At 46.9% G+C, this 1,148,508-nt stretch overlaps 11 protein-coding genes, 2 long non-coding RNA genes, 3 other non-coding genes and 1 pseudogene across 60 annotated transcripts in view; 8 read left to right on the top strand and 9 right to left on the bottom strand.

Moving 5' to 3' along the window:
• Plekhg5 (pleckstrin homology and RhoGEF domain containing G5) overlaps positions 1 to 46,642 on the bottom strand; it is a 50,348-nt gene extending 3,706 nt beyond the window's left edge. For 2 of the 9 annotated variants that reach the window (XM_074081492.1, XM_074081493.1), the window contains exons 1-17: positions 35,984 to 36,446; positions 23,521 to 23,597; positions 7,525 to 7,654; positions 6,154 to 6,256; positions 5,717 to 5,777; positions 5,256 to 5,347; positions 4,717 to 4,853; positions 4,278 to 4,423; positions 3,502 to 3,711; positions 3,242 to 3,445; positions 2,811 to 2,906; positions 2,102 to 2,152; positions 1,787 to 1,936; positions 1,300 to 1,410; positions 1,054 to 1,203; positions 825 to 962; positions 546 to 665 (exon numbers count right to left, since the gene is read on the bottom strand). In XM_074081492.1, the coding sequence (XP_073937593.1) occupies positions 546 to 665; positions 825 to 962; positions 1,054 to 1,203; positions 1,300 to 1,410; positions 1,787 to 1,936; positions 2,102 to 2,152; positions 2,811 to 2,906; positions 3,242 to 3,445; positions 3,502 to 3,711; positions 4,278 to 4,423; positions 4,717 to 4,853; positions 5,256 to 5,347; positions 5,717 to 5,777; positions 6,154 to 6,256; positions 7,525 to 7,654; positions 23,521 to 23,597; positions 35,984 to 36,431 (2,424 nt within the window). In that variant the 5' untranslated portion in view covers positions 36,432 to 36,446. Of the gene's footprint in view, positions 1 to 545; positions 666 to 824; positions 963 to 1,053; positions 1,204 to 1,299; positions 1,411 to 1,786; positions 1,937 to 2,101; positions 2,153 to 2,810; positions 2,907 to 3,241; positions 3,446 to 3,501; positions 3,712 to 4,277; positions 4,424 to 4,716; positions 4,854 to 5,255; positions 5,348 to 5,716; positions 5,778 to 6,153; positions 6,257 to 7,524; positions 7,655 to 14,707; positions 14,865 to 23,520; positions 23,598 to 24,360; positions 24,478 to 35,983; positions 36,447 to 45,351 lie in introns of those variants that run through there. The other 7 variants (XM_074081494.1, XM_074081495.1, XM_074081498.1 and 4 more) reach the window with 6 other exon arrangements.
• Positions 46,643 to 50,409: 3,767 nt separating this feature from the next.
• On the bottom strand, positions 50,410 to 72,823 carry Nol9 (nucleolar protein 9). Of its 2 annotated transcripts, XM_020161908.2 has the most exons (12): positions 72,444 to 72,819; positions 71,045 to 71,264; positions 70,532 to 70,659; positions 67,271 to 67,406; positions 67,059 to 67,155; positions 66,522 to 66,619; positions 61,651 to 61,812; positions 59,522 to 59,819; positions 58,630 to 58,741; positions 53,183 to 53,360; positions 51,317 to 51,450; positions 50,410 to 50,685 (listed from the first exon to the last, which is right to left on the bottom strand). In XM_020161908.2, the coding sequence occupies exons 1-12, from the start codon at positions 72,789 to 72,791 to the stop codon at positions 50,536 to 50,538; spliced, it is 2,061 nt and encodes a 686-aa protein (XP_020017497.1). In that variant the 5' UTR covers positions 72,792 to 72,819; the 3' UTR covers positions 50,410 to 50,535. The 2 variants fall into 2 exon arrangements, 1 of the variants encoding a protein (XP_020017497.1); XR_012450143.1 differs by lacking the exons at positions 50,410 to 50,685; positions 51,317 to 51,450 and adding an exon at positions 53,657 to 53,777 and having other exon boundaries at positions 53,230 to 53,360; positions 72,444 to 72,823.
• An 867-nt stretch (positions 72,824 to 73,690) lies between these two features.
• On the top strand, positions 73,691 to 81,727 carry Tas1r1 (taste 1 receptor member 1). Its single transcript, XM_020161903.2, has 6 exons — positions 73,691 to 74,018; positions 76,014 to 76,320; positions 77,855 to 78,616; positions 79,023 to 79,235; positions 79,535 to 79,655; positions 80,631 to 81,727. Exons 1-6 carry the CDS (start codon positions 73,828 to 73,830, stop codon positions 81,560 to 81,562), a joined length of 2,526 nt encoding a protein of 841 aa, XP_020017492.2. The 5' UTR covers positions 73,691 to 73,827; the 3' UTR covers positions 81,563 to 81,727.
• A 304-nt stretch (positions 81,728 to 82,031) lies between these two features.
• On the top strand, positions 82,032 to 89,604 carry Zbtb48 (zinc finger and BTB domain containing 48). Its single transcript, XM_020161917.2, has 11 exons — positions 82,032 to 82,182; positions 82,659 to 83,348; positions 83,779 to 84,020; positions 86,266 to 86,377; positions 86,997 to 87,089; positions 87,645 to 87,731; positions 87,846 to 88,000; positions 88,390 to 88,526; positions 88,598 to 88,762; positions 89,100 to 89,188; positions 89,259 to 89,604. Exons 2-11 carry the CDS (start codon positions 82,662 to 82,664, stop codon positions 89,553 to 89,555), a joined length of 2,064 nt encoding a protein of 687 aa, XP_020017506.2. The 5' UTR covers positions 82,032 to 82,182; positions 82,659 to 82,661; the 3' UTR covers positions 89,556 to 89,604.
• Positions 89,605 to 91,380: 1,776 nt separating this feature from the next.
• Klhl21 (kelch like family member 21) lies at positions 91,381 to 102,195 on the bottom strand. Its single transcript, XM_020161916.2, has 4 exons — positions 101,064 to 102,195; positions 97,877 to 98,282; positions 95,090 to 95,162; positions 91,381 to 94,115 (listed from the first exon to the last, which is right to left on the bottom strand). The coding sequence occupies exons 1-4, from the start codon at positions 102,082 to 102,084 to the stop codon at positions 93,822 to 93,824; spliced, it is 1,794 nt and encodes a 597-aa protein (XP_020017505.1). The 5' UTR covers positions 102,085 to 102,195; the 3' UTR covers positions 91,381 to 93,821.
• An 8,221-nt stretch (positions 102,196 to 110,416) lies between these two features.
• Phf13 (PHD finger protein 13) lies at positions 110,417 to 118,034 on the top strand. Its single transcript, XM_020161905.2, has 4 exons — positions 110,417 to 110,793; positions 112,825 to 112,926; positions 114,125 to 114,659; positions 115,482 to 118,034. The coding sequence occupies exons 1-4, from the start codon at positions 110,755 to 110,757 to the stop codon at positions 115,706 to 115,708; spliced, it is 903 nt and encodes a 300-aa protein (XP_020017494.1). The 5' UTR covers positions 110,417 to 110,754; the 3' UTR covers positions 115,709 to 118,034.
• Positions 118,035 to 118,750: 716 nt separating this feature from the next.
• On the top strand, positions 118,751 to 125,614 carry Thap3 (THAP domain containing 3). 3 transcript variants are annotated; one of them, XM_074081479.1, is made up of 5 exons: positions 118,751 to 118,872; positions 121,176 to 121,368; positions 123,807 to 123,866; positions 124,228 to 124,332; positions 125,345 to 125,614. In XM_074081479.1, exons 1-5 carry the CDS (start codon positions 118,799 to 118,801, stop codon positions 125,411 to 125,413), a joined length of 501 nt encoding a protein of 166 aa, XP_073937580.1. In that variant the 5' UTR covers positions 118,751 to 118,798; the 3' UTR covers positions 125,414 to 125,614. The 3 variants fall into 3 exon arrangements, with proteins under 3 accessions (XP_073937580.1, XP_020017503.1, XP_073937579.1); XM_020161914.2 differs by lacking the exon at positions 125,345 to 125,614 and adding an exon at positions 124,629 to 125,341; XM_074081478.1 differs by lacking the exons at positions 124,228 to 124,332; positions 125,345 to 125,614 and adding an exon at positions 124,629 to 125,341.
• Positions 125,615 to 125,646: 32 nt separating this feature from the next.
• Positions 125,647 to 180,017, bottom strand: Dnajc11 (DnaJ heat shock protein family (Hsp40) member C11). Of its 2 annotated transcripts, XM_074081477.1 has the most exons (17): positions 179,874 to 179,959; positions 172,660 to 172,770; positions 162,972 to 163,101; positions 160,494 to 160,567; positions 157,054 to 157,155; positions 143,131 to 143,259; positions 141,935 to 142,057; positions 141,032 to 141,105; positions 138,385 to 138,574; positions 137,562 to 137,647; positions 137,101 to 137,217; positions 130,291 to 130,446; positions 129,328 to 129,397; positions 128,410 to 128,467; positions 128,158 to 128,300; positions 127,390 to 127,519; positions 125,647 to 127,084 (listed from the first exon to the last, which is right to left on the bottom strand). In XM_074081477.1, exons 3-17 carry the CDS (start codon positions 163,057 to 163,059, stop codon positions 127,059 to 127,061), a joined length of 1,566 nt encoding a protein of 521 aa, XP_073937578.1. In that variant the 5' UTR covers positions 163,060 to 163,101; positions 172,660 to 172,770; positions 179,874 to 179,959; the 3' UTR covers positions 125,647 to 127,058. The 2 variants fall into 2 exon arrangements, with proteins under 2 accessions (XP_073937578.1, XP_020017502.1); XM_020161913.2 differs by lacking the exon at positions 172,660 to 172,770 and having other exon boundaries at positions 179,874 to 180,017.
• Positions 180,018 to 186,091: 6,074 nt separating this feature from the next.
• Positions 186,092 to 186,705, bottom strand: LOC109685169 (high mobility group protein B3 pseudogene; annotated as a pseudogene).
• Positions 186,706 to 229,629: 42,924 nt separating this feature from the next.
• On the top strand, positions 229,630 to 235,089 carry LOC141425048 (uncharacterized). Its single transcript, XR_012450141.1, has 3 exons — positions 229,630 to 231,951; positions 232,051 to 232,094; positions 234,963 to 235,089. It is a non-coding gene; the product is annotated as an uncharacterized lncRNA (long non-coding RNA).
• Positions 235,090 to 245,632: 10,543 nt separating this feature from the next.
• Positions 245,633 to 1,072,115, top strand: Camta1 (calmodulin binding transcription activator 1). 29 transcript variants are annotated; one of them, XM_074081455.1, is made up of 25 exons: positions 245,741 to 245,762; positions 279,239 to 279,357; positions 331,253 to 331,336; positions 333,469 to 333,746; positions 519,783 to 519,850; positions 664,242 to 664,377; positions 829,660 to 829,731; positions 965,068 to 965,221; positions 982,346 to 982,486; positions 983,946 to 985,789; positions 990,823 to 990,949; positions 996,965 to 997,099; positions 1,041,052 to 1,041,203; positions 1,043,865 to 1,044,061; positions 1,044,430 to 1,044,508; positions 1,044,822 to 1,045,137; positions 1,045,502 to 1,046,025; positions 1,051,587 to 1,051,771; positions 1,052,338 to 1,052,584; positions 1,053,424 to 1,053,495; positions 1,054,781 to 1,054,801; positions 1,056,147 to 1,056,340; positions 1,057,477 to 1,057,551; positions 1,060,209 to 1,060,239; positions 1,068,913 to 1,072,115. In XM_074081455.1, exons 4-25 carry the CDS (start codon positions 333,744 to 333,746, stop codon positions 1,068,943 to 1,068,945), a joined length of 4,806 nt encoding a protein of 1,601 aa, XP_073937556.1. In that variant the 5' UTR covers positions 245,741 to 245,762; positions 279,239 to 279,357; positions 331,253 to 331,336; positions 333,469 to 333,743; the 3' UTR covers positions 1,068,946 to 1,072,115. The 29 variants fall into 29 exon arrangements, 25 of the variants coding, with proteins under 25 accessions (XP_073937561.1, XP_073937550.1, XP_073937554.1 ...); XM_074081460.1 differs by lacking the exons at positions 331,253 to 331,336; positions 333,469 to 333,746 and adding an exon at positions 274,427 to 274,496 and having other exon boundaries at positions 245,633 to 245,762; positions 1,045,841 to 1,046,025; XM_074081449.1 differs by lacking the exons at positions 331,253 to 331,336; positions 333,469 to 333,746 and adding an exon at positions 274,427 to 274,496 and having other exon boundaries at positions 245,633 to 245,762.
• LOC141425135 (U6 spliceosomal RNA) lies at positions 290,025 to 290,131 on the bottom strand. The gene has a single exon (XR_012450227.1). It is a non-coding gene; the product is annotated as a U6 spliceosomal RNA (small nuclear RNA).
• On the bottom strand, positions 298,809 to 298,939 carry LOC141425326 (small nucleolar RNA SNORA61). The gene has a single exon (XR_012450390.1). It is a non-coding gene; the product is annotated as a small nucleolar RNA SNORA61 (small nucleolar RNA).
• LOC141425130 (U6 spliceosomal RNA) lies at positions 310,477 to 310,583 on the bottom strand. The gene has a single exon (XR_012450222.1). It is a non-coding gene; the product is annotated as a U6 spliceosomal RNA (small nuclear RNA).
• Positions 534,408 to 552,715, bottom strand: LOC141424712 (uncharacterized). The gene is made up of 3 exons (XR_012449561.1): positions 552,621 to 552,715; positions 550,292 to 550,502; positions 534,408 to 534,721 (listed from the first exon to the last, which is right to left on the bottom strand). It is a non-coding gene; the product is annotated as an uncharacterized lncRNA (long non-coding RNA).
• Vamp3 (vesicle associated membrane protein 3) lies at positions 1,071,923 to 1,083,575 on the top strand. Its single transcript, XM_020184097.2, has 6 exons — positions 1,071,923 to 1,071,935; positions 1,073,155 to 1,073,380; positions 1,075,692 to 1,075,773; positions 1,079,556 to 1,079,714; positions 1,080,415 to 1,080,466; positions 1,081,912 to 1,083,575. The coding sequence occupies exons 1-6, from the start codon at positions 1,071,923 to 1,071,925 to the stop codon at positions 1,081,929 to 1,081,931; spliced, it is 552 nt and encodes a 183-aa protein (XP_020039686.2). The 3' UTR covers positions 1,081,932 to 1,083,575.
• Positions 1,083,576 to 1,085,938: 2,363 nt separating this feature from the next.
• Positions 1,085,939 to 1,127,611, top strand: Per3 (period circadian regulator 3). Of its 5 annotated transcripts, none has more exons than XM_074081447.1 (22): positions 1,085,940 to 1,086,172; positions 1,086,272 to 1,086,620; positions 1,086,984 to 1,087,129; positions 1,088,146 to 1,088,261; positions 1,089,457 to 1,089,658; positions 1,092,352 to 1,092,400; positions 1,095,966 to 1,096,108; positions 1,099,451 to 1,099,529; positions 1,101,986 to 1,102,092; positions 1,102,316 to 1,102,472; positions 1,106,409 to 1,106,514; positions 1,107,971 to 1,108,099; positions 1,108,768 to 1,108,897; positions 1,110,937 to 1,111,069; positions 1,111,441 to 1,111,565; positions 1,111,940 to 1,112,113; positions 1,116,916 to 1,117,143; positions 1,117,855 to 1,118,540; positions 1,120,051 to 1,120,156; positions 1,120,917 to 1,121,097; positions 1,121,593 to 1,121,743; positions 1,125,326 to 1,127,611. In XM_074081447.1, the coding sequence occupies exons 2-22, from the start codon at positions 1,086,472 to 1,086,474 to the stop codon at positions 1,125,407 to 1,125,409; spliced, it is 3,381 nt and encodes a 1,126-aa protein (XP_073937548.1). In that variant the 5' UTR covers positions 1,085,940 to 1,086,172; positions 1,086,272 to 1,086,471; the 3' UTR covers positions 1,125,410 to 1,127,611. The 5 variants fall into 5 exon arrangements, 4 of the variants coding, with proteins under 4 accessions (XP_073937548.1, XP_073937546.1, XP_020039688.2 ...); XM_074081445.1 differs by having other exon boundaries at positions 1,116,913 to 1,117,143; XM_020184099.2 differs by having other exon boundaries at positions 1,085,940 to 1,086,620; positions 1,116,913 to 1,117,143.
• Positions 1,127,612 to 1,148,508: the final 20,897 nt, after the last annotated feature.

The raw sequence follows: 1,148,508 nt of genomic DNA, 5'->3' as shown, positions 1-1,148,508 counted from the left end.
TGGAAGGACTGCGGTTCTAGACCAACCTGGGCAAAAAGTTTCTGAGACCCCCATCTCAACAGAAAAAAGCTGAGTGTGGTGACAGGTGCCTGTCATCCCAGTGATGGCAGGAAGCATAAAATAGGAGGATCACAGTCCAGGTCAGCCTGGGCAAAAAGTGAGACCTTATCTCCAAAATAAATAGAGCACAAAGGGCTGAAGGCGTGGCTGAAGTGGTAGAGCTCCTGCCCTCAAATATCAAAATAAAAAGAAACAAAAAGTGAAGTGACTTAAAGATCATGGTTTGCAGGCTTTTGGCTACCAGGTGCCAGCAGGGTTAACACACAGCAGCAAGGCTCTGGAACATGCCCCTCCCTGCCACTGCCACCTCCATGGGTTATGATCCTGTTGCTGTATTTGTAAACTACAGGCAGGTAACACCCCTCCCTATGACCACAGTCACTAGCTCTTGGGTCATCACTTAACTGACTAGGTAGCTAAGAACCACTGACTGAGGTTCAAGAGGCTCCCAGGAAGGATAGTCCATCCTATAAAGCAAGAGTCACCTTGCTGTCCTTCCCCTCCTTCATCCTCAGGCTCCCCTCCAGCAGCAGCTGTCGTGTCTCCTCTGGGGAGGCACCAGGGATGGGGGCCATCAAGTCCAGATGCAGAAATTCCTTCAAGAGCTGAGGGTGGGTTGCAGATATAGGGGAGGTCAGGGCCTGATTCCCCATTTCAGCTAGGAGGCCTCAAGTGAGACTCCCAGCATCACTCCTGTCTGTCATTTTGGCCCTTCCTCCCTCCCAGCCGGGCTGAGGACCCTCCTCATGGACACACATGCCCACCTTGTCCACCTCGTCGTTGCTGCCCTCTACTACCTCATAGGCGTCAATTCGGCTCACCACGGCGGCCAGCCGCTGCCGCTCCTGTCGCTGCCGCATGCATGCGTTCACATGGTGAATGAAGCGTTCCACCGAGTTGATCTGGGGACAGGGGCCTTTAGATCCAGGGTCAGAGAGCTACAGAGAACCGTGGGCGGGCGGGGGGGGGTACTCCGCCTACTGTTCGTGTTACCATGGTGACCACGGCCTCCTTGGCACGCGGCTCGTCAGTCTTTCTCAGCACAGACTTGAGCAGTAGCGGGTATTTGGTGAGCCGCTGATGGGGCTTGGCCAGCATGTCGCTCAACTTCAGCCTCTGGCATTGCTGGTGCTTCTCCGCCCACTGCAGCGGGGAGGCGGGGCTCAGGTCAGGCCACGCCCACGCAGCTGGGGCCAGGATCCCGCGTCCCTCGCCCCGCTGCGCCCCAGCAGCCCTCACCGTGACATAGGCGCGGAACAGGTCGTTGTCGCGCAGCAGGCCGCGCATGTACTCCATGCAGCCCTCCTCCTCCATGCAGTACCGCACGTAGGGCTTGAAGAGGGAGCCGAACTGACCCAAGGCAGAACAACCACAGCAGCGGTTACCCAGCGCTTCTAGCCGGCCGGCCCACGCCAGGCGCTACAGAAGCGCTTTCTCACTGCGCTCCCGCGACCACCCCGAGGGGAAGGCAAGCTAATATTCCTGTTTCCAGGTGAAGAAACTGAGCCTCAGCGGGCGTTGACCACCCATAGCCAGGTGGCAACGGTAAATGGCCAAGTGGGGTTTCACACCTAGGCGACAGACATGTACGTAATTCTCGCCTTTGGTCATAGGGGTCACCTGGGGTTAGGGTTAGGGAGAGTTAAGGGTGATGGGCAGACGGGATCCGGTTACAGGGCCTTTTCAGCGCTCCGGTCCTGTCTCAGTGGCCCTGCCTGCGCCGTACCATTTTGAAGCATCTGAGGAAGTCCCCGGGCTGCAGCAGCGCCCGCGTGCGCCGGGCCTTCTCCAGCACCGGCGCCATCACGCTGCCCCACAGCCCGCGGTGCAGCCGCGCGATCTCGGGGATGTTGCTGAACAGGCGCTCCGCCTCCACCTGGGCGGGACGGGAGGTGCCGTCGGCCCCGCCCATCTCCCCACCCACTCCGCCTGGCTAGCCCCGCCCCGCCCCTCTTGGCCTGTGCCCCGCCCCATCCCCTTGACAGACCCCATCCCTCCTTTCTAGCCACCTCCCCCGCCGCTGCCCCAGGCCAGACCGCACCTCGCACAGTAGCCCCGACTCTTGCAGGTTGAGGAGGCAGCACAGGAACAGCTGTGGGAGCAGGGGACATTTCGGCCCTGAAGCTCCATCCAGACTCTTACCCTTCCCCTACCCCTGGGAAACCCTGAAGCAGCCAGGGATAAAGAGGGTGGCTTCACACCTAGGAATTCCAGCCCCCCTCCCCCAAGCATGTCACCCTGCCTGGCTCCACAGGGAAGGAAGCTGGTGAGACAGCCACACCTGCAATTTTGTCCCCCACCTCTGTCCTGATTCAGCCTAAGGAGTTTCCCTCAGAGGTACATTCTTCCTCCAGGAAGCCTGACTTCCTTGAGCCACCACGCCCAGGACAGGAGCTCCCCTCCCAGAGTTGAAATCCCTACTTATCCTGTGCTTACTTATCTTGTCCCACCTAGGGTGTGGGCTCCTGGGCACCAGGCACATAGCAGGTGTTCAGAAATAACCATTGAACAAATGAAAGAATAAGGGCTCACCTGTATTAATTCAGCTTAACCTGGCCAACTAGCCTGAAGTTTCCTCCCAGGTGCCTATGGGAATAACCTAACTGGGGCAGGCCTTCTCTGACTCCTGCCCCACTCCATCATTCTTGGGTACCCACTCCTTCTACAAAGGCCCAGACTCAGCTGAGGGACTGACCAGAAAGAGACACTGGGGCAGGTATGTGGGGTGGCTGATGGGACCCCACACTTACATTGGTGATCACCCCAAGTTTCCTGATGTAGGAGGCCTCTGTGTGCAGGAGCTCCCATACCGCCTCCTGCTGGTGGCACTGCCGCCGGGTCAGCTTCTAGAGAGAGGGAGAGTAGAGTAGGCCTTCCCTATAGGGAAAGGGGAGGGTGGGCAACCCTGAATACAACTTCCTCGTTTTCCTGATGGGGCCACAGAGGTTCTTGAGAAAGCAGGCCACAATCATGTGGACTGTCATAATCAAGACACCCAAGATCTGGGGCCCTCCTCTGCCACTAAAACAGCCAAACAGCACACCATTTTCGTCTAGCCTCAGTTTCCCCAAAGTGGGAACAGCCTCTCGGGGATGTGCCATTGAATATCCTGTCACTGAGTCCTCACAAGATCCCTCTTTCACACATGAGCAGGAAGAGGAAGGGATACAGCTGTGCCCACCTCATGACCATCAATGAGCTCCCGCCAACTGTCCTCCAGCTTCAGGTAGCCGGTGTCCTCATCCTCATCTTCATCCTCTTCTTCCTCCTCCCAGGAGTCGTGGTCAAAGCGTAGCCTCCGGGGCAGCCGGGGCAGCCCAAAGAGACTGTAGACATGTAGCTTGCCCTCCAGCTGCTCCATCTTGTCTACCTCCTGGAAGGAGACCTAGGATCAGGGTCAGGATCAAGGCCAGCTAGCTACCCTGCCCATGGGCCACATACCCGGCCAAAGGCATTGGTGCTGGGGCTTGAGCTGAAGAAGCCACTGAAGCGACTGGCTGCCCGATTCTTCCAGCTGTCGTTGCCTCCACTGCTGGTACCACCACTGTTACCACTGGGCAGAGAGCAGCTGGAAGGTGTGGGGGGCTCCTGCCCCGGGATGCTCGCCTCCCCCAGGAACTCTGACATGTTCTTTCGTCGGCGGCCAGGGGCCTGGTCAGGGAAGGGTGATCAAGGCCAGCCCTTCACCAACTTCCACATCCCTACCCACAAGGGTTTCCAGGACCTCAGGCCAGCCTGGGATGTAGGAAGGTCTCTGTACTCCTGTTCTGAAGTCCCACCTCTACTGACACCCAGATGTGCTCTGCGGGGCTGGCTAGTGCAGACACAGAGTCCCGGGCACTATTGTCCCAGCCACCCAGCCAGAAGATGGGAAGAAACACAGTTGCAGACACAATCAGAGGCGCCTACAAGCATGGCTTCAAATGGTTTCCAGGACTCACTCCTCAACACAAATACATTCTCTCTCTCTCTCCTCTCTCTTACACACACATACACACACACTCTCCAACCCCCTGAGCACTAAAAGACTCCCATCATCTTGGGGCTATGGTGAGATCCACAGAGGGTTCTTATACTCACAGACAGCCCCATCTTTTTGGGACTTATAGTCCCAAAAGGGGGCAGTGAGGGATCCAGGGTGACTTTCCCCTGAGTAAGGAAGGGCCATGAGTCTCACCTGGGCTCCACCCCTAGCCCTGAAAGCCCCTCCTCCTCACCAAGATGTCGAGACTCTCCCGGCGGCACTGAGGGTCCACACGCTCCAACACAGGGGGCCCAGCCCCAGCTGGCCGCAGGATTGGCAAACTCAGGCACTTAGAGTCCTTCACTCCCAGCTCCACTTTGCCTTCGTCCCCTGGCTTGGCTGGGGTGGCATGTGGGGGTAACAAGAGGTCCTAAGCACCCAGGTCTGGGGACAAGGGGCCCCAGTCCTCTCTCCCTGCAGGATCCAAGCTCAGGCCTGGTTGCCTTCCCCCAGAGCTCCACCCTGCCAGCACCTGCCACCAGCACCCAGCAGAGACACCTGTATGGTAATGAGCCTGCTCAGAGCCATAGCCAATGGGAACCTGAGCCCAGGAAGAGTTCTCATCTCCATGAGGATCTACCAGGCTCCAGCCACCTCACCCAGCCAGGTGGCCTGAGGAGCCTCCTGCTCACCTTTGACCCGCAGGTAGTGTCCTCCGAACCTGTAGGCCTCAAAGGTGAGAGACAGGGGTGTGTTGGACTGGTCCAGGTAGATATCCACCTTGCTCAGTGAGATGCCCTTCCTTTCAAACACAGGCAGCAGCACCTCCCTGCCCCAGGAGGAAGGTGTGCACATTAGGACAATCACGCCAGCCCCTGTCCCATCCACAGCCCCAGATCCACTGGTCCACACACACACAAAAGGAAGGCACACAGAGGGTCACACACAGGTACACAGACACCTGCCCCCAGAGCTCACACAGGCATAGCTGCACACAGGGCCAAGGCCCTGCATACAGGTTTAGGATGCACAAGTGTACAGATCCTGTCCTGTTCATTTGTATGGGTATGCAGATCCATGTGCCTACCCACAGGTGAGGATGTGCGCACGTCACGCACACACACACACACACACACACACACACACGCAGAGGACTAGAGCCTCTGACCTGGGAGGCCACACCTGTCCCTAGCCCTACCCCACTTCTGCCCTCAGTTCCACCAAGCTCTACCCCAGTGATTTCTTCTTCATGGCTGGTACAATCTCTGTCTCAATGTCCACATTCAGGTCAAATTTCAAGGTGAAGCACTCCTTGCTTGGGTCCTGAGAGGACATGAGTCTGTTAGCCTCTCCACTGCTACACCTTGTCCCCTACCTCCTCCACCTTATGGTCCAGGATGAGAAGCCCAACAAGGAAGTGAAGGCCAGGGATCTCCCCAGATCTTCACCATCTCAGTGAGGCCCCCCAATGTACCCCCTGCACAAGGAGCTCCTGGAGCCCCAGCCCAACCTGGCTAGGTGGGTAGTGCTGGGCTGCAGGGCAGGGAGGCAGGGGAGGGACATGCTTACTCCAGACCCCATCCCTGATCTTGGAGTTCAGAGCAGAGAAGCCCAGCCTCAGAAAAAGGCAAGGGTCTGGGAGGTGTGGGGCTGTCTGTGAGCCCCCATCTGCCAGCACTGGGGCCTCCTTACATCGGTGTGTCTCCTCCTTGCTTTCTTCTTGGAGAGTTTCAGGCCTGTACTCTTCCGGTCCCTGCAGGGAAGCAATTAGGGCAGACACTAGAGGTGTAGTTTGGCCCTCACCTGGGTGGACTGTGAGTGGGGGCCTTGATGGTCTCTCCCACCCCTTGCTCATTCCAGGTGACAAGTAATTTGGATGCTTGCACATGCAAGCCAGGCCCACATATGATTGTGTGCCCTCTGGTGGCCAACACGGGAGCCACACACAATGGTACCCAGTAAGGTAGGAGTGCATCCCAGCCACCCTACAGGTTGATGGGGCTGTCTCAGCCACTTCTAGGAATCAGAGCAACTACAGGGGCAGGAAAGGGGTCTGCCATCAGCCCTTCTGGTCTGGTCCCTGGGTCTCTCCCTGTGGTGGCTTCCCCACCCACTTATTCCCCACCTACCCTTTGCCATCCACACAGCTTTCCTCCTCCTCTTCCAGGTCCACTGCAGGGCTGGTACGAGGGGGACACGACCGGGTGGACACATTCCGGGCCAGAACAGACCCTTTGAGGACAGAGGGAGGGGGTTGTGGTTGCTCTCTCCCTGGCCTCTCCTTAGCCCTTGAATATGGTCACCTCCAGAGGGATACAGACCAGGACCCCTAGGACTGTCACCAATACCAATTAGCTAGAGCCGTTCAGTTCTGCCAGGAGAGGGACCAGTCATTGTTATCCATGCCCCCAGACCCAAAAGGATGAAAAGACCCTGGGATGACACCCCAAGTGATGCCCCACCCCAAATACAAACCCACCTATGGCCTCAGTTTACCCTTCCATAACAAGGGTAATGAAGTCCTGCTTCTGTGATTGCTGCAGGCAGGGACCAAAGTCCAGGGCTCTCCTTTCAGGCCTCCCCTCCCCCACTGCTGTGATCACCTGAAGTCCTGGGGGCCCTGGCAGAGGGGGAGAGTCCTTTTGTCCCTCTGGGAAAGGAGACAAGAGGTGGCATTTCTCTCCAGGCCTGGGTACCTTACAGCCAGTTGGCAGTGGGCCGGGCCAGCCCTATTCAGCAGGAGGGGTTTCTTATTTCCTGCTACAAGTTCCTTCTGACCTGCTGTCCCACCAGCCTCTGCGAGGCTGACAGCGTGGCATGGAGGATCTGCCAGATATCCCCAGCCCTGAGGACAGCCAGGGCCAGGAAGAAAGGGACCTTCACTATGATGGCCCCCACCAGGGGCAGAGGCAGTTGTGGGAGGCAAGAGCCAGGGAGAATAATACAGCCTGAAAGAGACATCTGCCCTAGAGACAGGGCCCAGTCCCCAGATTGTTTTGCCACAAAAAACTTGTGAAAACAAAGGAATCATCACATGTCTTGTTTTTTCTTTTTTTTCTTTTTTTTTTTTGCGGTACTAGGTTTGAACTCAGGGCTTACACCTTAAGCCACTACACCAGCCCATTGTTGTGATGGTTTTTTTTCCATATAGGGTCTCACGAACTATTTGCCCGGACTGGCTTTGAACATCGATCCTCCTGATCTCTGCCTCCTGAGTAGCAAGGATTACAGGTGTGAGCCACTGGCACCCAGCTAAACTTTACTTTTTTTTCTTTTTTTCAGTACTGGAGTTTGCACTCAGGGCCTCATGGTTTCTAGGCAGGCACTCTACCACTTGAACTACTCTACCAGTCTCTGGGTTTATTATCTACAGATGACTCTTGTGCTTTCCATGGCCCTAACAAGGATCAAATGGTTAGTAGAACACTGTCCCTCTCCATACGGAGGTTCCAAGCTGCCCTGGGAGTCCTAGGGCCAGGATGGGCCCCTCCAGTGCTCACCTTGGGGGGGCAAGTCAAAGCGAATGTGCCCGTCATAATATGCAGTGCTGTGGAACTTGCTGTCACAGGCCTCACAGAGGTTGAGGGGCCCCCGACGGTGCAGCTGCTGGCAGTCAGCGTGATGACATACCTGTGGGTGAAGGATGGGAGGTGGGTCGAGCTGGACCTCACAAACAGACGCACCTGCTGCCTGGATCACTGCCAGGCACTGATGGGACTGCCTCTGGTCATCCAGCCATCTTCCCCAGTGGGGTGCCTTATGCTGGGGTTCATTCATTTGGATAATCTTTCCTAGGGCTGCAGAGAAAAACACAACCTGCTCTGAAGACTTCAAAGGAATAGCAATGAAGTAAGGACTCCCAAGGCCTTTTCCTGGGCTGGTGGAGTGGCTCAAGCAGTGAGAGTGCTTGTCTAGCAAGTGTGAGGCCCTGAGTTCAAACCCCAGTGCTGCCAAAAAAACAAAAACAACAACAAAAACCAAGGCCTCTTGTCTTAGAGGATATTTGTAGAAACTAATGTCTTTAAGGAATTTTTCTTTAAATACAATAATTTCTGGTATCGTTGAAAGCTGCTGTTCAGTAGATGAAAGCTAACAAATTCATATACTGAGAAAAAAAAAAAACAAAAAAAACCAAGGCCTCTCCCTGGTGCACAAGCAGGAAAGACCCCCCGAAAATGAAGCCTGGAAGCTGGGTATTGTGGTACACCACCTGTAATCCCTGCACTTGAGAAACTGAGGCAGGAGTTCCAGGCCAGCCTGAGCTACATAGATATCCTGTCTCAAACAAACAAAAAAATGAAGCTGAGGGCTGTTCTTTAGTTGTGTCACTCAGTGTTGGCACCAGAATGCCCTGAGTTCTGGCAGGCCCCCCGACCCCTGTTGCCCACCCAGGCCCTCACCCTTCGGTCATATCTTCTCTGCCCTCCAACCTCTGATGGACCAGCCCTATGCACTCCCTGCAGGTATGTTGCATCAGGGGTTTCCAGAAAAACAGAAGCCAGCAGAAGGAGGCCCACGGGCTCCCACCTCCATGTCCGGCCACCTGCCCAAGGCTGCGGGACTTGCCGTGATTGGCCCCTTTCCAATCTGAGGCAAGTCCTTCCTAGGTCTGCCCTCTGGCTGGGTGCAGGACAGCCCCTAGATTCTCCCAAGTCCTCCACGGTCAAGGTTCCTCTGCACTGGATCACTCCCATTGCCATTCAGCACGCTGTTCCTCTGCCTTATAAACAGAGTCTTGACCCCCACTTCCCCCTCCAGCATCTGCTCCTTCCTGTTGCAGTGAAGCTGTACAGAGGTCTCTGTACTCATAACTTCCCAGTCTCTCCCCTGTCTCTTCACTTTTCCCAGTTTTTGTTTTAAAATATTTCACACCTATAGAAAGTTGAAAGAATGCCTTCTTGATTCCATCACATCTGCCTTCCCTCGTTCTCTTTCTCATCACCCCACTCCTCTTTTTTTCCCGCCTTTGTGATGGGGTCTCACTGTGTTGCCCAGTCTGGTCTCCAGTTCCTGGGCTTAAACAATTCTGTTCCAGACTGCACTGCACCTGGCAAGGACATTTTCCTACAGAGTCCCACAGAATGGCTGCACTTGGAAAACAACTTTTACGTCCATCTGTATTCTGTGTTCACATTTGCCAGCTGAGTGAGTCATGGTTCCAGTCAAGGTTCCCATAGGACTAATTTGTTCTTCATTTGTTTTTTTGCTCTTTTTGATACTGACATTTTGGAAGCATCAAATCACCTCCACGTGGTTTCCTCTGGAGACCCTCAAGCAATTTCAGCCTGAGTATCTAGGCTGAGACACCACAGAGCTGACTGTTCTCTTCTGCTCCCCCATGATGCCAGATCATTTGGGGATCTCATTGCACCTTACAAAGTCCCTTTTTCTCCGCATTATTAGTGAGGAATGTGTGGGTAACACTTTGTCTTGTTCCCTGGTAACCTCAGTTACCAAAAGGAACGGCTTTCGAGTACACCGACAGTTCTTGCCTGAATCAATCAGGCAAGGGGGATTTTCTAATTCTCCATTCTCTCTCACCCCCTCACCCCTGCACCAGGCTCAAGTCACCAAAGGCACTCTTCTCCTGTCACCAACATCTCCCACTTGCTCAGTGGACTGATCCATTCCCATGTGACTGAGTACTGGACACAGGTGGCCTCTGGAAACACCTTCTTCCTCAGTCCCCTGGGCCCCCTCCCACTTGTCAGTCTCCCAGCTGCTTCCTGCTCCCCTCCCCTCTGGTACCTATTCCTATTTCTTCCACTTTTGTCCCAAGGGGCTCATCCAGTCTCATGACTTCCAACTGCACCTTGGGCTTGGGCTGAGGGCATGGCTCAAGTGACAGAGTACTTGCCTAGCAAACATAAGCCCCTAAGCGCAAACCAAAAAGTACCACAAAAACAAAAACATAAACAAAAAACTGGTCAGCCTGGAGCTCCTGACTGACTTTAGAGCCACTTTCTCAACTGTCCTCTTGGGTTCTTTTGGTTGTTTTGTTTTAAGACAGATTCTGATTGTGTTGTACAGGTTGGCCCTGAACTTACGATCCTCCTGCCTCAGCCTCCAGATGTTGGGATTACAGGTGTGCACCACCACTCCTAGATTCTAACTAGCATCTCAAACTCACCATCTACCTCTCTACCCCTCCCGCACTCCTGACTTCTCCCTGCAGTTCCCTTCATCTTAATTTAATACCTGCAAGTCCTACATTTTGAATTTTGTGTCCCTTTCAAGAGATACATCAGGCCCTAATGTCCAACACCTCTGAATGTGATCTTAACTGGAAATAGAGCCAATGCAAGTAAAATGAGTTAAGATTGAGCATAGGGGAGCTGGATGTGTGGCTCAAGTGGTAGAACACCTGTCTAGCAAGCTCAAAGCCCTGGGTTCAAACCCTAGTACCATAAAAAGAAAAAAAAGATTTGGCCATAGTGGAGATGGAGTTACATATGACTGGTATAAGAAGGATGTCTGTCCAGTGGCTAATCCTGGCACCGGGGAGGCTGAGGCAGGAGGATCTCAAGTTCAAGGCCAGCCTGAGCTACATAGTAGGACTCTTGAGAGGCAGAGAAAGGAGAGGAAAGAAGGGAAGGGAGGAGAGGAGAAGAGAGGAGAGGAGAGGAAGAGCGAAGAGACAGGACACACACATGACATGAGGAGAACACCTGTGTGACAACAGAGGCAGAGAGGGAGTGGTGCATCTACAAACCAAAGAATATGGCGGGGGTGGGGGGTGGTCATCAGAAGTTGAAGAAACAAGGAAGGATACATGGGGCTTCAGTGTAAGGCCCTGAGTTCAAACCCCAGTATCTCCAAAAACAAAACAAGAAGGATCCTCTTCTCCAGCCTTCAGAGAGAGCACAGCCCTGTGACATCAGATTCAGACTATGAGCATCAGAACTGGGAGAGAATAAAATTTTCTAACGCTGGGCACGGTGGCACATGACAGTAGTCCCAGCTACTGGGGAGGCTGACGTGGGAGGATGACTTGAGCTGAGGCATTTGGGGTCAGCCTAGACAACATGGAAGGACAGCTCAAAAAACAAAAAGGAAGCTGGATGCTGGTGGCTCTCGCCTATTGCTCTAGTTACTTGGGAGCCTGAGATCAGGAGGATAGAGACTCAAGGCCCACTGGGCAAATAGTTCTTGAGACCCCGCCATCTCCAAAATAAGCAGAGCAAAATGAACTGGAGGGGTGGCTAAAGCAGTAGAGTGCCTGCTTTGCAAGCAGGAAGCCCTGAGTTCATGTTCCAGTCTCACCCAACAAAACAAAACAAAAAACCCAAAACTCAACAACAAAACAAAAGAATGAATTTCTCTTATCCTAAGCCAATTGTGTTAACTTGTTTGAGCAGCCCCAGGAGATGAACATATTAGGCCCAAACCTTTGGGGTCAGTCTTGGCTCTTTGTTACGCCCTATGCAGTCGATCTGAAAAGACACTGGCTCCACCTTTAGGACCAGTAACTTCAACTCCCACCACTGCCCTCATCGTCACTTCTCAGCTAGATGCTACCAATGGCCTCCTAGCTGGTCTCCTTAGCCCCTATCCTGTCAGTTCTCCAGTCAGACTGGACCCTGTTCAAAGAGAAGTCACATTAAGCCAGGCGCTGGTGGCTCACACCTGTAGTCTTAGCTATTCAGGAGGCAGAGATCAAGAGGATCGAGGTTCGAAGGCAGCCCAGACAAACAGTGCGTCTAGCTCAAAAAAAAAAAAAAAAAAAAAAAAAAAATCACGAGAAAGGGCCGGTGGAGTGGCTCAAGTTGTAGGCTCTAAGTTCAAACCCCAGTAAGCACAAAAAAAAAAAAAAAAAAAAAGAGGAGTCATAATAAGTCCTCTGAAAACTCTGCCATGGCCCCCACCTCACTCCAAGAACTGCCAAAAGTCCCCACATGGAGCTCTGGCTCACTGTGCTGCACACTCTGGTTCCTGGAGGGTCTCCAAGACACTCCAGTTCCTCTGAGCCTTGGCATCTGCTAGCCCCTGGCCTGAGATTCTAGTCCCTCAGATGGCAAGGTGCCTACCCCCTGCCTCCCCACTCCTCCTCCAAAGTCACCTTCTTGCCCTTCTGTCCCCAGTGTTCCTTGCTCTCTCTCTTGGGCACTTCCCACTGTCTGACAGCCTGAATATTTTACTGTTAACACCTAGTCAGCCTGGCAAGGACAGAAATTTTCGTTTATCTGATTCCAGTCCTAGCCGCTCAACAAATACTTGTTTAATTTATTAATTAGGTAAGTGGAGAGGCACTGAAGAACTTTTGGCTGGGAGGAGCCTAATCAGAGATTTCCAAGATGGCAGGCAGGGATGGCCTGGACAGAGTGACCTAAGGAAGGGTAGGGGGGCTGGAATGTAGCTCGGTGGTACAGCGCTTGCCTAGCATGCGTGAGGCCCTGGGTTCGATCCCAGCACCAAAAAAAAAAAAGACAAAAAGAAAACCTCTCCCCTAAGGAAGGGTAGGGGAAGGGAGGAGGCAGGGCAAAGTCTGAGCTCCACTGATAATGAGAGGAGGGATGTATTGAAGACTTCACATGTGTAATTGCCTCTCACCCTATGTGGCAGGGAACCTTATTGTCCCCTCTTTACACAAGAGGTTAAATAACTCACCTACAGTTACACAACCAGTGGAGCCAGAGTGTGACACAAATTCCAGATCTTAAACACAGTCATACCATCTCAGGGAGAGAAGAGTGGAAGAGGCTGGATATATGTCATTCTGGGGGTTAGGGGGCTATGGGGACAGGAGGAAGTCAATTCCAGTTTGATGCTTGCTATTTTGGTAATTGTCCCTTCACTCCTCCATCAGCCTAACCACAGAAAGAGCAGTTGGTGGGCTGCCCACTTGTTAAGAGGGCCTGAGTTTTGTGGAGTTGGGTCCTGGGCAGACAGCAGTGGACATTATAACCTGTAGGCAGCTAAAACGCCAGATGGCCCCCACTTCTATGCCCTTCACGAATGGTTGTGGGGGCTTGAAATGGTTTCTGGTTCCTGTCCTTACTTAATCTCCTGCTAAAAAAAGAAAAGTTTGAAGCCTAGCATCGATAGGGCACGTCTATAATCCTAGCTACGCAGGAGGCAGGTCAGGAGGTTCAAAACTAGCCTGGGCAAATAGTTTGAGAGACCCTATCTTGAAAATACCCAACATAAAAAACAAGGGACTGGGGCAGAATGGCTCAAGTGGTAGAATGCCTGCCTAGCAAGTGTGAAGCCCTGAGTTCAAACACCAAAAATAAGTTTAAAAAAAAAAAAGAATGAGAACCACAGCACAGCCGTGCTTCTGCCTGCAGCCCACCCTGGCAACTCAGGGCCATGCACAGAGAAAAGCCCAGCTTCCAGGTGATCTAGACAGTGATCTGGGAAAGGTGCCTGCCCCCCTTCAGTCCCTCTTTCTAGCAGCCCACCAGTCTGTCAGCCTAACAGCCCCTGCTCTACATCCAGCCAGGGCAGCCAGCCTGGCACAGCTCCTCCTGCTGACCTCCTCCTAACCCGGACAGCTTCAGTTATCCAGTGCCAAGAGGGATTGCAGATCAACCAGTTACCCAGGCCCTGTCTTCAGTGGGTGGGGGGTGATGTGGCAGGCAGAAGCCATGCCAGGCTGTAGAGTTCTGAGGAGGGTCGCTGGAACCCTTCCAGTTCCAGTCTCTGGTTCTGTGCTACAATCTTTTTTTTTTAATCAACCCAATATATACAAAGGATTTCACACAGAGATTCACTCCTCCGGTAGATTCAGTATTTAACAAGTATTTATTGAACACCTATGTGCTCCACCCTGTGGAAACTCTGGGTGCCTTTGGGGGCCTGTAGACTCATTTCCTGCCCTGGGATGGGCTTTGGTGAGCAATACCACCATGGCTGCAACTCCTACAACCACGGACAAACCTCATCTGCCTCCACCCTGCCAGCAGTCCCGGGTTCAGGGACAGCAGGGACACCAATGAAGACTAGGCCCAGGAACTGAACCCAGCCTCTGGTTGAGGATGAAGCTCGAGAACTCCCAGGAAAAACCATGCCCAGCTGAGAGGCTGAGGCTAGGGTGGGCAGAGCCCTTCCAGCTTCCTAACATCCCATCCCCAAACCACAAGGTCTCCCCAGCTCCTCCTCTGGCAGGGGTCTCCCTAGCACTAAAGTAGGGTGGCTCCTTCCCAAAGCCACTCTTGGGTCCCTTCTCTCAGACCCAGATGTCTCCTCCCCAGCCTTCCTGCCTGCCCACCAAGCCACACCGGTGCCAGTAGGATGAGGGATAGTTTCCTACCCAATGGAACAGGCAGGCCACAAGCACTTTGAAAAACAGTGCCTTACAAATAACTGAGATGTCCTTTGGAGAGCACAGCTAAACCCCACTGTGTGCTGGCTTCCCTCTTGCACAAGAACTGAGGCCTGAGGCAGAAGAAGCAGAGGCCTGTGTGGAGAGGAGGGAGTGGCAGGGCTGTGGGCAGAGGAAGGAAGGGGAGGTCGCCTGGGCCCCACAGGTGTGTCCGGAGGCCAGGAGAGGTCGGGCGCCTGGGCCATCCATCCCCTAACCCCGGGAGCGGGGGGACACACCTCGAGCCCCGGCCCCCAAATGGTGTGCAGCCCAGGCAGGGGATTCGGTGGCCCTGGGCCCCAACCCTCCTTGGGGACCGCGCCAAGGAGCCGAGGCACAGAAATCGCGCGCGCCCCGCCCACCCTCCCCGCCCCCGGTACCTGGCCTTCGCCGCGGGAGCGACCCCCGGCCCAGCAGGGCTCGGAGTCTGGGGAGGGCAGCCCGGGGCCGAGTCTGGACGCCGCTCGGCGCCCGGAGACGCCGGGTCCGGTCCCCATGGCGGCCGGAGGAAGCGGCGGTCTGCGCCGCCCGCCTGCCGGACAAAGCGCGGAGCCCCGCTTCCTGCCATTGTGCGGCCGCGCCCGCCCCCGGCCGAGCGAGAGGGACACCATCGGGGGGAGGGTGGCCGTGACACCCCGCTGAGCCGGCGGAACCCCGCCCGGGATACCCGACCCTCTGCCAGCTCAAGGGCACCCCGCCTCCCCAGACCGCGCCTCCGCCCTTCTCACGTCCCCAGGGGGCTCCCCGAGTGCCGGGCACTAAAGGGGCCAGGCCGGGGCAGGGCCGCGTTCCCTTCGGGGTCCTCGGACCCTGCTCTGCGTCCAGCCCGGGGACACCCTCTCTGCTGGAACTGCACGCTGTCGCAGCCACCATCCTGCGCTCAGAGCCCTCCCCAGGGTCATCCGAGGCCCGCGCACCGTCCTGGGGACCTCCCCACGCAGTGGCGTGGCACAGAGCCGAGGGCGCCAGTGTCCTCTGGGGGCCGCGGGCGGAATGCGGCCTTGTCTCTAAGGTCCAAGAGGCCGGGAGGGTGCTCTGGTCTCTCCCCGCACCCCCCGCCCCTCCGGACTGGGTGAGGAGCGGGGAGGGTAACAAGGAAAACCTGGCAGCCCAGCTCGGCTTTGCCGGAGGTCCCCGCAGCGACAGCTCGGGATACCGCTAGGGGGCACTCAGCAGAGCCCAACGGGACGCCCGGCCTCCGATTGAGGTGCAGGGGTCCCGACTGTGTGGTTGTCAAAGCGCTTTTTCACTCATTCCCAAGAAAGCAGGTACTACTATCCGCACTTATCACCTGGGGGATAGTGACATAAAGAGACATAAAAGTGCACAGAAACCCAGACTGCTGACTTGGGTCTAGAATGGCCTCGGTGGAACAGTCCTCAGTACCAGTAAGCCATCTGCAATCTCAGCCCACCCACACCTTAACAGCTCCTCCTCCATCTGACTCCACAGGGCAGAAAAGGGGCCACGGGTCTCCGAGATGGCTTTCAGGGGCAGCAGCTTGGGGTTGGGAGGTTTCAGAGGCCAATTGCACTTCCAAAAGCCAGGTCATACACTACCCATACCACAGGGATAGTTTTTAGAAACGATTACTTCCTATCTTGCTTAGAATAAAATCTACCATGGCCTGGCTCCCACCTCTACTCGTAGGCGGTCCTATTTGGTGGTCCACCTGCTGGCTGGCCATACAACTCATCAGTCTCAGGACCTTGACCTCTGCATTGCTCCCCATTGGGGCTGCACTCGCTCCAGACTTTGACTGGCAGCTCTCAAAATAAATACCCAATCACCCTCCTTCTCACAAGTCCCTGAAGTTGAACTAATTCCTTCTTCACATTTATTACCACCTGAGAACATTTTATTTCCTTGTTCTTGTCTTTATCATTCTTTCCTGCTAAGATGTCTCTGACAGGCCTTAGCTGTCTGGCTCTGCTGTGTTCTTAGCCTTCACGATGGTTGTGACACAACTATGGTATGTTCCATGTAGATCACTAAGTAGATGAATGAAGGCAGAAGGTCTTCAGCTACAGAGGAACTTTGAGGACAGGGACAGTCTTAGCCAGGATTTTACTTACTTACTTTTTGTTTTTGGAACTGGGGTTTAAACTCAGGGCCTATACGTTGAGCCCCTCCACAAGCCCTATTTTTGTGATGGGTTTTTTTGAGATAGAGTCTCATGAACTATGTGCCTGGGCTGGCTTCGAACTGCAATCCTGCTCTGCCTCCTGAGTAGCTAGGATTACAGGTGTGAGTCACTGGCAAACCAGCTTCAGAATATTCATTTCTGTGGAGGCTCTCAACAGAGCCTTCCCCGCTGCTGGACCAAAGGATCTCTCTCTCTTCCTAGGATCCATGTGTGACCTTGGGCCTGCTGACCCAGAGCAAGTGAGTTTCCACTCAAATCCTGGTGACCTTTCTCTAGCTCCTTGTCCCTGCCCCAAAGGAAGACAGCTACCTACCTTTCAGTGAGCATGGCCCCAAGTGTCACGACTGTCCCAGGAGTTTGGGGCAGCAAATCCCATTCACTCTTCTCAGAGTCTCTCAAAGGAGATACTGCCACTACTCCAACTTAACAGGAAAAAACTAAAGCCTTGAGTGGTTACAGAACATGCCCCCAAGGTGAATAGTGAAAGTGGAAAAACAAGATGCCTAGTTTGGGACAGATGCCCCTATGCCTTAGATCCAGGACAGGGCTGGGGCCTAGGGACCAGCTAAGTGATGGTCTGCGAGCAGGTTCTTGAAGACCACCCTTTTGAGGAGAGAATCACACTGGTGTGGGATAACCAGGTCACAGCATATGGAGATGGTCAGGGTAGGTTGTCCACTGGAGGTCACCTGAGTGACTGGGCCCTAGTCATCTGATTCATGCTGCCACTTGGGTGCTCCAGCGTGGACTCTGCTCATTAGAGAGCAAGGGTCCTGCTGCCCCAGGACCAGAATGCAGAAGAAGTGGCAGAGCAAGAAGAGGAAAGGAGCCCCTAGCTCCTGTGCCAGGAGAGGCAAAGGGCCTCACAGCTCTTGGATTTTCGACTCCTCTCTGCAGCAGGGAACTCGCCTGAGGTCCTGGCCCCAAGCCCCCTGGGGAGCTCCCCCACCCCAGCCCAGCCCAGTTCCAGACCTGTGAGTCAGGGCTGGCTTGTTGAAACTGATACCCAGAAACTAGATGCTGAAGCTGATGAATAATGGAGTCTCTGAGGCACCCGCCTCCTAGGCATTCACCCCCAGCAAAGCAGAAGACACCCCAGGGATCTTGTGGGCATCCCTGTCCCTCAATGTCTTGGAACCTCAGCCTTGGATTGGGGGGGAGAAGGAGTATGTGTTCAGGAGAGTCCACAGATCTGGGGTAAGGTCCAGGGCCGGCTCCACCCTCTGCCCACAGCAGACTAGTCTGGAGTTGGGGCTCCCTGGCTGGAGGAATGCCCCTTCCCTGGGGTTCCCCAATGGGGCTAGTCTCCCCTGGTAGACTTGGCTCCAAGGCCCCACCTACCACCCTGCCACTTTGGAAATCCAAGGGTGGAGCCTGCATGTGTGGGCAGGCCAGCCAGGGTGGGGCAGCTCTGCCAGGCAGCACTCTGCACCATGGGCGACTCATCCAGCTCCTCCCTTCCCCCTGCCTGGGCCTCACCCTTTGTCCCTTAGGTCCTAAGGCCCACTTGGTGGCAGAACCTATCCTAAGGCAGATGGCAGAGGCCCAGAAGCCCTCTCTGCAGGCTAGACCTACAGCACAGACCCTTCTTCTCAGAGCAGGGGTAGGGACCCAGAGCTAAGGGGAAAGGAAAGGGATGAAGTCTGTACACTTCACTTCCTGCCAGACTCTGAGGCACTGATGCCTGCTTTGTGACTCTGGGCAACCCCTTCCCAAGAGGTTCTGGGGCCCACCTACTCCTACCCTTCCTCCACTGGGCAGCAATCTCCCCACCTGTACATAGATAATCCTAGACCTTGAATGTACTACATAAGGACAGCTGCTAATCCTAGTGTGTGTTCAGACCCTGGCCAAGGGGCAGACAATAATAAACACCCCAGGGGACTCCCACCCCAAGTCTAAGGAAGGCTACCGATGAATTGGTAGAGCCCAGGAAGGGACCCCCTCCCCCTGGGCCCCCCTCTTCCACCAAAGTAGGCCAGGGCCAAGGCAGGCCAGAGCCTCTTCAGGCTTCACTGACTCTTCCTCTACTGGAGACAGTCTGAGCAGAGCCTCTTGCACCCCCTGCTGGCCTCAAGAAGACTTCCCAGTTTGCAACAGTATTGGGGACTCCTAGATGGGATGGTACCGGGCTCCCATACTATCCATCACACTGGGTTGCTCCAAGAGCCTCCCACCAGCCAAAAGCCCCCACACTGGGGCTACAGTCCCATGGACTCCTCATGGTCACATACCCAGGCTGACCCCTAGGGGGCGGGGCCAGCACTTGCGCCCATTCTACCCTTACGTAAATGGAGATAGAGTTAGGTGGGACCCTCAATACCCACCTACAGGACTAGGACGTTGTAGAACACCCAACTCAGGACTCTGACTATTAATTCAAGGGGTCATGGCACCCACCCCCTCCCCATCCAGAGCCTAGCCCTCATTTTCTTGCTTAGGGACATGGTTCTTATCCTATGGCTGGGGCTAGGGTCAAGACTGCCAAGCTGGGTGCCCGTGGCCCACGCCTGTAACCTTAGCTACTCAGGAGGCAGAGATATAGAGAACTGTTTTTTTTTTTGAAGCCTCCCTGGGCAAATAGTTTGCAAGACCCTATCTGAAAAAACCCATCACAAAAAAAAAGGATGGTGGAGTGGCTCAAGGTGTAGCCCTGAGCTCAAACCCTAGTACTGCAATAAATAAATAAAGACTGCCAAATGCCATGGAGTGCACAGAATTAGGGGCACTGGACATAGGGAAATTATGGTAAGCGCATGGGTGCTACCACCTGGACGCTGGAACCTACCATCTGCTCTCAGGCAGGGCTTTGGAGCCAATTACCTTGGCCCAAGGGGGTGGCACGAGGTTTAGCTGTAGGGACCCAGGGGAGTGGGTTAGAGGACATCACTGTCCCAAGGAGGCCAGCACTTTATAGATCTCTGGAAAATTCAAAATCCCTGGTCATTAACCTGGGCTTGAAGACAAGCACTGACCAGTTCTAGGGCAACAAGGGTCTACAACAAGAGGCTGCCCTTGGGGAGTGGGGGAAGAGACTCAAAGGCCCAGCCCACTGGGAATTGCCCTAAGCCAGGCTTGCTTCTGCTCCACTATACATAGATGGATTTTGAACTGGGTACCCCAGAAATCTCCCTCCGTTCTCTGGGCCCCTCCTTTGTAACTGGCCCATGCCTGGCATGGCTGAAGAAGAGGTCAACCAGCCCTTTGGTGGTTCCCAGGTCCCCTCGCCCAGCAGCCAGGGTTTAGAACAACTGCTTCTCAATGAGAAGGCAGACACCCCCACTTGCCTTACCCCTCCTGATCCCAGACAGGAGTGGGGCTGGGTCCAGGCCCACCAGCAGCTTCCTGACCTGAGAGGCTACACACCACCTTCCTGCAGGCATCCCCAGTTCAGGACCTCAGATGGCCAGTGCCCCCCTAGCAGGAGTTGCCCATCTCACTGCAATGACTCTTTAGGCCTGCCCACCCCCACCCCCTCCAGGCAGCATCTCTGTGCCCCTCTTTGCTGGGCCAGGTGCCCCAAGCCTTTTCTTTCTCCCTCCCAAAATTACCTAGCAAAGCCCAGGTGTTCTGCCTGCATTGCTCTCTGGTCCTGCCCCTGTCTTCAGCTGCACACAGGACCACTGCCTGTCTAGAGCTGACCAGCATCTAAAGCAGCCAGACACCTCTAAAAACCCTCAAACGGGGCCATTGTCAAGGGCACCTCCCGTCTTTTACTCCCAAAGCACTGCCCAGGAAAACAGGCCAACCCTGTCCCATTGTTCGGGGCATCCTGCCCATCCCCACACCAGGGATCTCACACCCATCCCTCCTTCATCTGGACTGCCCCCCAACCCCCAAACCATCCCAGCTACCTCAGTCCACTGTTTCACTGGAAGGGAACTCTGAGGTCACCAAACCCAACCTCCACTCCACACTGAGATCCCTTCTACAGATCCCTTTCTGTCTATTTGAATATGCCCAGCGATGGGTGGCTCACTATTTCCAGATGCTGGAAAGTCTAACCTACATTGGATCAAAACCAGGCCTTTGAAGCCAAGCAGAAACAGTCACCTTCCTTTCCTCCTGCTGGCTCCTTGGGAATGGGAGTTCTGAGGGCAGGTGGACCTGGCTAGAGCCCCCTTCTTACCCTGGCAGGTCACCTCATTTCCTGCTCTAGCTCTAGTGTTCTAGGTTATAACATGGAGATGGAGTAGTCCCTGCTGGCCAGGGCGGGTGCAGGCCTGGAGGGGCTCCTGCTGTGAGCACTTAGCAGGGCCAGGCACCTGGTACCCCGATAAGTGAGGCTACCGGTGCTCAGGATTGTGGCCACAGTTCCCACCTGCAGGATCAACAACCCCAAGTCTGTTGTCCCCTCAAACGTGGTGACTCAGTGTCCTGCAGCCCAGTGTCAGTCCTGTCCCATGTCCCCATGTGATCCGGGGTGCCCTGGGCACTCTTTGACCAGAGTGCCCTGCACAAGGGAGTCCAGCAAGGAGCTGGGGAGTCCAGAAATTGTACTACGGCTGCTTTGCAGGACGGCAGGGACACCCATGACACCGTCACCTGTCTGGGTCTCATCCCAGCCTCCTGGGATTGTCCCACACTTGGAGCTCCACTTGTCCTGGGGACTGATGGGTGGGCAGTAAACACTGTGTGGGGACTGGGCTGGAGTCCTGGGAGGTCTTGGCTCTCAGGGAGTGTGAAAAGCCTGCCTAAGGTTTAGGGGCAACCTGGTTTTCTTCCCCACAGCTAGCATCCCCTGAACACCTATGTCATACCATTGCATACAGTCCAGATCAGGTGCTCCTCGTCCAGCCTCTCCCCTCTCTAGTTCCCCCCTCTTTTCACACCCCTTGACTTGCTCTCTCCCTATAGCCCCTAGTATCCCTCTCCTGCTCACTTTCCTCCCTTTCCATACCTCCTCATTCCAGGACTCCAGCCACCTCCACTAGGAAGTCCATCCTGGTTAAAACCCCACCCACCATGGCAGAAAACTAGAAGCCCCAGCACCCAGGAGAGGCTCAACAGTACCTTCTAGTCGCAGAAGCAGAGGGTCCAGCCCTGTTTACAGATGTCCCTCCTATTAGCCACTCTGGGTGTTAGGAACAGAGCTGGTGACCAGACAAGCCTCACTCTAGGACAAGCTAGACCTGATGTGCTGTGTGCTGTGGGCAAGTTCCTTCAGCAATCAGAGCCTTAGTTTCCTTACATGACATGTGATAGTAAGGGCAACCCTGAGGGCTCCTGACACAAGGACAACACCCTAACCCTGTCCAGTACATAAATATGCCCAGCTAGTAATGGCTGTCACCACTGACAGCTGCTCTTTCTCACCAAACCTGAGTGTCTCTCATCTGCACTTCTGCCTATGTTGGCTCCCTTCCTTCAGCCACCTCTGCCTTCCTTCCTCTATACCTACCTGTGTTTCCATTTCCATCAGGGCCACCTCCTCTAGGATGTCCTCCCTGACTGGTCCTCCTCTGATCACTTAGTCATCTCTATTCTTGCAATGAGTCTGTGCCACTTGTCCCAAGAGGATCTTAGTGGTGACAAGGTCCAGACTCCCCCATTGCAGATTTGGTGACCCCATGGCTATTGATGCCTGTGCCAGGGTGTGTTAAGTCCCAGGCAGGCCAGGGCAGGGTCCAAGCTGGGTCTGGAGGCTGCAGAGGACCAGTGCCACTGTGACCAGCTCTGACCTTACCTCTGTACAGTTTGGGGCCCTCCCATTCCCACCCCTGTCACCAGCAGCTTGAGGCCCTGCCTGGGAGCAGGGGCCCAGGGAGGGTCTGGAACAGTGTGCCTTGCCCCATTATCACCCCTTCAGGTTAGATAGAGGATTCAGGGCTTTGCGGAACCCCAGCAGGATGTGTGCTGGGGGGAGCTGAGGCCCGCTTGCTGCCAGGAGCCCCCATCTGGGGGAAAGGCAGCCAGCCAAGACCAGAGCCCAATGCCAGGCACCATCCGTGCCAGCAGATTGTATCTGACATCACAGCCGCCCCCTTGCCTGGTGACCACGGCAACTGGAGGCCACCCCCTCCTCTTCCCACCCCCAGAACAGTCCTCCACGTTCCTTCTAACCATGGCCCTCCTGTGCAAGATGAATGTGCATGTGTCTGAGGGGAGTTGCGGAGCTGGGGGGTGGGTGGGAGGCATTTAGATTTCCTGCAGCTGGCAGGGCTGAGCCACACGGTGGTTAGGAACACGGGCTCTGGTTTCACAGAACTGGGTTCAAATCCCACTCTCCCACTTCCTAGCCACATGTACTTGGTGGGTGAGCCACTTCACCCCTCTGATTTCCCTGTCTGTAAATGGGAATACAGACAGGACCTAGGGAGGAGTCAGTGAGTCCTTGGTGCCTGGGCCTGACACAGTAGGCTCCAGACTTACTATTATTATCACTCATAGGTGTGCTGGGGACACGTAAGTGTGGCTTTGAACCCTGGCTTCATCTCTCACGAGTGGTGGGCCTCAGCCAAGTCACATGACCTCTCTGAACCTTGGTATCTTCATCTGGAAAACGGGGTGACAATACCTTCCTTGCAGAGCTGCTACACAGTGTGTAAGACACAGAAGGCAAGTGGCACAGAGCCCAGCATGTCATGGGCAGAAGCGCACAGAAGATGTTTTTGTTACCTTTCTTCCTGGCCCTTCCCCCTGACTTATGTTCCATGCACTCCTTAGCCCTCAAATCCCAAGACGTTTGCCCTTTCTTCTTCCTTCACCATTCCACAGCCACAGTAATGCTCATCAGTGTCCCAGGCCCATTCCCATCCCAAATAGTGGCCACGTGCCAACTGGTCACTTCCCCTTCTAAGCCTAAGCTTCCTCATCTGAGACATGGGACTGCAGCTCCCCTTGCCTCAGGGCCACTGCAGGACCCCAATGAACGGTGTCCACCCTATTTGGCTGTTTCTGAGCCAGAGGCAGCCCCTCTGCTTCCTAACCAGCCCTACCCATGTCTGATCCCAGAGGACACTGGTGCCTGGCCAACTATCCACAGAGGGGGCAGTGAGAACTCTGTCCCTGCTTCCAGACCCCTGCACCCCAGATGCCCATCTGTACCTTGGCAGCCCGCCCCTTGTCCATGCAGGCTGGGTTCTGGCAGCGCAGTCCCTTCTCCTCTGCCTGGCTCTGGTCGTCTATGGAGGAAGGGAAGAGGGTATCAGTGGGGCAGGGGTACTCACGGTTCCCTGGGCCCCAGTGGCCTCCCAACCAGGGTACGGGTGGGGCGGTCTCCCCAATGCTTCCTTCAAAGGCAGTCAGTGTCCTTTTCTCTTTTAAGTGCCAACTTATCTGCAGGGATCTGCTTGCCGAGCCCTTTTGCTGCAGTTCCCGGGGGAAATTGTCCAGATTCCACGGGGAGAACTGTCTTTGGAAATAAGCTGTTCCCTCCCTCTGTCCCTCTAGTGGGAGGTGGGGGAGCCCAGACTTTCTGAGGGATCCCACAGGGCTGCTTGGAAGGGGAGGGGGGACTCCAGGATACCCTCCTAGTCCTGCCCCCCAAATCACTTCCTTTGGGGACAGACATCCCCTCAAAGGCCTTGGGGTGGGTGACCCCACTTTCTGACCCTGACTTTGGCCCCTCTCTTCCTGGAAGCTGGGGCCCCGCAGCGAGGGGGCAGTGGGGGGAGGGGAAGGGGGGCGGCCGGGCTGCGGGTCACAGGCGGCTGGATGCAAGGAGGGGGAAGGGACACTGCTGCGGCCGGCCCCGGGACGCAGAGTTGGGGCCCCGCGGCCCTGCACCCAGGCCGGCATCCGCCCCCCTCGGGCAGGCCTTCCGCAGGACCGGGGCGGCCGATCCCGCCCGCGGGGGAAGCAACGGCCAGGCCCCGGCCCCGGCCCCGACCCCGCGCGGCGCCCTCCCGAGCTGCGAGGCGGCCCGCCGGCCTGCGCCGCACTCACCCATGGAGCCGCGCCGGCCGCGGACGCGCGCGCGGGGATCGGGAGCTGGGGCTCGGAGGCCGGGAGGCCGGGAGGCCGGGAGCCGGGGTCGGGAGCCGGGAGCCGGGAGCCGGGAGCCGGGAGCCGGGAGCCGGGAGGCCGAGGCGCCGCGGGCGCCGGCCCTGGCGAGGGAGGCGGGGCGGGGCAGGTGGGAGGCGGGAGGAGCGCGGGAGAGGGTGGGGGGGACCCAGACGGCGCCTCCCCAAATGACGGGGTGTGTCCCAGGTGGGGTCCCTCCCACTCCAGACTCCAGGCCCCCGGGTTCCCCAAAGGAGGGGGCCAGGCGGGCGTTTGATGTGGCCGAGACCTCGGGGTTGGGCGGGGGTGGGGGGCCCTGCACCGTGGGCTTGAGGGCGGTGGGAAGCGGAGCTGCTGCCCCGGGCCCGGAAGTGCCTTCCGAGTGTCAGGGAGCCCAGCGATGCAAGTCGGGGACCCCTTCACCCCTCCCGAGTCCCTGCCCATTCAGTATGATTGTCCCCCACCCATAGTTACAGAGTTTAAATGACATCGTAGAGGTTGGTGGATCAAGGGTATGGGCTCCTTAAACCGGAGTGGTTGCCGCTGCGGTTTTGTTATTCTCATCTCTGTTGGTTTGCATTTTAAAAACTTGGTTGGAGGATAGATAGATGCACAGAGAAAAGTGCGCCTCAACGCCTCCCACTAAGCATATTTTCACAAAATAGCCAGCACCCAGGCCAGGCAGCAGAGTATCCCAGAGCCCCCAGCAGGCCAGGCACTTCCCAGGTGCCGCTGCCTGACGGCTAACAACATCACAACATCAGTTTTGCCTGGTTTTGTGGTTTATGGAAGTGGAATTACTGACGCTTGGATGGCATCTTCCTGGTCACAAAACCCTTTGCATGACAGAAATGGACTCTTGGGATGTCCGAAACCACGCCAAGAAACTGGGTGAAGTTTCTTGTACATGAAAGTTTGTAATCCCAGCTGCTCCTGAGGCAGAGGCAAGAGGATCCAGAGTTCAAGGCTAGCCTGGGCAAAGTTAGTGAGACTCTATCTCAAAAAAACAAAATAAAAACAAAAGGGCTGGGACCATGGTTGAAGTGGTAGAGCACTTGCCTGGCATGCAAGAGGCCCTGGGTTCAATCCCCACTACTGCAAAATCTATAAATAATAAAGGGCACATCCTTCTAGACGCCATCCCAACCCTGCTCTTTGTGGGGGGGACTCAGGGCCAACAAAACCTAGGTAATAGAAGAGCCAGTTTCTGGGAGGACCCAGTCCCTCTTTCTAAAGCAGAGTGGGCTCCCTGGCCCCTTCCCCAGAGGACTCTCTGCTGGAGTAGGGTGTCTGCATGAATCCCTTACACGGGCTGGGCCCTGGGACTCACAGGTGCTCAGAACCCTGTCCCTGTCCCAACACTCTTGGTAAAGGGAGCTGTGGTAGGTTCCAAGCCTCTGGGCTCCCCGGATTCATTCAGCAAATACCCAAGGGTTCTCAAAGGCTCCATGTGCCAAGCCTTGGGTTGGGTGTAAGGGACCCACTGGAGACCCTGACAAGCCTTAGGGATCTCACAGGGGGCCTGGCTGTCCTTTGGGGACAGCATGTCTGCCCTGCAGTGAGGAGGTGGCTGGAGGGAAGAGGCTGTGTTTGGGAACCTCCGCACCAAAGGCTAACGAGGGAGGGTGTCTTAAGGCTTCTAGGCTGAGAGGGAAGCAATGCCTGGCCTCCCTCAACCTGCTTATTGTGCGGCTGTTTTCCTGTGTGAGACTGGAAGTCCTGAGAAGAAACCCACACCTGCCCACGGAAAGTGGACTCTGTGGCCTGGTCCATCCTCACCCCCACATACGGCTAACCTCCCTCTAAGAATCTCTGCCTTTTCAGCTGTCCAGTGGGACCAAGACCTCCTGTCCTGGCAGACAGGTGGAAGCAGGGACAGACAGCCAAGGTGGGAGATGGTCCTTGGAGGACCCTGAGCAGGTCAATACCATCAGTGGTCCTGCTGACCCTGGCCCTAGAAGGTGATTGACTCATGAGCAGATTGGTGTCAGGACTTGTGTCCGTCACAACTCCAGCAACCTCTTCCCTGCCATCTGAGTTCCCGTGGGGGGCCTGGAGCCCTCAGACAGCTTTGGGGGAGTGTCCCATGCACTTGGCTCCAGGGAAGGTTCCAGGTCCTTGAATTTTGAAAACTCAGGTTCTAGTGCCCTCTACCTCAAGACCTCAGAGTTCTAGCTCTTCATTCTGTGAAACTCGGGTTATTGCTCCACCACGGGGGTTCACTGACTTGGCAGCCACACTTGCTGTAGGCTATTGTCACAAGGCCAGATGGCCTGTGGCAACCACAGGGCCAGGACACAGGCTCTGGATTGCTTTGTCCCAGTGCTTCCAGGCACTGTTTTCTACCTCTGGCCGCTGACTCCTCAGCTTTGACTCACTCATGTCCAAGACATGCTCACATGCTGTACTGCTCTGTCCTAGCTCCCTGGAGGGAGCTCTCTCCCAGCTCTACTTCAAGCCTGGGCTTCTGGGGTCTCATGGGAGAGCCTCTCTCAGAGACTGCAAACCCAGAAAAATCAATCGGGATCAGAGAGGGACTTGGGGGTGAAAGGTCAGGCATGGAGAGAGGTAATCCCCACCACAGGGAAGACACGAGCTCTCCTCCAGCCCATCTGCCTCACTTCAGACTTTACAGAAAGGGTAAGCCTTATAAGGAGGATATGTCATTCCATGGAATGTCATACCCTGGACATGACTGATGGGGTCAAAGGTGGCTACCCAACCTAGCTCAGCCAATCAGATTTGTTCTCCTGAGAGTTTGAAGTAGGCCACACCTATTGGGCCTGAGGTGTTGGAAAGTCAGTCTGAGTGGATAGGAAGCCTCAAGATTGTTGAGGAGCAGGGACAAGGGAACCTGCAGGAGAACCCTAGATGAGGAGGCCACGGGGTGGCTTTGTGACAGTGAGGCAGTTCCCACAAGACTGCCTCCACTGCCTGCCCTTTCTTCCCCCAGGGCCTTTCCCTGCTGTTCCTCCACCTTAACTAGGCCCCAGGCAGACCTGGAACCAAGAACATGCCCTTCCTCTACCCCCACCCGGTGCCAGAGGTTGTCTGCCTGGGTCTGAAACAGCCCAGCTGGCCTCCTGACTCCTCTGGCTCCCACCATCCTCCGGAAAGCCAGGGCCCCTCAGTCGGCAGACGAGCCCACTCAGCAGTCGTCCCACAACCCTGTCTTAGTCACAGGACGCCACTTGAGCTTCTCCCCCAACATGATCTCTACCAGAACCAGGCAGAAGCCGGCCGGCAGACATGTTTTGTTTGGCTGAGCACAGTGTTTCGAAAGAATTTGAATTGGTTGCCAACTTTGAAAAGTCAGGAGATTTTACATAAAATTTCAGATTTCTGGCTTCTCTTGACAAACCAGTGGAGCCTGGCTGCTCTGGACCTATATTCCAGAAGGCTCCAGTTGTGTCTGCCTTAGACTAGCACAAACCCTGCCACCACCCACAGTCCTCACCACTCCCTGTGGCTCACACCCACCCCCTCACTGGTCACCCCTGGAGCAATGAGCTTCGACCCTGCCCCAGCATTTCCTGCTTCTGTCTTTTTGCCCTCCTTGCAGTGCCTTCCCCACTGCTGGCTGCCCTCTTTTCAGAGCCCTAGTCGAATGCTGCTTCTTCCTAGAAGGCCTCCCTGTTATATCATATCTAATTTCCAGGTAGATCTCCCTACCTGATGCCCACTGTTCAGGGCCAGGCCTTTGAAATGACCTATCATTTTCTGCCTATCTTCCCAGATGGGTCCAGACAGCTGATAACCACAGGTCTCACTTGCTGAACACCTGCTGGGAACTCTGCTTCCCACAGAGGCGCTCATTTCACTGTCTAACCCCAGATGGTAGTCACTGGCCACTGCAGGTACAAAGCCCCCCAAAAGTGACCAGTCCACATGTAAAACACACATGAAATGTTGAAGACTTAGTGTGGCAGGGGGTGGAGGGCAGGTAAAATATCTCACTGATATTTTTTTTATACTGGTAATGTACTGAAATGGGAATGTGTAAGATATTGGGTGAATCAAAATACATTATTAAGATTGATTTTGGGCTGGCAGAGTGCATCAAGCAGTAAGAGCACTTGCCTAGCAAGCAAGAGGCCCTGAGTTCAAACCCCAGTGCCACCAAAAAAAGAAAAAATCCAAGACTGATTTCACTGGACATCACAGTGCATCACGAGGTACACTCAGGAGGCAGAGAAAGCCTCCTGGGTTTCAGGCCAGCCTGGGCTACGTCGCAAGTTCAAGGCCAGCCTATGCTATATGGTGAGACCTCCCAAAAAAAAAAAAAAAAGGATACATAAATAAATATAAATATAAAAACTCATTTCATCTGCTTGTTTTTAGATTTCAGTTTGTTTAATGTTGCCACTAGATAAGTGCAAAGAACAAAAGGTATATTGGACAGAACTGTTCTAAACAACAAACAGAGGAAGCATGACTGCCTCCCATCTTACAAATGAGAAAACTGAGGCTCAGAGGATAAGACCTTCTTGTTTTTTTTTTTATTTTTGGCAGTACTAAGGTTTGAATTCAGTGCCTCATGCTTGCTTGGCAGGTACTCTCCTCTTGAGTCACCTTGCCAGCCCTTTTTTGTGTTGGGTATGTATTTTGAGACAGGGTTTTACTTTATTTTGCCCAGGCTGGTCTTGAATCAAGATCCTCTTGATCTATGCCTCCTGAATATCTAGGATTACAGGTGTGAGCCACTGGCACCTTGCTTCAGAGAACAGACTTCCTTAAAGTCAGGCAGACTGTGAATGACAAGGCTGGAGCCAAGGTCCATAAGACTCCAAGGCTTTGCCCCTTACCTGTGAGGATACTGTGGCATAATTGGGTGTTAGACAAAATAGTCATCCCCCATCATGATATAAGCGCTTCCTTCCCTGCAGGCTTCAGACTGATACAAGTGCACAGGAAACCGCCAAGTGTCACATTCTCCAGAAAGACCCTCACTTGTGATCCCTCACACAAGAAGATAGAGCCTCACTGCCCACTCTCTCCCAACCCCAGTCCTGGCCATAAAAAGACTGCCCCTCCCAGGAAGCAGCTGTGGCCTTGAATGCCCCCTCCCACGCTGAGCCTAGCCCTCCTGGAAGCCTGTCCACACTTGGGCAGCTGCCCCAGGCTTCACTGGGGCTGGATCCCACTTCAGCAGGGTGGCCTGGAGAAGGCAAGATTTGGCCCAGTCCTGGCCAAAAGCCAGAGGGGTGTGTTCTGGGCAAATATCTGTGGGTCCTAGGATATCTGCCCTACCCTACACCAGGCTGGTCAGGGCATCCTGGATGCCTGGGAAAGAGCCCCTTCCCAAAGTGCTGTGGGGCATTTGGGATAGGCAGGTAAGTGCAGACCCAGCCGGAGGAAGGGATATGGTCCATGGCCCCTGATGCTGTTGCTGTCTGCAGCTAGAACCATCACTGGCATTGTCCCCAGGGGCCTGGATATCCTAACCGTGGCCCTGCACACCCACACCCCTCAGTCTCAGTAAGAAGAGGTGGGAGGACACTTTCAGAATTCCTTCCTGGGCCAGAGAAACTGTACGCACAGGCACAGTTCCTGCACACAGGCCTGTGGCCAGCCAGCCACTTCCTCTGGCCAAGGCTGCAGCAGGCGCCTGCCCATCTGTCCATCTGCCCACTATGGCTTCCTCCCAAGACTCCTTGGAGGAACTGAGAGTGGTCAAGGGAGGAATCGGAGTTGGGCTGCAGAAATGCGATTGATTCTGATTCTGGACAGTCACGTTCCATGCAGGAGCCCTGCCCCCACTATGGGACTGGCACCACGGGGCTGGGCTGGTGCCTTGACCCAACAGCCGCCCTGCATGGACTGAGTCCAGGGGCTGGCTGGTGGCATAGGACTGAGCCCACACAGATAGTTGTGTGCCCTGGTTCACCCACCCTGCCGCCTAAGCACCTCCCAGGATTTGCTCACGTGCTGTTACCCAGGGGCTGTGTGACATTCCTCCTGCCTCTGCCAGCCCTGTAGAGAGCTGGGCCTGGGCACATGTGGATGGACAGATCCTCGGTCCTGGAGTTCAGGCTGAGGACATAGCTAAGTGCCGTAAGTCACAACCTCGCTGATGTCTTCCAGAATAAAGGGAATACCAAGAACAGCCCTGCCTCAGGGGGCAGGCATGAAGACCCCAGGACCAGGGCTTAAAGAACACTCCAAATGTTAGCTGTGGGACCTCTGGGTCCCAGGGAACCAGAGCTGGAGGTGGCTGGTCATTGTGGACTCCCAGAGGCAGGAGGGACAGGGAGCTTCACAGAAACCTGAGTGGTGAGGACAGTTCAGGCAGAAAATAAATAGGAAAGCCCTGGGAAGGGTGAGGCTCCAGGGTTCTGCAAACTGTAACTGCTATGCCCCTGCCCAGGGGGGACACAGGGTGGGACACCCTCCCAACTGAGCCTCCCAGGCTTGCAGCTGGGACTGGCTATATGACCTGAGGTCCTGATAAGACCCCTGACTCCAGCTGGTTCCCTGGCTGAGGGAGGAGGAGCTTTGCCTACCACCACGTGATGATAAAGGGGAGCCTCTTTCCTCTCCCATTCACGCCCTACATGGCTCCGTGTTCAAGGAAGCAGGGGTGTCTCCTAACCTGCTCCTGCCCTCAACCTCCAGAACACACCTCTGACAGAGCCCAGAATTCTGGGGCCCAAGGGAGCCTGTGCCTCCCCTATAAGCACCTTACCCCCGACCCTGGCCACCACAACCAGGGGCTCCTCCAACACAGGGCCACCTGTTGCTCCTGCCATACAGGAATCGGTTCTCCCTTCTGGGAGCATTTCCTAACTACCCCTGTGGTGTGGATTCCCTCCCAGTTTCCACAGCAAACCCCAGGCCTAACCAACCATCTGCAGCCCCACTGACACAGGACAGGTTTGGGAAGGGCCCAAGCCAGGCTGGGGAAGCTCTGTCCCTGTAGAGGCTCCCATCCCCTAGCCTTGTGGCCTAGGGAGGCCAGAGCTGAGCATCATTCCACAGTAACCCACTGGAGTCAGACCCACAGCACTGACCCAGTACAGATGACTGAACCAGGACTGGCACTGCTAGCGCCTACAGCCCAGCCCTTCCTTTCTGTCCAGTCACCCCTGCAATGACACCAGAGACATTTCATCTGGACTGAAATTAACCACAAGCTTAGCAGCCCCCAAGTCCTTGTCTTGCTTTATTAAGGGGCTCAACCTCATTGTGCTTCCGTTTCATTATCTGTAAAACGGGCCTAAGTAGGAGAAGTGACCCACAACCCAAGAGTGGAACACGAACATTCTAGAAGGGCTCAGCCCAACACAGCCCCAAGAGAGCCCTGTGGCCTGGTCTTAGAGGACAGGGAAGGGCAGAGGCAGAGCCTAGACCCAAACCCAGAGGTGGCCAGTGCTCCTGCTGGCCTCCAGCTGGGGCTGCAAACCCAAGCCAGGGCCCTTGTGCCCAGCTGGTCACTATGAGGAAGGACAGCTCCTTGGGCTCCTTGCCGCCCCCTAGTCTTAATGCTTGAGCCTCTTTCTCTCCTGCAGCAGCTCTCAGGAGGGGCTCAGGCTCCAACCCTATCATGGGCAAGTGACCCCCCAGAAACGTGCGTGGCAAGCAGGCTTGCAGGCTCTGGCCAGGTGGAGGTGACCAAGCAGACCAGGTGTCAGCACCTGGTCCCACCTACCCCTGAGGTCTTCAATGATGTCCAGGGTGGAACTCCAGGAGAAACGCTCCACGGCCCCCAGTTCCAGCTCAGCCAGGTCACCTGGCAGGGCCTCCAGCTCATAGGTGCCCCGCTTCCTCCAGTAGAGAAACATGGTAAGGCCTGGGGGACCTCTGCCTGGCCTGTGCCCGCAGAGGCTGGGTGGCCCCAGGGTTCCTGAAGGCTGGATGCAGTGGTGCTGGGGCTCAGAAGGGCCACAGGGATCACTGGGCCTGGCCTTGGGCTGGCAAGCTCAGCCCTCTCCAGGGAGGGGAGCATTCTGGGAACGGCTGGGGGCCTCGAAGCTGACCAATGGCCAGGGCTCCGGCCCTATACAAAGCTCCTTTCTTCCCCTCCTACGGACATTTTACAAATTTCGCCTTCCCAGCCCCCTCGGAGCCCCCACCGAGGAGATGGGCTGGCCGTCTGGGGACGCAGAGGCCTGGAAAAGAGTGCAATTGTTTCGTGGTCACTTTGCTAAGATAAGTTTTCAGAGGAGAAAAATGTGCTGCCCCAGGAGCAATTCCAGCTCTCCATCCTGACCTCTGACCCTGGCCAGCCCCTGCTGGCCCTGCAGGTTCTCAGTAAGGGATGGAGGCACCTGTGGGGATGCCCCTGGAGTGGTTCCCAGCTCCTCCCCAGGAAGCTCAGGCGTTTCCCCAGCTCTGCTGAGTTAAGGAGGCCTCTAGAGGTCAGAGGGCCAGAGCTTCTGGCCAGGTCTTGCCCTTAGACTGCCTATGAGGCCTGGCTCTGTTCTCTGGGCTCTCCTGTTCATGGGTTGGCCACCCTTCATGGGATGCTTACCTCCCTCTTCTGACTGTCACCCATACCAATGGTAGTGTAGTGGGTGAGCTTGGGCAAAGGGCCTCCAGCATGGCCAGGGAACCTCATGCCCACTGCAGGGTGGGCACAAGGGCAGAACCTGAAGGTCACAGGACTGGGAGTACAGAGCTGCCCACAAAAAGAACCATGGGAGGAAGGGCTGGGGATGTATTTAGTGGTAGAACACTTGACTAACTCACGCATACATGGGGCCCTGGGTTTGCTCCCAGCACTGGAAAAACACCAGGAGAGGAATAAAAAAAAAAAAAACAGTGAGATAAAATGGAAAATAGAAAGTCACTAGTCAGTTTATTCCAGAACCTTGTAAAAGTTGCAAATTTCCCAAGCTAGAATAAACAACTACTGCAGGATACAAGCGGCTCAATCCCAGCTACACAGGAGACAGAGATCTGAAGGACTTAGGTTGGAGGTCAGTCCAGGTAAAAAAAGGTATTGAGTCCCCATCTCAACAAGTAACCTGGGCATGGTGGTGCATGCTCGTGACCCTATGTGCACAGAAGGCCATAGGTAAAAGGATGGTGGTCCAAGGCTGGCCCCTGCAAAAGCTCAAGACCCTAATCTAAAGACAACTGAAGTGAAAAAAGGGGTTGGGGGCATGGCTCAAGAGGTAAAACACTTGCCTAGTAAGCACAAGACCCTGAGTTCAAGGCCCAGTACTGCCAGAAAAAGAAAAAAGAAGACAGAAAATAACAACTAGCACTAAGGGGGTGGAGTCAGGAGCATCAAGAGTTTGAGGCCAGCCTGGGCTACACAGGAAGACATGGTCTCAAAAACCTGGCTGGGGTGTTGCTCAGTGGTAGAGTACTTGCCTAGCATGTCCAAGGCTCTCAGTTTGATCCCCAGAACCACAAAAATCTCTGTGCTGAGCATGATGATGCACACCTGTAAGCCCAGCACTTGGGCCTCAAACAAGAGTTTGAGGACAGCCTGGACTACATAGCAAGACCCAGTCTCAAAAAGCAGAAGCAAAAGACAAGAACCACTATTGTGGCGAGACCTCTGTTATCTATCGTCTATTCAAATGATATTTGTCCCTGCCTAATCACAGTGGCTTTCTCTGTGCAGGTGGGTACTGTCTCCACAGCACAGAAGAGGAAACTGAAGTTCAACTGCAATAGAATTTGGGTTTGAACCCCAGGACTATCTGGCTTCAAAGCCAACTTGAGAAACTGGGTGCCAGTGGCTTACACCTGTAATCCTAGCTACTTGGAAGGCTGAGATCAGGAGGATAGCAGTTCAAGGCCAGACCAAGCAAAAAGTTCCTGAGACTCCATCTCTAAAATAATCAGAGCAGAATGGACTGGAGGTGTGGCTCAAATGGTAGAGGATCTATTTTGTAAATAGAAAGCTCTGAGTTCAAACCCCAGTCCCACCAAAAAAATTAAAAAAAAAAAAAAGCCCACTTGAGGACCTGGAAGAATTCTGATTGAGGGCCCTTTGGAAATCCAGACTTCAATGGGGCCAAAGGTCCCCTACACTGGGGCTCCAAGCCAGGCTCTGCAACATTGCCAGGCCCCCTCTGTATGACCCTGCTAGTGCCTCCCAGCCTGTCAGGTGAGGTAGAGCCAGCTCCTATCAGACCAGACACCTGGCAGCAGAGAGACACAGGCCTGGCAAAGGGGGCTGGCAGCAGAAGGCTCTGCTTTCCTGGGGGTGGTGGAGGGGTCACTCCAGGATGTATTAGGGGGCTGGGGATGGTAGGAGTAGCCATCCAGGCAGCCTGTACACCCCCAGCTGAGGGCTAAGGTGCCAAGAAGCAGCTGGAGTAATTCAAACCATATGTCTGTCTGCCTGCCTGCCCCCACCTCCAGTAGCACAGGCCCCTGGACCTTGATTCTGGGCACCTATACAGCCTAGGCCTGAGCCCACAGGATGTTGGGGGCATCCTGATTGTATTCAGTGTGAGACTCAGGCTTGGGAATAAGATCATCCAACACCCACCAGCCATCACCTACCCTGCACCTACCCCGGCAGAAGGCGGTGCCGAAAGGTTATCCAGCCCTGGCCCCTCTTCATCTGGGCCTGGTGGGAACCATACTTGGTTGTGATTTCAGGATAGCCAACCCCAGAGCAGCCCCACTGGGTGGAACGAAGATTTCTTCCTACCCCTCCTCAGCTTCAGGCTGAACAAAAGGACCCCCTTCAGCCCAGAGTACACCACCTGAGGAGGACCTGTTCCCAGGGGCCCATTTGGGGCCTGCAGGCTAGAGTCTCCCAGGTTGAGGGAGTGCAGGCTCTGTGCATCCCTACATGATATGGAGAGAGGGTGGCTATCCATTCCCAACCCTCTAGGTTCCAGCAGAGCACATATCTTGCCTCACCCCTGCGTTCACTCAGCCCCAACCGTGCCTCTTGCTGCCCACCTCCCCCTGCTTCCTCATATCCACCCCCTGCCTGAATGTCCTCCTCCGTCTCCCACACTCCTTCCATCCATGGGAAGGGCACCCCATCCTGGTCTTGCTTCCCTGTGCAGGAAGGATGCGGGAGGCAGCCTGACTCACGGGGCTAGCTCCCCCAGGCTGAAGAACAGCTTCACAGGGCTCGAGGGCACAGCCTCAGCTGCCCTCACTGGAGGTAGCAGTGGTCAGAGGCAGGTGGACACCCAGGCCTTATGCTGGGGTCTGGGACATGCTGCTCGCAGACATAGGGTACCTCTGCATCCCTCTGACAGTTGGGGTAGGGGCTTGTCTGCCTCCCTCCTGCTGTCCCCAGGGTAATAACAACTGCACATGCCAGGGCCAGAAACCAGGCTGAGTGCTATTCATGACCTCCTTTAGTTCTCACCTTATCCCCAGGACAAAGACGGAGAAAAAGGGAAGGGGGTGGCACCATGGATAACTTGCCCAAGGCCACACAGTGCTAAAGAAGGGGGAGACAAAGCCAAAACCCAGAGCCGTGCTTTTACTGATCAGCTACATTGCCTGTCACACTCCAGGGCTGACTCCCATCACCCACACTGAAGTGCAGCCTCCTCTGGGTACAGACCAGGAACTGGAAACCAGAGAGAGGCAGGCAGCCCTGACCTGGAAGTCCCATCTCCCACAGCCCCAGGCCTACCTCTTGGACTCAGTCCTCTGTGGACCTCAGTCTCCAGATGGCAAGTTCCGAGGGGAGCAAAAACACCAGTAGGCTTGTTGTGCTTCCGCTTGGGTCCTCTTGGGGCTGGGACCCTTGGTCCCTGGCAGGGAGACCCCAGAGGTTTGCCACTTGTCCTTCTGAGCTTCAGTGACCATCTGCTGACCCAGGGGCCTGGGACAGGACAGACAGAGGGACAGGGAGTTGAAGAAAAGGGGCTGCTTCGACCAGCGCCTGGCAACAGCCTTGGATATGGGGAGGGAGGAAGGGGGTTGATTCTTCTGCCAACTACAGCTATTTCCTTGAGAGCGGAAGCACCTCGTGAGGGCCTGAGCAGGGGCCCCCTGCAGGGTCTCGCTGAGTAAGGGGCCAAAAGAGGAAGAGAAGCAGGTGGCAAGAGTTGGTCAATGGCCCCCACCCCTACCACCATGCTGCTGCCTCACAGGAAGCTGTGGCTGACAGAGACCTTGGCTCTGGGCTACCTTTCCTGCATGAGCTCACAGGCAGGGCTTGGGGGGTGTTCCTTGGACCCCCTTGACATACATTTTCCCCTCAGCCATCCTGATGACTCCTCTCCCACTGTGCTGGCCCTGGGCTCCCTGAAGGAGGTCCCCACAGGGTAGCTGAGGGGTCTGGGCATGAAGCTTGTTGATCCACATCTGTAAATGGGTTGAGAGAGCTCCCCCCAACTCCATGTGTGTCAGTTCTGCAGACCTTACACTCACAGAGCTTTGCAGGAAACCTGGTAGAGAGCAAGTGTTCACCCAAGGGGATGAGGAAGCCTGTCTGGACCCCAGGTCAGCTGGGCAGAGCCAGCTGTATGTAAGTGGAGGGTGACGATACCAGTGCCAGCTGCCCAGCTCACACAAGAAGCAGCCTCAGCAGGCCACACTGTGGTAAGACTCCCAGGTTGGGCCACAGAACCTATTAGAAATTAAGTCTAGCCAGAGCCTTGTTATATGATCTGTCAAGCACAGGTACTAGCCACCCCCCAGCTCTCTGACTCTCCTGCCTCTGTCCCTTGGGTCAGGCCTCCACAGACCCCCCAATCAGACATCTAGCTCCATGTAAACAGAAGAAACCACCCCAACCCTCCAGAAGCATGTGCCAGGGACACTCCAGGACAAGTACTTTGCTGGAGACCCCTGGCAGGGGCCTGGGTTGGTTGGAGGCTAAACCCCTAGCCAATAGATAGTTTGCCTGGCACTGGCACTTGCAGAGCCCAGTGTGGGTGGCACAGGCCCCTTCCCTCAAAATTAATTCTAAGGCCAGATGTGTGGGCCTGAGGCCTCAGCCCATTTGTGGGCTCATGGATTCGGTAGATGCTGATGGAAAACTGGCCACAACCACTTGGTCATGAGTGGCCCATTCCCTCAGCCTCAGTCAGCCCTTTGCCTCCAACACTCTGCTCTCAGTCTCTGACAGGCCCTTGGATGGTGCTGTTGAAGGTGGACGGACTGGAGGGAGCTAAGTGCCACCACTGAAGGTCACTGACTCCTCAAGCCTCAGTTTCCTCCTGTGTAAAATGGGGACAGTCCCTGACTAGGGCAATGAAATGTGACCATCTGTACTGAAGGACTCAGAAAGGAGTAAAACAAGCCTGAGAACAAATGTCCAAATGCCCATTGCTCCCCACTGCTAGGAGCGTCTAAGAGGGTCCCCCACTCCTGTGCTGCCCAAATACAGGACTAGGACTGAGGCAGGTGAGGTGGAATCCAAGGACAGCAGACCAGGAAGGAGGCTAGCAGATCAGAGCAGTGCCGTCTCCTGATCGCCAGAGTGGGCACCACAACTAGGCTGCCCCAGCGCTGCACCACAGCCCAGAGAGAGAAGGGGCACGGGTCCTGCTGGCAGGTAGCCTGGTGCGAGGCAAATGGAGGACACCCATCAGCAAGGCTGAGAGCCTGGGCTGTGAGCTTCTGTGCTGTGCTACACAGTCCCATGTGTTTCCTCAGAAGCAGGGGTTCCTAGGTGGCCAGGGACCCTATCTACCTCTTTTCATCTGCCACAAACCAGGGACAATAACATTTGCCAAGTCCTCCTGTGGACCAGGTCCTGGACTGAGACTCTATGTGGGTCGTTTCCTTTAATCTACCTAATGATCCTTAATTTTATTTATTTATTTTTGCAGTACTGGGGTTTGAACTCAGGGCCTACACCTTGAGCCACTCCACCAGCCCTTTTTTTGGTGGTGGGTTTTTCAAGATAGGGTCTCATGAAGTGTTTTCCCAGGCTGGCTTTGAACCTCGATCCTCCCGATCTCTGCCTCCTGAGTAGCTAAGATTACAGGTGTGAGCCACTGGACCCTGGATGATAATAATTCTATTATTCATTGCCTCATGTCACAGAGGTGAAGCTGGGGTTCAGAGGGGCTGAGAGACCTGTGCAGATAAACTTAGAAGTGGGGGTAGGGAAACTGGGAACACACAGTGGGGACTGCCATCAGTTTGCTCCTGGGGCCAAGATATTCAGGTTCTGCATGCCTGCAGTCTCTCTATCCCAGACTTGATCAGCTGCCTTTCCTGCCTCTCCCTGCTCAGCACTCTGAGCCAAGAGGCTAGAACTCTGGCCCCACAGGGGCTCAGGTAGTCTTCCCCCTTCCCTGGATGCAACCCTGCCTTAGACTCTGGGAGCCCTCCTAGCTTCAAGAAACCTTCCTGACCTTTGAGTCCACTGGCCGTGAGCCTCAAGAAAGGTGGGGCCCTCTCTGGATCTCCTGAGTATAGGGGTGAGGCAGCCAGACCATGGGCTCCTCAGAGTCAGGAGGCTCCCTGGGGTCAGTAGGGGGGAAGGTCTAGTCACTGTCTAGCAGCTGGCATAACCATCATCACCCACCCATCCACCCACCACAGCCTGGGGACAAGTGCACCCTGGGGCGGGCTGGCCTTGCACCAGCTGCCCACACCATTCTAAGCTCTGCTTCCAGAATGTCTCAGGCCCTACCCTGCTCTGGTCCATGCGAGGGCCACCACTGCCCTGCCCAGGCCCTGGCCTCACCCTTGCCTTCACCATGGCAGCCTCCAGAACCAGCCAGGCTGTCTAGGTTCCCCAGCTCCTGCTGGCTATGTCACCTTGGGAAAGTTGCCAAACCTCTCTGGGTCTCTGTCCTCATCTCTACAGTGGGGAATCACAGCCCTGCCTCACAGGATAGCTCTGGGGATTAAGTGAGCTAATCCAGAAGAGTAACTTTCACACTCAGGGCTACAAGTTGCAGAGGCTCTGGAGAAATGGCCAATAATTACAAGGGTAGAAGGCAATTCTGAAAATGTCACTGTTCTGGTTAAACTGCCCCTCACCAGCTGCAGATGTGGCCACATTCACAGCACAGCCACACTGACCCTGGGACCTGACCCCCATTCCTGGTGGAATTGACTCCTCCCACCAACTGTGCGGTGGCCCTTGCGTCCTGCCTGCTTCAGGTGACAGCATGGTGGAGATGGTCACATTTGCTCTATCTGTATTGGGGGCCTCCCTGAAGGCTGTCCATGGCTTCATTCTCCTTTAGCTGCATGGCCCAGGTCTAGCCTGGCCAAGAGCAGATGGCAGGGATGGCCTCATCAACTTGACCTTGAATCACTTCACAATTAACCGTCTCTAGCTTGGGAAGGACTTTCAATCCCCTCCAGGCTTTTTCCTGGGCTCTGCCTCACTTTTGTGAGTAGAAGTGGCAGGGCAACCTTACCTCCAGGGGAGATCCTGGCCAGAGGACAGCCCAGTGGACTGGACACTAAGCCTGGACTCAGGCTTGGCAACTTCCTTTGGAGGAGCTATCCTCTGCCTCTGGTGTCCTGCCAGATGGGGTGCCAGGGACTTCTCAGCTTGGGGTCAGGGACAGCAGGAAATGCAAGCCTAGGCTTCCAGGCTGCCTGTGGCTGAGGCAGGATGACCACATTCCTGTCTCGCTGCCAGCTGCTGGCCATGCAGACTTCCAAACCTGGCCAGACAGACTGAGAGGCTGGGCCCTCTGGAGGCTAAGTGGGTCCAAGGAACAAAGGCTTCTAGGCCAGGCTCCTGACCACAAAAAGACAGGTCAGACTTCCAGAACAGCTGGGATTTCAAAACATCTAGCCCATTGTTGGAGCACCCATCCTGTTGGTTGGAAAGTACTGTTGTCTCTGGACATGGCTAGTGGGGACCCAGGCTGCCTCAGACAGGCCTTGCTTTCCTGTTCGCCACAGAGGCCAAGGGCCGCTCCTTGCTGAGCCTAGGACCCAGGCTGCAGAGGCAGCTTCTGGGCCAGGCAGCTGCTGGGCCTTGGCCTATCTTGACATTCTAGTGGGTGTTGATTCCTGGGAGAACCCCCAGAAAACTCTGGACCTTGTTCATTTATATCTCAGGTGACAGGGACAGACAGCGTGCATGTGTGCGTGTGTGTGTGCACACATGTGCGTGCATGCGTGTGCATGCGTGTACATGCGTGTGTGTTTAGATCTACCTTTTCTCAGAAAAGTGACTTTGAGCAGAATGGTGTAGAGATGAATCTCAGTGTGAGAAAAACAGCAAGGGCAAAGGCCCTGAGGCAGGGACATATCTTGTGTTTGAGGTAAGGTGACCCACTGGTTCCAGTTTGCCCCACACTGAAAAGATTCTCAGGACACAGGCCTTTCAGTTTAAAAACTAGGAGGACTTGGCTGGAGGAGTGGCTCAGGTGGTAGAGCGCCTGCCTAGCAAGCCTGAGGCCCTGAGTTCAAACCCCAGGACCACAACAAAACAGAACTAGGAGGACTTGGTCACCCTACTGAGGAACCTCACAGAGGTCCATGTAACTGAAGCAGGGTGAGCAAGGAGGTGACAGGATATCAGGTCTGTACAGGCCTCTGAGGACTTCGGCCTTCATTTGAGTGAAGCATGGCAGTTAACAGAGGAGGAACATGTTCTGGCTTACAGTTTAAGTGCTTTTTTCTTTCTTGGCACTGGAGATGGCACCCAGGGCCTTGCACATGCTAGATAAGCACACTGCCACTGATCTGTATCTCCAACTCTCTTTCTTAGGTTTTTTGTTTGTTTGCTTTTTTAAGACAGGGTCTCACTATGTAGCCTCAAACTTGTGACCCTCCTGAGTGCTGGGATTACAAGTGTGCATCACATGCCAGCTGAGTTTTCCTTTTAGAGGGCTTATGAAACTAGGGGAACAAAGCCCAAAGTCCAGGGAACCGCAGGTTTGAATTTGGACTAAGGTCATCACAGATTAGTAGTGTTTTAGGCATCCGGCACAAGCACATGAAAATTCCCTATCATCCTAGGCATCTAATTTTTCTTGCAAATAAAATTTAAAATATAATATGACACACGATCAAAAATAACTAGGCACATAAGCAAATAAGACCCCATGACTGAAAACCAACTGAAACAATGACAACAGAAACAGGCCCACAAAAGCTTGAGGTAACTAAAGACACAGACGAAAACCTCATATCTCAAAGCCACAATAACCCTGGACAGCAGGGTTATTTACTTAAAGATAATGAAATTGGAGCACACAAAGCAAAAATGATTAGCCTGGGTTACCACAGGTAATAAGTAGGGGAGCTGTGATTGCACACAAGTCTATTCCCTGTGTAATTTGAGGCTATTAAAAATCGACCACATCAGGGGTCTTTAGAAGTGGAAAACTAGGGCTGGGCCATGGCTCAAGTGGTACAGCATCTGCCTAGCAAGCATCAGTCCCTGAGTTCAAACCCCAGTCCTGCCAAAAAAAAAAAAAGAATGGTAAGAGTTATGCCTGGTCACCTCCTCTGGCCTCCACCCTCGGAAGTTCTAGAGCTTGATGTTAGACCCCGCGGCAGCTGCCCACACCCCTCTGGCAAGAGCCACAGCACTTCAGCTAACGGGGATGGATGAAGAGTGGTGCCCAGCCACTAGCCCTCACTTGCCAGGGACATGCCCATGATGGTAATGACCAGACCTAGAGAGGCTGTCAAATGCAAAATGCGCACCCTCCTCCTCCCAGCAACTCCACTGTCCAGCAAGGAACGCACAGGGCCCCTTCACAGGTGTGCAGAGCTATGTCCACAGTGGCATCGTTTACGAGAGCAAAATGGCAGAAACACCCAGACGTCAGCCACAGAAGGCCAGTCTGGAAGGGAAGGTCTATCCACACGTATCATGAAGCCATAAAAAGAATGAGGTGGGGGCAGAGGTGTAGCTCAGTGGTGGAGAATGTGCTTAGCATTCATGAGGCCCTGGCACCAAAATAAATTGATAAATAATAGAATGAGGTACCAGGTTGGCCTTGAACTCCTGGATTCAAGGGATCCACATACCTCAGCCTTCCAAGCAGGCTGGATTACAGGCATGTACTACTGTACTCAGCTATTGACTTTTTTTTTTTTTTCCCCAATGCTGGGCTCAAACCTAGGCGAGTGCTCTACTACTGAGCTACATCCCTGATCCTTCTGGTCTGTTTGTTTCAATACAGAGTTTTACTATGTAGCCCAGGTTGGCCTAGGTACTCACAATCTTTCTGCCTCAGCCTCCTGAGTTCTGGGATCACAGTTGTGAGCTCTCACACCTGGTGGCATTTTTTTCAAATGTTGAAAATACAGTGTTAACTGAGAAAAGCAGTTGTATAACTGTACATTTCCTACTGTTTCACGGTGGAGGTGTGATAAAGGAGAATGATAGAGGGGTTGAATCTACCTGAACTGTCACAATGTACCCCCAGTACAACAATAACACGATAATAAAAAATAAAAACAGATAAAAAGTAAAAAATGTACGTATACATACATGTAACAGACTGAGAAGAATATCATTACTTACAGTGAAAATGTATTGCTCTCATAAGCATTCGTATTCATCTGCTAATTTGAAGGGCTTAAAGGTTGTTCTCACTCCAGAGGCCACCTGCTTTCAGTCTATTAAAAGTGTATTCCTTTTCTAATAAACTTAATGTTACTTTTACTAAACGTAAAAGAAAGGAGCATACACAGGGAGAGTAGGTAGTCATCCTCTGCTTTTCATGGGGCGGGGATGACCTGGGGACACTCCCAAAGCCTGTAACCCTACTTTTCACCCCTAGCTGGACATGATTTCCCTTCAGGGAGACAAGCAGAAATACATCCTGAAATGGCTGGACACCAGTCATGGGGCTCACCTCTGAATGTAAAGATTACACACCTTGATTGACATTTCCTTCCACAGAGCCCTACCTGGACAGGTGAGCTCTGTTTGTGGATGAAACAAAGGAAGGAAGAGGGAGGGCTAGCTCTTTGATGAGGGGTCCACGTGGAGCGGGACTCCTCCAGCTACTTCTCAATCTGTCTTGGGCCAGCCAGGGGGCAGGTAAAGGTGGATGGATGCCCTGATTTGGGCACAACCAGAGGGTCCCTCTGTAGTGGTGGGATGCTATTGGATGCTATGAATCTTACTTCTGACCCCTACTCCCAAAATGCATCACGGCATATGTTAAAAGTAAACCTGAGTGTTTGCAGCCACGCCTCACTCGCTCTCTCGCTCCAGGAGAAAGGGTGAGGTCTGTGAATCCACCCGGCTTAAGCGCTCGCCAGAGTGCGCCCTCTGTCGGAGGGTGAAGGAACCTCATCGTTCCAGGCCTGGCACAGAGGCTCTTGGTCCACCCAACTTCCAGAGTCTGGTGCGAGAAATTGCTCAGGACTACTTCCAGAGCGCAGCTACTGGTGCTTTGCAGGAGGCTGGTGAGGCCTATCTGGTTGGCATTTTTGAAGACACCAACCTGTGTGCTAGCCATGCCAATGTGACACAATTATGCCGAAAGACATCCTGCTAGGACCCTGCACACGTGGAGAGCGTGCTTAAGAACCCAACAGGCTGGGAAACATTTCAGTTCTTTAAACAAATTTTCTTTTCTTCCTGTTATCGGTAGTTCTGAATGTTAGATATTTTTCCCCCTATGGAGTCAAAAGATACCTAAGCATATGATTGCAAGTGGGAAAACAGGGGACAGAAATCAGGTACTGGCAGCTTCTCCATTTTCATTTGTGTGTGGATTTTTAACATAAATGTGGGGACATGAAGCATCAATGCAAATGAAATGTTTCAGTGAACAAGCTTCAGCAGTTCAACTTTATAACAATTATAAATAAACCTATTAAATTTTTCTGGACGATGGCAGCATTTTGATTTTTTTTTAAATAAGCAAATTTCTTATTGATGGAAAGAAACTAAACTGTGTTTGTAGCATTTTTATCCTAAACCCCTTCACTATACTTTTGTGAATTGTCCTACATTCAATGTTTTAAATGTTGTCTGTCTTCTGTGCTGTTCCTGTAAGTTTGCTATTAAATACATTAAACTAAAACAAAGAAGTAAACTTGAGCTGGGCAAGGTGACCCAAGTCTGCAATCCTAGCTACTTGGAAGGTGGAGATCAGGAGGATTGTGATTTGAAGCCAGCTAGAGCAAAAAGGTATCAAGAGCCCACCTCAACCAGTAAAAGTTGGACACTGTGGCACATGCCTGTCATCTCAGCTACATTTGAAGCATAAATAGGATTGTAGTCCAGACCAGCCCAGGCTTGGAGCCCAAAGCAGCAGAGCACAGCTGGCTCACACCTGTCATCCTAGCTACTCAGGAGGCAGAGATCAGGAGGATCAGTTAGAAACCAGCCCAGGGAAAACAGCTCGAGAGACCCTATATTGAAAAAACCCTGGTAAAGTGGCTCAAGTGGTAAGAGTACCTGCTTAGCTAGCATGAGGCCCTGAGTTTAAAGCACAGTACCACCAAAAATAAATAAATAATCAAAGCAAAAAAGTGGTAGAGTGCCTGCTTTGCAAGCATGAAGCCCGAAGTTCAAACCCAATTCCACCAAAATAAATATATTTAAAAAAAACAGCCAAAGCAAGAAAGGGCTAGGGGTATGGCTCAAGTGGTAGAGTGTCTGTTGGGCAAGCAAGAGGTCAAGTTCACCCCTCAGTACTGCCCAAAAAAAAAAAAAAAAAAAAAAAGAGGGGGCAGGGCTCAGTGAGAGTGTTTGCTTAGCATGTGTGAGGCTCTGAGATCCATCACCAGCACCACAAAACAAAAATAATTGAGTTTCGTGGCCCCTTCTGAGCAAGCTATGAAGGTACATTTGGAAACCTATTTCAGCCTGTGTGAGCACAGCAGAGAACGAGCTGGAGACCTTAGGTAACTTTCATGGTCTACCTTCCAAATAGGAGCTGATGGCTGAAACTTCTAGGCTCGAGGCCTTTGACTTCTGAGCCTTACCTCGTTAAGTCACCAATTAATGAGGACAAAATTATCAGTCTGCAGAGTAGTTCTGAAGGGGTATAGACTAACTCAGCAAGCACGGGGTCTTGGTGGCCCCTGCACCTGCAAAGCCTCCCCTTTTCACCTTCTTTTTTCTAGACGAAAGAGAAGCAACGTACTCACCAGTTCCTGAACCAAGATTGAGCCAGCTTTGAGGTGGAGACCCGAATTTTGTCAGGACTGAATTCATGCCTGACTTCTGGAGTGGTGGTGCCTTGCCCAACCCTCCAGCCACGTGCACATCACAGGCCTCTCCAATCACACGTGGTCTCTGTCCCTCTGCCAGTTGCAGGCCCAGCACTGACTGGCCTCTCCAAGCCTCAGTTCCAATCTCAGTTGCTCCAGCTGAATCTGCACGGAAAACCTCAGTGCTCTCAGTCCCTGCCAGTGTGCTGTCCCCCAACCATGGTCTCCAGGGAGCTGTATGTTTTAACCTATGGACAGAGCTAGCACTGTTTCCCTGTGGTGGTTTTCCCCCTTGGATTTTTCAGTCCCATGTACCCATTTGCTCCAAGGACTAGGGTTTTCATGCAGCCGGCTGACTCCAAGGTGCCTTTCCCTCCTTTCCCGAAAGCAATGCCAGGGGGACTTTGGTTTCTGTAATCCCACTGGCCAGCTGCAGCCTCTTTGCTGGGCTCCTGGTGAGGAGGCAGCTCCTGAAAGTTGGGTGGCTTCCTCCTGCCAGGGAGAGAAAGACACAACCGGGAGACCAAGCAAATTCCAAAGCATTAGAAAAAGTCAAGCCAGTCTGCTGAGTGCCACAGCAGAAGCAGAGCTGGTTACCATGGCAACCCTGGGCTTCCCTAGCCCAGCCCCTCATCTGCCCAGCTCAGCTCTGTTTGCTGATTTCCAAGGATTCACTTACTCAGCTCCTGGCATTTGCAGTTTGGACCCTCAGCCCCATGCCTCGGTGCACCTCCTTTTAGCTTGCAACCCTGCCTGCCCTCCAGCCCAACTCTTTTCCTGGCAGTACCCTAGGAGTATTTAACTTAGTAAGGCCTTTCTGAAGAGGCCCTGTAGGTCACATGGGCTTTCCTCTCCTCTGCACAGATGGCCCCCTTATTTATTTTAGCCACTGTTAGGGCCGGGTTTGTCAGCCAAGCCTCATTCTGTCTGCCAGGCCCAACTTAGGAAGGAAGATCGTTGAGCTGGGCTCTCACTTGCTGAGGCTGTTACCAGCACAGACCCCAGGCTCTGGATTTTGTTGTTTGCTTTTCCAAAAACATTTCAACTCTTCTGGTGCAAATCCCCATTTTTCTTCCAACTACCCTCTCAAAGGCAGTCCAGATGGGATGTAGCAGTCTCTTAAATTACACAAGGGCCCAGACAGGAAGATTAAACAAACTCCCCCTGCAAGCAGTACTGATACGGAAACAAAACACAGTCGTTTGCTGGGCCTTCCTAAGCATTTCACCCTCCAGCACCCCCAACTCATTAACCTGCTTTCAGTGTAATTTTCATTCCAGTGCTTTTTGGCATGTTTTCTCCTAAGTGTTCAAGTAATTCTCTGGAATAAAATGATCTAGCTACACACTAAAGCCATACAATTCAGGTTCTCAAAAATCTTTAATGACACAGAAGTCCACATATAAATGGAAAGAGCTGAATAAAAACCATACACATAGCAGGACACGGTTGGGTAGAACACACACATAGGCATGTGTACATATAAGGAAAAACAACAGACATGACAGCCTCACAGGGCTCAGCGACCATCTATGAAGTGAGATTTAAGGATCATTTTCTACACGTGCAAACTATAAAAATTTAAAAGCAGTAATTGGGGCTTTGTGAAAACTTCCAGGAATGGCTCATCAAAGGTGGTCACAGAACCTGCTTCCCCAGAGCCCTCTGAGCCACAAGTAGCTCAAGGTGAACTGATCCAGCACACAGCAGGGAAGCAGGCATGGATTCAGACACTTCAATGTCTGCATCACACTTCTACAGGAACGCGGTTCTGGTGCTGCCTTTCAGGAGCTCACCATTTGATTAAGCAGGCCATAGCACACTAAGAGCTAGGACCAGGTCTTTTATAGACATGCTCTCACTTGCTCCTCACCTGCATGGTGGAAGAACAATGGCCCTATCCTCAAAGAAAACAAACTTGGGTTAAACACTGGTAATGGCAAAGCTGGAATTCAAACTCAGAGCTCTAGCATCAAAGTTAACCACTATATTGCCATCCAAATCTAAAAAAAAAAAAAACCCAAGACCTGCTGATTAGACAATTTAAGAATATCACCACATGATGCCTGGCACACCTCCAGCAGAGCACTTGCTTCGTATACCCCAGTAGGGGGAAAAAAAAAAAATCTGCTGTAACAAGAGGGACTCCTAACCCACATCATTTGGTCCTCATATCCTGTCTGGTAGGCAGAACCCCGAGTGTCTAACAGGTAAAGTAAATGCTTGTCAAAGGGGTCCAAGTGGGAGATGCAGCCTGGGGCCTCCTTTGCTTTGCCACACCACTTCCCATGGTACTACACCAATGCTGCCCCACAGCCACCTGACCAAACTAGGGCTCCCTCTAGTAGTGACACCTCTTTACTGATGGAGCCTGACAAAGGAAAACACATAAGCTATCCAAGGCACTGCTGCCTGCTCAGTAGATCTCTCCACGTTCCAGTCTTCAACTTCCAGTGATGGCGGCAGAGGAGACAGTGATCTCTTGCTTCCAAGAAAGCCTAACCTAGGACAGATGGGGCCTCTGAAATGCTTTCATTTAAAGAACTCCTAGAATCAGAATCTTCTCATTTAACTTCATACCTGAATGGATCTTTAAAAATAAACTAATTTCAAACAATCACAAAAACTGGTAAGTAAGGGTTTTGACTTTTTGCCCTCTATTTCTATAATACCCCTAACAAAGGCACGTGCTACTTCAGAGTCACATACTCAAACAATGACAAGTTTTGGTAAAGACTCCAACAGAAAAGTCCTCACTGTCCACTCTCAACCACAACAGATGGTCCAAACAGAAATGACACACACCTGTGAAGGACGATGTGTTTGAGGCCATGGGTTACATAGCAAGACCCTGTCTCAACAACAAGACACCCCAACAGAGAGTCCAATCTTGGGGGACAGGCCACTGACACTGACAGTCACACTGACACCTAAGGGAGTTGGTACTGTGGCTGGTCTGACCAGGCTAGCCCTGGAGCTAAGCAGAGCCAGGTCTCCACGAGCTCCAAGCCCGGCTGTCTAGTCACTACACCAATGCTGCCCCACAGCTACCTGACCAACACTGAGGGCGCTCTCTGGCGATGACACCCCTTTACTGATGAAGCCTGACAAAGGTCAACATTGAAAAGCTAAAGGCAAACCTGGATTTAATGAAAGTGCAAATTACAGGACACCACTTCCATTCTTCCAGAGACTTGTACTAAAGACCAATGTACCAACCTATCTTGGTAAGACACAAAGGAACTGGGAAAGAGGCAAAAAACTGATAGTGCCAGACTATCTTAAAATTCTTTGCAAAAGACAGACATCAGTGGCTTATACCTATGATCCTAGCAGAGATTAGGAGGATCATGGTTCAAGGCCAGCCAAGCATAGTTCTCAAGACCTTATCACAAAAATACCCAACATGAGGACAGTGTAACCAATGGTTTAAATGACCGTTAAGTGTTAAACTCCACAGACTAGGAACAGGTTTTGGTTGTGGCAGTGCTGGAGTCTGAACTCAGCACTTTGCACTTGCTAGGCAGGGGCTTTTCCCTTGAGCCACACCCAGCTCTTGCTCTGACAAGACAGGGTCTCACTTTATGCCCAGGCTGGTATGGACCACAATTCTGTTTACACTTCCTATTGTAGCTGGGATATTGGGCACCTGTCATCATGTCCAGCTCTTTCTCTGGGGATGGGGTCTTCGGAACTTTTCTGTCTGGGCTGGCCTGGAACTGTGATCCTACCGATCTCAGGATCCCACATAACTGGAATAACAGGTGCACACCACCATACTCAAGTCACTGGTTAAGAAGGGATCTTGTGAATTTTGCTCAGGCTGGTCTCAAACTGCAGTCCTTGTGATCTCAGCATCTCAAGTAGCTATAGGCATGAGCCACAATGCCTGGCTTGCTTTAGTTATTTTTCAGGTAGAGTCTTCTGTTTTTGCCCAGGGTTGGTCTTGAAACTCAATTCTCCTGATCTCTGCCTCCTGAGTAGCTGGGATTATAGCCATGAGACACCATGCTCGGCTAGGAACAGTCTTTTGACACAATTATGCTGGGAAGGTGAAATTCCAACAATAGCAGTCACAATGCAGTTTAAAATGTCTCACTGCTCAAATGCAGAAATGATGACCAGGCCAGTCACCTCTGGTTACTAAAAGCCACTTCCAACCATCAGGAAGAACAGCAGTGGCAGCAGCCTCCTGTTCCTCAGGAGAAAGCCCTGAACACTGTGCACCAAGTTCAGGTCCAGCGGCCCATTGCGTGAATGGGCTGTTCACAGAGCTGGCTGACCAGAGATCCAAATGGCCAGTTTTCCACTTTAGCACCGCCTGTGGTGCCAGGTCAGAAGCCAATCAGGACAAATCTGGATTTAAAGAGCCCTGGGGAGGCTCTCCAATTTGAGAACAGCTTCTTCAGCATAAAAACACAGGTTAAAAAAAAAAAGAATTAAATGAGTTCTTGACTCCACACTTTTATCTATTAAACCTCCACAGATATAAAGACCAAATGCAATCTTCTAGCACTTGACTCACATGATTGGGAGGCCAGATGGCATCAGATGAACAGAGCATAAGATAACCTTGCCATTCAAGCCCAGCACCATGCCGCCCCAGTCTGCATGCGTCCTCACATTCGACAGTCTGTGGGTCGGCCTGCCTTCACCATTCTTGGTGCAGCTTTGTGGCCTCAATTTCCCTATTTTTATCCTGATTCCAATAACCTCATCCTTGAACTTTTTGAGGAACCAGCTGCATTTTAATGGCATACAAACTTTCCCCCATGGCTTAAAATTTCTTTAGAAAAGACACTGTATAGCAAGTCTGATGAACCATACAGAAGACCAAGCAAAGATCAGAACTATTAAGTATACAACCCATTCATGATTCATACAAAAACACTACATCAGAGCACCATCCACAGCCATAAAACCCCATGTCTTCTGAGGTCAGGCCAGGAGACAAAGCTTTTAGGTAGAAAAAGAAAGTCTCTTTCTCTCTCTCTCTCTCTTTTTTTTTTTTTTTTTGCAGTGCTGGGATTTGAACTCAGGGCGTTGTACTTGCTAAGCCGGTGATCCACCACTTGAGCCAAATCCTCAGCTAGAAAAGAAAGTCTCTCGCCTTGTTGATATTCACTTTACTTTCCGATAGAGCTTGGGTTTGGGGTGTATCTTCTTTACAGGAGCTTCTTTAGCTATTCTTACTCCAATTTTCTCTGATGCTCCAGGAAGTTTAAAATTGTAATCTGTTGTGACGTAGGGAATCGTACCTTCAGGCCCATGCTGAAACAGAAACAAAGAAAACACATGGAAGCCTGTCCGGACCCGCCTTGAGGAGCAGGCTGTGTTCTCGCTCACCTGGGAGCCAGTGTGAAGGTGAGGCTGGCACTCTGGTCTTTCCAGCTTGAGGGACTTGGTTCCTTCCCTCAAAGGAACTCCTGGGGCAACCAGCCAGCCAAAGTGTGCCTGTACCTCCTCTCTGTCCCATCCAACTTCACAAACACCAAACACCATAAAAGATGGTGGGAGTGCTATGTTTTTCTCTCAACACAGATAAGCACAGAGGAACATCCAGGCCTCCCACTCCCTTTTCCCCTCACAACTGTGGCATCTGCATGGGTGCTCCTGAATACTGTCTATAGGATATATCTTATGGAGGTCCTTCTACTCTCCCCACCAACACCTTCTAGGGTAATGGCTCTACTCTGGGACTCTTGACCTTGTATGACAGGACTCATGGCCTTGAACTCATGGCCTTAGGCCTTTGAGACCACCACAATACTCATTTCAGGCTCTACAACAAAGTTCACATTTCCCAAAGGACTTGCTGCTGTGACTCTCACCCCAACTTCAGCTCCTCACTCCACACCTGGACAAGTAGGCTCCCCGTGAGGCTATCTCTGGGTGAGCTCACCTGGCTCTTGAAGATGCACTGTGGAATGGAAACAGCCCCGACAAGCAGACAATTGACAGTTCTTAGCTCTTCTGGGGGCATGGGGGTGAGTATGTGGTACAGCCGCTTGTCCATGTCAATTCCTCGACAGATCCCTTCAAGACACATCCACAATACAGATATCAACCTTTCTGGAGACACCAAACCTTCCCACCATGAAAATTTGCAGAGCGGCCTTGAAAATAAGTGTTTCAATTTCAAGTCTGTTTTGATTTGAGAATACAAAGTACAAGACTTTTTTTTTTTGGGTACTGGGGCTTGAACTCAGGTCTGCACCTTGAGCCATTTTACCAGCCCTATTTTTGTAAAGGGTTTTTCCAGATAGGGTCTCTTGGAACTATTTGCCCAGGCTAGCTTCCTGATCTCTGCCTCCTGAGTAGCTAGGATGAAAGGCATGAGCCACCGGTACCTGGGTGAGACTGGAACATGAACTCAGGGCTTCCTGCTTGCAAAGCAAGCACTCTACTGCTTGAGCCACACCTCCAGTCCACTTTGCTCTGCTTATTTTGAAGATGGGTCTCACAAACTATTTTTCTGAACTGGCCTCAAACCATGATCCTCCAGATCTCAGCCTCCCAACTAGCTAGAATTACAGGCATGAACCACCAGCGCCAGGCCTGGCTACAAAGACTTTTTTTTTTTTAGTTTTTTGGGCAATACTGGGGTTTGGGCTTCACACTGTTAGGCAGGTGCTGTACCACTTGAGCCACTTTGCCAATTACAAGTACTATTCATACCTTCTACTGTTAGCTGATGCAAAGGCCGATTTGTTGTAACTAACGCCAAAGCACCACTTCTGAGGAGCACACAATGACTCAGTCTTTCCTACCGCCCATTCCTTCTCTACAGTCTGTACCACAATTTCTGAAATGCTTCTGAGACGTTCAGTCTTGGATAAATCTGAAATGTGCATTTAACTGTTTAGATTTTGCCAACTTGGTGGGCGCTGATGGCTCACGCCTGTAATCCTAGCTACTCAGGAGGCAGAAATCGGGAGGATCACGATTTGAAGCCAGTCTCAGGGAAGTAGTTTTTGAGACCTAGCTTGGAAAAACCCATCACAAAAAAAAGGACTGGTGGAGTGGATCAAGCAGTAATAGCACCTGACTAGCAAGCAGGAGGCCCTGAGTTCAAACCCCAATGCCACCAGAAAACAAAACAAAACAAAACAAAAAACCATTTTGCTAATTTGGGGTTACTTAGTTTTAGCAACCTACCAACTCTACACTAACATCATTGACCGTGCAGAAAGCTGAGGATCCCTGGGAAGCAGGGCCCTACGAGCCAAGTCCAAATCCCACACCTGTGCCAATGGCAGATCTGTGACTGCAAAGATGGGCTTAAGGAGGAGTAACAGACCAGTCAGGAAGCTTTTCCTATAGTTCCATGCAGAAATGACAGTGGCTGGTTGGCATGGGGAGAAGAGATGCAGAAACCCAACATACTTTGAAAATAGGAGCTACCAAACCTGCCAATGGGTTGGATGTGACAAATGCAACAAACAGGATTTGGCCCTGAGTATCAAAGCCCAGTCCTGGGGAAAGGAGGAGGTGCGCAGGGCCAGACCTATCAGTGGACAGAAGACCCCACGTGCAGGTGACCACCAATAAGATGGGCTTGCAAGACAGGATGGTCTCAGGAAAAGGCAGAGAGAAAAGAGGGCCAAGTCAAGACTTACACTCAGAGGAGCTGGCAGGAACAGAAACAGAGCAGCTTTGGTCCTAATTTCATCCTGCTGAGCAACAGCTACAAGGTCAGGACCAGTCATGTGCAGTGGAAATAGATGTGCTGTAGCAGGTTTAGAGACAGGATTTACTCTCAACTCACCAAACCCCAAACAGTCACATATCGGTGTCTGGGCCAGCAGGATGGGCCCCCTGGTGTATCCTCTGACGTCATCCAGGATCTTGCAAAGGCCAATCCAGCTGGCATTCACAGCATACAGTATGTGGGTGGGGGCGACATCAGCATGAGTAATCCGTAGCGCAACTGCACTGAAAGGGACCTGGAAAATAAATAATAAATGTGCATCTCGTTCGATTCATTTCTACTTTGAAAGACTTTTTTTTTTTTTTTTTTGACAGCAGCTCCCTATTGAGTCATGCTGCCTCAAACACAAGATCCTCCTGACTTAGCTTCCCAAGTACTGAGATTACAGACATGAGTAACCACACCTGGCTTGAAAGTCTATTTTTAATTAATACCAATTGACTCAGTCAGCTATCTATAGCAAGGTCTGCCAAACCACCCTTTTGGTATTACAGGTACCCAAAAGTATCTATAATGAATAAAAACACTCACCAGGGTCAGGTGCCTGTGGCTCATTCCTGCAATCCTAGCTACTTGGGAGGCAGAGATCAGGAGGATCTTGGCTCGAAGCCAGCACCAGCAAATGGTTCGACAGACCCTATCTTGAAAATACCTAATAGAAAAAAAGGACTGGTGCAGTGGCTCAAGTGGTAGATCGCCTGTCTAGCCAGCATGAGGCCCTGAGTTCAAACCCCAGTACTACAAAAACAAACAACAACAAAAAACACTAACCAGGGCTTGGTTAGGGATGCACTGCTTTACAGAGAGACCCTAGCAAAGGCACACGCAGTTCTTACACAGCAGCAGTACTTGACAGAAATCTAGACAGAATGCGGGGCACTTCTTGTCTATAGACACAGATGACTCAAGTGTGGAGAGGGGTAAGTTAAAGTAGAGGGAACTTCCAGTCAAATACTTGTGAAACCTTGTTCACTGAGTTATCTAACGTCACAAAGTCAGAACCATTTCACTGAGAAAAGGCCTCCATTTCCTAATGTGATGTGAGAAATTAAGAAAGATGGACTAGGATGGAGATGCAGCTCAGTGGGAGTAGCAACCTACAACAACAAAACCCAAAGGAACAGAAAAGAAGGCCGACCACATTTTGGAGCATTAGCTAAACGACCAACATGTAGCTTTCTGGGTATTTCCAACTTTTTTTTTTTTTTTTTGCAGTACTAGGGTTTGAACTCAGGGCCTGTACCTTGACCCATTCCACCAGCCCTTTTTTGTGATGGGTGTTTTTGAGACAGAGTCTCTCCAACTATTTGCACAGGCTGGCTTCAAACCATAATCCTCCTGTTCTCTGCCTCCTGCGTAACTAGGATTATAGGCATGAGCCATGACAATTCCAAATTTCTAAAGTAGAAAAGTATTCTGTTATACTTATTGTTTGATTTCAGAAGTAAGTGTATAACAAAAGGTTGAAAAAATCACTGGCAGACGTGACCTAAGTTCAGTTATAAAGTATCTCCAAGCAAATAAATGACCCCACAAACTGAAATTCCATTAGCAGACCGCCTGATCCTCAGGTGAAGAATTCTCAGAAGCCAGGAAACCATGCCACCATCAGTGCAGAGACGCATCTTGGCCATCTGGGTCCACTGCTGCCACCTGTGTGACCTCGGATAGCTTCTGAAGCTGTGTGCCTAGCTTCCAGAGATCCAAATGGGGATTCCAAGAGCATCTCCCTCTCAGGACTGCCACAGAGTCACAGAGCCATTCCACATGAGGTGCCTAATAGAGGGACTAGCTTAGAGTAGCTGCTTCAAAGTGCACTGGCCAGAGAGCAGGGTGGAATTTGGGCTCTATAGGTAGGAAGTCTGGGCTCAAGGTCCAGCTCAGATTTATACCAGGCCACTGTGGATAGGCTGCCTCAAAGTATCTGGTCTTACCATCAGCAAAGCGGGACAGTAACAGGAGTTAACACAGGATAGGGCCAGCTGGGTACCAGTGGCTCATGCCTATAATCCTAGCTACTCAGGAGACAGAGACCAAAAGGATCACAGTTTGAAGCTAACCAGAGCAAACAGTGAAATCCTATCTTGAAAATACCTAACACAAAACAGAGCTGGTAGATGGTGCAAGTGCTTACCAAAGAAGGGCAACCTGAGCTTGGCGCCAGTGACTCATGCCTGTAATCCTAACTACCTGGGAGGCTGAGATTGGGAGGATTGAGGGTTGAGGTCAGCCAGGCAAACAGTTCAAGAGACCCTGTCTCCAAAATAACCAGAGCAAAATGGACTGGAAGTATGGCTCAAAAGCACTGCTTTAACAGCACCTGCTTTCCAAGTGCAAACCTCTGAATTCAAACTGGAATCCCACCAAAAGATTAAAAAAAAAAAAAAAAAAAAAAAAGAAGGGCCATTTGGGGCCTTGCTGTGCCCTGTGCCCTTAAGTTGAGTCCTTCATAGGCCCTGGGCGGGCCCACTGCCTCTTCTGCACTTTTCTTGGCTTTGATGCACTGGTCCTTCTTTTGGCCTCTGTCGCCAAAGGGCATCCTATTCAAAATGCAAACTAAGAATCAAATGTCCAGAGACATGGATCAGTCATAAGCCAGATTTTATTAGAACTACAAAAGTTAAGAGTGGCTTTGAACTCAAGAAAGAAATCAAGAAAATGACAAGCCCAACTGGAGATATGGCTCAATTGGTAGAGAGCCTCCCTAGCAAGCATAAGGCCCTGAGTTCAAGCCCCAGTACCATCCCCCCAAAAAGAAAATGCTAAGCTAAGCTGATACAGAAGGGACAGGAAAAATGAACTTTGGTGGCTTTTAACTGTGGTAATTCAGAAAATGTCAGAAAGATACAAAAGAACTCCTGAAAGCTTAGATCTGAAGCAGGTGGCCAAAGACGTGAGAAGTTGACAGAGGAGGAGCTGCAGGAAATGTTCAATAAAGATGTCATGAAAAAGACCAGCCTCACCAGGTGTGGTGGTTTATGCCTCCGATTCCAGGACTTGGGAAGTTGAGGCAGGAGAATCAAGAGTTTGAGGCCTGAGCCAGGTACTGGTGGCTCATGCCTGTAATCCTAGCTACTCAGGAAGCAGAGATCAGGACGATTTCGGTTCAAAGCCAGCCTCTGCACATACTTGGAGAGACTCTATCTCAAAAATACCTATCACAAAAAAGGGATGGTGGAGTGGCTCAAGGTGTAAGTCCTAAGTTCAAATCCCAGTACCACAAAAAAAAGAGTTTGAGGCCTGAGCTTAAATGGTAGAGCACCTGCAGGACAGTGTAAGGCCCTGAATTACACCTCCAATCCATTTTGCTCTGGTTATTTTGAAGATGGAGTCTCATGAACTATTTGCCTGGCTGGCCTCAAACCTCAATTCTCCCAAACGCAGCCTACCAAGTAGCTAGGATAATAGGTGTGAGCTACCAGTACCTGGCTAAGCAGTGACCTTAGACTTCTTTAAGTGTTCTTTGATATTAAAGTTATTTATAAAATGATCACTTTAATCCTGAAGGCGTATTAGTGTAGAAAATGGGGCTTCAAAGTTGCCACCTGCCATCTCACTCTGCACTGTTTTATTCATGCATTTCCACATAGACAAAAGTACAGAACAACTTCTTTAACACATGTACCCAAGTAACCACAAATAGTGCTTGCTCTTTAATGGTTTCCTATGTGTGCCTGTGTGTTAGTGACGACTGAACTCAAGACCTTACTACTTGAGCCACACCCCCAGTCCTCTGCTCTGTTTTCTGTTCATTTTGGCAGTACTGGGCTTTGAACTCAGTGCTTCACTTGCTAGGTAGATGTTCCACCACTTGAGCCATGGCCTCAGAAAGGCCTCAGCCCTTTTGCTCTGGTTATTTTTGATAGGGTCTTTCTCTTCGCCCATCCTGGACCACAGTGCTCCTATCTTACACTTCTCACTGTTGAAGGAATGATAGCAGTGCACCACCGTGCCCAAACCTTTTTTATTGAGATGGGGGTCTCAAGAACTTTTTTTGCCCAGGCTGCCCTGGAACTGGGACCTCCCAATCTCAGCCTCCCCCAAGCAGCTATGATTACAGATGTGAGCCAGAGGTGACCAGCTCTCTCTGGTTTTTAATTGACACCTTAGTATAGTTTTTTTCTTTTATAAAACCCAGAGAACTCTTGCTCTAGATGTGTGCTACTATTTTATCTTAAAAAGAAAACCTTTCTGCCAGGTGTCAGTGGCTCAGGCTTATAATCCTAGCAACTCAGGAGGCAGAGATCAGGAGAATTGTGGTTCGAAGTCAGCCTGGGCAAACATTTCACGAGACCCTATCTGGAAAATAACCAACACAAAAAAGGGCTGGTGCAGTGGCTCAAGTAATAGAAGACCTGCCTAGCAAGTTTGAGTCCCTTAGTTCAAACCCCAGTACCACCAAAAAGATTTTTAAAAATAAATAAACAGAACCTTTCTTAGTTTGCAAAAAAAGTGCTACCCTGGAGCTGGGAGTGCACCTCAGTGATAGAGCACATGATTATAAGCACCAAAAAAAAAAAAAAAAAAAAAAAAAGGGTGTTGTGGTACACTCCTATACTCCCAGCTACTTGGTACTTGGAAGGAAGAGGCAGGAGTACCACAAGTTTAGGCCAGCCTGGATAAAGTGAGCAAGACCTTATCTCAAAAATAAATGCATAAATAAATAAATAAATAAATAGGGTGGGCTGGAGATGTGGTTCAAATGGCAGAGGCTATACCAAAAGCGTGAGGCCCTGAGTTTAAAAAAAAAAAAAAAAAAAAGCTGGGAATTACTGGACAGATGCCTGGGAGGAAACCAAATGAATAAACAGGTATTGTGGAAAAAAAAGAAAGACTGGGACAGGGCTAAAGTGGTAAGAGTGCTTTGCCTAGCAAGCATGAGGCCAGGGAATCAATCCCCAGTACCACAAAAAAACAAACAAACAAAAAAACCCAAAAAACAGCAACTAAATTAAAAAAAGCAAAAGTACCTGTCACTATTTTGATTCTTTCATCATCCTAAATCCTAACACTGCACTAGTTTCCTGTAAAGCAATTTTCAGCAGCCTAGATTCCTAGCTGCAAATACTCTGGTGCTGCAATTTTCCAAGCGTTAACAGGGAATACTTTAGATAGATCACACTCTGGGTGCAGGACCTGCAGGAAGGCACACTCAACATTGCAACCACTCTACAGGATCTGCCACTACCCCATGCTATGGAGGACAAATGAAGTCACACACAGTTGACAAATACAGGTGCTGGAGCTGCCACTGGATCAGAACAGTCACAACCACACCTGTGCCAGATAGAACTGGCCTGCCAAGGTCCAAATGCCAGCTCTGCCATTTCTGCCTCTCTGCAATTTAGTTTCTCCATCCATGAAATGGGATAACTACAGCATGTCCCAGGGGTGTTGTGAGGATTAAGCAGGAAAAACAGGGTACAAGAATGCCCAGCACATAGGAAGCCACAGAACTGTCTCTTCAGTGAACGAAATAAAGACATTCTCCAAGTTCCACTTACCTGATAGGGTGTCAGACCATGCAAAGGACCTAGTGGTTTTGGCACTGGAGGCATCAGCTGGCCGAGGTAACCTAAGACTGCCAGATCTCTAAGAATTCTGTTATGTGACTCCCTGAAAAGTAAATCAGAAGGATGTAAGTAGAGACTTCTATTACATACTCGCCTCCTGCTCAGAAGCTGAAGTACCTGTCACCACACAGATGACATCAAGACAGCACACTGGACTTTGCTCCTCCAAGATGTTCTTCCTGAGGCAAGGAGTGTGGCCCAGCACATGCCAAAAACAAAACCAAACAAACCCCGCACACCTGCAAGGCCATATTCCTGCTAATCACACAAGGCTTGAAGACACCTCAAGTCAAAGCTCCTGGCAGCCACCGCTAGAGTCACTTCTGGATGTTTCCATTGGGAAGAATTTTTTTTTTTTGGTATGGTACTGGGGTTTGAACTCAGGGCCTATGCCAGCCTTTTGTGATAGGGTTTTTCGAGATAGGGTCTCAAGAACTATTTGCCCAGGCGGCTTTGAACTGTGATCCTCCTGATCTCTGCCTCCTGAGCAGCTAGGATTACAGGCATGAGCCACCTGTGCCTGCCTGAGAAAACATTTTTTTCTCCTCCTGAAATGCATAACTGTGATAGATCTGAAAATTTTTAGAGTACTTTTCTTTTTGCTCACACAGTGTCTCACTATATAGCCCAGGCTAGCCTGGAGCTTGGTAAGCAGACCAGGCTGCTTCAGACTCATGACTCTCCTGCCTCAGCCTCCTGCATGCTGGGATTACAGACATGTACCACTACAACCAGCCCGAGGACTTACTCTTTCTAAGGAAGTGAAAACAGAATGACTTGTTCAATTGAACATGACACTTCAGCCAAATGATGCCTTACTTACCTATTTCTTGGAGTTTTAGTGACTGGGAACTCCGAACGCACACATATCAGCTTATGTCCAGTAAAGGGAACTGGACTGTCTTTCTCTTCATCTGCAAATTCCAAGCTGTCTGCAAACTCTGGCAGCACAAAACATCGATTTCTGCTTTTGGACTTGCTTTTCGTATACAGGCCGTCCATGTCATCCACGTACTCTGGGGTGAGGTTGGGCATGTATTTACTCTGGGGAGAACTGAGCTGAATGACGTGGCTGGGAGACAGCAGCCGGATGAGGTCAATGAGGAGCAGAAGTCCTTCATCTGTGAAGAAGGAGAACAATGTAGGCATAGTGAGCATTCTAACAAAGACACAAGCTCCAGTGAGAAACTAGCACATTCACTCTAAGAGAAGAAATTATCTGGTCAGAAGACTGTTCAAAAAGCTGTCCTTATTATCCAGAGTATTCGAGGAACCCAAACAGCTCAAGAGTAAAAAGCACCACATAATTTGATTGAAAAAGGTTAGGCACATTGGTTCACACCTTCCATCCCAGACACTTGAGATGTAGGAAAGAGGATTGAGCTCCAAGTCCAGCCCAGGAAAAAGGCATAAGACCTTGTCTGAAAACTAACTAAAACAAAAAGGCCTGGGGACATTGCTCAAGTGGTAGAGCACCTGCCTGACAATGCCAAAGCTCTGAGTTCAAAGCCCAATACCGACAAAAACAAAAAAAGTATGGGGGAGGAGGCAATCACTAGTCATCAGAGCAATGCAAGTCAAAAACCACAACAGGATTATTTTCTCACTCCAGTTAGAATGGGTAATGTCAACACAACAAAAGATAACAAGCGCTGATGATGATGTGGAGGAACAGGAACTTAGACACCATTAATGGGAACATAAATTAGTACAGCCATTATGGAAAAGTGTGGCGGCACCTCAAAACATTAAGAACAGACTGTATGGTGGTACACACCTATTATCCCAGCATTCAGGAAGCTGAAACAGGAGGATCACCAGTTCAAGGGTACTCTGAGCTAAATAGAGAGGTTGAGGCCAGATAGGGCTAGCAAGTGAGACTCTGACTAAAAACAAACAAACCGAAAATCAAAAATGGAAAAATAAAAATAGAATTAAATTGCCCAGCAATTCCATTTCTGGGCATATACCCGAAGGAGATGGAATCAGTGCCAGAGACTCCTGTACTCCATGGTCACTGCAGCACTATTCACAACAGGCAAGACACAGGATCAACCCCGAGTGCCCACCAACAGGTGAAATCCTATCATTTGTGACAACATGGACAAAACGGGATGCTGTTATGTTCACTAAAATAAACCAGGAACACTGCATGTGGATCCTGAAGAAGCTGACAGTAGAATGGGGGTAAGCAGGAGAGGGGAAGGAAGGACAGGGAAAGATTGCTTAATAGGTACTAAGTTAGACAGCAGAAATACTTTCTGATGTTCTGCTGCATGACAGGGTGACTGTAAATAACAATGTACTGCGTATTTCAAAAAAGCTAGAATATAACCAATGTTTTCAGCACAAAGAAATGATAAAAGATTGGGGCCCAGTAGTTCACGCCTGGAATCCCAGCTACTCAGGAGGCAGAGAATGGGAGGACTGCAGTTTGAGGCCAGGCTGGGCTAAAAGTTAGCAAGATCCCATTTCAACCAACAAGTCCAGATTGGTGGCACAAGCCTGTCATCCCAGCTACTGAGCAGTATAGGTAGGAGGATCAAAGTCTGAGGCTGGCCCCAAGCAAAAATGCAAAAATGTGTGGCTTCAGAGCCTAGCATGAGTAAAGCCTTGAGTTCAAAACTCAGTACTGCCAAAAGTAAGTAAAGAAAAAAAAGTAATGAATGAGCTAGGCATGGGGGCACATGCTTGTAATTCCAGCAGCTGGGAGACAAAAGCAGGAGGACTGAGCGTTCAAGGCCAGCATAGGTTACACAGCAAGTTCCAGGTCAGCTTGGGCAACACGGTGAGACCTTGTCTTAAAAAATGGCACACTTTCGAGAAGACAGGTATATATGTCCCTTCACCCGAACATTATGCACTGTGACATGCATTGAAATACTGCACGGTGCCCCATCCATGTGCACCGCTCACACTGGCTGCTCTCCTGCAGCATGCATGTGGCCTCACCTGACACCCAGCCCATAGTATTGATGATAAGTGGCGACTCTCTCCTGTAAGAGCTGAACACGTACTTTATTATCTCAACATAATTCTCATAGTTGTTTTTACAGGAAGGTTTTCCGTAATACACCATCTTCTGTGGCGTCCTCTGGTGGGTGAAAGGTGGTCCTAGGAAGATAAAAGTAAGAGTAACTAAGCCAGGCTGGGGATGCAGCTCAGTGCTAGCTTGCTTCAGAGCTCACATTCTAAACCATGACACAGCACGAGCAATGGTTATCCCTACTGGTCAGTAACAAGGAGTAAAGTGGTTCAATGAGGCTAGTGACCAGCATGGGCAAGAGGATGGTGACCAGGACTGTGTGCTGTTAACAGGGTCAGCAGGGCAAGGGCCTTCATCTCTGTGGTAGCTGGAAGGCTACCCAGGACAGAGATTGGTGGTGTGATCACCATAACTGGAGTTGAACGCTCAGCTAGTAAAGCTCCCCTCAAAGTCAGGGTCAGTGAGGGCAAAGATTCAGCCTTGCTCCCAGATGAGGGTGGGTCTAAGTGGTCAGGAGTTAGAAGAAATACAGAGGGGCTGAGCAAATATACAAACATATTAAGAATAAAAGTTGCTGGCAGAGGGGCTCAAGTGGTAAGAGTACCTGCCTAGCAAGCATGAAGCTGAGTTCAAATCCCAGTGCCACCAAAAAAAAAGAATCATCATAAACTGAGCACCAGTGGCTCACGTCTGTAATCCTAGCTACTTGGGAAGCAAAGATCAGGAGGATCACAGTTTGAAGCCAGCCCAGTTCAAGAGACCCTATCTTGAAAAAAAATAATCACAAAAAAAGGGCTGATGGAGTGGCTCAAAATGTAGGTCGTGAGTTCAAGCCCCAGTACCAAAACACTAAAAAATAAAAAAAATTAAAAAAAAGAGGTACAGATGCAATACACATGCACGTATCTACACATCAAGTGTGTGGTTCTCAGCAAACATGTATACCCTAGCTCCATTCGCTGACAGCATCTAGGCACAATGGCCCCCAAAGGCAAGCCCAGTACCAAGAGTTGGGTTTTAAAATCTCACTCTCCATTAAAATGAACCAGGGCTCCCAGTGTTATTTGGGAAAGCAGCTCATTTCAAGACTAGGGAAGAGAAAGTGAAAGATGACCCTCAAGACTAGGGGTGAGATTTAGGGGTATAGCATTTGCCTAGAATGCACACTGCCCTGGGTTTGAGCCTCAGTACAAGGGAAAAAAGATGATTCTTGAGCATCTTGTTTTGCAAAAGCAGCAAGGAAGTGCTCAAAAAAGGACAGGGCCATGGAATGGCCAGGTGTGGGACCAGGGACGCAGTCAGTCCCCAGGAGGTTGGTGGGGGCTAAGCAGTAGATGGGTCCAAGGAAGTAGCCAACAGAGATGGGAGGGTATGTAGCTAGGTATGGTGGTGCCCACCTATAATCCCAACCCTTGGGAAACTGATGTAGGAGAACAGAGTTCGAGATCAGCCTGGCCTACATGGGGGACTTTCTATCAAAAAAAAAAAAAAGAAAAAAAAGCAAAGAGAAATGTGTCTATACTTAATATGAACAGACTTTAACACAAACAAACAAACAAACTAACACAGCTGGGAACATGGTTTTATATATAGGGATAGTACGCAAATACATTAATGCATCAAGACCAGATTTTAATTCTATCTTTATACACAAACTGAATCTGAAAGACTCAGACTTAAGACGATGAGTTAACAGTAAGAGTGACATCAAACACAAGTGTAGTTTGAAAATTTAAAATTTAGAACTTTTGGATGCTATAAACTTCAAAATGGTATGTTAATTACTTAAGAAAGTATTGGGACAGGGCACCAGTGGCTCACGCCTGTAATCCCAACTACACAGGAGACAGAGATCAGGAGGACAGCGGTTTGAAGCCAACCCTAGTCAAAGAGTTTAAGAGACCCTATCTCGAAAAAAACCCAACACAAAATAGGACTGGCAGATGGACTCAAGCAGTAAGAGCACCTGCCTAACAAGTGTGAGGCCTTGAATTCAAACCCTAGTGCTGCCAAAAAAAAAAATCAATAAAGTACTGGTGTATTATTAATGCATCTTATTTAGGGATAAGAAAAGTCAAGTAATAGAGAAGAAAATAAAGCTAGACTTAGAAAAAAAGGGCTTCAGAAAGGTATGGAAATGTGGGCTGGGAGAGTAATTCAAGTGGTAGAGTGCCTGTTTGCCAAGCATGAAGCCCAGTAACACCAAAAAAACAAAACAAAAACAGAATAATGAGAATCAGGTTCCTCACTATTGGAAAAGAATTTACAAACGCAGCCGGGCAGGTGGCTCACACCTGTAACCTAGCTACTCGAAGGCAGAAATCAGGAAGATTTCTATTCGAAGTCAGCCCAGCCCAGGCAAATAGTTCGAGAACCTATCTCAAAAAACACATCACAAAAAAAAAAGGCTGGTGGAATGACTCAAGTTGTAGGGCCTGACTTCAAGCCCCAGAACCACAAAAACAAAACAAAAAAAAAAATAGAAAGAAGGAAGACCAGAATGAACCCTATTGTATTGGAAAGCAACTGGGGATATTGTAGGAACTGTGATGTTTATCTATGTACAGACAACAGACAACCAGTTATAGAATTAAACAAAGATGTGTAATACATACATACAATCTGCATGTGTGTATACATTTACCTATCTTCTAGCTGTTTACTGAGGGGACCTAAAACAATGCCACCCTAGAAGAAAACAGCACTCCTAATACCTGGATCTTGGTTTTTCTTTTTTGTGGGGAGAGATGGGACTAAGGTTTGAACTCAGGGCTTTATACTTACAAAGCAGTAGCTCCACTACTGGAGCCACACTTTCAGTTGATTTTGCTCTGATTGTTTTGGAGATGGGTTCTTGGGAACTTCTTTTTGCCTGGGCTGGTCTCAAACTGTGATCCTTGTGATCTCAATCTCCCAAGTAGCCACGATTATAGGTGTGAGCCACAAGTGTCTAGCTCTAGATCTTGGTTTTCTTTTTGTTTTTTGTTTTTTTCAGTACTGGGGTTTGAACTCAGGGTCTTACTCTCGAAAATACCCAACACAAAAAAAAAGGGCTAGTGGAGTGGTTCAAGAGGTAGAGCGCCTGCCTAGCAAGCATGAGGCCCTGAGTTCAAACCCCAGTACCACAAAAAAAAAACATAAAATAAAAAAGGGCAATACTCAAGGATTTGAATAGAAATTTCTTCCAAGATATACAAATGGCTAATAAGCACATGAAGAGACAAATAAATGCTCAATAAAGGCATACTCAATATCTTTAGTAATTACAGAAATGCAAATCAAAACCAAAATGAAACATTGCTTTACATCTACTAGAGTGGCTATAAGCAAAACAGTTTAAGTATTGGCAACAATGTGGAGAAATTAGAATACTTGTGCGCTGCTGATAGGAATGTGTAAAAATGGTACAGCTACTATGAGAAGTCTGGCAGTTTCTTAAAAAGCAAAACTGTCCTATGACCCCGCAACCTCACTCCTAGGTATGTAACTGAAAGAAACGAAAGCAGGGACTTAAATAGGTACTGGTACACTCACAGTCACAGCAGTACTATGCACAACAGCTGTAACATGAAAACAACAAATGTCATCAGGCGAATGACATTTTCTATAACATGGATGAACCTTGAAAACATGCTAAGTGCAAGAAGCCAGACACAATTCATAGAAGAAACCAGGAGCTAAGATGGGAGAAGGGGGAGTTAATCTTCAATGAGTACAACATTTCATTCTAGGATAATAAAATACCTTTGGATATAGATAGTGAATGATGGATTGAATCCCTGTGAATTACACACTGAAGAATGACTAGAATGGGGGGAGAGAGGGAAGGAAGAAAGATGGAGGGGGTGACTCTAATTAAGATATATTATAACCACTTACGTAAATATCACAATGTATCCCCCCCCAGCAACTATAAACTACTAATAAAAAAATTTTTAAGTATGTTTAAAAAAAGTGGCTAAACTGATGAATATGTTTGGTATATTTTATCATTAAAAAAAAGCCACAAGACAAAAACAAAAACAAAAACCAACAAATAAACAAAAAAGTCAGTCAGGTGCTAGTGGCTCACTAATTACGTGGGAGGCTGAGGTCAGGTGATTGTCATTAAAGGCAAATACTTCTGATGGACTGGAGGCCATTGCAAAAAAAAAGATGGACTGAAGGTGTGCTCAAGGGGTAGAGCGTCTGCTTTTTAAGCATGAAGCCCTGGCTTCAAATCCCAGTACCATCAAAAAAAAGGAGCAATGCAGTTGGATTCTAAACCAGAAAAAGGATACTAATGAAGACAACTGGTGAGTTTTGAATGAAATCTGTAGACTAGTTAACAATATTTCAACAGTATTAATTTCTTAGTTTTAATAGTTAGAGAAGGTGCCAGGCGCCAGTGGCTCCCACCTATAATCCTAGTTCCTTATGAGGAAAGATCAGAATAGTGGTTCAAAGCCAGTCCAGGGAAATAGTCTTCGAGACCCTACCTCAAAAATACCCATCACAAAAAAGCACTGGCAGAGTGGCTCAAGCAGTAAGAGTGCTCGCCTAGCAAGTGTGAGGCCCTGAGTTCTGAGTGCTACCAAAAAATAAATTAATCAATTAACTAAATAGAGAAGATTACAAAAGATGTTAACATTAGGGCAAAGTGTGTCTAATTTACATAAAGCAAAAAAACAGTTCCATATCCTAAAATGGAAACATCTTGTTTTCTGGAGGCCAGTGATGCAGTTATGCAATAGCCATGAGTTTGGTAGCAGCACAACCACTGTTCATATTTTATATAGAGTATCATTGCTTTTGAATTTCATAAAGTCAAGACATTTAAGAAATATGTAATACATACCCAGAACTGGTTCTGTAATATTAAGTAAAGAAATGCACCCAGGAGGAGTGAATTCTGTCTGTCCCAGATCACATTCCAAATAGTCAACACAGGAAATACTGAAATTTTTTTAAGAAAGAAAGAAAATCTTAAGAAGCTTTATTCTGTAGGGAGGAGAAATCAGATGGCAATGGCTTTACACAATACCCCACATATCCACACTGTGCAGCCTTTCAGGTAGATGGCTTCAAAAGATGACCCTCACAATGCAGGCAGTGTCCATTCATGAAATGCATACAACCTGGTCTCTCCTTACAGCTTTATTTTAAACACAACAGAACTTATGCCTACTCTCAATCTCTGGCGTTAGAAATGTTATCTGGATAAACAGATTCTGAGATGCCTCTCCTAAGGCAGGGTGGTTACTGTGTCCCCAGCACACTTCTTTGTAAACAACGTCTGCCCAGTCTGGATGCATCCCCATGTTTCTCCAATCGAAATTCTCATTTATGCCAAAAATCAAGCGATACACCAAAATCCAAATGAAAGCATTCTTACCTATTTAACAACTGGTTAATCAGGTATCTGTTGAATGTTGACTTTCCAATGTCCTGAGTTCCACAAACCAGGATGACAGCGCAGCCATCTATTTCCTCTGGAGGCAGAGCAAACAATGACCCCAGAATTAGCACTTTCTTTAGGATTCTATTAGCCACAATTCTCTGAGGCTTTGGTGGATACACTTAAACTTATCCAAATACATTACTTACCACAAGACACGCTAACTAACTCTTCCAGTGCGGAACGAGCACTCTCAGTTAAAGCAAGGCCTTTTTTCCTTTTCTGTTTTCTGATGCCAACAGACCTCAAAGCTAAATATTCAGGATTAATCTGGAAAACAGGACTCTGAAATATATAAGAATTAAAATTTTCAGAAAAGGTGGAAAATGCAGATTTCTTTGTTTCTAAATTAGTAAGCCTCAAACATAAGTTCAGTCCCACCCTTTCCTTTACCATCCCAAAATCCAACCTGTCAGCAAATTGTCAACTCTATTCCTGAAACTATCCGTGTCTGTTTTCATAACCCATGCTTACTCCCAAGGTGCCATAATAGCCTCTGCAGAAGGTTCCAGAAAAAAAAGAAAAGGCACAGAAATTTAAAAATGATTTTCACTGACCAAGCACGGGGGCTCACACCTGTAATCCCAGCACTGGAGAGGCTGAGGAAAGAATGAAAATGACCTTGTCTTGAAATAGAAAGATTGCATAAGAAAAATTTAATAGAGGTACCGCAGCTATGGAACAGGTTGGTGATCTGAAACAAAGTCAAGGCAAGCTCCAAAAACATAAAGCAAAAAACAAAGATATATGCAAATAGAGTTAAAGGGATGTGGAAGACAAGTATGTCAAATCCACTGCTGTCCTAACAGACACAGGAGGAAATCAAAGAATGCAGGCATGAGCTAGTGCAAGCAAGTGTGGTTCAGATGGAAGATGCCGATGGAAAAAGAGGATGAAGGATGGGACCCACCCACAAACATATCCTCCTGCAATTCACCAGCATAAAGGGTATGTCTGAGCCATGCCTTTAATCCCAGCACTTGAGAGGCTGGGCCTGGGCTACACAGTAAGACTCTGTCTCAAGAAAACAAAACAAATAAATGAACAAAAAGAATGCATCTGAGCCAGGTGCCAGTGGCTCATGCCTGTAATCCTAGCTACTCAGGAGACAGAGATCAGGAAGATCACGGTTTGAAGCCAGCCCAGGCAAACAGTTCACAAGACCCTATTTCAAAAAAACCCATCACAAAAAAACAAAACAAAAAAAACCATCAAAAAAACCCATCACAAAAAAGGGCTGGTGAAGTGACTCAAGGTGTAGGCCCTGAGTTCAAGCCCCAGTACAAAAAAAAAAAAGAAAGAAAAAAACCCACATATGGGGGGAGTGGAATTATATTGGAGAAGGTGAACTTGTTCAAGGTACATTGTACATGTAATATGAAATCCCTTCATATTAATAAATGTACATTATATATACCTGTAATATATAATATTAATATAATTCAAAAATAAAATAATTTAAAAAAAATGCATCTGATGCATGGCATTTGGAACATTCACTTTCTTTTTTTCTTTTTAATTTTTATTTTGTTCATATGTGCATACAATGTTTGGGTCATTCCCGCCCCCGCCCCCCCACTCCCTCCCTGGAACATCACTTTCAAGTGGCAAAGGCTTAAGACAGAATTCCCTTTCCCAGGGTGATGGGGAACAATCTAAAGAGATCTTCCACTTGTCTCTGGCTCTCTCTGGACATATCTTCCCACCACTATAAATGAACTGCCTGTTTCTCCCAAGGCCACAGTTGGATGAGTTGAGCAGAAGAACCCAACTCATCTCTCATGATGAACTTGATGACAGCTCCAGCCATCCTCTACCTCCATGGGAGAGGATGGTTCCAGCACCATCACTTCTCTCTCTCTCTCTCCTCTGGCTCATTCCCATCTGCTGTGTTGAAGCATGGTGGTTTGTTTTGTTTTGTTTTTTTGCAGAGCTGGGAATTGAACCCAGGGCCTTGTGCTCACTAGGCAAATGCTCTACTACTTAAGCTATGCCCTCAGCCCTTTTGAGTTTGTTGTGTTTTTACAACAGGATCTACCCACTACCATTGCCTGGACTGTCCCGGAACCCAAGATCCTCTTGCCTATACCTGAGTAGCTGTGATTACAAGCATGCTTAGCTATGGTCTTTCTTAACTTCATCTCAACAAAAAACAAAACTCTTGATTACAATTATCCCTCGAACCACTGCTTCATTTCTTTCCTTCCCTTTGTAACAAAATCCTTTATCATTAAACCCTTAGGCTTCCTCTTTCCCCTCAGGCTCTCGACCCCATTCCTGTAGGCTGCCCTACAGCAATCTACTAAAACCATTCTTGTCCAGACCTTTATTCTCTGCCTTAGATCACCTTTTACCATCTGCAGCTCACTATCTCCTTCAAAGTCCTATGACCCCAGGGTTCTCTATCATGGTGCCAGCTCCTTCTCAAGTTCCTCTGCTGTTCCCTCAGCTTTGTCTAGACCTCTTTCAGAGTGCTACAGTCCAGATGTGGAGCTCTCTCTTTCCTATCTAGATCAACTCCCTCCTTGATTTTTACCCATGTCCTATTCTCAGATATCCTCTCTGCTGCAGGCTCCCAAATTCCTCCAAACTCCTTCCCTGAAGTCCAGACTCACACACTTGACTGCCTAGCTGGCCTCTTCAAGTACAAGTCTAACAGTCTATAATGTCTAACAGGCACTGCTCCTGCCAGTGTCCCATCGCAATTAATGGCAACTCCATGCACCCAAATGGTAAGGTGAAAAGCCTGCTGTTACTCTGTGATTCTTTTTTTTTTTTTTTTCTTCCCAGCACTGGGGCTTGAACTCAGGGCCTACATCTTGAGCCATTCCACCAGCCCTTTTTCTGTGAAGGATTTTTTCAAGATAGGGTCTCACCAACTATTTGCCCGGTCTGGCCTCGAATCTCAATCTTTCTGATGTCTGCCTCCTGAATAGCTAGGATTACAGGTGTGAGCCACAGGCGTCCACTAGGAATGGAACTTGACTTTAGAAAATGCAGCAACTTAGAGTCGAGGAAAGAGAAAGCTGGAAGTCTCAGTATATTTAAATTATTCATTCACTGTTTAGAGAAAATAAAAATAACCATTAGCCACCTACAATATGAAATGGTATTTTCTTTTGAGACAGGGTCTTGCTAAGTAGTCTTGGTTGGCCTCAAACTTGTGACCCTCCCACCTCTGCTATTATAGGTGTGATCACCATGCCTGATCAAAATGGTGGGTTTTGCTGGGGAATGAAAGTGAGAAAAGCAGATAATGCTACAGAGACAACGGGAGACACGGGTGACACTCTGCAGCACCAATTCCACTGACAGGACAGACTGATCTCCCAAAACCTATCCTACAAGGCCACTGGATTTGACTGCTTTGATAAAAGTAATTAGTGAAACTGAATGAAAACTGCTTTTACCTCTTGCACGAAAACATAAGATAAACCTGGATAGCTGGTTATGAAGTTTATGGTGGAGGTTTTTAGCTGTTCTAGCATCACAATGGAACACAGAGGAGAAAAGTTCTCTATTGACCAAGATCTGTCCTCTGCAAAGAGAAAAATGAATCATTTCAGATGCAGTAACTCCATCAAAGTACATGTATTTTAGGGCTGCTATCTTCTCTACTAACGTTTTGAGAGTAGGAATTATGCTTGAGAGTGTTTTTCAGGTGGCAAATCACATAGTAAGATCAATTTCCAACATCTGTGGCGAGAAATCAGTCCAGGCTTGCCCCATACCACCTTCATGGCCTTGGAAATTTTTTATTGTATGCAAAATGGTGAAAGTCACAGTACTTTAACACGTAGGACCCTTGTGAGAGTTTAAGCAGATACAACCAAGTGCACAATGTCTAGATCACAATAAGAGTCTAAAAATCATTAATCTTATTATAGTAGGCCCTTAGCAAAGTACACACTTCTTTTTCTTACCCAGGTTAAGATGAGATTTGAGTAGAGCCCGGACCTCCCTTCTGATCTCTTTCTCACTTTTCTCAGCTGTAGAGTAAGGAACTGCATTAAGAGTCAGGTAAGCGTGGGTATAGGCAGAGTAGACATCTTGGGCAGGCTGGCCTTGGCTAATGGTATAACCAAACACTTCCACCTGGCCATACAGGCAAGTCACACGACAGATACCACCAAAAGTAAAACCCTAGCAGGGAAAGAAAACAGGAAAAAAAATCACATTTTATGGACCCTGTTGCTAGAACTGGAAAATTCTAAAATCTTGCTATTCACTTATTAAAAGAACATCAATTTCTGGGCTGGCAGAGTGGCTCCAATAGGAGTCTAGCAAGAGTGAGGCCCTGAGTTCAAACCACAATACCGCCAAAAAATTAGATTTGCAAAAAAAAATGTTTTAAGGCAATCAATTTCTTCCTTTTTTTCCCATGGAACTGGTATTTGAACTCAGAACCTCATGCTTGCAGGCGCTGTACCACTTAAGCCACACCTCCAGTCCCTAAGGCAATCAATTTCTAAGAGCAGATTACACTGGACTAGGTGACCCACACATACTTTGTATTTTTAACCTGAGGTCATCCCCCAGAGCAGCTCCAGAGTCAGTCTGTGAAAACATGAAGAACAAGGGGACCCCGACCCGCCTATGTGGTCCTCATGGTTCAGACACTCTACCACGCCATCCTCACAAAGGTGCAAAGCTTGCAAGACCTCTCCGCTTTCCCAGCATCCGAGGAATCATCTCCCAGACCAGAGTGCTGTCAGCCTGCTTCAGTGTATGACTCCTGGCTCTGCCTGGCTACTGTATAACTTCCGGCAGGACCTAATTTATTTCTTGCTCTGTAAACAGAGAGATGGCAGCAATACTCCAGAGACAGCAGGGAGCGCTGTTGGCACACCTGAAGCACTTGCAACACCTCGGCATTTATATCTAAGCGCCCAGAATATGCGACCTGTTAATTTTTGCTGGCATGAAAGTCCCTGCCAGCCCAGGCAGCAGTGGCTCACGCCTGTAATCTTAGCTACTTGAGAGGCTGAGATGGGGAGGAAAGCGGTTCGAGACCAACCCCGGACAAATACTTGGCGAGACCCCCCCCCCAACCTCCAAAATAATCCGAGCAAAGTGAACTCCAGGTGCTTTGCAAGTGCGAAGTCCTGAGTTCAAACCCCAGTCCCGCCAAAGAAGTCAGTCCCTGCCAACTGGGAAGACCTAGAGACCCCTTAGGCAGGCCTTATGACCGCCGCCATGAGGACGGACCGGAATGCGACCTGCAGCCGGAGATCAGGCGTCCGGGACCTCGGCCCTCTATTCCGGCAGCTCCCGGGGCTGCGTCTCGGTGCTCAGGCCGCGAACACCGCGGGCGTGACCCACCTCCTCGGCCGGCAGCAGCAGCAACGCGCGGCCCGGGCCCACCTGGCGCACGAGTGGGACGGGGACGGCGGCGCGGACGCTGCGGGCGGGAGACGGGGCCGCAGCCTTGGGCTTTCGGGCCGCCTCCGCGCGCGAGCCCTGGCCGGTGCCCTCCCGATAGTCCGCGCCCGCCGCCTGGGCCTGCAGTAGCCGCCGCCGCCGCCGCAGGCGTCGCCGCTCGCCTCGGCGCTGGGTCCCGAGCCGGCGGCGGGCCCGGCGGCTGAGGATGAGCTTGGGCCGGGTTTTGCGGGCCTTCGACAACGCAAAGCGGCACGGAACCCGCCGCAACCGCAGCTCCGAATCCGCCATGCTGCGCGGGCAGCGTTGGCCGCGCGAGAGTCTCGCGAGACTCCGTTCTTGCCCTGCGGCCTCGCCGGCTGCGGACGGGAGAGGCCTTGAAGCGGCTGCCGCCCTCTGCCGGTGACCTCCGGTACTACATTAAGGATTCCACCGGCCCCTCGGAGGCTCGCCAGTCCAGGGAGCTCTCGTGGTCCCACCGAGGGTTACATTTACATTATGCAAAAGCCCCACCCCGGGCGGCTGGAGAGAGAAAGCCAAAAACACCGGGTTCAGCCACAGGGCCACCTCTCCGGAAATCCACCTGGGATTTTTTTTTTCCTGCAGAAAAAGCTCCAGGATTGGCATTTTAAACAAAATTGGTTCATTTGCATATGTTCAGTTTGCATACATTTGTCTTTGGGCTGACGGGAGCAATCCTGGGTAACAAGCCTGAACTGTGATGATTCGCTCACACTTTCACTGGGGACTGCGGCTTGGAGTGTCAACTCAAATCCGTATCTCATTGAGTAAACTGATGCCCAGGTACAGGGTTCTGAAACCTGCAGTTTGACAGGCGTGGTGGCACAGTTTGTAGTCCCAGCTACTCAGGAGGTTGAAGCAGGAGGATCACTTGAGCTCAGGAGTTTGAGGTCAGCCTGGGCAACAGAGCCAAGCCCACCTCAAATGAAACAAAAACAAAACGCTTACCTTCCTGAAGACAACCCTCCACCTCTGCCTCACTGCACCAGGAAAGCTGTGTCCCAGCCTCCCCACCCCTGGAAATGCCAGGGCTCCCTTCCTGAGCCAGGTGAAGCCAAGGGCACCAGAGCAAGGATGGAACCCACAACCGTCCAGAGGAGGGGTTTGCATCCATGCCCTGGGCCTGCCCAGTTCCTGAGGGGGGCCACGGGTCCGGAAGGCCAAGAGAAACAGCCTGGTTGCTACATCTGGGCTCCAGTCCCACCCCTCTCGGGCATCTGAGTGGCTACTGTCTACTGTACTTAAGCAGCTGGCTTTGTGAGAGGGTGCTGCTTGGCCATGCTAGGCACAGTGGCGTCTGGCCAGCATGATCCTCAGGGTGGCTTATCTGGTGGGCCTCCAGCTTTCCATTGTCTGCTGCTGGGCTTTCAGCTGCCACAAGACAGAGTTCTCTCCTGACTTCAGTCTCCCAGGGGATTACCTTCTTGCAGGCTTGTTCTCTCTCCACGCTGACTATCTGCAGATGAGACACAGACCCCAGGTAACCCTCTGTGACAGGTGAGTGAGGAGCCAGCACAACTGTCACTTAGTGGCAGCTGTAGCCATAGGGCCTCTCTGCCTACCTTTGGGCTATCCCTGGAGTTACCACCTCCAACCCACAGTTGGCACTGTCAAGTACTGCCTGGACCCTTCCAACTTCTGCTAGGTTCCACTTTTTTTTTTTTTTTGGTGGGACTAGAGTTTGAACTCAGAGCTTTATGCTTGGGAAGCAGGCGCTGTACTACTTGGGCCACACCTCCAGTCCATTTTGCTCTGGTTATTTTGGAGATGGGGTTGTCTCGAACTATTTTGCCCTGGCTGGCCTTGAACCATGATCATCCCAATTTCAGTCTCCCAAGTAGCTAGGATTACAGGCGTGAGCCACCAGCGCCTGGATCAGTTTCTCCTTTTGATTATTTTGTCCTTGCTGTTAGAAGTGTTGTTTTGCAACTCCATATTAGTAATTTCCTGGCTTTTCTCCCAGCTGACAAGAGTGATGAGTAAGGGAGACACATGGCACAAGATGCCTTAGGAGTTCAGCAAAGATGCATAACATAGATGCCTTCGTGGAGTCAGCAACCTAAGTAGAGAAAAACCTATGACTTTTTGCGTGTGTGTGTGTGTGGGGGGCAGTACTGGGGTTTAACTCAGGGCTTACATTTTGAGCCACTCCACCAGCCCTTTTTGTGTGTGTGTGTGTGATGGTTTTTTGTTTTTTGAGATAGGGTTTCCCGAACTATTTTGCCCAGGTTGGCTTCAAACCTTGATTCTCCTGATCTCTGCCTCCTGAGTAGCTAGGATTACAGGGATGAGCTACCAGCACCTGGCTAATCTATGACTTTCCTTTCAAAGAAGATGGCAGCTTGTGGACTACGCAAGTAAATCACATCTAGGGGCTAAAGATAAAGATATGTCAGGCTTGGCTGCAGGGTGCCCGACTTTTACCCTAGGAGGAAGGTTCTGGAAACGCTAACATATGAGCTCCAAACAGAGCTACAGATGGGAGGCTGGAGAAAGGAAACTTGGGCTGGAAAGAGAGATTGCAGGGACGACACTGGAAAACTGGAGGGCTCTACATGCAAGAGACACTGAGCCTCCTTTGAGTGATGTAGGGAACAGAGGTGATAGAAGCCATGCAGGAACCTTCGACCAGGTACAGAGGCTAGGGAGCAGAATAGGCTAACAGGCTCCTTAAGCAGAACTGAATCACGTCCCCACCTGTGATAGCAGTTCCCAAGTGTAGCAGTTCCACAGGCTCTCAGCACATTCATATGGTTCCCAGCGAGTAGTGCTAGTTGAAGCAGGTGAGGCAGGCATGGTGTTTAATTTTACATGTCAGTTTGTCCAGGTGATGGTGCCCAGAGGTGTTTGGTCAACCAGTCTAGATGTTGCCATGAAGGTATTTTTTAAATGTGATTTTTTTATGTTTTGGTAGTATTGGGGTGGGGTTTGAACTCAGTATCTCATGCTTGCTAGGCAGGCGCTCTACCACTTGAGCCACTCCACCAGCCCTTTTTTGTGTTGGTTATTTTGGAGATAGGGTCTTGAAAAGTATTACCCAGAATGGCCTCAAACTTCCTGATCTCTGCCTCCCAAGTAGCTAGTTAAAAGACTGAGGTCCCAGAAAAGAAGGGAATTCTGCCTTTGGATTCTGAACTACAACATCAACTCTTACCACCTCCCCATTTACATCCTGTCGACTCTGTTTCTCTAGAGAACACTAAATATAGCACTTTTCTCTGTTATAGGACTTCGGAGCCTTTCAATGCTGATATGCTTATCTGAAGGGTATCTGGTACACATCAGTTCTCCAGTTTGTGCCCCACCTCTCCCTAGGCCTGTTTACATCTCCTGGAGGTGTATGTACTTCAGGGTGCATGCTGAGGTCACAGTTGTCTAGGCCTGGACCAATGACCTCAGAGGTTCCTTCTGCCCCAAATTCTGGGATGCTAGGAGGGTGGAGGACTTCAGGGGGCTTTGACTTTTTAACTCTTGCTGGGCCTTCCCTCACAGGCCTGGCAGCTTCAACGGCCACGGCTACCACCTCTTCCAGGCCATGAGGTTTGGCATTGAGGAGATAAACAACTCTACATCACTGCTGCCTAACGTCACCCTGGGGTATGAGCTCTACGATGTGTGCTCGCAGTCTGCCAATGTGTATGCCGTACTGAGCGCGCTCTCCCTGAGGGGAACACAGCACATAGAGATCCAAGAAAACCTGTCCCACTATACCCCCAAGGTGATGGCAATCATTGGACCTGACTACACTGACCACGCTGTCACCACTGCTGCCTTGCTGAGCCCCTTCCTGGTGCCCCTGGTAAGCTGGAGCTTCAGTGGTTTGCCATCTTTATCTGGCAAGTCCAGCATGGGCTGGGGGGCTGGGCGGGAGCTGTGGTATGAGGCTAGACTGCCCCCCTGGATCTTTGGGTAGTCCCTGGTCTTTAATCACATTGTAGAGGTCCTTGTCCGTCATGGACCCTGCCCCTACTTTCCTTCCTCTCTCTCCAAAGGCTGCTTCCAGATTTCCTGCCTCAGTGCTCATTGGAAACCTATTCTTCTTTGGAACTCATGCTGTCACCTGCTGGTCCTCTGCCCTCCACACCCCTCTCTCCACCCAAAGTCTCCATTACCCTGTTAACCACAGAACCCCCTTCACGTCCCACCCGCTCAACTTCACATCTCCCCTGCCTCACCTGCCTGCCCTTCTTTCTTCCCTCCAGACTCAGAGGTGGGGGCATCCCTCACCTTGAGGCCAGCCTGTCCCTGTTGCAGTCCCATCCTGTCCCTTGGCACTTGTTTGCTGTGAGCCAGAGAACCTCCTAGATCTCTGGCCAATGACAGTTTCCAGTCCTTTATCTTATGGCACATCTTTGTGACATTTTTGGCCCATGCCATATGACACTCTCCTTGGCATTTATGCCCCTCACCATTCCCTACTCCCTGTCCTCTTAGTCTCCTGGAGAGAATCCTCCAGTCTCCCTCCCCTGACGAGGCTGGTGATGTCCCTTGTTCTCCTGTCCTCTTCCTTTCTCAACAGGCAATGGACGCCATGCTTGACCTCCTATTCTCTCAGTGCACTGAATTCTGACTTCTGAGCACACTCCACACACCCACACACACCTGACATCCCTACTTCGTGTAGCAGCAGGCTCTGTGCTGAAAACCCCTGCCTCCCCACTCCTGCCTCCCCCCGGAGCTTCTTTTCCTCCTGTAGTCCAGCTGGCAGCTGCAGCAGTTGCCTCTCCCCAGGCCACAAACCCAGCAGTCCTGTCTGCCTTCACTCTTCTTCCCTAGGTGTACTCCCTTCCCTCAGCACAGAGCCCACTCATCCTTCCTTTTCAACACTGCCATATGAGAAGGGGGTGGGTCCATCCCCCTTCTCCACTGCCACAGCTTTCATCGAGACCATCACCCTTACTAGATGACTCCATCAGGCTCCTGATGGCCCCCCAACTCATCTTGAGCCTTTTTTGCATGTTCCTCACTAAAATTAGAGATACAGTCATCAAACACAAGTCTGAACATGTCACTTCTTGGGGAGAACCTTTGGGGCTCTCCAAAGTCCACAGGCTGAAGTCCAGATTCCTTAGCTTGACAGCTCCTTCCCTGCCCAACTTGTGCAAAAGACCTGGCCAAGTGAAAGCCCCTGTGGCTCTTCAAACACACCATATGATCTCACTCCCTGGAAGCAGGTTGTGTTCCTTGTGCTCAGAATACATAAACCCTCTCAGCATCCTCCCCAGTGCAGCCATTCTCCATCCTCCCTGTACCCACATCCAGCACAGGGCTGGGCACTGGGAGGCCTTCAATTGAGGTGACATCACTAATCTCACTCATCCTCCCTCACACAGATCAGCTATGAGGCCAGCAGCACGACACTCAGTGAAAAGCGACTGTACCCCTCTTTTCTGCGTACCATCCCCAGTGACAAGTACCAGGTGGAGGTCCTTGTGCTGCTGCTGCAGAAGTTTGGGTGGGTCTGGATCTCACTGATTGGCAGCTATGGTGACTATGGAGAGCTAGGGATTCAGGCACTGGAGGACCTGGCCACACAGCGGGGTATGTGCATTGCCTTCAAGGGAATTGTGCCCTTCGCTGCTCAAACAGGGGATAAAAGGATGCAGGACATGATTTGCCTCCTGGCCCAAGCCAAGACCACTGTGGTGGTGGTTTTCTCCAACCGAAAGCTGGCTGGAGTATTCTTTGAATCTGTGGTGCTGGCCAACCTGACTGGCAAGGTGTGGGTAGCCTCAGAAGACTGGGCCATCTCCACACACATCACCAGCGTGCCTGGAATCCAGGGCATTGGGACGGTGCTGGGTGTGACCATCAAGCAGAGGCTTGTCCCTGGCCTGAAGGAGTTTGAAGAGGCTTATGCCCAGGCAGACAAGGGTGCCCCCAGGATTTGCCCCACAGGCTCCTGGTGCAGCACCAACCAACTCTGCAGAGATTGCCAAGCGTTCACGGCACATAGGATGCCAGGCCTCGGAGCCTTTTCCATGAGTGCTGCCTACAATGCATACCAGGCAGTATATGCTGTGGCCCATGGCCTCCACCAGCTCCTCGGCTGTTCCTCTGGAGCCTGTTCCAGGGATCCAGTGTACCCTTGGCAGGTAAGAGAACCCAGTCCCAGGCCCCCTGTATCAGGGAGAACAACCAATCCTGAGATAAGCAGAATGGGCACTCTCTGGCCACCCTAACAGCCACTGACTTGAAGGCTGGTCTTCTCTTAGACTAATCTTTTTCTTCTCTGAACCTTGCTTTCTCCCACCCACCATGTCCCAGACACATCAAGGGCTAAAATTCTTGGCAAAGGAATCCTTTGTTAGAGGCCTCCTCTCAGGAGACTGGTTGAGAGGGGAAAGGGGCTTCATAGGAGGGGAGGGGTCTCTGGAGAAGAAACTACACCTTCTAGCTGGGCTGAAACCACTCAGGATGAAACCCCATGAAGACGCCAGCTTCCTGGGCCATCTGGGTCTGTGTGCTCTATGGTAGCTTCATGATGTCTGTTTGTCCCAGCTCCTGGAGCAGATCTATAAAGTGAATTTCCTTCTGCATGAGGACATGGTGACATTTGATGACAATGGGGACCTCCTTAGTGACTATAACATCATCGCTTGGGACTGGAGTGGGCCCACGTGGACCTTTAGGATCATTGGCTCCTCCACGTGGTCTCCAGTTGGTTTGAACATAAATAAGACGAAAATCCAGTGGCACGGAGAGAACAACCAGGTAATGGGGATATGGTTACTCATCAGGTCGCTGACTTATGGCATCGAGGGCCCGAGAGTGATGGTTACCCAGAGCAGGAAGGGCACCACAGGTGTCAGACTGCCATCACTCTGCTCATCCCTGCCAGGGAAGCTAGCTCCACTGCTAGCAGACACCAATTGGATGTTCTCTCACATGAGCAGAGGCTCTGCACTGGGAGTGTGCCCAGAGGGCAGAAGCATGAAGATTCTGTTTTCTGTTCCATGTGTGAGCTGTCCCTTGACTTGGGCACCTCCGTATGGTTGCCATGCTTCTTACAGGTGCCTACATCCGTGTGTACCAAGGACTGTCTTGAAGGGCACCATCGAGTGGTTGTGGGTTCCCACCATTGTTGCTTCGAGTGTGTGCTCTGTGAGGCTGGAACCTTTCTCAACAAGAGTGGTGAGTGAACAGTGAGTGTGTGAGTGACCCAAAATCCCAGGGTCTACACTGCAAGTAGAAAGACCTGTCAGGTGTGTACAGACCTGGCCCCAGAACCAGGGCTTGCCAGTTAGGTACAAGTTGGAGGACACCTGCTAGCAGACTGAATTCTGATCAAGTAGAAACAACCAATTGAAAGCTTGATACCAAGACATGTCTTTTATTAGAGAGCTCCAATCACAGCTCCTACAGATGGAGCTTATCCTGAATACAACCTCTTTATCCAAATGGATGTAGCCATTGCTCCTTTGTATTCTCCCATCCTATTTATATGAAGTTCCTTCTTTTGCCAGTGCCAAAGACACCAGCACCTGACTGCCTTGGCTTGAATGCAGATACTTGCATGTCTTCAGCCAAAAAAAAAAAAAAGCCAGAATGTCCCACCTAGAAATGCAAGGTGGAGAGCAGAGAGCAAATTAGGTAGCGAAGGCTCTGCCCAGAGCTGGACTATAGGGGCCGTATTTACTATCTTTGTGGAGATGACAATGAGTGCTGTTAGTTCTTAGAGAGTCAAGACTCCGAAATCACAGAGCAGAAGCTCAGGAAGGCAGATTGAGTTAGTAGAAGTGTTGGACGAGATGACAATACTTTTCCTTTCCTTTTGAGCTAGCTTCTCCCTCTGCAACATAGTCTCATTGGCATATGGGATGAGTTACCAGTGTCAGGCCCCTTTTGTTTACAAACTCCTCTTGGGACTGTGAGCCATACAGAATTTATCCATGAATCCTCAGAGTTTGTTATTAACACAGACCTTCTGAGGAACTACTTGGCCTTGACCCAACTCCAGGTTTCCACCCTCTCACTATGCCTCCAGAGCCTAGCTGATTGTGGATGTGTTACAATTCTCCCAGCATCTTGCAGGCCTCCAGCACCTTCCTTTTCCCTTCTAATCTGCTCACCCTGGCCCTCAGGAATATTTTTTTGCTTTGTTTGCAGACCTCAACAGCTGCCAGCCTTGTGGGAAAGAAGAGTGGGCACCTGAGGGAAGCCAGACCTGCTTCCCACGCACTGTGGTGTTTTTGACTTGGCATGAGCCCATATCTTGGATGCTATTGGCAGCTAATACACTGCTGTTGTTGCTGCTGGTTGGGACTGCTGTTCTGCTTGCTTGGCACCTAGACACACCTGTTGTAAGGTCAGCTGGGGGCAGGCTATGCTTCCTCATGCTGGGCTCCCTGGCAGCGGGTAGCTGCAGCCTCTATGGTTTCTTTGGGGAGCCCACAGTGCCCACTTGCTTGCTGCGCCAGGCCCTCTTTTCCTTCGGTTTCGCCATCTTTCTGTCTTGCTTGACAATCCGCTCTTTCCAACTGGTTATCATCTTCAAGTTTTCCACCAAGGTACCCACATTCTACCATGCCTGGGTCCAAAACCATGGTGCTGGCCTGTTTGTGATAGTCAGCTCAATGGCCCAGCTGCTCATCTGTTTAACTTGGCTTGCAGTGTGGACCCCACTGCCCACCAGAGAATACCAGCGCTTCCCCCAGTTGGTGATGCTTGAGTGTACAGAGGCCAACTCTCTGGGCTTCCTATTGGCGTTCACCTACAAATGTCTCCTCTCCGTCAGTGCCTTTGCCTGCAGTTACATGGGCAAGGAGCTGCCAGAGAACTATAACGAGGCCAAATGCGTCACTTTCAGCTTGCTCCTTAATTTCGTATCCTGGATCACCTTCTTCACCATGGCTAGCATCTACCAGGGAAAGTACCTGCCGGTAGTTAACGTGCTGGCTGGGCTGATCAGCCTGAGCGGCGGCTTCAGCGGTTATTTCCTTCCGAAGTGCTATGTGATCCTCTTCCGACCAGACCTCAACAACACAGAGCACTTCCAGGCCTCCATCCAAGACTACACGAGGCGCTGCGGCTCCACCTGATCAACGGGTCAGGCAGGGCCATGCCACGACCGGGAGGACTACAAGCCTTCCTACCAAGACGGCTGAAGGTGGAGCCGGGCGGCGGGCTTGGGGAGATGTGTAAGGGAACGGGAGCCCAGCCCAGGCTCTGCGCTGTAAATAAAGAGAAATGTGGGCTGGTGGAGTAGCTCAAGTGGTAGAGCGCTGAGCTCAAACCACAGTCCCGCAAAAAAAAAAAAAAAAAAAAAAAAAAAGTGTGTTTGCGTCTTCCGGTCTGCGGGTGTGGGCTGGGTCTCACCTTTCGCAGTCTGCACTTGAAGATCAGTGAAGGGCCCTCGACCAGCTTGGTGTTGCTAGGCAACTCCGGAAGTCGAACCCAGCGCCTCCATAGGCGGGTCTGGCCACTCCCCATTCACATCCATTGGTCATTCTCCGGGGTCCCGCCTCCAAGGGCGGGATTTAGAAAACTCCGCCTCCGCGGCGCCCCGCCCCCGGCCGGCGCGCCCTGACGTCACGTCCGGCACGGCGACGGCGGCGTCTCTGGACTTGGGCTGGGCACGTTGGGTCCGGGCAGTTGGTCTGTGGGTTGTGGAAGCTACATTGCCGGGCCCAGTGCCTCCCGCGCAGGGAGGAAGACCCGGGTGAGGAAGACGCGGGCCGCGGGAAGGAGGGCTGTGGGCCGCTGTGGCCGCCTTGCGCCGGCCGTTCGGAACCTGTGGGTGCGGCGTGGGCTCAGATCACCTGTTCGCGGCCGCCTCCCTTCCCCGCTCAGAGTCTTCTGGGTGTGCACGGCCGATCAGTTCACGTTCATCCCCCGTTTTCTATACTCAGACTTTGACTTCTCTCATCGGCACCCCTTCAAGACCCTGGTCTGTCTCCCGCCATGCCCCTTCACCCGCACCATCTTCTCTGGCCAATCCAGTGTAGCCCCCGCCCCCTGGAGGCTGTCAGTCGGTTCCTGGCCTCTGCGTACACCCTCTAATCTTGACCCAAGCCCTTGTCCTGATAAGAGTGATCGTTTGGGTAGAAGCCACTTCCCTTTCTCGTTTAGGGGCTTTCTCTTGCTTCCTTTTATTTAGGCTGGTCAGGTCGTCACTTCTTCCTTCCTTTCCTCCAGACCATGGACGGCTCCTTCGTTCAGCACAGTGTGAGGGTTCTGCAGGAGCTCAACAAGCAGCGGGAGAAGGGCCAGTACTGCGACGCCACCCTGGACGTGGGGGGCCTGGTGTTCAAGGCGCACTGGAGTGTCCTTGCCTGCTGCAGCCATTTCTTCCAGAGCCTCTACGGGGACGGGTCAGGGGGCAGTGTTGTCCTCCCTGCTGGCTTTGCTGAGATCTTTGGACTTCTCCTGGACTTTTTCTACACGGGTCACCTCGCTCTCACATCAGGGAACCGTGATCAAGTGCTCCTGGCAGCCAGGGAGTTGCGAGTACCAGAGGTTGTGGAGCTGTGCCAGAGCTTCCAGCCCAAATCCTCTGTGGGACAGGCACCAAGTGGCCAGAGTGGACTGGGGAAACCTGCCTCACAGGATGTGAAAAGCCACCGTAAGGAACGGACAGACTTGGAAGAAGAGGAAGTTTCAAGAACTCTGGGCCTGGTCCCTAAGGATCAGGAGCTCAGGAACAGTCACAGCCCCCAAAGGTCCCAGCTCAGTCCCACTGCTCAGAGTAGCCCCTCCTTTCTCTGTGGGAAACTGAAGCAGGCTCTTAAGCCTTGTCCTTCAGAGGACAAAGAGCCTGAGGACTGCAAAGTGCTCCCAAGGCCCTTCGAGACTGAAGGTGTTCCACTGCAGCGTGACAGTAATGAGGTACTGTGCCCTGGGGGCCGGAAGTGGGGAGGCAAGAGTAGAGGGGAAAGATGGACTCTTTTCTGGGGTGATCTGGACCTCAAAGTAGAATCTCTGTGACGTGTAGTGCACTTTCTCAAGCATAGGAAGCCAGTAGCCTCACCTGACCTTTGAGTCACAACTGTCCATGGTTGCCAACTTCCTTGGGGGTAGAGTGGGTGGCATCAAGGTTACAGGTGTTTTCCTAGAGTAGTGAAACATAGCCTGGCTTTCAGTTCCTCACAGATAGAGCCATTTTTCCCCCAAAATCCAAGATTAAGATGTTGTCTGCCGTGGGCCCCAACGGGACTTACCTGGGTTGGGGCGTGGGATGCAACTAAAGCTGGCTCTCCACAGACCCTGCAGATTAATTTGGTGACCCCACCCCCTCCTGATGCCTCTTCTGCTCTAGTGGGAAGTGGTGGTTCAAGTTGATGACGACGGGGATGGCGATTACGTTTCTGAGCCTGAGACTATGCTGACCAGGAGGAAGTCAAAAGTAATCAGAAAGCCCTGTGCTGCCGAGCCAGCCCTGGGTACAGGTTCCCTAGCAGACGAGCCCGCTGAGAACAGAAAAGGTACAGCGGTGCCGGTTGAATGCCCCACATGTCATAAAAAGTTCCTCAGCAAATATTATCTAAAAGTCCACAACAGGTAAACGCTCTGATTTTCTATTTTCTTTTCTCATCTGCCATTCCCATGTTGGGGGGGGGGTCCTTTATTCCCCTATTCTGGGCTCTGTAGGGGCTCGGGGTTGTATCTCAGACCACACAGTGCCCTGGGGCTAACATGGCACTGATCATCAGGGAGTGGGAAGCTCCCTTTAGGTCAGATTCTTCCCTCCCTACTGTGAATCTTTTGGTTGGAGATGGGCTTGTGGACCCCTTATCAACTGGCTGTACCCACTGTGGACTTTGACTGCCAGCTTGCTTCTGCAAAAGGGGATTAGAGAAGCCTGTAGCTCCCAGGCCTAACCTTAGGAAATTCTAAAGCCTGGCAATGTGGGCTTGGGCCAAGATGCTGATCTTTAGGATTAGTGCTACCTCTGTTTCTAAGGATATTAGCTCTGGGTGTGAATGGAGCATAAAAGATCATTTGACTAAAGCTGCAGTGTCCAGTAAGGTAACCAGGAGTCCTATGGGAGCCGTTTCAACTTAAAATTAAATTCAGTTCCTTAGACACTCTAGTCATATCTCATGTGCTCAGGAGCCATGTGGCCTCTAGCTACCAAATTGGATGTGCAGACAGAGCATTTCCACCATCATGGGAGATCTCTTGGACAGCACTGCTCCAGAGTCCCATGCAAGACCTCTGGGGCCAGCAATTAGGTGACACGTCTTCAGTCACCAAGCCAAATTGTGCAACACACCTATTCTCCGATGACACTGGGAGACCACTAGTGATTGTCTAGAGTTGAGACCAGTTTGCTCTACCTGTATTTGGACTTGGCGCAGCTGCCACTAGTGGAGTCTTTCCATAATCCCAGTTTAGGGGGAACCCTGGGGGTTTTTCAGCTCTGCCCAGATGCTTCAGGCACGCTGCCAGCAAAAGACAGGTGCAGAGCATTGTCTCCATCAATCCCTACCTTGAGCTATGGGTTGCTGAATGGTTTTGAGAACTAGGAGGGGAGTGATGGCTTCATGAGGGCATTACAGTGGCAGGGGACAAGGACAGTGATGTAGCAGCAGAGGATAAGAGAAGCAGTTGGCTTCTGGTAGCTTTTGAGAGCTCTTCCAATGCCATCCATGGGCTCTGAACTACTAGATAGCTGAAAAGACTTGTGGGCAGTCAGGATACATCAATGAACAAGACAAAGGTCTTTATGGAGTGTACCTTCTGGTAGAGCAATGCAGGTGAAAGCATAAAAGCATAACAAGTTAGTGCAGTGTGCTAGGAAATGAGCAGTGTATTAGAAACAAAAGGAGGGTGGGGCCCAGGAGTTGGGGGTGGTTCAGGCTGGGACTAAGTTGTGCTTCTAAATAACTGGCCTGTGGAGACTTAGTAAGAAGGCTAGACTTAAACAAAGATAAAGGAAGTCATCCAGTGGGGAGAGCATTCTGGCCAGTGACAAGAGCCAGCATGAAGGCCCTGGGCTAGGAGGGAGCCTGGCAGGTTGGCGAACAGTGAGGAGATGAGGGACAGACTGCAGGACCAGGCAGGGTTCTCAGAGCAAGGCCAGCAAAGTGAGGGGTAGGCCGGCTGAGGCACATCTATGTCCTTGTTGGCCTCCTGGGCTTTTCTCATATTGAAGGAGGAAGCACTGGTCAGTTGTGAGTCAAGAGATGATGAGGGCTGCCTTATCTTCAAAGGGCCCCTATGACTTCTGAATTTAATCCAGCCTATTGGGAGGTTTGTGTGGTGCCAGGAGAACAGGTTAGCTTATTGCCTCGCCAGGAGATGCTGCTACTGCACTTTCTAGTTGTGGTGAGGTGATGTGGGCAGATTCTGGTCACCATTTGGAAGGTAGAGCCCACAGAGGCTCTGGGAAGACAGTTGTTTCTACAGGTAGTCGACCTGTGATCACTTATGCCAACCAGGTCTCCCAGTCAGCCTCTGTGCCAGTCCACTCCAAAATAGCCATTTAGGGAGGCTGGTAGAGGTGGGGCTTGTAAGGTTGGCTCTTGGCTCCCAGCTGGCTCCTCTAGCACAGAGCGATTTAGACTTGTGACCACAGCACCCTCCCTTGCTGAGAGCTGTGCGGAAGGGGATTTCTGGGTTTGTCCTGGCATGTTCCTCTGGGGGTCTCACCAAGCACACCTGGTGAGCTGTGGCTGGCCTCAGGACACATTTGCCTGCTGTGCAGCACAGCATGGGTTAATGGTGGGAGCCAGAGAGGGTCCTGTAAGGGACAGCTGGGAAACCCTCTCAGCCCCCACACTCCTGTGGCTTCTCCTGGCAGGAAACACACTGGGGAGAAACCTTTTGAGTGTCCCAAATGTGGGAAGTGTTACTTTCGGAAGGAGAATCTCTTGGAACATGAAGCCCGGAATTGCATGAACCGCTCAGAACAGGTACTTGGGAGTTGGCCCAGGTACTTGTGGGCAGGGGCACCATACTGCCCTGTCTTCATGGCACCTGGGAAGGGCCCCTAGGAGACCACCTCCAATGGGAACTGTAAAACTTGAGACCTACAGGGTCTTTGGATGTCATTGAGTCCATACCCAATGGTATAAGTGGGGACAAACTGTGGGAAGCATTTTGGGTTGGCCTGGCCCAGGCTCCTGGCTCATCTCCACCTTGGGCTTTGGAGCAGGGGAGCCTCAGTGGGGGATGACTGCTGGTAAGGGCCTTCTGGCTACCTCCCACCCCACTGCTGCCCCATGCGGGTAGGGTCTGGCTAAATCCCACCCTTTTGCCAGAACCTGTCAGTGGCAGCTGGGGCCAAGGACTGTGGGTAAAGCTGCTTGGTTCCTGTCCCCAGCCTGTCTGGGCCTGAGAAGGGCCTGGCATATGATAGTTAGAAGCACTCTGATAATCAGGGCAGGTGGGTTACATGTTGCCCTCTCCCACCCTAGCATCCCCCGCCCCAGGCAGACTCTTCCCAGCAGCGAGTGGAAACCCCAGCAGAGGCTGCTGTTGCAGGCAGAGGCCCCCCCTGATGCTGGCCCTGCTTGCCCCTCACACTGCCAGGTCTTCACGTGCTCTTTGTGCCAGGAGACCTTTCGCCGGAGAATGGAGCTGCGGGTGCACATGGTGTCCCACACAGGGGAGATGCCCTACAAGGTCAGGCTCGGCCTGTCCCCAGGACTGTGGGCTGGGGTATGGGGTTGGGGGTAGTCCCTGTATCCCTCCTGTGGAGCCCTTTGCCTGGGGTAGTGTCAGGTCCCTCTCTCTTAATGGTTGTCAAGAAGCTTGCCTATCTTGCTCATCTCCAGTGACCTTACATTGTGTGGGGCCACTGGCCACAACCTCACTTCCAGAGCCCTTTTAGGCCTTTTTTCTTCCTTCCTTCCTCCCTCCCTCCCTTCTCCTTCCCTCTTTTCTTTTTTTTTTTTAAATCTTCCAGCACTGAGATTTGAACTCAGGGCCTTGAGCTTGCTAGATAGGCACTCTACCACTTGAGCCATGCCCCCACCCTAGACCTGTCTTTCCATGAAGAGCATGCTCAGCACTCCTGAGCAGGGCATGGGCAGCTGAGCACTGCTCTGCCCAGAGCCAGCCCTTGTACCAGATCAGGCACCCTCTGCACTTCGCTGGGCCCTGCTCGCTCGGTCACGTACCATGGCAGGGTTCTGTAGTGCAGGCTACTCTGGAGGTGACTCTGGGTCTCTTTTTCAGTGCTCCTCCTGCTCTCAGCAGTTCATGCAGAAGAAGGATTTGCAGAGCCATATGATCAAGTTGCACGGAGCCCCCAAACCCCATGCAGTAAGTGCCAGCCAAGGCCGGGGCAGGCAGGAGTTAGGTAGCTGTGGCTCCTGTGCAGCCCCACCCTGTCCTTACCTGGTCCTGGTTTCTTTTCCTGTCCTGCCTGTGTGGTAGTGCCCCACCTGTGCCAAGTGCTTCCTGTCTCGGACAGAGCTGCAGCTGCATGAGGCTTTCAAGCACCGTGGGGAGAAGCTGTTTGTGTGCGAAGAATGTGGGCACCGGGCCTCGAGCCGCAATGGGCTGCAGATGCACATCAAGGCCAAGCACAGGTGTGGCTCTTTCCTCTCCCTGGGCTGGCCCTGCTGTCAGCAGCAGGCCAGGAAGGCAGCATTTGCTTAAATGCACACGGATGCGTGTGCCTCCATCCTGAATCTAGCACCTCCAGCCTTTCTGGGGTGGGGGACCTGAGGGGCAGCAAGCGCATGCTAGGTTGGGAAGAGGCTTCCGGGCTGAGACAAGGCTTTGTACCTCTGGGGCAAACTCATGTTTCCTTAGTTACTGTGACTCCCTGCTCCAGATTTCTTGTCTGTAACTTGGAGGTGGTATTCTTTTCCTGGCATCACCCAAGCCCTCCTGCTGGGGATGCCCCCAGCTATAACAGGGTGAAAGGGGGCCACTTCTGTCAGTGACAGCCTTTGCTGTGTCCTCACCTGAACAGGAATGAGAGGCCGTACGTGTGTGAGTTCTGCAGTCATGCCTTCACCCAGAAAGCCAATCTCAACATGCACCTGCGCACACACACGGGCGAGAAGCCTTTCCAGTGCCACCTCTGTGGCAAGACCTTCCGCACCCAAGGTAAGGCAGGCCCATTCCCTCCTCGCCCTGGGGCTGAGGCCAGTGGCTGAGCTCCCACCTTGTCCCCACAGCCAGCCTGGATAAGCACAACCGCACCCACACTGGTGAGAGACCCTTCAGCTGTGAGTTCTGTGAGCAGCGCTTCACTGAGAAGGGGCCCCTCCTGAGGCATGTAGCCAGCCGCCACCAGGAGGGCCGGCCCCACTTCTGCCAGATCTGTGGCAAGACCTTCAAAGGTACCCTGGCAGGCCATGGGGGTAGCTAGGGCTGGGCCATCTTCATTTCCTGCTGACCTGAGTTGGAGGATCTCCACAGAGAGGTCAAGGGGCAGCAGTGGCTTCCAAATGCTCCTTTAAAGCAGCAGAACTTACCTGCCAGCAAACTGGAACTGCTGTGACAGTGGAGATGGGGTCAGGGGCTGCCCAGGCCCTGCACAGCAGTGGCTTCAGGGTGGCGCTGGAGAGCCCTGGCCACGGGCTCCTACTGGGCCTGGGCTTTTGGCCTCCATTTCAGAGCAGAGCTGCTGCCATGCTCCCACCTACCCTAATGATGATGGCCTTGTGTCCCCTGCAGCTGTGGAGCAGTTACGTGTGCATGTCAGACGACACAAGGGGGTGAGGAAATTCGAGTGCACTGAATGTGGCTACAAGTTCACTCGGCAGGTAGGTCAGGCCTCAGGGTCACCCGCCCCTGGGCTCTGCTCCCCAGCACTGAGCGATCCCTCCCCTGCAGGCCCACTTGCGGAGGCACATGGAAATCCACGACAGGGTGGAGAATTACAACCCCCGGCAGCGCAAGCTCCGCAACCTGGTCATTGAAGATGAGAAAATGGTGGTGGTGGCCCTGCAGCCACCTGCAGAGATGGAGATGGGCTCGGCCGAGGTGATCGTGGAGTCCCTGGCACAGGGTGGTCTGGCCTCCCAGCTCCCTGGCCAGAGACTGTGTGCGGAGGAGAGCTTTGCTGGCCCCGGTGTCCTGGAGCCCCCACTCATCATCACAGCTGCTGTCCCTGAGGACTGTGACACATAGCCCTGTTGGCCCCAGCCCCCAATAAACCATGTGGCTTTGGACTCACTTACATGATGGTCTGTTGTCTGGTATGCTGAAGTTGCCAGCCCAGACTCCAGTGAAGTGCTTTTGTCTACAAAAAGAGGAGGAGCACTACCCTCCTCTGGACCTCAGAGCTCAGCCAGCAGACCCCCAGCTCCTCGGAAGACCTCAGCTGAGCAAGACATTGGTAGGGCACCAAGCCTCTGGGTTTGGATACTTTCTACTTCTGCCTTCTGTCCCTCATCCATTCATTCTTTCTTTTTTTGCATTACTGGGGTTTGAACTGAGGGCCTTCACCTTGAGCCACTCCACCAGCCCTTTTTGTGTTAGGTATTATTGAAACAGGGTCTTGCAAACTGTTTGCCTGGGCTGACTTCAAACTGTGATCCTCCTGATCTCTGCCTGATGAGTAGCGAGGATTACAGGCGTGAGCCACTGGCATCTGACTCATCTCTGCCTTTTAATGGAATTAGCAGCATGCTCTGTGCATGCTTCACAAAGGATTAAATGAGAAAGCTCAGTGGGTCATAAACTACTACAAAATTAGGGCCTAGGGATCTGTTCTCAGGATGACTTACTCACATGCCGGGCAAGCTTGTTTGGGGTGGGTTGTTGGAGCTTCTTCACAGCATGGTGGCTGAATTCCAAAAGTAAATATCCTGAAGGCCCAAGCTACAAGGGCTTTTTATGACCTCCCCCTGGAAGTCACGTGGCTTTACCTCTGCCTATCCTGTTGGTTGAGATTGTCACACGCCACTCCCCAGGTTAAGAGGGATGTCAAAGAACCTTCGGACAGTTTGAAACTGCCCCACAAAGAGTAGGTTCGATCAGTGCTAATGCTAGTCACAACCCCACTGGCTTCAGAGTTAGGTCCTGCTTAAAATCTTATCCTAGAGGGATCCCTGCAAGGCTATGCTGCCTTGCCACCAGTGCTAAATTCCTTCTAGGGTTGGAGGCCAGGAAAATGTTTTAGACTCAGATCCATCTACCCATCTTTCCTTTTATTCCTTGACCATTGGGAGCTCAGAAGTAAAGATGGTATTCAAGTACAGTAATTGCCACCCCAGGTTTGACTTACTTTCCTAATAGGTAATGAGCAGTTTCAGGTGTTTTGGAAAGGAAATTAAAAAGGGAGACTGCCAGGCATCAGTGGCTCACGCCTGCAATCCTAGCTACTCAGGAGGCAGAGATTAGGAGGATTGAGTTTTGAAGCCAGCCTGGGCAAATAGTTTGCAAAACCTGCTGTCGAGAAAACCTATCACAAAAAAAGGCTTTCGGGGTGGCTCAAGAGGTTAGAGTAGTGCCTAGCAAGCTTGAGGCCCTGAGTTCAAACCCCAGTACCACCAAAAAGTAAAAGGGAAACTCAAGTTGGAGTGTGACTCAGTGGTAGAGCGCTCACTTAGCATTTATGTGAGGCCATGGGTTCTACCCCCCAGGACTGCAAAACCACTACCCAAAAGTTAGCCTGTTTTCCCCCGTCTAGCCCAGGAACCAGCCTCTCCTCAGGTTGACAGGTTCTGCAGGTGTGAGAAATAGTCCGAGCTTGATTGCTCATGGGAACTTATGGCCTGTTTGGGGATCCGCCTTTATCTGAAAGGCCCTACCTCCCCAGGTCCAAGATCCAACCCACAGCAGACAGCAATTTACCACTCTGCCTTTGTAAAACACCAGCCCCCTCAGACCCTAGGCTCAAACCTGTCCACACCACGACTCCCCGCTCTGCTCCTGTTACCCAAAAAATGCTGGCCTCCGCACAAAGATTCCCAGAAGACAGCAGCAGAAGGATAGGGGCAATGACACTAAATGCATAGGAAGTATTTTTATTTCAAAAAGTATTGAAGGCATCTTAAAACTTAAGACAGGATTCTGGACATGTAAGCCTACAGAATAGACAAAAATCCCAAACCTGCCCCACCCTGTGGTATGACTAGATGCTAGACATGGGAGGGAGGTGCCCTTCATACACAGTCTCTGCAGTCATAAATATAGAGTACCTTATAGACCGGCATTAAATACTATTTACTGAATCTTCATAACTTAATTGTCCTGACAGGTAAGAGTTCTGTACAGGTGCCACGTAGAGTGTCCTATCCCCAAGTGGCCTGGCATCTGTTCTCTGTTCCAGAGTCACCATAGAGACCTCTGTAAGTGGTGGGGATGATGCAGCTCAGAATCCATGGCAAAGAGGAGGCCAGAACAGAGTGGCTTCATCCTAGAATCCCAGCTGTGTCTACAGGCCGGAGGGACCTGCTGTGGTTGAGGCTAGCCTCTGCTCCTCTCTATCCTTAGTCTTTTAAACCCAAAGATGGGGTCCTAGGGGTGGAGGCCTGGATAGCTCTGGAGCACACATGCAGAGGAATGCAAACACAAGCCCATCTCTCCTGCACAGGCCCCCATGTGAGTGGCCACCACGATAGTGGGGTAACCTAGCTGCAGGTTACAGTGAAGCAGTAGAGAGCAGGAATCCAGAACTACTTCTGGGAGATCTCCAGCCTGCCTCAGGGACGACCTGACATGTCCCTAAGCAGACTAGATAGGGTATTTTCTCTGGCCCCGAGTTCAGAGTCCCACCCCACTAAGCCCCAACTGCTGGTGAGAGACAAGCCATCCTATAGTGCACTGATACCTTCCTTTCCCACCATGGCCTCAGCAGCGCTCCATAAAGTTAGGTGACAGTGTGGGAGGCACTTTTCTAGGGGCAGGGGAGCTCCCTGAGGGAGTTCACGTGGCCAAGGAAAGGAAGGGTGAGGGGAGGACTGGGCTGTCTGTACCTGGAGACAGGCCTGGGTACAAAGTAAGCTGCGGTGTCTGGGGCATCAATGCACACGCTCACCCCAGGAGACCAAAGCAGATGGTGCCCCTTCACCCCCAGCCTTTCCCCAGCGCCTGGCACCAGCTGTGTTCTAGAACAGTTTTCTAATGTGATGACATCTGCAGTGCCTGACACTGAACAAAGGCACAGGCAAGCAAGGCTGTCTGCCTGGCAAATTAAGGCAACAACCCCTGCCATCTAGCCAAGAGGGTTTTAGATACAACTTAAGTGATGGCGTAGAGACCGTTATGTTCCTGGTGAGAACTCAGCCTGTGCTAGTTGGCTTACTAGGACAAGGCAACTCCAAACATTTGCTTTCATTTTACCTGAGCAAGCAAACAACAGTCCTAATGCCCTCTTCCTGAAAAGGGAGAGGATGATAAATTCGGAGAGGCCACTTAGGGTACCTTGAAGGACCTGAACCCCCAACCTGTGAAAAGCTCATGCTTCTGTGAGAAAACCAGGCACTCCCCACACTGCAAATTCCACCTCATCAGGTCTGAGCTCCTTGGGTCCAGGTCAGCCCCACTGGGCTCTGAAAGTCAGGCAAAGCCCACCTGTCTCACACCCCAGGCCCCTTACCCCGTCTTTTAAAGGTCAGACTGCAAGCATTTCCAACATGGAACCAACCTGCAGTCATGGCCACCAGGCCTTCCTTTAGAAGAATCCTTCACTCCAGGCCCAGCAGCTGTCTGCCTGGCAGGGCGCCACTGAGACTCCCAGCAAGGAACTGGAACCTTGCTCTGCAGTTGTTGCCCTCTCCTCCGCCCACTTGGAACAAGGTCCTAGGGAAGGTCTCCTTGCTGGGTGAGGACATACTGGCTTGGTAGAATGGAGAGATCCAGCATTTGCCATGGCCATGTCCTCTGGAAACACAAAACTCACTGGGACCTTGGGATCCCTCCTACCTGACACTCAGCTTGTCCCAGCACTGTCTGGCAAGACCCCAGCAGAGACAAGAAGCTAGGCAAGCAGACACCCCACACTGGATGGACATGGGGTTTAGGACTCCACTACAGCCATTGTCTGCTTGGTCCCTGATGCTCCAGGCCACTCAGACTCTCACAGGAGGACCCTTACCCTCTGCTCCCATGGTGGGAGTGAACAGGTATAGGTGGTAGCAGCAGGAAGGTGTGCTGCCTGGGCGAGCTGGTGCCACAAGTTGAGGGTGACCTCTGGAAGCCAGAGGCACATGCTGGCAGGGAAACAGCTCTTCTTTGACCAGGAGAGGGGCACTTACAACCAGCTTTGGCTCCAGAAGTTGTGGTTTGGCTTGAATTGTACAGAAACCTTCCACATGACAGATCCTGGGTCTCACTCAGCACCCCAGAGCTCTGCCTGTCACCCCACATGTCCTGGACATGAAGGAGGGGGTCACTCCCCCGCAGGTGCTGGGTTCCCGGCACCAAGGCCCTCCCTGGGCCAGGCCGGGGCTAGTGCAGCTCGTCAGGGTTCTGTGGTGGCCGGTGTCGGCCTGCGTCCACATCATTGCTGCCCCTGTCCAGCTCAAAGCCACGCCCGCCCACAGCAGTCTGTGGCATGAACTGTCGGAAGATGCTGACGCTGCCATGCCAGAAGGTGGGCTCTGGGAGCCTCCCTACCACACTCCAAGCCCGGGTCTCGGGGTCATAGGCCTCCACCACGTCCGAAAGTTCAAACGTATTGTCATATCCTCCTGACACGTACAGCTTCCCTCCTAGGACAGCCAGGCTGCCCCCTACATGCACCTGGGGAGCCAAAGGGAGAGATGAGTGAAGGTCAGCAGTTGGAGCTGCTTCCTGCTGTTCTCTGTGGAGATGCTGGAAATCCCAACCCCTCCAGAGGGCAGCTTTGGCACTTCCTGGATGTAGTACTGGGAGTCATACTCAAGCCAACTTCTCAGAAGTATGTGCAAGACAGCCCAACACCCTTCCTGCACCCCAACTAGGAAAAGGGGACCCCTAGGTCACAAGCCTACCCGGGTCTCGCGGGGGATCCTTCCCCATGGCAGTCAGGACGGCTGCCGCAGCACCCTGTGCAGGCCACACTCAGTGCTCCCCTACGTTGTCTCACTACTCCTGCACTGGCTCTTTTTAGGGTAGGACTGTCTGTTCTCTCAGTCTTACAGTTGGGGAAACTGAGGTTTATATGGCTGACAGTGGCAGAGCTGGGCCTTCCCAGGACTATCCAAATGTCAGGCTCAGTGCTCCCCTTCTCAACAAGCAAACACCCGGACCAGCACTGTGTGTGGGTGTCCTGTTAAGAGCACACAGCAGGTATTCAATAAACGTATTCCCAAGGCCTATTCTTCAGCAGTCAGCTGAGTGGGCTCAGTCTTCAGAGACCTACCATCTGATCTCATCCTCTCCAGCCACACTAAGCTTCTGGTGCCCTACAAACAAACCTGGCATACCTATCCGAGGGCCTTTGCACTTGCTGCCCCTCTATGAAACCCTTCTGCTTTCTGGCTCACAGCAACTGCTCAATAAATAAAATAGATGACCTCCAACCACAGCACTGGAGTCTTATTTAACATCTGGGGCTCAGCAAGTCTCAAGTGCAAAATGAAGATAACACCAGCCTTCTATTCACTGAGAGAGAATACCCGGGGAGGGCTCAACTCAGCCCCCACCCACCACGACTGTGTCCAAATACTCATCATCATGACACTTTGGTTGCAAAAGCAGAATCAGCCTGTGCTTACACACATCTGCAAATTTACCTGATTCATCGCTGGGATCTTGTCCCATTCATTCTTTGTGGGGTTATACACGTCCACCTCCGCAGAGTCGTCCCTGTGGAGGCAAGGAGGGGGAGGACAGCTGGTTAGAGTGAGGAGGAAGCACCTTGGGTGTGAGGGCCTGTTGACTCCTCCAGTGAGCGGAAGGTTTTTTGGCATAGGATCTCACTGTGTAGCCCATGCTGGCCAGAAACTCGTGATCCTCCTGTCTCAGCCTCCTGAATGCTGGGATTACAGATGTGTGCACCACATCTGGTGACCTGGAGCTTTCTGATGCCATATGGCAGCTCCCTTGCTGGGTGGGACCCCATCCCTTGGGGTTCAGGGGCTAATTCCAGGTTCCAAGGCTAGAACCCAGCTTTGCTCCCCAAACCCAAGGATCACACCCTTGGGGGGGTGCCCCTGTGTGGCTCCTGTTGCCCAGACGTGGCCATGGTGACTGCCTTCAGTACTGGAAGGTTTTACATTCCTTCTTGCCCTGGGTTCCTCCTTTTCCTCCCAGTTTTGACTTGTGCCACCCTTTTGAGAAAGCCTTCCTGGCTGGCCAGGCTAGGCCTCTCACCCCATGTGCGCTGAACCTTACTTACCACTGCCCTCAACATCATCCTGCACCCCCAACTCTGTCCTGTTCACTGCTGGGTCTCAGTGTCCAGCAAGACAAATGCAATCCAGTAATAGGAAGGAAGACACCAGCAATGCACTTCACCTTGGTGTCACGATCCTTTGACCTTGTGGGATTATCCTCCCCAACCCCACAAAAGGCTTGGGGGCATAGCATTGGGGAGCAAGGACATGTAAGTCAAAAAGCAGCAGTATGCTGGGTGCCAGGGGCTCACATCTGTAATCCTAGCTACTCCAGAGGCAGAGATCAGGAGGATCATGGTTCAAGGCCAGCCTGGGTAAATGGTTTCCAAGACCCCCATCTCCAGAATAACCAGAGAAAAATGGACTGGAGGTGTGGCTTAAGTGGTAGAGCACCTGCCTAGCAAGAGTGACACCCTGCCAGGTGCCAGTGGCTCAAGCTTGTAATTCTAGCTACTCAGGAGGCAGAGATCAGGAGCACTGTGCTTCGAGCCGGCCGGGTAAATAGTCTGAGGCTCTATCTTGAAACTACCCATCATAAAAAAGGGCTGGCGGAGTGGCTCAGGATGAATCCCTGAGTTCAAGCCCCAGCACCACAAAAAAAAAAGCCTGGGCTGGCTTCCAACTGTGATTCTCCTGGCCTCTGCCTCCTGAGTAGCTAGGATTACAGGCGTGAGCCACTGTACCTGGCCAATATTGTGAACTGTCTCTCTTGTCTTGAGACCCTCCTCAATGATTCCAAAATGTCAAACCACTCTTAAGTTTGTGGGTGGTATGATGATGGTCATTAAATCCTGAGACCTGCTAGCCTGTCCTCACCTATCACCCCCTTTTTCAGCAGACACAGAAGCCACAGCTAGAAGGGCTTGGGCAAGGCAAGGTTCCCCAGGTCCTCCTCTGCCAGGCTGCAGCATCCCATCCAGGAGCTGTCTTTTCCCAGAACTAAGACAGGACCATTGCTGGGGAGAGGCAATGGTCAGCAGACCCTTTCACTGGTCACTGATGATGCTGTGGGACTGTGGCTTATATACAGAAATGGTTACCTCCCTGGGGACAGTACATCCTGGACAGACACTGTCCAGAGATAGGTGGCATTCTAGGTCAGGGGATATATGGCACAGGAAGAGCCACGGTGCATGGAACAGGCTGGCAGTGGGAACACTTCCGGGCTCTGGCAGCAAGCCTTGCCCATACTCCCAGGATTACCTCTTTCAGTTCCAGCAGCATTCACGCAGTCTGAGGCCCGCCCCCATTCCTCCCTGCAGGCCACACTGGTAAGACAGCTCTGCCTTCCTTTTCCACACATTCAAGTGGATTCAGGTGGGACTGAAACCACCTCCTTCCTCTGCCTGCCCAGATGGCATGAACAAACCGCCCGCAGGGGTAACGCCCTCCTGCTGCTGCTTCCTCCCAGAGAGGTTTGGCAGCTGACATGTGATTCCTACCAGGAAGGGAAAAGCAGGTAGGTGTCAGGACCCAGAGCAGCCCTTGGGCACATCTTGCTCTAGGACCACAGGACAAGGAGGACATTCTGGAAGGTGGCCTGCTGCCACCACAGAGGGGCTGAAGTAAAGGCCTGGCACTTGGAGAAGTTATATTTATAGCCACTCCATCCCCCTTCCTTGAAGACACCTGGGGGAGGGGAAGCTGGTGGAAGGGCCAGGCAGTTTTATAATGACCAGTGCTGGCTGAAGTCCAGGGACCTCTTCAGAGCAGATGGTGATGCCAGGCCTCTCAGCCACGTACAAGTAATGACACCTCTGTTCCCTTAGGAGTTTACCCTGAGAAGAAGCCTCCTGTCTTGGGTAGGCGCTGCTCAGATGGTGAGACAGGTTGTGGTCCCAGACACAAAGGTCACATACCTTCTCGGGGAGGGGGGGGATACCAATTCAAAGTCCAAGACCAAAAGGGGACAGTGGAGACTGTCACTCATAACCCCTCCTCCCTTCTGGTTCCACAGCTTCAGGCAGGCTGTAGGCTAGGGAGGGGACAGTAGGATATGTACACATGCCCAGGCATGTACACACAGCAACAGGGACCCTCTCACATGCCGACGTGTGGCTATGACCAGACAGGCCACATGGCTACCCACTGGCTTTGCCTGGCTCTCAGGGATGGGGTGCCTATTAACACAAGGCCTGCTAAGAAATGCCAAACACACAGCACACTGGGCACCTGGGGACTCACCTGACAAAGTACATGAGTCCATTCAGAGTCACAGTCTTGGGTGCAAAGGACCAGGGGGGGAGCTGGCCACAGTCCACCAGCGACCACAGGTCTGTGTCTGGGTGGTAACACTGCATCACCATGGTCTCCTTGCCGGCCAGCGAGCCGATGGCATACAGCCGGCCGCGGCAGGCAGTGGTGGAGCAATTGTCCATGGGGTAAGTCATAGGCTGCAGGGCCTCCCAGGAGTCGGTGGTGTGGTCATAGCGTTCTGTGCTGTCAGCAGCTACCACATAGAGCAGTCCATCCAGCACAGAGGAGCTGTGGTACTCTCGGGCCTTCAGCATGGGTGCCACCTCTGTCCACTCGTTCACACTTGAGTTGTACCTCCACACACAGTCATAGAGCCGGGAGCCATCAGACCCGCCTGCCAGGACACACAATGGGCAGATGATCAGCCCACTTGGGGTGAGTCACCTACCTGTGCCTCCTGCAACTTCCGTGAGGGCCTCTCCCTGTAAAGGAATTAACCTCACGGGGCCCAAAACACACATCCTCTCTTCCCAAAGCCCAGGCCAGAAGCTCCACACCATGGGTGAGGCAACGCACATACCAGCCTCTGCCCTGCAGAACCACCATCAAACCAGCACTGTGAAACCAGGGCCTGGGGTGCAGTTCTAAATTAACACACAGCCCCTGTCAGGACGCTGCACATAAACTGACCTTCAAACACCTGGGCTCACCCAAGAGCATCAGGCCCGAGGTCAGCTCCAGGGCAGTCACAAGGCACTGGTCTTGGCCAACAAATCTAGGCACCCGCTTATGAAGGTGTTACCCAAACGTGGTGCCAGGACGAGATGACAGGAATGCGCCCTGTCAGCAAGAGACCTAACACAGGAAGTCAAGCACTCAGGCATCCCTGGGGGGACTAGCCTTGACTTTGGGATAGGTTTACAGAGGTGGGTTTCATTTAAAAACAAAAAAAAAAGAAAAAAAATTTTTTTTTTTTTGGTGGTTCTGGGGTTTGAATTCAGCGCCTTGTGCAAGCTGAGCCACTTTACCACCTGAGCCACGTCCCCTGGACCGTTTTGCTTTAGATAGAATCCTTTTTGTTTTTCAGATAGAATCTTGCATTTTTGCCCAGTACCTCCAACATTGGTCCTTCAACCTATGCCTCCCATATAGCTTAGATTACATGTGTGCATTCCTGGCTTTTTTTTTGGGGGGGGGTGGGGACTGGGGTTTGAACTCAAGGCTTCACATTTGCAAAGCAGGTGCTTTACTGCTTGAGTCACACCTCCAGTCCATTTTGCTTTGGTTAGTTTGGAGATGGGGGTCTCTATTTGCCTGGGCTGGCCTTTGAACCACGATCCTTCTGATCTCAGCCTCCCAAGTAGCTAGGGTTATAGGAGTGAGCCACCAGCTTGATTTTTTCCCCCCTTTATCAGATTATAGTTGTACTGGGGGTCCATTATGACATTTACAAAAGTTTTTTTCTTTACAAAAGTTCTTAGTATATATCATAGTTGAATTCAGCCTCTCCAGCTTGTTTTTGAGAGGGTCTCAGTAACTTTTTTGCCCTGGCTGGCCTCCAACAGTGACTCTCTCATCTCCACCTTCCAAGTAGCTAGGATTACAGGTGCACACCATCACCTGTCTACATTTTTTTGTCAATGAAAGGCTAAAAAAAAAAAAAAAAAGGGTTGGGGGCATGGCTCAAGTGGTAGTGTCTGCCTAGCAAGCGCAAAGCCCTGAGTTCAAACCCCAGTACCACCAAACAAACACAAACAAACCCCCAAACACCCAGTGCCACCAAAAAAGAAGAGCTGATTATCATAAATTAAACCAGGTCTACTAAGGGACTCCAGGAATCCTGAGGGCTGCACCCCCTGACTGTCTTACTACCCTGAGCTTTGGGAGGGAGGAGGCAAAAGTCTTGAAGAGCTGTGGCAAAGGCAGCTGAAGTGGGCTTCCTTGACCCCAGGAAATTCCCTAGCAGCAGCTGAATGGAAAGACCCAGCCACCTGCCTAAACCTAAAAGATTAGCTGCTCAGCTGTGACATTTATGAAAGGGTGTTCAGAAGCCCAGGCAAGTATGGCCAGTTTGGGAGGGAGTTCTCTGCTGGAAGCCCCCACCAGATTTCAGAGGGGTTGATGGGTAGGGTGGCAGGGCAGGGGGACAGTCTCCCAACAACCTAACGCAGGACCAACCTCAGATTGGAAAGAGGATGGATTCCAGCAGAGGATTGAAGGCGGGGCTGCAGGCCAAAGTTTCAACAGTCAAGAGTGGAGGATGTCCCTGAGGTGGGTTCCTCCCCCTTATCAGCTCAGAGCCCCACCAGCACCAGAGAGCACAGCTCAGAGTGGGCTTTCAGCTGAACGTGCCAGGGGCACAGCGACAGGGATGACCCTGCTCCTCGATGGCCTGATAGCGAGCCAGAGGCCCGACCAAGTTGGTTCTTTCCTTATATAGCAGTCACAGAGACCGCCCCTGCTCACGCGGTGGAAGGAGGTGGGGTGGCTTGCCTGTTTGAACCAGGATTCATCCTTGGTGAAAAATGTGGGAGAAGCCCAGCACTGGGGCAGTCTGGGGCCCGCCTACCATGACTCGGCAGTGTTTTGGGGTTTGGGCCAAGTAACTGGAAGAAAACCTCTTAACATGTGACCGTGTTTACAGTCGCGGAGGAGCTCAGCCTAAACACCCATGTGACCCACAGCGCAGGGACTAGGTGCAAGCCCCAAAAAACCTTGTCGCTGGTGACAAAGCCTGTGAGTCAGGAGGTCCTTGCGGCTAGGCAGGGACAGGGAATGTACCAGCTGGGGGAGAAGGATGGCTCAGCAGGCGTCAGCCTCCAGCCTGTCCCCGCATTCCTTGGGGAGTAAAAAGCACTCATTGTGCGGGATGAATGCCCGTCTCTACCAACCAAAAACGGGGAGGAACCTCCCGGGCCGGGAGGTGGCTCAGCCAGGCAGGCCATACCACACAGGGAAGAGACCCACAAGCTGCTACTTGTCCCTGCTCACACAAGGGGCTCTTCTTCCAGGTTCAAAGTAACCGGAGCAACAAACATAGTTGCCTTGGCTCGGACTCAGCTCGGCCCTCGGATCCAAGTTCAGTGGGTTTCTCCCAGAAAGGTGGTTGGCTCCCTCAAAGATGGGGGTGGGGGGCGAACCCAGGGCCAGCCTGAGCGCCTTCCAACGCACTCACCCGTCACGTAGATGTCATTGCCCAGCGCCACGATGCTGTAGCCCCCTCCCAGGTGGTCAGGGAACTCGGCCAGGTAGCGCCACTGGCCCGTCTGCGGGTTGTAGCAGTCGACGGTGACCAGCTCGTCGCAGTCCTGATCACAGCCGCCCACGAGCACGAGGATCTCGGCGAGGCCGGTGGAGGGGCGCGGGCGCATGCGGGGGCAGGGCCCGCGGTCGTGGCGGTCGTAGCGCGCTGCCTGGAAGTCGCGCGCCTCGCGCAGCAGGCGCAGGCAGGGCGGGCAGCGCGCCACCAGCGGCTCGGCCTCGACGTGGGCCAGCAGGTAGAAGCGGCGCACGAAGGGCAGGCGCACGGCCTCCAGCAGCTGCGGCCAGTGCGCGGCGCGGCGCGGCGGGTCTGCGCGCACCCAGCGCAGCGCCAGCTGGTAGGCGGCCTCCTCCTTGGGCACGCACAGCCCGTCGTCGCGCAGGTAGCGCAGCAGGCGCGCCAGTGGCAGCCGCTCCAGCTGATCGGCGCCCAGCTCGCCCACGTGGCGCAGGATGAAGCGCTGCGCCGCGCTCGCCAGCCCTGCGCAGCTAAAGGCCTCGGCGAAGTCCTGCATGTCCAGGCAGTTGGCCAGGTCCAGCTGCTGCTGCAAGAAGGCGCCGCACGCCTCCTTCACGGCCGGAAACTGCAGCAGGTCAGCGGCTCGCAGCAGAGGCTCGGCGTTGTCGCCGCTCACCGCCACACGGCCCGTGTAGCTGAAGTCCAGCAACAGCTGCAGCATGTCAGGCGGCACGCCATGCAGGCGCACCCGCTCGGCTCGGCTCTCGCGCAGCTGCCCAGCGAACATGGCGCGGAAATAGGGGCTGGCGGCTGCCAGCACGGCGCGGTGCGCCGGGAAGTCGCGCCCGCCCGCCGCCTCCAGGGTCACGTCCAGGAACTTGCGCTCTGCGCGGAGCTGGCTCAGGCCACGCAGCAGGCTCAGGGCGTGCGCAGGGTCCGAAAAAGGAAGCACAGCCAGGGGCGCCGGCCGCTCCATGGCGCTTCGCTTAGAGACTTCGGGACGCCGCGGCCGGGGCCTGCGGAGAGACGCTGCCTATCCGGCACCAGTGCTATAAATACAGCCAGGCGCCGCGGCCTCCCGGGGGCGGGCTCTGGGTGGGCGGGGCGTCTCTGGACACGCCCACTTAACCCTTTCGGCCCGGGCCTGCAGCCCGCCCTCCTCCCGCCGAAGCGCGAACTGGCCGCCCCCGCCCCCGCCCCGCCCCCGCCCGCCCACCTCGACGCCCGCCCCCGACCCTCCGGGCTGAGTCACCACCTCCCTCGCCCGGTCCCTTTCCGCCTTTCCGGGACTTCCTGCCGCCTGCCGCGGATGCCAAGCCGAGGACGGCTAGTGACAAGTGCGGCGGCCCTTTGCGTGGGGATCAGGATCTCCCGGGCCTGTACGTGATCCACATCGCCCAACTACGGAGCAAAATCGGGGGAGGCGAGTTCGGCCCCCCGAATCCGAGGCTACCCTTACGCCCGGGTTCCTTACTGCGCGGCCTGCTGAGTGCAGTGGCTTTCTCTCTCTCTCTCTCTCTCTCTCTCTCTCTTTTTTGGTTCTACTGTTTCCAGGGTTGCTGGTTAATCCATCAAGGGACAGATTTCAAACGTCTGGATTTGTACTGTTCAGGGCCAAAGCATGAACAAGGCTAAGGGTTTTCGTTGACGTTTTTCCTGGCGCGTTTGTGAGTGACGCGGGGCCAGATTCCAGGAATGCGCTCCACTGTGTTCCTGCCTGAGTTTCAAACTCAGCAGTTAATAACTGGTCAGCTTCGAGGCGTAGTTTTACTTTCCCAGTCTGACTCCTTCAGGCTTCAGAGCCTCCGTTCCAATGGGCAGACCTGCTGTGGGGCCCTCAGGCCTCCTGCCCATGAGGGTGGCCCAAGAGTCCAGAGGGAACTCAAGGTCAGACGAGGGAGTGCCTTAAAAACCAGGAGATAGGGCCGTTCTGCCAAGTCAGTCACTTGAGCAGTGATGGTGTATAAGGAACCTCCCTTATTTCAGTTCCTGTAGTTAGGGTGCCACTTTGAACACAGCTATAGTGAAAAAAGACCCCTCACTTGGAAGGCATTTTTCTTTAGTTTAAGGTCCTCTTTGCTCAGTTTCAGGGACGACCCCTATTTCACCCAGTACTACCATTTTTCCATTTTGTAGAGGAAGCTTGGGATTCTGCTGTCTGCCCGCTCCCCGCCTGCCACCCCCTCCCTGACCTTCAGGAACGCATTCCTGCTGAAGGTGCCCGCCCACTGCACCACGGAGTGGGGTAGGGTTCCTGGGGAGGACTAGACACCAGAAGTGGGTTGTCATCCCCGAGTTCCAATTTAGGTCTGTACAGCCATGGGGAGGAGACATTTTGTTTTTATTCCATATCTGAACTGAGACCTACCTGTAAACATTCTCTTCTACTCACTCGGGACCCTCATCGCGTCTAAATTTCAGGGTCAGCACGGGAGCACAGGCCTGAAGTAGGAAAACATGCAGGTACCCAGGCGGGTGCTTGTTGCCCATAGAAGGACTGTTCACACAGCTCTTAAGAGAAGCGCAGCACAGCATTCCTGGGCCCAGGAGCCTGGCCAATAGCTAACTTGCACAGGCTTTGTGACAAAGTGGGAACAGCCAGGAAGTGGGATGTTTGTAGGGAAAAGTACTACAATCCGTTTGGTCAGCTCCTCCACCTTGCATAGAGTAAATCAGTACAGTAATGTTTCTGTAGTTGAGAATGAATTCGGCTATTTCTTTTTTTTTTTTTGGTGGTGGTGGTGGTGGTGTTGGGATTTGAACTCAGGGCCTCCTGCTTACGGTATTCTACCACTGAGGCCCCACCCTCAGCCATCAGAGAGCTTTTGGAACTTCATGTGTCAACCTGATTATGCAGCCTTAAAGAATAAAGATGTAGATATTTATTGAAACGAAAAATGTTCAGCGAAAAATCAGATTACTCACAGTGGGATCTAATTTGTTGTTATGTGTTCATGTGCCTGGAAAAAAAAAATCAATCGTGGACTTCTTTTCTCAAGGTACTTAGGTCTATTCTGGTTTTGCTTGCCTGCTTTCTGTACCAAATGTATACAATCTGTGTATTAAAGAAAGAATACAATTCAAAATAAAACTAGAAACTCAGGGCTGGGGATGTAGCTCAGTGGTAGAGCACTTGCCTTGCATGTACAAGGCCCTGGGTTCAATTAATAAAGGAAAGAAAAAAAATCGGCTCTTGAGGAAAAAAAGCATTATTATCGATGCCCCATACCTAACAAGCAGGCATTTGAAACCATGTGTATAGGCTGTCAGTGAAGGGATGTGATGAGAACAGAAAGACCCAGGTTTAGAACTGGCAGCTGTGTTGGGAATTTTGACTAGCCTACCAACCCGGGCATGCTGTCTAGTTCCTCTTTTTCCTCCTCAGTCTGATAAGTTCAAAATGGGAATGTGAAAAATTTATTCATTGCAGTGTGACAGTGCCATTGATATAGTCGAATGTATTAGAGAAAATTGCAAGCACACCATATAAAGGCACGTAAGCCTCCTTAGAGATCATCCAGAATGGAATTCTATTGCTGGTGAGCAAGATGCCACACTCCCAAACAAGCAGTAGTTTGTGGGGAAATGTTTGCATTTATAAACTTCTAGCTCAAAAGGGGGAGAAATGACCCAAACATTGTATGCACATATGAATAAAAATAAATAAATAAATAAACTTCTAGCTCACCTTTTCTGAAATCATGCCTAAGTACTGTTTATGATGTGATTTAATATATAAGGTAATTAAAAAATAATAGCGCTAGCTGGGCACTAGTGGTTTACACCTGTAATTCCAGCTACTCAGGAGGCAGAGATCAGAAGGATGAGGTTTGATACCAGCCTGGGCAAATAATTCTTGAGACACTATCTCAAAAAATACCCAGCACAAAAAAAAAGACTGTTAGAGTGGCTCAAGGTGTAGGCTCTGAGTTCAAACTCCAGTACCGCAAATAATAATAATAATGGCACTATTAAAATTTAAAAACTGTGCTGGGCATGGTGGTATACCCTTACTTTTACAGGGTGCCAGTGGCTCATGCCTGTAATCCCAGCTACTCAGGAGGCAGAGATCAGGAGGATCGAGGTTCAAGGCCAGCCCAGGCAAGTAGTTTGTGAGACCCTATCTTGAAAATAAGCAACAAAAAAAGGGCTGGCAGAGTGGCTCAAGAGCCTAGCAGGTGTGAAACCCTGAGTTCAAGCCCCAGTATTACCAAGAAAAAAAAAAAAACCTGTTTGTTTTTCCGTCATTTTAAAATTTTTATTTTTTTTGTTAATTTTACCCAAGACATGTATTTTAACAACCAGATTTGGAATGTTGAAGAGGAAGTATCCAGAACTTATTCTTTTCCTTGAAGAATCGGAAAAATTATCAAATTGTGCTTGGTTGTTTAACCAAGAGAAAAACTGAAGTTCTCCAATGTCAAGTCATGTAATGTACATACATGAAAATGTCACAGCAAAGTCCATTATTTTGTACAATTAATGTATGAAGATTTAAAAAGTGCATAAAATTCTTTTGTTTTTGTCAGACACCAATGGCTCACACCTGTAATCCTAGCTACTGAGGAGGCAGAGATCAGAAGAATGCAGGTTCAAAGCCAGCCCAGGGAAATAATTTTCAAGACCCTATGTCAGAAAAACCCATCACAAAAAAGGGCTGGTGGAGTGGCTCAAGGTGTAGGCCCTGAGTTCAAGTCCTAGTCAGTACCACAAAAAATATTTTTTGGGGGTAAACTTTATTAAAATAGAAACAAGTTTTTTTTTTTTTTGGTGGGAATGGGTCAGGAACTCAGGGCTTCACACTTGCAAAGCAGGTGCTCTACCACCTACCTGAGCCCCATCTCCAGCCCCAAAATAGAGACACTTTCAGAGGTGAAAGTGGGTGGTCTCTGAAAGAACAGTCAAAAACAACAGAAAGGTTGGTGGAGTGGGTCAAGAGAAAGAAAACATTTAGAACACAGAGTTTAGCAATTGTAGAGTCAGAACCAATTGTGCCTTTTTTTGGTATTATATATCCTCATTTTTTTCTGACTATCAACCTCCTGGGGTGTGGTTTGTAATACACTTATTGTATATCACCTGTTTAAGGACTGTTACAGTGTTCTCTATTAACTGCATTTACATACATAAACAAGATAATGTAAGTAAAAGTATTTAATCTGTATTTGCTATTATCTTTATCTTCTATCAGTATGAACTGTGACACAGAAATTCACTAGATTCCTCTATATGTAACAGGTTATATTCCTCTTTATGCAAAAGCTGACAATGCAGTCTAGAAATTATTAATTTCAAAATATTCACATAGGAATCATCCTGCAATAAAGGCACTAGAAGTTGAAAGCAGCATGGTTTTGAGGATTTTTCACTCCCCTCCCCCCATCTCCTGGCAATGGAGTGAGCAAGGAGAGTAAAAGATATTATAAGAATATACCATTTTAGCTGAACAATCAAGAACTATTCTGGGAAAAATAAACCTTTGGTTATGCCCACGCCCACACTTAAGCACAGTTAAAAGGGGAAGCAGAAAGCTTTCTTGAATGTTCCCCAAAATAAAGGTAGCAAAGCCAGTGAGATTTAGGAAGGTGAATCTATATTTGGTAACTTAATTAAAGTAACTACATTCTCAAGTTACTTTCTAGGAAACCATGGTATTCTTAGTATTTTTAACTTGTCACAACCTGTGCTAATGTTGCCTTTTTTTCCCCCTTTCTCTTTCCTAAGCAACTACAATCATCTGAGAATTAGCATTCAGCAGCAGTATAACTTTTTAAAGCAGAAAACAAAGAATCACAGATTCCAGTGATCTGGCTACTTTAGCTAATACTCTTGAACTACTCAAGGAATTCTAGATTTGCCCCCTGGCGCCCAAGAGTAGTACAGTACACCTGAGAAGCAAAGTTAGGTACAGAACAAAGTGAAGCCTGTCACCGGAGAAAATCAGCCTCATTACCCCGAGACTATACAGTATGCAAGTAAGTTTGAGTCAGTTACTGCTGTTGAGGCAGGTTAGATTAGGGAAAACTAATGGGAAACAGCAGTCAGGAATTCAGAGATTCATAAATACCTTGTATTAATAGCTTGATTAAAAGCACACAGGTTGCCAGGTGCTGGTGTCTCATGTCTGAAATCCAAGCTACTCAGGAGGCAGAGATCAGGAGGATTGCCATTCTAAGCCAGCCCTGGGCAAATAGTTCCCAAAACCCTATCTCAAAAAAAACCCATCACAACAAAGGGCTGGTGGAGTGGCTCAAGGTGAAGGGCCTGAGTTCAAACCCCAGCACTGGAAAAAAACCCAAAAAAACAAAAACAAGCACACAGGTATTATTTTCTTTGCTAGAAGTCTTACACCTCAATGAGCTTTTCTTCCCCTTTTTATTTTTAGTAAAAAGAAAAAAAAGAACAGCTCTCTCCCCCTGATCTTGCCCAATTGTCCAAATAATTAGTGTGCTCTGGGAACTGAGCAAGGATATCTTAGAGAAAGACAATTCTCCCAGAAAAAAACGTGGAAAAATGACTCCTCAGGGAACAAGAAGTGTTTACAAAGGGAAATACTTGTGGCAAAGATGGACACCTGTTTTGATGGGAGCGTCTGGCAAGATCCATCCTTTGTTTAAAAGGATGTTCAGACATCCATGTCACTATGCCCCAAGATTTAGTGAACAGGCCAACCTTAAAAATCTCTGGGCCCAATTGATAAGGTAGATTGGCTGTAAGAATGGTGGAATATACCAGGTGTCCAAAACAAAGGTGAACACTTAGCACAGATTAAATTAAGGTCAAACCCCCAAGTTACTTTTTTATCATAAATACTCACTGCACCTGTTATCAGACATGTCCACACCCATGTCTGGGCTGTGTACTGTGTTTCTATCTTTACTAATACATTTTTTGGTCTGTTCCTTCATGTGTCCTAAAATTGATTTTTTGTGACATCACAAATTTGGTATTTAAGGACCAGGTGGAGGCCTCCTTGCCTCCTCCCTCTTGCAGACCTCCTTCCTGGAGACTTGCCCATTCTGGTAACAGTGTTATAGTCTTTTTTTTTTGAGTCTAGGGTAAATATTAATACTAAACTTTTTCCTAAGTGTTAAATTTCTAAGGAAAATTGAAGACCATGCATACATACAACACACACACAGGATGGGGCCTGGGAGACAAACATAGTACACTATGTAGTTACATCTGAATGGTAAAAATTGCTGTTTGCTGATATTCAAGAAATATCTCCCCTCTCTGAGCAAGGTATCACTAGGATCTGGGATTGTCCTTCCTTAGTGTGACTGAGTGGTCCTATGCTGGTTGGTCCTCCAATTCTAGGCTGTTTTGTCAAGAAGACCAATATTATTCTGAGTGAGTCCTTTAATTTATTTCAAGTTTGAGAACCAGTTTTCATTCGTTTAAAAATTTTATTTATTGTTTCTCTGGGTTTGAACTCGGCCTTGCAGATGGAGGCAGGTGCTCTACTTGAGACACTCACCCTTTATTCATTTTTTTAAAGTGGTGCTTTTTAGGGCCTCCTGTATTCTAGGGTACCACTGAGCTACACCCTCAGCCCCTGTTGCTTTATCTGTGTGGGAGGACTTACTGCTTATTAAGAGTTTACAGTGCAGAATAAGATCGGGTATAAGATTCCTCATCTATCCTTTGAATTTCATCTGTAGTAACTATGGTTTTTAGTTTGTATCCCCCCCTTTTTTTTGTTGGTGGTACTAGGGTTTGAACTCAGGTCTTCATGCTTGCTAGTTAAGTGCTCTACCACTTGATATGCAAACTTTTTATTTATTTATTTAGTTTTAGTAACAAGGTCTGGCATCCAAGGGTGGTGCTGGATCCTTCGGGCTCAGGCTTCCCGGTGCCACCAAACCCAGGCGAATCCCTTTTTTTACTCAGGAAAAAACCAAGTTAGTCTTAGTCAATCTGACCCTGGGCAACACTGGCTGAACAGAAATCAGTGACCACAGAAATCAGATAACATTTTAAATCTGTGGTTAATCATTTGCATTTGACAACTCTGGAAAGAGTTGTTAATGAAGGCTCACAGGCAAAGTCCACAGTCTTTAGTAATTTAGCTGTGTATTATCTCCTATCTATCACCTCTGGGAGTCTTCTAATGGGCTTCAATATTGCAGAAATCACAAAACAACAACAGTAACAGTAAGCTAGCATTTATTGAGCCAGGGACTCTAAATTTTATGACTTAGGAAAGAGGCTTGGAGAACTCTAGGACAAAGCTAGTCTTCGGGTCACCGGATGCTTCCGTCAGGACTGTCTTAACGATGAAAAGAGCAACAGCCACTCCTGCAGCAATCTCGGCCTCTCCAACGACCCCACCTTCCCCGCATGTCTTGAATTCAAGGTTTGTGTCGCTCGTGTTCGTCTTGGAAGTTACGCATTGTGACACTGATCATCTGCACTTGCACACAGGTATTTTTCCTTCCGAATGATTACTAATGTTACAAACACCAGGCCTCCCTTTTGGAAACTTCATCCCGGCACTCATCTACGCGCTCCGAGTCCCTCTGCAACGACTCTGCGGAGCAGTCCGAGTCCCACGCTGGCCGCTCCCGGTTAACCGTCAGAGGCTCAGTAGGCGGAAAGGGCGGACTACGCACCGCGCCCTCCGCGCGGGGTCCCGGGAGGAGCGCGCTCCGGGCCCGCGCGGCCCGCGGCCGGGCGAAGAGCAGACAAAAAGTGAACGGAAGCGAGCGTCTGGAAGGCGAGGACGGCGCGGCCCCGAGCTCCGGTGGGCTCTCCCCGCGGCTCCTGCACACGGTCCAGCCAGTCTGACCCGACGGTTGCCGCGGACACGGAGGCCGCGAGTCGCAGGCAGAAAACCCGCGGCCGCGAAAACAAGCGCGCTCCGCCCTCAGGGACGTCAGCACCTCGTCTCCACTCCCGCCTGAGCCGCGGGGACCCTCCCCGCCCCACAAAGGGCGAACCCCAGGCCCCAGAGGAGAAAGGGGAGGAGTCGCCGCCCCCGCCCTCCGGGACCCGCCCCGCCAGGCGATCCCCGCCCCCGCTCGCGCGGAGGCTAAGGCTGCCGCTCGCGCCGCCCCTCCCCCACCGCCGAGCCGGCGCGAGCCCCCGCAGCTCCCCCGCTCGGGCACCCTCGACTCCTGGAAGCACCGCCTCCTCACCCGGCAGCCACCGCAGAGCCCCCTGGGGCTTAGAGTCCTGTCGAGGCCGCTTAGCGTCCCGGCAGTGCGGCAGGGGACTGCAACTCCCACAATACCCAGCGCCGCATAGGCCACGCCCCCAGCGACGTCTAGGGACCCTGGACTACACTTCCCTACGGCCCTCGCGGCACTCCCGCCCTCCCTCCCGAGACACGAGCCGAACTGGGCGTCAGGTCGGGGAGCCGGTCGGGTTCCCGCTCGCCGCCGCCGCCCCCCGCAGAGCCTCTCCCGCCTCTCCGCCGCGAAAGCTGCATCGCCCACTCTGCTCGCTGTGGAGTCGCCAGTCCGGGAACACCGAGCCTGAGACGCGACACGCTGAGTCCCCCGTCTCCTCCAACCGGGGCGACCCCTCCCGGGACCGCCTTCGCTCTGCGAGTCCGCCGGAGCCCCTAACCCCGAACGCTCCGCGGCCCCGCGCCCGCAACCCGGTTCCTGCACTCCCGCAGCCTCCGCCCCCCGCCCGGAACATGGACTCCGACTCCTGCGCCGCCGCCTTCCACCCGGAGGTGAGTGGGAGCTGCGCCCTCATCGTCCCCCCCCCACCCCCATGGCCTCCCTTTGCCGATCCTACGCCCCCATGGGAAGCCGCTCCCCCGGGAAGCCACCCGAGCCGCCCTCCCCTCCCCCAGCATTCCCTCTTAGCTTCTGGGGGCCCAGCCCCCGCCCCCCGCTAGGGCCCGCGCCGGGTCTCCCCGCCGCCCCTGCCCCGGCCCGCGTCCTCTCCGCGCCCGGTCCCTAGGGCGCCGCGCCCACCTCACGCCCGGAGGACGCCCCTCTCCCGCCTCGCGGAGCCCGGGACCGGCCTGCGCTCCCGCCCCTCCCCGCCGGCCTGCTTACTCCTCCCCGCCCCCGGGACGCGGCCCGGTTATCGTCGCCGGCTCCCGCCCCTCTCGGAAGGGGTCCCCTTCCCCTCCCCCCCCCGTCGGCTCGGGTCCCTCAGAACGGCTTGGCGTCGCGCGGCCCCGCCGCCCCCTCCCCCGGCCCGGGCCGCGCCCCGCCCCCTGCTCCGCGCGCGGCCGCGGCTCCCGCCCCCACCGGCGCGGGGGGCCGTGTAGTCCCGGGGGCTCCCCGGTTCGGGAGCCTGTGCCTTGTCCCCCGCCCCCGCTAGCTCGCCCCCAGCCCCCACGCTTCGGCCCCGCTCGCCCCGCCCCCGCGCCCTCCTCCTTCCGGGGATCGGCCTTGAGTTCTTCGCGTCGCCCCCCGCGCGGCCCCACCTCGGCGGGGATCGGGGTGCGGGGCTGGTGGCCGAAAGCGGCCGTGGGGGAGGAGAAGGGAGGAATGGAGGGAGGGTAGGAGGCTCCGGCGCTTTTCGGTCTCCTTGCCGCCCCGGTAGGCCCGTGGGGGGTTGCGCCGCGACCCCCAAATCCTGCCCGCCGTCCTGCACCCACGGATGGGCCCCGCACCTTCCGGGTCCGGCGCCGGTGGGGGGCGGCCTGTCCGGCGAGTGGCGCGCGCCATCAGCCTCCCCGGAGGGAGGGCGGTTCCCCAGCTCGTTCGGCGCCGCCCCGCACTCGCGTCCGGGTTCCTGACCACTTGTGCGTGATACCCCGCGAAGTTAAAAGTTGTCCCCGAGTTTGGGGCCTCGGCTGTGTTCCTCGCCGAGTCGAGAGGCGGCGGGGACTTGCGGACGGGTGTCCGGCTTGTTGTTGCCCGCCGCGGCCTGGCGTCCGAAGGGCGGGAGCGAGTGGCTTCCCAGAGTGAGTTGCCAACACTTAGAAGTGGAGTTTTCGGGAGAAACGCCGGGCCGCTCGCCTGCGCCTCGCAGCTCTCCCTGCCCCCGGCGGGAGGGACCACCCGCGTCCCTGTCCCCCCAGCCGGGCTGAGGCCCTGGACAGAACACCTAGGGGTGGCGATTTGGGGCGCAGTAAATACTCCCTTGGAAGGGGCACCACAGCCCCTTGTTGGGGTGGATGCTCCCGCCAGTGGGTGTGGGACTCGAAGCCAGAAGCTCTAGTATTGTTAGTCTTCAGTGTTCGCCCGACAGAGCAGGAACGTTCCGAGGCAAGAAACTGAAACATTTGCATGCTGGCATCCCGACTCCATGAGGTCTCGATGCTCTCGCCACCGGCCCCCCCCCCCCCCCCCCACCAAACAGGATCCTCGCTGCCTTGGTGCATGGGGGTCAGGCATGGAAGGGAAGAAAGAATAATTTTCGAAATGATTGGAAATGCTTTAGCTTCAGCTGCAGCAGGAGTTTCTTTTCCCAATGGAAAATCTGTAGCAAAAACGGTGTTATTAGAGATACTGATAGGCCTGTAGGGACTAATAGATAAGGTCAGAAAATGCCATATGAGCACCAAGAGGTAGAATTTTATACAAATTCTTATCTCCTAGCCAGTTTCCCAGTGTTCTTGGCACAAACTCTTAATACTCCTCTTTTACTTTTCTTTGAAAACTGTTGTTTCCTGAACCGAACTTACTTTATCTTGTTTCTAGACCATGAATCCAGCAGTGTGTTTTCTGAGTGGTTGACAGTAAAAGCTCCAGTTTGTTTTCTTGTTTCTTCTCATACTCTCATCTCTTTTTTCTGTTAACAGGAGTACTCCCCCAGTTACAAGAGGCGCAGGACTGTGGAAGACTTCAACAAATTCTGCACCTTTGTCTTGGCCTATGCTGGCTATATCCCATACCCGAAGGAGGTAATCTGCAGGCTTTTGAGAGGTGGCTCTGAAGGGGTTGCTGGTGACTACCTCAGATACTAGTCTGGCAGGACTCTGTTCCTTGGGAACTTGGGAGAGGTTCCTAAGGCTCTGATAGAAAACCTAACCTGGTCTAGAAATGATTCAACAGTCTCAAAAGTTTATTCCCAAGTAACAAGTGTAGTGTCTGCCTGCCTTAAGAATGGCTACTACTTACTGTGGCCACACACTGTTGTTGGCCCTTAGGATGATAGGATGTAGGTTCTGGTTTTTATCCCCCATTAAAGATGAGTTCAATGGCGGTAGGGAGAGGGAACTGCCTTGCCCGGGGTGGGAAGTAGGTGTCTGTACCCTGCCTCTCAGGTGCTGTGAACACCGTGTATCCTAGTCTTCTGACATAATGTCATGTACGTGGGGGAGTTCCCTCTTGCTGAGAAAATGGAAGGACTGTGGCCAGAACTTCTGTGAGCTCAACCTTCAGGGGCCTTGTTTGCATCCTACTAAGCTGATAAAAGAACCCTGTAGTGTAGGAGCTAGAATTGTGGCATTGGCTTACTCTTTCCACTTGCTGTATTGGTGGGTGATTTGTGCTTTCTGCCACATAGAATGTTGCCACTGTTGGCAAATATTACACTTGAATGATAGGAAGAACCATAGAGTTAGCTTGCCGCTGGAGGTAGTGCTTACCTACTTTAATTTTGCAAAGCTTTTGGATGTTTCTAGGTTTTTTGTTTTGCTTTTTTTTAATTCTTAAAACTGGTTGAATTCACTTGATTAAAAATATCGTCTGGGAGGGTAAATAACGGACTTTACATTCAGGGACAAACAAGAGGGTGTGAATATGGGAGTAAGTCTGTATCAGCTTTCTCTGGATTGGTGCCCCTCCTACATGCTAGGCCTGCTTGCCCCCTGCTGAGCCATAACTCACCCTTTCTCCAGTATGGATTTTGCATCCTCCCAGCCCTGGCTCTGGTATAGGGGCTGAGGGTTTGGCAAAGGGAGGCTGGTTCCTTCCTGGGAGCACATTAAGCTGCTGATGAGGCTGGTCCTCCAGGTGATGCTGTTGAGAGCCCAGGCTCAACCCTGTGCTAGAACAGTACTGGAGGTCATACCTGGTAGGGATGGCACAGGGAAGCTCTGCCAGGGTGTCTCTTGTCAATAGGGACTGGTCAAAGTAACACTGTCTCTGTCCTTTCAGGAGCTCCCTCTGAGGAGCAGCCCCAGCCCTGCCAACAGCACTGCTGGCACCATTGACAGTGATGGCTGGGATGCTGGTTTTTCCGACATTGCATCCTCGGTGCCCTTACCTGTGTCTGACCACTGTTTTGGCCACCTGCAGCCCACCCTCTTGCAGCGAGCCAAGCCCAGTAACTACCTGCTAGACCGAAAGAAAACTGACAAGCTGAAGAAGAAGAAGAAGAGGAAGCGAAGGGATAGCGATGTGCCTGTGAAGGAGGGGTACAGGGGGGGCTTGCTAAAGCTGGAAGCTGCTGATCCATATGTGGAGACCCCCACAAGTCCCACCCTGCAGGAAATCCCCCAGGTCCCCAGCGACCCCTGCTCAGGCTGGGACTCCGACACTCCCTCAAGTGGATCTTGTGCCACTGTTTCACCTGATCAGGTCAAAGAAATAAAAACTGAAGGCAAACGGACTATTGTCCGGCAGGGAAAGCAGGTGGTGTTCCGAGATGAGGATAGCACTGGCAACGATGAGGACATAATGGTGGATTCAGGTGAGTGTCCCAGAAGAATGGTTGGCTGATGGTAGAAGAGGGGTTGTTTGAGCAGTTACCTCCTTTGAGCAGAGGGTCCAGGCCTTCCTTTGGGGTTTGATCTCAGTGTGCGCCCCACCATCCTGAGAGAGAAGTGCAGGGAGTAGTCCCTAGGGAAGGGTGGATGGCTGCTAGAAACAGCCTAGCTGACAAACCTCAAAATGTAAAAATGCTGTAGCTCCTAAGTGCACAGCTCATGGGTAATACCTGGTCCGCACATCTCAGTGCCGTCATGGTGCACTTACTGCACGTCAGCGTTGTGTGAAAGTTGGAATTGGCCTTTTGATTTTTTTGGGTGGTACTGGAGGTTGAACTCAGGGCCTTGTGCTTGCCACTATTTAGGTGTTTTTTGTATGGAGTATAGGTTTTAGGTCTGTACGTCCTGGACTGTGGTCCTCCTCTTTGTAGCTCCCTTGCTGCTGGGATGACAGACTTGTGCTACCATGCATGGGTCCGATGGTTTGCCCAGGCTGCTCTCGAATTGTAATCCTTCCATCTCCAGCTCCTGAGTAGCTAGGATATAGGCGTAAGCCACTGCTTCCAGCCTGGAATTACTGTTTTTTGTTTCTTTTTTTGTGGAACTGGAGTCTGAACTCAGGACTTCATGTTTGCAAAGCAGGCGCTCTACTGCTTGAGCCACATCTCCAGTCCTGGAATTACTTTTATCAGTGGGGAACAGATTTTAGCTATATGCAACTGCTCTGCCTATTGGACAAGTAATTCTCCATGTGGGAGGGGCTCTCTAAAGTTTTTCTACTTCTCTAATCTGTTTCATTCCTTCAGATGATGATTCGTGGGACCTTGTCACCTGCTTCTGTATGAAGCCATTTGCTGGCCGTCCCATGATAGAGTGTAATGAGTGCCACACCTGGATTCACCTGTCCTGTGCGAAAATCCGGAAGTCCAATGTTCCAGAAGTGTTTGTTTGCCAAAAGTGCCGGGACTCCAAGTTTGACATCCGCCGTTCCAACCGTTCCCGAATGGGCTCTCGGAAGTTATTTCTGGACTGACTGCACTGGCGAGGAGACTACAGGCGAGGGACCAGAAGAGATGGGGGCTCTGTGTCCCTTCCTTAGTTGAGCACAGAACTCCCAGCTCTGGTGTGGGCAGATCCTGCCATTCAGGTGCCTAAGTAAAAGGACAGGCTGTCCGAGGTAGAAACTGTATATAGCCAGCGCTCGAATAAAATCCTCGTTGGCCAAAGCTGCTGCCAGAGCTATGTTCTCTGCAGTGGAGGTGGACTGAACACCCAAGTGCGGTGGGTTTGGTTAAGCTGAAAGTGAGGGTACATGGTGGTTGTGAAGTTTTGCTGTCATTGTTAACAAATTCCTGCCGTTTGGAACAAGTGCTTATGTTATCCCTGCTTCCACTGTGGTAGGGAGAGAGACACTTGGTTTCCCTGCCTGTCAATGAACAGCCATATGTGTGAGTTTCTTCCTCAGTGTCTGTGTTACCATAAGTGTCTGTACAGCAGCTGTCTAAGTTGGCCCCTGCTTTTTGTGGTCAGCATACTCCCTTTCTGCCTTGGCTGCACTTCTTGGCCGGGAGCTGCTGCTTGAGCTCTCTGCTGTCACTGGGAGGAGCCCTGGGGTGGTGGACAAGCTGGTGATTCTTTGGTTTTCCCTGTTTGTTAAAAGGGATAGTCTGTGGCCACTTCTCTATGGAAAGGGGGTTGTCTGGGGAGTTGAGGTGGCCTGTGTTCATAACTCCTGTTTGCACGATGTAAAAAAAAAAAAAACAAAAAAAACCTGTCTTTTTTGCACGATACATCCAAAAGTATTGGCCGGTGTCTTGCTGGGGGCCCTTTCTCTTTGGTAGGTGTCTGAGGTCTCAGGGGGCCCCTGGAAACTGTTCTGGGTTCTCTTGTTTCTTCCCTCTCTTGTTCCACTAGAACCCTCTAGATTAGGCAGCCCTTGGGCTGGGATGTGAGCGCTGTTCCTTCAGATAATGGGTAAGAACAATTGGGAGGGAGCTCTCTGGTGAATCTTACTGTGCCCTTGATACAGGCTGGCCTGCTGGTTCCTCTGGGCAAGGTTAGGACTAGAATCCTCCTTTTGGTTTGAATTCGTGAGTGAATGGCAATGGGAACGTTAGCTGTTGAACTGTGCAGAGGTCTAAATTAGGATCCTGGACTGGGGAGGGTCCTAGGAGGGCCAGCTCTGGAGAGACCAGGGAGTTTACACCTGATCCCCCCCCCACAGAACTCTGCTCAAGCGTGGTGGCTGGGGAGAGAAGGCCTCTCCAATAGTGAAGTTACTTTTCGGCAGTTAAATACTTGTTCTTAATGTTTTGTGAAGTGATGGGTATGGTTCATGAGGATTGTTTCTTGTTAGGCATGAAAAGGGAAGAATGCCTAAGTTGGTCATATTTATTTGCATATTATTTGCAGCTGGATTGGCCTCACAGCTTCCTGCTGGGGCTTCCCCTCTGTGTGGTACCTTTGCCAGGCCCACAAGGCATTATCCCAGGTTCTCTGACTGAAGCACCTGCGGAGAGGGGGTCTGAACTGTAATTTGGTAATGAGAGCCCATTGTTTTGTCCTAGTAGCTTTCATACTTGTCCTGTCAACTGTCTTAGTTTTTAAAAATCCTGTTGCTTATATTAAAGTACGAAAGTAGAAATAGTTTCTGAAACTCATTTTATTGTAAAGATCCCAAGGGAGAATTCTGCTGTAGTGAAAAATAGTGAGCTGTTTTAGAAACAACCTTGTCCCCAGGCTGTTGTCTGGCACTGACTGGGGCAAACACCCAGGACAAGTTGGGGAAGAATTTGCCAAAGATCTGCCCCATGACAATGCCTGTCCAGTGTCTTCACCATGAGAATAACCAAAGTTTCAAAGTGTGTTTCTTTTCTTTTCTTTTTTTTTTTTTTTTAAAGCTTCCTAAGATTTTAAAGTGCATTTAAGAATCCATGTGATTTTAGAGTGGAACTGCCAGCCCTGGCAATTGTTGTTAGGTGTGCTAGGTTTGATGCCTTTGGAATGTATTTGACACTCATCTCAATTTCTGTTTCTTTGACTTCATTTCTGTTCTTGTAACACATCTGCCCCCCTGTGGGTGGTGTCACCTTGGTTTTGGGGTTAGATTGAGCTGGGCAGCTGCAATCAGCATTTTTATGCAAATTAGGCATGACCCATCTGGGGGCTCCTGGTTGGTGGCTAATGAAGTGAGGGGAGGGAATGCTGTCAGCCCAGAGTAGGCCCCTCCGGTTGGCTTTGGCCAGGCCAGACACTTAACATCGTTTACATGGTTCTGTGTAATTATAAAGTTAATGTGTATAAAGCGAGCTGTTTCTGTGAAACTGTATATTTTGTAAATAAAGATATTGCTACTTTGAGGTCGGTGTCTGGCTTCAGGTGTTGGGGTTCTGTGCTGAAGGACACTAGTGGTCACCCCTCATCGCCTCCCCAAACTACGATTGCATGAAGGCTCTGGCGAGTTCAAGCTGAAGTTGCCCCATGGCAGGATCAAAGTGCCCACAGCCCTGACAGCTTTCTAGTGAATTCTTCAGATATGAAGAGCTTTCAGGATTTCTTGGTCATGTGTGGCTTAGTTTAAATCCAGCGAGGCCGACCTGCTGTGTAGAAGCTGCAGCGTTGTGTGGTTGCTCTGGATAGGAACCTGCCTTAGGTGCTCATTTTGCCCTTAACCCTTCGGTCTCCCCCAATGCCAAACCTTCTCTGTCCATCAGACGAGTAGTGGCCAGCTGGCTCCTCCCCCAGTGACGTCAGATAAATAACCTATCACCTCTGGGAACCTCGCTGGCCGAGTTGGGGCTTGGGTTTTTCTCTGTTCAGTTTTGCAGGGCTGTCAGTGGGGGTGAGCGTCGGGGTGGCCTCAAAGCAAGGAGGCCCAGGGCTTTAGCAAACGGGTGGCGCTAGCGTAGGCCTGAGGTGGCGGGTTGGGGTTTCAGGCCTGACGTGGCACCCCCGGCCTGCCCACCCCGGGGCGACGCGGTCGCGAGGGGCCCCCGCCAGAAGAGCGCGGCCTGGAGCCCAGCCAGTCCCGCCTCCCGAGGCCCCGCCCACCGAGGCCCCGCCCCCCGCTCCCGGACGCGCCGCCGCCGCCATCTTTGTTAGGGGCAGCGGCCCGGGCTCCGCGATGCCGAAGTCTTGCGCGGCCCGGCAGTGCTGCAACCGCTACAGCAACCGCAGGAAGCAGCTCACTTTCCACCGGTGAGAAGCGGGGCCCGCGGAGCGCGTAGGCCTCAGCGCCGGGCGGGTCGTGCAGGGGTGGCGGGAGAGGCCCGCGCGCCGCGTTCGCCCACCCCGCCTGGAGCGCGGGAGGGCGCGGGGCCGAGCCCGCCGGTCCACCTAGGCGGGCAGCGCGGAGCAGTGCGAGCCCCACAGGGTGGCAGGGACCTCGCGGTCGTGGGACACTAAAGTCGGCCCTGCAGCCTCAGGACCCCCCTTTCCCAGCATGCCCAGGGCAACACAGCCCCAAAGCGCGCGCGTTCTGTGAACACCGCTCCCCGCTCCCGTTACACTGCGTTTCAGGGTTACAGCACGCAGAAAGCATGCAGCCTGGGGTGGCCCCAGGAGCCCCCCGCCCAACCCCCAACCCGCTTCCAATCCCTCTTCCCCGTGGGGACAGATCCTGTCAGATTGGATTGCTTTGGCTGATTTTGAACTTTACATAAATGGAATCACACCATGTATGTTTGTACGTCTCTGAGAGTCATTTTTGCCACATGCAGCTGCTGAGTTCGTTCCTTTTCATGGCTGCATAGTGTTCCATGGAATGCATACACCAGAAATTAGCTGTTGTGCAATTGAAGGGCTCCTGGGTGGCTCCATTTCCTCCATTTTCTTTTTCTTTTTCTTTTTGGCCACAATATGTACTCTGGTCTAGATAGTTTGCAAGGGACTTACCTCCCAGCGCATGTATCCTTATGCTTCCCTTGATCGCTGCCTGAGGATAGAGTCTCCTCCATTCTCTCTTGAATCCATTCCCACCACACCACAAAAGAGCTCCACCACCACCCGGTGACCCTCATAATGCCAAACCTTGAGGTTTCATCTCATCTTTCTTTTTTTGCAGTGCTAAGGGATCGAACCTGATTTCTTGCATATGCTAGGCAAGACCTCCACTAGCATTCAATTCCTAATTTTCTCTAGTATGGATAAACTTATTTTTTTTCAGTGCTGGAGATTGTGCCCGAGGCCTTACACATGGTAGGCCAGTGCTCTACGCTGAGCCTCACCCTGAACCTCATCCCTCGCCACCTCCCTTACTGGGGTTTGAACTCAGAGACCTCACTTGCTAAGCAGGCGCTCTACCACTTAAGCCATGCCGCCAGTCCTGCTGACTTACCTTAATTGACCTCTATAGCATTTGACTCAGCAGCTCACTTTTTCCACATGGCTTCTAGGACACATTCTGGCTCTCTGCCTTTGTCCCTTCTGTGACTCCTCCTCGTTTCCAACACTGAGCATTGAAGAGCTCAGTGGGGACCATTGCCCGGTGACTTGTCACCATCCACGCTGGCTCCCGAGCACTGCTCTTACACAGCCGGTGGTTCTGCAGGGATATCCTTAGTTGAGTATGCCACTCCAGCACATGGTGACATGTGGAGCACCTTGAATTTAAGCCCTGAATACAAAACAAGCTTCTGGTCGCCAGCCTGTCCCTACTCTGTCCTCTATGGCAAGCTTGGGACTCTTTCCTTCCCTGTTTCACCATCCACAGGCAAACCTTCCTGCCAGGCTTTCAAAATACACTGGATCCACCCTCTCTTCTCCACCTCCTACTAATGCCTGCTGCAAGCTACCTGGTGCCTCTCACAGCAGCCAGGGTGGACTTAGGTACCATCTTGTTTGTGCCCAGAGCCTCCAGGGAGCCCCTCATTTACCTGAGGTCATGGGCCATATGGGCCCTACCCCCTGAAGCCCTACCCCCCTCTTCCACCTCCCTGCTGTCCCTTTTGAAGGTCACATGGATCCTGTCCCACCTGCTGTAATGTCACCTGACCACCCAGTGCTTCCTCCACTCAGTCCAAATTTGCTTGGTTTGTTGTCTGTCCTCCTGGAGGGCAGACATTCCAACGTCTTGAGGACTGAGTGCAGGGTGCGGCATGTGGCAGGCTCTTTGACACGTTCGTTGCCTTGAGTTTCCTATTGAGGCTGCCATTAACAGAAGCTTCCAGAAATTAGATGTGATCTAATTTCTTACTTCTGTAATCCCAGCCAGCCTGGACAACAGTTAGCAAGACCTCCCCACCAAACAATAGCTGGTTGTGGTGGCATGGCCCTGTCACCCCAGCTCCACAGGAGGTGTAATGAGAGGATCAGAGTCCAGGCTGCCCCTTGGCAAAAGCGGGAGACCCTGTGCCCAGAATAACGAAGGCAAAAATGAGATGCTGAGTTCAACCTCTAGTACGGCCACAAAGACGAAAGAAATGAGATGGGATTGAAAACGTGAGGTCCGTGAGGTCCCAAAGCTGCCCATAAATCGCTCCGCTCACCTCGCCTCACTGCAGGTTCCCGTTCAGCCGCCCCGAGCTGCTGAAGGAGTGGGTTCTGAACCTGGGCCGCGCCAACTTCAAGCCCAAGCAGCACACGGTCATCTGCTCCGAGCACTTCAGACCCGAGTGCTTCAGCGCCTTTGGGAACCGCAAGAACCTGAAGCACAATGCTGTGCCCACGGTGTTCGCCTTGCAGGCCCCAGCGCAGGTAGGATGACGCCCGGGCACGTGCACAGCAGGAGGGGGCGGGGGGAACAGCCGGAGCCATCGCAAGAGGGAGCTTCCGGCCTCCAGGGTGCACAGTCTGCTGGCCCTAACAGCTGGCCTTCCCCTTAGGAGAAGTTGTGAATTAAATCATGGGGGGCTGGCGGAGTGGCTCAAGTGGTAGAGAGCACCTGCTTAGCAAGTGTGAGGCCCTGACTTTGAACCCCAGTGTCACCAAGAGAAAAAAAAATTACACCTACTGAAACCTGTTTTTTTTAGCCGGGCACCTGTGGCTCACACCTGTAATCCTAGCTACTCAGGAGGTAGCGATCAGGAGGATCGCAGTTCGAAGCCAGCCCTGGCAAATAGTTTGCGAGACCCCATTTCGGAAAAAAAAGCAATCACCTAAAAGGGCTGGTGGAGTGGCTCAAGATGTAGGCTCTGAGTTCAAGCCCCTGTACCAAGAAAAATCAGGGCATGGCTCAAGTGGCAGAGCGCTTGCATAGCAAGTGCAAGTCCCTGAGTTCAAACCCCAGTGCCACAAACTCAGTCAACCCATCAGTCAGTCATGAGCACAGTGATGTGTACCTGTAGTTCCAGCTCCTTGGGAGGCTGAGGCAAGGAGATTGCTTGAGCCCAGGAGTTCGAAGCTAACCTGGACAACACAGCAGGACCCTGTCTCTTTCCAAAAAAAAAGTTGGCTGGCTGAGTGGAGCACCTGCCTAGCAAGTGCAAGGCTGAGTTCAAATCCCAGTATCAACAACAACAAAAAAACCCAGGCATATGTGTTCCACAAAAGAACGAATGCTCTGTAAGAAACCGACTGGCGAGTGTGAGGATCTTGGTTCTGAAGTTCACTCTGGCTGTGTCTCAGGTGGGCTGGAGGCCAAGAAGTGAGACCTTTCCTCCCGAGAGGCAGCGGGCTCGGTGTGGCATTCAGGCCTAGGAATCTTTGTCCTCCTGACCAGCCAGGGCTGGACAGTGTGCTGCTGGGCCTGCGCACATGGTGAAGGGGAACAGCTGGGTGGGGAGAGCCAGGAAGGGGGCTGGGGCTGGTGGTGGAGAGAGGCTGGGAGGGATTCGGGTAGGTTCAGGCTGCTTGGAGGATCATGAGGAACTGGAGAGCTGAGTAGGGCCTGGTGAGGAGAGGCATGGGCAGCACTTGGGGTTTTAGGGAGTCTGTTCTAATAGTCCCTAGGCTGGATGGATTAAAAGACAAGCCTTTATCTCTCAGGGAACTGGAGGTCTGAGAGGAGGTGCCCACATGGTCTGGTCCCAGTGAGGTCTTCTGGGGCCGGCATGGCTATTTGTTTTGGCTGTACTGGGAGTTTGAACTTGATCTTAAAGCTTGCTAAACAGATGCTCTATCACTTGAGTCATATCCCCAGCTCTTTTTTACTTTAGTTTTCAGGTAAGGTCTTGCTTTTTGCCTCAGACTGCCGTCTACCTACCTATGCTGGCCACATAGCTGGGACAGCGCCACTATGCTCAGCTTGTTTGTTGAGATGGGGTCTTGATAACTGCCCCCCCCTTTCCTCCCAGGTTAGCCTCAAACTTCCATCCTCCCCATCTCCCTCCCAAGTAGCTGGAAACAATTATAGGCGCGAGCCCTGTGCCTGGCTTCCTGTCTTCTTACAAGGGCACTCATGCCATCTCGAGGCCCCACCCACATTACCTAGTTCACCCAAGTGCTTCCAAATACAGTCCCACGGGGGCAGGGCTTCCACATATGGCTTTCTGTGGAAGCAAGCACGCAGGCTGCAGCAGTGGGAGAGGTGTGTCTTTGGGAGGCTCCCCCTGGCCGCAGGTGGAGTGGTTTGGGAGGAAGACAATGCTCTTGCACTCCTTGCTCTTGCACTCCCTAGTGCCCACCCCATGGGCAGCCATGCTTCGCATTTCCTTGTACCATCCTCCTCCTTTACTGAAAGCCCCAGGGCACTGCTGGCCAAGTGGACCACTTGCACCCATTTGTTAATGGTGCCCTGAAGTAAGAAGCAGCTGGGGCTGGGGCATGCCACTTTGCAGGTCTCATTGCTCCCAAGCTAGGGTGGTGGTGGCAGGAAGCTGCTTCTGGCCCCTGCAGGCACAGCCACCAGGCAGCAGGGACTGCAGATTCTTTCTGAGGAGCCTGGAGCAGAGATAGATAGGGTTTCACTGTGCGTAAACACGTCACCATGGGCAAACTTGTTGAGGCAGGATGCCAGGCCTTGGGGTGACAGGTATGAATTAGGTCTCTGGTTGTTTATGGACCTGTTGAGGGGCCACTGGCCTTGACTCAGAAGGCCCATGGAGAAAGAGGAGCAGTGACAGGGAGCCCACTGGCTGGGCTAGGTCATGTTAGATGTGCTCCGCATCGGGTAAGCAGTGGGGACATGGGTGCCTGAGGCTGGTACTTGGCTCTGGTGACCCTGGGGATGCAGAAGCTCTGTGTGTCTGTTGCAGTTGGCGAGGGAGAACGCGGGCCCTGCCAGTGAGAGAGATGCCGATTTGCAGAAAGAGAAGGTGAGTGCCATGGTTGCCCTGGTCCACTGCACATGCTTGGGGTTGCCGTGGGCAGCAGCTTCCTGGGAAGGCTGGTCTGAAAGCTGCTCCCATTTGCTCACAAGCTAGTTTGGGATACTGTTTGCTGGAGAAGGAAAGCCCAGCCTCAGGCTTCTCCCTTTAGTGTCGGGCCTCAGTGACAATAGGCTGGTGCCTCAAGGTTTGCGTCCTTGCTTGTGGTAGGAGGAGGTGGGTTGTTGCTATTGCAAGGCCTTGTGGCTTGGGCCTGGGCGCAGCTGCTTGTGTAGGGATCACTCTGGGATAGACAGTGGCAGCTGTGTGAGGATTAGTTGGCCAGCCGTACTCCACCTGCTGTTCCCAGGTCCACTCTGAGGTAGGGGCCGGGGAGGACAGCCCAGGGAGGAACATGGACGCTGCACTTGAAGAGCTCCAGTTGCCCCCAAACATTGAAGGCCCTGTGAGACAGGTAAGACCTGGGGTCCAAGCACGAAGGCAGCTTGTTGTTGGTTGGTCTCAGCCGGAGATGATTTTGCTACAAAATGAAGAAGTTCCATGGCCACAGAATGGGAGGAGCAGGGTAAGTGGCCTTGAGTTGCAGCTGCCCAGTAAGCTAACCACCAGGACTTGGAGACATTTGGACTTCAGGAGAGCAGTGAAGTGGGTCCTGTGGCCCCACTTAGATGTTTTCCTGCTGGGGACACAGGGTCATCTGGGCTTCTCGCCTTTGGGTAGCTCTTAGCCGTTGCTCACCTCTGTCCTTAGGTCTTGCCACAGAGACAAGATGAAACAGAGGCTCCTGGCTGGCCAGCCAGCCCTGCTCGATTAAGGCCCCTTCCCAAGCAGCCATCTGACCACAGCTACGCCCTTTTGGACTTAGATGCCCTGAAAACCAAACTCTTCCTCACGCTGAGGGAGAACGAAAAGCTCCGGAAGCGCTTAAAAGCCCAGAGGCTGGTGATGCACAAGATGTCCCGCCAGCTCCGGGCCCGTGAAGAGGGCCAGCGGGGATCCCAGGCCAGACAGCAGCCAGAGCAGCAGAGCTGAGCCTGGACGGGCTCTGGGACACGGGGATGGCAGCAATCCCCAGGCAGAATGGGTTGCGTGCTCTGCTGTGGACACTTCTGTCTGCGGCTGGGAAAGTGGCAGAGACTAGCAGATGAGGAACCCATGTGTCCTCTGCTTGTGGAGTTAAGAGCCTCAGGCAAGGAGAGCGGGCCACAAGCAGAAGCTTAGTCCTGGTACCAGAAGCCAGGCTGAGGGGAGCTTTTGCACTCCTGTCCCTGTAGCACACTGGGCAAGGGTCAGTACCTTGGCACCAGGAGCTGTCTTGGCCCAGTGTCAGAGACCTGGAAGGAGAGGCCACTCTCCTTTGTGCCTTCTCCAGGTGTAGCCGTACCTTGTGGGGTCCCTCCCACCCCAAGCACAAAGAGACTCCTCTCCGTTTGAACACAGGAATAAAGTGTCTTTCTACCCTGCAGGCTTTTTTCCTTCATTTAGTCTTGCTGCTGCTAAGACTGATGTCCTGTTTCGTGTTAAAAAACAGGTAAAATGTGACTACCTTTCACTACAAAAAAATTGTGACTTTAATTAAGAGAAGCCCCAAGCCCTAGCCTGATTTCCTGGTGTGCGCTTCTACTTCTCAGGCAGATGTTTAACATAGAAAAAATGGTGTAAAACTGAAGAATCGAAGATGGGGACAAGGGCTCTGGGAAGCGGTCACTTGGGTGTTTTGCTCACTCCTAAAGATGCACACATAGACCAAGTTAAGCAGGACCCTTGGTGTGTTCAGGACAGGTTTATTGTGGGCAGAGTGCCGCATACAGTCAGCTTCAGACAGGAGGAGTGGCAGTGCCCAGAAAATCCTGGGCAGCAGCTCATGCAACACAGTGCAGGTTGCATGTCAGTCCATGGGGCAGTCAGAAACTTTTTTAAAAATGGAGAAGAAATACAGAACTGGGCAATCCGAACTGCTTTTAAAAATGCGGAAAGGGGTTATTTATTAAGAATACTAGGGTATTAGTGTCACGGGAAAAGTCTGGCTTTAGCACTTGCTGCAGGGGAGCTGGAAGCCAAACTGGCCTCTGCCTCTAGGGCCCATGGTCCCAACCACTGTCTGTGCAGCACCTGCTTGGAGGGAGCAACAGCAATTGACCACTGCCTACTTTATGACCCAGGCCTCTGCCCATGAGGCAGCTACCAGCCAGAGCTGTTCAGGGGTAACCCAGCAAGTGGGCAAGAAAAGGGGCCTGGGAACTGAGACACCATGGAAGCCCATGAGGAAGGGTTGGGTCTAGCCTGGCCTGGAAAGCAGTAGCGCCAGTGCCACCTGCTGGGCACGCACAAGAGGCTCCTGGGCCAGCCCGGGGTTAATGTCCGTCTGGCATGTGTCTGAGCCTTCTTACTCTGCCTTTGCTTGTAAAGCTCCCCTGGTCCAACACTAGGCTGTAGTGGCGGTTGGGCACGGGCAGGCCAGGTTGCTCTGCAGGGGGAGGGACACAAGTTAACCTGTGTCCACAGGCAGCAGGACTTCTCATAGGTACGTGGGCAGTGTCCCATGACAGGGACGGTGCCCTGGGAATGACAAGGATGGTGCCCTAGGAGTGCTTTGCGAAGCTCTGGGGTGGGGAAAAAAGAGACTAGTTTCCAGACCTGTTTGTTCTCAGATAAAAAGCAGTTTTATAAACCCACAGTCCTCTCCAGGATCACCTCTTAATATTTCAGCAGAGAAAGGCGGTTTGAGGGAAGTCAACTGAGCATCTGCCCCTGCTCTGGAGGCCTGGGCATGTGACACGCCTTCCTTCTCCTCCATGTTTCCCATGTTCAGTGGGCTTCAGGAAAAGCAGTCCTGATGGTCCATAAATACCTCCCGACGGACTAAGAACTCACTCCAGGCAGCACGTGTGCTGAGGACCTGGGGGGACCCGAAGAGTGGCCCAGGACCCTCCAGGAACGAGATCCCTGGGGAAGAAAGACGTGAGCATGCTGCGGTCTGGCAGGGTGGGGCTCCTCAGTCCTACCCACAGCACCCGTGAGCTGGGCGTCTGTGTGTCCCTTCACATAATTGATACGGTGCCACCTTCCCGAGGGAGAAAATAAAAACATCTGATGTCTGGGTTTTCCCTGCTTCCAAATTGGTAGACTCCCTGGAAAAGATTTTTGTCTGCAGCCTCTTTAATCAGTTTCTCAAGCAGTTTATCCATCTGTATCGATCCTGTGAGCTAGAAAGGAAAAGACGAAATCAGGCTTCACAGGTGTTACTGCATCCCCTTCCCTCTTGGGCTCAGCAATCTGCCTGGGCAACCCCTAAGCAGAGCTCATGCTCCCGAGAACCACCTGCTCCTGGAACATGGAGGTCACACCCAGCCACCCACACCAGCCACAAGCACACTCTTGAGCTTCATCTGTGACAGGGTGGGTGCCACTTTCTGGGATTCTCAGCAAGTCCACGAACCACTGTTTCACTGCACCTGGTGGACCGTAGTGGGAGAAGGCAGCCATCACCTATATGCACCCTGCCACTCACACTGCTTGGGTATCCTCAGGGCCTCGCTGTCAGGCACCATCACCTGGTGCAGCACGCCTCGGAACTGGTAAAGCACACGCAGGTTCTTCTCCTCTCCTACACATGGGTCATAGAACCCTGGCAGCCCAGCCTGCAACAAACGGAGGATTGGTCAGTTGAGCCCACATGGCTTCTCTCTGCTACCCGCAGTGCTCATCCAGTGCCACCCAGGCATGGTGTGGATGGAGATGCACACTTTGGAACTTGAAGAAATGAGAACTCTGAAGAGTTGTCTAGGTAGCACTAGACCTGCCTCTCAATACTGGCCCCTTCCCTGCTGTGCCTTTATGGAAGCCCTCCCAAACACAGCACCTGCCAGCTTCTTTGGGCACCAGGAATGCTTTGACCTAACTAATCTATCTAATTCTTCTGAGAGTTCACACCTAGGTTCCAGAGTTGAGGTTCACGTGTTCCCCTAGTGGCCTCCCCTCTTTCTGGAACATGGACATGCCAGTGTGTTGATTGCTACTATGGAAGGAGCTCAAGAAATACTTGCTGAGTGAATGGATTCTGGAAGGAAGAAGGAAGAGCTCCAGTGTGGGTTATTACTTGGGAGCCAGGCAGTGGCTCCCATATCCCATGCTGCAGATGGGATATGAAGGATGCCACTGCAAGGAAATGGCCCCTGTGAGGGACAGGGTGACCCTGTTAGACAGAACCAATGCTCCAAACTGCCTTTCTCTATGGACCCTGTAAAGCATACTGTCCAAGGCGGCTGGCGCACTGTACCTTAGAGGCCTCTGTGAGGATGAGCTTGGAATCCTTCACCAGGCACTGCAGGGGCACAGTCACATCTATCACCTTCACCTTTTCATTCTTCTTGCTCTTGTCATTGACAAACTTCCCGTACCAGGCATTCACAATGATGAGCCCTGGGGACCGACCAGTCAGGGCAGAGATAGGCCTCCTCTGGACACTTCCCTCTGAAGCTTTGAGACCCCCTTCGTCCACCCCAGCCCAACAGGACACAGGCCTTCTCACCCATTCTGGACTCCTCTGCTTCAATTATTCTTCGGACAGATTCCTGCATCAGCCGAACCTGCCAGAGAAGGAGCCAACTATGTCAGGGCCCACTAGGATTGCTCCATCTCTTTGTTCAGAGTCCACAGCCTGTGTCTAGGCCAAGACACCTACACAGGAGGGAGCGGATGCCCTGGGGCTCAGCTCCGCTGTGGCGAGGTTTGAAGTCCTTAGACCTAGAGCAGGCAGGCACTTGAAATGGCATGACTTCCACCGTGACTGCCAGTGGGAGGGAAAACACCTCAGCTTTATTCCTAGGGATCTTGCATGGGTGGGAAGACTTTAGTAATCCAATGAGAAATCACTGAACAGCCTGTCAGCATTTGAAAATAAAGATACCAGCCTGGGATGGCCACAGGTCTCGTGGCACCAATCAGCTGGGCAGGGCTATGCTGCCTCTTGAATGTGCTTGCCCTGCTGCTTGTGTGACCCAGGCATGCTCCAGGCTGGTGCCTGGGTGCTGTACACACCTGTGCCTTTTGGCTCTTCCTCTCTGACCAAGAGGAACTGCATGGTATCCCTGGACTATTTATCCAGGATGCCTTTGTGCTCTTGTGTCCTATTAAGGGAGTACTTAAAGGGAAGAAAGAGAGGACAATACTCACCACTTAAAAAAACAAAAGCCCAAAAAACACCTTGTTAATGCCTTTGGAGGGACAGGGACTCAGGGCTCTAGAATTGAGTCCCACGGGCAATGTAAAGGTTAAATGGTGAATGAAGCTGCTGGGAAAGAAAAGCCTGAGGCCTGTTTTCCTACACAGCCCGAGGTTGAGAGGGGCGGCTAGAGAAAGAGCGTGCTTGTGTTCTGGGATCTGCCCACAGTAGGAAGCACGTTCAGAGAGAGGACCAAAGGGCTCCAGTGATGCGAGGGGCACTTACAGCAGCTTCTGCCTCTTGCTTCTTCTGCAGGATGTCATTGGCAGTGCTCTCCCTTTGCTTTTCCAACTCCCTTTCGTAAGACAAGCACAAGCCACACATGAGCATGGCGTCACCCGCAGTGAGTCAACAGGGCCCCTTGTTGGATATGAGCCCAGCAAGCAGTCTGTAGTCTTACTGGACTTCTAGTTTTGGAACTTAAAAAAAAATTTCCAAAATATCTCAGGCAAGCCTGTGAGTCACAGGCCTGTGCAGCCTTCCTTAGTTCCCAGATGGCTCTCCCCGCCCACCTCCTCCCCGGAACTTTGGGAAACCCACTGTCACCCTCCTTGGAAGTAACACCCCACCTGACAAGAATCACGGGTGAGTCCACCAACCTTCTGGAATTCTTAAAGAATACTTTTGGTAAGAACTAATAGTAGGCTGGGAGCTGGTTCACACTTACAATCCTAGCTTCTCAGGAGGCAGAGATCAGGAGGATTGCAGTTTGAAGCCAACCCCAGGCACACAGTTCATGAGACTCCGTCTCAAAAAAACCCATCACAAAAAGGGGCTGGTGGAGTGGTTCAAGGTGTAGGCCCTGAGTTCAAGCCCCAGTTCCACAAAAACAAAAAACAAAAACAAAAAAAACCTATAGTTAGTGCCTGTCCCTTTCAAAAGAGCAGAGCCCATTTCTCTTAAACTCTATGCTAGGAAAAGGGATGGTCAGGATGAGAAAAAGGACTTTTTATTTCTTGTGATCCTGCTTCAGTACTTTCTGAAAGCAGGAATGATTAAGTGAGGGTTAACAGTTCTTGCTGCCCATCCACATTTTCTAAGGCTTCATCAGGTCTGGTGCCAGGCTAACACTGCCTGCGCTAGCACCTTCAATCTCCCTTGCTAGGTTCTGTTGCCTTTGGTTTAAAGGCGAGGAGATCGAGGCCCAGGGTTGTTCAGTGACATCCCATGGCCAGTGTTTGGACTCACTTCTCTTTTTGAGCCCTGAGGTATGGTTTGATGATCAGACGGTGCATAGCAAAGTAGACCACGAGAGGCCCCACAGTGGCATAGAATACAGCGCTGGGAAGAAGCTGGTCCGTCAGATGAATAGGGAAGAAGTAGGTCTGACTGGCCCTGTTGAGCCTGGGGAAAAACACAAAGACAAAGCACTCAAGATGAATCAGGGGTCCAGTGATTGGCTGTGAGGATCTCACACCAGGAAGACAACTCCTGGACAGAAGAACACACCAGTTTGCCAAGGTTACAGTCCTTCTCAGGTTCCCCATTCCCCACTGCATGTTGACTTCAAGGGCACAGCAATAGCTAATACTTATCCAGAGTAAATGTCCCCTACAGCTGTGCTGTCAAAGGCTTTAGGGGAGAGGTGTCCTGGAGGGAGTTGCATTTTAGTTCTTAACCCATGTGTTCCAAAGACTACGGGGATTTCAAAAGCTAGCAAATAAAGGAAAACAAAGGAAGCACTGCTTTCAGTGATGGCCGAGCAGCTTCTGCTGATCAGTGTTCTCACAGAGAGCAACTGTAAACTTGACCACATATAAAACAAGGATTTATTCACTGAGATGGGGTCTTTTGTTTTTTTTGTGTGTTTTTGGTGGCACAGGGGTTTGAACTCAGGTCCTCAAGCTTGCAAAACAGGCACTCTTATCACTTGAGCCACTCCACCTGCCTGAGATGGGGTCTTGCTATGTTGCCCAGGCTGGCCTCCAAGTCCTGTGCTCAAGCCATCCGTCTGCCTCAGCCAGGGTGTGCCACCATGCCAGCCTGTGGTCAGTATTTATTTGTCTTTATTTTGTTTTAAACCAAAGACTTTTAGCCAGACACGGCAGCTCACACCTATAATCCTAGCTACTTGGGAGGCTGAGATCCAGAAAATCACAGTTTGAGGCCAGCCAGGGCAAACAGTTTGAGAGACCATATCTCAAAAATAACCAGAGCAAAATGGACTGGAGGTGTGGCTCAAGTGGTAGAGCGCCTATTTTGCAAGCGTGACATCTTAAGTTCAAACCCCACCAAAACAAAACCAAAAAGAACTCCCAACCCCAAAGATTTTCAAGTACTGAATAGCAACTAACAGCAGGTACACACTGAAGGAAGGCTGAGACTTACAGGAGCTCAAACTCAGGGCCTTGACATGCTAAGCATGTGCTGTATCGCTGGTTCATTTTTCCCCCCCTTTCTTTTATCCCTGGTTCATTTTTTAAAGCAGTTTTTAGCCTGGGAGAGTCTCAGCCTGAACCACATTGGCTAACTAACACCTGCAAAGAACCTTGTAGTCATGTCAGATCCAAAAACTAGGGCTCAGAGTTTGGAAAAACTGTAGCAGCTAGAAGTGCAGAAGCCAGGTAAGGAGGCTTACAAAGAAAACCCCAGGCTGGGACACATGTGCTGTGGGAATGTGGCACAAAGCTAGCTGACCCTGGTCACTCAGTAGTCTGGCTGAGGCTAAAGAACTGCCCTAGATCTGGCTGCTGCCACCACATAACCAAGTTACTTGCCTCTAAAATGAAAACTCAGGGTGGGAGGAGCAGCTCAAGTGGTTGGTAGAGTGCCCGAAAGTTCAAATCCCAGTACCACAAAAAAAAAACTAAAAAAACAAAAACAAAAAGTACATTTTTTTCTGAGAAACAAAATATAATCACTACTTCGTCTTATTCATAATACTCAAGATACAATGACTAAAGACCAACTTAGATGGTGTAACTAGCAAGTTAGGATTGCAAAGCTAGCTTGTTTTAATCATGTCTCAAAGACAGAAGAGAATCAAAAGGATGGGCTGGGGATGCAGCACAGTAGTAGTGTCTGCATGAGGCCCTGTGTTCTCCAGCATGTCAAGGTGGGGGTGCACAGAAGAGCTATGAAATCTCTTCTGAGAAACAGATATTAGAAAGAAGGGTCCAACAGATACAGTAGAGCTGCAGGATTAGCATCCCCCTTGCAGTCGGCAGGACCCTCCACCTCATCAGGAAAGCCACGGACATTGTGACCGCTGCTGTCAGCCATCTTGCTCTGACTTATGGTGTGGTGCTTATGGAACACCACACCAACAACTGCAGAACACACACTCATTTCAACCACACGTGGGTGTTCACCAACATCAGACACATGCTGGGGCATAAAACAGTCTCAACAGGTTTAAGAATATGACCGCTGACCAAAATGAAATTAAATTAGAAATTAAAAAATCAGCTATGTAGGAAAAACAATCAAATAGCTAGAAATTAAGCAATGTATTTCTAAAAGTGAAGTAGCACCCAAAGTGAAATTTATAGTGTTAAAATGTTTTTTTTTTAGAAAAGCAAGGTCTCGAGTAACCTAAGTTTTGATCTTATAAAGCTAAAAACAAGAGAAAGTAAAATCAAAATCAGTACAAAGATAGAAAGAATAAAGATCAGAAATCAGTAAAATACAAAACAGGAGAATGAGAGAAAAAAGTTAACTAAGTTCTCTGCAGGGCTGGCAGAGTGGCTCAAGTGGTAGAGCACTTGGCTAGCAAGCATGAGGCCCTGAGTTCAAACCCTGATCCTGTCCCCACCCTCCAAAAAAAAGTTCTTTGCAAAGATAGAGAAGGAGGGAAAGGACGACAATAATAGGGATAAAAAGAGTTGGCCTTAGATAACTGTAGACAGACTGAGGACAGGGGGTAAGAGCAAATTTCTGCCAACAAGTTGAGTGTGGTGTTCATGCCTATAATCCCAGCAGTCAAGAGGCAGAGGCAGGAGGGCTACATAGAGAGACCATGCCTCCAAAAAAAAAAAAAAAATTATGCTAACAAATTTAACACTTAGACAAAAGAGAAATTCCTTGAGAAAGGCAAAATAACAAAGTTGACATAAGCTGAAATACAAAATCTGAAAAGCCCTATATTTATGAAACAAATGAATCCATTATCAAGAATTTTCCTACAAAGAAAATTCAGGCTCAGAAGATCTTACTGGTGAATTCTGCCACAATGAAGGAAGAAGTAACACATCTGTCAGAAGGCCAAGAAGGAAGGGGTTATTTCCTAACTTACTTTACAAGGCTGGCTCAGCTCATCCCAAACGTAAGAAATATATAATAAAAATGACAAGTTGTAGACCAGCACCCTTTACAAACATACACACACAAGTCTCTGCTAAGATATTAGCAAAGCAAATCAAGTAATATAGAAAAAGACTGATGTCATGATCAGTGGAACTTCCCCCAGGAATGTAATTTTGGTTTAAGATTATACAAGTAGGAAACCAGGTGCCCTCTGGCTCACACCACTTGGGAGGCTGAGATCAGGAGGATCAAAGTTTGAGGCCAATCCGGATAGTTTGTGAGACCCCAGCTCCAAAATAACCACAGCAAAATGGACTGGAGGTATAGCTCAAGCAGCAGGACACCTTCTTCGCAAGCCCAAAGCCCTGAGTTCAAGTTCTGGTCCCACAAAATCAAACAAACAAAAACACAAAAAGGGGCTGGAAGAGTGGCTCAAGTGGTAGAGCACCTGCCTACCCTGTGTGGGGCCTTGAGTTCAAAACCCAGTATTAGCTGGGTGCTGGTGGCTCACACCTGTAATCCTAGCTATTCAGGAGGTAGAGATTAGGCGGATAGAGGTTCAAAGCCAGCACGGGCAAACAGGTGGTGAGACCCTAATCTTGAAAAAAAATCACAAAAAAGGGCTTGTGAAATGGCTCAAGGTGTAGGTACTGAATTCGAGCTCCAATACCGCAAAAACCAAACCAAACCAAAACAAAAAATAAAGAGTATAAGAGCACAGTTAACCAGGTCAGACTGCCTGTTTTGCGGAAGCTCCAGCACTTCTGCCAGAACTTCAGTTATATAGGGGAATCTCCCTAATAAAAATCTGAAATGCCACAAAGCCCAGAACTTTCTGAGAATCAACACGGTGCCACAAGTAGAACATTCCATCCTTGACTTGGCTTGACTAGTCATAGTCAAAACCATGCACACTAACAATACTGTATGGATTTATCTTCAGGCTATGTGTATATGGTATACATGAAATGTGAATTTCATGTTTAGACTCGACTCTCACCCCCACATTATCTCATCATGCACATGCAAATATTTCAAAATCTGAAAAACACGAAATCCAAAACACTTATTACGGTCACAAGTGTTTTGAATAAGGGGTATTGAGCCAGTATACCAATTCAGTTTGGACAATTTAGTCCTATTACCATAGAAATGAAAATGTGTTTTTTTTCCAATGAGATATAGAGTGACATCCCAGGGGTGAGGATCCATTTTGCATCTGCACAGGAGAAGGGCTGAAAACAAGCTTAGTGACGTACCTTACCAGTGGTCCCAGTTCAGATTAAAAAGCAGGGGTTAGAATGCAGAAGATGTGACAGCTCTGTCTGCCCTTTATTAATCTCAGGTGTCCCCAAACCTTGTCTGAGAGGAATGGCTGAAGCTGGCTTTGATCCTGGTAAGCAGCTTTGGCCCTATTTGGCAAGGCTGAGGTGTATGATTGCTTTGAGGCACACAGAAAGCTTCGCTCTAGTGCAAAGCTAGAGTAAAATGGACTAGTCAAAGAGGTCATGTCTGATGGGCAAGGAAAGGGCTGGCCTGGGGCTCGGGGAGGGGTTACTGTTTTACCTGTGGGGATGAGGTGACATCAGCAGAGACAGAGGCAAATGTACCACTCTGGTGCTGAAAGGCCAACAAGTAGCTGGTGGGGAGCAGGACGAGGTGTGGATGGTGAGCCTTGGGAAAAGCTGGAGGCCAGGGCAGCTGGAATGAGTGAGTGTGGGGGAGTGAGGCAGTCAGGACAGTGAGGGGCTCATCATGGAGGTCCCTATGAGCTCCAGAGTCCTTGAAGGATGTTCTGGGTGCTGGGGATGTAACTCAGGGATTCTCATATGCCAGGTCAGCATTCTACCACTGAGCCGTACCTCTGCCCTGTCACTGAGGTTTTGAGCAAAGTGACATGGGCTGACTGTCACAGAAAGAACTATTCTGCCTGTGTAGAGGACAGACTGAGGGATCAGGTAGGAGGACACTGTGGTAAGTGAGCAAGACCTAGGCAGGAGAGAGGCTGTGAGAACTGGTTAGACTCAAGCATGCTTTCCAAGTAGATGCCAGGCCATTGTGAGATACGTCAAGTTCAGAGTGTGGGAAAGAGTGATCAAGGGCAATACCAGGGTGTCTGGACAGAGCAAGTGCAAAGCTGGACCTCTTACCTACTGAGGCAGGAAGACAGGCAGAGCACATTTGGAAGGGTATGTATCTGAAGGCAGGGGAAGGGGACTCAGGGTCCTGTTTGGATGTGTGACATTTAACCTATTGTTAAGATTTCCAAGCAGAGATCTGGAAGAGGAAGTGGACATATTGTTGTCGTCCCTCAGAGCATTGGTTCGAGGACCAAAATCTTCAGATGCTTAAGTCCCTTGTATAAAATGGTGTAGGATTTGCATAGACCCTACACATATCCTCCTGTATACTTTAAGTCATCCTTTGATTCCTTACAATATCCAATGTAGCATCAATGCTAGGTAAAGGGTTGTCATCCTGTATTATTTAAGGAACAATGATGAGAAAACTCTATACACATGTTCAGCACACATGCATTTTTTCCAAATATTCTTTCTTTTCTTTATTTTGAGACAGGGTCTTACTATGTGGTCCAGAGTAGACTTGAACTTTTTTTTTTTTTTGGTGGTACTGGGGTTTGAACTCAGGGCTTCTCGCTTGCTAGGCAGGCCCTCTGCCATTTGAGCTGCTCCAGCAGTCTTTTTCATGTTTGGTATCTTTGAGACAGGATCTTACAAACTATTTGCCTAGACTGGCTTTCAACCATGATTCTCCTGATCCTCCTGATCTCTGTTTTCTGAGCAGCTAGGATTACAGGTGTGAGCCACTGTTGCTAGAGTGGACTTGTACTCTTGATCCTACTGCCTTAGTCTCCTGAGTTCTGGGATTACAGGTCTGAAACACTGTGCTTGGCTGCATTTCCAAATATGTCAATCTGAAATTGCTTGAATCCACAGAGATAGATCCCACACTACAGAGAGGGCTGACTGTGTGGAAGAGCTGGAGATTTAGGAAGTGGTCCAAATAGGGGTTCTCAAGGTGAGAGTCCACAGTCATGAAGGTACTAAAAGCCATGGGGCTGAATTGTACTACTTGGGTGTGAGCCCAGGCAGAGCAGGACAGTGCCTCATGGTAGTGCCTTCAGGTAGAAGTCTGGGAAGCTGGGAGAACCAGACAAGAAGAAAAACAAAAGTGCAGTGTCCTGGAATCCTAGCTCAGGGAGCTGTAAGGCAGGATGGAATAGCCACCAGGGCAGAAGCTGCTAAGATCAAGTGGGATGAGGATACAGAGCTGCTCCATGTGTGAGAGGGAGGATGCCCAGCTGATGGATGAGAGAGGCTGTTTTTAGAGAGGTCTGGGGATTTAGAGGGCTTCAGAGTAAGTGAGCAAACTCAGTTGGTGTTTCTGAAGAGCAAGGGGGCAGGGTGGAGAAAGGTGTGCCTATGAGAGAACCACCTGGCCAGAGGGTAAGCTGACACTGCAGGTGCCTGTGGTGGTGCAGGAACCACCTGGCAGCATTGGTGAGGAGGCCTCAGGTGCCTGGTGGTCACCCAACACCATCAGGGAGGCTGGACAGACTTGGACCTCATTAACTTACTGATGGATGTCCCTGCTTCTTGACCTCTGCTCATGCAACTAAGACAGAAACAATCAAAACTACAAAGCAAAGGCCACTTTGCCCTTAACTTTGGAAAGTTCAGCAAGTGAAGATGCCAGGCATTCCCTGGCTAGAGGGAGCAGTATTCAACTTACTTGACTTTAAGAGAAACGCCCTGTGGGACTCCAATGCTGACAGCCGCACCCAGGACACTGTGTCTGGAGATCTTCCTCTCAGCCCCGTACTCCACTACTGTCCCAAAGAAGCCTGCCCTGCAGGGAGTAGAGCTCAGCTGTCAGTGCCTGTGTCCCTTCTACCTACCACCCCACAGCCAGCCCTCATTTGAAAACAGAGCCTGGGTCTTATCCCTCCCACTTCTGTACCAGCCATCACCCACGGGGGCAGTCAGGACTTACATTCCATGGGGTAGTAAAGCAGCACTGGGGCATCCTGGACATTGTCCAGCAGCCAGAGCTCAAGGCTGGGTCACAGAGCAGCAAACTCCTGCTCCCAAGCAGGAGGCACTCAGGGGGCATTAGGGGCCACACATGCAGGCGACCTCCTTTGAGAGCCCTCCACAGAGCCAGTGGTGCTCTATTACCAAGGCTGGACTTACTTGAGGGATCCTTTCACACGTGTCTGGTCATCGTCTTGGAACTTGTGCTGATAGCTGATCAGTGCAAAGGAGTGAGGGATCCCCAACTGTGGAGACAAAAGGTAAAGGATGTGGGGCTGATTCTTGCCACTCTGGGAAGGCAATGTCTGCCCTCAGAGCAGCTGGGTGCCCACTGTGCACAGGCCTGAACCAGGGGCCACCACCTGGCAGCTGCACAGGTGTGTGAACATTTACGAGCAGCCAGTGCAGCCATAAGTTGTGTGAGAGCTGAGCAATGTTAAGGAATCTGTCACTCCGTAGGCTGACTACGCCATGCATCACTGGCAGAAATGTTAGTAGCCCATGACTCTAAAAACTGGGGTTCACATAAAAATTCAGTTTTCTAGTTTCTCATGAAAAATAAAAACTTCTGGAAAGGTGAGCCTGTATTACTGGGTGGTGGTGGGAGGGGGCTGAGGAGCAGCTACTCTGAGAGCCTTTCCCCAAACCTTCTTCCCCCACTGCCTGGCCACAGTGCATCTGACAGCATCCTTCTGTCTTGGGGCTCAGCTGCCAACCATGGCTCCCACTCTGATTCTGTGGGTTTCTCCTACCAAGGATGTTACAATGCCATTTTGCTTTAGGACGATCCAAACATGGCCACCTGGGCACCTGTAGCACTGGAAGCACCTGCAGACAACGGCTGCGTGTCCACACGATTCACTGTGCCCCAGAGCAATGGGCTCCAGGGTTATCAGGAAGCAGGGTTTAAAGGCATGACGATGCTCGAGAGAACGGTCCTTGTGGAGCTGCATCCTCAGCAGATCTTGGCTCCCTGGCTCACCTGCAGGGCCACAGTGAAGTGGCCGGTCTTAGTGTCCCGGACAATGCTAGTGTTCATGGCTGACTGGATACCCCATCGCCACTGCAGGTAGCCCACGGTGTTCTTGTCCAGGTTCCGAGCTAGGACAGTGGTAAGGCCAGGACGGATTCCACGGGATGAAAACTGCAGAGCACAGTTTGTTGTCACAAAGCTGGGGGGACACAGATAGAAAGGATCTGGATGACACCTGGTCTTAGCTGTTGTCCATCACTTCCTCTCTGCCAGACTAAGATCTTGCTCACCATTACTCCCATGAATCCCTGGGCCAGCTCTCAGCAAGAAAAGGCAGGAGACCAAGGAGCAAGGGAGAGAAACCTGGTAAATTCCTTCCAGAACCCTTCCTGATGATCTGCATTCCCCCATCCTCCTTAACTTCAGAGGCACCTGAATGCTGTGCCAACTGACAGCAATCCCTCTGGTTAGTCACATGGAAGGCCTTAAACAAAGGGGCCCAGGATAGTGCTCCCCAACTGTGCTACATACCTGAAGTCACCTGGCTGATCTAAACCACTGACGGTGGGCTCCTGTGCCAGGTGTCCTGATTGCCCCAGCATACGTTTGGAGTGGGAGAAAACCCTCCCAGATCATGTGAACACATGACAGTGTCAGAACCACTCACTTTGAGCTCATCAGAATTAAGTCAGAATTTCTGGGTGGGGCCCAGGCATCAGCCTATTTTTTTTTTCATCAGCGTATTTAAAAAAATGTCTAAATGGGGGCTAGGGGCGTAGCTCAAGTGGTATAGCGCCTGCCTGGCAAGCACCAGGCCCTGAGTTCAAACCCCAGTAACTACCAAAAAACCAAAAAACTTCATCCTTGTGATTCTGATGTACATCCACAGGGTGAGTCACTGACAGAAAGTATGGGATAAACCACTTTCTGTGAACGGCTCTGAAGTCTGCCTTCTAAGGGATTACAGCCCCATCTTCTGGCCAAAAGGGGTATTTCACCCCACTAATAGAATTCACAGCAGTACACACTAAAGGAGCCTAGAACAGGCAGGTGGTTTCTGTAGCAAACAGCCCAGCACTAACTGCATTGCCTAGCTCAGTTTCCTTCTCAGCTCTGGAGGTAACACTTTTGTCATTAAAATAATAACATGTATGGTAACGCTCATCAGTACCAATCCCTAACTCACTTCCAGTCTGTCTTCTGTCTCAACTAAAGCCTTGCTGAAGGGCTATGTTTTTCTGCTTTCCCTACACTGGGCTTATGGCAGCAAGCAGAGAGAAGAAAGTCACCCGTAGAATTTCAAGAGAATGCTGCAGAGTAAAATTTAAAAGAATTATGTATGATTCAGTAGGTGGTGTGGCTCAAGTGGTAAAGCCTGCCTGGCAAGTGTGAGGCCCTAAATTCAAATCCCAGTGCTGAAAAAAAAAATTAAGAATCAAAGAATGAGATTCCTATTCTATCACAGAGGCAGCATTTGTATCCAACACTGTCCTAGGAGGAGAGACCAGCAAAATAAACACTGAACAGGGAGGTAAGAACCATCCACAAGGCTGTCCACTCCACTTTTCTTGGAACTGATTCCACAAGCAAACTCTTTTCTTTTTAAGATAGGGGTTGTAGCCCAGGCTGGCCTCAAACTCACAATCTTCCTGCCTCACTCTCCAGAGCAGCTGGGATTACAGATGTGCATCACTGCACCTGGCTTTATAAAAGCCTCGACTCACAACTTGATCCATGGGCTAGGAAACCCAGAATAGCAGACACAACTAATCTGCTTGCTGCACATGAATAAACTAGCATCTCTGTTTACAAACCACTTCTTTGTTCATCAGTTTGGATTCCAATAAACTCTGGGTATTACAACAAAACTCAATTTCTGGACCTGTAAAAGCTGATGAGCCTTGGTTGCCAATGGATGGACAGTTTGATGCTCAATCAGAATGAAATGGTGAAAAGACTTCCCTCACGAAGTATCTCCTAAACCTGTTTGATCTTAAGAGCCTCTAGCTCCTGTGTTCACTCCTTAAGCCAGCAAGGCCCTTGGACCTTCCTAGCATCCTACTCACAGTTCTGCACTGAAGGACTAGCCTGGCAGGTACATAGACACATGCTCACTGCAAGTAAAACAGCTTTCTATCAACACAGATTCCACTAGGACTGCTTCAGTTACATCTTTTCCCAGAGAAAGAGGTGTGATTTGCTTTCCGCTCAATTCTTTGATCTGAGCTCACAGAGAACCTCACCCCACCCTCCTTACCCCCCACAAAGGGAACAGAGGACACCGGTGTTATAGGAAGGACAGTGATGCACAGAACTAGCATGGCCGAGTTCATCTGATAACTAGGTGACTGGCATTTTCTGGGACAGAGAACAGTGCAGACATCGTAAGCCCTCCAGACTGCTGACCAAACACCCTGTAAGGCATATCCCTCCACTGTCTCAAGGTCCTCCAGGCCCCAAGTGGGGAAGTTTCTCAGCACAGATGTGAGGCCCACATGCTGTCCAGGTTATGTGTCAGTGCCCTGGCATTTGCCCCACTGAGCTTTGTAACTTTGTAGGACACACATGATAACTCCAAATGGCCTTGATCACAAGAAAACACAGGCGCTAGTCTCCTAAGTTGACATGGACCACCAAAGAGTTCTCTCATATTTACCATCTTGGTGTGAGATTACGGAACAGCTTGAGACCAAACAAAGGCCCCTGGAGATCTCCAGCTCCAAATTCCAACTGTTGGAAAAAGAAAAGGAGAAAGTATCAATGACCTTTTTACCTCACAGCACCAACCCAAGTCTCAGGTGTGCACCTTGGATCAGAATTCCTTGTTGGCTTCAATGCTCTTGTTAGGGCTCTAAACGGAGCCCTACCTCTCAGCTTCACCCTTCTCCCTGGAGGTAGCCACTGCCCCAGGTTTACAGGAGGCCTGGGTTGCAGAAAGGAGCTCCTCCAAAGAGGACACTGCACCCGGATCTTCACCTCCCTGGCTCAGGTCACTACTCCCTGCGGCAATGCCACCATCTGTAGAGCCCCATTTGCCTGCTATGGTGAGCTGTGTGTCCCTCCTCCCCTGCAATGCTGACTCCCCTGCATTTTCATTCTGCTCAGATCTCACAGGTGATAGAAGATGGACCTCAGGAGTCTGATGTTGAAGTCCATCAGCAGTTCCACACTCTCCTGGCCCTGGAGTTGCAACCATTCTGGCTGCCTCATTTACTAGCCTGGGTGACTTTCAAGGCAACTTTTCAGTGTTAATTTGATGCAGCTCCATTTGCTCAGCAGAGCTGGCTGTTTCCTGACCATCAACTAGTCAGTGAGGGCACTGAGACAGACACTGTCTTTGGCCTGTGCGTAAGGGGTCAGCTCGTGGACTCACCGGACTCATCAGACATGAGACATTTTTCCTTTGGGATTAGTCAAAGTCTGGAAGTTTGACATTAGGTACCCTGTTACACAACCACGTGGCCACCCCTGGTCACTGTGAGGTAAGCTTTTAGAGTGCAAATGTTCAGAAGTAAGGCTTTGTATAGGCCAGACAATCCAGCTCACTGGACAGTCTTACCTCTCCCCATCCCTTCGCGGAAGTGACTCTTCGGAGCGCGAAGTTAATGGAACCCCCTCCATTACCATTCTGGGTGGAGAGACTTCCGGAGAGGATGGCCGTGTCTGTGGCTGTCAAGGGTGCCTAGGAAAAGAGATGTGCTGGTAACAGAGAGTCACGGCAATGGGAAGCGCCTTGATGGGCAGTCACCTCAGTGGCTTTGCTGCCCTCTCTATTAGAACTGCATGTGGTCATTAGAGTAACATGTTTCAGAAAAAATTCAATGGGAAAATTTCCAAACACCAGGGGGAAACAGAGGGTGAAATGCTGGGTTCTTGGTGTGCCAATTGCAGGGAATTGCAAAGTAACTCTACCATGTACTTTCCCACCACAGGATGTCTGGGTGTCTCCAGCATGCCAGCTGGAGCTTGCCACCAGGGTTCCGAAAGGGACAAAGACCTTCCTGTGGCCATATTAACTGACTCTGGTAGCTCTAAGAGGGGGGCAAGTTTCTAATGTTCACTGAGTTAACTCCATGTTGCAGGCTGATGCACTTAAGAAGAAATGAACGTGGGCTGGTAGAGTGGCTCAAATTGTAGAGCCCAGTAAGTGTGAGGCCCTGAGTTCAAATCTCAGTACTGCCAAAAAACGACACGAAACAAAAACCAAAAAAACTCCATGAAGAATACATGAATAAAATGAATAAGCTAAGGAGTTAGAGACATTCTATAGTCTTCAGTAGAATGGGCTGATCTTGCTGTATTCAAACAGTACACAGGTGGCATTTTAGGACTCCAGGGTTCAGGAGGCAAAGCTGTCACAGCCTTCCAGCACATAATGGAATATGGCTTAGAACTAAAACAGGTTTTTAGAATGATCTGTGGAGTTCTGCCTTCTTTCCCCAAATCACCATGACCTCTCAGACTCTCAGAAGTCTTGTGACTTCTCTCAGACTTTTAATGCTTTCTGACTGGCAGGACCTTGGGAGCTGAGCATCCCGGCCCTGGCAGTCCTGCTGGCTCACTCACAAATGGGCAAAGCCGTAAAAACATGGCTGTGACTGGAGTGCACTCTCTCTATTTTTTAAGTGGCTGATTGCATCCTTTATAAATAAAGATGAGGAAACACCCTGAGCAGACTTTCATTCCAGCTGCTCGGTGCTGCGCCTCATTAACTTGAGCCCCCGCTGTACTAGTGGAGGTGTTTGTGTGCTTTACCTCAATGGACTGGGATATGTGCATCTTATTAATTTCAATCTGTGGAAAGCCACTTCCAGATACATCTTCATACTCCTCATCATAGCGATCAAAAAGGTCAGTAGCATCTACTCCGACACTGATGGTTCCCTGGGGCAGAAAACAAGTAGTCAGCACAAGGTGGCACTTGTGGAATGAAAGGCAATGCAGCACTGAAGCAGTGAGCTCAGTCTACTGAACCAGGCATCTGACTTCACGGTTCTGTGCTTAGGCAGGACACTCCACTATGAGGCCCATGCAGCATGAATGTCACAGTTCAAACCAGAGTTGCAGGATGCCACAGATTTTCACAGCTAGAAAGCAGCAATTTGACCAGAAGAACCAGCCAGCACTTCTGCAGATGAATTACACACCAAAGACAAGTGTGAATGGAAGTGAGGGTGACACAATTCGATCTTCAGGGACCAAATGCAACCCCCAAGTGCATGAGACCAGCTAGAAGCTAGCCACACGGACTAAACATTCCTCTGTAAACACTCTTACATCACAAAACTACCTTAAAATGCTTTAAAACATAAAAACACCTTCAGAGACAAAGCACAGACAAAATAAACCATGGAGGTTGCTCTGCTTTCTAAAATTAATTTGAAAATTAAGTTATAAGAAACAGAAGACCATACTCTCTAAAGAAATGCTAAGGTAAAATTGTGCTGACTGATAAAAATGCTCCTTACTCAGAAAATCCACGTCTGTATTCCTTCACAGTTTTAAGACTTTTCACATGGGCACGTACCATGACCCGATGCATAAAAACATGACCATACACATTTTTACTAAATTCTCCGCAAGTCATTTTAAAAAACTTTACTGAGGTTAACGTACACATAATATTAAGCTGTACCTACTTGACATGCATAATTTCAATGAGTTTTGATACATGATTACATTCTTGAAACCACCTCCAAAATCAAGACACAGAACATTTCTATCACTCCAAAAAGTAGCTTGAGAGGGTATTGTTTTCATTTTAAATGGTCAAGAAAGGTCTCTAAAAAGGGGATGTTTGAACAAAGACTTGTGACAGAAATGAGGGATGGTGTCCTGAGTATCTAGTGGGAAAGGCAGGAAACTGCTGGGGCTGGAGCGAAAAAAGGAGGGCCAAGGAATGCTACAGTTCAGATCTGGAATGCCCCCCAAAGTCCCACATGTTAAAGGCTTGAACCAGGTATGGTGGTGCACACCTGTAGTCCCAGCTACTCAGGAGACTTGTAGTCCCAGCTACTCAGAAAGCTAAGGTAGGAAGATTGAGTGAGTTGCAGGAATTTGAGGCCAGCATGGGCAACATAGCAAGACTCCCTCCCACTCCCCCCAAAAAGGCTCAGCCTCCTTCTTCACACTGTAAGAAGTGGGGCCTAGAGGAGAATTTGGGTTATTAAGTTCAAAAGGTGACTGTCGACCCTGTCTTCTTTTTCTTATCCTGGCTATGAGGTGAGCACTTTTTCTCTACCATGATGGCCTACCACAGGCCCAATGCAACTGGGCCAACCAACCATGGACTGAAACTTCCCAAACTGTGGGCCTTTGCAAGTTGATGAAGTCATGTATTTGTTACAGTAATGGCAAGCTGGTGGACACTAGAAGCAAGGTATGTGTAAGTGGTCTCCCAGAGTGTAAAGGTGGGGTTCACTGAGATCACACCAGCATAACCCTGGTGTTTCTGCAGGCTTAGCAGTTAGCCCAGGTTTTCATTTCTTCATCAGTATTGCCAATAGCTGCCTTAAACCAAGATGCCTGAGTAGATTTGACAGATCACACCCCCCTCTGTACTTTGAGCATCTGCCATGTGCCATCCATCTAATGGTGTGTGAGATGCATGGAGACTTGAGATGCCCAGCCATGCCCCACCCCTCTTCTCCTGCCTCTTTCCAGATGAAATGCAGCAGCGTGTTCCTTTCTAGGATCTGTGCCCAGTGCTCACTGACAGGACAGCTCAGTTGGTAGTGGGAGCTATCTTGGTGGTGTATCTGGCAGGTGGCCAGTGCCTTGGCCTGGCAGTGCAGGAAGCTGTCAAGCTACTGTAGCTGCCATCACACGAAATGGCATAAAGGAAACAGAGGTTGGCCTGGTCTACAATGGGACCTATTAAGAGTGTTTTGAGTACCTTTGCCACATTGTCGTTGTTATCTGCTCAACATAGATCAGGAGTTGATACTTGCTCTGTGAAGGGCCAGAGTACATATTCTGGTGCTGTGTGCCATATGGTCTCTGTCCCAATTATTCAACTCTGTTATCATAGGAAAGCAACAGCTAACAGCAAGGGACAGGGTGTGGCTGTGCTCCAAGAGAACTTTGTTCATAACCCTGAAATCTGAACTGTAGATCTTTACATATCACTCTTTTGATGTTTTCCTGACAGTTTCTTTTTTTCTGGTGGGACCAGGGCTTGAACTCCAGGCTTTGTGCTTGCAAGCAGGCAGTCTACCACTTTGAGCCACACCTCTAGCCCCTCCTGACAGTTTCTTAGCTCACAGGCCATACAGAAAGACACCAACTTGGATTTGGTATCTACAGGTTTTTGTTATATAATTCCTTCCTTCCTTCCTCCCTCCCTCCTTCTCTCCCTTCCCTTTCCCTTCTTTCTTCTCTTCCTCTCTTCTTTTCCTCCCTCTCTTCCTTCCTTCCTCCCTCCCTCCCCCACCCCCCTTTGGCGGTATTGCGGTTAGAACTCAGGACCTTGCACTTGCTAGGCAGGCACTCTACCACTTGAGCCACGCCCCCACCCCTTTCTGATTTAGTTATTTTTTCGGATAGTGTTTTGTTAACTTTTTGCTGGTGCCATTCTCAAACCTCAATCTTCTCAATCTTGGCCTCTCAAGTAGCTGGGATTATAGGCATGAGCCACCACACCTGGGCAATGCTTTCTTTTTGGAAAAACTCTGAGGTAGTGATGAGATTAAACATAGCATATGTTTAATGAAAACAATGTATTAACTTTCATTTTCTCAGAAAGCTGAGCTTATAAGTTGTATAAAATACATGTCCTTTTACCACGCAAAAGGGTAAAAGTCTCATCTGCTAGAGCAGCACCACAAAATAGACAAAAAATAACAAAAAAACCCCCAAACAACAACAAAAAAAAACCAAGCTGTTGCACTCTTATCTATGGAAAATGAAGATGCAGTTGTCAAAATTTAGAAATATTTTTGTGTATTTACAGGATAATAACTAATGCTTTTGTGATGACTTTAATTTTGAATAAAAACTCCCCCCAGAAGTAAGGCAGTATAGGAACAGTTGTGTAGATGGCATATTTAAGCCTTTGCAGACTCCTTTATTATTTTTTTATATTTGTTTATTTATTTATCTTTGCAGTACTCGGATTTGAACTCAGGGCCTACAACTTGAGCCACTCCACCAGCCCTTTTTTTGAGATAGGGTCTCGTGAACTGTTTACCTGGGTTGGCTTTGAACTTCGATCCTCCTGATGTCTGCTTCCTGTGTGATGTTAGTCACTGGCGCCCGGCTAAATGACATTTTCTTTTTTTCCTTTGGTGGCATTGGGGTTTGAATTCAGGGCCTCATGCTTTCTAGGCAGGTGCTCTACCACTTGAACCACCCTGCCAGTCCTTATTTTTAATTATTACTATTTTTTGACCTAGGGTTTTACTATGTTACTCAGATTGGCCTTGAGCTCCTGGGTTCAAGCAATCCTCCTGCCTCAGCCTCTTGAGTACCTGGCACTATAGGCACAAGTTATCTTTCTTGGTTGAGAGTATTTTGTAAGTTATGAATAGTATGATACACAAAGAAGAATCAACTAAATGTGTCAAAAATTTCCAACTTACTAAATATAAATGTAACTTTCATGATGACAATAAATAATGCTGTGGAAGGAAAAGAAAAAAAGCAACAAAATCAGACTTTGGAAACAAATTCTTCAGAAAAGCAGTGGTGTCAGGGCATGGAGAGACTCTAGACAAGGCCGACTTCTATGCACGCCCCTATATAGAGGCCTCTTTTTGACTGTGAAGCAGCCCAGAGACTTGCTTTAGTTCAACTGAACGGAATGTGTAGGTGCGATGGTGTTGGGTTGTGACTAGGTCACAAGAAGCCTTGCAGCTTGGCCTGGGTTTCTGGAGTACCTGTTAGCTGTGCATATCAAGGAAACCCCCAGAGACTGCTGTGTGAGGAAGCCCAAGAAGCCAAGAGGAGAGCTGTGCTGAGAGAGATGCCAGGCTATCCCACCGTGCCAGGCACCCCAGCTAAGCTATAAGACTACCCGAGCTACACCCCAGCCTCTGCTTATGCTTATAATGTTCACATAATTGATGTAATTAATTTTTTTTTTGAGACAGAATTTTGCTATGTATTCCAGGCTGGCCTCAAACTTGCAATCCTGCCTCAGCCTCCTGTTTGAGTGTTGGGATTACAGGCATGCATCATCATGCTTTTCAAATGGTAAGTATTCATATTCACTCCACACTGACCATCAACTAATTCACCAGAGAATGAAGTAGCTGTTACAAGTTTAAAATATTGTCCAATCACCACTTTTTCAGCCACTCTTGTTTCTTTAAACAAGGTCACAATAATTGAAAACTCTAGTGAGCTGGTGACTTTAGGCTCAACAGCCTTGGTACTGACTCAAATCTACAGAAAACGACTAAATCAGAACAGTAACAGTGAGCTGAGGCAAATGTTAGGCCCAAGTGCGAACTTGTCTGATGAAACTGACTGTCGGGAAAAATGACTGATGAGGCACTTTTGAGCTGACAAGAATATTCCTCTATTAGTGAGTGGCCTGGATACCACTTCTGCTCTTCTTCCTCTTCAGGGAAATAACCTTTTGAAAATAGGCTGGTCACAGCACCAGAATAGATGGATTTCTTTCAAGACAATGTGCTTTTTTACTGGTGGGGCTGGGGTTTGAGCTCAGGGCTTTGTGCTCACAAAGCAGGCACTCTACTGCTTGAGCCACACGTCAGTCCAAGACAATATGCTTTCATATAATGAAAATCCACAAGTCTGAGAGGAATGAAAGTAAGGTATGAATTTTGGCAGAATCAAAAATACAAAGCAAAAGACAAACGGCAATCTACCACTGGACAGATCAGAGGCTACAGAATTTCCAACAACTCCTAATTCAACATATTCAGGTTCATGTACACTTAACTGCTGTTAAACAGAACTTTTTCACATCAAATACTATTTTATTTTATCAATATGGAGCACTGAGTTGCCAAAATTTGTGAATAAAGAGTAAGACGACTAGCATATGTAGATAATAGAAGTATTATAAAGCAACTAACTTAAAGTATCTGTAAATTTCCCAGCTAACTCCGTGTTGTTCTCTGAGCATTATATAGGTTTTTTAAATGCTCTCAGTTGGGCAAATAACACATATACTAATATTTTTATGAGCACAGAATATTTCTGAAGTCACAATGATCACCTCTGGGTAGAAGGTAAGAGATTTATATGAGTACTGTTAGAGGGTCATTTTCATTGTGTGTGTGTGCACGTGTGTGTGTATGACTAGGGTTTGAACTCAGGGCCTCATACTTGCTAGGTAGGCTCTCTACCACTACAGCCACTCTGCCAGCCCTTTTTTGGTTGGGTATTTTTCAAGATAGTGTCTTGAGAACTATTTGCCCAGGCTGGCTTTGAATCATGATCCTCCTGATCTGCCTCTTAGTAGTTAGGATTATAGGCAGTGGCCACCAGTGCCTGGTTTACATATGCTTATTTTTAAAGAAGATGTTGCGAATATAAATCACACTTTTTAAGTGTCAACAGTAGTTTTTTGTCTTTTGTCTGTTTGTCAGTACGGGGTGGGGGAGGGGCGGGTATTGAACTCAGGACTTCTGACTTAACAGGCAGGTGCTCTACAACTTGAGCTATACTTCCAACCCTAAATCACATTTTTTTCAGGTGGTTCTGGGGTTTGAACTCAGGACTTCATACCTGCCAGGCAGGTACTCTGTCACTTGACTATACCTCCATACCCTAAATCACACTTTTTAAATAAAGAGTTCACAAGCCTGGCTCAGGTGGTTCATACTTGAGGCACAGGTTATATGGAATGCCTGATTACTGCTTGCTCCAACAAAACTTTATTTACAGGCATTGAAACTTGAGTTTCATATATTTTTTATGTGTCACGAAAGAAATATCATTTCTTCTTTTGAATTTTACAAAACTCAAAATGTTAAAGCCATAGCTCATGGGCTGTGTAACAAGTAGCAGCCACAGTGTGCTGACTCCTATTTTGAGCACTTACTGGTGCTGTCAGTGCGTCAGAATGACTACAGAAATGTAAGTTAGGTACAGTCCCTTACACAGAAGCTGCTGAACACAGATCAGCATTGGGACACCTGACAAGCTACAAATTCTTTTTAATTTAATTAATTTCTTTATTTAGTGGTGCTGTAGGTGCTCTATTACTTGTGCCAAGCCCCCAGCCTGCAAGCTAAAAACTCTTGAGTGAGACCAATGTTTTTTTTCCTGAGCTAAATGATTCAATTTATAGCATGGAGGTTTTGTTCCCTGCCCCTCACTGCCCTCAGTATTGGCACCAACTAGACTCCACCCCACTGCTTCCTAGTTATCCAACCCATCAGTCAGAGTAGTACTTTAACACAAGCTGTCAAAACATGATTGACTTTCTCAAGTTTTGAGCTACCCAATAAAGAAGCACAAACTAGTAAGGTCCACAGGTACTTCCCCACACCAGAGAAGGACCTGAAGAGATCACCTGAGTCTCTATTGCAGCTCATAACTTACAGCCCCCACCTACGCATTACCATTTTCCTGGAGCACCAAATGCTCTACTTATAAGCCAACTCTTTTTTTCTTACACCATTTGAGAAAAGTGAGCACCTTAAGAAAGGTACCTGCTGATTATCTCCCCTCTGGATCACTCCATTAGTTCTCAAATTTGGCGGCCCATCTCAACCCCCTGGAGAGCTCTTTGACTGACAGCCCCCATTCCACCGTCCTGAGCCAGGACCTGACACTCTGCACGCTCCCTCAAGTAAAACTGCTGTGATACAGCTGTGTGAACTGACCCGCTTTAGGTGCCTCGGACTAGTTGACAGTCTTTTCTTTGAAATTTTTATAGGCTCATATGCAGCTGTAAGAAATAATAAGAGGTCCTGTGCGCCTTTATCCATTCTTCTCCAAAGGCAACACTGTAAAACTGCAGTACGACAGCACAGTCAGGATGCTGACATGTATGCTATATAACCACCTGTTTGACTTTTCCTTGTTTGTGTGAGCGGTGTGTCTATAAACTCTTACCATACAAGGGTTTGGGTATTCACCCCCTCAGTCAAGGCAGAGAACATTTCCATCACAAGGATCCCTTGAGTCTGTTCATGGCACGCCATCCCCTCTTTTCCCTCCCCTTCTACCTCTGGCCACCATTCATCTGTCCTTCTCTGAGAAGTCTTGCTGATGAGGAAACTGCAGCTCACAGAATTGTAGTTACTTACTCTCTTTTATCATTAATGATTATGGATAAAGAGCAATTTTTTTTTTTTTTTTTAAGACAGGGTCTAACTATGAAGCCAGGCTGGCCTTGATTTCTCTATCTTCCCACCTCTGCCTCATGAGTTCTGGGGTTACAGGCGTGCACCACTACACCAGGCTAACACAATGTTTTCTAATGTAATTGCCTTCAGTACAGAGATTCAGATTTTTTTGTTCAGCCAATGGAACTGAACATCTCTTCCTGAGACACTCCTCTCCTAAATGAACACCACCGGTTAACAGAAGCACATTCTCATGAGGACAAAACAAGGGGACAGGTGAAAGTAGCAGAAAAGAGATTTTTAGAATCTGGCAGAGGATGGAGAGATGGTCAGTGGTTCAGCAGAGAAAGCTGCAACCCAGTGTCCATAAGCCCAAGAACTCAGGAACCAGGTACCTCAGGAATCATGCTTAGGGCAAAAAAGGACTGAATTCCTGTACCTCCATACGAGGAACCAAGAGATAGAGGCCTGGTCTTTGGAAAAATCATGTGAGGGTGTTCCAGGCACAGAGGGAGGAGTGGACAAGTGCTGGAAAAGGGACAAGGTGAACTACTGCATGCTGAATAGGTACTTCCCCAACTCCTGCCTCAGCAAGGCTGCCAGCAATATGGTGGAGTTTCCTTTCAAGAGAAAAAAACACCTGTTAATTAGACAAGGCCTTTGGACACTAGCCTTGCGGGAGACTCCACGCAAACACCCCCAGTTAACCCATTAGTTGACAAGTCCACCAGTTTGTTGCTTAACTCTGTATAAGCAGGGCCAAGAACTCCCTGACATTTGAGGAAAACCTCTAACAAAGAGTTCAAAACCAATTAACATTAAAAAGAGCCAGGAAGAAACCAAGAATAAAAACCCCAAAGAAAATGTCAGCAAATACATATGTTAAGTATATACTTAGAAAAATAACAGTTACTGTACTACTAATAAAAAATAACATCTATGAATGCTTACTATGTGCCAGGAACACTTTTAACTATTTGTCATGTATTATTCCCTTTAATCCTTTCATCAACAGTAGGAAGTCACTTCTATTATCTCCATTTCACTGATGGAAAACTGAGGAATGTGAGGGGAGTGCCTTGCCAAGGTTATACAGCTGTGAGTGGCAGAGAGACAGCCCAAGCACCACAGCCTTATCTGTACCTTTGTGCGACAGAAAAGCAGCAAAGGACGGAGTAAGAAAATTGTTGGAGGGCTGGCGTATGGCTCAAATAGTAGAGCATTTGCCTAGCATGCTTGTGGACCTGGGTTTGAGCCCCAGCAATGCAAAATGAAACAAACAAAAAATGATAGCAAAAAAACTTTAAACCAATATAAAGACTGCAAAGTAACCTCGGTGGGTGGGTGGGGACCCCTCAAAAAAAGAGAACTAAATGAAAATGTGCAAAATGGGGAGAAAAAGTTAGATGATCAGTCCAAAAGGAATAAAAAATAATTGAGACAGAAAGAAAAGGAGGCAAAAAAAGAAAAAGAGAATAGAAAGAAACTTTTTAGGCTGAAGAATTCAAATTCCAGGTGGAAAGGGTGCATTAACCCACGTGCAAGGAATTAGGACTCAGTACCTGTCTCCTCTGTAACAATTCTGGACAAGGGGAAAGGGTTTTTAAATTGGAATGTGAAATGCAGTCAGCTTCTCACATTCCAGTTGAATTATATAAAGTCATTACCTTTTTAGGTCTAAAAAAGATAAAATCCAGAAAGTTTTATTATTAACTACACCTAATGTTAAGTTAAAGATACACTTTATAAAAATGTGTTTGTTTTTCTACACACACAAACTTATACTTATCATTAAGTATAAAGATATAATCAAGACATTTAAGTCATGTAAAGTCAACGTTTTACCTTTGGACAACAATCTTATAACATCTTTCACAGATGAACATTTGAAAACTTCATGCCCCAGCAACCTGACATACAGGTGTGTGGTGTTTGGGTAGATGTACATGTACACAAATAGCTACACTTGAACCCCAGAGAGTCTTGTACAAGGAGATAAGAGAGGGAGTGTTTATAGCAACCACATTCAGAATAGCAAACCCTGGAAACAATATAAATATCTAGGGTGTATCTAGGGGAGAAGGTAATCTGTGGTATACTCACACGGCGACTACAGCAAGGAGAACGAATGAGTCACAGCTTCATGAAACACAGAATTTTGGAAGAGTACAAGTAGGGAGCCAGTGATGATAAGCTGTTCACCTGAGCTCAAGGGAAAATGCACTTCTTCGATTTCAGCCCTCCCCATTTCCTCCAGCAGTGTCCCAGACACATCGAACCCTGCTGTTTTAGCTTTGTTCTTTGACGTGGGGTCTCACTATGTAATATAGGCTGGTCTCAAATTCTAATCCTTTTGTCTCAGCCATTTATGCTGGGATTACAGATATGTGACACCACACCTGGCCTCTGGTCTCTGCTCTTCTTGACACAGTCCCATGACCCCTCTGGCCTTTGTACTGGCTCCCCCCTAGCATCACCTTCTTGTCTTTGTTCCAGTGTTATTTTCTTAGTAAGACCTGACTATTCTATTTAAAATTGCAGTCATACCCTTACCTTGTTCTATTTCCCACATAGTTTTATTATTATTATTATTTTTGGCAGAGCTGCTGTTTGAATTCAGGGCCTCACACTTGCTAGGCAGGTGTTCTACCATTTGACCCACAGAAAAAAAACTCTTTTTCTGTGGTGGGTCTCATGAACTGTTGTCCAGGGTTGGCTTCCAACCACCATCTTCCTGATCTCTGCCTCCTGAGTAGTTAGGATTACAGGCGTGAGCCACTGCTACCCGGCCCCATAGCATTTAAAATGTAATTTATGTGTATGTTTATCGCATATTATCTACCCCTCACCTGGAATGCTAAGCTTCCAGAGGGCTGGGTTTTATCTGTTTTATTCTGTGCTGTGTTCATGTTTCAAATAGTGCCTGGTAGGCTATAGGCACCCAATTTAAATTACTTCGTGAGTAAGTCACCCCTCTTACCCATCACAACCCACAAAACATACTGATTTGATGTTAATATGAAGCCAGAGAGTCAAAGACTACCATTCTCTTCCACCCACGTTTTTCTAGGCTAGCACATTTACCCACATTAAATTTTATTTATATGTTTTTATTTATTTTAATTAATTAATTTGGTGGAACTGGGGTTTAAACTCAGGGCTTTGCGCTTGCAAAGCAGGTACTCTACTGCTTGAGTCACACCTCCAGTCCATTTTGCTCTGGTTATTTTGGAGATGGGGAATCTCTCCAGCTATTTGCCCAGGCGGGCCTCAAACCATGATCCTCCCAATTGCAGCCTCCCAAGTGGCTAGGATGACTGTCGCCCAGGTTTAAATTTTATTTTGTAGTTTTTTGGATGTTGGTTTTGTCCTTCTGCCTGGGGGTCACCTGTGGATGTAATAAGCACCTCACTAACAGAGCTTGCTCCATGAGTAGTCTTCCTCCCACAGGCAGGAAGTCAATCTCTGAGCAGTCAGTTGTTCATCCAGCCAGGAATGAACCACTCCAACTTCCACACTGTGCATCACACTCAAACTCATTAATGCATCCGAATTATTTTTATGTTTGTATTTCTGTATCTGGCCATAAGGATAGCATGAGAAATTTCTGACAAATGCAAAATCAACAGTAACTGAAAATTCCCCCAAAAGAGGCAACAAGAGGCATAGTGAAATTTGCCATTTTGTCACTGATGAACTCAGGATGGCTGTGGGGATGACAGCTTTCACAGTATCTTTTACCTGAGATGAAAGTCAGAACCTGTACTTTCCAATCCCATGGAGGCTCAAACTCAAACCAAATTCAAGAACTGCCTGGCCCACCCGCACGGCCTGCCCTGCCAGCCCCACAGCACTGGTCTTGAATTCTGAAATCTGGTGGGTAGGTGATCATGCAGACACGGTGGGTGGAGCAGCCCCCCAACTGATACTTAAGGACAAGCAGCTTTTTATCTGTCCTTCATTACAGCAGTTCCAGACTGATCAGCCAGGCCCAGTCCCCTCTCCTATATGACAGCATCCCCACTTTAGTAGCATCCTATTTCTGCATATGGTAAATTGCCCTTTCCTGCCACGAGCACAACAAACATATGGGTTCAAATGGCTTTTCTCCTGCAGCCAAGTGGAGCCAGTTTTATGATATCAGAATCACTTTCACAGAACAGACTGAAGTCATAACCACAGGCTCATTCAGATGGGTGTAATCATTACCCATGGCAACCAAAAACAATCTAAAAAAATTCTTTAAAAACAAGTGAGCAATGTACTCATCTATCTTTATGAGAACACGTTGGGATTTTAAAATATTTTTATGGTTATATATCTTCCTTGATGTACTATTAGAATTTTTTTTCTGATAAAGCTGAGTTATGTTTCTAAGCTATTTTGTGAACCGCACTGATAATAGAGCCTTTCTAAAATCAGAAAGGAATTCATATCAACCTGTGTAATATGGAAAGAATGGAATGCGCCAGGAAACAATGTAACAATCTCCATGAAACAATTTTGTCACAGGGTCAAAAAGAGGCACCAGTTAAGGCCTCCAAGCACTCCTAACTGAACCTTCTGCTGCACAAGGATCCAAACAAGTCCATGACCAAGGCAGCAGTCAGAAGAGTTGCCGGAGCCTGGTCTTCTAAAGAAGCTTGAGATGGCTGCTGTCCACAGAGAGATTTATGGGCATTAAAAAAAGAAGGAATCAAAGTAAACAATATGAAGTAAACACAGCACATGTGCCCAGCTCCACTGTGTGGCATATGATCTCAGTCTCTAAAAGGTGAGTAATGTGGATGGGTTCTACAAATAAAACAAAGAGTCAAACATGGAGGGAGGATGGGGAGGTGGTCAGTCAGATTCCAGCATTAGCAGTCCTGTTCAACAAACCCATGGCCTGTCCAGCTACCAATTCCTTCCCCCACACAAGCTCACTGTGGAGGGCCTGGAGGCACTGGGACCCCAGCAGCAACTGGGTTTGGTGTTTTCCAACAGGAAATACAGACATAGAACTTTCATTTCCACAGGGCAAAGTAAAGGCAGAAAACAAGAGACAGTGAGAACTAGGTACTGTGTGGCCCAAAGACTTAACTCTGCATGGTGGGCCTCTGGAAAATCTCCCGTATCACATGGGAGAAAGTGGGCTGAGGCCGGAGGAGCAAGCTGACCAAACAGACTGGAAGGCAGAATATGAATCCAGATCTTGAGATCTTAGAGCCACGGTGCTCTAAGGGTCTTCTAAAAACTTCTAGAATACGGGGTGCAGGTGCCTCACGCCTGTAATCCTAGCTACTTAGATGGCAGAGATCAGGACAATCAAGGTTTGAAGCCAGCCTGGGCAAATAAGTTCAAGAGAACCTATCTCAAAAATATCCAACACAAAAAAGGACTGGTGGAATGGCTTAAGGGCTAAGTCCCAAGTTTAAACCCTAGTATTGCAAAACAAACAAAAAAACCATAAAACCTTTTAGAATGAATTTGATCAGAGGTTCTTATGTTATCAGAGGTTCATGCTCAGTGTAAACTGGGCATTGTTCTTTTTAGAAGATTTAAAGAAAAATAATGATGCATATTACTTTACATGGCTTTCTCTCTTCTTCCAACAACACTGCTGAATTGACACAGATTATGGGAACCTTTGAGAAGAGGTAATGAAAGGGCTGGGGAGGCTACTAGCTCCTATCACGACAGATACAGGCTGTCTGCTGGGCCATCCTGGCCACACTGATAGGGCCCAGCTGTTGAGTCCTCTTATTCAACACAGTTGGCCACAATCAATTAGCCATCCTGGATGACTGGCATCTCAAACTTACTAAGATACTTGCCACCTGGCTGGGGCACACATTCAGAACAATCTCCCCAGCAAATGGATGGAAAAGATATTGGACAAGGGACTGAAAAGTAACTCTGACTCTGTAGTGTCACTGGGTTAAACAATTCAAATTGTACTAAGGACTTAGGTCACCTTAGATAACCTGGTAACTGGTGGTCATGACACTGATGTTCTGGGGCAAAGAATGCAGAAGCCCCTGCTCAACGAATTTTGGAAATGATCCTCACATCCTACCTAATATACAAGAAACTTTGACTAAATACCTAGGGATTTAGGAGGCATAGTTGGAAGAGAAGGCCTTAGGAGCTAGCCTGAGTTTCTGCTTGGGAAATCCCGGCTTCTGGGAAAACCTGGGGATTGATCTTGTCTTCCTTCCTGTGAGCTGAAATGCTTGCCTCCAGGTCACCAGCAGCAGCTCTGCTGATAGCTACCTTCCAAAAAGGTGTCACTTTGAGATAAAATAAGTGAGGTTTTGATTCGCCCAATTTTGTATGTTATTACTTTAAAAATGTCCCCCATTTAATCATTTTTGAACTGGCTTTAGCAGTAAAACTTTCAACTGGTCCTCCCTAAAACGGCGCTGGCTACCTTGGGGTTGGTTCGCTGCTGCAGTCTCCTCTCTTCCCGTTCTCTCTGCAGTCGCTCAAACTCTTCTCTGATCTCAGCTGGAGTTCTCCTTCTCTCCACAACCTGCAGGTAAGAGTCAAGAGAAACACCTGAGGACCTGGAAGTAAGGAAGACACATGAAGAGCTGAACACGCTCATCTGGTGTGCACAAGTTGCCTGGCGGGTGGACTTGCCTTGCTCCTTGGACCCCAGCAGATGTTGAGGGATTGCAAACTGCAGCTGACCCAGACCAAAGGATGCAACTCCAAATGTAATCTAACATCTGAAAGTACTATTTGCAGGTGAGCTGAGTTATGTGGTTTCTACTCCACTTGACTGCCATTACCATAGTCAATGCTGCTCACAGTTCAAAAGCATTCACAATTCAAGCTGGGCGCTGGTGGCTCACACTTGTAACCCTAGCTACTCAGGAGGCAAAGATCAGGAGGATCGTAGTTCGAAGCCAGCTGTGGACAAATAGTTCATGAAACCCTATCTTGAAAAAACCCCATCACAAAAAAGGGCTGATGGAGTGGCTCAAGGTGTAGGCCCTGAGTTCAAATCCTAGCACTGTAAAACACAAAAAAAGCATTCACAGTTCAAAGTCAGATTCTCTCCTTTCTGAAGAAAAGATGAATTTTGTTTTCAAGGAAGGTATTTGCAGGAACACTGCTAACCAACTCCAAGAACTAACATGGGTGAATTTACAAGTTGGGAATGATTACATCCCATTCTTCTGAATCCTACCAGAGAATGACAGTCTCATGAAGGTTTTAAAGAAAATGACCAAAAACAAGGCCAATGTTTTATGCAAGTTAAAAAAGCTCCAATTTTACCCCCAGCATCCACCATTAAATGGAAGTGACACTACAACTGGGGCTGAATGATTTCTACTTCTGCAGAGTGCTTTGAGATCTTTGGATTAAAGGTGTTTCAGACAGTCAGGACACCAATGATGCCCTGCATCCTTCACCAGCCCGTACGCTCAGCATAATAAATAGGTGGTAAATGGACACCCTTCAGCAACTAGCAAATCCTAATAGTCTGCAAACACGAACAACACAATGAAACGAACAGGGCATCCTCCCTGGAGTGAAGGCTATAAAACAAACCATCCAGCTATAGCAGTTCCTGAAGGAACACGCTAGAGTTCAGGGAGTCTCCTCCTTTCTGAACGGAGGATGAGCGACACTTTCCTACTGTACTTGTTAAGCACTGTAAATATCTGCGCTGGTGTCTTCACTTAGTCTTCCTGGAAGGCATTTTTATATGATACTAAGTGAAGGCTTAGTATCAGTTTGAAAAAAAGTCAATTCTACCCCATGAGAACTTTGTTTCCAAAAATAGTTCATTAACAATATGAATATAAAGTCTGTCCATATATCACCTATGGCTGCCTGTGCACTTTTACTATCACTGCTGTGTGTGTGCTTTGTCTACATTTGAAATGGGGAAAGAATTGGAATAATGTTACTGGGAACTAAAACCCTAGACCGTGAAGGAGGACTATGGAACAGGGGCCCACAGCTTTCAGTGACACTGACGGCAGCCTTGAAAACATGTAGCCAACCCTGCTTAAACAAACAGGAGAGAGGGGATGAGAGAGAATGATGGAGGGGGTAAATCTAATCAAGATACATTGTAAGCACATATGTAAATGTCGTAATGAAAGACCCCTGTACAACTAATGTATGTTAATAAAAACTGTAGATAAAAACAAAACCACAACCAAATAGAAAACAAGGGAACTTTAAAGTGATGGATAAAATGTGATGAAAAATTTAATAAATACAATAGGATTCTAATTTTTTTTTTGATAAAAAACGCTAAGCTATTAGATTTATTACTGAGTTACATGAACTAATGTGGGCATGAGCCACTACTACTTCCATCAAACCACAGGCCATAAACCAACAGCCTACTGGAGGCAGGCAGGGCCTGTAGAGGAGTGGAGGGACTGACAAAACACAATAGGGAGTGGCGGGGACTGAGACAAAGGGCACAGCTCAGTCTAAAGGGTATAGCTCTCCTAGGACTTAACAGATTATTGCCTCCTGGGGGAGTTCAGGTTCAGTGTCATTAATCATCTGGTGCTTTAAGAGAGGACAGAAGACTGGTTATTGACACAAAACCTCTTGTGCTTTAAATGTGTTAGCAACCATAATTCACTGTTTGGGACAATCAAAACATGGCTACAGGTGGAATGTGGCACACAGGCCACCAACATCAAGCAGGAGGAAAAGGAGACTTAAACCTATTTTGCTTCTCTTCCACTCTACATCCTTAGGCCTTTAGGCGTCCATGCTAAAATCAGAAGAGACAGGCACATGTGCTTGAGATTAAACACTAAAAGAACTTGAAGGGAAATCTAACTCAAGAGTCAATTTGATGTTATTAACTAACAACAGCCTTTTAAAATTTTGTGGACATTAGAATCAAGTTTTTTCTTTTCTTTTTTTTTTTTTGTGGGATTGGGGTTTGGACTTGCAAAGCAGGCTCTCTACCACTTAGGCCATGTCTCTAGTCCATTTTGCTCTGGTTATTTTGGAGATGGGGTATCATGATCTATTTGCCTGGGCTGGTCTCAAAACACGATATTCCCAATCTCAGCCTCCTAAGTAGCTAGGATTACAGGTGTGAGCCACCTGTGCCCATCTAGAACCAAGTTTCTTTAATGAAATTAAGTAATAGCAATTTCAAGTTTTACAACTAACTTTCGTGCTCCTTTTTCTACTTGATTCTCACATCTTTATTTTTCAGGTAACATGGAAGCACAAAGCAACCAAATAATTTGCTTACAGCTCTGCTACCAGAATCAGGCATGTGAACTTTAGTGACTGTTCTCACACAGTTGCCTAGGGTAACCTGCTTCATAGATGTTTGTATATAGTTAGTTTTGCTCCCTAATATTGACAAAATTCTAGTATCATGGTGCATTACAACTGGATTATAAACAATGTGATCTAGTACTCATTTTTTTTTTCTGCTTCCATTTTGTTCATAGCAGAAACATTTCCTAAATGCAGTATTCTTAATGAAGGTGAAGAGAGAGGCACAGATGGTGAAGGGAGGGAGGGAGAAAAAAAGGGACAATGTGTAGCAGAACTGCCTCCTTGAGGCAGTCATCTCCCATCAGCTCTCTGCCCACTGGGCTAAACATCACTGGTACTGTCACTCTTCTTCCTCTTCTTTCCACAGGTTACAAAGCCAAAGACAAGCCAGACTATGGACTTGCCCAAGTTCCAGAGTTCAAAGCGACAAGGCCAGCTCTAGAATTCAACCTCCGAAACTCAAATAAAAGGCAAGGAAGGGGCCTCTAGTGTCAAACATTTTACCGCAGGTCATAGGGTTGTGTATTTTGGGGGGGTGTTCTGTAGTTGTGTTAATGGCTTTTTAGGGACATTAAATGCAGTTTCTCTTACCTCCCATCCTTCCATTTCCAGTCCTCTCTTCCCATATATATCATAGATGGCTCTGGTTTGGGGGTCGCTAAGCACTGCAATTAAAAATCAAACAGGTTCACAAAGTATGAAGTCCGCCTGTCATCAGTTCTTTCTAAAAACATTGGCAACAATGTCATTGGGTAAGTCCATCTCCTAGAGACCATTTTCACTTCCCTCATGTCTTTCCTCCTAATTACTTTTCCCATCCAACCTAGGATATGTTTAAAGGAGGTTACAGATGAGAAAAGTTGGATTTTCCCAGAGCCTGAGCTTCTCTTAACGGTAGGGGCAAAGTATACAAGGTGAACCACGAAGCAGGCTGTCACCAATGGACGGCTGTTTTTAAAACAATTTGGTCTTTTTCTGCCTTGGTGTATACAGTATACTGGATTGACAGAGTTGATTTCTGTTTCTGATGAGAAATGTGATTTATTATTTACTCTAGAGAGTGTTACTAACCTCTAAGACAGTCTACATTGTTTTGGTGCACTGGTCCTCTTTATTTCTAATGTTTTTTACTTATTCATTTGTTTTTTTGTGAATGGACAAACCGAAACATCCACATTTCTTAAGCTGTTTGTGTTTTAAAGAAAGGTGCAGCAAATCCAGATTCACAGTACAAGGTCATCTGAACCAGTAACTGCCACTTGTTTTCACTGAAAATGGAAAATTCAGTCTGGTGGAGTAGTTCAAGTGGCAGAGCGCCTACCCAGCAAGTGTAAGGCCCTGAGTTCAAACTTCAGTACCACCAAAAAAACCCAAACTAAAACAAAAGAATTATTAGATATGTAAGTTAATCAACAATAACAAAATAGCAAATTCTCCCCAGGGTCCTCTTGATAGGAATTCTGATAGACCACAGAGGTCGTGACCCTCTGGATGCTCTGCTAGAACCTCTGTCAAAGGTGCAGAGATGGAAGGTGGAGAAAATGGACACACTACACCAATTCCTCCTTGTCTCATAACCTTTTTCCCTCATGCATTGTAAACCACTTAAAAAGACCTCAGTGTTGTTGGCCACATCACCTAAAGGACATCAGAATCAGATTCCTCAGCAAAGGTGAGAGCTATTCAAAGGCTACTCAAACTAAGCTTGAACATTAGTGAAGCTGACAGTTGTTACTCCCTCCTTTCCTATGCCACGTTCTGCTTGGGATCTCTGCATCTTTTCTCCCCTGAGAATTCCCATATATTTTTAGGCCTAATTAAAAAAAAAAACAACTATGTAAATTTGAGTCTATTCATAGGCAAATCTAATGGGGAAGAAAGAAAAACTGACCAGTAGAAAGCATGGGAGCCCAGATTTCTTGAGCTAATCTCTAGGACTTAATAAGGAAGTATCTATTCACTATTTTACTCTCATCTCCCTGTAGGCCAAACATAGGATCCAGGTGTGCTGCAGCATTTTCACAAGCACTGGTAGGTTTTTCTGTTAGCTCGTCACCCAGTCTCCCAAACAATACAAGCAAGCTCATGGATAATTGAGGCAGCAGTATGAAAACAAGACAGGTTTTGGGTCACAACCATCATGTATAGAGTCCAAAGTGTCCACTGCTCACATTTATCACACACCACAGCCTGATTTTTACTCGTCATTAGAACTTAACTTCTTGGTAAAACTATAAATTGAAATACACCATATGCTATTGTGTGAAGTCTTTGTTATTTTGTACAGAAACACATTATCTATTTTTTTGGTCTCTAATTAGGGAGCAGATAACTAAAGGGTTCTGGAATAACTTATTTTACTTGATATATATTAAGGAATGATTTAATATAATTTTAGTTTTTATTTTTTAAATTGTGGTAAAATATAGGTAACATAAAATTTACCATTTTAAAGCATCTGACTTAGTAGCATCAGGTACGCTCACAATGTTGTGTGGCCATCACCACTATCTATTTCCAGTTTCATCATCTCAGAGAAACACTGTTCCCATTATATCACAAATTTTTCTTTCTGTTATACATAAGATACAAAATTCTGAATTACTCGGTTCTATTTCTCATTAGCCTTCTTAACATCATTTTCTCTCTTTTGTTAGAACCTTTCTTTAACTGAATGCCACAGAACCAATAAAATCACTTTCAGATGAAAAAAAATGCCCTGTAGCAGAAAAGAGAACAAAGAAGGTTTCCTGGCACCAATCAGCCTCTTCCCTCCACAAGTTCCCTTTAGAAAATGGTAAAGGATTTAGAACTTGAGTAGTTCCCTGCAATTCAGACCCTGCTGCATTATTACTTCACCTGGACCCTCATTTTCTACTTACTAGACACATATTGATTTTCAAAGCAGAATACCACCCTTTCAAAGGACCCTGTCAGTAAAAAGTACTGAACTAACTACCTCTTTTATACTCCTCTAAGGACTCTTTCTCCATCCTCTACAAACCAGGGCTCTTAAAAATCGACTATGTGGGCTGAGGGTGGTCCAGTGAAGCCGAGGCCTGCACCGACCTTCATAAGCCTGGTGAACAAGGTTAAACTGTCGTTCCGCTTGTGATTTGAGCTCTGGGTCTCTGTGCTTGTCTGGGTGGTAAAGCATACACAACCTCCGGTAGGCAGCTTTCAGCTCTTCAGAAGAGGCCTAAAAAGAAAAAAAATTCAATTAGAGAACAATCAATTGTGCTTAAACATTATCATTTCCAGAATCAGCCTTGAGATGGGTCAGCCACATTTCAACATGTTTGCTCTCTGTGTACAGGGTACAATGAGGTTATATGCCTTCTTACCTTAATAAGGCTTCTTTTCCACAGTTAAATAAAGTGATCAATTATTACAGCAAGAGTGACTGTGTTTGGCTGGGAACGCTGCTATCAGATGGAATGAAAGCTCCTGCCTACCCTGGCATACCACACTCTGAGATGAAACTCAAGTGCCTCAGAGACCTGCTTACTCCTTAATCCAAGTTATTTGAAGGAAATCACAACAGAGAATATGTTTGGAAAGAAAACATGCCATTAGACAGAAATGACATCCATTTAGGGAGCTTACTTATGTACGTATTTATTTATTTATAATCCTTATTTTTGTGTGTGTGTGGTGATCCTGAGGTTTGAACTCAGGGGCCTTGCACCTGTTAGGCAGATGCTCCACCACTTGAGCCACACCTCAAGCCCTTAATCAGCTTTTGACAAAGAAGGTTTAATACATAATTCTTGAAACCAAAGACAAAACTGTAAAACTAATATACACTTCTAATTCAGCCTCTAATTCTACAAGTGGCAGACATGCTTTCCTAACCTTCAATAACTCAGATGTTAATAAAGTCCCTCAACCCAGAGGGCTCCTTCCTAGGACCACTCTCAATTCTCCTGGGAGGATACTCTGAGGGCCCTGCACTAACAGCACAGATGACACAAAGAGCACAACCTACTCAGGGTGTTTCAGCCATGCAGAGTGGGGACAGCAAGGGTCATGACGACAATCTTTCTCTTTGGCCTCCTCACAGTCACAGAGAAGCTCTCATCCAGAGTCCCAAAGAAGCCCTAAGAATGCTGTCCAGTCTATCTGGCTAGCCCCTGGGTCTGTCTGTGGGAAGTTGTTTCTGATTCTAGTGCTGGCCTTGTTGGTCAAACCTGGAGAGAAGAGGCTGTGCCCTCCTCACCTCCCAAGCAGGGGCTAGGAGGCTGACCTCCGAGAGCCTTCCAGCTCCAGCCTGACATGGTTCTGTTATTCAGAAAACCATCAGCTAGACCTGAGCCATGCAGCTGGCCCTGCACACCAGGATGCAGAGAGCTCCACCGCCTGCTAGATAGAGGCACATCTGCCCAGAATGCTGCCTTAAATCAGGAGCCTCTTGAAGCTTTCCATTAACTGCTCCATCCGAACAGGGTCAAGGATCCTAAGACTGAGCGTCCCTCTGCCTCCTAGAATTAGATGGACTTCTGCCCCCTGCCACCCCTAATCTCTGTTCCATCTTTTTTTTGGGGAAGCCATTGGGAATAACACTATCAAGCAATTTTTTTTTTCATTTTTCTTTTATTATTCATATGTGCATACAAGGCTTGGTTCATTTCTCCCCCCTGCCCCCACCCCCTCCCTTACCACCCACTCCGCCCCCTCCCGCTCCCCCCCTCAATACCCAGCAGAAACTATTTTGCCCTTATCTCTAATTTTGTTGTAGAGAGAGTATAAGCAATAATAGGAAGGAACAAGGGGTTTTGCTGGTTGAGATAAGGATAGCTATACAGGGCATTGACTCACATTGATTTCCTGTGCGTGGGTGTTACCTTCTAGGTTAATTCTTTTTGATCTAACCTTTTCTCTAGTACCTGTTCCCCTTCTCCTATTGGCCTCAGTTGCTTTAAGGTATCTGCTTTAGTTTCTCTGCGTTAAGGGCAACAAATGCTAGCTAGTTTTTTAGGTGTCTTACCTATCCTCACCCCTCCCTTGTGTGCTCTCGCTTTTATCATGACTATCAAGCAATTTTTAGCTGACTGCCTTTCCCTTCCCTCTCCTGGTTATCGGTGTGATTTACTCTGTGACTATACACCAACCTTCCATTTTAGTGGTTGAAAACACAGGCTCTGGAGTCAAATGGCCTGTGTTTGTATGCCAGGTCTGTTACTTCCAAACTTTGTGACTCTGGGCAATTGAGTTTTCTGGTCCAGACATTTACTGAGCTCTGAGCTTAGGGTACTTTTCTTATGCATATTCTATTTCATTAGCTATGCCAGGTTCCCTAGAAAAGATGGGCCTCAATGTTTCCAGCTCTTTGTTTTCTCCTTGGTCTTCTTCCCAGTAGGCCTGTTCCCTGACCACACAAATGATGCAAGGCACTTCTCGCCACACCTACCAACATGGCACCAGACCGCACTGCAGGTTTAAAAGCACACAAACAGTGAATGGGAGAATAAATTTGTCTTCTCCTGATAGTTCAACTCAAGCAATGATATAAGGGGCTTGTTCTTTCCTAAGCAACAATTACAAATTTGTTTTCTTCTTATAAATTTTAGAGGCTTTTTCTTGTATCTTACAAAAGTTCTAAGTACAGGATTAGATGGATTTGACTGACTCTAGGTTACAATGCTATTTCCTGGTTACTAAAATTAAACTAGATGTCTGGGGAACAGAATCTAGTTTGCGAGACCTCCTTTCATCACAGCAATAAATGGCTTAGTGTGTTATTGACTAAGAAATGGAAATGAGAAGTTCCATTTTTAATAGATGTCACATTCAGTAAAAGGTTAGAGTGGGCCTTTCATCACAGCTGAACAGCCAAGGCCACAGGTTCGATACTTCATACATGATAACCTCTTTTACTATCATAAAAATACTGATATCATTTGAAAATGTAATGAGCTATCATTAAGAAGGATGCCTAAAGTTACATACTTGTTTCTAAATTTCTACAAGAAAATTAGAAGCTGTTTCATACTGTAGGTCTAAGTCTTATCAGCTTAGTCATCTGGCTGCAATCTCACTGGACAGACGGTGTTAGGTCTCAGTAGGTCTTAAAAGACAACATCATACAAAATACTATGCTTACTGCACAGCAGGATGTTAGGAATTGATTAGAGCAGACCAGAAAACCCAGAGATTTGCGGAAATTAAACAGCACACTCGTAAACAATCAATGGATCAAAGAAGAAATCACAAGGGGAACTAGAAAATACTTTGAGACAAATGAAGACCAAAACTTCAGTGTTAAAGCAGATGTTTATAGCTATAAAAAAAACAAAAACAAAAACAAAAAAACCAAAACAAGAGTGCTGAGGATGCAGCTCAGTGTCACACAGTATGCTTAGCATGCATGGCCTTGGTTTTCATCTCTAGCACCACAGAACAGCAGCAGCAGCAAGAAAGACATCAAATCAACAGCCCAATTTTACAACTTAAGAAACACTATAGTTTGGATATGGTTTAGGTGTGTCTGTGGGGGGATTCTTTATGTTACTGGACTATGTCCTCAGAAGACATTAAACAGCTCCCATAGCACCCCAGTGTGCTCTAACTCCCCATGATCTCCCTCTGCACATGCTCCAGTTACTGTGATCCATTCACCATAAGGCTTTCACCAGACTCATGTGGAAGCTGGTACCATGTTGTTAAGCCTTTCAAACCTCTTTTCTTTATAAATTACCTAGCCTCAAGCATTTTGCTATATTAACAGAAAACAGATTAACACAAGGAATTAGAAAAAGAACAAAGTACTTCCCAAGAGGAAATCAGAAAGAAACAGGAAATCCAAATAGCTTATAAGGAGATTGAATTAGAAATCAAAATTTTCTGACAAAGAAAACCCTTGACTTTTTGACTTCACTAGTGATTTTGCCAAGTATTTAAAAAAGAACTAATACCAATCCTTCTCAAACTTTTCCAAACATTGAAGAGAAGAGAATACTCATTCTATGAGGTAGGTCAATATTACCCCGGTGCCTGAGCCAAAGACATCGCAAGAGATAAATACCTGTCATGAATGATAATGCAAAAATCCTCAAGAAAATGCTAGCAAACAAAATTCAGCAGCATAATAAAAGTATTACACAACATGACCACATGGGATTATTCTTGAAATGCAATGACAGGTCAACACAGGAAAATAAATCAGTGTAATACATCATGTTAACAGAGTGAAATTTAAAACCCATGTGATCATACTAATTGATGCAGGAAAAGCACACGTTCAAGTATGCAGTCCTTCATGATTAAAAACATGCAAGAAACTAGTAAATAAAGGAAATTATCTCAACACAATTTTTTCATTTGTGAACAATTTGCAGTCAATATCATTCTCAGTGAAAGACTAAAATCTCTGAAATGAGGAACAAGGCATGGATGCCTGGTTTTGCCATTTCTATTCAATATAGTACTGTAAGTCCTAGCCAGACCAATTAGGCAATTAAAAAAAAAAAGAAAAGCAAAGAAAGCCTAGTAGGGCACCAGTGGCTCCCGCCTATAATCCTAGCTACTCAGGAGGCAGAGATCAGGAGGAACACAGATCAAAGCCAGCCTGGGTAAATAGTTCTTGAGACCCTATCTCGAAAAAACCCATCACAAAAAAGGGATGGTGGAGTGGCTCAAGGTACAGGCCCTGAATTTAAACCCCATTACTGAAAAAAAAAAAAAAAGAAAGAAAGTCATCCAAATTGGAAAGGAAGATATAGAAATAAAAGAAGTAAAACCACCTACGTTCTAGATAATATTTACTCATGCATAGTATACTCTAACGATAATATACAGAAACACAAAAAATCCTGCCAGGACAAAGTTTTTTTGTTCTGTGTCAGAACAAAAAAACCTGCAAATTTTGGAAAGTAGACACAAAGTTAATCTACAAAAATCACTTGCATGTTTGTATGTTAAGTGAATCACTGGAAAAAGAAAGTGGGATAAGTAAATAGTAAACTATCCCACGTTCATGGACTGCAAGGCCTAAAATGCTTCAATTACACAGAGCAATGTGTAGATTCATCACGATCTCCCAATGGTGTTTTTTGCAAAACTGGAAAAGCCAGGATTTTTTTTTTGTGGGACTGGGGTTTGAGCTCAGAGTTTTGTGCTTGTAAAGCAAGCACTTTACTGCTTGAGCCACACCTCTAGTCCATTTTCTCTGGTTATTCTGGAGATGGGGTCTTGTGAACTATTTGTCTGGACTGGCCTCAAACCATGATCCTCTTGATCTAACCTCCTAAGGAGCTAGGATTATGGGTGTGACACAGAAGTACCTTTGAACTCATAAGGAATTATAAGGAGACTCCAAAGGGCCAAAACAATCTTGAAGAAGAACTAATCTAAGCCAGGTGCCGTGGCTTACAACTATAATCCTCGCTACTTGGGAGGCAAAGATCTGGAGGATCACAGTTTGAGGCCAGTCCTGGCAAAAAGTCAACGAGACCCATGTGCTTGCCATCCCAACTATGCAGGAAGCATAAACAAGAGGATCATGGCCCAGGCCAGCCTGGACATGAGAGGCCTTATTTGAAAAATAACCAAAATAAAAAGGGCTGAGGGATGTGGCTCAAGTGGTAGAGCACCTGCCTAGAAAGCACAAGGTTCTGAGTTCAAATCCCAGTATCATACAAAAAGAACAAAGTTGGATGACCCACACTTCCTTATTTCAAATCTTAATACAAAGCTATCATAATTAAAAGAGTGTGGCACTAGCATAAAGACAGACATAAATCAGTGGAGTACAGAGTCCAGAAATAAATCCTTATATATATGGTCAAACGAATTTTGACAAGAATAACAAAATCATTCAATGGAGGGAAAGACAAGTCCTTTCAACAAATGTGAAAGGGGTGGGTGGACTTTTACCTGGCATCATATATGAAAATTAACTTAAAATGGGTCAAAGATCTAAACATCAGAGCTAAAACTATAAAATGCTTAGAAGGAAACACAGGGAAGAGCTTTATAACATTGGATCTGGCCATGACTTCTTGTGTATAACACCAACAACACAGGAAAAGGAAAAAAGCAGACAAATTAGAACTGACAAAAATTAAAATGTTTGCATCTCAAAGGACACTATCAACAGTAAAAAGGCAACCCACAGACTGGGAGAAAATACTTGCAAATCATGTATTTGACAAGACATTAATATTCAATCACCCAATTAAAAAATGGGCAAAGGCCTTAAACAAAGATGTATAGACACCCAAAGTACATGAAAAGATATCCAGCATCATGAGCCCTGAGGGAAATACAAACCAAAACCACGAGCTATCACTTTATCTTCATTAGCATGGTTACTACCAAAAAGAATGGAAAATAACAAGTGTTGGCCAGGATGCTGACAATATGGAACCTACATTTCTATACTCAGGCAACCATTTATCAATACAAAGGCAGAATATAAGAATATTTTGAGGCATGCAAAGTTAAAAATATTTTTCCTCCTAACCAACCAAGTGTTGGGACTATAGGAGCACACCTCTCTGCCTGGCACTATATTTGTCTTTTTTACAATACTTTATTGATTATTCAGTTATAATTCTGAATTGGCTATTCAAAGCTAAATGCCACAGAAAATAGAAGCTCTTTGGAATCCTTAATAATTTAAAAATGCAAAAGGCATCCTGCCACCAAAACGCTTGTGAAGTGCTGGGCCAGATGATACTGCAGTAACAAACGTAAAAATTCCAAAGGTGGGTGTCTTCCTGACTTCCCATGTCCCCCTCAGGTCTGCTAGGACCCTGCCTGGCAATGTCCTTATCTGGGTTGACAGAGCAGCCACCCTTTGGAACGACTGCCCTTATCAAGGCAGAGGGAAGACAATGAGAACCTGGGCTCACACTGGCAAAAATACATGTGCCTGAAGTGACACACATCATGCACCCCCATGTCACTAGCTGGATCTAGTCGCATAGTTTCATTCAACCACAGGGGGTCCAGGGAGTGCAGGCCTACCACATGCCAGGGAAGCGCAGAGCCAATGTGCACTTAGGACTACCATAGTTAACCTACTTGGTTCCATACTTTGGAGACTGATGAAATCACACGAGCAAAACCCAACAGGACCTCAAACCTCCCCTCGCTGTCACAGTGGGAGAACTACTGGGTATTTTGTGTTGTTGAAGCCTCTGATTTCGAGTTCAAACTTCCAGGCTCTATCTCTATTGCTGAATTTCAGCAAGTCTTCACAAACTGTGTTCTACTGGATTTTGGGAAGTTTGCCTAATTACCACAACTGAGGATTCATTACTGTCCATATGTTCCACAATTGACTGAAATAAACTGCATCAGCTAATAAAAATCTGTACTTTATAAAAAATGATACTTGGTAGTCACATATGTTAAAGGAAATAGCAGATTTTGGAGCTCATTAACACCAAGCCAGCCTGGAAGCTTTGTGCTGAGTAAGAGCTGTGTCATGGAAAGAAAGGTGCTGAGTATTATCCAGTGTCGTTTCAGTAGACTGATTACAGCAAGAGACTTAAGCCAGCGCTCATCATGCACTAAACAGCAACCCCAAAACTGGACCTGGTAAAACATTTCCTGCTTCATTTTGAAAAAGCTCCAACTTTACACAGCCTGAGGGTTTACACAACAAAACTCCTCTCCTACACAACCCCACCATATTCTGATGCCATTTTTCCTGCTCAACACAGCCCCTTCCTCTCTTCATTTACATGTGAAAGTTATTTGGAGGACCTGGGAATAAGTTCCCTTGGAAGAGATTCCTCCTCAACAGGTAACAGACTCCAACAGCGCATGTGCAATCATCCTGCAACAGCAAACAGTGCAATGAACTAACTCATTCTGCTTGGCTGATCTGGGATGGAACACTTCCTAGGGTAGGACACTAACCTACATCTACTGTGGTCTACTGTTTGTCAGCTCTGTTTAAGCCACAAAAGAAAACAACTGTACAAAAACATATCTGACGATCGGAAACTTGTTTTCTTTTACAAACATCATTACCAGTGCTAGTGCAAAAGAGATAAACAGGCAACCTTTCCCCACTGCAGTATAGAAACCTAAGAGGAAGACAGTAGCTGTGGATGGAAAAGAACAGCCCAGCGAGGGAAGTCACTGCTTCATCTTCTAGCACGATACTCACAGAACTGCACGGAGACTTCCCAGGCCTCACTACTCTGATGCCCAAGCATCAGGGAGTGTATCTGAATTTGCTCTTTTCCTGGTGTACCTCATGTCAAACAATTTTCATAAAAGAAAATTTAGAGTCACCAAACTGAAAACAGGAATTCCTTCCAATAATAGTTCCTACAGAATGACCTGATTGCTATATGCACTTCTCAAGGACACAGGCATCTCACAAAGTAAAGTGCAAAGTGAGCAGGGTGCCAGCAAGAGCTACTACCTCAGTTGGCAAGTTCACTGAATGTCAGCCATGCTCTAGGCACCACCAGAAGTACAAAAGAAACACAAGCTGGTCCCTGCCCTCAAGGAGATTATAAACTGCATGTGGTTCTCCCTAAAAGCCCATACACACACAGATTTAACTAAGCAATTTAACACAGAAATGCTAACATGAATGGTACAGAAATAATTTCAGGGCAGTGAGAATGCAAAGAAAAGAGATCAAAAGGGGAACACAAAAGGTGAGTTCTAATTTGCTTTGGGTACAGAGAAGGGCTGAGGCATTTCAGGGGAAAAAATACCCAGAGGAAACAGGCTCATGTTGAGGACAGAAAGACAGAACACTGAGCATACTGGCAAGAGTAAAGGAGTGTAAGTAGGCAGGAAATTAATTTGGACATCCATCCATCTGCTCATTCATCAACAAACATTTGTTAAGTACAGTCACATTCTGCTTAAAACAGGGATATGTTTTGAGAAGCATGCTATTAAGGCGATTATATCATGCAAACATCACAAACTAAGATAGCTGATAGAATCTTATGGGACCACCATCTTACATGCTGTGTGGCTGACCAACACATTCAGCAGCCATGACTGGACTTAACTGTGTGTGGCACTGTGCAGGAGATACAATGGTGAAGAGACAGGAGACAGAAAACATGAAACACCTGATTTTATGAGGGGCTTTAAAAATGGAGCCAAAGTTTGACCCTTCCTCAAAAAACAAGAGAAACCATGATCAGTTTCTGGGTACAGAAAGAACCCAGGGCTAGTGGAAGAGCGTGTGCCTAGCATACACAAGACCCTGGGTTCAATCCTCAGCACCACAATGTCCCTAGTACTATTTGTTAGTATTAATTTGATATGGCTTTAGTCAAAAACTGAAGTTGGAGAAACCTAAAGGAAACAGCAGGAGGAATTCAAAGTTGAGGATATGGGGGCCAAGGGTGACCAAGAAGCTGAACAGAAATGAAGGAATTGGAGTCGGCTGAAGTCCTGAGAGGACTCCTGAATATAAGGAATGGGTGAAAGAGGTACAATTACTGAACACTGGGAGAAGAAAAGAAAGATTATTCCAGGTTTTAGGGCTCAAGTGTATGGGTTAGGGAAGGTGGTCAGGCTTGTGGGAAAGTGAACTTGAGGACCTAGGCAAACATCCAGGAGGCAGAAAGAGATGCAGGGCTAAAGCAGACTTAAAACAGAGCCAAGGATGTGAGGATGAGCCCCAGAAAAGGACTTATCTGAGGACAGAGAATACACAACTAGCAAGGTAGAAAAGGAGGACAGTGTCACAGAAGCAAGGGAGGTTTGTAGATGGTGAAAGGTGTCACAAATTCATGTGTACAGATTCTAGCTAATAAAATAACCTCACCGATATTCCCTTCCAGGCTGGCCTGGAACTGAAGATCTTCCTGTCCCAGCTTCCTGAGTGTTGGAATTACAGATGTGCACACCACATCCAGCTCCTTACTAACTTGTATACCTGCAATACCAATAAACATGCACTGGTATTTACAGTAACAATATGGCTGTTGTTATAGTAAGCATTTACACACATTCTCACTTACTTTACTGCCTGTGGACAATAAAACTACCTGGACTTTATGGCTGAAGGGACAGGTTCAGAGAGGTGAAGTTAGTCACCTGCCCCGATGAGGCTGCCACAAGGTCAAATCCAGCCCTGACTCCAGAGGCTATGTTTTGTTTTCACACGGACCCTTCTGAAATTCTGCCATGGTCTCTGTTGAATTATCATCAACAAATGTTCAGAGGTGATCTAGGTGACAGCATTTTCAAATGTCCTCTTAAATTCCTGAGATCTGGCTGTCCATTTTGCTGAGGCCAGGGGTCAGGTGGCACACTACATTTCACATGATTTTGGAAATCTGCCTCCTGCAGCCATTTTAGGACTCCTCAAATGGGAAAGGAGAGTTTAGCAGAGAAGCAATCTGACCTGAGTCAGGAAATGAGTCAGAAAAGCTGAACAGGAGACTGATTAAACAACTCTAAGTTTCTGCACCTAGAAACAACCTTTGACACTTAAGCAAGCTCTAGTTAACCTTGACTGCTACTTTAGAGTTAAGAAAAAAACTTGCAAAACTCACATAATGCAACAACCCAAGATGGCAATACAAATGTTAAAAACAGGATTAGGCAATCAGCAATGACAGAATTCTAGGCAAACAAACAAACAGGCAAGATACATGTGACTTTAAGGTTTATGGGGCAGGGTGGAATCCTGTCCAGAGGCACAGACCTCTGCTGATAGAGCACGAAATTCTGGTTCCCCATTAGAGGTCATTCCAAGGACTTAGGAAATATTTTCCTATCACATTACAACTTTGTTTTCATTCATCTTCCTGGTCATGTTCACATATTTATATGGTGCCCTTGAAACACAATAGTAAACAAAAAGGATAGTCTCTTTTCTTTTTTTTGGCTGGGACTGGGGTTTAAACTCAAGGCTTTGCACATACAAAGCAAGCACTCTACTACTTGAGCTGTGGCTACACTGGAGATGGGGGTCTCATAAACTACTTGCATAGGCTGGCCTCAAGCCACAATCCTCCCCTCCCAACCTCCCTAAAGTAGCTAGGATTATAGGTGTAAGCCCCTGATGACCAGCAGCCATGGACTCTTCAATCAAGCTCCAGTGCTCCTTTTGAGCTTTTGAGTTCCATCAAAATGCATGGTTCAGATCCTGTCTTCACAAAACAGTTTGGCTTATTTTCCCCTAAAAACCTGACCTTGTATTTTCCCTCCTCCATGTACATATGTTACACCCTGCCCACTTGGACAGACTTCTTGTAGCTGATCTCTACTGGCTTGGCATTTTATTGCAGAACAATTTCTGTCTCCTGCAAATGAGGGAGGGTTCACTGTACACTTGTGACATACAGAGTGGTTCCCATAGACTGTGGCCACCCAGCTACCCGCCCTTGTGGGATCAGGGTGTGTGTGACATAATAGGGGCAATAAAGCAGCATTACTCCCAATTGTGGTCTTTTACAAATGTGTGCCCCCTTTTAAAAATATATGCTATTTTATTTATTCATCTGTTAGTTGTCTTAAATCCTTACTTGAACAAGGTAGATATACATAAAATAAGTAAGTAAAATTAAAACGAAGGTTTAATAAAAGTATACACCCCGGCTCCACAGCCAATCAAGACATGTTGTTTGCATATCCCATGTTTTCTTCTGTATTGTTTTAGTACTGAACTCAAAGCAAACAGAAAAGCTTTCAATTGTACTGTCTTTAAGAGAGAAAAAAAAAAGCATAAAGATCTCAAGAAGCAATTATTTGAAGTGTCCAAAGCAAGAAGGTAGTAACTGCTCTAGGGGTTCACTACAAGAAGATTTTTGAGTTTAACCTCATTTGCTAATTACACCAATTTGACATTGAACTGCTGGGCAGTTCTTGCTAGAGGCAAGACTACCCACCACCACCACCCCATGCTTCTCTCCTTTTCTCTTGGCCTGGCCCCTTCACAGTGGCAGCTTCTAACTCTCTGTGGGAGCCACTCACTCTTTACCTCATATATCGTTTCCTGGATTATCCTTAAACTTGCAAACTCCTCCCATGCTTAGCCCACCACCAAGTAGGTTCTGCAGGAAGCACAGTTCAGAAAGACAGTTCCATCTTTAAAAAACACTCAGCATTTTGAACAAACAGAGTAAAGGTAGTTTTGGAAACTCATAACTTAATTCTTAGCATAAATTCTGGCACGATGTTTTTTTCTTTTCTCCTTGTGGTTCCTGGGATGGAATCCAAGGGCCTTGCACCTACTAAGTAAGGATTCTACACTGAGCTGGTCCCCAGGCCAAGGAGTGTATTAACTGAATACCTATTGGTATCAGGCATAGATGTACATCCTTATCATATAGCAACACATATCCAGCGCATGCCAACCCAGAATACAGTAAGTGCTTAATTCATTATTATTACTTATGGCAGAAAGGTTAAACTCTTAGCATGGAGGCCTGACCTTCCATCAGAGTAAAAATGGGGTCGGAACACAGAACTGCCTTGCCTCTCTCTACCAGCTTGATGACTTAAGCATAGTCCTCTTACCTCTGAGAGCTTACATGACTTGTTCAAGATTACCCACACAGTAAATTTCTGCATGGGCTGAGATTCTTGCTCCTCAGTCTCTTATTGTACAAGATATCTAGGAACTCATCACGTGGGTAATTCTAGTTGTAGACAACCAGGCTTATCCCTACATGCCCAATGCACATTAACCAGGGTCACTGTTGTAAATACCAAATTTTGAACATAAGGCAGTAGATGGGAAACTCAGAGAATCTGGCCTTCTGACTCATCTGTCCTATCATTTAGACCAGATTAAGTTGAGTGTGGTGGTTCATGCCTGTAGTCCCAACACTAAGTAGGATCAAGAATTCAAGGCTACCCTCGAGATCCTGTCTGACCACCGCCCTCCTCACTAGATTAATGCCCACCGTGAGGTTAAATAGCAATGAGCGACTACTCATGCCACCTCAGCCCTCCATGGACCTGAGTATACACCCGGTTCATCTACATCTCAGTGTCTGGAGGTGGCTCAGTTGTCCTGGGGGGTGGGTATTGTCTTGCTGCCTCCTCTTCTGAAGGGCACTCAGTGACCAGAGTACCTTTCTCTGAGCTCTAGCCCTCTCGTCCCACTTGCAATACAAACTTAAATGCTTAGCTTAACTCTGTGGCTGTGACCTGAGTACCTGTACCAAAGGAAGAGATTTAGGAGGTTGGGGAATTTTTTTTTTTTGTAGTGCTGGGGCTTGCAATCAGGGCTTGCTAGCCAGGGACTCCACTGCTTGAACCACACCTCCAGCTCTTTTCTCCCCTCCCTTTTCTCAACAGGGCCGTGCTTTTTGCCCCAGGCAACCTAGTCAGAGATCCTTTTTTTACACCTTCCCTTGTAGCTTGGATGACAGACACACACCACCACACCAAGCCATTTGTTCAGATGGGGTTTTGAGAACTTTTTTTTGCCAGCTGGCCTGGAACCATGATCCTCCCAATCTCAGTCTCCTGTATAGCTGGGATGACAGGCGTGAGGCTGAAGAAACCTTTTTTGGTATGTGATACTTGTGTACTTCTGGTCATTCTGGAAGGATGAAGACCCCAGAACCCTCCAAACATGGGTCGCAAGAGAAGACTTTTTACCTAATAATAGCTTTATCTTTTACTTAAGAACTGTAGCGTCTGTGTGTGTCTGCATGTGTGTACGTGTGTGTGCTTTAAGGGCAGAGAAAGAGATTTTATCATGCGGCATGGGCATGCCACGGGAAGAAAGCACTTCAGCCCATCTTCCAACAACTATGTTTTTTTCAAAAGTGTTTAGAACTTGAAAAAAGAGTTTGGCTCAAGGCTAAATCAACTGGGACTAGAGATCTTAAAACAGGCTACAAACATGGCCAAATGACACTATAAAAATGAAATTCTTTCAAAGATAACACTGATAAGGACTCAGACAATATTTAGCATTAAATTATGTTAATTATAAATTCTATAAAAAGTTTAAGGACTTACTCACTGCCTTAACTGTTTTTTCCTTTTCTTTTTTGCTGTGCTGAGCATTGAACCCAGGGCCTTACACATGCTAAGCAAGTACTGTACAACCCTGGTTCCTCACTGAATTACTGTTTTTTTGTGTGTGTGCCAGAGAGGTTTGAACTCCTGATTCACTGTTAAGGAATTTTCTCCAAATAAATTTTGGAAAAGCATCCCAAAAATCTCAGATGAGTTAGATTTTAGGGCCCTGATCATGCATCTAAGAACACTAAACCAAAAAGCCAATCTGGTTTTGGTGTGTCCAGTTAATGATATATTGCTCCCTCCCCTCATATAAGGCAGGCAGAAGATGGTTCCACTGTGCAAACAGGAAATCTAGAACTCTAGAGAATTATTACATATCATGAGTCTTGTTTATAGCAGAATTTGGTGGCCCTGTCTGGCTGCCTCCTTCACTCTCTGAACTACAAACTTAGAGGGATACTGTGAAGCTTAAGGCCTGGAAAGGGAGTTACTTACAGTGATTTCTGACATCCTTCATTACTTCAATTGTGTAATTCTATTATGCTTATTATTTTAAAACAGAATTCCCTGGTTTTGTCTAGGCTTGCTTCCACTTGAGATTTCTATGGAAAAGTCTGGGATCTCTATGGAACACTGAGTTCTAAAGATGGTCTTGTGAGGGTGTTGTGAAGTCCGGATGAGAAGAGGGGTCTTACTTCCTGTATTACTTTAGACAGCATCAAGCTCTGGAACTGAGAGCAAATTCAGAGGTGTTGTTAGTCTTTCAACACACATGTAAGAACTACGATTACTTTTTTTTCTCCAACTAAATCATATTATTTCAACTTCAGGTTTGATTTTGGAAAAAAATTCTAGTAAATGTCAGTATCACCCTCAGAGCAAGCTTCTCTTCTAGTGGAAACTGAAGTCAGAAAATCAGCACACCAACCTGATGGCATTCAATACTGAATCTGTGGACAAATACAACACTAGAAATTATGTCATAAGGACTTTACCTATACCCATAAATGTGGAAAATGCCTTCACCCAAAAAAAAAAAACTTTTTTTTTTTTTTTTAACTAGTACTGGAATTTGAACCTAGGGCCCCATGCTTGCTAGACAAGCTTTCTACCACTGGAGCCAGCCTTTTTTCTTTTGCAGTACTGGGGTTTGAATTCAAGGCCTACACCTTGAGCCACTCCACCAGCCTTTTGTGATTTTTTTTGAGATAGGGTCTCGTGAACTATTTGCCTGGGCTGGCTTTGAACCGAGATTCTCCTGATCTCTGCCTCTTGAGTAACTAGGATTACAGGCGTAAGCCACCGGTGCCCTTGAGCCAGCCTTTAATTTCTTTTTCTCCCATCCATCAGGAGACAGGCCCTAAAATTACAGCAGTGTCATGTTATACCTATGACAAACGTCTTTTGGGTCACCTGCAGCTACAGAGGTTCAGTAAGCCTGGAAAACAGGCAAATGGCTGCTCCCTTACTGATAACACAGACCAGATATGAGTAAGTGCTAAGAAAGGCTGGTCTCAGAAAGGCTGGCTTCATCTACTGCATTGCTCCCAAGAACTGGAAAAAACCTAACCTACTAGCCAGACAACTTCATTCAACTGGAAACAAAGAGGTGATTTAGCTAAAGCCTTAGTGTTAATTAGTTACAAACTCAGAACAAGAATTCCTAGGTACCACACAGGACCTTAACCAGATCTGATATTCTCCAAAACATTTCATCGGGAGCTTTTGTAGTAAATGTAGTTAATCCATTGAGGGATGCTTATGCAGGGGTGCCCAGAGCCACCCTCAGGACCAGCAGCTTTGTGGTCTGGGACTGGTAAATGGAGGTGGCTGCAGGGAATAGAGGTTAAGGCTTGGGTGTCCTGAGTCTGATGCCCAGGGTTGAATTACACTTTCTAGTAGTGTGACTGCATGAGTTACTCCATCCCCTTCTGCCTCAGTCTCCTTAATTATAAATCAAGGACTGTCATATTTAAATGAGATAACATAATGCCAAGTGTTCATCCAGCAGGCTGGTCCAACACAAAGCAAACACTCAGAAAACGTTAGCTTTTAATACCACCAATACAGTCCAAGGTTACTGATAATGCACTGAACCAGCATTGCTTATTGGGACAGTCAAACTTGGCTAATTTTTGATCACCACTAGAAGACCTGAGAGATGGAATTAGGGAGGGCTGAAAAGTCTAGACCCTGAAGCGTGGACATGACTGGTGAGCCCTGTGACCTGACCTCGGAAGCCTTTCCACTCTTCATGCCAGATCTCAACTGCAGAGACCTGCAGACGAGTCATTGCGAAAGGAAATGGAGCGGAAACGCACAGGTGCCGGACAGTGGGAGACTCTAGCACTCGTTTTTATTCCGCGGGGATCCAGGGTGAAAGCCCTTGGCCTGGACGCTGAAACCGTGGTCAGCAGGGCGCCACTTCTTCCTCCTCTGCGGCCCTGCGGTCCAGGTCCGGGAGGCAATGCCTGCCACTTGTGGACAGCCACTCAGGGGAATGGAAGCGGGCACGAGATGCTTGCCTTTGAGGCTGTACGTCCCCGTGGGAGACTCGGGGGAACCGGACGGAGCCTCGGGGAAGCTGCCCGACGGCCTTGACCTTGGTGTCCGAGACTCAGTTTGCCATCTTTGCTGGCTCGGGGCGATGACACTGCCTCTTGGCCAGGGCAGGTATGTGGGCCGGGTGGGATGCAGGGTCCCGGGGGCTTGGGGACCCAACTTCAAGTAGCCCCACCCCGGGACCTCGGCAGGTGCGGGGCCTCTGGTCCTAAGGGGCCACCGCGCACGCGGCGCACCGGTCCCCCCGGGCTGGGGCAGAGGCCGACCCCGGCACCCCGGCTTCCCCGCACCCCGGCACCGGGGCGGGAGGCTCGGCCGGTGGGGACAGCTCCGACTGCCCGCAGGCACGCACGTCGGCGGGGTCACGCGGCCTCCGCGCCGGGCCGTGGCCGACAGGGACAGGGCGGAGCGGGGGTCGGCCACTCCGAACGTCCCGAACGACCCGGCTGGGCCTCAGCCCCGACGGCACCCCGCTGCAGGCCTCACCTCCCTGCGCACGTTCAGCAACGAGTAATAGTCTTCATTATCCAGCTCCTCCTCGCTCAAGGCCGTCGCCATCTTCGCAACCTTTCACCCCGCCAAACCGGTAAGGCCGTGCTCAAGAGGGCCCGCCGACCCCGGGCGCTGACGGCGCGGGGCCCCGGCTGCGCCACAGCGGCCCCTGGCGGCACGGAGCCGCACGCCCGCACGCTCGTCTGCCCGCGGGACCGCGCCTGCGCATTGCGCCCCCGCGCGGCCGAGGGCGGAACCCCAGATCCTCCACGTGCAGCCCGCAGGCTCCCAGCACCCGTTGACCAACCAGGCCCCTCTAAGGCTTTTCGCGGATGGCTCAAGGCTTTAATCCTAACTACTTGGGAGGCTGAGATCAGGAGGCACAGGGTTCGAGGCCAACCTGCACAAATAGGTCAGAGACACCCCCCCCACCACCAAAATAACCAGATCAAAATGGACTGGAAACTGGCACAAAAGTGCCAGCTTTGTAAGCATGAAACCCTGAGTTCTAACCCTGGTTCCACCAAAAAAAAAAAAAAAAAAGGAAAAGTTTAAAGTCCTACTTGTAGGGAGACATGCAACACCACCCGTGTCCCCAACCCTAAGGAAGGAGCACAAGACATCCCTTGTGCAGGGTCACCCCCTCCCTGATATCCCCACCCCTGGAGAGTACATCCTGGAGAAAGGCTCCCAGTGGCCTCAGTTGCTGACTTGTGTTTGCACAGGAACCCTCCAAAATGAGAATTATACCACTTCCTTGCCTTTTCTCTTGGCCACCCAGAAACCTTCCTGTCCAGAGAATAGCCCTCCACATTTATGTTTTGTTTTTTTTAAATTATTGTTCTATATTTAGAAACACCTGGCTATCTTTTCTGCTGTGTAAATGAGGAGGCAGTACTCATCAGGTTCTTCCCATAATTGCCTCTGGCATGCATACATACCAACAGTTCCTACCCCAGAGCTGTAAACTTCTCCCTTATAATTTAGCAGTGGAGTCTAATTGATTTCAACCTGCTGCCTGCTGTTTGGTGCATTATTAAAGATGTCTTGGTTACAATAATCTAAATAATTTAAGTGTCTTCAAAAATGATGCCCTTAAGAAGAGAAGGTGGGCAGCAGCTCCTACTCTTGCCACCTGTTTGGTTCCCACTGACCTGTACTAATTCTTCATCCTTTCTCAGAAAGCTTTGTTGTTCTTAACTAACCAGTTCACCACCCCCCAGGGGCTGGGGGAGGTGCTCTTCATGAGCAGTCTCGGGGGAAGCCCCAACACCTGTCTGTGGATTTGAAAAGTTGATTTCTTTCTCTTCCTAATTTTTGGACAGATGTGCACCATCTGGGCCTGTGTATCATCCCTTCCAAGTTGCCTGGTTCTCTTAGGATCTTTTGGCATGAGACACTGAGGAGTGCTGAGACAGGTCGTTCAGGAGCATCAAGCCAGGCTGTCAGCCCCGGTTGTAAATTAAGAACTAGTTCTTTAGCTATTTGAAGCTTCCTTGCAATGGCCCCCACAGTTGCTCATGCTCCATCAGCTATCTACCAATTTTTATGGGCTTTTCTTTTTTCTCCTTTGCAGAGCTCGGTTACGGCTAAACTGCATACTGACATTTGCTGGTCTTTGAGAATTTCATACAGAGAGACTGGGAAAAAACCTACAATGTAGAAAGGTTCTTTTTTCCTTAGTTTTGTAGACATTAACTCAGCTGTGATGCTCACTTGGGTAGAAGAGTTCTTTGCCATCCTTCCTTTGCTTGGAAAGCACAGCCTCTAGAAATTACATAAATGGAACATAACATATGTTTCACTACACCCAGGTCTGTGTTTCTGTGATTGAGAGTGACCTGGTTTTTATCACTACTCAGACAAAATAAATAATGACTCAGGGATGCTCTGTGTCTGTCCTCTCTCAGGCCCACGATATTTTGTGTTGTGGTCCCTTGGAAAGTGGTTGTGATAAATGAAAAGCTAGCTTCGATACACCACAGACCTGGGGAACATATTTATTTCAGAGGTTGACTCTTTTGTTTCTCCCTTCCAAAAACCTAAATCTGCAATGGGCAAAATAATGGAAACCAGGGGCCATACAAATTTATAAGTTAAAAACACACATCCAACACTCCACTCAAGCCAGAGCATCTGACAAAATCCTGCAACTTAAACTCAGGGCCTTGCACTTTCTGTGTACTTCAGCTGTAAAGCAAAACCTAATATACTTGTGTCATATATCTATGTAACTACAGATGCATAATTCAGAGGTGCATGTATCTATCTGTGTGTAGATACTCGTGTACCTATGGTTGGCAATAGATACTTGTGTCTGTACAATTGTTGAATTTGCTTATTTTTAAACAGTATGTATAAGGAGGGCTTTTAGCTCTACCATCATTCATATTCAGAATGAACCCCACACATTTTGGCTCCTCTGTGTAGACACTCAGGAAGTCCCTTCTGTTTGGTGGCTCAGCCCAGTGCCGGGTCCTCCCTGCTAACAGGCACACTGGAGACACAGTTACCAGATTAAATACAGGATGTCCTGTTAAATTTGAATTTCAGATAAACGAATAATTTTGTAGTACAAGTGTACTAATATGACGTGGTGGGATATACTTGTACTAAGTCGTTGTTGTTGATCTGAAATTCGAGTTCAGCAGGGTGCTATAGTTTGGATTGGGACTGTCCCACGCCCATGCATTAAAAACTCGCTCCCCAGTGTGTGGAGCAGTGGAAACTTTGAGGTGTGGCCTTGAAGGAAGTCTTAGCTCATTTGGAGGGGGGGTGCCCTCAAAGAGTGTGGGACCCTGGTCTCTTCTGTCTTTTACTTCTTGACTGCTCTGAGGTCATCAGGCTCCTCTGCCACACACTCATGATGTCCCCACACAGGCCCAAAAGCAATGGAGCCAACCCACCTCGGACTAACTTTCGAACTTTTTGCCTGAGCTGGCCTTGAACAACAATCCTCCTAATTTCTGCCTCCTTAGTAGCTGGGATTACAGGTGTGAGCCATCACACCTGGCCCTTTCATGTTTTTATTATTCCTTTGTCACTGATTCCAGGATGGGATTTAGTGCTTGTTTGCCATTTTTTCCCCTTCTTCAAATCCCTCAGGAGTGCTGATAACCCTGCTAATGGAGATAGAAAGAAAAAAATCCTTAGCTAAAGGGAAGAAGATAGAATTTGCAGGCACTCAAGAATTAAATTCTCTTGATGCCATCTGACCCCCTGAGCATTCAGTGACTTCTCACTGACATCTTTAACCATGGTGTTAATTACAGAATGGTCACCCAGGAGAAGAGCCACATCTGTCTCAGCCCAGAGAGGCTGAGTTGGTTGGTTGAGAGCCTAACCCCAGAGGTGGCCTCAGGTGGCAGTGGAGATGTGGAAGCTGGGCAGGGATAACTAGATGTTTCTGGGAATCGCCAGTTATAGACCTTACCACCCTACAAAACATGCACCTCCACGATCTCCAGTTCAAAGCTTCTGCCTTCGGAACTCCGCATCTTACCTGCAGTGTCACTCATCCATTGTGTCTGCAGGACTGATTTGCCCTGCTGCTCGTGTGGGACTTTCGGTCCTTTTTCCAATGGGCCCTTCTGGAAGCTCAGTGACGGTAGTACTTTGATCTTTGGCCCTGCCCACTCCATCCATTCCCTGTTTGGTCTGCCTCTGTCATCTCCATTTCTCACTCCCCAGGCTGTCACCATGTGGCAAGTACCAAGTTCATGCTATCTGACATCTTCTGGTCCCCAATGTTACTTGGCAATTCATTTAATTTCACCTCTCTCTTTTTTTCCCCCCAGTACTGGAGTTTGAACTTAGGGCCAGGCAGGCACTTTAACACTTGAGTCACTCTGCCAGCCATGTTCACCTCCTTTTAACATCCTGTAAAATCGCCCAGTGTCTGCTTCACTTATCTCTTAAGTTTAAAGTGGATAAAGGAATAGGTGTTGGAGTTTTATCAATTCACAAGCAATTGTGAATTAACACTCCTGTATGTGTGTGCGCGCACACACACGTTCAGATGGCAGGCAATAAGGAAGAGATACTCAGTGATGCGGTCCTGACACATCTCAGATGGAGCAATATCAGTGGTGATGGCTGGCCAGGGAAGAGCTAGCTGAGGAGGGGATTTTGAACTGAATGATGGGAAAGACCGGCTCTGCAAGATGTGAAGGAAGATGCTTGCAGTGCAGAGGCTCTGAGACAGATGGAATTTGCCGAGCTGCAGGGCCAGGGAGAGAACCAGTGAGCTGGTGAGCATGCAGCTGATGAAGGTGGCAATAGTCAGAAAAGTTGTTGGAGAAGTCAAACTAGGGTACATCACACAGGGCCTCATTAAAGGCAGTGGCCAGGAATTTAAATTTTAGTCTGAGTGCAGTGGGGAAGCGTTGAAAGATTTTGGATTGGGAAGTGATAGAGTCTGACTCTCCCTACGAGATCACTCCAGGAGATCGCAGTAGAGGGACCAAGCCTGGGAGCGTTCCTCACCCCTGCTCCGTTAGAAGTTATTGCAGTGTTGAGGAGAGAGATGATGGTGGCTGCGGACCAAGGCAGGAACATGGGATGGTTAGGTATAGACTACTGATTTGCTATGATTTGGATGTGGTTTGTCTCCCAAGATTCAGGAGTTGGAAGTTTGGCCCCCAGTGTGGAAGCACCGGAACTGGTGTGGGACCTTTAAGAGGTGGGACCTAGTGACTGGGGAAGCGATGAGGTCATTGGGGCGCTCATCATTGTCATGAAGTGAGCCTGGCCCCTCCCCTGCCGTGGCATGTGATCTCTCTTCTCTCACAAGAGCTTCTACCATGATGCCATCTGCCATGATGTGATCGACCAAGGAGACCCTCACCAGAGTCAGCACAATGCTGTTTAGACTTTCAGCTTCCAAAACTGTACACTAAGCTGGGTGCTGGTGGCTCATGCCTGCAATCCTAGTAACTTGGGAGGCTGAGATTGGGAGGATCAAGGTTTGAGGCCAGCCTGGGCAAATAGTTTGCAAGAGCCCATCTCCAAAGTAACCAAGGCAAAATGGACTGGAGGTGTGACTTAAGCAGTAGAGTGCCTGCTTTGCAAGTGTGAAGCCCTGAGTTCAAACCCCAGTCCCACCAAAAAAACAAAACACCCTGTGGAATTTCTTTGAGGGATGAGTCTGTTCTTGGAGTACTCTCTCAGATTTTGCTTATCTGAAAATGTCTATCTCTCTCTCTTTTTTCTTTTTTGCAGTACCAGGGTTTGAACTCAGGACCTTCACCTTGAGCCACTTCACCAGCCCTTTTTTTGTGATGGGGTTTTTGGAGAACTATTTGCCCAGGCCGGCCTTGAACCGAGATCCTCCTGATCTCTGCCTCCTGAGTAGCTAGGATTACAGATGTGAGCCACTGGCTTCTGGTGAAAATGCCTGTCTTGCTTTTATTTTTATTTATTTATTTATTTATTTAAAAACCCATAATACTATTTATTTAACTTCAAAAACATTTCAGCATTCTAAACATACAAAAAATAACAAGAGGTTGCAAATTGGGTTTAAGTACAGAGGTTCCTGAACTTTCATTTTTGCAGTGGTTCTTTGCTTTGCTGACAATGAAGAATTTTACAGTTTAAAAACAGTTTAAAATCTACCATATTTAACTAAAGAAATAAATGCAAGCACTTCTCATGCCAGCTGAACTCCCTTTTCCACAGCTAAGAATGGCAGCAAATGCTATGTCACTATATACAAAAACAAGACAACCTGAAGCTAAATGGATGTCCACTGCAGCGTCAACAGGTCCAGCCTCACAGTGCACGCCCTGAGCTACGGCCCCTCCAAAAGGCATCTTTCCCCACAGTTTCAATGCCAAGCAAGGAGCATCAAGAGTCTCTCTCGGTTGTTCTGTTCTTTTTACAAACTATAGATATGTACAGTTGGTAACTCAGGATTTCTAGCCAAAAACCTAGAATTAACACCGCCTTACAAATTGACGATAAAATGCCAGAAACATCTTCAAATGCCTTGACACACCAACAGCAAAGTGCACAGAGTGAGGAGAACACGAGAGTGCCTTTTCATTTTAAAAACATTTGGAAATATGTACAGCTTTGATACAGTTTTGGGGTGCTCCAGACGGGATACCCATGGCCACTTCCTGTAAACCACTGACAATCTCTAGAGCACTTTGAGAGAATACAGTATGATCGTGATCGAATTTTGTAATTAAACCTAATTAGGGCAACAATCACACCTCAAATACAAGTTGTATCAACCACGCGCTCCCTACTCTTAGGTATTCATAAGGAGACAGATAAGCAGTGTCTTCTTCATCTTCCTTCACCTTTTCCCAGGCAACTTTAGTGGGACCCTTTGTGCCATCATACTTTCCTTTCGACTCATAGTCAGCAATGTCCTTCTCATCCTTCTTCAGCTTCGTCGCCTTGGTGATGGATGGCTGCTTCTTCCTGTCACTTAACTTACTCCACTTCTCACCCAGCTTTTGCGCCACGTCTCCAACAGACATGCCAAGGTCTGTGGATTTGGTCTTGGGAAGAATCCAGACGGAGGTCTTTTGGGGGCATTGGGGTCCTTTTTCTTCTGGCCTCCCTTAGCAGGCCCATAATCCTTCATTTCTCGATCACAGCGGACTTCATCTGCCTTTGCCATTTCACTGAATTTAGATTTCTCTTTCCCAGACATGGTCTTCCACCTCTCAGAGCCCTCCTTAGAAAATTCTGCAACATTGACAGGGACCTCAGGGTTTTTCTTCTTATGTTCTTCCCAGCATGTCTGCACCAAGAAGGCATAAGCAGACATCTTGCCCTTTGGTTTCTTGGGGTCACCTTTAGCCATCTTGACTGTATTGTTCACTAGTCTCTGTCTGTTGTTTTTAATAATAAAGAATACGAAAGAGTGGAGAGATTTATTTTGGCTTATTTTGTTTTCCACACTTTGACAATATTATTTCATTCCCTTAGGCTTTTATCCTGTCTATTGTGAAGTGACCCTCTTATTTTGGTGGTGGTGGGGGGACTCCTTTTATTCTCTCATGTATCTTCAGTCCTCTTTTTTCTAAAAATCTCTATAGGTTCTTTGTGGAGAGTTCCCTCTGACCAATCTTCTCCTCATTAATTCTCTTCTTTTCTTTTTACTGCTTTATTGGAATATAGTTAAAGTACAATAAAATGTATACCTTTATTTGTTTATTTTGGTGGTACTGGGGTTTGAACTCAGGGCCTTGAGCTTGCTAGGCAGGTGCTCTACCACTTGAGCCATTCTGCCAGGCCTTTTGGCTTTCATTATTTTTGAATAGAGTCTCACATTTCTGCCCTGACTGGCTTGGACTGTGATTCTCCTATTTATGCTTCCCATGTTTCTTGCATGGCTGGGATGACAGGTGCATACCACCACACCAAGCTTTGGTTAAGTTGGAGGTCTCAAAAACTTTAGGTTAAGTCTGGCCTTAAACCTCAATCCTCCAGATTTCTACCTCTAGAGTAGTTAAGATCACAATTGTGAGCCACCACACCTATCCTCCTATTCTATTGTTTTAATGGATTAAATCTTCCCACGGTTTTTGAGAACTTGGATGCCCTCACTCTACTTTTCAGTGTGTTAGATAAGTCATTTGAGGAGTAGATAATTTGGCTGGTTATAAGAGTGGAGGCTATAATTTTTTTTCCTCAGAATAGTATATACATATATATACTATATATGGTTTTTTTTTTTTTTTCAGTACAGGGGCTTGATCTCAGCGTCTATACCTTGAGCCACTCCACCAGCCTTTTTTTTTTTTTTTTTTTTTTTTTTGTGAAAGGTTTTTCAAGATGAGGTCCGGGCTGGCTTTGAACTGTGATCTCCTGATCTCTGCCTCCTGAATAGCTAGGATTATAGGTGTGAGCCACCAGAGCCTGGCTTAAGTTTTATTCCACTCCCTCACTGTTTTTATGTCTAAAAACAATCTACTTTTCCCCCATCCACTTATTTATTTTTGGTGGAGAATTCCTTTAAAGCTCTGGTGATCCTTTGCTGTCCATTCATGTGAACTCCGAGTGCATGTGTTCACCAGAACTATCCTTCTGGTGAGCCTCTCAGAAGGTCATCAGCTAGGGTCCCCAGGTGGAAGATCTGTAGGATTTTCTTCCTCCTGGGAGGACTGGTTTTCCACACGAGTCTTCTTTTCTCCTTCCTGGGTCAGGTAAAAGTCCTGGCAGGAAAAAGGGCTGGGAGTAGCACCTTGGTCCCAGACCTTCTGAGAGGCTCACCAGAAGGATAGTTCTGGTGAACACATGCACTCGGAGTTCACATGAATGGACAGCAAAGGATCCAGACTTCATGAAATTCCCATTTTTGGTACGATATCTGCTAGCTAGTGTGGCTCTTCTATCTAGACTCCATCTTTCTATGGAGTGTCACCAGTTAATAAACCCCCTGTAGGGCTGGGGGTGGTGTAGTTGTTTGGCTGAGTAGACTGGGGAAGGAGAGCTGGTGTTCTTAACTATTCTTTTTTTGTTTGTTTGCTTTGAGACAGGGTCTCACCATATACTTCGGACAATCCTCATATTTACTGTGTAACCCAGACTGGCCTCAAACTCACAATCCTCCTGTCACACCATCCTGAGTAGTAGGATTCAGATGTGCACCAGCATGTCTGACTTAACTCTTCTTTTTCTTCTTTTTTTCTTTCTTTTTTAGTGGTACTGGGGTTTAGAACTCAGAGCTTCAAGTGCTCTACCACTTGAGGCATGCCCCCAGCTTTTCCCTTTCATCATTTTTGGAACAGTCTCTAGTGTTTTTGTCGAGGCAAGCCACCAACATCCTCCTATTTATGCCTCCCACATAGTGGGGATGACAATTGTGCACTGCCCCCACCAGCCCCCCCAACCCTCGGCTAGCCTGGACTTGAGATCCTCCCAATCTCCACCTCCTGAGTAGTTGGGATCACAGGCTGTGAGTCATCGTTCTTTATATGGCCTATGAACATTCTGCCCAGCCTCTGGTTCCTTAGCCACTCCTGGTCCTACTGCACAAGTCCCCCAACTCTCCAGGGACACAGGTCCCTCCATTTTGTATCTTCCAAAGTTTGTTGATATCTTTTGTCTGGTGTCATCTCTCCTATTCATTTTGTTTTACACATTCATACCCATCTATTCCTTTCTTATAATTTTATTGGGATTTCTGGGGAAGCGAGATTAGCTCCTGCATGTGTTTCACCAGGTAGGATGAAAGTGCCTTTGCATAGCACAACACTAGGCTATATACCCATCTGTATCACTTCTGTTCCACTTATAAATATCCTGTATCAGACTGTAAGCCCCTTGAGGCAAGGGCTTGAAATGTTTCTTTGTATTTCTAGTGGCATTGTGCGTCTGACATACAGTAAGTGCTTCAAACCCATGTGTGGGTTTAATGTTTGCTGAAACTGGGAAGAGAGAAAGCCTGAAATGAAAGGTGATGGAGTGGGGAAGCTGGGAAATGTCATCCACTGATAGAGGAACACGGTTCAGGCGTGAGTACCAGGGACTTCCAGGAGCAAAGTGTGCCCAAGGAAAGCCCTAAATCCTCCTGGATTGGTACATCAGTCCAGGGTCCAGTAGCACTGATCTCAGGAAGCACATGGCTCTACATGTTGGCAAGCTCCCTCAGTCCATTTAGGCTGCTAGAATAAATGCTGAAGCAACAGAAATTATCTCACAGTTCTGGAAACTGGAAGTTTATGATCAAGGTACTGTAGATTTTATGTGATGAGTGTCCACTTCCTTGTTTGTTGCCTCTGTCGTCTTCTACTTCTTCTTCTTCTCCTCCTTCTTCTTCTTCTACCGAAATCCTCCTGAGCTCTGCCTCCTGAGCAGCTAGGATTACAGGTGTGAACTACCTGTGCCCCAGCTTGCCTTTCTTCTTGCTGTGTTCTTACATGGTGGATGGGTGAGGGACCTCTCTGGGGTCTCTTGTGAGGACACTAATCCCATTCAGGAAGGCTCCACCCTAATGACCTCATCACCTTTTGAAGGCCCATCTCCTAATACCATCACCTTGGGTTAGGATTTCAACCCATGACTAGGAGGAGTGGTACATTCAGACTACAGCACTATCTCCTGTCTCTACCCAGTGTAAGTCCCGAGAAGAGACAGTGGAGGTGGCTTTGTTACTAAGGATGCCATCTTGTCCACAAAGTCAGGTCATAATTGAAGAAATGGATTTTTCCTTTTAAATTAAGTGCCATCTTGAAAAAGAAAACTTCTGAGTCTTTTTTTTTTTTTTTTCCTTTGGCAGCACTGGAGTTTGAACTCAGGGCTTCATGCTTGCTATGCAGGCACTCTACACTTGAGCCACTCTGCCAGCCCAGAAAACTTCTGTTTTTGTTTTTTTTTATTGTTGTTGTTGGTTTGTGTTTTGTTTTTATGTATTTTATCTTATAAAAATATTGGGAGTCCTTGAGGTGAGAGGACAGTGGAGGAGTTGTTTAATGGGTATAGAGTTTAGGTTTGCAAGATGAAAAGAATTCTGGACATGGATGCACACATTGTATTTAACACTACTGAGCTGTACACTTAAGATGGTAAATGTTATGTTACATATACTTCATTGTAATTAAAAAATTTTAAATGTTTTCAGAGCCTTGACTTTTTTTTTGGTGATACTGGAGTTTGAACTCAGGGCTTCACACTTGGTAGGCAGGTGCTCTACCATTCCACCAGCCTGTTGAGTATTTTTGAGATAGGGACTCTGATTTATTTGCCCAGGCTGGCTTTGAACTGTAATCCTCCTGATCTCTGCTTCCTGAGTAGCTAGGATTACAGGCGTGAGGCATCAGCACCTGGCTGAACCTTGACTTTTTAATTGTGGTAGTGTTTGTTTTTGTTTTTGTTTTTGTTTTCTTTTGGAGATAGAATCTCACTGTGTAGCCCAGGCTGGCCTCAAACTCGAGATCCTCCTGCTGGCTAGTATTATAGGTATGATTACCATGCCTGGCCAACTCAGGGAGCTTTTGAATCCTGCAATCTTATTCTTGTCCTTTTTGTCATCTAGAAAGCCAAGCTATAAGCAGAAAAGCTACTGACCAGCCAGGGATAGAAATTGCCAGAACTTAGCTGCATTGTCATGCCTGTCACACAGTGCTGGCAGATTGAGTTCTGCTTCAGGGAAGCACAGCTTTGGTCATAGACATGAGACCTTGGTCCTTCAGTGTTAAAGCTGAGGACATTTGTCCTAAGGCAGGAGCGGGCTTTTGACCTCAGCCCTGGAACACTGTGTGTTGGAGAAGTCTGTTAGAGGTCGTCCTGAGCCCTCAGGAGTGTTGAGCAGCACCCCTGGCTGCTCCTACTAGATGCCAGAGTCATCTTGCCACTTGTGATGATCACTAATGTCTCCAAACATCACCAAAATCCATGGGGGGTGGACGAGAATCACCCCTAGCTTCGTACTGCTGGCCTTGAGGTGACAAAGCTGTCCACAAGTCACAACAGTCTCAGTGTCTGCTTTTCCTCTCCAACACCAGCTTCCTACTGTGTCCACTTGGAGCAAAAATTTCTATCCTCTAGGTTTTGTCTTCTATTTCTTTTTGGTGGCACTGGGGTTTGAACTCAGGGCCTTGTATTTGCTAGATAGGCGTTCTACCACTTGAGCCACTCCATCAGCCCAAGTTGCTGGCTTCTAAAATAAAATACATTGAAACACATGTAAGCTACCATTTAAAGAATCAGGCACATGCCACCTGACAGTGATATCCTTTAATCTCCTCAATGATTTGTGTGATGTAATTATAGGCAGTCTCATTTTATACCTAAGCAAGCTGAGTTTGGAGAAGTCTTGTCCCAGCTCACTGAGCTAGTGTATAGAGAAGTCAAGAGTCAGATTCTGGTTCATCCTTTTAAAATTACTGCCTTTACATTTACTTATTTATCCTCTTTTAAACTATTATTATTTTTTGAGACAGGATCTCACTCTGTAGCTCAGGCTGGTCTGGAACTGTGTAAAGGTATTATCTATGACCCACAAAGGCAGGGGATGTTATAAAATCCACTCAACAGCTCTGGCCCCGAGATAAAATCTCTGTGAATTAGGAGATAGGGACCTTACATTACCGCATCTGGGGGAAAGAAGTTGGTTAAGGGGCCATAAGGATGGTCCCCTTCCGAGTTACAGCAACGCTCAAGTATCCCTTCACCAGCAGAGGGCAGACTTGTGGTCCCAATGAGCACAAGAGGGAAGAGAACACAGTACTTGGAGGGTTAGAATGGGTGGGGGGGGGGTGTTCAGAGAAATGACACCTCCCTCATTTTTTTTTTTTTAACAAATGCCTGACCTTCTTCCATAGAGATGTCACAGAGTTAGCACACCACTTTAGCTTTGCTTTCCTGGTTATGGTTTTCCCTATTAAGCCGATCCTGGGAGCTTGGAGTATTACAGATCTTATAAGACCCACAGAGTATTATTGGTCCTGAAGGATTATGGGAGTAAAAACAGCCTTGACTGGGAAACAGTTGAGGAGAGGGGTTTGCCCTGCTTCCTCCTTCTTGTAGGTTCTCAGGGGCTCCGTGCCTTGGCTGGGAAGTCACCATGCAGTCAGGCTTCAGCGTGCTACATGAAGCCCAGCATGCTCCTGGAGGCAGATGTGGATTCCAGGAGAGATGGACGTACTAACACGAGGAATGCTATCCTCGTCTTTATTTCACGAACAAGGAAATTGCCATCCAAACTTTAGCCAAAATCCTGTCCAGGCTGCTACTCGGATGAACTTACCCAAGCCTTCACTCGCACCTGCTCACCCACTTGTAAACCCCAGGAAGGGTCCCCAAAGCTGGGGCTTCTCCAAGATCGGTCACCTTCCTGGAGCTGCAGGCTCTCACCCACCGCCTGCTCCTGCCAGCCCAGCAAAGTAGACAGCCCCCTCCCCCCCATTAATCATGACAAGCCTCGAGCACAGGCTTTTCTTCGCTGTCCACGGTCCTGCCTGCATCTTGGTGGAGTGGAACGTTTACAAATTCTCTTCTGAACTGCAGTTTGGAGGCGGGGAAGTGTGAGAGCATTTCTCCCCCCCCCATCTAACTCTTCTGTGCCCCTCACTCCCAAATGTGCCTGATTATGCTGGAAGTGTCAATGGGTTGCTAAGCCAAGGGCAGTGATTGTTTGGGGGAAAATTCCTAGAATATCACAGATATGTTTCTTCAATGAAGATAAAGGGAGTTCTCTGAGCCAGGGATGAACTCCAGAATCAGCCTACGTAATGGATTTGTGTGTTGCATGTGAAGCTCAAGTATCTAGTTTCTTGCAAACAATACAAAATACAAAAGTTTTAAGGTTTGGGATCACCATGGCAATGACCCAGATTCCCTGCTGTGCTGGGTCTTAGAATGATAGGAACTGGTCCTGCTATTCCTCTGAAACTGGCCAAAGCCTCAAGGCCCTTAGGGTCTAAGCACCTATTCAGTGCTTAGAATGTGAATTTTTGCAGCTTCCAGGGCAGAATCTCCTGTTAAGTGGATGCAGTGGGTTGAACAGCACCCTCCCACCCCCCTCAGATATCCAAGTCCTGACTTCCCCAACCTATGAAGGTGACCTTATTTGGGGAAGGTCTTTGCAGATATACTTAAGGACCTCATGTGAGATTCTCCTGGATTTAGGGGTGATCCTAAATGACTGATGTCCACGTAAGAAAAAGGCAGAGGGAAATTTGAAACCCAGAGACCAAGGGGAAAAGGCCACGTGAAATAGAGGCAGAGATCAGAATGACACAGCCACAAGCTGAGGAATACTTGCAGTCATCAGAAGCCTAAGCGGTAGGAAGGATCCTCCCCTAGAACCTTTAGAAGGACTGTGACCCTGCCAATGCCCAGTTTGGACTTCTGGCTACCAGAGCTATTGAGAGAATGAGTTTCCATTTTTTTTTGTTTGTTTGTTTATTTATTTATTTTTGGTGGCATTGGAGTTTAAACCCAGGGCCTCAAGCTTGCTAGGCAGGTGCTGTTACCACTTGAGCCACTCCATCAGTCCTTTTTGTGATCTTTTTGAGATAGGGTCTCACAAGTGGCAACCCTCCTAATCTCTGCCTCCTGAGTAGTGAGGATTGTAGGTGTGAGCCACTGGCACCTGGCTGTGTTTCTGTTGTTTTAAGTCACCAAGTTCATGGTTATTTGTTACAGCTGGAAACCCATCCCATGGGTGACTTCTGCTGCCCCCTGCCCCATCCTTAACTGAAATTAATTCTCCTTAACTGAAAATCACACATTTTTTTTATGAAAATAAAATGGAAATACAAAGCAGTGTTTGGAAGGGTCACCCAGCCAGCTAGATCATCAGAACAAACTCTGGGATAGGTAGGTTCTGCTTGGGTCATAAGACTTGTCCTTGTTTGTCTTGAGAGTACAGACAAGAGCCCTGAGTACAGCTCCTTGGGTGTCCCTCCCCTGTCTTTCCCTTTACCTGAAGCTCATTTGGAAGCTAGTTTCCACTGCTACGATTCCTTCCTCACTATGGCCAGAATCCTCTTCTTGTGGCATCACACATGGTTTCCATGGAAACAAAAGGCTGGGATGGAATGGTGCCGGTGTACTTGTAAACTTCAGAATTACAGGACGACTACTGTTTTGGCCTGTTATGGAATTTCACTCATTCTGAAGTGGTCCCAGGGGACTTTGGAATGCGTATCCATAAGTCCCTCATTTTCTTCCCCATTCTAGCCTGCCTGGCTAATGAAGTGTAGAATGCCCTGGGACACCCCAGGTCTTTGTGTCCCTCATTTCTCAGGCTTTCTCTTACCTTTGGCATGTGCCTGTAAATGTCAACAGGTGAGGTGAGATTTGCTGTAAATAAGCATATCGTCCCTATGGGGTAGGTAAGATGGAAATTCTAGCAGGCAATGTCACAGCCAGAGAAGACCAATTTGGACTCACTGTTATCATAGTGCATCAGAACTGGTGAACAGAACCTGAGGCAGTGGTTCACATGTGTAATCCTAGCTACTTAGAAGGTAGAAATTGGGAGGATAATGGTTTGAGGCCAGTCCTTCAAAAAGTTCCTGAGAGCCTCAGCTCAAACAACAGAAGCTGGGTACAGTGGTGTGCACCTATCTTCCTAACTGTGTGGGGAGGCACAAAAGGAGGATAGCAATCTAGTCTGGCATGGGCAGAAAGTCAGACCCTGTCTCAAAAATAATCAACTTTTAGGGCTGGAGGCATGACTCAAAGGGTACAGCATCTGCCTAGCAAGTGCGAGGCCGAGTTCAACCTCCAATACTGCCAAAAAAAAGAAGTCAAAGAGAGGGAACTAGTGAACAGAATATGAAAGTGTGGACCCAAGGTTGTACACTTGTCCTCATGACTGTAAGTGTAACACCTGCTTGCTGCTGGGACCAGGGGCATGGCTACATGCACAGACTTCTTGAAGGTGGTTTAGTCATCAGCAGAAACAGACTTAACCAGTCCTCCAACTGGTTTTGAGTAACTGAGATGTGATCTAGCAGAAGAGCTTGGGATGGAGTTTTCTGGTCATGGAAGCTCTGTGCCCTTGCTTTATAAAAGATGTCACCTGATAATTCCTAATTCAGAGAAAGTGAATATAGGTTGGGTGACCATATTATCACCCAAACTGGAATGCTTCTCAGAGTGAAAAGAGCCATTATTAATTATTCCAGAACAATAGGCACAACCTGAACTGTCCCTCGAAAAGAGGGATATCTGGTAACACTAACTCTAGGCCAACTTGTCCCCAGCTCCACTGTGGACCTCAGTGTTGGAGTGTCCCAGGACTAGCTTCCTGTTCTGGAGATGGACTGTGGTGACGGTGGCACAGCAGTGAGAACGCACCAAGCACCACAGAACTGCGCACTTACAAATGGTTACAGTGGTTGATATCAGCTCTCTGTCTCTGTGACAAAATATCCGAGAAAATCAACTCAAAAGAGGAAGGGTTTATTTTGGTTTCCAGTTTCATGGCCACTTGGCTCTGTTGTTCATTATGACACAGAGCGTGTGGTGGAGCAAAGCTACTTAGCTCATGGTAGCTGGGAAGGAGGAAGGGAGAGAGAGAGAGAAAGAGAGAGAGAGGCAGAGGCGGGATATATGCCCAGGGACCTGCTTCCTTGAACCAGGTTCCACCTCCTGGAGTTTTCACCACCTCCCAGTAGGCCAATAAGCTATGAATTTGTCAATGGATTCATCCACTAATGAGGTCAGAGTCCTCATGATGTAATCACCACTCAGTGACTTCACCTCTGACACTGGTTGCATTGGGGACCAAGCCATCAGCATATGAGGGTTTGAGGGACACTTCAGATCCAAATCATAACAATGGTATAAATTTCATGTCAGGTATATTTTACAATTAAAGCAAGCAAGTCGCCTTCTGATATTCCCTCCCTGCTCCTTAGCTAATTCCTCACCTCAACGAAGAGCAACTCTGTTTTCCCATTTGTTGAAACTAAAGCTATCTTCTCCCTCTGAGCCAACGTTTGGCTTATCAACCAATCTCACCAGTCCTAGCTTCACACACATCCACCCAGAATCTCATCTCAGCTACATCATGCTGGCCCCAGATCACTGACTCTGTCTTGGGTATAGTAAGAGATGTACTTCTGAACTTCTGTTTTACCCAGCCACAGCCCCGTCCTTGAGTGATGCTGCTAGGTACCTCCTGTTAATCACTTAGTCTCAATGATCAATTGACTGTCATTGCATCACAGTGCCTGTGTTGAAGGAACTCTTTCTTAGTTGCCTGCCACTATTTCACAATGGCTTTGTCATTCAACTCGCTACATGGTGAGGTGGTGTCATCTCACACCATCATCAGAAGAAAAAAGCTGAGTATAGTATAATGTTTTTATGTTTTTTTTTGTTTGTTATACTGGAGTTCGAACTCAGGGCCTTGCACTTGCTATCCACACCCTCTACAATTTTCTTTAAAAAAATTCTTGTGTACATGTTTCTAGTCAAGCATCTTTAAATCACTGGAAAGAAAAATTATGACTTTTTTTTTCAGTACTGGGGTTTAAACTCAGGGCCTTCACCTTGAGCCACTCCACCAGCCCTTTTTTGTGATGGGTTTTTTTCTAGATAGAGTCTTATGAACTATTTGCCTGGGCTGGCTTCGAGCCTCAATCCTCCTGATCTCTGCCCCCTAAATAGCTAGGATTACAGGTGTGAACCACTGGCGCCCAACCATTTGTGTGTGTGTGTGTGTGTGTGTGGTACTGGGGCTTGAACTCAGGGCCTTCACTTTTAGCCATTCCACCAGCCCTTTTTTGTGATGGATATTTTCGAGATAGGGTCTCTCAAACTATTTGCTTGGGCTTCAAATCTCAATCTTCCTGATCTCTGCCTCCTGAGTAGCTAGGATTATAGGCGTGAGCCACTGGGCCCAACCATATATATGTATTTTGAAACAAGGTCTCACTATGTAACTCAGGCTGACCTTGGACTTGTACTGTCTCAGGCTCCCTAGTGCTGGGATTATAGGCGTGTATCACCATGAGTGACACACAATAAAATATTTTGAGAGAAAGAAAGAGAGAGGCCATATTCATCTAACTTTTACTATAGTATATTATTATAAATGTTCCATTTATTATTAGTTCTTGTGGTTAATCTCATTCTGTGCCTAATTTATAAATTAGACTTTATTACAGGCATATATATATATATATATATATATATATATATATGAAAAGCACTGTACATGTAGGACTCAGTACAATTCACAGTCCTGAACAATATCCCCTGTGGATGGAGAAGACCCCTGTGTCTGTCTCCCACCATAACCTCACTGACTTTGTTCCTAGCTTTCCCTGTTGTCCACTGTGTCTGGCTATGCCTTCTGTTCTTTAGACACACACCAGGGATACCTCCACCTCAAGGCCTTTGCCCTTACTGTCCTGCCTGCCTGCAATGTTCTTCTTCCCCACCCCCGCCCCCGCCCCCGCCCCCGCCCCCGCCCCAACCTTTATGGCTTGATGTCCCCTACATTTTTGGTCTGCACCCATGTCTCTGAGCCCTTTCTAGGCCACCGTATGGAAATGTCAGCACTCCAACACTTCATCTCCTCCTTGCTTGCTTTGTTTTTTGTCATTCTCACATATCACTACCTAATATGCTATTTGTTTTATTTATCTTGCTTATTTTCAATCTTCATTTGGTTTTTGGTGGCACTGGAGTTTGAACTCAGGGCCTCACACTTGCTAGACAGGTGTTCTTACCACTTGAGCCGTTACACCAGCCCTTTGTTGTGATGGGTTTTTAAAGATAGGGTCTTGAGATCTATTTGCCCAGGCTGGCTTCGAACCACAATCCTCCTGATCTCTGCCTCCTGAGTAGCTAGGATTACAGGTGTGAGCCACTGACACCTGGCTTTGTTTTCAGTCTTACCTACTAAAATATATGACGTTTAAGAAAGGGATTTTCTAAAAAATCTCCTGTGTTCTCTGTCTTTTCCCGTAGTAGCAAGCAAGAGCAACACATGACATGCACTCGGCACTCAGTAAATTCTTGCTAAATTAATGAAAGTATCCAGTCAGCTAGGGAATTGCTCAGGCAGGGGCCATTGCTTTCAGGAAACATCGATTGAAGTGTGGGTGCCCTCGCCTCTCGCACATGTTCAATCTACTAACAGCGTTTCTAGAAGGTTGGTCTGAATTTCCTTGAACTCAGTGTTTCTCAATGGAGTATGATTTTTGCCCCCACAGAGGACACCTGGCAATAAATAGAGACATTTCGGATTCGTTTGAAGGGGAGGAGAGGGGCTATGGTGTCTGTGGGTAGAGCTCTCATTAGTGCCCTTCGTAACACACAGGATAACCCTTGTTGCAAAGAATTATCTGGACAGAATATCAGCTGTGCTAAAGGTGAGAGACCCCGATTTTACCTGGTTGCATTAGGAGTCATTGGTCTGTGTTTAATAGGAGGTAAGTTTCTTGTGGGTTGTTATGGGTTAACTTTTGTCCCTGCAAAATTGTTATGTCAAAGTGAAGTCCTAACCCAGTGCCAGAGAATGTGGCTGTATTTGGAGTTGGGGCATTTGAAATAATCAAGTTAAAATGAGGTTATTAGGGTGGGTCCTCATCTAATGTGACTGGTGTCCTTATTTAAAAAAAAAAAAAGTCTGGACACAGACACACACCGAGGGAATATGGCATGAAGACACAGGGAGAAGATAGCCATGTGATAGAAGTGATGTAGTGATAAGCCAAGGGACACAGAGCCTCCCCTAGAGCCAGGGAGAGCGTGGCCCTGCCACCTCCTGGAATTTGGATACGTAGCCTCCAGAACTGGGAGAGAACACATTTCTATTCTTTAAACCTCTGAGTTTCGGGTACTTTGTGATGGCAACCCAGGCAAATTGATACAAGGACACGGCTATTGACACCAGTGGGCTCTATGCCCTAGTTTCGAAATAAGATGTTTTACCAAGATGGTGGTTAGCCCTTATGTGGGAGGGGGAACCAGGATATTTGGTCTTATGAGCATCGTGAGACTCAGCAAGTGCTGGAATCAGCTAAGAACACGTGTATAGTAAGTGTTCAAAGCCACCAGTCACCAAAGCCTTTCATGGGAAGATGACCCCAGCACAAAGTGGTTTTTGCTAATATTAACTTTGGTCCTATTTCAGATCAATGAAGGTAAAAAACCAGTAGAGCTCATAAATCCTGCCGAGCCTGTTCTTGCTGTCAAATTATGCCCTGACAAAGCTGCTGGTGGCTAGTGACATGGTCGTCACCCAGCGCGGACATGGGCGGGAGGGGCTTTCGAGAGCATCTGGTCCCCCATGCAGACACTTGTCACGCAGTATCACCTAGACATTCTGTGGCTGTAGTGAAGGGCGGTGCTTTGAACCTGATTATCTCTTTAAGAAAAAACAATAATAAGGACAATTTAAAAATAAACAAAGACCTGGGCTTAAAGGCTACTTACTGTCCTGGGACCAAGATTAATGGTGAGTGGCAAGTTTTGTGACGGTCTTCTGTAGTCCGATTAGCTGTGTGGGAGTCCAGAGAGATAATGTCTTTTCACATATAAAAGAGCCTATTGATTTCCTGTTAGTATTATCCTGAAAATGTGCAGAGTATATCTATGGAGCAGAGACTATCTTCCATCACTTGCTTTATGGGAAGAGAATGGTTATTGTATCTTTTCCCATAAAATATAATCTCTTTTTCTCTTCCAAAATCTACTCATCCCTCTGGGAATTTCCAGCTGTAATCTGTGGAAGTGAATTGATTTTTTTATTTTACTTATTTATTTATTTTTTTACATGTGCTGGTATTTTTATATTTGGCTTCTCTACATTTTCTCATTGTTCTCTGGAGTCTGGTTTCCAAGATTGTTATTTGAGCTTGTCTAAAAATAAATTTTAAAGAACTTAGTCCCATAAAACATATGCATACACGGTATTTATATGATGGTGGATCAGACGGGGGCAGCCCTTCTTGTACCCCCTTTGTGAGGTCACCTCATGTACTCCAACAGGATTAAAAAGGAAAAACAAGTCACTGAATGAGGGGGGCTCTTCCTGCTGATTGGGGTTCTCAGCGTTGTGTCTAGGCATTTTTTCAGGATCAGTGAAGATGCAGGGGCTGAATCCTGCATACTTAAATATCATGTTTGGCCAGGCGGCTCACGTCTGTAATCCTAGCTACTCAGGAGGCAGAGATCAGGAAGATCACGGTTTGAAGCCAGCCTAGGGAAGTAGTTCGTGAGACCCTATCTCAAAAAACCCATCACACATACACAAAAAAAGGCTGGTGGAGTGGCTCAAGGTGTAGGCTCTGAGTTCAAGCCCCAGTACTGCAAAAAATAAACGAATAAATGAAATATCATGTTTGGAGCCACAGCTTGCTAAGCTGATGAGTTTGGCAGAGGAGACCCCAGCAATGCTGTCTTATCCAGATCGCCTATAGAGAGGTTCACCCACCAGAGCTCCAGCTATGAAGCCTGTTTTTGGGGTTCTGCCTCCTTTTCCATTATTGGAGAGCTCCCCTCCTTTCTCCTGTCTACAACCTTATCACCCTTCTTGCTCCAACCCCTTGTCACCTTCTACCTTTCTCCCCTCTGTGTTGGTTTCTTTCTTCCCCGAACTCTTGTGGTACTTACAGATTTCACCATCTGAGCCAGCATTTAACCACAGCCATGTTGTGTTTTTTGCATGTGTGCTATTCTTCATTCCCCGTCCCCAGGTCTCACCCTCTCCACTTCCACACGGCCAGACTTACTTCCCACTATTTCCAGATGAAATATATTGTAATATAAATACACTGTAACAATATATAACACACGTGGTAGAACACGTATGTAATAACACAATGATATATATTACATATCATATTTACATCTATATTTGTGCTATAAATACAATGTTATAAATATAGCATATAACACAAATATATAAGTATAAATGTCAATGTTTAGGCTACCAAATTCACATGTTGAAATTTAGACCTACCCCCCCCCCATACCTCAGAATGTGACTGTATTTGGAGGTAGGGTCTTTTTTTTTTTTCCTTTTTCTTTTATTATTCATATGTGCATATAAGGCTTGGTTCATTTCTCCCCCCTGTCCCCACCCCCTCCCTTACCACCCACTCCGCCCCCTCCCTCTCCCCCCCACCCCCTCAATGCCCAGCAGAAACTATTTTGCCCCTATTTCTAATTTTGTTGTAGAGAGAGTATAAGCAATAACAGGAAGGGACAAGGGTTTTTGCTGGTTGAGATAAGGACAGCTATACAGGGAGTTGACTCACATTGATTTCCTGTGCATGGGTGTTACCTTCTAGGTTAAATCTTTTTGATCTAACCTTTTCTCTAGTTCTTGGTCCCCTTTTCCTATTGGCCTCAGTTGCTTTAAGGTATCTGCTTTAGTTTCTCTGCGTTAAGGGCAACAAATGCTAGCTAGTTTTTTAGGTGTCTTACCTATCCTCACCCCTTCCTTGTGTGCTCTCGCTTTTATCATGTGCTCAAAGTCCAATCCCCTTGTTGTGTTTGCCCTTGATCTAATGTCCACATATGAGGGAGAACATACGATTTTTGGTCTTTTGGGCCAGGCTAACCTCACTCAGAATGATGTTCTCCAATTCCATCCATTTACCAGCGAATGATAACATTTCGTTCTTCTTCATGGCTGCATAACATTCCATTGTGTATAGATACCACATTTTCTTAATCCATTCGTCAGTGGTGGGGCATCTTGGCTGTTTCCATAACTTGGCTATTGTGAATAGTGCCGCAATAAACATGGGTGTGCAGGTGCCTCTGGAGGAACCTGTGTCACAGTCTTTTGGGTATATCCCCAAGAGTGGTATTGCTGGATCAAATGGTAGATCGATGTCCAGCTTTTTAAGTAGCTGGAGGTAGGGTCTTTAAAGAGGTAATTAGGGTGGGCTTTTATCCATCTAGGGCTTATCCATATAGGGCCTCTATTCTTCTAAGGAATGGTGTCCTTATAAAAAGGGGTTAACACAAGCAAGCACAGATGTACCTCAGTTTACTATGGGGTGACATCCAGTAGATGCATCATAAGTTGAAAATATCCAAAGTCGAAAATGCATTTCGTACACCAAACCTACTAAACATCCTTGCTCAGCCACATAGCACATGAGAGTCATTCACCTTTGTGACCACAGGCCTGGCTGGGATCTGCAGATCACTGCCACAGCTCAGCATCAAAAGGAAGGACCCCTAGGCGGCTGGAAAGATCCAAATTCAAAATGTGGAGGATGGTTTCTTTTGGATGTGTATCTCACACCATGGTAAAGTTGAAAAATCCTAAGTGAGCAGAGTGTGGTGGTACATGTCTGTAATCCTAGCACTTAGGAGGCTGACGCAGATCATGAGTTTGAGGATAACCTGGACTACTTAGTGAGACCCTGTCTCAAAAATCAAAAAACCCCAAGAAAACAAAAACACACACACAACACACAAAGAAGGAAACTCTTAAGTGGAGCCATCGCAGATCGGGGGCCCTCAGTGCAAAAGACCCGTGAAGACAGAGCAGCTGTCCACAAGCAAAGGATATAGAGAGACTCCAGAGGGAAACCAAACCTGCTCCCTTGCTCTCAGACTTTGAGAAAGCACATTTTGGTTGTGTAGCTGCCCAGCCTGTGGTACTTGTTGTGTCACTGTTAGCAACCCAACAGATTTACCAAGTGCAGAGCCCAGAGACACAGGACGAAGGCCAGCTCTCTTAACTTGCTATTCCAGAGCTGCCATGTCCTTGTCCTCCCACACTCTCCCAGTCCTCCTTCTTCCTCCCCAGCTGGAGTCCCTGTCACCCAACCTGGAGGGCGCTCCTCATCTCCCACCTGCTTCATCCCGCCCGATGTCCTCGCTGTGTTTTTGTCTTGGATGGCTTTCGCCTTCTTCCCTTCCCATATAGATCCCATCCAAGGCCAGCCCAAGTCCAAGTGTCATGTCCGCCCCCCTCCCTCAAACTCCCATGCTATTTCATTAATCAGGTGACGTGAGCTTTGTTGTGGATCAAACAGTGGTTTTTAAGCCACAGCCCCCAAGACCCACCCACCCATTAAGCAGCGTCCCCTGTTTTTTTCCTGTGTGATTTCCTTATTTTTCCACGTAGGGTTTTAAAATGGGTTCTTGAGGTAGGGGTGAGGCAAGAGAATCCCGCCGAAGTTCTATCCTGGGTGTAGTGACACAAACAGCCAAAAAAGTCTCCGGAAGCTAATGGGCCTTGCCCAGGAAACACTTAAGCAATATACATAATCTACATAATGCTTTTCTGTAGATTTCCTAGCATTGTACCCATTGCTAGGGATAAATCGATTATCAGAAAGCACGGACGCTGACCACTCCATACATTCACGCCCATTCCAGTCCATCAGTCAGGCAGCTGTTGCATTGTTGGTGTAATCGCCGCTCCTGCTTTGTAATCTGTTTTCTAAGTATGAAAGGATTCTCTGATGGCGATGTGGACATTTGCCAGGTCACATCTGGCCAGGGGTTTGTTGCACAATGACTTCATGAAGAAATCAATTCCCGGCTCCCCTTCGGCTGACCTTAGGGCTGTCTTTGCCGACTTGCTTTTCTCTGTTGTAATATAAAAATTAAATTTCACTCGATGATTTATGCAGTGCGATTTCTTTCAGAAGTTCATAGCACATCGTGCATGTCTTCAAGGTCCCAATGAGGCAAAGAGGGGAAGGTGGATAATTATGTCCGGGGCAGCGATGGAACTAGAAAGGGACTGTCTGGCCATCGAGTCCTGTCTATGCACTAGGGTTGTGGATTACCCTCCAGGCCACATTAGAAACTTCAAGAACAGAAATGGGACTGGAGGTGTAGCTCAAGTGGTAGAGCATTTGCCTTGCAAGCTTGAGGCCATGAATTCAAACCCTAGGATGACAAAAACAAAATAAGACCCAGAAATGTCAGTAGGTCAGGGGCCAATTTCACCCCAGCCTTTGCTGAGACTGTGTGTATGGATGTATGCCTCTCAAAGTATCTGATATTCATCAACATTTTTCTTTTGGCAGTATTGGGGTTTGAACTCAGGGCCTTGTACTTGTTAGGCAGGTGCTCTACCATTTGAGCCACAGTTTCAGCCTTCTCCTAAGTCTCTGAGAAATAAGCTAAAGTCTTTCTCCAATGTTTGAAGCAAATTTCCTCAGACCCTGCTTGCTTCAGACGCCTAACCAAAGGGTTCCCCAACCACATGACCTTCCTGCTTTTTTTTTTTTTTTTTTTGGCAGTACTGGGGTTTGAGCTCAGGGCTTAATGATTGCTAGGCAGGTGCTCTACTGCTTTACCCACTCCAACAGTCCATTTTTTGTGTTGGATATTTTTGAGATAGGGTCTCGTGAACTATTTGCCCAGGCTGGCTTTGAACCAGGATCCTCCTGATCTCTGCCTCCTGAGTAGCTAGGATTACAGGCGTGAGCCACTGGTGCCCAGCTTTGTTTGTTTGGTTTTTGGCCTCCAACTCATGATCCTCCTAACTCATCCTCCTGAGTGCTAGGATAACAGGTGTGTGCAACCATGCCTGACCAACCTAATTGCCTTCTTTAATTAGCCTTCCAATGGTATCAATCTGTCAGTCTACAGTGATTTCACTCCCTGCCCTGGGGATAAGTGAATCAGGAAGGTGTGGGCAAATCTTCCTCATCCAAACATGCAGGTTTTCCCTCATTTCCTGTGCACCCTGACTATCTCAGCATGCCAGGATACACACAGGCTTTGAATTCTGGATCCTTGACTATTTTCAGAGGAAAAAAGCTGTTCCCTTGAAATCTTGGTGTGGATGCACATTGTGTTGAAATGTGGACCCCGGTTCTGTCTGCAGGCGTAGTTCTTTTTCTCTTAGGTTTCCGTAACTAGAGTCATAAGTCAGTATCATCTAGCCTGATTATCCATCTCATCGCAGATCTGTCTCAGATTTCCTGTGTCTCTGATCAGTTTCCATGGATATCACTCTTGTTATCCGTTTCTGCAACCGGAAGCTGCACTTTAGTGGGCTTTGCTCACTGTTAGAATTAATCTGTGCAGAGCTCTCTGGATAAACCTTGTGTTTGTTTGTTTTAAATTCTTTTTAATGGCAGTAGAAGGATTACAGATCCAGGGGAAGCAGTGGGGAGGGAACAGAAATAAATTTGCCATATGCTTGTTTATTATCAAACATTTGCATCTCATTTTCACACAAAACATAAATTTCCATTGGGGTTTAAACTTGACTCTGAGGTTGCTGGGGTTTGGGACCCTCTCAATCACTTCCTTCCTCCCCTTTTCATCACCCCGCAGCATAACCACTTGTCTGTCTGTCTATCATTCTTTCCCCCACCCCCAACCCCATGCAGCTGCGGATTTTGGTTAACGGCTGCATCCTCTTATTCATCTGAAAGAAGCAATTAAATCTAAGATACCTTGTTTAAGACAGGGTTCCTTTTGGTTGTAAGAAGGAAGGAAGGAGGGAAGCAAGGAAGGAAAGAGAGAACTGGGTGCCAGTGGCTCACACCTCTAATCCTAGCTACTTGGGAGGTTGAGATTGGGAAGATGGCAGTTCGAAGCCCACCCAAGCAAATAGTTCGTGAGACCCCATCTCTAAAATAATCAGAGCAAACTGGACTGGAAGTATGGCTCAAGCAGTAAAGTACTTGCTGTACAAGCATGAAGCCCTGAATTCAAACCCTAGACTCACCGAGAGAGAGAGAGAGAGAGAGAGAGAGAGAGAGAGAGAGAAGAAAAGAAAGGAAGAAAGAAAGAAAAAAAGAAAGAAAGCAATTAAGGAATAGGGGCGGGGGGGGAGGAGGGAGGAGGGACATACCTGCACAGGAGCCCAGCAGAAGCTCAACGTGTGAAGTTTAGAATTACAACAGCAAGGGGAGAGCTCTGGATCCAGGGCTCCAGACCCAACCCTCAGAGCTGGAGAAGAAGCTTTCCCTCCAGTGTTATGTTATGCTATTGACACAAGCCAGTAGCCTGCTCCAGCTCTCTCTGTCCCCTGCTCTCTCCCCGTGCTTCTCACCTGTACGTCAACATCTTTTCTGTTCTGGATCAACTTGGTCCTAGTGTTTGAGGGCTGAACCCAAGATGCGATGAGACTGAAAGAAAGAGGATTGTGCAGAAGGCAATTTACTGGGGGACTTGCTGAGGGAAGCTTCGTGTTATTTGGGCAGGAGGAGGGGCACGTGTATGGATAAGGACAAAAGTGACTTCGTCCTGGCTGGAATGCACCTGGTTTATCTTAAGAGGATGTTGGAGAATCAGGTGCCTCCCTGGAGCCAGTGTCCAATTGTAAAGCCCCACATATGGATTTATCCATTTATGGTTTGCTGGGAAGACATGCAGGCAAACCCAGCTAGGGTCAGTCAAGGACTATTGTAGTGATAATGACTTAAGATGGCTGCAGTCATGTCAAGCTGTATCTGTACAAGGTCATAGATTCTACTGATTCTTCTCCCTCATATTCTGTCCTCTTTCTACCTTGTAATGTTTAAATGTCAACTTTCAACCTTAATTGTCCTACAGTTTCTTCCTTTAAAGCCCCAGAGCAAGAATCTGATGGGCACAGCTCCTATCACTCATTTCTCTCTCTCTCTCTGTCCCTACCTCCCTCTCTCTCTCATGCTTTCTCTTTCTCTCTCTCTCTCTGGGTTAAGGTCCTGTGGTCCAACCAAATATGGCTTAAGGGTCAATGTCATATGCTACAAAACTGCCCCTGGACAATTCTTATCAATTGCTGTGGGCAGGGCTTGGGCAGTCACGTACAGGGGTCCCTGCAGCCGTGTCCACTGCATAACAGCAATGTGCTTGGGGCTTGACCTCAGCTGACTGTTGCGGGGGAGGGGGCTGTAGAAGCCAATCGAGGTAATTCTATTCCCTCCCCTTGCATGTGCTCAGTCAGAGTAAGGCTAGGTTAGCACACCATGTCCTCTGTGCCAGCACTGGCCCTGGGATGGGTGTGTAAAACAGCTTGCTATTTTCTCATGGGCACTGCTGCAGAGGGAATGGCATTACTCTTAAGACAGGGTCACTGGGAGAGGAGGTCTCTCATCTTGGGATGTTACTGTGCACAGATGGTGGCATTTAGAGTTCTTCTTGCTTGCTCTCCCCCGGATGGTAGCAACAGCCCAAGAGGGCACAACCAGAACATGGGAGGGAAAAGGAGTCAGAGTCCGAGAGTTTGATTGTCCCCAGGTCCTTGCATTCTCTCCACCTCTAGTCACACGATCCAATCCCTTGCCTCATTGTGGCATGTTGGCTTTGTAAAGCATGACCCACGTGCTGGTTGGAGGGAAGGTGAGTGTGTGGGTGTGGAGGGCATTGTGCAGGTCACAGATTTCCAATTCTGAGCGTAGTGCAGAGTCCAGGCCAGATTCCTAGGCAGGTGGCCCGGGCAGTCACATGGGCCCTTAATGCAGTGCTGTCACTGTCTTAAAATTCCTAACAAAATTCTTTAAACAAAAAGCTCATGTTTTCATCTTACACCAGATTCTGCAAATTATATCTGACAGTCCTGTACAGGTGAGAGACTGAAGCAAGAAGGTACGGTGTAAACTGCAAGGCACCACAGAAAGCATTATTTATTACTATTTCTAAGACTCTTGTCTTCCCCGGAGAGAAAAGACACCATGAGAGCCTCCGGGTCTAGTGTTTTGCTGCCAAGAAACCTTCCATCCACACTACCCAAATGTCTGCTGCCTGCTGCCCGATACTTTCTGCTTAGATGGTAAGGTGCATTTGAGCAGGAGGTAGAGAATTCTTTACCAAAAGAAATTTTATTACCATTTCTAAGAATTTTGAGATGCATATGAACACACACACACACACACACACACACATGTGTATACACTGTTTTGTTGGATCGGAAGTAGAATCTCCTACTGTATTCGGAGTCTTCTGCTTTCCAGGGCCCCATTGCCCTGCCTTTATCCTTGGGTGGGTCCCCACTAGATGTGTCTCAGATGCTGAAAATGGCTGTCGGATTCAGCCTGTCCTTTCATTCTCCTAAGGCTGTGGCCGAGTGAATGTTACTTTGGAGATAATTAATGTGTCCCATTTTAGTGCAAAAATATACCTTGTTCCAGGTCACATGACAAATGTAACCATAAAAAGTTTAAAATGCTATTATTTAAAATTTATTTTCTCATAAAAAATGGTTCCTGAAATGATCATAACTTGAATAACTTACTCTATAGTTATAATACATTATGCCTGGCCCAGGTCCAGGCATGGTAATCCTGGAGCCCAGAGAGATCTCGTCTTAGGGCTCTATAGCCAGCCTCCTTTATGGGAGCTCCCTGCCATGTCTGTTCATTTGCATCCACCTACAGTTGTGGTTGTAGATCACTCCACTTTGCCATCTCTCCTCCCCACCCCCACAGTGGCCTTGCTTGGGGACTTCAGTGTACAGGCTTACAGATTCTAATTCTTAGCTAAAGGGGAGTACGTGATCTGGGTTGGAACTGCTTGGGATGAACGCTCCCTCTGAGGACTCATCAGTGATCTTTAACCTTTACTTTGGGGATCCCTACCACCAAGCCCCAGGTTTATCTGACCTGAGAGTCCTCTGATGTGCATGACTTCCAAGGTCATCATTCAGCTGTAAGTGGTGGACCGAGAAACCCTTATGGCTCCTGGAGCAGTGTGAGAGTGGAGGTCACCACCTGAGAGAGCTGCAATTGAGCTGATGACTGCCCTGTGTGCCTTACATGACCAGGACCCTCCGAAGGAAGTGCCAAGCACTGTGCTGGGAGCGGCGTGTGCACACTGTTTACTGTAATCTTTACAACTTTTCTACGATCTTTCAATCTTCACTTGGGAAAAACTGTATTCAGTTCCTACAGCTGCTATTGTTACTGGTGGTGGTCTCAGGAGACCCTGGGCTAGAAGATCTGAGGGTCTTGAATCTCAGAACAGAGCACTGGACAGAGACACGGATTGCCAAGCACAAGTTAAGTTTTATTGAAAGGAAAGGAAAGTTTAAGCACCACAAAGGAAAGAGCAGTGGGCTCTGGCCAGATGGCACAGAAATGCTGATCTTTGTTCAACAGCAGGAAAAATCTGGGCAGTGTTGTAGGAGGGGTTAAGGTGATTGACAGTTGTGATTGACAAGGTCTTGTCACATAACTTCGTGTATTCTGCCCATGAGATTAAGCGGATTCCCAGGCTTTCAATTGTACGTGAGATGCGACCAAATTCCTAAGGTCTTAAGTAGAGGGATTTACTTGAGAGGTCAGACTAGGATGATCCCCTATCCCAGGTATGCCCCATTTCCCAGGCTGAACCTAGGAAGAGATTCCCTTGTCTTTTGGGGAATTTACAACTGCAGAGAAATTTACACTTGTAGAGGAATTTACAACAAAGGGGACATTCGAGGGTAATACTGGGAGGGAACAAGGAGGAGTTCAGCATTGGGGAGGGGGTGACCTTTTGCTAAAGACGGTGGAGTCCCGTGGCAGGTTTTTTCTTTCCCTGTTACTAGCTTGAATCACTATAACAAATTACCACAAGACTAGTGACTTAAAACACTAAAAAATCTATTAGGTTATAGTTATGGAGGAAATGGGTCTTGCTGGGCTAAAATCCAGGGATTGCAGAGCTATGTTCCTTCCACTTCATGGGAGAATCATTTTTGTGTCTTTTGTAGCTCCTGGAGGCCACCTGCATTCATTGGCTTGTGGCCCCTGCCTCCATCTTCAAAGCCAGCAGCATTGCATCTGCAAATCTTTCTCTGAGTCCAACTTTCATGGTCACATCTCCTATCTTCCCTTTTTAAGGACTCTGCTGGGCCCCCCTGGATAATCTGGGGGAATGATCTTTCATTTCATCACATTTGCAAGGACCCGTGTCACGTAAAGTAACATATTCACAGGTTCAGGGGACTAGGATATGGACATCTTTGAGGTCTATTATTCTGTCTATCACAGTAGGTATCATTATTACTCTGATTGCACAAGTAAGGAAAGTAGGGCTCAGAATGACTTGTGCAAGACCACATGGCTAATGTGACACATCTGGGATTTGAATTCAGGTGCGTCAAACTTCTCCATTTGGGTCAGTGTATACCCTTTGTTCAAGGACACACTTTTCACCAGGTATGTCCCACACCCACACGGGGCTCTGGGCAGTGCCAACCTGAGTAAAATTCTTCCACACTGATGGATACAGTGTCATGTGGCACCTGCTGCAATGCTAACCTGGAAAGTAAGGTCAGGATTCAGAAAACATTCTCTACTCTTCAAACCAAGAGCTTACCGTACCTGGGTCCTCTGCTGCCACCACAATGCCCATCCCTATTTGTTGTCTGTACCTGGTGAGTTTTCTTTTGCTTCTCAGTGTGGCCCGTGAGCCAGCAGCATCAGCTACCCGGCCCATTAGACAGGCAGGATCCTGGCCCCCCCCCTCACCTGATGAATCAACACTAGGACCACCTCCCATACACATTCAAGTTCGAGGTTGAGAGGATCTGTGCCGAGGACCGTCCACCATCTGGGCTGCCTTCTCGACACACCTATCTCTCCTCTCCCATGCCACCCGCGGGTGTCTTGGGCTTGGGTTCCTGCAGCCTGGGAGGAAGCATTAGGGAAAGGTGTGTGTGGCTCTTCTTGTCTTAGCTTCTTTGGAGCTGGCCGCAGAATAGGTGCTGGTGGCGAGCTCGGAGGGACCTCACTGCTGGGGATGTGGTGGAGGGGACATCTCAGAGGCTGCACACCTGGGGGTCCCTGTCGGTTCCTCTGGTTGCAGCCTCTCTGCTGGGTGACCAGCTAGCTGTCTGGGGCACTGCTTGGCACCCTGTCCCTCCTCCTGTGCACCGGCCACCTCTAGAGGCAAAGGGGGGAAGTGTGAAATGACTTTGACCTTGGCATTTAGGCGATCCTTCTCACTCAGAAAGTTCTACACATCGGGCTGTACCTTCCGAGCACTGTGGAGTTTTGGCAGAGCGGCCCATGAGTATTTTTAGTTCCTTCCTCCTTAATGTTTGCCAGAAAACCACAGCCATTATTCACGAGCAAGAGAAGTTTCCTTTCTTCCAGTCTCCAGAAGCGTCGGATTCACCCGCAGATGCCCGCTGAGGGACCCCCGTTCTGGGCTTGGAGCTGACTTTGACATCGGGGTAGCGCTAACACCTACAATGAAGCAGAATGCTGTATATTTTTTTAAATAGAATAGGCCCTAAGATTTGTGTTTTTGCTTAATTGATTGATTATCTTAAATCATGGTAGATTATGCATGCTATAAAAGTTACCGTCTTAACCCTTCTCCAGTGTGCAGTTCAGGGCGTTAAGTACATTCATATTGGTGTGCAACTGTCCTCACCATCCACCCATCTCCAGATATCAAATTGCAAAACTGAAACTTTGTCCCCACTAAACACCAAGCCCCCTTCCTCTGAGCTCCTAATAGCTATATTCCTTTTTTTCTTTTTTTTCTCCTGGCTGTTCTGGGGTTTGAACTCAGTAGCCAAACCACCAGCCTTTTTTGCTTTACATATTTTAAGAATAGGGAGGGTCTTCCATTTGTGTCTGGGCTGGCCTGGCCTGGATTGATGTCTTCGTATTTTATGCCTCCCTCTAGCTGGGATGATGCACAAATGCTACTGTGCCCATCCATTGGTTGAGATGCCTGGGCTGGTCTTGAACCATGATCCTCCTGCTTTCTACCTTCAGAGTAGCTAGGATTACAGGCGTGAACCACTAAGCCCAGACCACATTCTGCTTTTTTTGATCACTTTTTTTGTCTTTAAGTGCTAGAGATTGAACCCAGGGTTGAACACACAGTAGGCAGGTGCTCTACCACTGAGCTACACTCCCAGCTCCTCACAAGTTACTTTCTGTCACTATGAGTTTGACTACTTCCTGGACCTGTGATGAGTGCAATCACACAGGATTTGTCATGACTTCAAGCTCATCTGTGGTATGGCATCCTAAGTTTTTTTTTTTTTTTTTCTTATAATTTCTCTAACTGATAAAAGAAAGGCTAAATTAAAACACAACTGCATTTTTTTGGTGGTATGGGATTTGAACTCAGGGCTTCACACTTGCTAGGCAGGGACTCTACCTCATGAACCATGCCCCCAGCCTACCACTAGTTTCTGATGAGTCCTGGAACATCTGCTAAGGTAGGGTAAGATCTGCTTTCAGAAAAGAGCTAGCACACCAGGAGTGTGGCAGCATGGGGTGCCCCCGGGCCTCCAGTGTGGGGACAGTCTGGAGAAAGCCAGCGGGGCTGTCCCTGAAAGAGAGTAAAGAAACCCACAGTATTAGAGCTTAGACCTCCTTCCACAAACACTGGGACCCCAACTCCCTCTGCTGAGCACGAGTTCCTGCACCCTCAGCATCTTCAATCCTTGTCCCTGTGTGGATCTGAGTTTAATGGCCTTCCAGACACAGGGGATGAGCATCCCTCAGAAAACTCTCCTGGTCCAGAGGCATAGTAGCCTGAAGGAGCTAGTTCAGTAGACACGGGTTCTTTTGTGATGCACTTTCCAAATGAAGCACACACTTTGGGATTAATTAAACTCTTTTCTAGCTGCCTGCCAGTGTAACCTTTCTTTTATGCTTCTTAGGGGGGTACACGAGTAAAAAGTCAAATCTATTATGTTCATGACTTGAGGAAAAGATCTGGCACAAAATTACCTTACACACGGCTTTTTGCTTTAAAAAATTTTTTCTGAGTCCTGGATCAAATAGTGAGTTGTCTAGCTGCATGTTAGCTAAACCACACATTCAAATCCCGGAGAGGAGTGGTTTGGGATTAAAGCAAGAGAAGACAAGGGGAGGTGACAGCGATGACAGCCCACTGGGGGGGAGGGGCACTAAAGAGTTATGTGGAAGTCCAGAGCTGTCTGTTTAAGCCTCGCCCCTGTTCTTGTCTCAGTCTTGCTGTGTTTCTGAGTGCATGACATTTAATTAATTTTACAGTTAATTCTTTCCACCGTTCCACTTTTGACATAGTGTCACTCTCCCATCTCTTAGCTGGCTGAGAAAATTCTGTATCAGTCATTACCCTTGCTTAGGCCTAAGCACGGTCCTCTGGCCCCAGCAGGAGGTGTGGAGGAACAGCAGGCAACGCCAGCCTGAGACAAGGTTTCAGCTGTGGACGATTCCTAGAAAAGGCTTTCTAGAGGCCTTGTCCCCAGGTCCCTCGAGGACCTCCTTTTTTCTAGCCTCAGTCTCCAGGATCTTTGAAAAAAAAAAATGCTTGCCTTTTTAAGATTTTTTTTTTCACTTTAGATCAAAGTAACACACAGACATAATTACCAATTTAAAAAAAAAAAGGAGAAAAGAGGTAATGTTGAAAGGAGGCTCTTCGATCCTTTTCAACACTGGCTTTCTCACTCTAGCCTTCTCTCCAAAGTGACTTGTTTTACAGTCTGTTTGTTTTGGTGGGCCTGAGGTTTGAACTCAGAACTTCACACCTGCAAAGCAGGCACCCTACCATATGAGCCACACCTCCAGTCTGTTTTGTTCTGGTTATTTTTTAGATGGGGTCTTTTCTGCCCAGGCTGGCCTAGAACCATTATCTGAATCTCAGCCTCCCAAGTAGCTAAAATTACAGGCCAGTGGTGCCCGGCTAATTCTTCTGTTTTTTACTTTAATTCTGGCATTTCCTCTGCTTCTGTGTGGTTGTTCCTCTGTTTTCAATTTTGGACAGTATCTTTTGACTCCTAAATAGAAAGGCAATTTGGCTCACATGCTCCACCCCCTCCTCTTTGCCCTCTCCTTTTTTCTTTTCTTTTTTTGGTGATACTGGGATTTGAACTCAAGGCCTGGCACTTGTTAAACAAGTGGTCTACTACTTGAGCCATGCCTCCAAGCCCCTTGCAACTGCTTTATCAAGATCTAACTCCCATACCATCTATTTTCTGTGTTAAACGGCACAGCTGAGCGGTTTTAAGGATATTCACAAAGATGACAGCCACCTCTAAATGCAGCGTGCACCATTCCCAAGTGCAGAACAGGTTTGTCCTCCCTCCAGAGGAAAACCCCTCCATCGTCAGCACTCCTCGTTCCTCTCCCCTCCAACCCCTGGCAGCAACCTATTTTCCTCACTAGTCATCACTAGTGGTTTTTATTTGTTTGTCTTTTTCCTTTTCTTCTTCTGTGATGGTACTTGTGTTTGAACTCGGGGCCTTGAGCTTGACCCTTGAGCCACACCTCCAGCCCTTTTTGCTTGAGGTGTTTTCTTGTAGTTTTTTTTTTTTTAATGGGTTTCGATTTTTGCTCTGACTGGCGTGGAGCTTCAGTCCTCCTACCTGTGCCTCCCATGTAGCTGGGATGACAGGCATGTGCCACCATGTCTGTCTTATTTGTCTCAATAACTGCCTGGGCTTGCTTTGAAACTCGATCTTCCTACCTACGCCTCCTGAGTAGCTGGGATTATAGGTGTGAGCCATAACTCCTGGCTTGTTTTTTCTTGTAGTCATCTACAGATGTAACATGAGATCTTATTGTGGGTTTGAGTTGTGTTTTCCTAATTACTAATATTTTGAGCGTCTTTTCATGAGTTTATGTGTCATTTAGGTATCTTCTTCAGAAAAATATCTATACAAATCTTTTGTCTATTGTGTATTCAACTTGAGTTTAAGAACTCTTTATATCTTTTAGAGACTCTGCCCTTATCAGATATATCAGATAGCTGATTCACATACATTTTCTTCTGGTCGAGGGTTATCTTCTTACTTTCTTGATGACATTTTAGAATCACCAAAGTTTTAAATTTTGGTGAGGTTGTTTACAAAGGTTGTTCACTCTTGTTTTCTTCTAAGGTTTCTACATTCTCAGCTCTTACATTTAGGTCTCTGACAAGGATTGTGCTCAGTCTGTGGGCCACTTTGGGAACCTGTCATTTTAGCAATATTGTCTCCCAATCCAGCCTGGCACCAGTGGCTCATGCCTGTAATCCCAGCTACTCAGGAGTCAGAGATCAGGAGGATCGTGGTTCGAAGCCAGCCCCAGGAAAATAGTTCTCAAGACCCTATCTTGAAAAACCCATCACAAAAAAGGGCTGGTGGAGTGGCTCAAGTAGTAGAATGCCTGCCTAGCAAGCATGAGGCCCTGAATTCAAATCCCAGTGTTGCCAAAGGGAAAAAACCTCCCTCAAATATTAGTTCCATTTTCAATATTTTGTTGCTTTTCAATTTTCAATTCGGTTGTGAATGGAATTATTTTCCTAATTTCATTTTATTGTTAATATATAGACATACAATTGATTTTGTATTTTTTTGGTGGATGTGGGGTTTGAACTCAGGGCTTCACACTTGCAAATAGGTGCTCTATGGCTTGAGCTACAATTTCTTTTGCAACAGGGTCTCGCTCTGAAGGCCAGGCTGGCCTCAAACTCACTAGTCTCTTACCTCAGCCTGCAGAGTGCTGGGATTATAGGCCTGTACTACTGTGCCAGCCTCACAGCTAATTTTTGTATATTGATTATGTATCCATGCTGGCGGAGTGGCTCAAATAGTAAAGTGTCTGCCTAGCAAGCACGAGGTGCTGAGTTCAAGCCTCGGGGCTGAATAAAACTAGAAAAGAAAAATGAGTTCTATGTGTGTGTGTGCCTGCATCATCCATGCACTAGAATTTTCTACATACAAGACCATGTCATCTATGAATAGAGATAGTTTTACTTCTTTTACACACTAGGATTTTTTTTTTTTTTTGGCAGTACTGGGGTTTGAACTCAGGGCCTCATGCTTACTAGGCAGGTGCTCTATCACTTGAGCTACTCAACCAGCCCTTTTTTTGTGATGGGTTTTTCAAGATAGGGTCTTGAGAACTATTTGTTGGGGCTGGCTTCAAACCATGATCCTCCTGATCTCTGCCTCCTGAGTAGCTGGGATTACAGGCATGAGTAACTTAGGTTTCTCTTGTTGTTTTGTTTTGGCAGTACTAAGTATTGAACTCAGGGCCTCATGCTTGCCAGGCAGGCGCTCTGCCACTTGAGCCATGCTGTATGCCTGGGTGCCCTGGACCACCACCCTCCTATTTCTGCTTCCCAGTATAGCTGGGATTACAGGTGTACACCACTACCCCCAGCCATATGTTGAGATGGCGTTTTGAGAACTTGTTGCCCAGGCTGGCCTCCAACTGTGATCCAAACTCTGCCTCCCATGTAGGAGTGAGCAACCTTACCTGAGTTAGGTGTTTTCCCTTGCCTTATTGCTGTGGCTTGAACCTCCAGCGAGGGTGAAGGTTGTTGAGTTTCTCCTGATTATTGGGTGAAGTTATTTGATCTTTCATCATTGAGTATGATGTTAATTGTGGGTTTTCCAGAGACGGCCTTTGAGGAGTTTTCCCCTATCTCTAGTTTGTTGAGTGCTGCTGAATGGCAAAGGGTGTTGGCATTTGTCCAAAGCCTTTTCTGTATCTATTGAGATGCTTATGTACTTTCATCCTTTATTTAATTAATATAGTATGTTACATTGATTGATTTTCATATATTGAATCAACATTGCATTTCTGGAATAAATCTCACTTGGTCCTGTAATCCTTTTTATATGGATTCCATTCACTAGTATTTTGTTGAGGAATTTGGTGTGTGATTTTCTTGTGACACCTTTGGTTTTGGTATCAAGGAATACCGGTCTCCCACAGTGAGTTGGGAAGTATTTCTTCCTGCTCTAGAAGAGTTTGTGAAGGGTTGGTGTTAATTTTTCTTTAAACATTGGGTAGAATTCAGGGAATTCAGTAGAGTTTTGTGTGCGTTGGCAGTGGGCAGAGGGCTGAAGACTAATCCAGTCTTTCTTTCAGCAGAGAACTTGGAGTCTTGCACTTGCTAGGCAAGTGCTCTGCTGCTTGAGCCATGCACCCACCCCTTTTGCTTTAGCTATTTTTCAGATAGGGTTTTGTTGTTCCTCCTTCTCCCCCGCCCCCCGCCCCCCACCACCATGCTGGCCTGGACACAATCCTTCTACCTATGCTTCCTGTGCAGCTGGGATTACAAGTGTGTACCACCCGGCCCAGCTTCTATTCAGGTTTCTATTTCATCTTAGTACCCTCTATAAGTGTTTGATGTTTACACTATTACTTTAAATTTCTCCATCAGCCATTTTTCTAACTTTAAATAATAGGATTACATTTTTATTTCTTGCACATCAGCTGTTCACTCTTTCCTTTGATCCTCTATTTTGTTAGACAAAGATATTTACATCCTTTCCTTCCGTGTACCTTATCATAACATCTATCAGCAACACTTTTACCATGTTAATTTGGGAACATTTGCATTCTGTCTGTCCCCACAACTGATTCCTGAGTGCAGTGTCTACAGTTTGGATTTAAAAGTTAAGACCACCCTAATCCTAACTACTCAGGAGGCAGTGAGCAGGAGGATCATGGCTTGAGAACAGCCTGGGCCAAAGAGTTAGTGAGACTCCATCTCAACCAACAAGCCAGGCATGGTAGAGCACACTTGTCACCATCTCAGCTGCTTGGGAAATGTAAGTAGGAGGATCTCAGCCCAGGCTGGTCCTGGGCAAAAATAATAATAACCATATCCTAATAATAACCATATCAGTAAAGAGCTGAGGGCCTGGCTCAAGTGGTGCAGCACCTTCCTAGCAAGAGGAGGCCCTGAGTTCAAACCCAGTACCACCAAAAAGATTTTAAAAGTTAGAAATGGCTTCTCTCGGACCCACAGCCTCAAGAGCATTCTATCTGGCCCAATAGTGAACTCTTGTTATCTTTCACTGATTGCTTTGCATGGTGACACATTTGGCTTGTTTTGTTTTGGGATCATGATTTCCCATGTGGGGTTTGTTGTTTTTCTTGGAGTGTTTAACTGCCGTGTTTGGCTCTGGCATGACTTCATTCTGTTCTCAATACTTTTTCAGGCTCTTCATCATTCCATCTATTTTTATCGAATCTTCCTTTCCACTACACCTCTTCCTCTGAGAACTCTCTTCCTTTCTGCTCCAAACTAGATGGTTTCTTGGTACACCCGTCCCCAGACTTCTGTCTCTCCTCAGTCAAGTCACCTCAGCTCCTCTGAGCTTGGCCATGCCCTAGTCTCTTCTCTCTGAATTATTTCTTCTGTTATTAAGGGACTTAGCCTTACCTCAGTTTTCCTCTATCTCTCTTTTTGGTAGGACTGGAGCTTGAACTCAGGACTTCACATTTGCAAAACAGTCATTCTACCACTTAATCCACACCTCCAGTCCATTTTGCTCTGGTTATTTTGGAGATGGGGGTCTCGCAAACTTTTTGCTTGAGTTAACCTCAAACCTCAAGCCTCCTGATCTCAGCCTCCTGAGTAGCTGAAATTACAGGCATGAGCCATGGCACTGGGTAGTTTTCCCATCTCTTAAAGGAATAGTACAGATCTTTCTAGAATATAACTTCAGCGGAATTTAGAAGGCAATGTGCTTATATTGAAAATGTGCCTCAAAATGCCCAGGAGAAGGAATTCTGACATGAAATCAAGAATTGTTAATTTCTTGTGACTTTTCCCTGGTTTTGACTAATTATCCATCCTGCAGGCTAGATTAAGTTTTGAATTGAATACCTTATATAGCATTCAATCAGAAAAAGAGATAGTCAAGGTTAAAATTGTTACACAATTAAGTCATAGTTTTTCTCCCCTCTCTAAAGTAGAAACATTAAGAAGTTACTTCCTTAACATTAAAATTAATCCAGATATTGATAAGTCTATCAGCAAGTATTTAAGGCAGATTTTTTTTTTTTGGTACTTGGGTTCGAACTCAGGGCCTTACACTTGTCTGCCCTTTTCTATGTTGGGTTTTTCAAGATAGGGTCTCTGAGCTATTTGCCTGGGCTGGCTTCAAACTGCAATCCTCCTCATCTCTACCTCCTAAGTAGCTAGGATTGCAGGTGTGAGCCAGCGGGGCCCAATTTAGGGCAGTTAATCTAATGCATAACCCCTTCTGAGCACTATTGAAAACAGAAGGCTGCCTACTCTAGTGGGCAGAATTTGTACTTGACTCAAGTGCTTCATTGGATGTATTTTGGCTTAATTCAACATATTTTCTTTAAAAAAAGGAAATCAGATTGGATTTGCATATCTTTGTAAGAAAGAACCCATTTTATATGAGCAATAAGTCAAGAAATAAGTCAAAGTCTTATGCCTCTGAGGTTGTGTGTGTGTGTGTGTGTGTGTGTATGTACTGGGATTTGAACCCAGGGTCCCAAGTTTGCTAGTTAGATGCACTACCACTTAAGCCACAACTTCAGTCTGCACTGATGAGCCTTTTTTTTTTTTGGTGGTGCTGGGGTTTGAACTCAGGGCTTCATGCTTCCTAGGCAGGTGCTGTATCACTTGAGCCACTCTACAGCCCTGTTTTGGTTGAATTTTTTTCAAGATAGGGTCTCATGAACTATTTGCCCAGGCTGGCTTCGAACCTGAGTAGCCAGGATTACAGGCGTGAGCCACTGGGGCCCTGCTCCACAATGAGAAGACTTTAGGGTGGGCTGAGTGGAGGCTCAGGTGCTGACAGATTTCACAATGTGTTACTTCATATTGTGAAGCAAATATTGGTGGTTTGAGTTTTTAACTTTGTATTAAAAAATTCAGATCAGAAAGAAATTAGGGTAAATTGGGGGATGTCAAAATCACGTAAAAAATTAAGGTGTTTAGCATCTATGTGACTTGGGCCCAGGCGACCCTTCCACTCACCTTCTCAAGTAACAGACTACAGGCAGGTGCTACCTACCACACGTGGTAACTGTTCAGATTTTTAAGAAGTATTTTTGCCTTCCCCAGCCTGAGCTTTTGGACAAGCATGCAAATCACTAGAAGAAAAACTATCAGCTCATAAAATGCTTTAGCAGCCTGCCATGCTCTCAGGTGGTAAATAAAGAAGAAGTCCTTGTCTTTTTCCATTTTCCTGCTGAAACAGTTAACAGTTCTAGGTGAAGGGGCTATGAGCTATTTGGGAGGCAGAGCTATTTTGTATGGACAGATGCCATCCTAAAGATAATGCCCATCAGTTAGAGCTTAAAATTGACACATCATAGGTTCCAACCCTTAATGGACAGTGAAATAAAAATGGTAAAAATGTAGGTGCACTGAACCCTTGTAGAGTTAGCATTTTTACGATTTCAACGTTCACATTCCTGGTTTTACCCTCACACTATTCCAGGCTTAAGTATTCAATATTTAGCAAACTGTATTCTATAAATAGTAGATGAGCCTGTCTTCACAACAGAGGGTCAGTAGCAGGTTTGATTGTGGACAAGAGTGCTCATGTGTCAGGTGTCAGTGGCTTACACCTGTAATCCTAGCTACTCAGGAGGAAGAGATTAGGAGGATCACAGATCAAAGCCATCCTGGGCAAGTAGTTCATGAGACCCTATCTCAAAAAACCCATCACAAAAACAGGGCTGGTGGAGTGGCTCAAGGTCAAGGTCCTGAGTTCAATATCCAGCACTGGAAAGAAAAAGAGTGATCACAGTTGTCTCACCTGCTTAACTTATGTCACCGTTAATTTCCCCGTGTGGCTGAGAGTCCAGGGAGGGGTTTGGGTCATTCTGGAGAAGAAAGAGCTGGAAGAAGCCAATTGGAACTGAGCACCAGGGTGCTTGGGTAACTCTACAACCATCTCAGCAGTTTTAGTCTCACACACATGAACATGCTAAGCTGAGAGGAGTCACCTGCCCATCCCCGCCAGGGAGCTGCAAGTCTCCCTCCCACAAATACAGTGCCAAAGCCTACTATGTGCAAAGAAGACCCTGTGGGATGGGACGATTCTCTGTGAAGGGATTTGGCTGAGGTCATAGGGCTAATTCTTGGCAGAGTGGATGAAATTCAATTCAATCCAATTCAATTCAACTCAACTCAATTCAGTTCACCTCAACTCAGCTCAACTCAACTCGATTCAATTCAATTCAATTCAATAAATGGTTGGACAGCAGTAAGAAACAGAACCCTGGCTGTCTAGAAGTTTAGAGCATATGAGTCCCTGCTGAAAATTCTTACAAATGAACATCTACTCCATTTACAATAAAATCTGAGCTCCTCTCAAGGGCGAGCAAGTCCCCATGAGTTCGCTCTTCTCTCTTTGTGGTCACATCAGCTCCTCAAACCAAGGTCATTGCCTCATCAGGGACATAAATGGAAACCTCTGAAACTGGAAGCCAAAATAAACCCTTCCTCTTTTGAGTTGATTTTCTTGGATATTTTGTCACAGAGACAGAGAGCTGATATCAACCACTGTAACCATTTGTAAGTGCGCAGTTCTGTGGCACTTGGTGCGTTCTCACTGCTGTGCCACCGTCACCACAGTCCATCTCCAGAACAGGAAGCTAGTCCTGGGACACTCCAACACTGAGGTCCACAGTGGAGCTGGGGACAAGTTGGCCTAGAGTTAGTGTTACCAGATATCCCTCTTTTCGAGGGACAGTTCAGATTGTGCCTATTGTTCTAGAATAATTAATAATGGCTCTTTCTTTTCTTTTCTTTTATTATTCATATGTGCATACAAGGCTTGGGTTATTTCTCCCCCCTGCCCCCACCCCCTCCCTTACCACCCACTCCGCCCCCTCCCTCTCCCCCCCACCCCCTCAATGCCCAGCAGAAACTATTTTGCCCCTATTTCTAATTTTGTTGTAGAGAGAGTATAAGCAATAACAGGAAGGGACAAGGGTTTTTGCTGGTTGAGATAAGGACAGCTATACAGGGAGTTGACTCACATTGATTTCCTGTGCATGGGTGTTACCTTCTAGGTTAAATCTTTTTGATCTAACCTTTTCTCTAGTTCTTGGTCCCCTTTTCCTATTGGCCTCAGTTGCTTTTAAGGTATCTGCTTTAGTTTCTCTGCGTTAAGGGCAACAAATGCTAGCTAGTTTTTTAGGTGTCTTACCTATCCTCACCCCTTCCTTGTGTGCTCTCGCTTTTATCATGTGATCAAAGTCCAATCCCCTTGTTGTGTTTGCCCTTGATTTAATGTCCACATATGAGGGAGAACATATGATTTTTGGACTTTTGGGCCAGGCTAACCTCACTCAGAATGATGTTCTCCAATTCCATCCATTTACCAGCGAATGATAACATTTCGTTCTTCTTCATGGCTGCATAAAATTCCATTGTGTATAGATGCCACATTTTCTTGATCCATTCGTCAGTGGTGGGGCATCTTGGCTGTTTCCATAGCTTGGCTATTGTGAATAGTGCTGCAATAAACATGGATGTGCAGGTGCCTCTGGAGTAACCTGTGTCACAGTCTTTTGGGTAATAATGGCTCTTTTCACTCTGAAAAGCATTCCAGTTTGGGTGATAATATGGTCAGGCTGGTTCCTATGCCCGATATGCTCTTCCCCCATATAATCCTGTAACGCTAGGTAAAATAGCATCAAGGCCTCCTCCATCCTGTTCTCCTGCTTTGTTGACTTGGAGTGTATCTCACCAGGGAACCCAACCTATGTCTTTGTTCTGTTTTCTTCACTAGAATGTGAGCACCCCTCATGACAGGACCTGCCTCTGTCCTTCATCTCCACAGGCCCAGAGCCAAGGTCAGTGCTTGGGCTGGTGTAGAAATGTACAGTCTGTGGGTTGATGAGTGAATACAGAGGGAGGCAGCTGAACTGAAGGCTGGCACAGTGCTGAGGGAGGCTGGGCCCAAGCCAGCCTTCAAGGCCCACCTTGGCCATCTCTCTCTGTTTCCTCTGCATTTGGCATAGGCATTTCTTGGATTACTCAGGGTGTCACTGTGTGGTTCCCTTGGTTTCTCTGCTTTGGAGGGCAGCTGGGGATTCCTTCTCTGAGCCTCGTCACCAGCACATCCTTAGAGGATGTTGTGAAGGAAGGAGGGCAGCTGAGGGAGCAGAGATGGGCATTAAGAACTTGGATAGCATTTCTCCTTCTCAATCATGAGCTCCCATGGGTGGCTGCAGTCTTGGGCCACCCAGTGTTATTTATTAGTCTGATATCTACTCTTTACCAAGAGTTAATGTGTATAAGGTTTGCATTTTTCCCTTGCTTTCAGAACCCAGAATGAAAGCAGACTAGTTCTATGAGTTTGGCACAGCTGGTTAAATAAGCTTTGTGAACAGAAACAAGAAGTAACATAGAAAAAAATATAAGCAAACAAGATGTATATGTGTGTTTAAGTCTCCCTGTTAAGTCACCAGAATTTGCTTTCATATTTCCTACAACCTCAAACAAGGATACTGCAACTTAAAATGAAAATGAGTTGCCAGGCATGGTGGTTCATGTCTGTAATCCCAGCTACTTGGGAAGCAGAGGTAAGAGGATCAAGATCCAAGACTAACTTGAGCAAAAAAAATCAAGATCTTATCTGAAAAGTAATCTAAGAGTGAAAAGGGCTGGTGGAGTGGCTCAAGTGGTAGGGTGCCTGCCTAGCAAGCACAGGGCCCTGAGTTCAAACCCCAGTACGCCAAAGAGGAAAAAAGAAAAGAAAATGAATGGATAGATACAAAGGGAGGTGCAACAGTTGTAGAGGATAAAGAGAAAACAGCAATGGGGATTATATACTTATTTTTTGTCATTTGTTTTTTTGAGACAGGGTCTTGCTGTGTTGCCCAGGCTAGCCTCAAACTCATGATCCTCCTTCCTTCGCCACTCAAGTAGCAGGGATTACAGGCACGTGCCACTTCACCTAGCTCACAAGCAATTTTAGATGGGGAAAACAAAGCTCCCAGAAGCTGTGTGAGTTGCCCATTTGCCCCCATCTGACATTGGCAGAGGAATCCAGGCCCGGGTAGTTGTCTAGTGTCTTTCCTTGAATGCTCCCTAATGACAAAGTCAAGTTGGAAACCGCAGCGAAGGAAGTTGAGGAGTTTCTGCTGATTCCATGGTATCGACTGCCAAATAGGAGTTTAGAGACAAGCTCCCTTGCCTCCTCTCTCCGATTTCCTTTCCCCTGTTGTGCAATTTACTGCTGACTGGGATGGTCTGGAGAATTAGGCTCGGTAGTGGCGTAATCCTGCTGTCATGAACATGGCACGAGGATCCCAGCTCTTGTTCGCTAGCCCTCTGTAGCATTTAATTGTGTTTCTGTGGAGGCCTGGTTGCAGGGAGCCAAGTGCAGGGTCCCAGAGGCAAGCTGGAAGGAGGCGCTGCTTCTTGAGGCTGTGCACGTGCAGGGTGGGTGCCTCTGCTGTACCCTGGCTGCCTGGCTTTTGCCCCTGAAGTCCTGGCTCTAGTTTTGGTGCCCACAAAGCCAGCCACTGGGGAGGGAGAATGTGGTAGATAGAGGCTCTAGGGTGTCATTGGTGGGGCAGAGTCTCTTTGCTCTTCTTTTATTTATTTATTTTTGGCATTACTGGGGTTTGAACTCAGCACCTCATGCTTGCTAGGCAGATGATCTACAACTTGAGCCACTCCATCAGCCCTTTTTTGTGTTGGGTATTTTCAAGAAAGGATCTCAAGAACTATTTGCCCAGGCTGGCTTTGAACCACAATCCTCCTGATCTCTGCCTCATGAGTAGCTAGGATTATAGGCATGAGCCACCAGCACCTGGCTGAGTCTCATTGTCTTCAGACCTGAGGCCCTCTTCTCTGCCCTGTGCCATCTGGGGTTTGTCCCCAGATGCGAGATCTTTGAGGCAGGCATTGTCGTCCCCTGTCCAGGGCCTGTCACTGCGACTCCAGAGAAAGTGCGTAGAACTTGAGGGAACTCTCTCTCCCTGCCCTTGACATGGACTCCACACTCACCCGGCCAAGCACTTTCCCCTTCCCATGCAGGTCTCCAGCTCTGGACCGTGGGAAGTCACAAGGGACCTGTCTCCTCGGGCCTGTGAGACAACCTGAAATGCTTGGTCAGGACTGACTCAGCGCTCACTGCTCATAGGAAATTCCTGGTCGTTGCTGCTTCCCTTCAATTTGTAGGAACAGATCAAGGAGTGGGAAGACGGCCACATTAGATGGATAGACCTCCAGCCCATGGGACTGGAGGAAGGCACTTTGCATTTGGTGATCGTGGTAGCATCTTAGTAAGTATACAGCTGGATCATGGTAATGACTCAAAAACTTTTATTACAATAAGAAAGAGGGTTGGGTTTTTATGCATCTCAAGCTGTCAGGTGGACTGCCTTTGAGAAGGGTTTCCTCCACAGCCTATTTAGAAAGAAGCATCATGGATACTTTAAAAGATGTCACGCCAAAAGAACAGTTGGTTTTTATCTCAGACACACAAACATTGAAAGAGCCAGCCTCGTATTTGACTAGTGCTTAAAAAACAAAAACACTTGGCATCTTTGCCGAGGTTTTCCTCTACAGAGCAACTTTGTATGAGAGGAAACGAGCTTCAGTATTGCCATGGAGCCATCAGAGGCTGTGTAAGTCAGCTGGTTTGGGATGCTGGCCAGAGCAAGTGCACATATGATGCCGGCCATGGCACGCTCCCTGCTTTTGTGTGTGCATGTGAAATAAACAAAACCAATTTTGTCACCTCTACCTCTATTATCAAGAGTGAAAATTAGAACTACACAGCGCGGAGATCTAGTTTAAGAAGGAGTCACTGAGGTGAGGTGAGGTGCCTCACGCCTGTGTTCCTGGCTACACCCAATCTATGAGTGGGTGCGGTGGTGTGCACCCCTGTGTCATCCCCACCGTGGAGGAGGCCGAGATCAGGAGGATTGTGGCTCCAGTTCTTGAGATCCCATCTCAACAGAAAGAAGCTGGTTGTGATGGTGTGCATGTGTCATCCTGGCTATGTGGGAAGTATAAATAGAAGGAACGAGGTCCTGGCCAGCCCCAGGTGTAAAGCCAGAGCCTATCTCTAAAATAACCAATGCAAAAAAGGGCCAGCGGAGTGGCCCAAGTGGTAGAGCTCCTCTCTAGAAAGTGTGGGGTCCTGAGTTCAAATCCCAGTACCAAAAAAAAAGAGCCCATGATAAAGACAGCATATTTATAACTTCTAAGTGTATTTCCTTTAAGTAGTGCATTTTCTGGAGCATTCTACACAAGTTATTTTTCATTGGGCTGTTTATGTTAATCACCTTCAGGATTCCCCTGCATGAAGAAGTTTCAAAGGACTTTGAAAGCCTTTGTTGGAACTGACGGGTTTCTTGTCTTTTTCACCTTCACAGGTTTTGATCCAGTGTGCAACACGGCCAATTTTTTAAATTAAGGAAGCTCTAGACAAGGTGTCGAGAAGCTCCCTTCCCATCCCACCGTGCAGCTGTCTAGTGTTCATCTCTCCCAATGGTAAAGATTGGAAGGGAAGCTGAGAACCAGGTCTGGTGACTCTCAGCTCTAATGAAGCATATGGCAGTGTCATCTGCAGAGCGGGGTCATCGGCAGAGCGGGGACCACTGATGGCCCCTCTCCAGGCATTTCTCCTTCTTTAGGGCTCAAGCAAGACTCCAGAATCTGCATGTCTAACAAGTTCCGGGAGACAAGCCTGTGGCATCTCCTGCTAAAGAGTGTGCAGTACTCACTTACGGAAGCCTATGATTTCTCAACCTTCTGAAGGTAGGCAGGTATTTATAGAACTGCTCATATTTGAAAACCCAAGAAAAAGAAGAAACCAACCCTAAAACGAGCCCCTGATTCTCCCCTCGGGCACCTAAGCCACCTACCTTGATGTGAACGCTGCTAACTGAGGATGGAGAGGACCATGTTTTGGGTGCATTTTAGTCTCTAATAGAAGTCACTGGCCGCCCAATCATTACCATTCACAGATGTGGCAGTCAGTGTTCTGTCTCTGTGACAAAATGCCTGAGGAAACCAATGTAAAGGAGGAAATGTTTATTTTGCCTCAGAGGTTTCACTCCACAGTCTGCTGGCTCCGTTGCTTTTAGGCCATGGTAACACCGAACATCATGGCAGTGAACGTGTGGAAGAGCAAAGCTGTTCCCCCCTTGGTTGTTAGGAAGCAGGGGAGGGGGGAGAGAGAGTGGCAGAGGGGCCAGGGACAAGACTCAGCTTCCAGAACAGCCCCAGTGACCCACTTCCTCAGGAGGCCCACCTCTGCTGCGTCCACCCCTCCTAATAATGCCATCAGGTGGCAACCTAGCCTTTAGCACGTGGCCTTCAGGGGCCTTTCAGAGCCAAACCCTAACACCAGGTGTATCCTTGATCTACCAACAGCTGGATAAATAAGAAGTAAACGCTTGATTGTGAGCCTGTGACATAGGAGAGAAATTCCAAGTTCGTGTTTTTCTGAGCACAGGCAAAAGAAGTGTTTTTTGTCTCCTAGGAGAGAGCTGCTCCAGGGGACCAGGCAGCCACTGAAAGTGGGTTTAGTCTTCCCCTGCAAACATGCCTTCCTGGCTTTTTTTTTTTTTTTTTTTTTTTTGGTGGGATTGGAGTTTGAACTCAGGGCTTTACTGAGGGCTCTACTACTTGAGTCATACTTTCAGTCCATTTTGTTCTGATTATTTTGGAGATGGGGTATCGTGAGCTATTTGCCTGGGTTGCAATCTTCTGATCTCAGCTTCCCAAGTAGCTAGGATTACATGTATGAGCCACTGGTGCCTGGTTGCCTCCCTATCTTGGAGTTGGTCTTGGTTCCTCTCTCTCTCTCTCTCTCTCTCTCTCTCTCTCTCTCTCTCTCTCCTCTCTCTCTCTTGCACTCCACATCCATGTACTGACAATTCCTGACTGCTCTGCATTCATAATTGATCCACCACCCCACTGATCCCACTCTGGGGCACCCCAGTGCCACCGCCTGCCTGGATTCTACACTTGTTCCATAACTGGCCTTTTCCCCTTTTCCCTCGGTCACCTCACCTCTCCTTGCAACTGTCTATGCTCTACACTGTGGCCCAATTGGAGATTTCAGATCTATGTCAGATCACATCAGTATGACCCCTTTGATGAATAACCCCTCCCCCTCCATTGCCTGGGCTGACTTTGAACCATGATCCTCCTGATCTCTGCCTCCCTGGTAGCTAGGATTACAGGTGTGAGCCACCATGCCCGGTTTTGGCATGTATGCTTTTAAACTTTACTATCTACCCCCCATCGTGAGAAGGTGAGAAAACCCAAGAGGGCAGGAGTTTCCATCTGGTTGTACCCCAGGGCCTGTCCTCTGGTAGGTGCCTGGAGGTTCAGATATAAGACTTGGCCCAGAGTGCTGGAATCTCTATTTTTTCAAGGGCTTTAGGTCACTTTAATGATTGAGCAAATTTAGGAGATCCTGAACAAACTAACTATATTATTTCTTTACTGTAAGTTCCCTCCCAAAAAGAGTTCTCCCAATCACTAAATTCCTAGAGTCTCCCCAAGAAAGACAGAAATCAAGCCGGCATATGTGATCTCATTTGTAAGAAGGGGCAAAAGCTTTGATTCTGAAACATAAAACAAACACCTAATTAAAACCTCTTTCCATTCAGCCTATAAACAGAACCATGTGCCTGCCTGCCGTCCTTGAAAACAAAGCCAGGTATGGTGGCTTGTGACTGCAATCCCAGCACCTGAGACGCTGAGGCAGGATGGAAAGTTCCAGGCCAGCTTGAGCTACACAGTGAGACTCTGTCTTACCAGCAACACAAAAGGAAAACCCTTGCTTTGCCTCTATCCTCCACACCTTTCTCATCCCATCACTTCCGTGGTTTCTACACCAGGGCTTCACTTCCTTCCTTCCCAGTGGTTCCTCGGCCCCTTGAGGTTCAGCTCCTGCCCTTTTATTTCCACAGAACCATTTACCAAAATCCCCAGTAACTCCGATTGCGTTCATATCTGTTCTCTAACTTGATGTCTTAAAAATTGTGCTATAAGATACATAACGGAAAATTTACCTTTTCAATCACTTTTACGTGTACTGGTTTGGTGCCATTGATTACACTGAAGTTCAAATGTCACTGCTGTCTATCCCCAAAGCCTCTTCCTCTTCCCAAATTGAAACTCTTCTCCCAGCCCCCCAAGCCCTTAGTAACCGCCACCCTTTCTTTCTTGTGACTCCTTCAAGTACCTCATGTCAGTGGGATCATACACTCACTAGTTGTCCTTTGTGGCTGACTCCTGTCACAACTTTCACCCATGCTGGGGCACATCAGAATTTCATTCCTTCCCACGTGGAATGTAATACATGTGTGTGTAGACCACATTTTCTCTACCCCTTGGTCCATTCATGGGCACTGTTTGATTCCACCTTTTGGTAACTGTGAATGAGACCGTTTTCTTTTTTTTTTTTTTTCATTTTTCTTTTATTATTCATATGTGCATACAAGGCTTGGTTCATTTCTCCCCCCTGCCCCCACCCCCTCCCTTACCACCCACTCCGCCCCCTCCCTCTCCCCCCCCAATACCCAGCAGAAACTATTTTGCCCTTATCTCTAATTTTGTTGTAGGAGAGTATAAGCAATAATAGGAAGGAACAAGGGTTTTTGCTGGTTGAGATAAGGATAGCTATACAGGGCATTGACTCACATTGATTTCCTGTGCATGGGTGTTACCTTCTAGGTTAATTCTTTTTGATCTCACCTTTTCTCTAGTTCCTGGTCCCCTTCTATTGGCCTCAGTTGCTTTAAGGTATCTGCTTTAGTTTCTCTGCGTTAAGGGCAACAAATGCTAGCTAGTTTTTTAGGTGAGACCCTGTTTTCAATCCCTTGGGGTGATACCCAGAAGTGGAATTGAGGGTTCGTGTGGGTTCTCTGTTAAATTGTTAAAAGAATGGCCAGACTGTCATCTGCCATCCACAGCAGCACTGTTGTCCTTTCTCACCAGCAATGCTCAGATCCTCTGTATCCTTTCCAGCACTCATTATTTAGTTGTACTTCTTTTTTTTTTTTTTTTAGGGTGTTTGAACTCAGAGCCTTACACTTTCAAGACAGGCGCTCTACCACTTGAGCTACTCTGCCAGCCCTGCAGTTACTTTCTTTTTGATAATAGTCATCCTTGTGGGTATGAAGTGGCTGTAAGTTAAATTTTCTGAGGTGATAATTCTATGAACACTCCTTCTCTAAACTCTTCTTTCCAGCCGGGTGCTGGTGGCTCACGCCTGTAATCCTAGCTACTCAAGGAGTGTCGTGCTTCGAAGCCAGCCTGTACAAATAGTTTGAGAGACCCTATCTTGAAAATACCTAACACAAAAAGGGATGGTGGAGTGGCTCAAGGTGATGATCCTGAATTTAAACCCCAGTACTGAAAAGAAAAGAAAAGAAAAACCATGCTCTTCTTTCAGCCACACACATCATGCATACCTGTAATCCCTGCTAATTGAGAGACAGAGGTAGGAAGACCACAGTCCACTGGCCTGCACAAAAATGTCTATATTTTTCAGACTCTATTTGCAAAACAAACTAAAAAGAACTGAAAAGGGGGCGTACGTATCTCAAGTGGTAGGGGGCTTGCTTGAGTTTAACCCCGGTACTCTGACCCCTCCTACCTCCCTGAATTGCTTTCCTCCACCTTCCCCAGCTTTTCTTTTCTACTTTTTTGATTTTGTTTTCAGTCTCTAGCCACCTCATCAGCATTTGCGGTACCCAGAGCTGTGGCTCCAGGGGCCACTCTGCTGCAGACTGCAGACGCCGTCTACTGAAGCTTCATCGAGAGCTGACTTCACCTTCCACCCGAATGATGGGGATTCTCAAGTTTGGATCCCCTACCCAGACCCTTTTCCTGAGCTCTGTTCCAACCAGCCACTATACACAGAAGTTAAAAATACCTGACAAAGCCTCACACAGAGAAGCACTCCTGTCTCTTGCCATGTGATGTCCTGTGCCCCTGTGGGTCTGCCAGCAAGAGGGCCAGCATGACCTGCAACCCCTCAACCTTGTACTCCAAAACCATGAGCCAAAATAGCCCTCTTTTCCTTATCATGCATCCTGCCTAAGGTGTTTCATTATAGTAATGAAAAGCTGACCAATATGGTGTCTTAAAATGTACAAATAGGACCTGGGAATGTAGCTCAGGGGAAGATCACTTGGGTAGCATGTGGAAGGCCTCGCGTCCCATCCCCAGCACATACATACAAAAATATCCGTATGAAGCTGGATGCTGGTGGCCCATGCCTGTAATCCTAGCTACTCAGGAGGCAGAGATCAGTAGGATCGAGGTTCAAGGCCAGCCCAGGCAAGTAGTTTTTGAGACCCTATCTTGAAAACACCCATCACAAAAAAGGACTAGTGGAGTAGCTCAAGGTGCGGGCTGCAAAAAAACCAACCCTATGAATAACCTCTATATAAATTACATATCACCTAATATATAACATAGATTATTAAAAAAAAGAGCTGATATTGTGTCAGGTATGGGGGGATGAGTGATAAGTGTTTGTCATTGATCCTTTTTTCACTTTCTTTGAGACAGGGTCTAGATATGTAGCTCAAGCTGGTCTTGAACTTGTGATCCTCCTACCTCATCCTCCAGATGTTGGAATTACAGGGATGCACCACCATGCCCGGCTGTGACTGATCCATCAGTCAGCACTCTCACCAATCCTACCAGGTAGCTTCTATGTTTAGTCCCATATTGCTGTTGAGGAAACTGAGCGTTTTGGGAAGTACCTTGCTCAAGGTCACACAGCTCTGAGCCAGCCTCACCAAATCTACTGTGCAGCTAAGTCTGTGCCAGGCCCCTTGGTACCCTTGGCTCCTCACCCCGAGCTTCTTACTGAGTTGTAATCTCGTTTACTTCTCTATCACTGGAATACATTGCATGAGGCTGGGGCAACTTTATTTTTAATGTTTATTTCCTTCTGTATCAGGTCTTAGCATAGTTGCTTACTGTTAGCGCCTGCATCCAATCTGTGTAGGTGAATGAGCCAGTAGACAGCACACCGTTACTCATCCACGATCACGCAGTACCTGAGTTTATGGTATGTGTGTGCATCACAGAAATTATACAAATTATTATGATTCTTCTTTTGTCTTAGAGCTCAGTTCTCATGATTAAGTGTCGTTTGTTTTGTCCGGAGACTCTCAGAGGATGTGTGACCTGATGCTCCCCTCTCCCCTCCAGGTAGGTAGAAATGGTAGGGAAGCAATTCTTCTTCTTCTTCCTTCTTCTTCCTTCTTCCTCTTCTTCCTCTTCTTCCTCTTCCTCCTCCTCCTCCTCCTCCTTCTTCTTCTTCTTTCTTCTTCTTCTTCCTTCTTCTTCTTCTTTTTCTTCTTCCTTTCTTCTTCTTCTTCTTTTTCTTCTTCTTTCTTCTTCCTTTCTTCTTCTTCTTCTTCTTCTCTTTCTTCTTCCTTCCTTTCTTCTTCTTCTTCTTCTTCTTCTTCTTCTCTTTCTTCTTTCTTCTTTCTTTCTTTCTTTCTTTCTTCTTCTTCTTCTTCTTCTTCTTCTTCTTCTTCTTCTTCTTCTTCTTCTCTTTCTTCTTTCTTCTTCCTTTCTTTCTTTCTTTCTTCTTCTTCTTCTTCTTCTTCTTCTTCTTCTTCTTCTTCTTCTTCTCTTTCTTCTTTCTTCTTCCTTCCTTTCTTCTTCTTCTTCTTCTTCTTCTTCTTCTTCTTCTTCTTCTTCTTCTTCTTCTTCTTCTCTTTCTTCTTCTTTCTTCTTCCTTCTCCTCCTCCTCTTCCTCCTCCTCCTCCTTCTCCTCCTTCTTTCTACTTTCCTTTTTCTCCTCAGTACGGGGGTACTCAGGGCCTCACACTTGCTAGGCAGGTACTCTAACACTTGAGCCACTCTGCCAACCCTTTTTTGTGTTGGGATTTTTGATAGGGTCTCTGGAACGATTTGCCCAGGCTGGCTTCAAACCATGATCCTCCTGATCTCTGCTTCCTGAGTAACTAGTATCACAGGTGTGAGCCACTGGTGCCCGGCTCCATTTTGTTTTCATCTTGTTTGCAACAAGATCTCACTATATAGCCCAGGCTATCCTTGAACTCACGATCTTCCTGTGTCCACCTTCTGAGTGCTGGGATTACTAGTGTGGGCCACCATGTCTGGCTTCCCTGGCTTTATAAGAACAAATGGCACCACCTTGTTCTCACCTGGAGCTTTCCACTTTGTCATTTATCTCAGCAATTGTCCCCATCAGTTCATGGAGAGCAGCCTCATACATCTTTGTATGCATAGCCAGCATTGCTTGGACTTCTCTCCCCGGTGCTGGGGATGGCAGACACACACAGATTATAGCAGGGACGCAATGAGTTGAACTCTTCCATTTTATTTGTATGCCTTGCCAACTTTCCATTCCATGTCCTAGTGCATTTGTACTGATTTTAATATAAAAATCATATTTTAATATGAGGCTCCAGGCAGATGCACCTGGTTTATCTTGAGATGTACCACTTCTACAGGCGCCTGTACCCCATTTAGAGAGGCTGGACATACCACCCTGTAGAGATGCTGCAGTGTCATTGGGAGGAAGGCAGGACAGGAATTATTATCCCCTTCTAAAGATGAAAGGCCTGGCACTCAGTGATGTGGAGTGACCTGCCCCAGGTGACACAGACTGTGAGGAAGCAGCCTAGTGGGCACCTGGCACCCCTGTTCTGTCCTAATAACTTGTCACTGTGTCTCTGAGGGTATGATTCAGATATGCCACAGCCATATATGCAAACTACAGAAGATAGAAACCCAGCTCTTAAAAGACAAACTGCAGCAGGGCTTACACCGAAGGGCACTTCTTTTCCCTTTGCCAGTGTAGGATGAAAGACCCAGATGATGTAGTCTTTGCTCACACAGCAGGAATGGCACTAGTGCTGTTTTGTTTCAAAAAAGCACCAAAGTGCTGGATTTTAGTGTGAGAACAGTTCATATCTGTGATAGGCTGAATTGTGTCCCCTGAAGTTCATATTGTGAAACCCTAACCTCTAATGTCTCAGAATGTGACCTTATTTGGAAGCAAGGTTTTGAAAGAGATAATGAGACCATTAGGTTGAGCCCTAATCCTGTCTGCCTGGTGTCCCTGTGAGAAGAGAATGAGACACCAGGGATGCATGTGCACAGGTCAGACCATGGGAGGACACAGCTATAAGTGGCTGCCTGCCAGCCAAGAAGAGAGATCCCAGGAGAAACCAAACCTGCCAGCACCTTGATCTTGGACTTCCAGCCTTCAGGACTATGAGGAAATTAATGTCTGTTTAAATCTCTAGCCTGTGGTATTTTGTATGGCAGCCAGAGTGAACTGATGCAGTCTCCATCCATGCATCCATGAATCCCCTGCCCCCTCAGCATCCTGCTTCCTTTGGATGGAGCTGGACTAGGCATCCATCCGTCCATCCGTCCACTCATCCGTCCATCCGTCCACCCGTCCACCCATCCATCCATCCGTCCACCCACCCATCCATCCATCCATCCACCCATCCACCCTTCCATCCATCCATCTGTTCACCCATCCATCCATCCATCATCCACCCATCCTTCCATCCATCCACCTGTCCACCCATCCATCCATCCACCCATCCACCCATCCTTCCGTCCACCTGTCCACCTGTCTACCCATCCACCTGTCCACCCATCCACCTGTCCACCCATCCGTCCTTCCATCCGTCCATCCATCCATCCGTCCATCCATCCATCCATCCATCCTTCCTTCCTTCCTTCCACTTTTTTTTTTTGCATTACCGGGGTTTGAACTCCAGATGCTCTGTCACTTTAATGACACTTCTTGTTATTTTTAAGATCGGGTCTCGCATGTATGCCCTGACCAGCCTAGACCATGATCCTCCTATTTATGCTTCCTGAAGTAGCTGGGATGACAAGCGTGCTCTACAGTGCCCAGCTATTGGTTAATATGTAGTCTTGAGAACTATTTGCCAGGGCTGACCTTGAACTACAATCCTCCCGATCTCTGCCTCCCAAGTAACCCGGCTTACAGGCGGGAGCCACCGGCGTCCGACTTCCTTCATTCTTTACTGCATGTCATCGTGTGTCTGTCCTATCTAGGCACATGCACATGTCAGTGACAGACGACATTCCTGCTGTCATGGAGCTGTCGTTTAATGACCTACCTCCAACATGACCTGTTCTCCTAGGTTCTCCCCGAGAGAGATACTGCAAATATTCACCAGGAAAAAAGGAGATAGAAGATACATTAAAAATAAATTAATGGCCTGCATTAGAATTTATTGATGGTTTCAAATGTTTTGGTGTTTTTTTTTTTTTTTTTTTGCGTTTAAATAGAAGCTTCCCTTGCAGGTTGCTTGTTTAACGTGGGCATCCAAGGAGAAGTCACTGAGGTGGAGTGGAGCCTTGCTTCCTGTCATTATGGATGTGGCTCCAAGCGCCCAGCATAGCCAATTTGGACGCTCGAGGCTCTGTCGGTGCTCAGAGCTATTGATTTCCTTGCATGTGTTTCCAGAGACTTCTCAGCTTCACAGATGAGCCCTGTTAGGACCGTTTCCCCTCTTGGCAGGGAGGGCGAGGGTGGACAGCTGCCCCCATCCCCCAGCTACTAGGCTCCGCACACCACTGGGAAAAGAGCTGGAAGAGCCCCTGTGTGTCCCAGCCATGACTCCCCAGCCTCGCTTTCAGAATGGGCTCTTCGGACTTTTTCAGGCAAGCCTGAGTGGCTCACTGCAGATCCCATCATTAACGTGCCTTTCCTGCTTCTTAATTCCCTCCAGAACCTTAGCCATCATTGCAGACACAGAAAGGGTATTCTTGCTGGGAAAGCCATTCATCATGATGGTTCCCGGCCTCTGTCCCCAGGCAGGAATGACTTCAATTGCCATTGGCAAGAGGGCACCAACAGGTATTTTTAAAGAGGCTCCATCCACTGGAGGGAGGAAAGGAAAAGATCCCCTTTGAGCATTTCGTCACACACATCAAGGAAGCAACAGTTTCAATCTTCATTTGCATTGAGCAGGCATTAGATGTGGTCCAGTTCCGCCGAGCTGCGCTCGAGGAGGCAGAAGTGCCAGTGCTTTGCAAGCCTTGACGGAGACGGAGTGAAAATGCAGCCGGGCAAATAATATATCACCCTGCCAAGGCATTTTCCATTTTTAAAAGGATGGAACAATTTTACATTATTTCTGGAGCCTCTTTGCAACAAATATCCCTTGCCATTTGTTCTAGCACCCTGGCTGGCCCTTCTAAAAGTATTAGCTGCTCCCAGCCTGCTGCTCCTGGGTGTGCACTGGGAAACACATTCTGTCTTGTGGTCTTGAACCTCCAGCTGCAAGAAGGGCAAGTGACCCATTTTTTTTTTAGAGCACAGGTTGGATGAGCTCGGCTACACACAAGTGGCCAATTAAGATGCCACCCTGGTGGAAAGAACATGTCACTTGAAGAATAGGTCACTTGAAGATACATAGTGGGGAATTGACCCTCAGGCTTAGGGCTGCTGGAATGCAAGGGAAACCTCAGGGTTTTACAGCAGGACCCTCAAAAGACCCACAAGGGAGCTGGTGGCTCATGCCTGTAAGCCTAGCTATTCAGGAGCAGAGAGTAGGAGGATCGTGGTTAGAAGCCAGCCTGGGCAAATAGTTCTCAAAACCCTATCTTGAAAAAATCCATAAAAAAAAAAAGGGGCTGGTGGAGTGGCTCAAGGTGTAGGCCCTGATTTCAAACCCAAGTATTGCCAAAAAGAAAAAAAAGACCCAAGAACATTCTAAGCTGAGCCAAGGAGTCCTGCTTATACTCGATGGTGAGAAGTCGTGGCGAAGAGGAAAAGCATTTGGGGGGCCAGAGAATCCAGATGGAGGTGCAATGCTACACACTGCTCTTTCTAAGGTGGTCTGCTCCGTGCGAGGTCTTCTGTCGGAAGAGGAGCTGTGGGTTTTGCTGTTTCTAACCTCAGCTCTGGCTGGCCTGAAAAATCTCAGGTTGCTGAATGATGAACTCCAACCTGCCCTAGAAAACGTTCGTCAGTGGGCAAAAGGAAATAGCCTAACACGAGGCAAAAGAGCAAATTGTCTTTATCTGTGCGTGATTATGTGTGACAAGAGGAAAAAGACACCTTTTGTCACCGCAGGAAACTGTGCTTTGAGAAATCTTTGCACAAGTCTGGAGGCTGGGCTTTGCACAATTCAAATTAAAATGAAAATAATCCCAGAGCCCTTTTTCCTCACAAATAAAGAGCAGAGAAAGGAAACTTCATTTTTAGATGCTCAGGACTGACGGCAGAGCCTTGGGAATCGGAGCGGGAGCCTCAGGTCTACTTCAGCAGCGCTTCCGTTAACAAGGAAATTCTCTTTCAAAAGACCTATTTTTAAATTGCTATTTACTACACAAATTTTAATTTCCCCCTTAAGTATTGTCACACATGCAGTCTGGTTTTTTGTGGGTGGGATAGCAAGGCAGATGGGAATCTCTGCTAATAAAAAAAGACAGCCACTTTTTGGTTTCTGAAAGGGTGAAGAGATCAGTACTGTAAGATTATTCTTGAGATTAGACATTTGTCTCATACCCACCGAGTCATCGGATGCCTAGAGCTCGAAAGAACACATCCCAAGCAGGAAAACAAACTGTTTTGACTCAACCTATGATTCAGATTTTATTTTGCTTACATTTCTTTCCCTCTACAAGTTTTTTTTTTTTTTTTTTCCTAATTAACCTTTTAAAAATTCTAGGCTGGTCATGGTAGCTCACTTCTATAATCCCAGTTACTTGGGAGATACAGATGGGAGGACAGAGGCTTGAAGTCAGCCTGGGGAAACAGTCAGTTAGAGTGGGAGCCTCAGGTCTACTTCAGCACATTTCTGCTAACAAGGAAATTCTCTTTCAAGAAACCTATTTTTGAATAGGTCAGTGAGACCCCCATCTCAATCAATAAGCTGGGGATTGGTAGCATACACCTGTCATCCCAGTTACACGGGAGGCTGTAGGTAGGAGGATTCGGTTTGAGGCTGGACCCTGGGCAAAACCAGGAGACTCTACCTAAAAAATACCTTGGGAAAAAAAGAAAAGACTGGGGGTGTGGAAGAGCCCCTGCATAGCAAGTGCAAGACCCTGAGTTCAAACTCTAGTAGGGACAAAAACGTTTTTCTAAACTCTTTTTTAATTTTAAACAGTCTGTTGTCCTCGAGTCTTTATTCAAAAGTCAACTCCCTTTTTTAAAATAATTTTTATTTTTTTGGTGGAACTGGGGTTTGAACTCCGGGTCTTGGGCTTGCTGGAGAGGGGCTCTACCACTTGAGCTATCCTACCAGCTTTTTATTTTGCTGGATATTTTCGAGACAGGGACTTGGGAACTACTTGCTGGGTCTGGCTTCAAACTACCATCCTCCTGATCTCTGCCTCCTGGGTGGCTAGGATTACAGGAGTGAGCCATGGGTACCCGTGATGCTTCCATACACGGCGTAACATGTCACGATTAGCGATGTCTACAATGACCACTCTGATTTACCATGTGGTGGCACTTTTGGTCCCCTCAGATGTTCTGCGTTTATGTTTGTCACTTCTGGCCTTCTCACATGCTATTGAGCATCTTTATTGTGTTAGTGTCCCTCTGTTAAAATGTAAGCATCAAGAGAGCAGCGATGCCCCTTAGTAGCCACGTGGCTCTGGTCCCCTGGGAGATGCTAGACAGGTCTGGAATGTCCCCGAATGAGCAAGGTCAGGTGGGGCTGGGGCGGGAGGGAGGGAGGATGGTTCCATACACACCTTTGACTGCGGTGGAACACGAGAGCCACACACCCACACATGCAACTGATTTGTGCGGTATAGACAAGCTAACCCCCAATGTGACACTTGACTGGGGTTTGAACTCAGGCCCTCGGGATTGCCAGGCTGGTGTTCTGCCACTTGAGCCGTGCCTCCCAGGGAATGGGAGGTGTCCTGTGGCCTGGCCTTAGGCTCCTCCTTGGGTCCACACCCCAACACTCTTTCCACATGGTCTCATTGTGGTTCTTACAACACACCAAGTGTGCATTTGCCTCAGGGCTTTTGAGTTGAGCACATTCTTCCATCCCACCCATAACTACTCACTCTCACTTCCTTCAGGACTCAGAGGTGACATGTCCGACTTGCCTTGTCCAAAAAAACACTGGACACTCCATCAGGACTCACATGATTTTCTTAAGCATCTGTCATTATCCTTCAAGCATCACCTTTGGTCACATATTTGTGTGCTTGTCTGTCTTTCCTGCTTCCCGTCAGCTCTCTGAGGGGGAGAAATTTCGTTTCTCTCGATCACTGTTGTACCCCCAGTCCCCGTGCGTGGAGCCAGTACTTGGTACGTCATATGACCCAATAAATAGTTATAAAATGCATACACATAGTAAATAACTTTAAGCCATAGCACATGAACAGTAAGCCTTGTTTTTTTTTTTTTTTCTGTTCCATCCTTAAAAGGTAATAGTTAAATTTCTTGTTATTCTTCTGGGAACTTAATTTTTGTCTGTGTCTTTTGGGAACTTTTTCTGAATATACTAAAATATTATGTTTATATTATATTATCTTATATCCATTTTTATATACATATGAGAATAGTAGACTTTATGTGCTGTGCCTTATTTTTTTCAGTTAAAAATTTGAACCGGAGTTTTTAAAATTTTTGTTCTGGGGTTTGAACTCAGGGCCTTGAATTTGCTAGGCAGGCGCTCTGCCACTTGAGCCACTCTGCCAGCCCTGGAGATCTTTCCAAACATCAGACATTAATTTATTTCCATTTTAATGGCTGCATAATATCCCACAACTTAATACGTAAAGAAAAATAAATTGCTCGCCTTGTTTGAGAACAGAAAGGCTGACGACAACACAGTACCTCTGCTGTAGATGGAAGTGTCTGGTGTTTTTTTTGTTTTTTTTGTGGTACTGGGATTTTAACTCAGGCTCTCATGCTTTTCTAGGCAGGCACTCTACCACTTGAGTCATTCTGCCAGCCCATTTTTTGTGATGAGTAGTTTTCAAGATACGGTGTTAAGAACTAGTTGCCTGAGTTGGCTTCCAACCACAATCCTCCTGATCTCTGCCTCCTGTGTAGCTAGGATTGCAGGCGTGAGCCACTGACTCGCTGCATGTCTGGTGTTTTGGACACTTCTCTGTGACAGCCTGAGACCACAGTGCTGGTACATTTGTGCCTTTTTTTGTTTGTTTGCTTGCTTTTTTTTTTTTCTCTTGCCCGAGACAGTGCCTCACTATGTAGCCCAGAGCGACCTCTAAATCACTATGTAGCCCAGGCTGGCTTCAAACTCATGATCCTCTTCTTGAGTGCTGGGATTACAGACATGCACCACTACACCCAGCATATTTCAGGTGCTTTGATAGATGGTTTTACTTTCAACATCTAGGCAACATTCTTCAGAAGGCTGAACATAGGAACAAACCAAGCACATCAGTAAGAAAACAAAACTTACAAGCCCTCCAAAGGATTTATCAGCCTTCGGTGGCAGCCAGGGGTGACTTGAGCAATCTTAAAATCACAGTTAGCTGCCTGGAGCCATTCCAAATGAACAGACCTAGGAAGTGCAAGCAGGGTTTGGTGATGCAGATGCTAAAGTCCTCTGGCCTCCTGGCCCCCTTCCTCCAGTCAGATTGCTGCCCTCCAACCCTTTCTGAGCAGCCTTTTAGGAGCTCTACTGCTGTCTCTGGATCCCTTCAAACTATAGACTTCAAAAGTCAAATTTTTTTTTTTTTGGTCTTTGGGTTTGAACTCAGGGCCTCACACTTGGTAGGCAGGTGCTCTACCACTTGATCCACCCCACCAGCCCTTTTCTGTGATGGGATTTTTTGAGATAGGGTCTCGAGAACTATTTTCCCAGGCTGGCTTTGATCTGTGATCCTCCTGATCTCTGCCTCCTAAGTAGCTGGGATTATAGGCGTGAGTCACCAGCGTGCACCTCAAAAGTCAATTTCTTTAACCTTTTCTGTCTTTAGAAAAGAAGCCATTTCTTTGACCCTGAGCCCAAATAAACAGTAAAAACTACCAGGCCATAATAGCAGTAGGTTCAAGAGGGAGTTGGAAGGCTCTGCCTTAAAATGGAATATTCAGGGTGTTAAAAAAACATAAATGGAATTGTTTGTTAGAGGAGGATATAAAGGTGAGATATGTCTCATCAAACATTTAGATGTAACTTAAATGTAACTCCTGGAGGTCCCTGGAGAGCAAGTGCACTTGGGCAGGTTTTAGGCAGTAGCTGGATGGTGCACAAAGTTTCATGATTATAGCTATTGTTTAAACAACCTCGCTTGCAACCCCCATGACAAAGGATACGTTCTGTTCTCCTTTTTAATTGCTAAAAGGAAAACAAAACTGCCAGAAGTGGTCCTCGGACTGACTGTCCTTTTGGACTTGGCTACTTTTCAGTAAATACTGAAATGAAACTACAGATTTATGTAAATATTTCAAAAAAATTCCTCCTAGTTCCACAAGTCAGGCTTTTAATGTTAAAATTGTATTTCAAAGGAGCTGGATTACTAGGCCCAAGTATCCCAATTTGGGGTAACTGACAAGTCTTCACTCTTTTTATTTTTGGTGGGAAAGGGGTTTGAACTCAAGGCTTTGACCTTGCAAAGCAGGCGCTCTATTGCTTAAACCACTCCTCTAACCCATTTTACTGTGGTTATTTTGGAGATAGGGTCTTGAGAACTATTTGCCTGGGCTGGCCTCAAACCATGATCCTCCTGATCTTTGCCTCTCAAGTAGCTAGGATTACAGAAGTGAGGCATTGTGCCCAGCTAAGTCTCTATTTTTGCTAATGGGATATTTCGAGATTTTTCTATCTGAGGTCATGGCTAAGGGGAGGCAGGTGGGTATAGAGCAAAGATGACAGTTTGCAGGATTTGAAATGGTAGGGGACATGGGATCTTCTTGCATTATTTCTTATAACTGCACAAAAATCTACAATTATCTAAAAAAAAATTAAGGGAAGAGGAGAAACCTTTTGACAGCAGAATTCTTGGCTATCATTACCTTTAACCCCATGGTCCCTGAAGAAAGCACAGCTAGAATAAATTCTTTCTTTCTAGTTCTGTGCCTGGTCAAAATGAGTTTGGTCTCCAGCTCTTCCCTTTGCAGAGAGTTTAAGCTTCTGAAATGGGCTCAGTCCACTCCTCTCCAAGTCCAGTATGTGGAAGTTTCAAGAAACTTCCAATTTAAAGAAGCAAGTCCAAGCACTTTTATTATTGCCACCACAGTTGTAATAAAGCCACTTTATTTCTGAAAGCTGATTGGGAAAGAAAGCTCTTCTATGTACATTTTTCAGATAAAAAAGAAACACTTTAAAATTCCCACAATTCACCTTACAGGTACTGTTTCTTTGCTTGAGGACATTAGGGCCCAATCCCATAAGGATTCAGAGCGGTGCAGCCATTGTCCATGGGCTGAGTAGTCTTCTAAATGCTCCCTTTTCTAAGTGAGCTCATTAGTCTTATTAGTATTCCACGCTGCTTTTGTGACTTCAAGTGCCCATCCCTTATTACCTTCCCAAGTGACACCCAGACACCTACCAACCAGTCCCCCAAATATCTCTTTCTGGCCCAGGGACTCTCAAACTCAGGATCCCTTTACACACTTACAAACTGTCAAGGACCCCAAAGAACTTTGGTTTATGTGAGTTTGTTTATCTAGAGTTAGGTACTGTGTTTGAAATTAAAACTGAGAAATTAAAAATATTCAGTAGTTCATTTAAAAAGAGTAATAAACCCATGGCAGATTAATATAACTCACTAAATTTTTCAAAAGAAAGAAAAAGCATTAAGAGTGGCATTGTTTTTACAGTCTTGCAAATCTCTTTAGTATCTGACTTCATAGAAGATGGTTCGATTCTCCTATCTGCTTCTGCATTCAATTTGCGGTGAGATCACATGGTATGTAGCCTCTGCAGAACTTCGCTGACACACGTGAGACTGACATAGTATTATTATAAGAATATTTTGACCTTGTGGGTCCCAAAAGAGCTTTGGAGACCCCTGTAGCCCACTGAGGTCCTTAGGCTGCACTTGGAAAACCATTGTACTGGCCTGATCTCTGGTGGTTTCAGTGGTGATGGTGACACTGTCTGGCAGTCCAGGTGACATTCACTAATTACTTCCTTCTGCATTCCCACTGTACCTCAACCTGCTAAGCTGTTTCCTTGAAGGGAAAGACTTAACTTTATCCATCTTTATAATCTGTATCTAAAACAGTATCTGGTCCACGGAGGTCAGCAGATTCAATTATTGTTACCATTTGGGTTTTTTTTTTTTTTTCGTGGTACTAGGGTTTGAACTCGGCCTCACTCTTGCTAGAGCCACTCCACCAGCCCTTTTTTTAATGTTGGGTTTTTTTTTTTTGAGCTAGAATCTTGAAAACTATTTGTCCAGGGCTGGCTTCAAACTGAATTCCTCTTGATTTCTGCCTCTGAAGTAGCTAGGATTACAGGTCTAAGCCATGGTGCCCAGCTTAGTGTTACCGATTTTTAAAGAGACTGTGCCTTGCTATGATGCCCATGTTGGTCCTGACCGTCCAGGCTGAAATGATCCTCATGCCCCAGACTCCTGAGTAGCTGGGTCTATAGGTATGTGCCACTGTGCCTGGCTTAATATTATTTCTTAATTTAAATACTTGTTTTAACTATAAAGACAACATAGCTAGATTATGGCTGTGTTGCAGAAAATGGAGACAAGAAAAGCCACTCCAGTGTCATTTCTTGAGTGTATTTTCTATCAGTCTTCTGATGTCTACGAAGAGCCTGATGCTCCCTTGTGTGGATAGAACACAATTTACTCACTAAATATCCAATATTCGCACATTCGGATGCTTCCATTTTTTTGTTTTTTTGTTGTAAGAAATCCAGTGATCCTGTGAAGAATACCTTCACACATCAAGCGTTTTTGGCACTTAGTGTTATTTCCTTAGAATTGATTCCCAGAAGTAAGATTACTGGGTCAAAAGATGCAGGCATTTTTATGGCTTTTAATACATACTGTAAAATTGCTTTTCAAAGGGTTATACTAATTTACAATGCCACCAGCACTTTCAAGACTGTTTCGGCACACAAATCGTCAACATAGGTGCCATTAAGGATGTTAATCGATAAAATATTGCACCCTAGTTGCTAAAATTTTGCATTTTTTGAGGCTCATAAAATTAAAATTTGTTGAAGAATGAGTGTACAATACAAAACATTCTTTTGGGACATCTTTATTTCTGGAAAACCTAAGAAATTCTCACTGGTGAAGACCAGAAAAAGAACACATGTTGTTAGGGCTGGCACAAAATTCACTTTGACAGTCAATTTTCATGCCAAAACACTTGAACGACGACTTTTCACTGGTTCTGCTAGCTGTCACTAACAGTAGCAAAAGGAAAAAAAACACCGGGGGTGGGGGGGGGGAAGCAGAGGAATGCAACGGTCTCACTGCAAACCGTCCAAGGTTACAGACCCGGGCTGGAGCTCTGCTTTTCATTCAACTTTTCTCCTGCTGCTTTTTGGTTAAACTTTGAGATTTCAGCCCTGCTTTGTTTGCGGTGTTGCCTGCCCACGTGCAGCCCTGCCGGCACCGCGCCCCAGCAGGGTGTGCTGGGCCACCAGGGCGGGCGGCTTTCCGGAGCAGCTGTCCCCTCTGCTTTTAGGACCTCCCCCGGCGCCCTCGAAGCCCGGCTCGCGGAGGCGCAGAAATCTCGCACGGGCGCCGGAGCGGGTGCGGGAAAGCCACGCCGTGCAGCCCGGGCTGGCGGAGAGGAACGAAACTTGTCGCTCCCTGTCCTCCTAAGGTTCCGTTCGCGGCCTCATCCTGGGACAGGCATCTATGACTCATCGGCTCCGTCGGTCACATGGGCAACGTGACCGAAATAAAGTTTCAGTATTTTGAGCCGCTAGAAAAGAGGACATCAGACCACACCGGGGTGTGGGGAGGGCGGGAGCGGAAGGTGGACGCGGGCGGGCCGTGGGGACGCGGCGGCGCGAGCCGAGGGGGCGGGGCGCCGGTGACCGGGGGGGGGTGGTGGTGGTGGTGGGGGGGGGTGAGGGGCGGGGCCTGGCGGCAGGCACGCGCCCTTCCCCCGCGGCAGGCAGCGACGCCCGGACTCTGGGCCGGACGACGCACTCCGGAGCGCGGCTCCCCAGCGCATCTCAGAGCCGAGGCCTCCCGGGATCGCTCCCCGCCGGCTTGGCAGGCTACGGGATCCCGGAGATTCCGGCGCGTCCGCCGCTGCCACCGGGACCCCACGCGCTGGCAGCGGCTTCCCCGGGAACGTCCTTCAGCCCCGGGAGCACGCGGGAAAAGCCCCAGCGCGCCAATGAGCGAGCGCCTTCCTCATGACGGTCACGCTCGGGGGCGGGGCTTCCCTCCGCTGCTCCCGAGTTCCGGGAACCCCCTTTGATTGGTCTGAAAGGCTTGGGAAACACTGTAGTGAAGTCCAATCAAAACGCCATGTCTCGGCCTCGAGGAAATATTCCGTGTCGGCCCCGTCTTGATTGGATTGGTCCTTCAGGCTCTGGCCATTGGGAAGCTTTGTTTAGGTTTGGAAGGCGGGCTTTCCTGGGAGTGGGTGGGGAGGGGGCGTTGATTATTGACCAATCCTTTCAGTCCGTTGGGTGGTGACCAGCCAATAGGCCGGATGGATAGGACGCTCCTCCCGGAGAGTAGTGAGACCCCTGGTGCGGGACGATTGGCGGCGGGAGGGATGAGTGGCAGCCACTCGGCCCAACGGACGTTGTGCGTGGGCCGCGGGGCGGGGCCAGGGCGGGTGCGCGGCGGCGGCGGGGTGGCTGGGCCGGCGGCGGCGGCGGTACGAGGCGCGCGCTCGGGGTCCCGGTCGCGAGGAGGAGGAGGATGTGGCGCGCGGAGGGGAAATGGCTGCCGAAAACAAGCCGGAAGGTAAGAGCCGGAGCGCGAGGGCCGGGAGGGGCGGCGCGGCAGACGGCGGGACCCGGCCCCGCCGGACATCCCGGGCATCGGCGGCGCCGGGCGGGAGCGCGGGGGCGCGGCGGGCGGGCGCCCCGGCCGGGGAGGGGGCCGGTGAGGCGGGGGGGGGGGCGGGGGGGGCGGAGCGCGGCCGAGTCCTGAGGTGACTCGCGGGGTGGCGGAGCGCGGCGCCCCACACCCCACCCCCGGGGGCGGGCTGGGCTGGGGGAGCGGGGGGCGCGCGGGGCGGGGGCCGGGCCCAGCCAGGAGGAGGAGGAGCCGCGGAGGGCCGGCGCCTCCCCCACCCGGACCGGGCATCCCCGCCGCTCCCGAGCCCGCGGCAGCCGGAGCCCCCCGTGCCGGTCCGGGTGGGGGCCGCGGGGCGGAAAGTTTATCCGCTGCGGGCCCCTTGGCCCCGGCCGGGCTGCTCGGGCCGGTCCCCGTCGGGCGGCAGCGGCGACGCTCAGCCCTTTGCCGGCCGCCTGCTCCCGGCGGCGGGCAGGGCCGAACGTACTCTTCTCAGCCCCTTCGGCCCCGCGGCGCCTCCCAGGGCACACCGGGGTCCCCGCGCCGGTCCCCGCCAGGGGGACCCCGTCCTGCCGAGCGTCCCTGTGTCGAGGGCCTCGTGTGACCCCTCCCCCTCGCCTCCCGGGGAGGGAAGGGGGCCTGCGCAGCATCCCCGCCCCTCGCCGCCGGTTCATCCTACTCTTGCCCTTGCACCCTCTCAGCCTAGAGGGTGGGGTCTCCTTTGCCATGGCCAGTGAGGATCTCCACACTCCTTGCCCTTTACCTTCCGTGACCCCGATCCTCGCCTGGCACAGGGGTCCGCCAAAGCCTCTCCCCTTCCGTGGAATCTTTTGGGGCCTTTCTCTGCACTCTATTTGTTGACCCTTTTTGCCAGGACAAGGGGACTCGGGCTACCCCTGTTCCTTCCTCACCCAGTGGATCGTGGGGGCCTGCTCAGCTCTGAAGTCATTTCTAAATAGGAAAGCAGACACTTCTTCCAGATCATGTACACTCTGCGCACACTTTCCTGGGTTAGGGTGAGCTCATTTCCTGAATACCCTTTGAGTTGTCCTCTTTTTCTTGTGAAGAAAAGTGGACGTTCCAGTGCTCCTGTTCCCAGTGGTCTGTCTATCCTGATGTGTTCTCTGTCCTCGGAGTTCCCTGTCTGGGCGCCCAGTAAGATGTAGGACAGGGCTTCCATTGTGCCTAATACTCAAGTACAAAAGGACCACAATAATTACTCTCCTGTCGCAGGAAGACAAGGTTATATTTTTGTTTCCAGTTGACTTTTGTATCTTAGGGGGCACCCTTTACCAGTTGACACTGCCCCACTGGGAAAAGGATCATGTGCCCTTGGGTTTTGGTGTTCTGATTACTGTCTTCTGTGCAGTAAGAACCAGACTTTATTATCGTCCCACACTCAAGAGTCTTTGAACCTTTCTTGGAATTAAACTTCCCAATTCTTTTTTGAGAGAATTCAAATCCTCCTTATGGCTTCTGTTTCCCAGTCAGCCATATTTAGTGAGCCTGTTACCTTGACTTTTTGTAATTTTCTCAAATTGTATTCATGTTGGCTGGGTAAGAAGAAGCCATATGCCTTTCCATCCAGAATAGGGAGTATAGACACCCATGTCGCCCACGTTCCATTCGAGAAGAGGTAGCTTGTGTGCTCTCTGTTGTACTAGAACCTTCCTTTGGCCCTGGTGTTGTCTCTTGTGGGATCCAAACATTTCTTTAGATCTTGCACCTTTCAGGCAAAGGGAAAATTTGAATGCTTTCTATTTTTTGCTGTTCTAGTTCTCTTTTAGCAAAACAGATCTTCGTGATGCTATATGATTTGTTGACCCATACACCTTATAGGTCTGTGCGGATACATGAAATAATATTCCTTATATACACAGAGAAAGTTAGAATGGTGGGATGACTAGCTGTAGACATGGGGTGGGTGAGTGGGGAGTGTTACATACAAGAATAGAGGTATGTATTATGTTGCTGGTAACTCTTCCTGCTTAGAAAAATCAGAAGGAAAATCATTGATCAATGGCCAGTTCTCACCACTCTTTCATTTGCCTTTTGTACTGTCCTGAATAAGCAGAATGACATCCTGACTGTTCACCATGTCTCTGAATATGTGTAGAGTGCTTGCCAACGAACACCCAAACTTAGGCATTCTGAATTTAGGGGCAGTCTTCTCTGCTTGATTCTGCATAGGGTGAAAAGTTCTTATCTTGATTTCTTTACTGCAGTGTAGAAGAATGCAATTGTTTTGGGCAAATGATAGGAAATGGTTGAGAAGAATCTGTTTCTCTGACAGAACTAGGATCAAATGGCCATAAATACGTCCTTCTTGTATTGTGGCCAGTTAATAATTGAGAGAGGCTGTGAAGTTAGGAAAAGGTACATTTGGAGAGGCCTTTGCCACTCATGAAAGGGTGGAAGGATTTTTTTCAGGTCCTTCTCGGGGGGAAGAGAGTGGTGAGAGCCCTGTGGATTCTGGCTCTAGTCAGGTGTGTTGCTTCCCTGTATCAGGTACTCCTGCTGCTGTCGTTCAGCAGTTAAGTCTTACTCTGTGAAAGGCTTAGCGTGGAGACAAGCTCACTTGGGCTCCTGAGCACTGTGGCCTTTAAGCACATTCCTAGCAAGGAGGCTTTCTCCACCTTGATTCCTGAGTACGGAGATGTGGTTACCTGGAGGTTTGGTCAGCACTGGCTTTTCTTTGACTGCTGGACTTTGCCTTTCAGTTAAAATTTAGATGTCTAGTGGGCATAATACCCTTTGCCAGAAAGCAGAGCTTTTGACCTGATTTTCTTTTTGGGGGGTTTCTTAACATTTTTAAGTTGTTTTTATTCTGTATCTGTCATCAGCTTGATGGAGTTGTGTATTTTTAGGGGTAGTAATAGTGAGCCTTGGAAAAATCAAGAGTGGAATACCTGCTGTATATGTTGGTGTAGATCCAGGAGGGTCATCTCCTTTTTGGTGGTGACTGTTCCATGCTCTTCTCCAGGCCACCTACTGCATTTGGGCATCTTCCCTGCTAAGCAGGGTGCTTTGGACAGGAGCTGTGAGAGGAGAAGTGGTGAGGGTTGGCCAGAGGAACATGTTGGAGATTATTATGTAAAGTTAGGTTGTTCTTGAGCTTAATAGAGTTGTGCTTATTGTGGTAGAAGGTTGGAAGTCAGTCTGTTGTAACACAGCACCCTTCCCCCCAACTGCCAGAGCAAGGTGCTCTCATAGTTAGCCAGGCCACACTGGTCTCTTAATCACTTCTCTTTTTACATCCTCCTGTTAGAACATCATTCTTACCCTCTTTGACCCCCTCATCCCCTGTTTGGGTGACCTCTTCCCTTATCTTCTTGAAGACCTGACTTACCTGCTTGAGGGAAATTTTGGGTGTCTCCATCTCATCCTTCAGTGGATTCTGAATGTTGACATGTACACAGCAACCTCTCCTCAAGGTCAGATTTGGTCAGCTTTTCCTTTTCAAAAGAGTAGTTTTGCTCTTACTTGCCCTTGGAGGCGTATTTATGCATCCTGCTCAGCCACATTTTCTATATCTTTAGTTTTGAGGCTGTGGCAGTTTAGGCTTTTCCCCTGAAATAGCCCATTCTTCAGAGTTGGGTAGCTTTAGTTTAGTTCTCTGTTTATGCTAGATGTCTTGGTGGGATTTGAATTCTTTCTGACTGATTTTGAGGTAGTCCATTTTGTGGCTTAACAGTTTTTCCCACTGTTTTCATTACTTTGGCCATTCTTTATTTCCCATTTCTCTAGGTTTGGGGAACACCTCTTTGCGTGCAGTGGTACTTCTTTCTGACTTCATTATGGAAAAAACAGTGGAAGGTGATGCACATGTTCCCTTCCTTTCCTCCCATAGTTGTGCTGATTGCTTCTTTTGTGGTACCTTTGAACGTGCTCTTTGGGGAGAAGTCATTTTCATATCTGTGCTCCCATTACTGCAGCCATTCATTCAGGAGCCTTTCCTAGGATCTGTGGGGGCTATGTGACTTTGCTTGATACCATATTGGATCTTGTTAGCCTTTTAGTATGAATGACATTTCAGTGTATGTATCTTGTACTTAGCTTTAATAAAGTCTTATAAAATTTTTTCTGAATTTTAATTTTTTTGAGTTGTGATCTTACAAGAATATACTTTAATAGTGTACTATCCCATTGAGCTTTTCCTATTCTTGCAGGAGTGGGAGTGGTGAAGAGGGTAGAGCGTATACTGGGAGAGGCATTAACAGCTTCCTTCCAGACTCTGTGCGCACTTGCAGAAAAAAGTAAAGTCAACCTTCTTAGTGTGATTGTCTAGACATAAACTTTTAGGTTATTTAGATACAGAATTGGCTGGAATGCTTATTAAACATTTGAACAGCTGCATTGAACTAGGTATTGTATAGAACTCATTCTTCATATAAGGCAGTGGTAGAAAAATACTTTTCTGATTACCTGGTATGGTTCGTATTATCAGATAGAAAGAACTAACTGAGCTGCTGTTACATTTTTGCTATCAGAAAGTGTTATGTCTAATGTCTAAGCCTGGTGACATTCTTAGGCTAGATAGATGATACATTTATCACTATTTTGTTTATTATGTGACTTTTGATACTTTATACTTTCTAATAACACTGTTAATTTGTATTTTTCTTTTTCCTTTTTGGTAAATAGCCTCAGATTGCTTTTGGATACAGGTTAGGCTGCAGGTATAAATAATGATATAATAAAAATTAATCTGAAGTATGCCTTTTCTTTATTTAAAATCACATTTTCTGCTCCCATAATGTATATAGAAGTCAGATTTTCTAAACTTTCACTCCTGTGAAAACCCTTGTGTAGGACTGTTAAGAGTATGTGGTTGGTAGTTTCCTTTGTTCCTGTGAATTTGGAACTAAATTTTTTTTTTTGTGGTGACAAGTGATGTGTATTTTTTTTTTTCTTTTCCATTATACCAATCATTTTTACTATTTATTTTTTGGTATTTTAGATAACTTAAATCCTACCTCCTCTTCAGCCTTTCCTTTTCCCCCTTTCCCACATAAAAGAAGTTTCTTTACTGCCCTTGTTGTTATTATGATAAAAAAGTGTTTGTAGATGTGCCCTGTCTTTCAGGGAGAAAAGGCTGCCCACCACCTTTTATCCTGCTGACACGGCATTGTTCTTTCCTGTTTCCCTAAAGATAGGTAGATGGTATGGAATTTTAAGTGCTAACAAGAGGTGATGGTGGTATTCGTAACTAGAGATCTTCTGGGGTGAAATCCTGGGCCTCCCCATGTAGGATTTTGAAAATTGGTTTTTGCTGCATTTAGTCAGCTTCTTTCTGTCTCTCTGGCTTGATAACAATGCATTTCTTTGGTTGCAGCCAACAATATACTATGTCATTTGGAGTCTTTGTGCACAGGAGGTATGGGGTCCTCAATGTTCCTTTGCCTATTCTATTACTGTCTTTAGTTTTCTGTGTGTTTGGAGGTGAGAGTGAGAAGTATGCTGGTTCTGATTCTTGGTCCATATAACTTGAGTAAAGAGCACCTGGTCTTTCTATTTTGCAGATTGTAGTGTGTGTGGTCTTTCTTTTCCTTTTTTTGAATACCCAATCAGGTTTAGGATAAGACACCATCAGATCCTTTTGTGCCATCCATGGATGTGGTATCCATCAGTCCTGTTGATTAAAGTATGTTACCATTTTTAGTCTGTCATCCTGTGATATTTGTCATGTATCTGTAAGGCGGTATATTTGTAAGTGGACAGCAGTTCCTGATTTTTAATGGGGGGGACAAAATAAAGATTCCCCTCCCACCATGAGTAGTATGCTGGCTTTATGCTTCTAAGGTTGTATTGGATCTTTTTGTTTTGGATGCCATTGCTTGTCATAGGCCTCCTTGTGTAAAGATTGGCAGTGTTTCCTGAGCATTTTTTTAAAAACCTCATTACGCTGGGCTTAAAAGAAGTATTAATACAGAGAGAGGCCAACTGTCAGCCACTTTGCTTCCCTTTTCACTTTTTCTTTAGAGGAGTAATCACTTACTTTCAGCTGGTTGACAAAGTGTAAAATGGAAGGACCAGAGATCGTTTTTGATGGTTCTTCCACGTTTACCTTTCTTTCGTGTTCTGCTTTTTCTTGATATAGTTGCATGTTTTTTGTGCATGAGTCTTTTGCTCATTTGGAAGAGTAAATCACTTTTTTCCCCCTGAATTTAGTCAGAACTTTTTTTTTTTTTTGTGATACTGGGGCTTGAACTCAGGGCCAACACCTTGAGCCACTCCAGCCCTTTTTTGTGATGGGTGTTTTTCTAGATAGGGTCTTGCAAACTATTTGCTTGGGCTGGCTTCGAACCTTGATCCTCCGGATCTCTGCCTCCTGAGTAGCTAGGATTACGGTGTGAGCCACTGCGCCTGGCTTAGTCAGCACTTTCAACTCATGAAGCATATCCCTTCCTGAGACTGTATCAGAGGGCAACTTGGGCGGAGGAGACATTCTAGCTTGGGACTGTATTCATCCCTCTGTTCTCTGCAATATAGTGACATGCCTTGAAGGAAACATTTCACAGTTTTAAACATATCAATGTCTGGAGACTAAGTGGCATTACTCTCACCTCATACCTCGCTTCCTCATGCCAATTAAAAGGTCTCTCCCTACCTTCTTTCCCCCCTACTAAAATACCAGAAGCAATAACCATTATAACAATTCCAAACAAAGCACACCACCCTGAAGACCAGCTCTGATTGCTCTTGTTCTACTTTAGTCACTGGTTTTGGACAGGGGTATAACTGGTACTTTCTGGATATATAGTCTCAATGGGGTGTGCATGTGAAAAGCCTTTTGGGACACACGGCATCCATTCCTCCAGTAGACTATGCAGTGTCTCTTCCAGTTTTCTTTACCAGTTACTGTAAGGTAACACTTGAAAACTGAATATTTGCAACAGTAAATGACCGTGTCCTTCCTTTTGTGTTCAATATATGTAAGAAAACAGGGCACTCATTTGCAGTGGTGACACTATAGCCAGTGATGACCGTTGACTTTATGTTGCATGCATGTGTTGCAGTGATGACACTTTAAACTACATTTAGGGTAAGGATGTATAAGCCTGCTGTGTAAGTCTGTGTACAATCTTTTACATTCACAAAGTTTTTTGTGTGCCATGTTGAGACGATACATCCAGAGGTACTCTTTTAAGAACAGCAACTACAAAGAAAGGAAGTAAAAAGAAAGACTTGTTTTGAGTTTTGAAAAACAGGTATTAAAAAATCCCTTCATCAGGGTTGTTTTAGATTGTCAGGAGTCATTTCTGAAGGCATATTAACACAATCAAGAATTTAGCTTTTTAAAACTTAGACTTGGTTGTTAATCGTTTTGCTAATTCTTTTGTGAAGTATGTATGCCCCATTGGTTTTCTAGGCACTTGCCTATCAATCCATTTGGGAGTGATTATAAGAAATTGTCACAAAGTATGAAATTATCAAATAGGAAGCAGAAAGATGCTACAGTAAAATAATTATCCATTTGTGATTAAAATAAAGTGATAATTGGAAGTATAAATTCTGATGTTTTAAGAAGAACTAGAATGTCTGTATGGTTACTGGTTTGAAATCAACACATGCACATCTTGTTTGAAGACGGCTCCCCCCAAATGAGGCATTTAGATGACAAATAGGTTGATGGGATTTGTTACTGTTAAATGTTAAGTATTTTTTCTCCTTTTAAAAAGTATTTGAAATAAAGTAGTCTTTCTTAGTGAAGAAAATGCAAACGTTGATGAAACTTTAGCAGAATGGAACATTTGAGAAGTAGATTCAAGATAAGGAGTTTTTATTGTGAATCCACAAGGGGGTAGTGATGTTCTATCAAAGATATTTGTGGTAGAAATGTGAGATTATCTCTTAACATTTTAGATTTACAGATAAAACTGGCATGTTTGCATTTTAACTTAATAAGATCTCCTTTTTGAAATGTTTATTGGCAAAATTGTTTATTGCTTAAATTTTAAAAAAACCCTCCATTTTGGTCAAATGGCTATTCTAAGCTGTGCAAATGGTAAGAAGAGAATGTCCTTGAAGATGTGTGCTTTGGAGAGGTTATGAAGGATCTGAGGATTACTGTTATTTTCTACGAATGTAAGAATCTTAAATTTCCTGGGAAATATTAGGAATCTAGGAAGCAGTAACTTATGTGTTCTGAATAAAAGGATTTTAGTAAGTTGTGTGTCTAAACTTTATTTGTATTGCTCATTGTATTTTCAGTTCTGCCAATAGATGAAAAGTGTGAACATTCCCACTACTAACCACTTTTAAAAGTTCTAAATAAATAAAGATTTTTAAATTTCTTTTTATTTACATTACATCATTAGGTAAAATCATTTTTTCTGTCTCACATAAAAATTCCATTATTTTGCCTTGGATCATTGAGTTCTCCTTGTTACTTTAAGAATTATTTCAAATCAGGTGTAATGTGGTGATGCCAGGCAGTCTACTCCTGTAACTGTTATCATGTGCTCTTTTTTGGGTGGGGGGATGTGGGCAGGTACTGGAGTTTGCACTCAGGGCTTCACACTGGCACTTACTGCTTCAGTCATGCCTCCAGCTCTGAATCTTGTGCTCTTTTGAATGATAGGCCATGTTGTAGGAGAAAGATTTAAGATTGAGATGGAAATTATGTCCTGCTTATTTAGAGACACACCAACAGTGTTTTTAAAAATGTTACTTGTAACATTAATAATATGAAACAGATCTGTGGTTAGTAGTTATGCTTGTTTGTGCCATACACATTATGTATTACAGTTTTTCTTCTCCCTTCTCCCTTCCTTCATTCTGTGCAAGGAAAGTTTTTTTTTAATCACCTTCACTAAATGACTTTGGTGATTTAACATCCCAGAAGATCCACAGTTTCTTCACATACTACTCTAACCTCTTCTGGGAGCCCAACCATGATGTAAGCATTTTCATTCATGAATTTGATGATTCCACATCACTTTTTTTACTTTGTATACTGAGCTATTTTCTGGCACATACACACACCAGTTTACCATTAGTCAGTCTATAAAGCAACGATAAAAGGTAAAACAAAAGATAAGGCTGGAGTTATTTCAATAGTGTTGGAGTTGCTCATACTGATTTGCATCAATGCAGTTTGGATAAGGTTCCTGGCCAAACAGATTGAAATCTAAAAACAGTCAGCTTAATTATCTCATGATTTTTGTGGATTGAATTGTGTTGTGAACATATTGACACAAAATTTTTGTTCTCCCTGCAAGTTCAGAATGCTCTGCTATAGCTCTTTTGTTATAAAGTAGTATTTCTCTTATCATTTGGTTGAAATATAGAATTCTGCTTTATTTCAGAAAGGTTAGGCCTGGAGTTTAAATTATGTTCTACTCAAATTATTTTTGGAATGAATTTGGGTTTTTCTGAGCATTCTGTTACTCTTGGAACATTTTAAATAACTTTATTATTTTATATGTTAAAATATTTTATATTTTACATAAACTCAATTATTACGGAACTGGCATAACATCCCTTGTGTTGGAGTCAGATTTCAGCTCTCTTAGATTGTATACTCATGTAGCTGTGGACTCCAGCTTCTCCTCCAGGGAGGTCAATGCTTGTAATTTAGTACTGTGTGAGAACAGTTCTTAAAGAAATATTTGGAGTTTTCCTTTGTAGGACCAAATTGGAGGCTGGGCCTTTGGCCCATGGCATCTTTCAAGCCTCCTGTGGTTGACGAATAGTGAGCTGTAAAAAAAGTTATTTTTCTTTGCTTTCTTAGGGTTTTCTTACTTTTTGGGATACTTAGTTGCCAAGAACATTTAGAATAAAATGTGTTACATTTAGGAAGTACCATTTTAGCTCAGTTATAATTCATGGTTAGAGTAGATGATTGAAACTGAAACCATTTTGATTGATACCCTATCTTTCTCCCTCTTTCCCTCTCTCCCCTCTCTCATGCTGGGGATTGAACCCCTGCTCTCACAAATGTCTCATGCTAGAGATGATTTTTTTAAAGCCTGGTGACAACTCACAGATTGTCACCTATCCTTAAATGATAGGAGAACTAAATGGAACTAGAGCTTCATGTTCCTTTAGGTTGAACTGAGTTGTTTGATGGGAAACAGAGATAAGTAGTCAGAGACGAGTGGTAGATGAACTAAGAGGAAGAAAATAAAGCAAGCTCGTGGTTATGCATTTGAAAACTTAAGTGGCATTTGTTATTTTTCCTAAGAACCAGATAGTTTTGTTATTTAAATATGTATAAGGAGGAATCTATTTGTAAGTAATTTTTTTGTTGTTTTGGGGATTGAACCCAAGGCCTTGTGGATGTTGGGCAAGTGTTCTACCACTGAACCAACCCCCAGCCACTATTTGTAAGTAATATTGAAGAAATGAATAGTTCTTGTTAAAAACTTTCTAATTTTTAATACTGTGTACTTCTGTAGGATTTATGAAAAGTTGGGGACTGTGATGATTAGTTTTCACAGTGTTTGGAAAAGTGCTATATAGTGTCAGCATTGTTGTTTTTGTCTTAACCTAAACCAAGCAGTGATAGGTTAGTCCTCTGGCCATGAAGGCTTTAAGTTTTTCATAGTCTTTTAGAACAAGTCCTCTTTAACTCCTGTCTAGTGCTTTTTTCCTTCAGCAGGTGGGAGTGCTGGCCACAGGACTCAGAGTCCCAGCTAGCAGTGCATTTTTTGCTGTCCTTTCTCAAGCCACTTCTGTGGACTGGGAGGTAGAAGCCGCTCTCTCTCTAGCCTACCCACCTTCTCCTTCTTACCAGGCAGTACTTCTTCATTCATCACTCTTTTTTTTGCAGCACTAGAGATTGAACCCAGGACCTAGGCAAGTGCTCTATGACTGAGCTATACCTCCAGCTTTTTTGTTTTTGATTTGTTCTTGATACAGGGTCTCTCTTCTACCTTTGCCCTGACTTGCCTTCAACTTAAATACTCCCCTCTCCTGTCTCCCGAGCAGCTAGGATTACAGATATGAACCACCATGCCTGGCTTCTCCTTTTTGATTCTAGCCCAGCTTTTCATCTTGCCTTTTCAGACTTCACCTCTATGGAATGAGTTAGTATTGATTTTGAGGAGATTCATGTGTTGGATGAAGTATTGTCCTAGAAATTACCTCTAAAGTTCTTTTCATCATGATAAGATATGTCTCATTATGATAAGAAAATGAAGTCAGATATAGGGAATTTCACTTCATTGTTGCTTTGCTGATACTCAGCTGTTCTGTGTAATGGTTTGTTTTCCTTTTGGGTACTTGCTCCAGGTCTAGAATAAATATGTAAGCTCAAGCCATATAGGAAGAGTTTGAGCTTCTGCCTTTGTGGTGCCTCCTTTCTAGTGTACTTAGAAGGCTAATTTTTTACATCTGACTTTACCACACTGTGAATATTATGTTAAAGAATATAAAAACGTTAAGGTTTTTTGTTTTTTTGCGGTGCGGGGGCTTGAACTCAGGGACTTCACTTTGAGCCATTCCACCAGCCCGATTTTTTGTGAAGGGTTTTTCGAGCTAGGATCTTGTAAACTATTTGCTCAGGCTGGCTTTGAACCTTGATCCTCCTGATGTCTGCCTCCTGAGTAGCTAGGATTACAGGCATGAGCCTCTGGCGCCTGGCTATTGTTAAGGTTTTTAAAGAATATGCTCAACATGAAATGTTCATTTTTCCTCGTTATTCCCTAAGATTTCAGGTCAGGGGCTCATAGTTTTGGAAAACAGACTTAAGTAATACATGATTACAGATGAAAAAGTATCTGCTAACCTCAAACCTTTTATGTTCAAGTTAGTATTCATATTCATTTAGGTGTATTTTTGGAGTGGATTAATATAACTTATTAAAATGTATCGATTGCCAGTAATTCAGTAAATGCTCTTCCTGTTAAGAAACTCATGTGGATTGGGGAGTTGCTGTGGGTCCACTATAATCAAAATACAGAATCTTTACTTGAGCATAGTCCCTGGGCTGCTATTGGCCTGGCATTTGAGGAGGCCTTGGCATCATGCATTTTGAAAGTTTCTTATTTAAAGATTCAGAGGGGCACACAAAGTTCCTGGTGTCTGGTTAACACTCCCTGCCTTGTTCTTTCTCTCTCTGTGCTGATTGAGTCATTTGCTTTGACAAAGCTTCGATGGAGGTTTCTTCCGCATTTAGTTTTATTGATGGAGGCTGTTGTGCTAAAAAGAAAGCTATAACATTGGAAAGGTGGTGAGTGGGTACTCAGAGCTTTTGAAGTACTTGTCTTTCTTCCTAGGGGTCCTCTAGAAATTGATCATAGATTACTTGGCCAAATTTAAAACCCAGGAATTTATTGCAGGCATTCTGGATGGGAAGGAACATCAGTCTTTCTGTACTGAATTTGATTATTCTAAATATGACCCATTGCTGCTTGTATGAGTGCCTTCTGATGCAACTATGGTGATAGTGATGACCTCTCTAATAGCGCTGAATATCCTTGACAGCTTGTATCTGTCCTCTTCAAGTATTTTTAGTCTGTCTTGCCTCTGTGGCTGTGTCTGGAAGAACTGAGGATGGATTGAACTGCTCTGGGGCTACTCCAAGTTGTGGCGGATGCTCTTTGCTACTGTCTTCACCATCCTACCACAGTCCTGCCCTGATGAGGTTCCTTGCCCTTGTCATTTGGTGGAGGAACAGAGACAGAACCATTTGTTAGTAAAAGTAAAAAGTCATGATTATCAGAACGCTTTTTAAAATAAAGTATGGCTAGTGTTGATGGTGCCTAACAGTGTGAAAGTACTCACAGCCACTAAGCTGTATGGGGATCAAAAATGGCTAAAATACTTATGGTATATTCTGCCACCATTAAAAAAATTAAAAACTTCAAATGGATTTGAATGAAAAATGGAAGTATTTTCATTACCCCAGGATTGAAGACTGCCTTAAATAAGTCATCAGAAATCACACTCATTTCACACACACGCACACAAACACACACACACACACAATCACAATAACAACAAAATAAGCTAATAAATGATGGTAATCAGACCCTGAGATTCATCTATACAGAAAGTGATTTTTAGGTCAGACTCCAATATTTGCAGTATTTGTATTTGTAAGGAGGATTGACTGGTTTGTTCAGAAGAGTCTGAGGTTCATGGTGGACACTTGGAAACAGTTTGTTTGGGGTTGTTGCCTGGGATGGTAAGCTGGCCCCACTTGAAATAAGAGTAGTTTGGATTGCAAGGATTACAGGTCAGTAGGTTAGGTCAGATAGAGGCAGTATCAGTCTAAGGGCAGAATCAGTCTCAGCTTCCAGGACAGACACTGGAAGGGCAGTGGGCTAGTCTGGGAACTGTCCCTGGAGTCTGGATTGGATGTTCTTGCTAGAGACGCCTTGGGCTGAGCTGGGATCTCTCCTGGAATGCCAAGACTCCTGTCTCTGCTATTCCCTTCCATTTCTCCTTGCCAGTGGGCTTTCTCCAGTAGTTTCCTTGCTTAAGTTGCGTGCAGGTGTGGCCCACTGTGGTTGCAGTCATGGCCCATCCATGTCTTACTCTAGTTCTAGTGCTCAGTGTCATCTGCCTTCACCTTCTGTGGCGCTCTCAGCTGGATGCTTTGTTTTCGTAGGCCAGGTGTTCATTCCAGTGGAAGGCTGACTAGGATCAGTGGCCTGCTGATCATTTAGAGGAGTCGGACTGAGAAGAGATTGTGTGAGAAGGGGCTGTAGCAGGGGCCCTGGCACCTTAAACTGTCTCCATTAACCAGTATAAAAGAATAGATATAGACTCCTAAATGGGTTTCTTCTGTTCGGTTGCTATAGTGATTAAACTTTTTGCAGAGAAAATGTTCACTGTAGCTACAGATAGGAGACCAAGCATCCTGAGTAGCCTGTGTGTGTGTGTGTGTGTGTGTGTGTGCGTGCGCACACACGCACGCAGGCATGTGTGTCTGTAATAAATCACTGGTGGGTGTTGTTAACTGTCCCAAAGCTTGCACTTTGAACAGTGGCTACTCAGGATGCCCCAGAATGCAGTGTCTGTGTAGTCTTTCCTCTGTGGAGGTTCTCAGGTAGAATAAGGAGGTTTGGGGGATGCCCGTAACATCTGAGGTATCATAGTTCAGATGTTTGGGTGGGCCTTTTCCCCCTTCCACTAATCGTAGGCCCATAACATTAAAAGATTAGAAGTGTGCATCCTTAGTAAGAAAGGGAAATGTTGCCCTTAGAGTGGTTTGGGAGGAAGAACACAGAAAGCAGCCTCTGTTTAAGCATCTGACACCTGTATACACCCTTATAATGGGCTTTTCTTCATATGTCTTCCCTGTCTGTTCTCTCTTGTTTTTCATGAATTCTCACAGTATAAGGAAGAAACAGAAGGAGAAAGTAGGAGTAGATGGCAGGTTGAAGCCTCTGAAACAACAGTTGTTTGGAGGTACTGTGTAAAAGGCTGAGAGCCTGAGCAACATTGAACTATTTGGATTTATAGTGGCTTAGTAATTGATGTTTCATAGTGATGACCTTGAATATATGGTATTCAGAAAAGCAATGCCTAGTATTATATCTGCTTAACAAAAGAGGAAAGTATATAACATTTTAGTAAAACATAATTACCAAAGTAGTTTTAGTAGTTTAAGAATTTGAGTCCCTTTTTCTTTTTGGTGGTACTGGGGTTTGAACTCAGGACCTCATGCTTGCAAAGCAGGTGCTGTATTACTTGAGTCCTCCATCAGCTTAATTTCTACTTCAGTAACAACTTTTTAAAGATGTAATTCATATACCATAAAAGAGGTATAACATTTGAATACCTTTAAAAATTCAGTGGTTTTTAGTATATTTATGCAGCTGTCATCACTATCTAATTCTGCAACATTTTCATCACTCCAAAAAAGAAAATCTGTATTTATTAACAGTCACTCTGCATTCTCCCCTCCCCCAGGCAATTACTAATCTCCATTCTGTCTGTATGGATTTGCCTATTCTGGACATTTCATATAAATGGAATACTACAGTGTTCTTTTGTAACTGACTTATTTCTGTTGGTATGATGGCTAACTTATTTCTGTTGGTATAAAATTTTCAAGGTTCATCTGTGTTATAGCATGTATCATTATTTCATTTCTTTTTTTTTTTTTGCAGAACTGGGGTTTGAACTCAGTGCCTTGCACTTGCTAGATAGGCACTCTACCACTTGAGCCGTGCCTCCATCTCTTACTTCATTCCTTTTATGGCTAAATAACACAGTTTTGTAAGGATATACCACATTTTGTTTATCATTCACTGGTTCATGGGCATTTGAGTTATGCCGCCATCTGACCATTTTGAGAAATGCTGCTATAACGAGCGTTAAGTTTTTGTGTAGACATGTTTTCATTCTCTTGGGTAAAATAATGAGGAGTGAAATTGCTGTTATATGTTTACTCTAGTAATATATGATACAGATAATACTTTTTTTTTTTTTTTTTGTATTAGAAATTGAATCTAGGGCCTCATGCTGGCCAGGCAAGCTCTCTACCACTTGAGCTGTGCCCTAACTTTTTTGTTTTTGAGATAGGATGTTGCTAACTTGGTCCGGGCTGGTCTTGAACTTGTAGTTCTCCTATCTCTTGTCTCCTGAGTAGCTGGGCATATAGCAGTGTATTACCATGCCTAGCTCTATGCTTACCTTTTTCTTTTCCTTTTTGGTTGTGCTGGGTTTGAACCCAGGGCCTTGGGCTTGCTAGGCAGATGCTTTACCATTTGAGTCACAACCCCATCCCTTTTTGTTTTAGTAAATTTTGAGGTAGAGTCAATTACCACCTCCAACCATTGGTTAAGATACGGGGTCTTCGGAACTTTTTTGCCTGGATTGGCCTCAAGCTGCAGTCCTCCTGAGTTTCTAGGATTACAGGCTTGAGCCACCATGCCCAGTTTAAGCTTGATTTTTTAAGGAACTGACAAATTGCTTTGCTAAATGACTGCATTGCATTATATTCCTGCTAGCAAAGTATGAAGGTTCCAATTTCTCTACATCTTTACTAACACTTATTATTGTCCATTCTTGTGGATGAGAAGTGGTCTTTCATTGGGTTTTGATTTTTTTTTTTTTTGATGGTACTGGGGTTTGAACTCAGGGCCTCATGCTTGCTACGCAGGCACTCTTACTGCTTGTTCCACTCTGCCAGCCCTTTTTTGTGGTCTCTTTTTCCAGATAGGGTGTCCAGAACTACTTTGGCTGGGGCTGGCTTTGAACTGTGATCCTCCTGATCCTTGTCTCCTGGAGTAGCTAGGATTACAGGTGTGAGCCACCATTGCCCAGCTGGGTTTTGATTTGATTTGCATTGTTTTTTGGCTGTTTGTATGCCTGCTTTGTAGAAATATCTATTCAATTTCATGTCCGTTTTTGAGTTGAGTCAATTACTGTTTTGTTGCTGAGTTGTAAGAGTTTTAAAAAAAAATTTGTGTATATCATTATCAAGTAAACAATTTGCAAATACCTTCTTCCATTCTTAGGGTGCCTTTTCACTTTCCTGATAGTTTCTGTTGAAGTGTGGAAGTTTTAAATTTAAGTCCTATTTATCTGTACCCTCCTTTTGTTGCTTAAGTTTTTGATGTCATAATTCAGAAGCCACTGCCTATTTCAAAGCCATGAAACTTTACACCTGTCTTCTATGAGTTTTATAGTTTTAGCTCTTTCCTCCATTTAGGTCTTTAGTTCACTTTTGAGTTAATTTTTGTATATGGTGTGAGGTTGGCTTTCAACTTTGTCTTTTGTGTATAGAGAGCTGTTTTTAGTGCCGTTTATTGAAATAAGACCATTATTTCCTCATTGAAGTGTCTTGCTACCCTTGTTGAAAATCAAGTGACTATAATGTGTGGGCTTATTTCTGGAGTCTTAGTTCTATTCAGTTGACCTATATGTATTTATCATTCTGCCATTACCACACTTTTAATTGTTGTAGCTTTGTAGTAAGGTTTGTTTTTTGAGACAGGTCTCACCACAAAGCGCAGGTTGGCCTGGAACTGATTGCAGTCCTTCTTCCTCAGTGCTGGTATTACAGGCATGCACTATCTAGCTATAGTGAATTTCAAAATCAAGAACTGCCAGGCCTCCTTCCTCCAACTCTTCTTTATTTTTGAGATTGTTTTGGCTATTCTGGGTTTCTTACATTTCCATTTGAGTATTAAGATTGTTAATTTCTACAAAAAGGCAACTGGAATTGTTAAATCTGTGTATCTTTTTAGGGAGTTAAAGTCTTTTCTTGGGGATCTGTTATATGCTTAAGAACTCCTGGCTAGCTCAAGCACTCTTGCCTCAGCAACATAATAACATGCTTTAATTTATTGACACAGTAGGCTGACTTGGTGAAACACTGTAGTTCACTTTTAGGCTGGAGCCTAAATGTGGTTAACACACATTACAGTTAATAGGAATTAGCAGATTACATATTAAATATTTAATTATCAGAGTTAAAACATATTACAGTAAAACCACGACACTGAAATTTATATAAATTTTATTGTTGTGTGCATTAGAAGATACTTTGGAATCTTGTACTGCAGGGGCCATGTGAACATCAGTTGTTATTATACTTTTGAGTTAGTTCACTTTCTCAACAAGTAATAGCAAAGTGCCTATTTGTGCCAGGCCCAGGGAAGGACAGACTCAGTTCCTGCACTCACGGAGCTAACAGGAGGAAGACTAACATTAATCAGGATGCCATGTGAATTCCAAGTAGAATACAGTGCTGTGAATGTGAGTGCATTGGATCGTAAATGGATTTGACTAGTCTGAGTTTGGGGACACTTTCTGAGCAGAACTCTGGAGGAACATGGAGATTGATTGAGGAAAGAATTAGGGGAAGAAATTCCAGGTAATCAGGTGAGCTGGTTAGTGGGATATGTGGAGATGACGGGGTTCTGTTTTGGCTGTGTAACTTTTGGGAAAGTATGTGAAGACCTAACTTTGTCTTTGCATTACTCTGTCCCTGGAGGAAATTACCTACTCTTTCTGAGCTTGCTTACTTAGGTTTTAAAAAACGTACATAGCAATTTTTATTTAGAGATAATTGTATGAAAACATAAATCCAGGCTTTTGATTGTTTTCATATAATTCAAAAGTAATTATTTCTTTGTGACCTTCCATGATTGTCCTCTTGCAAATACAGTTCTGGCAAATTGAATCTTTATCTGTTCATTTTTCGTCGTCTGACATTAGGATTTACTTCATTAACTATGTACTTCAGAAGCCTGTAGAGATAAAAGTCTGTAGGGGAGCAGGTGAGGATGTAACTGACTCAAGGAGTTCATAATACTGTCATAGGGCATTTGGAGGAACTGGGAAGACTTCCTGGAGGAAGTAGACTTTGGCCTGGAATCATCCACAGGTCAACATGATGGTTGGAGGAGAAAAATCAAGCAGAGGAAATGGAGAAAAGGCAAAACCAGGAGAGGTGGTGGTGGTGGCTGTGGCTAGAATTCATGGTGCATATGGGTAGATAGTCCTGAAATAGTAGTAGTGACTAGGAGCTTAGGAAGTCTCACTGAGGAGCCTGGCTTTTATTCTCTGCTCTGGGAAAGGCATTTATTTATTTATTTATTTTCAGAGGACTGGAATCGATTGGATTATCAGTTCTTCTTGCAGATGCTAATATGGACCACCTTCTTACCTCTTTAATCTCCTCTCCACTCTACACAGACACCATGTTAAATAATCTGGATTCTGATTGTGCCAGGATCTCATTCTTCCTCATGGTTATACGCTTTGCACCTTGCTCTTGCCTTGATTTAGAAGTTACACCTTCCTCTAGAATGCAGTACACATCTCACACGTGCTTTCTGACTCTCTTTGTGTCCTGGTTTTCAGCTTAGATGAGACTTGTCAGATAGCTTCTTGACCTCACCGCTTTCCAGATTGGATTGAGGACCCTTTCTCTGTGTCCTCAGTCATAGCATTCTATGGTTTTCCTGGCTGTAGCATTGGAACTGCTTGTTTTCTTTCTTCCTCAATTAGATACATATTTCTAGATGTCAGAGACTTGAGGCTTGGACTTAGAAAATGCTTGTACGTTAAGTGAATGAATGAGTAAGCAAATAGGAAGGACTGGAGTTAGGAAAATCACTCCTGACAAGAATTGCCTGTAGTAAGAATTATCTGGGTTGAAGAAAGAACTTGTATGGCTGAGGGGTGTGTGTGTGTGTGTGTGTTTTGTGGTTTTGTCAATTTGATAGTGAGTTGGAGGGTCAAGGAGTAGAGATAGGGTAGATGATTCTTCCAAGAATTTGGTAGTATATGCAGATTACTGGTGGCAATGATAGTGAAATTACTGATGTTCGAGGTGAGAAACAAAATCACATGCTGGTGTATCTGTTGGGCTGTGAGTGTATTAGATTACCAACTGATGTTGTAACAAGTGACTGTAAATTTAGTGGCTTAAAATAGCACATGTTTATTGTTTCAGGGTTTTCATGGGTTAGGAGTTCAGAATGGCATGGCCAGTCTGCAGCCTTCCAGCCCCAGCAGCCACAGTCCAGGTGTTGGCCAGGACTGGGCTCTCATGAGAAGGCTCAACTAGGGAAGAATCTGCTTCTAAGCTTCCCAGGGTTCTCCGAAGATTCACTTAGTGTACTGTTGACCAGAGGCCCTTCATTTCCTGCCATGTGGGTCTTTCCCACATGGCAGTTTACTTCACCAGAGCTACAAGGGAGAGTCAGCTAGCAAGACAGAAGTAATGATCTATGTCGTCCAGTCTCAGAAGTCAGAGCCCATCATCACCTTTGCCACATTTTGCTGGTGGGAAGCAAGTCTAGTCACGTAGCGGGGGGAGGGGATTGCACAAAGGTATTAACATTGGGGATGGGGTTTGTGGTAGGTCTGTCTATCATAAAGTTTGTCCACCACAGTAGGGAGGGACAATGTGACTAGGAGACATTAGGGCAGTTCCTCAGATGGAAGCCCTGTAGAATGGAAAGATGGACGCTTTCAGTGAGGGACATTTTGGAAGTGAAGAAGTTCCAGGAGAAGGTTAAGATGTGGCCTTGAGGTGACCTTCTCAGGCAGTTTTCTTGGCTCTTTCCCTTCACCCGCATCTAGGGGCATAGGTGCCTTTTCATGTCTTCTCTCTTGTTTATAAATTATCATACTGTCTTATACCTGCCACTGATAAACCCATGTACCTTGCTAAAATAAAATTATTTACCAGAGGTTCCTGGCTATTGGAGGGATCTGCCTTTATGATGTTGTTGAGGATGAAATGAAGTGATCCATTTGGGAGTATTTTATCTGAGGTAATGTGATATGCAAACTAAAGGTATTAAATATGCAACCTTTTCTCCCTGTAGTAGGTAGAATGCATGAAATTTAAGTTACATTTTCCTTGTTAACTTGGGTTCATCATGTTGGATATGTTATTGAACTGGGCTTTGTTTAATACTGTGATATTTTCAGGGTCTTTTGAGTGGAGTGTTGCTTTTATGATAAGTGATCCCAAACTGCTGCACCTTTCAAGGTCTTGTGTCCAGTTTTTGTTGTTTACAAAAAAACCCTGTCCTTGCTGTTCCTTGTCACTCTTTTGCTTCTGCTTCTATGTCAGTTTTTAGCTCTCTTTCTTCTTCTGGTTTGTTGCCTCTGATCTTCTGTGGGCTTGGCAGCCTGATTATTAAGCTTGTTAGAACTGTGAGTAGTTTAATAGTAACTATGCTAGGAATGTGGGTCAGAGAGCCTCTTCTTGCAGTAAAGTAGGTGAGCTGGTGTGCGTGGACTTTGTAAAAATCTCTTTTGGCCTTTCGAGTGTGTCCTGGCTTCCTTCCTAGTTCTAGCTGTGTTCGGATTAAGTGAGGCCCAGATAGCTGAGTTCCATTCAGGGGCATGTGGCTGCCATTTTCTTGGTGTATGCCTCATTGCTCTGTTATGAGAAACTGTGTCATTCCTGCTTTAGCTTTGATGAGGTTTCAGTTTTTTGGACAGTAGTGATAGGTGATGGGTGGTCTGGTTCATGGACCAAAAAATGTTTGAGAAGCACAGAAAATCTTCTTTAGACAAGATCAATATCCAGGCATGCACAGCAGTGTCTGTGCCACTGCCTCAGTGCCTTTAGGAAGTCCACCTCCCAGGTTACATTACAGATAATCTGTGCTGCTCCTCAGTATGTCCATTTGCTTTAGCTTTCTGCCAGAGCAACCTGGGTACTTTCTTTGTGGAGAAGCATTTCTGAGTTGCTAGGGAGTGAGTCCTGCGTTCTTGTGAAAATAATAGCTCAGGAACAGTATGGGGAGCCTGGTCTGGGGCCCTGGCCAAGTGCCTGGCCCTGCCTTGGCATCCTCTTTTCTAGAGCAGGCATAATGTCTTCTACCTTTTAGGATGAAAAGAAGATTTTATGTAAGAAAATGATTGTTGTATGTATGCAGTATTAGATGAAAGACCTAGTTTATTGGGTTGGTTCTGTTGGTATTTTATCTTGGAGTAGTTAAAAATGGTTAGCATTAGTACTAAAGTACTACTGAGAAATATAATTTTCAGTCTTACATAGTTTTTTTTTCTGAATATGTTCTACTAGAATATGTATATTTGTGCAAATGGGGATATTTATTAAGTGCTGTTTGATTACTTTCAGACTGTTGAGTATACTTGCTTCCTGGCCAAATTAAATTTATGAAAATTCTGCCATATACCGTCACCTTAATCTCCTTCCTTCACAGTATTTGGCAGATGGACTTCATATACCTATATGAAACAGAACTAAGAAACTGCTTGCAAATTGCTTTAAGTGGGGTGGGGAGGAGGTTGAAGAGGGAGAGACAATGGGGGCAATGTAACTAATGTACAATATAAGTCTCATTGGAGTTGTCACTACGAATCCCCCCTGTATAATGAATATATCCAAATAAAAACTTACTAAAAAAATTTACGAAAATTCTAATGATACCATGATTCATAACAGGAAAGATTTTTTAAACTTCTGAAATATACTTTACATGGATCTCTGGTAATAGAGAATCAATTAATCTTATTTTTCAGGCCATAAATCAGGTTTGATTTATTATAGGACTAGTTCCTGTAAGCTGCTTAGACTCACAATTATTTTGTGGGCTGTTGTAGCCACTTGTTTGCTTTTGAACTCAACTCTAGGTGTTGAATTCTATTTGAGAGCCTAAAATGACCTGTGCCTCAATTCCCTTAGAGGCTAGCATTTCCTTGTTTTATTTTACCTGCCCAAGTGGAGTGTGCAAAGAGTAATAGTACAGTAGCATATGTGTGTGTGTGTGTGCATGTGCTGTAGTTATACTATAAAAATGTACTGTAAAAAGAGCTTTTGGGAGGTACAGGATTTGAAATCAGGGCCTGTGCTTGCTAGGCTAGCACTCTACCACTTAAGCCACACCTCCAGCTGTTTTTGCTCTGGTTATTTTTGAGGTAGGATCTTGTTTTTTATCCAGGATGGCCTGAACTGCAACTCTCCTATTTTAAATTTCCCACTGTAGCTGGGATGAGAGATGTACACTATCATGCCCAGCCTTTTGAGATGAGGTCTCACTGACCTGGAACCACCTTCTTTCTGATCTCAGCCTCCTGTATAGCTTGGGATGATAGGTGTGTGCCACTGCTTCCAGCTTTCGGTTGAGATGGGGTCTCATGAACTATTTGCCTGGACTGGCCTGGATCTATATTCCGCTGATCTCAGCCTTCCAAGTAGTTAGGATTATGGTTATGAACTGTTGGTGGCTGGCCAAAACATGTCTTTTGACAGACCTTGTACTTTCTTATTTAGCAGACTTGTGCTGTAGCCAAAATTTTAGTATTGGCTATTAGTATCTGTGAAAACTATTGAGCACCGCTCCCCCCCCACCACATTCTTCCTTAGTTGGCCTAAAGTAACTTTACTTATATTGCCTGAATTCTTGAATGAGTAAAAGAATATGACTCCTTCCAAAAAATCCACAGCATTGCTGGACTGAGACTTGATGGCTAATGATTCTCAGGGGCAGGAGCATTGAGGCACAGGATCTCAGAGTGATTGTCCTGGGGACCAGAGTCTAGGAAGTAACAGGGCAGTATTACCAGAGGAGAACTGTGCTTAAGGGACAGACGGCCTTTTGTAAGTCCCAGGGCAGGAGATGGGACTACCTTTTTTTCCTTTCTGTGAACTTTAAGAATGCCATTCATCCATAAGCTCAACAAATGTTTGAGTTTCTATTATGTGGCAGACATTGAATTAAGTACTGGAGATACGGGGATGAATAAGCCAGACATCCCTTCATGATACCGTTGATACAGTCTGTTTTGGAGTATGTCAGAAAAATATTTATCAGAGAAGAAAGTTCACTAGACTTGTTTTAGATACTGAATGACTAGGGATTAAAGGTGGAGTTGTAGGTTAGCAGAAGACATTTTTGAGAAGAGTAACTCTTACATAATTAAAAGACAATTTACAGATGACATTGTGCAGAGACTTTTAGCTGATCTTGAACCTGTCTCTTCTACTGGCCTTTTCCCAGATGTCCTTACAGTTAGGTATGGCTGCTTTGTGGCCAAATTCTTGTCAATGGAGTGAGCACAGAGAAGTATGCTATTTCCAGGCCTGGGCCCCAACACCTTGAGTCATGAGTATGTGTCCTTTCCTCAGTTGTCTCAGTGCAGAGAAGTCAAGTGCCCCAGGAAGCCTCCGGCCACGAGATGGAAGGGTCATGGGTGTCAGAGCCATTGCTTAGAGGAGAGCTGTCTGCTGACCAGGGACACATGCTATGGACTTTACATGAGCTAGAAGTAAATGGTTATGGCATTTGAGTCATTACACAATTTGCTCTGTAGAGTTAGCCTGCCTAACTAGATACCATGCCTAGAATGCCAAATAGAACTGGTGAGTTTAGTAAAGGGGCTAAGAGTTTCAGGCTCTGCTTTAACTTGATTATTTATATGTAATGATCTATGCAGTGGCCATGGATTTTAAGAGTCTAAGTCATGATAGAATAAGTGGCAAAAAAATGTTTAATGTATTCACTTCTAGTTGGTACAGTGGTTTATTGCACTCAATATGGCCTCTCTCCATATTTGATTTAATAAGCTATGTGGATCCTCAGTTAGCTTTAAAGGTACTCTGTGGAGACTTAAACATCCTCAGTTCTTATTTCAAAGAACTGTAAATACAGTTTTCACCGTGCTACTTTTCTTTTCCAAAGCCTGTAATCACGTCTTACCATACAGCATTTTGTTTCATTAATCCATTACCCCACACCACGTACATATAATCAAAGTGCCTATGTTTAACATCCTGACCTAGGTTCTTTGAAGACAGACAAAATGAATAATATATAGGCCCTGCCTTCAAAGAGTTTGTGCTTGGTACACTGATAGTTACTACCTTTACTCACCTCTACCAACTACTCCTCATTTTAGCCTTTCTTTTTCTTTTTTTTGGTGGGACTGGGGTTTGAACTCAGGTTTTACCTACAAAGCTACTGCTTGAGCCATACCTCTAGTCAGTCCATTTTGCTCTGGTTATTTCAGCCATGGGGTTCTCACAAACCATTTGTCCTGCCTGGCCTCAAACCTTGATTCTCCTGATCTCAGTTTACCAAATAGCTAGGATTATAGTCACTGGTGCCTGACTCATTAGCATTTAATAGTCCATGTATTATTTTTTTATTTTTTATTTTTTTTAGCATTGTCTCCTTAACTAGATACTGTAATTTCTGAAAGCAGGGATTATATTTTACAGAGTTCTGCATCTCCCCTCTTGGGTACTTCTAGCATATACAGGGCTCTATATTTAATTGAGTATTCCTATAGTTTTTCTTAATTATCTTGCTTGGATATTTGAGCATAGTTTTGTATTGTAGTCTGCATTAACAGACAAAAGTGCTTTTTTAAAGTTGTTTAGGGATTTATGGTATTATGCGGTTGAAGAATGTCAGGACTGGAAGGATCATTCTTAGATACTTACCTAATTCCTGATCTTTTAGGTTGATCATCTGGTTATTGATAGTCAAGGTATGACCATTAATCTTGGCATGGCATCACCTTGGGCTTGTTAGAAGCATTTGCTCTTGCCCCACATAGACCTATAAATCAGAACTTGTATTGAAACAAGATCCTCAGATGACCACATGCCCATAAAGTTGAAGAAGCCCTGCTCAAGGTCACCCTCACATTTGACTTTTGAGAAAACCAAGAAAGTCAGAGTTACCCAGAGTCACAGGACTGGGATCACTTGAAAACCTTTAAAAAATATTGGTGCCTGGGTCCCTTTCCCAGACATTTGGCCCTAATTGGTCAGGATTGCATCTTGGGCATCAGAATTTTTAAACAATCAATGATCAAATGACTACCTGAGGCTGAGAACCCTTGATTTGGTTAGTGACAGAATCCAGGCTTTTTTGTTGCTCTAACCAAGCATTCCTTTCACTCCATCATGGATAATCTGTTCAGGAACAAGGAGAAAAAACCCAGTGTTCATAGTAATGCACCTCTTTTTAAAAAAAATTTCCTTTATAACGTATACCCCAGTTAGCATCCTTCTTACTGTCTGCCTTGCCCTTCTGGAATGTTCCTCCAGGAGGGCAGGACTTTTGCCCTCCTGTTCCCTGCTAGGTCTCAGCTGTGACAGTATCTGGCATGTGGCAGGTGCTTCTTTCATATATATAGACCAAATGGAAGGAGTTACAATAAGGAGGCATGTGTTTTTTGGGAGGGAAATAGGCTACTCTGAAAGTACCTGCGGGACCGCATAATTCTGGAACCAGAGGCTTCCTGAAGGACCATTGGCCTGCATAAACTGAAGGTTTGGCCAGGGAGAGCAGCAGGACTTCTGCAGCTGAGGGAGGACTTGAAACCATCTCTTTCTGACTTGACTGCTTTTGCATTTCCATTCTGCTGTGTTGTCAGCAGTGAGTAGGGAACAGGAATAGACCACTCCTGCTCTTTAGGTACTTGGGACTGGCCCTCCTACTTCCTCAGGGGGTAAAGCCATTGTAGTAATGCAGAAAGGCATCTCGAGGTGGTTCAGTATGTGATTCTGTGAACAGGGCCTGGCACCAGAGTATCTAATTCCACTTGTTACCACCCACATTTTCTTGTGCTTTGGCTTATTTGCTTTGAGAACCTGGAGTTTTTGAGGTTAGAAGGACTTAATAGATTTTACTTTCAACTTATGTGAGTGCCTTTCCTATAGTTAATTACTAAGACTGTTTATTATGGCAGTGCTGTGGAGAAAGCATGCTTGGTTTTTGCCCATAATACTTACGTTATGTATGTTATTTTAGTGTTTATGTCTTCCTGTTTGTTATTTGGAATGTTTTACCACTAATGATCAGATTTTGAAGTTCAGTGTGAAAATCTTTTTTTGTGAAGCTGTTTTTTCGTATGTCCCACCAAGAATTAGTGATTTTTTTTTTTTTTTAATGCAATACTAGGGTTTAAGCTTAGGACTTTGTGCTTCCTAGGTAGGCTATCTACCTCTTGAGCCACCCTTCCATCCCTTTTTGCTCTTGATATTTTTGAGATAGGGATTTGCTTTTTTTGCCTAGGCCAGTCTGGATCATGATCCTTCTGTTATAAGCTTATTGATTGCCATAGCTGAGAGATGACAGGTATGAACCACTGTGCCCAGCTGTTGGTTGAGATGGGGTCGCATGAACTTTTTGCCTGCCTTGGCCATGAACTCTGATCCTCCCTGATTTTCACTTCCTGCCTCTCAAGTAGCCAGGATTACAGCCATGACCCACTTGCATCCGACCGACCATTAGTGATTTTTAAACTTTTGACCTAAGACCATTGTGAAGATGTCTTGAAAAGTTATCTTACGCTATTTATTTTCAGTAATAGAGAGCCAGAAAGTGTTAAGCCTTGAATATAAGATGTCTTTTTAAGTTCGAGTTCAGAAACTGCATAGAGATTAGATGTTACCTTCGTGTGACCAGGAGTCTGCTGCTGGAAAGTGGCAGATGTTAGAGGAAGTTGGGGTTCTGTTGACTTCATATCAGTTGCTTTGCATAATCAGCTGTAATTCCATGTTCATGGTCATAGATAGAACTAACATCCTGATGATAGTCCATAATTTATAGGGAGAATCCTGGGATCCAGATGTTACTACAGGCTATTACCATAAGCGGCTACTGTTGATTGGTTGCGGGGGGGGGGGGGGGGGGAGGCAGAGGCAGAGAGAGAGAGAGAGAGATCCTACAGTAAGTTTTTTCCAGAAACAAAGGAAAGAATTAAGGAGCTGATGGTTATTCTGGTAACTAGGAGTCATATGGGGAAAGATTTATTGTATGGGCCCTGACAATAATTTGACTTCTGAAGCACTTGATAATGGGTATAAGGGAGAGGAAAATTAGAAATACATGGAAGTCAGTTTAGTCAGATTTTAACATTCCTTTTGGCATTAAAAATTCAGGCAATCATCAGTTTGTTCTTAGGAAATCTTAAGATTATTAAAGGTTATTAACAGTAGTGTTTTATAGTTGGAGTTCTTTTTGAATTTAAAACACTTTGGCATATATTATCTTATTTAATTCCCTCACCTGCCCTGTGACATAGGAGAGAGAAGTGTCATCTTACCTTTCTGTTGATGAGGTAGTACAGAGAGGTTCAGTTACTTTCCAAGGACAACTAGTAACTAGTAGAACTGAGCTCTTTCTTTATATTTTAAATATAAAATGTTAAGGGTTATTGTTGAACTTGTAAACTGTCTTTTGTTTTCTAAGTATAGGATGTGTGGCTTATAACTAGGATGAATAATCTAAAATTTTACCTAATATTGCAACCATAAGAAAAGTTTTCTTAGGATTTTACCTAATAGTGCAACCATAAGAAAAGTTTTCGTAGGATTGCTGGGTGGCAAGACCCATTTTTTTTCTTTTTAAAGTTACCATTGTATATGTTCTTAAAACTTTAATTTTATCTGAATGAAGTGGTCTGAGATCAGAGACTGTGTCTTCCAACTTCCTCCTGACTTACTCTGTCTGCCATAGTGCCTGTTGGCACTCAGTGCAGATTCTTTTGTGTGAGTTGGGTATTGGGTATATTGCTGGGAAATGGTTAATGATGTTGATCTGACTGACTGCAAAATGCGTACGGTATCTGTTCTTAGTAAATGTTTACACTATGTGCACAGCACATGTGTCCCATTAAAAAACTACACAAGTAATACATGTTCATGAGCATAGATGTCTTAAACATACACACCCCCTTAAGTTTTGAAACAATCTTTGCAGTGCAAAGAACTTGGCCCTGCCCACCCAGCCATTTGTAAGTTGGCAATATTTTTATCATTCTCAAATATTTTGTGTATTTCTTACAAACAAGAACATTGTCCTTCACAACTAAAATACAATAATCAAAATCCAGAAATGAACACTGAGGCATTTTTACCATTTAATTCTCAAATCCTGTTTCCCTTTTGCCTATTGTCCCAGCAGTGATCTTTGTAAAAAAAAAAAAATGTTCAGTCAGAACCTTGGGATACATTCAGTTGTCTCTTAAGTCTTCTTTAACACAGAACAGTCTTGGTGTTTTCTGACTTTTGTGCCCATGACACTTTGAAAATTGCAGGCCAGTCATTTTTTGGAATGTTCCTCATTTTGGATTTGTCTGATGTTTCTTCATGATTAGATTTAGGCTTTGCATCTTTGGCAGGAAAATCACAGAAGAGCCAGAATATATCTTTTTCAAAGATTAGTTTTACATTTTATTTTCTGTTTCCTTAGAGCGTTTCCCAAAGTGTATTCTGCGGAACTAGCACCTACTGTGTTCTCAACACCGTGCCACCTATAGAAGGTAGGATTTGAAAAAGCTTTTGACTTTCAGAAAGGGGTGGGCTTGGCAGTGAGAGTAACTCCTTCATCACAGTGCAGTGGAAACAGCCTTTGACCAGGTCTTTAGAAGGCCTGGGTTCTGCCTTTTAACTGCTGTGTGATCTTAGATGAGTTACTTAATCTTTTTGGGGTTAGTTGAAAGAATACTTCCTCATGTTTCTGTGAGGATTCAAAAAGTCAATGGATTCAGTCACTACAGAAAAGTCAGAGCACTCTGTGTTGATCGTAATACAGTTTTATAGTTCTGGAGTCCAGTACCATGTGACATGGAGTAAGAACATGTGGCATTGTGGGGAAAACCACGGGTCATGTTTGAATCCCATTTGAGTCATTTGTAACTGTGAATCCTGGGCAAATTAATCTCAGCCTCAGATTCTCTATCTGAAAAGTGGGAGTGATTAAGTTTTTATGTTTTATTATGAGGAGATAGAGAGCACAGTGTAAAGTCCTTTCTGGGTACCTAAGTCCCACAAATGTTTGCCCCCTAATCAATGCTAGAAAAGAGATTCACTTGATCATATGAAGGTCAAGTTGTAACCCAGTGAAATGAAGTGGAGAAGATGTGTCTAAGCTTAAATTGAAGTGATAGATCACAGGGTTTATGTGCCTCCATTTACATTTTTTTAGATTGAAAATGTAAATGCAGATAAATAGAAGTTTATTGACCCCAAGCTATGAGTTGACCTAAACCTGGACCAGAAATTTAATAACAGATTGATAGGAAACAGATATATCTGGACCACACAAAAATAGTGCTATGTGTTGATTGCATAGCTCTATGAAAAGGAGAAAGGTTGTTAAGTAGCAAAACTAGCTATGCTTTTCTGCTTAAAAATTACTTTCTTTTATTTTTAACCTTCAAAAATCTTTTGGATAATTACAGCTGTGTTTAATTCATTTTGGAGACTGTCTGGAAAAGAATAATGCAGACTATGATCAATCCTTGGCACATAGTTGGTGCTTAATTAATGTTTACTTTGGATGAGTAGTGATTTGAAAGTCGTAGGTTAGTCATGGCAGTATTTGCTGCTGTGAGCACTGTGCTGCCTTGAACGCAACAATGTGTGCTTATGTTTTCTTAAACCAGTTCCTGTCCCACTAATTAAATCTGAGCACATAATAATTATACTTAAATAGGAGATTGTAGAGCTTCCTTTAGTCTTATCATTCCAAGTTATTGATCAGATGTATTCCTGATAAGATTTAGCAAGTGGATACACTGATACACCAATTCATTTTGAACAGTTTGGTCTAGAGGTTGAGAGGTTAAAACTTGATTAACAGTGTTCATCATTGCTCATAGTATCAAAATTATTTAATTTTTATTATGAATCAAAATAGATGTATCATATCTAGGTTAGAGTCATTATAGTTTACCTTGTAGAAGTCAGAGTGTTCAAGGAACAGGTCAAATACAAATCTTTGGAGTTAGATTTAAATAAAGGATTGGGCAATGTGAATCTCAGTTTTTAGAAATAAAACCAGAAGCAGGAATTCTATTTTTTGTCTTAATGAAGTGAATGAGCATTTTTGTACATTTTAGGAAGATTTAGCTAAATTATACTATACCTATAAAATTATCATTTAGAAAATATTTGAAGGTTGACTAGAAAGGATGGTTCATTCTCCAGAATTCTGTCAACCAAATAAATCATCTGTCAATTTTAAGAGCTTCACTAGTTATGTTTTTTTGTGAAGTAGGTTAGAAGATTATTTTGGTCATATATCACACATGCGTATGTGTAGATAATGCTAATGAAATGTTTTACTGTCATTTGGTTGGCACTCCCGTTTTGCAGTGTCAAAGTTTATCTTTGGATTGACTACTGAGATGCAATTGAAACCAGCGTATACCTTAATTTTTTTGTTAACTTAAGATACTGTTACTAGATTTCAAAACTGGCACATGTATTTAATTATTTAATCATTTATAGCTGTTCTAAAAACATGAAACAGTAGCTTTTAATTAAAAACCGATTTTTATGCAGTATTGCCACATAAGCAGTTCTTTTCCAGTATAAAAACAAAATTTCTCCTTATCACACTTTAACCAGAAACACTGAAATTTGAAAATAGGAGTTTTAGCATTTTGCTTTTTCGAGTTCCTAATAATTCTTTCTCCAGTATTGAAATTGCCATCTTCATAATGCGCAGTAGGAAAATTTACCCATGGTTATGTTTCTTAAAAACATCCAATTTATATTCAGCATATGAACCTAAAATTGTAGAAATGGCACAGTTTAAAAACTGATTAGGGCACCCATTGCCCTGTCATACTCCTCTTCCTTTTTAACCCCTGACTGCACATTCCCATAAAGTGCTATCTTTAGAAACTTGGTTGAGACAGTGCTTACACAGCTTTCTGCTTCTCTTTAAAAGCCTTTGGGCTAAATCACCACCACCTGATTCGGTATCAGAGCAGAAGACTGAAGCTTTTCCTATAGCTGTCAGTTGTACTGAAGAGAAGAGAACCCCTACTCTCCCTCACACTGTATTTACCACAGGGCAGCTGGACTCTTTAAAGAGGCTTAAAGGGACAGGAAATTAACATCAGGTTGTGAGCACAGAGAGACAGAAGCTAGCGTTTAGTTTTCTTTTCATTAGTGTTCAGAATTCTGCTTTAAACAAATTGCTTTCTCAGGGATATGACTGTTTATATGCAAAGCATAAGCATTGATTGAGCACATAGCCTAGTGCTATTTTCTTAAAAGGTCCCTGTAAATACTGAATATTTGAATTGAATATAGATTTTAGAATTTCATTTCTACTTTAGAAATTGTATACATCATTGGGGTTTTTAAAAAATGAGAATAAAACCACTTTAGGTGCAGAGAGAAGGGAGGTAAAGGCTCTTATGATTTGGTCTTCTTTGTTTTAAAGTTTTATGGCCCATGGCACCTCCCTTGGGAAGATGGAGTGCAGGGAGCATGCATGAGCACATAAAATTACAAAGATGTTATAGTGTGTAGTTAGTACAGAACTTTCTCCTAGTCTAACAGTTTTCTTGGTTTCTAAGTAAAATATTTAAAAGAGTTTAATCTTATTTCGCTATCAAATTAAAACTTTAGATTCTTAAAAACAGTTTTTAAGTTTTTCCAAGTTTTTATACTGTTGTAGAAATATATGATGGTGTTATAATTCAATTGGTTATGTAGTTCATGGCCCAAAAAAGATTTAGTGCACTAAAACTCAATCTTAAGTTCATCCCTATAAAGTATTCTGTATGAAGTAGTAAATTTTTTAGACTATTTCTATGCCCATTATTTCCCTTTTAAAATCTTTTCCATGAGAAGAAATGTGTTAATCAGATGAGAAATGTTTGGAGAAGTTTTTGTGACCTTAGAAAGTATTTTTTAATTCTTTTATATTTTTTACATGTTCCAAAAAATAGACTCTGCCAAACAAAATTATAGTAAATAACAGGAAATATTGTTTTTTACTTTTAACATTATCAGTGTATGTAAGACTGCTGAATTGCAAGACGTGTTAAATTATTGATCGATTTTATAAATTTTATAGGGATTTGTACATGAAGGAGAATGAAGTGATCTCTAATTCTCTTATTAATGATTTGGGAAAACTGAAAATATTAAGTAACTTACCCAAGGTCACACAATTAGAATGTAGCAGAACTTGTCCAGATTCTTGGAATCTTAACTCTTGAGTTTGGTGTTTTTATTATATCTTACTAATACCAGAAAAAATGATAAAACTGTCCAACTAGAGCAAATCCAGTCTTCAGTGTTCCTTAGTACCTACTTATGCATTGTATCCTTTATATGTATATTTGGGATTTCATTTAATATCAGCAAAAATGGAGTGGGTAATTTGAAACCTTTGGCCTAAATTTGCCACAGCTGGCAAGGAGTTTTGAACCAGGCAGAGGACCTGTGTTGCAGGAGTGGGATAAAAATACAGTGTAAATAAATGATTGAAATAAATGTGATCTAAAGAAATGATCTCTTCTAGAAAGCACCAGCTAGACAGATTACCAAGTTGTCAGACATACTGTCTAGTCTAAAAGTAATCATTTTTCTCTAACTCATTTAGAAGAGTTACATTTTGATGATATATCTGAAGAACTAATAATTCTACAGATATGTACATGTAAATCAAGTTAATTAAAGTGGTATGTTTTTAGATTCAGGATGGAAATGCCAGCTCTGTCTTATCTGGTAGCCATCTGTAGGTTTAAATTCCTTATAAGTTTAATGATTTGCTTTTGAAAGGATAAATTTCATTTGTGTTCTAAGGGATGAAGTTGTATTTAGTTTATGAATAAAGTAGTCATGTGTTACAGTTCCTACCTAAAAATCTTGAAACCTTTTCAACTAGTTAATAAAAGATTTATGGGTTTTGTGGAGTTAAATGATTTTGCAGTTTTGATGTACTTCATGGAAACATGGGGAAAGGATCTTTAAAAGTAACATTCTGGTTATGGGCAGCTGCTGGGATATTCCCTGTTCGCTTGCTTGTGTTGGAGCAGAGCACGATCCTATTTTAGGACCTCACAGCCAGGTTCCTGCTGCCATCCATCTGATAAGAGTGTAGGCAAGTGCTACCGAGAGGAATAGAGACTAGAGGCCCTCTGATGCTCTTGGTCTTACAGCTACTAAACTGAGTTGCTGTTTCTTACCTTGCCAGTGTACTTAAAAGGAGGCTTTTCTCTTATTTTCTCTGAATTTATTGTTTTCTTCTTTATAGATGATCATGGGAACAGCAATAGTAGTCATGTAAAAATCTTTTTACCGAAAAAGCTGCTTGAATGTCTGCCGAAATGTTCAAGTTTACCAAAAGAGAGGCACCGTTGGAACACTAATGAGGTAGATAAATTTCTGTTTTTAAGGGTATAACTATTTTAAAGGCAAACTTTCTAGGCTATTCTCATGGCACTCCTTTATATTAACTTGAAATTCAAAAAATACTGAATTAGAAAATTGTCAATGAGATTAATCTGGATTGGACAGGAACCAACATGTGTCCTGACCTGTCTCTGATCTGCTTGGCTTGCATTGAAACGTAAAATGTGCACACTGACTTAACCAGGGTAACATGAGTTTCTGTGCTGTGTGTTTTCTTGCCTTTTGGCGTCTTGCATTTGGTGGTTAACCCTACCTGCTTCTCATTTAAACATTAACATTAGTTCCGTGTTGTCATGAATGAATGAATGTGCAGCCCCAGTGTTTCACAGAAAATACAGCGCTTTGACAATGAGAAGTTTCTATAATTGGGAAGAACAGGCTCCTTATGAGCAAAACATCTTTAGTCCTCTCTGGTGAAGAAAGTTTGCTTGGAGAATTCTCTGAGTTACCTTAATGATAGGAATTTTTATTAGGACCAAAGGCAGTAATAATAGATTATATATTTGGCATGCAGATAAAAAGTAGATCGATGAAATAGAGTGAACAGAAGTTTATCTTCTTGGATGATGTTTCCTTTTTTGGTAAATTTTAATATGGGACCATATTACCTTGTCTGAATTTTTAAATTTAGGATAATAGCCATTAGTGTGGTGATAAGAATTGGATATGTGTCTATTTCAATTTAAGGTAATACTAATTACTGTGCTGCTGAGAATTTGGTATATGGCCATCAATATGTGAATTATATTCCTTTAAGTTCAAATGGCTGGAGTTAACTAGTTTTGACAAGTTGGTCTAGTTCCATTCCTGTTGCTGGTTCAACATTTACTTCCAATTTAGGTTAAAATATAGCTTCCTACCCTTGATAGTTACTCAGCTTTGTTAGGACACAAGAAGAAAACAGTGTTGTTGAGCCTTAATTTTGAAAGATTCTTTTGTTTCAACTTAACTCGGGAATGCTTTTGTTTTTGAGTTATGGGAGGTTAAATGGATGAAAGTCTCTTTACTTTTCACAAGTTAAGCATTTAAATACTAGAACCTTTCAGCTTTGCTACCTTGTCTTAATTGATTTTTAAATCTCTCTTAAGGTATATGTATTTTGATTATTTGCATAAATGGTACTTGCCCTTTAGGTAGAATACTTTTGTGTTGACAAACATTAGTTACTTTAGAGGCCTATGTTTTTAACCAGTTTTTTTAATTGACAGTGTCATACATTTTAGACATGAAAACAAGTATGTTAAAAATTAGTCTTAATCATGGACTGTAACTCTTATCAGTAATATAGAAAAATTTGGAAGCCATCCAGTAATTCTCTTCAAGGTTATGAATTACTTAAAAACACAAGTTTCTTCCGGGTGCTGGTGGCTTACATTTATAATCCTAGCTACTTGGGAGGCTGAAGTTGGAGAATCATGGCTTGAGGCCAGCCCATGCAGATAGTTCTAGAGACCCCATCTCCAAAATACCAGAGCATAAATGGTGCTAGAGGTGTGGTTCAAGTGGTAGAGTGCCTGCTTTGCAAACTTGAAGCCCAGAGTTCAAACCCCAGTCCCCCCCAACCAAAAAAAAAAAAAAACCAGAAACCTCAAGATTGTTAATATTCCCTGAGACATAAACTTAATGCCATATTATTATAAATTAGTTCTACTTTATAATTGTTAGAAAACACATAATATGTTTTCCAGTATTATATTTCATGTAGAATTGATAATATAATTTTAATTTAAAATTATATTTGAAACCAGATAGTCTAATGATTAAAATTGTTGGCCTTAAGAGTTTCAGATGTAACCATGTCAGAAATTTAATTGGTAGCTTATTTAGTTTGGTGGCTTAAGCTAAAAATTTTGAGCAGTATCGTTCATCATTCACATATTTATTTATTGTAAAACACCAATAAAGAATTTTTATAGAGGACAAGGTTAAAGAATATGAGGTTGACTCCTTTGGAGACCACAGGTTGCTTTCGCTCAGCTTACAGAGGAAAATGCATCCCTCTTTCTGACTGTGAAATGTGAAATTGGGGGTCTAGATGAGAAAAGGTGGATTGCTTTGAGCAGGTGATTGCTGCTTCAGTAAGCATAACAGAGAAGGTGTGTTTCTAAGGGTGGAGACAGCAGGAGGCAGCGCAGCTAACAAGGGCAGCCACACAGCATCCATTCCCCTTGGGATTGGTTGTTCTTTTAGTAATTTGTCAGTTCAGCACTGACAAAAACTCTTAGGAGAGAACTGAATTTAAAGGTTGGCCCATATTTCTGTGTAAAGGACCTTGGCATGTTTTCCCCATTTTCTATTTCTTGGTTTTAGGAGAAACAGATACTAAGTATGACGGTGGGAGATGTACATTAGGAGCTGTTAATACCATAGGATGTGATACAGGGATGATACCCTGTCATCGTTATTGTTTCTTTGCTTTTTAAAAGCTGCCTTGGATAATAGGGGGAAGAAAACAGTACAGTTATTAAACTACTTGTTTCTTTGGTCTTCTTGGGTATTGGCATTTTCCCCGTACTCTTCAGCCTGCCATTGTTCATGGTGACATTAAAACCTGAAAGAAACCAAGTTCGATGGATTTACTTCTCACAGGGGCTTTCTAGTCCTAGGTGAGGAAAATCTTGTTTAGTCAGTGTTTCTGAGAGATCCCTTGACACTCTCACAAAGTGAAGCATAGTCACACTGCCATTGTTAAGAGCCCGTTTTCCTTCAAAAGTGAAATAGCTGCATTTTGGTTGAGGGCCACATGAAGTAGTCGGCTTGTACTGTGAAGCTGTGTTGTACAAAAGCTGAATTTCTTTAGATCTGACTTCCTGGGATAAGGGGCTTGTACTTGAAGATGTGTGTGGGCCGGAGAGCAGTGGAGTGCATAGTGGAGTTGTGTTTTCCATCTCACTTCTACACAGTCTGTTTGCAAAGTACAAGTGGCAGCCAAAACTGCCTGTGTGTAAGAAATTGCTAAGAAATTGCAGCTCTCATCTTTCTCGTCTCCCATGTTGTTTCATATTCTCTGTATTCTCTCTCTCTCTCTCTCTCTCTCTCTCTCACACACACACACACACACACACACACACACACACACAGCTGGAACTCTTGGGTGTAATGTGACTCTTAAACTTTTTTTTTGGTATTCGGGTTTGAATTCAAGACCTCATACTTGCAAGGCAGGCGCTTTACCGCTTGAGCCACTCTGGTAGCCCTTTTTTGTGTTAATGTTTTTTGTCTGGGCTGACATTGATCCTGCCTCCTGAGTATCTAGGATTACAGGCACTAGCCATTAGCACCTGGCTAGACTCTTGAACTTTAAGTAATTCCTTTATTCACATTTGTGTTCACATTTTTGTAGTTATCTGAAAAAACGCAGGTTTCAATGTGTATGTGTTTATGTGTTAAGAAAGCAAGAATGAGATTGTGTCCCGTAAAATGTTGCCATGTGTTGAGTACCTGTTCTTTTGTAGTGACTGAGTACTTTATATAGTTATTTCTAAGCCTTACAAATAAGATTGTAAGATGAGCAACAGTTCCTTTTAGAGATGAGGGAGTGTAGGTAGACGGGTTGAATAATTTGGTCAGTATGGCATACTATCAAGTTTCTGAACTTCCTTTCTTCTGTTACTTAACTCATTCCTAGGAACTTTTTGGCACTGCTGGGGATCAAACCCAGGGCCTTGCAACATCCTAGGCAAGCACCCTACTCTCAGTGAGCTACATCCCCAGCCCCCCCCCCCAGAAACTTTCATTCTATTATTTGTTGTCTGAGCCTTTAATTAAAGACCCCATCACTCTAAACCACATTAGTGTGCTCAGCAAATCCATGCTGTAATGTAGTTTTGAATTAGAAAGAGTGAATGGAGGGTTAGTATTGTGGGTTCATATCCAAGTGTTTGGTGAAGCTGAAAGTCACTAAAAGGAAGACTTTGAGAAGATGAAGAGAGATCCTCAGTCTAGTTAAGCTACTTTAACATTTTCTAACCAATCGGGATACATAAAGTCTCCTGCCCTTCTGGAATAATATTTGCAACTTCAAAATAAATGAAGTGCTGCATCGAGAAACAAATCAACTTTAGGTCGTGCTTTCTCAACCATGAACATTGTTCCTCAGGTTCTGAAGACCTTGAAGGAAATGGTGATGATGACTACATCAGTAGTTGTGGAAGCTAATGTTCATTGAACATTTTTTGTTTGATAGCCACTATTGAGTACTTTACAGTGAGCAGTCACACTCAATCCTAGAAGTGACCCTTATCCTCATAGTACAGGTGAGGAAGCCCGAGTCCCGCAGGATATGAAATAGTGCTTCTGGAGTCAAGAGAGCTGCAGAGTTGGGCTGCCTGGCTTCAGGGCTCATTCCCTCCCGTTATGTCCCAAAGATCATTTTCAAATGGACTTTTCCAAGATTTCATTGCTATTAGGACTTCTAATCCTTCTGTCTTATAGAACTGTTTGGCTTCTTTATTCATTTGCATTTTAAGTATGATAAACTATTTTTTTGCATGGTTATTTTATTTTTTTTAAAGTAGCACTCATTTCTTGTGGAAATAGTTTTGCTTGTTAATAATGAATATTAATATGTGCATTCTGGATAATGAAGAAAATTATCCAGATAATGAAGAAATTTTGTACCTGTGTATACTTCGAGGGCAAGGCCTGATTTTTATTTCCCTGGCAGGGGAGAAAGAACATATTAAGCACAGTGCATGTTCTTTAATGGAATCAACTTTTATTTCAGTTAGTATTCACATCTTTATTAGGTGAACTCTAGTACAAGGTTTTTGCATTTTAAGTTAATATTTTTAAGGCCCAAAGCCAGAAATAATTATGCTAATGCAAGTTCCTGATTGCATAAATGACTACTTCATAATTACATTCATTTGTACTCCATACATGTTGTCTAGACTGGAGTTTCTTTTGTTTAGTCATTAATTAGCTGTTTGACTTAAAATATAACTACTGTATTCCCGAGTCTCCAGTTCTCGATTTCAGATCGCATTCTTCCAAAGCTAAACCAGTGTAGTACCATCAACCTTTTATATTGAAAATGTTTGCCCTAAATATGTTCAAATCACTTTCCTGTGCTACTATTTTTGAACTATTAATGTTCTTTGTTTTCCCTTTAGTACAAAGTTTTTCTACAGTAAGCAAACATGATGGAGTTGTTTGTACTGACACTTAAAGAAAACAGCACCATGTGTTTTCAGTTTGGTGGCATCTTCACAGGTTGTCATATTAAAATGGATTTTTAATGGTAAAAAATCTTTACAGAGATTTTAGGTCATAGAGATGATACATTCTAAGCCGCATCTAAGATCCTGAAGGAAAACCTGAGTATAATTGTAGTGGGTTTTTTTTTTTGTTTGTTTGTTTGTTTGGTTTTTTTTGTTCTGGATAAAGGGAGAATTATCTTTTTAAATCCTGAATACTTTTTTAGGAAAAGTGAATTTTTAATTTTAAGGCTGTGAGAATTACTAAATTATAGTTTCACTTCAGTTTTTTTTTAAACAATAAGCCACCTTTTGAGATCTTTCAAATCATTTTTTTTTGTGTGTAGGCATATATTAGATACAGTACTTTTTGTGTTTTTAATTTTTTCCTTTGTATAACTTTATAAAGTCATGGATTTAGGACTATAATTTTTCGGTGATTGCTTTGCTAGTGTACTTACATGTTAGCTCTTTGAAATATGGAACCACATTTTGGAGGAGATCATTTAGGTCTTAATGTGAGCTTAGCTGAAAAATACTAGTAGTGCTCTAATCAGAAAGGCCAGTGAGATATTTTGGCTTTGATGACCTGGAAAGTTAGTTAACGCTGAAATATGGCTTTGTTTTGCTTAGTTTTTAAAGGAGCTAGTGGTTTGAATGGTCCCAGATTATTTTCTGAGTCCAGGCAGGGCCTTTCTAATTAAATTGCAAATGTGAAAATGCACATGTGAACAGCACACAGAGAACCAACTTGGTTTAATTTGTGAATACAATATATGGAATTAAGTTTCAAATTGAATGTGATAATTTTGTGACAGTGGGTTAAATATAATTCCTGTATTCAGTTTAGCAGTATGAAGTGAACCAAATATATTCTATGCCCCAAGTAAGCACAGGGGTGTTTATTAGTCAGGCTGTGTTAAGTGGGCACTTTCTCCTCTGTATATACATTGGAAGCTGTATCCTTCCGCACTGGTGAGGACAAACAGGTGAAGACTGCTTATTCCAGGCAGGGTGGACTGAGGAAAAGAAAAGAGCAGATCTCACCTGTAGATATTAATGCTTATAACATTTGAATAAGATGGTAAAGGGGAGGAAATTCCTGTGAATTTCAGATTAGACTTTAGCTGTTTTATTAGATTACTTTAGTATGCAGCACCCAGAAGAATATTTAGCCCATAGTCATTGTTCAGTAAATGCTTGTTGAATGAAATGTATAAAACCACAACAAACTCTATAAGCTTCTTTATTCTTGGAGTTCTTACCAATATAATACTCAGATATAAATAGAAGCTACAAACGCAATACAGTATATATTAACAGTGTTAGTTAATGCAATGGATGGTGTTTGCTAAAACTAAATTGTGTCTTGCAACATGAATATCATACTGGCTGTTCTCAAATGGGTTCTTTGGAATTTGGTGTGTAGTACTATCCTGTGCCCTTCAGTCATTCTACCCCTTTTCCTCATTGGGAGACCATTTTTTTGCAGAGCAAGCATTTTTTTAAGTCCATGTTAGGTGCTGGTATAAATATGTCATTCATTAGCCCAAGCGCAATGTAAGTGGCATGTAAGCAAATGTAGTCACAGCTTACCAACTTGGACAGTGGGTTTTTCTGTCAATATTTTTGTAGTAGGTATTATTTTTTCTCATTATAAATTAAATTAAGAAGTGAAGTTAAAAATCTTTTGTAAACCATGTATCCCTGATAATCATTCCACAAAGCCTGAATTGAGATCCACTACTCTCTTAAAAAGCATTAGGAACTGGTGCAGAGCAGGATCTTGTCGTGTGTGTGTTATATAGGACACTTGCCTGCTCAATCTCTGAGTTGTAGGTGGTGGCACTCCAGTGTCTGTTGAAGATTTGTCTTTAAAGACTTTTGTTGCTTTTAGAGTTGTTTGAGAGTATAGGATCTTTCAGGAGGCTGGAGTCCAGCTTGTGATTACAGTGTTTTTGGAGGAACTGGGGTTTGAACTTAGCCTTGATAAGCATGTGCTCTGGTACTTGAGCCACACCCCCAGCCCCTTTTACCTTTAGCTGTTTTTTGGGTAAGGTTGTAACATTTTTGATAGACTTTTCCTTGGACGGTGATCCTCCTGTCACACTACCTGCCTAGCTGGGATTAGAGGTGAGATTTTTCAGCTTTTTTTTTTTTTTTTTGGCAGCATTGGGGTTTGAACTCAGAGCCTCACACTTGCTGGGTAGGTGCTCTTATTGCTTGAGCCACTGTGCTAGACCTTTTTTTGTGATGGGTATTTTCGAGATAGGGTCTGGTGAATTTTTTGCTCAGGGCTGCCTTTGAACCAAGATCCTCCTGATCTTTGCTTCCTGAGAAGCTAGGATTATAGGCGTGAGCCACTGGCACCCAGCTAATATATGTATATGTGGATATATATTTGATGGTACTGGGGCTTGAACTCAGAACCTCATGCTTGCTAGGTGCTCTACCACTTGAGCCACTCTGCCAGCCCCTCAACTGTTAATCATTCTGTTATTTTTATTAGGAAAGTGTACAGTTCACTTGTTTTTAGTATGTATATCCACACAGTGTGCAAGAACCACCACCCATTTCCTAATTCCAGAATGTTTTCATCACCCAAACAACCTCTGAACTTGATGGGGCTAGCAAACTTGGGGGCAGGCTGCCTGTTTTTCAGGATCTTGGGTTCTTCTTTCTTATTGTCTCTGAAATTTCTATGTTCATTTAGTCCTGAAGCTGAAGTTTGGACAGATTGTCCTTTGGTCCAGGTTATAACTTACTGTGCTGTGTCCTGAGATTGCATTTAAAAAATGTTAAGGTGCAGATGAGGATCCAGTTTGGGTCCACACTGTCTAAGTCAGAGTTTTTAGTGCAGTCAAAACTGTGACTGTGCAAGAATGTTATTGATGGTATCCCCACACCCTTTAGGGATACTTGGAGTGAGACTTTGGGTGATGGTGACTTCCATAGAGGAGAAGCTGAAGCCTGTGGGAAGGTAGACTGAGATGGGAAGGGAAGGTTTACCTAGGGAAGCTAGCATTCTTTACCTGAGTGGACTTGAGGCTTGAGTGGGGCATAATCACCTGGAGACTGCCAGGATCCATTTGAATGTCTGCTGCAGTAGATCTAGCTAGGGTCTGAGAATGCAGTTCTTCCTTTTCTGTCTGTATTTTTGTTTTGTTTTGTTTTTTTGTTTTTTTGTGGTACTCAAGAGTTGAACTCAGGGCCTCCTGCTTGTTAGGCAGGGACTCTACCACTACTTGAGCCACACCACCAGCCCTTTTTGTTTTTGTTGTTTTTAAAATAGAATCTCGATTTATGCCCAGGTCAGCTGCCTGCACATACCAAGATCCTACTACTTGCGCTTTCCTTGAGTAGTTGGGATGACAGGTGAATAGTTGAGATAGGGTTTGGGAACTTTTTGCCCTCACTGACCTTGACCCAAGATCCTCCCAGTCTCTGCCTCCTGAGTAGCTAGGATTACAGGCGTGAGCCACCACGCCTAGTGAGAATGTGTGGTTTTAACATGTACCCAGGTGAAACCCATTTAAATGAAGCTGCTCTACCTACAGTGCATCCTAATTGACATCACTTGATCTTAGTTTCTGGTTTGCTGTCTCCACATCATGTAGGTATATTTCAGTGTACTTTGGTTATGAGAATACAGTTGAGCTTTCTAGAGTCCTTTTCTCTATCCAGTTAAGTTCTAAGCATTGCTGAATGCAAGTGGGTTTTTTGGGTACTTAAGTAAGGTATCTGTTAATGTCTTGTTATTTAGGCAGCCCTTTTAAAGCAGGGGTGGTAGTAATGGGGTGTGTGGAAGCATTGTGATTGTTTTTTTTTGATCTCTCTCCAGGTGCTAGCATGATGGATAGTCTTCCCTCTTATATCTCCATTTGGTTCTGGTAGCTGAAGTTGACTGAGATTCTCTCATCTCTGCTTCCTGGATAGATGAGATTATAGTTGCGTACCACCACACCTGGCTTGTTCTTTGGAATAAGGGTCTTACTAACTTTTTGTTGTTGTTTTGTTTTATGGCTGGAGCTGGTCTTGAACCTAAATCCTCCTAGCTCCACCTTCCAAGTAGCTGAGAGCTAAATGTCATAATCTACCTATCTACCAGCCTACCAGATATTTACAACGACAAGTTCTGTTGAAGGGTTTAAAAGCTGTTCCTAAAAATAACCCAAGTTTTTTTCCAGTGTTAATTCTTTTACAAAGTTAGAAAATCAGGGCTGGTGGAGTGGCTCAAGTGGTAGAGTGCCTTCCTAGCAAGCATGAGGCCTTGAGTTAAAACCCTAGTATCACCAAATTAAAAAAGAAAATCAAGTGAATAACAACAACAAAATGCAAAAAAGAATTCCCTTCTAGCAGACGGGCCAGGGTGAATGTGGTGAAACAGAAATGTGTCTAGGAGGTTGTTCTTCTGTAAGGAAGGATGTTAACTTTAGGTACGTACTTTCATGGGTTTCTGTTGACCTGCTGAAGTATGTAGAAGTGTAAAATGTAGAGAACCGAGAATTTACATTTGAAGAGAAAGGAGGGAACTGGGAGAACCTCCGCTCTGGCGAATTGAACAAGATGAAGGTAGGGCCTGCCACTGTGTGCATGCGTGGGGCATCTGTCCTGTAACTGCAGTAGTCCAGCTTCATGTAACTCTGCTGTCATTATAGTTCCAAAGGAGTTCTTTGGAAGGAAAAAGAAGTGTCTGTGCAAGAAATAAGGAAGCTTGTCTAGGTGAAGTTGGCCACTTGTAGTGCCAAGTCAAAAGACAAGCAGGTGGTCTGAGTGGCTGGGAATCAGGGAATGATTGGGATAGTTAGCACTTGAGCTATACTGTTACTCTCTGTGTAACTCATACAGGGTACTAGTCTGCATTCCTGCTCCCACCCCCCAATACACACTTTTGTGATGGTACTAAGGCTTGAACTATACCACTTGAGCCATGCCTCCAGCCTTTGTTTTTGCTTTAGTTATTTTTCAGATAGGGCTTCATATTCTTACCCAAGGCTGGCCTCAGACTGAGATTCTCTCATCTCTGCTTCCTGTATAGATGAGATTATAGTTGTGTATCACCACACCTGGCTTGTTCTTTGGAATAGGGTCTCATTAACTTTTTGTTTTGTTTTGTTTTATGGCTGGAGCTGGTCTTGAACCTAAATCCTCCTAGCTCTACCTTCCAGGTAGCTGAGATTACAGGTATGAGCCAGTGCACCTGGCCTTTTTTGTTTTTTGATCTCCCCGTGTAGCCCAGGTTAACCCCCAATTCTCCAGCCTCCTGCCTCTGCCTCTCAAGTGCTCCTTTTTAAGGAGATTCAAGGTCAGTCAGAAGGCCCCAGGATAAGGTGTGGAAGGATCACACCCTCTTAGTGTCTGGGGGCTTTTCCTGGGAGCTGGCCCAGAGGGAGGCTTTTCAGCTGCCATTCGGGTTCTTTTTTTTTTTTTTTAAATATGGAACGCTTCACAAATTTGCGTGTCATCCTTGCGCAGGAGCCATGCTAATCTTCTCTGTATCGTTCCAATTTTAGTATATGTGCTGCCGAAGCGAGCACGCCATTCGGGTTCTTACTCAAAAAGGCTGCAAGGGACACTTTTCCAGAAAAGAAGGGGGAAGACACTTAAGTCTGTTTACCTTTTTAAAAGTTAAGAAAGCGTTGAAAGAATGGGAGAGTGCCTTCTGCTTCCCATTTCTGAGAAAAGGTTCATTGAAATGGCTCGAAATTAGGCAGGATCTGTAAAACTGATATCTGAGTAAAGTCACTTCCATTTTCCTGACACATCTTTTTTTTCATTTCTAACCTTTTATTTATTTATTTATTTTTTCATTTTCTTTTATTCTTAATATGTGCATACAAGGCTTGGTTCATTTCTCCCCCCTGCCCCCACCCCCTCCCTTACCACCCACTCCACCCCCTCCCTCTCCCCCCCCTCAATACCCAGCAGAAACTATTTTGCCCTTATTTCTAATTTTGTTGTAGAGAGAGTATAAGCAATAATAGGAAGGAACAAGGGTTTTTGCTGGTTGAGATAAGGATAGCTATACAGGGGATTGACTCACATTGATTTCCTGTGCGTGGGTATTACCTTCTAGGTTAATTCTTTTTGATCTACCCTTTTCTCTAGTACCTGTTCCCCTTTCCCTATTGGCCTCAGTTGCTTTAAGGTATCTGCTTTAGTTTCTCTGCGTTAAGGGCAACAAATGCTAGCTAGTTTTTTAGGTGTCTTACCTATCCTCACCCCTTCCTTGTGTGCTCTCGCTTTTATCATGTGCTCATAGTCCAATCCCCTTGTTGTGTTTGCCCTTGATCTAATGTCCACATATGAGGGAGAACATACGATTTTTGGTCTTTTGGGCCAGGCTAACCTCACTCAGAATGATGTTCTCCAATTCCATCCATTTACCAGCGAATGATAACATTTCGTTCTTCTTCATGGCTGCATAAAATTCCATTGTGTATAGATACCACATTTTCTTAATCCATTCGTCAGTGGTGGGGCATCTTGGCTGTTTCCATAACTTGGCTATTGTGAATAGTGCCCCAATAAACATGGATGTGCAGGTGCCTCTGGAGTAACAGTCTTTTGGGTATATCCCCAAGAGTGGTATTGCTGGATCAAATGGTAGATCGATGTCCTGACACATCTTTAAGCTGTGTGGTGACTGATTCTCTTTCCTGGTATCAGAAGACACTTGTTAATGTGTGTGTTAGAATTCTATTTTTGTGCTGTGGAACAAAATTTAGACTTCTTAACTCTTGATTATTTAATATTCATTTTTGTTAAATACTTTAATTATTACTAATCAAATTTTTTATATTGAAACATTTCCAGTTTTTAATAATCCATTCCTCAAATAATTCAAGGAATCTGCTGTGGTGATTATATATGTTTTATTTCATAAATGAGGATAGTTTTGGAATTAGCACCTGTCATCATTCAATACACTGATGACTGATGTCTTTTCATTGAGTGTCCTTTGGCTGTCTCTGCTAGGCTGTAAGTTGTGTATGGACAGGGATCTTCGTCTGTGTGTTCACTGCTGGAGCCTGAGAGCTTAGACCAGCACCTTGCTATTAGTGCCTAGGAACTGTTCATTGAATGAATGATTGAGGAACCCATCAACACTTGCTGCTAAGTTGCTGCTTAAGTGGACTGCTGTTTATCCCTGAATTAAACAACCTACCTTTGAAATAGTTACGGTAGCACCCAACAGATCCATATAGGAACTATCCCCAAAAACTTGTGATGCAGAGAGGAGCAAATGTATGCTCCCTAAATGCCCACAGATTCCCATCATTGCAGAAGGAAGTAAGAAAGGAAGGATCGAGCGAGGCAGATACGCTCAGTCTAGACCTCAGACTCCTCAGTCAGGGAAAGGCACCAAGGAGTGAGCGAGGGGAGGCAGGAAGCCATGATCATCCTCTGTGTAGGAGTGCTTGCAGGCGGAAACATGCAGCCTGGGAAAGAGGGATGCTCTTCCCCACCTGCTGCTTTCCACGAGACAGCACTTAGGGAAAATGCTGCTCTTCCCAGAGTCCGGCCATCAGAAACACAGTTGTGTTTCAGAAGTTTTTCTGTGCTGGTGTGGGCATGTGTACATGTATGTACATATGTACATGCACATTTATTTACCCAGAATCACATGCAATTTTGTAGTCTAGTTTTTCTCATAATATGTTGTATGTTAGGTCTTTCTTGACAGTAACCATGGCATCATGTTTACTGACTGCATATTAATACTGTCTTTTACTTCATGCCATCATTTATGCATTCAGCAATATTTTTGAGGGCCTACTATGTACCAGGCACTGGTTGGAAATACTGAGGGTACCAGACAGACAGTCCTTTTCTTGTGGAGCTTACAGTTTAGAACGTAAGTGAATAAGTAGGGAAGAGTTTCAGAGAGTGCTCAAAAGAAAACAACAGGATGCTGAGGTGAGCACTCTAGGTGGATGTGTTATGGTGTTACGGGAGACCTTTAGAAGTGACACGTGAGCTGACATCTGAATGATGAAGGAAGGCCAGCTGCCTGAGGATCTGGAGCAATAACATTCTAGATGGAGGGAACAGTCTTTGCAAAAGCCCTAACATGGGAAAGTGCTTAGTTTGAGGAAGAGTGAAGAAGACACTGTTGGTTAGAGCAAAGTGGCCTTCTGGGAGATGAGCTAGCAAGGTGGACCAGGTTGACCTAGGAGTGCTGCATAGGGATGAAGCCTTGGGGTTTAGTTTTAGGCAGTGGGAAGTCATCAGAGGATGAGGTTTCAGGAGATGACACCATGTGGAGTTTTCTTTTTGTGGTCTTTCTCTGGCTGCTCTGGGTCTATCAGAGGAAGCAGAGAAACCAGTTAGGAGACTGTTAGAGTCATTGGTGTCTTGGTAAGAGCTGACGGTGGCAGAGAACAGGGAGAGAAGTGAAAGTATTTTAGAGATGGAGCTATCAAACCTGGGGAATTGGATGTAGGGTAAGGAAAGGAAGGCCCAAGAAAGAGCCCTTGGGGCTGGGGGCGTGGCTCAAGTGGTATGGCTCATGCATGTGGCCCTCGGTTCAGTCTTCAGTACTAAAAAAAAAAGAAGAAGAATGAGCCCTCTGAACTGTTGGTGGTCTCATCACTGAGACAAGGAAGACTGAGGGAGGAGAAAATGGGGCAGGGGAGTCAAACAGTACTCTTCTGGGACGTGTGAAGTGGGAAATGTTGGTTAGACAGTAGAGTGATGATGTTGAATGGGCTGCTGTGCATAAACCTGGGTAGAGGTCCTGTCTGGAGATGTACATTGCAGAGCCATCGGTTTACCAGTGGTGTTTAAAGCTGTGGGCTACATGAGGTTACCCTTGGTGCAGAAGGTAAATGGAGAAGGGAATGTGAACCTGTGCAGAGCAGGAGGAGCCAGCGCAGGTGGCTGCAGAGGCCACAGCAGTGGTGTGATGAGGCAGGTGTGAGACTGAAGCTGAGAAAACAGGTTTTAAGCGTGGCACCTCAGTTTTCTGTTTTCTGCTGCAACAAAGTATCACAAATTCAGTGACTTGAAACAACACAAATTTATTATCTATGGTCTGTAGGCCAGACACCAGACATGGTTCTTACTGGGCCAGAATCAAGGTGTGGCAGGGCTGTGCTCCTTTCTGGAGACTCTAGGGACAGTCTTTCCTCCTGCACCACTCTCTAGTGGCTTGTGGCCTCTTTCTCCATTCTCAGAACCTGCAACCTAGAGTCTCTTTGGCTTGCCTCCATCTTCACATTTCTTTCTCTGAGTCTGACCTCTCTTCCTTCTCTCCTTTCCCACTTTTAGTGCTTTTTCTTTTGGCAGTGCTGGGGATGGAACACATACTAGGCAAGAGCTGTACCACGAAGATACGTTCCTAGGCCCCCACCCTTCTACTTTTAAGGTCTGTATTGTTTACACTTAGTCTACTTGGATAATTCAGGAAAATCTCCCTATTGAGAGGTCAGCTGATTAGCAACTTAAACTCCATCTGCTGCCTCAATTACCTTTTGCTTTTTAGCATATTGACAGGTTCTGGGGTTTAGGATGTGGCTATCTTTGTTGGTGGGGATGTGCCACTATTCTTCCTGTTGGACAGGGTATAGCCAGAGATTATTAACTGGGAAGTTGAGTAAAATGGGGATGGAGAGGTCACCATTGAATTTGGTCATGCAGAGGCTCTTACTGACCTTGATGAATGGTTGTTGGTAGAGTGGGTTGAAGAGAGAGAGAGATGAGGACACAGAGGCCATAAATATAAGTGATTTACGATGGGAAGGAAAGTAAATTGCAGGAAGGATTACAAAGGAAGGGCACAGAGAACAGCTCTGAGGGTGAGATAGGAGACCTACTGTAGGGCAAAGGTCTCATGGAGGAAGGGGCCTGAGGATAGTGTTTGTTGTGTAGGATGGCTGGATGAAGAACCTAGAGCAAAACCATGAAATGGTTTATAGAGACGGAAACATGAAGATAGAATTAATGAGGCTATTGTAAATTAAGAGACAGAACACCCTGACTTCTATACTTGCCCCTGGGTCTGTGGACAGGATATTGGTCAGTAGCCACGACAGGGCCCTCCAGCATAAATCAGATGCTCTTATTATTCCATGGGAGTTGAAGTTAGTGTTGGACTTCTGGCCTTTCTTCCTCAGGGAGCCTGGACCACCTGTGATCTGGCTACAATTCATTGCCATGGTGCCGTGCATACTCCATGCCACACAGGGATCCAGTGCTTTCCTCTTCTCCTTACTTTTGCTCTTACCTGCTGCCTGCTGAGTTGTAGTCCTGCTTCGGTTTTTCATTGCGCTCCAATAGTATTTATTTATTCACCAGGGTTAAAATCTTTTGTTTTTTTGGGGGGGCAGCACTGGGGTTTGAGCTCAGGGCCAGCCTCATGCTTGCTAGGCAGGCACTCTACCACTTGAGCCACTCTACCAACCCAAGGCCTAGATTAACTTAAAAAGTTTTTTTGGCAGTTGTTGGGTTTGAACTCAGGACTTCATACTTACTAGGTGAGCACTCTTACCACTTGAGCCACTCTGCCAGCCTCACCAGGGTTTATTGAACCCTAGGTTCTGGGGAATACAAGGGTAACACAAACAGGAGTCTCTTCCCTATGAGGCTCGCATTCATTTTGGTTGCTTCCCATAAGTAGTAGGCTCCTCCAAGGCTGTCATTTCCCAGGAGGCAAGGCATTGAGTTTATGCGGTCTGTTCTCTTCTGGGGCTTATAGATAGACAGTTTAATCTGCTTGCTGTTGGAAGCCATTTCCCCTAATCATTGTGAGTCCCCACTGTTGGCATTTCTCTTCTTCTTTACTCAGTTACCCACCACTACCCACTCTCTCCACTAGCTGGTTGCTTTCTGAGAGTTCGTCCTCAGAGAGGTCTTCCATGAACCTTGATCTACAGGGCTCCCCCTTTTCTTACTCAGCTTCAGTTCCAAAGTCCACAGTACATAACCACTCTCTTCCAACTTTCCTGCCCCTCTCCTTCTGTCATATCCAGCTGGTCAAATGCCAGTCTTCAGCTAGCCTAATCTTCTGGCCTCTCTGTGCCTGCACCCAAGCAACTCAGTGTTGGTGGAGAAAAAACAAGACACCAAGGCTGACTACGACCTGTATATAATTGGTGGTCATATGCCTCAAGTGGGCATCATCACCAAAACCTTCAGTCTTCCAGAATTCTCCCATCTCCAACCTGTTCTGTTGTCCATGACCATTTCATCTTTTTGCCTTCCTCAAATTAGGCTTCAGCACCCCCCACCTGGAGCCGATGAACCTGCTTCACATCAGGAAACAGAAGCCAGTGGGAGCTCCAGATCTGCCTGTCTCCAAACTCCCTTTAAAAGCCAGTCTGCTCCCATGAGCTGTGGACCCCAGCCCCTCTCCCCTCAAACACTCATGTCCATAGCTGCCCTGCACTCTCCTGCATCAGTGATTCCTCCAGTTCCACCCTGCTATTCAGGTGCAGAGATGTACAGAGCCCCTGTGGTTATACCTGTCCTGGGACGGAAGTCAAACCTTGCTGACACATGATCTATCCCTCTGTCAAAATTTTTTTCTTAACATCAAAACATCCCCAAAAGTAATCCGCATATTTCTTGTACTTTCTCACTGTAAAGTGATTCTTAAGATTCTCCTGCCTACCCCCTCTACCCTCCTCTACAAACCACCTGCCAAGTTTTCCAACAACATGCAAAATGGCAAACCCAGAGGCTGCTTTGTTGGCGCCTTACTTAGCTAGCTGTTAGTTACCTAGCTAAGTAACTAGAAGCTGTTAGTCCCCTCTAAGGCACTGTCTTCTCCAGGGTAACATCTTCTTCTGGTGTCCTACTTTGTGGATCACTTCTTTAGTCCCCAGTTCTCATACTCTTCTCAGTCCACTTTTTCAAGGGTAAAGTCCCTTGGCCTTGGTGTGCCCCACCCCAATATAGTAATTTCATCTCCTAACAGAGCCTCACACACCTTCTCCATGTCCCACATTAAGCCCCGACCTTTCCTCAGACAGCTCCAGATGCTTATTGGCAGCTCAGGTGTAACTGTTCAAAATCAACCGACTCTACATTAGTCTGTTTTTTGTTAATGTAACAAAATGGCTGAAACCTGACTACTTACCAAGAAAAGAAATTTATTTAGTGCACAGTTTTGGAGGCCGAAAGTTCAGGATCCCATGGCCCCATTGATTGAGCCTCTGGTGAGGTCCTAAATGTAGATAGCATCATTGTGAGAACAAGTTCGAGAGGGAGAGGTCATGTGGCAAGACAGGAAGCCAGAGAGCAGGGGCCAGGCTTGCTAGTTTATAACAACCTTGGTGAAAACTACCTGGAGTTTTCTGAGAACATCATGGGTACATTTCAAGGGCAGCACCCTCAGTGAACCGTTTCTTCCCACTAAGCCTTACCTCTTAAAGGTTACAGCACCTCCCAGAATTCTGACACTTAAGGACTACATTCCTGACACGTGACTTTTAGGGTTTACACTCAAGCCACAGCAGACTCTTTCCCCAAATCTGCTGGCCCTACAGTAGACTTTATTTTTGTCTCCCCAATCTCCAAGCTCTCTTATGCCTTCCCCACTTCTCTGTCACACGGTTTTTTGGTGTATACACAGGCCTTTCTGCAACTGAGTGAAAGAGTCTGTAGTTACTTTCACAGAATCATGGCTTAAACCATGCATTGGATTATAGAAGAACTAACTATATTGAAAGACTTAACAGTCTTTCAATATGAATGATACAGATTTGTGATACACATACATATGCTTCTTAAATGTCCTTAAGTATCAGTATCTAGTGATGGGTCTGTAATTCCCCCAAATTTGAAAGAGTGATAAAAACAAATGATATTTCATGCATCAGTGTTGGTGATTGGTTAACAAAACCATTATCATAGGTGCTGCCCATGCTGATGCTTGTTGTTTGTATTTACATCTGTGAAATAAGGATGCTCTTCTTTTCTCATCTAAGTTCATGGACACCCTGTTCTGTCTTCACCATTTAATCCTTTCACTTTTCTCCTGCTCATTGTTACTACTTGTTACCTGGACACCCACAAGAGCCATCTTCTGCTCTGGACCTTCTCTACTGCATTCTCCACCCAGCAGTCAGGAATGTTCTCAAAAAGTAAAATGCAAATCAGATCTTGCTGACCCTTACTTTATACTCTTCTATTTTTTTTTTTACTACTTTTCAGATAGAGACTCAAACATTACTGGGTTGTCAAGTCTCTTTCTTGAGTCTGGCTCCTCCAGCCTCCCCATCAAGTCTCCCTGCAGGTCTTTCCCATGCCTGCCCTGGCCCAGCCATGCTTTTCTTCCAGGTCTTTGAATGTGCCTTGTCTTTGTACTTCAGGACCATTGTTCCATCTTTTGTTCTGCATTGAATTAATCATATTACCTAAACTTAGCAGCTTTGAACAACATAACATTTGTTGTTCGGCCTTCTCCCAGTCTGGGGTACAGGCATGGTTTAGCTGATTCCTTTGTGGCTAGGGCTAGATTATAATCTGGAGGTCTGACTGGAGAAGGATCTGTTTGCTAGTTAGTGCGATTATTGGCTTTGTGAACCATTGCACTGAAGTCTTCAGTTTCTTGCTGGTTTTTGTCTGAATTGTCCTCAGCTCCTGCCTATTTCTGCCTTCCTAGAGTGGCTACTTGGCTTCCTGAGAGCCAGCAGGAAGCCAGAATCCTAGCAAGGAGGATGTTACAGTCATGGTAACATTCCATTACATTGCTGTATTCTTTTGGTTAGAATCAATTCACAGGTTTTGCCACTCTCAAGGGAAAGGATTTACAAAGGACTACAATTTTGGGAACCACCCTGGTGTTTGCCACCTCCCCCTGCCCCATGTTCCTGCCCTGGTAAGTATTTTAGAAGAAACAGTTTCCACATACCTCTGCAGAGAATGCCTTGCATAGAGAAGCCTTTATGTCACCATGTTCGAGCTGTGCACAGCATGCAGGAGCCAAATCCCACTCTTGAATTGGCCATCTTGAAAGATGTTGTATCAGGTGTTTTCCAGAGTGGTCAGTTGAAGCAAGCAGGAGAACAGCTTTTCTCTCCTAAGGTTCCTTCTTGTCCTTCAACAAACTTTTCGTTCAGTGCTCATTTGCTAACGCTTTGTGCTTGGGTTAGAAGCAGGATGAGCAAGGTAAGAGCTTGCAGTTTGGAGCCACATGTTCCTCAGTTAAGTGTTAGTAGTTTTCAACTGGGAGGTCTGTTTGTGTTTTTGTCTTTTTTTTAAATTCAGTTCCGTTTGGACATAGCCAGCATGCTGTATGTCAGACTGCAGTGCTGTGAGGCCAGCTTCAGTATCACTTTCCCTCCTTTTATGACCACCAGTGCCAGCGTTCACACCTGACGGCAGGGGAACCACAGAGTTCTGGCAGTTTTAAAACTGTTTTCAATAGCAGTCGAGCTGTATTTTTTCAAGCATAATCTTTGGGGAACCAAGATCTATAAAACTGACAAAAGTGGAGAAGTGTTTGAAGCCAGGGAGTGGGGCAGACTGCCTGCTTGGGTTCGTTACCTCCTCTGGTAGAAGGCCCCATAGTGAGCACTTGGAGCCCTGGGTGGGAGAAAGGGAGGTTAACAAGTAGCTGAGGAGACAGGTACCTAGACGGTGGAACACCAAGTTAGTGCAGCTCCATTCATTCCCTGACAAGTTGCTCTCAAATGGGGAGTTGCTGGCCTCTTAAGGGTATTTTTGTTGTTGTGTTACATTCTTTTTCTCTTTTTGTGGTTCTGGGAATTGAACTCAGGGCCTCATGCTTGCTAGACAGGCTCTACCACTTGAGCCACTCTACCAGCCCCTTAAAGGTATTTTGAAACAAGGGGGCATCATGGTGTGGGTGCCGTGATACTGTACCAAATGGTAAACACATCCTTACTGAGAAGCTTCAAGAAGCCAGACTTCTCCTCTTAGTCCAGTGCTCTCTCTTTGTGTTGTTGGTGGTCAATCCTAGTTGCATATGAGATAGTTATTCACAGCTTTTTGCACATAACTGAGCTTGGCCAACGTGCAGATCAATTCAATTAGAGTCCTGGGGGTAGGGCCCAGGTAGGGGTTGTTTAAAAGTTCTCCAGGAGTCTGGGTGCAGTGGCTTAAACCTGTAGTCCTAGCTACTTGTGAGGCAGAGATCAGAAGGATCTCTTTTTGCCCTAGGCCAGCTAGGGCAAAAATTTCCTGAGACCTCATCTTCACCAGTGGCTGGGTGTGGCGACTTATACTTTGTTATCCTAGTTATGCAGGGAGGCACAAATAGGAGGATCATAGTTCAGGCTAGCCTGGGCATAAAGCACAACCCTGTCTCAAAAATAACCAATGCAACAAGGGCAGATGGGAGGACTCAAGTGGTAGAGTGTTTGTCTAGCAAGTATGAGGTCTTGAGTCCAACCTCCAGTACCACTGCCCTCTTTCCTCCTTAAAAGAAGAAAAAAGTTCCTCAGGAGATCTGAAGTATAACCAGGGTTGGGGATCATTGCCTTAATTTACTGCTAACTGCTTTCAGAAGCTGTCGTTAAATAAATTGTTGTTAAAAGTAAGCAAAGGGAAATCTGGAGGGTAACATGTTGTAGTAGACAAGTGGATCTGAATCAGTTGACACTTTTCAATTTGGGTTCAAATTGCTAAGCAGTGTATAGTACTCAAAACTTGGTATCTGTTAGGGCAAAGACTATCTCTTTTTTTGGGGGTTACTTCTTTACTCTTTTTTTCCTTTCTGAATATTTCAGGCTAGTAGGGTAAAGCATTTGTTTGTAACACACGAAGGTTATTTTTTGATCTTTCCTTCCTGAGGTCCATCTCCATCAGTTAGCTCCTGTTCTTTGTCCATACCTTTAATAATGTCCTTAGATGTCCATTTGGTTCCCATTCACCCCCCAACACTGAGCAGTGAGCATTCCTAGTAAGTGGTCATCCAGTTTGGAAAGATGTATTTTAAAGTTGTTGTGAAATCCCAGTGGTTAGAAAACTTTATATTGTTGTTTAGTCAGGGAAAGATGCAGAAAAATGATCACATCACCTGATGTAGGGAGTTCTCAGAATAGGCATTGGCTATGAATGGCCTCCTAGTTTTTCCCTTGAGGATAGCTGTATTATAAGGCTAATTTTAAACACCCTCTTTGAACACTTTCAGACCTCTTTTAGTATATTTCTCTCTGTCTTTGACATGCTTCTCATTGACAACTAATTTAATTTTAATCTTACTTTGCTAACTTTCCAGAATAGTTCCTTTCCTCCTAGCTCACTCATTAATTTATAGATTTCTTGTTTTGTATCAGTTTCTGCTTGTGAATTTTTCTGTAAATTGGTGGCAGTGATAATGGTTTAGGTCAGTATCTTTTTACTTTTTCATGAGATTGCATTGAAAATATAATTTAATCTTCAGTTAGGTTGACGACTACTACTACTACTACTGGTTTTTATTTTTCTTTCATTCTTCAGACAGTGTCTTACTATGTTTCCCAGGCTGGCCTTGAACTCATGATCCTCCTGTCTCAGCCTCCTGAGTGCTGGGATTACAGGCATGTGTAATCATGTTCAACTGTATTAGTTAAGGTTGACCTGATAATTTTTTTTTTTTTTAAATTTTGGAGACAGGGTCTTGCTATTTAGCTCTCAGGCTAGTATTAAACTTGTGATTCTCCTACTTTTGCCTCCCAGTGCTAGGGTTGTAGACATGTGCCAACTTTTAACATTTTTATAATATGGATCATGTGCATGTAGGTAAATGTTTTGCACACATCATGGGTGTGGGTAAATATGATGTATATATTACATAGTGCTTAGGAGTTGGTTGTGAGACCACTGTCTGTAGCAGTTTTGGAGAACTACTCTTTATGCCAGTGTACACAGTGTGGTGTATAACAGTGAGGTTGTGAGAGGCTGTTTGCTGGATCTGGCATTCTCTCCTCCTCCTGTCTAGTGCAGCTCTGGTACTCTGTGCTTCTGGACTCAATTTTTAAGGATGGTTTGGAGCACTCAGTGAGTTAACAGGTACAACATAAATACAATGTATTATGAACCATTAGTCACTTGCCCATTGCTGATCTGTACAGTAAATAATATTGAGACAGAAGAAAGCACTGACTATAAAGTAAAAGATGATGGCACACTGGCTTGCATTACCAGGAGACCGAACTGAGTGAAACGTCAAGTCACACAGTGGTAGGCGCCATGTATCGTAGCAGCTCCACCCTAGGTGTGTTCTCAGCAGAAATGTGTGTGTGAACCAAAAGACGTGGAGGAGTGCAGGAGCACTATTCCAAGTTCTCTAAAACCAGAAACAGCTTAAGTATGTGCAAGAGCAGCACGGAAAGTTAATTGTGACATGCTCACATAGCAGAAGCTGTGAAGTCATGGAGGCAAATGAAATATTGTGTATTCAGGAAATGAGTAACTTTCACAAACATAGTGTTGAGACAAAAGAAACCAGACTCTCACAATTAAGTATTGAATGATTCTGTAGACAAGTTCAAAACACATTTGAAAACAGGTAAACAATGTATGGTGTTAGAGTCAGGAGAAGTAGTTAGCTTTGGAGAGTGGGGAGGAAGTGGTAGTCTGGCTTCTGGGCTGCTGGTGGTGTTGTGTTTTGTGCAATACACATATGAACAAACATACTTAAGATTTGTGGGTTTTTTTCTGTTTGTAGAACTTTTCAGTAAGGAGGTCATTAAAGTGGCATAGAATATAAAACAGCTTGTTAAGCAACAGTGAGAAACCAGCCAAATACTTGCAATAATACACAAAGTCTTACAAAATGCATATTCTGATTTTGTTTTTCTAAAGTTCAAAAAGTTAATGCCAGGTTGTTGTTTAGGGACACATAGGCAGCTAGTATCTTATCAGTCATGATTCAGTGAGGGAAGCAGACCCACTGTGAGTATTATGGAATAAAGAACTCTTTTATTAAGAGTTAATAAGATCTTATACAACTCTGGGAGAAACTGGAAACAAGAGCCCAAAAGGAGGGACTATAGGATCAGGGAAATTCACTAAGCCACCTTTCCTGAGACACCTGTGTTTGGGTAGGCAGGTCAGCTGCTAGCACCTGCTAGTGTGAGGCCACATGGGCAAACTGATGAAAAAGTGTGTGATAGGTCTGCTCTTAGCATGTAGTGGGAGCTGGGGACTTCTGTTGGTTGGTGAGGCCAACAGCTAGGAGAAAAGCTCTTGAGAGAAGAGTGTGCAGACAGTCTGGTACCCTGCCGCACCTCCTTTTCTGTGTTTCAACATCTCTTTTGGAAAGTAGTGACTGTTTCTTCTCCATATCTATCTGTTACCACCTCAGCTACCCCAGCCTTGGAAAGTAATGGGTGTTTCACTTTCACCTTTTAAATCTTGTGCAAATGCAGGAAAGGGAATTGTGGGAAATCCAGTCTAACCAAATCATTGGAGTTAGAAACTGCCACAGTGATGGTTGCACAAGTTTGTATGTAAACTTTTTAAAAACACTTCTCAAGTGGGTAGAGTTTATGGTATGTGAATTATGTCTCAATAAAGTTGGTATTTAAGCAAAAACAACCATAGGTTGAAACTGTAAAGGGAAGCATGGAAACAATTAGTAAAAAAGCTAGGCTGGTGATTCCTTTGTGAGAGGAAGGCTTATGAGAAGGAGTTTTCCACAGTTTAGAAAAGTTTGTCCTTGATAGGAGAGGGGGTCCACATGTGATTACTTACTAACATGCAGTCCTGTGGTGGCAGGGAGTAAAATAGCGCAGTTTACAAAGGTATGGTCATAGTCATTTTCTAGCTTTATAAAGATGAGAAGATGCTAACCTGGATGATCTCAGTGTTCCTCCTTGAGGTCTGGATTCCAAAATGGTAATTGTTTTTTTGGCCAGGTTATACCTATGTTACCCTAAACTGTTGATCTTTGAAAAACTAGAGAGTAGTAACTATGATGCTTGTTAACTAGGGCTCCAGACAGGTCTGAGAGTAAGTTTTTAAAATAGGTCAGTGGGGTAGTTGTGTCACTTTTAACTGAACGTATTAGATTTCAAAATCTGAGCCACAATTTCTTTGTACTTAAAAGTAGATTTTTACAGATTCATTAAATCTTCCATATCAAATCTGTTTTGATAATCAGAGAAACTGGAGCATTGTCATCATCTTTACGTACTGGAAAATGCCCCTATCTGCTCCCTACTTATGTGGTGCCACTTTTCATTGAATGCTTGTTATGGCTCTTTTCATTCTGTATTTAATAAGGAAGCAATTGTCCAAGTAAAAGGCATGCAGCTTTCCTGCCTGGGGTAGTAGTCATACTGTAGTTTTGAAATGGAAAGTTTTTTAGAGAAGTTCAAAACAGAGTATCTTGTATCATTTGTATGCAAAGGTTAGATTTTTTTTAGAGATACATTTGTCACATAATGAGATTCTTCAGAGGTTGATGATTTGAGTCAGATGTCACTTTTAATGCGTTTTCCATTAAGAAATAAATTTTGATGTTTTCTAAACCAATTCTTAAGCATTATGTCTGCTAATCCTTTTTATTCAGTGGTCATTGGCGTGCCTACTGAGTACTGTTAAAGAAAAATTTATTCATGATACGCCTGCCCTCACATAACCCCTCCCCCAAACCAGATAAACAGTAGCCAGACTGTATTCAGGGGGTTAGCCATAGGAGTATAGTAATGGAGTTTTGCAGTAGGGGAGAGAGTGGACCCAACTCTGGATACAAGGACAAATGAGGATTTATAGCCAAGAAGCTGGTGGATGGAAAATTACTAAGAAGAAACATCTAATGAGGGAAAGAGCAAGGGAGAGAAGGAGGGAGGAAGGGGGAGGGAGAAATTTTGACCAGTGTTAAAATAAGCATGGTGGTGCATGCCTGTGGTTCCAGTATTCGGGAGACTGAGGCAAGAAGACTGTGAGTTCAAGGCAAGCCTGGGGTACATAGCACATTCCAGACCAAGACTGGACTATATAGGGAGACCTTATCTCAAGAAATAATAAAACAAAACTACAAAGACAAAAACCCTCTCTTTTTGAAGGATCTGACTTGGGAGCTAGAACCAGTAGGATTTAATATGACCTCTAAGATGTGTTAGCTGTTACCTTTTTCCAAAACTGACGTAAGACAGATTAACAAGAGAAAAGATAGATTCTAGTCATATAGGTACTTATTTCAGGGGTATTTACAAAGAAATATGACTGAAAGGAACCAGAATTTAGGACTTGTATGCCATCTTAATAAGGTGGAGGGGAGGCAGAGAGAGGGCACTTATATGAAAACACGTAGCTCTTTGAAAAGTTAAAGGGCCCTTAGGATAGATGGGAGGTAGGCTAGTTTTGTGATGTCATTTGGATATGTAGTCTGTTTGGGTGTCTTCTTATCTCACAAGATTTGAGTTGTTCCTGAGCAGGGGATTTATGACAATTTAGTTCTTTTGGGAGGCTCTACATTTAGGCAGATATGGCATTTTAGAACTCAAATACTTTGAGCTTAAATTTTTAAAAAAATGCTATAGTGACCTATTCTGGATCCCTTTTTGGCAAGGGAAAGGAGAAATTACTGAGATTCTGACTTGAGAGTGGTACTATAGAGAATGAAATACATAAAGAAGAACAGCTTTTTTGCAAATTTGATATTTATATTTTGTAGTTGAGCTTGGAGCACAAGTGGATTATTTAGGTAGAGATCCTAGGAGGCAGTTGGGATGTAGAGATGTAGATCTGGGAGCTCAGGAGAGAGCTTGAAGAAACTGAGAGTACTGATGAAATTTTCCTAGGAGAGTAGGAAGAATGAGAAAAAAAAGAGGTTCTAGAAATAAAATAGAGGAAGCTAGAAAATGGGGGTGGGTAGGACGGAAGTTGAGCTTAAAACAGAGCTAGTAAGGAGGACTTGGTGATGATGAGGAGACTTGGGAGAGTTACATACCTGTTACTAGAGTCCTAGGCTGTAGGAAAGCCTGACTTTGGGGACCAGCAGACCAAGTCTGACTACTTTGACCCTGAAGTCAAACAGAAAATAATGGTGAAAATCAGGAAAGAAATTTATTCCATACAGCCATACTGGGAAGGCAAGGGGGACCAAGCATCTTCAACCTTGTCTTCAGGGGGTACTGACAAAAGCTTCAAATTTAAATAGGGAAGGAACACAAGTGGGGGGCAAGAAGCATGCAAAGGTAAAGCATAGTCTTGGTTGATCACTGCCTCCATATTGGCCCTGTGGAGATTGAATAAGAAAGTTGTGGTTGCGCAGGGATAGTTTGAACTGATCACAAAATGTTGAGACCTGTTGTTCATAGACTTTAAGGTGACCACAGGAGAGAATGGTACAGAGAAGAGGATAAGTCAAAAAGGCAAGATGGGAGGTAGTTCCTTCGGGTTTAGGGTGATGACTTAGAGACTTCTAAGGCTCCCTTCAGGTGGACTGGAACAGGATATTGTAAAAAATTGGGGTCGGCAATCTGTTGATTATCTTGTCTCTGCAAACCTTAAAATACCTTAGTTACTCTTATCTTCATGTCTTCAGCCTTGAACAAGAGGATTACCAGCTTTACACAGACAGTCCTTAAATGATTAACCTGTCTATGTGCAGAGTTGAGCAGGAATTGGACCCAAAGTTTAAGGTAGACAGATACAGAATGCAAATGTTTGTCCTCCTTTTAGTTATCTACCTGGCTGACGTAAAGATTCGGTACTTTTAGCAAAAGTATCCTCTTAAGTCCCTGTTATAAAACCAAGGGAGCACATAGTAGGGAGAAGAAGCAGTAAGGATCAACAGTGCCAGGTTGCAGAATAAAATACGTGTTAAAACATTTCTTGGTTTAGTATATGAGAATAGTAGTGTTTTGAAGAGGAAGTAGAGGACTATTTAGGATTTGGAACAGTTGGCTTATCACTTAAAAAAAAAATTAGGTCCCTACCTTATGCCTTATTAGCAATGTAAATCTAAAAATTAAATGTAAAAGTTGGAAATAATAGAAATACTAGAAGAAAATATAGGTTGATATTTACATAGTTTTCAGATGGTAAAGGCCATTCTAATCATGATACCAAAATCAGAAAGGCTGGCAAATTTGACTGCATATAAATTCAGCATTTCTAAGTGCTAAAAAATACTATAAAATTAAAATGTAAATGGCAGTCTGAGAGACGTATTTGCTACATATTTGACAGAGATTTATTATTCTTTTTTTGGGTGGTGCTGGGGATCCAACCCTGTGCATCATGCATGCTAGGCAAGCACTTTATTACTAAGCTACATCCCCATCCCTGCTTAATATTACATTATCCTTAAAATATAAAAGAAAAAACCTAGCCCCAAAGATAAATCTAACTAAGACAGACTATGCAGTTGATTTATCTCCCTCGGGGTTAGAAAGAGGTTGGTTAATGGGTACAGGGTGTGGTTGGACAGGAGGAATAAGTTCCAATGTTCTGTGCACAGTAGGATATCTGTGGTGGACAATGATTAATTGTATATTTTGAAATAACTACTAGGGAGGATTTTGAGTCTAGCTAACACAAAGAAATGATAAATGTCTGAGGCCATCAATACACCAACTACCCTGATTTGATCACTACATACTTTATATAAATATGAAGTGTCCCACAATGATGTACAATTACTGTGTTGATTAAAAATTTTAAAAAGAAAACAGTCTATCCACAAATGACTAACTGGAGATTCTCATTAAACATAGCTCATGGAAGATGTCTTTGTCTCTCCTTTCAAAAAATTTGATAAAATGTCAGAAGGAAATCACAAAAGGCACAAACAAAAGGCAAGAGAGAATGAGAGTGGGAATTTTCTATTTTTGTTAATGGTAGGCAAAGAGTTCGGGCCTCTTCCTGATGAGAACAAGTAAAAGGATGTGTAAAATTTAAAACAAATTTGTGCCAAGGTAGTAGAGTTGAGTGTTCAAAGACAGTGGATAATTCGAGCTACCTTGAGGTAGATATTGGGAGGATCGAGGTTAGAGGTCAGCTCTGGGCAAAAAGTTAGTGAGACTCCATTCCAACAAATAAACTTGGTGTGCCTGTGATCCGAGGTATGCAGAAGGCACAGGGTAGGAGGCTGGCAAAAATGTGAGATCTTATCTGAAGAGTAGTTAAATCAAAAAAGGGTCAGAGGTGTGGCGTGGCTCAAGTGTTAGAGCTACTTGTGTATCAAGTCCAAGACCCTGAATTCAAACTCCAGCACTGCCCTCTACCCAAAAAAGACAATGGAATGAAGTTTCAAAATGTTAAAAAGGTAAACTACCAAAGTAGAATTCTACACCCAGCAAAAACCTCCTTTTTTTTTAATTTAAATTTTATTAATTTTTTTGATGGTCCTGGGGTTTGAACTTTGGGCCTCATGCTCGCTAGGCATGCCCTCTACCACTTGAGCCACTCCCCTACCCTCCAAATCTTTAAATGTGAGAACAAAATTTCCCCCTTTTTAGGGATAATTGATAAAATTACAGAGTCATTAAGGGCATAGAAAATCTCAGTAATACAATGAACAAATGTGACCTAATTGTGATTTCAGTGGGCTTACCAGTAGATTAGACACAGTGGAAGAGAAAAATGGTATACTGACAATAAGGAAATTAAGATGAGAGATGAAATACAATGAAACATGACATAAATGCAACATTGTACCTAGTAACTGTAGACTTTACATCCTTTTTGTATGCACAGAGAACATTAATCAAAATTGCTCATCTTGAAAGCAAGTCCTGACAATTTCAAAAGACTAAACTCAGGATATCAAACTTACTATAAAGATAGGTTCAATATTTGAAAAATTGATCAGTATAAATCACTAAATTAATAGAGTAAAATCAAAAATAAGATAATGTCAATAGATACAGAAATAGTTTTTGATAAAATCTAACACCCTTTAAAAATGAAATCTCACAACACATTATGAATAAAAGGCAACTTCCTGAATTTGGTAAAGGTTACTTAGAAAATCCTACAACAGGCATCATGTTTAAAGATGAACATGTTAAAAGATTTCTTCTTTCAGGTTGAGACTGGAAGTTTTACCTAATTCAATTAGGCAAGAAAAATAGAGTACAAGAATCAGCCTGGAAAAAATAAAGTTGTGATTTTATAGATTATATAAAAATATCTACATATTACAGAAAATTCAGCAATATCTCTATAACATAAAAAGGTTTCAAGATTCAAGGTAACTTTAGACACATCAACAGCAAACAGGAGAATATTGAAACATTTACAGGATAAGAATCATAGTTTTCAGGAAAAAACTAAAACAACGCAAAACTCTATACAAAAGCAACAGACATTATTGAGAGATGTTAAAGACCTAAACAAAAAGGGGATATACCATGTTCATTGATTATAAGACTCAATATTGTAAGATGTTGATTCTTCTCAAATTCATCTGTACATTCACTATATCAGTCAAATGGCAACAGTTATTTATTTACTTATTTTTGATGTGAAAATTGACAAATGGATACTAAAATGTATGTGGAAAGGTAAACATTCAGGAATAGCTGAAATAATTTTGAAGAAAAAGTGAGTAGACTTATGCTTCAGGGTAGCAAGACTTGCTATAGAAGGCTACAATAATGAAAATGATATGGTTCCAGTGAAAGGCAAGGCAGGTGGACCATTTAAACAAAGTAGTCTAGAAAAAGAGCCACACTTCTATGGAAATTTGATTATTACAGAGGCTCTACAGAGTAGTAGAGAAAGGATGGTCACTGCAGTAAGTGGTGTTTGGGGACTGGGGATATAGCTTGCTCTAACATGAACAAGACCCTGGGTTTGACCATTACAGTGAATGGATGAAGACACACACACACACACATATACACATACAGAGAGAGAGAGAGAGAGAGAGAGAGAGAGAGAGAGAGAGAGATGAGAGAGAGAGACAAGGAATTAGTTACTCATGGAAAAAATACAAGTGTGACTCCTACTTTACCCCCTTCCCACACAATTCCTAATCCATATCAGTCTGGATTCAGTCAGGAGTAAATTTAAAGAAAAATATAATATGAGGAATTACTGATGATAACAGGGAATTGAAGTATGAGGGACTGGCTAATAAAAAGTGAAGAGAACTCTAAAGAATGTGAGGAACAGATATATGGAACAGCTGCTGACCCAGTGCTGAGTTAGGAGCACCCTTCTGTCAATCCATCCCCCTGTCCTGTCCCCCCACTCTCCCTACCCCCGGGACTGGGATCCAGACTGGATCAAGAGGGCACGGCTGTTGTTTAGTATTTCTGCACAGCAAGAAAGCCCTCAGGTGTTATGCTGGAACGTGATGGAAATCTACCCTCTGGAACTTGCCAGAAGCCACCCTGTAGAGTTCCAGAGAAAAGCTCTGTATGGGGAGGTGTCCACTGGAGGTACCTTGCTATTGTAAAACCACCTAAGTAGGATGCTAGGAGGAGCTGCTGGGAATTGCGGGCTGCATTGTGCTAGTCTCTGGAGTCCAGAGAGGCTGAGTGTGCTGCAGGAGCCAGATGCTGTAGAATAACACACTTAGTGTGGAAAACCTGGAAACTGTACATATCAAGGTACCAAGACGGCACACCTTTGTATTAACTCAGCATTTATTCAGTAAACATCACTGGATGTTCTCCCTATGCCAGACGAGATATATGAATGGACAGAATAGACATTGAGCTTGCCTTTGCAGGGTTTACACTCTGGTAAGACTTTGAGCCCATATGGAGTCACTTGAAATTCTTTGTGCCAGGGAATAGGTATGGAGTTGTTACCTTCAAAGAGAAATAACCACTGAGGCTTCAAAGAGAAATAAGCCACTGAACAGGTGACTTAGTTAGGTTTATTAATAAACTAATAAGGCAGGTTTATTTTTAATCATAAGAATAAATAAACATATCATCTAAAGGGATATGAAGGAAAAATCCAGGCTGCTACTAGAGAGAAGGCTTTAATTTAGAGGGCAACCTTCTCTTTCTTTCTTTCTTTAAATATGGAATGCTTCACGAATTTGCGTGTCATCCTTGCGCAGGGGCCATGCTAATCTTCTCTGTATCATTCCAATTTTAGTATATGTGCTGCCGAAGCGAGCACTAACCTTCTCTTTCTTAGGAAGCTTTTTTTTTTTTTTTTCCGGTACTGGGGCTTGAACTCAGGGCCTACCTACACCTTAAGCCACTTCACCAGCCCTTTTTTGTGAAGGGTTTTTGGAGATAGGGTCTTGCAAACTAGTTGACAGGGTTGGCTTTGAATCTTAATCCTCCTGATAATTAGGATTACAGGCGTGAACCACGGTGCCCGGCTTCTTAGGAAGTATTTTGTGATGGAAATGATGGTGATGACTTAGTTCCATGAGATGAGACCAGTGATCCAAACAGGAGAAGCTTGTGGAAGACCTTGTGGGGAAGAGCTTGGCTCCTCTGAATAAGTGAGAAGCAGAGGAGCTTACAGGAGAGGGTGAAGTGAATAGTCAGGCTATGGGAAGAGATGTTATGTTTTGTTTTACAAGTGGGGTAGCATGTGTAGCTTCTGTTGGGATGGAGAAACCTTGGAAGACAGGGCATTCATTAGCTCAGCAAACATTTGAATGTGTGTATGCTAAGCTAAGCAGTATTCAATGCCCCCACAATGTACAAATCACAAAAACTATCCCTCTCTTCAGGGAGCTTACCTTCTAAAGGGAGGAGACTGTTGACAAATGAATAATCTGCTATGTGATGTAAACCTGAAAAACAGAGCCTCTTAATGAGAGGTTACAGGGGTGCTGAGGTAGGGTGGACAGTGGGATGGACTTAATATCATTAGAATGCCAGGCACACCTGTTTTACTGTCTCCAGAGTTAGAATGACACCTGCCACATGTGAAGTGCTCAGTACATCATTGTTGTATGAACAAGTTAATGACACATGATCCCAGGGATAGGATGAAATGAGTTGTGAAATATGGAGGAAGGAAAGTGAGAACAGTCGTGAATGAAGACATATTGTAGAGATATTAGTGTGGATATTCCCAGCTCAAATTATATTTGTATTTGCTTTGAAAAGATTTGACTATTCAATTGTATCTTGAATTCTTTGAATTAGCTTTGTTTCATGGTACTAATTTTGTCTACTCCATGTTTCTCAGGTTTATTACAAATTATATTTGTATTTGCTTTGAAAAGATTTGACTATTCAATTGTATCTTGAATTCTTTGAATTAGCTTTGTTTCATGGTACTAATTTTGTCTACTCCATGTTTCTCAGGTTTATTAATATAATTTATAGATCTTTCTTACCCACTGAGGCATTATCTAGTGGAGAGGCACCTGTTTTCATTAATTTAAAAATCAAATTTGTATTATGTATTAGTTTATATATTGGAAATCTTTGATGACATGTCTTACTTTCAGCATCATCCTGCTTAAAGTGTGTGTGTGTGTGTTGTTTTATGCCATTTAAAGACACTAGTTTAGCTGCATTTAAACTGCAGTGATTATGTATTAAAATTAAAGTTACACTCCTTGCATTGCTACTGTAGTGATCCTGTAGTGAGTATTTATTTTCATGAGCCTTTGCTAAGTTTGCCTCATGGTGATCTTGTTTACTTGAAATCATATCAGCAGGGCATAACTCCTTTTAATTTAACACACGAGATTGTCCTTTATTTGCTGAGTCTTAGCATTTTATGTAAGGATTCCAGTGCCTTGTATGACTTTCCTATAGCTAGAGAAGGTCTGCCTCCTTCTGACTGCTGGGTGTACGGTGCTTGTTTGTCAAGACAACTTTGATGTGATCGTTATAAGATCATTCTGGAAATTACCTTATGTTTGAAAGACTTCTCATGTTAATGAGAAAAATAGCATATAAAATCACTGTATCCTTTTTGCCTTGGGTTGCCTATCCCTTTCCATACAAATTATATTAGATTTCTGTTAGAAAAATGCATAAAATAATTCTAAAAATTATTTTTACAATTTTATTATCTGAAAAATTCTGACAATATAGGAATTGGAGATTAAAAAATGAAAACTTTTCTGTAAAGTTGTACATTCTAGAAGATGATCATTGTCAATAATTTGATTTTACTTTTTTCAGTGCTGGGGATTGAATCCAGGACCTTGGGTTTGCTAGGCAAGTGCTCTACCACTTGAGCTATGCCCCCAGTCCATTTGTTTTTATTTTGTTTTTTGAGATGAGTCTCACTAACTGCCCAAGTTGGCCTTTAACTCAGTCCTCCTACCTCTGTTCCTGAGTAGCTAGTATTATAACATGCACCACTATGCCTAACAATTTGATTTTTAGCTATGTGATTCCATTTTTGTTACTGTAATAAAATACCCATGGCTGGGAACTTTATAAAGGAAGGAGGTTTATTTAGCTTACAGTTTAGGAGGCTTCTCTGGTGAAGGCCAAACTGCTGCTCTTGATAGGTGCATGTGTGAGAGGGAGAGAGAACATTGCTAAACAGGAAGCAAGTGAGGCCAAGCTCATGCCCTCATCCCCTATGCTTACTTTTTATTGAGTTTGTTCATGTTAAAGAGTTCTTACACTGCAGAAACTTGCCAAAGCTCAGGCTTTTATAACAACCTTTTTGCAAAAAACAGGGGCTAGAGAAGCATCTTAATCCCTTCGAGGGTGTGCCCCCAGTTGATCTAATGACCTCCTCCTAGGCGCCACCTGTTAGAAATTACACACCACATCTCAATACCTCCACCTGGGGATCAAGCCTCCAATACACAAACTTTTGGGTGATACTCTAAAAAATCCAAACCATAGAATATCCTTCTTTGGGTTTAAAAAATGTAAATCACAAATGTGTGTATATGTATGTATGTGTGTAAGTACGTGTGAGCACACACACACATACAGGAGAGGAATCATGTGTACCTCTTCCTTAAGTGTTTTCTCCTCATCAGTAACACAGTGTGTTATGGGCATTTTCCATGTCAGGGCATACTCGTGGGTGTGTCCATAATTACATAGCAAACTTTTAAGCCATTTTCTATTTTGTTCTTATAATTCAGTGATGCACGTAACATTCTCTTTTACATTTTTGTGCGTGTGTGTGTGTGCGCGCGCTTGGGGGGAGTGAGGTGTGGCTATTTTTAAATTCATATGTGCATACAATGTTTGGGTTATTTCTCCCCACTCCCTCCACCCCCTCCCTTACTCCCACCCACCCCCTCCCTCTCCCCCACACCCCCACTCCCTCCCCCCCACACCCCCACTCCCTCCGTACTAGGCAGAAACTGTTTTGCCCTTACCTCTAATTTTGTTGTAGAGAGAGTATAAGCAATAACAGGAAGAACCAAGGGTTTTTGGTAGTTGAGATAAGGATAGCTATACAGAGAGTTGACTCACATTGATTTCCTGTGCATGTATGTTACCTTCTAGACTAATTCTTCTTGATCTAACCTTTTCTCTAGTTCCTGGTCCCCTTCTCCTATTGGCCTCAGTTGCTTTAAAGTATCTGCTTTAGTTTCTCTGTGTTGAGGGCAACAAATGCTAGCTAGTTTTTTAGGTGTCTTACCTATCCTCACCCCTCCCTTGTGTGCTCTCGCTTTTATCATGTGATCAAAGTCCAATCCCCTTGCTGTGTTTGCCCTTGATCTAATGTCCACATATGAGGGAGAACATATGATTTTTGGTCTTTTGGGCCAGGCTAACCTCACTCAGAATGATGTTCTCCAATTCCATCCATTTACCAGTGAATGAAAACATTTCGTTCTTCTTCATGGCTGCATAACATTCCATTGTGTATAGATACCACATTTTCTTAATCCATTCGTCAGTGGTGGGGCATCTTGGCTGTTTCCATAACTTGGCTATTGTGAACAGTGCCACAATAAACATGGGTATGCAGGTGCCTCTGGAGTAACCTGTGTCACAGTCTTTTGGGTATATCCCCAAGAGTGGTATTGCTGGATCAAATGGTAGATCAATGTTTAGCTTTTTAAGTAGCCTCCAAATTTTTTTCCAGAGTGGTTGTACTAGTCTACATTCCCACCAACAGTGTAAGAGGGTTCCTTTTTCCCCGCATCCTCACCAACACCTGTTGTTGGTGGTGTTGCTCATGATGGCGATTCTAACAGGGGTGAGGTGGAATCTTAGTGTGGTTTTAATTTGCATTTCCTTTATTGCTAGAGATGGTGAGCATTTTTTCATGTGTTTTTTGGCCATTAGAATTTCTTCTTTTGAGAAAGTTCTGTTTAGTTCACTTGCCCATTTCTTTATTGGTTCATTAGTTTTGGGAGAATTTAGTTTTTTAAGTTCCCAATATATTCTCGTTATCAGTTCTTTTTCTGATATATAGCTGGCAAATATTTTCTCCCAATCTGTGGGTGTTCTTTTCAGTTTAGAGACCATTTCTTTTGTTGAGCAGAAGCTTTTTAGTTTTATGAGGTCCCATTTATCTATGCTATCTCTTAGTTGTTGTGCTGCTGGGGTTCCATTGAGAAAGTTCTTACCTATACCTACTAATTTCAGAGTATCTCCTACTCTTTCCTGTATCAACTTTAGAGTTTGGGGTCTGATATGGATCTTTGATCCATTTTGAGTTAATCTTGGTATAGGGTGATATACATGGATCTAGTTTCAGTTTTTTGCAGACTGCTAACCCGTTTTCCCAGCAGTTTTTGTTGAAGAGGCTGTCTTTTCTCCATCATATATTTTTAGCACCTTTGTCAAAGACAAGTTGGTTATAGTTGTGTGGCTTCATATCTGGGTCCTCTATTCTGTTCCACTGGTCTTCATGTCTGTTTTTGTGCCAGTCCCATGCTGTTTTTATCGTTATTGCTTTGTAATATAGTTTGAAGTCAGGTATTGTGATACCTCCAGCATTGTTCTTTTGACTGAGTATTGCCTTGGCTATTCGTGGCCTCTTGTGTTTCCATATAAATTTAACGGTAGATTTTTTTTAATGTCTTTAATGAATGTCATTGGAATTTTTATGGGAATTGCATTACACATGTAGATTACATTTTTACTATGTTGATTCTACCAATCCATGAGCATGGGAGATCTCTCCACTTTCTATAGTCTTCCTCAGTCTCTTTCTTCAGAAGTGTATAGTTTTCCTTGTAGAGGTCTTTCACATCTTTTGTTAGGTTTACACCTAGGTATTTGATTTTTTTGAGGCTATTGTAAATGGAATTGTTTTCATACATTCTTTTTCAGTTTGCTCATTGTTAGTGTATAGAAATGCTAATGATTTTTCTATGTTGATTTTATATCCTGCTACCTTGCTGTAGCTATTGATGATGTCTAGAAGTTTCTGAGTAGAATTTTTTGGGTCTTTAAGGTATAGGATCATGTCATCTGCAAAGAGGGATATTTTGACAGTTTCTTTACCTATTTGTATTCCTTTTATTCCTTCTTCTTGCCTAATTGCTCTGGCTAGGAATTCCAGTACTATGTTGAATAGGAGTGGAGATAGTGGGCATCCTTGTCTGGTTCCTGATTTTAGAGGGAATGGTTTCAGTTTTTCTCCGTTAAGTATAATGCTGGCTGTAGGTTTGTCATATATAGCTTTTATAATGTTGAGGTACTTTCCTTCTATTCCTAGTTTTCTTAGAGCTTTTATCATGAAATGGTGTTGGATCTTATCAGAGGCTTTTTCTGCATCTATTGAGATGATCAAGTGGTTTTTGTCTTTGCTTCTGTTAATGTGGTTTGTTACGTTTATTGATATTCGTATGTTGAACCACCCCTGCATCCCTGGGATGAAGCCTACTTGGTCGTGGTGAATAATCTTTTTGATTTGTTGTTGAATTCAATTTGCCATTATTTTATTGAGGATTTTTGCATCAATGTTCATTAAGGAGATTGGCCTACAGTTCTCCTTTTTGGAGGTGTCTTTGCCTGGTTTTGGGATAAGTGTACTACTGGCTTCATAAAATGTGTTACGCAGTTTTCCTTCCCTTTCTATTTCGTGGAACAGTTTAAGGAGGGTTGGTGTCAGTTCTTCTTTAAAGGTCTGATGGAATTCAGCAGAGTATCCTTCAGGTCCTGGACTTTTCTTTTTGGGGAGAGTCTTGATTGCTGCTTCAATTTCATTTTGTGTTATAGATCTATTCAGGTGATTAATATCCTCTTGGTTCAGTTTTGGATGATATGTATCTAGAAATCTGTCCATTTCTTTAAGATTTTCAAATTTATTTGAATATAGGTTCTCAAAGTAGTCTCTGATGATTTCCTGGATTTCCATGGTGTTTGTTGTTATCTCCCCTTTTGCATTCCTGATTCTATTAATTTGGGTTTTTTCTCTCCTCGTTTTAGTCAGGTTTGCCAGGGGTCTGTCGATCTTGTTTATTTTTTCAAAGAACCAACTTTTTGTTTCATTGATTCTTTGTATGGTTTTTTTGGTTTCTATTTCATTGATTTCAGCTCTTATTTTTATTATTTCTCTCTTTCCTTTTGTTTTGGGATTTGCTTGTTGTTTTTCTAGGAGTTTGAGATGTATCATTAGGTCATTGATTTGGGATCTTTCAGTCTTTTTAATATATGCACTCACGGCTATAAACTTTCCTCTCAGGAAGGCCTTTGTTGTGTCCCATAGGTTCTGGTAGGTTGTGTTTTCATTTTCATTGACTTCCAGTAACTTTTTAATTTCCTCTTTTATTTCATCGATGATCCATTGTTCATTAAGTAATGAGTTATTCAGTTTCCAGCTGTTTGCATGTTTTTTGTCCTTACTTTTGTTGTTGAGTTCTAGTTTTATTGCATTGTGATCAGATAGAATGCACGGTATAGTTTCTATTTTCTTATATTTGCTGAGGCTTGCTTTGTGCCCTAGGATATGATGTATTTTGGAGATGCTTCCTTGGGCTGCTGAGAAGAATGTATATTGTGTAGAAGTTGGATGAAATGTTCTGTAGACATCAAGTAGGTCCATTTGATCTATTGTATATTTTAGATCTAGGATTTCTTTATTGATTTTTTTCTTTCGATGACCTATCTGTTGATGAAAGTGGGGTATTAAAGTCTCCCACAACCACTGTGTTGGAGTTAATATATGCTTTTAGGTCCTTCAGAGTATGTTTGATGAAATTGGGTGCATATAGGTTGATAATTGTTATTTCCTTTTGGTCTTGTTCCCCTTTTATTAGTATGGAATGTCCTTCTTTATCTCATTTGACCATTGTAGGTTTCAAGTCTACTTTGTCAAAGATAAGTATTGCTACTCCTGCCTGTTTTCGGGGGCCATTGGCTTTGTAGATCTTCTTCCAGCCTTTCATTCTAAGCCTGTGCTTATTTCTGTCGGTGGGTCTCCTATAAGCAACAAATTGTTGGATATTCCTTTTTAATCCATTTAGTCAAACGGTGCCTTTTGATGGGGGAATTAAGTCCATTAACATTAAATGTTAGTACTGATAGGTATGTGGTATTCCTGTCATTTAGTTGTCTTAGTTGTTTGAAGGTTTGATTGTGTGTACCTAAGTTGAGGTTACTCTCTACTTTTTACCTTTTTCTTTTCCTGTAGTTTGGCGCTGCCTGCCCTTTTATGGTTATGTTGGATTTCAGTTTCTGTGTGCAGAATCCCTTGCAGAATCTTTTGTAGTGGTGGCTTTGTGGTCACATATTATGTTAGTTTCTGTTTATCATGGAAGATTTTTATTGCTCCGTCTATTTTGAATGATACTTTTGCTGGGTAGAGTATCCTGGGGTTGAAGTTATTTTCATTCAGTGCCCGGATGATCTCACCCCATGCTCTTCTTGCTTTTAATGTTTCTACTGAGAAGTCTGTTGTGATTTTGATGGGTTTACCTTTGTATGCTATTCGTTTTTTCTCTCTTATAGCCTTCAATATTCTTTTCCCTTGTTTCTGTAGTTGTTTTAATGATGATATGCCATGGGGTAGTTCTATTTTGATCTGGTCTGTTTGTTGTTCTGGAGGCCCTTTGCATCTGTATGAGAATAGATTTCTCTATTTCTAGATTTCTATTTCTATTTCTAGATTTCTCTAACAATAATATTATATTGTTGAATATATTATGCATTCCCTTTGCTTGCACCTCTTCTCCTTCTTCAGTGCCCATGATTCTCAGGTTTGGTCTTTTGATGGAGTTGGTGAGTTCTTGCATTTTCTTTTCACAGGTCTTGAGTTGTTTAATATTTCTTACCTTTAATTACCATTTCATCTTCGAGTTCTGAGATTCTGTCTTCTGTTTGTTCTAATCTGCTGGATTGGCCCTCCATTTTGTTTTGCAGTTCTGTTTCCTTCTTTTTTCTGAGGTTTTCCATATCCTGAGTCCCTTCCTCTTTAATGTTGTCTATTTTTGTCCTGAGTTCATTTATCTCTTTATTAATCATGTTCTTTGTTTAAGTTTGGTGTTTATACAGTGCTTCTATGGTTTCTTTTATTTCTTCTTGTGCTTTTTCAAATTCTCTATTTTTGTTGTCTTGGAATTTCTTGAGTGTCTCCTGTACATTTTGGTTGACCATATCCAGTATCATCTCTGTAAAATTCTCATTGATTACCTGCAGTATTTCTTCTTTTAGATTGTTCTTGTGGGCTTCATTGGGTTCTTTGGCATAGTTTATCTTCATTTTGTTGGAGTCTGGATCTGAGTATCTGTTTTCTTCATTCCCCCCTGGTTCCTGTACTATTTTTTTGCTGTGGGGAAACTGGTTTCCCTGTTTTTCTGTCTTCCTGTCATTGCCCTTGGTGTTGTTATTGTGCCTATACTGTGTGCAATTAAGTATTTTCCAGTTTGTAATAATAACAATGGTGATATTTAGAGTAGAAGCGAGAGGAGATGGAAAGCGAAGAAGTTAAAGAAAAAGGGAAATACAAACAAGTAGAAAAAAAAACAAACAACAAAAAAGTTTCAAAGATATAAGCAGGGAGAGAGAGTGAACTAATCAAGTGTAAGCTTGTGGTCCGTGCCTTCCCAAGCCGTCTGGGTGCTGGCGTCTGGCAGTGGAGCTGGAGCCCTACTGGTTTCTCCGTTTAACATGAAGTGGAGATGCTATGCGCAGTCTGGAGGTGTGGAGGAGTCAAAGTTTTGCCTCTTCTGGGTGGTTTTTCCTGTAAGGTGTATCTCCAGTGTGTCTCCAAGATTTTTCTTTAGGAGGCACACTTTCTGCTTCCTCCCTCTAGCCGCCATCTTGGAATCGAGGTGTGGCTTTTTGAGACTGGGTCTCACTAATTAGCCAGCCTGGGCTGAAACTTGTTGTATAACCTAGGTTGGCCTCAAACTGCTTCTTGATCATTTGCATATTTTTGTATACTTCTCTAGACTTGTTTAGTTATTTTCTTAGGACAGATGTGCTTGTTGAAAGATAAACATTGGCCATGTACCCTTTGGAAGTGCTGTACCATAGTTGACTACTCAGCCGAGTATGAGTGTCCGTTTCCCCAAACCCTGTGTGTTACGCTCTTTCTCAGGCCAGTAAGTGAGCAACTTATGTCTGCCTCCCAACTCCCCCCTCCTCCTCCCCCTTATTTTTAAGACAGGGTCTTTCTGTATAATCCAAGCTGGCCTCAAACTTAAAATCATTTCTGCTTCAGCTTCCTGAATGCTGAGAACACAGACGTGTATCACTGTGCCCATGTCTCCTTTTAATTTGCATTTCTTTGTTTATTCCTGTTATTTAGCTCATTTTGACGTTTATATTTATGTTATGTTGATGTTACTTTTTAAAATTGTCTTCTTTAAAAGTAAGTTTTTCATCCTCTTTCTAATTTCTTTGTGTTTTTCTTTAAGAAATATGTATGTATGATGTTTCTTCTGTTAGGCACCTGTATTTCATCTTAATTTTCTTAACGCATTTATGTCCTCAGACCAGTTCTGTGAACAATGCACCCAAACTTGGAATATTTCTGGCTGTGATAGCAAACTTAGGAAAGTCTTTTCCACATTAATTATTAGCTATTCTCTCTAGATTTTCTTTTTTGTTTTCACATTTTATCCTTTAAAATATAAATTTTATTTTCCTCCCAAACTGATTACTTACTATTGAGTGATTGATCCTTCCCTACCGACTTGAAACCCTCCATTAACCATGTGCTAAATTTTCACAGTTGCAGAGTTCTTTTTTTTGGATTCTCTGTTTGGCAATCAGTTTATTCTGTGCCTACATTAGTTTCACATTGTTTTTTCTTTCCTTACATGGTGATTTTATTTTATTTTTCTTTTTCACATACTAAAAGAGGAAATTGCCACTTCTGTTCTCTTCTTAAATATGCGTCAAAAAATGGAGTGTTACCTTGGCAGTAGACATTTATTTGTATGGGTGGTCTCTGTTACTAGTTTCAGTGAGTGAAGAGCACATCATCTTTTAGAAGATGTGGGTTGGTGAGGAAAACTAATTAGACCAACTGTTTTTGCCATTGAGGATAGAGTTGAAATAATCTTCTCTAGTCATTTCCTAGCTTTTCTCACATCTTGGAACACATCAAAATAAAGGTTTTTGTAGGGCCTGCTGCTGTGGGTATCTTTGGTCAAGTCTAGGTGGCCTTATTCTCCTTGTAGGGCATGACCCATAACCCACGTGCATTGTTCTGGGAAATGTTTTAGAAGCCCTACTCTGAGGTTATATTCTCCTGCTTTCAACTTTTTCATTGTAGGCCATGACAGCTTGATGTTGATTTAATATCTGGAGAGCCAGATTTTTCTAAAAATTAAGAAAGTTGTGATTAAAATATACATAATACAATTTACTGTCATAACTTTTTATATATATAGCTTAGTAGTGTTAAGTACTGTCACAGTGAAGTACAACTATCACCAGAACTTTTATTTTCCCAAGCTGAATCTCTGCCCCCACTGTCCTCCCCTGAGTCCCTGACAACCTCCATTCTCCTGTCTATGAGTTTGATTACTCTAGGAACCCCATAAAGTGGAGTTATACCATTTTTTTCTTCTTCTTGTGACTGGTCTCTTTCATTTAGTGTAATGTCCTTAAAGTTTCTCCACGTTGTAGCATGTGTTAGAATTTAAGGCTGAATAAGATCACTTTATGTAGAGACTACCTTTTGTTTATCTGTTCATTCACTGATGAATACTTGGACTACTTCTGTTCTTGATATTTTGATTAATGCTGCTATGAACAAGGGTGTGCAGATAAGAAAGTCAGACTTCTTGAGCTTTCTTTTTCCCTAGTTTTTTCAGTTTTTACTCAACTCCAGTTGAATTTAGCTCTCATTCTGTGGAGCCTTCTTTCTTAGATTACTGAGCTATCTCAAAACTGTTAACTATAAGGATCCTTCGGTGTTTGTTTTATGATATCTCTGGCATATTCAACTATGCCTCTCCACCTTCCCCAGCTCCTGGATTGGTGCTTATTCCTGGTTTTCTCTCATGTATTGGATGCTTCTTCCTGCTGTCCTTTGCCTGATGTTTGAAAGTGTAATTTCCTCAGGATTGGACCCTAGACCTTCTCTGTGACCATTAAATGTGAATATTTCTCAGGAATTAGACCAAGGCAATGTCTGTCTGTCTGTCTCTCTCAAAAAAAAAAAAAAAGATAACCTTTTTTTGTTGTGAAAAATAAGGAATAGAGGTGACAAGAATGTGGACCATATGAATCATATAATTTTGCTGGGCATGGTACCTTGAGCCTGTGCTCCCAGCACTTGGGAGAATGAGGCAGGAGGATCACAAGTTCCAAGCCAGCCTGGGCTACATTGTGAGACCCTGTCTGAGGAGAAGAAAAGAATCACAGTGCTTTATTTTGAAAGGTATGGCAACATATCCCTCTGCCCCCCCAGCTTTATGAGGTTTAATTCATAAATAAAATTTATATATGTTCAAGATTTATATACATGGTTTGATACATGTGTATATTGTGTGATGACTAATAGTACATGCTATAGCATACATATTCTGTATGTTTTGGGGTAGTTGAGGACCCTTAAGATCTGTTCTCTTAGCAAATTTCAAATAAATTATCCAAAGGCTTGGCGGTGTGGCTCAAGTGGCAGAGTGCCTGACTAGCAAGCATGAGGCCCTGAGTACCATCAATAAAACAAAAACAACAACAGATGCTCAAGTCAAATCCTGGGGTCAGTTTTAAAACAAACCTTTTAATTTTAGGAACGTTTTAGAGCTATAGAAAAGTTGTAAGCATATTACAGAGTTTGGTGTACCTTATACCCAGTTTACTATAGTTCACTTATCACTACCAATGAACAGTACATTATCATAAACTGATCTCCACATTTCATTCAGATTTCCTTAGTTTTCCCCTAATGTTTTTTGCTTTCTGAGAATTCTATTCAGGATGTTACATTATATCCAGTTGTCATATCTTTTTAGGCTCTATTAAACTGATGGTTTCTTAGACTTTCCTTGTTGTTATTGACCTTGACAGGTAAAGTATTTTATATGGTGTTCTTCAATTTGAGTTTGTCTGCTGTTTTGCTCATAGTAGACTGGGGTTACATTTTTTTGGAGGGGGGGATTGGGGGAGAGGAAGACCACAGAAGAAAAGAACCATTCTCATCACATTATATCAAGGGAGCCTGCTCTCAACAAGACTTATTACTGATGATTAACCTTGATCACCTGACCAAGGTACTGTTTGGTTTCTTCACTATAAAGTTAGCGTTTCCCCCCCCCCTTTGGGGGTCATTTTGACACTTTCCCCCTTTTTAATCTATATTGGATCTAAACCAATTTCTGCAGGTTCTTTTTCCCAAATAAATTTCCATTCTGTTCAAATAACTTTTTTTAAAAAAATTAATTAATTAATTTTTCATTCGTTCATATAACTCTTTACAGCCACCACTACTGAGCTCCATAGCAGAACTACCTTCTCAATATCTCTGCCGTAGGACCTGAAACATGTCCGAGAGGAGGGGGGTTTCCTCTTCTGTGTCCCTTGTCTCAGTAAGAGGCACTTTAGCCTTCCAGGTACTCAGGTCACAGTGACCTGTGCCCAGACTGCTTTGGAGCTCTCAACCCCATGTGCCTGCTCTATTTTGATCTCTTCCCAGCCCAGTGTCCACCTAGACGCCACAGTGGTCTTTAGAAATCTCTTTCCTCAAATCTCTTTTCCTCACTGGGAGCAGTGACTCCCATTTTATTTAGATGTTACCTCTGCCTCTTGGCACACTCTACAGGCCTGTGTAATGTGGTTTGTCCCCTCTCCAGCCTCTTGCCTGGTCCTTCTTGCCATTTTGTGGTCTAGCCACTGGTTTCATGCCCTGAATTCTTTCAGCACTGTAAGCTGCATGTACAGTGCTTTCCTCCTTAGAGCTATAGTCACGCTCCACCCTGTTTTCCTCCAGATCTCAGCTTAACTATTACATTTATTTCTTCAGGGAACACTTCCCAAACCCCTTGCAGGATGGATGAGGTATCCTCACCATCAGTTCCCACAGATCCTACACTTCTTCAGATACCTGTGATGCTGGAAGTTGTTTGTTCTGTGTCTGAATCACACCTTGATTGCTAAGGTAGTTCACTCTTCGCTGTGTATACATCCTTGTTCCCTGGTCCTGAAGTCTGCTCTAGAGTAGGTGCTTGATAAATATTTGTTAAATGGGTGCATTTTTTCAGAAAACAGTCATGTCATTTTTAGCATGCAAAGAAATTCTTGATTTCTTTCCCTTAGTCCACTGATTTAAATACCACGTGTGTCCTTTTAAATGCATTGTGTAAGGTGCTGTGAGAGGTTCAGTAGTCGATCTTGAAGTATTTGTCCCTTCATTCATTCTCTCATTCAGTAAAAATGAATTGGGAGTCTCTCTGTACCTGAGCCCTGTGCAGGGTGGGGATCGGAGTTTGTGTGAGCCTGTTGGGGACTGGGGGGAACCTTATAAGACTGACCCTTTAGTGCTTGTGTTGTGGAGGAGGACAGATCGAGACTAATGAAGTTTGAATTCTAGCTGTACCAGGTTTAAGATTTATAGCCTTGAACTTAACATTACACATCTACAGATGGAGACAGAATTATCTCCCTTGTAAACTGTGGAGTCAGGTAAGGAAAGGGATGTAAGCTGATCAGCATAGTAATCATAGAGTTAATGTTTATTGCTTTTTAGATTCTGATCACTATGCTGTGCAGCTTACATTAATTGTTTTACTTAATTCTCATGGCAACCCTCTAAGGTAGGGAGGATATTTTTATGTTATAAGTGAAGAAAGTAAGGCTTAATTGAGAAAGTAAATAATATGTTACAGGTCGTAGAAGGAGTAAGATGTACAGGTATTGTTTAAAACCAGGTTCAACTACATGTGATTTTTAAAGCCTAAAAAGGACTTTTTTATTTTTTATTTTTATTTTATTTTATTTTTTTTGTTTATTTATTTATTATGGTACTGGGGACTTAACTCAGGCCTATACCTTGAACCACTACACCAGTCCAAAAAGGACTTTTTAAAATTTCCTGTAACTATCCCAGCTTTCAGTGGGTTTGGGTTTGTTTGGGTTTTAAAGACTTTAGGCATCTCTTGGCATTTAAAATTTTTTAAGTCTTGGGGAAGGGCTATCATAGCTGTTATCCAATTGAATTTGTTTTTAGATTTGCATTTTAGCAACTTTGATACCTATGACTGCTTCCCCCCATCCCCCTGTATCTGTGTGGGGACTGGAGGATGAGGTTGAATCAGATTGGCTCCACCTTGGCAGGCTTTTTGATCTTCTGACCCGTCTCACCTGGGGGGTTCTTCAAGCGTGGGATTCCCTAGCCACTTCTTTGATGTTTGGAATTGTAACTTCCTTGTGTGATAGAGCAAGGAAACTATTTTTTACAAGTGATAAGGTTTAGATAGGGGATTTTAATTTTTTCAATCTGAAGTTTGAGAATCAGTGAATAGAAGTCTTAGTGATCCAGACTGACTCATAGGAAGCCAGTAGAGTAATTCAGTGAGCTCTTAGGTAACATGGCTAGTAAGTTTAAAGGTAACATGGGAATAAAATCAACAGTGGGTGAATTTGTTTCCTTTCTTGTAAATTTGTATTTGGGGGAATTTAGTATATATTTTGTCATCCTTTTCCCCCATATGAGGTAGCCCTAGAAAGCAGTGGGTCTTGACCTGACAAGGTTGGCTTTATTTTACAGACATGGTAGGCCAACCTGTAGAAAAAACTTAATATTTTGTGAATTAGCTTGTCATTTACACAGCATGGAGTGTGTCTAAAGTTCATTAAAAATTGTTTTTTCTAAGAGAATCTTGTCAAAGTATTCCTTGATTTTTGATTTAGAAAATAGGGTAATTTCCGGTGTATGACCAATATAAAAGTAATCAATACCAAATATTTTAAGTGCGTGGTATTTATGTGTTTATTGTGTATTTATTTTACTTGTGAAGATTCTTTTTTTTAATCTGTTAAGATTCTCTTTTTTAATCTTAGCTAATAGGAAGACAGCAAACAGCTCAGGGACAGCAGCTCCCTCTTGGCGTTCTCTGCACGGGTAGCCACAGCCTGGTTGTGTGAGGGCAGATCCCTACCTTGTGCACCTTTCACCTTTCTCACCCTCACACAGCTTTATTGAGGAATATTTGGCATGTAATAAATTGTACATTCTTTTCAAAAGTACGTTTTTAATTGGCACATAGTAACTGTACATATTTATGGAGTACAGTGTGACCTTTCAATACATCTATACAATGTATAGTGATCAAATCAGGGTTATTTGCATTATCTGTTAACTCAGACTTTTAAAATTTTTCTTTGTGTTGGGAATATTCAAAATCCTCTCTACTAGCTGTTTTTTTTTTTTTTGGCAATGTGTCTTTTTTTTTTTAATTTCCTTTATTCATACGTGCATACAATGATTGGGTCATTACTCCCCCCTCCCTCCCAACCCCCTCCCTCTCGCCCCCACCCCCTCGCTTCCAAGCAGATACTGTTTTGCCCTTATCTCTAATTTTCTTGAAGAGAGAATATAAATATTACTAAGGAGGACCAGGTCTACTAGCTGTTTTGAAATAGATAATTGTTGCCCACCGTGGTCATCCTAGTATATTACAGAATATTAGAAGTCCTATCATACTGTTAAACTGTCCTGTCTCCCATATCCTTCTCAGGCTTGTAGCCACTCTTACTCTCTCTTTCTATGAGGTCACCTTCTTAGCTTCCACATATAAGTGAGAACATGTGGTATTTGCCTTTATTAAATTGCAGTCTTGTTTATGTATCATAAGTGAACATAAGATATCACATGACCATCTTCATGTTACGATAATGAGCATATGTGCCCTTCAAATGTTTCCTTCCTCCCACTGTTTTCACCTTTTTGGGAAATCTTGGAAGCCATTGGGGAAAAAGGTTACATTGTTGAGGATAAAATAGTAGGTAGGAAGGTGTTTGACTTACAGCTTTTAGCTTTTGTTTCTTATCTTTTCCTTTCTCTCTTTTCTTTGTTTCTTAGTCTTGGTGTGTAGTCAGGGCTGGCCTGGAACTTGTGATCCTGCTGCCTCAGCCTCCCAAGTGCTGGGATGACAAGTATGTGTCAGTATGACTAGCTTTGATACTTTTTTTTTTTTTGAGGAATATAGTGAAATGATACAATGATTGTAGGCATAGGTTGCTGTATTATTTATATTATTTATAGAAAGTTTTGAGAAAATGACACATATCTTAGACCATCTTGAAAGTGTATTTTCTAAAAAGATTGGAAAATTGGTAGAGATGGTGAAAGAAAGACACCTCTGTTAGACCACAGTGGATGAGCCACAACCATGACAACCAGATACTTCTCTTTTTCTTTGGTTTTTTTAATGGATGGCATTTCTGTCATGCTAGAAAAACTAACATAAATCTTAACATGAAATGGTAATAGAAATATAATGCCCACTTAACTGAAGGATATATTTAGCTGAAGTGCATTTCATGTTTTATAGAATGGCATGCTGATTTGTTTATATTTATAGATTAAAAATAATAAATTTTGCCTATCACTGTAATCAGCTTTTGACTGGGCATTTCTTTAATTGCTGAATATACTTGCTGAGGTTAGCTTCTGTTGCAGAAAGCCATTCTATAATGTTAATAGCCATTTTGTAAAGTTAGTAAAATGTCTAGGGTTCTCTTATAATGGATTTCTTCAGCTGTCTCTTGTGTTTCTGACTCTGAATTTCTTTCCAGTTCTTTCATTTATTTTATTTTGATATGCTTGATGTAAAAATGGCTGCATTTCTGTCATGATTTAGCCTTCATAGAAGTGGTATTCTTTGTTCTCTGTTTATTTGAAAGCTAAACTGGTTTCTTGTGCTTTATAGATGCTCCTTCTTGACAAAGAGAAGAAGAAAGATTTGTAATGGGTAGTACAGATTGAGTTTATTGGGAGATGTATCCTAGCAGAATGTTGTCCAGATAGTTAGAGTTTACTGTGAGAGAGAATCCCCTGGAGAAATCCACTCTTATGGGCCATGACAACTCAGAGCTCTGTGAAAGACTCTTGGTGCACTGCTTCCTTCAGACACCTCACCCACAAATGTGGTGGTAGAGAGTCATTTCCAGGTTCAGCCTGTATGCTAGTTACATCTATGAGGTTTTGGGGATTGGTTAAGATTTTTAAGCATTTTCTGTTTAATTCAGTTACTAGTCCCAGAAGAGACAAATTGTAATTTGAGTAAGTCTACCCGAGGTTGACCTGCCTTCTGGTACCCTTTATAAGCCTCTTCAGTTGGGGCTTTGGTACAGTACTCAAGTTTGTTCCTGTACCATTTCAGCCATTCATAATCCTCAGTGACTGAAGAAAGGTGGGCTTCTGGGGAGAAAGGAACGTGGATGATTTTGGTTCTTGAAACCTACTGCTGTTGGGCCTGGGATAGGGCTAGGAGGCATTGAATCCACTGAGGGCTAGGATTGGCCCCTTGAAGGTGGTAGGGAAAGGTAGTTAGGTCTGATAACCTCAGAGAATTCAAAGTATACTACTTTTGAGGCTAAATAGACAGGTAGCAACCAGAACTGGTGTTTACAGCGTTGTTTCTGTGGGAAAATGTATGTGAATTCCACACTCCAGTTGCAACAAATGGATTGGACTCTGAGAATGTACTCTTCACTATTGTTAAAGTGAGTCAGTTCTTCCTAGGGTTGTGTTTGCCCCTTAATGGCTTCTAGCCTTTTTTTACTTACTAAATTATTTCCAAGATTCTGGACTGTGAGGACTATAGTAATCTCTTGGCAGTCTTTGACTTCTCCTTCCCAAATAGCAAACTGATTTGGAAAAGATTAACTAAAATCCTTCATTGATATTTTCTTTTTTGGCGATACTGGCGTTTGAACTCACAGCCTTGTGCCAATTGAGCTATGCCTCCAGACTCTTTGCGTTTTTTTTTTTTTAGATAGGGTCATGCAGTTTTTCCTGGAGCTGGCCTGGACTATGATCCTCCTATCTGCCTACCTACTTACTTATGGCTTCCCGTGTATCTGGGGCCACAGATGCGCACCACTACAACTGGCTTGTTGATTGAAATGGGATCTTGCTAATTTTTTGCTCGGGCTGTCCTTGAACTACAGTCTTCCTGATCTCCACCTCCTAAGTGGCTGGGATTTCTGGCTGAGCCACTGCACCCAACTGATTTTTAAAAAATGACCTAAAGCATTTCCATTTTACATGAGGAGATTGACTTCCTTTCCATGGAATTATTTGTGGGCGTTAGGTTGGTTGTAATATTAGGTACTAAAGAGCAATTCCTGAGGACTTGGAGATTGCATTCTGGTAGTCTGTGAAACTTCTGGGAGGGATTAATAAACTGGCAGAAAATTTGGGGTGTAGCTTTTTTTTATTGAGTTGGTGAATGTGAGAATGACTTAGATGACTTTTTAAAAACATCTAGAATTATTTCATCTTATTGTCAGGAAGAGGTCACTTAATAAATACATTTTTAAAGTGATACATAGAGATATTTGATCTGAATAGGTTTTTTTTGGGGGGGGGGTAGTAATGCTGGGGGTGGCGTTGGTGAACTCAGTGTGTTGTGCTTGCCGGGCAGGCACTGTACCATTTGAGCCAAGCCCAAAGTCCTTTTTGCTTTAGTTATTTTTCAATAGGGTCTTGTATTTATGCCCAGGCCAACCTGGACTGCCATCCTCCTATTTAGGCTTCCTACATAGCTCAGATGTCAGGCACATACTACCACATCCAACTTTATATTGGTTGTCGTGGGGTCTTGTGAACTATTTTGATTTTGCTCATGCTGACTGTGAACTGTGATCCTCCTGATCTCTACCTCTCAAATAGCTAGGATTACAGTTGTGAGCCACTGCGCCTGACCATTGCTTTTTTTTAGTACAAAATATTTTAGGAAAACAATATTTGACTAACATTACACTGCTGCCTTTTTGCTTTTTGTGACAAACATACTGAAATAGTCTAAATGATGCTACTAGACACGTGTACTGTTTTGATGGGGTATCGATTCCTTCTGTAGCTTTTAAAATTGCTTGCATGCCTCCCAGCAACAAGTACATATATATGACAGACTCTGTGTGAGATGAGCATTCCAAAAATGGAATGCTGGTTTACTTTTCAGTAACTGTACAACTTAAAGGAAAAAAAATCATGTTTTTAGCAATGTGGCCTTCAGGCACTAATACACTTCTAGTCAGTGCATGAAGCTTTGCAAGTTATTTGAACAAAACCTAATCAGAGGGAACAAAAATCTGGCATTTATAGTCTATTTATTTATTGATTGCCATAAACCACTAGAAAGAATACCCTTTTCCTTTAAATAATGAAATCCTTTTGGACAGTTGCGTATATTTTAATATTTATTTGGGGAACTTGATTTTAACAAAGTTAGATCAAGTGTTCAGTACTGTGGAGTACAACTGAAGTGGGAGAGTGGAGGAGGTGGAGCTGGAATTCATAAAGGAGAAAAACCATGTTCCTTTTTGCCAGTTGTGCTCCCCTTTCACAGGTAGCAGGCCGTTGCGTCTGTTGCTGTCTAGAATCTGCATCTAGTAAGCATAAGGAGTTTGGGTCCTGAAATCAGGGAATGTAGCTTGGTCACACTATCTTTAGGAAAGATACTCTTTCCAGAGATGATTATAGTATGATGCTGGTCATTTGCTAGGGAAACTTGAAATTATCACTGTAACTGCTGCTGCAAGGTTAAATAACTTTTTCAAAATGAAACCTCACCTCTTTCTATTCTTTTAAAAAAAACCATAACTTAGTTTGTTAATGGGGAGAATGAGTAAATAGTAATATTTGTTGAAGAAGTAAGGCATGATACCTTTTTCCGTTTGTGGTTACTCCTCTGTCAAGCTCCTATTAACTCTTATCTAATTCCAGTAGAACTAGCAAGTTATTTTGCTTAAAATGTCTTTTTCCCCCCTGTGCAGTGAAAGTTGAATGTGAGAACAGTTCTTAATAGATATAGTTACACAGTTTATTTTATCATGATTCACTTTATTGCTGTCTTGCAGAACATTGTTATACTAAATGTTCCAATAATGGAAATTTTATGCAGCTACTTCAAATGAAAGAAATTTGCAAAAACTCAATTTTGGAACTCATTCCTTGAGGAGAGGCAAAAAGCTCACCATGCTGTGACCAAATTAGATTTCTGATATGTTGGCAACTTATCAAACACTGTCATTTCCAGAAAACAGGGTGTGGGCTCCAACTGAAATACCAGTACTTCTCAACTGCTTTCAACTGGAGATATTTTGCATTTTAATATGACTGATTAAATGTTTATAAAAATATTTGTTGGTAACAGGTAACTAAAATTTGGTTTTGTACCTAAGTAAAAATGGCTCTCTACGGATTCAGGAATGAGCGTGTTCATTTACAGTGGAGCCTTCTTTTCAAGAGCTTGATTTACAGTCCTCAGAGATATCAGTTGTACTTACTGGAGCTCCTTTGTTTTGCAGAGATCATGATGCAGCCGTCCTTTTGGATTTCTTTTTAATAATGTGTGACCCTTCACCTTTGATCCCCTGACCTGCATTACCTTGGTAACCATTTCATTTTTTAATTTAATTTCATTTTTTAATTTTGGTGTACAAGCTGTAACATTTCATCTCTCAAAGTGTAGCACACTGATTTCCTCAAATAGAGATACCCCTTTGAGTGATAAACTTGCAAAATGCTGTCTTCATTTTCTGTATTGAAATTCATTTCAGTTTTTAAAAATAAAGTGTAATCTGTGTTTTCATCCTTTTAAAACTTAAGTTTAATGAGTACATTTCCCCATACAGGATATGCCCTTTTCTATCTACGTTTTGCAAAAGCTATGAATTAGCTGATGTTCACATAAAACTCACACACACACACACACACACCTAGAACACCCCATGTAATCTCCTTTCTTGAAACTGACACACATGTGCTCATACCTTACTGTCACCATAGTTAGCTGCAACTTGAGCTTACTAGTCCTAGCTGCCACATTCACATCTTCAGATTATATTTTGTATTCTCATTACAATTGAGAGAAAAAGCTTAGACTTTTAATTTAGTTTAAGAACTAGGAGAATACAAAGTTGTCTCATTACCAAAATTCACCTTTCCCCTGCCTTTAATATTTTATGTCGTTGAAGCGTAAAGAAAAGCAACAGTTTTAACATGATCAAAAATGTGCTTTTGTTTTTGCTGAAACCTGGTCCACTCTGGTGGTCCCTGTACCAAATTGATTTATGCCATTTGTTATTATTTCATGATTGTTTTTTCAATAATGCATTTCTATTGTATTCTTTTCATAAAATTCTTAAGAGCAAAACAAACCAAAATCAGAAATCAAACTTTTGAGTTAATTCTTTGAACTGCCAAGATGTTCCTAAAAAACCATGTTTTGTTTTTTTTAAAAAGTGAAATCTCTTAGCATGACCCAGTGAAGCACAGATTATTTTTCAAGTGTCTCATTATTTTATTCTCTAACATTTAATGCCAGTGTTTTAATTGCACACAGCTGAAGCTGCTAAATGAGCACTGAAATGGATTTAGGTCTTCTCTGAGCTTTGTTGATACCTATAAAAGTTTATATCATTCATTAGAACCACAAATTAAAATTAGTCATGGTGAGCTGTTCATTGTCGATCGAAACTCTTGTGAACATTTCAAGCTTGTAGCTTATTTTTGCTTGTTATACCTGCATACCTGAAAAGGCACCTTTGGCCTTTTGGGTATCTTTTTCTTTTCACAGAATTGTAGAATAACAGAGTGGAGAAATATACATAGGTATAGCATCCTATGATTATAAAGCTCCTCTGATTATAAATGTGCCAACATTTGGGAGCAACTTCCTTGTGGAACCTTGAGTTTTAAGGTTTTTTTTTTTTAAATTGCAGTGCATTCTGCAGTTGTGCAGAAATGTTTTCCAAATCTCAAAAGACTTTTTTTTTTTCTCTCTCTCTCAACTGTGTCCTTTATTTGTTTCTTTGATGCCATATCCTTCAAGAACCAAAGGAATGACTCAGTTCATAGGACCACAAGGCTGTAGGGGACGGAGACTGCTTGTTGGCTCCACTCCTTTTGCTGAGGGATGAGCTGATTGTCCCCTGGAGAGTCACAAGCTCCCTGTTGACAGAGTCAGTTGGCTAGGCTCCCCAGAGTCAAACACTACTTATAAGTGTAATAAAAGCTGAAGAGACATTAATAGATACAGAAGAGGAATGTTTTCACTGTCATGTTTTATTTTGTGATTAGGCCAATTAGATTTTTCTTTAAAGTACTCTGCTTAATACATTTTAAGATAAACTAATTTTTCTAAGAGAGCTAGCATATGAATAAATTTATTATTTATTTTCAATGAACATTGGTTATTTGGTTAGTATTTAAGACTTCCGGTAAGTTGTAAGTCACCTGGATATTGTTTTTATAATTGTGATTTACTGAGAAACCCCTCTTATGAAAGTTAGAAAATTTGCTTTAGACTAGCAAGGTCATTGGGTATGCTCTTGGTACATGCTAAAGGAGTTACCCAATACTAAAGCACTCAAACAGAAGACTTTAAAAGCCTTTAATTTTGGTGTGAACACAGTGAACTAGTATTTGGCTGATCAGGAGTTTTTAAGACATTTAATTGATGCTGCTCCATTTTTATCATGTGTGCAATGCAGATACTGTATGTCTCCTACTTGCTTTTTAGGGTTGTTGGGAGGATAAATGAAACACACTGGGAACTCAGAAGAAAGGTGCTTTTGAAACTGAACCTCATCCTATGACTGTGCCAAGAGGCAGTGGTAGTGCACCCCGTGGTGAAGGGCCAGGACCATGGCTCTGGAGCCAGGCTGCTGTGGTTCGAATCCCACCTCGGCCTCTTGCAAGTGGCCTGACTGCAACACATTACCTAAGCTCTCTGTGCCTGAGTTTCCTCCTCTTTAAATTGGGGATGATAATAATAGCACCTCCTCTCAAAGGATCATGGTGAGTTTTAGGGGAGTTGATGTATGAAGGTCCATAGAGCAGTGATGGCATGCAGTGTGGGCAAACCTGCACACTGTGAGCGGGACACACACCTTGCACAAGATGACACCTTAACACCCCCACTCCCCATCCTCTTAGTCTTCTCACACTGACGTTGAGACTCTAGGAGGCTTAGAGGGGACTGCATAGTTCATGGTAATTAAGTGCCTCTAAAACAGATACAGGTTGATGGGTAAATTGAAACCTGGCTTCCTAATCTTTTAGGAAGGAAAAGTTCAGTTTGAGAAGAGCTGCCTTTTTTTTTTTTTTTTTTAAACGCTATTTTTGACTATGGAGACAAGGAAAGAGACCCACCTTTTGCCTGGTTAGTCTTACTCTCTTTTAATTGGTTAAATTGTCTAGCTAGCATTCAAGAAGTGAGGGTATTGAACTGCTGAGAAGTTTGCCTTAGCTATACGAGGCTTCAGTGTCCTCTTGAGTAAGTAGGAAGAGACCTCATTACAATCCTGCATGTCTAAAGTTGTTCCCAGTGCTTTCCATATGTTGTAATCATTCAGTTTATCCAGGAGGTGGTTGGGGTACAACTCCATTTTGCACATAAGAACACCAGTGCCTAGGTAGGTTAACTACACTGTCCCAGACTACCCCTAGGATTTTGCAGAACTGGCGTGTGCCATCAGGTGCTTGCTGTTCATCAGCAAGAAACAATTTTAACATAATAGCCACTAGCTTAGTAAAGACCTCATATGATGATGTTGCTGACTCCAATAGTTCACTACCACCATTGTCAGGAAGGTTATTATGTTATGTGTGTGGCACTTGTAGAGGCTCTTGGTCCTGGCTACAAATTTGTTGAGCTTTTTCAAAACTTGGAACACTGGCCCCACCCTGTGACTCTGATCTTTTTTGTTTTAGCAGAGAACCATGGATTAATAAGTTCAGGAAGTTTATTTTATAAACAAGAAGACTTTAATAATAAATAATTTGTACACATACAGATTTGTGCTTCTAGAATATGGTCCAGTGCTAGTAATCCTACAGTAGGCTGCTGTGTAAGTTAAAATGGTCTCTGTGGGCCAGTTGAGTTGTTCAACCAACACTAATCAGTATCTGTCCTGTAGGCAAAGTCCCTCCATAGTTCTGCAACATTCCTCTGTGAGTGAGAACTGATCATCATGCTTAGTTACAGGGTTCAAGAAGTAGAAGACTGCTTTCTTCCATTTTTCTTATTTCTCCCCTTCTTTTATGAATTTATTGTCCCTTTTCCCTTCTGTTCTCCTCTTCCATAGTTCTGCCCTCCCTCTTTTTCTCTTTCTTATCTGTCATCAGACTGTACAGTACTTGAAATCCTCCATGTGCCTAGCACATAGTAGGTGTTTCAAATGGACTTTCTTAATTTGTCTTCGTATCTGTTTTCCAGTGGGGTAGGTAGGCACGACCCGTTATTAGCCTGAACACTGTTAGGTTTTGTTTCTGATCGTCTAGCCTAGCTGGGTTCATTTTGAGAATTTAGGTAATTTAATAGCACTTTTTTTTGTTTTGTGTTGTTTTTTGTTATTGTTGTTGTCACTGTTGTTTGTTTGGTGAGACTGGGGTTTGAACTCAGGGTTTTGTGCTTGAGCCACACCTCCGGTCCATTTTTTTCTCTGGTTATTTTGGAGATGGGGTCTCGCAAACTATTTGGCCAGGCTGACCTCAAACTGTGATTCTCTTGGTCTCAGCCTTGCAAGTAGCTAGGATTACAGGCGTGAGCCACTGGCACCTGGCAGTCGAATAGGTTTTGATAGGCCGAGAAACACCAGGCTTCAACCACTGAGTAGACAGGAAAGGTGCTCGGAAAGGCTTGGATTGTTTTGGAGCCAGCTTAAAAAGTTCTGCATACCTGCTGCGTAGGTTTTTATGCTGTAAGGTCTCTGATTACGTGGTTTGAATCCCTCTCTTTTGGTGATGAGGAATCTGCTCCTGAGAAGAAGTAAAGTCTATAGGACTTGCTGCTGTAGCCTCCACTGTCATCACATCAATAATGTATGTTGGGATGGAGAATAGAGCAAACTTAACAGCACAGAGACCTTCAGTTAACTGTCTGCCTTCAGAAATGTTGGCAAAGTAGTCAAAGTAATCCTGTTTCTACCTTCATAGGAGCAGATGACATAAGGTTATGGTGATTCTGATGCCGAGTGTAGGCCTCCTTAATGTGGAGTCAGGAAGCTCTGTGTGTGGTCCCAGACCCCAGCAGATTGGCCCAAGTACGAAGTGGCTGCCTTAGGAGTCCCTTCTGATTGCCTTTAGACCTTCTGAAACTTTTGCAGAGACTAGAAACACATGGTGAAGGTATGGAAGGATATTTGTCATTCCTCAGTGAGAATCTGCCCTAGCCAGAAAGGGAGTTAATGAAGAATGCAGCATCAAAATTGCTGCCAGGCAGGAAGTCACGTGGCATGTTCAGAAACATGCCATATGACGGACATTCACATACCTACCATAATACTTTGATTATCGAGGCTTGACTAGTCCTTTTTCCTCTCTTCTGTGATGATCCTTTTTCTTAATCCACCATTTTTCCAAAGGAGAACTAAATGCCGAGAACTTTTTTGTGATGATGTGAAGATGGTAGAGGAGAAGGTTGAAACTTGTGGCCAAGGTCTGGGTCTTGGTCTCCCTTACCAGCTCTAGTTTACCTTACAGCACCTGAGTTATGTTCTTGCATATAGTAGACACTCAGCAAATGCTAACTCTCTTTTCATTTCTCATTAGCACAGATAATTAAGAACAGGAGCTGTAGACTGCATGTATCTGTGCAGAGATATATCTGTAATTAAAGTTTTAATTAAAGAAACACCAGACCAGGCAGATGGTTCTTCTCCCCACTTCCCATAAACCAAACAGCCCTGGCTTTTCGATCTTGCAAGCAGGCAAAGCCGAGTAGCAGCTTTCTTGGTGGTGCCAAAGGGGAGAGGCAGTCTTATTAGCTGGCCATAATCTAATTTTGGTAGCACTCTGTGTGATGACAGATCTGGGGATAATCATTACAGTTTGATATGGAAAGACAATACATCAAAGTTATGTCCCAACCAAAGCTTTTAAGCTTCAAGTCAAGGGCATTACCATAGCCCAGCTGGTAGGTCACAAGGCATGTGGTTTTGTGCTAGATTACAAAAGCTGACAAAGTGTTATTTGGGATCATCAGCTAAATACAGTATTAAATTAGAGCACCATCATTCCTATTTTTCACGTTTTGTCATTGTATAGCAATGCAGAATTGAGATGTGACTTGTCCCAGCCTGTCTCATGCTGGTCCTCTGCTATGTCACAATGACCTTAATGGTCAGTCAAGTGCAGAATTAAAAAAAATATATAAAACAACCACAGGGGTAACAGAAGTGTACATATCTCAGATCTCACCACTTCTTAGGACCTTCTAGTGAACACCAACCATTTATTCTAGTCACATCACCATCAGCAGTGCAGGGCACAGTGGGAAGGCCTTGAAGAGCATGGCAACTCACCTTGATCTCTTGGGATTGACCTACTCCTCAACCCCCACAACCCCCAGTTTCTTACCTTGTCTCCTTGTTTACTTAGCCAGGCACATGGTTTTTAGGCATTCAGTACAGAAAGGCAGTTCTGCAGTGGAATTATACACTATTTAACATTGGTGTGTTTCTACCAACCACATCTCGAAAATTTGTTTTCTGGATTGAGCCAGTATTAAAGATGTTCGTTTCTTATTTCACAATGAAACATTTAGTTCAGAGGTTAAGAGCATAGTTTCTACTTTGCTAAATAGGGGTGACTTCCCTGTCCCTATGTTGCTTTTAAGGGAAGATGAGCTTTACTCAGAGGAGCCCATATTACTCTGGGAAGGACATAGGCACCTTTACTTTCCAAATCTGTCATATAATGGTAGCTTGTGGAATTGTTTTATCTATCTAAACACCATCTGTAAATCACAACTCTGTCATAGGGGGGAGAAATACATGTGTGGGTGTAAGGAGACATGGCAAACCTATGATGTCCTTTAAGCCAAGCCTGCTTCTCATTGGTAGACAGAAATTTGTCCACCACTTCTGGCTTGGGGAAGACTTGATTATTTGGTGAGGTGTTCTTTGGTTTTAAAAGAAGTCAATTAAATTTAAACTGCTTTGAATAGATAGTCTTTTGTGGTTGTATCTAGAAAATATCATAAGATCTATCCAGAATTGTGTTAGTAGTAAGTTAAGCTGGCATTTTCCATGTGGAAGTTCAAACCTGACTATAAAATCTATTTCTTCTGTAATTTGGTTTAAGACCACAGAGTTTTATATTGTAGGAGGTATCTTCCTTAGGTAGCTATGCCTGCCTTAAATGGACCTGCTCCTCTAGGGAGGGGAAACATTGGCAAACCCACCTAGAATGGTATGTCTCTTCCCCCACCCCACCCCTGCTTTGTTCTCTTATTTTTTTGCTGGTACTAGGGTTTGAACTTGGCCTTCACAAGCACTCTGCACTTGAGCAATGCCCTAGTCTTGTTTTTGCTTTACTTAGTTTTCAGATAGGGTCTCATGCTTTTTTGCCCAGACTGGCCTGAGCCTGCCTTCCTATGCCTCTCGTACAGCTGGGGTATAGGCTTCTTGTTTGAGATGGGAGGTATGTGTTTGTGTGTGGGCGTCCTCACTGATTTCTTTGCCTGATCTGGTGTCATGCTTGCTAGGCAGGCACTGTATCACTTGAACCACTCCATTAGCCCTTCTTTTGTGTTGGGTATTTTGAGATAGGTCTTGATTTTTGCCCAGGCGGGCCTTGAGTAGTGATTCTTCTGATACCTGCCTTCTGAGTAGCTAAGATAACAGGTGTGAGGCTCCTGCCCCCCCACCCCCCAGCTAAATATTTGTTCTTTAATTGAATGCCTATTATGAGGTACTGTACTAGGTACCTGGAGTAAAGCAGTAAACAAAACCAAGCCATTCACCTTGAAGACCTTATTTTCTTATAGAGGGAAAGGGACAATAGCAATAAATAAAAAACAAGTAGTAATTGAGTGTTAGTATGTGCCAGCTGCATTTACCAGGTCATGTATTCCCCAGAACATTCTGGGGAAGAAGGTGTTTTGCCCCTCATTTCACAGATGAAGAAACTGAGGTACAGAGAAGTTAACTTGCTCTGTGTCACACAGCAAGTAGTGGTGCCATTGACATTCCACCAGGCAATCTAATTCCAGATTTCATGCTCTTATATACCATGCTTGCTTTGACTCTGTTAAAAAAAAAAAAAAAGCAAAACCAAACAAACAAAAATCTTCTCCAATCTGTTTATTTCTAAATAATAAAGAAATAAGTGTCAGTGATAATGGTTATGATGAAGAGCAGAGAAGCAAAGTAAACCTTATGGAGGGGTTCTGGATGCCTGTGTGATGTTTTAGTCAATGTGACTTGAGCAGGAGTCTCCCATAAAATGACGGGAAGGGTGTGGCATAGTGAACCACAGATATTTGGAGTGAGATATCCCAGGCAGAGGGAACAGCCAAAGCAAAGGCCCCAGGATAGATGTAGGTTTGGCAGTAGTGAAAGAGAAGTCTGTACAGTTAGGCGGCTGGAGTTGCTGTCCAGAGAGAGGGGAAGAGAGGTTCCAGGAGAAGCATCCTGGGCACCTTTGCAGGTCATGGTAAGACCTCTTTATTTATTTATTGTTTTGAAGACAGAGATTCAAAATATAGCTGAAGCTGGCCAGGTACTTGCTTTGAAGCCCAGGCTGGTCTTGAACTCAGGATCCTCCTTCCTCTGCCTCCTGAATGCTGGGATTACAAACATGTACCACCATGGCAAAAGCCTTTTGATTTTACTGAATGAGAAGGAAGCTGTCCAAGAATTTTTGAGTAGGAAGAAAACACGATCACTCTGAATATAGGGCAGGGTCCACATACCATGGCCCTGCCCACTGCTCATTTTGATACAGCTAGCAAGCTAAGAATTGCTTACATTTCTAAGTCATTGAAAAAATGAGTGATAATATTTTTGTATCATATGAAAATTATATGAAATTCAGATATCAAGGTCCACGTCAGTACTGGTTCTACTGGAGCAGAGCCTCACTGGTTCATCCACATTCTACCTGAGGAGCTGTACTTGTTTATCCGTATACTGTCTGAGGCTGCTTTCAAGCTACTACAGCCTAGCTGAGTCCTTGTAACAGACTACATGGCCTGCCTTACCCTTTACAGAAAATGTACCTAGCTGCTCCCTGATTTAGGGGAGCAGGGTAGAAGCAGGAAGCCCAGGGCAGAGACTGTTTCAAGAGCTGATGGTGGCTTGGACCAGGACACTCGGAAGTGGTCACATGCAGCAGTTTTGAAGTAACAGCTGATACATGGCATTCACATGGAAAGTGTGAGTGATGACGTTGGTGTTGCGCACAGGGTAACGTGGAAGAATGCAGTTCACCATTCCTGGAATGGGAGACCATGGGAGTGACAGGTTGGGAAGGAGGGCAAGGAGAATGTCAGAGCTGTGTTTTGGACATGTTGGCTTTTAGATGCCAAATGGAGGTGTTGCATAGGCAGTCATGTGTGGGGTCTAACTCAGAGGAGAGGCCTAGGCTGGCACTGGACATTGGAGTGTTTTCAGTTTGTCTGAGAGGACTTTCAAGCTATGAGACTAAAGGAAATCCTTAGGGAGCACCTATAGATTGCAAAGTCCAAACAGGTAGTCTTGGGGTACCCAGTGTTAAAGGGAAGTTGGGAAGAGAAGGAAGCAGAGGAGACTGAGAGGAAGCAACCAGAGGACGCAAACCAGGTGACTAGGGTGTCCTAGAGGCAAAGTATGGTCATGTGTCAAGTGCTACTGAAGGTCAAGCAAGGGTTAGAGGAGTGGCTCAGGTGGTAGAGTGCATCTCTAGCAAGTGTGAGGCCCTGAGTTCAAAGCCCGGTACCACACACACACAAATTGTGTATTTCTAAAGGTCAGGCCAGTACTGATTGAGGATTTACTGTGGATTTGGCAGCGTGGGGGTCACTGGTGACTGAAAAGAGCTGTTTGGGTGAAGTGGTGAGAACACAGCCTAATGCCAGGTGGTTCAGGTGGAAATGAGTGGACAGGAAGCAGAACTGATATTTTGGAGTTCTGTTTTCTATAGCTAAGTACAGACTAAGGAGGGCAAGAATTAGATTTTAAACCAGAGATGAGGATTTTGCCAGGTGAGTTCAGTGGAGGGAGGAGGGATGAGGAAGCTGAACATGCGTAGAAAAGTTCATGTGATGATGGGTCATGTGATCCATGCCAGGCAAGGAGCAGAAGAGGCAGGAGGGAGATAAAGGCAGATGAGGTCATGGGTCCAGAGGATTCAGTTGTAATTTCAGAATGGGGCTTGAACTCAACTCTTAAGTCTAAAGGCAGGGCAGTCCAATAGCAGTCAGTGTAAAGGGAGTCATGTGGATTTTGCCATGTTCTAGTAGCCATATTTTTAGTAAAAGAATGAATTGAATTTTAATATATTTTATATATATGAAAAATGGGTGAATATGTAATCTGTAAAAATTATTGAGATATGTTACCTTTTTTGGCACAGTTTTGCCAGTTGGTGTGTATGTTTTTACTTTTGGCACATCTTAATCCAGAATGGGTACATTTTTAGATGCTCAGAGGCTACATGTGGCTCATGACAGTCCTACTTGACCGCAAGGTCTTGGAGATAGCTATGGAAGTGCAGTCCAGTGTTATTGGAGGAGTGGGTTCAAGGAACATAGTTCATGAAGGACTGTCTTTGCCTGTGTGGATCTAAAGCCACTTAGAATGCTTTATGAGCAGAGTAGGTTTGTGAGGCAAGTGAGAGGCCAGGTGCTTCAGTGGCCTCTGTTCTAACCTGCTACCTATGGAGCCAGTCTCAGGGGATCTGAGGGACTCTGAGGGGCCGCTCAGACCTCATTTTAAGTCTTAGTGGTTTCTCTTGCAATCATGGGCTTGGAGCAGGATTTTGAGTCACAGTGAAGTAAGAGAAGCACAGGTCATCATTTTGACAAGGTCTTCCAAAAATGGCTGCTTTCTGTTGTTTGTTTGCTTTCACTCAGAAGGTGACCTTTCATTGAGTCACTAAAGAAGGTGTTGCCCATGTGAACAGCTTGTTACAGGAAAATTTTTCCCCAGGAGAAAAATAATCCTTCAGTGTCTTGTCTTTATTTTGGCATATCTTTAGATACCAATCTTTATTTTGGCACAGACCTCAAGTTCTGTTGGTAGTACTTAGCTCAATAATTTTATACGTGTTTGAAGCAGACATTTTATAGCTTCATGGCAGTCATGCACAGTATAGGCAGCAGCATGCACACTCTGCCTGCCCTCTGATCATTTTGACAGGGCACACATGGTCAGCCTTGTATCAGGCAGAGTGTAACTACTGTAGATGTTATATGCATAGATCCACATTGAGTCTGTGAAGATTAATAAAAATTGATGATGTCAGGAAAGTACTTTTTAGCCGTGCAGATTAGGTAAAAAAGATAGTTTGAAGGAGCAAATAGGAGGACCTCTGCAGCTCACATGTTCCTACTTTTCATACTGAGAATTCGCATAAGCTGTTAATCTGAGCCCCACAAGGAAAGGCAAATGAATATCCATCAGGTTTAGTTTAGGTTCCCTTTAGCTTGTTTCTCGCAGGAGTAAGATTAGCAAAAAAAGAAAAAAAAGTCCTCAGAGATCCCCAGAGCCCAGTATTTAGGAAGACCCCAATTTCAGCCATGCATTTGTGCACTCTTGTTCTCAGATGACTTGTATATTGAAGGAGCAATTACTTCATTTTGTAGCAGCTTATGTCAGGGAATGAGGGATCTAAGTGGTCCACAGGTTGTCAGTGCTCAGGCTTCAGTAGTCTGGGAGTATTGTGAGAGTCTGCAGGGCTGCGAATTGTGTTTCTCTTTAGCAGTGGTGTTCTCCTTCTTGCACCATTGCATTCACGTGAAAGCAAGCTCAGGAAACACCATTTCATAATAATGGAAGCTTACTCATTACATAAGTTTCTTAAACTCTCTTTATTCTAATTAAAGTGTTTCCATTTGATGAGAAGCGTATGAATAGCAAGAACTGGAAATTGAACAAGAAATTAAAAGAACATTAATGACTTTATCGCAATTTGTTTTGAGGTTTTTCTCTACACTAAGTGATATTTTGCTTACAGAGTTACCCCTTCACACATAAATCTTTATGAAAAATGGACTGGACTGTATCCCAGCAAAAAAAGGGCTATTTCCTGATGCCACTGGTAAATTATAATACATGTTATGGAAAAGAACCAAAGTACTCACTTTTTCAAAAGCATTGTTAGAGTAATTACTTAATTGGCATGCACAAAATTGTAGTTTCTTTGAAAGTGCAGGTCAGTGTCTAGGAGACTAGAAAGTATATGTTCTGATATTTGTTCATTGTTTTTAATTTAGACCTGGGTCACTGGAAAGCTCAAAACATCTAGGGTGTAACTTTTAAGCTTGTTATTAAGTTTTTTTGGAAAGTTTACTGCTAAAACTTAAACTTTAGTATGACCAACTCAAACAGCCAGCATGACCATAGCCAAGGCAGTGTTTGTCCTGCAGTAGGTAGGTACTTGCACCTTCCTTGTCCTCAAGGCAAGGCATCCACATGCATGCTAGTATTCTGGCCCTTCTGTTTCGTGGTTATCTGGGTTTGCTTCTGTAGCAGCGTCTTCATTAACCTAAAACTCCTACCTCTGAGTGTAGATGTAGATGAAAGTTGAGAGAACCATCCTCCACAACCCTTCCCTGTCTGTTACAATGTGTCCCTACATAATTATATCCTACCTACCTTTCTCCCTTTCCTAGACATGCAGGCACTTCATACAATCCATTCTGCTTGATGTTCCTTTCTTTGGCCCAGCCCTTTCTCCTCACTTCTGCTTAATCTAGGAGACAGACTCCAGAGGCTAGTCAGATGCCACTTCCTGGGGTCATTTCAGCACAGCCTGTCCCTTCAGTTCACTCCTCTCCTGGATATTGCACTCATATCCCAGAGTCCTTGCCACACTGCATTGTTATGATCTCTTTATTGGTGTCTTTAACCCACTACATTGGGACCCTTTTGTAGGCACACACACAAAAAGTAAGGGCTTCCCTTACTTTGTTTCCCTAGAGCCTGTCTCAGCATCGGCACATGGTTGTGAGTGAATGAGTCAGGGTGGATGGGTGGGGGAAGTGATGGTGGAATAATGTACCTTTAAGCCAAAAAGGTAAAGTGCATAACTGTTTTTGGAGAAAGAGAAGAATAAATATTGTTTCTGTTTATGCAGGTCTTAAAATATTGGTAGCAGAAAGCAAATGTGCAAAGAGCAATGGAAAAACAAGTCAGAAGCTGCTGTCTGATTCCAGAGATGGTCTCATGTTATGTAAAAAAGTAATTTACATTTAATCACCTTGAAGTCTGCAATTTGTTGTTCTGGTATCTTAAGTTACTAATTATTTAGTTTTTTAGGGAAATAGATTACAAATGTAATGACTACTTTTCACTGCAAGAAGCCCACAGCTCTTTTCTTTTTACTCATGACCTTATGGTACCAGATTCTAGGTTTGTGAAGGTGCCTCCTGGGTGAGCACTAGAGACATATACCTTTTTAATCACCTTGATCATCCCATGGAATTAAACAGTCATGCTTACATTCTGTTAATTTGTGCATTGCCTGAAATCAGTCCTCACACAAAAGAGCATCCAGTCTCCTCTCCGATGTGCTTCAGCTTGCCCTGTAAGACTCATGAGCCTATCATTCCCTGTTTTACCTGAAGTCACTCACTTGACTCTGCCCTATATTAGTCCCTGAGCAACGGAAGTGAGTGAACAGATTTCCGAGGCTTCCCTTTTGTGTTCATGCATGTTTTAGTAGTTTCAAGGCCACTGTGCATATCACCTGTCACCTGTTAGAATCTTAACATTCATTAGGAAATGTCCATTTCCTCTTGTAGCCTCCAGTATCTCTTTTTCTAACCCAAGACGCTGGCATACAAAGTGTAATTGGAAGTTCTGGGGATTGAAACCCACCTTCTTAGTGCTGTGCTTCACAGATCTAACAGGGATCCTCTGGAAGCATTGTGCTCTGTTATGTCAGTATGTGCTTAGACATGTTAATCTGAATTAGAGAGCTGATTGTACGTAATGACTCCCCTGGGATGCAATGTTAGGAAGAAACAAAGCAAAACTGAAGTAGTTTGCTGAATATGCATAGTAAGTAAAAAAAATTCTTCTAAAATTAGTGTTAATTGAATCTGGACCTTGATCATCTTTGAACCTTTAATTTTTAATTTGATCCTTTAAAACAGTTTTGTGGTCTCTGAAAGACACACCCTACAACCTATGAAAGTTACGCTATTGTAATGGCATAAAAGCCCTTGAACAGGAAAAGATTCTGGATATGTTAAGCGCTAAGTCATACATGTGTTTGTATATACGTATATGGAATGTGTGTGGGGCAGATGTACACATACATATATATATGTATATATATACACATAATGTAAGTATGTTTAAAATATACTTCAGTTTGCCTTTATTCAGCTTTTTCCTTCTCTGCCTCTGGAAATGGGGCAAATTTTCTTCAGTTAAAAACAGAAATAGAAGCGACGGTCTTGACCCATTTTACACCTGTTTATTTCAGGCTCTCACCACACACTTGTTCATGGGCGCAGCAAGAAGAGGGATCCACAGAGCTGGAACTGTAAGGGCTGACACATTGGGATGAAGCTGGCAGAACTTGTAGGGAGAGCTTTACCATCCTTCCAGCTCCATATCTGGCTTCAAATGAATCAAATGTTACTAAAAAGAAAATAGATTATAGTGACCTATTGTTGCTTCATCCAGAGTGATTGTGAAGGAGCCCATGGCCTGACTTAGCTCTGGAGAGCAGATCTCTGTCCATGTGCCCCTGGTTCCAGAGGCCACAGTGACATCTGTGACGCCCCTCTCTGCCCCTCACCACCAAGCATTCCTATTCTCACTAGCATCTATTCCAGCATGATCTGTTTTGTGTGTTGATTACTGTTTCCCACAAGAATGGAAGCTCCATGAGAGCAGGGCCTCTGTCTTGTCCTGTCTCTGCAGCTTACAGGACAGTGGAGTCTCAATAAATGCTGTTGAAAAACTAGTGGGCCACTAGCGTTGCGTCCTGTCTCAATCTTTAACTTGCTATTTATATACTGTATACCTGTTAAAATGGAAAAGGGTGAGAATTCGGGAGTAAATATAAAAGCTGTTGTATTAAAATAACTGACAGTATAATGCAAGGTGGTGCAAGAAGCCAGAGCACGTGAGAACTATGGATCCGTGAGTTACAGACTCACTGTATGTTGTGTCACCGTGCCTCCCAAACAGTGGGAGACAGGTGGTAGGAGAAACAGTCATGTCTCGACTATTGCAACGTCAAGACATCTAGGGAGAGTCTAGAGAGAAATACCAAGAAATAAGAGTAGGAAGGTAGAAAATAGGCAAATACTGAACCATTTCCTTAATATTTAACAAACTTCATCAAGTATGCAGGATAAGTGAAAATATTTTTTAGAACAAGTAAACTTCACTGGTAAACTTGTAGACAAGGACAGACATGTGCCACATATGTGAAACACTATGTGGCCTTGTGATCTCACAGCTGTCTTAGTTCTTGTCATAAGTTCATGCCCTGATGTTCACATGACAACGAATCACCCAGCAGCACTTACCTCAGTAAGTGCCTTTGTCATCAAGCAGTGCCTGACTCTATCTCAGTAGTATTAGCAGAGTACTTTTGTTCCACAGCACCCACACGGATGCTGTGGTTACTCCATCTTTATGCTTTGTATGTTGGCATAGGCCACAACACCTATACTGTTTTTGAAAATTTTTGAGAAGCTTTTTTTGTTTTTAAATAAAGAACAAAAATGAAACCAAGGAGTCAGTATCCTGTGATATAGGCTATTATCTCAAGGTGAGTTTATTTGTAGCACTAACCTGTAATGGATTGTCTAAAAGAACTAAAACTTCTTTTCCAGATACAGCATATTTTGTCAGATTTTGTTCATTTCATTGTAAACATTGGCTGTTACACACTGAAGAAATCAACTGAAACCAGGACAAAGATCTTATTAAACTTGAATTTTATTTCATATAGAGAAGTGACCATATTTCTGATCAAATCAATAAAGATTCAGTTTCTTTTAAATAAAGTGTGAAAGTGAAGACCAGGGTTTTATGTACCACAAGCCAAAGCAAAAACAAAAAAACCTTTTGTAGTGTTATGCACTTACTGCTGAATTATTTTGATTACATATTCTTAGCCTCCCATGAAATTTCTAAGAAGTGTCATTTTCTGGGGTGAGGATGTAATTGCAGAAAGTGGTTAAAGAGGCAGAACTCACAAATTTGTATTTATAGTTTTGTGAACACGTAAGTCACCAGGGGAAGATACACATATAAAGAAAAATTCTGGATTGAATTCAAGAAATGCAGTGTTGAACTTTTTACTTAAATAGAATTAAACCCATCAGGGGGATGTTGTATTAAATAAGTTAATGGGCTTAGAACAGCAACCTGGGAAATAGTGAGGACTGGTAAGCTTTTGCTGTTTATTCTTGGAAAGATCCTAATATGAAAGATTAAATCATATTTTAATCATCCTTAATAAAGTGCACAATAATTTTGTTATAGTGAGTGTTCACTTCTAATTCAATAATGGCTTCTCAAAGCAAAGAAGAAACCAAAACATATTTCTTGGTGCTCTTATGTACATGTAAAAGATGCAGGTTCAGGTTTTCCAAATGACAACCCCTGTAACCAAAGATGGAGATGCAATTCATCACTTTTATTTTGAAATGTTACTTTCATAAATCTGAAGATTTGATTAACTCACTGTTCTCATATATTTTGGCTCTGCATGTGTGCACCTTTAAGTTTTGTGGAGTTAAATTGAAATTTACGACTGACTGATGACTGTTTAAAGCCACTGTCAAAATTGCATACTTAGCACTCCATTGATTTGAAATCTAGGTTTCATTCAACATTCCTGTAGTTTAAACTGTCATAAGCTTTTAAAGAGCAACTCCATGAGTTAGTGCCCTCTGGTGGTATACAGAGGACATCAGGCAGAGAGGGACTCTGACCTGAGAGCAGTCAAAAAGATCATCTAAAGAAGAGCTGCTTTATAATTGGTTCATTCTGATAGCTATTCTTTTTGGTTGGATTTGAAAACCACCTGGTAGTTGATTTATGTCTATTTGTAATTATATCTTTTCTTCCTCTGTTTGGTGTTTGTCAATTTCTTAATCCCTTAAGCCATGGCCCTGGAATTGACCCAGTGACAGCCTCACAGTTTGGCTTTTTGAGCAGTTTAGGTGGAGAATGGAACTCTGGGTGAGGAATTTTCAGGTGGACTTGCTGTAAGAAGGAACTTGGCCAACATTCATAGTTCCTATGAGGAGCCAAAGCATCCATTTTTAGATGCATCACTTACTTGCCTTTTCAACGGGAGACCATGTCACTTCCTGGATTAATGAAGAAGCCTCCCTGCTGGCCTTTGGGTGACTCACAGGTCCAGCTTGGAATGAGCCTGTTAGTGGGTGTTTGTTTTCTATTTTGGCCTTCCCTGGAATCCATCTTTCTCACTGAGGTCCTTTGGTCAGAGTCTTCTTATTCTCTGGGCTTTGAAATCAAGGCAGATCAGGAACTGAATCCTACTTCCAGCTCTGAAAATCTGCAGGGTACTGGGGAAGTTGCTTTGTTTTTTATGGGTTTCTTTAGCTGTGAAATAGTGATGATTTCTAACCTATATTTTGAACCTCTGTGTAGAGATGGCTGTGAGGGTAAATGAGATGATGTGTCTGAGTCCTCCTGATGGATTGACCTTCTCAGACTGCTACCTTAAAGATAAGCCCTCACCCTTTGTCAGTTTCAAAGGTCCTTAAAAAACAACAAAACTTCTGGAGTAACTTGGTATGTACAACAGAGTTACAAAGATAATTTGAAGTTTCTATAAACCACCTTCTCCTGCAAGCCCCACTTTTCCACTATGGAGTTTTCCTACCTAATCGCTGTGCACTTGGGTCAAATTTGGTTTAAGTGCCTACTTAGCTCTTTGCTAAGACTGAGATATTTGCATTGAATCCCTGAATGCCTTTGTACATGGGGCATTTGCTTCCAAACCATCCTGTTTTTACCTGGTTCCATTCTGTGACCATTTGACAGTAGAAAAGCATTCTGTGATTTTCCAGGATCTTCACATCTAAGTATTTTTCCTATTTGTGCAATTAATGAGCTGTGCAGCATAAGGAAAGATGGGGTAGTCACATCAATTTCAGCCAGACACTTTTGCAGTCTCATAGCTGCTTTTTGTGGCATTGCAATTTAAGGTAGAAGAAAATGAATCTTCAAAAATAAATAATCCCCAAGCATTTCTTGTCTTTAAAAGTAAAAATTCTCAGTAAGACCTTAATCTTTTCACTGGCTTCCCAAGTCCCAGGCCTCTAAGTAAGTATTAATAATAAGTAGTCTATAATTAATATTATTTAAAAATAATTACAACTCTATTTTGCATACATTAGCAGCTTAAGAAAAAGATGTAACACACCTTCTCTGGTTTCTTACCAGCCTGGAGGGACAGGCAGGTGAGCTTTGTCCCTCCCTTTTCATGAACCTAGATGAAGTAAGGAAGACCAACCTAATTGGGGGTCACATAGCAAAACTTAGAGCCTGGGTCTCACAGTGTCATTCTACTGCCTGAGTACTTGTGGCCATGTCTGTCTACATGCCTTACCAGAGCATGAGGACTGTGAGATTTTGGAAGTGCCAGTGTTCCCCTTCTACCTTGGCTAAACTCCTAAGTGAGCAATCTCATGCTTTTAGTATACCTTATAATTCTTTCATTCCTAGTAGACAATTTTCACATTTGTTTCAGCCCAGATCTTTATTGAATATTAGGAAATGAGCATTGTTTGGCTTGAATTAACAAAATCCCACCATCTTGCACCTGAAGCGGAAATCCTGGATCAGGCAGCCATCACTTCATCTTGTGTTCTGTGCAGTGTGGACACCATCAGCACCATTGCAGGGTCTAGGATAACCGGGACCTCTTCTGTGATGCTACATCTTGTCTGAACTTTGCGTAACATATCGTGCTAGAAATAAACCCTGACAGTAGAGACGTGTGACATATTTTTTACAAGAGCCACTGAGATATTTGAATGAGATGATGTCGTTTGAAAAAGTGATAAATGGGCCAGCTAGTAGAATGTTTTACTGAAACACTGGGACCCAGTCAGAATGGCCAGGTAGTAGAGTGCTTTACTGAAACACTGGGACCCAGTCAGAAAACAGCATTGAGTCACCCAAGAAACCAGTCAGAAAACAGCATTGAGTCACCCAAGAAAAATGATTTTGCAAGTATGGGGTGTGTGTGTGTGTGTGTGTGTGTGTGTGTGTCTCCTTTTATGTAAAGTCTAATGACTGTTTCTGGGGTGTGAAAACTAAATTTTGTTTTCATATGCCTTCATCTGTTTTCAGTTTTGGTTAGATGTCCATTTCTAACAGTTAATTCTATAAAGTCAAAAGTCAAATCTATGAATTAAGATAAATTCTAACCTTTTGACCTCCTAACAGCATATTAAAGACCCCCCCGCCCCCGCCCCACTCCGCCTTCTTAAAGCTGAGGAAGTATCAGTATTTGTGGGTTGTAGTCTGGCCCTGCAAGCTTTGGAGCAGTATCTGGAATAAATCCTGGCTGGCTTTCCTAGCAGTTCCAGGTGTCATGTGATGTAAGTCTTTGTTGTTGATCCGGTTGCCCTCTTCAAGTGTAGTGTTTTTAGGAAGTTATAAAACAAATAAGACAGTCCTGAAATGAGAGTATAAACTTTTAATTCTGCAACCCTGTCAACAGGGAAGGTCTCAGTTTCAGAATTCAAAATGAAATTGTAGTATCCCATGTACGTTTGGGGGAGTTGCTCATAACAGCAGGCTTGGGCACTACCAGGGGACATGCATGGGGCCGAGTGCCTGAGATTGACTGCAGTTGTTGGCACTCTTTGAATAGTGAACTTTGCTGTGAACCACTGAGAGTTTTAACACTGCCCTTCTCTTAGTGCTGGACTTCTGTAGTCCATGGTGCTAGTCGGAGAGAGAACGTTTTGCGTTCATTTGTAGCCTATTACCCTAACTGGAAAAGAGGTTAAGGTTTTGGTTGTGTAATTGATATAAATGGGGGCTGGGGATGTACCTAAGTGTTTTAGTGTTTGCCTACCATGCACGAGGCTCTGGGTTTGATTCTCAGTACCACACACACATGCAAAAATTCTGTTAATGACCCAAACCAACAAGCCCACGCCCATGTTTACACATGATCCAGTTATCCAGTGTTCATTTAAATTACAAATTTCTTTCAGCCATAGGTAGGTGCTTCTTTCCATGTCTTTTTCTTCTTTACCCATCACATAGGTTCACACCAAAAAATAATACAGGCTACAATATTTAAATGATGAAAATGAAGATCTGAGCTTCAAGATGTGGCAAAACACAGTTAAGAAACAGAGAACTGGACTGATCGTTTATTTGAAGGTTGGGTGTAACATATGAATGAGTGTCTTTTTAGTCCCCACCAGCTGCCCTGGTCTGAAATAGGCCTTTGCAGCAGGTTTTGCGTTTTAAGTTCAGTTTTGAGAAGCAGCCATTCATGGTGAAAGTGAAGTTGCCGGGAAGTTTGTTCTAAAGGTGCTGCCACCCTCTATTTCTGTGAACCCAGTAAAAATAGCAGGGAATAAAATTTAACTATGCTGCACTGAATATTTCATGTGGAATTGAGGGGCAAGAGCTGCCTTTAAAAAGCATTAGGTTTGGAAAGAATAAAGGCTTTGTAGGTTCTTTGGAAGATACTATAATTAAAAGATTTGCTCAAATGTGTTTTTTCCTTTTTGAAGAGTTTAAAGAAATCCATCCCTCCCTTCCTAAATTGATTACCTCTCAAATATCAGCCCTGCTTGGCAGTCAGTCCGGTGAGGCTTCTGCTGTGCTTATTTGATGACTTCTTTCTGTTAAATGTAAAATAGTTTTTTAATCTTCTGATTTAGATGTTTAATAGAAAGTAAATGTTTGACTTGCTTTGGTTTCTGCTGAACCTGTGTTTAAATCCACACAAACAGTTTGAATAGACTGAAAACATCACTGGACTAGCTATTTTAAACATTTCAGGAAATAAGAATGCTAAATGGGGTTCCCTTTTAAAAATAGATATGGCTGCTTGCACTTACATAATTACTGCTAACTAGCACAACATTTAAAATGGTGACAAACGCAGAGTAGAAAAAGTATGTGTGTTAAAAAGCCTGGTAAAAGAAAGCTGAAACTGTGAGCAGCTGCTTTTGATGCAGGGTCTTTCAAAGCCAGGAAACAAAGGCTTTTCAGTCAAAGGGCGATGTCAGGGAGGAGAGGTGGGTAACTGAGGTCAGCTCCTTATGGGCTCGGAGGGGGAGCCTAGGCTAGAACTTACGTGATTGTAAGTATCAACACTTAAATCTGCCGTGCTGTTTGGATAGATGCTTTGCTCTCTATCCACTGTTAAGTGGTGATGGTGAGGGCTGAAGGGCTTTGTTGGTGAAAAGAGCATGAAATTATATTTGTGAAAATGACTAGAATTGACTTACACAAACTCATCATCAGTTCAAGCCAGAAGCTCTGGAGTGTCCTTGGTTCTACCTTTTTTTCTCATGCCAACCACTGAATCCATCTGTAAGTTCTTTTGTTCTCCTTTTAAGATATATCAGACTCTTCTCATCTTCACCAATACCACCCTACTCCAAGCCACCCTCCTTTTCTCTGCCTGGACATCTGCCCTATTTTCCTATTTGGATTCCCTGCCTCCAGTTTTGCTCCCCTATGCAGGAGCCATAGTATCTTAAAAAAAAGTGTAAACAGAATTAGGTCACTAGCTTGTTTAAACTCTGACTTTCCATCCATTTGGAATACATTTGGCCTGCTTTGTTGCTCATTTCACACCATTTGTCCCTTCTAGGCACACTGACCTTCCTGTTAACCTGTTTTCTTGTTTTTGTTTTGTTTTTTTGGCTGTGCTGGGGTTTGAACTCAGGGCCTCATGCTTGGCGCTAGGCTTGCTAGGCCGGCACTTTACCACTTGAGCTACTCCACCAGTGACCTTCCCATATCTGGGACATACTGAGGATGATTCTGTTTTGCATTCGTTGTTTGCTCTAGTTGGAATGCTGCCCTCACTCCCCGTGCCTGCCCCTTTGCCATTCAGGGTTCTTCTTGTCATCTCAGAGAGACCCTCTCCCCATGGGCTCAGTCTCAGCAATCCCTAATTTGGCATGTGGCAATTTTTTCTTTTTTTATTGTTGTGCTAGGTGGGGGAACATAGTGGCATTTGCAAAAGTTCTTACAATGTATCAAATATAGTTGAAGTCATCTTTCCATTCTTTATCCTGCCTCCCTGACATCCTTGCAATAGTCTCAGTAGGTCTATAGCATTTACTATCAGAAATTTTTCCTTGTCTTTTTCTTATTTTGGCCCTTGTCTCTTTCCCACCCCACCAGCTCTTTCAGGAAAGGGTCCTTGTTCAGCTGCTCAGCTGTGTTCCCAGCAGCCACAGCCAAAGCCAGAGCATTGTCTATCTGTCTGAGTGCACAGATAGACAGTGATCAAAGGAATACCACTGAGGAGTTCTAAAGACTACCTATGTCAGCTGCAGCCCTCACCTGCCAGAACTGGCTCTTAGAAGGGTATCCTGAAATTCTTGTTAGTCTTTCTCTTGAAGTGTTTGGGAACTGTTTTCTGGGCAACACTGCTATAAATCCTGCCTTTTAGTGTTAAAGTTGAAATTTTGGGACTAACTATGGCTTGAACAGAAGCAACCCATGTCCCAAGAAATGGTTCTTGTACCTCTCGGTTAAGATGGAGAGTTAAAAATCCTAGGTTCTTGGTCCACCATAGGATCTTACCAGATGGTTGGCCTCTTTGTAGGGGGCAGAAGGCTCATGATGCCTTGCTTTGCAACAGCAAATTTGAGGTCACACTTTGCTTGAGAGCCAGATGACATTTTCTGTGATGTCTCTGTGGCATGTTTCTCGTGGGCATGGTAGGTAGGGATGCCTTCTGAGTTCAGGAGTCGTCCTGGAGCCAGTAACTTGTCTGCTAAGATAAAAGTATTTGCACAGATCTAAACTTTAGTTTTCCTCCTGGCAACATTCAGATTTTGAGAAGGAAAATATGGAAGGCTACTAACACTTAGGAAGTTGTGAGGGTGCTCAGAAATAGTGGACCTTCTGCACTCAGCTTCTTCAGGGAAGTAAAGAGTAATATTTCCAACTCGCTGAGTCTCAAATACACTGTGCCACTCCAAGTTGTCTGCTGAAGCATTTGACTTTGGTCTTGAATGTGCTAGATGGGACTGGCTTGTAGAACTCAAGAGACCTCTCTGCTAAGCAAAAGCTCCCTTGTGTGACTTTCTGTTTTTGTTGCCATCTTTATCAGGGTGTTACTACAGCAATTGGGTTGAGTATGTGAAAACAGTGACTTCTCAGTTAATTTATAGTGAAATGGACCCTTGCTTAGAAACAGACTTGGGGATAACGCCCTTGAGCAGGAGAATTTGAGCATCAGTTTATGACACTAGGCTTGAGAGAATTGCTCCCTTCCTGTGACTGGAGCCTAATGTCACCCAAGCACAGGTGCCTTGACTTGGCCTGGTCTGCCCAACTAGAGACTAGGTTGTCCCCACCCTGAGAAAACAAATGGTGAGCACAGGCAGAGTCAGGACAACAGTGTGTGAGGTGAAGGTAGGTGGATGGGGTTGAAAAAGAGTTTTGACTGATGTCTGAAGGGTCTTGTATGTAAGAAGTGGGCAGTCACAGTGAGTGGTTTTCCCATAGTGGTGAGCTGGTGTGTTTAAGGTCAGCTGGAGGCTTGGAAAAGAGTTGGGAGTACATGTAAGTCACTGGTGTCCTAGTTAGCACAAACTCAGTAGACCTGCCTTTACTGGTAGCCATTCTTCTCTTGTGACTAATACTTAAGCCAACAAGTCATGTTACTTTTCTGATTGATTTGACCCTTTGGTTGGTTGCTTTTGAAGTTAACATGGTAGTTTAGTCAACGGAGTGTTCTAAACATACTCCTATACATACCTGGCTACTGGTGGTCAATAATTCTGGTAAATATTTGAAGGGCAGTGATTTTCCCACCTAGATTGTTAGAAGTTAGTGTGTACAAACATTTGACACACATTCCAGGGTAGCTATAATTTAAATGCTTGAAAATCATCAGAGTCACTGAGTCCTCCCATCAAATCTGAAGAAATGAGATAGACACTTCTGAAATTGGGAGGGGTGTTGGCCTCTCAGGGTGGCACAGATGGTTTTGAGGGGATGTTCAGGAAAGGCACTGGAAAAGGATTTTCCTGAGACTTACCTCAATGGAATCTCCTTTGTTTTCACAGGCTGAGCTTGGCTGGCCTAGCTACTTGATTCCTAGAAGGACCCCAGCCTCTGATCATGTATCTGATGTCTAAACAGGTCCCCAGTTGATATGGAGCCCTGGTTTATCTTGTTTGGAGTATTGTTGTTGGCAGTACTGGGGTTTACTATTTTGAGGCAGGCCCTCTACCACTTGAGCCATGCCCCCAGTCCTTTTTGCTTTAGTTCATTTTCAAATAGAGTCTTGAGTTTGTACCTGGGCTGACCTGGGCCACAACCCTTTATGCTTCCTGCATAGCTGGGATGACAGGTGTTCCTAGCTTTTATTGACTGAGGTGGGGGGGTCTGGAGAATTTGTTTAAGTTGGCCTCAAACATTGCTCTTCCTGATCTCCACCTCCTAAGTGACTAGGATTACAGGTATAAACCACCTTGCTTGACTGAAGTCTTTTAAAACCTAGAAGTGGATGATCTATACCCACACCAAGGTACCCCTACCTTCCATTATCTTTTTGTTCCCATATGTGCCCTTGTATAGATCTGTAGGTAAAATCAGGTCTATTTAAAGAGTCTGTGAGGTCATCTGTGCCCTGTGTACTGCTCCAGGGTAGGGAGGTTTGCTGCCTATGACAGCTCTGCACCATCATGGAAGTGTGTCCAGCCTGCTTCTCTACCTTTGATGCACTGTGGATGACAAATAATCGTCATGGCTGTGTGATCGCCGAGAGGCACACTCCAGCTAGCGTGGGCTGGGATATAGTGTTTTCCTGATGGATGGCGCCTATTCTGGGAAGCAGCTTATTGTCTCACGTGAACAGGCTTTCTAAAATAAATGACTGCTTTCTTAATATTTTGAATCATTTTCTTCAGCACATGTTTTGTTGCCATGGTTTGAAAGCTTGCCAAATATATGCCTTTGCACAACTCCCTGTAGGGCTGGATATACAATCAGACCAAACAGTGTGATTTAAGGTTGAACATAATTGGGAACTCAGCAATCACTTGCCTTGCATTTGATAGAATGGCAGTGGAGTGCTTGAGAGTTATTTCTCTGTTAAAAAATTATATATATGAGACACACACGCAGATATAATTTCACTGCCTCATAATAAAGAAGTTGTGTCTGAAGCCACTGGGCAAAAACACTACCATGATTAATAATTACTTGACTTTTGAGAGGGAGGCAGTAATTAACTTCAAACAAGTCCTAGCAATTGATAGACCACATGTGACTGAGGACCTTTGTCAAATTATTTAAGGTTGCAAGATGGGAAAAAGTACATGCTAAACTCAAGTCTTTCATCTGGTGATCTGTCTCTTTGTTTCTGTGTACTTGAATAATTGAACCAGAAACTTGGTGAACTTGGTAATTTCCTTCCTGTTACAAGGGCCTTCGTTTTTCACATTTTAGACACTACTATGTGTTTCTTGTTGTTGGGTAATTAGTTACCTGTGATTGAGACCTTTCACATGCCTCTGCTCTGTGCTGGTGGGAAAAATGCTATTAACTGCCCCACTCCCTGGAGCTCTTTAAGAGATGAAATCAAGAGCTCTTTGAAAAGTCACATGTAAAACCCAACGTTTGTTTGTCAGACTGAGAAAGATCCCATTACTGTAAGTGTTGAGTAATACCCAGATACTAGAAAGTCCTTTTCCCTGCCTGGTGTACTGGTGGTTGCTGGGCTTGACATTGGTGCTGCAAATGACACCTGTAGTATTGCCTCCTAGGTGATACAACAGCCTCCCATTGTCCCTTGTAAGACTGTTTATCTAACAAGATGAGAAATTAACACTCTGAAGTCAAAATTTTGCTACCTCAACTTAAGCAATCAGGGTGAATTTTCTCCAAGGTTTTTCTTCTTTAAATTGGACACTTCTTTTGGGTGGGATCAGTTCTGGCATTTGAACTCAGTACTCTTGCTAGGCAGGTGCTCTACCACTTGAGTCCCACCCCCTAGCCCTTTTTTGCTTTAGTTATTTTTGAATAGGATCTCGCTGTTTATGCCCAGGCTGGCCTGAATGGTGATCTTCATATATACGCTTTCAGCATAGCGGGGATGATAGGTGTGCACCACTTTTTGCCTGGGTTGGCCTTGAACCACCATCCTCCTGATCTCTGCTTCCCAAGTACTAAGATTGCAAGTGTGAGCCAGCATATCTTGCTGGAAATTTTCTAATAATAAGCACCTGTGTTTTGAGATTTTTAGATTAGTTAATCCAACTACAGAATCTAATCGTTATTTGCAAAAAACATGATTGTGGAAAACCCTATGGAATTTATCCAAACACACAAGCAAAAGCCCACAATTTGAAGAAGTGGATTCAACAAGGCTATAAGGTATAAGATAAATTGTATTCCTATATTGGCAACAAACACTTGGAAAATGGGATTTAAAAATCAGTACTTTTATAGTAGCTTCAAAAACACCAACTATTGTATGTTAAGAAAACATGTAAGACTTCTACACTGAAAACCACAAAACATCTGTAAGGCAAGTTAGAGATGGTTATATCTCCATTAAAAGACTCAATATTGTTAAGATGTTTGTTTTCCTGGGGTTGTTTTACGAAATCAGTGCCATCCTAGTCAAAATTTGGACAAACTAATTGTGAAGTTTATATGGAAATGCAAAGGACCTAGAAAAGCCACATCAATTTTGAAAAAGAATGAAGAAGATTGCACGGCCCGCTTTCAAGACTTCCAATAAAGCTCTGGTGATTAAGATGGTGGTACTGCAAAAGGATAGACATGTAGATCAATGGGACAAAGCAGAGAGTCCAGAAATAGACCCATAGGTAGATGGCGAATTGATTTTTGACATAGGTGCAAAGACAATTCAGTGGAGAAAGGATAGTCTTTTCAATAAACTAATGAAATGACATCCACATGTAAGAAAAGAAAATGCCATACCCCATAATCTATGTAAAAAAAATTCGAAGTGGATCATAGACCTATGTTTAAGTTCTAAAGTTATAGAACTTTTAGAAAAAACACAGGAGAAAGTTTTGTGGCCTTGGATTAAGCCATGGTTTCTTAGATAAGGCAACAGAAGTGTAATCCTTAAGTGAGAAAAAGGGATGTCAGACTTCATAAAAATTAAAACAGTATCTTTTTATAAAAATGCTGTTAAGACAATGAGAAGATAGCTCACAGACTGGGAGGAACCTTTACAAAGCACATATCTAATAAAGGACTTGATTTAGATTTAGGAAGAACTCTTACAATGTAGTCAATATGAAAACAACCCAAGTTAAAAATGGGCAAGAGATTTGAATAGACATTTTAAGATACACAGATAGCAATAAGGACTGGAGGTGTGGCTCAAGTGGTAGAGCACTTGCTTTGCAAGCATGAAGCCCTGAGTTCAAACCTCAGTCCCACCAAAACCAACCAAACAAAAAGATAACAATAAGCATTTGAGAGATGGTCAACAAAATTAGTTATCAAGGAAATTTAAAAACTACAATGAGGTACTACTATGTACTTCTAGAATATCTTGTCTGTAGGAATGCAGCTTGGTACAGCCGCCTTGAACTCAAACCTGCCAGTTTCTTAAAAATCTGTTTATTAAAAAACTGAGTAAGTCTGTGTTTATAATATGACCCAGCAGTCTCACTTCAAGGCATTTACTAAAGAAAATGAGAAGCAGTGTTCATGCAAGAGTTGAAAACAGCCCAAATGTCTTTCAACCGGTGAATGAATAAACGGCTTCATTAGAATACTACTCAGCAATAGAAATGAGCAAACTAACACAACATGAATGAGTATCAGATGTCTTATGCTTAGTGAAGAGAAACTAGACCCAAAAGGCTACCTGCCGTCTGATTCCATTTGTGTGACATTATGGAAAGGGCAGGCTCTATGGAAAGGAAATGGGTCGGTGGTTGCTTAGGACTGGGGCTTGGGTAGGGAGGCCATGTTCAAAGGGCACAAGGAACTTTGGGATGATGGCAGATTTCTGTATCTTGATTATGACAATAGTATACAATTGTATGTTTGTTGGAATTATGGACCTGAACAATTTGAACAGGTGCTTCACAAAAGAAGACACACAAATGGTCAGTAGGCATGTAGAAAGGTATCTTGCATCTTGGCTGATCAGGGAACTATAAACCCATCAAGGTGCCATCTGTTAGAGTCTACCAGCATCAACTGTTGGTGGCATTGTGGAATATCTGTAATTCTAACCACTGCTGGTGGGGGTAAAAGGAGGTACAATCCCTCTGGAGAATGGCTTGGCAGTTTTTTTCCTGAAGTTAAACATCTACTATGACCTAGCAATTCTACTGTTAAGTCTTTACCTTAGAGAAACGAAATACACGTTCACAGAAGGACTTACGCAAGAATGCTTATGTGAAGTAAAAGATGGAACAATCTATATATCCATCATTGGGAAAATGAACGGTTACAATGGAGTACTACTGAGTCATAAGGAATAAACTACTGATACAACCGTACAGATGGAGCTCAAAAACGAGACGTACGTACTATGTGAGTGCAAGTCAAAGTGGTTTCTTAGTGTAGGGGGGGAGGTGACTAGAAAGAGGCAAGGGAACTTTCTTTGGTGATGGGAATGAACTAAATCCCATTTTGGATGGTTATTGGATGGTGTCAAATTGTTAAAGCTCAGCTAGATCAAGATACATATGTTTCATTTATGCTAATTATACGCAATAAAATACACTAATAGCCAACTTCTATAGACATTTTACTGACTCCTGAATTTCTTTAACTGTTTATTTTGTTTGGTCATGGCTGTGTGACTTTTGTGTAACCAGAGTTTCTGTGCAACACCTCTCATTGCATTGGTGTTAGCCCAGGTTCTGCTAAGGCAAGAGGAAAGGCTCAACTCTGACCGAGCTAATTGACGTGGCTCAAAGCTTCCAAATACTGGAAGACTGGTAAGTAATCCATCTTCTTTTTTGATTCTGGATTATTGAGAACCAGTTCCCATCTGTAGAACCTCAGTGTTACAAGGAAATTGAAGACTTTTCCATGTGTCCAGTCATAAAGGCAATGCCAAGAAGCTGATGTGGCTGAATTCTGCACATGGATTGAGATGGATGGGATTGGAAAAGAGATCCTGGCCCCAGCTTTTCTTTAGGCTCTCCTGTTGCTTTGATCTGCCTTTCCTCTGCACTTCTTAGTGGTATTGTCCATCTGAATATAGTCCAGGCTGGCCTTGAACTCTGGATCCTCCTGCCTCAGCCCCCTGAGAGGTGGGATTATAGATGTGTACGACCACGCCTGATAAAACTGTTACTAAGTCCATGATCTGATTTCAGTCTCATTCTTCCTGGTGTCTGTAGCATTTGTTGATGTTAACTGTCTGTTTCTTGAAAGAAAGTGTTTCCCTCAGGGCTGGGACACCATCCTGCTGCCCGACTCCTCAGTCCCTAGCCCTTTCCCTGGCTGCTCTTTGAGGTGGCCACTCCCCATCCTTGACCCTCTTTTCTTTTTCTGAGAGTGCTCTGGACTGTCTTCCTTTCCTGTGGTTTAAATTTCCATTTATCCATGCTGATGCCTACCTCTGTCCTTCTTGCCTCTGTTTTGTTTTATACTGAATTCTTCCATTGAACTGCAGGTGCCCAAAGCCAAACTCACCATTTCTGTAATCTGGCCCTTTGTCTGCTTCAAGTGTCCCCGAGGCCAGTGGCCCAGGCTTAGGAGTCTTGGGTTTCTTGATGCCACTTGGCACTCTCTGGGGTGGTTGAGTGAAGATTATAGATTCTCCTGTGATCTCTGTGTTCTCTGTCCCCTACTCCTATTGCCCAAGCTTGGAGTCTGTTGCTGGGTCTTTCTGCCTTTGCTTCCTTTCTCTCTACTACAGACTCTTGCCTTGGTTACCTCACACTGTGCAGGATGAAGCTTTAGCTCCCTTAGAAGGACATTAAAACTCTTTTCTGTATAGTGTCTTGTCCTTTCTTTACCTGGGTAACGGTACCACATATGAGTTTCAGTTCATTTCCTTCCTGTACTGCCACCATCCCTTGGCAGCGTGAGTTGTTCCTGCTTTGGGTTTGACACCTTGCATCTATTGTGCATATGTCTGTCTTCATACATGAGCTCTTTGGGTATAGTACCTGAAACTTCACTTGCATCTTCTGGGGCCAGACATGGCCTCATACACAGTAGGTGCTCAGTAAATGTTTGCTGAAACAAACCGGGTGCAGCTGGTGCAGGCCGGAGGAAGTGGAGCTACATCTTTCCTGGAGGGCGCCTCTTGTTCTGTGCCTAACTCTCCTATACACTCTCCCTGCTCCCCTAGATGTCCACAAGGGAGGAGGAACCGGCCCCTGTTGTGGGAATGTCTGGGCTCTGGGCACAGGCGTCAGTGCCTGCCTGGGATTGTTAGCCTCCAAGTTGCGGACAATGTCTTCTGACAAACCAGGAAGGACCACTAGGTGATCTGGAAGTTTTCCATGTGTGATGATAAGAGGAGGCACTTGCCCTTTCCTCTCATGTCCAGATGGTTTTGGTGATGGATTTTCCCAGGCTTCTACTCTTCCTGGGGAAGAGAGGAGGGAGAAAAATGGTGAGAATGTCCCATGAAGAGTCTCCAAGAGATGAAAATCATCCAAGAGATGAAAATCATGGCCTCCTAGTGAAGGAATCTCTTCCATATCCAATGGGTTGTCTGTGCCTGAGCTATTAATGCCATTTAAGGCGAAGAAGGGTCATGCCATGTCTGTTCCTCTGTCCTCATAGGCAGGTTGGTGGCAGCCTCTCCCCCAAACTTCAGTAGCACAGAAGAGGCTGTATTTTAGATGGGTTCTACCCCCCTGCCACAGCAAGTGAGGGTGGCAGGAGATGTGTCAGGCACCTTGGCCACGGGAATCATAGAATTGGGCACTTTTAATGTTTGTAATACTGTGTAAGCAGCAGAAGGGACAGTGAAATTGTTTCAAAGGCAGAACGGAGCAGCCACGGGTTTGGAAGTTGGCTCAAAAATGTGTGCCACCCTTTCCCGCTCTGTGGCTGTTACTTGAATGTTACTTAATTTCCCTCCCCCTCATTTTTGAGTGCAGCAGTCTTCTCCCTGAAGGAGAGAGAAAGGTGCTAAATGGAATATTCTCATGTAGTTATTATTTGCCTTGGGGCCAGTTTGAGTTTCTTGAGTAAATCAAAATATGCATCTTAGTTAAGTTTAAAACCTTGCTGCCTGAGCCCTGTGGGCAGCCAGGGAGGAGCAGTGCTGTCTGCCAAAGAGGTGTGAGCTATTGTTGTGTATCTGGTGATGAGTCTCGCCATTCTCAGACCCTGGGGTATGAAGCAGAAATTGAAATTCATCTTTGAGGTAGCCATCACTTAAAGTCTTGGTCTTTAAGTATCTGTGTTTTGTCTGTTCTACTTGCTTTTCAGTCTGTTTGCTCTTTAAAAATCCGGTGTGTGGTTTCCACGGTGCCCTTGAGTTGGTGAAACAGAGTTATAGGACATCCTGGAGCTGAGCAGATTGTCAACAGTCACTATCTGCTGAGTTGCCAGACATCGGGGCTCTGGGATGGATGGAGGGACACAGTCCCTGACCTCTAGGAACTCTGCTGTAAGGAGACAGGGCAAACTTGCAGCCTCAGCTGCTGCTCTTTCTGGACACTCCCCTCTGCCCTGCAAGTTCCCATATTTCTGGGAGGGGTGCAAAGATTTTAAAGTGAGAGTGAGTCTCTGCAGCTTGACTCAGGGGCACTTCCCAGTGAAGCATGCTACTTAGTGAGATTCAAACGCAGGCAACTGAGGTGCTCTGGACTTGTCCAGACTGAGACTCTGTGACCTTTACTAAGCTATGGTACCTTGCAGGGCCTTGTGACTTGCCTCACAGCAAGCCTGCTGTTCTCTGGGTTGACAGTCCCTACCTGTAAAACATGGAGGTCTCTGAGGTGAACTGGGGAGTAAGAGCTGCCACTCCTGATCCTCAGCCTACCAGCGCTGTTCATGGCATGTGCCTTGGTGACTAGCTCCTTCCTCTCCAGCCCTTCTCTCATTCTGCCTGGGAGCTGGTGTGGTCCTCAGCCCAGCTCAGGTACTGCTGCCTTGCTGTCTGTTGTGGCTTCCAGTCACACTGCTGGGCCCCCAGTGATCAGGCTTGTGGTCTCTCCGCCCTCGTGGCTTGTCACTTTTTCCTTGCTTCCTGGATTATACTGACCACCTGCCCTCTCTCAGACACCCAAGCAAGTTGTGGTTCTTGGTAATTTGAACTTGTGATTCTCTTGCTTCACCTTCCCAGGTTCTGTGATTATAGATATGCACCACCAAGTCTGGCTTGCAGATTTTATTTAAAGTTTTTTTTTAAAAAAAGTGTGTGCTTCCCCATAAAAGGCTTTTTATGTTACAAATTGACCTAGGATAGTGGCCCTGTTGCCCTTCCCCAGGCTTGATGAGCTACAGTCCTCATTTTACTTTCTTGGGGTAGAGGGTTGGGAAGATGAACACGAACTTTTTAAGAAAAATTATGCTTTGATTCAGCTTGGGTAGATCCTTTTTGTAGGCTCTGGGGGTGTGGTGATGTGAGTTCTGGCTGAGAGAAGTCTGATGGGATTCTAAAGCTGGTTAGGAATCTGTGCTGAAATGCTCCTTACTCTGCCCTCCCAGCCACTGCTGGAGGGACAGTGTGCTAGGGCTCCCGAATGTAGTTTTCACTGGGAGTGGTTATTGACAAATTCTGGAACCTTCAGAATCACACATGAGTATTGAGAAATCATTGCTGAAACTATTTGATCAATTTAGACTTAATTAAAAGGGACCAAATCAAAGGGTAGCATGGTGAAGTACAATCATAACCACAAGCATCCTGGTTATGTTCTATCACAAGCCTTTTTTTTTTTCCTCTGCAGCAGAGACAGGTAGGATTAAACATTTTCTTCTCAGAAAAACAGGGATTTCCTGCCCTCTAAGAGAAAACTCAGTGTATTTGTTGGCTTCAGTAATCAGAAGTGTTAGATGTGGGCTGGAAAATTCTTGGGACCTTTAATAATTTAGATGAAAGGGCATACAAAGTAAAGTCACCTGTATTTTATAGTGTTTGGATAGAGTATTTCTGAATTAATTGAAAATACTTGTGAAAGGTCAGTTTTGTCTTCTAACCCAGCTGTACTTTGGAAAGAGACCTATAGATGTTCTCTCTAAGCAAAACCAAACTGTTTCATTCTTGATAACTCCTTAAGATGTTGAGTGCTGCTGGCTCCTGAGACAACTGGAAGCAGGCATATCTGGAAATTCACAGCCAGAAGAAGCTGTTTCTGGGTCTGGTAGGCCGTGGAGCCTCTCCAGCAGTGAATGAGAGTGAATGGAGCCTCTGCTTGGAGGAGGGCTCTGGAGTAGACAGCTCAGGGCAGAGCTCTACTGGCAGAGGTCTGAGGAGTGGGATGTGAAGCAACCTGCAGGGTGTAGAAACCTTAGTTTCTACAGCTCTGTGGAGCTGGTGGGGTTGGGGACTTCTGTCTGTCTGCTTTTTTGATTTTGTTTTTATTTTTACTTTTGCAATGCTGAGGATTGAACCTAGAGCCTTGCACAAGCTACGTAAGTGGTCTACCACTGAGCTACATCCCCAGCCCTGCCTGTTTGCATTGCATTGCCAGTTTGCAATGTGGATCTAAATGAACCAAGTTGGGGGACCGGTGCACAGGAGTGACCCTGTAACAGGAGAGCCTGGGGTACACTCACTTGTGGCCTTGGGCTGATTGTGTGATCTTGAGGATGATCTAAGTAATCTGTATGTGCAAAAAGACTTGTGAAAACCGCCCCCAAATGAGCTTTCGAGATCTCTTGTGTTTCTGGCTTAGCTTTAAGGAAGGGTAAATGTGGCTTTTGGCTCTCCTTGCCCTGTGGTATTAACCTAAAGCTTGGGAAGGTTTCCTTCCTGCTTTGCTTCTGCTGGTTGCTCCAAAGGTGGCCCAGCCTGTTTCGGACTCTGGAGCTGCCCACCAATTCAAAAACTCAGTTAGCCTGTCTCTCAATGTGCATTCTTGAAATTCAAAGTGATGCTTTTCAGCCTGTGCTTTTATCTGTATAGTGACTGGGTCTTGAATCCAGACAGAGCACCTTGCTGCCCTCTTGGAGCTTAAATGCTGAGGCTGTGCTACCTGACCAAAAAGCACATTGTTTCTGACTTCTGCTGGGTGATAAGGATCACCATCTGGAGGATCCCAGTGCTGTCATTGGTTTTCCCTAGGTGACCTGTTGGGGAGAGAAGAACATAATCTCAAAATAGCACAACAGCTTTTTTCCTCCCATGTATGCCAGTTTCTTGTAACTTCTGGGTGGGTACAGAGTCATCTAGGTGGCTCAGACCTTTGCGCAGCTCTCAGTAGTGAGGCTGGCATGTGACTTTGCAGTCACATGACTTTGCAGTCACATTAACCATCTGTATAGAAACATTTTTGCTATATTTGAGACTCATACTTTAAAACCAGTTCAGACTTTCTTGGCCTTATTTCCAAGGGAAAATGCTGATAAACTTGATGTACACTTGAGCTATTAGAGAATGGTCCTCCCTGCTTGCCACTATTCAGGAAGGTCATTGTGCCTTCAGTCCATTCTGTGCCTTTTCTGTTTACAGAGCACAGCCATCAGGGTCAGGAACCCACACCGAATATTTAATGAGGAAATACTCAAGAGATGGATTGTGTATATTCCTGTCACCTAACAGGTATATATGTGGGAACCATGGTATCTGGGCTACGCCCCAGAACCCCACTGCTGGGCTTCAGTAGCTTGGAACCTTCTACTGGGAGTGCTTTGTTCGTAACTGTTCAGCAGTGAGGAAATTGAAGTGGCAGGCAAGGCACGGACCTGCAAGGGAGCTGTGTGTCCCCATTGCTGTCCTCTCAGATGTCATCCTAAATTGCAGTACATCTGCTAATGAGGAGACAAGGTGTTACCTTCCGTTTGGAGCAGCTGTATTAATTACATCCTCTCAGACATCCCTTGTGCCTACCACTCCTGGCCAGCTTTCTTTGTTTTAAATTAATAGACCAAATTAGAGGGAATTGGGGAGGGTGTCTCTGGAGGCCCCATGCCCTCTGCTCCTTGAACAGGGATGTGGACTTTAGCTCAGGATCAGGGGCTGTGAGCAAACTGCAGGCTGACTCTAAGTCCATCCTTGGAGGGAGTTTGGGAGCCCCGGAGGCCACTCATGTGAAGGAGGTCCATTTGAGCTGAGAGGGCACACTGTCTGTTGTCATTCCCTTTGACTTAGCTGTGCTATGTGGGGGATGAGGAGGAGGGTGTGAGTGATCCTTCTGCCTGTGGTAATTGTCACACAGAATGAGATGGCTGATAAATCTGAATATCAGGGAAACAGCCCTCTGCATAGAAACTTCATATGTGTTCAGTTAGCTCTATGAATCTCTGTGAATCTGTAAGACATGTAGACCAGCGTGGGGTCTACATGTGCCTTGGGGCAGAGCCTGACCCTGGGCCCTTCCCTTTTTCTTTACCATATGCCTGCCTCTGCACAGCCGGGAGAGTGAGAAACCCCATGGGCTGAGCTCCTCGTTTGGGTTGTTGTGAGGCATAAATGAACACTTGATGTTAATTGCTTTTCACGTGTCCTTGTTGGAGGTCTGCAGGCTCCCTGCTGTGTGTCCAGCATTGAGTACATTCCTGGTACATGCTGTGTGCTCAGTACATACTTGTTTAGCAAATGAATGTGACAGTGATCTGCACAGTGATAGCTGAGGATGCCCCCTTTGTCTTTGAGAATCCTGTCTTCCTTTCCCTTCCTTTCCTTCCCTTCAGGCTAGAGACTTTGATGGCCAGGTTTTAGGATACCCTAATTGTCAGGTGGCCCTACTGCCACAATCCTGGAAGGTGAATGTGTGAGCCCAGTGTAAGACGCCTGAAGAAGACTTGTCCTTGTTTTTCAGCTCAACTGCTTGGCTCTCTTCCTGGATTAGCAGGTTTCACAGGAGCCTCCCTGGGAACTCTTGCAGGCTGGTTGGAGCTCATTGGCTTGAGTAGCCATAACCCTGAAGGTCAAGTCCTTTCTGACTGGCTGCTTCAGGATGCTTAGCTGGCCAGCGGGGTGAGCAGCAGTGGCGTCCCCCATTTGTTTCTGAATGAGACATTATTCCCAAGAAGCCACCAAGTGTGAAAATGTGTGTTGTCTTGCTAATGGGACACTAATGAAATATTAAAATGCCTTTCTTCCTGTCAGTCTCCTGGGGGCCACTCTATCCTCTCAATTTTAGTCTGTCTTTATGTAAAGGGCCCCGGAGAATTAACATTTCTTAGTACTTTCCAAATAACCTTGGTATTTCTAATGCCATAGTAGAGAAGTTCGTAATTTACATTGGATGACTATCTGGTTTAGAGAGAGGCTTTGTCCCTCTGTTGGGTGTGGGAGGGGTTATCTTGGATGGTCCACCCAGAAAATTGTCCTTGGACTACCACCTTCTCCCAACTCACTTTTGCCTCTCCTCTGCCTCCCTCTTAACAGAAGGCTTTGCACCAATTCATAGGGACTATTGTCACAGCCACTCAGGGGCACTGCCAGTCCCCATGCCTATCATTCAGTCCTCCCAGTTACCCAGTTGGCAGTTGAGGAGGCATTTCTGTTCCAGTTTGCAAGCAAAGTAGCTTGGGCTTAGTGAAGTTGTGTGGCAAGGACTAGTAAGTCACATACACTGCAAACTGCAGTGCCTCTGTACAGAGCCCAGCACCTCTTCTCTCACCTGCACATGTTGTCTCCCCAGGTTGCCATCCATGAGCTGTGAGCTGGAGAGATGCACATTATCTGTGCTTTGTTTTCCCCTTGCTCATCAAGGAACAAAATGCTCTTACTTTCTGATCATATGTGTGGGGCCAGTTTCTCTTGCCCATTGGGCTTTAGAGCCATGCCCTTGTCTTTACTCTGGTAACCACTGCTTGGCCCAGCTGCCTTGCCTGGATATTCAGGAGATTGAGTTAGCCACCCACCTTCTTGTTTTGACCTGGTGTGTGTTTTTCCACCCAGTCATCAAGTTGGTGGAAGCTCTGCTAGAAAACTGCAACAACCTCCCATATCTCTTGCCTTTGGGGTTGATTGGCCCTCAGGCCTAGCTAGGGTGCTGCCATGGCTGAGGCAACCTGTGACAAAGTATTCTGCCCCTGGTCAGCACCCTGATCATCTCCCAGGGCTCTCATGCTTGAGTGAGTGGTGGAGCCACTAGTCACCAGGCATGCCTCATGAGCGCCATCCCTGCCCTCTTGGTTCCAAGCTTCAACGTCTTGAAGGTGAACAGGAGCTTTTGGCCAGGTCTTGGCTGCTGCCTAGGATATCTTGCTTCCCTCTTCCCCTCCCCCAAGCATAGACTCAGATCAACTTCTATTTGGAAGTTTTCATCAAGAAGAATCTTCCTGCCCTGGATTCTAATTTCTTCTTTTACTGAGTGTTTTCAGTGTGCTTAATGGATGGGCCTTTCTGTTTGATTCCTCTCAAACTTCCATGCCAGGCTCTGTGTCTAGTGCTCAGGGAAGACCAGAGGAGGGAGAAGCAGGGAGAGAGGACCACTAGAGCTTCACAGAAGAGGAGGGTGGATTTGGGTTCTTTAGGCAGAGTAGGATGCTGTAGAGATAGAGATGAGGGCTTCCAGTTGGAAGGGAGAGCATTGGCCCAGGCATGTGAGCAGACAATGTGAATTTAGTGGCAGAGGAGTTGTCCTTTTTGTCTGGAATGCAGGATTCATATCACAGTCCTGAGAGAGGCTAAGAACTACAAGCCAGATTCTTCCTCACAGCATGTCATTCTGCTTTTGGGACAGTGGACACAATGACATCTAATTGGTGAGATGATACATGATATCCGCCTCTATAGGCTGCGAAAGGGCAGGGTCCATCTCTGACTTTGTCACTGTTCTCTCTCTGGTGCTGGGGTAGTACCTGATATAATTAGCAGATGCTATACAATAAAGCTTCCAAATAAATGAATATGTGTGTTTAGGTGAGGCACATTCACATGCATGTGCACACGTGCAAACTTCTAGACTGCTCTACCAGTGGCTATGTTGTGGCTTTCATTGTGGCCTCTGACTAGTGGGCAGGATGCATGGAACACCATCTGTCCACTTGCAGAACCTGGTCTCAGGCAGACCCTCAGGGAAGAAAGGCCCCTGAGTGTGACTGGGACACAGCCCTGGCTTGAAGGTCTGAGTAGATGGGAAGCTTGTGCTGGCTAAGGCTGCGTGGAGCCAGCAGACTCTGGGGTATTGTTCTGCTGCTTTCTCTCCCCTCCCCAGAAACACATTCTTGTCTCCATCTCACCAGCTTTTTATCTTAATTTACGAGCCTGCTGTAGCACCAATGAAGACATACTGTACTGCCTGAAAAAAAAAAAAAAAAAACTCAGCTGAATTCTAATTCTGTGCGACTCAAAGGCATGCTTTTGGCCAGAGCTGCTTCAAAAATAAGCAAAGCAGGAGCCTCAGCCCTGCTCTGGCTCTGTGGCTTGTCAGACAGCTTCGCCCTGGCTGTCTCTTGCTGGCCTCGGGCTTAATTAAGCCTTTTGATTTATTTTTCAATTCATTATTTTTTGAAAAAAGAAAAGCTGCTTTAATGGAAGCTTTTAAAATCCAGGCGCTCTGGATTCCTCTACTTTGTCAGGCACAAGTGGATTCATTTAAGTTGTTTTATTTTCTTTTAAAGCATGTATCTATGAAGGTTTCAAAGATAAGATTTTTCACTCCCTTCACTCTAGAAACCTGAAAGCCAAACTTCCCAAGTTGACTTTTTTTTGTTGAGGGGTATATGCATTCATTCAACCAACAAATCTAGTAATTTTCAAGTATTCTGAATTTCTGCAATTTTTTTGGCAGTACTGGGGTTTGAACTCAGGGCCTGGTGTTTGCTAGGTAGGTGCTCTACTACTTAAGCCACAACCCCTGCCCTTTTTTGCTTTATTTATTTTTCAGATAATGTCTCATGTTTTTTGCCTGGGTCAGTCTGGACTGTGATCCTCCTATTTATGACTCCTGCATAGCTGGGATAACAGGTGTGTACCACTATACCAAGCTTGCTGATTGAGGTGGGGGTTTCAGTAATTTTTTTTTGTGCCTGGGCTGATGTCAAATTGTGATCCTTCTCATCTTTGCCTCCAAAGTATCTTGGATTACAGACATGAGCCACCATGCCTGGCTGAATTTCTGCATTTTAACTTTTTTTTTTTTGCAACACTGGGGTTTAAACTCAGGGCCTCACGCTTGCTAGGCAGGTGCTCTACCACTTGAGCCACTCTGCCAGCCCAAGTTTCTGCATTTTATAGTTTCCCTGTCCTGTCACCCTGGAGAATTGAGCTTTAAGTTTTTCCCTGCCCTGCCTCCTGTGCTGGAGGCCGAGTACAGGCTGTTATAGTTACGCAGCTTCATGCAGGAGAGCCCAGGTGGGAAGCCTTCCACGGAGCCAAGTCCAGGCTGGCTCTCATGACAGAGAGGACAGTGTGGTCCGAAGGCAGGGTGAGCAAGGGTCAGAGTAGTGATTTCCATAGGGGATGGACCACGTGGTAAAGTAGGAGGAGAGGGAGGATGATGGTAGAACAGCCATTGACTGCTGGTGTGGTGAGGAAGTCAGTGTTCATAGTCACTGAGGAGGATAACACTGGAGCCTTGCTGTTTGTGGGGGGCCTCTACCCTACCACCAAGAGTCCCCCATCTCATCAACCACTCTCAGACTGGCCCAGGGAACTTACCCTGCCCCCTAGGTCTGAGAGATCAGTCTTTGAATGTGTCCCAGTTATTCTCTGTGAGTCCCTCACACTTAGAGTGGTCTAGTCTCCAAGGTGTGCCCCAGGAATGCCATCCTGCCCTCCTGTTCCAGGGGATGAGAAGGGAGCTGGGGCATGTGATGTTTTTGTGTTCTTCCTCTTTTTGCTTTTGCCTGACACCAGGTGGGAATCCCCAGGATCATAGAGGCTTTCTGATCACACTCTGATGGGATTGGATCTGTCTCCCTGACCTGTTAGCCTAGCCCAGGGGCTTCTTAGGCGTCACAGAGTAGAAAGCTCATCCTTTTTCCAAGAAAGAATGCAGAGAGAGACGGCCAAATTGAGTTAGGAGTGCCAGGAATCTGGATCTAGGCGCAGCCGTGCAAGTTCCTGTAAGGCCCGCCCCACCTCTGAATTACAGCTGCTTTCTGAGTTTCTGCAGGGAAACCGAGCTGCTTTCCCTGTGGCATTTATAACAGCTTGATTTACAGGCCTGCATGTTTGCTGCACACTTCACATCAATTCTCTCTCCTTCTTTAAACTTTTAAGCCTTTGCTTTATGAATGAGGCCACTGATTTTTAGGTTCCATTGGCATTTATTTCAGGATTATTCTCCCTTCCTGGATTCTTCATAAACATATTCTGAACCCCTCTCTGTGCAAGCCCCCTCAGGATTGCAGAGGCGATCTGGCCTTGGTTCTGGGCCTCTGGGAGTTGGTGTTCTGGGGAGGGATGGACAGCAGCCTAACATGCTGTAGGTTCTACCCTTTGTTCACCCTACTGAGTGAGTGTGTAATGGACCCTCACGCTGTGCGGGAACTGTGCCAGGTGCTGGGGCTATATAAGTGATGAACAAGAACAGTGAGAACCCTCATTTTGCCCTGAGCATCCCCTGTGGTTCTCGAAGACAGAGGTATGTTGCAAAGTAAGGGGAGGATGTCAGGCCACTGGGAGCCCACAGCACAGTCTGGGTAGGAAAGACTTCTCTGAGCAAGTGATGGCCCAGCTGAGAGCTGCAAGGTGAGAGGGAGTTAGCCAGGTGGAGGGACTAGAATGGAAATATCGTTCAGGCAAGGAACACGGCTAACCCCATGATGATGTGGTATCCAGAGAACACAGCATGTTCAGGAGAATGGGGAAAGCCCAGAGTGGGTGGCAAGTGGGGGGAGGGAAGGTAGGCTGGGTGGGGTTGAGGCTGCATGCAGTTCTGTGGTGATGCCAAGCCTGGTACACGAAGAGCCCAGGAAGGACTGCAGAGCCTGGCTGAGTGTGGCTGATGACATATTGGCTCTGAGGAGAAGATTGGGCTGGCAAGACTAAAGCAAGGATCATTGTTAAGAGACCATGAACTTACTATTATTAATCTATGTGACAATAGTCCCGAGTGTGGCAGTGGAGCTGGAGAGAAGTGACAGATTCAGGAGATTGTTAAGAAAAGGAATCTGAAGGACTTGGTCATCCGTCAGATGCCAAGGCTGGTAAGGGCAAGAGAAGTCAAGGATAGCCCCTCACTCTCCCACCCAGCTGGCTGTGCAGGAGATGGCATGCACTGGCCTGTGGGACCAGAGGGAGTACAGAACTCAGCTACAGGCCCCCAGGAGGAGCCCAAGAAAGGCGCAGCATTTAAGGGAAGGGCAGAGGCAGAACCACAAAGCAGTATTAGGGAGATCTGTATCCAGGGGGACATATCCATGCCCTCTTTGGTTTATTGCACACAGGCAGTGTTTCAGCAGGTGGAGACCATGGTCATGGGAAGAGCTTTAGGTAAATGGACCCGAATGACAAGGTGGAGAGGTTGGAGGCACTGGTTTGCCTGGAATCTGGGCTGGGTAAGGCTGAGTTGGGCCCAGTGTCTGGAAGGCCTTGCATGCCTGTGTCCTCGAGCCTCACTGTCATGTCTAACTGTCCTGGGGCACTCACTGCGATGGCCTCCCCACCTCCTGTTGGGGAAAAATTATGAGTTATTCCTAAGTAGTGTCTTATCAGCAGCCTGGACACTGACCAGAGGAGAAACCTTTCTTCCAGCCCTGAGCCAGCTGTTTCTGAAGGGTACTGAAGAAGAATAATATTTTTTTAATCTAAAAGAACTTCACATTTATGCTTGACTGAAGCCCAGACCACATTTGTCCTGGGAGCCAATGGGGAGTGAGAGTTTGGGTAATCTATGCAAAGGTCCCTTAGCTGCCCTGCATCCATCATCTCAAGTGACAGAATTTACATCATTAATCATTGGCGGTAATAGAAAAGTCATTGGAATAGAATGTTGTCACAGGATAAATGTCTCCCAATTGCATATAAATGTCTCAGCTTTACTGTACTATTTGTGCTTGAGAAATACTATGGCTTCAACACAGTATTTATCTGGCATCGGGAAACCATCATCACCAGCCGTATTGCCAATAGCTTCACCCAGGGAAGCCAGGACTTCCCCTCAGACCTTAGGCCCAGGGATGGCATGCACGCCTCCTCTCTGCTCAGGATGGGAGTTGGCTATGGGAGGGAAGGCCAGGTTCCTTGGTATGTCCTGGTGGATGATGCCACAGGAGTCAGGAAGGATGCAAGTTCCCTACCAAGTTACCCTCAAGGGCAATCCGGTAGCCTCAGTGTTTGTACTCTCTCCTGGCTTGCACATTTGATGCAGAGATCGGGTGTGACCCTGGCCCAGCTGTGCTAATAGCTGTCATGGCCTCAATCCCAGGGCGTGGCTGCTCCAAAGTCACCCCAGGCTATAGAGAAACCAAAGAGCTGAACACTTGAAGGCCTCTTTACCATTTGAGAAATGAAGTTGGCAGTGTTTTCTGGCTGGCTTCTTTCTGTTCTGTGCCCTGAAAACACCCTGTTTTTGGAAAGGGCAGATCTGCTGACACCTTTTTCCTAAGGTTTGTGTGCTTTTGTGGTGCACAGCCTTGCCTCAGGCAGGGCAGGTGCTGAATGGAGGAGGCACATGGCTTTTTTTGCTGGCTTTGAAGGAGCTCTTCTTATTTGAGGTTTCATCTTTCCATCTACTTGGTAGTCCTGGGACCCTGCTGGGTCCAGCACGAGGAGGGGGCAATCCAGGCTGGGCTGAGCCAGCCCAGACAGGAGGATGCCACCTTGGTGGAGGACTTGTGGCGCCCATATTAGGGTCACGTGGAGCCCATGACTCCGTGCTGATTTAAATCAGAGCTAGTATCTGAGCTGATATGCCCATGGTTTTGTAGAGTATATTTGGTGGAAAAAGAGGTAGATCCCACTTTCCTTAGGGAATTTCATGAATGACAGTCTATTAGATGTAGAAGTGACAGGAGACCCTCCATCCAGGTGTTCTGTGACATAAGATGTCACAGACTGGCCAAATTTTAAACACATTTGTGAGCTGAGACAGGATGGGCTGTTCCATTTGAACAAGCCAATTCCCAGCTGCTTTCGCATCATTTCATAAAGAAGAGACTCTTTGAATACCAACAATACAAGGGACATAATTTCAGGATAAAGGTTTTTTCAATGGAATAAATTTAACTTCATAAGGGATTCATTCCAATGTCCCTGTTTTATATTTTGGTTGTTTCTCTTTCTTATATTTTTCTCACTGTTTCAGAGAGCAAGCGGAGGTGCAGAGGAAAAGGGCCTGGTGAGGGCTATGTGGCCTGAAAGGCCGTGTATTGTTTGAATTTTTTCTGGCTTCCTAACAAATCACTCCTGACTGAGTAGCAAGAGACAACAGTCATTTCTTATGACTGTCTCTCTTGTTTTGGGTTAGCCCAAGCTCCCCTTGGGGTCTCTGTGCTGTTGCAATCAGATGGTGTTAGGCTGAATAATTGTGAAGTCTCCTTACTCTGAGAGTTGGGGAAGATGCAGACATTTGGGGACCAGGCAGCAGGGGCTCCTCAGCAACCCTTTCCTATGTGACTCCTAGCACAGTGGCTTTAGGACAGCACATTCTCTCTCACCAGTGCCTCAAATGTGTGTCCTAAGAGAAGTAGGGGAAACTGTGGTGCCTTTCATGGGTCAGCCTTGCAAGTCCAGGGTGTCACTTCTGCCTCATTCTAGTTACAAGCCAGCCATTAAAACCAGCCTTGTTCAAGAGGAGTGGAAATTTGACTGCATTTCTTGGTGGGAGGTATGCTAGAGGTTTTGCACACATGTTTTAAAAGCACCCTAATTGTGCATCCAGTAGGCTAAGTCCAAAGCTCCCTGGGGAGGCCAGGGTTTAATTTGGAGTGCTGGAGTCTTGGAACCTTGCCTCCTTTCCCTAAGTGTTCCAGGAAGGAGGCTGCCGGAGAGCAGTGGCTGCTTGCTCTCTGGTGATGGTGGCAAGCTCTGTCTTCTGGTCTCTGCTTGCACTTCTATGAAGTAATAAATTGCATGAATAAGGTAGATTCCATCAAATAAGTATCAATTAAGGTCTTTTATGATCATAACTGAGATGATGAATTAAAGTCAAGTTAGGGAAATAACCAATAAAAGAACAGAGACTGCAGGGAAATGGCATAAAAGCTCAGAGTTCAAGCTCTCGCTCACTCTTTTTAAGAAGGCAGCCTTCAGCCCTCATTGAGTGCCTTATGTGTGTACAAGGCTGGTCCTGCAGGGCTCAGTGATGGCCCAGTCCAAGTCTCCAAACCCATATCCTTCCAGTGTGCAGGCCAGATGTTTTCATGTCTAGGGAACACAGACCCTCTCAAGTTTCCTGTGGAAGGAGGGTCCTTGTAAGTATTCTCAGAAAAGCAAGGATGAATAGTATACCTTCCTTCAGCCAGGCAGCCCTGAGGCTCCCTGGCTGCTTCTCTGGGCAAGGTATTGGCAGCTCTTGCTGGTCTCTACCTCCATGCTGACCTGGTAACCCAAGCTTCTCCAGCTATGGTTACCTTCTCTTGGCTTCTCAGCTTCACTGCCTTAGCATAAAGCCTCTTTGAGTTTCCTTGTCTCTGCCCCATTCTGGCTGTGTCCCTCATGTCTCCCTCCTTGGGAGGCAAACTGATCCTTTGAAACCTCTGTTTACCAACCTTTAGAGTCTTCCCATTCCTCTTGGAGTGCTGAGGTCCTGTCCCTTGCAGGGCCTCCAGATCTGGCCCTGCCAGCTTACCTTCTCTCTGCATTTCCTGTGACTGCTTTGGAAAATAGAGTGCAGGGGACTTTGCTTTCTGCTTTGCCCACAGCTCTTAAGAAAGGGAGTCACTGGTAGTTCTTCCAGAGAGGTGTCACCAACCCTGGACAAAGTGGCAATCTCTGAGGCCAGAGCCAGGGAGCTGTTGAGATGTCCATCTGAGCTCCTGCAGCTAAAATAGAGGTGCTGCTGGACTGCTCAGATGCTTGTGTCCATTCGTGGGTTGAGATTGAACCAGGCACTTTTGTGGGTGCTAGGAATAGAGTAGTGAGCAGATGATTCCCTTGCCTTTCCCACGCCACGGCCGAGGTGGTTTTCCTCTCATTGAATGCTCTGTCCCTGCTGGGTATTCAGCAGGGTGGATCATTATTTAATACTACAACTCTTGCCAAAGGGAAGGGGAAAGACTGTTCCTTAAGCTCCTCCCCCAGGGTGGTCTATAACTGGTCTATAGTATCCCATGGGAAGGGGCCACTTGGGTTCATTCACGACAAACAAATGGATGCTTACCCAGAATCACTACAGACAGCAGCACAAACTAAGCCAGGCCACACATCACAAATTTGTTCATTTGATAAATATTTATTGAGTGCCTGCCCTGGATCAGGCACAATTCTGGAGAGTGTGTGTAGTGAACAAAGTGCTTTCTTGTTACCTTCTAGCTGAGAAATAGACAGGAAAAACAAAGACATGGAAGGCTGATGGACAAAAACCCTGTGGCCAGGAGGGGCTTGGCTGGGGAGAGGCTGGTTGAGCCAATCCTGAGCAGTGCCCTATAAGGGGCTGGGTCAGCACTGTCCTCTTTACCCTGAGCTGGCATCAGGGCCCCAGCTTCACCCACTCAGCCTGTGTGCTTTTGGGAGGTGGCCTGAGGCGGCTCTTCCCTGGCCTGGCTCTCCCTCCTCACCCACTGAGCGTCGGCTCTGCTCTTCTGATCTGGGCCCTGTGCGGAGGAAGCGTATATTTAGATTCTCTTGTACTCTCCGTGGTAACGGTCGCTTTATTCCTGGTAAAGACTGAGGAAAATGGGTCAGCTGTATTTACTAAGAAGCGTGTTTCAGCTCCTTTTCCAAGGCTATTTATAAACTTGCAAAAATGTAAGCTTAGTTTTTACATCTTATTGGAAGCTGGAATGCCTATGAATACCCTTTCTCTTACCATATGGGGGGCTCTAGTGCTTCGGGATGGCAATGCTTGGTGGAGGGCCGGTAGGAATCTTGAAAATAGTGATTTTGATGGACTCTGGCAGCTTGGTCCCAGTTGTCTCTTGGTCTGATTTCTCTTGAGTGTTTTCATGTGACATGGTCATAGCTTTTGGGGGACTAGTACAAGACTGAGCTGGGGCTACAAATGTCAGGCTGTTACCATGTGGGGCCCTGCTCTAACAACTTTATGCAGATGTTGTACTTTGAAAAGTGGGCACTGCCAATGACTGGGTCCTGCTATCAGTCAGCCTTGCCCATTGAGTATGGGCACTGGAGCCCAAGGGAAGGCAGCTTCTGGAGCCTGGGGACTTGGAGACTCTGTCTCTACCTGTTCTTCTCGCTCACCTCTTGGTTGAATGGGGCTATGTGGCTTACCTAGAACATAGCTTTGGCTTCCTCTTCTCTCTGAATTCCTTGCTAGGCCACCAGTCTCTGGCATCTCTCCTGTCCCTAATGCTGTGTCTGTATATCACGGGGTCATACTGTGCAGAAAAAAAAGTCACTTCTCTTTTGTAGCAAGCTGAGCTTGCTTTCAAGAGGGGTGGTCCTGGGGTCCTCAATTTTAGGACTATTCCATGGACTTTAATCAAATGGCTTACAGCAGCCTCTCTAATTAACTGTTTTGTTTTTGTTTTGGTGGTACTGGGGTTTGAACTCAGGACCATCTGCTTGGTAGGTAAGTGCTTTACTACTTGAACCATACCTCCGACTCTAACGACCTGGTTTTTAATGTTCAATTTTTCTAAGTATCCTTGCTGGGTCTCGGTGCAGATTGCTGGGCTGTTGAGGCCCGTCTAGACTTTGTGGGAGGAAGGCCCCACCCATGTGGGTGAAACCCCAGTCCCATTCTTCTCGTCTTGATTTTCCACTACCCCTCCCAAAGAGGCCCTCTCTATGCTGACCAGCTGAGTCTCAGCCTTCCGGCCCTGAATCATAGAGTGCCCCAGTGGCTCTGCCTGCTAGCAGGCAATGTAGTGGGCACCTGAGAACTCGCCCCTCCCCAGATGCACAAGATGGGGCAGGGTCTTCCTCTTTTTTTTGTTACCATCTCCTATGCCTATGAGAGCAACAACCATACCACTAGCTGTGCCAGGCAGTGTTCTTGCCATGCATGTGTGAGCTCACTAAAGTCACAAGGCAAAGAGGGACTAGTAGGAGGATGAAATAAGTTATTGCAAGTTGCTGGCCCAGGACTGTGCCTGGCCATGCTTAGTGAGAGTGAGCATGGCATCTTCTGTCGGCCTACTCTGTGTTTGGTGTGGCTCACGCCAGGTTGCTCCCAGAGCAGAAGTTCTCAAACTTTCTCGGTTGCTGGCATCCGGGTGTCTCGGTGACTTTTTCATGGCATCCCTAGACCTAAACAAATGCCTTACAGTTCCCCTTATTAAGTAGCTAGATGCAAACATCTTTTTTTTTTTTTTAGATGCAAACATCTTAACAAGTATTTGTGCATTGATTGCTTAATAGCTGATTGAAATACAGCATTACATGATTTTAAAAATTTCATTCATGACCATCTACTGTCTAGTGACATGAGTGTGCCCATCAAGCACCCGATCCATTTGCAAATCTTAGAATCAGATTGGCTACCACCACTCTCATTTCTTGTCCCATATCAATTTTTGCAAGTCATGTTTTATCTCAGTAACCACTGAAAACTCAGCATCATAATGATGTGACATTCTCAAAAGAGATGGCTAATGACATAATGGGGAAACCCATAGACGCCAAGCTAGTAGTTCCAGTGTGTCTGACGGGTCTGACAGACACTCAGTATTGCCCTTTTCCCTCAAAAACTGTCCTGCAGTTCTCTGGTGAGTTTGAGTCTCCCTAGGGTGCCTCAGTAGTTTGGAAACCATGTTCCTAGCGACTTGTGGCATTCCTCCTGGCCCCTTAGGAAGCAGATCCCTTGCCCTCTGCCTTCTGCGTACCCACTGGGAGGGGTGCAGGAGAGATGACAGGATCTCTCAAGACAGGAAACAATAGGCTCCAGTCTCCTCCCTCATCCACATCCTCCTCTTCCTGCCAAGGGCTCAGCCTGGCGGCCTAGCCAGGAGTGGACTATGCATGCCCATGCAGCTCTGGAAGCACTTGACGAGGAGCCCTCCAGGATGTGGACTCGGAAAACAAAGCAATTTCAAGTTTGTGGATGTGCTGCTGATGCTGACAAAACTCACACTTGCTGTGTAGAGGGGAGAATTCCCTTTGTTGTTTTGGTGGTTGCGTGGCCTCCACCTGATGTGCTGCAGTCCACTGCTTCAAAGGGCAAAGAGCTCTGCAAACCACCAGACTTACAAGATAGGAGTCTGAGAGGTACTCTGTGCCTTCCTGTTCAGCAGGTACGGCTGACTGTGAGCTCAGGTGGGGAAGGCTGTATCTTATTAAATAGGTGCTTCACTTGGCACTTTTGCTTCTGCAGGCTGGCTCCCTCACAACCCACCCTCTATCTCTGCTCACATTTGCCTTCTGCATCTAGCCCTGCTCTGGGAAGAGGCCTGGCTGCCTTGCTTCTAGGCAGGCCCTTATCTATAATTCTGATGTGTACCACTCCACACCCCCCCCCTTACCATCTTTCTGCTAGTTCCAAGGTCCTATCCAGCTGGTTCTCACCACAGGACCTTTGCACTCGACAGTCTTGCTACCTGGAACCCTGTCTTTAGCCCTCCTGTGGATGACCCCAGCTCATTTTTCAGGTCTTACTTTAACTGTCATTCCTCAAACAAGCCAGCCAGAAGCACCATGTCTAGAAAAGGCCCAGCTCCTCTGTTTACTCTGGCCCTCTAACCTCCAGCTTACACAGGCTGAAACCACCATGTCTCTGCCATTGTCTCAGCCCTGCGCCTGACATGTCTTGGGCTCCCATGACTGTGTCTCTGTGAGTGAGGCCCTTCATAGAGCAGTGCCTTCTTTGTGAGAAGGGACTTATGGTGTCAATGACTTAATTTTGTCCTGTAAGACTTAGACAAATTTCAGTTACTATATAGCATTAACATTTCATAAAAGAAAAGTTGGAGGACATAATTCTTAAATAAAGAACTGCTCTTCCAATGGAGTAAATTAGTATTATTGAAAATGTGAAATACTGATTGTCCTCTCCTCATCTCTTGGAAGATGGATGAAAACCCTCACACAATGACATAAGTCCTGTCCATGAGCACCTGGGGACACTGCTCTCCTCAGCACTTGGCACCAACTCAGCACTGTCCTTACACGGTTCTCATGAACTTTGTTTCCTTCACCAAGTGCTGAAGTTCTGGTGGGGAGGCTGCATCTTGGACCGAATTTGCCTTTGCATGTGCTGTGGGTTCTGTGTAAAACACCCTTGTTGATGTCTGGATGCTTCCAGGTTCCACCTGAAGCCCTCCGCTGAAGTGCTGCACCATTGGCCTCAGTTCCCTTTCCCCGTGTAATTGTTTGTCAACTCGCTGTCCCCATTAGGGTTCAGGTTTTACTCCATTTGTGCAGAGGGGCCTTACAGGCCATAAGAATGTTGGTGAAGGATGGGTGGCTCTTGACTGGTCATGACTATGAGTTTGTAGCTGGAACAAACAGGCCACAACTCAGGTTCAGGACACAGAACCTCTCTATCTTTCTATAGCTGATATTCATTTTGGTTTCAATCTCCCCATTCCACCAGGTTACAGAAGCATCATCTCATCTAACTATGTTTTCTGAGCCAACTGAAAGCTTCCCTCAATCCATTGCTGGGTGTGTTGGTGTGCGAGTTGCAGGTGAGGTCTGGCCTTGGTCCCTGGCTGTTGCCCTGTATTGAGTCCCTTCCTTCCAATTGTGAGGCCTCTCCAGGGACAGCTCCTTCTTAGATGCTCCCACATTTTGCTTTGAGGGGGAGGAGGTGGGGAATCATCCAACTGTCTCTGATCCTCAGCAGCCATCTTTTGTGTCTGGGGTTCAGGGTAAGTGTTCATCTGCTCCACTTGAGGAACCAGGCTCAACCTCCGCTCCAGAACTCAGGCCTCTGGATGTCTCAGCTCACTGTCACGAGGTGTCTTCCTCCTCATCCTCCCTCCAGCTCAGCTCAGGGTACGAAGTAGCCCTCACCCACCTTGGTTTCCCCTGTACCATGACCGAGCTGGGGCTTTGATTCTTCCGCTCTCTGGTTCTGAGAAACAGTCCTTTCCTAGGATATAGATGCCCTGGGTCTGGTTAGAATGAGAGGCTGCAAGGAATGGGGGTGAAGAGAAGCCTTTCCAAACCTGCAACGTGTTTACCTGTTGCAGGTGTGTGGCAGACTTTTCCCACGTCTGCTTATCTGATAGAGGAGAGAGGGTGCAGGCTGATAATATATGGTCAATGAAGAAAAGCAGGAAAATCTACAAAAGCAAATAGATCAAAACCACTTATCTCAGCAGCTGAAGACCTCTTTACGTCCTGGCATATGTCTCCACAGGTAGCTTAGTAATAAAAGCAGTGATGATTATAGTGCTAACGTAATGCACACTTATGGAGTGCTTATGAAGTGCTTGGCAATTGTTCTAAGAATCACACAGATTAGTTGTTAGATCCTAACAACTGTGGGAGGTGGATGTTACTGCTTTCCTCATTTTACAGATGAGGAAATTGAGGCACAAAGTGCTTATGCAATCTTCCTGAGCACAGCCAGCGGGGCAGTCTGACTGTGTACACATGCCCATACGCCTGCCTGCAGGGGTGCCCATATACGGCCAAGGCACAGAGCAGCCCGCAAGTCAGCAGAGTTTTTGGTTTAGTTTCTTGTAGGAGAAAAGCCTATCTTTGTCCCCTCAGGGTTTGTGTCATTTTCTGAATGAATGAATGAATGAATCAGAGGTGATGATTTGAATTGGGGCACAAGCCTTTTCCCCACTAGTTGCAGATAAATTACTACTCATTTTGGCAATTGATCTTTTTCCCTCTCCTGGGCTCATAGCACCCGTGCAGGTGCCGTCCACCTTGTATAAAGATGCTTTGCTGCAGCATAACTGACATGCAATAAACTCCATATATTTAAAATGTACAACTTGGTGAGTTTGGGCACTGAATCAAGACAATAAAGATATCCATCACCACCAGAAGTATCTTTTTTTAAATAAACTTTTTTATTAGGATATGTTCATTATCAGGGGGGTATTCATAGGGACAGTTCTGATTAGACTTACATTGTACATTATTTACATTGCCCCCACCCAGAAGTATCTTTTAGCCTCTTGATGATCCCTTCCTGCAGACTTTCCTTGCCTTCTTCTCGGCACCATGGATCTGCCTTCTGTCACCATAGATTCTTTTGCATTTTCTACAGTTTTATCTAAATGGAATGGTACCGTTTACTCTTTTTTGGTCTGACTTTTCATTCAGCATAATTATTTTGAGACTCGTCCAGTAATTCATTGCTTTTTATTGCTGAGTCTCATCCATTGTATGACTATGAGACAATTTGTCCATTTACCTGTTGGTGGATATTTGGGTGGTTTCCAGTTTTTGACAATTACAGATAATTCTGCCATAACATTTGTGTACAAATCTTCATATGGACATTTGCTTTCTTTTCCCTTGTGTGAATACCCAGGAGTGGAATGACTGGGTCAGATGGAGACTGTCATGTTGCTTTCCAAAGTGACTACACCATCGATCTTCCCCACTGTGTGTGGGGGGGTGGGGTGGGGGGGTAATGAGAGTTCCGGTGTCTCCACATCCTCGGCAACTCTGTAAGCTCAAGCATTGTAGTGCTAGTCATTCTACTAGGTCAGTGGTGGTATCACGTATGGTTTTAACTGTGTCCCTAATAACTAATAATACCGAGCATCCTTAAAACACACTTCTTTGTCACCCATGTGCGTGTCTTCTTTTGTAAAGTGCCTGTTCACAGCTTTTGTTCATTTAAAAAGTTGGGTTATTACTGAGTTTTGAGAGTTCTTTATTTTATTTTATTTATTTATTTTTCTTTTATTATTCATATGTGCATACAAGGCTTGGGTCATTTCTCCCCCCTGCCCCCACCCCCTCCTTACCACCCACTCCGCCCCCTCCCTCTCCCCCCCAAGAGTTCTTTTTATTTACATAAAGTTCTGTGCCTTGTCTTCTTCATCCTCTTAACAGTGAAGAATAGGAGTTAATTTTTATGGTGTCCAAGTTGTCAGGTTTTTTTTTTTTTTAATATTTATGGCTTTTGCTGCTGGTGTCATTTCCTATTTTCTTTTGTCTTCTTCCTCTTCTTCTTCTTCTTCTTCTTCTTTTTTTTTTTTTGGCAGCCCTAGGGTTTAAATTCAGGACCTCATGCTTGCTAGGTAGGCACCCACCAGGCCTGCTGCTGGCATCATATCCGAGTAACCTTCACCATAGATTATTTTCTACAGTTTTATCTAAATGGAATCATTTTTTTTTGACGTACCTATATTTTACTTCACAGTTCTTTTTTTTGTTTTGTTACTGGGGATTGAACCCAGAGCCTCATGCTTGTATTCTACCACTGAGCTATATCCCCAACCCCTCAAAATTTTAAACTTGGGTCTTTCATCTGTTTTGACTAATTTTTGCATATGGTGCAAGGTATGGGCTGGGTTCCTTTTCCTTTTTCTTTTTTCTCATGGAGATGTCCAGGTATCTGCATAATTTGTTGAAAAAACACATCTTTCTCCACTGAATTGTGTTTTGCTCCTTTATAAAAAACCATTTGTGCTTATTTCTGAGGATCTATTTCTGGACTCTGTTCTGTTTCATTGGTCTGGTTGTCTGTCTTTAAGCTGAGACTGTACTGTCTTGACTACTGATGCTTCATAAGCAGCCTTGAAACCCTCTGAGTCAAAGAAGCCTTTGCTCTCCAACTTGATTTTTCTCTTGCAATTGTTTTGGCTCCTGTGGGCCCTTTGCAGTTCCATGCGGGTTTTAGAATTGGTTCCTGGTTTCTGAAACAAAGCCTGCTGGGATTTTGATTCAGGGTTGAGACTCACATCATGTTCCCTGCAATGACATCTTCTGGAGCTGTGTCACCTGGGATCACACTCCCCTACTCAGTACAAAGAGGGATTATTAGTGTTTAATAAAACCTATTTGGAGACTGTGCATTGACCTTAGGGTTTCGGGATGCACCTGAGTGTGTGTGTGTGTGTGTGTGTGTGTGTGTGTGTGTGTGTGTTTTCTGACTAAGCCTGTGTCCCACCTGAGGAATGTAAGACCAGAAAAATTCAAATATGCTTGCGGGGAAGTTACCATTGCTTCTGATCCTTGGTTAAGGCTTGACAAAGATGTCGTTTCTCCAGAAGGAGCCTACTTCTTTAATCTGACCCATGTCACCAGCTCTAGGTGTTCGTGTTTGAGGTTCCATAGATGTGGTGAGTGGGAACCCTGGGAGAGTTGATGAGGGCAAAGATACAAAAGGGATTTCCTTTCCAGAACATTCTTTTGAGGATGAGTGAGAAGAAGAAGCTTGTTGATGGCAGCCTAGTTGCATGTCTCTGGGTGTTACTGGCTGTGACTTGTGCTGCAGAATCCCTCACCTCCTCTCTCTCACCTTCTCCTGGGGCTTGTTTGTGACCAGGAGCAGCTATCTGAGGTCCCACAGTGGGATCTTCAGCTCCTTTCACCAGTACAACCTCCCCTCTATCCTCTCCTCTGCTATTCCTTTGGCTTTGGCCAGACTTGCATTTCAGCGAAGGTATTTTGCAGAGAACATGTCGTTGGGGAGGAACGAAAAGGCTCTGAGAAAGCTGTGATGTGCCATTTTAGCAGGCTTTCCCAAGGACTGCTCACTCCAGGCTGCCCCTGGGGAGAAGGAGCTGTTAAACTGTCAAAATAAAAAGTCAACCAAACTCCTTAGGCCAATCGAAAGCACTTAACTCAGGCTGCAGGCAGCAAAGGCAACAGATTTCCCCATGATGTGCTACAAGGAGAAAAAAAGAGAGAGAGACTGTTGGGAAATTTAAAGAATGCAGGAAAAGTTCTAAAATATTGGAATATACCTAGTCAATAATACATTAAATCTGGGATTCATAAAAAGAAATAGTGGTGAGAATCTTCCCAAATAAGTTTTTATTCTAGAATTCGATGACAAATCTCTTGGAGCCCTGGTTATCCCGTAGGTGTGGTATTCTGAAATACAACCCGAGGCATATATATTGTCAAATAATAAAGTATTATGAAACCAATCAGCTGTGAGTTCCCCACTTGGCAGTTTGGAAGTAAAACCCTTTCTCCTTTACAAGGCCAAGTGACTCTTAATTCCTCCCAGGGGATTTCACATTAAAATGTGTTCACTGCCAGCTGACAAAAGAGGCAAGTCCAGATTTATTACCCTGGCACCTGCAGCAAAAAAATGACGGATGATGAAAATATATTTAATTATCATTCTGTGCCACATCTCTGTCTGCTCCAGTCGCAGGGCTGCAGCTGCTGGCACGCACTTTATTTTAAAGTCAATGTGCTTATCTGGAGAGAAGGCTGCTCTCTGAGCAAATTGACTTGAGGAGGAAGGAAATGGCCATCTCTTACAGACCCAGCTGAACAAATGCAGATTTGTATTCCATGTGCTTGCTTTAATTGTCTAATCTGCCCCACATCGCATCAGCTATGGGGTTTGGCTTTGGTAAAGAAAATATTTGCAAAAAAGTAAACTTTTTGGTGCTCTTTCTGAGCTCATGTGAATGACTTTCCTTCCTAGAGTGTAAAGTGCCAGCTGACGGTGGATACTCATGTTTTTGCTGTGGGTATGAGAAATTAATGCTAGTTGTATCCAAGAATGGAGTGAGCCCTACAGAGCCCTGGCTGGACACTCAGAGTTTAGAGGGATGGGCCCAGGATCTCAGAGGGCAGGCCTGGCATGAGGACTCACCTATGTTCTTGTGACTTCTGGCTATCAGAAGTCTTTACTGTGCAGGGTGATGAGCCAGAGCTGAGATGATGACCCCACAAATTGCCCTCCTGTTTATCTTCTGTTAGAGCCAGGTAGAAAACAGAGCCCTGAGGGCAGACACAGTTCTGCTTGGGTGCACTCTGCCTTGGGTGGAGTGTATCAGATTTCTTGGAGCGATGTCTGTGGGGCCTTTAGCTTGGCTATTGGGAGTCTGTGCCATTAGTTCATGCCTAAGATGTGCTGTTTGCAAAAAAATAGCCCAGATAATAGGCAGTGTCTAATGTGGCAATTTTCCTGCTGAACCTCTTCTTCCAGGACAAACCATTCAATGTTCTGTAGATGGTGGGATTTAGTCCAAAGTGATAGCATTTCCACTGAAAGTAAAACACAATAACTGGCTTAGCAACAAGGATTTGGGGAAGAGCGATGACGCTGAGTGTTTCTGACGGTGCCTGGTGGTGCTGGTGGCCAGAGGCAGATGCCTGTGGATGGGGGCGGTAAGGGGATGAGGTTTCTGTGAATGTGAACTAGCTCAGGAAGGGGCTCGTTTCCCCTGACCTTCTCTTTGATGAATAAGGATTGAAGATTGCATCTGCTGAGCCTGCAGGACCTGAGGCTTGGGGGAGGGAGGATAGCTCTGGCTTATGGATTTGGGCTGTGAGCAGAGAGCTCTCAGCCCTCAAACATTTCGATGTATTGATCAGATTTTGCCTATAAACCAGAGAGTTATTCTAGCCTCATCATCACTACCACCACCATCATCACCATCATCAGAACTGCTACCTCATTTGACTCAATGAATAATATGTATCACTTATGTCCCTGGCCCGTGGATAAGGCATTTAAGTTGGTTATCTCCTTCAATCTCACAAGGCAGATACAATTCTATTTTACAGATGAGAAAACAGAGACTTGGGGAAGTGACAGAGTGAGAACTGAAGCCAGGACCTGGAGTCCACTCTTGTTAATCATACCTTTTTATTTAGGGGCTTTAAAAGTGTATTTTAAAAGTGGTATAGGACAAAGGAAGGAAATAAAAAGTTAGCTGTGTGCATTGGTTGAGAAAATTGTTAAGGATGCTAAACTAACAGTTTTGAGTTTTGAAGTCTGGCCCTTGGGAATTTCCTTTCCCATGTGACTGACAGATGGGGAGAGACACACCCGTCCACTCTGAGGACTAGGACTGCTGGTGGGGTGAGATGTGAGGGGAGGATGAGGAGAGTGCTGGCCCTAGGAACTTGGGAAGGCCACAGCAGGAGGGAGGGAGCCCAATGAGGAGGTGCTGCCAGAGGGGTGGGCTTCTCTTTCATGGATTGTTCCAAAGGGGGAGGAGATGGACATGTCACTACCAGCTCATCAGGGTAACTGTGGGAAAAGAAACTAATACTGGTTTTATTTCCAAGTGAGGCTGAGGAGTCTCCTTTCCACATTAATTTTTATTAAGCATTTTATGTATTATTCCAAAACCACACACTATGCACAGACAGTTTATGGGTTGTGTTTTTTTTAATTATCAAATGGCCTCAGTCCAGAGTACAGAAAAGAAAATAAACAGAGTTGTTTCTCAAAGAAGGGAATCACCATGGTGATGTGTGAATGGGCCCTAGAGCCAGTGGCATTGCCGGTGGGCTCCAGACTCAGCACCTGACACTATCTGGTGCCCAGGAATGTGACATTAGCCTGTTTTGGGCAGGTCCTGGCCCTTCTGCCTCCAAGCCGCAGGTTCCCGTTCAGCCCAGTTCCCTGTAGTGAGAGTTCCTCCCATTCTGCCCTTGGCTGCCTGGGACCCTGTTTACTCTCCAGGGATGGACACATCACACAGTCCCACTCTGGAGGGGCTTTCCCTGCCTTCCTAAATCAAAATGAGCACTGGTCACTCTTCATCATAGCACAAGGGTTTGTTTCATTCTGACGCTTGTTTACTCTCTGGGTTTCTGTTGGCTATCTCTCCCTTCTTCTGTGCAAGCTTCAGGAAGACAGGTGCCTTATCTGCCTGTTCATTCAGCGTCCTAGCTGCTAGGACAGTGACCAGCACAGAGGAGGCCTGAAAACATACTTACTGCATGAGTGAATGAATGAACTAATGAATGAATGTCTCCTCTCCTGGACTGTGAGCACCTTGAGCCACATGGTCAGGGCCAAGCATAATAGTGCAGAGCGGGAGTGTTGAATCCTCTACATTTGTGTGCAGCCTGTAATAGTCTAAACAGGAGGCTGGGACAGAGTCGGCATTACTCAGGTTCTCTGGAGAAACAGAACCCGTAAGAGATCTGTAAGTCCAGTCACTGAGAGCCTGCAAATGAGAGGAAACAAGCTGGGGATGGACAACAGACACTGGCCTGGCCCAAGGGGTGCACTGGGCTGTGCTGTGGCCTGAGAGAAGCCTCACCCATCGGGCTGCCACCCCCCACTGCACAGGCTCCATGCAAGCTGCCTCTGTCTGTGCCCTCCCTGATTCTCTTCTCACCTTTTTTGTTGTTGTTGTTTTAAAGGAATTTCATTTTACAAATGGTTTTCTGTACATTCCAAGTGCTGTTCACAGTGCTTATACGCTGTTTCATAATTGGCCCATACAATACACCCTGTTCAGAATTTTTAATCAACTATGGCAAGTTGCCCCAGCAATTTAAATAAAAAGTATATAAATGAATTTAGTATTTTAATATAACAATGACATTAGCCTTATATATGTACTCAGCAATTTCATGCCGCATTACAATTTTATAAAATATTCTTCTTCATTTGGCTGTTGGATAAAGCCTGGACTTAAAACCATGGGCTCTTTGTGCAGTGAGCAGACAGAGAGGGGGACAGAGGAGCACAGCCTGTGGGCCAGGCCCTCCCAAGAGACCCAGCTCTGCATCATGGCGGAGCAGCATGGGGCAGAGTCTCTGTAGGCAGGAGAGACTTTGGCCTGGTGGCATTGGGCTCACTCTGACTCAGACTGGTCCCTTGGCCAGGCATGAGAAGGCACCACAGTCAAGAATGAGAACTTAATCCTTCCTGTGATTTCTGGCACAGGAAATCAAAGGACCTTTGATGTGCCAGGCACCATACTGACCGCTCTATTATCCTGCTCAAGGTCACCAGTGAACTGGCTGGCTGGTGCAGTAGCTGTTGCTCATCCCTCATCTCGTGCACCCATCAGCGATGTTTGACATGCATGGTCCTCCCTCGTCTCTGGCATCCAGGACACCAGCTTCCCTGGTTTCTTCCCTTTCTGTCTCCTCTGCTTGTTCCTCTGCTGGAGGCCTCAGGACTCAGCTGCCCCTTCTTTCCCATTGCCACAGTCTAGAGCATTGTGGGTCCCTGTGGAAGAGGCCCTGTAGCAGTGCACGGGCAACCCTGTGTGTGTGTGGGGGGGTGGGGTGCACTTGGCCCTGTACTGGAAATAGGGGTTGCTGCATACCTGCTAACTCTTCCCATATCTGGCCTTGCTCTCTCAGTCCCTTCTCAGCACAGGTGCCAGACCGATTCCTTTCTTCCTTTCTCTCTTTCTCCCTCCTTCCTTGTATAACCAAATTTACTATTTAAACCATTATTATATGTCTGATTCAGTGGCATTAAATACACCCACATTTTTGTGCAGCCATCTTCACCATCCATCTCCAAAACTCAGTTTATCCTGAACCAAGTTTTTGTTTGTCCTCCTTAACCACTAACATCCTGTTCCCCATCTCCAGGCCTTAAGACCACCATTCTTTCTGTCTCTGAATCTGACTGGCTTCTTTCACTGAGATCATGTCCTCACGGTTCATCTATGTTATAGTAGGTATCAGAATTTCATTCTTTTTTTGGTGGTACTTGGATTTGAACTTGGGGCTTTGTGTTTTATATTTTCAAGGCAGGTATTCTACCACTGGAGCCACACCTCCACCCCAGAATTTCATTCCTTTTAAAGGCTGAATAGCATTCCATTGTATGGATATGTCTTTTTGTTTTGTTTATTGAGTTATTTGACAATGGACACTTGGGTTTCTTCCATCCTTGGCTAGTGTGAACATGGGCATGCAAACCTGGAGGGATCCTTTGGAACACATGGAGACTGTGACAATCCTTGGCTCAGCCATGGCCTTCTAGCTCTTCTTGCTGGAGAAGCCAAGCTTTTGTAAGGGTGCACTGGTCTGTGTGCCTTACCTGTTACCCCTGCTTATCCCCCACAGCCACATCTACTCTTCCTCAGACACGTGGACGTACTCCTGCCACATGTCACAAGCACAGGCTGTCCCTCTGCCCCTTGCCTGGAATGCCCTTCTCCACAAGCTTCTCAGCTCCCCTGGGCCTCCCTGGAGTCTTAGCTCCAGTGACTGCACTACCTGCTGGGAGCACACTCCTGAACACTGTGCCTTACTCCACTTCTGTGTTCCAGCTCCTCCTGACCTGGCTGTCCTTTTGTAAATAGCACTTATCGCCTTCTAACATACTACATTAATTACTTTTTTACTGTATTTGTTATCTGTGTGCTCTGTCATCTACCCCTGGAGGGCAGAGGTCTTTCTGTTTTGTTCACTGATGTATCCTGTGTACCTGCCTCAGTACTTGGTACAGAATAGGTGCTCAATAAGTACTTGTTGAATGAATGAATATTTTATAACAGCTTTATTGTGATATAACTCATATAGAATAGAATTCATATAGAATACAATTCACCCATTAAAGTGCACGATTCCATATGCTTAGTGTACCCACAGAATTGTGCAACCATCTGCACAACCAATTTTGAACTTTTCATAAAGGAGACCCCGTACCCCAATCTGCCACTCCCAATCTATCCAGTTCTAGGTAAACACAAATGTCTTTTCTCCATGTATAGATTTGACACTTCATGTTAATGGAATCATACAATATATGTCTTTTATGACTGGCTTCTTTCACTTATGGTAGCGTTTTCAAGGCTCATCGATGGTATAGCATGTATCACTCTTTTATTCCTTTTTTATTGCTGGGTAACATTTCATTGTATGGGTATACCACATTTTGTTTATCTGTTCACCTGTTGATGGATGAGTTTCCAGTTTTTGGCTCTCATGAGTCATATTGCTGTGACAAATTTTGTGTAATCTCTTTTGTGGGGACATAGGTTTTCCATTCTTTTGGGTCATACCTAGGCATGGCACTGCTGGATCGTATGGTAACTCTAGCCTTTTAAGGAACTGACAGACTGGTTTTCTAAGTTGCTACACCATTTTGTTTCTGCCAGTTATATCTGAAAATTCCAACTCCTCTATGTACTTACAACATGATTTTCCTTTTAGATTATAACCAGCCTGTTGGTTATCCTACCGATGATGCGAGGTGTATCATTGTGGTTTTAATTTGCGTTTTCACGATCACTAATTATGTTGATCATATTTCATGTGTCTTTGTGTTCATTCTCCAGCAACATGTTGATTAGATTCTTTGCCTACTTTAAAATTGCGTCGTTTTGTCTTTTATTATTTGAATTGTAAGAGTTTTTCTTTTTAATATATTCTAGGTACAAGGCCCTTGTCAGATAATGTAATATTTAAAAAACAAACAAACAAACTTCTAATCTATGATTTCAATTTCTTTATGGTCTCCTTTGACGTACAAAAGTTCTAAACTTTCACGATGTCTTCTTTATTTTTTCTTTCTGGTTTTTTTTTTAACTTCGGTACTGGGGTTTGAATTCAGGGTACACCTTGAGCTATTCCACCAGTCCTTTTTTTGTGATGGGTTTTTTCAAGATAGGGTCTCATGAGCTATTTTGTCCCAGGCTGGCTTCAAACCATGATCCTCCTGATCTCTACCTCCTGAGTAGCTAGGATTGCAGGCGTCAGCCACTGGCACCTGGCTCTTTTTTCTTTTTTTCTTGTGCTTTTGTGGCAATTAAGAAGTCACTGCCTATTTCAAGCTCATAAAGATTTACTTCTATGTTTTTATCTAAGACGTTTGTAGCTTTAACTCTTACATTTAGGTTGTTGATCCATTTTGACTGATTCTTATATCTGGTGAGAGAGAGAGGTCCAATTCCACTCCTTTGTGCATGCCACTTTTACCAACACCAGTTGTTGAAAAAGACTCCCTTCTACCATTGCATTGTCTTGGAACCTTTCTTTTTTTGTAAATCAGTTGTGTGAGGGTGTATTTCAGATCTTGCTATCCCATCAATCTGTATGTCTCCCCTTATCCTGGAACCACATCGTCTTGATGACTGTAGCTTTGTAGTAAATTCTGAAATGGGAAAAAATGAGTCTTCTAGATTGTTTGGATTATTCTGGGTCCATTATATTTTCCTAAGAAGTTTAGAATCCACTTGTCAATTTCTATAAAGAAGCCAGTCGGGATTTTATAAAAGTTGTATTGCATTTATAGATCAATTTGAGGAGTGTTGCCATCCTAACAACATGGGATGTCTGTCTTTTTGTTTGGAGTTTCTTTAATTTCTTTCAATGATGCTAGTTATGTAGTTTCTAGAGTATAAGTTTTGCATTTCATTTGCTACATTTTAAGTGTGTTTTCCTTTTGAAATGATTATAAATGGAATTATTTTCTTAATTTCATCTTCAGTATTGTTCATTGCAAATTATAGAAATGCAATTGTCTTTTGTCTATTGATGTGTGTATCCTGCAATCTTGCTGAATTTGTTTATCCTGATAGTGTTTTTGTGGATTCCTTAGGAATCACTTGTAAATTAAGAGTTTTACCTCTTCCTTTCCAGCCTGTATCTTTTAATTTTTTTTTCTTGCCCAATTTCCTCAGCTAGAACTTCCCTAGCTGAAAGGAAGGAATAAATGAATGTAATGTAACCCTCACTTCATCTGAATAATTATCACCTTCTTTCCCATTTTACAGATTGGCAAACTAAGGCTCAAAGAGGTCAAGTAAGTTGTCCAAGGACACACACCTGTATGTAAAACCCAGAACTGCCATGTACACACGTACTGTCTACATGTACACGTGTACAAGGAATGCCTTCTCCCCCTGCTCTGCTGTCTCTATATGAGAAGACTGCGGTGAGATACCAACCAGCCAGGGTGATGATACTTAGATGAGTGATGGCAAGTTCTGGAAGCCTCAGTAGAATCACCACCCTCCTCTAGGTGACTGGACATTCCCCTATATGTACATGTGCAGTAAGATCTAGGTGGAAACTCTGACACTTGTACACTCTGATTTTTTATTTTTGAGACATTTGCCTTTTATCTATTTTCAGATAGGGTCTTGTGCTTTTTGCCTAGGGTCTGTGCTCCTGCGCAGCTGGGACACAGGCATGTGCCACTGTATCAGGCTTCCTAACTTCCTCTTAGCAGCCCTACCAGAGAAGAAGAACAAGTCTTACTATCCCCATTTTATGGATGAGCACTTGGAGGCACTTAGCCTTGGGAAATGCTGGCATGGTGGGTGTGGGTGGGTGGTCACGTTAGAGGTTGAACGTCTAGCATGTGCCTGGATGCTAGTGTTTTACTGATCCTCATTCAACACATTTTCCTCTTGCTGCAGCTCAGAAAACCAGTGCTTAGAGAACTGAAGTGCTCCATGCACTTGGCTCATACACAGTGAGATCCTCCTTCAGGCCCTGTGTTTGACCCCCAAACTCTACCAGCTTTCCTTGTACCACAAAGAAATTCATTACAGGGAAACATAAATGCAAGAACAGCCATTGCCAGAAGGCCAGCTGGCAGGTGCTGTCACTCCCAGACATGCATCTCCTTCTGTGTCAGCCCACTTTGGTTTTGCTACTGCCTTGAGAGGTAGGATAATCTTCCAGGGGAATGCAGAGAAGGGGACCATCTGCTGACGCAAGAGACCTGTTCACAAACTCCTGCCTTTCCAAGATAAATCTGACTAATCCAGTTCTTGTGACTAATCCACTCCAAGATTTTATCTTTAGAACTGGCTATTAATTGAAGTAGGCTAAATTGTTCCCATCTCAGACCCCAAAAGGGCAGGGCACTAGCATGGATGGATTGCTCTTGGAACACCAGGTCCTTCTGTGTCACTGTCTCATCTGGTCTTCACCAGCCTTGGAAGGGCTGGCATTATCCCCACTTGACAGGGAAGGAGACCGAGATGCAGTAGTTTACTCTGCTAAGGTCACAAAATCATGGCAGAGCCAAATTGCAGTCCACATGGGGCTGACACCAGGCCCAAGGCAGGTCCATGATGTCCAAGGACAGATGAATTTTTGGATCTTTCTCTCTGTTAGCTGGCTCTTGGCTCAGCCACTAGTCAGTGCTCTTAGATGCTGAGCAGGGCTTCATCTGTCCAGGAGTGGGGACAGCACTGTCTTGCAGAGAATGGGATGGAGGTATCCAAGAAGAGGATGGTTTTCTCCTGTTTACCCACATGTTCTTTCTTTGCACACATCTAGGCCCATGAAGGCCATCTGTCTAATTAATTAATTAGTTAATTAATTAATGTGGTGCTGGGGTGAAACCCAGGGCCTTGCATATGTTCGGTTATCAACCTACCTCTGAGCTCCACCCTCAACCTGTATAGTCTTGGTTTGGTTCGTTCTTTTATTGTAAGTTTTGGATTACAGATAGTGGGTTATTCCAGGGCATTCAGGGCTGAGTATGCTGGGACTTGGAATGGTGAGGACTGACCCTGAGTGCCAACTTCCTCCCAAAGCTGCACTCAGAATGACCTTTGGCTCAATGGCTCTGAAGCCTCTGTGGCTTCAGACAGTAGAGGTGATGACTTCTCACCCCACCTCCCATTCCCTACTGTGCCCTGGAGGGTCTTAAACTGGCTAGGAAGTACTTCAGCAGGTGGTGACATGGTCCTTCTCAGCTCACTGGCCAGGACTAGTTCCCTGGTCTCACCGAGCCATGGCACTACAGAGCGGGCACTGTTGCCACATGACCCAAGGGAGGGAAAACAGGTCAGAGCATTCACAATGACCACAGGCGGGGAGAAGTAAGACAGAGAGCTCTGAGATGAGGTTCCTGGGGAGCAGTGATCTGTCATGGGGCCGTCCACAAGCAGGGGGTGTCTAGTGGGTGTCCTGAAGCCTAGGCTGGGCTCCTGCAGGGCCTGTGTTTTTGCTGGGACAGGAACGAGATCTTTACCTGGAGCAGAAGGCAGAGGCTAGAGAAATGTCTTCAGGACTCCCCATGGACACAGGACAGGCTTTAGCGGAGGGAAATGGACTTATTCTCACTTTTCTGGCATCGAGCGTGTAGGGAATCACAGGTATTTACATCTGCCTGCTGGGAGGCCGCAGGTATGGGATCTGGATGAGTTAGGATTCAGTCGTTTATGAAGTTATTGAACCCTAGACTTACATCTGCCTAACAGTGTGACTTTACTAAGTCACTTAACCTCTCCGAGCCTTACTTTCTCCTTTCTACAAATGGGAACTATTCCCTTCCTCACAGGGAGATTGTGAGGATTAAAAGGATAGTGCTTGGAAAGTGGGGGCCTGTTCCTGCTGTGAGAACAAATATCTATTTTTGCATCTGTAAAATGGGGTTATAATGAGCACCTTTACCCCCACAGACATTTGGGAAGAACAAAGAGAGTCTCTGTAAAGCACTGGCCCCGGAACAGACACTCGGCCTATGCTGTGCAGAGGGATGGCTCAAGCTGTGGAGGAGACCCTGTGCCCTGCTCTGCCTCATGTTCAGTCGGGTTGATGCTCACTGGAGCACTGCTCAGCGCCCTCCTGCATCTGTTATCAGCCCAGGAGACTCTCAGTTTTTCTGCCATGGCTAGAACAGAGAGAGCAGAGGCCTACCTGGGGAAATGCCCACCGTCAGCTTGTGGGGTGAGGGGAGTCCATGGCGAGGGTGCTGGGCAGTACTGCTGGGAGGTTTGCCATGCACTCTGTCATCTGGATGACTGAGAGGTGTGGGAGGAGGCCTGCCATGCAGACTGTAAAGAGTAGTGTACCTATAAGACATGCCGTGCAAACTGTTGGTGTGGTGTGACTGTCAGTGTACTTTGCCATGCAAACTGTCATGAGCTGGATGATGGTGAGGCACATGACGTCATCAAGTACAATATAAATGTGAGGTACGTCAAGCAAACTGTCAAGTGCAGTGTGACTGTGAGGTGCTGGAGGAATGTGAGGTTGTGTTTTCATTGCCTGGGTCTGGACCTGTCTCCTGTTGCTTCCTTGAACAACACCCCCAAGCCCCGGTTTCCCTCCCATCCAGCTTCTGCCCAGTGGATCCCTCCTGCCACCCTGCTGTCTGGCTGTGCTGGTGCCTCCTGCCTGTGGTGACAGTTGTAGAGAAAAGGAAAAAAAAAAAAGTTGGGTTGTGTGTTAGTCAGCCTTTAGTCACTGTGACAAAATACCTCCCTTAAGGAAACAACTCAAGGGAGAGAGGGTTTATTTGGCTCGCAATTTCAGAAGGTTCAGTCCATGGTTGGTTGGCTCCATTGCTGTTAGGCCTGTGGTGAGGCAGAGCATCCTGGAGGTGGGAGAGTGGTGGGGGCGCTGCTTATTTCATGGCAGCCAGGAAGCAGAGAGAGAAAGGAAGGGGCCCCGGCCAAGATCTACCCTTCAAAAGCATGCCGCCAGTGACCTACTTCCTCAACCAGGCCCTGCCTCGAAGTTTCCATCACTTCCCAATAATGCCAACAAATTGTGACTCTATCAATGAATTAATCCATTGATTAAATGAGAGCCCTCATGACCCAGTCTCCTGTCAATAGTGCTCCTAGCTGGGGACGAAGTCTTCAACACACGAACCTTCAGGAAACATTTCATGTCCATACCACAATGGGTTATTTAGATATTTCTGGCATCAAATAGGATAAAAGCGTGAAAAATTTTCTTTGGGAAGAAATGCTCTTTAAAATATCTAGTATATTTTAACATTATCAATTACAATAGTAAAACCATCCTTCATTGTAGGAATTTGGAGCATGCAGAAAAGAATTGAAAGAAAAAATAAGCCTTAGCTCCAGGCCTCACCACCCAGAGGCCACCACCAATAACACTGCATCTCTTTCCTTCTAGCCCCTGTTCCATGCATCGAAATGTGTTGGCTTTGTTGCATTTCATAACATCAGGATCGTAGTTTTTGTAGCTTACTTTTTCATTTGACAACATATTGTGAGTGTTTCCCCCGTCATTAAATATTCTTTGCAAACACGATTTTTAATGTTTGCCTAATAGCCCGTTGTGTGGTTGTCCCATGATTTTCTCTCTACATCACTGTCGTAGCTTCGAGGAATTCAGCGTAGATTTCTCTCCTGGAATCCAGCCCAGTCTGAGAGATAGAAAAGATTTTAGAAACTGGAGAGGTTTCTCTCTCACCTTGTGAGTTGTGTGGAGACCTGGAGGAAGGTAGAGAGAGGGCCCAGAAGCCAGTCTGGGGAACTTGGGAAGGCTCCTTTACACCCACAGACTCACCTTGCTATGTATCTCCGTCTAAGGTGCCTCCCTCACCCTTGCAGCCTTGTTCCAGCACTCCAAACACACTGAGGCTGTGGCCTTCTGCCTGGAGACCTCCTCACACCCATCAACAGGCCATCCCTTTCTGATAAGGGTTGGCGTGGGAACTAAACCTGCTCCCAAGGGAGCCAGGCTGCTCTGGAGCATCTGACCTTCGATTTCACTTTTCTTAGCCCCCTGTCACTTCCCTATATAGGCTCAGAATGTTCTCTGAGGGACTCTCTAATGCAAGATTGGAAAACCCAAGGGTATGAAAGTCACTGCACTTTATAGTCTGTTAAGGGCCTTTCAAAAACAATGCTCATTCCATCTTTTTTTTTTTTATGAGCTTTTTGGTACACACAGCACATAATTCCACATAAAATGACTGAGCATTATACTGGCATAAAAAACCCAGCAATGATGTGAACGTCCATGAAGTTACAGGTTAACTTCCTTGGGAGAAGCTGCAGTCCTTCAGCTCTGAGCAGGTTCTGCATTCCTGTGCTATCGCCTGCAGGGCCTATGACTTTGGTGCCGACAACACTGGCTCATCCTTCCCCTGCCCTCCTCCCGGGGAATGAGGCCACCACAGCTTGAACTTCAGCCTTCATATTCAGCCCCAGTACTGTTAGGGACTTGTCCATTGTTCTCATCATTTCCTAAAACCTTGTGTTGCTGTGTCAGCCAGTCTGAGAGCTGGTCTCATGTTGTAACTCTCTGAATGTCACCAATGGATGACCACTTACTGATTGGCCAGTCTGTAGGTCAGTAAGGGGCATGAACTGGGTATGGAAGTGCCTGGTGCCATGTAGAGAGATTGGAACACATGGGCTTGAGGGGGTGGACCTCACAGGAGATGTCCAGCAGATGCTTGTGCCCAGGGCAGGTTAGAGAGCGTCTACTCCAAGTCCAAGTTGGGATGTGGGCATGGAAGCTCTGGTTTTGTCTGTTTCATGGCCACAGCTCTTCTATTTATCCTCTTAAGCCATAGTGCTAGCCCATTTGCTCCACGTGTTCCAGTATTTCATTATCCAAAGTGGATTTCCTATTTCCATAATTATTCTGTCAGAACTTCAGCTGTTTTTTTTTTTTTCCCCCTCCAGTACTGGTGATTGAACCCAGGGCCTTGTGCTTGCTAGGCAAGTGCTCTACCACTTGAGCCACATCTCCAGCCTGAGTTTGTCTTTGTGGAATAGAAAGAAGAGGCACTGCTCACGGATGGTCCCTCTGTGCCAGACTTATGTGGCATCAGGTAGAGCAAGTGGTGGGGACTCTACCGATGAGACCTTAAGAACCCCAGAGAGGTGAAGTTGTTTGCCCAATGCCATGCAGGAGACAGGATCTGAACTTAGAGTAGCCTGGTTCCAAAGATCAAGCCCTTAAGGACCCTGAGCTCTTTTAAAAGGTCATCCCAAGGCTGGGTGTGGTGACACATGCCTGTAATTCAGGAGGCTAAGGTGGGAGGATTGTGAGTTCAAGGTCAGCATGGGCTATGGAATAAGGCCCTATCTCAAACAAACGTCATTCCAGTCCCTTGGGCCCTTGGGAGTCAGGGCAATGCAAGCTGGAGCTTGTTCCTAATCACAGTGGGCCTGGCTGGGACTTGCCTGCAGATGCCTCCTCCCCCTCACCTAGACCAGGATGGGCTCCTCCTTGGTCCCTTCTTGGACCACACTGATCTTTCTCAGTGTGTGCCTGTTTTTCAGGCCAGCACTTCAATTTCTCTCCACTTCGTGGTGGAGAGAAATCCCCACCCTTAGGAGGGCTTCTTGTTTATTGGTTGTTGTCTTTAGAACTTGATTCTTCTGCACTGCTCAGGCAATGTTGATGTTAGTTTTGCAGACCTTGTTAGCCGCCATATTCTAAAGAGAACCTGACCTTTCCCTAATCACCTCCAACCAATCATGGCTGGTGGCTTTGGATGAGTTCAGGTGGGGACTGGAGAAGTAGGGACCTTGGATGGGTAATGACAATGATGATGATGCCAGGTACTAGGCCAGCATCTGCTACATGTTTCTCCTTCTCCTTGTCCCCTCCACTCCTCCTCTGCCCTGAGACCAAAGGCACTTGTCCCTTAGCATACTAAGGCTTCAGTGGTTCAGAGCCCAATCCCAGGGTAGGCAGAGGCGGCATTGCTTAGTTACAGCCAAAAGCCAGGTCCCGTGGTTAGCACATCAGATTTGGAACTAGAGATCTGAAGTCACTTAGATCTGGATAGAGTCCTGGCCTCATGGCCCTGGACACATTGCTTACCTTCTCTCTAAACTGGGGAGAACAACAGTACCTCAAGGCTTAGAAAGGTGCCAGAGGTGTGGTGGTCATCAGGATTGCTGTTGTCATTGCTGCGATTGTTGGGTGGGAGGACCAGGTTTCTCCTTGAGGACTCTGCCTAGCCCCTTGCTCCTTTGCTGGCACAGTGTTCACAGTGCTTAGTGAATGTGTGTCCATCTGAGCTCTGCCAAGTGTGTGGAGGCCACCATTGTGTTGCCTATGAAAGAGAAACTGGGTAGGGAGTCTCGGTTTCTATGACTGCGGGATTTGGCCTCCATCCTGCACCATGGCCAGTGGTGAAAGAGTTGGGTGCTTAGAGGTATTTTCTCCACTTTCTCCTCTGTGCAACCGATAATTCTCCAGGTGACAGCAGGGAGGGGAGCTGTGCACAGGGGAGGCCATGCTCAGGGCTGTTCCTAGGGATTCCTTCAGCTCGTTTGTAGCAGCATTTCTAGCCTGTTTTGCTGGAGAAGGTGCTGCAGCACAGTCTGGCTGGGAGCTAGAGCTCACCTTCCATCTCTCTGTTCCATGCACACCGCTTGGACTCACTACTCCAAGTCCAGATCCAAGTGGGTTCCGCCATATTCTGGCTCTCGATGAAAGCAAAGACAAGGCAGCAGGTCTGGAGGCTGTTTTCTGCTCCCCGACCTGTCCACACCCCAGGCCCCAGCAGGAATTCGGGTGACAGATACTGCTCCATTTTCTGTCTTCACCAGGCCAATGCTATGCACACTACATACTTGCCATTCAGGGTCAACGTCAGGGGAGAGGGGTCTGAGTGGAGAGCTCTGTAAGGTCCCAAAGTGTCGTCTCCCCTGCTCCATGGTTTGTTAGCACCCTGGCAGGTCCTCCTTACTCTCTTGTTTACCATTCGCTGTTAACAACAGTAATTACAGTATAGTTGTGAGATGAAAACATGACTAAATTATGACACTGCTTGTGTAACAATCTCTTAAAACTGACTCAGAAGGCAACAGCTGCACAATTAGGCTATAAATTCTCTTCAATGAACTTGTCGGTGGCAGCAGTACCTGTGTGACTGTGTTGTGTAAGAGATAACCAGGCTTAATGGGTCTGGGGAGGGAGCACCAAAGATGGCCTCATAAAGAAGGAAACTTTGTTCTTTGTCATAAACCACTTGTTCTCTTATAAAAACAAAGGGTTCAGCTTTGGCCCATTAACTCTCCCTGTCTGTTGGGGCCAGAAGAGCAGAGCATCCAGCTGACAAACTGACACCAGGGATATTGTCTGCCTTCAGGTATGGCCCTTCTCTGAGCCCCTGTGGGGCACATCCAGCAAGAGACCTGGGTGGGATTTGTTAATTAGTAGCACCAGGTAAGCACAGCCTTTGTAGAGGCCCCAGGTGAGCTTCTGAAGTCCTCCTGGGTGGGCGGCAAGCTCTGCCATTCTTATGCTTAACAACACACTAAGAGATAAAACCCATGAGCTGGGCACCTTGAATGTGGGTGTGGGGCTTGATTCAATGGGGGGTGACAGAGGCTCACTTCAACCTTGCTAGCTTTGGAAGAAAGTGTCTCTACTGCTGATCTAATTAGAAGGTTGAAGACAGGTAGGTTGTTTAAAAATATGGTTGGCACTGTGACTGGCGGTGCTGTCACGGGGGCCGTGCTGCCTGCTTCCAGGTGAGCTCTCAGTGGTGTATCACCTCCTATTCCCACCAGACACATTACAGTGACTTGAAACAACACAGATTTATGGCAACTCTGAAGTCTCACTGGGGTAAAATCAAGGTGAAAGCAGGGCTGAGTCCTTTTGGACTCCAGGGGAGAAGCCATTTTCTTGCCTGTTCCAGCTTCCAGAGTTGCTTGCTTCTCTTGGCTTGTGACCTTGTCCTCCAGAGCCAGCAATGGCAAGCCAACTTCCTTTTACATCATATTTCTGTGACCTTTCTTTTACCTCTTCTGCCCCTTCTGTTTTTAAGGACTCATGGGATTACATTGGGCACACATGGATAATCTTTACCATTTCAAGATCAACTGTTTAGCACCTTAATTGCACTGGTAATCTTAATTCCCCTTTGAAATTTGTATTAGTTTTCCATTGCTATAACAAAATACTAGAGGCAGGGTACTTTATAAAGAAAAGAGATTTACTTAGCTCATAGTTTTGGAGGCTCAAAGTCCAAAAAGCATGATGCTGGCTCTAGTGAGGTCCCCTGGCTATGTCTCCTCATGGTACCATGGTGGCATGTTGAGACTGGAGGCCAGAGAGCAGGGAGGCGCTCTTTTATAATAATTCACCCTCATGGGAACAACTAACTCACTCTCCCAAGGGCAGCACCCCCAACAACCTAATTACCTTCTGCTGGGCTCTGCCTCTTAAAGGCCTCACCTCCTTCCAGCATGACTGCACTGAGGACCAAGCTTCCAGTGCATGAGCCCTTGGAGCACACACTCAAACCACATCCAACATATAGAACCGTGTAGCGTAGTGTAGTCACAGTTTCTGAGGATTGGGACATGGGCATCCTTAGGGGATGTTTTTCTGCTGACCACAGATAGGTGGAGAGTAGGACCTGGGGCCAGACTGACCTTGTGCCCTCTGGACTGGGCAAGGGCAGGACTTGGACTTGAGAAAGCTAAGCTGAGCTGGTCTTACAGCATATCACCTTTCTGTCACTGTGACACATACCTGAGATAAACCAACTTAAAGTTTTGGAGGTTTCAGTCCATGGTCACTCACCCCCACTGCTATTGGGCCTGTGGCAAGGCAGAGCATCATGGCAGAAGTGCTTGCTGGAGAAAGTTGTTCACCTATGGTGGCCAGGCAGCAAAGAGAGGAAGGGGCTGGGGCCCTGATATCCCCTCCCAGGCACACCCCGCAGTGACCTACCTTCCTTCTGTTAGGCCTCACTTACTAAAGGTTCTGCTACCTCCCACCAGTGCCAAGTCTTTAGCATGTGGCCCTTTGGGGGACATTTAAGGTCTAAACCGTAATGTACAGGAAGTCAGAGAGAGAAGGAAAGGCAGTTGGATCAACAGCGTGGCCTATCCATGCAAAGGACAGACCTCTTGTCCTTTCCAGGTGTCATTTGCACTTTCCAGAAGCTCCCAGGCAGGGACAGGGCATGGACCTGGGGAAATAAACCCAGAAGCAGATGTGTACCATGCTTCACACACTCTGCAGGAACCTTGCTGAACAAGAATGACAAGTGGGTGACCTTCCTCTCTGAGAACCTCTCTCCCGGAGAAGGTGCCAGTCAGGAGGCTAGCCAGCAGAAGAACCTTAACTATTGTCAAAATAAATGAGCAATGCAGATTCTCAGGTGTTGCCCTAACCCACTGCCCATGGGTTTTGACAATACTCACCACTCAGGAGCTGCCACGCTTTTCACCCACAGCCCTGGCTTTCATCTCCTCCATCCCAACCTGGCCAGGAGGCAGCCAGACTCTTTCTCAGACAGCTTCTGTGACGACTTGCAGGTATCTCCCTGGACCTGTCCACACGACAGACTTCTGGAGTGTGTCCCCAGAGACCTCTAGCTCCAGGCCTATTACTGAAGTCCATCACCCAGAAAATCTGTTGATGGAACCATTCTCTCTGAACTGCAAGCAAATTGGGAAATTTAAATGTGATGCAATAAGCCTGCAATAAAACAACAGAGCCTCCAAGAAGTGCATGCAGCAGATCTCCTCCCCGCCCTGAGTCCACCGCCCCTCTGCAGCTTCCTGTGCTGTCATCCTCCAGGGTGGCCACATACAGTATTTATTTTTTTAATTAAATTGCATTGCTGTGTGACTCCCCCATCCACACTGGCTTTATAAAGCCCAGCCTTCTAAGTTGTTGGAAGTTTGTATTTTTTTAAGCGGATAGTAAAATTAAGCAGTTATTAGTATTCACGAAAAATGCTCATGGCAGGCTTTGCACACGTAATGAGAAGCCACCTGCAGTTCAAAGCAGTACTTGATAATGCTGTAATTAGATTTGAGATGCAAAAAAGCTCATTAAAATTAAATAACATATTTGTCACTGTTTTAAGAGATACAGATTGCCTAGAACCATGCTGGTCTCTTGACCTTGAGTATTTTGGTGGAGTCCTTGCTGCCAACGATTCAAAAATAACATCGACAATTCTGCAGAGTCCTGAAAACATGTTCATTCTTGGTTCTGTTTGTGTTGAAAGAAATTATGTAGATCTCCAGGAGAAATCACAGAAGAGGGTGGTTTAGGATCCTTCCTGAATGAGTAGTACAGACAGTGTCACGGGGAGACCAGTGTGTGTACATGAGAAGGTTGGGGTGGGGAGGGGACCCCCTGCAGGACAAGAGGACACTGTGATGGGGTCTGCAGTGGCATTGGGTGCCACTGGGTAGATGAAGACATGTGCTCAGAGCAGGCCCAAGGCCACTGGGAATTAGACTTTCAGTGAGTACTTTCTGGATGCCTACTTATGAATTGCATCCACGCAGGGCAGGGCTGGGATGCAAGTGCTGGTGATATTTGCCCCAGGCTGCAAGGAGGGCACAGCAGGAGATGTAGCACAGAAAAGTGAGACGCCAGGAAAATAGCTGTGGTTGACAAAAGTAGCTAATGTTTACCGAGTGGGTCTCGCCTAGCAGGTACTCATCACGTGTCATGTGTTATCTTATTCTCATCTCCACAGCCCATATCACATCCCTCACCGTTCTGTGTTCCTTACTGTGGTCAGGTTGCTTACCTGAAGTCACCTAGTAAGCACATAGCTGAGTCAAGATTTGAATCCGGACATGTCCTCTGCACTTACCACAAAGTGGCTTAAGTCTTACGGTCAGAGCAGAGGGTGGGGTGGGAGGATACATCCGAAGTCACTAGCACTCATTGAGTGCCCACTGTTTGTCAGATCCTATGCTAAAAATTCCTGTCATCAGTCATTCCAGCCCTATAGCAACCCCGTGACTCCGATGTGCAGATCAGGAAATTGAGGGGTGAGAAATTAAACCCTCAGCCCCAGCTCCTGCAGTTGGCAGTGGGCCGGGATGAAGCTGTGCCCTTGACTGTTGTTCTATCTCTTCTCTCTTGAGATCTGTAAAGCATTCTTACAAAGGTAGGGTGGAATTTAAAAGCAAGCACGATTATCCTTATTCTTAGAGGAAGAAAATGCAAATTGCATTCAATGGGTAGAGACCAGGGGACTCTGCCTAGAGCCAGGCACTCTCAAGCTGGGGTTATTGGATAGGGCCAGTGGGAAAATGATGCCAAGCTGTACACAGAAACCTAGGCTGGTCTCCAGGGAGAGTTTGGACCCCCATCACTTAGGGTAACTGGGTGTCCTCAGGGCAAGGAGAGTTCAGGAGTTAGTTTGTGGCTGACTGCCCCTCCTCCGGGTGGCAGGATTGATTTTCAAGGCTGGCTGTCTTGGCACTTGGTCCAGATTTAGTTCCATGGAGAGCTCGTCTTTCAAAGTCCAGCTCAAATGTCACCTCCTCTGCAAAGACTCCCCAACCCTGAAGCGAAATTAATCACTCCTCCCATGTGCTCCCACAGCACCGCGTGGATACATCCAGAATAGTCTTATCACATCCGACGCGGATTTATGTGTTTACAAGTCTGTCTCTCCAGCTAGACAGGGGCTTCTGAGGGCTGAATCCTCTGGGTCTTTGTGTCACTGGGCCTGGGGCAGTGCTGCCCACAGGAGGTACTCAATAAATGATGCACATATAGAGGAAGGACCAATGGCAACTGAGTTTGGTTTAATTAGCCAAGCAAAGAGCACTCTGTGCAGGTCCTCCCCTCAGTCCTTTCCATATCTGACACATTTAGTCTTCACAACAACCTGTGAGATCAGTTAGTTCTGCCATTGTCTCATTTTTACACGTGAGGAAGTTGAGGCCCAGAGGGGTTAGCTTCTAAATATCATAGAGCCTGTAAGTAGGAGCATTGGGAGTTTAAAGCCAGGCAGTCTGGGATGGAGACATCTGCTTAAGGTGATTTTCTAGATAAGCCCATTCTGATTGCAGGTAGTGATTCTTACTAGGGGAGTTTCTGGAATTAATTCTCGTTTCACGTTTCACTTTTTTCTCCCTAATTCGTCTGAATTTAGGGAGATTTGGAAAAAGCGCTTGGGCTGTGCTACAGTTACAGTTCCATTGTTGTAAGCCATAGAAACCGACTCTGGCTAAATCAAGCAGAAAAAGGACTCTATTGTGAGGCTCTGAGCAGCGAGCAGGGTGAATTCACTGGAAGGACAAGCTCTGGGGAGGCTGGGGGACATCTTCCTGGGAGAGCTCAGTCTGTCGTCAGCTGCGTGTCACACCTCTGCCTGCTCCCCTCGGCCTGGTAACTTGTCACCCATGTTGACTTTGCAGTGAATCAGGCAGTGAACGGGTGGTAAGTGGACAAGAAGGAGTATGCTGTCTGCCGAGTTCTGTGTGCTCCTGATCTGCCCCTGGTCCATCCATCCTGGGTCCTGTGGTGGAGGGGCTGAGGTGGGTGTGAGGGCTGAGGATCTCAGTCTCTTTGACACACAGTTCTAGAGTTTGGGGGGAGTGAGAGAAGGTGATGCTTCTGAAAGAGCAGTCACTGGCAGTGACCTTTCTTAGGTTTTTAACATTTTGAGGGGATTGATTGAATTGATCCAAGCCCATTCATTCTCAGCCTCCAAAGGACATAAATACCATGGGGCCAGCCCGGCTTGGACGTTTGGAAGCAGGTGTGCTGGAATGATACCCAGCTTCTAAGATAGGAGAGGGTGAGATCTGACTGGCTGTTTCTGGCAGGCTGTAGGAATGCAGAGTGGACCTCTCTCAGAGGTTGTTGCCATGAAACCCTCTTTCCAGGGAAGGGAGGGGGCAGCTATGTGTCTCTCCTCTGTGGTCTGTCCAGTGTCTTCCAGGATAGGAGTCTCCTGCCTTGTGGTATCACATTCAAGTCCTCCCTCAGCTAGTGCCCCCTTACTGTCTGGGCAGTTCGCCTCCCTCTGGGTGGCCACCTGTCTGTTGCTATCAGAGGTGTTCAGGAGCGTCTGAGCCTCCATGGCCTCAATCTTCACAGCCTTCATGCCTCTGGTCAGGCACCTTGGTTTATTCATGACACAAGTATGCTTTGAGCTTGAATATGTGGGAACACAGAACAGTGGGAATGAGCAGATAGGGGCTTTGTCAGACAAATAGAACTGTCTCTCCACTGTGCCTGGCTGGGCTGCTTTCCCAGACTCTTCTTCTGAGAGGCTCCTTTCTTTCACCCACCCGGGTCAGCACTCCTTGCTGGAGGTGGGTCCCCAGGAGGAGGAGGAGGTTGCAGGCCTCCTCCTACCTGCCAGTACCTCCCTTCCTGAAGGGTCCGCCTCTCCTGTTTGGTCTCTCCATCTTCCCGGCTCCTTCCTTCCTGTATGGCACAGCCCTCCCCTGATTTTTGGGACCCTCCTTGCCAGCCCCTTCTTTCTGGACCCAACCTCATTCCTGTGTGGGCCCATCCCAACTTGCCCACTTCCTGTCAACTCTCTTCCCACCCTTGGTGGAGCCAGAAGCCCGTGTGATTTACAAGCTGTCTGAGCAGTGATCTATAAACCCTTTTCTTCGGTGGGGGGGGGGCTGTTCTTGGATTAAATGCCTCTAAAAGGAGCCTCCGCCTCAAGAATTGTCATGTAGACTGTTTCTGCTGAAGGTGAACACGATCTTTAAAACCCCACGTAAAGGAATCAGCTGACGGAAGGAGAAGGGGGCCAGGTGGCACCTGCACTGGGCTCCACTTGTCCAGGGCTCTTTCAGTCCCCAAACCTGAGTCTGTGGCTGTGGTCCCCAGCCTGTGGAGTAGGGCCACCGTCACTAGGCCTGCAGGCCAAGTGCACAGGGGAGTGGGTACAGGACAGACACTTGATGGGCTCAGTGGGGAAAGGGTCCAGAACCCTTGTTCCACCTTCCTTTTGTGCCCTCGGGTGGTGGGTCCACACTGGCTCCCACTTTGGCTGGCCTAAGGCTCCCGATGCCGTGCACAGTGTCCTGGGTGTTTTGGTAGGGGTTCAGCTTGTAGGCTTCTTTGGACGTCCCATCTGCAGGCACCTAGACGACATCATGGAACCAGGAAAATCACTGTGTTCAGTCCTGTATTTCATCTGAGAACTTTGTGGAAAATTAGGTGGAAAGTGTGATGCCTCCTCCCTCAGACAAGGTGAACTTCTAGCAGTGGCAGCTCTGCGGGTCCACATGGGTGCTCCACAGCAAGGAGACTACGCGTTTTTCCCTTCCTGCCCACATAGGTTGATGGTCACAAATGGAGGTGACCGATTCACTCCTCCTCTACATTTTGGTAAGAAACCCTCCAGACACTGCTTTGCTTTGGTCCCTTTGAGGTATGAGGAGGGTGACAGGATTCTTCTCTTCACTGGGCCTCTTGGGAGAAAGAGGCAGGTAGTACATCTTGCTTGTGGGATGCTCCCAGGAGGCCTTTGTGGATGGAGAGGAACCATCTTCCATCTTGCCTTCTGTAGGGGCCAGGGAAGGGAGGCTGGGTCAGCCAGGAGAGACCTCTTGTGTCTCTTGGAAGGGGGTCTGAAGCCCTCCTCCAAGGATCTTAGGGCAGCAGTTTGAGATTTGAAGAGGGAGGGTCTTGTCTGGGAGACATGCCTGGTCTCAGTTCCCTGGGTGCACGGTGAAGGTAAGAAGAGACGGAGTTTCCCTACCAAGACACTGAGAGGCAGGCCAGCTGGGAGAGCCTTCTTGTGAGATGCAGGTGGAAGCCACTTTGGAAAAACCAGCATGATGTGTGTGTGTCCGTCCCTGTGTGTGCGTGTGTTTGAGCAAGTGCTTGTGGGTGTTTCTGAACCTTGTATGCATGTGTGTGTGTATTTTCACTTGCCTCTGTGCGTGTGTGCATGCGTGTGACAAAGCCAGCTCTAGCCTGAGGAGCAGAGGGATTCTGTTGTTATAAATAAGGCTGATTTTTATGTTCTCATTTGACCATGGAGTGCAACCAGCAGAGCAAAGGTAATGCATTTCTGCCGCCGTCAGGGAAGGTAAATGTGGTTTATAAGTCCCTCTGGCTCAGAGGGGGCTGGGCAGCGTTGGCAGCTGAAGCAAGGCGGCTCCAGATGGAGGGGGACAGGTTGGTTGGTGACTGTGTGCCCTGGTTTCTCTAAAGGAAAAGAAATGACATGCCGCCTGTTAGCTAATCAACAGCGGGGAGAAAGTCCTGACAACAAGTAAAGAAAACTTAGCTGGCAATAAAATAAGGGACTTTTTATGGTGGTTTTTATGGGAACATTTTCACTTTGGGAGTTATTAGAGTTAGTGCTGGTTGTGACAAAAGCTGCATTTGCATATCGCCTGTGATGGAGGCTGGATGGAGGCTGAATGCAGCATTAACTGCATATCAGAGACCCTTTCAGAAGCCAAACAGGATGACATTTATTGCAAGCTCGATGCCGCGTGTCTGGCATTAGTTACTGCTTGTTGTGTCCTGTGGAATGTAGATTTCCAGTCGTGGGATCTTCCTGGGTTCATCGCAGTGGCTTCCTATGTCAAGAGTGAGCTAGGGCTTTGGGAGTGCAAGGCTGAGGGGTGAGGAGGAGTGAGCCACGGCAAAGGGACAGGGGCTAGGCTCTTCAGAGATGCATGCCACTCAGGTGCCAGCTGCAGGCAGACCTAGATGACACTTCCATCTAAGACTCAGGCCCCCACCAGAATAACAGGAATCTCTGCCCAGTGCTTTCGTAATGCTTTAAATCACAATATAATTCACGTGCTGTACAGTTTACCCAGTTTACTGTACACATCAGTGACTTTGTATGTTCGCAAAATAGTGTAGCCAGCACCATAGTCAATTGTAGAACATTCTCATCACCCCAAGAGAAACCCCTCCCCTCAGGCATCACCCAGCTCTAATCTACCTTCTCTCTTTATGGAGTTCCCACTGGGCATTACGTCCGAGTGGAACTTGTCCCTTGTGACTGGGTTCTTTTAGCATGTCCACCCATGTTGTGACATGCCGCCTGTTAGCGGCATTCTGTTCTAAGGTTGTATAAATAGTATTTTATTTATACGCTCATTAGTGGATTTCCTCCAACGTCCTTTCATTTTCTTATTTTAAAATATTCTCACGTAAAAAGTCACATTTGAGCCTGTTGGGAGCCACCTGAGGTTTTCTGAGGGGAAATGATATTTTGGATTGGGGGAGACCCAAAAGGGTTTGAAGAAGACTGTAAGAAGGAATGGGCAGAACTACATTTCCGTCTTCGGAAGGCAGCACCACCACTCTGCCCAGCTTGCTCAGTGGGAGCCTCGGCTGACTCAGGCCCCAGGACTCAGGTTGAAGGTCCTGGGAGGGCTTTTGCTGCATATCAGTCAGAGAACTTTCTTTGTCTCAGGGGCTCTTTTACCTCTGTGTCCACGGCTTCTGAGGGGGTGTCAGTGTGGCTGGGAACTCCAGAGCCCTTTGGAGGGTGTTGGATCCTGCCTCAGGCCCTCATCCCATCAGCTCTGCTGTGTGCAGGCAGCAGTGTGCTTTGGAGGTCCGGGCAGAATTTTACAAAGGAAGCAGTTCCGTATCTCCCAGGTGGTCGTCTGTCACTGAAGGCCCAGACGACCTTCATGGGGTCATGGGGGAGGCACAGGGATCTACTGGCCCCAATTTAGTGAGGGCCTTCAGGCAGGGGTGAGTCAGAATGTCCTATCTTTTCTCTCCCAGAAAATCAGTAGGATCCCTCAGTGACTCAGCTCTTAGTCCTAATTATGCTGCTGTGTAAATATTTCTGAGATCCCTTGGTTTTCTCAGTTGGCATTATATCACTGTTAATAATGGGAGGAGGCACTATAAATATGCAAACTAATAAAAATGCATTAACTCTGGGAGCGTGGATAAATCGCCAAACTGAGCCCAAAGCATTCGGCTGCTTGGTCCCTTTGCTACCAAGCCCACTCCCCCGACTCTGGCTCATGGAAAGAAAGAGTTCATCAGTACCCACTGCTGGGATGGCACCCCCCTCCCCCCACCGGACGCCCCACCCCCGGCCCCCGGCACCAAGGAAACTGTTCTTTTACAGGGCTGGGTGGCATGTTCTGGCTTGCCCTCTGCTCTGTGTTGGGACAAGAGCAGAAATAAAGGCTGGAGGCCTGGCCCTTCTCCCTGTCCTGATGAAGCTGGACAGCGTGCAGCCCCCAGAGCAGAGAGGCCACCTGAGCTCCTGCCCCAGACCCCCACCCGAGAACATGGCCGCAGGAGTCATTGTCAGCTTCTTCCTCAGAGATTTTTTGATTGGACAGATATTGACTGTGTGCCTACCATGTGCCACAGGCTGTGCTGGGCAGCACAGACAAACCAGCGGGCAGCAATAAGGAAAGTGATCAGGGGGTTACTGGAAGCACCGGGGTCACTGGAGTGCCTGTTCCAGGCATATAATCCCACCCTGGGGAGAGGGGAGGGCTCCCAGAGGAGTGCTATGTAAGTATAGACCTAAAGGATGAGTTGGAGATGTCCTGGTGAAATGAGGAAGAGACAAAAAGTAGAGGGGGGTGAGGGGAGAGGGTAGGGAAGGGAATGCAAGGCAAAGGGAACGGAATGTGCAAATACATTCAGGAGAGAATCCCCATATGACTGCAGAGGACCTAGTGCAGGAGAGGCCTGGTGAGGTGGGGCTGCATAGGTAAGTGGGGGTCTGTCTGTCATCAAGGACCATCTGTCTTGCCAAGTTGTGGGACATTGAGTGTTTGGGTTTTAATCCTGTCGGAGAGAGGGACCAGTCTGGTTTTAGGGAGCTCCAGGCTGTGTGTGGTAAGTAGATCAGGCAGGGCAAAGCTGGCAGGTGAGATACATGGTGTGTGGGGGAGGCGGGTAGAGGGGAGGCTCAGCCTCTGTGGTATTGGCAGCAAGAGCTAAAAAAACAGCTGTTTCATCTACTGCTTCATGAGTTGGGCTAAATTAGGTAACTTGGGAGCAGGATGCAGGTTGGGGGTCCTGAGCCTGGAGTCTGAGCAGGAAGGACGTGGTGATTGTGGCTGTGGAGGTGGCAGTGAGATGCCTTTGACCTGTGTGGAGCTATACGGGGCTATGGCTCTGCTGAAGTAAGGCGCCCAGGTTGAGGGAGGAGTCCTGGGCCCCATTTGCTATGCTGCTGTTTCCTCTGTAACCACGTAGGGTTCCTCACCTGAAAACAGACAGTCACACCTGCTTTGGGGCTGTGAGGGCTAAATGGCATAGTGGATGTTAGCAGTACCCGGGCGAGACTGACTTGGATGCAGACTTTAGACTGGGGAGCTTCTCCTGGCTGAGCACGCTTTTCCTGCCTCAGTTTCCTACCTTCTGGGTTTCTTTGAGGGCCCAAATGGGAAAGGGTGTGGTCTCGCCAGCTCTTTCTGCATCTATAAAACAAAGCTTGGATGGATCTACTGACCTTAACAACTGGTTTAGGCCCAGTTTTATATGTCTTCTGCCTTCCTCAGTGTTGGGTGTAGAACTGACTTAAAAATAACAGGAAGTGGTAAAGACAGTACAGAGAGGCCCTATATGCCTTCTGGTCTCCCCCAATGGCTCTCTCTTGCCTTCTATAGTACAGTGTCACAACCAGGACACTGACACTGTTCTGTCACTTCATGCCACATGCTGTACTCATCAGCACAGTCAAGATACAGAGCTGCCCCATTGCCACAAACATCCTCTTGCTGTCCAACCCCAGTCACCCACTAAATTGTTCTCCATCTCTGTAAGATCATTTTAAAATATGAATTTATTTGTTTATGTAATAAAATATATAATAACCTTCCAGAAATGTGGGGACATGAAAAGAAAACTATGTTTTCTTACCACTCTGTGTCATTTGGGTGTGTCTTTAGAGGGGCACGTGTTTCTTTAGTTATTTGTAAATCTGTGTATACAAGACCTTCTGTCCTGCTTTTTTCACATGCCATGCTGTACAGCATTCTCCATGTGTTGCCATTAGCACCATTCCAGGAGGCAGAAACCAGTGGCAGGGCGTGGAATGTAGTAGGAGTGGAGGCCAGGTGGAGAACAGTTTCGGTGACAGTTTGGGGACACTCAGCTAAGAGGGGTTTCTCCAAGGGCTTTGCAAAGGAAGTGGAGACAGGACCTGGGGCCACTGGTAAGACCTGAAGAATTTGGTGACTCTGAAGACTTTGTGATCACAGTGGCCTCTGGAGAATGGCTGGGCTGGGCTTGTCCTGAGGCCAGCAAGGCAGCATCTGCAGGGATCATTGCTGGCGGTCTGTTTCATCTCCTGTCCTAGGCTGGCCACCTTTGTGGTTCTGCTCCCTGGCCCTAGGGAGGGAAGGCTCTCTGGCTTTGCTCCCTTCCTTTGGAGAGCCTTGGAAGGCCCTTTCCTTACCAGAATGCCTGGCTCTGCCACCTGGCTCGATTGTGGCCCTCAGAGTGTCAGAGTACCAAGTGGAAAGAATACTGTAGAAGTCGTGAGCAGAGTGAGCACAGAGGTTGCTGAAGAAGTTGTGCACACAGTGGGCCACCGTGCCACCCCTTCCTGTGCCTCGCTCTTGATGAGTCACTCCCTTAGGTAGCTGCCAATGGGCGTTGATCGCAGCCCCTCTTTTGCTGGAGTATTGAAATTTCTTCTTTGTGGCACTACACTTTTAAAAGGTAATCAAATAGCAGATGATGTGATCATATCTGTGTCATTCTGCTGTGACTTTAATGAGGACTGAGAATAAATAGAAAGTCTGAAATTGTAATCTAGTAAGCAGTTTGCAAGCACAGCAACACACACAGGAGGCTGTTTTGTTTCCCGCCTCCACCCTTACTATTCATTTTACAGTCTTCTCTTAAGCTGCTCAGAGGGCCTTCTGAATAGGTCTTAACTGAGAAGACGAAGAATGGAGCCACAGGAAGGCCTTTCATTAAAGAGCATTTAATGACTCTTAAGAGTTCCTTGTGCTAGAGTCTGTTTGGGGCAGGGAAATGGTGTCTGTGGCCAACCATCTTCCATCAGTATTAGGTAAGTGATCAGGGCGGACACCTGCCCTCTGAAGGAGAAAGAGAAGAAAAGGACAGGGTTGACTTGGAGAAGCAGGTGCTTGTCTGGAGCTGCCACAGGGTCTCAGTGATGGCTTTCTCATTGTTAACCCAGGTATGACATGGTGCCATCTGTCATCAGCTCTGGCTCTTTACTTGCTGCCCTTCCACCTTGCTGAAAAAGACAAGACCCAGAGAAAGGGGAGTGTTGAGGGCAGGTGCCGGGCTGCTTTTTTGAGAGGAGGCCTCTTTGTGTGCTGCACAGGCCATAAGCAGAAGGCGGATCGTTGTGGTGAAGTGTGCAGCAGGAGAGGCCTTACCAGTGTGCAGAGGAGCTCGGAGGCCTGCAGCTTGGCGGGGGCTGTTCTTCTCTGTGATGTGTCTTACAGCCTTTGTCACTTGGCACTGTTGGAAGAGAGAATGGCAGGAGGTAAAGATTGAAGGCTCCAGAGGGAATTGGCCAGAGGTCTCCTTGCCTCTGTCTTCCTCCCAGCAGGGAGATGCACCTGAGAAGAGTGACTAAGGCAGACAGGTTCTTTTAAGGAGAAACAGGTTTCTGTCCTGCTACTGCAGTGGGCAGGGAACTTGATTTCTGTGCCGGATGACTGGAAGCATCCAACTGCAGGGAAAAATATATTTGACTTTAAAGAAGTCCCATATGTACACTATGGCACACCTGGCCACTGGTTTTTAATAAAAACAAACAAAAAAAAGACTCCATGAAGATGTTTACTCATACCTTTGAGTAAATTAGTATTGATTTGACCTTTGACAAGTGTTCGAATTTTTACCTTTTTTGCATTTGGAGAAGGGATTGTGCTTAGTAAGCAGTTTTGTGCACTAAGGTTTACAATAGCATCTATGCTTTCTCTCTACTTCTACAATTTCCTACAGTGTACCAGGCTACTTTGTCAGCACAGGATGCAGGGGCCCTGCCCTCACTGAGCTTATACTCTAAGGAGAGTGCAAAAGGGAAGAGGGAAGTCCTAGCTGGCTGGGAATTAGCCAGGGAAGTGTTGGTTAAAGGGGCTGGAGACGGAATTCTATCTATGTTTTTGGGCTGAGGTTAGGGTGGGGGGAGACTTTCCAAATAGCCTTAACCTGATGTGTTTATTGTTATTACAATTGATATGAACACTTATTATGAGATCTATGCTCTTAACAGACTCTTAAGCGTACTGCACAGTATTGTTATCTAAAGGCACAATAATATACAGCAGATCTCTAGGAGTAATTCATCTTAGTACTTGAAATTTTATACATTTGATCAGCCCTCCCCAATTCCCCTTCCCCCAGCCCCTGACAGCCACCATTCTGTTCTCTGCTTCTGGGAGTTTGACTATTTTGGGTACCTCATAGAAGTGGCACCACCTAGCATCTTTCCTGGTCTGGCTCATTTCACTTAGAGTAACATCTTCAAGGTTCATCCAGGTTGTCACATATGGCAGAATTCCTTCCTTTTTTAGGGCTGAGACTATTACAGTGGGACATGTTGCCTTTACCCATTTATCTAGAGGGGGACATTTAGATCGTTTCATTTTGGCTATCATGCAAACAGTCCTGTGGGGAACACAGCAGTGGAAATATGTCTTTGAGACTGGGATTTCAGTTCTCTTGGAAAATATGCAGAAGCAGGCTGGTCAGATCACATCCTAATTTGTTCTCAACATCACACATGTTTCTTAACCTCTTTGGTTTCCTCATCTGCTGGAGGATACCTTCCTCATAGGATCATTACAACATCAAGCCCTGCGAACTTACCTGGACTGTGGGGACTTCAGACCTGTGGCCCTTCCTGTGGCCATGAGAGTGGGTAAAGGAGCCATCTCCCCTCAACATCTACACTGGCTAGTGGGGGTTGAAGCTAGAGCTGCTGCCACCCTGTCCCTGGCTTCTGGCCAGAAGGAACTTCCATGTCTCCAAATCTTAGGGCCAAAAAGAACTTCTCCTGTCAGGACCAGCTTTTGTGGACGGTCTGTGGTGAAGTGGGGTCCTGTAATCCAGCCTGATGCTGCAGAGTTCCTTTGGAATTCAGCCTAAAATGGCAGACTCCCCAGGTATGCAGGAAGACAGAAGCTTGCCGCCCCCTCCACACCCTGTGCAGTGCGTGGAGCAGCTCAGGAACCTGGAGCTCTGCATGGGATGCTCTACTCTGTAATACGGCTGTTCTCAGTGCCAGGAGCCTCTGCAGTGTCTCAGGTAAGGAGCAAGGAGAGAAGGAGGCAGGAGAGGAAAAATGGAGTCGGAGAATCCAATTTTTCATATGGTAACAAAACAATACAGCTACGTATTCCCATAATGTCCCTTCAGTGTCTTGGGTCTGGCGTTGTGTCTATCTTTAAAAATACTTGGACCAATAAGTCTGCTGAATGCAGAACAATGGTGGGGGGAGGAGTCTCTGGCTTGGAGATTTAATGTAAAATAAACTCTAAATGTGGTGGCACGCAGTGTGGCAGCTTGTAATTGTAGATTTTTTTTTCTTAACCAAGCTGAGGAATTGATATAAATGATGACAGTATTAAGTTCTGTCCCCAGGCAAACGGCTTTCTATGAACTAGGGCACTGGGGTGGGGTTGGAGAGGTAGAAAGTGAGGCTTATCTGATCTGTCCTTTCTAGCTACTCTGCTTCTGGTGAATGCCAGCCAGTGTCCTCCTGGACCCCGAGGGCAGGAAGGCTACCCAGAGGAAGGCTTTGAGGAAGCAGGAGCCCTGTCTCGTGCTGCATGTCCTGGGGGACTGCCCATGGATCAGGATTGTGGCTTCCTGGTACTTTGGGACTAGGCTCAGAAGGCTGAAGTTTGGCCTGGGACCATCTTTGAACCACTTTTTTTTATGAATCTCCCATGGAGTTACAGCCCTGTTTCTTACCTATTTGTTTGTGGAAGAATTTCTCCCACTGAGATCCACAGCCACCTATCTAAGCCCCAGCAACTGAAAAGAAGGACTTGTCTCTGCCCAGGACCTCTGTTGAAGGTCCCCCAGCTGTAGGCTGTCTTCAGTGTTGGCTTAATTTTCTAAAGCTACCACGGTCAACAATCAGTCAGTCACCATTGAGTGACTTGTCTTGTATTTGAATTGTACTTTAAAAGCGTTTCATTCATTCATTCCTAATAAGATCGCCACTCTCTTCTGTTCCCAGAATTTTTTTTTTTTTTCTGAAACATTCCCTCTTCTGCTCCTCCCAGGGTTTGAAAGTATTTCCTAGGATCCTTTTAAGCTCATTCTTTTCTTCCCTCATTGGAACTTTGGAGAGACCACACTTCTCTCTGCCCTAGTTCTGATAGTTCTCTGCTCATTGTCTCAAAAAATAAAATGTCAGTTGTCACCAAGTCCAGGAATTGTGCTTGGCAGGTAAGGTGGATATAAATTAATCACCTCAGAGAATCCCCTAAATGTCAGGTTGGCATCATTCCAAGACACTGGGAGTGCAGGGAAGATTACATTTCTTTGTTTAAATCTAATTAAATGCAGTTCAAGGCCCCATCTGCCACCATTAGAGGTTGGTCCCAAATCATGAGTTCTTGGGGCTCTTCCTACAGGGTGTGTGAGACCCTGGGGCTCAGAGTCCAGAAGAGCCTCCTCTGTGTGTGGCTGTTGCCACAGGACCTGCTCCTCAGGAATTCTGCTTGACCAGCTCTGCCAAGGCTGGAAGAAGCCATTCAGCCTTGGGCGGCCCCTCTGGTGTATCCACCTTGCCATGAAGGGCTCCCATGGGCCTTGGTCAGATTGCAGAAGCCACAGGGCCCACACCCCTTTTGAGGCTCTGCTCCTTAGCATTGCTATATCTGATCAAGCTCAGGTCCCTGTCCCCTGCCTCCTGAGGTCCTCTGCTTTCATCTTCTGTGGATCATGGAAGAGTCAACATACCCAGAAGTGGACTTCTCTCCTCTTTGACCAAACCCCTAGCCCTCACCCCTCTAAAGTCAGCTTAGAGGCCTTGGAAATGCAGACCTCTGCCAAGGGGTGTTCCTGCAGGGCAGCCAACCATCTCCCTTTAGCCTAGAAATATAAGAGAGTTATTTTCACTCTGCGGAGATGGGTAATAATAGTAAAAATCTTTCTCTCACCCAACAAATGTCAAGTATTTGTTGGAGCCAATACGAGGCCTCTCATCTTCCAGAAAGAAGGAGAAAATGCCTTTTTTTCATTTTAGATGAGTCTATGAAATACAAGTTAATTTCATGAGAATGTAGCCTGCCAGCTTACATTCTCATGAAATCACCCTGCAGGAGGCTCTGTGAAGGAGATGTCACCTGTGCCTTCCAGGGGAGAACACTACAGGGCAGAGGTGAGGGGCTGCTCTAGTCACACCATCCTGGGACTCAACGTGAAGCCAATCCTAGGCCTTCTGAAGTCCAGTGCACACTCTCTCCAACCACCACCACAGTGTGGGCTTTGTGGGAAAAGGAGAGGGACAGACATGGTCTTTGTTCTTGGAGAGCTCATGATCCTCTCATGACAAACAGGAATGAACACCAAAAGGCTCAGTAACAACTTAAGAGCCAGTGCACTCCAGTTGTCATTTGGCTTGTGTGTTTGTTGTTGCTATTGTTGTGGTTTGTTTTTTCATCAGCTCACAGGCTCCTCAGGAGCAGGGACTGTGTGCTTTTGCCCTTGAATTCCAGTAGATGCATTGCTTGTTGAATGCAACATTGAGTGACTGAATGCTGCAGGACTCTGGGGAGTGCAGTCTTAAAGGACGGGTATCCTTGGGGGTGGTTTAGATGGAATGATAGTAGTTCAGGCTGCGGGGCGGGGGTGTGTGTGTGGCAGGAGAGGAAGTGGGCAGAGTCTGCTTGGAGCATAATAACAGCTTTATTGAAGCATAATTTACATATGGTATAACTGATCCACTTAAAGCACATAATTCTTTATTATATCCAGAGCTGTGCATCCATCACTACAATCAGTTTTAGAACATTTTCATTGTCTCCTAAATAAATCCCACCCTCCTTAGCCATTCCCTTCAGCTTCCCTAAACTCACCCATCCCCTGCAACCCCTAGTCTACTTTCTGACACTGTGGATTTGCCTAATCTGGACATTTCATATCAATGGACCCATAAGTGGTGGGCTGCTGTCACCAAGCGTGGTGATTTCCAGCTCCACATACAACATCCACTGCTTCCCTCCTTCTGTCCAGTGCCAGGTAACCCTGTGCATCTTAACTGCAGACACTTGAACAGGACCTCGACCTAATCAAATTGGGGTTTGGGGCTGACTAATTTGACAACAGGGTAAGAGAAAGCAGGTGGGGTCTGCTGTGAGGCCTGCAGCCTGCAGAGGACATTGAGGACAAGCAGGCAGGCAGGTGCATAGCAACCACAAACCCAGCACACCTTCTGTATTCACTTGGCCTGGCACTGACTGGCGACAAGCACTGGGTTAAGCTTTGTAATGTATGTTGCATCATTTACTCTTCCAGACAGCCTACCAGGTAGATTGTGTCATTATTACTACTTTACAGATGTGGAAACTCAAGCTTAGAGAGATGAAGTGCTTGCCCTAAAGTCATGTTCGTAAAAATTGCCAGGCCTGGGTTCTTAAACAGGTTTCATTTGGTTGTAAGCAAAAGTCAGTAACAATCACAGCCTGTTTTACACAGGAAAGGCTCACTCTGCTAGTGAGTCTAGAAATTGTCTAGGGCTGAAATTTCAATCCAACAGACATTGATTATGGGCTGAGCTGGTTAGGACACACTCCTAACGTGGGTATCCTGGATATGCATAGAAAGCCTCCCCACCCACCCCAGCCTGACCTTCCCTCCCTCCTCACATCTTTGGGTCAATGCAGGTGGAGCAGATGCAGAAACGAGCAATGGATTTGCCAGGGAAGTTCCCTGTTACACCTGGCAGAGTGGGTGTCTGAGCAGACAAGGCAGGGTGAGGCTCAGGACCCTGGCAGGTTGTTAGTGCAGCTGGAGGAGGGGTGCATGGAGTGGAAAGAAGCAAGAGAGAGATGGTCTGGTGGACCTGGACTGGCAGAAATGCCTGTCCCCTTGTTTCCTCTGAGGAACTTTCCTGAACTCTTCCTGCTGCTGCTGCTGCTGTCTCCAGCACAGGTGGGCTTTCCAGGTAATTCTCCCTCACCTGCTTCACTGCTGAGGCCTCCTCCTGCTCCTGGGCCTGTTTTGCTCGGTCAGGGCCATTTGGTTCTGCATCCAAGCACTAAATGGGTCTCCAGCAGCTCTGGAGAAAGATCCATTTAAACCGTGTAGTTACGGGGAGGAGGCTCTGGGAAGAGCAGCCCTCACTGAGCTCCTGTGTTTTGCAGCCTTCTGGAACTGAGCAGCTTTTAGAATTTCAAGCCACAATTTGTATTCAAATGAAGGTCATTTGAAAGGTGTAACACAGTAAACAGCCATTATTTCATTTTGATGGTGGCACTAAAATTATAGTGTTGGTTGAATTATTTTAGTGTAGGACCATTACCATCTCCCTAAAACACTTAGAGGGGTTCTTAGAATGTTGCCACAAACCCAAAATTAGAAGAAAATTAAAACCCATGGAGCTGTGGTGGTGGTGGTGTAGCTGGGGAGAGGACCCCCGGTGTGCGGGACACTTCCTCTTTCCTGTCACTGTGTCACTCACGTCCTGACAATCCCACCATGGGACCTCTCCTTCCTCAGGCTCTCCTCCAGAGAGGCAGGTCACTGAGCCCTCCCAGCTCCCCTTTATGATGGGTCCTGCCAGGAGCACCAGCTGCAGAGGCTATGAGTCCCTTTCAGTAGAGGGTGGGGCTTGACAACCTGGGACCTACAGGTTGGGGTGGGGTGAAGGTCTCATGCTAACTCCCCAATGTGTAGTTACCCTTCTGCTACCACCAGACATCCAGAATGCTCTGTCTCGCTCCAGAGGCCTGGTGAACCTCTCTGACCAGCCGGCCGAGGTGCTCAAAGAAGAATTAGGGGGACAGGAGGAATAGGTCTCCTTTAGGGACTCCACATTGCATGGCAGTAGCACCACGAATCTTAAGGCAGACTCAGGAGAGACTTGAAGATCTCTGTCCATCATGGTGCAGATCTGGAGATCAAGGCCCCAGAGGGATGTGACTCCCACTAGACACACACGAAGTCCAAGTGGACAAAAGACTGACTCTCCAGTCTCAGGCCTCTCTGGCTGTCCCTGGGTGTGTGGTTCCATCATCTGAAACCTTTGGGGTCATTTGTGCTGGGGCAGCTCAGAGGCTTTTGGAACTACCCTGCATGCAAACACATTGCATATGCACCTCAAATGGGTAGGTAAGCACTCTAGCTCATGTCCACTCATGTCCATTCAGATTAAACTTTTTCATCAAAAGGTATCAAACGTAGGGAAAAAAATCCCTTTGGATTCTGACAGAGAATGGTGGCACATGCCTGTAATCACAGCACTGGGGGGGGTGAGGCTGATAGATTGAGAGTTTCAGGCCAGCCTAGGCTACAGAATGAGACCCTATCTCAGAAACCCCAATCAACCAACCAAACAAACCAAACCACAATAACAACAATAACAAAACCCCAATCCTTTGGTTTTTCACAAGGTTTTGGAACCAGAATTTCTAATATACCCCCGTTTTACCAGTTTCTAGACTTTCTATCTAGGTACTGGTGCATAACTGAGTTCTAAGTCTATATTATCTTGCACCCTAATTTTTCATTATATTAATGTATAATATATAGTTTTGCACTTCATGCATAATACATTTTATTGCATTACATAAGAAACACATTTTCATGTTTTAAACACTTAAACAGCTTGATGGCTGCAGTGTTGGAAATTGGGACTTCTTGACTCTCTGCCTAGTGCTTTCCCCCCTACAGCATGTGAGGCTTCTCCACTCAGTTGTACCATAAACCCACAGAGCACCTTCAGAACATTCTCTGGTGGGTGGAGGGTCAGCGTCTGGAGTCCCCTAGGCATGGACATCTCCAGCTGCTCCTGGAGAGATACTTCTGGCTAAAGGTGATGGACAGCTCCCAAGGCTGCTTCTAGAAAGCTGTTTCCCTCTTCCATGCTGGCCATAGGCAGTTGGGAGATTGCTCAGAAAGTGAGGGCAGGTCCTGGTGAGGTGCCTCATGTTCACTGGCACATGCGGAAGTGGGAAGGAGGTGGAATGAGGTCTTCAGCAGGAGCCCCTCATTTGCTTCCTAAATACTTTTTTTTCATAACCCAATGTCCTTACTTAACGTTTCAGGCAGTGTAGCCCTGGGTGCTGGCTCTCTGTCCCTAAGAGAGTGTCAGAGAGTGGCTCTCGGCTCTGTGGTCTTCCTTGGAAGTCCTGACTGCCTCCCCCTTTCACGCCACAGGAATCCCACTCAATTCTCTGTGTGATGGCCCTTGCTGAATTTCTGGACTTGGCAAGATTAGGGAGGGAGGAGTAGCTGGAGTGACCCCTGCCTCGGCTGCCCAGACACTCAGGGCTTGGTGGCGGCCGGGCCCTGGTGTGTGGGCTTATGCCATTCTTTATGTGGTAGAAGGGTGGGGTGGGGGTGGGGATTATTGGACTAGGTGACTTCGGAGTCCTCTGTGTGTGGGAGGCAGGTATCAATCACCACACTGCTAACCGACATTAACACTGAGTCCTTTGACCCAGCCTCTGAGGCCACCCAGTGTACGCTTCTCGATGGCTAGTGTGGGGCTGTGGAATCCTCACCACTCTCTTTATCCTGTGTGGCTTTCCCTTCAGACATGTTGTAGAAATGTGGCTTCCAGAAAGAATCTGAGAGTGTGTGGGGCTGGTGGGGGTGGGGACTTCCATTCCTGGAAACCCTTCCCATCTTGATGCCATGCTCTTAGAAAAATATGAGCCAGTTCCTAAGACCTGTGTGACCCTCATCTTCTGCCCAGCCTTCTTTATGCTCTGGCCATGTTGGCATCTTTCCATTCCAAAGGCCCTAGCCTTCTTCCTCCTCTGTTCTTACTAAGCTCAGTTTAAATTCCAACCCCAAACCTGCCAGCTACTGCTGTTGTAATCTATCAGCACACTACAGCTTTTCCTTTGTAATACTCATCACACTTGTTTTGAGGTATGTATTTTAGTGTTTTATTTTATTCCCTCTTTGTCTTCTCCACAAAGCTCTCCGTAAGTTTTGGGAAGTCTCATAACTGATCAGTTCACTGATATAGCCCAGGGTCTGGCACATGTTTGGCACTCAATAAATAGATTTATTGGATGGTTGGATGGTTGGATGGATGGATGGATGATGGGCAAGTGGGCAGGTGGACAACAATATCAAGTATTGTACTTCTGGAACATTCAATAAAAATTAAGCTAGATATCTCAAAGTGTCCCATGTTCATCCTGTATTACACAGGTTATTCTGATTCTTTTGGCCACAAGTTAAAAACTTAAGGTAGCCTGAGAAACAAAAGGGGAGCTTATTGTGAGGTGCCGCATGCTCTCATAGGGAGAAGGCTTGAGATAGAACCTGCAGTGAGATTGGAAGGCCATCCAGATTCTCCCCATCTTTTGCCTCTGCACATCTGTGTAATTGGCCCTTGGCCAACTGGCTTGGTTTTTCTCTTCAGTCCTCATGGCAGGACACTGATACCCTTGGCCCCGTGTTTGCACATGTTAGGTCAGCTGCCTGGAGAGGTGACTGGTAGCCTAGGTCCAATGCCCGATTCCTGGGGAAGGGTCTTGAGTCTTCTATTGCTGTGGGCCAGGTCACACAGTTAGATTGCTGGGGACAGATCTGTGGTGCACCAACTTTATGTATGGTATCCTATGGATCTTACTTCCAGTTTTGGCTGAAATTGTTGGGTTATCCCATTCGATGAACACCTGGCCCATTGCCTGTTAGATCCCAGGCCTGGGAGGTAGATTTTGAAGCTCTCCCTGAGCTGCAAGCCCTGGGACCTGCCCATTTGGAGCTGTGAGCACAGGAGGAACGGGGCTGGCGCACAGTGCTGGCCCAGGCTGGTTTTTAGAAGTCTGCAGCTGCAGCTACCATGACTCTCAGGAAAGGCTTCCTGATTTGCCCAAGAGAGATGCTCTGGGGTCTATCAGGTACTCACTGTGAGGTGAGAGGACGCACTGTGAGGAGGGAAGGAGCAGTGTTCAAGCTCTTCACATGCCCCCTGAATGTTCCCCAAATCTGGTTTTGCAATAGGCAATGCACTGCCATTTTCAGAGTAGAAATTTTCTCCATGAGAAGAAAGAAACCCTTTATGCACTTGGACAATGCAGAATCTAATTTAGGTTTCAATAAGGGAAGGGAGCATTATATTACCCTACTTCAGTGCTTTTTGTCAGTGTATTATATTTTTAAAAATACTTTCATCGAGGACCCGATATACACTTTCAATCTCTGCATTTATTTTCTTTTAAGAACACATATAATAAAACTCAAAGTTAATAGCATGAAAATAATTTCTACAATAACAGTTGTAGCAAATCTTAGAATTGCCAGGGTGAAGGTGGCTAGACAGAGTGAGGCAATTATGTCTATTATTAGCAGCGCCCGGGAAGGATTGATGTACAGTGGGCTGTGTGTAAGCAGAAGCCTTCAGACGTGAACTACATTTTAATAGTGGAATTCTCATAGATTATAGCTCCCTTCATTAACATTTTCACACATCGCTGACTAACAAATGAGGAGAGAGGCCTTCTGCACGCGTGGATTTATTATGCTTGGGATGCTCTCTGTACCTGTGTGCATGGACAGGAGTTCGTCTTCTAACCTCTGACTATGGCAAGATTAACTCTTCCTGGACTGACCTGCTTCCTTCAGGGACAGCAGAGCATTCTGGAAAGACAGGCTCAGCGTATTAAGCTTTAAGAGGTCCCTCTTGCGTGTGGATCCCTCAGCTGATTCCTGCAGTCTTCTGCATTTCCCTTGTTGGTGACCACAGGTGGTGTCACAGCACGAAGGCCTCAGGGGAACAAGCCCGGGCAGACCTGGGCCCTGCTCTGCCAGTCTGCTGCCACTCCTCTCATTGGCAGGGCGTTCTCTTCTGCAGTACTCAGGAATTTGGGTTGCCACGTGGAATGTGGTGCTCTTCTGCTCCAGAGGATAGCCATTTGGTAGGAGATTAGGTCTCCTAGCAAGAGAATAAAGCAGCCTCTGTTCTTGGTGTAGCAGGGGACCCAGTCCAAGATGTGACAGAGGGAAGGCTTGCCTGGCAGAGAGAAGGAAGTGGATCCTTTGGTCAGGGTCCTGGGGAATGGCTGCCCATGTGCAGAGTCTTGTCAGGCATCCGTCTGGTTTATGAAGAAATGAGCCACCATGGTGCCTGCCCTGGTTGGCTTTGCAGTGTAAGGAGGGAGAATGTAGAGGAAGGGATGGTGCTCTCAGGTGATTTACCAACCAGTATCGGTGGAGGTACACGAATGGAGGCGGGGAGTGCTGAGGTATGTGAAGAAGCACCACCTCCTGTTCACCCCATTAACCCAGTGAGGCTTCCTTGCAGTCTACAAGTACTGAGACCCCAGGAAGGTGCTTCCTGGTGTTCATCTGTACTTGACATTAGATAGGTGAAAACGCCGAGGATGTGGGTTCATGCAGGCAGAGAACCTCCAGGCTTTCTTCGTGGCAGGGGGGCTGCCTCTTAGCTCACCCTTGCTGCTGAAATAACCCTGCTGCTTTCTTTTGGGGACAGAAACCCTGGATGACACAGGGGCTAGTATTTTATAAGCTGCCTCTTGGGAAGAAGTGATCTTTATTGTGTTCTGAGTCCCTGAGGTTAGTTCACCCCAATGTTTATATGTGTATGTCTCTGATTTAAGAGTATTTTGGTAAACTTTCCAGAACGCGCTAAACCAGGGATTTGCAGCTCTGTCTGTACATTATCATCCCCTGGGAAAATTTTAAAACTGTCGATGCTGGGACCATCCTTAAGGCTTTATTTTAAATGGTCTGGGGTGGGGCCTAGGGCACCAGTGTTAGTTAAAAGCTCACCAAATGATTCTGATGTCCAAAACAATCAGGCAGATAACTGACCTGGCCCTCAGGTGAATGAGCTGAAAGAATATCCTGCTGACCAGAACAAACAGGGAGGCTGTGGGCGAATGGGGGGGTGTTTGCAGAGCCTCTCATTCTTCTTTCTGTGCTTTGCATCCTGCAGATACCCATTGCTGCTGAATTCAATGTGGGACTCACAGGACCACGTGGGAGTGTGTGGAAAGGAGTGCCTTGCCCTTGGTTCCCTTTCTCCCTGTCCCTTCTTCCTTCTACTCACTCTCAGCCAGTGCACCAGGTGCCCACCTCAGCCCCATGGACCTGGGTGGGCATGATGTGCAGGCAGATTTGGCTTCTGTCGTCTTTGACCTCCTTTGGCTCTGAAGGGCTCTGTCTGACGTTAGCACTGACTCAGTTGCAGGAGCTGCTCTGTTTCCTCTCCTTCCTGGGAGCGTTAGCCCTTAAATAAAATCAATAGACCAGGGACGTGCTTGGAATCTCAAAGCTAATCCTTCATGTGTTCCATTCTCCTGTCAGTGTTCTCCTAGTGGCCATAGGTGGACTCTGCAAGTATGGGAAGGGGTGGATAGATGGGCAGGAGCTCTGAGGGGACCCTGCACAGGCCGGAGAGGTGGTTCAGGTGAGTTTGATGGCCCTACAGGGACAAGGGCTGGGATGCTCTGGTAGCTGGTGCTGCACAGGCTTTCTCCTGCATCCTGGCACCCCATCAAGGGTTGGGGAGTTCAGGAGGCAGACCTGCTGCAAACCCAGCTTCATTCTGCATAATCAGGCACTATTCAAAAGATCCTTTCAGTGCGCCATGCTGCAAATTAACAATCTGACTTATACACAATAAAACCCGAGTATTGTACAAAGCGATACTTCTTAGGTGGTGGATACACAGATGGAAATTCATTTAATGAACTACAAGTCCCCGAATGGATTCTAAACTCCTTGTAATTACCCTGGAAAGAACCTCAGTAGAAACAGAAAAAAGCTTTTTGTGATCTGCCACCCCCTGCATGACGGCAGGCAGTTTCCTCTATCCTTCAGATGCCTTGTCAGAAATGAGCGTTTTCGTGTGAAGAAACCTTCCGGGCCCATCCAGCAGGTATGGTTGGGCCACATGTGAGCTAGCAAGCCTCACCCACTCCCCAGGTCCTGAAAAGAGAGTGATTTTTAAAGACTTTGATGCTGGGCAAAATGGGCCTTAAATAGTATTATGAAAAATGTAACCCATGACCCCAGGATCAACCAGTGAAGAATCTGGCTGGCTGCCCAAAGCATCAGGGAGACCCTGTGTTTGGAGCACTAGGGTCAGACTGTGTCTAGGCTGAGCCAATCCTAGGTAGGTGATTCAACCCTAGTTGTTTTCTTTGACAGAAACAAAGTTTCCACTGGGTCAGAAGCTGCAGGAGACAGGACAAAATGGAGTGCTTTGGGTAGATCAGAGCAGAACTGGGTATCAACCTCAGGTGGACCATCGCCTGCCTTCCACCAAGGGACCTGATGCAGAAGGGAACCATCTGGGACCAGCCACTGCCCCAGCTCTGTTGGCCTCTTTCACCTTGGAAGCCAAGGGGACACAGAGGGTCAGGGATGGGTGTGGCATCCACAATGAGTTCCGCATTCAGTGAGTGTCACAGCCTGTTCCGTATTTATCATGGGCAACAATCTGACTAACTGAGAATTTGGATTAATAACATGCAGGCCAGAGAAGTAATTTCCTTTGAGAAAGCGATTTACACGCACTCTGCCAGAAAGAGCTGTCACCACTCCCGTGTTGGGTCAGCTCAAATAACGAAGTTGAAAATAACATGGAAGGTTAATAGGTCTAACTTATCTCCTTAGAACTGAAAAGGAAGATTTACAGTGTGGAGGCCGTTTTGCATATTTCCAGAGGGAACTGAAAAGCTTTTTTTTTCTCCCCAAATAAGATTTATGAGAACCTGTGGTTTAAGGTATCTGCTCAGTTATTGTGCCTAAGTGAGGCAATAAGCCTCTTCATTTGGGTAGATGCTTTCGACTTTACCGAGAGTCATCTTTCCCCAGGTCACCGTCTGGGGAAAGCATTGCTGTTGCAATTCAAGTTTGCTTTGAAAGGAGAGTCCCAAACATTGTATGCACATGTGAATAAAAGAAAAAAAAAAAAAAAAGAAAAGAGAGTCAAAGGCTCTTTTGGCTCTGGAAGGTTACATCATTTGTTTACTAATTACTAAGGAGAGGTAAGCATCTCTACCACCCAGATCTTTCAAAAACATATTTTGATTTGTTTTATCATCGTTTATTGCCCTACAATAGGTGGGTTGGCCCTTGGACTTGAGGAATGTAGGGAAGCAGAGCTGGATCAGAGCGAGAAGAATGTTCCTGTAGGGGGGTGAATTCCAGGCAAGAGGTGGGCTCTGTCTGTGGCAAGGAGTTTTCCTGGAAGTCCCGCCCAATGGCTTCTGCTGGAGTCCCACTGGCAGAAGAGGGACTGTCTGCAAAGAGGCCAGCAGCGGTGATCTGCTGCTCAGCAATTTCCTCCTCGTGATAAAATTGGGATGTGTTGTGTAGGGAAGGTGGGGATGAATATTGCGAGGTCACTAGCAGTCTTTAACACAAATTCTTAGCCCATTTATTTTTAATCTGTTTTTGTTCTACTCTGTGTGAAAACTATAAAATTTCCTTTAAACACTGCTTTTAGTTATTTCCCATTATTTTTTCTGCTTTTCCCCAACATTATATTGAAAAAAATTTAAGTATAAAGAAGGCTGAAAGAATCGCAGTTACATACATCTCCATCGCTTTAACGTGTTGCTATGTTTGCTTTACACACATCCACCTACGTATCAATTCATCAGTCCAGCTGAGTTTTTGATGTATTTCCTAGTTGCTTGCAGACGATAGTAACGCACCCCTAAATAGTTTAGCATGCACATTGTGAATTGTTTATTTGCTTTATATGGTGAAATTCCCATTCAATGAAATGCACAGTCTTGTGTGGTACGTGATGAGTTGTGACCAGCGAGTTCACCCATGGAGCATAAGCTCCTTTTAAGACATAGAACAATTCTACCGCCCCAAAATGCTCCCTTTTTGTCTCTCCCCAGTCAATTCTCCCCTCCCTCAGGCAACTGCTATTCTGATTAATTTCACCATAGGTTATTTTTGCCTGTTCTTGAAACTTGTGTAAATGAATTCACATATGATATACTCTTTGGTGGAGGTGCCCTTCCCTGCAGGCTTTCAGGATTCATCCATGTGACCACAGTATTGTCACCACAGGTATCGGTAGTGTTTTCACCTTTTGATGAGTGCTGTTTCACTGTATGAATGTACCGTAGTTTGTTTGTTCATTCGTTCATGGACATCTGGTATGTTTTCAATTTTTGGCTATTATGAATAAAACTTCTGTAAATACTTTGTACAGATCTCTTTTTGGGATGTGTGGGTTTCTTTCTTTTGTGTGAATGCTGAAGAGAGAATTGTGGGTACTGCGTTTTCTTTCCTATAAGAGAAATTGTCAATCTTTTCCCCTAAAGGGAGTAAACCATTCCCACCAACAGTCTACGAGGCTCTATTGCTCTACACACACCAATGTTCAGTAATTACTCATTAATTTTGGCTGTTCTGATGGGTTTCAATTTACATTCCCTGATGACTAACATAGTAGTCAGTTTTATCATCACTGTGACTAAATACCTGACCGGAACAACTTAAGGAAGGAAGTGTTCATTTTGTTCATGGTGTCAGAGGTTTTGTCCATTGTGGTGAGGAGGGAATGGTAGAGCAGAGCTGTTCAATTCATGGTAGCCAGGAACCAGAGAGAGAAAGGAAGGGGGCAAGGACAAGGACACTCCCAGTGACTTACTTCCTTCAGCTAGGCCCCTCCTCCTCAAACCTCCAAAAATAGCACCACCAGCTGGGGACTAAGCCCCCAAAATATGAGACACAACTAAGCCTCTTTGTGGGCTTATCAGCCACCCATCTATCTTCTGTTGTGACATGTCTGTTCCAATCTTTTTCCTGTTAAACATTCTGGATTTTATTTTCGTTGTTGGCTTGTAGGAATACAGCATATAATGTAGGTATAAGTTCTCTGTTAGCTATATATTTCATAAACATTTTCTCTTAGGATGTGGTCTGCTTATTCATTTTTATAATGGTGTCTTTCCTTGAGCAGAAGTTTTTAGTTTTGCTGAAATTTGAGTTATCACTTCTTTCCTTTTATGGTTCTTGTTTCCTATGCCCTCTGTAAGAAGTCTCTGCTTCCCTACTCTTTTTGTGATGATATTCGCCTGTGTTTTTCTTCTGGAAGCTTTATAGTTCATGTGTAGGTTTATTGTCTATCCTAAAGTAATTTTTGGTGTGTGGTATAAGAAGACATGTTATGGTTAGAAGACATCGCTGTTATTTACTGGTGTCATTTGTTTAGCACCAGTGTTGAAAAGACTTTTCTTGTTTCCTGGGATTGCTTTGGCGTCTTTGTCTAAAATCAGTCCACCACATGAAGTTGGGTCTAGTCTGGACTTTGTTCATTTCCACTAATCCTCTAGTCTGTCCTCATTGTTGGGCCTCACTGTCTTGATTACTATAGTTTTATAACAAATCTTGAAGTCAGTCTTTCAGCTTTCTCTTTTTTTTTTTCAAAATAGAATTGGCTATTCTGCTTCCTGTGTATTTCCACATAAATGTTAGACTCTCCTTACCCATCACTATAAAAAATTCTGCAGAAATGTTCACTGTGATGGTGTGAAGACCTAGATCATTTGGAGAGGATTGTCATCTTTAAAATACTGAGTGCTCCAGTCCACAAAGAGAGTTTACCTTTGTGTAGGTCTTCTTTAATTTCCCTCAGCAGTGTTTTATACTTTGGGGTTTGTAGATTTTGCATATCATTTATTAAATTCATCTTAGCTATTTTATGGAGATTTTTGGACACTATTATTAAAACTCCCAATTAAGATAATGAATTTGTCCACTTGTCTTTTTATTTCTGTCAATTTTAGCTTCTTGTCTTTTGAAGTCTTGTTATTAAACACTTGCACATCTATGACCATAATGTCTGTCTGATTAATTGCCCATTTATCTTTAGGAAATATTTCTATTTCTGGTAATACTTTCTGACTTGAAGTCTACTTTAAATAGCACTTCCAGCCTTCTTGTGCATATGGTTTGGTATGTCTTGTTTCATCCATTACTATCTTTGTTGTTATATTTAAAATGTCTTTCTTACAGACAGCACATGGTTAGGTCATTTTTTTATACATTCCAACAATCTCTGCTTTTTAATTGGAGTGTTTAGTCAATTTATATTTAATGTAGTTATTGAACTAGTTGGATTTAGATCTACCATGTTGATATATATTTTCTATTTGTCTCATCTGTTTTTTGGGTTATTTGAGTACTTTTAAAAAACAATCACATTTTAATCTCTCCATTGACCTTTTTGTAGTATCTCTTTGCATGTTTTGTGGTTGAACTAGGGAATGTAATATATATTCTTAACTCTTCACAGACAATTTCATTATCGTTAATGTTTGTACCACTTCATGTAAATTGTAAAAATATTGCAACTATATCATTTATCTCCACTTTTTCATGCTATATTTGTTATGTATATCACATCTACATATACTCTGAGCCTCAGTGTATTTTTCTTTTTTTTGCTTTAAACATTCACATGTATTTTATGGGAGTCTGAGAGGAAAATGAAATCTTTTATAATCACACACATTTCAGATAGATTAGAATTTACAGTCCTAGTATTATTAACATTTTGGGTCAAAGCATTGTCTGTTGTTGTGTGGGTTTCCTATGCATTTTAGGGTGTTTAGCTGTAACTTTGCCCTACTGATGGATGCCAGTAGCATAGCCCCTTGGTGTGACAACAGAAACATCTCCAAAGATTTCCAAATGTCCCCCCAGGTCATCCCCAGTTTAGAGTCACTGAGATACATTAATAGAAGCTATTCAGTCAAGTTCACTAACTCTTCTGTCATCTCCAAACAGTGAATGTATGCCAGGTGTTTTAATTTTTAGTTATAGAATTTTCATTTAGTCCTTCTTTTTATAGTTTCTACTTCTCTGCAGTGATGGCTTACTTATTCATTTTTTACAAGCATATTTTCCTTTATCCTCTTGAACACAGTTATTACAGATCCATTGAAATCTTTGTCTTCTAATTTTAATGTTGTTTTAAAATACAAGTTATTACCATTCAGGAATGGTGAGACCAACAGATCAGACAACTGCAATTGAAAAGATAACTGGTTACAGAGCCCAAGAGGAAGGGGCAGTGTATCATACTGACAGCAGGGTTGGTCCGGAGGCAGAGGGAGCAAGGGAGAAGTGTGGGCAGAGCATGCTAGGTAGGATGTTTAATTGTTAATTTTGGTGTCTGTGAGAAGGGGAAGGCAAGGCAGGGTAACTGGTGACCAAGTATGGGACTGGCTAGTTTGAATAACTCCAGTGGACTCTAGGCTGTAGGGGCTGTCTTGAACTGCCTGGCACTGGGCCCGTAGAGTGACTCAGGGAGGGGAGTAATGATGTGAGTGTGAAAGCCCTGAACAAGAGTCTGATAAAGGTGGTGCTTGGGTTATGTGCTTCTGATTGGTTGGCTTGCATATGAAAGAGCCCTCCTGGACAAGTGTCTTGCTATTTCTAGAAATTTGCCTACCCCGGAAGGGGCTGCCTCTTCTAGTGTTAGCAGGTCCCCAAGATGGCAGAGCAATCATCATGTCGAATAAGCTGGCCATACTCTTGCCAAATATCACAAGTTCACCCTCATTTGTGGAATCTAGAGCTAAAATGGTGACGATGGGGTATGAATGTGAAAGAGGCCTGTCTGGAGGGAGTCGGTGGGAGGGAGGAGAGGGAAAGGAAAGGATACGGAGAGGTGAAGAGGATGGAATTGTGCCATATGTATATGAGATATATAAATATTATATATTATAATGAAGCCCGCCAATCACTGCTTGAAAGAGGGGGTGGGGGGATGGGACTATAGGGGTGAGCTTGTTCAAAGTACCCTGTACACACGTATGGAGTTATTTCAATGAAACCTCATACTGTTAATGTAGGCTAACTCAAAAATATAATATATCATTAAGACGTTATAATCAAGAGACATACTTAATGGAGACATTTATGTCATCTCAGAGTTAGTCCCTTTGGGAGCCCTTTCACTGGTGTAGGGACAGAAATCTCTGTCCTGGTCTCATAGCTGTAGGTGGCTGGCTGCTCAGTCTGTTCTGTGTACAGATTTGGGTGGGTTTTACATGACTTTGGAGCTCTCCTCTTTTATTTTCCAGCTATGATCACCCCAAACACTTCTCTCATTTTACAAGTAAGACTTCAGTCTTCTACCTTAAGTATTAGCTGTTCCATGACACAGGCCTGCCTCTGGCAAAACATTATTAAAAACAAACTCAGAAACTCACCTAGTCCCATTCATGTCTCCCTAGTAACCACATCCTACCAGTTTCTGCCCGCTTTGGTTTCTTCCTGGTATCTTCAGATTTCTCAAAAAATATTTGGAATGTTGGAGGGTTCGTCCAATATGAGTTGTTCATCTGTTCTTGGGAGTGGAATTCCGTGAGTCCTATACACTTTGACTCAGTGACTTTACTATATTCTAATCATCTTGGCATCCATAGAAAATTTGTTCCAGGACCCAAAGATACCAAAATTATAATGAGGGTATAATTTGAGGGTACTCAAATTCCTTGTGGAAAATGGCATAGGATTTGCATAGAACTTACACACACCACCCCATATGCTTTACGTCATCTGTAGATTACTTGTAGTACCTACTACAGTGTAAATGCTGTGTAAATAATTGCTGTACTATATTGTTTGAGGAATGATGGCAAGAAAAAAAAGTCTGTGCATAGTCAACAATTTTTCCCCCGAATGTTATCTATCTGTGATTGGTGGAATCTGTACATGCAGTGCCCATTGATATAAGGGTTTGTATTTTAAATTTCCCCTTAGGATTTTTCCTCTTTTTTGAGACAGAGTTTTGCTATGCAGGACAGGCTGACCCTAAACTCAGGATCCTCTGGCCTCTTCCTCCTCTGGAATTACAGGTGTGCACCACCATGCCTGACGTAATTTTCCCTTTAGTGAGGATCAGTAGGATGTTTTTTAGTTTTCTGACATGTTAGATTGGGAAACAAGTGATCCTTTTGTTAATAATTTTAATTCTATTATGCTATGGTCTTAAGCATGATTTGTATGAGGACAGTTTTTCGACATTTACTGAAACCTCCTTTGTGATCTACCTACTACATGTTTAATTTTTGTGATTGTTCTTCATATACTCAAAAAGAATGTGCATTTCCTTTTGTGAGAATTGTCCTGTGTTTGTTAGTTTAACCTTAATAAATCTCGTTATCTTTGCTTTTTGTGTGCATGAGCCACCAATTTCTGAGAGGGGTGTGTTAGAGTCTCCAGCCAAATCTTTTGATTTATTTGGTTCTTTTTGTGGTTTGGCCCATTGTTACTCTGAATTTTTCAAGGTCAAGTTCTTAGATATGTACCTTTTTGTGATTATTTTTTCTTTTGAGTTATTGTTGCTTTCAGAAGCATCTAATGCCCCTTTATCTATCCTATGTATCTATTGGCACTCTGTACAGCCTTTCAATTTGAGGTCTTTATGTCTTTCCTTAATTTTGGAAAATTCTCCCTCCATCCATGCCTGTGTACTCCTGTCATATGGACACTGACATGTCTTCTTCTGTTTTCCAAATTTCCTTGTACTTTTTTTTTCATTTTTCTTTTATTATTCATATGTGCATACAAGGCTTGGTTCATTTCTCTCCCCTGCCCCCACCCCCTCCCTTACCACCCACTCCGCCCCCTCCCCCCCCCCCCTCAATACCCAGCAGAAACTATTTTGCCCTTATTTCTAATTTTGTTGTAGAGAGAGTATAAGCAATAATAGGAAGGAACAAGGGTTTTTGCTGGTTGAGATAAGGATAGCTATACAGGGCATTGACTCACATTGATTTTCTGTGTGTGGGTGTTACCTTCTAGGTTAATTCCTTGTACTTTTTTATTTTAAAAATATTTGCTACCTTCTTATCCTTTCTTGATGCTATTGGGGTATGTTCCCTGATGTGATCTTCCAGTTGACTAAATTATTCTTGGCCATCTATCAAGGACTTTCTTTTAGGAATAAAATATGGTAAGTCCGTCCCTCTAGCAGCCTTCAGCTCTGAGTCCAGAGGGAGCCCCAGAGCTCTGCGTGCTCTTTGCAGGTGCCCCACGTGTCCCTCTGCCTCATGCATCCCTTTGCCACTGCTGTCTACCCTTATCCTGGGCTCACTGGTTACTTCAAGGGACCCTGATTCCCAGGACCCTCCCCAGGGAGACCTGTCACCAACCGAATCACTCCCTGTCCCCTCTACCTTCTGTGGAGCACCTAGCTCCCTGGAGCCATCTGCATTCTCTTGTCTCTGTCCCTCCTGCCTGAGTGTAGGGCACTTTTTTGCCTGTCTTGTCCACTAACATCGCCCCCTTTCCTAGATGAGGCCTCTGACATATAGTGGACACTCACTAAGTGTTTGTAAATGAATCGGTGACTATACTATAGCTTTTATTTGTTTCACCTATAATGTTTTGTTAAAATAAAGCTATCTTTTGTTGGACATCTATGTAGAAGCAGCGTTAGGGTCTTTCCATTCATAGCATTATTCAGTCACTTATTCATTCACTTCTATATTTCTTATATTGTGACAAAATATACATAACATAAAAATTTTGCCATTTTAAGTACTTATGGTTACACTTCCGGGCCATTGTGTACATTCCTATGATTCTGCAACTATGGTCACCATGAACTTTTTCATCTTCCCAAACTGGAACTCCGTCCCATTAACAAACCTATTATGCTTATCATACCCAGGGTCTTCTTTATAACTATTTGTTCCTACTTTATATTCCTACTATTGTCCCTCCTTTGAGGGTATTTATTTGCTTATTTTGAACTCCTGTTTTGTCTATTAATTCTGCTTCCTCATGTGGACAGAGTAGTTGCTTTTCTTAGACGTCTTATTATTTTTCCCTGTGAGCCATAGCTACCATGGATTGAAATATGGACCTGAGGGAGTGGGCAGGGGGGCAGGGGGAAGGGTCCAGACCCTCAAGTGGGCTCTTTCTGTCTTTGGGGAGTTTGAGAGAATAAGAGGGTTGTTTGCCTTTAAGGTGGAGGATGTAGTGTTCAAATCTTGGCATGGCCACTCCTGATTCCAGGTCCTGCCTCTGCATCGTGGTCAACCTGACCCTGGCAGACTCTTTTCTAAGCACTGCCCAGCCTTTGTTTGCAATGCCCACTTTCTTGGGTGAGATACTAGGGGCCACTCTGCTGTTCTTTTGCATTGTCACAGATAATGTCACTGTGCCATAGCTGGGACTGGCTGAACAACCAGGGCTTCTGCTTTTTGCTGTCCTCATTCTAGGGACAAGTTGAGATGGTCATTCAGAGCAAGATGGCATAGAGACTTGGGTTTCTGGATGCCCCCTTGCAGCCTGCTTACTCCAGAGTTGCCTCCCTGATCACTTCCCAGGCCCACGAATCCCTGCATGGAGATTCAGTCATCTGTCTCCTCACCGGGCACTTCTCATACTTCTTACTCATCAAACTTCTTCCTGATTGAGGCATCCCCAAACACAGAGAACCCTGACCCAGCACCCTGGGCCAGCTTGCCGGCTAGTGACCTACCTTTGTCTTTTGAAGGTGCTCTGTTCTGAAGGCCATGGGGCAGGGAATAGATTTTATGAGGCTCTGCTTGGGGTGTGAAGTTGCACAGGATGGAGATGGACAACTTGGAGCCTGGGGAGGATCTGGAAAGCACTCTGTAAGCTTCCCAAATCCCATGGACCAGGCCATCTTGTAGGATCATTATCCTGATAGGAAGCAGAGGGCATCAACCCAGCCTGAGAGCCTTCCCTTGGGACTTCAGTTCATTAACGTCTCCGGGATCTGACCTTGAGGGTTTTAGGCCCATTTATTGCACGCGTTAACTTTCAAATTCATCTTCTTCCATGTTTCTGCCCTTACTGACTTACCTACCCCAATCCCTGCTTCTCCTTTGCCTAATCAGTTTCTGACAAGTCCTAGCGCTCTGCTTATGTTTTCAAGTGGCAGGTTTGTTTTAATAGGATCTCAGTGTCTTTGAGCAGGATGGGACTTCAGAGGTGACAGATTCTGTTGATCTCAGATTTCTTATATTGGGCTCATTAATTACTCATTTAAGAAACCCAGATCCTATGCTGAAAAGAAAGAACTCCATGATTTCTTTCAGCTTACATTTACATATTAGAGTTATTTGTCATTACTTTTGTAATTTCTTTGAGTTTTGAGGGCCTAAATATTGGAATAGTAATCCTGGGAGATTTTCACTGGCAGATTTTACACATCAGCACTTCGTGCCTGTTCCTAATCGCTACCCCCTGAACCCCACAAGGACGGGGTTTTGTCGTTTTGTTCTCCCAGGACAGTGCTCTCTATATGCATGTGTCCAGTGAGGGAAGGACACAGTCAGTACCTCTCAGTCCCATCTCTTTCTCCACTCTGTACTTGAATGTGTTCAAAGCTGAAGTCCTAACCACCTCAGAAATGGCAGGTCACCTCGCACAGTGACCTGCCATTTCTGAGTAGACACATTTAGGAGGTTAAAATAGTCCCTCTGAATGTACATTATCCTGCTTCTATCCTCTGGGACCACAGACAGTCCTGTGAATTCAGCTTGTCCGTCAGAGTCCTGATATTGCTATTCAGCCATTGTAGGCTCCTCGGATGTCTGTAAGAAGCAGATGTCCCCAGTCCCTTCACCTCTTCCTATTCATCAGCATCTCAATCAGCGCCTGTGGGTGAACTCTTGTTTTTTTAGAATAGCTTTAAAATGGAGAGGCCAGAACTAAAATCTAAACCACACGTGGCTCCTGCTCTAGGCAGAGAGTGATAGCATAGCCACCTCCTTCCCTTTCCCTGACCTTATCCTTGATCCATGCAATCAAGTTAATGCCTTTTCAGTTTGCACTCAACTAGACCCTTTTTCGAATGGACTTCCTCCTGTACTTATGTTCCAAGCAGATGTTTTGACCCTGGAGGCAGACTCTTGCGCTCCCTGGAACAAAGTGGGATGGAGAGAGGACTCCTACAATGGAGTAGGAGTCAGGAGACCACCACACATGACCTGGTGGTGATGATCAAACAGAACTCTTAGTGAAAAGGTGCTTTGAAAGCCATAGCGAGGTGAAAGGCTACCTGCTACTGCTGCACAGCTGCTTAACCTATTACAAGCTTACTGGGGTCTGTTTCAGCTGTGTTGCAGTCCCGCAGAGAATCAGCATCCTCCTCAGTGTTGTTGCTGTTCCAGGGATTTCATGAGAATACTGTCTATGACTGTATTCAGGTACTGATAGGAAAATCCAACAAGGCTAAGGGCAGAGCCCGTGGCACGTGTATTTAGCACGACTTGGAGCTATTCTCCCATACTTTGTGAGTTCAGTTCTTCAACCAACAATGACTGTCCCTGATTGCACTATCATCTATCCCATGTGACCTTACCTTGTTTACAAGGACAGCATGAAGGACTTTGCAGGCAGTACTGCTGAAACCCAGAGGCACTACTGTCTCTAGAATGCAGGTTCCACCAAAAAAAGGTTGAAGGGCATGGTCCCAGTATCAGCTCAGCTCTGGTGAGGACCTCATGGTGAGGTGATATCACAATGGCGGGAGCACATACAAGAGAGAGACTGCCAGACAGGAAGCCACAGCAAAGGGAGGGGATAATCTTGCCCTTTTAATAATGACCCTCTCAGGAGAACTTACTCAGGGTCCTATCAGAACTACCTTAATCTTCTACGAGAGCAGTGCTCCCAGGAAGACCTGACAGTTTCTCCTCACATTGTTACACTGTGGACCAATCTTCCAGCACCTGTGCTTGTCCCTTGGGGAACTGAGCACACCCCAACTATAGCAGTACAGGTCTATAGCAAAGTTGTTTGTGGTCTTTATTATTGTGCTTGGGGCAGCAAAACTGAATAAGTGGGGCCCCTTCAGTTCCTTTGGTTTTCAGTAATCAGTAATGCAGGTAGGTGTGATCAGGGGAGACCACATATGTACTTTGTTCAGAAGTTATTGTTTTCCATTAGAAAGAGCAATGCTTTTCCTACACCAGCAATGATAAAGCCATGTTATCATAGGCTGGGGATAAGAATGAAAGGGAACTTCCAGCTATCCAAGAGTATCTGGTTTATGCCCTTGGAGGTAATAGAAGTTGTGAGAGGTGAGCCAAAGCCTGTCATCACATGTCAAGAAAGAGATTATTCATCATTATTATTTTTATTTTGAAAATTAACTCCCCGAAGGGGCCAGACTGTGCAGTGCCTCTCGAAGGTGTAATTCCACTTTAAAATGGAAGCTATTTTGGAGATGATTTGAGCACAAGAAGGCGTCCAGTTACAGAAAATGATTTCCCTAGCTTTCCTTGAGATAAAAAATTGCCCAGCATGCTTAGGAAATGGGAATTATGGTGGACACCACGTTATTTTCTGGATGGATCACCTTACAGTCCGAAGTTCCATCTTCCTGTAATGGTGAAAAATTGTCTATTTGAAGGGAGAATAATTGCCAAGGAGCAGAGGGACCAAGTCTGTCGTTTTTTCCCCCCCAAAATGGGGATTTGATCTCTGCTGCATTCACACTTCCACGTGAGGCACCTGGGACCTCAGTTAGTGAACTGGGGTCGGGAAGCTGAAACTGAGTCAGAAGGGAGTGGCAGGTTCTCCAGGCTGCCTACTGCAATGTCACCCTGGGGCTTGGCCAGTCAGCTCCGGGGCTTCTTCCTATTCCTCGACTGTCCTCATGCTCTCACAGAGTCTTCAGAAATGTATGTTCTCCTTGCTTAAAAGAAATCTGTAAGTCTGTTTATTGTGCAATAAAACTATGTGCAAAAAAGTATACCAAATGAAAATATGCAGATTAGGGAATGAAAGTATGAGAACCCTCTAATTCAAGAGTGTAACGTGTTAGGACCTCAGAAGCCCCCCCTTCATCCCTGCCCCAGTCTTCTCAAAGACAAGCACTGTCTTACTTCTAACACTGTATTTGGCTTCTCCTGATTTTTCATACTTTTTTAGTCTGATAAAGTTTTAAACCTGCAGAGAATACAAGGAACCCCGCCAGTCTACCCTTCACCTGGACAGACCAACTGTAAACATTTTGCCACATATACTTTATCTCACCTGAGAAATTCTTAGACACTGGTCTGGGAGTCAGGCTTTTGGGCTTTGGATTATACCTAGGCCTGTGTTCCAGACAGGTGCTGTACTTGCCAATACCTGACTGATGCTGAGTACCCATGTGAAGGCTCCTGATAAAATGGAGGGAGGGCTTCCTTCCGGAACCTCCAGAGGGGGATTTCAGATAGAGTTATTTGAGATAAATGATCCATTGGTCCATCACTGAGCTAATTCATTTATTTCTCCCTCCCTCCCTCTATTTCCCTCCCTCCCTTCTTGCTTTCTCTTCTTTTTTTCCCCTTTTAATAAATTCTGAACACAGGAGGCCTCTGTGCTAGGAGGCAAGGATTTGTTGATGGGCAAGACGGGCCTGTCTTTGCCTTCGAGGGTCCTATCTTCTGGGTGTGAGGGGAAAGCCTGGTTAACTGATAATTACAAAAAGTGGCATACCAAGATGTAAAGGGTCTGATGAAAATACATAGATGGCTACTAACCAGTCTAGGAAGGCCATGGAAGGCTTCCTACAGACAGGGACCTCCAAATGGAAGAATAAGAGGAAAGGAAAAGAAAGAAAAGGAAAGGAGATTAGGAGGGAAGAGAGAGAGAGGAAAGGGAAGGAAAGGGAAAAGGCGTCTTGAGTAGAGCTTCTCCAAGTCCTGTGAACTCAGAGCCCTCTAAGTCCGTCCGTAAATGGGGTAAGCCCTCAAGTGCACGCAGACACTTGCAGGATCCAAGCAGCTGCATGAGGGTCTGGAGGACAGGCCTCTTGGTGGAGTGGGATCTGCTCTAGAGCTGGCTGTCCAGGAGGCAGTGAAGAATAGACGAGGGTAGGGGATTTGGATGGAGGAAGAACAAGGAGAGGCCAGGGAAAGTTTGAGGACTCTCAAACCTTGAGACGAAAGCTGACCCCTGAGCATTTGAAGGTCAGGGAGGATAGGTGGGATGTACCAGATGCTGTGGTTCTGGCCTTAGCTAGACTTGGAGAAAAACTGGGAATTGCTTCATAGACCTGCCATTAGTCCTTAGGTTTGGAAAATTTCCAGATTTGATTCCTGCCTTGGGCAATGGGCTGTCCTCTGATTCTCCTAACTCTGTCCTTAAAATTCTGGATAGTAAAAGGCGTGTGGAAGAGAAGTTTTTAAGAATAGAGTTTACTTTTCCTCATTATAGACAAATAAATGCTTATTACAGAACATTTAGAAAGTACAGTAAGACAGAAAGAAGAAAAAAGTGTTGGTATTTTATTGGACTGTGCTATTAGCTGTAGAAATCCAATGGGATAGAAGGAGCAGGCTTTATACATTTTATTGTTTATCTGATGGAAAAAAACCCAAGCCTTTACTCTTTTCAGAATTAGCCTGAGGCCCAGGTGTAGACAATTACATTATTAATTATAAGGGAGGTGCTAGAGCCAAGAAGAAACTCAGTCCTGAAGCCAGCCTGGAGAACGCAGCTGAGGTGGAATATGGTAGAAACGACCTTCTCCAAGAGTACTGGGCTCCACGAATTATCCCTCAGGCTACCCTAGCCACAGCTGAGTCCATTCACCTGTCGCAGGTCCCACCTGATATGTCCCTTCGAGGACAGGGGCCATCTCTATCTGAACCATAAGAATCTCCAGGGGAACCACGAGGTCTTTTTCCTTTGTCTCCCATATTTGCAAACTGTGATTTCTCCTTCAACCGCCTTATGAAATCAAACATTTGAGATGTATGCATTTTTTCCTGGTAGAAGGACTTATTTATTTATTTGGTTTACATTCCGTTTGCTTCCAGGAAGAGTTTGCGGTAACTCATAATAAACTACATTTTCTCAACAAGGCTTCCAGAGGGAAGTAGAAAAGAAAAACATAACACTGATAACAATGATCTGAAACAATATGGACAGCATTATGTCATGGACTTTATTTATTTATTATTTTTGGTGGTACTGGGGGTTGAACTCAGGGCCCCACACTTGCTAGGCAAGTGCTCTGCCCCCTGACCTGTGCAACCAGCCCTTAAGGGTGTGGTTATTTTGAGATAGGGTCTCTCTCACTTTATGCCGGGTTGGCCTGGACCTCGCTCCTATTTATGCTTCCTGCATAGCTGGAATGACATTTACCACTTTGCCCAGCTGTTGGTTGAAATGGGGTCTCATGGACTTTTTTCTAGGGCTGGCCTGAAACTGTAATCTTCCCGATCTCTGCCTCCTGAGTAGCTAAGAATACAGGCTTGAGCCACCTTGCCCGGCCTCTGTCATGTGCCTTAGGGTTAGCTGCAAGTGATGGTGAGGACAATAGAGCAGGATGATTTGTTTGGAAGATTATATAGACCAGACCTGAGAAGAGGAACTCTGCCACTAAATCCTGCAGGGTCTTATACAAGGGCCACTAGGAGAAGGGTCTTACTGTCAGCAGTGACTTGGAGTGTTATGAATGTTTCGTAGAATCATCAATTAATGAACACTGAAGCCTAATATGAAGACTGGGAAGCAAGGAGTTGGACAATGGGGACCCTTGCTAGGGACGTCAGCACCCAGTGCCTTAACCAGCTCTAATGAGCCTCTAAAGGGAGATAGAACATCACTAGGGGCCTTTTCCTGGCTTTGAGACCCTCAGGGTATTCCCTGTTCCCATCAGAAATGAAGTTTACCTCCTGCTCTTCCCCTAAGCCCACCATTGAGGGATGCTGGGCTCTGCCGGCTGTTTAGAGGTTTCCTCCTTCCCCATAGCACCCCGCTTCTGCCTTATAGCACTTTCCAACATGCTACGCTACCCAGGGTCTTTTCACCCCACCAGGCTATCATCCCCCCACGAGGGGGCTCATTCAATTTGCTGCTCCTCCTATGGCTTCTGCATATTACACTATTTAGTGATTATTCCTTGGATTGACCTACTCACACCCAGCCTTTGCAAGACCTGAGAAACAGCACGCTGTGCAATTCTCGCACAAAGCCTGCACTGACGGGAAGCAGAGGACAGACTTGAGCTGGAGGATGTGGATTCCTGGCTCCGGCCGGGCATTTCTCTCAGAGGCAGGCGCTGGGATGCGGGTAGGCAGGCCATGGAAGGTTGGCTGAATGGCTAGTACTGTCCTGGGCAGGCCCAGAAGAAGGATGTGAAACCTTTGTTTTCCATCTGGGTCTCTGATGTCTTCAGAAGAGATTCTTAGAGAAGCACACAGAGGAATGGAAGGCAAGCACCAGGGAGTAACACTGAGAAAGTCCCCAGAGATTTGAGCAAGCAGAAAAATCTGAACTGAGCGTGCCTTGATAGTGTCAGGATGGAGTCGGGAAAGGCAGATGCATTGCTGGCAGGCAGTGTGCTAAATAAATAATGTTCCTGAGGCCTCTTTGTTGCTTTAAGTTGATATAATTGGATGCCAGGAAGGAGAATCCAGCAGGCCAGGAATAACCTTGGTCTGTATGGTCCTCAGAGAGACCCACCTGCCTCAGCACAAGGTTCAAGGGGAGGGGAGGAGCTGAGTGTGGCCAGGTGAGTGAGTGACATCTTGTAGTGAGAACCCTGGCAGTTGAGTAGGGGGCAAGTTCTAACCTGGTATCAGATCAGAAGAACCTTTACAAGTTCATGGCTTCATCTTGGTTGTTCAAATTTCACAAGGCCTTGGGACCACTTACAAGTGGCTTCTGAAAGGAACTGGATTGCTAATAAATGCAAACTGTAAAATATTAATTTAAGATGATTATTTCATATTATTAACTACAGAAAGAATGATCTTTCTGCTCACTTACAGAAGAATCCATAACTATCCAAGCTTTTTAGTGAATGAAATATTTAACCTAATTTATATGCTTTAAGTGACCTCAGGATAAATGTTATGGTTTAGTGCTGGAGAAGAAAGTAAAGGAAACAAACAGAACCTTCAGCCTCCTGCAGGCTTCTTCAGGGGAAAAAGCGCTGCCCTGGACCAGGAGCCCTTGGGAGCTCTGGTGCCTTTCTGGCCCTCCTGTGGGGCAGAGAGGGCAGCAGTGCTTCTGGGACCTGGAGTTCACAGCACTTGTAGCCCTCTGTCCTCTGTGAACTCAGGGCTGAGGAGGGGACATGGAGGGCCTTGGTTATTTCTTTTTCCTCTCTGAACCCTATTTACTCTGAGAACATCACAGGCTTGTACCAGGGACTCCTGGGGCTCTGTTGGCTCCAGTGTATGTGATACAGGGTGTTGGGGACCTGTCCCAGCTCTGAAGGATGGGATTAGTGTGCTGCTGGGACTTGAGAGTGGAGACAGGAAAACAGGCTCTTCCTGAGGCTAGGTGTCATGGATAGGCAAGCAGGACAATCAGGTCTGAGTCATCTTGGGGCTATGTGGTTCCAGGACACAGGCATGGTTCCATGGCCTGCACACCATGGGCCTCAGTGTCTGTTCTACTACCTGTATGTACCTGATTGCTTCTGTACTGTCTGGGCTGGGATCTGGGTTTTCCTGCTGGTGCTGTGTGTCATGGTAGCCAGTGGAGACTGTCAGTGCAGCTCACAAAGGGGTGAGCTCCATGCTGTAGCAGCTCCAGTCAAATCAGGGTGCTCATTCCCCCAAGCAGCGTGGACGCACACTCCTGATCCAGGCTGAGCTCATGCACTTGTCTCACGACTGAGACGCTAGTGACCAATAAGCTGGTTTGTGCAGAGCCTCTGAGCCACCTTGACTTATGAAGCTGTGGATTTGGTTCTACTCTTTGCCCAGGACCTTAGATCCAGGCAGGGACTGCTGAGCCCCTGTGTCGCAGCATTTGGTGTGCTCTCTCTGCTGTCCTCATTCTTGGGCTCCAGACTGGGGCTTTTCCTTGGGGAGCTTCTCTCCTGAGAATCAGGCCTCCTGACCTCCTTGAGTGTGAAGTTGAGAACTGTCCATAGGAAGTGGTGGAGTCTCTGAGACCTGGCCACTGTGGACAGAAAAGCACCAGTTCCTGGGGCATTCACCACCCTTTTCCATTGCCAGGTCCAGGTTCAAGGTGTGTGTGTGTGTGTGTGTGTGTGTGTGTGTGTATGTTCCTCCCTCTGGATTTGGATTTGTCCATGGTTCAATGTCCTCAAGTATCCAAGAGCCAGTAGCTCGAAGGTCCCTGCTGCTGGGGTGGGGGTGGGGGGGTGGGCATCTTGGATCTTGGAAAAGTCGAAGCCTAGCGAGGAGAGGACTTGGTGGAAGACACTGACAGGGACTGTCAGGGCAAGGCCAGGGCCCTGCATCTGACCCCTGGGCCTGGCTCTGAATGTTGCTTCCAGACCCCAGGCCTCTGGACTCTCATCTAACTTTGCCTCAGCTCAACTATACCCAGCAACCAGGGACCAGGGGCCAGGGGCTCACACGTAACCTCTCCAGGAACCTTCTCTAGCCACTCCCGGGTTGGGTCCATCCTGAGGATGCCAAGAGACCTTTTCTGAAAAACAGCCTTCCTGCTTTCTGATTTTCATTACCTTAGGTGTTTAGCAAATGCACAGAGGAGTTGGAAAGACCTAAGTTCAAATCTGGGTTTGCCATTTACTTATGTGGTAAGGACAGTTGCTTCACACAAACCCATGCTTCACGGTCTGTGAGATGGAAACAAAGCACAGAAGCTCATGCTTTGGGCCTGGCACGGTAGATGCTTCTGATGTGCTAGCTGTTAGTTATTTGCTGCCTGCTCCCTGGCCTTCCTTCCTGGCTGTTTCTGATTCACAGCTTCTTGTGCTTGGCCTCCCAGTTACCTTCCCTCCATTTTAGTAGACCCCTTGGTGGAGCCAGTAGTGGGAAAAGCGCTTGTCTGGCTCCTGTGACCTTTTAAGTGGGTCACACGTGTCGTGCTGAGCACTGTGCATGTGAACACCTGGACCCAACTGCAGGTGGCTGCTGTGTCTGCCCCGATTGTTGGGCTAAGTGCTCCAACTACAAACACCCCAGAAACTCTCCTTCCAGCCTACTGGTTTGGCACCCACGATCCACTGTGTGGCTTTGCACTGACTCTTGCCTGGGCACAGTCACTTCAGGAGGTGGCTTGTCTTCACGTTGTGACAGTCAGTGAATATTTGTTCCACTTTGAATTGTGTTAACTTTACTGCCCAAAGCTCTCCAGATGCTCCCTGTGGTCCTAGGATAAGTGTCTAGACTCCTCGCTGTGCCCTGCGAGCCCCTTCCCATCTTCCAGCACAGATAGCACAGGAATTCTACCTCAACCTCCCCTCCGTGCTCAGAACACAGGTGAGCTCCTGTTGCCATCCAGGCCTCAGCAGGAACACCACCTCCTGAGCTCTCTGTTCAAAATAAGCTCCTCTCCAGTTGGGTATGGTGGTTCATGCCTGTAATCTCAGCACTTGGGAGGCCGAGGCAGTAGGATCAGGAGTTCAAGGCCAGCCTAAACTACAAAGTAAGATGCTGTCTTAGACACCAAACAAATGTCTATGGCCATCTCACCCTGAACGTGCCTGATCTCGTCTAAAATGAGCTCCTCCTCAGTCCCCTGCTCATCCTGTGTTTATTTCCTTCATGACATTTATCAGTTTATAGCTATTTTATTATTTGTTCCTTTCTCATTTGGCTCATTTCCCTACTAGAATGCAGCTCTCTGAGGTGAGTCCATCCATCCACCACCGGTGAGCTCAGAGGCTGGCAGGCAGTATATGTGAGTATGGTCTGCCCATTTCCGACAATCACAACCTCTCCAGGTTCTGAATATGCAAATACCCCACGTTCCAGATACCACACCCCATCTCTCCTGCATCCTTCTGCAAGACCCTGACATCACGGACTACAGAGCACAGGGGCGCCTCATCCCAATCCCCCTTACTCTAGCCCCTTTCTCACTTCATCTCACTTGGCAAAACCCAACTCTCACCTTGCTTCTTGCCCATACTGTGCAGCTCACGTGCAGCCAGAGAGCCTGCCAGCATGCTGACGTTACAGTTCATGTCCCTGGCCACCTGCGATCCTGCCTAGCCAGCCCCAAGAGCCCCTGACCACAGCTCCCACCTTCCATGGTTACTCATATACTTTTGTCCTTTCCTCCAGCCTGAACTCTTCTCTGTGTCTGTCTCCCTGTCTGTCTCTCTCTGCTGATGAGTTTGCCTTGCTGCTCTTGGTGCTGGACTCCTGCCTTTGCTAGCATCTATCTTTCTCTCTCTCCTCTGGATCTTTCTGCCAGCATACAACCATGCCACAACTTTCTCCATCTTAAAAAATCCCTCTCTTGACCCCGCTCTCCTCCAGCCATCCTGCCTCTCCTTCTCTTGTACAGTGAGCCTTTTTGAAGGGGTGGTCAGTACTGGGGGAGGTTCCTGTCCATCTCACACACTGTCATCCCAGCATGCCCCCAAAGCTGCTCTTCCCAGATACACTCGGGACCTCCATGATGCTGAGTGGAGGACTTGCTTCTTACCCTTGCTCCTCTCCCGCTCCTCCCCAACTGGCATGGTAGAAACGAAGTCTCCTCTTGCTGCCCAGGTGCCCCATCACCTTCCTGTTGCCTCTCGGGTCTGCACCTTCTCTTCCCATTTCTTGTGCCAGTTTCTCCTTTCCTCTAAATCCTGCAGTGCTACCAGGCTCTGTCTTTGCTCCCTTTGCTTTGCTCAGGGTCCTGTCTGTAAGTCTAATGTCCAATGTCTGTGGCCTGGCTTCTCTTCTGAACTCCACACTCATCCTTTCAGCTGCTTCCCTGGTACCTCTACTTGTCTAACTGGCCCAGAACCCAAGCACCTGTTCTTCCCACTTTCTGCGGCTTCTCAGTTAAAGTCACCATCATCCTTCTAGTGTCTCAGCCCCAAAGCTCCGAATCCAGCCTTGAGGTCCCCGCTCTGTTTCCACATATCCACCCCATTAACAAGCCTTAGTTGGCTCTACTTCCTGGCGCACCTTGTGTTTCACTTCATCTGGACTGCGGCTCTCACTGGGGCCATTGTAGTCCCTTCTTTCTGAGCTCTAGGCTGCTGTGTTCATCCTTTTTCAGCCTGCTCTCAACTGGACTTCCAGAGCCATTCTGCTAAGATGAAGGTCAGATCGACCACTCCGCTGCTCCTCTCTCACCAAAAGTTAAGGGCAAAGACCTTCCACTGACCTGACAGGCCCTCTCTCTCCCTGACCTGCCCCTCCGAGCCTCTGTTCCTGTTGGCCTCACTCTGCTCTGGGCTCCAAGGCACTGACCTCCCGCTCACTCCTGCAGCAGGAGTTTGCCATTCCTCCTGGAAATGCCCGCCTCCCCCCATAGCGCCAGCCACTTTATTTAGTTGCTTTCACAAGAGCCCGTCTCATTGTTACTAAAATGGAGCAGGTATGGCCCAAGAGTCAACTCATGAAAAGCTTACAGAACAGGACAGGACACAGAATAGACTCTGTTCACATGCCAGCTGTTTTGTCCCTGCCCTCCCCGGGCAGCACTTCTTCACTGAGCCTTTTCCTGGCCACCACTGACAGCCCTAGCCACTCCCTTGGGATTCTTCCTGTCCCTCTCACATGTTCATCTTTCTGCACAGCCTTTACCACTGTCCAGCCCACTATCCCACAGGTGCTGGTCTATCTACCCCTTGGTTTTCTGTCTTCTGATAGAAGCTTCCTGAGCTCAGGGACTGTTGTCTGTTTCCCTGTCACTAGGTCACCAGAACCTAGACCTGACTGACATGTATTAAATGCTTGATGAATATTGAATGTGCTGGCTGAACTGACCCTGGGAAGGCCCTCCTCTTCCAGCCTGGTGGAGTGGGCATTTATGCAACAGCTCAGACATGGGGTCCCCCCCTGTGGGCTTTGGGCCTAGCATACAGTTATGGCTCCTGGAGAACCTGGTTTTAAGGTGAGCCTTGAATGAGGCCTTCGTTTGTTTTTTCAGTTATGGTAAAATATGTGACATAAAATTTACCATTTTAGCTGATTTTAAGTAGACAATTCAGTGCACTAGGAACATTCACATTGTTACACAACTCCCAGGGCAAAACTACTTCCATGTTGTAAAACTGAAACTCTGTACCCATTAAACACTAACTCCCATTCCCCCTTCCCTGCCCCCAGAACCACGGTCTACTTCCTATCTCTTGAATTTGACTCTGTAGACACTGAGTCTGGTGGAGTCGTGCAGTAGTTGTCCTATGTGGCTAATTTCAGTTAGCAGAATGTGGTCGCACGGGTCAGAGTTTCCTTCCTTTTAAGGCTGAATAGTATTCCATTCTGCATGTGTTTGCGTATATAATACCCCAGATTGTGGAGTATTAATTCATGTATACACCATTTATCATTACACACGGTAGAGCCCGGCCTCCATGTGAATCTGGTTCTAAGGAGCCCGCAGGGAGGGAAGCCTGCATGAGCTCATGGTGCACAGTTCAGTGCTGTACTGTGCGGGATTCATTTCTCCTGAATTGCCACCCAACTTCTGCTGAAGACATGCCACCTTTCTGCAAGCCTAAAATCTTCACTTTATCACGTCAGTTAAGCACATGCAGTTTTACTTTGCTTTTTTTTGGGCACCATTTGCTTTATGGGAGGCAGATTTCCCCAAACTCAAGGGCAGGGAAACACAAGGATTTCAACACATCTGACAACAACGTGGGGCCGGCTGAGAGCTTCTCGGTACCAGAAGAGCTGCTAATGCATGTGTGGACTTCAAAAGTTTTGTTTTTCTGCTGAGTGCTATGGTACGCCTCTGTAGTCCTAGCTACTCGAGAGGCTGAGGCAGGAGGATCGCTTGAGTCCAGGAGTTGTGGGCTGCAGTGCATATGCCAGTGGGCGCTAAGTTGGGCATCAGTGTGGTGACCTCCTGGGAGTAGGAGACCCTCAGGGTGCCTAAGTGGGGGTGAACCAGCCAAGGTGGGAAATGGAGCAGGTCAAAACTCCTGTGCTGATCAGTAAGGGGATCGTGCCTGTGAACAGCCACTGTGCTCCAGCCTCCCATCTCTAAAAAAATAAAAAAAATTGTTTTTGACATTTCTTTTGATTACTTATTTATTTATTTATAATTTTTTAACCATACTTGGTAAAACCACATGACCGTGGTTTTTGTTTTCCTATTCATCTGTGGACAGTGGGTCGCTTTTGCCTCCTGGCTTTTTTTTTTGGAGGTACTGGGGTTTGAACTCAGGGCCTCACACAGCCCTTTTTGGGGTATTTTCCGGATGGGGGTTTTAAGAACTATTTGCCTGGGCTGACTTCGAACCTTGATCCTCTTGATCTCTGCCTCCCAAGTAGCTAGGATTACAGGCGTGGGCCACTGCGCCCGGCTCACCCCTTGGCGTTTATGAACACTGCTGCCGTGAACATCGTTGGACAGATGTCTGTTCTGTCTCTGATTTTAGCTCTTTTGTGGATATACCCAGAAATGGAATTGTTGGCTTGCATGGCAACTCTGTTTACTTATTCAAAGAACGCCAGACTGTTTTCCAAAGAGGCCGCTATATCTGCCTTTCCCACTGCACTGTACAGCGGGTGCAGTTTCTCTACATCCTGGCCAGCACTTACTGTTTTCTGTTTTCTTCCCTCAACATTTGACAGTAGTCCCCCAGTTGACGTCTCGCTGTGGTTTTGACTTACACAATTGGAGTGATAATGACATTGAACATGTTCTTATGAGCTGATTGGCCATTTTTCCGTCTTCTTTGGAGAAATGTGTGTATCAGTCCTTCACTCATTATGAGTTGAATTGTTTGTTTTTCTGTTGTTCAGTCAGAAGAGATTTTCAGTGAGAGTGGCTTGGCTGTGAGGTCTAAAGAGGTTGTATTTTACTCTGGAGAGAACAGGGACATACAGAGGGTTTCAGAGCAGGGGAGTGAGGTGCTGTGGTTTGTGTTTTGGAGCACTCACTGGAGTAGCATCTACAGGAGGCTAGATGTAGGAATGGGTTTAGGTGATGGTGGGGGTGGGGTGGAAGGGAGGAGATGGCTAGGGGAGAGCAGAGGGGAGACCAAAGTGAAGGTCGTGTCCCAGACCTGGGTGTGGCTTTGGAGGTGGAGCCTAGAGGAGAGAGACCTCTGACCTGTCAAGAAACAAGCCTGGAGTTATCTCAGCCATATTTCTGGACATCCGCTGCCCAGATCGGCCTATGAGAACCGATGGCTCTGATGCTCTCTCACTCGTTCATGGTGATCCCCGAGGTGAGCCTGGCAGTGTGGTCCAGAGGTGTTTTACTCCAGTCTGCAGGTGATAGACGGGCCAGGCATGGAGCTGGGAGTAGGCCTGTGGGTACCCACTCCCCTCTGTGGGCAGGGCCCCTCACTGTGTGTTGGCTCTGCCTTTCTCTAAGTGGGGAGGGCACTGGCTCTGCAGGTCTCAGCTTCCAGGAGCTTCAGGATTCCCTTCATGTCTTAGTTCTACTCCTCTGGCTTGAGCCCCCACACCCATCCTTGTTTCTCCTCTTCTTTAAGCTCAAATGACAAACAGTGGCTGAATATCTCCTCCAAAGTCAGGGACAAGGAGGCCTAGCGGCAGAGTTGCTGTCAGAAGCAAGGCCGTGATCTTGGAATGTACAAACCCAGCGCGATGCTTGTCCTAAAAATACAGCTCTTAAAATAGATCAGTCGTGTGGGAGCCTGCCGCGTGCCAGCTCTGAGGCCCGCTCTGCCCAGGTGACTGGCCTGCTGGGCAGGTGGCAGTGAGCAGGCAGGGGTGAGCCAAGGCATCCAAGGCCAAGGCCAGGGTTCTGTGAGGCCCGTCCAGCCTTTGTGCTTCAAACCCCACCTGGAGGCAGTATGCAGGGTCTTGGTACCTGCTCCATGTCTGCACACATGGAAATCTGCACTGAAGCTGAGCCTTGGGCACCCCTTGGAAAAGCTGCAAATAACAGTTTCTGTTTGGGGTGTGAGGCTATAAATAGCCCGGGAGGCCTGAGGGGGTTGGAGATTCAGTCAACTGTGAACAAGCTGGAGACAGGCTCCGTTTTCCTGGGAATCCCAACGCCCACTAGAAATACAAACTTGTTTTTGCTTCCTGCGCTGGCTTGCTCCATTAGATGAGGCAATGTCAAGGTGGATGGCTGCAGGGACCCCAGGCCTTTCTGTAAGAAACACCCGGCTCAACTCCAGGTAGAAACATGAAGCTTCCATTCAAGCCGACAACACAAGCCTCCTTCCCAAGGAGGCTTGAATTATTTCTAGAAACATCGTTTGGCTGTTTCACCTTCTCATAGGTGCCATTGCCAGGCTCCATGTAAGCAGTGGGATGAGCAGAGGTGGATGTCCACCCTGGTGACTGAGTGACCTTTCAGCATCGTGTCCAGAGCCTGGGGCTGTGGGCACTCTGAGACCCCAGTGTGACCAGGGGTGAGCATCAAGGGGTTAGGAACAAGGCCTGGAAACTGCTTGACAATTGGGTCTCTTGGTAGCTTTTCTGGAGAAAGAGGATGGAGTGTTTTTTTCAGATTCCTGAAGGCGCGCTGACTCACACACCACACTCTAAATGAGCTGTACATTTCCTTCTAGGTCGAGTCTCTGATCCTATTATTCCAAGCGAGGAAACTTTGAAAATTGCAAGATAGAATGTCTTCTGAAACAGATGCTGGGGTCATGAGTTTCCATTCCTTGTCTGCACCTGGGCTTGCTGGATGGCCTGGCACCTTGGAAGGTTCAGGGTTTCTGATCTTCTAAGGGGGTCTGCTTTGCTGGGAGCTGTGTGGTCCTCATGGCACGATAATCGTTTTGCTGGACTTAGTGGGACAGTTGAACTGGGTGTCCTGCCTTGCCTCCCCCACCTCTCTTGCTGCATCCTCACTTCTCCACAAAGGCACCCCTTCTAGTATCTGCAGCACACCTGGCTGTGCACCTTGGCCGGCTCCTTCCCTTTGCCTGGAACATTCCACTGTCCCCTCATCCCAGGTCTGTCCGCCTCAGTCTCATCAGCTGCCTTCCAGAGAGGCTGAGCCACTTGCTCTGCGATTCCTCTTGAGTTTCGTTTTCCCAATGATCATACAGTAGAACCAGCTCTTTTGGGGATGTGCTGTTGTGTCATGTTTAACCCAGCAAGGTAAGTGGCAACACAGGCTCCACCACACTCTTGCCACATCCTGCCCACCCTGATCCCGAGGTCCTTGATCTGTCTGTGTCATCTCTCCTCCCTCCCCAAGCCTGGGCTTTTTGAGAAGGTCCTGTGGAGGCGGACTTCTTTCCCTTGGCTTCATGCCTTGGATCCCTCCACGTTGTAGTGTGTTCTTTTGGTGGCTGGCCCAAGTCCATTACCATACCGTCTTTGGGTGAAATTTGCCCTATTTTGTGCATGTCTCTAGATGCAGGGAGTCAGGGTCAGTGTATGATCCATTTTTATGACCATTCATGCCCTGTGCAATTGTGTGAATCAGCTATCAGATGGATGGGGGGATAGACCATGGCCAGTGACGTGAAAGTGAAATCAATTTTGCAGAACTCTGGTATTTCCTATGTTTTGCAGAACTATGGTATTTCTGCACAGATCTCTAATAAACAAAACCCTAATCCCCTAAATCTAAAATAACTATTCCCCTGCATCTTGTCAGTCAGAAGAAATCAAGATCACCTGATAGTAGGGATTTCTTTCTACCTCCTTGCCTACCTACCTTCCTGTCTCTGATTTTGGTGGGCATTTACTAGGCTGTCAGTTGTCTTTGAAAACCATATACAGACACGAAAGGCCTTGCTAATGGAGTAGCTCAGTGGTATAGCACCTGCTTAGCAAAGGTGAGGCCCTGAGTTCAAACCCAAGTTCCACCAAAAAACAAAACAAAACCCCCCCCCACAAAAACGAAAAAACAAACAGACATGAAAGGCCATGATCCTGCAAGGTGCTGAACAGGCCAGGGTGTGAGCCATTTCACTCCCCTGGACCTCCAGGTACAGCACCTGAGTGAAACAGGCTTCAGACCGGAAGCATGACCTCTGAATTGTGATCTTGATTCTCCTGATCCCAGTTGCACGACCTTGCTTTCTTAACTCGCTCCTCCTCTCCTTATTTTGTGCACCTCTATTAGATGATGAACACGAAACAGGATTTGTGTGGTCTCTACAAACTCTGAAATCATGTGATTTTTGTGACTAGGCAATCTGGACTCACACACGCACAGAGTAAGCTCAGTTTTCTAGTGAGTGGTTTTCACTCTTTGTAATATGTAAATTCCCTGCTTATCAGCCCATGCTTCTTCAGGAAATATTTATTTACTGGCTACTGTGTGTCCTTCTTCATCTTGAGACTCTTGCTGTCAGCAGGAAATGGAAGCACTGTCCCATGTCTTCATATTTATTTTTAAATGAAGAGAGGATGGGAACAGAGTAGGTGCATACCACAGCGGCCCTGTGTTGGTCTTATGCATCCTTCTTTTTTCTTCTTCCTTTCCTGGGGTCACCAGTTTCAGGTTGGTGTCCTACAATGACCCTCTTTAGGGTTGACTGATCATGTGCCCAGAAGCATGGGTCATGGTGGTTGGTGCCGAGGCTGAGTCCTGCCTCCTTTCTTGGACCTCATTGTCGGTGTCCTCAGCCAAGGCACAGAGGAGGGGCTCATAGCAACGTCTCCACAAGCATTCGGGGTGGAGTGGGGCAAGCTGGGTCCTTCCTACGAGTGTCTGGGCTTGCTTTTGCAGGCCCGAGGTCTTGACCTCCAAGGCTTTAGGAGCCTCCCTTGTGGAAGGCACCTGTGCAAAGGGTGCCTTGCCTTTCCACTCTCCATGGTGTCCATCTTCTTGAGCTCTGAGTGGTCAAGAGATCTGTCCAGGTCACTCAGGTGGTGATGGAGTGGGGTCAGAACCAGTCTCTCAATAGCTAGGTCAGAAAGTGACTTTGCTGAATGGCTTTCTGTTCCCTTCCCTCTCCTCCCCTCCCCTCCCCTCTCCTCTTCTCTTCCTCTCTGTCTCCCTCTCTCTCTTTCTGTATATTGACATTGAACCCAGGACCTTGCTCATGCTAGGCAAGCACCGTACCAAGTGAGTCACACTCCAAACCTTTTTGTTTTGTTCTGTTTTCCTTTTTGAAACAGGGTTTGGCTAACTTTTTGCTTGGGCTTTCCTCAAATCTTGATTCTCCTCCCTTTACCTCCTGAGTGGTTTAGGATTACAGGTGTGCTGTGCCACACCCAACTTCAACAAGTTTCCTTATGGTCTCAGATGAGCTGGAGAAGAAGTCATCATGGAGGCAGTGAGTGGAGCCCCTGCTGGCCAGGGCAGAGATGAATCTTTGGTTTGTTCACAGTGCTTCTGATGTCGGGTGTGATCCTTTCTTTGTGTCTGCACTGGACTCTGCTTCAGGACAGACACCATCTTGCTGTCATCTTTATTGCAGAAAGAATAGGTAGGGGTGCGATTCATGAAGTCTCTCTTCCCGATAGTGATTTTACAAGCTGTCTAGCCTTCTAAACCCTCCCCTACTCCCTGCCAAACTGGACTGGGCAAGCAAAGGCTGCCTCTGCTCTTTCTGATCACTGGCAACGTGGTCTCAGGAGCACAAGTGGACACTACCCCCTTCCAGTCACGTAGCTGTGGTATACAGAGTGTATTTATGTGAGGGATGGCATGATTTCCACTGACAGGGTCAGAACCATTCTTGGAGTCATTTCTGGGTTTTATCATCCATTTTTTCTTTTTCCAGTTGTCAAAGCTTCCAGCCTAGAAAAACTGGCTTGGGTTTTGGCCTGGTGCCCTATTTCTGGTATGTCTGCCCAGCAGTTGGAGCTGCCTGGGGACCGACCTGGGATGTCAGGGACAGCACATGGTGTTAGAAAAGGCCCTGCTGGAGCCTGAAAAGACAAGATGATGCCTGGCTGCAGGGTGTCTCTTCCCATTCTGGCTCTGTATATATCCATCCCAGCAGGAGGACTTCTGTGGACAGAGTGGATACCTGTGTGTCTTCAAGGTGGCCTTGGCCCAGGTTCCTACCTCAGAGCTCTAACTTACCAGTTCTCACAGTTTTAACTTGGTCTTCTCTTCATCTCAGGGCCCCAGCTGAGTTCTCTGACTGACATGTTCTTTGGCCTGGGCAACATTTAGAAGGGTCTCTGTGGTCCATTCTTTGCTACCCATCTGATCAGTGTCTATAAAGGTGTGTTGGGGACATGTAGAAATGGTTTCCTCAGATTAACAGCATGTTCAGTGGCCAGCAAAGAGGACAATTGGGTCAGGGATGGGATTTTAGGCTATGTGTATAATTCCGCTGTGAAAAGGACACGGTCTGAGCAGCTCCTGTTGGCTTTGGGCAGTGGTGGTAAAGCCTAAATTGAGGAATGCCATTGTAGAAGGGTCCTTCTTAGCAAAAGTAGGATGGGGACTCAGATACCTTCTTGGCTTCCCAGAGGAGAAAACGTCTCACAGTGAGAAATACTGCGAACCATTGGAGTACAAGCAATCAGCAGCAAAAACGATAAAACCATAAGCCAAAGTCTATTTGTTCTGCTGCTGTGCAAACACAGTAAAAATTTTCATCAAGATAGAAACAAGAACACAGAAATACCAAGAGCCCTTTGCCTCCAGTACCAAAATCAAAACTGTTTCCTAGAGAAGCCCAGTTCCACTGATCTGAGCGTCCATGTCCGGCTCCCCACCTGGCCCATTAGCTCTGTTCTAGCCATACTCCCCTCCACCTCCAGCACTGCCGGAAGACTTTTTTTTACAATGTGGTCTTAGAAGCTAACCACTTCTTTTTCTCCTTTTTGCCAGGTGTAGTATATGTGGTTCCAGAAGTAATTTAGGTTCAGACTCCACAGTGACTGGCACCAATGGTTTCTCTTTCAGGGGGCTTTTTGGGGATTGGTGGAATGGTCGCCAGCATGGCCAGACTATCTGTGTTTCCATGACAGCACACTTGTGTTTAGTGTTACTGTCTTTTGCAACAGGCAGTTCTGTGCTGAAGTAATTTATTCTGCACTCAGGAGCATAAGTTAGAGCACTCACGGCTAAGACTATTGCTGTAGTTCAGACCTTGTGTGTTCCAAAGACCCATATGTTACAGGCTTGGTCTCCTGCTTGTGCTCTTGGAAACTGTAAGAGGTGGGCCTGCTGGGAGGTCTGAGGTCAGTCACCAAGCATGCTGAAGGGGCTGTGGACTCCAGTGACTTCTTCCTCTCTTTTTCTCTTTCTGAACATGAGATGAGCACTTTTGTTTCACCATGTGCTCCTGCCATAATGAGTTGCCTCTCCACAGGCCCAAAAGTACAGGGGCCAACTGATCATGGACTGAACTCTCCAAAACTGTAAACCAAAACAAACCTTTTCTTTTTGTAAGTTGATTATTTCAGGTTTTTGGCATAGTAACAGAAAGCCAACTAAATTAAGAATATTGGAAAGCCTATACAAGCAATAAACAAATAGATAATTTCCTATCACCCCACGCTCAAGGGTAAGTCAGGACCCCCAAGGGCTCCTGTAGGAGCTTGTCACAGTGGCCAGGTTGAGATCTGGGCCAGTCCGGTATGATAATCTGACACCAGGACTGGGGACCTGCTGAAGCCGATCCAGTGCCACAGGAGGCAGCTGGGTCTGTCCTCCCTGTAGGGACCCAAACTAGGGGCTCACTCTCACCAGGCTGAGTGCAGAGGTGGCTGGCAGCTGTCACCTATTCCTGCACTATCGGGGCCTCTTCTCAACTCCCGGTTCAGACCACTCTGCTTCAGTCTGCAGAGGCAGAGGTGTAGGCCCCCAGGGCCTGGGCACTCCCTGCTTCTAACCCTTCTTTGTTCAGGGTGAAGAGAAGTCCAGGGAGCTGCCCATGACTGACACAGGTGACCAAATGATGACAGGTATCAGAAGTACTTTGAGAAGCTCCCTTCGGGGCAATCGAGCCCTTACCGAGTGGAATCAGTTCACATTTACATGAGTGGTTTCTGAACATGGCTGTGATGAATTGTGCTCCGCTAGGACCTTGACAGTGAGAAATGGGGCAGTGCGATGGAGCAGGAAGGCATGGGGTCCCTGCTGGGCTGGAGCTGGCACCTAGGCAGGCATCTGCCACCCCTGGGAACATGGGTGCCTTCACTGGCCGGGGAGTGGCTGACTCAGCCTTTCTCTCTGTTCCCTCCTATCTGTGTCATCTCTTTCCCTGTGCCTCTTAGTCACATGGGGGGCATCACACATGTGCCCTCCTGTTTTCTCCCTTTCTCTCCTCTTACTCTTCTCTTCACTTTTCTCTCCTCTTCCCTCTTACTCTGTTTCTAAAATACAACCAGAACCTCCCATCAGACAGTGAGCATGGGCAGGAAGGAGAAATGCCAAGGTGCAGGAGGCAAATCTGGGGCTGACGGAGACCATCACTGACTTGATTGTGGTTATGGCCTTGCAGGGGGTGTGTATGGCAGGCCCCCCGCAATCTGTAGTTACCCATAGTCAATTGACATCTAAATATATACACATCATTGGAAGGTCACAATGTTGACATCATTCACTTTACTTCGCCTTGCAGGGTGGGCATTGAATCATCTACATCATCACAGGAGGAGTGAGCACAGCAAAATAAGATATTATTATTTTATTTTTGTGGCACTGTAGTTTGAACTCAGGGCTTCACACTTGGTAGGCAGGCGCTCTACTGCTCGAGCCATGCCTCTGGCCCTTTTTACTCTGATTATTTTGGAGATAGGGTCTTGCTTATTGCCCAGGCCAGCCTGGACCATGACCCTCCTATTTTATGCTTCCTACCATAGCTGGGAAGACAGTGTCCAAATTTTTTTCCACTGAGATGGGATCTCACAGAATTTTTTGGTCTCACTGGCCTGGAACTGTGATCCTCCTGACCTTGGCCTGTCATATAGTTGGGATGACAAGCTCACTCCACTGTGCCCAGCTATTGATTGAGATGGGGTCTTGTGAGCTTTTCTGTCTGGGATGGTCTTGAACCACAAGCCTCTCGCTCTCAGCCTCCCAAGTAGCAAGGATTACATGTATGAGTCATGGGTATCCAGTTACAATAAGGTATTTTGGGAGAGAAAGAGAGAACACATTGACACAACTTTTATTACAGTTGTTCTATTTTTATGATTGTTAATCTCTTACTGTACCTCACTGATAAATTAAACTTTACCACAGGTAGATATGTATAGGAAAAAATCTGGTATATCTAGGGTCTGGTATCATCTGTGGTTTCGGGCATCCACTGGGGGTCTTGAAATGTGGCCTCTGCAGACAAGAGGGGACTACTGGATAGTAGTCTCTTAAATATCTGCAGTTTATTGTAAACTCCATCTTAGAAAAGTTGTTCCCCCACTTCCCATTTGGAGTAGGAAAGCTACAAGAAAATATCTTTTGACTATTTAGCTTTCAGAAGAGCCTGTGCTCTGCTTCCCTGTAAAACAGGGGAAAGTCAAGATCCAGCATGGGGCACTTTAAGATATTTGTGAATGGCGTCAACAGCTACTGTTTGGTGAGCAGTTTGGTCTGCATGTCAAGCTTGTGCACTAGTCCCGTGCTTGTCCCTGGAGGCTCAGGGACAAGGAGGTAGGAAGGTGACCGCCTAGAGTCACACAGCTGGTCACCTGCAAAGTTTTGCTTCACACCCAGGTCTCTGGAGCATAATTTCTCTTCGAGCTCTGATTGTGGCATGGGACAGAAATGCCACTTGGCAGCAATCAGCACTCTGGAGAGTTGGCTTGAGCTGAAAGAGAAGGTGGTCTTTGCTTCTCCTACACTTGAGCAGCTGCCCCTTTGGCTCTCTCTGCCACCACAGCACTCCAAGCTGTGTCCCATTGGTGCTGAGATTGGCTCTCTATTGTCCCTTCCCTGCAGACTTTGCTGGCTGGCCACTTAGGGAGGCTAATGGAAAGGGTATGAGGTGACCCCAGCATGAGTATTGGTGGGAAGCACTGTGTGGGTAGGCTATGCAACAAGGGGATTTAAGGGGTGTGGTTTCCTCCTTAGTAAGTCTAGGATGACATAAAGCAACCTCTTGGAAAAAGTCGTGCCAGTCAGAGCTTGGTTTCCAAATATTTGGAATACCCGAGTGAAATTTCTTGGTTAATTCTGAAATCCCAAGAGGTGGGATCCAAGTGCAGGATCTGACATGTTTTTTCATTGTCTTTTCTCTGTCTGATTGTGTGGTGTTTATTGGCCATATGGCAAGGTGTTTGAAGGAGGGTAAGTTGTGACCAGGGTGTGGTGTGCTCTTGGTGAATATCAGGCAAGAGTACCTTTCTATTGGCAGGGGCTGGAGGAGCTATGGTAGACCTTCCAGTCAAGGTGCTGCTATGCATATGCAGAAATCTCCTTCTCTCACTCCAAACCCAGGGAAATGTTGGATTAGTTCCAGTGCAGCAAAAGCAGTTGAATTCAAAGTGAGGCCAGGAGGTTTCTAGGTTGCCAAAATTGAAGATGAAACTCGGAGTTGAAGTTGAGTGACCCTACTGGAGGATCCACATGTAAGTCCCTTAAGGGCTGAGGTTCTCATGGGCGCTAGGGAGTGGAACTAGGTTTCTTGCTCAAAACTGGAAGCAAGGAGGGACTGTCCTCTCTCTCAATAAAAATTAGAAAAATTCTTCCTAACAGCTCAGAGACATGGTATGTCCCAGCCCCCCAAGTTGTAGTTATAATAGGAGTTTCCTGCAAGAAACAGAGATACCAGGACTAAACTGTGTGTAGATATGAGAGCAAATCCTGCACTATTCATATGGCAGAACCTCTGAGCTGAAAACCTGAAACGTTTTGGTCTAGAACTAGCGGGACCTTTAATATTTTACAAGATTAAGTGTAAAAGTGCCCTTACGGGGTGCGATTCCTAAACACAGGACACACTTGAGAGTCTTGTGGGAAAAAATAGGAAGAATGTTAATGTACATAAGCTCTGAGACAAAAATTATAAAGCAAACAAGAAAATCTATGAACAAATGCTGTGGAAGGAGAATTCAAGTCTCAGGAGCTACAGATAGAAGAGCAATCTGAAAAGGATATTAGACCAAAAATGTGTAAAATGTTTGAAGAGATGAAATAAATAAAATCCATAAGAATTGAATGAGAGATAAGGGGAAGAAGCAGGAAGGTTTTTTTTTTTTTTAAAGAACAAATGGGTTAATTTAGAAATAAAAACATAGTATTTGAGACTAAAAGCAAACAGCCTCCTAATAGATGGGGTAAACCAAAGAATAGACATCTTGCTAGAGAAGGGTTGACTAGACGATCATCGTAAAGGCATCATGCAGACTATAGTGCAGGAAGTAAAGGAGGAAAATCTGAGCTTGAAGGTCCAGCATGCATCCACTGGCGTCTCTGAAGGAGAAGAGACAGAACAAGAGGGAGCCACCCTTGAAGGGAATATGGCTGAAGGTGTAAGGAAAGACACGAGTCTTCCTAGTGAAAATGAACAGGGAGTCCTGAGTGGAATGAACGAAAGCAAAAATCCACGTGTGTTCACGGTGCCACTTGTGAGTATCTGAGATAAGGATGTATCTTAAAAAAAAAAAAAAGCAAGTCCTCATTCATTAGGATGGACATCAAATGGGGAAATACGAGACAGGCTGCTCTATGTTTCAGTGTGCGTTCCTGAGGAAGTGAATCGGGTTCTTTCTGCAGGGAGTACTGGCAAGGCAATGCTGGCCTAGAGAAACCAGAGCGCCCGTGGTGGCTGTTCTCGCGATTCTGAAGCATTGCTCACCTGTGTTTGCTCCGTGACTACCTTTCAAACATGGGCTGCGGGCCTGGGATCCCCTTGACAGGTGCAGCTGAGAACGAAAATGTGATCTTTCCAGGGTGCTTAGCTCCTATTAATAAAAGAAAAAAAGCAAACTAAATTAGTCTTGGGAAGCAAAGTGCCATATGAATCAGCTTTCCTCACACCGAAAATAACTTGCTAAGAATTTATAGATCCCCTAAGTTCTGCCGATTTTTTTATATTGTTTACTTTCCTCTCCAAAATATCAAATAATTCATGGGTGGTAGGTATGGCGAGTCTATGGATAATTTGAAATGAAGAATGGACAGTGAGAGAAATTTCCTTCCAGGGGGTCAGTGCTGGGGTGACTCCCTAAGACTAATGGTGCTGGATTAATAACCCAGGGCTGCTTCAATATTCATGGCCCGTTCCCTCTGAAGGCTGGGATTTTTCCCACTTTTATATCCTGCACAAAACTGTAAAGCAAAGATGGTTTCATTGCAGCTATGTGCGTAATGAGATGCTCACGGACCGCTTCTGCCCATTAATCAGCGTTTGGGGGAGGCTTCCAGAAGCCTGACCTATCATCACTGTAGCTGACCAGAATGCAATGATTTCTCCCCTGTGGCGGTTGGTGCTGCAGGACCTGAGAGCTGGCTCTGGCTGCCTGGCACCCTGACTATGAATGAAGCTGTACCCTGGGAAGGAGGGATGTTCCAATCTCCATGGTGCACAGATGAATAGCTAGGGGCTCTTAAATCAGAAGATCCCTTGCAGAGCCTTGCGGGGAACCATAGGCTGTGGGGTGTGCAATGACTCCATCAGTTTCTGGGGTCCACCTCATCAGCCCCTCTGGCTTTATTGGGGTGTCGTGCTTATTGTGGGTGTAGCTACAAAAAATGGGATTTTGAGTGTGTCTCTGTGCCTGGCACTGGGCAGGTGTTGAGGAGACAGCTGAATAATTGAAACATTTCTTCTTTCTTTAAGGTATTTCTAGAGGACCAAAGGTCCTCACGACTTAGGCCATGATCAGAGCACAGATGACTCCAAGTGCTTTGGGGGAAGGGGTTTGGGAAGGCTTACTGGAGAGATAAAGTCAATGCAAATCAAGATTTGCAAGAGCAGGTGGGGAGGGGAGGAAGTGAGATTGCCATCACAGCAAGGGGCAGTCGAGGGATGTCAATGATGGGGCCAATGCACGTGGCAGCAGGAGGAACTCTGGCAAGGGGCAGATGGCACAGGCCCTGGCAGGACGACTCTGGGACTCACCATAATGGCTCTCTGTTCCCATTTGGCGACACGGTTACATGGGTGGTGTGAGATGTGGGTGGATGGCCTATGAGGGTGGGAAGTTGGCTGGGGAAGGAAGGAGGCTCTGGAGAGTTCTAGGGTTCCTGCTGCACATGCTTCCACCACCAGAATTCAGAAATAACTTGTAACTATATAATCAGTTCCCAGAAGTCATGGAACCCCTCGTGGGAGGTTTCTTTTTTTTTTTTTTCCTTTTTCTTTTATTATTCATATGTGCATACAAAGCTTGGTTCATTTCTCCCCCCTGCCCCCACCCCCTCCCTCACCACCCTCTCCACCCCCTCCCTCTCCCGCCCACCCCCTCAATACCCAGCAGAAACTATTTTGCCCTTATTTCTAATTTTGTTGTAGAGAGAGTATAAGCAATAACAGGAAGGGACAAGGGTTTTTGTGGTTGAGATAAGGATAGCTATACAGGGCATTGACTCACATTGATTTCCTGTGCGTGTGTGTTACCTTCTAGGTTAATTCTTTTTGATCTAACCTTTCTCTAGTTCCTGGTCCCCTTTTCCTATTGGCCTCAGTTGCTTTAAGGTATCTGCTTTAGTTTCTCTGAGTTAAGGGCAACAAATGCTAGCTAGTTTTTTAGGTGTCTTACCTATCCTCACCCCTCCCTTGTGTGCTCTCGCTTTTATCATGTGCTCAAAGTCCAATCCCCTTGTTGTGTTTGCCCTTGATCTCATGTCCACATATGAGGGAGAACATACGATTTTTGGTCTTTTGGGCCAGGCTAACCTCACTCAGAATGATGTTCTCCAATTCCATCCATTTACCAGCGAATGATAACATTTCGTTCTTCTTCATGGCTGCATAAAATTCCATTGTGTATAGATACCACATTTTCTTAATCCATTCGTCAGTGGTGGGGCATCTTGGCTGTTTCCATAACTTGGCTATTGTGAATAGTGCCGCAATAAACATGGGTGTGCAGGTGCCTCTGGAGTAACCTGTGTCACAGTCTTTTGGGTATATCCCCAAGAGTGGTATTGCTGGATCAAATGGTGGATCAATGTCTAGCTTTTTAAGTAGCCTCCAAATATTTTTCCAGAGTGGTTGTACTAGTCTACATTCCCACCAACAGTGTAAGAGGGTTCCTTTTTCCCCCGCATCCTCGCCAACACCTGTTGTTGGTGGTGTTGCTGATGATGTCTATTCTAACAGGGGTGAGGTGGAATCTTAGCGTGGTTTTAATTTGCACTTCCTTTATTGCTAGAGATGGTGAGCATTTTTTCATGTGTTTTCTGGCCATTTGAATTTTTTCTTTTGAGAAAGTTCTGTTTAGTTCACTTGCCCATTTCTTTATTGGTTCATTAGTTTTGGGAGAATTTAGTTTTTTAAGTTCCCTATATATTCTGGTTATCAGTCCTTTGTCTGATGTATAGTTGGCAAATATTTTCTTGTGGGAGGTTTCTGATAATGGGAAAATAAGGGCTGTGAGAGCACGTCTCACGTCCCAGGATCTGAGGGTTGGGGACATTGATAGCTACCCATCTTCTCTGGCATGACCATTTCCTGGCCACTTGGATGTTCCTTCTCAAAGGGCCTTGTCCTCATTCTGGCGGTTCCGGGGTTGGGGACAGATTTCTGGCTTTGGGAATTGTTTGGTCCCTGGCGGGAGTTTTCTAGCTCCTTTGATGGCTAGACAACAGGCTGGGAAAACAGATGGAGAAGGGTCAATGCTACAACAGTATCTGTCTTGTCTCTGCAGGACAGTGAGAGAGAAAAGACGTCTTCTGTGTGTGCATGGACACACGCACGTCACTCACTGCCCATTGAGATTCATGCACCTTCATGAATATCTGTTTTAAAGGACTGCTTTGAGGATCAATAGCAAAGCACATGGTGCATTTAAATATCTGCAATGAAGGCTGAAGTTCAGAAGCCCAACTCCTGGGAGGCCCGCTGGACCTGGGGGAAGGGACAAACAGAAACTTAGTTATGTATTTCAGTGACCTAGAGATCAATGTCTGCCAGATTACATTCTCTTGCTGTTCTTTGAACCTCAGTCCTTGTATGGGTCCACGTTTTCAGTGTACGCAGTCACCTTGCTGACACGCCCAGTGACCTACTTCCTCCAAACAGGCCCACACCGCACCTTTCACAGCCTCCCAATAATGCCCTCATTTTATGAATGCATCAAAGGATGAATCCACTGATTAGGTCAGAGCCCTGATGAGGTAATCACCTCTGGAAACACTGTCAAAGACACATCCAGAGGTGCCTCACTAATCTCCTAGGGGTCTCTCAGTTCAATCAAGATGAAAATTAAGATTAAGCATCACATAAATTCATCTGAGAACACACCCCTCCCCAAACTAAATAAAGACTTCTGTCCTGAGATTTTGGGATGACACACTAAGCTGAAGCCAGGGAACTTCTCTCCAGGTGTGTGGGACCTGGAGTAAACCACCACCGAAGCTAAATTTCTCCTTCCACCAAATGGGGTGGATTATTCTGCTTTGTGTAGATTATGCCCTATGGAACCTTTTATATTTAAAGCAATTGATGGGGACTATGAGATAAACAAATCAACTTGAGGGAAACTTAAGAGAAAAAGTTTATTTTGGTTTATAGTTTAAGAAGGGAAGAGAGAGAGAGAGAGACAGAGAGAGAGAGAAAGAAGAAGGAGGAGGAGGAGGAGGAGGAGGAGGAGGAGGAAGGCGAGGGGAGAAGAGAGAAGAGAGAGACACCACCAGGGTTCCTACATGCCCTTCAAAGGCATATCCCTTCTTAATGACCTAACTTCTTTCTTTAGGTCACACCTCCTAAAGATTCCACTCCCAATAGTGTCATGGGCCTGGGACCAAGCCTTTAATGCATGGGCCTTTGAGGGACATTCAAGATCCAACATTTGTGTTAACAAATTTTAATGCCATTTGGGCTCCAACTACTACAGATTGCAGAATTGTCTGGCATCATAATGATTCATTCCTTTCAGGAAATATTTGTTGAGGTGTCTGCTACAATGCACAGACACTGCTATTGTGGTGCCCAGATTCAAACAGGACAGAGGGTCAATACGCAGATGTGATGTGGCACATTGTCAGACAAGGAATACAAAAGAAAATAGAGCAGTTTCAGAGAAGTGTGAAAATGGGCGTGTTACTGGGGCGGATCAGACAGATCTGGATTCAAGAGCCGATTCTCTCACCCTCTAGGGCAACTTCTCCTCTATGAACCCATTTCTTCACCAACACGATGTGAATAATATTCATTGTCTAGTGTCGTTAGAGGATACCAAGGGCTTTACTTTGAATATAAGGCTCATTATTGCTGCTATAAAATCCAGGGCCTGATTAGTCAGCTGCACTGAACCACCTGTTGCTTAGCTTGGAATCTCCTTGTGACTTTTCACATATCAAGAAATGCCTCCCTTTTTTCATAGACTGTGACCGAGCAACAGAATTTCTCTAAACCAAGGGGCTTCTTGGTCTCAGGACCTCTTAACATTGTTAAAAGTTATTGAGCACCTCAAAGATCTTCTATGAGTCATAGCTATATGTACTGCCTTAGACATTAGAATCAAGGAATTATTAAAGTATGTACTAACCCATTAAAATAACAGTGATAGAACCATTTCCCATTAACGTAAATGGCATTTGGTTAATAAAAATAACTATATTTTTATTAAAGTTTAGTGAGAAGAGTAGTATTGTTTTATACCTTTGCAAATATCTTTTGTGTTTGACTTAAAAAAAGACAAGTGGATTCTCATATCTGCTTCTGCCTTCAATTTGTTTCAATATGTTGAAGTAGAAGAAATATAGCTTCACACAGATGTGTAAATAGAGTAGTATTTTAATAGCTATTTCAGAGGATCGTGAGTATTCGTCTTAGATATGATACCAAAATCCAACAAGTGGGACTGTGACAGTCAGCTTTCCATTGCTGTGACAATGGTTTCAGTCTATGACTTCTTGTCCCTGTTGTCTTTGAGCCAGTGGCAAGGCAATACATCTTGGTGGGGAGTGTGTGGCAGAGGAGGTCTTTTCGCCTCATGGAAGAAGGGAAGCAAAAAGAGGGAGATGAAGCGGCTGGGGTCCCTATATGCCCTTCAAGCGCACACTCCCAATGACCTATCTTCCTTCTACTAGACCCCCACCTCCTAAAGATTCTACCACTCCCAAGAGTGCCACAGGCTGGGGTTTAAACTGTCAGCTCATGGCCTTTGAAGAACATTTGAGATCCAAAGCATAGCAGCTCTTTAAGAGGTTAGTTGTAATGTAGAATTTGGAACTGCATTTGTGTGACACGTGACATTTTGGCCAACACAGACTGCATGTACAACGGCGGTTCTATAAGATTCTGCCGTTGTTGTCCCTGAGTTTGCACAATGACACAATGGCCTAACAGCACATTTCTCAGAACATGTCTCTGTTGTTAAATGACTATGTGTCAGGGATATTTTTTTTTGTACCTTGTTACATTAAATCCATTGCTCTCTCATTTTTTATGGGGAGGCATCTTTTAATATGGATCTTTGGAAAGATATTTTACCCAGCATGGGTTTGCAAAGTCACAGTGGCCATTTTGAAAATATTGGTTCACTGATTTATGCAAAATCTTTCAGATTTTGTCACCTTTCATTGTAAGATATGCACCCCCCCCAATTACTTTTGTTAATATCATTACTGATATCTGTGGAAAAGTCATTTGAATTTTGCAAGCTTCCAGGTTCACATTGGTAAATATAAGTTTTCTCAAATTCTGATTTTTGCTTAAAAACTCAAATGTTACTGTTGGAGACAAATGTGGCCAGTTGAAAGGACAGTGTGTGTTCATTTTTTAAAAACTATCCGCAAATACCTATTATGAATTTCTCACTCACTTCCACTGTGGTCAGAGAGCATACTTGATATGACAAAAATCCTGTAATGCTTTCAAATTCGTCAAGTCATTTTATAGCTCAGAATGTGATCTGTCTTGGTGAACATTCTGTGTGCACCAGGAAAGAAAGTATATTCTGCTATGTCTAGTTGGGAATATTCTGTAGATGTCAAGTAGGTCCAGTTGGTTGACAGTATTGTTTAAGTCTTGTATTTTAATGGTTTTATGTCTACTTGTTTTATCAATTACTACAGGAAACGTGGAAATACCAAACTACGATTGTAGATTTGTCACTTTCTATAAGTTTTTACTTGATAGTGTATTGATGCTTTCTTGTTTGGTCCATAAACATCTATGACTCTTAAGTCCTCTTGCTCAATTGGAAATGGTCATTAGGAACTGATCCTCTTAGCTCTGGGGCTGTAACTCAGTGGTGAGGTGCTTGCTTAGCACAAGTAGGGTTCCATCCCCAGCACTGCAAAAAAAAAAAAGAAAAGGAAATAAAGGAAATTGTCCTCTTTATCCCTGGTAGTATTTCTGTCCTAAAATCTACTCTGTGTGATATTAATAGACACTCCTGCTTTATTCCTTCCCTCCCTCCCTCCCTCCCCTCCTTCCTTCCTTCCTTCCTTCTTTCTTTTTAAGGCAGGGTCTCACTGCATAGCCTAGGCTGGCATAAAACTCATAATCCTCCAGCCTCAGCCTCTTGATGCTGGGACTACAAGACACACCATCACATCTGGCTCTGATTTCTTTTTATTAGTGTTGACACGGAATGTATTTTCTTCCATCCTTTCAGTTTCAACCTATTTTGTCTTCATATTTAAGGTGATCTTCTTATAGACAGCATGTAGTTAGGTCTCGCTTTTTAATCCAATCTTATAATCTCTTTTATTTGAAGTATTTATGCCATTTACTTTTAATGTGATTTTTAATACAGTTAGGTTTCTAATTGTTTTCCTATTTATTGTTTGTTCTCCTTTTGCTTTTTCTGCCTCTTTTGGATTAACAGAATTTTTATGATTCCATTTTTATCTGCTTGTTGTCTTATTAGCATAATTCCATTGTCATGACTATTTTAGAGCCATTAGCATACATCTGTAACTCATCACAGGCCACTCTCAGGAACTACTCTTTTAAAGAGATTTAATAATAAAAAGACTTTATGTATGTTACATGATTACCATCTCCAAGTGCTCTTCATTCTTTCTGTAGATCCAAATTCCGTTCGGTATCTTTTTTCTTCTGCTTGGATGACTTCCCTCAATAGTTTTGTTGTAGTTGTTGACTGGTTATGTGTCCTTTCAGTCTTGCAGCATCCATCTCAGCTTTGTTTTTGAAATTAATTTTTAGTAGGAGAAAAATCCAGGTTGATAATTTTTTTCAGGACTGTATCTTGTATAACTTCTGATGGGAAATCTGTACTTATCCATACCTTTGTTTCTTTGTACACAATATCTTTTTTTCTGTAATTGCTTTTAAGATTTTCTCTTAGCTGAGCACAGCAGCTCACACCTAATCCAAGCTACTTGGGAGGTAGAGATTAGAAAGATTGTGGTTCAAGGCCAGACCAGGCAGAAAAGTTAGTGAGACCCTATCTTAACCAATAAAGCATGCCCAGAGTTCAAATTCCAGTATCACTCCCACCTACCACCAAAAAAAAAAAAAAAAAGCCAGGTGTGTGGCATTCACCTGTGATCCCAGCTACATGGGAGGCTGTATGTAGGAGGATGGAGGTTTGAGGCCACTCTGTGCAAGAATGAAAGAACCTGCCTGAAAAACAACAAATGGGAAAAAGTCTGGGGGTGCGGCTGAAGTGGTAGAGCACCTGCCTAGCAAGCAGAGGCCCTGAGTGCAAACCCCAGTGCTGAAAAAAAACATCTTAAGCCAGTCAATCATAATGAGCCTGAGACAGTTTTCCTTTGTTTCTTGCACTTGGGGTTCATTGAGCTTCTTGGAACTACAGATCTACAGTGTGTGTGTGTGTGTGTGTGTGTGTGTTTTAAATCAAATATGGAAATTTTGGCTATTATTTCTTCAAAAGCTCTTTCTGCCCCCTTTGTTGGGAACTTTATGCACATGTTGGACTGCTTGATGTTGTCACTGATACTCTGTTCATTTTTCCCCTTTTTATCATTTTCATTATACAGCTATCTGTGAGTTCACTACTCTTTTCCTTTGTGACATATAGTTTCTTTTAATTCCACCCAGAATCTTTGACAGTTGATATTGCATCTTAGATTTTGATTGCAAGTTTCATCTCTAGAAGTTTTGCTTGGGTCTGTTGAACATTTTCATGTTTTTCTTAAAATGCTCAATCTTCTTATCTACTAATTTTATCATAATATAATTTCTGGTTTGGCTGTAATTTATTTTTCTTCTTAATAAAGTCAGATTTTTCTTGCTTCTTTGTATGCCTGAAGATTTTCTATTTAATCACAGGTATTAAGAATTTGCCAAGTTGGGGACTTCACACATTTTTATTCCTATAAATATTCTTCTTCTGGAATATGGCCACATTATTTAGGCTCAGTTTAAAACTTTCAGCCTTGCCTTTATGCTTTGTTACGTGGCTTCACAGCAACACTGAGCCCACAGCTAATTTTTCTCCACTACTGAGGTAAAGCTCTGTGGAGATCTCTACTTTTGTTTCTGTGTATCATGAAATCTTTCACTGCTGTTGGTTGGGACAGGTAGTACTCCAGGTCCAGCTGTGGTGTCAGTGTTTTTGAGACAATCATCTCATAAATCCTGTTGCATGGCTCACTCCATGGCCTCAGATAATTTCCTCAGACATAAGCACTGATGTGCATTTACTTAAATACTTGAAGGGGACCCTTCACAGCTTCTCTGAGCATCTGCCTTGGCTCCTTAGATTCCTAGTTCCTTCTCAACTCAAGGAGCTTGCTGGGCCTGGGTCCCCCTTCCTGTGCCAGGGTGTGGGAAGATTCTCTACCAAGTGGACTTGAGCAGACATAGGGCTCACTTTCTGTATATCCCATGATGGTCCTTCACTGCCAGATGCTCAGGGTCCCTGTACTTTGTCCAGCTTTACAGTTGTCCCGATCAGGAGAGTACATCTTGCCCCTGCTACTCCTTCCTGGCCAGAAGCAGAAGTTCTGCCAAATACCTGAGGCTTAATATCATCCATTTGTTTGCTGTTCTTTCAAATAAAAGTGGAATTCTACAAGAAAAATAGTGGCATGTTTTGCTTGCAACTCAAAACTCTTGCACATGCTTTTCTTTAAGACAACCATCCTTCAGTTTGCAGAAGTGTTCAGTGTATACTTTCATTTCTTTACATGGAGTATTAAAAAGAAGTGTAATGCAAGGACTGAGATTTGTTAAGATCAGTTGCTTTCCACGCTTCATGAGGAATCCTTAGGTAAAACTGGCGAGAGAGAGAGAGAGAGAGAGAGAGAGAGAGAGAGAGAGAGAGAGAGAGAGAGTGTGTGTGTGCATGTACTTCTGCAGGTGCATGGTGATAGAGGACACGTGACTGCTAGCATACTTGGTTGACACTGTCTTATTTGTGCTACAACCCCAGCAGTTGTACTCACCATTGCTTTTGCTCCAGCAGTGCAAATGACAACACGTTGAAAAAGGAAAATCATTTCTCAGTATTTTATAAAAATGATTTTGACCTCTCAGTGCCGAAAAAGGGTCCTGGGATATCCCAAGGGACCATACATTCAGAGCTGCTGCCCTGCAGATCCCCTTGTTGTACCTTTGCACAAGGGTATGTATAAGAAAGTTCTTTGCAGCATTGTATATGCTAATATACATTTGCAAATAACTGAAATGGCCCTTAGTAGTGAATGAACATATAAATTATAGTTTATTTATAGAACAGAATAGTGTACAAATTAAAATGAGTGAGTTAAAGCTATTATACATACAATGTATAAAGATCAAAATAGCTGAGTGAAAACAAAGGTTTCAGGAAGAAACATATGCCATATAGGACTGGTTATATACACTTCAAATGCAAGAACAATATGTCATTTATAGACACTTACACAGGTAGTAAATAAAAGCTAAGCGGAATCTCATGGCTCCCTTTGAGAGGAAGGGAAGAGAATGAGCAGGCATAGACCAAAACTCCAGCGATGTCTGTGACTGCTTCTTAGTTCTCAAAGAGAAATCTGAGGATAGCAAGTGAATTTTCCATGAGTGGGAAATATGGTTGTTTGGCAGGTAGGTTTCTTTTACACTATTCTTTGTAGGTTTTGGGAAAGCTCAAATTTTTGCATCACCACCATCATCAGCATGAAATTCTCAGTTCTACAAGAAAAATGCTACATTTTCATTCTTCTACAAGAAAAATGCTGAATGAGGCCTCCTTGGTGAGCCCATCATGATTATTACTGTAATGCCAACTGCTGCCATTGATGGACAGAGTGCCATCGGCTCGGGACTCCACCTGGTTTCCCATCCAGCTTTATGGCCATCTTCCAAGTAGGATTTCCCTCCTTCAGCAGTGGAGAACATTAGCATTCAGAAACGTTAACTAACTTGCCAAGTGTCACACAGATAAACCTGGGTCTCGGGTTCAGGGTTTGTGCCTTTTCTGCCCTATTGACATCAGAGGTGATTTCTTGCCTCTGATGTTATCCTGTTTCTTTGTCTCATTCAGCTTGTCTTCCAAACCTATTTTTCTGGCATCGTCGCTATGTTTCTGCTCAGAGTGAGCCAACCATATCAGTGACACTTACAGTGAAGCAGTGCTATTATTCCTGTTGACTGTGTTGTGAGCTGAGCTCTGCTGTGTGCTGGGGGCTCTTCCCAGGCTGCAGTTCTCTTGGCTTTGAAGCCAAGCTTATGGAGCCTGTGTTTTGGTGAGGCCTTGGAAGTTTGGGTTGCTATTGTGGCCTGCTATGGGCTTCTCCACTGGCTTCATAATGAAATCATTTATAATGTTTTAGGTAATAAAATAAAAGGACATTTTTAGGTTGTTGCTAATAATGTCCCTCTGACATGTCAAACATTGTCTGAAGATTTCCTTGAATTAATTGCGGAGATGATGGAGAGAGAGATGATATACTTACTCACTTATTTAGTTCTTTCTACTTGCAGCTGTCTGATAAAGAAAAATGGAGGTAGATTACTTGAGATTGCATTAATGTTTCTGGGAAGATGGGTTAGGGATTTACAGAGTTTAAAAATAGAAGTTTGAGAATGATGTAGGTGTATTTACCTGCCAGCACTCCTGCAGAACTTGGCGAGGGTATTGTTACAGAGAGGCAGTAAGGTGACATATTGAGGTGCCCTACTCAAATGAACAAGGCCTCCCTGCCCTGCCAATACATGCCGTGACATTCTTGGTGCACTGAGTTCTTTGCATTGGTCTTTGTGGAATTTAGAAAAGTGGAGAGTGTTTTTCTTCAAAATTTAGACCAATTTAAAACCAATACATCCTGGGGAAAGAATGACTCTCACATTCTGTCGCTAGTGTGTCTTGGTCTGATCTTTTTAATCATAATTTGGAAGCCTGATGGTTAAAATAATGGGTTCTAGAGTCAGGCTCCCATTTTCTGGCTATAAGATCTTGGCCATGTCATTTAATCTCTCTGTGCCTGGTTTCCTCAATTGTCCCTGCTGAATTTGGTTCTTTTTTTCAGTGGTATTGGGGTTTGAACTCAAGGCTTCACACTTGCTAGGCAGGCATTCTACTGCTTGAGCCACTCACCAGCCCTTTTTGTGTTGGGTATTTTTCTAGATAGGGTCTTGAGAACTATTTCACTGGCTTCGTCTAACCACAATCCTTCTGATCTCGGCCTCCTGAGTAGCTAGGATTACAGGCATGAGCCACTGGTGCCTGGTCTGAATTTGGTTCTTGTGAGGAGTATATGAAATGATTCATGAAATGTGTGTGCACAGAGCAAACTCACAGTAGCTGTTATCTGGTATCATTCTGCATGGAAAATAAAAAATGTGTATGCTCTTTGAGCCAATAATCTCATGTTTAGGCATGTTCTCTCAAGTTTTCAAAGATGTGTTTACACAGACATTTATTGTGGAACCCTTTGTCATTGCAAAGTATCTTCAGTGTCCATCGGTGAGAGATGGGTTAGCAGTTGTGGTGCATCTGTAAAACAGAATCTTGTGCATCTGTTAAAAAGGATAAAGAAGCCAGGTCTGGTGGCACAAGGCTATAATCCCAGCTATTTGGGAAGTGGAGGTAGGAGGATCTCAGTCCAATCCTGGCTCAGGCAAAAGCATGAGACCCCATCTGAAAAACGAACTAAAAGCAAAAGGACTGGGGGCATGACTCAAGTGGTGGAGTCCAACCCCCAGGACGCCAAAAAAAAAGATAGATTTGAGATTTGTACATATTGACAGGAAAAGCAATCAAAGCAATAGTAAGTGAAAAATAGCATTTTTGTGATTTCAGTTTGAAAATTTCAAACGTATAAAAAGTCCAAAGAATTTTGCAATAAAACCAAAGTACCACCAGCTAACAATGGCTAATATTTTATGATTCTCACTTTATCAATACCTAGCCCTCTGTTCACCTACCCATCTTAGCACTTTGATTCATTGCAGAGAGAGTTGTGTCAGTATACTCTCCCCCAGTGCTTTGGCATATCATCCATCAGAGTTCATAGTTCACAGTTCTTTTGAACACTTACCTTCTATAATAATACAGATACTATATGCACTGACTTAGGTAAAAAAAGATGTTTATATATATAGATCTACAAGGATCATAGCAAACCACTCCTGCTCCTGATCTGTTAGGAAGAGGGTTATTGAGCTGTGCAACTTTTATAGTCTTCTGTGCGGGTTACATTATTTAATATTTTATTGGCGTGTGGCACTATGGCCACACCTTCTTCTTCTTCCTCCTCTTCTATTTCTTCTTCCTCCCCCTCCTACTCCCTTTCCTAGCTTCCTCATCCTCCTCCTAGAGGATTTCTAGAGAACTTTGCTTCATTTGTAAAGATGCAAAATGTATAGACAACCCCTGTATTTCATGTAGCAAATCGGACAGAAATGGGCACTCTTCTGATTAGAGAAACTAGCTTTTTCTTTAATTAAGTCTGGGGTCCTTTCTGGTATCTTGGTATGAGGACTCTTAAAATTAGTACACTTCCTTTCACATCTGAACCACCATATAAAGCCTCCTTTTAACAAAATACTGGAAAACAAATGGAGATTTTTTTGGGAAGACATGTAGGAATGTGGGTGATTTATTTCAAGGGGTGTTTTATTCTGTGAAATGTTTGAAGCTAATTGATATGTGTCAATGTGGCTAATGGGAATTGCTTTAAAGTCTGAAACCGAAGTTCTCCGAGGCAGAAAGCAGAGGCCTTAGATTTGCTGCCTTAGGTACCAAGTGCTCCAACCCACTTGCTAATTTTCTCTTTATTTCCATGGGCTGTGGAGTGTGGGAGGAAAAATGGGTAGCCTATAGGGGAGTGGGGGTGTGAGTTCAGATCTATATATAATTTACTTTCCTGGAAAGATATAGAGACAAGTCATTTCAAGTGCTTTTTTTCTGGGGGCGTGTACCCTACAGATTCTGCTCGGAGTTGGGTGGAGTCCATTACAAGTGGCAAACATTTTTTATAGAAGAATTCAGGAACTTTTAGAGCTTCACAGTGCATATTTTTAAATATGTTAAGTGCTATCAAAAGGCTCGGATACCTCAATCTTCTTTAAATAAATGGATTTTACAGTTGCAAAGTGGCGACTTACCCTTTTGGGGGTTGCAACTCACAATAGCTCCACCTTTCAAATGAAATTTTAGATGTGGTAGGTTCTAAAGTGCTAACTGTGAATTCTTTTGGCTTTTAGCATTTTGTAATAAAGTTTAAAGTTTCAGAAGCAAGCCAGCATTATTTCAATTTAATCTACTGCTGCTGTGCTGTTTCTTGTTGATAGCATAATGCCGGGGCCACAGAGATGTTTTCACAACGTAAATAATTTGTGTATTATAAGTTGTCTAAACATGGCATGCTTGTGGTAGGCACAGTAAAATTGTCTGGCTATGGTTTACATGACGGACTGTAATGGTTGCTTCAGAGTTCCTAAGAGCCTAGTGTGTAAATAATCTGCATTTGAAAATTGTCTTAAATGGATGGGAGCCTCCTCCAGATTCGTTCACACCATCAAACATTCACAGCTCACAGCGCCTGAAGGCTTCTTCCCCGGCAAGCGCGCAGAGCTGCCAGCTGCCCTTCTCCTAGCTGGACACTCAGATGGGCTCTGGCTGGGGTTTGCCATTTACCTTCAAAGTGAAGGGTCATGAATGTAGCTAGGTGCGATGCAGGTTAAAAATCCATGCCCAGGTCATTCTGCCTTTTCTGTTGATTTTCATAGAGACAGGTGCAAGTGGGAGCAGGACCTGTGTTTTGGATGAGCAACATGAGAACAAGCTGAAAATGCCCTGAAAAATTGTCCCCGGGGCAACACAGGCCACTGTGTCAGATACTCTTTGTTCATGGCACACAGGAGGCCCACGTGGACCCAAAGCTGGACTTGTGACAGTGGGTTTGCCGCCTGCCCTCTCTTGGCTTCCCTCAGGGGATGGGGGCAGAGAGACCTTCAGCCAGACCTGTAGAGACCAGAGCATCTACTGTCTAGGAGGCCAGTTAAACGCTCTTTGAAACACACACACAACATAACATAAATCAGAGCCAGAATCTTTTAACATTTACAATTTTAAATGAAATTCCTGTTGAGAGTCTCTTAAGCTAGATTTATATCTGATTTTGCATTGAACTGTGTCGTTCTGTGGGGCTGAGAAACTCTTACGAAATTAAGCATAATGCAAAAACATGCTGAAAAGACAGTTCTGTAGAAACGTGAAATGTTATTACGTTATGGAATATCGGAATGAAGAAATATGCATAAAGGCACAATTACCACGGACATTTTCCTTTTAATGATCCTTGTACCATTCTTGGCAGAAAGGTTTGCGAATGTCTCCTCATAGATAAAGGAAAATTGAGACAATATTGATATTCGACATCCATTTTGAGTTCCCAGGAATACCAGGAGAGCGAGCTCATCTGTCTTCATATTCCAGACAAGCAAGGCCCATCCCACCCCGACTGAGCCTTTCAGGACTTGAGAGAATCTGTCATTAGTGGTTGGGGTTTTGGCCCAAGCTGACACCTCATGCATGCATGGACCAACAGTGGCAGTAACCTGTGTAAGGAGTAACTTCTGAATGTGCTGAACTGGAAGCTTCTAGAAACTACTAGAATGAGTGATGCTGAGGTTGCTGGATCCTTTGCTCTGGAGAGTTTTGAGTTCTTAAATGCATGGTTTGGGGTGGTTTGAGGGTAGGTGACAGAGACTCACTCAGTTTGTGCTGAGAGTGACTGTTTTGCTGGTGGCTGGGTTACATTCCATGTACCCATCTCTCTCCTACCTCAGCTTTGTTTCCCTCAGAAGAATCCCTACCTTCACCCCCAGTCTCCTGCTGGCTAGGCTAAGGGCCAAATGGATATTTGTTACATCCCTGGGATTTTTTTCTTCTATCCTCCCACCTTGAAGCCAGGAGGTCTAGTCTCCAAAATGAGGCCCATGCCAAGTGCTTGTTCTGTTGCTTCCTTGCATCCCTCACCTGGGCTGCCCTTGTCCCCTGGCCTGTGTGGGGTGTAGGCAGAAGTCCTACTTCCCCTCTCCTTCCTGGCTGACTTGCTCCTCTCAGTTGGGGCTCATGCACTGTTTCCTATCTTTCTTATTTAGCCTGGGGCCTCTGCCAGCCCACAGGAGCACCAAAGCTACTGGAGCAGGGCTGGCGGCAGTGCGGAGAAGGTGCCTTCTAGAAATCCTCACTCCTCCTGAGCAACTAGGAGGTCTCCTGGCAGGGTTGGAGCTTTCCTTGCAAAACATCCCCGAGCCTGTGCCCTCTAAACCTGGCACTGAGTTGCCACCAGCTGGTGGGGGGAGGGGGAGCAGCAGCTGAGACGTGGCCCCAGGCTGGCACTGTGCAGAGCCTCTTGCATTTGTGCTGGGAGCTTTGTCCAAAGCCCTGACTGGGTTATCCTCGTAGTCAGGTGACAGCCAACCCTCTCCCTTCAGTGGGTCTGGCTGCAGCTCCGATTCACACTCCCTCCTCTTCTCCTCCTGGAACCTCTCGGAGGGCCTCTGGGCATTCGTTACTCAGAGTTGCCTGAAATTAAGCAATTTAATTCTCATTTGTTCGTGCAATGTCTGATTCGTGACCACCAGAGGTCACTGTAATAAGGTAGAAAGCAGGTGTTTCGGAGTCGGAGTCTTAAGTTGGTGGTTGCCTCAAGAAAACAAAATGAAACCAAAGAAAATCCTCCCCTCTCCAAATTTCTAACTGTAGGCATGTGCCACAGTGTGCTCTGGGCATGGACCTCAGCCCGTGTCTGCTTCTCACTTGTGGAAGGTCCACCTGCTGCACAGCCTGGCAGGGCTGGGACAGGTGGCCACTTAGAGGACATTTGACTCCCAAGGTCCACCCTGAGCTGCAGCCTCTAGTTCATTTCTTACAGCAATCAGGGGTTAGGCTTTCTGAGATTTGACTTGTCTGACTTATGTAAGAGTGTGTGTGTGTGTGTGTGTGTGTGTGTGTGTGAGACATATCAGGTCAGTAGTTATGCAGTCCATCTTCAAATGAGAGAACACACAATGACAAGCACTGACAAGTCCAGGGCCTGGTCCCTGGCAAGTGGTCAGTGTTATCTACCACAGTGCTGTTATCTGGGGGAGCATCAATTGTAAACATTTATACCTTCCAAGAGTGGCTTCCACTCTTTCTTAGACTGTGCCCTCTTTGGTCATCCTCCCTGTATGTTGACACTGCTCAGTCAGAAGTAGGAAACAGCTGCCTTTATTAGCTGTGGCTCCTGAATGTTTATTCCAGGGAAAGTGATTTCATCTTTGGTGGGTGGCTGGCAGGAGGACCTTAGGGCTTTGGGGTGGGAGGCTTAGCAGGCTTGCATTTAACAACCCTCCCCCCCCAGGCTTTTGTTAGCCTCTGCATGGCTTCCCTTCTTGTTTTAAGCCCCCAGTCACCTGCTGTGGGGACATTAGAGATGCATGTGAGTTCTTCAAGGGGCCAGGTGTCGAGGGCAGAGGGCAGTTTGGATGCAGGTGCTCTCGTTCCTCCCTGGGAGCATTTGGAGGATATGTGGGTCTTGGGGAAGGTGAATGAATTACCTAGGTCCTCAAGGGAGCTGTTCAGACTGCCAGTGGAGGAGGTCAGGAGCGGTGGTCTACAGATGTGCTGCCATCCATCGCGTCAGTGGTAATTTCCCCTGGATGTCTCTGTGGAGGTGTCACTCACATGCATGCGCACATACACGCATAAATGAACACATAGAAAATCACTGTGGCTGCAGATGCTGGGTCGGTAAAACCATGGCCAGAACTGGCCACGGGGACATAGCCTGACTGACTAGGAAGAGGGGAGACCTGATAGGTGCAGAGCAGTGCTGCTGGTACCCTAGTTTTTGTCCTGTCCCCCCCCACCCCCACTGTGTGACTGATGGCAGGACTCTGGGGCCTCAGCAGGTGCACACGGTCTGAGTTTAGGAAGGTGCAGGCGTGGTTAGCAGATGGGCGAATGGGCCTCCAGCGCAGATACTGTGGCAGCACTGAAAGAGGAGCCGTCCTCTCTGACCTTGAAGACCTGGCATTTGGAGCCTGAATGAGCGGAGGGAGGAGGCTTGGCCCTCCCCTCTCTGTCCGACCTTCTGAGGTGTCAGCTCGCTTGCTTTGGAGAGCAAACATCCCTGTGTGTGATAGTCTCTGGTGCCTGCTTGGTGCAGCATTCCTCCTAGCCTTTCTTATCTCCCCCTTTCCCCTCCCTCCTGTTTTTCCCATCCTGTCTGCCTGACACATGTCCTCCCAACAACAGCCACCATTTTGACTAAAAAGCCAAACAGGGCTGGATGTGTGGCTCAGTGGTAGGTCACTTGCCTAGCATGTGCCAGGTCCTGGGTTTTAGACCCAGAACTACAAACAAACAAGAAAACAAGACAAAAACCAAACCCATTCATGTGAAGGTTTTCTATTCAGGTTCTGGAATTCTTTGGAAGAGGCCCTCTTTATGAGCCCTGTGGGTAAATCTCCCATGTGGTGACTTCCACAGAGTCCTCACAAAATGTGCACAGCAGACATGGTGTGAGTGGGTCTCCTTTGTTTTTAACTTGTGCCAGATACCAGGCAAATATCCTCCCAAGAGCCTCTAGTAAGACAGTACTGACAGTATCCCCGTGTTCTAGTGCAAAACAAGTTCAGAGCATTTAAAAGATGACTTCCTTAAGGTCACCCCACTATGAGATGTCAGAACCCCAAAGCCTGCACTCTTCACCCATGTGACATGTTGCCCACAGGGACAAGACCAATCTGTCCTTCAAACCTGCTGTGGTTTGAAGCATCTTTCTTGCTCATTCTGTCTTGACTGGAATGGGAGCAGCTGGTCACTATTCTGCACCCAGCACCCAATCTTGTGTGTCTAACTCATCATTACTTTGCTCCCAGGGCAACCTCAGATTTTTAAACTTTTAAATATCTCTACCTTTGAAAGGTTATTTTTATTCCATTAGAACTACTATATACTCATTGTAGATGTCCTTAAGGAAAAAGGATTTCTGGAAGGGGGGACCTTGAAGGTGACTAACGGGACTGAATCCTGCGATATGAAATTGACTTTTTGAGCACACACAGCCAGTTGAGCCTGAACACAGCAAGACGAACAGATTTAAAGGGTTCCTCTTTGAAGACGTCCTCCAGTAGCTGCTCTTGGATTGTGCGGCTGATAAGGGCATGGGGTTAAGCACATTCTTCCCTGTTACATGTTCTCCCTTTCCATTAAAAAATGTAAATCCCAAAGCCCACAACGTGCCCCATTTAGATTTTTTGACAATGAAAGACCATGTTAATCAGGCATTTGGCAGTGATGTGATATTCACACCAGAAGAAAATAAAAGAAGGTTAAATTAAATGGCTTAGATCCTGCCGTTCCTTCCCAAACTGATTTTCCAGGTACCCAGAGCCCTGTTCCCCTGAAACAGTCTAGGATTCTTCCAAGGGATGCCGCGGTCGGGAGGAGAACCCTTCGTGAGAATCTCTTGCCTCTGACCTCTCTCAGCAGGAATGCAGAGAAAGTCCAATTTCAGATCCGTTTCTTCATATTAATAACAATATTACTTTTAAATTGAAAATTTCAATTTTCCTGCCTGGCATGCAAGCAAATAATTGAGACCTAATTTACTTTATTTAATAAGCTGGTGGGTGATGTGATTAAGCCCACACTGATAAAAAACCTGGAGGACATTTGTTTACAAGTTTCCAGGTTTCTCTGGCAGTCTGTTTGGAGCTAAGTCTGCTGCAGTACTGCTGGAAGTTGGGACACCAGGTTCTTCTAAGTCCCCTGGGAAGTCCCCAGAGTGATCTCCTTGGTGCCTGAGGTGGCAGCTTCCCAGAGGCTGGCTATGGCAACAAGGAGCTGTCCATGGTCCTGACGCTGGAACTGCCAGAGCCCCACAGCTCTCCCAGGAAGGGCTGCAGAATCCAGTCGCCTCCTCATGTGCCCCTGGGGTGGAATTGGTGTGCTCACTCTGCAGACCATATTGAGTGTCTGACAATCAGCCAGCCAGACAAAGAATGCACTATTTTCTCCTTGAAGAACTCACGGTCCAGTGGGAGAGCGGAATGAGTGGGGGATAGGGCAGAAATGTGAGCCTTTGGATTTGTAAATGCTACTTTTAGTACTTATTGCTCCCCTGACCTCAATACATTTAACATCTTTCAGCTTTGGTTTCCTCATCTGAAAACATTGGATTTCTGGAAGAAAGAAATCCCTTTCTTCCAGGCTTGTTATGAAACCAAATGTGAAGTGACTGTCCTGTGGGGGTGCCCATCACAGCTCCTGGTCCAGGGTGGCCTCATTGCTGATCAGTGGTGTTTCTGCATTTTTCTCTGAGGGCCTCTGGTAGGGCTGTACTTCCTTGACCCCTTTGAAGTTGGGGGTGGGTGCACGGCTGGCTTTGGTTGATGCAGTGTGAGCAGAAGTGACATGTCTTTTTGGGCAGAAGCTGTAAGAACAAGCACACAGTTCCCCTGATTGGGGAATAATGAGTGCATGTGTTAAGATGGATCTCATCGGATCCCTGAGTGACTACAAGGAACAGAGTCCTCTCCTGTGCAGTGTGCAGTGGATGTGTGTTGTGAGCAAGAAGCAAACATTTTTTTAAGCTTCTGAAATTTCAGGGTTGACTTATTGGTACTGCAGTATAACTTTACGCTGTGATAACATGTTTGAGAGGAAACATTTTCTCCCTTCAGTGAGAAGATGGTGCAGCATGGAGGGTGACAGCAGTAAGTCAGGACTCAGCATTTTGCAGGTGCAGAAGGGAAAAGGGAATTCCAGAAGGAAGATCAGACTCCCTCAGACCTGAAGGATAGAGGCTGGCTCTCACTCTGATTAAATTTCCTCTCTCCTGCTTCTCGCTCCTCTTCCATTGTTGTTCTCTTTCCCTCTTTTCTGTTCCTGGTCTCCTTACCTCTAGCTTCTTTCCTTCCACTCTCTTCTCTTGTCAGGTGTCCTGAGGCTCAGAGTGACCTTAGAAGTTGTCATTTAACCCCCCAGTGTTCCCAAAGTGGTCGCACATCTCAAAGCTCTTTGCAGTCCTATTTTCTCCTGCTCCCCGAGTTTCTTATTGCTATTTTCTTCCAGAAGTTGCTGGAATTAGTTAGTAAAGCTGATAAGTGCAGATCCTCCAACTGCTGGGTGACAGTGGGGTGTCAGCCCAGCAAGAGACGTGCTCCAGTGTCATCTACCCACGTTTAAGGCCTCGCCTTGAACAGAGAGCTCTTGTGACTTGGGGTAGACTCTGCACAAACCCTAGAATTCCTATTGCCAGGTGGCTTGTTCTAGTTTTTCTTGACAGAGAAGAGATTTTGGGACTTCACTTACCCTGGTCTCCTATGAACAATTTGAAATGCACTTGGGAAGGCCTTGTCAAAAAGCTCAGCTTCAAGTGGTCATCCCTAAGAGGGACCCACAGGGACCTGCGAGAAGCTCCCCACTTGTGACTCTAAAGCAGCTGAGAGGGGAATGGAAGGAAGGCAAGAGTTTGGTACAGCATGCTCAGAGATGAGTGGGCATGCTTGGGATACTTACTGAAGATTGCTGGATTCTGTACAGAGCTCACCCAGGCTGCCTGCAGTGTGACATAGAAAGAGGTCCTTCTGTGGCCTCTCCTGACAAAGGCTGCAGGGAGCAGGACCTGTCTTGCATAGCCTACCTCGCACAGCCTGCCCTGTTTGGGCAGTTGGTGCATTCTCATGGCCTGGCCATCCTGAGGGCAGGGAGAGCCCCTGGTCATAATTGTGCAGCCAGCAGGGGATCTTGGGTACAGAAAATTTTGTGGGGCTCTCAGCCAAGTGGGGATCAAGATTTTGTTCCACCGGATGGCACTTAGAGGTGTGCTTTATTAAGATAATTTGAACATAATTGCTTTAGGAATGGAAATGATTAATTATTGTGACAGGGAGAAATTTTTGAGTGTGAAAGAAGGAAAAAAGAAGGAGTCACTCAGAGGCAAAATAAATGCCACTTTGGAAAGTCCAGGGAATTGCTAGAGTGAGGCAGACACTAGCTAGACAGTCACAGTGGGGAACATCTGAAAAACAAAATACAATTAAGAGTTTAATTTTTGAGGGAATTAGTAAATTAAGAGTTGCAGGAACTGGGCTTCTTGGGGGAGGGTGCAGCTGTGTGAGGCGGGCCCTGCTCCCAGCAGCCTTTGCCTGTGAGGCTGCAGCAGGTGCGTCTTCCCATGCCACCCGGGAGCACCATTCCGAGTGAGCCCTGTACGGACTCCAGCACTCCTCCGACGTGTCCTGGTGTGCTCATTCTGTCTCTGAGCATTTGCACTGTGATCTTTGCCTTCTTCCATTCCCTTCTCTCAGTTGCTCTAAGTCAGATGTGGGTGGTTTTCCCAGGAGTCGCAGGGAAATGTCAGCTCCCGCTGCACTCAGGTATCAGGATCTGCGGGTGTGCTAGACACCGTTGCTCCGGCAGGTCCCTGTGTGTGTCTTGTAGATAATGACCACTTGGAGCTGAACTTTGCAACAAGGCTTCCCAAAGTGCCCTTAAAATTGTCCATAGGACTTTCCAGACTCTATGATGATCTGTCAACCCGTGAAGCAAATCTCTTCCAGCTTTAGGAATTAGTTCACAATTAAAGTTACAGACTGGCCAAGTCTCCCTAGACCCAGGCTGACTCAGAAAAGTATAGTACATGAGTCCATTTTAACCAGGGGCTTCCTGATATATACAGAAGGAAAATGTCACTGAACATCAGTTAATTAACTTGAGGACCAAACATCTCTGGACTCTGAGCTCAGCTTCTTGAAGTCTGGGGTTTTATGTCCTTACCATGCATTCGTTCTGAGGTTAGGACACTGCCTGCTTAAAGGGTCGCCTGCCCTGGGTCAGAACTGAGCTATGCTTGATGAAGGCTCCAGGGAGGAGGCAGAGCTGGAGACTAATGGAGATGTGCCTGGTGCCTCTCCCTCCCCATCTTCACGAAGCTCCTTGATCCTGGGAAAAAGCAAATGTTCTTGTCACACATGGGTGTGACCCATGTTCATTTCCTGTCCCTTGTTTTCAAAGAAGCCATTGACAGTCAACAGGGGCTTCATAAACAGGTGGACAGTGAATAAGGTCGTGCTCATGTCAGACACTGCGTTAGACACTGGGACGTGGGAGCTGGCACAGACACAGCTCTGCCTTCGTGGAGTTTGTGTTCTAGCGGGGGAGTAGGTGAAAGTCCCGCTGTGTTGGAGGGTGGGGAGTCCCTGGAGAGACCATGAAAAAGGGATGGGGTGGGAGTACAGCCTGGGAAGTGCATCCCATCTGGAGGGGATATTTGGTTAAGCGCGGTGGGGGAGGGAGGCATGTGGACATTCAGTAAGGACATTCCCTCGAGAGGGCTCTGCTCTGCGAGTGTAATGCCCCCAAGGCAGGATGGGACCGGGACATTTGAAGAGCAGCCAGGAAATTATGAGGCTGGAGATAAGTAAATGGGTGAGGGGTCATGGAAGGGACATGAGGTCAGAGGTGTGACTGGCAGGGCCATGGTATGGGATGGGGCCATTGTTCTGGACCCACACCCTGGTCCTCCATGGTTCTGGAAGGATGGGGACAAGGACCAAAGCCTCCTCATTTTGCCTTTTCCTGGGGAGATGAGGCAGGAGGAAATTATGTACAGCAAGCTCTCTGTACCCTGAGACACTCTGAGGTGGCACCGACTCTGTTGGGGTGGGGTGGAGAGGCAATGGTGTCATCACTCAAACCTGGGTGTGGGTTCAGACACAGATGCTCTAACTGGTCTTGGCTGCACCGGGGGTAAGAGGATGTGTGGAGTCTAGGCCATGGTCACAGAACAGACATTGGATTCTATAAATGCCACCTAGTAGTGCCCAGTGAAGGATCTACCTTGGCAGTACCAGGTTATTTGAGTACATTGCTGTGTCCATGTCACCCAGATAGAAAAGTTTAGTGTGGATTTTTGCATTGGTAATGGCCTGATGTGGGAGGGAGGGATGGAATGGGTGGAGGGGGAGGATAGAGGAGAGTATGATGGGGAGGAGGAAGAGCCCCAAAGAAGCCCTTGGCTTCACTGAATTTCTAGGCCCGTATGGGTGAGGCAGGACAAAGAGGGGGCTTCTTGAAAGAGAGATAGAAATAATCAGAAGAATCGTAAGGGAGTTGGCTTGAGAGCACTGACTTCATCTTCAGAAGGGGGTCTGTCCCTAGGCACAGGGATAGGAGCTGTGCTGCCTCTCTTGGGGTGTCACTTGGGTGTCCATGTGAAGCAAAGCCCTGCCCCAAGCTGGCCCCTTGATGTTTTGGTCTTGGTTGATGAGGAGCCAGAGGTCCTGTTCTGAGGATGGCACCAGGAACAATGTCTGCCTAGAAGGTATTGCTGGAGAGTCTCACGGAAGATGGGAAGACGGTGGGTTCCTCAGAGTGAGCTCTCACCTCACGCCTCTGAGTTGGAAATCTCAGCATTCAGGTGGGCAGTTTCTGAGCTCACTCAGAACACAGTGAGCCACGGGAGATGGCCACATGCAGTTGGCAGATGGTGGCTGATGAAGGCCCTACGCTCGACAGTGACTGCCAGCTGTGGCTAAAGGCAGCAGGGACACTGCCTCTGTCATTGTAAGTCCCCTCTCAGGCAGACGCTTCAAACCCATCAAATCCCGGAGTCTGAGTTGGACTGAATATGAACTCGCATTTGCACCAAGGCCTCTGACTATTCTTGTCTCTGTGGCCTTTCACTGTTCGAAGTGTTCCGCCTAGGCTTCCGCAGGGGCCTGGACAGAGATGCCTTTAGTCCTTTGTCAAAATCCCCGTTGGCGAGTCAGACGCAGAACCAAGCTGCGTCATTCAATCCTGTTCATGGCGAAGGTGGCCCTTCTCAGCTCATGACGGCCCCCTGGACTTCCAAATCAGCCCCTCCTGCAGACACACCCCACCCGCTAAAACCTCCTAGCGTTTCCTATGGAGCTTGCTGCAGAACCCCTGCACCCCCAGCCTCTTCCCTATGCGACCTTCCTGTAAGGCACAAGGCTCTCCTCTGACGGGCTGCTTCCCCTCCACCCTCCCCAGTGGGGCTGCTTTTTCTCCTCCTGCCATCCTGGGAGTTATGGGGCTGGTCCCTGGTGCCTCTTCCAGCCCACTGTGCCCTACTGTGCCCCCCTCCCTGCAGGCCACCAGCACTCTCTCCAGTCTCATCTTCTTCCATTTCAGAGTGTTTCCAAATTCTCTTCAAGGGCCTCAGTTTTCTGTCCTCCTCCCCTCCAGAGGACTCCTCCCCTTGTGCACCAGCTTGCACCCACAGCTGTGGGCCTGCTATCAATCAGATTCCAGAACCCCCTTCTAGACCACCTGCTGCTATCCACGGTCACTCCCACTGGCCACTCCTCATCCCCCTGTACCAGAGTGGGTGGTCCTCATGGTCTTCCTGCAGCCCACCCCCTCCCATTCCTTCTCACTTGGCTGGCATTGCACAGGTGGTTACTTGCAACACTCCCTGGCTTCTCCATCTCTGTCTTTGCTTCTCTCCCTCATGATCAGACTCAGATGGCCGACCACCCGCTCTGCCTAGGTCTGATTCTCCTCCCTGCACCTGCACCCACCTGCTGCCTGACAGGCTTACAGTTTACCCGTATTTCTCTTGAATGCCCTCAGGGTGCTCCTGCTTTGTGCCAGGCCTGCTTCCCTGGGCAAGGGCAACCTCCCTGCTATAGAGAAGTGCTTATTGGGGCTACCCATCCTGACCCCAGGCAGCAAGCAGAACAGGCAGGGCATGACTTCTAGTGTCAGAAAGGAAGCCTCTCCAGACTCAGTGTTCCCACCTGTAGAAGGTGATAGAAATAGCACGTGGCTCGTTGGGTTATTATGACATTAAAGAAGACTGGGTGGCCAGCATATAGTGTTAGCTGGATGCTCTTATTATTTTAAGCAAAGCTTCATAATCAAGAACCAGAACCTCTCCGTTAAGATGATGGTCAGGACCCGTGCTCTGCACCTCTGGCCCTGGCTGCATCTGGCTGTGTCTCTCAGGGGCTCCAGTATGACTTAGCATGCATGAGCCCCTGCTCTCTCTGCATGTATGGGGCTGTCCTGGGGAATAAATGAAAGAACACTGAACCCTAAGGTGCAGTAACATTCTAGTGAGGGCTGTTACCTGTCCTTATTTGTTTCTTCAGCAAGCATTCACTGTACCCTTTCTGTGCTGGATGATATGGGAGGTGACAAACTACATGGATAGAGACCTTCCCTGGAGAGGACTGCCTGAGTATCCTGGGTCACTTTTACCTGTGTGGCTCTGTCCTTGTGTCACAGTGGGAGGCCCTGTGGCTCCTGCCATTTGCTCACTCTGTCACACCAGAGCTTACCTGCCCAGGCACTCGGACCCTGCTGTATTTCTTTCTCTCTGTTGTGAGTCTTGACTGACAGCATTTCAGGGTGAAGCAACCTCCCTGAGAACAATGCCTGGTCAGTGGTGGCTGTCCATGGAGTCCTCCAAATTAGATCTTGCCTACCCCTCACTCTGCACAAGGTGGGCTGCTCCTGTCCCTCGAGGGATGTGTCTTTGCCTTTTGCTACTCTCTGCATGACTCAGGTGGGTGAGGGGAAGTGAGTATAGAATCAGATGGGTGCAGAGCCGGTCCCTTGGGTCCCAAGGCTGAAGCAATTGCTCAGGGGACTTCAGGTGACATTTGAGAATCATTCCTCATTTGGATCAGCCACAAAAATCATATTCCACACATGCCCAGTTTTACAACCTTTTTTGATGTTTCTGTGGTGCTTTTGAATATTTACATGCCTGCTTTCAATAATTTACTTTCAAACAATCAGGTAACTAAACTTGCAATTAGAATCCCCAATCACCAGGTGGGAAAGGATCACAATCTGACCCATCAGGCTCAGGTCACATTTGTCACCTGAGAGCCATTTTGGCATAATTTCTTTTCTAGCTTTTTATTTTAAAAAATTAAAAAAAGTCTCTGCTAAAACAATGACACGAGACAAATGCTACAGGGTACCAGCTGTAAGGGCTCACTGATGGATGACTGCAGCCAGTGTTTATTGAGCACCCTAACTTTGGTGTTGGGGTTACAGGGATGGGTGACTTGGTCTGAGGAGCTCAGAGACTGGGAAGGGGGAGGGGATGCAAATGTTTCCCCTCTGGATGGTTCACAGGGAGGCCCATCAGAGGATCAGGCTAGCATCCCTAGCTCATCTGTTTCTCCAGCTCTGTTCAGGTCTTCTCTGACCTTGCTTCTGACTCTGTCTTCTGTCACCATGGCTGGTACCTGTCCCATGGGCAGAGAGCCTTGGGCTGGGGATGAAAGTGAGAGACACTGAGCTCTTGGCTGTCTGCTCTTCTCCCACTTGGGCTTGAGAGAGGAGCCTGGGCTCCTTGCTGTGTCTTTGCAATCTAATGTCCTTCTGGAAATTCACCTGTCTGGAAGACAAGTGCAGTCTCTAGTCTTGTCTTTGGCTTTCTCAACTTGGAAATGGACCCACACACGGGGAGCTCCCCGGCCCTGGCCCCAGCCTCCTGCAATGCGTGTGAACTATCTCACGTACTGACTGCTCTAGCAAGAGCTGTCCTGGGGAGTGATCTTTGAAAGAGCGTGTATGGCAGGCCAGAACAAAGAGTTCTAAAAGCCAACTTCATAGGCATTTAAACAGAAATCAAAAGTGGATTTTATGACACTTGTATGTGGCAAATTTTCAGGGTGGTCGGTGGTTTTTGCTGAAGTTCAGTTCATAGTCTGCTTGGCCCCATCCTCTCCTCCTGCAGAAGGGACCTCCTTACATGCCTAGGAAGATGTCCATCTGTCCATCTGACAACTCTGACCTCAAGGGGCTGAGATCCCACCCCTTGAGATCTCAGAGATGTGTTTTATTAAACAAAGCCTTTCTTTAACCTCTGGCAGTCATCCTGACAACCTCCAGATTGAAATACAGGTGAGGGTGTAGAATAGTGGGTCCCCTGGCCAAGGTTTGGTTACACTTAATCAGTGATCCAGCTATATGACCTCCATGTTGGCAGAGAGCCTTCCTTTCTGAACTGGAATGGGCCCAAAGACTTTCAGAGCCAGGTGGGGAAGGAGATGTTCTATTTGAGAGTACCTTCTTCTCTGAACTCTCTGTCTCCTCCAGAGACAGGGTAGGGACGCATCCACCAGGATCACTTTCACACAGGCAATGCCCTGCTGTGGAGGTTAGCACTTCCTGGCCCTATCCTAGCAGCCACCAAGCAAACCTTGACCAATGTCATCTCTAGGGGTAATGCCCAGGTGGGAGGGAGCCTGGGCCTCTCCCCTTGCACCCCTCAGACCTGATAGAAATACTCCATAGATGTACAGTGTTGGGCTGCATGGGGCCCTTTCCTGACTCCCCAACAGCATGGCACACCTACAATGTCCAGCACCAGATTCTTCCCTGAACAAACTCTGATGGCCCACGTGTGACTTCCCACCATTCCCCTGGGCCCAAAAGCCATAGTCCCTCATCTTGCTGATTTTCCTTAGGTTCAGGATGGATTCCTTGGCTAGGGGTGGGCATAAGATTCCTCATTTCTGTCCTGGCCTCTTTGGGGGGGAAAGTAGAGAAGGCTATCCAGGCACTTTGTTCACAGGCCACTGGACTGCCTGGAGATCCTCCCAGACCCTGGGTTCCAGGCTGGACGACAGAAGGGGAAACCCATTGTCATTGAGTTTCTGCCACAGCTGGGAGGGAAGGGTGGGTGCTGATGCAGGGTCTCTGTGCAGAGTGACGCTCAGTGGGTACTCAAGGGATAAGCGAAGAGTGAACAAGTGATGCTTGATGAGTGGAAAGTGGAGATGACTCCGTGGGCATCAGCTCTCCGAGTGAGGCAGGACCCAACAAAGGTAGCACTCCTCTTCCAGATATGGCATCAGTACCACTAGCTGTGCCCAGGTTCTAGGGTCTGAACTCAGAGACCACGACTCATTAAACCCCTGCTCTCACTACACTAGCACATTCTCCATGTTATCCTGGCCCTGTGGGAGGAGGAATTCAACAACTTCCAAAGGCTAAAGCTAGACTGGGGAATGGCATAGACACATGCACACATGCACCTCCACTTTCTTATGTGTTCCCTCTCTAGGCTGACTTCTGTGCTCCAGTAAGAAATCCACATCACAGCCTTGGAGGCGTGAGTTCACCAGTAGGAGTCAGGGCATGGGCTAGTCAGTTGCACACTTTGGCCCATCCCTGGGCTTCTGTAGGGTTCAGCATCCAGGGTCAACTATTCAGGTTCCTGGGCTCTCTTTTTTGTCTTCCTCTTGTGCTCTGCAGGATCTCTGACTGTCTTCTCCCATCTCTGGCTGCCAATCCTCATCCAGTCCCCAGATATTTCTGTCTCTCTAGACTGGTTAGGAAGAGGGACTCTGTTGGCTTCTATTTTACCTTATTGACCCCAAAGATGTGAGACTGGTTCAGTTTATGAATTTTCTCATTGAGTAGTTGGTGGAGTGGAACAGACTGTGATAGTAAATTGGAGGAAGTCAGGAGAATCCAAGAAATTAGGGGCCATTATCACTGTCTTGGTGTCCTTGGGTTCTGTATCTTATTCAAATGGCACCCTCTTTTCTTCCATTTTTCTTCTTAAGAGGGCTTCCTCCCTCTCCTTACACCTGAAGCAATCAGAGCAGATCATGTGTGGGGGGAGGATTGAAAATGGAATATGCTGGGTAGTATTAATTGAGCCTTTTATCATGCCAGGCTGTGCTTACTGCCGTAGAGCTACAATCAGATCCAAATCTCGCACAGTGCTAAGAAGCAGTTGCTATTATTGCCCTTCCTATTTTACAGAGAGAAACCCGAGGCCCAGGAGACACAGCCAATCAGCTGGAACCAGATACTGGTGCAAGTCACAGACCCCAACACAAGCAGCAACTACAGCTACCCCTGGGCCAGGGCTCAGGACACTGAGACTGATGTAACTTTTAGGTTTTTGGTGGTACTGGGGTTGAACTTAGGACCCTGAGCTTTCCAGGCAGGTGCTGTATTACCTGAGCCATGCTTCCAGTCCTTTTTCTCTAGTGTTTTTTGGCAATCAGATTTTGCTTTTTGCCCAGGCTGGACTAGATTGTGGGCCTCCCATTTTATGCTGTCCACCACAGCTGAGATGATAGGTGTGCACCACCACACCATGCCCAGCTTTTTCTGTTGAGATGTAATCTCATGAAATTTTTTACAGAAACAAGGCTGTCCTGGAAAGGTGACCTGTCCAATTGCAGCCTCCTGCATAGCTGGATGACAGGTGCACACCACCATGTCCAGGTATTTACTGAAATGGAGTCTTGTGAACTTTTTGCCCATTCTGGCCTTGGACCACAGTCCTCCTAATCTCAGCTTCCCAAGTAGTGGTGTGAGTCACTGCACCAGGTTTGGCATAACTTTTATATGCATAGTCTACAGTGCCCATGTCTTAAGTGGGTTTTTTTTTTTTTTTTTGGCAGGTTAAGAACCTTAAGATTGGCAAATTTCCCTTTGTAAGGGGCTGTAGTATGCTTGGGCCACCAAAACAAAGTTACACAGACTGGGAGGCTTAAACAACAGGAGGCTACAAGTCCAAGACCAAGGTATTGGCAGGGTTGGTTTCTCCTGAGGTCTCTGCTTGACTAGTAAATGGCCACCTTTGTGCCCTGTCCACACAGGGCATCGCTGAAGTCCCTCCTATGGCCAAATTTCCCCCTCTAAGCCACCAGTCATGTTGGATTAGGGTCTATTCTATGGGGATCATTTTAATTTATCTCTTTCAAGGCCCTATCCCCAAATGTAGTCACATGCAAAGGTCCTGGGGGTCAGGCCTTCAACATATGAATGGGGGTGGCACAATTTGATCCATAAAAGAGGTCTTTTGTTTCACACAGCAGGGGTCCCTGTGGGGTGGTCCCTTTTCTACCTGTGTGCATATGCACAGGGAAATGAGCAAGCCCCGATCTCAGGTGGTGGGTGCCTTCCCTTCAGCACAGCATACATATTCTTCAGACAGTGGAAAGTTTTGTGGCCTCTTGTATAACACAAGACAAGCTTTCTGCCCTGAAATCGCTCAGGAATCAGGTTCCAGTTTCCCAGGAGCATGGAAAGCATTGCCAGGAAAGTGAGTTGCTGTAGATTTATGTTGGTTTTCTGACACTGTGAGGCTCCCTTTGTTTTGGAACTGACTGCAATGAGCTCGCCAAAAGAACGGCCTGGAAGGAGCAGACCACTTTCTCTTGCTCTCCCCGCCTCCGTTTTGATTCTCTCTCAATTTATTTTCAGACCAGAGCCTCCTGAGGTCGCCAAAGCTGTGAGATCTGACAGACTTGCCATCTGAGCACACAGACTGGGTTTCATTTGGCTCCCAAGTAGATGTGACAGTCTGGGAAATCCCTCCGTCTTTTCTTTTTGTCTTTGCCTAGATGAGTTTGGTTCAGTCCGACAATGTTAATTGTGCCAGGCCCTTGAGTAAGACCTTTTCCTGTTTCTCAGCCAGTAGATGTGTGGGCATCCACTGGTCCTCATGGTGTGACCGGGCAACCCCACTGCACACATCTGCCAGGTTGCTAGCCACTGACGCTTGCCTGGTGTTGAACCATTGAGACCTTTTTCCCCTGTGACTGGGCGTGCTGCCCACACTCCCTGAGTGCCCTGAGCTCTGGCCTACCATGTTCTGAATAGGGGACTCATCCCTGATGGAGGGCACATGGACAGGAGGGGCTGGGTTGAGTGACTAGTTTGGGGAAAGGCCTCTTAGAGAAGGTCAAGATGAAGCGAAATTAGGAGCTCAGGAGACAACCCTGGAAAGAGTGGAAAGAGGTCCTTATCACCAGAGGAAACTGCTGTGCAAAAGCACTGGGGTGGAGAAGAGCATGTGGGTCAGGTGAAGTGGTGACAGAGCAGTGGGGAGTGGTGGCTGAGTAGGAGATAGCACTGGCAGGAGAAGGAACTGGAAAGATGGGCAGAATTCAGATAAGGCAAGGTTTGAAGTCACGCTATGGTGCCAAGGCCATGAAGACTATGGGTTTTATTTGGTAATTTATAAAGTGGCATGATATTTTAAGTGCATATATATGTAATATTACTATTATTATATATATTATCTGTGTAAATATGCATACATAAAACGCATATATATACATATATGCGTTTTATGTATGTAATATAATTCCTATTGCATCTTGTTCCAGAAAGGATTTATGTTCCTGACATGTAGTTGCTGCTTAGTTAATATTTGTGTAATGAATGACGTATGCAGGATAAGTTAAAAAGAAAGTTGTAATGCAGTCAATGAAACATTTTTGGCTCAAAAAAGGAGGAAAAAGAAAATGAGACAAGATAACGACATAGAATGTGTGACATGGAACCTTCCACTCAGACATAGTTGTGAGTCTGGAGCAGTCATCGTGGAGGGTGCCAGTGGAAGGTGGGCAGAGAGAGTCTCCAAGGAGACTCTACCAAGTGGCAGCATGCCTTAGGGACAGACACCTGGGCAGGGGTGAGCAGGACCTTTGTGCTCCAGCTGTGGAAGGGGTGAACAAGAGAGGGGGCTCTGCTCAGGGGCTCAGGGTATTAACTTCTGAGGTGGTCATGACAAAGTACCCTAAAGTGGGCAGTGGGAAACAACAAAAGTTTATTTTCCCATAGTTCCAGAGGCTAGATGTCCAAAATCAAGGTGCCAGCAGGGCCATGTTCCCTCTGAGACCCTGGGAGGTCCCTTCCTTGCCTCTCCCTAGTATCTTGTGGTGGCCATTGGTCCTTGGTGTCTGTTGACTTACGCCTGCATCACTCCAGCCTTGGCCTCTAGCTTCTCACTGCCTCCTTCCTTGGCATCCCTGACTTGGCCTTCTTGAAAGGTCACAGTCACATTGGATTAGGGGCCACCCTTCTTCTGTATGACCTCATGTTCACTTGATCACATCTGTAAAGATTCTAAGCCAAACAAAGTCACATGCATAAGCACCAGGATAAGGACTCCAACATGTATTTTTGGGGGACACAATTCAATCCACAATAGCAGGTCAAACCAGCAAACAATGGTTAGTGGGAAGCGAGGCGAAAGGACGACACTGCAGATACATCTTGGAATCAAGATGCAGCCTCTTGGAGGAGTTTTTAATGACTTTCTTGACCATGGTTCCCCCACCCCCTGCATTTTGGTGGAGTGTCTATGGGAGAATGTTCTGCAGGAAGCACCAGCCTTGCTGCATTGCAGATTGGAGGCGGGGCAGATGGATTGCCTTTTAGATAGAGCCTTCCAACTCTTGAAAGAGAAGATTTTCTTGAGAAATATTGCTGCCTGTCCCTTCCCCTCTTGGTTTTAAAGCTATTTTGGATCTGAAATACTTTCCCTGGCTCTACCATTTGCATTTGGACTGAGAGCATTAAACATTTTCTTCTTATAAGAAACAGCAAGTTGTAGCTACAAAGAAGGAGCAAGTTCACAATCATATTTTTGGCCACCTGTCACCTGTCAGGCATCCTGCGAGCTTGGAGAATACAATGGTGAATAAGTTAGACATTTTCTGCTTTCTGTAGTTTGTATTCTAGAGAGGGAGGGAAGGGGAGAAAAAGATGAATTAGTGTATTTGTTTACTCGGGCCACTATAACATAACATCACAGATTAGATGGCTTAAACAATAGACATTTGTTTCTCACAATTCTGGAGACTGGAAAGGCCAGGATCAAGGTGATGGCAATTTGGTTCTGGGTGAAGCCCCTCTTCCTGGCTTATGGATAGTTACCTTCTTTTTGTGTCTTCATGTGGAGGAGTTCTTCCCCCCTCCCTCTCTCCTTCTCTCTTTCTTTTCTTATAAGCCACTAATCCCATCATGAGGGACTACCTCATGACCTCAACTAACTCTAGCTACCTCCCGAAGACCCCATCTTCAAACACAAGCCCATTGGAGGTTAGGGCTTCAACATATGAATTTGGGAGGGGAGGACTCAGCTCAGTTCATAGCAGTCAGCAAATGAATAGCCAAGGTGTTCTCACTGGAGAGAAGTGCTCCCAAGCAAAGGAAGAGGTGCTGGCTGGGAAGGGGAGAGGGGGCTTACCTAGGAGCTGGTCCTCAAGGAGGCAGACTCTGAGCAGAGATGGGAAAGAGGAGAGGAAGGATGGCCTTGGGAAAGACCAGGAAAGCAGCATTTCAGGTGAGGGAAATAGCAATTGCAAAGTGTTTGTGTCCCAAGAGTGAGGGAGTGAGGCCCCTGGTCAGGAGCCAGAGACGAGAGAGAGAAAAAGAGGGAGAGAGAGAGAGAGAGAGAGAGAAAGAGAGAGAGAGAGAGAAAGAGAGAGAGATGGGGCTGGAGAGGAGGCAGCAGAGCCCATTTAGGGCTGGTGGGAAGCTATGGAAGACTAGAAGATGGACAGATGGATGGGTTCCAAGGTCCTCTGGATCCTGGGAATGGAGTAGGATGGGATGAGGTGGGGAGAGACATCATCGGGGGCTGGTTGGGTGATAACTGCAACTGTACAGGTGAATGTGGCAGCCACAGGTTGGGGTCTGGCAGGGGAGATGAAGAAAAGGTGACATCTTTGAGATGTCCCTTAAAGTTGGAACCAATAGCATGGTTCCAACTTTAGTAATCATGGGTGCAGCATATTAAGAAGGTGAAGCCTGGGGAGAATCAGGTTTGAGGGAGTAAATAAAAGTCTATTTTGGACATGTTCGGTGTGAGATGTTTACTGTACACCCAATACAGAGACCAGGTATCCAGTGGATCCTGAAGTCAGGTGCTCAAAGAAGTAGTTTGAGAAGGGAGTTTGCAAGCCATCAAAAAAAATGGTTGGTTCTTATGACCAACTCTGGAATAGGATAAAGTGGTGAGAGACATGTGGAGAGGGCTGGCCTCATCCTGTAGGACTGAGACACTTGAAGTTCAGGGAAAGAGAGAGGGAGATGAAGAAGAAGGGCTCAGGTGCTGCCAGACCGAGAGAAGGTCTGTGGTTTCCTAGAAGCTGAGGAGACAGAGTGTGACCAGCTCTGTGGGTGGCTGCTGAGGATTCAATATGATAAAAGGAAACATTGACTTTTTTGACCTGCAGTTAAGAGTGGCCATTGAGAAACAAATATGGAGACAGAAGGGATGGGAATAGGAGCAGACCAGTGGAGAGAGGGTGGAAGGGAGAAAGGGAGAGAAACTAATTTTGTTTGATTGGTGATGCTAAAGAAAGGAAACTTTAAGAGTGAGGTCCTCGAGGAGCTAAGTAGAGATGGGATCTAGAGTCACCACGGAGAGTTTTGATGTGGGGCCAGGAGGGATGCGTATCCATGGCAACGGGAGGGAGGAAAGAGGAGGCAGGTGCATCTCCTTGTTGGATTCCATGTCAGTTGGCTGGAGGAATACGAAAAAAGCAGTTGGTATTTGGCTAGGTGGAAGCCCTAAGTTCAAATACTGGATTGTGGAAGAGACCAAGCAGGGAAATAATTTTTCTGTTCCAGCTTGGTGCATCATGTCCCCTCTCTTAAAGACCAAGTGGCCTTCAAGGTATGTTTTCCAATGTCCACCTTGCCCTCCATACTTTGAAAGAGTAAGCAGTATTTAGATGGAGTGTGAAGAAGTGAAGAACACAGAATTGATTTCACCTTGACTGTGGCATCAGCAATCACTGGGAGCTGCTCAGCATCACACATCTTAAACAAAGCACAGGTCGGCAAACAAGACCTGCTGGTGCCCACACCAGGGCTGATTGGCCTTCATGGGATGTCTGGGGCCACCTGACTGACCTCACACTGGTTCATGTGTTGCTGCTTGATTCTGGCCCAGCCCTCTTTTTCTAAGCCCTTCTCTTGTTCAGCCCTCTCTCTCTCTTACCTTTTGCTGCTCCATAAATTAAGCCCTTCTTCCCCATGCTTCCTTTTTCTCCTTTGGCTCCTGGGTCACCTTGTCGAGGACTCGGGACTTTTCCACCCTCAGTGTCTCATCTGAGGTGACTGACTGTGAGTCACCCTGGCTAGCCACAGAGTATGAGGAGGCACAACTCCTTGCTACTGATAAACGGGGTGTGCCTTTTAAAGAGGTTGAGACAGATTTTCTTGGTCTTTGATCAACACTGATTGGATACCTATCAATCACATTTCATTTCTTTCAAAATAAATATTCTTTTGGCACAGAGCACTAGTAACCTCTAAAAAATGAAATCTACCCACATTCTGGATAGATTTGGTAAAAATTAGATCAGATGCAAGATGCAGGAAGTTGAAGCTGAACTCTTGCTTAGAGAAAGAGCCAGTGTTAAATATTGAATGTCCATTTGTCTATTTACATGAACAGTTATGTCCTTTCAGAAGTCTTGACCACACCTGTGGCGTAGGACAGTCAGCTTCTCAAATGGCTGTGTTAGTCCCACAGTGTCTCAGGGTAAGGACGGGGACAGGAGATGACTTAAATAATAGATATAAGAAAGAGTGTAACCTCCTCACTGGACTGGGTGGAGAGGAACATCGTTGAGCTTTACTTCAGTGACTGCATTTGCAGTTAAAGAAAGTCCTAGAGTTGAAACTTTGTTTGTTTAGGTAAAGGTGTGACATTTGTATGGCTGTAGGTCTGACCCTGACTTGTGGTGACAACTGCTGGTTACCCTGAGACAGACACAGAACAAGGTACCACTTTAAGATGTGGTGGAGGCGTTTCTCCCCTGTGATTGGAATGCTCAGGCCCCCTTTACAGGGTGTCCCCTTACCCACAGCACATCTCACCCAGGGCTCCATCTCACCTCTGAGTCCCCAGAGATGAAGCCCTCTCCTAGGGCTGGAAGGCTCATGTCCCTTGGGCTCAGTATCTCCCGTCCCTGGACAGTACTGGACAAATAGCAACACTGGGAAGGTCCTCATCTCTGATCTCTGTCTTTCTTCAAACAGTTCTTTGCCTGCTTGATTATAATCTTGTCCTGCTTCTCTGAGGCCTGGTGGGGGAGTCCAAATGTTCTTGAATCTGTTCCCAGACAGTCTCTTGGTTTAACTCTAGCATTCATTCATTCATTCATTTACCATATATTTGAGTGTCTGCTGTATGCCAGGCACTGTGATACTTACAAAGGGTGCAGCAAAACTCAAGATTGATAAACTTCTGACTTCACTGTGTGTCTATTCTGCCAGCTTCATACAGAACAGCTTCTGAGGACACCTGTTTCTCCCAGCAGGGACAACTCTTCACAATGTACCCAAAGCATTCCCCTCTCATTTCTTTCTGTCAGAAATGGGCTGGTCAGGTGTCAGTGGCCAGAGTCTTCAGGAGAGGCCAGACCTTCTCCAGTCCTGGGGGTAAATCTAGATCAGACTTAGGCCATAGTGTCTTGGGGTCATCTTCAGGATGGCTTCCAAGTGAGCTGTGAAGTTGCTTCTGGGAGAATCTCCCAGCTCTTAAGAAGGGGCATAAGAGTTTTGACTCTGGAACTTGGGAAAAGGATGTTCGGAGGAAGTTGCTGTGATTACTACACAGTCCTATGGATGCAGCCCAAGGTTGGAGCATGGCCATGATGAAAGAAAGACGCAGGTTTTTGATGACTTTGCTGATGTCAGCCCTTCCTGCAGACCTCTAGTGGTGTGAGATGGCCCATCTTTCTTCTTAAAATGCTTCAGGCTGGATTTCCTGTGATTTTGCAGCCCCAAGTGTCCTACTGATAAAGGTGCTGAGCTCCTATGCCCATGGTGTTATATTTTGTATCAGCCCTACTCTGCACTCTGTGTGCTGGGCTCAGTACAGGAGAATATTCCTTCCATGCTCAGCGGGGTCAGAGACTCTAATCTTCCTCTCTACCTCCTCTTGTCTTGCGTGTAGTAGGGTATCTATAAATCTTATTGAGTTGAATTTGAGTTTTTAGGACAGGAGTTTAAATTTAGTGACTACCCATGGGCTTCTGAGAAATTATTGAAAGCCAATCAACGGCCTGAAGGGAGGACGGGCTGCTGGAGGCTTGTCGTGTTGGGCAGGGCAGACGGCAGTGAGGATGAACGTGCCCCTCGCGAGGCGTGGGGAAAATCCATCATGCCTCCTGAGCTCTGTTTTTTATTGGAAAATCCATTTATAAATAATCTGGACAAATAAAGGAAAAGGCACTTTATTGGGATTCAGGAAATTCATCGCTCTGGAGCATTTGAACGATCCAGCTCCCTGGTTCCTGACTACCCTGCCAGAGCCTGTCTGGCCACCTCTGGCCACTCCAGGCTGTCCTGGGACCAGGGTTCTCTTTCTTATTGCTTAGCATGCTGGACATGAAAGACTTTCCTTTTCTTTTTACATGCTAGCATTTATGGGGTGTTTTGTCTGAGGGGATTTATTGACGTGTGTTCATGTAGATAATTGGCAGTGAAGGGAGGAAACCAGACTCCTCCGCATTGAGCACGCCTGAGAGCCCTGGGGCAGTGGGAGGGGTGCGCTGGCAGCAGCCCTGGCCTCCCATTGGCAGATAGGAAAGCAGGTGTCCCACGCCCACCTATTGTGCCCTGGACCCTGTGGTGCCCTGGGATGCTATGGGTATTTTCTCTTTTCCGGAACCACCTTCATTTTGTGATTGTTTCCTTAACCCAAAGGCAACTGAGAAAGACTGTCACTAGCCACAAAGGAGAATCTTCCCTTACTCAGCACCAACTGCATGCCATGTTCCATCTCTCCTGGCCCTCAAGGAGACCCTCTGAGAACCAAAATGAGACCTTGAGATGAACTAAGGCCACATGGTTTGTAACCAGAGGGGCCAAGATTAGAAAATGCAATTTCTTTTTTGGAACCTTACCTCCAGGGATCCCAGTGAGCAGGTTTTCCAAACCACAAATCAGATGCAGACAGCCTGGCACAGAGTACTTAAGCAGTGCTTAATTGTTGAAGGGGTAAACAAATGAATGAGATCACAGACTGGCTGAAGTGTAGGCCTCTTGCCCCTGGACTGTCTGGGCCATGGCTCCCAGGGACCACCAGATCTGTCTCTCCTGAATGGTGTGCAATGGGGTGCTGGGATGCCTTTGGGGGAGACTGGAAGGCAGCATTCTGGGGTGCTGTGGGCTTTGAGAGCCACATCAGGACAGGGGCATGGCAAAGGGACCAGCAGAGGAACCCAGGGGCTGGCAGAGGTGACCAGTGCATGTCTGCCTAACGACTAATTTGTCAAGTCAGCAAAGCCTGGAGCCAAGACTCAAGAGACCCTAAGCCTGGCTTGGGAAAATATCACACAGTATAAAATAAAATTAAACAATATTAACCACAGGCCCAAATTGCACCTATATTTTAAAAAGCATTGTGCAGCTGAGACTTATAAAGCCTGGCAGGCAGCAGCGTGAGGCCGTCTTGGTTAATGAGAACCTCGGTGCTTGCCTGCTCCTTTCCTGGCCCCTTTTCCGCTCTCACCCTCTTTGATGCCTGGCCCTGGGGTGGAACCACAGCTTCCATAATGGCTTCTGTGCTCTCTGGACTAGAAAGGGCCACTGCCAGCCTCTGGGGGTGGCAGCCTCAGGGGCTGCCTTTCCTCCTACTCCTGTGCACTGAAGGGCAACAGCAGGGACTGGGCAGCTCAGGGAAAAGTGCTAGCTCATGAGAGCCAAAAGGACTGGACTTTAGAGCCTTTCAGTGCTAGCCACAAAACAGCACAAGTATTCAACAGTCACTTCTGGCTGCATGTCAGTTTTGTCACTAATTCATGCTGGGTTCTGAAATGAATTGGTTTTCACTAAGTGACTTGTTTTTCCTCACTTGAAAAGTGGGTGTGATACCAGAGGCCACTGTTATCTTCCTGCTGCCACAGAGTGAAGCTCTGTGTCATTGCTTTCCCTTTTCAAATTGCAAAGCTCCTTGGGCTTTGTAAAACAGATCCATCTGGAGTGCTGGACCTTGTCTCTGATTTTGTAGTGATGCCTGTTGCCCCCTAGTGGTCGCCCTCAAAGGGAGTGGCTGAGCAGAAGATGCCAAGCTGCATCAACCCAGGCTGGGTCTGACCCAGGACAGTCTTCCTGCTGGCTCTGAGCACCACTGGGTAACGATGGATGGTAGGGTGTGGCCGGATTGGAGATCCTGCACAGCCCCGACTTTTCGCTCTTAGTCCCATCGAGCTGTCGTTAGCAGTCATTTTTTTCCAAGCATAGAAATGGTATCTCTGTGTGTTTAATTTTAGAAAAATCACTCAGGCAAGATTTGGTAAATCACTGGCTTTGGTGCAGGGGCTGGGGAAGCCATGCACTTTTGCAGGATCTGAATATCCAGTGGGAATGAGCTTCAGAAGGGAGGGGCTGACTTGGCATATGCTTTGGGGCAAGAGGAAGTTTCAAGAGGGGCAGGCTGGACCTGTTCTTTGTGGGGGCTCTCTTGGAGGTGCGTGGACTGGCTGAGTGTGAGAGGGAGGTTGTCTTATTCTGGGCCTGCAGATGATGGCTTGCTCAGCAATGTAAACCTGAATGCACCTTTCCCATTTTCCTCCCCTCGAACAAGGTCACCCATGACAAATGAACAGGAGATGGTGAAGGTGGATTGGGCAGGATTTGGACGTGTTTCTCCTGACCTTGGCGGGGCCATGTCTTTTCTATTTGTAACGTTGGGCTAGAACAACTGACAAATGGCCTGATAGGAGACAAAAGCAAACAATAGACTCACTTGAAAGATACAGTGAATAGATTTTAATTGAATTTTTTTTTTGGCACAGACATTGATTTGACCCTGTAAGACATATGGAGTACTTCATTACGGGAATTAATATACATTAAAATATAGTTTATTATCATACAACTTTTATTGTGCTTGTAGTTGTATTTTTAATTATTTTAACTACTTTCTGTATTTCAAATTGTGACAAATCTATTTTATTTTTTGAAAATAAATGGACTATAGTTTTACAAGGTGACGTGTAGTGCAGAGCTGTTGATGAGTATTGCTCCTTCATTAATGAGAATGAGCAGATTACAAAGACTGAAAATGGACCAATTTACACACTTAAAAAAAAAGCCAATTAATATCTAACCATTAAACACAAATGTTATAGATTTGTCTCACTTTCTTATCTATTCTCTGGGCTCCTATTGGATCATGCAGAGATTGACTTTTTAAACCAAATTAGTGAAGGAAGCTCTAAAAGTGGAAAGGTCTGGGACCAGTTAAAACAAAGGATCTGGGCCGTAATGTGCTGAAATATCCCATGGCCTCCTGCCTGGGGTATCATTAACAAAATGGGCAGTGAGGATGGAGGTATTTGTCCAAGCTGTCTTTGAGGGATGAGCCAGAGGCTAGTAGCTCTGTTGGGAGTATGGGTTTGGGGGTAGTTTCTTCAGTGGTGGAGGTGGCTTTGTGCCGGCCTGTCTGCCTCACATCTTCTGAGCCTTCGTGGGGTCAAGGACAAATTCACATTCCATGCTTTTGGGGGCCTTGTGTGCAATGTAGATGAACCCTGTAACCACTCTTAACACTGGTCATTTAGCTCAGTTCAGATCCCCAGCAGGCTCATCCTGGCTTCTTCCCTGGCTGCCTGCTGGCTGAATATTTCTGACTTTGTGAGGTTGTCAGGGAATGTGTCTTGGCAACCACAGACAGAGTGTGGGTACAAGGTTTGTGGGCTCTGGAGGCATAGGGCTTAGGTTTGAGAATTTGGCACCAGAATGTATTAGCTGGATGACCTTGAACAGGCTTATTTGTTCATTCATTTATTCATTCATTCATTTGTTCATTCAATGTTGATTGACTGTTTGCCAACCACTGTTCCAGGAACTAATGATATGGCAATGGCTGAAGTGGAGAGGATCTCTGCATTCCTGCATGTGCGCATGGTGGGTGGTGGTGGTTGGGGGCAGAGAAAGGCAATCAACAAACAGCATAGCAAAATGCATAATATATTACAGAAAGTCAGGTGTGAATGGAGACCATGGAGATAAAATAAAAGTAGGAAGAGGGACAGAGAGCCTGTAAGGGGACTTTACTGTTTTACGCAGTGGTTAGTGACGGTCTTATTGATAAGGAGAAATTGGAGCTAAGACCCAGAGGAAGCGAGAAAGTGAGTCAAGAGGAATTATGACAGAATAGTTTCTTCTAGATACAAGGAGCTGCAAATGTGAAGGCCTTGGGGCAGGACATGCTAGATGCTCAGGGAGTGGTGAGGGGACAGTATGGCTGGGGCAGGGTGATAAAGAGTAACACAGAGACATTGTGTGGGACCAGCAGGCCATTGTGAGGACCTTGACTTTGACTTAGAAACAGGACTGGTGTGGGAGACAGGGTTGTCAATGAGGAGAGCAAAGAGGAAGCCATTGCAGTCATCCAGGCAAACCAAGGAACAATAGGTGAGAGAAGTGTTGGATTTGGCCATCTTGGATAGAGTGAGCAGATTTGCTTCAAAGGCTTCAGAAATACAGGAGAGAAGGATGACTCTCAGGTGACTGGCAGAGCCACTAGCAGGGTGCAGTTTCATCTACTGAGAGGAGGGAATTATAGAGAGAGCAGGTTTCACGTGTGTGTGTGTGTGTGTGTGTGGTGGGGGAATTAAGAGCTCATGCATGAGGCATATGAAGGCTACGATTCTAGTGGATATTCAGGCAGAGTTGTTTTTTTTTCTGTTGTTGTTCTTGTTTTTGTGGTGCTGGGGATCAAACCCAGGCCTTGCACATGCAAGGCAGGTGTTCTACCACTGAGCCACACCCTCCGCCCTTGGTGGAATTATTTAATAGGCAGTTGGATAAAGAAACCTGGAGTTCAAGGCAGAGAGTCAGGCTGAAATGTAAATTTCAGGATTGTCACCAGAGAGATGTTTAAAGCTGTAGGATGACATGAATGGAGGTGGAGAGTGGGTCCAGGGAAGCGGCTTTGGGGCAACCTGATGTTTAGAGGGCAGGAGAATGGCGTTGAATTACCAAAAAGAAACTGAGAAATAATAGCCTGAGGAGTAGAAGAGAAGAGAGTGGGGAGTGTCAGAGGCCCACTGAAGGTAGTGTTTTAATGGGCAGTGAGGGGGCTATCAAAAGATGCTGATAGAGCAAGTGAAACAAAACTAAGAATCTGCCATTGACTTTGGCAATGTGAGTCATTGGTGACCTTGACAAGAGGTGTCTGGATGGAATGCTGGGAGCAAAAACCCAATAGGGCATGGCCATGGGAGAAATGGAGGGGAGAAACTAGAGGCAACTAGTTATAAAGACTCAGTAACAGAAATTTGCTTTGAAGGGGAAAACAAAATAGAACACCAAAGTTACTTGCCTTTAATGTTCTCTGTTTCTGTATAAAAAAAATGGGAACAATGATAACTGCACCATAGAGTTTTGGCAACACTAAATGAAAGGTGTTGGGAGCTCAATGATTGGCACATGGTAAAGGCTTAAAAAAATTTTTTTTTGCCAGTATTGTTACTGGTCCTCTGTGACTGAGGTGTGGGCAGGAAGATCTGGGCTGCTGGGCCTGGATCCTGGGTTGTTTAAGGTAATCTCTGTTTCTCTGCCCTCCTTGGAAGTAGATCAAAAGTTTGGACAAATTCGTTTTCAGCAGTTGTGAAGTGTCATAGAAAGATCAGAAAACCAGCAGTGATGTACTCCTGCTGGGTAGATGACTTCTCTGTACAGCTGTGCGGAGGAAACGCGCCGCTTTCCTCACGCCTGCATCCGGCTTCGGTGCCTGCCTTGCAGAATGGCACACTTCAAGAGTAAAGCCATTTGATGCTCAAGTTAGAGTCTTTGAAGTATAGTTTTCTTCTAATTATAAAACACACGCTAATTGTAGAAAAATTCAGAAAGTAGAAGAAATTGTCCCAAAAGACATTTCTCTAAGTCCTCCTTCCCAAACCCAGCTGCTGTTAACATTTTAGTCAACTTTCTTATGTCCTTTAAAAATATGTTTGAGATTATACTGTTATATAACTTTTTGTCTCTTGCCTTTCTCAACATGGAGAAAACAAACAAGTCATAAACATACAAGTCCTCACAAACGTTTAGATGGCTGTGTAACATGGAATCTTTACCTTTCCTGTGTGAATTTATAGCCAAGTGAAACTGAAGTACTAGTTAAATCTGTCATAGCATTAATGAGTTCCAGGTCGGTTTTAAGCAACTCTGCATATATTCACTCACTTATTTTTTATAACCAGCTTTGGCCATGAGTAAAATCATTACTCCCAGTTCACAATTAAAGCCTTTGCCAGAGTTTAAAGGACTTCGTTGAGTATAGGTGCCAAAGGACGAGGACACTGGATCTCTCAGTAGCTGGTTTAGTGGGTGACACTCTTGTAGAGCTGGTAGTAGCGCTGGGGACATGCCCCCTCCTTCAACTTTTCAGAGAAAAATCCCATCAGTTTTGGTAACTGTGATGTTGGAACAACAAAAGTCTCTCCTCAACCCACTCCTCACGATCTCTTGTGGTTGTAGCAATCTGTTCACTTATTTCTCTGGCTTCACATCCTGCCTTTTCTACCAGCACTGCCTCTTGGTTGAGACTTTAATTCTTGGGGATAGGGTTAGAGGTCTTCACACTCAAGGAGACAGAAGCAATTGTGCTCCAGAGCAGTGGCTTTTCAATATTCTCTCCTTTGCAAACAGGCAGAAATATATTTCACGTCATGACCCAGAACATATCTGTATCTTCATCTGTGATGAACTATCCGGACAAAAGTCAGGAAACAATACAACATGTAATGTGATCTTATATCTTCCATTTGATTAAAATTACTGATTTGTGCTTTAAATTATTTCAGAACTCACTAATAGGTTAGGACCTGTCATAAAAAATTGCCACCCTGGAATACAATGTTGATTCAGGATCAAGGACACAGCCAGCCTCGTCCCTTCCTGCTGCCACATGTTGGTTCTTCTTCTGACTTCTGCCTCTTCCTGGGCTTCCCATGGCTCACTTTTTGATCTTTTTGGCCTTAGAGTTTTGTGTCTCTCTCTAGATTAGTGCTTGGTCTTCCTAGATTGTAATATTCTTAGAGAGAAGGCCTAAAGCCTAAATGCTTGAATCAGATCTGTAAGGAATTAGAAGAGCTTGACAGGTAAGGATAAGAATGAATATTGTACCAAAGTTTGTCTCTGAGTGAGCTGGCTGAAGATCTTCTGGGACTGACTTTGTAGACTCTCATCACATGAGACACGGAGAAGACCTCTTTACTGGGAACTCTTTTTCATATTATGGGGGAAAAAAAAGAAAAAAACAAAAGACCAACCCAGCCTGTCCTTTTCCTATTAATACTTCCCTGCTGCAACTCTTTGAAAAGCAAGCTCCTCTTTTATGATTTTGACACTATGTGCGTTATAGCAGCAGCACAATGTTCTCAGGAAGATGTATTTGATTGACTGTCTGTTGTTTTTACCCTGCAGCCATGCTGCTCTGTGGTGAGGAGATATGATGCTGTTGGCCTCCTTATCTTTCATCTTGCTTCCTGATGCTATCAAGAAGTGAGAAAAGAGGGAGACTAGCTGTTTTTAACCTTCTAATGGAATCTGAGATTCTAAGGATGGGGCTTACCTGGTCAAAGGGAAGGCCAACACAGACTTATGGGCGGTCAGTTTTTTGATGCATCTGCCATCTTCAGTTTTAATTAGGGGCTTACATGGGCCTAGGTTCATATCTTTGGGAATGAGGCATCTGCATCACTGATCAATAACATTGAGGGTGGGAGCCCGGTCCCATTCTGCCTCCCCACTGGATTCCTGCTGCAGCAGCCTAGCAGTGGGCTTTTGAGCTGCATGTCAGCTAAGAAGGCTGTGCTCATACATATGTTAGGGTCTTCTGAGACCAAACTCGACTACTCTTCAAAGCAGGGTAGAACAATCACATCTATAAAATTCATGAATTCTCCTTCTGTTTGTTCATCACTCCCCAATGCTCCAAGCTGTGGTGCTTGTTTGTCACGTGGGAGTCATGATCACAGGTGTTAGCAAATGGAGGTGGTGACTAAGCTTACCTTCTCTTGTGCAGGTGGATTATGAAATTCAAACACTACAGAAATCCAAACACCTTTCATCTACTCGTGGCCACCAGTGGCCTATATCAAGTCACACTCTGTTAGCTGCACAATTAACTTGTTTGTTTGAAGTGTGAATTAAGGATTTGAGGTGTTTGCTAGTGAATCTTCCTTGCTCTTTACTTGAGCTGAAATCCCTGCATTTTCCTAATGCAGGCAATTCTGGAATTTCAGGAAAGATGGTTGTGGACCCTGTTTTCTCACTCCATGTAATCAACTTCTGTGCAGATGGAAAAGCAGGCTCTCTAGCACTCCTCCCCCTCTGGGCCCTGTCTTCACATATTCTCAGATTTGTAACTTGTGGAGCATCCTGAGGCCTTTCTAATGGCTGTCTCAGCTGGAGTGTTGCACCCCTTACACAGGAGCAGAGGCACTGATAGAGTGCTCCCCTTTGCTATCCTTCTTTGATTCTCTCTTTGTTTGTGACTCTCCCCTGGAACGAGTTTCTTTTGTAGATAATGGGATTCCATTATGGGTGTGAGGCCTGCTCTGGAGCTGTCAGCTGTGAGGGAAGATAGGAGAGTTTGATCAATGGTTTCTGCTTGTATCTTGGATGTGTTAATTTTAAGATGGCTTGCTTCTGTTTTTATTAGTTTTATTGGATCTGTAGTAGTTGTGGTGGGGTTTAGAATGAATGTTGGCATTTTTTCCACAAGGAACTGCAGCTGCTCGGAGTTAGGCTCTGCTTGTCTCAGGCAGGCAGGGCTCAGAACAAGGTGAATGGCCACCTCTGCTCTATCCCCATGATGAGCACAGCCATCATTTGTGCCCTTCCAGGCTCTCTTACCTCTTTGAATGACTGAACACCAATTTCCAAAGGGCCATACTGCTTAATGTTAGAGCAGAGGCGAGCTTCTCAGTACTGTGGATGAGGTTATTTGTTACTGGGACTAGAACACACACACACACACACACACACACACACACACACACACACACACAGTATCAGTCTTGATTTATTTAGCTAGGAATTGAGAATTTATCTCAAAGGGAGGTGACTACACAAAGGCCAAGTGAATGTAGCATATTTTTGCATAGCACATCCCTTGTCCCTAGTTCTTAATGGGAGTTGGCAGTGTGTGGCTGTCGGTGACACTTTCTGTGCAGACAGAATCCTGCCAAGGTTGAAAAGGAAGCCAAATTCTCACAACACTACTTCTGTTTTATATTCAGGCTTATATCCCTGTTATGGAAGCACTGATAATAACAATCTCTGTTCTTTTAGGATCTTCTTGGTTCTTGAGCTGAACCTGTCAGATCGGCCAGTTCTACATCGTCATCTAGGGGCAGAGGTGATGGGCAGAGGCTGTTAAGGAAGGCAGAATCAGCATTGGGTCATCCTTGATACTATCTCTCCTTCCATGTTAGGGTGTTTGAAAGTCTAGATTCTCATGGGCTTCCTGCCAGACATTCTGAGACTAGGGCACCCATGGTTTTAACCTTGCCTCTTTAGGCTGGCTATGTCCTTCACCCAGTGATTACTGATTTCTCTAAGTATAAAACAAAACTTAACATTTATGGCAACACTTTTGCTGGTGGCCATGATGGGGTATCTGGGACCTGATTTATCCCTTTGATAAAAAATGACAAAACATGTGAAATTAATCTCTTCAGGTGTAAGACAGTAGGGTAGGGTTGCTACACCATCACAGAGAAGACTGTAAGCCCTAAACTCACTTTGTATCTCTGTCTGGAGGTGTTTTAAGACTGTGGTTTCAGGAAGGTATCCTAAGCAGAATAAAGTTATCTTTCTGAATTGAGGAGACAGATATCAGAGGTTGGAGAGGTTGAGATGGCTAGCATTTTTCAGGGCAGAATATTATAGAAGAAAGGGCCTTTTAGAGAAAGTGCTCCAGAAACTTAACATGGCTCCCCTAAGTTGCTCTGCTGGACCCCAAACTATTGATGCATAAGGTGAGGCCTTACAAGCCTGGGCAAATCACCTGGGTGGGGTGGGGGTGGGGTGAACAGAAAAAATTCACAGAGCTCATACAGGACTGGAGGTATTCAAGTTTGATTGCTCAGATTAGAAATTCCTCCTTGGATACCTGGGATATTCAGTGGAGACTCTAGAAGGAAAACATGGTAAAGATAGGGTAAAACAGTTCTAGAGTGAAACTTGTTAGACCTACCTTTAAAATGATTCACATTAAACCCGGAGAGGATTGCAAGTAACTTAAATGACTGCCAGAGCAAAGCCTAACAGTCTTTATTTAAATATACGCACAGACTGGGTTGTGGCTCAGGGTAGAGCGCTTGGCTAGCATGCACAAGCCCTGGGTTCTATTGTTAGCATTGAAAAAAAAAAAAAAAAGAAAGGTATAATGGCTGACCGTCTTCCAAATTTGAGGAAAGCTAGAAACCCACTGATCCAATATCTCCCCCACCAAGCAAGACAAATATAGAGGAAACCACGGAAATGTACACTGTGGCCAAATTGCTTCAAAATGGTGATAAAGAGAAACTCTTAAAGTTAGCCACGAGAAGCAGGGGAGAGAAAGAGAGGACAAAAATAAAAATTTTGCTGACTTGCCATCAGAAACTGCAAGCCAGAAGACAATGGAGTGAAAACCTTTCAGTGTTAGAATTGAGAGAGGGAAGCTGTCAGCCTAAAATTCTATATCCAGTAAAATTAGCCTTACATGGAGCTGGTGGTAGATACATCATGGATTCGTGTGTCAGCATTTACTGATCATACGTTTAAATAGGATTCATATTATCGTATGTAAGTTATACCTCAATGCAGCTGATTACATATATATGTGCCAAGAATCTATGTCATAATGATTGTGCCATTCCATATTTCAGGTGAGGAAACAGGCACAGAGCTGTCAGATGACATGCCCCAAATCACACAGCTTAAGGGAGAAGGAATAACTTTCTGTGGTAGAAGAAATGCTTGCATCTCCCCAAACAGTCAGATTCAGACCTTCTTACTAACAAAGGTGGGGGACACACATCCTTCTAATACCTGTCAGACTACTGCCTGGCTGGCATCTATGAAAAGTCCTCACTGGGCTAATTTGGATATTTTCCCCAAATATATGCCACTTCTCCTTTAGGTGTCTTCTCATTCCCACTGGACTTATTAGCTTGTCACCTCGGATGACACATCAGGGTGACTGTAAGCATCCTCTGGGCTGTGGTTGATTCCTGTTCAGTCAGGAGACAAAAGTCACATTGGTTATTTGAGCAGAGAGCATTTAATATACAGAACTGCTAACTGGTGGAAGGTGGCTGACTGCTCATAGGGCTCAAAGAGACTCCTAAGGATACCCAAGGTACCAAGTGCAGAAGATGAGCAGACAATGGATGAAAAGATGCTCTCTCACCCCGCTGGCTAGAATCCAGTCCTCCTCAGAGTGTATGGCTTCCACAGGAACACGCTTTCTACCAAAGGGCTAGGCTGCAGGTTTTCAAAAGTGGTCATTGTTGCTTGAGGTGGTAGGTGGAACAGAGTTGGTCTACAGTAGCCTGAGGGTGGAAGGAGTGTGGCCTAAGGGCATAGCTGCACCCTCTGCATGGATGCTGGGTGGCTCTGAATAACACTGATGATAGTGAAACAATGATGTTAGTGACAATGACAGAAACCTGAAGAGATGTGTCTTCTTGCTACTGTCACCTTGCAGGGTCACTTCTTTGCTCTCTCTTGATGAATCTCAACATTCTCCTAAGCTGGCAAGGGAAAATGTTTACAGGGTCCAACTTCAGCATCATAGAGCAGAACCAGGAATGGTGAAAGGAGATCTCAGAGACAATGGTAAAATGACAACTGGCACAGTATTGAAGTTGAAATTGGGGAGGTCTTGGGTCTAGCTAAATTGGTAAATGTCATCAGATGAGAAGCAACTAGTCTTCTTGCTAATGTCACTTTCTTTCAAAATCTGTTGTTCTAAGATGTATTTCTTTCTAGATAACCTAAGCTGGTCCATAGTTTTACAATCACTTAGTTTCCAATGTTGTAAATATCAGAGAAAGAGCTCCAAAGTCAAGTGTCTACAGGTCTAAGCAGGTATTGTTCGTGAAGAAAGACAGTTGGGTGGAGATGGGAGTCACCAGAGAGCCCAGATCCATTCAAAGGGGCGGTGGCTTCTTGGTGCCAGCTGGCGGGTGGGGAGGATGTGCTTCACAAGAGTGGACCCGAAGGTGCCAGATTTTATTTTTTAAGAGAAGCTGGGAATATCCTTCTTCCAAGCCTTCACTGGCAAATAAACCAAATGGGAGAAGCACCACACCATCTCTGGGTGGACCTAGCTGTAGGGCTGCCAGTGTATGCCCTAGGCTTTGGGGCTGTCCTCACTGTGTCTTGCTGTACCTCGCGCTCTCCAGCCAGCTGGATTTCAAGCCCCATCAGCTTCAGTTTTGTAAGCATTCACTTTGTGCTTCTTCCTCCCCCCACTTCCCTGCAGTAGTTCAGGATTTCCGTTCCTTTCCTGGGCTGCTGTCATCACAGTCTACTAGCAGCAACCCCTCTCTGCACCATCATCAAAGCGAGGTTTCCAAAGCACACCCTTTCTGTGTCTCCCTTCTGCTTGAAAGTCTTCCCTGACTCCCGTGGCTCCTGTGAATGAAACTCTTCTTGCCCTGCCTTTTAATTTCTCTGTAGTCTGGGCCTCCCCAACCTCCAGCTTGGGTTCTGCTAGTCTTCTCCTGGCCCTGCAGACTCTAGCCACTTCATTTACTGAAATTTCCCCAAACACATTTGCTCTTCCCACTTCCTGCTTTTGACACACGCTGTCTCCTTGCCCTAATGCCTTTACCACTTGTTTGCCTGGCAACCTCCTGCTCATTCAACCCAATCTAAGTGTTTGCTCCTTGGCACAACCTTCCCTTTCCCTTTCCTCGGCATGAGCACACTCATTGTTCACACTGCTAATGTACCCTGGTCGTTAGCCCAGGACCCCACAGCCCTGACTGTCTTCATAGCTGTTTATACAAGGGCCATTACTCATATGTCTTTGTGGTGTTAGGCATGGTGCCTGGCCTATAGTGAGTGCTCAATAATTCATTGAATGACTGAACCAATGAGTGGATAAGTGAATGGAAGACTGGGTGGGTTGCTTCTTTGCTGAACCTGCCTCTGGATGTTCACTGGTGGCTCGTTGCTCTTCACTGATGGGCACTTGGATGGTCATAAGCATGTTTTCCCATGCCAACTGGGCCAGGCTTCACTATTTCAGAAGTCCAGGCTGTTAGAAATGTATTCTGAATTGCTATTTACCGTCTTGTAGGAAGTCCTCTAGTCACTGTTGAATCCTGGAGGTCTTAACCACCACTGCTCTCATAAATGGTTAGAGTAGAGCTATGTTATACTCTGTGCAAATAAAAAACTCTAAACCATTAGCCTATATGCTAGCTGTTTTTAAGAGGAGCTGGTCATCATTTTGAAAGGATTTGATGTTGATTTTGACCTGTGAGTGGGGAACCAGAACATTTCGTGAAGGCTGTGGCCTTGGTTATCTGGGTGCCTAGGAAGTTCACCGGGGGACAGGCCTAGGAGTGCTTAGATAGGTTACTATATGACACTGGCCTGGGTAAAAAAATATTTGTCACCGGGAAGACCCACCAGCATTCTGCTTGGGGTACCATGGAGAGAGCAGGTGAGACTTACTATGGGAGGGAATGGATGGGTATGAAACAGTTATTTATTTAAATTAAGGTCAATTATTTCTTTGTAAGGTGCAGTCAGTGGTGGATGCTGGGAAATTTGCTTCCACTGTAAACATGTTGGTTCGAAGTCATTAATATGACATTCACACATCCCTAATAAAGTACATAACACAAAGATCTGGCACCACTGAAATACCCACAGGACATTAAGTATGAGCCTTAAAACCAAGAGTATTGGAAACAAGATATTTTTACTTCACGTTTGGGAGTACTATAATGGCATTTTGTGGCTCTAGCAGATGCTGGGGCCAGCTGCTAGGAGAGTCTTGGCTTTTTTTCCCCCTCAGTGTTGGTCCCTTACAGATAAAACCCTTGTGCAGAACTCTCATAAAAACCAAACTTTTGAAAATTATCTCTTGCTTGAATACCCATTTTTTTGAGTGCAAAATATATCTGAGATTGTGTAGACCATGGAAATATTTCTATTCCTTGGACTCAGGAGAAAAAGGAACAAAACATATACCTGTATATACACATATATGTATATGTATGCATACACACAGATATATACATACCATCATCCACACACACACACACACACACACGATTATTTGTTTAATCTATTTTAAAAGCACCAAAGGCCCCCACTGACCCTTTTCTCTCCCTGTCATTGAGTCCATGTTTTGAAGACAGATTGAAGATGGATGGTCCAAGAGATCTTTTTGTAAGGTCTGTTGCCCGTGAACTTGCTGGAGGGGAGACTGACTTCTCTGGGCTGGACTATGCTGTAAAGTTGGAAATAGGTATTGTCTGGGTGGGTAGCTCCTTCTGGGGAGGGAATGGAAGTAGCAGAGGGCTTGGGTTGAGAAGTCCAGTGCATTCAGCTCCTCTGAGACTCCAAAATCTCACCCAGAACTTTCTACATCCCAGAGATGGGACACAGACTCCTCACCTCTGAGGCAGACCTGCAGGACAGTGAGCTCTGCCCACAAGGAAAGCATCTGCTTTTGGGTATCTTTCTTCCCACCTGGGACTTTGAGTGAATCCCTGGGGTGCATGGTCTGAGTTTCAGAAGGCAGTTGTGTCTGAAGGCTTCTGCGATGTCTGAGTTTGGAGCTGGAAATAGGTTGAGCTCGGCTAAGGTGGGCTGTGAGTGGAAACACAGGCCAGATTTAGGCAACGGTACCAAGAAGAATAGGAAATAGCTCATGACTACTTTCTAAAATTAGGGAAATACTATTTTGGATCCATTGGGTTAAAATATAAAATACATTGCTAAAATTAACTTCTCTCTCTCCTTTTTTTTAACCTTTAGCAGTGTAACTTCTAGACGTTTAAAAATTACACACATGGCGGGCATTTATGCCTCCTGTTATGTGTTTCTTGGCCAGTGCTGCTCCAGCACTAACCCTGGGCCAGACTGTGGGAAACCTTTCTGCATGAGGAGCACTTGAAAGGACATTTCTGTAGAGCCTCTCACACGGGGTCCTCCTACCTTCATGGTAACTGCACCCTTGTCTCTTTGTACCCTGGGCCACCCACACTTGCACGATTGCAGCAAGGGAGGCTCAGACATGACTCTCTGTGTTTGTATCTTCTAGAGGAGAACTTTGCATTCTTTCATTCAACTTTCTACTGTGTCACCTCTCATCTTTGGATGCAAGAGCTGTGTGGGGCTCTACAGTGACTTAGAGACTGAGAATCAGATTTTCCTGGGAACTGTACCAGCAGGAGTGGAGAACCTCCACACATAGACCTAGCAACAGAAAGCACTGTGTGCAGGGAGTCCCAGAGTTTTGCAGCCATCGCTGAGAAGGTTCCAGAAGCTGGAGTACCTGTCTTACCTGTGGAGTAAGACAGCAGGAAGACTCACCAGGGGGGACTGGCCTGTAACAGGACCTGATAGGTCACATGAGCAGCTGGGACACAGCTGCCAGGGTGGGAAGGGGCAACAGGAGACAGGCTGGTACAGTGATCCCTTCTCACCTGTCAGTCTCAGTGAGGTGGCCTCTGAGGGGGATCCTTGAGTCTTGCTGGCCCCCCACAGATTCACTTTCTGCCATGGGCTTTGCAGTCCTCCCTCTGAGCCTGTCAATCTATGGGCAGCACTGGCAACTGAAAGACGGGTCCCCACATGTGCTTGCATGCCAAGCGCCATCATTCTGCCCTTCTGGCCTGTTCCCTCTGCCCTTCTTGAGGGGTGCTGTCCGTGTCTTGGGGAAGCACCTATTTGCCTCCCTGGTCTGTAGGGACAAATCCCACTGCTAAGCAGCCTTACTGGAGGCTGCTCTCCTGGCTCTCCTGGCTCTCCTGAGCCCTGGCCACACACAGTGTACTTTGGTGGCCGTTTTTCTATTTGAACGTCCAAAGAACAAACCAAACATTTAAAATCTGCAAGCTGGACAGTCTTTGCTTTGGAGCCTGCAGTGAGTTTCTTCATCTTGACAGTGGAGTCATTCTTCTCAGTGTCTGTGCAGTATTTAGGATCCAGGGACAGAAGCATGGTTGGGGAGCCAGGGAGCAGGAGGAGGTGGGCGGGCGAGCAAGCACGCAGCGGGCATGGTCCTTCAGGTTCAGCTGTGCCTTTTAGGGGGGGGAGGCTGGCATCTTCCTCCCAGAGCCAGACACACCTGGCTAGATGCCATGCTCTCTTCTCCTCACTTCGTTATTGTGACAAAATTCACATAACATAAAATTTGCCATTAGCAGTATTTGCTACACCCACAGTGTTGTGAAATCATCGATACTGTGATCTTCCTGACATTTTCGTCACTTTGAAAGGAAACCCCATACCTTCAAGCAGACATTCCCCATTGCCCTCTTCCTCCAGCCCCTGGCAACTCTAATTGGCATTCCCCCTGTAGAGTGGCCAATTCTAGACATTTCGTTGAAGAGCATCATAAATTACACAGTTTAGCGCCTGGCTTCTGTCCCTCAGTGTGACATTTTCATGGTTTGTGCATGTTTTAGACTGCATGTCAGCACTCCACTTCTGCTCATGTCTGAATGACGTACGTTCCTCTGGATACATGCATTTTATTTTTTCATTCATTTATCTATGGATCTTAGGTTGCTTCCACCTTTTGGCTATTGTGGTCTATGTTTTTGTTTGAGTACCTGTTTGGGGGCCGACTCTCTTCTTGCTTGGGCATCCTATGACTCTCCTGAGACAGACTTGACTCTGAGAGGTGGTGAGTGGAAAAGAACTTCTGTGTCCTGGGGACTGGGGTCCTGGGTCCTGGCTTGACTCAGCCACAGACATGCTGGCCTTTGACAAGACCTTTCCCTTCTCTGTGCCTCAGTTTCCTCCTCTGTAGAAATGAGATGAGCCGGGTTTGTGTTTTCCTCTGCCCTCATCAGGGTGCTATGCTCACAGAGCTTCAGGCAGGAGGGGCAGGCTAAGAGTTGGGCTGAAAATCCTTCTTCTCACAGTCTTTCCTCTTCTCAGCGAGGGCGTCTCCTTCTCTGCTTTGTAGGACATTGTAAGCAAAGGCTTCCATGGAAACGAGGAAGCCATCATGGAAGTGGATGACCTCATGAATCAGACTAGGGTTTGGGGGTAGAAATGAGCCTGATCCTGCAATGGAGGGGATCCCATTACAAGATGTTCTGTCTAGACTGCTGCAGGTGGGGTAGGAAGTGACAGGGTCACTGTGGAGTAGGAGACTGTCAGCCTGGGCTGGAGAAACTGCATACACATTTCCTTTGTTCTTCATCCAGCACATCCTGGCTAGTCTTTAAGAAATTCAGGACCATGGTGCATAGTGTGGACTCTGGAGCCATCTGCCGGATTTGGGTTCCAATTGTAGAGGTGTTAGATATGTAACCTTGGGCAAGTCACTTAACTTCTCTGTGCCTCAGTGTCTTCACCTGTAAAATGGGCACAGTTCATGCTTCCTACTTGGTTATGAAGAGCCATTGTCCCCTGTAAAGCCTAGAGAACTATGTGGCTGGGGACAACACTCCATCTTTATTGGCAATACAGTGATGACCCAGATGAAGTCCCTCTTCACCCCCAAATCACCCTATCTAGCCCAGCTGACCCTTTCTGCTGTGAATGTTGACAGCACTTATGTTACCCTGCACCATCAAACACTTCATACTCTCTTGTGTTTTGGTTCTTTGGCATGTGCATGTCTACCTCCTAAGCTGTCAGAAGGTGAGGTCTGGCCCCCACCTGCCCATCTGGTGAGGCGGGGCCAAACCCTAGTAAAGGCAATGGGCTGAGAAGACTGGGCAGCATGAGTCTGGGGTGACATGGGTGACCTGGACATGTCTAGTCCAGCTGAAGGCCAGCAGCTACAGGTGACAGTCCCTGGTGGTCAAGTTCAAACAACTTGGGCACAACAGAGGCAAAACTGAGGTACATGTGTTTAGTTTCCTTTGCTCAGAAAAGCTGATGTTCAGTGGGATGAGTGGGCTCTGTGTGACAGGGGTCATGAATTGGGAGAAGCTATGTTCACCTTAGGGGAACAAGGAGTGGCCAGGGGTGACAGGAGGTTTGTAAGGAAGTGTGATTTCCTGGGCCTCTGCTCTTTAGCCCAGTGGCTCATCAGGCCTGCGATGACCCTTTAAGGCTGGCTGCACAGAGGTGGCCCTAGAGCAGCACTGACGGCACTCCCTTGTTCTCCCTTGTCTCTGTCTCCTCCTTGACCACGAGCTCAGTAGCCGCAGGCTTCATGGTGGTCTTGTTCAAGGATTGGACATAGAAGTTGCTCAGTATGTATTTGTAGGCTACATATTGAACACAGCGAGTGTCCCAGGAGTTTTTCTCTTTGAAGGACAGTAGCAGCGGGAAGTCCTAGCATGGTGGGGAGAGTGTTGGCTGAAGAATGTTCATAAAAGATTTCTTTGGGTGCCTTGGTCTTCCTTCCTTCCTTTCCTTTCCTTCCTTCCTTTCTCTCTCTCTCTCTTTCATTTTTGAGACATGGTTTCTTTGTAGCCCAGGTTGGCCTTAAACTCAATATCCTCCTGCATCAGCCTCCTGAGTGCTGGAATTGCAGGCAAACACCACCACACTGTCTGGGTGTTTGGAACAGAATAATGAATCTAGAGGTAGCTGGGACCCACTGTGTCTCCCATCCTCTGTGTCACTAAGGTATGGTCTTGGGCAAGGGCCTGGATCTTGGCAGAGTTGACACGTTTAACAAGTGACTCAGTAGCTCTACTGACTGGCACTAGCCAGTTTCTCTCAGTGTTTTATGAAACCAAATGGGACCAATAGGGCTGACTGCAGAACTCTGAACAGTCATCTAGGCGTTGTCACCCGTAGTCTGTGTGTGTGGGCAAGTGGTGGTGTGAGGCGTGGAGGGCAGGGAGTGATGGCAGTACATTCAGCAGTGGTGGGCACTTCTGACTTGGTCTGTTTTGTCACCTCTCACAGCTTGTCAGGGTCCCCTAGACAGGTGGCTCACTCTGCCTTTATAAGGCTGATCATGGTGGCTTTTGTCTGGGGACATGGTATGGCAATCAATGTAATAGGATTGTCATTCCTTATAATTGCCCTGGAGAACATATTATTTCAGATGTATGGGAAGCTGAGGTCTGGTGCTCAAGGTGAGAGAGCTGATACATGTCAAGTTGGGACCTGAGGTTGGGTTTGAGCTCTTCACTGCAGTGCTGTGTCACCTTTCTACAGTGACTCAGAGTTTCTTAAGTAACTGATGAGGGCTTCCCAGGAACTGATGTGTTTTGCTTCTTTTAAGCTCTCACTTCAACTATCTTCAGTTAGAAACACACACACACACTCACACTCACTCACTTATGAATGCATGTTTATCTCTACCGTGCCTGCTCTTCTTCCCGCATCCACCTATTCACCCATCCATCCCTCTATCCATCCATCCATCCATCCATCCACTCACCCAGTCATCCCACCATCTGTCTAACAAACACTTATCAGTGCTTTCCGTGTGCCTCACTGTTAAGTCCTGGGGATACAGCAGAGATGACACATTCCTTACCCTTGCATGGTGCAATGGGGATTTTATTCAAGTAAACAAGCAATTAGAACATCGAGTGATAAATCCTAGGCACCAGAGGAAGGTATCATGAGAGCACAGAGTGTGGGCAACTGACCTGTCCAGGATAGTTAGGGAGGCCCGGCCGGAGAAAGGGCGGTCTGCCCACGGTGGGACCTCAGGGAAAGATCTTCCTAAGGAGAGGAAACTAGCCATGCGAAGGCTCGGGATGAGAGGCCGATGCCTTCGTCGATCAGTGACTTATTTTGTGATTTCTTTAGCTTACGCAATGAAACAAGTCTATTTTTGCCATAGGTTGCTGCCTCCCAGATTCTTGGTGTAAGATGCAGGCTTCTGGACTGAGGTGGCTTGGACTCTTGGTTCCTGGTCATTGGCTATCTTGTGGCAGTGGCCAGTTCCCTCAATTATGTGAGGGCCTGATCTCCACCAGGCCTTGTAGCCTTCATGTTACACAACATGGTGGCATTTTCTACTCTAACTTGCTCTGCTTGCTTGGCTTTGGTGGTGTGGCATCCTGTTTCCTTTCTGGTCAAGTGTAGCCTCTCTGATCACAGGTATCAATTCCATTATGCCTAAACCCAAGAGGCTGCTGGCCACTGGGCAGATGGGCTGCTCCATTCCAAGAAACCTGGCTGCAAAAACAGCTGAGAAGGAGGCCTCCGCTCTGTTTCCCTGACAGTCAAGGGCGGTAGCGCCGTGTTGTATCACCACCAAGATCAAGGAAGTTGTCTATTAGCCCAACCTTAATTTAACTTACCATCCCTGCCAAGTTCGTGTGAGCAGATCTGTTTGGAGGTGGAAGTAATGGGCCATATCGTGCCTCAGAGCTGCAGCAATGACTTACGCTGATGTCACCCACTGGCTTTTTATGGAAATTATTAATAAATCAGTAATTCTATCTGCAGTGATGTTGTTGTGTTTATAAATATTTAATTTACCTTCAGGTGCTCACATTTTCTTCATCTTTGCCTTCAACTCAGCTGACATTGCTCTTATCTGAAGCACTGCTCGATAGATCAAGTTATCAGTGGTGGAAAAGGCTAACAGATTCTCTCTCTCTCTCTCTCTCTCTCTGGAATAAGGCTTATCTTTTTTTTTGTCTTTGTGTGATTTGGCTCAGGGGGTTGGGAGTCAAGCTGACAGAAGGCAACATCTCTTGTGACAAAACTGAAAGATTCGTCCAACTTCAGGAAAACAAACTAAACTTTCCAGTAATGACCTTGCCTACGTGGAGACCTGTTTTGGGCACGTATTTTTCCCTCCTTTGAATTAATGACATTTAGACTCTAAAAGGGTGTCTGATGTTTTCCTCCCACAGAGAAATATTTTTGTCCTCGCCACCAACTCCTCTCTTGAAATCGGTGCTTTGATTATGATCGTACGGCAGGTTGAGTAGAAGGACTCAGAAAATCAAAATAGAAGCCGAGGCCAAGCCGGCTCCATTTTTCTAGCAGAGGTGGAGTTCCAGCCGGGCAGAGGAGACAACTGGGAAGCAACAAAAACTTTCTTACTTCTCAGGGTCCAACGTGAGCTAATTGTTGTTATTATCTTTTTATTCTTCTGTTTCAGGAAATTGCAGCTTATTTAATAACATTTGAGAAACACGAAGAATGGCTAACCACATCCCCTAAGACAAGGTAACGTCCCAGATCTTGAAGTTTTTCTACTATGTATGGTAAATGCACTGATTGACTTGGTGGATTTCCTGATTTGGCCAGTCAACGCAGGGCAATGAGTTGACAATGCCTGTGACACAGAGATCTTGTTAATTGGCCCAAGGTTGTGATAGTGAATGCTATCAGAAAGGATTAAAAGCAGCACAGCTGTCCTCAGGCTGAGGGTCAGACCCTTGAGGCAGGAGCCTCAGAGGAAGTTTATTTTGGGCGAGTGCTCATCTGCCACCAGTACTCTCGAGAAATGTGCTTTGAAAAAAGAGAAGCTAGCTTAACTGCTCAGGTTTATCTCAATGTGTTTTCCAAACTGAAAGTCGAGTTATTTCTGATTGCCAGTAAGAAGATCGCCCAAATCAGAAGCAATGGCTAAGTTTTCAGTTTATTATGCAGTAAATGTCATTGAACCTACTAACTGCCACAAACATTTAACTTCTCTCTCCGCTTGGGAATGGAGGGAATTGGCAAAAATATAGCTGACCTGTGTTCTGCCCACAGAAGCGCTGTTATTATTCCATGAAGGATGGTGAGGTTGGGATTTAGGGCTTGTTTTAAAGGCAGCCTCTTCTTTCTCCACCTCTTAAGTTTTTATTTTTTTATAGGTCCCATCCTAGCACTTCAGGAATTTGTGGTCACTCTCTTCCGATTGTCATAACTTCTCTATTAGCGGTGACAGGGCCAGGTGTTTGTTAGCAGAGGTGTGTTCGCTGGAGTGTGGCTTGCAGGGTGACTGGGCTGCAGGATTGCATCCAAGAGGAGGAATGCTCAGATCCTGTCCATTCTGCAAAAGCACTGAGGTCTCCAAGTTTGTTAACTGGGACCAGGAAAAGGGTGACATGGAATCTTGAGTCCTCTGGGTTCTTGGTTGCAACCTTGACCTGTTCATCCTTTCTGAGCTATGGAGGAATAGGTCTGACCCTTGAGGATGTTCTCTCATTCTAGAAGATATCTAGAAATATTATTTCATTGGGCTTAAATGTTTACTAGTCAGTATTCTTTGGATGAGGACAAAGTTCTCTTCTACATTTTGGAAGAGGATAGGGGACACTGAAGCGTCAGAGGATATTTCTCGTGAATTCCCTGCCCTAGCAGGCCTGAGACTGGAGGAGACTCCTGCAGGATGTCCTCAGCTCCTCAGCTTCTGGAGCCATAAGTTCCATGACATAAAATTTCTTTGTAACATGATGATGCTGTGTAAGAAATAACCCCCAAACTTAGTGACTTGCAATAAAAACTTCTACTTCTGCTCATGGCTTTGTGGGTTGCCTGTGGTTAGGACTGTTCCAAGTATTGTTTGTTCTAGAATCTAGGCTGAAGAAACCCTTCTGCCTGGGAAAACTGGTTTTTATGAAAGATGGCAGGAGTATAAAAGCCCAAGGCAACCCATGTAGGCACAATTAAAACCCCCACTTGGATGACAACCTATACACACATGCTCACAAGTCCCCTGGCCAGAGCCAGTCCCCTGGCTAAGCTTAGAAAGAATGGGGCTAGAAAGGATATGGTGCCAAGGAGTGGGGCACGCATGGGGAGTGCAGAGCGGAGAGTGGTACAGTCCGCAGCTTTCTGAATTCAGCCATATCACAGACTGCAAAGCTGGTACGCTCACCTCTCCTTTCTTCTGGGGGCATCTTCCAGGGCAGTCACCTCAAACTTGAGCTGGCATTGAAGGGCTTGTTAGAACACGTCTCTGGGCTCACAAGTTGCTGTCTCAGTAGGTCCTGAGGAGGGTCTGAGACTTTGTTATTTTGAACCAGTTCCCAGGTGATGGGATGAGGCCCATCTGGGACCTCCTCTGAGAACCACTGACCTAGTTTCTTTGGGGAGAGGGAGGCAGAGAGAGTTTCTTTCTCTGCACTGCTTCCTGGTCTCAGCAGGGCCCCTGCCTTCCTGCGCACTCCTCTCTCCTCTGTAAGGTGCTCCTGGGATTCAAGTGGAGGAAAAGAGCCTCTCTTGAGCCCAAGTGAGGCTCTCCACAGCACGCAGGTGTGCCTTCCAAGGCCAGGGCTTCATTTTGCCTTTCAGCCTTTGGAATTTGGGTTTCCACTAAAAAATGCACGTCACCTGGCTCACTGGACTTTTTTGGTCTATAAGTGGAGTAAGAGACTCCCTGTACCAAGGAACAGTGCAGAGGCATGAGGCAAGGCAGAAGAAGAAATGGGGCTCCCATATGACAGATTTAGGTTTGAGCCCTGGCCCTGTCACTCAATTGCTTTGTGAGAGCAAGAATGTCATTTCAGCTCCTTTAAAAGTTCTACTTTGTCTTCTCTATCTATCTATCCATTTATTTATTTATTTTTGGATCTTTTAAGACAAAGTCTTGCTATATAGCCCAGGATGGTCTTGAATTCAAGCTCCTCCTGCTACAGCCTCTGAGTGCTGTACCCGCCTGCACTTGTCATTCTTCACGTAGAAAGTCGAGTTGCTGTTGCTCCTGTCTTCACTGGGTCATCACAAGGTTGAACACGATGATATTTGTGAGCCTACTTGCATGCGTGAGGGACCATGTCCTGTCCGGGGTGCCCCTCAGCTTGCTGGAGGCCCTGGCCTCAGGAAGCATCTGCCAGAGTTTCTCCAGGTTTTAGAAGGACGAATTTCTTTTCTCAAGGCAGAGGGTGAGACAGGGTTCCTATTAGTATTATAATATGCACTCTGTGTTTACACTTGAAAGCTTCTTGTCCCAGGAGAAGGGAAAGTTGCCTTGGTTGTTCAAGGACCTTCCTAAATTAGTTGTTGAGTTGAGTTTGGATCCCCCCTCCCCATCTCCAGTACTGAAATTAATTGGCGCCGTTAACTGCTGAGTTCATACAAACTGGCCTCCTGGTATTAAGGAATTAATGACACCAATACCCCGCTGAATGAGAAGGCAATGCAACTTCTGTTTGCCACCGCTGCCACTGCCACCACCACTGCTAATTTCATTTTAGAAAATTAATAAAAATGAATTGCACCACTGACATTTATAGTTTCCTAATAAAATGATACATTGTTTGTGTGGAGGAATCCCTATTAAATTAATTGTTGTAATCAGTTCACATATAGATGTTGGTACAGGAGCCACAGAGGGACCTGCTGCTTGTCTCCAAGGTTTTCTGGGGGCTGGGGGTGATAGATATAAATATGGTCTGTGCTCAGATCCTGGCCTAGTTACAGAGAAGGCCCCAGGAGCCCCCGCTCACCTGTTTAATAATGAGGCATGTGACAAGGAGTAGAGTTGGGGACCTCGGGAGTGGCATCGCTGCAGCAGGGCTGAATGCTGAGTGTTTCAAGATCCCGTATTGTGCTACCAGCAGCTGGGACCTTGAGCCAGAAAAATCACCTTTCAGGATGTCTTTATTTGGCACCTGCTGTGTGCTCAGCACTATAATATGTCAATGAGAGACTGGGGGAACTTTGCATCTTGGAACGAAGAGTATCCTCCCCCCCATCTAGAATGTTCTTCCAGCTCCTCCTTTGGGCCTGGATTCAGGTGACTTTTGCTCATTGTGGTCTTCCCTGACCACACACCCCTTTCCCTGTTTCCCTGTGCTGTTTCTCAGAGTGCTCGGTGCCATCTGACACCCTATGTGCCTTATAATTTCTTTGTTTATATTTATTCCTTATCTGACCCCCCAGTGCATGAGTAGAAGGATTTTTCAGGCAGGCTTCTTCATAGGTGCTTACAACAGCGGCAGACACACAACAGCATCCTTGTGGGATGAGCAAAATGGGGTAGAAGATGGGAGTCTGAGTATTGTCAAGGACGAACCCCGGGTTTTCTCCACCTATTTCTTCTTGCAGGTCTAGCCCAGGATTGGCTAACTGACCAGAGCTGTGCTTTTGCACCTTTGCTGTGGGCCAGGCGCTATGCTTTTTTTTTTTTAATTCATATGTGCATACAATGCTTGGGTCATTTCTCCCCCCTCCCCCACACCCTCCCTTACCCACCTCCCCCCCTCCATCCCTCGATACCTGGCAGAAACTGTTCTGCCCCTATCTCTAATTTTGTTGAAGAGAGAGTATAAGCAATAATAGGAAGGAGCAAGGGTTTTTGCTGGTTGAGATAAGGATAGCTATACAGGGAGTTGACTCACATTAATTTCCTGTGCGTGGGTGTTACCTTCTAGGTTAATTCTTTTTGATCTCACCTTTCTCTAGTTCCTGGTCCCCTTCTCCTATTGGCCTCAGTTGCTTTTAAGGTATCTGCTTTAGTTTCTCTGCGTTAAGGGCAACCAATGCTAACTAATTTTTTAGGTGTCTTACCTATCCTCACCCCCTCCCTTGTGTGCTCTCACTTTTATCATGTGCTCAAAGTCCAATCCCATTGTTGTGTTTACCCTTGATCTAATGTCCACATATGAGGGAGAACATACGATTTTTGGTCTTTTGGGCCAGGCTAACCTCACTCAGAATGATGTTCTCCAATTCCATCCATTTACCAGCGAATGATAACATTTCGTTCTTCTTCATGGCTGCATAAAATTCCATTGTGTATAGATACCACATTTTCTTGATCCATTCGTCAGTGGTGGGGCATCTTGGCTGTTTCCATAACTTGGTTATTGTGAATAGTGCCGCAATAAACATGGATGTGCAGGTGCCTCTGGAGTAACAGTCTTTTGGGTATATCCCCAAGAGTGGTATTGCTGGATCAAATGGTAGATCGATGTCCAGCTTTTTAAGTAGCCTCCAAATTTTTTTCCAGAGTGGTTGTACTAGTCTACATTCCCACCAACAGTGTAAGAGGGTTCCTTTTTCCCCCGCATCCTCACCAACACCTGTTGTTGGTGGTGTTGCTGATGATGGCTATTCTAACAGGGGTGAGGTGGAATCTTAGTGTGGTTTTAATTTGCATTTCCTTTATTGCTAGAGATGGTGAGCATTTTTTCATGTGTTTTCTGGCCATTTGAATTTCTTCTTTTGAGAAAGTTCTGTTTAGTTCACTTGCCCATTTCTTTATTGGTTCATTAATTTTGGGAGAATTTAGTTTTTTGAGTTCCCTATATATTCTGGTTATCAGTCCTTTGTCTGATGTGTAGCTGGCAAATATTTTCTCCCACTCTGTGGGTGTTCTCTTCAGTTTAGAGACCATTTCTTTTGATGAGCAGAAGCTTTTTAGTTTTATGAGGTCCCATTTATCTATGCTATCTCTTAGTTGCTGTGCTGCTGGGGTTTCGTTGAGAAAGTTCTTACCTATACCTACTAACTCCAGAGTATTTCCTACTCTTTCCTGTATCAACTTTAGAGTTTGGGGTCTGATATTAAGATCCTTGATCCATTTTGAGTTAATCTTGGTATAGGGTGATATACATGGATCTAGTTTCAGTTTTTTGCAGACTGCTAACCAGTTTACCCCCAGTTTTTGTTGAAGAGGCTGCTTTTTCTCCATTGTATATTTTTAACACCTTTGTCAAAGACAAGTTGGTTATAGTTCATATCTGGGTCCTCTATTCTGTTCCACTGGTCTTCATGTCTGTTTTTGTGCCAGTACCACGCTGTTTTTATTGTTATTGCTTTGTAATATAGTTTGAAGTCAGGTATTGTGATACCTCCTGCATTGTTCTTTTGACTGAGTATTGCCTTGGCTATTCGTGGCCTCTTGTGTTTCCATATAAATTTAACAGTAGATTTTTCGATCTCTTTAATGAATGTCATTGGAATTTTGATGGGAATTGCATTAAACATGTAGATTACTTTGGGGAGTATCGACATTTTTACTATATTGATTCTACCAATCCATGAACATGGGAGATCTCTCCACTTTCTATAGTCTTCCTCAATCTCTTTCTTCAGAAGTTTATAGTTTTCCTTGTAGAGGTCTTTCACATCTTTTGTTAGGTTTACACCTAGGTATTTGATTTTTTTTTGAGGCTATTGTAAATGGAGTTGTTTTCATATATTCTTTCTCAGTTTGTTCATGATTAGTGTATAGAAGAGCTAATGATTTTTCTATGTTGGTTTTATAACCTGCTACTTTGCTATAGCTATTGATGGTGTCTAGGAGCTTCTGAGTAGAGTTTTTTGGGTCTTTAAGGTATAGGATCATGTCATCTGCAAATAGGGATATTTTGACAGTTTCTTTACCTATTTGTATTCCTTTTATTCCTTCTTCTTGCCTAATTGCTCTGGCTAGGAATTCCAGTACTATGTTGAATAGGAGTGGAGATAGCAGGCATCCTTGCCTGGTTCCTGATTTTAGAGGGAATGGTTTTAGTTTTTCTCCGTTAAGTGTAATGCTGGCTGTAGGTTTGTCATATATAGCTTTTATAATGTTGAGGTACTTTCCTTCTATTCCTAGTTTTCTTAGAGCTTTTATCATGAAATGGTGTTGGATCTTATCAAAGGCTTTTTCTGCATCTATTGAGATGATCGCGTGGTTTTTGTCTTTGCTTCTGTAGGCGCTATGCTTTTCAATCCTCAGGACAGCTCTGCTGCTGGGCTGCTCTGTGATGGTTGGAACTGGAATTCGAACCCAGGACTATCTCACTGCGAAGCCCATAATCTTTGCTTTGTGTTCTCCCTTTGTTGCTCAGAGTGGCATGTGGATTAGAAGGCAGCCCAGGAAACAGCTCCACCATTTCCCTTTACCTCCCATCCCTGTGGGTTCTGCACCTGCTGAGAGACCAGGAGCCATGCTGGTCTTTGTCTGTGGGTGCGCATGGCTTGGCTATGCCAGCCAGGTGGGCTCCCTGTGCCTTTCCTGGGCTTCTTCCCTCATCCCTCCCCTCCCCCCACAAAGGCACAGGCAGTGCAGGAAGTGCATGCTTCCCTGTGGGAGTGGGCCCCGTTCACCAGAGGGCGGGGAGCAGAACTGGCTAGGTGACTGCAAAATTTCGCGATCCTGATAATTTGCTTCTCTCCTGGGAAACATGCAGCCTTCCCTAGCAGCCAGGGACGCGTGAGGCTCAAGATTGAAGTGAGGGCACGTCCTTCCGAGAATCTTGTTTATGCCGGTTAAAGGAGGCTGGAAAATACTTTAATTATCTTATTAATTAATTGGATTGATATAGATAGCACCTCAATGCCGACGCACTAAGGGTCTAGTAATGGAATTTTCCTATAATGAACACTAAATGCTTCTTGGTCAGTAAATAGTAAAACACAGAGTAGCAGGAGAGTGAAAGGAAGGGGAAAAGTGAGACCTGTGTCAAAAGATGCAGAAGACCCCCTTCCTTAGGTTTTCCTGACCCCATGTAGTGACTTCTTCGAGTGCCTCAGGTCGTTCCCTACCCCTGATGGTGGGAGGACACCAGGTTTTGGGTGGTCTATGCTTTTGTACCACATTCTCTTTTCTGGACCCTCCACCCACTGTCTGCCTGTTGATTCTTCTGATCACCCACGAGGCTGAACCTCTCCTGTGACCTGGATGTTGCATTGTTAATGTCAGACTTGTCCTCTGTCCTTTTCTTACTCCCCTGACCCCTATCCTGGCTTTTTATTTTTGTTTTTTTATTAGGATATATTCGTTGTACTGGGGGGATTCATTGTGACAATTCCAAATAGCCTTATATTGTCCATTAGTTAGTTAACTTTGCCCCACTGTCTCTCCCCCTTACTCCCTCCCACTTAAAGCAATTGTAAGAGGTTTCTTTGTTCTATTTCATATAAGTATATGAAATCCACTCACCATATATCCTCACTTTAATCTCCTTCCTCTGTCTCCCCTCCTCCCTCAAATACCCCCCACAATGCACCTATTTTATAGTCCTGTCTTTCATTATTAATATTTAAGTCGATGTTGAAAGGTGTTTCTCAATGTGTGCCCGCTGTGAGTCCCACACTGGTTTGCATCTTCTGATTTTCTAGTTCTCACAGGAGCTGCCTTAGTTTTAAAGCTGCCAGAGCTCACTCCAGGTACTCCCTGTGGCTCTCTTTCTCTTTTGTCCTCTGAATCTAATTAGTCACTGATCTGGTCACAGTCTTCAGCTGGAATTCCCACCCTTGTTTCCCTGTTTGCCCCATGTTCAGAGCTCACTCACCACCCTATCATGTGAGGGTCACTGAAATAGCTACAACACTCTCCCTCTCTAGGCTGAAGTCCTTTTGCAGTTGACTTTCCTAAAATACTCCTTTTCTTACGTCTCGATTCTACTTGAGAAGCTTGGAGACTTCCTAGACCATAAGACACCAGACTCCCTGGTGTCTGTAGGGTCATTATTCTGTCTCAACCTTCCCTTTGTAGCTTATTTTCCCTGACTGCCCACCTCCAAGTCCTTGCTGTAGCTAGGGGATGCAAAAATGCTTTCCCCAGTCATCCTCCTTGTTCCACACTTTTGTCTCAACCTGGGGCCTCACCTCCTGGCCTTCATGTCCAGCCCCATCTGCCTCTTCCTGGGCACCTCCCCCAAGCCCAGCCAGCCCTCCTACCTCTTTTAACTTCTGCAGCTAGCCCTTGCTTACCACCAATTTGCCAATTTAGCTGTTGTAAGTCTTACCTCCCAGTGAGAGTTGAGTTCTCCAAGGACAAGGAAGAGCTGTCTCTTTGGTCTCCTGGTGGCTTGCTGCAGAGGAGGCTGTGACATTGATGGGGTGGGTGGGCAGTGTAGGCAGTCATCAGGCACAGTGGGCTTGCTTGGGAGAAGGGCCAGGATCTAGATGCTACAGTCTGTGGGCTCCTTGTCCTTGAGAACCTTGGTCTCCGAAGGTGTGTCAGTCTGGGAGCAGAGGGCTCAGGCCCCCACTGGTCCCTGTCCAGGTGGTGTTGTTTCTGCCCAGTTTTAGTGTAAGTGAAGCATAGGGGTGTGGGGGGTGACCTGTTGGGACAGTACTTTTCTAAGGAAGCCCCTATTGCTGGCCAGGGTGTTCAAGTGACCAGAATAGAATCACAAGGATAATAGAGATCACCATTTGGATGATATAACAATTCCCAGAGCTAAAAGTCATGGAATTCAGAGATCCACTGCAACACAGTTGAGTCTGGAAGATACTATGCTAAGCGACCCAAGCCAGACACAAAGAGACAAATACCGTATGATTCTCCTACACGAAGCACGTAGAGTTGCTGAATTTGGAGATAGAAAGTAGAATGGTTCCACGGGTCTGGGGGATGAGGGGTAGGGAGGTGATGTTTAATAGGACAGAGGAGAACAGAGATGGTCATGATACCTTTGAACTGTGTTCTTAAAAATGGCTAAAATGGTGAGTTTGATGTTGCATATGTTTTACAATGATTTAAAAAAATTCTCAGAGTTGCTTCTGTGGTCTTTCTCAGGTTTCCAGTGGGCAGAGTTGGCGGGGAACTGAGGATTGCTCCTGAGTGTGTGTTGGGGCAGGAGGTGTCAGGGTGCTGTTGGGGCCAGAGTCTGGGAGGGCTTCTGATACCCAGGTCATTTCAGGGACCCTGCTTCAGAATTGCAAATGAAAAACTCCTCATTCCAGTACGGTGACTGCTGTGTTATGAGAATCAACGGTGTGTCATGTTGGGGCATTTGAATGTGTGACTAATGTATACAAATGGAAATCCTTGACCAAGTCCACACCATGCCACTGTTAACCAAACAGAACTGTGGTGTGAGGGAGTCCCTGGGTTTGGTGCCTGTCAGGACTCACATGAGTCCTCAGTAGCCTAAGGACATCCCAGAAAGTACCTGTTAGGATGTTTTTTTTTTAATTTCTGGGATGAAGTAAGGAATTAACTGTGGTCTGGAGCCTGATAAGGTATCTCTGGTGGTGTCTCCACAGTGCTGGGACTCCCTAAACTCTGTGCGGAACTGAGTCTTTTCTGGATCCCTGTTCTTTATCTGGAATTACAGAATTCAGAATGTCACACCAGGGGGAGCCTATGGAGGCCACCTTGGGGTCCAGGAAAATGGCCAAGGCAGTGGCTGCTGAGTTCCTGCAGGGAAGGCTGTCACCCACACTGGGCTCGTGATCAGAGGACTGGCGGGCTGCAGCTGTGCTTAGCTGCTTGCTGAAGTGATAGTGCCAGTGTGTGCTTCTGGTCCCGGAGTGGGAGCTGACAGTCCCTGGAGCCAGGAATGCAAATCCTGGGCCTCCTGGGGGAAGATGAGGAGGAGGCATTGATTTCTGGGTCTCTAATTTCTCCTGGGGTTAGACGGCTGCTAACTTTCTGGTTCCTTTTGCCCACTTTCTTTTGCTGTTTTAATTTTTTTTTAAATAAACAACACATAGTTTAATAAGTCAAAGCTTGTAAGGAAACATAGAATCCTCTGCCCTACAGCTTAGTCCTGTTCCCCAGGGGTGGTCACTTCCCACTCTGGTTCCCATCTTTACCTCTACATTGGCAACTTTCTTTGTTCTGCTGTTTGCTGACTTGTCAATTTTAGGCATAATTTGACTTCCTCTTAGGCTAAATAGGGTTTACTGTGCCAGGTGCTTGGCTCTCCTTCCCTGGGGAAGGGGCTCCTTGAGGGAGGGGAGGGGAGGGACGCACGGACAACGCTTGAGATAGCCTTAAGATCTTTCTCTCTGGAAGATGGTCAGCATTCTGGGCTGGCTGTGACCTGGCTGTCTGTTCTGGCTCGGCTGCTGGAGGTCAGGGAACCAGGCAGGGGAAGGCTTGGCATTTCACTGTTCAGCATGAAGGTTGTCACAGAATTCTCCCAGTTCATGACTGTGTTACTTGCCTCTCCTCCCAGTGTCTTTCAGGTCCTTGTGTCTGGCAGGGGTCGGGTAGAGTTGCAGCTGCTCAGGACAGTTGTAGGGGCTCAGAGGCACCTGTTCCCATGCAGACCTGCAGCCTCCCTCCCTGCCCCTTTCCTGTCTCCACCTCAGTGGCTCCCTCTACTTCTGCTTCAGTCCCATGGCTCTACAGGCTGCAGTCTGCTCTGTGCAAACCCTCCCTAGGGCCCTTGGGTTCAGCCTCTGTGCCTGCCCTTGGGTTGCCAGCACTGCACCCACTCCCAGCTCACCATGTTCAGCTCTGCTCCCCTTGGCCCTTCCTCATGGGAACACTTATTTTCTACCTCTTACTGTCATTGATTTTCACCTCCCTGGGAGCTGCCGGCCCTTCCTCAACAGCCTCTGTAGAGCTGCCCCAAGAGGATGTACCTCTTGTTCCCCTATTTTCTGTCTCCCATCTTGTGCTCATGCTCTGCCTCGCTTGCTGTATCTCTCTCTCTCTCTCTCTCTCTTTCTCTCTCTTTTGCAGCTTTTTCTACATGCACAGCTGCTGAGGGCTGGAGAAGCCCTGTCTTTAGGACTATGCCTTCTTCATTTCTGAGGACACAGACATGATGCCACCTCCCCCTCCTCTTCACCCTTAGCTCAGAGCCCCTCTTGGCATTGGCACAAGGGCATGGTGTGGCCTCTACCTGGGCAGAATTCTGAGGTCCTGGGAGATGCCAGGGACATGCATGTGACATGACAAAAATATCTTGATATTTCTTATCTTTACGTGGTTGTGACTGTATCTTCCTTGGATAATACTGGGACACAGACTACATATGACACCTGTGATGCATGTCGGGGCATGGGGTGCTGGGACACCCTGGGTGGAGACTGCTCACTGGGGCAGATGCTTGCTGGCCTCTCTAAGCAGGATGAACTGGCAATAATAACTACACAACTCAGAGGTGTCTGGCTGCCCTGCCAGCATCCACTGACTGCAGGTTAGGGTCATCTCCATTCCCTGCCAGTCTCCTGTCAGCATCTTCACGCCCTCTCCTGAGTTTGGCAAAGGACAACTGTTGGATATCTCTGCCATGGACCAGGACTGGTGTCTAAAGTGCTTCGCCTAGATCAGTGTTGATCTAGAAAATTGTGCTTGCTTCAGGGAAAGGGGGGTGGCCTGGCAAGGTGGGCAAGTGTGTTTTCCGAATAACCACCTTCGCAATTCCTAAGTTTCTGTGTAATGTGTAATTAGCAATCATAGGTGTTCTGGGCTGGGGATCCTCCCACGGTTTTCAGTTGTTTGGTTAGGAGGCTTTGCTGTCTTTGCCATTCTTAAAATTTCTAGTCTTTTAATATAGAGAGTTATAAAAACATTCAAAACAAACCAAAAACAAAGGGAGGAAATCTTTCCTGGTTCTGAAACTCTACAGCATAGCCTGCTTTCTACATGAGCTTTCACTTTGTGTGCCATGGTGTATGTATACGTGTGCATTCACATATACACATATGGAAAGAAATAGCGTACAGACACACAGACATTTAACACACAAACACATGCTCATGTATGCACAAACATGGAAGCACCCATATACATATACCCACATGCACACATCCAAGCATGAATATACAATATGAATATGTGCCCACACACAAAACCAACATACACATGTGTACACATACACAAATATACAACAGTCATATGTACATATTCCTTTTTGAACTGGCCACTGTCCTTTTAGAGAAAATATTTCTGAGAAAATGTCATTCTGTTCATTCTACAATTTCATAAGATGGAACTTATTTGGGCAGAGGAAAATTTCTCCTAAAAGAAAAGATGAATTCTTCTGTACTGGCTGTTTCTGAGCTGCTCCAGGAAGGAACTTCTAGTTAACCGAGCTGGTTAGTGTGGGGCGACTCAGGAAGAAGGCAGCAGTCAGTCTAAGGCTAGGCCAGCCGCATCCTGCAGGGGAGGGTCCTGGCTACGTCCCGGGTGTGGGCACTCATGTTTCTGGGCTTGTGACTTTTCATCATTCCCCAAGACCCGTAGGAATTCTGGCCCAGACCTTTTCCTTTTTGGCAACTTGACAGGCACAGGACCTCTGGACAGCAGTGCAATTGAATTCGTATGCAAGATGGCAGCTGGTGCCTAGGCTGAGATGTGGGAAGTCAGACCACTGGCAGGCTTGAAAGTGGTAGGGAAAGGCTACGAAATTATGGAAAGAACAAACCTGGAAGAGTGAAAACAGATGAGGCTCTTGCTTCTACAGCCCGTGCCATGAACATGCTGCCTCTGCACAGTTCACAGCAAAAGGCCCAAACCTTCTGCCTCCATCACCTCCATCCTGCAATGGTTAATCCGATCTGCCAATGTCAGGGTTGCTGCCCTCTGGTTTTGGGAGTGGACAGAGCTCTATTTGGGAAAGGGACATCGTCTTCACCCAGGGTTACAAGTGACCCCTTGTATTCCTGAACTGCTTGACCCCAAATTGTCACCTTCCTGCAGTCATTGGCCAGCATTCACTCCTCTTTCGACTCAGTGGATTCTTTGAGTTCTCGTGCCAGGTGCTGTGCTGGGCATTGGGACAGAGTGGTAAACAAGATAGCTAATTTGCAGTAATTGGAATTTCTAGGAGTGCTGCAAGGGTCAAGCAAGTGTAGGTGGAGGCTGGGGCAGCAAGTGGGGTGGGGGAATGGGAAAGGCAACCAGGCTGCCTTCCTGAGGGGCGAAGCTTCGGGTGGAGTCCTGATGTGCGTGCGTGTGTGTGAGTGTGTGCGTGTGTGTGCGTGCACACTCTCAGGGTATCACATTACCCACGGCCATGGCTGCACATCGTGCACAGAGGTGAGGCAGGAAGGTGTGGGGGATGGGGTGAGAATGGACCAAAAGCCCTTGCACCTGGAGGTAGTAGGGGTGAGGCTGGGAGACTCATGGAGACAGGCTAAGGATGAGGACAGTGCTGGATGTAGTGGAGTTCCTAGTGGAGGCTTTGAGCAGAGTGATTCCATGTGTAGATATTGTTAACGCTGCTGCCCTGCTTGCCCTGGAGGTGGAGAATTGGAGAATGAGCTAAAAGGCTGTGAGTGGATGTAGAGAGAAACCTGGGTGCTCTCACAGACTTCTGCAGATGCCCATTTTACTGATGGGAAGACAGAGGCACTGTCTACCTTATGGTGTGCAGAAGGCGCAGTGGGGTATCACTTTAGGGGTTTGAAGAAGCTGGGATGCCTTGGAGGAATTGGGTGCTTAACGGCTCACGGCTCAAAGTGTTGGTTCCCCTGAATGTCATATCCCACCCACCCCATTGTCCCCTTGCATTTGTATCCCCCTTAACGGATCCCTTTTCTCCTTTCTGTATGCTCAGACCCTCCTTTTCAAATTGGGGTCCTGACTGAGGCCTAGGGGGTAGGGGAACAGTGTTCTGGATTGAGGGAATACTGTTGGCTGAGATAGCCCCATAGGACAGGCCTGTTTACATGTTAGGACAATGTTGATGAGGACAGAGATGTAATGGGTAGGAGAGGGAGCATGGAGAATGGCTCGGGAAGCAGTTGCCAAGCTTTGGTTTCTTTTTTGGCTATAGTATTGAATTCCAAGGTGTGAAAAAAAATCTCTCCCTTCACTTTATGAGTAAGTGGTTTGAGTCTGTTTCTGATGGAAAAATTCTAGCCTTGACCCCACACATTCCACCCGCCAGGGTCTGTCTGGATTATCCATGGGCGGGCCATTTCTCTGGGTCTTAATTTCCTAGCTCAGTGCCAGAGGGTCTGTGAGGATACATATGAGTTTTGCAGTTTATTAATTTTGCATTAAATAATTAATAATAAAGTTAATTGATGAATTATTCAATTTTCAGGTAAAATAGGATGATAAATATTCATAACTTATTTTATTAAGGGAATTTCCATTTCCTATGTCATTAAATCTAGATTAACGAAGGCTGATTTTAAATGAAGATTGAAAACAATTGTGCTTTGGAATTAATTTACTATGTTAAGGTCATTGCTTTGTGAGTTTACCCCCTGCTGGAAAGTTAGGGCTCTTCCCTGGGAGAAGCAGCTGAATTCACAGTGACACTAGTTGAGGACAATTCCCCAGGTGTGCTGGGGACTTCTCTAGGATCCACATTGCACAGGGTGAGGTGGCGTGGAGGGGCAGGCAGAACTGGGCTTCTTCCTGTCCTCTTCTAGGCTTGGCTGTTGCTTTCAGTTGTTTGCTGTTTGTTTGAGGATTGCAACACAATATAATATCCATCCAGATCAGATGTGATGCTCTGGTCTGTGTAGATCCTGGTAAAGGACCAACAAGTGCATTTGCCTCAAAGTCTATCTTAACATTGGTTAAGACTTGGAGGAGGTGTGTGCGGGGTTTCCTATCTGTCACTGCTTTCAGCCCAGGGTTAACCACAGTTTCTGTTTTTATGTGTGTTTTCTGGCTGTCTGATTTCTTTTAGATCTGGCGTATGTTAATTTGCAAAGCTGCTTAGAGCACAGATCCACACGGGTTGTATAGGACTTTCTAGCACCATGTGGACTCTTTCTGACTCACAAAACTCCCTGGAATCTGAGGTCACAGTCTCTTAACCCTGAAGAGTAGGTAATTCATGAAGGGTATGGGGAGGGAGGGAGGGAGGGGGACAGAGAGAGACAGAGACAGGGAGAGAGGAAGAGTAGAGAAGGAGAGCGGTTAAAGGGAGAACACTGCATTCAAACAACTTTTCTCCCGTCCTTCCCCGGCCTTGTGGACGAGGCCTCGGGCTCAGAGGCTGTGTGTTGCTTACCCAAGGTCACTCAGCTAATTACCCATGGAAGTTGGGACTAGAGCCCAGGTCTTTCTGACTCCCATTTGAGCGCTTTGTTCGAATTTCTTAGTAGTTTAAAATAATTTTCACCTGGCCACCCCGAGTAGCGGGGCCGTGGGAGTACTTATAACCCTGTGAGACAGGCTTTCTCTGCATCACCAAGCGTTCGTTATAATTTTCCAGTGCAACTTGTTTGCTCTGAGAAAGTTGATCCTACGGTAAGCCTTCACTTCAGAGGAGAGCATTTGATGTCGTGTCTCATGAACCTGCTTTCCTAAAATTATCCCTAATTGGCTTGGAAAGAAGCTTCCAACAGGCAGATGGTTTAATATCTTGACTTTCTGGTGTGACTCAGGGAGGCACAGGGATTATATCTGGTTTGGGAGAGCAGTCTAGTTAATTTGGGGGTTAAGATACAATCACTGCTGTGCAGATGGTAGTGGCTGTCTCTGGGGAGGGGTGTGAACCACCAGGGACAGCCTGTGTCATGAGGGATGGCAGATGGTAGGTGGGGTGCAGAGAAGAAGGCACTGAAATGCAATTCCACGATGTCTAGCATTTGTCAACAAGCCTTCATCGAGTGCCCACTGTGAGCCTACATTTGTGGCGGGCACTGTAGGGTGACAAAGGCAGGAGACAACATGGCCCCTGACCTAACTGAAGAGCCAGGTCACACGTATCTGAAATAACTGGAGAGCAACTCCCAGACAGCATATGCAGTGAAGCCTGGCGGATATGCGAGTGCATGTGTGTGTGCACAGTCCTTTGTGTGTGTGTGTGTGTGTGTGTGTGTGTGTGTGTGTGCTTGTGTATGTGTGTGTGCACAGCCCTCTGTGTGTGTGTGTGTGTGTGCTTGTGCATGTGTGCGTGCACAGCCCTCTGTGTGTGTGTGTGTGTGTTTCTCACATACACAGAGCTGTAGGAAGAATGCAAAATGGGGCAAAGATCAATTGGATTCAATTGATCTCATTGGGAAAAACAGCACGGCAACACTTGTAAGGGTGAATTTCAATCAGAAAACTTCGAACTTTGGTTGGGGCGGGGAGTGTGTCCTGATGAAGGACAAGGAGACGACACTTGGACTTTTCTCATCCTTAAACCACAGAGCAGATAAATTGCTGGCTTTGATTGGTGATTATAAGGTTCTAGCAGCCATGGATGCAAGAAGATGGAATGAAAGCCAAGTATCCCGAGAAGAGCAGCTTTTGGTGGGGGAGGGCTACTTCGGGATGGTTTTTTGGTGTTTAGGCTGCCAGGAGCCTGGCAGGCACTGAATAAGAAGCAGTGCTGACTGTGTCAGATGGGCCCATCATCCTGAAGTGCTGTCCTGAGGCCCAACATGGCCCCTTTTTCTGAGTGTCTGTATAGACCTTGGGGGTTGAGAGGGCTTTCCATGCTAGGACTCCAACCTAAGGTGGTCTTATTAAAAAGACTCTGTTTGGACATGAAGACCTGTGGAACAGAATAGAGGACTCAGATATAAAGCCACACAACTATAACCAACTTGTCTTTGACAAAGGAGTTAAAAATATACGATGGAGAAAAGACAGCCTCTTCCACAAAAACTGCTGGGAAAACTGGTTAGCAGTCTGCAAAAAATTGAAACTAGATCCATGTATATCACCCTATACCAATATTAACTCAAAATGGATCAAGGATCCATATCAGACCCCAAACTCTAAAGTTGATACAGGAAAGAGTAGGAAATACTCTGGAGTTAGTAGGTATAGGTAAGAACTTTCTCAATGGAACTCCAGCAGCACAGCAACTAAGAGATAGCATAGATAAATGGGACTTCATAAAACTAAAAAGCTTCTGCTCAACAAAAGAAATGGTCTCTAAACTGAAGAGACCACCCATAGAGTGGGAGAAAATATTTGCCAGCTATACATCAGACAAAGGACTGATAACCAGAATATATAGGGAACTCAAAAAACTAAATTCTCCCAAAATTAATGAAGCAATAAAGAAATGGGCAAGTCTTAATGCAGAGAAACTAAAGCAGACACCTTAAAAGCAACTGAGGCCAATAGGAGAAGGGGACCAGGAACTAGAGAAAAGGTTAGATCAAGAAGAATTAACCTAGAAGATAACACACATGCACAGGAAATTAATGTGAGTCAACTCCTTGTATAGCTATCCTTTCTCAACTAGCAAAAACCCTTGTTCCTTCCTATTATTGCTTATACTCTCTCTACAACAAAATTAGAGATAAGGGCAAAATAGTTTCTGCTGGGTATCGAGGGGGTGGGGGGGAGAAGGAGAGGGCGAGGTGGGTGGTAAGGGAGGGTGTGGGGGCAGGGGGGAGAAACAACCCAAACATTGTATGCACATATGAATAATAAAAAAAAATGAAATGGGCAAGTGAATTAAACAGAACTTTCTCAAAAGAAGAAATTCAAATGGCCAAAAAACACATGAAAAAATGCTCACCATCTCTAGCAATAAAGGAAATGCAAATTAAAACCACACTAAGATTCCACCTCACCCCAGTTAGAATAGCCATCATCAGCAACACCACCACCAACAGGTGTTGGCGAGGATGCATGGGAAAAAGGAACCCTTTTATACTGCTGGTGGGAATGCAAACTAGTACAACCACTCTGGAAAAAAATTTGGAGGCTTTTTAAAAATCTAAACATTGATCTACCATATGATCCAGCAATACCATTCTTGGGGATATACCCAAAAGACTATGACACAGGTTACTCCAGAGGCACCTGCACATCCATGTTTATTGTGGCACAATTCACAATAGCCAAGTTACGTAAACAGCCAAGATGCCCCACTACTGACGAATGGATTAAGAAAATGTGGTATTTATACACAATGGAATTTTATGCAGCCATGAAGAAAAATGAAATCCTATCATTCACTGGTAAATGGACGGAATTGGAGAACATCATTCTGAGTGAGGTTAACCTGGCCTCAAAGACCAAAAATCGTATGTTCTCCCTCATATGTGGACATTAGATCAAGAGCAAACACAACAAGGGGATTGGACTTTGATCACACGATAAAGAGAGCACACACAAGGGAGGGGTGAGGATAGGTAAGACACCCAAAAAACTAGATAGCATTTGTTGCCCTCAATGCAGAGAAACTAAAGCAGATACTTTCAAGCGACAGAGGCCAACAGGAGAAGGGGACCAGGAACTAGAGAAAAGGTTAGTTTGAGAAGAATTAATTTAGAAGGTAACACACATGTACAGGAAAGCAATGCAAGTCAACTCCCTGTATAGCTATCCTTATCTCAACTAGCAAAAACCCTTGTTCCTTCCTATTATTGCTTATACTCTCTCTACAACAAAATTAGAGATAAGGGTAAAATAGTTTCTGCCTGGTAGGGAGGGGGTGGGGGGAGAGAGAGGGGGCGGGATAGGTAAGGGAGGTGAGGGGGAGAAGTGACCCAAACTTTTTTATGCACATACGAATAAAAGAAAAAAAAAGAAAATGAGGTACAAGGAGGTTAGAAAAAAAAAAAAAAGACTCTGTTTGTCCTTCTGCCCCATACAGCTCAGGAGACATGGGAGGAATCATAGGTCCCCAGAATCACATTGACTTCTACACTTGAGAGCCCTGGGTCTCAAACAGGGATGATGTCCCCTGCCTGGGACATTTTGGGTGGTCTCAAGAGGCAGGGACATCCCCTGGCATCTCTGGTGGGTGGAAGCTATTGACTCTGGTAACCATCTGACCATGACCAGGACAGCTATCAAAGAATTAAATTACTTCATCCCAAATATTGACAGTGCTGATGGTGAGAACCCCATTCTAGAGCAAGAAGTGAACAGATCATCTGGAAGTGCTCAGTGGCCACGGACCAGGCTCTGGTCGTGAATCCCAGTCATCTGTGGTTGTGCCTCAGTTTCCTCACTGGTGTGGTGGGGTAATGATAGTACTTGCTGTGTGCGGAATAAATGAATGGAGGGTGTCAAGCACTTGTCTTTGGCGTTATTGGTGTATTCATTACCACAGTCTCCCTGGGAGTCTGTTCAGAATAGCCCCACATGGCTCTGCTCTCTGCTCTCAGCCCAGTTGTTTCTGCTCCTACCCTTGTGGTTTTGTAGAATCATGGCCTGAGGTCTCAGCACCAAAAATGATTTAGCTGTCCTTGGAATAGTGAAGTTCAGAGAGGAGAGACAACTGAGAGTCTGTGTTTCAACATTCAGCAGGGGAGAGCTTTCTAAATAGGACGTGCTTGTCAAGAGAGTCAAAGGTGCCCAGGGGGCCAAGCTAGGAGCCCCAGACTCATTTATTTATCCATCCAGCAAATACTTATTGACCACTGAATCAGTTGTTTATTGCTGTATATAACAAATCATCTCCAAACTCAGCAACTTAAATAACATATACTCATCCCTTCATCATGCCTGTGGGGCAAGAATCCAGGACAGCTGAGCTGTTGCCTCTGCTCTGAGGATCCCAGGGCTGCAGTGAAGGTGTCAACTGGGGCTGCAGGCTCGTCTGAGGACTTGATTCAAACTGGGTCTATTAGCAGAGGGAGTGTAGCTCAGTGGTGGAGCCTTTCACTGCAGACTGGATCCATTTCCACACCCACTCATGTGGCTGTTGGGAGATTGAGGTCCTTGTGGTTGCCAAACTGAGGGCTCAGTTCCTGCTGGCTGTTAGCCAGAGGCTGCCTATAGTTTTGTGCCAACATGGGCCTCTGCAACATGGCAGCTTGCTTCATCAGAGCAAGTTAACAAGAGCATATAGACGTGAGCAAGTCCAAAGTCAGTTTCTTTGTACGCTAACCTCATGGGTGATGTCCTACCATTTTTGCTGCAGTCTCTTTCTCAGAAGTCAGTCACCTGGTACAGCTCATGTCAGGAAGGGATCACACAAGGCATGCATTCTAGGATCAGGGGTTATTGGCGATTCACTTAGATACCATCTGTCACATCATGCATTATGTGGAAGGACCTGGCAAATTGTAGACTCAACAGGCTCCGAACTCACATTGGGCAAAGACTTTTCCCTTTCTGGGGCCTACCTCCCTTCTTCAACTGGCTGGCTTAGATTCAGAGTGGCAAATATGGGTGAGCTACCAATGCCCACAGCCTACATCACTGGTCGCGACATGGTCTTCCTGGGAGCTGCATTCAGCATGGGAAATCCTCCTGGCCTGGCTCTTGTCCTACATGGTCTGTATTAGCTGACCAGAGCCAGCTGTGGCACTGAATTTCATTTGCCCTTTCTGGGTGGCCTGTAAGAGACATTACAGTGCCCCAGGCCACCGGTAAAAATGAGCAGGTATGTCATCTTCCTTTTGGCCAGAGTGAGAAAACAGAGCCCTTGGTGTTTGGGGACTGTGGTGGTGCAGCTCGGCAGCCCAACCCTTTCCTTCTCAGACAGAATCTGCTCTCTTAGTGGTGACCAGCGTGCTCACCAGCTGAGTGTGAAGCCCAGCGTAAGGTGGGACTTGGCCGGCCCTTTGTGTTGGAGGGCTGGGCTCAGCGCCACATCTTCTGTTTGGTTTCTTAGGGGGCCTCTAATATTCCTGCCTCTGGTGGACTGCAAGGGAGCATAGGTCATTGTGGAAATGAGCTAGCGGTGGCCTGGGGTGTTTCTGCATTCAATTTATCTGACTTTCAAGTAATTCATTCCTGTCCTTTCCTGGATCGTGCTCCTGGGCTCCAGGTGATGGCTTAATTTGCTTCTGAAATCTTGATGCTACCCTTGTGCTCACTTCCAGGAGCTGCTGGGGCACCCTGTTAACAAGAAGCAGAGCATGTGTTCTGGGCCATGTTACCCATTATCCAAACCCATTAGAATATTTGGTTTCCCTCCTTTTTTTTTTTTTTTTAAGTTTCTTTTCCTTAAGGGCTGGAATGTCCAGAGGCAGTTTAATAGACATCGATCTGTGATGATTTTTAGCCGCTGTGCTTCTGGAGGGTTGAGAAGCCAGTAATTAATCCTTGCAAAAGCTCATCCCTTTTGTTGGGAAAATGACCTAGTAGTTAAATCGCTCAAGCAGGCTGGGCCAGCCTGACCCAGTTCAGCTCCCAGCCTTCTGAAGCTTCATTCAAATGAGTCCACTATGAATTATTCAGCCCTGCTGCAGGGGAGAGTGGGTGCTCCTCTCGTCATAGTTAATCAGCAGCCTGGGAGGACGGCGTCAGCTTTACAGACAGCTGCCACACACTTGGAAGTAGATGAATGAGCGTTCTTCGAAGTTGGGGTAGCTTCCTGCCTTTTCAAGGGAGTTGGTTTGTCCTCTGATCTCAGAAGGACAGCCCTGCTCCTTGGGCTTACCCATGGTCCCTGTGAGTTGGTCTTTTTTTCTGAACCAGCAGAAAATGACCTCCAGGGACCTCCCAGCTAGGGACTCCTGGGCGATTCCCAATGCATCACTTCTGTGACAGTTTCCTCTGAAGCAAGTCACTGAGAATGACTTCAGATGACTCGAACACCTTACTGTCTCACAGTTCTGTATGCTGGACGTGCAATGCTGGTCTCTTGGCCAAAAACCAAGATGCGGGCATGGCTGGCTCCTTGAAGAGGATGTAGAAGAGAATTCTCTCACCTCTTCCAGCTGCTGGAGGCTGCCCACATCCCTTGGCGCCTACATCCTTCATCCATCTGGACAGCCAGCAATGCAGCATCCCTCTGACCCTCCCTCTGATCATCTTCTGTCTCCCTCTTCCACCTTAAGGTGATTACACCAGGCCCACCCGGATGATGCAGAACCGTCTCCCCATCTTAAGCTTAGTTGAAGATGAGTTGCTCAGCAATCTTAACTCAGTTTCCCACGTTAATTCCCCTTTGCCGTGTAATGTAACGTACAGCTTCCAAGGATTGGGATGGGATGTCTTTTGGGGGACAGGGAGAAACATTCTTCTTTCTCCCACACTTACTCTTTCCCTGGCTTTGTCGTCTCTGGTTTTATGGAAATTTCTATCGAGAAGAAAACCTCCAAGAGCTTTTCTGAGCAACCAGTGGAGTATAATTTTAAGAGTGTGAGCTTTGGAGACAGCAAACCTGGGCTGCACATTCTGGAGGCCAATAGGCTACAGCTCACTCTTGACTTAGACCCTGAGGGGCAGGGGCCATAGTCACAAGGTGCTGAACTGCCCCTGTTGGTTCCAGTTTCTCAGAACTTCAGGTTCTCTTTCTACTGCTCTTGTATAAAGATCAGGATATGGTGCTTTGGCCATAAGAACTGTTTATTTCTCTGACTTTCCAGACCTCACTTCCTTGCATGGGGTGGAGGGTCTGGTTTTTTGGGCTGCTGTCGGGTGCACTGTTACGATTTCCTTGTGCTTTTCCCTTTGCTCCATCAGTGGCAGGCTTCCTGGGCTGCCTTGCATCCCCCTTTTCAGGTTCATGGCCCTTTCTTTCCTGGTCCTTGCACGTGGGGCTCCAAGTTTACCCCAGGAGAGCTTAGCATCAGCATGATAAAGCAGGAACTTGCTGAAATGCAATGTGTGCAGATAAATTATTCAGGGAAACCCAGTCTAACTTTATTAAGCCTGGATTCATCCTTTTCTGTCAGAAGCCAAAGAGAGGTTGCATCAACCCAGTGAGCTCGGCCTGAGGGTTGTGGCTGGCAGAGGGCTGAGTACCCCTGTGTGGGCTCCCTTGTGCCCTCAGATTTGTGCCTAGGTAGCCCCTTAAGCAGAAGAAATAGTGTGGGGTGGAGGAGCACAGCCTCCTGGGAGAAGGGTCACTTCACCTCTGCTGGTGTGGAGGAAGGGACTGGGGGCCAGAGTGGCTTCAGATCAGAGCCTCTAGTACTACAGCGAGAGGAAGGATGGACTCAGGCAAGACCTCCCCCACACAGGCCAGGGCAGAATGGATTTATCCATGATATTTAACATCATAATAAAGTTAAAGAGTTTGTGGCATTTTAAGTGCTTTTCAGATTAATTTATATTCTAACATGATAATGAGGAAGCAGCTTTTGTCCAAGAGGTGAGATATGCAAAAATAACCTTTAAGTTTCTCATAATTAACCTTTAATGGTATTCTCACACTTGAGCAATATATTTTGTGCTTCAAACTGTAACAGACAGAAAGAAGTGCTTGCTGCCTGCATCCAAATACCTGGTGGCATGAGGTCACGTTGATGCAGGAGGTTCTATCCCTCTGCATTTTTGGTCCCAGATTATCAGGGAGTAAAATATAAGCAATGGCTTTGTACCACATTGGCCTTTCTTTTCATCCACCCTTGAGCCACAGCTTCTGATTCTTCAGGGCACATCCTTGTCATCCTTGTTCCCCACAGCCCCTCCTGTCACGGCTGACTGGTCCTTTGTCAAAGTCCTCTTTAGGTGATTCTGTAGAGAACTACTATGCGCCAGGGCTGAGACCTACCCTCAGAATTCACATCCAGTGGGGATGGCAGATACCCAGACACAGTGACAGAAGCCAGGAGGGAGGAGTCCATGGCTACATCCCACATGTCCTCTGTATTGATCAGGGTTCTTTAGGGAGACAGAACCAAGAGCGTGTGCTCTCTCTCTCTCTCTCTTTCTGTTTGTGTGTGTGCATTCATACACATATAGAAAGCATAAAAATTGACTCAAAGGCATACAGAGGAGACCCAGGATGGCTGAGGGGATAAGGCCTGAGAACCAGAGAACTGATAAGTAGGTTCTAGTCTGGAGTTCAGAGGCACAAGACCCAGAAAAGTCAATGTTTCAGTCTAAGTCTGCTTCAGTTTAGGTGTTAAGTATCTCCCAAAGGTCTATGTGTTAAAGGTTTGGTCCCCAGTTTGGTGCTATTAGGAGGCAGTAAAACCTTTAAGAGGTGGGAACTAGTGGAGGGCCTCTGGTCATTGGGGGTATGCCCTCAAAAGGGACAGTGGACCTACAGCCCCTTCCTCTTCCTCTTTTTTCCCATCCTGGCTATGAAGCGAGCAACTTTATTCCATTACGTTCTCCATGTCACCATGTTTTCTCTCCTCGCTCACCCAAAGCGACAGGGCCAACAGATCATGACTGAAACTTCCAAACTGTGAACAGAAAGAATCCTTTTCTGTTTGTAAGTTGATGATTTCAGGTGGTTGTTATAGTGATGAAGAGCTGACTAGCACAGAGTCCAAAGGCCAAAAATAGAAATCTTTACTCAAGGCAGTCAGGCAGGAGGCGTTTCCCTTCCTCAGGGAAGGGTCCGTCTTTTTGTTCTAGTCAGGCCTTAAAGTGATTGGATGGGTCCAACCACATTAGGGAGGAAATGTTAATCTCATCCAAAAAATAAAATCTTCGCAAACAATCCAGAATCATGTTTAACCCACTACCTGGGCACTCTGTGTTCCAGTCAGATTGGCACATGAAATAAACCATCACACCCTCCTGTCCTGGAGTCCTCTTTCCCTGTTTTATCACTGGTTCTTCCTCCATCTTGTGCTCCTTGCCTTCTACCTCCATACCTCCAACCATCTTCTCTTGGAAGATGGCTCCTAGCCCTTGACCCTGACCCAGCTAGGCTGGGTCATCAATCAGCTAGTTTAAAAAATTACTAGACACATGTCAAGACTTTTAACTTAAGCCTATAAGTAGGTACTGACTCCCCAGTCTTTGCTTGTAGAGCCAAGGTGGTTTTGATCTTCTTCCGTGTGGGCCTGTTTGTGGGTAAGTCCCATATTTTTTCGTAAGTTACCTGATAATACCTTCCTATAAATCTCTAGTTTAGAATGACCTCCCCCAACTATTGTGTAGCTGAATCAATTGGAAGCATTCGTTAAATCACTCACTTTTAATCTCTAAATATTGGACTTAGTTTTGATAGAAACAACCGTTATCCTTTTTATACTCCTGTTTCATTATTCTACATCTTATTTAATTTATTTATGTAATTCCAATGAAAAAGCATAGCCAGCCGGGTACTGGTGGCTCACGCCTGTAATCCTAGCTGCTCAGGAGGCAGAAGCAGGATTGTGGTTTGAAGCCAGCTAGGGCAAATAGTTCGAGAGACTCTTTGTTGAAAACAATTCATCACAGAAAGGGGGTAGTGGAGTGACTCAAGGTAGACCCTGAGTTCAAGCCCCAGTACCACACACACACACACACACACACACACAAAGCACAGCCAGCACAAACAGGTTTGGGAATAAACCTTACTGAGTCTTGGTGCACATTCAAACTCCATTGGCGGAGCACACAGTGTCCTAGAAAGCAATGGCTGCCTGTGCTCTGTTGCTGGAAATACTCAGCAATGGGGGAGGAGGGCTACTCAGTTGCAGCCCTGGCAGTGTCCCTGGTGTCAATCCTCCCAGCATGGCAGGTTTCAAATTTGTAGGGCTAAACAGCTCCACTGCTGAAAAACCTTGAACATTTGACAATGGGCTTTCCTGGTGGGCACCAGTTGACTTCAGCAACTATCGCCCATATGCTCCAGTGGGAAGCAGAGGATGGCCTTGGCACCAGGGTTCCGAGAGGGGATGGAGAGACTTGGGTTGTCTGAGTCCTTGATGAAGGGGAGGCCAGTTTAGAGAGCTTTCACTGTCAGCACGTCTCGGGCGCCCCCACCCCTAACGTTTGTAATTCCTGACCCTGCTCTCTTCCAGCCATTCCTTCCCCTTATGCCTAGCCTGGAGGCCTTTATGCTGCCATTCTGGCATGGTGACCCATACTTGGCCTACCCTGCCCAGATACCCCATGAACTTTTCTGGCTTTTTGCTCTTCCTACACACACTGTGTCTGGGCCCCTTGGGGGCTTAGGAAGTCATTGGCTGAGTAATTTAATCAGCATTTCCAGCCAAGGTGTTGGTTTACAAAGGCTTCATTACCTCCAGGCCTGGATGGCCTGCTGACTCATGGGGGCATTTCAGGCCTCAAATCCTCTAGCACTCAAATCCTCACAGGCCCGAGGCTGTCTCTGTTGATGGGTACAAACACCTCTAGTGGCAGAGGACATATTTTCTGGATGTCTCCATGGTTCTTCCTGTCACTCAGGGACTCCCAGAGTAGACAGTGTTGCTAGTAGAATGTGTCAGAATTAGATTTCAAATTCTTAGCATCCCATTTTGTCTGAGCTTTGATGCTTTTGATTTTACTCAGAAGGTGGTTTTTGTAGTCAGAAATGTTCTTGACTGTTTTTACGTGTTGCTTGAAGTTTTTCATTGTTAAAAACTACATGTCCCAGTGTGTTAGATAACCAACTCTTCTCTGGCTCCTACAGATGCGCACTGAACATCGTAAGTGGGGAGCCATTTGTGTTTTGGGAACTGAGCAGGAGATCTTTTTTAAATTATTTTTTATTTTATTATTCATATGTGCATACAAGGCTTGGGTCATTTCTCCCCCCTACCCCCACACCCTCCCTTACCACCCACTCCGCCCCCTCCCTCTCCCCCCCACCCCCTCTATACCCAGCAGAAACTATTTTGCCCTTATCTCTAATTTTGTTGAAGAGAGAGTATAAGCAATAATAGGAAGGAACAAGGGTTTTTGCTAGTTGAGATAAGGATAGCTATACAGGGAGTTGACTCACATTAATTTCCTGTGCGTGTGTGTTACCTTCTAGGTTAATTCTTTTTGATCTCACCTTTTCTCTAGTTCCTGGTCCCCTTCTATTGGCCTCAGTTGCCTTTAAGGTATCTGCTTTAGTTTCTCTGCATTAAGGGCAACCAATGCTAGCTAATTTTTTAGGTGTCTTACCTATCCTCACCCCTCCCTTGTGTGCTCTCGCTTTTATCACGTGCTCAAAGTCCAATCCCCTTGTTGTGTTTGCCCTTGATCTAATGTCCACATATGAGGGAGAACAAACGATTTTTGGTCTTTTGGGCCAGGCTAACCTCACTCAGAATGATGTTCTCCAATTCCATCCATTTACCAGCGAATGATAACATTTCGTTCTTCTTCATGGCTGCATAAAATTCCATTGTGTATAGATACCACATTTTCTTTTTTTTTTCAATTTTAAAATATATATATTTTTTAATTTTATTATTCATATGTGCATACAAGGCTTGGGTCATTTCTCCCCCCTGCCCCGACCCCCTCCCTTATCACCCACTCTGCCCCCTCCCTCGTCCCCCCACTCCCTCAATACCCAGCAGAAACTATTTTGCCCTTATTTCTAATTTTGTTGAAGAGAGAGTATAAGCAATAATAAGAAGGAACAAGGGTTTTTGCTGGTTGAGATAAGGATAGCTATACAGGGCATTGACTCACATTGATTTCCTGTGCGTGTGTGTTACCTTCTAGGTTAATTCTTTTTGATCCAACCTTTTCTCTAGTTCCTGGTCCCCTTTTCCTATTGGCCTCAGTTGCTTTAAGGTATCTGCTTTAGTTTCTCTGCGTTAAGGGCAACAAATGCTAACTAATTTTTTAGGTGTCTTACCTATCCTCACCCCTCCCTTGTGTGCTCTCGCTTTTATCATGTGCTCAAAGTCCAATCCCATTGTTGTGTTTGCCCCTGATCTAATGTCCACATATGAGGGAGAACATACGATTTTTGGTCTTTTGGGCCAGGCTAACCTCACTCAGAATGATGTTCTCCAATTCCATCCATTTACCAGCGAATGATAACATTTCGTTCTTCTTCATGGCTGCATAAAATTCCATTGTGTATAGATACCACATTTTCTTGATCCATTCGTCAGTGGTGGGGCATCTTGGCTGTTTCCATAACTTGGCTATTGTGAATAGTGCTGCAATAAACATGGGTGTGCAGGTGCCTCTGGAGTAACCTGTGTCACAGTCTTTTGGGTATATCCCCAAGAGTGGTATTGCTGGATCAAATGGTAGATCAATGTCTAGCTTTTTAAGTAGCCTCCAAATTTTTTTCCAGAGTGGTTGTACTAGTTTACATTCCCACCAACAGTGTAAGAGGGTTCCTTTTTCCCCGCATCCTCACCAACACCTGTTGTTGGTGGTGTTGCTGATGATGGCTATTCTAACAGGGGTGAGGTGGAATCTTAGTGTGGTTTTAATTTGCATTTCCTTTATTGCTAGAGATGGTGAGCATTTTTTCATGTGTTTTTTGGCCATTTGAATTTCTTCTTTTGAGAAAGTTCTGTTTAGTTCACGTGCCCATTTCTTCATTGGTTCATTAGTTTTGGGAGAATTTAGTTTTTTAAGTTCCCTATATATTCTGGTTATCAGTCCTTTGTCTGATGTGTAGCTGGCAAATATTTTCTCCCACTCTGTGGGTGTTGTCTTCAGTTTAGAGACCATTTCTTTTGTTGAGCAGAAGCTTTTTAGTTTTATGAAGTCCCATTTATCTATGCTATCTCTTAGTTGCTGTGCTGCTGGGGTTCCTTTGAGAAAGTTCTTACCTATACCTACTAACTCCAGAGTATTTCCTACTCTTTCCTGTATCAGCTTTAGAGTTTGTGGTCTGATATTAAGATTCTTGATCCATTTTGAGTTAATCTTGGTATAGGGTGATATACATGGATCTAGTTTCAGTTTTTTGCAGACTGCTAACCAGTTTTCCCAGCAGTTTTTGTTGAAGAGGCTTGAGCAGGAGATCTTGACTGAAGGGAAGGGAGCAGGAGGGAGAGCTTGCTTTTCAGATTAACTGAGTACAGCCCCATCTGTAGGACAAGACATGCTTGCTAGGGCAGGAATGGGCTTGGGAGCTGATTTTTATGCTAGAAAGCAGAGTGTGGTATTGTGTAAGGAATGGAGTTTATCTTTGTGTGGGATAAGAAATAATTGCTAAGCTAGTAACTTCTGTATTTCGCAGATGCCTGCACAGTTTGCATGCAGTCTTGGGGTCTGGAATGCAGGAAATGCCTGATCTCTTAAAGGACCCCTGACATCAGTTTAAATTTCAGAAATTAAAGGATTAAATTACTTCTGTTTTTTCCAAAGACTTGCTAGCACTTGGTCCGTTTCATTAAAATGTCTGTTCTGGCTGGGCGCTAGTGGCTCACACCTGTAATCTCAGCTACTCAGGAGGCTGACATTGGTAGGATTGTGGTTTGAGGCCAGTCCAGCAAACTGTTTGAGAGATTCCCCATCTCCAAGATAATCAGAGCAAAATGGACTGGACGTTTGGCCCAAGAGGTAGAACACCTGCTTTGAAGCCCTGAGTTCAAACACCAGTCTCACTACAAATAAATAAATAAACAAATAAATAAAATGACTTTTCGAGTATAACCTTCCCTAAAACCAGTCATGAGCACCCAGGGGCTCTGTTGAAACTGCACCTTTCTGTCCCTCTGGGGTTTCCGTCAGAAAGGAGCCAGAGGAAACCCAGTGCGGAAGGCTGGGGAAGGCAGCAGAAGGAAATGCGCAGGTACCCAGCCCTTCAAACAGGAGGGACATAAACCGTGGAGGCCCTCAGCCTCTCATCTCTCTCCAGGTTCCAAAACCAACAGGAGGCCAGAAAAGGGATGGCAATTAACAGAGACAGGGCATTACATTTATTTCTGTCCCTCCAAATTTGTGTCCTGGGGTGTTAACATGGGTGAACCCCGGACCCATCGCCAGTGCTCATGATTGGCGAAACATGGTACCGTCAGATCACCCTGGGGTCTGGCTTCTGGGCTGTCAGTGGATGAAGCAGGCGACTGTGTCTGCAGCATGAGGATGGGGCTCGGGAGGGGTCCCACACCATGGAACAGGCACTCCTGCCCTCCTGTTATATGACATGACATACAGCAGTAATAAAGCTACAGCGACCGTTAATTGAGGACTTACTCGCAGCCTATCTCACCTGGGTTCCATAGGAGGATTAAACTGAACATAAAATTGTGTGTAGGGTCTTTTATTTCTGGGATGGTCCATAGTTAGCACCATTCTGATATTCAGGAGAGAAGTTGGTTTGTTTGTTTTTTTTTTTACCAAGGATGCCTGCAGGATGATAGGGATCCCTCAGGGAACCCTACTGGAGAATAGCTGAGCTTAAAAATGCTAAATCTTTTTGACCAATGGGCTATTTAATCCTTCAGCCACTCCTGAGATGGATGCAATTATTTTCATCGCTTTCCAGAGGAAGAAACAGAGGACTAAAGAGATCAAGTGATTAGCCTAAGGTCACACAGATCATAAATGGTAAAAGATCGGAACCCAGAGCAATCTGCTTTGTGTTAGTTGTCTACTGCTGTGTGACAAATTATCACACCTTTAGGGGCTTAAAACAACACCCACTTACTTACCTCACAGTGTCTGTTAGGCAGGAATACGGGCCTGGCCTGGTTGGGTCATTGGCACCAGGGTCTCTCACCAGAGTGTTGGTTGGGCTGTGTTCTCATAGGAAGGCTCAGCTGAGGCATGGTCTGTTCCCAGCTCGCACATTTGTTGGTAGGACTCCATTCCTTTCTGGCTTTGATGGAGGCTTCCCTGGACAGGTGGCTCCAAGGTGGCTTTCTGTTTCACCAAAGCCAGAAAGGGAGAGAGAAATCACAATCTTACTCATTAATCCTGGAAGTAACATCCGTAACCCATTAGAAGCACTGCATGCATTCTACTCACATTCAGGGGAGGCGAAGATAATTGGGGAAAATCTTAGCTTCTCTCCACCACAGACTCCAAAGCCCACGCTGCCTCTTTGTGATGATGGTTTGGGAGTCCCCACATGCACAGAGAGGTTTAATTGGACTGTCTGGTTTTAGGTGATACAGCTTCCATTGTTTTCAACATTTCTGATGTTATCAGGGATGGAATTAAAGTCTCAGAGCCACACTTTTGATTAATGTATGAGATACAATGTTACACATTTCATAAAATTGTCTTTCAAAGAAAGCAAATCTGCTTTCAGGAAAGCCATGGAGGGTAAGAGCTGTCTGCAGAGTCGCACTCACTTTGGGCAGCTGAGCAAAGCCAGAAATCCCTCGGTGTGAGGCATTCAGATGCCTTCCTGGGGGCCTGGTTCCCACAGCTGGAGGAAGACAACTATCTCGAGAAGCTGAGTGAAGTGCAGTGACTGGGGACTTGAATACAGTGTGAAGCAAAGAGCCTGGTATATTTCTGTGCCACAGAGGCACCATGACTTTACACCAGGGCTAACCTAAGATCAGGTATAAATGGAAAAGAACATGAACTATGTGTATAACTGAAAGATCCTAGAGGGGCCCTGCAGGGCGTCTGATAGGTGCTACAGAGTCATAAAAAAATAAGCCACAGTTAATTTCTGATATCCGGTGGGGGAAGAAGTTGGATCACATTAAGCTCTCTCCTGGTCAGGAGTTAAATGGTACCAGGATGTTCTGGTTGCCAGAGAGCAACCACAGAAACGGCCAGTTACGAAAGACTTTGAGAGTTCTTAGGGTCACAGGCGTTCCTGCCACGCGGGCCATGATACTCGACCACTAATTCACCTCTCTGGTGGTTCAGAGGCACTGGTCAATAGGTCACTGGCAGGCTAGTGGAAGGTTAGATCGACCCAGTCCTGAGGGGCCACTAGAAAGAACAAGGCAGGGCCCTGCCCTCCCACTCTGCCCTCAGGAGAAGGGCACGCAGTCAGGGTTACATAACCCTCTTGGGTAGGTTCCCTGCACTTGACTTTTGGTACTGAAACTTGGCAAATGACCCATAGTGGAGGGGAGAGAGCTGTGAGGTGAGTGTCAGGTTGTTCTTGGGTGAGGAGTCTTATGGGGGTCTAGCAGAGTAGACCCTTCCCTCTCTGATGTCACTTGTCCTGGGGCTCATATGGCTTATCAGTCACTCATCCGGCGAGCCCCAGGGGAAGGGTTCTGGGGAATGCCAGCCAGCAGAGCACCATGCTCTGGGAGGCCATTTCTGGGAAGACCTGTGATGTGTCCGGGTTCTGAGAGAGGATGAAGAATCAAATGCTAGGTGGGATTCCTCATGGGGAGGAGGGCCTTGGACATTCCCACTCCCTCTCTTTCTCAGGTCAGCCCTCAGGGTGTCTGAGGTGGAGGGCTTCTAGAAATCAGGGTTTCCTGCCGTGGGAGCTTCTGTTTCCCAATAGGGCTCCAAGTCTGAGGCTGAAGAATGAGTGGCCCAAACCTTCTTCTCCCTGATGCCACCACAATCCCTTAATGCTGAAGCCAGAATCTTGGTCATCTCTGATTCTCCTCCCTCCCCAACAACTGCTTTATCCACCTGTCAGTCTCTGCTTCTGGACTGTAGTGGCTCCCCTGGTCACTGCTGGTCACTTCTACTACCCTCCTAACCCTTCTGCCCACGGAAGCCAGGGTGGCAGCACAGGTCAGAACAGAGCACTTTTCTTTTTTTTTTTTTATTATTCATATGTGCATACAAGGCTTGGGTCATTTCTCCCCCCTGCCCCCACCCCTCCCTTACCACCCACTCCGCCCCCTCCCTCTACCCCCCACCCCCTCAATACCCAGCAGAAACTATTTTGCCCTTATTTCTAATTTTGTTGTAGAGAGAGTATAAGCAATAATAGGAAGGAACAAGGGTTTTTGCTGCTTGAGATAAGGATAGCTATACAAGGCATTGACTCACATTAATTTCCTGTGCGTGCCTGTTACCTTCTAGGTTAATTCTTTTTGATCTCACCTTTTCTCTAGTTCCTGGTCCCCTTTTCCTATTGGCCTCCGTTGCTTTTAAGGTATCTGCTTTAGTTTCTCTGCGTTAAGGGCAACCAATGCTAGCTAGTTTTTTAGGTGTCTTACCTATCCTCACCCCTCCCTTGTGTGCTCTCGCTTTTATCATGTGCTCAAAGTCCAATCCCCTTGTTGTGTTTGCCCTTGATCTAATGTCCACATATGAGGGAGAACAAACGATTTTTGGTCTTTTGGGCCAGGCTAACCTCACTCAGAATGATGTTCTCCAATTCCATCCATTTACCAGCGAATGATAACATTTCGTTCTTCTTCATGGCTGCATAAAATTCCATTGTGTATAGATACCACATTTTCTTGATCCATTCGTCAGTGGTGGGGCATCTTGGCTGTTTCCATAACTTGGCTATTGTGAATGGTGCCTCAATAAACATAGGTGTGCAGGTGCCTCTGGAGTAACCTGTGTCACAGTCTTTTGGGTATATCCCCAAGAGTGGTATTGCTGGATCAAATGGTAGATCAATGTTTAGCTTTTTGAGTAGCCTCCAAATTTTTTTCCAGAGTGGTTGTACTAGTTTACATTCCCACCAGCAGTGTAAGAGGGTTCCTTTTTCCCCGCATCCTCGCCAACACCTGTTGTTGGTGGTGTTGCTGATGATGGCTATTCTAACAGGGGTGAGGTGGAATCTTAGTGTGGTTTTAATTTGCATTTCCTTTATTGCTAGAGATGGTGAGCATTTTTTCATGTGTTTTTTGGCCATTTGAATTTCTTCTTTTGAGAAAGTTCTGTTTAGTTCACGTGCCCATTTCTTCATTGGTTCATTAGTTTTGGGAGAATTTAGTTTTTTAAGTTCCCTATATATTCTGGTTATCAGTCCTTTGTCTGATGTGTAGCTGGCAAATATTTTCTCCCACTCTGTGAGTGTTCTCTTCAGTTTAGAGACCATTTCTTTTGATGAGCAGAAGCTTTTTAGCTTTATGAGGTCCCATTTATCTATGCTATCTCTTAGTTGCTGTGCTGCTGGGGTTTCATTGAGAAAGTTCTTACCTATACTTACTAACTCCAGAGTATCTCCTACTCTTTCCTGTATCAACTTTAGAGTTTGGGGTCTGATATTAAGATCCTTGATCCATTTTGAGTTAATCTTGGTATAGGGTGATATACATGGATCTAGTTTCAGTTTTTTGCAGACTGCTAACCAGTTTTCCCAGCAGTTTTTGTTGAAGAGGCTGCTATTTCTCCATCGTATATTTTTAGCTCCTTTGTCAAAGACAAGTTGGTTATAGTTGTGTGGCTTCATATCTGGGTCCTCTATTCTGTTCCACTGGTCTTCATGTCTGTTTTTGTGCCAGTACCATGCTGTTTTTATTGTTATTGCTTTGTAATATAGTTTGAAGTCAGGTATTGTGATACCTCCGGCATTGTTCTTTTGACTGAGTATTGCCTTGGCTATTCGTGGCCTCTTGTGTTTCCATATAAATTTAACAGTAGATTTTTCAATCGCTTTCATGAATGTCATTGGAATTTTGATGGGAATTGCATTAAGCATGTAGATTACTTTTGGGAGTATCGACATTTTTACTATGTTGATTCTACCAATCCATGAGCATGGGAGATCTCTCCACTTTCTATGGTCTTCCTCAATCTCTTTCTTCAGAAGTGTATAGTTTTCCTTGTAGAGGTCATTCACATCTTTTGTTAGGTTTACACCTAGGTATTTGATTTTTTTGAGGTTATTGTAAATGGAATTATTTTCATATATTCTTTTTCAGTTTGTTCATTATTAGTGTATAGAAATGCTAATGATTTTTCTATGTTGATTTTATATCCTGCTACCTTGCTGTAGTTATTGATGGTGTCTAGAGGCTTCTGAGTAGAGTTTTTGGGTCTTTAAGGTATAGGATCATGTCGTCTGCAAATATGATATTTTGACAGTTTCTTTACTTATTTGTATTCCTTTTATTCCTTCTTCTTGCCTAATTGCTATGGCTAGGAATTCCAGTACTATGTTGAATAGGAGTGGAGATAGTGGGCATCCTTGTCTGGTTCCTGATTTTAGAGGGAATGGTTTTAGTTTTTCTCCGTTAAGTATAATGCTGGCTGTAGGTTTGTCATATATAGCTTTTATAATGTTGAGGAACTTTCCTTCTATTCCTAGTTTTCTTAGAGCTTTTATCATGAAATGATGTTGGATCTTATCAAAGGCTTTTTCTGCATCTATTGAGATGATCAAGTGGTTTTTATCTTTGCTTTTGTTAACGTGGTTTATTACGTTTATTGATTTTCGTATGTTGAACCACCCCTGCATCCCTGGGATGAAGCCTACTTGGTCGTGGTGAATAATCTTTTTGATGTGTTGTTGAATTCGGTTTGCCATTATTTTGTTGAGGATTTTTGCGTCAATGTTCATTAAGGAGATTGGCCTATAGTTCTCCTTTTTGGAGGTGTCTTTGCCTGGTTTTGGGATAAGTGTACTACTGGCTTCATAAAATGTGTTAGGCAGTTTTCCTTCCCTTTCTATTTCGTGGAACAGTTTAAGGAGGGTTGGTATCAGTTCTTCTTTAAAGGTCTGATCAGCAGAGAATCCATCAGGTCCTGGACTTTTCTTTTTGGGGAGACTCTTGATTGGTGCTTCAATTTCATTTTGTGTTATAGATCTATTCAGGTGATTAATTTCCTCTTGGTTCAGTTTTGGATGATCATATGTATCTAGAAATCTGTCCATTTCTTTTAGATTTTCAAATTTATTTGAATATAGGTTCTCAAAGTAGTCTCTGATGATTTCCTGGACATCCATGGTGTTTGTTGTTATCACCCCTTTTGCATTCCTGATTCTACTAATTTGGGTTTTTTCTCTCCTCATTTTAGTCAGGTTTGCCTGGGGTCTATCGATCTTGTTTATTTTTTCAAAGAACTAAGTTTTTGTTTCATTAATTCTTTGTATGTTTTTTTTGGTTTCTATTTCATTGATTTCAGCTCTTATTTTTATTATTTCTCTCCTTCTATTTGTTTTGGGATTTGCTTGTTGTTGTTTTTCTAGGAGTTTGAGATGTATCATTAGGTCATTGATTTGGGATCTTTCAGTCTTTTTAACATATGCCCTCATGGCGATAAACTTTCCTCTCAGGACTGCCTTAGCTGTGTCCCATAGGTTCCGATAGGTTGTGTTTTCATTTTCATTGACTTCCAGGAACTTTTTAATTTCCTCTTTTATTTCATCGATGATCCATTCTTCATTAAGTAATGAGTTATTTAGTTTCCAGCTGTTTGCATATTTTTTGTCTTTACTTCTGTTGTTGAGTTCTACTTTTACTGCATTGTGATCAGATAGTATGCACGGTATAATTTCTATTTTCTTATATTTGCTGAGACTTGCTTTGTGCCCAAGGATATGATCAATTTTGGAGAAGGTTCCATGGGCTGCTGAGAAGAATGTATATTGTGTAGAAGCTGGATGAAATGTTCTGTAGACATCAACTAGGTCCATTTGATCTATTGCATATTTTAGATCTTGGATTTCTTCATTGATTTTTTGTTTGGATGACCTATCTATTGATGATAATGGGGTGTTAAAGTCTCCTACAAGCACTGTGTTGGCGTTTATATATGCTTTTAGGTCTTTCAGGGTATGTTTGATGAAATTGGGTGCATTGACATTGGGTGCATACAGGTTGATAATTATTATTTCCTTTTGGTGTATTTCCCCTTTTTTTAGTATGGAATGTCCTTCTTTATCTTGTTTGATCAATGTAGGCTTGAAGTCTACTTTGTCAGAGATAAGTATTGCTACTCCTGCCTGTTTTTGGGGGTCATTGGCTTGGTAAATCTTCTTCCAGCCTTTCATCCTTAGCCTATGCTTATTTCTGTCGGTGGGATGGGTCTCCTGTAAGCAACAAATTGTTGGATCTTCCTTTTTAATCCATTTCGTCAAGCGGTGCCTTTTGATGGGTGAATTAAGTCCATTAACATTAAGCGTTAGTACTGATAGGTATGTGATATTCCTGTCATTTAGTTGTCTTAGTTGTTTGAAGGTTTGATTGTGTGTACCTAAGTTGAGGTTACTCTTTACTGTCTTGCTTTTTCTTTTCCTGTGGTTTGGTGCTGCCTGTGTTTTCATGGTTAAGTTGGGTTTCACTTTCTGTGTGCAGAATCCCTTGAAGAATCCTTTGTAGTGGTGGCTTTGCAGAGCACTTTTCTATCAAAACCCTGATGGGCACCCTGCTCTTTGTGGGATGAAACTCCAGACCCTGTTCGTGGCCTGGAAGCCCTGCTTGGCCAACTCCTGTCTGCCTCTCTGGACCCCTGTGATGTTTGGTGCCTTATGAATTTTCCAAAGCTGGCATAAGAAAATTACACATTGAGTGGCTAAAACAATAGAGATTTCTTGCCTCATAGTTCTGGAGGCCAGGAGTCTGGTTCCTTCCACAGACTGTAAGGGAGTATCCACTCTATGCCCCTTTCCCAGCTGCTGGTGCCCCCAGGTATCCCTTGGCTCTTCATCTTGTCTTCCCTCTGACTATGTCTGTCTCTGTGTCCAAACTTCCTTTTTACAACAATGCCAGACATCTTGGATAAGGCCCACTCTAAAGACCTCAACTACCTTGATCTTCTGTAAAGACCCTATTTCAAAATGTCACATTCACATTGAACATCTGTAAAAGATTCTATGTGGGCTGTGTGCCCCCTTCTCTCTCCATACCCTCTCTCCCTTGGGTCTGCCAAGCACTTCCCTGGTACTTGCTTCCACCCAGGCACATGTGCCATCCCCTCTGCTTTGGAAAAGCCCTGGTGCACCCAATTGGACAAGACCTTGGCCTGCTTGGCTTCTGGTCCCTCTCCTCAGTCCTGATTCCTTCCTTGGGAGTGCCCTCTCTGAACCCTCAACATGTTTGGAGAGGCCTGTGGTCACTCTCACAGTCCTGGAATTCTTCTTTGTGGCACCTGTTCCCTGGCCTGCCTGCCTGCCCGCTCCAGCAGTCAGCCATTTATTGCTAGGTTGCTTTGGTGGTACACAAGGCCCTGCATTGGGGGAGGCTCGTGAGGCTTCAGTTACATCTCAGAGCAGCCTGGGGAAAGGTCACAGTCAGTCTAAGGAGGAGAACTTGGTGATATTCCACGAGAATGTCCAGCCCCTGTCACCCCATTGCTTCTCATCTACAGACATGCATCTTTGTGTGGTTCATGTGGAGGTGGGGGTGTGGCCAGGTATTGAACTGGGACCTTGCACATGCTAAGCACACACTCTATCACTCAGCTGCATCCCAGTCCTAGGGATGCATCTTGGCCACATATGAGGTGATCTCTGGGGCACAGATGTCTTATCTCTGGGTGGTCTGCCAGTATCATTCTTTGCATTTATTAGCTGGATCCCAATGGGTGCTTCCATTGAGTGGGAGTGCCTAAGTCTCCTGTCTAGATCTGTACTTGGCCATGTCCTGCTCTGGTTTTGGGTCTTGTTCTCTTGCTTTTTGTACTCTTCTCCTTCTTCCTTCAATGACACCCCCCCACATACCTGTCATCTGTTGCATTCACGTGGCATGCCCATCATGTACATGGTCCGTGGGCTGGTGGGAGCAAGTTCTCTGCCTGGAACTTTCCAATCCTCATTTGAGGCTCCAATCCAAGGCTCTTCTCTTTGATGTCTTTTCCACATCCACAATCTGATTTTAGGTGACATTTAGCTGACACTTAAGCACTGGTAACTCACTGAATAGATATTTATTTTGTCTCCCCTTCCCCCTGTCCCTAACTTACCTGCAAACTCCTTGAAGTCAGAATGATATGTTAGTCAAACTTTATGTTGCAGGTAGGGGATACTCAATAAATTGTTGCCATTGGCAAATGTGAAACAGATTCCCTCCAGTACAGGGTCACGGGCCTCATTCTCAAATCCTCACGCTGAAGCATGGTGCTAAGGAGACAGGACTTGCATGAAAGGACGTATGAAATAATGAAGTCACTATCTGAGAAGATTTAACATCTGTCTTTCCAGGTTTCCTGCAGTTTGGTGATGAACTCTTAGAAAACAAAAGCTTTTGAGTGCTAACAAGATAGCTTTTTATTGGTGGGAGCCTAGATTGGGGGAATCAGAAAAGAAAGGAGAAAATTTTGTGTGAGGAAGTTTGCCTATTTCCTTGAGATCTGCTGTGAGTGCTGACTTTGCCTCTGTCCTTGTATCTGTGGACACTAGGGAGCATCTGCCATCAGATTGAATATTCAATTTATAAGAAGTGGAAAATTCCCATCTGTCTTCCCTTCTCCACCCAAGCTACCCCTGTGGAGGGTCCCAAGGACACAGCTGCCACCCAGCTCCTCAGCTGCCACCCAGAGGGATGGAGGAGGCACCCGGAGAGAATGCTGAGCTGGTGTAGGAGTCACTCTCTGACCTCTTGACTGGAGCTGCCTCTACCAGGTCACTGTCCTCCAAGTCAGCCTTGGGGATGTTCTGACCATCAAGGCCTGGAGGTCTAAGGGGGATGACCTCTTATTCATTTATTTGTCCATCAGGTGGCAATTGGTTTCCTGCTGTGTCCCTAGTCATGAGGATATAGGAGTGGATAGGACCAGAGTGATGGCAATATAGCCAGGTAGATCCTGCATTCAAGGTCAGCACAGGGTCCATGTTGGGTGGCACGTATGGTGGCCACTTACAGATGACTAAGGGAACCCTTCCTGGAGTAAGTGCCATGTAAGTTGAGGCCCTAAGGACTTGTGGGGATTAGCCTGCCTGGGAAGGGGAGAAGGGAGGGGCAAGACCCAACCGGGTTGGTTGGGGGCTGAGAGGATCAGCAGGACCAGACAGTAGGGTTGGAAGGATTGGAGGTTGGGGGAATGTGTCCTGATGCCTCTGAAGTCACTGTGCAGAGGAACCTGGGCTCTGGCCTGAAGCCAAGTCACATGGCAAAGGCTCCCTACCACCTCACCCCAGAGCCCCAGAACCCCAAAGCCAGCAATCTCAAAGCATAGATGAATGCCTGCCTGTCTGCTGAGGCCATTTCAGACTGCACGGCCTTGGTGCAGGTCTCCCTGCCCACTCCCTCTGCTGACTCCCTAATTGAATCTGTAGCCAGCCTCAGTTCAGGCAGCTGATGACACAAAGTGGTGTTTAATTCTGAACTCTGCAAACTGGAAAGATTAAATAATGGATTTTGTGATCTGCTGAGCTCTTTTTCTGGAGAGACTGATAAGATGTCAATTAGAAAAATTTAAATATTGATGAGTTTTAACTTTTGTATTGATTGGGCAGTGACACATTTTGAATAATGACTTACATTAAAAATAAAGGACTAAAATAACTGAGTAATCCTCAGAATTTGGTGGGCTTTTAAAGTTTTGTTTCTCTTAAGAGCTAAAGATCCAGCCAGCACACAGGTGAAGTGGCTATTTTGATGTTCCTACACCTGTCTGTCTGCTGACTTCTCCTCTGTCCTCCTTGGGACTTTCGCCCATCCTGAGAACTGGGTGGTCTGGCACCTGGGGAGACAGGTGGCTCAGCCAATAGCTGTGGGCTACTCCAGGGCGACTGTCAGACTGGTGCCTGGGGCTTCAGGTGGGAAGCAAACACAGGCAAGCTGTGTTTTAGATTTTGCTGGGCTCCAAGCCATCCCTCAGGACCTGAGATGGGAAGCCTTCCCCTGCTGCCTAGGGACTATGCTCACAGCACTTGAACTTATCTCTATCCTTCCAGGCTGTCTCTACAGCCACACGGTTCCGATTCTGCATTTCTGCACTTGTGGCTGTGGCTATTTCCCCAGTTCTCTCAGGGAGGCCCAGGAATCAGAACAGAACAGCCATGTTTTGGGACTGACAATGTGCCAGACTCTGCGCTCACTCATTCTTCACTCATCACTCATTCATCCTGTGCGTGTGTACTTATTAAACTTTAACTCTGTATCAAGCAGGAAGCTTAGAGTATAGAAGGGGAGACAGGTGTTAACCAGGCTTGCTGCATGACTACACAGGAAGCATGCAAGGGAACCTAGTCCAGTCTGGGGTGGTGTGCAGATGAGAGTTAACCCAGTGGCCTTTAGGTCTGTCCTTAGAAAGGCCTGCTTGAAAGATGGCCCTTGGCTGGTGTCTGGGAACTTGACTGCTAAGCAGTGCTCTGTTCTGACATAAAATGCTAACTGAACAGTAGGAGTGGCCCACTGTGCCTAAACGGTTTGGGCAAACAACTGATTTTTGTGAATACCAACTTTCCTTCTTGGAGTCAGGAATTCTGATGTGAGCTAGGCCAAAGACCTGCATGAGCAGCCCTCCCCCACCCCCGACAAAACCCCTACATGGTGGTCTCTGAGCTTCCCTGGTAGACACACTTAGTGAGTGTGGCTCTGACCTGCTGCTGGAGGAGCTGACTATCCTGAGTGACTCCACTGGGACTTTGCCCGTCTGCTGTTTCTCTGTCCTGATCAGCCAAGTAGCTTTTGCTGTAATAAATGTTGAGTTGAAGCCTAGGCTGGGGCCTGCGAATCCTTGTGAATCAGCGAACCCAGGGTGGTCTTGGGACCTCCCACCATGAGCAGTTAGAGAAAGGTCTCCCTGATGAAGTGGCTTTAGCTAAGACCTGCAGGAATGGTAAGGGGGGAGACAAAGTACGTGAAACAGCGTGCGAGGAAAATCTGAGAGCCTGTGCAAAGGCCCTGGATAGCAACAGACACAGGTCGGAGTGGTCACGGGTATTGGTCTGGAGTGGGTAGGGTGGCCGGATGGATGAGGCCGGATCACGCTGGGCCTTTTAGCCATAGTAAGGATTCAGAATTTGCCTTATCTCTAATTTTTTACAGCAATCCTACAAAATAGAAAAGATTAATCTCATTTTTGAACATGAGGAAAATATGGTTCCACATGGCTCTTGCAGCTGATGTGTAGCTGAGTCATGTAGTTGGGTGTCCGTGGATTCTCTCCCCGGGTCCTCTGCACAGACGGGGCAGGACCTGGGCCCTCCTGCAAGAGGCTAAGCCAGCTTGCTGTCTCTCTCCTTCTCCTCTGGTCTGCTCTCTCCAGGGCTAGCTGCGCTGGAAGAGTCTTACAGGCTATGTAATGTCTGGGCAGGAGCCTGCTTGTGTGAGGCTTTTACTTTAGGCAATGGGCTTATTTCGCTAGTGCCTCAGTTTCTGTACTGTAAAATGGAGAGGGCAACTGTATTTAATCAGTTTATTCACGTACAGTTTTCTTGTGGTATAATGATGTATGACAAACTATGTATTTAAAACATATAATTTAATGCATTTTGACATATGTCACAGCCACAAAGCCATTACCACAGTCAAGATAATGACATATTCATCACCTAAAGGTTTCCTTTTCTCTCTTTCTTTCTTCCTTCCTTCCTTTCCTCTTTCTCTTTCCTTCCTTCCTTCGTTCTTTTGTCATGGGGTTTGAACTCAGGGCCTCACACTTTCTAGGCAGGTGCTGTACCACCTGAGCCATGCCTCCCCCTCAAAAGTTTCTTCTATAGTCCATTCCTCCTGCTCCTCCCATCTCTAGTTTCCACTATCTAGAATTTTATACGAATGGTATAATTATAATACCATTTTACATCTGGCTCCTACACTCAGATAGTTATTTTGAGATTCATCCTTATTGTTGCATGTATCAAAACTCCATACCTTGTTAATGTATACCTATGTACCACATTTGTTTTCTCTCTGTTCACCTATCATTGTGTAGGGTTGTTTCTAACCTGTGGCTGTTACACTCACAATTGAGTGACCATACATGTGCAAAGCTGTGTGTGAACATATACTTTTGTTTCTCTTGGGTACATCCCTAGAAGTGGGTGTTTGGGTTGTAAGGAAGGGGCGTGATTAACTTTATAAGAAGCCATCAGCTGTTTTCTGCAGTGGTTGTATCATCTTAGCGCCCCTCCCTGCGAGCAGTGTGTGAGAGTTCCCATCCTTTCCAACTCTTGGTACAGTTGGTTTATTTATTTGAAAGTTGTAGCTAAACTAGGGCTATTTAGATTAGGTGGATAATTTTTCTTATTCCTCTTTGCCATCCATAGTTCTTCTATGATAAAGTGTGTCTTCAAATCTTTGCCTACTTAAAATACTGGACTGTGTTCCCATGATTGAGTTGTAAGAGTTTTTCTATAATCTACACAAATTCTTTGTTGGATAACATACAGATAATTTTGTCTGTTACTTTGTTTTTTCATTTTGTAATTGGGCATTTGAAGAGAAAAAGTTTAAAATTTTATAAAGTAAAATCAAGTGAAATAAATATTCCAATTTTTCTCCTTGTCAAAACTATTTTTCTCCTTGTCAAAACTCTTCTAAGTCATTTTAATTTCCATATTCATTTTAGAATGAGTTTAATAATTTCTACAAAAAAATCTACAAAACCCAGGTAGGATTTTAGTGAGGATTATATTGAATGCATAGATAAATTTTGGGAAAATGTTTTCATAAAAATATTAAGCTTTCCATTCTATGAGTATGGTGTACGTCTCTATTTATTAACATTTTTGGGGGAGACATGGTCTCTTCATATAGTCCAGGCTGGTCTTGAACTCACCATCCTCCTGCCTTGGTCTCCTGAGTGCTGGGATTACATGTTCAAGATACCACACCTGGCTTCATTTGCTCATTAAAAAATAATTTCTTTTTAGCATGGCTTTATAGTCCAATGTACAGATTTTGTATGTCTTTTGGTCAAATATATCCCTACATATTTAATATTTTTGATGCTATTATAAATGGCATTTAATTCTTTTCAATTTTCTATTGTTGGTGCTAGTGTATAAAAATAGAATGGATGTTTGTATTTTGACTTGTTTGCTAAAATGTGCTCAATTCACACATTTCTGCCTAAACATTCTTGGATCTGTGTATAAAGACTATTTATTTTTCTTTTCCAATCTGTATGCCTTGTATTTCTCTTTCTTTATTGCACTGGCTAGGGCCTCTACAGTACCAGATAGAATTGAAATGGTGAATTGCAAATCCCTGCCATTTTCCCCATGTAAGGGGAAAAGTCTCCTGCATTCAGTGTGTGCGATGATAACTGCAGGCTTTTCCTAAGTGTCTCTTACCAGATTGACGATGTTCCATTCCAGTTCTACTTTGATGAGAGTATTTTTGGGGGGGGGTAGATTTTTAATTTTCACATAATTATACACTTTCAGGAAGTAAAAATAGTACAAAGAGGTTCTTTGTCTTCTTTATCCAACTTTCCTCAATGAAGACATACTGCATGGCTGTAGGATGTTATCAAACCCAAGAAGCAGACATTGGGGAAATACTCTCAACTAGACAATAGACCTTAGTTAGATTTTTGCCGTGAGTTTTTACCACGGGTGGATGTTGAGATTATATGATTTTTCTCTGTCAGTCTTTAATATGGTGAATACCTTGCCTGATTTTCAAATATTAAACCAGCCTTTTACTTTTCTGTGATCATTATTACTTTTATATGGAGCTGGATTTTATTTGCTTATATCTAAAGGATTATAGCATGTGTGTGGGAGGAACATTGGTCTCTCTGTTTCTTTCCTTTACTGTCATTGTCTGGTTTTGGTGTTGGGGTAAGGCTAGATTCATAAAATTAGATGGGAAATACTCTCTCCTTTGCGTTGAATGGTTATTATTTTCTCTTTAAATGTTGGGTAGGGTTCATCAGAAAACTTGGAGTTTTCTTTGTGGGCAAATTTCTAACTACATATTTAATTTAATAGGAAGAGGTTTACTTAGATTATCTGCATGTTTATACATGAGCTTGATACTTTGTGTCTGTTAAGAAATTGTCTACCTCCTCTTGGTTATCAGTTTTTAATAATTTATGAAATAGCAATTTTAATTGCCATAAAACTGTCCATAATATTTCTTGTTAAACTCTTGCTGTCTGTAGGACTGGTAGGGATTTCTGGTGTTGGTAACTTGTGTCTTCTCTCTCTCTTATTCTGATCACTTTGTCTAGAGGTTTATCAGCTTCATTGTTCTTCTCAAAAAGTCACGTTTTTACTCCACTGTGTTTTTCTCAGGCATCACTGTCCTGCACTGTCAGTGTGTGAAACTCTTGTCATTGATTTTTTTTCTATCCTTCTAAAAAAGTTTCTTAGGGTGGGAGGGTAATTCTAGTCCGTGTCACTCTACAGAGGTCCTCTGTGCTCCCTAGAGGTAAAGGAGGTCTGAGGTGAGAGAAGTGGGGACTGATACGCTCTTGAACCTGTCCTTCCTAAGGCCTGCTGAAGTGTGTGTGTTGGGGGCATTTTCTCTTCCACAGTCTTGGTTCTGCTGCATCTGTACCTTATTTGTATTTGCAGGCCATTATCACCCACTGTCAATTGTCAGTGCCTCTCCCTGAAAACCCTCCTGTTCCTTTGAGGCTTGTGCTGCCAAGGTTCTACACTCAATGTCTTTTTTTCTTGCAACCTTTACAGATTCCCTGAGTTGTTCTTTCTCCTTCCTTATAGATTTTAGCACCTGGATTACTCTTTCTAATGCTACACCTGTCATAATTCTTGCTTTTTTTTTTTTTGAGATAGGGTCTCTTTCTGTGGCCCAGGTTGACCTTTAACTTGTGATCCTCATGCCTCAGCCTCCTGAGTGCTGGGATTATAGGTGTGCACTACCATGTCTGGCTTTCTTGCTGGTTTTTAATATCTTTAGAGCAACCCTTCCAAGACTTGGAGGAAGTAATAGCCCTTCTGCTGTTATAAGCAAATCTAAGTTGCATAATTCAATGAAAGATTATTTCTTGCATGTACCAAGCCCACCACACCTCCTGGCAAACCCTAGGCTTAGTCCAATTTGACTTTTACCTCTGAAGGCTATTGCCCAAGCTGTCCAATGTAGCTGGAGACAATTGGGTGCCCACACCAACTGGGTTCACCTGAAATTTACAATCTGTTCCCAAGCCCTGGTACTAAAGACTGTCACTAGTTCCCCTCCTTGCTCTCAGCCTTGTTCCTTATTTTGCTGAGGGGACAGAATAAGCCCAAGGGAATTTCTGCATGTGCCAGCACCTCTACCACCAACAGGCATTTATACCCAATAGGCAGCCCTCACATCTGCTCCGTGAGTGGCCAGTGGACCCCTTTTCTGTGTGTGGGTCCCAACCTCCCCAACTCCTCAGGGCACTGCTTAGTAATTATTTATTTATTTATTGGTGGTAGTGGGGTTTAAGCTCAGGGCCTCACATGTGCTAGGCAGGCTCTCTGCCACTTGAGCCACTCCACCAGCCCTTCTTTGTGTTGGGTATGTTCAGGGTCATGAACTATGTGCCCGGGCTGGCTTTGAACCATGATCTTCCTGATCTCTGCCTCCCAAATAGCTAGGATTATAGGCATGAGCCACCTGTGCCTGGCTTTGCTCTGCAATTATACTCTCTCTCTCCTTCAACTTGTTTTTCCTCTCTGGCAGATCATTCCTGTCAGCATAAAGTACTGTATCTCATCTATTAAAAACCCAAACCTTACAGCTGCCTGCCTCTCCCTCTGCAGTGGGCCACTGGATAGCTGGCTGTGATATGCATCTACTCTCGCTCCCCTGTGGCAGTTCTCTCTTAAACTCCCTCAGCTTTGCTTCCTCACTATGGCACATGCTCTTCTTAGGGCACCAGATCTCTACCTTGCCTTGCCATACTGGCCCGTGAGCAGCTTTGCACATAGCTGGTGGCCTTTTCCTGGTGCAAGGGCTCTTTGCTGGCGCTGCCTGCACCTGTTCAGTCCCCCGAGGACCCTATCTTCCCTGCAGTGCCTTCAGTTCCCTCATGGTGGTCTCCATTTCTCTACCAAACGCTTCCTGGTGACCTTGTCCAAGAACTGCACTTGATACAGATCTGAGAACTGATGACCTCAGATTGACGGTTCCAGCCCTGACCGCCCCTGAACTTCAGGCTCATCTGTTCCTCTTGATACCAAATCCAGAAACGTGATTAATCAGCTCTAAAACACGCCTGCCTGGACCTTCCCCATCTCAGGAAACTGCCACTCCAACCGCCCTGCAGCCTGGGAACCACCCTTGGTCCCCCTTCTGGTTCTTTTTGCTCAGCTAATCCATCAGCAAACCCTGTGGGCTCTGTTTTCCAAACGGATAAGGGACCCATGTCCCAGCGTGACCCACTGCTCAGTCCCTAGAGCCCACCTTAGAGCCCCTTCATCCCTGGGACTCGGTAAGACTTTTAGAAAGAATGGATTTTGGCCCATGTCTTCCATTCACAAACGTAAAAATTCCACACACGCCTTAATATTAATTTAAAACTCAGAAGTTAAACAAACAAATCACTTTATAATTTAATTGTGCTTCCTTCCTTCCTTCCTTCCTTCCTTCGCAGTCATGGGGTTTGTACTCAGGCCTACACCTCGAGCTACTCCACCAGCCCTTTTTTGTGATGGGTTTTTTCAAGATAGGGTCTCGAAAACAGTTTGCCCAGGTTGGCTTCAGATCACGATCCTCCTGATCTCTGCCTCCTGGGTAGCTAGGATTACAGGTGTGAGGCACTGGTGCCTGGCTTAAGTGTGCATTTTTATGGTTAATAATCGTAAAAACAATCTATGTTAACTGTGAAAACTCACAGTGCACAGAAATTCATAATAGAAGGTGAAAGATGGTCCCTCTGCGCTCCCCCATCCCTGCTTCTTTTCATTACTGGGGCCACAGTCCTATGCCTCTGTTACCAATTTGTGTATTATCATTTCTCTGTATACATAAAATACACACACATTTAAAAATAATGACATCTCATCTTGTGCTGTCTAGCTCACCTGTTTTTCACTTAAAAATATACCAAAGGTTTTTTCTGAGATGCTCCTGCATGTCTTCAGGAAACCCCTTCAGAGGCTGGGACCTCCTGGCAGTGACTCTGGTTTGCTCCTCTCCCTCCTTCTGGGGACTTGTCCCACTTGTCACCTCCCAGTCCAGAAGTCCCTGCTCTCTGACTCTGACCTTTCCCCCTTCACCACCTTTGTGGCTCTTTTCCACATTTATCTTTGTTGCCTGTAGCATCATTATTTATTTATCTGAATTATTTGATTACAGTTTCAGTGGGACGAAGCAGTGTGCATCTTTTGTAGTTTTGAGTTTCATGGTTGGGGCTCAGTAGATGCTTGTGGACAGATGGATGGATGGGTGGATGGCTTGATGGATGAATAAGTAAGTGGAAAAGGAAGACTAGCTTCCCTTCTAAGCAACACTTCAAATGCCTCCTGATCCAGACCATGAGGCTTGCTGAGGGGCGCGAGCCTTCTTACCTGAGCCCTGCAGGGGAAGCTGCTGGCTGTAGAGCCATGGTGTCCTTAAAAACCAGCTGTGACAGTAAAGACTGCAGTTAGCATTCACTGAGTGCTTTCTCCTCTGCTTAAGTGTTTTATATGTATTATTTTTTAATTTCTTGACACTCTGATATGAATTAGATAATACTATCATTTCTATTTTCCAGAATAGGGCCCGGAGAGGTGAAACAGCTTGCTCAAGACTGCACAGCTAGTTAATGGCAGGACTGGGATGCAAAGCAGGGCCACCTTAGCCAGCACCCAGCTTCCCAAGCCCAACCTTATACTTGTTCAGATGAAGAGCGAGGTTTACATGGTTCCTATAGGAACTGGCTGCATTTTCCTTTTCAGTGCTGGGATTGAACCCAGGGCCTTGCACATGCTAGACAAATGCCGTGCCTCTGAGCTACGTCCCCAGCCCAAGGTTGCACTTTTAATTGTAGAAAGCACCTAACCTGTGATTAATACATTAATATGGCAACTTTTTTCTCCTTGAGAAAGTTGTACTCTAATGCACTCATAAAACCAGCAGCAGAGTGACTCTCTGCAGAGTAACTAACTCCTGCGCCTCCCCTAGCCCTTACCTGACTTCGGAAGGGTCATCCCCAGTTCTCTGGGGCTGTCCTTTCTTTGGCTGCTTTTCTGCTTTAGCAATGACAGGCTCCCAGCTGCACCCAGGAGAATAAACAACTGGGTCTCTGGTGGTTTGTTATGAAAGCAGTAAACATTTTAGACAGAATCGTCAACTGTTTGTCAAACTCGACTCTGGGTTATACAAAGCTGAATTTAAAAGAAAAGAAAAAAAAGCTATCTGCGGAGATTTTTGGTCAAGTTCCACTTGGTTAGCATGCTTGCAATGCACACTGTAACAAAGCTTTAATATAATTAAATTTTAAATTCCATGTAGAATCTAGTGGGTAGGCAGATGTACCGGTGTGTTAAACTTTATGTCGCTTGAAAATGGTTTTCAAGTACATCAGAGGGAGACCATCCAGCTGTAAAATTATCTGCTTTATGATGCTGCATCACGGCTCTGATCTTTTCCTTTAATTAAAAATGTACCTTAAAGTTGAACCATCCCTACTCTCGGCTCCTTTTCGACTCTTTCTTAAAATTTACTGACAGAAGATGAAGTTGCAGACTGGCCTCTGGACCTTGTGGGGATGTTTATGCAGGAAATAACTTTTCAATTAAGTATCAATTTTTGTGACTCTTCAGTTGGGCTTGGCCTCTCTCCAATCCAGTGGGTGACCCTTCACCTATTTGGTACGGTCCTGGCCTGGAGGAGGTCTTAGGGTGGTCAAACCTTTTCACTTCTTGAAGTAAGTCCAGAAATCAAAAGAACCATGGAATTTTGCACGGGTGACAGATGACCCCTGCCTGACTTTTCCCGACTTGGCTAGGTGTGAAGGGCTTCAGGCCTCTGCCCTTAGAGTGCTGTGGCAGGGCCCCAGGAAGCCCCTTCACTCATGATCCTTCCTTACTAACTTTCTGGTGTCTGATGTTTCTCCGCTTGAGAATGTCATCACTTTAATTTGAGGTTTTGTCCTCTGTTTAAGTACAGCTGGTGGATAGAAGTCACCAGTCACTGACCCAATGTTATTGCCAAGGTCCAGGCTCCTCCATGGAAGGCCACAAAGACGCTGGAGACCAGTGCCCAGGGATGGGCACTTGTAGAGGGAAAGGACTCCCAGAGGCCCACTGGATGCTTACATCCCCAGGCTGGAGAAGTCAGCTGTTAGCATGCTCAGTGTCACTCAGTACGTGAGCTTGTTCCTCACCTTATCACAGAGCCTGCACACAGCGAGCACTACATACATGTCAGCTATTACTGAGCTGATGGATAATTTATGATTATAATTATAGTCAGATCCTGGTAGGCCTTCTCAAGGATCTTTCTGGAACTTTTGGGCTGTCAGGAAACAAGCAGTTCCTTACATGGTCCAAAAAACTTGGTAGTTATCAGCGTGGATGGGAACCAGGGATCATCTCATTTAGCACCCCATTTTTACAGAGCAAGGCAACAGGGTTCCTACGGAAGAAGGGGTTCATTGAAGCCTGTGCAGGGAGCCAACAGTGTTGCTCTGACTCCCCTGTTCCTTCCCATAAAGTTTGGCTGCCCTTACCTCACCCAACTTCCTCAGTATGAAGCTGCTTGGATTTGTTTTCTCTTTGCACCCCATGTTATTTTGTGGGACAACTGCCCAGGCGCCCCCTGTAGTCTCAGAGAGCCCGGCTCTATCACCTCCCAGGCTGTGGTCTCCAAAGAATCTTCCAATTTCTGTTGGCCTCTTTGCTTTATTTTAAGCCTATAGTCATCCAGTTCTGTTGCAGGCAGTGCAGAATTCTTCCCAAGTGTGATGTGGGGACAGGTGCTGTTGGAAAGCTATGGTCCAGGGACCTGGGATGCTTGGGGGAGGTTTGCTGCCAAGGGATCTAACTTGGTAGAAAGTTCCAGCTGAGATTCTGTTCAGAGCTTGGCCTGGGCTACCTCACTCTGGAGACTCAGGACAATCCAAGTAAGTATCTCTTGCCATCCAGCGGTTTTGGGAGCGTGGGAAACAACCCACACCTATGACTCTAGGACCGGAGTACAAGGCATCGTCTACCAGCTGGGGCCAAATGGTGGGGACAGACCAGAAGGCAGATGCTTCCGGAGGCAGCCTGCTTCCTGGAGGTCGGTCTTGGGGTTGGTGGGTTGGTGGAAGGAGAGACCAGGATGGTCACATGGTGGGTGGGTGTGCTGACTTAGTGGAGGTGTCCCAGCATCGTGCAAGGTCTCTGTGCCGCGGGGTGGGACAGCCACTGTCTGAGGAGAAGGTCAGCAGAAACACTTCATGTACCAGGGGAATTGTTTGTATCTCACGAAGTCCTGTGAGTTTTGCTGACAGGTTTAGGTGTGGCTTTGAGTTAGGACCACGGAGACAGGCTGGGTTATGAGGACAAGGCTGCCTTAGAGCTCTTCTCATACTCAGTGTCATCTTGACCAGTTGTTGTGTGGCTTCTGTTGTTGGAAGGGGGAGAAGCCTGTCATTGGGTGGAAGTGAGCTTGGGGGACTTTAGGAAAGAAGGGGGCAGTCTGTAGTGATGGTCTCCACCAGCAGACATCCAGGTCTGTGATTACAGGCAGATGATGTCTACTCTCTGGGCTTTGAGTTCTTTCTCTGAAACATGGAGGGCTGGTCAGCCACGGTCAAGGTGCTTTCGAGCCACACATACTGATTCTGATTCAGTGTTCTCAGGCCTGACCTGGTCTTCATTCCTCTAGTGTAAGATCTGCTTTGCAGATCCTAGGTCTAGACCTCTCTCCTTCTCAGGAACCTTAAAAGGAAGAGGGGCTGTCTACCTGACCAAGTGCTGTCCCCTCTGGGGCTGACACGATGAAAGGCCAGGCAGAGTGGTGTGCAGATAAGGGTGTGGAGTGGGATGGGAGGAGATCAGCAGCAAGAGGTGTGGCCAAGACCCAGGGAAGGATTTTCTTAGACAGTCAAGCCCTTGGTCCCCAGGACAGGCAGTCAGACATGGTGCACAGGAGGTGGTCTCCATTCTAGTGGCAATAATGTATTAAATATCAGTCACATCCTCAAGTAGTAGGAAGCAAAACCCTTCCATGAGACACTTCGGAATGTCCCAGAGCTAGCAACGTTTGAACATTGAGATGTATGAAGCCAAAATTAATTTTTCACACCTAAAAATCCTGCTAAGTGTCGCAATGGGCTCCTTCTGTCTCTGAGTGTAGCTGGATTTCCTGGTCTGTGTGTTCTCCTAGTCTCTGTGGGATTCTCACTGTCACACCTGCAGCCGACACTGAGGTTCTTCCCCAAAGGGTCAGGATGCTCTGGGTATCTCTGCTCACCTCCAAGGAGCAATCCCTGCCCATCACCTCTGCTAGAAAGTGAACACCCCCTTCCCTAAGGATGAGCTAAAAAAAAATGCATTTTTGGTTAGCTTGAAAAGAAAATATTTTTGAGATTTTGATAAAGAAGGTATATGCAAACTTGTACTTGCAATAATTTAGTTGTATGAATATGCATAAAGTCATGTGTATAAGCTAAAGTGTGTGTAGAAACATGGGTTTTGTTCATTCACAAAATAGTTGTTATTCAAATCCTTTGCCTGTATGATTTTGTCATCTGTGAAGCCATGCGGTGTGTCAGTGTACATAGGAACATCTTCCCTGCTTGCTTGTGAATCTGGGTGAGACAGAAGCTTGATCCCGTCTGTCTCAGTCAGCTCCGGCTGCCACAACATAGCATGCACACTGGACAGCTTAAACAGCACAATTTATTTTCTGGAGGCTGGAGATCAGGATCAGGAGGCCACATGGCCAGACTCTGGCGAGGCTCTCTTTCTGGCTTGCAAAGGGCAACCTTCTTGCTGTGTCCTCACATGGTCTTTCCTGTGTGCATGCATGAAGAAATCTCTCTTCCTCCTTCCTCCTCTGCTTCTTCAGCCGCCAATGCTATCAGATGAGCATCCCATCCTTCTGACTTTATTTAACTTAATTCTATCCTAAAATCCCTATCTCAAGTAGAGTCACATGGTGGGCGTGCGGAGGGAAGGGTTTGAATATTCAGTCTATGCACTATGCTGCAAGGACCAATGTAGGTAACATTAACAGAATTTTTAAAATTTGCCTAATATGTATATATGTGAGTTCCACATTTGCCAGGACTTTCTCTTGTTTTAAGGGCTTGTTCCAAGACTGTATATGGACACCAGAGCCTGTGATTATGAGGACATCCCACTTAGAATAATTATCAAACAGTGTCCCATTTCTTACCTCTGTTTATCGGTTCCATCTGGTGACTTCTGTAAGCATCCTGGATCAGTATTGATTGAAGTCATTCGGCTAATACCCTCTCTAAAAGTGATCAATTGTTCAGGGTGGGGCAATTGAGGTAGTTCCCCTTAATTTGAACAACTCTAAGAATTCAACCATAAGTTGATTGTTTGTCCCCAACACTGGCAAAGTGGCACTTGTTTACTTATCTGTTTACAAATGTGGAGAGGAGGGAAGGCTGACAGCAGCCAAGGCCAAACTTGAACCTGCTCCCTCCTGGGTTCCCTTTCCGGTCCCTTTCTGGGAGGGAGTAATGAGAGTGAGTTTCAAGGCAAAATTCCGAGGAGATGATGCACAGAACAAGTCCTTGGCCCAGGGCCCTTCTCACTGCACCCCCTAAAACTCCATGTTACCCTGAGAGCCAGGATGCCCCTCTCAGCTGGGCCTCTGCCCTAGAGGTGACTCCTTCTGCTGGCTGAGTTGTTCCCTGCCCCTCTCCCCCTGCTCCTCCATGGCTAAGTGGACTCCCAGTGCCTCTCCATCCTGCATTAAATAAGGGCTTCCAAGGGCTCCCACTTAATCCTTGCATTTATGGAGACACTAAAGTCTTCGAAAACACTTAAAGGGTTTTCGAATTCAATGGGAGGCTCTGTCTTTGAAGAAACTTTTGCAACAGTGTAGAGGGAATGGGGCTTCCACTGCAGAAGGGGCAGAGACAGGACACCCCAAAGTCCCTGGTTCCAGGGACACCATCGTCCCTGGAGGTGATTTGGGCTGTGGTCTGAACCCAAGAAGCCTCCTTGAGCCTCAGCCGCCCTGGGAAGGCAAGGGTTCAGGACAAGGCAGCTGGGGGACATCCAGTGACCCCAGGGTGGGCCACTGTAGGTGGCACAGAGCCACCGGCATCCACAGGTTTGTGGCTCCTGGTGGTAGAGACCACAGCCTTCACTGCCATTGCCCTCAGAGCGAGGTGCTGAGCCCCTAAAAGGATGCTTAAGGACGGTGTCTGGACTGGACGCAGAAAGCCTCCCACCTGTGTATGGCGGGGAGGTCACCCATCAGGAAAAAGCTAACTGGGCTGAGGGTCCTTGTGCTGGACAGGGTTTGGGAATTTTGAGTTCCTGGACTTAAGTCCGGTGGGTGACCCTGGGCCAGCTGCCTAAGCTCCCTCTGTGAGCAGAGGACTGTGGTAGCTGCTTAAGATGATGGGTCCTCGAATAATAGCTTCTGTTTACTGAACACCTACAATGGGAATGGAGCTGTGCTGAAGGTTTTCATTTTTTTGGTGGTACTAGGGTTTGAATTCAGGGCCTTGTACTTGCGAGGCAAGTAGTCTATTACTTGAGCCACACCTCTAGCTCTGGGCGGTATCCAGTGACCCTGGGGTGCTTTAGTTATTTTTTTAGATAGGGGCTCAAACTTTGGGCTGGCTTGGTCTCAGATCATGATCCTCATACTTCTACCTCCTAAGTAACTTGGATTACAGGGATGATCTACTATGCTCAGCTTGTTTGTTGAGATAGGTGGTCTTGCTACCTTTTTTCCTAGGCTGGTTTTGAACCATGATCCTCCTGACCTCTACCTATCAAGTAGCTGGAATTATAGGTGTGAGCTAATACACCTGGTCCTCAGCTTTTTTTTTTTTTTTTTTGAAATGGAATCTAGCTAATTTTTTTGGCCTGGGTTGGCCTCAAATTGTGATCCTTTCTTTTCTTCCTTTGGTGTAGCTGGGATTATAATATGTACTAACCTGCCCAGTCCTGGATCATTTTCTTTAAATGAGATGTTTGTAAAGGCCCCTCACTGTGGGGGTGCTCAATAATGACAACTTTCTATTCACTGCCCTTAGAATATGGAACAGTGTTTTTTTCTAGTCTCAGACTGAGGACCAATGGTCCTGCCTTGAGGCCTCACACAGGGAGCTCGCAGGCCACATGGCCCAGGTCAGCCATAGCAAGCCTCCATCTGGGCCTGGGATGTTGGAAGTTAATGCTCACAGATCCTGAAGGGGAGGCAGCACATTGGAAGGAGGGAGATAAGAAGGTGTGGGAAGGTTATCTTTCAATTAAGAAAGGCAGTAATTCTTCCTCTGAGTCTCGCCTGAGATATCTGTTTCACCAGCATGCAGAGAATCAGGCCTTCGGTATCTGTGCTGCTGCGTGAACACTGCCGCTGATCGGGGCAGGAACCCACCTCCCCAGCTGTCTCTCCCTGCACCTGACAGGTCCGGATGGCCCCTTCCTGGGGAACATAGAGCAGGGCCGAACACCAGGCACTGGGGAGCCCAGACCTGTTTGTGATTTGGGGCTGGCTGTGGGAGAGGATGCCTTGGGGAGGAGGGAAGAAAGGATTTGGGGGTCTCTCATGCTCTCTCTTTTTCCCTTCCTCCCTCCCCCTTCTTCTTCTCTGTTTGTGCCTCTGTCTCTGTCTCTCTCTCCCCGCTCCTTGCTGGTCTTCTGACAAGGATGCAGAAGACTACTCTTGCTCCAAATCTCTGTCCTCTTGACCCAGGTGTCTTTACCATCCTAGCTGGGGTGGGCCCAATCCCAGCTTTGCTGCCTTCACGTCTATATCCAGGGCTCTCCTGCTCCCGTTTGGGGTGCAACCAGCCCGCATGTTTAGCCCAGAATGCTTAGAAGTCCCATGTGGACCCCAGGTCCTAGCTCTTCCCTCTCTGGTGGAGAATCTTTCAGGAGCCCTGGGCGTGGGGCTGTGTGGTCACAACTCTTTGGTGGGCTGGGAAGGTGGCACCAGCAGAACACTGACTGCCAGCAGCCGCACCACCTCCTGCTCCCTACCACTGGGATGTCTGGTTACTTGCTTCTCCACCCAACTTGACTGTGGTCCCTGAGGTCACAGCCTGAGCTTGCTTATCTCAGTTCCCCAGAGTCTGCTCAGGGTCAAGCACAGAGCGGGTACAGAATCACTTGTTGCCTTGTTGGAAGCTTTTGGAGATGCTGTCCTGTGGGTGCCTTTCCGAAGTATGGGATGGGGCAGAGGATTCCCCCAGCTGCCCAGACACTGTAACAAGGCAGAGATGGGCCGAGAAGTCCCTAGGGAGGGGAGATGAGTCCCTTCGAGCCAAGCCCCCCCTTCTCTCTCCCCCAGGGAATTGGGGATTTCAGATGTCTCCTGTGGGTTGGGAAGGGGTGCTCCTCCCTTGGGAAGAGAAGGCCCTACCTCTGAGCAGTAGAGAGATGACCTGGCAGGACAAACTAGCCAGTGCCCTGAGGGCCTGGGTAACCTGGCAGCTGTGGCAGTCACCCTCTCCTTGGGAGCTGGTTCATTTTCTGTCCCTGTTGTCATCCAAGCAGAAGAAACGCTGTTCTCTCTGCAGCCAGGTGCTGTGGAAATGCAGACTTCAACTCAGGCGGAGAGCTGGGCTGAGGAACAGCTGGGTGGTTGTGGGTCAGTTGTTTGACCTTCTGGGCCTGGGATAATCACGCCCATCTCCCAGCCGTTAGGAGGACCCTATGAGCTAATTTCCATGATGGCAAAGTATTCATGATGGGAGTTATTTCTCATTTGAGTCTGAACAGTAGAGCTAGACTTCCCGGATGGTTTCTGATAACACACGGAGGACAGGGGGACAGACCACTGGTGGCTGAGCATTCCAAGGATGGCTGCCCCTGAGCCCTGGGGGATGGGGTGGGTCCAGGTGGCAGCCAGCAGCTCAGAGTCAGACCAGGGGTGCTGGAGGTGCCAAGGGTGAGGGGAGGCTGGGTGGACAGGAAGAGAAATCCGTGCTGTGGGGGAGCACACTGCACAAAGGCAGTCCTTCATTCCACACTGTTCTGTTGGGGGCTGGTGTTCACAATGCTGGCTTCACTGCAGGGGGAGGGACCGCAGGATTCAAACCCACGGCCTTAGAGTCTGCTAGCTGGAGCCACCGCTCTAGAAGAGAATCCCTCAGCATGCCCTGCTCCGAGTGAGCACTACCAAAGCTAAAGGAGGAGCAGGCCAGGGAGGCGGGAGCTGGATCTGCCCAGATCCCAGAAGCTGCTCAAGATGGTACTCTTACTCAGAAGGCCCTGGCCCGGCTCTGCACATCAGCTCACACAGGCAGGTGGACAGGTAGACAGAAGGCTCGTTGTGACAGGCTGGGTGTGGTTGGGTGGGCACAGAACTGCCTCCAGCTGGGGCTGGGGAAAAGGGAAGCCTTAAGGCCACGGGGCGTAATGAAGCCAGATTCCCACTTCCTCTACTGTAGGGATGAGTCCTGCCAGGGAAGATGTGTTTGCTCGAAGATACGAATGTCTCTATGCCTGGACTTCCACACTGGTGTGATGGACATTCCTGCCAGGGAGTTACGTGCTGTAGGGCTTGTCCTGTGTCTTGAAGGATGTTTGACAGCATCCCTGGCCACCACCCACTAGATGGGTTCCCCATCTCCAGCCGTGACAACTGAAAACGTCTCCAGATGTTGTCCAATGTTCTGGAGGGTGGGGGAATTGGGGCAAACCTCTCCCCGCTGCTCTACACAATGCAAGCAGATTCTCAGCAATTTGGGGATTGAATATTGACATATGTGGAAGAGCAGGAGGTGGAGCCCACAAGCTTGGATCTTGGTCATTCCTTTCGGATGCTCCAAGGGGAGGACTTGGGTGTGGTTCAGGAATAAAAGTGAGAGGTTCAGCTCTCACTTTTGTCACTGCTGGCTGGTGCCACAGATCGGGCTCAGAGAGTCCCTTTTCATTTGCCCAAGAAGCAGGCACCAAGTGCGGCTGGTATATTGATTGACTCATCAAATGGTCAGCCGCAGCTGCCTGCATTTGTTTACAGGGTGAAAATTAATGGCACAGATGTTGACTGTATAATAGGGTTTGAAATCTGCTGGGCTGGGGTAGGGTGGGGGAGCACCCGTTGAAACCACTGGTCCAAAAATGAGAAAAACACTTTTGCATAAAGGAGGATTTGGTTCACTAAGTAGCACCCGGTGCTTGCTGTCAAATGCTAACAAGAAACATGGGCCTTCTCTCTGCCGGCTGGTGTTGGCGTTTGTGCCTGTCTCCTTGGCTTTATTCTGCACTGAGCTTTGATGTGGCACCTTCTAAAGTGTTTTCGTTGTGGAGAGAGCCGCTTCTGAAGGGGCGCACCAGGGCCTTATTAACGCACGCGTGATTCATCATTAGCGCCAAAGCAGGCCGGTCCACCTGCTCCCTTTCCTGTTCCTCCACTTGCTTGCGCTGGACTGGGCTCAGCCCTGGATTGCCTGGCAAGGTGTCTGGACCTTGTGTGGGGGGGGGTTGTGGGTCCCCCTGCTGACCCCATCAGCTCAGGTCATGGTGTCCAGAGCCAGATCCCTGCATTCGGCCATCCAGTAAGATGTATGCCCTCCCTTTTTGGCAGAGTATCTAAGCACACACCATGGAGAGCCATGATGGTACAGCCAATGCTGGGCCAAATCCAAGGGCTTTTCTCAGGGATTGGGGCAGCCAGGGCCCTGGTGCTTTGTGAGTACAGTGCTTCATAGAAAAAGGGTTTGGGAGGGTGACACAGCAGGGCTGTCACAGGCTGCTGGCACAATGCCCAGTGGCCACCTGGGCCCGGGGACCTTTCTCCCCAGAAAGTTTCCTGCCATGGGTTCAAGTGCGCAGTCTCCATTTGCACTCCACCTTCCTTTATTTTACTCTTCAGCTCTGATTGGATTCACCACAGACTAACATTTTCCATTACACGCTATAATGTGGTGGTTTTTTTTTTTTTAAACCAAATCTCCCTTCACAGATTGCTGTCTTTATAATATAGGAATTATTTCTCAGTCACTTTAAAAGTCCTGCTTCATTAGGTTGGTGACTGTTTGCTAATTTGCGAAGTCCCTTTCACAAGTTTTAATACTGCCCGGTTGAGAATCACAGTAATAGATGTATTAGATTTTAATAGTGTTACGATTCTGTGTGAAGTGGAAGAAAAAAAGAAAACTAGAATCAGTAATTAGCTCTGACCCCAACATAAGCCCATGGTGAAGGGATGGTGCGATTGTGTTGTGTGACCCAGGCAGCCACCACTTCACCCTCTGTGAGGCCGGGGGCTATGAGGCCTGCTCCCCGCACTCAGCCGTGTTTGCCTTTCTCCCACGAGGCTTATAGCAACTCCTTCATAGGAAGCGTCCCGGCCTAGACCTGGGCCTTTGGAGAAACATGCAGGGCTGCGTGGTTTCTACCCTTTGCAGACGGAGACCTTGAAGCCCCAACTCAGGCTCCTGCTCCACCTTGTTTTGTCAGATAATGGTACCTGTCAGGAGAATGTGACCAGAGGCTTTCGTTTGGACTTTTTTTTTCTTTTGTGGCATTCTCTACTTTCTTTCTCTACCTGTGTCAAGGCCACCTCTGAGCCATGCTGGAACAAGGGAAGGTTGCCAAGGAGTCACATGATCTGAGGGGCCCCAGTCCCACCCAGGGGGAGTGGAGAGGGCCCTTTGCTCCCTGCTCTTCTCCAGCAGGCTCCTCTGCCTCCCTGGAGTCTCCTCAGGGTCCCTCCAGGCCAGAGATCCTGAGCCTCAACCCCTCTTGAGAGAGAGGGTGGGGGGGTTCATGGAGAACCCCGGGACCTCACTTGGTTTTGTTGTGTTCCCTTTGCCCCGATTAGTTTGGCAGCTGTTTGAACTGGAGGGAGCGGTGCACGCCCCTATAACCTTTCACAGATGTTCCTGGCCAAGGTTTTCTGGCAGAATCGATTTTGACATTTTGATAAGAACTCATTCGCTGTGTTCTGTATTTTGAATCTTTGACTCTAAGCTGTTCTGAAAACCAGCTGTGAAGCTAAATCTTGTTTGTGGAATCTGCACACTGCCTCGGCAGCAGGAACTGTCAGAGCCTCCGGGTCATTTCCTACACACTCAAGCCAGTTAGGCAGGATGCGATGTTCTGAATCGGTGCAGTTTATCAGACTTCTGCCATGGGAAGCTTTGTGAGAGAGGCATAATGAATGTCTTGAACCTTTTTCTGTCGGTTGCAGTGTTTGGAATGCAAAAAAAAAAAAAAAAAAGGAAGACAAAGTCCTTGCTCCTTAGGAAACTTGGTTGCAGTATAAAACCATGGGGGCCGGGTGACCTTTTGTCACTTGAGATACACACACACACACACACACACACACACACACACTCTCACACTTACACACACACATATATAAAAAATTAAACATCGATTGGTAGCAATTTAGACCGCTGTTGGAAAGATACACAGCTCCGTCCAAGTTGAACTTCCTGGGTACAAGCCTTCTTTTAGGGGGAAACCAGTGATGCTCAGAAGGCATCAGCATATGAAGGATACTCTGTCTCCCAAAGGGTGCCCTGCTTACCTGCACCTGGGAGCAAGGCTCTGTGTTCACTCTGCAGAAACAGAAACCGAAGGAGACACGCAAAGGTCTGGGGAGCACGAGGGGAGGGATTGGGTGGCCCATGGCAAGTGCTCCTCCCTGGACAGTCAGTGTGATGGGAGGTGGGGTGGGAACCCCCGGAGCTGGCACCCTGCAGGTTCTTGATGCCCTTCCTCTTTGCTCTCTCTGCTTAGGGTCCCTCACGTGAGGGGCATTCTGGATCTTGGGAACACTTAATGAATGACAATGGACTTGCCCTTAAAGGTTCGAGTTAAGATACAGACCCTAAGAGGGCCTGTGTTGACATGGAACAGAGACCCCAGGACCCTGAAGCCATGAGGCCCAGGCTCCTGCTGTGTTCTGTGCCTGGCTTCCTCTCCGATCCTGGTGGTAGGACTTCCCTGGGGCACTAGCTGTCCCATGGGTACCTGGGGGAGTTGAGCTAGACGATTAGCAAGGACCTGGCACAGCTGAGTCAGACAATGGCGGGTACTCTGAGAAGTCATTGAGGAGAGAGCAGTGAAACTGCAGGGTGACGCTGGGGTCCTCTGCCTTGTATAGTTTAGGGGTGTACTGTCTCAGAGTCAGAAGATGAAGAGGGATGGATGGACCCTGGGGGCCGCCCCCATTGCAAATCTATCACTAATATTCGGGCATCGTTGATCAGTGCGTGATGGATCGGCTGATGGGCCCAGCTTAGGCTTTCTTTGTTTTTCCTTGGTGAGGTCTCTAGAGATCTTCCTGACATCCCCTTTCCAGCCTTCGGCATTGTTTCTCTAGCCTGGGTCCCTGGGCTGTCCTCGCTGCCTCATCTAGCTCCTTTTTCTGGACGGAGACTATCAAAGAACTTTACTCACACTGAGGCCATAGTTAATTTGTATGTTCTATCTCCTTTCTGTGGGACATTTACTTTGTAAAGGTCATGGGGTGCTGATAGTGGCATTCCAGGCCCATGGCACCAGCTGGGCAGAGGACACCTTCCTGTCCCCCCCCAGCTGGCCATGAGGCTGCAGCTCTTGGAGAAAAGGAAATAGGTAAGGGTGGGGGTCAGTCTCTCAGAGTTTATCACACTCCAAGCCTTGATCGTCTAGAACTCTAAAGATAACATCTTCATTCAATCCCTCAAGGGGTCCATGGTTTCAGGGGTGGAAATTGGCCTGACTTCCCATAGAGCTTCTCTCGCCCCAGCTGGGCTTGTAGGCACCAGCAAGGAGCCTGCAGCTAATGCGTTTGTACATTTTTATTAAAAGTCTCTGGTGTGCCAACAAAACATCCCTGCAGCTGTCCATCAAGGGCCCTCTTCAGCCAGAATGTGTAAGATGCACACAGCTGTGTCGAGGCCCAGAAGTGCCTGCAAATGAGAGATGTAGGTGTGGGAAGCTGGAGGCAGGAGGCCCACTAGAGAGGAAAGGGACCCAGGACTGGTGGAGCCAAAGTCATTGTGGACAGTCTGGAGGTGGCTGTGGGGCAAGAGAGCAGTTGATATTAGCCTTTCCCAAGGTTGGGACCCTCAAAGCCTTACCTTGCTGAGTAGGGCACACCACTCCCTGTCTGTGCCTTGGGCTGGCTGGGGAGGCCCCTGTGGGAGGGAGGTTGAGGTCACATCCTGGTCTACTTGGGCCTCTGAGAGCAAGGTGTGGTGGGAGAGGGCAGGCAGGAGAGTGGGGACAGAGTGGAATGTAGAAAGCCCCAGGCCAGGAATAAGGAGCCCAGCTTCTCAGCCTGACCTGCCACTAATGAGCCGCGAGGTCTCTAGCAAGGTCCTGAGGGAGCAAGAGCCAGGCTGGCCCGCTGGGTAACAGGGCCGGTCCTGCTCTGTGCCTAGTGTACCCAGCCCCAAACTGAATGTCTTCCCAAGTCCACCTTGCCCTTGTGGCAGGAGTGGGTGATGCGTATTTCCCATTCCTCAATTAGTTCAGGTCCACATGTACTGGACACCTGTTCTGGGGCCACCCTGTGCTGATAGGAAGGTACAGAGATAGGTAGAAGATGGCTATCTCGGTCTTCAAGAGGAAGCAGACACAAATAGCTGGTATAACTGCAATACATCGGGATAATGCCTGTGATGTGAAGGTAGGACCAGAGAGAGGGGTCCAGCTGGCCTGCGGGTCCAGAGAAGGCTTCTCGACAGGGTGGCAATGTCTGAGCGGAATTTCCCGCACAGTGAGCATCTCTTACCTCACAGACAGTCCACTTGTCCTGCTTGCAAGAAACCACATCAAGCACCGTGGCGAATATAAGCAGTGTCAGGAGAGGCTCAGCCTAGCCCCATCAAGCTTTCCTCACTCCAAGACTAAGGCGATCTCAGGTGTGGCCGCACCAAGCACAGCCTCTGTCCTTTTGACTGTTCTGTGGCCCACACTTAATACTATGGCAAGCAGACGATGTACAGTTTCAGATTGTCCATGCCAGGTCATGCTCTCAACACTACAGACAGGATTGTCTGCATGGCTTTTATTAGTCTTTCCCTGGTAAGAGCACTGCTTACCGACCCTTCCTCATCCTTACTGGCTGGTTACTCCTGCCATCACCAGGACCTTTGGAACCAGCACAAAAATTAATGACAAAAGCCCTTTCTTATACTGATAAAGGTAACTACCAAACATTTACAGCACAGGGAATTTAAATAAAAACACAACTGTACAGCATATCCAACCTACTGGCTAAATTTAAGAAGACCGAGAACACAAAAGTTGACAAGGTTTGGCACAACAGGAAGCTTCTGGCAGGATTGGTGGGGATGTCAAATGGAATGAACATGTGGAAAAATACCTGGCAGATTCTTATATCCAAACTAAATGCTTATCTACCTTACAACCCATCAATTCCTCATGTGGAAATATTTGTTCACAAAAGGAATGGATAAGCAGAGGTATAGTCACACAATGAAATACCACACAGCAATGAAAAGGTATATCACACGTGGGAGAATCTTGAAAGAAGGGAAAGAAGCCAGGCACCAAGAATATATGTTATATGTCTTACTTCTGTGAACTTCTAGATTGGGCAGAACTAATGTATGGTGAAAAACAGTCTCAGAGTGGTTGCCTCTGTCATGGGTGATGGTGTCTGTAATTAATAGGAAAGAGACATGAGAGGAATTACAACGTGCTATCGCTTGACAGGTGCTTGCTTTACATAGGTGTGTGCATTTGAGATTTACATATTTCGTTCTCTGTAAGTTTAACCTAAAACAAACTGCAAACAAGTATTGAATTCTTGCTAATGATATATCTGCAGAAGTGTACTGATGCCTGCAATTTACTCTGAAATGCATCGAAAATAAAACAGATCGATGAATACACACAAGGATGGCGGGATGGATACTTATGAGATGGAGAAAAAAATACCAACATGTTAATTACAGAATCTAGGCAGTGGAAACAAGAGTTTTCTCTATAAAATTCTTCCAGTGTTTCTGTATATTTGATATTTTTCATAATAAAATGCTGGGAGAGAACTAAGCAATATATCCTTCTTGAATTTATACATCTCTGGTAAAACTAGATTTACAAAATTATGGAATTACAAGCACAAAGATCAGGACAGTCATTACCTTTGGGTCGGGCTTGTGGGAGTGGGGCTCAGAAGTGCCCACACTGGCTCTATGTGGAATGTGCTGGCTCCCAAGTCAGGGATGGGCTAACCAGTCTTCTTTTGCTCAAATTCTGTGACTTACATCTACAGAACATGTCTCTTTCTATGTACTAAATGTTACACAATACATTTAACACTATGATAAGATCCTGAGTATTTTAAAAGGAAATGGTGAGGTCTTAGAGGCAGGGAAATTCTATTTTAAGTTTGCTTTGAATAGTCTGGATTCAAGTGGTATTATTCTTCGTCCTTCAGTAAGCTGGGGTTCAGGGGGAGGGGCCCAGCAGGAATGTAACATGGGGTAGAGGTGATATCCCCATGACTTTGAAAGTGACTCTTCCAATTTTGACTTCATTTGGCTGCAAAAGTTCCAAATGGTGAGTCTGTTCAGTGTGTTTTTTGAGGGGTGGAGGCATCACTGGGGTTTGAACTCAGGGCTTTGTGCTTGCTAGGCAGGTGCTCTACTGCTTAAGCCATGCCTCCAGCCATTTTTGCTCTGGTTATTTTGGAGATGGGGTCTTGCTTTTTTGCTCAGGCTGGCCTAGACTGTGACCCACCTATTTTATGCTCCCCACTGCAGCTGGGATGACAGTTGTGCACCACCACGGCCAGCTTTTTTCTGTTGAGATGGAATCTCATGAACATTTTGCCTGGACTGGCTTCAAACTGTGAGCCCCCTGATCTCAGCCTCTCAGGTAGCTAGGATTATAGTCTGAACCACTGGCACCCAGCTTCAGTGTACTTATTATTATTGTTTTTTCTTTTTGGCTGTACTGGGGTTTGAACTCAGGGTCTCACACTTGCTACACTGGTATTATACTACTTGAGCCACACCTCCATCCCATCAGTGTACTTATTTTTAATCTAAAAGAAGAACACCATATAAACCAGTACAGCTGGAATTCAAACTCTGATAACTCAAACCTCACCCCACCCCTCCATCCCTCAGCACATGATCACTTCCTCCACCAAAACAGAAGCCATGACAGCAGGCTGTCCTCTGCCACACTCTCTGCCTGCCAGCCTCCCCACACGTGCTCCTGCTGTCCTCTGGGGAGATGGGAGAGGGACCTTCTTTTCTCCATCACCTGAGCTCTGGACTCCACCACTGTCTCCTCAGCAGCTTCTGGAAAGAGAAGGGGACTGCCTGGCCTCTTTGTGTCCACCTCAGAGCTGTTCTATAGAGAGCAGCTGTAGAACTGCTCCACCCACAGTTCTGTGTGGCCACCACATAGTACAGACATTAGCTATATTCGTAATGACCTAACTCTCCCCATTTTCCCCCCTTTCTATATGTTTAACTTCATTCTCACACCCAGATGTCTTGAAACTGTCCCACATTGACTGTCTCTACCTGGTGGTCTGGCAGCTACACCCCTGAAAATGTGGCACTACCCACCCCCTGGTTGTCACTGGATGTCCTCGCTTCTCTGGGGACCTCAGCAGCATTGACTGGACATGAGGAGTCAGGTTTTTTTCTTGAAGCAGACTCTTCCCTGGACTCCCCACATTGGGTTTCCTGCATCTCCCTGGCCACCTCCTCTTAACCTTTGCGAGCCTCTGTTCCCCTCTTGGAAATCAGCACAGAGCTCCGTTTTCCTTTCTTTAAAACCCTTCCTTGGGAAATTTCTTCTACTTTTATGGGCAGACAGTGCTGGCAACTTTCAGCATAGAAACCCATTTCTCTGCTGGACACGTCCGCGTGGACGCTCCAGACCCTACCCCTGGCTGATCTATGCTCCCCTTCTTTGACAAACTCAGTACCTGGCCTGTCTATTCCAGTCCCCCGCCCTCATCTCTCAGCTCCTGTTGGCTCTGCAACTCAACACCTGGAACTAACTTCTTCCTTTCCATTGCTCTGCACCCCTCCTACAGCAGCTTTCCATCCTCTTTCCTGGACAGCTGCAAAGCCTCTTCCTCTTCGCGCTGTACCATCTCACGGTCTTGCCCTCCTTCAAGTCTCTACTGAGATTGTTTTGTGGACCTCCGTTTTGATCTTGTCATTTTTAAATGTCTTCCTGCTTTCCTGCTAAACTTGAATAAGATCCAAACTCCTGAATGGGGTTCACAAAGCCCTGGCCTCCTCTTCCCCTTGCCTTCTGTCTCTCAGGCCCTCTGAGTGCTGTGTGCTGTCTCCCTGCCGACTTCCACATCTCTGTCCTCCCCGCTTTCCTTTGGGACTCAGTTGAGTCCCGCTAATACTCAACTCATCTGCCACTAAACTGAGGAAGCCTCTCCTGGTTCTTCCCTTCATTTGTGCAGCAAATATTCATTGAGAGATGAATATTCATTCATTCTGCTGGAGAGTTGAGGATGGAGGAAGAGAGGAGGGGTTTTACACCATGTGCTGGTCCCATAATGATAACAGCAATGAAGAAACCAGAAAGGGGCAATGCAACTGAGAGTTTCCACCATGTTTCTGTGCACAGGGGAACTGGACAGACAGATAGCAGTCAGAGAAGGAGAGGCTTGCATGGTGATTTCAGAGGCGGGCCCTTACTGGTGTCTGGAGGTGCAAGTGGCCAGAGTAGGGTGGGGGGAAAGGTCACCAGAGGCCAGAAAGCTGAGGAGCTGAGAAGCCAGTGTGGCAGGGAGCAGGGAGGGTCATCGCGTGGATGTTGAGGCCATCTAGGATGATGGCAGGTTGGGATTGGTGAGGAAGAGAAGGATCCAGATGTATCAGGTGACCAGGAGTGTGCAGATGGCAGTGACAAGAAGGGTGGGGCACCAGCAGGATGGAGAGGCATCAGCCCTAGAGAATTGGGATTCTGAGGGAGGAAGCAAGAAAAATGTTTTGGAACCAATAATATGGAACCTTCAGGATGTGATGTGTGGGGTTGAAAGCAAAAGCAGCATTTGGGAAAGCCACAGGGGGTGGGGTCCTTGGGAAGGGCAGGGCTCATCTAGGGCTGGAACCTGAAAACAGACTGATGGTGACAGTCCAGGGGACCCAAAGGGACACAGTGGAAGGATTTGGGAGGATGGAGGAACAGTACCTGAGGACAGTTCCCCTCTCTGTACTCCCAGCACCCTTGTCAAGCTCGATCATAATTGCCGCTGTAATTGTCTTCTGTTTAGACTGTGAATTATTTTATGAGGAGCATATCATTTTTACTCATGGCTTCATCTCCTGTTTCCAGCATGGCTCTTAGCACCCAGTATGTGCTAAAAAAAAGAAAAAAAAATAGGTGTGTGTGTACTCGGGTTTGAACTCAGGGCTTCATACTTGCTATGCAGGTACTCTACCACTTAAGTTATGCCTTTTGCCCTTTTGCTCTGATTATTCTCGAGATTGGGTCTTGCTTTTGGCCTGGGCTGGCCTGAACTGCAATCCTATTTTATGCTTCTAGCTTTGGCTGGGATGACAGGTGCACACCACTACACTCAGCTTTTTATTTTAATCTTTTTTTTCTGTTGAAATGGGATCTTGTCAACTTTTGGCCCAGGCTGGCCTGGGACCATGCTCTTCCTGATCTCAGCCTCTGTCATAACTGAGATGACAAGTATGTACCTGGGATGACAGGTGCTTGCCACCATACACAGCTATTGGTTGAGATGAGGTCTCTCAAGTTTTTTGCTCGGGTTGGTCTCTAACCTCGATCCACCCAATCTCTGCTTCCTGAGTAGCTGGGATTACAGGTGTAATGGGAAGCACATTATTTTTACTCATGGTTCCATCCCTGGTTTCTAGCACCTGCCCTTAGCACCCAGTATGTGCTCAAGAATATTTGCTGACTGAAAGAGAATGGTCAGTGTGCACATGATGCTGTTAAGTGCAAGCATAGTGACATGCACAGAGCCCCGGGAGGGAGGGATGTGAAAAACTAGAGGCTTTCCCCTTCCCCACTCCTCTGACCTTAGTGTCAAAGTCAAGTCCGTCCTGCATTTTCTCTCAGAGGTTTTGGCAAGTAACAAGGCATAAGTTATTGACTTAGAGCTGCTGGGGTCCCCCAGGCCCCAGCTGGCCTCATCACTAGCTATTTGGAAGTTGAGGCAGACAGATTGAATTGGGTTGTTGAAGGAGTTTGCCAGTTTGTGGCGGGAACTGAGTTGAATTTATTATCATTGTTGCCAGCAGTACTTTGCCAGATATTTATTGAATCTGAGGATTTCTAGAGAATGCTAGGGGTTTGATGGGCAGGCGGCTGGAGGCCAGCATGGCCTGTGTTTGAGCTGGCATCCCTTGCTCTGCCTGGCGCCTTATTATCTCCAAAGTGGCAGTGCTTGCAACACATAGCGGCCAGAGTTTTAGGATATAGTCTGTGCCCAGGACCACCCCAGCCTGGCAGGTGCACAGTTGAGCATCAGGTCACATCTCACAGGAAAGGTTGAACTCCTCTTCACACCTTTGGAAGCCAGCAAGAAATAGAAAGGGGTAGATTGTCTGAAGATTAAAATGACTTCTTCCTTGTTTTCCCCATATTTCAGCCAGGAAGGTTTATTTCATCTTTACAGGGATGATTACTTGAGCTAAGAGAAAAGCAGCATCTAATTGTGTGTGAGTGATTTTAGGGCAAATGCTTGTGTCCCACCTGCTCCATATTTCCATGGTGAGAGCATCAGTAACGGCATTGTTCTTTACAGGAATGTTCTAGAATAAAATGGGCACCCTTTCGCTCCTTTCAGTACTGCCACTTCTTTATGGGAAAGTGTTTGGAAAAGAAACTATACAATATATTGAAAAATGTCGAAAGTCCAGTAATAATAAGTTAGACATCCCTTGTTCTGTTTTTAAAAAGAAAACCAAATCCAAGTCAACCAAATCACTTAAAATTGGTAAAACTTATAAAACCACCCTAGGACAAACAAAAGTTGTCAATATATAAACTAATGGTTGGAGATCTTTATTTAAAAAAGATTATTAATGACATAAGATGATAACTACAAATACAGAGTAATAATTTGTACATCTGTTCACTTACCATCTGGCTTTATCACCTCTTACCCTCTGCCCTATTTAATTGGATATTTTTTAAAAGAAATGAAGCATTCTTTATGCTTTGTATATCTGATCTGACTTCCTCCCTCTTGCCTCACACACCAATAATGTGTTTTATGTTCTCATACGTATTTTTCATCCCAATGTATATTTAGACTTTAAAAATATACTTATATTCATTAACAATACATAGCATTGATTTGCAGACTTAAAAACTTTTTATAAATGATGCTACTCAGTGTCCTCTTGGGACAATGTTCTTATGTGTTATCCTTACTGACAGACAGGTGAATGTGTGTGTGTAATATGTGTCGTGAATCCTACGCACACGCACACACACGCCCCTCCAGAAGTAATCTACACATTACTGGCTCACTTATTTTAACTGCTGTGAATAATTTCATTGAATGGACACTTCTGTGCTAGCTGAGCACCTGTGTGTGTTTATCTCATGTTCCTAAAGAGCTGGACTGCTTGGTGGTGGAGTCCCTGGATCTTCAGCAGTTGTCAAGTCACACTCCAAAATGACTGTCCTGACGTAGCTCCCCCTCCAGTGTGGGATCCTTCCCATTTCTTTATGTTTCTACCACAGACTTAAAAGTCTTTTTGCCAATCTTAAAATTGTAAAACATCTCAGTATTGTCTTCCTTTCCACTTCCTCTGCTACCAGTGATGTGGAGCTTTTTTCTCACATATTATGGGAATTGCCCATTCATTTTGTTCATTCCCCCCTATGGGATTACTTAGCTGTATGTGTTATAATGTCTTCTATATTTTGAGACTTTAAAGAAAGTGCTCACAATGGTGTCTTTTGGCCGACAGAATGTCTTAATTTTGATGTCATTTGGTTTCATCAATCTTATTTTTTATAGTTCCCTTTTTTTTGTTGTTGTTGTTGTTCTGGTTTAATAAACCATTCTATATCCCAAACCATAAGCACAATCTTCTCTATTATCTTCTCAAACTTATGGGATTTGGGCTTTCCAAGTTGAGTCTTAATTCATTTGGAATTTATTCTGTGTAGGAAAGTTCACATCTTTTCCATGCTGAAAACCCACTGCCCCTGTGGTGTTCATTGAGTGGTTTTCCCTTTTCCCTGTGCTCTGCATTCATTCAGTTTCCCCCGGTGGCTCCTGGCTTAGATCAGGCAGTCATATGCTTGCAGCTCTCCTTCTGAGACCCTTGTTCCATCCCCGTGGCCTTTGTCTGTTGTTGCCTCAACACACCATCGTCAGCAGTCTGTAGTTTACTGTAAGTTACGGGGGATCATAACCCCCTTTATATCTGTTCTTAGATGCATTGTTTAGTTTTTGCCTGTTCTTGGTCTTTGCTTTTCCATGAGCATCACAGAAGACAATCTTTTTAAGATCTTCAAACTCCTGGGGAGATTTTGATTGGAATTACATTGAATCTATTTGCCATTTGGATGACAAACTTTCCATGGATTTGAGCCTTCTGTCTTTGAACACGGGTATTCCTCTAGCACATAGTTAGGGCAACTTTAATATATTTCTATAAAGTTTATATTTTATTCACAATTGTATTCTTAGGATCAAGCCTAAGAATTTATTCTTAGAAATTTTGGATGTAAATTGCAGTGTTATAATTGGTTTCTTTGAAATTACATTTTCTGTTTGACACAGTTGTACAGATATTAATTTTTTTTTATCTTGGCTTTATATCCAGCCACTTTGGTAAAATCTCTAAATTTGGGGTTTTGCTTCTACCTATCTACTTACATCATCTCTGAGATTCAGTTGTTCTCTTCCTTCTTTTCCAAACTAGAAATAAAAGTTTCTTGTTCTTGCATTGCTGTGCAGATCAGGACTTTGAGTACAATGTTGCCTGGACATGACAGTCTTAGAAGTCTTGCCTCACATCTGACACTATGGGGCTCTTCTACCATCTCATGTTAATACCGATCTTTTTTTTTTATTTTTATTTTTTTTTAATACCGATCTTGCTAGAAGGTATTTTTTAGGGTTGTTCTGTTGGTAAACATGAACTTTTTGTTAGATCCAAAAAGTTTTCTAATCCTACTTTGCTAAGAGTTTTTTTAAACTTACAAATGGATTTTTAATATTATTGAAGGGTTTTAATGCAGCTATATGAATGATTGTAATTTCCCTATGATGTATTGATATCCTAAATTGTAATTTGTTGATCTAACTGTAATCTTAGGATAAGCCCAAGCTGCTCATGAAACATTACCATTTGTGTATGTCATGGGCTTTGGTTTTCTTTAGAAGTTTTGCATCTTGGTCTCTGGGGTTTTCTTTCATGATGTTCTTATTGGACCTGGTTTTGAACATGAGTTTGAGGCTATGGAGTGATTATGCTTTGAAATAAGTTGTGTAAGATTAGGTTGTTTTTCCCTTGAATATTTGGTAGAACTATTTCAAAGATACTACCGTTTGGGCCTTGTATTTTTATCTACTTCTTCAATTGTTTTGTGCATTAAGGTTTTAAACTGTATTTTCTTCAGGCAGTTTCTATAAGTTTATTTTCTTGGAATCTGTCCATTTCATTTCTTTCTAATTTATTGCCAAGAAATGGTCATGTATCCTGTCAATAATGTACTCTTCAAAGCTTCTCCCCAAATGTCCTTTTCTCTCCTAATATCGTCTTCTTTCCATCCAAATTCTGTCAATTGTGTTGTCCTTCTTTTGACTTTGTTGTTCATATCTCTTTTGTACTGGTTTTCTGCTTCATGAATTTCCTTTTTGGTGTTTACTTCCTATTTTATACATTCTTTTAGTTTCTTCTGCCATCTTTTTTCTAGTGTTTTAAGTTGAAACTTGACAGTTTTTAACTTTCCCTCTTTTCAGTGTCAATATTTAACTCAAGAATTCCTTTCTGAGTAATGTGTCCTGCACATTTTAGCATGTAGCATTCTGATCATCATCCAATTCTAAATTTTTTATGCCTTCCATTATGGTTTCATTTTTTAATTGTTTAAAACTGTTTTTTTTTTTAAACTTTCAGGCACACAGGAATTTTTCTGCTTTTTATTACTGATTTCTAGTTCAGCTAATAGTTGTTTGGAGAACATTATTTGCATGGTGCTAGTGCTTTTTAAGTTTTTGAGACCTTGCTTTGGTTCTAGAAAGTGTGAAACACGGAATATGCCTTCCTCACTTAGTAGGTGCAATGTGCTAAGTATGTTTGTCGATTCAGGTTTTTCATCATGCCACTCAAATTTTCTTTATCCTACTGATTTTAATTTTTGTTTGATCTGTAGATTACTGAGACTGGGGTGATAAAAATCCCCTGTGATAGTGGTGGGTTTGTCACTTTCTCCTTGTCCTCCTGTCACAGCTTTCCTTTCATGATGGGAAGAACTATAGAGAAATGCAGCAGGTTCCCTGTCCCCTTTGTCCTGTGGCCAGTGCATGGGAGGCTGGACTCCCACCTGTGGTTTGCAGCAGTCGTGCTGGTTGGGATGTGCTCAGGACATCCATTGAGAACCGAGTCTGTGGCTGAGGGCTCTGCGGCTTCCCGTGGCTCTTGCCTCTGCCCGGAGTCCTCTGCCCTTTTCTCCTGGTGAGCCTGCTGTCTTGCACACTGCTCTAAGGGACTTCTGTGATGATTGTTGACTGTTTCCACTTCCACCTCCTCCAGCATCACAAGGGTGTGAGTGAGCGGCCAGCAAGCATTTATTGGGCTGAGGTAATTTCTACCCTCAAAGAATTCCTTTCTTATATGATGCACCCCAGATCAAATCTGTCCCTGAAAGTTTTTTTTTAAGTTGATGTGAAATTCAAATAACATGAGGTTAACATTTTAAAGTGACTAATTCAGTGTTTTTGTTTGTTTGTTTTTTGTGGCAAGGAATTTGAACTCAGGGCTTAGAGCTTGCTAGGCAAGCTCTCTACCACTTGAGCAACAACCCCAGCCCTTTTTGCTTTGCTTATTCTTGAGATAGCATCTTGTTTTATGTTCAGGCTGGCCTAGACTGCAATCCTATTTGTGCTTCCCCTTGTAGCTGGGATGACAGGTGCACACCACTGTGTCCAACCATTGGTTGAGATGGAGTGTTGTGGACTTTTTTTCTCCTGGGCTGGCCACAAAACCACAATCCTCCCAATCTCTGTCTCCCGAGTAGCTAGAATTACAGGCGTGAGCCACCTCACCTGACCTATTTTTAATCCGGAAGCACTTCTGAGAAGGTCAAGTGTGGGGAGCAGGTGCAAGCAGAAGGATGGCCTTATCTGAGGAGGAAGCTGCTGGCCTTGGAACAGTCTTGATGGTCAGGAAAGGAAGAGAGGGCATGGAGGCAGTTAATGCACACCAAGGGCCTGACCTGCTACATGCACATCTGGTGGGAGAGGCCAGCCTGGGCTATCCTTGATCTTTAAGCCACTGCCTGCCCAGGCTGCTGCACCACCAAGCCAGCCCCATATTTTCATTCTCACCAGGCCTTCTCCAAGGAGACTGGAGGACATTTGCTTCCTGGGACATCACCCGGGAGTGGCTAGCATCCCTGGGCACAGATGCTTCTCTAGTGGGGGTCTTTGCAGACTCTCTGCCCCCAATTCCCAGACTTTGGGAACAGTCGAGTGTTTAACAATATTCTTCTGCATCAGTAATTTTAGACTCTGGGAGCTAAAATTAGATTCCCTCCCTGCTGCCTCAGGGAGGATGGGCTGCCTTGTCCAGCCAAAGCATGGCTGGTGACAGCCTGTGCAGGAGGCTGCGGTGAGGCTCAGAGTCACGAGCAGCTGGACACTGTGTTCCATTTGTCCCTTCAGCTGTGCCTTCCTCACAGGACTCAGAAATAGTACTTGGAGGGGGGTTAAGAAAGAGTAATACAGATGGGATGAATTTGATCAAAGTACTCTCTATATATTATGTAAATATCACAATGGAATCCCTTTGGACAATTAATTTATGCTAATAAAAAATTAAAAGAGAGAAAGAAAGAAATAGCACTTGGCTGCCCTCTGTTTCCTGAGGGTCAGCATGTCTACCTTCGAATCCCAGCTGCACCACAGGACCTGTCCTGAGGCCATAGGCACAGTCACCAGAATCAGAAGGGCTCATCCCACATCCCAGAAGGGAAGCTTAAACAGCTGTGGAAGTGCCCTGCCTGGCAGATGCTCAGTTGACGCTGGGACCCTTCTTCAATCTATTTGCCAGGAAAGTGCAGGAAAGCGGTATAATAATAATAATTAATACTGTTATCAGTTTGTCCTGGGGACAGAACCCAAGTCTTGCATATGCTAAGTAAGCATCTCTCTATATGACCCTTTGGTTTGGGGGTGGAGGTATGGAGAAGAGGACAGTAGTGGACTTCCCTTCTGGAAAAAACCTAGCAGAATCCAGCATGGCTCAGTGAACACCAGCAGAACTGAGTAGAGCCCAGAAGGACCCAGGAAAAGGAGGAGGATTCAGAGGAACCCAGGAGGACCCAGCAGAGCCCACTGGCAACCATGGGATCCAGGCTTTACTCAGGGTCACCCCCATAGAACCCAGCTGCTACTGTGGATCACCTTGGTCACTGACATCCCCTACCCTCCAAGATGCCTGGGTGCCTTTCCTTCTTATTGTGCTGTCAAACCCTCTAATCCATTCACACAGGGGCCACTGCACTCCTTTTCTTAGCCCTGCTGCTTGCTGCTACCCTCTCCCACAGAAAAAATCGGCCATCGAGGTGCAGCACAGGGCTCTCCAGACCCACAGCCCCTGCAGGAGAGGCTCTGTCAGGCCATGAGAGTGGCTGCATTATTCTTCTGCAGAACTTATTAGATTAGAAACTTAGTAAAAACAGCCTCAGCTGCAACTGCTCTACACAGTCACTATCAACAAGCAAAATTTATGCTTTAAAAATAAAAAGAAACTCAAGTGCATTAGTCAGAGTGAGGAAGTGTTCACGAAAAAGGTTTGTTCTTCAAGTAAACAGCCACAATGGAATTGTGATCAAATTTCTTAATTATTTCCATAAATCTTGGGTCCATAAAAATACACAAGGCCCTTTTTCAAAAAGTCACTGTTTACAAGAGCCTCAGAAGAGGGAAGAGGTAACTGCCCTGTGTGACTGGAAGATTCCAGAAGCAGAGAAGTGGTAAAACTGGGCCAAGGGCTCACTCCTTTCTCCCAGATCAGACCCAAGGTGTGAGGAGTGCACTGCCCACTCTCCAGCAGTGGCCACATTGGGACAGAGGCCTGGGTGACCATCTATGAGACACTGAGAGAGAAGGAGTGTGTAGGGCCCAGGGGGAGGAGATACTGGACCTGGTGGGGAGCTCAGAGCAGTGGGTAGGAAGAATTTTGCACATGGCTGGGCTGGGGTTTCAGACCAGGGTCTCATTGCTGCCAAGAACCAGGCAGGAGGGCTTTGGATCTCTGGTGCCAAGCTCAGGAGGGGCACACAGTCTGCTCTTTGCAGTTTAATCTCTAAACTTTTTTCCCCATTAATTTTTTTTATTAGGATATATTCATTGTACAGGGAAGATTCATTGTGGCAGTTCCAAATAGGCTTATATTGTACACTGGTTAGATCACCCCAGTCTCTCCCCCTCGACCCCTCCCCGCCCCTCTTAGAACTATTGCAAGAGGTTTCTTTGTTCTATTTCATGAGTATATGAAGTCCATCCACCATATTGCCTCACCTTCATCTCCTTCCTCACCCTCCTCCCTGCCACAAGTCCCCCCGCACTGTACCGATTTTACAGTCCTGTCTTTCATTATTAATATCTAAGTCGATGTTCAAAGGTGTTTCTCAATGTGTCCCCTCTGTGAGTGTACCATACTCTGGTCAGTTCAACCCTTCCATGACTCTCCCTTACCCCTTAACCTCCTACCCCACCCCTGCATTTTCCAACAGCTGTTAATATACATCCTATATCCTCTACCTTCACAGATGTGATGGTTTACGATATCACTGATGCTCTGTCACTCTCTTTTCCTTTCCCTCCTTCCCCGAGTTCCATAGAGTATTCCACTGTTACAAACACGCTCCACGTATGTGTGCGTGATCATGCTAAAATACTTTTTTAAATGAATTAGAGAGTTGGAAACTTAGAAAAAAATTTGTAAATTATCTCAGCACCTCCCAGGGTGTGTGTGTGTGTGTGTGTGTGTGTGTGTGTGTGTGTGTGAGAGAGAGAGAGAGAGAGAGAGAGGCAGGAAAGGGAGAGAGAGAGAGAGAGGCACTCACTCAGGCCCTGCTGAAGCCCACACCTCCATGGTGACACTTTGCAGGAGTCCAGGTTCTCCCTCTTGTCCCTGTGGGCACTCTAGGAAGGACAACAGACAGGGCCCTTGACATCTGGCTGCATTACTGCTGCAGTTTAAAGCCAGAGAATCCGTGATGGAAGCAGAGGCATGCTGACGACATCTTGGAAATATTTTTCCCATGCATACATGTCTGATAGTGGAATGACTGTTCTGTTTTCTCTCCTCCCCCGGCCTGCTTAGCTCTTCAAGAAAACTGGAGAGAGAGAGTATCTTGTTTGAACAGTTGGCCCCACGCTTGCATGGTAACACAATTCCATTAAAATGTCCCTACATTCAGCAGGAAGGCACCATGCCAAGTGGGCTACGTGTTATATTACGCTGTAATCAGAATTAAAATGTGGAATCCCAACCTTTGCACAATGTACTTTCCTCTGCAGCAGTGAAGGATTGAGGAGCCCCATGGGCAGGGCCTGGGGGAGGGGTGGAAGCAGCTGCACTGCCAACCGGAAGTTCAGAAGCTCCACATTGTGTCCCATGGCATCTATCTCCTGCCACCAAAAATGCAGTGTGCCCTGGCATCAGCTCTTGACTGTAAGTCAAACCCTCAGTCAATCAAATACTGCCAGGGCCTCTTGCCCTGGGCAGTGGTCAGCTTAGGGCATGGTCCCTCTGGCCAGTGGGTCCTGGACTGGCAGTGCTGCCTAATGCCCTCTTGATTTCAGGACATCAGATGTCAGGAAAAGCTTTCTCATCTGTGAGCACTGTGCTTTCACAAATGTGTTCTTTTCATGGCTACCAGTCTTACCAGTTGGTCCCCATACTTCCCCAAATGACCTCCAGGTAGACTCTGAAAGGCAATAGGTCTCCAGGGGCGGGGTGGAGGGGATGGCACCTGGCCATGGGTGCGTGGGGTTATTTGTTCCTTCTGACCTCAGATTCCAGCTCTTTGGGAAGGGTTGTCTCCAGTTTGTCTTAGCATGGACTCCTGTGTTGTGACTAGTGGCCTGGCTGTGTCTGGTCAGGTCAGGGTGCAGCAAGGACTCACACAGTGAGCTGTCTGAGCGGGAGGAGAGCTGTGAAGGAAGAGACAAAGCCCCAGGCCCCTTCAGGTATTTGAGGCACTGTGCTAACTCCTTGGTGCATCCAGGGAGTCTGGGGGCTGCATGGTATGTGTTAAGAGGTAGAGGCCTTTTTCAGGGGAATGGGGATTTTTGTTCTGGAATGTTCTATACCAAGCCCACAGGGTGGTGGGCAGGTATCCCCTGCCCTGCCCTCAGAATTGGGCTAAGACATACTAGGAGATAAATGCTGTCTGAGCCCAGTCCTCCTGCCTCTCACTCCAGCTGCTTCTGACTTTCTAGTTCATTTACACTTTCCTCTTCTTGGTCCGGGTCAGGGACAGACGTAGAGAAGCCCTGAGGCTGAGTGTTCAGGACCTGCTGTCCAGGCATCTTCCATAGGGCATTAGGAGTAATCATGGAATTCTTGACTAGATCCTACTATTTAATATTCAATCAAGGCATTGTTGGGAGAATTAGGTGAACTGGAAGGTAGCACAACATAGTGTAAAATGTCAGTTGTAGTGATGATCGGGCCATACACCAGCTGTGGCCTTCCTATCCGGAAGGCCCTTTGATGGGTGATCATGTGGGAAAGGTTTCTGTGGACCAGGCCAAAGATGGTATATGCCATTTATGCCACAGTGCATTGGCCAGAGTGGGCACAGGCCCCACCTGACTGCAGATGGTCTGGGAAATAATTTAGCAATGTGCCCAGCAGGGAGTGAAAAACATACTAGTGGGTATCTATCTGCACAATGGAGAAGCAGGGACCAGTTAGGCCCCTCCCACACACCCGGACCCTCCTATGCATTAAGGCTACTCCCACACATGGAGGCTCCTCTCACACTCAGGCCTCTGCCCCACATGGACAAGCCTGTCTTCCTGGGAAGCCCTCTTTGAGGAAAAGGCTTGAACCCTTGGAAAGAACAAGAAGGTCTATTCTCTTTCTGGTGGCTTTTGCTCCTCTCTCTAGCCAGGAATGCCATAGCAAAGGTCCCTCCCCACCCCTGCCCTGGCCCAATTGTACCTTTGCTGCTATTTTTCAAAGGCTCTTTTAAAAGGTTTGTGGACAGTTATCCCCTGTTGTGTTTCTGCCTTTCTAGTGACTGCTAATTGCCTACCAAATGAAGGCTCAGCGTTTGTAATTAGCCTGGCAAATTCTAGGGAACATTTTGACTTTGTGTTGGGGCAAGGAAGGAGCAGGTGTTAATGGCAGTGAACTAAACCACACCCCTTCCTCTAGTCTGCTGATTAACCCCAGGTTCACTCCAGGCCCTCTCCTACTCTGCTAATCAATGAAGTCTAACTGGTTCTCTTTGCATTTACATCCTGACTTGACTCTTAGCCAAGGGCTGCAGGCTTTAGTTCCAAAATTCTTGCTGTGCACAGAGAGGGAGCCTCTCTCCCTCACCATTTCTGCAGAAGGAGCTTGCTCCCTGGACCTTAAAGAGGGGGTCCATAAAGAGGCGAGGAGAAGAGGCACCTGTGAGGTAGCCAGGCTGCAACTGGCTACTAGCAACTGTTCCAGAGTGTGCAGGATGTCGCCTTCCTCAGGCCTTTTCATGAGAAGTCTGTCACAGTTCAACATGGGACCAAGAAGCCATCACCTCCAAGATATCCCTGTGGGGTGTGTGTGCATGTGTGGATCTTGGGTGGGTGCATACATTCTTGGCAGAGAAGCTGCTTGCCCGTGGGAGTGGAATAGCTGTTTAGGATCCTGGCTTAGTGATCAGGTGGGAACAACCCAGGATTAAGAGTGCTTTCTGGAATAGTCAGTGCCCTAAGAGGGAAGCACCTGTACCAGAGCCCCAGGGGTCTTCATGACCAAGGCACAGGATTTCTGTGACCATTGCTCCCAAATACATGGAAGGACAAATGATGAAATGATCTATGCCATGCCAATAACAAGTGCACACTTAAAACATTCAGAAACAAGGGACAAATAAGAATTGAAAAGAGTTACAGAGCAGCCACGAACACCTGTGCGTGAAATGGCACAGGCACCATCTTTATAAAGCAGAAACTACAGAGGAAATCAAGAGAGAGATTAAACAAAAAGTGTACTAACAATGAGAGGTTCTCAAAATTAGATAAAAGTGCACTGGCAGTGGGAGAGTTTTCACATGTCACTCTAAGCACAGGCAGATGAGTTGGGTAAAAACATGATAATGTATACAAGAAAGAGTAGGAAATACTCTGGAGTTAGTAGGTATAGGTAAGAACTTTCTCAATGAAACCCCAGCAGCACAACAACTGAGAGATAGCATAGATAAATGGGACCTCATAAAACTAAAAAGCTTCTGATCATCAAAAGAAATGGTCTCTAAACTGAAGAGAACACCCACAGAGTGGGAGAAAATATTTGCCAGCTACACATCAGACAAAGGACTGATAACCAGAATATACAGGGAACTTAAAAAACTAAATTCTCCCAAAACTAATAAACCAATAAAGAAATGGGCAAGTGAACTAAACAGAACTTTCTCAAAAGAAGAAATTCAAATGGCCAAAAAACACATGAAAAAATGCTCACCATCTCTAGCAATAAAGGAAATGCAAATTAAAACCACACTAAGATTCCACCTCACCCCTGTTAGAATAGCCATCATCAGCAACACCACCACCAACAACAGGTGTTGGCGAGGATGCGGGGAAAAAGGAACCCTCTTACACTGCTGGTGGGAATGTAGACTAGTACAACCACTCTGGAAAAAAATTTGGAGGCTACTTAAAAAGCTGGACATCGATCTACCATTTGATCCAGCAATACCACTCTTGGGGATATACCCAAAAGACTGTTACTCCAGAGGCACCTGCACACCCATGTTTATTGCGGCACTATTCACAATAGCCAAGTTATGGAAACAGCCAAGATGCCCCACCACTGACGAATGGATTAAGAAAATGTGGTATCTATACACAATGGAATTCTATGTAGCCATGAAGAAGAACGAAATGTTATCATTCGCTGGTAAATGGATGGAATTGGAGAACATCATTCTGAGTGAGGTTAGCCTGGCTCAAAAGACCAAAAATCGTATGTTCTCCCTCATATGTGGACATTAGATCAAGGGCAAACACAACAATGGGATTGGACTTTGAGCACATGATAAAAGCGAGAGCACACAAGGGAGGGGTGAGGATAGGTAAGACACCTAAAAAACTAGCTAGCATTTGTTGCCCTTAACGCAGAGAAACTAAGGCAGATACCTTAAAGCAAATGAGGCCAATAGGAAAAGGGGAACAGGTACTAGAGAAAAGGTGAGATCAAAAAGAATTAACCTAGAAGGTAACACCCACTCACAGGAAATCAATGTGAGTCAATGCCCTGTATAGCTATCCTTATCTCAACCAGCAAAAACCCTTGTTCCTTCCTATTATTGCTTATACTCTCTCTACAACAAAATTAGAAATAAGGGCAAAATAGTTTCTGCTGGGTATTGAGGGGGGGAGAGGGAGGGGGCGGAGTGGGTGGTAAGGGAGGGGGTGGGGGCAGGGGGGAGAAATGAACCAAGCCTTGTATGCACATATGAATAATAAAAGAAAAATGAAAAAAAAACCATGATAATGTAATCAATAATCTAGGTATTATGGAAATACACATATGTAATGTGCACATATGTATAGATTTGTGCATGTATGCCACAATCATATGAAATACATCTTCCCAAGTGCACATGGAACATTATAAGAATGATCATATATTGGTTTGTAAAGAAAATTTCAGTTAGTTTATAAAGTAGAAATTTCACAAACAATACTGTTTTTTTAAAAATTTTTATTGTTTTATTATTCATATGTGCATGCAAAGCTTGGGTCATTTCTCCCCCTGCCCCCACCCCCTCCCTTACCACCCACCCCACCTCCTCCCCTCCGCCCCACCCCCTCAATACCCAGCAGATACTGTTTTGCCCTTATGTCTAATTTTGTTGAAGAGAGAGTATAAGCAATAATAGGAAGGAACAAGGGTTTTTGCTGGTTGAGATAAGGATAGCTATACAGGGCATTGACTCACATTGATTTCCTGTGTGTGTGTGTTACCTTCTAGGTTAATTCTTTTTGATGTAACCTTTTCTCTAGTTCCTGTTCCCCTTTTCCTATTGGCCTCAGTTGCTTTTAAGTTATCTGCTTTAGTTTCTCTGCGTTGAGGGGAACAAATGCTAACTAATTTTTTAGGTGTCTTACCTATCCTCACCCCTCCCTTGTGTGCTCTCGCTTTTATCATGTGCTCAAAGTCCAATCCCATTGTTGTGTTTGCCCTTGATCTAATGTCCACATATGAGGGAGAACATACGATTTTTGGTCTTTTGAGCCAGGCTAACCTCACTCAGAATGATGTTCTCCAATTCCATCCATTTACCAGCGAATGATAACATTTCGTTCTTCTTCATGGCTGCATAAAATTCCATTGTGTATAGATACCACATTTTCTTAATCCATTCGTCAGTGGTGGGGCATCTTGGCTGTTTCCATAACTTGGCTATTGTGAATAGTGCTGCAATAAACATGGATGTACAGGTGCCTCTGGAGTAACAGTCTTTTGGGTATATCCCCAAGAGTGGTATTGCTGGATCAAATGGTAGATCGATGTCCAGCTTTTTAAGTAGCCTCCAAATTTTTTTCCAGAGTGGTTGTACTAGTTTACATTCCCACCAGCAGTGTAAGAGGGTTCCTTTTTCCCTGCATCCTCGCCAACACCTGTTGTTGGTGGTGTTGCTGATGATGGCTATTCTAACAGGGGTGAGGTGGAATCTTAGCGTGGTTTTAATTTGCATTTCCTTTATTGCTAGAGATGGTGAGCATTTTTTCATGTGTTTTTTGGCCATTTGAATTTCTTCTTTTGAGAAAGTTCTGTTTAGTTCACTTGCCCATTTCTTTATTGGTTCATGAGTTTTGGGAAAATTTAGTTTTTTAAGTTCCCTGTATATTCTGGTTATCAGTCCTTTGTCTGATGTGTAGCTGGCAAATATTTTCTCCCACTCTGTGGGTGTTCTCTTCAGTTTAGAGACCATTTCTTTTGATGATCAGAAGCTTTTTAGTTTTATGAGGTCCCATTTATCTATGCTATCTCTCAGTTGTTGTCCTGCTGGGGTTCCATTGAGAAAGTTCTTACCTATACCTACTAACTCCAGAGTATTTCCTACTCTTTCCTGTATCAACTTTAGAGTTTGGGGTCTGATATTAAGATCCTTGATCCATTTTGAGTTAATCTTGGTATAGGGTGATAGACATGGATCTAGTTTCAGTTTTTTGCAGACTGCTATCCAGTTTTCCCAGCAGTTTTTGTTGAAGAGGCTGCTATTTCTCCATCGTATATTTTTAGCTCCTTTGTCAAAGACAAGTTGGTTATAGTTGTGTGGCTTCATATCTGGGTCCTCTATTCTGTTCCACTGGTCTTCATGTCTGTTTTTGTGCCAGTACCTTGCTGTTTTTATTGTTATTGCTTTGTAATATAGTTTGAAGTCAGGTATCATGATACCTCCTGCATTGTTCTTTTGACTGAGTATTGCCTTGGCTATTCGTGGCCTCTTGGGTTTCCATATAAATTTAACGGTAGATTTTTCAATCTCTTTAATGAATGTCATTGGAATTTTGATGGGAATTGCATTAAACATGTAGATTACTTTGGGGAGTATCGACATTTTTACTATGTTGATTCTACCAATCCATGAGCATGGGAGATCTCTCCACTTTCTATAGTCTTCCTCAGTCTCTTTCTTCAGAAGTGTATAGTTTTCCTTGTAGAGGTCATTCACATCTTTTGTTAGGTTTACACCTAGGTATTTGATTTTTTTGAGGCTATTGTAAATGGAATTGTTTTCATACATTCTTTTTCCGTTTGCTCATTGTTAGTGTATAGAAATGCTAATGATTTTTCTATGTTGATTTTATATCCTGCTACCTTGCTATAGCTATTGATGGTGTCTAGAGGCTTCTGAGTAGAGTTTTTTGGGTCTTTAAGGTATAGGATCATGTCGTCTGCAAATAGGGATATTTTGACAGTTTCTTTACCTATTTGTATTCCTTTTATTCCTTCTTCTTGCCTAATTGCTCTGGCTAGGAATTCCAGTACTATGTTGAATAGGAGTGGAGATAGTGGGCATCCTTGTCTGGTTCCTGATTTTAGAGGGAATGGTTTCAGTTTTTCTCCGTTAAGTATAATGCTGGCTGTAGGTTTGTCATATATAGCTTTTATAATGTTGAGGAACTTTCCTTCTATTCCTAGTTTTCTTAGAGCTTTTATCATGAAATGGTGTTGGATCTTATCAAAGGCTTTTTCTGCATCTATTGAGATGATCAAGTGGTTTTTGTCTTTGCTTCTGTTAATGTGGTTTGTTACGTTTATTGATTTTCGTATGTTGAACCACCCCTGCATCCCTGGGATGAAGCCTACTTGGTTGTGGTGAATAATCTTTTTGATATGTTGTTGAATTCGGTTTGCCATTATTTTGTTGAGGATTTTTGCATCAATGTTCATTAAGGAGATTGGCCTATAGTTCTCGTTTTTGGAGGTGTCTTTGCCTGGTTTTGGGATAAGTGTACTACTGGCTTCATAAAATGTGTTAGGCAGTTTTCCTTCCCTTTCTATTTCGTGGAACAGTTTAAGGAGGGTTGGTGTCAGTTCTTCTTTAAAGGTCTGATAGAATTCAGCAGAGAATCCATCAGGTCCTGGACTTTTCTTTTTGGGGAGACTCTTGATTGCTGCTTTAATTTCATTTTGTGTTATAGATCTATTCAGGTGATTAATTTCCTCTTGGTTCAGTTTTGGATGATCATATGTATCTAGAAATCTGTCCATTTCTTTTAGATTTTCAAATTTATTTGAATATAGGTTCTCAAAGTAGTCTCTGATGATTTCCTGGACATCCATGGTGTTTGTTGTTATCTCCCCTTTTGCATTCCTGATTCTACTAATTTGGGTTTTTTCTCTCCTCATTTTAGTCAGGTTTGCCAGGGGTCTATCGATCTTGTTTATTTTTTCAAAGAACCAACTTTTTGTTTCATTAATTCTTTGTATGGTTTTTTTTGGTTTCTATTTCGTTGATTTCAGCTCTTATTTTTATTATTTCTCTCCTTCTATTTGTTTTGGGATTTGCTTGTTGTTGTTTTTCTAGGAGTTTGAGATGTATCATTAGGTCATTGATTTGGGATCTTTCAGTCTTTTTAATATATGCACTCATGGCTATAAACTTTCCTCTCAGGACTGCCTTAGCTGTGTCCCATAGGTTCCGGTAGGTTGTGTTTTCATTTTCATTGACTTCCAGGAACTTTTTAATTTCCTCTTTTATTTCATCGATGATCCATTCTTCATTAAGTAATGAGTTATTTAGTTTCCAGCTGTTTGCATGTTTTTTGTCTTTACTTTTGTTGTTGAGTTCTACTTTTACTGCATTGTGATCAGATAGTATGCACGGTATTATTTCTATTTTCTTATATTTGCTGAGGCTTGCTTTGTGCCCTAGGATATGATCTATTTTGGAGAAGGTTCCATGGGCTGCTGAGAAGAATGTATATTGTATAGAAGTTGGATGAAATGTTCTGTAGACATCAACTAGGTCCATTTGATCTATTGCATATTTTAGATCTTGGATTTCTTTATTGATTTTTTGTTTGGATGACCTATCTATTGATGATAATGGGGTGTTAAAGTCTCCCACAAGCACTGTGTTGGCGTTTATATATGCTTTTAGGTCTTTCAGGGTATGTTTGATGAAATTGGGTGCGTTGACATTGGGTGCATACAGATTGATAATTATTATTTCCTTTTGGTGTATTTCCCCTTTTATTAGTATGGAATGTCCTTCTTTATCTCATTTGATCAATGTAGGTTTGAAGTCTACTTTGTCAGAGATAAGTATTGCTACTCCTGCCTGTTTTGGGGGGCCATTGGCTTGGTAAACCTTCTTCCAGCCTTTCATCCTAAGCCTATGCTTATTTCTGTTGGTGAGATGAGTCTCCTTTAAGCAACAAATTGTTGGATCTTCCTTTTTAATTCATTTCATCAAATGGTGGCTTTTGATGGGTGAATTAAGTCCGTTAACATTAAGCGTTAGTACTGATAGGTATGTGGTGATTCCTGTCATATATTTGTCTTAGTTGTTTGAAGGTTTGATTGTGTGTACCTAAGTTGAGGTTACTCTCTACTGTCTTGCTTTTTCTTTTCCTGTGGTTTGGTGCTGCCTGTCTTTTCATGGTTAAGTTGGGTTTCACTTTCTGTGTGCAGAAGCCCTTGAAGAATCTTTTGTAGTGGTGGCTTTGTGGTCACATATTGTCTTAGTTTCTGCTTATCATGGAAGACTTTTATTGCTCCATCTATTTTGAGTGATAGTTTTGCTGGGTAGAGTATCCTGGGGTTGAAGTTATTTTCATTCAGTGCCCGGAAGATCTCACCCCAAGCTCTCCTTGCTTTTAATGTTTCTGTTGAGAAGTCTGCTGTGATTTTTTTTTCTTTTATTATTCATATGTGCATACAAGGCTTGGTTCATTTCTCCCCCCTGCCCCCACCCCCTCCCTTACCACCCACTCCGCCCCCTCCCTCTCCACCCCACCCCCTCAATACCCAGCAGATACTATTTTGCCCTTATTTCTAATTTTGTTGTAGAGAGAGTATAAGCAATAATAGGAAGAAACAAGGGTTTTTGCTGGTTGAGATAAGGATAGCTATACAGGGAGTTGACTCACATTGATTTCCTGTGCGTGGGTGTTACCTTCTAGGTTAATTCTTTTTGATCTCACCTTTTCTCTAGTTCCTGGTCCCCTTTTCCTATTGGCCTCAGTTGCTTTAAGGTATCTGCTTTAGTTTCTCTGCGTTAAGGGCAACAAATGCTAGCTAGTTTTTTAGGTGTCTTACCTATCCTCACCCCTCCCTTGTGTGCTATCGCTTTTATCATGTGCTCATAGTCCAATCCCCTTGTTGTGTTTGCCCTTGATCTAATGTCCACATATGAGGGAGAACATACGATTTTTGGTCTTTTGAGCCAGGCTAACCTCACTCAGAATGATGTTCTCCAATTCCATCCATTTACCAGCGAATGATAACATTTCATTCTTCTTCATGGCTGCATAAAATTCCATAGTGTATAGATACCACATTTTCTTAATCCATTCGTCAGTGGTGGGGCATCTTGGCTGTTTCCATAACTTGGCTATTGTGAATAGTGCCGCAATAAACATGGGTGTGCAGGTGCCTCTGCAGTAACCTGTGTCACAGTCTTTTGGGTATATCCCCAAGAGTGGTATTGCTGGATCAAATGGTAGATCGATGTCTAGCTTTAAGATCTCACCCCACGCTCTTCTTGCTTTTAATGTTTCTGTTGAGAAGTCTGCTGTGATTTTGATGGGTTTACCTTTGTATGTTATTTGTTTTTTCTCTCTTACAGCCTTCAATGTTCTTTCCTTATTTTCTGAACTTGTTGTTTTAATGATGATATGTCATGGAGTAGTTCTAGTTTGATCTGGTCTGTTTGGTGTCCTGGAGGCCTCTTGCATCTGTATGGGAATGTCTTTCTCTAGATTTGGGAAATTTTCCATTATTATTTTGTTGAATATATTACGTATTCCCTTCGCTTGCACCTCTTCTCCTTCTTTGATGCCCATGATTCTCAAGTTTGTCTTTTGATGGAGTCAGTGAGTTCTTGCATTTTCTTTTCACAGGTCTTGAGTTGTTCAATTAATAGTTCTTTGGTTTTTCCTTTAATTACCATTTCATCTTCAAGTTCTGAGATTCTGTCTTCTGTTTGTTCTATTCTGCTGGATTGGCCTTCCGTTTTGTTTTGCAGTTCTGTTTCGTTCTTTTTTCTGAGGTTTTCCATATCCTGGCTGTTTTCCTCTTCAATGTTGTCTATTTTTGTCCTGAGTTCATTTATCTGTTTATTCATTGTGTTCTCTCTTTCACTTTGGTGTTTATACAGTGCTTCTGTGGTTTCCTTTATGTCTTCTTTTGCTTTTTCAAATTCTTTATTTTTGTTGTCTTGGAATTTCTTGAGTGTCTCCTGTACATTTTGGTTGACCCTATCTAGTATCATCTCTATAAAATTCTCATTGAGTACTTGTAGTATGTCTTCTTTTAAATTATTCTTGTGGGCTTCATTGGGTCCTTTGGCATAGTTTATCTTCATTTTGTTGGAGTGTGGATCTGAGTTTCTGTTCTCTTCATTCCCCTCTGGTTCCTGTACTAATTTTTTGCTGTGGGGAAACTGGTTTCCCTGTTTTTTCTGTCTTCCCGTCATTGTCTTTGGTGTTGTTACTGTCCCTGTGTGCAATTAAGTATTTTCTGGCTTGTAATAATAACAATTGTAATGTTTAGAATGGAAGGGTGAGAGGGGATGGAAAGCAAAGAAGTTAAAGGAAAAGGTTAAAACAAATAATCAAGTAGAAAGAAAAAAAAACAAAACAAAGAAACAAACAAAAAAGGTTTCAAAGATATAAACAGGGAGAGACAGTGTACTAATCAACCCGTAAGCTGAAAAGGCATTAGACAGACAGAGAGAGGATTGAAAATAAAAAATAAACAGAATAAAGATAAGAATAAAAATAAAAAATAAGTAAATGAAAGAAAAAATGTATATAAAAATAAAATAAAATAAAACAAAGTGAAAAATAGAAAATAAAATTTAAAAAAACCTCCAAGTTCAAATGCAATGGAGTTTCAGTTTTAATAATTTTGGTGTCTGTCTTAGCCTGCAGTCCTGGAGATGGTGCCTCAGATGTTGTTCTGTAGTTGTCTCATCAAAGGGGACACATAAAGTAGAACAAAACTTGTGGTCCGCATCTTCCCAAGCCCCAAACAATACTGTTATCAAAACACACCAAAACCAGACTTTATTAACAAAAATAAAAAGACTTATCCTCTGGAAAATTTAAAATCCTGTTAAACAATGCTGAGATGAAAGAGGAGAAGCAAATTTAAAATGTAAAGAAATAATTTGAAGACACTTTCTTCCAGAACGTATGGAACACATTTAAAATAGTGATCAGAGGAAAATTCAAATCCCTAACACTTTACTTAATAAAAACAAAAAGCAAAAGTAAATGAACTAGATTTCCAGCTCCAAAAGCCCAAAGCAAACTAAAAGAAAGCTCGAGAAAGAAGATGGGAAGGATGGAGGCAAATGTTAACAAGAGAGAACATTAGAGCGGTAGATGGAGCTAACAACCCCACAGTTAGTTTTATAAAACATTAGGAAAGGGGGCAAAATATTGCTGACAATAAAAAGCTGAGTGACAGCACAGATATGTAAAATAATATATGATAAGAGAGAGACACAACCACCTAAGCAAAGGAAATTGAAAACATCATGACAGATTGCTCTGTAGACTTCTAGAACAATAAATATGAGAACCTAGGTAAATACAGTCCAATTCAACATGGGAAGCTCAACTAAACCAATTTCCATACGCGATCTAGAAAAAGTCACTGCAGAACCACCTGGCAGAGAAGCACGAGGCCTCGATGGTTTTATAGGGGAATTCTGCCCATCTTCTCAAGATCAGATGTTCTGCACTCACTATGAATGATTTCAGGGCCTCGAAAATATAGGAATCATTTACATTTTTTTCTGGAAAGCAAGTATTATACTGATATATTAACCTGAAAACAAGCAAAAGCAAGAAATTATAGAGCAATATCACTTATAAATTCTGAAAGGAAAGTACTAAAAATGTATTCATAAACCAAATCTAACTCCACATCAAGAAATCAACACACCAGCTGGGCCTGGTGGTGTGTGCTGTCATCCCAGCTACAGTGGGAAGCAGAAATAGGAGGATTGAGGATTGAGGTGTTGGAGAAAGGGGAGACACTCTCTCCAAAATAACCGGAGAAAAAAGGGGCTGGATGCGTGGCGCAAGCAGTGGAACACCTGTCTAGCAAGTGCAAAGCCTTGTGTTCAAACCCCAGTACTGCCCACTGCCCCCAAAAGAAAGAAATCCATGGACCATGACCAAGTGGTGTTTCTTTTCCCTCAGGCATACAAGGTTGGTTCAACATGAAGAAATCCATTCATATAATATACCTGGTTAATGAATCTAAGGAAAAAACCTATATGATTATTTAACAGCCAGGCCCAAGGTATAACTGAAGAAGACGAGGCATGAATGGATACTTTCTAAACCTGATAGGATATGTGCCCTAATCCTATTTTATAGCAGTGCACGAGAAGCATTTCTGCTAAGGTTGGGAACAAGACCTGGGTGCCCAGCATCTCCACTGCTATCCCCCAAGGGCATTGGTGTCATCAGGACCTAGATAAACCAGTTAAGTGGAATAAGTGTTACCAGAAAACCAAGCTAATTGGCACCTGATATGACAGTATGCTGGGGGAACCCTAGAGGATCACTGAACAAAGTAAATTGAACGCCAAAAGAACTCATGAAGGTAGCAAGATGAAAAAGTCACACTCAGCACTCAATGGCTTTCTTCTATACAAATAATAAATAGTTACAGGATCTGATAACAACAAGAGGTCACACTATGTAGGAATAGGTTTATGAGAAGAAACTTATATAGGAATAAACAAAGCCTACATGAGGAAACTTCAACACTTGTAGAAGTGTCTCGAACAGGCAGACATCCCTTGGTCTTGGGAGGCTGATTTGACGTTGTAAGAGGACACCAGTTTGTTCCAAGTTAACTGATGGCTTTAACACAATCCCACTGAGAATACCAGTAAACTGTTTTATGGAGCCAGCTGGTGCTTATGTTCATATGGGAAACAAACAGGCAGTAGCCATGAAAACCCTGAAAAATAAAAGCTGCCAGCGGAATGGCTCCACCAGACATGAAAACCAACTCTAAAGTCTCCGGAATGAAGAGTGTGTGGTTCTGGTGCATGGGTGGACAACACGGCAGTGGAATTGACTAGTGAATCCCCCAAATAGCCCATGTATGTGAGGAAGTTTAGTATCTGACAAGGGCAGGCTCTCAGCTCACTGGAGTGGACATTAACCTTTTGGTACACTGTGCCGGGCAGAAAGGCAGCCCTTCGGAACAAGATAAGATTCATATGCTTATCTTACTCCATGCGCAAGAATAAACTCCAAAATGATCTCAGACTGAAATATAAAGACCCAAGTCATAAAAGTACTAGAAGAAAATGCAGGTGAATTTTTCTATAATATAGGTGTTGGAAAAGGTTTTCAAACTATGATTAAAAACCAGATGTGGGGCCAGGCACAGTGGCTCTCACCTGTAATCCCAGTTACGTGGGAGGTGGAGATTGGGAGGATTGTGGTTTGAGGCCAGCCTGAGCAAAAAATTAGCCAGATCCCATTTCAATAAACAAGCCAGGTGTGATGGCTCACACTTGTAATCCCAGGTACTAGGAGGCATAGTTAAGGGGATTGTGGTCCAAGGCCAGCCCCAGGCAAAAATGCAAGACCCTAGGTGAAAAATAAGTAAAGCAAACAACAGCAACAACAACAACAACAAACGCTGGAGTAGAGCATGGCTCAAGTGGTAGAGCACCTTCCTAACCAGTGTAAGACCATGTGTTCCAACCTCAGCACACTAAAAAAAATAATAAAAAATTAAAATACAGACATAGGAAAAAGATTGATAAATTTGATTACATGAAACAATTTTGACATGGTGAAAAAACCCACCATCAAAAGCACAAAGTAGAAATGACCAAAGTGAGAAAAAGCTTGTCCTATAGTCAGAGGTAAAGGGTTAACGTCTCTGATGTAGACAGAACTTGTTAAATTGAGGAGGGAGACGTGGAAGGAAACCCACATATGGGAAATAAAATAGCTTGTAACATTTCAACTTCATTCATAATTAGAGAAATGCAAATGAAAACGGCTTTCAGATATTTTTCACCTGTCAGATTGGCAAAAATACAAACCTTGACAATACATCTGTTGTCAGGGATGTGAGGAGACAGGCCACCCCTTCCTTGCTGATGGAAACTCAGTGGGTTCCACCCCTTGACAGTAAATTCAGAGCTGTTTATCACAATCACCTGCACATTTGCATCCTGACCTGGAAGTTCTACTTCTAGGAGCTACCCTGACATATACATGAAATGTACAAAATGTTATTCAACAGAGTTACTGGTAATTCCCCAAATTCAGCTACTCTGTTTTGGTGCAATTACATCCTGGTAAACCCAGGATTGTAAGTTGGAAATACTGTAAATTGAAAATGCAGTTAAAACATCCAATTGACTGAACATCATTGCACAGCAGCACAGCACTGTGGAGTGACAGCCATGTCCCCTCAGGATCGTGTGGCTGCTTGGAAGCTGGTGGTACCATAGATCCCTATCCCCAGAAAAGATCAAAATACAGAATTTGAAGTACAGTTTCTTCTGGATGCATGTTGCTTTTGCATCATTGTAAAGCTGAAAACTTGTAAGTCAAATTGTGGCAAGACAGGGACTCGCCACAGGGGACTTGGAAACAATCTGAGCGTCAAAACACGACGGAGTGTCTGAGCAAATGTCCTGTGTAATAATGGAGTACCTAACACTACATGGTGCTATACAGCTGTGAAAAAGGAAGAAGAAAGTCTTAGGGACTGACGCGGGATAACTCCCAGGTTACACTGGTGGGTGCAGAAGGACAATCTTTATGTGTGTGGGGGAAAGGTTGGGGCTTTTTGGGGTGATGGTGGTGATAGGTGCACACTGTAGGCTTTTAAAACTCACAGACTATGCACTTACACTGAGTGAATTTTAGAGTTCAAAATTGTACTTAAATAAACCAGTTAAGAAACATCTTTAAGATGTTATCATTGTGTAATAAAAAAGTAACATAAGGGCTCATATACGTTAATGAACTAGATTCTAAGGAGACCGATTCCTGATGGGTGGGGAGGAGGGGAGGAGGAGAGACGGGGTGGAGCGAGGTTTCTCTGAGAGCGCTTTTTGTATACTTTTAACGTTAACAATCATGTCAGCAGTGTTGCATAACTCACGAAAAAGCATTAAGGGCTAGAGACGGAACCCCGTGTGGGATGGAAATGGGAACAGTGAAAACAGCTGCGTTTCCTAAGGATGATGAAGGCTGCTGAGAAATGGCCGGCTCCCCAAGCTGCTTCCAGACTCAGAATTTTGGCTATGCACCCCGGGGCTAGGAACAAAAATAACCATAGAAAAGGATATGGTCCCTCTGGTTAGTCGGTTTGTCTTCTAAAGGGATGTGGATTGGCGATTCTGGAATTATTTATATTCAAGATTGAAGAGACATGTAGAAGTAGCGTGAGTAATAGAAGCCTTTTTTCCTCCAACTCTGCAAGGGGAGTGCCACATGTGGAAAGGGGAGGCAGGGATTATTTGGATTGCAGTTTGAGGTATTTGAGGTATGAGTGCGATCGTGTGCACACATGCACACACATGCACGCGCACACACACTCCACACACACACACACCCCAGTAGCAAACTCAGCACCCAGATCCTCCTTTCTAAATAAGTTCCCCACTAAGTGCAGCCAGAGATCTTTGGAGAGGTGGTTAATTCCAGGACTGGGAGAGAGGAAGAACAAGGACGCCTGGAACAAGTTGGATCAGAAAGTAAACAAATGCTCACAGGTTCTGGAGGTGTGGCTCAGAACACCACGCCAGGTCCCAGCCGTCAAGCGGGGTGATTGGACATGAAAGTTAATATAAGCAAGTAGACAAGAAGGAAAAGTATTTCTTCACTGTAGACTGACAGTGTAGAAGGAATTTATGCGTATTTCAGGGAGAAGTTGTAACTTTACAATGGAGAAATATGCCAGACACTACCTTAATCAAGCGGTCAAAGTTAACGTCACTAACACTGGGACAATGACATCCTGTAGCTCTGATCTGAAGCACTGAGCAGGAGGCGACTCTGTTTCCATGGTCGTCCTGCCCAAAGTGTGTACCCAGGGTCTAATTATGAGGAAGCATCAGACAAACCCAAACTGAGGGACTGTGCAGAATAATTGGCCTATACTCGAAGGAAAATGTCAAGGTCGGGAGAGAAGAAAATACGAAGGAGCTGGTTGCAGATTAGAGGAGACAAAAGAGACACAAAAACCTGCTGCTTGTGTGATGCTGGGTTGGTCCTGGAGCAGGCAAGTTTTTATCCTTCCTTTTGCTCTAAAGGACATCAGAGGACAATCGGTGATATGTGAAGTCTAGATGAGGTGACAGTCTTGCCAATGTGATGCCTGGATTTGTAGGAAATACACATTGAAGAGCAAAGGGGCCTTGGGGTCCATCTTGCTCTCAAATACTTCAGAAACAGCGTATGTGGTGTGTACTTGTGTGTGTGTGTGTGTGTGTGTGTGTCTGGAGGGAGGGACAGAGAGAGGGAACAGACAGAGAGAGATGGAGGGAAAGCAAGCCAATGAGGCTTATAGCAGCACCAGAGGATATGCAAGAATTATTTGTACTACTTTTGCAAACGTTCTCCATCTTAAAAGGTTTCAAAGTTGAAGCCTCTAGAAAGGTGGCTGGTATAATATCCTTTTATGAGAGTTGAGGAGTAAATGACATCAGACGCCCTAGTGCTCTTGCTGGGACTTGGACACAGGAATCACCAAGGAGACCTCAGTGGTGACAGCAGCCCTGTGGTGCCTGGAGAGCTGCTGGCTCTGAGGTCGGCCTGATGGGGACAATCCCTTGGTGTTGGGATACCAGGTGATGCCCTGTACCCTGTGGTGAGAGCACCAACTGAAGTTCAGGTGACCGGGACTTCCATCACTCTGACACTCACCTGCTTTGTGACAACAAGCTGGTGACCCGTTGAAGCTTCATTTTGGGGTGCTTTGGGAGCTTCTTGAGAGACCTCCTTTACAGTGAACTTCATTCATCCCTGTCTCATTTATTCATTCATTAAATGAGTTATTGGAAGTGATATGTCAGGGATGAGCGCTGCCACTCAGGAGAGAAACGCACAGGAGAACAGCGTAGACTAACAGACATAAGCAGGTGGACTTAAATTCAGCTTCCCAGGAGGGATGTAGTTCAGAGGAGGTGAAATGTGGAGTGTCCCCGGGTGGGAGAGGGTGGAATACAGTCTCCCGGGTGGGGAGCATAACTCTGAATCTCCCTGGAGGGGTGTAATTCAGTCTCTTTGGTCCGCGTAATTCAGTCTTACTGGTGGGGGTGTAATTCAGTCTCTGTGGGGGGGCTAGTGATTCAGAATCTTCCTTGGGGGTGTGATCAGAGCATTTCTGGTAGGTGTAATTTGTAGACTCCCTGGTGGGGTGTAATTTGGCTCTCCCTTTAAGGGGGTGTGACTCAGACTCTCGGTGGGTGTAATTCGGTCTCCTTGGCAGGGTATAACTTGGAATCTCACAGGAAGGGTGTGATTGGGTCTCCTTGGTGGGTGTAATTTGGAGTCTTACTGGTGGGGGTGTGATTCATACTCCTGTGGGTGTAACCCAGGTGTCTTCAGGCAGAGTGTAATTCTCAGTCTCTCGGGTGGCTGTCATTTGGAATCTTCCTTGGGGTACAATTCAGTCTCCTGGGGGTGTACCCAATCTCCCTGGGAGTTCACACTCACTTGGTCTGGGAGGAGGGCTGGGGGGGTGCTCCCTTGTGAAGATGGGAGTGAAGTTATGCTGGCCACTGTCCCTGACAGTTTGGGAGAGTAGCTGTGGCCCAGAGTAGGACAGGTACTGGGGCATTTGAGCTGGCAATGAATGTGACTCAGGTCTGCAGATGAGAAATGTGGGGAGAGGGGAGAAATCCCAAATTCCAGAACCCTGACTAGCGCCGCCTGTGGAGTTTTGCTGGTTCATGGCAAAATATGGGAGGAAGCGAGGGCAACACAGGCTCTGCTGGGAAACTTTTATGTCGCAGCTCGTTTTGCTTTTTTTTTTTTAAACACAAAACACACTTTCTTTTATGAAATAATATTGAGAGCAGATGGCAACTTTTAAAGAACATCCTTACTTAGCAAAATAAAAAGTTGTCAAGCCTCTGTTTGTCTCCTCCATTAAATTTTTAAAAACTGGATCGTAAAATCTAAACAGCTGGGGGCCTTCGCATTCTCACTTTCTTGACTAAAGATTCATGGCACTTTCCGGTTTAAAACATGTATTTTTTAAAAGTTACACAGTTGTAAACACATAGAAAAAGATAGAGAATAAGAGGAACATTGGTTCTCCTGCCCTCTGGATTTCAGCAAAACCCACAGTCCTTTGCGCCAAGGTCACTCTTTGCCACTGTTTTTCACTGGTGGTTTGCTTCCCTGGGATGGGACCTGTGTTGCCAGGCAGCTGCTTAGGAAGAGCTCTTTGGGAACCCCTTCTCTGAGGCAGCTTTTGATGTAGAGACTTTTGGGGTACACCTAAAAACAAACCATTGCACTTTTGGAAGGAAACCGTGGTGATATCTGTCAACACCCCATTTTAACCATTTTCAAGTGTACGGGTTGGTGTCAGTAGGTGCATTCACTCTGTTGCACAGCCCTCACCACTGTGAATCTGCAGAACTTGGACCCCTTCCCAAGTTGAAACTCCTGCCCGCCCCTGGTCCAGGTCGCCACTGTGAACTTGACTACTTTCACTAGCCTGGAAGTAGAATCATGCAGTGTTTGTTCTTTTGTGTGACTACTTCACTTGGTAAGATGTCTTCATTGCTTATCCATGTTAGAGTCTGCCTGAAAATGTCCTTCCTTCTTCCTTTTTGAGGCTGAGTAATATTCCATATTTAGCTTATCTATTCATCTGTTGGTGAATGTCTGGGTTGTTTCTGCCTCTGGCTGTTGTGAGCAGTCCTGCTGTGAACGTTGGTGTCCAACTTAAAAGTACATCTGCTGGGTCAGTAGCAATTCTTTATTTAATTTTTCAAGGGATTGCTGCATTATTCCCCATAGAAGCCATGCCACTTTACATCCCCCCAGTGCTGCAGAAGGGTTTCTGTTTCTCCACATCTTTGCCAGCGCTTGCCTTTTGTTTTGTCCTAGTGGGTGTGACATTGTATCAAACCATTACAACTTAAGCTTTGGGGTTTTATCACCAGGTAATATGCAAACACAGACACCTAATTTCCATCCCAGAATCGCTTCTTTTTCTTTGGCACCAACTCCTCCCTCAGCCTTATTTATTGTCACCTTTGCACCAAGTCCTTTCTGCAAAATTTCTATCAATAAGGGAAATATTAAATAATGCATGTCCCATCCAGATCATGAAATGCTATGCAGCAGTGAAAAAGAAAACACACGGAATGTTCTGGAAATATGCATAAAGCTATTGACTGAGAAAGAGATCGAGATAAGCAGGAGAGAAGAATTTCAATTTTTACTTGCTATACTTCCAGTTGTTTGAGTATATTTTTAAAAAATTTTTATTGTTTTATTATTCATATGTACAAGGCTTGAGTCATTTCTCCCCCCTGCCCCCACCCCCTCCCTTACTACCCACTCCGCCCCCTCCCTCTCCCCCCAACTCCCTCAATACCCAGCAGAAACTATTTTGCCCTTATTTCTAATTTTGTTGTAGAGAGAGTATAAGCAATAATAGGAAGGAACAAGGGTTTTTGCTGGTTGAGATAAGGATAGCTATACAGGGCATTGACTCACATTGATTTCCTGTGCGTGTGTGTTACCTTCTAGGTTAATTCTTTTTGATCTCACCTTTTCTCTAGTTCCTGGTCCCCTTCTCTTGAGTATATTTTTATAAGAGAAAACCCAAGTATTTTGTTTTATAATTCAGTAAGCTGATGTGTGCATCATAAAACATTCTGCCACTTGAGCCACACCTCCAGCCCTTTTTGCAGGTAAGGTCTTGTGTTTTTGCCCAGGGCTGGCCTCAGACCTACTTATGCCTCCTGCCTTGCTGGGATTACAAGCAAGAACCACCATACCTGGCTTTTTTGTTGAGGTGAGGTTCTTGCTAACTTTTTGCCCCAGCTGACCTTAGAGCTCTTTCTGATCTCTGCCTTCCAAATAACTGGGATTATTAATGGGAGCCATGCACCCAGCTTTAGATTTTGTTCTTTAATGACAAGACTTTTTTCTTGTAGTCAGGTATCCTGGAAGTTTTTTAAAATACAGATTTTAAGCTTCTGATTTATCTTCAAAATAATGAGCTCCTGCATACTGTGCTTGCAAGATTCAAAGACCTGGTATTTTGTTTGTTTGTTTGTTTGGGGTAATTTGAACACAGCTCTTGTTTATAAGAGCCCTTGGACATGGGAAGGATGCCAGGAGCTTGCCAGCAGTCTTTATCAGAGAGAAACAGTTTGTTTCTGTTTTAAATAAAAAGAGTAGCTTTGCTTTGATGGTAGCTGTGTGGCAGATTTCTAAGGTGAGTGCTGAATTCTTTAACTCTGACCTTCTGTATGAGCACCAGGTATAAATCCTCCCAAGAGCCTCGGTGGGGGCGTGGTACCCCACCCCACCCCACCCCACCCGGTCAGTCGGGGCACTTCCTGGAAGTAGTGCTTGGTTTCTTTACAAATCCTCCTCGGGTTTGGAGCAGGCTGTCAATGGTACCATCCCTCTCCACCCAAATTAACACATTTCACAACAAAGATTTCCAAGTGCACAATTGTGTTAAACCCTTAAAACTGTTAAATTAATAAAACCAGCTTAACAGAACCTGATTAGTTGGAAATTGCTTTAAATTTGGTCATTAGGTCTCAGGGAACGTGTAATTTTCTGCACATCTGGCACGGCTGCAAGGCATGAGGAATGGGGACAGAAGTGGGGGTAACAAATGCAGCAGAGACAAGGACACACTCTGTTGTTGATGGTTTCTGCACTGCTGGCTCGCACCCCCGGGACCCTGTGAGACGGTGGCCTTGGGTTATTTCTCCTGTGCTGAGAAGGATGGTGCAGAGCAGCTGGGTGTCCAAGAGCTGGGTTCCCTGCCTAAGAGCCTGGGAATCTGCCGAGGCATCCAGACCAGCTCCAGCCTCTGTGCCTCCACCTCCCCAGCGGTGACATGGGCTCTGGCCCACCCAATCCCCCTTCCTTCATTTTGTGGGGCTGTGGCGGGGTTGGGGAGGGAACCGGCTGTCTTGTTTGGAGCTTTTGGAAAGTTCCATGTGTGTGGTCTGGATAATCTCACACCAGGATGTGTCTGACCCTCTTCCCAGCTCCTTGGCCCTTCTGGCTGGTGCTCTAGGGAGGGTTCATGAGACACTGATGCTGACGTTGGCTGTGGCCTTGCAGCCATCTGCATCTCTCTCTACTCAGAAGCCTAGGAACAATGAGCCAGCAGCTGACTGTGTTATGTGGGGCGTCTGACCTGACCCACAACCCTGCACTTACCCTTGGGCTGGGGCAGCACCACTCATGGACACAGAGAACTTCAGGAGCCTCTGAGTTTTCTCTTTAAGGAACTTGCCAGTACTTTATGGGCAAATTCCAAGCTGCCTACCCAGCCATTGTGGAAAGGAGTGCTGGGATCTTAAATCCGTGAATTGTTGAGATAAAGCTGGAGCAGGGCCAGAGGTGACTCAGTTAGGACCATATGTGCTCATGACCACGGCTAACTACTGAGCTATGTGCCCCCCACAGGGCAGCGACCATGGCTGTAAGGACCAAGCCCTGCATGGCTGTGCCCTGCCAGCCCTGATGCTCAAAGCTCTCTGCGCTGGTGTCTTCACGACCCTGCAAGATGAAACCTGTGGCTCCCACTTTACAGATAAAGACTCAAAGCTTATTTGGGTTACATAACTTGGCTGAAGTCACACTGCAAGTCAATAGCAGTCAATGAGATTTGAACCCAGGAGTGCAGAACAAAGTTGGAAACCCCAAAAGCAGAAGGAGAGGGTGACTCGGGGTGCTCTGTTCCACTGAGTTTTCCCTAGATTTACTTCTGCAGAGGGAGCTTGGTCCAGGGGCCCCGTGGCAGGCTCCACACCCAGCCACGGACCTCCACGTGTGCCCAGACTCTTAGGACTCCTTACAAAGAGTCCTTTGCTTTAAAGAGAGTGTCATTTTTCAAGTCAGAAGTTTCTCAGGACAGACAAGTCCTGTCTGTAATTCATGGTACTTAAGTGGGTTACCGCTGTCCAAACTCTGTTGATGCTTTGACAACAGCAGATGAGTTCTACTGAGATTCAGCCACTAGAGGAGGGGACAGTAGCCGGTGAGGGGACATCAGCAGGAAATGAAGGACACAGACACAGAAGACAGAATTATTCACTCATGTGTGCCCACCTGAGGGAGAGGGGTACAGGCTCGGGTCACACACTTGACTTCTGGTCCCAACTGCAGAGAGCCCAGGTGGTGGCTGCTGAATGGGACCCCAGTGGGTACAACACGAGCACTTCAGATGCCCAGAAATCTTTGGGAAGGTGACAGAGGGAGAGGGTGAGGTTTGGACAATGATGCTTTCTGGGTGTCCTTCAGGTGTTCTTGAGGATTTTACAGAGGATGCTGGCAGTCTAATGCTGTCATCAGCTAGAGGTTTCTGTTAATGTCTCCCACAATCTCTGAGGCCAAAGCGACAGGGTCTTTGAAGATAGGAAAAGAACAAGTGGTACCCGTATTTTATTCAGCATCTTTTGTCTCCCAGCATCACGTGCCACTGATACATGAATGGAAGCACCCTTTCACATCCATATGCTTAGGTGCGAACTGAATTTAAATGACCTGTTTTCATAACAGAACTGTACCTAATGATACGAGATATTTTTAGTCCATCAAATGATATTTTTAGAAGCATGACATGCAAACAAATAACAAACACTCTTATTAAATTCCCTTCCTCCACAATCCCCTTCTCCTGTCAATATATGATTAAAAATAGCTAGTTTTTAAAGTTAGTTTTACAAACATCTCCATCTTCCGAAAACACGGCAGAGTTTTCTTGTTGCTTCCTTGTACTCTTAGAGTGCAGAGCTTTGAATGCAGTTGGAAGAAATCTATATAGAGGATATATTTGGACAGGTATTGAGTATAATAAACTATATTTAAATATTTATATGTGGAATGATTTTTTTTATGGCGCTGTTCTTTAAATCATTGAATAAGGTCCTATCATTTCTCCAAGAGCTATATCGGCACTGCCTTTTGGCGTATACATAATTTTTGCCTTTGAAAGGTATCTCAGCTTAAAAATGATTTCTACAGATGATACTTTGCTTACATTTGTTATCTTGGCGAGTGTTCTATCCTGCCGGCTTGCAGCAATGCTTGGAGGATTTCTTCTGAAAATAGCACTTTGTTTGTAGGAAGCTGGGAGGGGACAGGGCAAGGAAGGGAGCAGGCTAGATTTTACTCACCTGGAGCATGGGACAGAGAGCTAGAGGGCCCGGCTGTCCCCCATCTGACCCCATCTTCTCTGCGCTCCTGAAACAGCTGGAGCAAAGAGAAATTTTGGGCTCTCTTCTTCTGTTAAGAGTCTTAGGGTTCTGAGGTTTGTATTTTCCACTTCTGCCTCCAAGGCTTCTCTCCTCCTTCTTTGCCAATTTGAAGAGCTCTCTTTTCTATTCCTGGGAGTTATCTAGATAACAACCATTTGTTTTAGAGGTTGAGAACATCAGGCATCTTGTGAGCTAAAATGTGGCAGATTGTCAACCTCTCAGAGTAGGACCCTGCCTGCTGGTGAGGTCCGAGGTTCCTGGGTTTTTGGTGAAAATGAGGAAATAAACACAATCACACACAAAGCAACCAACTAACCCACTGAGGAAACGGTGGAGGTCTGCTGTGGTCGAGGGTGCTGGAGAGGGGATTGGGTAGTCAGATGGCTATCAGTGCTGCCCCCCTTCTGGACACGTGGTGGCTTCCACTTCTCATAATTTTTGATGTTTGGCATGACCACATCCCTCACACTCATGACACATGGGTGAAGTGACATGCACACCTCAAGGCACAGATTGTCACCACATTCTTTTTTTCTGCCCTGGCAATTTTGGGAGCACATGTGTAGCTGAGTGTTCATCAGTGTAGTCCCCGAGGGGGGGTGATGAGCACAGACCCCCAGTGGAGCCCCAAGGGCCATGTGGTGGGAGCATGAGACTCACCTTCACTGTTGCTGTAGCAAAGTGGAACCTGCCCTCACCTGACTGACACAGGTAGACACAGGCAGGTAGATACAGGTAAATTCTGACTGGAAACGGGACACTTTTTGGTCACAGATGGTGCACTTGCATTGTCCAGATGCCCTGATGGTTCTGAAGATAGCTGGTCCCAAAGGAACCCGACTTGCTAATATGCTAAGATATGGGTGATCATTGTCAACAAATAAGGGGGACCCTGAGAGAGAGAGAGAGAGAGAAGAGAGCTAGAGAAAGAGGAGGAGGAGGCGAGAGAGAGAGAGAGAGAGAGAGAGAGAGAGAGAGAGAGAGAGAGAGAGAGAGATGCCCTTGAGTGTTCATTTGCTGGCTCTCAGGAGGTCCACTAGGTGCCTGGATGCCCGTGAGCAGGATGGAGGAAGGTGTGGTTCTTTTAGCTTTGCTGGAGAAAATCACGCTATCTGGGCTGCAGTGTGCTAACAGATTTCGGAGTGATTTATATGAAAACATTTTAAAGCATTTACTAGCTGTAAGAACTAATTTCCAATAAATCAGACAGGATTCCCTTGGGAACCAGAAATAAATGAGGGCAAAAGAAATTGGTAAGGGTTGTTGAGCAATAAAGAGATGGGTTCTAGATATCTTGAGATGATATTTAAATGGACAAAGTTGATTTAACTGTCTTTTTTCATGTCTAGGAGTAAGATTTAAGTCTACAGTGTGTCATTATAACCGGGAATTACTCACCGGGAGACTTTCAGCATTTCACGCACATACCACTGAGTGGCAATTTTAATATTCTGGTTTCAGTCCTAAATTGTAAGGAAAAGGCATTAATTGCTTGATTCCCTGAAAAGTCTTAAAAAAAAAAAGGTTTCTAGAAAAAAGTTCAAATTTGGTACATGAGGCAGAACTTTTGGTATCTAATATTGGTTAGTTTCATTTCCTAATGAAGAATTTTAAGTGAATATATATTTTATTATCTTCAAGTTCACAAGTACTTGCTATATGCATATTGGTCATCTGGTAATGTGCCATAAGCCTTGGAGATTGCAAAAATAGAATATATATATATATATATATATATATATATATATATATATATATAATTTCCTGAGCTCCAGAAGTACACGTTTTCAGGGCAGAGTAAGCCATGACACCCCCCCCCAGGCCCTCTGCAGGTGTCTGTGAGGAGAAGGGAGGATTCACCAGGCCAGTAGATACTGCAGTAACTTCAGGAAGAAGGTGAGATTGAGATAAAGGGTCCAGAAGCATTGGCTAGACCTGGCCCCAGGGAGGACAGGGCTCCTCCTCTGGACAGGGGCTAGCTGGGGCCAGACCTGGATGCAGGAAGACATTTGTGGGATTCCCAAAGGCAAGGGGAGCCCCCCTCCCCCAGGCACAGAGTCAGATTCAGGTTTCCCTGAATCCTGATTCAGTCAACACAGATCTTCCTCATAGCCAGGACTTAGCATCATTTCCTGAGGGACCAGGGCTCATTGAGAGATGTCAGCTTCCTGGTGGAGCTAGAACATGGGATGGTCTTGGGCAAGGTGAGAAGAGAGAGAAAGGAAAGGACACACAGAGATTGTCCTGTGCTGGCTTCTCCACTCGATGTCCCCATGACTCCATGCAACAAGGGACATTTCTGACACTATTTTCATGATTGAGAGGTGAAAATACCCAGGCTCACTTAGTGCAAGGCTGCAGGGTGTCCTCATGCCCTGCCTGTGACCTTACAGCACGCCCAGGGCCGCGCTACCAGCAGCAGGGAGGGCTGTCTTCTCGAAAGGCTTAGGACAGTGGGGTGTTGCACACCCAGGGGTTCATTTTCTGTGGGATGGTTCAAGCTTGTGACACTCCTCCATGGCTCCAGCTCAGCAGCGCTGAGTATACAGTGCTGGCCAGAGCCAGATCCCTCACACTCTGTGCCTTCAGCACCCTGGCTGCCACCTGCTCTAGGCCTGATCAATATCACCAGAGAGACTTCCATCCTCCTGTAGTCTCACTTCCAAGGGTCTCCTCACTCTGTCACTCCCTGGCCACCAGCCAAGCTGGCTTCTCCCAGGATCCCCCAAGAGGCAGGTGGTACACATTCTGCAGGGCCCTTCTGCCTACTCTGCTTGGAGTGCCTTTCCAGGTACTACAGCTCCCCTCCGTCCTTCCACCCTTTTCCCTGTCCCCTTCCCTGGTCATTGTTTGCCATCAAGGCCTATCTTGCATTCTCATCCTCTCTTTGACTTTTTGTCCTCCAGAACACTTTCTTCTGATTGGCATGTGTTTATTTGACTACTTATTGTCTTCCTGTCCCCTCCCAGGAGGGAGAGACCTTACTCTGTTTATCCTATCTCTTTGGAGCCTGCACAGCAGGATAGGAGATCGCAGACATACTCTTCATCTTTACTGCGGGGTGGAAGCTCTCGGTTTACTCCCCGCCCCACGCGTTGCTCAGAGGGCAGGCAGAGGCTGCCTTCACAGGGCCTGGTCTCCAGCCGCACCTGGACTCAAGTCAGCACAAGCCTCCCTGCTCTGCCTCCTGGACTTCAGCCACAAAGGCTTCCCCCAGCCCAACACAGCAGAAAGTGTGGTCAGGACAGTGGGCTCCTATTCTCAGCTGGAGACCCATTGTGAGTTTGGTGGGGCCGGTATGGTGTTTTGTGCCTGTAATCCCAGCTACTTAGGAGGCAGACATTGGAAGGATCACCATTCAAGGCCAGCCCCAGTTAAAAAGTTAGCAAAACCCCATCTCAACCAATAATTAGGAGTGGTGGCACATGTCTGTCATCCTAGCTACGTGTGAGAGATGAGTAGAGGATTGCAGTCCATGCCAGCCCGGCAAAAGCCATGAGACCCCATTAGAAAAATTACTAAAGAGAAAAGGGCTAGAGACCTGGCTCAAGTGGTAGAGTGCCTGTCTAGGGAGGCCCTGAGTTCAAACCCCAATACTGCCTCCCAAAAAATAACAAAAAGAAAATTGTCTGAGGCCCTGATGACATGACTCTGTCTAATCCTGCAGTGTTGGAGGGAAGAGGGGAGGAGATGGTGATGGGGAGGGGAAGAGGGGGGAGTGAGGGATTTCATCTTTGTTAATTTAAAACTGTATTGTATAATATTTTAGTTATGCAAAATAGAAATAACAAAATGGGTGCCCCTTCCCAACACCAGCTGGAGGAGCAGTCTCTCCTGCCTACAGAAACCACTTCCACCGATTGCCTGCACCTTTGCTGCATCGATGTGAATAACCTCATTTCACACGCTTGAGAACCTTAGGCAAACCACTTTGTACTGCAAGCACGCTTTTCTAAATTAAAATTTTTACTTGAAACAATTTCAGAAAGTCGAAAAGTTTTAACAGAATGGTATAAGTCTCATTTGTGTATCATTCACCAGAGTACAGTCGGTTTACATTTTATGCTTAGTTATTCTCTCCCTCTCTCTTTATGTGCAAGCATGTGCACGCACACACACACACACACACACACACACAGACAGAGAGAGAGACAGGAGTCCCTGCTTATCTATAGTTTTGTTATCTGTGGTTTCAGTTATTTACGGTTAACTGTAGTCTAAAAATACTAAATAGAAAATTCCAGAAACAAACAATTCATGTTTTAAATTGCACACTGTTCTGAGTAGTGTGATAAAATCTCACCTACTGGTCACCTGGTGTCTGTCTGCTATCCCATCAGCTGTGCGTATGGAAGCGCTTGTGTTCAGGTAACCCTTGTATACTTAACGGGAGAGGCGGTGCTGGCAATGCAGAGCAATGGACAAGGCGCTGTTCTAATGCACATGTGTCATTCAGCAACACCTGTGGTTTACAGCATCCACTGAGGGTCTGGGGACATGTCCCCACGGATAGGGTGACTACCATGTAGTTGTGTGTGCATATACACATGCATATATATGTCTGTATACAGTAGTACACAGAGGCCGTTGTGTGTATGTGTGTATACTGAATTCCGCATAGTTAAAGGAAATAGGTAATATGTAATTTTCTTCTGAAAAATATTTCCTGGATGTTTCTTATACCAAGGACATTCTTGTACATAAAACCACAGTACAAACAGCAGAATCAAGAAATTAATATTGATACAATATTATTATTTAATCCTCATACTTTATAGAATTTTCAACAATTGCCCCAGCTATGTTTTTTATAGCATAAGTTTTGGACTTTGGTCCAGGTCTGATCCAGGAGAAGTCACGTTCAGCTGTCGTGTTTCTTTGGTGTCTGAGTCCATGCAGCTTGGTGCCTTTGTTTTTCTATCTTGAATCTGACACTTTGAAGAGCAGTGACGTTTTGTAGAGTGCCCCTTAGGCCTGGCGTGTGTGATGTTTCCTCGTGGTTAGGCTAGGCTGCACAGAACTGCTCAAAATGCCACAGAAGCAATGCCATACCATCATGTCGGGAGCTAGGTGATGTCTGTCTGTCCTGCGGCAGGTTGATCTTAACTGATCACTTGATTCAGGTGCTGCCTGCCATGTGGTTCTAATGTGAAGCTGCTGTTTCCTTTTTGTAATTAATGACCTTCTGATAAAGTGATACTTGGGGATGCATGGATATTTTGTTTCTCAACTTAAATGGCTTTTAAAACAACTTTATAGTGCTGTAACTCACACACTTCCCAATTCACCCATTTAAAGCACACACATCCAAAATTTCCTGTGTTCACAGATGTGTGCCAGTATTAACATTTTCATCACCTCAAAAAGATGTCTGTGTCATTGAGTTCTCACCCCACCACCTGCCAACCTCCTCCCACTCCCAGCCCCGTGTGAACACTAGTCCCTGCCATAGCTGTGGACCTCTCTGTTCGGAACTTTGTATGACAAAATCATGTAATATGTTGACTGTGCGACTGCCTTCCTTCCTTTAGCATAACGGTTTTTTTGGTGGTTACTAGGGTTTTGAACTCAGAGCATTGCACTTGCCAGGCGGGTGCTCACTCTACCACTTGAGCCACCCCTCCAGCCCTTTTTGTTTTAGTTTTTTTTCAGAAAGAGTCTTGTGCTTTTTGCTTGGCCAGCCTCAGACTGCAGGCATTCTACCCATGCCTTTCCCACAGGTATGAGTCCCTGTGTCTGACTTTTTTTTTTTTTTTTTTTGAGATATGGTCTCACTGTGTGCCCAGGCTGGTTTTGAATTTTCTATGTAGCTGTGTCTGTCCTTGAACTCTCACTACTCCTGCATTTGCCTCCCACGTGCTGGGATTGCAGGTGTGAACCACCACACCTGGCTACTTAGCACAATATTTTTAAGGTTCATCCAAGTTGTAGCACTTATCAGTACTTTGGTTCTTTTTATGGCCAAATGATATTCCATTGTATAAATTTACCAAATTAACTCTTCAATAATGGATATTTGAGTAGCTTCCACCTGTTGGCTATTGTGAAAAATGATGCTTCAGTGCTGATACACAGTTTTTGTGTAGACATAGATTTTCATTTCTCTTGAGTATATTCTGGGTCCATGATAACTCTATGTTATGTTTGAGGAATTGCTGAACCCAGACTTTTCCAAAGTGGAACCGCCATTTGCATTCCCAACAGCAGTGTATGGGGACCCCATGGCTCAGGCAGCACATCATTCTCTGACTGCCTCATTCTTGTCACCTGTGTGTGTGCAGTGCTGTCTCACTGTGGCTTTGATGGGCTTTTCCCTGGTGGCTGATGTTCTGGCCGTCTTTTTGTGTCTAGTTGTATATTTTTCTTGTATATGTTTAGCTCCTTTGCTGATTAATTGGGTTACATACCTTTTTATTAAGCTGCAAGTGTTTATTATATTCTAGCTCTAAGTTCTTTATTAGAATAGGATGTGTGAGTATATTCTCCTGACTCGTGTGCTGTCTTTTCACTTTTCTGATGGTTTCCTTTGTAGCACAGGAGTTAATTTTGGTGAAGTCCAATTTATCTAAATTTTTTTGCTCACGTTTTTAGTGTCATACCTAAAGCTATTTTGCTGACTCCAAGGTTATGGAGATTTACATCTATGTTTTCTTTTAAGAATTTTAGTTTTAGTTCTTTCAGTTAACCTGTGCTCCATCAGCTTTGAGTTAATTTTTGTACATGATAGGAGATGAAGACTCAGTGTCTTTCTTTTGAGTGCAGCTGTTCTTCCTCATCTGAATGGCCTCTCACGCTTGGTGAAAATCAGTTTGCTGGATGTGTGGTTTCATCTCTGGGCCCTGATTTGTGTGTTTATACTTGTGTTACCCATATGCTCTTTGTAGCAGATTTTGAATTTGGAAAGTGTGGGTCCTTTTACTTTGTTCTTTTTTAAAGTGTGGCCTTGGCTGTTGTGCACCTTAGCATTTCACGTGAATTTTGAGAGCAGCCTGACAATATCCTCAAAGAAGTCAGCCTGCCTCTCATGGCAGATCGTGTGGGGTCCACAGAGTGGTCTGGGGAGTCTTCCTGTCTTCACAGACTTGAGTGTTTTGATCTATAAGCATCAGTGTTTTTCTGCTTATTTAGGTCTTTGACTCATTTCAACAATGTTTTGTGGTTTTCACAGTGGAAGTTTTGTACTTCTGTTGTCAAAATTATCCTCAAGCATTTTGTTATTTTTACTTTTTTTTAAAATGGGACTGGGATTTGAACTCAGAGTTTCATGTTTGCAAAGCCACATCTCCAGTCAATCATTTTGTTATTTTTGATGAAATTGTGAGTGGAACTCTTTTTTTTAAATTTTTTTATTATTCATATCTGCATACAATGCTTGGGTCATTTCTCCCCCCTGCCCCCACCCCCTCCCTTACTACCCACCCTGCCCCCTTCCTCTCCCCCCCACCCCCTCAATACCCGGCAGAGACTATTTTGCCCTTATCTCTAATTTTGTTGTAGAGAGAGTATAAGCAATAATAGGAAGGAACAAGGGTTTTTGCTAGTTGAGATAAGGATAGCCAAACAGAGAGTTGACTCACATTAATTTCCTGTGCGTGTGTGTTACCTTCTAGGTTAATTCTTTTTGATCTCACCTTTTCTCTAGTTCCTGGTTCCCTTCTCCTATTGGCCTCAGTTGCTTTTAAGGTATCTGCTTTAGTTTCTCTGCATTGAGGGCAACAAATGCTAACTAATTTTTTTAGGTGTCTTACCTATCCTCATATTTACCTTGTGTGCTCTTGCTTTTATCTTGTGATCAAAGTTCAATCCCATTGTTGTGTTTGCCCTTGATCTAATGTCCACATATGAGGGAGAACATACGATTTTTGGTCTTTTGGGCCAGGCTAACCTCACTCAGAATGATGTTCTCCAATTCCATCCATTTACCAGCGAATGATAACATTTCGTTCTTCTTCATGGCTGCATAACATTCCATTGTGTATAGATACCACATTTTCTTAATCCATTCGTCAGTGGTGGGGCATCTTGGCTGTTTCCATAACTTGGCTATTGTGAATAGTGCTGCAATAAACATGGGTATGCAGGTGCCTCTGGAGTAACCTGTGTCACAGTCTTTTGGGTATATCCCCAAGAGTGGTATTGCTGGATCAAATGGTAGATCAATGTTTAGCTTTTTAAGTAGCCTCCAAATTTTTTTCCAGAGTGGTTGTACTAGTTTACATTCCCACCAGCAGTGTAAGAGTGTTCCTTTTTCCCCGCATCCTCGCCAACACCTGTTGTTGGTGGTGTTGCTGATGATGGCTATTCTAACAGGGGTGAGGTGGAATCTTAGTGTGGTTTTAATTTGCATTTCCTTTATTGCTAGAGATGGTGAGCATTTTTTCATGTGTTTTTTGGCCATTTGAATTTCTTCTTTTGAGAAAGTTCTGTTTAGTTCACTTGCCCATTTCTTTATTGGTTCATTAGTTTTGGGAGAATTTAGTTTTTTAAGTTTGAGTGGAATTCTTTCCTTGATTTCATTTCCAGATGATTCCATTAAAGGGTTTAAAAACACCATTGATTTTATCCTATAACCTTGCTGGACTCCTTCGTTCATTTTAATAGTTTTTAGTGGATTCTTTAGGATTTCTCTATCTAAGATCATCATATCTGCAAATAGAACTGGTATTATTTCTTCTTTTCCAGTCTGGATGCCTTTTATTTCTTTCTCTGGCCTAGTTCCTTGGCTAGGACACCTAGTACAGTGTTGGATAGAAGTGACAGGAATAGACTTCTTTATCTTGTTCCTGACCTGGGGGAGCCACCCAGTCTCTCACTATTGTCTACAAGGAAAGCCGTGGGTTTGGTTTTTTGGTAGATACATTTCATTGGGCTGGGAAGCTATCTGCTAGTTGGGGCTTTTAATTATGAAAGTATGCTGGACTTTCTCAAAATATTTGCCCATACCTACTCAGATGATCATGGTTCATGTCTTCAGTCTATTGACTGATGTGATGTATGACTTGTTTTCAGATGCTATACCAACCTGGAATTCTTGGGATAAATATCACTTGGTCATGGTTTCAATTCTTTTTATATGTTACTAGATTTTCCTTCCTTCCTCCCTTCCTTCCTTCCTCCTTCCTCCCTCCCTCCCTTCCTTCCTTCCTTCCTTCCTTCCTTCCTTCCTTCCTTCCTTCCTTCCTTCCTTCCTTCCTTCCTTCCTTCCTTCCTTCCTTCCTTCCTTCTCTCCCTCCCTCCCTCCCTCCCTTCCTTCCTTCCTTTTTCTTTCTTTCTTGAGGATTCTTACATCCATATTCATATGAGGCTTTGGGGAGTGATTGCATTTGCTTGAGATGTCTTACCTGGTTTGGCTATCACTGTAGTACTGGAGTCATAACACGAGTTGGGACATGTTATCACCTCTTTTAATTTTTTTAAGCAGTTGTAAAGAATTGATATTAATTTTTCTTTAGATGTTTGCTAGAATTCAGTGATAAAGCCATCTGGGTCTGGGATTTCTTTGTGGGAAGTTTTTTTAAAATTATTAATCCAATCTCTGCACATGTCATGGGTATGTTCAGATTGTCTATTCTTGAGTCTGTCGTATTTCTTTTGATTAAATTAATTTTATTGTGTGTATTTAAGGTATGCAACACGATGCATATAGATAATAAAAGGGTTATTATAGTGAGGCAAATTAATGCACCCATCAGCTGATATCACTACAGCCACGCCAATGTTCTTTTACTTGCCTTTTCCATGATACATATTTGTCCATCATTTTATTTTCATTTTTTTGTATCTTTGAATATAAAGTGTGACTGCTATATAGAAAGTTTTTTATTTTTGTGTACTCATATTCTGTTTTACTGCATCTTTATCTTTAGTCATAGTAAGAAAACCTTTCCCTACCCTAAATCACTCAGGAATTCATCCACATTTTCTTCTAGGACTTGTACAGTTTTTGGTTTTTAAATTTGTCTTTGATCTGCTTGAGGTTTATTCTTGTGTTTGGTGTGAGGTGTGGATCTAGTTTTATCTTTTTCTAAGTTGTCGGCCAGTTTTCCCTGTAGCAGTTACCAAAATCACCCTTTGACCAGCGACTTTCTCACACTGAATCTGCAGGTGTGGTCGGACGCGTCTCTGGGCTTCCCCTTCTTTTCCACTCTCTGTTCATACACCAGAGACTCTGCTTTCTAGTTTACTGAGACGTGGCAGGGAGGCTTTTCTTTCTCATTGTTTTCTGGGCAGTTCTTCGCTTTTTATTTTTCTACATGAACTTAGGTATTGATTTTTCTAGCACCATAAATTTGCATTCAATTTATAAATTAATTCAGGGAGAACTGACACCCTTATGATCTTGACTTATCCATGAACAGCTGTGCCTTCCCAGATTTCAAGAGCATTTCCGTGTTTTATACTTGGTTTTCAACGTTTCCTCATAGAAGGTTTGCACATATCTCACTAAATTATTTCCAAATATTTTATCTTTGTTGCTATTGAAAATGGGGTTTCTTCAAAATGTTGACTCTTAATTTCAGTTTTATACCCTGTTTGTTACTTTATTGCTCCTTTTGGTTTGTTTAAGCTGTAAATGTGGGATTGTTTTCAGTATATTGAAAAGGTAAGATTTATCTTTCTGGATGCTGGTAGCTCTAGTTTACTTATTCTCACTGCTGTATACTATTCCACAGTGTGAAGATACCACAATAGATTTATCTGGTCATATGTAGGTGGACATTTGGATTGTTTCCTATTTGTTGAAATTGTCAGTTGGTGAACAAAAAGTCACTGACTCCATAATGTGCGTGTTCCCATTGCTTCACATTCTTGTCAATATTAACTATTGTCATTTCTTAAATTTTGTCAACCTTAAGGATAGTGAGTGCCTTTTTTTTTTGACAGTATTGGGATTTTGAACTCAGGGTCTCACCCTTGCTAGACAGGAGCTCTACCACGGAACCACAGCCTTCGTGTGAGAAACATGGTTTCAAATGACTGTTATTACAGTCTTAATTTCTACATTTTGGCCCACACAGGCCCTCCCACGTGGACATGGTCTCTCTGCCTCCTTTCACTCAGAAACACTTGGTTGATGAAAGAAACCGGGAACTACAACACCTCTTTCATAAACCCTGAGAGGGAAAGGGCATCTATAAAATTAAGTGTGCCCTTTATTGGATGAGTGATGTCCAGCCTTGGGACATGCTCCCTGGAGGAATTTCTTCACTGACATATTTGCACTTAGAATCACCACGTAATTATCAACAAGTACCAATCATTGAATAACAACTTGCACCCAACACCTTGCTAGGCCCTATACAGAGTTTAGTGATGAATAAAACTCAGTTCCCACCCTCAAGGGGCTTTTAGTAGAAGGTGCTGCTGGGTAACCCCAGTGATGCCCCTGGGGTGTTGGGTGCCAGTGGCTGATGCTGGTAGAAGAATCTACACAGAATGATTAAAAGAAAGGAAGACATCTCTTCCTTCGTAGTGTATTAAGATTCAGGAGGAAAAGCTGTCATTGAATTTTTTTCTTCTTGTCTTAAACAGGCTAAGTTCATCCTAATAAAAATGTATACACCATATTAAAAAAAATCCAACCCGCACAATGACTTAACTTCCATCTCTGAGCTGAGTTCCACCTCTTGTGGGTGGGTTGGAGATCAACTATATTCCTAAGTAGGCAAATTTCAGGATCCTGTGTCATGAGACCACTGACCTTGCTCTGGGTGGCCTCCCTCATTTCTCCTCACTCAGTCCCTGGCTCTCTCTCCCCATTAGTCTATTCTGATCTACGTTCCTCCCCCCTCTTCCTGAGATTAGGGCATTCACTGCCCATCCTGAGGTGGAAGTCTTCTCGAAACCAAGTATCACTCACTTCAGGTCCAGGGATTTCCTCAGTTAGCAGATCCCAAAGTCTGCTGTCAGACAAAACCAGGGTGTGACTAAGGTTTGGTGTCAGCAAATGAGTGAGAAGTTCCCGTGCTCAATCAGGTGCCACCTCATCTACTTCACATAAGGGTGGGATGTCCCTTCCCTTCAGAGCGTGTGCTCTCTCTCTCTCTTGCTTGGTTCTCTTGTGGCCAACAGCACATAGCATTGTGCAGCATTGCAGGCATAAACCAGGCAGTGTTTTATGGGACAAGCCAGCTGGCCAGTGCAGACATCTGTCTTTTGCCTTGATCTTACTAGGTCCACTTGCTAATCTATCAAGCAAACTGCTTCAGGATTATGGTAGTTGGTTTGCTCATGTGTGCATTGTTCATTCATTTAATAATTACATATCATGGAATTTGTTGAAAGGTCTATAATGACCTGGTCAACTGAAACACACACACACACACACACACACACACACACACACACACACACACCTCCCTGCTTCCCTGTACCCTATAGTATTGGGTGTCTCTGAGCATCCAAAGTCCTTGGGAGTTATTGCCAGAATTTTTCTTGCTTCCCTACCCCATAGGGCAGAGGCTTGACTCTTAAGAACCACATGGTTTCATTGAGGGTGCAAGTCAAGCCAGCCTTCAGGAGGGTCAACATGTGCATCCGTGTGTGCTCTTGGGGTTCAGAGGAGAGGCTCCCATAGTTCGGTGTTCACTGAGAACTGCAGTGCTGGTGGACTGCTTCCTACCGTGGAGGATGAGTAAACATTAGGCAGATCCTGGGGAAAGGTACCTGTTTGGAGAGCGTAACTGGATTAGGTGAGCCGAGAGTAAGCACAGCGGGTTTCAGTGAGACCAGCTCAATGGGATGTGTTAATGTCTTGTGTGTCATATCCCTGGACCTCCTTCCTGCTAGATCGGCATTTGAGGCCTTTAAATAGGAGGCTGCATCCCATGTCTGGCTGATCATCTGCCCTGGGCAGGGCCATGGAGGCACCACAGCCTAGCCTGGTCTGGCCATGACACAGATAGAGCCTGCAACCAGGAGGCAAGCCCCACGTCCATCTCCTACGTGCCTGCTGTTTGAGCACTCTGGGTTTTTTTGTTGAAGCTGTAGGGTAATTACCCTGGTCCCTAATAATTGCATTAGTTTCCTTGATGAGTCGAGATGCTCCAGAGCCTACGCTGTTAAAAAGAGGTTAGGATTAAGTTTTTCAACCTGCTGCTGGTGTGAGAAGGCTATCTCCATGCCAATTACTGTCTCCTTGATAGGATTAGTCACTGTGTTAATTGCTCCTCAGAAAAACTGCCAAGTTTGTTGTTTTAGACTTTGGCTTTTAAAATATTGCAGATGTCATCTGAAATGCAAATTGTGTTTGGTATTAGAGATAACGCTTGATCTATTAACACTTCAGGGTTGATCCCTATCTGAGGCTGTGTGAGAAAGAGGAGTCTTGCCCTTAGATTATTAATTGCATCTTTGATGGTGGTTGCAGCACGGGGAGGAGGAGGCAGCTGTCAGGTCTGCTCCTTGGCACTCTCTTTCTGAGAGAACCCCAAGCTCTGTCAGCAACAATCTGTTAGAACTGACCAAAGTAATGCATGGAACGACTCGCTCTTCTGCAGACAGTGGTGCCCATCCACTGCACAGGTCACCCTCGTTGTTTAGCTGTGATTCATACTCTGAATGTCATCACCTCTTCAGTGACTATCACCTGGCTACAGAGATTCTCAATGCTTAGAGATGTCTGAGTGAACAGGACCTCTCTGTTTGGGACCGGGAAAGATGAGACAAAAATCAGAGAATTTGGATATCCTGTGCATTTTATTTTTACTTTATAGTTTTAGAAGCTTTTAAAAATTTTTTTCTTTATTCATTTATTCATACGTGCATGCATTGTTTGGATCATTTCTCCCTCCTGCCCCCACCCTCTCCCTCTTCCCCCCACCCCCGTCGCTTATTTTTGAATAATTAAAAAATTGTCAGAAAAGTTGTAGGAATTGAACATATACAGTTCACCCAGATTCTTCAGAAGTTCAAATTTTGGGAGACTGTATGTTTAAGTGGTAGAGAGCCTGTCTCGTAAGTATGAAGTCCTGGGTTCAAACCCCAGTACTGTAGAAAAAATTAATAATAAATAGTTCACACTTTATATTTGCCTTATCTTCCTCGCTGCATGAACACACTGGAACCATTTGATGTAAGTCTCAGATATGACACCCCTGAGCCCTAAAGTATCCCCTCACACGACCCTGTACACTGATCAAAATCAGGACAAGAGTTCTGGTGGAATGCAGTTATCCACCCCACAGACTCTGTTCCTGAACTTTACAGCAGGACGTAAGGACAACAAAGGCTGTTATTGCTGTATTATTGATTATCATCAGCTCAAGAGCTCACGAGTGTTGTGTTTCCTCACCCCTTTAATCTGCACTCATGTGGACATCCCTGAGTCTTTCTTTGTCTCCTGTGACTTTGACATTTTTGAAGCACCCAGGCCCATTGCATTACACAATATCCCTCAGTTTGGGTTGTCAGAAGCCCACCGTCTCGATTCAGGGTGTGTATTTTTGGCAGGACCACTGCAGAAATGTGGTCCTTCTCAGAGCATCATGCTTGGAGTGTGGTACACTGCCCTGTTCCTGGAGCTGTTGACTTCCATCACTGGTAAAGATGGTGTTTGCTACGTTTCTCTAGTGTAAACTTAACACTTTCTCCCTTTATAATCGATTCACATTTTGCGAAGAGACATTTTAGGTTTATATAAATACCTTCTTTTTCGTTAAAACTTTTACCCACTTATTTTAGCTTCCATTGATAATTCTCATTGAGTCAGTCAGTTATCATGCCTGCCAGATGGTGATTTTTTCTAAACCTGTTTGTTGGTTAGCACATACTCCCATACTGAAGAGCTTTTGTTTTCTTACACTATTTACTGACTCATTCATTTGTACCCGTATGGACTCCTGGTTCCTATGTGAGTCAAGTTTGACTGTTTGTCCTTTTAAAAATCTCCATAATATTTTCCATAACATTTTATCACAGAAAACTTCAAACACACAGAAAGTTAAAATATTTTTTCAGTGATCAGCCATTATACCTATCACCTGGGTTCTTTAATTAACATTTTACCATGCTGGCTTTATCACCGATCTATCTGCCTATCCACCCTACCATCCCTGTAGCCATCCATCTTATGTTTAAATTGCATTTCAAACTAACTTGAAGACATCGATACATCTCATCTGTAAACACTTTGGCGGGCAGGAGACTGGGCAGAGTTCAGTATTTGTTTACAATTCTCGAGTTCGAAGGATGCACAGACAGCGAAACGCAGACTTTGAGTGAATTCTCTCTGGGCTGTGAGCAGTGCACACCCCTGAGTAACACGCACCCCTATAGAGACAAAGAAGATTGCAGTCACCCCAAAGTTCTCTCATGTCCCTTTCTCGTTAGGACTCATCCTCATCTTCAGAAGCAGCCACCATTTTGCTTTTGGTCTAAGAAGAGCTTGGCTTTTTCTGTTCTAGCACTCCATCCACGTGGACTGAGTTCAGGATCACTCTGGTTTGGATATGATTGATGGTGTCCCCAAGGTTCGTGTGTTGGAGGCTTCATCCTCTGTGGGGCAACATTGGGAAGCAGGATCTTTAAGAGGTGGGGCCTAGTGGGAGGTCCTTACATCAATTAGCTACAATCCCTTCCAAGGCACTGTGACAGCCCAGGGTGTCTGCCTCCTGTTTTAATATGTAATCTTTCCCTCATACAAGTGTGCCTGCTATGATGTCACACAGCTGAGAGGGCCCTCACCAGAGAGGAGCTGATGCTCTCGAACCTCCAAAACGGTGAGCCCTTTTCCTAATAATGCTAGCCTACCTCAGGTATTTCATTATAGTAACAGGAAGGTGACTAATGCAAGTCTGTATTCTTCCATATAAGGGTGATTTCACTCATCATGATGTTGGAATTATATCAGTTAAGTCCCAGCTTTCTCTGAACATTTCCTTACTATCTAGCACGACAAAATGTCCCAAGGTTGCCTTACACTTGGGAATAACTTTCTCCAAGGAGCCCTGGCTCCTTTCAACTCAGAATCGTTTCTAGATTCTGAGTGCATTTGTTGCTTCTGGTGTGTTTTTGATTCTAGGTGCTCTTTCTCTTAATAGAAAGGGCTAAAAGTACACATGTGAGTACACACTCACAAATATACGAACACACATTTGTCTGTATCTATTTCTGTGCCTGCTCATTCATGCATTTGTGGGCATGCGTGTGTAAAACCGTTCATCTGTGCTGATGCTAATTTGAATCCAAGCTCACAGGGTTCGTTCCAGCCTTTCATCTTTCTGTATATGGCACTTTCGTCTCCACTAAGGAGAAAATTTCATTTCCTGAATAGATTTATTTGTTGCCTAAATCCTCAAATACATATAAAGTAGTTAAATGAGAGTTAGTGCATACCACTGGGGAAAAAACCTACTAGTTAGAGTTTATAGTTTGTTCACAGCAATTTTTGTCTTTATTCCAAGGTCATGCCATCAAAATGCTGTGTTCAAAGGTCACTCGGGTGAGTTTCCTTCTCCTCACGCCCTTTACCCAAGTGGTGTCATTCTTGGAAATAAAATGCTGTTACGTTCTATTGTTTTTGTTTGTGTTCAATTTTAGGATCCCATTCTATCCTTGTTGATTTTTTTAGCATGGAAAACATTAATATATTTACAAAAGTCAGAACTATGTGAAAAAGTGAGAACCAGAGAAGTGTCACTGTCCCCTCCTCCCCACGTGGATAACGGGGTCATTAATATCTCTTTTTCTGCCCTGTTTCCATACTAAGATGAGCAGGTATGTGTGTATTTTCTCTTCTCCTCATTTTTTCTTGCACAAAAGGGAGCTGTTATAGATACCTTTGCATATTGCTGTTTTAATTAAACATTTTATTTGAGATTATTATTGACACACATGCAGATGTTAGAAATAACACAGAGCGATCCATGTGCCCTTTGAAGTTTTCCCCAACTGGAAATATCTTGGAAATTACAGTCCAGGGTCACAGCCAGGCTATCTGACATTGAGGCAGTCAACATCCAGAACATTTTCATCACCACAAGGATCTGCCTGTTCTCTGTAGCTGCACCCACTTCCGTCTACCCCATACAGTCTCTAACCTCAGCATCCACTTATCTGTTCTCTGTTTCTGTCATTTTGTCATTTGAAACATCATATAAGTGGAATCATACAGTAAATTACCTTTGGGGTTGACTAATCTCACTCAGCATGATTCTTTGGAGACTCAACTAGGTTGTTACACGGATTAATAGTTTGCTCCTTCAGATTGCAGGGAAGTGTTCCACGGAATGCATCTGCCATGATTTATTTAGCAATTCCTCCACTGAAGAATATGCAAGTATTTCCAGTTTTTCATTAACTTATGACAGTTGTAGAGGGGGGATAAATTGTGCCATTTACATACATGCTTACAATATATCCTTTTTCCAGTTTTAGATTATTTTTGTTTTGTTTTGGTAGTACTGGGGTTTAAACTCAGGACCCTATGCTTGCAAAGGTAGGAACTCTGCACTTGAGCACTCTACCAGCCCTTTGGATTATTTACTTATTTGTGGTGCTGGGGTTTGAACTCAGAGCCTCACACTTGCTAGGCAGGTGCTCTACCGCTTCAGCCACTCTGCCAGCCTGCAGTGTATCTTAATTAGACTCATCGCCTCCATCGGTCCCTCCTCTCCTCTCTTTTTAGAACAATTTCACTGTTCTATTTTCATACATGCATGTGAAGTACATCCCCCTTTCCACCCTCCTTCACCCCCTCCATTTACCCTCCCTCTTCCACTGGTGTCCACTTCCAGACAGGACCTGCTTTACCTTCCTGTCCTTCACTTTTAAAGTAGATATTGATTGTTCAAGGGGTGTCATCTTGATAGTCCACACCTGTGTGTATGTACTTTAATCAGGTTACACTCTATCACTCCCCTGTTATTCGGCAGCTCACAGTGCATTCCTTTGTATTGTCTTCATACACAGATGCATTGTGTTTCAATATTATTCACTTTCTATTGTTCAGTTTTTGACTGTCCCATAGAAAGTTCCTACAGGCTTATCCCAAATGCTTGGACCTGGAATTGTTTCATGGTTATGTGTTTCTTTTTTTTAATTTTGGACTATTTCCACATACGTGAAATACCTTGGAGATGGTACCCAAGTCTAAATACAAAATCATTTATGTTAAATATATACTTTGTGCACATAGCTATAGATAATTTTATACAATATTTTTGAAAACTTTATGCAGGACACAGATTTCATGGCTTGAAATTTTCTACTGGATTTCTAATGGGTGGTTTCACTTTTTGTGCATTTTGGATTTCCAGCACTCAACCTGTACAAATATTTGTGTCTGGGAGCATAATTGCTGGGGTGCATGGTAGTCACTTGTTTAGTTTTTTAAAAATCAGTCAAAGTAATGGTGCTTTGACTTCATACTGGCAATATGCAAGGATTCCAGTTTCTTCACCTCACCAATATTCGATGTTGTCACTATTTTTTATTTAGCTCTCCTGATAGGTGTGTAATGATTTTGCAATTTAAACTCGTATTTCTCTACTGGCTGACTATGCTGAACACCTTTTTTATTTATTTGCCATCCTGTATGTTCTCTCTGGTGAAATATCTATTAGTGTCCTTTGTCTGTTTTCTAATTGCTTTATTTTACCTTTAATCTTACTGTTGAGTGTTTTTGTAATCCTAGCTGCTAGTCTTTGATTTGTCATTTGAAAATATTTTCTCCTAATCTGTATCTTGTTTTTTTAAAAAATCATGCTCTTAACAGAGTCTTTCAAAGAGAATGGATCTTTGATTTTGATGAAATACAGCTTATTATTTTTTTCTTTTATGGATGTGTGTTTGTTTGGTTGGTTTTTTACAGTACTGAGGCTTGAACTCAGGGCTTACACCTTGAGCCACTCCACCAGCCCTTTTTTGTGATGGGTTTTTTCAAGATAGCGTCTCATGGAACTATTTGCCTAGCCTAGCTTGGAACCATGATCCTCCTGATCTCTGCCTCCTGAATAGCCAGGATTACAGATGTGAGCCCCCTGCGCCCGCTGGATTGTGCTTTTGTCAGTCTAAGAACTCTGTGTTCAGACCTTGAGTTTTCTCCTGTGTTTTAAGGCCGTTGTCCATTCTGAATTAATTTTCGCAGGTGTGGTGTGAGCTCTTAGGTGGAGATTCTTGTTCTCTGTGTCTTTTTCCATTGAATTTATTCTTGCACTTTTGTCAAATATCAGTAAGGCATATTGGTGTGAGTTTACTTCTGAGGTCTTCTGTTCCATTGTTCTATGTGTCTGTTCCTTTGCTCATGCTACAGTCTTGCTAGCCATTGTTGTATACAGGCCTTCTTCTCTTACAGTGGTCTTGTCCCGTCACTCTTATCGGGTGTTCTTTGTGCTATCTCACTTTTGATTATGTTTAGCTAGCAATCATCCTATTTTGTTAAGAAAAATCCAGAATTTTAATGTATTAATGTGATCTACCTCATTGGTTTCTACATCTAACGAAAGTATCTGTCACATTAAATGCTTTTTTCTTAAATTATACTTATTCTACTTTGAGATAAAGATTGCAATCCTTGTTTTATTATTATTTTTTATTTGATGTTATATCTTTGGTCATCCCTTAATTTTTAAGCCCTCCTGAATCCCTTTTTAAAGTATCCTCTGGCATATGGTGGGTGTTGGATCTTGCTTTTGAGAGTCAAGTCGAAAATCTTTTCTTTTCTTGGGTAGGTTAAGTCTTTTCACATTTATGTATATACGTCCAGTCTTGTATGATTGATTTGCTTAGTCATAACATTCTCCTCTGTGCTGAGTGTGTGATGTGTTTTCTTTGCTTGTTTCTTGTGATATGTAAGAAGTTCCCATTTTTGTTCTAGTACCTTTGTACTTGTTACCTTTTAAAAACTTCCTTAGTCCCTTATCAGCTCCTCCTAGCTGCTGTGTGGGTTGTTGATGGAATCTTTGAGCCCCACCTATTGCTTAACAACCATCACTGAGCATGATCTGGTTTTGTCTTTCTCTCCTTTGTTGATTGCCATTTTTTAGTTGATAAGATGTAATGTCTGTGTATTATTCTCCTGTGTTTATCCACCTACTTAATTTAAGTTATGATTAACTATATTAAGTGTTCCCTGTAAGTTCATTCATTCAAGGTCCTCAGACATCTTCTGGTTTGATGAAGTTAGTCCTCTAGACAGTTCCTTAACAAGGCCTCCTGGGCCCTACTTTTCCCTCCCTTCTGCGATGTCGAAAACTCCCGGGTCTCCGGTGGTGGGAGGTTTGCTTGGCTGGGTGTAAAATCCTGGAGGTTCATGAAGATGGCGCTTCACCCAACTCCGCTTTCTTTGTGGGTTGCTTTTAAGACAGCTGATGACCAGCCAGGTGCCCGTGGCGCACACCTGTAATCCTATCTACTTGGGAGGCTGAGATCAGGAAGACTATGGTTAGAGGCCAGCCCAGGCAAATAGTTCATAAGACCTCATCTCCAAAATAACCATGGCAAAATGGACTAGAGGTGTGGCTCAAGCAGTAGAGTGCCTGCTTTGCAAGTGCAAAGCCCTGAGTTCAAACTCTGTGATCACAGAGAGAGAAGGCTGACAACCATCAAAATCTCTTGCTGTTCTATCAGTCTGCAGTCGTGAGGGTCTTTTTCAAATGGTTCTTGAGGCTTTTAACTCAGTATGCAGTGTTATGTTGACCCCTACCACTTTATGACTGTGCTTACGGGGTGATTTTCATCACTTGGACGATTTGTCTTCTCATTTTTGCTTTCTGCTTTCAGTACTTTCCTACAGATAAAGACTGCTTACAACTCCACATTTCTGGGGTGCTAGTGTGATCTTTGGTTCAAGACCCCCTCCCCTCCTTCTGTCAGTGTAGCTAAGTGCAGTTTCTTTATGGTTGGCTTCTGGGGGAGAGGGTGAGAAGGTTTACTTTACTATCACCTTTTGTTTTGTAGAAACCCCAATGCCCACCCCTCACTTCTTCCTCTTTTTCCTAGCAATACACCTTCTTAATGGTACCTCTCCTTCCCTCCCCTTCCCTCCTCTCCCTCCCTCTTGTCTCCTCTTGTTCCTTGAAGAGCTGCCTTCCCAGCACTGCCTCTGGAGGCCCAGGCCCACCTTAAGCTCAGCCTTCTGGCCAATGTCCTGGTCCGTCTGGATCCTGCTTTAGTGTTTTCCCACTGAGGGAAAATTCTTTCTTCCCCAGGTGATTCTGACATAATCCTAGCCCTCTATATTCAACTTTTGTCTTTACTCGGGCTTTGAACTGGCCCCTTACTTTCTCTTTACAAAGTTTTGGGTGGGAACTCAATAAATACCTTCAGCACAAATTGTTGTATATTTTCTGCCTACAGGGAATTTGACATCTGCAGGGTCTCTTGTCTTCTGGTCACATGAAAGTTGTGGGTTTTGTGGTTTTATTTGTTCTTCTTGTTGGTCTGTGTAGTTTGGGGAGGATGTGTTGGGTTTTCCTGACCACTGTCACCTTGGCAGCTGGGAAGATCCTTCCATAACATTTTGAGAGACTTCCTGCAGTTGCATCAATTTCAAGTACAATGGTAACTTGAGCCTGTTATTAACAAGGCTTTTCATGCTAATTGTACACAAGTGAGTCTTAAGGACATGCTTGAAAGGGATGCTCTCTGAGGAAGGTCGAGTGTTTCCCCCGTGAGCCTGTTGACACCATTACTCTGTTTAGCCAGCTCTTGCTCATGGATCCTTTAGCCGAGGGTTAGAGAGTTACATTTCTGCATTTATGTGGTTGGAGTCAAGGAGGTGTTTATTGTCAAGGAGGTGGTTATTGTTGTGGCTGGTAGGAGGGTGTTCACTATTTGGTTGTACCACTGGAGTGTGTGTGTGTGTGTGTGTGTGTGTGTGTGTGTGTGTGTGTGAGATTCGCTGTCTGTGGTGGCTGAAATCTTTGTGTCCCCCAAGTCCATATGCTGAGATCCTCACCCGCTATGTGATGGCACTGGGGGGTAATTAGTTCCTGAGGGTAAAACCCAATGATGAAATCAGTGTCCTTACAAGAGGAAGAGACCGGAGCTGTCTCTCTTTATTTGTCGTGGAAGAACAAGTGAGAAGGTGCTATCTGCAGGCTGGGAAGAGGACTGTCACCAAGAAGAATCAGCTGGTGCCTTGATCCCATATTTCTAGACTCTGGGCCTGTGAAGAGAAAACATCTGTTAACCCACAACCTCTGGAACTTTGTTATGGCAGCCCGAGCTGACTAAGACTCTGCATGGCCACATTTTTACAGTTTTCATACAGAGCCCAAAGTCTGGGTGGGTCAGACTTGGCCCTGCATGACTGGGGGATGGAGTATGGTGCCTGACACAGGGCGTAAGCATGGCTGTGGGGTGAACGAGTGAAGTACTTTTATTCTGAAATAGATTAGATTATCACAGTCGAAAAGCCCAGCCCCCTCAGAGAAGACAGCATATAAAGTACTGTATTGTGGGACCAAAGGGACAAGGAAGGAGAAAGGCCGGGCACACGCGGAAACCTCTGATGCTGGTTGGTTGCCTGCCCCGGGCTGGTGGATCCTGGCCTTGCTACCTGCCCTTTGGGTCAATGCCGTAATCACAGGGGAACCCAGATCCCCTGCAGAAAGCTTTTGCCTTCTCAGTGACCACCAATGAGTTTTGTCACTGGGTGTCTTCAGGGTGCCACCCTATCCTCTCTTCTTCTCTGTGGGCCCGGGAAAGGGAACTCTCTCAGCCCTGTGGCTTCTGACCCCTCTAGAGGAGGAACTGTTCGTCACACAGCCTCTCTGCAGGACCCAGCCGAGTCTGAGCTGCCTTTTCAGAACGAGAGCCAATTTGGGGCTTAGTTAGCCAAGAAGGAATTCCTTCTGGTGCCTTGAGTCCAGCGTGTCCACTGACAGTCCCTTGGCAAGGGAGCAGCTGGGGACACAGAAGGAGCCAAGCCAAGAACTCACACCAGGATCCAGTCCCTCAGATCTGATGCCAAGGGCCCAATATTGGCTTTCAACCTCCTACAAAACTCCAGACAGGGAGGAAGCAGCCTCAAATAGAAGGAAGGGGAAAATACGGCTCTGATGAGAGAGCCTTGAGGTCACTAAGACCACCTATCTTCTCCCAGAGCCTGTCAGAGGCAGAGGCGAGAGGCAGGAAGCGCCAATCTCCCATGGCTCTAGCACAGATTGATGGCGTGGTTGTCTCAGGGTCTGTCATGTGGAACCTTGGAGGCAGCTGAGGAAGGGCGATTTCTGTAAGAGAAGCTGCGATGATGGCAAGTGCCCTGTGACAGGAACAGGGGAGACACTGCAGCTCTTCCCTGTGGAGCCTTACGATATGTTTCTCTTTGTTTTTCATCTTTACGCAGAACTGTCATTGATGGCATTTATTTATTCATTCATTCATTCATCACGCATTCAGTGAATATTTCTTTCTCTACCTTGGGCCACAAAATGTGCTGGACCCTTAGCATCAGGGAAGGACTCAGAGAGCAGAAAGGTCCCTCTGGTGTTTGGGTTCCCAGTTTGGAACCCTTCTAGAACTGGGCTGTCTAATTGTATTTAACTGCTCAGCCCACAAATGCTTTTGGCTGTGGGACTCTGCTTTGTATCCTGTCCCAGACAAACTGTGACAACTATGAATCATGGCTCCAGGTCCCTGGGCTGGGGGATATGGGGCCACAGAGGAGGACATGGCCTTCAGGCTTTACAGATCAGGGTTAGAATCTCGGTTCTGCTGCTCATTGCCCGTGGTATCAGGGCCAAGAGAATGTGCTGAGGTTTGGATTTTTCAGAGGTGGTTTGGGACAATGATTTCTGCCCCTATGGGTGGGATTAAATCAGGTAAAAGTATGGGAAAGTTTGACCCTGTGTTAGGGAGGATGATGACTGCCTATGCTATATGGTAACCCTTGTGTTCCCCCAAGTGTGTGCACATGGACTTACACATCCCTCCTGTCTAGTTTCCTGTGATCCTGGCCTAAGAGCAGCAGCGACTCTGCCTTCTAGAAGTTTTCTGAACATTGCCTCACAGAAGGGGTGGCTCGAGGTGCTGGGCTATTGTGTTGCTTTGCTGCCGACACCTTGCAGGCTTTCCCTGATGTCGATTAGAGCTGGGAAATGGACTGGCATGATTTCCAGCTAAATGAAACACTTCAGGGCCATCAGCTAAAGCGATGACGCTTTCGAGAAAATCCCTTGCGTGTTGTTGTCAGACGGGCCCTGGGACCTGCAAGGCTGTCATTTTCTGTCCTCATCTGGGTGATGACTCATCGCCTAGGCCAGCTCCTTGGGCCATTCTGGCCATGAGGACCTGTACTTTGTGTCTGAATGCACCTGCAGGGGGAAACAGAGGCTTGATTCTTATGGAACACTTAAGCCTTTCTGCATCTCACTCTCCTCCTCCCTCCCAGTTCCCTCTCTCTCTTCCTCTTGTCTGTCATTGATAGAATAAGATGCTTTTTAGGAGTGCCCTTGCCTGCCTACCCTACTACCTCCCTTCCTACCTCCCCCTCCACCCCGCCCCGCCTATGAAATTGTGGCTGGGCCTGGGTGGGGACTGAGCATGTGTCCTGTGGGCTGGAAAGGGTTGTGTGCCCTGAACCTCCCTAGAGAGGCCCAGCCCCTTGCTCTGGGCTCCAAAGAGCTGGACTGCAACACAGGCAACTTTATCCCTGAAGCCCTCTGCAGAGACACCTCCCAGTGTGCTCTTCTCTTTCCCTTTATCAGCAGTTCAGTGTTGGGTCAGGAGATGCCCACTGATCTCCCTCCCATCATGGAGGAACTTGTGTCAGGCCAACTCAGTCTCTAATCCAAGTCACCGTGTACTGGTCCTGCAATTATACAGGTTTATCCTGGTGAGCCTGCCTTCCTCCTGTACACGACGTGACATCTGCCTCAAGTGCAGTTGTGGGGATCAGTGCAAAGTTCATGACATGCCCAGTGCCCTGTGTGGCACTTCTCTTAATGCCCCAAGCCCCTATCTTCCATATGTTCTTTCCTTGCTGACCAACCCTCATTCCTTTCTGCCCTTGCTGGCCCCCTCCTCAATACAACTTAGGCCTTCACCTTGCCTTTTCTTACCTATTTGTTCGTCCTTCTCCCCTTCCAGCCATCTGTCCATCAATCTGTCCATCATCCGTTCATGCATGCATCCATCCATCCATCTACCCATCCATCCACCCATTCATCCATCCATCCATCCACTCATCCATCCATCCATCCATCCATCCATCGCTTCATTCATGCAATGATTTGTTGAATGTTTCCTATGTGTGTCTGCTAGGATGTGATGAGAGCAAAGCAGATTCATTCTCAGCCCTCACTAAGCTTGCATCTCAGTAGAGAATGGAGAAGATAAAACAGGTATCTGCCCATGTGTATGTGCATGCGTGTGTGTGTGTGTGTGTGTGTGTGTGTGTGTGTGTGTGTGTATGTGTATTAGGGGCGGGTGCTAGGCAAGGAGGGTAAAGGCCACTTCGGAAATGCACATCAGGTCCCCAAACATGACCCTGTGGGATTAGGAAGGCTTCATGGAGGAAGTGACTCTTTCCTTCTTCACCAGATATAAGCAAGTTGAGTCTAAGGGCTGTGCTTTTTAGAGCCTTTCAAAACCACACTGCTAACAGATTCTGTGCCCACTATCCATCCAAGGTTTTGAGGTTATAAGGAGGAGTGAATGTGTGAGATGAGCAGTAAAGCAACATGACAGCTGGCAAATGACCCCTGGGTGAATTCACCATGAATGTGCTTCTGCTGGGCAGAGGTTTGTTAAGAACTCTGGCTGCCCATGAATAAGGAGCTGAGAAGGACTCACCTCAGCCTGCACAGGGTTCCTGACTATGCACTCCAGATTCCTTTTCATTTCAAATTTTATTTTATTAAACTGCATTTAACTCTGTACATCTCTGTTTTTCATCTCCATCTATGGGAAATTTAATGAAGGCATTATCCCATCTTCACTACTGGGTTAAAGAGTCGGGTAGAAGATTTCTAGAGCTTCTGGCTTGTGATGACCACAGAATAGTCATAATTCCCATTACTCCCCAGAGTCGCTGTGAAGTGTAACTGTCTGTATGCCAGGGCACCTTGACTTTCATAGCACCTGTGTTAAAGCCAGAGCTCTCAAGCTGTCCTCCCTCCTTACCTGGAACTAGGGAGGCTGGTGCTCCCAAGGTGGAGGCTTAAGTCTTGGGGGCCTCATTTTACTGCAGAAGAGACTGTAGGCTTAGTTGGAAATGAAGCATTTATTCAAGGTCGGGCTGCAAATCTGTGGCTGATGCACTTGGTAAGCCTTCCACTGGCTGCCCCGGATGTGCACAGGGCTGCAGGCCCCAGTCCCAACTGGCAGGGCCACCAGTGTGGGGTGGCTCAGCTTCCACCCAAAGAGAGGGGGAAAAGCAGGAGCAAGCTGAATCTGAGCAAGTTATGCTTACATGCTCACTCAATAATAAAAACTGTTTTCTACAAGTAGTTTTCACTTGCTAAAATTAAGGGTTTTTTAATAAAAAACAAAACAGGAAATCCACTAGGTGCTGGTTTTATTTTTGGATATCCTCATTATTTTGTGCACGAGCACAAAACTCAGGAGCTCCTCTGTCCCTGCAGGTAGCAGTGTGGTGGGACAGAGCCTCAATCCTGGGGGCAGTTTTGTCAAGGACAAGCTGTAGGGTCAGGGCGGCACTGACCAAGGCTCCTGGGTTACTAAGTGTGAGACTATTTGGTGGATGTCCTCCCCCCACCCAAATGCCTGTGTCCCTTGGATGGACTGATGGCACCCTGCCCACCCATGCTGCAGTGTTATTCGCTGCCATTCTACACAGATGCTATGCTGAGACTCAGTTCACACCAGGCACATCCTTATTGCTTGCACTTGTCAAATGGCAGAAAGCACCTTGACCTGCCCCTACCCCTCAGATCAGTGTCTCCTTGGTTGAAATGTGGAGGTTGGAGGCCAGTGTAGAAGTGTCAGGAGGGAGCCAAAGGGTGCCACTGACAGGACCCCACACTGATGCAGACACTCCTTGGCAGTCACATGTCTCCTGTTTTCCCCCTGTACCATCTGCACTTCCCCAACAATGTCCTGGGAACTTTTTCTCTCACTAGTAGTGGGGTTATTCACCTAACACAGTAGATCTCTGGAGCTTGGTCTTGTCTGTCCCTGGCAGCAGGAGTAAGGGATGATTCGAAGAACACTTGGGAAGGTCCAGTCACCTATAAGGAGTGGCCAGGTAGACACCCAGTGTGATCTTGATGTTGACAATGACCTCAGGGAAACGAGAAGTTCCAGGGCTACAGCAATCCAGAGAAATGAAGGCTTCACTTCTCTGCACTCCTCTTCACTTTTCTCTGGCAAAGCTCACAGGTGCAAAGGCCTTCCAGTGCCTGTGAGTTCTGAGAGCAGCAGAACTCTGGTGTCCACTTTTCACTGATCTGGCCATGTGTCCCCTTCTGGAAGACTGTGACTGACAGCAATCCCTTCTCCCTCACCTGTTTGACCCCTGCAGAATCCCAGCTAGGTGCAAACATCTCTGAGCTGTGTTCTCTCACTCTGAAGTCAAGAGTCCCAACAGCCCTCTGCAGGGCTGCCGTGGGGTTCCCAGATATAAGGAGTGTGGCACGTTCAGCCTGGTGCCTGTCCACTGTCCCCTCACTCACTCACTTCTTGTTTTCTCCTGCTTTGGGTACATTGTCTCCATATGCCATGAAGATCCAAAGGGGACTTTTTCCTCCACCATGAGAACTTTCCTTCATGCCCAACACCTGTTTCTGAAAAACCCATTTTTCAGGGACGTGCAGGCAAGACCTTCTCACAGTGAAAGTCGAGTAACCCAGGGCTTGCCGCCCCTCACATCCCCGCCCTGCCTGGCCTTCTTCATCGCCTGCCTCACATGGAATCACAATCACTTTTGCCACTTGAGATTTCCAATTACAGGGGAGCTGTTCCAGAATAAGTCTGGCTTTTGCTTACCTTTCTGCCACTAGGGCTGGGCAGTGTAGGTGCTAGGTATGCACAGAAATCCCTCTCCTTTAGTTTTATTTAAATTAACTTGCTTGCCTTTGATGGAAGTAGTAGATACTAATATTCTTACCACGCAGAAAGATAAAACTTGGTTCCTTCCATCCCAAATCCCATTTTCTAGATGGCCTAGAGAGCCAAGGTCAATGTTAGAGGCCCCTCCAGACCTCTTCATGCACATATAGGTTTCTAGATTCTGGTCATATAAATAGGCACATACTATTTGGCAATTTTCTTTCTTTTTTTTTTTTAATCACAGAGCACTTTATGTGTCAACAAACACAGATATGCATATCTTTTCTAATTAACTGTGTGCTATTCCATTAAATCAGCACCCTGTGATTTATTTACCAAAGCAATTAACAGAGCAATTTTTAGGTTTTCCACACTTTTCCTGTCATAAACTAGGCTGTGGTGAATGTTACTCTGGGTATCACTGTACCCTTGACTACCCAAATTGGTGGGACAACCCCAGACTTTTATAAGTAGTTTATGTGACAGCATGGCACTGGTGGCTCACGCCTGTAATCCTAGCTACTCAGAAGGCAGAGATCAGGAGGATCGCCATTCAAAGCCAGCCTGGGCAGTTTTGCAAGATCCCATCTTGACAAATACCGAACCAAGAAAAGGGCTGGTGGAGTAGCTCAAGTGGTAGCGTGCCTGCCTAACAAACGTGAGGCCCTGAGTTCAAACCTCAGTACCGCACCCCCCAAAAAAAAGTAGTTTATGGGATGCTAACTTGCTTTTGTAACCCATCTCACTATAAATAGGAAGTTGCTCCTATTGGGGCTAGTATTTCTGGGAGTTGCCTTGGTTACCTAAAATGGGGGTGATGATCCCTTATGGCAAGGGGCCTTGTACGGAGTGAACAAGGAACAAGGAAACCTAGGGTTCTCTCTTGCTCCAACAAGACTGGATGTTGCTTGAGGACAGGAAGTCCTGTTTCTTTCTGAGCCTGACCCTGGCCCCACTCCTCCTCTCTCTCTCTCCCACAGTGATTCTTGCCTGGTCTCCTTTGCTCAGTGGACTCTGAGGGTGGCTGCTGACTGCCGGGGAAGAAAGACCCAGGGTGGGAGCCCAGGCTAGGAGAGCTTTGTTCTTTAAACCTGCCTAAGGTCATTGCTGGGCTTTTTTCTTATCTCTCAGCCACCTAGCTCCCCTGGCAGTAAAATATTATTTTCTATTAAATGATGTGTCTGACATTTACCAAAATTTTATGTGACAATTTAGAAGGTACTGGTTGCATTAAACAGCCTTATTAATATTTCAGTAACATGATTAGGGGAACATCATGGCTGTTAGACCACGGAGCTCTGATTTACGAGCTCTAGGGAAGGGAGGTGCATGTGTCTCTGTTGACCAAACACCTGCAGCGTGATTCACACTGCAAAACTAATGAAAGTCAGACACAAATCCTGAAGATGCCACTGCTCTGCAAATCTAGGGTGTTATCTGCAGATCTTTGAAAATTGTTTCCATCTTTGTCTTTGGGGGATTTCACATCTTTCATTTCGTGGGTGTTTAAACTACCCAGCAAGCCTCCTCTAGTAGGGCACAAGCTTGGCTAGGCTCCTTCCTCACACTCTGATGTTTGAGTGGGTACCCGAGGGTCTGTGTACCTCTTAACCAGCTTCTGACAGAGGCTACCTGAGAATGATGGTGTCGCCATGATGGCTGTGTGAACCCGGACAACCGTCTAACCTCTCTGGGCCTCAGTGGCTGTGCTTGTGATCTTCTGCCCAGGTCATTGTGAGGACGGAACAGGTGCCACGCAGTTTCTGATGTGCAGTGCTCAGCCCCTGCTGCTGGCTGTTATTGGATACAGGAGGTGGGAACAGATCACCACACTTTCTAGCTTGTTAGGGCCCATGGGAGATATTTTCGGAGACCTGATACCCTTGTAGGTTTGTAGAAGACCACATTAAGGGCTATGGCCCCAACCAGGGATTGCATGGAACCGTGATACAGGAAGGCAGTGCATGCTGGAGGCCATCTGGGGCCCAGGTGCTGTGTAATTCTGCACTGGGTGAAGGAGGGGAGCAGCAAGCACAGGCATTTGAGATAGGCCTTGAAGAACCAAACAGGGTTTTGGACTCTGGCCAGGGTTGAAGCTTTGGGTTTGAAATAGCATCTTAATGGTTCACAGCTGCACTTTTTGGGCTCTTTGGGCTAAGATGACAGTGTGCAAAATGACACCAAGCCTGAGGGCATGTTCTGCTGATGGCAGGGGCTGGGGATGTCACAGGGCTTCAGCGTGTGCTTGGAAAAGGGTGTCAAGGCAGACTGAGCCCAGATGGGGAGGGCTCTGACACCAGCTCAAGGATTTTCCCTTCACTAAGCCTTTAAAAGTGTTTGGGTTGGTGTAAGGAAGGTCACCTTGGAGCAGGCAAAGGGGTCCCAGAGGGGGCCCCTGCAGAGTCCAGGGGGAGGTAAGTGAGGCTGGCTCCAGGCCAGGGAAGGCAGGGAGGAAGGGGAGCAGGAGGGAGTGAGGGGCACTGTCTGCTTCACCCCACTCCATCCAATGCCAGCATCAGCTGTGCATTCTGCAGTCCTCGGGTGCTGACATCCCCCAGCACGTGGGACTTTCTTGTAAGTGTGGGGACTCATGGAACCCCGCCCCATTCTCACAGAGCTTGGAAAACAAAAGTGCATAGAAGTGTGAGCCCTTCTGTTCTAGACCATGAGGCAGACTTGGAAGTGGGAGGTCAAGGACAGAGGTGGACATGCAGGAGCCACACAGGGCCCAGTAGTGTGGTTCAAGGAAGGGACATAGGGGAAGACGAGGGCCTGGCCCAGAGAGAATGAACCAGGCAAAAGGCAGGGATAGCTGAGTGTCAATGACAGAGAAGTTCCCTTTTCTTTTATTATGAAACAAAACAGTTTATGTTCATGATGGAAAAGTTAAAATGCAGACAGGCAAAAGGAAGAAAATAGACCTCCATTGTGCTCTGGGGCACAGATAACCATAATGCAGGGCCTGGGATTTATTGTTTTCATCCAAATATTTCTTTGGGGTATTTTAAGAGGCTGGTTGGGGCTCCAAAGCTCCAAAAAATGGCCCAGTGGGAAATTCCCAAGAGTCCCTTGACCTCAGGTCTGCACCCTGGAACAGCAGGGTCAAGTTGGTCACCCTGTGTGAGCCTGTGGAGGACTGGGGAGCTGGTGCTGAGTGCCCAGAAAGAGGGTACTGGGGAACCCCTGCCTGGGCAAGTGCTGCTTAACCTGGCTCCTTTCCTGGCTCCAGAAGGAGCATCCTGGTGATGTGAAGCTATGCTTTTTAGGCTGTGTTTACAGAGCCCTCCTGGAAAACCAAAGAAGCCAATAGAAGAGTAGTATGGGCAGTAGAAGTAAGGTTGGGGTTGGTGTTGTGGGGGAGGAAAGGTCTTTGCGGGAAACTTGCAGATCCCAGTTCTGAGCCTGTGTTGTCTGCCCCAGTGTCTTGGGATTCCAGGCTCCTGAAGCCATGTAACCTCTGTCCTGCTTGGTCTCTGTGTCCTGCCCTGACTGATCTGTTGACACCTTGCTCTGGATCTGTGTCTGACCTGCTCTTCCTCCTCTGGTGGGCCTTTCTTTGTGGAAAAGCTCCTCTTGCGCTTATCTCCTGCCATCTGGAACTTGCCCCTGAGTCTCTCTGCCCCATTGGCTCCCATCTGTACCAAAGGTCATTCCCGATTCTGCCATCAATCTTGGCAGTTCGTTGGAGTTGGCTGTCTCACCAGCAGAAGGAAACCGCCATGTGGTCAAAGTGGAAGGGGCGGCTTCAGCCTTGCCTGGGTGCTGGGTCATCACTCAGGGCTCTTCTGCTTGGGAGCCCAAGCCTGAGAGACCTGGGAAGGAGTCTTCATTTTCCCATGCAGGTGAAGGGCAGTCAGGTAGGACAGTCAAGATGATTTCTGGAATCATCCACTGCCCCTGGGAGCCAGGCCAGTTGGGGAGGAGCCCGTACCTGAGGCTTCTCTAAAGAACTTAGAATTTAGGCCACCAGGCCTATCCTGTGCTGGGCAGATGGCGGCTTCCCTCTTGATGGCCTCTCCAGAATCTGAGGTCTGCTGGTTGATTACTTTGGAAACAAGTGTGATTTTTGCCAGAGTGCATTTTTGTGTTTTGCACCAAAGATAGAAAAAGTTACTAGACAAAGCAATCCTATTTAATGCACAGAACTCCTGCCTTGGGTTGCCTTCTTTGTAGTGCTTATCAGCTTTTACTGGTTTGCTTATGGACTTATTTCCTCCTTGGACTATAAGCTCCCTGAGGACCAGGACAGGTTTGTTCATGTGACACTGTGTCCCCAGTGCTTACAACAGTGCCTGGCGACTGGAAGCCTACAGGACACATTTTGGGTGGAAGGGACACCAGTGTTTGCAGTGACCTCTTTGGCTGTGCCTGCAAAGAGGACCCTGCCTATTGTTTACACAGCCCTCCCCTCCCAGTATTGTCTGTGTCATCTTTCTCGTAATAGGTATAGATTATGGAAAAGAAGAACAAAGCCCATTAAGAGGTTCCCCTACATTTGATTTGAGGAAGTTTTCATCAGAACAGCTCCATTTATTGGCCTTTAGCGGATAGCCTTATTCCCTTCTCACACAATGAATAGTGCTTTGTCTTTTTGAGAAAAATTGATTTCAGCCAGGAAGGAGAATAGCAGCTCCCTCCTCCTCCTTTCCTCCTTCTTCTTCTTTTTATTTTTTTCCCCTCCCACAGAGACAGAATTTATCTCAGAGGTAGGTAGGGGAAGCAGGAATAATTGGACCAGAAGCTAATTCTCTGAGATTCCTTGTCTCGAAAGCTCCCACCAGAATGTGGGCAGGTTGCCTTGAATTGCCTACTAATGATAACTGACAACACATTGAGATGTTTAGTCCTTCCTGCGAGGAGATGACACGTTAATTTCCTCTCAGATTTACACTGGACTATTAATAAAATAGTGGTGTTGGGATGTGACAAGCAAGGGGCCAGAGAAGCATCAGGCCCCACTAAGGAGCATGGACTTGAGCTGGATGAGGTGTGGTGCGGTTGAACACACTGTGTGGCACTTGAGTGACTCTCTTGTCACTCTGAAGGTCTGGAGCTTCTGTCATCTGGGCTGCACCAAGCAGCTGGAATTGAAGGTTCTTTTTCTTTGCTGTAACACGGAATCCAAAGAACAGGGTTGCTCTTTCTCCTCTTCTTCCATTACCTCCTCCCTTTTTCCTTTGCCTTACTTTCTTTGAGTTTTTTGATGACTTCACCTACTTAACAGACATTTATGGAGTGCTTTCTGTTTACAAGTTAGACAGGTGGAGGAAACTGCAGAAAAACCACAGATGGGTGAGCCAGACATACCAGACAGAACTGACCATCCCTGCTTAGAGACCACCAGCTCTTACCATGCCCGCTAGGGGGAAGTGCAGGTTCCAGAGCCCCCTAGCCCCAACCTTCTGGCCCCTTTGACATGCCGTTCCTGCATCTGGAAGGTGCCTATTCTTGCTGTTCTTTTTGGGGGTGGGAGGGAACTGGGGTTTGAGTTCAAAGCTTGCAAAACAGGTGTTCTACCACTTGAGCCATGCCTCCAGTCCATTTTACTATGGTTATTTTGGAGATGGTGGGGGAGTCTCATAAACTATTTGCCTAGGCTGGCCTCGAATCATGATCCTCCCAATCTCAGACTCCCAAGTAGCTGGTATCACAGGTGTAAGCCCCTAATGCCCAGCTCTTGTTCTTCTTTTTGCCTGATCTTTACCCTCTTCTACCTCTGAGCCTAAATATCACCTTTTTTTGGGGGAGGATGGGGAGTCATAACTCCATCTGTCCCAAACACACGTGGCTTCTTTATAATACCCTCTCATGTGCCTAAAGCTTTTCCTTACTGCTCTTCCCAAAGTTGGGGTGCTTTTCCTCACTGCTCTTCCCAAAGTTGGGGTGCCTAATGTGTATTTGTCTCACTTTTCCTTCACTGCTGTTCATGTGGTGGTATGATCTGGTTAATGTGCATCTTTTATCACACAGGGAATAAAATCCACCCGTTCAAGAGTCCACATCACTCAGGTCTGACCTGCTTTTGGGTCACCTTCTGCCCTGACCTTCACCCTTGCTGTTTATCCTCCGCCATGCCAGACAAACTCCTCAGGCCTACCTTCAACCTGCTGCTTCCTCTATGGCAAGCTCCTTACCGGGCACCATCCACTCATGCTCTTGCCTTTTGCTCACTTCTGCCCAGATGCTGCCTCCGGGGTGAAGACCCCAGTGGCCGTCACTGACACTGTGGGCAAATACACTCATTCTCTTGTATGGGCCTCCTTCCCTCTCTGGCTTTCAGGCCGGGGGGAGGGGTGGGGATGGGCATGTTTAAGAGTCAGCTCATCTCCCAGACTACAAGCTGTACAGAGGTACTCAGAGCACCCTTCAGGGATGCCCGGCCCCATAATAGCTGCTCAACAAATACTAACTGAATAAATAAATCACTGAATGTCATAATAGAATTTCAAGCTGAGCCCCTGGGAACTGTCAGAGTGGAGCCATTAATGAGTCCCCACAGACTTGCTCTGGACACTGCCATCTCTGCACCCTACCTGGGAAGACTTTCCTTCTCAGTGACCTCCAGTGACAATTTATATGAACAAAACTATGGTTAGCAGCCTGCATTTATGATCCTTAGGAAATATACATGGACTTCTGCTGCTGGTTCTGGAAGCCCTGGCTACCCTGCCTTGAATTCTCCACAAAGACATCTCGCCCTTAGAGAGGCAAGGCTGGTGCCCCTGGATGGGGGGTTCCTCCAGTTTGGCCTTGCTCACAGGCTTTGCCAGGGATTAAACAAGATTGACTACATAGAGCACTAGCTACTGGATAGTGCTATTGGCTGTCTCCCCTTTTTACTCAGAAAAATGAAAACGTGTGCTGCGGTGTTCTCAAATGAAGAAGCTCCTTGGAGCTCTGGCTTCTTGGGACTTGCTCATCTAAAACTTCAGGACAGCTGGTGCAATCGCGGGCGCTTCGTGGCTCCTGGGGGGCTTTAGGCCTATGAATATAACCAGTCGTTTGTTCTCTGATAAGAAAGCCTCTTTTACGATTTTCAATTTGCCCTTATTTTAATGAAAAGGAGCTAGGGTTGGACCGCCCAAGAAGGAGCTAATCAAATAAAGCAAATTGGTGTTACCTTCGTCTTATCCTTTTTATTTCTATGGCTCCAGCTGGAATTTATTATGAAATGCAATTGGTTTTCATATCTGGCAGATTGCAGCCTGGGCCAGGCCTGACAGCCCTTTCTTCCCTAGCATTCCATAAATAGCTTGGAGTGACCAGCTGGGAGTCAGGGGAGGAGACACTGAGTGCTTGTGACCAGTTTTCTTGCTCCTTGTCCCCCCACCCCCTGAAATAGTGAGGACCCTATAAACAAGTCAGGAGAAGATGCCAGGCTGCAGGTTAATAAACCAGCCCCTTCCTCTGAGATCCAGGCTGCCGTGGTGACTTCTCGGGGTTCCGTCTGGTGTTCTATCAGCCTTGTGAGCACTAGCCATCAATTACCACTCTCGCTGGGTTTGTGTGAGAGGGAGATAAGCAGAGGAGGCATTCCTTTACCAGGCCTTTTTCTTCCCCTTGCAACAAAAGGAAGAGCCAGAGGAACCATTTAAATCAGGCTCTGACAGCCCTTCCTTTATATGAGGTACCCTGCTGTGGGCAGTGTCCATGGGCCTGCAAGTGGTTGGGTAAAGAAGATGGGGTGGCTGGGATGTGCCGGGGATTTGTAGCCAGGCCTCAGGAAGAGGTGCGGAGGGGTGGTTCCCTGGTTCTAACCTAACCAACTGTGTGACCTTGGGAAAGTTTCCACACTTCTCTGTGCTCCAAGTCTTCTGACCTAAGGACAGAGTTACTTTGGGATTAAAATGAGAAGTGTGTGTGAAGGGCTTTGCTGTGTGTTTAACACATGATAGATGCTTCGTAAAGGACAGCTCTTCTTGTCATTCTGTAGTTGTCATGGTTATTGTTGACATTTGGTCCAGGTCACCTGCCTCTAATGGCACATGTAAATCAGGCTGTATCATGGTAAAAGAAAAAAAATATCAGGAGAGGAGCGGGTACATAAAGTATGTCTGCTGCAATTAAGGGTGGCACTTTCCATTTTCTGTCTGCCCACCAGAACAGGGATTTAGCGCTGACCTTGAGTACAGCATCCCGCTCTTGGACGCTGCGGTCTGTGTGGGGTCAGGGCCTGCAGCGGCTGGAACTGCACACACTGTGTTTTCCTCCAGCTAGGCCCATCTGTGTGCCTGTGGCAGGAGGCATGGGACCAAAGGTACAGAAAGAAAGGGAGGAGCTGCCCCAGGGTTTGGGTCCCAGCTGGAGAAAGGAGATTTGAGATGTTTGCTGTTTAGGAGCCATCTGGATGGTGTTCATGGGGGCCCACTCTGAGCAAGAATGTCATTTGTTCTTAAAGGGATGCTGTAGGGGACAAGAGCCTATGAATTCTGCAGAGCCAGAGGTGACCAACCTGCATGGAGCTTATGGTGCAAACTCTGCTCCTCCTGGCAGGCAGTCTTGGGTCTGCCAAGAGACCCTCCACACACACACCTGCAAGACTGCAGATCCAGTGCAGATGTCGGGGCCTCCACTGGCTGCAGGATGCAAAGAGCACTGGTTGACTTTCTAGAAATGATCAGTTAGTGACAGAGAAAGTGGGGGTCTTAGGAGTAGAAGGGGCGATGATTCAGACCTGTTTGGGGTGCACTGGTTTAGGTTAGATACCAGAAAGCATGTCCAGCCTTCATTTTGTAGGATTGACCTAGTCTTGGATTCAACCCCCCAGCTCCATAAATTCCTATTTACTATCTGTGCACAAAACCTCTCAAGAACACACCACCAGCTATTTATCATCTTCTGTCTACCTAATTTGTAAAACATATCACATCCCAAAGTGGTGGATGCGCACTCAGGTCTCTCATGTTTAGGGATGGCCTCTCCCACAAGTGGGTGGCTCAGCTACCTCCACAATGCAGGGTTTCCTCACTCTCTCAGCCCTTCTATCATTGCTGCAGGGGGAGCCCACAAAAGAGGCCAATTCTGTTGTTGTTGGTCATGCCAGGCAGCATGCTGGTCCACCACAAGAGAGGCCAAGGAATTTGTTCATTACAGGCTGAGCTGAGATTTAAGGTCTCACCTCAGTCTCACTCCAAATCCCATGGACCATCTTCTTTTTAAAGATGTTTTATTATGGAAAATTTCAAACATTCATAAGTATAGACAAACTAGCATAAGGAACTCCCTTTCCTTATCCACCTTCTGCTAAGGTCAATCCTTGGCCAGTCTTGTTTCATTCACACACTCCCATCCTTCCCTCCCCTTGGCATTATTTTGAATAATGTGTTGAATAATTTCATTGGTAAATATTTCAATATCAGTCTCTAAAAGAAAAGAAAAGGTATCTTTTAAAAAATACTGCTGCACTATAATGATAACTTAGAATTAATATTTCTAAATATCATCAAATATCCAGTAATGTTCAAAATTCCAATTGTTGACAAATGCCGTATGTATTCTTAACAGTTTCTTTGGCTCAGTCAGTATCCAAGTAAGGGATACACACTGCAACTGGATGATTAATTTCTGTGTCTATTTTAATCTATCTGTACTGACTCTAGCAGTCTTCCCCTCTCTTTCTCACTCATTTTTCTCAGAGGACTGGCTGAAGAAGCCAGCTCATTTGTCCTATAGAGTTTTCTATCAGCTGGATTTTGCTGATGATTTCCTCATGGTGTTTTTTTTTAACCATGTTCCATTGCTCTCTGGGGATCAATTAAAGTGGAGGTTAGATTGAGAAGTCTAATTTCAAGGTCATTTTTTTACAGCAGCAAAATATACTGCCGTTGGGTTGTCTCTCTCTTGTGATGTCAGCCATTTTTGACAATCTATTAATTCATTTGAGATTACAAGATGGCAGTACTTTAATTCTCTTATGTTATGCCCATTTGTTGGCTAGAGTACTTTTACAGAGACAGTCTAACCTATAGGGAGGTGGAATGAGTGCCTGACTCTTCCCCCACCTTTCCTTTGATCAGTTTTCAAAATAATGTCTTGGGTCACTAACATCCTCTAACAATGAACAATTTGTGGGAGTTTTGTTGTTTGTTTTAGGACCATTACTGACTCATGAATTTAAACATAAATAATGTGCGATTGTCACTCTCACTGATGCTCAAATTTTCCCATCTCTGGTCAGTGGAAGCCTCTTCAAGTTGGAGGCTTCCTTCAGTGGAGGCCTTTTCACATTGCTTTGAGTCTTTGATAGAGTTAATCGTGCTTAAAAGTAAGACTGAAGGCTTTTGCCCTAAAATTGAGAGCAAGGCAAGGTATTATTCTCACTGCTTCTATTCAGTGTCATCCTGGAGGGTCTAAGCCAATGCAATAAAGCAAGAAAAAGGAATAATGGGAAGGAGGAAGTGAAACTTTTTATTCACAGATGACTTGATTCTGTAAGTGGAAAAATCCATGTAATTTCAAAAAAAAATACTTTACTAGAACTGATAAACCAAGTTTAGCGAAGTCACAGGATAAAAATCAGTACACAAAAGTCAATTATATTTCTATATAGTAGAGATGGACAACCCAAAAATGAAATTAAGAAGACAATTCCATTCACAAATAATATCAAAAGGAATAAAATACTTAAGATGAACTTAATTTAAAAGTTGTAATACACATACATTGAAAACTGTAAATCTTACTCAGAAAAATTAAAGATTTACAAAATGGAGAGATATTCCATGTCAACAATTAGAAATCACTTCATTGGAAGTGATTAGAAGACTCAATGCTGTTAAGATAGAAATTCTCTGTAAATTGACTTCTAGATTTAATTCAGCTCCTATCAGAATCCCAGCAGGATTTCTCCCTCACTCCTGAAATTGTCAAGATAATCTCAAAATGCATATGGAAATACAAAGGATTTAGAATAGCCAAAACAATTTTGAAAAGAATCAGAGGTGAAGGGTTTATAGTCCCTGATTTCAAAACTTACTATAAATCAAAATGTGTGGTACTGGCATTAGGACAGATAAAGGAACAGGATATAAAGCCCAGAAATAACTTTATGGTTATGCTCAACTGATTTTCAAAAAAACACAGAAGCAACTCAGTGGAGGATAAGGGGAAAGGATAGGTTTTTCCTTTTAAAAATGGCTCTGGTACAATTGTATATCTATATGATAAAAATCAACTCTTACCTCACACCGTATATAGAAATTACTGAAAAAGGGGTAATAGACTAAAAGGTAAGAGCTAAAAACCAAAACTCTTTTAAGAAAACATGCAAAGATTTTTTGACCTTGGGTTAGACAAAAAAAAAAAAAATTCTTTAGGACATTAAAAGTATTCATAAAAAGAGAAAATTGATAACCTGGTCTTTATTAAAATTAAAACATCTTGCATTTTTAAAGAAACCATTAAGAAAAAGAAAAGACAAATCATGGGCTGAGAGAAAATGTTTGCAAAACATATAGCTGCTAAAGTACTTGTGTCTAGATTTTATGTAAAGAGCTCTTACAACTCAAAAATGTGAAGACAAGCAACTCAATTAAAAATGGGCCAAAGACTCAAATAGTCATTTTTACCAAAGAAATTTTATGAATAGCTAATAAGAACATGAGTGCTAAATGTCATTAGTCATTAGGGAAATGCAAATTAAAACCACCACACACCCACTAGGGTGGCTACAATCCAAAAGACAGGCAGTGCCAAATCCTTGGGAGAATGCAGGGAGATCAGCGTTCATACATTTCTGAAGGGGCTGTGAAATGGTGCAGCCTCTCTGGAAAACAGTCTGGCACTTTTATTTTTATGTAGACTGATGTGGCCATCTTTTCATATTGTTGCTGCATTTTTGACTCACGGTTAGGAAAGTTTTATTCACTTTCAGTTGTTAGAGGAATTCACCTATCTCTTTCTCCAGAGTGTGGATGATTTCACTTATTGCATGGGAATGACTGGTCCACTAGAATTAATGCTGTTTGATATGACAGATAGATCCGATTTCATCTTTCTCCTGTCCTATCCAGAGATCCCAGCATCACCAACTTGAGATGCCTCATTTCTTGTGCATACTAAATTTGTATATGTGAGGGGGATATTTTAGATTTTTAAAATTCTGTTCCACTGGAATTCTATTCACTCATCTGCTAGTCCCATACTTGTTAAAATATAGGGGTTTTACATTCTATGTTATAGCTGCCAGAGCTAGTTCCTATGCCTGGGGCTTCTTCATTAGGGGTTTATCTGGCTATTCTTGGTATTTCTTCCTTACAAATAAACTTTATAAGAAGCCAGATGCTAATGGCTCACACCTGTAATCCTAGCTGCTAGGGAGGTGAGATTAGGAGGAACAGGGTTCAAGGCCAACCAACCAAATAGTTCATAAGACCCCATCTTCAAAATAACCAGAGCAAAAAGGACTGGAGGTGTGGTTCAAGCTGCAGAACACCTGCCTTGTGAGCACGAAACCCTGAGTTCAAACTCTGGTCCCACCAAAAAACTCCCAAAACCAAAAACAAACAAAACAACAAAAACTTTATAAGAAAAGTTTCTACACATACAAAAATGTCCTGATAGGATTCTTCTTGTCATTGTATCACATTTATAAGTTAACTTTGGGAAGACTGACATTTTTATGATCTTAACTTATTTTAACCAAGACTTGTTATATTTTTGAATGTATCAAACACTACCTTTAGAAGATTTTTATAGTTCTCTTGAGGGAATTTCTTGCTGAATTCATGTCTAGATTTTAATTTTTTTCTGTCTCTCCCTACCTATCCATCCATCTATTTATCATCCATAGCTTATATATGTTTTAAATTCTTGCTTCTTTACAGTTATAATTTGTAGGAAGTTTCCACTGATAGCAGGATCTTTTTTTGACCACATTATACTGTTACTGGTTTTGTTAGTTGTTAGACTCTTGACAAAAAGATTGCTAGGCTAGCAGCATCCTGTCGGAATGGGGCTCTGGGTTGCCAGGTTTTCCCACCATGTTCCTCTGAATGGTGGCAGTGTGTGTGAGGCTCTCTTAGACTGTCAGCCTACACTTGGCTTCTCCCAGGAGATCCTGAGATGAGGGTTTGAGTGCTAGTAGTTATCCAAAAGTGGACCCCAGGAAACACCTGGGACGTGTGGACGTGAAAAAAGGAGAAAAAAACCCCACAAATAAAGGGCCTTTTGTTCCTCCCTAAGTCTGCACTGTGGGCAACTGGAACTTAAGACCAGAGGGCACAGTAATCCAGTGTCACCCCAACTGTGGGAGGGTGAGGAAGCCTGGAACAGCCCCTGTGTCACCTCAACCACAGGTGGGGGAGCCTGGGTCAGCTCCAGAGTTGCCCCAATCATGGGAGGGTGGGGAAGCCTGAACTCCATCACCCGCCCCTTGGATACAGTGATTTCAGGTCACTAGTGATCCCAGTCAGGATCGCAAAACTGGGATTCAGATCCAGCATGGGCAGTGGGCCTGTCTTAGGGAGCTCTGGAGGCAGGCTGACTCAGTGTCTTCTGCTGGACACCTTTGACCGATAAAGCTGATTATATGCTGGGAATGATAATATGTCTACCTCATGGGGTTGGTGCATGGATGAAAAAACATCTAGATAAACATACAGGTAGGTGTTGGTATAGATATCCATGTGATATGCTCTGCCAGTAGCAGGCCACAGTAAATGGCCGGATACGAGAGACAGGACACTCACTATTAGATTGTAGGTGCCCATGCCTCCTCCACACAGTCCCTGACCTCTCCACTGCAGCTCCATTCTCGCTTCCCTGTGCTGCTTAGGTGTGTGCTGTCTATGTCGTCATGGCCTCAGCCCATCCTGCTCCTCCAGAGCCCACCTTGTTGCTCCCTCCCTCCTTTCTTGGGTCGTTCTGCACCAGCTCCCACTTGCTTTGATTGCATTCAAGGATGGCAGCCCAGTCACTTTGTCCTGTAGGCCATGTGGGCCCTTTTGCAGAGCATCTGTTTCTCTGTTCACTCCTCCTAGGATCTAGAGTTGTGGTGCAGACCTTTGGGCCATGCATTTCAGAAGCAAATTCTAATGGACTCAGGCTGGTGGGCCACACAGTTAGCTTGCTCATTACTGCAAGTTTAAATGATAATTGGATTTATTAAGACAATTTTAGTAGTTGGACACTTAAGTTCCCTGGGGCACAGTGTCCTGCTTACCGTGTCATAGGACAGGGCCATCCTTGGAATTCAAAGGCTAGTCACCAGAGGGAGATGGGTCTTCTTCAGTGGATACAGTTGTGATTTCAACATATGACAATGTTTTGGAGGGTCCTTTCTCTCTGGGGACCACTTACAATTTGGGGATGGGTAGCCTGTCGATGCTGCTGAGGTTCAGTGACCATGTTTGGACTGACCAGGAGTGGAGCAGCTCACAAGCCGTGTCTCAGCCCTGAGAAGCTGAGTGAGCAGGATGGGTTTCTTTGACCAGGGCCGTCCCCGTGACATTGCCACGTGTGTCTCTATTCCCCCTGTGCGAAGACAAGGCACATGCAGAGCCCTTCTGTTGGAGCCAGCAAATGCTTTTGCTTCTTCATGGGGGCAGTGGTCTTAAGCACAGCAGTTGGGCTTTGGGGGACTTCTTGCAGGTCTTGCAGGGGCTGGGAGGACTCACCATGCTCTGAAGATTTCAGTACGAGGGCCCAGAGCCAGTAGAAGTGGAAAGAGGCAGGCATGCCTCCCTCTGTGCGCCTCCCTGCCATTTAGAAATGAAAACGAATTGTACGGTTTTCAGTGCAGACTTGTAAGCGCAGACAGATTCCGTCAGGTGACAGCGTTGTGACAAGTGTGTGGAGCTGTTTCCCGATTGTTTTAGTCGGTACAGGTTTAGGGAGGAAACCAACACTGACACAAACCAATTGCACCTTGATCGGGAAACAAAGAAGTGTAAGGAGGCGCTGTTGAAAGTCTATAATTTCCGACGGAATTGCTGTTTAGTCGTCACAGTGCGGCTGAATGACACAGTCGGGCTGGGTCAGAACTACAATTAGCTGCAGTCACCCTGGCCTGGTTTTTTTTTTTTTTTCTTCCTTCCCTCCAGACAATGAAATATTAAGCCATCAATAGCCAATGTTCAGTGCCCAATTGTGAAATGGCCCATTGTCTAAGGAAAAAAAGGACAGCAAGAGATGGGAGACTTCTGCCTCAACTGCAGGATCATGGCTGATCTATGTTTTCCCAGCTCTGTGTAGCAGGCAAGGAGTATCAGAAGCCAATTCACTGCCTCATTTGTGTGAAGCTCTCTCATCTTTGTGGAGAACAACATGGAGAGCTGCTGGCTGTGAGCATGACCAGAATCGTGGCCATGCCTCTTCCTGTGCTGGGTGACCAGAGGCAGGTGGCACAGAGCTGGCCACTGAGTAATGTGGGCTTAAAGGCTGGATCTGTCCCAACTTTATTCTGGAAGTGGCTTAACACAGCACCTGCCCACAGCTGCCTGAAGGCCCCAGTTCTTCCCCTGCCCTCTGGAGTTTCCAGCCCCAGGCATGTGACCACAGCAACTACTAACAAGCCCATGACAATCATTGGCTCTCTGTGGCCAAGGCAGGTGTCCTTTGTGCAAAATTCAAGGTTCTTCCTATATGTTCTTTTTAAATGTCACAAGAGTGGCTATCCTTTTCTTAGCATTTAGTAAGTGGGCCACTATTCTCCTAAGATGTTGTGGTTGTGGACTGAATAGATGAGCTTACCTGCATTTTCTGAGACCTCTGACAACTGAAGCCCAAATGGGAGAGAATCGGGTACTTAGCTTGCTTGGGAAGGAGGACCAGGATGCCCTTCCGTATCTAGCAGCAATCTAAATATTAGCAGGCAATGAACCAAGAGCAGTTGGCCTCGGTGACTAGCTCTTCCATTGGTCTGTACCTAATATAGTCATCCACTGTCTGCATTAAACTTGTTTATTTCCTATTGCTGGGTGATGGATGAAAAGATGTGCAGAAAATCCTTTTACAAGAGATAAGATATTGCAGGCTGCTGTGACACCCCCGGCTCTTTTTTTTTGTTGTTGTTGCTTTCTCTCTGTTTTGCTTACTTTTCAGTGCAGAGCTAGGACCCTCACATCATATATCCTGATTAGTTTGTAGATATTACTAAGGGGATGTTTTTTAAGTCTATCATTGACACATTTAATTCATTAGGTACCAAATCCACAAGCAAATTTTGGCTGGCCATAAAACATGGCTAATCCAGAGGCTGCAATAAAAGGTGAGAAGTTATGTTCCAGCAAACGTGGAATATTGCTTTTCTGTAGAGACTTTTTACTGGTCTACAATATCTTTCTTCGTAAATTTTTCTTCTGCTTGGTTCTCTTGGTAACTTAACCATTTGTTGTTTCCAGACCGCAGAATGGCTCAATGATTCTCTACAACAGGAAGAAAGTGAAATACAGGAAAGATGGGTATTGCTGGAAAAAGAGGAAAGATGGGAAAACGACCAGAGAGGACCACATGAAACTCAAGGTCCAGGGAGTAGAGGTAAAGAGCAGAGAAGGCTCTCTTGTTCCCAAATGTCATTTCTGGGCTGCAATGGACAATGGAATTGCTTGGGAGTGATTTGATTCCAGTCACCTCTGCCAAGATTTTTGTTTGTTTGTTTGCCAAACCCCCTGGTTGCTTACTTTTGTTTTTCTGCCTTCTTACCCAACGGTTGTCTTTCAAGTTTGCAGTGGAACTGGGAGTAACTGAAGTGCTCCTTCCAGGGAGTCGCTGGTGTATAGATGGGGATTTGCAAGGTGCCTGCAGAATCCTTTATTTTATTGATCATGGAAGAGCTTGCAGGTGCATTGGGAGTGTGCAGGCATCAGGGAAGTGGTGGGGGGGCATCGTGAGGAATGTCCCTCATCAGGTGCTCTGAGCTGGTGGTGATGCCCCTCAGAGCTGGGCATCACTCCCTGTATGGACAAGCCTTCCATCTCCCTCTGGGTGTTTTAACTTCAGTAGATGTTAAAGATGATTAAATGAGATCACAAGGTGTGTGTGCTTTTGCAGGGCTAAGGTGGAGTGGTGTCTACAGAAACATCTGGGGATGTTGGGTAAACTTGCGTTTTGACTCCTGGATGCTGCCTGGTTTCCTTGCTGTGGTTCTGGCTCTTTTTCCACCATGGGAAGCCATAGAGAAATTCCCTCACCCCTGATGTTCGGTGTTTGAGGGCCTGAGCCAGGTGTCACATCAGTGGAGGGAGAGGGCACAGACCTGTTAGTTAGCCACTTCTTCCTGCTAAGGGTCATGCCACTTGGCTTGTGATCCACCTGGTATTTCAAGCTGGTCACGGAGCAGCATCCTATCTGACTGTGTGTTGGGTCTGTAGCACACCACAGTGGGTGGTGAGGACCATAATCCCACCTGACTTCTATGGGTTGCCCTTCCACACTGTCCGTGATGCACTTTGACATGAGAATTTTTCTGTATTAATCATGTGCTTTTCTGGCTGCTAAAAATAGCATCAAATGGCTTTTTGAAAAAAAAATTACCCCTTGGAGACAGACAACTTTTGTTTTATGTGTGCGTGTGTGTGTTTTTATATACCCAACAACAATACTTTACGATGATGAACAAAGAAAGCCCCTGATCCCGAAACTCCAATTTCCCCTCCCTCCCGTTCTTGGCGTTTGCACAGTGTGGTTTAATTGACTGCATGGAACATTAAGAGATGCAGATTAGCCAAACTCTTTGCTCAGGATTCACCTCTAGGACTGTGACCAGCGATTGTGCAAATATATCAGCCATTCTCTCACAGGGAGCTGAGAGAGGAGGGGCTTGCTCTTTGTGGGGAGGACTCTGGGAGGATAGGTAGAAAGTGAGAGAAAGCATGAGTGAGGCCCAAGAGGGAGGAGGCTGTTCACACTGGGACTTATAGGGCCTGCAGGAATTCACACTAAACTGCAGCAAGCAGCGCCTGTGCCCAGAGGCCTCTGGTATATTTCATCTTTAGTAATACGTAAATCAGGAACTCGTGGTTGTAAGTAACAGCAGGGAGGAATTCGTCCTCAGCAGCAGCTCAGAAGCCCAGGGAAAAAAAAGCCACAGTGTTCATTTTCTTCCCTCATGTTATAAATTAGAATTGTCACTGCATGGAATCAGAATGATTTATGGCTATTTTTAGGCCATATTTATGTTTGGAGTTATTTGTGGCTCTCACACTTATAGACTACAGCCTGGCCCCTCGGCACGTGGAGGGGACGCATGCAGGCTGATGAGGGGTTTCTGTGACTTGCCAGGCACGAGTGGCTGTGTGGGCAGTAGGAATGGGAGGCCAACTTGGAAAAGTCTTGGCCAGGGACACCATGAGCTTTGCTTCTGGGTTCTTGGAGGTGGGGAGAGCCCACTCTAAGACTACACCTTGTGTGGTGGGCTTTCTCATTGAGCTCAGAGGATGGTCCCACGGAACCAGGCAGCAAACACTGACTGTGGTGGCAAGGCCATGTGGTGTCTACAGAGAGTGCAAGAGCCATGTTCTTTGCCCTCCTGTCTCGTGGTCAGGTTGAAGAGATGCTCATGTCTGCATACAAAGGTCATTAACAGTACTGGGAGAGGGGGAAGGCTGAGCTTTTAGGACTCCTGTCCCAGGAGTCCAGAGTGGGCGGTAGTGACCAGAGATGCTTCCTAGGTGAGGGGGGGCTAGAAGCGGAGCAATGGAAGTTGGGGAGGATTCAGTGCATGTGAGTAAGTTACATATAGAGTAATGTACAAATTGTTTCCCCCTAATATTGCAGGCCGAGCTGTATCTACGTGATATGTAGACCCTTTCATCCCTTGAATGGCTCTATAGTATTCCTCTACATCATCACTTCATCCCTTTTGAGGGATTTTTAGAGGCCGCCCAGGTTTTTAGCATTACAAACAAAGCTTCAGCAAACATCCTCACCCAGGCTTTCTTGTGCACACGTGCAGCCTGGGCCAGAACGTGCTGGGTTGTAAGGTATGAGCGTCTTCAGGTTTGCTAGACACAAGTGCTCCTTTGTGACTGTACTAATTGCGTGCCCACCAGCACTGGAAACAGTCCTTCCCGGTGCCCTCTTCTACACTGGCCAATGAAACATGCTACCCTGCCCAACTCGAATTTGAGTTTTTCTCAGTTATTACTGGGTTGGACTCCTCCCGTTGTTAATGGCAGTCTTTGAAGTAAATGCTCAACTGCAGGTGTGGATTTTTAAACGCCCTGAGAAGGACTGTTCAGACAAGATCAGCGCCCACACCTTACCCACATTGCTCCTGTATTAGCTCCGATTTGGACCAGGGCTGGGAGGCCCAGTGGAGGTCCTTCCCACTGGGAAATTGCAGTGGGGCTCTGCATGGTATTTGCATCTCCCAGGAGAGGCCTACCAAGTTTGGACCCTGCTCCCCTCTCAGTGGAGTCAATCAGGCATTTCCCAGGGCAAGCGCCTGCATCACTCTGGCACAGGGCCTACCAGCTACCATCCTTCCCTTGGATGGGCAGGCAGTCTGGGGCAAGTATTGGAGCTGTGGTTCTTTTATCATGAGCTGGCGTCCTCAGTTCAAGGGCATGATAAAGACATCAAGATCCACTGTTTAACATATCACTTGCTATAAGCTTCCCTCAGGCCAGGAAAACTTCCAGCCTGTTTGAGGAACCTGGAACAGCTCAGCAGTCTGGCTTCTTTTGTTCTTAGAGACCAGGCCTCTCAGTACACATTGATTTTTTTCAGCCAGGCACAGGATGGGGGCGGCCGCTTTTGAAGCTGACGAGCTGTTAGGTCCATGATCAGTTGTCTTGTCTGTAAGTCAACGAGAAGCCAGCTCGATAAGGTTTCCAGGGATGACAGGGTTGGCAGGGAGGCAAGGGAAGGTGGCTGCAATGTCAGCACTTCGCGAGATAAAAATCTCCTGAAGTCTAAATGGGTTGAGCAGATTCCTGCCTGCCTATCTGGTGCTGCCTTGAGGGGGGACTTTGAGGATGGAGAGCCAGGAGCTGGTGCTAAGTGTTGCCGTCCCTCCAGTCACAGGTCACATGTGCCAGGTGACCTCAGCCAGAGGGGCCGCTGATCTTTAGGCCACACTGAAAAATACCTTCCAAGTTCCTGGCACTTTTCTCTGGCCCCAGAAGCTGGCAGGGTGGTCCTATGTCTGATATCTATCCAAGTCTCCTGAGAATGCTGAGGTATTTCAGAAGCCAGGTAGCCTCTCAGCTTCCCACCTCTCCATTCCTCTGTGGCTAGGTCCCCAAACTGACAGGAGCCACACCCTCAGTGTAGAGGCAGTCACAGGCTTATGACTCTCTTATGAACGAGGCCTACTCTCTCATCTGGTCCGCATAAAAACATCCATGCAAAGTACAAATTATTATATCCATTTCATAGACAGAGAGGTTGGACCTCAGTGAGAGGATTTCTGAAACCCCGTATCATGTCACAAGTCGGTGGCAGAGCTGGGACGGGAGCCCAGGGCTGCTTAGCTCTGCAGATCAAGACAGCATATAGACTTCATTCATCGTCACGTGGTAGGTGCTTTCTATCCACCGGTATTGGGACAGCTGTTGAGGATGCAGGGAACCAAAGAAGGTGCCCCAATCTCTTTGGGAAACAAAACCAAGCAGACAACTCTAATGCAGGGTTTTGAGGCGGTGCTGAACACTCCGAAAGCTCTGTGTGGAGTATGTAGCAGGGCACTGAAGGCAGACCCAGCCTTAGGGAAACAGCACAGGTGGAAGGAAGCAGGGCATGCTGGGAGCCAGGAGATAGGTAGGGATAGGAAATTTCAATGAGCAGTGATAGAGTCTGTTGAACGTAGCTCATGTGACTTTCAGCAACAGGCAGCCAGTACGGCCACATGTCAGTGTTTTTCCCAGCCTTGTCCAGACCAGATATGACTCTCCCAGGGATGAGGATCTCTGCTCTGATCTCAAGCCATGCCCTCCTGCAGACAGATGGTCTTTGGGACCAGTGGGTGGTCCCAGTATTGAGGCTTGTGGCACAGTCAAGAGAGCCTGCACCAGACCTGCTTCCCACAGAGCCTATCCTGCCGTGGAAGGGACTCTCTGGCCTGGACTATCCTTGGGCAGAAATGTCAGCCCCTCACCTCTTCCTGTAATTCTCAGATGGAAAGAGAAAGTTGAGTTTTGCTGACCTGTTTGTGCTGCCTAAAAAGAACAAGGAGTCTCTCTGACTTCTCCATTAACTGACTTAAAGCTAGCAGGCTGGACTTCGCACGGCAGTAACGAGGCTGTGCCCCAGGGCTCGGCCTCATTAGAGTGATGTTCTTCATTTGAGCACTTAGGCCACATATTTAAAAAATGCACCTCTCTTAAAAGTAGGAATGACATTGTAGTCACTGCATTAGGAATTAACAGGGCATGAAATAACTGTCTGCCTCGTGGCAGTGCAGATCATTCTGACTCTGCTTGCGGCCATAAGATAAATAGGTGTCTTGCTAGCAGCTGATAGGAAATGTTTTAAGTAGCCAGCCACAAACACGCATGGGTCCCAAATCAAGTTTGGAAAACAGTGATGACTAGATAAAGAGGAGGTAAGTTGGCTAGTGAAATGACTGAGTGACAGAGGCTCACAGAGAGGCCAGGGGGCCCGCAGGCTAGGATGTGCTTTTTACAGAGACATCATTTTTTTTACTTTAGTAGAGGATTTGTGTCTGGTCCATAGCTGCCTTATTTCCTTCATTCCCCTTCAGACTCACTGTCGCCTATAGGGTCCCTTGCTCGGAACCTGTTTCTTCCCGTGTCTGATGCAGACTGTCTTAGCCTTGTGACTTCTGGTGCTTCAGGGGAACTATTTTCCTCCCTTTCACCACTGTAACATTGCATCTGGACCTTTCTTACGGAAGCGTTCACTCTAACTGTATGCCAGCTGTCTTAGAGCAGGGCAGACACCTCAAGTGTTTGGTATTTTCTAGACACTAGAAAGCCCATGTCTGGTGTCTAGACACTAGGTAATCTGTTTAGCTCAGGATATTTAGAGGAAAATAAGGCCACATGGTATTTGAAAAACAAAACTGAGCATCGTAATAGGATATGGTGATTGCCAAAATGTCCAATTTATTAATGAGAGTTTAAGAGTGTCTGATGACCTTGTGGTCCCCCTCCTGAGGGCAGGCTCTTCAGGCTGGTACCCAGGGCCCTGTTCTGAGCAATGAGGTCTGCTGCATGTGTGAGACCTTTCAGGTGACCACCTGGCCTGAGCCCCACCCACCCGTGTGTTTTACTCATGGCAGATATTTTATCCCCATGGGTCGCATGTCTGGGACTTGAGTCCAGGTGTTCTATTTCGAATCTGGGTGGCCTCTCCTGCCTAGCTTTGGGTGCTGGTGGCTAAGCGTCCTTGTCTTGTGATGCCTCAGTGCAGGAAGCTGTTCTGTTCAGGGAGTCCCTCCTTGCAGAGCTCCTGCGCTCTCTGCAGACTTTCAGTCATCTGAATTTTTGTGCTGTGTTCTGCTAGCATGCCAACAAGTGAGAATTTATTTCCTGCTACCTGACTGTGTTTGGTAGAATCCATTCAGGAGTTCAAATCCTTACCTTCTTCCCTGGCGATGCGTTCCTACCCGATTCCTGTAATTACAATTTCAACATTAAGTTAGCTACATTTTGAAGGTGCCCTTTCTGTTCACGTTCTGCTGAGTTCACAAGGCCTGGGAGAGAGGTCATGGTTCTGTTTCTTCAGCTTAGTCTTCTCCAGCTGCTATAGCAAAACGCCAGAGACGGAGTGGCTTGCACAGCAGACACGGATCTTTCGCAGTCCTGGAGTTCAAGTCCACAATCAAGACATAGGAAGACGCAGTGTCTGGAGAGGGCGTGCTTCTCAGAGGTGGTAGTGTCCCAGTGTGTCCTGACTTGGCATGAGAGGGAGCAGCTCTCTGGGGTCTCTTTTATAAGGGCATTAATTACATTCACAACACTCCACCCTCATGACCTAATCACCTCCCCAAACTGTCACATTGGGGTTTTGTTTTCAACATATGAATGGGGGGGACACACAAGTATTCAGTCTATAGCACAAGGAGACCCACTCTTCCCTTAAAATAGCCAAGAAGCAATAGCAATGGTGACAAAGATGTCACTCTCGATCTTTGAATATTTGCGTCTGTGCTTGTCCTTTCCTGTGCATTATCTCACTTAGTTACGTAGCAGTGTCCCTACTGGGTAAGCCCTGTTGCAATTCTCATTTTTTAAATTTTTATATTTTCAAAATCCTTAGGAATACTTTAATTAGAAAAGCAGGTTGGGAGCAGAGGCTCATGATTATTATCCCAGCTACTCCAGAGGCAGAGATCAGAAGGGTTGTGGCCAGCCTGAGCAAAACAGTTAGTGAGACTCCATCTCAACACATAAGCCGGGCATGGTAGTGTGTGCTTGTGATCTGAGGAAGGAAGGGAAGAAGGGAGGGGGGGGGAGAGCAAAAGAGGAAGGGGAGGGGGGAAGAGAGAGAAAGAAAGAAAGACAGTAGAGTTATGTTTTAAGTTCTAAAAGTACCTGTGACTTCTTAAATCACTCACATCCCCCACTTACGAGACAAAACCAAAGCTCAAATCACATTATCATAAGCTTTCTTACAGTAAGAAGTAAGATCAGGCTATGCTGGAGTACAAAATCCTGGAGCTCTGAGAATGAAAATAATTTATTAATTAGACAGCTGACCTACTCAAGCTACAAGAAAAAAACCCGGCAGGCCCGACTCTCCACTTTGGCGGTTGGGAGCCTGGCCCCACCTGCTGCTGCCTCTTAGCTGCGACTTGACCTGAGTCCTTTACAGCCTTTTTCTCCCCGTTGGAGCCTTCCCTTAGGGATGTCCAGTCGTTTTTCTACTCCCAACGAGAACTGTCCAAGGCCATTGCCCTGAAGCCGTAGCCTTTGGGCTTCTAGCACACGCTCGCTCTGCTGGTGCTCTCCCTGTGGGGGACGGCTAGGTTTAGAATGTATGGCACACACACGGAGGAAAGAGAGAAAGAGAGAGAACACAAGACACCCAAGTAAGGGTCGATTTCAGATAAACCGTGAATCTTAGTTTATATTAGTAAACGCATGTCCAGTGAAGTATTTGGGACATGCTTATACTAACTAATATCTGTTGCTTATCTGAGCCCACATTGCTCCTGTATTGTATATGACAACCTGGATGTGAGCAGATGCCTCCGAGTCTCAGTCTTCTCTGAGTGCTGTTCTCACTGAAGACGTGAGGAAGTCTGTGGCTTCATTTCCGTCCTCGTTATTGGTGCTGAACCATAAAAGACAGGAGAGACTTTGGCCCTTGCTAGGAAGAGAGGGTGCTCCAGGCAGTATGTCAGCGAGTGCACACGCAACCAGGGCTGGGGATCCTCTCTTTCCTCTGAAAAGCAAGTTGTGGGAGCCTCTTGATCTCCAAGTACTGGGTTTCCAGAGCTGGGGTGTGGCGCCCTTTGAGGAACACAGGCCTTCTGCCAGTGGTATTAGGAGAACAGTGAGTTAGTAAAAGACGTGCCAGGAAAACCTTGAAGGGATCGTGAGTCTAGTTTCTGTCCTCTTTCTGTCTTGGCTATAGGACAGTATGTAAGATATTTTGCAATGTCCTCTTTTAAAAAACTTGACAGAGCCTTAGTAAGCTGGAAACTCCCTGATGAAGGTAGAGAGTGCAATAATCAGCTGGATATGCTGAAACCGTGTTTAATTATTACTGACACAGTCCCTCAGCATCACTGCAGATTAGCCTGTGAGGTCATGAGTGAATATATTCAATGACGACACAAACCCTTAAAGGCCACCGGTAGGGCTGTTCTCTGCCCAGACCCTGATGTGCAGGAGGAGCAGAGTGAGGTGTTTTCTGGGCACTCAGAAGTGTGTTTTACAGTCTCATCTAGAAGCTGGTCTGTGTGGTCAAGTCATGATACGTATCTCTCTGTCCCCTCGGTAAATGACCGGATGTGGTTGCTTGCATTTGGGTAAAGAGTATCTCCAGCCACCCCTTTACTGGATGGTAAAAATTTGATCTCTGTATCTTTCAGTCTCCTAGCATTGCTGGGGAAAGTTACTCCTGCCTTCAGGGCTGTGGCTGTGTCCAGCAGGGGCACTCGTGTCCTGTAGGCACGAATCTCTCTGGCCTGTCCTGGGGAGTCACACCGCATGAGTTGATGTGGATTTCACCCTAACTGATGGAAGGTCTGCCTACTAATTAAGCCATGTCACTCTGTGTGGGAGCTTCCTGATCACTGCCAAAGCCCTGGGGAAAACTGAGGCGTTGACGCAGGGCTTCGCTGGTACTGTGGGAGTGGGGAGAGAAATGCCACCCAGCAAACGACAGACACAACAGTTTTTCACACAGCAGCCAAGTTGACCTAGCTATGATGGTGCTGACCTGGTCTCTGGATTTCTTTTATGCTGGTGGCTGGATTTCAGGCTGCTGAGTCTCCCACCTCCACCTCCCTCAATGCCAGGTCAGATCCGCATGTGGAAAGCTGGTGATTTAATGGATGGTGCCTTTCTACTCCTTGAGGCTTTCTTCCAGACAGATGCCATGACTTCTGTCTCCTTTACTGTATTCCAGCACTGGGGAGGGTTGGTGCCTTTAGGGTGTGCCTTAATTCCTGGGGCAAATGGCTCCTCCTGCAACACCAGGACATGGAACCTGCAGTATTCTTATGGCTTCTGCCACTCACAAGTGGCTGTACAGAGTGAGAGCCACGTCACTTGGGAGCCTGTTGATTCAGGTCTACTATCTCCACGTGACACATGGCATCTCCAGTTGACACATGGCGTCCTCTTCCTGCGGGCAGGGTTGTACCTAGGTGCCTCACCCTTGGCATGTGATTTCTTAAATGACTTTTCTTAAGAAAAAGTTGAAAGGAAAATTTCACAAATTGGTCTGACAGTTTGACTCCCAGTATCTTAAAAAAATCTCTAAACTGAAATCCCCAGTTTTATGGCTTGAACCTGTCACTTCTCATTCTGCCCTTGGCAATGAGAATAGCAGGTTTCTGAAAGCAGAACACACCAACTGGCCATGACCAAACAGTTCCTGCAGCCCTCCATTGTCCCTGTCCTCACATCCTGAACAGGGTCCCAGTCTGTTTCTTCACCAAGGCAGCCCAGGGCTGGGTATAGGGCTTGGCACATATTTGGTGCCCATTAAACATTTTTTGAGTGAATAAATGAATTTTGAATACAAGGTCTTTTTCTGTAAAGGACCAGCCAGTAAGTACTTTTGGTTTTTTGACCAGTTGATCCATCACTGCAATTCAGCCCTGCAATTGCAACATGAAAGCAGCCACAGATGGTGGTCAGGGCATTATGTTCCAATAAAACTTTATTTACAAAGACAGGCTGAGGGCCACGGGTGTGCTTTCCCACCCCTGCTTTAGACTGTGGCCATGGTTTCTAGAAGGGGTGACATACTGTGGGGGGTAGTCAAGGACTTGCCACAAACCCTTCAAGGACTTCATTCTGGACATTGGTGTGTGTTGCAGCCTGACACGGTTATGCCATTCACATTCAATTTACATCTCTGCAACCGGTTAATACTTTTACTCCCACCATGGCTGGGGAGGTTAGGGTTTCTTCTTTATTTTTAGTGGCAAAATATCCACATGACATGTATTTATCTCATCCCAAGTTGTCCTCAGCCTGGAAGTGCGAGGCAATGTTTCTTGAAAAAGGCATTTGAAGGTGATAATGTCCTGTTTCTCATCGGAGCCCAGGGTCCCCCTGCACAGCATCCAAAAGCCCTGGGAAAGCTCTGTGTTCCCTCTCCTGCTGAGACCACAGGGTGTGGTCTGCTGAGAGCAGGTGCTAATGGATTGGGATGTCCCAGAAGATGGAAGGGTGAACACCTGCACCTGCAGGCTCAGAGTATTTTAAAATAAGCTTGCACATGTAGGATGTAACAAAATGCCCTAGAATAGTGGCTCTGGGGAGGGCACAGATGTAATCTGTCCACGTTTAAGTACTTACATGACAGCACGAGGAAACTTCACAGGTTCCTTTCATCTTTGCTACCACAAATTACATGCAGGTTTTTGATAGATGCCAGAGGTAGACGTTTATTACAAAGGTGTAAGAAATGCTGACTCTTCGTGAATTGATTATTTGGAATTTCTTTTATTAAATATTCTAGGTGGCACGTGATCAGCCGACCCTCTGTGTGTTTGAAGCTTAATGATTCATGTATCTGCAGCGGTGATGAGGAAATCAAAGATTGGATTTGCCATTTTGGAGGGAGAATATGGGTTATTACTGGATCCAGAATGGGCCTCTCGAGAAGCTTCCTTAAGGGAACACGTGTACCAATAATTTCTTCTCTGCTCGAGAATCCTAATGTTTCACTTATGGAAACATAAATTCCACAGCAAGTGGCTGTGGGTTTTCCTTCCCTTTGGTTTTTTGCATCCTTCACTCATAGGTGATGACTTTTTAAATCTTAGTTGCTGGATGGCGTTCACAGTCTCCAGGCTTCTGTTGCTCCATTTCTAACTTTCAGTGGTGAGAAGCTCTGTCGAGGTCAATGTAGTCCAGCCCTCAAGATGTGTGTGGAAACCAGGATAGTGTGTTCGTCTGTGGTCCTTTTGCTTAAAATGTCGTAAAAAATGCTGTGAACTTCTTGGAGGGCGCCACAAGTGACTAGTAGGGCTTGGAACTCCACTGGAAATGTGGATGTCAGATGTTGCGCTGAGACAATTCTTGCAGAAGCCAGTGGGGCTGAAGAGCCTATGTAGTGATTCTGGGCCTGGGATGGCAGTGTGGAGCACTCAGTGCACTTGGCTTTGGGGCTGTTCCCGTTCTTAGAAGTTAGCATTCAGCTGCTGAAGGCAGCACAGTGTCACTGTCCAATCTACCACCTCAGGACAGACGTCATTCACAGGTGACATGACAGTTAGCCAACAGTTCTACATGCCTTGCCTTGTCTGATAGCTTGAGTTTCAAAATACTCCATGACTTCTTCTTCTTTCCAAAATACTAGACAGATGTTATGTCCTGTAATCCTTTCCACGGGAGACTGTAGGAAATTAAATTGGGAAACCCCAAGACTCCCGTTGGCTCTGTGCCTGCAGCTGAAATGAATGTCCATTCCTCGCACATGCGTGACACCCAACACCAATTTTGTGCTAAGCCCCCTATTTCACTGTGCATGCTTATACATGGGATCAGATCTAATTATAGACGTGAAGGGCAGTTTCCCAAGAGACTGCAACACAAACTGCTCAGCAATTGTTTCTTAAAGACAGTCTGCATGACTTTGCACAGGACTAATAAGTCCCCTGAGTTTTGCTGTGAAACTTTAATTCTTTAATTGCTGTTAAAAATCGTTGAAAGAGTCTCAAATTTTACCTCCTCACCTAAGGGTGGGCCAAGGAGAATCACTTGTCTCTCTTCAGCCAGTGGGGCTACTCTGTGTTTTGCTGTTCTCACTAAACTCCTTTCTCTTCCCTGTAAAGGGCGACTTTCTTTCTTTTTTTGGCGGTACTGGGGTTTGAACTCAGGGCCTCACACTTACTAGGCAGGTGCTCTTACCGCTGGAGTCACTCCACCACCTCCCTGTATAAGGAAGGTCAGTTTGGATGACATAACATTTTCTGGTGCTGGCCTCCTTTGCCCCATCTCACCAGCACCTAGCTCCTGAATGACAGAATGACTGTGCTGAGGGCTGGCTCCCCCGATGGAGGTGGTGCTTCCCACCCGTCTTGGAGCAGAGACTCAGATTGCCAGGGGCCCCAGTCTTGGCAGCGAGATTGGGTGCCAGCAGCCTCGTTCTAGAACTAATCACGTTTGCTTTTTCTGGAAGGTAGTTAAGTAACCTTATTGGAGCAGCCTCCCTCCCAAATTAATGAACACTTTCAGACACAATACGAAATGTTTGGGAACAAGATGGGATGTGGTATTTTGGCCATTTTTTTTTTTTTTTTCTCTCTTTCACAACACCTGGCAATGAAATTCTCAGGCTAAATACCAGATGAGTGTGTGCCTCATTTTGTACGGCAACTTCATCTATAAGTTTTTTTAAGCCCTCCAGATGGAAGCACGGTGTAAATGTGGGTAGGCTGAGAAGGGGAAGTGAAAATAAATGCTCTAAGAAATAAAGAATCTGGTTTTTATACTTTCTTTTGCAAATAGCTTTTGCAATGACATATTGTGAATGGACTGAATTATAACAAAACCAGAAATGAAGCAGAGCTTGGGGGTAGGAACAGCAATTGTGACACTTACTTTAACTGATATAATGCAGAGCGACGCTTTTTACACTCAATTAACTTCACATTGTGTTGGACACAAACCAGAATGTTGGACATTTTGGGGGTTTTGTTTTTACGTGATTAAGGGAGATGAGATGAAATAAATTTACTAAATTGCCCTCCGTTCGTTTTTGGTCTGTTTGTATTTTTTGTTGTTGTTGTCACCCCTGATGTTGAGAATAAGCCTTGTACATTGGGGCAGCGGGGGTGGGGTGGAGGCAGGCAGGGGTCCTCCCCACCCCATTTCTGTTCTCCAAGGAGGTGGTGGTTCTCCCAGTTTTCAATGGAGCTTCTTCTCCCAAGTCAGGCCATCTTTTGCTGTGTAGACAAGGTAATGGATCATCTGGGTTTTATTGCATTTTGTGCTTTGACCATCAGCAAAGGGGAGAAGACATGATAGTCCAACAGTGGTCAGTGAGCATTCGGGCAGCAGATGTATTTCCAAGGCTGTGAATTCAAGGTCATTGTTTAATTTATTTCTCTTAATTAGCCCGCCTTGCATTTTCAGTGCTCCTAATATGGTACTGTTACACCATCTTAGGTATTGCAGTGTGGTTATGCATTGCTTATTTCTGTACACGTTACACTCGAGGGACGCGTGGGTGGATGCTGTGAGCCAGGCAGGAGCAGATGAACGGGGGACCCAGTCCTTGCTGGGTTCCGCAGTTGCAGCTTGAGCTATCTCCTTTGGGAGGGTCCAGGAAGGGGCGGCCTTCTCTGTAGTGATGTACATGAGTGCTTCTCAAACCATCCTGTGCAGACAGTCCCCTGGGCGTTCTGATTTGGCTGGTGGAGAGGGCGGATGCTGTATTGAGGACAGTGTTGCAGATTCTACTTTGAATCCTGAGGCTGGGAAGACATTAGGAAGCAGATTGGCCATCAGTTATATCCCACAGCTGCTGACTAACTAGTAGCCCAACTAGTACTTGATGAAAATAGTCAACCCTGCCAGCTGGGCTCACCTAGGATGCTCGAGGGCAGTTTTCTTCTGTCCCAGGGGTGTGGTCAAGGACCCAGCGCAGAATCTGGCTTTTAAAAAGATCATTTTCATTTTCATGCATGGGAGGGGAAGCCATCCTGATATCAGACCCTTACCGATTCTGTGTTTGATATTGCAACCCATAAACACTAATAAGAAAACAATAGGCAAAACCTGTTAGGTATAATATCCAATTATAATTATTTTTTACTCCAAAAAGCACATCAAATAAATAATGCAGTTTATGTTACTTCTAGAAAATGCAACAGCATGAGTTAATTTACATAAATTATACAACTCATTATCATTGTTTATAAAAAGCCTCTGCAATCTTCCAACTTATGGATGGAAAGGTGGGGGGCTATCCCAGATTTCAGTTCACGATCATTCTCCTTTCCCACACCATCACCTTTTTATTTATTCACAGAAAGAGCGGCTGGCCTCCAGCCCCTTATGAGTGCTGCCCATTTTTTTCATCTTTTTTTGTAATGAATGGAATGTCTTGCATTGATCTTTCATTTATAAAACACCAAATAAATACAAGTGAGTGAGTCCAAGCAGCTATAGGAAGGGATGCTTTCCTCTGCAGCCCCAGTGCCCACAGGCTGGGAAGGGGCTTTGGGGCCAGGGCCAGGCTTCCCAGGCCTCCTTTCTGTCTTTGCTGCTAAGGAGGTTCTCAGGCAGACTGGGGTTAGGTGCGTTGGTGCCTCCTCCTGACAAGTGCCCCCAGCTGGGTTCTTCCTGCATCCCTCAAATCAGTGGTCATCAGCCACCTGTGGCTATTGAGCACTTGGCATGTGGCTTGTCCACACTGTGACATGTTGGAGTGTAGAATCTACATTTCATTTCCAAGACTTAGTATGGAAAAACAAACCATGTTAAATAACCCATGCACATTTTTGTTGACCGGGTGTTGAAATAATACTTTAAATATATTGGCTACACAAAACATATTATTAAAATTAGTTTTGCCTGTTTCTTTGTTTTTTAACTTTACTGTTGCCTCCAGAACACTACAAACGTGGTTTGTAGTATCTACTGGGACTACACTCAACTAAGTTGGATGCTTGAGGCTGGGGTAGCTCCAAGGCACACCCATGACTTAGTGTCTGATTCTGACTTCTCTGTGGGCCCTGCATCAGGCTCTGCCTCAGACCCAGAAACTTAGGGTGGGTCTCAATAAAACTGGGAGACCTTGTCTGAGATTTGAAGAGTACATCGGAGGACAGCGTGTCATAAGAAAATCAAGCTCTTTCCCTCTCTAGTGCTTGGCTGTTGCTTCCAGCTTAAATATTAAAGCCTGCCTGTGGGTGGAGGAGCACAGGTCCCTGGTTGTTGCCAAGAAAAACTGGTGAATCCCAAGTTCTTCTTCATTGCTTATGCAGATCCAGCAGGATGTCAAGAGAGAGGGCCTGCGCCAGGCGCTCTGCAGAACTGGGGTGGTTTGTGGAAGGGGATATTGAGCACGATTTCAGTTGTGAGCAATCCTGGGCCGGTCCACGCTCTGTGTGTCTGGACTTTTGGGACATCAGTGTGTTCTGGGCAAGTCAGGGCCACAGGGCCTCTGGCCGGGAGTACACCACAGTGTTTCCCAAAGGCAGAGCTTTTCCCTCCTAACGCTGGGGGGGAGGGGGACGTTGAGACTAAGAGTTCTGCCACCGCTCTGTGGATGATCACTTATTTAGTTCTTCCATTCATTTGTTTATTCAAGAAACATGGTTATAAGGCCACTGTGTGTCAGCTGCTTTGCTTGGCCCTGGGGATATAATGATGTACAAAACAGATAAGATTTCTGACCCTGATAGCTCCCAACTTAGTGGACTTAAGGACAGGGGGAAGCAGCAAATCCCTCATGACCTCAGAGACAAGGCTGGAGGGGAATACTCAAGGCCCACACCGAGGGCCAGCACTGGCCTTTGGTGGGCCAGTAGTGCCTAAACCAGGCAAGAACATTCTGCCTGTGACTAGAAAGAGGAAGGGCCCTCACTGGCAAGAGCTGGGCTGAGTATTCTCAGGGGACAGGACTGCATGGTGTCCTGAGGCCAGAGACACCCAAGCTGTTCTACGGACAGAAATGGACCAGGCCCAGAGAGCAGGTGACAAGGGTAGTTGGCATGAGGTGTGGCTGAAGGGTCAGTGGTACAGAGGCTCAGCTGTGGTAGAGTTTGGATTCTGTTCTAAAGGTCTTGAGAAGACACTGACAGGATTGTAGCAATCCTGGGAGGCAAGGGGAAAGTTCTGGATGCGTGACTCCACCCTGGGCTGAGTGTCACTGTCACTTAAGCCCTCCGAGTGGTAGTTTCTCCATCTATGGAGTGGAGAGGCTGAGGAGGGGAGTGACCAGAATGTTCTCAATGTTTTCTATGATTCAGAGAGAGCCCATGATTCTTAGATGTTGAATCTATGATTCCTAGAGCTGAGTCACCTTTATGTCCCCTGGGACTGACGTTGGGTGGCCTAGAAGGCACTGACATTTCTATGCAGTCTTCAGTTTCATGTCTGTGAGCTTCTCGTCTGCATAAGATAGGAGAAGACAGAGGGATCCTTGACCGGGGCTATGTGTGGGAGTCACGGGAGAGTGTCAAGTTTTGCGTTCAGTAGGGTGAGGTGGGACTGGGGCATTCGTAAGTCTTTAGAGCTTTCTGGGTGATGGGTTCTGCGTATCAGTCAGGCTGGAGATGCTCTGGGACTTGCGCTTCTGTTAGAGACAAAGAGGGCCCTTAGCCAGAGTCTCCGTGTGGCAGCATGCCAGATACCTTGGCTTCTTGGGACCACCCTAAGTTCAAATACTCAACCCAGGCACCACTGTGCACATGGAGGATCTGCTGCACCCTATAGAATAAACAAATCATGGTAGGTTGAGGGGTTTCTGGTAGATTCTCCTTATATGCTGACATGAGTGCTGCTAGCATAGATTTAGGATCTTGGAGCTGGGACAGAGAACAAGTGAGGAGCACTTCTGCCGTACTGTCTCCAGTCTCTTCCCCGCAAATGAGAGAACCAGCTGAGTATATGGCAGGGTATATGGCTAAGTGCCAATCTCATTCCATTTCGCACAGCTCCCCAAATGCCCAAGGACCTCCAAGGACAATGGCAAAGAACTGACAGTGAACTTATCACCCCATCCAAACCGGCCAGAATGCTGTACAACATCCACAAACGACTCTGTCAGATGTTAGACAACAGGCAGTGCAGGGCTGTGAGATCTGAGAGGAGGGAAAGGGGACTCCAGCTTTTCTTAGAGGTATTTTCCAGACAGCAGTATGAATATTTGTAAACAAGCAAAAGTGACCTGAGCCATAGCTAAACATTCTCAGAATGTACCTCAAATGGAAGGTGGCCAAGTGCAGATAGCCTGTGTGATGAGATGTTAGTGAATGCCTGGGTATCTAGTAGGCACCCAGAAATATCATTTCATAATAGGGTGAAACTCTCCCTGGAGTGAGGACTACTCTAGACACCTCCCCCCCTCAAGCAAAGCATATCGACAAACCAAGCAAGCTGAGCTGCAAGTAACACAAGTGACTGACAAAGCAAAATTCAGCTCTTTAAAGCAAGATAACAAAATCCATACTCAACAATATATTATTCACTATACCCTGCACTAATAAAAAGTTATTAAACATGAAAGAAACATGAAAATATGACCTACATTCAGGAGAAAAATCAGTTAGTAGAAACCAAAGAACCAATATAGAATTCAAAGGCAAGAACTTTGAGACATCCAATATAAACATTCTCAGTAGATGTTATATAAATATACTCAATTATTTAAAGGAAAAGATGAACAGGGTGAGGTAAGAACCAATTAGAATTTTTTTTTTTTTGGTGGTACGGGGGATTGAACTCAGGTCCTCATGCTTGGTAGACAGGTACTCTGCCACTTGAGTCTCCAGTCCTTTCCCTTTTAGTTTGTTTTTTGGATGTAGTCTTGATAACTTTTCCCTGGTTGGCCTTGGACCACAATCCTCCTACCTCTGCCCCTCAAATAGCAGGAAGCATTGGTGTGCACTGTCATGCACACCAGCTCCAATTAGAACTTTGAAAATTAGAAGACACAATACTAAAGTGAAAATGTCACCAGATGAGTTATCTACTGATCTGTAACAAATGACCAAAACTTAGTAGCCTAAAACAATAACACATTTATTATCTTATAGTTTCTGAGAGTCAGAAACCAGTGTGCTTAGTGAAGTCCTGTCATCAGGGTTTCCCATAAGACTGAGATCGTGGTGTTGGCCAGGGCTGAGTTCTCATCCAAAGGCTCAGCTGAGGCAGATCTGCTTCTGAGCTGTCTTGGTTGTTGTAAGAACCAGATGTTTGATTATAGCTTTAGTCCTTAGCTGGCAATTAGCCACGGGCTACCTTCTCTACTTCACTATATGGATCTGTCCAACATGGCAGCTTGCTTCCTCAAAGTGTGCAAGCCAAAAGACAGCAGAGAGAGTTTTCTAGTAAGACAGAAGTCATAGTTTCTTGTAACCTGATCACAGGAATGAATCCTATTATCTTTGATGCCCTGTTGGCTTAAAGCAAGTCACCAATGTGTCCATAATCAACAGGTTGAAATTATTCGGGGACGAAGACCAGGAGTTAGTTTATTTGGGAGGGCATCTCAGAGTCTAGCTGTCATGACATACTTAATAGCATATTAAACACAGTACTAAAAAAAGAATCAGTGAAATTGAATATAAAGCAATAGGAACTACTCCAATGGAAAAACACAGAGAAGAAAGGATAGGGAGGAAAAAGCAGAGTCATGATGCACTGTGGAACAATACCAAGTAATCTGTCATGCCTAGAGTTGGAGGCCCAGACCACAGAGTACATGTATGAAGAGGGCAAAAGCATTTGAAGAAATAGTGGTCAATATTTTTCCAAATTTGATGAAAACCCTGAAGTTAGAGATCCTAGATGCCCAGTGAATCTGAACACAAAACAGGAGAAATACAAAGAGAAGAACACCATGAAATACGGTCAAATTGCTGCAAACCAGCTACCAAGAGGAAATCTTTCAATTAGGCAGAGAAAAAGGACACATCTAAGAATTACCACTGATCTCTCATCACAAACATTACAAGTAGAAGACAATGCACCAATCTTCAATCTACAGTTCTGTGTCCAATGAACATATTCTTCAAGAATGAAGATAAAGACATTTTTACACAAAAAATGCTGAATGAATTTGTTGTTGGCAGGCTGATACTACAAAATATATTAAAGGAAACTCCTCAAGCTGAAAGAAAATGTTGCTAGATAAAAATTCCTATTTACACAGAGGGGAGAGGAGCATTTCAGATGTCTTTCTTCTTAGTTCTTACATTTTTTTCTTTATGATTGGCCAAAACTTATGGGAAAGTTACTATTCTTAATGTCTATTTCCAAATAATAGAAATGATTCCAAACAATAACCCAAACTTTCACTGCAGCAAATTAGAAAATTAGAAGTAAATTAAACCCAAAATGACCCAAAGGAAGGCATTATGGATGGGGTGTTTGTGTTCCCCATGTCAAATTCATAGGCTGAAGCCCTAATCCCCAGCGTGGCTGTATTTGGAGTATTTAAGGTCATGAGGGTGGGACCCTGTCCCAACAAGATCAGTGTCTCTGTAATAAGACACCAGTGAGCTCAGCGCTCTCTCTTTGAAATCATGGACTAAGGAAAGACCAAGTGAAGACATGATGGGAAGGTGGCCATCTATGAGGTAGGAAGAGACTCCTCAACAGAAATCAAATCTGCTGGCACCTAGATCACTTGAATGTGGACTTCCAGCCTCCAGAACTGTGAGAAAATACATTTCTGTTTAAGCCACCCAGTCTGTGGCATTCTGTTCTATCAGCCCAAGCAGACTAATACAGAGGGAAATAATGTAAAATAGACTATAAAGGTAATAATAGAGAAAATTAATGAAGCCCAAAGCAGTTTCTTTCAAATGATCAACAAAATTGACACGCATTCAGCTAGACTGATGTGTGTGTATGTGTCTGTGTGTTTGGTGGGGGAGATGTAAAATGATAGGGAAAATAGAATAGTTTGGCAGTTCCTCACAATATGAAACTGTTACTATATGACCCCACAATTCTACTCCTAGAAGAGATGCAGGGGACTGAAGGTGGGAATGACAGAGGGACATCACCACTGACCTTACAGAAATAAAGGGATTATACTATAAACAATGGACTAAATGACCTAACATAAAATAGAAGATCTGGCCCAGGCCAGTGTGGAAAAAAAGTGAGATCCTATCTCAAAAATAACCAGAGCAAAAAAGGGTTGGAGGTATAGATCAAGTAGCAAAACACCTTCCTAGCAAGTGTGAAGACCTGAACTCAAACCTCAGTTAGCACCAAAAAAAAAAAATGTACTACAAAGAGAGGATGATCAAGACAATGGGTTGCTGGCATAAGGATAAGCATTAGATCAATGGAATAAATTGAGAGTTTATTGAGAAATAAACCTTAACAGAATAGCCTCCAGCAAATGATTCTGGGACAATAGGACATCCACATATAAAAACACAGAGAGAAAGAGAGAGAGAGAGAGAGAGAGAGAGAGAGAGAGAGAGAGAGAGAGAGAGAGAGAGAGAGAGATTTAGCCTCTTGCCTCACACCATACACAAAAAAATTAACTCAAAATAGCCACTAGACTTAAATAGAAGCCTTAGATTATAAAGAGGGATAAAACTTAGTAACTTTAGGTTGGAAAAATAATTTCTTAGTATGAAACCCAAAACACAGCTGATCAAAAAGAAGATTGATATGTCAGGTTTCGTTGGAAATAAAAGTTTTTGTACTTCAAATGATACCATCAAGAAAGTGAAAACAGCAATCTACATACAGCATGGGAGAAAGGTTTTGTAAGAAACTGATGAAGACTTACGTATATAAAGAATTTTTATTTAATGATAAAAAGAAAAATAATTAAAGATAGAAAATTAATAGACATTTTCCCAAAGAAGATAAGTGCATGGCTAACAAACACATTAAACGATGTCCAAAAGCATCAGCTGTGCTCAGAGAAGTCACACCACAAGACAGTACCCCCATCTCCCCGCTAGGATGACTGTAATGGAAAGGACAGATGAGAACAAGTGTTGGCTGTGGAGACCTTGGAGCCCTCATACATTGCTGATGGGCAGGTGAAACAGTGGCACTGCTGTAGGAGACAGTTTAGCAGGTTCTCAAAATGTTGAACACAGAGTTGCCACGTGTCCTGGCATTCCACTCATAGGTAAATACTCAAGAGAATTGAAAGCATGTTCACAGAAGAGCCTGTACATTGCTGTTCACGCCAAATCGTTCATAATAGCAGTAAGTAGAAACAACCCAAATATCCATCCACTGAGGAGCAAAAAGTAGTTTATCCAGGCAATGACCTTATTACTGAGCAAGAAAAAAGAAAGAGAGATAGATACCTATGACTGCATAGATGAACTTTGAAACACTGTTGTAAGTAGAAGAAGGCAGTCACAAATGACCATGTGTTATGTGACACTACTTACACAAAATGCCCGGAATAGGGACATCTAAAGAGACACAGAGTAGGTTAAGAGTTGCCTAAGACTGGAGGTGTGTGTCAGGTGGGAATGGGGACTGTTAAGTGGTGTAAGGTTTCTTTTGGGGTGATGAAAATGTTCCAAAATTAGATTATGGTGAGAGTTGCACAAGGTTGTCATCTATTAAAACCACTGAAGTACAACTTAAATGTGTGAATTTTATGGTATGTAAGTTATACCTGGGCTGGGCACGGTGGCTCACACCTGTAATCCTACCTACTCAAGAGTTCATGCTTGTAAAGCAGGTGCTCTACCTCTTGAGCCACCCCTATAGCCCATTTTACTCTGGTTATTTTGAAGATGGGGTTTCATGAACTATTTGCCCAGGCTGGCCTCAAACCTTGATCCTCCTGATCTTAGCTTTTTAAGACAACAGATAGAAAATACTTTTTAAAAAATAAAGTTTGTGAGATGCAGGGAAAACCCATCTTAGAAGGAAAGGTAGCGTTTCAGTACTTCTACATATGCACAAAAATCAATAAATAAAATTCATATTAACAAGAATTTAGAAGAGGGCCTAAACTTTCACATTTAGAACTAGAAAAAAAAGAGTCAATTAAAAACCAATGTAAGTAGAAAAGGCTAATATTAATATAAGAATAAAATCAATGAAATAGTAATTAAGCAATAGGAAGTATCAATAAAACAAGAAACAAAGATCAATAAATTGATGATTCTAGAGCTAGTCTGACCAAGAAATGGAAAAATGCAAATTATTAGTATCACAAATGAAAAAGCTGCATCACTCAATGTAGTGTACACATTAAAGGCATAATTCAAGGATATCATGAACACTTTATAGTGATAAATTTGGTAACAGATGAAATGGACAAATTTCTCAAAAAACAAAAATTATTCAAATTGACCCAAAAAGAATGGAAAATCTAAATGGTTCTATATTAAAGGAATCGAATTTATAATTTAAAATCTTCCCATAAAGAAAACTCCCTTGTGGTAAGTTCTGTCGAACATTTTCAGAAAGCATAGGAAGATGGAGCTTTTCATTGTTGAAGTTCATTTGGTGAGACCAGCATTTCTGATGATAAAACAAGACAAAGACATTACAAGAAAACCACAGACCAATCTCTCTCATGAACACAGATGTAAAAATCCTTAACGGAATGTTAGCAAGTGGAAGGTGGCCGTGTGCGAAAGAATACACCTATATTAATGAGGTTAATTGGGGAAGAGCAAGATTGGCTTAACATCTGAAATCAATGTAATTTACTGTGTTCACAAAGCAAAGAATATTGAACAGAGAATCATGTCAGCAAGTGCAGAAAATGACATCATTCCATGCTCAGTCATGATTTAAAAACTCTTAGGGGCTTTCTATAATCTGATGAAGGACTTCCAGAAAAGCCTGCACCTAATATTACACCTGGTAGTCTGTTGTACTCCCCTCGAGTCCTTCCCCACTGTATTCCGTACTGGAATGGAGGTCCTGGGCAGATCTAGAAAGCAAGGAAAGAACTACTTTGTACATTGAAAGCAGCAAACACTCCATGAAAAATTACTTGAACTAGTAGATGGATTTTGAAAGATAGCAGGGAGTAAGATCAATATACAAAAAACAAGTGTATTTTCCTAAATTGGCAATGACCAATTCGAAAATAAAGAAATATACTGTTTATGATAGCATTAAAAATTTGAGATACAATTAGCAAAATATGTAAGCCTTCTGCATTGAAGGCTTTGTTGAGATGAACGAAGGGAGACCTAAATGGAGAGATACCGTGTGCGTGGACTGGAAGACTCCATGTTGACAGGCAGCAATCTGCTCCACCAGTTCCCGTCAAATCCCATCGGGCTGATTCTGAAGCCCACAGAAACCTTAAAAAGAACCTAAGTAAAGTCAGCAGTGTAACACTACTTGGTTTCAATATTTCAACTAAGGCTGTGAGAATCGTGGCAGTGTGAAATGGTTGTCATTGGGTAGATATCTCAAGGAGGTTGAGTTTCCCAAGAAGTCCCTCCCTGGGAGCATTTCCTCCCTCAAAATAAAAACTCCTTTTCCTTTTTTATGTTTTCAAAGTAAATATGCATTCATTGTAACAGAAAAACCAGGAAGACATCAAACCCTAAACTCCATGGATAAAGCAGCCCATGGTGTATGTCCTTCTGCGTGCTTTACACACACACACACACACACACACACACACACACACACACGAGTTTCTACTAAGATGGGGGATTTATGTGCTATTGTGCATTTTTAATCATTTGATTCCATTTTAAATGGTTTACTTTTTTTTTTTTTTTTTTGGTAGTGCTACTGGAGTTTAAACTCAAGGCTTTCATACTCTACTCTCTCCTGCTTGAGCCACGCCTCCAGCCCTTTTTGCTTGGTTATTTTGGAGATGGGGGTCTCACTTTTTGTCCAGGCTGGCTTGAACCATGATCATCCTATTTTACACTTTCCACAGTAGCTGGTGTGACAGGCGTGTGCCACCATGCCCAGTTTCCCTCTATCCACATTGAGATGAGGGCTCTCAAACTTTTTTGTCCAGACTGGCCTTGATCTGCAATCCCTCCGAATGTCAGCCTCCCAAATAGCTAGGATTATAGGAGTGAGCCACCAGCACCTGATCAATCATGAATTTTTTTTTTTTTTTACTTTAACTTGTCTTAGTTTTCTGTGGGGTTCATTCACTCTGGGAATATTTACTGAGCACCTTCCAAGGACCAGGAGAGGATATAGAGGGGTCCTCACAGACTTTCCACTCTGGTAGAGGAGACATGATTTAATCCCTTAATTCTGTGAGTGAACTATGATGAGTGCTGTAAAGGAAAAGTGTAGGGAGCATAAGGTCTGACAGCAGGAGGGTCCGATCTAATCTGGGGTCAAAGAGAGCAGCTCTGAAATGTGCTTTTACTGGGCTCATCAGTGAGTTGGGGCTGGGAGGGCCCTCAGGAGAAGAGGAACAGCAGCATCTGCAAAGGTCCTGAGGCATGAGGAAGGGAGACGTGCCAGGGCAAGGATGACGCAGTGTTCTGCCAGGACCAAGCCTGGAGGAGGCAGTAGTGAGAGAAGGGTGGAACTGAATCTTGGGGGGCGGTGGGGGTAGGTGTGGGGGGACTCAGCCTGAGACCAAAGGGTGCCATTGAGAGGGTGTACATGCATGTCCTTATGGAATTATTATCTTGAAAACATCACTCAGGCTGCTGCATGGAAGAATGGCTGAGTGTGAGAGCAGATTCAAGTTCGAGGGACTTCTTTCCTGGCTCAATCGGGAGGTCTATTTCTTCTTTCTCTTTTTCTTCTTTTCCTTTCTCTTTCTCCTTCATTTCTTCTCCCTGTTCATTTTTAACACCCGGGCCTCAGGCTTGGGAAATGAGAGGCTACAGATGGCTCAGGTCTTGGAATGGTGAAGCCAGGGGACCAGCCGCCCCAAAAGCTGTCAGTGTCACACAAGTCATCCTTCCAGGGCTGGAGCTACCTTCTCGGCAGAATGTCAAGCAGCTTTGGTATGAGAAGCAGCTGCTCAGAGCAGCTCTGAGCGTTGTCAGAACACCATAAACAAAACGGTCAGGTTTCTGCAGAGATAACCTGCTGGCCTCCCCCCGGCCCCCTCTGCCGTGCTGTGGGCCTGGCTGTCTCTCCCAGCTTCTGTTCTTGGTACTTCCAGAGCCCACATACAAGGCTTTGGGATATCATGAGCCTGAATGCTAAAATGCCCAAATCAAGGTAGGAGCAGGGCTCTGAGATGCCATCTCCCCTGACTACAGCCCTGATACTGATAGAGGTGCCCTAGACCAAGAGGATTTGCTGGGTGGTTGTCCTGAGCATCCTGGTCCCCTGGACTAGAGGGCAGGGCCAGGAGCTGACCCATGCCAGGCTGGGTTGTGCTAGGAAAGGGCTTGCTGGTGACTGTAGGAAGCCTGGACCCCTGCACAGGTCACTCAGCTCTTGCAAGGTACTTTTATTCCTGCGAATGACAGAGATGCTCCGTCTTTAAAAAAAGCAAAAGCCGTGACTCTTGTTCACCTGGGCACCTGGTCTCACCTTGATGTCCTCCACCCTGTGTGGCTCCCTGTCAGCCAAAAGCCCCTGGTTTTCTGAATCACACTCACCAGAGAAAGAACACTGATCTGCTTCCACTTGGCTCACTGGAGGGAGTGCTGTGTCCAAGCCCCTGTGTCCCAGTGGAAGATCCCCGGATTGACAGTGGTCTCTGGGTTTCAGAAGAGGTTTCTGCAGAGACACAGTCCAGCTCTGGGTGCATGCCACTGCTGCAACCATGGCAGGACCTTCAGGTGGTCTCCAGGTGCCATTTGGGTGTCAAGAAGAGCAATAAGGGTAAGCTGTTCTTGGGGTGGCTCTGTGGCAATTGCCACGTGGCACAGGTTTTCAGTAACAGCTTGGGTAATTGCTTTGTAATTGACCGCGTCACTGTCTTCCTGTTTAATAAATAGCATAAATAAAGCCAGCCCGCACGAGGTGGGTTGTAATTCAAATTCCATCGCCTATCAATGCACATTTTTCATTTGGCAGGTAGAGGCAGTTTCTATGTAAATTATCTCGGAAGGTTCTCTATGGACTAATGACATTAGTGTCTGGATGGATGGAAATTGTCTCAGTAATTGATACTACAATGGCGTGGTGCGTCTTGGAGAAAGAAATTGGCACTGGAACTTGTACACTTTTTTTTTATTATTATCAAAGCCAAATTAGGAGACAATTGCTGGAAAGCCAAAAACAAATATTTCATTAACAAGAACCCAAAATGTGACACATTTGTTTTGACTTAAAGAGCCAAATTCTTTACAAACAGAATAAGTGATTCCGTTGATGAATTTCTGTAGAAAAATTAGTAATGCTGGAAGCATGGACAAGTTGCCTTTTCACTAACCCCTCAGCTCGGTTTTCACCTGAACACAGGGTCCCTCCAGGCCACCTTCCCCTGCTGGCAGCCGAAATTATATTAAAGACAGTGGCTCAGTATTAAAAACACAGACTTGTAACTTTTTCCCTTATAACTAGGCAGAATATTTAATCTTGCAATGCAATTCAAGAATTTCTTTTTAAAAACACCCTTCTGGACTCCAAGGTTGCAGGCATATATTTAATAAATTGAGGGTCTCTGCAGTTGATATGTCAAAGGCCTGGTCTCTCACACGGAGAAAATAACTATTGTAGAAACAAGAGTAAAACCTTATTCCCAGGTAAGTAAATGTCCTGGAAAAATTGGATCCCTGCTCTTGGATTCAGAATCTCTTGTGAATTAAATATTTAGGCAAGGAGAAGTCAAAGCAGAGAAAGAAAAAAAAAATCAAAACACGAAAATGAGTGTGTTCTTAAATGAAAGAATTAATCACGCTAAATTAGAAAAAGTATTAAAATGGTTTTAGATTAATGCAGACTGTGAGCACCAGTATAATTGCGGCAGCTTAATTTGGCACAGAAAGCATCTAATGAAATATTTTAATAATACCGTCCATTCCATCTACCAGCTCGAGTTGCATGAGGTACCGAGTGGCTTTTAAATGATCATTGCAAAATCTCCTAGATCCATGCCATGTTTCAAAAGGGTTGTTGTTTATGGAAGGAGAAGAAAGGCATAGGTGCGGTGATTAAGAGCGGAGCATGTAGGAACGGATCCCTCACTGTCATCAGCTGGGCCAGGAGTCTCGGCATCCCTCCCCTTCGGGCCTTTGCCTCCCAGGCACAGAGCTCTCTCTTTGTCACCTGGAGAGAAGCTCACCTGCTCCCCAGGGGGTTGAAGAGGAGCCCGAGGGCCACATAGCAACTGAGCCCTCCCTTTGCAATCAGGGACCACGATTGATCACTCCACCTTCCTTCAGAACAGCTCCAAGAGGCTTGTGCCCTGTGGCTTCTCTGGGTTGTAGAGAGTGCTCAGAACTCCCAGCACACTAGAGAGCAGCTCCGGATGGAAATTGTCACGTTCCTTCCCAGAATTCTGCAGGCCGATGCCCTGGCAATCCTGATACAGCATTCTTCAGGTTCTCAAGTGGCTCTGAGGCTGGTCTCCTCCCCACCCTGTCCTCTCTGAAATCTCTGGCCTGTGCCTCAATCCAGCCTTCTCTGCCCTGTCCATAAAGGCTCCTTCTCAGTCCCCATATCTCTGGCCTTGTTGACAGCTGCCCCAGGAGCAGAGCTGCAGGAGGCAGTGAGCAGCCGTCGGCCACACTCAGGATGCCTGGCTTTTTTTGGACCTCAGGGGTATTTCAGCACAGCTCATCTCTCCCTCCTTGAAACTCCTTTCCTTGGTGTCCTTAACCCAGAAACCTGGGTCTCAGTAACCTCTCTTGCCACTCCTTCCAGGCCTGCAACTGCAGAGCGGCTCCATTGGAGGTTGCCTGAAGAAGGAGGCACTTGGAGTGGAAGATGGGGCTGCTCTCCCTCAGGAAGAAAAGTGGCTGGGGAGATGGATGGGACACTGGCACCAGCATTTGCAGAATCTGGGGGGACAAGGGAGCTCAGATTTGTGGCCTTGAGCCATTAGGAGCAACTGTAGTTTCCAAGCAGGACAAAAACAGGAACATCCACAAGATCTGAGCACAGTGGTGCTCCTTGCAGAAGATTGTAACCGTGGGAATTGAGCAACCTAACTGTCTAGTGATAGGGAACTAGTTAAGTAAACCAAGGTACTCTGCAAATCATGCTGAACAAATGATGATATAACACAGCATAGGAAGAATGAAAAAGAAAGTCACATCTAGGTCCCTCGGCGAGTCCCTACCGTTCAGGTTTTTGTGTGATCAATCCCCTTCCCACCCTCCATACCAAAGTCACTCTGTGCTACCACCTCAGCTGTAAGGTTGTCTGTTCCCTGCACTTCTGCAGCTTCCCACATGCTCTCCTGTGCTCCGTTTTTATCCTTTCTTTGTTTATTTTGGCAGTCCTGGGGTTTGAAATCAGAGCCTCATGCTTGTTAGGCAGATGCTCTACCACTTAAGCCATGCTCCCAGTTCTTTTTTGCGTTAGTTATGTTTTTGTTTTTGCCTGGGCCACCCGGCCTGCAGTCCTCCCATCTATGCCTCCTGTGTAGCTGAGATGAGAGACGTATAGCACCATGCCTGGCTTATGAATTGAAATAGGATCTCTCTTGCTAACTTTTCTGTCCCAGGCTGCATTTGAATGATATCCTCCTGGTGTCTGCCTCCTGAGTAGCTGGGACTACAGATGTGAGACACCATGCCAGTCTCTGTTGTCTGGTCGTCTGTGAGGGCTGGGTGACACAATCCCAGGCGGTGTCCTTAAGTCAGCGGAGTACATAGAAACGTGATTTCCATCTTTTCTCCAACTGTGGCATTTGACTGCTGTTATCTGTAAAATGGGGACTATAGTGAGAAACACATGAATTCATATGAGCAAAATGCCATGGCTTACAAGGGAGATGACCACAGAGTAAGCCCTTCATTAATGCTGGCTGTCGTTAGTGTCCTTCTGCTGCATCCTGTGTCACAGGCGTCTTCCTTCCCTGCTCACCTGGCTCCTTTAGTTCCTTGTTCACTGTGCACCCTCCCACCACAGGGCCTTTGCACATGCTCTGCTCCTGCCTGAAACACTTTCCTCTCCTCTCCATCTGATTAACACGCTTCCTGGCTCCACTGATGGCGGGGGATGGGGGGCAGTGTCGGGTAGTCCCTCTTGTGGAATCCACAGAAAACTTGACTTTACAGTGAATGAAGCACCCAGGTGTCTAGCCACATAAGTGAGTAGGAAACACCACTCAAACAGCTCTGTTGGAAGCCTACCTTCTCTGTAAGGCTCTGGCACTGGGTCCTGGCTAGCCCCTGGTAAATGGCCAGCCCAAGGCTCCTTCTGGCTGCATATTCCAGAGACAGGAGCTGTCCAACCTGAGTGGAGAGAGAAATCCGTGTGGGCAGACATTTTTCAGGCAGCTCACTTCTGTTCCTCCCTGCCCCATCACGATACCCACTTCTGAAAATGTGATTCTGAGCGTGTTGCAGAGCCCATTTCTGTCCTTTGTTTCCTTTTAACTTGAGGGAGAAGGAGAGAATTCTCATCAGGAACTTGTACCGGAGAAGAGAGTGGTGGAGCCACCTTCCTGCATCCCACCGTGGCTTTTCTGATATGTGTTTGGCTCATCCTAGCCATAGCATTGCCCCGTGGCAAGTTGTAGTCCAAGGAGTGACTGGCTTGTGTCTCTAGGGTCATTGATGGCTCTCTAGGATGTTGGAGGACTGCTGTCTGTGCTGCACCTGTCCAAGCAGGTGCCAAAGGCTGAGGTTTTCCTTTGTTGTGTCTGGAACACAGACCACAGGCATTCTAGTTTATAAAGAGCTGAGCTATTGATAAAGAGCTGAATATTTCAAAGGCATTGGCAGCTGAATCCCAGACCAGCCCCAACATCAGCCTGGGGTAAACCCACTCGGATCTTCCCCCTCTGTCTGTACTAAGCCAGAGGCTCTCACGGCCTCTTCTGGGGTGAAAGAAGAAGGGACCTGGGGAGGCCAGCCCACAGCGACACCGGAGCACTCAGCAGCCACTTGTTCTGTGCCTTATATCCATGGGGCTGAGACCCTCCAAAAGCAAAGTGCTAGAGCCGGCAGGAGACTCAGGATGAGTTGCCGTGCATGGTTCGAAATCTGTTACAAATTTGCAGACCCTCTCTTTTCACAATCTGCAAGCCAGGAAAGAGACCTGCTCTCCATCACACTGTCTCCAAAGCAGCACTGCAGGTGGGTGTAACCGCCATGCTGACGGAGCCTTTTGTGTACCCAGCCCTGTGCTGGGTTCTGAGGACTCAAAGGCCAGTGCCACATGGTGTCTGCCCTCAAGGCATTCCCAAACCTGAGTACTGGTGGAGGTCAGGGAAGACCGCACGGGTGGCTCACAGGAGCAGGTAAGGCAGAGATGGGCACCAGGAAGAGTTAACAGCAGGGCAGAAATAACAGCAGGGTACAGTTGCTATGGCAGTGATTTGAGGGCTGGGAGCTTCAGGGGGAGGAGAGGGATCCTGGAAGATAGTCCTGAGGGTCTCAGGCTGTTTATAGCACTCACAAGCCAAACTGAGATCTGTGATAAGGTGGATTTGTGGCCAGGACGTCTGTGGATTGACATCAGTGTGGTCATCCTGAATGCGTGGGTGACCATGTTGCTGTCATTAGCCCGAGAAGTGCCGGTGGGAAGATATAGACATGACTGAAGTTAGTCATGCAGTGTTTTGGTAGCTGCCATCTTTCTGTAAGGGCTGGAGAAATTTGGAACCGCTGGGCTAGAGCTCTGGGGATCCTGCCTTAAAGAACACTAGGCTCTGAATGTGGGAAGTCTTGATTGACCCCAAATAATGCTGCCTGATGGTGGACAGGTTAGGGATTTGGGGACTCCTGGGGCTTCCTAGTGAGACCTCAGGCAGGTTAGTTAACCTGCCCGGGCCTGCTTTCCCCTCTGTAACTGAGGACAGAGAAGCACTCAGCACTCCAGATTGCATATGTAGAGTTCAGCTCCATGCCTGTCGTACAATTGGCCCTCAGTAAGTAGAAGCCGGGGCTCCTCTACTGTACTGTTGGGTCAAAAATTGTGATAGTTGCTGAGATTTATTCTTTCAACTCAATCTGATCCGAGCTGGTTGAGAAGGGCCTGTTGAGCAGAGCCTGCCCGAGAGGCTGTCACGTTTTGGGGGAGATGAAAGAATAGGGAAAGCTAAGTCATCTTTAAGGGGAAACCTTTAGCAAGGAGAGAGAAAGGGAGCAGAGGCTCTGGGTGGGGGCAGCACTGCTGCAGGGAGGAGCTCAGCACCCAAGAGCAGCCGGTGGTGTTGGGGGGAGGACTCCAGGGGTGCAGCACCCCAGCCAGCACTTCTGAGAGATTCCTCTTGAATATGGTCATTGTTCACAGGACTGAAATTGGGTGTCGTCCACGGTGACGGCACAGACATGAGGCAGTAGTCATTTGAGGCAGAGACCCTCTAAATATTGTGGTCACGTGGTGATTCTTTGTGACATTTTGTAACCGCTTGTATTAATTGCACAGTGAGGAGTGGCTTCATTCTGATACTTCTACACTTGTATATTGTATGCTTTGATCACATTCTCATCCCCCTCCCCCTTTTTAATCTTGTAATTTTTAAAAAATGGGTTTATGACCTCTTCATATGTGTCTACAATGTACTTCGATCACATCCTGTCCCCTCTCCCTCTCCCCGTCTTGTTCCTTGATTTATGTTCACACCCACTGCTCTCTTTAGACTCTTCAGATTTCTTTCCCATATGAAAGAAAACACACGGTTTTTGCTTTTCTGAGTCTGGTTTATTTCATGCAACACGATGAGCTCCAGGTCCACCCATTTTCCACAAATGACAAAATTTCATTCTTCTCTATGTCTGAGTAATACTCCATTGTTTATACATACCACATTTTCTTTATCCATCTGTTGATGGGCACCTAGGCTGATTCCATAGCTTGGCTATTGTGAATAGTGCTGCAATAAAAATGGGTGTGCAGGTGTCTGTTGTATGTTGACTTTGATTCCTTCGGGCATATATGCGGGATCATATGGTAATTCTATTTGTACTGTTTTGAAGAACCCTCCATACTGATTTCCAGGTTGGCTGACCAGTCCTCCAAGTGAGTCCACTCCACCTTACCTGAAAAATGGCCAGCTTGCCTTCCAAACCCATTACTTCCCAGTGATGAACTAGCTGCAGTTGGAGGGATGCTGGATGGGGTTAGTTCAACTGCCCGAGCGCACTGCTGCAGTCTGCCGGGGCTTTGCGCCTTCACTGTTCTTTGCTGGCAGAAGAAGACGGGCAGAGAGCTTAGAACTTAGCCCCAGAGTAGGTGGCCGGGATGGCCAGGGCCGCTAGTCTGGCTCTATTCTGTGGGTGGCACAATGCCGGTTGTCACCCATGGTTAGTTTAGCTGGAGTTCTAGGGGTGCGTTCCTCTTTCCAATAACTGTCTGGAACAAGCGGTGCTGGGAAGAAACCAGATGCCAACTCCCCAACTGTTCTGAGCTGGCTCTGCAAGTAGGAACAGCTGAGGATACTGTCCCTAGCTCCTGTGCCTGTCTCAAAGCTGGCCTGTGCTTTGTGGGGAGGCCGCACGGCACAAACATACTCTGACGTTTATATTGAATATTTTAGTTTGCAGAATTTTGAAATTAAATATACTTCCTACCTACACTATGAAAAATCCATTTATAGAAACCAAATCAAATTGGCGATCTAAGGACTGGTGGCCAGAAATGAAATATTTCAGAAACAAAATATATGGAATTGAATTGCAGAGGCAGTGGCTTGTTCTAGAGGCTCGAGGGGTGCCAGCTAGAGGAAAGGCCTTATTGGACAGAGCTTTCTCAGGGGACCAATTTGGAACTGCTCTGACATCCTGCCGACTCACAAGGAAAAAGAGTTCTTTGAAAGAACTTATTTAGCAGGCAGGGCCAATATTCTGTGTTTTCTTGAAGCCACCTTGTATTTCAGCCTCAGTGAACGTGTCTCTGGCAATTCCTGAACCCTCTGGGGAGGCTGGATGTAGCATTAAAACCACCTAACCTTGCACCCTCTGCTTGGCCATTCATCCTGAAGACTTAATTACTTTTAGAAAGATGACACAGACTGGCATGGTTTTTTTTTTTGTTTTTTTTTTTTCCTTCTTCTTCTCAGAAATGTTGGCCCCAACTCTAAATTCCCCTCTCTGAGTACTTAGCAGTGAAAATCTTAAACCTTCTGGCTGAAATTTCTGAATTGATCCCTGATTCAATTCCGCCTGCAGAAACCTCTTCTCAGCCCTTCACCAATCTGCAAAGGTTGTTATTTCCTTCCTCCCCCTACTGCAATGGATCCTGCATCCTGTGACCTCATGTGTGCTTATTTGTAGGCTGCTCTTTACTGGCTGATGACTGAGGACACACAGACGTTTTGTACCGGCCAATTAACCAGGTGGCCCTTCCAGAAGACAGCTAATCCAAAGCCTTTGGTCTCTGCAGCTTGGTGTCCCCTTTAGGAAGGAGAGAGATTTCTGCAAAACACTGGCCAGGTCCCCTGCACTACCTCCCATCTCCTGCCAGACACAGAAAGTGGTCTCTTGGGAGGCAAATCCTGGCCCCACTCCCTTGGTGATCCCAGGAGGACCACCCCGCCCCCATAGACACACATAGGAGCAGCAGTGGTTTCACCTGGTGTCTGACTCCCTGCTGGGCTCCTGGGGAGTGCAAAGACAGACTAATTTGCATGGTAATTTTCCTGCTGCCTCCCACCCACCCACTGATGCCTGGTAGAGGGAGAAGGGGATGGGTTTCCTCTTGGGGAAGGACTGGGCTGCAAAAGGACAGGGAGTGCATGCACAACCTGCCCCAGCTATAGAGAGAGCCCCTTCTCCTGCTGTGGAAAGGAACACCCCAGAGAGTCATTCCTGCCTGCACCTGGACGCCCTTCTGTGGTTGGTGTTTCCCTGGCACTTGGTGTGAGCACAGTCTGCCTGGTCACTTGTTAGGGACACAGCGAGGCAGTTTATGGAGCTGCCACAGCACTGGGGGCCAAGGCCCAGGCTGTTCTGTGATCCGTGGACTTACACTCCTGGTTTTGTTTATTTGTCATTGGCTACCTTGCCATCCAGTGGGAGATGTTTTTATCACCCGTTTCCATAATTCTGTGGTCTGTTTTCATCTGTTAAAAAGCAAGTTTGGTATTTCCGTGAGACTTGGCGGGGAGTGTTTGCTGGGAATGCTCTGCACCCCACTTAGGACTCTCAGAGGGGGAGTCTAGACCTGAGTCATCCCAGCTAACACTGCAGGTTGTGGGGCTTCCCCGGGGAAGTGACAAGGAGACTCTGCTCTTATGATGTTGCTGCCTCCCCCTGGCAGCCTAGGGTCACCAGCTCTGCCTTTCTTCACAAACTCGGATTGCCCCAGGGGGCCCCTTTGGAGTTGCATGGGAGGACTTGCTGGCATTCAGCATTCAGTAGTTGTCATCCTCTCCTGCTCCACGCTAGCAGTCAGGAACTTCCCACCTGCTAAAGTAGAGTTACAAAGACACCATGGGCAGGCTTTTCCCCTGTGTGATGCCGACCAGTCAATCCTTGTGTGTATAGGAGACCACCCAAGAATATGCTTATCCTCCAAGTGCAGGTGACTGGGGTGCCTGATCAGGGCAGGAGGACAGGAGATGCTTCCCCTGTGGGGTTTGGGGATGAGCTGTCTGTTCCGGCAGGATGTGCCTGCAGGGTTGGGAAGGGGACATTTCCACTGCTCTGTACTTACTGAGGGTCAGTATTTGGGGACTGTGTGTGGAGGGACACCCAGCCACCCTTTGAGTCTTATGAAACTGCAGAGACCTGCTGTCACCTTCAAAGATGTCCCAGTGTAGGGAGTGATTCACATCAACCCCAGGCAGCGTTCAGTGGACACACGGCCTTGGCCAGGAGCTCAGCCCTGTAGAGAAAGGGCTGCCTTGGCTACATCTGCCCCAAGCCTTGACGCACAAATCACTTTGCTCTCCTATGGGCTTCCCAGAGAGAACGGGCTAAGTCACATGACTTCCTGCTCCCTGGAATTTTCTCAGTCACTGAGTAAGTGGATGCTGTGATTTTATCATTGTGCCTTATGCACTTGGATGAAAAGACTGTCCACCTCAGAAAAACTACAAGTCACAAGGCTCCCTCTGTGCCTACGGGGAGGCCCAGCCTAGCCCAGGGAAAAGTGCACCCCACGACTTCCCCACATGGTCCTTGATCACGAGTCTGTTGTTGGAGAGGCTGGTGACTCATTGGTCTCCACAATCATTCCAGTATTAACTTTCCTGCTCACAAGCCTGATGAGCCACAGTGGAAGATGTGTCCTTCACATTGCTGCCTAGACAGTCACCGCATGGTGACAAGGCTCTGGCTTGCAATGAGACTCGGGGAGTTCCAATGCCAGCTCCGTGGTTTACTTACTGTGTCACCTGGGCAGTTGTCTGGCTCCTTTGAGGTTTAGTTTTCGGATCTGTAGATCAGATGATAATGAGTGATAATGGCACCCACCTCTCTGGGTGGTTTAGAAGGGGCAGCACATATACAGTGCAGGATGGGAGTTATCCAGGGGCCATCACAGTAGCTCTGTCTCTTACCTTGCATCTCCACCTGTGATCTGTTCATCAGTGGCCCAGGGTTGAGAACTAAACTCTTCTACTCAATTTCACAAGCTGACCTTTCCCTCTCAGTCAGACTGTGCCTCCTTGACGGGAGATTTGTTGTTTGTCCTTTTTCCGTCTGCACAGCTGTGCTTAGCAGTGTTCTGGGCGCGCCGTGAGAGTTCTGGGGCTATGTGCTGGATGGCTGGTGTTGCTGTGAATTGGGGAGCAGCGATTAAGAAGTGCATTCCAAATTGCTTCCAGGTGTTCATCATTTCAGCATCACACGGCCAAGTGACGAAAGACCCACTGTATGAAATTTATTCAGCCCTTTTGCAGCTAGTTAGTGAGGTCTAGTTCCTGAGGGCCAAGGAAATGGACAAGACGGATAATGTCAGCCCTCAGAGAACTTTCCTGGAGCCAAAGACTAACAGTGGACAGGTGAAGCACAAAGCGAGTAAAGCAGGGTGTAGTACTCACTCATCACTGTGTAACAAATCACCCCAAAACATAGCAATTGAAAACAGCTTAAGGTGGGCTAGGGATCAGGTCCAGCTTTGCTGATGCCTCCAACTCGGGGCCAAGCTGCTGGCAGTGGCAGTAATCACCTCTGGGTTCAACCGTACTCAGTCCCCTGTATGCTCACTCCCATGACTGCTGGCAACATTCAATTTCTTGGGAGTTATTGGACAGAGAGCTTCAGATCTACCTGGCCACATGACCTCTCCAAGGACACCTATAGGGCAGAAGCTTGCTTTATCAGAGTGTCAGGGCCAGGGGTTGACCCCTGACTATGTGCTGTTTGGCTCTTGTACCCTGCTCCTAAGTACCACAGTGAAACATTGTGTTGTGTAACATGTTGACTTCCAGACAAGAGAAGATGGCAGCTGTTAGAAGTGGGCTGAGGTGGGATGTTATCTTGAAGATACTGTCACTAGAACGTGTTAAGAACTTGGGTGTTGGAATGAGGGAAAAGACATTAAAGATGATTCTGAAGTTGGGGAACTAAGAATCTGGGTGGATATGGTACCAGTGCCAACATAGAGAGTCATGAGAAAGGGGATTTGGGGAGAAAAAAAATCAGTAGTTCTCTTTGGTCATGTTAAGTGTGACATCTAAGTTTAAATGGTGAGTAGCCTGTTGAACATACAAGTCTGGAGCTCAGGGGAGTGGTCAGACCAGTGAAATAAACTCTTGTAGTCATTAGTCATGGTGATTACCAAGAGAGTATAAAGGTGAGAAAATGGCTAGGGATTGAGGGCCCATGGTGCCTAAAACATTTAGCAATCTAGAAGAAAAGGGGGAACCAATGAAGGAAGTCATTCCTTCATTAGCAGTGCCAGCTGTCTGGTGAGAGTGGGATTGAGAAGGGAAGAGGACCAGCTGGAGAAGTAAAGCTGTGAACCTGAACATTCAGAAAGATTCTGGGCTGAGGCATGGCTCAGTGGCAGGGCACCTACCTAGCAAGTGCAAGGCCCTGAGTTCTATCCCAGCACTGCAAAATAAATAAGTAAAACAATAAATAAACCTCTTGTCAGAAAGGTCCTAATTTTGCAAAAACAACTTATCTTCACCCCTTAGCTCTTTTAGATTTTGATTGTTTTATTTGTAGATCAATTTCAATCCACGAACATGGTATATCTCTAGTCTAGCTCTTCAGAAGACATGTCATTTTGAGTCTGGATTGAGTTGTTTTCTAGAAGGGATATTGAGTTTTGATACTTAACCTAAGATATTACAAAGGGTGTTAAGATAAGTAGGTTAAATACTGGCAGATCCTCTCTATCTGGTCAGACTTGGTTTGAATCTTCATTAGGGCTGGTCTATTTTGATTTTGCCCCATTTGTAGGTCTCGGTTCTTTCTCTAAGGTGTGGTCCTTTTTTCTTCTTCTTCTTTTCTTTCTTTCTTCCTTCCTTCCTTCCTTCTTTCTCCTCCCTCCCTTTGTCCCTCTCTCACTCTCCCTCTCCCTTCCCCACCCTCCCTCTTTCCTTCTTTCTTTTGTAAGTACTGGGTTTTGAATTTGGCCTTGTGCTTGCTCGGCCAGTGCTCTACCACTTGAGCCTAGGGTGTGGTCCTTGACTCTAAGGCCTGACTTTTCTGGAGTCTTAAATGAACACCCTAGATACTCAGCAAGAATTCCTCAGATTGACTGGACCAGAGTTCATAGGTTCCCCAATCCTACATGACCTCGAGCATCTCTGCTCAGCTTTTAATTCTACGGCAGCTGTGGGTCTTGTCCTGCATATTCACAGCTCTGTCCTCAACCAAGTGCCTACAGGAATCCAAGCAGAGTTCTGTATAGCATCCTCCCCTACAGAGCCTAGGGCTATAAGTTCCAGTTCCCAACTCTGAGTTTCACCTTCTCTGCTCAGGGAGGAATGTGCCCCATCTCCATGGAATGGTCCAGAAAGGTGGCCACATGTGGGGCTTGCCTTGTAGATTTTCATTCTCATGGGATCATAGTCCTGAACTGTGTCTTGCCACCAATGACTGAAAGCAGCAGTCTCAGAACTTTTGCCGAGTTCCAGTTCTTCATGTCCAATACCAGCCATTTAATTGTGGCCAGAATTGATGCCCCTTTGATTTAATGTTTATTGCTCTTCCCAGTCCCTGTAGCTGCTCCTTGTGCTTATCAGTGACAGTTCTGTGTGTATTTGTAGCATGATACAGTGTAGTACTTTCAGTTGAAATAAAGTCAAGTCAAATAATTTTCAATCTGAAATGAACAAAGGGGCTATAAAGATTTTTCAGTTGCTCTCAGGATGGAAGCTAAAGGGGCTCCCATGGACAGTTCCTTGGGGATGACCCAGGGGAAGCCTTTGGACAGCAAACTGCAGAGCTGAGTGGAAGGGTAAACCTGCTGGGAGAGGTGCAAGCCTTTCCCATGAGGCCTGGTCCCACAGGTACTCGTGCACAGGATGACACCCCACCTTCCTCACTCCAAAGATACTCATCTGCTCTGGAAAAGTCACTTCTGGGTCCTGCACAGGCTCCCTGGGGCCCCCAGGACTATTTCCTACTCCAAGAAACAGCAACTGTCTCTTTTTTGGCAGTGAAGTATAAATTGAAAGGGGACCCTTAACAGCTCTCCCACTGGCAAACACAGTCCTCTCTCCTGGGAATCCCTCTACACAGGTACATTTCTCCACCTGCAGAATTCCCATCACTTGCTACAGGGGAAATTCCAGAATTTTGTTCCCAAAGGGCCCTGTCTTTGTACATTAGAATTCCACCACGTCTATCTAGGGCATCATTGATGCATTTATCAACACATTCTATAACAGATACCAAATGGTCCACCCATCAAACTTTTATTAAGCACTGAAGAAATGCCAGGTATGGTATTAGGTTCTGGAGATCATCAAATCCCCAAGGCCCCAGGAATGCTCTCAGGGACCATTTGAGTTACATGGGTCAGATGCAAAATGTTCAAGAACAACCCTAAGTGGCCAGCCTTTTGACCTCCTGGTGCTTCCTCGACTGCCAACCCAGTTCAGGGGTTCTGCACTCACAGCCGGTCCTTCTGTAGAAATGAATTGGGAGGGCACTTGTTTTAACTAAGAGGCTAAGGTTGTAGAGTCATCCTGAGTTTGCATCTTGTCTCTCCACCCACTTGCTCTGTGACCGTAAGCAAGTACCTTCCTCTCTCTGGGCCTGGCTCCTAAAAATTCAGACTCTGAAAATTCTGATTCAAACTATGGACTGGAGGTGAAGAGTCACAGGTTCCCTGCCTCATATGTTCCATGTTTTCATGGATTGTTCATTACGAAGATATTGCTTCTTATAATAAAACATGAAACAAGGACTTGATTTCTTTCTATGAAAGGCATTTTGTAAATCTGAAAACATGGTTAAAATCATCTTAGCCTCTGAGCAAGGGCTTTGCCTTGACCCCACAGGCAACATCTTCAGCAGTCTTTCCCCTTACCACGGTCTTGTTATGACTCTGTGAACTGAACAGGGGGAAGGGGCCTAGCCCACCCCCACTAATCTCTGCTTTCTCTGGAACTCTCCCACTTGTTTATAGTCTGGGCAATTTGCCTCCTGCTGCTACATGACTCAGACTCGGAGTGCTTCCAAGCTCACCAGAGCCAGTAGCTCCCTGGTGTCAGACACTGGAATCTTCCGCTGAAGATTTCTGCCTCCATCTCCTCCCTGGCTGCCTTCAGCAGTGCCATCCAACCCCACAAAGGGACACACCCAACTCAGTAGACTGTACAGGGTGAGCACCTAGGATGGGGGTCAACCCATCCCCACGCTGGCTCCTGATTTCCAGTCCCTTGTTGGCTTGTTTCCTTCTGATGGGGCAGATTTCAGTTTTAGTGGGGTCCCTATATATGATAAGCAATACAAAATAATGAACACAAAATGAGCCCTAGAGTCTTGGAAGGGGCCATGCACTGTGAGGGGCTCTGAAAGCTCACACTTCATTTGCTCCATGGTAAACACGACTGTGGTTCCCATCTATTTAAAATTTGGACTAGCTGTTCCCTACACCTTAAGTAAATCATATTTTAGGATAAAGTCAGAAAATTGCCTGCTGTCTGTTTGCTTTAGAATCAAGCAGCCACTGTGCAATTTAGATCTGAGATAGCATTCTTTTTAAAGAATATCCTTCACAATAAAGCCACAGATTGCATGCCTGATGAGTCACAAATGCCCTTCTGGAAACAGCTGCATTGGGGGAACCTGCTCAGGAAACATTCCCTCTCCTTCACCCCAGATGCCTGCAGCCTCCACCACCTCCTCTGGGCCCAGGAACAGAATCGAGTGGGTCTTATTCTCTTTCTAGTCTTCCCCTCCTGGTCTGTCTGTGTTCACGCTTCCCAGCTCCATAGACACTGTCCACATTCGATACATTACCTCCCAATCAATGTCTTCAACTACAATTAGTGTTTATAAAATTACATTGAACCAGAGAATTCAGTAGACAGGGAGGGGAAGCAGATTCAAGTCCTGTCTGTAGTTGGTGACATGTTCAAGCTCTCTTGGTTGAAGTGATTCCAGAGTCACTTTATTTGACTAGTCTGTGTTGCACTCAAAGTAAATATTAATTCCATTATGCCATAAACTTTTATTTATCATGACAGCAAGTCATAAAGTTCTCTTACTAGAATATAGCTTCTAAATTGCGTATCATAGATGAGATACAGTACACACTGGGTTCTAGCAGCAATTACCCGCCACCCTTTATGCAAGCTGGTATTAAATGTGCTTTCTCAATACGAGTTGCAGCCTGAGCATACTGGGGAAATCTTCCAGGGCCATTATCCTGGAGCCCAGATGTATGAGGTGAGGGCGACAGGGGAGCCACAGTGGCAGGGGACAGCCACCAGGATCAAAGTGCACCAAGACACCCGGCAGTAATTCATGTTAAGTGTTCTTTGCATATTATGGGGCTGACTTTTTAAATTACATAAATTGCTCATTAGAAGTGTCTTGTAATTGCCTTACTCTGTGGTATTGTGAGAAGTGTGGGTTTTAATTATTCTTTTGTGATTTGTAGTGTGGTTTGACTTGTTCAGGGTGATAGTTTGAAAATACGGGTCTGTTTTAATTGTTGCACTAAGTGAAAATAGATGACTCTGTTTATCAAATCCCTTGATTTTGTGTTTGGGGATTGCAAGGAGGTCTTCTTGGTCCCTGTTCCCTGTGGATAACCACAGAGGAGGGTCCTAGACAAGGTCTGGGGAGAATCCCTCCAAGCCCAGGCAGCACGTTTGTTTGGCCTGGCCCATAAATGACATGTGTCTCTATGGCTGTGTCTCCATGCATAGATATAATGACATTTGTGGGGAGGGCCCTTTGCCCCTTCCCCTTAGCACAGATATGACAGGAAATGCCAAAGCCCTCGAGTGGCCTTTGGAGAGTGAGTCAGGCACAATGGTACTGGGAGTCACAGTGGGCATTCCTGCTGCAAAGTCACCTTCCTCTCTAGTTCCCCTTTTCAAGGACAGTAGCCACCCACTGCCCAGTGAGCTCATCCCTGCAGCGGGAGCCTCCACCTGCTTGGCCCCACCCAGAGCCAGTCTGTCCTGAGCACCAGATGAGTTGTGGGCTTTCCTGTGTCCCTGGACCCAGCCCCTACCATCCAGCATGTGAAATTGATGAGTTGTGAGACCAGAGCCATGGCTTCAGGGGTAAACTTCCAGGACCTGCTCCAGCTCATCCACAGTTACTACTGAGTAAAAACTTGGTTAGGACCCTGCTCCTTGAAAGCAGCCATTTTAAGACTCACTCTTGGAAAGGCAAGGGATTTCTGTTTCCATGATAAAATTATGCACTTGTCAATACAGCAATCACTTCCCTACTTCCTCTTGGGGGTCTCTCACCTTAATTATTCTCCATCAGAAAGCCTTTCTCTTTGAGGTGGGCTGATGTGGGGCTCCCACGCATCTGCCTCTTCCTGAGATGCTCCTCAGTCTCCTCCCTCCCCACTGCATGTGGTCTCCCTTCTCCTCTTTGCAACAGCTCACCTCTGGCGACAATGGCAGGACAGCCTTTGTGAATGTAGGAGCAGAGTTGTTCCAAAGCCCTAGCCATTCCTCTTTTTCCATCACCTGTTTTATGCATGTGGCATTCTGTTCCAGGCCAGACTTCTGTGACATGAAAAATACACTAAATATGGGTTGCCATTGTAGCTGTCATTAACCAACCACTAGTTGTGCCTTTATAAATTTTTACACACCACTAAATTATAAATATGCAACGCTGAGAGTAATGAAATATGCACCTATAATATCTGCAGTTATGAGATTTGTAATTCTGCATGCATATGCTGCATGTTGGGAGGAGCTGGGGGCTCATCTCCTCCCAGTCAGAACCTCCTATTGTGCTTCTCCCCCCACAGCCCGTCATGACGGCATTGGGAGCTCTTGGGGAAGCCTCCTCAGGCCCAGGCCAGAGTGCCCCTGCTTGGCAGTGTGGAGTCACTAAGCCTGGTTCAGTAGCTCCCGCATGGCTCAGCCCTGGGCTTGGCTGGGATCCACAGCTGAATGTGGCTCCCCAGCCACCTACACACGTTACCAAGGAGTGACAGAGCCCTGTGATGGAGGCCAGAAGGGAAGGGTGCCTGGTGCCATGGACACAGGATGACCTGTAAATGAGTTTCCTCCGCCGTTAGTGGGGAGTACCGCTGCCATCCTCCTGGTGCTGGTGGGTGCACCCAGAGTTATGACACACGTGGCATTTATTTCAAGCAGTCCCTGGCACAAATCAAGCACTTGGTGAATGTTAACTATTACGACCCGCATTATAGTTGCTTGATTTCCTCTGTGTTCTGCCCAGAGGCTGAGATGGGGACTGCAATGTTCTCTTCCTTGTTAAAGAGCTTCAGTGCTACAGGGTCTGAGTTAAAAAGACATAGTATCTTCTCCAAAGAAGGAGTTATCTTGTCTTTATTTTTACTTAAAAAATAATCGGTTGTAAAAATGCAAACAATGTGAAGTTTCCCTGAAATCCAGAGTATACATACACACACGGTTTTATAAAAGAAGTTATATTAGGTATGTCACTTTTTAATTTGATTATTGGGGGGAGAAGGGACACGGTCTCACTATGTAGCTCAGGCCAGCCTTGAACTTACCACGTAGCCCAGACTGGAATCAAACTGTGATCCTCCTGCCTCAGCCTCCTAAGTGCTGGGATTACAGATGTGCACCAAACACCATGCTGGATTTATGTGTCACTTTTAGCCACAAGTCTATTATGCTTGTTATTTTATGGCGCACTAATAATTACATCTTAACAGCCCTATGCTCTTGTGCAGTTATTGTTTCATTCTTTCAACAAGCATTTACTGAGAAGCTACTAGAATCTATTTTTCTGGGTCTGGAGATTAGCAGCCCTTCTTGATACACTGTAGAGAGGGGAGACAGACAGGAATTCACAGTGTGTTACATGATGGTGGAATTGTGGGGAAAATAAAGCAGAGGAAAGGCATGGGGTTTGGGAAAGCCTCACAAAGGGGTAGGGGAGCAAAGAGCAGAAATGTGGGAGCCCCATGGGAATCTGGGAGAGAAACTTGCAGTGATAACACTTATTTTCTTCTATGTGTTCTAAAAACTGTGTGATTTTCCATACTGTGATCCACATTGAGAGGTTTTTTATAGAGTATAACTTAAGTGGAGGAGTCTTTGTTTGTTGCGTATAAATTACCTATTGTTCCAATACTACGTATTGAAAAAGAGCTATCCTTTTACCATTGAATTTGCTTTGCGTCTTTGTTAAAAAATCAATTGTCCATACTCGTGGAGTTTATTTCTGGGATGTCTGTTCTGATTCATTGGTCTATATGCTCTTAATCTATATTATTATCAGATCACCAATATCACACTATCTTGATTGCTGTAGGTTTATGTAAGTCCTTGGATTAGGTAGTCTAATTTATCCAATTGCATTTTTCTTTTTCAAAATTAATTTGGCTATTCTAGTTCCTTTGCCTTTTAATATAATTTTTTGAATCAGCTTGTCTGTAGCTACAAAAGGAATGCTATTGAAATCTTGATTGGTATTGTGAACATTTGGGGAAATTTTGAAATCTTTACTGTGGTGATTCTTCTAATACATGACCACAGTGTATCTCTCCTTTTCTTTGGGTCTTCTGTTAATTTCCTCCATTAGTATTTTGTGGTCTTTAGCATATAGTTGTTAGAGTTTTATCTAAGTATTTCCATTTTTAGAGCTAGTATAACTGGTATTTTAAAAATGGCTTTGAATACTTCATTGCTAGTGTATAAGAATACAAGTGGTACAGGTTTTATATGTTGACCTTGTGTCCTGTGAATGCGCTAAACTCACTAGGAGTCGAGGAGTATTTTTTTTCCCCTTAGGATTTTCTGCGTAGACAAACATGCGCTCTGAAAATAGTGACAGTTGTACTTCTTCCTTTCCAATTTGCATGCCCTCTCTTTCTTTTTCTTACTTTGTCACGCTGGCTAGGATTTCCATAAAATGCTGCATTGGAGCTGTGAGAGTGAACTTTCCCTGTCGGTGTTACTCAGGCAAAGTGTCCAGTTTTTCCAACTAGTGTCAGTTGTAGGGCTTTTCCTTTTTAATAGATGTCCCTTTTCAGGTTTTCCTTGTAGTTAGTTAATTGACTTTTTTTTTTTTTTTTTTTAGTGAATGCCTATTGAATTTTGTAAAAAACTGCTGTCTGTTCATTTGTGTGTTTTTTCTTCTTTAGCTTGCTAATTTGGGAGATTACAATGTTGAATTTCTAGATAATGAACTAGCTTTTCATTCCAGGATAAATGCTGTTTAGTCATGATATATTATTCTTTTTACATATTACTAAATTTGGTTACCTATTATTTGTATTGTAGACTTTTTCATCAATATTCCTGAGGGACATTGGCCTATATATCCCTTTTATTCTGTATTTGATTTTGGTACCAAGGTAATGCTAATAAAATGAATTGAAAAGTCTTCTCTCTCCTATTTTTTGGAAGGATTGTGCAGAATCATATTACTTATTTTTTAAAAGTTTAGTAGAATTTTCCAGGGAAACCATCTGGGCCTAGAGAATTCTATGTCAGAAAGTTTTAAACTATTAATTCATTTATTAGTTATTAGGCTGTCCTGTTCAATTTATTGACTAAAGTATTAGTTGTAAACCACTAATTTAATTTATTTGGTGTTATTAGACTCCTATTTCGTCTTGGGTAAGTTCTGGTAGTTTGCAATTTTCAAAGATTGGTTCATTTCACCTAAATTGTTGAGTTTATGCATGTAGAGTTGTTCTTTGTTCTCTTGCCATCCGTCTGTGGGGTCTGATATCTCTTCTCTCATTCCTGATAGCGGTAATGTTTGTTTTACTTTTCCTTTGTCAGTCTTCTAGAGGTTTATTAATCTTTTTATCTTTTCTGCAAGCAAGATTTTGTTTCCTCCGATTTTTCTGTCCTCAATTCTATTTCCAACTCACTTTTATATTACTGTCTCCTTCTGCTGGCTTGCTTTGGGTTTAATTTGCTTTTATTTATCTAGTTTCTTATAGGAGAGGGTTATGTTATTGGTCGAGACCTTTCTTCTTTTCTAATGTGAATATTTAATGAGATGTATTTCCCTCTAAGCACTGATTTGGCTGCATCCCACAGACTTTGGTATGTTGTATTTTTATTGTTGGATCAATTGTAAATACTTTCTCATTTCTCTGAGTCCTTTTCTTTCACCTATGGGTTATTTGGAAGAGTTTTTGATCTCCAAGTACTTGGAGATTTTCTGGTTATCTTTCTGTTACTGATTCCTCTTTTAATTCCATTACTGTTAGGGAACATACTTTGTTTTTCAATTCTTTTAACTTTTTTTTTGGCAGCACTGGGGTTTGAACTTAGGGCCTCACACTTGTGAGGCAGGCACTCTACCACTTGAGCGACTCTGCCAGCTCCTTTTGCATTGGTTATTTTTGAGACAGGTTCTTGCTTTATACCTAGGCTGTCCTGGACCACCGTCCTCCTATCTGTACCTCTCTGCATAGCTGAGATGACAGGCATATGCCTCCATACCCAGCAATTGGTTGAGATGAGGTCTCATGAATTTTTTGCCCAGGCTGGTCTAGAATCAAGATCCACCCATCTCTGCCTCCCAAGTAGCTAGAATTACAAGCCTCAGCTACCATAGCTGGCTTCTTTTAACTTTTTTAAAATGCAGTTTCATGGCCCATGTACACTGGAAAAGAATGTGTATTGTGCTGATGTTATACAATGCGTTCTCTAAATACAATTAGATTTAGTTGATTGTGGGTTTTTTCTTTGTCCTTGTTGATTTTCTGTCTACTCATTCTGTCTGTTCCCAAGAGAGAATTATGAAGACTCCAAGGGTAGCTGTGTATTGTGTGGTGTTTACTAGGCAAGTGCTCTGACATACCCAGGCCTTTTCTTTCTTTTTTAGTTGTTTTTTTGGTAGGGTCTTGTTTTTTTGGTAGGGTCTTGTGTTTTTGCTTAGGGATGGCCTCAGACTGTGATTCCCCTACCTACGGCCTTTTATGTAGCTGGAATCTCAGGCATGCACCACCACACCTGGCTTATTGATTGATATAGGGTCTCACCATATTAATGACCAGAACCTTAACCCTGCCAGTTTCTGCTTCTGTGTAACCGGGATTACAGGTGTAAGCCTCTGCACCTAGTAGAAACCTATATTATATAGTTGTTATTTGAAGTATTTTAGTATTTTATTTATTGTGTTTTTGATGATATCTTTTGTATAGTTTTTAGTGCTATATGGGTTATAATACATATTTTAAACTTTTTACCTACTTATGATCAATACCACCTCAAGTGGAACACAGAAACCTTCCCACAAAGTAGATCCCTTTGCTTCCTCCTCTTGTGTTTTGGCTTTTCCATATGTTATATTTACATATATTACAAAACCCCAGGAGAGTGTTATATATTTTTTTCAACCAAAAGGACTCACAAGGAGAATGGATCTGTTGTTTTACTCAGATGTTTATCAGTTCTGTTGCTCTTCTTTTACCACTGCTGTTCCAAATTTCTTTCTGTATACACTGTCACTTTGCTTCTTTCTGCTCTCCATGGTTTCTGCTGAGAAACCTATAACTATTCAAGTCATGTTCCCTTATAAAAAGAGGTTGGTAATTATTTTTTCAGTCAAAGGCTTGATAGTAAATAATTTGGGATTAATTCTGCCAGTGCATCACTAAGAAAGCCATAGGCAATATATAAAGGAATAGTTTTATGTTCCAACAGAACCTTATTTACAAGAACAGGAGTGAGCCAGTGTTGCCTGTGGACCATATTTCTGACCTCTGCCTGTAAGCGATGTATCATTTTTCTCTGGCAGCTTTGAAGAGTTTTTCTTTATCTTTAGTTTTCAGCAATTTGATTCTGGTATGTCTGATTATGGACTTCTTAGATTTACCTTGATTGGAGTTCACTAAAACAATTCTTTTTGGTGGTTCTGGGGCTTGAACTCAGGGTCTCATGCTTGCTAGGCAGATGCTGTTGCACTTGAACCACACGCCCAATCCTTTTTGCTTTCCTAGTTATTTTTCGAGTAGGGTTTATGTTTTTGCCTGTGCTGGCTAGACAGTGATCCTCCTATTCATGCCTCTTATGTAGCTGGGATGACAGGTGCATACCACCACACCCAGTTTTAATGGTGGAGATACGGGGTCTTGCTAAATTTTTGCGGAGGCTGGCCTTGAACCATGATCTTCCTGATCTCTGCCTTGTGAGTAGCTGGTATTATAGGCAGGAGCCACTGTGCCTGGCCTAAAATTTTCAAACCTATAGATTTATGCCTTTGGCATAAAAATTTGCCATTTTGCTACACCACAATCTTTCTCATTTTCTTCTGAGACTCCAGTTACATATATGTTAGAGCTTGTGATATTTTTCTACAGTTCCTGGAGGCTCCATTTATTTTTTTCAACTTTTGCCTTCTGATGTCCAGATTGAATAATTGCTGTTGAAGTTATTCAAGCTCATGTTTTCCTGTAATTTCTATGTTGCTATTTCACTTACCCAGTACGTTTTCTGTTTGGATTATGTTCATTTTCAGTTCTGAAACGGAATTAAAATTGGTTCTTCTTCATATTTTCTACTTCTGTCTTGAAACTTTCTATCTTTCCATTTGCTTATAGCGTGTCTTTACTTCTTGGAACACTTTTACCATAGCTGCTTTTAACTTTTAGCCAGATAATTCCACCACCTATGCATCTTTTTAAACGGAAGTTGAATGTTTGCAGTTCTTGCTATGCTGGTAAATTTTGAATTGTATGTTGTGCATGTTGAGTGTTCTGTCATGAAACTCTAGGTCCTGTTTGGGTGGAGGAGGTACATTTGTCTTAGTAGGTAGCTAGTGCAGTTGAGTTCAGGCAGCAAGTTCCAGCCAGCTTTGCATGGGTTGTGGTCTCCATGCTAGATCTGTGCTCAAAGCATTTTTGTCTTATGAGGAGTGGCCCTGCTAGTGCACCTCCCAGCAGCCAGTTTGGCACATGGGCAGTAGTCACCCCAAAGTTCAGTTCTCAGAGCCTGGCATGCTATTAGGGTCAGCCCCATTGCACGTGCAGCTTGGGGCTGAGCACGGGAGATCACCAACAACTCCATGGGCCTCTCTTTTCAGTCCTCTGTCAGAAAAGAAAACTGGGGTTAGTTATCTTGCGCTGTTGTTTACATCCCATCATATAGGACCACAGCAGTAGGGGGTGGGGGGAAAGCTTTCAGACTAGAATGAATTTCCCTGTATGGCAAAGGCTTTAGAGACAGAGGTGTGACTGTGTTCGTGAGCCTCCCCGACTGGCAGAAACGGGAGCTGTAGGGATGCTTCCTGTCCACTCTCTCTTTACCCTCCTGTCTGCCCCTCTCCCACATCCAAGGGTCAGCCATGACCCTGGCAGTTCTGGACTGCCAGCTGATGAGTCCTGCTCTGTGTCCTGTACATGAGCTCCCAGGTTTCGTGCCTGGAGGCCCTGCTCTGCACTCTGGGGCCTCACCTGAGGCCTGAAGTTGTAGACACCCTCTTGAGGCCCTTCCTGTGACCAGTAGAAGGCTATCACAGCAGCTGGCCCTTCTCTGAACACTGAGAAAGGAGGTCCGAGAGAATTTGTGCACGTCTGGCCTCTGGTTCGTATTTCTCCTGTTCTCTTTAGTACTGAGGAGCGATTTCCCAGAGAAGGGAGGGGTAATGTATTTATTACTAACGCCAGAGTACAGGTAGGTGTCCTTACGACTTTCTTTGTAAGTTTAACCTGAAGTACCATAGCGCATGATACACGTGCGACAGCAGGACGATAGGAGGGGAAGGTGGCCTGCTCAGCTGCAGCCGTGAGCCTCCCTTGGCAGGCAGTTAGGAAGCAGGGCCGAGGGACACTGGAGGGCACAGAGAGCTGCAGGAGGCACTTGGTTCAAGGCATTTGTATTTTGAAGGCCTTTCTGCATCAGGAATCTAAACTTTTAGCAGAGCAGATGGGAAAGCCAGCCCTAATGCTCCTCAGAGGTGATTAACTGCAGGGGCAGGAGGCTCATCCCCACGACAGAGACCCTTTCCTCACTCAGTCACGGCACATTCTCACACAGGCTCGAGGTTTGCCTCCCGGTGAACTTTATCACCTAGCGATGTTCTCCCTTCTGAGCCTCGGACCTCCTCTCCATGCCTGTGGCAGCTCCAAGTATGCAAGGGAGAGCCAGGCTGCCGAAGCCCTGCCCTAGTAGCTACTCTGGGGCCAGCGCTGGAGGGGACAGTTGCATGGGAGGACAAACAAACAGTGCCATACGGGGAAAGGGGCTGGGGTGTCATTGCAGTGAGGCCTCAGCGGTTGGGACTCGGGGGCTCTAGGTGTGTCCTTGAGGGTGGAGAGTCAGCTGTGCTCCCTAGGGCTTAGGTGGTTTGCCCGTGGCACTGTCCAAGGTCCTTTGTCCCCACCTCCAGTTAGGGCGCTACTGCTTCTTTTCAACTTGGAACCTGGGCTGCCTAAGAGACGCTCCTGATAATTCTGAACAATGTGTAGGAACAAGCTGTGATGGGAGAGGAAAAGGGAGCCATGAGAAAGAAACAGAGCTGGGCTTTGAATTACCACGGGACAAATGAAATCTTGACTGGGGTTTCACAACTGAGGTGGCCGATCCATATACTATTGACAACTCGTTCATGTTTCTGACAGTTACCATTTTCTCCCTCTGGGTTATAAATTCCCTACCCTTATTCTTCAGTTATGGGGCTCAGCTTCAGGTCTAACCCCGGGCCCCCAAAGGACCTTGTATTCATCTGAGATCTGGCAGTAACTACCTCTGACCCCCACCGAAACAACTGTCCCTCCAAGCGACACACGGAATTCTTAAGTTTTAATCATACCGAAGCGCTCTGGCTGAAGGGTAGCATGACCTTGAGATGTGGACAGGAGAACCAATTAGATTCAAAGAAGAGAGAAAAAGTTTTGGACTTCAGGGTCCGTGATGGGTGTCAGAAAACACAAAGAATGAGTGAGAACACATTCAAAGGTTCAGATTTGTTGCCCCCTTTTCTAGGAAGGCAATTGGCAGCTGTTGACTTACAGAGTAGCGTAGGGACCAAGGTTTATGTTAAACCTACCCACACATCTCAGGGTGTTGGGTCTCTGAAGAGGGGACATGCAGAGAACAGAGACACAGACACATTGTCTCTGTCATCAGGTTAAGACACTTGTCTAGGTCTGAAGTAGGGCTGGCCTGGACCCACATATGGAGACAGAATTTGGTTTGGTGTGTTCTGTGCAAAGGATTTGAGGCCTAAAGGCTGGGAAGGTGCACAGTTGCCTCCTTTCCTCTTTCCCTGTGTGGACTGGTTCTGTGGCTCAGAATAGGGCTGGAGGGGCAGCCAGGCCTGCTTTTGACCCTGGCCGGTCATTTGTGAGCTGGGTCAATGTGGACAGTTCTCTAAACCTTTCTGAGCTGGTTGCCTTTCAGAGGTACTCTACCTTTAGGACCCTGTTTTTAATCTCTTGAAACTGCTGTGGCAAAGGACCACAAACCAGGGAACCTAAAACAACAGAAATTATTGTCTCTGTTCTGGAGGCTAGAAACATAAAACTAAGGTGTCAGCTGGGCATGTTGTCCCTGAAGACTCTGGGGAGGACCCACTCAGCTTCTGGAGACTGCTGGCAATCCTGGTGTCCTGGGCGTCTAGGCACATGACTTCAATTTGGGGTCAACCCACGTGTCTCTGTCTTCACATCGTCTTCTCCTCTGTGTCTTCTCATGGCCTTCATGTAATGACACCAGCCATGGAATTTAAAGCCCACTGTCATCTGACATGACCTCATCTTAACCCATTACATCTCCAAGGACCCTGTTTTCAAATAAGGTCACCTTAGAGGTTCTGAGGGGGTGAGGGTTTTGTAGGAACGCTATTCAACCCAGAACATTACTTTAAAGGTTAACTGAGATCATACACGCGAAGTAGTTAGCATAACATGCTCACACACGGCTGCTGGACGGCGGAAAGCACGTGCAGAAGGGTATGGGATGAAAATGCTCGATGCCCCCTGGAGGAAGCAGGATGGTCCTCAGGGGAGCTAGATTTTGAGCTGAGACTAGAAGATAGGTGAGCCCCTCAGAACACCTGCCGTGAATGGGGATCCGGGAGGGGCGGAAGGCATCTGTTCAGTGGCTATGTGGAACTCTTACTTCCCGGCAGCCATCTACTTCACTCTCCCCAGGGCTGGAGCCTGGGGCCCAGAACCTTAGGTTGGCTGTCAGCTGTAGTTGTTGAAAGGACAAATAACCCGAAATCAATCTGTGTGACCTTGAGGAAGTCACCTAACCACTCTTAGCTCTTTGTCTTCATCTGCAGAATGGGAATGAGGACAGTAGTACCGTGCAGCTCAGACAGGTTAACAAATGTGCAGCTGCAGACTGGTGCCTGACACGCAGCACTGTGCATGGCTTGGCCCGTGTTTCTGAGTGGAATGCCTGGCCAGTGGGTTTTCAATGGACTGGAAACAACTCTGTGCTCTCCCAGCCAGTTGTGCCTGGTGCCTTCAAACTCAGCAGGTAGAGGAGATGGAAAAGGCCTGACAGTGGCTCAGCTGAATGATATCCATGAGGCAGGTGTCCTGGCTGAGCCCTTTCCCTGGGTTGGTGACAGGTCGACTGGAATATCCTGAAAGGAACACAACATTGGGCAACCTGACAAAAGGGTGGAGGGTGGTGACTTTCACAGCCCTTTCCGGAGATACTTGCAAGAGATACTTAACATGGCTCAAGAAAAATGACCAGAGCTACTGATGTTTCTCTGTCCCTGCCCTGCCTAGGACACATTTCTTAATCCTTTCAAAGCCATGAGGAGAAAGATTGTTTTGCTTATAGACGCCATTCCTGCCCCCAAAGGGACGGAGGAAGCCCTGGGAAAACGGGAAGGCACATAGATCTAGCCAGCTTGAAAGAAAGAAGGGGAAAGCCAGGTGCTGGTGGCTCACACCTATAACCCTAGCTACTTCAGAGACTGAGATGAGGAGGATCACAGTTCGAGGCCAGCCAGAGGAAATAGTTCTTGAGATCCCCAACTCCAAATTAACCAGAGCAAAATGGACTGGAGGCATGGCACTTTTGCAAGTGTGAAGCCCTGAGTTCCAATCCCAGTCCCACCAATAAAAAGAAAGAGGGGGAAATGATTTATGGCTGATGATTTATGAGCTGATGTCAGAGCTCAGCATGCCTAGGCAGTACCAGGGAGTCCCATCCCTGGCTCAGAACTGATGGATGCTCGGAGAACAGGCCCACAACCCTCCATAAAAGGCAGGAATTGTCCTATGTTGCTAGTTGTCCAAACACAGGAGAGCACAATGCAGAACCACATGACATGTGGAGTTTTTCTGAGCTTTGTGTGTTGGGTTTGCCCATAAAAGTTCACCAGGGCATGGTGAGCCTGCTCAGTGATTAGTTTGCAGGGACTCTGGCCTGAAATATCTTGGATAAAATTCAGCATTGGGCAATGAGGGTTGGGGTAGGGTGAAGGCCAGTGAGTCCCTGGCCCCAAGCATTTGGGGGGAACATTTACAAGAGACACTTACCTTGGTTACAGCAAAATGTAATGTGACCATAGCTAAGTGTTATTGATTTTCTCCTCCATCTTGGTATTAAATGAATCACTGCTGGTACAAGCTCTGACGGTATTAATGGGGTTTCCCTAGATGACTACTCAGCCGAGAGAGCTACCAAATTGGAATTCCATGGGAGAGGATTATTGGATGTGACAAACAGGAGAAGAGGAATGTTTTTCCTCTGCTATTTTGGGGGATTAAATAGAATGTTGTAAGAACGAAGAATCTTCTCCCCTGCAACCAGACAAAGTCTTTCTCTTTGCTGTGCAGTGCCTGTACCTGCTTGCAAGAAAACCCAGCTCTTGGTTACCTTATGTCTAAGTTACTGCTGTATCCCAGATTCTAGCACAGTGCATGAAACACACAGGTGCCTGAGGACATGAGTGGAATGGATGGGTGGATGGGATGGGTGGGCTGACAAGCGGTGCTACATCTTGTTGGGAAACAGAAAGTGTAAAGGTGATGTGAAGTTGTGTGTGTGTGTTGAGTGAGTCATGTGTATGGCTCGAGGATCTCCAAGAGCCTACAGACTCGCAGGCCGTGCTGATTTATTCAATCAGGCAGTCGGCAAATATCTCAGGGAGTCTTCAGTTCAGTGGGGGATGTAGACATTGAACTGCTGCCTACATGATTAACCACTTAAGTGGAACTGTGGTGGGTGCTTCAAAGAAGAAGTTAGGAGAACATGGGCTTGGCCTGTGCAGAGGAGAGGGGAAGTTTCTCTGACAAGGCGATACTTAAGGGTGAATGTTAGTAACATAATATGTATAAATGTGTGTATAAATGTTCATTCCACAAATACTGAGGGAACACTCCTTATGGACCAGACATGGTCTAAGTGCTAGGAAGATGCAGAGGTGAGCATAATAAGGTCCTTAAAATATACAGCTTTGTGTAACTTTTGTCAGATTTATTCCCAGGGAGTATACTAAAGTTTGTGTTTTGTCTTCAGATATAGCAAAATAGAGGTCTCTGTGTGTGTGTGTGTGTGTTGACCTCATCCAGCACCCTTGCTAACTTTACTTACTCAGCATTGTAGCTTATCTCTGAATTCTGCATATTTTTAACACGTACAATTATGTCATCTGCAAATAATGAAAGTTTTATTTCCTTCTTTCTTTTTATGCCCTTGATTTTTTTCTTGCTTGATTCCACTGGCTAGTACTGCCAATATAATATCAAATAGAAATGGCAACAGTAGGCATCCTTGTCTTGCTCATGATGTCCTCTGTTCCCATTTTGCTCAGTTTCTGTTTGTTGTAAATGAGTGTTATCTGTTCCACGTGCATGAAAACTTTTTTTCTCATTGAGCTACAGAAGAGCACAGTCATCAAACCATCCACCTGTATGCCAGGTGTCTGAGGGTGCAGTGATCTGTCCAGTGATCTGGCTGCTAGGTGTGAATGATCAGGGCTGCTACTTAGTGGAGCTTGCAGTGGTCAGTGGTCATCCTTCAGAACCCATCTGCTTTGTGCAGGGGCTACACTGGGAGTTAAGGGACGACATGATGGAGAGCACCACCTGCTCCCTTTAGAAGGCCAAGGATGGCACTCATTCCCACCAGCCCCCTGGGATGCGATGTTGGTTTTGGGTTGTTGTCTTAACCAGCATGGGGAGAAGGGTAACTTTAGAGACTTCCACTTGCCCCTCATATCTCACAGATCAAGGACCCTATGTGGGGCTGCACCAACTGCCAAGTACTTTAATCCCACTTGTACATGTGAGGACACTGGAAATGACCATCAGGTGGACCCATTGTAAGTGGACTTTCTGTAGGACTCCACTTATTATTAGGCCTCTGCTCTAAGGAGGGGTTGGACCTTGATGACACCTGGGGTCTCTGAGTCTCAATATCAACTTGAAATCTGCGTCTAATACTTTGAAAAGTATCTAAGTATTCCTCAGCACACATAAATGGTAGAAGACCCTTTGGGGAAGAAGTTGAGGACACTTCCCTGTGTATAAACTTGTGAAATTGCAGGGTCCTTTCTCTTGGGTACCTAGCTATCCCTTCTTCCAGTTGAGTTCCAGTTCTAAAAACGAACTCAAGTCCAGAAATTGGGTAACATTGTATTGTAACATTGTATTGGAATGACTTCCCTCAGCCTTCCCAGCAACCATCCCTCTACATCTTGCCCTGTGTTCTCTCTGTGGGACTTTGGCTGCCACTGTTGGTGCTCATTTCAGTAGCAGTGATCCCGCTGTCTGGGGATTAAGCCTTTCCTGCTGTGGGGTCCTGTCATCCCACTGCTATCTGTAAAGTCAAGTTCTCCACCAGCCTCTCTTCTGCCAGCCTGTAAAGGATACTTCCAAGAACTTTTTAGTGATGCTGGGCACATTCTTATGACCTTGGAACATGTGCCCTCCTGTCTTTCCCATGGATTACGCTCACTGGCAGGTGTTCTGGCTAGGTATGGTAGGTCCATTCCAGCATGCCCGGTTTCCTGAAGCCTTTAATTTCCTCCTTTCCTTTCTGCCAGGGCCTTTTTTTTTTTTTTTTTTTTTTGGCATTTCAGTTTCTCTTTCTGTATTTTTTAGGAAAGAGAGCGTTTCCACCATCTCCAGGGTCCTTGTCACCTTGTAAGATCTTACGAGAATGCCTCTTCACTACCCAACTTATGATCAGGCCCCATTGGACCAAGCACCCTCAGAATCTGTTCCCCCAAGTCCTCCCTCCTTCCCGGCAGTACAACTTGGCGTTCCTTTGGAGTAGAGCCCCTTTCCTCCCTTGTCAGGCCCAGAACACCCCTCACTGGGTTATGCTGCTATTTAATCCTAGTTGTAGGCCCAGTATTTAGCAGGGGATTTGGGACCTATCCTGAGTTGAGGCCCCAGTTGCCTTGCAGGGCAGAGGCCCCTGTGTGGTGTGCTCTCTCTTACTGGGGAGAAGCAGGCACTTCCAGGCTTGGAAGATTCAGAGGAGGCTCTTTGGGGATATTTGTCCACATGTATCCATTCTGTGTGTCAGTGTTCTCAAATTCCCAATCTAGTCTCTGACTGTGGCATAACAAACCTGCTTTGGTTGCATTTCTAACTTGTGTTGAACTTCAGCTATTTGGCCTGTTAAACTACCTTAGGCTTGGTCCTGGGGTTTAAGGACCCTGAAACCAAAGGCTCGCTGGCTTTCACACCTGACTTTCAATTGCCTATCATTTGCCCTTTCTGTAAAGCAGGGGTCAGCAAACTTTTTTCTTAAAGAGACAGGTAGCAAATGATAGTTTAGGGCTGCTGGCCATAGGATTCTGTTGGCAGCTACCTCACTCTGCCTTTGTAGAAAGCAGCTGTGAATGGTACGTAAGTGAATGGATTTGGCTGTGTTCCAATAAAACTTTATATCTAAAAACAGGACGCCAGTTAGGCAGTTGCCTCAGTGTTAATATAGCCACCCAATCTCTTTTCACCCAGAATTGGGACGCTGCTGGTGAAATGTAAAATTCTCAAGCCACTTTCTATTTTGGAGTCATACTTTTTGCATTTTTCCTAGTAGTTTGTCTCTTTCAGCCTAAGTGAAATAGTTTTCAAACAAGCTGGTAAAAGAGGGTGTTTAAAACATTCTCTCATCTTTTAAATCCTTGTTTCCTCTGTATTTACGTGGCTGCTTTGTCCCAGTACCATTTAGTTGTACCTTCCCTCTTTCTCTTGTTAAGAACCGCTGGCATTGTCAAGTGTCAGACTTTTCCAAGAACCATCTTTTGACTTCACTAGGCTTGTTTTCCTCATCATAAATTTCAGCTCTTGGTCTTCTTTCTTTCTACTGTCTTCGTGCTGACTCAGTTTTTGTCTTTGTGTTTGCTTGTTTGTTTTTTCATTACTTAGCTCATTATTTTTACCCCTTCTTCTTTGAAAACACAACCTGTGAAGAAACAGTTCTTTTTTTCTTCTTAAGCTACTGTGTTAGGTGCATGCACAAGGTTTTTTTTTTTTTTTTGCAGCACTAGGCTTGAACTCAGGGCTGTGAGTTTGCTAGACAGGTGCTCTGCCACTCGAGCCACACCTATAACCCTTTTTTTTTTTTCATTTTTCTTTTATTATTCATATGTGCATACAAGGCTTGGTTTATTTCTCCCCCCTGCCCCCACCCCCTCCCTTACCACCCCCTCCACCCCCTCCCGCTCCCCCCCTCAATACCCAGCAGAAACTATTTTGCCCTTATCTCTAATTTTGTTGTAGAGAGAGTATAAGCCATAATAGGAAGGAACAAGGGGTTTTGCTGGTTGAGATAAGGATAGCTATACAGGGCATTGACTCACATTGATTTCCTGTGCGTGGGTGTTACCTTCTAGGTTAATTCTTTTTCATCCAACCTTTTCTCTAGTTCCTGGTCTCCTTTTCCTATTGGCCTCAGTTGCTTTAAGGTATCTGCTTTAGTTTCTCTGCATTAAGGGCAACAAATGCTAGCTAGTTTTTTAGGTGTCTTACCTATCCTCACCCCTCCCTTGTGTGCTCTCGCTTTTATCATGTGCTCATAGTCCAATCCCCTTGTTGTGTTTGCCCTTGATCTAATGTCCACATATGAGGGAGAACATACGATTTTTGGTCTTTTGGGCCAGGCTAACCTCACTCAGAATGATGTTCTCCAATTCCATCCATTTACCAGCGAATGATAACATTTCGTTCTTCTTCATGGCTGCATAAAATTCCATTGTGTATAGATACCACATTTTCTTAATCCATTCGTCAGTGGTGGGGCATCTTGGCTGTTTCCATAACTTGGCTATTGTGAATAGTGCCGCAATAAACATGGATGTGCAGGTGCCTCTGGAGTAACAGTCTTTTGGGTATATCCCCAAGAGTGGTATTGCTGGATCAAATGGTAGATCGATGTCCAGCTTTTTAAGTAGCCTCCAAATTGTTTTCCAGAGTGGTTGTACTAGTCTACATTCCCACCAACAGTGTAAGAGGGTTCCTTTTTCCCCGCATCCTCGCCAACACCTGTTGTTGGTGGTGTTGCTGATGATGGCTATTCTAACAGGGGTGAGGTGGAATCAGTGTGGTTTTAATTTGCATTTCCTTTCCTTTTTTTCTTTTTGGTTATTTTTTAGAAAAGGTCTCCCTTTTTCCTCCAGGTTTGCCTTGGACTTTGAACCTCCTGCCTATGCCTCCCGCGTAGCTGGGATAACAGCTGTGCATCACCACATCTGGATTGTTGTGTTGACATGGGACTCTCACTACTTTTTTACCCAGGTTGGCTTTGAACTCTAATCCTCCAGATCTTCACCTCCTGAGTTGCTGGGATTGCAGGAGTGAGCTACCACTCATCAGTCACACGTTTTGGTCAGTAGCATTTCCATCATTTCCTAGTTCAATGTAATTGTAATTTTCACTTTTATTTCTTCTGTAGGATTCCTGACTTCTTTGGAGTGTTTTAAACTTTCCAAATATATGGGGAGGAGGAAGAGTTTCTTATTCTCTACCTAGGGCAGCCTTCCTCCAGGTGTACACAGGATTTTCTCTCTCCATCTGCAGGTCTTTGCTCCAAGTTTACCTTCTCAGGAAGGCAACACTGACCTTGTAGTGACAATCACACCTCCTCAGCATTCCGCACTCCCAGCCTGGGTTTTTCACACTGCTGCATTTTCTAATCTTCTGTCTTCTCTTCCAACCACAGCAGTAGAACCACCCTGCTAGAAATGCATTCCTCTGAAAATAGGGTGGATCTTCTTTTGACTCACCATTGTGGTTTTAGTACAAATAGCACCATTGAGTAGCTCCTCAATAAAGGACCTGTTGAATGAAGGGAGATGCTTTCGTGATACATTTTCATCCTTGGTGCCCTGCAATAAGATACTGGACTTCGTGGGACATAGTCTCAGGTTTATTGAGACAAGATTTCTGACTTAGAATTCCAGGTGTGTTTGAAAAGAATACATGCTGTGTGAGTGAGGCTGTGCCCTGTCTAGTTAGTTGAGTTTGTCAATCGTGTTATTCAAATCATCATTTAGTCTTCCTTTTCTTCCCCTATTTTATCTACCAAGTATTAAGACATATGTTTTAAATTTCCCACTATGATGATGGATCTGCCCATGTCTCCTTAAATTTCTTTTTATGTGTTGCTTTAGTTATTTTAAAACTCAGTTATTGGGTGTACATAGTTTTAGAGTTCTATCTCCTCTGGAACATTTCATCAATACTTAGTGAGCCTCTTTGCTTTGAGTGATGCTTTTTGCCTTAAAATATATTTTGTCTGCTGTCATTTGATTAGTATTTGGTGCATCTCTTCCCATCCTTGCACTCCAAACATTTTGCTTTCCTTGTGTTTTAGCTATGCCAGATTTCAATAGCAGATAGCAAGATTTTGTTGTTAATCCCAAGCCATAATCTCCTCCTTTGAGAATTGAATCTATCTAGATTGGCTGTGATTATTGATCTAATTAAATTCATTATTTCCACTTAGTATTTCGTATTCATTCCCTGTGTCATTCTTTTTTTCCTTTCTTGCCATATTTTTAATTGATTGAATTTCATGTTTTTCCTTTTAAAATTTTTATGGTTTGGAAGTTTTGTCCTTTAATTATATTTTTAATGGTTACCCTAGAAATCCTGGCTTAGGCATGTAACTTAACACAATCTAAGGTTAATCAATAGTTTGACAATCCTCTCAAAAAATACAACAAACTCAAGCTCACACAGGCCCTTCTCCCCCAACTAATATGTTCTTGCTTTGAAGATATTGATTATATCTTGATTTTTTTTCTACACAACAAAATAGATGTCATTATCATTTTTGCACAACTATTATTTCTGATTTTTTTCTTTCAGTATATATTTGTTGAGCACAGTGTGCCAGGTGCTGTTCTAGGCACAAGGAACACACAATGAGTGCAGCAGACAAAGGTCCCACCTTTGTTGATGTTGCTTACTAGCTGGAGTGACAGAGTTTAAACTGTACCCACAATCCCTGAGCAAATTATGGAAGATGTTGGGAAGTGGTGATTTCCATGAGGACAAGGGGAAGTGAGATAGGAAGGCTGGGATACAAGCTGCAGTCTTCCACAGGGCAGTCAAGTTGGCCTTCAGGGTTGGTGGGGTCCGAACAAGTTTGAGAGGGTGAGGAACGGAGTGTGCCCCTTGGAGGAGGATCATGGAGATGGAGGGACAGTCAGTACAGTCAGTGAAGGTGGGAGCCTGCTTGGCGTGTGCAAAGGTAGTATGAAGGCAGAAGAAGCGAGGACATGAGGTCACAGAGAGAGAGGAGGGCCAAGGCCAGAGGGCCTTGCAGACTGCTTAATGCAAGGTCTTTGGCCTCCACCTTGAGAGTGCCAAGGGCTCCTACAGGGCTTCGAGGATGGGAGCATGTGAAAAGGCTCCCTGTCACTGCGGTGCTGAGCACAGACTGAGGCCAGTTAGGAGACTCAGGTAGCAACCAGGTGAGAGACAATGGTGCCTCCCATCAGGATGTGGTAACCCGACAGCCACGTGGACAGACGCTATCGAGGAGCAGCATGGCATGCGGCCTCCAGGCCACGTTCAAAGAGGACTGAAAACGCGCTGATCTAGCAGGAAGGAGATCACTGACAAGAGTAGCTTCAGGGCACTAATAGGGACAAAAATCTATTTGGAGCTGGTGTAAGAGAGGTTGAGGGGGGGAAGAAATGGAAGGGGGAAGAAATAGAAGACAGGAAGAAGAGAAGCTTATGAAGGATAACTGCAAGCAAAGTGAGGAGTGCAGTGGTGGGAAGACAAGGGAGAAGACTTTCTTTAAGGCGGAAGGGATGCCAGCATTTTGGCAAATGAGGGGCCTGGTGGGGAGAGTACCAATGACTTTAGGATATGGGGCACACAAGACCACAGTCAGACAGAAGGATGGAGCCTGGCGGTGGGGTCGTTTATGTTATTCCCACTTTCACCAAGTCTTCTGGTTTCTCCCTCACCTCAGACCTCCCTTCTGGACAAACGCCCTCCCTTTCAGAGGTGTGTGTCCTTGAGAAGCTTCCTCCATGGAGCCTTGTTCTCAGGTCTGCCTTTATTTTTTAAAATATCTTCATTTCCTTTCATTCTCGAAAGGCTGTTTTGCTGGATATACAACTGTAGGTTGATAGTTTTTGGTTTTTTTTTCTTTCTGTACTTGGAAGACATTAGTCCAGTATCTCCTGGGAAGAATGGTTGCCCTCAGAAGTCAGCCGTCACTCTGATTGTCAGCTCTTTTGTTCCTGAGCTGTTGAGATAGCCCTTCCCACTTGTGCTCTGCATTTTCACTGTAATGCACTAGGTCAGGGTTGGTCTTTACTTTCCTGATGGCAACTCATTAGGCTTCTTGTATTGGACTGGCTGGTTGCCTTTCAGAAGTTCTTAAAATTCTCAGAAAACACAGGTGTTGCTCCTGACCTGCTCTTCTCTCCTGGAATCAGCTCCTCTGTATGGTATGTGGCTTTCTACATCTTTACCTCTGTTTCATATTTCCCACTGTTTTTTTCTCTCATCTAATTCACTGATTCTCTTTTTTGACTATTTAACATTTTCTTTACATTGAGCTTTGGAATTTTGATTATTGTATTTCTATATCTAGAAGATACCTGCTTACTTGTTTTTGAAGTCCTCCTTTCCCCTTATCACACTTTTATTTCCCCCTTTTATTTCTTTAAACAGATTTAAAAACTGACTTCTATTTTGTTTCTGATCATTATGATACCTGAGTCTCTGAGAAACTGATTCTTTTTGTTTGGGCTGGTTTTTGCTCATAGAGGATTGTTTTTCTTATGCTTGGTGATTTTTTGTTTTTCTTATGACATCAAGCGCTAAAAACTGACCAGAGATAAAATCAAAATGCCTTAACTAACTCTTGCATCTCCATCCTTTCTAAATCTGCCCTCAAAAGTCCAAGGGTGCCATAGTCATTCCTTTATCTGAGGTACCCAAGTGTTATGTCAAAGAGATTGAAGTAACATTTTGGAAAAAAATAGTGTGGAATTATAAATTAATAATGTAAAGTAATTTCTAATTATGTTGGGATTTTAAAATCTCCTTCCCTAGATGAACATAAACTGTGACTAAATGTTTTCTAAATTATTAAATTTAATATTTTTTGACAATTAGGACATTGTAGCTGTGTTCACAATTAATCATTTCTTCTCTTCACATAAGACCATTTTCTGCTAGAGAAAGAAATTCCAAAACTCTAAACCAAATTTAGAAGCAAGAGATTCTAAGATTGTTCTTTTAAAATTTTGCCACTTTGTGGTGACAAATCATCCCACTGTTAACTCAAAAAGCTTTGCTCTCAGGCTTTATTTTTCTGAGTTGTAAAGCTCCTTTTAATGCTTCTCCCATGGATAATCTGTCTAGAATCCTAGACCTGATAGCAGGAGGGACTTAGAGATCCACTCCACCCTGAGTGCTGACCACTGACCACCCAGAAAACATGATTTCTGTTTGTATGGGATGGTGTTGGGATAGAGAGAGACACGGTTTGTCTCCAACTTGGCTGAGAAATGAACCCTCTTCTGAGGATCCTTCTAGACCCAGATGTGGGTTGAGAACTTTGTGAGGAGCCAGCTGTATCTGTGTGAGTCCTGAATGAAACCTAACAGGATCTGGGCATTTTGCCCCATCTGATTAGATAAAGCAGTACAAATTTAAGATGACTCCAGTCTCACCTACCTGCATTATAGGTGAAGATGTTACCCAGGATGAGAGGGTATATACTAGAAAATAAAAAGTAGTTATTCAATCATGTTTATCTGCACTAATTGACCAAGTTTTAAGAGAAAAAGTTATTAAATGTGTCAAAATGGTTTCCTGTATTTATTCTCCATGTAAGGGCTGGCTATGGCAGAAAGGGCTGGCCAGCAGGAGTTGTGGTTATGCCATCACCCAGATGTTGGGGGAAGAGGCAGGGGTGGCCTGTTTGTCACAGCGACATGCACCCTTCAGAGTCCAAGTGAGGCCATATCACTCAGATTTGGGGATCTGGGGCTGTACTTGGCTCCTGGGATTTGAGTTAAGCTCAGCAAGGCCTAGCGTTTCTCACGGGAGCATGAGCAGATGGAGCCATCGTCAATCAGCAGGTGGCCTTATCTCAGCACAGCCCTGCATTACAGCCCTGCGTTTTAAGAACCTGTGCAGACAGGTTCTAAAAAATGGATTAGGATCTCAGAGAGCTTCGTGTTAGGAGGGTTGTAACTATCATCTGAGTTAACATGGCATATACCTTAAAATGCAAGAATTCACAAGTATTATGGGGGTGTGCCACGAGCAACCCGAGCTTGTCCAGTGGCCTCAGGAGGCTGCTGCACCCTCAAGGCCCTGAGTGGGATTGATATGAGGATCCTGCATTCCCCATGCCACACTCAAAACCCCTGCAGAGCTGGCTGGAGGGAGCACTGGTCAGTCACATGTCCAGCAGAACCACAGGTCACCTCTCCCTGGGGTCAGCAGTCGCTCTTGGTCACCTGCCTCTTTGACCTTCTTGTCCCACAGTGGATTGGGACAAGGGGAAAGTCAGCCATCAAGAGCTGCTGACTCTGAGCAGTTGACTTGGCTCTACTCCTCCTTCCTTGTCTCGTTTGGATGGATTCATAGAGCTCTTCTGAGACTTCCTTGGAATTTATCACTTACATCCTTTTCCCCCCTTCCCCCTGTCCTGTGCAGGAATGTTCCTCCTGAGCCCCTCTAACTCCATCCTCATTACACAAGATGGCTCTGGACGAGGCTTGGTGGTTGCTGTTTGAATAAGTGGAACACAGCAAGATGGGAGCTGGGCGGGGAGCCGGCTAGGGGTCCCTGGGGGGCTCTGCTCTGCCCGACATTCCTAGTCCACAGTCAGGAGACCCTCAAAAGGAAGGCCAGTAAGGATGGGGAACACATGTTTATTTTATGAATGACTTCAGGGAAAGAGGAAAAAAATCACCTGGAATGTCATCCAGGAGCCTGTGCTCTTTTTATTATGTTTTGTCAGTAAACAAAAAAAATTGCCACATTTAATACTTACACAGTCCTCTGGGGTTTCTCTGACTAATGTAAAATGACAGTTGTCGCAACATTCTGTATAAATACAAGTCTGTTTGCGGGAGCCTGTTCTATCTTTAATGCAAACCACACCTGACCCGCTCTGAAGAATGGTACCCTGGGAATTTAGACTCCTGTCTGTTGTCTGTCCATGCTTCTGAATGGTCTTCGGAGCAGCCCAGAAGAAACCAAAAGCGTCCCAGAGTTTTTAGTGTAATGTGAGGATTATTCACCTAATTTCCCTGCAGTGATTGTGTTACTTAATTTATTGTGGTGCAGAGCTGCAGGGTAGTGTGGCTAATGAGTGACACAGCCAACTTGGTGCACCAATCTATAATTTAGAGGCTGCCTGATGGTCTTAGTGCTGTCTGCTGCCTGAGAGTGGCAAGCAGTACAAAGAAAGGATATACTCCCAGACTTATAGAAATGTGCCCAGGTCTCTCCACACACACGCACGTGCACATGCACGCACATGCGTGCACACTACCTATTAGTAGGCTAACGTGTGGAGTGTGAACTTACCCTGCTGAGATGTGCAGGGAGAGCAGGATGGGGTAACGCAGGTTTATGATGGACTCCGCAGGCCACCCCTTTGAGGACCATACCCCGATGGAGAGTTAGTAGAACAAGACTTCTGTGAAGACCTCTGTGCTCTATTTCCCTCTTATTTCTCCTGCCAGCTATTCCAACTAGCACGAGCGACAGGATCCTTCACTATAGCAGCGAGTCACAATGACTCAATGGGACCTGTCCTGAAGTTTTCGGACAGGGATGGTCAGACCTCTACTCGGAGATGACCAGCTTCCCTGCCAACCTCAGCACCACATTGTCACCACCAAGCCCTGCCCTTGACCCAAGTTGCACCCTCTTGTCATTCCTGTCAATGAGGAAAAGACTCGGAGAGTCTGATCCAACCAAAGGTCTCTCGTCAAATGCTGCCAATGGCATGGGTGTCCCTTTACTCAAGGTCACAGTGGAAAAGCCCCTCAAGGATGCATGAAGATAGAGCACAGTGCTCTTGCTCTGAAATTCCCTTTCACTGGAGGATCCTGTAACTGAGAAATGTCGTGGGCTCCTGCCGTGCACAGCCATAGGCATCGGGGTCTTTGTATTTGATCTGGGTAGACAATTTATAAGAGGAAAAGCCCAGGCCTGCACTGTTGCAGGGGTCTTGACAACACCCAGACATCGTGTTGCAGATCCTCTGATAAAATAAGCCGACTTTCCACGTACCTCTTAGGAACAGGGAGCTGCATATTTACATACTATAGAACAGATTTAAAAACCAGCTTCAGATTTGCTTTGCCTTTTTTAGTCTCTTGAATAAAGCATTTTTGTAGCCTACTCAAAATCCTCTCTCTGTGTTTACATTTTAATGGGCATGCCAGTGAAATGGAAGAATTTTTTTATTATTATTACTCACATGTATCAGGGAAGGAGGTGACAATACCGATAGCTAAAGGCTGTGGCTGCCTTTCTTTCAGCCACCAGGCTTCTCTGGTCCTCAGTGGGCTACGGCCTGGTGGAAACAAAATATGTTAGTCAGGCAACTATACAGGAGAGGAAAGGCCGTTTTTATCTGTGTTTAAAATATATATCCCTGAGAGTTTATGGGAATTTTAAATAGTATTTTAGATCTCAAACATTGCTGAAAGAAATGAAGTTTCTAAGGAGTATAGCTGATCTCTTTGGTTTGTGTAGAAAGTAAAATCTGTTTTATATAATAAAATACCAATCAAGAATTGATCCTATGGAAAAGAAGGAGAAAAAAATCAACCTTCCTGGCAAGACAGAGTAGCCTTTGGCTGGACCCTTGTCACTTGGCAGGAGAGTGCTAAGGTGACCTCAACTCCTTGTCAGTATTTTCAGGGGACAGCTTTGGTTTCTGTGGCTACATAAATGGAACCCTGCTTGGATCCTGGAGCACGGAGGGGACAGGCTCTTTTGGGTGTGGAAAGGGAATTTCCACCTGTCCCAGCATGCAGCTGATATAAAGACCCCCTGTGCAGGGGCTCTCCCGTTCCAGTTGATCACACATGTGATAAAATCAGGATAGGCAGCTTCTGGACCTGGGCACAATGTTTTAATCTTCCCCTGGGGATGTCCCACTTGCTCCTCCCCTGATAGTCCCCGGCGATCCCTCATTAAAGCTACAGATGCTGTTTAAAAATACCTCACCAGATGTTAGCATAAAGTGACCTGTGACTGACTGGCAGCAGAGCTGGAGGAGGCCAAGCACCGAGGCTTCTCAGCAGCCTTTTGCAGGCTGTCGTTTGGAATGCAGATGAAGTCAAGTAGAACTCAGAGTCAGCCCCACCAAGCCATAAAGCCAACAGCGCTGAAGGTGAGGCCGTCCTCACCCTCCTCGCCTGGCACCTGGAGGGGCAGAGATCAGCTCCTAGCTAGAGCAGTGCTGCAGCAGGACTTAGAAGGGGCTCTTTCCCCTGGAAGACAACTGAAAGTGATGAATCTGCTTGCTAAGCTCCCGTGGCTCCCTTTAGGACATGTCTTTTTTTTAAGCCGAATCCAGTCTCTGAGACATGCCTACAGTGGTGACTGGGCTCGTGCTCTGTGAAGGTGAAGAATGGCCTGGCGTCCACAACAGGAGAGACCAGCAGCACCACAGCTGGGCAGGTCACATCCCAAGGCCACCCTTCTGGGGTCCGTTTGGACTTTTCTGTCCAAATTCCCCTTGAGTTCTAAGCGAGATGTCAGCCTTTGTGCAAAACTGGCAATCAAGGGCTTTGGGAAAAAAGGACCTTTTCTTTTCCCAAGGACTGAAATTAACAGGCAGCACTTTCTTATCAGTGTGTTTATCAAAGCAAACATGTAGGTCAAATGACAGTTTACCCAGCAGCCACCCAGCACTGTGTTGGGATGTTGGCAGGCCCCGAGATGCCCCTCAGAACAGCTGAGCGCTCTGACCTCTCTGCACATCACCAGCTTCCATGCCCACTGCCCTGGAGGGAGCCCCAGCTTGAGGATCCTGGTGGTTTGGATAAAAAGACAGTCCTGTAGAAGGCCAGGCTTCCTGGCAGAGGCAGGATTTATGTCCTCAGACAATGGGCAAATAGCTCTCCCATGTGTGGGTTCCCGGGTGGAGCCCGCAAGCCAGACTTACAGCACAGAAGTTTTGCCAGTCAGTGGAGATGGATGTGTTTATAGATAAGACCTCTGCAACCCTGGTATTTTAAATGCAGAACGCAGGTTTAGGTGATAAGTAAAATGCATTAAATAAGATGAATCTATTGGTGTGGGGAAGAGATTCAGGAAGGCAGATTGGGTGTCTCTGAGGCATAATTATTTATTGAACTAATTAAAATGTAACCACAGGCTGAGCGCCTCCAACACCCAGCTCTCCTGCCCAAGAAGCAGCCCTTCGCTGAACACCTGCAATTTTATTTTTCACTCATTATTTCATGAGAAAGTAAAATCCTGAGGGCCAGGATTGGTCCTCAGGAGTGGCCATTCCCACTGTCTGCCTAGCCATTGGCTACCTGGGCTGGCATTGGACTGGAGTGCTTGGGAGGGTCCCGGTTCTCAGCTGACCCCAGATTGGCCCCCAGTGGGGTCGAGCAAGTCCACTGCTGGTGGCTGGGGCTCCGTAGGAAGTAGGGTCACTAATCAGGAGCAGAGCCTGTGGCACTCAGCCAGGTGTCCACACACCCAGAGGGGCTGGTGGACTCTGATGACACCTGGCCTGGAGCAGGCAAATTGACTCAGGGTGAAAGAGAAGCACTGGCAGGCAGAAGTAGCTTTTTTGGCTGTCCTAGAGAACCAAGCGGGGGGCCTAGGCTCACCCCATGGCCATATAGTCATGAGCGTCCTCGCCTCCTAAGGGTGTGTATATGGACTTGAGGTACAAGACGCTTAGCAGAGAGAATAGGGCAAAGGGCCCCTTATGTAAACTCCACAGGGATGCCGAAGAGGTTCAAAAGGTCTGTTGAAAAATCAAAGGAGAGAGACTGAGCCCAGCAAGTCTGGGGCGAGGCCCTAGGTGGGCAGCCTTGACTTCCTATCCCTGTCTGTGTTTTGTGTCCTGAGGAGGCAGGATAGCTTGGGACCATGTCCCTAGGTTCTCCTCCAGAGCCAGCTGCAGGGGCCAGCCACCAACAGCCCTTCTCTTTGCCTCCCTCCTAGTTCTCGAGTCCCCACATTGTGTCCAGAGGAGTCCAAAGCCTGAAGCCTCCCCTGTGTCTTCCTTTGGGTGACAGTTCCAGGTCCCATCCAAGAAGAAATACAATGGCTGTGACAGTGCTGAAGCTGTGCCTTCAGTTCGCCAGGAAATGGCTGGAGCATAACCCTGTGACTTGACCTCTTGACATCTCTGCCAGGAGCTGCTGCAGGCTGGGACAGTTTATTGAGCAGAAAGTTGTCGATCCAGTCACTTGGCCATTCTAGGAGGCCTGACCTGGAACCAGATGACCAATGCAGTCACCTTGTGACAGAGGTAGGCATATATCCCCTTGGCTACCTTTACCCAGCATCATCTGAATGGTCACATAGCCTTTTACCTTTGCAGAGAGCTGGAAAAGGGTGCCAGTAGGAGGACTGCTATGGTCCCTTTCATGTGTCCGCTTGACCAGGCCATGGTGCCCAAATTTTGATCAAGCACCATTCTAAATGTTTCTGTGAAGGTATTCTACAGATATGATAAACTTTTATATCAGTAGACTGAGTGAAGAATGACATTCCATAACATGGGTGGGCCTTGTGCAATCAGTTGAAAGTCTAGAGAACAAAGTCTGAGGTTTCCTGTATAAGGAATTCTGCCTTCAGATTCAACCTAGAAACACTTTCTGAGTTTCCAGTCTGCTGCTCTGGAGTTTATACTCAGGGCCACAGCATCAATGCTTACCCACATTTCCAGGCTGACTGTCTCCCCTATAAATTTGGGACCTGCCAGCCCCCACAATCAACCATGTAAGCCAATTGTTCAAATATCTCTCCCTTTCTTTCTCTCTAGGTAGGTAGGTAGGTATGTACATAGACAGACAGCCACATAGACAGATGGATGGATCGATAGATAGATGGACGGATAGATGGATTGATGAATAGAGATACACACATACATACGTAGACAGACAGACAGGCAGGCAGGTAAAAAGACATACATAATAGATACCTCCTGATGGTTCTGTTTCATTGGGGAACTTTATATAGGAACAAAGGTGCCCCTTCCTCCTCTGGATTTTGGGGGTCTGCTCTTGACACCCCAGTCACCCTCTGCTTAGGTACTGACCAGCACCCAGCCCACTTCTGTGTACCAGAAGGAAGGACACAGAGGAATAGGAGAGCCCACTCCCACCATGGAAATGACTGTAGACAAATGACACCACTGTTACAGACCCATGCCAGATGGCGATGGCCCTGTGAGGCTGCTCACAGGGCCAGGGTGAGCACAGAGGCATTGGGCCAACTCTGGCAGGTTGAAAACTGTCTGCCTTGAGCCGAGTACAGACCAGGCGCCAGGCACATGGCTAAGCCTTTCCACAAAGCCTGCCACTCACAAGGATGGACTCCATGTGTTGACTCATCATCCATTTATTCATTCAAATATTTACTGAGCACCTGCCATGTCCCTAACTCTGCCAAGTGTGAGGGATAAGTAGTGAATAAACCAAAGTCCTGCCCCATGGAGGCTGCATGGGAGACGCCATCAGCCATGGGTATTTTTTCAGGTAGACGTAAATACCGTGGAAGAAGACGATAGGGTAGGACCAAAAGACAGAGCCGTGAGGGTGATGATGATACACCATTGAGCATCCTACTTCAGAATGGTTAAATGGTGACTTTTCAATATTAGATGTATTTTCTTAAACTAATTTTCATGTAGGGATGGACAATACAGCCACACCCCCAGCCCTAGCAATGTGTGAGGCCCTGGCCTCAATTCTCAATACTGATGTGCAATAATGATAATAAGAATTTTAATGTAAAATATTTTTAAAATATGCTAAACTTGATTATGGTGGTGATTGTGCAACTCTGTGAGTGCATTAAAAGCAGCTAAATTGTATGTTTTAAGTGAGGGAACTGCATGGTATGCAAGTTAGATCTCAGTACAGCTGTTTAGAAAAGAAAGAAAAGAGCCAGCTGTGGTGGCTCACACCTGTAATCCCAGCTACTGGAGAGGCAGAGAGCAAGGAGAGGGCGGTTTGAGGATGGCTGTTTGAGGCCAGCCTGGGTAAAAGAAGTTAGCAACACCCCATCTCAACCAAAAAAGCTGGGTGTGGAGGAGCATGCTTGTGATCCTAGCTACATGGGAGGCACAAATAGGAAGATCACGATCCAGACCAGCACAGGCAAACATGCAAAACCATTCCTCAAAAGACAACCCTAGCAGAAAGGGCTGTGGGCATGGCTCAAGTGGTAGAGCGTCTGCCTAGCAAGCATGAGGCCTTGGGTTCAAACCCCAGTACCACCAGAGAAAGAAGAAAGGAAAGAGGCAAGTGAGGGTGGACGGTGTCAGATCTCTCCAATCAGAAAGCCTCTCCGACAAGATGGCTTTGGTAGGAATCATTGTCATTTTCCAGATAAGGCTCACAGAGGCTGAGACCCTTGTCCAAACTGGCAAGTCTGAGATGCAGACCCAGCCTGTCTCCTCTGAGGCCACCCCCCTCACCCATCCCTCCTCTGAGCCATGGCTGTCTGTCCTCAGCATCCTCACTGTCTACCTTTCCTCCTGCAGACATGTGATGGACAGCATTCAGGACCTGGTCCAGGGCACCCTAGCCAATGACAGGGCCCCAAACATGACTCCCCCCCAGGGATCAGCGGCCCTTGTCTGCAGAGGGCCGGCAGTAAAGGTTTCAGACTGCTACGGTGACTCAGTCTGCTGTTGTAGCACAGAAGCAGCCAGGGACAACATGGATGTAGCAGTGTTCCCATAAACATCTATTTACAAATGAGGCGGTGGCCGGAGCTGGCCCGTGGTCATCACTGCCAGCTCTCCGCTTGTTTGTTCTTTCCTCTTCTCCGGAAAGACTTTCTAGAGAAGGCAGCACTGGAGGGGGCTTGGTCCATTCTGCTCTCCCAAAAAGGCATGTGACATGCTTCATCCGTCGCACACAGACTGCAGAGAGGCCAGGGTGAAGGAAGGGCCCAGAAAGTAGCCTCTCCTGGGTGGTGGCTTTCTTCCATGGCAGCCCACCTTTCTTTTCTTCCCTCTCCCCTTCCTTTCGTCCCTTCCGCCCTTCCTCCCTTTCTTTCTTTTTTTTTTTTGAAAACATATGCTCACTTTTAATGTAATTTCCCAGAATGCAGAGGAGGCAAATTTTATAATGTATTCTGAAATAAAACAAAAGCAACTCTTTTCCCCTATTATCAGTAGTTAATAATAAATTAAAATGAATTCTAATGGGAATGAAAATGTTCAATTCAGTCAACAAAATGTATGGTGCAATATAGAGATCTAACGTTTTACCTTGAGGCAGGGTTGACAGTTTCTTTCATTTTTTTTTCATTTTTCTCTTATTATTCATATGTGCATACAAGGCTTGGTTCATTTCTCCCCCCTGCCCCCACCCCCTCCCTTACCACCCACTCCGCCTCCTCCCTCTCCCCCCCCAATACCCAGCAGAAACTATTTTGCCCTTATTTCTAATTTTGTTGTAGAGAGAGTATAAGCCATAATAGTAAGGAACAAGGGTTTTTGCTGGTTGAGATAAGGATAGCTATACAGGGCATTGACTCACATTGATTTCCTGTGCGTGGGTGTTACCTTCTAGGTTAATTCTTTTTGATCTCACCTTTTCTCTAGTACCTGTTCCCCTTTTCCTATTGGCCTCAGTTGCTTTAAGGTATCTGCTTTAGTTTCTCTGCGTTAAGGGCAACAAATGCTAGCTAGTTTTTTAGGTGTCTTACCTATCCTCACCCCTCCCTTGTGTGCTCTTGCTTTTATCATGTGCTCAAAGTCCAATCCCCTTGTTGTGTTTGCCCTTGATCTAATGTCCACATATGAGGGAGAACATACGATTTTTGGTTTTTTGAGCCAGGCTAACCTCACTCAGAATGATGTTCTCCAATTCCATCCATTTACCAGCGAATGATAACATTTCGTTCTTCTTCATGGCTGCATAAAATTCCATTGTGTATAGATACCACATTTTCTTAATCCATTCGTCAGTGGTGGGGCATCTTGGCTGTTTCCATAACTTGGCTATTGTGAATAGTGCCGCAATAAACATGGATGTGCAGGTGCCTCTGGAGTAACAGTCTTTTGGGTATATCCCCAAGAGTGGTATTGCTGGATCAAATGGTAGATCGATGTCCAGCTTTTTATTTTCTTTCTTCATTCCATCCATCTACTTGTACACTTATCCATCCACCCCTCCCTCCTTTCCTCCATCCAACCATCCGTCTATGCATTGCTTCATTCAAAAACCTAACCTTAGGGTCTACACTGCACAAAACCACGGCTCCAGCCACGGGGATTCAGTGGAGGACAGACGCAGTTCCCACTCTCCAGGACCCTCTGCCATGGACAAACCTATACGCAGTCTACAAACTAGTCAAGTCTGTGCCCTGGACAGCCTGCTTTCCTTCTTAGGCTAAACCAAGACTTGGCCTTGACACAAGTCCATCAGACTCTAAGACACCAGCTTTCCAAACACCAAGGGCCTCTGAGATGGAACTTTTCCTACAGGATCTGAGCAGCCTGGACCCTGAGCTCTGGTCATGTTTGCCAGTCAAGGAGCTGCCTTCCATCTGTGCCAAGGCCCCCAGCAGCCCTAAGGTTCAGAGCAGGAAAGAGCTCTAGTTACCAAGGGTATAGGGACCATGCTAGGGGGCATCTGGCAGTTGGAGGTCAGGGGTATAGTAAGGAAGAGAAGCAGAGTCACCTCTCTCTTCCCATCCATGAAAGGCTACCAGCCATGCATCTTGACAGAAAGGGACACTCTCCAGGAAGTGGGCCTCAACTGTCACCCTGTCTAGGGACATGAAAATATTTCCATCCCCTGGCATCTCAGAGCAGACAATTGGGTTGAGATTGGTTGGTAAGGAAGAAGAAACAGGGCTCCTGTCGGGGGAGGCTGTCTTTCCTCTGAATTGAGCTGCCGCCCAGTTTGGCACCAGCTCCCCAACAAACGACAGGGAAAGAAACCCCAGTTGGCATTTTCCCAGACAGGGGGTGATGGTACCCTACCAGCCTGGGTTATCCATGGCTGTGTCCGGCCTAGTAAACCTCATTTGTGTGCCTTATCTTGGGGTGTTTGGGGGTTAGTGCTTTGGCCAGGGGCCAGGGCTCTCTGTCTTCACAAAGCCCAAAGTCATGACTGTCTCTGTTCTGAGGATAGAGATGCTCTGTGTGCAAGGAGCAGAACTGCATTTCAGAAGGGACCAGGGCTGCCTCCTGGGGAAGTGGCTATGAGCTTTGCTTCCTCTGGCCACTTTGGCATGTCCATCCTGCTGAGAAGCAAACTGCAGCCACAGGCATTGACTTTGCAGGCTTAGCTCCAGGAACTGTTTGTATGCACTTCACTGAATCCTTACACTGACCTCATCTACTCTACAAACAAGGAAACTGAGGCACACGGTGCTTTCTTCATTAGAAAGAAAGTGAGCACACAATCTTTCAAGGGTACCTGGGGAGCCACCTCTTGAAGTGGCTTCAGGGTAGTCAGTGGCCTCAAGTGGAGGGCAGGATATGGCCAGGTGACCTCAGGAGAGCTCCAGACACCATGCCTGTCTAGAGGTAGCAAGGCCTATGTAGAGCCTGGGGTCCCTCTGGGCTTCCTGGGGTGGGAGGAAGGTCCCTCTTCCCTCCTGAAACTGAGCCAGCTGGCACCAACTCATACTTTTGGGTTTTTTTTTTAATTTTTATTTTTTTACAATGCTATACAGGGCATTGACTCACATTGATTTCCTGTGCATGGGTGTTACCTTCTAGGTTAATTCTTTTTGATCTAACCTTTTCTCTAGTTCCTGGTCCCCTTTTCCTATTGGCCTCAGTTGCTTTAAGGTATCTGCTTTAGTTTCTCTGCGTTAAGGGCAACAAATGCTAGCTAGTTTTTTTAGGTGTCTTACCTATCCTCACCCCCTCCCTTGTGTGCTCTCGCTTTTATCATGTGCTCATAGTCCAATCCCCTTGTTGTGTTTGCCCTTGATCTAATGTCCACATATGAGGGAGAACATACGATTTTTGGTCTTTTGGGCCAGGCTAACCTCACTCAGAATGATGTTCTCCCATTCCATCCATTTACCAGCGAATGATAACATTTCGTTCTTCTTCATGGCTGCATAAAATTCCATTGTGTATAGATACCACATTTTCTTAATCCACTCGTCAGTGGTGGGGCATCTTGGCTGTTTCCATAACTTGGCTATTGTGAATAGTGCCGCAATAAACATAGGTGTGCAGGTGCCTCTGGAGTAACCTGTGTCACAGTCTTTTGGGTATATCCCCAAGAGTGGTATTGCTGGATCAAATGGTAGATCCATGTCTAGCTTTTTAAGTAGCCTCCAAATTTTTTTCCAGAGTGGTTGTACTAGTTTACATTCCCACCAGCAGTGTAAGAGGGTTCCTTTTTCCCCGCATCTTCGCCAACACCTGTTGGTGGTGGTGTTGCTGATGATGGCTATTCTAACAGGGGTGAAGTGGAATCTTAGTGTGGTTTTAATTTGCATTTCCTTTATTGCTAGGAATGGTGAGCATTTTTTCATGTGTTTGGCCATTTGAATTTCTTCTTTTGAGAAAGTTCTGTTTAGTTCACTTGCCCATTTCTTTATTGGTTCATTAGTTTTGGGAGAATTTAGTTTTTTAAGTTCCCTATATATTCTGGTTATCAGTCCTTTGTCTGATGTGTAGCTGGCAAATACTTTCTCCCACTCTGTGGGTGTTCTCTTCAGTTTAGAGACCATTTCTTTTGATAAACAGAAGCTTTTTAGTTTTATGAGGTCCCATTTATCTATGCTATCTCTTAGTTGCTGTGCTGCTGGGTTTCGTTGAGAAAGTTCTTACCTACACCTACTAACTCCAGAGTATTTCCTACTCTTTCCTGTATCAACTTTAGAGTTTGTGGTCTGATATTAAGATCCTTGATCCATTTTGAGTTAATGTTGGTATAGGGTGATATACATGGATCTAACCAACTCATACTTTTGGATGACCCTGGTGCTGCCACAGGGCCAGGGCAGCAGGGTCAAGTGCATTCCCTGCTGAACAGTAATGGCTCAGGTTGTATCTGAAGGTTGGAGCTTGGGCTGTGGGGACGAGGAGGGGCTGGAGGGCTCTGAGGTCAGAAATGGGAAGAAATGACTCTCCATGGTCATGGCAGGTGACTGAGTGACTCTTGAAGAATGGTCCCCTTTTCTTAAAATCCTATAACACTTAGAATCCTAGAACATGGGGCTGGGGTAACATTAAGGAACAAGTAATTCAGCCCTAATATTGGAAAGAAGAGGAGATTAGTGAAGAAGGAAACAGAAGGGAAGACTTGTCCACATGTCACCAGCAGGCCATTAGAGAGGTGCAACTGGAACCACGGTGGCTTAAGGTGGCACCCCCTTGGGCTGAGGGTCTGGGTGCTCCCCAGCCCTGGGTGGCAGCGGGCAGAACCCACCTCCTTCACTGCCTTCTGCAACCCCAGCCTGTCCTTTGAGGGCTATTTCCCACTTTCCCAGAACCATCAATCAGACACGAATCTGCTTGCTCTCCTGAAGGCTGAGACGGGTGCCCTCTGCGCTCAGTGGGCACTGGGTCTACAGCCCTGCATCACACGGTGCTGGCCCTCGGCTCCTTCTCCCTGACCCCACGCACAGCTAAAATATTGTCCTGTGGATAGTAAATGAAAAGGGTGCAACCTTATTTCTTCCAAGATCGCCCAGAGGTATAATAAAACACCAAACTTTCCTTTCAGGAATCATTTTATGAGTAATGTCTTTCCACGTTAAGTGGTAGGCACACAGTTGTGTAGTCAAACATGAGGCTCAGTGGCTCAGGGGTCTTCAGATGTGGGAGCGGAAGGCTGCCTCTTATGAGTCCAGTTTCCTACAGATGGTGGGGTTTATGGCAGACAGGGTGACTGATGACATCGTGCTCTGTCATACAAAGCTACAGGTTTCTACCTGGGGTGTCTTAGCCATCCCCCTGTGACCCTATAGGACTAGAGCCTTGGTTCTCTGTCCAGTGAGTGATGTGTTTTTAAAAATGAAGGAGGAATTAGAGTAATTGGATTAACTGTAATCTTTCAGTCACAACACACTGTTATTATTATTTAGAGTACTGGTTTAAGCGTTAGCAAAGCAAATGCTGGTGACCAGTTACTGGCCCAATCACAAGCCAGAACATCGACACTGACTGCTTCCACCTGTTTCTCTACCCTTTCCCCACCTCCCCATCTCCCAAAGTTAAAAATCTAATTCTAACGCTAACTTAATAATCTAATCCCAAATTAGTGCTTCTGTGTTCTTGCCTATTATTTTGTTCTTATCCACATCACAGTTTATTCCTAAATAATGCATTATTTAGTATTGCCCATCTTTGAACTTTATTAAAAAAAAAATTGTACCCCATGTGGTCTTCTGGGATTACCTTTTGTCATGCCACACTGTGCTCCCGAGGCTCATTTTTGCTGTTGGCATGTAGCTGCAGTTCATGCATTTTCATGGCTGTGTCATATTCCACTTGGTTTTTCTCACACGTTACTTTTCTCCTACCTGTAATATTTGGTTGTTTCTGGTGTTTTGCTATTAGGAGCAGCACTGCCCAGATAGCCAAGTCTGTGTCCATGTGTCCCCTAAGTGTGCACTTACTGGGAGGTCCCGGTTATCTGCAGCTGTGAAACAAACCAGCCCATGCAAAAACAGCCAGGCACTGCTGCCAGGGCTCAGAGGGGAGAACTCCTTTGCTCCACCATGCCCAGGGCCTTGGCTGGGAGGACTTTAGCAGTTGGGTACTGGAGCACTGGAGCTGGCATGACCCCTGCACCCCAGTGGAGTTAGGACCTCCCCACATGGGCCTTTCACCTGGTCTTTCCCAGCTTGCAGCTCGGGACTCTCGGACTGAGTTTTCCAAGACACTTGGTAGAAGCCTCAAGGCTGCTTTGGCTAACTCAGGACATCACTCTTACCATATTCTGTTGGTGAAGTCAGCAGAGGTGACCTGGATTCAGGGTCAGGGGTCAGGGTTTTGCCTTTCAGTGGAGGTAAAATAGCAGCTGTCTTTACTGGACCCCATCTGCCTTTACAAGGGCACTCACGCTGCTCCCCAAGCCATCGCCACCTTGCTGGCCCACCTGTAGTGCACAAGTGATTTCCAGGGTCCCAGCCTCTGCACACAATGCCAGACTTCCACACTACTGTTGGCTGAGTGTGTGCAAGGAAGGAGTGTCTGGTCAGGACCTTAAGGGTGGCAGGCATCTGTTCCTGCACCAGTGTCCATCACCAGACTGGTCATGGAGGTGCTACCTGTGAATAGGTGGGCTCAGCTGCTAGGATTGCCTCCCTTAGAGATAGTACCAGGGGCTGGAGGGGTGGCTCACGTTGTAGAGAGTCTGCCTCTCAAATGCAAGGCTGTGAGTTCAAAGCCTAGCACTTAAAAAAATTTAAAAAGCGTAAAAGTGGTAAAGGGCCTGCCTAGAAATAGCATCAGCCATCAAGTACTGTTTTTAAAAACGAAAGTATTTTTTATTACTTACCTGTTTTTTTGAGCTAGGATCTCGCTATGTGGCCCAAGCTAACCTCAAACTCACAATCCTCCTGTCCCATCCCCTGAGTACTAGGACTACAGAAATACAGCACCATGCCTGGCAAAAGTAGTTTTAAAATGGAATCTCTTGGGGAGAGTAGGAAGTTAAGGCTGGGCCTCTGAAATGGAGATAGGGTCTTTCGGGAAGTCTGCCATCCTTGCAGTCCCGGGCCTGGCTCTGTTGTCTTCTCAGGCTCCCGACATCCACAGGGGCTGTTGGGTTTTGCCCCTCCCAGGGATGAGGGCAGGTGGCACCTCTAGCAGGCACCCAGTCCCATTCACTTTAGGAGGCGGCTCTCACCAGAGGCTTTCTTCAGTGCCCTTTGAGGCTGAGCCTCGCTGCTGAGAGCCTCACGTCCTGGACTCTGGCAGCCTTCACAGACAGAAGCATGAGATACACTGCGTGTTCACACTCTGACAGCAGAGCCACCTGCCCTTGTAGCTTGGCTCTTTGGAGACAGCCTCTGAAATGCCCCAAATGCTCCTCTCCAAACAGCAACAGGGATGCAGAGCCACCTGTCTTGATGTCTGAGTGACATTCCTTGGTAAGCAAAGTGGCAAATGGCTTCAGGAGGTAGTTTGGGGCCCCTACATCCTTGGCTTGTCCCCATTCCACCATCTCCATGGAACTCTATGTGAGGCCTGTACTCTTCCTGAAGAAAATTGCTTCTAGGCCCATCCCTCACTTTCTCCCATAGGAGCCAGGCTCTAGAGGAGACAGGCTGCCCCAATGTTACAGCGTGAGCTGAAGCCTGGTCACCTCAGGCCTTGGAGTCAGACCAGTCCCCTGGGTCACAGCTTTTGGGTTTTTTGTTTTTCAAAAGTACTTTCTCCTTGGTTACAGGAAGCTAAGGTTGGTTTCTCTTGGTTACAGGAAACTAAGGTTGCTCAAATCACCTGTCTTGGTTCCCATAACAAATTACCACAAACTGGATTGCTTAAAGCAGTAGAAATGTCTTCCCTTACAGTTACAATGCCACAGGTCCAAAGTCAAGGTTTGTGACAGCCAATTCCTTCTGGCAAATCCACCCAAGGCCTCTCTCCTGGCTCCTGGTGGCTGCTGGCCATCCCTGGCATTCTGTGACTTGTAGCTGTGTCATCCATCATCACACAGTGGTATCTGTGTCTGTGTGTGTCCTTTTTCTGTCTTCTCTAAGGACACTCATTGGATTCAGGCACCACCCAAATCCAGCTTATCTTCTGGATCTTTAGTTATTTCTCCAGAGACCCTATTTCCAAATTAGGTCACATTGGTAGCATCCTTCACGTGAGACCTTAGGATGTGGATATATCCTTTGTGTGGGTGTGATGGAGGGCACATGCACCTTGGGAAGGCTGTGGTATGACAAGCCAGGTGGAGAGCCAGCCCTCAAGGCCAGACCACAGGGTAGGGGCAGCCATGGTGTGGGGCCTCGGAGACCCTGCTTGCTCAGCTGTTCTCTGTCTTCAGTCTCTGTCTTTGCTTGAAGGATGCTTTTCTGTCTTCTCCTCACCCACCCTTCTCTCCTTGCTCTCTGGCATTTTGTGTCCTCTCTTTGGACATCTGCCCTCTTATCCTGTGCCCTGAGTCCTCATGGGTCCCATTTCAGCTGTCTGGGCTCCATTTGCTAATCACTTGAGTCTCATGCTGCTTCTTGGCCTGATCCCTAGGGAGGAGATTTTGTTGGGCCCTCCCACCTTCTCACATCAGCACAGGCGACACCCATAGGCTGGCCTGTGGATTGGTCATCCTGGGGTCTGTGGCCCGTTCATCTGTGGTACTAAGCATAACCACCTCCATTTTCCCCTGGAAGGGGTAGAAATGTGCCAGAAACAGGTGAAGGCCACAGTGCCCACTGGAGCGCAGGGTGTCTGCATGCTCTTGCAGGAGACTGCTAGGGGGCTGGACCCAACTAAATGGAATTGTCATATTGTCAGATAACTGGGATGTTTTCAGTTTTATTCCAGTTTGAGAGATGACAGAAACACACAATAGGAACCTGGAGGAAAAGAGACCACAGGGAGTGGTCCAGCACAGGCCAGGCCCAGCTGGAGCCACCCACGTCCACTGTGCCATGACCTCCATTAGACAAGAGAAGTCACCCCTCTCCCCCTGACCTTTGAGGTCTTCTCTGGTTGTCCGGATGTGATTATGGTGCTCCTTTCAATTCACGACTGGGTCTCATTTCTTCTTACCTCGTTGTGTAATCCTATCGTCTGTAAGACATTCTGTCCCAGGGAATATTGTGTCCCCACGCTATGGCTTTAGATGGCAATCCGAGCTGTGATATAAGCGCAGAAGCCATTACCATTCTCCATGAGTGTATGTTAACGACACCGCCGAACAGCGATAATTAGATGAAGCATCATTTCACACCATCACCAGCGTGCTTTACATTTATTTATCACCATCCTTTTCTCCGAAGTCAGCAAAATGGAGACTTGTATAATATCCCAAGGCATCCGATGAGCGTCCCATCCTGTTAATTACTGCCTTAGAGGCGCGCCGAGCCTGACCGTCACCACCAGCCTCCTCTTTCTGGGGGTTCTCAGAGGACAACAACTTCTCTGCCTGGCCCGCTCCATCCCTGGACACATCTGACACTGGCATCTCTCCTCTGTCCAGGATCTCAGGATTCATTCACATTGGCTGCATCTGTTTGTGCCACCAAAGTCCCATTGAGGGGTGGTCTCCATGGCAGAGAATTCTAGAAAAGAGGTCTGAGGTCAAGATATGAGCAGTGGTTCCTTCTGACTCATAGATGCTACCTTCTCCCAGTGTCTTCACACAGCCTCTCTGCGTCTGTGTCTAATGTCCTCTTCTTATAAGGACACCAGTCAGATTGGATCAGGGCCACCCTAATGACCTCATTTTACCCTAACTACCTCTTTAAAGATCCTATCTCCAAACATACAGCCTGACATCCTGACATCCAACAGGTACGTTTTGGAGGTACACAACTTAGCTCCTATACCCACCAAGTTCTTCCAGGCCTGTGGCAGCCTTTGCTGAGCAAGCACAGCTTCGTGGAGTTGCCTTTGTCTGGGAACCATGCTTCCCAGCTGTCCCTGGAGGACCCACGTAAGTGTTAATGACACCTGCATTGTCTAGAGGTATTCTGCTTGGGACAACACGTCACAGTAGCACGGTCCCTCTTCCTTTGGGCGGATGGGTCATCCTTCTGTTTGGAGAGAATTGATGATCCATGAACACATTCGCCAACACTCAAGATCACAGCAAAGGCCAGCTCTCAGGAGTTGAATGGAGTCAAGGGTCCTGCTTTGTGTCAGAATCCAGCTGAGTAGGTCCTAGAACAGATTAATCCTTTCTTTATCTGAACTGTTGGTCAACTATTATGTGTCAGACACCATACCACATTTTTGGGGGAAAGGAGTGGTAGATATAACCAGTTTTAACTCTGGGCCTTGAGCTTGCTAGGCGGCGTTCTACCACTTAAGCCACACCCTCACCCTGTGCTACATCTTTATCCACACATTCCTTAATAATCACACCCTGGTCCTATGAGGAGATACTATTCTAATCCCTGGTTTTTTTGTGTTGAACCTTGAATTCAGAGGGGCTTAGTAACTTGCTCAAGTTCACACAGCAAGTAAGTGATGCAGCAGGATCCCAAGCCATTCATCACTATATTACCTTGCTATGGCTTGAAGATTGGGGACAGTCTTTTTTATGCCATCTGGATTGCATCTGTTTCTCTGTCTGCAAACTACACAAAGACAACAGGATTAGACCCAGTGTGTGTGCGTGTGTGTGTGTGTGTGTGTGTGCGCGCGCGTGCGCGCGCGCGTGTGTGCTGGGAATGGAAACACTTGCTTTCCTGTCCTGGGGCCATGATTCAAGGGATCACTGATCACTGCCAAGGCGACTTCAACCACAGAAGTTCCTTCTGTCTCAAGTTCCAGAGTCTGAATGTCAGACATCCAAATGTCAGCAGGGTTGGCTTCCTCTTAGGGTAGTGAGCGGGAATTGGAAAATCCGCAGCAGACCTCTCCTGGTTTCTGGTACCTCAGGCATTCCGCCGGCTCCTCCATGTCTTTCCCATCGTCTTCCCTGGGTGCACGTCTGTCTCCGAGTTTGGATTTCCCCTTTCATAAGGGTAGCAGTGTTAGATTAGCGCCCATCCTAATGACCTCATTCTAATTTGACCATCTGCAAAGACCTGATTTCCAAATAAGGTGACATCCACAGGGATGGGGTTTAGAACTTTGACATCTTTTAGGGTAGGCACAATTCACCCATGACAGCACTGAAGCCTCCTGTTTAAAGTAGCTGCAATGAGCCTCCTGGCCTAAGGTCAGCAGCTCCTGCTCTTGAAGGTGGCAGGGTTGGCCTGGTTAACTAGACATGGGAGTGTTTCAGTGTGGGCTTGGGCTGGGTCTAACTTGGGAAGAGGTAGGGGTAGAAGGACTGCTTTCTCAGCTACAGGTCCATAACTTGCCATGAGGCCCTGGCACAGACTCCAGGAGGAGGAGGCTGTCTGTGTAGCTCCTCCGTTCTCAAATCCCAGAGGCCCAGCACAGACCGAACATTCTGTTTCCCTGTCTCCAGTGTGCAGCCCCCACACTGAGCACCACTTAGAGGCAGGAAAGGCGGTGCTGGGGTCACCTTGTGCCCCAGAGCCCAGGGAGCCTCAGCAATGAAACCACACAGCCACAGACTATCCCCACAAGGTCCTCTAAGAGCCCCCATTACGCCAGCCCCCAGGAACACAGTCACACAGTCGCATACTTGGATGAGACCCAAGTGTTACCTTCTACTTTATTAATCTCACCCTCTTATTCCATCAGAGACTTAAGGTGGAAGCGGTGTGATCCGGCCAGCTCTGTGAGGTGCTGATAGGAGCCGGCCTTTGGGCCTGAAGCCTCCTGTGCACTCCGTGCAGTTCAATGCCCCTCAGCACAGCTGCTCCTTTCTTGGAAGTCTGTCTTAGACATTTTACAGTATCATCCCTAACTTCATATTAAACTGTTGGTATGGAAAATCACAATGATCAAGATGGGATTCATTTAGGTTTCCGTCCCTCCAAGTCCTACTGGGCTCTTTTCTCTGCCCACTGCCATAAGGAGGGGTGCTGCTATTTGAGGTCCACTAGTCTGCTTTGCAGTCGGTGTCCCCTCACATGGCCAGCTACTGAGGCTCCTGATGGGCCACTCCTCTGCCCCAGCCACTGCTTGTGGGCTCCTCCAGATCCCTCACATACAGGGCTCACTTCTCTGCACACTCTGAGGTTCTTTTGGTGCATTTTGATGATGGCAGACTTCAGTGTCATATGAGATCTTGGCATCACGGGGACCCCTGGGACTTGCCACAGCTGGGGCTACCTGCCAATGGTAGCATTTTCTTAGGGAGCAAGGCCAAGTGGCCATGCTTTTGCAGGCACAGAGCCTGAATGTGAGGGATTGCTTTCATCTGGGGAACGTGCGGAGTGGCAGAAGCTGCCCTCGCGTCTGAGTGCAGCACCAGGCACTCGGTGCTGGAAATAGCTGAGAGCTGCGTCTAGCCGCAGGCCTGTTTCAGCTGCTCCGGCTCCTGGGGCAGAGTGGAGGCTGCTGAGTTCGAAAAGGCCATGGCCTCTCCAGGCGCAGAGACCACTCATCAGAGGGAGAGTGAGTCCTCCACACCTGTCCCTCAGAAGAAGCCTTGGGTGACTCTTGCCCAGCAGTAGGTTGACCACAGCACATGATGGCTTTGGCTGGGGCTGAGCCCTGAGCCCAGCATCCATGGAGGCCAGCAGACTGGGACAATGAACTTGAACATGGAGACCCCAGGAAAACGTGTTCCCTTTTCTGTGCAGAGCATCTGCCCTTCTGCCTACCTCTCAGGTCAGGGTGGAAACAGTCATGGGCCTATAAGGAATGACAGTTGAAAGGGGAGCCTTTTAGCTTTGCATTCAGTGCTGTGCATAAATCCCTGCACTGTAGGATAAGAAGCAGGCACGGTATATTATTTGGGGCTGACATTTATGGCAAGTATAAACAGAGCATTATTGCTACCGAATCATGAGCTCCGTCCGACCACGAGGAAGGCAGCATCGAGAGCACATATGACCAAGGGAAGAGTTTTTATACGAAAGAGAACAAAGTGACATGCTCCCACTTCTAACGCTGCTGCTATAAAACAGGAAAGCGAAGAGCAGAAAATTGAAACCATCAGGAAAGTGCTGGGTCCAGGCGGCCAAGACAGAATTTGCCGGAGATGAAATAAGTGTCGTCGGCAGAGCCTTTGATGGACAGTGGACAATGGACAGCTGGATTCCAGGAAAGAGGCAGGGAGCAAGAGCACTGGGCAGGAAGAAGAGGGAGGAGAAGGCGGAAGGGGGGTGGGAGGAGAAAGGAACGGGAAGATGGAAAAAGGAGGGAGAGAAAAGGCAACCCATGGCGGTCACGTTCTAGAGACCACTGGGGCGTTATTTCTGTCATCTTGGCCATCTGCTCACACATGTGCTTGGTGCCTCCGCGAAGGAGCAGACCCTGCAGGCTGTGGGCTCCAAAAAGATGGGGAGATGATTATTTCAGCACACGTTTCTTCCTGGTTCTGTACAAAGGCCCAGATGCTCTGGTCTTGTCAGTCATTAGCAGGGACTCAGAGGCCAAGTTCATAACTCTCCAAGTTCGGGGTTATATATGGCACTTGCTGAGAAGGCCCCTTCATTTTTCCCTTTGGAACCTCCCATTCCTTGACCACTACCCAGGGTCCCCTTCCCAGGAAAGGGATTTTTAAAGTAAATCATAACAAGGGGCACATCTTCCATCTCCGCCCAGCATCCCCAGCCCCACTGCAGGTGCCGGGGACCTTGGTTGAGGGGAAATGTGTGGGGGCTCAGCTTGGGACATGCACTGGGTGGGGACCTAGAAGTTCTGCCTGTCCCCTTACTGGGCCCAGGACTCTTGGTAAGGCCCCCATCTCAAGAGAGAAGTTGGGGCCTGGTGTGAAAATCCTTCCTTCTCTGAAGAAGAGAGGGACGCAGAGAAGTGTCTAGAGGGAATCGTCCAGCCCAGGGTTGATGTTGTCTTGTTGAGATGCCCTCAGGTGTCCCTTGGCATCTGCAAGTTCTAGGCTCTGTGTGAGACACTTAAGAGACCACACCCTTGACCACCTGGTGAGGGGATGGAGCTAGAGGACATCAGGGACCTTAGTGGTCAGCCGGGGTCACATATGGTTTTTGCCCTTGGCAGCAAGCATTCGACTTGCCTACCTCTTGCAGCCTCATTTCCTGGTCTGTGGCAGGGAGGTCATAATTGTACACTAGATCACCTGAGGACAGGGATATCCCAGCTTGTCCCATTGTTAGCAAATGCCCCAGTCACAGGAGGCACCAGTGCTCCTCTTTGCCAGTAACCCTCACCTTCTGTCTCCAGCTCTGTCCTTTCTCCAGAGCCCCAGGCTCTGCCTGCTGGGGTCTCTACCTGGGCACCTCAGATACCTCCCAGACCCACAACAGCCAAACCCAAGTTCTATCTGAAACTCAGCCAAACACACTCCTCCTCCATCCTCCCTGTCCACTATCCGTTTTCTCAAAATGCTAAGGAGATACCCTTCCCCATTTAATCATTCAGCCAGCCTTTCTAAAAGATAGCCCCAGCTCTCCACTGCTTCCCACCTGGGCTGCAGAGCTCTCTGCCGCCAATTGCTCTGCACTCAGCAGCCAAGGTGACCCTTTAGTTACGGGCATCGGACCACGATGTTTCTCCTTAAAATCCTCCAGTGGCTCCCGCCAGGGCTGGAACCAACTCCAAGTCCCTGCCCATGGCCGTCCACCCCTCCCTGAGCCTTTGCATGTGTTCTCCCCTCTGCTTAGAAGACTCTGACTCTAGATTTTGCAGGTCTGGCTCTATTCATGAAGGACTAAGCTAAACGCCCCTCATATGATGCATTGGGGTGTGGCATCACCATGCATGGCTCAGGGACAGGAAGATTTTACCACCATCCATGAGGCTGGAGAAGGCTCAAGCAGAGACTGAAATAACGGAGATCCCAGGACAAGCTGCTGTGGACAGATCTGGGAGGGGTGGGCAGAGAGTCCTGAAGAAGACTTGGCTTCAGCAAACTGGTTGATTTTGGCTGGGGGTACTCTTACATGACTGGGGAGCTCAGAGCACCAGGCTCCCCTGCCTCCTGTCCCGCACAGACCCGCCTGGGAAGGGGTGGGTGTTCTTGGGCCACTTTGGATGCTTTGAGCTGGGGCTCCCAGAGCCCTTGACAGACAGGCCGGGTGTTGCAGGGTACCACACTTAAGCACACAGTGTGGAATTTTCTCACCCAGCACAGGGCTTTTGTTGGTGGTGTCATTTTGGCCTCCTGGCGTTCAAACAATGGCAGCAATCTTGAGTGAGACCTGTCTTTTGGAAGCTGATTCCCATAGAGCCAGAAACCCTCTCCTCCTGCAGCTTCTTGGGGTCCTGTGGCTGGGAATGTGCAGAAGCGACAAACACCACCTCCTCCTCAAGTCCCCAGTTTGGGTGAAGGGGCACCCCCCAAATCAGCAGGCTGCCTGTCCCGGGTCCCTCCAACATACCAGGGCTCTCTCTGTAGGGGCTCAGTCTTCCTCTTTCCTGTAGCTACTTTTACAGGTGGTGGCAGAACACCAGTCAAGGACAGGTCTTCAGAGTCATTTAGATACAAGTTCAAATCCTGCCTCTCCCATTTACTGATGGGCAACCAAGGCCACATGACTTAACGTCTCTGAGCCTCAGTTTGTTTCTCTGGGATTGGACCAGTGCAATACTTGCCCTTCCAGGGTTGGTAAGAATTTGGAGAAATGTCTGAACCCGTCACATTAGCTTTTTTTTTTTTTATTGTTTTATTATTCATATGTGCATGCAAGGCTTGGGTCATTTCTCCCCCCTGCCCCCACCCCCTCCCTTACCACCCACTCCGCCCCCTTCCTCTCCCCCCCTACCCCCTCAATACCCAGCAGAAACTGTTTTGCCCTTATCTCTAATTTTGTTGTAGAGAGAGTATAAGCAATAATAGGAAGGAACAAGGGTTTTTGCTGGTTGAGATAAGGATAGCTATACAGGGCATTGACTCACATTGATTTCCTGTGCGTGGGTGTTACCTTCTAGGTTAATTCCTTTTGATCTCACCTTTTCTCTAGTTCCTGGTCCCCTTCTCCTATTGGCCTCAGTTGCTTTTAAGGTATCTGCTTTAGTTTCTCTGCATTAAGGCAACAAATGCTAGCTAGTTTTTTATGTGTCTTACCTATCCTCACCACTCACTCCCTTGTGTGCTCTCGCTTTATCATGTGATCAAAGTCCAATCCCATTGTTGTGTTTGCCCTTAATCTAATGTCCACATATGAGGGAGAACATACGATTTTTGGTCTTTTGAGCCAGGCTAACCTCACTCAGAATGATGTTCTCCAATTCCATCCATTTACCAGCGAATGATAACAGTTCGTTCTTCTTCATGGCTGCATAAAATTCCATTGTGTATAGATACCACATTTTCTTAATCCATTCGTCAGTGCTGGGGCATCTTGGCTGTTTCCATAACTTGGCTATTGTGAATAGTGCCGCAATAAACATGGGTGTGCAGGTGCCTCTGGAGTAACCTGTGTCACAGTCTTTTGGGTATATCCCCAAGAGTGGTATTGCTGGATCAAATGGTGGATCAATGTCTAGCTTTTTAAGTAGCCTCCAAATTTTTTTCCAGAGTGGTTGTACTAGTTTACATTCCCACAACAGTGTAAGAGGGTTCCTTTTTCCCTGCATCCTCACCAACACCTGTTGTTGGTGGTGTTGCTAATGATGGCTATTTTAACAGGGGTGAAGTGGAATCTTAGTGTGGTTTTAATTTGCATTTCCTTTATTGCTAGAGATGGTGAGTATTTTTTCATGTGTTTTTTGGCCATTAGAATTTCTTCTTTTGAGAAAGTTCTGTTTAGTTCACTTGCCCATTTCTTTATTGGTTCATTAGTTTTGGGAGAATTTAGTTTTTTAAGTTCCCTATATATTCTGGTTATCAGTCCTTTGTCTGATGTGTAGCTGGCAAAACTTTCTCCCACTCTGTGGTGTTCTCTTCAGTTTAGAGACCATTTCTTTTGATGAACAGAAGCTTTTTAGTTTTATGAGGTCCCATTTATCTATGCTATCTCTTAGTTGCTGCGCTGCTGGTGTTTCGTTGAGAAAGTTCTTACCTATACCTACTAACTCCAGAGTATTTCCTACTCTTTCCTGTATCAATTTTAGAGTTTGGGGTCTGATATTAAGATCCTTGATCCATTTTGAGTTAATCTTGGTATAGGGTGATATACATGGATCTAGTTTCAGTTTTTTGCAGACTGCTAACCAGTTTTCCCAGAAGTTTTTGTTGAAGAGGCTGTCTTTTCTCCATCGTATATTTTTAACTCCTTTGTCAGAGACAAGTTGGTTATAGTTGCGTGGCTTCATATCTGGGTCTCTATTCTGTTCCACTGGTCTTCATGTCTGTTTTTGTGCCAGTACCTTGCTGTTTTTATTGTTATTGCTTTGTAATATAGTTTGAAGTCAGATATCGTGATACCTCCAGCATTCTTCTTTTGACTGAGTATTGTCTTGGCTATTCGTGGCCTCTTCACATTAGCTTCTGCTGTGGTCATCCACAAACAGCACCACATCCCCACGGGTGGCTCCCCTCTCCTCTTCCATCCCATGTGGGCCTCTCAGCAGTTCCCAGTTGAAGCCCTGGCTCCCTGGAGTCCATTCACTATGGTGTCTCTGTGTCTAGGTGAAGACCACTGCTGTGCCCCTCCCTTCAACCCCCACCAGCTCTGCTATAGTGAACTTCCTGGCTTAGGGAATATGAAGATGAAATCAGGGGTCCTGTGGTGTTGCCCAGTCTTGTGAGCATCCATCTAGGCAGGAGAGGATACACAGGAATTCTCCACTCTTCCTTCTGTCCCTCAATTCTTCCTCTCCCAACTCTGCAGGGAGAAGCAGCTGCTATGAGCCCAAGACCCAAGCCTTCCTTCCCAAGCCTTGTCCTTTCAGGACAGGAGGGTCCACTAGGGCTCCTGGTAGGAACGAGGGAAAGAGCAAAAAGGAAGAGGGATAGAAGTGCCCAGCTGCTGGGCTGTCAAGTTCTGGCAACGCCCCTCCCAGCTGGGCACTCTTGCACAAGTCACTTAACCTCTCTGAGCCTCTGCTTCCCTGTCTGAAAGGTGAGGAGGGTGAGTCCTGTCATGTAGGAGTAGTCATTCTTTCCTTTCACAAATGTTGGGAAGAGTCAAGATAAAGCTTAGGGAGTGACTTGAGCAGGTTGTCTAAGCTGTCCCCAAAAAATTCGCTCTTAGTCTAAATGTCTCTTGAAAGCTATGGGTGCGTTTTTGGATTATTTGTTTGCTTTTGTTTTTAAACATGTCATCATCAGTGTGTATTTTAAAGAGAATTCTCCCAGAAGAAGAACAAGTTGAAAACTGTGGAGAATGAGTGAGCGGCATGGGAAACAATTTCATGGTGCCTGGCACCCAGAGGACTCGGCTCTTGTGACTGTGATCGCTATGGGACAAGCAGCTATGCCTCACAGTTAGGGCTGGAAGCACCAACTTGGGGAAGGCCACCTGCAGGGACAGGAGCTTCGTCTTCTGTGGGGCTGCCGGGCTACACAGGGGACAGACTGCCCTGGTGCATCAGCGTCTGGGTCGGGGGCTTCTTTCTGTGTGCCTGGTCAGTGGTGGACAAGGGCTCTGGGCAGCAGGAGCCAGGGCCCGCATAGGGTACCCTATTCAGGGCTCAGAACTGAAAATTAGTGCTTTGTGTTTTTAATGAATTTAGATAAAGCGAGTTAAGGTGATCTGTTTAAAACAATCAACCTCCGAGCATTTTGAACTCAGTGGCAGGGGATTTATATTTTATCATTTCTTATCTCATTGTTTCTGAACTTTGAAAGAATGTTTGTTTTGGGGTGTTGATTGCTCTTTTCATTCCTTTCTACCCACTTGTCCCACTGAGTCCCCCCTGGTCAGGAACCTCGCCCACCTCCCAGGCATAGTTACAGAACACTTAACCATCGCTCTCATTCTTTCCTTTTCCTCCTTCCCCTTCCTTATTTCTGGAACAGCACTGGGGTCTAGCTCCATCCAACAGACATGGGCTTGAGTTCCAACTTTGTCTAATGGTGTGGGGCCAGTTAACACCTCCCAGCCTTGCTTGCTCACCTGAAAAGTGGGCACAATAATGCTTGCCTCTCACACTTGACACAAGGAGTCACTGTAAACCACCCAGCACCTCCTCCCCGCTCAGTAAATGTAAACGTTTAGACATCACTTCATGGTAGGGGCTGTATACCTCCTCCATTTTGGCTGCATTCCATAGGTAAACTGAGTCCCATTTCATTTTGGAAGACTGTAGACTGTATTTGAGGTTGCCACTAAGGGATGCCACTGCTGGCTGAGTGGTGTGAACTGCCCATTTTCCTGCCCTGTACCGGCCACTGGATGCCCCTCTTTCTATCCCTTTGATATTCATGTGTTGCCGCCTTGGGTCTTGTGAGTTGCCACATCTGGACCTTTCTATGTTGCATGTATCTTTTGATTTGAGGAGTATCTGAGAAGGATTTCCAGTTAGAGTCTGAATAGGGTGCCAGAGTGCTAGAGTTTGGAATCCTTGCCCCAACCCCCCCAGGCTCCTGCCTGCTATGGTTTAACTGTGTCCCCTAAAAGCTTATGAGTTGGACACTTAATCCCCAAATTCATAGTTATAAAACTTGGAGATGGGGCTTTTGGAAGGTGAGACTCCCCAGTCATGAGGGTGGGGCTCCGTAACAGCAGGTGTCTTTAGCAGAAGAGGAAGGGAGACCTGAACATGCACATGCCCGCTCTTTTCCTTCACGGTGTTATCATGCAGCCAGAAGCCCCTCCCCAGAGGCTGAGCAGGTGTCACGCAGGCACCATGCTCTTGGACTATCCTCAGCCTTCAGAACTGTGGGCCACATAAACCGCTATTCTTTATGCTACTCACCCTCAAGAATTTTGTTACATCAGGAGAAAATGGACTAAGCCACCCTCCCTTCCCTGGCATGAGAGAGGAGACCTCCATCTTTCCTAGAAGGCTGGCTGCACCCTTGGGGACTCTGAACGCTATACACAGAGCTCTGGGCTTGCTGGGCTGGCCATGCTGAGAGGCTGAGAGGTGTGCGTACCGAGGGCCAATAAGGGGACTTGTGGTTTCATTTTCAAAGTGAAGGCCCAGCTGGCTCTCTGAAGGGCTAATGGTCCCAGAGGACACTCCACTTTTCCAGGCATTGTTAAGATCTTCTGTTTGCCAGCAAAGTAGTCCAGTGGGAAGGCTGTGGTCAGTGGACAGGGGAAAGAGCCCCAGGTCCTCACATTTGTGTTCTCTGGTGTAGAGGTAGGATTTTCAGTTGCCTTTCTGAATCTGTAGCTAAAAACGTTGACTTGATAAATGAGATGTGACCTTGGAGTAAATTTACCTGTTATCTGGAAGTCACGGAAGCAGATATTAAGAATGGACTTCATTTATTTTACGAGGTGTCCGAGCATGTCGAGATAATGAGTAATAAACTCATCTCTGCCTGACGACTTTTTACACTGTTTGTATTTTATATTGATGTCATCACACTTAGGTGGCCCTCACTTATGGCAGGCCATGGAGGGGCTGCACATGAAGGCTTTCCCCTCTTCCTCTAGGGGCCAGCGGTCCCTCTGCATCCAGGGTCACTGCTCTGCTTTGCTGCTGACCAGCATCACAGAACTCAGATCCATCTGCATAGACCAGGCTGCCTCTGAGAGCTGGCCACTGTGAATCTGCAGTGCTGAGTGAGGGTATATTTACTTCCCTCTCCTTCTAGAGAAGTGACTTGTAGTTCCTTTCCTATGTCAGACATGCCCCCACCCATGACTCCACAGGTATGTGATAAGGGAAAGTGCTGCTGTTTCCATACTAAATGAGGCCTCAGAATCCTAGTAAAGGGGCTTCAGGCCATGAAATGCATTGGTTTTGGACAGGCGGGTGATCCTGGCTTTGTCTCCCCACCCTGTGGCAAGGGAGCAAGTCTCTGATTGGCAATAGCGCTTGAGAAAGAGGCAGGCGAGGCTGAGCACCATAGCTTACACCTATAATATCAGTCCCTTGAGAAGCAGATCTGGGGAGGATTGTGGTTCAAATCCAGACTGGCAAAAGTTGACAAGGCCCCATCTGAACCAATAAAAGCTTGGTGTGGTAGTGCATGCCTGTCATCCCTGCTACATGAGAAGTATGAATAGGAGAGGACTGCAGTCCAGGCTAGCCTCGGCAAAAATGCAAGACCCTATTCGAAAAATACCTGAAGCAAAAAGGGTTGGGAGTGTGGCTCAAGTAGTAGAGTGCCTGCCTAGAAGCACAAAGTCCTGAGTTTAAACCCTAGTACTACCAAAAAAGAAAAAGAAAGAAAAAGAAAGAGCCAGAGAACTTCTAGCCTTAGGGCCCTGTAGCTTGGTGGCTTTGGCTATAAAATCTCACCCTTTAGCAGTCTATGAGGCTCACAGAGCAGTAGGAGCCTCCCTTCTAGAAAGTTCTGGGAAGTGTGCCCTTTCTGCAGAACCTGAGGTGTGGAGCAGGCTCACCTGTGTACAAGTGGCACCAGGCAGGACAGGTAGAAGGGCTCTCTGTGAGGTTGTTTGCACTCACTCCAGCCACACAGCAGTGCTGTCAATCATGGGTGCCAGCTGACAGCTTTTCATGGAGACTCTGAGGACACCAGGGCTCCATGGGCTGCCATCCTGACCTCCTTGCTGTGCCACGTGCAGAGGTCATGAAGGTGTGAGACGAGCACACTGAGGTCGCAGTGGGTCCCAGGCTTCACTGAAGAGCTGGGCAGCTGGAGAGCCCCATGTCCTTGGACAGAGAGGGCAATTGCTGGCCTCACCAACATGTGTGCTAGAAGAGGCTAGAGAACTCCGCCGTCTGTGGGCCCCTTTCATTCTCCCTCATGTTGGGAGATACACAGGCCAGAATTAGGTCAGGCAATTGCCCTTTCCCCAGCCCCCCAACTCATAGAATGCTCCTAAGCCTCCATCACACTGCTCAGTGGTGCCATTGAGGGCTGATCTGGAGTCCAGTGAGATAACTGATGGCCAGCCCAGGTCACCCCACTATGCTGGGAACATGGTGAGCACTCACAACTTTTGTGCATTTTCCCCATGCACTGGACGTGGGATTCTTTCTCTCTATTGTTCCCTCCATATCTGTGTCTCACCCTTTCCTGGCTTGACCAAGTGGTCAAACAGTGTTGGTGAAAAACCCTCCAACCCAAGGAAAGAATGGTGATGAAAATAAAAGGCATTTCCCTCTGCCAGATTTGTCTACAGTCACTTGGCAGTCAGGGCACACGTTGGCCCGGCTGAAGGGACTTTACTGCTGAGCTTAATGGGGTCGTTTTCTGCAGCACATAAATCTGTCTGTGCTCGGCTGAGGTTCCCCATGACTGGCACACCAGCCACCGTTAATGGTGCTTGCTCCTGGAAGATGGTGCTGTGGGTGTTAGACATTCTGGATGTTTCTTCCTTGGGAAGGGATGCAGCTCAGGGAGGCTTTAGTCACAGAATCTCAGTTTGGCTCTTCAACTGCTGCCTGCTAGCCTGGTCTAAGCATTGCCTCCAACAATGAAATAGGAGAGACACCATTTGAAATTTGTCTTCCTCATCACAAGCTGTCATCATCAGATTGAACGAGAGAGGTGGGTCCCCACTTCTCTCAGCGTGTATATGTATCCATTTTTTCAACAACTATCTGCTGAACTTTCAGTTCGGTTTAGGCCTGTCACCAGCACTGGGGCTATGATATCCAACAGGGCAGATTTGATCCCCAGCATCACAGGACTGGGAGCTTCAGGAAAAGCTTCTCTGAGGAGGTAACCTTCATAACTGACCAGGCCAAGAAGAGAAACTAGAGAAGCCCGGGACACTAAGGAACTGTGTCTTCTTCCTTCAGGGCCTTCTGTGACTCTTCTTGTTCCCTGTGGGGGAGGAATCAGAGCCTATGGGACCTTTGTATCCAGTCACCTAGCGACTTTCCTACAGCTTGACTTTTTAAAAAGTCAAGGTGAATCTCATTTCATGTAATAAATATTAACCTGGAAGGTTGGGGGTACATTAAACTTTTATGTATGGCAATCAATTTCTTATGCAAGCGAGGACTTGCTACTAGTTAAAGAAATTTGGGGTGAAAACTCCCCTGGTGGGGATCATCCCACCTCATCTGCTTGGCTTCCTCTGAGCAGGATCCATGTATATTAATCATCTTTGATTCTCTGTTCCCTTTCCTCTCTGTCTGCATCTCTCACTTGATTCCCCAAGCCCCAGGGCTGCTCTCTGTCTTGGCTCCTCTTTGAGGAAGAATCTCTGATATCTTCCCTTCTTGAGTTTAATATTCTTCAAGCACATAACCATATGTCTTGGAAAACTAACCGGAAACTTTTCTCTATACTTGCAACTTGCAAGTAATCATACCTATCTGCAGGTGACCTGTGTCCTCAAAAGAGCACAACTCATATATCCTACCCGCTTTACATCCTACTCATGTGATTTTGTAACTTACGCTTGTTCTTATTAACATTTCTGTTATGGTTAGTGGGCATGAGTAGAGTCTGAGGACTTGGGTAGAGTTGGTGGACTGGGTAGAGCTGGAGGACCAGGTGAGTTGGTGAACTGGGTAGAGCTGGAGGACCAGGTGAGTTGGTGGACTTGGGTAGAATTGGTGAAATAGGTAGAGTTGGTGGACTTGGTAGTGTTGGTGAACTTGAGAGCTGGTGAATTGGGTAGAATTGAACTTTGGTAGAGTTGTCCTCTTGGATACAGAGGGAAAAGGCAAGTGTGACTGAAGGAACTTGACTATCTTTTCCAACCCATCTAGCTAAGAGAAGCTCTAGAGGAGGAGAGTTGTGAGAAATTGCTTAATGCAGACATTATTCCAAGTCTGAATGTGTGCAACGTGAACAGTGTGTACATTGCCCTTGTCTGACCCAAGTGCTAAATCAGCAGGACACGGTCCTCACTCATTGTATTTCCTAGGACGTGAGCTGGGTGGGTTTTCTTGCATCCATCTTACTGGGTGATTAATATCTTTTTTAATGTTCAGCAGCAGTGAATTCTTAATAAATTATTTTGTAACACATTGAAATCACTTTGTAAGCTTTTTGTGAACACCTTTAAGAGGACTCCAGCTATAAAATATTACTTTATCATCTTCTGGTGCTGGACATTTGATGTAACACTCGCGTCTTGGAGGCTGTTAATAAATAACGAATGGAGAAATGATCTGGGGGTGACCTTTTGTAGAACATCATCCGTCAGCCGAACTTCACTTCATCCCTTCTTTAGCGCTGTCTTCTGGCTTTTGGAGTATGGCAGCTTGCAACTCAGGTGATTTGGCTTCTGCCCGTGAGTGATATTTCTCAGGATAGGTGGCATTGGAATGATGGGCCATGTGGTTGCCTCTGGGACCCTCAGGAGGACCCAAGTTCTGTGATTAGCAGGTCTGTTTTGGGCCTAGCAGTATGGGAGGAAGGAGCTAGGTATGTGACTCCTCCTGGTGGCAATAAGGCCCAGCTGACCCCAGCAGGGGCTGAGTGTGGAGTGTGGCAGTTCTATGGTCAGCCAGCCAGGCAGGGGGTGTCTCTTGAATGAGCTTTTGCAGATAGGCCCTTTGATAAAGCTTTCTACCTTGCTAGCCACCTCCAAAGTCACAAAAAGCCAGAGTGTCTCAGGGACAAATGCCCAATGCAAAGCCACAGACCCATAAATTCACTGAGGGTTAAAGCCAGAAAACCAAAACATGTGTCTCGTCCAGTTGCAGCAGTTTCCAGAGAAACTGAGTCCTGCAGTAGAGTGATTTTCCACTTGAATCTTGAAACCAGTTTCCATGGCCAGGTCTTATCATCATGGCAACATTCTAGAGCCTCTCTACCCACTCACAAGCAAATGCCTATGGAGTGCCCACTGTGCAGGCCTGGGCAACAGTCTAGGGACCCCTAGGGAGCAAGACAGGGGTGGTGTCTCTGCCTCCTTGGTTTTCTCACCTATGCCTCAGACCTGCACATGCAGGTGGTTATATAGCTTCCATGTGTGCTGCAAGGAAGGTGTGACTACAGGAGGCTTGCAGAGCAGACATGGGGTGGGAAAGGGAGGAGAGAGGGGTAGGAGGAAGAGGAAGGAAGGAGGCAGAGAGGGCAAGAGGGAAAGGAGTTCCCTAAGGAAGGGCTGCGGAAGGTGAGCAGAAAGGCTGAGTAGGCAGTTCTTGGGTGGTAGGAGAAAGGTGTCCCAGTGTTCATGGGCTGGGGCACAAAGATGATCCTCTGTCAGTGGCCTTTGGATAAGCCCAGATGAAACATTGTATGGTGCTTCCCCAATCTGTCAGAATCTGTGGCAAGAAGCATGTGCAAAGTGGATATTTAGTGAATGAATGAATGAATGAATGAGTGAGTGAGTGGGCCACTGGGGGATGGCAGGGAAGGATTTCCATTGTGGAAGACTCTAGCCTATGGGTGGCCAATGATGAAGGACTGGGAGTTATCCCAGGGGAATGCCCCAAGAACAATTGTGACATCCAGCTAACCTCACACTTGGTGGGCCCCATGAGGACTGATACACTGTCCCCAGGTCACTCAGTAGATGCTACCTTCCAGCTTCTCTCAGGAGGCCTTAGAGCAGTGCCTGCCACCCCCACGGGTGGACTTAATGGTCTGAACCTCTAACGCCAACTCAGGCATCTGAAAATCACCCTAAAATTATCTCTGGAGTTTTATTTCCTCGAATCCTGAATAGATCACATTTTATTGTTGAATGCTGAAATCTCATTACTTTAGGAAGTGCTATTACTGGGCTATTACTGGGAAGGAATTCCTCTCTCCTGTTCTGATTAAAACCTCCTGTTCATATTAAAAAAAAAAAACTCAGGCTGCTCTATTTTTTGTGTGTGTGCTTCTGAAAGTATGGACACTCAGCCAAGTGTCTCCTCTCTCAGGGCCCTATGCCCGGGTGAGGGCTTATGGGGTGATTGGAAGAGAGGGCAGCCCTGCTCCAGCCAGATCACCGGTCTCTTTCTAGAACTGCCCGCTTGGTGAGAATGGTCTCTTTCTCTCCCTCTGGCCTGGTTGCTCCCTGAGATTCTAACTGTGGTTCTGGCCCAGGTGGGCAGCTCCTATTGGAACTGATTTGAGACTTCAGCTCTAGGTCTGTTCACAGCAAGATGATTCCAGGAAGGCTGGTGTAAGGTCCAGAGTTAGATTTTTCCAATGATGAGTGGAGCCCAGGGGAGCTAGCTCAGCCCTGGGCAGAGAGGTAGATGGCAAGTGCTGCTCACAGTCGGCCAGGCCACTGCCTCCTGCGTAGCCACCAGCTCTCTGAGACTGAGTCCTGACCTGCGGGTGTACCCACTCCCCACACAGCTCACCTGGCACCATTATGGGCTCAGCCCACTGTGCCCTAAATATTGCCTGATGGCTTTGTCCTTGCTTTCCTGAGACTCTACTTGTTCTCTGCGACCCTGGTGTGCACCCCACATGTGCACTCAGCACTCAGAAGAGATTTGTCGGAGGGATGGCAGAATCCACACCAGCATCCAGAAAGCAGAGTGATTCGGGGAGTGGCCATGAGGCCCTTGAAGGGCAGAAGTGGCGTCCTTAGCATGTCCCTGTCCTCTGCGCCAAGCACATACTGTTTGGTAAATCCTAGCTTGCCTGCTGTCCTCCATTGCTCGCTTGTTCTTAACTAGCTCTGCCTTGACATATGTTTCCATGTAACACAAAACCCCTGAATTCAGCCCTTGATAGAGACCCCCATGGACAAGATCCTGCTGGGTGGTTGGCTGTGGGTGGAGGAAGAAGCTGCCTATCTTTGGCTAGAGGGAGCATGGAGGGGAAGCTGTCCCTTCCTTTCCTGGGCTTGCAACAAGGCTGTCTTTTGCCTTGGCAAAAGCTCGGAGTTAGCTCTGTGGCTCCCACATAGGCATTGTTGGGTGTGCACATAGGTAGAATCCTTTCCTGGACTCTTAGCAGATGGAATTATTTACAGCCACCAGGGCCACTAATCCCCTGCTGCCCATCGGCCATGGCAGGTGGAGTGCATGCCCTCTCCTTGCAGAGAGCTAATGACAATGTTCAGCTCCCTCCCCGCCATGTCTTCTGTGGTGTGGCTGTGGATATGTCCTTCCCCAGGCAAGTCAGCATCTGAGTGAGTACATCTGCAGTGAAGCCCACAGGTTGGGGGCTGCACAGTGACGTGAGACTGCAGCTCCCTGCCAGCTCAGCTGCGGGGTTCCCCCTAGACTGGACATGGGAGAGCACCCAATTTCTGATGTATCCCACATTTTTGGGTTGCTGATTCCAGTGTTAATTTTGGATGGAACTCCATAGTCACCCTGGATTTTGGTTCTGCAAAACCTGATCTTTGGCTTTCTCCCTGGGCCCCTTCCCTTCTCCTCACTCCATGGCTTTTGCAGCCGTCATCTCTACCATTCTTCTCTCTTTAAAAAAAAAAAAAAAAGTCCTGCTGATGGGAGCTTTCTAACTTGTCATTTTTGAGATCATCAACAAATTCTATAGAGAGGTGACCTCCATTATGAGAAAGAGACTGGGAGTTGGACAGGCCCCAAGCTGAGGCGCTGGAGCCTCCTCTGACTGGCAAGGTGACATTGTGTGTCATATCAGCATTCATGGCCAGCTCTCTTCTCCTCGGAGAGTAATTATTTCTTTCAGAGCGAAAGGTCCAATTTGCTGTAAAGAACAGAGCCCCAGGTAAAAGGAAAGAGCTGGCTGTAAGCTCCCCTGACACAAAGGAGACCCGACTGCCCTGTCCCCAGCTCAGCTTCAGACTCTACATCATAATGGCTATTCTGCCAGATTTATTATGTTTATTTGTACTTCCTCCCTGTCATAATACATTAGGGTGGCTGTGCACTCCTTTGGCGAGGCTGCTCTCAGGTAGAGCCGAGTGCCTTGTAGCTGATGCTCTTACATCCTCAGGCCTGAGCCTGGCTCTGGGCAGGGCCAAGATGGTGGCATTGGAGAAATACAGCAGGCCTGCTGCCCAAGCTGAGTCAGTGGCAATCTGCACTCTCTGTTTATGTCCCCTACTCCTGGGCCATCACAAGGATAAGTTGCCCACATCCACGGCCTTGGATGCTAACACTGCAATCAATGCATTTCATTGAGCACTCGCTCTATATCATTCTCTCTCTGAGTCTAGACAGCAGCCCTATTTGTTCATGTTATGGATGAGGCTACAAGGCGAAGCCTTCTTAGACCCCACCTCCCAGGTCAAGGGCTCCTGCTGTGTTCTCTTTAGCTGTCACCCTGGGGTAGCACTTGTCCCCAAGACGGTCTCTGCTTCTTCACTTGTCTGCCCTCCACAAAGCTGCAGCTCTATTTCTTTCTTGCACATTGCTGGGGCCTCAGTGTCCTACATGGTACCTGGTCCACAGTGGGCATCCTGCAGCCTTTTGTTAAATGAGAGGACAAGAGTGGAGTAGTGTGAATGCCTTCCCAGAGTTGTCCAGTTGGTCCTCAGCAGAGCCCAGGTTTAAGCCCCGGTTGTCCCATGGCAAAGCGCACATCCCGCTCACTGCCTCTTCCTGCCTTCCCGTCACACACTATCCACACACTATTTCTGCCTCTTCTCTTTCTGCTTGCTTTTGGGTTTCAGTTAAAACTGAAAACAGACATGTTTTCCAAGACTGAAGGGGAGAATGTGTGGAGACACTGGTGTCGCTGGGATCAGTGGCCTCAGGTTGGGTTGGTTACTTCCTGCCTCTCCTCCACCTAATCATGGGAACCTGGTGAAGGTGAGAAGTGCCTGAGCTGGACCCTCACACTGAAATTTGCCATCTGGTCTTGGTTGGAAGCCAGGATAACTGAGCCAGACCCCATCTGAAGGCAGGTGTCTACCTCAGCTTGCCCATTGTAAAGGTGACATGCCTGAAGGTCAGAAAAGTTGAATGACCCACAAAAAGGATCTAGCTAGTTAGGGGCAGACCAGAGCACAAACTTGGGACTTCCTGATTAGTATAAGAGTTGGGGGGGTGCTATCCAGAACACCAGAAGCAAGTTCAGGTCCCCACGAGTACCCTCAGCTTTTTGGCAGCACTGGAGTTTGAACTCAGAGCCTCACACTTGCTAGACAGGTGCTGTACAACTTGATTCACTCCACTAGCCCCACTCTCAGATTGGATAATTCACCTGGAGACTCACAGAGGTTCAGTTGGGGGTCACAGCAATGAAAGGACACAGGCTGGAATCTGCTGAGGGAGGGGCGTGGGACAGAGTCCAGGAGAGTTCCCGTGTGGAGCATCCTGTCTGTGGGGTCATGGGCAGTGCTAACTCGTCCAGCATCATTGTGGGATGGTACCACCAACGAGGGACGCTCAGGAGCCCTGGAGCCCAGAGCTTTCACCAGGGCTCAGTCACACAGACCTAGATGACTGCCCACATGGCCGGCCTCAGTCTCCAGCCCTCTGAAGATGAGCTGGTACCACCATGCTATTCCCCATTAGACTCCTCCCTCCTGGGCTCAGAGCACTTTATCCCTGCCTTTGTGCACCAGGAATTCCAGTCCCTGCTGTACTTGGTCCTTCTGTTTCCCAGACTCATAGCAGCAACAACTGTCCTCCCAATTCTGTCCACCAAAGAATTGCACAAGCATATCTCTCCAGGGGCAGTGGAGCCACCCACGCCAGACTGGCATCCATGCTTCTTACCTCTAACTGCGGTAACAACTTTATTTGATTTGATGTATATGAAGAAGTAAAACTCAGAAGTCAATTGACTTAAACATGGAACAAATGCAGCTTGGTTATTATGGCGTATGCTAAATTTTAATGGCATTTTGAAAGTGTTTTGTGGGGTAGAAAATAGAAGCAAACCCATCAAACCTCAACTATGCTCTATGTTTTATAGTGCAGAACGTTTTTCTGCTACAATCCAAAGACTTTAAAATGTAATAAGGTACGTTGGAACCCAAGGGTTTTAAAATATACGTAAGAAACATGCACATCCAGAAATGAAGTAAATCCATTATGGTCGAGGTTGGATTTGAGGGAAAACACACATTACTGAGAACACTTCTAACATTTCATGTTCCACAGACTGTTATTTATCAAGTCGTGCTGTTATTACAGGATTAATATATTGCTAAGTGAGAAGGAAAAGTGTGACTGGGAGAGGTTTAGTGCTCAACATCATTGAAGTTTTTTGCTAGTTGTTAATGAATTTACATATATATATTATCACATGCTACACAAACTAATATATCAATTCTGAAATAATGCAAATTTCTTACATTTCATTAAAATTTGATTCTGATTCTCACTTGCTTCTTCAGCACGGCACTGCCCTCACCACCTGATATACCAGAGCAAACGGTACTGGTGCTGAGTCTTGGGTACAGCACTTTGCAATGCTGTAGTTTTTTTTTTTTTTTCCTCAATCACCATCTTCTGATATATCTTGGTCACTCTTACCAAATCTGCTTAGTTGTTGCTGTGGCTCAAAGTGATCTGAGAATTCTCCAGAACTGGCCTGATCCTGGTTGGCAGGGAAATCGTGCCCTGCGGAAATTGCTGTGTCCCCAACATTGATCTGAAATACAAATCTGCTTCCTGGCTTTTCAAATCTGAGGGCTGAAGAGGTCCCAGAGGTCATCACCTCAGTGGCTCCCCACCAGGTGTGACTTCAGCCCCACCATTCCAGGGGCATTTTCAGTTGTCATGAGTGGTAGGCGGGAGCAGGTAGGGGTGGCACTCCTGGTGTTGGAGGCCAAGGAGTTTTGTGCCATCCTAAGTGGCTGAGATGGAGTGAGACCCTCTGGAATCCAGACACAAGCTGCCGCCTGGGGATGGCCTGGACTGAGCATACACCTATCTTCTCTGTTGAGTGCTTACTGTGACTGTCCCCAGAGCTTCTGCCACTGGTTGTACCACTGGGGCCACAGCTTCCAGGAAAGCTGCAGCCCTCCTCAGGGCTGGGGTTGCAGAGTGGGTGTGTTTCAAATCCCTCCACACATCCCTTCATCTTCAGCCACTGCTATGGCCACTCCTTTCCCTGTGATGCTGTATCCCCTTCAGAAGCTGCTCTGCCCCATCCAGTATAGGTGGTCCATAGGCCTGCTGTATGCCAACAAACACAGCCCTGGAAAGACTGAATGTATTGGAGGGTTTGGGTGAGGGTTCCTGCTGCATGGATGTGTTGTTTGTATGTTTAGTTAAACTAGCACTTAAGTGTCTTTCAGAAGATTGAAGATGACATCCAGAAGTCTACATCTTGATCCACCATGTAGCAGAGTTGCACTTCTTTCCTGGCCCAGGTTTCACCAAGGAGCTGTGACATAATTAATGAGCACACACTCTGGTATCTCATTGCCATACTCCACACATGCCATACTCCACACATGAGCACCTCCCCGTGCTTCTCAATCAAATTTGCCACCATCAGCGTTAATAATTACAACAGCCTCCAGTCACTGGCACCTCACACGTGCCAGCAGTGTTGTAAGTGGTAGGCATGGGAAAGCAAATTTAATGCCCACAGCAGCCTACGAGGCAGGTGCTTTCTCATGACCCCCACTGTGTGGGAACGAGGCTGAGAGACGAGGCATGGGACTTCTGGCTTTAGAGCCTGTTGGCATCAGGACCCAGACCTGAACCCCAAGTGACCACCGAGACCACCCTCAGCCACTGTCCCCTCCGCTCTGGTCCCCAAACACCTGGTGGCGCTTCTACTATGTGTTCACCGAGCTTTATTGTCAACCTGGCTTCGCAAGCAGAGGCCTCAGGTTGTCGCAGCCCCTTCTGCCCCCACATGTGGCCAGTGGAAGGTAAGAAGACAGGAGGAGGACATGGAGATGACCACTGCAGTCCAGAGTTTCTAGCCTTAGCACTGTCAGCGTCTGGGACAGGATGTCAGAAGCATCCTAGCCCCACCCACTGGATCCCCAGTATCCCCCATCCGTTCTCGTGGTAACCACCCAGAATGTTTCCATACTTTGCCCTGAGTGTGTGGAGGCAAACTCACTGGGGTCGGGAACTGCCACCAAAGTTCCTGTGTAAGACAGTTGCTAAAGCACAGAATATGTTTTTGCATAGATTTCTGGCCTCCCAGCTTCCCAGTAACCCTGAGCCGAGCCAGCTGTGGCTGAAAGAGGTGTGGCTCAGGATGGACACTGCACCCAAGCAGGTGGGAATGCTGTGGTCTCCTTCCCCCACTCATCCCCCCCCGGACCCCTCCCCTCCACCTGAGAGCCTGGAGGCCTGGCAGTGTTGTACCCAGACCCAACCAGAGCCCAGTAGGGCAGCAGAGCCAGGAGACAGCAGGAAACCCCAAACAGCAACCGCCTGTTTCCAGAAAACTTTGCATTTTTGCCTTGTGGGGAATCTTATAAATTATTTGGAGAGCAATATTAGTCTTTTTGCTTCTGAAAAGGGTTCTGCATCTTTAATAGAGCCTGGTTTTGCAACATAACTCACAGGGTTGTACAAATACCCCATCAATAGTGCAGTGGTTCATTTCATTGTTCTTAGCGCATGGAATCTTCATTATTTGCACTGTTGATAAAAGGCAGCATTTTCAGCAGATCTGCACTACTCCATTTAGCTGAGAACAATGATTTATTCCTCCCTCACTATTGGACATCCTCAATTTCCTTGGGTAATAACGAATGCACCCATGGATGGGATGAGCAGGGCCGACTGGCTGCTCTGAGCTTGGCAAAGTCCAGAAGAGCAAGAAGGGTCCTGACCGGTGGCCCTGCCGAGGGAGAAGCCTCAGAGCCTGCCTCCGGCCCCGCTGGCAACCACCGCCTCCAGTACAAGCCCAGAATTAGCACATGTCATTGACAAATTGCCCAAGAAGCAGCTCGGTCCCTGATGGAAAACCGCCCATCTCAGCACAGACAGTGAGCGCACGCCCTGTCCAAACCACTTCTTCCTATGCAGAGATGAAATTCTAAAACAGCCTTTATTCAATACCCAACCCAGGGATGGGCAAAGTTGGAGCCTGTGTGCATGTGCCGGTGCGTTGTTTTCTCAGTATTAGAAAATTCACGGACTGCTGAGAGAGGGGAAATAAGAGTAATAGCCTCCAACTGGAAATGCAAGAACTTTCACATTCAACACAAAAGGGAATTGTTGCAATCTTAGGGCAAACAGGCTTAGCAGAGGATGCAGGTATGGAGAGAGGAGGGGGCCGCAGACAATGACAGAAAATCTTGAATAGCTGCTTCCCCGAACACAGAGGCAATTTGCTCCTTCGCAGCCTTGCTTAGGTGGAAGGGAAGAAGGTTTGAGAAATCTCGGATTGAGCAGAGCTGTGGCTCCAGAGCTTCCCCTGATGAAATGGCTGCTAGGCAAACCTTTAGAAGAGGTGGGTAGGGGGCTAAGTAGTGGCTCTCCTGCTCACCAGATGCCAGGATGTCTGGTACTAGAGTGGGAGGCAGTGTACAGCAGCCCTTGGGTTTTCTCATGGGCCTCTTGGCCACTGTTCCTGCTAATGGGCCAACCACAGTCACTAGCCCAGCTGGTAGACCCTGAGCTGGAATGCTGTTTCCTTTCTTCTTTGAGCTCCCTTGAGTCAGCTCCAGTGTAACTGCAGGAGGTGACTCCTTAATAGAGCTATACCGTCCTGGAAGGTGCTGGAAGCAGAGGATGAATGATTTATGGCCTAGGTCATTTCTGTGGGGCACATTGAGAGAGCTGGGATGACCTGGGAGAAAGCACGCTTCGGGCCACTTTTTAGAGAGGACAAAAGGCTCTTGTTCTAAATTTCCAACCAACTAAGAAGGGGTTACCCAGCCCTGGTCAGCTTCAAAGCCCTTTGTCCCACCATCAGCCACACCTAGTGACTCTAATGGGGGCCTCTGATTACCTCACTAGGCAGAAGCAGAATCCTGTTCCAACGAGTAATTGTTGCCATGACAACCTGGCCACATGAGATTCCTGGTGGCCACTGGGGGTCTGGGGTAGACACACATAAATAGGATGGCAAAGAAAAGAAAAATGCCAGCCGGGGGACCAGCACCCGGCGGGGACGAGTGGGCTTGCTGAGGTGCTAAGCTACATAATCCATCTTCCGTACAGCAGCAGGAGGCTGGGCCTTGTTCCCATTGCCAGCATGGCTCCTTGATTAGGGGACCCATGTCCCCATGGTCACTTAGGCTTGAGGACAGCAATAAATATAAAGGCCCCAATTCTAGGATAAGGTATGAGACTTGAATCGGTTTGTAAAGTTGAAAATAGAGTTTTCTGCCATGCTGGCCCTTTCCATTGATTTGTGCAAATATAAATAAAACTTTCTGGAGTTGGCTTCCTCTAAGCCACTCAGTCAGCAAAGACAAGGCAGAGGAAGTGGGCAGAGAGGGGCACCTGATGGGATAGGAGGAAGGGGACCGAGGGCAGAGCCTGCATCTCCTACCCTAAGAGGGCATTCATATGGGGTCACAGCCCTACAGAGGGCTCTCCAGCTGCCCAACCCCCCTGTCCGCTCTGGCCAGCTGCTGAGTCCCCAGCTTTTAAAGTGCTAATGGGGAGGCCAAATAAATATTTCAAGGTCACCTAAGGGCTCCCTTGGGTCTTGTTTATTTATATGGTTCTGGCCAACTCAGCCTAAAAATGCTTCAAATTGCAGAAGTATGAATAGTAAGAAAGCAGCTCTTTATTTACTTATTTGATTATGAGTTTATTTATTTCTGCTACCTTCACCAACCAGATGAGCATAGCTGGACCTCCAGCAGCTCTGCTTTGGCTGGTCCCCTCCACTGGGCTGGCATTGACATCTGCCCTCCTGCTTGGGGAGCATTGAAACAGAAAGCTGCATTGCATCCCATCGTCAGCTTCGATAAAGAAGGTAGCTGGCTCCTGCGGGCTGGAGAGGAGAGTGAAGCTGCCACCGTGTGTGTGTGTGTGTGTGTGTGTGTGTGTGTGTGTGTGTGTGTGTGTGTGTGTGGTGTGTGTGTGTGTGGTGTGTGTGTGTGTGTGTGTGTGTGTGTGCGAGCCAGGTGGTCTGTTGTCCTGGGGATACAGGGCATAAGCAGGGCCTAACTTAGAGACCAGCAGCATGCCAAGTGGCCTGGTCATTGAGGACACCGCCTTCCTAAGAGGTGGGGGTCTCGTTGCCATTTTATACTAGAGGCCAAAAGAGAAAGCATGACCTGGTGACATGATCTGGGGGATGATAGTGCTCAGACTTGACCCTGAGTCTATCTCATCATAAACATTTTCCTCTGTCCTGACACTGGTGTCCCTTTGACCCTGGAGATAGAAGCCTGTGCTGGTCTGCCCAGTGCAGCCTCACCCCTGCCCAGGAGAGCAAAGCCCTCTGAGACAGGGGCTTCTGCCTTCTCCTCAGCCTGCATTCAAAGGCTCTAATGAATTCACTCATGGACCAGATCACAGATTGTGATCCACCTGGAAGTGCTAGTCCCATGATACATGTCCATTCTGGAGAGGGTCTACGTGGCAGAACAACACTCAAGAAAGCCCCTTGCCCAGTCCCAACCTGGTGAGTTCTAAAGGCAGTGGGAGCAGCTGGGGTAAAATGCCTCCCGCCCCAGGAGAGAGCTGAGTCTCCAAGTGTTCATTAATTCAGCAAATATTTTCTAAGGACTTACAGAGTGCAAGGCATTGGGAATACAGCAGTTAGCAACTTCTTCCCAGTGAGGGACTGACAGGAAATAAATGAGTAGGGGTAATACATGTGGCAGGCAAGGAAAAGTCCAATATAGAGGAACCTTCTGGTACGGCTTGATGCAGATGCCAGTCCTGTGTGTGGTCCTCCTCTCTTGATGCCTCACTCCCATCACCCTTCGGCTGGCTTCCTCGGGTTAACAAAATTGGTGTAGTCATTTCAGATCTCACAGACATGGACTCCACTCTCTCTAAGAGAGAACCTGTCTTTTCCCAACCACGGAGTAGAATCCTGGGCCTCACTCTTTATCTCTGCACCAGTCACTGGCTAGGAGGATGCAGTTAGCTTAGACTAAGGTTTGACAATCCATGGCTCAGGGCCCAAATCCAGTCTGCCATCTGTTTCTGTAAATAAAGTTTTATTGGCACACAGCCATGCCCATTTGTCACATATTGTGTGGAAGTGCTTTTGCAAGACAATGGCAGAATTGAGAAGGTGCAGCAGACGCTGTGTTGCCTTCAAAGCCAAAAGCATGTACAGAAAGGCCTCTTACAGGAAAAGTTTGCCAGCCCCTGGCTTACACACATCTGAGTCTAGCCTAGGGGATGGAGTGGGTTACAGGAAACTCCCCTGTGTACACAACGGGGGAGGGTGTGGAATAAATGCTCAGCAGGCCATCAGTCTAGCCACTACAGTGCTTCTATTCATTTATTCATTCAGCAAATGAAGTCTGACTGCTTTGTATGTAACCAACCCCTGTGCTCTGCCAAAGAGATCCTGATTTCAGAGACAGAACAAAGCCATGTTAAATCATAATAGCCGAAAGGTAAATGCAACTCACATGTCCCTCAACTGTAGAAGAAATGCAGCATGGTCTAACCCAGGCAACGGAATAATCTCCCTCCAAAAGGACCGAAGCGCTGAAAACACTGTGCTCTGAAATTCAGCCTCAAAAGTCCATGTGTCATTGAGGTGAACAGTCCCGAGCAGGCAGATCCACAGGGACAGAAGGCAGATGGGCGGTTGTGGAGGACAGAAATGGGGGGATGGCTTGAGACTGTTAATACTTCTGAGATTTTCCGTTCAGGGTGATGAAAACATCTTGGAAGTAGATAGTGTGGTTGCACAAGTCTGAATATACTAAAAACCACTGAATTGTATACTCTAAAATGGTGAATTTTATGCTATGTGAATTTTACCTCAATTCAAACAATAAAAAAAAAAAATCTGAGCTAAGTCTCGATGTCAGCCCTAAACTTCGGGGAGGGGAGGAAGGCCTGTGGGCTTAGTATGCATTCAAAGAGGGAGCCTGGGGCCAGGGCCCAGCTTCCGGAGGATTTTATGCCCTCCCTCTTTCATCCAAGCTCATGTCTCACTCGGGCTCCTCTGGCTCCCTCAGAGCCCAGGCCTCTGTGCTGTGGCCTTTGGGGTTTTGGGGAAGTCTGATGTAGCCACATACCTCCAGCAGCCCCTGTGGCTCCTCCCCACCTGGCTTTCTTGAGCACCCGTGGTAAAATGCCACCATGCGTGATGGGGTCTATAAATTTGCCTGCAGGTTTGGCATTTATGTTCGCCACCTTTGTAAAAATATTATTTCCCATTGCTACCTGGTTTTTATAATGTCAATATACTAAGATCTAGCTCTCAGTATTACATTTTACACACAGTGCCACTTTCTTTATACCCCAGAGCGCAGGTGTTTTTCTAACTTGGCTTTCAAAAATAGTTGGTTTTCAAAAAGATATCGCAGGAGAGTTGCTGTTGGCAGTGAAGATTTTTTTCTTTTAAATCGTGGTCTGGAGCAAAATATGCAATGGAATCCTTAATTGAAATTCACCTTTAACATTGAAGTTATATTTTTATTACAACTTGAAATCTATTGTGAGGGATCATTATCTGCAGAGATTTGTTTCCTTCGGGAAGTTTCTTCTTTGGTGGTGTAATTTAAATTCACGGAGCTGGGAAAAAACACCAGCGTCTCATATATCGAGCTGTTGGCAGAAAAGGGGGCTGCTGTCGGTGCCCAGGAAAGTGTAAAGCAAAGCACTTTGTCTCTTTATAGATTTAGATTATCTTCCTGTTGGGCTCTGTCCGGAGTGTGGAGCTCCTCTGAGTCTCTCAACAGTAGAATTCCCTGGAAGACAAGGTCAAGTTCAACTCCACACTTTTGGTTTCTGATTCCTGGCTTTGATCTCAGGCCAACTGATTACCTCTCACCTCCTCCTCCTCCTAAGGAAATAAGTCCTCGTGTTTCCATTTTTCAAATCATACAACACTGGCAAGTTGAAAGTGTCTGTCTGCATGCATCTGCCTTATGCCGTACAGAAAAAACTTGACAAGGTTGCAGCCAGGCAGAAACGGGACCGCACAGTGAGCAGTGTGGAAAGGGTAATTCTTAATCAGCAGTCATCATTTCAGGAAATATAATGGCAATTTAATTAATTGTCCATTGCCAGTACTGAGGACATGGTCTGCGGGAATGTCTCTAGAATTTGAGGAAATTATTACAAATTGTGCATTCTCAACTCTTACAATGAATACCAAGTCCAGACATGATATGTTTTGACAAGTCTATTACTTACATGCAAATCTGGCCGTCAGAAAGGCTTTCCCCAAGAGACTATTGGGAAGTTCAGAAAGCGACTGTCCAATTTGCATGGCATGTCCTCTCCTTGGCTACTCCTGGCCACTCTTCCACTGGGGCTGCCGAGCTGAGCAAGTCTTCCTATGTCCAGCCTAATTCCATTGTGCCTGAGTCAGACTCATTCCAAGTATGGGCTTGGGGTGAATGGTTTGAAGACTCACTGGATGCCCGCTTTGGGGTGCCTGAAAGCCACCTCGCTCGGACCTGGTTGGTCCGATCATTCTGGATGGCTCAGCTCAGGTGTTGAGTTGTAAATAGTAGCAGCAGCTGCAGAACGATGAGTGCTGTGGCTGGTGGGCCAGACGCTGTGCTGAGATTCAGCATAAGGATCTTGAAGGCTGAGGAAGATCGGCTCTGAGTCAGACACACTCCAGGACAGTCAGGTTCACCTGCAAGGGAAAACAAACAAACAACACACAAACCCCATGAGCATGGTTTAAATAGAGTATGTTGATTTATCTGCCCTGGAAAAGATTGATTAGGGAATCCGGAGGCAACAGGGTAGCTGTTAGGTCATCTGAGTCCCAGCCTCTGAAAAGGAAGCACCACTGTCCTTCAAAACATGGCTTCTGCCTCATGGCACAAGATGGCTGTTTGTTTTCAAGCTACAGTGCCTGCATTCCAGCCAGTAAGAAGTGAGAGAACAATACTTCTGACCATATCTCGTTGACTATAGTACAGTTACAGCTACATCTTACCTTAGAAGAGGCTGGGAAATACAGTCTTTACTTTGAGTGGCTATGTGATCAGGTAAATTTGGGGGTTATGGCACTTAAGGAAGGAGAGTTAGTTAAGGTGCACATTAGCCATCTCTGCCATAGACCTAGATGCAGAGCTGGTGTTTGTTGTGAAGAAATTAAGATGCCTTTTTGCTTTCATTTCTTTCTCTGTAAAAATCAGGTAAATGCTGGCACTTGAGAGGGCTGCTGTGGATTGATTGCTCTGCATTCCTAGCTACTGCCAGATGCTCACTAAAAGCCATTGTCCCCATTCCCCAAGACAAGCACAGCCCCATGCTCCTCAGTCAGAGGCCGGGCTCCATCATTAAGGCAGGGAAACTATGAAACCAAAGATTTCATTTTACACTTTGCAATTTACATACCTTGCCATGTTTGGATTCCACTATAACCCGTGTGGTAAGTGTTCTTGCCCTCATTGGAAAGAACTCAAGCCTACACCTCACCGAAGTCCATACTCTCACTTCTTCATTCACTGATGCACCTGCCGACAGGTGGGAAGACTAAAAGAACATTTGGCAGGAAACATTAAGTAATACTTTTTTGTTGCTGTGATGTAATAGTCTGGGTGGATGGATGAGTAGGTAGATAGATGATAGATAGATAGATAGATGATAGATAGAGAGATAGATACTCTTACAGCTTCCCAAGGTAAAGTCTAAGAAACTTTAGGGAAAATCCTTCCTTTTTAGCTCTTAGCTCATTTATATATCATTTTACTAAGCAACTCCTATAAGCCAAACCCTGTACTGAACATAGAATATGATTTAAAAAACCACACCATGCATGTGTGGAGCTTAGTGTTCGATGGGGGTAAGCAGCAAAATAATCACAGAATCGTAAAACAAGGGTGCTGCCTTGCAAATTACATGCTGAAACAACATGGTGCCAGGAAAATGTGAGTCTCAACGCTTCGGGGTTCCAACATCATCCACACACTGAAGTCTTTTCCAAGATGGACACTGTTGCCAAATATAAATAGTGGGAGAAAGTGTCCCTTGTCCCCTAAGGCTCTTGATACCCATTGCACTTACTCAACTTGCACTTACTTGGGTGCCATTATTCATTTTCTCCTCACTCACTCAACATATGTGTAGTAGAATAATCTGGAACACAGACTCTGGAGTCAGGCAGATTCAAACTGGTCAAAATCTTGGTTCTGTCTGCCCAGTAACAAGTCTTAGACAAGTTGGACTAACTTCTATGTGCTTTCATCTGTAAGACCAGGATGGGTACCTGCTTCACAGGGTGTTGAGAGGACTGAAGTAAGTTACTATACAGGGCACAGAGTGAGCCCTATGGAAGGATGATGGTGGTGGTGATGACATTTGGTGGTAATGGTGACTGTGTTCATGGCACTAATGATGGTGGTGATAATGACAACAGTGATGAAGGTTATGGTGATGACAATGATGAGGTGGTGATGATAGTTGGTGATGATATGGATGAGGAGGAAGAGGATGGTAAGGATGAAGATGAAAGTGGTCATAGAAGATTACTGAGTTCCCACCATGTGTCAACCTCCACCCTCTGGGCTGGGTGTGTAGAAAGGGAAAGAAAATCTGCTTCCATTCTTCCAGTCCAGTGGAAGCAGTCTACAGGTGACCACAGGGCAGCCTTAGTGCAATGGAGTTGCATAGAAGGTGGGGGATACAGAGGAGGGCATGGGACTCCCTCCCTGCTAAAGGACTGGGCACCACTTCCACTCCATATACCTAGTAACCCTAGGATAGGAGAGGAGGCCTGAGGAAACTGGGGCTTCTCTTTCAGGGAACCTCCATGGGAAGGCTCCTCTGCAGTGAGTGTGGATCGGGGGCAGCACTTGCTTCTCCCAGAGGAGGAAAGTGGCCCCAGCTTACAGTGGCATCAGTGACTTGGTTTCCAGTCTAACTCACAGGAGAAGCTGGATGGAAGCTGGAAGAGGAATCCATTTAGCCAGGGCCTTCTAGGGTTGTGGACCTCACCTCAATGCCCACCCTGCAAACCCAGGTCTGGGTCTCCTGCACACTGTCATGCTGGTCTTGTAGCCCTGCACTGTGTGCAGTGGTGATAGGAGTGGTATGCAGCCTCACCCAGTCTCTTCAGCATTCATTGCTCATTTTTTGGCAAAGAAGTACACCAAATGTCTGTCGCTTTCTTCTTTCATTTGCAGTTAAGTTCGTGCCCACCTAGACAGCAAGGGCAGGTATTAGGTAAATCAGTAAATCTTTGCCATTTTGTCACTCTTAATTTTTTGCTAATTTAATTAGAATGGAGAGAGTGAGGTCTAGGTGTGCTAAATCACAGATGATAAAATTCTGTAAGTCACTTCAGCATGTGACCCGGTGTGTGGCATAGCTGTTAATTGGGAGGGGTAGGTCTGTGGCTTTAGGAATCAGAGCCTGGTGAGGACCCTGAGTTGGCAAGGGATGGGAAGACTCTGGGGACAGGCATGGCTCAGCTGGACATGGATGGAGATGGGTCCAGGGCTCAGCCCTCTTTCCCCTGCTTTGGGCATCAGGATGAGGTGTCCCCGTAGGAAGAAGGCTCAGGACCACCCAGCTTCAGCAGGAGAGAGCACTCTCCCACAGTCCTCTGTACCCTTTGCCTGTTTGCTATTAACAGGACACTTGATTTTTGCCAGACAGCAGCAACCAATATTTCCAGAACAAATAAAGCTACGTAGACATTTGCCTTAGGCGTTTTGCGTTTCAACTTGAATATGTTTATTTTGGCCTTGCTGTTTGAATAACATCTCTACAGGGATATTTGGGCATTTAAATTTCCTGCTCCCAGGCCAGTACTTGAGGTGAGGGGAACCAGACAACCCTGGGAAGGGCCCTGAGATTGGGGGAGGGGGAGTGCCACATCAGCTACAAAGAAAGGAACAGCAACATCAGGGAGAAAATGGGACTGAGGGGTCAGGTCAGCCCTGAGGCCCTTGGGGATGTTTCTCCAGAGTGCTGGCCCAGGCACAATGCTCCTAGCTTCCAAAGTGAGCTTGGGGTGCCCGCTTGATCTCTCTTCTTCACCAGAGCTCTGCTCTGGCCCCACTCTGTCAGCTATCTCGATTGACATCTGGCTCCTCTGTTTCCTTGAGAGTTAAAGGTCAATGCAGCTTCACAGTGGCCATTGTCAGGCATGGCCCAGTGAATGGATGCGGGGTCACTGCCCACCCAAAGATGACCTGTGTTCAGCGAAGCTGAGTTTGAGCCAAACCTTTCCATCAGGGACCAGTTTTCCTGGAACTGACCACATACACGCCAAAGACATGGTGTTGTGTTGATGTCACAGAGCTCAGCTAACTATCCTGTGACAATACCCTTGACATCACCCACCCAAGCCATGCCTCACAGAGAGGGATGCAAGGTCCTGAAGACCTGTCACAGGTGGGTGCTCTGCTCTGAGAGGCTGTAGCCACTGAGTCATTGCTATGGAAGGTGGCAATGTCACCAGCCATACTGGGGACTGAGCTGAGCTGGGTGTAGCATCTCCTGGTCTCCGTCTTGAGCCCCTTCCTCACGGTGAATTTTCTTGACCTCCTCTCTACGCCTAAAAGGCTCCAAAGATGCCTCTGCTCAGAGAAGGCCTCCCTTCCTCTTTGAGGAGCCAGCATTTAGGCCATGGACAAATGACGTTGGAGGTCCAGCTATGACGTGATCTGCAGCAAGCAACTGAATCTCATGGGCTTTCTTAGTAAAGCAGGGTTAGCCATCTTCCCTGTTTCACAGTTAGGAAGTCATTGGGATGAAGTGTGAAAAATACTTTGCCAGACAATTTGCTCCTTCCTCTCCCACACAGACCACAGAGGTCCCTCTGGCCAATTGGGCACCTTCATCCAGGCTGTATCTTTCCTTAGCATGGCCACCCACTCCTGCCTGGAGGCTGTGTTGCCATGGTTTCCACAGAGCTGCTTCTCGTCCATCTGACTGTTCCCAACCTTTTGGATCCCAGTCCTCTTCCTGCAGCTTCCCCTAAAGGCTAGTCTTCTGGAATCCCGCCTGGGCCCCCTTTTCTTCCTGGCCTCACTATGCTCTGCCCCTGGGCAAGTCTTGTCCACTCCCAATGTTTCTACCCACCCAAGACTTTTCTCTTGTACCAGTTTCTGCAGGGTGGGCCCGTTCACCTATGTGTGCTGTTGACTGCTCTCCCCAGACCCAAGCCTAAACTTCTTTCTCCATCATGATCCACAGAGTTGCCCCAACTGGGAGACCCATCAATCCAATTTCTCCTTACCCTTCACATCTCAAACCCAGCCACTCCTCTCCCATCTCTTCTCTGGTTCCATCCCAGGCAGGTCATTGGGGTCTCTGAACTCCTCAGCTTGCAGCTGCCCTTGCCAGTGGGTAAGGTCCCAGCTGCCTCAACCCCCTGTCACTGTTTCCCTGCAGTCCCAGCCTGGGGATCCTCTGTCCCACAGACTTCCTGAGCCTGGTGTGTTTCTCTACCCTTCTAGAAGCTGGAGGCAGTTTGCCTTCCACTAAGGCACAGAGAGAGAAAGCCACAAAGATTTTTAAATGTGCCCAATATAAAGATGACAGTGGGGGACTGGGCACAGATGGGAAGAAGCTATGATGGGAAAGAACTTTGCTTAATCTAGGATGAAAAATACTCTAATCCTGGCAGAATCCAGTCAGAAGAAATTTCCAGTGAGATCTGTCTTCTTGTCACATTGTCTGCTACACAATTGATCTTTGCTTTGATCGCTTTTCTCCTCCCTTCCCTCACTTAGTTTTTTTTTGCAGATAATGCCTGGGAAGTCCTTGTTGGTTGATGGAGCTGGTTACTGAGAGAGGCCTCAGAATCCACATCCGTCTCTCCCCGAGGCCTCCCCCATTCACAGCCGTGCTGATCTTGGAGGGCCTCGGGTTCAAATCCCTGTCACTGACCTTGAGCAAATGACTACTCTGAGGATCAATTGTTTTTTCATCTGGAAAATGGAGGCCTCAGTCCTCTTCTGTAGGGTCATTGTGAGAATTAAGTGAAATGACACTTAAGAAATGTTGAGCTGTTGTAGATGTCGACGTGTCTTTTGTTGTCATGGTCACTATGAGTGTGAACAGGGCTGCCAATGTGTGTCCAGCTCTCAGGGTGCCCAGTCATGCACTTTTATCCTGTAGGCAGAGGGGCAGAGGACGTTTGTGCCCAGTGAACCTGACAAAAGGAACACTTCAATTCATCCCCCTGGCCTTCAGCTGTGCCTGGCTGGCACAAATAGAAGTTTAAGTCTAACTCACATCCTTCACTGATTTTGGACATCCACTTGCATGGACTGGAAAGTGGTTAACACCCCTCCACTCCCAGAGGCAAGTGTTTGGGAGCCTGAGGTCAGGAAACTGGAAGGGAGGTGGCATGGTGCAGAGTCCAGGCTTGGTGGATGTCCTGGCCTTAGGCTCCTGCATAGAGTCATGGAGGGAGCTTGGCTGACAGCCTGGCTGAACAGCCAGAAAGCTGACTCCAAGCGATGCTGTCCTCCCGGAACAACTCTTGTCCCCTTTTGACATGGAGTCAGGGGGAGGCAGTGTGTCAGGGAGGCAAGGATGGAGTGAGGCAGACTGGTCTCTCATGGCTGCTGACCCCTGACTGCCTGGCTCCAAGTCTCAGAGAGTCATCTGGAGCAGACAGAGCAAGTCTGCTGCTGAAATGACCCTCAGATGCTGAAGAGGTACCCTTGTTCCCCAGCCATCTCCTCTCCAGCCTGTTGCTCTCCAGCTCCATCCTGTGCCCTCCCTTGGGTCATGTCCTTCTCTGGGCTCTGCACACCCCACCCCTTGCAGCTGTACCAGCTCTTCCTAGGCTTACCACCCAGGCTCTGGTCTCTGTGGAAACCGCAGGTCTAGGTGTCCAGGCCATCACACTCACATACATGGGTGTGTCCCCTTAGTTCTGCTCGTAAATAGCCCTGTCCCTGAGCAGTCTGGAGGATTAGCAGAACAGAGTGGTCCTGGCCTGGGCTTGGCAGGAAGGCAGTTACACAGTTCTGTCTGTGCACTCTGGCCAAGGAGGAACCAGCTTCCTGCTGATTCACCTTTGACTGGTTTCTTAGAAACACATGGGTGCTGCCCACTGAGACCTCCCCACCCCGCACACGCCCACCAGGGCTGCCCTGCTTTGCCGTGTCCCTCTGGCAACCATGTCTGTGTGGTCACTGGCAGGGTGTCACGTTCCCGGACGTTTCCTAAGCCCCTTGACACAATGTGTGCATACTGTCTTCACCTGGTCCCTCCAAGCTGTGGGTCTTGCTGTCACCTCCTTCTTATAGACTAGGAAGCTACCGATCAAGAGACAGGGCACGTGGCTCGGCTGTGTGACTAGAGGATCCTGGTCTCCAGCGGTTCTGCAGGTAAAGTAACAGTTCTAGAGCTTTGAGGGCTGTCTGTGATCATGTGACCACTGCCACAGTCTGGACGTAGGACCTTGCCATTAGCTCAGAAACTCCAGGACCCTCTGCCAGCCAAGCCCTCCCATGTCCCACCCCCCTGCTCCTGGGGAGGGACTGTCCTAGTCCCCAGGACTTTGCCTTTTCCAGAGTGCCATGCACTGGCTTCAGGCAGTGAACCCAGGCCCTTGTGCATGACACGTAGCCGTATTTTTTTGAGACTTGCAGCTCCCTAACATAACATGGTAATATCTAGTTGAGGAAGGGGCATCCGAATTTTTATGGCCCATTTTTCTTGGGTTGTCTTCCTCATTATCGAGTTAAGCGTTCTCTGTTCTCTGTGAACACAAGTCCTTCGTCGCGTATGTGACTTGCACTCGTTCCCTCTCCCAGTCTACAGCTTTCCCAGAACAGGGTTTTACAAAGGATGTACGTTCTTAATTTCGATAAAGTCAAATTCATCGATTTATTATTTTATGACCTGCGCTTTAGTTATCACACATATCTAAGCAATCACTGCCTAACTTCAGATCGCAATGATTTTCCTATGCTGTTTTTCTAGCTGTACAGTTTTAAATTTTATATTATTGTCTCTGATCTGTTTTTTGTTCATATTTGCTTATGATGTGAGGTATAGATGGGAGGGTTTAATTGTTTAGTTTTTGGTGCATGAATACCAATTTTTCCAGCACTGTTTCACTGAATTTCCTTTGCATTTTTGTTGAAAATCAATGACCGTGTAGCTGCGATTCTGTCTGGACTGCATTATTGATACATATCCCTCTGCCAACTCCACGCTGGCTTCATGATTGTAGCTTCTTGAAATCAGGTCGTGTGAATCTTCCAACTCTGTTCTTTTTCAAAATTGTTTTGCCAATCCTCCCTCCTTTGCCTTTATCATATTTATTTTAGAATTAGCTTGTGGATGTCTACAAAAAAAAAAAAAAAACCAAGTCCTGCTGGGATTTTGATTGGAACTGTGTTGAATCTATAGACCAGTCCGGGGACCATAAACATATCACTGCTGTGTCTTTGATTCATCACCGTGACATATCTCTCTCCGTTCTTTTGATTTCTTTCAGTATACAGCCATTTTCAGCATCCAGATTTTACACTTATTTTGCCGGATTTATTCTGATTTTTTGGTATTTTTGTTGCTATAGTAAGTGACACTTTTCCCCACCTCTAATCACACACAGAAAGGCGATTGATTTTTGCAGTTGTTGTGTATGAGCAACCTGAACTCAGGTCTTTTGGCCCCACAGCCCTGCTGCCCCCACCCCCGTCCTCCAGGCTATGTCCTTGGCTGCAGGAGCAAGGTCTGGGAACTGGGTTACTGGGCTATGGTCCCGCACAGAGCCTGAGTCACCTTGAAGGAGTGAGTCACCAGCTCTCACTGTAGTTTTCCTCTCCCTGGAATAAGGATGGAGGCACCTGCTCTCTGTCGTTCCCAGGAATGCTAAAAACAGTGACTAAGGCAGCCAGGGCCCCAGAGCTCCCACTGGGATACTTTAAGCCTGAGTCCATAGCTGCTGTTCTCCTAATCCAGGTGCTCTGGTGACTCCTGTGTGGGGAAAGTGGCAGCAGGTGGGCAGAGGGATGAGTCAGGAGGCAGCTGCAGGCTGCCTCCCACCTCCCTCTTACAGAGCCTCGGCTGACCTCAGGCTTCCCTTGTTTTCCCTACTCCACCCCCCCCCCACCAATAAAAGCACCTTGTCCCCTTCCCTTTCTCTCCTTCTCATCTGGGAGACCAGCCCGAGCCACCCCTCCTCATCCATTTGCTGCACACAGCTATCACTTGGCACTTCAGTCCCCTTGAGACCATGACAGGTGGCTTTCTGTCCTTATGGGAGGATTGGTTGTCTATCCCATTCCTTAAACTATGGGTATGAGGAGGAACTCTATTAATTCCTTCCTGTGGCCTGTGGCAGGACCCATTAGATGTCCTGGTGGGGGCATAACCAATGCTGAGCAAGGCCCTGGCTCTCTTTGTCTATAGCTTCCCCTCCCACTCAGCCCCATGATAAGCAGTTTTGGTCTGGGCTGGCTGCTGTCTGGGTACAGAGGACATAGGCAGGTAAAGTGGTAAAAAAGGGGGGCGAGCAGGGGTTGGTGGAGATTGGGGGTTGCTGCAAACCTGGAAGAGAAGTCCAGAACATGTGGTAGGAACCTCTGGATTGGTCTTGCTTTCAGACAGCATCCCTGCCCAGACCCCGGCAGTAGGAAATGTTCTCAAAGCATTTTCCAGAACTGGCATCCGTCACTCGTTATTCTTTCATTCACAAAACAGCCCCCATCACAGAGGAGTGCTTAGAGTATTTGGTGAAAGAATAAACGAATGAACACGTGCCAGGCTATTTAGGATCCTAAGATGAAAAGGAAATAATATTAACTCTCAAGAAACTGCCAGGTGCGGGAGGCAGACACAAAAACTAAAACAACACTTTGTGAATAAGTCCAGTACAAGTGCTCTCTCTAGGAGTATATTGTGAGGATAGAAGAGAGGGAAGGTCAAGGAAGGCTTCCTGAAGGAGGTGACCCTATGCTTTCAGGAAATGTAGGAGCTGTCAGGGGCAGGAGAAAGGTACCGAGACAAGAACACTCGGGTTGGGAAACAGCAGGGTGCTTTGGTGGTACAACTGGCATAACCCCTGTCCTTGGGTATGCCACCTGCAGCCAAAGACATGGCTGCAGGGCCAGCACTGAAGACTGTGGCAGTCACAGAGCCCTGCTGGTCCTCTGTGTGAAGAAGTTAGAGTTACCAGACACCTCTGACATTCTCACGGATGCCTCACTTCAGCCCTCCAGAGACACACTAGGGTTATTTCAGTTCATAAGTGAGGAAGTGGCACAGAAAGGCCACTCCCCCACTTCTGAACAGGCTTCTGGATGGGACTCTGCCTGCTGAGAGCCATCCTGGGGGGGTGGGGGTGGGGATGCTGTTTGCACTTCCATTTTGTGGCCTGGTGCTGGGCACCTGTAACTGTAATGTCATCTCATCCTCATGAATGTACAGGTGGGGTTGCAGTTCCATTTCACAGATGAGAATACTAGAGGTCGAGACTGACGGCCTTCCCCACGGTCACCCAGGTGGGATTTACCTCTGGGCTCCGACTCCAAAGCTGTCTTCCTTGAGTAACCTGGTCAGCCCCTCAAGTTAACAAAGGAAGCTGACCTTCAAGTGAGGGCACTGCCCAAGGTCACAGCTATCAAAGTCAGGAGGAACACAGCCCTCAAGTCTCCCTGAGTGCTTTGAGAGCAGTTGACAAGACAAAATGTTCTCAGGGACCATGCCATCCAGGGCAGCTCCTACAGGAACGTTGGTGCTCTCACTCCACCTGGTCAGCCGGGCACCCTCAGCGTAGACCAGGGAGGGATCTCCTGCCATCAGCAACGTCCCTGCTGGGCAGACCAGAGCGACAAACCAAAAATTTCTTTTTGGTACTTTCAATACAAAAAAAAATAAGTGATTGTATTGGTCTTCTGTGGCTCCTGAAACAAATTAAGGAAAATGAAATGGCTACAAGGACATAAATTTGTCATCTCACAGTTCTGAAGGTCAGAAGTCCAACACAAGTCCTACTGAGGTGTCACAGGACTGGTTCCTTCTGGAGGCTCTGGGGAAAATCCACTTCCTTCCCTCTTCTAGTTTTCAGGTCACCTGCCTCCCTTGGCTCTCAGCCCCTTCCTCCATCTTCCAAGCCAGCAACTTTGCATATCTCTGACCTCTGTGCCCTCGTGCCTCCCTGACCACAGCCTGGAAGGGGCTCTGCTCCTAACCAGCCATGTGACATGGAGGGTTCCTCGGTCATCATCCGACTCTCCGTCCTGAACTCCAACCACAGCTGCAAAGTCCCTCTTGCCATGAAAGGTCACATATTTGTGGGTGCCAGTGATTAGAGGATGGGCACTGCTGGATGACCACTATTCTGCCAAATGCTGATTGTAATAAAAAGAGGGACACATTGAGTGCTTGGGTTGATTTCTTCTGTTATTTGAATATTTGTTTGCACAAATGCAAGTATGCATTCTCCTTTCCCCTTTCTTGCACTTCTCATTTGTTCAGAGTTATGAACCTTTCTTTTGTCATTCAGTTATATGTCCCAGAAAGTGTTTTCCACAGTAGCAGACAACTCCCTTGTGATCTTTTCCAAAATTGTCCATTGTGTGGACGGATCATAATTTTTTCAGCATTTTCCTATAAGAAATATCACATTGGGGAGTAACTGTGTGCATATGTCATTTTGCACTGCTGTAGAATCAATTACAGAAAAAGGCTTGCTGGTCAGAGGGTAAATGCATCAGTACTTTTCTGTTCATTTGTTATAACTTCTTCTTTTTTTATCTTCACATATTTATCTATCTTGGACTGTGAAAGTGGTTTAAAATCTCCTATCACTAGCGTGTTTGTGGTTTTTCCTGCTTTCAAAGCAATTTTCTTTAATTTCTGCTTTCTGAATTTTTTTAAATCTATATTGTGTATTCAGTGGAATTGCCCTTCTTAATATCACAAAGTAGCTTTTAGCCTCTCTCTCTCTCTCCCCCTGAATTTTGCAGTATTGACCTCTGTTTAATCTCACTGCTCCCCACATTCACCACCCCTGCCCAGCCATGTCCCCTTCCCAAGCCCCCACACCCCACCTGTATGATTCAATATGCCCTTAAACACCGGCTTTTGGTGTCCTCCGACATTGGTGACCCTTGGGTGGGCACCTGGGCAGAGCCCTCCCTCTGAGCAGGCGTCCCCTGAGGCCGGTCTGCTGTGCTTCCATCAGCACACAGTTGGAGCACAGCTCTTGAGCAGCAGGGATGCGTTTTCCATGTTCTCCAGTTGGTGGGGACCTCTCAGCCACAGGACTCTCAGGGATCCTTCTCAGCTGGGGCTGCAGGCCCAGTGTCACTCCCCTAACCTAGGCCCCTTGGTAATTTGCAGAGGGTTCTCTGTGGGGAGCCACCTCTGAGCCCTTCTGAAGGGAAGGAAAGAAGGAGCCTCCCCTCCTTTGGGGCAGCTGGAAGACAATTTGCAACACGCTTTGAGAACTGCAGAACAAGGAAATGGATACAAACAATTTGGGGGTCTCTAATAGAACTAATCCACGGTATGAGGCCTCCCTAGTTAATAATAACAGCACAAAATAAAGGTCTTTTCAGTATAACAGTAAGTTACCCATTACCTTGCAGTTGAGCCGAAGTGAAAGCATTGCTAAGATTAAGCTTTATACTTTGCGTCCCAGGTACTCACAGTAGATAAAAAGGAGTGGCTGGTGGTTGGTCTCTGGGGTTAAAGAGTTTGTCCTCCTGGTCCCTCACCTCCTGTAGGTCATTAGAAAGCATTTCCTGCATGAAGCCCCAGCTCTGAGAGCACCCTTTTCTGACTGGAGAGAGTACCAGATCTGGAGCCTCAAGATGCACCACCAAGCCTGGGGCTTCACTTATAAGAAATGAGTTGTTTCTGCCAGGCCTCGGTGTCCTGATCTGTGCAGTGTGAACCTGGAGGCTAATACTAACCCAGCACCCCGGAGAAATAATACGCCTTGCTCCATGTTCAATGAGGAATTGAGTGCTGGCTGGGAGACAGCTCTTCCCCAGCTGCTGGGGGCAGAAGGACATTGTTCTGTACACAGCTGACCTGCTGCTGGGGACGTGGAGACTTCTGACTGCTGCCATGTGAGTTGTGCCATTGTAACTCCTGGCCCAGGCCACAGAACTGCAGTGGGAAGTTTGGAGAGCCAGCCCTCCAGGCAGAATGGGACAGAGGTTAAGCCGTAAGGAACAAGGGTGCCCCCTACCGGCAGAGCTGTGGCTCCTGCAGCTGTCTGGGCTCCAGGTCTGCTTCCTCCATGTAAGAAGTCTACCTCGCCCAGTCTTCAGCGTGCTCAAGATGCAGGGGGCTGGAAGGGCTACGCCAAAAAGGGTAGCTATGCAAAGTCCTCAGACAAGGCAGGGAGGACTGTGAAGTGGCTGAGGGGCACAACCCGGGGTTCACAGCATCTAGGCAGCAAGGGCCCCAAAGCCCAAACTCTGCCCTGGAAGGAGGCTGTGTTAGAGCATGGTCCTCATAGCAGCCATGAGCAGTGATCAGTCCTGAGAGACTGTGCAGAAGACCAGAAGCCACCACTAGGGCCATTGTCCCGAGCTGAGTGGCCAGGGTGGGAGTTGTGAAAAGATGGTTTTTATAATGTCTCTTGGAAAATGTCCTCGTGTTACCTCAGCTTTGGCTTTGCCTTTCTCACTGGCACGCGCTCACACACACACACACACACAGGGTAAGTATGCAGAGAGGTCCACGTCGGAGGCTTCTGGGCCACAATGGCAGCAGCTCTGCCCAGCTCTGCCTAGAAGTAGCTGTGTCCTCACTGTCCCCAAACATCCTGCTGCCACCCTCACAATGGATACAGTCATTTATTTCTGAGTTACCCATGCAGACAGTGCTGCTAGACATATGCATCCGACAGAGAGGGGAAGTGTCAACACCTTGTTAGCTCTGCATCTAAGTCCTCAGCCAGCTGTCCCCTGAGCTTTGGTGGCACTTTAAACCGAGCACCTCCAGGCCACTGGAGCCAGTGATTTGCACGTTGTGAGATAGTTATTATCCCCATTTGATTAACTGGAGACAGAATGGCAGAGCAAACCCTTCTGAAATGGGGAAGGAAGCACATTCTTACCGAACTACCTTGGAGTACCCTGTTGGCTGTAGGGTTGCTGGGGAGGCTGACTTGGGTGCTCTTAGCTGCTGGGAGAGGACACAGGTGCCATTAGAATCCTGGCCTTTGGCAGCTTTTGGGAACTGGATGTCATAGGCTTCTCTTGGGGGGCCATGGGCGAGCACTTTGGGTTTGCTCCCTACTCACCCTGGGAGGTCACCATGCAGTGACCTCAGAAGAGGTCACCATGCAGTTAGAGGAGCCATGGCATCCCAGCCAGCCAAATGACCTTGAGTTTGAAGGGCCCATTTCTCTGAGGCAGCCTTGCTTCCCCAACCCCAAATGCAAAAGGTAGGTGTTGGCAAGATGTCTGCAAAGCAGGCTTTAAGAAAGAGTCGATCTTTGACTTGTGCTGAGGCATTGCATCTCTTCCACCCCCAGCCCTGGGGAGACTGTGCCTGTTGTGCCTCTGCCCAAAAGTGACTGAAAGGCAGTATTTGGTCCTATACAGGAGCCTGTTGCACCATCCGAGGCCCCAGTATGGGTCTGGGTGCAGCACCTCTGCCCTGGCAGATGTCCCCATCATGTGCAGACCCCACAGGCAGCTCTCACCTTTGGTGAAACATCCAGGCAGGCAGGTGCAGTCATTGATTTCTGGGCAGCAAATGGCCTCCTGACCTCCCAGCCTTCTTGACAGACTCATCAGTCAACATTAGAGCTGGAAGACTCATAGTGGTCCTCTAGGCCATCTGTCCAACTTGGAATTGGGGAAACTGAGGCCCTCAGTCTCACACTCATTGGCATCAAGGCCCACTCATGGGCCTTCCTCTGCAGCCCCTCTTGCCAGTGTCTAGCTGTCTCTAGTGCCTCCCTTTGCTGCTTTTCCACCCCCCCCCCTTTTATTGTGTGGAGCTGGGATCAAACCAGGGTCTCACACATGCTAGACAAGTGCTCTACCTCTGAACCACACCCAAGTCACTTCCACCCCAGTTTGTTTGTTTGGTTATTGGTGGTACTGGGGTTTGAACTCAGGATCTTGTGCTTGCTAAGCAAATGCTCTACCACTTGAGCCATCCCCCCCCAGCCCTTTTTTCTTTTTTCTTGTGCTTTTGCCCAGAGTCAGCCTCAATCACAATTCTCCTACCTACGCCTCCCGAGTAGTCAGCATTTACAGGTACCAAGCCACCATACCTGGCTTATTCCTTGAGCTAAGGTCTCACTAACTTTTTTGCCTAGGCTTCCCTGGAACCACAATCCTCCTATCTATGCCTTCTGAGTAGTTGAGATTACAGGTATGAGATACCCAGCTCCTGGCCCATTTTAAAGCATAAGGCCAGGTCCACCCTAGAAATACTCCTCTCTCTGGAAACCTCCCCGTTCTCAGCAGACAGTAATAATTTGGAGCTCCCTACCAGAAAACCTGGGAGGAGCCCCAAGCCTCGCGATTCTGCCCCCAGTGGTGAGCTGATCTGCTGTGGAGAGAGGAGTCAGGCCATATACCACTAGGCACAGCTCGATTGTCCTCCTCACATGTGGGCAGTCCCATGTGGAGAGAGGCCAGGAAGCCTGCCTGTCTGAGATCCTTCTACCCAGGAAGTGAGAGCCCATCTTCAGCCCAAGCCACCTGAAGATCCCTGGCTATCCCTAAGGGTGGCCTTTCTGTACTATTGGAAAGGTCTCCAGCACTGCCTTCTGGCCACCAGCTAACCCATCCGTTACCCCTATGGCTGGTGGGGACTCATCCGATGGAGATGTTACCCTGCCAGGCTGCCCTGGAGGGAAAGGTGGACATGAGGCCTCCCCTGCTGGGCCCTTCCCTCATAGGCTCCCAAGTGCTTCGTAGGACATGGTGGACATTTCACAACTGTCACCTATGCCAGGTACTGCACTTAGTGAGTCCCACATGATTGCCCTGGACTGCCCAGCCAACTTGGGGCAGGAAGTTCACTGCCTCCATTGGAGGAAACAGGCTGGTGAGGCCGGCTGCCTGCTCAGAGTCAGACGCCAGCACCAATAGAAGTTGAGCACCTTGTCTGGGCCAAGAGGCCAAGGCTTCACTTAGCTTTTAAATGCAAAATATTTTTTCACCCCAAAGGGGAAACATCAAATTCCCCACCTCAGATTTCTCTCAGGGATGCCTCAGGGGATGACCCCCAAATTCTTTTCATCTCAGACAAACCATTGAATGGTGTTCTGAGCTCTAGGAACCTACCCTGCTGACTTAAGGGCCAAGGCCTGGATCTGGCCAAGATTAACAGAACCGATGAGCTACTGAACAGGAAGGAAACAGCTGCCCCAAATCTGTCAGCTCTTAGCCACTGCCTCAGAACAAGAAGCCTTGAAGGGGACGGTGGCCAGAGCTTTGTGGTTCAGACAGAGAGCAGAGGATGTAGCAGGAGCCTTCCTCTCATGGCTCTCCCCCTGGAAGGAAAGTGGTAAGGACCCGCTCCAGCTGATTTCACAGTGATTAGTGAGTGGTGGAGCGCTCCAAGGCAGACTAGCAGAGGGAACATTGGGAGCGAGTTACTCCAGTACAGCCTGGCCTGGCAGACAGACAGCAGGGGGAGGCATGACCTCAGGAAAATCTGCTGAAGTTTGACCCAGGGGGGCTGTGACAGTGTCTCCCGATGACTGCTGAGTGAGGCTTACGGCTGCCGTGGTCACTTAGATCTAGACTCTGGATGGCCAGGATGCCCACTGCTGGTGGTCAGGACCCTCACAGCCTGTCACATGGCACTGTGTGTAAACAGGCCAGCCCACAATCCCTGACTCAACAGCATCTTTGAGACCTGATAACCATGAAAACAATAACTCTTTGCAAAGAAGAAAAACGAACAATGTCACCAAAGAGAGAAAAGAGTCCCTGGTGAATATTCATGACCAGAGACCGCAGACTGCAGAACGCATCTGTCTTGGCTCAGGGTGCAATGAGAGTCCTTGAGTGTGGACCACTCAGTAAAGTGTCCACAGCCAACATGGTGGCTACAAACACAGAGCCCAGGGACTGCAGGCTCCTTGATGCCATGAAAACGCAGGTGCTACATGAAACCCCAGGCCTTCCAGACCCAGAAAAGGTGCTCTGCAGAGAGTCATTTGCTCGTTGCGTCACACCATAGGTTCAAAGGGGAATTTTCTGCAGCACCCTGGAAGAGTTCTGGATTCCTAATGTGCACGGTGGGTGTGCATTTTTGTGTCTTTTGGGAGAAGTGAATACATCCCATGACACATTATATTCTTACCACAGTAAGTCTGGCTTCCAAGGGAGATCTGGCTCTGTTCCTTGAGAGAGGCAGCCAGTGGGTTCCCACAGTGGCCCATTGACATTTGGAAGGGGTCCCCCAGGGACAGCGATATGTCATTTCAAAGCTGCCCTGGTCATTATGGGCACATATGTCCCTTTTGATGGGTGGGGTCCCGGACTGGCACGGGGTGATCCCGGGTCTTCCCAGCTCCAGTCCATCCTTCTACTCTCAGGAAACCCACTTGACTCCTGTCACTATGCTCAGTTGCATCATCAGCAATGGAGGTAGCTCGCTGACTTTATGAAAATCGCTCCTCTCTAAAGAATGAGAATCAAGTTGAATTAAAGGGCTAATACAGTGCCGACTGCAAGGGAACCCTTTTCTTCTGGGTGACTCAGAAGGCTGAGGCTGTCTGATGGCAGCTGGTCTCGTGGGTTTTGTGAGGACACACTAGTTCACAAAGGGGAGCTGGGTCTGTGAGGACTCAATGATACAGTGAAATGGTGATTGAGTGAATAATGGTGACAGAATGGAGGCAGCTTTCTGCTCTGATTTAGCAAAGCAAGTCTGAAGGCCTAGGCCCTTCCCTGGGTCAAGCTAAGGCCCCTCGTCCCTCTGCCATGTCTCCGTAGTGCTGAAGGTTTGGTTTGTGGAATATTCTCTTCTCTTGCTTTGCTGCCCAACCCTCCCCTGCCCACAGGGTCCTTTACTCCCAGCCATCTGTGCCCTCCCCAGGGCCTCATGCTTGGTATTGCATCTGCCTGGAACACCAAGCAACTCCCTTTCACCCTCCTCCAATCTCCCAGCCTTCCTCTGGCCTCTGGCTCACCCTTTCTCAGGATCCCTTCTCCTTCTCTTCCTGCTGCAGCACCTAGCCTGCTCCCTGCTGCTCTTCCTATTCCTCCACACCTACTTCCTGGTGACCTCCTACAGCCCCAGGATCCAAAATGCCATCTCTATGCCCTGTCTCCCAAATGTTTGTCCCTCACCGAAGCCAGAAAGGTTTCCCCTTTGACATCCAGCTGTCTATACTACACCTCCATGTGACTGCCTGGTAAAAGTCTCCAATGTCATGTGTCCAAAGGTGACCTCCTGGTCCCTCTTTCCCACCCTGCTTCACCAGAAGCTTTCCTATCTAGATTGGGGTGACTTTATCAATCTAGACTTCCAAGGATCTTGGAGTATCCTTTTGCTCACCTCCCACCAGTCAGGGACCCTAGTTGGCTCTTCACATCCATTGCTTCCTAGGTCTGAGCCACCATCCACCCCTGTGGTGGCCCCTCTACTCCTACTTCTTCCATCCATCCTCAGCATGGCAACCAGAATGACCTTCAAATGCAGGTCAGCTCACACCCCTGTTCTGCTTGAAACTCTGAGATGGCGCGAGTGTCCTGAGATTAAAAGTCCATTGTCAACAGCCTCCATGTCACAAAACCCAGGGTTCCACTATGGTCCTCACTATGTTGTGTGCAGTGCTCTACAGGCTGTGCACGACCACATTCTAGATCTGCCTCCCTGGTGGCCTCCTCCTTGCCATCTATTCCTTCTTAGTCTCCTTGACTGGTTCCACCCCATTGGTGCCTTGTGACTAATGGAGTACAAAGCTCTCTCCTGGGCTTTCTCTTGATCTGCACATACTTCAGAGGGAGCCCACTTAGGCTCATGGCTTTAAATACCCATTTAGGCCAGGAGCTGGCAGCTTATACCTGTAATCCTAGCTACTTGGGAGGCTGAGATCAGGAGGCTTGCAGTTTGAGGCTAGCCTAGGCAAAAAGTTCACCCAATACCCAGGCACCCAGCTTGGGTGGTTATCCCAAGCTATGCAGGGGGCTAAGATCAGTAAGATCATGGTTCCAGACCAGCCTAGGTTAAAAAAAAAAAGTTTGTGAGACCCCATCTCAACAGAAAAAAAGCTGAGCATGGTGGTATGTTCCTGCCATCCCAGCTATGGTGGGAAGCCTAAAATAGGTTTCCAGACCAGCCTGGGCAAAAAGTGAGACCCTATCTCCAAAATGACCAGAGCAAAAAGGATGGAGGCATGGCTCAAGTAGTACAGCACCTGCCTAGCAAGGACAAAGCGCTGAGTTCAAACCCCAGTACCACCAAAAAAAAGTCTATTTAAATTAATGACTCCCGGGCCAATACCTCGGGTCTGGCCTTCGCTGGATACCTGCATGTACCCTCAGCCTCCCTGCCTTCGCTGGATACCTGCATGTACCCTCAGCCTCCCCGCCTTCGCTGGATACCTGCATGTACCCTCAGCCTCCCCGCCTGGGCTTTGCACATCTCATTTCACATGGCTTCTACTGAATCCCTTCCCCACCACCATCCAACCTCCTGTGATTTCCCTGAGTTGGGAAATGGAAACTCTTACCTGCCAGTCATTCAGCCAAAGATGCTAGCACCATTTTCGACCCCATTCCTCCTCTCCACCTCTGGTCCATCAGCAACTCCCCTGGCACATTCACCATGTCTTACTACCCCATGACTGTCCCTCTGATTCACTCCACTGCTCCACTGTCCTGCTTCGGGTGAGCTGTCGCAATAGCTGTGTGTCCACCACTGGCCCCCTTGGGCACCATGGCAGACATCAGCTCAGGTGACTTCTCTGCACAGAAGTCACCAGGAGCTTTACAGCTCACTCAGAGCAATGACCCCAACCTTCCCCTACCTGTGGGGCCTTCTGTTTCCAGTCCCCAGGGCCTCAAGTCTGCAATTACATCCACTTAGAATACCTGCTGTCCTTCCCACTTAGCCTGGGCTCACTCCCCTCTTCTTCAAGTGTCTGCTCAGATCCATCACCCCAGTGAAGGCCTTTCCTGACCACTGTCCAGCACTCCCCGCTCCTGTCTGTCTCCTTTTTCTCCATTGCATTTGTGACCATCTGGTCTTCTCCATGTGTGCTTGTTGGTTGACTGTCTGGCTCTCCACCACAGTGGAGCTTTACGAGCTGCATATATTTGGTACTGTATTCTCAGTGTCTACAACAGCCTCTGGCCCTGGTGACACTAGGAAATGTCATCTGAGGAGGGAAAGAGTAAATGGGCCTCCCTTTCACAAGACTTGCAGGGTGCCCCAAGCCTTTGCTCTGTCACAAGTCTGCTTTGTGCTCAGCCTCCTACAAATCCACACATCACCTCAGCCCAAGTATTAGCAGAATGATGGGTCAGCTCTGGCATATTCTACCAGCCTGGGAACTGGTAGAGAAGCAGTCAGAACCAGTCAAGTGCACATCTGCCTGCACAGCAAGGCCTTTATAAGAGCACTCAGCCAGGCGGGTGGAGGGACCTCAGCTGGACCCCAGGGTGTGTCCCTGGGCTGGGGAGCTAAGCATCATCCTGGACTTGAGTCAGGCCTGGGCTGCAAGTTCTCTGGGGTGCTCCAATGACCCACAGGCCTCATGGGCGCTGCTTGGGGGAGGCTTCCCTGGGGAGGGTGAAGCCTTGACTGTTTTGGCCTGGAAACTGCAGGCTGCTCCTTTTGCTTCCTGGACATTTCTTGGTCTCCAGCTGGGGTCCTGGCACTGTTAGAACAGTGACTGGGCAGCCCATGTGTTCAGTATGGATTGGTTGGACGTGTTCACACAGAAGGCATGTCATGGAGTGGCTGAGTGTTCAGACAAGAGCTGGAGGGCTCTGTGACCTATCGGTGGGTCACCTGGACAAGTTACTGAGCTTCTCTGGGCCTTGGTTTCCTCATCTGTGAACAGGACCAATGACAACATACCCTGTTGCTCCTGTAAGGATGAGTTACAGGAAGTGGTCAGAAAGGGGCCTGGCACTGGGAGAGGCCTTAGGCATTGCTGCTTATTATTGCCCCACTGGAAGCATCAGAAAGGTCCTTGGGTGGAGGATGAGAAAGCCCTTACTGTCCCTTCAGCAGGGGAGGAGGGCTCTGCTTCTGGGGTCCAGGGTCTGTGGGTAGCTGATGGAGTGGCCACAAGGCTCAGCACCCATGTAGGCCTGCAGGGTGAGGTAAGATGGAGCTGCCTCACTCGGGACAGGAGCTTCCCTGGGAGCCAGCTCCCCCCCTCCCACCATCACATCTGTGTGCAGTGGGCCACTTGCGTGCCTTTTATCCTTGTTGACAGTTGGACTCTACAGTTGTGCCCACTGGACCTTGGGCATCTCTTTACTGCCTATACAGGGAGGCTGTACCTGGGTTACTATCACCCCACTCAGACAGATAATCTTGTAGCAACAAGAACCATTGTAAAATCTTTTATCATGTAAACATTAATAGACACTTTTTAAAAAGAAACTAAATTAAAAGCCCTCCCCACCTCATTTCCTCTGCTCTACAAATTGAACAGCTTTTCTTCCTGTCTTAGAAACACCATTTTGCAGAGTGAATCGGGGTGTGGGGGTCTCCATGAAGCACTCCTCCCTTGGTGAGTTGGGAGGATGAGGTTAGGCCTGGAGCCCTGAAAAGCTCCAGCCTGACTCACAGCTGACTGGCCACACACAGGCACCCTGGCTGCTGAGTCCTGGCCAGAAACTGAGTGTTCCTGTGTGTGGTGGGCCCGATGGGCTGGGAGTGAGAGAATAGGCCTGACATTGGTGTCACTTTCTCATAGGTTAAGTCCTCCTCTCCCTTCCCCTGAGTCTTAGATGGCTAAAGCCATGGCCCAGGCTCCTGGGAAGTAGTAGAGGGTTTCAGAGACCAGGGAAGTGGTGCCCGAAGACACTGTGTTGCAGCTCCCTAAGGCGAGACAAGTCCACGGCCAAGTTCAACAGTCTGGAGCTTGTGGCGAGAGGCTGTTCCGGACCTGTAATGCTCTCCTCTGAAATACCAACAGCATTGTTCAGGTTTTTGCATGCAGACGCATCCTCTCCGAATAGGGAGGGGAAGAGGGTGCCATGCCTAGGAGGGGAGGGAGGCAGAACAGAGTCAGCTGGCTCCAAACTCACTTCCAGGAGAGCTCAGGGAATGGAATTCATCCCTATAGGTTTTAGAACATTGCTTACCCACTTGTCTCCAGGAGAAAACACACAGAATGCCATCAGCTCACTACACATGTTTGGAGGGTCTCAAAGGGTCCACAGACCCACAGCTTTGAGCCAGGGGGTGGACTTTTGCTGCTGCTCAATTTGGGAGGGGGAACCTGCTCTGAGGAGAGACTCCGGGAAGACCAGGAAATGTTTCTGGCTGCTAGAGGAGGCAGTTCGACACCTAGGGCTGGGCCAGTGTTTGACTTTGTGGCCTGGAGGCTCAAGGGCACCTAGACCCTAGAGAAAAAGGCTCTGGTCTTCCCTCCACTCCAAGTCAGTTGTCAGCTTTGAGGGGCAGGACAGTCCTCAAGGAGCAGGGTTCTGGGTCGCAGCGCTTGATGGCTATTTCTTGGTAAGAAGGGTCAAACCCTTGTCTCCTGCAGAAGGAGGGTGCAAAGAGGCTGTTGGGGGAAAGTAGGAGAGTCTGAGGGGCCAGGTGTTTCTTGCTGCCAGAGGACAGGCAGAAGATGTTGAGACCCCATCTCCCTCTTCTATGGCTCAGAGAGGTAGTCATGGTCACACCCACTATGTGTCCCAGGACAGGGACTGGCAGGGTCTGTCCTCCACTGCTGAGGCTGGCAAGCAGGGAGCCTCCCACCAGCTGGCCCGCCTCCTAGATGAGGGTGTAGGGCTCACATGGACTCCAGGTCTCCCTTGCCCTCTAGTCTCAGGTCTTACTCTCTAATAAGAAGTGCCACAGCAGGGCAGGGCGTGCTCTAGGTCTTCTTGTTCTCTGCCCCTGTTGGGCCAGCTTGTGTTTTCACTCTTTTTCCACATGTGTATTGATTGAACACGGGATCTGTGCTGGGAAGGTCAGCTGCAAAGGCTATAGAAGACCTCATACCCTCAAGAGCTTGGGTGAGCTATGCCCAGGGGAGCAGAGGCTGAATAAGGGTGCTCTTGGTATCTGGAGGGGGCCTGCGTCCTCCATCATCCCAAAGCACCCACCATCCCTAAGCACCCGTGGGTGGGCTGCTTTCTAGTTTACCATCTAACTGTTTAAAAAGTCAGGGCACCTTGACCTTTCTCTTTAACTATGTATCAGGTGCCTAGGGGCAGAGAGTCACACACAGTGCAGCTCTGGGACACCTCAGCATTTCTTTCTCCCCTTTGTCTTCCTAGGTGTCCTGCCTGGTGGGGGCCTAGGGTCAGAACGGGCAGATTGGCTGGGGGGCAGCATAGATCCTCCTGGTTACTGATGTAAGATGAGCAGGACTGATCGCCCCTAAAAACTGCCGACCTAGGGTTTCCAACTGGAGCTGTTATCTGCTAAATAACTGCATTGATTGAATTGATACTATTTGTTAGATAACAGGGAGGGACTGAGCAAGGCCTGATTTACATGGAGATCGTTTAAAAGATTAACTTTGGTGAAAGCTTTGAGGTTTGGCGAATCCATAATTAATCAGTCTGGCTCAGGGCTTCTGTATCTGGCAGCCAGTGGCAACTGCACAAAGATGCCTTCACTCAGGACATTTGGGGAGGACAAAGCAGAGACGTGGAGAAGTGGGAGATCTGAATTGGTTTATTTGTGTGCTTAGTTTCTGCCTGGTAGTTTGCATGTGACTTATAAAAAAGGGCTTTTGTAGAACTACAAAAATCAGAGTTAAAAAGGCCTGAGCGTTGTCCTCCTGGGAAGCAGGGTGAGATTAAATTTGGTCCTTAAATCTGACCAGTGCTTCTAGTGATTTATCAGAGCACTGGTAAGGCCTTTTTTGCTCAGTGGTGGCAATTAGAATCATGTTTTCCTTAACTGACATCTTGAAGTGTCATTCCCTCTTAAGCTGTCCTGGATGTATGTATCTTCCAGGAGCAGAGCAGCAACTTAGAGGTTGGAAGAAGTGGTATCTCCGTCTTCAAGGACAAGGGAGGGCTCCAGTAGGTGGAGAACAAGATGTGTCTGAGCCAGGAAGAGCTGTTTATTACAACCCTGAAAATGAGCTTGGGCCTGCTTGATAAAAAATTTATACTGGGGAGATGTCGACCTTTGGGCTGCTTCCTAAGTGGCCCACAAATGTCAGAAAAGCTCTGCTCCATTTGTGCATTGTGAATTCCAGCACATTCAGTCACTAATCTTAAGAGATTAATGCTCAGCTATTTGGGTCTGGGGAACATAAATGTAATATTTATAAGTTGATTGTGAGCGATCCAAACTCAGTATTTCTACAGCAGTGGGTTCAGAAAGACCTTCTCACAGGCAATTGGTGGATTGTCATTCCTGCCAACATAGCCAAGCTCCTGGAAGGTCTGCAGAATCTAAATTGGAGTGTGAAGATTTAGTACAGGGCTACACAATAATTTGCTTTAAGCTGTATAAATAGTATTTTATTTGGAAATTCATTGAAAGAAAGTTTTGAAGGTCAAATCTTCACCAGCACTGAGTGCATATGTATTTAATTTTCAATCTCTGGTCTCTTTCATAATCCTGAGTGGCTTGGCTTTGGAAGTATTTTTAGCTATGGGAAATTGAATGTCAATTTGAGAAAGCCTTCCCCCTGGGAGGGCCTCTTGCCCCTGCGCACACCACTCAGTCCAGAGCACAGTCATAATCTCAGCCAATCCTTGGGGAGAGCAGGTTGCTATTGGCCATTCAGTCTGGTGGGATCAGCCTGGAGGTACGGTAAGCTCTGGGTCCCAGAGGATTCTCCAGCCTCTTTGCCATTCCTCCCTTCCCTTTGAGGTCATCTTTCCTTTCGTGGGATTAGAGATGGGCTGGGAACTGGAGAACAGACCCAAAGCAGATCAAGGGAGGCACCATGACTGTCCCACTCACCCATTTAGCCTCCCCTCCCAGCTTGCCACAGACACGAACAGTCAGCATCAGAGTTGGCACCTGGAAAACCTTGTGCCTCCAGAATGAGGTGCCATCTACAGAGAAGGTGTGGGAAGGAAGCCACTGGCTTCTGTCAGACCTCGGAGAGGTACAGGTCATGGGTGCCACTGGGAGGGACAGACTTGCATGGGGGGCTGTGGTCATGCAGTCCTGGCTGGGAATGTGTTCTCTTGGGCACCAGGAAGTGGATTGCTAGGGGGTACAACCTTGCTGGGCTCATACAGTGTTCCAAACCAACACTCAGAACAGCGCTTGGTGTAGAGGAGGCCCACTGCCAGGGAGGCCCATCCTCACTTCTCAGCAGTATCCTCTCATGAGCCCTATTCTGAAGTCACCCAAAATTCTTGGCTAGCCTCTGCTTTCCCACACTGTCCTCTCCCCTAGAATGTGCCTCCTTTCCTTAAAGGGCTGTCCTCCCTCCCCAGCCAGTGCCAAATTGGAATGATTCTCTCTGTCTCGCTTATGCTTTGCATCTTGTTTTAGAGTTAGTTGTCTCTGTGCATCTGATTCTTCCAGCCAGCCCCAGTGCCCACAAAATGTCAGGCTGGGCAGCTGCTTATTAAATGGGGTTTCCCCTGGCCTGCTGATAGTGACAACACAAGTCATCTCAGCCTGTGGTGTGTATTACCCACAACACCAAAGCCTCTAAGGGAGAAGATTCCTCACCACCCTGAGATTTGTCAGAGCTCCACTCAAGGCTCTTCCATTTGAGGCACAGTGTTGTCAGAATCAGGATTTTGGAGGCAGAGCGATTTGGGCTCCTGTTTGAAATCCATAAATCCTTATAGGGGTATGTCCTTGAGTAAGCTCAAACCTCTTTGAGCGTCATATTGAATAACATAAGAGGAGTAACATGCTGGCTGTAGGTTGAAATATCATTTGTGTAAATCCCTCAGCACATTGTATAGCACATTGTAAGTATAGCACAAATGAAAACCCTTAGCATGGTCGTGATGGAGGAGGGGATGGTAACGGTGGTGGTGCTGAGATGATGATGGGTTGGTGATTGAGAATGATGGTGGGGATGACGGTGAGATAGTGATGGAGAAGATGGGGATGGGGATGGGGATGATGAGGGGATAATGGTGGTGGTGGTGATGACGATGGTGATGGTGATGATGGTGAGATAGTGATGGTGATGGGATATAGTTGTGTTGATGGTATTGATAGTGATGATATGGGGGATGGAGATGGGGGTGGAAATGGAGGTGCAGATAGGGATGATGGTGTGATAGCGTGAGTGGTGGGAATGGGAATGGAAATATGATGTTTTTGACATTTTGAGGCCAGTAAGGCTCTGTGCCTTCAGATCTTTGCAAGTCTTTTTGATATCTGACCAGTGCCAGGCTTTAACAAGGCACAGAGACCACCCCACATCCTGCCTTTCATCCTGTGTGTTCATTCACAGGAGAACTTGCTCTGTACACCACTATTTCTTCCCCACGGGCCAGAGAAGGCACGGAGTAAAATCTGCTGAGTCCCTGTACTCCCAGGGCCATTGCCTGCTTCCTATTAGACTTTCACGCATCCCTTTGACATATTTTTATTGTCAGGTTAGAAGAAAATATTCCACTCGTTTGCAACATTCTCATTATATTCCCTTTATAACAATTTCTAAAAGAGAATAAATATAAAACATTTCTCTGTATTGTGGCAATATTTCAGCCTGACTTTAATATGCTGCATAGTTTTCCAACTCACAATTCTTCTAACCTTGTGATGACAGTCAAAAAATCTTCAGGCGTAGGGAAAACATGCGGTTCAATGAGTTAGTGGAGATGCAGGACACTATGGGGTTTCAGAGAGAGCAGCTTTCTGCCAACTGAGAGGTGCCTTTCCAGCTGTGTATGAGTAACTCATACCGACAACCCCAAGTCTCTTTCCCCAGGGCCGTTTCTGAGCACTCAGAAGTGTCTCCTTTGGGACCATCAACAGCTGAGTCTCTCAGAGCCTGGTCAGTAGGCCTGGTCTGGAAGGACAGGAGGGAGAGCCCTTGACCGTGTCCTCTGAGTCTGGCTGCCTCAGGTGGTCATCACAGGTGATCCTACCCCAGAAGATCCAGGCACATGGGCTTCCAGATTTCCAGGGTCCACCTGGAGTATAGATCCCACTGCGCTTTCAGCCCAGGCACAGAGTAAACCCAGATCCCTGCCAGCTGGGAGGACCACCCCACTGTGCACTCAGCTCCATGCTAACACCCCATCGGCACATGGAAAAAGGAAGCTCTCCCCACCTCTCTCCTAAGTGGATGGCCACTTTGGGAGGAGGACTAGACAGTTCAGCCTGCTGATAGCCTCTACTTCCTCCCACAGAGGGACCTCTCAAGTAATCCCAGCCCATTTGTAGATCCAGAACCCTTAGGTGAATTCCTATACCTGCCCCCTTTGCTGGGCACCCCATCCCTACCCAGTATGCTGTTTCCGGATCTGTGAGACCCAAGTTTGTAAGCCTTGCCTGATCTCTGTCATTAGAGACACCCTGTTCTCCCATGGCGCCCACCCCGAGTTCCCAGTGGCAAGTCAGCTGTTCAGGGCCCATACATGTAGTCTGCCTGCAATTCATCCTACAGGCTCTGAGTGAGACCCCGGAAGGCCGTGGCTGTGACTATTGGTCATCCTCCTTCCTCCAATGGCAGGATGGATGGAGACAGTGGGCACTTGACAGTGGGGACTTGCTCATGAAGGTGCTAGGGAAACAGTGGAGCCCTGAACCAGGAAATGGCAAGCCCACTTCTCAGGAAGCTGCAGTCAGCTCTGGAGAATAAGACCTAGACCCGAGGGAGGACTGAATGACCTTCTGGGGCCAGCTAGAAACAGGTGGACCAGTGCAGAGTGTACCTGTTGTGTATATGCTAGGGGCCAGGAGTATCTGCTCTTACTTTTAACCCCCACGCTACCTTGTGAGCTGGGTAAACCATTCACATTCTACAGACAAGAAAGAGGCACAGAGAGGGAAAGGGATGTCCACAAGGTCACATAGCCAGGATATATGCAAGCCAGCATTTGAACACAGGTCTGACTAAGTTGGCACCCTAGAGAGTCCAGTCTGTGGGTGTTTCCAACAGGGGTGGGAGGAGCAGGTCCCAGGCACGATGGAGAGATGGCACAAAGACCACTCTCACAGCTGTGTGCCATGAGAAGTCAGGGCTATCTCTGGGTGAGGAAGTGTCTGGCGGGGTCCACAGAGGAGTCAGGCTGGTGAAGATCAAGGCAGTGCTCTGCCTCCATCCAGGTCAAGGAGCCTGAGCCTGTGGTGCCATGGCAGCCCTTCCCGACTATGGTTTTGGAGAGGCAGCTGGCTCCTTGGCTTTGCACAGCTGGCTTTCTGCTGTCTGAGCTCCACTCAGTGGAACAAAATTTCCTGGCCCCTTGTGGCCCTGCATCTCCCGTTATCTCCATCCAGGGCCTTTCTGTCTTTCAGTTCACCAGGAGAGGATTATTTATGGCCTTGTTTATTTCACTCTCTGCAGGAAATGCCCAGGCTGAGCCCCACTGGGGAGACAGGTAGTGTGGAGGCGGGGCAGCCAGGCCCACCAGGGCCTCGGTTGCGGTTGCTTTGTTTAAGGGCTCTGTACTGGCCTGTCCCAAGGGGTCTCCAGACCCATGGGCCTCCAGCCTTGGGGAATCTGCTCCTCAGAAGGAAGCAGGGTTCCTCCACCCACCCACCCCCAAGTCTTACTGGCCCAGGATCCCTATTGCCAGGTCACATAGCCTTCAGGCTGCCTGTCTCCTTCCCCTGAGGTCCTGAGGGAGGAACTCCCAGGAAATGGGCAGCCCGAGGCTTTTAGCTGTGCAACAACAGGCTGCCAGGAGTGTGTGTGTCAGAAAAGGAGGGTAGGGAAGGAAGGACTGCCCTGCCCATCTCTTCCGCAGAGGCACCTCCTGAGCAGGACCCCTGGCCTTCTCAGTGGGCTGTATGCCACCCTGCTCCCCTCTCCTTGGCAGCCTATCAGTGTGTGACTTACACACACTTGGCCTAGGAAGGCCCACTCCTGCACAGGCCCACACTCTGTGCACCTTCAGAGGTTCCCAAGGGCCACCCACCGGCTTCCTGCTGCAGGTCCCCTGCCACACCTGCAGGGAGGGTCGAGGCCCAGCACTGCCAGTGATAAGGAGGTGGCCTGGTTACTCAGGGATGGAAGGAAAAAGCAAGGAGCTGTGGGTGCACGCTACTGACTGAATCTCAAGAGAACATTGCTGAGTGAAAAAAGCCAGTCCCCAAAGGCTGCATACTGTATGATTCCATTTAGATAATATTGTTGAAATGACAAAGTTACAGAAACAGAGAGCAGATTTGTGACTGCCAAGGGGCAGGAAGGGGTAAGGGAGAAGTGGGTGGGCTCAAAGGGTGACAGAAGGGGTCCTTGTGATATCAACATCCAGATGTGCAGGGGAGAGGGCTGGCTGATCACAGGACAGCAAACCGCCCCAAATTCAGGGGCACCAGATGAGCCCTCACGCGTCACGGCAGGAGGAGCCCTGGTGGGAGGGGAGCATTAAGTCTGTCAATTCCACCTGGGTCTCTACTGCTGCCTCGCCCACTCTGCAGCCTGTGCAGTCCCCATGACTTCCTCCTCCTGGGAGCCCCTCCCCAGGGTCCCTGCCTTCCAGCTTTCTCCTGTCCTACTATGGTACTGCCTTCCTCTGCTTTGTGCATATGCAGACCTCTGCTCTTTCGCCAGGGCTCAGCTCATGGTCCCCATTCAAAGGACTGCAGGAGGCAGGAGCCATGAAGAGCAGGAAGGATGAGGCCCCTAAGCCCCAGACACCCTGAATGGGCATCTCAGCCAAGGCAGATATTGTGTGGGGATCACTTTCACAGTAGGGCAGCTGGGAAAAATGCATCACTTATTCATTCATTCATTTACAGATGCCCCCTGAACCCCTCTGTGTTCTAAGATCTCCCAGGAAATGGGTGCGCCAAAATGAGTCTGATGTCAGCTTGTAGCTCTGTCTATTTGTGCTGTTATCACAGAGTTCTCGAAACTGGGGGATTTATGTGAACAGACTGAGACTGGGAAATCCAAGGTCAGGTGCCCATGTCTGGTCTAGTGAGGGCCTTTGCTGCATCCTCACATGCCAGATGGAAGGGCCAGCTAGTCCAGGGTCACGTGAAGCCTCTTTTGCAATGGCCTTCATCTCATTCATAAGGGAGGACCCCTCCGGGCTTAGTCACCTCTTAATTCCATCCCATTGGCAACACCTGCATTTTGGAAAGGCACAAACCTAAGTGGTCTTCAACAGAGCTCACGGCCTAGTGTGGAGAACAGGTCCAGGTCTTGCCCATTCCTTCTCTGTCAGGCATGAACTTGGGCTAGGATGCCATGACTCTAAAGCCGGGACTTCCTAAGTTCTAGAATTCTAAGTCTGGAACTCCAGAGCCTCACGCCCAGGATCCCTGCTCTGGCTGCCTGCTGGCTGTGACCTTGTGGCCGTTTGTGTTTCAAAGCACACTTCTGGTTTCTCAAGGGTGAGTACCTCCACCCCCATCACTGAGGACAGCAGCCAGCAATAGACCAGGCAGCTGGGGGAGGTCAGAGTCATCTCCACTCTTGGTCGGGGGAGGTCATGGTTACATTGCCAAGGGGCCAGCCCATCAGAAGTGGGGGTAGTCCAGGCTGAGGGTCCTCCTGAGCACCCAGTTCAAGGGCTGCCTTCCTTCCTTTCTTCCTCAGCTACAAGAGGTGTCCCATGAGCAGAGCAGGGAACTGAGAGGTCCCCCAAGCTTGTGGCAGAGAAGCAGTCCAGCCAACCAACAGGGGAGGAGGCTGGTTGCTTTTTGAGTAGATTCTTGGCTTGGTGGCAGTCCAGCCACAGCCTGATCACAATGCTGACTGCTGAAATGCCCTTCTCTCATCTACAGACTGAGGCTGCCACGGAGCTCTCCCAGCAGTCTGGGAGGCACCAGGGCCAGGCAGGGTGGAAGGTGCTGGCAGGAGGAGAGGCACTGAAGGCAAGGGAATAGGCATCATGCTATAGGGCCCTTTCCTTGGGACCAGGCAGAGCCTGGGCTTTCAGGCCGGCTTCCGTACACAGCTAGCTGTTTAGGATCCCCCAATCCCTGGACCTACTCAGAGGAATTCTCCCATGATTCCTGCAGCAGCTGGGAGAAGTCACAAGTTCTATCTCATGGGTCTGCCAGCAAGTTGGCAAACTCTTCTATCAAACAGGCCAAGCAGGCAGGCTGGCAGCCTCTGGGCCTCCTTCTATCTGCAGTGGGCAAGGCCCTGGGAGCCTGCAGGAGGTGAAGAAAGAGTGATGGCCTTATAGAAGTCCCACCTGGCTAGAGTTGGCCCTTTCTCCTCAGGTCTCCACCTCAGAGTAAATGCAGCAAATTCCTGGGACTTGCACTGGGAGTGTGTTCCTGAGACTTGCCATGAGGTATATGATGTAACAGAGGCTGGAAATGAAGCTGTTGCCTCTAGTGCTGGGCTCAAGATTGAGTGGATTCTGATGTGTGCAAAGCCTGCTACTGGCAGAGAAGGGACAGGATGCACCTGCACCGTTGAAAGATCTCTGTAGTGTCTCAGCTCCCAGGTCACAGGTGGCAGGCTTGGCCAGGTAGGCCAAGAGCAAAAGTAGGAAACAGGTGGTTCCTTATGGGCAGAAGGAGGCCCAGTAGAAGCCCCCTGGATACAGTGGGCAGGCTCCCTCATGCCAGACTCACAGTTGCATTCTGCCTCCGGGGTACAGTGGCCTTGAACCTCTGTTGTGGATGAAAAGGTGAAGGAAGAGACAGCCCAACCTTCTAGAGGCCAAGACTGGGTCTTTGGGGTATTGGGGGTACAGAGTGTATGACTTTCGCATACTGCATCTCATGTCTTGCTTTCCTCATTTATAAAATGAGAGGGCCCCAATAAATTCTTAGATTCCTCCATGGACTCATCTCTAGAATTCCCTGAGGCTTTGAGGAGCCCTGGCAGGTCTGTCTCAGCAGCAAGCGAGGAGGCAGCTCTGGGAAAGCAGGTGGTATGGGGCACACACCTGCATTGGGCTTCCATACCTGGGCACGTACCTGGCACATCAGCCCACAGTGCAGATGGCACTGTTTCCGTTGCACAGATGAAAGCAGGGCTCAGGATCCTTGCAGCAGGGTGACTTGGGTTCTCTGTGCCCACCTCCTGGGAGCAGAGATTAGTTCATGGCCTGGAGCCCAGGCAGCTTCAACCTGGCTGCAACCTCCTCTGGACTGGTCAGCAAGCAGGGGCCTGGGCTCCTCTCCATCCTCCCTGAAATGTGACAGCATTTCCAGGGCAGAGAGGGTGTAACCCCAGCAGAGGAGAGGCCTGGCCAGGCCTTCTGTGGCTGGGGAAGAGCCATTAGCGGCCAGGGAGGCCCAGAGCACAGGGTGAGTCTGCATCTTCAGTGTTTGATGGATTGCGCCCTTCAAAGAGGATGTGTTTTTTAATAATCGGTTTCCAAAATTAGCCTTTCTCTGTACAGCAGCTGTCACAAACAGCATGAGGCACACTCTTTTTTACCTGTAGAGGTAGATAGTTGTTTGCCTTCAGTTGAGCAGCAGATGAAGTTGTGGTTCCCAGGTCCTCTACACTCTGGGAACTAGAGTCTTGTTCCTGCCTTCTTGGAGCTCAGGAACTAGGGTAAGGTGGAGTAATGACATCAGGCTGGCTGGATCTTCTCTTGTCCCTGCTCTGCACGGTTTGGGGGCCAAATGGCAACCCCTCTCCACACCTTGGTTCCCGCAACTGTAAAGTGCCTGTGGTCCTAGGATTTCGCGCGGCTATTTTGGGCTTAAAATAGATCATAAATGTAGTAGGTGCCCAGCAAGTGTTTGGTAAGCAGTGGCTTTATCCTCTGCCCTTCTGCTCTCCGGTGGCTTTGGGAAGGTCTCGTGCCTCTGTTGTACTGGTCCTGCTGGTGCAGGGTTTTAGACTCTTACTGAAACTATGTGTTCTTTCGATAAACAGCAAGAAGCTCTCCCAGTGGCCCTCAGACCACCCCCACCTGCCTGTCTCCTGTAAGTTCCTGAGTTCCCCCTCCAGCCAAGACTTTTGGCCATTGGGTTTTCTGTCTCTGTTGTTTATAATGCAAAATAATAGGTTCTTGCTCAGTTCCAAAAGCACTCTCATGACATCACATTGAATTCGTCTGTTCAAACCACCCCAGCGTCCTGATGTGTCCCAGGGGACACGCCTCCTAACACCTTCTGGAAAACTGACAGTGAATGCTCATATCTTGTTGGCTAAAGGTGTGAAGGCTGCTACTGATCCTTAAATGCCTGTTGTATGCTCTGCCTGCTGTATACGCTGCCCATGCCAGGCCACTCCTGAAGGGCAGGGCAGTTTTAGCTCTCGGAGGGCCTGCTCTCTGGTGAGGAGGTGACAGTCGAGAGATTAAAACTGTCAGGAGCACTGGACTGTGGTGCCCACTGGAACTGGATGGGCTGTGGCCTGAGCAGGGGGAGCACAGGGAGGAGGGATAGAGTCCCAGTTGGTTTCCTGGAAGAGAGTCTTGAGCTGAGCTTCAAAATATGGCAAAATGTGGACCAGCTGAGAGGAAGAGGCAGTGTGGAGCCAACACTCTGAGCCCAGGCCCAACGGTGGGAACAAGCTTGCAGCCAGAGGGAGCAGCTGGGAGGAAACAGCTCTGCACGCTGGTTGGTCTTGCTCATTAATTAATCATGACAAGCAGCAAATCCCAGCCTATCATGAGGTCCTGCTGTGGGGCCTGGTGGCCATGCCCACTTCTCCCCTCTCTTCCACCATGACAGGTTCTGCCTGCACTGCCCACCTACTCCCATGGTCCAGCCCAAGCTGGATTGAGCAGAGTAGAGGTCCAGGGGAGCCCTCGACTCTGGAAGTTTCAGAGAGCTGTTTCCTTCCCCTAGTCATCCGTCTGTCCTCCCTCAGAAGCCCCCACCTGTAACTTCTGGGGGCCCCCAGAACTTCCCCAGAGCTGTCCTCATCCCTTGCGTTTCCATGGAGAAGTGCTATCTTGTTTCTTCTCTTCCATTTCTTTCTGAAATTCATCTACATCAAAGTAAGATCCCTTATGCTCAGCTCTCAACAAGGCTGTGGTGATTAAGCACTTAAATTGATTAATCAAATTTCCTGTGATGAGAACTACTGTCATTCATTAATCTGAGCGGGATTATAAATAAGAGATGGCAGATACAGGAGACAAACGTGTTGACAGATCGACGTGATGGCCTGAATCTCAAGTGGGCTCCTACTTCCTAAGGGCTAGAGCTGTTGGCAGCCCGGGGACAGAGTTTCCCTCAAGACAAAATTAGACTGAGATTAAAGTATCCCTGTTTTAATAAGGAAGTATGCATAGATGAGTAGCAGCCTGTGCAGGGAAGGAGGACACCAGGTGCATACCAATGGCCAGGCTATGTGCACGCAGGTGGTGGCAGCAGCCCCCCTACAGAAGCAAATCTGCCTGGAAGCAGATGCCTAAGCAACTTGCTGTCAAAATTGCACCCTAGTTGAGAATACAGGGTTTGGAGTCAGATCAATCCTGGTTCAAATCCTGCCTCCTCCCTACTCAATGCAATTTGATAATGTTCTCAACCCTTCAGAGCCACCTCTCTGGATTGTTGTTCAGATTAAATAGGGTGATATCTAGGAGGCAATCCTTATCTATTCTACAGATATTTATTGAGCACCTGTTGTATGCCAATTACTGAGCTGGTATTTAGAGACCTATGAGGAGTAAGACAAGTGTGGTCCCTGCTCGCCTAGGACGGGTGATCTTGGGAAGATGACATTAAGACTAAAGTGCTATTAAGAAGCACTGCCAGCCTTCCCTGTGGGGAGTGGAGGGGCGGGATTCTCTGATGACTTCCTGGACTCAGCTGCATAGAAGTCTCTTCTGCCCCTGGTCTTCACAGCCTTCTTCTGACCTATGGTTCCTACTCTGACACACTCTGCCTGACTCCTTGGCCTCATAGACTACAGAGTTGCTGCTCCCAGCTCAGCGCATTGCTTCCCCACCAGGCCAAAGCCCCTCCTCTCCACACATCAGCCCGGAGGAGCAGGAGACTTCTGGTTCACAGCCCATGCACACCCAGGATCAGGCCATTGTGTGAGATGACCTGCCTGGGGTCCGTTTCCCCACTTCCATCTAGACCCCCTCAAGGGGGGGACCCAGGTCTTCTTTGGTTCTCAGTGTATGACTGCCACACAGGAAGCCTCAGCCAAGTACTTACAAGTTAGCAATGCTGAGCCAAGGTAGCATGGAAGCTGGAGATGCTGATAGCCGTGATAGAAGACAGCAAGTGGGGTAGAGAAGCCTCGGCCCAGACATCCCTGCAGGCATGCTCTGGAGATGCCACCTGGACCTCCTCAGTTGACTTGGCATGGGGCTCTGCAGGACACTGGGAGCCCAGTCACGCTTCCCGCCAGCATCAAGTAGGATAGAGGAGACAGATGAACGAAGAATTGTTTGCAATGCCCTGGTTTTCATGTCAGAGTAGAGGGAAGCCCAGAGTGGAGGGCCCTTTCTGGAAGAGCCGGTGTCAGAGCTGGGCTTTAGGAATGTGGGAATTAGGGATGAAGGGAGAATGGAGATCTAGATGGGGCTTCTCAGGTCTCTGCTCCTCCCTTCCACTTCCTAACTCCCCCTGCTGGGTCTTAACACAGGCTTTCCAGGGGATCCCTGCTAAGGAGGCCAGAAGGTAAAAGCCCAGCCTCCTGCCCACACCTCTGCTTGGACACAAGAGCAGGAAATGTCATACTCAGTCTCACTGGGCTCAGACACAATGATCAATCAGGGAAACTTGGAGAGAGCTCACCCTCCTTTGGGCCTCCCAAAGAGAATGCCAGCATTCTTGATTTGTGGGGGCAGTGGCAGGGTTGGGAGAAAGGAAGAGCTGGATTCCCTCTCTCAGAGGAAACTTGCTGGTGCTCCGTGAGATTAAAACGGTCACTCCTTGTTGAATTGGCCTCTTCCACCCGTTTGCTAAATATTTAAAGAGTCCTTATTAAAAGAGGTACCATCTTTAAAATGTCAGCTTGTCATCTGTCATGTCAGTCCTCTGGAGTGTGGCCTCTGGGCTGGGTCCAAGCTCCCTGGCAAAAGAAAACCTTTGCCCCAGGACCCAAGATCACCTCAAGTAGTTTCTGAGGACCTACTGTGTGCCTCAATCCCCACGGTGCCTATGCATCTAGCACCTCAGCCCGGGCCTCTGTGGCTACAGTGGCTTCTTCATCAGTAGGGTCCAAGAGGAGGCAGGGGAGTGAGAGGCTTCACTTCATCACCACGAGGTGCCCTGGGCACTGGGATGGGCCAAGGAGGTCATCAGCAAGGAGGTCTCGGATTCTGGCACTGAGGAGACCCAGCGTCAGGTAAGGACAGTGACGTAGATCCTTGAAATAGGGAAAAGTCTTCACTCTGCTGGGATGGCAATGAGCAGAGAGAGGGCTATGAGGGCAGAGAGAGGGCTGTGGGGACCCAAGAAAGACACGTTTAATTCTTCCTAGAGGACTTAAAGCTGCATTGGAGAAGAAGCCAGTATTGGGTTAGGTGAGGTTAGGGGTTGGGGTTGGGGCTTTGAGTGGCATCCTGGAGGATGAATACAAGTTCCCTGAACACAGAGACAGGGCTTGACCCCAACCCTCAAAAAACAAAGAAAATAGATGTAAAGACATAGAGCTCTAAAAGTATGTGGTTCATTCAGGTATTCATTAACAATTAAGTGCCTACTATATACTGGAGCTATGCCAAGCCCTGAGAATACAGAAATGATAAGTTCCTACCCTCCTCATAAAATGTGCAACCTGGCAGGGGAGACAGACTGGAAAGAGTCCTTGGTGCTAAAAGAGTGGCTGTAATGAAGGATGCTCCAGTCACTCCTTGGCAGAGGAGGGTGGGCTCTTCTGTGTGTCAGTTGGAGGGGAGGTTCCCTTCTGGGAGGGGATTATACCCCAGCAAGTTCTGAAGGACTTCCTGGGTTCACTAGGAATGTGGGAGCTTGGCATGAGCTGGGAAGATGGTTGGGCATGGAGGGAGAAGCAATGACAAGGTCCACAAAAAGCTTTGAAGCGAGCCAGGGTAAGGCTTGGGCTCCCATGCAGAAAATCCAGAGAGGACCTTCTGGAATGATCCAAGCAGAGATGGATGTAGAAGACAACTGCTACTAAGAGGGGTTTGGGAGGGTCCTCTAGAGCCAAGGCTAGGGGAAGGCTATTGAGGAAGGAGGAGAGCTGGGTTTGAGTCAGGTCTGAAGGATAGCTAGCCAGGGGCAGCTGCCCATAGGGGCACTGGGGGACTTGGTGGCTGCAGGATGCCCAGCCACAGCAAACTGTGACGCTGGGCTTGGGGTAAGGTTGTCCTGTGCCACCACACAGGGTGGAAGGATTTAGCTGACTCCTGCACTGAAGGGCACAAGATGTCTGATGTTAGATTTGTAGAAAGAAGAGAGAGATACTAGAGCAGAACGAGGCCATGGCCACTGGTGCCTGGCATGACCTTGGAGGGGGTCATGGTCGCTTGAGTCTTTCCTGTCTCCGTCTAGAGCGTAAAGGATTCAGGTCCCAACCATCCCTTTCAGCTCCAAACATTTCCAAACTACATGCCTCTTCCACCCACACACTCACCTTGCTGTTGGCAAGAGTTAAGTTTTAATGAGAAAAGAATTTCTCTCCAGAATATTGAGTATAATTAAGACTCTGCTGTGAAAAAACCCCACCAAGTCTAGCAAACACTGAATGCTAGAGGAAGTGAAAATGTTAAAACACGACCCCCACTTCCCTCTCCCTGTGACATGGATTATTAAGTCAGGTTTGAAAAAGTTCCTATTAAATATTTAAATATTTCATTAAATATTCATCATCTCAAAAATTGCTTCCTAACAGATCCTTAGATAAATATAACAATATTTGATCACAAAAGCAGCTCGGCCTGGCAGAGGTTCAGAAGGGTGAGAGTCTGTCTAGGGCACAGGTCCCACTGACTCAGGGAATTCCTCTCAGGGGGAGGAGGCTGGAAGGCTGGACAAGGACTGTGCCTGGCCATGGTGAGGGGCGTGGGTGACCGTAGGCCCTCACCTCAGGGTGAGTGAGCCTCAGAGAGGAGAAGTGAAATTCAGAGATCACATGACCTATAGTGATACAACTGGGAACTGAGCCCACACTGGCTGGGTCCTTCTTAAGGGGCTGTGGGCAAGGATCTCTGGCAGAAGAGGCCACCTTCTGGCATGCACCACTTGTAGGGGATGCTGTGAAAGGAATCTTCCATCAGGGTAAGTGGCTAGGATGGATACCTTGGAGTCTGCCAGGGACTTTGAAGGGGCATCCCTTCTTGTGAAGAGAATATGCACATAGCCCTACCACTCCTTGCATGGACATCTGGTCTACCAAAGTGGAACATACACAGCTTCCCATGGGCAGGACCTATGGTGCTCACACCCTGTTTTTTCCCCCCTCCCAGGTCCAGTGCTAGCAACTGCACAGGGCTTTCAACCGCTGAGCTAGTGATGCATATGACTGAATCATTCTATGTACTTAAGGTGTATAGCAGCATCCATGGCCTACACCCAAGAGGTACAGGAAGCACCTACTTCACCAGCCATGCCTACCTAAAATGGCCCAGGTATTGCCAATGCCCTCTGTAGCAGAAGTGCCTCAGTGAGGAATCTGAGCAGTCCTGGGTATGCATGGAATGGGGCACTGGCCAAGGAAGGGAGAGGCAAGGCAGATGAATGGTCTGGACCCAGCCTTGGCATGAAGGGCTTTGAATGAGTTGGCACAGGGTGATCAGGGCAGGTGGGGCAGGCAAGGTGGCACTGGACTGCATAGCCACAGGGCTGGATCCAGAGTTCCCTCCTGGCCTCTTCCCTGAAGGCCTCAGGGTTCTGACCCTTACTACCCTCCCACCCTACTGGTTTCCACCACTTCAGCCCAGACCACACCACCACAGAGACCTTCCAGGCTCACTGAGTCTCCACTTCCACTAGTGCTTCCTCCACCTTCCCAGCAGCACCCCCACTCTTGCCTTTTTCAGCCCCATTCAATGCCTGTCTCCACCTTAGACACTGGATGGAGACCTGGCATCTGTTCACCTTCTCCTAGCATCACTGGAACCATGGAGCAGGCCCTCCCCTCCCCAGGTCTCAGTCCTCAGCCAAGGGACAGGCCTTACTGTTCAAGATGCAGGCCTGCTCAGCTCTGCATCTGGGTTTTCCTGTCCACCCAAGTGGCTTTGTGAGTCTGCACAGCCTGAGGAAGGAAGGGGCATCATCACTCCTGCTTCCTAGAAGAATGGAGCCAGTGACTCCCCAGGGTCCCTCATGCTGGGTTTGAGGGGTGCCTGGCTGCATCCCAGGCCAGTGCTCACCACTGCACAAAGTAGAAGCTATTCTCTTCTTCCCACAGTGCACATAGGTGCAAAGAAGCTAAGCTATTTGTCTAAGGTTACAACAGTAATAAATCCAGGTTTATACTCATGTCTGTCTGACCCCAGAGCCCAAACTCTGAAGCAGAAGCTCCGTAAACACCCCACAAATTGCACATGTCACAGGAGGAGTCTGTACCACTGCCTTCTTTCTTCCATTCCTCCAATCCTGGGTGTTAGCCCAGCAGAGAGGGAGCCTTGGAACCTAAGTCCAGATTTCCCCACCTCCCTCCTCTCCTGTCCTTCCCTGGGCAAATTCTGGGGTGAGGATGAGGCCATGAAGATTGATGGACTCCCCCTCACCAGCAGCAGGCACCGGCATGGGGCCTTTCTGTGCACAACTCTGATAAATGACACCTGCTGCCAGGGCTGCATCTCCAGCTCCTGTGCTGACAGGAAGGCATGAAATCCGATGCTTCAGTGGACCTGGATGTGCTGGAGCCTTGTGTCCTAGAGGAAGGACCATCTGCCAGGCAGAACCTGGTCTCTAAACAGGCACTCAGCTGCGTCCCCTGTAGAGGCTCTGCTCTGTGCCCAGGCTGGGCTTCAGAGGTGGGAACAGGGCAGGAGTTAGTCCGCCTGGGAATGGGGGACGAGGGGCCTGCCTCAGTTTACTCACACTGCTCTAACAAAATTTCACTGAGATCTGTTTATAAAAATAGAAATGCTTTTCTCACTGTTCTGGAGGCCAGAAGGTCAAGACTCTGGAAGATTCAGTGTCAGGTGAGGGCCTGGTCTCTTGTTCCTTGATGGTGTCTTTTCACTGGGTCCTTGCCTCTTTAATAAGGGCATGAATTTCATTCATGGGCTCCACCTTCAGGAGCTAATCACCCGCCATGGACACCACCCACTTGGGGAGGAGGATTCCAACATGTGAATGGGGGGGGGGTGGTGACACAGGCATTCAGACAAGGCCTCTGTGGGCAGGGCTTGACTGTCCTGCTTGGTCTGTGGCAGTCATCCAGGCTATTTGCACACACAGATGGAAAATGGCTCCAAGTACAGAAGCAAAATGTTTCCCAAAACAAACAGTCACCTGTGGTGAATATTGACCACATGACCTGTCTGGGCATTGTTGGGGAGGCTAGGAAGGGCCCTAGAGGCCCAGGGCAACTGCTGGGAACCTCACTGAGGGAGTGTAGACTGCTTTTGCATTTCTACACGAGCAAAGACTGTGGGAGTGAGAGATACAGGCTGGACGTGGTGGGGATGGGGGCATTCTGGTTTCTCAGCTGAAGCTGCACCTGACAAGTGTGAGTGAGGCCAAGTGGCCTTTTTCTGAGGTCCATGACTCTTACGAGGGAGGTCAGAAGCAGGGAAGACAATGGAGTAAGACAGATAGGCAGAGTGGGGTCCAGAGCCAGAGCCCTGGCAACCTTTTACTTCTGAAGGCCTTGGTTTTCTCATGTAGGAAATAGAGCTAAGTAAATGGTGACCCCTCCCCCTGGGGAAAAGAGCCTTTGACACCATGCTGCAAGGGGAGTTGGTGTGTTAGGAGCAAAAAGGAGAAGATGGTCTTGTTCACAAGTTCTGGCCCTGCTATCCTGTTCCTGTTCCCATTGAGAACTGGTGTCCTGCTGGGGGAGTTGGAGCTAATGGAGATACCTCATTGGCTAACCCAGCAGGGACAGAGCCCCTGTGAGGATCATGGACACAAGCATGGAGCCCACCACCAGTTAGCCCAGATCTGAATACCTGATGAATGTGGCTAGGCCCTGAGCCTCTCCACAGTGTGGTGGCTTCATCTGTAAAGAGACTATGCTAACTCCCTCTGGAAGGACTGCCCTGAGGACCAAGGGCAGTACGGGTATGGTACAGACAGGGTGCAGTGACACTTCCCAGAGACGTAAACAACAGCCCAGTGAGACCACTCAGAAGACATCCATCCATCCATACAGGCAGTGTGGGGTCACCGTCAGATTTCTGCCATCAGCAGCGACAAGAGGGAAGGCAGGACCCCTGCAAAATTACCACCTCTGGAGTGGAAGGGAGAGCAGGGCAGGACCCCTGCAGCCCATACCTCAGAAGCAGCCCAGATGCAGAATCCAAGCAGGCGGGACCAAATGATCCAGGTGCCTGGGGCTGCGAGTCCATCCCACTGCCTCAATCACGGTGCCTGCAAGACTCCATACTGTCTCACATAGGTTAGCAGCACACTGGATTGCAGCGAGCCATGTTTTAACTCTGCCAAGCAGTTGCAGGCGACAGGAAACCTGTTTCTTTCCCATTTTATACATGCAGGAAATTTGTACCACACGCAGCCTGTATGTCATTACACGCTTTAGAATATTGCATTCTCTCCTCCCAGAGCAGACAGATAAAATGCAGGGGCAAGGATGAGAGCCCTCCAACGGGGCCCAGGAAGAACTGCTAAGTGTAGGGTGTCTGTATCTTACCACTAAGAGCCAAACCCGATCTCCCCACCCCACACACACACACTCCAGCCCTGCCCAGGGAAGTTCATCTTCCTAGAGGCTGCAGGACAATCTGTTATTTCCCCCGGGAGGCCGAGGAAGGCACACACGCGGGAAGCAGGTGTAATTATAGAAGCCCAGGCAGGGCACTGCTTTAATGGATGTAGGATCTACAGCCAGACTTAAATGCACGTGGCTGAGCCCCAGAGCCCCGCCCACTGCCGAGAGGCCCCAGGGGACCAAGCCCTTTGTACCCTGCTGTCATCTGCAGGTCCCACCTTCACTGGGGAGATGCACAGAAGCTGTGTGGAGTGGTGGAGTCAGGGTGGGGCGCATGTTTAGAAAGCAGATTTTCAGGTCTTCAGATCACAGTGTACAGAGCTGCTGTGTTCGACTGAGCACTGCCATGTGGACCCCTCCTTCCCACTGAGGCAGGTGGCAACCTTCACCATCTCTGCATGCTTACAGAGGGTCTTGGCTTAGCCCCGGGGCCATAGAGACAGGCAGCTGTGCTCTGTTCTTGCTCTTACCTGAGCTACTTTTCCCCATTCAGTGCCTGGCCTGAAGAGAACTTCCCAGAACATTCATTGTATACAACATGTTGTGCCAGGTTGGGGGGAAAGAGACGGAAGCCTCAAATGGGAGAGGGAGACCTCTATTTCTTCTGCCACGAACACCACCCCCCACCTCCAAGCACATTTTCTGTGTCAGACTATACACGCTCTTTGCCAGGCCTGGGGTTGAGGGCAGATTGTAGGCCCACTGGAGCTAAGGACAGATGACACCAACTGGCCCAGCGAGGCCTGTGGGCTCCTGGCCTTCGGCTCTCTCAGGTTCCTAAACTGGTGATTATCCAGGAGCTTCTCAGGTCCCCAGGTGTTTAAACAGAGGGACCAGGAGTAGACACAGATGCGATGTGGGGAGTGCAATTGCTGTGTCATATAATTCTATGTTAACTTTTTCAGGAACGAGCTATGGTTTCTCTGCAAAGTTCAAAAGAGACTTTCGAATTGCCCTCCACTTGCCCAACGCTGCTAGGTTCCACAAGGCATAGGAAATAAGAGTCTGCCCCGGTCCCTAGGAACCCACAGCTTGGCCTGAAGGAGACGCTGAAGTTGCTGCTGAGACAGGCGGCCTCCTGGGAGAAGCTGCAGGGAGCTGAGCTCCCAGCAGCATTTGGTGGCAGTGCCTCATTTCAGCCAGCCCTTCTCTTTGAAGCACAAATGTATCATGGCCCAGATTTCCAGGATCAGGAAGGTTCATGAGTGTCTCTGTACCTCACTCTTTTCACCTGCAGAGCTAGAGTAGGTCAGACAACTTCCAGCATCCTGTGGGGGAGCCTGGAACTCTTTGCTCCCAGATCACAAATCCAGGAAACTTTATCCAGGAAGGAATTTCCATGAAGCACCCACAGGCAAGGCAGCCCTTACAGCATTTTACAATAGATGCAATAGTTCTAGGTGCTGTGGTGGGCACCTTAGCAGACCCGCCCTGCCTGCTTAAGTCCTGGGAAGGAGCAGAACCTATCTGTCCTGCTGCTGGGGACAGCTCAGAGGCTCCCAGTGGCAGAGGCTATGTGAGAAGGGGCTCCAGAGAGAAGGAGCTCTGGGAAGGCCTAGGCTGAGGCCTTCCCCCATTCCAAGGGCTAAAAGTTGGGGCAGAGTAAGCTGTTGAGAAGCAAAGTTGGAGAGGAAATGGGAGCCAGGATGGGTGGGAAGGGCGCTCTTCCTCCTGGGCAGGGGCAGCCATGCAGGTTCCACAGTGGAGGGTTAGGACACGTTCCCAGTGCTTCACTGTAGAGTGGGCCGGGGTTTGCAGAGCCTGGCCAGGGTCAAGGGGATGAAAAGCCAGGCAAAGGACTGGCAGTACAGGGAGAGCGATGGTACCTGCATGGAAGAGGTCCCTAGGAAGGGGTCTTGCAGGTGGTTTCAAGCCAGAGATATTCATTTCAGGGTATGCCTTGGTGACACTCAGCTGAGTCTGCATGTCCATCCCACCCCCATGAACACTCCAGGTGGGTGGGTGAAATGAAGATGGGCCTAGGCATGTGGGTATGCAACCCAGCAAGGTGGTCCAGGTCAGCCTTCCCTGCTATCTCCTGAGCAGGTGGCAATACCTGAAAAACTGGACTTGGGCACAGGAAGGACATGGCTGGAGTGGGGAATGCAAGACACCCCCCCCCCACCGCCGCAAGGGAAGTAGGAAGGGAAGGAGAGGCAGGCAGGGATCCCTCTCATTTGAAGTTGCTATAGGGTCTTTGCTTTACAGGCCCCTACCATACATTGGGTCCTGGCACATCCCAGCCAGTCCAGAGGCCCTGAAATGTGTGTGTGGTGGTCAGTCAGACCTACTGAGCGATGGTTGATCTTAGAAGTCCTGAAGAAAGCTGGGGGCTTCAGGGAACCTGAGCAGAGCCAGGAAGATCTACTTTCTTCCAAAAGAAGGTCTCTGTACTCATCATGTGGAGAGAAGGTTCTAGAACTCATGTTTGGAAGGCATGTCTGACCCCTTCATCTGCATGTTAGCAGGGTCCAGGAGCTGTGGGCAGCTGTGCTGATTTTAAAACAGCCCTGGTCACTTGAGCAGTGGGGAGAAAGGATGGAGCCTCCAATGAAGTTTGGGCAGGAGTCTCCAGCAGCCTCCAGAGCTGACAGGACGGTTGAGAAGATACCATTGTAATTGCAGAGCTGGGGCAGGAGATGACCGGGTACCCTGAATTAGGGAAAACCAAGGAAGCTTGTGTTTATTGATACTGCCTATGTGCCGGTCACTAAAAAATATTGCCATTTCATTCAACAAACCTGCAAGATTAGGATTTTCATCCATCTCCTTCCTACTAATGAGGACACAAGGTTCAAAGAGACTAAGTCACTTGCCCACGGTCATTTGTGCTACTGAGATCTACAAGTGGGTTTCAAACCCACAACTGGCACCTGCCGGGCACTCCATCCTCCACCAAGAAGCCCAGGAAGGCTGAGATCAGATCTCTCTGCCTAGTAAGGAAGGACGAGGAGGAGCCTTCTGTCTCTCCATGACCAGAGGTTTCTAGGCCTGGACAGCAGCGCTGGACAGAGGCCTCAGCCAGGAAGGCCAGGTCTGAGGGCATAGAACTCCTGGGGACATTGTCTCTTCCTGAAGCCCTTCACATGAAGGCCAACTCCTCCCAACCCTGTATTAAAGGAAGGGGGCTTTCTTGGCTAAGGTCACAATGCCCTCTGAATGCCAATCTTTCTTCTTCCTTTGGGCAGCAGTTATTACTTAAGCATCACGATCATCATTATCTCCATTCCACAGATGAGAAAACAGAGGCTCCATAACAGTGATTTGGCTAAGGTCCATCTGGTGCCACCGTGGTGTGTGAGGGTCAGATGTGCTCAGATTCTTGGAGGCCCCAGGGCAGGGCCTGGCTGGGCTGGAGCTTCCACAGATATGTGAAGCAGGCCTGTTTCAGGGGCTGGGAGCTGCGACCTCCTCCCAGCGCTTTCCTGGGACCAGGCTTCCTGCCTACTCTGCTGCCTGTGCCAGAGCCTAACTTGGCTTGCATCTGTTTGTGTGCATTTCTGACACCAGCTCCCAGATCGATGGCCTGGTGCCAGGGTGCTCCCTTCCCAGGGGGCCCTACCCTGCTGCCTTCTGTCTTTTGTAGAGATGTTTTCACGAACTTGAGGAAAAATCAGGAAAAGGCCGATCCCCTCTGTCCAGCCCATTAATTCTGCATGCTCAGGCCCAAATTAACCTTGGCAAGCCTTCGAGAGGAGAGAGTAATTCTAACCTTAAAAATCTGCTGATTAAAGCTGGTTTCAGGAATTCGACTCCACTTAAAGTCTTGGCAGGAAGCCCAGCCTCACATTAACATAGCCACAGACTGGCCTGGCATTTCCTCCTCTTCTTCATAAACAAAGCCCCGTGGCCTGTTTTGGGCAAGTATTCCTTCCCGGTCTCCTTTGCTGCAAGCAGCTGCATATTGGAAGTGTGCCATGGTACCTGGATGGTGTCACAGGTGCCTTAATGGGGTGGTGGCAGGGAGCTGGATTTTAGCAGGCATGGGAGCAGAGCAATAATTATATCAGAAAACCTGGGTAGCTGCAGCCTGCTTGTGCCCACCTACAGAAGGGAGCGGGCTGACCTCTGGGCAGTACTTTGCCCTCTGTGCTGTTTTAGAGTGCCTCTTGGGGAGGGTGGGATCCTGACATCTGCCTCTGTTCCCCTCTGGGAACAAGAGGCCAGGCATGGAGGGAAGCGCTTTCAGAATGTACAGAGAACTCCCAGCCCCTGATGGCATGGCTCTGCCTTTCCATGATGGCTTAGTGTGCCACCATTGTTCATCTGTGGTCGGGCTGTTGGGAAGAACACCAGATCAAGAGGTACTTGTACTCAGTACCTAGCGTGAGCAGGCCTGGTAAAGTGGGCGGGGGGTCTTAGAACAGGAGGGAGGGAGGAGAGAAGGAAAAAAAGGAGGAAGAGTGGGAGGAAGATGGCGAAAAGAAAGGAAGGAAGGGAGGAAGGGAGAAAAGGAGGGAGAGAAAGAGGGAGGAAGCCTGTCATCAGTACAAACCACTAGCAAGACACTTGACAAGGCTCCAAGAAATAGGTCTGAACAATACGCTTTGATGAGAGAAGGAAATTTCACTTATTTATTTATTATTTATGTCCTGAACCTTTAGGAAATATTTGAGATAGAAACAGCACGGTTATATTGATATTGTCTAAAGGAACAAGCACCTATGAGTGGGAAATGGCTAGCTGAGAACATCCATATGTGCACACACACGTATGCATGCACACACAAACACAGAACACACGCATGCACACACACATACGGACAGACACACACTCAAGCACACATACACACATACACTCACATATACACACACACCTTGACCACAGGACAAGTAGTACTGACTGAGCTGCCTGGCACACTCATGAGGAAAGAGAGACTGTGTTCCTTGCCAGGGCCGTGGTGGACCAGGTGTCAGGAAAAATCTCTGAGACATGGAGGATGTAGATCTCCAACTTAGTGGACCAGTGTAGTAAGGAACTAGGTCACCTGGTTCCCCAAAGCAGGCTGACCAGTACCTGGAGGGGGCAGGAATCACATGGGCCTGGCTAAAGGTCCCAAGAGGCTGGAAAAATGAGTAGGAGAGGGTGGTCAGACACTTGGATTGATCATAAGCAGAGGGAGCCAGAACTGAAGGGAGCATCCCTTCTGGAGCAGGATCACAGAGGGTTAAACACCATGTCACTCCCACTCACCCTGCTCCTCTCTGACCTGAATTCTCTACTGGAATCAACCCCTCCTCTAAATCTAAATTTACCTTATTATCAATTTTGAGCTATTATTTCATTTTATGCCCACTAATTTATTAATCTTGGAACCCCCTAAAAACAATAAAGCTGGAGCTCTAGGGATTTTATTTACATCTTTAAACATGATTTTTATGCCTTTTTATCTAAAAATTCATTTAATTTTTATTGCCCTCCTCACTCATGTCATTGTTAGGCCAGCAGCTGCTTTATTCAGACGAATTTTCCTGCGCATGTGTAGTGTTTCCATGGTTGGGGGTGGGGGAGGTTGAGCCCAGGTGAGGGAGGCAGGTGGAACCTGGGCAGGTGTCAACTAAGGGGCAGCCAGGTCAATGCCCTGCAGAGGCCCTGGGCAGGACCATTCCCACCCTGTCCCTTTCTTTAGTGCCTTCTCCTCCCCCTCCATTCTCAACTCTGCCTCTCATTTTCTTTTTGGGTTCCCTGAGTTCCAGTTCCAAAAGGAGCCCCCATTATAGAAGTGATCTAGAACTTTCTGTGGAGATGTCAGGGAGCTTCCAACTTGAGAACCAAGTATGTCCCTCTCCATGGGGGACCCTATAGGGCTTCACCTGGCTCTTTGCCCAAACTCAGGGGCTGGGAGGCCTGAGGGGCGCCAGTGCCCCTCCCACCTGTCCTGAGTCTAGAGCTCACCTTCTTCCCTCTCAGGCAGAGCCCTGGGGTCCACAATACCCACCTTGATGGTCTCCTTAGCCCTTTCTGCTTGTACAATGTGCCTTCTTCTTCTGAGCATCTACCCATTCAGGTACCCAGGAATCTCCTCTATCACCAGGGTCCAAGGGGTCCACAGACACTTTCTGCAGGGTGGTACATGCCCCAGGCCTGCCTAGTCCCTTGGGTCTCTCCCTCACATGCTTCCCCTTAGTTGGGGAGGAGGGGTGAGACATTTGCTATCCTGCTGGTTTCTGTCTGCCCCTCAATATCCTCCACCTCAGAGAACCCAACTTTCATAGCCAGGCTAGCCCATCTAATCTCCAGTGTCCCTCCAGGTTGTGGACCAGACCTTCTGCCCCAAGTCAATGAGGCTAAACTCCTGGAGGTTTTAGAGTTCAGATTCCAGCTGTAATGTCCCCTGTGACCTTGCCCAAGGAAAGTGCTGACGTTTCTGAGGCTCAGCTCTCACATCCGCAGAGAGGAATTTATACTTACCCTTTTTCTAGGGTGACGGAAATGTCCCTGGTAGAGCCACTCTTCCCTGTCCTCTTGGGCACCCTTCAGCACCAAGCATGAAGACACTCAATTAGTTGGCCAAAAGGCCAAGTTAAAGCCATGGAAAGACAGGGCCACCCCAGATGCCAGGAGAGAGGTCCTCCAGCACCCTGGAGAATGGATCTTTGACAGTCTGCCCATCTTTACCCAAGGTGCACCTCTAAAAAGTACAGTGTGTGGATATTGTTTCCAGGGGCGTCCCTGGGCTCTCAGGGTGGCCCACTATCTGCCTGTGTTCAATGAAAGCATCATGATTGGGGGTCCAGAGGCCCCCATGCTGCCTGACTCAAGTCTCCAGCAGGGTTGGACCATGGGCATGTGGGGAAACACTGTTGGGATTGTCTTAGGAGAGAGGCCAGGCGAAAGCCTCAGCCAGTGATGATCTAATATTCCAAATCTCTGCTGTCACCCAGCCCCGGAGGCCGAATCAGACTGCAATCCATTTAGCTCAGACTCATTTTAAAGCAATTCACTATTTAACAAGTTCTGAGGCCCAACGCTTGTGCAGGCAGCATGTGAATTGAATCATTTGGTCTAATCTTAGATTAATACGAACCAAATCCTTCAGCGAGGACAGTTCTAGGAGCCGCCCGGGGCTTCATCCTTTTGTCTGTGATGAGGGCAGGTCCTGCAGAAGATCTGATTTCCAGCCAATGGCATGGATGTCTGAGAGAGGCAACGAGGAAGTGCATGCTAGGGAGGCAGTAGCAAGAGTTTCAGGGGTCAAACAAGGCTTGCTTGGAGTCCTCCTTCCCCCATTCTTAGCCATGTGACCTTGGACAAGCCTCACCAGGACATGGGCCTCCCCAAAGATGCCTCTATGCAGATCAACTGTGAAGCTAGAGGATGAGAGGTGAGAGGACCCCCCTGTCACCCTTTACCTGCCTCCACACCAGCTCTTCCCGAGTTCCCCTGGATTTTTTTCCAGCTATCAAGCACCTTGGGAGCACAGGGCTGCTGACCCTCCTCTGTGCCTTGCTGCACCTGCTGAGGTTGGGGAAGATCTGGAAGCTGTTGGAAGGTTTTTATCCCCACCTGCTCTTTGAAGAGAACCTGTTTCTTGCTGGTATGACAGAGTTTTGGCAGGAAAGGAACCACCCTTGCCCCCACCTAGGGGTCAGTCTTCTGTATCCCCTCCTTCCAGGCCCCAGGAGAACTGTGCAGGTTCCTCCTGATCCTCTGACGGGCCCAAGGTCAGGCTTGTCACCCAGGGAGGTTAAGTCTCTCCCTGGTCATCTGACCCCCCCCACCCAGTCTGGAAAAGAGACTCTCCTGCCTCTTAGGGCACAACTGAATAATGGCGCTCTTGCTCCTTGCTATACAGACAGCCCAACTGCCCTAGCAAAGAGAAGCACACTAAGATGAGAAATGGAGGACGAGGGAGAGAGAGGGAGAGAGCAGAGGCAGTCTCCAATCCAGCGCAAATCCTGAGCCTGCTTTTGATCCATGGGCTCTCAGAGCTACTCACAGTCCTTCACAGAAATCTGCTCTAACTTAGAGTCTGAGCCAATGGAAAAAGGGAGAGCCATAGAAGCCACAGGGTCTCTGCTTCACACAGAAGTCTGTCTGCCAACCAACTGCCTGTCCTGGGTCCCTAGGTGGGGATTCTGTCTGAGGTATAGTCTGGAGTCATGAACTCAGCCCACCAACCTGGTCCTGCACTTAGGAATCAGATAAGGAATCTGGGAGGCGCTCTACATCCTGGCCTGAGTTTCTGCTTAAGATCCCTCCACTGTCCACTGGCCTGAAAATTTCCCCTTATTGTCCACTTATTTTCCTGGTCATCTCCTACTCACTCTTTTTAAGCTCCACATAAATGTCCCTTCCTTTTGGGTGACTTTGCTGATGTTCAGAATGAAAGGATCATATCCTGCCCTCTCTGGGTATTTTGCACTTGGCCCGAGGACTCTCTGATTTAGTCTTAATCACTTGCTTGGCTGTTTCCCTACCACAAGCTTAGGGGATACTGGAGGACAGGGGCTTAGAGTGGGCACAGAGCAGACAACAGCTCAGGCTTGCTTCCTGAGATTAGCTCCCTGTCCTTGGACAGACCTCAGCTGGCCATTGTCACCCTCTTTGGAAGGTGTGACTGCCTCTCACCTATGCTTTCCCCTTCTTCACTTTAAGGCAGGATTAGGTCATCATCTTCAAGGTGGGTTTTCCTTCCCCTGCTACCTCTTGTTCTTCCATCACCTTTATACCCAAGACATGTTTTAAACTGATTCATCTTGGTTGATATAAGTGAGTGAGATAAGCCAAAAATTTGTGTTCACTCTGACTGTAGACAGTCACTTGCTCAGTGGGAGACAGTGGAAGACAGGAGACTTGCTCAGTGGGAGACAGGAGAGCCCAATGGAGCTCCTGGCCAGGCCAGAGGAGAGGGTGGAGGTCACCACCACAGCATCACCCGGCTCTTGCATGCCCGACTGGTATGGCATAGCTGCCTGAGACTAATGCAGAGCTAGTAGCAGAGGAACCCTCCCTCCTAAAGAGGATTATGGACAACATTTGCTGACAAACACCCTGTCTGAGAACACAGTGGTATTATCCCATAATATAGAAGGCTTTTGTGGGTAGGGGAATGAGGGTGGCGTGAGCTCTGCTCGCACAGATATGAGGGCTCTGGGAAACTCACTGGTAGAGTCAGGCTGGCCCAAGTAGAATAATAGATTCCAACCTTCCAATATCCCAATTTCCCACGTCTTCTTCCCCCAAAGCCTCAACTTCCCCAAATTTTGGCCCCTGGGGTCTCACCCTCCAAGGGTCTCCACCATACATGTCTGAACTGAATCTCAGTTGATGTTCTCTAAGTGTCAGGGTGGCCACTACAACTTCCATGGCGATGGAATGTCCCATGCCATCCGACATGGTAGACACTGGCCTTGTGTGGCTGGTACAACTGATGAACTAAAAACTTTCCTTTAGTTTAATTTTGATTCATTTAAAATTGAATTTGAACAGTTGCCTGTGGCTGGAGGACACCAGCTCTAAAGAGACCTGCTGAGCAATGCTAGGGATGCATTTCTAGTAATCCAAGGAATAAGATGTAGCTCACACTTTCTCAGAAGAGAAGTCAACAGAAAGCCACTGGCTTTAAGGGTTCCCTGCCTTCTGTGGAAAGTGGATTGCAGAAAACAGTATGAAGGGGTCTCCCCTTTCATATGGGTCTCCCTTTTCCTATGAAGAAACTTCATAGGAAGCCAAGGCTCTTGGGACATTTTGTTCCCACAAGAGCAAAGGGGCACATATATCCATACTCAGGCCCAGAAAACAAATGAACTTAGGCCAAACTAGGTACAACTCAAAAAAAGAAAGAAAGAAATGTGTCTAACAAACCTTATAACTATTTGTTAGATATTCTGTGGTTTCCATGGCCCTTTCCTGGTCCTGCTTACATATTTGTGCCACGTGGGAATAGGACAAGTTTATGAAGAACCCACAACTTGGAAATCACGTGGGGAACTTTGAAGAGCACCATATAAGTCACACTTTTCCCATCTGGAGTGGACTCTCCTGGGCCACATCTGGCCCACCCCATCTCTCTGAATAGTCCAAGAGCCAAGAGTGATTTTTACATTTTTTAATGGTTGAAAAAAAATCCAAAGAAAGAGTAACATTCATGACACACGAGCATCATGTGACATTCAAATTTCAGCAGCCATGAATAAAGTTTTATTAGGACTCAGCCAATTCCATTCATTGACCTATCCTCTAAGGCTGCTTTGATCCCACAACAGCAGAGTTGAGCAGTTATGACAGAGGCCATCTGACTCACAAAGCTGAAGATATTTACTATCTGGCCCTTTGCAGAGAGTCTGCAAGACCCTGTGAGAGTGAGGTGATATGACAGACATGAAAAGGTAAATGATGGCGATGAAGGTGTGTATAACAACCCCAGGCAAAATCCCCGCCACAGAGGGCATTGACTCCTCGCCTGAAGGACCATGTCCGGGGTACCTCTGCCAGGGAGATGGGGAAGAGACTAGAGGTATGAGCTGGACTCAGGCTGAGGAGCAACTACAGAGGCCGAGGGAAGATGGCCATCCGGGGGAGGAGAGGCCTATTGGGTGCCTTGAGTCAGCATCCTCTCAGGAAGACAAGAGCAGGGTAGCTGAGCTGTGGCTAGCAGAATCATCTGGACTCTGTCTGCTCCTCCAGGGCTCAGCTCAGCTGCCCTTCATCAGCTGGCCAGGGTTTCTGCATGGGAAGGTGGAAGTAAAAGGGAAGACCTGGGTATGTGCACCTGAGACAGAGAAAGAGTGAGAGACAGAGACAGGGGAAATGTTTGCCTTGAGGAAGTGTTCACTTTAAACTGAAGAGACCTCTTCTTTACTGCTGGTTTCCCCTATCATTGCCTCTTTCCCTTTTTTTTTTTTTTTTTAAAGCCATCGTGCCATAAAGGCACTGGTGACCATTTAAGAGGAAAGTCTTCCTGCTCAGTTGCCATGTTAAAGGGAAACTCTGGGGCCGTAATTCCCCAAATGAGAATTCACCTGAAGAATGCTTTCGATGAAGGGTGACATTCTCCCTGGTTTCCTAGAAACATCTAGCTGCCTCCTCTTTCTCTTCCTTTGTATACATGTAAACGAGGAAACCCAGAGCACACATTCCCTCACACTCACACACAGCAGCTTTTCCATAGGGCCCAGGCTCTCCCTCGACTGCATCACAACCCCCAAATGAAAAGCTCAACCCAGGGAGCCCCCTGGGAGCCCCCAGAGCCTGATCAAAAAGAGCCAAGAGTTTGTACAGCACAAATCACTACAGACAAACTTGATTGCTTTTTTGATTAGTGAGTAAAGGGAATGGATTTGATACACTGCCTCGTGAAATATTGTGCAATTAATCCCCAATTGGCTTGGTAATGGCATTGTCATACTGACTGGAAAATGGTGAAAAGATGGCAACATGGGAACGAGGACAAAGGAAGCTGGAGGGAGAACTGGAAGGGTGGGGCTATGGGGGTGGTCTGTGTGCAGAATGAAAGGGGGAGGCCAGGCGAGGGCACATGGCAGGGCATCCAGGCTTGCCTCTGTTACACTCTGAGTATTGACAAGTTCACACCTGGCCTGCTCTGTCCTGAAAAGAAATCAACTGAGTGTCCAGACCACCCCCCTATCATACCTCCCACCCCACAGGCCACTGTCACCATCCCCATCCTGACTACTATTCCCCACCCAGCCAGTCCCTCACCTTACCACATCCTGTGTATCTCCTCCTGGATGTCTTAGGAGCTTCTCAAAGCCACCAAGTAGAAATCTTAGGCCAGCCTCCCCTTCCAACCTGCTGTATCCTAGGGGTTCCTATCCCAGAGGATAGGACCACTGTGTATCCACCTGCACAGATAGAAACTGGGCATCATCCTTTAGATCTGGCAAAATGTCCATTTCCAATCTCACTGCTAATATCATTGACGGCCCCCTTGTGCCTCCCCAGTTCACAGGAACACCTCTTCCAGTCCTTATGTCCTTGGCTTTCCTCTACTCCTGTCTCCTGGCCATACTGATGCCACAGCGAGGTTCTAAGACACAAATGTGACTACCACATCCTTTCCCACCCTACTGCTCCAGGGTGAAGAGCAAAGCCTTCATCCTTGCTATGGCCTGTTGATCTCCCCGTATGCACTTGACACCAATCCATCCAAGCTTCTTCACCGTTCCCTGTGCCCACGCTCAGTCTCACCCCTGTCCTCCCTCTGCTTTTCCTGCGGCTGGAAATCCTCTCATCCCCTGATCATCCTGGGCCAGACTTGCTCATTACAGGGTTCTCTCTGATACTTCTCCCACCTATGCAGGTGACAGCCATTAACATGGCTGCATGTGTGCTGGGGCAGAGGACTTTCCTAAGCATCCCATTGCCACATCAGTTCTCAACTGCCACAGCCACCCTGAGAAAAATGACTAGGGTGGTGCCCATCTTCCAGTCTAGAAGGATAAGGAGCCTCTAAGCAGGAAAATGGCAAGACAGACATCCAATTGGGTGCCCCATCCCCAAGCAAGACCCATCTCTCTGCCAGTCCTCTTGAGTGACCAGCTCATAGGGACAGGTTTCTGTGAGTCCCTATCCCACATAGGCAATAACCCACTACTCAGCACGGGTTCATTTCCCTGGAAACCAAGGCTTAACCCTTTAAGCATAAAACACCAAGACACTTTCAGGATCCTTGTCCTGAATACCCCAGGCTGTCCTGTACCCTGGGTGGGAAAAGTGTCACCCCTCTTCACCCAAAAATCTAGAACTTTTGCTCTAGACCCCCGGTCAGGCAGACAGATGGGTGAAGTAGCCATGGGGGTGACGATGTGCTGAGCAAGGCTCCACGGAATGGATAGACTGAGGCCAATGTCCTGGGGCTCCTTGCACAGCCTCCCCCATTCTTCAATCTGTGCCCTCTGACATCATGCCCTCTGACAAGGACGACGTGGGCTGGGGCACAACCCCAGCCACGTTTACCTCTCGTCTAATGAGACCAGAGACATCAGATCACCCGCAGTGGTTAGAGTAACTGAGTAACATCGAAAGATAGTCTCACGGTTCTGAGCGAGGCCCAAGGGCTCCTCTGATTAAAATGCATGAAGCTTGATGTAGGTGTGGCCATTTTTCCTTTTAACTTCGTCTTGCTGATCAGATGGTTCTGAGCAGTTCTGGGTAGGCCAGGTGGGCAGTGAAAGAGGTGTTGGGGTATGCAGGGGCCAGCAGCCTGCTTACTGCTTCTTTTGCTCACTCTCAGGCTAGGCAGGGCAGGTGTTTGGTAAATTCTCATTGAGAGGAGGCCCAGGCCTGAGCCAGACAGCTAGGCAGGGAGTTGGGGAAATGGCTGAACCTGAACCGTGTTCGCTCCAAGTCTAAAGAAGAAGCAGTGGGAAGGGGCAGGTGGGGGCCTTTTATTTCAAAGGGATGGGAGAAACTTTTCCCAGCCACTCATATCTCCCTCCATGGCATGGGTCAAAGTTAAACTGCCCATGAGAGCAGGCAGAGTCCATTGGGAAAAGTTTGTTGACATCACGGTGGACAGCTCGTTGGCTCATTACAACCAAATGCTGCCCGAAAATGTCCAGGCAGGAGTCAGCTTTGGAAAGGAGTGAGTTATCAAAAACCCAAACCACAAAAACAGAACCCAGCATCTTACAAACCAGAAGAGTTGGGGAAGAATATTACTTCCTTAATAATAAATACATTTCGTGGGCAAGAATTGCAAGGGAAACGTTTAAATTAATTTCCGCTTTGTTTGTTTGGTTTGTACAGGCCTTAAATCCCAGCTGACAGCAATCTGTAAAAGTTCTAACACATTGGAAATCTGATTTTCTTACAGCCAGAATCCCAGAGTCCAAAATGATTTCTCTCTCAACCTTGCTAATCAGACAGGCAGGGCTCAAATGATCTGAGTGGAACAAATCACACTTGGTCTTTCTGGGGGTGTAAAAGAAAATCCGACAGCTTCAAATGTGGAGCTGCTCTCTGGAGAACAACATGGTGGAGTGAGGGCACACCACGAGCATTGCCCCACTCAGGGTGCTGTGTGGCTCTGCCTACCTACTCTTCTTCCTCTTTCTGCCTCACCCTTCCTAGAGTGTGTGCTGTGGGAAGCTAGGGGATCTGAGGTCAGGGAAAGGGAGGTCATCCCAAATAGGAACTGGAGGCTCTACAAAGAAAGACTTTGGCCCTGGATTTGATGGGAGCACCCATCACTGGGCCCCTGGGATGGCCCTCTCCAAATTGGTGAGCCGCCTGAGGCTGGACCCTTCTCCAGATGCAGAATGACTTTCAGGAGGACCTGGTCCCTCACCAATGTCACTGGCACCCTGCCCCCAGTGCCCAGCTTAGAAGTGCCCCCCAGAAGCAGGGCTGCAGTGAAGCCCTCACAAGTCAACTCCACCTGTTTGGTCCAGGTGATGGGAACTGTCTGGCTCCTAGCCTGCCCTATACGCCCTTCCTGTACCTGGATTCCCACTCCTTTTATTCTCCAACCTGCCTGTTTTACAAAATCAAACTCATCTGCACAACATGCAGGTCTGTACTTAAAGAAGCAAGCAAACAAAAATAAACAACAAATGTGACAGGGTACAGAGGGGTCTCTCAGGCTCTAAGGTACATCCTGAGTGTCACCCAGCCCTGTCCCCATCAGCAGTGGGCTGCCTGGCCAGGAAAGGTCTGGAATGCATGTGTGTTCTGTGTGTTTTAATCTATTCCATAACCCTTAGTCTTTCCTGCACACTGAAGGGTCTCGTGACTTCTAGCCCCCAAATGTGCTCCTTGGCTGTCCCCAGACTCTCATGTGCCTCTGGGCTCCCAAAGGTTAAGGTGCCCACCCCTGTGTATCCCCGCTGGCATGTCCCACAGTGCTTCTTAGCTCCTGTCCCTGTACCTGAGTCTTAATGCGGGAGTCCACCCGCGGTACATTGGTCTCCCCGGGTCCACCAGCAGTGGCGTGGCCCTTCTTGTTCCTTCTCTGTTGCGCTGTCTTCCTCCTTCCTTCCCTCTTTCCAACTGAATTCTCGTTTTTCCTCTCTCCCTAGTGCTTGTACGGCTGCTATGTCCATTCCTCCATCATCCCCACCTTCCACCGGAGGTGCTACTGGCTCCTTCAGGTAGGTGGCTGGGACTGGATTCTTCTTGCGTCATTGGTGCTCGGGAAGGGTCCGTGGAGGGCACTGAGGGGGCGAGGGGCTCCTGTGTGCGGCGTGGCTTTGGGCTGAGAGCCCTGGTGAGTCTTCCTAGACTTGGGCTGTGTGTGTTGAGGCAGCTTGGTGGATGGCCTGGTTGTTAGGTGCCAGGAAAGGGACAGAGCTGGTGCAGGGGTAGCCCTCGCCCACCTGGTTAGAAGCGGACTAGGGGCTTCAAGGATCCCAGGTGCCTTGACTTTCTTTTGATGAGGACAAAAAAGAAGGCTGAGCCTCCTGCCCCTGAAATGCCTGTGGGCTGAAAGTTGCACATTTGTTTGCTCTCTGGGTTAGTCACAAGGCACGTGTGGAAAGCAGGTTTCTGAAGGCATGCTAAGTGCAGTTGAATTGATTGGGATGGCTGCTTGGGAGGAGGAGCTGGTGACTTCTTGAGAAGGAGCTCTGTGGTCGATTTGTGATGTCTGCTGCTGAGGGGGATGGAGAAAGTGGTGGTGTGGGAGCTTCCCATGCTTGTGGAAGGTGGCCTCTGTCCATGATGCTGGTGCAGAGCAACACAGAGCTAGGAGAGGGTCTGTGTAGAGGCCACTCAGTCTCTTGCTTACTGGGGTCGTCTCACCCAATGGAGGGTGCTGCCTTGTGGGTGGAAAGGTCAGAGGGACCCACCCAGTAGGGCCAGACCTAGGTCCCTTTGCAAGCATGTCCTCTGATTTGCAACTGCTCTTTTAGAACCCCTCCCCATGGGCCTGGCACCATCACCCCAAGCTCTTCCTACTGCTTCCACCCAGGAAATACTACCTGAAGCCCCACTATTCATGCCCACTGTTGTTCAAGTCAGCAGTCCCTGAACCTTGGTGGTTTGGGGATCTCTCTGATCTGAGGATGTGGTGAGGAGGGAACTGGCAGGTGGGGAGGCAAGGCCCCCAGCTCCACGGCATATGTGTGCAGAGAGAGAAGAGCTTACATGCTACAGAACACAGACAGGCTGCTGGTCCCAGGGAAGATGGCCTGGAAGGTGTCCACAGGGCCAGAGCTGTCTGATGGGGAGGCCGAGGCTCAGCCTGGTCAAGCTCCCCAGCCTTCAGCTCCACCCAGCCCCAGCCTCCAAACCTATTCTGTTCTCCCTCAACTCCCAGGAATAATTGTCTGTGGTTCAGTGGCGTTCATTAGTGAGTGATGCCTGAGACAGCTGCAGGATGTGCTGATTTGCAGACACTGCTCCCCCCCGCACCATGCCCCACTGTCAGTTGCCCTGGCTCTGACTCCTTTGCAGGTTGACACAGGAGCACCTGGTTGTCTAATTACTCAGACCTTCATCCTTGTGAGGGTGTTTCATGTGGTCATGGGATGTTACTTTGGTGTCTTGTTAATAGGAATTGCCCCAAAGATGTTCCGCTGCTGGGTAGAGGGCTTTCTCACCGCTGATGCAGAAGCAGAGCGTGGGTTCCACCTGGAGAGCAGTGTTCTGGCCATGTTAGAGCCACCCTAGCATCCCCAGGCTCAAATTCTCGCTTCTAAAATCACCCTTTCTCCCAAACAGCCTGCAACCTGGTTTTGGCTCTTTTCTGCCTGGGTCTGCTCTTGGCTGTTTTCCTTTTCTGTTTGTTCATGTACACCTTCAGTATTTTGACTCTGTCCCCACCTGGCCTGGGCCTCAGGCTGAGTAGCACCACACACAGTGGCTTCCTGCTGGCAGCCCCACCTCCATTTCCTCAGGCCTACTCTGCACCCCTGCCTCCACCTGCCTCCCCTCATTTCATCACACTCTCGTGGCTTTTTAATTCCACTAAATTTACTTTGCTGGAACCAGACACCATTGGGCGGCCTGAAGGCCGAGCTCATTACTCCCTAACTGCATTTCACTCGCTCCCAGATGCCCCTGCGGGTGAGGAAGAGAAGATCCTGTCCCTCCATCTCTGTGCTCCCCCGCCGCCCTCCCCCTGCTCCTGCACTCCCTCCCAACCTCCGCTTCCACTTCCTGGCCTCTGGATGCTGCAGATACACCTGGGGTGATTCATGTGCATTTGGCTTGTCACCTTCCAGCTGGTGGGAAGTCAGAGTCTTCCCAAAGGCCAGTATCACAAGATCAGGTTTCTTCATAGCTGATCTGGGACCTCTTTATTTTCTCTCCCTATGCCTGGGGAGCTGTCACTCCACTCCCTCTCCTCTGTGTCCTCCAGTATCACTCTTGCTTCTGTTCTGTGATCAGGTGACAAAGAGGGAATGTGCACAGGTGTGGGGTGCCTGGCTGGGCAATAGGAGACTAAGGAGCTTAGGCCAAAGTAATTAGCTCAATGCACGTCGTGCTTGGAGGCAGGCACTCACACAGCAGCCGGTGCCGCTCAGGGCAATTTGTTCTGGTGCTAATTACAACACCAGGACAATGATGGTGTGGTCAGATTTAATTTCTCTGATATTAAATAGGAAAGAAGCCATGAGATGCTGGCTCAGATGAAAATTGGCCCAAGTTTGTCTCTGACACCAACAACAAGGTTGTTGGGTACAAAAGTGTCAGGGCAGTGCCCCTGTGAGGGCTGAGAAAGGAGGCCACTACAGAAGCCAGCAGCTCCTGAGGAGGTCCTGGAGAAAGTGCCTGGGCTGGCTACAGCCCTCTAAGCCCACTTCTGCCTTCTGACATCCTCCAACAGATGCCACCCCAAGGCTACTGAGGACAGCAGCAGCGTCTAGCCACATAGGTCTAGGTTCTCCTTTCAACCCAAACTGGTAGCTCCCCAAGAGAGGGACTTGCTGCCTCTGTCTACCCCACTGCCCAGCATAGAGCTATCTATGGTAGGACAGGAGCCAGCACATCTCTGAGGGTCATGGCTCTGCTGTAGCCACTGCCCCCACAGAATGGGAGTGAGCAAGCCTTGTAGACGGGAGGCTTGGAGCACAAGGTCAGCACTGATTGCTAGGGTGAGGACAAGTCAGTGTGGCACTTAGAGTTTCTGAGCCATCTGGCATTCTTTCAGGGGAGGGCACTGCCTCTCTATCTATGTGGCTATCTGTCTCTGTGTCTCTCTGTCCCTTCATGTGTGTCATTTTCTTCCTTCCCCCCCTCTCTCTTCATTGTTAATATTCTATTCATATATAATCTAGGAGACAAGCAAGCAGCCCTTAGAATGTAAGGCACTGATGTCTGTTTAGGCCACAGGTGCCTAAGATCATTGCCAAGACCATGGGTACCACATGAGGCACTGGACAGCTTAGAGGTGCTAGAAGGTGGGCCACTCCTGCCCAGGACAACATTTCAGGCCACTCTGGGCCCAGATGAGCTGAGCCCAGCTTACTTCTCCAGTTGACCAGAGCCTGAGCCCAGAGTGGGCTCAGCTGTGACCCCCACCTCATTATGTCATGGAGAGGGCCACCTTTGCAGGTAGCATGCATGCCTTTGCTCATACTATCAGCCTCACTGGGGACTCTGTGTCATGGCTGCCAGGACCTCAGGGCTGAACTTATCTACCACATTTTCTAGATAGGTCACTGTGGCCCAGAGAGAGCACATCCAAGCCTGGGGTCAGCAAGGGGCAGGGGAGGAAGCCTCCAGCCTCTGTCTACCTCAGGTCTCTGTTCCCTCTACCTGACAAAGCTGTCACTTCCACTGTCACAGCCTGAATATTACTAGGCCAAGGCAGGGCCAAGGAATGAGGCAAAGCCAGACAGAAAGGGTCCCTCTCCCTCATCCTGCAGTTCTCAGTTCCCGTTTGGGGTTTTCTGATGGTGGTAGGAGTGGGTATCAGAGCCCCCAGAGTCCCTGCCCTCTGTCCATCCCTTTGGTTGTCCCTCCTCTCCCAGGAGAGGCCTCATTTCAGGTCACACTTCCCAGCAGATTCTGTACAGCTTATTTGGAAACCAGTTCAGCTTCTAATGAGTATTTTTCTTTTTGCCCTTGTCCTCTAAAATGCTTAATGAATGTTTTCTGCACGAGTGAGGCAGGGGGTGTTCCCGTGTGTCTTTTTGGCTGCTTAGCTGCTGATTCCAGCCGTCTGGGGCGGAGCAGAAGCTGCACCACCCTGGTGCCTGCAGGAAGAGAGGGGCCCTGAAACTGGAAGGAGACCCCAGGATGGGGAGTGGCTCCTGGTTCACTGGAGAATGGCAGACATTTGAATTCTAAGACCTAGAATGTTTGGGTACTGGGAGGAACAATGGATTTTGAGTCCAAGAAGCTGGGTTCTATTTGTGCCTGGTTCGCCCTGAGCACTAGCAGCTATGACAACACAGCTGTCCACCTCTGGGTGCTATCTCCTGGCCCAGGAGTGAACCCTCACCACATGCCCCATGTCACTAGAGAGAAGTCCCATAGTCACCCAGCCAGTGGAGGGCAGGATAAGGTGGGTGGGACATCAAGGTCACCCATGGCTATCCTTTCTGACTCTTCATAGGGGCACTGCCATCACCTCTTTCTATAGATCAGGCATTTGAAAGACAGAGAACTAGGCACCTTGGTCATGAAAGTGCCCAAAAAGTAGGAGGGCTGCTGAACCCTTCACCTCAGCACTCTCAGCTTCCTGCCTTTCCATGAGCCTCTGCAAGCCCCAGCTTCCCTAGAAATAGTGAGTACAGAAGTGCTGAATCAGCCAGCTTTCCATCACTCTGACAAAATACCTGAGATAAGGAGGAAAGATTTATTTGACTCACGGTTTCCAAGGTTTCAGCACTGTCACTTTGAGACAGTGGTGGCACGGTACACCATGAGGGGAGCACATGACAGAGCGAAGCTGCTCACCTCAGCTGGAAGTACAGAGGGAGGGGCTAACGTCCCACTATGCCCTTGAAGGGCACACCTCCAGTGACCTCACTTCCACTAGGCCCCACCTCCTAAAGGTTCTACTGCCTTCCAATGGCGCCACAGGCTGGGGACCAAGCCTTTAGTACATGGCCTTTTAGGGACATTTCAGATCCCAACCATAATAGGTACTGATGCTGCCTACAACGAGCACCACAAGGCCAAGCCCCAGGGCATGGCATGGTGGCACAGAGCCCACCCAGAGGAGTCTCCACAGCCCACAGTCCAAGCACAAGGGACCAGGGAGAGGGAAAGAGGCCCCAGCCAGGTCACTTGAGCTCATTCCATGCTGGCCCAGCCCCAAGGGACTGGAGGCCTACTCTGCCAGGACCCTGCCTTCTAGGGAAGGGATTAAGCCTTCTGTGCTCAGATAGCAGCCCAGACTTCCCCAACAGATACTCGATGGTAAGCATGCCTTACTGGGGTTCCAGAACCAGGCTCACTGGGCTGAGCTGAAGCCCCCAAACTCAAATGCAGCAGACATTTCACCTTCAGTGTGGTGGCAGCCTTTCCTGAGGTAGGAAAGAGCAGGACTTGGAGGCAGTTCCCAGAGGTACAGGAGGCAGTGATGGAGGAAGACCTCCTGTGCAGGGTGACACCCTCTCTGCATTGATGCCTGGGCTTCCTGAGATGATTCTTAGAACCCATCACCTACCTGAAGTAGCAAAACAGAGTGCAGTGGAGTCAGGTGAAAGGGTCTTGGGGATCCTGGAACATAAGCCCTGCCCCCTGCACATCACCCAAAAAGTCTGGGCTGCCCACCTTGAGCCCTGAGTGGGCACCCAGGACTCCTCTGTTTGTGATGGTGTTTAAACCTTGAAAATAGTGGAGTTGGGGCCACCCATAGAGCCTTAATTAGCTTGTGTGACCCTGGCTGGTTTGTCTAATTTCTGGTTTCGTAGCAGTAAAATGGGGACACCAGTAGCCTGGACTGCACAGGGCATTATGGAAATCGGTAGAAATTAACATGGGGCATGTAAAACTGTGACCCAATTCCAGATTCATGGCACACTCTTGGTAACCGAGAGATTACTCAGTATTTGATAGCTCAGTGCCATCAGCCCCAACAGAACTGTGCTGACTGGAAAACTTGTGACACCCCCACCCTCAGCATCTCATCTCCCTTTAGCTGTCACAGCAAGGCTGAGATAGGCAGGAGCCAGCCCCTCCCAAGCCTGAGCTCTTAGGGACAGAGCACCCAGGCCGTCTCTCCTCTCCTCTCCTTACACCACCCTCTCTGCAGCCTGGAAAAAGAAGGGAGCAGAAGGGGGCTACGGTAGCCATTGTCATGTAACTCTCTTTCAGCCACCCTGGCACACTTGAGGTCTTGACCAGCTCCTTTTGGGACTCCAGTACCCCACTGTCCATCTCACTGTCTAGAAGCTGGCCCCACTTGGGACCATGCCCACAGCCCTTAGGAAGGGCCACCATGGTGGTAAGTTAGGCAGGAAGGGATGAGAAGCCCAAAGCAGATCAACCAGAAGGGCATGTCTACCACCTTGGGCATCTTCCCAACAGTGGGCACATCTCCCCTAGGTGAGCTGGATTGGTCACTAGCAGGTGGTCATCGTCCCCAAAATGCATAAAATAGTTTTTAGCAGAACATAGTTTCTCTCTCTCTCTTTTCTTTCTTCTTCTTTTTTCTGAAAAGGAGACTCTTATAGCTTCATAAAAAATATCTGAGGCTTTTTGCTCAGTAATCATTTTTATGTTTCATTGGGGTGAGATAGAAGTGGCTGGGAAACACAGCATTAATGAGGGTGCTGGGTGTGGGGGAGACTTAGTAGCACCAGGCATACTGAGACTGGGAGGCCCAGGGGTCTCACCATGAAATGAGGCTTTCCATGGGGGTTAGGGCAACTGGAGGCATTGCTGTCAGCTGACACTCTGTCCCAAAGGGGACATTTGGCCCATGCAGTTCAAGGAAAGGAAGGGAAGAGCTTGGTGCTTCAGGGGCCCTAGATCCCTGTGCCCAGGTCAGTAGGGAAGGAAAGATGCCCAGGCTTCCAGACCCTCTGGGCATCATGGAAGCTGAGAACCAGCCCATCTTGGCGTCTTTGGTCTCAGACACTTGTTATATCCTCACCCTAGAGCGTGAAGGGTATCCTGCCCAGGGCAAGCTGGAGCCAAGGTCCTCTCTCACCCACTCCTTCCTGTGTGTGGCCCAGGGAGGCCACAGCTCTGACCATGGGCAGCCACTTGGCATATTTGGCAAGAACTCCAAGTCCAGCAACTTTTGGTTCTCACAGCTGAGCTGGGGGAGTCAGGGCTGGGGTGAATTCTGCCCAGTGTTTCACAGAAGAAAAAAAATGAGGGTTTTCAGGGAGAATAAGAGACTCCCCCCACAAAAGTCACAGGGTAAGCAGGAATGAGCCTGGTTCAGGCTTTAAGCAGACATGTCCTTAACAGATCTCAGGCCACAGTGGCCACACCAAGGGGCACACCTGTACAATGAGCAGAGATGAGAGGAAAACAGCTCACAGACCTGGATGTGCAACCTCATGGGAACCAGATCCAATGCCAGGAAGTACAAGAGAGTCCAAAATCCCTAGCCACAAACTCAGTGTCCCCCACCCCCAGCCCTTTTGTGTCTCTGTAAGGTTGGGTTCTGATGCTGGCCTCTTTCTTTATTCCACACCTGTGGCTGTCACACCCAAGCTGACCAGAGCACCCTCCAGAGCACGTGGGCCTCAGCAGGTGCACTGAACCAGCTCTGGGGGCAGCACAGGAGCAGGAGTGACTAGGCCCTCAGCATTTGAGGCTGACCCCTACAGCAGTGAAGTACCGTGGACATCAAAGTCATTTCTGACCCTAAACTTACATGCCTAGTAGGTGGCACCTAAAGCCAGTCCCTATGATGAATCCCACGGAGATATAGGAAGGACCCGGTGTCTGGGGGATCTTCCTGGAGGAGGAGGTGATCCCAAAGGGGGAAGATGGAAGAAATGGGACGTGATGTCCTTCCAGACCCTCTGACATGAGGCCAACGTGGACCACATGCCTGCCAGCTAGTGGGACTGACAAGGCTGTTCACAAGCCCAGCTCCCACAAGCTTCAGTTCCACATACCTGGACCAGGGCTGTCTGGGTAGAAACCTTCAGAACCAGGGTTTCAGGCTCTAGCCCCAGCAGGTGTTAGGAGGAGAATGTAGGGGAGAGGCCTGGGATTTTACATCTCTGCTCCAAGCTCAGAAGAGAGCAGAGATACCCGTGTAAAGCTGTCGTGAAGAGCCAGGTGTGGTGGTACAGGCCTGCAGTTCCAGCACTTGGGAGGCTGTGAAAGTAGGATCACTTGAGCCCAGGAGCCCAAAGGCAGTGTGGGCAACATCGCAAGATCCTGTCTCTAAAAACAAAAAACCACAGAGCTGCCATGAAAGCACCTCTGTGGCTGGACCACCATAACTCCTACTATCATCACCTTTGTCATTGTCATCATTTTCGTCATCAGTAATAACCATAGTCATCATAGCTATGGGTTTCTGTGCACTTTGTGGGCCCTAAGGCCAGTACTTTGTTATTGTCACTGTGCAGAACTGGTACCTCGGGCCAGCCATCAGCGGGCCTTGACTTGCAGGAAGCAGGCTGACCCCAATCAAGATGCTATCTCGCCTTAACAAGCCTCCAACAAATGCTTGTGTTGTTTGTGAGGGAAAAGGGCCAGGTCCTGCAGGAAGAGCAAAGGGCTGTGGGTAAGGGGGGTGGGGAGGAGTGCAGGAGAGGCATTGTGTGCTGCAAGAGAGAGGGAGGAGTGGTGAGGAGGCGGCATTCCAGGGAGAAGGAGCCTCCAGCAGCCAGGGACCTCTTGGCTAAGTGGAGGAGCCGGCTCAGTCCCAAAGGTTGCAGGCCAGGGGTAATTAAACCCAAGCCATGTGTGATGAGCCATCTGGAAGGCCTTCATCTGGGGGACCAGACCAGGCAACTTGCACACAGCAAAGCCCCTCTGCAGCCAGGGAAGGGACAACTGTGGGAAGAGAATGAGAGGACAAATGGTGGGATCAGACAGATAATTCTTGAGCTCCTTCTTGTTCCGGCTTTATTCTAACTAGCAGCTTCCCCATCTTTCTCCATTTAATGTCCCTTGAATAACGTGATGAGGAGATAAGGTAGACACCAGAAATTTACAGTGCTATGCAAAAAATTGCTCAATTCCATTAAGATTTCAGGACTCTTGCCAAGACTGCACAGCCGAGCAGATGGTATTTCCTCTTAGATATCTTTGCTTGATTGCAATTTACGATGCCAAGGCCACTGCTGTACCCACCTAAAGCTTCCAGAAAATACGGCAGGCCCCCCAAAATAGCTATTATCCTCTCTGAGGAATGTCATAGGGCATTTTCCAGAAGACTCCCTCATCCTAATCCCTTCCCTCCTCTTTTTCTGGGGACAGAGGGCTGTGGATGTCTGGTTGGCTTTGTCAGTGGGCACCCTTGCAGGGCAAAGGGGGAAGCCCAAGGGGTCTTCTGTGCTCAAGTGCCAGAAGACTGACCTTCACCCTGCTGATTGCTTCAGGGGCCAAGGCTGCTGGCACAACCAGAGTCCTTTGGGGCAGTGGGACCCTCTGCTTCCATTTGGTGGATAAGACAGGTACTGGGAATAGGGAGCTCCTCCCAGGCAAGTCTGCTTCCTGGCTCCCTGCTGGAGTTCAGCATCACCCGTGCTAGCTGAGGTACTCTGGTCCAGTGAATTAACTTCTTTGAATCTTATTTCTTATGCCATCAAATGCCTCCCTCCTGACATCATTGGGAAGACAGACCGAGGTCAGACACTCAAAGGTTTCCATGTTGTGTTTAGCAGGCTGTTTGACTTACCACTCTGCCAGTCTGGGGGACTGGGTGGGTGTGATGGTGGGGTCCCTTGAGAAGTTCCGCCTGGGTCACATTTCTAATGGCGCAGTGTGAGGTCTGTTAGATGTGACTGTGTAATCACAAAACCTGAGTCCTGATTTGTTCTGAAGTCTCAGGCTGGAATTTGATGAGTGAGATGGACCCTTTACATTTGCCAGTTTATCCCCTGCATCCTCCCCCCGCCCCCAACTCAGGCTCCCTCTGCTCCATGCCCTGCTGCAACAGGAACTACATGTCCCCTGGTATGGCCTGCAAACTCTCCTTTGTCCTTTAGCCCTGAGAGGATTGGGCTGCACTGCCTCAGCTGGAAGACAGAGGAAGAATGAAGCTGACAGAGCTGTGGCTCCTCCGAGATGGGAATTATTAATTACTCTTATTAGCCAGAACTTGTTGGCCTCTTAATCCTGCGGTCTGCAGAGGGGATTGTGCCTCCATGGTGCCTGTTGTCAGCTTGGCTAAGCAATTGCTTTTAATATAAAGGCAGAACAATGGCCATATAGTTTGGTTACTGTATTTATCAAGCCGAACAATTCCTGCTCCCCTCTACAGAACACCCTTCAAAGATGAAGAGAATCCAAAAGCTGCTTAGTTTCCCTTCTAGCTAGCTTATACGAGGGGCTTTTGTTTAATTAGCCTTCTCATGTAATCTTCAGCTGACATTATGTCCTTAATATCCTAATCTTCTTTGGAGAAAAGGGGAAACTGCTTTCTAAAGCCAAAGACAAAAGTTTGCCTCAAGGAAACACTTTCTATTTTGCCTCTGAAGAAACTCAAAGGGCAAGAATGAAATTCAGATGTAATTTGATATACTGAAATGGAAAACGTGAGTCGTTGGTGCCATGCTCCATGTGCAAACTCCAGCAGCTCACTCAGGCCGCCAGCTGCACACCAGCCAGTGACATTGGTCTTTGTGAGCATGAAATAGACCTTGGTTAAACAAAGAGGCTCCTTGACATAGCATCATTGCTGACTTTACCACCACTAGTGTCTCGGGCTGTCAGGATCCAGGCCTCCCCATGTGTGAGACACATGTGCTTCAGACTTGGGGCAAGTGGTTTTAGCTAGACAGGTGTACACAGGTTTGCATAGGTATGCACAGGTGCCCACAGGTATACACAAGTAATGTAGTTGTGCACAGGTAGACACAAGTGTGAAAAAGTATACACAGGTGTGCACAGGGATCCATAAGTATATGTAAGTGACACAGAGCATACAGGTGCACACGGGTATGCGTCAGTGCACACAGGTGTGCAGAGGTGCTCACAGATATCCATAGGTATACACAGGTGTGCATGGGCAACACCACTCCTCATACCTTCTTTCTCGGTTCTCCTGCTCTTCTCCCAGAACCAGGATCTGGGGGGCTTGAAATAGACCTCACTGTTCTAAGACCACCCCCAAAATGGGCAAGTCTTCTTGGAGGGCTTTCCCTCTTCTTTTCAGGTGTGCTGGGGTCCCGCTCCTTGGTGGAGAGTACTGGCTGGGCTGCACTTTTGTCTCCACCTGGCCGCTAGGTGAAAGCAGCTGGAAGTCCACACAAGTCCTCCTGGGCCTGTCATGTGAGATGAGCTGATACTTGAGGAGTCTCCTGCCTGGCTGGGCCTGGCCAGACCATGGTGGTAGTTGCTTCTGTTCTCATTCTCCCCTAGCCCTGCTCTTCCCACCTTTCCTTCTTCAGCCCCAGGGGAGGCCCTTGTGGAGGTCACCAAAGACATCATAGCTAAATCCAAGGGTCACCTTGCCATCCTCATCTTCTGACCTCCCAGCAGCACTCACCAAAGTTGGCCATTCCCTCCTTCTGGAACATTCTCTGCTGCAGAGATGCTCCCTGGCTTGCTTCCTCATTGCCTATTCTTTGCAATCCGATGTTCTTCAGTCCTCCATGTTGGAATCTCGCTGGTCTTCCTCAGCCTTCTTTGTTCACACTTTCTCCTGGAATCATGCCTTCAGGCCCAGGGCTCCAATTGCCAGTTTTAGGCTAATAATTCCCACCTTCCTATCTGTGCCCTGACCCCACCATTCAGCACCGGGATTGATACCCAACAGCCCACTCAGCATCCTCCTGCTGGCAGAATCTGTCTTTTAGACCTGGCTCAGGCTCTACAGGACTTTTGAGCTCCTCCTCCACCATCCCCCAAGGGATTCAAGCTGAACCATCTCCATTAGTCTTTCCCTTGTACCCCATCCCTCAGATGTATGTCCTCAACTCACACCCTCCAACAGTCTCTTCTGCTGCCCAGGTCCAGGTCCTGGCTCTTCTTCCTTGCTGTGGTCAACCTCCCACAGTGCAGCCAGGGCAGCCACTTCAATCCCAAGTCAGTTCACATCACTCATTCAGTCAGCTCAATAAGTCTCTGACGCACTGCACTTAAAACAATAGCCATACCCTGACGGTAACTTGGAGGGCCTGCACCATCTACCCTTCATCTTCCTCTCCCTGGGCATTCTTCAGCCACAAAGTCTCCTCCCACCTCCTCAATGGACCCTAGCTCTTGGGTGCCTCGAGCCTTTGCATGGGTTCCTCCTTCTGCCTGGAGCTGTCCTGGATCTTCCCTGGTTGGCTAAGAAGCAGGTCTCAGCTCATCTGTCAGCTGCTCATCAAAGCTCTCTGACAACCCATTTCATGTTCCCTCACTTCCGTAAGCCACTCTGTTACCCACTCCCTGACATATTATGATGTACAGAAAAGTTGAGAGAATTTCACAAGCACCCATATATCTCCCACCCAGACTCTACCTTCAGTTATCACTTGACTGTAGGACATTATAGCTGGCATGTCCATCTGTGCAGCAGTCTATCTTATTTACTTTTCATGCATGTGAAAGTAAGTTGCAAGTAGACTCCCCTAAGCACCTCCGTAGGGTGTCACTAGCCAAAGTTCAGTATTTGTGTAGAGCTCTTATTTAGTGTTTGAAGTAAAGTTTACATACAATGAAACAATTATGCACAAATGTGTTGTGGTGAGTTTTAATCAATGTGTCCACTAATCATAACCCAAGTTCACATCGAGATCTGGAACATGACTGGTCAATCCCCTCCAGCAGCTCACAGGGGTCACCACCATCCTGGTTTTTCTACTATGGATGAGTTTTTCTAGAATTTCATGTAAGTGGAATCATATGATATATAATCTTGGTTAGGGCTTCTTTGACTCAACATGGTGTTTTGCAATCCATCCATGTTGTTGCAACATATTCCCTGGACAGTTGGGACTAGTGTATGGCCCCATCCAGAATGTAGCCTTCCCATGGGCAGGCGAGGCTAGCACGTCCTGACTCTCCCACAGCTGTGCCTGAAAGTACTAGCATCAGAACATGGGAATGACCAGTACAGGGGAACTCTTTCAACAGTACACTCCCTCCCCTTTCCGTTCCCTTTCCCACTGGAAAGGGAGAAGTTTTCCACTTTAGAAATGTGGCTTAAACTGGCTTTAGAATGGGTGCCACTAAGGCATCAGAAGTCTCTGGATGGCCAAGAGGACTCAACCTGGAGATAAGAGGCAGGAGAACTCACCATGAGGTTAGCTTGAAGGATCGAGATGGAAATCCAGAGCAGAAATATTTGCTGATCATGAATTGTTAAAAGATTTCATAATTTAGAGACCAAGTTCTCAGAACACTGTCAGTTCCAAAAAGCTGAGCTCCCTCTGGGCCCCTTCTGCCCTTCCTGTGCCCTTTCTGCTGGAAGGGGTATGACTCCAGGGCTGAGGACATTCCAGTGGTAAATTCCCAACTCAGGCACCTGAGGCATATACCCTCTAGAGCCCACAGCCTTCTGTCCTGTGCCATGATGTGTGTGTCCTACCCCAGGGGGAGCCTGTAGATCTAAGCCTGTGCTGACCATCAGGCATGTTCAGTGCCCCAAGAAAGCTTCAAGGTTCCAAGGCAGAAGGCTGAGCCAACCCCACACAGCCCCATGGAGACAACGACCTGGCAGCTTGGCTGAAGGAGACCCTCGACTTGGCTTTGAGAGCTGCCCCGTCCAAGCTGTTCTCTAGCTAGGAGGTTCCACCTCTCCCACCTGTCTGAGGAGAGCCAGCATCCCTTCCCCAAGGGTGGGGATACAGCCCAGGCCTGGGATTCGGAAAAGAGAGAAGCTCCCTCCCCATGCCAGGGAGGGAGACCCTGTTTCTCTGCAGCATTCAGCTGAATTAGAACATTTAAGCCACACAAAGAACTGGAGGACACAGCCCAGAGTCAGCAGCAGGACCAGAGAGCCAACCCTGGAGTGAGCTGACCATGGATCTGGGCCCTGCACATGGCCTGCCCTCCAAATGCCTCCTGGTCCCACTCCCTTCAGGGGCAGAGGGACTAGTTGTCACTATGATTCCATCCCTGACCCTTGGATAAGTGGAGTGGGGAGCTAGGCAAGGAGCTCTATTCTGCTCTGTGAGGCTGAGTCCTGCATCTCACAGGTACTCACTGATTCATGGGCCGACAAGTTGCAGGCCTCACCACCGTTCACTTTGGGGCTGGGCATCCAAAGAGATAAAGCACAGCCACCTGTGGGCCATGAACTCAGTGTGCCAGGCCAACATCAGCTCATCCAGGGGACAGTGCCAGGGTCCATGCAACCCCCCTGCCCCAGCCCTGGGCCAGACCCTTTTATGGGAACATGGGCTCAGGGCAGGAGGTCTCCAGGCATCCCCAAGCCAGCCAGTTCCAGAAGGCAGAACCTCTGCACCAGGGAGGCCCAAAAAGGCCTTTTGATGCAGCTGCAAAGGCCAGGGCATTGGCAGTTATGCTGTCCTGTGGCTAATCCCATCTCTAGATTGACCCACATAGAGCTGGATCACTTCAGGCAACTTAACTCAAAACCTGGGCTCTGTTTCTTTAGCCCTAGAATGGTGCAGTGCAGTTGTAAAGATTCAAAAGAGACTGTCAGAGCATTTCACACAGGTGAGCCCTTGAATGACAACCAGGGCTCCTGTTATCATGATGGTTCCATTGTTACAACCCTGGACAATACCCCCCAACTGTGCCCCACAGAGCCCAGGTCCTGGGTCCTTCCCTCTCTCCTTGTCACCAGAGCTTCATACTCTGCCCTGCCAGGCTCTGTGCCTAGCATTCATAGCCAAAGACCTTGGCCAGGCCTAGATACCTGCTCAGCCTTAGGAATGTCCCCAGAGTAGCATAGACCTGGATCCAGCTTCTTCTGAGAAGCAAGGATTCAGAAATTCCGCCAGCAATCTCCTGGAGCTACCATCCCCTTGGCACACCATGCCTTCCTGGGATTGCAGCCTCTGACATCTCAGACAGAACTAGCAGCCCCAGTGCATCCATGAGGCAGCTATGGTCTGCCATTTATCACCCTGTCATCATGGTACCTGCCTCTCAGAGGTGTCAAGACATCACTTCCACTATCCCAGTGAGGAAGAAAAGGAAGCTCATCCTCACCCCTCCTGATAGGCCATGCCTCAGTATTATCAGTGACACCCTGCCCTTTCCTGCTTCCTGGAAGTAGCTGTTTTGGTGGCAGCTGGTGGGGAGGGGAGAGAAGTTTGACATGGAGACTCTTTTGCCAAAGCCTTAATCTTGGAAGTTCAGTAGTGTGGCAGGGCTGGGCGGGGAGCTGCAGCAGAGGGTGAGTCCAGCCACCTTGGGGTCTGAGGCTGGCAGGATCCTCCATTGCTGGGAATTCTGCTAAGCTCTGGACCACAGTAAAACTTGGGGTCCAGAAGCACTCCCCCACTGACCCACAGCCACTCCACTCACACACACCCACCAGGCAGGTGGCCTTTCATGATTCCCAAAGTTTCAACATCGTTAATAATATCAGCAAGACCTCAGGAACCACCTGCCCAGTGACAGAAAGCCATCACTCAGGGAAGCCATGACTTACTTAGAGGACCCCAGTGACTTAGTGGAGGAGCTGGGCTTGAACCCCACTTTCTGGCTGCCAGGTCAGGCCTCTTTCTGGCATGGAGATTGTGCGTGACACACAGCATTTTTAACATTGCAGGCCAGCTTCCCAGGCCACCCCAGCATGCAACTCAGCCGCCAGCCATTGGTGTCTGATCAGAGAATACACACTCACAATATTAGCCCAAGTTGAGCTTAATTAGATAAAAGATCATTCTGCGGTCAGCAGTGGATCACACTTTCCCAGCTCCCAAAATGGTGCTGGAATTCAGCTGCTGATTGGGATGGTGATTACCTCTTTCAGGAAGAGACCAGCACCTGCCCCTCTGTTGGTGAGGCAGATGTTGGTGTGCTGGTACATGACAAACAACTGGCTCTCCAGGAAAAAGCAAAAACGCTTAATTTGGGGTCTGCCAATTTCTGTGCTGCTGACTCAAGGCTACCAATGTGCTACCCACTGGCTCTCAGAATTGCACTTTAGCAGGTAGCTCTCACACGCTGGTGCAAGCCAGCCCCAACGCCCCACTGTGCTGTTTGTAGCACAGACTGGAGACCAACACCCATGTCCAATTTCCCAGACTTGCTTGGGCCTCTTCACTCCTTGCCCACGGCTGGTAACCCTTTGCACTTGGAAATGAAAGGCAGGATCTCTGTCTTGAGTCTCCATGAGGACAAGTTGTCTGTCACCATGCTGAAACCTGCATGCAGCTGTTGGGCTCAGTCCCCTAGACCTAAGAACTCATCTTAGCCTCCCGTGGTAATGCCAACCCCAATCTCAGCCCACCCTGTCCCTCCAGTCCCTTCTCCCCCAGGCCTGAGATGACCCAAGTGCACCCTTCATAGAAGTTACAGCTGCACCTCAGGTGAGCCCAGGCTTTCCTCTCCAGAGCTGCCCCTCTGCAAGGTAGGAGTTGAGGCAAAGCTCTGACTCCCAGGACTCCCATGAAAGATGCTCCCAGAGGCAAGAGCAGGGGCTTCCCTGCCTGCCTTCCCAGCATTCCTGAGCCTAGTGTGAGTCCCAGGTTGATCCTTTCCTTCCTTGGGAAAGTAACTTAACCTCTCTGTGCCTCAGTTTCCTTCAATGGACAATGGAGGTGAAAATAGTGCTTGCCTCAAGGGGTTATTTGGAGGGAAAAAAGCCCTAACCCCTGGGAAGCACTTAACATGGTGTATGGCACATACACCATACATCATGAAAGCTCATGACAGCAACTGTACATATGCATACACATACACAATCAGTACACATACACACATATACACCTGTGCTGTGTGTACACACAATATACATACATGCACACATCCATAGCACATACATACACACATGTGCACACAATACATGTATACACATTTACTACATGTGTACACAATGCAAACACACAGTGCACACACAGTACACATACACACATGTACATGTCCTAACACTCCCAGTGCCCCATGAGCTCTGTTACCTCTTCGAGAAGGAACGCAGCCTGCAGGGTACATGGCCACGTGGGCTCTTTTCCAACCAACAACAGGGAAAGAAGACCCTCTGGATCTTCTCTGGACAGTAGCATATGTTATCATGTGGCACTTAGGTTTCATCTTTCTCAGAAACTGGCTGGAAAGGTTCGGGGACATGGAGGGTTTGCAGGGCTGAAAGTGGAGGGCCTGGGAAGCCTTGCTCCCGCTGGTTCTGGTGGGCTCCCACTCTGTCCTCTGCTGATTGCATGTCATTCTCTGGCTTTTTCATCCAAACTGACAATCCACTGCCTACTTCTCTAAGGAAGATGGGCATTAATGCAAGCCAGCCTGCAAGCAAGCAGCGGGCTCCTGCTGCTGCTTAAATAATCTGAATTAGAGTTGCTGGCAGATGTAGGGACGGGCTGCTGGACAGGAAGTCCCCACTCATGTGGAAGGAGGCTTTCCTGCAGGGTCGGACACATAGCCCTGCCTTGCAGAATCAGACTGAAGGGTAGACAACAGGGACCAGCCAGGTGTGGGCAGGAAGCTGATTGCTCCTGAAGCCCCCAACTGCCCCTAATACAAACAGGGCCCAACTCCACTCTGCCTCAGCAGGCCGCGTTCAGCCTGGGCAGGAAAGCCACCAGGGCTAGCTAGCATTCCTTCCACTGGACCAGATAGCTTCTGGAAGATCATATGAAGCCCTTCCATGCCTCTTCTCTGGGAGAATACAGGACAGGAAAAGAGTTGTTTTACACAAGCCCCGCTGTTCAAGGGCCAGGCCAGGCGAGGCCTCTGCCCTGGGGTCCACGTTTTGATTCCTGAACAGCCTCTTGCTTTACCCTGCCACAAAACACCCCAGACCCTCCCCTGCAGGTGCCTTTAGAGAAAGCAGAAAACATTCCTAATAGTGCCCTACCTGGAAGACCCCCATGTCTGGGTAAAGTCCAGGTCACTGCTAAGCAGCGGCTCTCCATAGCTACACCTTCAACCTGAAGGCCAGAGATGTCATGGTCCCAAAGAGGCCCCACTAGCGAGTCCATTGGCATCCCTGATCTGTTCTCAAAACCCAGCGTGTGCTGTGGTTACTGCCGTCTGGTAAGACATGTCCACATGACAAAGGGACCCAAGGAATCCTCGGTCCTGGAGACACGATGACACACGGCCAGCTCTCTGTCCCCCGCAGCTGCTAATACTGAGGCCCCGGGGATGCCCAGGACTTTGCAAGGGGCTTAGAAACACTGTACTCAAAGGCCCTGACTTGAGGCATGACATCAGGTCAGCAGTGAAAGGCTCAGAATGTGCTGAGCTTTCCTGAGGCCCCAGGCTGGAGACTCTGTCCTCAGTCATTCATTTGCTCGTTCACTCGTTCAACAAGGGTGCCAGTTACTACTGGTTCCTCAAATGAAAATGCATCGTGTGCCTGCCTGCGTCCTGCCATCGTGCAGGTGCTGTCACACATGTGTCCATGAAGCACATCGAGGAGAGGGGTGTCCTGCCAAGGTGTCAGTCTAGTTTGGATGCTGCCGACAGTAACTTGGTCCTCAGTATTTCCTGACTGACTTCCCACAACAGACACATCTCCTTTGCTGCCTAGTCTCTGACCTTGGGCAGGTTTCTGAGTGTCTAGGACCTTTAGTTACTTTATCTATAAATGGTTCTTACAGAATTTGTCTTATAGGAACCTTATAAAAATTGCATGAAGTCACCTATGTGAAATCTTGGCATGGAAGAAAATCAGGATGACTATCAGTCGGGGGTCCCTTGGTGGGGAGGGGGTCCAGCCTGGGGAAGAGAGGTATCTGCTGTTCCATAGACACGCTCCTGTTTGTCTCTGTGCCCCGTTTGCCAATGCTGAAGAAGATTCAGCAATGCAGGTGGTATACTGCATAGTTCCTTCCAGAAAGGGCCAAGTAAACTCATATCCAAGGGATCTTTCATGGATCTGTGTAGGGGAAGGAGAGAGCTACTGGGGCCTGGCATAGCTGAGTACTGGCTGTACTCAGAAAGAGGCTGTGTGTAGGGAATATGCAAACCTATCCCACATGGAGCATGTGGCTCCATGGGCTGTGTGGGCTCTGCTGGGCTCTGGGGTCTTGTTTCCCATGTGCTAGAGAGTCACTCATAGGCATCGGTGCATGTTATTAGGGACAGACAAAGGCCAAGTGCTGGGGACACAGGGATGAACCAGGCCTCGGGAAGCTCACAGTGGGTTGGAGGCACAGATACACAGACCCATAAGACACCAGGTGGTGAGTACTTTGGAAAGCAAGGAATTGTGTTGAATGTGTCCATTTTGTGAACATGGACTCTCATGTGTCCAAAAATCTTTAAGTGGAGCACACTAGACTGCCCACCCTCCTGAGCCGGGAGAAGTGAGGACAGCTTCCATTTGCTCTTGGGTAAAACTAGAGTTAGGCAGGGACATCTCCTCAGCAGAGATTCCTGTGGCATCCTGTGACTAAGAGGAAGGTAGGACATGTCCTCTACTGTCCCCCATGCCTGTCCCTGGATACAAGGGACAACCTGCTCCTGGCATCACCAGCTGGCTTCTGCTGCTCAGCAGTGGGGCGACTTTCAGCAGCTGCAGGAGAGCACTTGGATCCCAGTGGAGATTGCCCACACTTCGATATTGGATCTCCTGGGCCAAGCTCCAGGCCTCCTGCAGGTGAAGTTGCCCCCCCCCCGCCCCCCGGCACTGCTCTGCTCAGGTGACAGCTTTCCCCCAGAAGTAACCTGAGTATCCTAGCAAATGTCATCGGTTGTGGTAAATAAGCCTGTCAGTCAGATGCTGAGTGTTCCTTGCTAGGTTCCTGGCTTCCTGTGCTCCTGGGTAGGAACATGCACTTAGCCCAAAATGAAGGCCCAGCTGTAATTATCAAGAACTGCATCCAGAAATGACCCAAGCCTTGTATGCACATATGAATAATAAAACAATTAAAAAAAAAAAAAAAGAACTGCATCCAGAACTTCTCCACTCAGTGAGTGGCCAGGGGCCTTGGTATGGAGGCTGCCAGGGTCTGGGCTGAAAATGGCTGCCATGTGGAGCTTTATAGTCTGATCTGAGGACTAAGTGCCTGCATCTGGCACCACCAGGTCATTGGACATGGCCTCCTTGGTGGCTAAAGGTGAAGTTGCCCCCTGCTGACAGGTGGATGCTCTTCTTCCAGGGAGACAGGAGCTCTCAGACAGAGGACACAGCCCCAAAGCAGTTGAGGACTTGTGGTTTGAGTGCTCAAGGCATTTCTCTCCCTGCTGTGTCCCTTGACCAGGCCAAGAGAGAGCCCATCACCCAGCTCAGCCTTGGTTCTGTAAAAGCTACTTACCCCCACTCACTTCCATCATTATGTCTTGTTTTGTTTTGGCTTTTTGTTTGGAAAAAAAAGAAGAAAGAAAGAAAGAAAAAGTAAAACCCAAAAATCCTTCCATTTTCTTTTGAAAACAACTTCCCACCTACACATCTGCAATCCTCCAGCTCTTCCATAGCATGCAGTCTACAGGGCAAGCCAAGGTCACCCTGCCACCCCTGCCTTTGCATGAGGGTCAGACTGGCTCCCTCAACCTCCTTCCTATTCAGAATCACCAACTTGCAGGAGGCTTTCCCACTTTAAGGACCAGGGTGAGCTCTCATACTGATAAGACATATTCACAATTATGAGCAACAGAGGAAACTGATCCCCATGCTTTCTGGACAAGGCTGGAAGTCTCCCTGAGCCCCCAGTTTGGGGTCAGAGTAGATGCAACATGTTCCATGTGTACCACCCAACGTTCGGTTGTGTCAGGTAGAACTCAGTGTGCATTGTTGTGGTCATTAGTTAATGTATCTGGGAGGGGGAAAGGGAGAGAGCTAAATAATTACAAGCACTTGGGTGATTTTTTTTCCTACTGACTAAGGTTAAAATGAATAGTGTTGATCTGCTGCCCAGGCAGTAGGCTTGTTAAAGGAAATGGTATTTAAAATGATTTTTGAGCCAAAGCAATTTGGCTGCTCCAAGGCGTCCTTTATCTTTTGCTTTCAAGAGGATAATAATGTTTAAAAACGAAGTCACTCATACCATTTCCTGTTGGGAAGCCAGGCAGTGATGGGCAGATCTTCCTCTGGTTTGTTTACTTGCTCCATGATGGGAAAGCCAAACATAATGGGCCCCTTCTGCAGAGCCTGTGGTACTCCGACCAAACAAAGCCCAGCTCTGGGGTGGAATCTGTGTCTGGCTCACCCCGGAAGCCTTATGGCTGCATTATAGATGTTGGCATTTCACCAAGCGTGATCTGAACCGGAGGTGAAGGGAAATGCCCGATTCAGGGGTTGAGAAAAGGAACCTGCCTAGGATGGGATAGTTTTCCATTTGGCTAAGTGTTGTTCTCCCGGCAAAGAACACAATGGGGTGCTCAGTTGGGAAAGAGCCAGCAAATCGTCTTGGGTAGGACTTATCCCCTGTCCTCCCCTGAAAGTCAGGTGGGGGCCCCAGACTTGCCTTGTAGGCTGAGCAAGGGCTTAAGTAAATCTTCCCTTTGCAGGGCAAAGAGGAAGAGGCTCTAAGGACCTGAGGGCCTGTTCTGCCCTGGTTGGGGCTGCACTGGGCTTATAGGAATGGTGCAGATAGAGGTGGAAAGGAACTGGCTCCAGCCTTTTGCAGTCCTGGCATGCTCAGCACAGAAGTGACCAATGAGCAACATCCACCCTCCTGCCTCCAGCTCCTGAAAGCCCACAACAGCTCAAGAGGCAGCACTGTGGGATGGACAGGACTTTCCAGGGCAGTAAAAGGGAGATCACAACACTGCTCCCGCCATGCATTAGGACTGCACACACACACACACACACACATGCGTGCACACAACATGTACAAACATACAAAAGTACTCAGCACAGTGCCTGGCACAGCAGAGCAGATTCACATGCTTTGGGACCTTCTCTGACCTTTCCTTTTATCACTCAAAAGCAGAGCCTCCCTCCCCGCAGGGGACTGGTGGGGGAGGGGAAGGTAGGGACAGTTTGTCTTTGAGGGCCTGTTTGCTTCTCTGCAAACTCTGGGCACTCTTTTGGGTGTTCCCTCCAAGGGTGCCCTGGCCATGCCTCCCCGAAGTCCACTTCCTGACCCAAGCTCGGCCACAGAAGGAGCCAGAAAACTGAATGACTATGAAATGGCTTGGGATCTTGGAGGTCTGGGTGGGTGTGCTGTTCACTTAGCTTTAGGGTCACATGGGTGCCTAGTAGGGTGGGGTGCTGCTGTGACTGGTGGGGACTGTGGCCTTGCTCCCACTTGTCCCATCCCATGCCCCCATCAGCTGAGGAATTTCTGATGACCGCTGCTCCCTGAACACATTTTAAACACACTCCCAAGCCCTGTTCATTTTGCCTTTGATGGGGAGGTAGCCTTCTGGGTTTTTCTTTCAAGAAATGCAAATTTAATGGACTGTGATTTTCTTTTTTCTCCAGATCTGCTGTTAAAAAAAAGAAAAGACAGCATTAAAAAAGCAACTCAGAATTTCTATTTGCTCAGGGAAAAAAATTCTGCTTGCTATTCAGGCCCTAGATTTTCCTGAGAGATTAGTGTACTCGCCTGCCAAGATGTTAGCTAAAGGAAAACACATTTGCTATAGATCAGAAATATTTATCCTTTTCTGGGCAGGAGATCCGAGGAGCCTCATCTGAGTGTACAGCACCTGGAAATATGAGCGAACGCAGTCTCCTGGGCTGTGGACTGCACTAGGAAGGGAGAGCCACTGAGGGGCTCGGGAGGTTTCTGGGGAGGGGGATCCAGGAGGCGGGGGTCAGGCCATGCACCTGGAGTCCAGACAGAAGCCAGGAATAAGCAGGAAGGGAACTGGTGGCCTTGCCCAGAAAGTTGGCTTTGCCCTGGGGCAGAAGATATTGCCTGCTCTGCCTTCTATATCCTGGGAGTGGGGGGTCACCCAATCGGATCCCAGTACAGGGTGACTCCAGCCAACCCCACTCCTGCTTCGTGACAAGAGAGGAGGGTCCCAGTTTCCACTGAGGACCATGTGAGGCCCTCAACGAATTCCACCCCGCCCTTTAAAACTTTCTCTCAAACTTACCAGACTCTTGTGTTGGTTCCTACAGAGGACCAAGATGTGTGAGCTCATAAATAATGGAGAAACCTAATAGCTATTTCTACCACGCCACAGGCCTGTGTCCTCGTGAGAAGTGGAAGACCTGGTGCATGTTTCAGGAAGTAAACTGACAAACTGTTACTTAGCTGTTTTTCTCATTTGACTTCCCAATCTTTGATCTCTGTGATTGGGGTTCACTTGGTCTCTGCAGTTGACTTCTGGGTTCTGTTCACAGAGGATCAGGTTTGGGATGTAGGTCGAAGTAGGGGTAGGATAGTGACATCATAGCCTGTTGTAAGATCATACATCTCTGGGGCCCAATTTTCTATTCACCACCCAGCATCCACCCTCCCTGGGCATGGCAGGGCCTGGGACCTCCTTAAGAGCCCAGGTTTGAGGCTTGCCATGGCTCTTGACATCTGGCCTGTGACTCTTAGGCCCAGCAAGGCCCATAACATCACAGACAGAAGCCACACACTGACCACTTTGGCTCCTTGCTGGCCAAGGAGGACCCACTCTGACATTTCCACCATCCCCAGCCAGTGTCTGGCAGGGAGGTCTCTGCTAACAAGGATTGTGTTAGCCAGCAAGACTGTGCCCTTTAACTTGGAGGCCCCTAGATCTTGCTCAAACAGAATTACTCTCGGGGCTTCTCAAGGATAAAGCAGTCCAGGAAAGACTACAAATCCCAGGAATTTATGACGGGGTTGCTTGTTTCCACTTATCTATTTCGGTCTTGTTCAGAGTGCCTCCTGGCTATAATTCCATCACAGGTAGATGAAAGCTCCTTTCTTCTCCTCAGAACTGGGAACCACTTCCTGTCTCTCTCACCTGGCACAGGGCCAGCTCTCTGAGCTTTCCCCCAGGAGCTGGGGGAGCAGATCTAGCTGCCTGGACCTGGAGGGATAGCTCAAAACAGCCTGGCTGTCCTCTCCCTGGGCCGTCTTTGCTTGAGGTCGGTGGCACACAGATAGTCTGAATAGACCGGGGGCTTCTTTGTACTTGAAACCAACCTGCAGTGGGAGGCTGAGTGAGTGGGGAAGGTGTGTGTGGAGCTTTGTCAGGCTCTCTAGAACATGGGGCTGTGTGGGGTAGGCAAGCTCGTGACTTTCTGGATGAGGTGGTGGCCTGCAAATGGGGTTGTGTCAAGGTTATGTGCACAAAGTGTGGATATGTGGTCCAAAGAGCACGAGAAGGGAGAAAGGGAGGGGCAAGTCCATGTGCACTGTGTCCACAAGCCTGTTGTGGCCTGGGTGCCCCTGCGTGTAGCAGATGGGGCAGGCACGGGGCCCATTGGCTGTGAATCCACTCAGTACCCTGGTGATGATCACCAGGCTGGCAGGTCCCGGCCACAGCAGCATCTCCCAGGAAGAAACTACCAGTGTCTAAGTCAGGCCTTGCTTATTTGGTGTCAGTTCTACTTTAAAAAGTAGGTGCTTGAGAAAGCAAGGGCAGGTGAGAGATGACATCTCCTGCCCCTGTCCTGTTGTCCCCTTGACAGGAATGTGTGTGGTGAGGGGTCATATCTCCTATCCCTTTGCCTCCAGGAAGGCTTTGGTCCAGCCTTCCCAAAGATCCAGGGAAGGAGGCTATCTCCTAGCTGCTCATAACCACAGGGTCTCAGCCCTGAGTAGCCACAGAAACACTTTCCTTCCTTGGCCATGCAGAGGTGGCACAGCCTGGGCAGAGAGAAACAAAATTCAAGCCAGGCTCCATGCCAGAGGATAAATAACCAAGGCCACCAAGGTCACTGGTCTTCAGTTTCTCTGAACTGAATGTTAGAGTCATCACCCAAGACAATCAGAGAGAAGAGAGACTGAAGCTTCCTCAAGGCCACTTGCCACTCCTACCAGGTAGGTGAAACTGCTGGTGCCCCTACCCAGGGGCACTGCCCATCCCCCTCAGCCAATTGCAGACACTGCCCTGTCCCTGATCAAGTCAGACACCTCCCATGTGTCAGCAGCTTACCCTGGGAGCCTATCACAAGTCTGTACCTTCCACCTCTGTACCCTGTGCTGTCTGTCCAGGAGAAAGAGCAGAACTTACCCTGGCTGAGGTGGGCCTGGCTCCACCCTCTCTGGTCAGGTAACCTTGGATAAGGCACGGTGTGTCTGAATAGTAGGGATGACAACCCTGGCCCTGCCTGTTGGCCATTGCTGGTAGCTCACTGATACATAATCCCAAAGAACCCTTTGTTGATCCACCAGGCTTGCTGTTGATGTGGGTCTTGACCAGCAGTCTCTGTCCTCACATCATGGGCACCTTCTGTTTGTACTGTGATACCTTGTATCACTTCCATTTCCCCCAGCGTGCCTTCTCCTAGGGACTCACCCAACTGGACTCCACAAGGAGTCTAAAAATGATGACCAAGCTTATCAGTGAGGGCAGAGATGAGGCAGGCAGGGATACCCTTCTGAAGAGAAGGTCATTTTCATTCCAGAGAATTCCACTAACACCCAGAGGCATGGCCAGATGCAAGCAGCCCCCACTGCCCGGGCAGAAAGAGTTGACTAGGCCCCTTGGAAGACTGGCCTCGCTCTGGGTTCCCTTGGAGCCCCTCACTGCAGTAGCAGTCTTGTCTTAGTGTGCTCCTTTCTCAGAGTATCATTACCAAAAGACAGGGGCGGGGGACACAAGTCTCACTGCTTGCCAGGGAAACTCAATAGGAGATTAGGGATTTGTGAGGACGTGTGTCTAAGTGTGCACCTAAGTGTGTACATGTGAGCATGTGTGTGCCTGTGCATGTTAGCATGTACATGCGTGTATGAAAATGAATGTGTATATGCCCATGGGTGTAGTGTATACATCAGACTATGCGCATATATGTGGGTGTGTGTATACATGGCTATATATTGAGTGTGTGGCATGTGTGTATGAATGTGTGGGTATGAGAATGTGTGCTCATGTGTGATGGTAATTTATAATTTAATTCTCTCTGCAGGGCTGATAGCTACCAGTTGCTGGGCTGTCTGCAGCCTTCTCAGGCAAAGCTGAGACTCCCATGGCCCTCTGTGCACACTGGCCCTGAAGCCATGGTCTGCCCCGCTGGGCAGCATGCCAGGCACTCCCCTCTATTGTGGCGGCAGCAGCCCTGACCTCTCACTCAAGGCTCCTCCTTTACTCAGGTCGTTTTCATACTCCTGCTCGCCTAGCTTCAAATGTTGTAACTTGGTATCAGAGGTGTGAGCTGTCTCCATCAAAGATGGCGGGGGCGGGAGGGCAACTAGCTTCAGAGAGAAGGGAGTAGATGTTTCCTTTGCTGTCTTAACGCTGTAAGTCTGGGTGATGCCAAGCAGCCCCAGCACCAAGGCTGTGACCTCTGTAGGCACCAGAAAATGTCAGGGCTTCACATTAAAGTGTCCTGATCAAGTGAAAAATGGGGACCCAAGCAGATATGCTCCCAAACCAAGACAGAGGTGGGGCACTCGGGGCCAGGGTTCCCTCAACAGATCCTGTAAGAAAACAAGCAGAGATTAGACAAAGCTGGTTATTGCATACCTGTGACTTGTGTCATCTCTTGTGTTTATGAACCACTCCTGGAGAGCCAGGCACAATAACTAAGAGAGGAAGCTGAGCAAGAAGATTCTAGAGCCTTCTCCCAAGTTCCTTCAGGGAGGAACACCCTGGTCTCTTGGTCTCTTGCTTGGTCTCTGCCCTTCCAGGCAGCAGCAGTATCTGTCTGAGAGAGGAATAACAGAAGTGTGTATACACGTGTGTATATGTGTGTGTAGGGGGGTGTTCAGGAGTGTGGGCCATGGGGTCTAGTTGCAAGGTGAAGGAAGGGGCCTGAGAACATTGGTTTGTTCCCAGGATCCCCAAACCAGCTGGATTCTCCCAGCTGTCAGCCTTTCCGTGCTGTCATTTCAGATTCCTGTCTTCTAGAGGCTGCTGAAAGAGAGAGAGCTTGTGGAAACTTCTCTGCCTTCCTTGCACTTGTGGGCTGTGGGGATGGGTGAGATGAGGAGACAGGGATTGTGCAGTAAACCAGAGAGGCTGGTATGCAAGCTTGTCAGATCTACCAAACAAAAATTTTGGATACTCCAGTGCATTTGAATTTCAGACAAATAGCAATTTTTTAAAATTGTAATACAAGTATATCCCATGCACACTTTGGGATATACTTAACAGAATCAATTTATTATTTATCAGAGGTTTTGGTACCACTGCATCTTCCATCTCATCTGACAACCATCACTATGGGCTTTTCCCTCTGTGCTTCTGTGTTTCTGCATCCGTCTCACCTACTGAGTACAAACAAGTTTAGGGATCCAGTGAAGGATGAATGGATACATGGATACCTGCTGGAGTCCAGACTCCTCGGCTGCCTGTAGCTGGTGGAAGCGCCTGTGTGCTGCAGATTCCTTGGGGCACTAGCTAAGAACATTTGGCCCCCTGGTGTTCCCAGCAAGCCTGCACTGTGGAGCCTGCAGAAAGGTCTGGGAGGAAGCCAAGGGGTTCTGGGCTCTAGCTACAGTCCCTGACTTTAAGGGAGGAGGCAGCAAGGCTGGTTTGCTGCTTTGGGTTAGATGTGTGGTGCAGCAGTGAGCAGAATGCAGTTTGCAAGTGCAGATCCAAGGTCATCAGAAGCTTTGGAAGGGGCTTGTTAGGATTTAAAGTGTGACCTCCACTCCGCCTTCCCCTACAGAGCCCTAGTCCTGGTTTCCCTCCGGCCTCTGGTGAAGGGCAAGCCCAAGCCCAGCCTCTGTGCAAAGAAGTGGCTTTTGGGAAAGTGTCCTTTCTCTAGGCAGGGACATTTGCAGTCAAGTCTGTGTGTGGAATTTTTATTCCTCTAATACGGCCTAGGCAGGATTTAGTACACAAGTTCTCCAGAGGAAATGCATTCAATAAAAATTTGATGGGCTCCGGCAGCTCAGCAGTCTCCTTACGAATTCCAGGTGTTTGGTCCCTGGCTCGGGCAGGAGCTCAGCTATAGTCTGCAAATGGCCCTTTAGTGAGGGGGCCTGGAGGAAAGGCCCACCCCCAATCAGGAAGTCACCTCAGCCCCTGCTTCCCAGGAAGAGGTAGGGGTTCCTTACAGGTCAGAGCATGGGGGCTTCTGGCCTTCCACCCTGAGTAGCTAAGTCCCAGGGCTCAGGGGGGTTCAGAGAGCCGATTGCTCATAAAATGAATGAGGACACTGGACACGGGTGGGGAACTGATGCCTGTGAGGACACAAAGACCATTCATTAGAAATTAATTTAGTCTGGTTAGGGAAGCGAAATACATTTTCTCTTTGCTTGACACAAGGAAAAGAGTTTCCCTTTGGGGTCTAGAGTTTGTCCCCTTGCCCTCGGCCCCCACTTATATCCCATGGATCTCACTGGGCACAGGTGGGCCTGGAGGGAAATCCCTGAGTGCTGGGCTGTGTCCATTCACCTCTCTATTCTCACTTCTTAGCCAAGCCCAGCACAAAGGAGAGGTAGGTCTGTGGCAGGTGCAGTGGGAGGGATGGCAGGGCCCCATGGCATGGAGGAGCCTGCTGGTAACCTGGCTGCCCCATTAGGAAGCCCCAGGCCAACCTCTAATTCATCCTCGCCCTCCTCCTGGTAGACCAATGCCAGGATATGAGGAAGTGGTCCCAGGTCCCTGTTGCAGCTGAAGAAGGTGGAGAGCAGGTGTCCATCACCTGAAGGACCTTGCTGCCTGGGTAGAGCTGAGACAGAGGGCATCTAGATGTTCATCTTGGACAGCCCTGCTGCCTGGCCTTTGCTTATAGACACTGCAGGTGGACAAGGGGCCTAGGAAGCCGCAGGGTGTGCTCACAAATGACTCTCGGGTCCCAGAGCACAGCATGAGTGCCCTGTGCCAACTTACCCGTGTCCTCAAGAAATACAACTGGCCTATGTAGAGGTCCAGATCTTTTTTTGGCACAGTCCCTGGCCAGATGCTACCTCTGCTGCAAGGACAGGGGATGGTGGCTGCCATTGCCACTGCTGACCATGAAGACAGCTCGAGGTGACGAAACAAACCTGACATACTCTTGGCTCTGGAAGTTCCTAGCTGGGCGGCCCCTGGCAAGGCACTGAAGCTTCCTTTGATCATTTATGCAGATAAGAAACAGGACAAGATGACCTCCCTCCCAGGGGGTGGAGAGCATTAGTGGGCAGCCTGTGTGAAGCACTTGGCCCAGCAGGGGGCACAGTCTGTTTCCTCAGCTGTGCTGCATGGTGTGCAAAACCCAAGGGGTGGGCAACCCCATGCTTGCCTTGGGTCCAAACACTGTCCACTCCTCTCCTGTTGTAGTCCCTGCTTCTGTCAGGGTGCAGTTTAGAAGGCAGGGGAGCCACCAACTTGCCAGTCACCCTCAATAACCCACGGTGAGGCTCACAGGCCAATGTGCTGGCCACACCTCCTCCCAGAGTTTCCTGTGAATGTCACCTGTCTGTCCCCTACCAGCCAACTCCACTACCCTCACTGTGTCACAAGGCCAAAACCACGGAGGAAGCAGGCAAGAGGGGGAGAGCTGGGAGGAAACAGCAGCTGGGAGCTGTTGGAAGAAGAGACCCAGGTAAACTGTCTGACCCCAGAGGTCCACCACAGGGACCTTGGGCAGGAGAGGGCTGCTCTGGCCCTATGTGGCCCTGGCTGCCAGCCCCAGGCCTCTTTGATGGGCAGCATGCACTGTAGTGGTAGTTGACTCCTCACCCCTTTCCACCATGTCACGCCCTCCGGAGACAGGTGGAGGCCAGTTGAGGGCCCAGCCAATGGTCTGCCACCAGTACCTCAGGCTCTGCTGCTAGGAGGTGTCAGATGGCCCTCAGGACCCCACAACCACAACTCATGTTCCTCAACTGTCTCTCTCGACTCAAAGGAAACACCAAGGTGCAGCTCCTGGGGCTGCAGGTGTGGGGATGACTTCCAGTTATCCACCTCCTTGCTGCCTGGGCTTGGTCAGGGCACAGGGCTTGGCTACCCTTTGGCATCTAGGGACTCAGTTAGACAGAGCTGTGTCAGAAAGTGACCTGCATTAGCCTTCTCAGCCTTAGTCAGGAGTGTGGTCCCCGTAGGCCACCTGCTTTGTGTCCCTCAGAAATTGGCCTGGTCACTCTGCCAACTGACTCCAAGATACAGACCCTGGACTTTCTGGCTTTCCTCAGGCGTTGTGCAAGGTTGACCTCAGCTATGTGCTTGACCCTCAGGAGGCAGGAGGTAGGGATGGGTCACAGTGCCATCCACATTTCTGCCCCTGAGGTCGAGAACAATCCCAAGCATGTTTTTCCTACCCTAACATAGACTGAAGATACTGGGCACCTACCAGGAATGGTAGTTCTGGTCCCTCAGGGGAGGACCCAGCCTCTCCCGGGGAGGGGAGGTGTATTTCTAAAAGGGCTCCCTGTGGTGACATGGATGTCCTTTCTCAGAAAGGTACGCTTGGGAGCATGGTTCAGTATAGTTCATGGGCCCTTCAGTGGGATGTGCAGAACAGGCCTCCTCCTTCTCAGGTGTGCACAGCACAAGCGTGCAGGTGCCCCATGGGCCCAGGCGCAGTTGTTGTCACCTGGAACCCAAATACACACACAGGTGTGTCACAGCAGCTGGCAGTGGTAGGGGTGGTAGGAGAGGAAGCCTGAGTGGCCTCCAGGGTCCTTTGGCTCATGGGACACAGGAGGAAATGCCACAGGTGCCCCCACCCTGGGCAGTCAGCTGGGGTTCCCTCTGGTGTCTGAGGACTGCCGCCAAGCCAACATGGGTCACCATGTTCCTCTCCGGACCTGACTGAGGCTTTCTGGGGATACAGATGACAGGTCAGCTAGAACTGGCCAGACTTAGTTCAAGCAGGCAAAGCGTGTCAGTCCAGAGGATAAGACAGACAAATGCCGCCCAACCCCAGCTCCAGTATATGGCTTTCCATGTCCCCTTCCACATCCCTAAAGCTAACTGCTGGGGATTGGTGAGAGGGAGCTGCGCCTGCCCTGATGTTTCTGGGGGCAGGATCAATGCTGACACACTTGTCATAGCTGCCTGTCCACCAAGGGCTGCAGGTCCTGTGGACTAGGTGATGCTGGGACAGGAGGCAGGTGTCCCTCCCATGTGGCCAAGGTGAGGAAGGGGCTGGGCCAGCAGGCAGCCCACTCAAAGCTGAAATAAAGCAGCATATTCAGGCATGGCAGAGGTGTTGACACACAACCTTGGATTGTCCTTGGGCAGCAGAGGGGACACCGCAGGCTGCTCTTGGTCTTCTCAGTCTGCACAGTCCTGTCTGCCAGACCCTCACCCTGCTCCCTGGAGAGAGGTCTGAGTCCTGAGTCAGCCCTTCCTGAGCCCAGCTCCAGTGCTCAGGGTCTTCTGGGCACAGCAGCAAGCCCTGGCTGGGGACCCAGTGGGCACACCTGTCCCTGTGAGTGGATCTCCTACATGGCTGCTCCTGCCCTCCAAGGCCAAGAGGGGCCTCCCTCCCCAACTCTCAGCTTCTCGGGCTCCATGTGAAGGCTGCCTGGGAAGGAGCTCAAGGTAACAGAAGGTAGGCAGGTGAGAAGAGAACAGCCCAGTCCAGGAGGGAAGGCAAGCACAGCTCAGGAGGCCCAGCGAGTGGTCAGCTTATGGGAAACAGGCCTCCCTGGTCACTCTGTACATCAGCATCTAGACATGGGGCAGGAACTGGGAATGGTATGAACATTCCAGAAGCCACAGGAAATATCCAAGTGCTGCCAGGGAGAATAGAGCCAGACTGAGTTCCAAGAGATCGGGCCCAGCGCCTGCATCCTGGGGGAAGAAAGTGAACCCACCCTCTCCTCCCCACCCCATGCCACCAGCCAGTGTGCACACACACGCTCATGTCACACTCTTGTAGTGAAACTCAAACTCATTCGCTCCCAAATTCACACACTCACTCACACGCACACTACACACACAGTTCACACACACACACACACACACATGCACACACTCGCTCAGACTCACACACTTCCACTGTGTGCCTGGCACGCCCCCCGCCCCACACTCTCACTGCCTCGCACACACTCGTGCATCCCAGCTCTCCAGGCTCCGTGTGGGAGGCAGAGCTAGGGCGCCAGCCCTCACCACTCAGCTTGGGGAGAATGGCCCTGCAGGAGGTGACTGCAATTGCCCCCCCCCACTAGTGGGGTTCAAGCTGAGCCCAGAGGTCCATCAGAGCCTCTGCTGCTCCAGTGTTTAGCTCCACTTCCTTTTCCTGTCTCCTTTGGCACCTGGAAGACCCTGGAAGACCCTGAACATCCCCAGGAGGGAATCAGACACTCTTAATACCTTGTGGGCTCAGAGCACTCCCTCCCAGTAATTGAAAGTGACTTCACTCAAATTGCATTTTCCCAAGGAGGAGCCTGGAAAGACAGCAATGTGGGGAGGAGGGCAGGTGGAGGGGAGCTGCAAGCATCAGCCCCTGGTGAGCACCACGCTGGGATGCTGAGGCCCCAGCCTCAGATGCCTCCTGGGGCCACGTGGGTAGAAGGGCAAAACCTTGACCACACCCTATGAAGAGGACCAACGTGCTCAGAGGGGCAGCACCCATTGCCCATAGCAGCCTCCTAACTGGTCCTGCTCTTATTGTCCCCCAGTCTGGTCACACAGCGGTGTCTGTCAGCACAGGGCAGCCGTCCAACATGTTTGTTGATTGAATGCTGGCTCATGCCCCAGGACCTTTGCTAATCCCTCTCTGTACTGCTCACTTGTTCCTTCTACAAACCTTCACAATCCCAGCGGGGCTTGTGGAGCACTCAGCTAGCTGTAGCCTAGACAGGGTGCTGAGCACTTCAGTTATTATCTCATTAAATCTGCTCAAATGCTTTGAAGTAGTAATTTGTGCCATGGCATGCAGGTGGGAAGCTGGAGCCCGAGGGGTGCAGCCCCTCACCAAGAAAAGGCAGAGCTGGGTTCCACTGGAGTCTCAGGCTCCAAGTAGGGCAGGACTGGTCCGTGACTCCCCTGACTCTCTGCAGGCCCCTCCGGTGTGCCAGTCATGGGGAGGGGTCAGTGCTTTCCACACACCCCCATCCGAAGGGGCATTTAAGGAGTTTCTGGATGCTGGGATGGGGGCTGATGTGGTTTGAGAACAACCCTCGGAAGTTCTGAGGCTGGTTTGCTGCCAGTTGTGACAATCACTGTGGAGTCCCCAAATGCTCAGGAAGAAGAGTGAAAGATGCATGGTGTAGTTGGGGGGAGGACACCACTTTGGTGCTCTGTTCAATCACGAGTGGAGCCCCCACTCATGCTCGTCCCCAGGTCACCTCTGTGTCCCCGGCACTGAGCCTGGCACAAATGTGCGGAAGAAGTTTGTTGAATTAATGAAGGAGGAGAGATGGAAAGTGGCAGGAAAGAAGTAAGGAAGAGAGGGAGGAGGGAAGAGAGGGAGGGAAAAGGAAGGGAGAGGGAAGAAGGAAGAGGGAGGGGAGAAAGGCGAAAGAGTAGAAATCCCAGGTCGAGACAAAAAGTCTGTTTCCCTGCTGTGAAAACTGGTACCTTCCAATTCCCTCCTGGCCCTCCTCTGCCTGGTTTCTGCAGCTGAAGGGTTAGGGGAGAGCTGGAAATGTGCAAACCCCCACTAAAGGCTGGAGATGAGGGTGTCCCAGGCAGGACACTGACCCCTGTGAATGAGGCGATGAGAACCTTCTGAGAAAGGGATCTGTTACAGCATTCCTCCCCTCTCTCCTCTGTCCAGTCCGCAGCAAATACAGCTGAGGTACAGCTGGCTGCACCCCTCCACCAGGGTGGGCGACATTCCTGAGGGAAGGGAAGGCAGCACTCAGGACAGAAACCAACCATGGTGACACTGGTTTGATTTCTGAACTGTGGGTCTCATCACACTTTATGGTTCGGGGATGCTTGTGCCATTTTCCCCTCCTGGTTTACTCTATTTCTGGATTATTGTCTATAAGTTTCAAAATGGCCCAGGATCCCTCAGTGGTTTATAAATTAGGGCTGTATTCTGGGAGCACCCAGGAGTGCTGCTATATATTAGATGGTGTCAGAGTTTCCATTATAAACCCCATTTCTCAGAGGTTTATAACTTGGCCATAAAAGTGCACTGAGGCCCGAGGCTTGGACTGTACCCTGTGCGGCTGGGTCCCATACAGGTCTCCAGGTGGGGACAGCCAGCAGAATTGTGGCAGTGCAAGAGGCCAGGATATGAGGGATCCACCTCCTGCCGTGAGGGGTGAGAGCAGGGCCCCGTTCCTCCCAGCCAGACCAGCTGCATGGTCCATAAAGGACCTTCGTGAGCTGGCAAGGTCAGCATGCTTTCTCTCTTTTTTTTTTTCTTTTTAACATTTTTATTAGTAATAATAGTTATACAGGGGGCTTCGTGTGACATTTCTATGTATACATGTTGGATGCTTTCTGGCAAGTCGGCAGACAACAGGGAGAAGCTGCCCTGCATCTCACTGAGTTCCCCAGGCCATTCTGACTGTCATTCCTAACTCACCCTGAGAATAATACTAATAATAACCCTCCTCCAAGGCTATATGGGTCCCTTTCTGCAAGCCACTAACCCAGTGACCAGGTGCAATGCACTCTGATTTTTTTTTTTTTTTTTTTTTGGTGGTACTAGAGTTTGAACTCTGGGTCTTGAGCTTACTAGACAGGCACTTTAACAAGCTCTACCACTCAAACTACACCTCTGGTCCTTTCTGCTTTAGTTTTTTTTTTTTTTTTAATAGAGTCTTGCTTTTGTGTCTGGGCTGGCCTGGACTGAGATCCTCCTGTTTACTATTTTCATGGAACTGGGATTACAGATGTGTACTACTATACTCAACTTACTGATTGATTTGGAGTCTCACAAATCCCCCTCTCTCCGAGGATGGCCTTGAATTGCAATCCTTCTGATCACTGCCTCCCAAGAATCTAGGATTACAACAGGCGTGAGCCACCACATCTGGACTACTTTCCTTTTAAAGAAAAATTTTTTTTGCCGTACTGGGGTCCTCATGCTTGCTAGGCGAATGTTCTACCTAAGTCATACCCTCAGTCCTTATTTTTTGTTTTTGAGACAGGGTTTCACTATGTAGCACAGGCTGACTTAAAATTCACTGTGTACCCCAGGCCTTGAACTTGGGATCCTCCTGCCTCGGAGTCCTTAGGCATGTGTCACCACACCTTTTGAGACTGATTTTCATGTAGGAAAAAGGGTCCACACTTGGCACAATAGGACTTGAAATCGTTCTCATTAAGCAGCCTGTTTGGAAAAGTAAGAGTCAAGACCAGCAGTTCTCGTGCCCAAGGAGCTTATGAAATGAAAAACGAAGCCCAATGCCTGGACACTGTCCCAGAAATTCCGGTTGAATTGACCTAGGGGAGCCCAGGATGGCTGTGTTCTGTGATCTCGGGCTGGTGTTGGGGAAGGGCACAGCCAGAGTCAGATGGTCGGCCCAGTCTGGCTGTGGCCCATGTGCTCCCCTGTAGCGGGGGTGGGGGGCCACCTTTGCCCTGGTTAGGACTGTGGCTATGAAAAGCAGTGTTAGCCACAGAAGGAGACACTGGAGGGAGCAGGTCTTAGCACCTAGGGCCTCAGAACCATTCATGATCCATTAGAACTGGGGTAGAGAATTTTCTACAAGATCCTTGAAATCCTTGGGGCAAGAATGTGTGGCTTACACATTGTTTACCTCCAGCTGTCACATAAAATGAGGGCCCCCGTTATGCTTACCCTACAGGGGACAACAGGACTCCATCCTTTTGCTGTAGGACTCCTATCTTCCTTCCGCACATCCTGGTTCATTCCACCATCATTCCTACTTTTATTTGAGGGTGTTTCTTGGGGTCCCTGTGGTTTGGGGACCACTGTGCCTTTGCCAGGTCAGCCTCACCAAACCTTCCATCACCCCACGCCCAGCTGCCTCTGTGGGAAGGCTCTGGAAGCTTCCTGTGGCCCCTCTTTGAAACCTCTGTGTAGTTCTCCTTCTGCACCTTCCTTTCCCTGCTTGGTCCTTCCACAGCCAGTACTGACCTCCTGTGAAGGGCTGGTCAGAGACTGCATGCTTGTCAATGGCCCTTATTCCCAGCTGACCCTTCTGGTGGGCAGGGATACTGCTTTATGGTCTGTTGTCAGCCCTCTTTCCTTCAGCCAAACCAGAAAAACCCAAGGTAGCGCTGGGGAAAACTCAGACTTCAAAATCAGGAAGCCCCAAGTTAAAGTGTGACGTGCACTTGATATGCAAACTTCTTAGCTCTGTGACCTTCGGCATCCATTCGCTCACCTGTGTGTGAGGTGGGGACAGCCATCCTTATGTTGATTGTTATAAGAAAAGGAAACCATGAGTGCAAGTTCTTTAGTATTTAAAGGTTCTCTCATTTGAGGATAACCCACTATTGAACACAGGCTCCTATGAAGGAGCACAGCCCCAAAGGAGCAGGGTTTTGGGCACCACTGAGATGTGTCTGTGCTGTCCCTCTGTTACCATGACATCTGGGAGACATCTGGACCCAGGAGAGGGGAGTGAGCCATGTGGGGTTCTGGAGCTCCTCTCTGCAGATCCTGACCTAAGCAGGCAGGATCCTCAAAACCAGGTCCTCAAAACCAGACCCCAAAGGTCTAGCGAGGCTCCCTCCCTTCCCTTTCCCTAGAGCCTGGCCAGGCCCTTCCCTTCCCATGGCAGAGCCCCCGGCTCTCTGTGCCGAGACTGTGAAGCTGGTGGTTCTCTTAGCCCCAAGCTCAGATTGGCAGAGGAAGTGTGTGACACACTTGACCTTGGGAGAACACAGGCCAGAGGAAGCCTGGCCCATGGGGAAGGCACTCTGTCCTCCATTTTCTCTGAACTTGCTGGATTTCTGATACAGACTTGGGAATCACCGGCTTGTTTGGAGCCTCCCTGCCTGGAAGGAGCTGAGCCCTTTCCCAGGCGGTGCACAAGCTGTCAACACGTGACAGTGGTTTTCATTCACTCACTCAGAAGCACTTCTGAGCAGCTGCTCTGCCACTGTCACTGTCAGAGTGTCTGAAACGTGCAGACGTCACTGCTTGTGCCCTCAGCTCGCACTGGAGCCAGGAGATGGCCCGAACTATCAATGGATGTGAGAAGTCAGTTATTATCGTGCATCCCATAATTATAGGACATGTTCTGAGAAGTATGCCATTAGGTGCTTTTGTCACTGTGCCAATGTCACAGAGAGTACTTACACAAACCTAAATGTTGTAGCCTGTTCTGTAGCTGGGCTGTGAGCTAGCCATCATTGTATATGTGGTCTGTCATTGACAAAATGTCATTATGCGGCGTGTGAAGTGATACCGTCAGTGGGGGAGAGGGGTAAAAACCTGGTGGAGGGGCGGGTCTTGGGCTCTTCTCAGTCATGTGTTCAATTCTTGGTGAATTGAACAAAGATTTATAGAAAACACGCGGAAGTAGCAAGGGTACATTTATTGACAGTAGAACCACAGACAGGAGTGGTGCTCCAGAGGGCTGTGAACAGAGGCAAGGAAGCTCCCGCCCAGCCCACTAGGGTGTGAGTGGACAGCAGGAGGAGAAGAATCATCCTCCCACGGGCCACCTCAGTGGCAGATGTCCAACAGACCAGTGCATTCCGGGGGTCTGAGGAGGTCTTGCTCAGGACCCCTGTCATTAGCTGCAGAGCACACTAGCTAGGTATATGTGTGACTGGGTTTTGAGACAGTCCTGGAGAAAAGACCAGAAGAACGACATGTCTGTTGCTTTCTGCTCAGCATTCAGAGCCCAGGCCATCCTTACAGGCTCCCTCTACCTGGGGTGACTCCAGGTATCAAAATTGTGAACTATGGCACCAAACTGCTGGGTCCCCACCTGGGTGCTGCTGCTCTCCAGTTGTATGACTTCAGGTGAGTCACTTTTACCTCTCTCTGTGTGCTCCATTTCCTCATGGGTTTAAATATTTAAATACTTAGCCCAGAGTTCATCAACTATTGCAAAGGCACAGTCAGCATGGGTGTTCACCCAGCTTGGCTCTGGCAACCATTAGGTTTAAACCCAGGTCAGTGTTCTTGCTGGCACTGGGGACTACCTCTTCACAAGAATGGTTTCTCACACATGCCCCGCTCCACCCACCCAGCTCATCTTGAAGTGAGAAGCACTAAGAGAAAATGGCGAGACCAGGTCCAAAGTCCAGGGGTGCCCTCACCCCCTTTAGCTGACCTCTGTAAGAGCCTTACACAGATCCCAAGTTCCTTTTGTTGAGGACCCACACTTTAGCTAAGACATACCAAGGCTCTTTCCTTTATTTCAGGCACTTAACAGGACCAGAGGGCACCTGGCCAGAGGTACATGAGCTCCAAACAAGGGCCTGACCTAATTTCAACCAAGGGGTGGGGACAGGCATGTGGAGCCTGCTGCTCAGACCCTGGACTCAGGAGAAGGGTGCCCCCACATCACCCTGTACCTGTGGAGCTTCCCAGGCGGGCCAGCCTCCCAACCCAGCCCTGGGCAGTGAGGAGGGCCCCTGCAGGGTACTCCACCTGCTCCCCACACCAGCCTCCCCACGGCTGGGAAGGCATGCTGACTTTGTAAGTCTCTACCACTTAACACGAAGTCGCAAGCTCTGCCACAGAGGGGTTTTGTTTGGAACTTAAAACACTTGCTCAGATTAATGACCAAAAATGTCAGATGTGCCCACAGCTAATTATTCATTAGATGCTTAATTAGTATGGGATGATCATGACATTTTAATGTTATTAATTTTTATACTGTAATAGGAATTAAATTGTTCTGCTGTCCCAAAGCCTCCTGTTGGAGACACACTGTGGAATTGGGAGCTGGGGGGAGACAGGGGCCATGGGGGCAGTGGAGGCCACCATCTCCTTGGTGGGTTCCAGAACCCCCTCACCCCTCCCCAGGTGGGAGGAGTTTCCTCCAGGCGCAGGCGCAGCCTCAGCCTCCTCAGTGCTGGGCCTTTGGGTGCCACTAAGGATGGACAGAGGAGCATCTGGAGTAGGGAAAGAGGGTAGACCAGATGGCTCCCTGAAGCTGCTTCCTGTTCACCCAGCTCAGGATTCTGTATTGTTTTTTTCCTCTCCCCAAGGAAACCAGGGAAAAGGAGAGGGACCCCAGCCCATTCCATCCCAGGGGACCACAGAGGGCCACTGAGTATCACAGAACTTCTCACTGCCCATAGTATAGGGCAAGGGAATCACTCAAAAAGAGGTGGTACTTGTTCCCAGACAAATGAAAGCAAGCCCTGTCTGCTGGCACAGACAGCATCCTTGGTGGTGTCTTCTTTGTAAAATGGACATAATCCAATTATGATTTTCTAATTAGGACAATTAGAAAATTGGATGCCCATGTTTAGAAATCAACCAACAAAAAGGAAAAGGATAGAAAAATTTCATGAAGCCATGTGTGGCGGCTCATGCCTGCAACCCCAGCTACTTAGAAGGTGGACGTCAGGAGGATCATGGTTCAAGGCCAGACCCAGCAAAAACTTTGCAAGATCCTGTCTCAACAAAGAAGCCAGGAGTAGTGGTGCATGCCTGTGATCCCAGCTACGTGGGAAGCATTGATAGGAAGATCTTGGTCTGACACCAGACTGTGCAAAAACTCGAGACTGTGCACTAACCAGACTGTGCACTAACCAGACTGTGCACTAACTCAAAACCAGACTGTGCACTAACTCAAAAATAATTAAAGCAAAATAAAAGGGCTGGGGTATGGCTCAGTAGAGCACCTGCCTAGCGAACATGAGGCTGTGAGTTCAAACCCCAGTATCCTCTGGCCCCCCCCAAAAAATTTAGTATATGAACTCCTAAGCTATCTTTAAGGATGGAACTAAATATGCTCATATTAGATACTGCTATCTTATAATCTGCTTTTTTCTCTAAGTGACCTCCCATGAGTATCTTCTCAGGCGCAGATCTGTTCAATCCTTCTTAATGGTCACATTATATTCCATTCCACAAACATGCCATAATTTCTCTAATCCATCTCTGATTGTTGGACATTTTATTATTCCTAATTATTCACAATTAAACTAGTGTCCCTGTAATTATCCTTCTGTGTTGGGCTGCTTAATCCCTTGGGATAAATTCCTAGACACAGCATTGCTGGGTCATGGGAGACTTCTTCCTCATAGCAGAGAAAGCTTTGGGTCCAATTCTACCTGTGACCTTGGCCAAGCGTTATAATTTCCTGAAGCACCACCCCCCACCTGTGAAATGGGTGTAATAATCCTGTCCTGAGTGATGGTGAGGACAGCAGGGCCGGGCACAAAGGCTGGTGCTCGGTAGGTGCGGGTAAATGTGAGCTCCGTTGCTGCGAGTGGTGTGCTGACTCTGTTTAGGAAGTACTGCTGTGTGCTTTATCCCTTTCCATCTTATCACGCCCTATGGAGGCCAAAGTAAAAAGGATGTGAAGACTCAAGCAGAGCTTGGGTGAATTCCTGAGTGGGTGGTTCCAGATGAGCTGGTGGGGAGGGAGAGGTCTGCTGTCTGGGGCTTGTCCTCAAACCTTCGAGGTCAGACCAACCAACACATATTTCCAGTGGTGCACCCTATCAGAGAGAGAATATCGTGTCCATTCCATTCTAGGGATGGACAAAACAGAACAGGGAGAGGTTTGAGATTGTGCACTGATGTTCTCATAAGAGGCTTCTCAAATCATCAATGCTTGTTTGCAAGACGAGGAGCCTGAGGTGTCCTGCTGCCCATATGGAGCTCCACACTAGTGAGCAGGAGTTTGGGGGCCCTCACCTGTCTCCCTGAGGCCTTGGTAGGTGGGCAGGGCTAAGACAGATGGGGTGGGGGGTTTTATCCAGGTTTCTGGGAGGGCAGATCCTGCTTGTGGCACTGTGCAGGTGGCTCTCCTGCATAGCCACCTGCCAGGTTCCTGGCAGAGGGAGCTCTGCACACCTGGAGCTCTCAGGCGGGAAGGCAGCCAAGAAGCCCCTTTGAGTTGTCTGAGATCCTTGGAGCTGGAGAATGGGACTTCTAGGGGCTTTGTATGTCTCCCTGCAAAGTTCCTGAGCCAGGGAATCTTTTTCTGTGTCTCACTGTACTCCTCCTTCCTGAGCCACCACTGTCATTCCCACTGCCTGGGCCGGGGATGCCGAACCCCTGTTTCCATCTCTGCGCCTCCCCCTGGGCCACAGGACTGCATGTGAGGTGCATGCTAGGCGCCTCTTCCTCCTCTTCCTCAGCCTCATTCCCCTCCTCCCTCAAAATCAGGGGCGTCCCCTCTGGGCAGGCTCTGGAATTTGCCTTTCCCATGCTCCTCTGGGGTCCATGGACCACTGCCTCAGAAGCATGGGGGAGGTGCAGCCTCCTGGGCTCTGCTGTTGTCCTGTGGAGTCAGAGGCTCTGTATGTGACGCCAGGGCTCAAGCTTGCAAATAAAACATCTCCCCACCCTGACCTTTGGGATCTGCTCGTCTATGCCGTTTGCGGGTGTCGGTTGGTGGTAATTTTCCCTGGGTTCAGGATGGTACCTGGTCCTCTGTCTTCCGGGGTCTGAGGACACTCAGTCGTTCTGAAGGCTAACTCGTGCAATGTGTCAAACTCTTTACATACAATCAATCACGTAAATCAATTTTCAACCCCTGCCAGGAGGTTACCCCGTTGTTATCCCCATCTTACAGAAAAGGAAGCCGGGCCACTGAGTTGTTAAGCAGCTTGACAAAATTCACAAGTCATCAGTGGCAAGGCTGGGATTTGAACCTACTCAGTCTTGTTCCAGAGTCTGAGCTCATAACCATACTGATAGAGTCCATCCTAATGCCTGGGATACAGTAGATGCTGAGTGAATGAATGAATGAATGAACGAGTGGATGGATGGATGGATGCATGCATGCATCGAAAGGTCACTTGCTTGGATGAAGCAATACACGTTACATTTAGGAAATTTGCTCAGCCCCTGCTCAGCATCTAGGGCTCTGAGCCCCACCTGCAAAGACAGAATTATCACTTTCTCCAAGATGGCTTTTCATATGCGAATGAGGGAAGCAGGCCCTATGCTGTTGGGGACACCTCGGGCCCCACCCCCATCATTGTGCCTGCCATCATTCCATCTGAAGACATGAGGGGCTGGTCCTGCCTCTGGACCACACCACAGTCCACCCAAGGAAAGTGCCCACAAAGCCATGCCCTGTGCTCAAGGGTGTCTGACTAGGGTGTAGGGCTTCATCCCTTGAGCAGATTCAGGCTGCCAGGGAGCCGCAATGGTGCCTCACGCTGACTCAGCAAAACCTAATCTCCATCCACGTGGAATGAGGTGGAAGTGGGAGTCGCTCCGTTAGCCTCCAGGCACCAGGTGAGGTCCCCACAGAATTGCTGATTGGGAGCTCCTTGGCCGGGAGGTGGTTCTGGTGGGCACAGCATGGGGTTCCAGTCACACTGGGCCATATTTATCACATGTGTCCCAGGACAGATGTGGGTCTGTCATGGGAAGGGTCCAGCTGAGAGGGAGCCCTCCCCCCGGGGTGAAGGAGTACCTATGACCTGTCCACTCCAAAGGCTCGAAGGACATCTCACCAGGCACCAAGCTGGGGAACACTCACAGCTGGGGGCTTTGCCTCAGCAGGCCCTGCCATCCCAGGCTGCCACACTGAGGCCCCAAGGAGCCACACGCTTGCTGTAGAGGGCGGGAGAGGAGGTGGTGTCTGGTCCCTCCAGCCCAAGAAAGGCCCTGGATCCTCCCCCAACCCTCACTCCCCATCACCGCCTGCACCCAGACCAACCTTCCCTGGGACACCACAAAACCCCCTCCAGACAGACAGACATACACACACACACCACCTTCCCAATAGTATTTAACTAGCCAGTACCGGATATTGTGGCTCAAATTCCTGTAGTTTGTGATACAGTTCTCATCAGTCTTGGGGGGAAACGAGGGAGATTTTTTTTTTTTTTTAATGCAGTGAGCTTTTCCATAAGCCAAGCGTTCCTTTCAGAAGGACTGTTCTTTATTCTGAAACCACGATCTTCCAGCCTTTATTACATGTCACATGTCCTTTCTTTTATGAAAGTGTGGTGACAGAAAATGAGATGATTGTTCTTAACGACTTATTTGGCAAAATTAAATGGCAATGTTCCTCTCCCTTCCTCCGTTTTAATTGGAAATTTTGTTAAGATAATTGTAGATTCAGATACAGTTGTAAGAAATAACAGAGAGAAATTCCTATCATAACCTGTTTCCCCCAACGGTAACACTTTGAGAAATGAAGGTGCCCCGTACATCATGAGCAGGCTTTTATGTAAACATAGTATTTTTTTTTCTCTAGGATAAATGCCCAACAATGAGACTGCTAGGTTGTTTGATAATTGCATGTGCAGTTTTTATAAGAAATTGCCAAACTGGGGCCAGGCATGGTGTTAAACACCTGTAATCCCAGCTAGTCAGGAGGCAGAGGTGGGAGGACTGTGGTCTGAGGCTGTCCTGGACAAAGCATGAGAACCCTATCTGAAAAACAACCAAAAGTAAAAGGACTGGGAGTATGGCCTGGCAACCTTGAGGCCATGAGTTCAATCTCCAGGTCCAGCTTCTCCACATCCTTGTCAGCATTTGATGCTTTCGCTGTGCTCTGGGATGTTCTGGTTGGGGTGTGGTGATGTCTGACTGTGGCTTACATTGAATCTCCTGATGTTGAATGTCTTCTATGAGCTCGTTTCCAGCTGTACATCATCTTTGGTAAAATGTTGATTTGTGTCTGTTGCCCGTTCTTAGCTGAATTCCTTGACGGTTTTACTGTTCCTTATATATTTTATAAACTAGTCCATTGCTGGATATGTGATTTGCAAATATTTTCTTCTGGTCTGTAGCTTGTCTTTGCATTCTTTTCACATTGGCTTTTGTAGAATAAAAAGTGGTAATGGTGATGAGGCCCAGTTTATCAATTTTCCCTTTTATAGACCACGCTTTTCGCATCAAGTTGACTATGCTAAATCCCAAGTGTTTTCTTTTATGCTTTTACTAAAAGTTTTGTATTTTTTCCACTTAAGTCCATGATCCAGTCTTAGTTCTTTGTGTGTGTGTGTGTGTGTGTGCGCGTGTGCATGTGTGCGTGTGTGCGTGTGTGTGTGTGTGTGTGTATGTAAAATGGGGTTTGAACTCAGGGCCTTCACCTTGAGTCACTCCACCAGCCCTTTTTTGTAAAGGGTTTTTTTTGAGATAGAATCCCAAGAACTATTTGCAAGGGCTGGCTTCGAACCACGATCCTCCTGATCTCTGCCTCTTGATTAGCTAGGATTATAGGCGTGAGTCACCAGTACCCAGCCTTAGTTCATTTTTGCATAAGGTCTGAGGTTTGGATTGAAGTACCTTTTGGGGGATTGTTTCTGTTTTTTAACCTATGGCTGTCCAATTGCTATAACTACATTTGTTAAAAAGATTATCCTTCCTCCATTTAATTGCTTTTGGACCTTTGTCAAAATTAAGTCGATCCTATTTGTGTGGGGCTAATTTTGGGTTCTGTATTCTGTTCCATTGGTCTACTTGTCTGTCCCTCCTTCAATATCCCACTGTCTCTGTCTTTCTACAGTCAGCCCCACTCCAGGCAGAGGGCGTCATCCTAAATTCTTTGTCAAGATTCTTATAGGTATTCTACAGTCTGTGTTGTTCCATATAAGTTATTATTTCTGTGGCACACACCTATATCCAAGCAATCTAGAGGCTGAGCCCAGAGGATCATGAGTTCAAGGCCAGCCTGGGTTACCAAAGGAGGGGGTAAAAATATGAGAAAGAGAAAGAGAGGGAGAGAGAGAGAGAGAGAGAGAGAGAGAGAGAGAGAGAGAGAGAGAAGCTTTGGTTTTGATACAAATTGCACAGCTCATTGATAAATTTGAGAGAATTGACATGTTCACTACATTGGATCTGTCATCCATGAACAAAGCATGTCTCTTCATTTATTTGGTCTTCTCAGATTTCACTCATCTGCATTTTGTAATTTTAGCAGATCCTGTACACATTTTGTGAATGTCTGCTTTGGAATTTCATTTTCTTTGGAGCTATTATAAATGGTGTTGTGTTTTTTTATTTCGTTTTCTACATTTGTTATTTTATATAGAAATGAGTTGATCTTGTCTCCTGAAACTTTGCTGAATCACTTATTAGTTCTAGGTGATTCTTTTGTGGGTTCCTTGGGATTTCCTGTGTAAGCAATCATGTCATCTGCAGAGCCAGTGCAGTTCTTCTTGGCCAGCCTGTGTGCCTTTTAATCCTCCCCGTGCCTTAGCACTCCCTCTGCTATGTAGGATGAGGGTGGTAAAGGCAGATGCCCCACCCCATTCCTGCACAAAAGCATTCAGTCATTCTGCATTAAATTTATGGTAGCTGTGGGCTTTTGTGATTCATTTTCATCAAGTTGCAATAATTCCCCTCTATCCCTGCTTGCAGAGAGGGGTTCCTCATTTGCTAAATTTCAAGAACACCAGTTTGCACCCCACCCAGGGATGCTACCCACCTCTACTCTCTCATTTGACCTTCACAGGCCCCCATTGGCAAAGAGTCCACATCTTCCAGCTTGGGTTCTTGGCTCTCAGCCCTACCTCCCACCCACACCCCGCCACCCCCGATCCCACTCTCCTCTGCTAAGCCTTCTGTTCTGTGCCATGTTCCTAGCAGAGTTAGGGAAGGGAGCCATTCCAAACCAGTCCTGGCCATTTGCTCATCCATGTGTTCGGTCATTCACTCATTCAGCAAGCCCAAGGTCTAGACCAAGCCCTGCAGCACAGACTCTGCCTTTGGGAAACCCAGTCCAGTACACACTCCACATACACATCGAGCCCCTCCCCTTCACATGTGATTGGGTGTCTCCCTGCTCTCCCTGGGGTTGGCCAGGGCCAGCCTGGCTCTAGGAGTTGTTTAGTCTACCATTTTCTTTTTCCAGGAAATGTGCACCCCAAGCAGTCTCCCAGACCCACCTGCAGTGAATAGAAGCAGCCTACTGACTCTCCAGCCTCCCTCTTACCTCCCTCTCACACCGGGCAGAGGACGAACCTTCTCATCCCATCCCACCACCAGCCCCAGTGCTGGAACCTTCTGCAGGCACAAGTTGCCTACTCTGCATAGCCACTGGATGACAAACTATTGATTCTCTTGGCTTTGTTGCTGTTAACCAGGGGAATAATTTCTGTCTATGCAAATCTTTTTAATAGTATTAGTATTGTTGTTGTTGTTGTCATCAGTGTGGCCTCAGGCAGAACCTCGGTGAATCAGAGTTTATAGTTTTCTGCATCATCAGGGTGGCTCCTGGGAGAAGAGGGACGCTCGTTTCCTCCCAAACAACCCCAGCCGGGAGATGAGAGCAAGCAGGAAAAGACACCTGGTGATTACACTCTCATTTGAGCATCCGTGAAACCTCCCACCCTTCTCTGCTCCCTGTCTCTCCTCCATCTCAGGCCATGGCCATGTCTAGACAGCCATGACCATGGGTCATCCCTCCACCAGCATCTTGAGTACCTGCTGACCAGATATGGATCTCTACCCAGGGTGAGGCAGGTGGGGATGGCCCAGGGTGTGCTCACAGTCTGAAAGGAGAGGCAGACTGGACAGCATAGCATACATAGCTGGTCCCCTCGCCCCAACACCCATGACCAGTGGGGGCCTCCACTGAGACTTGTCAAGGACTAGGATGACTTAAGGAGGCTCCAAAAGAGCTAAATAGTAGTCAAGCTAAATAATATTTTTTAAAAAAAAATTTAAAGTCAAAATTACTGGTAAAAATCCATGATGATGTCTTTATTTTAAATAAAGACAGGAAGACTTCCCCGGGGAAGGGATGTCTTCACTATACACTGAAGAAGATGGACAAGCAAGACAGAAGAGGGGCAGCAAAGAGATTTTCCAGGCATGAGCAGAGGCAAAGACAGGCTCCCCATTGCCCTGCCCACACATCATCAGGTCTCATGTCCACAGTCTACAGAGGCTTTCAAGGCTGACCCTGAGCCCTTCCTGCACACAAAGCTCCAAGACAGCGGATGCTCCTGGCCCCCCACAATGGAGAGAGACAAGGCCTGGAGTACAGGGTATTGTCCAGGCCATGGATACTGCACCCAACTCACAGTTGCTGGATAGCCTCATGGGATGCAGAATGCAGCACCAAGAGCTGTTTGGAAGGCAGAGGAGTCAGGGACAGAAATTAGAGTTAGGGACAAAGGTGGGATGGAACCTGAGAGCACTCCAAGCAGTGGAGATTCCCGGTGGGGAACACCTTCTTCCTGGCATGACAAATCCACAGGATCAGCCAGCCACTCATTTGGGGAGGGCCATCTGGACATCCTCAGGGCCACTCAGAGGGGCGGGCTCCCCTGGGGAGGCTCTTGCTCTCTGGTAGCTGTTGGGAGCCTGGCTGGCCGCCTCCATAGGCTTTGTCTGAATAATTGACTCTATTTATGTCTCCAAGTATTAAGTTACTTTCCTCCTTGCTCAGCTGGGATCTGCGTTTCCCAGAAACCAGCCTTTCAAACAGGGGCTTAGAGCACCAAGAATGTCTGCCACCCCAGGGCTGTCATTGGCCTGCCTCTTCCTGCCCTGGGCCAGCTGCTGCTTCCTCCCCTTGCCAGGAACAAGGCCTGTCCCCAGGCCTCCCTGACTCTGAGCAACATCCAGTCCAGTCACTGTGGCCAGCTTTCCATAGGATGATCTTCCTGGACATCCTGTGAAGCTTGAAGCTCGGAAAGTGGACCTAACTTGCCAGTTAGTGAAGGGATCTGAATGACACCACAGGGCTGGGGTATAGAGCACTTGCCTAGCATGAGCAAGATCCAGGGTTCAATCCCCAGTGCCACCAAAACAATGATGAATAGAGTCATGCTCTTAGATATGACACGATATTGGTCTGAACCCGAAGGACAAATACAAGCTAACTGGGCTCAAACCTGGGGATGCTTCTCCCCAGTTAGCTTGTTGAGAGTTTGGGTGCCTGAACTCACTCCTCAGACAGGAAAGTGGTAAGGAAGCTGGGATGAGAATCAAGAGCTTACATAGCACAGTACCTAGGACTGACCTTGGAGTACCTAGGACTTGACCAGGTCAGATGAGGCACTGGAGAAAAATAATACAGTTGATTAGGACCGTGCATCTTGAGCATAAAAGAGGCTGGAACGTTCACCAGATATGGGCAGCCACTTCCTCTTAAAAAGTCACTAGAAGACCCAGAGTTCAGGAGCTGAGGGCCCAACTTTAGTTATGCCCCCAGTCATTTAAGGGAAATGGCCTCTTCACTCAAGAGCCCCATGAGTGGCTGTGGTTCTCAGGCCCACAAATTTCAGCTTATGTTGTCTGTCCCACCTTCCTCCATGAAAATGGCCAGAGCTGGGGCAAAGAGCACACTAATACCCTAAAGACAGCTCCCAGGAGATGGGACATGTTTACAGGGCACAGAGGGCCAGGTACCTAGAAAGGAGCTCTGAGACCACAGGGAACAGAGTCCTGTGGGAGAGGGGGGTGTCAAATGGAAATGGCATATTTAATGTAAAACCCAGCACATAGACATGTTCAATAAATAGTGACCATGGTTAGAATGAAGTATAACCAAAGACGTGAGGCTGCTGACATGTCCAGAACACACTGGGCAGGAAGTGTTCGAGCACAGCTGAGCATCCTAGAAGGGGTGTCTGCTGAGCATGCCCACTATGACACGCAAACCTCCTGTCCACTGTGAGCTGAACTGGGATCTTACTGGTCCAGGACTTACTGCACCAGCAGGCTTAGCAGCTCAGCCTGTTGTCCTACCTACAACCCTTCCCTAGAGCCTCAGCACCTCCACTAGCCCCCAGACCCTTCTGCCAACTGCAGAAGGTTCCAGATGTGCACTGCTTTTGCACAGCCATCTTGGCTCGAGCCACAGCTGGCCTTAGATCATCTTCCCCGTTACAAACATAACAAGAGCTTCATGAGAAGGACCAAGGCTAATAATTTAAGAAGTAATCTGTTATCAGTGTGGCACTGATGCGCTGAGCTGACCAAAGTGCCTTTCAGCAGGTTATTATTAAATATTAAGTCTATTGATTCGATGCAGAACAGTGTACTGGTCAGTCCCTAGCAGCTGGGGACATGCATTTGTTTCCATGATTTATGGAAGCCAAGCCCACTCCAGGGAGCCTCGCAAATGTTACCATGCAGTGCAATCCAGGTACCCTCCCACCAGCTCCCAGACTGTTACATAGATGTGAACCCGAGGGTCGAGAAGTTAAGCTGCCCAAGCCCACACAGCTAGAGGAAGGCAAAAACCATGATCCCAGCTCAGGTGTGTCTGAGTCAAGCTCTGTTACTTTGAAGCTGTGTGCCAGGCACACAGTAGTGACTCATAAAGGGTTTTCTCATTCCCTCCCAAACAGAAGCTCCATATTCATAAGAGAGCATGGAATTTTTAATTCAGCGAAGTATTTCTAGCAAAGATTAATTCCTTAATATACTCAATAAATATTAAGATAGCAGAATGAATGGAAGGATGGATGCATAGATGAATGGATGGATGAGTGGAACAGAAAGAAAATGGAGAAGAAGGACAAAGGGAAGGAAGAAATGGAGGGACAGAGCAAGGGAGAGAGGTAGGGAGGGAGAGAGAAAGGAAGGGAGGGAGGAATAAGGAAATCCCAGAAAAGCCAAGAGTGTTGTGATATGAGTCATAATGGCTCTGCCTTGATGTTACCGTGGATATTCCAAGGGCTCAGAATTCTTCAGCCCTTCCTGCATCACATCCTTCATCTGTAAATGGATGCATAGTCACAGCACCTACTTTGCAGTCTGTCCAGTGTCTGATGAGTGAACACATGCAGATGCACTGAGTATAATGCTGCAGAGGAAGCATTCAGTTCATGTCAGCCAGTGCTGTTACATTGCGACACTGCAAAGGTTCATGAGCCCTGCACATCCAGTTCCAGGGACCCAGCGAGAGGAACCACAGGTTCAGCCCACCAGGGGTCTCAGAACAGAAGCAGGCCTGGGAGCAGTATACCCAGGTCCCCTAAGCTGACTCTGAGGTAGGAGACCTTCCTCCAGCCCGATCCAGAGACACAGGCTCTGGGTCCTGGCGCCTTCCTCTGTTTCTTTGCTTAGAGTCTGACACTGAACTGCCTCCACGAGCCAAGGGCCTTGGGAGCATCACTGTGTGATTAACAAAACTCTTTCATCCCTGTCAGTGGCCCATGGAGACCTGAGGCTGCAGACAATGGTCCCAGAGGCTGGTCAGGCCATCCATCCATTTCTACCTCTCTGAATGTCTATTTGGGGCACCCATAGAACCTATGGGCTGGACATTGGCTTTGGATGGATAAGAACTTTTTTAAATATCCCAAATTACTGCCATTCCTAAGGTTTCAAATAATGCTAGTATTTTAGATGTTTGAGGCCATGAAAGACATGAGAGCAGAAGGAAGACAGATTGAAATGAGGGTGCCACAAATGGAGGCAAAGGAATCAGCTAACTCCAGAAGCACCTATGGGTCCTGAGCCTTAGCTGAGGAGTCTGAGCCAGCTGATGGGGCCACCTGAGCCCTGAGCTGACCTACGGACATCTCCCTTCATCTAGTCCTGATCACGTGGCCTTTGGAGTCTTGGTGTAGGGACACTTCCTGCCCACTAGTGCCCCCAGTCACGACTGACCCCTTGCTGGCCCCATTGTCTTGGTGTCTTCCTTTAATCCTGCTCTCAGTCAACAAGTATTTACTGTCAGATATTGAAGACTTCAGAAAGCAGAGCCTGGCAGCCTCCAGCTTCCTTCTGGAGGTCTTAGGGAACCCCTGCCTTCCGGCCAGCCTGTCTACTGTGGGTGCTCCATCACTAGGTGAATGAACAAGTGAATGAATGGATATTTAATTCTGTTGGAAAAGAAAAGAAGGGGGGAGGGAAGGAAAGAAAGGACAGAAAAAGAATGAAGCCAGCAGGGCCACATGAGCTGAGGTAAGGGTGAAGGCTGTTGTGAGGCCCACCACAACCTAGCAAGAAAAAAGTGGTATTTAATCTGACAAGCTGAACGCCGGCTCAGATAGCAGAGGAGCCGCCGATAATTAGCATCTGTTCCTCTCCCTGGATCCGAACCAACTGAGAGAAACAAGAACTTGATGTTAGAAATGAACTGGCAACTTTATTTCTGACAGAGCCGCTGTCCCCAGATTTGGGACAGCTGTGGGGACTTACCCAGGAGTGGGGCTGCAATGGGGACCTGCCCAGATACAGGGCAGCTGTGGGGACCTGCCCAGGTTTTCTATCAACCATCCCTCAGAATCAGCCAAGAATCTCCCTGTCCTGCCACAGGTGCAGGTGCTCCCAAGCCAACCCCAGGGCAGGCCCTTCATAGCCAGGCTCCCTGCAGTGTGGAGAGCAGACCCTGCCTTCTGCAGGCAAGCAGATCTCAAAAGAGGGATGTGGGCTGCATGGTCTGCACTGTTCTCAAGGTCATGAGTCAGGGGGTTCCTCCCTAGGCTGAGTGAGGCCTGGACAGGGTCACATCATCCCTCTCCACCTCTGAAGGAGCCACAGGAGGGGAGCATGGGCTGAAGAAAAGGCCTCAGATGAGGCAAGTGCCCACGCTGAGTGCTGGAAGTGCCTGAGCCAAGCCCTCTCCCTGTGAGAGATGACAGGGTCTGGATGGATGGTTGGGGGCCACTGGGCCTGGGTCTCCTGGACTTCTCTAGCCACACAGACCTTTGCAACAGCGTCTTCCCTGGAGTGGGGAGAAGAGCCTTTCGGAGGGCTCATGACCCAACTGGGCCTGCTCCCAGCCCTTGCCCCTGCCCTTGCTCAGCTCAGCTCCCCTCAGAGCCCCAGAGGCCCCTTCCCCACCAACACCACCCTACTCTCCTGCCGCCCCATATCTGCCAATACAAAGCCATACATCTTGGTGTGTGACAAATCACTTTTTAATTGCCTCGAGGAAGAAATCCATTAGTCTTTCCTTACGTGAGAACCATCTTAATCTGCACAGAGCCCAGGCTGGCTGGGGGCCGCTGGCTATTTTTAGTTTGCATCAGCAGCCCCCTCCCAGTCTTCGTTGTAGAAACAGAAGATTAAATCTTCCTGACACCCAGTGCCTCCTCTGCCACAGGGGAGAGCTCGCCACAGGTCCAAGGAGGAGAAGCCGCCTAAGATAATGCATTAATTGTCCACATGAATTTGTGTCACTTTCACACAAAATTCACTTCCCCTGAAACAAGTTGCAGTCACCTCCCTGGGTAAGCAGCTGGGGGACCTGAGGATGGCCCAGTGGGGTAGTGCTGCCTGCGCCTACCCCCACCTCCTTCTTCATTGTGTTCTATCCTGACAAGCAGGGTCCTCTGTGACTTGAACTCTGGCTGCAAAATGTCCCCAGTTGCCCAGGCTTGATGGTCACAGCAGAGAGGAGCTGTGTCCAGGCAGGAGCTCCTCCTGCCTCCTCCCTAAGAGCAGGATATACCATGGTCACAGCCCATTCCCCAGGTGTTAGGGATGTGTAAGCAGGTTCACCTTTTGCCTATTATAAACTACTCTGCCTCAATCTTGGAAAGATGCAGAAAAAAAGTCGAGAAGTAGAAAAAAGGGGAGAATTGAGGACAGGTGGAAAGGGAGGGAAATTCCACCCAAGAAAGGAGTTGATTGTGAGGAGGGGTTCAGTTGCGCAGACCACAAGCCCACCGCCCACCAGGACAGCCAGCCATCCACAGGCCATTGAAATAAGGCTTCCGGTCCATGCCAGGGTGAAGGCAAGTCCCAAGGAGGGACTCTGGTGACTTATACTGGCTGGTGATGAGGGACTTACTGCTGGCACCAGTCTTCTGAAGTGGCAGGGCCCTGCTCCCTCTAGCGGGACTCCTGCTAAGAGCTGAGAGAGCTCCTTCGGGGCCTGGGAGCTGCCCCTCTTCCCACAGCCCTTTGCTGGGGAAGCCTGGCAGGCTTGCTGGGCAGGTGGATCCTGGCATTGGACAGTGTGGGCTCAGGACCTGCTCCATGATGGAGGGACCAAGGTGCTCTGAGGATGGCCAGGCCACCTGCTAGAGACAAAGAAAGGCTGCTTTGCTCCAGAGCTCTCTCAGGGACAGGGACGGGGACAGGTATAGGAGTGGCTGTTTTCAAGTTGGAGAAAACCTCTGGGTGTGTGATCAATATGAAGAATAAGAGCTTGGCCAAAGACAGGGCCTGGCAACGCTCACCTGGCAGGTCAGTGCCCTAGCCAGTCACAGGTTCTTTGAGCCCCAGGCATCTTTCAAAGAGGCGTCTCCCCACGGGTCCCCTGACGCTGCCATGAGGTGTGGAAACAGCATGTCTTGACGAGGACAGCTCACAGGGAGCTTTGGCCTTTTTTTTTTTTTTAATCAGAATGAAATGCATTACATGATTACTTTGTGCATGGAAGTCGAGGATGCTGAGTTTAGGTTCCACCTGATGCTAATAACCTTAATTGTAAATCCTTTATTTATAGACTAAGGCTGTAACAACCTTTGCACGGTATCATAGTATGTGCTGACAAAGGCAGAGGTAGACCAAGCATCCCTGGCAGCCCCCTTCATCTGCATGTATCGAGTGACAGGGCTCATAAAACCCCATAGTTCCCTCCCCACTGAGTCCTGCTCCCGGGGGGGGGGGGGGCAGACAGTTGAAGAGTTTCGTGCAAAATAAATTGCACTGCATTTTCATTAAACGATAACTGCACCTGACTCAGCGCTTTGGGGTGAGCAAAGGTCTTCGTGGCAAAAATCAAAGGACAGGGAGGAGAAGGTGGCCCCTGAGGTCATTCCTGCCCCTACACAGGCCCCCAGCCTTTGCTCTGGATTCTGGTTTCTCCGCGCTCTGGTTCACTGTCCGTGGGAGGCCAGCAGTTGTGGAGACAGACAGCTGGGTGTCCCAGAATTTGGATCTGGCTTAGCTAGAGCCTGTAGGGCTCTAGTCAGTGTTTCCCATTATGGACAGAGGGCAGAGCTTGGGCAGGGCCCATCCTCTGGGTCCCTCCTTGCCTGTTCTTCTCCATCAAAGGATGAAGGACTATCTTTGTGGACACTGGACTGCTGTGGGGTGTGTGACAGTGGGGCAGGTGTGCACCACAGTCATGGGGTCTGGGGGCTGGCTTCAGTGCTCTTTCTGAATAGCAGATGGACCAAGGCCTTGCCTCTGACTTCCCCCCAAGTTGCCCCAAGTGATGCCTGGGCCTACAGCATGAAACCCTAACTCCCTACAGGCTCTCCTGAGCTGCTCTCAGTGCACTCCACTGCCCAGGGGCCATTTCACCCCAGCTCAGCAACACTGGCTTCTGCCTCACAATGCTACCTCATCCCCCATTTTGCTCCTCGTCCTTCTCCTCCTCTGTCCTCTCAAATGTCAGCTCCTCCAGGTTGCTGTCCAGACCCTGTGTGGTGGAGTGTCTGTCAGCCCCTGACCTTCCTCCCCACCGGCTCCTGGCTTGGGCAGAGGCTCCTATCCAGTCAGGTAGCCATTGCTTAGTGGCAGAGGGCAACCCTCAGCAGTGCTGCAGCCTGCAGTGGGGACCTCCTCCCCCACACCGACAAAGGCAGTATTCAGTAAGCAGGAGGCTTAGGCTTAACCAAGAGGAACGCATTGCCCCCACGGTTTATGGGGCAAAGCGTGATTAAGCAGCCCAGGCATCAGGGCTATCTTTGTAAATGACACTTTCTCTGTGGCATTTTGCCAGTGGGGCAGCAGGCCCAAGGAAGCACAGTCCTTGCTCCAGTCAGCAAAGTCACCCCCATCAACCTCCCCACCCCTGTTGCCCTAAGGGATGCTTTGAGCCCTACCCCACTCTGACCAGGGAGCAGCAGCAGCTGCAGCAGCCCCTCTGGCATCAGGGGCCACAAAGCCCCCTCCCTGCACAACACTGCCCTGCCTGCAGATAACCAAGCAGCCCCTCTCCACATTCTGGGCTACACCCATGTGCCCCAGCCATGTTCAGGCCTCCACCTGCTGGACCCCAGATTCAGGAATAGTGGGTGGAGGGCCGAGGCCAGAGGCTATCTTTCCAGAGCCAGGCAGGGAACACGTAGGGGTGTGCAGGCATCCTGATCCCATTTCCCCAGGAGGCGCCTCCTGCTGCCAAAGGGCACCAGTACAGGAGTTAGAGCTCTTAGCCTGTCCTGCTGATGAATCACTTCCCTTAAAATGAATTTAAGCTCTCTTGTCCCAGACAAATAGAGACACTCTCAGCCCCTGGGAAGAAATGGGATTTTAATTGGGGATGGTTTTATTCAGCAAATGCCCCCAAACCATGCACTTTTCAGAGGGAAACTCCAGGTTCAGTCTAGCCTTTGGGAAGGAATAAAGACCTTTTTTCATTCCCAGCTCAGACTGACAAGGGCAAGGCTCTACCTCTCAGAAGGGTCTTTCCCTGTGCTCCTCTTTTTCAGAAAATTCTCCCTCCCCTTCGTTGGTATCACTGCTCTTGGGTTTTTTCCACTCTGCAGTTTGGTGGATCCTGCTTCACAAATGTGTTATGAGCACAGGCAGATTTACCTCAAAGCAGTGACGCTTCAGCTTCAGGCTCTCACTAAGGTGTACCATCGGAAATGTTCAACCCTGGGAAGGGGGGGTGCCCAACTTGTAGAACTGCCAATTTCCGTGGTGTAAATATTTGCACTGTGACCAATTTCACACCACACCTTGAGCATCCCTTATCCAAAATGCTTGAGATCAGAAGTGTTTCAAATTTCAGATGTTTTCAGATTTGGGAATATTTGCATATATGTAATGAAGTGTATTGGGAATGGGACCGAAGTCAAGACATGGGATTTGTTTATGTTTCACATTCACTCATATACATTTGCGTGAAGGTAATTTTAGATGGTATTTTGCCTGTCCTGCTGATGAACCACTTCCCTTAAAATGAATTTAGTAATTTTGTGCATGAAACAAAGTTTCCAGGCATAGAGTTTTCTTCCCGTGGTGTTGTATCAACACTTGAAAGTTTTGAGATTTTGGAGCATTTGGGATTTTGGAGTAGGGATGCTCAGCCTGTACCAGCACCATGTCACTGACTGCAAAGTTGGACAAAAGGCTCTGTGAGTTGTCACAAGGCAGCATGCCAACGTTATAGGTTTTCTCCAGGACCTAACACCTGAATTTGTATTCTGAGTTATGTATTCTTTTTCTTTATAAAGGTCTCCCAATTATATAAACCTCAGGTCCCAAAAAACTGAGAGTGACTCTGATTATGATGCAAAGACAGGATTTTTTGAAGATACCACGTGTCACTGGGTCCCCAGTTGCAGCCCTGCACCAAGCCATGCTCACACTGTATGGCACAGAGATGGCAGTGCAAGTGAACCCCAACTTTCTAACTCAACACTGGAGGAGAATGGGGTTCCCTGACCCCCAGTCTTCTGAGTTTTTGAAAAACTGTACCAAGCTCTGAATTGCTACCAGTTAGAGGACTCTGCATCCTGGGTCCCCCTCCCATTATCCAAAGCTCCTTTTGGAGGTGACAGCTTCCAAATGCACCTGTGAAGTAGACCAGTTACATGAAAGATCCATTTTATCACTGCTCCACTTTGCACAGAGAGCCAAATGCACAGAGCCCATGACTTCCAGGGTGAAGGTCACAAATACGGTACCCTTGAACTTCCCAATGTGTTCGGTTTGCATGCTTTTTTATAAAAATTTGAGCCAATGTTTAAAACTCTGAGAACACAAAACCCAGATTTCTGACTTTTTTTTTTTTTTTTTTGAAAGATCAGAAGATCCAGCCTTGTGGGCCAAAATCCCTGTGTGGCTGCAATGGGTAGGCACTGATGAGCAGCGCTGTCCCCACAAGACAGGCTGGGACCAGCTGGCTACCCAGCCACACCCTTCACTCTGTCCCCAACACTCAGCAGCCATCTCTCATGCCGTCCTCACTGTGGCTTTTCTTAGAGAACCATTGCCCTCTGCCCAGGTGTCGTTTCCAAGGCGGGCAATGAAAGATGGAGCGAGTGGGCCATGTGTTTGAAAGGAAAGCACACAGTGTGTTTCTTTATGAGGAATACTCCTCTTGGTGCCATGGTACTGACCATCCCAGCAGACATACTACACGGGTGTGAGAGGCAGTGCCTCCTACAGTTGTGTACCACACAGCACAGTTCTTCTGTGTGTACTGTGCAAAGTGGAGCAGTGATAAAATAAGATGTCATGGATCTTTCACATAATTGGTCTACTTCACAGGGCATGTGTCTGCATGCCTCAGTCTGCTTTCCTTGGAGGTCTCAAAGAAATTCTAGAAAGATATGCTGAGGGTAGACATGGAAAGGCAGGGCCCAGAGACAACCAGTTCTCACATCGAAGGTCCCTGTACAGACAACATGAGAAGGGCCTGATAGGCAAGTCAGATATCAAAGGAATACCAGATGGCTGAGTGGAAGGTTGGCCCCAGAGCTGAGGTGCTAGGCAGAGAACCAAGCAGGCCCCTCTGCTGGCCCATCTTACTGTTACAGGGATCATCTGGTAAACCTCTGTTCCCCCTTTAAAACCTAGCTAGGATGCTACCTACCAGAAAGCTAGTCATGCCTTCCTGTGGGCTTCCTTGGAACCCTGTACATATTCAAAACTGTACATATCACTCTGTATGTTGTGATTCTGTTAATATGACCCAGCCTCACGTAAGAGCAGTGCTTAGTTCCTGATCATGTGTCTGCTGACGGGGACAGTGCTGGTGCCTAACGGGGACTCAGTGAATAACCAATTAAATGAGTAAATGGATGGATGCATGGATGAGTAGATGGATGGATAAATGGGTGGGTGGATGGATAGTTGATGGGTGGGTGGATGGGTGGATTGATAGATGCATGGATGGGTAGATGGGTAAATGATGGATGGATGGATGGTGATGGATGGATGGGTGGATGATGGATGAATGAATGATGGATGGATGGGGGGATGAATGGAGGACATTCAGCCTCAGGAGCTCAGGCTAGGCCCAGCATTAGAAATGGATACAGGCAGGGCTTACTTAGGCTGAGCTCATTTCTGAAACCAGATTTCACTAGAAGAGCAGGACTCAACCAGAGTCTTGCCATGAAATTCCTGAGCTCCTGGCCTGAAGTTCCTTGTGTCCTACCACCCACCCACTGGGAACAGTGTTCCAACTGGAGCAGCAGTGGAGAGAGAAGGGTAACAGCCCTGCCTCCCAGGCATGTGTCAGGTCTGGTCCCCCGGCCCTGATTCGGTGGATCCCCCATTTCCAGAGGCAAGAGCAATTGATCCAGGAAATGTTATGCAGCTCCCATTTTGCACCACAGCTGGATTATTCCCCTCTTTCCTGCCTCTGCTTCTCAGAGACACTGACCAGGTCATGTGGGTCTGAAACTGACGCTTCCCAAAGTGCATGTGGGAAGCCACGAACCAGAGAAAATGAAAATGCAGTAAGTTAAAGGCTTCTGAGGGATAGTTACATAGTTTTTCTAAAAGGTCAGGAAAACTATTGCTAGGATTCAAACACCAAATGTATCTCGGGCCGTGATTAATTGACTAAATCACAGAGGCTTTGACCTACCTCTCCGAGGCTGAATGGATTAGTTGATTAGTTGCATGAAGCTATCGCTCCACAAGGAGGGAGTGGGTCATTGGTCTTTGGCTAATGGTACACCCCAGTGAGTTGCCCCCAGCCTGAAGAACTGAGGACACAGGGTCCCCCTGAGAACTGGCTCTTACCCAAAAAGAACATAGCGCTGTGCTGAGCAGGACAAAGTGACCTTCTTCCACTGCTCCAGCTGTGTGTAGCCAGATTTTACACCCTGCTCCCAACCTTCTCCCTTTCTTCCTTTCTCTCTATTGACTCCCTCCCTTTCTTGTTCCTTCCTTACTTTTGGAATTCGCTTTCCAACGCTGACCTCATAGCATGGGCAAGTCCCTTACTTGGTCCTCCCCAGCCCGGAGAAGGGAGACCTGAAAGTAATACCTCTAGACAGATCTCGTCAATGCTGTCTTGGCTTTAAGGAAAAAATCACCATCCTTGTCATAATTATTGATGGGAACTGGATTTGCTGAGTTAGATGATGGGAGAAGGGTTGATATTATGGCCACAAGACTTGATTTGGTCAATAAAGCAAATTGGTTTAAGTGAAAATAAAGCCGCGTTCACAAGTATATTAGAAGAATAAAGTAATTGCTGTCCAAGATGCACGGAATATAAATCTCCGTTTGCTTGAAATTATTACAATGTGGTATTGATTACTAAGAACCTGCCATTGCCTTTTAAGTTATAGTTTATTAAAGGGTAATATATCTAACAAATATCTTCCCTGGCATGCCCTGCTGAAACACACAGAAGTTACACTGGCGTGTCACCCACCACCACCAGCTCCATGATCTTTGTTCCATCGTCACATGAAGGACCCTCTGGGCATAGCTGGCAGGCACTAAAGGCCCCTGCCTGGGTTCTGCTGGACTTAGGGTCTTACCAGATCCCAAGGAGAGGTCTGAGGGAGACCTTGCTCATGCTGACCACACTGCATTGTGTTTTTTGCCACATCAGCGTGAAGGCCACAGAGCAAGACACCATTGTCTGCACTTCTCACAGCGTCCTTGCAGCCCTCCAGGATCAAGCATTCACCATGCCCACACGCAGGAGGTGGTCCATAAATATTCATTTTACCAATTGCCTTTGTTTTTTGCTTTGCCTTTTTCTTTATTAAAAATGTTTAATTACAGAGGCAAGCAAGCTCATTATAAGAAATGAATACATTATTTTAAAATATTTTAAAATATTTTTTCTAATTAGAAAAATTAGATATGCTTACAGTAGAACATTTATAAGATCCAGGAAAGTATTAAAAAGATAATAAAAGTCACCTAAAATCCCATCACCCAGAGACAACCCTGGCTTTCATTTTGGTATACTTCCTGTCAGTCTTTTTTCTATACTCATGCAAAAGAATGTTTTTCTTTTTACAAAATTGGTAATATGATATACTTATTGGTAATATGATATATATATGTGTGTAACTTAGTGTTTTGTATTTTTTCCTTGCCATTATATACCATCATTTCTCCCTGTCATTCAATACTCCTCAAAACATGGTTTTTAATGGCTTTGTAATATTTCATGTTATAGATATACCATAATTTATCTAGACATTTCCTGTTGTTGAACCTTTATGATGCTACCAATGTTAAGCCTTAGAAATATTTTTCTGATAAACATTATTGAGCATAAATCTTTCATCTCATCTTTGAGTATTACAAAGGATCGAGTCCTTAAAGGAACAACCCATAGCAAATGTTATAGGATGGGCCAGATTGGGGACCTGCAACCACATGGTCACACAGGGGCCTGCTGCTTCAATTACTAATACTTTTTGGACAAGGGATCACACATTTGCATTTTGCAGTGGGCCCCGTGAGTTACACAGTCAGTTCTGATTAGGGAAAGCTCTTTCAACTGGAGTTGGGGAGTCATCTCTGACTGTTGAGGGGCATGGCACCAGGACTCATTTCGTGTTTCCTTTGGATTTCTAATGGTCCCTTTCATGTTCTTAAATTTTGAAACAATCAAAAACTTTCTGAAGAGTTAAAGGACAAGTCAAAGAAACTTCATTCTATTTGAAAGTCACCAACCTGATCCTCCCTCACCACCCGCAAAGTCATGTTTATTTTGTTCAAAAAAGAACATTCCTCAACAGAGCCATGTCAGAATTCTCAAATCAGAAAACTAACAGCGATTCACCACCACCAAATCCTCAGTGTTCGAGTGTGGTTTACCAGTTGTCCCAAAGATGTCAGCATCGTATCAGTTTATGGTTGTGTCCTTCAGTCTGTCAGTTCTTCATTCTGTCCTCGATCTTTGTGACTTTAGCATTTTTGAATATTACTGACCATTAATTTCATGTGCTGTCCTTCACTTTGGGGTTGTCTGGTGCTTCCTCATGATTAGATTCTGATTGTACATCTTTATCAGGAATCTCTCAGAAGGAGTACAGGTGCCCCAGGATTCCCATCTCACCCATTGCTGGTGACATTGTTCACTGTGATCACTGGACATAGGTAGTGTCTGCAAGGCTTGTTCTCTGTGATGTTACTCTTTCTCCCTTCATAGTTAAAAAAGCATTTTGTAGGTGGGTACTTAAAGACTATTCCTCATCAAATCTTCAGTTTCTTCATTTATATTTATAAATTATGGACTCATAGTTTCCTACTTTGTGCAATGAGTTAAAATCCACTCATATCATTATTTATTTTGGTGTACACATTGCCTTAGATTTGGTTGGCAGCACCCTTCAGGCCGACTTCTGTGTCATTTGATATAAGCCCATCATTCTTTGAGCACCTTCTTATGTGTTCCAGTCACATCTTATGCTTTCCTGGAGTCAACCATTTCTCCAAAGAACCTTTATTCCTTTTTGTGGAGTGTGATATTTAGAAGCCAAAATCTGGATGTGAGTGTGCTCATTGTTATTGTGATGTTACCACTCCCAAGCCCTGTCTGGGGACATGACTGGGTAATATATATATATATATAACATATATATATATATATATATATATATATATATATATGCCACCAGAGAGTTCATTCCATATTTGTAGCCATCTTGTCCACTATAGTAAAAAAAAAAAAAAAAAAAGAAAGAAAAACCTGCCTCCTATTATCTTACAGTATGTTGACATATGTGTTCAATCTCCCTATATATAACCAATCTCATATCTCATAACCCCATCAGCCTCCTTAAGCTACCTGGACTCTGACACCCCTTGCAAGTCCACCTTGCTGTGTGTGCCTCCCCTTGACCTATCAATATGTCTTAATGCAATTGCAGGGAAGATTCTGAAGCCATCTCCAAGTTCTGGGAAAAAGTGATGTGATTGGTTAGCAACTTCCTGTCCCACAGGAAGTGTGGAACAAATGCTACCTGACCTGGGATGATCAATATGCAATCAGGGGGCCATATAGTTCTGAGAGAGAGAAAATGGTGAACAATTATAATTAATAAAAATCAGTAAACTGGCAATCAGTGTCAGCCAGGTCATGTAGTCATCTCACATATTGAGTGTGAGAAAGCACAGTTCTGAGTCTGCTCTGTGATTGGTTTTGATCTACAGCTTCTAAAAGCCCCTTGAGCAATGACCCCAAGGACAGGTTCCCTGTCCCTGTCCTGTAGACTGACAAGTCCTCTACAAGGCTTATTAAGAACAGAGGTGACCATACAGGGGTGCTATGACTTCCCAGGGATCACAGGGTCCTTTTTTTATTTCTTTCTGGATTGACCCTGCATGGAAGCAGGAAACTGGCAGTATTTGGCCTTCACCTGCCACCAGAGTCCCTGGCCGATCTCCTCACCCCAAATCCTCAGACTGGTGCCCACAGAACCTGAACTCAACAGATGATGTCAGCAAATGGGTCTGAAATGTTGTGACTCATTTCCTCTGCAATGCCCTGGGGCTTTCAGAAAGTCCAGCTGTAGAAACAGTGCTCCAGGTAAAGTGCAACTGAGGACCTGGGATCTGATCATCCTACTGACATTGACTGAGGACCTACTATCAATTAGACAATATTCTTCAGTGACCTTTGAGGTTCGTAAGTGCATAGAACAAAGACTTCTGTGAACAAAGAAGGAAAAACAGAAAACCAAAAATAGGTTTTCTGTCAAGAATACATGTCAGGAAGTGATGGCTGCTGTGGGGTGGGGGGAAGAAGTTCAGAATAAGCACATAGGTTGGGGTAAGTGAACTTGGGAGAAATCCTGTGTGCCAGTTACCCCTGCCTGGGCTCTGGCTTTGTCTCAGGGACCACAGCATCTATGGGAGAAGACCAACCAAAAGACACTGAGGTTAGGAGGAAGCATCTGGAGGGAAGCTGAAGGAGGGAAGAAGGGACACCGGAGGCCAGAGGAGACCCTGAAACACCAGGGGATCAGAGAAGAGCAAGCTTCAGGAAAGGGCTACAGTGAGAGGCTGGAGAGGCCTGAACCTCACTTTGGGTTCAGAACCCCTTGAGTCCACAGCTTCTAAAGAGTGACAGGCAGAGAAGTTGGAAGCAGAGGGCTAGTGGGAGGGCAGGTTAAGTACTGACCCTTCTTTGGAGACTCTAGCCTCCAAAGGTCCTCCAGAAGAAGGAGAGGATGCTAGTCCTGATTTAGCCTGGTGGCCCCTCTTTTCTCATCCACAGTGAGAGCTGCTCCTTGAGTCGTGCTCCAGAGCCCTGAGTAGGGATGTCCAGGCCTCCCACCTGCCTGTCCCACCTGGCCTCTCTCACCTGGTCCCTTCCACCTGGCTCCTTCCTGGCCCCTCCCACTTGACTCCTCTCCCTCCTGGGTCCCTCTGCCCACCAGGTCCAGCAACAACACAACATTTTCCTGTCTCCCTTGGCTACTCCCAGAGAAGGTGAAGCACTGCAGCTCCTTTTGATGGAATCTTGTCAGATTACTAACCGGAACAGAATCAGAGCCTGTCTGCACTGGGCCTTCACTGAAAGGTCTGTGAGAAAACAGGACTGACCTGGAAAGGCCAGCTGTGACCTTCACCCTCACAGGGAGGGAAGCTCCGGCACAATTACTCCTCCTGAGAGTCTCTCCCCACTGTACCCCATCCTGGGACCTCACCAGAAGGGGAGAGACAAGGGGAGAGCACTTACGCTGTTCTGGGGCCCAGCCAGGCTCTGAAAGCTGACTGTGGGCTAAAAGGCATGCGTGTGCACATGCGTGCACCCATGTGTTCCTATGTGCAAGCATGCTCATGAGACAGTGTTCAGGGGAAGAGGAGACATGGGGACAGGGAAGGAGCCTCCACTTATTTTCCAGACCTCATTCCTTCTCTCCTTTTGCAACAGGACATCTTGAAGGTACCTGGAGCCCCAGCGTCAGACCCCACCACAGGCTCCCGGCATCCCCCTCCTCTACTTGGAGTATGATACCCTGACAATCCAGAGGGGACTTGAAGCCGCCTAACTCCCCAGTGGGTTTACCTGGACCTAGCCTCCTGGGGCTCTCAGAGCATTGTCCCTGGGGTTTGGCCCCTGCTGCTACCAGGACTGCTCCCAAATCAGCTCTCTGGTCTTCTCAGCTGGCTGGTCCTGCATGAGTGGGGGAACCAACATCTTATGCTTCCCTGTAGGCATGAGGGAACCAACACAGAGCCAAGTCCAGAAAAACACTGGGAAGGGAAAGGCTCGTCACCATGCACTTCAGCGCAGACCCACCACGTATGCCAGGCTGTGCATTTTTTTAAATCCTCTCATTTAATCCTCACCAAAATCCTAGAAGCAGGTTGTGTGTCCTTCTTTTGTGCCTGAAGAAAGAAGCTCAGAGAGCTTCAGTGACTTCTAGAGGTCACACAGCCAGGAGATGGTGGAGTGCAGATTTGTACCGCCGCCAATTATCCAGCAATGGTCAGGCCCATAACAGCCCAGTCCACCCTCCCAAGAGCCACTTCACTTTGATCCCTTTGGACAATGGGTGTTCTGTGAGACCCTGGGACTAACAGTGTTTGATGAACTATCCTGTGTGTGTCCTTGACATTCAGGGGTTGGGGCAGGAGCAGAGGTGTGGCCCACAGTTGCAGGGGAAGTACAGTCGTTACTCCTGTAACAGAAAGCAGGGGACACCTGGCTGTCTACTCTTCCTCAAAGGCTCTGAGCTCTGGAGCAGCCCACCTAGCTCCCTGATGGTGCAATGTGACAAAGCAAGGAATTGGGGTTCACAGAGGATAGGAAGGGCTCTGCCACAGCCCCCAGTTCTGCATACTTAGGGGTGACTGACTCCACATGGTCAATGGTGAACCAGGAGGTGACAGGCCAAAGAATTCAGAGCCAGTGCAGGCAGCCTCCAGCCTTGTGGATGTTAAGCAGTTAAGGAGGGCTTTTGGGGGATCTCCTCCCAACCTGTGATGAAAGAGAAATGGATAAGAGCAAGAATGGGAACAGCCGCTGCTGTGACTGGTGGCGAGGATGAGACCTGGCATACAGGAAGTGCCTCGAGTGAGGGAGGGAGTGATGAGGAGGACATGCTGGCAGTGAAGGAGATGTGAAGTCAGCCCTTTAAAGAAATCAAAAGACACCCACTTGTGGCAGCCACAGACACTAAGAGCTGTGTGGGCTGGAGCTGGGGCAGGATGGCTCCCGACACACCCTCTCTGCTGTGCCCCATCCGTGCACAGGGCCTGACTCAGAGCTGGCTCTGTGCATATTCCCTGGAGAAACTCAGAGAGTTTCCTGGAAATGGAAGGCAGTTTCCCCGAGACACTTTGGGCCAAGTGCCAGGAGCCCCCTGGCAGGGGCTCTAATGGGAAAGTCTCCTCCGCTATGGAGAGCATGGTCTGAGACGTAGAGGAAAAGGAGGTCATTTTCTTTTTTTTTTTTTTTTTTTATTAGCTACTTTATTTATTTATTTTTTTTTGTGGTACATTCTATTTTTTTTTTCATTTTTCTTTTATTATTCATATGTGCATACAAGGCTTGGTTCATTTCTCCCCCCTGCCCCCACCCCCTCCCTTACCACCCACTCCGCCCCCTCCCTCTCCCCTCCCTCAATACCCAGCAGAAACTATTTTGCCCTTATCTCTAATTTTGTTGTAGAGAGAGTATAAGCAATAATAGGAAGGAACAAGGGTTTTTGCTGGTTGAGATAAGGATAGCTATACAGGGCATTGACTCACATTGATTTCCTGTGTGTGGGTGTTACCTTCTAGGTTAATTATTCTTGATCTCACCTTTTCTCTAGTTCCTGGTCCCCTTTTCCTATTGGCCTCAGTTGCTTTAAGGTATCTGCTTTAGTTTCTCTGCATTAAGGGCAACAAATGCTAGCTAGTTTTTTAGGTGTCTTACCTATCCTCACCCCTCCCTTGTGTGCTCTCGCTTTTATCATGTGCTCAAAGTCCAATCCCCTTGTTGTGTTTGCCCTTGATCTAATGTCCACATATGAGGGAGAACATACGATTTTTGGTCTTTTGAGCCAGGCTAACCTCACTCAGAATGATGTTCTCCAATTCCATCCATTTTCTGAAGATACATCTAGGCAATGAAGGAGAGCCCAGGCCCAAGCCAGCAGCACAACACAGGGGGTGAGTCACAAGTGCCCATCAGCCTGCTAAGCTACCAGGCCCCCCAGCTCTGCCCCAGCCCCTCAGGGAGAGTGTCTCAGGGTCTCCCTGCAGCATGAAGAAGTAGACTCTGATCTAGAGCGTGGTGCAGGGAGGCATCTGGAAGCAGGAGGGAGAGAGAAAGGATTTGAGGGCAGCCTGGGGTGGCAGCTGGAGATCACCTCAGTATAAAGGGCCAGAAGCCCTCCTGGACTCATCTCCTCACCCACAGGAGAAAAGTGTGCCTCACCCCCAGTCTCCTTGTTCACTTGTTGCCTGGGGCTAAGGAATTCCCAGAATGGTCACTGTCCTGCACTCTTGCACCCTGCCCTCCTTCCTTCTCTCAAGCAGTCATTGAGCAGACCTTTATAGAGGTTGGTTATGGCCACACCTTGTCCTGGGTTCTGGTAGCACAATGGTGAGTCAGACACAGGGCCTGGCTTCACTTGATCCAGGAATCATCGTGGATGAGAGAATGCACTGAAGAATAAGCACAGAGCAGGACAGCCCCTTCAGATGCCTCCTGTCTTCAGTAGGAATGCTCTGGAAAATGACATTGCTCTTCCCATCTTAGTTCTAAGCCACTGTCTTAAACTCAGGGACAGCAAATCTACCCAGTTCCTCTCCTGCACCCAGGGTAGACATGACTAATAGTTCACACCACATGTTCTTGTTGAACCTGCGTCTCTCAGTCCTCAGCCTGGCCCTTCAGCTGTGAGCTGTCAGTAGAAGATGGTGGACGAGATGGAAGCAATTGCTATCCCTACTCTCACCCTTTCCTGTAACCATCTCCATTCTGAAGGTCTCTGACCTCTGGCTCTTTTTTCCATTTTCAGTCTCATACAGACTTTGGGCATGGCCCCTCCTACCTTCTCCTCCAGATCCACCTTTGACCACAAGTTGAGGTCTTCTTTCCCCCCGGGTCTTAAGCTTCCGTGACCTTTCAGGGTTGCCTTGGCTTGCTTCTCCCCCAAAAGCTAGAGTAAGATCTCTTCAGAAACAAACACAGCTGACTCCCCAAGCCCAATGTGGGGGCCCAAACCTGAGAGCTGAATGTGTCTGATTTTTTTCCATGCAATCTGCTAATGAACACTCCTAGAGTTATCGGCTGACTCTGCCAACTCTGGTTAACGATGTGAGAAAGCTGGCACCTTCCAGTAAACTGTGACCCACCGGATGTTCCAGGTACAGAGGCAGCTGGGAGCCCTCCAGTAGTAGGGAAACAGTGCAAGGTCACAGTGGGTGGGTCTGCTCTGGAGCCATTGGCCTGCAGCTCTGGAAATCTATTTATGGGGCCACAGAGCCCTCCTTTATTTACAACCCGAGGACTTGACAGTTTCAACTGACAGAAAGCTTCACAAAAGCAACAGAGGCTTTGCTTCCATTTTTAATATGGTGATGCTTATCTTGGGGTACAGGTGGTTAAGACCCAGTGAGGCAGCTGTAATAGAACTTCTTGGAGCCAACGCCAACCCCACATTTTCTCTCCCACCACTGGCCACTGGGGCCTCCTGGCCCTCTGCCCACCTGTGCCCCCAATCCCAGCCCTTCTGTTCTTTCAATTTCAATTTCTGAGACCTAGGGCTGTACCATCGAGCCATGCTCTCTTCATTCCCCAGGTGGACAGAGCCAGGGGCTGGGTCCTCCAAGATCAAGTTTAGAACTCTGACCCAAAGACCTAGAGGGTACTTCTCCTGACAGCAGACAGGAAGGGCCCTGGCTCCCACAGAGCTTCTAGATAGGACCATTTTCTTTTCATCTCTGTGAACTGACTCCAGGTCTCAGGCCTCTTGTGTGACCTGGTCACACCTGTATCCACTGTTGTCCATTTGTCCCAGCACCCAGCAAATATTTTCCCAAATCAGACCTCACCTCAGAGCCCCCATGCCATCCTCTCTCACCTGCCATCACTAACTTGCCACCAGACCTGTCTGTCTTGCCTCCTAAACATGCCAAATCCAACCCCTTTCTCCCAAAAGCCCAGCCTGAGCTACCACAATGCTCAGTTTGCAGATGTGGACTTTGTCGCCTCTCAGCTGACAGTTGACAGATCAGGAGACGGTGCCTTTGAAAAGGTGATTGTTACTCACAGTTCCCATGAGGAGAGGACAGGCCATGCCACACGGGGAAGCACCAGGGTCAGTCGGAGGCAGAGAGAACAAGAAGAAAACGGGCTGACCCTCTATTGTGACTTCCAAGGGAAGGAACAGGTGAGGTAGGGTGAGTGGGCTTAGGTTTGACTCTGGGGCACAGGGGCTTTCCCTGGATGTCTGTACCTGGCCCTGTGGTGATCAGAGCAGGTGGATGGCAGCCACTGTGTGTGAGTCCCATGGCAGAGGCAGTGGGGTGTGGGCTCTGGGTTGATCAGTTTGCATGTGAAGAACAGGTCCTTTTATTATCTCTAGGAATTGCCACTCTCTGGGGTCAGCTGAACCCCAGATGTCAAAAGCAACTGACATAAGCAATACTCCCCTCCCTAGAGTCTTGTCCAGGCTGCCCTGAGTGCCTTTGTCCAAGCCCTTCTCCATGCAGCAGCAACCATGGAAACCTGTAGCCTATGCATTTCTCACACACACACACTCGAGTAACTGAAAACCTCCCCTCTGTTGGAGTTTGAAGACCGCTGTGGCTAAGCTCACTCTGCAGCCCCATCTCAAACTATGTGGCCCCTCCTCCTCTCCCCTCACAGGTCCTACAGTGTGCTCTAGGACCATCTACCTGGGTCATCCACCCCACCCTCTTCCCAGACCACTCCTACCTGCTTAAGATCCTTCAGACCCTTGCAAAGGGTCCTTAGACCAGGTCCCTCCCCCAGATCGTGGGCTTGCTGTGTGTTTAGACCCATGAGGGCCTCCCTCTTGGACTGCGCACTCATCACAGCATCTGTCACGGGCACAGTTCAAAGGGGGTCCTCCATAGATACTTACAAGAGGGTTTCCAAAACCTTAAGAGCAGAAGAGATAGGTATTTTGCTTATCTGAATCATTCCTTCGGCTGGATGAGGAAGTAGAGTCTTATGAGGCTTAGAAAGGACAGAGGCAGGATTCACAGTAGGCTGGAGTTTCTAGAAAGTCACAAATGGCTTCCCTTACAGCTCTCACCACCAGCAGTCATCTTTTTGGGGAACAATCAAGGCCCAGATCCCAAGGACACTAGGTGGTGCCCTGAACCCACCTTCCAGGCACCCATATTCTGTTTTGGGTACCAAAACCAGCATCAGGAGATTAGGGATAAGGGTAGGCGGGTCAGCCAGTCGGGCAGTGTGTGGAGGGGCATTCTTCACTGCTACATGCTGGTTGTGAATAAGCAGCAATGCTTCTGGGCTGCAGTAACAAAGCACCACAAACTGGGTGACTTAAAACCAATATATTGTCTCGCAATTTGGGAGGCTAAAAACCTAAGATCAAGGGATCAACAGGGCCGTGATCTCTCTTAAGGTTCTAGGGAAGGACCCCTCCTGCTTCTTCCAGCTTCTGACAGGTTCTAGTGGCTGACAGGAGTCTCTGACAAGCCTTGGCTTGCACAAGCATCAATCAGTCTCTACTCCCTCCTCACGTAGTGTTTCACTGAGTGTCTCTGTGTCTGCGTCCAAATTTCCTTCCACTTACAAGGACACTAATCATACTGGGTTTGGGGCCCACCCTGATCCAGTATGACTTTGTCTTAATTTAAGTAATTGGGTCTGCGAAGATTCTATTTCCAAATAAGGTCATATTCTAAGGTTCTGGATGGACGTGAACTCTGGGGAGACCTTATTCCACCCACTACAGACCCTATCTTTTGGGTCTAGTGACATTCCAGCCTACACCCTTGGCCAGCCTGTGCTGTCTCAGGACTAGGACCAGGCCATGTCATGTGGGCTGCCCAGGTTGAATGTTACCTAGTACCTGGAGACACTAAGTGATCATCCAGGCCCAGCCATATTCTGTCATGTCCCCTAACAGAAGCATAATGGGGCCAGTCCAGTTGGCCTGGCCAGCTTTCTCTCCTCGAGTCATCAGTTCCTCAGCAAAACAGTGAGGACTGGGGCTGCATGCCTTCCCAGATGTTACACATCTGTGATGGCCTAGGACCGAGGATGTCTCGTAGCCTCTTTTTATAGGTCTTTATTTTCTAGTAGAATATAATATTCGTTGTTTTTTACAATGATTGGTGAAGTAACACACACTCATGGCAAGATGGTACAACCCAGTGGGAGAATTCAGTCCATTTATCCACTGGCTCTCAGCCAGTTAATTTCCATGTATTTACTGAGTACCTGACATGATACCTGGGCAAATGAGCCAGACAGGGTCCCTGGCCTCAGGGTGCTGCAGCCACAGATCCCATGCATCCAATGGGAATATCGGCAGAATGACAGGTTCTTGGTCTGGCCAAAGAAAGAATTTGGGGCAGAGGCACAAAGGAGTTTTAACAGAGTGGGGTTTATTGAAGCAAAAGCAAATAAGTACACCCTCAACATAGGATGGTGTCAGGATGAGGGCCAGCAACCTGACCAAGCAGCCAAGTGCCCCAAGTTCTTGGGCATTAGGCAGTTTTATGGACCAAAGGAGGTTAGATTTGTTGATTTTACACACATAATTGTAAATGGGAGGGCTTTTCCATGAACCAGGAGTGGTTTTTATCTTATAAGGTGTCCTCAGAGCTAAGATGGCAACTTGGGGGTGGTGGGGGTACAGGCACCAAACCACAACTATAATGAGATGTAGAGAGGCCTCTGGATAACCTTTGAGCTCAGGAAAGTCCCTTCTGGGCACCCTTAGCTGCTGTACCAAGAGCGAGGTCAGTCATGTTAAAAAGTGGATCAGCCATAACACCAGGATTGTTTGTGAAGGAGGATGTTTGGCAAAATGTACCTGGATGTGGTACTGCACCTGCTCCTCAGTTCCTTTGCTTTATTGTCCCTTTCTGCCTGTCTACCCCATCTCAGGAAGTGTCACAAGAGTTCTTTCTGAGGAACTCCTCTGTCCATGAGCACCTGAGAGGAGGGAAATAAAAGCCAGGGAGAACTGGAGGAAGATGGTGGTGGTGTGGGTGAGCCCGATCACCACACACGTACTCACACACACTCACATACACACTCACCATACACACGCACACACATATTATACACACAAACACATAGACACACATACACATACATACTCATCCACCGTGATCATTTCTCTGCCCATAATCATGGCCATTTGCAGGTTTTCTTTTTTCAGTGGAGCCCTGAGTGGAATAATCCCTGGGATCCCACCATGCTTGGCTCTTGCCCCATCCCCCAGCCACCCTCCTGAGACCTATGTCCTCTGCAGACAGTTGGGCTCTGGCAGCCCCTTCTCTCCTGCTATCCAGAGCTCTGCTCTCCCCAATCCCACTCTGCCCAGCTGCATGGGGCCTGTGCTGTGCCTGGTCTCTGGTCTTTGGCTCTGGGATGCTTCCTCTACTACTGGAGGGCCTGGGCTCCATCCCCCAGTGGCTGACTCTTCCAGAGTGAGGAGATCTGGTCCCTCCTCCAGGAAGAATTCTTAGGATGTATTTAGGGACCCACTTGTCATTCCTTCCCAAGTTGCTGGCACAGGATGTCACACCAGAGCCGATGAATAGCAAGTGCAGTCCTTAAGACAGGAGGGGACACCCCAGGCCCTTGCCCATCTCTCCAGCTCCAACACAGGTCAAGCTCACCCCTCTGTGGGCCTGGGAACTGAGGAAGATGGGGCTCTGGCCAGAAGGCCCTACCTGGGTCTGTGAGGCCAGGCGGCCATCATGTGAAAGCTTACCCACCACCACTGTGGCAGGAGGCTGCAAAATTGAAGAAGAATTTCAGCAGCTGTAGTCATTAAGATAAAAGTCACAGTAATGACTCAAGCGTTATTTAGTTCTGATATCTTAATTTAATTGGATTTTTTTAATTAAGGAAAGGACCCATAATCCTGTGAGCACTGAGCTGCAGCAGCTTTTCCACGGGCAACGGTACAGGGCTGGGTCTCAGATCTGCCCCTGCCTAGAAGGCCTGGTTGATTTCCAGGGAGGGACACCACCAACCACCCAGAGAGGAGCTCAAGCCTGGCGCCCAGGGCCAGTGCTCAATAAAAAGGTTTCAGCTGATGCTGATGCCACTAACTGGCTCAGGAGGCCAGGTGTGGGTACAGCCTCCATCCACCGAGAGGGGTCCTGAGCGGCAGCCCTCCCAGAACCATCGGCCGTTCCCTGCCTCCAGAACATCTACAGCCCCCAGACACCAGGCTTCTTCTCCTGTCCCACCACCCAGCAGCCTCGTCCTTCCCAAGGGCACACGGCCCTCCCAGCATGGCTCTGCCTGGGGAGGGGAGGTGCGTGGGGGTCCTCCTGCCTCCCAGCTCTGCCTGCTGCCCTCCCCTGCCAGGCCTCACAGCTAGGGCTGCTTGGTGAGGGTGATTGATGGTTTACCAATAGGAGTGGAATGAAGTTTTAATAGGCTCAGATTAAAGGATCAGGGAGCAGGGGGAAGCAGGGAGCCTGCCTGCCGGCTTCATATTTTCATAGCAAGCAAAGCTTGGAGCTCTGCAGACAGACCTGTTAAAGCCCCAGATCAGTTAGGGAAGTGAGGTGGAGTCTCCTCTTGTGGATCCCAGGGACATCAGGCAAGCACAGGACCTACCTCTGTCCTACGGGGGTGACGGAGGGCACAGGTGGGTCAGGAGCACTCACAGTCCCCAGCAGTCCAGAGTCTGACCCCAGGAGCTGAGTGTTCTTGACAAAGCAGGCTTGTGAGTGCCCCCTCCCTAGTCTAGGCTAAACTTCCGGCCTTGAGGAGGTAGGGAAGAGATGTGCCTCCAGTCCTGGCTGGAAGAAAATTCCGGAAGGAGTCACAAATCACACTCCTGGCACATTTCCAGAGCATGTCTAGGTTCCTGAATGAGAGATTGATTCTCTGCTCTTCTTAGGAAAATGTGATTTTTCTGTTTCAGGTGGATTCTTGGTAAAATAAATGCACACTCCTTCCAAAATTATCTATGGCTCTGGGAGCCCAAGGCCCAGGCTGAAGATGATCTAAATGGGGGTTGGAGGCCCAACAGCAAGAGGACAAATCTTCTCCTCTACTCCTACCAGGATCACTGTCCCCTCTCCCTAGGGAAAGTGAAGACACAGGGCCTGGGCACCTGTCCCAGCCCACTCTCCTTTCTGAGAATTCCACTGCCCCTGGTTCCCCCAACAACCCCTGAGACAAGTGCCAAGGCTCACCCAGCTGAGCCCCTGGGCTGGGAGTACAGAGGAGGTTGACAGTGGCCTTTGGGCACATGCAGTAGCATGGCAGGGAAATGTCCCTGTCCCCTCTGGGACTCAGTTCCCTCCTCTGTGAAAGGAGCCACTGATGAGATGAGACAATCAAAGAACCCTCATATACATCTGGACCATCAGTCAGGACCATGTATCCAAATCCAGCCACAAGGGCCTCCAGTCACACAGAGATAGGCAGGGCCAGCTGGACCAGGGAGGGGTTTTTTTAAGATCTCCAGGGCTAATGTGCTTTTCACTTGGGTGAAGATCTAGTGTCACCAAGTTCAGTAACTCATCAACTCAATAACAAAACTACCTATGGTCACTTTGTCAAACTGACTGGTTGGTGCCTGGGGCGGGCAATTGATGAGAAAGAAAAAATGAGGAAAGGCTGGGATCCTAAAGGAATAAGACTGGCAGGCTGGAGGCAACTGGTGGAAAGACAGGTGTCCAGCTCTTTGTAGCCTGGATGGATCCAAGAGTGCCACCAAGAGACCTGAATTCCCTCCATGTGGTGACTGATACAGGCTGTGAAGGTCAGATGTGGGTGCCGGAGTCCTGGTCCTCCACACTCAATATGTGGCCTGGGACACAGCATTTCCCATGTTGCAGGACCCTCATCTTCATGCCTTCCAAACAATGCCCAACACAGCCAGGTGCTGGCTAATGAGGATGTGTGGCTAGTGTGGGTGAAATGAGTAGGGTGAAAAGATGAGGTCTCTCCTACTCCCAACCAGCCAAGACAGGAGGTGCCCAGCTGGGGTCCACTAGCCACATCTGTATCTATCCTGGAACACCTCAGCCCTTTGTCATCTGCTCAGCCATAGGGCTGAGGGAAGCACGATTGGGGAGCTTCCAGGAGCCCAACTAGTCTGTCAGAGTGATGGCAGATAGATGGACAGAGAGGCAGATGGTAGGTGAAATGGTCCAGGCAGGTGGAAGCAGCTGCCCTCTCCTGGTAAGGGTGCAAGAATTCCAGCTCCTGCTGGGTGGACATCCAGCATCCCCAACACACCTTTTAGGATAAACTCAAGCAGAGGGAACAGAGAGCCTTTGGCCTGGTAGCAGATGTTGGCCCAGTGAAGGACTGGCTCCCATGGAGGAAGGGAGACCAGACCAGCTCACACAAAGAGCTCTTGCAGGTAGAGTAGGCTCCATGCTTGTTGGCTCAATGGGCAGAGCCCCTGGGAACCCACTGCCCATCTTATTTTTCCTCCACCTAACCCCCAGGTCACAGTGCCAAAGTGACTCTCCATGCCCTGTCCCAGAGGCAGAAGTGGCTTGCGGAGTGGGGAGAATAAGCCTCCCTGTCTGCAGCACACTGGCTGGAGCAGAAACCATGGGACAGCTTTGCCAGCAATTTTTACCAGTCATTACCCAACTGACCTGCCAGCCCTGTGCTCTGGGTCAGAGGAGCTGGCACCAAGTGTCTGGAGGAAGTAGAGAGAGTTTATTGGCTTTCTCCTATCCAAGGTTATGGCCTAGGTGATGATTCAGAGTGGTTGGAGGCCACTTTGTGTCCTGGGAAGAACTGGGCTAGAGGCTGCCTGGCCTGCATACACAGCAGCCTCCCCTTCTGTGCCCAAAAGAGCAAGTCACCACTGCCCATGCCAGAGGCCCAGCACAGCAGAGCTTCCAGACCCTCTAAAATCTGCTGTTGTTCCAACCAGCAAAATAACCATGAAGTACTGGCATTAGAACCTGTTTCTTGGTATACTTTATGGTGTTTTTGTCTTGGTTTGAATATGGAAAGGCACTAAGCTGTTCAATTCAACACTTTCCTGTGTGGTTCAGGAGCACAACTCAGTTTACTGTCAGCAGCTGTAGCCATAGCCTGGATGGACCAGGCAGTGGGAAATTTAAACTGCTGTTCTGAGGCTGAAACTTCTGCCTGGCTCTCTGTGCTCACCCCAGAGCTGGCAGGGTGGTTCTGCTGCTATACCCCCCCGCCCCTCCACCCTCGACAGCTACCTGCTCCCTAACAGACTGATGATGGAGCATTGTCATGCTATGTTCAAGTCCCCAAAATGATATCTCCTCTTTTTCAGAGGTCACCCCATCTGCCTGAAGAGATATCCGAGTTGTACCATGTTGCTCAGATAGTCTGTCTCACTCTTCTGGCTGGCACAGATGAGCTCTGTAGAGACAGGTCTGGTGTTTTCTGCAGATGCCATTAACCCTTGCTGGGCCTGGCCAACCTTTGGGTGAGGTGGAGGTTGGTCCTTTGGTTCCACCGTCCAGGTGCCTGCAGCTTCAGAGCATCTCCAGGACTCCTGATCTGTGTCTAGCCCCACCCAGCTGATCCTTCAATCCGAATTTGTTTGGGAGCTGTCAAACCCTCACCAAAATGCTTTCTGAAAGCTATCTTCTAGAGAGGTCTGGATAGCCTGCTTCTGCTGCCACACTCTCTCATGCCCCAGTGTGACACGGCCCTAAGCCAAAGTCCCCATCCCCAGTCACCTCCTGGTAGTCATCCCCTGTCCAGGCACCAGGATGGTATCCTCCCAAGCCAGCACTCCTCTTCCCATATGTGCACAGTAGCAAATGGCCAGGGAGTCTGGACACTGGGCACACTGGGGTCTGCCACAAGGTCTTTCACACAGCTGTTGAGCTGTGTGAAGTGAGCACACTTGCAGCCTAGTCCTATGCTCCACCAAGGAGCAGCAGTGGGTCTGGCTTGTGGAGCCTGACTGTACCTCAAGGAGCCCTGTGTGGGCAAAGGACTGAGGCCCACAGCACTGTACGGCCGAGGGTACCCAAGGGTCTTTGGGGCCAATGGGCAGCTCCCTGTACCTGCAGCTCCCACCGAGGCCCAGCTAGTGCTGCTGCCCAGGCCCATGCATGGACAGGGCTAAGACAGACATGGGGACTGTTGCTTGTGGTCAGCACTATCAGTGGTCGGGGCAGGCAGCGTGAGGACAGAGGCTGCAGGTCTAGGCCAGGCACTGGGCATTGTGACTAATCTCCATAGACCCTTTCGATTTTAAGTTTTTAGAATTCAAATGAGAAGGATCAAATGGAAATAGCATCCTAAGCTAGAGAAATGTCATTCTGCCCGATAGCCTATGGTAGGGGCCGTTCTCAGGAAGCCTGGCCTCATACCCCATCTGGGATGCCCCCTCCTTCCTCTGTCTCCTCAGCCCTCCATTTTCTGCAGGAATGGAGAGGAAACTCAGCTGCTGGGCAGGGCCGGCCTTATCCCTGTCTGTGCCAGGCCAGCCAGGGAGGCAGACATTCCCTAGAATGGAGCCACTAACCCAACCCTAATCTCGTTTCCCGGAGGCGGCAAGACGCTGGGATTATCACTGTCGATGTTATTTGAAAGGGGCTGCGGTTTACAGTGAGCTCTGAAAATTAATTAGAGAGGGCCGTGCCTTCACCCCCCAAGAGCTCGGGAGTTCGCTCATTCCGGCCCTCTATAAACTCCCTGCTGCCGTGGCTAGGGGTACAGCTCAGTGGTACAGCACATGCTTATCATCCAGGAGGCCCTAGGTTCCATCCCCAGCACCAAACATCAAATCAAGTCAGCTCCCTGCTGCCTTTAGAAAGTACCTTCCTTCATCCTATTTCCTGGAATGGCCTCTCACACCAAAAATGATGGGTGCTCTGGAGCAGAAGGCAGGATCTCCTTCTGTCTCCCCTCATTCTGCATGGAACCACCCACAGAGGTGCGTCTGCTACAAAGGGCTAGACAGGAAACAGGCGCCAGACAGGTTATGCGGCAGTGGGCAATGGGTGTGGGACCCTGGAGTGAGGTAAGGCTGCCTGGGGTGGTGGACCCTGCCTTCTGGGCCCAGGGACACAGCCTGGCTCTTACATCATCACCTGGTAGAGAATAATGCAGAAGGCTGGTCACGGTCCACATGGGCTGCGCTTTCCCGACAGAGCCATGGTGCTCTGTCCAGCACACTAGGATAGGACTGACAGAGCCTGGTACCCCACATTTTCCTGAAAATGCTCTTCAGTCTATCTGACTGAGATCCCAGGAGAGTCCTGCTGCTGGGGGTGGCGGGGGGGGGCAGGCTGCCTGGGCCCCTGCCATGGCTAAAGCTCCCCTGGAAAAGGAGTCCTGGCATTTTCTGGTGGCTCTTTTCTTGTCACGTAGAGGGTTTGAGCTTCAGCTTTTAGATATGGGGAGACACAATTCAGTTCATAGCACCTTGAAAGTGCTTTAGAAAGACAGGTGGACGTTGTCCCGTGTCCTGTGCTCTCTAGAGACTAAAGACATGGGCTCTTAGGTGAGGTTGACTGGGTCCTGGGTGTCCCCCACACATTCCTGGCCCTTTCTGGGTCTTTCTCTCCATTTATAAACTGCAGAGTCAACCCCCATATGGAGGACATTGGAAGAGTTGATTAAGGTTATTTTTAAGTATGTAAAGTGGTCTTTGGAGACTGGCCTAGTGTAAATAAGGTTGGTTTTATTACCCATAATAAACATTTATTAAGCACCCACTGAGTTCTAGGCATTGCCAGAATACCAAAGAGATGACAGCCCAGCCCCTGCCAAACTTCCCTCCAGCCCCTATTTTACCTCTCTCCTCCCTCCTAAGGTTGACAAGCTGAGAGAACCAGCAAGAGCAACCAACAGGCAGCCATAGTTCTGAGGAAATTACACAGTTGCAGCTTTGAACTCTTGTCAAAACTGATGTGATACCCAGACCTTGGCCTAGCTGCACTTGGGTCCCCCACTGGCAGAGAGGCCAGGTTCCTCTCAGTCTCAGTCCCTTCACTCTAGGAGGGAAAGGGTGCTCAGACTCCCAGATGTGTCTTTCTGTGTCCTGCAGGCTCTGTGTTAGGGTGGGAGCTGGAAAGCCAGTTGGAGCCCCTATCTGCATAGCACATAAGTTGTTCAGTCACGTGCCACACAGGCTTCTGAGTGTGCCTTGAGTCCACATGGTGCAAAGAAAGACCAATCTTCATGGGCCTGACCTGTCAGTAAGAAAGACTCAAGGGCTCTGCATGGCTTCCTGTGTGTCCCAGCCAGAGACAGGGGCTGAGACAGAAGAGGCACTGAGCAAATAGCCATTGGCTAACACAATGAGGCCCCTGAGTGACTGTGAGTATGGAGAATAAAGCAGGGGCAGGGGTTCACTTACAGTAAGTAATGTGGTCCCAGAAAGCCCTCTTAAGAGGGAACATTCCCAGGGACCTGGCACAACAGGAGCCACTGGGAAGAGCCCACACATCAGGAGCACTGAAGTTTGGCCCTGAGGTCAGGAGAGTCCGTGCCTTTCAGGAACAGGACCAGCATCACCCCAGGGAATTGATGGTGATGAGGATGAAGGCAGGCAGGAACAGTACGCAGGGATCCTGAAGGACAAGGAAGCCATCGCCACTTGATATGCAGTCACACGTAACCATCTGAATGACAGGCAGAGGCTGCGACCCAGGAACAGGTGCAAGCACACGAGAGCTCTCAGCCCAGGTTCTGTTCCATGTTGATCATGGTAGCTGAGAACAGCAAGAACAGGGATGGTGTTTGCCTGGGGGGTTCCCATTCCTGGGGTGGTGCACTGGAATCTCCCAGAGCCTTCTGGGAAATGCAGCCCAGGCCTTGGCCATGGACTCTAACAGGCTCTTGATCTGCATTCTCATACCTGCCTGGCTGCTTTGACACACAGGTTACGGCCCATGTGTGCCACACACTGTATCTGGGACTTACTCACCACCCACTAAAAGGGGAATAGAGAGGACTCTGGTCTCAAACATGCCATCTGGAATCACCACCCAGCTCTGCCGTTGTCACCTGTGTAGCCTCAGGAATAGTCCTGAGTCTCTCAGGACCTGTTGCCATACCAGTAAAATGGGGAGCATGAATTACCAACCTAATAAGGGGGGAGGCTGCAAAGGTTTAGTGAGTTAATGTATGGCAAGTTCAAGAACACTGACTAACAGATAAGAGGCGATCAATAAATGTTTATCATCACTATCATTATCACCATCACGATTATCACCACCACCATCACCATCACCATCATCACCGTCTCCATCACCATCACCACCGTTATCATCATCACCCTCACCACCATTAACCTTACCATCATCCCCACCATCACCATCATAATTACCACCACCACCATCTTCACTACCATCATCACCATCTCCACCGCCATCACCACCATCACCATCATCACAACCTTCACCACCATCATCAACCTCACCATCATCACCTCTATCATCACTACCATCGTCACCGTCACCATCTTTTCCAACCCCACTACCACCATCACCATCCTCATATCACCCTCACCACTATCATCCCTACCATTGTTATCACCATCACCAGGCAGGTGTCAACAGTGTAAACTGGTGCACAGCCCCTGCAGCAATCCCCTCACCCATGGCCAGATCATCTGGTCAGCATCACTCAGGTTGAATCCTGCTGAGCCAACAGACCCACCTGATCCTGTGGAAAAGTTTCTAAAAGCCTGTGTCCATTCCCCTGCCCTATTAAAGACAGTCTGTTGAATTAAAATGACTTGTGCTTTGATAATTAGGGATCCTGTGAGGCCTCGAGGCCTTAGGTGGGAGGGGGCTTCCGGCTGGGCTCTGTGTGAAACTTCCTGCAGGTCCAGGTCTCCTCACTCTGCCTCCTTCCTCTGACCCAATTCTGAAACTAATCTAAGGGGGATTCTTTTTGCTACTTCTGCATTTGACCCCTGATGAGATGCAAGCCCCCTGCAAGGACCCCCACATTCTAGTGTAGGTCATTTACCCTGTAGCATGAGGCTGTTTTGGAAAGGGTTAGAGAACTTACTGCTTAGAGGCTGGGAAGGAAGAGAGTGTAAAAAAAGGAAAGGGAGGCCAGGGGCAAACCCTTGCCATCTGTGCATGTGCCAAGGCCATCTCATCAGTCACCAGCAGGGGTAGGAGTTCGGTTGCCTGTGAGCTCAGCAAGGGCCCAGGAAGTTGTTCTGATATGGGTTTTTAATTAACAAAATTTTGATAGTGCCATTAAACTTTGCCCCAAATGTGGAAGACAGGGGAATCTTGCTGAATGGTTATTCTAGTTTCTTCTCTGACCTTGTACTACCCTGTTCACCAAGACCAAGGTCCTGTTGGGCTCCTGCCGGGCCAGAACTGACCCTACTCAGGACCTCCACCTCCCCAGGTAGGTTTAATGGCCTCTCCTCTGCCCTCCACACTCCCCACAGGGAAGGGAAAGTCATTATGGCCATGGTGGAGAGAGCCTGGGAGTCAAAGACAATCTACCCTCAGCCTTCTGGTGACCTGGCTGGGTGATGTTGGGAGACTCTTTAACCTCTCTGAGCCTGAATCCTTCAACTGTGAAACAGTTACAACGCTGTGAGGGTTAAGTAGGGTCTATCTATAAGATGTTAAGGGTCTCTCACAGAGCCAGGCTGCAAGATGTTCCGTAACAACTGGTTCCTGCCGCCTCTGCTATGTGGGAAGGGAAGTATTGCAGTCTGTTTGGGCTGCTATGACAAAACTCCATAAACTGGATAGCTGTTAAACAACAAAGGTTATTTCCCACAATTCTGGAGGCTGGAAGTCCAAGGTCAAGATGCCATAGACTCAGTATCTGCTGAGGGCTACTTTCTGGTTCATAGACCACCCTGTTCTCTCTGTATCCTCACGTGGTAAAAAGGGTGAGGCCTCTTTTGTAGGGCACCAACCCCAGTCATGAGGGCATTGACTCTGTGACCTAATCGCTGTCCCTAAAAAGTGCACCCCCACCCCACCCCCCCTGCAACCACTTGAGAGTTAGAATTTCAACATCCAAACCTGGGAGAGGACACAAGCATTTAGACCACAGCAGGAACAAAAGTTGCTAAAGACAGAAGAGAAATGGGAAAGAAAACTAAAGGCCCGTCAAGGCCCGTCAAGGCTGGCCAAGGGTCCGGGCTGATGAGAGGCCACGCCTGTACTCAGGCTGTTTCTAGAGCCACCTTGGCTCCCTGGCTCCCTCCCTCCCTGTCAGCTTACTACAGCTCCTCCACAAAGCAAGAGAGCTGGGCCTGAGCTCCCCACTGCTTCTCCCAGCCCATGTGCAGGCAGGAGGCAAAGTCTTTGTTCTAACCCATGTTCATGGTTCTGGTTCTAAGGGGCCTCCCCCCAGATAGACCTCAGGTCCTTGCACCAGACCATGTGGGTACCACTGGGTGGGCACTCAGAAGAGCAATAGGAACTGAAAAGGTTTCCCCTGAGCCCTCAGAGACTCTCCTGCTTCCCACCCCACTGCCATCGCCTTAAAGCTGGGCTCACATCCTCCTGTAAGGTTGGATTATTACTCCCATTTTAGGGTCCAGAAAACTGAGGCCTTGGGAAGTGAATTGCTCAGCAACTGAAAGTGAACCTCTCCAGCTCCTGATGGCTCCTGGCCATCTTTGGCATTCCTTGGCTCACAGCTGCCTGCCTCCAGCTTCTGTCCCGTCTTTACAAGGCCCTCTCTGCGTGTTGCTGTGCCTCTCCTCTTATAAGGACAGACACCTGGCATTGAACTTAGGAGCACCCTATGACCTCACTTTACCTAACTACTTCTGTGAAGGCCCTGTCTCTGAATATTGTCACATTCTTGGGTAGATAGGCATTTTTGGGGGACACTATTCAGTCCAGTTTGTCCCTAAGTAGTAACCCCTGAATCTCTATTGGGTGACAGACCTGGTGAAAAGGAGAACCTGTGTGAACTTGCTGCCTAGCTGGGAAACCAGCTCCTTCCGTGAAGGAGCACTTGGTGTGGCCTCCCCATCATTTGTATGGTCTGGGGTCCCCTGGGAACCCCAAGAGCTTGCCCAGGGCAGAAGCTGGGTGGGACCACCACTAGGGCAAGAGGGGGTTCAGCTCCCCCATGCAGGTACCCACCAAGAGGACTAGCCCAGTAATGACAGAAGAAGGAACCATGCCACCTGCTGAGCCAAGCCACAGGCTGGGAGCTACGAGCTGGCTGGTAAACCTGGGAAGCAGGCCCTCTGAGCAGACATTCCAGGCATTATTAATTGCTGGGTGGTGTCTGAACAGAACCAGGAGGGAAGAGCAACCCACTCCTGCCCGCCCCCGGGGGTAAGCACCTGGCAAGTGAACTGTTGCGCTAGAGAGCATGTGGCTCAGCCCAGGATGTGTGGACGATGCTCTCTGGCCAGCTGAGTGGAAAAATAAATTACCTGTGGGGCTGACTCAGGCCTGTCCTTTTGCCAATGAAGTGCTGATCACGGGTGGTGGGCATGGCCCGCGATCGATACGCCGCTATTTTTAACTAGGGGATCAGCAGGTTCATTTCTGGAGAGGGAGGGCTGCTTATTCTGCTTCCTCTTGATGACACGCCATTCCGGAAGGTCTCCCAAGCCATCTGTGGCCCCCAAGTATTTCCCCTGCCCACCCTCGGCCCTCTGTACCTCTGGAGAAGGTTGTTGGACTTCTAGGGTTCAGGAAGAGGGAGGTTAGGGGCAGGAGAGCTGAAACAAGGTAAGGGTTCCAAACTCCCAAACTCCCACCAAGGTGGTGGCCAGTGGCCAGTTTCTCTTGTAGGCCCCAAACCTACTGGGCTCAGCTTCTCAGAGGCCGGCCCAGACCCTGCCCAAGACACACACAATATGTAAGTATTGATCACTACAGCGCCAATGCCAACTGTGGGCACACATCTTGAGCTCTGGGCTGCTGTTTCATGCATGCCCCCTGCCTCGGGCCCAGCAAGGTCTTCTTTTCTCGATGACTCTTGGTCTCATCTGTGAAATGGGCTAATATTGTCATTTCAGACAGCAGTGAGGAGCACATACATAACTCATGTTGAGTGTTCGGCTCTGTCCCTGACCAGTGGTCTGTGCTCAGCAAATGCCATCTTTGGGCGATTCTTTGCTTAGTCTCACATCCATATGAGGTAGAGTTAAGCCCAAGGTGGCCTAATTCAGGAGCCCAGGCTGTGCTCTGTACTTCATTCATCTACCCCACATTGATCCATCTCTGCCTCTCTGGATAGATGGCTTCCTATTTTTGTGCATCAAATCACATCCATCGAAGGACATGAAGGGTGGGCTGGACCTCATCCAGGAAGCACTGGCTCCTTACAGAGTCAACTTTCTCCTGCTTGTTTGTGGCCGGATCCAATTTATACAGGGTAGATCCAGAGTTGGAAGATGGCTGATAGTGTGTAGAGCCCTGGACCAGGAGGAGGAAAACAAGGGATCTAAGCCCAGCTCTGCCCTAAATGGCTACAGGACTCTGGGTCAGTCACCTCCTTTCCCAGGACCTCAGTTTCCACCCCCAAAAAACCATGGCATGCCAGGCTTATCGCTTTTAATAACGTTGGTTGAAGGAGAGTCTGCATTCTGTACTAGGGTTGATCAGTAATGACTGCCACAGGGGTAGGCAGAGGAGGTGAGACACACTGGTGACTGATTTGTTATGTCCACACTCTGTGATTGCTAAGGGCTCTCCCAGTTCCTGCTTCCCTGGACACTTCCCCTGGTGGGGGATGGAAGCAATTGAGCAGGGAGAAGGCTCTGACTTCAGGAAGGCCTTGGGGAACAGGGAGTGTTAAGTGCCTTGGTATTCAGTACTAAATGTGCTCCCCCAAAACACTCCTATGTTGAAATCCTACCTAATGTAATCATACTAGGAGGTGGGGTTTGGGGTTTTAGGTCATAAGCGTAAAGCTCTCATGTTGGGATAAGTTTCCTTCTCAAAGAGACCTGAAAGACCCCTCACTCTCTCCACTGTGTGAAGACATATCAGGGGCACAGCTGTCTGTGAACCAGGAAGTGAGCCTTCACCAGGCACCAAAGCCACCAGCACTTTGGTTTTGGACTTCCCAACCTCCAGAACTGTAAAAAAAAAAAAAAATCTGTGGTTTATAAGCCACCCAGTGTATGAAACTCTGCTGTAGTAGCCTGAGTGGGTTAAGAGCCTGAGATACAGAGTGGGGCTCTGTTCTGCACAGCGCTGGGAGCAGGCTCCCACAACTTGGAGGATCAGTGCCAGAGAGCCAGAGACATGCTCCTTCTCCAGGAGCATGTCATATTTTATGACATCCCCTTCATCCCCTTCCCCTGCCTCAGTGCCCTTGGCTAAAAGATGAGAGGCTTCCCGGGGCTGGTCCTCAGAGCCCTGGCACCTCTGCCTGGGCTCTACCAGGACCAGGTCCTGCAGAAGCACATTTGGTGTGTGGGTGAGGCATGTGGTGGGTTCAAAATTCCCCAGCTATGCTTATTTAATTCATTTTAGTGATCTTGGAAGAGAAGCCCTGACCTTCCCCAGACTCTGAGTTCTCACTAGCCAGCGTCACCTGGAAGAAATCCCATTACTGGCTTTTGTCTCCAGCACAGACCATGGCACCCCCTAATGGTTGACTGAGACACATCAGGGTGCATACCTGCTTGGTGTTCTCACTTACCTACACATACCTGTTGACATCTCTCTTGAGACAGCTCAGGGAAGTTCACTGAAGGAAGCCAGGTTGTCACACCCAGATGTCCTCTTGCTCCCAATCCTATTGGTGGAACAAAGGGATGTGACATGCTTCTAAGCCATGTGTATTAATAACTCCATGGTGTCCCCACTTCGCAAAGAGAAAACTGAAGCCCTGGGTCCCCCAGGCATTCAAGAGTAGTAAGAACAAAGCCATGTAGCTACCAACCCAGTTCCAGGTTCTCACAGTGACCTATCCCAGGAAGGCTGCTGTCCTTCAAGCTGGGATCAGATGGTCAAGACTGGGTCCACCACTGCTGCTGGAGAGACACCTGTCTTCAGGCCTCACTGGCCCCAGGACAGACATTGCACCCAAGCTGCTCCAATTTCAATGGCAATGGATGGCCACACCCCAGGGAGATGGGCAAAGACACTGAGACCTACCCCAGGAAGGTCTCCCACTCCACCCTGGCTCCCGGGAGCATAGCTGTCCCCCTCCAGTGAGAGCTGTTCTTGGACACCAAGAGCCAGATTGAGACCTGAGCTGGAGAAGGGAGCAGTGGCTGGAGTAAGAATCAAGACAGACTTGCCCAGAGGAATTCCAGCATGTCCCGTGGCAGATGGGCTGCCCTTCAGTTCTCAAAGTCCTCATGGTAGGGACAGGGCAGCCAACGCGAGCCTTTGGAACTCAGATCAGTGGTGTGGCTGACATCCTTCACCTGGCCTGGAGACGTCATAGCAGCCCAGGAGAGGTCTCCCATGCAGACCCGTGCCTCAAAAGCCACAGTCACCAATGAGGTGACATCAAGGGAGAGTCAGATATCACAGCATGGTCTCAGGGGACCTCATGACAGTGCTAGAGAAGGTGCTGTTGTCACCTGACATCATATAGATGAGGAACTTGAGGTCAGAAAGTACAGGAATCTCCCAGGGTCTCAACGCTGAGACAGCAGGGCCAGGACCCCCATTCCAGTTGACTTTACTCCAAAGGTCACTTTCCTGCACTTCAGGCCACTTACAGCTTCTGGAAAACATGGGCTTCTTTGCTGCTGCTGCAGTTCTCAAGGTCTGGGATGTGGCACCCAAGAGACATCTGCCATTTGTGGGGGAGACACCTGTGCTTCAGCATTGCTGAACCATGTCCAGCCCCTGTCTGGATGACTCCATGCTGACTCCTGCCCTCTGCTCTGAGCAGGCATGGGCTGGGAGCATCCTAGACTCCAAGAGACTGTCCCTGCCTCAAGGGTCACAATCTGAGAGAGGAGCAGCTGGGGAAACTGAGGCAGCAGGCGAGGCTGAGGCCTCTGTGGTCAAACCTGTTCTTCACGGGCCCAACAGCCTCCAAAATGGCTCCAATAAGCAGTCATTGTGCTGGGTGTATGAAAGTGGTTGGTAAAGTGCCACCACACACTATGCAGCTGTCAATGACTCAGAGCTCAGGACACTGAGGAGCCATGGGGCGACCAGGAGCAGTCACTGTACGTAGGACTGCAGGGGCACGGGGAAGCCACCTGGCAGGGCGAAGCTGGACTGGTCTCTGAGTCCATGGAGGACAGGCACACTGACTTTCCAGGGCACTTTAGGATCCAAGCAACCCTGCTTGGGTGTGAGAACCAGTCTCGTCCCACCTTCAGTGCCGCGAGGCCCTGGCTCTGCCATCTGCCTTCCCAGAAGACCCCATCCTCTGCCTTTTTGGGCACTGGGAGAACAGAGGACAGATTTCAGTGGCTGCCTCCCTCCCGGAAGCAGTCTCTTTCCCCAGCTCCAGGCATGGCTTCCCTGACAGGGTACATCTGGTTGTCATTCCAGTATGGCTCTGACCCCAACAACTTTTGCACATTTATGGCTGCCTCAGAAGGACCCGCAGTAATCTTCTTGGAATTGCTAAGCAACAGTGGCCGTTCTCACACATGGAGAAAATTGAAACATTGATTTATCTATTTGTTTTGCAAGTAGGACTAGCAGCTTCATTACTCTGTTCCCCGGGGACACCCTCCCACGCACTGGAATTGAAAATTAACTCTTTTTACCTAGGAAGGGGCAGCAATGGGTCTTTAATTTGGAAAAAGTACAGAGACAATGGCCAGACTGGGCATTGAAATCAGGAGGCGAGGCTGACCAATGTCGAGCCCAGGAGAGCACCAGGCAAGGCCACCTCCTCTGCCAGGCAGAGAGAGAGCCCTATGACACAGATCAGGCACAAGTGGCCCTCAGTGGCCCGGTGGGTGTCTACTGGGTCCTCTGCATTTCTGCTCCCTGGCCCAGGCCTCTCTGGGGCTCTGACTGCAGAAGTCAGTAGAAAAGTCTTCCTGGGGCCCTTCTTTTTTTGTTTTTTTATTCATTTATTCATATGTGCATACATTGTTTGGGCCATTTCTCCCCCCGTCCCCTTCCTCTCCCCCTCACCCCCCTCGCTTCCAGGCAGAACCTGTTCTGCCATTTTCTCTAATTTTGTTGAAGAGAAGACATAAGCAATAATAAGAACGACAAAGCGTTTTTGCTAGTTGAGATAAAGATAGCTATACAGAGAGAGTCCTAGCATTGCTTCCATGCACAAGTGTATTACAACATCTCTACCTGACCTCTTCACTACTTCCCGGTCACCTTCCCATGTTGACCTCTGTCACTTTAAGGTTACTGTATTAGCTCCTCTGCAGTGGGGACGTCAAACATTTTCAAGTTTTGTGTTTCCTACCTTTCCCCATTCCTCATGTATGTGTTCTCCCCTTAGCGTGTGACCCACATCCAATAATATCACTGCCCCTTCTTAATTGGAAGAAGGAACACTGCTTCTAGGGTTCACATGGCTCAGCTCTAGTTTGCAGCCCTACCCTGGGGTGCTTGAACCCCTACTGTAAGCCAGTGTCCTTATCTGTCACAGGAAGCAGAGCACTGCCTCTGAATGGTGAGTTTAGGGTCAAACAAAGCCACGGCCCAGGACAGAGGTCTGGCAAGTGTCGGAGGTGGTAAAAGCTCCTCTCAGCCGTCTACTCTCACTTTTGCTTTTGGGGGTGCTCACTCTCAGAGGACCCCATTGTTGCTTTGGCAACTTTTACACCATGAGCAATGGTAGGGGTTGGCTTTGACCCCAACGGTTGGAGTCCCTGCTACAGGAGTCATTCCCGGAGAGCAGGACTTGGGGGAGGACCCAGCAGCTCCCACAAATGAGGGTGGAGAGGCAGCTACTCAGGTCAGAGGAGGCAGGAGCTGTCTGCATCCTGGCTCTGTCCTTTGACATGGCAGCACTCACCAACCTTCCAACTTCCTTCACCTTCCACCCCTCTCCGAGGGCCTCACTGCCTGACCTTTGCCCAGCCCTGCCCGAACTCTAGGGTCCACCATGATCGAGTTTTCTGCATTTCTGCAAGCAACCCAGCAGGAGCTGCATGTGCTCTGGATTCACTTGGTTGGGTTCAGATGCCAATGGCAGAAAAACACGAACAGAGGCTCCAATGTTAAAGGTCCATTTCTCTCTCTCTCTCTCTCTCTCTCTCTCCTTCTTTCTCCAACCCCCCCGCCCCAACCAGGGGTAGTCAAGGGCGAGTGTCCAATCCAGAGGGCCCCAGGCTCCACAATTTCCTAGGGACCCAAATGCTCCTGTGTCTCGTTGCTCTAACAGTCCACTTCAGTCCCGTCTGGTCCAATATGGCTGTTCTAATGCCAGCTGTTTTGCCTACTCCCTAGCCACTGTGAAGGAGTGAGGCTCAGCACTCCCGTTAAGAACGCTTCTAGGCTAGATGTTGTAGCTCGTGATCACAGCTACTCAGGAACCAGAGATTAAGACTAAGGTTCCAGGCCAGCCTGGGCAAAAAAGTTATTGAGACCCTCCCATCTCAAGCAACAAGCTGGACTGGTGGAGTAACTCAAGCGGTAGAGCGCCTGCCTAGCAAGGGTAAGGCTCTGAGTTCAAACCCCAGTACTGCAAAAAGAAGAAAGAAAGAGAGAAAGAGAGAGAGAGAAAGAAAGAAAAAGTAGCAGTGTTAGAAACAAACAAGATGAACATGGCGGTACACACCTGTAATCCCTGGAGGTGTAGATAGGAAGATCTTGACTCGAGACCCTCTCTGAAAAATAACTATAGCTAAAAAGGGCTGGTGATGTAGATCAAATGGTAGAGCACCTGCCTAGCAAGTACAGGGAGCTGAGTTCAAACCCCAATTCTGTGAAAGGAAGGAAAGAAAAGAAAGAGAACACTTTCTCTAACTAACTTGCACACATCACTTTTACTTAAATCCTGTTGGTCAGAGTTCAGTTACATGGCTATGCCTGCTGCACAGGGAGCTGGGAAAGTCACTTCCAAGTGGCTGTGTACCCAGGAGGCTAGGCACTGAGAAAGAAGAAAATGACAAAAGCTTGGGCTCTGTGGCCATATCCCATACCTTATCCTGGCCCTACCCTCTCTGTGCTCAGGTCACCTGTTTGTCTCCTCTGAGAGGCTGAGTGTAAAAGAGCCCCAGGCTCACTTGGCTTGGAGCACACACCCTCTGAGACCTTTCCAGCAGCAATCAGCTATGGAGGATGGGGGAGGTGATACTTACAGCAGCACATGATTGGTGGAGAGTGGCCAGGCTTGTCATCAGCAAGAGGTCTGGCCTCTTCTGCAGTGGATCCCCTCCCTGACCTGCCCATCGTCCTGGGGAGGGGAGACTCCTTCCATATCTTGTGGGAATATGTGGGAGGGAACAGACAGCCTAAGCACAAGGTGATCATCCTTGGAGAGTAGAAGGGGTGCATAAACTAAACTGAAGGTTGTCCTAATGTCACAAACATTGGCCTCCCAGCATGGGTGTAAAACCAGGGAGCCTGAGGACAGGGAAGTGTGGTGGGTTCCAGAGGTGTGGATGGGGCTGGTGCTCAGAGTGCTGGAGAGCAGGATGGGGCATGTCCGTTTAACTATTCGGGCTGTCCTTGGTGGACAAGCTGCTTGGGAAAGAGTGAGCTCTCCACCACTGGAAGTAAGCAAGCAGAGGCTGAACTGTCACTGGACAGGGACATGGGGTGGAACCTAGTGACCTTCCCCACTGGTGTAACTGCTCTGAGCACTTTCTACCAAGACGAAAGCTTACCAGGGCCCCTCCCCTGGCACTCCCCTCCCCTTCAGCCTGCCTGTGACAGCACCCTGAAGGTTACCTGGAGGCTCTGCCCTCACAACCAACTCTGACCCACAAGGCTTTGCCTGTGACCACACCTGTGCCAGGTGCACAAGAAACAAAAGGGAAGTTCACCCCACATACACAGGGAATGAGAGGCTGGCCACTGTAAGGTGCCATCTCCCAAGAGGTGGACATAGCTCAGTGTTCCCATTTAGAAATTGACCCTCTGAGGTCAGCCATGCGGCCATGGCATCAGATGAAGGGGCTGGGAAGCTGAGAGCGTTCTGATAAACCCCGGGATGGGACTTGCTGGATGGGACCTGTTGGAGGAACTGTAGAATTCTTTAATTCTTCATGCAACAGTTACATATTGTTAAGGAAAAACATAGTAATGACACTTGTTAAAGATGGTAAGGCATCTTTAGTGGGAGGGGGTTGTGGCAGACACAGGGACTACTGCAGGGGGCTCTTGCAGTGAGGCAGGGACAGAGCAGTGTGGGGTCAGTGGATGGGAGCTGCCAGCATGAGCGAGGGTGAGAGGTTTCTGGCTGCGGTGGCTGAGTAGAATCCTGATGAAGGCAAGCCAGGGTGGTCAGAGGGTCAGAGAGTGACCATATACCAAAGAGGATGGGTGGCAGAACTGGTTTAGCAGAATTCTCCCAAAAACGAGTGCTCTAACCAGGCAGGGGACTCAGGAGAGCCTGGCTCATGTTTTAGTCAAAGGAGAGTGTCCTTGTCACCACCAAGTGCCAAATCCGTGATGGATACTACCAGGTACTGGGGACACAGCAGGGAAGAGCACAGATGGAAGCTCTATCCCCGGGAGGCCACACTTCATGTCTGTGAACAAGTAAGACAGAGGCTTATGGTCCCTCATTTGAAATCGCTACGGCCAGGCGTGCTTAGACCAGTGGTCCTCAACTGAGGGCCATTTTGGTAATGGCTCGGGACATTACTGGTTTTCTCAGTTGGCACCCAGAGGGTGAAGGCCAGGATGTTCTCCATGTGCTACAGTACAAAAACAGCCGTCCCTTTCCCCCAACAAGGAGCCACCTGGCCTGGGATGCCAGTGGAGCTGAGGAGGTCTAGAAACTGGGTTGGAGGATTCTACTTTGCATTTTAGAAACATGATACGCTGTCTAGACCACATATTATGTGATGTCCCCAGTGGGGCATGGAGTAGCACCCTGTAATCAAAGGCATTAATATTTCTGCAGGAAAAAGTATGAATATTCACACGAAGAGGGATGAACCACGACTATAAATAGCCTCACATCCGTTCAGGTCACGTTTTTGCCACCAAATGAGTTACGAACAAGCTTTTGGTTTTCAGAGCTTTATGGATTTGGGGATTGGATTGTGGGCCTGTAATATAATTTCCGATCGTGATAAATGCTATAACAACAGCAAAGCAAAGGAAGGGAAGGAGTAATGGGGAGGGTTAGACAGAGTGGCCTCTGTGAGGGGACATCCAAGCAGAGACCTGAGTGACATGAGGAAATGGACCGTGGAGATCTCTAGGGAACAGCAATTCCGATAGAGAGAAGGGCATGTGCAAAGGCCCCACGGTAGACGCATGAATGGAGTGTCTGGAAAAGGGCCAGGAGGGCATCACACCTCCAGTGAATGCCCCAAAACACGCCCAGCTTACAGGCCTCAAAGGACTTGGGGTTCGCTATAAGATGCAGCCAGCAGAGGATTGTGAACGTGGGTCATGCCAGCTACAGGGTGCACAAAGGGCTATGGTAGGACAAGAGCAGGTGGATGCAAAGGAGAACAACCAGAACTCAGGGTGCCCAGTTCGTGCATCCTGGGGTGGGGCTCAGACATGGGCAAAAAGTAGATCAGGTGATGCTGGACTTCAGATGAACTGGGAAGCACCACTTGACACTCGTCAGTCCCCTGTCCTCCCAAGTCTCCGCCAGGTGGGTCAACCCCACCTGGTCACCTCCCACCTCACTTCGCAGCCATTCCTCCTTCCTCGGCTGGGCTCTAGCTGCTGAGCCTCTTTCTGTGTCTGTTCGCCCCAGCATCCCAGGGACAGCTCCTCCATGCTCACAGCAAGGGTGGAGGTCACTTTGGACATCCTGAAGACACTTGGAAAAGACAGGGCAGACAGCAATTCCCAAGGAGACAAGATTCCAAGGACCAATGTGGGTGGAGAGCAGTTGCTGGAACAGGGGCTGGAAGTGTTTGCAGGAATGAGGAAGAGGGCCCCCCTTCCAGCCAGCTGCGTTTCAAACAGCCAAGACTGATGATAAAACCCCAGAGATTAGGGGAAAGTCCTTTGTTCAATGTCTGTGTCTTCCCACTTACCAGCAGGGAGTCTTGTCTGGACTCTGTGGGGCCTGAAACAAAGACCACATTCTGTAGCTCGTCTCACCCACAGAGTCCCATTAAGCTGTGTGGGAGCTTTCACACCACGCTGTGGCCAAGGCCAGGCTAACACTCAAGAGACTGGGTAGCCCAGGCACAGCAGGGCTGGCAGTGGCCAGGCCGGGTTACTCTGCTCTGAGGCCAACCCTTGCCAGTGCCACCCTGTTCCCAGCCAACCTCCCCTCCCTCCCACCCCGCTGCTCTACTGCCCTTGGCTCATTGTCAAGGCCGAAACACCTGGCCAAGTGAGGTGGCTGCCCCTGCCAGGGCCTAGCGGTGGCCCCAATAGCTCCTGGGCATCCCTCTCAATCCTCACACTGTCAGATGCAGCAGATAGGACAGGGGACATGGACAGTCTCAAGATGTGAGAGAAGACAACATGGTTCCAGAGTAGCTCAGTGCTGTGTCAGGACCCTTGGCTCATGGGAACTGAGGAGTGATGCCTCTCTCTGCCTGCTAAGGCAGCCTGATTGGGGCTCCTCCACCCCATTGCTGGGGGGAGAAGTTGTAGCACCCACAAAAGGCTTGTTGACCTAAGGTAACCTGTGTCAGGGCAGGGCCTGTGATGCCCATTACCCCTCTGTGTAGCCACACATATGCTACATACACTCACTAGGAGTGGGGAGAGTGTTCCTGTCCCCAGGCCCTGGGTCAGCTGGCACACCTAGCCCCACCCCACCCCAGACCAGGTGAAAGGACAGTGGGCAACCAGAGGGCCACACCCTGGGTTTGCTGGAACCCCAGGCTTGCCAGGGCTGACACATCCACCACCCAGCCTGGCTCCAGCAGAGCCTCAGGCAGGCCCTCCAGGAGGACTCCCCACCCTAGCCGCAGCTCCCACTTCTGAAAAGAGTGTGCCCCTCTTTCCTACCTAGCGTGTTCTGCTCACAGAGCCGTCTAAATCCAATTACTCCAAGTGTGGGGTGCGTATCTGCCTCGAGTTTGTAGCACATCCTCCACTCACCGCCGTGAGCTCAGCGCTGAATATCTTTCAGAGTTATTTAAGAGGTTCTTCCCTTTTTTTCCCATTTTGATGATATGTTTCTAAATTATACATTAAACTTATCAGGGTGAGTAATACCTCACAGCTTCCCATGTCAGACCTAATGTTACTTACTCGTCTGCCGCTCCATGTTTACATGGTTGAGGGGGAACGCGCCTTTCAGATCCATTTATCTTCATCCTAACTGTTTAGCGATGAGAACCTCATAGAGGTTTGGCACACCTGGGCTCCCACACCCTGGGCTCCCGCAGCTGTCTTGACCCAGACCCAGCATCCAGGGAAGCACCTTGGGATGCAGAGATGCCCCCCAAGGGAGCAGAGCGGCAAGGTCAGGCTTGGAGATTAGCCATGCTCTTTCTAGGCTGGAAACTTAAACACCAAGAGCCTCCCCAAAGCCCTCCTCCCTGGATCTGGATAGTGGTAGCTTCTCGGGAATCGTCTCTGGTGTTCATTCATTTATTCAGATCCTTATGGAGGCCTCCACTCTGCAGGGTAGCACTGGGCAGCCTGCCAAGTGGCCACAGACACTGCCCTGGTCACTGTTGGGAAAACTCCCTGGAGCTGGAACCCAACAGAACAGCCTGTTTGGAGCTCAGCTGGTAAGGGTCCTCTTGACCTCTCAGCCGGGAAAACCTCTGTTCCTGGGACAACCCCTATGGCCTGGAAGCACCCACCCCAGTCCTCGCTGACCCTCCAGCACCCACAGCTGGCATGGTCCTACTGCAGGACCCAGGCTCCCCCCAGCTTGGCATGAGGCTGCTCCGTAGCTGGAACGCTCAGCTCTGCAAGCCCCCAATGGCCAGGAGGGGAGGGCTGCAGGTGGCATAGCTGCTCCTCTGCCTCGGTGCTGCCTGTGCCACCTCTGATTTATAGTATAGGACTCCAAGAGGCTGGTGTGCCTAAGGCACAGCAGAGCACCAAGATTTGAGCCCAAGCCCAGTGGACCCCAGGCCTTGGACTCTCAATCCCTATGCAGCATGGCTGCTCCCAGCTCCAGGTTGGGGAGATCGGAGTTGCATTGGCCATGGTGAACCATGTGGTGCCCTCTCCTGCAGAGTAACCCCCAGAGTCAGTAGCACCCACGTCCCTAGCAGGTGTGGCCAGACAGATCTGGGGGTTCTGCCCCTGCAGGCAGGTGTCAGCCCCTATCCACAGCCTCCAGGCAGGAGATTGGCCTAAAGAGAAATGAGGTGCAATTTATCTTCTCAATAAACTTGCGTAAAGCGCACTCTGTCTTCCCATAATGAAATGGGGACGTTATCCCACCGTGTTATTGGGCACCAGGAAAACCCCACATCAGGCACTTATTATTTTCTGCCACGATCAGGGAAGACTGATCGAGCTTGGATAAGTGCAGCTTAAAATTGAAAACCAAGCAATTTACCTTCAATAGCTTCTCCGAATTTTGTGCAGCCAGAGACAGTTAAGGAGAAATAGACTCCCTTTCCATTTTAAGAGTCTCCCATTAACATTTGTTGCCTCCATGAGATTAGGGCTTGGCTGGGGCACTTGACTGGGTGGCATCTTGCTCCCTCTGCCTTGGGGAAAGAACCTTGCCTCCCAGCTCCTCTTCCTGGAGGGGCCAGAGCAGGGTGCTGCAGCTCTTCCCTTCTTCCTGGCAAAGCTGGGCAGTTGGCCCGGCACTGGGCTGAATGCTGTGCCTGTGGAGGCTGATGGGATTCTAATCCAGTCGAGTTGGGGAGGTTGTCCATCCTGGGGGCTCAGAGCTCACACCCTTCCCAGGCAGGCTCCTGCAACCCCCTGCATTGGTCTGGGAAGATGTCCTTAGGCTAATTCTCTGAGGACATTTTTGATTCATTTCCAAGTTAGGAAGGGGAGGCAGGCTTTGGGATGTTTAGGGACAGGGAATGTCAAAAACCATTGTGGTGAGAGCAGTCAAACCTCCAAGCCTGACAGCGGTCTCTCCTTCTGTGTACCTGTGGCTCTGAGTGCCGATGGCTATCTCCACCCCAGCCCAGGTACCCTCCGCAACAACCAGCATTGACAGGGCCAGAGCTGCAGGCGCTGCTCACATCCTGGTCATGAAACTCTGTGCTCTAGTGGTGTTGACCTTCGGGGGGCGGGGGAGCCGGAGACAGCTGGGCAAGGCCTCAGGTGCATCCCGAAAGCCCTCTCCTTCAATTTCTTTTTAACCCAAAAATAACAAGAGGAGGGTTTGCTGAGAGGAAAATCAGCCTCCTCTTGTATATTTGGCAGTTACCTTCTGAGGCCCCTCTGCCAGGGTCACCAAGGTAAACTGTTGTGGCAGCCGCAAACCCTGGCTGCCCTCCTGGCTGTGTGGGTTCAGCCCTGGCCTCCAGTATTTGAACCCCTGGGTGGTGGGGGGAGGGTAATGCACCGGGCAGGGTTGTGAGCAGATGGGACTTTTGAGCCCTGTGTGTGCCCTGGCTTAGAAGGATGGCACCAAGCATGCTGCTGAAATGGGAACTTGAGTTTTACCCTTGTCCTGAACTCCAACATCCCTATTTGCCTGTGCAGTGTCCAGGGCTCCTGCCTCCCTAAGATAGGGGTGAGGACCCCATGGAGCATAAACCACCCTCACTAACCTGAAAACCCAGGCATGTGTTGGAGAACTTAAGCCCAGTGCAGTCACCAAGGCCTGGCTGCTCCTGCAAGTCCTGGTCAGCGCTCATCCTGAGCCTCTACACAGAAGCAGTAAAAGGGAAAGTCCAGGCACAAAGAGTAGCAGGTTCCACAGACACATGGCTGGGGCTTGGGATGGATTCTGGACACCCCACCCCCACTACTTCAGAGTAACGAGGCCAGGCCAAGCGCTGGAGAATGAAGGTCAAGAGAGCCTGGGGACCCTGCGGAAGACCTTTGAGCTGGCACCTATGTGCATAGGCTGTGAATTTGGACATCTGGCCTCACTCTCTGCCCTTTGTGAGGTGCCCTCTACCTACTGGCAATACCTAGGGTGGGCAGCTGACTGACAGCCAGCCTGGTACTTCCCTCCTCCTCAACCAGCCAGGGCTTCTTTTGCAGAGGACCTGGCCGTGCCCCAAAGCCCATTTCCAGACACTTTACGATCCTGCTTTCACCACGACAGACACCTTTGTGCACCTGCAGAGTGACTGGTATGAGGCATCAGGCTCTGGCAGCAGCAAAAGAGCCCCAGGAGAGGCCCAGTACTAACTGCTCAGCACATGTTCCAGGCCCTTCCCACTGATCAGCTCAGGAATCGAGGTCATTCCATAAAGCCTGGGTTTTTTTTTTTTGTTGTTTTTTTAAAAAAATATATAAAGGCAATCATCCACCATTTCAGTCTCAGTGAGGTCCCAGTGATGTCATAGCCATCTCAGTTTGGGGAAGGGTGCTCTGTCATACTCCCATAAGGACGAAATCACTGAAGCCTGCAGCTTTCAGAGTGTGTCCCATTATTAAGTAGTCTCTTCTTTGCATTTGTTCTGGTTCTTATTCCCATATGTCCTAGACGGCACACATGGCCCGTGAACCTGTACATGATTCCAAAGCACATGTCCACGCACCAGGACTTATAGCACATGCCGGGTCACGTGATCCTGTCAGGCCAGGAGGGACGTCACAAGGGTGGTTCTGAGGTTTACCCCCACCACACACACCCAGTACTGTTTCTCTCTAGCACCAGGACCATGCAGCAAGTTCTCTTCCCGCCATTGATTCTTTTCTCTTCTTGGTCTCTGAGAAAAAGGACTGATCCAGAGATGACAGGATTCAAGAGAGATTAATTTGTTATTTTAGACCTTTAGAAAATGCATCTGTACAGAAGCAGAGTCCCTGGGTCGTAACAAAGTTCAGATCAATTAAAACAATTTACTTTGCCGCTAATGATTTCAGACCATTGTAATTTATTGGTAAGTAAATGACTTCAAAAGTGCATTCCTTTGGTGGCTATGCAGAGGGAATTTTAACAAGTTCTTGGATAAATTAAGTCTGGAATTTGTTAACAGCCCATTATTGTAAAACATTTAAAGGAGGCCTTCTCACTCTGCTCCAAAGCCTCAAAGTTTCCAGAAACTATTAAAACTTCTAATCAGCTCTTCATGGTTTAAGCAAATCAAGTAGCAAGAACGGGCTCCTGATAACAGGTGGGAGATTTTCATGTCCAAGGTCAATGGCAACAAGGATCCACCCTCGGACTCCTGCTCTCAGGGTAAAGGTCACACCACTCTGGCAGCTGGGCCTCCACCTGCCCTTCAATCTCCTTTTGTATCTCTCTCTGCCCTCAGTGCACAGTCAGGCCATACCCCCTCCACTTCCCTCCAGAGAATAAGCCAACCCCAGAGTTTCTGCTGGGGCTGCTCCTTGCCTATAACCGCCCTCTGCCCATCGTCCATGGCTGCCTCTTCCTCTGCCTGTGGTTTAAGTCTGAGCTCCCTGACGAGTCCTGTCCTAACCATGTCCATCATCGCTTTTGCTGTCCTTCCTGCTGGCTCACAGAACACCCACAGTCCTTGTCTTTGGTCACATCTCTCCAACTTGTGGTCACTGGCTTGGGTATCTGTTGTACCTCAGAGCAATCTTTGGCAGCAGAGAGCCTGAGTCAACAGAACGAGGCAGACACTGCTGAGTGATTGAATGGGTGATGGCTCTAGGCCTGAAATATGACCAGTATCCCATTGGAATAGATCACAATACCTGGGTGGGGGTCCCACCCAGCACAAGGTGGTGGGTGTTCAGGTGTTGTTGTGTGGGTTGCTCCTGGGGACTTTGAGTCAGGTCAGATGCTGTCTTGTCTGTGCCCTGTATAGAGGCCCAGAGCCAAGGCCTGAGGATGACCAGAAGGTCCTGGAACCTTTTCCTTGAAAATGTGGATTCTTCATAAGTTCTTCCCCACCCTCGAACACCTCACTCTCTTATCAGCAGTGACAGTCTGGACAATAGCTGCAGTCATTAGTTAAATGTTTGAGACCTGCTTTCCTTTTTTTTTTCCTCCAGTGCTGGGGATCAAACCCAGAGCCTCACACATCCTAGACAAGCACTGTACCACTAAGCTACATCCCCAGCCCTTATCAGGCCTAAATCTTGACAAGGCTTTGAGGTAGGGACTGCTTTCCTGAGGGACAAATTGTGCCTCAGAGACTAAGAAACTTGTCCAAGTCATACAGTGTGTAAGTGCAAGGTTGGGCTGCAGTTGCCTACCTTTTTTTTTAACAGTAAATCCCCCACACACCATTTATTTATTTATTTATTTTTGGTGGGCATGGGGTTTGAACTCAGAGCCTTGCATTTGCTAGGCAGGCGCTTTACCACCTGAGCCACACTCCCAGCCCAGTTGCCTACCTTTTAAAACCCATCATGCTGTACTGCCCAGCAGGTCTTTTAAAGTATCATCATGCGAATTTAAACTTCAATCTCCAACATAAAATTTTATATTTTTAAAGGAATTCTTATTGATAATGCCAAGGTTGATTGCTTAGAATTGATCTGACTTTTAAAAGACAATAATAGGATCTATGTGGACAGCTTTGTTTGGATATGTGTACTTCACTTTTGACTTCCAGAAATGTTTAAAATACCGAAAAAGAGAAAGAATAAAATAACAAGCACGTGTATTTCTGTCACTCAGAAAAAAAATTTAAAAATAAATAAATAAATAAATAAAGTATCATCATGCCAGCCACTCTAGGGCAGGTGACTTCTAACCCAGGCCTGGACCAGTCAAAGGCGGCTTAGCCAAGGCCTAGGTTCCAGTCATCAAGATACTGCAGGTAGATCACACAGGCGGACAGTTCAGGCAGGTCCTAGCCCTCGTTTATTCTGTCATAAGACCTATTATGCAAGAGCATGTGTCAGACACAATTCCAGGTCCTAGGGAATCTGAGTCCTGTAGTCCCTGCTCTCATGGTGGGCCAGCCAGTGGGAAGATGCACACAAATAAATGAACAAGAAAAGCGTCCAGCATGTGAGATCTCCAGTCTTTCCTGATCAAGGGTCAGAAAGGACTACCCAAGGAAGAAGCATTTGGGTTGTGACAGAGTGACACCCAAGTGGTCTGTAAGAACCTGGGAAAGAGTGTTCCTGATAGAGGGACCAGCCAGTGCAAAGACACCAAGGTCAGAAGGAAGGAAAAAAAAAGAAAGCAGGTGGCAGTTGCTGGTGAATAGGGGAGAGGGACAAGAGTGGGAACTACAGATGGCCAAGGGTGGCCCAGACCCTGAAGGCCAGAGAACCAGATTTTATTCAAAGTGCTCAGAGAGCCTTTGGGGCATTCTAAGCAGAGCAGTGACACCATCTGACTGATGTGTTTTTAAAACTCCCTTTGGCTGCTGTGGGAGAAATGGATATTTGGAAAGAGGCTAGGGTGGCGGACTATAGAGCAGCTGGAAAGCCCTAGGTCCAGGGGAAAGGACAGTGGCACAGACAGGACAGCAGCAGGGGGAGGGTGAGAAGGAGGGAGGTCCAGGATGACAAAACTGGCTAATGGTTTAGGTGTGAAGTTAAAGGGAAGAGAAGAAGCCAGGGCAACCAATGGATTTGGGGCTTGAAGAACAGGCAGTAGTGAGGCCATGTTTGCAGAAGAGATGGAACAGAAAACGTTACAGGCAACGCGAGTTCTCCTCTGTGTCTGTTGGACATCCAGGTAGACATGTCAAATAGGGCTTGGAGTTGGGTGGAGAAGTCAGAACCTGAGACAGAACCTAGGAGTTGAGGGCAAGATTACCGAGGACCACCAGGGAAGAGGGGGTTCCTAAGGCTGAGTCCAGAGGTGCCCAATCCTTTAGGTCAGAAGAGAAGGAAGAGAAGCAGAGAATAAAAACCAGGTGCCAGAGTGACTCCATAAACCAAGAGAGAGCCTTCCAGGAATGGAGCAGGTGGACCCCCAGCCCTTTAATGAGGCTCCTGGATTGTCATATTGACCAGAGCGAGTGCCTTGTGGCTTGGATCAAATGTGATCAGTTTTTAGTTTATTTGGAGCAAATTGGCAAACCTTTCAGAGCCAACATAGGCTGCATTTTAGCAATTTTCATAGTATTTTTGGCAACTGCAGAGACTCCAAGGCAAGGCAGAGAACCTTTTAATGGAGCATTGAAAAGCAGTTTTTAAAAATACCTTTTAGAAAGCTATTTAAATTCTCCCATCTGTAGAAAAATTAATGTATAAACTTAGCACCTCAATTTGGTTCTTCTTTAAATGAAGGAGGTGGGAAGCTGTTTCTTCTCATAGCTCTGCTGGATGTGGAGACTGGATCCCGTCAGCGTGGCAGAGCCAAGCCATTTCCAGGGATACCCTGCGCAGGTCTGTGAGGCTCCAGACACTCAGCCTGATGAAGTTATTTAATCTTCACAACAACCCTGCAAGGTGAAGCCAGTTGTACGGTGACCGTTATAGAGATGGGGAAACTGAGGCCCAGACTGGTTCATAAGAAGCTGAGGAGGGTTAGCCTCATTTCAGAGATGGAAAAAAAAAAAGAAGCTCCCCCAAGATCACAGAGCTTGGAGTGACCTGAATATCATTCTCTTGAAACTCGTGCTTTTGGTTCCTACAGAGCATCCCTCTGTCTGGGTGTTACAGTGACCTAGTGGCTTGTCACAATGGCACCTCCCAGTCAAGCAGTCTCACAGTGGCATCTCCAAGGAGTGGGTAGCCTCCTGGCTTCTGGGTGGGGTAGGGGCTTGGAGCCACAGCAGCCTTGCTGTGCCAGTTGTCAGCGGAGTCATAGCTTCCACCCCATATCAGCACCCTCAGGTGCCTGTTAAGTGGGAGCTTCCCCAGGATAACTGGTGCTCAGGGAAGTAAACTTTTGGGGGCATGCTTAGGGTGTTTCCTGAGTCAGTCAAGCTTGAGACACCTGCCACCCTGCCTCCTCGATACGCATCATCGCTGTGGTTCTAGGTTTAGAGTCAAGATAGGTTGACACCATTGGGGCCCTAGCAGTCACCTCTCTCCTGACAGTTAAAGAAATGGAGGCTCAGAGAGGGTAGGCTCCATGCTCAGAGCCCTACAGCATCCAGCCTTCTTACAGACACCTCCTCCTTGCCCCCTTCCCATCTCCTGGCAACCTTCTGATAGACAAGTGTCAGAGAAAAGGGCAAGGTCATTTCCGGGGACCTCTGGTTGAAAACTTGGATGTCCTTGGGTGGCTGGATTTGGGAAGCACATTCCTGGGGACCTGACTCCCACAGCAGGAAGCTGTGCAGATTAGCCCACACTGTCTCAGTCCCACTCTGCTGTGTCCTTGAGATGGGCAGAAGTTGGTAAGAAGCCTGGCACCTGTGCTGAAGATGGAAAGCCAGCCAGCACAGCGGGACAAGTGGAGCTCCCAGGAGCCAGGAGCCAGCTGGTGGGGAAGCAGGAGGACTCACTGACATGGAGGAGGGGCCTGCCTTCCTACCCTGCCTGCCCACCACAGTCCAAGTGCCCATCCTCAACCCAGGTGTGAAGGGGCCAGCCCTGCCTCAGCCAAATGTGTGACCAAGGCCAGAATATAAGCAGAGGCTGGTTTGAAGACGGATACTCTACCCTAGATGGCTCTTCACCCCTGTGCCTGTTCATACCTCGTGTGTACCACATGCTAAGTGCATGTGCTCACCTCCCTATCCATGGGGCCAGCAGCACACTCCCCATAGGCACTCATATATCTGTGCCATGGGCCCCCTCCACCTGGAGCTGTTCGTGGCCTGCTGCCGTGTGGCTGCTATGTGCCCGCTGCTCAGATGAATTGGGTGGGTTGAGGGGTGGGAGGGACAGGTTTCTCAGGGTCACTGATTCCCTGGATCAGTTTGCCCCAATTTCCATTTCCCTTCCTGGTTGAATTGGCCGCCACCTGCGGACACAGCCAGATCAGTCAAGCCCCATGTCACTTGCTTGTATTGCTTCACTGGCTTTATTGCCTTCCTCAGAGCAGTGAGGGGCAGCCAGTTGCTGGAGGATCACTCAAGTTGACACAGCTTTTCAGATTTTATTTCCTCCCTGCCCCCATCCATGTCTCGGGAGAGACTGGCAAGGTGACATCCCCTCAGTAACTCCCAGCAGAAGCAGAACCAATGCCCCTGGGGCAGGCTGTGGTATTCCAGCAACCCTGGGAGCCCTAGGACATGGAAGGCTTGGCTTTAGGTGGCAACTGTACCCTCTTTGTGGCCCCAATATCTTGCTTCCTTGCTCCTGACACCACTGACTAAGAAAAGAACCCACCCATGGGCCAGGGCTCAGACAGAGCAAGATTTGAGTCTTGGCTCCATTGATTACAAGTTGTGCTTGACCTTGGGCAAGTTGTTTGACCTCTCTAAGCTTCCTCTGCTTCTAAATGGGAGCCATGGTAGCACCTGCCCCTGAGGGTTGGTGTGAGGACAGAGATGAAGTGATGTGTGAGATGGGTTAGGTCAGTGACCTCCACAGGACAAGTACTCAATAAGTAGCAAGGAGCAGTGCAGCTTTTTCTTACCATTGACTGGTTGATTGATTGTTGACTCTGGCTCCAAGACCTGCACAGAAAGGAAGAGAGAACTTGGCCATGGGCTGGGCAGATCCTAAGTGTCTCACGGAGTCAGTGGAGCCAGGTGTGGGCTTCCTGGTGGGGATTGTATTAGTCAGGCTGCTCCAGAGAAACAGAAACGAGAAAAAGAGAAAGGCAGAGATAGAGGGGTAGAGATGGGGTTTTATTTTAAGGAACTGGCTCACTTGATTGTGAGGTTGACAAGTACAAATTCTGCAGGACAGGCCACTACTGGAGACCAAGGAAAGAGCCAGTGGGACAGCAAAACAAAGCCCATCTGCTGGCAGAATGCTTTCCTCCTCAGGGACGCTGCCTTTGTCCCTTAAGGCTTTCAACTGACCTCCACTCACGTTATGTAGGGTCATCTGTTTATCCAAAGTCCACTGACTTAAATATTAATCTCATCTAAAAAATGCCTTCAGAGTGATAGCTAGGCTGATATTTGATCAAATCTCTGGATTCTCTGGCCTGCTCAAGTTGACAGGTAAGATTAACTATGCCAAGGAAAGGCGTTCAATGCCTGTGGCCATCTCAGCTGAACTTGGGCTGTGGGACCTGGGAGCCTTATCCTGCCTGGTCTGCCATCTCCCACCTCTGACCTTCCACCTTGGTAGAAAGCTTTAGCAAAGGGCTGGTCCCACATAGGGGCCTGATGCTCTCTGAGTTGTGTGACCCAAGCAAGGGCCCTGGGCAGGGAAGGAGGGGGTTGGTGTAGACAGTAGAAACCCTAACCAGGCCACCCAGCCCAGGTCCTGAGGTAAGACCCCAGTCAGACCCAGACCTCCAGCACCTTCCAGCCAGGCTGAGGCTAACAGGTGACTCTTCAGGGCACTTAAGAAGCAACCAAAGAATGGCAGAGCCCAAAGGCCCCTGTAGCCTCTCCAGAAGAGTGTTTAAGAAGGGGCCCAAGGCCACCTAGCACATGACACAAGCCAGGGAATGGCTCCTTTAACAGCAAAATGGGACACTCCCCAAAGAGGCTCAGATCAATTCTCTTGCTTTTATCTTTTCTTGAGGCTCAGCATGATGAAAAGTGGCCCATATCTATGGCTGATAAATAACCAGAAACTCGCTGTACCTGCTTTCATTTGATTTTCTTGAACAATTACCGCCAGCATGCCTTACATTCAGAGGCTGAGATTTTAAGTGGCCAAAAGAACTTCCCAACTGAGCCTGCCAGGGACTTGTTTGAACCATTCTTTGGTGCACTGAAAAGCACCAGACGTGATCTATGAAAGAGCTTGGAGGAAAGTATTTCATGTTTCCGGTACAAACACTTACTCCTCTCTGGGGAATGAGAATGTGGGAAGAGAGTTTCCACCCCAGCCTCAGACCCTGGAAAAGACTGCCCCGCCAGCTGCTCTGTGCTAAAGAATACCTCTGGCCACAAGCATGGCCTGTCCAGAGCCAGGAGGTGAGGACAGTGGCAGGACCAGACACTGCCAATGAAATGTAAGCATTGAGCTTGAAGAGGATGATATTCCAACCAGAAGCCGTCCAGAGGGTATCAGGGCCAGAAGGGTCTGGAGCCCTTGGGACAACTTGGGAGGAAATTGGGAATATTAAGCTGGAGGAACTTTAGGTGCCATCTACATCCCTCTCACAGAGCACCCAGGTTACCGTGTGAGTGGTACTGGTGACATGCCTGCCTCAGCACCAAGAATTTAAGCTCTTTGCTGCCAAGAACTGCATCTTTCACTACCAGAGTGATGCCAGCATTGAACAGCCCTTAATACATACTAAATGGAAGGAAGGATGGATGTGTGGATGGTTGGATGAGTGGATGGATGGAAGGATAAGTGGGTGAATAGCAAGTGGATGAATAAGTAGATAGATGGAAGATAGGTGAGTGAGTAGGTGGATTTGTAGAGGGGTGAGTGGATGAGTGGGTAGATGTGTTAATGGATGGATTCATCCATGGAGGCTAATATGTGAATGTTTGGATGGTTAGGTATGGGGATAGACAGATGGAAAGGATGGGTGGATAAATGAATAGATAATGGATGGGTAGATGGATGGATGGTTGGATGGGTAGAGGGATGGATGGATGATGGATGGACAGTTGGATGGTTGGGTGAGTGGGTAGGTAGACAGATGGACAGATGGGTGAATGAATATGTAAATGGATGAGTGGCAAGAATCTGTCTTCTAATATTTAAAGAACTACCAGATCTTCAAGAGTAAAATTCTGACCAGGTGTGGTGGCTGACAACTATAATTCTAGCTACTTGGAAGGGTGAGATCAGGAGGATCATGCTTTGAGGCTTTTTTCTGGGCAAAAAGTTCACAAGACCCCCATCTCAAGCAAGGGTTGGATAAGGTGGCATATACCTGTCATCCCAGCTACATGGGGAAGCACAAATAAGAGAAGGTCCAGGTCAGCCCAGGAATAAAGTGAGACCCTGTCTCAAAAAGAACCAACACAAAAAGGGTTGTTAGAGTGGTAAAAGCCCAAGGCCCTGAATTCAACCCCCAGTACCAACAACAACAACAACAAAATACTATTCTCTGTGGAACTCAAAACAAAATCATGGTGGATTCTCTAATGGAGCAAATTTAGACTCAGGTTAAGAAAGAACTCTGTAGCAGCCCAAACCTGCTTTTGATGAGGGATGAGATGGAGAGGGAGCAAGCCCTCCATCCCTTGAACTTGCTGTGAATGGAAGAAGTGTCCTCGTGCTGGCAGAAGGTGAGGCTAGACAACCTCAGAGGGTCTTTCCATCTCTGAGTTGCTGTGATCTCTCTTAAGACCCCATCCATAGCTGGGTCAAGGAGCCATTTTTTCCTGGGTCAGCCTGGACATCTTCAGGGACCATGCTCTGCCTTGCTGCTGCTGACCCATGACACTGGCAGGGTCCTGCCCCCACCTCTGATTAAACTCTCAGGGGGCATCCCTGGTGCTCACCAAGGCAGGTCTGGAAGGAGCTGGTCTATAGAGGACAGAATGCATGTGACACTCAAGCAGACCTGAGCTGATGGAGGGTACACAGGAGAGGGTAGACAGGGAAAAGCAAGAAGGTGCTGTCAGAGAGCTGCAGAAATGGGACAGACAGAGCTGGGGCAGAGCCTCTAGGGCTCAGTTCTGGGGGAATGCTTAGTGTGGGGGCCCGCCTCTGAAACCAGGTACCCACCTCCTCTACAAAGAGCCAGGGCTCAGAGGGACTAAGAGAGAAGCTGGGGTCAAATACCAGTGACACTAGAGCCCACCCGCCTGCCCACAGGGAAGGGAGCCAGGTCCACCCTACCGGTGAGGCCCCCCTTTGGCTCATGACCATCCCCCTGGTGTTTCTTTCTCCTTAGAAAATCTAATTACTTGTAGCTTCCATGCTGGCCACCAATTTGATCTGAGCTCAAGAGCATAACCAAGGTTCACCTTGTTCTGCTTAAATAATGCAGGTAGTGAGGCTATCGACAATCTGTCATCTGCTAGAAAGTGGCTTCAACACAGCCAGAAGCCCCAGAGGGATCCGGGGTCTCTGCCAGCCACAGGTCCAGCCTCTGGCTGGAACAGGAGGTCTCTAGCAAGAGGCTGGGCCTCAGCATGTCCAAGGAGAATGATGGGAGTGCGAGCCCCGCCTGGTCTTTTCCAGAATGACCTCTACTGAGAAACCCCAAGAAACAGGGAGGACAGGAGCTATTCCACTGAGAGGTCTGTGCTGTGGATTGGAGAGGAGGTTCCTGGTGCAGCTGGGCCCCTGCCAGGGGGTCTGAGTCACTTCCCATTGGAGGACAGGCCTCAGGGCTCCCAGGACATTCCGTTCCCTCACTACTTACTCCTCCCTCCCCTAGTAACCCACACACCTGCACCTCACCTCCACAGGCGTTTGTGATGATGTGGCTGCTCTTCCCTGAGCCTGGGTTGGATTTTTTTTTTAATGTTTAAAAATTCCCAGCAGCATGGCAGGTGCCTGGCTGCTGGGTCACCCATCGGCTGTTCTGTCATCAGACATCATGTTTACCCGTCAGACGCTGTTTTCCTGACACTCAACACTCAAAATAATGATCTCGTTGGAGCACCTTCATGAATGATTCATGAAGCTCCACTCAACTTTGGGTTAACAGCAAATCAAAGCCCCTCGGAAGGGCGAGTGCAGCAGCAGCAGGAAGGCAAACTCGGGCCCAGCCTCCCCACCCCTGGGGATGCTCAGGAACCCCTGGCCCTCCCTGGAGGCCCCAGCTCAGCTCTGTAGAGTGAGCTGGCCTTGGCCTCAGCCAGGTCTCCGAACAGACCGCCAAAGGAGCAGGGCAACAGGATCCCAGCTGTCACCACATATCCTTGGTGACCTTTAAGGAGTATGTTAGCACTTAAGTCCTGAGTCAGATCCCCTCAATTCCAGCCTGACTCCTGCCATCAACAGGTAGCATGACCTTGAGCAGGTCACCTTGCTTCTCTGAGCCTTCCTCTCCTGTCTACAAGGTTTATTTGCTCTCCCCAAGGACGCCTGTGAGTAGGATGCATACAAAGGGTGAAGAGCTCAGCCTACAGGCACAGGCTAAACATGGCAGCTGTTAGTATTTGCTGTGACTCTCTCGCCTCCCCTGGTCTCCATGTTCTCATCTGTAAAGTGAAAGGGATGATTGCTGGAGCCCCAAGTCTCCCTGGAACAGAGCAGAGCACTGTGCTTGTTCTGCTTTCAACTGAGCACAGCCTCCACAAGACCGGCAGCCTCTGCCCTGTGGCAGATTCTCAAGGAGATTTCTGAGCTACACTCTGGGATGGAGAAGCCTAGGGGGCCAAGATCCAGCCCCATGTTCCTAGCTTGCACAGCGGTGACAGAGGACCAGCATGAGGACCACTGCAGAATTATGACAGCCTTCAGGAAGGGCTCAGAGGGAAGGGCTGAGGCTTCTGGGTTTTGTTCTTTCCTCCCTTCATTCATTTATTCATGGGCTCCCTGGGGGCAGTGCAGGGTCCACTCCATCCCAGTCATATGCCTGGCTCCTGTTCACAGCTCTTGCTATTGACTTTGTGCTTAATGAATATTAGTCAGTGAAAAGAATTTACAGAGCTGTGGGAGTGGCTCAAGTAGTAGAGCATTTGTCTAACGAACACAAGGCCCTGGGTTCAATCCCCAGTACCACCCCCCCAGAAAAAGAAAAGAAGAAAGAATTTATAGAGGTATGTTGAGCACTATAAATACTAGCAAAACAAAACCTCCAACTTGGTACCGCTAGCCCTGTGATGTTTACCTGGCCTTGGTTGATCCTTAATTTCCTTCTAAAAGCAGCAGACTAAAGGATTAAATCCTTAACCTCTAATGTTCGCCATCATAGGCAGTCTAGCCTGATTCTGCCATTCAAGAGTGATGGGGGTGGAGTTTCCTATGCCTGACTGCGATGACTGCAGAAGGGAAGGGGAAGCTGAGGCAGTCAGAGCCACAACCCTGTGGACCAGAAGTGCCCCTGCCCAGAAGCAGGACTCAGCCCCAGCTGGAGAAGTCTGTGACTTTTCCTTCCCTCCTTAAATGGCCTGGAAGCCTCCCTAAGGCAAAGACAGGGCCTTGTCCTGCATGTATAACTAGACACAGTGTTAGCACAGAGGAGAACCAAACTGCCCCTCAAGTACAGGATGACCCCAGTGAAGCCAGAATGTGAGGCAAAGGCAGGAGCCTTCCAGACATGGTAACTAGAACACACAGGTGCCAGGCCCACAGGTATCGTGCAGTTCAGTGGCCAAGACCCAGACCTTGGGATGAGATGCCAGCTCTGCCTCTTACAATCTGCATGGTCCTGGACAAAGCTCCCTTGGTGTGTCCATTTCCTCATCTTTGAAATGGGTATAGTAAATGCCCCATTTCCCAGGGCTGCTGAGAGGATCCTGTCGGGGGGCAAGGGGTGTGGGAGAGAGTACAGGCCTAGGAAAGGCCATCCAAACAGGGGTCAGGGTTAGAACTCACACCCTGGGAGGCTGCTGATCCTGTTTATTTAACACATTCTGCCCATCACGGATGCTTTTCACAACAGTTTACATGGTTTGGAATATGCCCTAAATATTATCCTCATTACTAAGGTTTTTACATTTTGTGCCTAAGGCAAGCACCTCACCTGTCTCACCTGCGTAGCCTGGGTTCTGGAGCCCTGGCCGAAGGCGTGGACTGGAGGATCCAAGTCCAGGGGAAAGCTGGGAGGAGTACAGTGGCCCACTGCTAAGTCGAATCTACAGGGAAGGGAAAGGTGTCCCTCCAGCCAGGGCCTGGACCTGCTGGGAGAGGCATGAAGAGTAGGGTGTGCTCTTCATTCTTTGCTGATGGTTCCATGTGTGTCCCGTTGTTTTGCCCTTAGAAGGCTTTCCATCCTCCCATGGCATCAGTAGGCATCCATCGGGACCCACAACCCATAGATCAAAGGGTCATGGAGAGAAGAGCAAGAAGACACTGAGCAATTGTGTCTGATTCTCAGGGATAGTTGTAACCTCTGGCATCTGGCCGCAGAATTAGCATTTCCCACTGTATGCAGAGCAGAGCCAGAGTCTTCACTGGCCCCCCTGATAAAGCCCTGCCACTTATCTTCTCACGTACTCAAGACCAACCGTGTGCCTGGCACTGTGCTGGGCTGAGCAGAAAGTAGGGAGCAGGGTCCCCAAGTAGCAGGGTGTGGCTGGTAAGATGATCAGTCCAGTCTGGTCCAAAAGCACCCTGGAAAGGTCCCAGCCCAGCCCAGGTGGTCTCTGCTGGCGGCAGCAAGAGCAGGAGTCTGGAAAACTACTGGGGGTCCTAAAGGACAGGATGCAGAAGGTGTAGAGGTCCCTTTGGGACCTGCAGAAAGCAAACACAGCATGGTCCTTGCCCACAATGTGGTGATGACAAATTGGGGGAAAGTTAAGTAGAACAAGATTTAAGCCCCATTGCCAAGCAGGGACAGGAAAACACATGATGAAGAGACAGATGAATCACACCCACACTCAGGCTCTCCTGGAAAAGAGTGATGGCTGTTGGAGGCAGAATGGACCCTGAGGGGTGGTGGGCAGAGGGGATTTGAGCAGCAGAACGAGGGTGCGAGCAGAGGCCCAAGACCAAAGGCTCAGGCTGTGTCCAGAGAGCAATTTGACCGAAGCAGATGAATTGCTGTCAAAGGTGATTGAAAAGGAAGCTTCGCAGAGCTCTAAGCTGGCCTTCCTGCCACTGTCCCCTCAGAGAGCCCCTCCCTGTTACAGCTCTGGCATACAGCGTCCTATTCTAGCCTGAGATTACGTCCATCTTCTCTGCTCACACAAAGCCAGACTCCAAAGACAAACAGGGAGACATAAAAAGGAGAAGAGATGAAGATTCATCGACGCCAGAACCGACTCTATTCTGGAAAATTGAAATATTTTGTATGTAATGACAATCGAGTCACCGCACGACCTTCCTGGAATAACTTCCCAGATATATGACAGTGACAACAGCCAGCCCACTGGCACTGACATGCAGAAGGCTCCCCAATGCCACCACTTAAAAAATGCCTCCTGTGTCACTGATATTCCTCACTTGGGGATGTTCATGGCTATCACTGTTATCAACAGTAACAAATTTCAAGAACGTGTAAATGACACTGCCCCGAGAGACAGAGCCCGGAACAATCCACATCAACCTGCCCAGCCCGGGCTAGACCTCCAATAGCAAATCAGCTTACCTGATGAGCCCTCAGCGCCCACCCCCCACCTCCAGCCCCGAGTCTCCAATCCTCCTCCCTTACCTTGACCCCTGGGAGCCCTGGCTCCAGCTGTGTCCCCTTTGCCTTACTGTCAGGAACTGTCTACGCTGCTGGGGACAGTGGAAGGGGGTGGGAGGGGTAGAGGTGCAGGTGGGCGGCGGGGGATGGTCTTCCAGAGCCAGGGCAGGTGTTACATGTCCTGACTGCTGCTGCAGCCTCTCTGCTGCACAGCACCCCCCCACACACACACACTCCTGCAAAGAGTCAGACCCTTTTGCTCATTCACTCCTCATTCATTCACTCGTTCATTTATTCCTTCATCCATAGCACAGCATGTTTGCTGGAGTGATTACTATGCTGCATGATTGCCCAGCCATGAACAGGATACAGAGCAGTGATTTCCATCTCAAAGGGCAAGGACAATGCCAGGCAGAGGGGACGCCTCAGGACCCAGGACATCAGACCCACAGGGCTCTGTTCCCCACTCCAGAAGCAGCCATCGGAGGTTGGGGGACAAAGAATCTGACCGCTGACAAGAAAGGCAAAGCAGACCTCAAACCCCACAAGTCTGCCTCCTACTGATGCTAAAAGCTGTCATTGAAGACAAACAGGAAGGCTGTAGCATAGTGGCAAGCTGCTCCAGTGTGGTTGTGGCCATAAGGCTGACTAGCTGGAATCATCTGAAGATCAGTTTTCTTGCCTATAAAATGGGTCTGAAAACATTCTCAGAATTGTCAAGAGGGTCTCACAAAACAATGCATGTCAAGGTTATACTATACTTCTTGTCACAAAGTCAGTACTCATTAAAGACCATTGCTGTCCTGGGGAATTCTCTCCTTTTGCTTTGGGTATTAGTTCTCCTGAAAAGGCAGAGGTTCCTGTAAGGGGTTCTCATGGGCCACTTGGTTTGGATAAGGTGTGTTTGATGGAAGAAAAGGTGAAAAGTCACTCTGGGAATATGGCAGGGGGTGCAAGGCACAGAGGAGGAGGCAACCTGCAAAGAGGCATGGCCACCATTGCTACCTTCTAGCTCAGTCATCTCTTCCCAGCTTTGCCACTACAGAGTGGCCTACAGCCAGTCACTTACCTCCCTTAGCCTCAGTTTGTCCCTCTGCCAAGGAGGCTGCCTGAGACCTGCCATTTATATCTAGCTCCTACAATAACTATTTGTGGGATGTTCTGAACAGGATTGCAGGGGAAGTCTAACAAGATAATGAACGTGCAAGGGCTTTGAAAATACCCAGTGTTTTGTAAATGTAAGAGATTATTATTCCCATTTACCACCCTTTTAAAAGAATATTTTCTTTCCATTCAGCCAAATTTAACTTGGATGATGAAGAACCCAACCCGGGCTTCCTAGCTATAATTTTCTTCCTTCCTTGTGCCTCTGAATATTAAAACACAAAGGCTCACATTGCTGGGAGAAACCAAAACAGCAGCCTATTAGAGGCACGATTGCACAAACGGAATTCAAAGTGATATTTCAAGCAGGGCGTTCTGTTTATATAAACCTTGAGAGCACTCGATGAATGTCAGCAGAACTTTGAAATTAAAATCGCTCCTTTTTTCATACACGGCTTACTCTATTATGGAGCCTGTGTCTTGGGTAGTCGTGGAGGTTAGAAACCACTCGGGGTTTACTTCATAATGCTGGAAATGCTGAGATGAGAGAGGAAGGCATAGCATCTTAAATGGCTCTGCACGGGGTAGGCCAGGCTTGCAAGGCCAAGGCTTTGAAAAGAATAGCCGCCTGGTGCACTGTCCAGGGTGCTGAAAAAGAAAGCTCTAACCTGGGGAGCAACTGAGGGGAGCTGGACTGGGGTCCTTTTCCAGGGGCCCTTTTCTATTGCTCCTTAGACTCCTGGAGAGGATGGTGATGTCCCCCAGGGTAGCCAAGCCTCCTGTTTGGGGTTGTAGCAGGCAGAGGGAGAAGGATGCACTGGAGGTGAGACAGAGCCTGTCAGAGTGACAGCTGTGGTAGAAATGAGAAGAGAAAGGTGAGCCTGGAAGCTGGAGGAACGGGCAAATAAAGTAATAAAATAGGGAGATACACTCGGTGACAGCAGGGAGATAAATGGAGCAAGTTATACGAAGGGCTCATTTTTGTGCAAATATTTGGAGCTCTATAAAATAAGACTGTTTATTATAAATCTGTCTTCTGAATAAGTCTTGCCACTGCACAGGTGTCACCTGTGGTGAAGTGCCCCCCTAAGATGTGGAGGGTTGAGCTTGGGGATAGACTGGCTGCAACTGCTCCTTCTCTTTATGATAGCCCTTCCTGTGAGTAAGTGTGGCTGCTGGGAGCCAAGAGAATCTTCTCTGGGCTACTTTGGTGACCCTTCATCTCCAGCCAGGAGGCTGCTGGGGCTATGCAGTGTCCTGAAATCAAGGTAACGGACACGCATGTGATTGTAGCTGAGGAACCCCAGTTCTGTCCTTAAATATCAGGAGGGCTCTTCTGCCAGTTCCCTCTATGGCTCCAATTAGGCAACAGACAGCAGACCACAAAAGTGTGGCAGCAAAGAATCAGGTAAAACAGGAGGAAAACCTCAGGGGCTTATCAACCCTTCTGTGCAGACTTTGTAAATGTTGATGCCCCTTTGCCCAAATTGGCTCCAGGCATCCTTCCTGGAACCAAGGGAAGGATCAGAAAATTTCAGGGGCTTGGGAAAACCCCAAAAGGACCTGTGTCCTCTTCCCTGAGTTTTCAGGCTAGTAGTTTCCTCTGAACCACAGGTTAACCTGCTTCCAAATACCCATGGTTAACCATAGTCCAAAGATACAGAATGGAAAATTCTAGAAATAGACAATTCATAAGTTTTAAATTGCGTGCTGTTCTGAGTATGTGATGCACTCTCACGCCATCCTGCCCCACCCCACCCAGCACATGAAGCATCCTTTTCGCCCAGCTCACGCATGCTGTATATGATTTGCGTCCGTCAGTCGCTTAGGAGCTGTCTTGCTTATCTGTTCGGTTGTCTCGGTGTCATCGGGCTTGTGTTCAGGTCATGCTTATTTGACTTAGTAATGGCCCCAAAGTACAAACATAGTGAGGCAAAGGAGGCACCAAACGTGGAAAACAGAGTAACTTTGGTACTGTGCAGCAATGCCACAAGGCATATAGAAAAACATATAGTCCACAGTATTAGCTGTCATTTCACACATCAACTGGGGGTCTCGGGGTGCATCTTCTGCAGACAAGAGGGCAATGCAGTATATCAGCAAAGCAAATAAGGCCTCAAAGTTGATGAGGTTCTCAAATCTTAGAGTGGCATCTTTCCCTGCTAATCTGACATGAGGAGAGGGGACAGAGAGGTGATGAATGTCTTATTGGTAGGATCACCAATAAGGACTTTGATCACATACCAAACCAGGGTTGATGCTCCTCAGAAAAACTCGCTCTAAGGTCTCAAGCCCAAATCCTCTTGATTGAGAAATAGAGTCCAACAAATGCAAAGTCAAGAATCACAATCATTCAGGCATCCAGTGTTGTAGCCAGGCCAGTCAGAGCTCTGAGTTCAAGTGCTGGCACTGTAATGTGAAATGGTGGCCATAAGCAGGTGCTATAACTTCTATGAGCCCATTTCTCCTGCTTTCTAGCAGGACTGATCATAAGGTTCTTAGGAGAATTTAGTGCTCAGAGCTGCTTAAAGCCTGAGCCCCAGGCTGGCACAGATGGATGCTAGCTCATCTTAGCACTGTCTGAACAAGACCTCAGCCCTGCTCCATGTACACAGTAGGTGTCAGGAGGGACTTGAGTCTGTTTCTAAGATGTGGTCTTCCCATAACTGTCGGTCATTGCTCCATCGTTGTCAGCATCATCCCCATCATCCCATCCTGTAATCTCAGAAGACCTTGACCACATCAGACTGGTTACATCACCTGTAACCCTTCTCAGACCCTGAGGAAAGACCCTCTCCTTCTACTGCCACACCTCCAGGCCCTGGCACGTGGTGACTCAAGAAAGAGTCAGCTGTGTCATGAATGGAAAGTTGCTATATCAGCCAAGTTATCTCCCAAACCAGAGCAGATTTCACCACAACACAGCCTTGGAGCTCCCCACCAACCAGACAGGGCCACTCTCCATGGGTAGAAAGCTCTCTTCCAGTTCTGGGCTTTCCTTCATTTTGCTTTGTGTGTAGCTCTGCACCTTTGAAGGAGTCATCTCCTTCTCCCAGCCAGAAGCCTCAGACCCCAAAGACTAACTTTAGGCTGTTTATGCCTCCCTCATTTTCAAGGCTTTGGCTGGAAATTTGGCTCCTTGTGGTTGATCCCAGCCAGTTCTGATGATATTTTACAGTGCCTTCCTAATTTACTGCCTTTTTATGACTATAGTAAAAGGCCACACATCAGGGAACACCATCAAACAGGAAGAAATGTCCCCTCTCCTTGTCAGCTCAAGATGAGCATTATAATTTACATGGAAACCTTGTGGCTTGGGGTGTTTACCTCCCATGGAACCAGTTTCTTCTCCCATTATGAGCACGAGATAATTAAAATACTTCCCTGTTCCTTTGATATTGAATTAGGTTAGGTCAGCTCCATTGCAGATGCCAGTTTGAAAGCTGTTATGTTATTTGGGTTGCAATTTAGAGCCATTCAAGCTTTTTCAAAAAAAATTTTTTTTAATTTTATTTTCACCTGATCCTGGATTAGACATAGAGCTGGGAAATGAAGAATTTTTTCAAATGTGATCAGGAAATTTGCATCCCAAGCAGGAATTTTAGGGAGGCTGGACCAAGAAGCGGGCAGAGGCTGTGCTACTCCTCCTAAGGCAATAGTCTCCCTAGCTCAACCCACACAGCAAGGAAAGCACAGAGTGGTGACTGTGAGACCCAGAGCTGACAAGGAGGGCTACTGTCCACCCACTTCCCCACTGTTACTGGATGAGACCATGGCGATATTCCCGATCCTGGGGAGAGAAGCCCTGCCTCCACCAGGCTCCAGCATCATTCCCCACATAGCCTGCACAGAAAGCCACAGGCTGCAGAGGCTCAGCCATGTCCCTAAAGACCCAGGTTCCTTCCAACTCTTGGCTCTGCCATCTTTAGTGATGGCTTCATGCTCCTGCTGGGAGCAAGGTGACTGCAGCAAGGCCAGGTTGATGTTGTGCATATCAGTGTCACAAGGAAGAAGGGATGGGATGTCCTGTACTCCTACTGGTGGGAGACAGCTGTCCTGGAAACCCTGGCCTTTCTCTCACCTCCATATCCAGGACTGGGTCATACATTCATTTCTGAACACTGTCCTGTGAAGGGGACCAAGAACACTTGGCCAATCAGGCTCACTCACCCACCCCTGAGCTCATGGCTACACAGATGGTGGTGGGTATTGAACACTGCAAAGACAATGTGACAACATCCACCATGCTGCTATGGAATGCACCTGTAATAAATGTTGGACAAATTAAAAGAAGTACCATATTCTGGTGGCTCACACCTGTAATCTAGCTACTTGGGAGACTGAGATTGGGAGGATTCAGGTTCTAGGCCAGCCCAGGCAAATAGTTTGTGACACTCCATCTCCAAAATAACCAGAGCAAAATAGACTGGGGGTGTGGGTCAATTGGTAGAGTACCTGCTTTGCAAGCACAAAGCCCTGAATTCAAAACCTGGTCCATCAAAAAAAAAATGTGTGTGTGTGTGTATGTATAGGAAGCCAAAAGTAACCAGAAATGAATCCCCGAAATAGACTGGAGCTGTACCCAGTACCATTAAGTTCCCTCTAAGAACAATCCTACTCTTTCCCATACCTTTTGGAGTCGTGACAGAATAGTACCAGAAAAGTGAGCAGGAGCTAGACTGTTGTGGAGCCCAGTAGTTCTTACACAGGGGTGATTTTACTCCCTGGAGACACTTGGCAATTTCTGGATATTTTTTATTGCCATCATTTGAGGATGCCATGCTAATGGTAGAGGGTGAAGCTGCTGCTAAATACCACAGAGAACACAGATCAGCTCCTCCACCACATGGAATTACCTATAGTTGTGAGGTTGAGAAACCTTGTTTAAGCCTGCTTACATCCAAGATATTCCTATGGTACTTTGCTCCCTGGGGAAGTGGATGAAGGAGGATTGTTCACCAGTTAGATGTGGCTGGAAGATGGAGAACACAGAACCAGTCCTGACCCCTCCTTCCCTTCTCTCACAGGGCTTTCCTTTATTTCCTGCAAATTTTTGTAGCTACATAGAAATATATATATATCTTCCCTCAAGAGACCATCAGTATTGGAGAGGAGAGCCATATTCCACCATATTCCACCATTCCTGTACCTACACCAGCACTCACAGACTGGGTATCCCATAAATGTGGGTTGGAAGGAGGGAGAGAGGGTTAGAGGAAAGGTCTGGGACTGAGCAGAGAAGGCATGATTTAGAGGCCAGGTCCCTCCAGGCAAACCTTGGCTGAGGCTGAGATCAGCTGATTCTTAGTTGGGAAACAAACACCACTCATGAGTGGGGCAGAGAGACCCAAGATTTTGCTTGAGAAATTGAACCTGACAGATGAGACCAAGCCAAAGAGTCCTTTGACAAGAGCAGGTGGGAAGAGGTGTCAGGCCTGAAGACAGGTGCAAGATGAATGGAGCCAAGAAAGTGGAAGAGACAGAGAGAGAAAGAGAGAGAGAGAGAGAGAGAGAGAGAGAGAGAGAGAGAGAACATGATTCAGGGGGTCAGGGGTAGATGGCAAGAGCAGGGATCAGGAATAGCAGAAGCCAAGGTCCCCCCAGAGCCAACAGAACCCTGATTGGGACTGGAGCATGAGAGGGAAGTGACAGAACTGAACAAAGGAAGGAGCTTCTCTAGAGGTGGCCAGAGAGAGGATGCCTGCCATAAGGGCAGGGGTCACTGGTCCCTGAGCATCCAAGGGATCTGGGATGGTTCCCAGTGGATTTCAGGGAGACCCAAAGCCCTCCCATTTCAAAGTGACAGGTCATGGCAGGTTTTTGTCTTGTCCCTGTCACCTGTCAGCATCAGGAGAATTTTCACCGGGGGCTGCAGTCTGAGATGCCAGGAATTTTCCATTGGCTCCTAAGATGTTTGCTAAGCCAGGCAGCAGCCTGAGAAGGTGGCCAGGGAGGCTGAAAATTATGCTACAGCACCAGTCTCCAGTATTAGAGTTGCTGGGAGCTGTGGTGAACCTTGTCCTGCCAGCTCTGCTCCACAGAGATACTCCCCTCTAAGTTAATAAGAAACTAAGAATTAATTTCCTGCCAGGAACCTCTGCCTAGCAGTGACAGCCACCACCCTTCATCACTGGGTGTGAATTTAAATAACGAGGGAAGCAGGGAGATGGAGGCATCCTTCTGGAGGTTTCCTGGACAGGGGGTGGACGTCTGGGCAGGACAGGGTGCTCAATGACAGCCTGGCCCAGGGACCAGCACTTCGGGGAAGGTCACTTCAATTTTCACTTGGCTGTCATTGGTTGCAAAGTACCAAGCACTAGCTTAGCTCTGCCACATTTTGGCTCCCTTGAGCCTTCAGAGAATATGCCAGGGAGGGTGCCAGGCATCTTCTGTCTGAACTCGTGTGACATTGTTATCACATCAACCTTTGGTTTTATAGAAATAGCTGTCAAATGGGAAGTATCCTGTAAAGACAAAACCAAAAAAGGCCCAGTAAAACTGAACCTGCTCGTGACTACAAAGGTGGAAGGGATTGGTTTGTTCAATTTAATAACCAATGAATGCTTGCCATAATACCTCCCTTAATCCTCACAATGGCCCTGTCAGGGAGGCACAAGGATCCCCTGGTGCTGGTGAGGGTTGCGAGGCCAAGAGGCATTAAGTAACTTGCACACAGTAGTTAAAGCAGGCCAGGTGTGATGTAAGCCAAGGTCTGACTCCACATTCAAGTTCTTTCCATCATCAGGTGGCAGGCAAGATGGAATACCCCTTTGATCTCATTTTAATTCCAAATTTAGTATTGCTTCTGAAGGCAGCAGACTTAATCATAACCCATCTTTCATTCCTCTATTCAACAACTAACCAACAAAACAGATTGTTCCTTCAGAACAAGCCTCAAACAACAGAAACTTGGGTGACTTCCTCCTGATGGGTGAAATTGTGATTCATCTTGGGCGGCTTCTTGGCTGTGGAATCAGCCCTTCCTGGTGATTGGATCTCAACACACAAAGGGTTTCCTTCCAAGGAGAGATGGAATCTGAAGTTCAATGGGAAGCTCATTCAACATTAAAGTGTTCCTGGACCATTTCATTTACTCAACAAACATTTACCCAGCCTGGTTCTGGGCTTGGTGCCAGGCCAGATGCTGGGGGAGCAAGACAGAGATAGAGCTGCCATGATGGACTGTGGCCCTTATCAGCTCTGTTCCCTGCCTACCAAGCCACACCTCTGTGTTTCTTCTTTTTGTGGCTATTTTCCTGAATGTTCACTGTGGAACTGGGTCCCCATTCCCTGTGTCTGAGCCCTTTCCTCCAAATCTCCCCACAAATGGCTTCTCAATACCACTTAGCCTCAGCTTCAGGTCCCTCCCCACAACCCTCCCCAAGTTTCCTGAATAAGTTGTGTCCTCACTTCACCCTCTGTCTCCACTGACCTGTATTTTTATGCTCATAGCAGCTCACACTATCCAGAATCACCTTCTTCTTCAAATATTTATAGTTTGTCTCCTTAAAGGCAGCAACTTAGTCTTTTTGACAGTAGACCCCAAACCTAGACCAGTCCCTGACACCTTGTGGCTTTTGAGAGAGATTTGTTGGATGGATGGGTGGATGGATGGATGGATGGATGGATGAATAGGGATTGAATGAGTGGAGGAGTGAACAGCCTATGAAGTGAGTAGAGGAAGAAACTGGCTCTCTAATATGCTAGAATCCCACCCAGGCAAGTGGGTGAGCTGGGATCTGCTCCCCAGCCTCCCAAGTTAGCAGATGGGAAAGCTTGTTGCGGAAACCTCTAAGCCCTAGGTCCTTGCTCCTAGACAGTGAGGAAGCACAAAGAAGTAGCTAGGAAAGGCATCTGTCGCCTCCATCTGAAAAAGTACCTACTCAACTTTGCCTTTTTACTGTCCCTTTTCCCATCAGCTTTCTCTCAAGGAGCTGCTGGCTCGGTGAACCGACAGTCACCAGAATTAATTGCCATCCCTGGGTAGCTAGCATTTCTTAAGTGCTCCATGGCAACAGTGGTTTGCAAATGCCAGCAAGTGTTTTTTCCAAAGGGACTCCACCCCCAACACAAAATAGAACATTTTGAGTGAAATTTAAACACAGTTTTTAAACAGCACTGTTCGGATTTCTTCACACTTCACAAATGCTTTCTTTGCAAACATGGGTGTCCCAGTTACCCTGGGCCGGTGCCAAGGCCCTCAGCCCAGCGTCTGTTTTCTCAGCTTCAAGGCAGCCACAGTGAGACTTAAAAACAAACAGGGCAAGAGAGCTGTGGGTCTCCCAGCCAATGGCATGTGTGTGTGTGTGTGTGTGTGTGTGTGTGTCGCACACACGGATGAGGACCAAGGACTGGGAACAGGCTTAAGTGGTAGAATACTTGCCTAGCTAGCTCAAGGCCCTGAGTTCAATCCCCAGTACGAGAGAGAGAGAGAGAAAGAGAGAGAGAGAACGAGAGAGAGAGAGAGAGAGAGAGAGAGAGCGAAAGAGAGATGAGGACCAAGTTTTGTCTCCCACACCACAAATGATCAGTTGGGAATGGCAACCAGAACTCTGCGTGAGCTTTCCAGGATCCTGGCAGGGCTTAGTGGGAAAGAACACCACCACTGCCTCGTGCAAAATTCCCAGAGCAAAGATGGGGAGAAGAGATTTGTGTGTGAGAAGTCAGAGCAAATCATCCTGGTATCCCCCACTCCCATGGCAGAAAACAGCAGAAATTAGGTTCAAGTGAAGACTCCAGTAATGCTCACTTGCAGAAGTTCCCAGAAGGCCTTTGCAGCACCGTTTGCTTGGCCTCAGCAATGATGGAAGAGGTGATGGAAGAGGTGAAGGCAGAGGACAGAGGGTAGATGGCAAGTATATGAGCTGCAGACTGGCTGGTGCACTTGTTCTCCTCCAAAGACAGTGTCCAGTCCCCACATGGGAGCCTGTCCTGGTGACCAGTCAGAGCCAAGTATGGCTGTTCACCACCACCCCAGGTATAGGTGTGGCCAACCAGTCATCATTCAGTCAACTCTCTTTGGGTGCCAACGGGGGCGTGGATTTCCTCTGACTCAGACTCTGCTCTCAGGAAGGCTGGGGACTGGAAAAGGGGTGCAGACCACAGCCCATAGTTCAGGGAGAAGAGGCTGACCCCACACAATGCTGCAGCCAGGTACAAAGGTGGCTTCAGGAGTCTCAGAGGAATGCAGTTCTCTTTGGTTGGAAGATGACAGTTGCTGCAAGGACAATGTGGCATTGGAGCTGGGTTTGCTCGAGTAGGTGGGACATGGAGAGATTACAGACCCTGGGAACAGAGTGGGCAGAGCAGGCTCAGTGGTCACCATGCCAGAGCTGACAGTTGCGGGCTGGGTACCTGGGAGGTACAGATGGGCAGTAGACTGGGTGGATCACAGAGGCCTTTGGTGTCAGGAGTGGCACTGTATTAGCAGAAAACCAGGCACTGTGAGGTCAGCAGCAGATGGAAGCAGCAGAGCTTGGACTGGAAAGTAGCTCTGAGAGTCAGGTGGGAGGGCCTGGCTTAAAGGCCAGGAGCCAATCAGGAGGCTGGGACCAGAGCCCAGGGACAAAGCAGGGAGACAGGACTGGGGCAGTGACCTCAGAGAGAAAAATTCCTTCCTCCCTCTTTGCTTCCTGTCTCCCTCCTTCAGCTCTGCGGGGCTTAAGCAGCATGTTCAACTGGAGAGCCTGCAGTCATGGCCACCTAGTGGCTTTGTGGCTTAGTGCTGCCCCCACTGGAAGATGAGGGTATTGGTCTTTAAACAGGATGCCCAGAGACCAAGAACAGGCCTTTCTGTAGCACATCCAAAGAAGTGGGGGCAGTGAGGTCATCAGCTCCCTGCAACCACAGACAGCCAGCTCAGTAGATTCCTCAGCATCCGCCAGGAAAGGGGACATTTCTGGGTTTGGGGGCTCATTCTCTGCAGTCTGCAGTGGGCTGGCTTCAGGGTAGCCCCACTGTTGGCTCTAGCCAGCCGATTCAAGATGCAACAATGAAGATGTTTTGTTTGTTTGTTTGTTGAAGTACTGGGGATTGAACCCAGGGCCTCATGTATGGTAGGAAAGCACTCTACAGCTAAGCTGCATGCCAAGCTATTTTTAAATTTTATTTTGAGATGGGGGTCTCACTAACTTGCCCAAAGTAGCCCTGAACTTACAATCCTCCTGCCTCAGCTTCCCAAATACCTGGGATTGTAGGCGTGAACCACTAAGCTTGGCCAAGATTGGGTTTTCATCCATGTTGGTATTCAGAACATGGAGCCTTGCTGACTGGAGGACAAGCTGGCGTTTCCTGCATGGCGCCAGCTCTGGGGAAGGAGTGGGCAGCAGCTCTGTAGAGAGAGCGGCCTGGGATTTGCCTGTGTCATTAGTGCAGCAGCTCCGTTATTACCCAAGGAGGCTTACAGGTTATCAGCAGGCTTCAGGAGCCACTGGAGAAAGGAAGAAGATAAAAAGGGATTTTAAAAGAAAATAACAAAAAAGAAAAACTGTATTTTTAATTCAAACCTTGCCCTGCAGTGGCTTTGTTAACCCCCAGTCACTCTTTCAAGACACAAACTGTTGAGGGCCACAATTACTTCAGTGATTACACTTTATCTTGTCCTACCAAGGTATTAAAGAGGAACTGGGGAACGCGTTAAAAAAACATACAGCCCAATTTAATCATGATTCCTTCTAAAACAATTGCTGGAATCTCACCGTTACAGTTGCCAGAGTATAAAAATCCTTTAACTGCTGGATGGGCCGGGCACAATTCATCCTCAGCTGCCTCCATAGCTGGCCCGTTTGTCAGTCAAGGAAGAGCTTTGGGCTTTGTGTCTTTAAAGGGATTTAGTGGAGGGTCCCCCAGGTGCTCCACCAGAGCAGGCGGAGGTAGCCGTCCCTCCCACTGGGAAGACACTGGACAGAAAAAAGAGCTCAGAGTCCCTTCTCGGCCCATGGAGGATCTCCCACTTAGGTGCCTGAGCACAGTCAAGGTCCTCAAGGCTGGAAAGCTAGCTAGCTTTGTTCTGAGTGTCCCTTCAGGTGGATGCCAGCAAGCGCTGCCCTCTGCACAGCTTCTCTGCAAAGCAGAGACAATGAGACCATTGCTTCCAGGAGGTTCTGAACACCAGGAAGGGGAAAGGGAGGAAATCAGCAGAGTGTGGGGTGGAGGGCAGACAGGGCTCCCTGTCCTCTCTCTCCCTGTCTGCTGGGTGGCATGGAGCCAGCAGTCACAGTGTCTCTTAGCCCCATTTTCTCAGCGGGAAGTGGAAAGGGATGTGTGGGGTGGCCAGGATGAACCCTACATCTTCTCCTAACTTAATTATTCTCTGTTTTAAGAGAAAGAAGCAGGAGCCCTATGATTTGCAAGTTCTTTGAGGACCTTCATGCACAAGTTAAAAATGCATAAAGCACCCAGGCAAGGGGATGAACAATAATCACTACAGAAGGATTTGAAAAGCCTGGGGTTCCTCTAGGACCCAAGAGGCGGAGAAGACTGTACCATCAAGACAAGGGCTAGAAGTGATCCCCACAACCCAAAAGAATCCCAGACCCAGGATACAGTGGCTCATGTCTGTAATCCTAGCTACTCAGGAGGTAGAGATGGGAAGAACTGCAATTCAAAGTCAGCCTGGGCAAAAAGCTCACAAGACCCCATATCAACCAATAAAAGCCAGCTGAGCATGGTGGCGTGTGCCTAACATCCCAACTACACAGGAAGTTTAAATAGGAGGATGGAAGGTCCAGGCCAGCCAGGCATAAACATGAGACCCTATATCAAAAATAAGCAAAGCAAAAAGGGCTGGGGGTATGGATCAAGTTGTGGAGCACCTGCTTAGCAAGCATGAGGCTCTGAGTTCAACCTTTAGTACTGCCCCCCCCAAAAGAATCCCCCATTGCAGAAGATAACATAGCAGAGTGGATCTCTCTGAATTCACAGGGACCTAGACTATTCCTCAAAGAAATGTAGTTTGAGTTTCTTTCAGCACTTGGAAGATAGCCAAGAATTGGCTCAGAGACTCTGTTTTCATGGTTGGACAAGAATGGCTGTTATTTAGCTCATCAAAACCGGGGCAATGACTTGTGCATCCTTTAGGGTTAACGGTGCTTCCTCAAGGTTGTGAAGAATTTCATAACTTGACCTCTGTGGGCTTATGTCTGTGAGAATTACACCTCCCGGATCAGCAATGCTGCAAGCACTGTGGTTTTGCCCCACAGATCTTAAATCGCTAAGATCTTCAGACACTTTGTAGTAACCTTAGTTTGAGAAACCAGTGATGCTAATAATATCTGGAAGTTTTGAAGGTTTACTTTCAAAATGTTGGAGAGTTACAGCGTGCCAGGCAATGTCAAATCCTTATTTCAGCTCCACAACCACCTCAGGAAGTGCGTACTATCCTTCTCCCCATTTTATAGGTGAGAAAATGGAGGTGCAGAGACATGATTACCCAAAGTGCACCATTAGGAAGTGACAGAACCCAGACTCAGACTCAGACAGTCATCTCCAGAGTGCACACTTCTTTAGCATCAGACAGACCTGGGTTCAGAGGGTGAGGGTTTGGTGGGCTGAGAAATTCTTTGTACTTCAGATTCCCTGTGTGTATAGGATAGATAATCAGAACTCATAACCATACCTGATGGGGTTGTTGTGAGAATGAACTAAGCTAAGCCCTGTGAGGTACTTAGCACCCAGCACCTGGAACGTACAGGTCTAAGGAAATGACAGTTCTCAGTCGTCACAGTGGTGGTGGTTATCCCCTTCCCTCTGGAAAGCCTGAACCATACCGTTCACAAAAAGAAGATGTGATCTTTTTCAGAGTTAGGGATCTTGATGAGTACAGCAGAAATTCACCTTCAGGGTGAAAGGGAATTGGGGAGCGTAAGTTCTGACTTCTGGTAGGACTGGATCCAGGAGTTTGATTGGTGGCATTTGAGGCTTACTGTCTCCTTGCCTCAGATCTCCTCCTCTGCTCCAGCTCCCTTGACTCCAAATGCTGACAAGAGGTGACTCCCAGCAGCGCTAGGTTTCCTCTTCCCAGGTTCAAGTCCAGCAGGAAAGTGCATCCCTGCCTCCCTGTGGCTCCAGCCAAAGTCCAGGGGTTAGCTCTGATTGCCTCTGGTGGGCCATGATTCTGTCTCTGAACTGCACCACCCCAATTGGCCAGCCTGAGCCACACACACCACCCCCGGGCTAGTGCGGGAGACATGGTTGTTTCCCCAAAGAAACCTTGGATACCTTTATCCAAAGACGCCAAATGCACTTCAGTCTTGTCCGGCTCTGCCTCATTAGCCACGTGGCGGTGAGCAGATTAGTGGCGGCTCTCAGTGCAGTGGGGATGGTGGCACGTGCCCAGCTTCCTCCAGAGCTACTATGGGAGCAGATGGACAGAAGGCTTTGGAGTCTGTCCTCCAAAGATGCTGTGATGATTGTTCAGTGCTATTGTCATTGGATGGGGTTGATTCGACTGCTTAATGGGGCACAGTTCTGGGTGTTGCACCAGTGCCAGAAGCAGAGAGAGATGAAGATGTCCTTGGAGAGAGCAGGCAAGATACAGAGGACACGGTCAAGTGTAACCTCAGGCAGGGCTTCTTTGAAGCTGGTGAGAAGAGGCTGTGTGCCCCATGGGTTTCTCTCCAGGGAAGGAACGGGAGGTCAGAGGACCAGGCACTACAGTTCCCAAGACCTGACTATCAGGCTGCCTTGCTCTTGGGCTCTGCTTGGCCAGGGTAGCATATCCTGAGCAAGACCCCACCCCACAGGAGTTCTCTGTGTCCCTGAGCAAGGCCCATGGCTTCGTATCCCAGGGCTAGTTGGAGCGACTCTTACAGTGATTCCTAATAATCAAAAATTAGTTCAAGGTGAGGATGGGAGACAAACAGGATACAAACCAGCAATCACATCCCAGCTGGGGCTCTGCCAACTGCAGGGTGCTAGCCACCTGCATCCCTGGCAAGACCCTAGCAACAGAGAAATGGACGTTGGATGCTGAACCCCAGCCAATGCTGGGTTCCTCCCCACTGGGGCACTGAGTGTCATAGTGTCTCCTGAATTTGGGATCCAGAAAGAGACATCCCCCAAGAGCCTGGCTCTTGCTATCACTCCTTGCAGATCAATCATCCAGGAACTAATGCCACCCATTTTGTTAAGTCTCTTTATATTTTCTAGCCCATGTTTTCCTTGGTATAACAAGTCTTACCCATTTACTACCCCCTGTGTGACTTGTTTGTGCTAAAATGATCTCCCCCAGCTCCGGGATGGAGGGAGACCTTTCAGGGGTCTGTTCTCCTTCTCCTCCTCTTTCTGATCCAAATGTTGTGAGTCACATTTTCCTCTAAGCCTTTCTCTTTCTGGACAGAAAAATCCTGATCTCTGTTTCCTGGGGTGGAGGTGGGGTGGGGCTGCCTGCACTCCAAACGATGCTGTTCTCACCACCTTCACTCACCACCACAGACCGAGGTCTATAGCAAAGGTGCACTTCGCCCTTCTGTTCCAGGTGCCAGTCGTCCCGCCTCTCCACACTGTGCCCAGCTGCAACTTTGAAACGGGGGCTTCTGTGAACCTCTGTGGTCCTCCATATGGGGCCCCCAGCCTCGCCTTGCATGTCACACACACACCCCCCACCACCAGGGACCCTTCTGTCTACCCACCCAAACCACCCATGAGCTCATTAGCTACTCATAAAAGTTTGATATTACCTATGAATGTGGACAAGTCTTCCCCCAGGTCGTTCCTAACAATTTCAAATAAGCCGAGGCTTGGCCCCCAGCCAGTGGGAATCTCCTACCTTCTATTTGTCCATCCAGAAATGTGCCAGCAGCACATCTCTCTCACTGCATGGAGACATTGTCGCTGATGGCAACCATCTAGAATGGTTTAGCCTCCTGGGAGTCTTTGGGTAGACCTTCCTCAGAGGTTTCTGGGAAGTCCAGACAGAAGGGACTCTGTGGCTCCTGTTTAAGCCTCTGCCTGTTTGTCCACTCAGGGGCAGTGGCATATCACCCTGTCCCCAGCACTATCTGAGTGTCCAGGTGTGCCAGGACTGTGCGGGTCTGGTGCGCACAGTAGTGTTGTTCCTCCAACACCTTCAGACTAAGAAGGCAGAGCTAGCCGGCCCCTAAGCCAGCATGGCTTCCAGAACCTCGTGCCAGGTGGGAATTGTTTAACTAGATTCCCATGACTGGAAAATTCTGGTAATTGTGTAATAACAACAGCAGCAGTACTCAGCAATTACCCAGGGTTTTTCATCTTCAGCCCATACCCACATTAACTAATTAAGTCTCCCAGCCTCCCTCCGAGGCAGGGAAGGGCTGCCGGCCCAGACTCACACCGTTGTGTGTGCTCACTTATAAAGGTGGCTCTCATGAAGGGCCAAGGGCTCCCCTGGGTGGCCAGCCTCGGCCCCACTCCAGCCCTCTTGCTGGGCATTGCTTTGAGCCCCCCCACCACCACCACTGCTAGGTCCTGGCAGGAAAACCTAAAGTTGTCTGTGTGTCCTGCCACCTGGACTGCAGAGGGATTCCCCAGCCCGGCACATGAGGCAGGCTTGTCTCCTAGGAAGAGCAGTTGACCACTGACCTGCCTATTCCTGGAGGCACTGGGAGCCTCTTACAGACCCTACTCTCCCCCCTTTCCTCTTTACTTCTCCTTTAACTGTCCCCAACCTTGAGGACCTGGGTCTGTGCCTCCCGTGCTGGGGTGCCAGGTCCTCAGGTAGGTCATGTCTCTTGTAGCTGTCCCCCACCTCACCTACATACACCTGCCTGACCACACACAGTGTCCTGACCACTGCAGGCCCTCGATGTAAAGACAAGGATGTCCCTGACTTGGCCCTGCCCTAAGAGCTTACAGGCCAGCACGGGCATCTCCAGCCCAGCCCCTGATCTCAGCAACTCCTGCAGCCAGCGGGACCCAGCCGAATCCCCTGCCACTTTGTTCCTATGCATGCTGACTGAGCTGCCACCTCCCGGGATACTGAGGCTGAGCACACAACCCTCCTGCCCACCATCCAGCAAGTCCCAAGGAGCCTAACCCCAAGGTTGAGGCAGAGTGGAGGCCAGGAAACTGGGGCTCTGAGCTCAGGGCTGGGCTAAGAGCCTTGATCCCTCCAGCTCACTCTCTGTGGCCAGGAATGACAACTGCATGACAGCTTCAGTGGTTGAAGGGACTAAACCAGAAAACACATGTGAAGCTTGAAGGTGAGGCCTGTCACACACACAGTTGGCTCCAGAAAGCCATTTCTGTAAACAGAAGTAACCCCTGGAAGTACCGGTACAGGCACACTCCTGCCCCCAGCACCTAGCACACATCCAGTAATGGCAGTAGTAGGACAACTCTGTGCAATGCAGTCCAGGAGGAGTTCTTACCTGTGGCCGGGGAGAAAGAACTAAGAGAGAGAGACAGCAGCCTTCAGGGGCCACAGACCCTAGGGGACCTGAGTAGCAGGTGCCACCCACCTGGCCCTTCTCAGGAAACAGAGTTCCTGTGTTTCCTTCCATCCTCCAGGTCTCAGCTCAGGCCCTTGGCCTGCTTGACCCTTAACCCTGACTATGAGCAGTCCTCAGTGGGCTGCTGGGGTTTCATGTGGGACTGTCTACCCCCACCTCATGCCTTTGCTCAGAGAAGAGAGGAGAGGACAGGTGGCAAGTTACCCAGGGCAGCTGGAGTGTGGGCAAGAGGATTTCTCTCTGCCTTGTGGCCTGATGACACCCACAGCCCTGAGCTGCCTGGTATCATCACTTATTCATTCCCTAATAAGTCCTGCCCCTCTTTCCGCCTGCTTTGCACTCTTGTTTTGTGGGTTCCTACCCTCGTTGCTTATTAAGCACTGGGCCTCTTCAGATCAGCTCACCGGGTGGCCGAATCTGCACAAATGGCACTAAAATGCAAACGCAATAATAGAACGGGCTTGTGGCACAAACAATGTGATTTACTTGCTCGTCTCCCTCCTCCTGGCTGGTGGCACACAGGCCACCCCCCCACACCCCTTGCGCCCCCCGTCACAAGTGGGTATGTGTGTGGCACTGTTACATGCTATTATGACTTTCTGGGTAATGTATACATTTTCACTATCTCAGGGCCTCTCCTTCATTTTTCATGAGAACTGGCACGAGATTAATGACTGAGCCACAGAAGAAACAGAACGCCATGCCACCCTGATTTATTGACCACTTAGCGTTGATGAAGCTGCAAACAAGAGTCAAACAGATGTTGCAGCTGCATTTTTCTTTATCAAAACCAACAGCTTTTTGCATTTTTAACCACTTCTTGTATTACTGTCCTGCTCATTCCACAGAAAGGGTGCTGGCTCCCAGCTTCCTTCCCTGCAGAGGCAGAGGAGTTGGGGCCTGGTGGTAGGACCCCACCTGGCATCCAGCCACCCTGCAGCCACCCCTGGGAGTGGCCAAGAGGACGACATGAGCCCCAGGGCTCTTGCTCTGGGTGACTCAGTTCCCCTTGGTTGGTCTCCAGTGGAGAGCTCACTGTTATACAGACCCTGGTGTGGGCTTAGGATGCAGGAGCTGCAGGGCTCAGCTTCCCCCACAAACTGGAGTGCCTCCCCCACCTCCACCTCAAACCCACAGCAGATTACTGAGCACCCATTTCTCAGACCTTAAATGTAGTGCTGACTGAGCCCTTTACCTCCCTCACTTCCCCACCCCCCCCCAACAAGGTAAAATCCTGTTGACCCGGTTTCCTGGTCCTCAAGAGCAGGTGTTAGTTAGGGTTGGCAAGACAGCTGCCTGCCCATAGTGGAGGTGGAGCTGCGTTTCCAGCTCTGCCCTGTACCCTTCCTTTCCCTCTCAGAAGCCAAAGGCCGCTGGAACCCCAGGAACTCCTCCAGGTGCATCAGAGTGCTCAGAGCACTGGGAGAGCCTGGCAGACCCTTGAGTCTCTGTGACACCCTCATCCACCCACCCTGCCCCAGGTACATCTCTGCTGAACCCCCCATTCCTTCTTCTCTCCTTCTCTCTCCCCCCTCTTTCCTTCCTTTCCTCTTCTTTTTTCTCTCCCCCTCCCTTTCTCTCTCTCTCTCTCTCCTCTCTCTGTCTTCTCTCCCTCTCTCCCTCCTCCTTCTCTCTCTCTCACTGTCCTCTCTCCTCTTTCTCTCTCTGTCTCTCATTCTCTCTCTCTCTCTCTCTCTCATTTTCTCTCACTCGCTCTTTACCATCCTCCTCCTTTGCTCTTTCATCCTGGCCTGAGGTCCAGCCCTCCAGGCCTGGGTTCTGCCATCAGAGCCAAGTCTGCTCTCCCTGGCTGGAGGCTTTGCTAGCAGCGCTGGTGGCCCCCAGGCTGGCAAGGATGGCTCAGAGAAAACCTGCCCAACTCCACCCACCCTGCCTCTCTCCTGGGCTCACCCCCACAGGAGGGTCTATAAATCTTGTATAAATCTGCTGTTTTGCACCAGGACCTGCTGCACATTAATCCAAGACACAGGAGCCACTGTTGGCACTTCTGGCTGCCCCAGGCTGCCTGCCTTGGCCATGGTCACTGCTGGAGCTGGGGACTGATTCAAAGCAGTTTCTTTCCCCCAATTCCCCCACCCTATTGCATTTCCAAATGGAAGTCCAAACCTCAGAAGGGAGGATGGTGTTGGGCACAGAGTAGAGCAGAGAGACCATAGGGAGGAGGAGAGTCTGAGGACATTGCAGTAATAGGGACAGGGGTTACCTACTGAAAGCAGCCTCTGCACTAGATGAGGGAGTGGCTGTGCAGAGCCTCAGGCCAGCCAGGCTTGGGGCTCACAGGGCAAGGGACGATCCTTGGGCAGCTGAAGCCCAAGGAAACAGATGAGAGCCCCCCTGTTTCCTTTGACTTTAAACTGTCTCAGGGGTTCCCAAACTGTGTTTCAGAGGACATCAGGGTCCCAAGAGGTGCTCAGGTTCATGAAAAAATAGGCTTGTAAAAAGCCTGCCCACTGCAATACACCCATACATGGTGAAGTCAAGGCTCTGACAAGTCCTGCTCCAAAGCGCCCTGGGCATGCTTCTTCTGTAGAACAGTCTTAATCTCTCCTGTGCCTTTGGAAGTGAAGGCCCTCGGCTTGTTCTTCTACTCCCTTTGTCTCTGTGGGTTGGGTAAAAGGAGCCATTTGGAAAAGGCGTCTGAGAGGCTGATTACTCAGGCTCCCGGGAGCAACCCTTCTGCCACCTCTGTCCTAAGAGTCTTGACCTGGTGCAGTCCTGGCAGTATGGAACTGAAGAGGTCAGCTATTCCAAACCTCCCATTTTCAGACAAAACAAAACAAAAACCACTAGGTGAGCCACAGCTAGGTGAGGGACAAGCCCAGCTTGCAAGGGCTGGGGGATTCCCAGCCCCCAGCACTACCCCTCCCCTCCGAGGGGTGAGCATCTCTGCCAGCCCACACTGGGATGGCCGTCCCACTCCTCCTCCCCTCTAGAATTTCTGTCTGTCTCTCTGGAAGACACACCCAGGTTCTCAGGATTGGTCCCAAGAGGCTGGGTCACCAGGTGAACCTGCACCAGCTCCCCCAGTCATGCCAGTGCCCTGGGGGCAGCTCAGCTCAGCAGCACCCCAGCCCTCTCAATTCAGAACAGCGGTTGCCATGTGCCAGCCCACTCTGGACCCAGGTTGCCAGCTGTGACCAAGGTGGAGTCCTGGCATCCAGAACTCATGCTTGTACTTGAGGAAATAGGGCAAACCTGAGTACTGCTGGGGAGATAGGCAGATGAAGGACACAGAGGCTTCAAAGCCAGCTGGGCGGAGCCAGGTGGGCGGACACTGTGATCGATGGGATCATTACATAAGATTGCCACAAGGAGGTGACACTGAGATATGCTGTGAGACAGAGCAAGAGACAACTGCCCAAGCGGATTTGGGGAACTATAGAGCAAAACACAGCAAGGGATGGCTGGAGAGAAACAGGTGTCACACTGTAACCTCGGCAGCAGCATGCATTTCTTCTCAGGGTCAAGGAGCCATCGCAGAATTTTGGGATGGCACCTGCTACGTTAAAAGAGTGGGCTAGGATAGAGAGGAGAGGAAGCAAGGAGAAGCAGGGAAAAGGGCTTCCTTCCCACTTCCACACTACGTGGAGGCTTGGACTCAGTGTCACGGGCATGGAGAACAAGTGGGTGGGTCTGGCTGGCTCAGGAGTGAGAGCTGACAGCACTTGGTGGTGGATTGAAAAGGTGGGGGAGGGAAGAGCAGGAAGGGAGGGAACGAAAGAATGAGTGCAGGTTTCAGCTGGGGATGGGGGCGGGGAGGGGCAAGGTGTGGTACCACTCTTGTTTTGTTCAGCCTGGGATGGTCCAGGTGTGCAAGAACTCTAGCGCGGAGTTGTGCTCAGCCACACGAAGCTGGGAGCATTTTTGAAATTCCGAGAGGAGCTGTCCACAGGCAGCCAGAAGAGAGCAGAGAGGCAGCTGGAGGGAGAGCTGGGAGTCCTCAGAGCTGGCAGATCTGGAGGCATGAGGCCAGGATGGTAGATGAAGTCACCAAGGGGAGAAGGAGAGAAGGAAGCAGGAGAGAGAGAGAGAGCAAGCCAACTCAGTGCCCAAGGAGCAAGGAGCCCATGCACACAGTGAGAACCAGGACAGGAGGTGTCAGCTGGCGAATTGCCTGCTGGTGGCTGAGCTCCAGTCACTCTCAGAAAACACCTCAGGGCTTTGGTTTGATTTGGTTGGGTTTGGTGACTGGTGGTGAGGACAGCAGGGCTTCCAGCCATCCATATGGCACTTTGAGCCTTTCAAAGGCCCTGACACAGCTCCCCACACCCCGGTAGGAATGGCTGAGCCCTGTTTCTGTTTCTAGATGAGTGTGAATCACCCAGAGGCAGAGAGGGGGACCTCCTAGCCGGTGGCTCTTTCCACAAGACTCAGGAACCTCTCTGAGACTCTGACTTGCTCTTGGCTTTTCCAGCACCCCCACCACCACAACCACAGACCCCGATGGGGCTCCCTGCTCCCCAGTCTTTAACACCAACCAGAACTACAGGACACTTGGGGGTTCATCTTCAAAGGTCATGCTCATTTTGGGGGAAGCGGCCGCTAGCATCTTCCATAACACAGTGCCAAGCTGCCCCCTGAGCCCAGCCCGGGCAGCCCGGAGGCACTGACATTGTAATGCGCACTCCACAAACTTGATGCATTAGGACTCCAAAGTGAATATATTTTTCTGCCAAGAACACCCATAAAATGTACAACTAATGAATAAAATCACAACGTTGCCAAGAAGCAATGTATGCCCCAAATTTCCAAAAATATCTCAATCACTGTGTTTTTCAAGCTGCCCCAAGCTGGCAGGTTGATACTCCACATTCCAGCGGGGCTCCCCAGGGTGGGATCTTGGTGAAGGATGGAAATCAGGACCACAAGCTGCCTGCTTCTGTCTGTCTCTCCCAATCCCAAAACCAGGCTCCTTGGCCATCAGGGGTCAGGACTTCCAGCTGATTGGGTCAAAGTAACTGACTGGGAAAGGCAGGCCAGGAAGGGACCCCATGTCGGGCACAAAACGGGCAGATCTAGAATCCTCAAATTGGGAGTGTCCGATGTGGGGATCACCAACCACTGAATCTGTGAGGCCCTGAAATGAGCACCGATGTACTTTGAGTGTTTCTCAGGATAGAGGTGGAACACTCGCCACCTTCATCAGATCTTCAAAGAGGCTGGAGACCCAGAGAAGGTTAACCGCCACCTTGCCTCTCAGCTTCCTTAGGGACAGCCGTAGTCACAAACACTCCCCTGCCCTTCACAGACCCCAAGGTCAGGACAGCAGTCTGAGAAACAGAAGCAAAGTCATGATGCAGCCTGTTTCACGTACACAAACCTGAAGTGAGCCCATTATTGCTGGATGCTGTAATGTTCCAGGGCCTCATCCCTGAGGGTGAGGAGATGAGGCACAAACCATGAAGATGCCCCATCATCAAACTACCCACCCTGCAGAAGGAGGAGGAAGTGGGAGAGAATAAGTCAGGGAAGGCTTCCTGGAGGAAGAGGGGATCCAGATCCTGTCCTCAAAGAATAGGTAGAGGCTGGTTATGCAGATGGCAGCTGGGCCTGGCAGGCAGACCTCAGAGCTTCCAGAAATAGGAAACTTCTGGATTCCTGAATGCAGGAACGCCAGGTTGTGGGGTTCAGGTTCATTCAAGACCTGGCCTGCACTACCCATTAGCCTTCCACAGCCCCTCCCAGGTACCTAGGCTGTACTCAGTGGGACTATGGGGTAGAAGACCACAGCCTTTCATCTCCCAGGTGTCTGACTTGCTGGCTCCCTCCTGCAGGGCCTGCCTCCTGCTCCAGGGACCGGATCAGAGGAAGCCCCAGGTAGCCTGCTGGCCCCTGCAGCCTTTTGATTCTCACTGGTTGCTCAGCAGCCAGCACTCCCCCTTGGCCTGGTCCAGGCTCAGGCAGGAACCATCAGCCCAGGCCCCAGCCCCAGGGAGGATGCAGCACAGAGCTAGGACTTAGGTGACTCATCCCACCTCCTCTGTGTTACCCCCCTCTTGGGCATATTGCAAGGATAAAGTGAGATGGAAGGTGAGAAAGCATTCAGGCCAAGAGAAAAGAGACCACCAGATGTCTTGGCAGAACCTGAATTTGGAATAGGAGCCCTGGCTTCCAGCCCAGGTCCACCCTCACCAGGCACATAGCTCTGGGCAAGCCACAATTTCGCAAAGGAGCTTGGGTCTCCAGACAGAGGGTGCCCTGCCCTGTCCCACCCAGCCCACCTCCCTGGCTGGCAAAGGCATCAAATGAGATAATGGCTGAAAAGTGCTCTGAAAAGAATAAAGTGCCACACTGATGTCAGGGATTATCATTATTATTAAGGAGCCTGATTACCGCAATCCAGAAAAGCTGCCATTAAGAAGACTCCTGTTCATGTTGATTTAATTTCCTGGTTAACTGAGCGTTGGCAAGAGAAAAAAAAAAAAAAAAAACATGTTTCAACGCTTATTGGAAATCTTTTAAAATTATGCCAGTCTACCCTTTCCCACTGGTCATGGTGCAGTCTTGAGTCTTTATTTATTTATGAGTGGATCGATTCATATATTCATTTATTACTCTTGTTCTGACCACATCCCAAAAACTAGCTGGGGACCCAGCTTCTCTCCCCACCCCCCTCTCTCCCAGTGCCTGGGTCCACCATCCCAGGACTGGTGGTCAGGAGAAGCAGAAAAGAGAGGTTTGGAGGCAAAACACAGGAGGGCCTTCCACCTGGATCCCTGCCGTCCCTCTATGTATTGTCATCTGTTTGCTTAGAAAGAGGCAAGAGAAAAAATGGTTCAGAAAATACCTTCTGGTTGGGATGAAAGGGCTAAGCAGGTGTTTCTAGGTTTATCCAGGTGCGTCTATGATGTGGATTGCTTTTTACAAACTTGGTGAGCCTGGTGTGACCAAATAAATAACCTTGTCTTCTAGAGGGTTCTGGGAAGACCCCCAATGACTCCCTGCTTATTGTACCCCCCAGAGGCCCCTTGGCTTTTCACTACCAGTGCTGGGGGGTGGGCAGAAAGCATTGTAGATTGAATCTGATGGGAAGAGGCCAACCCGTTTAAATAGAACCACCTGGACACAGATGGTATCTTCTGAGATTTCTTCCTATGATTGAGCCCCGTGGGGCTTCGCTTCCAAGATTTGGGCAACAGCTGTCTCCTGGGTGAGGCACCGTGCAAAGTGTGGTGTGGAGGGTCACCTGTGCAGGGAGGGGGCTCCAGGCTGCAGGCAGAGGCTTGGACCCAGACAAGCAGGGGCCATAAGCCCCAGGAACTCCTTTTCCCTTGGGAAGAAGGAGGCGAGATGGTGCCTGTATCAGGGACATCAGAGTTGTGGCAAGTATGTGCCTTCAAAGCACAAAGCTGATGGAGGGACTTGGGGCAGCTGTGGGTGTGGAGTCTGAAATGCTGGGCAGGAGGTATGGTTCTGCCTCATGGATGGAGGCTTGGTGACATACCCGTCACCCATTAAGTATGTCAGTGGCTCAACTGGGGGTGATTACGCCTCCAGGGGACACTGGGCAATGCCTGAGAATCTGCCAGCTGTCCCAGCGGAGAGGGGAGTAGTTAATGGCATGCAGTGGATGGAGCTGTTAACATCTCACAGTTACAGTACAGTCCCACGCACAGTCACCTGGTTCCTAGTGTCAGGAGCACCGAAGCTGGGTGAGCCTGGTGCGTGTGGGGACAGTCTCGGCCTGCCCCACAGGGGAGCTGGGGCGCCCGTGACTTTGGCCATCCTCTGGCCCTCATACTGCCCAACCTTGCTCTCTCCACAGAATCCAGACATTGTACTGGTCCACTACCTGAACGTGCCCGCCATCGAGGACTGCGGCAAGCCATGCGGCCCCATCCTCTGCTCCATCAACACAGACAAGAAGGAATGGGCAAAATGGACAAAGGAGGAGCTCATCGGGCAGCTGAAGCCCATGTGTGAGTAGCCACTGCTGTGGGCCTTGGGGATCCCAGTTGTGGAGCCCCATTTCGTTCAGACACTGTGAATTTAGCTATCATAACACACTCCCATCCCTCATTTCCCTCAGTCCTCCATAACAATCAAAGCACAAATGGCAGCCCATGTGACAGATGGGGAAAATGAGGCTCAAGACACAAAGCAACATCAGCTCAATGGAGACAGAGTGGCCCCAGGACTGTGTTTCCCAGCCACAGATGGCCAGGCAGGGGAGGAGGAACAGGCTGTGGCACAGAGGAGGGGCTGGCTTAGCTGGCCCTGCTCCTGCCTTCTGCCCTCAGCAGGCCACCTGTGCTGGCTCTGGACTCAGCAGCCACCTGCTGGCCTTGGGGCTGTCATGGCTCCCAGACTGGGCAGCCGCCATTGATGAATTGAGCTGGATCTCATTTGTCAGTGAAGTGAAGCTTGTGAAGCATCAGTCAGGTGCAAGCCACTGGCTGCAGAACTAAGCTGAGAGAGGCCAGGAAGTCAGGGCGCAGTGAGGACTTATTTTCATGGGCCACAGCTCCTGGCCACCATGGGGCTCCCAGTGGCCTCTCCTGCCCCGGACAGCAGGGCTCAGCTCCACCAGACCTGAGAAGAGGTCTGGGGGCAGCCAGTGCTGGACAGGGAGGAGCCCACAGAATACAAGGATGTTGATGGTCCAGGCTCAGAGGAAAGACCTGTCACCATCAGGCCCTGAGTGAGGGGGTCAGTGGGCCACTCAGGGCCATGACCACCCTTCAGCTGGCTGGAGAGAAGACACAGCTGTTGGGCACCACAACAGACAAGCCACTAAAATGTCCTTTCCTGGGGGTTGCAAGCCAAGGCCAGGAGGTACCTGCAGTAATCGGCTAATTGGAGCACCTTGGGAATGTGCTCCAACTCAAGGTTTGCCCCTGCCCAGACTTGAGGTTGGGGAGGATAGTCAGGGGATACAAAGAGTTCTGTGTGGGAAGGGGAAGGGGAGCCTGAGAGGCAATGGCCCAGCCCACCTAGGGCCTGGACCTCAAGGTGGCGTTTTTCCTCACCCATTCCTTCTGAGCCTGGGCCAGCCTGACCTTGGTGCCATGGTCCAGGGCCCCTCCTGCAACCACAGCGCCTTTCCTGGTTCCTCTCCCAGAGCGAGCTGTCACCTATCTGACCTCTGCCCAACACACTTCCATATTCCTCTGCTTGACCATCTCAGCATCCAGGCCTCGGCCTCCCTGTCCCCAGTTCCTAGGCCCAGCTGGGGCATCACACCTTGAGGCCTCCTGCAGACCCTGGGGAGACACTGAACAGAAATCATTCCCCCATGATTAACCAGAGGGGCTGCCTGAGCCTCTCCCAAAATCTGCAGAACTTCCAGAAGTTTGAGAAGTGCTGTGGCTGCTCCTGCAGGGTGCTGGGCACAGAGCCGGCCTCTGAAAGACCTATGGGATGAGCAGAAACTGGCTAGATTGAGCCCTGAGCAAAAGAGCACAGCCCCAGGGGGGCCAGTACTCGGGAGACATCAATGGGTGCCCACAACACAGGTCAGTGGGCTCTGCCCTGTCCCTGTCCTGTTCACCTCTCTCCTGGGCAGACTCAGCTGGGCTCTGACCACAGTGTGTTCTGATGCCACCTGGCCAGGGCAGTAGAGAGAGCCTGAGCCAGGTCGGGGGACACTTGTGGCTCTGTGGATGCCTCACTGTGTGACCTCAGGTCGATTATCCACTTTCTCTACTACCCATCTGCAAAGAGAGAGTCCTGTATCCACTTCAAGACCAGAAGCTTCCAGCTTGGCTCCCCAGTCTTTGTGTCCAGGGTCCAAGGGATAAAAGATGTTATCTTATGCCACTTCTGGAAGGGAGTCACTCCAGGTACCTCAGGGTCACCCTGGAGAAGCTGCCTATGGGATAGAGCCATCCACAGGGGAGACCTGGAGCCCTCTTCCTGGTACTTCTAAAATAAGAGCCCTCGGGAGGATTCTTGTCCCAAAAGGGTGCCCAGAGTCTAAATCCTCAGTGTCCCCTGCTTGAGGTAGAGCCGTGCCCAGAAAGTGTGTCTAGTTAGGAGGACAGCTTTTCTTCCTGGCCTCTCTGGGCCTGGGCGGAATCCCTCCTGTCATATCCCAGCAACAAATTAGGGGCCTTGCAGGTGACAGACCCCAAGCATATAGCCTCCTAGGAGCAGCTGACTGATCCCTGCTGAGGTGCCACAGACTAGCCCAGGAGATGCTCCCATGGGAAAGCCTTACCTTTCAAGGCAGTCCCCATGGCCAGGGCCTCTGGCCTGGGCACTCCTAACATCTCCAAAAGCCTCCTCTTCAAGCCACACCCTCACCCTGTTCCTTGGCACCTTTGCTGTGTAGGAGCTGCCCATCCATCAGACAGGAGGGAGGCCTCTGAACTGAGTAGAAGGAACTAGGCTCCATGAACTCTGGGAGGTGAAAAGCAGACATGAGTTGGCCTCTGGTGCTGACCTGGAGGGGACTGTGAATGCATGCTCAAAAATCAGCCATGCACCAGTGGCTCCCACCTGTAATCCTAGCTACTTGAGAGGCTAAGATCAGGAAGATCATGGTTCAAGGCCAGCCCAGCCAAAGAGTTCTAGAGACCCCATCTCCAAAATAACCACAGCAAAATAGACTGGAGATGTGGCTCAAGCAATATACCACCTGCTTTGTAAGCAAGAAGCCCTGAATTCAAACCCCAGGACAACCAAGAAAAAAAAAAATCAGCCATGCTTCAAGGAAGTTAGATAAAAACTACAGCAAACTCGCCACAGCTCTAATACTCCTTGACTCCCTGGTGTCTGGGTTGGAGAGACAGAACAGCAGCACCCCTCAAAGTATGCATGCTTGTGCAGGGCTCTGGGTTCAGAGCCTCTGCCTGGGAACCACAGCCCTGGAAACATGGCTCAAGAAGCCACCAGGCTTGGAACACACATGGGCCCAGCTAGCCATGCTCACGGAGAGCAAGTGTGCTGAGAGCCAAGAAGCCATCAGATCTCGTTCCAGAATCAGCTGTGCTACCCAATGCAGGAGCCAAACACATTAGTTCATCTCATTCTCACATAAATCACATTCCTTCAAAGACTTCACAGTTTGATTTCTGCCTGTTTCCAAATTTCTCTGCCCGACAGCAGAGTTGCCAGTGGTTTCATCAAAAGGCTGTGCTTATCGGTGGTAAAGGGGCTCCGATCCACAGCAGCCTTCGCCTCACCTGCAGTGAGATGGGGGCTCCTGGCTCTCACAGATACTGCTTTCTGAGCCAGATTAATCTGAGAACCCCATCTGGATCCTCGCAGCTGTGGCCTTGGACAGAAGGGGGCCTCCCTGCAAACTGATCTGAGGGATGTCTCCTCCAGATAAAAACAGAAAATAGTAAGATGTCTGCTAGATTTCCCAAGGTGCCCCCAAAGTTCTCTTCTGTAAAACTTAGAATATGACCCAGACCAAAGTAACTGTGGTTTAAAGCAAATAGAAGCCTATTTCTCTTTCACATGTTTTGCAGTGCAGAGTTGACATGTAAGCCCCCAGAGTCAGAGATCAGCCACTGACACTCCTTCCGGCTGGTTACTCTGTCATCCTTAGGGTGTTGTCCGTTTTTACTGACTCAAGATGGCTGCTCAGACTCCTGCCATCACAACTGCATTCTTATCAGTGAAAAGGGGAAAAGGAAAAGTGGAGGATAAGCTTCCTCCCTTTAAGAATTGGGCCTATAAATTGCACACATTTCCATTCATATGTCACTGGGCGAAATTTTGTCATATAGTCACCCCTCCCTAGCTGCAAAGGGATCTGGGCAACGCAGTCTTTTGCTCAGCACACTTCTGCAGTGAATCACGCATGCTGAGGAGGGCTAATCACAGCCTGCATCACACTGTAGGGTCACCTTTATGGCTGACAGTGTGTCGTGCATCTCAGTCCAAGGCCTGAGACTTGTCCGAGGATTGGAGTTTATAGAGCCCAAATGACGTGATCCTAAGGTTGGTGTATCCCGTCCTGGAAATTCTGGGGTGTGTTCCGTGCAGCTGGTGCAAGAGAGCCCCAGCTTTGTGCCCAGGAGACTCCCCTAATGTGCACAAAACACTGGGCAGGGGGAGCCCCTCCTTCCACATCAACCAGGGAGAGGACTGTGAGTCCTCTGTGAGTCCAGAGGGCTGATCTGGACCCCTGTCCTGCCAGCTTGGTAGGAACCTGCTCAGAGCTTCTGACCCATAGTGGCCCAAACCTCCCCCCTCAGCTCTCTGAGCACACACAGGGAGCAGATGGAGGCAGTTCCCACGAGGCACATCCATGTGTGGCTTTCTGCCCTGCCCTGTTTCCTGGCAGCCCAGTGGAGCAAGATGTGCCAGCCACCTCCCAGCTAGCAGTCAGTGAGGTTGAACCTGCCAGAGTGAGGGACAGGGCGTGACTTTCAAGCTGTGTTCACAGCCCTTCCCTTAGTAGAGATGGTGCCCAGCTGTCCCCTCCCGGAGGGTTCTCTTGGAGAGGCCTGGCTGGCCAGGCCAGGCCTGCACCTTTTGCCAGCCTCCACCACCCAGACATCATTTGGTGGCCCCATCCATCGTCCACCCTGGCCTGGGCTCTATTCCAACTGCTTCCCTGGAGGCCCCCTGTGTCATTCTGGGCTCCTGAGGCCTCTGTGGGAGGTGTCCTCAGCAACATGGGGAAAGCCAGGCAGGGAAGGTTGACAGGGGAGCCAGCCCAGCCCTGGGGCCTGCAATCCCAATGCACCCACTGTACCTATACTCATCTGTGCACTCAGATGTGCACATGGCACCCTCACCTCCCACGGAACGTGACCATGGGAACACACATGTGCTCAGCAGGGGATGCCCCCCCCACCCCTGACACTCTAAACCAAATCCAGCCTTTCTGCCTGGGAGCCATGGCCAAGGGCACATGGGCAAAGAGAACAGAGACCAGGTAGGCCAGAACATGCACCTGACCTCTGCCCAGGCTCAGTGGGCTCAGACTGCAGTGAGGGCGAGGGGAAGAAACCCAAGGACAGGACTTCCAAGAGGGGACTGTCATTTGACAGAGGCTGGAATATGAACACAGGAAGCACAGACCTGGGGCAGTCCAGCTCCAGCTGGGCTTTGCAAAAGCCACCTGAGCTCTCTGACCACTGTGTCCTCCTTCCTGGCTAGGGGTGACAGCAGACTGCAAGGACACTGCACCTTGAGAGGAAACCATCCAAAGCAGAGAGCAGCTGCCCTTGTAGAGGCGGGGCACTTGCCCACTGAGCACTGAGCTCATGCCCAGCTCTGCACCTAGGGTGGGCACCTAAAGGCCAGCTGGATATCCCTTAGGGCCTCCTCCAGCCAAAAAGGGGCCATGAGCCAGCTGCTAGAGCTCCTACTCGAAGCTCAGCCTTGCACTGGGCCTGGGGAGGAGGCCAAGCAGGAGGAGGCCCAGGCGCTGGCCTCAGGAGCCCAGAGCCAAACAGGCCCCCCAAACCCGCCAAGAGCAGCACTTGCTGAGGAGTCCCAAGCAGAGGCACTGAGGACAAAGCAAGGTTCTGCCTTTGCTTGCCTGGAAATTCAGAACAGGAGCATGGAAAGGGTGGCGCGTCACTGAGGAAGGAGGCTTCTCTCTGGCTTTGGTGGAGGGATGGAATTTGGAGGCAGGCAGGAAGCCAAGGTCCCCCAGGCAGGTTTATGTGGAACAGCAGGAAGGAAGGGACAGGCCAAGCAAACAGGAGGGGTTGTGCTAAAGTGAAAGACGGTACCAGCTTAGACTAGCAGAGCTAATCCAGTAGGAAGTGGAAGAGGCTGTGTTGAGTGAAGGGCAGAGGCCATGTGAGTGCAAGGAGATGAGGCCATATTGTGATTGGTGAGAGCCATGTTGGTGTGAGGGGATGGAGGCCATGTTGGTGTGAGGGGATGGAGGCCATGTTGGGTGTGAGGGGATGGAGGCCATGTTGGTGTGAGGGGATGGAGGCCATGTTGGGTGTGAGGGGATGGAGGCCATGTTGGTGTGAGGGGATGGAGGCCATGTTGGTGTGAGGGGATGGAGGCCATGTTGGGTGTGAGGGGATGGAGGCCATGTTGGGTGTGAGGGGATGGAGGCCATGTTGGTGTGAGGGGATGGAGGCCATGTTGGGTGTGAGGGGATGGAGGCCATGTTGGTGTGAGGGGATGGAGGCCATGTTGGTGTGAGGGGATGGAGGCCATGTTGGTGTGAGGGGATGGAGGCCATGTTGGGTGTGAGGGGATGGAGGCCATGTTGGTGTGAGGGGATGGAGGCCATGTTGGGTGTGAGGGGATGGAGGCCATGTTGGTGTGAGGGGATGGAGGCCATGTTGGGTGTGAGGGGATGGAGGCCATGTTGGTGTGAGGGGATGGAGGCCATGTTGGTGTGAGGGGATGGAGGCCATGTTGGTGTGAGGGGATGGAGGCCATGTTGGGTGTGAGGGGATGGAGGCCATGTTGGTGTGAGGGGATGGAGGCCATGTTGGTGTGAGGGGATGGAGGCCATATTCAGCTTGGTGATTGATGGAGGCCTGGTGAGTGTGGGGTGGAGACATAGTGAGTGAAGGGAACTATGGCTCCTAGCAGTCCTCAGTTACTCTAAACAACCTTAGCTTTTTACTGCAGCCTGTTGGTGTTTTCAAGACGGGTCTTAGCCCCTTGCCAGGCACTCTCAGCGCACTTTCCAGTTCTGGGGCATGAGGACAGCAGCAAGCCACCACAAGGCTTCCAGGGACCCTGCAAAAGCCAGAGCAGCCGCACACAGAGAATCCCTGCCACTGAGCATGGCTCAGAAAAATGAGGCAGAAGCCATTGCTTAGTGGCTCCTGCCTCTCAGCAGCCCCCACCCCACCTACTGAGCCAGCAGAGCCCCCAGGCTCCAGGGCCAGCTTCCCACCTGTCCCGGTGGCCCTTCTGATCCTGACAAGTAAGCCTTGGGGCATATATCCAAGGCATCTTGTTTTCTCATGATTTTTCAGACAAAGACCAAAGATTCAGTAAGGGGGGGCTGTGTTTATTTGTTTTGCTTTTTTGCTTAGATTGTAATCCTGGTGATTATAGAATATCAAGAAGTAAAATCAACAAAGGCTTTCTCTTCCTGGGCCTCCCAGAACCGTTCCTTGTCAGTTAGTGCCACCTGGTGGCCAGTGGTAGCAGACCAGCTCCAAGAGATGCCCAGCCCACTTCTAAGCCTCATGTCTGGGATATGGTGTAGCCTTCGGAGCTGCTCTACAATTCTTGAATAGGGGACCAGGAGGGGCTGGAACCACAGAAGATGGTTCCCCGGGAATGTACCTGTGCTCCATGTTCCCCTCCCAGTCATTCATCCTGAGCAGATGCCACCTGACTAGGTGCAGGACATAGAGCCAAAGCCTCGCCCTACCCGGGGGCCAGAGCCTGGGGGAAGCTGGCAGCTGGCCAAGACAGTCACCAAGGAGCTGCCCCTGAGGCTGCAGGCGTGGCAGTAGCGGGAGGAAAGGCAGAGACCAGCCCCAGGGGAGACTGTTGTTCATGAGGAAGCAGTTTTACCTAAAGGAAGACTTGGAACAGGAGTGGTCTTGGGCACTCCAGCTGCCCTGTCCCTGGGGCCTAAGAAGACAGCTGTAGTTTTACCCCAAGTCCAGCACAGCACAGCACAGCAGAGCCTGAACAGACAGCTGGCTCCGTGGCGGGAGCAATGGGTCACCTCGGAACTACCTGGGCAGGTGGTGAAATGGCAGGTTCTCGGGCCTCCATCTAGACTTTCTGATTCCACTTATTGGAACAAGCCACAGGGTCCTGGGTGTTTTAAGAATGATTCTCACGCTGAAGTCCCAAGGACTGCACTTTCTGAGAAACCCCAGTCTAGAGCGGGCTCCAGCCTGGAGAGCTGGGTCAGCCATGGGCCTTGCGGAGGCAGATGGTCTCAGCCCCAGGTGGAAGGAGGCAGGGTTGGAGGCAACAATTTGACACACATGCATCAAGACTTGGGGACACAATTTCTGGGTGTTCCAGGGCCCCTGTGGTCTTTCCCTGGACTCTAGGTTAAAAACCACCACCCTAGATGTTTTCTTGGTGCTGGCACAGTGGGATCTCATGGGACACTTGACGACTTGAACCCATGAAAAGTCCTGGGGTGGTGATCCTGTGCATATAAGGGAGCAGAGCTCTGTCCCCATGGCAGGTCCAAGGACAAGGATGTCAGCTGTGACCCTAGGGGCACAGGCTCTGCTCTCTGCCAGTGTCCATAGGACCTGGAGGACATGGAGAAGCTGGGACAGCCCTGCAGGGTCTAATGAGAATTTCCCTGAGCGCTCTGCTGTCCCTTGGGTGAGGAACTGCTGTCTGGAGAGCAGGCTGACTCTCAGATGGGCCCAGCCCTGCCCGGTTCCTGTCAGGGCTCCCTCACCATCTCCCAGCCTGGCACTGAAGGGAGCAGAAAGGGCCTGGGAAGCCAGGTGGATCTAGTTTGGGACTGGCTTCCTTTGCCTGCTGAGGATCCTGGTTTGTTTTGCAATGTTTATTTCTCCCTCAGGCTAGATTCTATGGAGTGGTTGAGGCCTCCAAGCAGGACTGAAAAAGAAAGGCCTCTTTGATTTCCTGTCTCTCCCTGGTTACTTGCCACTCAGAGCTCACTGCGTACCCCCTGTTGTCACAAAAGCCCCTACGCTTCCTCTTCCCCACTCAGTCACTCGGTGAGCTTTTGTGGAGGACCTCATCCCTGCTCTGCTCTGGGTTTGACCACCACCCCACACTGATTTTGAGTTCTGTTCTGCACCGGGGATGGTTTGTTTAAATTTGAAAATCTTGGCTAACAATTAAATCTCCAGATCTTAAGCCTCTTTAAAGCTTTGGGCCACAGAGTTAGGAGCTGAGAGGTGGCCCCCCAAAAGGAGCCTGCACCACCTCTGACACCCATGGGGCATCGAGGCCAGGGTCCCAGGGCAGCAAGAAGGAAAGGGTCTGGAATCTCACTTGGTCTCCTGTCCCCAGTTCCAAGTGGCCTGAAGGGGCTGGACATGCTGACATGTCAGCTGGTCATTCCCCACTGGTCCAGGAAGAATAGGCTGCAGTTAGGCCTGAAGGGTGGAAAGGGTTGCAGAGCCATGTGGCTTCCAGACTTGGAGTAACTGTTGAGCCTCCTTCTCTCCCTGACAATTTGTGCTTCTGACACTGCAAGACAATCATAGCTTCTAGCACATTCACACTCTGAAGAATTCCCAGCCTCAGTAACAACGCCACTTAGCAAATCAGAAGAAGATTTGGAGTGCCTCGGAAGGATCGGAAATACCGCACCCTTGGCCCAGTTAGCTCCCCTTGGCAGGAACACTCAGCCAAGGCCACTTTTTACGTCACTGAGCACCTTGGAGATTGCCTGGAAAGCTACCTGTGTGGAGGCAAAAGGAGTGCCATCTCTGTGTGGCCTGAATTTTCTGACCTTGGAGTCATTGACACAAGTAGCACAAAAGTCACTACCTGTGCTTGACACAGGACGGCCAGGGTAGGTGCTCCACCTCCCGGTTCTCTGACGGACCTTTGCCCCCACCTTTTCCCAGATGATGTGTCACATTGCAATGGAGTCCATATCTCCTGGCAGATGGGGGGTTCTCAATTACCCCCTTCCCCCCACAGTGACAACCAGCAATCAAACTCACTCAGGACATGGCACATGGCCATGTAGAAAGCACACACTTCGTCCCAGCCTCCCTCAGCCTCTGCATCTCTCGAAATGAGGTTTCTGAAAATTTTGTCCTCAGGACCAGTAGGAGAGTGAGAGTTGTTGGTGAGGTCAGGAAATTGAATAGTACGTGGGTGTCTGGATATGAGAAGTTAAATCCAATGAAAATTTCATCCGGTTGAACCAAGAAATCAGAAGCGGGGCCTTTATTCCTGTCAACAAGAATGCAGTGAAAATTAAACCAACACGCTCGCTGCCATTTCCCATTGACCTTGTTGCCATGACGACAGCCTTCCAGCGTCAACAACTCACAGGACTCCAAAGGGGCTCTCGTTCACTCCTCCAGGCAGGCGAGGCACTTGGACATCTCCCTCTCCCTCTCGCCTCGGTCCGTGGCTCATTAAGCAGGATAACTCCATCTCTGGAGCTGCCTGGGAGTGTCCCGGTTTCTCCTCCTGTCTGGACAAGTGGTCACAGCACCCCTTTCCTGTGTCCAAGGTGACCTGGTTCGGACAAGGTAAATGGTCACCCTTGTTACGAGTCTTCCTTAGGTGGCAGGTGCTTGAGCTCAGGCAGCAGAGAAGGAAGGGAACCACACACACACACACACACACACTTATAGGCCTTAGGACACAGGTGTTGCCACTTGTCCCTGTAACCTGCTCACCACAGTGCCAAGAAATCTCTTCCCCAGCAAAGGAAGGCCAAATGTCGATTCCAGCAGGCGCTGCCTGTGCTGTTACCGTGGAGACCAGGCTCCAGCCGGGACCTCCCCTGTCATCTTTCCAGAAGTTATTTCCCCACAGAGCAAAGAGGACCAGGCAGCTGGCTGTCACCTCCTCAGGGGCTACCAGGGCTGAGAGGTCTTCCAGGGTCCTCCTTCCTGGCCCCTGGTCTGATTCCTTTCCAAGGTCTTTGTGGTGTGACTTCACAGAACAGGAACCATCCTCTCACTCCACCCTCTACCCCGGTGCCCCTAAACTGGAATTCCACATACCTCTATGTACTTGATGTCCCCTAATCAGGTGAACTGGCAAAAGACACCCAGATGCGGAAACTGAGGTTCAGAGGCACCGAAGCGCTCCTCAAGATCACACAGCATGTGAGGCCCCCGAGCAGGCCAGCTGCTCCTGGACCCCATCTCCCACAGCTCTGGAACCCCAGCTCCTTCCTCCATGTAGTTCATGATGTTCATCCCTGATAATGTGATAATGGGAAGTCCAAGCAAGGAGGCCTTGTCTCAGGGCCACCTGCTGCCCCACAAGTCCCTACCGTCCTGGGTGAAGACTTTCTTTGGATTCTTTGTCTTTCATCAAAATCTCCGCTAAACCCACCCCAAGCCTGCACCTTGCCTGCCATGAGAGAGGAGGCTGGGGCTCACTTCCAGGAACCCAGGCAGGTCAGACCTGAGCCCTCAGGCCCCCTCCAGCCTTGCTCAGGGTCTTCCATCTCCGCCATCCTTGCTGCTGAGGTGTTCCAAGAACAGTTCTCTAGTAGGACTCTCCCCAGCCCTTCCCAGCTCCTCCCTGGTCCCCCAGTTCCTCCCAGTTCATTCCAGCTGCTTCCTGCCTCTCCCTGTACCATCAAGGCTGAAGGGGAAGTCTCTCTGCCCTGTCCTGGATGGCTTGTCCAGTTGACCAACAAGCACTCAGGGCAGGCTGCCCACCTGGCAGGACCCCTGGTGAGGAAAACCATGAGGGAGGAGCTGAGGACTTGGGAGTTTCTGCCTCCCCAGCCCCATGGTGGGCCTGGCCCTATGGAAACAGCCCCACTTGGGATGAACAGCCCCAGTCTCAGGTGTTCCATCCCTCTAGGGAGTCAGGGTCCTCTCTGGGGAGTCCTGCTACAAGTGGTGGGGAATCCTCGCCTTCCATTCTGCCCACTGATCAGCCATCCAACCACTCCTCACCACCTCCTCACCTGGTCAGGAAAAAACGCACCTAAGAGCACCCAGGTGAGTGTCTCAGTGGAAAGAGCTTAAATCTGCAGTTACTCCCCATTTAGCTTTGGGAAAATTGTGTCATCTTTCTGAGTGTTGGTTTTCACATGAATAACATGGGATAAGAATTCTGCCTCAGAGGACCATTGAGAACTGAGCGATGTCATCACTAGCTCAGGGTTCTCAAACTCCCAGAGGACCAGCTTCTCTGATCCATCCATGCCTTGACAGGGGCCAAGAATGTGCATTTCTGACAGGGTCGCAGGTTTGAAGCTTCTGTAGGGACCTCACCTTGAGAACCACAGTTCTACCTTAGAGCACCCATCCCAGGCTGCCACCAGAAGCTGTGCTCCATCGGGGCACTCGTTATTGTGACTTATTTCTTCTCATAATGGAGTCAACATCTAAAGTAGCACACCCAGTGTCCGGCACTTGGTCGAATAGACATTATTTTTGTTGTTAGTGTTATTGGGGCATGAGTGTTACAGTTCACAGAAGGAAAAATGAACAAACATAATAAAAAAAGAAATGGTGCTGGGGAGACATGATTGATTGAGAAATTGTCCATTCACTCAACAAACCCTTATCAAGTACCTACTATGTGCCAGGCATGGTTCGAAGCAGAGAGGACAGAGCAGTGTCAAGCCCTGCCTTCATGACTCAGACTGTGACTCTGGTGGGGATGAGGAGAGCTAGAGTAGCAGGGGGACTTCCAGGAGGAGGTGGGGACTTGTGCGGGGAAAGAGGGCAGGATTTAAGGTGGTACAGGAAGGAGACACCTAGAAAGTCCCTGGTGTTAGGACTCCTTGCACTCTCACCCACAGGTGTGCAGAGCACAGGCCAGGGAGGGTGTCTCCCAGATGCTGGCTCTGATCACAAAGCCAGGGAAAGGGGGATGGTGGACCCAAATGGGGTGTTTTAGGCTGCTCAGTTTGAGTGTTTGTTCCTCAAAACTCATGTTAAAATTAATCCCCAGTGTGCTGAGGTGAAGCCTAGTAGGAGGTGTTTAATTACTGGATTAATATCAGTGTAACAGAGCTCCTAGGAAGGGGCTCTTCCCATAGAGTGGTGCAGTCAGAGGCCCCCATCAGAGGCCCACACCTTCATCTTGGAATTCCCAGCCTGCAGAGCTGAGAACAATGAATCTCTGCTCATAATAAGCCATCACCCAGACTGTGGCATTCTGGGACAGCAGCACAAAATATGCTAAGACATTGCCACACCAAAACACCACAGACTGGGGACTTACTGTCTCCCGGTTGTGGAGGTTGGAAGTCCAAGCTCAAGGTGACTTCCGGGTTGGTTTCTGGTGAGGCCACTATTCCTGGCTTGCAGATGTCCCCCTTCTCCCTGTGTCCTGTGTGACTTTCTCTCTTTGCACAAACACCCCTGGCGTCCCTTCGTTTTCTCCTAAGGACACCAGGCCTATTGGATAGGGACACTAACATATATATATGTTTATATGTATATAAAACCTTGCTTATTAATAACCTCCTTAAAGACCTGTTTCCAAGTACAGTCCCACTGGGGGTTAGGGCTTCAACCCATGAATGAGTGGGGCACTATTCAATTTATCATGAATGAGGGGGGCTATACCTGGCCTAGCCAAGGCCCTGGGATGGAGCAGCCATAACCCAGGAGGCTGGCAGCTGCCCTGTGCCAAGTGAAGAAGCCCCGCCTTCACCCAGCCCTCCCCTCCACATCTCAATCCTCTCTTCCCAGCGGTTGGGCGCCTCTTGGATAAATTGTTCATCGGAAGAAGCTCTCCAAAGCATGAACCACATGCTGTGGTCATTGATTTCGTTTTCATTATTCATATTAGTGGAAGCTGCCTTGCCGTGGGTCATAATTAGGGTAAACATCTTCAACAGACCAGGTCGGCACTGGAGTGGGCCAGAGGATTCCTGTGACAGCCACCCCCAGCTCCAGCTCTGCTTGCAAGTCCTGGAACAGCTGGGCTGCAGGGAACCCTCTCAGTCCCCAGGCCACGCATCTCAGGGCAGCAGTGGCTGGGGAAACTGCAAGAGGGAGCTCTTTAAGGGGCCCAGCATCCAGCTTCCCTGGTGCCCAGGCCAGTGTGTCCTTCCTGGCTATTCCTGTCCTGTAGAAGTCTGAGTTAGGGCCAGTTTACTCCATTCCATGCCTGTTCTCCTCCTTCTCTGGTACTCTCCCTGTCCCAGACTTCCTGGGGACACAGGTCCCTTTCCATCCTCTGCCCAGCCCAGTGACCATGGCCCAGGCGCCATGTACCAGGAGCTGAAGAAAAGGGCCATCTGTCTGGGGTTTGGCTCAGGTTGAGCCAGAACACGCAGGCTGACCTCCCAGTCCAGGTGGCCAACTGTGCTTGGAACAATACTCAGAGTTGCCAGGACTTATTTTCCTGGGAATCCCACTTTCCCTTGCACTCGATCAAGTGCACTTTGGCGAGTTTCCTTTCACTGCTTTTACAAAGGAGGAAGGGCCAGGACAGGGGGTCCGAATGTGCGTTTACTAACCTTCCTTTCACTATAGAAATCTCCTTTCCCGCTGATTCATTACGTGTGGGGAAGCCAAGCATGACATGTTAAAAGCCATCGTGATAGTATTTGATATTCAGTACTAACAGCTCACCCTCTCAGAGGAGGGGGCTTTTCTCCCCCTTCCCCAGAGAGGAGAAGGAGACAATTTGCATACTGGATGTGCCAAGACAGTAGGTAATTTGCATTAAGCATCCAGAAATTCTCTGCTTGCAATCTGTCACCCTTCACTGGGTTTTCATTTTATAACCTTCACAACATAAGGAAGGGAGCAAGAAGCAGAGAGGATGTGACCACTGCACCAGCAGGGGCTGAGGAAAAAAGAGCCAAGCTGCCCTGATCAGAGCAGAGGAGCCCATTCAGAAATGCCAGAAGACCATGCCTGCCTGCCAAACCCAGACCCAAGACCCTTGGCTGGAGTGTGGCCAGAAATCATGGGTGGTGATGCACTGAAAACCACTTATCTCTCCAGAGAGCAAGTTCAAGCCCAGTAGGGAGTCCTGGAGACCATCTGGGTGGGCCTTTCAATGGGTGTCTGCTCAGAGTTCCCAGAGGGCTTGAGCCTCTGCTGTGTTTAATGTCAGGACAGAGCTGAGTGTTCCCATGCTGGCTTTAAAAATGACCTGGAACACTCCACTCCAGACCAACGATGTAGGATCTCTGGGCTGGGACATGGGCACAGCCAGGGTAGGAGACAGATGGCTGGGACAGAGAAGCTGCCTGTATGTGTCATGGGAGAGAAAAGTTCCAGTCCTGCCCTCAGCCCCATACGTGATAGGAGCTGTCATGTCCCCTCCCTGAGCCTGTGGTTTCTCACCTGTAAAATGAGTTTGGAAAGGTTCTCAGCCAAGGAGTGCCCTGGGCATAGGGCAAGGCCAGTGAGCCCCTGATCCTTACTCCTGCCTCTGCCAAGACCCCCTGCTGTCATCTGTCTTCTCTATTGGATTTCTAGGGGGAGGGTTACTTGAGAAAAGGGCTCCAATAGCTATGATGAGACTGGCCTGGACTGGGCCTTCCCTTCCAGCTCCTGAGGCAAGATGCTCAGAATAAACCCAGCTGGGCCTTACCAGCAGCATCCAAGGCCTCTGGGGCTACTGGAGAATTCCTTGGGAGGCCCAAGATGGAGGCACTGCATAAACACATCACCCCCTGCACATGCCCATTCCACACAGCTCCAAACAGGCAAGCTCCTCTTCAAGGCAGGACAACTCAGCAAGCAAGTGCCAGGTGCCACACAGCGCCATCACCTCCACTCACTGCCCTGTCACAACGCAGGACCCACTGGGGACTGCTGAAGGTACAGAGACAGGGTTCTGCAGACCTCTAGAAGAACAGAGGACAAGGCAAACACCTGCCAGGTGGACAGCACGTGTGGAGAAGGAAAGCAGCCTCCGGAGGGATTTCGTACAGAGCGCTCCTGCATACCGGGTTTCTTTCCCTTGAAGACCCACCAAAGTTCTGAATACAGGAGTGACAAGGAACAGAGACCCGAGCCAGTGTTCCAAGGCTGAGCCATCTCAGCAAGATGCTTCCTTCCCTTAGCACAGTCCCTTTGGCCTTGGCCACACCCCAGGGCAGGATCAGGGCTGTGCTTCATCCATGTCACAGCCACCACCATCGTCACTATGAACTGTGTGAAAAGATTACATTTTGTTAGGGTTACAAAAAGTGCCAGGCTTCCTCCTGGCCAACTGGTATGATGAGGCAGGAACTATTACATGTCTTTTTTTTTTTTTTTTTTTTTCCAGTACTTGGGTTTGCACTCAGGGCCTTCTGCTTGCTCTACCCCGTGAGCCACACCCCCAAGCCCTTTTTGTGTGAGTAAGGATAAGGTCTTGTACTTTTGTTTGGGATAGGTCTTAGACCTTGATCCTTCTATCTCCACTTCCTAACTGGGACTACAGCCTGCACAACCGTGGCTGGCCCTTATATTTCCATTTTAGAAGCAAAGAAGCAAGCTGAGAGCTAAGTGATGTGCCCAGATTCACACAACAAGATCAAGCCCTGAACACAAATCCAGGTCTGAGCCTGGCTCGGTCCCTACGTGCCAAGCAAACTGTCCGCTTGTGACTGCATTCTGGAACCCTGCACAGAACAAGGACAGGTCCTGCAAGTGTGACAGTTTGCCCCCCGCCCCAGGCCATGTGAGAGTTGTTGCAGCCTAAAGCTGGCAATTTTTTCCTGTTTTGGTGAAGCTACTTCCTCTTCCTACTGTGTCCTGGTGCCACCCTCCTCCCCTGCACAGTAGCCTCCCTCCTGAGGTCCCGGCATTGTAGACACTGCCTCTGGAGTCCACCTCTACCAGGGCCACTGACAGAGCCACCCAGTCAGGGCCCTCCATCCCAATTGCAGGGACTGTAGAGGCCTAGCATCCATGGTTGACCTGAAAGCCCTGGGTGTCTATTCAGATGACTGATATCAGTTAACACTGAGCCCTGGGGTCCCTACTCTCCTAGCCATGAGGACACTTCAGTCCTGTCTCCTTCTCTCCAGTCTCTCCTGCGACCTCTTTGTGGCAGAGAAATCTGGGGGAAGCAAGGGTGGAGGTCTCCCATGAGGGAAGATCTCCCACACACACACTCCAGGGGACAGGTCCTGGTCCTCCTGCTCACTGAACCCTCCACCCTCCATCTTCTGAGTCTCCACCAGGGTCAGTCTGGATGGGTACCCCAGCCTTATCGATCCTCCTCTACTGTCCTTATTCCCCTTTCTCCTTTTAGGGCCTAAGAGCCCATCGGTGCCCTTGGACTTTGGGGAAACAAAAACAGAACAGCTCTAGGTGCACCACTCCCTAGGTGCAGTAGGGGAAAGGGAAGGGGAAGGAAGGAGAGAGGAAAAGAGGGGATAGAGGAGGCAGAGGAATTGCTCAGAGCTCCAGATAGAACGGGGAGTCCAGTGGGCAGCCAGTCTCTGCCTCCTCCCTGTGCTCATCAATTTGCCGCTGGAGTCAGCCTCCCAGCAGAAAGTGGACTGAGCTCAGAGAAGGCCTGGTGTCACCCCTGGGTCAGGGCCTCCTCTCCCTGATGCCCCTCTGCCTCTCTCTCCGCAGTCCATGGCATCAAGTGGACCTGCAGCAATGGAAACAGCAGCTCGGGCTTCTCAGTGGAGCAGCTGGTGCAGCAGATCCTCGACAGCCACCAGACCAAGCCCCAGCCTCGGACCCACAACTGCCTCTGCACAGGCAGCTTGGGTGAGCCGGGACCCCTGGGGGGCAGGTGGCACCGGGGCACAGGGGTTCCACCATGATGTCTAGTGAGGGAAAGAGGGGATGTCAGCACCCAGGATGGACACCCAGCAGATCCCTCACCTTGGTCCTATCGCATAGAACTTGCTTCCCAGCCCAACTTGGGTAAGAGAGAGCAGCTTCCAGAGAGGCAAAGGGGACAAGAAGTGGTGGACAGCAGCCGAGGGAGTGGAGAGGTTTGGAGAGCAGGCCTCCTTACACAGGTGCTACATTCTTGGGAATCCTCAGCAGAGGCCTGGGCTGCTGAGCCCTGGGGTCTTTTCAGGAACATTTTTCCCAAGCCAATGGGATCACTCAAGCTAGGCCTTTTTCTTTAACCTCTATTTCCAAGAAAGGAAGACATCCTGCACACTCCTTAATGTGCCTGCTTTCTGGATAATGGTGTTTGCTGTTTGAAATGTGGTTCTCCACTCCCCTGGCAGCATTAATTAACTATTTCCATCAGAGAAGGTTGGGTCATTTCTCAGTGAAGTCTTTGTGCATTTAGGAGTCTTGGTGGTGAGGCTATAACAGGATCAGAGGATAAGTCACCCTTTTATCAAAAGCCAAGTGAGCCTTATCCAATGGAATGAAAATAATGACAGAGTACTTCCAGAGGCCAGAGGGGACGAGCTGCGGAGTCAGAAATGCTTAGCTCCTGGGCTCTTTCCTTCCCTGCCTCTGGCTGGAGCTGGGGCTCTGTCCCTGCTTAGGATTTAGAAGGACTTTTGTCCCTCAACAAGTGAAGACAGGCCCCCGTGGAGAGGATAGTCTCAGATACCTTTTCTGTCTCTGTGCTTTCTGCTACAAAGAATGTAGCACATTCTTTGGTCCTGGGTCTTACAGCTGATACACAGAGAGTGCAGTCTCTCTGCCTGCCCCAGTCAATCCTTGGCTCCCAGTCCCGGGGTGGTGGGGTAGGGTCCCTCACTGAGCACCTGAAGAGGTCAGGGGCTTCTTGAAGTGTTGCATGGCCAGACAGGTATGAGAAGTTGGGGTTGGAGTGGGAACATACAACCCCTGGGCTGAGCCCCTCTGACCAGTGACAGCTCTTCCACGGGCTTTTCTGAGGGGCCTCCCCTTCCTCCTTCCCAACCCCAAAATGTCAGATGCCACTGCTACTATCTGAAAAGAACAACAAGGATCAAGACCCCCTGGTCTTTGAAGAAGGGTCACATAGGTCATGGGAGAGCCACAGGGCTGGGAGAAAGTGGACATGAGACCCTGAGTGTCCAAGGGGTATGATCTGTGACTTTGACCAGAGATCACGAATGGGACTCCCAGACAGGGACTCGCCAGGGCCCCAGCTGCTCAGGGACAAGATTTGCCCGTGTCCCAGCTCTGACCCTGTTTCTGTATGCATGTGTGTGCACATGTGCGTATGCGTGTGTGTATGCGTGTGCGTGATGTGCTCTGATCTATGCAGGAGCGGGCAGTAGCGTGCACCACAAGTGTAACAGTGCCAAACACCGCATCATCTCACCCAAGGTGGAGCCGCGGACGGGGGGCTATGGGAGCCACTCAGAGGTGCAGCATAACGACGTCTCAGAGGGCAAGCACGAGCCCAGCCATGGCAAGAGCACGAGTCGTGAGAAGAGGAATGGCAAGGTAGCTAAGCCCGCACTGCTGCACCAGAACAGCACCGAGGTCTCCTCCACCAACCAGGTGGAGGTCCCTGACACCACCCAGAGCTCCCCCGTGTCCATCAGCAGCGGGCTCAACAGCGACCCAGACATGGTGGACAGCCCCGTGGTCACTGGCGTGTCCAGCATGGCAGTGGCCTCCGTGATGGGGGGCTTGTCCCAAAGTGCCACGGTATTCATGTCGGAGGTCACAAATGAGGCTGTGTACACCATGTCCCCCACCGCCGGCCCCAATCACCACCTCCTCTCACCCGATGCGTCTCAGGGCCTTGTTCTGGCTGTGAGCTCCGATGGCCACAAGTTCGCCTTCCCCACCACAGGCAGCTCAGAGAGCCTGTCCATGCTGCCCACCAACGTGTCCGAAGAGCTAGTCCTCTCCACCACCCTTGATGGTGGCCGGAAGATTCCAGAGACTACCATGAACTTTGACCCCGACTGTTTCCTCAATAACCCAAAGCAGGGTCAGACATATGGAGGTGGGGGCCTGAAAGCCGAGATGGTCAGCACCAACGTCCGGCACTCGCCGCCCACGGAGAGGAGCTTCGGTCTTACCAGCGTCCTCACCAAGGAGATAAAGACAGAGGACATGTCCTTTGAGCAGCAGCTGGCCAAAGAGGCGTTCTCCTCCTCCACGGCCGCCGCGTCCAGCCCCCTCACCCTGACCGCGGGCTCCAGCCTCCTGCCATCAGGCGGGGGCCTGAGTCCCAGCACCACCCTTGAGCAGATGGACTTCAGTGCCATAGACTCCAACAAGGACTACACGTCCGGCTTTAGCCAGACGGGCCACAGCCCCCACATCCACCAGACCCCCTCCCCGAGCTTCTTCCTACAGGATGCCAGCAAGCCCCTCCCCCTCGAGCAGAACTCCCACAGCAGCCTGAGTGACTCTGGGGGCACCTTCGTGATGCCCACGGTGAAAACAGAGGCCTCGTCCCAGACCAGCTCCTGCAGTGGTCATGTGGAGACTCGGATAGAGTCCACCTCCTCTCTGCACCTCATGCAGTTCCAGGCCAACTTCCAGGCCATGACAGCAGAAGGGGAGGTCACCATGGAGACCTCACAGGCTGCTGAAGGGAGCGAGGTCCTCCTCAAGTCTGGGGAGCTGCAAGCCTGTGGCTCAGAGCACTACCTGCAGCCCGAGAGCAACGGGGTCATCCGCAGTGCCGGCGGTGTCCCCATCCTCCCGAGCAGTGTGGTACAGGGACTCTACCCGGTGGCCCAGCCCAGCCTGGGCAACACCTCCAACATGGAGCTCAGCCTGGACCACTTTGACATCTCCTTTAGCAACCAGTTCTCCGACCTGATTAATGACTTCATCTCCGTGGAAGGGGGCAGTGGCACCATCTATGGGCACCAGCTGGTGTCAGGGGACAGCACGGCACTCTCGCAGTCGGAGGATGGGGCACGTGCCCCTTTCACCCAGGCAGAGATGTGCATCCCATGCTGCAGCCCCCAGCAGGGCAGCCTGCAGCTGAGCAGCGCTGAGGGCGGGGCCAGCACTATGGCCTATATGCATGTCGCCGAGGTGGTCTCTGCCGCCTCCGCCCAGGGCACCCTGGGAATGCTGCAGCAGAGCGGACGCGTGTTCATGGTGACCGACTACTCCCCAGAGTGGTCTTACCCAGAGGTAAGCTGCAGCTGCTACTGCCACCTCCCCACCACCCGCCTGCCTCACTGCCATCAGGCAGCCAAGAGAAGCATGGGGCCACCTTTTGGATGAAGCTCTGGACCATAAAGACAAAGTTGTCCCCTCCCTCTGTCCCCACTGACAGTGGTTCTCAAACTTCACTGCAGCAAGTATTTTTGGAGTCAGGGGTGTTTGGAGGCAAATTGGTCAGAACAGTGCTGTTTCCTGGCTGTGTGTTAAGTGTCCACCTGGGCTTTGGTTTGCTTGTTTGGTTTTTGGGTTGGGATTTTCCTTTTTTTTCTAATAGTTTGTTCGTTTGAAAAAGGGGTCGTAGGGTTGCTTTAAAAACATTCAGAAATCATCCATCATGGCTCGCAGGTCACCTGTACCCATTGCTCTGGCTTGTCTTCACTCAAACCAAACAAACACCTGAAGTGAAAGGGAGGGCACAGCTTCTGAATACTCACCCATGAGATTGTTGTGGCCATCTACAAAGTCAAAGGCATGTCTTATGACCCAGGATTCCAATCTGCCCATTCCCCCCGCCCCCCACAACACACTCAGGGCTGACTCACTTCCCAGGAAACTGACTTTGGGAATCACGACTCCAAAGAACGGGACTGCAGGAAGACCCAGGTCTGGCCTGAAGGCCACAAGTATTTAAGACGGAACCTTTGCTTTTTCTGCAAAGTAGAATGGGATGGGAAGGGGACAGTGTGGCCCCAGCTTTCCCTTGATAACCTGCTGCACAGGACAGAGCTCCCTGGCTCCTTGCTGCTTGCCTGCCAGGCACTCACAGAGGAGCACGTCCCCTGGGGCCTAGATGAACACTTCTTCCTCAGGGGTGACTGCCCACAGCTCCCTCAGCTAGCTCCCTGCCAATTGTCTAGCTGCTAGGGGCTCTGGGAAGTACCAAGGGAGGAGGCTCATACTTGCCCTCCTTCCCTCTGGCAAATAAGATAAGAAAATCTATGTACAAATGCCCCACAGCTCCCAAAAAACTGCCATAGCTGCCCACAGAGCCTTTGGACAGGGACAGCCTGGAAAGAAAGCAGGTGTCTAGAAAGACCAGATGCTGCCCATTTGCTGTGTGTTGACAAAAGTGGAGAGGCAGCTGCTGTGCGTGAGTGGTTAGGGGCATGGGGCTGAGGCTGAAATCTGGATTCAAGTCCTCAAATGACCTTAAACAAAGTAATGTCTTACCTGTCTCTAAAATTAGAGTGATAATCCCTCAGTGAGGACTAACTGAAGGAGTGCCCAGTGCAGCGCCTGCCTCTTCAGTCTTTCTCCATTTGGTCCCCCCTGTCCCCTTGGTAAGAGCCCAGAATGACCCAACTAGGCTTCCTCCTGGTGCAGCCCAGTGTGACCCCTGCTCTCATCAACACACTGAACTTGGGGGCACATCACTGTGCCCACTAGGGTTCCAGCTGGGTAGCTTGTCCCCACAAGGCTTAGGGAAGCAATTGGCAGAGATCCAGAGGGAGGGCTAGGGTTGGATGTGGTGGGAAGACCAGCACTGTGCTCTGATGTGACTCTTCAAAAACCGACTCTGGGCCTCAGTTTCCCTATCAGTGCATAGCTGAGAGGGGGTGGTCTTGGGTCCCTCCAAGTTCTCGGACCTGGGAGATTTGGCCTCAGAATGCATGGAACCTCCTTGGAGCCCATGGGTTACAAAAGCTAGAAGATAGTAGGAGGGGGATCCCCTCTTTCCCCAGAGCCCTGGGCTGTGAGCACAGGTCCTGGCCGGGCCCAAGCCAGCACTTCAGCCCCCTTGGGCCTATCTGGCCCTGTGAAGGGGACCATTGGTTGGCTTGATTCTGTCCCTCCTTCTCCAACCTGTGTATCCCTGAAATGTATCTCAGAGAAAGTCAGTTCCGCAGCTCACCACTCGAGGGCGGCCCGACCCAGCAAACGCCGCTGCAGGCGGGCGTATCCGACCCGGTTTTCCAGACACTCTTGATGCTTCCTGTTATCCAGAAACAAAAGCAGCTCAGCCAATTCGATTCGGGAAATGCCCCATTTGGAGCCAATGGGGCCTCATGGTGATGTCTCAGAGGCCCCAACAGCTCTGAGGGCCACTCCTTCCTTGCCCAGCTCTCCTACCCAGGACAAAGTCCCCAGGACAACAGCAGGGGCCACACTGTCCCCTGTCCTATAGACACTTGTGTCCCCTACAGTTCACTCGCTGGCACATTTGCCCTTCATCCCGTTCCCTTCTACATCCAACCAGAGACAATTTGTGTACTGATGGTCAGGAGCCCTGTGCTGACATGACTTGGCCATGCTCAAGAACAGCTCTGCAGTGAGGCATGAAGCTGGAGCTTCACTTCCTACTCCTCAAATATGGAGTCAGGCTACATGGTCCCCCTCGTGATGCTACCCTGAGTGGTTCCCAGACACCCACTTAGCAGGAAGGCCATGGCCAGGCCATCCTGCTGGCTCTTTTCTGGGTGTCCCCCTCTCCCATGGAATGTTCTCCTTTCTTCTATGCTCTATCCGCCTCCACCTGCAGCACACACCCATGCACACGCACACACGCACATGCATGTACACACATGCTTGCACACACATGGTGCCCCCATGCCCCAGCATCTGCCCTGTCTACTATGGAACTCTGAGCCCTACACCTAAAGACTCCCAGAGCACAGAGACCTCAGATGGCATCTGCTTCTCTCTCCCCGCCCCTCCCCCATCCTCCTGCGTCACCTCCCACCACTGGCTCCTGCTGTACCAGGCAGATGAGGCTGCAATTAGAGCCCTCAGGCACGCACACGTCATAACCAATTCAGCACAGCCAGGCGAGCGGTTGCCATGGGAACTGTCCCCTGAACTGATGGATGCTGAGGCTTCCTGCAGCGGTTTCCATGGAGAAGATCCTGCCTGATGTTCTCCAGTAATTTCTGCAGTTCTTTGTTCCCCACAGCAGCCCCAGCGCCATGCTAGCAGCTGTGAATTGGAGTTTGTTTTTTTTTTCCTTTTTTTCTCATATGGTAACTGTCTGTGGCCTTTTGAAGTCACTGCTCTCCTGCTTCCCAGGGTACAGGGAAGATTGTGCCCAAGCTGGTCTTCTGGACATCCCAGCCAAGCACCCCCTCCCAGTCCTCCACCTTGCTACTTAGGGCTCTAAATCTCCCTGTGGAGCCATATATCAGAATCGAGGAACGTTAGGGCTAGAAGAGAGGGCAGGGATCAAATGTCACTCCGAGGGGTTGGACACAGCTACTGAGAGGCAGGAGTGGCATTCGGCTTTTGGCTCAGTCCTGAGTGCTCTCCACTGACCCCACACCTTGGTACCTCCCAGTGAAGAGATCTCTCATAAGCCATCCCATAGCCCAAGGATGCGTCACCAAGAGCATGGGACATGTCAGAGAGCACAAGCAAGCTTCTGCTGCTGGGCCATGAGGGTGCTCCTCCACCCCATCCCGGGAATTGTGTCCCCCCCCGTCCCCCCCCGTCCCCCCCCCACGCTGTTCCCAATACAAGTTCTGCTTCCAGGAACACTGTTGGTGACCTCAGCAAGATCTATGCAGAGGCTGGGGCCCCTTCCAGGGCAGGGATGGGCCAGGACCAAAGAGAGGCCAAGCAGGTGTGGGTGACCAAACAGGAGAGAGGGTCTGAATGGCCTGAGGCAGCAGCCAAAGAGCTGGGCCTGGGCTACAGTGCCCAGGCAGAGGGGTCTGGCAGCCACAGCTACTCATCTCTGTGCCTGGCCCTCCAAGAGAGCCTCTACGCCTTCTCTGGCCTGGACGCCAGATGGCGCTCTCCACCCTGGCCAGCACAGCTCTCCGCCCCCCTGCAGGGAAAGGTGTTTACTTGTTTGGGGGTGGGGTGGATGAGCCTCTGGGGTGGGTCCACCCAAGGTTAGCCAGGAGAGCCAGAGGCCAGCACCCCCGCCCTTGCCCTCTACATCCCCGGGGAGAGCCTTCCTCCACCCTGAGTGACCAGCCCCTCTTCTCGGCTAAGCCGTAAGTAGGGGACCTAAAACGCCTTCTTTGCCTGGGGTTGGGTAGTGAGAGGAGGTGCTCTTAATCACTAAAGGGAACAATAGCCCTGAAGCAGGACTGCTGGCACCGCGATGTGAGGCCACTCTCCTTGCTTCGCGGCGCCCTGCGCTGCCCGGGCGGAAGGTCAGGAAGCACCCAGCCTCTCCCATACTCTCCTGCCCTGGGGCTGCTGGGGCGGGGGGTGGGGGGTGGGGGTGGGGGTGGGGAAAGGTCATCCAGGGCCCCTCCCAGCCAGGCTGCAGGGTGGGTACCCGCGTGTGCAAGCCAGCAAGGGCCTCTACCTGTGTGTGCTGCACAGGCTGGGGAACCAAGCACAGCACGCACTCAGACAGCGTCTGGAGACTCAATCCTCACCCCAAGTCCCAGGTCCCATCTGAGCTTTAAGGGCAGTCTCTGAGCCTCTCCAGCCCTGAGCCCTGAGCCCCATCTTTCTGTTTCTACGGCCTTGCCTTTGAGTTCTTCACTGCTCCCCTCTGGGCCCCTCCCCTTGCCATATCCCACCATGCCCTGCGTGTCCTGGGTCTCCCTGCAATTCTCTACAAGACCTTCTGGCCTCTGGGGTGACATCAAGATGCTCAGACTTGTTTTCAAATCTCCATCTCTCCACGGGTGAATGTCAGAAATTCCCATCTGTCCCTTCTCCTTCCTTCCTTGGGGGCCCAGCAGGCCAATTTGCAGATGCATCATGGTTGAAAAGGCCCCCAAACCCCTGTTTCCTTCTGTCCCAGACTTTGAACTGTGCCAGACAGGGTGACGGTGCTGGGTGCTGGCTGAGGAAGATCGCTGAGGCCTCTCAAGTTCAGGGGAAGACAGCTACAGGCTCCTCCTCGTGCCTCAGTCCCAGAAGAGTGACTCTCAGAAGTCGGGCTCATTGGAATCATGGGGTGTGGCCTGGGAACATACGTGTTTAACGAGTAGCCCCCCATCTGAGCACACATCTGCAGGGGCCTTCCCTATGCTGTGTCTCCCGACGGCACTGCATCCCTCAGTAGCTCTTGTTCCATCTCTGTCCCTCTCTGTCCCATCCAGGGAGGAGTGAAAGTCCTCATCACAGGCCCGTGGCAAGAAGCCAGCAATAACTACAGCTGCCTGTTTGATCAGATCTCAGTACCTGCGTCCTTGATTCAGCCTGGGGTTCTGCGTTGCTACTGCCCAGGTGAGAACATCCCCTTCACACCCAATCCCTCCCCCACACCCAATCCCCACCCCTGCCCCCCACCCCCGCCACCCAATTACCTCCACCCCTGCCACGCACCAGCAAGGGCACGGAGGCCCAGAGCACTGGGCTTACTCTGGGCCGTGGGGTAACCTTGACCAAGTAACATCATTACTCTGGTTTCTGCGGCTGTGAAGAAGTTGGGGTCTCACAGAGTCTATTATAAGGCCATCAGTTTGGGTTCATGGACCCCATAGCAGATGGGACACCAGGCAGGCTTAGCTGGGCTCTTAAAGAAAATGTGACAAAGGGACCATTTAGAGAACCAACTGGCAAGCCAGGTGACACACCCAGAATTGGTCACAACAAGCAGCTGTTCCCCCAGGGCTGGGCTGAGGGGCCCTATAGGAGCTGCTTGTGAGGCCAGAAGTCATTTCTGCAGCAAGGTACACCTCTCTCCTCTAGCGTGTGCCTTCCCCAGCCCAGACCAGCCAGAAGTCCCTAGGGCCCAAGCCATGTAATCTACAGCATCAGTCCATCTGGGGCACAGAGCAGGACACGGAAGGCTAGAGATGTTCTGGTAGGGAGTAGGTTCAGTAGGGGGCTGGGGATGGCAAACTAAGAATAAGGACCACAAAGTCACTCAGCCTCTACTCTGTGTCAGAAGGCACATATACATAATAGCCTTCCAATTTCAGGGCCTCAGTGATTCCCCAAGAAAGCCAACTAGGAACCCCCTCCCCCTACCCCAGTGCTGCCCCTAGGGTTCTAACTTCCTTCCTACTTTGGCTTCATCATCTACTCTGCTTGGTGTCCCTGTCTGGTCATCGTCTGGCTATCACTACATCTCCCCTGGCCTGTGGGCTCCATGAGGGTAGGGACTGTGTCTTTCTTGCTCACTATTGTGTCCCCAGGGCTAACAAGGGGTTGGCATGGCACAAGGGGATGCTGGGTGTCCGTGAAGGAATAGTAGAGTCTCTAGGAGTTGAAGGCTGTTTTGAAAACACATACTTTCTGTTCCCTGGACTGGAAGTGGAAAGACGCTTTGGCTTACCCATCTCCCTTATTACCAGCTCTGGGGGGAGAGGACTCTCAAACTAGCCTGGACAATGAACAGGAGAGGCAGAACTAGGAGATAGGAGTGGCAAAGGGTAGAGGGACCCACTCTATGTTATCTGAAGTCAGAGTGCTTACAAAAGGAGTTGGGGGGGTGGGGGAGGCGCTTCCTGTAGAGAGTCAGGAGCAGGGAAGAGAAGTGGAGACTCCAGGGCAAGAGCAGAGCTGGCTGGTGCTAGGCAGGCCATTCCACCTGGGATGGTCCAACTTATACCGTGCCTTCCCTGGTGCTGCCAATCCTGCTCCGGCCCTAAGCATGAGGCCTGGGGCTCCCACTGAGCATTCTTCCTCCTCTCCCAGTCTCCCCCTGCAACCCACCAGAGCAGAATGCCTGGCTCCAGGGGTGCCCTCCCAAGCTTGGCCTTTCCCTGAACCCAGCACCTCCTGCACCACCTATGTTCTTGGTAACCTCCCCCTCCTGCCCCTACCTCTGCCTGCTGCAGGTAGACCTGGCTCCCCAGGGTCCTCCACCCAGGCCCCTGTGCTTCCAGCAACCCTGGTGGGCCTGGATAGCAGCCAGCCTGGATGCCAACCTAGGCTGGGTCGGCCACCACAGTGCTGCAGAGGGGGCAGTATGTTGTTAAATTGTCCACTTATCGCCTGCTGTTGGAAGGGGACTCGCCTGGCCTATAAATAGATGCCACTTCCTGTGCCTGCTTCTCACTGGCTGAAGTCCCAGACCTTGCCTCAGTTACCTGACAAAGGACTGGCCTTTGTGTGTCCTCTACGTGATGTCCCAGGCCAGGACCTGGAGAATTGTGGGGACTGGAGTCGGCCATATCTGGGCATATCTGTGCAACATTAGCTTGGACATTGGCCTCCCTGCACCTCAGTTTCTGCATCTTAGAAAGCCTTCTTCTAGATGGGTAACAGCGTTAAACGAGAGAAGGTTCCAGAAGCACCTGGCTCAGATGCTCAATTCATGCAAGTCTTCCATTAATGAGGTCTTTGTGCTTTCTTTCCCAAGGGAGAGTGAGGAGTGGGAACTAGGTCTCACTCAGCAGGCAATTCTGGTCCCACAGCACTTCGGGGGCCCCAGAGCTGGCAGGCCACCATTTCTCCAAGGCATTCAGGCTATCCTAATACAGTGTGTCTCAGTCCAGATGCCACAGGCCTCAGGGACACTGAGCACAGCTGCTGGCTGCAAGAACCCCACTCTGCAGCTAACCCACAGAGTTTCAAGCAGGTGCTCGGGGTGTACCCATTCATTCGTTCCCTCATTTGCCAAATAGTTTGTGAGAATCTTCTGCTTGCCACATACTGGGTAGGCACCTAGAATGAAGCAAATAAGACCCAGCCCCTATCTGGGTTCCTGACTGTAAGGAGCTCCTGGTCCCTTCCCTGGAAGATGATACCGACTGCTGGGGACCCCCACCAGAAGGAAGAGCTCAGAGACTTTAGGGACTGAGAATGATGCAGGAGAGGGGACACAGCACAAATGGCCACTGCCCACCACCCTGGTCACTGCCCCAGCAAAAAGGTGTGTTCTGTAACACATGGTAGGGACACTCTGGCTTCTACAGGACTCCAGGGCTGCTCCAGGGTCCGGCGGGAGTCAGCTAGGTCAGGACACTGAGCTAAGGGTGAGGCAGGAGAAGTCTATAACGTACCCAGAAGACTGCTGGCTGGCCTGAGTTCCTAGAGATCCCGAAAAGGCAAAAGATGACACCCCAAATGAGCTGAACACATATGTGTTGAAGCAACTCATCAATGAATAGTTACTGAATGGCTGAAACACGATCCACAGCACTGAGCTTGGCACTGGACATGAAGAGCTGGACTGACTGGGTCCCACATCTGGGGCTAAGGAAATAAATAGTCAGGGTAGCTGGTGAGACTATGTCACGATGGTGGAGTTAGGGAAGAGGGAGTTCCCTTCAGTAAGGTCCATTACCCATGGGGCTGATGAGTAATGAGCTGGATCTAGCTATGGGAAGGCCAGCCAGAGGACGAAGGAACTGCAAAGGCCCTGAGGCAGGAAGAGGTTTGGCAAGTTGGAGGAATTCAAAACCATCTGGCTGACTGTAGGATATTTAGTAGGATGGGGAGCCTTGAACTTGGTAAAGTTGCAGAAGATGTCAAGAACCAAAAACAAATCATGCTGAACTTCTAAGTCATAGGAAAGAGTGGGATTTAATTTTAGTTTAAATTTAACTTAGTTTAATTTAAGCAGGGAAGTTTCTTAATCAAAATTATGTCTTTAAAAGATGGTGGGAAAACCAGGTATTGGTGGTTCACGCCTGTAATCCTAGCTACTCAAGAGGCTAAGATTGGGAGGATCACCATTCCAGGCCAGCATGGGAAAAAGTTTTCAAGACCCTATATCAACAGAAAAAAGCTGGGTGTAGTGGTTCACTACTCTCATACCAGCTACAGTGGGCAACCTAAAATAGGAAGATTGAGGTCCAGGCAGGCTTGGGAAAAAAGTAAGACCCTATCTCCAGAATAATCTGAACAAAAGGGCTTGGGGTGTGGCTCAAGTGGTAGGACATTTGCCTGGCAAGTTTGGAGCCCTGAATTCAAACCCTAGTACAGAAGGAAAGAAGGATGGGAGAGAGGGAGGGAGGAAAGAAAGATGGAAGGAAGGAACGAAGGAAAGAAGAAGGGAGAGAGGGAGGGGGAGAGGGAAGGGAGAATGGAAGGAAGAAAGGAAGGAAGGAAGGGAGGAAAATAAATCATGATGGGAGCCAGACACAGTGGCTTGCCCCTGTAATCCTTTCTATTTGGGAGGCAGAGAGCAGGAGGACCGAAATTCAAGTCCAACCTGGGTATAAAATGAAGAACCTATTAGAAAAATAGCTAAAGTAAAAGGGGTAGGAGTATGGCTCAAGCGGTAGAGCGCCTGCCTAGCAAGGGCAAGACTCCAAGTTCAAACCCCAATACTGCTAAAACAAAAAAATGGGGATAGAAGTGTAGTTCTGTGGTAGAGCACTTTCTAAGCATGCACAAACCATGGGTTTGAACTCTAACACTGCAAAAAAATTGTTCTGGGACAATGGATTGTAGGGAGGAAGAATCGAAGCAGGGAAGTCATAGGAAGAGGGCAGAGGGACAATCTTCAGTGACTTTAGGAAGACGGTCCACTTGGACAACGTACCCCACTGACTTCCTGTAGGGTTCTTGCAAGATGGCCCCCAAGCCCATCCCAGCAGGAATGGGCACCAGGTATGCCAGCCTTGCCTCCAATAGGAGGCTAATGCATGAGTCCAGGCAAGGAATGGCCACAGCTTGGACAAGAGCAGAAGCAGTGAAGATGGAGAAGATCAGCTGGCGCCAGGAACCGCTGGTAGATTGAATGAGTGAGAAGGGAGAGAACGAGTCAAGGAAGCCTCCCGGTGCTGGGTCTGGTACCCAGGACAGGTCCTCTGCACTGCATCTCAGGGAAAGGTGGGAATGCCTGGGAGTCTGCCACACTCAGTGCTGCTGCAGATTGTGCAGGCTCCAGGAGACGGTGAGAGAAGGGCAGCAGAGGAGGGCCCTGCCTGAGCTGGCTCGCCTGGCACCAGAGAGGCCTCCAGCTCCCCACGCCAGCGAGGAGCAGCACTGATGGGAGTGCATAGGGAGGGTGCCACCAGCCCTTCCTTCCTGCTGGTAGGCCAGGCAAATCTCCAGGGGAGGCGAGTGACCGCAAGCTTGGAGTCCTGCCCAGGGACGCCAGCAGAGCCATGGGAGACTCTGGACTAGACCTGGGATCCCTGCCCAGTGAGGCACCATGGGAGGTCCTATGTTCAGCAAAGCCATGGAGCCTGTGGGTTCAGGTTGTGACCAAGCCAGGATGGGATGCACTGGAGAAAACTTACTGGTCATTCTTGGGCAGTGATGTTCTTAAGACCTGTGCTGGGGACAAAGGCAAGATGACCTGGGCTACAGAGGTCACGGGCCAATGGGTTGGTTTTCCCACTGGAAGTGGGGTCTACAGACGTCCTAGAGGGAAGCAGAGCTTCATTCTTCCCAGAATCAGCTGACTTGGATGGCTTCCTTGTGCCCGTAAGCTTCTGAAAGCCAAGAGCCCAAATAGTAATGAGATCCCCGTATGTCCTCCCTGGAAATCCGGCCTGGGGAGGCCCTGGGTATCAGTTTCTGGACTCCAGAAAAGTAGTACAGAGCATATAACCTGATGCCTACTGGGGGATGAAGCCCGGTGGGGCAGCCTACACACCCACTAGTGCCCACAGGCCAATTCTGGGGGGCCAAAGGCCAGTCCCAAGATATCAGCAGGGCTGTGGGTAGAGCAATGGCCTTTATCCCAGAACTGCAACAGGTTGCTCCCTGCTGGCTTTCCGCTTGCTCTCAATGGGGACATCTCATCCATTCAGTATTCATTGAGCCCTGTGTTGGGACCAGAGCAGTGAACGAGACCCACAAGGGCCCCACCTTCCCAAAGTGTACCACCCTCATCAGATGGAGGGACCAGCTTCGGGTTAGTATTCTCAGCTCATGTCCACCAGGTCCACAGCATCCCACGCTGGCTGGGACCAGAGCAGAGGCACAGAAAGCTCTTACTTTCAGTGGGAGGCAGAAGAGCTGCCTTGTTAAGTGAGTATGAAAGGGTGAAAGAGAAACACAAAGGAGTTCAAACCTTGTGTAGGTTGGAGAGGGAACAGCGTGATGCCTCACTCATTCACTCACTCACTCAGACAGTCCATGCTGAGCCCAAGTCCTGCTCTCCCCAAAGCGTGGAGGAGTGGGCAGTTAAAATAGAGAGGGAGGTCTCAGGCACTTGCTGAGTCCGGAGGCCCAAGAAGTTCCTAGAAGTATTTGTTGCCCGTGGGCTTTGAGGAGTGAGAGGGCATAGCCTGGGGTTAGAGAAACTGGAAACTAACCAATAAAGGGTAAGTAGGGAGGGGGCTGTAGGCTGCCCCCCCGACACACCCTGACTTCTCTCTCTTGTGCTTTCAGCCCATGACACAGGTCTTGTGACCCTACAAGTTGCCTTCAACAACCAGATCATCTCCAACTCAGTGGTGTTTGAGTACAAAGCTCGGGCTCTGCCCACGCTGCCTTCCTCCCAGCACGACTGGCTGTCATTGGACGGTAAGATCAGTGTTCCGGTCACCTTGCAGGGCATGGAGGAACAGGGACATTGGTGTACAAGATGTGAAACAAAAGAGGAAGCTCCCAGAAAGAGGCAGGGAGGAATATTAGTGTCCACCAAGGGAGGGTCAGCTGGGCCTCCACATAAGGCTGTGAGTGAGGATGCATCAGTCAGCCTGTGTCTGGCCACTGGTTGACCCCTCCCCCAATATCAGTATCTCCCTGGGACGGATGAACCATATGAACGTGGTCCATGGCTGTCACTCTTACCAAGGTATTTTTGTGGCTAAACAAGCCCCACAGGAGCTGAGAGGTCCCTATCTGGACTGACCCCAAGCAGCAAGGATCAGCACCTGCTGTGCCGATACAGGGTCGCTTCCACATTTCTTCCAGGAAACAAAGAGAGTACCTGGAGACATTGCTAAGCCCCAGGCCTCTTTGAGAAGACAGACATGTATGAGGCTGGGGGAGTTCCTCAGCTTGGGCTTTCAGATTCAAAGGCCTGGACTGCCAGGCTGTGTGTTGAGGGCTTCTGCCTTTTAGGGCTAACTAGCCAGACCTTCTGGAAGCCCTTAACACCTGTCAAGTCCCCGACCACTGCAGCCTCTGAGACAAGCCTAGGTTCATGACTGTGGGCCTATGGGCTGCAAGGGAGGAAGCAGGGTCCACTGGCCAAGGAGGGGAAGGGCTGGGAGAACCACAGCCTTGGCCATGGAATTGGTGAGGGCACCAGAGTATCTGGGCAGTATCTTGCTGGAGATCTCAGCAGCCCTGGGGTATTAAGGCCAGACTAAGTTGAGCCTTGACCCTCAGCAGGGTGGGTTCCCTAAATACCCCTCCTCTACTCACAGTAGCCCTTCTGCCTTCTCACTTCAGACTGCCCTCTGCTGCTGGTTGCCTGCACATGCCCTGGACAGTGTGCAAACTTCAAACTTATCCAGGTCCCAGCCCCAGCCCCAGTAGCAACAGGGTGTCTGGCCGCTGCCCCGGCCAGTGAACCCGTAGGCGCTATTCCCAGAGGTGGTTTGGGGTCAGCAGGTCGGCACCCTGGCAATGCTGCCTAGGAGCACAGTGCTGCTTTGGCAGCATTCCTGGCCAAGGTTGGGGCCAGCAGAGCTGTGATGATGACCTGCAGCGTGTAACAGAGAAGGGCAGGGTGACTAGGGGCTCCCCCCAGGAAATCCGGTGTCAGTTGTGCAAAACAAGTGGAGAAGGGAGCAGGGAGCTCTGCAGAGCTTTGGCTCTCCCTGAGTGAGTCAGCCTCACTAGAGTGGATCAAAGGATGCTGGGGCCAGTGTAGAACTCTGCCTTGGAGATGGGGCCTTTGTAGAAAATAGAATCTTAGCCAGGTAGTGCCTAGGAACACAGGAAATGCAGGGTAGTTCCTGGAAGGCCAGAGAGCCAGCTACACCCAGAGGTTGCAGCCCGGAGAGGATGCTGTGATAGAGACCATGGATGGAGAAGTGGAGTGGCCTTAACTACTTCATGACAAACACTCCCAGATCCTAGGCCATACCAGGCCTCCCTAGAACAGGTCTGTTGGCAAGCTCTCCTCTCCAGGACTTTGAGCTCTGTTTTCTGCAGACCTCCAAGCCATAATAAGCCTCTGTTTCTCCCATGGTAGGATACACAGGAGAGAGGTAGGCATTCAGGCTTGGGTGTCTGAGTAGTGTTGGCTCTGATAGAACCAGGGCGCAGTAGAACACAGGGTCTGGCAGGGCAGCCTGAATCAGCAGTGGCCCGGGTACCCCACAGACAGCAGTTCAGTGCCCTGAAGGACCCCGTGCATCCCTTTCACTTTGGTCTTGGCCAGGCGTCCTTTCAAATAATGGGAGGGAAGGGTGGTGGAGGCAGAGAAACCGTGACACCCGACCTGACCGGGAAGAAGCATGGAGCCCCCAGTGCTGCTTTTTCCCCTGAATGAATACAAGACACATGCCCACCCAAGAACCATTTTCCCAACCTTTCACCAGCCTGATAGTCGGTGGGGGAGGGGAACAGCGCCGCAACCGCAGCGCCAGGGGCATAATCTGTCCCAGTGCAAGAGACAGCTGGGACCGCAAGCAGAAGGGCGGGGGTCCCCGGACCTCTGACCAACCCCTCGGCCCGCCAGTAAACTTTGTGTCGGGGTCAAGGCTGCAGCAGCCGGGCGGTGGTAAGCCTCTCTCTCCTCTCTTCTCCCGTCCCCTCCCCTCGCGTCTCTGCAGCTCCTGAGCGCAGTCCCTCCCGCCTCCCCGCTACTGGCACAGTCTCCATTAGCGCTTGCCAGCCCGCGCAGTGGCGGGTGCTGCGGCGACTGGAGGACCGAGGTGGAAAGGGGTGGGGCGAGGGGACTGCAGCGCCGGGCGGTGCGCGTGCACACAGGCGCGCACGCGCATTCGCCCAGCGCGCAGCCGCAGTGCGGGGCCTTTAGCGACAAAGCTGGAGGCGCGGGTCCTTCGGGGATGCGGGCGGCGCGCGGCGCCTCCCCAGTTCGGAGAGGGACCCGTAGCTGGAACCCTTAGTCTCCCCCCTCTCGTCGCCCTTCCCTGCAGCCTGGGAGCGCCTTTCGCTCCTCCCCCACCCCAGGGCGGGGAAGGTTTGGGGACGAGAATTTCTGCCTTCACGGGATTTAAACAACGGATTTGTTTGCCAGAGTAAAGGCCGGGTAGGAGGTCTGGGCCGCGTGTGCGGCGGTCCCGTGCCAGCGCGCGCGCGCGCGCGCGCACGCACACGCACGCAGCAGCTGCGGCGAAGCCTTTGTCCCCGCTGGCAGTCTTTGTCCCCCACGGCTCAACCTTTGTTCCCCGAGCGCCGCTTTTGTTTGCGCAGCTCCGCCCAGCGGAGGAGTGATTGTCACCGTGGAGGGGCCGCGGCACAAGGATCCCCCCCAAGTCCCCAAAATCTCAGCTGGGCGCAAGCGATGGGGGCGGGGGGCAGAGATCGGGCATGGAGGTGGGGGAGGCGCAGCTGCCTTGGCGGGGCGTAGCTCTCTGGGTCCCAGAGCTGTAGAGTTTCCTCCACACCCAGGGGATTTCTTCCACCCAGTCCCCCCTGCTCCACTGCGAATTCTGGGGGGACTCCCATGCCTAGCACAGGGCGGCACGTGGTGGGTTGCAGTACACATTTGTCATATGAGTGCTTGTGTGAATGAAAGCGATTGCAAACGGGACACAGTCATCCAGAGTGATCAGGGAAGCCCCACGGAAGAAGTGACCCTCTGGTGAGATCTGAACTCTGAGCGTGGTCAGGCAGACCAAGAGGGATGGAAGGGGCGGGGCAGGGTGGGGGGAGAGGGAGCCAGAGAGCCTTGGCTTTGGCCAAGGCTGTTTGGAAACTGCCATTTTCACCATTTCTCCCTCAAAGATCCAAATTCTGAACAGATTTTCCCAGGGCCTGACCACAGATCATTTGCACAGGACCCCAGTTTGGTCTGAGCAAGCTTGCTGTTCACTTGCACTTACAAGCTCTTCCAGGTTGGAGGTAGGCAGCAGTGACCCCAGAGGCATTTGGGGACAGCCTCTGGGAAATGTCACTTCTGCCTGCAGTGGGTCAGATGGATACAAGCAGGCAGGGGATGTGCTGTCTGTTTAGACTGTCTTGCTGTGCCTGGGTTGGCAAATAATACACCCAAGCCAGGCAACACTGTAGCGCTGGAGCTGAGGGGATGGGGTGGCTCTCATCTGGCCAAGGACACTAGGACACACCTTTGGGTGATGCTGTCCTTGGAAGAGAAGATGAGTGAACTTCTGTGTGCCTGTCATTTCTCTTCTTGTAGCCATCTTCTTGTAGCCAGGTTGAGAAGATTCAGGGTCTCCCTGTCCCCACCCATACCCTGCTCAGAACCCCACTAAGCTGCTTAGACTGTTTTTAGTTGCTTCTCTGACAGCTGAGTTCCTGCCTGAGTGAGAGGATTGTAGTGAGATGGATGCAGCTTTCCTGGGCTAGACTGGTCACCTGGACAGGACTGCTGAGCTCACCTGAGAGACTTGTCATCTCAGGCAGAGGAAGGCTAGGCATAGGATCCAGAGCCTCACTTTCTAGGCACTTGCTTCCTGCACAGCCTGGGGATAAGCCCCATATCCCATCGAGGTGGGAGATGGAGGTGGGGGAGGTGCAGCTGCCTTGGCGAGATGTTAGTTTCTAACATCCAAGGCAGCCTAGACCTCGGCCATGTGCCTGGGGGAGGTCGAGGGAAGGAAAGGTAAGGTTTGGACTCCCATTTGGCCTTTGGGTCTGACCCAGCCCTCTGTGTAAACAAATGGAAGATATGTAGCTGGGTTGGGCCCCAGCTGTGCCCCCTGTCTTTCAGCTGTATGTAGCTGTGAACAAGCCTGTCCCTGGCATGTAGTTCCCTGCTGGTTAGCTTTTAATCCCAGCCTCACACACTGACCTAGAGACCCTGGGGACAGTCTAGGGACCACCGGAGTTTAGGGACTTAGACACTCTGGATGCAGTCCAGCTGTACAACTGGCCCCTGGAGGCTTCTGGACACTTCCTCTCTGGAGAGCACTCCAGGGCTTTCTCATAAGTGGCCCCATGCCAGCTTCTCCTTGGCTGTCCTCTCCTTGCCCACCCATCCAGCCCAGCCTCATAATCACACTCACCAGGCCTTGCTGTGTGACTGGAAGAGAACAAATATGGGCAAGCAGAGACCAAGAATAGCTCAAAGGCATCAATTTCCTCAGATGATAGAGGAAGGAATTACAAAATTAAGTAACTTAGGTATTAAATAATTCCAAGGCTGGTCCCAGTGGCTCATGCCTATACTCCCAGCTACTCTGCAGTTGGAGATTGGGAAGACCACCAGCTCAGGCAAAAAGTTAATGAGATCCCATCTCAGCCAATAAGCAGGGTATGGTGGCTCACATCTGTAATTCCAGCTATGAGGGAGGTGTAGGTAGGGGAATTCGGTCTGAGGCTGGCCAGGGCAAAAAACAAGCAACCCTATCTGAAAAATAACTGAAGCAGAAAGGACTGAGGGCATGCTCAAGTGTAGAGCACCTGCCAAGGAAGCTTAAGGCCCTAAGTTCAAACCCCAGTACCACTAAAACAAGTAACAGTTTGTTTCATGGTATAGAACACAGAATTTGCAAGGATCTTAAAAAAATCATCAGTGAATTATCTTGTCTTTGACAGTGCTTTGAACGACACCTGTGGTCAAAGCCTGAGGGTCACACTCTCCCTCTCCTGCCTCTAGGGCGCTTTGGGGACATGGAGACCTGCTGGCATGGGGCTGTCCAGTAAGTGAGAACCCTGCCTAGAGCTTTCTGAGTTCAGCTGGAGTGGGCTCTAAGCAGACGCAAGCTGGTTAGCATCTGGCCGCTGAGTGGCAGGCGATTGTCCTCTCTGGGCCCAGTGAGTGTGTTGCTCCAGTGCCCAGCGTCTCTCCTTGTTATCAGTCTCTCCTCTGTGCAATCCACATCATTACAGATCAGAGTGTGAGTCTGCCTGCTTGGACCCACGTTTTCTGTTGGCATGCTTTCTGTAGCATCGTGGGGGGATCGTGTCTGCACCCAGCTGGGGGAACGTCTTAGCTGCTGGGGCCCCAAAGAGCTAACTATTGCTCTTGAGCCTGGGACAAAGCGGGGAAGTGACTTCCTGCTGTTCGAAGCTGGGGGCGCACCAAATGGATCTGTGTGAAGCTCCTCTGCGTGCCAGAGCATGGGTCTCCTTGGAGATGGGCCTCACCCAGACTCCTCACAACAGTGACAGATAGTGCCCTGCAGAGAAAGGACACTTGGGAGAAAGCTCAGCCTCCTCACCTTTGCCACCTCGGCCTAGCCGCTGGGGAGGATGTAAAGCAGACACCGTGGAGGAACCCCAAAGGCGCAGGCTACTCTTAGGGTTCCCCAGCCACTGGGGATTGGATGGTTTATTCTGAAGCCTGAGGGGAGAGGCTCAGCCCCTCAGTGGGATATGTCAGTGGGCATATCGACCAGCTTCTTTTTGCCCACTGCATTCATTTCTTAGGGCTTCCCTGGAATGTACCACAAACTGCAGAAATTTCTCTCCCAGTTCTGCAGGCCAGAGCTCTGAGGTCAGGTGTCAGCTGGACCTCAGGAGGCTATGAGGAGATTCCTTCCCTGCCTCTTCCAGTTGCTGGTGGTTGCTGACAACTCTTGTCACTCCATGACATACAGTGACATAACTCCAGTCTCTGCCTCCATTGTCACATGACTGTCTTTCCTCTGTGTGTCTCTAATTTCTCCTCTTATAATAATAAAAGGACACCACTCATTGCATTAGGGCCTACTCAATCCACTGTGAACTCATCTTAGCTAATTACTTCTGATTAATTATAGATTCTGTTTTCAAATAAGAGCACATTCTGAGGTTCTAGGTAGACACCCCAGCACGCTGTCTTATCTCTCCCAGGCTTGTGCTCAGGGGCTTCCGGAAAAGCACCAGGTGTGGTCCTGGCCCTCCAGCCTCACTGAAAACAAGGTGACCCACAGAGAACACAGGCAGCCTTTGAGGGTTCATTCCACTCGGGCTCTGAGTGCAGTGACGAACAAGGTGAAACCCTACTTCCAACAGTCAGGGTGTGGGAGGGTACAATCCCAAAACCCAAGTGACCTGTTTTGAGGAGGGTAAAGGAGGCACAGCCCCACTCAACATTGATTGAGTGCACTGCTGCTTTCAAATACAGGAGAGGCAAGCCACTGCCAGAGGATGGTGCGCTCCTGGGATGCTCAGTAATGGCGGTGGGGAACAGGACAGAGTAGGCACTGGCACCCAGCCTCTGCACTCCCACATCCACCCACTGTGGACATGCATGGCCCTTGCCAAGGTCACAGCACATCTTTGTTGACTTGATGGCCTGTTTGGTCCCCTGATCCCTCTGACCACTCTCCTCTTCTTGCGAAGCCCCCTGCCCTGGGCTCTGCAGTTCTGCACTCTCCTCTGGCCCCTCCCAAGCCCTGACTGCTCCTTCCCAGGGTAGCAGATCCTCTTCTGGAAAGCTCTGTACTCTCTCTGCCCACCCTCCCTGAGGGTTTATCCCCACCCACAGCTCTGTGCCATCCACTAGGGTGCACAGAGGGCTGCTCCTGACCATCCTCCTATCTATAGGACAGCCTACTCAGACTTCTCTCGGGCAAGCCATCATGTCCCAGGTAGGACTCAGCAGTGTGCTTTGGTTATCGTCTTATACAACCTTCCTGACCTCTGTAGATAGTCCCAACCCAGAACTCTTGAGAGTCACCCTAAAGACCCCTGGCTGACTTCTTCCCCCACACATCAGTGCCAGCCTGGTGCTTTTCTCTTCTTAATTTCTCTCACATTCTCTACTTCTCTGTGTTCTCTTGTCACCACCATCATTCAATCCAGAATAATTCTTCACATCCTAACCCCACTCCTGGGATTCTTCCCCTGGGGCCATTCATCCTTCTACCAATCAGGGACTATGTATTAAGCCTCTGCCTTGTGCTGGGCACTGGTGTAGGCCCTGGGGAATCTTGACCCTCCTGGGGTTTATATTCCAGTGGGGAGAAAGACAACAAGTGCAAAGGAAAATATCAGAGGGTGATAAGTGCTGGACAAAGACCTTAAGCCAGTGGTCTGAGAGAAGGTGACAGGGCAGCTACTTTAGGTTGGGGGTCAGAGGGGCCTCTCCGAGAGGTTTTAGTGAAGCTGAAATATGAATGACAGGAAGGAGCCAGGCATACTAAACTCACAGGAAGAACATAGCCAGGCACACTGGAGCAATTGGAGAGGCCACTAGGGTTGGAATAGAGCAGAGTGGCGGGAGTGGGAGGCCAGCAGCAGTCAGGCTTTCATGGTCCCTTCATCCAGCATAGAGGTCTGGGACTTTATCCTGAGGTCAGCAGGGAGCCACTATGGGAGATGAGCTGATATGCTCAGATGTATGTGAGCAGGTAGGGTGACATGTTCAGGCTACCCTAGCAGCTGTTTGGAAAATGCATTGTGTCTCTACTTGCAGGGAGACTCCCTGCTCATCCCACCCCCCAAGCTTTAGCATGAATTTAAGCAAGAGATGACAGTGACTGTGACAAAGCCAGTAATAATAAACCTGGGACACTGGCTTTGGGGGATGTTTTGGAGGTGAATCAGGGGAAGTGCTGATGATTTGGAGGAGGAGAAAGAAGACACAGTCAGTTGGTGCGTAGATCCTGGGCTTGAACAATTAGAGGAACAGTGGGCTGTTTCCCTGAGATGGAGAAGTTTGGGAGCTTGTGGAATGCAAAGCTCAGTTGTGGTCTGCTAATGGTGGATAATCTTGTTAGAGACGGAAAGATCACAGTTGGCTTTGAAAGGCCAAGAAGAAAGAGATCCGGAATGGAGGTGAAATTTAGACGTGTCCGGCTTTGCAGTCGCTCCATGAGGGTGTATGGCTAAGGAGAAGAGGCTGCGAGGCCATCTGGGGCTAGCCCTGTGATTGCAATGTCAGACAAAAGGACTGATGGGCCAGCAAGACAGAAGGAAGACCCGGAGGGAGGAGTGCCATGGAGGCTAAGAAAAGGGGATATTTCAAGGAAAGGGCTTGGTCAGCCATGTCCAATGCCAAGTAGGGAGGTAGGAAAACCATTTCAGCCGGGGAAACAACACGTAGGAAGAGTGGAAGGGAAGACAGAGCCCTGTGAATTTGAAGAGCTCGGAGAAGTGGCTGAAGAATCCAGATCAGATGGTGTCAAGCCTGTCTCTGAACTCAGAGCCACAGCCTGGGCCGGGACAGCAAAGGGCAGGAGCTACTTGAACTCTAACCTGGCTCAGACTCTCCTCTTGCTCGTTTCTTGTGTAGCAGGCAGGAAGGACCTGGGTCCTGTTTCTCCTGTCTTAAACCTGCTCAGTCTGCAGGACCAAGGAAGGTGGCCTCATATTCCTGGACTCATGGGATGTCCTGCAGATTCCCTGACAGACTTCCTCCCTTTGGAGGTGAGCCCCAAAGCAGGCACAAACTATGACTCATCCCCAAACAGTGTGTCAATGATGTTAGACCCAGGGGATACAGCACTGGGCCCCTGACCACTGAATTCTGCTGTTATAGCAGAATCCTGTGACTGGAACGACTGCCTGGTAGGCCCTGTTGTCCAGCCTTTGGATACTGGGCAGTGGTTCTCCAGAAAGCAGAGCTGTAGAAAAAGGCCTCTGGGCAAAGTGGGGACCCCAGAGAGGGCAGCAAGTCTGGGGTATGACCAGGCCAGGCTGGCATTTGGCCTTTCCTAAGATCCTGGATTCCTCCCAGAATCCATCTCCCTGGGAAAAAATGGCGATGCCAGGCTGTTTTTTTCAGTGGTGGGAAGAAATGGTCCAGAGGCAGTGACCAACAGAGCATCAGCAGCCAGGAGGCCAAGAGGCAGGGGTGGGATAGGAGCTCTAGAAGGAAGGAGGTCCCTGCAGGTCTGGAGCAAGGTGAGAGGAGGCTCATCCCATACAATCCAGCTCCCTGCAGGACTGAGAAGGCAGTACTCAGCCTCTGACTGGGGCCAGGAGCAAGGTCCACCCTTTTAAAAGTTCCTAAAAATACACACGTTCTGATCCCTTCTGCACAGCCCAGCAACTTTGTTCCCCACCTCTGCGACACCAGGACATTCCAAACAGTCTTTGATCGACTGAATACCAGCTTCTCCCACTGCAGTAGCCTGCCCACACTTTCTACCATCGTGAACTCAGAGTCCTTACTTTGAGGGGGAAAAGTGAAAGCACGTATATACAGTATATGTTCCATACTTAACCAATAACGGAGCCAATTTTAAAAATCAGCATAGAGCAAAAAGCACCAATACACCAAAAACCAACTTAGAATGCTAGTTCAATGCTTAGAACTTGAAGGAAGCTTGGTTGGCATATAGTCCCCTAGCTCGTCCTTATGGAAGGAATCTAGGCCCAGAACAGCAGCCACTGTCCCCAAACCATGGCTGACTCAGGGGAGAAGCTTCCTCCTTCCTCCTCCTTCCTCCTCCTTCCTCCTCCTTCCACATGCTCGCTGCTGTTCCAGCTGTTTCTCCTTCTTCACCCCATAGCAAAACTCATCTAAGCTCTGGAAGCCAGGACACAAAAAGGGGAATGAGAAAAGAGCTGGGTAGAAGCCCAGGGCCACATGGTAGGTTGCAGTTTTCCTGCCGAGGTCAAGGTTTACCTCTGGTGACCTGGTCACATGAACTGTGTACTTCCCCACATTCATGCGAATAAGAGAGGGAACAGTGACCTGGCTCCCACCCTGCACGCCAAGCCTCATGGGAAGATGGATTGTGGTTTGACATCAGCAGAGACGGAAGGCTTTGTGGAGGCCTCTGAGGGCTTTTTCTCCCACCAAAGCTGGGATGGAGCAGAGAACTCACAAGCCCCTCACCCAACAGTAATGTGGTGTTTTGAAGAGCTGGTGACATCTCTAATCAACTTAATGGCACCAGGCTGCATCAGTTGATCTTGAGGCTTACAGAAGAGCTGGCAGTCTTCTGATTGTCTCTTGCAGCAAAACCCACCTCCTGGCACAAAGCTGCCCACCCCAGGGTAACAGCAGCTGGCATTTGAAGACTTACCATCGTCCAGGTCCTGACCACAAATCATTTATGTACAGGGGACTCACTCAGATTTCTAGAACTTTTAAGGCTCCCATTATGCAGGGAGGACACTCAGACATGAGAGCTTGGAGGTAGTACAGGGAGCATGATACACAGTGCTCTTGTCCCACTGTCCATTCTTGGCCTCCACACCACGAGAGTCCTCTGCGTCTTTTCTGCTTGTCACAGTGCTGCTGTCTTGGAGCTGGCCTCAAGGATAGGAGCATGCTTTGTCCCTGCGCCCTCTCCCCCCACCACACTCCATAAAGAAAGCCTTTTTCTTGTTCTGCTTTCCCATCACACTTGGTAAATTCTTCCTTTAGCAGTTTTTCCTGTGCAGTCCATTACTCAGTAACTGTTAAGAGAAGGGTGTCTTCTTAGGAGCCAGGCACAGTGTCAAGTGCTGGGAATCAGAACAGGTGAAGAAGGACAGATGTTCCTGTGCTCGCCAAGCTCAGTTACCATCTAGTGGAGGAAGATACAGACCTGACCACAAGCCTCCACACATTTGGGGAGTTTATGGAGGTGGGGGTGGGGCTTTTCAGGGAGGTTTAGGAGGGATTTCTTAAGGAAATGACCCTTGATAAAATCTGAAGGAAGAGCAGAAGTTGACTCCATGAGGACAGACAGAAGGCAAGAACAGTCCAATCCGAGGGAACAGCTCTGTGGTAGGAGGCAGTCTCATGGACGCAGTGGAACACGTGGAGGTGGGAAGGAGGCAGCGGGTCCAGCTGGAAGAGCAGGGCCATCTGGGTAGGCCAAGGAGTGCTGGCTTTATCCCCAAGAAGAGGGAAGCCATTGAGGGTTTAAGAGGCAGTGACATGCCAGGTTTTCTTTTTGAGAGATGCATTTGGCTATTGTGTGAAGAACAGACTGAAGGAGGGCCAAAGTAGGTGAAGGTACACCAATTAATTGAGCAGGTGCAAGATGATGGTGGATGTGGTGATTCTGGAGAGAAGTGAACAGAATCAAGACATTGAGGAAGCGAAATAAATAGAACTTGTGGATGGATCACTTATGTTGGGGGTGGGGGAGCTCTGTATCATTTGCCTTGGAGAAGGACTGGTCTTGAGTTGGGCTGAGCTTAAGAAGCCTTTTGGACATCCGTGAGAAAAGTCAATGGCAAGTGGATACAGAGAAGAGTTTAGAGAAGCAAATGGATAGGTGAGAGAAGTCTGAAATGTCTACATGGAAGTGGCTTTGCATGAGATGAGTCAGTGAGTGAAATTGACAAGGGTGGGAATAGGGCTAAGTCCTAAGGCCAAGGACTTGTGTCTTATCACCAACATCTGCAGTAGGGAGGCCAGGAACATAGTAGGTTCTTGATAAATGCTTCTTCAAGGGATGGACAGATGGCTAGATAAATGGAAGGATAAACAAACAGACAGATGGATGGGTGGATAGATGAAGGGATGGCTACATGGATGGATGGATGGATGGAAGGATGGCCCAGTGGTGTCTTTGTGACCACTGTCCTCACTGGTGGCTGACTTTGGCTTGAGGTTGCAGTAGCTTGATATCTGCCCTGACACCAGAACCAGGTTAGGGAGTGTGTCCAGAACTAACCAGGAAACATCTCTCTGGTCTCCCTCTCACTAGACAAGTTTTAGGCAAGTAATCCAAGCAAGAATGTGGAAGGTTGACCTGTGCTTTATTTGATGCTGCCTTCAGAGCTTTCAAAAGGCTACCAGTAAGGACAGAGAATTCTCCCTTCAGCTTCTGCAGTTAGGAATGGAAGAGAAAGATATTCTCTTTACTGTGATTCAGATCTAGCTGCTCACCCTCTGGGCATCAGAGAAGGAAACTCCCCAGCCAAGTTCTTGGCAAGTCACTTCCATCCAGGGGTCCTGGAGGAAGGTTTCATTGACTCCACTGCCTGATCCAGCTCCACCTTAGCCTGGTTAATGAATGAATGGGTGAATGGGTATATAAAAGAGTCAGAGGCATGAAAACTTCTCTAGTCACACCCCTCTCAGTGGACTCTCATGGCACCAAAACACACTGTCATGACAGTAACGACTATCAGCCTGGCCCCATAGCCCATGCTTCCCACTCGTGATCCTCCTTGGGCACTGTGGCCTCAGGTAGTCATTCTTAGGCAGACACCTCATCTCCAATCAGGACTGTAAACCATTATGGTAAAAGGAAGCCTGTCCACCCACCTGTCATCCAGTGGTACCTGCTGAGCCTCAATGACTTGAGGGGCACTCTGCTGGAACTGAGGGTGTATGCATTGTATCAGTCCTGTTCCTGTAACAAATGCCCAAGCTTGGTGTTATTTAGCTCATAGTTCCGAGGGTTCAAGGGCATGGCACCAGCCTTGGCTCAGGTTCTGGTAAGGGTCTCCTGGTGGTTGACATGACATGCTCCATGTTGAAGAGGAAGAGATCATATCACTGGACAGAAAGCCATAGCTGGGGGGTATAGGGGAGGGAGCAGTCTTATTCCATTATGACAACCCTCTTATTACTACATTAATCCCATCCAAGAGCAGTGCCCCCGGTGACTTCTGACTCAGCTCTACCTCTTAACATTGCTAAGCTTCTAATACACGATCGCTTCCCAACCCTAAAACTCATCAGCTAGGCATGCCCCTCCCCCCCCGAGTTGCTCCCAGCCCAGGACAGAGGCAAACTGAACAATATAATTGCTGTGATGAGTGCTTCATAAGCACAGGTTTTAGGGGCCAGGGCAGGGGTGGGGTGGGTAGAGGAGCCCCTCTTGGAACACACTCGACAGGCTGATCCTGTATGGGACTATAATGTTTACTCATAGGAATGTTCTTCATAGGTAGAAAGAACAGGCAAGAGTTATTACCCAACTTTGAAGATTGAGGGAACACAGCTCACAAGACTGCCCTCACTTTTTTTTTAGCAGCACTGGGGTTTGAACTCAGAGTCTCACACTTGCTGGACAGGCATTCTACCACTTGAGCTACTCTGCCAGTCCCAGGACTGCCCTTATTTTTGACACCAAAGTTCTGGGGTCCCCAAGACCACCCTGTAGCTCAATAAAAAGAATTGCATTAGAGTAGCTTTGTCAACTAAAAATCCACCTCAGATTCATTCAACTAAGTTTGAACCAATACAGGGAACTCTCTGAAAGTTGCTAGTCTCACGGTTACACTTTCTTACCTCAGAAGATTACAGGTTCAAATCAGCCAAGAGAAGAACGCATGGGGTCCAGAGTCCAGTAGGGCACCAAACATGGAGTGTCCGTTGTCCTCTGCCTGTGGAGTCGTGAACAGAATTACTTGCCTGGTGTTGATGTGTGACGATGCTCAGGGAGTATTGCCAACCAGGGAAGCTCACCTGTTCCTTAGTGTTAATAGTTTCTATTGTGGCTCTGTCACTCAGGCTCCAGACCCTTCACAGTTAGCTGATACCACCTGCGTGACCCTAAATCTTACTGTTGGTCTTTCTGGCATGGCCAGCCCTCTCATTAAAAATATTCAGTGTAGCCAACTCCTACCCTAAAATCTCATTGTTAAACTCTTCTGTGACACAGGACCCCCATGCAAGCAGATGTTCTGGTCATGTATGACATTCTGAGGGCTTAAAGATCACCACCCAGAAGGTGAGCATGCAGGCCAGACCTATTTAGGGCACAGAAAGGACCTTCCCCTCTTCTACCACCACCTGCCTCCCTACGCCTCACCCTAGAGACCAGATGCTGCTTGGTGTGTTCATGAGGGAAGAAGGGGTGTTGCTTGTCCAAATGCTTTTTGCCCTACAAAGGCTTTGTCTAGCATCCAATGGTTCTTTGAAGAGCGTTTGACTATGAGGCATGGTTTGGATGAATACTTTATCTTCTGCAGAAAATGTTGTGTGCAGCTCAAGCTTTCCTGAGTGGAGATGTGAGATTAACTGAATTACAGATCAGTCCACCTACATGTGAAATTAAATGAGAAATTCCAGGAGTCTTGACAGCTAAGGTTATTATTGCAATATATTATTTCAATCACTTCTTTAAATTACTGCTCCACGCCATGCCGATGCTCTGGAAATGAACCTGCATCCCATCTCCATCCTGCAGACAGCATCCCTGGCCAGAACCATGTTCTTTTCTCCCTACTGTTCTCCCAAAGGCTCCGTCACTGCAGCAGGCCTGTCAGCAGCCTCTCCCTTCTGTCCTCCATGAGCTGGGGAACTGGGACCCTCCTCTGTGGCCGACCTCCTTCATCAGTGCTTCTCTTCCATCCCCCAACGCTGATGAGAATGGATCTGACCTTCTAAATGGTGACCAGTTGGTGTCAACAGGGAGCAAAACATCTCGTTCAATAATTCACCTTTAGGGAAGACATAGATGCAGCATTCAGCCATCTTTTAAGATGGCAACAGTTCGGCGTGATTCTTTTTTTTTTTTGGCGGTTCTGGGGTTTGAATTTGGCTCATGCTTGCTAGACAGGTGCTCTACCACTTGAGCCACTCCACCAGCCCTTTTGCTTTTAGTTTATTTTTCAGACAGGGTCTCCTGCTCACATTGTCTGGGCCAGCCTTTGACCTTGATGCTCCTACCTCTGCCTCCTGAATATCTGAGGCCACAGGTGTGCACCACCATGCCCAGTCCCCGGCATTTTCATTTTTCATTCTCAGTATGAAAGTAAGTGGGTGCTTACTCACTTGATATTTGCTGAAAGGTTCTGGTATTATTCCAAATTTCTTGAATGTGAGTTAAAACCAAGAGGATCATTGGTTGGGGCTGCGTTTCTTTTTTCCACTCTGGAGTCAGAGCAATCCAGGGGATTGGGTCTCCATCCCCTGACTGGAGTAGCTGTGTCCTCTAGATTATAGGTCAGTCCCCCTAGGGGTGAAGTTAAGTGAGAAAGGAAAAGGGATGGTTCTTCTCTGGCCTGGGGACAGCAGAGCCAAGCAAGGAATTGACTACAGCCCAGGAAGCCGTGGCCCATGTCGGGTGTGGCCTCAGAGAGATGGGCCACTGTGGAAAAGAGACCAGGATGTCAGAGAAAGAGCAGCAGGGGGGCGGGGGCACCCCTGTGTGTAACACTTCTGTGCTTTTTCCGGCCACCTTTTTTATGCTTTTCTCAGTAATAGCGTTTAGCACCTAAAGTGTCTGCAGTGTTCCTGAACCCAATCTGTCAGCTCTGCTTCTTCCCCAGGCGCCTGCTGAGATGGCTGGCATTTAAAATGCACTTGTGCATAATTGAGCCTTCCTTTTCCATTGCTCTTTTTCCTGCGGCAACAGCGTAACTGCTCCCCTCGCGACCTCGGCACTTGTTATTCTGAGGCGGTAGCTTGTTTCCTCACCCGTAAGGGACCCGTCCAGTTCTTGTCTTCACAGATATCTGACAGCAGCAGTGAGGACAGCAATTTCAAAGTGGTTTTCACATTAAGCGTCAAGTCTTCTGACTCTGCTGTCGCCTACACACTTGCTTCTCTCTAACCAGGTCCCACTTAGAAAGAAAAATGGTGTCTACTTCATAAGAAAGCACACCGTGTAAATCTCTGCATTTCTGAGCCTGCCTTTCTGATGAAAAAGCCTGCTCTCAGTCGTGAGTGCACAGCTCTGAGCCGGGGTTTCCTGCCTTGTGGAAAGGCCACTGCAGCTTGGGGTGGGAGTGGGGGCTGCGATGCTCTCACACTTCCAACCTGGGGCCTTCTGAACAACACTTTAAAAGGACTAAGGGAGAGGGCCAGCAAGACCCACAAGCTCTGCCAGAAGGGCCTGTGAGCCCTTAGCCAGGTAAAGGGTTGCATGGAATGTGGGATTTGTGCTGAGCTTGTCATAAATGGGTTGGTGCCCACTGGACCCATGCATTAAATTATAGTGTGTGCAAGACTTCTGAGTCTAGGGCCACTCACCCCAGCTTCTCCTGAAGGACTACAGAGTAGGATTTGTTGGTTGCCTCTCTTCTGTGTGGGATTACCTACCATGCCCAAAGCAGTCTTAGACTTCTCTTTCAGCTCCTCCCACAGCTGCCCAGCCATGCTCAGGAAAGACAAGCGCATCTTAACAGCACAGGAACTAAACCATGGCAGGAAAGGATGTGCTGCATCCCCAAGCCTATCATGGAGAGCAGTAGAACCGGAAGTGACGGTGACATCCTGGTTCTATCCCCTGAGCCCTCACTGAGTGCCTACCTGTCCACTGGGCTTCCCACTGATGTTCGTTTTCATTTCATGCTGAACCGTATCTCTAGAAGTTTCCATCCCCATTCTCCTGACGAGGTCCCTTATCCCAGAGGGGTCAGGTGACTTGTTCTGTGTCACAGGGATGCCAAGCCAAGGCTGTCTGATGCTCAAGCCCATGGGGTACTTTACCCCCACCATTCCTACTTCCTGGTTTTATTTTGAATGACCCTTCCTTTGGCATTCCATTGCCTTTGGAGAGCCAGATGTCTCTGTACTCCCCCCATTTTAATACACAGCCACAAATCTTACCATCCAATATGTGTAAAATACTGGGGACTGGGATTATCAGGGATGGATGAACCTGTATAAGCCACTAAGGAGAACAAGTTGAATGTGGTTTCACCCAACGTCTTTGGAATTCTCTTTTTGTATTTTGTTCACAAAGAGAAGTCTGCATGTGATCAGGCTGTTGGCCAATGCCTCCCTTCTCCCCTCCAGATCAGAGCTGGCGGCCTTCCCAGGCTGATACCCACCCTGGTAGCAAGTGCCTTTCCTCCCCATTATCCTCTTCATCACTGATGGTGCCCATTGTCTAGTGCAGCCTAACAAGCCGCCCTAAAGCCGATGGGCTCAAAACAAGAATGCCCTCATTTCTCTGGTGCTGTGGGTTGGCCAGGCTCACTGATGCACCTGCCATCCTGGCCCAGTCACTTGGAACCCAGAGCTCCTGCGGCCAAAGTCCAGAGGACCTGCTCTGTCAAGTCAGGCTGGACGTGAACCATGACCACCTCTCCACAGCCCTAGACATGTCCCTTCAGTGGTAACAGTGGATTTGGATCAGACTGAACTGTTAAAAAATTATGCTGAGGCTCCAGTCCAACCTCATTTTACAGGGGAAGAAACTGATGCACAGGAAGGGAAAGGAGCCTGCTACACAGGTAGTGTTGGAACTGGACCTGGCCCAAGCCAGGACGCTCTCCCACACCCTGTCTGCCTTGCACTGGACAGCCCAGTGGCCCTGCCCTAGGACAGTGGCAGTGCAGGTGGTGCTTTGTGAGGGTCTTTGCAGAGTTTGCCTTTGTCCCCAAATCAGTCAGCCATTTTGATCTTGAAGGAGATCCCTAAGTTCAGGACACTGTTCTCCAGGACCCCTGGTTGTCAAGGATGTGATAGAGCAGGCAGGAACTTGACAGCTTCTCCCTGGTTTGTCACAACCCTCCAGAGGCAGCGTTAGAATTGGCCCTGTTCTGACCTTCTGCTCCAGGGGTGGCCATCCTGTGACTCCCGGCCTCCTTTTTGCCAGTTTTGGTTACTCACTGAGTTGTCCCAGGGCAGAGCCCCATCCATCCACACTCTCCCCCCATCAGACTCCACAGAGGGCTGGATGTGAGGACCCAGTGAGCAGAGACAGACCCACTCACCGTGGATCAGCCCAGAGGTCTCCGGACTCGGGCTCTCCTGATCCTGTCAGCTCCTGAATTTTTTCCTAGAGTGAAGCCCACTCTTTTTCTGCTTCTGTTTTTTTATAGTTTATTCTGTTTCTTTTTCTCATTTCTCTCTCTCTCTCTTCCCCGCCCCCCACTCTCTCGTGTGTCTGTTTCGCAGCATTATTGAGATATACTTAACATTCCATACAATTTACCTATTTAAAGTGGATAATTCAGAGGTTTTTAGTATATTCACAGGGTTATGAGTTGTCACTACAAACTAATTTTAGAACATTTTCACACGTACACCTCCAAATAAATCACTGTACCCAGTAACAGTCGCTCTGAACCCTCCCCAGCTGCTCTTCCCCCAACCCCACCCTGGGCAGCCATTAATCTTCTTTCTATCTTGCCTGTTCTGGGCATTCCTGTAAATGGAATTTTGTAACGTGTGGTCTCATAGCTGGCTTCTGGGTTTATGTGTATTGTAGCATGTATCAGCAGTTCATCCCCTTTTAATGCCAAATTTCCATATGTACAGACATATGTTTTCATTTCTCTTGGTTACATACCTAGGAGTGGAACTGCTGGGTCATATCAAACTCCATGCTTTACCCTTGGAGGGACTGCCAGACTATTCTAAAGGGGTAGTACCATTTTACATCCCACTAGCAGCACTTGAGGGTCCTACTTTCTCCACATTCTTGCCAACTCTTGTTATTGTCCATAACCAAGTCTCACTGTGGTTTTCATTCTCATTTCCTCAGTGACTGATTTACCCAATGGTGAGCATTTTTTTCATATCTTTATTGATCATTTAAATACCTTCTTTGGAAACATGTCTATTAAGATCCTTTGTTCATTTAAAAATGGAGTTATTTGCTTTTTGTTTTTGAACTGTAGGAAATCGTTTTATATTACAGATGCAAATCTTTTCTCAGATATGTGGTTTGTAATATTTTCCTTTGTGAATTGTCTTTTCACTTCTTGGAGGTGTCCTTTGAAGCACAAACGTTTTAAATTTTGATAAAGTCCAGTGTCATTATTGTTTCTTTGGTAGGTTCTACTTTTGACATATTTACAACCAGTGGCATTCGAGGTCATAAAGATTTACTGTTATCTTTTTCTAAGACTTTTGTAGTTGTAACTCCTATATTTAGATCTTTACTCCACCATGAGTTAATTTTTCTATATGGTGTGAGGTAGGAGTACATGGTCACTCTTTTGCATGGGGATATCTAGTTTTCCCAGCCTTATTTGTTGAAAAGACTGTTCTCCCTCCATTGTATTGCCTTGTCCCCTCTTACCTGTGTGTGTGTGTTTTTTTTAAATGTTAACTTCTTAGTGCCTTAAAGATATGTCGGATACTCATCTTGCATTTACTTTTAAATTGTCATTTTGTTTGAGCAGAATCCTGTTTGTTTTTTCTTTTATTGGGAGATGATATATGCAGAAATGAAGAAATTTGATTTCTTATCAAACAGGCAAGGTTAGTTTATGCTTCAGTAATAAATAATTCAATAAAGCGATGTGTCAGTCATGCTACCAGCCCAATGCCTGTTGGTAGGGAGGGCTCTGCCCTCACTCAGTGAACGAGGCTGGTAGAGGTCACCTCTTTACATGAACAAGCTTTCACAATTTACAGGACTGGGGAAAAGAATGTGGTGGGCAGTCATTGGCTTTTCAAGTGTCTGTCTGTAGTGCTGGATGTCATTTTTACTCACATTTCATTGACAAAAGAAAACCACACGGTCATATCTAACTTTAGAGGGTTCGGGCCAGTGCAAAATATCTCCAAAGGTGACAACCAGAAATACTAATTACCATTCACTTCCCTGGAGTGTTGCAAATTAAATCAGCTGATTTCTGTTATGCATCTCAAACTTTAAATAATCATTGTAAGAAAACTCCTTTATAGAAATTTCCGTATTGTTCTCTTAAACAAATGATCTGTCAATGGTGGGAAGAGCTTTTAGGTGTTTGGAGTGGGTTGGGATGAGTGCAGGTTCAGAACTTGAAATCCATATCTGCTGCTCACCAGCTGTGTAGTTTGGGATGAGCGATCTGACTTCTTAAAGCCTGTCTTCCTCTCTCTGATATCCTACTTGCAGGAGAATTAGCAGAGTGGATGAGAGTGCCCAGCACCACAACAGGAAGGAACTGTAGTTCCTTCCCTTTTTCCTCCTCTGCAACAGGATCCACCCTCTTGATTCATCATGACACTGACAGTGGAGGTTAGCACTGAGAGAACACTGTATCTTCTTTAAGAGACCAAAAACATGCACTTAGTCTCATTCTTGCCAGGTTGACTCATGATTGAATAGTTTTCTTTTTCTTTGTTTGAAAAAAAAATGACCCAAGTACACTCAAAGCCCCATAAAAACCCAGTGTAATAATTTGTTTGAATCACATGCATGTCTTCCCTTTCATTTCCTAACTTAGAAGAGAGGAAAACAAATGTCCCCAAGGAGCAGCTACCTTTGGGCATTCAGTTCTAGCTTGTGTCAGAGCTCTGAGCTGGCTTTAGAAGCATCCAGCTTGCCCCACCGTGGCTCCACCTGACTTTCTGCACAGTGCTTTAGGGGTACCATAAGGACTCAGAATGGCAGGAAGTGCCTTCCAGGAGAATGAACTCAGCAGAGAAACAGTGAGAGGACATTTCCACTGCAGAGACGTTACTACAGGCTGCTGACCCCATCCTTAGACATCCCTAGACAGGAGGACTCAGCTTCCTGTGCTGCAGCAGCCACGAATGCATCTGTCTCACATGCCAGGTGGCCATGGGGCAGCTGGGAAAAGGGAAGGGGTTCTGGGTTCCCTGAGGTTCTCCTCAGGTGGGATACCCAGGGCTGACCTCCGCTCCTGGCTTAAAACAAAACAAGACAATGGTGCCTGAACCTACCCTACATCCACATCATTGGGCATCTACCCAGTCATAGGAATCTCTCTCTCTGTCTCTCTCTGGTGGGAAAGTTCTTTTTTTTTCTTGGCACTTTAGCGCATAAAAGCAAGTATGACCCCATTGGTCTCGTTTGTTTGCAGTGCATTCAGAGCAATCCAACAACTATGAGCTGAGTGCAGAGTGTGCCCAGCTGCGTTGTGCGCGTGCCAGGATAAGTAAGATTTTGTTCATGTTCTCAAAAAGGTTAGGACTGTCTTGTGCTTCGCTATTAGCAACTAACTTTTATTTGAGCCACTTATAGATGACTGATGCAAGTATGGGAAACTGCACAGATAAATATGCCACTGATTTTTCACAAAGCAGTGCTCAGGTCACCAGAAACCCAGAAGCTACCTGCTTCCCAGCCTCTAGTCACTACTTGCCACTCCAGTGCACTCCAACTTAGCAAAGATAGCAACAAGAGCTAGCTTTTATTGAAGGTTCATAATGTGCCAAGCACTGGAATAAGCACTTTGCAAGTATTGGCTCATTTAATTCTCACAAGGCACAGAGAGTGGAACACACAAATAGCAAGGATCTGAGTTTGAACCTGGGCTGTTTGTCTCCAAAGTCGATGTGTCCTTGACTCTCACCCTTTCTCTGCCTCCCCTAGAAGCAAATAAAACCTCCTTATGGTTGGCTGCAACTACAGTACCAGTAACCATGCCCCATTCCATTCTGCCCAGTGGAAGGCCACGGAAAGGCCACTGAGGGTGGCAAGGTTTGAGCCAGGACTTAATGAATGGCTAAGAGTTCCCCTAGAACGTAAAAGGGAAGAGGTGCATGTAAGTTGCAGGAGTCCTGTGTAGTAACCAGGGGTAGTGGCAGATTCCCAGTAGTAGGAATCTGAAGGACTGGAGTGTGTGTTCAGTGTTCTGCCAGAGCAGGCTTTGCAGCAGGACTTGCTCATGTTCTCAATCGGTGGGCAGCTCCCAAGTGAGACCATACACCACCCACTCGCTTCCCTGCCTCAGCGCTAGGGCGCAGGATGCCCTTCACTTGGCCTCTAACCAATGATTCATTATTGGTTGTAGCAGGGCTGTGCAAATTTTGTGGATGTTTTTGTGAGTGCGTTTGAGTAGGGTCAAGAGATCCCACCCTCACCTTTGAGACTAGTTTTAAGCAAAATGGCAGAAAGGAAGCATAGTCTCTCTCTCTCTCTCTCTCTCTCTCTCACACACACACACACACACACACACACACAACTGGTAATATGAAAGTGGTGGTAAAAGATGGCCTCATCAGAAGTAGGTCAGGCCCTTTCTTTGTGCAAGATCTTGGGGGTGGGGGAGGTAACTGAACGACGGATCCCCCTGGGTTGCATGGGCGGACTGCGTGGCGACATGAGCCCTGACAGAGAGTTGTGACTTGGGCTTGTTGGTAGGAGGCAAGTGGGCAAAGGCAGCGCTACAACTTTTGAATACCTAGGGTAGATCCTGGAGGAGTGGGCGGAGGCTCTCCTACTCCAGCTAAGGAGGTCGAGCTCTGCGCCACCGACATGGGGTGTCTTGGACGCTCCTGAATCCCCTGCAGCGCCTCGGGTTACTGTCACTACCCAGCTGTCCTCGGCCCCACCCTGGCCGACGCCCCAGGCCGAGCCCCGTGTCGGCAGCGCTACTGCTCCGGCTCCTCCAGCCGTGGGCCCCCGCGCCCCCCTCCTTCCAGCGCAGCCCTCCGCGCTCCCCGCTCGCTGCGCAGCGCCGGCTCCTCCCGCGGCTGCATTGCAGACGACGCCACCGCCGCCGCAGGGCGCGCCGGGGCTGCGCAGGGAACCCGAGTCCGGGTACGCGGGGCCCCTGGGCGCGGGCTCTTATGTGGACCCGACGGCGCCGCGGGGCTGGGGGCGGGCCGGATACGCGCGGCAGCAGCGGGACCCCGGGGCCGTCGGCCCGGGGCAGCGGGCGTGGCCGTCGGCTCGGAGCCGTACCTGCCCTCGAGTGGACCGTGGCCGCCCACCTAGCGGGCCTCCCTTTATCTAGGTGGCAGGGCGAGTGAGCTAGGCGCAAGGACAGGGCGGCGGCGGCGTCCCGGGCCGTGGCCCACCCAGTGTCTCCCACCGGGGCCGCGCTCCGCCCGCGCCCTCCGGGCCGGGCCCAACGCCGTCCAGTGCGGCGCCGCGCGGCTCCGGCGCAGTTCCGGCGCAGTCCCCGCGCCAAGCGGCTCCGCGCCCCACACCTGCCTCTGCCCGGCTCCGGGTGACGTCACGCCCTCCGATTGGCCCGTGCGGCCAGGGAGGCGGGGCCAAGTCCGGTGAGCTCACCGCCGCGCCCCGCCATTGGCCTGGGTAGCGCACTTGGGCTGTGGCGGGGAGACAGCGGTACCCTGAGCTCCGCGAGTCGTTCCAGCTGCGGCGTGTGGAGTTCAGCGGCTCCCGGCCGGGCCGCTTGGGGCGGAGGAGCAGGAGACAGGCAGCTGGGCGCGAGCCCGACCGAGCGGTAGCCGCGCTCTCCGCGTCGGAGTGAGTGTGCGTGTGGCAGAGGGGCGAGGCGGCCAGGCGAGGGCGGCGGCCAGCGGCGCGCGCGTGCGGGTCGGGGGCGTGGGGGAGGCAGCACGCGTGCCCGCGGGGCGGTGGCGCGCGTGTTTATGCGGGAGAGAGAGGGAAGAACATCTGAGGAGCGGGGCGCGGGCACGCGTGATTCTGGCGCGCGTGGGGAGCCAGGTGGGGCGGGTGTGTTTACGGAGCGCGTTGGGAGGCGGCTGCGTGAGAGGAGCGGCAGGGAGGGCGCGCGCATTTGTGGCGCGCGTGCAGCATTGTGTGTTTAGCTGCGGGGACCCGGTGTTGGGGGCGTGTTTCTGGATGGTGCGGATAGGGGGGAATGTGAGGAGCAAGGGGGTGCGCGGGAGGGAGTGCGTTTGCGTGAGCAAGTGCTTTTGAGGACTGCGTATGAAACACGCGTGTTCTCGGATCGAGTGGGGCGTGTGCGTGGGAGCCTGCGCCGTCTTTCTGGGGAGGGGGGCGCCGGTGGGTCTGAGGATACGTGTTCACTAGCTGGTGTGCGGAGGCCGTGTGTTTGGGTTAGTGTGCGAGGAGCGGGTGTGAGACACGCGGGGTCCTTGGACGCGTGGGAGACGGAGTGTGTTTAGGTTCACGCGGGAGCGCGCGTTGGGGCGTTTCTGGAGGGGCGCGAGGGAGCGCGCGTGTTTATGTGTGGACGCGAAGTGGGGGGTGTGCGTGACCCCGGTGTGCTCGGGACGGGGTGCTGGGTGCGCCCCACTGGCGCGCGCCGAGCTGAGCCGCCAGCGCCTCTGCGGGCCCGGGCGCCTGGGGACTGGCTTTGCGAGCAGTCCAGTGGAGCTAAGGGAGGCTGCTTTGTTTTCCGTGCGCAGAATGCAGTTGGGAAAGTTGAGAGGAAAGGTTTGCAAGTACTTTCTGAAAGCCTCGTTTACCTGCAGTCCATCCAAGGGCAGGAAAGGGGTGCATTCGTCCTCGCTGCCACCAGCGACACGCAAATGGAATAGAATAGATGCTCAAGGTGGCCACCCTGCACTTCGGGACCCCTGTGATTTGCACAACCTAAGAGGTGGCTTTAACGGTGTTATCTCTGTGGATTGCCGCGGGTATCAAAACCAGTTCTCTCTACAAATCAGGCATCAGAACACATTTCTGATCCCATAAGATACTTGCACAGTTATCTTCTTAATCAATCACTTGACCAGGGAATAACAGTTTTAAAAGTCAATTTCCTATTTTGTTCACTGTTCCTTGATAGGACTTCTGTTGGCTAACCTGAAGTGTCTAGTCAGGAAAGCAGACCCAGTAAATATAAGAAGGTCTCTCAGATAATCAGTATCTCCTGCATTTGTTTGGTTGAATGAGTTTTATTTCTTCTACCGGTGAAGCCAAACTGTCACGTTTTAAAATCATACTACTAACAAGTTTTGGTAAAATGCCTGGTTGTACATGCAGTCTCTTACTGCCTAAAATAATTGTTCCAGTTTCCCTCCACAATCTGTGTCATAAACAGAAACTGTTGTCCAGGGGCCTGACAAAGAGAAATACATTAGGTGGTACACAGTCCTTTTCCTGATGGGTGTTTGTAGGTAAATAGTTACTGTTCGAAGACCAGAATCAGTTGATAACAAATAAAGTTATGTTTCTTTTTTTCTTTGTGTTAGATTTGTGTAGTAATGATGTTTAATGTTCTAGGAAATAGGTTTATTTACAGGATATACATTTCTCAAGGAAATTTAGCTTAGTAGTGAAAACAAGCAGAGAACAGCTGTGAATTCCTAAGGAACCTTGAATTCCTAAGGTCGTTGTGATAATTAACTGGAAATACAGTATTTAATACAGGAGTTAGTGATAGTCTTCTGTTCAGGACTGCAATAGGTCCTCCTGTCTATAATAGCTGTCACTGCTGCAGTATATTCAGGTTGGGCCTTTCTAGAATACCTGGATAACAGCTAGAACTGAGGCTTCTTTACTTCACATAAGAAAGATAGTAAAGCTGAAGAATTGACTGACATTGAAAGCATTCAGAGGAAAAAAGTATGATGCTCTTAACAGTTAAAGAGCTAAAGTGCTCAGCTCAAGAGCACTTGTCTTTCCAGCCTGGCAGGCAATGTAAATTTGGGGCATCTAGTTTCCTTTGGGAACCATTATAGTTTTTCTGATGCATTGATCATTGCTCTTGTGAACTTCAGAAATTACTCAACTGTCCTTTTAGATGGTGTCTTAAAAGTGCTTGAGGAAAAGTTGTTACTACATCTACATAAAACACAATTCTAGGTGTCACTCAAAGTTCAGTAAAGAAATGTTGTGTTAAACTTGCAGTGTCTTTAGCAGGTGCAGTTGTTTTCTGGAAGTCCTTGATCCTTCTTCCAGCCTGTGCATGTCCCCTCCCCTTTCTCCATGGCTGTGTGCTTGCTCTGTCTTTGCACATTTAAAGGGTCTTGCTTTCTCTGATTTAAAGTGGTTTAATGTTTGTATTCCATTGATCTTTTCAAAAGAAGGAGTCTCTCTGAGTGGTGCCAAGTCTTCATTATTAAGTATCAGTGGAGCATCCTGTCACAGCATATAAGCCTAATATTTGGGACTTATTTCAGTCAGGGAAGCCTTTGCCAAAAAGCTTCTGACATCCATACGTGATGTGGTTTATTTGTGTACATCTCACCTTTTCCGAACAAGTGACTTAAGGGAGCTTACTGAGTTAGGGATTTCACAGTGAAGCAAGATAAAAGCAGATGAAATAAAGGAGGATTGGGCCAAGGGAAAGTGAAGGTCCAGGAAAGGGAAGTGGGGACGCTAACAAAGTTCATACACAACACTTAACTTTATAGAATCTGCACACTTTCTAAGGGGTAGGCCATGCATTCTAAGCTCTCTGGCAACTGTAGAGCAAGCAGTGTGTGCTAATTTTGTCTTTCTTACCCCTTCCATGGAACATGTTTTCAAGGAGGTCTGACAGCCATCAGCTAATATTAAGTGGTTATAGGAGAATTCCAGGTGAGATGTATTGAATTGCAGTAAAGAGCACATGATTATGTCAGCCACATGTAACATTTAGGAAGTGCTTATGACTGCTAGGTGACCCAAATGGGTATTAACACCTCACATCATAATGACAGAGTCCTGGGTGAAATGCCCTGAAGTCAAATGACCATCTTTTCTTTGCTGTTCTCATATGTGCCTGCATGTGGGTTAATACACAGCAGGCACCAGGAGATGCCTTTGCCACCAGGAAAGTTACTCCCTACCATCCAAGCAGCGTGGCAGGTGACACTTTAAAACTGGGGAAGGATGCCTCATAATAGTGGCTTTTAAAAAAGGTGGCGACTGGCATGGGGGGGCAGGATTACCATTTCTGGTGCTTCATTTCAGTGAAGTTTCTTTTATGTACTAACTGAAATTTTCATTTTGAAAATATCATGATACCTGTCACTTGCTCAATTTTATGTTGTCAGTGTGGAAAACAGAGCACAGCATTAGACACAAGGTGTGGAGAGATCAGTCACCACCTGTTTAAGCCCTGAGCAATTGTTAAATTATAATCAATAATTAAACATTAATTTGAAGAAGGTAAAATGAAGGAGGAGTTTAACTAGGGCAAATGTCTATAGGAGTTAAACTGCTGATGATAAATTATATTTTTGTAAGATGGAGAGTGATGGTCAATAAATTTCCCCATCATTTTAAACTAATATTTATCTAATATTTATCAACTTCTAGGATTAACTTCTAGTCTCCCCATTTTTTCCACCTGTCTTCTACTTGACTTTCACCACCCTCCCTCTCATCGCTTTTCACTAGCCTCCCCCTCCTATTAAGCACAAACCCTTGTCCTGCACTCCATCTGTGCCTCCTTATTCTGTGAGATGAACTCAAGTCTCACCTCATTAACGAAGCTTTTTCCCTCACCTGCTGGGTTAGATTGTGGCTCTCGTGGAGAGGGGGGAGTAGCAGCTATGCTGCATCAGCCCCTGGCTTCTGGCATCATGAAATCTGGGAGCTGGAGCTTGGAGCATAACTGTTAGTGATAACCAAGGTTAGACACCATAATGCTACTTGTTCGTTGGCAGAGTGAGGAGCATGGAGTAGGAATATGTTTCTTCGAGTCTGACACAGATCGGATCCCACTTTGTGCATTCAGCTTATTGGTTTTTGGTAATTTAGGCACAAACTTCATATGAGCTCCTATTCAGGCCAGTCCAAGATTCCTGGCAGCGTTGACTGTTCACTAAGTGACCTTGGACATTATACCAGTGTAAAATAGCTTAGGTCAGACCCCTGGATCATCTTCCCAGATTTCTGAGGATCGGCCGGAAGCTTGCTGCCAAGGAACCTGCATAGGTAACAGCTGTTTGCTCTCATGTACCACAGTAGGATGGGTACTGCATTTGTGTTTCAGCTCTACCACTAACTAAACTAATGAGAAACTTAGGGACGTTGCCTTCAAGTTCTGGATCTCAGTCCCTTACTTGTCTTCCAACTCTATTAGTGTTCATGAAATCAGTTTTGCAGGTTAACGTCATCAATTTTCAGGTAAGTATTGATTTGGGAGGCTTTTGTTTCAGGGGTGTGTGTGCGTGTGTACTGGGTTCTGTTTATTTCTGTAGGTCACAGTCAAAAAATGTTGAAAGCCCCTGGCCTGGTCAATTCCTAAATTCTCTTTGAGTTCTGTAGTGGCTCTCTTGTGGAATGTGTCTTTCTTGTGATACTGTTTCTGGCAGTAACCTAAGGCCTGAAAGAGCTGATATTGCTTATGTGTATATAACTCAGTAACAGATGGTCTCCAGCTAGGCTGGAGCTTGGTATACCTTTTCTGCCTTTCTGATTTTTTGGGGTAATCAACACTGAATCAGGTTTCAAATTAGCAGGCTATCATAGCTTGTTTCTACCATAATTTATCTGATATTTTCTAGATCAATTCTAACAATATTAGTATAATATTACTAATATATTTAGTGATGTTGAATATTTAGCAAAAGTCTCCACATTGCAGGTAATAGATTTACTTTACACCTCTCTTTGAGCTGCAAATGACGAAACTCCAACTCGGCTTATATAGAAAGGAACTTACTGACTCGTATGAAGTCCAGATTTGGAGTTTTCTTAAGGTACAGCTGGTTCTAGGTGCTTAGGTGATATCATTTGGAATCTCTCTCTCCCTCTCTTGGCTGTCCTGTCCTTTATATTGGTTTCATTGTCAGGTAAGTATTCCTGAAGTGTCCCACTCAAAGCTCCAGGCTTAGCTTCTGCCTGATAGTTCCAGGAAATGTTCTGTCCTTATTGGCCTAGCCGGAGTCACGGGTCCACCCACTCGACCAGGGGAGGTACTAATATTAGCAAGGCCTGGCTCACACACTTACTCTAGAGTCAAGGATCGGGGTCAGCACCACTGAAACCGAGTGTAAGGCAAGAAAAAGAGGCGCTCACTGTGGTTTGATCTGCTATAACAAAGTACTATTGACTGACAGCTTGTAAATGACATTGGTTCTCACAGTTCTGGAGTCCAAGATCAGGGTGGCAGCACAGTCAGGTTCTCCTGGGTGGCATACTGTCAGCTTTTTTATTTCCTCACCTGGCAGAAAGAGAAGACTATTCTCTGGGGTCTCTTCTGTAAGTGGCTCATGAGAGCCACTGTCATGACTTAATTACCTCCAGAGGCCCCACCTCCTAATACGGTCAGCTTCCTGTTAGGATTTCAACGTGTGAATTTGGAGAGGGGACTCGTTCAGTCGATGGCATTCCCCAAAAGAAAAGCAAGGTGCCGTGATCGGAGAAGAGAGAAGAGAGACTGGGCAGGCACAGCATGAAGGCCCTAGAACTTCCTGATCTTCACACTTGTTTTACTCCTAAGGAATGCATCATTCACTCTGAAACCACAGAGGCTCATAGTGAGGCTTTATTCCATGCTTTTACTCTCGCTCTGCTTTAAATGAGGAAACACCCGAACCCATCACCTTTCAGTGAATCCTTAAATGGCTGCTGACTAACAATTCCTAGGACCATTTTCAGAAAATATGATTCAGTTCCTTAATATTACACACTGTGGTTTGGACAGACCAAAAAGACTTTATTTAAATATCCTTTTGTCTTTTCTAGTGGAAGAAACCATTCATTTCACTCAGGCCAGAATCAGTGCTCCTAGCTTTTGTGTGTGTGAAATATGTTTTATTTAATAATGTAAAAAAAAAATAGGAAGTTCTTAGCCTATAACTGACGATTCTGAAGCTTATAAGTCAATTGAGTATTTCCCAGATAAACAGTGCAATAACTATAAGGTTCCTGGGAACAAAAGTCTTTTGAACCCATACTAGACACTCTGCATTGCAGGAGAAAAATAACCGCCATAATGTGTGTGCATGCTTACAGTCATAAATTCTCTGTAAACTATTGAACTATGCAGTCTGCAGAGTACGCCAGTGTCGCTCTTTGTGGTTCTCTGGGGGGACCCACATTGTAAACAGTGCTCACAGTCACTTGATTATTATGATTTTTGGTGAATAGTTTAAAAAATTGGCAACTGCTCTCTTTCCACCAAGGATTGTAGGAGGGAATTACCTATGCAGGACACTGCCTCTTTGCCAAACTCCAGATGAACTTACTGCCAAACACAGAGGCAAACAGCAGGTCATTTCCTTCAATAAAGAGACCTCATAAGTTAATGCCACTGACCTGCAGAAAAGAAAGCAGCTGGAATTTACTTAATGATAAGCAACTTCAACTAAGCAGAGAAAGATTTTCCTTCAAAAAATTCAAAACAGTGGGAGGGGAGACGGATAAGGAATGGTGGAGGAGGGCGAATATGCTGGAAATAGTATGTCACGTATGACAGTGGAGCAATGGGGGGTAAAGGAGAGGGATGGAGGGGTGAGTCTAAGATACATAGCAAGCATGTTTGGAATTGTCACAGTGTACCCCTAGTACAACAATACTATGCTAATAAAAAATTTTTTCAAAAAGAAATTCAAAACATTTAGCTCATCCACATTTAGACTTAAAAATAAGAATTCTAAAGTACTACTTAACAGAGTAAACAGTAACAGGCTATTCCTTGAATAGTCCAAGTTACTCTTGACTTAAACCTATGAGACCTCGGTTGAATTGCTTGTGTAAAATAATACTTTGGTGTTCTTTAACACTTACTAAACAATAACAGTCATTTGAAACCCAGTGTTGCCTTTATGGTAAGGATGCTGAAATCTTTACAATACTGTACCCTTTTTCTAGGACCAATGGGAGAAATTTCTTTCCAAAGTCATGCATCCAGAGCAAGTGACATATTTGTGATCTGGAAACTTTGGCCTCCCTTTGTGCTTGGTTTGCTAAGCTCAGCCTAGTTTAGGTAGGACTCACTTTAAACCATTTTGGAGCATTTAGTATGTGTTTTCCATAAGAATTTTTACCTGGGCTTCCATCTTTCCTGCATCTTGATTTTACCTGACCTAATCTATCATTAGTCATGTGTATTTTTATCAGCTGCCTCAAACAGACATCCTGGATCCAGGATTGTTTCTGGTTAAGCAAGGACAGGGAGGAAAATAAAGAGGTTGAGGCAATAGGGGAAGAAAATTGGGGAAAGCGAGAAGGTGCGGAGAGAGGAGAAGGAGCGTGGTAGGGTTTCAAAGTGGCCCTTTCCAGAACAGTCCCCACAGCTATGTGAGGCTGTTATGATCCTTGTGTTTCATTATTTACTGGTCCCTAAACCTTTGGAGTGGGGTGACTCAGGACACCCACGTGGGGACTGTTGCAAGGACAACAGGACAGAATAGTCCCCGTGCCTGTGTGAAGCTAGGGTGCATCCCACTTTGAGAAATCACTGTTAAATTTTTGGCTTTTCTACCTAATCTAAGGATTGGGCCTCAAGCGGTACCGATTGGAAATTTGCAAAAATTGGAAGATTCCTCTGGTCTAGGGGTCAAGTGCTGATGGGACATGTAGCACTAAGGGAGTGGGTCCTTGCAGATGGATTATCCTTGACGAGTTCTGATGTGGCACATGGAGTCAGGAGCCAGAGCAGTCCTCAGAGATTGGGAGACTACCAAAATGAGCTTGAGGGCTGAAAGCCATGTACAGCTCTGGTGGTTCCCTTGCAGAAACATTTTATGAAATGTTTAGTTACTTCAAAGTTACTACTTATTTTAAAGTAGTGAAGTTAGTAATTATTTTAAAGTATAAATTTATGAGTAAAATATTTATAGTAGTATGTTAAGTTTTTAAAAATGTTTGTTCTCTATCAGAAAGGCCTATAGTGAGTTATAAAATAGGATTTTAAAACCATTTTATCTGTTTGGAGTTATTCTATCTATATGTCTAGTATTTTAAACAACATAGCTGTTTTAAGATACATGCACTTCACTCTATTAATTTAGGAGCGACATTTCACCTGTATTTATTCTGGAGTTCTTTTTTAATCCTTAAAAAAATTTTTTTTGGCAGTACTGGGGTTTTTAACTCAGTTTTGTGCTTCTGGAGTTTTATAAAAGTTTATAGCATTATGGAAAAATATATTGTTAATGAGCTTTCAAGTTGTGAAATACAAATATCTATGCAGAAACCCCTATTTTTAAAACTGCTTATTTTTTGGACTTGAACTCTCACAAGTTAGCAAGTGTATGTCACTGCAGGCGGTGGCCTCAGAGTGAGCCCAGAGAGAAGTGCCTTGCCAACCACAGACCGCTAAGCTGTGTGGAGAGTGAGTATGAAACAACCAGAGAGGGCTATCCCAACCAGCATCCCCCACACAAGACTTCTCAGTCAAATAAAACCATCAGGGACTCAGGACAAGTAACACACGTATGAATCGAACGTGAGCTGGAAGCAGCTCCTTTTCCTGAGGTACCATGTAATGCAGCTTTTTTTTTTTTTTTAACTGGGTTTTCACCCTCTGTCCTCCTTCCTTTCCACCCTAATCTTACAGAGCACTACTTCTAAGTTGAAAACAACCAAGTAAAAGAGTTACTAGTACTGGTCTCAATTAGATGTGTTGTTTGTTTCAAATGCCTGCTCCTTGATATTCTTTGGGAGGTTTAGATAAAAGGTGGCTGGGTGAGAAAGGAAGAAACTGCTTTTAATAACTTGGCTGAAGAAAAGAGCATCATAGAAATGACTAATAGAAACAAATGCTTTGTCCTATATAATACTTATTACCTAGCAGCAAAACTTGTGGTGTGAGTCTCTTCTGGCCCTCATTTTCCTTAGCTCTTCACACGGGGTTTTAAGTGGCTTTGGTAATGCCAGCACTACTGAACAGCTTGCTGTATTTATTGTATCTGCGCCTCCTGAAAATTCCTGTGTGCTTCATACTTCCACTCTGTTTCAGTTCTTGAATGTCAGTATTTTTACTTCCCATTTTCTTTCAACTTTCACTCCACCTTCACACCTTCATGCTCAGGTTAGATTGCTGTTCATTTCCAAGTTTCATTTTTAAAGACCTGCATCCGAGTGGTAACACACTTTCCTGTTCTGTATTCACTTCACTGTTACTTCTTTACAATGTCTGAGTTCACCTTACACTTACTTTCACTGTGCTCTGAAAATAGTGGTTAGGTGGTGTCCTACAAAGTGGGTATCTTTTGAAGAGTTAGCAAACTTAAAATGTTCTGCTCTTTGGTGAACTGTATAAAAGGTAGCTGCTGAATCTGTGTAGGAGTTCCTGTTCTCTTTGGTGCCAGTGTTAATTGGCTGCAGTTTCACTACCTTCATTTCCAGTTGGATGCATTCTTTCACTGACAGTGAAGTCAGTCCTGCATAATCTGGGGAGCTCGTCTATGTGTAATGCTCTGTTATGGTAGTTGAGTTCCTTGGGCATCCCTCTAAGCCCTAGGGTCTTTGGAGAATAGGTTTGATATTTTTGCCCTCATGCACCTCTAGTCAGTCTTGGAAGACTTGGAATGAGACAAGCTTGTTTTGCTGCCCTTGGAACACTCTGTCTCCTAAGTGCTGTCAGTTATCTTAGCAGCATCTGAAATGAGTTTTCTGGACATGTCTAACTGAATTTGTGAGTAGTATGAAACAAAAACCAAGGAGGAGGAATTTGAGTCCAAAATCTCTGCAAATGAAGAAAGCCTAGGAAGCATTGCTAACTCCCTTTCTAGTGTTTGGGGACATAGAGTTGAAGGGTTTTTAAAAAGTGGAGTATGGCAGTTTTTTCCTAAGGCTAAATTTAGCCATTGCTTTGGAAAATCAGAGTGGTACAGCTTGTGCCTTATCTCCTCCGTCTGGCCCTTACCCTTTCCTCTGCACTTGGACTTCTTAAATGCTTGCTGGGGAGGAGCAGCTTAATGGACTCTACTGGCCATTTATTCTGGGAAGGAATGAAGTTATTTCATTTTCCCTGTCTTTCTGAGCTTCCTGAAAAATTGAGGAGACATCGTAAGCAGCAATTACAGCTCTCAGCAGAAATAGTCCAAGCCATGCCTCCTTATGCTTCATCAGCTCTTTCTGCCAGGGCAGCCAAGGGCTGTAACTGGAATGAGAGAGGGCCTGTCACTCCCAGTCCACATAGCAACAGGAGGCACATGTGCACTGCAGCCACAAATAACGCGTTTTAAAATAGCAGATGGTATTTGATGATTGCTCCTTCATTCATTTACCTGCCAAGGCAGAACTTTTTCTTCTGCTCTGGCAATGAGATGTGAGGTGGCTCGGCTCACGCAGCTGTAATAACAAGTGCCCATCGTTGCAGACACTACACACCAGCTAGCTCGCAGGCGTTCAGGTCCATGCATGCTTTCTGAGACTGCTCTAGAAAAATACTTCTTTTGTTTAGCACAATTAAGTTTTCGTGTTTCTACAGCCACTTAACCTGACAGACTTGCTGAGCACTTCTATAGGTAATTAGGCCCTCCTTTCATGAAGGTGTGCTGCCCGTCAGCCGTGTTCCAGGCACCCATTTCACCAGTGGAAGGTGGGCACCTACCAGTTAGGAGCCAGTGTTTCGAATGTGAAGCTCAGTGGCTGCAGAAAAGGGACACTACAGGGACATTCCAGTTTGCGTCTTTGAAGAAGTCAGAGAGTCCTCAGTTTAGTTGCTAGGCTCTTAGGCCAACATACTGTATTACATCATCTCTTTACCTGATCAGAACAAAATGGCAGCCAGCCAAGTATACTCATAAAGCTTTCTCCCTGGCTTTCCAAGTCAACTCCATTGCATTCTGACTGTGTTGACCATCTCTGTCCACTGGAACAAGTGACAAAACTGCTGATTGGTACATGAGCCACCTGGGTCTGCTGTCAATAGGAAAATTACTCAGAGTCCTTGGCCCATCAAGTAAGTGATCTTGTCAATAAGTTGGCTTCCAGATGCGTAAATTAGGAAATAATATCCTAGCTGGGTGTGGTAGTACATGCTTATAATTCCAGAACTTGGGAGGCAGAGGCCGGAAGATCTCAAGGCCAGCCTTAGCTACTTGTAGCAAGACCCTGTCTCATACACTCAAACAAACAAAAAAGAGACTTAGAGAAAATACTATTCCTTTCCTTTCCATGAACACTCACTCTGTACATGGTGCCAAGGATATGAGACAAAGTCCCCACTTTCAAAAGCCCACAGTCTAGCTCTAGTGAGAATGACACAAAGGAAAATAAATAACTACATTTGTTTACTGTTGTAAGTTCCACTAGGATGGAGGAAAGACATGGAAGGACAACTGGGCATGTGGGAAGAACACCCATTTGACGTCAACCTGGTTCAGCTCTCTTCCCTGATATTTGCAAGTGGCATGACCTTGGATAGGTAACACACTTTCTGTGCCTCAGCTTCCTCCTCTGTAAAATGAAGAGAAATGTTGTTCTTTGAGTTATTTTGAAGAAAAGCTGTAATACATGCACAGTGTCTAGCTAGAGGCCCAGTAGCTGCTGTTAATAGTACTGTTGAAGTGATGTTCAAGCCATGCTTTGCAGAATCACAAGTTCACCAGGTAGATGTGGGAAAAGGCCAGCATTAGCAAAGGCCCAAAGGCATGGAAAATTCCTGGTGGGTTTGGAAAACACTAAGTTATGGAAGAATCCTGAAAATGTAGCCTGGGACAGCTATTTTTTAAAGTACTTTTCATGCCACACTGAGGAGTTTAGTTTTATTTTACCAGAAAAGGGGAGGGATTTGATTTTTTTAATTAATTATTTTATATGACAGGAATCACTTCATGCTGTATTGCCCAGTGCAGACAAAAATTAATTAGGTTCCAAGATTAAAGTGAGGTGCACAGAGTCTTGAAGCAGGAGGTGTGTGTGGCAGGCTGCTAAGAGCCTGCACAGTCTGGCTGGTGTGTGGCATCTAGTTGTAGGCACCACCTTGCTGACAGCAGGTGCCCAAGCACTCAGGATTCTCCACTTTTGCTGCAGCAAATTTCATTTTTTCTAAACTTAGAATGCGCTGTGGGTGTCTTGATGGCGCAAAATTTTCGGTCGTTGGAACTTTGATACTGCTTAGGAATTTTAAACATTTAAGTGACTATTAATTTGAGACATTTAAAAGTGATTTCCTTTGAGAGTTTGAAACTCCTGTCAGAGAAATTAAAAAGCTGTCCTGTGACTTTGCTATGTGACACTTTTCATAATAGCCCTATAGGAAACACTGGGACAAAGCAAACCAAGCCAAAGAAAGGGGAATGTGAAACCCACTTACCCATACACTGACTCTCGGGCAGTGATTGCTTGGGCAATGTTTTTCATATCTTGATCTTTGTGATACTCCAAGTTAACTGGGATCCTGATTGATTTTTCTTCATTCTTAAGTGTTCTAGTATTGTTGGAAGGTGTAAGAGCACTATGGTTGAGAGTGCTACTATCTTCCGCCCTGTACTGTCCTTTTAAGATACAGAAATTACGCCCATAGGTTTTTTTTTTTTTTGTAGTTTACTGCATCAATGAGATTTATTTATAGTATTTCATACATTGGCTTATTATATGTAGGTAATACATGGTTACTTTTTTTTTTTTTTGAGGTGCTGGCGGCATGTGTGAGCACTTTACCACTGAGCTACATCCTCAGCCCTCATCATCATTTTGTCTATGTTTAAAATGTCCCTGAAGGCTAGAATGAACCCTGAAATGTTGTACTAGAGTGAGAGACATCAGAATGAACTACTGTTTACATACATGCATATATAAATAAAAACATACGTAGTGTACACACACATATCACAGATAGATAGATTACAGAAATAACTATATATGTGTGTGCATACCTGGGTTACTATACTCACATTTGCCAGCTCTGTTCGCTGAGATGGCCTAAAAGCAGCAATACTCCAGTAGCAGTGAGCCCACCCAGCACCCAGATCTTTGTCTTTTATTACCTTTCTTCCGTAAAAGGAACCAAGGCTCTACTCTTTATTGAACTTGTTGATCCTAGGGCTGTGGCAGGGGAAAATAAAAGATGAGCCTGGATCATCATTTAATTCCAGAACATGAGAGAAGTGCTCAAAAAAGAAAATGAAGACAAGTCAGAGGAACATAAAACTAGCCCCAAAGAGCTCCCGATGGCTAAAGTTGGAATTATTTGAACAAACTAAATAACAAACTATTAGATTATGACCCAGAGTGTAAAATAAGTATACAGGAGTCCATACTGATGTAAGGAATTGATTTAAATAGAAAAGGCCAGATCTTCCTTACAGGGGAAAACTCCAAGTGATATGTGTGATAACCCCAATCCATGAGAAGAGCTCCCTCCCTGTAAGTATGTGCTGGATGGGAAAATTATAACTTTGCAGTAGAGAAATACAGCAGATAGTGCTTTACCAAATAATCAAGGTTAACAGCACCAGGGTGTCATCTCATGCCCTCTGATCATGTGATGAACAGGACATCCCAGCTCTCTGATGTCTTCCTGAAATCCCACAGCTACAGTCTAAGCATTGGAAAACATCAGACAAACCTGAAGTGAAGGACATCTACAAAATATACAGTGGTGTTCTTCAGCATTCTGGAAGTTGTGAAAAATAAGGGAATTCTAAAATATCACAAATCAGAAGAGACTGTGGAAACGTGAAAACCAAACACACTGTATCCTGGTTTTTCTGGAAAAAAAGAAGGGCATTCATAGATGAAGTGATGTGATTCAATTAGAGTCTTTAATTCAGTTAATAGCAGAGATATGCCAGCATTAGTTTATTAGTTTAACCAGTGTGCCATAGTTACACAAGTTATTAACATTAGGGGAAACTGAGCAAAGGGATTATGGGAACTTGTTATTTTCATCACTTTTATGTAAGTCTAAAATTGTTTTTTTAAATGTCTCATAGATTTGACTGGGGAGAAAGCCCTAGCCTAATAACAGTTCAGTCTTGAAAAAGTCTTTTACTGCTTAAAAAGATTTCAGAGATTAGTTTACTTCATCTGTACAAATAGCAAGGTAAATACTAAAGCCCCCACTTTACAGCTGAGAAAATTAAAGTGCAAAGGGCATCATGATTACAGAGTCACACAGAAACTAGATTAAACCTAGCGTTCACCTCTACTCCCTTGGTCTTTCCACCATTACAGCTGCCTAACCTGGGAATGCCGCTCTCACAAAAAGGGGATGCCTGTAGGACTGGCTCATGCAGGGAAGTTTGGATGAACCATGAGTCAGATGATTGCTACGAAAGCCGTCGGGATTGTTTACCCTTGGTCTGGGGCACAGGTGCCGGTGTGCATGTCTTGAAGGTAGTGGGGAGGCATGCTTACATGGCAGTTGAAGGTATCCTTCCTTATCCCTGAAACCATACAGGTAGATAGACTGCCTTAGAGAAACACAAAGGGAAAAAGTAGACCCACGCCTTAAACCCATCCATCCCATTTAGCCCTTTGAACAAAGAGAAACACAGAGGCCAGACACAGTGGGAGTGGTAGAGTAGTGTTTGAGTAGAGAACGGTGCAGGGGTTTGATTTCAAGTATTGACAGATCTGGATTGGCTATGTGCTTGAGAAGAAAGTGTGTATCCTAGTTGTTGACAGTCAGTGTGGATGGAAATGGCAGGGTTTACATGAGGCAGATCTCCTATGTCAGTTTTGGGTGGAATCTGTGCTTTTGTCTGAGAAGGTGGTTCTTGGATCGTGCTTTAACAAGCCCTTGGGGGGAGGAAAGAAGAGTCCTTCTCTCACTGTGGAAGCAGGCCAGCATCTTAGAGCGGGGGTTCTTGAAGTGTAGCCCTGACCAGCAGCACTGGCACCCCTGAGAACTTGTTAGAAATGCAACTTCTGGGACTAGAGCTTGGCAGTCTGTTTTGAGAAGCCCTGCTGAAGTTTAAAAACAACTGGGGTTCAAGTCCATTGTCTGTTGCTATAACAACATTCAGTGACTGTCCTTTGATGTCTGTGGGAATTGGTTCCAGGGCCCCGATGATACCGAAATGCTCAAGTCCTTTAAGTAAAAATGGTATTGTATTTGCATAGACCCTATCCGCATCTTCCCAGAAAACTAACTAAATCAGTCCAAGATGGTTTACAGTATCTATTGCAATGAAAGTGCTGTGTTTGGTATGGGTGCTTTTTTTTTGGGGGGGGGCAGTACTGGGGTTTGAACTCAGGAACTACACCTTGAGCCACTCCACCAGCCCTTTTGTGTTTCAAGATAGGGTCTTGTGAACTTTTTGCCCTTGCTGGCTTCAAACCCCGATCCTCCTGATCTCTGTCTCCTGAGTAGCTAGAATTACAGGCATGAGCCACCAGCACCCAGCATTTTTTTTGAAAAGTTATTTTCCATCTGTTATTGGTTGAGTCCAATAACAGAATCCAAGGATATGGAGGATCAGCTGTGCAGCATTGAGACCTGGTGACACAAAGTACACATGCTAATGTCAGTCTCCTTCCCTCTTACAAAGCCTCGGCAAATGCCATCACAGGGCTGGGAATCATAATGACTTCCCAAATTCCCTACCTCCAAATGCCATTGACACATGAGGTTTAGAATGAGTGCATTAGTGCTTTGGGGACACAGTCAAGCCATAAGCAGCTGGCCTAGTGGGACAGTTACCTGGGGTGAGCAGAAGTTGCCAGCCCAATGTCAAGTGTGATGGGTGGTGCCACTGTAAGGGACACTCAATGTCACATCCACAGGTTTGGGCAAAAAGGAGGAGCACATTATTCAGACCTCACCTTGCCCTAGTTATTTATTTGTATTTATTTCTTATTTTTTGGTGATACTCGGGTATAAACTCAGGCCCTTGTACTCTCTAGACAGGCACTCGACCAGTTGAACCATGCCTCCAGTCCTTTTTTGCTTCAGTTGTTTTTCAGATAAGGTCTGGCATTTTCTGCCTGGGGCCAGCCTGGGACCTCAAACCTCCTACCTACAACTTCCCACATAGGTGGGATCATAGGGGAGCACCACCATGCTCAACTTGCTAATTGATGGAGATGAGGTCTAACATTTCCTCCCCCTGGCCTGGCCTCAAAGTGTGATCTCCCCAAATAGCTGGGGTTGCAGAAGTGAGCCATGCTGCCCCACGCTACGGTAATCTTTACATCACACTTATCAAAGGACTCTTAAGAGTTGGAGAACCTCAGCCCCAGATAAGAATTTGATACTTTCTTGCCATTCAGTCCTTTTTTGCTCTTACTGGTTTTGCTTTTGCTGTGTTCTGCTTATCCCTGACCTCAGGTTTATAGCTTCCTTGGGGAAGTTATAGCTCAGACTCAGTTCTGGGTCTAATGTTCACATATACCACCTCCCCTCAGCACGTAAACTGCATATATTCATAGCCATATTTCACACGGCCATGAAGGTTCTGTCATTTTTCCATTTGAAGCCAGAGTGTCATTGTAACTAGGTTTTGTGAACTTCATGTAGCTTTTCTACCAAAGCATGTGTGTGTAAACAATACTACCTACTATTTTATTTTCTTATGTAAAATGTTTGGGGTGGTTGGTGTCCCTGTTTGGACAACTCACTTACCATCCTTGCATATTTAATGAAGCTGCTCTTGTCATCAGAAACACCCCTGTGCAGCTCTTTCTAATCCTTGCCCAGAGGAAAGCAGATAGTGTTCTTTGGATGAAATAGTAACTTGCTGTTTCAGGGAGACAAACATTGTCTCACACATTTGGGAAGATCTGAAGTCTCAGGAATCGAGCAGGAGGCAGAGCTGGAACCACCGGCTGACTTTGCCGGGCCCTCTGGGGTCTCTTCTGGCCTTCACCCACCTCTGTGCCTCACACGCCCCTTGGCTTTCTTATTCTTCTGATATAGTCGTTCAGTGGCTTCCTTCCAACTGTTTCAAGGACATCTGACTTGGAAGCCCTCAAAGCTGAGTCACTGTTGGCTTGAAACATCATGTGTGAGAACCAGGGCCAAACTCACTTGTCTCCCCCATAAATCTACCGTTATTCATCCACCCCACATATTAACTGAAAACTCCAGGTTCGTTTGGGCTAGAGAGATTGGTATTCAACAAATGAGGACAGGTGTTTTCATTACTATTCTAGGCATTCCCTGGTGCCTGGTATACAGCAGGTGCTCAGTAAATATTTGTGCATAGATAAGTGAATCTTCAAGATGTACTTTTTTTCTCTGATGTAGTCAGAATATTTTTATTCTAAGTAATTGTACTCTTTATCCTATAATCACAGTATGCAATGAACACAGAACATAGCTCTGAATTTGTGAAATATTTTGTAGTGATGTTTTAATGATATAATAAAGCTGTGAAACCAAACAAGCATACAGGTGTTGCTCTTGACTTGTCAGTAATGGAGATGCAAAGACCCTCGTTTTATCAATCTAACCAAGCAAGCTTTCCAAACTGAGGAGCCAAGTGGGGTACTTGGGGTGCTGGCACAGCACCTCTGAGATTGGTTTCCTGTTGTAATTATCACTTGTTTCCCCCTTTGGAATTGTGGGGCTCAGAGATGATGGGATATGGGGTGTGATTGTTTTAAGAGGCATACATCTGCTTCTGAGTATCTTGATGAAATGCTACTCAGAGTAGCTTAATCAGTGTATAGCAGCAGGCAGGAAGGGACTGTCAGAGGGGCTGGACTGGCAGGTTAGGGAGGGTCTGTTTCTGCGGTGTTGTGCTGGGCAGATGGGATGAGGAGGGGGCCACTGGGAGCTCAATGCACTGCAGCTCTGCCAGAGCAAAGCCAAAGCCAAGAGCCTCCTTGGGGACGGGCAGGTTATCTTACACAGCAGGGGTGTGACAGGGCTCTTAGTGTCTCTGCCACTTTACCTGCCGTGGGATGTTAGCCTTGGCTGCCAGCTCTGGAGTGCTCTGAACAAATGCAGTGGGCCCAAGAACTCACTTCATAGCTGCAGGAGTTGTAGGCTTGGAGAAGACGTATCCAGTTGGGCTATGGAGGTTTGAAATTAAGTCAAGCTGTCTGGGTGTGATGCTTGAGCACCTCTGTGCGTTCACAGACGTATAGAGGTGTGTCTGGCTGAGTACTGTGAGGAACAAGCAGGTAGAGGATCTGAATGTCCCACAAAGGAAGACCCATGTGTGCTTTGAATTGAGCGCTAACTGGAGTGAAGTTCTCAGTCTTCAGCTGGCTTCAGATGGAGGAGGCCTGGGTTCTGCAAAACTTTAGGTTGTTGATGGACAGGCATAGGGCCAGCAGTGAGGCCAGTGCAGTCATCCTGTGGTTTGTACCACTGGCCCCCAGATGAAAACAGCCACCAGCAGAAACCACAGGTAGTATTTACTCGAGTTACTCGCCTTCTGGCATCTGCCGGTAGGAACCTAGAGGCAGGATCCTCCAGGCGTGCTGTATTTACCTGTGTATGCGAAATTGGAACATTGTTACTTTTTCACTTTCCTGAGGGAGAATTGTTTTAGTTTTGTTCATGGAAATAATATCAGGATTCTTCAAAAACTGCCTTCCTCTTGCTTTTGTGGTTTAGTAAAGTAAAATTGGTTCAGCATTAAGTTGATATTGAAAATTTCCCTGTAGTATGGGTATTTGCTATCTACTTCTGGAAGAGTGAGAATGCAGTTTTCCCTGGGACACAACTGCTTCATGCTTGTGTCTCCTTCCTTTCCATAGAGAGGTTAAAGTGGTCCTAGAGCAACTAGGGCATAAGGAGCTACTGCCTTATGCCCTAGTTTGCTCCTCAGTAAAATGAAACCACAGCACCTGCCTCTGTGACTGAAGACCCTGGGTTGTGGGAGACATCCTGCCAAGGTCAGCGTGCCTTTTGTTTTCTGTTCTGTGCAGCTGATCAGCTTTGTAACTGTTTTGGGGAATTACAGCCATGATGGCAAGGATCTGAAAGCTCCTTCTCCAGGTTGCTCCTTTTCATGATTCAAATGACTGCGTTGTTTTTTTTTTTTTTTTTGAAAGCAGCATGTCACAGCTCAGCTCTAAAGACCTTAGTTCATTTTCTGAAGATGATGATGGCTAGCACACTGATCTAGGACGTAGCATATTCTGAGCATGGATGTGTACTAACTCGTGTGATTCTCACAACTCCCAGGCAAGTACAGTTGCTCTCCCCATTCAAGAGCTGAGGAAACTGAGGCACCAACATAGGATAACTGCAGTTATCCTATGGCAGAGCCAGGGTTTAGCAGCTGCGCACTGCCAGGTCCCGGCCCACGTCCCCAACTTCATCCTCTCCCCTTCTTGTGGCCCAGCTTTGCACCCTGCTCCTTGTGTATGGTGCCTTGGAGCCTGGGCATGAGCTCTTACCTCACCTCCTGGGTGTGTCTTGTCGTCCTCTTCATTCTGGTCAAACTCAAGTGTTACCTTTTCTGACTTGTTTAAAGTCTCCTCTCCATCCACTGTTCATTGTCCCATTTTCCTGCTTGCTTCACTTTTCACAATCTGACTGTGCTCCAGCAGGAAGAGGCCTCTGTCCTGTTCACTGTTAACCACCTGGCCCAGCACCATGAAAATGTTGAAAGAATGTAAGCGCTCAGTGTTTTTGGTAATGGTGTTGGCTCTTCTTATTTACATATGAGGTTACCCAACTCTAATGTGTGAGTTCACAAATGGGTGTGGATATGCATGAACATGCAGGTACACGTGTTCTGGTCTGAGCTCAGTGGTATAGAATCATACTTTTCCTCTGGAGTTAGTCTTAGCTCCAATAGTGATATCCTGTCATCATTTTTCGTTTTTTCTTAGAGGTGTAGCATCTGTTTTAATTCGCCTATGACTGGGACACGTATTAAAAGAAATGTGTAGCTTTTTCTTTTTGTTTGTTTGGGTTTTTTTTTAAATATCACCTCCTTTCCCACAGCAATCACCTTCTTCCATGAGCTGCATTCATTTCGTGTGTTTGTTCCCAGGGCCCTCTACTAGATTTCGTCAAGGTTTCTGTTGGGAAATTTGACAGAGATAGAGTGAGTGGCAGGAACCCAAAAGCAGGATCTTTGACAAAAAAGGAATTTTCTGTTCCTTTAACTGGGGACTTGGGGTTGTGGTAGAGGCATAGCTTGTGTAAAGGAACAGCCTCCCTGCCTCCCCATGCTGGGGAAACCTGGCCTGGATGCAGGCCCGGATTTGGTGAAGTCACTGACAGCCTTTTGGACTCCAGTCCCACAAGCTGGCAGAGGCCACAGGTCAAGTGCTTTTCTTCCGGAACGCAACCTCACTCCTCCTCTTGCTCTGCCCTAGATAACCAGTTCAGGATGTCCATACTGGAGCGGCTGGAGCAGATGGAAAGGAGGATGGCTGAGATGACCGGCTCCCAGCAGCACAAACAGACAAGTGGAGGAGGCAGCAGCGGAGGCAGCAGTGGGAATGGGAATGGAGGGAGTCAGGCTCAGGTACGTTTGTCAGTGTTTGACTCCTGTTTGAGTAGTATTTGAGGCAGCTGATCACATTTCCCTGCTGTTGTGATTCCTGGATTTGAGAGGGGAAAAAAGGCCCGGGGTATACTTAACATTACCTGTGCTTTATCCTAAGTCTTACAGTCTGCAATCTGAAAACATGCAGGGCTTCTCTTGTTAACTCCCTAATTTTTAAATCACTTTTTTTTATCTCAGAATTCACTAGTCTTACCTGGCAGTGGGAGGGAGGCAGCCAGTTAAAACAGGCCAATGAATCCTCTACTGGGGCTCAGAATTAAATGTGTCTTTCTACTTCATATTTTCTGTCTTGTTCCTGTCTTAAGGATAAGTACAAGACATAACGGAATTCAGTAATTCATAAGCCTTTTATAGCCTCAAGATAAATACCAACAGGGCCCAGGCAGCTGTGTATGGAATTATTATTTGGTGTAGAACAACTTTGTGCATTAGAGCGTTTTCATAAATTGCATGAAGGATGTACTGCCCAGCACAGGGGGTTGGCAAGTATTATTCTGGACCTATTGGTCTTGAAGCTTTTGTGTGCATTTCCTTTAGGGGCTTCATTTTGATACAGTCTCCTTGGTAGAACGTTCTCGAGACCCTAGGGAGGAGGTTCAGGCCATGGTCATATTTCTCACCTCTACTACTCCTTGCCTGGAAACCTCAGACCATCTTTCTCTTCCAGATGATGGTTTCCTTTGCAAAATTCTCTCTTTTTGGTAAACTTTTTTTTTTTATCAAGTGTTAGCAATATTTTAAATAATAGTAACAGATGAAAACAAAGTATAGTTGGTATTCCATACACGAAAAATCTAACTTCCTCAAATTTTCTTCTAATTTCTCCCTTGTTTTCAGAAATTGATGGAGGAGACTTGGCACACAGTTAATTATTGTTAGGCTAAGACAGCTGCTTTCTCACCTGACACTATGACATTTTCATTGTTTAAAGCACCTCAGGACTGAAGTAAGAGACTCCTATAAAGTCCTTTCCTTTTCACCCACAAAAGCTGCAGAAAGGGAATGGTGCATAAAATCTCAAAGCTCAACCACTCAGCAACTGGCTTTTGTAATCTGATCTCATACTAACTGCTATTGAATATGCTCATCAATTGAAATTGGCTCCATTTAAATGTTCGTGTCTGCCATATATGATAGAGATGGAGCTGTTTTTGTTTAATGCAGAAAAATTCCCCTTTTTGTTCACTAACTGGTGATGTCCATATCCTCATGAATGCGTCTCTCTCGTACAGCTCTGCCTGGCCTTCTGAGTCAAGGTCAGTCTGCTGCATGTTGGGGTCATTCTATCGTGCCTCTCTAAGTTGTTTTTACAGCTCTGACAAGGATGACATTGCATCCATCATCTGCCTTTTTATTTTTGGAGGCATTTTTTCCAGATTTAAAAACAAAAAGCAATGAAGAGCAGTGGTATTTCTGTACTAATTGGGTTATGTGGAATTTGTTGCCAGAAAAAAATATTTTTTAAGTAACATCAGAGATGTGAATTAGTCTATAAGTGCCATTCACTTGGGAGAATGTTAAATATAAAACTGCTAACACAGATACTCAAGCTGTTGAGGTTACAAACTTTGATTTTATTTTTCTTACTTCACTGATTTCTTACTTCACTGAAAGAAAGCCATGTGGTTAAAATTAGTGAATCTCCTGTGTGTCCTTATTGTTATTAATAACCCTTAAATTTCAAGACTTCTCATGCTTTCCCCAGGATCATTTTTACTTTGTGAAAAGTAAAAATTGTTATTGCATACTTTTAAGTGTTTCTTTAGGGGAAAAAAAAAACAAACCACATCTAAGTGATCTTTCTTTCAGAAGAAGCAAAGGAGCCAAATATCTATATGCCCCAGGTAAAAACAATAGTTTATTGCCTATAATGTTTACTTCAAATATAGGCTAGCCGTTTTAGTTTTTATTTTTATTTATTTATTTTTTTGCAGTGCTGGAGCTTGAACTCAAGGCTTTCACCTTGAGCCACTCCACCAGCCCTTTTTTGTGATGGGCTTTTCCAGATAGGGTCTCACAAGCTGTTTGCCCAGCCTTGGCTTTGAACCATGATCCTCCTGATCTCTGCCTCCTGAGTAGCTTGAATTACAGGTGTGAGCCACTTGTGCCCAACACCTTTTTATTTTCTTAACAGTCTACACTTTCCCCAAGATTTGTCAGCGTGACATTCATAGTCATTGTCAGCTGTAATAAGACTCTTCTTAGAGTTACGAGACAACCTTATACCAAGACTTCAGAGAAGTGCTGCTGAGCTAAAATAACCTATTCTGCTCTATTTCATGACATTTCTTTGTTTTCAGTTTTCCTTTTTGAGTTGCTAATCTTTTTTTTTTTTTTTGGTGGCACTGGGATTTGAATTCAAGGCTTCACACTTTTAAGCAGGGATTCTTTCCACTTGAGCCACTGCACCATACCCAAAAGTAACATTTTTTTTTTTTTTTTGACAGTACTGAGGTTTGAACTCGGCCTCACGCTTACAAGGGAGGTGCTCTGACCACTTGAGCCACTCTGCCAGCCCTGAGTTGCTAATCTTAAAGCATTTGTTTCCCCTGTATCCAAATGCTGGCCTGGTAGAGGGCCTGTGGTTCTTGGATTGTAACGTGTACCTTCTCATGACAGTGTGCTTCTGGGGCTGGGGCCCTGGGAAGCTGCTTTGAGAGCCGCGTGGTCGTTGTCTGTGAGAAGATGATGGGCCGAGCCTGCTGGGCCAAGTCCAAGCATTTGATCCACTCAAAGACTTTCCGTGGGATGACCCTGTTACACCTGGCTGCTGCCCAGGGCTATGCCACGCTGATCCAGACCCTCATCAAATGGCGGTAAGGCCGGGTGCAAACACCTGGTCCTCTTCACTCATTGACATACAACTTCCTGAGCACTTCCGCTAGTGGAGAGAAGTCTACCACCCAGTAGTCTTTGGAGCCTGTGAGCAAAGGGCTTTCTCCCTGGGCAGTTTCCAGGGAATCTTTGTGAGATTGTGCCCAAGAGCTACTAAGTGGGATACTAACTAAATGGTGGACTTTTTATTTCCTTTGGGCTCCTGCCAGAATAGTCTAAACTGCCCTCAAAATCCAGAGCTCTTTTTTTCTTCCCGTCAGGGAGGTTAAATGCCTAGTTTGGTTTCATTTGTGAGTTTCCTTTTAACATGGGAGAATTGTGCAGTAACCTCTGGTGCTATCCCTTGCAGCACAAAGCATGCAGATAGCATTGATTTGGAACTAGAAGTTGACCCCTTGAATGTGGACCACTTCTCCTGTACACCTCTGGTAAGGAATGGATTCATTGATTCTTCTGACCATTTTTCCAGCCTGAGACTGTAACTTAAAAGACAAGTTATAAATTGTTTTATTATAGTGAATTTAATTCCTTTACTGAACTGGGAACTCTGTAATGAAATATCAGACATGCCCACAATTATCCGTCATTGACATTGGGATTTATCAGTTGCTTTGTAATGTTCAACAGTCCCACTGAGATTGCCAGCAAGGACCCAGTGTGTCAGTTGGCAGCAGTGGCAAAAGTGAAACTGGCTTCTTCACCCTCTCACTGGGAACCTTGCTCTGTCTCCCTGTGTTCTAGATGTGGGCATGTGCCCTCGGGCACTTGGAAGCTGCTGTTGTGCTGTACAAGTGGGACCGCCGGGCCCTCTCCATTCCAGACTCTCTAGGAAGGCTGCCTTTGGGAATTGCCAGGTCAAGGGGCCATGTGAAGTTAGCAGAGTGTCTGGAGCACCTTCAGAGAGATGAACAGGCCCAGCTGGGACAGAACCCCAGGATCCACTGTCCCCCAAATGAAGAACCAAGTACAGATAGCTGGATGGCCCAGTGGCACAGTGAGGCAATGAGCTCCCCAGAAATACCCAAAGGAGCCACTGTCATTGCAAGTACAAATCCAGGTAAAAATTCAAAATTGTTACATCTCAGAATTTGACAGCTCCCCAGTTTGCTTTATGCAACTGCCCTCAGAAAAGTTCCTAGGATATTCACATATGTTTTAAGATCTTGGAGTTTTAAAATGTTTCTGATTTTCCTTTGAAAATGCCTGGTGCCCCTCCCAATGTGGAAAGTAGCAGAAGTGTTCATGCAAGAAATACACATTTTGGAGGAGGATTATTATCTAAGTACAATATATGCTGCTGGGGAACACTTAAGCACCAGGGACATGCCTTGAGTTCCGGCTTTGCACTTTGAAAGTGTTGACTCTTTAGGATTCCCACTTTTGCTGTCTGTCCTGACTGTCCTTTCTACTGTACTTTTCAGAGCTGAGAAGACCTCGGTCTGAACCCTCTAATTACTACAGCAGTGAGAGCCACAAAGATTATCCAGCTCCCAAAAAGCATAAATTGAACCCTGAGTACTTCCAGGCAAGGCAGGAGAAGCTGCTTTCCACTGCACTGAGTCTGGAACAGCCAAATATCAGGAAGCAGAGCCCTAGTTCTAAGCAGTCTGCCCCCAAGACAATGAGCCCCAGTGAAGGAGTGAGGGACTGCAGCCGGGAAACCTCCCCTCCCACTCCAGAGACTGCAGCACTCCAAGCCTCTGGATCTCAGCCGGTAGTAAAGTGGAATTCCAAAGATCTTTACATTGGTATGTCTACAGTACAGGTGACTGGAAATCCGAAGGGGACCAGTGTAGGAAAGGAGGCAGCACCTTCACAGGTGCGTCTGCGGGAACCAATGAGTGTCCTGATGATGGCTAACAGAGAGGTGGTGAATACAGAGATGGGGGCCTACCGGGATAGTGCAGAGACTGAAGAGTGCTCACAGCCCATGGATGACATTCAGGTAAGCCCTGAGCAGGTAAGCCTGCAGAGGCCGGACCTCAGAATTGCTGCTGTCTTTACAGTTAACTTGCAGAGGTCATGGAGTTTTCTCCCAGGTGAAGGATTAGAAGTCTGATCTTATCCATGAGAATGCTGGAGTATCTTCTTTCCTTAGACTGCATTTTCCTTCAGTGAATCAGGTGCTGTGAATAGGGCTTGAATGCCAGGGCCCAGGTCTAGCAAGCCCTTTCCTCTTGGCACCAGCGCTTCAGAACTTCTCGTGACCCTACAGTTAGTCTCCTGCTTCTTCCTTGCATACAGGATGACAGCTTCACTGTTTTAAGAACTGGTTATAATAGAGTCAAAGCCCTAAAAATAGCTAGCAAAGAGGCCTATGGATAGAATTTGGATTACCTAAGTGACTTTGCCTGGCTCAGCCATCACCTAGTCATTGCAAAGGGCATATATGCCACAAGGCTCTTGTGGCATGCAGTGAAGTAGCTCTAAAGCTGACAACTGGACTGCCTTTATAATAAATGTAGAAAATACAGAGTCTTTTCAGGGCATTAAACTTGTTCCAGATTGAGAGAACATGTACTGAAGTAAAATTGACATGAGGCTATATTAAACAAATTTTGTCAATTAATATATGTAGGGGAGGGTCAAAGGGTAACCTCTGAGCATGTGATGGACTTCCTCTCTTTCCAACTTCCCATTGATAATAACCCAAAACAAATGCAAAAGGAAGAAACATCACCAGAAATTCCGTAGGACACCTATGCCCATAGAAGTGACACAGTGAGATAGAGGGAACAGAGGAGATCCTACAGTCTGACCAGCTGTCCTAGGAGAAGCCCAACTGCTGACCCACCCTGTTCACCACAGCGGGTATTCCCATGTGCTTACCCATGTGCTCCCATTTTGGTGGACAGGAGGCCCTACTGCTGTCTAGCAAACACTGCAGTCATGGGATGCCTCCCAAAATAAATCAGTAAGGTGGGGTGTTTGTTCATTTTTTTGTGGTACTGAGGATTGAATGCAGGGCCTTGCATATCCTAGGTGAGCACTGTACTACTAAGTGTAGTCCTTAGCCCTTTTTTAAAGTTTTATTTTGAGATAGAGCCTTGCTAAGTTGCCTAGGCTGGGCTCAAATTCACGATCCTCCTGCCTCAGCCTCCCAAGTGACTGGGATTACAGATGTGAGCCATCACACCCTGCCTAAATCAAATAATGCTTTAGACAAAGGGCTGCCAGATTTCTTCTGTGAAGGGCCAAATAATATTTTTAGGCTTTGTGGGCCATGTAGCCTTTGTCATAATTATTTACTCTTCCCTAATAGCACAGAAGTAATCTTAGATAATACTGAATGAATGTGCATGGCTGTGTTCCAATAAAATTTTATTTACACAAACAGGTAGCTGGCTGATTTAGCCTGGTATAGTTTGCCAAGTCTTGTACACAATTCCTGATGGAACCCATGCCGTATGTCAATACTGAGCAATCTAGAACTGTATTTATAAACATAAATATACAATGATGAAGCAGGCTGTGTTGAAAGTCAGCAGCTTGAGAGAGGAACTGAATTGAGCATCCAGAACGTGCTGTCCAACACTGATGGAGGTGTACAGTATTTGCATTACCATGTGCCGAGCACTTGAGATGAGGGTATTGCAACCCAGGAGCTAAATTTCTAGTTCTACCTAAGTTAAATTCATTTAAGTTTAAATAGTTTTTGGATAGCACAGCTATAGCAGTTGGGCCCTTACTGACAAGAATTAATGCAGGAAATAGAAAATAACCTGAAAAAACCAACTTCAAATTTTCACTAAATCTAGACAAAATACTATTTTGCTAAGTGAAAAGCACATATCTGGGAAAAAAGCAGTCTAAAGAAGTATTTTGCCAAATGAAAAATAACAATTAAAAATGATGAAATAATTTAAGAAATGGCAAGGCATTTCATGGAGGAATGAACAATCGAAGCAATCTAATGGACCTGTATCTATAGTTACTGAGAGTGTGGCTGCCTGTATTACACAGTAGTCAGAAGAAAAATGTTTAGACAATCTAGAGCTGACTCCATATTAATTTAAGAAAATGAGGAAGGCAGGGAAATAAAGACAAAGTGTATTAAAACAGCTCTCTTTCTCAGGGAAGGTCATAGATTTTGTTCCACTCATGATATGGACTTATAAACAGAGGCTGAATTGTGCTTGTTAGAAATGGCAGGTTAGCTAAGAGCACCTGTGTAGCAAATGTGAGGTCTTGAGTTCAAACCCCGGTACCGCCAAAAAAAAAGAAAAGACTAAATTGTTAAGCTGGGCGCTGGTGGCTCACACCTGTGATCCTAGCTACTCAGAAGACAGAGATCAGGAGGATCACGGTTCAAAGCCAGCCCAGGCAAATAGTACATCAGACCCTATCTCGAAAAACCCTTCACAAAAAAAGGGGCTCGTGGAGTGGCTCAAGGAATAGGCCCTGAGTTCAAACTCCAGTATTTCAAAAAAATGTTGGGTTAATGGGTAGTGCAAAAACATACTGCAGAATATCTAAGTTATTAAGAGAAATGAAGAGAATTTGGCCATTTAAAAAAGTTCAGGGATGTGACATTGGAAAAACCAACAATGAAAATTAGCAGAAAACATTCTAAAGAAATTTCCAAATGTGATCCATTCACACTTTGGTAAGTGATAATTCTATTAAAGGTCAGATTCTCACACTTGGTTAAAAAGAAAGCAAAATATATGCTGCTTGTAAGAGCCATAACTGAAATGAAAAGAAGTAGAAAGAGTGAAAATGAGATGATGAATCAAACTAACAGACAAATAGGTCTAAAAAGAAGAGAGGGGCTGGGGATGTGGCTTGTGATGGAGCACATGCTTACAGGATGCACGAGGGCCTGGGCTTAGATCCCCAGCAGGAAGGAAGAAAAGAATAAAAAGTATAATTCTAGGCAAATTGTGTGTGTGTGCATGTGTAAAATTTTCAAGAATATCTGACAATTATGTTCCCAGCCATATAAGCTCTAAATGTTGAAGCAAACACTAGAAAATTCGAAGAATTTTGGAGCCATAGTCGTAGTGACACAAACACACCTATTTCAGAATTTGTCAAATCAAATAGATAAAAACTTTGGATAGTACAATTACAGAGCTTGATTGAATATAGATGACATACTTAATATGTGATATAACTGTGTCACTAATACAAATAGCAAATGTATGTGTATATAAACACACACACACACACACACACAAATTGCTCTTTTCATCTGTCCAAGTCCCATTCATGTACTAGGACACAAAGAGGGCTCAAATAAAAACCCAGCCACACATCCAAAAAATTGATCACAATCCAAAAAATTAAGAAATGAATTACATGATTTTTCAAGCCCAGTTGTTGAGAATTTTGTTTTAAAGTCATTTAAATTTCATTGTCTTTCCAGCCATCACAATAAAAATTCAGCTACTTGGTGTCTCAGAATCCATTATTTTATTGTCATATTAAGGTGTAACATCAAAGTATGTTTTCAAAATGGAGGGTTTGAGGGGGTGACTATAGAGTGATAACCTTCAGGCTTCAGGAGTTCTGCTTTGCTTTTAATAAAAATTTGAATAAGCCAGGTTCAGTGGTGTGCACTTACTTGGGAAACTGAGGCCAGAGGATTACTTGGGCCCAGGAGTTCAAGACCAGCCTGGTCAACATAGTGAGACCCCATCTCAAAAAAACTTCCATGGAAAAGGAATCTTAAAGACAGGACTTAACTGTTTGCACCCAAACCAAGAGGGCTGTCAGAGTAAGGGAAGCTGCACTATTTCCCTTGTATTCCTATTACATAAAGTAATTTTTACTCTCTACTGAAAATTGAAACAGCTTTATGGAGGTATAATTTTCATACTGTGAAACTTGCCTGTTTTAAGTGTTTGGTTTCATGAACTTCAGCAAATATATACATCTGTGCAACCATCACCACGGTCTTAGAACACTTCCATCACTCCCAAGAGTTCTCTGTGCTTATGGGCAGTCAGTCTCTGCTCCACCCAGCCCTAGGCAATCCCTGATCTGATTGCATCTCCAGAGTTTTGCTTTTTCTGGAAATTTCATCTAAATGGAGTCATACAATGATACTCTTTTATGTCTGGCTTCTTTCACTAACCTCAGTGTCTGTGAGGTGAATTCATGTTGTAAGATAAGCATTTTGTCACCTTTGTAGAGCTTTCAGAACAAGTTCACTTAACCTAAATTGCTATATTTTGATTACCTTTTTCAAGAGGTGTGCAAAGAAATTTTTTAAAATGAGGCCATATCGCTGATCTTTATTATTATTACTTTTTAAGTGTCTTAGCCAATGCCATGGGCTCACATCGGTAATCTTAGCTACTTGGGAAGTAGAGATTGGGAGGATCCCAGTTCAAGGCCAGCCCGGACAAAACATTCTTGTGACCCCATCTCATACGCCTGTCATTTCAGCTATGCAGGAAGTGTAAAAAAGAAGGATCATGGTGCAGGCTGGCCCAAGCATAAAAGTGAAACCCTATTTGAAAAATAACATAAAGAGGCATGGAGGCATGGTTCAGTTACAGAGCACTGGACTAGCAAGAGCAAGGCCACAAAGTGTCTTCATCCAGACCAGCTTTGAAGACTGTAAATTATGGGGGAGAAGGGAGGTGGCACAGAGTATACACATTTAAGTAAATGTAAAAAACATAAAAGGGGAAAAAAAAAGACTAAATTATATCTGTTAGGAATATATTTTGTGCACAGATGCCAGTGATCTCACTACATCCTTTTAATTAAACCATGTTACAAGAAGTCCAGAGGTCCAGGTGCTCAGTGATGCCATCAGGGACCAGGAATTTTGGGTTTTGTTTTTTGTTTTCGTAGGTCTCTGTCTTTTGTGGCTTTCTACTTCATGCTTGCTGCTTTGTGTTTATAGCTGTTGAAGCTTATCTGTAGTCAAGGCAGGACAAAGGAAGGGGATGAGCCAGGTGCATGGATGTCTTTTCATCAGGACAGCACAGGCTTTGCCCAGCACCTCTCTCTGCATGATCTTACTGTCTATAAGTGGGCCATGCCTGCCCTCAAGTGCAGGGGAAGTACAAGAAGAGAATTGTCCTGATGGGTTTAGAGCAGTCATGGACTATCTCCGGTCCAGCACATTGCTGCTTTCCATAAGACTAGGGTTCCCCAGGCAAGGCAAAGGGAATGATTGGATATTGGTTGGGAAGTTAACCAGTGTCACCACATTAGGATTTCAACCTACTTTGGAACCCGCAGGTACGGGATTATTAACTGGTTGATCCAGTTAAGAGTAAACAATAGGCACAGACAAAAGTTCTTTAAGACATGACCAAAGATTTGTAGCCAAACTATGGTTTGGAGATAATCAGGGCTCAGGGATTTAGCATTTTTAGGCATTGTGTAATAACCTTATGATGCAATTTGAGTGCATTGGAGTGAAGTGTAAACCTGCCCATTTGCCCTTTTGTGTGTTTGTTTTCTTTTCAAGGTAGGGGTGGAGGTAGACCCCGCTAACTTTGAAAGGTTCCTTTCTGTGAGTGTTGTGTGAACTTGTGATTCCAGGTGAACATGATGACCTTAGCAGAACACATTATTGAGGCCACCCCTGACCGAATCAAGCAGGAGAACTTTGTGCCCATGGAGTCGGCATTGGCAAGGACAGACCCCGCCACTGTTAGCAGCACAATGAGCTGGCTGGCCAGTTACCTAGCTGATGCTGATCATCTGCCAAGCGCTGCCCAGATCAGGTCAGGAACTTCCTGGGGATCACTGCCCGGGACAAACGCCCCTAACCTTAGCTGGAGGCAGGAGGAAGGGTGCTGGATAAATGCTGTGATGGAAGACTCCCGAGAAGTGTAAGGACTCAGTCCACCGCCACCTCCAAGGCCCAGCTCTGACCTCACCTCTTTATTATCTTCTCCCCAGATCAGAGATATGAGATAATGCATCCTAAGGTGCCCCTACTTTAGTTGAGGTCTCACAGGGGTAAGGCAGTATTCTCAGTGAGTTTAGCATAGCACTACACTCAAAAGGCACAGGACAACCAAAGTGCGGAGTGTGCGTAGCAACTCACCTGACAGAAAGACATCTTTTTTTGTTGTTGTGTTTTGGTGATACTGGGGTTTGAACTCAGAGCCTCATACTTGCTAGACAGACACTCTACCAATTGAGCCACTCCACCAGCCCTTGAAGGCATCTTCTTAATTGCCCACAGTGGCTTCAGGTAGATGCCATCTTGTCTTGAAAATTGATGGGTAACGGACTGTGCAAAAACAGTCATTAACCAGCTCTCCCTTTTCTCCTTTTGTTTCAGAAGTGCATATAAGGAGCCTCTAACCCCTTCTTCTAATACCAGCCTGAGCCCTGTAGGCTCACCAGTCAGTGAAATAGCATTTGAAAAACCTAACCTTCCCTCCGCGGCAGATTGGTCAGAATTCCTGAGTGCGTCTACAAGCGAGAAGGTAGAGAATGAGTTTGCTCAGCTAACTCTGTCTGATCATGAGCAGAGAGAGCTCTATGAAGCTGCCAGGCTTGTCCAGACAGCTTTCCGGAAATACAAGGTAAAATAAAAGAATGTTGATGTTGTGATGTTCTAAGATTGGGGAGAAGAGACCAGAACATAATTATTCTGGCTGAAACACATCCTGTTTCTTTTTACTCCAGGTTCATAGTACGTTATTAATCGTGTCACATTACATTGTTAATAATTTTTAGGAGGTTTAACAAAATAAAAACTTAACCAGTAGTGGGATGGTTATCCACCTATTGTTGATAATGATAGTAGACTTTATTCTTACCACAAATTGACACCTTTGCCCTAAGGAATTTATGACCTAAAATGGGGGTTTTCAACTGGAAGCCTAGGGATTAAGTTTAGGCAGCCCCTGAACTCCTGGGAATCACGTGGTGGGACTCTGTGTTCATTTTGTTGGGAAGATAAGCCACAGCCTTTCACAGATTCTTAGAGGAATCTTTTGACACATACCTTTACCCTCTGCCTCACTAGGTCCCCCATCTCCACACCCCACAGAGGTGTCGCAAGCCATTAATCATTGATCCAAAAGCAGAATAGTTGGGATTATTTTAGGAAGGGCTGTTGATCTGGTAAGACAAATAGGCCAATACCTAATTTGTTAAGTATTTTTTTAAATGATTATTTCAGGCCTCCTAATATGCTAATATTGTTTGATGTAAAAAGCAAAAATAGAGGTTTATTCTGTAAATGCAGTTTTCCTGATTTATGTTTATAATTATCACCATTTTGGCAAACCTAGGGTCGCAGTTCTGAGAAAGTTGCATTTACACGAGTGATGGTTCTGTCTTAAGTTTTAAGGACGTTGACAGTTCTTATTTTAGATCATTACTGATTTTTATCCCCCTCACTGTTTTTAACCTTAAGGGCCGACCCTTGCGGGAACAGCAAGAAGTGGCTGCTGCTGTCATTCAGCGTTGTTACAGAAAATACAAGCAGGTAAGCTTCAATTCTGTGTCACAAAAGGAAAATGTATCTGGCCCAAAGGCCCCTAGTGGGCTGAGGGCCCTGGTGTACAGTTTGGCTAAAGAGCACTATATCCAGTTCCTAACCACAAAGACATGATTTGAATAGCCTTGATTAAGAACCAGAGTAAAAGAAAACAAAGATGTCTGCCATTAAGCTTTAGTTAACAGGTGCAAGCAGGATCTCTCATGTCCCCTTCATGCAGGATTACATTTCCAAACAGCCCATGGGGTTGCATATGCCATCAGACAGGAAAGGGACCTGGTGTTAGTGGTGCACATCTATGCACCAGATCTTTCAGGTGCATTGTATTGTTTACTCCTCACAATTTTTCATGTGAACAGTTTATTTCTGTTTTATAGATGAAGAAGCTGTGGCTCAGAGAAATAAATATTAGACTTCCTAATTATATAGGTGGTTATCAAATATTAAAAATTGCCTCACTGAGTTTTGACTGGTTTTCATGTTAAAATTCCCTTCTGTTTCCAGGCATGCTGGTTCACACTGCAATAGTCCCAGTACATGGAGGGTTGGGTAGAGGATCATGAGTTCAAAGCTAGCCTGGTACACACAGAGAGACCCTGTCTTGGAAAAAAAATCAGTTCTGTCAAATCTAGAAGAGATTCTGATACTTGTTATTAGGTTGTGCTTTTGATAGATTTTACATTTTAATTTAAGGAGTCAGAGATGTTAAGATGTAGTATAGTTGCATAGAAATTTGGGTTTACATGCTCTGTTCTGATGTACGGCTTCGATTTCTGATATGGGTTGCTATTTTCTTGAGTTTCTCTAACATTAAACCCTATTAATGGGGTGGGGACGGAACGTCTCTAGCTTGCAGAGCCAGTTGAGTTCATGATCCCAGAAAATGAAGGTTTATTGTGCAAACGCTGACACCACATCCCTTCTAGCTCTGCAGCAGGAAATTGGGCCAGCTTCTGTTTGGTGAGCAGGCTTCTTGTTAGCACAAGACAGACACAGAATCGAGGTTTCCAGTTTGTGGTCCAACAAGTATTTATTCCAAAAAATACATACCAAGAAAGTGTTGTCTACAGCCAGAAGGTGGAAGGCATTGTTTCTGGAAATACTGACAACTCTAAGGTTGATATTTTGGAACATTGCTGGCATTGACATAGCCAGGTTGCTTTCTTCTTTCTTACTTTCTTCTTTTTGGTTGGGAGTTTTATTGGTTCTGGTTCTTAATTTCATTATATTCAGCAATCTAACCTTAATCTTGTATTTTCTGTTTTTCCCCAAGCTGACATGGATAGCCTTGAAGGTAATGATATATACCAAGTCCTCTCACAAATCATTCCACCAGAGTCACAAACTTCACACCCATTACCACCTATAAGGAGGGGTCATTGAGATGGCACAAATACTGCCTTTGTCAGGCTACCTCAGCACAGTGCATCTGCTCTCTGGGGACCTTGTGGTTATTCAGTTGGATGGGTTTTGGATTAATAATAGTTGAACATTTTCCTAGCTAGTGTAAGTCCACCCAAGCCAATGACTGTAAGCCTAGTGTCCACTAAATAAATATCCTTTTTCCATGACACTTCATGATGGCCCAGCAAGTTTGAATGTGCAAAGTGCAGGCCAAGATGATGAAAGCCACAAAAGCTCTGTAAGATACAGTTCTTGTCTTGAAAGACTTTTGGACAGTTGGAAATGAATGTAAAACAGGTTAGGTGAGAGGGAGGAAGATAGTTGCAGAAGATTAAACATTGTGAGAAGTCAGTTTCCTTCCTTCATTCCTACCCCATATGCTGAGGGGTGTGGTTAGTTATATGCAGGGATGTTTGAGGAATATTTTTTCCTAACTGATAAGTTGTCTTCCTCTAACAAATGGCTTCATGTGACTTGTACCCAGAGTCATATTCTATTTCTTTAGAAAATTGGACATAGTATTTTTTAAACCAGAGTGAGCTGTGTTTTTAATGTTTAAGAATCTGTGCCCTGTGCCTTCCACCCTCTTTAGTAGCTCTGCAGCAGGCTGGATGGGGGGACTGATGGTATTGCATCTGAGCAGTCCCCAGCTCTCTGACAACCTTCCAGGGTTCATTGCTTGGCCACTGTGTTGGTCTGATGAGTGCTAATCTTTTACAGGGTAAAATGGCTTAAAGGTGTCAGCGTTTCATGATAAGCCTTGTATTTGGGAACTTGCAACTCTGTCAGAAATTTGTCATACAGAATGACAGAAGTCAGATGCTGACTGCTAGGTAGATCTGTGTATGGTGGGAATTGGGAGGCATAAAAAGCCTAAAAATGTTTCCAAATTGGATAGTTAATTCTAATCTTAAACATTTAAAATCTTACTTTCCAGATATGTTTTAGACTCATAAATGTCTAAGTATTGCTATTAAAAATCTTTTTTAAGAAGGACAAAATATTTTGACATTTTGGGGAAAGCCCCTTGCAGAGCAACCCTTAAAGTAGCATTTCACATTTTGGAAAGGTTAGGTGAAGAGATTCTTCCTTTCCCTCTTTTGTGGTTAAACCCCAAGCAAAAAACAGGCTGAGGGAGGAAGGAGCCTCTTTTCTTCCTTTCCCCAGGCTCAAGGGACACCTGGACTTGTATGGCTCCTGTTGTCACCGTCCTGCTCATTCTTGTTTCCCTGCAGTATGCACTTTATAAAAAGATGACGCAGGCAGCCATCCTTATCCAGAGCAAGTTCCGAAGTTACTCTGAACAGAAGAGGTTCCAGCAGAGCCGGCGCGCAGCCGTGCTGATCCAGAAGTACTACAGGAGCTACAAGAAGTGTGGCAAGAGGCGCCAGGCCCGCCGGACCGCTGTCATTGTGCAGCAGAAGCTCAGGTAGGCTGGGACTCTGGCTTGCTCCTAAGGCCGGGCCTGGGCAGCTCCTTCCAGAAGTTCTTAGGTGCTGGGACTTTGTATACTAGCACCTGTGCTGCTGGTCACTTCTGACCCACTGAGCTCCTTCACTGTACCCTCTGCCCCTTAGTTTGATGTCACCAGTCAACCTCAACTTCTGTCAGAATTTGGCAAGACTAAAAAGTTCATACTTCAAGATGTGTTATTCTGTATTAAAGTCCAAATTGTAGAGCTACTGCCTAGAAGACCTTGGAAGAGTAATTAGGGTTGAGCTGTTCCTTTCTAAAGAATGTAAGTAAAATTTCTAGCACAGTAAAATACATTGACTTTAAAAACTAGAAAATAACCCAAAGAGGGGGTGGATGCAATGACATATGCCTGTAATCCTAGCTACTTGGGAGGTGGAGAGCTGAAGGATCTTGGTTCAAGTCCAGCCCTAGCAAAATCTTTGCAAGACTCCATCTCAGCAAATAAGCTCAGTGTGGTTATTCATGTCTGCAAATTCCAGCTAAGCGCAGGATCTTGGTCTGAGGCCAGTCCAAGCAAAAACACAAGAACCTGTACAAAAATAACTAAAGCAAAGAAGGCTGGGGGTGTGGCTCGAGTAATAGAGTGTGTGCTTAGCAAGTATGAGGTCATGAGCTCAAACCCCAGTAGCACAAAAAAATAAAATCAACTTCTAAATAACAGTCTAACTAATGACAGAATGCCTTTTTCAACAAAATGGCTAATGGCTAGTGAAGAGTCATAAAAGAGCCAGGCACGGTGGTACACACCCGTAATCCAGCACTTAGGAGACTGAGGCAGGAGGATCATGAATTCAAGGTCAGCCTGGGACATAAAAACAAAGTTTAAAAAGAGTAGTAACAGCACAATTACAGGGCATCTTGTTTTCAGTCTTTCCTTGTCACCCCAAAGCTCAAGGACAGGGCGTGAACCCCTTCTCCCCAGTGTGGTCAGACTCAGCACCATGAGGACTGCTGGGAGGACTGCCTGTGCTGCTCATTTGCTACACGAAACATTTAATTAGAAGTCTCCTATCACCACCAGCCAGTTCTCAATTTTTGCATAGCGGGCCTTACAGAACTCTTGTGACGATAATACTACGACTTTTTCAGGAGCAGTTTGCTAACCAAAAAGCAGGATCAAGCTGCTCGAAAGATAATGAGGTTCCTCCGTCGCTGCCGTCACAGGTGCGTTAACCCTCATCTATTCATTTCTTTCATGGGAAGGAATGAAACAGTCTAACCTTCTTAACCTTGCCCTGACTCCTCTGGCCGGCACCCCAAAGTCTCACAGGATGGCAGCTCCTTCACTAGAGACAAGTTGCTACTGCTGGAAATCACTTTAGACTGTTGTGGGCGTCAGCGTTTTGTTTTGCTTTGGGCATGAGTCTGCTGCAGGTGGACTAGCTTTTAATCGGGGTTCTTGTTGACCTATTGCTTACAAGCCACTCTGCGTTGTGGTCTTCACTCTGCATAATTGCTATACTGACAGACATCAAAACCGAAGTTTCTATTTTCAAGGGAGGAGAAAAAAGTTTTAAGTGCCTTCCTTGGTTTTCTGATGTAGAATTTCCACTAAGTGGCTGGTGCCCTCTGCTGGATGTGAAAAGCTAACAATTTCATTAAATTACCCAGAAGAAATGACTGGAATGAAGTGTGTAGGGAAAGACCGACAACTGAGATTACAACTGCATTTTCAACTAGAAGGAACTGGGCTCCCGAGCACAGTCGTTCCCAGGGACATAGCACCTTTTCATGGAGCTAAGCCTGAAGAGTCTCTGTTTCTTCAAACCTGAGCTTTCTTCACTTAGATTGGGGGGAAGGGGTGGTGAAAAATCTTTTGTTTTTTCTACTTAGATTAATATTCCAATCTGGAATCTGTAATGGTGGCATCAGAGCTGTGCTTAGATGGCCAGTGCTGTGTATTTCCCCGTACAGTTGAGAGTAGCAAACTTGAAGCAGGCTCTTCCCTGACTTTTCTCTCCTCCTGCCTCATTACACCAAAAGCCTAGTATTGACACTCAGTTTGATTCCTCAGGGGTTTCACTTTACTATAGTTTTTCTTACTCGTAAAACCATCTGCTTGCTAAGTTTGAAAAGCCTTTGCCTTTGAGACTTAGTAGGGTTTAACTTGTTTCTTGTACTTTTACTTAAATCAGCAAAAGGATGCATTTGTATGAGAAGAAAGCATGCACAGCCTTTGCATTCACAGAATAAAAACTTTAAAAAGAGCATTTGTTAGGATTACCTCCGTGTGTCCTAGCTGGACGTGCTGGGAAGAGCACAGGTACACTCCCTACATCTCCTGTCGCACGTCAGGATTGGAATCTGTTTCCCCATAGGGCTAACAAATGAGAAGCAAAGTGAATCCTCTGAAATAGGAAGTCCTGTTAGAAAGTGACTGTCAAACTATGGGGTATGACTAACAATGAAGTTGATTCTGTAAGCCTTAGAAAAATTAGTCTCTTTTCTTTATTATTCAGTCATACTGAGTAATAATTAATTATTATTTAATTAGCATTAGGGTACTTAGGACCAGTAGAATAGCCGAGTTTCACCATTTGGTAAAAATACCAAAGACTGCCCTTTGTCTTTTCCTTACACCCTCATGTGTTACAGTTCCATTTTCCCTTTTCCTCTTCTGATGAATAAAAGACCCAAGAAGATTCCGTCCAGCACAGAAACCAGTAGACTGACTACATGGGGCAGAATCACATGGGCACTTCTTTCATGAGACTGGGTCATACGTTCCAGAGTGATTTTATTTTCAAGAAAATTAGCCTTCACATTACTCTTGTTTTGGCCACTTCAAACAAACCAGAACATTCACAAGTTAAATCGTACTGTACTTTTCCCCTCGTTCTTTCTAGTCCTGTCTCAGATTTTGAGTATATGTATAGGAAATGCCATATGAGCAAAATTACGTAAGGTACTACTCATATCTCCCTTTTAACTTTTTGCCAAAACTGTGCCCTGTGTTTATAGTTTATGAATTGAGAGAGTAAGATATTTAAACAAAACATGAGTTCATAAAAGGCTGCCTCCCAAAGTAAGCTGGACAAGGGCCCCTCCCACTGTTATTTTTAGTTTTCTTCTTTGCAAGCTAGTAGAAAATATTTCCTGGAGACTTTTACCTACCTTAGGTTTATGTTTTAACTAGCCATACTCTCAGAGGAAGACTGACAGGAAAGCTTATGATGAGAATGTCGGCTTATGGGCTCTGAATGTCTACTCATGGTTTGGAATGAAGTAAAGACCTTTATTGGCTTTTTCTTGACCTTAAAGTTCAAATGCTAGAAAAATCTCCAGGCGAATTTTGATAACCTTTATATAATGACTATGTAAGACCAGTGTTCACTTCTCATTCCCATATGTATAATTAATATTTTCAATTGAGGAGCTTAAAGAAATCCCATATTGCTATCCTGAGGTTTGTTTTAAACGTGTGTGTTTCCTAGGATGGTTGCAATCCTCCTTCCATTCGTGTTTATTTAATACCTCTTTAAGAGACACTGTCACACTTACTGTCTCTTGGAAACATTGAAGTCTGTATTGAATAGGAAAGCACATGATACCCTCCCAGCAAGGTAGGTAGGGAGCGGCCTCTGGAATCGGCAGGAGTCCCATTCCTAAGTCATACGGCCCCAGTGGGTTTTGAGACTTAGAAATAAATTGGATAATTTTGTTCCTGCTCATTTCACATTCCCCATCATCACTCTCCTTTTCTTCCTTCCTCCAGAAGAAATTACTTTATACTCTTTTTGGTTGAAATAAAGCTATTTATAAGATTTCTGTTGTGACCCTCACATGCTAATAGCTCTTTGGTGTTGTTTTACTGTCTAAAGCCCCCTGGTGGACCATAGGCTGTACAAAAGGGTGAGTGTAGCTGCCTGCTAGCCAGTTTATCTTCCATTTTCAATATTTTGCTTTTTGCTTGCTTGCATGGGGCTGCAGCCTAGGTATGCCAGTAGGTTTCACATCCATTTTGAATGAAATAAAACAAAAACTAACCCTAATTACTAACACTGCTATTTTATACCACAGGAGGGCAGTCACATACAGTAGGTGTACAGGTGCATGAGGGAGGGACCTCCTGAGGCTACTGCAGGGCATGCTTAGACTCCGTGAGAGAAGTCTTCCACTCAGACAGATGACTGGTGGTGCAAGTTTAAGTCTAACTAAGGCTGCACTACAAGAAAATGTTAAGCAAGTGGGGTTTTATGATTAAAATAATTCGCCACATCAAATTTTCTCAACCACTGTATTAAAATTTCTAAAGCAAAAAAGCTCAATAGATAGTAGTAGGCTTTTCTCGTGTTTAGAACTGCTATTTCCCTGCTACCTTGCCCCTATCATTTCATTTTCTGAATCTCTTTCCTGTGCTCTAAGGCAAGTCAGAATATAAAGCTGCCCTTCCAGAGCCAGTCTCTACGACATTGGTTATAAAATCGTGAGCAAAGCAGACATCCAGCTTGTAATGGTCATAGCGAATAAAGAAAATGTAAAGTGTTTTGAATCTATACATTCTGTATTATAGTTGGAAGTGGCTATTCCAAAAAAAATTGGTATTTTAAAGAAATTATCTTAACTCAGTGTTCAGTGACACTCCCAGTGTTCCTGAGACTAGAATCCAGTGCTGGTTTATGAGCATGCACAAGAGGCACAAGAAAGAAACTAGATGCAGGTGTGATATGCCTGAAGTTAAAGGCAAAAGTCTTAGTGTCAGAAAACTTTTTTAAAATCTAGGGAGATGTTCACCCGCATTGGGCTTGAATTGAGATGAATTCGATAGATTTTTTCTCACATGGCATCTTACAAGAAGATGAACTGTCAGGTGTAATGTGGGAGCTGTCTGTCAACTGCACTCAGTGCACTGCATCTTAACCTTATGCCAATACTTCAGTCATTTTGAGATTTTTGAGATTTTTTTTTTTTTAAATCATGGTCCTAATGTTTCTGGAGATGCTGTTTCCCATCTAGTTAGATTTCTATTGGTGCTAATATTCATTCATTGTATTTTAAGCCAGGGTCAGCAGACTTTTTCTTAAAAAGCCAGAGAGTAAACACGTTAGACTCTGTCTTTCCAGCATCACAGCTCTTCCCCCACATCTGGGATCAGCCACAGACAGACTGCATGAAAGCACGGTCGTGGTTATTTTCTGATAAAACTATTGCCCCACAGGCTGTAGTTTGCCAACTTGATGGTAGGAGAATTGTCATTATGATATAAGTTCTTCTGAACAATGATCTTACCTGTATAAAAAGACTTGCCTATCTCAAACCATGAATAGTTGTTGAAAGAGAAACTTGTTTTGGAAAAAAATTAAAAAGCAACTGCACCTTCTTTAGTGTTAGACAACTGTTTGCCATTGAAATTTTTCTGGTCCCATGCATTACAGGTGGCTTACAGATGTCTGTGCTTGGAATATAAGAGGAAATTCTCTCTCTCTCTCTCTCTCTCTCTCAAATCTCTATCTCTCCCCCTTCCTACCTTCCCCTTCCTCTTCTTTCTTTTCCCTTTCACCCACTGCATACATAGATAATACTTTTTCTGTTTAAAAAAAAAGTGCTAGAGAAGAGATGCATGCCGTGATGCTCAGTTTAACTGAAAGTTGTAGCATCTTGCATGTTAAATGCAGTTAGTAGAGCCTGCTGCAAAGAACCAACATTTTCGTAGAATTCGTTGCTTCTGCACTTTTGAAGCTCGTTAGTTTCTGGGATGTTAATGGTCATTTTAAGAGTATATTTTCTAAAGGTGTTTTTCAGTGCCAATCAGAATCCCTTCACTTTTTTAAGTGCCTGCTGCATTCTGTTGTGAACTCCTAAAACTCCTCCTCATGCATGGGAAGTTGGAATTTCATAACATCCCTCATGCCTTGTGCAGTCTTTAGGGAGTTTGAGAGAGAGGAGCTGAGAGCTTTCAGGTTTTTTTCTAACATGGTAATATTAATCCACTTGCACCAATTGCAGAATAGCCTGTGTAGAGCTTTGTGTAATTAATTACCTATAAGATCTCCTCTCCCTCTCTCTTCCTCAGAGAAGTCACAGTGGCACTCCCTCTAACAGTCCCCAAGTTTAAATTCTTGGGGACTGAGCATTCTCTGAGGAGGATTTATATTCCTAGAACTTACATCAAAGAAGATATGTTATTTATTTTTAAACTATATCAATTTAAGGCTTACACAATGAAAAAAATACTTGAAAATTTAAATAATGACATTTTGTGGTACAGTGTAGCACATTATTCTTGACCCAAATTTGTAGGTTAATGAGCGGAAGAGTCGCTACACAGGTAGACGCTTGTCATTCATCAGAATCAAGGCACAATGATCCAAGAGCAACACTCCTGGCTTGAAATGTTTATCTCTGCTTGTGGAAGGCTCAGAGAAAGCACCAAATATGCTTGTCTGAGTCCTGTCTGTTTTTATTCAGCCTTTCCTTCAGGTCTAGCCTCTAGTTTATACAATAACTGAAAAATCCTAACACTATCAAAGATTTTTTTTTTGTCTTGGATATAATGGTATCTGTTTAGGGGAGAACTTTCATTATACACAGAGATATTTAAACTGTTTTAAGTTTGTTTTGGATAATTTAGGTGATAAACTAACTTTAGCAAATTACTGAATGATTTTTAAGGTTTAAGAAACCTTTACAAGGTTTGCTGCAAATACTACTTTGCATCTGGGTTTTTCGTATACCTAAGAGGGTGTTACTCAGTTTTATAACAGAAAAACCAAGATATTTCATATGTAGAGGAAATGTCAGAATAAGTGAATTACATAATGGACTTAGCCTCAAGGCAGTGAAACTTCATTGGCCTAACAAACAAACAAGAAGCACTGCCTCTTTTTCTGGATGGAAAATGGTTTTCCACTTCTGTCTTAAAGGCATTCTTTTCCATGGAGAGTGGAAGCTGTTCTCATAGATGAGGGACACCATTCTGTCTATTTTCTAGACAGATTCCCCCTTCCTTGCAGGAGCATTTCTACAAGACTGGAGGCTTTATAAACCTGACAGTCACAGAAAATTGTTACCATAAGCAGTAGAAATTCTGCTGTTTTAATAATAACCTGTTTCTTAGAAATTGCTGGCCTAGTTGCTCATGATCAATAAATGTGGTTACAGCTGTTCTGCTGAAGTGAAAGAACCTTCCCTGGAGAAAGAAGAAATAATACATAAGGATCACAAATTTTTAAGCAATAGATTTTTTGTGTATTTAGGAACTGGGTTTCCAGGCATTTTGGTAAGTAGTAGTTTCAGCAGAGCAGCTTCACTTGTACTCGTGGGAGCAGCCCTGTGAAATATCTCCAGTGGGTCACTGCAAGTTCTAGAATTATGCTTCAGTCTTTTGCTTTACTGTATACACTTTTACCCAGGGGGCAGTCTGTTGACAATGCCCAGAAGTATACCATTTGATAAAAGTAAACAGCGGTATAGGGTCAGCAAGTGTGATATTACATGTCTTTAGTTATCTGACAGGAGGCCTGCTTTCCAAGTGGCCCGCTGTGTTGACTGAGGAGTGAGAAGTAAGTGTGGGATGTGTCATCAGGGTGTGCTTTAAATCCAAAGTAATTTGTCTCACTTGCCTCTTTTAGGAAATGAATATTTTTGGAACACAGTGGTGTGGGTTAAATTGCAGACAACATGCTCTCTGCCGTTCTTATTGGGCCTCTCTGTCTTTTTCATTTTGCAATCCAAATGAGATTTCTGGAAAATGGCAAGATCTCTCTTTTCCTAAAGTCCCCACAAGCTCTTGCAGCTATCAGAGCAACAGGTAACTAACCAGAAAGCTGCATTGGACTGCCCTGTATATTTTTGACGTCCAGCATTGCGAGAATATACCTGCTGAAATTCACTGACTCATGCAGCATTTCTGTGGCTGAGTGTTACTGAGTAGATGTAATGGAGCAGCTTTGCCTTATGCTTTTCCCATGGAGCTATTGTTCGCTACAAGTTTCTGAAGCAGGCCTATTTCATTCATTCATGAATTGTCATTGGACGTCTGATGGAGAGAAACCCTGTGGGCTTCTTCTGGCTTTCAGGGCTGTTGCTTACTACATCTCTTTACTATATTATAATGTAACCTTTTTTTTTTAATTGAGACTGCCATAGTATCCCAAATTTGTGATTATTTTCAGCATAGTATGCTTGGGGAAATTCTGGGGTTGTCTTTAATGTTCATAGTCGGTTGGTCTCAGGACCACCTAGTTACATGAGCAGCCCTCTCTAGGTCACTGCGAGGAGGTTAGGAAAGGCTTGTTGAGTGTCTTGTGTTAGAGCTATGTAGATAACTGACCACAGGAAATGAGTTTTCAAGTGTGAGTCTAATTTCAAAAATTCAGATTAATGTGTGCCAACTTATGTACTGAAAAGTGTGTTCACAGCACAACACAAGCAGTCTCAGTGAGACTGCGTCAGTTACTTGACTTTGGTTCGCGTCTATAAAAATGAATTTTTTTCCTTCTCTGAATTTTCAGTTTGTGCCATGTGAACACAAAAGATGTAATAGTAATAGATTGATAGAAAAAATATCTCATAAGCCTTTCCAAGAATGGCAGTCAGGAATGATTGATTGTTACTGTGTAGAAGAAACCCATACTCATGGCAGCAAAATTTGGAAGTATATGTAAGCATGGAGACTGTCACAGAGATAACCTGTTAAACTTTCCTTATGTACCCTTCTTGTTGGTAAAGATTTATTTAATGTAAGTGCTTTAGTGATTCATGTTCTTAACACACTGATTAGAAATATCCATTTCTTGGAATTTGTTACATTCTAATATATCAGGTGCTGTTCCAAATCACTACAGTGAAATAATCACTTTCTGTTTCTTTGGAAGTAGAATAACTTTCAGACATTTTATCCAACTGATGTTTGATTTAAAACACAAATTAGGCAACCCACCTTGTCCTGCTTATTCACCTTAAATAACTTAAAGTTCCATTTATGTCAGTAGGACACATGGCAAAAGTCTCAGAAGTAAGTTACATCCACATGGTCTGCAAATCACAAATGGGTGAACAAATCGAGAAGTATTCCATGACTCTTAGGCACATTCTTTATGCCTGTTTTAGGATTCTGAATTTAATTATGATAATGTTTCTGCCCCATGACATTGTAATTAATCAACATAGAGTTGATTAATAAAATCTTTTCTATAAAAGATTTTTTATAGTCTTTTGGGAAAACCTGTAAAACAAAAATTAAAAACAAGTCTGTTATCCTGAGAAGCACTCTTAGACACAGTGGAGTGAAGTGGTAAAACTCTAGACTTTGAAGTCAGACAGATATAGGTTCAAATCCCTGCTCTGCCATTTATTAACTATCTGATAGGGGCAGGTTGCTCAATTCCTTGAGTCTTAGGTTCTCCATTTGCAATTTGAAGATAATGGCAGTACTAAGAGAACTGTGAGAGGTGACAAATATTAAGTAACCTTTTTCCTTTTCTTCTAATTCTTCCTTTCACAACTTTCTGTTTAGAAAAGTAATAAACAGGGCTAGGATGTGGCTCAAGTGGTAGAGCAGCTGCCTAACAAGCTTGAAGCTCTGAGTTCAAAACCCCACTACTGCCAAAACAAAGCAAAAACCCAAACAACAAAACCAGTCTGTGCCATTTAAGTCAATTTGATGTCATTTATAATGCCATAACTTCAGGATGAAACTAAAACTAAGTTCTCTTCCTTTATCTCAAGAGTTCTGAAAGCCTAGAAAATGCATCTGAGTATTGGAATGTTCTCTCTCTCTCTCTCTGTCTTTTTTTTTTTTTCTTTTTGGCCATACTGGGGTTTGAACTCAGGTCCTCATGCTTGCCAGGCAGACGCTTTACTGTTTGAGCCACTCCGACAGCTCCTCATTCTTCTTAGGTAGACATTCTCTGTGTACAGACACACATCTCTCCTTAACTTAGTGGTCTGTGAGGACATCAATAATTTTATAGCAGAGTGTTTATGCAATAACTTTAAACCCCATGAAAATGTAGATGACTTTTTAATTAGTTCTGAAAGAAACTGGGAAAAAAACCTGCAAAAAACAAATGTGGCCATTTTAACTAGAAGAAAAATATTTTAAGTTATACCTACCCTGACCAGCTGATTACAGATTCTTTGGTATAAAACTTCACAAAACATTTCTGTTTTATAGTTTACTCCCTTCTTATTCCATCTTAATGATGAGCTTAATATTCGTAGAGCATTCCTGTCGTTCTAGAAAAATTGTGAGTGGACATCATTGTGTTGAAGCCATCAGATTTTGAGTTCAGACTTCTTTAAATCCGGAAATCTCTGCAGTGATGGAGCAAAAGAGCTCTGTGCTAGGGCAGAAGTGGAGTGTGGTGTTTCAGTGGCACCTTCCCCGTGACTCGGCTCATAGCTCCGCACAAGTACAGACACTGCATGTCCAGAGGAAAGGCAGCATCTGTGCATGCTTTGCATTTTCCCAGCCAAAGGGATGTTAGTATAGATACTGCATGTTTAAAAATTGAACACAAACTATAGCATGTTTCAATTTTTAAAAAGCCATTTATCAAGTATGCATGTCCAAAATCAGGGGTGTACAGTTCCATATTATATAGTATGACCCAAATTAACCTTAAGTTTAATAAGCAATGATATCTTAATTATAAATTTAAATCTAAATAATATGTGGATCTAGTTATGGATATAGCAATGAATATTAAATGTGCCTGTTAAGAAGGATTCAGCAGTTTGGGAAATACACTGTCACTGTCGTTTGTAAATATCACTTAAGACTAAATGGGGCTTGGTCTGTGTAGTAGGTCAGACGAATAAGCAAGTTTTCAAACATAACAATTTTTATTATAAGTGATGATAAAATGATAAAGCTTTTCTTCAGAAAGAGAACATCTCTCTGAAGATATATCAGATTTCCAGAATACCCAGAAATGACTCTGCTTGGAGGTGGTAAATATAAAAGTTTTCTTTTAAGAAGTTTTCTTAAATCACATTAGAGTATATGTGTTTTTCCATTCCCTTCCAACCTATGTAACACATAGTTTTTTTGTTTTGTTTTGTTTTGTTTTTTTGTAGGACTGGGGTTTAAACTTGCAAAGCAGGAACTTTACTGCTTGAGCCACATCTCCAGTCCATTTTGCTCTGGCTGTTTTGGAGATAGGGTCTCATGAATTGTTTGTCTGGGCTGGCCTCCAACTGCAATCCTCCCGATCTGAGCCTCCCAAATAGCTAGGTGCAAGCCACTGGTGCTTGGCCAACAATAACTTACTAGTTTTTTCCAGAATGTTTTCTTCCTCTCTGGGTTTTATTGAGTTTATTTAGAAAGTAAACTAGCACTCATGTTAAAATAAAATTTTAATTTACTGGTATAACCTAAGATAATAGGAGAGAACTTACATAAGAGAATCAGACCTTTGCACAGGCCCATTACAAATCAGACATTCCCTCATTGTGCCATTGAGGTGGAGTAGAGGTGTCATGAGAAACTGCTACTCTGTTGGGCTGAAATCGTCTTGTTTTTGGGAAACAAATGTTATACAGTATATAGTATACAAACTGACTTACACAGCATGCACCGACTTGCATTTGATCATTCTGCTATAAATGCAAGTTTGAAATTTTTCAGCATAGAGAGACATTTGAATGGCTTATAAGTGCTTCCCTGGCACCCCACCTAGGTCAAGTGCCACATTAAAACAAAGAGGCAAAAGTGAGAAGTGGTGGCTTACGATTCTAATACCAACACTTGGGAACTTGAAGACATACAGCAGCATCCCTTAGCTGAGACAGGGTGATCATGAGTTTGAGGCCAGCCTGGGCTATGGAGCAAGACCCTGACTCAAAAAAATTTTTTAAGAGACAAAATTTTTACATTAAAATAATAGATTGAAACAATTTGCTAATGTGAGCTTTCCAAGACTCAGTCTATAACAGTTTAACATGTTGTTTACTGCAGTATGTCTGATAAGTAGAACAAAGTCCCTTTGTTCAGAGCTCTCTGGGAGCTCTGAGAAGGAGCCTGAACGTCCTTTAAAGTTATGATGTAGAATGGAAGGAGAGTAAGAATTACGGAAATCAGACTGCATAATACCTGAGGGAAAAAGTAGAGCTATGTAGGTGTGTGATCAGGTTCAAGATAGCTAACAATCTTGAGTCTGTGAGCAAAGCAATAGTTGAATCTCTAGGCGTATCCAAGCTAAATGAACGTGTGTGCAGTTCCCCTAGTTTCATCATCTGAAACTACAACATTAATGGTAGTCCATCAGGCAAAAGAGAAATTCTTTGAGGTTAATTTTTCCTGTGATCAGTATGTTATTGTTACACTTGCTTTAATGCAACAGACTGATTTTGCTCTGTGCTTGGAGCATTTGTCATTTTTTAAATCACTTTAAGTTAAGGCCATATTTTCCTCTTTGAATATTCTTCCAAAAATGTCCCAGGAGTGTCCTTGGTCATCAGTCCTCAAAAGGGGTTATGTCTTGGCTTCCCACTACAGAGGGAAAGGCAATAGTCCCTCTTCCATGGGTCACAGCTTCACTACATAGTTACACCTGGCGTTCTGATTTGTTTCTCTTCCAGAGTGAAAGAATTGAAAAAGGCCAAGGAACTTGAAGACATACAGCAGCATCCCTTAGCAATGTGACATTGCTTTTCAGACTATTTTCATTTCTGTTTTTAGCAGAGACATGCAACAACACACAAGCGCACACGCACACACACAGACACACACACAGACAGACACACACACACACACACAATCCCTCTGCAGTTTTGGGGAGATCAGCTGCAGGATTTTAACAGGAATGTTTTGGTCATTGCATTTGCACTTTCATGGACAACTTTTAATTTGATCAGCAAGACATCTTGGAACTCAATCTTCTGTTGGATCATAGGAAAACAAGACACCAGAAGGCATTGGAAGAGGCTTTCTCTTCTTAGGAAGAAGCGGTTTTCCTTCTCATATAGGGCTGTATTCAAACATCGTGTGGAACTGTACAAATATTTATACCAAAAATATAGAGAAGAAAAGGTGGGGATACACTAGCTGTGCCTGCACCTGCCAGTTATTTCCAAGAAGCTGAATCTTTGGGATTGATTCTCAGTGGAGGGCTTAGATCATACAAATCTTTATTGGGTCTGTGTGTTTTCATTTCCTTCACTGGTTTTTGTTGTTGTTGTTGTTATTGTTTGTTTGTTTTAACCTCTACAGCACACTTAATGCAACTTTTGAAATCTGCAGGTTTTTAATGTCTTGTGGAAATTTGCAGAGGGGCGGGTGTGTGGTAAACGGGTAATGCATGGGAACTGATGAGAAAACAGCTTAACAGAGTTTAAATTTATTTTCTTGTCCCCACCTCCAAGAACCTGCGAGAAGAGTGATCATCTTGTCCCTTATCTCATGTTCAGCACTTTAATTTTTTGCCTTACTTTCATGTGCAATGAGAATTAAGAGTTGGTAAAGCATGTAGCCTTTTTTAGTAACCTTGGAAACTAGTAATTCCAAGGAGTCATAAACCTTGCCTGGACATTTGCCACCTAAACGACCAGTGTGGTGCTGCATTCTGGCCAGTAAATTCCATGTTTTTGGCTCTCTCTCATCCAAACAGAGCGGTTTCTGTGTATATAGAGAAGGTAGAAATGAAAAGTGAGAAAATATTTGAAATGGATTATATTAATTGCTAAATATTTTATTCACAAAGGTCAATAACATGGCAAGATGAAATTATTTGTATAGTTTTGTCTGAACGAGCGAGAAAAATGTGGATGTATTGTTTGTATATATTGTATATATTAAAACAGAGATATGTGCATGAAATCAAGAAAAAAGAAATGAACAAAAGCAAAGCATTAGTGGCTATGGTCTGTAAAATGAAACAAAAATCTTTATTTCACTATAAGAGTACTTTATTTTAAATGTTCTTTAGAAGAACATTTTGCTAAAGCATGTCTAAACTGCAAAAAAAAAAAAAGAGCTACTGTATTTAGACTTAGGAAAAAAGGCAGAGTAACATTACTTAAAAAAGGATATGTTTACATTTAATTTTGGCTACCAGGAGTTTATTTTATTTAAAATTTTTTTGCCAACGGTGCCAAGTAATGTGAATGCTAATACTGCTTAAGAAAATTATGTTACTTTTGCAAAACAGATAATCATAAGATGAATCTGTATATGACTCAACACCATCCACTCACTCCAACAACGAACACTTAGAATGATCCAAACCTGACAAAAGAAGTAGTGTGAAAAGTAGGAAATTGTTGTATTTTCATATCTCCTGCTGGAAATCAGAAAATGTAATAAATATTGCACAAAAATATCTAAAAGTGAAAAGGACACAGACTGGTCTTGTAGAGATGTCATGGTATATTTCTATTTCCACATAATGAGGAGCCAAAGAAATCTGATGCTTTTAAAAATTAAACTAGTAATGTCAAATTGAAAGAATAAAGTTTGCATTTGCTGATGCCAGTTTAAAATCCCCAGGTTACATTTGAGCATCAGTTGGTGTAAAAACGAGATGTTTTTACCTGGTTCTGGCTGCCAACTGTGAGTTAAAACTCAAGGCTTGTTGTGAAGCCTAAAAATATTCACAAATAAGCTTTTAAACTGGTGTCTTTAGAAGGAAGGTAGGAACAGAAAGATTGTGGTAAAAACTGGGGTCAGTGCTCTTGGTGCCTTTTCTATAATTGTACTTGTTTTTTAATTACTTCCTTTCACTGCCAACCTCAAATTACTGTACAGTATATGTCTTTCTGCTTGTGATCAGCTTTGACAACAATGACAGCCCCATAAATAGTAGCCACCTGTACATTTGTAAACTGACCTGACCCAGTTTTGTTTTTACATGTGTGGGTTATGTTGCAGTCCCCCAGATACCTATTATTTTACACAATTTGACCTGTAGGAGAACACTGAGTAATTTATAAACATACAAGTACATTCACAACAGGGAAAAGAATGTGAAAAGCCAGCTCTTTCAGATATCCTATATTAATACTGGATTTGAATACATATATTAATTTATTATGGCTCAACTAACTGATCTTTTGACCTGAGTAATGACCTCAGTGGATTTGCTTCAACCCTCACATTTATTTTTTTAAATGTTCCACATGCTACATTATTAGCTAAATAAGTTAGAAAATTCTGAAAGATAGACTTACATAGAATAAGGAGGTTCTTATGGAGGAGATAGAAAGTAGGTTCAAAACCTACCAGTACAACTGTGAAGCCTAGATGAGTTAAAAATGCACTTCCACTGAAACAAAGCATTTCTGACTGCTTTTTCTTGGTTGTGAATCCTAATTTCGAATATAAGAAGATAGGTAATCGCAGCTTTCTTGGATAATCTGAATTCCCAAGTGCCAGGAGTAGGATTTCATTATAAAATTAATAGCTAATCTTATTCTGTCTCCTGAAGATTTAATTGCTATTCTTGTTACCCATTCGAAATCAGCTGTACTGTGTGAACGAAATAAAGACAATAACACAAACCCCTCTCTGGCTGCACGGTCGCTTATGGCAGTTCCACACAGTAGCTGGCGCCCGACGGGGGGTCCCTGAGACTTGCATGTAAAACTAGTCTAGATGTCTTCTTTTTGTAAGTTTTATTTTTGTATTTGTGCATGTAGAGCATCACTGAATCAATGGATCTGTTGAAGAACTCAGCTGCTGGAAACCATGCAAAATGTTTTGAATTGCCCTTAAAATATGGAAAATGTTTTCTGAATGCTTTATATTCTTTCTGCTGTAAATTAAAAATGAAGAAAATTTCCCCATACTATCTGTGTTTTGCTTTAACTTGACCTGACAGTGAAATCTAAGCATTTCCTTCCAATCCAGATGCCCCGTTATGACACTGTTAACATTGTTTCAGATACACCCATGAAAACACCTTGCTTACAAAGAGCACTTGCTTTTCACCTCTTACCCGGCCCCTCTGAGCACATCAATCATTTGTCTGACAGTTCAGTTACTTGAAAGATAAAGACACCAATCTAAATTCGCCTTTTCAGTTAAAGTCCTCTGACGTTTTTAAAAGGCAGTTTCTAGCTCACTACTGTTAGCCTTCCCTTCTTCTGTCGTCCTTGTCCTACTACTCCCTTCACTGCAGAGCTGCTTCGTCCGGCTAGTAGTCCCTCTCCCATCCAATCCACCTCAAAAAACTTATTCCCAAATATGGCATCATAAATTTACCAAGTATGTCTTCAGTGACTTCTAGAGCCCACTGCGTGTAAATGGCATGTCTTGTTTACCTTCTCTACTAACTCAGCGTTTACCCGTGCCCAGCCAATACTCGACATCACGTCCACTGGTTTGTTACCACCTTTGTGCATCCATTGCCTGGAAGATGTTTTTAGCTGCTTAAGCGCCAGCTCTGGGGCACTCTTGTTTGTTCTAATACACGACAATGTTTCCCTTTTCAAATTCTGTTAAACCTCAGTACTTACTTTGCACATATCTCAGAGACTCACCTACTGGCCGATTAGTGTTTTAACTTAGGAGTCTGTTGGCAGGAGTATTTCAGTAACATACATTACAAAGTAACCCTTTAGACCACAGGACCTACTCGGTGCTGGGGCCTACACTAAATGGACTTCCTATTTCATTTTAACTTTCTGGGAAGAACGTGACGTCTCCCCAGGGTCGCTAGGTTATTCTGGGTAGTGAAGCAGGAGCATTTAATGGTACACGGGTCTAAAATGACACCCACCCTCACCCAAACAGTCCCTTTCCAGAGCCTAATGCGCCCCTGGCAGGACAAGTTAAGTGTCCTGCCAGTGTGGCGGCCGTGCACACAAGATGCTGACGCCATTCAGCCGCACTTCAGAGGCTGACCCTCCGCGGCTGGAACCCCGGCTTCGAATCCCTCGCGGAAGTCCCGCCCACTTCCGGCGCGCCCTCCACGGCCGAGCGCGCCCCCGCCCACTGTCTTCCGGCTTCTGGTGACGTCACCGCAGCGCCGCACCGCCCACCTTCCCGGCCTGCGGTGCCTACTGCGCAGTCCTGCAGACCCTCGCTAGCTGCCCCCGCAGCCGCCAAAATGTGAGTGACGCAATGCGACACGGGGCGGGCCCCAGAGATGCCAGCCCGTGCCTGGGACCCTCGATCGGCCCGGCGGCCGCCTTCCGCCTCTCGGACGCGGGTCGAGGCCGCTTGGACCTGCGTGGGGCGCCTAGGGCCTGGGATGGGCGGCGACCCCGGGGTGCCGGCCTCGGACGGGCCAGGACGTTCCGCGACGTTCCCGAACGGCCTCGGAGGGCCCCACGGCCGACCAGCGGACGCGGAAGGGCGAGGGCGGGGTTGCCGGGCTTCCCGGAGGAAGCGACTGCCCCACCCCCGCAGCCCTGGCACCTTCCTGGGGTCCTCAAGAGGGCGGTGACTCCTGCCCTCGGCCGGGAGTGCTTCCTTTCTGCCTAGTGTGGCCCTGGGCTCCGAAAGTGCTAGGGAAAGGACCCAGCCCGATGGAGAGGCCAATACGGTCAGAGTATAGAACAGCAGCTGTCCTGGGCTCAGGTGGCCATTGAAACTGGCGTTTCCATTGGAAACATTCAGAAAATGCTAACTGTTAAGAATTACGAGAACCCAGTGTCCCGCCAGTCTGCTGCTCAGTGAGGATACGGGTTGGGACAATGTACCTGATGAGGTTGCTGTGCCAATAAATGGTTCACAGTGGTTAATATCCACGTCTGAGGAATTAGACAGGACCTGGCTTCACTACAGCCTGCTGCGTTGACACCATAAACCTCACTTTACTCACCTACAAAACGGGGATAATAGTATTCGCTTCAAAGAGTCATGAGGATTCGGTGAGAAAATGCATGGAAGGGGCTTAGCCCCAGAGCGTGGTCCTTACCTATTATCTGCCAGACCCTAATCAGATCTGCTGTATTCCTGGGCCCTGGTTGTTAACACGGTGTAGATTTAAAACAACTATTGACTCAGTGAATCACTGCCAGTTGTGTAGCTGTCTTGCATACTGGAGAATTCTAAGACCCAGGAGCCAGTGCTTTATTAGGGAGGCAAGACCTTATACACAGTAAACCCTTGGTGTCTGCTCCTGTATGGTTGGAAGGAGAGTGCCATTGAGGGAAAAACGTGAATGCTCAGGACGCATGGAGTTCAGTGTTTGATGATCTCAGTTTCACCTATACAGTACATACAGTAGGTCTGAGCATCCATGACTTGAAACCACGTGGACTACACTACATTATTGTTACAGAAATTACTGTTGTACGCATTACTCCTGGTCATTAAAAGCTAGATCTTGTTTCATGCTCTATCTTGACTACTGTGGATACTTGGTTCATTTTTTTCCCCATAACATTGCCTAACTTCTGCTACACTTTGGACATATCTAAAACTTTCACTTTATCACTTAAATTTAGCACATACATGCCCTTTTTGGCTTAGGAAGACTGCCATAACTTTTGCCTTGCTTTGGGGGCAGTGTTAGCTATTTAGGAGGCAGATTTTCACAAAGTTAAGGGCAGGAAACACTCAGCAGGTCACTCAGTGATTTGAACACCACTGACAATAGTACAGGGCTGACTGAGTCTCTGAATCAGCTGAGTTGCAAAACGTGCACACAGGAGGTCAAAATTGGTGTTTTTGAATTACTGAATTTTTAAAATTGTTATTTTTTGACCATGTTTGGTCAGAACCACATGTAATCTGCTAACACAGTGGTTTATGGCACCATCACAGTGATAGCAACCAAGTAACAGAGGCAGTAGGGCTTCACAGGAAGAGTGATTATGAGAGCTGCATGGGGATAGAGCATTCGGTGAAGACTGTGAAAGATGGATAACTTTCTAAGAGGGTGCATTCCTTCAGCTCACCTTCCCATTCACAACCCTGTTGTTCCAAACCCTGTTTCTGTAGATGAATCTGCTTCTCCATATTGGAAAAAGGCCATTCTGTAGTTGCTCACAACTATAAGACACTTGTTGCCACAATAAAAAGGCCAGGAAAATGCTCAGTACATTTAAACAGATATTTGCCTTAAAGCAAGTAGCACCACCCCCAGAGAGGAGGGGGTCAGGGAGGAGTCTATGGGAGTTGGTGCTGCCCTTTAAAAAAGAAGGAAAGGAGAGGGTTAGTGGGAAAAGGCAAAACAACCCTGGCCACTTTATCACGTGGGACAGTCTTGGAAATTATGACGGGATTATAAAAAATGTCTTTAGGACCTTTATTCATTATTGCAGGACTGTCTTTCGGTTTTGTTTGTTTGGTGGTTTATGCTTTAGTTCAGTGTAAGAAAATTGTTAAGACTGAGTCCTGGAATAACATCTTTATACGTGCAGAAATGTGTTTGGATTGTAGTTACTCACGCCTGTTTCTTTACACATTTCAGGTCTGCAGGTACAACTGCAGGTTCAAGTGCTGCCAGTGGCAGCAATAGAAGACTTCAGCAGACACAGCATCAAGTAGATGAGGTATTGCTTTGCAATTCTAAAATATGAAATTTAAGGAAACACAGGAATTTGCTGGAAATAATTCTGTTTAAAAAAGTATCATAAAGGTGTGAGTATAAATTTTGACTATCATAAATATAACAAAAGTATGTCCTCTGCTGTTCTTGAAGCCCTGTTGTAAAGAGGAAGTCAGTTTCCTGGTTTCATGCTTGTTTTCTTCTTTTTTGCCAAATCACATAACAAAAACATAAATTCCTTTCCCTGAAAACATTTTCCAAGAACCACTATATAAAATAGGACAATAAAATTCTAAGAATTGGGTCTATAGATTGCTCAAGCCAAGCCCTCAGCTCAGATAATTTTTTCCCAAATGCTGTTATAGAACCTGATACTAGTTACCTGGCCTTGGCAAGTCTCTGACGTGTTCTCACACACACACACACACACACCAGACACACACACACACACACACCAGACACACACACACACACACACCACACACACACCAGACACACACACACACACACACACACACCAGACACACACACACACACACACACCAGACACACACACACACACACACACCAGACACACACACACCAGACACACACACACACACCAGACACACACACACACACACACACACCCCCGACAAACTCCAGCTGTTCTACACACACACACACACACACACACACACACACCCCACACCCCCACACCCCCCGACAAACTCCAGCTGTTCTGCCCGGTCTGAGCAGAGCCATGGTGAAGGTAGTGTGAGAAATTCAGACTGGCATTTTTCTATTCCTAAAAACTGTCACTGCTCAACAAAGATACTTTGGTCTTTGTGCATTTACCTGCCCTAAAAGGTAGAGTTAAAGCTATGTTAGATACTATCTTAATTCATACAGTAATGTTTTAAGCTGCTGGTTTATTTATGAACTTTATTCTGAAAATTTTAAATTTTCATAGTGAAACCCATTCTAATTCTGTCACTTACAAAATCAAATTGGATCATTTTTTTAAACCAACATACAATTAACCATTTTAGAATGCACAACTTAGTGTTTTATTATATTTAGTGTATTGACCGTGTTGGGCAGCTATTACCTCTTTCTGCTTTCAGAACTCTTTCTTCACTTCTGAGAAACAGCCTGTATTCATTTCATAATCACATCTCTTCCCCTTTTTCCCAGCGCCTGGCAACCTCTAGTCTGCTTTGTGTTTCTATAGATTTGCTATCATGGGTAGTGTATAAAAGGAATCATGCAATATGGGCCTTTTTGTGTCAGGCTTCTTTCACTTAGCATAATGTTTTCAGTGTTCATCCAAGTCATAGCGTGAATCAAGACTGTGTTCCTTTTTACGGCTGAGTGATAGTCCATGGAGTGCACATGCCACAGTTTGTGACCCATTTATCAGCGGGTGGACATTTATGCTGTCGCCACCTCTCAGTTGCTATGAGCAACGCTGCTATAAACGTTCAAGAACAGGATTCTGTTTAGACATAAATCTTCATTTCTCTTGAGTGCATACCTGGGGTCACATCGATGGGCCAGATAGTAATTCTGTGGTAACTTTTCCACAGTGGCTGCACAATCTTATACTCCCACTAGCAGTGTCCAGGGGTTCCTGTTTTTCCACATTCTGCCCTGAATTTGTTTTCTGTCTTGGACGGTAGCCGTCCTGGTGGCTAGAATGGTGTCTCCCTGTGCCTTTGAGCTGCATGCGTAAGTGATTACTGATACCGAACACCTTTCCTGTGCTTATTGGCCATTTGTATGTCTTTGAAAAAATGGCTTTTCATGTCTTTTACCCATTTTTAATTGGGTTGTCATTTTGTTATTTCCTTGTAAGAGTTCTTTATGTATTCTGGGTATTAAACTTTTACCAGATATGTGATTTTCAGATAGCTTTTCCCATGTTGTGGATTGACTTTTACATTCTTTACAATATACTTTGGTATAAAAAAAGTTTAATCTTTATGAAGCCTAATTTATCTGTTTATTTATTAAGACTTGTTTATTTAGCAGTACTTGAGGGGATGAACTCAGGGCGTTGTGCTTGCTAGGCAGGTGCTCTGTGGATTGAGTCACACCTCCAGCTGTGTTGGCTATTTTTGAGCTTGAGATAGGGTCTCATTTGATGGCTTGGGCTGTGATCCTCCTCTTTATGCTTTCCTGAGTAGTTGGGGTCACGGGTGCCCAGCCACTGGTTGAGATGGGGTCTCTTGAAAACATTGCCTGGCTGGCCTTGAACCTCCATCCTCGCGATCTCTAATTCCCAAGTAGCCAGGATCACAGGTGTGAGCCACTGCACCCGGGTTTTTTGTTGTTGTTCTTTTGTTGCTCTTGCTTTTGGTATCAAATCTAAGAAGCTAGGGCCAAATCTAAAGTTGTATAGATTCACCCTTATTTTTTTGTTTTAGGAGTTTTATACTTTTAGCTCTTAAACTTAAGTCATTGATCCATTTTGAGTTAATTTTTGTATATAAAGCACGTGAGGAGTTCAACTTCATTTTTTTATATGTGGCTATCTAGTTGTCCCTGTTTGTTGTAAAGACTTTTCTTTCCTCTATTGGATGGTCTTGGCACTGTTGTCAAAAATCAGTTGACCATGTGGGCTGGGGGTGAGCTAGTGGTAGGGCGCTTGCCTAGCATGCCCAAAGCCTTGGGTTCCATCCCCAGCACTGCATGCAGGGGAAAAAAGAAAATCAGTTGGCCACAGACATTTGACTCTGGACTGTCAGTTCTGTTCCACTGGTCTGTCCTCAAGCCAGCACCACAGTTTCGGTTGCCATAACTGTGTAGGAAGTTTTGAGACTTGGAAGTATGAACCCTCCAACTTGTTTTTTTCTTTCCATATTGTTTTGCCTATTGGACCCTCCCTGCTGTTACATATGAAACAGCCACTAGAATGGGGTTGCCTTAGGATTTTTCAGAGGGAGAAAGAGCCATTGGGTTGCATTGAATTTGTCCATCACTTGGGAGTGCTGGCATCCTCCTGATACTAAGTCTTCCAGGGGCAAACATGGGACATCTTCTTAGTTAATTCGCTCTTCTTTCATTTCTTAGTGCAATGTTTTTGTTGTTGTTTGCTTTTGGTTTTCAGACAGAATCTCATTATGTAGCTCAGGCTGGCCTTGAACTCACTATCCTTCTGTCTGCACTTCCCAAGTGAGTGCTGAGATTGCAGACATGCACCACTACAGACAGTTCACAGCAGGGCTTTTTAGTTTTTGTTCTGCAAGCATTTCACCTCCTTGGTTAAATATATTCCTAGATATCTTATTCTTTTGGATGCTTTTGTAAAGGCATTTCTTAATTTCCTTTTCAGATAGTTCATTGTGGCATACAGAAATGCAACTGATTTATGTCTTGATCTTAGGCCCTACAATTTTGCTGTATTAGCTCCAGTTGGTGTGTGTGTGTGTGTGTGTGTGAGCGCACATGTGTATCACTTGCAGATAGTTGTACTCTTCCTTTCCAACTTGAATGCCTTTCTTTTCTTGACTAATTGCTATAGCCAGGACCTCCCAGACAGTGTTGAATAACAGTTAAAGTGAGCATTGTTTTTTGTTGGGGGAGAGCTGTCTCTCACTATTATGATATCAGTTGTGGGTTTCCCCATAAATGCCTGTTATCATATTAAGGAAATTCTCTTCTATCCTAAGTGGGCTAATGAAATTTGGCTTAAAATAATAAAAGTGCTGACCTGAAAAAAAAAAATGTGCCGGTAGATTTCATTGGGAATTTTTGTTCTTCCATTCCTGTATGTGTGACTTAACTGTGGTCATGCCCGTCTAGGTGGTGGACATAATGAGAGTCAATGTGGATAAGGTGTTAGAGAGAGACCAGAAGCTCTCCGAATTAGATGACCGTGCAGACGCACTGCAGGCGGGAGCTTCTCAATTTGAAACAAGTGCTGCCAAGTTGAAGAGAAAGTACTGGTGGAAGAACTGCAAGGTGACTCCCTCTTCACTGACATTGACAGCAAGCCCCTTTCCTCAGGATCAGCAGAGGCTGCCTGAATCTGGGAGTTGAAGTTCAGCTTCCTCCATATGGACTGTGGGTCTGAAGCACACACTGTGCCCCTCCCTCCCTCACACCTGACGTCCTGTGTCTCGTGACTCACGTTCAGTGTTGTATAGAACAGGGACACCCACACACCCTAGACCCCTGAACAGACCGATGGGAGGAGGCTGGCGCAATGCTGCTTGCAGGTGGCTCTAAGACTCGCTCCAAGGCTAGGGGAAGAAATGCTAGAAAGCAAGTGTACTCAGCAAACAAAGCAGCCATCTATACAGCATGGTCCAAAACATACTTTATGCAGTTAGCAAATACATGTTCTGTGATAAGGTCCCAAATACATCCTGCTCCTTGCCTTGTTTACAGGTGACACTTTGAGAAACATAGGACACACTTAGTAGCCCTTCTCATGTTGAAAATTTACATGCAAATGCCTTTCTAGGGGCCACAGATCATTGGGATGTAATTAGAAAGCAAGTAAGTAATGAAAACATTGCCTTTAGGCCCTAGAAATGATCAGTTATTGCAGGCTAGCACGCCTCAACTTGCCCTTCAGCAGCTAGAGTGATAGAGTGAGTGTGACGCTCCTCAGGAAGCGTGTCTGGGTCTGCAGTGTGAAATGTGCATCTCGTTGCAGATGTGGGCCATAGGCATTAGCGTTCTGGTGATCTTCATCATCATCATCATCGGTGAGTTACCCCCCTCCCCCATTCACGAAGCTGGCTAGATAAGAGCAAAGGATAACAGCTCCCTCAGACTGCCATCTTATCCCAAGGTTTTGAATTTGATTCTTTAGGCAGTTTTACAACCTTACGGGTTTTATTTGTTGAGGGGAGGGGAGTCGAGACACAGTCTTGCTATGTAGTCCAGGCTGGTCTCAACCTCTCAAGTGCTGGGATTACAGCTGTGCACCACGACACCAAGCTTAAATATTTGAGTTTTGTATGATTAAAGTCTGAGATTTTTTTTTTATATGAAATTTAATTCTTTGAGGTTAGGGAATCTCATATATAGTGACTGGTCAGTTTTTCTCTCTGAATACATTTTTATATGTATTTATATAAATTTTGTAGGGGGTAGTACTGGGGCTTGAACTCAGGGCTTTGTCCTTGCTAGGCAGGTGCTTTAACACTTGAGCTATGTCTCTAGCCCTTCTTGCTCTAGCCACTTGTTTGACATAGGGTCTCACTTTTGGCCCAGGCCAACCTGGACTGTAATCCTATTTTACAGTTTCCGTCATAATGTAGCTGAGATGACAGGCCCACAACTACCAACCCAGCTATTGGTTGGGGTTGAGATGGGGACTTAGAACTTTTTGCCTGGGCTGGCTTCAAACTATGGTGGTCCTGATCTCAGCCTCCCAAGTAACTAGGAATACAGGTGTGAACCACCGGCACCAGCTCCTAGCCCTTTCTTTAGTTATTTGGATTACAGGTGCACACCACCACACCTGGCTTATTTTCTGAGATGGGATCTAGCTAACTTTTTTCTGGAGCTGGCCTCAACCTTGATCCTTCTGATCGCCACCTCCTAAGAAGCTGGGGGTCATAGCTGTGAGGCACTGTGTCCAGCCCCTACATTTTCTTTTATGTATTATATTGATTAAAAGCATAGACCACCCATGACCCATCCTGGCTTTACCACCAGCCAGCTCTGTGGCCTTGGGTAAATTTATATATTTGGACCTCGGTTTCCTCATGGGAAATAATGGAAACATGGGAATAATATCTACCTTGTTTATTATTAGGATAAATCTGGATAATATATAAACAGTGCTTAGGGCAATGCCCAGCATATAAATAAGTAGAAAAATACACACACACACACATACACACAACACAGCTAATCACTATTACTGTCACTGCATGCAATATATCCTGTATACAGGAACCGCTTAGAGAAGTGTCTTCCTTTCACTGCCAGGTCAATGTTAGAGGTTTCCTTTGTCAAGAATGTATGGTTACTTGGAGCCTTTCTTTTGGCTCTGGTCTCCTCAAGCCTTCTCATATGAGAAGCCACTAGTAGGAAACGAGCCAAATGGAAGTCCTGGTCACATTTAGACTGCAGTTTGCTGTTGTTCTGAATTTGCATGGAAATACTGACTGCACCTAACATTTTTAAATCTCTCGCTTAGTGTGGTGTGTCACTTCATGAAGAGCCCGTGACAGAGCCTGCTACTCCGGAAACCTCTTTGACTTTTGACTTAGCACCTGCTACATCACCAAGCTTACCTACTGTTATTTCTAAAATGATTATTTTTGTTAGTTCATATACAGTTCAGTTTCTAAGAAATGTGCCTTTGTTTTTAATATGCACTCCAAACTCAAGGTGTGGCCAGCCCTGCCACATTTTGCACAGTGCCTTTACAGATTTACATATGGGCTGGGAGAGACTTCTTGAGCTCCAGAGTGCTGTCATCTAGACATGTCACTGATTACCTGCTGTTGATTCCAGTTAAGGGAATTTGGTCCAAATTTAGCTGTCCTGGTCTTTGATATATCTTCAGAACTACATTTTTAAACCTTTGGGTAATCAGATTTCCAACTTGTGCCTTCCAGAAAAAAACACTACTGCCTGACACAAATCTGTGACGATAACAGGCTATGCCTTATTTTGATACTTTCCTTTTTGTAAGCACTACTGACTCTCACTGTATTTAAACTGAGACACTGGTAAATAGATTTTGCTTTTACATTAGATATGAATGTTTATCTTATGTATCACTTGCTAAAATTTTGTTTTAATCAGAATAACTCCTATAAAGTTTTATAGAACTATGACTATGACCAAAGTTTCTGTTTTGCCACAAGTTAAATACAAAGGTCCTTAACTGTCCCTGACAGATAAATTCAGAAAAGTGCCGAATGGAATTCACAGTGCCCGTCAGAAAAATGCTAAAACCGTGTGCAAAACTTTTGCATCTTGATACACTTCCTTGCCTGTGAAATGGTATAGATGATGAGGCGCCTATCTGACTCGGCGTTTTTCACAGGGGTTAGAGGTTTGAGCTAGCCGCTCACCATCTCACACACCTGAAAACAGCTTACAGACCATCAGCTGGGGACACCAGTGCCTTTCTAGTGATTATGTGAGCAAGCTTTTTGGCCCTCAAGTAAAACCAACTGAGAACTTGATTACTTTCTGACCCAACCCCACAGACCAGAGCTTTCTGAAGTTTGTTTCCTATTTTTTATTCATAGTCCACGTCCTAAAATCAGCCTTCTAAATTATGCTTGTGATGAGGCATTGGCTGGGGCAGGTGACTCTTGCTGCTTTGGAAAACTGTTGTCATCTGAGAGACTTCTGTTGTGTACATGAGACTTTTTAGCATCAGTGTATGTGGCTTAAAGGTGGGAGCTCAGGTATGAATGAAAACAGACTAGAGGCACTGAGGAAGAAGCACACAAACTTTACTGCTCTGTAGACCAACATTACTAGAATGTTCTAAAATTCTTGTTCACCTGCAAACCAGCAATAGCCAAGGAGCCTAGGACATGGTTCCATTTCTTTAGCATCTGTTCCCTTGACATCACTGAAATGATTTAGTGTTGAAGGCATGCCTTGCAGCAGGCCTAGCTGAGAGGAGGCAGCTGTCTGGACATAGCTTACCCTCAGTACGGAGTCTCTAGCAGGGTCTGACTCTGAAACCTTGGTGCTCTCTCTCCTTGGCCGCCATACTCCCAAGTCCCTGTAACCCACTGGCTCCTGCATTAACCCAGGAATACCTCGCTTGTGTTTGTACATTCAGCTGGGAACTTGCCAGCTATAATGACCTGAATAAAGTGTTTATAAACGTGATTATGGCCCCTGTGTTCCTTTGGAGTGAGATAAATGCTTCTGGCCCACATCCTAAAAATTGCATCCCTTGCTGAACCTCTTCCTCTCCAATACACACATTTCTTTTCTCACCCATCCCCTCCCAGGATACTATCTTTCTACAACCTAACATTTCCACACCTTAGAGAGCAGCAGCAGACCACGCCCCTCGTGAAAAGTGCTGTTCAGCATGCAGGTGAGTGGGGAGCTGGCTTTCACAGTTACCAAAATGTTCAGGATTTTGCTCTGAGTTTCTTAAACATGGTTGTTTAGAAGTGATGTGCAGAGCTGGCCCTGTGTTGTGGTGGACTGTGTAGCCTGGATGGGTGAGGAACCTCTCCAAACACAAGCCTCTTGTTTTGACTTTGTATGTCTCTTCTTTCCCTTTTGTTAGGGTAAACAAAAGAAAAGCCTTGTTAGGACCAGGCCCCCACCCTTACAGGCAGTTTACTGGGAACACCCCACCACTTACTGGAAGGACCACGCCTATCCTCAAGGAAATGACAAACTCTCACCTCACCAGGGGTCAGAAGCTGGTCCAACCTACCTAATTACTACTTATCTGCTCTAGCTCTCCCTAGCAATGGTTAACCCCGCCCAGCAAAACTTCCCCTCCAAGGCTGTATGGGCTGTGGGGTTCTGGCTTTGGCTGGAAACTCCCCTCTGCAGGGTATCTTCCCCAATAAACCCTGTGCCTCTTTTAGTTTAACAAACATTCCTTCTCTTATTCTGTGACCCCCCTAGAAAACAGTACGGCAGGGAGGTAAGGTTTTGCTCCTGTTTAGAATAGAAAAACCTAAGTACTTTTCCCTTATTACAACCCCACCATAACTTTCTGACCTCATCTCGCAGCTGCCTCTGCTCTGCAGGCCAAGCACACCACCTTTCAGCTGCTCATTGACAAACTTGCTTCCCTTCACAGGGCCTGCACAGGTGCCAGGGCCCCTTCCCTGTCCCCAAGGGCTGCTCCTCTGTCCCAGATTTCGGTATCACCTTCTCAGAGGCCTTCCCTGATGGCAGGCTGATGTACCTCCGCCCCCTCTGTCCCACCTCTGCTCCATTCCATTAACTTGTTTTATTTTCTCTACAGCACCTTAGGCTTTCTGAACTTACTTTAGGGAATCATTCATTTTATTTCGTCTTTTTCAAAACGCAGACTCCCCTACGTGGCAGGGAGCTTTGTTCATCATTCTGTTTCCAGGGATTACAGTCGTCACTGCCCAGGTCTGCGCTCAGTATTTGCTGAATGAATGCAGTCTGACGAAACGGCTTGGGAGGAGAGCGCTCCACTGCGGAGTGTTATCACTTGGAAAAGTAGGCGGTTTGTCCAACACATAAGACCACCCACTTTCTTTTTTCCCCTCTCCCTTAATATACAACTCCTGCCATTCATTCATCAAGTACTTAGTATTTTTGATCTATCAGGCAGCAGAGGGGTGGGGCTCGGCCCTGAACTTTTCATTTCGGGAGATCAGAGACACCACCCAAACAGCTCTCATACTTTCCTTCAAGGGCGCTCTCAACACCTCCCTTTTCTGAAACCCATCGTCTTTTACGTACACTTGCCTTCCTCCAGTTGCCAAATGAATCTGCAGCTGTAGGAAGGCCAGAGAAGTGTTGCCTTCCCTTTCTGAAAACCGGGTTGGATTTTACCTGGGGTGCTCGGTGGCGCGGTTCCTCCAGGGACACCCCATTCACCTAGAGTTAACGAGAGGGAAAGGAGGGTTAGAAAAGATGGAAAATGGAACTCAACGAGACCCTAAAGCACTACGACTTCCCAGGGTCCTCCCCTAGACCCTCTCCAGCAGCCTCGAGCCGGCTGGGTGACCGCGATCACCTCCAGGAAAACCGAGTGGTCCGCGCTCGGCCTCTCGACCGCGCAGCCGCTCACGTGGAAGCCGCGCCGGCCCCGCCCACCCCTCCTCCCGGGCCCGTCTCCACGTGACTGGCAGCTCCTGTGCCCTATCACTGCCCCGCCGGTTGCACGACCCCTCCCTCCCAGGGGGACAAACCCCCGCTCTGGACTCGCGCGGCCCAGGTCCGAGTGTCCTCCGGGTTACTCCTGCCCACGCGCCGGCTTACCGGGATTGGCCCAGCGCTGCCCTCTGCCCGACCACCCCCCCCCCCGCCTCGTTATGTAACGCGTCCTGAAGCCTTCGCCCCCGCCCACTCGCCGGCGGTTATGTAACCCCGACTCCCTCCCCCCCACCCCACTCGGGCCCCGCCCCCAGGCCAATAGGAGTGCGCAGAGATGGCTGAAGCGGCCAATCACATTGCCCGAGGGCGGTGCCGGGTCCCGTGGCGCGCGGGGGGTGCGGACCCGCGGATGCCCCGCACGCGGCCGGCCTCGAGACTGAGCGGGGCGGTCAGCGGGCAGGCAAGGGCTGCACCGGGCTGCTGGCGGTAGCGAGCGCTCCGCGCTGTAGGAAGCCTTCGAGTCCGCGCAGCCCTGGCGCCTCGAGCCTTGCCTCCCTCCGGGAGACCCCGGAACGCTGCGCTCTTGAGTCGCCCCCTCCGCCGGGCCCCTTTCGTCGGTGCACGCCGACTTTCCAGAACTGACCGTGGGAAAGTTGGTTGGGGTGAGGACGCTCCCCGAGGGCAGCGCAGGGGACCGCGGCCAGCCGGCTTCCGGCATCGTGTTGAAGGTGTCACTTGTCACCTTTGTCTTCTCCCCCCAGGCTGGAGTGGAAGAATCCGAGGAGATTTTACGGGCAATGCTGAGGGGGAAAGTGCCCCTCAGATGTCGGCCGGCGACTGCGGATTGTCGTGACCGATCGTTCTGTAACCCCATGGCAGGGACCAAAATGTGAAGTCACTTTCCTTCGCTGGCTGCAAAGGGAGCGAGAAGCAGGCGGCGGACCGAGGGCTGCCCGGCAAGATGGACCCCCGCGGAGACCTGGGAGGGTCCCTCGGCGACTGTCCCGATCCCGGGGGACCGGGACTCGAAGGGGTGCGGGGCGAGGACCCTGAGCAGCGGTGGGGCCCGGAGAGCCAGCTGCAGGGGACATACGCGAACAGCAGCCACAGGTGATGGCGGGGCCTCTGTCCACACCCCATGCGTGGTCCTTGGCTGGAGCAGGAAAAGGGAAGGCAGGGTTTAAGGCTCTTTAGTCTTTTGTTACTTATTTCACACCCCGCGGGGTGGGGGGCAGTGCAGGGGAGATTCAGATCATTTGAGTGCCACGATCTGGGCACTGAAGAAGAGCAGTATAGGAAGAAGGTCAGAAGTGAGCTGAGGTTGAAGTGGAAGTGAAGAAGGGCCGGGGGAGGAAGGAGTCCTGAACCCGTGAACTGAACGAACGACCTGACGAGCTTGAACGCACTAGAGAGTAGCATGCAGTTCCTGAATGTTGGGTGTTGTCATCGTTTCTCATTTTTTTTATCTTCCAGTGAACAACAGGACCGAAACAGGGTTTCCGAAGAACTTATAATGGTTGTCCAAGAGATGAAAAAATACTTCCCAACAGAGAGACACAGTAAACCAAGCACCCTAGACGCCCTAAACTATGCCCTTCGCTGTGTACACAGTGTGCAAGGTAAAGGAGGTGCAGAGAAAATAGGATGGCTGCGTTGCTCATACACTGTGGGGTTTTGGTCACAGGGATAGTTGGAGCTTTTGGTGTAAGACGAGCAAATCTATCACTGCTTTTATTAGTGCCTTAATTTTTCAAATTTGAAAGATCAGGAGAACATTATTTGTCTAATAGTTTTGTAACTGCAATATTTTGCTACTCTGTTGCAAGAATTAAGAGTTTAGCATAAGCATATTTTTAGAGAGGGAGGGGATTTACTAGGGATTGAACACAGGGCCTTGGGCATTGGTGGAGCACTTGAGCTGTAACCCTAACCCCCAGGCTTTTTTTTTTTTTTTTTTTTTTTTTTTTTTTGGTGGTATCTGGGGGATTGAACTCAGGACCTCCTGCTTGCTAGGCAGGCACTCTACCATTTCGCCAAGCCCTCTGAAAACTAGCTTTTTAAAAGAGATGTAACTCAGTGGTAGAGCACTTGCCAAGCATGTGTGAGGCCCTGGGTTCATCCTCAATACCACAATAAAAGAAAGAAAGCATTGTCTTCTATGGAGGTTACAGAAGGAAAGTATATTTGACTAAATACCTTTCTCTGTAATGCACATACTTTGAAAATGCAGTAATGATATATCAAGAATTTAGGAACTGCTTATTTTTGTTCTGAAGGGATTTTATAAAGTCCTGTTTTCTTTAGCACAAACCTCTGCTTCATCTGCGACATATAATTTCTGAATGCTAGATTACACACCATAAAGTGTGTATGTATCTGAAACATTTGCTTTCATTAATTTGTTTTAGTACATGAAATATATCTTCTTGTGATCTACAAGATTCAAAATTCATAAAATTCACAATCTTAAATTTGTACAACTACCAATATTTTATGTGCAAGCAGAAAATGATCTGGTTTTGAGGAAAACACACGAAGTCCTCATCCTAAGAAAATAAGCCAGCTTGATAGTGCTAAGAAAGACTCCTGAAGATATTGTCACTGGACTACCTGTTTATTTCCCTGTGTTCCTTAGCAAACAGTGAATTTTTCCAGATTCTCAGTCCACGTGGAGCACCTCAGGCAGATGTGACCGTATACAGCCTGGAGGAGCTGGCTGCTGTTGCTTCTGAGCACACTTCTAAGAACACAGTAAGAATTCATGAATTTTGCAATTTCAGCTCAGGTGACTTTTCCTGAGGTCCTTCTCTAATTGCAATTTTTAAACATAAACACCAAAAGCTTCACTAACAGCAATTGGTGATAAAGAAAGGAGAAAACTGCAAAAACAGGTACTGTGTAGTTTCTCCCGCCCTTGCCAGAGAAAATGTCTTAAAAACCAGAAGCAGCACATTGTGTGCTATATGGTGTTTTATCTGCTTCGGTTGTCAGGTGCTTCTATCCCCTTAGCATCCCTGAGTTCTCTCAGATTAAAGAAACAAAACAAACACTGCAGAGAAATTTCCTACATTTTCTTCTCATCTCCAAATTGTTATTTTCTTAGTTATCATTCTTAGTTCCAATCCCTACCACTTCAAGTTGTAACAACTGGATTTTGTAGAACAGGTGAGTTGAGATGTTGCCATTTTATGTGAAAATTTATGTGAAACAGTATATCTGTTTTGAATTTCTTCTTCTTGACAGTAATTAAGCCTCACATTTTATTAATATGGTGGAGATTACTTAATTTGATGTTTAGATCTCGGCATAATTGTAACAGTGACATTACAGTCTTGCAGCGTGAGCTGTGTAGTGTTAAAACAGCTTATTTATCTAACTGCTGTGTGCACAGTGCTGTCATAGGTGTTGTGGAGATTAAAAACGACTTACAAAAACATTTACCCTCTCATTTTTACAGTAAAGCTAGAAAGGAAAGCAAACACAAACAATGACTGATTACAAGAAATTCTATTTGTGTCTAATAGAACGAGTTGGAGCAGCAATTCTTATGTAACCAGGTCTGTCAAAGGCAGTGCCTTGAAGGAGTGAATCTTGAGCTTGGTCTTAACACATGATCTTAATACATTGCCAAAGAGAAGACCTTCCTTCCAGGTTAAAGCACACTTTGCAAAGGAGAGTGAATCAAGTTTATGTGCCACGTATGTGTCATCTGTGTAGAAAGAGCCAGTGGTCATTTTTAGCATAGGAATCAAACCTTCCAAGAAGGTACAATGCAGGTTTTATATTAAGCTGACAGAAGAAAGCTTCTTGGAGAGTTTTGTTGCCTTTGTAGGCTATGTCTTGTGTTTCAAGTTATTATGGTTGAAATCTAGAAAAAATTTACCACTCAGGGAATGCTGTTAATAAGTATCTTAATATCTGCATTTGTTTTGCATGTTTCTCTTAGGACACCTTTGTGGCCGTGTTTTCATTTCTTTCTGGAAGGTTAGTGCACATTTCTGAACAGGCTGCTTTGATCCTGAATTGTAAGAAAGACTTCCTGGAGTCTTCTCACTTCACTGACTTGCTTGCCCCTCAAGACGTGAGGGTGTTCTACGCACATACTGCCCGAGCTCAGCTTCCTTTCTGGAACTACTGGACCCAGAAAGGTAATGGGATCAATGTTTCTGTTTGTCTCTTGCCCCAAGATCAGCCTCATTCTTACAGAAATAGTGCAGAAATTAACACACTATTAGGGCATGAAAAACGTGCTCTATCTTTCTTTTTAAAAGTCAGGATATAATAGAACAGCATGTTCAGTGTTTCTAATAGCATAAAGATCCAATAAGTGTGTGCTCATTTAGTAAGGCTGACTTCATAGACTATATATAATAAATTGACTTTGATTACTAGCATACTGTAGAGCAGCTTAATTGCTACAAAGCCTGTTTCCTTTGAGTTAATAAAGTTAAATGTTTCTTCTCTTAATGATGACATGACTTCTTTGTATAATAGGTTCTTAGTTTAGAGATAAAATTCTGGTATGTAGTTCCCATTCCCTTTATTTTTCTTGTGAAATGCTTTGTTACCTGAACTGGGGATGCATCTCCACAGTTTTCTTTGTGACATTCAGTCCTGTATGTTTGTTGAATACTTCATTTTTTCTTTTTAAAGTCCCCCTTTGTTACTTACTTCATATTTTTTGTGGAATGTCACAGAGCTTAGTATATATCATGCACATTAGCCTTCTCTTTGATCTCAAGCCCTTTTATCTAATTTTTAAAAAGAAAAAGAACTTATTTTTTAAATTGTGGTTAAGTGAAACAAAAACCGCATGTAATAACTGGTTATGGTGGTACAGGCCTGTAGTCTCAGCACTCAGGAGGCTGAAGCAGGAGGCTCAAGAGTTGGAGGCCAGCCTGGACTACATAACAAGACCCTGTCTCAAACGAAACAACAGCAAAAAACCCATTTAACATAAAATTTGCCACATCTTAAATCATTTTTAAGTGTTCAGATCAGTAGTCTGAAACGTGTTTACATTGTTGAAAAGCAGATTGCACAACTTTCTCATCTTTGCAAACTCAGTATATGTCTTTTCTGATTTTTCAATCCAGTGCTTGGCCCAGCAAAGTCAAACTTTTCCCAAAATGCTTCATGCCATCTTGTTTGAAAATTTTATATGAGCTGTAGAAAACATGCCTCACACCCTTGCCTCCTAGCCGCATCATCTCTCCCTTTCTCATCTTTCAGAAACACTCTCTTTCCTAAATACACATTTTCAACCTTTACTTGTCCACATTTGTTTCTCTGCTTTCATTAGTCACTTATTTCATAAACATTTACTCAACAGTCACTTTGGGCCAGGAACTATTCTTGATGCTGAATACAACTAGGAACAGGACAGGCACAATACATTGTTTGTGTTCTTCCATGTTTTTCCTTCTACGTTGCCTGTGCAATGTCTTTTCAGTCCTTTCATCTTTGGTCATTACTGATTGCTATGATATTACTCTTCCATGTAAAAGCTTAATATATCCTGAAGTTAGTATCTTTGGACCTGAAATTTTATACTGTGAAGATCAGACGTGCGTCTCTTTTACTCTTATGTTGTATTTCTGCCATATAAATCTCAAGGATTCCAGCTCTGACTGAGAGCAGGTGGTGAGCCCCACAGCCATTCTAGGCTGTGCCCATGTTACTGCCTTCATTTCCTTCCTTTGTGTTTCGAGAACATAAGAGAATGCAGGAAGCTGCTGCTCAGTTGATGTAAGCCTTTGGTCCTGCATTAGAACATGTTTTCACATAATGTTGGTCGTATAACCCTCTCAGAAGGATCTGACTGCTGTTTCTTTTGAACACTTTCAGAAACAAGAATTGACACATTTACAGCCTAGGTATTGAATGCCTTGTGGGCTTATTTCCCCGAAGGTCACAATCTTGCTCGTGATGCTCCAGGGACCTGTGGTAAATGCAGTTGGAATTCAGGCGCCTCCTGTGAGCAAGTTTACGTGACAGTAGGGGCCATTTTCTGCAAAGACCTGGTCTTACTCTTTATTTCAGTTTCTAGGGTTCTCACTGTTTATGCAGTCTTCAGAATATGTCTTTAAAACTTCTCACAGCTTTTCATGGTTCCCGTAACAGGATTTTTGACGCAAATGCCCCAAAAGTAAATTCAGGGAGGTCTCTAGAAGAAATACAAATAATCAGCCAATTCTTAGACAGAGGTTCAGTTTAGTCTCTCTTGACTTGAAAACAGGCAAATTTGTTTCTCAGTTGCTCCCTCATGAATGAGTGATGTCACTGCACCCTGTTGACATGAGGGGATAAAACATAATGGCACTGTAAACTGGTTCAGTCTTCTGGGGGCTAGCAATACATGATGGTTGCTCTGTTTACCCTAGATCACAGCTTTTAGGAATTTATCCAAAGAAAGAGTGTAAAGTGAAGGAGAGCAGTCAGATTGACACATCACAGAACTAAAGGCTGAAGGTTGTCTACATTTCCAATTGTTGAGGAATGTCCAGACTATTAAAACAGTGGAATAGACTATTACCAGCAAAATAACTGTTGTCAGAGGATTGTTGGTGGTGACATTGAAACTGGGTGTGCTCAGTTACAGAGTAAGGAAAGGGGTATAGGCAGCCTTACAGGAAAGTGCGAGGCAGGTGCTTTCACTGTTTTGTCTGAGAGGTGCTGGGGCAATAGGAAAGGAAGCAAGTAACAAGTGCATTTTCTATCAAGAGCAGCTCAGCTCTCTTAAAAGAAACAGCTTGTTGTTGATTTGGTAGTGGAGCAAAATTGCTTCACTGAGAAAGAGCTACCTGGGAGGATGGAGAGTGACGGACTGTCTCTGTTTCAGCATCACAGTATGAATATGCTCCGGTGAAATCCTTTTTCTGCAGGATCCGGTAAGTGAGGGGCTACAGAGGCCAGAAATGTTCATTCATTATTCTGTGATTTTTATTCAGCACTTATGATTCAACTAGGTTCGTATTCAGCTAGGTTCTGTCATGGATAAAAAAAAAAAGGACCTGATTCTTCTCACAGGAATTTTTCTGTGGATTGAGAAGAACAACATATCCATAAGAAAATCAGATAATGTAAGAAAAAAGATTGGAAGATAATTGCTAACCCCAGTGGCCTGTGAGGATCACTGCATGTAAAGTGATTTGGGGTCCTGTTTTGTTTACTTTTTTTCAGTCCTGCCTAAAATTAATTTTTGGAATTGTTTCCCCATTCAGCCACCCTTTTTCAATTTTTGAATTTTTAATAGCTTTAAAGAAAGCAAGAGATTTATATTTATTAGAAGGGTTTAAAAGAGACAGTGAACTAGAAGAAAATTGGCCAAAATTTTAATAATAGTTGATTTCGTCTTCTAAATTGATTATAACATAAATAGAGAAACTTTTTGAAATGGATAGCTAATGTTAATATTGAAGGTGTTAACTGCTGCAGGTTTTAGAGAAGAGAAAATGCTTATAATGGGTTATCAGACATCCATAGAATTGAGGGCACTTGAGCTGATAGTATTTGGATGCACAGGAAGGGATACCCTGAGGAAGGATGAGCAGGCGGGAGGGCCATGCTGGTCCAGTGGGTCATTCACAACTGAATTGCTTATGAAGGTCTTAGAATAAAACCTGACATGCGGTAAGCGCTGCCTGGTTTTATTATGTTAATAAATATTTTTGGGTCCTATCTGAGCCAGACACTTAATAGTGCTGGGATCAGAGCAAAGTTCTTGCCCTTTAATACTTAAATTCTACAGGGAGGGGACCAGTAATACATAAACGTGCCTGGGTCCCCTGGCAATACGTTGTAGGTAGACAGAGCAGAGAAAGAGGTGTGAGGCAGTGGGGAGACTGCTGTGGGACTTAGGGACATCCTAGTCTGTTTTATGTTGCTATAGCAGAATGCTCAAGACTGGGTAATTTATGAAGGAGAGAGGTTTGTGCTAGTGATTGTCCTGGAATCCAAGGGCATGGGGCCAGCATCTGCTAGGTTCTCAAAAGGGCATCATGATAAATGGCAAATTGATGTGTGCCAAGAGAGGAGAGGACAAAGGGAGCCAGACACTTTAACAACCAGCTCTCACCATAAATTAACCCACTCTCACAGGAACTACATTAATCCCTTTGTGAGGGTGGTGTGTCCATAACATAAACATTACTTAAAAGCCCTCCTGCTTTTCAGTACTGTGTCAGTGGCAATTAAGCAAGAGTGGAACCCTTCTTTGAAGAAGCCTGGTTGCAGCCAGAGACCTGAAGGAGTGACGCCCAAAGAACTGGAAGTTAGGAAGGATCTGGGAAAGTGTGTTACAGGCAGAGGGAACACTGAGTACAAAGGCTTTGGGGTGGGGCAGGGCTGTCCTGTAGGAGAAGAAATGAGAAAGCTAGGATGGCAGGTGCAGAAGGGAAGAGAGAGGTTAGAAGATGAAGCAGGGGCCAGACTGTAGCAAGATTTGCCTTCTGGATGAAGTGTTTTGTTCATGTTACTTACCTGTTTTCAAAACTTTTTACTTTGGGAATTTTCTAACATAATACAAAAACAGAGAAAATAGTGTAATGAACCAGTATGTGCTAACCACCCAGCTCTAATAACTTCAACCCATGGCCAGTCTGTGCCACCTGTTCTACCGCCAGTTCCTCCCCTCCGTTCTCCAAGTTTATTTGAACCAAATCTCTGCTATCCTGTCATTTCCTCTGTAGGCATTTCAGAATGTGTTTCTTAAAGGTTAAGCTCCATTCATCTTTGTGGTGTTCAAATTGTCCCATCTTTGGACAGTAAAGATCCTTTAGGGTGGCTCCTGTGCCATTGTGAGAGTCCCGTGTGATCTTTGATGGCCTCCTTTGTTTTAGGTATATGAACCCCAGACTCAAGACAGTCATTTCTTATACCACACTCAGAGTTAGTCATTTCTCTGGGCACCCTGTCCCTTCTGGAGAGAAGCGCCAGTCATATTCAGGGACCAGGTCCGTATAGTGGGGATGGTTTTTACTACAGGACCGTCCTGGGAATTCTCAGTAGGCAGAACTGGGATATTTCATATTTTAGAAGGGAAGCATCACTTACATTATGAAGGATTATGCTGGCTGCCCAACTGAATATACTAAGAGGGCAGGAGGAGCACTGGAAGGATGGCACAAGGCCCAGCCAGCATGGCAGGGCTGGAGGAGAAATATTTGGATATTCTAGATATTTTACCAGGATTTATTAATGGATTAGATTTGGCACATGAAGTAAAAGGAGTCAAGGATAATAGGGGTTTTTTTGGCTGGAGTTACCATTTATTGAGGTTGAGGAAGTTGTAGGAAAAGCAGCTTCCTGGAGAGAGGCAGGAAAAATGTGGCACTTACTTTTAAACAAGTTAAGCTTGAGATCTAAGTCGAGACTCTGTGAAAGTCTAGTTTTGGAAGACATCCAGGCCAGAGATAGATATTTAGGACATAGTGTGTGTGTGTGGTACTTAGAACCCTTTGACTGGACAAGCCTGGAAAAGTCCCTCATAGAAAGGAAGGAAGCAGACAGAATCAGCCTGGATGTTTGTAGAAGGGTCAGGAAAAGGCCATCTTCTGAATGAGTGAAGTAGGAAGTAAGGTCCTAGGAGTAGAGGTGGGAGGAGAGGAGACGGAGGGAAGGCAGTGAGTGGACAGATGCATCTCTGGCAGCACTGAAACTGCCTTGGTTTAGAGATCACGGATCCAAATGGTGACAGGAGAGTAGAGCACAATTGGTAGAAAACAAGAGCGTGAATCCACTCTTGGACAGTGGACTCTAAGAGATGGGGCATGTCAGAGTGGCTGTGTCCTCTGGGCAGCTGGAGTGAAAACTTTTGTGCTTGTCTCTCAAGCACTGGAGATCCTCTGTGAGAGTTGGAAAGAGATGCCCATTTCCAGGGCACCAGGGAGGTGCCAGGGGCCTAGGGGCCAGGCTAGAGCTGGCTTTTAGCCCCTGTATTTTCTTTCCTTAGCCAGGCACCTTGAAGAACAGACTGCTTAACCTTAGGCCTGGTGCCTGCACCAGCCAAAGCAGTAGCTGAAGCTGTGAGACTAAATTCGCTCTTTGAAAGAGGGAGTGGAAAGGGATAACTGAGTTGACTTTGGGGGGGGTGTGATTGCAGGGGACAGTTTTCTGTTTGGTGGCACTTGATGTAGATATGTGAGGAAAGATTGTTATGCCTGTCCCTCCTCACAGAAGTGGAGGAGTCAGACTAGGAATTTGGGGCATGGAGGTCCCTCATGGTGGTCTGAGCAGATCTTCATAAAACCTCTTATTTGGTGACACAAATGAGTGTGATTGTCCTTGGGTGCTAAAATTTTAAGCTAACCTTCCCCTTCTGTGGAAAACAAATGTGTTTAAACATTTTAGATTTGGGTATGTGTGTCTCTGGAATTACCAATGACACGTTTCCCCAGCCTGTTTCACAGTGAACTAACTGAGTGCATCATGATCAGTCATCTTTGATCTCTTCAGTGGAGGCAGAGGCAAAGAACAAGAGAAGCACTACTCCCCATTCCGGATCCTCCCCTACTTGGTTCATGTGCATAGCTCTGTCCACCCAGAATCAGAGCCTTGCTGTCTAACGCTGGTTGAGAAGATTCACTCTGGCTACGAAGGTGAGTCAGGAGGACCTGCACATGGACAGAGACAGAAATGCCAGCACTCAGGAATGTGGGGAAACCTGACAGTGGGGGGCCTACAACAAAAAGGATTGCTTGAGTTTTCAGTTTGTTTCCTAAACTCTTAAGCATTTTTTACTGGTTTTTACTAATGCCTCTCCACAGACTTTGACCTGTCATGCAACTGTCTCCTTCACAGACAGCATGGCCTCGTGGTCTAAGCCTAAATTATATAGTCGTCTAGTCCTTTCTCTACTGGAGACCTGGCATGTGGCCTTTTGGTTCTGTCTTGTATGAAAAAAAGAGTACCGAAATTATTGCAGAGAAGCCATAAGAATGAATTTTAACTTTTGGAAATGTCTTGAAAGTTCTGAGAAAGACTGTAGTTTGTATCTTCTGTGAGCAGAACAAAATTTCTAAATTCATATATAAATATGTAGGCAGCTTCCTTGAACTACCTGAAATTACGGTCAGTTCTTATGTAACATGACGTCCTGTCCTACAAATTACCATCCTATATGAAAATCGTACAATAAAAATAGGGCTATTGGGGGGAAATGGGTCCAGCAGCACAGCATTCAGAAACTGTGACACATGAAAAAGACAGAAATCTAATAAAGACAAAAACACAGTTTTATACGTGATAAATGACTAAGAAATACACCAAAACTACAGTAAGTGTGGCTCATAGCACGGTAGGAGCTGAGGTAGCAAATATTGGTGTGTGTGTTTTTTTATATTTCTTAGTGGCTCTGATTAAGTGGATGCCTTTTATGCATTCACTTAAGGTTTCTTTTGAATGAAATCACGTATAAACAAATGTTACATTAGCAGTATGCTCAACTTGTCACCTGCATTTTTCATTTTTTAGCACAAACTGTACATTGTAATACCTAACATGTATGCATATAATGAATCCTGATCAAATTCAACCCTCATCACTCTTTACCGCTTCCTGCTCCCCACTTTCAGTAGTCTCTAGTGGCTTTCATTATGTTCTTTACATACACAGTGTACTTTGATCATGTCCACCCCCGCAGCCATCTCTTCCCCCTCCCTGCTCCCACCGGCTCCGCCCCTCACTCCAGTCAGAACTTTTGTAGATCTAGATTCAGCATATGAGCAAAAATATGCAACTGTTTGTCTTTCTGAATTTGGCTTATCTTGCACATAATAATCTCCAGTTCCATCCACTTTCCTGCAAATGACATAATTTCATTCTTTATTGCTGAATAATACCCCATTGTGTTTGTGTACCACATTTCCTTTATCCATTCATTTGTTGTTTGGTATCTAGGCCAGTTCCATAGCATGGCTATTGTAAATAGTGCTACAGTAAACATGGGTGTGCAGGTGTCTTGATTGTATGTGGATTTGCACTCCTTGAGCTATATGACCAGGAGTGGCTTAGCAGGATCAGCTGACAATTCTATTTTCAGTTTCTTGAGGAACTGCCATACTGATTTCCATAATGGCTGCACTATTTTACATTGTACTTACATCCTCACCAGCATTTGTTATTTATTGTTTGTTTACGTTTCTCGTTTTGTTTTTTTTTTAGTGAGTCTCAGGTTTGAAGTTTGCACTTGGAAAGCAAACTCTAACACTTGAGGCACACCTCCAGTTCACTTTACTCTGGTCATTTTGGAGATGATACCTCACAAACTATTTGCCCCTGTTGGCCTCAAACCACAGTCCTCCTGATCTTAGCCTCCCAAGTAGCTAGGATTGCAGGCCTGAGCCATTGGTACTTCGCCATTGTTTGTTTTCTTGATGTTAACCATTCTGACTGGGGTGAGATGGAATTTCAATGTAGGGTTTTTGTTGGTTTTATTGGCAGCACTGGGGTTTGAACTCAGGGCCTCATGCTTATTGGTTAGGTGCTCTTACTGCTTGAGCCACTTTGCCAGCCCTGTTTTGTGTTGGGTTTTTTCATGATAGGGTCTCAAAAACTATTTGCCTGGGATTGGCTTTGAACTGAGATCTTTCTCATCTCTGCCTCCTGCTAGGATTACAGGTGTGAGGCACCGGCTCCCGGCTCAGTTTCCTTTGTGGCTGAGGATTTGGGCATTTCTTCATGCATTTATTTGGTATCTCTATTTCTTACATAGTGAACTATCTGTTCATTTGACCATTTACTTGGTCTTTTGGTGTTTAATTTTTTGAGCTCTCTATGTATTCTGGATGTTAATCCTTTGATGACTAGCTGGCAAAGATTTTCTCTCATTCAGTGGGTTGTCTCTTGGTTTTGGTAATTGTTTCCTTTGATATGCAGCAGCTTTATACTTTGATGCAACTTTCATTCTTATTTCCTGAGCTGTTGGAGTCCTCATCAGAAAGTGGTCGTCTATACCTAGATCTTCAGAGTTTCCCTATATCTTCCTGTAGTAGTTTCAAAGTTTCAGCTTTTACACTAAGATCTTCAACCCATTTGAACTGATTTTTGTACAGGTGAGAGATAGGGTTCTAGTTTCAGTCTTCTGCATGTGAATAACCAGTTTTCCAATAGCATTGTTTGAAGAGACTGTCTTTTTCTCCAAAATGTATTTTTAGCCCCTTTTGTCAAAAATAGATGGCTGTAGTTGTGTGGGTTTATCTCTGGGTCTTCTAATTTTATCCCATTGGTCTCACAGACCAATGTCATGCCATGCTGTGCCAGTGCCATGCTGTTTTTGTTGCTATGGTTCTGTAGTATAGTTTTAAAATCAGGTATTCTGATGCCTCCAGCATTAGCTCCTCTCAGTCACGCTTGCTTTGGCTATGCATGCTTCCATATGAACTTTAGGATCGATTTTTCTATTTTTGTGAAGAATGACATTGGGATTTTGATGGGGATTGCGTTGAGTCTGTAGGTTACTTTTAGTAATATAGGCATTTTTCACAATAATCAATTCTGCCAATTCATAAATATGTCCCGAGTTTTTCAAAGCACCTGTTAGAACAGAACTGACCTGACTGTGCAGATTTTATAACAAAGAAAGTCTCCATAGTGCCAATCAGCATTTCAGGTCGTTTTGCTTAGTTATGTACAACTGCTAGCTAGCACTAGAGTTTTCTTACTCTTGCTTTAACTATTGGATTTTTTTGTCATGAGAAAGTTAGCCACTCAGTGTGTGCACACTCCTCTCTCTGTTCAAAGTTAACTTTAGTAGGCATCACTACTAAACCTGATTGAAGTGTGGCTGATAACCCAAGTTGTCATTCAGTGTAGCTTTGGCACCTTGAAGGCCCTTAGGTGAGATTTCTGCCATTTCATACAGAGATTTTGTCTCCCTTTTAGCATGTTAAACTAATGATTAGATGTTTGCCTTTAAGTGAATCTTTCTGTTTTTTTCTTAGCTCCTCGAATCCCGGTGGGTAAAAGAATTTTTACCACAACACACACTCCAGGATGTGTGTTTCTTGAAGTAGATGAAAGGTAGGTACTTCTTTTTTAACCCTAAAAGAAATTTGTTTCTATCTGATATTTGTCAGTTGCACTGAAATTTGTGTTGTCTGAATTGTAATATAGTTGTCTTGCATGTTATATTCAGAAAGAGGTACACAAGGTATGGTGTTAGATCTCACAGCACTGTGCGTTAGGTAGGTAAGGTGACATAGCTCGGTTGTACAGAAGAGGAGAGTGAACCAGAGCTTGGTCTGCTCCAGGAACATCTCTAGAATACCTGGCTGTACTTATTTGGGACCACAACTCTGTCACCTGTCATCCATCACAGTTATTTCCACTTGATAGTTGCTCCTCAAATCAGTTTATGATAAAGCTTAGCTAGTCTGAAGTGGGAGGAAAAAAATAAAGAACAGATTTTTTTGGCGGGGGGAGGTGGACACCTAAATTTATTTAAAGGATTTTTTTCTTCATTTTGAACTTATGTCACTCTTCTTTGGGGGGTGGGTGTTAAGATGGTTTGGTATTTAAAAGACAGTGATGGCAGATCGTAGTCACTGCTTATTGCTGTTTTTTGATATCTTTATTTGGAAAAAGTAAATATTGGCATCACATCAGTGATGTATTTATATTTATTTTAAAATTTTAGCTATTCATGAGATTTAAAAGCCTGGGAATGTACCACATATAAATGTGTCACGCAAAAAAATCTCAGAAACCTGGGCACAATTATGATAATTAATTTTGATTTTAAAAAATCTTAATGTATGAAAATGGGTTTACTTAATAATAATTATCCTGAAACCAAATGGCAGTTGGTGAGATATTTTGTATAAAATAATCTGTTTAAAGTAACAAAATTTAGTTAAGGAAAATTCTGAAAATAACTTATTTCATTAGAAAATATTTTTGGATTTCTAGCCGGGTGGTGATGGCTCACATCTGTAATCCTAGTTACTTGGGAGGCTGAGATTGGGAGGATCATGGTTCAAGGCCAGCCAGGGAAAATAGTCCCTGAGACCCATCTCCAAGATAACCAGAGCAAAACGGACTGGAGGTGTGGCTCAAGCAGTAGAGTGCCTGCTTTACATATGCGAAGCCCTTTCAAACCCTGGTACTACCAAAAAGGAAGGAAGGAAGGAAGGAGGGAAGAAGGAAGAAAGGGAAGGCAGGGTTGGAGGAAAATACGGATTTCTAGACAGTAAATGTTTATGGAGGCAGCTTTGTCTAAGTTATCCTTACCCTTACCATTACAAGTTTCCTGTGAACCTTTATCCCAAAAATGTTTGTATACTAGTTTCTGTTTGATATTACATTGTTTTTAAGTATTTTTAATCATGCTGTGTTAGCTTTCTGTTACTGTAACAAAATACTCAAGATAGTCATCTTATGAAAAGAAAGGTTTATTGGCGCTCTGGGTTTCAGGCATGATCTGGTGCCTGTTTCTTTGGGCCTGTGATGAGTCTGAATATCATGGCAGGAGTGTGTGGTAAAGCACAGCTGCTCACTCATGGAGCTGGGAAAAAAGAAGAGAAAAAAAGGCCAGGTCCCAGCATCTCTTTGGGGCACACCCCAGTGACTTGACTTCTTTCCCCTAGGCTCTGCTTATTAAAGGGTTCACCACCTAGTAGCACTATGGGCTGGGGACCAGGCTTGCAACATAGGGACCTTTGGAAGACAGTCAGGATCCAACATATAAAAATACTGTACACATAGCCTGCTTTATTCATTTACCACCACATCCTTCTGTTACGTGGTCTTCGGAGAGAGGGCAGCACTGGGGTTTGAACTCAGGCCTACTTGAACCACACCCTGGCCCTTTTTTTCTTTAGCTAGTTTTTAGATAGGGTCTCACACTTTTTGCCCTGGGCCAACCTTGAACTGCTCTTCTCCTGCCTATGCCTCCCATATAGCTAGAAGTACAGGCATGAGCTACCTTCCCAGCTTGTTTATTGAGATGCTATGTCACAAACTTTTGCCCAGGCTGGCCTCAAACCATGATCCTCTGACCACTGCCTCCTAAGTAGCTGGGATTATAGGCATGCTCCACCATGCCTGGCCCATGATGAGATCTTTTTAAATAGCTGCATAATAGAGAGCATTAGACTCCTCTGAACACCATGCTGAAAATACAGGTCTTACCTGCAGAGGTTCTGATGAAGTAACTCACAGTGACTTCAGATCTGTTCGTAGTGTATTGCCTGGGTGATTTTGATCCAAATGTGAAATGACTGCCATCATTTCCTAGAGCACCCAGCCATCTCCCACAGTGCATACACTTAGGTCTCTTCCTTTTCTAAAGCTTTAATGAACATCTTTTGCTTCATTTTCCCTACTAGAATTAAGTAAATCTACTTTTTTCCTTCTTGTTTGGATCTGGGAATGGAACTCAACACTCTACCACTGAGTTACATCACCAGCCTACGAGCATTTTTCAAGTATATAAAGTCTAAAATTCACTTGCTATTTGTTGTGTGCCTGTATCCCAGAGCAGTGCCTTTGCTGGGTTACCTACCTCAGGATCTGGTCGGCTCATCGATCTTGACATACTTGCATCCAGAAGACCGTCCTCTGATGGTTGCCATACACCAGAAAGGTAGGGCCTGCACCTTTACAGGAGGAGTCTTCTTTACCATGGATTTGTTCTGATTCTTCATTTTCCATTAGAGTTCAACTTTAACCAGATAATCAATGCATTGAAACTGCTAAAAACAATGGTTTCTTATATTTTAATATAGCAAAAAAATCACAAATAAATGACAGGACACGTGTAATCAATGTCTGTGTAAAGTCTACTTTTGTCTTTTTGTTTTATATAGTCTTGAAGTATGTAGGCCATCCTCCCTTTGAACATTCACCCATTAGATTTTGTACTCAAAATGGAGATTATGTCATATTGGATTCCAGTTGGTCCAGCTTTGTGAATCCCTGGAGCCGGAAGGTTTCTTTCATCATTGGTCGACATAAAGTTCAAACGTAAGTTAATCCATTTGAATACTTTGTAAAAATTCTGTTTTGCCTGATGTACACCTTAGCTCATTGAATGCGCCTTGAAGCAGCTACACACAAAGTAAACAGAGCACAGATTTTCTTTCATTGCTTATGACAAGTCTGTCAATAACCTAGCAAGAGCCTTACTTAAACTATAGTCAGACTTAAAGTAGCTTCAATGTTCATCTTTAAGTAAACTGTGGAGTATTTGTTTGATACTTTGTTATAATGGTCAATAAGAATTTTTGTAGAAAATTGCCTAACACAATACCTCAAATGATTTGCATGCTAGATACAAAAAGCAGCATAGTCATTTATTTATACCTATTTGTATGTTTAATGCATTCACATTAAACATTTGTATGTTTAATGCAGACACAGATTATGGTCATGTGTAGAGAGGGGACTGTGGACAAAAAGCTCTTTCCTGTTTGCCTTTTCTGTATTTTAAAAAGATCTTTTAGTGAGCGTGGAAAACATCACCCTCTGTCGTCAAATTCCACTTGTATCTGTTTCATTAAAATTTATTTTTGAAAATCCAGTTCTTCACTGTTTCTTGTTCTACCAGCATGGCTGACTGCAACTTGTTTGATTGCTGTTCCTGTCCATGTCACATGTCATGTGAAATGCAGCCAGGACAGCCCGGCCTGCTACTTTGCAGCTGAGACACTCCTACTTACTCCTTGAATTTTTGCTCCAGTTTTAGTTGACCTGTAGAGTTTTTGACCAGGTCATAGTTTTTCTTTGATGTCTTTTTCTTTCTTTTTACTTCCTTTCTTTCCTTTTTCCTTTTGCTTGCTTAAGCATGGAAATTATACTATGTCTTCACTGTTACGATGAGATTGAGGAATTATGTTTTGGGTTTTTTTTTGTTTGTTTTTGTTCTAAGACAAGGTCTCACTATATAGCACAGGTTAGCTTTAAACTCAAGAGTCTCCTGCCTCAGCCTCCTCTAGAGTGCTGGGATTACAGCTGTGCACCGCCAGACTGGCTGCTGGTTTTTGTATTTTGTTATACAACTATATATACATAAGCATAAAACTAGAATAGTAGATCTTACCAATAAAACATATTGTCCCATCTTCATATTACAGTGGAACTGGTACACATTCAGGGTGAGTAGAGGTCTCAAGGTGTTCTCACAAATTTGTACGCCAGCATCTGGCCTTTGCAGAGCAGGTCTAAAACATTAAGGGAAGAAATGGACTCCTCAACACCCTAACTCATGGGACTGAGTCATGGTAGAAAGCTAACTTAATAACTAAAATAAGAACTAAGTCTGCCGGTTAAGTGCTGTTTATATTGGGCAAAAAAGACATTTTCCCCCGGTCGGAAGCCTACTTGCAAATGCAAATAATCAGATGGTTACTTAATGTGAGTAAAGGGCACCTCAGAGCAAATCTTCTCAGGAGTCATCCATCTGGAGGGTTGGTGGGTCTGTGTCCCCTGCCCCAGGCAGTTACATAGATAAATATTAAATTTCCCAAGTTACCCTTTCAGTTCTTTGATTAAGTGTATTACAAATTACCGGACATATAATGAGTATTCAAAATCTTGTCACGTTTTAAAGATTGCATCACTATTTATATCTCAACATCTAAGATTATATAAGGGAACTAACTTAGAATGTACGAGGTTTTTAATCTTACATAAAGTAATGGCTGTCTTTTATATTTATCAATTATTTTTAGTGCATTTATTCTTTCAAATATTTGTGGATTGCCTACCCTGGTGAGGTGTTGTGCTAGACCCTGAGAGAGAAAAGGCAAATGTTCTCTTACTTTCTCAGAACCCACATTGTAACGGGAGAGGCAGTGAGTGAAGATGGTCTTGTCAACCAGAAAGTGGCACGTATTCAACTAGAGTTCTGACGTATTCGACTAGAGTTCTGACGTATTCGACTAGAGTTCTGACGTATTGGACTAGAGTTCTGACGTTTTCGACTAGAGTTCTGACGTATTCGACTAGAGTTCTGACGTATTGGACTAGAGTTCTGACGTATTGGACTAGAGTTCTGACGTATTCGACTAGAGTTCTGACGTATTCGACTAGAGTGTGACAGTGTGGCAGTTGAGATGGGAAGGGAGCAGTGAGAGTGCTGAGCACAGAGCCCTGGCCATGTCTTCTTGGATCCCAGCTTATGGTGCCATTATCTACCATGTCACCATCAGATCCACACAAGGTGAAAAGGAGCAGCCTTCCCAGGGATCACTTGGGAGTGGAAGTTCCCTCTACGTGTGCAGCAGCCTCATACTTGAGGGCATCGGTGCTACCGTTTGATGAAGGCTGTCTCTCTCTTGCCTTACCAACTAATAAGTTTGGTTAAAGATAGTTTAGGTTTGTAGAAATTTTCACAACTAGGAATATCTAAACATCATCGTATAAAACAATCTCACTGTTTCCATTTCAACATTTCACTCAAAAAACAAACTCAAGTGTGTGTGAGAGGTGTTTAAGCTCATAGAGGATAGGAAGTGCTTAGGTACTCATTCTTTAACAAATACTTGGTGTGTGCCTGCTTGGATGAGGCGCTGTTCCTGGTACTGGCAATGCAGGAGGAAGCAAAGCAGGCAGAAACCTGAAGCCATGGAGCCTGAATGGTCATGAGGAACAGGCAGGGGCAGATGACCAGCACTTAGTTCTGTAGAGTGCACCTGTGTCAGGTTGTGAGACAAGGTGTTTACACAGAATACCTGTGCTACGCTGTGCTGAGAAGTATTGATTGCACCTATGGGACGTAAAGGTGAGCAGGGCAGCTGCTATGCTGTCATGGGGACACACATGATGAGTGCATGGTCTGCTTTATGACTGCCAGTATGCTAGGATTTTCTGATAGTTTTCTGCCTTTGGGATAGTCTTTCAGTTTTTAGGTAATTGAACTGCATGTGTAAGTTGTAAGAAGCAGCAGATTGGTGTAATTGGAAAAAGGAAAGCACTGGCTCTGGGCTCAATGTGTATTCAAATCTGGCTCTGATGCTCACCTCTTGGTTAGGTGAACTTGAGCAAGTTCCTCAAATGCCCCAGTCCTCTCTGTTTGATACTACAGTACTCAGGATTGAACCCAAGGCTTCACACATGGTAGGCAACCACTCTGCCAATGAGCCGCATTTCAAGCCCTTCTCTCACTCTTAATGCCAGGGGTAACTCCTACTTCATAGGACTCAGCAAGATGATGTATCTGACTCAGTACACCTCACTGGCACTTGCTCTGCTGAGGTCCTGAGAGGCAGTTAGTTTCATGGTGATAAAGGCGTAGACTGGGTTGTGGTCCCTTCATACATCCCTGCTTTCCTGTTAAAAGCTATGGGACCTAGCTATGCATATGTGTGTGTATGTATGTATTTTTACATGTGGGTGTATATGTCCTTATATATGTCATACAGGTGAATATGTGTGTGTGTATATATAAAATCAGTGACAGACAGATAACCTTAGTGCCTAAAATACCTTCAACAGGTTTTAAACTTTGATACACACACACAACACACTTTTTTTTTTTTAAGTGTAACAGTTACATAAAGGTTAGTATTGCAGAGAATCTTAGTCCCACACCTATAATCCCAGCACTTGGCAGGCAGAGGTAGGAGGATCACAAGTTCAAAGCCAGCCTGGGCTACATAGTGAGACCCCCACCTCAAATAGCCAAGGGCTTGGGGATGTAGCTCAGTGGTAGAGCACTAGCCTAGCGTATATAAGGCCTGGGTTTGACTCCCAGCACTGCAAAAGAAAAAAAGCCTGTTAATGTTTCATTTGTTTCTCTGTATTTTCTATACCTCCATGAAGAGAAATTTAGTTTTATGTTTTCTGAATTTAAGATCAAACAGTTGCTTTGTAAGAGCATGGATGTATTATTTGAATAGTCTATTAAGATCACTTTGGACTTCATTTTAAATGAATCTTAAATTGCTTGGTGTTTTGTAGGACTCCACTAAATGAGGATGTTTTTGCCACCAGAATAAAAAATGCAAACAGTAGTGACAAAGACATTACAGAATTACAAGAACAAATTCACAAACTTCTCTTGCAGGTAAAGTGAGAGCTTTTAAAAAACAAACACAGACTTCCCATGCTCGTGTTTTATGTGAACATTCAGTCCTAGAAAGTACATCACAGAAGTAAACTATGAAAGGGCTCTTTACCCTCTACCTTCCAGGAATGGTTGTCTTTATCTTTTTGCCTATGAATGAAATTGTTCAGTGTATTCTATGTGAAATACACAACATTTTTAGAACCAAGTAGACAGCAAACTGGAGGAACAAGACAGAAAAGCTTTCTGCATGAGAAAAAAATTCTTCTTGTATTCTGAACACCACCAGAGTACTCACCCTCTGAGTTTTTTGCTTCAGTATTGTTTAGAAATAATCCCAGTTTTAAAGGCAAAGGAGAGGGATGGTAGGGCTCTATACCTTTAGTTACTATAAGGTAAAAGCAAGAAGCCTTAACTGCTGAAAAGCAGTATCAAAAGTGGATTCTACTAATATAACTGTTAGCCCAGTGGTTTCCAACATGTCTTTTATAAAATCTCTAGGTTCAGGAAATATGCATGGAGTTCTTGAGAAAATATGACATATATTTCATTTATTCTCTCTATTCTAAACTCAGAATAAGGAACTAGTTTATTTTCAGGATTTTAAAAATGAATTATACTGAGTCTCTAACTCCCCATTTCCTGCCTGGGGAGCATGAAATGTTTCTCCCTTTTTTCCCATGTCTCCCCACTTCTATCCTGTTTATATTTAACTATACTATTACTTTTCACTAAAAAAATCAATTACTATGGCATTTCAAAAACTGGCAGTTCCAGGCTGGGCTCTGGTGGTTTGTGCCTGTAACCGTACTTGGGGAGCTGATACCAGGGGAATAGTTTGCAGATCAGGAAAAAGTTTGTGAGACTCATCTCAACCAATAGCTGGGCACAGTGGCAGGTGCCTGCCGTCTCAAGCTGTGCTGGAGGCTGAGATTGAGAGGATGGTGCTTTCATGCCAGCCCAGGCCAGAAATGTTTGTGGATCTCTTCTCAAGGGAAAACTACGGCATGGTGTATATACCTGTCATCCCAGCAACAGTGGGAAGCTTAAAATAGAAAGATCAAGGTCCAGGCTAGCCTGAGCAAAAAGTAAGAGGCTGTCTCCAAAATCACCAAAGCTGAAAGGGCTGGCAGAGTAGTTCAAGTGATAGACTGCCTGCCTAGCAAGCACAAAGCCCTGAGTTCAAGCCTCAGCATCACCAAAACAAACCAAAACTTAATGTTCCAGAAATGCTACCTAGACTAGAAAGTCTTACTTTCTAGTAAGACTGCCCTTGAGAATTAGGAAATGACCAAGGAGTGTCTTTTACATCAGCATCTGGGCTAAATGCATCAACCTACACCTGATTTAGGATTTGAGAAGTTTTCATTTCTGGTGGTTCTAGAGAAGCTCTGAGCTGGGTAATTCTGTGGTTTAGACAGCAGTGTCTGATTGGCCCTTCTCTCTCCTCCCTCAGCCAGTTCACATGAGTGCCTCCAGTGGCTATGGGAGCATGGGGAGCAGTGGCTCCCAGGAGCATCATGTCAGCATTGCCTCTTGCAGTGAGTCCAGCGGGCCCTGCGTGGAGGAAGCACAGAAGCAGCCGGTAGGTGCCGATGTGCTCTTGTGTGGATGCTACATCATCCCTTTAGTTCTCTGTGATGTGTCACTGCTGGTCCTGCACCTGCTGACATCTGCAGATTTGTTCTGGACTTGAAATCCTTATCTGATAATAGACATTTCAGTCTGTTTTGATTTAGAAAAGGAAACATCACATTTGGATTAATTGTATGTTCTAAAAATTGGTATGCTGTGAAGAGATTAAAGTTTTGTTGGTACCAGTGTACCTTGGCACAGTAGGAAGCTAAACTAAAGTGAGAACTAAGGCCAGGCATGGTAGTGCTTGCCTGGAATCCCAGCTGTTTGGGAGGCAGAGACAGGAGGATGGAGGTTCCAGGCCAGCCCGGGTGAAATTAATGTGAGACCCCTTTGAAAAACAAACTAGAATCTGACCATGGCAGCTCATGTCCGTCATTCCAGCTGCTTGGGAGGTGGAGGTAGGAGATGGCAGTCCAAGGCTGGCCGTGGGCAAGACCTTGAGACCCACCTGAAAAACAAAGTAAAGTAGGACGTGCTGGCAGTGTGACCAAGCAAAGTAACAACTGTGCTTTTAAACCTTCCGTCTTTAGGCAACCAGAGTTAAGTGTATGCTGTGAATCTTTTAGTGTACATTTCCATAATTTTTAAAACCTGTCTTATGATTCTTTCCCTAAGATGACCTTGCAGCAGGTCTATGCCAGTGTAAACAAAATTAAGAATCTGGGTCAGCAGCTCTACATTGAGTCAATGAGCAAATCGTCAGCCAGGCCAGCAGTGAGACCGCACCTGGAGCTGCGGGGCAGGGGTGAGTGAGCGGCACCAGGTCCCTCCCCAGCTGTCCTTCTGCAGGAGCCACGCCAAGCCCTGGGCCCGGCTGGTGCAGCTGCTTTTCATCTTTCTTCATTTGCCCAATAAGAGTAGTAATATTAATAGTGGCAGATGCTACCTTGAAGGCTAAATGGGATTAGAATGGAGTTCTACTTTGCTTTTATTGAAGAAGTAGCTTTGATGATAATAGCAGCAAATTCATAGATTTTCTCCTCTAAGCTGTCTATAAACCAAAAGAGTTTATTTTAGAATACATTTCAGATTGTAAAGTATACTGAAAGAATAATACCTTTCTGTCACTTCAAACAAGTGGAGAATATTAATGATCTAAACTGAATGAAAAGCATTGGCCTTTTTCCTTTTCTTAAACGTGAAGTAAGGCCCATTCTAAAACAGTGTGATTGTTGTATTAAGCACCATTAGTTAACCTAGGTACATAGCAGAAGAATGAGATCAGACTAGAATGACCTTTTTTGTTGGATGGATGGATGGACAAACAGATGGGTGGACAGGTTTAGTATACAGATGTATTCATCAGTTCTGACCATTGAGAGGACCCACAGGCAAAGCAAGCAGATCTTTGTTTCTAAATACATTGTTCCAACAAAAGGAACCAGGGCCAGAAAGTAACGAAGTGCCAAAATAGAGACGGGCATGCCACAGGGGCTCAGGAAACAACCTGAAAGAGCTGCCAGCAGCCCAAACTAGAGCAATGTCAGCAACAAAATACATGATAGCATTGAATATACATACCCCAACAAACAAAATAAATATCTGTGTCTCCATTCCGATAGCGAATGAATGAAGACTAAAGACATGTGATAACCAAATTTAATGTGAGATACTGGACTGGATCCTGGAACAGAAAAATTGGTGTTGAATTGGCAAAAATCTGAAGAAAGTCTTTAGTAGCATTATACCACTGTTGTTAATTTCTTAGTTTGGTCATTTTATTGTGTACATTAGCAGAAGCTGGGTGAGAAGTAGTGGGACTTCTCGATATTATTTTTACAGGTCTTCTTTAAGTCCACATTTATTTCAGAGTTAAAGTGAATGAGTTAGCAGAAGCAGGCTTTTCTCCATGATGCCCTCTGAAGCTACACAGGCCTCTCCAAACCAGCTCAGAATGGCCTTTCTTAGTAACAGCTGCAGATCGCACTCATTGCAGAGCCTGTCCTCAGTACTGACAGCTCAGTCACTCCTTCCTGAAGGCCTTTCCAGGCTTGGTCTTCACAGCACCATTCTTCCTAGCTGCCTGCTTTTTGGTTCCTTTACTTTCTCATTATTCTCTAATTCAAGGAGGTTCAAGTTCTTTCTACACCTATGCTGTCTGATTTGTGGATGTTTACTCTTGATTTCATTCTAGCCACACTTGACAATTTAATTCAAATTAAATACAAGTAAATAAAAGGTATAATGTGTAAATACAATGAAAAATTTATATTCCTTGGTTGCTCTCGCCATATGTCAGTGCTTAGTAGCCACATGTGTTATTGGCTACTCTATACTCTATAAGATAGCTCAAAGAAAGAGCAATTCTGTCAGGTTCTGTTGGACACAGTTTGACCCAGGTAATGCTATGTGCCCTACATGGCAACACCTGAGAGGTGCGCAGTGTCTAAGCATCCCACTCCCGTGATGCTGACAGCTCAGGCGTGAAGGTGGTGGGTGGTGTGCACTGATGGTTTAGCATACAGTGTCTAGGTATGCTGATTACATGTGCGGGTAGTGTCAACTTGACATTGGGAAGTACCCCACAACTTCCACCTCACATAATCTTTACCTGAACACTTGTTTCACTCTTGTTCTTAAATAACATTGTAACCATTCTATGTAATGTGCTCTGTACCTTGTTTTATTAAATACAACATTATTATACATTGTGGATATCTGTACTCATTTTTAATAGCTGCATAATATTCGGTTGACGTGTATATCATAAAGTGCCATGATTTGATTCGCTAGATGTTTTCTTAACTGCGTGCTAAATGTAATTGCACACCCTTTCTCTTTCAGATGAACAGAAGGCCTTTTCTTCCTCCCAGACCTTGAAAAAGAAAGGCATGTTCTCTGAGCCTTGTGAGGACTTGAGGAAAGGCCAGCATAGCCCATCCTATCAACAAATAAACTGTATTGATAGTGTCATCAGGTACAAGACACAAAAGCAGACTTAGTCACTGTTGGGACTTCATAGAATTTTAATACATGTTTGGTTTTGACTTTGAGGTTTATGGAGTGCCAACTACATACAGTTCACAATTTATTGAAGGGTATAAAAAATTAGAAGATGGATCTTTTCTCTGGAGGAGTTATGGGATAGTTGAGAAGGCAAGACCTAAGCTTGTCAAAGTTACATGGTGAACGATGTGAAGATGAACTCAAGACTATAGTAAAAGATTGCAACCCAGTGATCCAGCCAGATGAGCTGAGCGGGAAAGAAAGTACAAAGTCTCCCAAACACAGGGGGACATGGCATGGGAAGGCTAGGCAGGAAAATAAGGCCTAATTCTGTTGTCGCAGATACCTGAAGAGCTACAACATCCCAGCTTTGAAAAGAAAGTGCATATCCTGTACAAATACAACTTCTTCATCCTCAGAAGAAGACAGGCAGCACCACAAGGCGGACGACGGCCATGCACTGCAAGGTAAAACACTGTCTGCAGAGCTGGATTAGGAGTCACCACATGCCCATCATGCTCTCTGTTTCTCTCAGATTTCTTTTCTCTTTCAAGACAGGGTCTTGCTGTCTCACTGTGTAGCCCAGGCTGGCCCAGAACCTGTGATCTTCCTTCCTCAGCCTCCCGCATGCTGGGGTTATACACATGCACCACCAGGCCCAGATGTCTCCAGTTTCTTGTCTTTAGTTACGTCATTGTAATCACAGAAGCCTAGTTTTATATCACCGCTTTATGGCCAGTAGACTTTAATTTGTCAGTCAACAACTTAGGAAAACTATTTGCATCTTTAAACTTCCTGTTGGGAGTTTTCTTCTCACAGTCAGTTTCTTATATATCACCAGCTGTTGCCCAGATCCCAGCCATACCTAAGCCGGAAATACCAGCACATGGACGGTCCACAGATGCTGAAGGAGGAGGCCCTGCACGGACCCTGTCCACCGCCGCACTGAGCTTGGGGTCAGGCATAAGCCAGCGCAGTTACAGCAGCACCATTGTCTATGCCCCCCCAGAGTCAGGTACCACCTTTACCTTTCACTGAGAACACGAACCATTAAGACTGCTTGCATAGTTCTAACTTCTGAATTATAAAAATGTTTTCCTCTCTTTAACTCACTTTCATTGGTTACATATTTAGACCGTTTCTTAGTTGTTTGGTGTGTATACGGAACTGAGAATGTTACCTCGGCAGGAGTGGGGATGCCCTCAGTAGCTTTAGTCATTATTGGTGCAGTTCTTGATGGGGCTGCATGAGGTCATTTTGTTGTTGACCTTTAAAGAAGGTGTGCTTGTGTCTGGATCTCTCACACATATATTCACGTTTTTGTATTGATCTGATAACAGTGATTCAATGATCTGATATAAAGAGAGAGTATACAACTCTCTTCCAAAGGGGAGACATGGCTCAAGTGGTAGAACACCTGCTTAGCAAGTGTGAGGCCCTGAGTTCAAACCCCAGTACTGCCAAAACAAAAGCCTAAACAAAGAAACAACCAAAACCCAACTCTTTCTTTACTTGTAGTAGTCTCGTCTTACTTTCCTTTTTATTTTTTCCTACGTAGCAGTGCAGTGGATGAAATGGTGACACATCTGTTAAACGGGGTTTTCGGATCCCTCTTCAGTGGTAAATTGGCCATGTGCATTGAGGAATTACTATGGCCCCTCTGTCCTTAGTTCCTGATAGTCTTTATTAACTCATTCCATCCTCCCAGCATCCTTATGAAGTGGAGTGTTGACTGGAGGATTGTGGATTGGTAGGGAAAGACCAGCGACAGCCACTTGGAGATTAGATTATGTTTCTGATTAGCCAAACATAATTTTATTGGGGGTGAGCCAGGACCAGGACAGGAGCATGTACACCTTGTGTGTTTTGAGAGAGTCTCACTATGTAGCCCAGACTGTCCTCGAAACTTTGATCCTCCTGGCTCTGCCTCCCAATTGCTACAGTTACAGATGAGTACCGCCATGTGTGGCTCCGATGCCCATTTTTAATATGTGTTTTGACAGTGTTCTGAGCTCCTATAAGGCACGTAGCTGCCTAGAAAGCAGCCATGCAAGGGAGAAAGAGGGTTTCAGCCATTAAGGAAAGCCATGCCATATGTTTTCATACTCTGCTCTTATATTATCACTTTGAAAGAATCTGCACTAGAAACTAATGCTTTAACTTAAGGAAGTACCTAACTGATAATAGTTTCTCCTGACCTTAAACCAGTTTCAGCATCTGCAAATCCACACTTTATTCACAGTGCAAATGTTCTTAAACTGTGTGCTACCCTGTGTCTTGCTTTTAGAAAGCCCATATTCCTGACACTAACAATGAAATTGAGTCTGAAGGCCATTGTCACAAATGCGTTTCCTTGCAGACTATCATTTTCATTATATATGTGGAATAACTAAGACACAACAGGTGAAGTGACTTAATTTGCCCAGAATCAACAGCCATGAGTGGCTGAGTAGGGAATCAAAATAATTTCTACGAACCATTGACTGTCTGTAGCAGGGACTGATTAAGATGGAAAATGAGATACAAAGATTAACTTAAAAGCCAATCCATACACTTAGGTGAATTTTTTTTAAATTACCCCAGTTCTGAGCTGGGACATGGCTCGAGGGGTAGAGCACCTGCCTAGCAAGCACAGGGCTCTGAGTTCAAACTCCAGTGCAAAAAAAGAACCCAGTCCCAAAAACAGGCAGGAAAGGAGGAATAGAGCAACCAAAAAAAAACAAAAGGAACAAACCAAACACATAATAAAATAATAGCTCTAAGTCCAACTATATTGACAATGCCCTAAAATGAACTAAATACTGCCAATAAGGCAAGGAGTGTTGGAACAGATACCTCCCTTGTGGTGTCTGCGGCATATAATTTAATACAGATTCATGAATGGATTGAGAATGGATGGGAAAAGATGCGCAGCTTAAACAGTCAGCATTAGAAGGCGGGGTGCTTCTATTAATATGGGTAAAGAAGAGCTCAAGACAGTCTGGCCAGAGACATTTCATAATGTTAAATGGTCAAAGCTGGAGGTGTGGCTCTAGTGGCTGAGTACCTGCCTAGCTTAATGTTAAAGCCATCAAGTGAACCCACCAGAAAGACCTAACAGTCATGAGTGTGTATTCACTATTAGTAGAGCTTGTAAAGATAGGAAGCAAAAATGGAAAGAGTCCAAGAGAGAAATAGGAACTGGGAATGCAGCTCAGAAGTAGAGTGTTTGGTTAAGCACTCCTGAGGCCCTGGATTCAATCCCCAGCACAGAGGTAGAGGGGCAGACAGGTGAAGACAAAGAAGGAAAGAGACTTTCCATAGTCTTGGTTGGGAAATTGAATACACTTTCTCTGTTGATAAAACATCTGAACAAAAAAAGTCAGTGAAGAAATGATGGGCTGAACCACACTGTCAGCCACTTTAATCTAACTGATCTCCAGAGAGCATGATACTCAGCAACACAGAATGATCACTGGCGCAAAATTTGTTGGCTGTAATATAAGCCTCAAATTTAAAGGAAATGATGATAGATAAAATGTGCTTTCTGGCTAAGTGAATTAAATTTAAAAATCAGTAATAAGGCATTTAAAAACCAAACATTTAGGAAGTAAACACATTTCTAAATAATCCATGGTTCAAAGATATCACAAGGGAAATTTTTTAAATATTTCTAAGTCCATAATAATAAAACTACAGCACACTAAAATTTGTGTGATACAGCTAAAACAGGGCTTATAAGGAAATTAATAGCCTTAAATGCTAATATTAGAGAAGAAATATCTGAAATCAGTGATGTAAAGTTCCAGTTTAAGAAGCAAAAGTAAAACCAAGATGGAAAGAAGGAAATAATAAAGATAAAGGCAGAAGTCAACAAAATAGAAAACAGGTAATAGAGAAGATTAAAACTAAAAGTTGGTTCTTTAAAAAGAACAAAATTAAAACCTGTATGCCATAGGACATCTATGATCTTACATAGAGTAAGTCTCAAAGTCAGTGTAAGTCCTCCAGCTTGGTATTTTTCAAGATTATTTTGAATATGCTAGTCTTTTGTCCATACAAATTGTAGACTCAGTTTCTCTTTTTTGTTCTTATGGTTGTATTTTCCTGTTTATGTGCCTGGTGATTTTGATTGGACATCAAATATTGTGAGTGAGTGCCAATTTGTATTCCTGTGAATATCCTGGGCTGCATTTGCGACCCCGTTAAGTTACTTGGAAACAGACTGAGCCTTTCAGGGTTCGTTTTCAATTCAGAATTTACTGGGCAGGACCAGAGCAGTGTATGGTCAAGGCCTGAGTTTTTCCTGCTACTTTGTTCACTGCCACATGAATGACGAAGCTTTTTCCCCTGGCTGATGGGAGCAGGTACCACTCTGGGAGCTAGAGTTATCATTCCCTCTCTTTTTAAGGGGTTCTTTCCACACGTGGCTATACTGGCGAGTCTCTCCTGAATGCCCTGAGGGCTGTCCATGGCTCTTAAGAGTCCTTTCTCTGCTGCTGTCTCCTGTCTGCCACCCCCTGGAAATTGGCCACCAAGGTCTCAGCAGCTTCTCTGCTCTGTCGTCAATTCATGGAGTTCATCAGACTCCACCTGCCCCATTCCCACCCTGGAATCCCTCAGGCAGTAAGCTGGAGCAGACCGGGGGCGTACCTCATTTTCCATCTTCAGGGCTCACTCTCCTTTGTCACCCGAAGCTCAGGGCTTTGAAACCTACTATTTCCATATAGTTTTCCATTGTTTTCCCTGTGTCAGACAGGAAGGTCAGTCTGGTCCCTGCTGTTCTGTCTTGGCTAGAGCAGAAGTCCTCTGTCTGCCAGGGTAATTCAGACCAGCCAGAGCCCACTTGTGGAAGTGGCATGGGGTCAAACCCACCCAAGCTATCGGGATATTGCACAGCCCAGAAAGGTGGGTTGGGGACTGGAGGAACCCACCACAGTGAAATCTTTAGAAGAAGTAAGTTTTTAGAAGCAAAAAGTCCATGTACACACACTTGCAACTGTGGATTATCTATAAAATGGGTCCTATGCAGTGTGTGAATAGTATGAGAAAACTATGTAGGTAAAGTTCTCCTAGGGATACTGTTAAAAGGGAAAAAAGTGAGTTGCAGACTAGAGTACATGTGTGCCTTCTCGGTGAAAACAGGATCACCTAGAGGGAGGTGAGTCTTTCTTCACATCGTTTACACATGCATGAAGACTTGAGAGATGTATCAGAGGAATGGCTCCTATGGGTGTGAGTAATGCTGGGCAGATGGTGGGCAGGGATTGTGAGAATTTATTAAATGCCTTTTAATACTTGTTCATTTTTGAACCACATGAATATATTAACTATTTAAAAATAAATTCATTTGGATGCCAGTGGCCATGCCTGTAATCCAGCTACTCAGGAGGCATTGATCAGGAGGATTGCAGTTCAAAGCCAGTCCGGACAGTTTCCAGACCCAACACAGAAACAGAGCTGGAGGAGCGGCTCAACCGGTAGAGCACCTGCCTAGCAAGCCTGAGGGCCTGAGTTCAAACCCCAGTCCTGACAATAAATTAACTAATTAATTCAAAGACAAAATTTTTTTTAACTCATGGTCATAGAAAATCATTACAATAAAAGCAAGATTTAAGTAAGTGTGTAATTATTTACAGCTGTAAAGTGCATATCTATGTTTGATATTTGCACAAAAATATCAAGAAAAATAAGGAGGATTTTTGTATAAGACTGATGGAGTTTTTCTTCCATAAGTTATAATGCTGTTTATAAAAGTTTATGGAAAGCAGTTTAAAAAGTAAAGTCAAATACAAGTGATTAATGGGAATTTCAATTAAATCTCTTTCACCTCAGCAGAGGATGCCGTCACAGCATGTGAGCCCTGCACCCTAAAAACTCAACGAGCTCCTCTGACCACAGAAGAATTTAAACACGTAGGACTCACAGCGGCTGCTTTGTCAGCACACACGCAGAAAGAAGAACAGAATTACGTTGACAGGTTCCGGGAAAAGATCCTGGCATCACCCTACAGCTGCTATCTTCAGCAGGAACGCAAAAGCAAAGCAAAATACTCCTATATTCAAGGTAGGCACATTTATGAAAATATATTCTGTTTATCTAGGTAGCTGTGAAAAGTCATAAACAGATTCATTCGTCCTTCCACACACTAGTACAAAAATCCACGGGTGCTCGTGTTTCTCATAGAAAAGGCATAGCATCTGTACGTAACCTGTGCACACCTTCCCTTGTACTTTCACGAAGCTCTTCATTATTTATGATAGCTAATACAGTGTAAGTGTTTGTTATACTGTATTGTTCAGGAAATGACAAGGGGGAAGTCTATACACATTCAGTACTGACGCACATTCTTTTCCTGAATATCTTCAGTTGTGATTAGTTGACTCCTCAGCTGCAGAACCTGAGGATATGGAAGGCTGACTGTATCAGGAGAGAAGGAAGGAATAATAGGAGTTGTACTTGCAGGAAACTGACAGATGCTGAAATAAATTCCCATTAGTGATTTATCTAGGATCTTCACTAGTTCCTGGATCTGAGAAACTGTCTTTGTGAGAAACTGATTGACATGCTGAAATTAGTTCATTTTATAGTGCTGACTTTGATCTAGAATTTTGTTCATCACTTTAGAACTACTTTTTGCCATCTTTGTAATAGACGTAGTTAATATTGGCAAAGGTTTATTCCTTTGTAATCTACTTACTATTACCTATAAATAACACTCTCTTCTTTTTGGGTGTTTAATTTTCATACAATATGTCTCCATTTTTATCCTTTCAGGAAATTCTACTTCTAAGCAAACCAGATCAACTGGTTGCAAAAAAGGAAAACACAAACATAAGAAGCTGCCAGTGCCACTAGACACCCGCAGCTCTAGTGGTGATGTCTGTGCCCATGTCAGGGGACTCCTTCAGGATGTACAGCCGTGGGGCGCTTCTGCAGTCTCCTCCCCCCACGCCTTGGGCCTGGCCTTCCCATCTGCAGTGATGGCTCCCAGCCAGGTGCCTTACCTCCTCCAAGCTTTTCCCCTGCCAGCCATGACCCCTCTGGAAGGAGGAGACTCTGCAGCCTGGGGAGCTACACCTCAGCATCTGCCTTCATCCAGTATCCTGCAGACACTTCCAGCGCTTCCTTCTCCTCACATGGATACTTTCATGACCATTTTCCTGCCCAACCCCCCTATTTATCCTCTGTGGCCACCATCATTCTTTCCATATCCATTCTTGGGGGCCACAAACTCTTCTGAAATGCCACCCTCAGTACCAGCCCCAAATCTGGAACCACCTTCTTCATCCAGTAACCAAAGGAGAGTGGAGGAAAAATGGGAGGCACAAAGTGAAGAGCACCCATTTATTAATTCCAGGAGCAGCTCACCATTACAGTTGAACTTACTCCAGGAAGACACACCCCAATCATGTGACTCTCCAGAGCCAGTGAGAAGGGAGGTTTGCCCACACACTGAGTGCGTAAGTGATGCTGACTGTCAGCACATGTGGGAAGTAAAGGCATCCTCTCTTGGTAAAGCTCAGGGTCATGCATGTGGGCTTGCCACTGACAGCCCAGGTGGGCTGAGATTGGGACTAACAAGCCTTGCTCCGAGAAACAGTCTGTTTCCCCGGCTCCATGAAGGAACTTTCTATGTCCTGCTTCCTAGAGAAGTCCTTCCCAAAGTGCCATCTTTTAGATTTTCTATGTGAACTAGGTTTTCTCTGCCTTTCCAAATTTGATATCCAGATATTAAACTTAATATGTTCATTGCCTGTAAAGCATATTTTCTTACAACTGAGGTTTTATGGTCTGGTAAGAGGAGAACAAGCCATATGACAGGGTAGAAATTTAGCACTCAATTTTTTGGACATATTTGTAGGACAACAGGTGTGTGTAGAAGAGGTAGGAGCCACTTTTTGTTATTACAGAAAGTAGGCAATTTGTTATTTCATGCTTATATGTGTCATTTTTTAAAAAAATTGCCAGGTGCCAATGACTCATGCCTATAATCCTAGCTACTTGGGAGGCTGAGATCATGAGGATTGTGGTTCAAGGCCAGCCCACATAAACAGTTCTCGGGACCCCCAACTCCAAAATGACCAAAGCATCATGAACTGGAGACATGGCTCAGGCAGTAGAGCACCTGCTTTACATGTACGAAGCCCTGAGTTAAACCCAGTCTAACAAAAAAAGACCCTTTTTTGGGTCAATTTCTTTTGTCAAACTCTACCTAAAAAGGTATTCTCAGATTTATTTATGAGATTAAACTTTGGAGTCTGGTACTCTTAAGTGTAGAAATGAAGATGAGTGTGAATATTTACACAAGTTTTTCTTCCATCATCACTCAGTCTTCTGTATTAGATGTTCAAAAGAGTGATGATCCGAGTCCACAAACACATTTGCTTTTGCAAGCCTGGCATCAGTGTACTTGCTCAGTTTAGGGCAAGGCCTTGCATCACAGTGAACAAAGGCTGGGTTAGGGAGTAAGCCACTGGTTCAAATCTCAGCTCTGTCACTAGTTAGATGGGTTGGCTTAGAAGAGTATTTAACTTTTCTTTGCTTTTGTTTCCTACTAGAAAAGTGGAAAGCTGCATACCTCCGTAGCTTATCTGAGGATTAACTGTTGCGATGTTTATACAGAACCTCCCTAAAACTCTCAGAGAACTGGGACTTTGATCTGTCCACTGTTGTACTTCTGGAGTTTTGTACATGATGATTGGAACATGTAAAATTCAATATTTATTTGCCAAGTGACAAAAATAAAGCACAGACTTGCGTGATGCCTGGCATGTAGTAGATACTCAGAAAACAGTGGCACCTTTTCTAGCACACACAAAGAAACTGACCACATTCTTGGAGACAGGCTGAAAGTCTCTGCTTCTAAGTTATGTATGTGAATTTTATGCTGTTCAGCATGTGAACTTGAAGCTGCCCTTTATCTGATGTGTGGAGTGATAAAGTGCCTTTTCTTGTGATCTTCCTGTGCAGCGCTGTGTTGTAGACCACAGTGGCAATAGGAACAGTCTCTGTGCTACCGGAAAACTGCTCACTGCACCGCCGCACCACGAGCCTCCATGTGGGACTGCAGCCCCAGGTAGTGAACCAGGAAAACCAACTCCTCAGACTATTGCCAGGAGGTCACTGTGTCCAGATCATCTGGTTTGGGCACTGGTATAGAAATAAAGTGGTTTTTTTTTTTCCTTTATTCTTTTTGTAGGCTTTCTTGGGGGTAAATTTACATACGATAAAATTCACAATTTCAGGTGTTCAAAACAAGAATTCTGACACATAAGTATATTAGTGTAGCCATCACAGTCACCATGTAGAACGTTTCTATCACTCTAGAAAGTTCTTTGCTCCCTCTTTACAGTTAATTCCTGGCCCTGGTCCTCTGGGCTCCTGGCAACCCATTGATTTACTCTCTGCTACTTAGCTCTGCCTTTTCTGTAATCTCACATAAATTGAATGGCAGTATGCAGTCTTTTGTAGGATCCTCTCAGATACAGAGATGCTGTTGAGACTCACCCATCTGATCAGTAGTTTAGAATTACATTGGATGTTGGTTCCTGGATTGTTTCTGGTCTGAGCCTATGATCAGTAATGTTGCTATGAATATTTGAATATGGGTCTTTTTGTGGGTATATGTTTTCATTTTCCTTGGCTAAATAGCCAGGAATGAAGTTTTTAGGTCATGTGGTTAACTTTGTTAGAAACAGCTGAACTATTTGGGATAGCTGCTGGGCTGGTGGGGAGGAACACTGCCAGCTAGTTATCAGAGCCATTGGGCAATCAGGGTCCATGTGGTGCATCAGGTTTTAAAGGTGCTTTCTAATCTGCTGTTGCTGTTTTTAAAGGAAGCCGTGGTGGCAGCATATGTTTCAATAGTGAATATTCTTCAGAAATCTCCGAGAGTGGGCAGCAGTCTCAGGATGTACAGAAAAGAGAAGCTTTTCCCAGTTTAGCTGAAGAGTCCATCTGGAAAATGATAGAACAAACACCAGAGTGTGTTCTGATGACATACCAGCTACCTGAGAGGTAGGAAAGCACTTAAAAACCCGTTTTTTTACATTTTATGGTTTAGGGACTTAATACAAAATGATTTTTAAGTGTTTTAAACATACTTGTAGAACCATTTTTTTTCAAATTCGCTTATTGAAGTCAAGCAGCAAATGGTTTCTTTTTAAAGCAAGGATTACAGCGATGGATCCAGACAAAATGACCATGTTACTCATCACAAGATGAGTAAACAAAGGCAGGCTGCACAATGCGTGATGGCAAAGCTGAGGGAACTCTGTTTCTTCTGTATGCTTCATTAAAATGTTACACATTTGTTCTCCACCAAGAAAAAAAATGTCTGCTGTACGACCTTGACAAGGAAATGATTGATTGTTCTGTTTTCAGTGTGAAGGTCATATATTACCAGGCGATGTAAAGGATATTACCATCCAAAAAGAAATGCTATTCTTACATGACTTAAGAGAACCCTGCACCTTATTCAGGACTGTTATGGTTTTGTATGCTTGTTTTCAGGGCAAAAGAAATTGTACTAAAAGAAGACCTAGAAAAGTTGGAAAGCATGAGGCAACACCAGCCCCAGTTCTCTCACGGGCAAAAGAAGGAGCTCGCTGAGGTGCATTCTTGGATTCAGAGCCACACTATCCCTCAAGAAATACACATCCAAGTAAGCACAGAAATAATAACCATCACACTGACATATTTTGTGCCAGTGTTCTTAAAATAGGTAATACTTTTGCTTGATTCCACTGAAAATTTTAGTCCTCATAATTACCTCTTATGGTAGGTTATCCCTACTTTTCTGACAAACAACAAAGTAAAGCAGGCAGATGTTAAATAATTTGTATGAGGTTATGTAGTTCAGTGGATTTTTAACACAGGTCTTTTTGAATACCACCTTTTCTTCCACCAGTTGGTATGTTTTGTGTCAAAGAATAAAGGTGCCTACTTTGATGATTGACTGGAAAAGAGAGGTATGCAAGAGAATCATTTCAAATGCACATGTTTGAAAAGACTTAAAATTCAAAATTCACAACAGAGGGAGTATTCATACCTGGCAACACTTTAGTGGGGCCCGGACAGTCCCTTGTAGTAACAAAGTCTTCTCAGTGAGGTCACCTGTGAGCATCTTGAGCAACGAGGCTTTTGTTTACCAGTGTTCCAGCTGGTAGTGGTGGCTGTAGTAATGGTGGCTATGAGTACACTACCAATGAGATCTTCATCTAAGTGTGAAGCTGTGGAAGGGTGAAGAGGTAAGTTAAAAATTATAAGAAACCTCCAACTTTTCAAGTGTAAAACTTGTGAAAGAAAATTACAAGAGAATCAAGTTGGGTATTCAAAAAAGTATAAGGCTTATGAAGTAAGCAGGTGAAAATCTTCCTTACCACTTTAAAAATTTAATACACTTTTCTTAATTGTGGTATAATACAAAAGTTAACCTTCTTAACTATTTTAAGTATGCAGTTACAGTGCTGCTAATTGTACATTCGTATCATTGTGTAGCTGTCCGTCTCCTGAGCACTTTTTATCTTGGAAAAGGAAAACCTATACCCATTGCACAATAACTCCCCATTTCTCTTTTCCCCACTCGTTGCAACTGTCAGAGTATATCCTCCCTGTGAATTTGATTGCTCTAGGTACTCATATAAGTGGAACTATACACTGTTTGTCTTTTTTATAATTCACTCATATATCGAGACCCCTGCTCTTTTGGTTATTATTTATGTGATACAACCTTTTCATTCCTTTCACTTTCAGCCTATTTTTCTCTAGATCTAATGTGAGTCTTTGTAGACAGCAGATAATTAGATTGTGTTTTTTGTATTCTCTTTTTCAGTCTCTTTTGATTGAAAAGTTTATCCCATTTATACTTAATTACTCCTACGAAGGAATTGCCTTGTGCCATTTTGCTGTCTGTTGTCAATATGCCTTTAATGCTTTACTGTCCCTCATTTTTCTGAATTACTGTCTTTTGTGTTTAGTTGATTTTCTGCAGTGAAACGTTTTAATTTCCTGTTACATACGTCCCGTAGTTATTTTCTTTGTGGTAACAATGACAGTTATTTTTTATATCCTGATGTATCGCTCCAGTTTGAATTTTGAATTTTGAAGCTTAACTTCAAAAGCATAAGAAAACTCTGCTTCTACAGAGCTCCATTCCCATCTCCTTTTAGTTACTGATGTTACAAAGACCAAAAACAAATTAATAATTGTTTTTATGCATTAATCTCTTAAATTATGTAGAAAACAAAAAAATGGAATTATATGTCATTTTCAGAATAATGATAGCTTTCATAACTGCCCCTGACTTGCCTTTGCTGAGATCTTTATTTCTTCATATGGCTTCAAGTTACTGTCTGCTGTCCTTTCATTGCATACTGCAGGATCCTTCAGCACTTCTTACAGAGCAGGTCTGGTGGTATCCACTTCCTCAGTGTTCATTTATCTAGGAATATCTAATTTCTCCCTCACTTTTGAAGGAATTTTGCCAGATAAAGGATTCTTGGTTGAGAGGTGTTTTGTTTTGTTTCTTTAAGCACTTTGAGCAGAGCCCATTGCCCTCTGGCCTCCTGTTTCTGATGAGACAAATGCTATAATCTTGCATGTGATATGTCTCTTGCTGCTTTTGACTGTTCGTTATCATGTGGGCCTCTGAGTTCATCCTACTTGGACTTCCTTGAGCTTCTTAAACGTTTATTTTCACTAAATTTGTAGAATTTTCAGCTATTATTTCTTTGAAGACTCTCTTCCTTTCTGTCTATCTCCCCTCTTCTTGTTTGGCTCCCAGAATGCTTATGCTGGTCTTGAGGTGTTCAACATGCACATTAGCTCTGTTCACTTCCTCAGTCTTTCTCCTTTCTGCTCCTTAGACTTGACAGTTTCAGTTGTACTAGGCTCAAGTTCACTAGCCTTTCTTCTGCCTGCTCAAATCTGCCTTTGAATCCACTAGTAAATTTTTCATCTCAGCTTTGTCCTTTCCAGGTACAGAGCTTCTTTTGGTTTCTTTTTACATTTCCTGTTGCTTTACTCAGGGTTCCATTTTGCTCATACCTGTTTTCTTGGTTTTTCCGTATCTTCCTTTAGTTCTCTGAGCATCTTTAAGGTGAAGGAAGCTTGCTTAAAAGTCTTTGTCCAGCAAGTTTGCCATCTGGTCTTTCTCACACACCATTTGCTGGGGGTTTTTTTCCTGCTGAATGAGTTGTAATCTTTTGTTTCTCTGTGTGCCTTGTAATTTTTAGTTGAAGATTATATTTTAATCCAGTCACGTAGTGACTCTGGAAATCAGACTCTTCCCTTCTCAGGGTTTGCTGACTTTTGATTTGCCTTTTTTTTTTCTGTTTTGAGTTCTTTGTTGTTATAGACTGTGTCTTTGCTGAAAGTCAGCAGGAGGTATAAACTTAAGGATTTCTCAAGGCTTTTTAAAGTCTGCACCTTTCCCTGAACATGTGTGGCAGTTTTCCAAATTCCCCATATATGTGGTTGCTTTTGAATATCCTTTACTTTAAATGTCTGCCTCCCAAAAGTAGGTGAGAGAAAAATGAAGGTGGGTGTGAAGGTGGTTTAAATGCTAAACGTTTAAATCCCCTGGAAGTTATTCCAGCCTGACCTGAGGGAAAGGAGCTTGCAGCAGTGGGGTGAGGGGCACAACAATGGCTGTTGGCTTTTGTATCAGTCTGCACCTCCACAACCAGAAGCAACCTGCAGTCAGAACCTAGATCCACAATTTTGGGAGGACTGAGTCTTTATTGCCCAGTCCGCCTCTCATGAGCTGTTTGCAAGCTGCTTCAGGAACATACATATGTATGGCTGCTGCCCCCCACCCCTGCCTAAGTCCCCCAAATTAATCACTGTTAACTTTCTAAGCCCTCCCCTGAAGGTTGCAGACCTTTAAGTACACTCTAGAGTTCCAAAATAATTACATCAGACTGATTCTGTCAGCTCTAGGTGGGAGACAGATTCCCGACCTTCCTGCTGTATTGTAGCAAATCCTCTCCCTACCCCATTTTCAAAGAAAAGAATGAGTGTCTGCCATTTAAGAATGGTTAGATAAGGTCTTGCCAAAAAACAGATGCTTTAAGTGTCAATGTTTTTAAATACCATTTTTCTGGTTTTTTTAATAGAAGGAGATCTGAAGAACAGTAAGTTGGGGACTTAGAAATACGTTTCTTGGTCAGCCTTTGACTGATTTTCAGACTCTTCAGGTGACATTAACATCAAATAATTCACCTGCTTGTGTTCTCTTTTGGAGAGCTGTGTTGCCTGTGAAGACAGAAGTTTGGTTGATGACACTGCAGAGTCCCATGGGCAGCAGCCAGCAGAAGACATCAGTTGAACAACCCTGAAGATGTCCCTTCACACCGCTTCCAGGACATGGGGAACACAGACTTCTCTGTGTATCTCACTAAACCCCAGCTCTTAAAGACCATGAAGTCATCATCAGCATTAAGACTTTCCCTCCTTGCTTTAATAGACATTGTATATGGAATCTCCTTGTTTCTGATATATTGAAATTGTCAGTTAGACTCCTTTTCTAGTTTAGCAGTCTGCTAAAGAAATTTGATTGCCTCTAAAGAGGTTTGTGAATGACAAAACTATTTCAGATATTACCCCAAATAAATCATTACTAGAAGTATAGCTGCGGTGAGCCCCAAACCTTAGCCTCATTTATTGTGTCTTATTGTTACGTAAACCATTTTCCCCGTTAGAGTCCTTGAGGAAATCCTGCCTAGGGGTCATGTACTTCTCGTAATGGTTCCATAAGTTTCATACATTTGTCTCGGCTTTGTACAGCTTGGTGCTTCTGCCTCACAGTACATTGAAGTACGTTATCCATTAGTGGATCTGGAGATGCCTAGTTTTCAGGGTTGAATTTTGGCCTTCATTCTTCATTATACATTGCACATGTAATGTTAAACAAAAGAGCTTCTTGCTCAACCAACTTTTTCATGTTTTTGGTTTTAAAGTAATGATTGTAAAAACTTTCAAAAATTACACAAGGTAATATTGTTTTTATATGCTTATGTGTTTAAATGTTGTTTTACCAAAACTAACACTTAACTCTTTCTTTTTATTAAATTTACACAAAAAGGTGTCTCCAGGCAGATCAGAGGTCTGATTCTGATTGGCACTGCCTTTTGTTTTCCTTTGCACAGGGTAAGTGTTTGGAGCTGCACAGGGAGAACAGTGGTGGAGGGAAGCCCACTGACGCTAGCCTTCGGGACTGCAGATTCCCCATGTGTCTGTGCGTTAGGCCACGCGCAGTTTGTGTCTTTCAAGAAGTGAGTGTGGTTGTTTACTTGACAAGTCCACTCACCCTCTGGTGCTCTTTTGAGAAGTCTACAATTCCTTCTTAAAGTGGGAATGATCTGTGATGTTCACACCCATCAGATCAGAAAACAGAAACAGAAGAAAGTGATGGTTACAGTAACCTTTCATTTTTTTATATAACTCATTTTTCTTCTCATTTGTTTTGTTTTAGGAAAACACTTCTTTCTCTTTTGAATTGAAGTTTTATAGCTTTTTATAAATGCATCCTCACAATTAGGAGAATTGGCCTTTTTATCCACGGTGACTGCTAGACCTGATTCTCCAACTCTGTAGCTCAGATTTTGTTTCTGAAGTAGTAATTTTATGGTCAGTAATTCTATCTTAAGGTGTCAAAAACATTTTCAAATGCTGCCTTGACATTTCTTGGAATTTTCTAGTATTAAGCAGTTCCACTCAGATCTTCCTGATTTATGCATAGAGATCTCTCATATTCTACTCCATCTTGATAGTTAAGTGATTTCTGAGGCCTTTCTTTATTGGTCAAGTTGTGTGGTATTTTTCTATACACAAAAAATTAATCAGCTTGTGTATTATACACCGTGAGCTTCTTAGTGACAAGGTCTTTAGTTTGTGTGAGTCAGAAAGCCTTACTCAACGCTCTCGGGACTGTACTAATTCATGCATGCATATTTTAAGCCTGTGCTCTCTACTAATAAGCTCTTCTTTCCCACTGCTCTGGACGATTGCTATTTCTTTGCCTTAGTACACATTTTATGAAGTGTGTATTGTGCTAGGCTTGATTCGGAACTGGTGCTTATAGACAGGTCTGTAAAACCATTTTTCAGGTCTTCCTCCTTTGGTAGGAAGATGAGCCAGTGCAGTTAGAGATTGTTCTGCTGCTGGGCAAGGGGCTTCAGCAGTAACCGCCGCCCCCCCAGGGGGGCCTTACCCAACAAAAACTCACACCCACCTTTTTATTAATGACCATCAAAACTGGTAATAAAAGTGTATATGATGATAGGCCTCATTGTTTACATCAGTATTATCTAAAAAGCTTTATTTTCTTGGGGCAGAGGTCAAGATTTATGAAAAGTGATGCTGTATGAGTAGAATTAAGTAAAACTTCATTATAATTCACAAGGTAAATTTAATCCAAATTGGAAATTCAGCTGAATTTATAACTAACTGAATTTACTTATTTTTAATGTTTAATATTCTAATTGGGTATCTTTTTAAAGTAACTACAATAAACAGTGTACATATAAGACCTGAGAGTTTTCTTGCATTTTATCAGTAAGCCTTTGTCTTCAGTGTGATTCCAACCAGTTACAGCTGTCAGGCTCCACTGAGGTCCTCATGTCAGGTCAGTATGCCCCTTCATGATGCTGTGCTTACGTCCACGTGGTCATCTGAGTGTCAGATCCTGTGGTGTGGGAGATTCAGGCCTTTGCCAGTTTGTCATGATGTTTAAACCTCACTTCAGCACTAAAGAATTCATTCGGTCCTGAATGTGAATGCGTGCAGAGTGCATGAGTGTGTGTGTGTGTAGTTAATACTTGACTAATTTTAATGCCAATTTAGTGAATTCAGGTATCAGGATTACTCTTAGAGATTCTGTAGGGTCAGCCCGTATTTTACAAAACCTGACTGTAACTTGGCAACAATAAAATCTAGAAATTAAAACATGGAACAAGATCCTGAAGCCAACAGGGCTTTTAAATTTTACACCTTTGAAATTGTGTGCATCTTTCTGTAACAAGTATCACAATAGCAAGAAGAAAACTGGCTCAGCATTTGTGTGGGGTGCTTGGCGGGCCTGGTCTAAGAGCCTCACATACACGGTCTCACTTTGTCCTCACAACTGCCCATGAAACCAGCCTTTTACCCTCACTTGAAAGAGGACACAGAGGCAGGTGCCACGTAACTTGTTGACTACAGCTGGTCTGTGGCAGTAGCGGGATTCCCGTGTAGCGATCTGGCTACAGGGATATGAGGTAATTGCCCAGTATCACTAAAACAGGAGGAAATTTGGAGTTTTATACACTGGAAGCTCACTTGTAACCTTTTTCTGTGACATCAGAGAACTAATGTTAGTTTGATTTTGGTAATGGGAGAGACCACAGGCTTCTCGTAGCTGCATTTGATGTCACCATGTTTCTGCTCTTAATTTTAAAATGTCTTTCCCAACAGATTTGTCCCTGATGTCTTAAATCAAGAAAGCTTTCTGAAACCTGTACTCTGTAAGGGACTGGTGGTGTTTGCTGCCAAGCCCAGGACCAGTTGTGTGGTGCTTCAGGGTTGATGCAGACCTGGCACTGTGTGAGGTGGAATGACAGAGCCCAAACAGGAAAGCTCCTCCTGAAACTTCACTGCCCCACAGGTAGCTCTGTGCTCACTGTCAGGGGTCTGTACACCTATAGATGCACTGTGAACAAAAGTTAGCATTTATACCCATTTAGTTTTTACAGACAAGTAACCGGGCCGTTTCCTCCAGTTTTAAACCCTGCCTCAGCCCCTCTAGAACCATTAAGGTATTTTATTCTGGAGTAGGTGAGTTTTGATACGTGAGTTCACAGGAACTTCAGCAAACAAGTCCCCGTGTTAGAAGTGGGACTTCCAAGTGTTCTGCACCGTGGCGGCTGTGAGAATCAAAGTCAGGTCTTTTCTATCAAAGGAGTTAATGTATAGGTACTGGCTAACCTCCCCGAATTACTGCCTATGTGCTTTGTGAAAGGTTGCTTGACCCTGCAAGGTTCTTGTGAACAGACAAAAGAGCTGTTTAGTGCTAGATGTCCTAATCTCAAACTGCTTGATGAGTAAATGTCAGCCCCCATCCCCGATCATCAGGGAACCTTGAGAGATCACTTTGTCACTGAGCTGTAAAAATGTCACCGCATTGGAAAACCTTGCCCGTCCCCCAAACAATAGCTAGCCAATCGGGAAGATTGTGAACCCAAACCTGTCCATCAGGGTGAGGGGCAGAGAGAGAAAAACAGCTGACTCCCAGCTCAGTGTGTTCTGCCTGTCAGACTGAGGCTGAGACGGCACCTTCTGCAGAAGTAAGCCTTTTCTTTTTGCCTTGCTGAGTGACTCATGAGTGTTTCCTTGATCACAGCGGCCAAGGGAGAATCTGAGCACATGAGCAGCCTGTCAGAAACAGGAGAATTGAGTTCAGACCGTCCCCAAGCCTTCATCTCCAGGTGCCTTCACTGTCAAGATTGGCCCAAACTGAAGATCCTGCTTTTGTAAAAAAGTTGTCATTTTTGTTCTCATTATCAGGTGGAGAGGACGTCAGCTGTGATGAATCATTTATTTGAATGGTTTTGACTAAATCTTGTTTTTATGACTTTTTCTTCTTACTGTTTGTTTACTTCTGCTCACTTATTAGCTTTACTTTTTCCTTTTAAATTTTCTTTTTTTTTTTTAAATGCCAGGGATGGAACCCAAGTTTTCACATACGCTAGGCAAGTGCTCTACCACTGAGCTACATCCGCAGCCCAACAACCACATTTTCAAGAAATTCTCTAAGAATAAACTGAAAGAGAAATGTCAGGTTTGCAGGATGTGCTTGTAAGTGAAATAGCCACTCATGGTGCTGTGAAACATAGAGGATTTATTGCCCACTAATTACGAAGAGTATGGTTCTGGTTTTTACTTCACACTGTTGTCAAGCCAAGTGTTCCTGTTTGTGGTTTTCTAAGACGGGTGTTTCTGAGGTGCCTAGCGGATGCTCTTGTCATTTCAGACACAGTATTTCCAGAAGCATTCTGAGGGGGTCCCGTGCTGCTTGTGTTTCCTGGCTCTGGCCAAAAGGTGACTCAGCACAATGTTAGGATCCTGTCCAGAGAAAGTCTGAAACCAGAACAGTACAAAACACCAGATCAGTTATTGTCGAATTCAGAGTCCTGCCAGAAAGAGGAACCTCTGGGGACTTGGGCCTCTGGAGGGCCAAGCGCTTGCTTGTTCTCTGGGCTACAGATACGCAAGCGTGTTCTCGCTCAACCTGGGCTCTGTCCCAACTCTCAGGAGACCCCATCCGGTCTGCTTCGCCCTCTGGTTGCCTTGCCTTTTCCTAAACCCTCTGTGACCCATTTCTATGGAACACATCTGCCGATAATATGGTCTGCACACTTGTTATCTTCCATGGATCTTTTGTCTTGAAATGGGCTTCTTGCAAGGCTAGCCCTTAGTCCTCTTTTGATTCTAGAATTTAATGAGCACATCCTAAAGCTACTGTATGATTTCAGGCTTTAGTGGTGATCCTTCTATTGAGAAGAAAAACATAGTTTTTGACTAACCACAGGCAGAGGCCACCAGCTAGCTCCGGGGGCTTCAGGTGGTGAACCCTGTCCCGGGATTTACTGTCAGAGTTTTTTTGTTGTTGTCGGAATGCTTATGGGTGTTACAGAAAAAAGGGTGCCTGTGGTCAAAGTGTTTGGGAAAGGCTTAGTCAAAGTCCTGCAAGTCTCTTGATTTTGTGATTTCCTGGGAGGCCCTTGCATGCTTGGGTACATGAGTAGACTGGCTTGCAGGTTGGCCAAGCCAGGACACTCTACAGGAAACACGAATGGAGAATTTCTGCAGGTTGAGAAGAATAAACACAGACCACCACTAGCTGTCCTCTCTCTCGAACCATTCTATTGCGTGATTCACCAGTGCCTATGCCAGCCTGTCCATCATGCCCAGAGGACTTTCTAGACGTTTGCCTCCCACCCAGTCTGAGCGGGTCATTCTTACGTGTTGTTCCAGTGGGCGCTGCAGTGCTTTTCCCACTAAGGTTGGCATGCATCCGACCTGGCTTTTGGTGAGCCGAGCTCCTGCATTCCTCACAAGCTTCCACGGTTCCAGTGCTGATGGGCTGTACCACTTGTTGGTACAAGTGACCCCACACAAATGGATGGCAACCGTGGGAGCAGGGCCCTGCCCTAAATTTTTATAATTTTACCACTTGGTATAATTTACCCAGAACAGGTACTTGATAAATTCTTGCTGCATTGATATTTCATATGAATCAAAATGTGGGAAAATGAATGCCTCTAACCAGAATTGACCAATTATTTTAGGCTGTGGCTTCCACCAAGAGCTCTCTTCCAGCTTCTGAACCTGAGATTCTATAAAGTCAGGGAGAGAAGGTTCATCTTTTCTCCCGAACTCATGAACACTTACCTTTCTCAAGTCTCCGCTGGGGTTAGGAACTTCAGTAGTAGGTTCTAGAAAACAATTTTGAAACCACTTCACATCTGTTATTTCTGTTTTGTACGTATTTTGAACATGCAAAATAGATTATCATTAAGTTCTGCCAGTTTCCAGTCCTCACTCTGTGTCGATAGTTACTTGAATACAGACAAGAATTCTGAGACTTTTGGCATTGCTGTTTACTGATTAGGAGACTGAGGTACAGAAAGATTAAGATTTTTTAGTGGAAAGCCAAGATTTAAATTTGCACTCCTTGCAAACTGGGATAATCACCACTGCTCCACCCCCAAATAAATAGTAGCAGTCCATACCAAGAGTGACAGAGTCACTGAGAGCCTGGTACTTGCAAGGAGTTGGGGGTTGATCAGGGGATCGGAGGTGGCAGAGGGAGACGGGACCAGGCAGGGAGGAGTGTTGGGAACTAGTTACTTACAGTTTATCTTTATACCCCAGAATAGGGCTTTGTCTCATCCCGTAGCTGACACTATCAGTGACTGAAGTCAAACAGCCCGTAAGCCCAGAAATCCCTTACCTGCTTCCTTGGCCCCATGGTGCCTCTCTGCACCCAGCACCTCCAGCAGCGCCTGGAGGAGGGAGGCAGCGCGTCCCAGCAATTCTGCAAGTACCTGACCCTCTTCCTGGGGCGCTGCAAAATGGAGACAGACAGCAGCCTCGTCAACCACAGGGAGCCTTCCTCTGTCCCCTACTGTCTTTGGAGCAACCCAGGGACTTGGAGACAAACGCTAGAAAAATGCAAAGTTCACGGTGTGTCCTTAGTGGTAGTTGAACAGAGAGGTGAATTTGCAAGCCAGCAGAAGTCCAGAGGTGGGCTGGCACCACCAGTGGCCCTCCACTGCTCCTGTGGCTCAGAAAGGCTGACTGTCACTCATACTCATCTGACTCTGTTCTCACCTGTCTGGGGGTTCGACTGGGTGGAGGCCGAGGGAAAGGCTCCTTCCTGTAGCCGAGAGGGCGGAGGCACCCTTTGCTCTCCCTGCCCTTCACAGTGGAGAGACGCTTGGTGCTGTACCTGAAGAGCAGCGCCAAAGCCTTCTGTAAGGAGTGCCACTGTGGCTTTCCCACGGTGTGTGGTGAGTGCGCCTGGCGTGTGTGTGAGGCGGGTACAGACAGTGGCACTGGCAGGAAACAGGCCTTCTGGGCAGGTGCCAACATCACCCATTGGACTGGAGCCCTGGAGTGGGCTGGCGGCACCCCCCACTGCAGGCTGTCAGACGCTCAGCTGTGACCTTGATCTGGAGACAACGAAGGAAGCCTGAAAGCCCTCCAGGCACATTGTCAGTATTTCTGAAGAACACTGATGACACCTGTCAGACCTGATCTCGTGTAAATGTTATGTCACGAGGGCCACTTTCAGAGAAACAAATGGGAGACCAAAGCCCTAAATTAGCTTCCACCATTTCGAGATGCCACCCTCTTTCATCTGGTGTCTGTTTTTATTATAGTGATTATATGTAAATTTTAAAGTGACAATATCTGAATATTCATTCTTCTTGCATGTGTACCATCCCTTTTCATTTGTTTTCATGGCATAGTACACTCTTCTCATAAAATGAAATAGAATATTACCTAAAAGAAATGACCTTTTAGATGATATTTTTGTATTTTTCCCACTATTATTAGGACATGCTCGTTGTACAGAGGGCTTCATTGTGACAATTCCAAATAGCCTTACACTGTGCATTGCTTAGATGGCCCCCACCATCCCCTTTTAATAGCAGAGATTCAGTTAGTGCCTGGTCTTCACCAACAAGATGACCACCAGTTGTGAACTCTGATTGTAGCAGCTGCTGACTGACTGCAAGAATAATGACCCTTGGAAGTTGTCAGAAAGTGGGGCTGGAGGTGTGGAGCAGCTGCCTAGCAAGCATGAGGTCCTGAGTTCAAACCCCAGTTCCCCAGGAAAACTGCTTAGGAGAAACATTTAATAGAAATTATAAAATCACTGGCTCAGAAAAGTTTTTACTTAAGAAAACATCTAAAAGTACTCAAAATTAAAGACAAGATTAAGGACTGGGGATGTGGCTCAAGTGGTAGAGTCCCTGCCTAACCAACATGAGGCCCTGAGTTCAAACCCCAAATACCACAAAAAAAAAAAAAAAAAGACAAGATTAAATCCAGTCAAGTTGTTTTATGGGACCCAATACCCAAACTGATACCATTTCTAAAACTAAATTAAGAGGTAGTTGCAAAATAAATTTCTATTTAACTGATACATTTTTAAAAATTCAATTTGTACTTGAACAAAAACAAATGAAAGGAAGAGATAAATATGCCTGAAGCCTATGGGGTCCCCTCTAGGTTATCACCTCTCTGTTTTATATGTGTCATATAACATACGACAGACAACTTTTAAGCTTAGAATGACATAAAATAAATGCATTACTAATTTATATTTGAAACAACCAATTCAAAATTCAACTTTATTTTAAATTTAAAATAATTTTAAATGTGCAATTTTTATAAATGGACAAAGCAATTGACTCCCACAAAAGTTTGAATTATAGGTGACATAAAACAAGCAATGCCACTCTTCCACACTTACTAATCTAAACTGTACAGCCAGGGTCCTCCAATACGCTTTCCAAAGCAGGGACCATTGATCCAACAAGGCTCCCTCCAGCAAGAATCCCATCCTTACCTCTCAAGGGCATCGAAGACTAACAGCAGGGGTAAATCATCTCACCTGGGAGCTGAAGAGACTCATCCCTGGAGTCAGTGACAGGAACAGGAAGAGACTGGAGAGGGCTTAAGGATCCTATCAAAAGCAAGCAGCAGAAGGCCAGCTTATCCATGATTAGAGAGAGAGAGAGAGGTCTTCCTTCTCTTGTGGAGAGAGAACCTGCTCCTCATTCTGTGATCCCCATTATATATATATATATATATCATCCTATGACGTCATATCATCCCCGCCAAAAAAATGAGTTTATTGGCCAGGGAGCCTAAAAGGCAATCACTTTGCATTGATGTAATTTGTCGAAGTAACAATTCATAGGCAATAAATTTTCTGTCTGGTTGCCTTGTGTATAAAATAGGTATTGTACAAAGAACAGTTGAGTTTATAAATTTGGCAAAAGACATAAGCCAGCCGTAAATCAGGAGTTAGGGAAGGGTCAGCCATGACTTGACACGGATTTATGAGTCCTTGCAGAAGCCACGCGGTGTGACAGGAAATAAATGTTGGTTTCTTTTCCATTCAATGTTTTGTGAGTGGACAGGTGATTTGTTGTGTTGTTTGCAAGGATGCCAAAGGCTGGCAATCTGTGGATCGAAGCTTAAAACCAATTATTTAAACTCATGCGGGTCAGTTAAATAAATACACAGCAAACGCAGCTCCGGGCTCAGGTTTGTTGTGCACGCTTGGCCTCGTGTGAAACCACAGCGCTTGAGCCTCCAGGGAAAGCAAAGAGCTTTCCTGCCCGCGGTTCTGCTCATCAAGGAGGGACAAAGAACATCTGAAAACCTTGCTGATGACCATCTCAGAAGCCACCTGGCCCCCCACCTCCCCTCCGCCCCCAGCCGGGCCTGGCCTTGTGTCCTGTTTCCTGGGGAGCAGCCCAGCCCTGCTTTCTGGCCACCAGGCTCAGTGCAGCACAGCGAAGCCAGCCACGTGTGCTCCTCGTTCAAGACCGTCTTCTGACTGAAGCGTGAAAGTTCAAGCCACAGTGTTACGAGAAAAACACGGACATCTTCACAGCCGTGGCTTAGGCAAACATGTCTTAGGACACCAACGACATAAGAAAAAATTCAAGCCGGGAGGCCAAGCAGGGGACGGCGGTCACAGTGACTCATGCGTCTCCCGCCGGAAAACCAAGTCTCCTCACGCATGTGGGGCATCGGCGAGGCGACGCCCAGGTGAACCGGCTTGGCTTAGCCATCCCACTCCATGGTCACGTGTCAAAGTGTCACGCGGTACGCCATGCATGTGCACGGTTCTAAATCTGCCAATAAAGGAAGCAAGTTGGGAAGACCCCATCAAAATTCAAGGCATGGCCCCTTGAAAGACACAGCTAAGGAAATGAAGAAGCCAGACATGACTGCGAGGAAACAGTCACGAAACACGCGTGACACGCGTGACAAGACACTGCTTTCAAACAGCCCCACTCGGGAAAGGCAAGGGAAGGACAGAAGCGCGCAAGCGACCATTAGGCAGGTGAGCAGCACCCGGCCTCATCCAAATCAGGGAAGCAAGTTAAGGTCCCCTGAGGTCCCCGCAGCCTTGGCGGGAAGGGAGGACGTGCGGCCCACCCGGAAAGCAGCCAGAACTTCCTCGAAGAGCCAGACACGCTGTCCTAGGAGAGGCCCACGAGAGCCACAGCGGCCACGGGCACACGTGGATGCAAACGTTCACAGCTTTGTTCATCCTACCGGAAAACCAGAGCGACTGATGTCCTCCCGCAAGCAATGGGCGAACGGCTGTGGCCCTCCGCGGGGTGCTGCCGGGCCACCCGGGGACACTGCTTGTAAGCACAGCAGGAATGGCTCAAACACTGTCACCAAGCAAACTAAGCCAGACCCGGGGAGCACGAATTACCCGATTTGTTCAAATGAAATTCCAGAACAGGCAAACTTGATGGAGTCACAAAACTGCCTGGGATGGGAGGAGGAGGGATTGACTGGGGGGAAATGGGACCTCAGGGGTGATAAAAATGTTCTGTGTTGGGAAGGCCATGGCCACATGGCCACACACATTGGCCAAAGGTCACCATGGCTACATTTCATTGAATATACACTCATGAATAATACTTGAATGAAGTTGGTTTTCAGACATCTTCACTGCTCCTGATTTTTTTTTTTTTTGGGTGGTACTGGGGTTTGAACTCAGGGCTTCATACTTGCTAGGCAGGTGCTCTTACTGCTTGAGCCACTCCACCAGCCTGACTTCACTTTCAATTCTTCTAACGCTATTCTCCTTCTTGCACACTCTGCTGCAGCCATTCTGAGCGCCTTGCTGCTTCCTAAACACATTTCTACCTCAGGGCCTTTGCACCAGCTCATCTCTCTGCCCGGAAGGCCCTTCCCTCGTCTCTTTCAGGGTGGGTTAAGATGTGACCTTCTAATGAGGCCTTGACCACCTACCCAGCACTGACCCATGCCTTGCTCCTTCCTTCCCATGTCCTGACACCCATGAGACATTGAGAATATTTTTTACACAAAGTGGGCTCTCAGTGCGTAGCTGCAGAGTCCGTGAGGGGGCGCAGCCTATGTCCATCCCTCTTTAGGAGAAAGTAAAGGAGGACAGTTTTGACTCTCAACGCCCTTCTGACTGGGGGGACCGTGATGACTTGGATCTCTGTGAAGAAAAGTGAAGTAGGAAGAAGCCAGGCGGCGGGGCAGGCAGCCAGGGACACACGGTCTCGGGACGGAGGCCTCTGGGAGGGGACACTCAGGCAGAAGCCCATGTGAAGGGACGGCCATGCATCTAGAGGGTAGTGACCGTGAAGCAGCCGGGAGGGAGGCCGGGCAGGTGACCTGCGACTCGAGGGCCCGTGGAGGAAGTGAAGAGGCAGCGGGCTGTAGCTGCTGGACTATAGGGTCAGGAAAACATTCCCAGAGACCCCTGGGGTAGGTGGCATGGGGACCAGGGGCCACCTTGATAAGGGACTTCCAGGGCTTATGCTGTCACCCTCCTTGTGGGATGGCAAGTGGCCAAATTGCTTAACTCTCCTCAGCTCGCTCACACGCAGTTCTCAGAGGCTCCTCAGGGCCCCTGTGGCCTGGTGCTGTGGACGAGGAGGCCGGGATCTGGTCCTTGGGACTCAATGGCCCCCGGGGCCCAGCCAGACCGCTGCCGTCCTGCTTAGCCCGTAAGGGATGGGAAAGACACAAGCTGCATCCTGAGGGCAAGGGAACAGGGACAGCCAGAGCTGGGACCCCACTGGCCTCTGACCTCTGACCCCTGACCTCACCCTTAGAGACTAGGCTCCCCACTTTTCCCGAACCCCTGCAGTTTCTTGCCTGGGCATCTCTCTGTCCATATGTATCTCGTTCTTTTTTTTCCTTTGGCAATTTTTTTTCTCTTCCGCCAATTTTGGCCAAATTCACCTCTCCCACAGTCAAAATTGACCTTTCTTCAGCAAACGCAATCAGCTCAGGCCCATTTCATCTTTAAATCCAAGAGACGGTCTCTGCAGGAGGGCAGACGGGTGGCTGTTTGCAAAAGAGAGGGTTGTGGCCCCGAAGGTCATCCCAAAAAGAGCGCCATGTGCAGAACCCAAAGGCACTTCTGCCCGGTGAGCCTGAGCAAGAGAGCACCAGAAAATTACCCGACGGCATCGCCTGATCCGTGGTGGCGGAGACCTCAAGTCAGAGGTCACACAGTCAAGTGCACAGACAGGTGAGGTTGCAAATGAGCAAGGAGGCCTGGTGGCAGTGAGGGGGCAGCGGTGACTGCGGCGACCACGGCGAAGCTAACGTGCCAGAACACGGCACTCAGTCGCACCCGTGGTTTCCCCAGACAGCAGGGTGCTGGGCACTACTGGGCACCGTGGGAGAGGCGCAGAACATAATTCAGCCTCCGGGCACCTAACTTGAAGCCTAACTGCTCAAACTAAACCTGTAATTTAGTAGGGGGCAGAGCACGTCAACAAAATAGTAACTAAAAGCCAGGCATGGTAATGCACGCCTGTAAGTCCAGCACTTGGGAGGCTGAGGCAGGAGAATCTCCAGTTCCAGGTCAGCCTGGGCAACTTAGGGAGACCCTGTCTCCAAAACAAAAAGTAAAAGACATTAAAGAATTGAAATACGGGTGGTTGCTCCCCTAGGTGCAAAGCCAAAGCTAGCTGTGTCAGGATAAAAGGATTTTTTTCTTTTCCTCTGACCCTATTGCTGCATGCACATGTATGTATGCGTGTGCGTGTCTTTGCATGTACACGGTGTGTGCACAGATGTACATGCAGTGAATCATGAAAGTCTTGCTGGGAGGCAGGAAGGACAGGACCCAGGCTGAGGCATCTGGGGGTCTTTGGTGACCCTGAGGACAGTTGCAGTGACTGTCAAACTCCTCTCTTCCCTGGGGCAGCTGCTTGCCAAGCTTTGTCATCCTCTGGTGACTCAGGAGTCCTGACAGTTATTAGTGATGGTTTTACCGTGTGGCCTAATTAAGTTAGTAGCAAATGCTTAAGTCTCAGAGAAAATTAGCTTCCTTCCTTCAACAGGCCATCAATGGCAGTGTCACCTTGGCCCAGAAATGCACTGAGCACGTCATCCAACCCCCATGGTCCCTGTGTGAAGCACGGTGGCTCCCAGCTCTGTCAGGACTGTGAGGTGAGGGGCGCCACTAACTCGTTGGCAGGGTCTTTCTTAAAGCAGACAGTGTTTTTCTGTGAATCGTGAAGAAGCAAGCCACAGATGTGACATGTCCTGGGTGGCTTTTGCCCGTGTGGCCCTGTGTGCAGTGGAGAAGCATAGATGTCACAGGCCACTTTCAGACTTTGTGGGGTTTTTGGTTTTTGCTTTTGTTGTTTTGGTGGTACTGGGGTTTGAACTCAGGACCTCACCCTTGCCAGGCAGTTGCTCTACCAATTGAGCCACTCCGCCAGGGCTTTTACATTGGTTTTTAAAATAGGGTCTTGCTTTATACCCGGGCCAGCCTAGACCGCACTCCTGTTTACACTTTCCCACAGGTGTGGGATGACAGGTGTGCAAAACCACGCCCAGCTATTGGTCGAGATGTGACCTCACTAACTTTTTGCCCAGGCTGGCCTTGAACTATGATCCTCTCAATCTGTGCCTTCTTGGTAGGTAGGATTATAGGTGAGAGCCACCACACCCGGCTCAGTCTTCGTTTTGAGGCAGACCCAAGTGCGCCCTCTCTGCTGCTGCCACCTTCACCTCTTCTGGTATTCTGGACAGGCACAGCGGTGATGTGACTGTCCCCAGCTTGGTCACATGGCCCGAGGTGTTGCCATTTAATCGCTGCAGGAGACAATGAGGGGTTTTATACAGGGGAGTTGTGTCACTCAGCAAACGCTTATGGAAGCACCTGCTGTGTGCCAGATAACCGACAAGGTTTGTGCATCATGAGCCAAAAACCGTGTGGAGTTTGCATCCAATGTCAGGAGGTGATGAACGCCACCAAGAACCAAGAAGCTGAGGAGAGTGACAGGCTGAAAGGGCTACAAGGTCAGCCAAAGCTGAAAGAGATGAGCAGAAAGCTACGTAGCCATTGGAGAGGGAGAGGAAACTGTGAGTGCAAAGGCCCTGGGGTAGAATTGTGCTGTGCTTGTTTCAGGAACACCTGGAAGGCCAGTGTGGCTCAGTTAGAGTGATCAAGGAGGAGGACAGAGGGAGTCGAGGACAGAAAGACAGTAGACCATACGGTCTCTTGAGGGTCACCCTGAGGACTCCCTGTTTCAAAATGAGTGGGGCAGGAAACCTATTTGGAAACCATATGGCAGTATCTCAATTATGTCTTAAAAGGTAACCCGGGCCACGAGTGAGGAAGGACCCTGCGGGCAGGGCCAGGCCGGGAGCCCACCCGCTGCAGCTGCTGCACACGGTGCCGGTGCGGGGGCGGTGAGGGGAGAAGGGCTTGTTGACCCTGACAAACAGGTGTCCGTCAGGATGACGCCATGTTTGGGTTCTGAGAACCAGGAAGGGGTGGAGTGACCCGCCACCCAAGTGATGGAGCAGTGTCAGGGGCCTGGCAAGGGCTCGGTTTAGACATGTTGGTTTTGGGGTGTTTGTTAAACACACCTGGGGGAGACCAAGAAGGCGGCTGAGTGCACGTGGGGTCTAGGGGAGAACTGGGGGTCACCAGATGGTATTTAATGCCGTGAGGTGGCATGAATCACCAAGGGACCAGGGTGGAGAGACAAGAGGAGGGCCAGGCCTGGGGGACCCACAGGGAGCCTGGAGGGGCAAAGGGCCAACCAGGAGGGGCCAGGAGGGAGGGGCCGGAGCTTCTAGAAGGAAGGCGAATGGACCAGGACAAAGGCTGCAGACCACGCTCACTCGTGCGCCTAAGGTGGCCACCTGGGCACAAACCACTCAGACCAGAGCCACGTTGGTGGCAGGGAAGGCTAAGAGGCAACAGATCAGGCTCAAGGAAGAAAGGGGAACTGAGGCAGTGACCAGGAGTGGCCTCCCTCTTAAGGAGCCTCACTGCAAAGCAGGTGGACCGAGCAGTGGAGTGGCTCTGGAGGAGCAAGATGGGAGAGAGAAGGGGAAGGAGGGTGACATCGTCGCCAGGTAGTAGATGCGGCCAGATCTGCCCAGGATGGCATCGACAATGAGTATGAGGAACTGACAACTGCCAATTCTGGTCACTTTTCTTTTTGGTGTTTTGAAGCTTGGAATTCCCCCTCTCCCCTATGTGGCGCCAATTGACAGAATATTGAATTAGAGTCAAAGACGTCTTCTGTCTGAGTAAAGTCCTTCCAAATTGCCTGTTAGTCCATCCTCATCTCTGAGTCCCTGATTAGATTACACCTCCACGCTCACTTTTTTTCTACCCCAGGGCCTTTGCACTGGCTGCTCCCTCTGTCTGGAATGCTCTCCCTCAGATAGCTACACAGTCAACTCCTTAGTCACCTGTAAGTCTCTGCTCCAATTCTACACAATACAGGTCCTGCTCTGATAATCTTTATTTAGATTGCAGCCTGCCACCTCCTGCCCCTGTTTTTCCTGTCTTCTTATTGGTCTATTTTAAATATTTCCTATATCAGGTATCAAATTTTATTTACTGGTTGGGTCCCTAGGACCTGCCACAGCCTGGGGGCAGTACAGCACTGACTGTGTCACAGCTCACATGACTGTCTCCCCCTCCCAGGCAGAAGCTCATGGAGAGTGTTGGTCACCAGTGCCGTGTCTGTGTGTCAAGTCCTCCTCCCCCAGGGCTGACCACGGCACCTGGCACAGAACTGAGCTCTCTTAGCAATGAGCTACATGGGTTTGAAGCACGCCATTGACTCAACTTGCAAACAAAAGGAGAGTCCCAAACTGGGAGCAACTCCATGCAAGGAGGTGTTGGGGGCTGAATTGTGTCCCCCAAAATTCAGAGGGTGAAGTCTAGCTGCTAATACCTCAGGCGATCACCAGATTTGGGGTGAGTCTAGAAAAGGGACGTTAAGTGGGAATGAGGTCATTAGAGTGGCTCTGAGCCAGTGCGACTGCTGTCAAAATCGACGCAGGAGGATTGTGAGTTTGAGGTCAGCGTGGTCTACATGTCAAAACTCTATCTCAAAAAAATTAGAGAAACATCAGGGATGCACACCCAGAGGACATGGGGAAAAGAAAGCTGTCTACAAGCCAAGGCCAAGGCCTCTGGAGAAGCCCACCCTGCCAACCTTGACCTTGGACTACAATAAATGCCCATGTGTCAGCCGCTCAGTCTGCAGTACTTTTTATGGCACCAAACTCATGCAGCTGCTCACAGGAACCACGTATGGAATCAGACCCGAGGGACAGGATGGGGACATTCGGAAGAGGGGTGGCACAAAATCACCCATCTGTACAAAACTGGGCCTCTTTCTCTACAAGATGAAAATGAATTCTTAGCTCAGCCAGGACATCTCCAAATGAACTTTCTTCCGCAGTTCTGGACTTTAGCAGTCTTATTGATGAGGGTCACTTCGGGGGTGGCTTTCTCCTGAAGTCTGCAGTGCGATGTTCTCTCCCAGCTTATTGCAGATGGGAGGTGGCTGCCCTGTGGCCCCATGTTTCATGAAGCCATGGAGAACCTTAGTCAGCAGTGAGGCGAGTCTGGAGTTCCAGTTTCCACTTGGGACTCAGAGGGACTCCCACAGCATCTGCCGAGGTGGCATACCCTTAGGGGGTAGGGGAGCACAGCCATGAGGGAACCCACTCCACAAGGACATCCACAAGGGGACAGCCTGTCTTCTCCACTGTAAGTCGGAAAGCCCGTGTCCCCACCTCCCTGTGTGACAGTAAGCAGCCCACCTACGTAGTGTTGGAGTTTTCTCTATGCAAAGAGCAATGGTGGAGTCTGCACAGCCTGTGTTTGTGTCCCCCCACCATCACCAAATTCCTATTCTGAAGCCCTGATCTTCAATGAGATGCTGGCAGGAAGTAGGGCCAGGGGAGGTGATCAGAGTTCAGTCAGGTCATGAGGGTGGGGCCCTCAGAATGGGATTAGTGCCCTTATGAGAAAAGGAAGAGACACACAGACTCTCCACCATATGAAAGCAAAACAAGATCACTGTCTACAAATCAGGAGGTGAGCCCTCACCAGACACTGAGTCCACTGGAACCTTGAACTTGGACTTCCAACTCCCCACGCTGCAAGAGAATGTCTGTTGTGTAAGTCCTCACGCTGTGTACACTGTCCCGGCAGCTAAAACAGAATAAGTCTGCACATGCCCATTGTCCCTAGGAAGGAGGTGTGGAGCTGTGGTGACAGCCCTGCTTCTTAGATGACCGAGGCTGGCCCTGCCTGAGGTTCTGCAATGGGAACTGAGGGCAGGCAGGTAGGATGGTTAGATCTTTGCTGTATTTGACGTCCCTCCATAACCTTGGCCATGTTGGTTGAAGGTGTATGACGGAACCCTGTCAAAGGTAGCCAGACCTGGGCCCAGGGTTCACTCCCTTGTGAGGAGCACCTTGTGACATTGGACCATGTGGCTCTGCCCATCCTCTCCTTGAAAGAGGGTGAGCACATATGAAGGTGACATTCCAAGGGCTCTGAGTGCTGATCCTAAACTTTTGCAAAGCAAAAAGTCTCATTGCTGTGGTGTCGTGGGAGTCACGTACGTGGGCTGGTGTGTGGCTTCCGGGCATCATTTTATAGCAGAGGTGTCCGCGGCTGCCACTTCACAAAGGATTAGCTGCCAGAGGAACGATATTCCAGCAGCGATGCGTCACACACCAGGAGTGACGGCCAGTGCGAGGGGAAGGTGATGTACAACACACATCCGCTCCATTTATTGATTTGATTCATCCCATTACCTTGGAGCTCATTCAGCAAAAGGTTTGGGGAATGACTCAAGTGTCACCTGAGTGATGCCGCATGGCTTCAGCCAGCATTTTGTCACATCACTGATATTAAAGGGGACTTTTAGTCATAGAGGATATTAATTGCTATGGACAGCTGCCTGTGAAGGTAAACAGAAATGAACAAACCACAGCACACACAGCTGTGCCACAAATGATGACTGTGGGGAGCTGAATCTGGCTGATCTTATTTAATGACATCTGTCTCCCATCTTGAACTCATATACAATGGGAGGGATGGGATGAAATGTGTCCCCTCATCCCCAGCCAAAGAGAACCTCAGAATGTGACTGTGTTTGGAAAGGGAGTCTTTAAAAGTCATTAAGTTAAACTGAGGTCGTCAAGATGGGCCCTAAATTAGTATGACTGGTGTCCTTATGAGAAGAAGAGATGAGGACACAGACACACAGGAGGACACAGGAGAAGGTGCCATCCTCAGAAGGAACCCGCCCTGCACCACCTTGACCTTGACTGCCAGCCTCCAGAACTGGTAGAAAACAAGGTTGTTAAAAGACGCCCAGTCTGTGGTACTTCCTTCCCGCAGCCTGAACAGACTAACGTATCCTTGCTAATTTTGTTTCATTTCAAACCTCATCATCCAAAATTATAAATAAATAAATAATAAATCCCCTCCTTTCCCCTCCCCTCCCCTCCCCTCCCCTCTCCTCCTTCCTTCCTTCCTTCCTTTCTTTGGACTAAGTCTTCATTTACCTAATTTAAAGTTTGCCTATGATAAAATGTCTACTTTTCCCTAAACATTGCTAGTGTTCACAGATCCATACTCACATAACAGCCACCTTGTAAAAGAGTTCCACCCAACCCCCAAGTCCCCTCCTCTGACCCTTGTCATCAGCTCCCCCCCGCACACACAGCCCCTTCTCTGTTCTTCTGTGTGAACATCCTATAAATGGAGACATTGCCTAGTCTTCAACCTTTCCAGCCAGGCTTCTTTCATTTAACATAATGCATTTGAGATTCTTCTGAGCCAGTATTTGCAGGGTCTTTTTATTCCTTCATAATATTGCATGTAATGTACCACAATTGGTTTATCCACTCACCATTGATGGGTGTTTTCTAGCAATTAGTAAAATTGCTACAAACAGCACCATGGGTCTGCATGGATCTGAATCAACTAGGAGCACAGAATGGCTGGAGGCAGAGCTAGTGTGTGTTTATTCCATGGTTTGGACAACTGTCCTCAGAAAGCTCATGTGGTAAAGGCTTGGTCCGCAGCCTAGGGTGGTATGAGGAGGTGGTAGAACCTGCAGAAGATGCACACTTGTAGAAGGAAATTAGAAACTGGGGATGTGCCCAAAGGGGATATTGGGACCCTGGCCCCCTCCTTTTTCTCCATTTTTGTGTCCCTGCAGCCTGTCCTGATATGTTGCCTCACCACGGACCCAAAGCTATGAGGCCAAAAAAATAAACAAATGAAAAGCAAATGTGTCCTATCTAAGAACTTTCCCAATATCACCTATTTATGTGATTATATTTAAAGTGGGACTCTTTAAATAGAGCACATATTTCTGTCTTGTGTTCTTAATCCAATCTGAAGGTCTTAGTCTTTTAATTAACACATGTAGATCATTTATATTTAATGTAGTTATTGATATGGTTGAATTTTGGCCTTCTATTTTGTAATTTGTTTGCTATTTGTTTCCACTGCTTTTTATTCCTTCATTTCTTATTTGTTCACTCTCTTGGATTATTTGAATGTCTTTAGCACTTTATTTTAATTTATCTATAGTATTGGTTTATTTTCTATGTCTCTTAATATTAAACTATAGTGGCCACACTAAGAAGAACAACATACATACCTCCTGTCTCGCAGTCTACCTGGATTTAACATTTTACTGTTCAAGTAAAATGCCCGTCTTATACGCATAGAAGTTCTTTTACCCTACCCATATATTTTCTATGTATGACCTTACAATTTTTCTATGTATGGTTTTATTCCTTGAAAAATTTCACCAGACAATGATATACATTTTTCTTTCAGTAACCAATGTATATTAAAAACTTAAGAAAACTGGTTATTCACACATGCACAAGAAATTAATGTGAGTCAACTCCCTGTATAGCTATCCTTATCTCAACTAGCAAAAACCCTTGGTCCTTCCTATTATTGCTTATACTCTCTCTTCAACAAAATTAGAGATAAGGGCAAAATAGTTTCTGCTGGGTATCGAGGGGGTGGGGGGGAGAAGGAGAGGGTGGAGTGGGTGGTAAGGGAGGGGGTGGGGTGGGTGGTAAGGGAGGGGGTGAGGGAGGAGAAATGACCCAAGCATTGTATGCACATATGAATTAAAAAAAAAAAGAAAACTGGTTATTACATTTAGTAAGATGTTTACCACTCCTCTTCTTCTTTCATCCCTGGGGTACCAGGCTCCCCTCTGATTATCTCTTTCCTTCCAGCCTGAAAGATGTCACCTAGCATTTTTTAGAGTCATTCAGCTGGCCACAGATCTTAGTTTCCTTTCATCTGAGAATGTCTTTATTTTCCTGTCTGTTCTCAAGAACGTCGTCACCAAGTCTGGGCTGTTGTCCCACTCCTTTTGTCCCCCATGGTCCCCGATGAGAAATCCATAGTCATTCTAACCATCAGTATGTACTGTGTCACTTTCCTCTTGTTGCCTTAAACAGCTATTCCTTTATCTCTGGTTTTCACCCTGGACAGTTTCTTCATCTCTCTGTGCTGTTTTCATTATTTGTAAAAGGGGGAGGGGGAGAGGAGGTGGGGGAGGGAGGGTGAGGAGAAGGAACAGTGAAAATAGCTTAGCTCTGAAGGGCGGTTGCTTTTGTGGGGGTTGGGGGGCTAGGGGAGGAACTAAATAGTTCTTTGCTGTGCCCTTATGAATCAAGATGTGTTTTAAAACATGTCCACACACTTTTTCCATCTTTCCCATCAAGACATGGGGTGTGTGCTGTCACCCTGAATCTGCTGCTTTGTGTATCATTTAGCTCTTGCTGCATAACAAGCTATCCTTTCACTTAGTGACTTGAAACAACAGGTTGTTGCCTCCCAGCCCCTGGGCATCGGCAAGTGCCGATGGTTTACCTGGACATTTCTGGCTTGGTCTCTCATGCTGGAATCAAATGGCAGCCACTTGGAGACTCCATTGGCTTCCAAGATGGCTTACTCACATGGATATAGCAGGAGGCCTCAGTGCCTTACTACATGGTCCTCGATACCCAGCTGAGTGTCTTCAAGGCATGACAGCTGGCTTCAACAATCACAGAGAGACAGAGAAGCAGCACTGCCTTTTATTGTCATGTCTTAAGGGTCACAAATCATTTCCACCATGTTCTATTGATTGCAAGGGAGCCCTGAGTGAAGACTTTTCTCAGGAGGAAAGGCATTCAGTGCCACAAGAAGGGAACCCTGTTGGAGAATCTGTGGGCAACTTCTTAAGTCACTCCACCTGTGACTGCAACAGCTACAAGACAGGAAAGTGACACTGTGTGACACTGTGACTCCAGAAGCTGAATTATCAAAGGTGATGTAGTTGTCCCTTATCCCCTGAGAAATTCAGCTTTGGAGACCCGAGTCTCATGTAAGAAGCTGACCACCCTGAAGCCACTGAGCTATAAGGGATCCCAGGTCAGATGCAGAGGCCAGCTTAGGTGTCCAACTGACAGCCAGGGTCAACTGCCAGATCTGGGAGCAAGGAAGCAGCCGGGTGACCCCACATCACATCAGCCATGGAATCGTCCCAGCAGAGCCAAGCCATCCCTGTCAGAATTCCTGGCCACAAAGCTCATGAGCATTTTCAACAGTTGTCCTACGCTGCTGTCTGGTGGGGCTGTTCGTTACACAGCCATGGGAGCCGGACGCCGTCAGTTTCCATCCACTCGGAGTCAACGTCCCAAGCTGACTCCTTTGCCCACCCAGCCTCTCCATCTCGCCATCCCTCCCTCAGCACTTTGCTTAGTCCCGTCAGACGTTGGAAGGCGAGAATGACATTAAAACAATGACATTGCTTCTACGTCCATCAGAAGAAAATCTCACAAACACCGATGCTGACATTCTGCTTCTGACGGACTCTGAATGAATATTGCTGAGAGACTCAGGTTGTACAAGATTTGGAAGCAGCTCAGATGATTCAAAGAAATCCTTTCCTTTTTTAATTTATTTCTCTTTTTTTTGGCGGTTCTGGGGTTTGACTCAGCCTCGTGCTTGCTAGGCAAGCGCTCTACCACTTGAGCCATGCCTCCAGTCGTTTGTTTTTTTTTTTTTTGTGGTGGTTTTTTTTTTTTTGAGATAGAGTCTCAGGAATTATTTGTCTGAGCTGGCTTTGAACTGAGATCCTGCTGGTCTCTGCCTCCTGAGTAGCAAGGATTATAGATGTGAGCCACAGGCGCCTGCCCTCTTTTTTTTTTTTTTTTAGCCAAACCCACACCACCTTCTTTAGTCTCAAAACCCACGTGTAACAGCTGTGCAGGTGAGATGCAAAGGAGACCAAAGTGTACTCACAGAGAGCCGGCCCAGGGCTGGTGGAGTAGCTCAAGTGGTAGACCACCAACCTAGTAAGTGTGAGGTCCCAAGTTCAAATCCCAGTACTGCCACACACACACAAAAAATCCAACAGTGCGCTGGCCCAGCCATGGAAGCAGCACTGACATTGTTGAGTTCTCCCTTCAAAGAAAGAAAAGCAGTAGCGCTTGTTTTCTTAAAGATACAGAGAAGTCGGGGCTGGGCATTGTGGTGCATGCTTATAATCCCAGCTACATGGGAAGCAGAATTGGAGGATCACAGTTAGAGGCCTGTCCAGGCAAAAGTTAGCAAGACCCTATCTCAAAAAAAAACCCATCACAAGAAAAACGACTGGAGGCACGGCTCAAGTGGTAGAGCGCTTGCCTGGCAAGCACGAGGCCCTGAGTTCAAACCCCTGTGCCTCAACCCAACCAAAAATACATACATGCCAGCAGCCTTTGTCACCTGGCTTTATCGTTACAAGGTGGCTCGGGAGAGGGGTCCTCTGGGAGGAGGCCGGTGGC

This window comes from Castor canadensis, chromosome 7 (genome assembly GCF_047511655.1).
Source record: "Castor canadensis chromosome 7, mCasCan1.hap1v2, whole genome shotgun sequence".
NCBI classification, from domain to species: domain Eukaryota; kingdom Metazoa; phylum Chordata; class Mammalia; order Rodentia; family Castoridae; genus Castor; species Castor canadensis.
This window is presented reverse-complemented; position numbering and strand designations above follow the sequence as displayed.

Coding starts and splice junctions, on each gene's coding strand:
- Nol9 (XM_020161908.2), bottom strand. CDS start 72,791: ATGGCGGATTCGGAGCTGCGGTTGCGGCGGGTTCCGTGCCGCTTTGCG. Junction 66,620..67,058: donor ATTAACCAGTTGTTAAATAG/GTAAGAATGCTT, acceptor AAAAAATTTCAG/TATTTCCTGTGTTGACTATT. Junction 61,813..66,521: donor TATTACAGAACCAGTTCTGG/GTATGTATTACA, acceptor TTATCTTCCTAG/GACCACCTTTCACCCACCAG.
- Tas1r1 (XM_020161903.2), top strand. CDS start 73,828: ATGATCCTCAGGGTGGCTTATCTGGTGGGCCTCCAGCTTTCCATTGTC. Junction 74,019..76,013: donor CAGGTAACCCTCTGTGACAG/GTGAGTGAGGAG, acceptor CTTCCCTCACAG/GCCTGGCAGCTTCAACGGCC. Junction 78,617..79,022: donor ATCCAGTGTACCCTTGGCAG/GTAAGAGAACCC, acceptor TGTTTGTCCCAG/CTCCTGGAGCAGATCTATAA.
- Zbtb48 (XM_020161917.2), top strand. CDS start 82,662: ATGGACGGCTCCTTCGTTCAGCACAGTGTGAGGGTTCTGCAGGAGCTC. Junction 87,090..87,644: donor CAGGGGAGATGCCCTACAAG/GTCAGGCTCGGC, acceptor TCTCTTTTTCAG/TGCTCCTCCTGCTCTCAGCA. Junction 88,527..88,597: donor CAAGACCTTCCGCACCCAAG/GTAAGGCAGGCC, acceptor TTGTCCCCACAG/CCAGCCTGGATAAGCACAAC.
- Klhl21 (XM_020161916.2), bottom strand. CDS start 102,084: ATGGAGCGGCCGGCGCCCCTGGCTGTGCTTCCTTTTTCGGACCCTGCG. Junction 98,283..101,063: donor CAATGACATCTACGTGACGG/GTGAGTGCGTTG, acceptor GTGTCCTGGCAG/GCGGGTCTGATGGCTCCCGG. Junction 94,116..95,089: donor AGATCCCAGCGATGAATCAG/GTAAATTTGCAG, acceptor TTGGCTCCCCAG/GTGCATGTAGGGGGCAGCCT.
- Phf13 (XM_020161905.2), top strand. CDS start 110,755: ATGGACTCCGACTCCTGCGCCGCCGCCTTCCACCCGGAG. Junction 110,794..112,824: donor CCGCCGCCTTCCACCCGGAG/GTGAGTGGGAGC, acceptor TTCTGTTAACAG/GAGTACTCCCCCAGTTACAA. Junction 112,927..114,124: donor ATATCCCATACCCGAAGGAG/GTAATCTGCAGG, acceptor CTGTCCTTTCAG/GAGCTCCCTCTGAGGAGCAG.
- Thap3 (XM_020161914.2), top strand. CDS start 118,799: ATGCCGAAGTCTTGCGCGGCCCGGCAGTGCTGCAACCGCTACAGCAAC. Junction 121,369..123,806: donor CCTTGCAGGCCCCAGCGCAG/GTAGGATGACGC, acceptor TGTCTGTTGCAG/TTGGCGAGGGAGAACGCGGG. Junction 123,867..124,227: donor CCGATTTGCAGAAAGAGAAG/GTGAGTGCCATG, acceptor TGCTGTTCCCAG/GTCCACTCTGAGGTAGGGGC.
- Dnajc11 (XM_020161913.2), bottom strand. CDS start 179,945: ATGGCGACGGCCTTGAGCGAGGAGGAGCTGGATAATGAAGACTATTAC. Junction 160,568..162,971: donor TGTTCACCAGGCTTATGAAG/GTCGGTGCAGGC, acceptor TTTTAATTGCAG/TGCTTAGCGACCCCCAAACC. Junction 137,648..138,384: donor ACTTCACTGTGGCCCTGCAG/GTGAGCCAGGGA, acceptor TTGTCTCCACAG/TTGGGGATCCCTCACTCCTT.
- Camta1 (XM_074081450.1), top strand. CDS start 245,718: ATGTGGCGCGCGGAGGGGAAATGGCTGCCGAAAACAAGCCGGAAG. Junction 279,358..519,782: donor ACCGTTGGAACACTAATGAG/GTAGATAAATTT, acceptor CTTCTGTTTCAG/GAAATTGCAGCTTATTTAAT. Junction 1,052,585..1,053,423: donor CAGCTTTCCGGAAATACAAG/GTAAAATAAAAG, acceptor TTTAACCTTAAG/GGCCGACCCTTGCGGGAACA.
- Vamp3 (XM_020184097.2), top strand. Junction 1,075,774..1,079,555: donor CACAGCATCAAGTAGATGAG/GTATTGCTTTGC, acceptor ATGCCCGTCTAG/GTGGTGGACATAATGAGAGT. Junction 1,080,467..1,081,911: donor CTTCATCATCATCATCATCG/GTGAGTTACCCC, acceptor TCTCTCGCTTAG/TGTGGTGTGTCACTTCATGA.
- Per3 (XM_074081445.1), top strand. CDS start 1,086,472: ATGGACCCCCGCGGAGACCTGGGAGGGTCCCTCGGCGACTGTCCCGAT. Junction 1,102,473..1,106,408: donor GGTCGACATAAAGTTCAAAC/GTAAGTTAATCC, acceptor GGTGTTTTGTAG/GACTCCACTAAATGAGGATG. Junction 1,111,070..1,111,440: donor TGTATTGATAGTGTCATCAG/GTACAAGACACA, acceptor CTGTTGTCGCAG/ATACCTGAAGAGCTACAACA.